The sequence below is a fragment of the Symphodus melops genome, assembly GCF_947650265.1.
Source record: "Symphodus melops genome assembly, chromosome: 21".
Classification (NCBI taxonomy): Eukaryota; Metazoa; Chordata; class Actinopteri; order Labriformes; family Labridae; genus Symphodus; species Symphodus melops.
The window spans coordinates 14447157-15446214 of record NC_136711.1 but is presented as its reverse complement, the minus strand read 5'-3'; the positions used below and the strand labels follow the sequence as shown (position 1 = coordinate 15446214).

Genomic DNA, 999058 nt, shown 5'->3' with positions numbered 1-999058 from the left:
GTAAAAAGAACTGACCAATAAGGATAAAAATTCCCTTAAAGAAAGAAATGTGGGATCTTGCCAGGAACCCTTATTTATAGCTATAGAGAGACAGATATAACTACAATCCTGTGCACTCCAGATGCGATTCCCCCCCCCCCCCCCCCCCCAAAAAAAAAAAAAAAAAAAAAAAATCCATTCATTCCCTGATACAGGGATGGGGAGTGCAGCAGTGGAGAAACAAGTGATAAGCACCAATGCGGGAGAACAAAAAGCCACTTGATTCTGACGGTAGAAAGACGGAAGGAGGAGGAGAGGAGACGTGGGAGCAGAAGGGATGATTGAACATCCCACGCTGTGAGGATGAGGAGTCTCACCCTCCTGCCATGTGGAGATAGAGCAGACCTGTCTGCTCGGTGCAGACGCAGACTATAAAATCCTGATGTGCGTCTTTTCAAAGAGATATGAGGACTTCGTGTTCTGGCTCTTGACACGTGCCCTAGACTGTCTGCACGAGACATCAGGTTTTATGGTCAAAAACCCCAGTTGCCATGGCGAAACCGCAGCCTCACAGTTCATCTGTCAAAAATTAAAACCTCTTTAAGCTCTCTAAACTTGCATGCTATATTACCAGCTTCACAAAAAAGAAAGACAAGAACATTTTCAAGATTCAGAGAAGCATGAATTTTTTTCTCTCATATATATTTAAGATATGCTATTTGTTGATTTATTCAAATCTGTACATGTGATGTAGCCTACCATAATAACTTCCATTTCATAGCCATACCTAAAATAAATTATTTTGTTGTACATTCATGTCTTATTGTTTATTGCATTCATATCGTGAGAATCTGCTGTTAACAATCCTGACACTCTGCAGTTCAATTTCTTTGCTCTGCCACTTAGCATCAGGCTGCTTTCCAAGAGAAACTGGAATGGGAAGCACAGTAATTATGTCACCAAAAACCCAACCTGACACATTTTTCACAATCCTCTTTTGCAGGATCACAGCCCCTGCTGAGCACTTCATAAACCGCACTTTGTTGATTAAGATTGTGTAACCATGCCTGAATTCTATAGGAATATGAGTCATTCAGTGGGCCATTGGGCACCATACTGAGTCTCATTGTCCTCTATCCTAAGATGCCTTGTTACACAAATTAGTCTGAGGCCTCTTAAAGAACTTGCTGCCCTCTTGGAAAAAGGAAGTGCAACATCCAGGCTTCACAAGCTGCTCACAAAAGCTCTGTGAGAAGAGGAACGCCACTAACAGGTCCTGACAGAGGCACAAAGACATACTAGGGTGTCAGAAACCGTGGGCTTAAACACCACAAGGGATAAGAAGGTTATGACATGTTTGGTGGCACTACATTTCAGCATCAGACAGATGTGTTAGATCTGCAGGCCAACGAGGTAACGCAAAGGTCAGCTCTGCTCGCACAGATAGCTGGTAGTGTATTAGTAAAAAGGTAAATGGAGTTTACACCGCACCTAACCATTCACAAACTGATGACACAGGTTGCACTTGCTACAGTATGACAAGTGTCCATCAGTATTAACTAATACACATTCACACACTGCAGACAAAGCAGTTGGAGCAACTTGGGGTAAAGCGTATTGCCCGAGGACACATCAGACATGTGGCTGCAGGAGCTGGAGATCGAACCCCGAGAGACAACCAACTCTACCACTGACCCTCAGCAGCCCCTAACTACAGTCATCCAACAAATCTGCAGTTTTCTACAATCCTTCTTTGATCTATCCTGATACACAATAGATTTTCTGGAACCTCCGTATAACTTTTGACGTGTTTGTCAGTGGGAGAGTCAAGAGACGGCAAATCAACCTGAAAGCAAGTAAAAATGACTTTGCTTTAAAGTTTACGATCTCCTCTGTTTAAAGCCTTTGAAAATGGAGATTCTCCACAGCTGACATTTTATGCTGTGATCTGGGTCGCACTCCTAATAAAGGCTACTATATTTGCGAATAGTTCCCTATGTGTGTGTGTACAACTATGTGTACTGTGTGTGCATGTGTGTGTGATTCTGCAGTGTAAGCACATGCTGTCCTCCATCTGCTGTTTGATAGAGACTGTTTCCTTTCCTGTACAGCCAGCCAACCAGCCAGTCTTCCTGTAGCGCTCTGCTCCACAAAGGAAATGGGAGCCACACACTCCTGACACACAGACACACACACACACACACACACACACACAAAACCTGGATAAGATTAGTCCACATGCAGACACATGTGGGCAGACAAAGACTTTTACGCACATTTTAAACACAAACACGGCTTCCTCTCATTTCTCTTTCCTTCTGTCTTACAATTGTGACTTTGTGTCTCTCTCCTCCGTCCACTGTTTGCTCCCTTTGTCCTTGTTTAACACCTCCACTAGTCAGCTGTGTGGGGACTAAAATATTTGAATTGCACAACAATAAAGTGAATTGTTGGAGCGAGGGAAAGTCACAGGCCAAAGGTTTTCGGAGTTATGAAATCTCTAAGCGTTCCATCAAATCAGTGAAATTCCAACAAGCCTCTAGGCATGGGATAAGCAGGAAAATAATTTATATTTGACAGCAGTGCCAACTTCATTTATGAGTGTAGTATAAAGTAAATAACACATCTGTCTAAAGTTGATAAGTTATAATAAATATATATAAAAGCCTTCTTTCTGGTCAAGAAAATCTAACAAGAATATCAAATAGGCACAAACGTCAATGCAATATGATGTGTTTCACAGACACAACTAGATTTACTTCACACTATGTTCATTCAAACGACGCTCTTATAAATCCCAAACATAACAGATGATTTTCTGAGTAAGCTTATGCTGTCACTGCTAAGTTAATGCTGTTTTCATTCCTGTACTCTGTACCCTGCTGCCCTCTGCTCTCACCAATGCCTAACACCTCTGTCCTGCTTCCTGCTTCTTGGTTCTTTTTTTTTAACAATAATCTATGAATGAGGAAGTGCTGCAGAAGTAAGCCAGAAACCTGTCACAACAGTTTCTCTCTAATTATAAAGGACATAAACATCTGTGTGCAATTCGAAGAACGATTCCTTTACACTTCATTATAAAAGCTGCTCTCAGCAGAAGTTACCTTGATGAGTGTAGATTCAATGTATGCTGATTCTGGGATCCATAATAGCAGGTCACATGGTGCTGATAGACTCCAGTTGTCACATTTTTGCGAGAAGTCGGACAGAAGTTGGAGACGCAATCCCTAAATCCAGGCGGCAAAGTCAAAGCGGTCTCAGTGCTTCACGTCCAGGGTCTCAGCAAGCCTGAATCATTGCAGAGCAGTCACCACCTTTATTTAAAAAAAGAGAGCAAGAAGGACACATTTAGAGCTCGCTGGAGGATAGGGAAGGTGTGATGCAGTTCCTGTTTTAAGCAGAAATGCTGTGTGGCAAGAAAAAGAGCGAGCAGTTAAGAATAGAGGGCAGCTTCCCCAAAGGAGGAGGCTGTGAAGTAATTAGCTGACCCTAGAGCATAGTGACACAGCATGTATACTCCTCTATAGGTCCCTCTTCATGCTTTATGATAACATTTGGCTATGAAGGAAATCCAGACTAAGTGTGAACATTGTCCTGATCGGCATTAGAGCAAAAAGTCTCAAAAAATGTTTTATGGTGGAGAAGAGGCCTTTAAAGTCTTTAAATTCCCAGCTCATGCTTCACAGCGCAGCCAAAAAATGACTGAACAACAAAGTGCATGAATGTGATGTTCATGTGCAAAAATTGCTGTGTCAAATAAATTTCCAATTTTATAGTTACAATACATAGAGGAATGCTTTTGACATCTGTTTAGCCAACACATAGACACATCTGCTGAGTGAATTATAAAAAGTTTAGACTGTACTGTAGCTGTGATAAATTCAGTACAAATATGAGCGCATACCCTTTCTTTATTGCTTCATACAGAGCCTCCTTTTATATCAAATGTGTATCTTATATGCAGCATGGTGTATACCTTTGTATTTTGATATTAATCAGATTTTTTTTGTTGACTTCAAATGGACAATGCACACACATTACAGTGTACCTGCACTGTGCTGTATCTCTACAAATGTGCAAAAAAAACCATTTATTCTACTCGTTTCTAACATTTAAATTATTGATTCCAAAACCAGCAGAAAAATCTTACTGCACACTACTTTTAACATTTAAATTCAAAACACATTTTAGTTTCATTTCTCTCTGGTTTCTTGATCTGATGGTAGAAATGTGTATTTCAGCTCAGATTTAGAGCTGAGTTTCCTCCCTGCCAATGTCTATTTATTTTGATCCCTAAAAGTGTCCTTGGACTTTTTTTTCTCTCTCTTGCCATTTCAGTCTATTTAAATGAGAAATGGTGCTTCATACTTTGCAAAAGCTGGAGTAGAGATTGCAGCTTGGTGCCATCCAATAAATAATACCTATTACCCAGTGGAGGTCTGAAAGGAGGGTAGAGTGAGTGGGGAAAAAAGGACAAGGAGGACAATTTATCTACCTGAGAACGCTGAGTAGCCAAAGAGTCTGGAGGCTTTTTTTAATTTTTTTTTTATTTTTTTAACTGTGTGTGTTTGGAAACCTTGTCAGTGCAGATTTACTTTCAACTGGAAGACTTTGGGTAAAGACTAAATCCTCTGATTTCATTTCATTTGAAAACATGAAACCTTTGCCAAAGCTCAAAAATCACACAATCTCACAAGTCTTCTTTTTTTCTGCTCTTGTACTTCTTGGAGATACAAGGTTTTCACCTGGCTTGCTGAAGGAAGCATGGCGAGCGGTTGCTATGGTGACACTTTCGTCTAACCATGCAGGAGGGACATGTGGAAGAGGGGGGGGATTCTCTCTTTTTTTTCTAACGATAAATGAATGGACCCATCTCCTTGTATCCTTCCCCGTTCTCCCATCTGGAGCTCAATGAAGACAGGCAGGCAACATTTGCTCCCTGACATCCCGGAAAATGAGGTGTCATGCTTGAGGATTTCCATGACAGCCGACTAGCTGCATGAGCTGGAGAGTCCACACTCAGGAGGAAGGACAGATGGGAAGAGACTTCGAAATAAAAAGAATAATACGTGTAATCCTGTGCAATGAAGTTTCAAATTTACACCTACCTTCCTTTGAAAGCCCTGCCAGGGACTATTTGCAATCATATATCATCTCAAAGCTCATAAATAAATAATATGAGGTCTGACAGTGTGGAATCAGATCAAGCAAACTGCTGAATAATAGAAGAACCTGCCTGTAATGCAATCGGCCGCAGAGCATCATGCTCGAAAAATGTCATGCAGCAACATATGAAAGCTGCTGAATGCAAGATTCAATTCATACGTGTTAAGTCCAGTTACATTTTCTTCTGTGTGTGGAAGAAGAAGCTGCAGTCAGGCTAGAAAGGGTCGCTTTCTATGCCCTCGTCACACACATGCAATGGTAGCTTCAGTTCCTCAAATGTCCACTAAAGGCTGGATCCAAAAGTGAGTCAATTCTCATTAGGCTCTATAATAAAATGCAAGCTTTTACTGCAGAATTGAACATGTTTAAAATCTGGTGCAATGTTTTACACCGAAATATCAAATGTTCCTGTTCATGGATGCTGTACATGGTGCTTTACAAATGACTCATCTGTTGAACTTTCATTGAGCCTTACACTTTTAGAAACAAGTTGATACACACTTAAACTCTCCGCCGTGTTTGAGAATAAATAAAGTTCTTTCTAATCTCTGTTATTTCATTTTAACTACTCCATGGTGTCATTCACCAGAGATTCAGGTGAGCAACCACAAGCTCTTTTATTGTCTGTAGTCTCACCAATAAACAACTCCAGTCAGCAGCCCCGATGTATACAATTTCACTTGGGGGGAAACATAAGGGTAAACCATCTCATTTGCCAGCGAAGGAATTACCCACAGGTGAAGACTTTATAAATATCATAGCTTGGCATTTCAAATTCCAGGCTACTCCAACATCACGCCTCCTGGTTAAAAATACAAACACGGCATCGGCCACAGTCAAAGGCACTTGACAAACAAACGGGTTAGCTCAGTGGCTACATCCAGATTTTTAGTAGAGAATAAGGTTGGGTCTTTTTTTCTTCTGCCAACTCCCTGATCAGGCTGTGCCCTAATAAAGAATTGACATATTTAAAGGAAATCCATCTCAAAATATTTCGGATCCTTTGTTTCCTTATTAAAAGCTTAATTCATAATCTTTAAACACTTCAAAAACACGTGATTGTGTTCCTACAGAGCCGATTTATACGGAAGCAGAGGACTGTCACCAGCAGTGTTTGAGAACAAAGCAGCCGTTGGTGTCTGTCCACAGCTATCAGTGTTATCGTTTTCGAACAGTCACACACAGATTACCACAGTGCATGTAATAAACCGTCCAGATCTCACTTGAAAGTCATCAAACACAACAGGATGGTCATTGGCCAAGGAAAATAGGACGAATAAGACGAAGTAAAAAAGAGAAATACGACATAAAAACGTACGCTCTACAGTTTATGGTGTTTTTAATATTGTGTGTGTGTTTTCAGATTTTACAGCATGTGGACTTCTACAGGTGTTAGTTTTACACCTGCAGACTCAAATATACCAAAGTCTCTCATAAAGATGTTACTTTCTTTGACAAGACCGTACGCTCAGCTGAAAATCATGTCGCCAAGGTGACAAATGCCATCTCAGAGACAGGGGGACACCTCATACGTCCATGTACATACACACACACACACACACACACACAGACATAAACACTTGGCTCTTTGACTTCCCAGCCTTGCCGGGGTTGTGGTCAATCAGATTAAAGCATCATAGCGAGATCTCTCAATGCACCAACACAAATCCATTTATAGAGATAAGCTTCGGGGGCAAGCGCTGTCTCTCTCACACACACACACACACACACACACGCACACACTCACACGCTCACACATGCGCATACACACACATATCCAGATAGGAGGATGACACTTAAACCACTGAGGGGACATCTGAGTTGCTATCGGGTCCCGGCATCAGTCCAAAAACAGTCTATGTTCACAGAAGTCCTCTGTGATCTGCATCTGAGTGACACAAAAACACGATGCCTCCACAACCAGTCAGGACCTCGCCAGCGGGTCAGAAGAGAACTCTTCGAAGGTCACAGAATGATTTACATGACAGGATTATATGTTCATTTAAATAAAAGTTTGAAGGAATTAAATATAAAGAGAACATCCATATGTATAGAGGAGCTCAATTTTGGAGCTGAATTGCCTTGTTTTGTTTTTTTTTGTTGTACAGTAAAAACGCCGGGTGAAACGTCAGAAAATGAAAGCAACCCCCATTCACCGTGTCATCAAAATGTGTCTTCTGTTTGATCTCTGTGTCACAATGGGTAACACTGTGAAATGAGATAGATCTAGAGAAAAATTAGAGCGTTATTTCTTTTCTCTTTTTTTTTCAATTTCTCAAAAATGAAAATAATGAAATGTAGAGTAATAAGAGGTGTTACATATCTATGAAAAAGCTTTAATTACAATAATACAAAAGCAGCAGCCATGTAGCACTTGTATCACACAGTCATTGTTAGAAAGATGTAAAAGTTGATGAAAACTGCAGCAGCAGAAATTATAAAAGGCAGCGCCGCAGGAGAGAAGAAAAGGAGATGCACACATGGACTCTGCCTTTATGATCAGGTGTGAATAGAGCCATGTCCCTGATGAGCTTAATGTACCAGAGCGAGATGACAGGCGACAACAAGCGGTGTGATTTTGTTAGCCATGACTGTCTCGCCTGTCCGCCTTTCTCAAACTCACCGGTTTATCTTGGCATTCAGGTCTGCGGAGAACTGCTGAGTGGCCGTTAGCCAAAGCAAGCAGGATGTGAGTGTGATAATATCATATAGCAGCTCCTCTAAACTTGGCAATCTTGGTTATAATCAAATATCTGGAAATTTCCTAAAGGGCTCCAGACAGGATCGTTTACCCCAGACAGTGTATGTGATAGAGTACATTAATAGCCTTATTCATTTAGTGGCTAGCGAAATGAGAAGTCACATTTCTTTCTCACCTGTGGCTATCTCGGATCAATAACCAACAGAGTGATGGACTGAGCTCGTGTAATGTAGGAAATGACTAAAGTCCATCAAGAATATGAGTGAGAAAACGCTGCAAAGGACAGGTGCAATTACCCAGAGGTGGTTTAGAGTAAAGCCTTTTATAAGTATTTGAAGGCTTAATTTTCATCAGTAGAGCTTGTAAAATAGAGGAATGAGTCCTGACCAACATTCAACCCTCTTTTCCCCTTTTTTGGTAAGCCTTTTAGCCAGTTTACAACTTTCTTCTGGACTCAAAAAATGAAAAAAATTAAATAGAAAAAAATTCAATGGATCAATAACTTGAATCATCGGTTGATAGGACCCCATGATAGCTTGCATGCTGCCTCAGTTGTCTTTGTTAGCCAGGACATCAACAGAGAATATAGCAGGCCTGTTTATTAGAGCTTAACCTGCATTTTGAACGTTTGATCCCTCACTTTTTTATTTTTTGCCAGAGCCGAATAATCTGCAAATGCCTCCTCTTCTCGAGAAGGATAAACCACTTAATAAAGCAATTTTGAGTGAAAAATCAGCGTTTCTACTATGATGCTCCTCCAAGGAGTGTGGAATCAGGCTAAGCTCTAATGCTAACTTTAGCTCACCAGCTTGCAGTGTTGCGACTAGCGCGCCACTAAGTAACGCTGTAACGCCACTCCTATTTGCGAACTTAACAGTGACAAATGAGTTACTTTCCAGATACCATAACGCTGTTTGTTTACTGACAAGTTAAATGACAAGAATATATCAGTGGGTCGTAGTCTGCGTACAGGAAGGAAAACTTCTCTCACAAGAACGAAGAAACGAGCTAAACAACAACATGCTTCTAGAGAGCCTGCTGCTGCAGACACCGGAGACTTAGGTGCAGTTTCCACTGACCATGCTCCACCGTCTGTAACCCGGACTATAGACTGATAGACAGCGATGTACTTCATACCAACTGTTGAGTTACTCAACCTGTTGTTTACTGTTTGGTAAACAACAGGTGTGCCAGAAAGTTTCACATTATGTAGCAAAACATAAAAAATGAGGACTAGTTCAACTTCTGTTTAACAAGCAATTTGATTCGACTGGTAATGTTAAAAGTCATAATTATTTTTTGCTAAACTAAGAGGTATTCAAAGATTATTCTTGCTCATAATTGTGAGCATGTAAGCATGCTAACGTTTCTTTCTTATAGAATTTAATGATTATTGCAAGTCCAGCTAGCTGTGTTATTCTGGTTCAGCTATAATGTTAAGGTTTGTTGCCTTGTTTGTTAAATGTCTCTTGAATGTAGGAGAAATATAGCTGCTTACACCAAATAATGTGCCTCCATTAGTGTGCATGTCCATCACTCCCTAAATATATTCTCCCACGCTCTGCTTTCTGATTTTGCATTAATTTAGGCAACATGGTACAACAACAGTAAAAGAGAGGACCAGTCTGGATCGCCTTTCAATTCTGTTCAGTCCCCAGACCCAGACATGACTTAAAGCCGGCCAGAGGCTTTAATAAAATCCTCACTTCATTATAACTCCAGCATGTAAAAACAGACATTATTCAGCCTTTCATCCCACAATCCGATACACTCCCCCACCCCCAGTGATGGTGTCTCTCTTCCCTTCCTCCTCTCACATCCTTTCCCAAAGCTTACTCTCCAAGGAGCCGCTCAGACAGAACAGGGTTAGGATTAAACAAGTCCCCAGCTGAAGATTCTCTGCAACACTGAAACTCCATGAACTTCAACATGGTTAATATTCATGACGGAGGAATGGTGGTATTCCAGGACAAAAGACGGGAGAAAAACAGACACATCTGCCAGCATAGGCAGTTAGAAAAATACTCTTAGACACAATAGACTGGCATTAATGGCAGAATAAGATACATGTACACCCACACAAAAGGGAGAAATGTGCCCTGTGGATTTCTCAAGCTATCTGTGTGTATATCTGGCTGCAGCCCAAGGCTACATGTCTTGTCTGTCTGCACAACGTTGTCTGGGAACAGAGAGGTTTCACATGTCGGCGAGAGAGAGCCACAAACGCCTCCACTTCTTTCACAAGGAAACGCTGAAAAAAAGGAAACGGAGTGAGAAAATCAAAACAGAAAAGTAGCTGTGAGGTAACATGGGACACCACTCAGGAATAGGTTTATTTACTCGACTCAGATTATTGCGACAGAATGGACAGGCTGTCTATTAAATGACTGATACATAAATCAACAAAGACACAGGCGGTGTATTAAGCAAATACGATCATCCCTCCCTGTCACTTGACTGTAAAATCAAAAACTTTGCCTTATTTCCAAAGAAATTATTTCACGTCTCTGTGTTTGTATGACTCTGACTCAGAGGCCTTGCTGTCCACTAGCAGGAAGAGAAACAATTAGATCATATCCTGTGTGTGAGCTGTGTTTTACAGCCAAACATTGGGGGGTTATAAAATTAGCTGGACTGTGAGAACTGAAAATTAAAAGGAAGAAGAGATAGGCAGCTTCAGAACGTGTCCATAACTTTAAAAGGAAAATAGGAATGGGAAAAAAGGTGACAGCTATAGGGAACAGCTCCAAGTGCACCAACAACCTGTCTTGTATGACAATCCTAGCTACACCAACACAGATGTCATCGTTAGCTGAACGCTGGCACAGTCTGGTGCCATATTAAGCCAGATTAGAGAAGGAAATGGCACACATAAACTACATATTTATGAGCTATGACCTAGAACATTTACCGTGGGTGCGTCTCATACTCATGTGCCGAGCATTAGTTTTCTAAAAATGACTCATTCTGGAATAAATACTGGAGAAACAAAAGGGTGGCAGCTGCTTACAACAAGTGGCTCACTGGCCAAAATAAAAATGACTGTAGAAGTCACATGAGAGCAAAGTGCCAGAAGGGCAAAATATAAAGTATATTTACTTCAGTCTATGTAATGACCCTGCCTTCATTTGGGACAGCTGTCAATACAAGATGTGCCTTCAGTTTGGGTTTTTGCAAAGAACCCTTTGCAAAAAGATCAAAAGGGCTCTATCGTGAATTTACTTTACATTTCATAACAAATCACTCATTTGGTCATTTGGTCAAGAAAGCCTATCAATGCCAACTTGCTGCATTGTGGGTGAGATCATCACAAAGGTGTGCTCTGCTGGCCTGGGGAGCCATGGAAACATGTAAGTCTTTTATTTAGCACATTTTTTGTTTCCCCCATGTCATAAAATATCGCACGAGAGATTGAAAATCACTTGTTTTCAACACTAGCGCTATTCAGACTGCCCGGTCAAGGTGCCATATTAACGCCTCTGTGGCCTCTCGCCGTCACTGTGAATATCACCGGTAGTGTTCAATGGGTTTTTCAGAAGATTTGACAGTTGGGTGGTAACATGTTTATGAGGACTGTCACTATATGAACATCCCCTAAACTCTAAAACCTGGGTCATGCTGGTATAACATGCTGATGACACAATTGTCAATAAACAGTAATCTCCTTCTCCAGGATGCTGAATCATAAGTAAAACGCATTCCTGCAAGATGAAGTAAATGCTCATAGGAAGAATGCCTTTAGGCTTAAATCAACAGGATATGGATGATTTACAGAGAAACCTCCACTGCACTGCGAGACAACGCTGGAAATAAGCTCCTCAAACCTCCTGCATCTTTGTCTTCAAAGGCATCACTTCAGCAGATCTGCAGGCCGGGCTGTGCATGCGAGTAAATACTGTAATCTAGCCATCAAGCAGAGGGAGGGAAACTTGCAACCCCCACCCTACACCCTCCTCCTTCCAGGAAGTAGTCCTGTGTGAATACTCAGCTGTATTATCATCTAGCGCGCAACGTGAAACATACTGAAGGCTGCAGCCTGGAGGGCAAAAGGATCAGATTTGCAGATGCAATGACCACAAGTTCGATGTCTCTAAAAAGGGAAGTCACGATGGAATTACATCTCTTACCTATCATGATCAAACTCAAGAGTCAAGCACTCTTCTTTCCAGCTTTTCTATACTTTTTGTCTGTTCAAACAAAACCAGGACACTTCCTGACACAGACATTATCAAGAGGAGAATTGTCTGATCTTTTTGTTACGAGTTGCAACAATCCGGAGGGAAAATGATGATTTGAGTAGCCCGTGGTGTAATAATTCGTCTTTAACAGATAACGAACAGATAAGAAATTGCCTATTCAGCGAATCATCTACAGGAGCTGCTCCCTTCAGCTTACAGACTGATTGATGGCCAGTCACACTGGAGCTGCGACATCATTGATTTTCTTTATATACAACCCCGAGACTGCTGATTCAAGATAATGTTACATTTTTGAAAGGCTTTGCGGCGATGTTCTGGTGATAAATTCAGCCAGTGAAATGATAGATAAACTGAGGCGACATTGACAAGTGCGATTTATTCTCGGGGAATTGATTTATCTGTCTCGATGATGTGCAGTATTTATAGTTTATCATTAAATGTGGTTTTTGAATCGTACCAGACGTTTGAGATGAAAAGATCACTGAAAGCACTTAAAGATCAAACCACCTTTTTCTTTTTTCTTTTTCCATTTGAGAGAGTTAATGTTGTCCTCTATTCTCCTTTAATAAACAAAGCCAGAACTGACACACATGTGCATAATGAACAACAGAGTCATTTCACAGCATTTTGAAGTCTGCAACATCAGAGTTCGTCATCTGTGCTCTTCTAACCCTAATCAGACTAGACCTGCAGCTTTAGAAGTATTCTGTAACTCTTTATCTTTTCACTTACCACACAACTGTTCAAAATGTCCACTGGGCACACTCTAAGACAGCTAAAGGCCCTTCTGGTTTCTCTCTGTATAGCCTTATATTCACACGAAGCAACAACTTTTCACACTGGAACACCAGCTTTTTTTGTTTTTTACAAAGCCTGAGTTCCTTCGGAAGCTTGGGCCAATCACAGTCAAGAACAGTAAGGTTCTATATAATTGAAACACATTAACAAATATGGGATTTTAAGTAAGGGGCCTTAGTGGGATTGTCTCACTTTTTGAACCATTTGCAGAACTGCCAACCCAAACTTGTTCAGAGGTTACCGTCCGGTAACCCAATTCAGGGACGGCATCCTTTGGATTGTGCACTTGAGGACCGAATCCAGCAGACAAATGTGTCGTTCTTTCCTTTTCAAATGAGCTGGTTGACTCTCAAGCAGCCACGTCTCAAAAGTTATTGGTTTCCATTCAATAAAGTAACTACCAATACAATCTCACAAAAAAAAAAAAAAAAAACGAAACAAAAGAGGCCTTAAAAACTGAGAATGATCTTAAAATAACAGGTTAAGATATGTGATGTCAGTTAGGCTAGCTTGTTCCGGTTCCGAGGTCGAGCTGTTGGGGGAACGGCTGGTGACACAAATGTGGATCACTCAGTATATGAAACCCTCTCCAGATCTTCCTAAAATGTCTACGCCGGCTATAAAAGCTGAGTCCTTTTGTAGGCTGGGTCCTTCAAAGGATGCTACCCCCGAATTGAAACACAGCTGACTTAGTACAACTAGAATCAATCTTCCCCATCAGTAAATAATGAAAGGTTGGAGTTTTGTCAGAGTCGTGCTACCTGTCGAAGGGATTACTGGTAGGAATCATGAGAGAAAGGGGGTAAACAAAAGGCCCATGTGCACGGTTCTGAGGAAAAGAGATGGGGGGGGGGGGTATTGATGACTGTGCCAAGCTAGCAGCTGTGTGATGGATTTCACACACATGTATTAGTCTACCTCTGCTTCCCTTTGTGTCAAACAGAAAAAAAGACACCCTTCTGAGTGAACCATTTTGTCATTCGTGTCTGCTGCATGTCGTGGTTGGGCGAACAAACACACCCCCATGGCCCCTCTCCATTCTACCAGCATGCTCGACACTCGTGCAATTATTCCGTGGGTCTTGGGCATGAATACTTTCAGAAATAGAAGGAAAACAAAGGCACAAAAGTAATTTTCATGTGCCATCGGACACGCTGGTTGCACTCAAAGGGAATCCACGTTTGTATCTGACGAATCAGGCAACATGACAGCCCTGCTTTGTCAGTGCTGCTATCAGACAACCGCAGCATCTTGGCATACACAGCACACAAAATCTGAACAGGATATTGCTTCCCTTGTGACATAAGCCGAAAGCAACCCCCCCCCCCCCCTTCTTTTTTTTTTTTTGGAATCAGTGACATTACACAAGCAAATAACAGCAGAGATGCCATGTCAGCCTCTCCAGAGGGTCAGAAATGTGTGGATTAGACTGTCATTAATACTGAATCGGGATTATAGCAATCCTGAGGCCGCTCTATGGCTACAGATTACTTCTATCCCAGTCGCTGCAATGAAAGACAATGGCTCTTTTTGTTCCCCCCAGAACTGACAGTACCGCACAGTAACAAAGGAGGGCTCTTTTCTAACAGGGTCAGGAGTGATTAGACAAGCAGAAAGCCTCACAATCCAAAGAGGGGCCCCAAGATCCCCCAGAATCCCGCACAATAAGACGTATTAGTCAGATTAAGACCTCAACGACTCCAATTAGCCTGTACATTTAGCTAAATATTGTGAAACCATTTAAAATGACTTTTTCCATCTTAAACAGGCTTTATATTAACAGGATACATAAGGGTGAGTTTACATTTACTGCGTAAACCCAACTGTACGGATGTTTTACATGATAACATGAAAGCCTACATATATTGGTCTCTATTAGCACTGCTGTGTTTAACTGATGAAAGATTCATCAGCTACAGAAATGAAACCTGAAAAGATTTTTAATCACAGGCCCTTAAAATCAAACTGAAGATTAGTCTTGTTTTGGTTTATCAATTGACTAAATATAAAATATATGGTATGATTGTCTTGTGCTTTGTAGCTACATTTAGAAGAAAAAAACTGTCCGAACAGCAGGAAAAGGGGATATTTCTGGCATCATTTTTCAATGTTTGAGTGTTTAGAGTGTTAGAATTAGTTAGAGTGAGCATGAGTTAATTCACATACATGTTTAATTGTTGTGTTTAAATGATAAAAATGAGAGAAACTGAAAAGAAATAAAGTAGAGAATCTGATAACTGGTGTGTTGAAGGAGAAGAGGGAAAGAATCTCATAGAGAGAGAGAGAGAGAGAAAGAGAGGGGAGTTGAAAAGAAACAAAGATCAGCCAGCCAGCGTGACCTGTCCTTGCCCCTCAAAAACAAATGACATCAGAATAGCTGCCAATCAGCTGACGTGACTCTGAGGGAGGCTGTTGGAATTCACTCCAGCTTTTCTCTGACACGCTGCCATAACCCCATCAAAGGAGGAAAACTTCTCAATGCAGCCACACAGTGGATTAGCAAAATCCCACATAAATGTATTAATACATGGCATACATTTGTCATTGTGACAATGGTGATGAGTGATGAAGATCTGAGCACATAAACAAGCACAACCTGGTATTTGTTTAATAAATAATCTGTCCTCAACAAAGTCATTCTCAGCCAATTACGTCAGCAAGTCAAACTCTTGTCTCTTGTCACATGATTTCAATGTATTGAACATCTGTCTAATGCATCTAAGCAAAAGCTAAAAGCACTAAAATAGCATTTTCTAAGCAAAATAATGGACTAATTTTATTAGAAATAAGCTTAAAATAAAAGGTTACCTGTACAAAACCATTCTTAACAGAGGATTGTTTTATTTCCCCATCTTCAACCACAAAGGATGGCCACCTTTTGCTAAGAACATCTATCTTTTTAGCCTCACTGTTTTGGTTGTTTGATGTACACGATGAAGCCAACAGATTTAACATAATCAAAAACAGTAAAACATGTAATAGTTAAAAGGAAGTAGTTGTTTCAAACAACAAACACACAGTAAGGAACTTTAGATTTTAGTTGATTTTGGCTCCCCCTGTGGACAAAGTGCCTCATCTCATCTACTGTCCTCCTGCTTTCTTTTATTAGTAAAATGTATCACCCTTTACCATTTAAGATTATTAAAAATGCATGCATAGATAACATTCAAACAACGCATTTGCTAGCGTTAGCTGGAATACATAGCTACAACGAAAGTCTTTTAGCATACACAGTACTATCTTACCTTGCCTTGAATGAACTGTTGCCAAATAAGTGCTGTATGTCTCAATGCTTACTAATCCTCACTAAGCTACCATTAGCTTACTTTAGTGGACAGCTTTGCATGACAAAATCAGCAAAAATTTCATTTTAATTTTTGCAATGACATTGTAGGAAAAGTGCTTCAAGGAGAATGAAAAGCTATGAAGAATGCTCATTTTGCAATTGAATCTAAAAAATGTTCAGACTTGAAATATTTCTAGTTGGCCTATATATTCATATTCTCACATTCCAAAAGGTTTTTTGTGAACATGGTAAGATGGTTGTTAAAACTCAATACGGTCAACACTGTGCGGTGTGTATAATACCCTGAGAACAAATGACTCAATTTCCAATCTGCTGGGCCTCCATAGGTCCTAAGCATTGAGCGGCTCCTGCTAATCAACATGACTACTGTTCCAGAAAAAAGTCTTGAATGCTTTGCTTAACAGGCTATTGTATCTATACACACACATTTAAACGAAATCAACTTAGACAAAGAGATATTGTACAAATGAATGCACTTTGATACTAAACAGCCTTTTGCAAGTGGGAAAAATGTTTTGATTTATAAATGAAATAAAATTCATAATGATTAACTAATGATAAAAAAAAGTATTTTCAGTCAATTACTCCAGCTTTCATTTACCCCTCTGCTGATCATCTCGAAGGTAAACTCCTCTCCTCGTACTACTCTGAATATCCCTCCCAAATAAATACATCCAAACAAATTGGACATAACCCCAAAACCCATGCTGGCCCACCCATGTCATCTGCCAGCAACTGAGAACTTTGAGAGAGGAGATCCCTGCCTCCATCAGCCCAGCAGGAGCTAAAGAAACCTAATTGAACACACGCAATGCAAATAAAAAATTCCTCTTCATCATTGGGGGGAGGGGGAGTTGGTTCTCTTTTGGCACAAGAAACCAAAGCTGCCTTTGTTTCATCTTCCTCAGTTGTGGTTGTAGTTTGAAGTGTAACATTCACCCAGCCCCCTTATTTTCTCTCCTTCCATATTCCACCCAACCCCCCCTCTTTTACATTTTTCTGACGATAACCCATTACAGGCACAGGAATGTAGAGTGAAACACATGGCCTGGAGCATGTAGGTTTTAGATCAAGCTCCACATTGATATGATAGTAACAACAGGGGTGGGGAGGCTATAAAAACAGAACCCTCTGCTTCACCTTCCTATATTCTTTTTTTATGGAGCTGATGGAAAACGACAGCCACCATGGCGGCTAACGCCAAGCTACCGCCGGCAGACTAATGAAAACAATCATGCAGAGCTGCAGGAGCTTGGGCTGTTTTTAGGACTAAAGTGCACATAGCTGAAGGACCTTCTGTTGGAACACATGAGAAAACAGCAAGTAGCTCAAGCTGAACGGGATGAAAATGGACTCCAACTAGTCGACACTAATGAGTTTTTGCCTTGATTCTGAAGGCATCTCTCCGGCTAACTGAGCGGCTAACTAGTCCCCTGCTGCAGCCAAGCTGTTGGATGTCATAGATGGCAGTGGAGAGCCTTTTATTTACTTCCTGTTGCAGTTATTTCTAACTATAAGTCTCTATTTTCTGTTTTTCCCCATGTAGTTCCTTTAAAAAAAAAAAAAGTAAAAACTCAGTTCAGTCCAGCAGATGGCTGTCTCTAAATAAGTTCAGTTCTGCTCAGGGTTTCTGCTTATTAAAGGGAGGTTTCCATTGCCAATGATACACAGTTCATGCTGATTAGTAAAGCCAAGTGGGGAATGTGATGCATCACCGATGGCTCAACTCTGGGTTCACAAAGCATATTTGTTTTTAAATGATGCCTATAGAACAAAAGAGACTCAACATTCATGCCCCACATCCAACAATACATGACAAGAAACACCACATAAATACAAAAGAAGTCCATATTTGGAGACATATCCCATGCAGCTGTAGCCTCTTCTGTGTGGCGCCTCATCTTACAGTAGTTCATCCCAGCTGGTCATAAAAGAGTGCAAATGAGGGAGTGTCTCTGTGTGTTCAGAGAGCGAGGCGTTTTCCCTCTCCAGGGAAAACAGATCTGATGATCAGATCCTTTCCGGTCTCCCTTTTGCAGGCCCTCACTTCAGAAAACAGAGGGGGCATTTTTCAGCCTCAAAAGTCAGCCATGTGTCACACTTGGCTGCCCACAAGTTTAGATAAAAGATTCACATATGTTAAGGCCAGAGAGATTACACTTGTAAAAAAGGTAAACAAGGAAATATGGGACTAGTTACAGGCGAGTTCCATTATGTGCAACCTCCAACAAACAACTCGTTTTTTCTTTGCATCACATGCATCAGTCATAATGATGTATAGCTTATTGCATACTGTATGTGTTGAACTTTACAATACATCACGTTAAATACAAAATGGCCAATAAATCTCAAATGGAAGAGATTTTCAAAAATGATGTACGAACATTCAATAAAAAAAAAATGCTTTGAATCCTTTACTGTGAAACCATTAACTGCTGAATTGTGGACTACTTCAGTTCATCAAATGTGAAAATGCCTAAATAAGCCCATTCTAATTCCAGGTTGTAACATGGTAAAATGTGGAAATGCATAAAGGGGGTGAAAAATACAGAACAGCTAATGGTTCTGTTGCACATCTTGTACATCTCTAAATAAAATGATGCACAAATAAGGCCATCCAGTTTGGTTTTATTCTAAAGAGCCAGTGTAATTTCTAACAGGATAACAAATTAGTCATTGTGCACAAGCAGGAGAGGAGCCCCACGGGGCGACACAGACTCTCAGCATTAAAAATACATAACCGGTAATGTATATTTGTTCTTCTGTTTAAGCTCCAGATGCAGAGAGAGTGGAAGCAGAGGGATTTGAAACACATGTGGTTCACCAGCAGTCAAGAAGACGTCAGTGAGAAGAGCCGCCTACAGAATTGGTTCTGCCTACAAAGAAATGCTATGTGAGACGCATCATTATTGAGGTTTCTGTAACTCATCTGCGTCTCATGTCTTGGTTTTTCAACAAATAGCGGAGACAATAATAATCAGTATCTTCTCATGAATGCTGGGCCTTTTGGCAAACACACTACTGTCTCTCTGTTTGAGTAGGATGTGTGGGCTGATACAATAGGAACCAGGCTGTCAGCACATGTTGCTCAATTATCATCACCATATGTAGCTAGCACTACAGTATGTCTCCAAGACTTGTGCTGTATTAATTAAAGAGGATAACAGCTTTAGAGTAAATCATGTCCACTTCATTCATGTCAAGGACTGAAGATATAGAGCTGGATTTAACCGTTTAAGGATGTTAAACTTATTTAAGTCATTTTGTTTGTTTTAAATCCATTTGTCGTATCAAGTCAAGAAGTGCAACCTGCATGCAGGGCGTTGTTACTTTCCCACTTTGATAAAAATGAGAAATAGCTCCTCGTGTTTGAATCTGTGCTGGCATCAAAGCAGACTGTAATTATGAAAAACAAATATGCCATCAATTTAAGTGAATGAAAAGGAATCTGGCATTGTTTCTGGCTGAGCAGTGAAAAAGGCTTTGGCAGTGTTTGGAAGTGTGTTATCCTCAACAGTTTGCTTTCCCAGTGGGACAACATATTGTTCGACCAAATGTTGCATGGATTATCGGCACAAGGCAGTTTCGCTTTGTTCAGAAGTTTTGCTCCAAAGTGATGACAAAGAAAGCATGAATATGGACCTGTACCCAGTGCAATCCAACTGTGTTTTCAGCCTTAGCATTGGATAGCATTAATAAGTTAGATATCCAGAGATGAAGGTTAGTATGGCAAAGTCACCGTGTGTGGTTGCATGTATTATCTTACATCGATGATTCAATCTAAACCTCCCTGCAGTCAAGAACGACCACGTCTATTGACATTGTACTCATATATCACGATGACTCTGTGCTGTATTTTATGAAAATATCATAAGGACATGTCTGTTGGTGCAGAAACTGCATAATATGACTAAAAAGACTTTTCAGTAATGAAATATGAGATTTTATATTAGTGCGCTGACGTCTCTGATCAAGTGTTATGAAAATGGAGTGCCCCATTAATCAAACAGTGTCATAACAGCAGGCTTAAAAATCCCCACCCTACAACATGAATTACTAAATAAACACTGGCAGCCTATTAGAAAATCCCTCATGGGTAAACACATGATATTTGTGAATTCAGAGTACAACTCTACATACCAAAACACATTTAACTGTGAAAAAACGTATCTGCCTCTCATGTTAGATAAGTGATGCTGATTTTACCTTGTGCTTTTATCTAATAAATCAGAAACAATATGAAAACAATTTTCCTTATTTCATTCACTATTGACGTGACTGTTTGTGTTGATCGGTATTTACCTTTAACTCTGTGTTGGCAAGGTTTGAATCTTTATGTTTTTTATGGCGCTCAAACGATCCAAATAGGAGCCAAAGAGTGTGCACTCTTGCTAGCTGCTCTGTAGAACTTAATGAACGTTATATAAAGACCTAACTGCAATGCAACCCTCCTTCGAGTTTTAGCCTGTAGTCTGTTGAAGAAAAAAATCCCAAGTGGCCCAATAAAATGTTCCCTATAGACCCCAATTATACAAGAGATGTCTTTGAAAATGCTTCCAGACACCTCAAACTGCAAACCAGGTAAATTCTTACTCTTTCATTATGGATTTTGGACCCATGGAGGTTTTGTTTTTAAAATTGTCCTTAGCTGATGAAGCGGTTTAAAAAGTAATTTAGGCTTGGGGGGGGGGTGGGGGGTCAGGAGATACTGTGCATAATCAGAGCGCTGAATATCCCTTTTCCAGAAACCTTTCCAGTTTGATTTCATTTTCTATACACAGATATTTGCATAATTTCTCATGTCTTGGCCTAGAGATTTGTTTCACTTGGCTTTTTCTGAATTACTAAATGGCTACATCAGAAGCACATAATGTTGTCTATTTCTATTAAAGGCTTTCTCATGGTCAGAATGTAGCCAATCTATTGGTTGTTTCCTATTGGCATCCTGTCAAAACTTAGTTGGCTAACTTCTGTGTGTAAAAACTGAAAAGCTTGCAACACTTATGCATGTTGTGATCTTTCTGATAACCCTTCTATCTCTGAGTCAGGTTGTCTTTACTTTTAATCTTAACCACATCCTGTGTGTTGACAGAAAACCTGTACATCTAAGCATGATCAATGCCCCTCTCCTCATCGAGCTCCCCACATGCTGCATGCTCCAGACTACCTTTAACCTTGATCTTTAATATCATGCAGGTCAGCTGTGGTTATAATTTAATACATCATCACTATATGTTCTTTGCCAGAGCCTTACATGCACATCAGCATGCAGGGCATCATGTCTGCTAACCTCTGACCGTGAACTCAATGCTGCAGCTAACTGCGCTCTTTTAGACACATTCATCAAAGTCACACAAGGTCCTGAACACTACAAAGCTTCACATAAAGTCTCCTTACTCTCTGTAGTGAGTGTACGAATAAGTGCTGCTCTGCTTAACTGGTTGTTCTGTTTTTCGTTTGATAAAACGATCACATAAAATAAGCAGTACTTCTGAATGATGCCTTGTGTAAAAATGTTTATTGGAGTCACTGCAGTGCCTTCAAACTGAATCGTATTACAGTAAGCACAGTGAAAATATTGAAGCGCTGACATGATGATCACACACAACTCCCTGTGTGGCAGCAGCCTTGGAAGAATGAATAGGAAATGTGCTGCTTTAGTCAGCATCCATTATTTATAAAGCACTGTACTCCTACATGTCAACAACCTTTGTAGTGACACAGCCAAGCCATTATTTCCTCTTTTTCTCTTTCACTTGCTCTCTCAACATGTCACATCCAGACTCTCATCTCATATACAATATGGTCCCCTGTATCTGAGGCTGTCAACTTACAATATCCAACAAAACACGTTATTATGAAACTGTATTTGAAGCATGACTGTTACAGTAAAAAGATATGATCCAACACAAACGTTCAAGGGACCACAGCAGTTTTGGCAGCTGATCATAGTGACATATTAGGTGCTATCTAAAAGTTATTGTGTGTGCGGATACATGGCACAAAAATAAAACTGACACATGCAAAGGCTGAAAACATAAGTCACAGGACTGACTGAGACCTTGATGCTTCTCCCAACCGGCCTTCAGAGTTTATGGGGCTGAAGAAATGAGAGGAGATAATCACTATATGCCCATCACATATGAGACACAGCCTTATGCCTGCTGCTCAGGAATCAATTAAAAAACACTTAAAGTTTTTGTACCCAACAAGACAGAAAAAAGTTTTTAAGGCAAAATTAACGAGGGTTACAATGTACTTTGTATCAAACAAACAAGGCAATGGCTGGCTTTAATTGACCATTTTCAGACTTAACTTTTCACTTTTGTTTTAAAATGTTCTCGTTAGCAAAGCAATGTAGGAGTAACAGCATGGCAAAATGTACACTTTTAAATTGAGTCTCTTAGGCACCCTTTAGTTTTCATTGGCCACAAAGTGTTTTACTGTTAGCTCAAAAGCTAATGCTAAAAATGTTGTAGTGTTGTTATAAGGCGCTAGGCTTTATTCACAATATTTTTGGTAGGAGTCCAATTATTTGCTGTGATATTCTGTTAAAAACATACTAATCTGAACAAACACAAACTTTTGATCAGAAGCTCATAATACATTTCTACTTTTTTAAATATTTTATTAAAACTGTCAGTCACATGATCTGGTCCACTAATAAAGTCCGCTGGAAATGTTTTAGCACTTCTTTGTCAGTTCATGTTTTTCAGTCAAATGCCAATAGCTTTTATTATGCTGTGGTTTTTATAGACGAAGCAATTCGGAAGCTACAGCATGTCATGTTCCCTTTTAATACAAAGCCTCAAAATTGCTCCTCAGTAACTATCTTTCACATGGTTTTTTCTATCCCAAGTGGTCTCTTTAACTGCAAATTAATTAGAACCGCAGCATTTAAAACATTTGAAAAACAACCGAAAAAAGCAGGGTGGAATTAAAAAACATTTTCTTTGATGCAAGCTAGCTGCCGCTAGCTAGTTTGTGAACCCAATGCTTGTCTTTATGACACATGAGTATTCAATATTTTACTTTTTTTTTGTTGGAGCAGAACAGAGTTATAAATTGAATCAGTTAATACAGCAAATAAAGCAGTTATACACTTTAAAATTCTTCATTGGTCCTTAGCCAGGCTTCAGGTAATATAGGCCTACTTTTAGCATGTTGCTAACATTAGCTCACTCAAAGACATCAATTATAGAACTGGTTTAATGAAACAAAGTTTAAAACACCTGAGTAAATAAACACTATAAATTATTAAGCTGGAAATGTTGTAGTGTCCTACTGACAGCTGGCACATATGAAAATCTTTGTTAAACGTACAACTTACATGTGCACATGAGACTTAAGAACTTATGTAAAAAAGAATGAAAAATAAAAAGGCTAGTAGCAGCTTCATGTATAGCAGCAACATCTCATTAAGCTGACAAGGATCGGTCTGTTATTCCATGAACACATGTTAAGTAGCAAGCCTATGTTTCAAACTATTTACATCATCTTTCATCTCCAAAGACATTTGACATTATCATAAACATCAAGCTTTAGGAATTTGTGGGGGTGACGTCTCATGTAAGATGACTGTGTAACAGATTCACAAAAAGATCACACAAACAGCCCAAAGGAAATCCACAAAGGCATCTCTCTGTTTTTCCTCTTGGCTGTCAGAGTGTTACTAACAAGCCTGTGGATCTCCTTTTGCTTTCCACAGAAACCTAATATTTACTTTTGCTAGTCATTCATTCAGATAAAATGAGGTGGATTGAAACATGTTTAGTGCAAGAGCAGGAGATGTTTGCTTTCACTTCAGTTAGAACCAGGCCACATAGCCCAGGGAGTTAATCTCTTCTGGGCTGCACCCTTCTTCCCCTGAGCAGGTCAACCAATTCAGTTGCCATTTATTGCCCTAAAAGTTTTCCAAAAGTCATATGAGTTCTTACTTAAAATCACATCTGTCACAATGTGCCCTTTTAAGCAGATAATGTTAAGTATGGCAGTTTGTGAGCCAGTCTGTTGCCTTTCTTTCACTCTCGCCGCAGTACAAGCTTAAGGGCAGACAAAAACACAGAGATCATAGAGGTTTTAAACAATGTGATTCTCTTTGGAGAACCATAAAACAAATGCAAGGTCACCGCTCAATCTCTTGTAATGTGTCTTTTAAGAGCTTTGTGGTTCACTTTGTAATGTGCTCATGTAGCGACTGACAGAAATACAAAAAAAAAAAAAAGTGTTGCCTGAATGGGGGAATACACCCATATGACTACATGACCACGATTTTTGGAGTGACATCATGCAGTCCATGCACCAGAGAATCTGATGCAAACCAGAAAGGTTCAGCTTTGTGGTTCCCAACCTGGGTTTGGGATCATCCAAGTCTAAGGCGTCACAAGATGGTAATTTGGACAACAAAATATTTATGTTGCATGAAACTATATTAGCTTCTGGCATAGTGTTTGATACAGTAGACATCACAATATTTAAAAAGTGCAATTCGAGAAAAATGCTGACATATGAACCTGACTACCATGCAAATGCATGTTGGGAAAATACATAAACCCCTTTTTGAAGTTGAAAAATGGACTGATTGCGGATAATTCAGCTGGAGTTTTTCTGAATGTCCAGAACACCAATTTTGCAGGAACTTTACTACAAATAAATGTTGGTTTCTAAAACAAATGAATGAAACAATAATGGACTTTTATAGGACAATTCTAGAGCTGACCAATTCTGCTGAGCCTCTATGCTCATGACATGTCTGCGGACAGTGCTGAAGGTATCGTAAACAATAGCTTTGATGGCTTTCTCTTGGGGAAAAAACAAAATTATTAAACTGTTACCTAATCCCCTCCATGGAGTACTTTCTCCATTTTATTTTCTGTAATTTACCTATAAATATGATCAGCCAAATGTATTGGCGAGGCTCTACTGCACCTTCAATAATTAAAAACTGAGGGGGGCCTCTGCCTGAAACGTATTACTTGGTTTTTAGCATCAGTCCGAACTAGCACTTCTCACAGTTAAGCTAGAGTTATCAATTGTTGCCTTTTTGACCCCGGATGACTCCTTAGTCAAAGCAACACACATAAGAACAGAGAGGTGCTGTCTAAGCTGAGTTTCTAACCGGTTGCAGCACTATTTAGGAATGACAGATTGATTCATTTTATCTCCTTGTTTTCTCTCTCTAGTGTCTCTTGTGCTCAAGCTCACTTTTTTATCTCAGAGGAGCAACTTCCAATGCTTCTTTGAACAGATGGTGGGTGAGCACTGACGCATCTAAAAAGGGAGAACCTTGATCTCGATCCAGCTGTTTCAATACTGCAGTGGCCCAGCTAAGTCTTAAACCCAGCTGATAGTAAACAAAGACAAATGTTGGACAGCTGGAGTAAGTACATTTATCTGTCACAGGCCACCGTGATGCCTTAGTTGCCTCTCCAGCACAAATCTGTGGATGTAACATGGATGGGATGGCGAGAGTGTGTCTGTTTATGTGTGAATGCATGAAGGGGAGGGTTGCAGGTAGACTGTAGACTGTCCCCGCAGCGGCCAAGTGTTTATCAAGGCCTCTTCTGATGGAGACGCACCCCTCTCTGTGTCACTGAGATCCACCCTCAATGTGAGACTACAGGGCTTTTCAGATCCAATCAAAGTCCTCCAAGCAGAAAGCCAAACACTGCTAACATGCTCTGTTTCTGCTTTTCTTAGTTTTTCTTTCATTGTGGTTCTTCTGAACCTGCTTTCGATCTTAGTTCACACTTTGTTTCTGTTTTAAAACAATGTCACAGGTATTGAAGTTTGAACATTTCACCAAACGACCCCTCTTATTACTAAAGTCATTACTTTGTTTTTTTATTCGATTTCTTAGCTAGATGAGGGTTAAATTCTCATCTCCTCACTCTGCATGGCTAATAATGTGCTTTATCATTACTAAATCATTTACGCATGATGCCAAAATCTAAAGGCAGGCTGCAGGGTTTGAATTCTGTAGCCCTAGCTGCAAGCACAAACAAGCCTACGGTTGCAACATGCTGCAGCTTACTGCGCCTTCGCAAGCTTCCACTAAGGCAAGCAGAACAATAACAAAAATGAAGATCTTGTCATGACAATTCCTGTGCCTAAGTCAAGAGCTGTTCTTTCAAAAGCGGGCAGTTTCTGCCATCATATATCAGAAAAGTCCTGGGTCAGAACAGACTCATCCTTAACTGTCTTGAGTCACTTCCAATTGTTCCTTCTCTGACTATTCTAGGAAAGAAGCGTACCTTCAAGCAGGGTGTTGTAGAGCGCAGCGCAGCATGGTGTCCCGAAGTAAACACTTCGAGAATTTCCAAGATTAAGAGAGATGGCAGAATGAAAGACAGTGGGCGAGCTTCAGGGATCAACTCCAGGTGGGCGTTTTTTGAGGTTTAAACCCAGCAAGCTGTAAGAAACTTCAGGTATGCACAACGCCTCCCTCTCTACCTCACTGTGCACTTCTTTTATCACCACAATCTGTTTGTTTCACCCTGCGCACCCACGCTCAAATAACATGCATCTCACAAGCTTTCCAATACGCCATTTTACATTTCTGACTGTAGCGGGAAAAAAACATGGGAAACACCATCTTGGTATAGGGAGGTTTGAAATATCTACACCAATTATAAGCCAGTTGAGTATTTGACTGTTTGATTAAAAGACACAAGTACAAACAACCTCTTATTTCTTTGATAAATTAGTTTCCCTCATAGAAATATATCATTGCTTGAACACACAACTGTTATTCTCCTCATTTATATCCAGGCAGAGATTAAATTCTTAAATACACAAACTCTAATGTGATGAAAGTCAAATCAATCTGCCTCCAGCACTCAGCAGTCAAATGTTATTTATTCCTGAATCCGAACACATTCTCATTTGTCTCTGCGAGCGAAGACTATTTGTTTGTTTCACTGCGTTCTCATTAGCTTCTGCCACAGCTATTCCCATTCTTCCCATGGTCCAAACTGTATAGCTGGAGTGGAGTTCACACTGAAATATTACAGATAGGCTCGTACTGAGGCGAAAGAGAAAGTAAAGACAAAATGAAGGTGAAGGATAGTACATCATGAGGGTGCTACATGAACACAAATCTAAAAGCTGACAATAATCAGGCCACTGTTTCTTCAAAGTAGGTATTTGGTTTGGGGGGTCTCAAAGGTAAGCCATGACATGAAATAAAGCACCAGAGTCAGCTAAGCGACACTACAATAAAACATTTGCCTTTATATAAATGAAACCTGTAATTTGCATTAATTACAATATAGAACAGAACAGTGCACTGACAAACAGAAAACATAGTGGAGTAGCACTGGTGGAAAATTTTCCGAAATATTTCCTGCTGGTTTCTCATATCAACTCACTCAGACGCTATGCGGAAAAAAATCGGACGATGCTGGCAGGAAAAACTTCAAATAAAATAACAAAGGCAGCTCACCCTGAAAACTTCACTTAGTTTCAGGAGATTTGTGCAAATGTGAAAGCACTTTAACAGAAAGATTGGCGGAGAATTTTCTGTATTTAAGGTGTGTGTTTTAGAATGAACTCTCGTGCTAAATTAAAGCTGAGTGGAACTGATGCAATCCACACAGAAATGATCTCCTTCTGCACAAACTCAAAATTTCTCTATGAGGGGCGCCGGTCAGGATCAAATGGTAGAGCAAGAGACCCACATACATATACAGAGACTATAGTCCTCAACGCAATGGTCACACGTTCAACTTACATCTCTCTCTTCTTTGTCCAGTATTCCTTTTCTTGTCAGCTGTCCTGTCCAATAAAGGCTCATTGCCAAAAAAACAACAGCAACCCAAAACATCTTTATATTGGCTCAGTTGGGCAGACTTCGGTCCATGTGACAAAATTGTAAATGATTTTTTTCTATGACAATGCCACAATTTCATTTTTCATAGTGGGGCTTAAATTGAAGTTTCATTATTAAGGGCTGTCAAAGAGAGTTGTCTTGTTAGTGGTCAGTGCAGCACAGTCTCCATGGTGTCTTGGTTCATTAAACATCTGTTGATCTCTTCTTCCCTCTCTCCAACACCCTGCCATAGACAATCTGCTGCACGGCTGCTGATCTGTTGCTGGTTCTGACCCCTGGCCTCCCAGGGACCAGACCTCTCCTTTGGGAATGAATATTGTGTCCAATAATGATGACATTACAACCCCGAATTAAGTCAACTGTATACCGTCATCATTTAAGCGCGCAATAGAATATAAAGAGACGGAATCTTAAGAAAACTGTGAAAAAGGGAATAGTCCTCTTACAAGCCTGTTTTCTCCCAAACGTTAAACTGGCTCAACTGCAGCCAACAGAGTCGAGCAATCTGCAAAGTGATGTTCAATGTATTAAATCCAAACGACAAAACGACACAGATAAAGGAGGGAAAATAAAAACCAAAAGGGAGATAAGGACAGAAACTCCAAGCGCTTGTTCCATTAACCCATATGAATGTGTAGCTGCAGGTTGTCAAACGGAGAGCTTTCAGATTATTATAAACACACGGTTAAAAATAAACATTAAGCTTGGATTTGACATGTCCAAACTGAACGTGCACCTGATATGCTCGGTTCAGCCCTCACCCCCCTAAACAAATCAAAAATCTGCCGTACGTTGCTGTGCGTAACGGACAGGTAACGCTGTTGTATGTGACTAAAAAAAATGACAGAACATTTGACGTTTTCAACGCGCCACAACATGAGTCAGGACGCAAAAGACAAGACGATGGGATAAAAGCAATCATATGACTCACCTGGAGGTCTTCGACATTAAGTCCAGAGCGCAGATTGTGTTGGAAAAGGCGAGGCGACGCTTCAGTGTTGCCGCCTGTCACACGGGAAGGAGGAGTTTGTGTTTACTCCAACATAACAGAGCTGGCTGTCAGCGAGCGCACGGATCAGGAGCCTGTTGGGCGAAGAGAGAGAGAGCCACGCCGTGGCCACAAAGTGTGTTACAAGACACGCGCTGAACCTCACAGAGCCTCACGGGAACACAATGAAGGTAGAGGATGGGCGTTTACAACGTTTAAAAACAAAAAAAAAGTGCAAAAAAGTGCAAGGCGATGGAAAGATTTTTAGCAAAATGGTTCCCTTTTGATTTCACATTTTTCTTACTTTTTTCAAAACTTGTGATCGAAGAAGCACTGAAACTTTTGTGTGGACCTTTTTGTAATTTGTTATATTATATCATAGTACATCATGTTTTTTTTCCCTCAAAAAAATCTCTTTTTAATTTCATATTTATGAATGTATGTATGTATGAATGTATCTTTGTTGATATAATATTTGTTATATCCGCAACACTCCATGCTATTTTCATTTTATTGTTTTTTAGTGACGTTTTTCTGTGAGAAAAAGATTTTTGTTATTTCAGGATAACAACACTGGCTATGACAAGTTAATTTCTCGAAATGGAAATGGGATTCCATTGTCATGGAAAATTATCATTTTTATCCTGAGATAATGATGTAAATTGGAAGACAACCAAAATGTACCCGAAAAAACAGAGTTAAACAAAATAGATTGATGCATGTCTACATGGGGCTACAATACTTTTTAACTCTTTAAATTCTTTTTACTTTAAAAAAAAAAGATTTTTAATCAATAGTTTATTAAGTCCTATGCAGTAATGTATGAGAGATACAAATATGAGCCTGCTGTTGAGGTGATAACGTTTTACTTGAGTAATTACACTGATAGATAAGAGGATTGTTTGAAACATTTCCAAAAAGCAGAAACAGATTTTATGGAACATTTCAATTACCAGAAACCAGGAAGTCTTGAAGCGTGAAGCAATAAAGAAAAAATAATGCACTCTTCCTGTCTGGTCTTAAAGCAGCCTCATTTTGTGCCAAGTTCCTGTGTCATGTTATCACTCTGTAGTAATGTCACAAACACAAAGAGGCAATCATTTGGGTAAAAATGCAGCTTTTAGTTCAGACTCTGAACCAAACATGTTGCCATTTTTTCCGTGAAAAGTCTTACAATGACGCTAGTGCTTTATTGATGGTGCATGACCGCACCTCACTCTTCCAGTAACTTTTATAGAAACACTGGTAAATAATTAATCAGATTTTATGACCATACAGTGTCAAAATCAAGGACCTTGAATTCAAGCATGTAAACGTAATTACTCAAAAGTTGCTTGGTGTTGAGACATTGGAAACAAGAGTTTGAATCACACAAGAAACCCCCACTCTTTAAGCTGCTTGTTCTGCTGAACTCAGTGAATATTCTTGCCAGGGAATATTTAACGACTCCAACTGTACACACAAAAACATGTATGATTATTTTCTGCCGTCTGATGTGAGATATGTCATTATCTTATTGATTGTGCTGGGGACACATGTGTCCCTGCCATGGCAACTAGCCCCGTCTTTTCCTTCCAAACCAAAGGTCACAGCCATAATACTGAGATTTACGACCAGCAGTCCACATTGCACTCCGCCCTGGCAGGTAACTCAGACACGACTCTTTAGAGGATCAGAAAGTCTGAACCTGCTTCGTATGAGAAGAGACACTGGGAATTAGATCGAACGAGCACAACTGGAATACTGTGATAATGCCTTCCCTAACGAAGATGATTCATTTCATGTTCAGCGCATTGGTCACCGCCATAGCAATTGGGATCCTGGGGTACGCCATGTCAGCACAGTGGTCTACAACAACCGTGGATTGTTCAAGATTTGGAAGTGGCCTCTTTAATGGAAGTGGTGTGCTCAAAATGGGTATTTTTAGTGGAAAGGTTGAAAGAACATCCTGCCCCTTGTTTGGAGGAAATGAAGACTTTGATGGTAATTTTTTGAAGCCTCTTTTACCAATATTAAAATAATGTTTCTTGCTTTAATAGCTATATATTCCAGCTGGGCTTAGATTTTTGTCTCCAGGTGACAGATGTAAAATATTTTATTTAAATTGCTCAGCAGTAAATTGGACTTAGACTGTACCTGCTAATGTCATTCTGGATAACCCAAAGAAAACGCATTTATTTGTTTTTTTACAGGCACTAATTCTTATGGCGAAGTAGAAAAAGTTCTTTCCCAATTTCTCTCATAAATGGGACATTTTCTAACCTCAACCTTCTTTTACTTTGTGCACGTATGTGTGTGTGTGTGTGTGCGGTATGCGTCTGTGCGCGCAGTGTTTCCTAAGTTGGTGAAAACAGGAGGTGCCCCTGTAATCCTGCATGGTTTGGCGCTGGGCCTGTTGGCCCTGTGTCTTCTGTCTTCGGCCTGCAGCGTCCTCATCTCCCTCTACAACAGTGTCAGTAACCCTTATGAGACCTACATGGGGCCTGTAGGAATGTATGCCTGCAGCTCTCTCAGCTGTAAGTCATATTAATGTATATTGTAAAGTTATTCTTTACTATACATGTACTATATTGTATTCTCGTATTTAACAATTAGTGTATCTTTAGTTTATAATTACTTGTCTGCCTTATTAGTCATATTAGTCATCATATTAACAAGTTGGACACTTCCTTCTGAAGTAACATTCAGAGTGGGAAGCTCAAACACTGTTAGCTAATGAGCTTAAAGTTATTCTCAATGTTCCTCCTAAATTCAGATCGTTTCCTTTAGTCTTCAGTCAATTAGGAAGTTTTGAAATTCTAATTGTTTGTGAGGTTCTTAATGTTTGTGCCACAGCAGTAAAACATACACATGATTCCCATGCATGCCTCCAAATATGTTCACATACAAAATCAACAAAAACAAAAAGATTATCTTTCAATCTTTATTGAACTAATTTTAATTTCTTCTTCTTTTTTCCGTTAAATGGCACTTGTCAACTTTTTATACGATGATTAAAACTGTAACAAAAAGTGACTAAAAAAATGTTGGAAGATTAAGTAACTGGGAGTGATAGGCTTTGAATTATCAGCACATTTTTGGACTGCATGATGAAGAAAGTTAAGCATTTGACAGAAATTAATTGTGTCCCATTCTGCAGTTTTTTAGCACACTAATTCCACTCTTTCTCCTGCAGCATGTGTCGCTGTACTCGTCCTCATCCTATATGTGGTAAACCTCTTGGCAACTTCCATGGTAGAGGAAGTAGTGCAGTCCTTTGCTGAAAGTATTCCAGCAGAGATGAGGAACAAGAAAGCAGAGATGCAGATAGGATTCTACCTGCTCATCCCTTACATCGTGCTCTCCCTCGTCGCCATTGTTTTGATCTACATGTACGACCATGCAGCGTACACACACAGGAGGGAGCAGCAGAGGCCTACAGAGGATGCACCGAAGGAAATTATGATGTATTAGTGGGCTGCATAGAAGTCAGATGCCAGTGACATTGAAAAATCCCTCATAGACACTTTCTGGAGTATTTTACTGTTATAGAAAATTACTGATGGAAATCAGATCTGTGTACAGCTTTTACAATGAACAATGAGAACAGAGACATGTTTGACAAACATTATTTTTTCTGAATCAACATGAAGTTATCACTTGGTAAATTATCTTCTGGAAAAAAGTTAATATAAATCAGTGTAAATCTTGTCCATATTGAGCTGACAACCTTTTTATTTATTATGTGCATCGCTGATAAAATGGCTACTTGTTTGAAAAGATCTTTTTCCCCCCTCATAATAAGTCAAATATGTCTTTTACTCCTTTGAATGTATGTTTTTAATCTCTGACTATACTTTAGCCTAATGTAAATAAACATAAACGATGTTGGATTTAAGAAAGAAAAATCACAACTTACTTTTTTTCTGTATTTTTGTGGTTTTTGAGATTCAGATTTACTAAGCAACGCTGCAAAGGCAAAGAAACCAACACAGATTTACATACGATAAAAAACTCTGAAAGTTGAATTTAAACAAAAGCAGGTGAAGTAAAGTAGGAAAAAGCTCACAAGGATTAATTGATCTGTGCTGCCCTCTATATCTGAGAGGACTTACTGCAAATACACGTCAAATTCATGGAAGAACCCAACTTTATAAGAAAAGGGTTCGTGAAATTATTCACAAGTTTGTTTGTCTATAATCGACAAACCTGAAAACTCCAGACTACAAACTCCTGATCATTTACACACTGCTAAAAGTCAAACATTGAACAAACAGTAAAACTTACCATGAGACTGGTACGACAATGATAAAACCTTTTAGTAAGTTTCATTCTCACTTATGTTAGTCACTATCAAAAAGTTCCTTCCTAAATTGTAAAAAAAATAATTTAACATTTTCAATCATATTACTTAAGCGGTCCATTCAAACTTAAATGTCAAATCGAAACTCTCGGATCAAATGACTCATACCATCATACACAGCTCCTGGGGACATTAAGGAAATAGTTAACTGCCACAACCACTAGGGGGTCTCTGACTCACACACAGATGAGTTGACGTACTTTCATCAGTTCATGGCTTATGGTCGGGATAATGCTTAGGTTGGGGCTCTCAAAACTCCAATGATGCATAGCATCTTAGTAGTATCCACTTCCATGTGGGATCAACATGGAGCGCTGATGAGTGATAAACATTTATAACAGGTTTGTTTAATCCAGTTTAAAGGATCAAACAAACAATGCTGCCATATAGTGGTTGAAACAAAGCTTGCTGATTCTGTAAAGGCTCAGAGAGACCTTCTTGAGAGTCAACAACTATTGTCTCCTGGATCTTCAGACGTTCTCACAGCTGTGACTCAGATGACTGTGTTGACATGAGAGCAGGGGCAAAGTGTCCTGTTACCGTTTCCCGTGTCCCATCACTCAGAGCCCAAAGTCTGTTTGGACATGCCCTTTGCAGCACCTCTCAGCCCTGCAACGCCTTCTACCTGCCTTCAAAAGAACCACTCTACCTTCAAGTCTCGCACTTCAAGGGACCTGTGGAAGGATGTAGCAATCTGCTTTGGTGTCGTCAGTGAGAATATGTATTAAATTTCCAAGAATTCAACATTTCTGAACAGGAATACAAGGTATTGAAGGCTGGTCAGAAATGCTGTTAGCAGCCATCAACATTCAGTTTTTTACATTTATTTTCTTCGCTGTCGCTGAACTACATCTACTTAAAACTTTTATCATACAGAACGATGCGGTCTGATGTAGCCACGCAGCACAGTGTGAAGCCGGGGCAGGTTGTTCTCTCAAGAGGAGGCCATGTTAAAGCCTGTTGCAGCACAAAATCCCCCGCTGTGAAATTGACAAGCTCTTTACAGCCATTAGAGACCCCTTTAATCTTTATTTAACCCCTTCAAATTCAACATGAGCCAATCCTTAATTAGACTGCAGCTGCTAACTAAACTCAAACGCATTCAAGAGAAAACGCAAGCATCACAATTTAATTTCTGAGATAAAAGCTAATAATCTGGTTAAAGGTATTTTTAATTAATTTGGAGTTTTTTTAATTACGTTAAACAGAAATATCGAGGCAGCTTAATGTCTGCAGTACTAGAGTCAGACACATTTCCTTAAGGAGACAATAGCATGTCATGTTGCATCGTGTCTTAATGTATTGTTTCCTGTCATATAGTTTTGTGCCGTATCTTATCATATAGTATTGTAACAGCTACCAGAGAAGATACTTGAAATGTATCTATCACGATCTCCTCCTGCCTGCACTGAGCTGTGGAAAAAGCGGAACAGCCATCAAGAGGCCCCCTCTCGCCGTTTACAGTGCAAACATTGAATAAAATTAGAGATGGCCAGTAATCTCTTCCTCTCTTCTATATTCTGTCTTGTGGCCTCGGCACATTGGATAAACCCGGGATTATGCAGATGCCCTGAGCCCTGACCACTCACTCTGTGTGATAGGATTAAAGCAGAAACTTTTGTACCTGTGAAACCTTATCCTCCAAAGTGCCGCATTACAGAGGCCTGTGAAACAGACACCTCCAGCTGCAGGGCAGAGGAGGGGGCACATTCAGCCCTGTAGAGTCCATATCAGTGGGGCATGGCGAGCCGGGGGAAGGGGTCTGGTTTTTACCACCTTTCGGACTTAATTTCTTGATGATAACTTCAAGCATTTAGTATGCATAAAGGGAAACAAGTTTTTAAACCATTTTGACACTTTTCAATGAGTATCTCTTATAAACGTCATAGTCTAAAAATATACACATAGAGAGGTCATAAAAGGGAGGTACCAAGACAATAGAAACCTTGGCTAAGTTCCTCTGAGAAAATGCCTAAGTATCTCAATCTGAAAAATGCGATCATGGCCTGAAGCCTTTTTATTTGATGTCCTTATCACTGCGGAGTGACCTCCCGGTTCTGTTGCAGTAAGTAAGGTGTGTGTGTGTGTGTGTCTCAGGGTGTGTGTCCTTGTTATATTTTCCTATGAGGTAATGAACAGATACAGTATGACACCATTTCTGTCCCTGCCCTGACAACACAACAAAACCACAGGAGGAATAAAGTACATTACACTTCATTCTTATTTACTTCTATAATGTCCATTTTCTTCTTTTGTTAATGCCTTACATTGTTTATCTCGGGACTGTTAATTTTCTACCTCTGCTTATGGTTAATAATCATGACTTTATGAGTGAAATTGTTGATTGAAAAGGCACCCCTTTATTTGCTAGCTTTTTTACTTTTATAATGTAAATGATATATATGTATATATCTTCATTCAATTCCAAATGGATTTACTTTCACCAGATAAAGGGAGGATTCACAGGGAACAGATAATGGCAAATAACACATAGTGATGAGCTGAACTCTCATGCTCATCCTGACTGTGTGATATTGGAAGGTAGTACGATTCCCTAGTTATCTCCATCATCAATCTTAATTTGTCAGTGAAGGCGGAGGTGAAGGTGGAGGGAGGAGGCGGAGGAGGAGGGCTAAAAGGTAATTGCACCCCTGCTGCTCCATTATGGTGTCATTCCACTCTTATCACGAGATAAGATCTTTACCTGAAGCTAATTCTCCACTTTACCTCACTGGGAGAAAAAGACAGAAAAATTGAATCTCACGACCAGCCAGAGACAAACGTAACTAAATTAAAATGTGCAGCATCTTTACAACCAAACCTGTGAATAAAATAATCGAGAATCTACATCTCATGCTGGATGACAATTTACAGCCAGAGTGATGGATGGAGGGAGGACAAACACTTTCTCTGCCCCATGCTGTTTGACATCATTGTTGATTAATGTGCTCCTGATTGGCAGTTGTGATAGATGTCAGTGGGTGCAAGGCGTCGCGACACAGTTAACCTGCTGACATGGCACACAGTGCAGCTAAATTGGCGCCATTTGACCCGGAGACAGAAACAAACAGTTGACAGAATCTAAAAGACTTTACTTATTCTTATTTCCAACCACAATTAGAGTGAAAAGATTCCGTTTTCCAGACATTCTGTGGATTTCATGTTATCTTAAGATAATTGACAAAACAATCAGATCTCGACCTTACTGTTGATTATATTATTTGTAAAGACCCAACATTAATCCTCCACTAAGCAACATTTAACAAAGTCCCAGAGACAAGGAGAAACTTCCTTTGAACAGGCAGAAACCTGGAGCAGAACCAGACTCAGCATGAACAGCCACCTGCTGAAACTGTGTTGGGCTTGGAGAATGGGATGGAGAGAGATGAAAACAATAAGATTTAAAGGTACAAACAAGGCAACTATTACAACAAGAATGACTACAACAGATGTATAGATACAATGCCAATTATATGTTAATATATGAACCAGAAATCCCCCCTCTGGGATTAATAAAGTCTATAAAATTTCTAATGTTGCAGTCTCTTGTATGCAAACGAATGCATTATCTTATTACTTGCTTAAGTTCTGTCCAAGAATGGTCCTGACTCTCTGTTGTTACAAGTTATCTGCTTCTAAGGTGTGTTACATCCCCTTTGCAGCAGGGGGCAGCATTTCATTACCAAATCAACTTGTTGAATTTATTGTAACCCAATGAAACATGAGCTTTTACTAACATTTCTATTTCACATAAAACTTGTATTATTAGTTATACAAAAGCTAAAATTCCCAGTTTATGCTAAACCTGCTTTCTTTAACATGATAAATGAAACATTTACATCTCCCAGCCATTTACAGGCACAGGCGGTCACTGAATACACACACATCTGTAAATCACATACACTCAAGCAGTTTTCACATATGCACACATTTCAGGCAGGCTGGCCCCTGAAATCTTTGCAATTGTTCACGTGTATTTCTCACAGTGGGAAACTACAGACAAAAAAGAGCGACACGGAGAAGGGAGACGAAGCAAGAGAGTAAGACAAGAGGATGATTTCTAATAGCTTTTTATAAATTCAGTGTGTCGTTTGACATATTCTGACAATATGCAGTAACACAACCATTAAGCTGTGTTGTTGTGTACTGGTGAAAAGATGCACCGGTTACATGATATACAGTCTAAAGTCGTGGGCTGTTTGTCGGGTAGAAACGTCATAACCTCCTTTCCCTTCCTTGTTTTCCAGAATATTTCCTTCATGCAGAGCATGTACTTGGATGCTGGCAGTTGTTCACACATGTAGTTTTCAGAAGTTTTGTACATGTGTAAAAGCACCATCAGTCACAGACTGCAAGATGTTCTACAATCCATATGGACATTAAATGACATAACAGCAGTCATTGCCACTCATCTTTGCACTTCATTTGTAAAAGTAAAAAAAAAGGAACTTTGATATAGAAGTAATAAACAGTAAAAGAATGCCTTATGATGTTATTGGTACATTATTCCTGTGCATTACATCTCAATATCTCTCAGAGCAGCATGTCATCAGTTCCTGTCAGGGCTCTCAGAGCGTCTGACAGCACTGAGTGTCTTTTACAGAAGCCAGATGGGGAGAGGTGCAAGCATAAAGTGCATCAAGTGCCCCCACCCCATTGAGCTTTATGAACGGATTAAAGGATTTGCAAAGCTCTGTCATAAGGCCGTCAATCATTGTCACACTCGCCTGAAATTTACGCCCGCAGACCGCAGAAAAAACCTCAGGGGGGCTGCTGTCGTGAAGAGAATAACTTCATCTGTCAGGACATCCATCTCCACATCAACACCTGGAGAAAAAGGAAATAAAAATAAGAACATAGATCCAAACCTTGACACTAGACACTGCAGTTTACTACAGTTTACCTTCAGGAATGTTGTTGTAAGCCAAAACCTCTACAACTCTACTACATCAAGTTTTCCAGCCTCTAATGCAGAGTCTTAAAAGCTGTCATCACCTGCCTGTCGTTCTGATAAAACAGAGGGTCTTTGAATAGAGCAGAATTTGATATCAGCTTCCTAAATCCTGCAGATACGACACAATGCAGCCTCTCTACAGGAGGCAATGTTCAGTGTCATTCACAACACACACGGAGACACGCTGTCTGACTGCTAGAGGCCTGTTTGCATGTGTATGAAACAATATGTCAGCCTAAATAACCAGCTGACCCCTCACTCAGCACAAATCTGGCCTCCTTCCAACAAAGGATATATGTAGTTTATTGCAACCTGGGTGCAGGTTTGTGGTTTTCACCTTCATTTCATCCATTTAGGAAACCATAGTACCCCTACACTGTTATTAGTAAGGTTAGGGAACCAGGTGTCCAAATCAGCAAGTGACAGCTCTGGCATCCAACAAAACATTTTATGTTGCCTTAAAGCTAAAAGTGATTGGACCTTGTTAAACATAATAATGAATAATAAATAAGAGCATAAACATTGCAGAGAGATCTAATAAAATCAAAATAAAACAAAGCTGGTTATCTGACTTATAAGTTGTACTTATACTTGTAAGTAGATTTAAAAAGATCTCTGAAACAATAATGAAAAAACACATTGTTTTCAAAATTGTAACTCCTGAATGCATTTTTTAAAAGTCTAGTTTATTTTACTTTAAATGTCCTACAGCTCTTAAAAACAGACCTGGATTGAGTCTGTATTCCGACACTAATAATATAATTGAAATCGTTGTATTAAAAATGCAGTTAAAGTCTGGCTCGAATACATTCACAGAAGACGTAAAAAGATTCTCACTTGTGTTGCTGTAATAAGAAGAAAAAAAAGTATTAAAGTGGAAAAGGCTGAGATAACACTTGCACACCTTTCTTCACCCTCTGTGTCAACTCATCGCCTCCCAGTTGGTGTCAACAAGGAGAGGAAGAGGAGAGCGAGAGGAAGAGGAACGAGAGTCTGGCAGGAGATGGATGGGGGTTGGGCGGGTGAAGGGATCACCTTGCCAAATCCTCTGAGAAGGCCTCCGCTCAGTGCACTTAGCGTAGCGGCGGCCGGAGCCAACACGTAGCAGGGTGTAGGTCTCCCTGAGGCGACACTCAGGCCCCGGCCTCCCTGCCATTGTCATCTGTCCGTCTCTCAGCCTCTCCATCCAGCAATGTGCCCGGAGGAAACTCACTTCCTCCCTTCACATTCTTCCCCCTCCATTACCCCCGGGAGGAGAGAGGGAAGCCAGAAGAGACTCCCAGGAAGGGTCAGAGAGGTATCAGTGTCGGAGCCTAAATGTTGGGCCACTGATCATCATAAAAAGCATTAAAGGATAAATGGCTTCAAATATTATATCTGACTTATTTGGAAGATTAGATCCGACAGATGACAAGAATTACTATCTGCCTAACAACTAACCAGAGCAGCTTCTATTTAAATCGTAGATTCGTTAAAAATGTAATTTAAATTCCCCAAAAACACCAAAAGAAAGAAGCGGTATTTTTTGCATTAAATGTGAATTTACATGATGTTTGATAGAGGATGGGTATGGTTCAAGCCGGTGGATCTTCAGCAGTGATAAGTGACATGATGCTCACACACCTCACTGAGTGGAATGACAAATATGTCATCGTTTTGAGACAGGGTCTAGCCGGGCCGTTTCAATGAGTGCACCCATGTCAGGGTGATGTATGGATGCAGTAACACAACCTCAAAACAGGCATGAGGGGCGAACGCTACGCTGCGCTGCCAACAAGCCTCTCAGATCCTGAGCAGAAGAATAGGGGCCACATGTAAACATTTGAGCCCTGTCAATCATATCCTGTCTGGTGATTTATAACCAAACCGGACACTTTGACATCAGTCATGCACGATGATCTCAATCAAAACTACTTTCAAAGTCAACAATATTTAAATTCTAGATTCAATTCTTCCACAGATGAAGAAGATAAACATCAGATAGTTCAAACCAAAGGTCAGACTCTTTGCTTTTAACACTATGGATTACACCTTCAGAGGTTTGTCGGACAAAACCCTGCCCTTTGGCTGGTTATACATTTTGTGAAGCTCACAGAAAGCCTGTCCTGAGTCTCTTAATGGAAATGGCTTGGGAACTCATTTGTGAGGAAGAACAAGAAAAAAAAAACACTAAGACTTAGAGGAATGTCTTCCCCTGGGGATCTCTAAGTGATGTCCTTCTCCCCTCAGTCATTCAGAAGGCTGAAACTGGAGAACATGACTGACACCGAGTTTTCTCACTCTGGATCTTTAAAGTGATGTATTCAATAAATCTGATAGTGTGTTTAAATGGTTTAAAAGTTACTTGGTTACATTTAGCTATGCAACCTTCAATATTTTTCGTTTTCTTGGTCTGGGTTTTGACATGTCAGGTTTAGCCGTTTGTATGTGCAAGCATTTAATTTATTATGTTTCTTAAATATTCCAACAAATTTTTTCACAAATGTAATGTTCGCAATGTCTAATATGCAAGTATGGAGCCAGCATCTGAGAACTCCTTAATTACTGATAGTCATTAATACCACCTCTGGGTTACATTTAAATTAATTTTCTAATTGGAGAAACATTATTCAACCATTTATTCCAATATGTGAGAGTCCCCCACAGTGCTCTTACTGGTCAGCTGTCATTAGAAAGGTGCACTTTAAAAAAATATTGGATGTTCACAGCAAGTGAAATTTTAAATGAGATGGAAAAACAGCAATTATTCCAAATCAGGTATTCTGCTCTACTCAACAATACGAGAAAGAAAACACTGACTGTCCCTGAATAAGCTTAAAAAATTAATTAAGGCACTAAAAGTATTCCATATAAATATTATGTAGAAGGCAGCTGAAGGCAGCCCTAAAGTCAATAAAGTATGTTGTATTGTATTGTGTTGTATCACATCCTTTCGCATCATATTGCATCTTGTCTATTTGTGTCTTAACGTACATTAACATAACATATCGCTTGATTTCAGTACAAAATATTCAATAAATAACCAAAAAATATTTCATTGTATGGCCTTCTATTGCTTTGAATCATATCGCATCGAAACGTATCACAACATTTTGTAACACATCGTATCGTACGGTATCATTCCACATCCCACATTTTTATCAAATTATTGTTTTTAGTTTGAAGGATTTGTGCTGAAGTTGTCTATGGCACATCTTACCCAGCAGATGCCCTCGTTCCTTCTCCTGCCTGCAGTTGGAAACCAAAAACCTCTTTCACCATACCTCAGCCGTATCGGGGCAGAGGATCCAAGCACACAATAAAATCGGAGATGTATGGGAACCATCGAGGTAGAAATGTCTTGCTGTGATTTATCCCAGCATGCTTTTCCCACTTTACACCCAGACATGTGGAGATTTAAATGTGAGATACAGGTGAGGGGATTTCAAATGACCCTGACAGACTGGATATGAAATATGGGAACATAAATGTACATTCTGTCAAATGGGTAAAATATCATATGGGTAACACACACTCTTACATACAGTGGACCCATGCTGGCTCCTGGAACAGTGCCCAAATCCAGACTCTGGACCACTTGGTCACTGTGTTCTGGCAATGTCGCTAATTTTACCCCGTAAATACAGTTGTGCATCATTGCATGGATAACTGAGGAGTAAACTCTTCAGTAGGAGATCCCAAACATTATTCCTTATACACCATAGATTCTTTCTAATCCTTTAAGTGTGACACAAACACTCGATGAAGGAATGCTTCTTGGCTGTGCTTAAGCACGACCTGCTGAGAGGAGAGTTCTACTTGTTATAAGATGTCAAAATAATCAGCTCAAAGTGTTCAGGAGCTGGCGTGGCCTCAAACGACAAATGACAAAGCCAGAGTCTACAACCAGGACACAAACAACACCCAGTCTGTAAGAGCAGTGCACCAACAGTGATAAATGAGTCATAGCTTTTAAGTGTAGAAAAGCTTACCCTCTAAATGTGCAATTCAAATAAAACTTTATCTTTTGAATGAATGATACATTAACATCAATTCTCTACTATAATCATACCTCTGTTGCTGTCATATGAAGCCAGCATTGTCATTGATCGTAAAAAAAAAACAACTCACAGATAATCTTTGTCTCTTAATAAAAGGTAGAAGAAATGTAATTCTCTTAAATATTTTTTACCCTCCTAAAAAATCTGAAAGTTTTTTTGTCAGTGGCAGGACATCACTTGTATTTTGCAGCAGTATTTTTCTATTTATTGCAGCACAGCAGAGCACATGTGGATATCCAGCGGTGTTGACTGTAAATACAAGTCCAATCTGACCTGCAGGTGCTCTCATCTCCGAGAAAAAAAAAAAAAAAAAAAAACTACAGAGGAGGTGTGAGAAAAGAACAGTTTGTGGGAAATGTCCATGTTTTTCCTAAAGATGTGTATTTCCGTTGATTTGTGTTGATCAGTGAAGCTTGTGATGACTTTTCAGTATGTGTTTAAAACATCTTTTCTTTTTTTTATCTGAATTAGCTTTTTAGTTTTTAATTATTTATTTATTTATTTTTACAAATTTTTTGGACTAATTCTGTCATTTGTTTATTTATTTATTTTTTTACAGTAGCTTTTAAACCTTTCTTTACCCTTCAGAATGACTCTCGTCAATCTGGCTTTGTTAGAAAATCTTGAGTTTTATGACATAGACTTTTGCAGAGTATTCTAATAAAAGAAGCATTGTCTGTAAGTTGACTCATTCTTCTCTCCCTTACAGTCACGCTGACGGCTTCCCTGACTCTGGCATTAGTTTGGCTTTTGATCAGAAACAACTCAGTATGAACCCATTTCTCTTTCAGGTTTGTTCCTGTCCTGCTGATATTTGATTGATTCATTACGACTGTGAATCAGATGTTCAAAGCTCAATACTAACGCCAGGGATTCACACAAGGAGCTTTCAAACTCCTGCACTTAAAACCATATTTGAGCTTTGCATCCATTACAGGGATAAAGAGCAGGACTCATGTGAGGTTGAAGTTGAATGCTCTCTTGTCTATGGGGCCTGTGAGAGCACTTTAGCAGGTGGCTCTTTTTTATTAAAACCTAAACGCCTGATGATTATGCTCTTCATTAAAAGGCTGCCTTTAATATGGGCTTGAGATGATTGCCCCCGTGGTGGTTAAACATAGTTGTTGGATGAGGCCTGTGCCTTGGTGTAATGAGAAAAGTCAAAGAGTCGGGACTATTAGGCTGTCAGTTCTCGTACCATTACACACCATTAAAAACAGAACAACTCTGTGATTCATCCTCATTATATTTATTGGATAGATGATGGATCTAATTGCATTGTGTCATCGGTTTACAGGAAATCTTCTGTGTTGAAACACTGGAGCTGGAGCTGCTACATGAGGAAATTCTAAGTAACTTTTATATACTGTATATACAAAAAACGTTTTTTTGCAATATTTTTGCTGTCCGATATGTGAAAGCATTACACGGTGTTGATGCAATCGGCAGTATTTTGAGCATTCATTCATTCAAAAGAAAGAGTGCTAAACTGTAAACTTAGTTTGTGACCCATACACGCTCCCAGTGTTGACATGTACGCAGAGAGCCATGTGCCTGGCTTATTTAACAGAATGGAAATCAACTGCTTGTCACTCCCCCTTCATCGAACTGTCTCTGCAGTGCTACAAGTCCAAATTCGACTCTGCTTGGCTGAAAATCTACCTGCCGAGCTTCTTAGCCCACGTTAAAGATGGGACAAAAGCCAACAGGATCCGACCCAACATGCCCAGACAGCAGAGGAGCCCTGTGACAGACCCAAACAAAGCATATTCTGTATGCTCATTTGTGAAGGTCATTAATGTCTAATGGTATTCAAATGGCTCTAAAGGAGGTGTCTGAGCAGCCCACCAGTATGCAGATCGGGGTCAGGGGGGCCCGCCCTCCAGGACTTGTCCCTAGGCGGCTCTCCCCTCCTGGTTTGAAACCCCTGTGGGCCTTCGGACATGTCGCAGCCCATCGTCCTGCAGACAGACAGGTACCTGACTGGGGTCGTCCCTGGCAGACTAGCTTGATGGCTACTGTTTGCCCCCCTCCCCCCCATTGTGATTTAACTGCTGGTCACAAGCCCAATTAGCATAATGATAAAAGATAGTGACACCTCCCTTTGAATTCTATCAGGTAGCCTGAAAGCTGAATGTAATAAAGGGATAATTACACAATTTATAAAGGGAGGGGCACTGACAGCTGCACAAAGCTATCTGGTAAAGGCCTGACCCACCTAATTAAAATGGTGTCCCATCAATCTTGGTGTCCCTGTCAGAGAGTTGGTCCCCAGTAGTTTAAAGTCAATAAAAAAGTGTGTTTTTTAATTTTGGCTCCAGAGAGATTAAAACTGAAATTTTAGGTCCAAGAAATATCAAAGTTTTTAAAAAAAAAAATAGAGCAGGGACTTAAAAGTAGAGAGGCAATTTTTCAACAATAAAAGCACAGAAAGTTTTGGATTATTTCTGAACAATACTGTCAAGAATGAGAAAGCTCTCTCTTTAGTACCATACATACTAGAGACCAAAGTTAACTGAAATGGTATAAATGGACTATGACTGAGTTTCAACTATTTGAGAGAAATATCAGCTTTAAACGAGTCCTCTAGCGGTCTAAAATGTGTGTCTTAAAAAAACCAAAGGATAACAAAAAATTAAGAACATCTCACAATGAAACATCAAATGTAATTTGTGAAAAAATCATCAAAAGGCCCCCCTTTGTTATGTAGACATCATGACCTGTGGTTGACCCATTTAAAGAGTGAGAAATGGATTTAGGAGCTTTACTGGTATCGTCAGCGTATATGGTAATTAGGAGATTAGCATTATTTAAGGGGAAAAAAAGAAAATTACACAGATGCTCTCTAAAAGTTTGTGCAAGGGGTTTGAGTGACAGGTTAAAACTAGAAAAGGGAGGGGCAATATAAATATTAATCAAAAGTACAACACTTTGAATCTGACTCACCCTGTAAAACTTTAGATTCAATTAAAGGGATAATTCAGATTTTTTTTTAAACTGGGTTTTATAAGACACTTGTCAAAAGTAGGTGTATTACCCTCAATAGGTAACTCACCCCAGACATTCAGAAACCAGCTGCCTGCACAGTAAGTATGCTAAACATCCCTTCAGAAAACCAACTTGGTGCGGAAGTAATGCCAAAAGAAGATGTTTTGCTAACGACAAAGTAAAGCACAAAACACATTTAAATACAATGAACACTTACACTTAGCAAAATCATGTCTGCAGCCTAGCTTGTGTGCACTCTGGCTGTTTTCTACATGACGGGGACGAGCCGACCTTAAGAAGGTATATACCCACTGTTGACAAGTTCCTCATTCAACCTCATCTTCGAAAAAATCCTAACTATCCAGTTTAAAATGATTTGCAGTGGGCTAAAGAAACATACACTGTCCTCCCTCTTTTAAGTATCTGTCCTTTCTGTACGTCAGACCAGTGACAGGAGAGTGACCCAGTGTGCACACAGTTATCAGCACAGCATCTCTATGTCTCATGCTAAACACAGTGCTTTCCTTCCGCTGTTTTAATAATGCCTTTGTGTTCTTCAGATTATCTGAGGCCTGTAAAAGCTCTTTTTTCCCCCCTCCTGGTGAATAAAAAAGGACTCTTTGTCAAGTGGGGGCATGTCAACACACTTGTGTGGATGATGTCGGCCTCTCAGCTGTGCTGTCAGCGGCATCAGAGTGGGGTTAGAAAACATGTATGGCCGCACGTGTGCGTGTGCATCCTGGATTATGTCAGAGTTCTGGAATGCTGTCACATAACAAGCGGGGAACCGACTCCATTAAATGAGTTAGAGGGACATAGCGCTTGCTTGTTTTTATCACAGAAAACGCCTCGACTACAAATGGCAGACTGAAAGCGTTAACAGAGTAGCTTTAGCACCTTGGAAGCCTGTTTCCCCAGACAGGGTGCACGTCTTGTGTTTATAGTTGACACACAAGCTGTTTGGGGTTGATAGACTCCAATACCAGAGTCAACACATAGCACTCGCTGTGCACTGATGTTTGTTTGAACACTCAGGAAAATTGGCATCTCCTTTCAGTTTCCTCGATGGCTGCTGCACAGAAGAGGCCCATTTCCCCGGGCTGGTATCCCTACAGTATTTTGTCCCTGTTACACAAATGAGTCCATCATGTATTAACTCCTCACTCATCTACACTTTTTATTGACACATACAGTGACTATTTATCAGGAATTAAGTTTTTTTTTTATCGTTTACAATTTTTACTGACTACTCAGTTTATACTCTTGATCTCTTTTTATTCTTGCTTTATCTGGACCCAGTCCCCTTGAAAGAAACTGAACTTCTTTCATGTTCTAAGAAGCTCTGGACTAAGGACAATATCGCCTCGAATCTATAAATCCGACTCACTTTTAAGGCATTAATAAAATCAGAACAATGTCTTCTCTATATTTTCTCTGAAACTTAAAGTCGTTTTTAATTTAGATGATAAGAGAAGGAAAGAGGTGAGTGATAATAATATTAGCCGATGATTGTGGTATAATTACATGCTTAAGGGGGTGATCAGACTATCATGGTATTACATCTTCTTGATTAAAGCAGTTTAAAAGCGCTGCTTTTCACTCCCTCCTCTTTAAGATGATAGCAGGCTGCCCTCAGAAGTGAGCCAAGCCTTGAAGTGCATGCTGGGATTAGTGGCTGACACAAAAGGAGCATTTGGAGGGGGCATGTCTGTCCCCTTTTGAAAGACTATCATTTAGAGCCTTCAGCCACAGATCATCTGCGGCTTACATGGGAAAACGTGGGTAAATGTTGATCAGGCCCATTATTTGACTCTCTGTGAGGGGTGCGTTTGATGGTTTAGACCAGAGAAGGCTCCAGAGGTCTCTGAGACGCAGTCTGTACCCCCTCTCTTGTCTCTCTATTGGTATGCATCCCTCATAATGGGGGCAGGAGGCAGGGGGTCTCATTAAGGGCCAGGGAGTGTTTTGTTTTGGGGGGGGGGGGGGGGAGTCAATGAATTCCTCAGGGCAGATGCACCAGTATCACACAGGATAAAAAATGCATTATGTGAGCCACTAATACAAATGAAAAAAAAAGAGTTAAATCCTGGTTTTGGTTAAGCTCCATGTTTGTGTCTGAATAATGTCTAATGATGTTTTCACACATGCACAAAACTCATAAAAATCATTTTTTGGGGGGAGCTTCATCTGTGAATTCATGGTTGAATTTTTTACTAAGACTTGTTCCTGTCCGGCCCCTGGTTAAATTTCTCAATGAAGATGTGGAGAGTAGATGTGTGAATTCAGCAGGAAGTGGACAGATGTTTAAATCAACCACGGGTGATCTCTGCTTGTCAGTTTGTTCTTTTTGACCTGCTTGTTGATACTCGAAATGTCTAATTTTACTCAAAGCATTTTATAGAAGATTCAAGTGTCATTAGAGAGTCTGATTTTGGAGTTTTGGAGCTAATGGGTGTCATTCTTATGTCACGTCTTGTCTCCTGTCCTGAGACAACTTCATATCGTGAGAGACGTGTGCAAAGAACTAAGGACGATTTCAGAGGCATGCTGTCCTGAAATAGAAATTTTCAGGACAGTTGACAACTTTTAGGTGATCCAGGTGTGCTGCGTCTTTCCACAACACAGATTTTATCTGATGTAACATCCGCACTGAGAGATACCTTCCTTTAGAACTGCTGGCAATGAATGACAAGTGGTGCAGAGGTGCTATTTTAAGGATCCCCTGAGTCCCCACACTTCCGTCTTTCCTCAAAATGTCCAGGCTGCAGTGGGTAAAACCGATTCCCTCCGGGTATCTACTTCCTCTGTCATCTGTCACCACTTCCTGTCTGTGAGGAGCAGGTAATGACAGCACGCAGGTGTTGCTCACCGGGTGGTATCACTACAAGCATCAGCTGCACAAAACATACCATTTTCGTCCAGACCAAGTTAATATACAGTTAGATTTTAGGTGGGGGTTTTTTAGAGCATGTCTCGTACTTATTCACACGGCAGCAATCGCCATGGGGAGCTTTAGTGGGTGCCGACAGGTCAAACGCACCATTATCTTAAAGTGGTCCCTGAAGCGAGCTAAAGTGATTACATATTGGCCGTTACTCAGATATTTGTTCTGCTGCGCTGCACTTAGAAATTGATGTTCCATGAACCCTGGATATTGTTCGCATAGGGTCATGGTTTGGAATTTCAGGAAGGTGATGAACGGCTGCAGATTTACTGAGAGGCATATGAGGAAAGGCTCTCACTGTACTGAGATGATCAGGGAATAAAGACGTCGATAACTAATCCACTGTGATGACGAATTCAGAATAAGTATTTTCCATGCATGTTTGATTTTTTCCCCATCCCAGATTTTTTGACAGTTTCATGTGAGTCAAAATGACTTGTCAGAAACCTCAGTGTGGATGATGTGAACTTTCCTCTCTGGCTTCTCAGCGGTGTGTAAAAACCACTGCCATGCTTTGTTATGACAAAGGTCACGGATAACGGATGATCTGCCTACGGTGCCCTAATGTGAGAACAAAGACTTTGTCAAAATATATTCCAGCGACAGAGCGGGTGGGGGGGATAAGTTACATTGTTTTGGGGATAGGTTTTCCAGACTGAGCGATGTGAAGACAGGCTCTGGCTGTGGATTTACTGGGGCTCGTTCTAGTCCGTTAATCCTTGTATCTCTTTGAGTCTTTCAGCAGGTTCCTCCTCACGGGCTCTGAAGTGGCTGCCCTTCCTGTGCTCGCCAATAATTCTACATCCTGTTACTCAATCCAGGCTATTTGCCCTGCAAGAAGGGAGCAAGATTGACCTAAAAATATCTCATGAAGGAGTAAGCTTACTGTGTATGAAGCTTCCGTCTTTGAAAAAAATCTTAAATCACCAAAATCTACTTTTGAATTTTTGGCAGGAATTCAGAAGTTATTTCAATTGAAAAGGTTGGTGGGTTCCTGTACAAGCATATTTTTTTGTATTTTATATGAAATTGAAAACTTCTGTTTAACTCCATAAATGAATTGATCTGAAAAGATAAACACAATTCATTTAAAAAACAAAACAAAAACAAATCATTATTTTGGAGATTTAAGCCATGCAGAGTAGGGCTATCCTGCAAATATGTCAATCTCTTTGGAATTAAGGACAGTGAGACTAAATAATAGGAACAACAATATGTGTGAAGTATGTCAACCCCTGTACCAAGAGGTGTCTGCACATTTTTCACATGCTCTCTCACCAAGTGAGCGGTTTGTGCAGAGCTGGCTCCTGTTCTGTATAAAATAATCCATATGTCTGCTTGTCCGGAGCGGGGATCCCATGCCGTTTCTGGGCCATACGTCAGGCTTTTTATGGGCTTCAGATGAGGAATGATGAAACCAAATCAGGTCATGCCAATTGATAGACATTCTCCTCAGCTATCACATGCACACACAATCCTTTTAAAGTGCAGTGAAAAGACACTCCCCTCCCTCCTACAGCCGTATAGTAGCCCCCAAGAAGCTGTCATCATATTGTTCTCTTAAATATTTAACTTCCTCAAGAGATTGAGCTGTAATATAAGAAATTATCCCTGTAATGCCTGCTGACTGCTATAAACAGATGTGAAATTTCAGGGTAGCTCCAGACTGTAATCACCCACCCTTTAGACAAGATATCATATTCTTTAACTGGGGTCAAACGTCTTGGTCTTTTTTTTCAAAATACAGCTCAGATTTGTCGCAAGGTGGTGTTATATAGTCTGTGGATAATTATTAGGCCAAGGACAAGTCTTTTTGTTGGAATCCTCTTGGCTTTACAAAGCAACAAACCGCCTTACAAAGCCCAAGTTTCTCCACATCATGATAAAGACTGCAAGAATAAAGGAAAAGAGGAAGCAAATGCCTATTTCAAAGCCAGTTGTGAAGTTAAAAGGTTGAAGTAAAAAGTCGTCTTCTGGTTGCGTTTTTATCAGTTGAGCAGATCTCGCTCAACAGCTAATGGGAGTTAAGTTTCTCACTTCTCACTGCTGAGTGCAACTTTAGTGATTCATCACTCCAGCTCATGTCACTCACTTCCTAACGTGGTCAGGCCTGCAGGTCCAGAGCTGCAGACGATCATCTGCATGTGATCCATGATGAAAAATCTCACATTGAAATCCTAATTTTAAAATGTCTCAAAAGAAGCAATAGTCGGTGTTGTGGATTTGTGTGTTTTCTTTTAGTCACAGTTAGTGTCATTGCAGATGGAGAAGAGGATGCACTTTTCGAGAAATACTCTTCCCTGCTATCAATAACTGGCATCAGATGTCTCCCTGGTATATCTAGTCCCGAAAAGAGAAAGGGGATTAAAACAATCCACTTCTTCTCCTGCAATAACCTCGCTTGGGAGGGATGACCCTTTGAGGCTGAAACCCATCATTATGGGTTTAGCCCACCAGGCATGTGTGTGTTGGCCTACAAGGTGGCCACCATCAGGTGTCTCTGCTGGGCCCGGGCCCTTCAGCCCTGGAGCCAGTGGGGCCCTGGAGCAGGTAGAGCAGAGACACGGTGGCCTGACTGATATTCATGTGAGCCGGGGTAAGTGTAGCCTTCAGGCAGTGCAGGGCGCTGGAGCGTTACATTTCAGAGAACTAAGGGGCACGATCGAACCTGGAGAATTATGTTGATATGCTCTGCCACAATGTCATTGGGCAGCAAACTTGTTAACTGTAGAAAAGAAAACAGTCTGTTACAACAAAAGTATTTACAACTTATAATACAGTTACGAGTTTATAAATTAGACACACACGAAATAAGCAAGTCCTTTGTTCAATATAGCCTTACTGATATGTGCATGTAATTAAAGAGTGCAAATTTGATCTAACTCCGTTTCTATAGAAGCTGCTGTACTTAATGAGCTTCATTTGACTGCATCACAATAATGTAAAAGCATGGTCATTATACAGGCCTCCATCCAAAAGTTGAAAAGCACACATGCTTAGTGAGAAAGCATTGCTTGTTTAAATACATTTAAAATAATGATACAAATCGGATTTCTTGTGCAGTCCAAATGAGAAGCACAACAATAATTATATCCAGCAGAATGGCACAATAAAATAAGATAATAGTTATGGATGAGAAGTATACAAGCATCCCTGTTGTTGCAAATAATGATTTAGAAAATGAATCCATAAAGCAAAATGTTTAAAAAAACAAAACAACAACAACAGGAAAATCTAATTTACAAGAGTGAGATTTGCAAATGTCAAATAGTTTAGACTAAATGGAGGGAAGAAATGACAGTATTACAAGGAACTAAAAGGCCTATTAATTTGAAGGGCTTTACACTCCATTCACTGGACGTGATTAGGATTGCTACAGAAAACTTGTTGCTGTGAGAACAGGCTCCTGTATGACAAAAATCCTCTTTGTCTGCTCCACAGATAATAGAGCAAAATGTGGCCTGAGGGAGATAATTTGTTCCCAGATCTTCAGATGGCAATATTTTCATTTGAGCCCAGGAGGGGCTCTCTTCAACTGCCAGCCTCCATTGTGTTCCAACATGGGGCACGAAAGTCTTGTCAATTAATATCTCTTTTATTCCAGACCACGGAGCGCCTGAGTGATTTCAATTATACACCAATTAAGAGGTGTTTCCTTTTATTTACAGGCTTTGATTCCGTGCAGATTCATATTGTCTGAATGTAAGACAGAAGCCGGGTGTTAAATCACTCGAACATTTCCTCTGCTTCATGTTTTCTCCTCGATTGCAGCTTTCTGTGTGTGTCCCCCGGGTCACAAGCACAACAAAAGGACATTACATTCTGTCCCAATACAGAAAAAAAACAAATCCCATTACTGGGATTCACACACGGAACAGGCTGTGTTTTGCGTGACAGGACTTTGTGAATAGATGGAGACAGGTGGAATATGATTCAGCCAACAGGTTAACATCAAACACTCACAGTCTGAGTCAGGTCCAGCCCAGACAAAAAGCTGAACTTGTGAACCTGGTGGAAGTAAGTTAAAGGTCTGATTGCTTGTTGAAATGGGCCGATTGGAAGTGACAAGCGGAAAATGTCTCTGTCTCGCACACTTTACTGCTTACAGCCACTTGACTTCAGATTTCCTGACAGGCCTAAAAAACATTTGCACTGGTTTATCAAACACTCTTTGTGGGGCTACAAAAAACTTTTTGAGAACTTAATTCAGATATTTTAAAGCCTTTTTTTTGTGTCAGTGAGTCTGTGAGGAGCAAAAAGCAGCAGGAGCTGAAAAACATTTGAAACTCTTGATTCATTCAGCTATAAAACAAATGTATACATAAAAAAGGACAAAACAATAGCTGTATGGACTGCTATCAAATAAAGTCCCAATACAGTAATTAGAGGAATAAGAAAGTTGTTATCATTGGGAAAATTGAGAAAAGATGTAAAATAACTTAAAAACTTCGACCCAAATATGAGATCAATGTATTGTGTTTAAATATAATGATAAACCAGGCATCAGATTTTAAAACACAGGGTTTAAACAGCCACGGTCAGTTCTCAGATGTTTTCTTTCTCAAGAATATTATACTGTTGTGATTAGGAAAATGAGTCATAAGATGCAATAATGGACTTAAAATAGATGACTTTTATTCAAACATCAACATGAGTTTAAATAAAACAAAAAGACACAATTCAGTCTAAAATACATGGCACGTTTCCTCTTATGAAAATAATTTCTGTACAAAGACACAAAGCAGCTACAATAAGTATGACAACACATATTAGGAAAGTACACAATCATATTTCTTTTTTTTACATGTGAACATTTTTGTTGCCAGTTGGTGGACAACCCTATGAAAATATGGCACTTTGGGAGCATGACAGTATCTTTTCATGCACCACATAAGAATATGTTTCCCAGTTAGGAAGCTCAGCTGCAGTGCTAGATTTAAATCAAGGCCTACTAAACCAGACTATGCAGGAAAGCAGTTCACACCTCAGTTCCTTCCCGGTTGTATATGAGGTTATTCACACTGAAATGGTTGGACAAACTCTGTACTGATGTGTAATAGTTCATTCTGTTGTTTTCAGAGTTCAGAGGGGAGATTAATGAGGGCGAGTACGAGCCCAGTCCGGACATGCCCCCCTCTCTGCTGTGGCTCAGCCCGCCGTGATGCCCGGAGCCGTACTCCCTCTCCCCTCCCCGGGACACCTCGCCGCCGCTGCCCGCCAACAGCGCGTTCACGCTGGACACGAAGCTGCCGAAACACGGGCTGTGCTCCGCGGAGGGAGACGGCGACGACTTGGGCTCCGTGGAGGCCGGGGAGCCGTGCAGGCTGGGCGGGGAGGAGCTGATGAGGCTGGCGGTGTCGGAGAGCTTGTTTTGCGGGCTGTCTTCTGACTTCACCGGGAGAGAGGTGCTTTCAGGGCCGGTAATGTCTGATCTCCTCTTCCTCTTCCGCCTGAAGTTCCCGTTGTCGAACATTTTCTCACAGTTTGGGTCCAGCGTCCAGTAGTTTCCTTTACCTGAAAGACAAGAGAAAGGGTTAAATGTCAATGTTTCAAATTCACAGCTGCACATTATATTTTTATATTTTTAATCACATCACAACTGACAGGTGTACCTAGAGTATTTAAATTAATAGTGTGAGCTTATCTTTAAGCAACTTTTTATAAATGAAACATGTCATCATTGATTATTTTTTGCGTAAAGTTCACACTTACCAGGATCATCCTCGTCCCGTGCTACTTTTTTAAAACAGTCGTTCAGAGACAGGTTGTGCCGGATTGAATTCTGCCATCCAGCTTTGCTCTTCTTGTAGAAAGGGAAGTTTTCAGCCACATATTGATAAATCTGGCTGAGAGTCAACTTTTTGTCCTGCGCGTTCTGAATGGCCATGGCTATCAGCGCAGAGTATGAATAAGGTGGTCTGACCATCTTAAAGAGTTCCTGCTGGCTGGATATGGACAGCCAGCCCAAGTCTGCTCCACCAAACCCGGTTGGAGGAGGCGGTAAGAACTGCCTCTGGTTTGACCCGTATCCGGACTGGATGTAGGAGGTGCCGTTGTTCCCGGGGAGGTACGGAGAGGAGTTGATGCTGGGTCCATTCAGCCACAGGTACGGGTTCGCGGACGGAGAGGTGTACTCTCCGAGGCCGTAGCTGGAGGGATGTGCTGGCGGCCTCTGAGGGTGGTGGTGAAGGTTCTGTTGGTATACACCGTAGTTGTCGCAGTACACGGCCATGTCCAGGATCTCCTGTGCGCTATGGTGCTGAATGGGGCTGGTCTGCTGGTTTGATGGTTGGTGTCCAAAAGAGTTCATAATCCACCCGAGACAAATTCCCAAAACCTGATTTCAGAGTGAGTCTCTTCCTTAGGACTGAACTCATCCTTAGAGGGAGGAGTATTTATGCCCAACGCACGCAGACGCTACAGGTAGCCCATTGAAGAAGTTTGGGGATAGTCCCACCCCTCTTTCTGTCCCACTACAGACCCACAGCTCCCTATCAAAAGGCATCGATACTGCCTTCAACTGCGTGGATGAGTCCCGTGTTATTTCAAGGTAAATTATCATTAAAGCATGGTAGTGACTTATTACTATTGCCCATTACGCACAAGCCTACGTGTTGGCGATGGCATCATAACCTGACACTTTATGATTCAGTTACTATGATGATATATTGAAGGTCAGCTGACAAAAGAATATTACATTTTTTTTATTGCAGCCTGATATCTTTTTTCAGGATATAAAAATTAAAACTACAATTCTGACAAACTACACACTTTGAGAGAATTTGGCTCAAATATCAGTATGTATAATGGGTAAAATTAGGCAAGTTTTATCAGCACGTAGGGAACTATAAATACTTGTTTTAAGAGCTTGGCAAACAATCCCCTTGTTTTCGCGCACTGGTTGTGAACATGTCAGAACTTGTTAAACTTTCTTCATCATAGTGTCAAACCCAAACATCGAGGGCCCGCGTGTTTGGAACAAGTCGCATTCACTTTGGAGAAATTCGTTTGCAATACACATTAGACGAGTGTCCTAAGTTTAGTGTCAACAAGTGACTCGTGGTAAAAATATCACCAGCAGGCTCACCTTTTTTTGTGATAATAAATCTCTTTTATAATTTCGTCATCGATATTTTATCATTTTAAACTTTAAATAAAACTCCTCACTAAACCGTTTAGTAAGTGAATACATTATTTACCCTTTTGAAATAATTAAAATGGCAAATAAAACCTTTTTTAAATTTTTTTTTTTAACATTTGTAAACGTAGAATAAGACTTAACTAAACATTAAAAAACGCTTCTTTGATTTGTCATTATATATTATTATAGATTATAGATTATAGATTATATAGAATTATCAGCAACCATGTGCATCTATTGTCTTGTCCTAAATATCTATTAGTAGTCCTATGCAGTAAGCTCATAGCTAATTACAAAAACCTGCTCAGACTTTTTCTCTTTTTTTGTCAGCTTTTCTGGAGCCGACCTCTGACAGGCATTTGGTCCGAGTTTCGATGGAGGGAAGAGGCCTCACCAGCCGAGCACAGCGATACTTGAGAGTTGCTCTGTTGGGTTTGTGTAAGTGTCCCTATAAGTTATAAGTAAACAGAATATTTAGAACATGTTTAACTTCTTGCATCTTCCTGCTGATTGTGTCTCTATACGCTCGTTCTGTGGCGTCAAAAAAACATCTGGAAGATAAACAGAATTTGGGCTTTGATTTTGACGCATCACTTCGCGTCTGTTGTCAGTGCAGTGAGTCATGGTCTGTACAGGTAGCTGCTGGACTCCTACTCTAATCGGCACAACATTCCTCCTCTCCATGACCTTGATGTAATTGTTTGGCTCGGAGGTGTTGTCCCGACCACAGGCTGTACAGTGGTGCACTCCGCAGGGGGGGAGTGGCATTTAACCCCCCCCGATGAAAACAACACAACCTGTTAGGTGTTTAACAGCCAGTACAGCTAATTACTGATGACTGCTGAGTGGACTTCAGAATTTTAAAGAAAGACCCAGGAAAGACTGCATGATCCTGCTCAGACTGACACTAAAATAGCTAACATCTTCATGAGTGTTTTGTATTGCAGGGCTATCAGGATCCCTTTATTACTTTAAAAACTAATTATGTAATGTGTATTTGTAAGAAAACTACTATTTAAAAACCCCATTGAGACATTTAATTGGCTGTAGTTATTAGTTCTTTGTGAATTCAAATGTGAAAACACCAGAAATGAAGATTTTTGTTTCAAAGCCTTAGATTGGTATTTTGTTGTTTTTCACCGCTCAAATTAAGTCGCTGTCAAATGTGACAAACTGAAGTCCTCTGTGTCACTGAAGAGTATTAATTCAAACACGTGTGTGTGTGTGTGTGTGTGTGTGTGTGTGTGTGTGTGTGTGTGTGTGTGTGTGTGTGAGTGAGAGAGAGAGAGAGAGGAATAGGTGTGTGTGTGGGGGGGTCTATTGTTATCCTGCCATGTCTGTCTTCATCCCCTGTTTCCTCGAGCTTTTTTAAGGTCATGGGAGCTTTTCTTTGGGCGATTGAATCAATAACGTTGGGGTCAGAGAGGAACCACCGCAGGCCCCTTCAGGCTGAGAGTGGAGGAGAAGCACTGCTGCAGGTGAGAAGGGACACCATGTATCTCTGCATTTAAGCATGCATCAGCACTTCTTAAACCTTTTTTCTTTAAGATAATAACTGGCTGCATTCACCCAATCCCCATGGAGGTGAAATACACCTGTCCCAGTCTCGGCTTAAACCATAACTTGCATTTTTATTGCTTTGAGACTATTTGACGCAACTACAGACAATATACTGATAAAAGGCCAAAAACATTAATTCTGAATGCAATAAAAACAAACAAACAGATTATCCATTTAAATAAACAAGTGGCATTTTCTGCTCGAAGTCTCCCTCTAGTGGAGGAGCAAAGTACAACAGGCACCACAGGATGCACATAAAGGATGCACATGAGAGCAGAGTTGTGCAAATAAAAAAAAAAAGCAGCCCTTTGCAGAAAACGAGCTCCTCTGCAGCTCCCTGAGTTTGCAGGAGAGGAACGGAGATTAAAGACACTTGAAGAGTCGTGATGCCAAACTTGGCAGGCAAAGTGACTGTGTGGCCTCGGAGGATCCTTCAGTTCTAAACTCACTTGTCGTTATTCTTCTGGATGCCAAAGACAAATCCATCGCAAGACACATTAATAATAGGATATCTAGCTGAGCTCTGCACTTTCTTCAAACCCCATTTTTTAAGAGTTTAAAGGGGTGAGTAATGGGTACTTTTAAGAACAATGTACTTACCTTTCTTTTTAAAGTTCCACATTTGTCTATTTGTCAACAGCATATAGGAATGTGAAGATAATCTTGAATGTTTGGGTGGAAATCACAACCTCTCTCTGTCTTTAAAATGTGTGAACTTAAGAAAAATATCATTCGCATTTTCTGAATCTGATGGTTTGACAATCTGGTGCCTCATAATAAACGTTAAAAATCATATTTACAAAGAAGTATTTTAAGTCTATGGTTAATGTATTGATTCCATATTGTTTATGTCATTTTTTTAATAATGTAATATTAAGTCAGCATTCTTTGATTTGGTGTATGTATTGTGCCAACCATGTGTTTCATGTAAAAAAGAAGTCTTAACGAAGATTAACTTAACAAAATGAAAAGCATTTAAAACAAAATTGATTGTTAATACACGCCAAGGTCTATAGACAGAATCAATCCATTTCTATTTTAATTAAAACTAAAGTTGTCACATGGGACAGAACTAAAGAGCAGGGGGAAACTTTCATCTTTTTTATATTCTTCTACAAAGAGTCAACTTGAATCCACAACTTTGCAAGTACAGTACTTAGATACAAAATAAATCAGCAGAACCAAACTGATTGGTTGACAGCCATCTGCCATGAGCACATAGGCTCTGAATGAAGAACTCAATCTGAAAGGCAAGCATACAGTACTTTTGGAAAAGTGAAAGATAGTTGTAATTTAAATGAAGCTACATCTTTGACTCTGATTTGAATGTAGGCGTAGAGAGTTTTTGTGAGACGTGTAAGCAAACTGACATCTGCACAGTGCAATCTATACATCCGAGTGACGTTTATTCAAGCATAGAGGACTTTTTAGTTTGCTTCAAAGACATGTGGGTAAACAGCCGAGTCCCAGATACCAACTTTTGTTCACACATGAATATCTCCAAGTTGTCGTCTACCTGCAGGGCCAGAGGAGGAGAATATTTTTTATTACTAATTAGATGTTCCTCTCTGTGGAGTCCCCTCGGACCAATTATTGTTCATCCAAGATAGTCTGTGTCCACGAGCTCGGGAGGCAGCAGCCCTGCAGAAAGCACGCAGACTGAGGGAGAAATACATCCAAGGTGTCCTCTTGCATCACTGCTTCTAGTGGCATTAGCTTAATTCTCTCCTCCGCTGGGGAACTTTTACACCTCTGCTCCTAAAAACCTCCTCAGGGAGATCGGATGTGCCTGGTCTGGTAGAGCCAAAATCACATCCTGCTTCAATTCCCCGCTCTAGATATTAAAACTGTGCTCATACTTTGACGAAGCATGGATATTAACTTGACTTTAAAATATAAACAAACAAGCTTAAGGTTTAGTCCACTGTCGTAGTTACTTATCTGGACAGTATTGATGAGGCAGGCAGAGGCAGGGTGCACTTCTATTAACATTTCTTTCCAGAAGAGGGCAGCATTGTTCAACACATGACACCTACAGCGTCGCTGAATAAACCTCAGTAACCACAAAACCAAATGACAGCACATCCAAGTCTTCTTAATATTTCTACAACGAACTGACTGACTAAATAAGGATAGTCTTCAAAAACCTTTACCATAACGTAAGCTTAAGGGTTATTAATCATATTCCATTATAAATGAATAAATTCTGCTCTGAAAAGGTCAACAAGATGAGGATGTATTTAAATGTCACATGTCAGCATGGGTGTGTATGATAATTAATCATCTTTTGCCATTTAACAGTCAAAACTATAATAAAATAGTCTTTCTCTAAAAACATAAACTAATTCATTAATCATTTTACATGAGATGAGGCGGGAGGTGATGCGGGGGAGCGTCACATCCAGCGCATGGACCATTAGCACTGACGCCTCCCCAGGGGTGTGTCCTCTCCCCACTGCTCTTCTCCCTCTACACAGACGACTACTCCTCAGGGGACCCTTCTGTGGAACCACTGACAAATTCAGACTTGTCATCGTCATAGGTCTCATCCGGGAGGGTAACGAGTCTGCTAACACACGGGAGTTGGAACAGCTGGACTTCTGCGGTCAGAACCATCTGGAGCTGAACTCGCTCAAGATTTGGAGATGAAAGTGGACTTCAGAAGAAGCCCCCCCCCCCCCCCCCCCGCTACACTCCCCCTCCCCTCACCATACTCAGCAGCACAGTGTTAACTGTTGACACTTTCAGGACCTCCCTCATACACACTATCAGGAAAAAGGGCACAGCAGAGGATGTAGTTCCTGCATTAGCTCAGGAAGTTCAACCTGCCTAAGGAGCTGCTGATCATGTTCTACACTGCCATTGTTCAGTCTGTTCGCTGCACGAGTGCACGTCCATTACTGTTTAGTTTGGCTCTGCAACCAAACGGGACGGAAACAGACTGCAACGGATTATCAGATCTGCAGAGAAAATCCTCAGTGCCAACCTGCCCTCCAGTATTTACCGGTGTATCAGTCAATAAACAGGCAGGTGACGTCACTGCAGACCCCCCCCCCCCCCCCACACCCCCCCCACACCCTGGGGTCACGAAGTGTTCAAACTCCTCACCTCCGGTAGGTGTCCACTTCACCGTAAACAGAAACAACCAGACAAGAGAACAGTTAGTTCCTCCAGGCTGTCACTCTGTCACTGTGTAATAACCCTGTAACTAAACACCAACTATGAATGTAAATAAGACCATTTATCCACCTTTTATGGTCACCCACTTAATCTGGTGAATATTGTTATCCTCCTCATCTTTTTCCACACTACTTGTATACTTGCTTGACGGAATTATTTAAAAATTATTTCATTTTTGACTTTGGTAGACTGTTCTATGTTCAAAAGTATAATTCCTTGTATGTGTGAGCATACCTGGCCAATGAAGCTGATCAATGAAGAAGCACAAAAGTCAAGACACGAGATTAAGAAGACCACATTCCTATGTTAAAATAAGCAGGCTCAAATTAATATTATGCTATTGGGACAACATGCCGATGGCTCTTCTCAGTTACTGCCACGTGAAGCTGAAAGTATGCGGGAACTCTGCTTCCTCATCACACCAATCCTCCACCCCCGATCTCGAGGTAACGTTTCCTAGCAACATGTCTCCCCAAATGCCTGGGAAAACCCTGTGCTTCATAATAGCCCCAGCTAATACAGATCACCAGCATTTGACTGCATCAAACCAGGACAATAAGCCTGTGTGCAGCATGAACATTTTGCATTTAGTGCTGAATGCAGCACAAAATAACACGCCTGGTAACAGGCTCTGATGTAAAACGGCAACAGATCTGCAGTGCTTTAAAGTCTAGTGTCGACTAGTCTGTGTGCCTGAAAGAGCTCTATTGACAGCAGCTCCTGATAACAGAGTGATTGAGTGTGTGTGTGTGAGGAGAGTAAAGTTGGAGGCAGAAAAGCAGCATTAAAGTGTTCAAAGACTCGGCTCATAGCTTACAGTGCAGATGAATACTTCAAGGTGCTTGTGACAGATTGTAAACATGCTCAAACTACAGTTTGCCATAAGCAAAAATCTCACTTTAAACAAGATAAAGACATTTAAAACTTTACCAAAAGCAACTCAAAATCAACTTGTGACAATAATTGCTAAAGCTCTCCTATAACAAGGCTTCAACTTATAATTACTTTCACCAGAAAGCTGTGAAATGTCCAAGAGCCCAAGGTGATGTCATAAAATGCAAAGGCTGGATCACAAACTGGCAGAGCAGAAAACTTGGTAGAAGTCTTGTGAAATATCAACCAAATCCAAACAATGCTTGGAAAACAACAGCGTCATTATATGGAGAGCGACCCAACCCTCAGGCCATCGAGCCCCACAAATTCATATTTCCATTATTCATTTGTGCTTAATCTTCATAACAAAGTCATTTATAGTATAGCAAAATGGTTTAAATAATTCACATCTTAGTTCTGAAATTCCAACTTGCCTGACTGGTAAATCTGCAAATGTGCCCCTTTGAGAATTAATGGAATTTTTGCTTGAAAACTGAGTAAACTAAGTAACTTTCCGAAAGAAAAGGTAGAGTTTTTGTTCCATAGATGAACTAACAAGTTGATTTATTGCTGAAGCTCTAATTTACCCTATAATAAACATCCAATTTCAGCTGAGTCATCATTTCCCTTTTTCTGTCTTGCTATAAATGAGGTTGACAACTGGGATCATGCTTTAGAGTTAAGTGATTCATATGTTCTAAAACAGAATTAATCAATAATACTTTTATTAATCTGTTCAGTTGACAGTCTTAAGTTAATATAAGAGATGCAGACGTGCACAGATTGAAATAGCACACTCCATGCTCTGTCCCTACAAGATGTTTTTTCCGTCATGAACACAATTCATTCAGTCAATTTACTGAAGCACTCAGTGACAACTCTGCCCAGAGAGAAAGAGGCATCATGGTTCCTGCATGACACTATAAGTGACAGATACACTGTCATGCTGACAAGGATTGACTGGCAGGAAGGCTGCATGTTTGTTTACGAGACCCTTCAACAGTCAGACGGCTATTCAAAACCAAGCATATATTTTTTTGTTGACCATTGTATTTTAAATGATCAATAACATTGTTTACTCAGTATAGGCAACTAGAACATGTCTCTTATGCATCAAACTGTAGCTGTTTTCATTTCACCAGATTTGAGCCATCGTCATGACTAAAATGGTCCTCCATTTTGGCCCAGATTTAAAAAAACATTTAAAAGGGAATGAGGGTCGGGGGTGTAGCCTACTGCTTAGTGCGCATTACAAATCACAGAAGTAAAATACTTGACATGGTAAAATAAAAACAGGTAATAAAGTAGCTCAAAACTAGCACAGAACTATCATTACACCTATGGTAGCATGCTCACGCGTCAAGCTATTGATGAGAGCAACTCATCCGGGCACTTTACCAATTTAAAGGCTTGAAATAAGAAAACCTTAATGGCAAACACGCTCAATGTTAAACACACATGACATTTAAATTATAATGTTAGCCCGATTAATTTGAGCATGTCAGCAAGATAGCATTTACTGTACTTGGCTGTAAACTTGGAACAGTTTAAATAGTGTTTGATACTCAAACGTAGGCCTTCAAACATTAACTTAAAAAACAATATATCATTTATTGAAATAGTTGTAATTCAAGCAACAATAGAAAAAAAAAGAGTGAATATTAAAGCAACCCACTCATGGATGATTTTTAGGACAGGACTGCCACATTACCATATGAAACAGATAACCATGTCCATTAGACCTACTTGTACTAAGTCTCCATTTTGGAAAAAAAAGAATTTGCTACAGCTACCCCGCTGACACTTGTGATTGGATTTATGCACACTGTTGATTTATGGAAAATATTCCCTTGCTGTTATAATGCGCAGGAGACATTTAAAAGAGAAGCATGCACATTTGCAGCCTCCTGGCAAATGAAAGTGTGTCAAGAGAGATGGAAAATGTACACATTATTCCAGGCCAAAATGACAAATGAGACAGGGATGGTGTGTTGTAAATACATTTCCTCTCGGCGAGACGGAGCTAGCTCATAGCTACACAAACCCCCCCCCCCCCCCCCAAAGCCTTTGGAAATCCTCTCAATTAAGCGATTTATTTCCCAACGCTTGGAGGAGAGAGAGGGTGAAGCATCATCCCTGAGCACAAATCACTGAGAGCCTATTGAAAAAGCTGCCACTTAAACTATGTAATATTACCACTGCTGAAATGCTTCACCCTCTATCCCCTTTCAACTGCAAGGTTAGACAGGAGTGTGCATAGGGTATTTTTGATAAGTGAATTATGTAATTGATAAAACTTAAGATTCCCATCGCACATTTGGAGAAGAATACACTTATTGTGATTTAATAAGCAGGGTCCAATGAGGAATTACAAAAGTATTAGAACCCCAGTTGGACTTCCTCAAATTTAATTGTTTGACAACTTAAAAATTACAGAAACTTTTTATTGCCAGAGTGGCATTACAAATTCTTAAATGGATCCAAAGTACAAATATAAGGAGCAGTTTATTGTTTTTGCTTTATTATTATTGTCAAATATTAAACACGTCTGTCTTTTTGCAGCTTCCAGCAGATGCAGTTTGGTCAGTTGGAATTTGACCACTTTCACAATTTGTTGTACTTTGAATTTATATCACTTGGTCTTTTTCTCCAGCTGTAATTTAACCGCTTTCCCTGCAACATTCCCACCTTCCGGAAAAGAGCCATATTCGAAACTGGAGTGAATTTTTGGGGTCATTATCTTTCTAGGCATTAAATCTTCCATATTGCACTACACTTGCTGGTTGCATCAGGATTCCTCACATGATTTTTGTGTTTTTTTTTAGCTGCTTTTATCTTTCCCTCTGCTTTTAAACCCCCTCAGGTTTGCATTAAAAAAATAAAAAAAAAACATCCCAAAGCTTGTTGTTTTTGCCAACAGGCATCACAGTGTGATGTCATGTTTTCAACAGTTCTCTTTACCATTGTCAAGGCGTTCTCAGTAGATCACAGTGTCCCCAACATCAGTCGTAAAAACCCTCCAGTGTCCACAGGTCTGTTCCAGGCAGATTTACACCTGTGCTTTTTCATGGTTGACCTTGTTGTATTTGGTTGTGGTTCAGAAACCTTGTCCCTGATCTGTTTGTTGCTTTGTATTCACAACGGGGCTTCAGCCAGGACATTGACTCAGCAGTTGTTGAACTTTCCAGATATAATATAATCTTTGGTTAAAACAAGGTTTCGGATGCTTGCATTAAAGGACATTTTCATGGAAAAAGTCTGACATCTTACTCTAGGGAAAGCACAGTTTTCAGACTAAATGAGAAAAATGTTATGGTTGGATCAGCAGCATGTAGTTGGAAATACAGAAAGAGTAAAAATTATAAAATTGAGCCTTTCAAGGTACCATTAGTCGAAGAAAGAATATATGTCAATTTATATTTATTGCTGTCAATGCCTCAGAAGGCTTTATCTATCATTTACCGTCACAGGCTCGTCTTTTATTGCTTTTACTCGTGTACAGTGTTCTGTTTGTGGTGTGTGTTGTTTTTACATCAACAATAAAGATATTGTTTCCTTTTTTTGTGCCTCTCTACCAAATTATCCAACATTTTATAAAATGTGCAGATATCCTGAAGTGTTGTTCAGTTACTAAAGAGCAGCATCCGACTTCTTACCTCTTCTACTGAAGAAGTTCGAGTCGCTAAAGATGTCATTTTATAAAAGACTATTTCCAAAGGGGAACATAATTGTAAAACGTTTGATAGTCTCTGCTTTATTAGTGTTGTAGTCAAGACCACACCAAGACAAGACCAACACAAGACCGAGACAGGGCGAGAACGAAACAAGACAAGACCAAGACCAAGACCAAAGACATCGATGTGAAAGCATCATCATGTGTGCAGCTTGCGTCACTCTCTTGGACTGTGACACCAGGAAGGTAACCAGGTCATAAAAAATGTTCATTTAGAAAGAGTTGTTTTCCTTCTAAACACTGTGATGAAGGGGGGAAAAAGCCCATCAGCTGTAGACTTGACTGGTCTTGACAGACTCTGTTCAGTCTGAGACCAAGTAAACATTCTTTAGGGCTAAGACCGAGACCTTCGAAAAGTGTTCTTGATATAGTCTTGAGACCAAGATATATCAGATGAATGATATGATGATCTGTATTAAGGAGTGGCTGATAGGTTGCCAGTCATTATTGTTCCCTAGTTTTGTGTCACTTTAAAGATGGCTTTAATCATTCAAACTGCAGCAGTGAGATCTTCAAGTTACAGTGTAACGTGTGGAACGCCCATTAAGCACTGAGCAAAGGCTGCAATGAAAACCATCATGTTTCTGTTATTGTAACCAGAGTGGTACCGTACTGTAGCAAAGGTAATGGTCCTTAGAGAGCGTCGAGTGCTGAAGCCTTGGGAAAAACTAGAAGAAAGCACGAGAGACGAGAGAAAGCATAAGAGAAAATAACATTGGTATGATTCTAAAAGTTGCATTTTTATTGAATATTACTTACTTCATTTCTTTGTGTATGGAGAGCAATTCATCATCTTGGACAGAAAGTTCACGGTCAAATGAAGGTTCTCTAGAGCACATAGTGCACCTTGTATTCAGCCGTGGGAACATGCACTCTATAGTGATGAGTACTCAGCGGGATGAAATGGATTTTTCAGTTTGTGTATGCATACATATGAGGAGAGAAGGAGCTCCGGCTCTCATACAAGATGTGTTAAAGGAAATGGAAAAGTCAGCAGATTCACATCAGCTTTAACCATATATACGGAACATTTTTCAAAAGCTTAAATAATTTTCAAACAAATCCAAGACCACAAAAATGGTTGGACCCCTGAAAGATCAAGTCATCTGACGAGTCCCAAATCTGATTGATTCATTCTCTAATTATCCCAATGTCATTTTTTTAAACCTTTTGTGGCACCTACGTATTTGTATGTACTGTTAGGCAGGGTGTCACTCCAAAATGGGAATTTTGACTTGATGTTTAATTTTCTTCAAATGAGACACTATGGGCGGCCCTGTACTCAAGTGATATTATTGACTTGGTATTTAAAGAAACAATTTGAAAACAGCATTTAATCGAGCACTCTACCCAGATAAATGAGACACTGTTGTCAAATAAATTCCGCTCAGAAAAACCTACAAACTGCTTGTATGGTGTAACTCGAGGTCTCTGGTGACAGCTTCTCCCAAATAAATCACATAGGGAAAAGAAGTCATTCACTGTTTCTAATTGGGACCAGAAAGCTTTATATAAACCCCACACTTTCTTGTCTTGTGATGTTAAAAAAATCTCCTTCAAAAAAACAGACGCTAAAGTTTTAGAGCTTCTCCTCAGGCAGACACCCACTCACAAAGTGTCAGCAGAAAAGGGGAGCAGAAGAATATGAGCCACCTGGGGCAAAGACTTGGAAAAAAAAGGTCCTATGAGCTGGTATGGGGCCTGTAAACACATTTAAAAAATGCGCAAAAGGGGGGTGTGAAAATTTGAAGGTTCAGGTTTGCAGAACCAAAAATAACAGACGGAAACAAGTGAATAAAAATCTTCAGTTAGTTTTCCTAAAGCTCTAGTGAGGAGTATTTAGCTGCTTATGAAACAAACAGAAATTGGTATCATTGCTTTTTATGGCCCTTGAACGCAAACAAGATAACTAGGGGGGAGATTGATTGATTGATTGAGTTATTTTAATACCCGTCACCCCTAAGTGTCAGATTGAAACCAAACTGCAGAAACACTCTCCACTCTAAATAATTATTGTGAGCTACATATAAACATAAAGAGCAGACGAAAAATGTTAGATGACACAATTCATGCACGTACAGGACCAAAATCAACAACAGATAGATTATCCTGCTTTGGCCATAGGGGGGCGCCCAAAACCAACACAACCAGACAGTTTCTCACAGAAGCTTTCATATGGGAGAAAAACAACTAATAACGCTCACATGGGAGTTAAAAATGTGTTATGAAAACCAGAATTCAGAAGATGCTGTGAAAGATATTTTCTAAGACATTTTGCCTTGATGAGATAGGACAGCTAAAGAGAGACAGGAAATGTTGTGAGTAGAGAGTGGGGGAGAACATACAGCAAAGGTCCATGGTCTTTCAGCGCTCCAGAAAAGAAATAATAAAGCTTTATGAGTGTTCTCAGGATGTATTGTAAGTGGTTGGTTCATACAAAGTGTTAGTGAAGGTCGTGCTTATAATATGTTGGAGTGTATATACGTAGGTGGATGTCTATGGCTTACTGTGGGAGGATAGAAGTGGGTGGTGGTGGGGACTTTAAAACAGATTTTAATCAACCAAAAGGAGACCCTGCATTGTTTTCCTTGTGTTGTATTTTATCACCTTTGCGTCCTGATACTGACCCGTGTGTGTGAAACCGAAACCAATTCAAACGTGAAGTTTACATCCAAAAAAAACCTGCGCATGAATATTCCACAAACTTTATATTAACGGAGTCATTCCACCGACACACAACGTAATGCACACACATATTACTAAACTAATTAAAGTGTAGTTCAAGTGAAAGCTGCTGCACAACAGATAATTAAACTCACTTAATGGTTCAAACTTTAATCATTAATTTGGAGTCAAAATGAAGTAAAGCAATTATGCATAAACAAATTCCAGTTAAACTTGTTTAGCTTGTGTGTCCCTGAAAACCGATCTGTAACTTTCAAACAACAAGTATTAAATAATGATTTCATAAATCATCGAATAACTCGTTTGATGGGTTGCTATGCAGCAGCAGTTTGAAGAAACAAAACTATACGCAGGAGCTTCAATAAAAGCTGATTTCAAGACGAAGAAGGACAAAGCTGGAGTCGTGGTTTGTTGGCTCATCTGTGCTGCAGAGACGTTCTTTAAATGTGGGCCGCATTCCAGACTTACACTTTCAGCTTTGAAAAAGAGAAATGGGGGCTTGGTGAGCGGGCGCATTATGTAAATGTGATTACATTAGCCTGCGTGGAAGTCATCGTATGGCGCAGCAGGCTGGTTTTGATGGCTGTCACTCGTGCGGGCAGACAGCGGCGTTACCGAGTGAGGGAACGTGTGGAGATCGTTTCTGTTGGGTTTCCTTCGCTTCTATTTCCGGCATCTCTTGCGGTAGAGCAAAATAATGAGGCAGACAACTTATCCGTAAAAATACATACATTTGAAAGTTTATTCAGAAGTCATGTCAGTAGTGAATTGGGAAAAGTCAATATAATGGGAAAGCCAAGGTTACTGCAAATCTAGGACAAGATCTGAACGATGATGGGAGTTAGTTGTTTGTGCACTCCAAAAATTTAACCAATAAAAACCATGATCCAAATCTGTAAAGTCCCTGTCAATTCGGAACCTACAAGCCCTTTTTTGTTTCATATAAATGCCACTTAATCTAAAGATACGTTAATACAAAAAAAATAAATCAAATCACTTACAAAAAAACCTGAAATAAAATAAAATCCTATATACAAACCTTTGTACATAGTGGGAACATGAATAAAATTGGAATAATTCTTGAATGAGCTCTCATATACTTGAGATTGGGTGAGTTTTGGGAAGCAGGTGGTCCAAGCTAATCTGTGTGAATGTCCTGATAAAGTCCTGAAGTGGTATCTGAGACAGCATCAATAAATTCAGTGACTACTCCTGTGTGCAACATGCTCCCTGCAGCTGACTGCATCATCGTCAAACTGAAGGCAACATGAGGAAAAAAAAACAAAACAACAACAATCTGATGATGATCAGAAGGAGCGGGCTGCAGTGAGGTATTCATCTTGTCAAGCTGAAACAGGGAGCGAGGAATGTGTGGGTAAAAAACAGGGGGGTTTTTTTGTGTTTGTTTTTTTTAAAGTAGGGGAAGCGTATACAGTTGTTTCATTTTGTCGTGTTGTCAGTGTGTTGTTTGGTCCTACTGTCAGCGTCTTTTGTTCACTGTACAATTCCTGAATCGATGGAGGCCTGTTTCCTGGTGGTCTTCGGAGGAGGAGGCGGGGGGGTCTTGCTGGGCAGAGGAGGAGGAAGATGCTGCAAATAGAAAACAAAGTTAGCTTGAAATTGCCATTTTCTCACGTCGGGGCTATTATCTGCTGTCAGTCGAGAATTGACTGACAGATCTGTAAATGCAGCCAAGGCCAGTTTACCCAACACACACACATCTGATTAATTGGTGACTTACCGTTAAAAAAAGGCTTATTTACCTCCCAGATATTCCACCTCTATTGCATGTTAGCTACATTTTTAAACACTGGATTATGCGACTTAGTACGCAATCAACCTATACTCAAGTCTCCCCCCCCCCCTCCATCTTCAAGGACGACAAATGAATAGTGCCTGTCACTCAGTCTGAAACCATCTGCTCGCACTACACTTCTGTCAGGCTGCTGCCACTCTGTGAGCAGAGGCAACGTTTTACTACCAGTCCACGGCGCTGTGACAGCCGATAAATAAGATTAGTTAACTTTGTGGTGTGACGAGAGGATGGCGAGAGAAGACGTCGGCGAGCGCGGAGAGACGAGCCGCTGATGAACAGCAGGAGGGCTCCTGATGGATGTTAGAGGCAAAGTAATCATCCGATCAATCACGTCTGGGCGGCGGGCCGGCTTGGGGGAAAAAAGTATAAATAACAACAGGGTGGACAGGCGGGTGGAGGCTAACTGACTGACGCTCACACTGTTCTGTGGCACACATTAGCAAAATGAGGATCGCATGAGGAACACAGGCAAAGTGTGAAGAATGAATCTGAACACACGGGGAACATATGAGCGCACAAGTTCAGGAAGTTCATGGGTGAAGGATAGAGGAGGAGGCTAACCCTAATGTCAAGTGCGTGCAGCCTCCTCTCCCTTCATTAAAAGTGCTGGGGATCATTACACGGCTTCACTCAGGCCTAATTAAAACTCCTACCCTCGGATGTGGCGGAGGCGGTGGAGGTGTCGTGGGACTCGTCAAGTCCTGATTATCGAGCAGGTTGCCGTAATCAGCCGAGCATCCTTTCATCGGCAGCGGAGGAGGGATTTCACCTTTGTCAGAGAGGCCCATCCCGTTTAGCTCCAGACCTGGGAGAGAGGGCAGCGCCATCATCATCATCATCATCATCATCATCATCTTACATGGGCAGTTCAGGATGGACTCCAAATGGATTATTTGACGACTTTAATGTCATCTAGACTAATTCTGTGTAACACGACGATGACACTTTACTGACAGTACACTTCATATAGACATTACGGTCATCTGTGTGATGGCTTTCTTAGGTAAAATGAGTTAGAAAATTGATTGTTTTTTTGTTTCTAATGTTAGTTTATGAAGCATTACGTCGTCTCCAGAGCTTCCTTTGACAGGAGCAGTACTGGATCACATGGCTGGAAACCGTACATTTGATGACTTGAATTGATTTAAGGTGATGGCAGATGATTAGATGAATTTATCATTGTGGCTCTTTAGTTGCCACAGATGTGAGAGAAACTCGACAGTAAACAGGGGTTTCTTTCTTTAGGTTTGACACACTTGCAGAAAACTCCTGAAAGATCTCCTGATATCTTCAGGAGGAGCTGAATGTGTGAAGACTGACCGCTACAATCTCTGAGCACGTAATTAAACTGCTGCATCACTTTTCCTTGTTCTCCAGCATGTTGTTGACGTTGGACGACACGTAGCATTGACATAGAGGCAAACATTCTTATCACAGCACCCGACTGTGTTGCTGCGTCTGCATCGTCTTTTTCCCCCCCTTTTTTCGCATTTATAAGTATGCTAAAACATTTAACTGATGCTTTGTAATACCAATATGGGCTTAAGGTTAGGTGTAAAACCATTTTAAAATTAAGGCACAAAATGTGACATATTTAATTTTTCGTTTAGTATCCTTCGTTTTCGATCGATGCGATCACATTAACGTCAAAACACAACGGCCTCAGTCAAATTGATTTTCGAGCGAGTCCCCAGACTCGATAGAAGTGAAATTCTGGATCGATGAAGTGCTTCTTATGAGTGCAGATAATTACAGGAGAATCCTGTGACTGAAGGATGCGCGGCATGCTTTCCTGGAATAACTCGCATCTCCGCACCTTATGAGGCAAAACGTTTGATTTCAAACCTTTTGAGGGAGAAAGCAGAAGGTATGAACGCACGCCGAGCACATAACGTGTGATTCTTTATCAGAAGCCAGCTAAATGACACAGAGCTCAATTTCAAGGTAGACACACGGAACTAAGAGTTTTGCTCGTTTCATTTAAAGAATTAGAGCTAAGATGCTACACAGGTCAGACGACGATACAACGGCAGACTTTCTGGACGACGAGCAGGATTTGTCTTACTGGAAACAGTGTGCAGGCTGAAGGAGAGTTTGCTCCTGGGGGTGATGGGCGGGGGACCTGGTGAGGAGGAGGAGTTTGAGGAAGACAAGGGGGGTCCGGGGGACACAGAGAGGCGGCGGTCTACGCCGATCTGGTTGAGAACTTGACTCCGTGGTCTCTGAGGCCGCAGTGGGCTGATCTGCATGATGAGAAAGGAAAAAGGCAACGAAGGACCGAGTCATTACTGAGGCTCAAAATAAAAACAATTACAATGATACAAGCAAAAACAGAACTGAAAACACATTGGTTTCATATGTCCTTTGGGTCTTGTATGTGTGTGTGTGTGTGTGTGTGTGTGTGATTAAAGTTGGTTGTTTGTATTCCTGACGGAGAGACTATTTGGATGAATGTGATCCTTGGGTTGCACTTTTTTTTATTTGGGGTAACAAATCACCGTTTGCATGCAAGACTCTTCTTCCAGCTTTATTATGGCTGAAATTTAAACATAAAAATGTCCTCTGGGTCCCTCCACACTGTAGGCTACATTAACAAACAGCCTTGTAATGGACCAGCTTCAAACAGTCAGCCAGGGGGAGGCAGTGAAAATAACAGGACACGTCAGTCAGGGATGGGGTTGTTTTTTTTTTTGGAACACTAAAACATAAAATTTCATTTTGTATCGTGGCTGAAAAAAGCTCATTTATTGATTTGTGTGATCCTCCAGCTTCTAAGGAACTATCAGAGACCCCTGGGTGCTCTACCCTTGACCCCTGAGGCAGCAAGCTTCGATCAAGAGCCAGACGGCTCCACTGCTCCCAGGGGCCTCTTTGGGATCCCATTCCTGCTCTTATCTTAATGAGGCTAGTGAGGGAGGGAGCGAGAGAGAGAGGGAGAGGGAGAGAGAAAAAAAAAGATCAGGAAGAGAAAAGTGTGCAGAGAGCATTCCCCTTTATATGACAGTAAATAATCTGTATGATATCCCCTTTCACATGGCTCATCTACTAAAACAGCGGTTGAGATTCTAAAGCCTACTGTGCTAACTTTGTGAAATGTGTTGTTCATAAAGTTAGATCTGAGTTGGCGATGAAAGCTTATAGGTTTTTCTTGACCTTTTGCTTTGGAACCACCTGATTTTAAACTGCAAAACCTGGTTTTCCCCTGAACGTTGTTTTTAAATCTCTCGTGAAGAGTCTTGAATCCAAACTTTCTGCGTGCGACAGTTTGAGCTGATTATGTTTGTGTTTTCTGTATGAGTTCGAGTGTTTTTTTTCTTACTGAAACCGTGTGTTGCTGCTGTTCTAACCCAGGTCTCCCTTGAGAAAGAAACCTCTGATCTCAATGGAACTAATCTGGATAAATTAAGGTTAAAAACTAATAATACAAAAAGACTCTACTTAAATCCCTCTATGCCTACTTGGAGACCAACAGAAACGCTCAATATCTCAAAACATGACTCTGCAGTGACAAAGAAAGGCGTCGTCATGGCTGCAATCTGATCTACAGATTGACTACAGGAACATCTGCCGCAGGTCTTTGAAACATTGATGGGAGTTTGAATCAATGGGAACTTGAAGAGGTTACAGGATGGATTTCTCCCTCACAGCCTCGTCGGGACAGAGTGACAATCTGCTATACATTCTGAATGTCTGCCTATTCTGTCTGTTCTGTGCAATTTTAGCACAAGCCTTTTGATATTTTTTGCAAGACCTGTTTTTTATGTCTTTAAATAAAACACTTCAATGTTTATAAAAGAGACAGAAAAAAAAAGCTTTTGGAAAAATGGAGGCAACTTTCAGAACGATCAAACTGCCGTTATTTACAGTCACCTGCAGGATTCTTTTAGAGTTATCATGAATATCTTTATATTTTGTTTCGATTTTTTTGGTGGTTCGTAAATAAATAGAAATGATAGATGCCCAGAATTCTGCTGTCTGAACTCAACTCATGTGCACCATAAACATGTGGAGACGCAGATTTTACAAGGTAGTTAGTAGAGGGGAATAGAAGAGCAACAGGGAAAGGTTTGAGTGCAGTTTTCAAAAAGGATGTACAGAGTATATGAGTGGTTTCAGTACCGTCTCTGACAGTATGACAGCTTCAGCAGGCTGCAGAGGGATATCTGTCATCTTCATCTCTTTGTCGAAGATCTCCTGGTGCTTGCTGTTCCTCTTCTCCTTCTTCTTCTCCTTGCCCCCCCTGTCGGGCTCGTCCCGGTCCAGCTTGTCCTGAGACTTGGTGTGCAGCTTCTTTGGCAGGAGAGGCTCCAGGGCAAAGCTGAGAGAGAGAGAGAGAGAGGAGAGAGAGAGAGGAGAGAGAGAGAGAGAGAGAGAGAGAGAGAGAGAGAGAGAGAGAGAGAGAGAGAGAGAGAGAGAGAGAGAGAGAGAGAGAGAGAGAGAGAAGAGAGAGAGAGAGAGAGAGAGAGAGAGAGAGAGAATAGGATAATGGACCAATCAAAGAGCGTTCATTTTCTGACTTGGCTTGTGCATCTGAGCTATCCTTATCAATCTTTCACTGGAACTGGAAGCAAGCCTGATTTCTGTGTGGATGTTTGAAATTTGAATACAGCCTTCAATAAGCCTTGAAGTTGATATAATGCACTGATTCATGCCTGAAAAGATGCTGAGGTGCTACTCCATCAAAGGGAAACAGCCCGAACAAAGTTGAAAAGAGTGTTTTCTTTTCTGGTTTATGACAGGAACACAGTAAACAGCATCGATGATTTGTTCATGGCTTTAAAAGAAAATTCCATGTCAAATCTGAATCCTGAGACTGCTGTGGTGGAATAATGGCAGGATTTATCTCACAAGCACACGCGCACCACACACACACACACACACACACACACACACACACACACACACACACACACACACACACACACACACACACACACACACACACACACACACACACACACACACACACACACACACACACACACACACACACACACACACACACACACACACACACACACACACACACACACACACACACACACACACACACACACACACACACAGAGAGAAATCTTAAGCTGCTCTAAAGAGGAAAAGCCAAAGCAGAGTAGGATGTATGGTGCTCTACGCCCTGACAAACAGTAAACCAAGTGTTACCCATCCGATCCGGGCCTGGAGGGGGAGTTGTCAGACGAGACGGAGTTGACTGAAGCCACAGAGAGCGGCCTCTGGGAGGAGGGCATTGTGAAGGAGCGCACCATGGAGTGAGGACGGGGCCCCCGCCGTTCATCTGCTGTCGGCTGACACCGCAGAGGGGGGAAAAAAAAAAAAAAAAAACGTTTTTTTTTTATTTTGTTAAAAGACACAGAATGCTTGACACTTGTAGATTCATGTCATATGAGAACACATCGGACTTTAATATCTCCTGCAGATGATACTCACTCTAAGAGTCTGAGAGGCTGTTGTACAGCATGTCAGCATGACAAATGGCTCTAAAATGTGACTATGCTGATGCTGAGAGGGAATGGTATCACAGTCACCATCCTTGGCAAGTATGCTAGGTTGCTATCCTGCGCTAATTGGCATCAAACTCAAAGCAAAACGGAGACTCCTGGGAATCGTTTGCAGAAGCTAAATGTACCATTAGTTGTGGATACATTTAGAAAATGTCTGTATGATGGTGACTATAGAGGAAGGGTAAAGGCATCAACAAAGTTATGGTAGCTCTTCTTTTTAAGTTTTTTGTCAGATTTCAAAATGTGATATGCACAACCACATTTTTCACGTCTCTACTGTTGTGTAGCTATGAATCAGCGAAAAAGAATGAATGTGAAGCGAAGCAAGGTCTTTCTTTAAATTACAGGTAAAGGTAGGAAGAAAATAAAACGCTGTTTTTATCCCTGAGGGTCGAGAAACTTGAACGCTCTTCTGCTTTGGTTTCAGCAGCTTCCTTCTGAAACAGTAGCTTCATCAGTTTGTCCATATATACTTTCCAGGATCATTTGTACACGTGTTCAAAACGAATTTCAAATAAGGAGGATGTTTTCTTATGTAAAAATTAAAGTTCACCTTTTTTTTCAAATAAATATCTCTTTAAGGTTTTCAGAAATGAGTACGACTTTATGTCACCTGTCAGCTTTCAGCGAAGACATGAGCTCATGTAAAAACACTTTTTTCTGCTGAGCTGTCGAGTATTTAGCTGTTTGCAGGAAACAGGAGTTTCAGGATGGGATTCCAACAGGTTTTTAATCACTGTTAGGGATGATGGAGGTAAAGTTCCTCTTCTTTACCCTTATCTTTCTATTTTGTAAATGACTTCAGACTGGTTTTCATGGGGGGAATATAGGGTTAGGGTTAGGGTTATGGGTTTGGCTGTTTTTAATTCTGAGTTTTTCCGATGGTCTTCAACGCACCATTCCTGAGGTGCGCACAGGGCGCTGCTTTGCTGCCTTTAATGACGTATTAAGACTCAGATGAGGCGACAGCTGGGTGGACACCAACTTGGAAGCTTCTGGGCTTGACCCAAAGACATGAAGACATTTAAAAACCACCCATGTATCTTCTTTTGAAAACCTAGTACTCGCCTCAAAGCCTGGGCTTGTCCACTCATCACAATGCTGTCCGGTGCCATCATGGCCGCCCAGCGTGAAAGTGAGCTGACCCAGCCTTATGGTTTCCCTTTCATGAGAACAGCTCCTCTCTGTCACATTTCAGGTGAGGGCGAGCCTTTTGTTTTATTTACATGTGTAGCCGGTACTCGCTCGTGCAGTAATTTGCTCCAAATGCAGCAACATAACTGGACACAAAGTTAAAAGAACATTGATGGTAATTTTAAATGTCTTTATTTCTGTAAAAAGAGCTTGTTGGAATATAAAAATCTGCTGACAGGATCAGTAATAATGAAGCGGTCTACATCAAAATAATTATTTCTGGTGAAGAAAAGGGGCCGTCACACATCTAATAGGGTACCCTTATTATCACATCCAAGAAAGCAATGGCTATTCTCTCCTTTGGAAGGTCACCAACCTCTCTCTTCAAACTGAGGGAGGCCTCCTTCACCTGAGGCAACATGGAGGGAAAAAGCTCAGCCAGGCAACAATCAACTCTTAACAGCAGGAGAGAGATGGGAGGAAGTCCCCGGCAGCGTTCCGGCTATACAGTTTATATGAGCTGACTTCAGCGGAAAGCGAAGGTGCACCTGACATGAAAAATATAAGTGCAGACTTACTGTAAGGGACCTGGAAGCTCAAAGAAGGGATATCATCATGAGAAAAATATCTTTTTTTTTTAAAAATCATTTTTATCTTGCCATCAGCACAAAGAAATACCATCAAAGTTCCCAAGTTTTTTCTCATTTGATGTTTTTAAACTTTAAAAAATAAAATAAAAAAAATGTTGCATATAAAAAGGAGATCCAAAAATGCTGTACTCCTACTAACCGTCACCACTGTATGGTCTTCTTGATTTTTTTCTTTGTGTTAAAACTAAAGGTCATACTGTTCATGTTAAGAAAACATGTTCTCAACATGTTTTTACATAACAAGTGAGTATAAAACGGGATGATTACAGATGACAGAAACAGGATTCCTAATGAAGGTTCCTTTAGCTTAAACACAGACAAGACAGAACTTTTTCATTCCATGTTTTTCATTAGAGAAAGAAATACTGCACAATGAACTCTGTACACTGAACTTCCACGGCTCCTAAGTTCTTTCTATATGACAAAGACTTCGTTTGGGAACTGGAGCTGTGTTGGTTCAAGTCCCTGTCTGGATCAAGTCTGAAAATTGGGCCTATTTAGGTCTGCAGTGTGTCTCACAACAATGACAGGGTGAAAGTTCCCTCTGGATTAACAACATATATAAAACAGTTATGGGGAGAAAGTAGGGCTAAGTAACAGATGTGTATCTGTAAATTTAATGCTGGTAGCAGTGCACCTTCATTAACTGCAGATTTAGTTTCCTGTTGAATGGAAGAAGCCACCTGTTTGACAGTCTGATTCGTCTTTGTCTGGCAGTCTTACTGCGTACGACAAGTCACGAAATTTCACGCAGCACCTCGCTTGTCGCCGAGCCTCCCCGCTGCTTGTTGGCGTGAACCATGGTGCAAAATAGCCTTTACTGGCAATCACAGATTTGGCGGATTTGCTTGCATCCCAACTTTTGTCCCACCCATTTTATTACATCTCATGCCTGCGCCGACTCATCAAGCATCCCATAATCCTTTGCCCTACTGGCGTGTTGTGTCCAATACAAAGTGAAAACACCGTCTCTGAGAACAATCAGAGACGTGCAGTTTGTAAGACTTAAAACAGTTGATCCCAAATAAAAAGTTGTTACCGTCGAGTCCTTGAGCAAAAAAAAGGGACTGGACGACCTGAATCACAAATGATGCATTCCTTATTGGCATTTCACATTTACCTTCCTGGAAATCTCAGGCCAATCACACCACAAACAAAAAGGTTGGAGGTTCCATTAGTGCTGGTTTACTACATCCACACTTCAGCTGGACGCACTTTCCATGTAACAGAAAGGTCACAAACAGACAAAGGCTCTTACCAGGGTCTTTACTCCGTACTGTTTCTCCACTTTCTCCCTCAGCTGCTTGAAGCAGGCCTCTAAGCGGTCGTGGAAAGGCCTCAGCGCCTCCGTCACCTTCTCTCCGTGGATGCGAACACCTTCGGCGAGGTGTGGGATCTGGCGAGGAGGAGAGAAACAGAGGTTTAAGAAACCAACCTTCATCCAACGTATCCTGGAGAGATAGGACTCTAAATGTAGTTTCTGCAGATAGCAGAGGAATATGCTTTTTTTTTTTTTTCCTCTTCATCCAATTTTGCACACTTTTGACCTCTGGGCTATGCGTACTGAGCACGAGCAGTGAATGCACATCAGCCCGAGTGCACAGAGAGGACATCTCACCGCAACAATATGCAGGTGGAAAAAGACAACATTAGAGCAGGCTGTTGCCATGGCATCACTCCCTCCAACCTCCCACCACCAAAAGAAAAGAAAAAAAAACACAACACAGGTAAATTTAACAACACAAAAAGATAACCTGGAGAGACTATGTGCAAAGGCATGTACTGCATGACATGGGGGTTTTTTTCTCCTCTTAACTTCCAACACAAATAAAGACGCAGTGCACCCTTTTTTCTGCTGCTTCTCACACTGAAGGAAGCAGAATCTAAACAGAGGCAGCTCAGGTAGACAACGAGAGGGAGAGGGGGAGACGGAGAGACTGAAACTGCAGAAAACCAGTAATTAGGAAACCCCAGAGCCACAGTCAGTGTCAGCAAGCTCTGCTGACTAAACCTGGCAAGAAGAGGAAGAAACATCCCTCAGGGAGCCTGCAAATGAGGGTTCTTTTTCCTCTCTTCTTCCACTTTTCTGGTTGAAATCACGGGTTAAGTTTTTCTTTTTTTTCTTTTTTTCACAACCAGGTGTACTAATGCATTTTGTCATTTTGGGGCTGTGGTAAAGCAGAGTACAACGCAACAAATTACCAGAAACCAGTCAGCAGTGTTTTAAAAAAGCAAACCCTACCCTCCCATGGCAACAGTAAAAATATCCCCAGACTTTCTCGCTTCCATAAGTGAGAAATATTGTTGAAGTTAAAAGGGAAGCAGCTTATGCTTTTATGCTTATGAATAAGTAAACACGTACAAACAACAAACCACATTAGAGCGGATGTAATTTAGACTTTTATATTAAATTGGTCCCAGTCAGAGTGGTGCATTTGCACATTTAAAAAACAAGGAGAGCCTGAGCCGCAGAGTGCATCTAGTACATCTGGTTTTAGGCACAGTAGCTTTTACAGCTAACAAATTTGCCTCAGCCCTGAGCAAATGGAAGAAAAAGGGAGCTGCTCAGAGTACAGAGAATTGTGTGAAGTATCTCGCATAGGTAGAACAGAGAGGAGAGGGATCTCTCTCTCTGTATATGTGCTAACCTCTTCATCCCCTGAGACTGCTCGCTCTTTCTTCCTTTCCTCTGAGGGCAAACTGGCCCCTCGCAGCGGGTTACAGTCGGAGCTGACTTCACTCAGCTGGCACATAACTTCAATTCGGCTCCATGATGCAACCTTTGGCAAGGATCTCAAACGGGGCATGTTTTATTTACGCGCATTCCACGCATGCGGTGGTCTTATTAACAAGGAGCTGCAGGAGCACAAGTCGATGAGTTTACTGACTGAAAAATCAGCCACGCTCAGCGTTTCAGCTATGAGTAACACACTGCACTAATATACTAAAACACACCTTATAACAGGTGAAGCACAAAGTGAGCACATCACCTGAAAAAAATAAAAATGAAAGCGCTGAGTATGTATTATGGTGTCTAAAATCCAATATTTTTCACGTTCAGTCACTGCTTTCTGCTCCACACATCCAAAGATCTGACAGAGAAAGATGAATGAGAGAAGGCTACAGACACCCTGCGAGGATTTCCCCTGATATTGATCACCTGCATCATCACCACCGGGACCAGAAGAGAGGAGAGCGGTAGTGTAGTAGAGAAAAAGGTGGAGAGAGAAGAAAAAAAAAAAAAGAGGAAGGAGTTAGGAGAAAGAGGAAGTGAGTGGGAGTGTGGGGAGTGAGAGGGACCAAGTGTTGTGAGTCAAAAGGAAAAAAAACAAAACAAAACAATGGGAGACGAAAAACAACGAGAGTGAAAGCTGAGGCAAGATTCACGTCTCCCAGGATACCCACATCTTTTTATAGACCTGAGGATGATTGAGAGCGACTGAGTGGCGGCATGGCAACAGAATTCTGTTTGGTGGCTGCACAGAGATAAGCTCAATAGAAAACACTTGCGCTCAAGGTTTCCAACACACACACTTTCAGTCGCCTAATTAAATGAACCGACTTTGAAGTTGGTGCAAATTCCTTTTTCGCAGTGTAACAGAGATGGCAGGATTCTGATCGATGACATGAGTAGAGAGATTACATAACGTGACAAAGAGGTAGATATCAGTTTATTACACAATGGATACCCGGAGCTGCAAGCCTTGAATTCAAACACAGAATGTGTTCGTTAGAACAGGGCTTCTCAAACTGTTTTTGCCTCGTCTAACCCCTTTCAGGATCTTTTCAGCCAAGCAGCCACGAGAACATTTCTCCGTAAATCATTTGGGAACAGAACATGAATAAATGGATTCATGAGATTTACATGGAACTGTTGGCCAATGTCAACCCACAAAAGACACACTGTGCTTCAGGAGGATCAGAAGAAGACCAGGTTAATCCCGTAACAATGAATTCATCCAGATACTGACGTTGTTTCTGTGACTCCTTATGACGATTTCGCCGTCTTCCACCTCATTTTCCCCCCGATTCGTTACCTCGTTTCAACCACGTGTCCATTTTTTTTACGAGGCAGCATTTCCAGCACGGCTGCTGCTGCCGATGAGCCTACGGTGCCCGCTGCCGTAACAGATGAGTGAAGTCACTCAGGCTTCTTTAATTAATATTTACGGTCTATGTATCTCTCCAATTAAGGCACAACAACACCGCAACATCAATCTGAAGAAAAAAAAAAGGAAGCAAACCAGAGGTAATTTTAAAGAAAGCAAATAAATGAGGTTTCATTGAGACAGTATGGACACGACTTTAAAAAAGTCAGAATTTTTAAATCAAAGTACTTCCAGCATGCATCAACGCAGGATTGTGGTTTCCTCATGATAGAAACACATGCAGTGATGACAGCATTTTGCCGTTTAAAATCAGCCGTCTCTCTCTGAGCCCAGCCTGTCAGTCAGTCTATTTTCTCTCTCATGCTCAGTGTGAAAAAAAGGTCTCAGCCACACCCTGGAGTGCTGAGACGAGTAAACAGCCTTTGAGGAGACTGGTATTAAGGCTGGGATGACTTATTAAGACCTTTCGTTAAGGTCAGATAGGTCGCAGAGAAGTACACAACAGACTGTACCATGTAAGAAAATGTGCGTGACCATGAGCACAAAACGAAAAGAGACGCGTCGAAGAAAACATCAAAGGGAAGTGAAAGAATCTGTTAATATGCTTTTATGTATGTCAGAGGTCTGGATTAAATCTGGGATTCACTCAGATACCTTAGAAAACCCTTTGTGGATCATACTGCAGTGAGAAGATTAAGCTACTAATTCAGGCATCTGTCTCCATAGCTGGAAAATCATAGAAAACTCAGAGTTGGAGTTTGCCAACCTTTAAAGAAAACTTAATTTCCAGTTGCTCATTACCTCTCTAATTACTGGACGAGAGGGACAATGGACGTCTCAGAATAACATCTCAAACCACTTACTTACTGTTCACTGAAGCAGGCTCGCCCTCATTTAGTCGGATTCAAGACGAGAGATAAACAAGCAGGGAGGCGGCTGATAGGATTTTCAAATCAACAACTCCTACAAGGTTGTTTCTTTAAAAGTTGTTCCCCCGTGTGAATGTTTGGCAAACACATTTCGACTTTCTCTGTGCCGTGCTGCTTTCTTTTTTTTTTGTAGATCACACCAAACGTCTTTCTGTTCTCATAGCCGTTTTCACACACGCACTCGTGAAGAATTTTTTCAGGACAGCTCGCCCCTGATATCATCCTGAGATGCTTATTCACAGATGGTCATCTCAGTGTAATTTTCCCCTGTCGAATGGGTGGGATGTAAAACATGTTGCTGCAGAAAAAAAAGTGAAGGAGTGAGAGAGTCCTACAGCTGCTATATCAATGCTAAGTGCAACTGGATGTATTCCCAGTGTAAACGAAAGATATAAAAATACTGGCAACTGCAGAAGAGTATGAAGCGGTTACCTTACGGACATAAACATGTAACCAGTCAGATGTTTCAGTATAAAAGCGTCCTCATTCTGACCTCTTGTTGAAATTTCAAAGAGTGCTGGAGAGCAAAAATACGGCAAAAGTTGGCGCTGAAAAATTAGGTCACTTCGGTTCACATGATATGCAGCTCAGCCCAAAATATCCTGGAAATGTTAAAGACTTCTGTGCATGTGTGGGAACGTTTGTCGTCATCTGTTCAAAGGTCCCCTCTGTGAACACGTCTGCTTCCTGTACGACATGTCACGTCTGAGGAAAACACCAAACAGCTTCATCTGAGACTCTGGGTGTGTCTGGGAGTTACGCGGCGTCATCGGTTCAAGGCCATTTTGAAGCTGGCAGAGCTGACAGAGACAGGAAGACTTTGCTCGTCTTCATCAGAACTCCTCCCTCTTGACTGTGGATGGACATTTAAGTCCAGCCCAAACCTCCAACTGATGCTGGAAAGGATCTGTCTCTTTCCTTTCTGAGCCTCACGACACAAATCTTTGAAACAACGTGAGTCGTTAACACATTTTCATTTGACACCTTTCCTTTAAAATAGATTTAAACATAACTGAAAGGTGGAATCTCGTTACATATTCTGATTTCATCAGATAGAAGGTATGTGTGATATTCGCTTCTTTCCAGGAGTAATGATGCCACGACGTGTTTATTTTTAGGTTTTCGCTCTGCTTCTTTGACACCTACTTCAGTGAGAAGTATCCTAACGTTTCCACCATGTTCACATATATCCAACATATAAACAAAGAAAAGTAAAGACGCAAACTTTCTTTTAATTACAAAGAACAGAGTTGTTTCTACAGTAGAAAAAATAAAAAACTATATAAGAGATCAAGCTAAAAAATAAAGAGGCCAATGAGACCGACACATCCCTGTGTGAGTCATCATTCTTATCAAGACGAAAGGTTTCTCAAACAACAGAGTCTAACTTTCCAGAATCGGAGGAGTTCTTTCCGGAGCGAGCACAAAGTTGACCTATTTTACAGGAATGGAGAGAGGAGAAACTACAGCACATTCAGTCGGCTTCCCTTTTCTGAGCGACGCGCAATAGGAAGCCGAGAACAGAAGGTTGTTGTATCTGCGCTCAATTTCCTGGGTAAACCATGAGGTTGGCTTCTTGGTATTAAAGTGACCCGTGGTTCAAAGCTATAGAGTTAGGAGAGAGTGATAAAAGACACAAAAGGAAGCAGAAAAACCACAGTGCAGCTTTCTAAAAAAAAAAAAAAAACCCTGAGGGAGGACGTTTCTGTGAGAGAGCCAGGGGTCTATTAATCAAAGATGAGGGGGGAAAAAAAAGGAGCTGAAGATCTGTTATGTTTCATAACGAGCTATTAAACACAACATGGTTTAATGTATTCTAACAATGTGTGTGTGCTTTTCGTTGTTTTTCTTTGGCTTTTTTTTTTCCGCCTGCTGTGTGTGCACTTCTCTCAGGCTCACGGAGGGTGCAGAGCGCCAGTGCTGATCTCTCGCTGTCTCGCCCCGCTGCCGAGCATCCGCCCGAACTTCAGAATGTTTGCTTCAGCACTCTCCCTCGCTATTATCTCCACTGAACTCTTGACGGCACTTTTTCCTTCCCGCTCTCCTCAGTTACTGTCATTGGACACTCTTTTGCAGTGTACTCACGAGTTCTTCACTCCACATTATATTTTCAGCAGTAACCTTGGAGAGTGTTGTTATATTGCAGAAGCAGCAGCAGCATATAGGACATAAAGGACTCTCCGACGTTCTTGCTGTCTGAAAGGCCTTTTAATAAGTGCTGCAATGTCTTTATTTGAAATGGGAAAATCAACATTAAAGAGAGCTAAATGATGATTTCATCGATGGTGTCGAGGCCTTCATTATCACACTCTACAAAATAAGAAGCATTTCACTTCCATGACACAAAACACCAGTGAAGAGAGGGGCCCACTAAATAACTGGGGTGAAGTCTGAGCTCTCGCTGCACAACAGTTTACGGGGGCCTTGTTGTAGAGTACGAAGTATCAGAATAACACGTAGTAAAGTAGGCATCATTTTTTACTTTTTGTGTTGTTCTGCAATGCGCTTTGCAACCAATCAGAATCGGCCATCAACACACACCATGGTTTAAAGAACAATTTGAAGGTCAGAAAGGTTAAGTGAATGGGGCCCAACAAATTCAACGAAATTAGGCGAGATGAAGGGAGCTGGCAAAGCCAAGTGTTATCAAGTCACATTTTCCTAATCATGTTCTACATTTAGGATGGCTTCCTCTGCTCTTGACCTGTGCTAAGGAGGACGAATGTGTCAACAAGTAAAGCAGGTCGTGTCTTTTTTTATAACCATGAAGACAGAGGTTTAAAATCTACAGCGTGGTGGTTTTTCATGATCAGATGCAGTCTGAGGATTCTCCTGAAAAAACTTCAGTCTTACCTGCCAGGCGATGAGGTCCTTCAGTTTCTCGATCTTCTCAAAGTCCTCTGGGTGTTCTTGTGTGTATTTATCGGTGAAGAAAGCCTGCAGGGGACGGAGGGGAGATACTGAGGTGAGAACGTTGGTAAGACCGGGATGAAAAGAGGCGGGTAAATTCAGGTCAAAAACAACCGGAAGAATCTGAAATGTGGAGACGTTTGTGATAAAAGAAGAAGAAGAAGAAACACACCGAGAAGATGGAATGGGGGGAGGGGGGGTGTGGAGGGGGGGGGGGGGGATGAGAAAAGTTCAGTCAAGGCATCCGTCTCTCCTTCACCACCTCAGTATTTCACGGAGATGAAGAAGTGACCTCAGGGCGAAGCATTCACGTCAAACCTCCTCTGCCTCATACTGCATCGTTTTATAAGACTAATATAACCCTATTTCACTCGGTGATATACGCTTGGATACCAAGACATATCCAGGTTATGACTTCTTTTTCATTCAATCAAAAAAAGAAGAAGGAAAAAAAAAAAGAAAAAAGAAAAAAAGAACTTGACTTTCAATATATTTCCCCACTGAGTTACGATGAAGAGTGTAAAGCTGAGAGCACCGGAAATGTGCTTAAAGCAGAGACGTCACTTTAAGTGAGTCTTGAAAAGGAAGTGATCACTAAAAATGTTACATTAGATTAAATATAATTCATTGTCTGTACCAGTAATTCTCCTTTTTTCTCTTTTTTAAAAAGTTTATCTTTGGACTACTTGTGCCTTTATGTGGGGGAGAGAGAGAGAGAGAGAGAGAGAGAGAGAGTCTTTCTCTGACTCGGTTGGTTTTGAATATTTGTCTACACATCACGAACAGGGCAAAATGTTTTGTCACTTTATGAGATTTATTATCTGCAAGTTAAACAAATTGATTGTTTCGTGGCTCAGAAATATGTGATGCTTGATTTAGATGGGAAATGTGCTCATTCACTTCCATTTGCATTTCACTTTTGAAAGCAGAGGCTGCTACACACACAAACAGGATCCAATGAACATGCACTGATGGAGAGACATCAGAGCGAGGGGGCAGCCCATGGCGAGCGCTGCTGAGCTGGTGGGGTGTCGGGAAAAATGAAAGGAAGTGAATTTGCCAACTACCAGACCACTTTCCAGACTTTGGGCCCGCGCTGGGAACGTAAATAGTAATCCTCTGGTTCCCAACCCAAGTCCCCACAGACTGAGCTACTGCGCCTTTACAGCACGCATCGAGACGAGAACACATGAAGAACATGCCGCCTACCTTCTCATAGTTGGTAAAACCTCCCATGACAGCTGGGTCCACGATCCCATTCAGCAGCATGGAGAGGGGGTTGATGGGAAGGTTGGAATCGTTCAGATGCCTCTGCACTATGCTGCTGATCTTCTCATTGGTCAGCTGCATCGTTTCCATGGCGTTCTCCAGCGGACTGATCTCCTCCTGTGCAGGACGGTAAGTGAAGGTGTCATCACGTATCCTCAGCAGGTGTTCAACTGTTTGAGTTCATGTGCACATACATCACTGCTACACGTGTGTTCACCCACTAGGTGTTACCTTATTAGGAGATGGACTAAGGTACCTTTAACTACACACATAAATCAGTCAGGATATTAAAGCAATGCATCATTTTCTACTGAAGCCATTCATAAAACTACAACTGTCAAATAATGATGGATAGGGTGTCGGTGTAGGGGAACTTCAATTCCCATGTCAACAATATATGATTGGCAATCCTGAGAAAAGATGAATAAAATACTCGGCAAGCTGTCATTAATTCTAACTGGAACTCGACGTGTGGGAAATCTCATTACTTCGAGTGAAATAACACCACCTCCCGTCTTCCGGCGTGTTCGGAAGAATTTAGAGGAAACAACAAGTGGATTGTTGAGTAAATGTCAGCCTTTAGCCAAAAAAAAAAATAAAAATAAAGATGTAGAGCCAGGGAGACAAATCTCCAATCTGTGGCGGAGTGTCAGGCCAGCTTGATAAAAAGCACTGTCAGATGCACGGATTTAGCTCGCTGAATCTCAGCCCAGTCCTTAAGCCTTAAATGGAGAGTGTGACCTCGGGGAACCAGGGCCTCTCTTTGGCTCATCTGGAAGCCAAGCTGCTCCTGACAGTATGTTCCAACCCATCCCTGAAGGTAGAGGCCTCAGCTTTGAATTAGAGCGACAAAGTAGGAATGCTCTTTACAAGACGGACTCACAGAGTTTAAGGAGGGTTAAGTCTTTGAAATCAGGGGCACAGGTAGTCTAGTGGTTGGTGCGTGCACACTATGTGCAAAGGCTGCGTACTCTATACCAACTTGCCCTGTGTGGCCTGTTTCAGTTTCTCCCTCCCTCTATTTGTCGGCTATGTTGACTTGCTTAAAAAAAAAAAACACACACCACAGGTTTAAATATTTCAGCCGTGTTTCAATTTTTCACAGAAGCAGGTGAGCTGTGTGCTGAGGAGGAGGAGGAGGAGGAGGAGGCTGGGAAGAATTGTGCTCTACTAGTGTTGCTTGAAAAGATGGTGTGGGAGACGGAGTGATAACGTAGCCTGCAGATGTGCTCACACTTATTTGAATCACAACCCCCCTTCCCACAGAAAAACATCTCCGCCCGAAATGGGGACAACAGACGGGCGTTTGAATTAGTCAAAACAACCGAGCTACAAGAATTCATATTTCATGGGCTTTCAGTTGAACGGAGGAGAAATGTTTCCATTCCGAGTGCTACAGCACACGCTAAAGTAGCATATTGCAGTCGCACCGCACACACACTTGTCAACAAGTTTCCAATACAGCAATCCAGGTCATTTGATTAGAGGGAAATCAACAGCGAGCGAGTCCTGAGCTCTCTTCTCGCTGTGTTTGTGCTGTGTAGCTATTTTCAGTGGAAACAGGCTTTAAGGAGTGTTCACTGGATCAATGTGGGCCCTCTGGCAGAGAGAGAGAGAGAGAGAGAGAGAGAGAGAGAAAAAGAGAGAGAGAGAGAGAGAGAGAAAAAGAGAGAGAGAGAGAGAGAGAGAGAGAGAGAGAGAGAGAGAGAGGAGAGAGAGAGAGAGGGAGAGAGAGAGAGAGAGAGAGAGAGAGAGAGAGAGAGAGAGAGAGAGAGAGAGAGAGAGAGAGAGAGAGAGTGTACGTGCTTGGTGGTGAGTCTGGGGAGTGGCACGCCTGCATCCACGCGCCTGTCTATACAGCTTAAGTGGACAAATCATATCGATTACCTCCAAGCAAGGCTGCAGATCCTTATCTGATTAGGAGGCCTGCTTTGCTCACACACACACACACACACACACACACACACACACACACACACACACACACACACACACACACACACACACACACACACACACACACACACACACACACACACACACACACACACACACACACACACACACACACACACACACACACACACACACACACACACACACACACACACACACACACACACACACACACACACAAAGCAGGCTTTCATACTCACTGTGGAGACAGACTGGACTTCGAACCAGCGCAGGATGCCGGGAAGTTTGTATGCCGTGGCGTAGGTGGTCCTTTCAATCCACATGTTCTGTTGACAGAGTCACAAAGAAGCAAAATAAACGGGCAGAAATCACCTGAAAAGATTCTTTGATAGAGAAATCAAGGATGCTGCTGTTTTTGTGCCAAACAAGCTTTCGGTATGCTTGCTGGAATCAGAGTGAGATGATGTAACGGCTCTTAAATGAAAGCTCATTGAAAAGTGGGGGATGTCTACCTGCCTGTGTTGAAATTGGATTGTAAGAGCCTGCTAAATTAAAGCAATAATCAGATACTATCCTCTAGCATGCGATGTGGGGAGATGGATTGATGTGGTGAAAAGAAATAACCACAGAGAACATTTATTTCTGGCTGGTGGTCTCTTTGCTCTCGGGGGTCATTTAGAGGCAACAATATAACGTTCAGTCTGTTGTCTAATCATCATGAAGTCCGCTTTAGCGCTTACTTGGTGATAGAAAAATGAGACAGATGTGCACATATTTAATTGGTTTGATGGATACAATATGACAAGCAATATCCCTTCTATGTCAAGTCCGGAAACAGTCCCATCAGTTTGTCAACATGATGAAGTAAGTCCAAAATGAGTTAAATACATCATCCCGCTCTGCTGATTGAGGGAGCAGGAAACAAGGGAAGTCGAGGGAAGGAGCAGATTAGTTTGAATTTGTGGCCCTTGTCTCTGTCAACAGAGGATATTAATTGCACAAAACATAATTTGTTAGATGTACTTTTAATCAGGGCTTGACAGGAGTAGTTCTATTAGGCAAACAGGATAACTGACAATAATCATGTTTAGTTTCTCCTCCTCTTCTGTCGTTTAAACACACTTAATTCAATCCTCTGATTGGATTTTCTCCGGTGTGTCAAAATCTTCAGCTTTTAGAAAACACAGCTCTGTTTTGATATTGATTTAGTCTCCATGGAAAAGTCTAAAAAGAAACTAATTGTGCATGTGTCTTACTCGAAATAGAAACCCCACTTTATTTTTGCAAACCAGCAGAACAATCTGTTTCCTGCTTATTGGCATCAGAAAATACAAACTATTTCTCCAGTCCTCACATCGTTATTCCGCCTGCTGTTATGTTCTGATTTTGTAGATTATTTTGCAAGTGTAGACGAACAAGTGGCCTTGTTAGTGGAGCTGAGACACTTGTTCTTAGTCAAATCCTTTATACAAATGTGTGTGTGTGAGCAGGAGACAAACAGGAACTCCTTGTAATGTCAAACATGTTTACCCCATTGGAGGTGTGATTAATTAGTGAACACATGGGATAAAGATTAACAGTGACATCAATTCTGCACCTTTTTTGTCATCTTTGTCAAACAGATAAAGGTTGCTGGTTCAAGCCTAGTGCCGATTTCTTAAAGTTGCTGTTGTGCTACGCAAACACATCCATATAAAATGCTCTATCTTTGACCTGTAGAAGCTTAATTGTTATAAGTATTACAAAGTAGAGGAGACCCAAACTCTAAAGTCTGAGGAAAAAGAATGTTGCGAACCAAAATACTAACTTAACCAATGAGTGACATCACAGTGGCTAGATCAGTTTCCTGTGAATAGTCTGTATTGAATACCAAAAGCCTTCAGGTTGTTTTGAGAAATTCAAAATGGCTAAATCAATGGTTCATTTTTCAGGACGGTTATATTTCGCTGATGTCAATAGCTGAAAGATGAAACCTTAATTGACAAGCAAAGGCAACAGGGAAAGAAAAAAACTAAACAAAAAACAATTACCGAGAACTCGTTGTCAGGATCCTTCTCTCCCTTCCTCACCGCTCTGGAATAGTGGAATTTATGGACTTCATTTACCGTGTAGAAGCTGAGGAGGGGAAAAAAAAAAATCAGCACTGGAGTAAATTAAAACTGTTATGGGCTATCCACGGCTTGATTCAAAGGTTGATTGCTTTGCTTCAGGTCAAACACAGGACAGAGCTCCTCCAGACGGGCTCTGCCAGGAGCTGTGGCATTTAGCATGTTGCTTTTGACTAGCTGTCACATGTGAAGCCTCATCTACATGGTAATTAAATTCATGTTTGGGTCAGACACGTCACTGGCGACCCCTGAAGTTAGTGACATATCAGACATGCAGAGAAGCTGCAACATGCCTGACAGTGGCACACGACTGGCAGGAATGAACTTTGGCAAATCAGGTTAATAGACTTTTCACACTAAGAAGATGAAGTGGCTTCAGGAAACGATGTCTGGGCATATATTTGGTCTCTGAAATAGATGCATTACTTCCTCTTTTCCATCCTTCATTTTTCTCTCTGGTAGACAGAAATCTGTTCACACTCTCCTGGGGAGATGAATACAGATCTATTTTCCGCATACAGCATATTGGATTTTTCCTTTTCTAAAAGAATGCCATATGGTTCACAGAGTCGGGTTCGCTTTTATTAGCAAACAATAATGAATAAAATGTGAAAGGGATTCAGAGTTGCTCTAAAAACCACTGCCCTTTTGTGTTTAAAGGAACAGTGGTAAGTGTGGCCAGATGGTGTGCTGCGTTTTTTTTTTTAACTCTTAATGCTGTGTAATAAACAGTGTACAAAAGGTTTTTCTATGGTGGCCCTGAAGTGACAATGAGATGATGATTTCACAAAACACATAAAAACACCTCTCAAAAACACATTTCACAACATGCTGCTACATTTCACAAAACCCAATAAGATGTTTTCACATCTATCTATCTATCTATCTATCTATCTATCTATCTATCTATCTATCTATCTATCTATCTATCTATCTATCCATCCATCCATCCATCCATCCATCCATCCATCCATCCATCCATCCATCCATCCATCCATCCATCCATCCATCCATCCATCCATCCATCCATCCATCCATCCATCCATCCATCCATCCATCCATCCATCCATCCATCCATCCATCCATCCATCCATCCATCCATCCATCCATCCATCCATCCATCCATCCATCCATCCATCCATCCATCCATCCATCCATCCATCCATCCATCCATCCATCCATCCATCCATCCATCCATCCATCCATCCATCCATCCATCCATCCATCCATCCATCCATCCATCCATCCATCCATCCATCCATCCATCCATCCATCTTCAAACACACAATATTCACAAAAGTTGAAGAAGATTTCACAAATCTACATATTTCATAACATCTAACAAGATAAAAGGAAACATGGTGTTTTGTTTTTTACATTTTGGTATTTTTTAAGAAGTATGTTTACCATATTTGAACCTTCATGGCCACCCAAATTTTACGAAGAAGTCATAAGTGAGAAACAGTTCTGAAGGTATTTCAAGGCATTTATATTTAACAAATAATCCCTTTTCATTAAAAAAAATATGACCCATTTTTACATGGACAAAAACCTGGACTCAGCCCCTGAGCTTCTGCTCTAATAAACAGGTAAATAAATCAGCTGCCCTCCCTAATTAAGTCTTTTGCATGTCATTAGCCGGCGGCCTGGAGATGACGCGGTGGCATGGTGTGGACAAAGCAAGGTCAGAAGCACGGTTGTGTGCTTTGCCTGCAACTTGTGACCCCTTGGCTCAAACAGCTCAGCCTCATTGCTATGCACAGTTGATCTTTAAAATCAAATGAGGCAACAAATAAGAGAAAGAGAGATGGAGAGAACCAGGAAAAGCATGGTGAGAGCTGGAGGAAGAGTGCTGGCAGAGAAAGAGAGGAGAGACAGTTGGTGTGGAACAATCCTCTATAGCTCTCTTAACACGGCTCTCCAATCTAGGCTATTAACAGAGTAACACATTCCAATCAGACACACTGAACAAACAAGCCGGCAGGCTGCTGCAGGGAGGATGTGACCACCGGTGCAGACTTGTGATAAGATCACAGCGCAGGTATATTTGCCTAAAGGTTTTCCAGGTAAAAGTCTTCTTTTAATTACATCCACTGATGCGCTGTGTGGTATATCAAAGTGAATTTGCACAGCTGAGTGATGCAGCAGGGCGGGTGACGGCTGGGGTACAGATTAGGCAAACAAGTGGGAGTGTAGGGGCCTGCACTGTTTGCAGTGGGCCCCGGTGTGGGACACGAAGGCATTAATGATGTCAGAGGAACATTGTTGTACTTGGCACAGAGGCTAATAGCAGATGGCTGGCGTAAGTTAATAACCACGGGTACTACAAGAAGGTCAACTGCTGTTTGTTCTATATAGATGCACATTTACATCAAGATTTAATCACTTCCTCTGCAGCGGTCCACAGTAAAAAAAAACTAAAGTTCTTCTGCATGTCATCCCAGCCTCTCTAAATGTTTTTTTGAGTGACTGGGGAGAGTGAATTTGGCTTCCTGTATTGAAATGTACGCTTTGTGACTCTGAAAAACAAACTGTAATTGTAAAGAAATGAGAATGGGAGTGTGGGATACACTTCTTACTTCACTATTTGTTCTGAGACGGGCTTGTTCTGGAACTTGGCAGGCAGGTCGAGGATGGGTCTGACTGTAAAACACTGGATGTCTTCAGCAGAAACATCAAGGAAATTAATCACATTTGTTTAACTCAAACTAAACTTTCAATAACTTAAAAACATATTGTCCAACTGCAAAACAGTAGCAGGCAGTTAACATCACAAACTAAGAATTGTATTTGATGCTTTTATTTCTATGTATACACTTACTTCTACATGGACTGACTGAACCAAGAAAAAAATGCGTAATAATTCAAATTACAGATTAATATTGAAGTTTTTATCTTTTTGCTCAACCATTAATTTGAAAAGATGTAATTGCCCTCGTGATTTGAACAATCAAAACTAAAAGCAATCCAAAACTTTGCACACAGTTAAAACATTAACGATTCATTTCATGCAGAGGATACATTGTCCAGAGGAACACTTTGTGTCCTCGCTCGGCGGTGTGGTTGTCTTCATCTTCTCTGCGTTGGGGAACTGAGTGAGAAGTCGTGCTTCTAAATCCTCTCTGCGCTCGTACTCTTTTCCTCGATAGATGAACATTTTGTTCTGCAGGAAAATGAGAACAACAGTGAGTCCATGGACGTGTACATGAAGGCAGAGACTAAACCTACCATCAGGTGGTATGTGCAAACATCATGTGGACATAAGGTAGACTGTCCATTTTTTATCAATATGGCGGTATTGACAGTGTCATTTCATAGACCATTTCACAGGAAGAGAACCTGGGGCAAAAATCTAATCAATAATGGCTATAGGGACAGACATGGGACAGTGACAAAATTGTAAGATAAAAAGAAAGTGACATGGAGAAAAGTGGCTTTGATTTGTAAATCGACTTGGCCTCAGTGCTATGACTGGGTTACAATACATTATCATAATCTCCATTTTAAATACTTGGAAATGAGGGTGACTGAAAGTGCTTGGCACTGATGCAACCATTAGTCCATCCCTACTGAGTTCAAAGTGTGCTCATTTTAGGGGGAGGACTTCTGTTTGCGCTCACTGACAGACTGTTAAGGGCTACTATCATTTTGCCCGTGGCTCTTCCCACACGGCTAAAACAACAATCTGCTGTTAAACAGTCTCTAAAGCAGTGTGATGGTTCAGGCTTTGTGAAATCAGTGTTTTTCAGTTACCTGAGGATAAGCCCCCTTCATATTTTTCTTTACAGTTTGATCTCATCTTGAAACCTACTAGTTTGTGATCAACTATATGTACACCTTCTTCACACGACCGTCATTTCTCTCTGACGTAACGCTCAAGGTAGGAAGACTACATGCTGTCATTTAACTTTTTTCATAAATGAGCAAGGTAATAGAGAGGGGAAATGAAGAGAGATATTAAAGAAATAACTAGCTTAAACTGCTTTAGCTCAGAATTTAATAATTAATATAATGCTAGTAATCTATGCCTTTCCTATTATATTGTATTCTACTGAGGATTCACACGATCTTTCCTTAAAAACAGCAAGGCTATATTATCTAGTTAGTGGCTAAACACTATGGATAGCTATTATCTAACTTTAGCTAACAGGTTTTCAAATATGTTGTTTACACTTAAAATGGGCATATGTCTTCTAAATATTCACATGTTCCATGTCATCTAAGTTTGTCATCTATAGAGAAGCAAAAGAATAATGATTATTCAGGGCTAGGGTTAGACAACAGTAAGCCAATAAGCTCAACTACTTTCTAGCTTACAATGACTTAGCAAGAAATTTACTAGCTGGGATGTTATATCTTTCATATCTTTCATAAACACCAGAGAAAGACCACCACTTAGTAAACATTTTCAGAAAGAACCTACAAACTATGAAGAAATTAGGATTTTGATGAGACCCCTCTTTGTTTCAAAGGCCAACACTGCACAATATAAAACCCACAGCAATTCCTTTGCTTCTGCACATCTCAATTCCCAAATTAATTAAAGGAATCCCAGCCATGAAATATGCCTGAGAGCCATTTTCAAATTTGCATCGACAGATAGGTTTACAAAAGCGCATTGATTTCCAGAGGTGTCCCTTTCTACTGCAGGAGAATCAGGCTGACAATAAAAAAACATTTTTTCTGCTATTAAGAAAGAGGGATATTTGCATTATACATTTTCCAAAATCATTCACCACCAAAAAGCAGAGGTCTAATCTTCACTGCGTATTTTATTCTCATCCCAGACACCCATTATCGTTTTCAGAATTCTGGTCATGTATACAGCAATCAAAATGTTAGGGCTGTCTTTGTCATTACTTTCAAACCTACACAGGCTAGTTCTGGCAGAGAAAATCACTGTCATTGAGAAAGTAATTTATGCTAAAATGGGCTTTTTTGTCTTGGCTGCTGGGTAAAAAAAAAGGCCAATTTGATACAGCTGAGGGACCTAAGAGCAACAGCTTACACAAATGCAAAGTTATAAAGTTCAAATAAAACACATACAGTACGGTCAGGATTTAGCTCCTCGGACAAACAAGGAGGAAAACTGAAAGATGTGTAGACTATCCCTTGCGGAAAAGAGAAAACACAAAGTATGAAACACTGTAAATTAACAAATACTTCCATTCAATAACACAGCAGTGTCAGACAGGGTTTAACAGATAAAGAGGGTGCTAAAATGATAATCTCGTTTACATCTAAAATCAAAATAGGTTGGAAGAAGTGCAAAAAGAGTGCTGCTTAAAATGTATGAGCCAGGAATGTTTCTTCATCTCCCTGAGTGTGCTCAGGAGTCCGTCTGAGGAACATGCTGACTGATAGAACATGACAGCTCATGTCGGAGCATCTCGAGATGTGGTGTGTTAGGATACATATTTCAAACCAACTTTCACACAAATCTCAGTCGCTCTTTAAGCTGAGCGCTCACAAGAAACTCAATGCAGGGATTAAGTAAAGTTTATGAATGATAGAGAGAGAAAGGAAAGGAGGAGAAATACGCCGAATGGATGTAAAGTGAGTAAAACAATTGAGACAGAAACCTCTCTTTGAAATCTGGAAGAATACTTTTAATGTGTCAAAACGCTGAAAGAAATATAACAACTGCTTGACGAGGTTTTAGAGCTTTCCAAGCTGTAAATGATGACTGAATGTTAATATTCTGTGCCCATCTTTACATCTGTTTGTTTGTTTGGTAACCAAAGAATGTGACAGTACCAATTAGAACACAGGACTACATGACAAAAAAGAACTACTTTCTAATGTGTCTGAATATCTGAAATCAAACAACATGATTTTAGAACCTTTTATAATTAGCTAGTGTCGCCTGTGTCTAAGCACATTAAAAACTAATAAATCATAAGAAGCTGAATAAAGCACTCAAGCATAAAATCAATTCTTTAGGGGGTGGGTACAAAACGCCTTTATCAGAGTATTGATTTTCTCACATAATTGACCTTCCCTTGAGTATACTACAAGCTGCAACATAAACAGTAATGCTGAGTGGGACACAAAAACCCTCCAAAACTGTATTCATCATAATGGCACGCACAAACCATTGTGCCAAAGAAATATTTGTCTTTGGCTGTGTAAAAAAAAAAAAAAGAAGGATCTTTCATAAAAATTGTGGTATACATCAATATGGACATAACATTTAGAAGCCCTGAGCAATTTAAAAGTGATCATATAAGAAATCTGTCTGACTTTATTTTATCTTTCCTTCAATATAAAAGTCTTTCCATAAATGACAAGTATTTATAATAAAACATGGATGTAGTCTTAGTGACGTCAGCCATTGGTTCCCATAAAGGCGTTATGAAGCCTGATGATGGTGGTCCCTATATTGGAAATTCTGACTCCATCATACAGTTTTTTTGAATAAAGAAATGAGCCAGAGACCCAAACTGGTGTTTGGACCAGGCTTTGGACATGTGTATTTCTGTCAAAAAACAAACACTTTAACATGAGACTATAACTGGGATTTCTTGGCCTTTGCAGTCAGCCTCAAGTGGACACTCGAGGAGATCAGTCTTTTGCACAAAATGAAGCATCGGCTTCATTTTTCAAAACCAGTTACCACTTGACAAATAAGTGGAGAAAAACAGTCACAAAAATATATAATGGTACAGCAGAGGCTATAACTCCCAGTGTCCAACTAGCTTAAGGATTGTTCTGATTCAAAACAGAAAATAAAACTGTTCAGTTCAGAATCCTAATGGAAAGGGCAACCTGCTGAACCCCCACCCATGATATTTCAGGTAAGGTCACAACTTCATAAAAAAGAAAAAGAACAAAAAGTGAAAAAAAAAAGAGAGACTTTCAATCGTCCTCAAAGGCCGTTTAAAAAGCTAGATGGATTAGGCCAGTGCAGCCTGCTCTGTCTGTAATGGAGTTTCTGCCCCGACAGATGAAAGAGGTTAGGCTGGGCCCATGGAGATCGGAGAGAAGCAATTCATAATCGAATAAAAAGGGTATGAATCAGGGATCACTGTTCTTGGAGGTGTACTCGTTCACATCATCTTATTCCTTTGAGACTTTTCGGGGGTTTGGTGTGTTGCTTCTGAGATATAAAAAAAATAAATAAAAAAAATAAGAATGCTTGAATCCTTTTTAGACCAGAAAACAACACCTTGAGCAGTTGACAGATTACAACTTTAAAGGCAGCTGCAAAAGGGACATATATTAAAAGCAAATAAAATGGATTCATCAGCACTGCTATTTCCCTTTGATACATCAGATTTGGATAAAGAGCTCTGGCCTCATATAAATGCTACACAGCACTTCCTCAGTTTAATATTCTTTTGCAATAAACGCTGATAATGTGGAGAGAACAGGGCACCCTTCACAGAGTGAGAGCAAAAGAAGCCCCTCTGACGGAATAGGGCCATGAGGAGATATCAAACGGCTGTTAAACACATATTCAATGTGTGATAAGCTGTGATCAGATTGGCACTAGACCAGCCAGGACATTTAGAGGGGAAATACAGATCAGTTCAGGTTCAGGCCGCCAAGTGGACTTTGTATGGGAGGTCCTGAGTAGATTCAGTTGCATCAAGGGTCCATTTTTTAAATCCATAAATGGCCAATTTATTGTGATCATTTCAGGAATTAGGGGAACTCTTTAACTGTGCAGCACTATAATTACATAATTGCAATAATACAAAGAGTTCAAGATTAGACCCGAGTGTATGTGTCAATGTGTCGGTGTTTCATCAACAATTCAGCCACGTTACGCTGTTAACAATGGGACCATGTCACTCCTGCCACTTTGCATCTAGTGCATGTTTTCTTTTTTTAAAATGCCGGCTAAAGTCTAACTAATATGGGGTATGGATACCAATACTGATTAAAGATATCAATACGACAGATATGGAGGCTGATAAGAGAGTTTTTCTTCGTGGATTAAGCACCAATTTGCCCATTAAAAGATAATCAAAAGACTTCTTTTCTAAAACAAGTCTGCTGGCGAAGAATACTAAAAGTTATTACACAATGGAGTCACTCATGTATGATCTCAGGCTTCTCGTTTTACAGCGTTTGATTGCATTTGATTTCGTATCCCATATTGTTGGCTTATTTGCTGTTGAATAAAGGTCAATCTCGGGAAGGGCATTGTAAATCCGCCTCGGCTGTAAGTATTATAGAGAGTGACATTGAGGTACTTGCTTTTATACTTGCCTTTATACAAATAGACATTTCAAAAGGGTGCAGACCATGATCACAGTAAGGAGTGTCCGACTCAAGTTTCGATGGTTCGGATTTAAAAGGAGTTTTCGCAGCGTGAGCAACCGTTTGTTTGAGACAATATCAACTTTAATGATTTCTATTGAACTTAATTGGATTTTTAAGAATTGACCAGTGGATACAATAAAGTAAGACAATATCTTCCAACTTCTTTTTTGGGCCTTTTTGACTGTATGAGACAGGACAGCTTAAGGGAGACAGGAAAGAGTAGAGAGAGGGGGATTCCATGCAGCAAAGGGCCGAGGTCAGATTCAAACCCACAGCTGCCGTGATGAGGAGTGCAGCCTCCATACATGGGGGGGGGAGCAACACAAACGCTAGGCTTCCAGCATCCCAGGATGTAAGATTATATGAGCTAATATTTTATCAACATAAAGGAGGAAGGCGGAGGCTAGGACAGTAAGACAGAGATCATTAATTATCCACAGCTCTTAATACTGAAGGGCATCTGTCCAGCACATTGTTCTGAATCTACTGTATTGCCCACACACTGCTGCAGAGTTACACATTTCGCTTGGAGTGAGTGAGTGGAGGCCAGACCAGGTGGGATGTTGAACAAGCGAGTCCCACCAAAACAAGCAAAACCCGTGGGAGCGAGACGTGTGAAACACAAACGTATTGAGCGGCTTGAGGATGAAGAGAGCATTAGTACAACTATTGATCATCTGCTTCTGACAAGTCGCTCACCCACTCGGTTCTGAGAGATTACGGGGGATGCATGATGAGGACGCGAGTACTCACCCGTAGGAAGGAGGGGAAGCCCAGGCCGTAATAGCCCACAGCAAAGTAGTCTAGTTGGGGCCGGATGACCTTCACTATGTTCTCATAGAACTGGGCCTGCTTCCTCTGTAGGGAGATACACGAGGTCAGTGTCATGGGAAAAATGAACACTTTGTTGTTGCCAAGTTTTTTTGTGTGTTAGTTGTTAGTTCAATAACTGCAATTTAGACTGCGCTTCGTTTACTTCAACTCTTGTACGACACAAAGTACAAACAATACCAACACTTACCACACTCAAGTGCGCCCCCTATTTCCCACTACCAGTATATAACATAGACTTAACATTAATTTTACAAATCTGTGTTTGCTTAATTGCAATATATGTTGTGTCATATTTCAATGCTACCTTTCTAGGCCCAAAAACTCTTAACAAGGGGATTTGAAACTCAAATGAAGGAGGAATGACTTATCAATTAACCAATCAAAAATGTAATGCCCATTTACTGTGATAATCAGAAAAGGCCTGTTTTCGTTATTGGTGGACTGTTTTAAATTAGAGGGCTGTGAGTGCAGCTGACACAGTGGGTTGTTTTATACTCTGGATGCTGAGACTGGACTGCACTGGCTTTGGAATTGAACCTTTTTTTTTGATTGTTTCAATGTTTATTAGAACATATGATGGTTCCAAGTTTATGAATGATAATAAGTTGCTTATGTTGTCAAATCTATGAACAACAATTCTTTGGATATTGGACTGTTTTCTTGAACAAAATGGGCTTCAGAAAATTGTGATGACCATTTATCCCAACTTTCTTCCATTTTATGGAATTACCAAATCACTGATCAGATCAGAAACAACCCTATTAGTTAAAAAGACAATCATCTGATGTTGCCCTTATCGCAAGTGGGCTTTCCTCGTCCATTTAAAAAGACAGGAAAGCCCAAACGAAACACATCATAGTCTTCTGTTGTCTTTCTTTAAAGCTCAAGTCATCCTAATATATGGCTTCGAGGTGGTAATAGTCCATTTTCTCAAAGGACTTTGTTTGCTCACATTTAAATTAAAGAATAAAATAATCTCACTTACCAAGGATGCGCTAAGCTGCTCAAAGTCAAACATCTCATTTTCATACTGCTCGGCCAGCTCTTTTCCCAAAATGATGGCCTCCTCCCACATCTATCGGGCACATAAACACAGACGCTTAGTAAATGAACTCATTATCAGGATCAGGCTTCGATTGTTTTTCAGCCAGCTGAATGGAACAAATTATCTCCCCCAGACAACAGTCACAGCAATCAATGTCAGCGCTTTTGAAAATAAGGAAGGGAAATATTCTTATTATTATAGCAACACTCTTTTGTACTTTCTTTGAGCTACACAATAAAATCCTTCCCTGTTGGGAGAACGAACATCTAATATAGAGATGCAGGTTCCCTGGAGACTCATCCACGAGTGGAGTGGTGTCACAGTTAGACGGGAGCCACTCAAATGTGTTGAAAGGCTCCTAAGTGGCTTGTTCACAGACTGGATTGGGCTGAACCAATCTGGGCCAGACTGGAGGTGGACCGAGTCCAGATGTCTACTCGGATCAGACAGAGCGATGGTGGCAACACCATCTGGAGGACTCTAAGAAACTATCCTCTGGTGATGCGCGGTCCCACCCGCCCCTCAGTAGTGCTTCTGTTCCCTCACAGCTATTGTCACACTTCTTGATCCCTCTAGTACGTTTGGGGGCTCGTCTTTTCAATTTGTCGTCGCCTTGGCCCTTTCCTTCTGAGTGTCATTGGCTGGAGAGGAAAGAGTGGTGACTGCAAACCCACACCGATGACATATGAGAAAGCTCCGGATTTAATCTCTCAGACACTCTGGCTGCAGATCTGCAGAACTGGTTGAAAAAATAACACTTTTCTTTTCTGGAATAAAAAGAGAAATTGTAGAAGGATACCACTGTAACACGGTCTGTCATTAACTGGAACATTTTTTTTTTTTTCATTTTTTTTTACACGTCTCAAACGAGATGGAATTCAAAAATGTGGCTAAAGTGCTTTGAGGGAAATGGAGAAAGACAGAACAGTGGGAGAGAAACGCAGGGGAAAAAAACGAAAGGTTTAGGAAAGGTAAAGGACAACACAAAAGATCTGCAGTAACGCTTGTGTGGTCTGATATGTTCCTCCGTCCGTCGGAGAATCTGCTCAGAGAAGAGGATTATTTAGAATCCCCGTTCTGCAGAAAAGGAAAATGAAAGTGGTGGCTCTACTGCAACACCTGCCTTCCAATGCCAGAAAAGGTGTTTAACGGAGACAAATAAAAATAGCATCTGCAGAGTCCAGGATTTATCACGATTATGGGCTCTCCTTTGTGTGTATGCAGGCGCCCAGATGCGCACGTTTCTTACCTTGCCCTTGTCGAAGTAATTGATAATCTGCTGATAGAGCTGGTCCTTTAGCTGTCCTTGAGTGGTGGCCTGGTAGCTTTCTCGCTGGTTCAGATGGGCCGCACACTGCTCGTCCGACCACTGCAGAGGACGAGTCAGCGTTGGGGGTCAATGAGGTGCGATAGAGCACAGAGCAAAGAGGGGTAAAAAAAGTGACAAGAAAAAAATCTCTGAGTTATAGCCGATGCAAATGGGTGAGATTGATGTGTAATTGTTTTTAAAGACCGTCTCTATTCTGGCAGGGCAGCAATAAAATATGCATCGATACAGAGTCAGTGTGACACAACATGAAGCTTAGGTTCAGGCTGGATACAACTGTTATAATGTTATGTTAATCATCTTAACTTATCAGGCCGGATCTGGACCTGGACCTGGGTCAACTCTCTGAGGACTGGATCACCGCGCCCCCTTTCTGCTGTATTTTTGCATATTCCTTCCTACAGATAAGCCCCTTAAAGCTCCAACTTAAGCGTAGTCTTTGCCATAGACATTTAAAGAATAGAGGCTGCACTGTGTGAATCACCTAGTGGTATGGAAATGATCAAACTTTACACTGATGTTCATGGTCACTTTCATAGCTCAAAGAGAGACATGAATATTTATTTTTAGTCTTTTAGCAGCGAAAATCTCTTCACAGGAGCTTTAGGCTGCTTTTTCAACATGTGAGGCGAGGTAAGGATAATGCTCGTCCTTCATATTTTCTGTCATTTTTTAAGAGAAATGTTCACATAAGATATCCGATTACAGTCGAGGCAAGCAGTTAGGTAATCATATTCATTACAAAATCGACGTTTCTACTTGTATGCGATGCCAGACAGGTAAGAATGATGCACTCTAACAAACATCAAGACAGCAGAGGTTTCCTTTTTGTGCCGACCCGTTACTCCATCATACCATTCTTCACCCTGCATGGGGAATAATGAGCTTTCTGACAGGCTACGTTGGCTTGGCTAGCAGGGACCCGGACAATTTGATTGGCCTCTGTGGAGAGGAAGTATAATCCTCTGTGCCAGGCCAGGACTGATTCATTACTGCTGGGTTTTAATTTGGATTTCTGTAGTGCTGTGAGCAAACTGAAGAGTAAAGATATCTGGGACAATCTGACCAGGTCGGATTTGAAGGCCACATTCGAATAGCAAAAAAAAAAAAAAGCATGGAATGTGAATACTCTGTGCTGGAGATGGGTGACAATGTAATTGCTCAGCACATTGTTGCTGTGGCATGAAGCGGGGTGCTGGCAGGCTCTGGTTCAGGATATTGATTTCTTTACAGCTGGACTGCAGCATTAACATGCTAAGAAGGAGCTGCGTCTATATTCATGGATGGCTGGTGAGGCGGCATCGACGGAACTAAAGTGCTGATACATCTCCGACAACACACGACGTGCTGTAAATTCATCAGGCAGTATTACACCGCTGCTGACACTCTACTGTAGGAGTAATTATCGCTGCAGGAGCCAGTTTTGCTCTGTAACTGCTGTTGGATGCGGAATTATGCGTCCATCATTTCTTCTTTGCTCGGGCTTATTTTCATGATCCTCTGTGTGGGTACAAAAGGAGGAGAGTGAAATCACAGATTACATAGGAGAGATTATTGGAGAAGAAAAAGACTTCTCCAGACTGCGGTGGAACAAAATGAACCAATTTCCATGATACAGTCCCTCTCTGATACTCGGCTATGATCAGGAATGCCGCAGCTGCCGGGAGATGAGCTGTATTAAAAAAATAATAACAAAAACAAGTCTTGCAAATGCTGCTGTGACTGTTCAGCAGGGAAAATGTGATTTAGTCACAGCCTGCTCTCCCCCTGTTGGGACCCGTACAAAGGAGGAAACAGCTAGATATTCATGCAAATGTAGATGAGGTTTTGGATGCAACTATTTTGGATAAAAGGTAAATAGGGGCGACTCCGAATTCAGGTTGTATCAAAGCCAATGTGGGAATGGAAACAGCAGCTCTTTGCGTGGATGTGAACATTAACACTTTCCAGGCCTACAGCAGGAGAAGAGCTACTCATTTACTTTACCTCTACTTCATTGTAACTGTTTTTAATTTTCTCAGCGGTTGTCTGCTGTGCGTGTGTGTGCATATGTGTGTGTGTGTGTGCATCAAACAAAAGCTAGAGAACCAAAGCCCTAATACATGTATGTAATGCAATAAAAAGCAGGGGATTCTTCCTTTCCAACTTACAAAGACTACAGAAAACAAACACCATTACCTCGTGGAAGTCCCTGGTGTTATTTTTTCCTTTATTTTAAACTACATTACATCTCAGCTTTTTTTTTTTTTTTGTCCAGGAAAAATCAGATACTAGCTCTCATTTTCCTCGACTATGCAAGCTGAACACTGCTCAGCAAGTCTGCCCTCTTAGCAGACCCTTTCATGCCATGGTGGAATTACAGAGAGGCCACCATATCCCTCTAAACATATTCGAATTCACAGATGGTACATGTTTAATACCTGAGGTCCAATGCCATCTGCCTTGACGACGGCTTAAGTGTGTATTTGGGTTTGTTTGAAGTACTTTAGAGAGCGTTCTTGTTCAATTATTTGCTGCTGGCGTTGTGTCTGTTTACCTTGAGCAGCTTGGCGTGAAGCAGCAGAGTGTATGCGGCCTCAGTGTAGTTGTCGCACTCTTTGTGGAGGTCACACAGCTTGTACAGGTACCTGGCAGGAAGTAGCAGTGATTTATGGGTTATGTCAGGGCAGGCCTTGCACACTCTAACGATGAAAAGAGAGTTAACGTCCCCAGGCTGATGCATCTTGACAGCCTCTATCTTATTTTTTTTTTTTTGCTCAAATGAAGTTTGACAGACAGATTGTGCAACTGGAAATATATTTGAACAAAATCTAATAATTTCTTCGAGGTCTCTAGGGACATAGAGTTTGGTAAAAAAAAAAAAAAAAAAAAAGATGTACAAAATAAGATCTTTAGAAAGTCAAAATATAGCTCAAGGGAGTGTGAAAACACCAAGTCGCATTGAAATGTCCCTTAGTGATATGAGTAAACCTCCCCAAAAAGACAGGATATGATTTAATCTTACCTGATGTACATCTCCTCTCTGTCTATCTCTTTGTAGAAGTTCTAAAGAAAGAAAAGAGACAGTAATAAGAACATTGTCCTTGTACCATTGTAAAAGCACAAGAATATCATGCTATTACTCAGTAAAAATGTGATTTTTTATTCCTTGTTAAATCACTAGTTTTTTTAACTATTTTGATTTAATTGCCTTATCCTTGTTTACAGCGTACGTCTCTTCCTTCTATGTGTACACAGGGGCGCTTCCAGGGTCTGTTGGGGCCCCAAGCAGTTGGCTGCCTTGCATGTTGACAAGCAAGCGGCTCTATGTGTACACCTTTGATTGTATAAAAAGATGGACGTCATAATGGGACCCAAAAGTGACGCAAAACATTCGGAGCTCCACCAACAGACTAGCTCAACGGGGTCATAAGTCCCGCCTCCTCCCTGTTTACAGACAGTACATGGGTCATACTATAAAACCAAAGGAAATGTCAAATACATTTTCCTCAAATGTGGTTTCATCACATTTAGTTATTAGCATGCAGACGTCCAAGTGCTTATTTCCTTTTAGACTTTTAGTTTAAAATGTTTATTTGATGCTTTAAGAAAGGGCGATAACGCCAGGAGTGAAAGCTCGGTTCACAAATGCTGAAGCTGTCAACGCCTATCGCAGAGGGTATTTTTGACTTCATGTTTGTACAATTAAAGAAGCTGGAGACGCATCATCCATATTTATATCCAGTCAGAGGTGGACACGTTTTCTGATTTAATATGTACACAAAAAGTAGTTCTGAACAGAGATCGAAATAATATAAAGTTGGCAGTGTCAATTTTCTAAAATAGGAAAAAAAGAAACAAAGTACTCTGGTGCAGATAGAGGACGGAAAGGAACAAGAAAGGAGCAGTTGGCTGACACTAGAGGTGCGTAGACAGATTGCTCTCTTGGTCGAAACTGATAAGTTACATTCTACAAAACCTGGTAGAGCTCGGACAAAAACATGACAAATGCAGAAAGGAGGCCACAGGCCCGCAGTTCAATGCCAGCAGTTATGTAAGACTAAAACTGACATTTCTGTGCTCCCAGATGAAATGTCACATCACCGAGGAGAGGCGTTTCAGGTGAGGCTCTTAGATCATATCTAAATGCACAGTGACACGTGGAGGTGGATGTTTTTGTTTCTTTCTCTGAGGGTTGCCAGCCTAACTCAGCAACCCAAAAAAAAAAAGAAGGAGTCTTACGAGCACGTTGACAGTGCAGCTCATGCGGTTTTCCTTGTTCTCGTCGTGCATGATGGTCCTGTAGTCCAGCAGCCTCTCCAGCAGACGAACCACCAGAGTGACAAAGTTCTCACCCGTCTTTGCCAAGTACTTGTGCTTCCTGCAGTGCTCCAGAAGACTGGTGTGTATTTGAAGCACATGAAGTTGTGGATTTGGATTAGGAGAAGTGAAATGTTAAGTTTGCATAAGAGGTTCTTTTTCAGTTTAAAATGTCAATCTTTCACTTCTTACTCTTTCACATTGAAGCAGAGTTAGCATCCGACTGCGCCGAAATCAAATATCACAGCGGCAAGCTGTGATCATCAGCACTCTGTGATTATTTTGAAGAGCGCTATGTGGCAATTAGCATTATCTAACTTGCGCTGGGGCTTAAATCCTGCCCATTAATCAACACTTACATTTTCTGAAAGAGAACTTTGTACTGCTCGTCTCCGCGGCCCCCCTCCACCTCGTGATCCAGCTTGGTGATGATCTCGTTCTCAAACTGCAATTAGAAGGAGCAGGCGTAAATAATCAGCGCAGCTAATTTTTCAATTCATTAACACCATCTCTGTGTCTCTCCCTCTCTTTCTCGGCGTGCACCAAGGCTCCGGCTGAGCGGATCTGTACGTTGACATGTCTCCTCTCTCTCTCTCAAAAGCTCAGCTGGTGTTTTCTGTTTATTATTAAAGATTTTCTCTATCTAGATAAATTTGGTTTGGACAAGAAAGCTGCAGCATGAGACACATCCTCTTTACTTTTGCTCTCTTGTAGCCGGAGCATCTGACAGTGATGCATTGAGCTTATTTCTCTCATTTTTGTTTGTAGCTGCTGTACAAAAAAATAAAAATAAAAAATAAAAAATTGTGCTGAAACAAACCAATTCTCACTGACTTCTTACATTTTCTCTTACACTGGCCAGCTACAGAAATAGAAGAGGAGAGTGGGGCTAAGTGAGGAAAGATACGAAGGCTTCTCTCTGTTAAACCACGGATTTAAAAGACAGGCAGACACCCAGTGAAAGAATTTTAAAGGCTTACGGCTTTAAAAGGCTCTGGTCAAAGTGAAACTGATCACATTTCAGAACAAGAAAGAGCCATTCATCTTCAATAAACTAGAAGTTAAGTAGCCCTCCGAGAGGGGGGATTTTTAGTTAAACTACAACTGTCTTCACAGGACTACAAGGGCAAACAGAGACATTTTGAAGCCCTTGTGCAGCATCCAAACATCGCAAAGCTGAAATCCGCTTGTAACATCTTAAGGCAGAGAAGCCGCAGCCAAATGGATTTCCTAACGCTCGCACTTTAAAGGGCCGACACATTACATTCAACTTACCGCGGCTGTTTATGATCGCAGCGCAGTAAAAAAAAGATTTGAAGTGAGCTTTAGGCTGGTGAACTTTTTGCCACTGTCTGTCCCTCGTACTGTTTTACCCCCTTCGTTTGATTTCCACGCCAGCACCAAAAAACTCTGTGACGTGTCACTTTTTAATGTGGTGTTACACAGCAGACACACACACACACACACACACACACACACACACACACCCGCTGGAAGCTACACGTGAAGTGGAACTCGCACTGCATCATGTCGAAGAAAATGGGGATGGTGGCTTTTCGCAGCTCGATCTCAGGGACGAGCGTCATCTCCAGGATCGGACCAACCATCTCCGGGATGAATTTAATCTTGTGAGGCCCTTTAAAACAGAAAAAGATGATATGAAGATGAAAAATAAACAGCATTAGATACAACTTCTTTCTTTACCTCCATTTGGATAAACCATTTTTAACCAATCACACAAATACTAAAATAAAGTGGCCCCCTTATGAGCACATTCACAGCTCCCCCTCATGGATGAGTGTGTTCATATTTCTCTTACACAAATGTTGTAGGACTCCAATTAGATCTTTATCTCCAGACTGGTCTCTTTTCTTTCTTTAGCTTTTAAAGACGTTGGTCTTAGTGTCATGAGAGGCGTGGGTGAAGCTCAAATTCTGGATGGATTTATTTCTTTTCTTTTTGTGGGGCTCATTTATTCTTTTCCTTCTCTGATCACCTGCTGATGTAACACCACGATCTCTCTGTGTTGGATCAGTACAGTTCATCTTTCTATCCAGGTATTACAAGAAGCCCTTCAAGCCTCCTCTTTTACGAGCTTTCTGTGACAATCATGGGTAGAATAACCTCAAACCACCACCTTGAATATAAAAAACAAAAACCAAAAAAAAACTAGCACATGGCTCATTAAAGACCCAGTGATTGAGTCAATGTAATCTGATGGAAAGCTCTAATTAACAGATCAGATGGTTCGGGCACAGGTGCCAAAATCTGAGACTCCAATCGCCTGCATAACAATCTGATCCCAGGGAGACGTGACCGCTGATTCTCTCTCTTCACACAACAAAAAGCTAATTAACACACGATTGTCTATATTTAGCTGCTGTTGTTTTGCTGGGTTGACTTGCAGCGAGTTAGAGGGTATTTAGTAGACGGATAATAGTCAAGATAAATTGGGGGAACAACACACTACCAATGCCAATCGCTGGTAGGCTCTCGGCTGCAGGGTTAAAATGAGAGATTTTGATTTCATTCAACAAATATAAAGATGGTTAATGAAGCATACTGACAAGAGGAGCTGGTTTAATTACCTAGATTGTACCACATATCCCTGATTTCAAAGCCAATTTGTCTTCTCATGTCCTGGTACCTGAAACACAAACAGGATTAAACGTCATCGACATGTAGGATGAAAAATACCCAGAACTTCAGAAAGATTCACGCGTTTAGGAATTCAGTGAAATGCGACACAGGTGACAGCTTGATGAGCATTTCATCGAGAATGCAAAGAAATGTTTGGTTTATATGGATAGCTGAGCGATGAAATGCTGTGATTCCCTTCATGAAGTGAGCGTCTGCATCACGTGTAATGCCAGCCATGAAGGGAAGAGAAAGAAAGTCCCATTTCTACCGAGGCTCTCGTTGCCTTCAGTAGCCCAGGAACAGTGAATGGAAGGTCCTAATTGGTCGAATGAAGTGTCAACTGAAAGGTCGGAGTACATGAATCAGCACAGAGAATGGTAGAAGTTAAAAATAGGGAACGGCGGCAGATATTTTGAAGCGACCTCGATCTTTATGGACGTAATGTGTTTGGATGGAATGTTTTTGCTGGATTAGGATTGTAGAGATCCTTGGAAGAGTACAACAGACCTTGGGAGAGGAGGAGGGAGTCCTATCTCTACAGTGAAGGCACAAAAACAAGTTTTTATTGACATTTAAAAGCTGATGATTTTGTCGTGACAGAGCAACATTTTTTGGTTAACTGTGCCCACCTCTGAGGATGAGCTTGCACACCACTCTGCCAATGGGAAGTCATTTCTCATATTCTTTCACAATTATGAATGATCTCCACAAGTGCGAGTTTGCAAGAGTCAGCTGGCTGTCAGCTCTGCTCTGTGTTTGTATTAGAAGCCACAGTGGGCAGAGATCAGACAACATGAAGCATTGTTGGCCGTTTGATCAGACAGTTTTTGTGTGCACTAGTTCTTTGAGGTTGTCCTCGGGTGTCAGGGGGGGGGCCTCATGTAAAACAAAGATTTGCAGAAGAAGCTGAAAGGATCACTCTTGACTCTTGACTTTTTTTTCCTGGCATTTTTTTTTTGTTTTGTTCATGAAAGAAGGCGTATAAGCTGATCAGTCCTGCCACGACTGGGTCATGAACCAATCTTCGCAGCAGCTTGGAGCCTGTCCCTCCGCCTGCCCACAGAACCAGGTCACGGAGAGGACAAAGAGTGCGAAGTGGAAAGCTCAGGGAGGGACAGACAGTCAAGTGAATGATGGAGTGACAAAGAGAAGTGTGGGCATGGAGGCAGAAAGCGAGATGGGCCCCGTGAAACCGATCACATGAGACAGAAGTAATAGATTTAAGTCTTTGAAAGCGATTCAACATTTGATAAGAAACGAGAGGAAGTTCAAGCTTGAAATTGTTTTAAGAATCAAGAATTTAAAGGACAGAATAAAGACAGCAATCCTCAGAGAGACACTTCTGACCGTCTTTGCTCATTTTCTATTGGTCTGCTGGAGCACGCTTTAGCTGCACCATTGCGTACGGAGACGCGGTCGGATGCGTTTTCACTGCTGGATCAACACGGGGAAAAACTGCACCGAACGGCTCGTACCTCGGCTCCCTTTTTCCTCTCAATGTGATTCTCGAGTATTTAAATAGATGAAATATAGGCAGCACCAAAAGAAGTGTGATCGCGCCCTTAGAAGAAGCACCTTCGTCACACCTTTCTCACACAACGTTGGCATGACACGGTTGAGGAAATTAAAAGCGAGACTTTGGGATGTAATGTTGCCAACCATTCAGATCCTATTTCAGCCATTGTGACATTTCAGAGCACAGTGGAGCCTCGGCCTGACTGGAGCCTCATTGGCTGTTTTGCCAATATTGTCTGAAGACACAATCGTTTATTTGGTCACAGGGGAGATCAGCATTAAAAGAATCCTTAACAAAGACGCTGTGTCACCTCTTTACAGCCTGGACCGGTCAAAACAATTATCCAGATTTAGCTGTCAAAGCCTGGGGAACGATGTTCAGGCGGAAAATTGGCAAGATTCTAAAATGGAAATCGACGTCTGCCTCTTTAAATAACTGTAAAGCTGCATGGGAAAAAAAGATATTTATTTGCACATGTTCCCAGCATTGCAGGCTGGCTGTTGCATGCATATGGCCGGTTCACTGACATAGGTTTGTTACGTGTTTGCGCATGCAGCAACTGTTCAGGAGGCTGACAAAGATGCAGGGTGGTGTTCTGTCACATTCCTGCAGTCAGTCAAACAGGCAGCTATGACTGTCGGCTGTCAGGACCTACACCGCGTACCTGTCAGCTGCAGGGCTGAGAAGATCCTGGAGAGGTTAACGTCTCCACAGAGGAATCAGAGGAGCGTGACTCGGCGGCTCTCGGGGAGCTCGTGCCGTGTAATGCAACTGGGTCAGGGAGACTAGGATCGAGACGTGGGGGAGAAAGGAGGAAAGGGTTGTGGAGGTGCGGGGTGGTGACACAAAGAAAATAGAGAGAGGGAGGCAGGAAGATAAAAAAGAAAAAAGAAAAAGAAAGAAACTAGTGATTGACGAGCCGCAGTCTGTAAGATCACATGGGAAGAGATCAAAGCCTGAAGCAAAAGGAAGTGGGAGATATTCACAAAGTCTGACACTATGAAAATCCCCTGTCCATGTCAATCATGTGCACATATCAGGACAATGACATGCAGCATGCTGTTATTGAGCTCTCTTAATGTGTTCACGTGTCTGTATCTATCAGGTTATTATACAGAGAGACTTTAGGTCAAGAGTACGGGGACGATACGTGTCTCAAACGGATTCTTTAAAATCTAAATCAATGTTGTTTCTCCCGGGCTTGAAACACGGCAGCACACATTTAAATTCATCCTCTTATAGAGGCTTTTAAAAAAAACATGTCAGCAAAAACAAGTCAGGCAGTTTGTTGAGGTGTTAAGAGTTGTGATATTGATGCCAAGGCTCGGAGAGCTTCCAACACAGTGAGCACGCTAGCCAGTGCATTACAGCAAACACCATCATTTATTTGCCCATTAAAATAGCAACTTTTTTTTTTTTCTCATCAAAACAGACGCAAACAAATCTGTCATTTATAACAGGCTGCTACTAGAAACTGTTTCATAACGGCAAACAAACTCGAGTTATGGTTTGGTTTCCATGTTTTCGTACTCTTATTGAGTGGACAGGACGGAGCAGGCAGTTGGGAACAGGGATGAGAGAGTTTGGAACGAGCTGTTTAATGGTGGAGGAGAGGAGTCAAACCTGCTTTGAGAGCGTAAGCCTGTGAAGGTAGGAAACTATCTTTTAATATTATTCTTTTTTTTTATATTTGCTGCCACAACCGAACCAGTTTAGTCATTTTCAGCTACAGTAAAACTGGTTTTAGGGAAGTTTTCCTTTCACACACAAGAACAATGAAAGGCCAGCAGCGTTGAGGAAAATGGCAGAAATCAGACAAAATTTCCACAATCATTGATTTCCCATGAATGATTTTAAGGCCAACTCGGGAAAGTTAAACCAATGGAAATGTAAAACACACTGGAAAGGCTAGCTCGTGAAAAAAAAAAAAAGTTTCTTGAGAGGCTTCAGTGAACATAGCAAGTTAGGAGAGAAGCTGAGCTGCTGCTAGTTTAAGCTCATGTTGTTTTTTCTTATGGTTCCATCAGTGCACTGAGCCAGGCCACACAACACCAATTGAAATCTTCTAACATAAAAACACGGTTTGAAGTATAAAGCTGTTAAAATAAATAATACCTACAGGCGTACTCTGTACAGGCCGATACAAGTTTGGATATCTGAATCTGTGTCTGTAAGAGAACATCTCTCGTAAGTGTAAGAAAGAAATGAAAATGACACAGACAGCAGAACTTCAAGAAAAAAAAAAAAGAAAAGAAAAATCAGCACATGAAGACAGGTGTGACTCAGGAGGGAAAACTTGTGCCGTGCTCTAAAGAGCCGTGCTCCACACTTCTCTGATTTCACCCCCTCTGTTCTCTGCTCCCGAGCACAGCGCAATAATTGGGATTGCAGGCAACGCTGACAGTTCATGCGCCAGCACACAGGGAAACGGTATGCACAGAGCGAGAGGTAAAAAGAGACAAGGTGAGAGGTAGGTGGTAGGATAGAGACAGACACAGAGACAGAGAGTGGGCGGGTGAAAGAGAAACCTGACAAAGCCCTGAATAACATGCCTGTCGCTTGCTGTGGAAGCTACCTGGGCGCGCATATGGAAATGTCAAATAAGCAGAGTGGGAAATAGCGTGACAAGGATCAGACCTGTTTCTGTGTTTTCTCCACGAATGGCAGGTGTTGTGTATGTGAATCAAAAAGCTGTTTTTTTCTCTGGGAAGGTTGACAAGCAGAGACGGGCAGAGTTGGTCGGCTGACGGCCGTCTGTTCACCGTGCGCGTCTGTTCGTGTGGGAGCTGATCACGGCTGATGATAAAATACTGACCAAAGAGGAGTCTGACTGCGGAGCCCGGCGCGGTGTGACGTCGACATTCGTGGGAAAAATAAGTTGTTCCCGGTGCTACATGTGTGCTACATGTGCCTGTCTGTTTACATGCGGAGTGTTAATAATTTGTTGATTCGACTGTGGAGGCATCTAAATGTGTGGAGACGTCCAAGACGAACGAGATTGAAATGCATCGTGTCGTCCTGCGTCGCCTTTATGAGAAATAAAGCTCCTTAAAAATCAAGATGAGAGCATTTACATATTGGTCAGAATTATGAGAGAATTAAAAAAAAAATAATAATAATAATCTGATGAATTGCTTTTAGCAGATACAGACACATGGAAGAGGAAGGAAAGAAGCAGCTCTTTAAAGCACAAGCTAAAAGGTGGGGAAGATTTTAGCAGATTTGCAGAAGAAGTAACTTCACTTTGGGATTCCTCTATCTAAAAAACTCTGCCATATGAAAGTGTCTGCATTTATCTGTTGAGGGAATTCAACAAAATACGGATGGATTACAGGGAACGAAAAAAATAAGAAAAAGAATTAAGATCAAGGTGGGATTCCCACCTCTGTTTTACACCCAGGATCTCAGTAAAATGTGATCCCTACACAAGCGTGGGCTCCCAGTGCAGCCTGTACTCCATTCATATGGGGCTTGGGTATCCCTTTGAGTCTCTGTATGATGAATAATATGAAGTCTAATCGGGCCACAGAAGGGAGCTGGGAGTGTTCTGTGTGCAACAAGGTCATAACTCAACATCGGGGGAAAAAAAAAAAAAAAAAAAAAAAAAAGAGGTTGTTACTCACTTGTGGAAGATCTTGGCTCGCTTGTCGCTTGAGAAGTTCTCCAGCTGCAAAGACTCCTGGGTGAGGAAGGCTACGGCCAGGTGGAAGTAGTTGTTCCACAGCTGACGCACAAAAAAGGATAGATGAGTCACACGTACAGCACTGGGCTGCAGTCTAAAACAAGGACAACTGAGCATTTGAAGAGCGTTGTGTTCTCTAAAAACAATCACTCCATAAAAGGCTGTTCACGTCCGGAAAATAAAATATTCTGAAAGGCACATCAAACTGGCGGCCAGTACACGGTAAATGATGTTCTATCTCCACCATTTTTCCGTGTCTGCTGCCTTGGGTGATATTTCTGTTTCTATTCAAAAAGTCCAACAATGCTGCACATTAAAATAATGCCACATTGTGAAGCAGGAGGGAAGGGATGCCTTTTTCAAAACATGTCATTCACATCTTCCCTAAAACTGCAGTGAGAACACTTTAGAACACAATTCAATGGTGCTTTGACTAAAAGAACATTGTCTCTGGGAGGGTGGGAGGGCTGCTATCGCGAGGCTGGGTATAAAAACGAATAAGCTTTTAAAAGTGAAGCACTTACCTGCAGCTCAAAGTTTGTTTGATCCAGAAACTTCTTGTTCAACACGGCGGCATACTGATTAATGGCCCGCAGGAACACTCTGAAACAATAAGATGAGACGTCGTCTTACTGATCAAATACATTTCATTGTTTTATCCACATTATAATAAAGGTTTTGAATTCTAATGTGTGCCTTTCGCTCTCCTCTCACAGAACGTTCTCACATCGCTGTTAAAACGTTGGTGGAAGGTACTCGTGTTACAAACGAAAATCACAAACACTTCGGACAAATCAGGCCAGATCTTACAGATTCTGCATTTTTACTAAGAATCTATAAACAGGCAAAAGGTCAAGAATGCAAAATGTAGTTTTCAATATTAAAAGTCAAGCACATTGGGCACGCATCCATATTTTAAAAGATGAATTTACTTCCTGCACTGGCCATGAAAGTTGGCTCTAGATTTATTCAGAATTTTAAAAATGCCCAAATATAAACTCAAAATTTTTACTTTTAATCTTTAGCCAGACAACCATAGCCATCAGAGGGTTTTTAAAAAAAAAAAAACTTCTGCAGAGTTGAAAGTTGCCTTCTGAAGAGGAGAAGCCCCGGTTGAATGTCTCTGACAGACAGACGCACAGAAGAGCTGCAAGCTGCCGAAATCTAGCAAGAAAAACAGTGATGAGAAGACCTTAATGAGATGGGTTAATCCGCTCTGATGTTGCAAAATTAAATGTTAATAACTTAAGTGGCATGAAGCTTTAAAAGGGGAATTATGATTGCTACTTACAGAGTCAGAGGCCCATCCGCTATTTAACTTCCCTCTCTGCTTGAACCAGCCATACAACAATATGAGAATTCATCTCAGAGAATTACCCACAGAGGATAAAAGAAAGACCTTATCAGAAGTGCAGGCGGAAAACGATCTAGCACCGCACCCTGGCTTACTTTATTTAAAGACAACCTCAGGTTCTTGTGGTTTATAAATCCGACTCCCCGCTTTAGTTGGTGTGAGTATTTTTAAACTGCCACTCACTAAACAGAGTGCAACAAATGAAGGCTCAAGGCAGCATGTAAAGACACATCAGACTGTGCAGTAGGAAAATAGCAAGGTGAAACAAGGGCGATTGTTATACCACCTAAACGGGATGTATCAGGGTTTCATGACCGGCCAATAAAGCAGCATTAAGATGTAGCACTTGTGTAATCGGCACTGGCAGGTGAGCAGACATCTGCTGCACAGAGGGATCCAATGGAGCCTTCTGCTCTTTGTCATGGCATGAGCTAGACTCTGACTGAAACTGGGCGTTATAAGGGAAAATTGTTTTACATTTTAGTTGGCAATAGCTGTAGAATGTATAAAACATGGATTTAGTTTCAGTGATGTCACTCGTTTGTTTCAGAGGAGGCGTTAAGAAGCCCAATGAGCGATCAGGGTCACCATTTTGGAAATGATATCTGCTTCTAACTTTCCATGAGTCTCGAAACAGGTGAAGAGGTAGAGCGGAGACAAGCCTCCAACCTCCTGACAAACAGCTAAAATGCTCTACGCCTACCTGTCAGCCGACTCAAGGCAAACTCTGAAACAATGAGTTATTTAAAAAAAAAATCCACCCACTGTAAACTTAAAAGACAAAAAGAAGGCTTTAATAGTTATTTCTGCTGGGGGAAAAAAGTGCATTTGAACTTCATGCCAAATGGAGGGTATTCATTGACTTCGGGAGCTGGCCTCAAGTGGACACTGTAGAAAACTGAAACTTTTTGCACTTCCGCATTGGCTTCATCAACACTCGAGGTTGCTCCTTGGACAAAATCTGCTTTTCAGCCAAAAGTATATCAGATCATTTTCGTACTTTGTTCTCATTTTAAAGTGTTCCTGAAAGCCAAGTGTGTCAGAAACTTTATTTTAAACACATGGACTGTTGTAGAACTGTAAAATTGACCACCGAGTGTTTTAAATATCTATTGCAGGTATTGCAATACATCCAGGCAACATAGTTATTGCACTTCTGCAAGTCTGAGAACTGCTAGTAGTAAAAAAAAAAAAAAAAAAAAAAAAAAACCCCACCAAAAAACCAAATGGATATTTAAGGGTAAGTCCCTCAAGTCCCTCCTCTATTGAATAGTACTACCATTTGAGCAGGGACCTGTGAGAGGGTTTAAACCTTATTCGCTGGAATAGAAACCTGATGACTACCTCTCAAGGTCTCTCATATCTGGAAGGCGTTTCTGTATTTAGTTTAAGGGTCAGTGTTTATGTAATTTCATAGCACCGGGGTTTCCCTCAATTCTCTGTCTCACTGACCTTGAGACAGAAAAAAACTCACTGTTGAGATGGCAACACAGTGGGATGTTGAGTATTTTAAAGTCATACAATATTCATGTTCCACTATTAACCATATTGCTGATGTGTGGTACAAAGTAAGTGTCATCTTTTAAAATTAGTTGGAAAGGAGAACTAATATTGAACACCTTTTGATAAGTCATTAGAATCTCACTTCTCTGACTCTGAGGCCTCAGAGAGGTATCCCCCCCCCCCACACACACACAGAAAACTTTTTACCACCATCCTGTCAGCCCCAGTAAAGCCGCTCTCCCTTTAAACATCACACTCAATTTTCTGCAGCTGTGAACATGTCAATATGGTTGAAAGGCTTTTATGCTGAATAAATGCCAAAATGTGTTTTCTGAGAATTATTACTGCTAAACATGGGGTGCTCATTATTTTAGAGGTTTTATTATTAAAGATAGAAGTAGAAATGGTTTGTACTTAGGAATATGAAAAGAGAACATGACGGTGAGTTGGTTAATTGTTGTTTTCCGTGGTTTTTGTTTAGACATAATTCTATTCAGCGTTAGTGGTAGAAATGTGTTTTCTCATGGCTGCAGTTTTTGAAGATGACTTTTGTTTTACGAAATGAACCTGCACGAAAAGTACAAGTTAATTGTCAGTGATGGATAGATGACAGGAAAATAAGTGAAAAGAACAAAAAGAAAATATGTTTTATTTTTATAGTGAAGAACACACTTCAAAATGAAAACAAAAATTGATTGGAGTCTTCCTGCAAGGAAAGGGACAACTTTAAAGGTCATAGATCCTCTTTTTCAAAAGGTTCAACTTGTCTTTGAAGTTTATTGCCAAAAATCTAATATCCTGAATTTTATCATGCATACATTATAACCTCTATTTTGCACTTTCCCATTGGCTTCATTTTTCAACAAAGGAGATTGCCGCTTGACCACGCCCTATTGTTAACTGTTGAGAAGCACAGTCACGAGCCGTGGGAGTGTCACCCACTTGGGGGAGGGGCTATAGCCCTTTGTGACGTCACAAAGGGAAACTCTCAAAAAGGCCTGTTTGAGAACATCTTTTCTGAAGCGTGAAGCTGGCCAAATACGGAGAGGATGGACTTTTCTCATACTTGTGGGGATTAAAGGGACACGATGAAGTGTATTTTGCATATTTGACCTTAAATGTGAGACAGAAAGTCAATATTGAACGTCGGATACAAAGGAAGGCATTGTTATTAAAGTTGAAACATTTGGTCAAGGATAAAGGTTCCTGACCTGGAAAAAGGATGACTTCAGAAGAAGCTTTGTCCCCATAGCTATCGAAGCGTCTAACAGACTTTCACATTGACTATCATATAGGATGTTATGATTACTGTTATGTGCCTCTCCTTGCATTATGTGTTTGCACTTGATGTCTATATCCATGTACCAGCAAGACAAATTTTCCCTTGAGGGACAATAAAGTGTTGTTTTGTATTGTACTGTACTGTGTGTGGACTTACCATAAAATACCGGTATCAAAATAATCAATTTGCTGATTGTCTCTTTTATTCTGTCAGGATCAATTTCAGTTTGTTTCTTAACCAGCTAATAACTCCTCACAGGAACTTTAAATGGCTTCATACATTGATAAAGGCTTGTTTATAGGTGGAGAGCCGGATGAGTGGTACTAAACCGATTTCCTATCTCACATGGGTGTAAGTTTCATCCCCAACATTGCGACACTATGAGAAAAAGAGTGGGATCAATACAGCTTTCAGCTAAATATCAGCTCAGCTACAACCACCCATTTCCGCCTGATCTGTCCTCACATTGGCGACACTCCTTCACGCTTCCACTACAATTGGTTGATCATGCGCGTTGATGAAATCTCCTCCGGCGCCTGCATGACTGATCCGCAGTATTTGTGCGGTAAGGTGATACCTATAAACATGCTTTACGAGGGACTCTTCGTCATGTTACAGCTTATGCGATAATGTTAGCTCTATTAACCAAAAGCCTGTTTGAAGGCAGCATTCTGCTTCGGTTCAGACATATAATGGGCTTTAAAGAACAGACAGTAGAGTTCCTCGGTGAGAACATCCTGACATTAATTAAAGTGAAAAACTTAATGAGGCTGATGATAACAGACTATACTTTCCCTCATAACGGCCTCTGACTAAGACACTCCAAAAAAGCTGTTTCAGGCAAGATTAAAGGCATTTACAGATTACTTCTTACATTTTGGAATACATATTTCTATAAAGGGCTTAAAAGTATGAATGTTTAAAACGGCAGTCCTTAAATGAACGTGATATAGTAACAATAGCTCCACTTTGGGTGCATTTGAGCTAATTCAAGAGGAAGACTACATAAAAAAGACTTGATAACCGTTCAGCATAATTAATAGTCGGATTGATTTCAAACACTTTCTTTGCACAAACAGCAATATGAGAGTGAATGAAGACTGTCTGTACAGTGAACATTAGCAGAGTGTTATACAGGCTGTGGTGCCGCTGCTCTAAGCTTGCATTATTAACAAAGACAAATGCCAAGGGGAGGGTGCTTGGCTGCCTTGCAACATCTGTGATGGCTGGTCATTACGCTGCAGAGGGAAAATAAGACACGGCCATGCACAGAGAGAGAGAGAGAGAGAGAGAGAGCGAGAGAGAGAGCGAGAGAGAGAGAGAGAGAGAGAGAGAGAGAGAGAGAGAGAGATAGAAACCAGTTCTTTGTAACATTTCAACGACAAGCAAAATGTTAATGACTGGGGGAAATTTAAGCTGCTGCTAGAAATGTAATCAAAAGCTCAGACAACGGATTGAGTGTTTGCTTTAGGCCTTCAGCTAAGACATCAAGGATTTCTGGGGACACCCTAGAAATGTGTAAATCCTAAAAACAGGCTGCCCTCTGCATGATCTCTGTTTCGTTTTTTTTTCCTTCTTCTGTAATTTCAGCAGGGAAATCAAGGTAGCTCTGATCATCTCCGAATAGCACAGGCTTCCTTATTTTGTTGCTGAGGGAGACAAAAAATGACTTGAGTATGCTTTAACTGGTTAATAAGGCAGTGAAAGAGCAGCACAGCACCTCCTACACATTAAACTCACTCGAACATGGTGTACATATGGCATCATTATGATAAATATGCCTCATCAAATTGTCAGTGTCAGAAAAATCACCCCATTACTGCTGATTGATGGATGTGCTGTGCATTTACTTTTCTGCTCCCACAACAAGGAATTACTTTCTACATCCTGGCTGGTTTTTTTGTTTATACTTTTCAAACCAGTTAACTTCCTGCAGCCGTCGGAGACAGATTGGAGCTCAGTCAGTTGATCTTCACAATAAACACCTAACATGTATGCTAATGAAAAGTTATCTGCACATCATACTTGCTAATTTAGTTCAGAGAGCATCCCAGATAATGATCAGGATATATTTGCATATGACTGCTGAGTAGCTGGCGTAGTGAATCTGCCTGCACTCACAGATAAGGCAAGGTCAGGAACCTTCACTATCAGCCCAATGTATTCAATTATATCACCTTTATTTCAGACAGCTTATCTAATAGTAGATCACTTTACCAGTCAACATATTTTCAATTCAATTCTCGAGGGTGTGAGGACAATTTTTCTGCAATGCATCTTAATGCTAATGCTTTTCATTTAAACTCAGCTGTGAGAGAAATACTGAACAGAAAACTGTAGGGTCCTCCTAAAAAAGTGTTGTCGTCCAAACAAAGAGGAGCTTATATCTAAATGTTTACAATATTCTCAATAAAAGTCTAAAGCTATACTCATAGCAATAGTAAGATAATTAACATGTAGCATAACATATGTTTATTTATGTACCAAAAATGATGTTATGAGTATATTTCAGGTTAACAGCTTCACACTTTTAGTGCCTTAGGGGGCCAATATCGATTAACATATCAAAATGACAGCCATGTTTCTCTGACATCTCTGAGGTGTCACACAATTGTATGAGTTTTAAACTGCAGTACAAAATGTTTACCACAAAAGCTGGTTTTGACCTGTCTGCCGTTGAATTTAGTTTAAAAAAAACAAAAAACTGCAGTCCTCTTCGATAGGCAGCCCCAGGCAGTGTGATGCTAGTGTCAAAGCTAAAATGCGCTAGATCCCTCAAGTCTACGAAAAAAAAAGGGATCTGAGGCGTTAGCAGCTTTCTTAACCGGGTCAAAAGTTAGTGAAGAGGTGTGTGGGTTACTAATGAGGCAACACTGGCTGATTTAGACAGAAGTAGGAAAACACTCACTTTCTGCTAAGGAGTCGGAGTGTCAATGAAGTTCACATTTAGCAATAGATGAGAGGTATTGAGGCATATTTAAGTTTTTGACTCACAAAGCAATTAAAGGAATCTTCAACTTTAACATTTTGAAATGTTTCTCAATGTCTTAAATATAAATGAGATCCTTGTAGACAACTAGAGAGCGGCGGATATAAGCAGATGGACTTTTGGCACACAAGAGAAATGATTCATGTTCCTAAGAATCTTTTGATGGAGATATTATACTACTGAGAAACTATTAACATTAGTTCATATCCTTGACTGCAGTTAATGTCAGCTCATTAGAGATGATTACCCAGGGCTTCCACATGGTAGCAATTTGACATTCATGGGTTTTGATTTTGTTTTGTTTTGCCAATGCTGAAAATAACTTAAATTCCTCCACAAGTTTAAAAGTAAATGATTCTACTGACAGAGTAGGCATGCTGGAGTCAAAAACAAAACTGTCCATTCAGCACACCTCCACCCCTCCCTCACTGAGGGAGTCCTTTTCTACAACTGATCTTCGTTTAGATACGCATTCCAAAGTTGGTTCGGTTTATATTTGAGCTATTTTATACAAAACAAAGTCTTAATGTTGGTTTTGGAAAGTCTGTTGGTTTTCCTTGTATTGTTCTCTCCCATCATGCCTGCACTAACATTGTCCCTGAACCATCACTCTTCATGAACCTGGTTGCAGGGAAGATGGGCAGCGTCCCCAAACGGGAAAAAGCGTAGATATATGGATTCTAAATTAATGAGCAAGATATCCCACATTTTACCCGTAAGTATTAATTTCCCATTTTATGCTCCTTTATAATCCTACGTTTACTCAGCCTCAGTCACTTGACAGCTATAGCCATAGACTGTAAAGCTACTGGTTTATTTGCACAGTGAGTTATTGAAATTATATAATAGATAAAAAATTGCGATGGAACATTGAAGTCACTCCTGCACTTACTTCAAATTAGCTCAGCCATGACAAATAGCCTAAAAATAAGTTAATTTAAGTTCAATCCTGAGGTAACTATTCATTCCTCCTCCAACAGCTCCAGTTTATCAAGTCCAGCTGACATCTAGTTTTCTGCCCAGTAAGCCACCCTGCTGCCTCTTGATAATGACTTTGATAAAACCATGTTGAGGGAAATCAAATTGGATGTTATCACACTTCAGGGGGCAATATTTAAAGGCCAACTGACGGGGAACAATCTCAACTACTAAAGAACACGGCACTCCGGGGACAAAACAATGTTAACATGCCTGTGCGAGGGCTTATTGTAGTGACAGACATCAACACGCAAACACACAAAGTAGTGCAGCCTGAGAAGGTGGTGTGTTTGGTATTTACATCAGAGCTTTTTGCATACGCCACAAGCTTAAAGCTAATCTCCTATCTGCATACATACACAGACCTGTTGGCACCTTTACATCGGGCAGCACCTGCTGATGCAGTGTGCACAACTGTGCGATGCTTCACAGCCGTCGCAGGGTCCTTCGTTAAGATATGTCTTAATCTCATTATTGCAGGATTATAAATAATGGTTCCAACAAACCAAACCCCAGAGAGAGAGAGAGAGAGAGAGAGAGAGAGAGAGAGTGAGAGAGAGCAGACAACTGTCACTAAATTAACAAAGCAGCACAGAAGGAAAAGTCATTGAAAGGTCAGGCTTTTATTCTCAGCTCACTACACAGAAAAGCTGAGGCTTGAAAAGCTTTGAATTCAGTGCTCTTTTTGTCAAACATCACTGCACTATCAAGTTTTTAAGATGTATCGATATATTTTCAATCAAGGCCTAGGGTAAAACAATATTGTTAATATAGATATAGTTTATTTTGCATTAAAATGACGTTACACACGTCTTCTGTAGAGCTGCCAGTTAGCCTATTTCACATAACTGTCTTCCTCTTCACCCTGTTCCTTCTCTGAGGCGAAGTCAAAGAAAAAGAATGGATAACAAAACACTGTTTATTTTGTCATGCAGAAAATTAATTAATTTCACAAACAGTCAGTTGAACTTGTTGAACAAGTGGATATATATTGAGTATCGGCATTTAGCGGAAAAATATCGAGAGATGTGTTTTGTTCCATATCGTCCAGTTATAAACCGAACTCATTTAAAATACTTTTAAATTCAAAAATTCAAACTCATAGTGCTATTCAGGGACATAACAAAAATGTATTTCTTCTATAACGTTTTTCAAAAATGATAAGTGTAATAAACATTGACAAAGTTACCATATTTGGTTCAAATGCCACAATAGCAGGATCAGTGACGTAGGGTGATCTCTTCTGATTGGCTGAGTGAGGATCACATGCTTCTCGACCTTACTGAGGTGCAGAAGGTTGGCCATATGTAAGGTTAGTGGAAATGACTAAAAACAGTCACTTGCCCTATAAAGGGTTAAGCAATTTGTTTGAAAATAACCACAAATGGAGTCACTTAAACGGCAGGTCCTTAAGGAGACTACATCAAATCAAACAGCCATGAACCCAAAGGCGCTGTGTGTTTTATCTTGGTGGGAGGTGGATTGTACCGGACCAAACGGGATCACAACATCGTTGGTAGTCTTTCTACTCTATGTAAGTCCTACTTCCTTCCCTCTTTGTCTTCAGACCTGCCCTGAAGGTCTTGGATTAGTCGTGGAGAAAACTCCAAACGGCAGCCATCCAGTATGTGAAAGCCTCTCCTAATGAGCCTGTGAGGGACCGGTGGCAGACTGTAGGTGATCCAGTTAAAGAGCTGCCTCTTTAGCCCATCTGGGCTTTCATCTTTTCATTTCCACACTGGGCTCTCCGAGAACTCCCTGTTTATCTCAATCTGCTCTTCGTTCACATTATTAACAGCTCCTACGACTGTTCCGGATATTATTTTCGTACGTTAGCTTGTTTTGAGTCTGATGTATTTTGTTTTTAACATTAAAGACAAAGACATTGTTATGTGTTGTCTTATCTTAAGGCAGGGATGGGCAGCTTACTTTTTAATCACTGCCAAAGGGTCACATTTTTGTAAATGCTCCTAATTAGACAGATATAATTAATTATAGTTAAAAAAAATTAACCCTTATATCAACATATATTAAACGCATACAGTATTTCTATTTCTTAACTGAAATACAAAAAGCTATGCTGACTTTAAAGGTACAGTCAGTACATTGATCATTGTAGTGTAGTGTTGTGAAGCTCACTTTGCAGAACGCAGTGTGTATGTTAACACATGCACCTGCCTGATACACAGTAAGCAGGTCATCTCAGCGTCCCTGGGCCAACCTCAGCTTCCCCCCTCGTTTCAGAATGAGCTTCATCCGCTTGGCTTTCGCCTCACTCAGATGATATTGTCTCTTTTTTGCCGCTGCTTTAAAGTCTGTTGTATTCACTGCCAGTTTTTAACCTCATTTAACCTGTGAAATGTGTTTGCAATAATCAAACACTTCTAAATTCTCAGCAATTCAGTGAAGATGTAGAAGAAAGTCAAGTAGAAGGGAAAAAAAGTGTAGCCTTTTGGATGAAAAATTAAAGCCAAAATAATTTCCTTCAATATTTTTTTTCATTCTCAGACTACAAACAACAACCCTTCCTTCTGTGATACATTTGTATACTGAAACTTTGACTTCACACTGCTTATCGCAGTCAAATTTAATGTTCCTCCTTTCAGTGTTGTGCTCTTGTGACTGACCCTTCTTCCTTTCGTGGTTCAATAGCTCTTACGCTGAGAGACAAAGAGCTCGAACAATTTGTTAAACATCCCTAATTACAGCAAACACCAGAACTTCGACTAAATGGGCTAATTAAGTCATTTGGTTGCTGCAACATCCAAAGATGTTTGAATGCCTCACCTCACAATTAAATGAAAAAAAAAAAAAAAAGAATAGCCAAGAAATGTTGATTGTACCGATGATGATGTCTGCACTAAGTATGTAGTGACTCAGCACATCAGAGATGATGCAGCTTGGTGGACTAAAGCGTTAGTACATGGGGCGTGACCTAACCTTCAGGCCTTCAGCACCCTGACAGATACTTCTCAATCCTGTTAGTCTTACCTTCTAGTAAAACTACAGAAACTGGATTTGGTTAGGTTTTTGAACACGTCTAATTTAACTGAACATGTGGGTCCATCCCTGCTGCCAATTAGCTGTCACTATGAACCCATGGCACGGTTGGCTTGGGAGAAATGGCAGACAGTTGCTAACCATCTTGATGCCGTTGTCCAACCGGGCAATTAAAGCCCATAAACCCGTTTACAACCTGGAAGAAATAAGTGGCAACGGGTGGAGAAGAAGGGAGTGGGAGGAAACGACTGCTGCTTCAGCTGATGCCCATCTCATTAGTGTTGCTACCGTAATGTGTGGACATGAAAGGAACCGTCTGCTGCTGCTGTGGGAGGCCATCGGTGAGCTGACTGTGGCATGTGTGGACTGCAGAGAGACAAGGCACTGTGAGGAGGGACTGAGGGATTTTGTAAGTGTGATAATAAGGCACTTAACGTGTGACAAAAAAATCTGTCATCCGAGTGATGACGTTGCATTTCTTCAATCGTTGCAATAGTTGACGTTCTGATCGAAGAAATATAAAGCCACTGTTCCTACAGTTGCTCTGGGCACAACACAGAGCGTGACGCACAGTCACAGCTTGTATGCTCTTTGACTGTTAATGCCAAACATTTATAGCCCTCTAATGGGATAGATGAAAGTGTCAGGGGTTCTCACTTTTAGGAGCAGGGCAACAACTGATCATACGCACTCTAACGGATGGGGAGAAATGGTAGAGTTGCGATCATTTATTGCAAATCCGCCGCCTGCAGTATTCAGACAGGCTCAGGTACAAAGACTGTGAGATGACAAAGACTTTGACTGGCTTGTTTTTCATCGAGTTACACAATGATTTAAGAGGCTGAAAGCGCTGCCTTGAATGCAGAATGAATCTTACGGCTGTCACAAACAAGTGCAAGAGACAAAAGGTTCGATTGTGGAAGATTCTGCTGCAACAAGAGAAATGACACAATGGCCTGGTCTGCAAGTCAAAATAAAACATTACACACGACAAAGCACGAGCCGAGGAGGAACTGCTGGGAGTTCAGTGACGCTCAACACACCCCTGACGCCAGCTAATACAGAATCACAGTGGGTATGTCATTCACAGGGCTTGTTAGTCCAGTGCAAGCATGTTGTGTGTGTGTGTGTGTGTGTGTGTGTGTGTGTGTGTGTGTGTGTGTGTGTGTGTGTGTTTATGTTTAGTAGGAGTGTCAGAACTGCATGGTTTCATTCTCCAAAACTGCAACCCAACAGATGTGATGAGCACACCTGCAGGGCAAATGTGAGCATCATCACCGAGAAACGCTGAATTCTTCAGCGTTGTGACCCAGGTGGCTGACGATGTTTTTAGGGAGGTTGTTGCGAATTCCAAGTGGAGCCTGGCTTGTAGCAATCAAATGGGCTGATCAAAGTAATATAGCCAAAAAATTCAGTAGCAATGCAATCTCCAGTGAAATATCCGGGCAGGAGATGATGTTGGAATAGTTCCTGAAAGAGTGGGCGGACTGTTAAACTGTTCACATTCAACTAAGACCTGCCGTTATAAGCTCTGCACCTGCTGTAAATGGCCACTTTAAAGCTTGGTTCAGATAGATAGAGCTCCAGGTACTCGCTTGTAATGTGAAGAGTCTTGTTATTCCAATTTTGGGTGTTTTTTTTTTTTTCCTTCTGTTTTATGTTCTATTTCACACTACAGTCTCTTTTCAAGTATGTGAAGAATTACTGTTGGCTAAAAAAACTCTCCCATCAACATAAAACCTAATTAATTTGTCTTAACTGATGCCAGTGTAGATTTCCTTTCATTTTAAAAGGACATGACAGACTCTCTTACATTGACATACACCAAGGATAGAAGGAAAGTTATTGCTTAGCTTTGCACCAGTGTTATGAACACAACCGATTTAGTTTTCATAAAAATGTGAATATCCGTAACGGCAGCCTCATCAAGGCACCAACTAACTTACACTTTTTTTTTTTTTTTTTTTTACAATTATGTTTTTATCACAGTGACCATGTCCGTTCAGCCACAGTTCAAAATACATCTAGCACTTTCAATAATGCATGGATGCTGTTGGGGAAAAGGGGCATTTTGTTTTTTTAGTAGCTAGAAATTGGACTTTAGATTTTCTTCTGACAGCTGTTGCAGTTCCATTGCATAATTAAGCAGAACAGCCCGTTCTGGTACATGTCATGTCTGAAAAGAAACCAATCGAAGTCGAACTAATTCAAAATAAAAAGCTTTTAAATACTTTAAAATCATCTGACAAGTGCAAAAAAACAAATGCTCACCACTATATCCATCAACTGAAAAATATTTTGCTTCTCTTTTTCATATTCGTTCGCAAAAATGGAATCAGGCAGAGTTCACATTAATAAAACAGAAGAGCGCGGCAGCACAACAAGCAACAAAGTAAAGAGAAGTAGAGACTAAGTTTGGAGATTAGCAGGCGGCGTACAGCCGAGCATCTATAATTCATGTGATTGTTTGCGGCTGCGCTGACTGCTCATCTGATTGCTCCACTGCTGAGGCCTTGTGCCGATATTTGCATGGAGAGAAAAACATTAGGCAACACCCTCACCCACTTCTGACTGCTGTTTCTTAGCAACGACAGTGTTGGGGGTGTAAAGAAGAAGGCTTAATGTGTGTGTTTAAGCACGTGTTGTACTTACTTATTTTGCATCATGTTCATTATGACCCAGTCGGAGGGGTAGACGTTTTTCCCAATAAGATCTTTGAACATGATAAATGTTTCCATTAGGAAATCCTGGAAAACAGAGAAATATTGAAACATGAAAACTTGTATTTTTCTAACATCTAAGATCAGAGCAGAGCAGCTTGAACTGTGGGAGAACTTCTAAAAGTCAAGGCAACTCATATTTCTCTTTCCATTAAATCACAGTGTTTTTAATGCTGATTTGTTGATGAGATTTATATATGGCCCTCTGACAGGAGAACTATTTGTGTGACGTTTGGGGTTTGGGTTGTCTGGGTACCAGAATTTAAAACCCAATAGCGATATAGATAAATATTTAACAATTTTAAATGTGTTTTTAACAAAAGTAGACATCCTTGCCACCAAATGTGGTTTAACATCTCACTTAATAACCTACAAGTCCGAAAAAAAGAAAAAAGAATTGTATTTCATGAGCGAAGGTAATTACTTCATCACTTCTCTCTGCGTCTTTGGTTGTGTAGAAACATTTAGTTGGTTATTGCTGCAGAGACATTCCAGCATACAACCCTTAACTTTAAAGTCAGGAATGAGAACATATTTATTTCTGGCTTTCACCCCTGGATGAATTCCTGTGTTTTGTAGTGGTGTGCATAAGAAGAAAAAATAAAGTCCTTTGGGCTACAGCCAGTTCCGAAATGTGGATATGGCTCATGCCAGCTTTGGGAACAATAAATCTGTGGAAAGCTCCGCTTTCATCACTGTGATTGTTTGTCCTGCTATGGGATCTAGACAGGCGGCCACAAACAAGCCCAGTAGACGACCATAGAGGTCCGAAATTCATATTGATTTCTTACCTGGAACATAATTAATGTCTCAATAAAAAGAAAGCAGGAATAAAGCAATATCGCTTAGCATCATATACAAGCTCAATCAAACAACAAAATGTACAAATAGGTAGTAATCCTTTCAAATCTGACAGGGCTTTCTTTCATTTAATACTGATTTAAAACCTTGATGTGCTGCAAGTGAAATCACAATCTCTGTCTATTGAAGATTATACAGCTTTACCTGGACTCTAAATCAGAGTCCTGCACATCATAAGTAGCTACAGAGCCGTTTGCCGGGGTAAAAGCAAACAGTGGGATTTTCTCTCAAGTCAGATGGAGTAACATAATGCTAATCTGGCAGGAGGCACTAAGGAAATACAGCTTTAAGGGGGGAATTATTCACAGCTAAAATCCATAACATCAATGAGATTTATCCCTCTACCACAACTTGTTGGCTGCAGCGAGAGATCTACCTCCCTTAGGAGTTACTATCATAAAGAGCACAGTGTACAAAAACAGCTGAAAACTCTATTTCATACTTGGTTGTGGAGCTTAAACATTTTCTGAAGAGCTCTAATCTAACTTTAGATTTCTCTTTAGAAAAAGGAAAGTGCCAAATAAAGCTGAACAACGGGCCTGCACTGGAAGTTGTTACGTGACAAAGTAGCTTGGGAGTATCTCATCCAGTAGACACAGACATGCTGATAAGGTGTACTCACCACAACATCACTCCTTATCTTGCCAAAGGTGCTGATCAGATGAGCATAATGATAGTCGTCCATCTGCCTCAGTGTGGCAGTCATGCTGGCCACGAAGCTCCCCTGGAGAAGAGAAATAAGTGGATTCAATACACAATCAGGTTCAAATTGAAGGATGAGGATAGAATGACTCTGTGCCTGAGATTTTGATGGATACTGACGAGCTGAGTTGATTGAATCTGAGTGCTGAAGCAGGCCCGGCCTCCCAGGTTTGAAAAGTCGGCTGCCCTCTCTCAGTGGCTGATCTCATTAACCTACTGCCCTGCTCTCCCCAGTTCTTTGTCTCCACTGATTATAATGCCTGTGAGGTCCCTAAAGTGCTGTCTATACTTTGTAGACTGCTATCCTGGCTCTGGTTAGCAGGCTGTACATGTGCTGAGGAGAGCAGATAAGGGAGAGAAAATGTGTGGTGGGCTGTGGGGAGAGGGATTTGCGCTGCCTGTTAAGTGTCGTGCCAGAGATGAGTGTGGACAAAGGCTGAGATAAAGTGGAGAAAAGAGCATGGAAAGGAACTTGAAATGCAGCGACATATTGTGTGGAGGGATCTTTTTATAGACCTGTGCGACTAGATTGAATTCTACTGCTGAAGGCTGAAAGTTTAGGGGAAAAGTCTGATTGGAAAAATTTGACATTTTTTAGATAACAGTTTTAATTCTTTACCAAGATATGATATAAAGCAGTTGAAAGTGGAGATGCTGTTTCACTGATACCACAACTTAAATGTTAGCCAAAACCAAGGAGCTAGCCATATGATACCAGTGTATTAAAAAAAATACAAACTCTACATGTATCTTTCTTTATGAGTGATAGGATTGCAGTAATTGTTAATGTGGCCTGACTCAGTAGGCTGAACGATTCTTTACCTAAAAGTTAGCGAACACCTACCAAACATGTTAACATGAGCAAACTTGTTAAACTCATGGCTGCTTGTGCCGTACGCCAAAAACTTTTCTCATTTTTAACCCTAAACTGCTTTATTTTCTGTGTTTATCAGTTATCTTAACTCTTAATAAAAAAATACAGTTTTGAATATGTAATTGAAAAAATGACTGTTTGCTAACATTATGCTAGCTTTGATGTTTTTACCATCTGCTATCAATCCACTGTTTTTCTTTTCCACTTTAAAAAAGTAGTTGCTAAATGGAAACCGTACTATCAACGTTATGACCTCTTGGAGAGGAAGAAATAATTATTTTTTGCGTTTAATTATTGTGTCTCATTGGTGAATTGGTGAAACACCAAAAAGAAAGACAGGAAGTTGTAGGTATGCATCAGGCTCATAAAGAACAAAAAAGTAATAATTTGCATAATATACCATGGAAGAATATGTGCACGCCCACAGTTAGAATTCTAATACTCCAAGACAGTTTTACCTCAACCAGCTCATCAAAGATAATACACAAAAGATAAGAGAAAGTCATTAAAACTGCTTTGTCACAGAATGCATGAGAGCGCATTCAGATTAATAAGTATTAGGTCTGATAAGAATTTAGATGCACAGGCATTCAAGCTGACTGCCTGTCTCCAATTCAGCAACGACTGAAGGCATGCTTTATATTTGAGAGTGAGGCTGACCTTTTCCACGACACACATCTGTAACAAGAGATCACAAAATAAATAAAACGGAAATGAGAAACTGATAATTTGCCTCTTTAAAGACATATTTAACAGACTCTTTATTTAATTTCAACCGACAACCAACAGCATCCGGGATTGTATCTGTGGTACAATAATCCTGAGCAGTTTTCCCAGAGTGAGTATTATTCCTTAACACAGCTTAGGTTGGGACTTTCATCTGGACAGGGACTACCTCTGTGGAGTGGGGATGCTATTAGTGCAGCCCTCATGCGTTTGATACAACTCAGCTGCCTCATGGTAGTAAATCCTCACACGGCTTTCTGTTTCACTGGAGAACGTCTCCTTGAGCTGTAATTAGCCTGACCCACCAAAGCACAGCCAAGCTGAAACCATGCTGAACACTCGCACATGTCACTCTCACCTTACCTGAACCTTTTCTATTGCTTTTTTTCCAGATGTTTTTTGCTGCAATTTTTTTTTCTGTTTGTCCAGGCATACATTATATAGACCTATTTAAAATACCATGTTACTCATGATAATAAATAAGTGTAGCATTGATTCCAACAAAGTCAACAACTGAAGTATCACGCAAAAAAGCACCAAACAATCTCTAATTCAAGAATCTTTTATTGATGCTTCTCTACCTTTTTTTTCCCCTATGGTGCTGATAACAGCTTCACTTCCCTCTCACGAATGCCTCACAGCAACCAGTGTGACTCATGTTAAATGAATATGGAAATGTTTTCGAAAGCACAGAGGGCAAGACTCTTTCATCTTTGAGGGCATGTAAGCCTCAGACAGCCTGAGATTTTAAGCATTACAGACAGCAGACAAACTAATACAGAGCCTTATTAGAAAGAAAGACGAGTCAAGTGCGTATTTAGAGCATTAACAGATGGTATCTTACTCCCTTAACTAGAGAACAAAGGTTGGAGATACTTAACACAAGACTGTGGTTAAAAGACGGTTCGCGGCAGAGGAATTTTCGTTCCCTGGTAGAAGTGGGATTATTCGAGGACTTGTTTTCTGGGGGGGGGGGGGGGGGGGGGGGTGTTGAACCCATCTTTCTTCATTGAATTTTTTTCCCCCCACATCCTCGAGTGCAATTGGCATAAGGGGCGGCGCTATTCCCCTCCCATCGGGCAGTCGCTTTTATTAATAAAGAGGAGAAGGATCTTCAAAGCAGCCAGCAGTCTTAAGAAGTCATTTGCACTTTCCTCACCACACAGACCAGAGAGACGAGATCCTCAATTCTTTCGTTCATTCTTTTCTTTCTATGTCTTCAGCTTTTGAATGAATCCTCAAGATGAAGAGCATTCAGAGCAAACTTTACATGCTGTAAGCCTTAGTGCGGGACTTGCCATGAGGCTCCAGCGCCTCTTACAGTAGAATAAGCCCCTTAAGCTTCCTCCCAATGTTCAATCATGGCTGCCAACAGCACAGGCATGCATATGCCAATGTTACTATTGGTTTTTTGCTGTAATGTGTTGCTCATGAATGAACAGTAAGCCTCTGAACAAATGTAATTGTAGCCAGAGGCAGTAGGATGAGCAGGCAAATCCTGATGGCAAATTAAATAGAGGTAAAGGGATCTATCTTCCTCGTTCCCGGCTTGGTTTGGTTTGAGAGTTGAAGCCACAGACAGAAACGGGAACAGGCGTCTTTCACTGTGCAGCAATTAAAGGCTAAATGTGGAACAGGAACACATGCTGCACCAGCTGTTGAGGAGGAATGTGAGAAATAGAGACGCGATGCGCAATGGGGAATGGGAGAGTTCAGGTGTCCTTCCAGCATAGAGCTGATGGGTGCGAAGTCACAACTTGTTTTGGCCTTCACTTGTCATGAAGCCGACTCCACAGGTCCATCGCAGTGAGTCCTGAACCAGAAGAACTCAAAGGTCAGTCGGTCCCAATCACGGTTCATCTCCTTTTTTATAACACTGAGATAAACCAGACACTCTTACTGTAACATCACGTTTACTTATTTAAGATTTATTTATTTTTTTCCAGGAAAGGGAATGGCTGGAAGGTTAGAAAGAAAGACAGAAACAAGAAGGCTTCAACCTGATAATGAAAAGAGTCCTATCAAATTTAATTCAGGTGTTAGAGAGAGAGAGAGGTACTTTGAGTGGTTGCTGAGAGTGGAGATGATGAAGCGTGCAAGAGACAGGACTAAGATGCTCAAGCGGCTTCCCAAACTCTGTCCTTTCGTGGCTGCCAATTGAGCTGTAACATATTTCAAGGGTTTATCTTGAGGAATATATCCAAAAACAAACAACAATAAACTAAAACTTTACTACTGATATCTATCCCAGTGTCCAGACGCTGTAGATTTTAAGAAAACACAACCTCCTTATCCATCTTACACTCGAAGGCAAGAGAGGCAGAATCTTGGCGGAAATGAAAAAGTGGTGATTAGAGGGCAGGACCAGATCCATCATACGCCTCTCTCTGATAATTCATCTTACTTTAGCGCTTGACAGCAGGGAAGCTGAAATTGATGTTTGCTCTCATAGTGAAGGGTCTCCTTATAAACACAGCATTGTTTTGAGGCTTTAATTAAGCCGGCGGGGAGACGGCATGGCAGTCTCTGGAGGGATGTCGACCGAGCCTTTTACTGTCTCAGGAGGAAGAGAAAACTGAAGAGGAGACAGATGAAGAGAGACGGGGGTTGAAAGATGGGGAGTAATGACCAACAGGGACAAAAGGACTCCCGTCGTTTCTCTCGATTAGCTTCAACTCTGATCAAACATACATATGCTGGTCAAATTTACATATGCAAAAAAAAAAAGAAAACCTCCCATGGTCGATGAGATAAAGGAAAAGACACCTATGCAAAAACATGAGATCCACACTGTCAAAAAAACCAAAAAACCTCCTGATAAAAAAAGAAGCAACGTGAAGGATGAATGGTTTACCAGGAAGAAGCAAACAGCAGCATACAATTAGATCTTAATTTGTATTCTCCTCACTTCAACTTGTCGCTCAGAGAAACAGAGAGCGAGAGAAAGAGATAGAAAGAGTTTGCAGCATTGTAAGAGAAAGAAATTCAAGAAATACCACTCAGGTGATTTGTACAAGGAGATTTCAAACAGTAGCTGTCAAGCAAACACCGCCAACATGTCCAATGATTAATCTTTCCCACAGTTTTTTTGTTTGTTCTGAAGTAAACCTGAACCTGATTTAACATAAAGTCTTAGAAATGAGATTTTTAGGTGGCTTCATTTGTTTAAAGGCGGGGGTGGTCGTTTTCTCCAGATACACTTTTTTAAGATCTTGGTTGAAATTGTTTTGACATTTCTGGTCCTGTCAGAAATGAATTATTCATGTGCTCTATAAAAAAATAATAATAATAAAAAAAAGGAGCGAAGAAAATCCGTAATTTGAAGTGGTTGCAAGCCTGTAAAAACTTCGACCTATGTCTACACTCGGTTCCATTTTTAATGAACCAATCACGTCTCCCTGCTTGTTCTTTACCTCATGCATGCACGAGCCCCACGCTCAAAGTATGAGCTGAGGTTCGCTTCTGGAACTACGGCACTTGTGCATGTAAGTGAGGGGCGTGGCTTTTGGGGGAGAACAGAGGGGAGGGCCGGTGGGTGCAGACAAACCACTGAAATGCTACATTGTTTGGGAAAATGACCAACCCTGTGTTTAACAACATGATACAACATAACATATTTTGGTTTTTTTTGTACTTTTAGCAATTACAGATATTTCTCACGATGTCGTGCTATAGAGATTCTTGTCGTCGGGCAAAATTTGCCTCGCTTTATGACCAGTGGAATTGTTCAGTTCATTTTAAGATTTATGAGAGAGGCTCATTTATAGAGGCAAGTTGAATTGGGCAATCTAACAGACAGTTTTAAATCAATTAAATCATTTGAAATCAGAAATTCTTCGTTGAATTTGAGTGGGTCATAAAAAGGAAAATGAACTGCAAGGGAGTTGTTAGAGAGGAGTGATAGACTTTAGGGGGAGAGAAGACCCTTTTATGTTATCACCTTGTTATTGTTTCTTCCCGTTTTAACAACCCATTGGTGAACAACATTCATAATTATACTCAATTTAAGAACAGAATTTTCTAAACAACACATTACAAGGGGGGATTGTCAAGATGGTATTTTACTGTTACCTGATTAAAAAAAAGGATTTCACGCAAAAATTATATAACTGATGGAAAGAAAAACTGTCCTTTATTTGACCTCCAAAAAAAGTGAATTCAATGTCAATGGTGAGTTCACTGCTAGTGACGAATATTTTACAGGCACGATACAAGTGGGAATAAGTAGAGTTCATGTCACTCAAGCATCACATTTGCTGAATCACTAAACACATTAAGATTTCACTTAATCCTTGTGATGTATTATATATGATTGATCCAACTGATCATACTGGGGCGGGGGGGGCTTTTGTTCACACATTTGGTCCGAACACACCCTTTCTTTTCTTGCCACACCACTATTACTTACAGCGACACAGGGGAAGAACAAAGTCACCGGAACAGCAAATGGCACTTGGGCACATTTCACACAGGCCTGTCAGAGGGAGGCAGAGCTGACACATGTGAGGTACTTGGCGGCCACTGCAGCGACTCAACAGCGAGCCCACTTGGCTCCGACATCAAGCCAACAAGGTGGCAGGCAAGCGGGTCAGCCAACGGAAACGAGGGGAGGACTTGTTCACAGCCAGCTGAAACCATTTACACTTCATTTTCTGTCTTCAGCAGCATCGGGCGTAATGCATTGTGACATCCAAATAAACACTTCAGAATACATAAGGATAAATAATAACCATGGAGAACTTGGGCAGCCGGCCATGAAAGTGACCTGTTATGCCATTCACTCAGACAGCATCCAACTTAGACAAGCTTCAGGAAGCACTTTCACACTCTAACACATCAAAGCATTATACTTCCCTGAACAGGCACCTTAATTTACACAGGAAAGCCCATTGAGCCAAGGACATTTTCTTCTTCTTCAAAGAAGAGTCTGGCTCTCCAATGCCAAGCATACATCATTCACAGGAAAGGGAAAGTGAAAGGGGTTTTTTGGCAATTGCCCGGTGAGTGTGGCAGATTGTGTGGATGGACTGAAGCATGACAGGGATTTTATTGTAGGTCAGTGTTGCATTGTGATGTCTTGGAACCTGTAACATGCTGACAGGATAACAAAGACTAGTTGTCATAAAAGGTCAAAACAAGCTTAAATTAAAAAAAAAAACGTCTTTGGGAATTTTCGGAATAAATTTGGGTTAAAGTCATCCCCTTTAATCGCTTTGTTTCAATCGCCTCGTCCTTCCGATGCTTTTTTTGGAACAGACTCTGCAGCTCGGGCTTTGTACACGTTTGATGAAAAGACCAAAAGACTGCAGCAGATGGGGACAGACTGTCGCTGACGTATCTGCTAGGCACAATCTCAGCTTCTCACTCTGAGACTCACTGGGGCAACGCTGCTGCACGGCAGACACATCATATCTGGCTGTCAGATGAAACAGACACACAGGGACACGCAAACAGAGTAACACACACACACGCGCAGAAAACTTCTCTTTCTCTTATACGATTGCCACAAGATCTGAGCTATAATGAATTGACAGCTCCTTTCCCCCCCCGTCTAGTAATATGTCTCCATATACCACACTCTAGGTTCTCTGTGTGGATGAATGCACTCTCATCCCAGAGGATTGACTGGAGACTGCGAGGGTACTAAAATGATAAGTTCATGTTTTTCTAGCCTGTATCAGAACTCATTGGGTTTGTTTTCAGGAAAACAGATTCATAACACATTTAGTATACGGAGTATACGACGCCAAGAGGATGGAAGGAAACGGCGTAATCAAGACCAATAGCAAAAGATCTATCATCCAATCACATGACAAGAGTTTGGTATGGAAAAGTCTGTTGGATCAGCCAATGGATATCTAGGGGAGGTCAGGCAGGCCAGACGCCCAGGGACCTTCACGACAATTAACAGCATAGGCAAAGTTCATCGTGCAGTACCAATCACTGGGTACTGGGAATCTTATGGGCCAAGAATCTGTTTTTTCATGCAATGTTTCATTTAACTTTTATACTGTTTAACATCCTAATATATGTATGTGACATATAGTAAGCCAAATGATACATTTGGTCCCATGTTGCTTGATGCTCTATATTTTTTTGTGCTACTCTGTATTATTCGTTTCATTTGCTTGATAATGACAGTAGGGACACTTTTGTGGTATTGAACGGGGGGGGGGGGGTTGTTACTGTACATCGCCAACAGGCTCGGGATGTGGGTCTATGCCGAACATGCAGGGGACAAGGACATCAAATACACGTCCCCTGAGGGCCTGGCTTTGAGGTAATGAAATCGATATCAGAGGAGAGTCACTTCAGTGACTTCTCCACCGCTAACGGTTTATCCATCTGAGAAACGCTTTGCTTACACAAGCAGATCACTGAGCAGATCCAATAAAAGAAAAATGGTCGTGTTTTCTAAACCCCCCCCCCCCCACATACAGCAGACATCGCCTCCCAGAGGAGTTTCATCCATTAAACAAATGCCATTAACCCTGGGTTCAAATCTCAAACACTTGCCAAGCACGCAGATGCTCCAAGTTCAAATCTTTACAAACATTATTCAGCTTGGTTTTAGTGTCAAAAGTGCAGCTTGTTGTTGCCCTCATAGCGCTTCAACAAGGCTGTGAAGCAAATATGTTACTCCCAAACTAGAAGCAAAATCATGTTGTGAGCGTGAGTGCAGTGTTCGGCACCTTCAAGTCAGGAAGCAGCAATTTTTATGTCCCGTTGTAGGAGTGAGATGAGGCGGCCGGGAGGGCAAAGAATAAGAAAACATTCCTATTAATAACGTGTCGTAAAGTGGTTTGAAAGAGAGTGATAAAACAAGGAAGGAGGTCCAAGAGATCGAAGGTTTAAGAGAGACTCCATTATGATGCAGTCACGTCTCCTTTCTTCCACAGCTGGTTCAGCTGCTGCCCAACTTCCTGTGATAGATTTGTGTGCTTGACATTCACTGAGCTGTCGAGTATTATTTGTTTTGTTCCAAACAGGAGAATGGACAAAAAAAGACAACTAATTCATTTTGCTGTATAGAGAAATAAAACAATCATTGAAATGCTCAATCATTTGTTAGCTTCTTTTATGCTACAATTTTAGTCTGAACCAAACAATGATGGAGCTTGAGCGATCATTTAACGAGGTTAACTTAGGGTAGGGTTAGGACCATTTAAAGATCATCATTCACTTATCTATTGATTATGTAGAACATCATATTGGGAAACAAGACAATACATAATTGGTTTAGAATACATTTCCCGGGCATTGTTGAAGCTACGTCCGATTTCCAATAGACTAGGTAAAATATATCTGAACCGTTAAATCAATCAACCGTCCATTTTATCTGATGTACATGTTGTGTTTGGTATTTTTGATTTTATCGTGACGAGACTCTTCAAATGAGGCTTCTTATCTTCATTTTTTAACCCCAGAAAGTCTAAAGACGTTTTATTTCTTAACTTTTTTTTTTCCTCAGTTCCTCCTTTACATCATGGCCAGGTGGCTGGAAACACTCAAAAACACAACAATTATTACACAGACCTTCTGGCAACTTCAGTGTTGCTTACTTTTTGTGGGTGGGTGTTTGGGTGGGGGTGGGGGTTGGTCTCCGAGCTGATGTTGAAACATTTGTAAAAGGTTTTACATTCATCCATGAATTCATGATGTACGTGATCCATCTCTGCCACTCCTGCGATCTTCTCACCATCTGTGTAAGTGATCTGATTTCCAGCCTAAACGTCAGCTAACTCCCCTCAGGACTGAGCTATAGTGAGGGAGTCCGTCTTCATATTAGAACTAAAAGAGTTATATAAGAAACACACACATAACCTAGCAGCTGCTGCTGTCTGGAGAGCTGCAGCTAATTACCATGGTACCTGAGGCTGAAAGCAGGACTTGGGGTTTCCCTCTGAGAGAGGGAAGCAGCCAGTAACAGCTCCGATTCGACATGATCACGGCAATAAAGCAAGAGCCCAACCTTCACTTACTTGTGTTCGCTGGACAAATCTAATAAGCAAGGACGCAAATTGAAGTAAAAAACTCCTCTGTATTTTCTACTAAGCAGCCAAAGACAGATGGACACATGGACACAAGGAGGAGATTAGACAATCAAGCAGATGGAGTCTTCTTCCCACACAAAGAATAAAGTTGTGATACCAGTGAATGGACTCGGAATAAAACGTCACTCAAAAGCTCGTTTTAATGTTTACACTCCTCGAAATGTGTTGGAGGCTGATGCAGAAATGTTCTCGACTTGTCGTTCACATTTGCATGTCTCAGAAGGGCGGGACACAACGAAAAATCCATCAATCCATCCATCCATCCATCCATCAATCCGTCCATCCATACGTGCAAACAGAGATGGTTCCAAACGTTACTCACAGGATTTTAACGTCATCAGCACCTCCCACTTGCTCACGGTGAATTTTCCTGAATATTTCCAGCTAACCAGAACCGCGTGTAAACAAAGGGCGCTGGTAGGTAAAAAAAAGTCAGGGTACCCCCCCAGGGTCACACATTTGGCCATTTGCACATGCAGCTCACCCTGAGATCTGTGTGTGTGTGTGTGTGAAAGCTTTAAAGCTTCAAGAACTGAGCGGTGTCGAATCGTTCTCAGGACAAATTCTCGCCCCTCAGGGTTGGACACCTGTGATGAAAAACGGAGCCTGAATAAATCCATTAAAAGTTGGAAACCAATACATTTGCTTCTGACATAGAAAATAAAACATTCTTATATAAGTTCGCTGACAAAACTGCTGTAAGTGATGACGAGATAAAGAGATGATACATGGACCTGCCAGATGTAGCCAAAAAAAAAAACGGAGCAGTACTTTCTCCTCTGCAACCTTCCCTCCTCCCTCTCCCTCTCTCTCTCTCTCTCTCCGATGCTCCCTCCCCCTTTTCACTTAATCTCTCTCTCTCTTACTCTCTCTCTCTTCACACACACTCGGTCGCACACACGCAGAACAGCGGAGAAAGCCAGAGAGGAGCACTGTGGTGGCGGCGTGATGGGGATATTCTGCCTGCGTGGGCTCTGTCGCTGAGGCGCCCGGAGTTCAGCCGTCGTATGTGTGTGCGTGTGTGTGTGTGTGTGTGAGAGAGAGTGTGAGTGTGTGTGTGTGTGTGTGTGTGTGTGTGTGAGTGTGAGTGAGTGAGAGAGAGCCCCTGTCTGAGTCGTGCAGAAAAAAGGAAAGGAAAGGGGAACCAAGGAAAAAGAGAGAGTGGGGGGGAGTGTTGTCTGACTGGGGCAGAGAGGGACCTCACGCCTCGGGATGAGCGGACACTGATGTGCAACAACTCCTCCAACTACTACCACCGCTGCTGCTCCGTCGCCTCGCCGCTGGTCCTCTTTAACTTCTGCCATGGCATAACCTCCTCTTCCAGCCTCGAATCCACCAGGGAAACAGGCATGCATGGGCAGAAAAAGGGATCTAGGCTATCGCATCCTACACGTCGGTAATTCACAGTCTGAGGTGAGTCACAGTTTCTTTCCTCTGTTTCACCTCGCAGTCTGCAGCTGCACACAGGAAAGTCACTTCAATAACCTCTGGAGGAGGGAAATCTAAAGGGGATCTGCTGATCGCTCTGCGAGGCTGAGCCCGGGATAAGACATATGGGAATGTGCTCCATGGAGATTTTCCCTTTTAGTCGGGTGAACAGATATCAAATGACAGGAGTTAAAGCTGTGATGGATCTTCGGCTTAGTTGTTTCTGCTGGGGTGAACTGGTAGAAGGGCATTTCAGGCAATTGTTGAGGGATGCGCTGGAGTTCAAGAAAAAAATTCAGGCAGTTCAGACAACTTTAAACATCTCAGGTATCAAATTCTCACATCTAGCATCTAGTTTTGGTTTCCTGCCTTCTGGAAGGATTTTTGATGCAGACTTCACCTGACTTGCATCGCTAAAAAAACACACACACAAAAAAACAGTGCCTCTGTCAAGAGCTTGCATGATGCTGCATTTCCTCTCAGTTTGAGGGGCTGAGTGAGCATTACATAAAAGCCACTGATGTCTAATCCAGCAGACAAATTGCAGAATTGTTGCATGTAAGAAGGCAAGAGTGTTTGGAAGTCTTGCAGCGCAGAGGAATAGGCAATGAGAGCTTGGTGTCTGCATCTGATCAAGGACCTTAACTAAGCCCTAATCTTGATTAATAGACCAGCCGAAGTCACAATCTCCTCACAGATTATTGAAGCATGTGGTGCGTACTTGAAGCCCAGAGTGTGTGTTTGTGTCTGTGTGTGTGTGTGTGTGTGTGTGTGTGTGTGTGTGGGGTGGGGAGAAGGAGCGTCAGTTGCCTGCTATCCCCTTCTCATCTCCTCTGTCCTTCAGCCGGACAAAACCGCGTGTCACTCCCACACATGCCGACAAACCTCCTGCCCATCGCTCTCTGTGCTTCTCCACCTCGACCCTATCGCACATCAACACTCCGATACCATCTCGCCTCTGCTCCATTTCACTTTCTGCACACGCCGAGAGCAGGGCTGAGGGAAAAAGATGCAGATAAAGAAGGAGAAAGAGATGTAAAGAGGAAGGGGGAAAGAGATTGTGAGAAAGAATAGATAGGGTGCTGCAGGAGGGAGTGACATGAGAAGTAAATACCTTCAGTCACAGATTCATGATTCACGCCATGGAAATAATTTTTTTCCCCACACGACAAGGTGAGGATGGAAATAGACATGTTCCCCTTTTTGCGTCACCACCTGTTATCCTTTAACCTTCCCCTGTGAGCACTGCACGTCCGTCCAGGAGTGATGGACTTGAAGGCCCACTGCTTCAAAGATAATCTTTATTTTTTATTTTTTTTAGGAATCAGAGATATCTGTGTGGAGTAAGGAGTAAGACGAGTGTTCGTCTACGCAAGCACACACAAGAAAGGTGCAGACATGCATGGAGACAAATCAGCCGAACAAAGCTTTTTCGAATGAACTGAAATGAATGAAAAACGAATTGTTTGAACCTAAATAAGTTGTGCCCGGTCTGCCTCAACATTTAAAGTTGATGCGTTATAAAAATATGTAAAGCCAAATATGCATTTGTTCAAAAAAAATCTTTCCTAGTCGGACTAATTTGTCATATTTATTTTACTTAGCTTCTATTTGTAAGTTCCTTCATGTCTAAGCAGGAATCAAACTAGGGACTATTTGAGTGTGAGGCCACAGCAGTAATGATGACTAGCACAAAATACTGAGATATCACGATGTTAACATTGAAGGTCACATATCATCAAACTACTCCAAAACTAATATCTGTCCCTAGTCTATCTACAAACCCCCCAGTTATGAGAAAAAAATGCTCTGTCGTTTGCCTGCTCCACTTTTTAGAAAATGGCATCGTCTCAGGGCAAAATGAGGGCTGGATTCACGACCATTTAACACTACTACCATGTTTCTAATGATACACAGCTTCATGTAAATGGGTGAAGTATCCCTTTAACAAGATTCTCCCTTTGTGACATCACATAGGGCAGTAACCCCTCCCCCATGTGGGTGACACTCCCACAGCAGGTGTTTGTTCTGCCTTCTCTGGGTAAACAAAAGGCCATGGTGCAAGAAAACCTGAGCCACCCAAACCCTTCCAAAAAGGGGCGTGGTCAGACACAGCTCCATTTACATTTAAAGCGACAGACACAGAAACAGCCTGTTCTGAGCAGGGCTGAAATAAAGGGGTTAAAAGGCATGACCAAATACAGGATCAGAGTTCTAGCAAAATACTTCAGACGTGTTGGGGAGCTTGGAGACTTATTTAAACTGTTTGAAAAGTGCACTAATTGTGACCTTTAACTTCTTGTTAAACAGACAACTCATTTGGAGTTACAGTGTTTGAAGGGTTTGAAAAGAAGGTGTTTTGGGTTTCCAGGCAGTATAGTAGTGGGATTTTGCCTCTGCTGGTCCTGCATGGGGGGGGGGGGGGGGGGGGGGGTGTACTAATTCAACCAGAAAACAAATTCCCACAAAACAATGTCTTGCTTTTGGAGCGAGCCAGATGTTACTTTTTATGTGCTAATAGGATTATTCGTTAAGAGTCACATTGTTTCCCTGGGAGCCTTTAGACAACGCCACTCAAGGTACACGTGTGCTTTGTACATCTGTTACACAGAGAAGAAGCTGCTGTGTACCTAAACCCACCTGGGTGTTGTCATCCGCGTACACTGGTGTGTGCGTATGTGTGTGTTTGAGTGTATAGTGTGTTTCTCCGTGCTTTGCAGTAAGGGCCCAGTCAGCTGGGGCTCCTGCAGACCCAGAGGCAGAACAACTGAGGAGTTTTATGTTTTAAAAGGGAATAACAAAAATCTACAGATATTTTGAGTCTCTTTTTTTCATTAGGTTTAAAGCTTCAAGACACAACCCATGCATCAAAAATATATCAGATTGTTTTCTTATTTGATAAAAATATCCAACAATATTTCCCCAAGCCCAAGGCGAGGCTTTCAAACTTCTTTCTGTCTTCCGAACAACAGTCCCAACTGGACAGAAAGCCAATTTCCATTCATATCAACAAGAGGAAAAAATTACACATTCTTTACATTTGAGAAGCTTAAGTCGGGAATTCTTTTGAACTTCTGCTTGATTACTGTCACACGACTTATTGATTTCAGCAAAACACTGTCAAAGACAATTTCTTTGGGACGACTCATCATCCCAACGCTGATTACTTGTGGCCCTAAGCTCTTGTGGTGGGAGGCTTAGATGACACAGATAACTATCATATGTGATGATATATAAATATAAAGCTTTATAGATAAACTTAGCGTATTTCTTCTGAAGTTATAATAAATATTTTGATATTTGATAAATATTTAACTTTGCTTGTTAAATCCTGAAGACATCCATTGTGTAACATGTTGCCTCCATCGGATGTAATGCAATTGTCCGAGAGCATGAGCACAATGGAGACACATTAAATTCTAATGACTTTTTCTTTTGGGGAGGAGAGCTGAGGAAACAGCTGTGTATTAGCATTATATGATTCCTTGTGAGTGCGTGGAAATCAACTTCACTGAAATGTAGTTTTTTCCTTTAAGAGACGGTTATACTGGCACGTTTGATTTCATGTATAACTTATATTATTTCAACCTTAACTTACCCATGATCCAGAATCATTCACACAAAGGAAGATCTTAACAGATCATTGAAAATGTCAGCTTTGTTCAATGTAAAGTCGCTGCATACAGCCTCTTTCTCTACAATACCTGTGTGGTTTTCTGGGGATTCACCTGAGCAGACAAAATAATGTGTCTCATCGACACGACTGGATAGCTTTCATTGTTTCCTTTCCCTCAATTTGTCCATGGATCCCTCTCCATGGCTTCACCTTCCCCTCTCCAACGCGATCTCTGTCTCTTTCACTCACGTTCAATTCTTCTCCATCCAAGCACAGCGAAAACTCGACATCCTTTTTCTCCCTGCACCTGTTTATTCTAGTCTTTCTCCATTTTCTATTCCATCATCGTGTGTGGCTGTCTGTGTCTATTTTTCCTTCGCTAGGGATGACTGGAAGGAACCTGAGAGCAGCAGGGGAGTTCTCTAGTTACCCATCAGCTTTGAAACCTCAGTGTGTCGAGGAGGAAAAGAAAGTGTGTGTGTGTGTGTGTGTGTGGGGGGGGGGGGGGGGGGGGGGGAAGATACCAAGAGAGAAAGCAACAAAGGCAAAGAGAGACTGAGAGAGGAAGAGAACACAAAAAGGGGACAAACAAAAAGAAGAGGCATATTATGTTCTGTAGAACGAGGAGGAGAAGAGGAGAGGAGCGAGCGATCCAATGCATTCTGATTAGAGCAGGCAGCCTCTGCAGCAAACACCCTTTCCTCAGGACTGATCTCCATCCAGCTTGTACGTTAACTGACAGGCTTCACGTGAACTCACTGGAGTAACCAGGAAAGCCACCTGGGTTAAGGCATGGAAAACAAGGCCAACTAACCACAGGGAGTGAGGAAATAAAGAAAACATAAACATGATTCAGCGGGGACAAAGTGAGTGAAAAATAATAAGGCTGCAATGTCCGTAGGCTGCGGTCCAAGGATGAAAACAGCATCAGACTGACAAAGAGTGTACTGAAATGTTCCATGATCTTCTAGCAGAATACACAATTAGGTTGGTAAGAAATCACAAAGAATGCATACAGCATACACTTGAAAGGCTCGAGAGGCCCAATGAGAGGCTGTTGGCCTGTGTAATGTCTCGTACTAGAACTGCAGTGTCTCTCACAGCTGTTCCTTCTCACACAGACACTGGAAAGAATACAAATGCTAATGTTCAATATTAAATGTGAAAACAGCGTCCATATGGTGGAAACTTAACAGAGAGATATTCTGAGTGCTCTGGATTTACAGATAATCTGTCCCAGTGTCAGACCTCTGACCTCGAGAGAAACATGTCAATATAAGGATTCAAACCAACGTCAGTAAATATGTGTACTTGAATGTCTTAGTATTGGTTTTTGGCGCAACTGTTGCTCATCATTTCTGCTAAATCATTCGGATTCATCTATTAGGTTAAACAAGCAACGTATCAACCCATCAATCAATAAAGAAATCTTTATTTGTATAGCGGCAATTCATAACCAATGATAGGTCAAGAGACTTTACAAAACCAGCAGGTCTAAACCATACGTTATTTACAGACATCCAACATTAATCCACCATGAGCACACAGACCAATTTAGGAAGGTGACAGTGGCAAAGAAAAACGTCATTTTCAAACGAAGAAACAATGAGCAGAACTGGACTCACGTTGAGCAGCCAACATTTTAATCCATTTAAACCCTAACCCACCTATTCTTGTGTCACAAGACGTTGTGGTATGGTTTCATTCATAACCCTTATTTCATGTATGTTCTAACGAGAGCCCGACTGATTGATTGTCTATCTGGACAAACAGACCTCACACCCAAGTGGCGTCTTCACGTACATTGACAGAAGAGGGCATCCCAAACTCCATAGATTCTATAACCTCTCAGCATGGTCCAATAGGTTGGACATTTTATAATAATGCTATATACAATTAAAGAGCATTATTTGGCACCATTCTACAGTTACATCTCCCCAAAATCAACGGATAGATTTGTTTTCATTTCAGCCAAAATCACTCTAAATTGGCCCTCCATATTGATGATCAATGAATCTCCTCTCAATTGTCTCGATCTCTGTCGGTATTAGTATTCCAAAAGAATGGTACTGGTATCGGCGCTTCAATAAAATACATAAGCTTCTACTTTTAACTCGGGTTAAAACTGGACGAAGTAAATTATCACTTCTCCTTTGTTTTTAATAATGACATTTCATACAGCACTTTGAAATATTGCTGGTGTTAGTCATTAAAGTAACCCCGCACGATGATTGTGGGGAAATCTGTTAAATGGTGCTTTGCAACTGCACACTGGTCCGTGATGACTGAGCAATAATTACTCGAAAGACAATCCCTTCAAATCCCGCCATTTCCAGTGGCATTCCATCTTCCAGCATTAAGCTACCATTAACTGACAAAGGATTTGCTGCGTTTGGAGTCAGCCTAATGCACTCCACTGCTGTTATCCCTCAACGCTGACCTGTACAGTCAATCACTCGGCTATATATACCCTCACATCACGCCCTGGGAGCATGGGTGCAACCAAGTCTGCTTACATGCTGCAGCCCTGAGACAGACAGAAAATAGAAATCGAACAATAAACCTGCACTGTCAAATAACCTCGCCAACACAATCGACAGAAAACTACGAGCCTGTTGTCTTTTTTTTTTTTTCTTGTTTTTTTCCCCCAGCACAATCACTGCTCTTAAGAGACAGATCAAAGGACTTTTCAAACACTACTAAGCCCCATGTAATTATGAGAGGAGGCTGACAGGAGAGAGAAGAGGAAAACAAAACAGCAGCAGATAAAGCTGGATTACAGAAGACTTTGGAAGTACCATGACTGGGAAGGACGCTTCCACACTCATTTGTTCAAGCAGAGATGTTGAGCTGTTATTCTATAGAACTGCATAGACAGAATGTTTGCGTTGATCACGAAGCACAAAGGCAGACGTCAAGATTAGTTTCACTGAATTTTTTTGCAGGGAAATGTTGAGCATTTGTTCAGACATTTCCCAATGGAAGAACTTCAAAAGATCAGAGAGCATATGTCATGATGACAAATAAATAGACAAATATTGCATCTTTTTTCGGTGACAAGAAGTTAACCGTTGGAATCTTCAGACAAGATCAAAAGGAGGCACTTCTTTGGTCAGCTACATGACTTCAGGAGGGGCTGGGAGCTGAGCTGAAGCTATTTGATTTGTTTGTGACTCTTTAGTTTAAATGCCTCATCGCTCAGAGGTTAAGACCTCTCAGTGAAAAACAGACCTGGTTCTTGAAAGTTGTATAGACATTATATGCAGCACTTTCTTCTTAGACGTTGTGGGCTGTGAGCCAAGCTGCACTTAACCTTAGCTTTCTTTTAAACGTGTTGAAAACCGCCTCTGTTGTTGACATGAAACTCTAAAAAAAAACACGAGCTTCAAATGTTTACCATCCTGCCAACAACTTGTGCTTACTTTCTAAAAAATGTTTTATCTTACTGGTAAAACCACGAGGCTGACTTGAGTTTGTTGTGGCACCTTACCTGGAAAGTATTTGTATTTGTGTTTAAATACAAATTCGAACTCGACTAAAAAACAGTCTTGGTCTAGTATTGTCTAAATGACATGCATTATGAGATAGCTATCGCATTCTAAAACATGAGCATTAATATGTTAATATAATTGCATCTACTCGGCAGGGGACCATACTGCAGGAAAGGGGAGCTGACCATTAATGTTGAGTGAGTTCTAGTTCATTCCAAAGGTGCCTGCTGGTGTTGCACTCAGGGCTGTGTGCATGCTGGCGAGCATGTTGCAACCAAGCCTACTACATGCTACAGAACCTGAGGCAGAGAGGAAAGAAGAATCGAACACTGAACCTAAAAAAAAAAAACAAGTGAAAAGACTTTCTAGATGTAGCACTGCGATAGGAACGAGATTCTACAAGCGACTCTCACGAAGGCAGAAGCAAAAAAAAAAAAAAGCCAACTAAAGGTTAAAGCAGTTAACTAGCTATAATAGATGACTAACATAATTAACTGCTCAATATCGGAGAAGCTGAAACAAACATTTTCAATACTTGAACAATTAAGGATGTTTATGCAGCAGTTGCTAATTGACATGTACAGCACACTCCCAGTGTTTAATCAATTCACTGGTTTTGTGATGCATGCTATAATCAATTCACTGGTTTTGTGATGCGTGCTGTATTAATGAATTTTCCCTTCGGTGGAGCAGAAGTGATAAAGCAAAATTAGTCAGGCTCAAAATGTAGGGTAAACATTGCCCAGGTTGACTCAGGACCACTCGAACTTCCACCTCTGAACTTTTTACCTGAAGCAACCAAAGTTCAATTAAGCAACCGCCACTCACAGAACTGCTGACTCATGTGCCGTTCAGAAATATATGCATGTAATAGGGACTGGTGTCTAGATTCAAGGTGTGTGCCATTATATGAGCATTTTGTTCCATTAAGGGGTAACAAATTGCATTTTTGCAGGAATCTGGGTTGTCCTTGAGTGCTGGAAAGCTTCGTCGAAAGGCTAAATTAGCCGAGGAACTGCGCCCAAGAAGCAGCTGCGATAGACTCTCATTATGGTCAGAATGTGCTTGTGTCCCCTGAAAAACAAAAAAAACAAATAATGAGCCACAGTGTCAGAGTTTTTCGCCATTTTGGCTGTGCTGCGAGAACAAGGTCAGATGCGAACATGTCTCATGCTTTTCTGCCATGTGCACACAATCCAGTCATGTCGGTTTTTGATCTGTCCTATTGGGTAGAAAATAGTGGGTCAGTTCACTTCACTCACTGGCTCTTCTTTCCTTTCTTTTTTTTAAAGGCCACAGCCACCCTAAAAAAAAAAAAAAAAAAAAGAAGAAGAAGAAGAGGGGGGCAGTTGTTACAGCCTAGTGTGATGAGTCATGCGGTTTATGCAAGAGGCTAAAGGGGTGGTGTTCCAGCCGGAGGTGTGATTCGAGTGCTGCCACAGTCAACCCGGCCTGAACCCAATGGCGAACAAATGAGATATGTGGAGCCAGGGACACATGATTGAGCCTGCAGTGCTGCTGTGTCAAGAGGGATCTAATTGAAATAAGGATATGATACAAAACCATGGGGCTGTTTGTATTGTGAAGCCAAACACAGTTGTTGTCTGTGCTGACAAAGAAGATTCATGTCGACCAATGTAATGCTTTGCAACACAGTGGCCTCTAGAGTTGCTATCAGATCAAACTTTGCACAAATTAAATGTAACTTTGAATTTGCACCTTAACTTCGAACAAAGAAAAAAAGTGACCTTATTTGGAGAAGGAAAGTAGGGTAACAGAGACTTGTTCAAAATGTCAGCCTTTAAACAAACATGCAGAGGACTGTGACAGAGACGGACTGGGAGAGCACAGAGAGGCTGGTGAATAGATAATAGTCTGGGAATAAAAGGGCACATGGTCAAACATTCAGAGGAAGGAAGAAAAAAATAAATCAGACTGTCTTCAGCTGAAATGCTTCAAAATGCAGCTCAGCTTGGGTTCTTAATGGAAGGTAAAAGGATTTGATAATGCTATATGCAATATGTCCCTTTACACTGTACACATTTGTCTGCTTTAACAGCTCAATAAACCTAATGGCACCAGTGTCAGGAGTCATTCAACTTTTTTTTACTGTATGCATTATTACATAATAGTTAGGATTCTTGACGTAACACTTTTTGAAGATTTATTTTTGGGCTTTTATTGGAGGGATATGAAAGTGGATAGAGTTGGAAATCAGGGAGCGAGATAAGGAGGAATGACATGCGGGAAAGGAACCACAGGTTGAATTCAAACTTGGGCCGCCCCGCTTGGAGGAGCGCCCTGGTGTTCACGATCTTTTGTTTAAACCCTGCTAGTGTCTGTGCGTGCATAAAAGTACAGTCAGCTTTGAATTATTTTTTCACCAAATCAGATTGATTTCATGAGAAAGTGTGCACTTTTTGCAGTTTGCAGCGTCCCGTCAAATGTTTTGTGAGCCAAGCGGTTCAAAACATCTGTATAATTGTATCTGGATTAGTGCTGGGCATTTGGGAAAAAGAGGTCATAACCTAGTCAAGGTGAAATTGATATTTATTACAAGTTATAGTTAAATACTGCTGCCTGTTGGATTAGCATCATTATAGGTCAAGATTTATTAGTTAAACTTTAGAAAAATAGTTTTTTTCAGTCATTTTTTCAGAAAGATAATTAAAACCAGTTAAACAACACATTTTTACATAATAAATCCTTGTAGGGAAGTCTGGGGTGGGGGGCTCTTAGCTGAGCTAACAAGACAAATAGATAATTGATGTCTCAAGTTTTTGTGAAGGGCTTGTATTTGGTCGATTACTGCTTTTCATTTCACTATTTCCATGGTGCCTTCCATTCCACTCTTACTTTGTCTCTAAAAGAAGGTTCCCACTTTCTTCACTGGGAGTTCAAAACAAGCTTGGCAGTAGAAAGTTGGCATGTACTGCTGTGTGTAGGCACACAAACAAAGGTTGACTGACAGGAAGCTGTAGAAATCTGTTGCATTGCACTGCGCTAAAAAGTAATTTGGCGACACAAGAAATTACCTGTATGTATTGGTAATCAAACAAACATCTGCCTGAACTGTAGAAAACTGCCTGTCAATGTGTGCATGCTGTGCTGCCATTAGAAACTAGTTTTCAGTGACACTACTGAGCACGGTTTGGACACTTTCAGGCGATGACTGTCAATCTGTTGCACTGCATGGTCCATCTGTTTGTAATGGGTTGTTTTAGTCCCAAACAGGAATGCTGTTTTTGAAAAAAAAACTTCCATGCAGTGTTGGTATTAACATGACTATAGACAGTTCCCAGTGTCAATATAATGTTGACAGGCAAGTAAATATAAAAAGCAATGATGTCTTGGTCTGTGTAATATGATCAGAAAATCGAATACAGAAGAATGTCCTTGTGTTGTTTATGTGTAACTGGCAGCATGGCAGTTTTCATACATGTATTCATGCATCTAAAGATTCTACGTCACCCTCAGGAGGCCGATCATGAGAACATGTTTTCCCAGAAAGACTGATGAATGATTATACCAAGATGTAAAATTGGCCAGTGATCTAATGTGTCATGTGCTTGGGGCTACGAATGTCAGTAGATTAGACTATAGTGTTGTATCTTATTTGATATGGACACAGTGTGGCCTCTCTCTCCAACAACAAAGCCTTTCATTTCATAAAACAGAGCCAAGGTGATCATATGAAAAGACAGAGGGTAACAATGGCCGCGCTCTAGCTCCAAGGTAAGCAAAGAAAGGGTGTTAAAAGGAAATCATTCCCCGTGGGCAGATACCAATCGAGGAAGATAATAGCGAAGGAAAATTGATCCTTCTGATATAACATCTTCATGAGCTCAAGGTGCGATCGGTTATTGTGAGACGTTTCTGATGTCCTGTTTGTATCTGTTGAGTCTTGCCAGGGGCTGCAGATCAGAGGACTTTATTACTAAGCAAGATTATCAGCCTTATTATTCTAGGTTTCAGATAGTCTGACGGTGGTTCACTTTTTTATCAGGGTAGATCACCATGGTAACTTAGGTTTAGGGCTAACCAATCAGGTGTATTGATAATGGAGCTCTATAAATTGATTGTGGGAGGGGAGGAGTCAAAGAGACTGAAACACCTTCCGCTATGATTTTTCATATGAAATATACGATCATGAAAGATATTATTAAAGCTTTACAGTGATCATCTCGTGACAGAGACTAAACACACACTGAAGCCTTTGACTTCAAGTTCTTCCTGCATTTGTTGCTGCCACTGTGCTGACTGAAGTCTGGATTATGTGCTTAATGTCATACTTTTATAGGAATTATTTTTTCTAATTTTCTCTCAATTTCCTAAGAGTTTTAAACATACGACACTGTACTGATGGCCGTTTTGTTCATGATAAGGGGACAGGTTATAAAAAGCTAACACCACCTCTTAATGTGATAGGACTCCTACTCTGGATTGATTTGTCAAGATGATGACCAGCTTCAAGTGACCGATACGGTAGATCTCCTTTTTTAGGGTTCGTGAAGCTCGATAACGGAGTATGTTATTATAGGTCCAGGATCAAAACTGCACTGGGATAATAATTACATTAAAGTTGAATAAGTTAAACATTCAGAACAAATGATATCCTCCCTCAGAGCATCAGAGGCAAAGTGCAGAGTTGTGATGCAGTATCACACCTTTAGAAGGTTGGAAAATCTATTCAGACTATCTCTGCTCATCAGTGTCTGTTAGAAAATGGAAAATAAACAGGCCTTACTCTCACAACCAAGGAGAATGCAAATGTGCTCCCAAATAGGTCCAATTTCCCATTCTGACTTCATTATAAACAGTTACAGAGAAGGTCAGAGAGTGGAGAGGTCTTCTGAACTTAATGAATCATTGAAATAAACTGCAGTCCACAGAAACGGTCAATAGGATGGCCAACAGTATCGCCACTGTGTTTACCATTAAAGTGTCTGATAGGGACTGTGAAGCTTCCATACAAATGGAGACGCAAAAAAAACTCATCATGAGTTCATGGAAATTTGAAAGAGGGGGAGGAAATGGAGGAGGAGTAGCTGGGAGTGTTAGATGCCCTAACCGGAGACGATGAATGAATTAAAATTGTGCTGGAATTGGAGTTATTGGTTTCAAAGGGAAGAGGATTAAATGCATCATGGAAATCTGCGCGGATTATATTCAGGGCATGCTAAAAACCCTTCCCGATTTGAGTAAATAAACACAACTGATTGGCAAGCAGAGAGAAAAGGACTGAGTGGAAGCGGTGTCGAAATGGAACTGAAAGGTTTTCTAATGTACATGCGTGAGGAAACTTTGGACTCAAATGGCATCAACAAATCTTTCATGTCAAATATGGAAACTATGCTCAATGTCAAACTCAACCATTCCAATTATCGTGCAGTAACTTTAAATATGTGAATAAGATGCTGCTTTAAATGCCATACTTGCTATGCTCCTTGTCATGCATAATGAAAGAGTCTGATTAAGGCATTTTTTTAATTACAGTATATTCATTAAATCACTGCTCAGGTTCCTTAGAGAACTTTCGGTCTGTCAAATGGGATGTCATTGTGAGGTATAGCGTTTTTGTCGATTACAGGCGGTTAACGTTGTTTCGTTTTCTTCCCATACCTCACAGGAAACATGGTGAGCAAGGAGGGTGGCAAATGCATGCTCACCAACTCAGAGTCTGACTCGGAAGCAGCGCCCCTACCGTCCACCTCGCTTGCACTGGAGGTGAAGTGTTCCCTGGAAGCCAGTCGACAGGTGCGGAAGAGAAACAAGGCCCTGCAAGTCCGTTTCAAGGATATCTGTGAGGCGCAGAACGAGCAGAGGGAGGCGGAGTTGCAAGCGGCGGGGAGAGGTGGCAAGCCACTCTCGTACAAAGTGGCATACCGAAAGTACATGACCGTCCCCGCCCGCAGATCCATCCCGAATGTTACCCGGAGCACCGGCGTACAGACGTCGCCTGACTTGAAAAAACGCTATCAGACCTTTCCGTTCGAGCGCAAGAAAGGCCACACCTTCAAACACGTGGCGGCCGTGGAAACTTATAAAGGTCAGAATAACGGTTTTGTCATGGAGGTGAAGCAGTCCAAGGCTGCAGAGCAGGGTTTAGATGAGGAGGAGGAGGGAGCCTGTGGGGGGAGTGGAGTCCGGAGGACCAGGGCTCTGCTCCATACTAATGAGTGCATTGCCACAGTGGAGCAGCACACTGCACCTGATGGCCTGTGCTCTGACGCTCTGCTGCTCGCTTGCTCTGCAGACACAGACTGCCTTGCAGACACGCAGAGAGGAAGAGGAGCCCAGGCGGAGTACCAGCTCTGCAGCGTCCCACCTAAAGCCAGGACAGGATTACAACACACGGAGGCCGACACCGACCGTTTGAACAGGAGGCAGCTGCTAAATCTGGAGGAGGGCTCGTCCCGAACCCTGCCGGACAGGGCCTCCAAGGTTACAGGCCCCATTGCCTGGAACTCGCTCACCCAGGTGGAGTGTCTGGACAGCCCGTCTGTGCGGAGCAAGCGGAAGAAAGCGCTGCAGCTCAACGGGCTGCAGAGTGAAACGCTGCCGCGCTCCAGCAGAGGTTGTACGACACAGGCACAGTGCCACACGGGACAGTTATCTGCCCGACCTCTGCGGGTCATTGGCGAGCCTCTGTCGCCCTGTAGTGGTGTCGGAGCTGCTGGGGCAACGCCTGACCAAACACAGGAGGTCTGTAAGCAAATAGTGCCTATGAATAAGGACGGGGATGTTAAAGCACAGCTCCAGGCAATGGAGAATCTCATCAGCTCGAGCCAGGAAACCATCAAGGTGCTGTTGGGGGTCATCCAGGAACTGGAGAAGGGCGAGGCCCACAGAGAAGGGTAAGTCGCCTCTCTTTTAGCCTGGGATCTATACTAGAGTACAGATGTGACTTCATCTCTTTGAATGCACTCCCGACACATTAAATACCCGCCAATATGGAATACCAATCCACACAAATGCTTTCTTTTCCGAAATCTGAAAAAGTGATCTGACATCACTACATTTCTTCCCGACATCTAGGACCGACAACTGAGATGTTTGCACAACCTGATGAACTAGGAATTTACAAGGACATTGACAGATTGATTCCTGTAACCTGAATTGTATTTGTGACCGTCTACTTTGCTCTGATGTCAGGCATACAGTACGCTGTGAACAAGAGAAATGTCATGTACCTAAAGATCAAATCTGAGTAAAGGAAATGACAGAAACAGAACACATTCATGGTTCAGCACGAACGAGGAAAGTGCTCTCTTGATCCGTCACATCATTTGTACATCTTAAAGACAAGCTTGTATGTGTGACACCAGTTCAGCACGGCCCTGATTGAACCACCCAGAGTGTATAAAAAGAGATCACAGTGGCATGTAGCAGGGATAATACCAGCTACCTGATGTTCCCTGCAGTGCTATTACAGCACAATGTCCTTTTGTAATGATTTCCCTCAAGAAATGACAAAGCTGCTGCAGAACTTATTTACAGACAAATGGTCTCGCTCAATTTAGCCCAAGAGGTTCGATGATCCGGCATATGAAAGACTGCCACGATGAGCGTGGCCTTTAAACCACATTCAACCCAAGGCTGGAACTGATTCCGTCCCTTTGCTTGAGTATAGTACTGCAGTCTTTTCCATCCAGTGGTGTCCTATGGATTGATTTCCCTAATTTTTAATGGTCAAAGTGCCGAAGCTTCGGAAAAAAAAAAAAATCGATACATCAGTCATTTCCTTGACAAAAAGATGCTGCAGGGGAGAGAAAGAAAGCACTCTCTAGGTTGCAAAAAAAAAATCATTCTGCAATCTAGACAGTATGCTTGAATTCTTTAGTAATAAAAACATTTATATGCCTGTATACATCGATATAAAACAAGTTTCTGTTTTTGGAGTTATAAGTCATGGGATCTGATTGTTGCATTTCCTGACGTACTCACTCAATCATCACTCAGTGGTTTGTTTGAATGAGTATCAGAGGCAAATTAAATCACCTGTATTATGTTAATCCGATAAATCCAAGGACTTAAAACACAGGAACAATCTCCAAAGTGCGCAAGAGCAACTCTTGATATCAACTTGACAGGTGACAGGATTAAAGTCCACTTCAGCAGAAGGAACAGATCTTACAACAGTTTGAGTTTAAGATCCAAAAAAAAAAAAGCAGTTATCTTCCTTAATCATGCAAAAGGCAGCCATAATCTCCTTATCACCTAACTCGTGAGTGTGTGCTGTGATTTGAAAAGTGAGCGGACATGTGGCGCAGCATCGGGAACCAACTTCACCGTGTCAACAAACACATCTGGCTTATCCGATGCGTCTAAACTGGCAGGTGGGAGAGGAAATAAGAGCGAAGAGGAGAGACTCAATTTGTGACTAGAAATTAGTGACTGCTGTTTAACGCTGCCATCTGGTTTAATACAGAAATAAACAATCACATTGTGTTGCCTTGTGTTAATTACAAATGCCTACATTGACTTAAAGTCAGTGAGCAGAATAAGCCTCTTGTAATCCATTTGAGCCAGACTCTATTTTACGAGCAGTCTTTTCCCTCCTGTATACTTTTTCCATTTTCAAAGTTGAGCCAAGCAAAAATTTCTAATGCTGCTTTAGTCACACTACATTAGCCTTGTACTCCCCTTACATAAATGTCACTGACACGACAAATAGGAGCACCCACAGGCTATAGGTGAACCATGAGTCCAATTACATTTGATGTATAACTGTTTATGGTATACAACGTTCATTTTTCATCGGACGAAACACAACGCTGTGTGCATTCATCACAAACCATGCGGTGACATGACATGCTGCTCAGGCGCAAATTGAAAATTCAATGGCGAATGTGCTGGGACTAATAAAAAGCATAGCCCATCTCCACATACCAAACACATGAGAAACAATAAATATGTTGGAAAAGCTTTGGTGCTCTTGATATAAAAAAAAAAAAAGAAGTGGAAAGTTCCACTGATGTCTTCTGAGGCTCACTGAAAAACCACAATTCAAATCAGCCAAGGTCTAAAAGTTATTTCAGATAGAAAATGTACATAGTAATGAAGCTTAAAATGTTTTATTCCTCCACCTGATCCCCTGATCTGTGTGACCTCAGGAGGATGACAGGAAGAGTGTGGGATGGGAAAAGACTGAAAAAGACTGTGTGGAAAAGTTCCTCACAGCGAAAGGAACAGAATATGCTCAACTTTTAGTGGAGTTTATGACATCCTCGGTGAGTCTTGGAAACACTGAATCTTCAGTCTGAGTTTTTCATAGTTAGAAAAAGAAAAAAAAAGCAGCATATAGAAGCTGTTGCAAATTCAGAACCAACCCTGACACCATGGAATCAATCAACATTTTGGAAAGAAAGAACCAATTATGTTACAGTAATTTTACGAACTTATTTAGAATGTATTCATAGCTGACTTCTCTATCGTTGCCTCATTTATTGGACATCTAATCTTCTTCTGTAATGTTGATTCAACAAGGACGTTTTATTGATTTATTTTATCATATTATGGTCCATTTCACCAAAAAAAAAAAAAAAAAAAAAAGGGAAAAGTACGGGACTACCAGTTCCCTAAACACTTTTGAGAGAGCTTCATATTTCGCTACTCAGAATGAGACTATTAAAAGGAAAACAGCTTTACAGCAAGCAAGTGAAAGACAGCGAGAGTGACAATGAAGGGCTCTGCTTTAGTTACTGAATTAAAAGCTTCAAGCTTGATCAAGTAGATCTTAAAAAACTGCTGACTTTAAAGTAAATTGCCATTCCTGGCATCCAGTGCATTCAAGCAAGCACACATTCATATCCCATATAAAATGCAACCCGGCTGAGGCATAGAACACAAAGTTAGACATATAATGCAGTTTTGGACATCAAAAAACTCTCCAAATAAATCCTGCTGCATCATCAGCGAATATTGGCAGCCCTGACACGATTAATTACCCTCATTGGGACTTGTTGCTAGTGTGTCAAGTAGCACTGGCTATGTGTGAATTTCTTTTCTTGGACTTCCTGCCACTCCTGTGAACTTCAGGAAAGATCACCTAGTTGCTAACAGAGAGTAGGGAGTATAAATATACCGTTAATGACTCCTTTGACTTTGATCTCTCCGAGGAGCCTGTAGATGGATGAGTGCTCTCTTATTTTCTCTTATCAACCCAAGTTGAAGAAGAGCCACGAGAGGAGAGAGATTGACTGCTTATTGATCGGACCACGAGTGTGGAAAGTTATGGCGGCCTTGAACTCCCCCGCTCCGCAGCACCATTACCCCCCCCCCCCCCCCGTCAACGGAGAGCTCCGTAATTAAAACTAATCCGAGCAGCGATCTTCACTTCTTCTTCCTCAGAGATGCTCTTTCAGGAGCTCCTTATTACCTCATTCTGTGAAAGCCTTAAATAACTATGTTCATATCAACACCTCACCAACATTCAGACCACATAGCATGGTGAGGAGTAGATAAGAAGTGGACATGTATGACACTGGTTTAGTTTTTATTGCTACCGTTGCACCATGACGAGTCCCAAAGAGAGTTTGGAGAAATATGTCGTATCTTTGAAGTCAGGACTTTTTTTTTTTTTTTTTTTTAAAGAAATCAGAGTAACAACAGTTTCACTACTCTTACAAAAAGCACTCTCTCTTTTATTCTTTTAGTTGCAAATTGCTTCTTCAATATCCCTCCATACATTGTAGGTAAATGGAAGTTCTCAAAAGATGGAAACACACTTTTGATTTCATCTCCCTGGATAAACAGTGCCCACATTACTTTGGGTTTTCTAAAGATTTAGGTTTGAAAATCTGCATTGGACAGGAAAAAGTATGTGAATGCCACAAGATTTTTTTTCAGGTACTACGTTTGACTGATTTGATTTAACCGCTCAAATGAGAAGGGGAGGACAAAAAAAAAAAACGGTGAATAAGTGCTACAAAGAGTGTGACATTTGTACTAGACTTGAACGACTGCTATCGCTTCAGCAATGCTGTTTAAAACCATTAAAGCCAACCAGAAGAGAATTCCCACGAGTCCACTTCAATGGTGAAGTGAGTCCACAGTGTTCATTAAAATATGTCATAAATTACATGGAGACAGTCACTGTCAATCAATATTCAAATCATCACATGCTCGTCCAATAAGAAAGCCATTGAGCCTTTGAAGCATGTAACCAGATGGTCCCATCCAGGGCCATCGCCTGTTCTTAAGCTGCCCTCTGGGAATAAATGATCTATAATGCCGATATTAAATCTCAGAGTCAAAGAACGATTTAAAGACGTGCAGGATACATTATAATCATATGGTTGATGGGTTAGAATTTGGTGAATCATAATTGCAATAAAACAAATATTGTGAAAGGAAAGCATCGCAGTCCTAAATAAAACTGTCCAATTTTATCTCTTTCGAAAAAATATGATTTATTTTTCAAATGATTCTCAGCCTTTTTTTTAGGTAATAATGCTTCATAAAAAACCCTGCCTCTTGCTTTACCACTGGATAGATAAATCAATTTTCTCTAGTGAGTAAAACGGCTTATTTGGATATTTGAAAGAATAATGATTAAGGATTATACATCGCGTTCTAAGAAATAGTTTTAGGCAATTTTCTCCTTAACATTTTTTATCACATTGTTGGGTGATGAAACCATCCTGCCACAAGTCCTTGTTAAAGAGAAACCCACCTCTCAATGCATCCCTGACACTCATTCTCAGAGCTATTTTGCTCGCATGTGACCTCTAATCAGTCAACCACGCTAATGGCCTGACACCGTGCTCTCTCTGCCCCGGCTGCTGGACACAGGCCACTCAGGAGGGCGGCGTGACTCCTCATCACCCTCATTTACTCATACCCTGCTAACGAGGGACGAAAAAGCAAGATGAGGAAAGAGGGGGTGCGAGGCGAGCGGCTTAACGAGTCCTGTAATTACTCATTCACAACTCTTATCTTCCCCACAGACTCTCCTATCGAACCGGACAGGACACGGCCAACTGCGACACGTGCCGGAACAGCGCATGCATTATTTACAGGTCAGTGGCCATTCCTCTTCAAAGACACGCTAATGTAAATGTGCCTCGTCCTTTTTTTTCCCTTGAGGGGAAGTCGGCAGGTTGAGGGGAAAAAAAAAAGGACTGCAGAGAGGCAGCGGGATGCAAGACTAATGTGGATGCTGTTAATGAGGACAAGGGGACACCTTCTTCTTTTCTTTGAATGGACACGTTTACGCCCTTCATTCTCTAAAAGGTTGTGGAGTAGATGTAGCATTAGCTTTTTAGACAAAAAGGCTCATCTTGAAGAGGGGAGAGTGCAATAGGATGAGCGAGCGAGGTGGCACTAAAAGTGACATTAGTTCACACTTTGAGATATCATCATTGTGTGCTGTTACCAAGCCGACGTTACGATACTTCTGCTGGAAATGTGTCCAAAGTCGTCAGAAAGCTTTCTTTGTGTGAATTCAAACACTTTAAAGTCCATGTCTGTTATCTTTATATTAAATGATCCTAGGACCGTTAGTTAATGAGAACTTCAACTAAACTCAATCTAACAAATAAGTGACAAGAGTGTGATTTTAGTTACTCAGTGTGGTGGTTTTGCTCTAAACTGAATTCCCTGTATTCGACTGGTGGTCCTCTTGGACCCTCAATCTTGTTGATGTGTATCGGTCACTTTTTTAAAAATTTGTTTATTTTTTATTTTTTTTAAACCAAACAAAATCAGCTAATAATGAACTATAATAACAACAGTACCGGTACTTTGTGGATGTGGGTGTTAGGTGTTGGCCAATAACAAAAAGAATTGACAAATTCACATTTTGACCTGACGAGGGGTGAAGAAACGTATATCACGTATGTTATTTGGATGCTTCCTCTGGAGACCATGAATGTCCAAGAACTGTCATCGAACTATTTAATTGGGTTGCCCTTTATTTCAGGCTGCGAACCTACTGGACAGATCCATCCATTGAGTGAGGTCAGCATATCATCGCAGTCAAAGGCCCTGACACTTCAAAAACCCTGATGGTCATGAAACCTCTCTCGGGCTTAACTCTTGTGATACATAATGACAGACAGTCTGCAAGTTTTGCGGTTTTTGTCTGATTGGGAAAAAGTTTGATTCAAAGAGTTAAAAAAAGGGGGGGGGGGCTGACAGATGAGTGAGACAGGAGATTTACAGGATGGGAGGGCAGGTGGCGATCAATGAAACCTGTTTTTTAGTTGACGCTGCTGTTCTTCTCAGTCAGACGTTTCACCCCTTAAGAAACATTTAAATCATTTCCCATCCACTGCTCACTGATAAGCCAGAGGCCAGACCTTCAATGAGCTCTTGAATAAGGACAGAGGAAAAGGGAAGGCTCTGATGGCATGTTTAAATGGAAGTCGCCTGCATTGTATTGCAAGAATTTGCTGCTTTACACCTCTTTTAATGACAGCAGGACAGGACAGGACACGGGAAGAGAAGGACGTGGAATGAGGAGGCAGTGGGTTGGAGGACGGATTACTGCTGAATTTGGAGCTTACCGGGAATTATGAATTCATATGCAGCATGTTAAATGTTAACCCTGTGTAATTAAGAAAATAGGGATGGAAGGTCCTGTTCACCTGGGCTGCCTGTCCTCTCTACTTTGCCACATAGACTTTAAGAGCGGCTGTTCTTGCCCTGCTGTGCCAGCCTCCGGATTTGCCAAGCATCCCTCCAAGTCTGTGAGAACAAGCGGAGTGTGATGACACGTCTAAATTAAAAAAAAAAAAACTAAAAAAAAAACAGCATTTCCAAAATAAGGTCTTTCTTGTCGAGATATTCTTGGCGGCTCAGTCTTCCTATAATAACTGTTGTGTTGGGTAAGGTGTTTCATTTAGATATCTCTGAGACTTGAATTCTTAACAAGGGTTTTAAATTATGCAAAATGCATGCTGCACTAAAAGCTATGATTAAGTTTGCTAATTTGGATTTATGCCAATTATAATCGTGTCAGCGAGTTCTCAGACATCTCCCTCTAATCTCGAACCGCCTACCAGTGAGAGAGAAGCCGTCTGAAAATAATGCAAAGTGACGCCGACAAAGTCAGGTTCAATTTGTCCCTCGACTTGGTCGCGACTGATCATGTGCGCTCACTTTGACAACCCCCCTTAAAAAAACGGGCCGCTATGTTATCATCACATCTCCGCATTTCGGCTCCCCAGATCTGCCGCAGTCAATCGTGGCGCTTCATCTGCGGAGGAAGAGCAAGAAAACAGGAGCTCAGAAGCAGACGTCTCGTCTTTGACAAACCTTAGCGGCTCCTGGCAGGGTTACAACTTTCTGAAAGGGCAGGAACTTTGAAAAGGGAGTCGTTTGAAAATCTGTTAAATTGATCTGAGATTCCCCTTTAAAAGAGCCTCCGCTAAAGAGGCACGGCGAATTGTGTCGATTTGACACAGAATCAAATATAGCAGTTATGTTCAGAGAGACGGCAGGATTAAATGGCAATCTAATTAGTTAGATCTCCATGAAAGCAACCTCTCTGGAGGTGGAGGAACACAGGAAAGGAGGCAGAGAGAACCCGCGGTGAACATTTGAAATACCGCTGGGAATCTATTTGAATGTTTTTGGGTCGAGTCTGCTTGAGTCTCCGTGCCAGGGACAAAATCCTAACTCCTCGTTTATGATGAAGGTGCTCCCATGACCGAAGTGGACACGCGGGTCCATAAATCATTTTAACGCCCGCCCCGGTCAGGAGCCAGCCATGCACTCTTCAGAATAATCAATTTGTCCGAGAGTATATGGCACCATCTCAGAGCCCATCCTGAGCATAACAACAGAAGCACATCAATAGGGCGCTGTAGTCAAGGGGCATGGACTTCAAACAGAATACACAAGCTGCTGTGGTCTTGTCCTTGTCTGGATCCACTTTCCTCACTTTATGAAACATCTTGAACTCCCTCTGGCTCTCCTATTATCCCCCCCCGACGTAAAACTCCACGTCTCTCTTTCTAGCCGCCTTAGCATCTTATCTCCTAGTTACCATGAACAGTTTGCGTTCAGGTGAAATGATGCATCGGGATGTTTGATACGACACGCATGACATTGACACAACAAAGCAAAAATCTCCGTCCAACCAGGTGATCTGACACCTCTAACCGAGTGAGTTTATGGCAGAATTAAAGTCTTAAGAGAGTTAGCATGAGAGACAAACACGGAGAGAAGCCGAGGAGGAAAGGGAAAAAAAAAAAGAAAAAAGAAAAAAAAAGGAGACAGACAGGATAGTGCAGGAAAGCCGGAGGGATTTGAAATGAATTCCGCTTATTTTGAGCCCACAGCCGTTAAAGTCGTGGCGCGCCTTCCTGCAGAAAAGCCTGTAATCTCATTTTCCTCACATTGCATTGATATGGGCTAATTTGCTGATCAAACAGGGAGATGGGTTTAAATGACTGTGATTACAGAAGTTGATTGGCCCCCACCACAGGGTCCCATTATTCACCGTAGACTGCAGTCATTTCAAGCCATTGGAAGTCTGTCGTCGTTTGCCATTCTTGGGATTAATTATCAAACTGGGGACAGCGGCTGGTCATTTGACTGTATTACCATCAAATATCTTTAAATTACACCGTGGACTGAAAACAGGTAATAAATACAGGAAACAAAGAGGACGAAAGAAATGGCTGTTTAAAAGGGGGCAAATAATCTCCAATCTGGCGTACAACACCATGAAAATCAATTTAGCATGGCTGAAGACTGAAGAGCTGATTACATTATAACATATGGAAATTACTGCCCCACAGCACGACTCTGCTTTCGGAAGATATCTCTCTTTTTGTGTGCAAGCATAATGATCTTTTCCAACATGGTGGCACGCCGGTTACCATAGCTACAGGACGGATCTCAGCGAGGACAGACAGTTTGAGGGGGGACAGCGAGGACAGTCGAGAAGAGCACATTTAACACTCAGGAGGGAAAGATAAGAGAACGAAAAAAGGAAGGCGGGGGGAGAATGTGAAAGAGGGGGAGATAAAGACTCGCAGATGTTTAAATTAGGAGGAAAGAAGAAGGTGAGAGGTGTTGGGTTGATTTGAGGCGGTTATAATTGGGCCCGTTTTTTCGTTTTTGTACAGTTTTCAAAGGCGCAGGATTGGACAGGGAAGAAACGGGAGCGGGTTAGAGGAGCAAAGAAACGAGGGAGGGACGAGTCGGGGAGAGAGGTTAACGACAGACAAGGTCCAATGTGTCGTCTTCAATTTATTCTGATCCAACACAGTCCGGGGAGTGGCAGGAAGGGGACAGGGGAGCACGCCAGCAGCGCTTCACTTTTCACTTCCAGCAGAAAATCAAATTTTAGAGGGACACTGCCGAGCCTGTGACAGTTTCACGAGGAGGAGCTGATAACTGGGTCTGACAGAGATTAACACAATCTTTCATTAAAAGGCCTTTTGAGTATGTTTAAAGATTAGATTATTATCTTTTCACTTTTTTCTTTTCTTTTTCAGTAGCCTTCAAGTTTTATTGCTGCCGACCAATCCACCTCTACTTTTTATGATTCTCTTGGCAGATCGTTGGGCTATATGTGTTGCTCATCAGTCTATTTATGTGTTAGCACACTTATGGCTGATCTCCACATTCACTCTGTGCCCCGCCGTGGTCCGTCAGCGCCAACGCTTTGCTCCGTCACAACAAGACACGCACCCTGCCTCACTGGGTTTCAGGAGCCTGAGCGTAGCATTAAGAATGAAAAATGTACACAAATCACAGGAGAGCTACAAGATCACACAGGAATGAAGAATAAAACAGGCAAACAACATGTTGTTTGGCCTTTCTGAAGTGGCTTTTATCTTAGTTTGGTGCCTGTATTGATGTTCAGTTGATAAAGTGATGAAAAATGACGACTGTGAGTCTGTACTTTGTGATTTATTTTGAAATTGACCAGACGTTCTGAGTGTTTTCCTCGTCTGACTTCCTGTCCTGAAACTTTGGATAACACTAACCACAGACATACTGTATGCTGTCATGTAGACTCTCTGTATACTAAATTGTTTACTAAAAGTTCTAAATTGCAGAGTTGATAAGCTAGTAAGGAGAAGGGAGTGTTTGAACAATAACTATTGATCTAAATGTTTCTAGACTGGTTCGAGATCTTCGACCAGTCCGGTTACTTTTGGATCACGCTTTCACCATGACCTGGATGACTCAGAACCTACATGAACAATAACTATAAAGTGAGCAGTTAGTGAGAATTCAGGTAAAGTACAACTTTAGTGTAATATAAACAGAGGTTAGAAAGCTCTGAGTCCACGCAGGGCAATAACAAGTAGCCATTAAACACAAGGCAACAACAAACTCAGCACTTTTTGAAGCTTTCCTCGAGGAGTTATGAAAACCCCATCACCATAAAAGTGCGACTGTGTGTTAGTGTGTAAGAAACAAGTCTCACAGAAAAGGGCACAAAACAAATCCCCAAAGATGCCACCAAAACACACTTAAGAGACCTGTCAGAGTGCCTTTACTCCTTATTAATTGGAATTCCTTGAAGAGATGAAAAGGGGAACAACAAAAGAGTCGCTGCCCTGTTTCATGAGTGACATCAACCACACTCGTAACACTCAGACAACATGTGCAATAGGGCGGCATCGAGAATTTGTGTTTAAAGGAAAGGCGGAAATTATAAGTGTAAAGGGATTTATGGAAAATCTTAAGAGCGATAACGTGAATCTTAGAACATAAATATATGGCAAAACATGATTTAATTATTCGTCCAAACAAGATGTTTTTTCAAACATGAGAGATGATGCATTTGTAAATCTTCCAAAAACAAATGACAGACGAGATTTTAGTTTTTAAAGAAAAGAAACCGAGTCTCTTCGTTCATGTCACCTGTTGCTGGAAACATGACGGCTGAGAGTGAGACAACACACGAAGAACAGGTTGAGACTGAGTGAAGAGAGCTGAAGTAGTCTCTGTAAAATGATGTATTGGCTTGAAGCTGCGTGTGTTTTATTGGTGTTCAAGGCTGACGCTTCCTTTAGGACACAGCTCAGGATGGGTCTCGTCGTACGAGCAAGAAAGAGTTATATAGAGTGAAACTACTCAAAGCCACATGTAAAAAAAAGATGATTAAATGAGTAAAGAAACCTTTGAAAAGCTTCAGATCTTTGGTCATGTTTTTGCCCAAAGTTGCCACAAGTGGAGGAAAGAGAGATGTGTAAACTGCACGCATATGTTGGTAACGTCACAGTCAAGGAAACAAGAAGCAGCAAGCTGCCTGCATTTTCTGATTAAAGGAAAAAGGAAGAAAATAATCCCATTATTGCGTGCCTGGGACGTGAATTTGTGTTGCCATGGTATTGATCATGTTTGATTTGTACTCGATTTGATTTGTCGATTTTAATATCTCTGGTATCGGGACAACCCTCGGCAAAAGGTCCAAGCTGTGCAAAACAGGTTGGAAGAGAATGCAACTTGCACCTCTGACACAGAAATGCAGCTTTTTCCACAAGCAGACAAACGTCGCACTCCAACAGACTTCACACAAAGTGAAGTGGATTTATAGTCAGATAATTACCAGTTTGTGATTTATTGCTAAAAGCTGCAGTATCCGTGACCCCGTGTAAAAGCCTGAGTCAAACAAATGCAAAGTGCTGAGTGTCTGGTTCAGCACCCAACATTCAGTTGAGTCACTGTAAGACACCCACATTTACATCTGTTCTCTTCCAATCAACGCCAGCTCCAATGTATGTTATAAAAAAAAAAAAAAAAACGTCTCAGTCTACTGTAAGATGGTTAGATCTTTGTGTAAATGGTCTGAAAATGTGAATTGAGATCCAGTGCTTGTATTGATGGAGCTTTAATTTACTGTATTGAATGCTTTTAATACCGATAGCTCTTTTAAAATCTTCTAAAAAGATCTTTTAAGTATTGCAACAGGCAATCATCAAAGACGCCTTGTATTTCAATCAAAGCAGGCAGCTTACTCCCTCACTCACCTTGATACTCAGACAGCAAAAAAAAATGGTCGAGTCTAGCCGGACAAACTGCTCTATTCACGAACTGGATCAGGATCCATTATGTAAGACTATCCTTCAGAGCTCCCACAAGCCGCACTGGTGGCTGGACGAAGCTTTAGCAGATTAAAGTCCCTGCACACTTAACACGGCTGAGACTAATCTGAGTTTCACTAAGCAGAATCTCACAGTCAGATGTGCACGAGCGTGGGTTTACAATGATGGCTGGTGCACATACATGTCTTTGTACCATGGGGCAAATGTGGAGTACAACAAGAAGAGAAAAAAAACAACAACTATGTTTTAGTGGTGTGTGTACGAGTTCCCCTAAATTAAATCGTCTGCATCTCTATAACCTTTTTGCTTATGTTGAATAATCAGGCAGGCATCAAAGCAACATGATGTGCTCTACAATCTGAAAAGGCTCACATCAATACCCAGGCTCTGATCTCAGTTTTAGCAAAGCAAATGATCTTTGGTTCAACACCCCCGCCAATGACCCAGCATCCTGCTCGCTGGGAGAAATACTAATGGGTTTCCTTCTCGCTTTATGAATCACGATAAGAATGAACTTCTTTAAAAAAAAAAAGCAGAGGCGATAGCATCAAAAGTGGGCAGTCAGATGAAAGCAGTCCAAATAGGGCTGTTTTACAGGGGGGTAAGGATGAAATGTAGGTCGCCTTAGCAGACTGCAGTAGATGCCTGTGCACGGGTTAGGTAAGAACAGGCCGAAACGAAAGGTTCTAAATTTGGTAAGAGGGGATGTTTGGTAGTCAAAACATGTCAAGATTTAAAGAGGCAGGAAGGGGAAAGAAACCTAAGTGGTAATATTGCAGAGGAGGGAAACGTTTACAGTCGACAGGGAATCAAAGAAAAAGTGAAACTTCCAAAAAGGACAGCCTCATTTAACATTTTACCAAGGGTAGAACAAAGAAGGATTTAACGTCGAGATTAACTGCATTACTCAAGTGTTGAATTAATTGTATCTAATTATATTTAAGAGGGGGGTTAGGGTAAAAGCAGTAGTGCAGTGCAGCCTGGAGAAGTGAGCATAATCTTATTTTATGCCCTAAATGTTGTGGCGTTCGAAGCATGCTGTCCAGTGAAGGATAAATGTGCTGTTTTATAAACCGTGACATGTAAGGCTACTCTTGCATTTAAGGTTAGCCTAAAAATGGGCCTTTGGTGTGCAGCTTTTTTTTTTTTTTTTTTTTGTTTTCAACCAATTTTGTTAGAGAACAGACTGGATCATCAATACCTCCCTGCTTCCAACTCTGGTACTTAAAGAGTTTCTGCACTGACTTCAGGAAGTAAAGGCAGGGTTGGTAATTTTCAAAAACTGGCATGATTTTGAAAGTATCATCCTCTCCATCTTGACCCACCCCTTTCATGCGTGACGTAGAGAGGCTTGATTGGTTTATAAAACGTGTAACAAGTTCCGACATTGGTGGAAGTATTTAGGTGTTTATAGCTGCTTCAGAAGAAGGATTTTTTAGTTCTTTTTTCAGAGTACATGATTTATTATTACTGTCAGAACCTAAAGACAATTTCAACCAAAATCTTTAAAAGTGTATCTGGAGAAAATTACCTACCCATGCCTTTAAAGATCTACTCTAGCCTTTACTCTAGCCACAGAAGAGGTGGGGATTTGGTCTGTTTGGTGAGTTACTAAGCAACATGTTAGAGTTAGAGATTCTGAATATTTGCCTGACATTTGTAAGATGGCAGCAAATTAGAGACAGAGGAGAGTGTGAGGTTTCAACATCCTAGGAAATAAAATTGCACAATACCGAACGAACAGAGGTGATTTCGGAGGTAGGTATACAAAATGGAGACTGAGAAATAGTTGGTATAAACCATATACATTATTGGGGTTAGGGTTCCTACCTCACCTACTGTATTGTTCTGCGAGTATAAAGATAACACAGTTGTCATGTTAAATTACTGACCTTCTCATCCATTTTAGTCTATTTTGCTATTTTGTTCTCCCTCAGAGTGGGAAAGCTTCTTAGTATATTTACAGCAGCAAGCAAAAACATGGGGACAGGGAGGCTTTCTCTTAAAATGCAATGAAGTCAATGATAACCCTGCTGCAGTAAGCTTCTGTTGAGGTGATTTTGTTTCTGATTTTTTTTTTTCTGCTGCAGTGTGGAGCTGGACTTCAAGCTGCAGGAGGACAAGCTGCAGCCGCTGATGAAGAGACTTTGCCCTACAGATGACACCCACTTCCCCCACTTGACTTACCCACAGGAGGCCTTCACCTCCACCCCAAAACGCAAGTCCAAAGCGGACTCCAAGAAGCACGCCCGCTGGAAACTTTGGTTCTTGTGAAAACACAGGAAGGACTTTTTTCACCTGCCACCAACGCACAGGATTTAAACAACGTCCATGCTTGTTTGGTTTTCTCATCTCGTCTTCTCTTCTCTCACATCAGCTACTTGGCTCTGTCTTTAATTAATGGAAAGTACTACTACTGGATCCCATTTTCCAGAAGACAGGATGTGTTATGGGACACAAGTGGATTCCATGGAAAATTTTGAAATCTCACCCTTACCAAATAACGGATTCAGAGTTATTTTGAACTAATTCCTTCAAACAGGGTGTGAAATTACACCAGGGAAACATATTTGGAGATCAGCAAGGTGAGGAGATGAATTTGATTTCCCTCTGTCTATTTGCATATATTTTTCTAGCCGACGTCTTCGGGGATTTATTCTATGATAATGGTTCAGTGATCGTCACGTTTCTATTCACACCAGTTGGGACTTCTCAGCTGCCTCCAGGAGAGGCTGACACGTCGACCACCGCGCTCTGAGGTCTACAGCATATCACTGTACTGCAAAGCACAATTAACACTGTTCAGGACACATTTTCTCCAGAATATTTCAAAAGAACTATTTTGAGGATTAACTCACAATGTCTAGATTACTTATTAACCATGACAGATTCAAGACTTTCACATAACATCAGAAAGAAAAAACCCAAAAGGACAAAGAAGTCAGACATGTTTATTGGAATTCTATGATCAACTTTCTATCCATCGCAAAAATGTCTCCTTGAATCAACTGACTTTGAAGTAAAGAATGAATAAATAACACTTATTTTCCTAATGATATTTGCAAACTTAGACATCAATGTACTTTTTTCTAAATATATATCTATTTCGCTCACTGTAGGGTTTAAGGGGATATATTTATTTGAGCTGCTGTGAAGGGGTCTGTGCATTTTTAACTAGAGAGCAAAAGACAAGAAGAAATTAATACTCTAGATATCTCTCCATACGTCAAAGAAGTTATGCTAACCTCACGATGCATTAGCTCATTAAACCTTCAAGAAAAGAAAAAAATAATACAAAATGCATCAGTATGAAATTAGAGTTGTCCTGTTCAAGGCAGAAAACACTCTTATTCTTTAAAAGGGAACATTTCTTTTGAAGTGGGGTTGTATGAGGTAGCTAACAATAGTGAGCCTACTGCTAATGTTTAGCACAGCTTCTACATTTGCAAAAAGGCTGCTCGAGGAATGACAATACAGCTAAGCAATGCACTGATGGACATGCGTATGTAAAAAAAAAAATTACTTTTAGGAAGAACGGTTCCACCAAAACAAACACCTTATCACTTCATGTGCACGAGGCAAGCTCAACTTTAACTGATGTTCAATTTCAATAGATTTCAGAAACGTTGCATCCAGTGTTTTAAGAACGTATTTAGTGGACTTTGGATAGGTTTCACTGTGTCCTCAGTAAGAACGTGCTCAAGCAGCTGGGTCTGTACACACCAACAATCAAGGTAATACACTGAGGCAACTTCATGTTAGAAGAAGATTAGCAAAATAAGCTAGCTAAACATTAGCTGCACAGCGCTACTGCTCCAAATCATCACGAAGATAGCCTTTGATAAATAAATGGAGTTAATCAAAATAATGTGATAAGTAGTAATGTGATTGGTCTCTCATCACTTCCATCCTTAGTTTACCGCCTTATATGTAGTGTGTCTTCTTTAAGCGCTAATTAGAAAAGCTAATCAGATTCAGTGTGAAGCACGTGTAGGAATACGGGACTGTGGAAGGTTAAAAGAAACAACAGGGCTGTTTAAGGCTCAGGAGAAGCGCGAAAAATATTTAAAAACGTAACACCATTCAAAGTGAGATTCATATTTCTTTAGGTGGAACCATTTTTAAGTTGCTAAAATATGTTTCCTACAACTGTGTATGCAATGTACATCGCTTAGCTTCCCTTCCTTTAGAAAATGTTTCCACTAATGGGCCATACTGACTGGCATTAGCTGTGGATAATACACAGTGCATTGACAAGTAGTACCTCATACAACCCCCCCTTTTTTTTTTCTTTTTTCTTTAAGTAGGCTAACTGTCTCTTCAAGTCAGCACACTAAGCATATTACGTAATGTTGGTATTTAGCACATGTGAGGGGTTACAGCCGATAGTTGTGATTGTATTGCCGCAGTGTCCTGCATCAGCTCCTCAAACTAAGCCAGAAAGAGTGAATGTGCCACTTCTGATCACAACCAGGGCTTCTACAGTGCAGGGTGGCGGCAGCTTAGCCCTGCATGCTTTTTACTCACCCCTGCTTTTGCAGGATATTTTCTAGCTTTTAAAGACACAATTTTTAAATAGGAAAACAATTGAGCTTACCCATTCCCCCACCTTTTGTTTTTAATCACCAGCTCCTGCTCATCGCTTCCACATCTATTCAACTGTATAGTAAAAACTTATCTAGTCTCTCCATACAGGAAAGTAAGATTATGTACAGCCTAATACTATTTGCTTTTACGATATATAAATACATGTTATATAGCAAAAAATAGGGCTAATACAATTTTAATGAGCAGGAAGGTAGCCAGTATCTACAGTAAAAGAAAACACCATTACGCTGAAGAGCATAACAGTAAAGTCACTCTCAAAGCCAAAAAAACTGCCCGAAAGACAGGAAATTCACCAGAGTGGTTTTAAGGGCATAAAAAGAAACACTACTGTCCGAATCAACCTCTTGCAGATGACTTAATATCACTGGTTTGATCTTCACAGGCTCCAACATGTTGCTTTCTGTTGGCTTTATGTGATTCACTCCATCACTCCTATACATGCAGAGTTGGTTTTCTTTCAGTCGTTACACTGTAGCACCAAGACAGAACTAGATGTTTTATCTGTACCTTAAAGAAGTGCAATTGATTTATTATGTGCAATACTGTGTATTTTATACTGTTTTTACAAAAAAAAACGAGAAAAGAAAACATTATAAAGATATTTAATATGCAAAATATGAAAAAAATAAAAACAGACATCCACAGAACTCTCAAAAGCCAAAGAAGACTGAGTATCATTTGTGTAGTGTACAGCAGCATCCCGAAAAGTAGGATTCATAGGTCAGTTAAAAAAAACAACCTACAAGCTTCTTTTTTTTTTTTTTTACTTACCTTTAATGGTGTGAGTGTTAGCAGCAGACCTGTGAGGTCTGAATGAGCCAGTGTCACGGTCAACGCTTTGAGCAACTCAATGAAATTGAATTTACGTCAGCTGCACTAAGACGTCAGCAGAAACCCTGACACAAACATTTCAAACAAAAAGGCACACTCTGTATTCATTAACACTAGCGAGTGTTACCGCTATGGAAGAAAACGTGTTTTTTTTTCTGAAAAAAACATGTAATTCAGGAATAAACTTAAAGCACCTGAGAAGAATTTTAAAGTGATTATAAAACAAACTAAAATGAAAACTCATGCCTCTATAGAAGCTACAAAAACAAAGGAGAACATCAGCTTGTCAGCAATGCTGACTATTTCTATTTTTAGTTCCTTTAACCTCTGCCACAGGGTAGGTGTCAAATGAAGTGATTAAATGCGCTGGACAAACTTTTTTGAGGTTTTCCACAGCAACGATTCTAAATGAACAATTTCTTTGATTGCAGGAAGATGTTTCAAAACAAAAAGCACTACTGAATAAATGTAGTGCTCTATAAGTGTGTTCTGTTTTGTCTACAGGGGGTACCAAAGCTGCCACAGACCGAAAATTCCTCACCGCATATTTCCCTTTAATTTGAAAAAAGAAAATCTGTATGCAAAACAATCAACTCTATAATCTTGAGATGAAAACCAACTAATTAAGTCCTGCATGTCTTTGATGTAGCAGTGTGGAACGACACAGGGGCAGAATCCACCAGGGGGGGGATGAGCAGCTAAGGGCTTTCTGCTTCAGGAAGTCAACCTGCCTGAGAACCTGCTTCTGATCCACAGCTTACACTCAGAGACCATTTTGTGCCCCAGTCATCCTTACTTTAATTCTGTCTTTTGACATCGGAGCACGTTTTTGCTTCGAGCCTGTACGTGCACCTGGCGGATGTTAGTCCAGACGACCATGAGGTAAAGCGAGGACAAAGCTCTGAGTGAAAGCCCCCAAAAGCTGCTGAGTCACTGTTATCCTGATAGAGGAAGCTACAGGAGCTTTTTTTTTGCTCGAGGGCAACACTGCCCCCCCTCCCCCCCAAGTTATCCAACATGTGACCTCCACAGGGCTTCCCTCAGGGGGGGGGATGTTTATAGCGCATTACTAATGGCCCAAACTAAGTACAGCATCAAAAAAGAATAGTGTCAAGCCCTTTCGCCGCAGGCTTTGTGGTTTAAAGATGATAGACATCGCAATGTGGGTCCTCGCGGTTTTCACACAGCGAGCACCGTGCCTGACATGAGCTGTTGCAGGGTCAATAAACCCAAGAGGACACTCAGAGTCAGAGTATCGGCACAGGAGAGGCGCAGAGAAGTGCAGGGAGTGAGTGATAAGTGCATGTTGGAAGCATTATGATGCAGTGCCATATCTCACTATGCTTCTTTTCTGTAAGAGCTCTGCAGCAGTCTGGCCGGCAGTAGAGAGAGAGAGAGAGAGAGAGAGAGAGAGAGAGGGGATACAGAAAGGGAGAAGAAAAGAGATGCTGAGAGAAATATTATGACAGACACAGATCTAAAGATGGAGAGATAAAGAGAGTTATACAGGCAGACACAGACAGAGGAGATGTGAACAAGCATCATTGGGATGTCTTTGTTGCAATCAGTGAATGCTACGCAGCGGAGAAAAAAACAAACACTTCAGCCCCTTTTGGCTGGTCAGCATCATGCTGTCAATCAATAACATCAAGTGTCGTCCGTCTTCCCCCCCCCACCCCTACTCCGCAGCTTCACACTTCAGTCCGTCTGTGACCTGCAGGAAGATCATTGAGGAAAGAATGCAGGCAACTTGGATTCAACGATGTCCTCAAAAGCAGAGTTTTCAAAGTTCAATACAGATTTGGAAAACCCCAAAGGAAAAGATGAAGTCTTTTTTATTTTCACTTAGTTGTTAGTACAGGTATTTGCTGACAGTGCAAAAAAAGAAGAAAAAAAAAAGCTAAGTTCAATATGACAAATCACCAAGGTTTGCTTCATTGGAGACTGTACATGAAGTGGAAAGGAGCTCTGACCTTAAACCTGCATTCTTTCTTATGGCCAATGAGAAGTGGTTGCATAGACAAATTGTTTCCGTCTTTATCTGTCTATTCATGTAAACAGACAGTACTTATCATTCAGTGCTTATCTTGTATCTTCGTTGACAGAAAATAAATTCAAGGGCGTAAAGGTAGAACTCTGTAATTCTAAGGGACAGCCAAAATGTCTCAGCTACCATCCTGATGTGAATGTATTCACGAGGACTCGTCTCAACCTGTTTAGAGGGTGGACAGGAATGTTAAAGCCTGCCACCGTGTCCTGCGATGCAAATGTGTGGAGACTGCCGAGTCTATGTCGCTAACAGGCGTAGCACTCCGGTGACAACACACAACAAAACATGACACCCCGCACGCCGCCACTGTGGTCACTCTCATCAGCATTCTGCGTCCAGCATTGCCGAGAGAGAGAGAGAGAGAGAGAGAGAGAGAGAGAGAGAGAGAGAGAGAGAGAGAGAGAGAGAGAGAGAGAGAGAGAGAGAGAGAGAGAGAGAGAGAGAGAGAGAGAGAGAGAGAGAGAGAGAGAGAGAGAGAGAGAGAGAGAGAGAGAGGAAAAAGGGAGAGAAAAGAGAGCAGGGAGACACAGTAGAACATTAATGCATAAATCTAAATGTAAGAGGCTGCCGCTCAAGAGCAAGGTCGCTGGTTGGCTGCTGCGTCGAGTGAGCAGCGGTGCGCAATCTGCCTGCAGAGTAGGTGCACAAGAGACCCCTGATTAGAAAGCTACGACACTTCCTGCAGCAAAAAAAATGGTTAGAGGCTTTTGAGTAAAAGAGCAAAGACGCTTCAGAAGGATAATGCTTTGATGTGACCTCCAACCTCCTCTGGGAAAAATGACACCCTGTGTGCTGATGCTAATTATGATGCGGCGACTTCAAGTCCAATGGCTTGCTTCCTATAGGAGACTGCAGCTGACAAAAGGCAGAGGTCAGTTGGGACAATGAAAGCGGGGCGTTTGAAGTAAGGTAAAGGACGACTGCAGTGCATGTATACAAAGTAGATGGTTTCAATAAAGAGGTCACGGGTAGAGCAGTTTTATTAAACAGAAAGGATGCTGGTATTCTTTTCCACCAATCAGCAGTCGCCGCTGGAAGTACATGACACAATTCCACTTCCACCACAGGGTGTAAATGCTGGAATGGATGCACTTAGAATAATATGGCAGAGAGAGCCCGTGCATGTGTCTCCATGACTGGATGAAGTGGTAGGTGAAGTAAATACAGCCGACTAGTATGTCGACCCAATACCTACCTCAATTACCTTCAGTATCACTGATGCCTTATGGGAAAAAAAACAAAACACAAAAAGTCCTGATGCAGATTGCCTGGCAGTTAGTCGTCGTCGCTCTCCATGTACGGCTGTACGGAGGCGACAGTCCTCAAAGACGCAGGCCCAGGTTTGAGTCCAGCCTGTGGCTACTTTCCCTCACTTTCCTACCCTATCTTATCAAATCAAGGACACAAAGAAAAAACACATCATGAAACTATTTTTTTGCCTACTTTTTTTCTCACTCCTTCATGTAAGTCTGCATTAAAGTCACCTAATAACAATGCTCCACATGCCCATTCATGTTACACAAGGCCCGCACAGGCAGTCCAAGTGAGCGGACAGAACCGCCATGGCAGAAAACAAATCGACGCACGCGGCAAAGAACCGACGAAAAAAACGATTTTCACCGTCTTTAATTTCTACTGTAAAATTGACTTTACTCTTTCGATCATGATATTCCAACAAACGCGGCCCCACGCGATTCCAATCCATCACATTAATGGCATAATAAATGAAACGATGGAAGTGTTGGAGAGCCTCAAAGTGGGAGTCCTAAACCCCTCCAGGCAGCCGGCATAGGAAGGAGAGCCCTCTGCTAAACTCACAGCTGTATTAGCCCCACATTATGCAGGATGATACACAGTAGTGGTACTTTGTTGCATCGTAGACCTCCTCATAGCACTTTTAGCCGAGTGCAGCGTAGAAATAGCTTTAAACAGACAGGAATATAGAAACACCTGGGCAAGCTCACACATGTAAAATCACTTTAGTGCAGCTTTGAAAAGAGAAGAAGTACGTGAGTCGAGGACACAGGGGACAAAGGACGAGTGCTATAACACTATGACATAACACACACGCTCACAAACACACACGATGATTAGTGTGCGATAACTCGGGGTACTGTTGGCTAAATTAAATCACTCTCTGCTGCTGTGGCTCAGTGACAGCTAATAAAAGCAGATAAGATTCTATTTAAACAGGTGATGCTGCTGCTTCCTGCTGCTCCCCAGATGGAGAGGCTGCTGCATGTGTGCACACGGGAGGGATGGGAGGCCAAACCACTACAGTATCAATATGATCAGTCAATATCATGTGACTCAGTGTTGTGCTACTTGAAGTTATAATAAAATGTCTCCTTCATCACTTGGCTCTATTTAAATGGGCTGTAAAAGTATCTTTAAGTGCCCTCAGTGGATTCCCCGTCATAAAACATTGCGTAAAAAAAAATCGACATAAGTGATTACCCAAGTCTTATTTCCAAAGTCACATCACAAGCTGACGCAGCGCTAATGAATAAAGGCATCAACAGGAGGCGATAGAACAAGTGAAGGAACAAAGAAGTTGGCATTCATGGCACTCTTTTGAGTCATGAAAACGGGTGACGGCTTTGTCACGCAGGCAGGAGACACATTTACGACATGAGGAGAGGAGCTTTTATTTGTCCCCTAGCCGTGGCTAAGAGAGCGATGCTAACAGAAGGTGGAGTATACTGATTAGAATTCAGCGAGGTGTGCGTCAGAAAAGTTTTTTTTTTTTAATAAATGAGGGATCAGACACACAAACGGGCAAACACCAAAACAAAACGCACACACACTTTGGCACACAAACAGCTGGCTGGGGACTGATATGAGCAGATCAAAGGAACTCTCAGATAGCGCTCTCTGCCAAGGTAGACTTTACCTTTAATGATAGCTTCGGAGCAGAATTGGGATTTTGCAGGGGGGCCTTTGGGAGTTAAACTGGTTGCGGAACCAGCCTTCAAATTGGAGTGTGTGTGTGTGTGTGTGTGTGTGTGTGTGTGTGTGTGTGTGTGTGTGTGTGTGTGTGTGTGTGTGTTGTTAGGAAAACAAGAAATGGATAAAAAAATAAAATAAATAAAATAAAAAAAATGGAGAGTTGGTGTAGACGTAATAGAGATGAAACAAACTTACGATGTGAGGGGAATCTCGGCCCATGGAGATGACCGTCCTGTTCACTGTCCTCAGCAGCTTCTCCATGATGATCTGAATGTGCCACTGGGTGGGACCCTGCACAAAACACATATGTTAAGAAACAAACAAAAATAAATGACACATTATCAAGAGGGTTTTTTTTGGTAGTAGTCGCTCTGTTCATTGGATGTAAAGTAGAAGTGGGAATCACAGAGAAACTCACAATATGACACGAGTACAATGTATATGACAAACTGCTTGTAACCTGATCTGGATTATATTCCTGAATGTCACCGAGCATTTCATGTAGCTAATGCTATTGCTAACAGGGGGAGGTAGGACAAGCCGCGTTTACCCAGACTTTGATTTTTTTACCAATAGATGTGCCTAAACATGCACAAGACACCTGGCAAATGGACCGAAGAGCTTAAAAAAAAACAGAAAAAGCAGAATATGGGACCTTTGATCAATCTTTTTAACAAAAAACAATAATTGGCACACTAAATAATGTGCACACATGAAAAAAAAAACCTACGACTACTTATCCATTGATTGGACAAAAACAATGTCGGAAAATGTTGAAACTGTTAGGATACTGTAAAGGCTTTTGGAGGGGTAAACACACCGTTTGAACTTGGACCTGCTTATTAACGAGTTGCAGCGAGCTCTTGGCTGATTTCACTCTCTCTTCCAAGCAGGCCTCTGTGACTAAACTTTCAATAATTCACACAGTTCTTTCTGCAGTTGAAGAACTTGTGCACGCCAGTCTGCGCACACGCACGCACACACACACGCCGACACAATCACAGAGGAGCGCTGAGGGAAAGTAAATTATCTAAAGAGGGAGTTCCAGTTACTGCCTTTCCAACGCAGCGAGTGTGACACACATTTCAGTGAGAACCCACAGGAGTCCCAGAGTTCTTTGGGAGGAACATCCTGGCCTCTTTAAACTTCCAACAACAAAAACACAGAGCATAATGAGCACGCCTGGATTATTCGTTTTTATTTAACGTTGAATCTAGCATCTCTGTCCTTTCCATCAATGCGTGTTTTTACGCGTCTGCAAAAGCAGCGGTGCAGGAGGGGTGCATCAAAAGGGAGAGAAACACAGGGAGAGCAGGCAGTGATTTGAGAGACAGAAAGAGAGAGAGGAGGAGTGTGGAGGAGAGAGGATAATCCCCTCGCAGAGTAAGGAGTGAGGAGTGGGAGGCCTGGCCATGGAGATCAATGTGGAGGGTTTGAGAGGGCCTGAGGGAGGACATCAGGAGTCTGGCCATGGAAGAGGATGAAACACTTGTAAAGCAGTGGTGTGTGTGTGTGTGTGTGTGTGTGTTATCATGTGTGCCTGTGAGGCTAAGACTTAAGCTTGAGTGCGAGGGATATGTAAGAAAACGTAAAGTTACTCAGCAAATAGTTTACGGAAACTGAGATGAAGTGTGCTGACATTTAAGGAAGAGGCGTGTGAGTTTTTTTTTTATTTCATTTTTCATCCTGCACTCTTAAGATTGAGATTTTTTGGTTTGTTTGGAGACATTTTGAGGGGTTTTCCTGTCTGTATTTAGAGGTCGGAGCGGTGGATGGAGTCAAAAACAGGGTAGAAAGAACGGGAGATGACACGCAGGAAATGACCAAAGGTGGGTGCCGCACAAATGACTGCTGCTAAACCGACACAGAGTGACTGTTAAGTCGTCTGAGAGTCAAACGAGAGTTAATTCACTGATTGTTGAACACTGAAAGTAGACGACAGAATTCAGAATTAAGGATTGAAGTCATTTAAGCATAAACAATCATCTAAAAACGGATGCTTTCAGCCACAGCTTGTCAGATAATCTGCTGCCTTTGACTCCTATACTCTTGAAGATTGAATGTTTAGGAGGATTTTTGACCGCTCTGAAGAAAATCCCTTCCTGAAGAGTCTAATGGGAAAATTTATGAACTGAATTTATTGCATTAAGGGCAAAAAAAAAATATGGCTCAAAAATCAATAACGTGTATTTATGATCAACTTCACAGCGTTGCAGACCTCATTGTTAGTAAATACTTTGGATGGAAACACAGAAGGGCTAACAAGCAGAGCTCATCTCCCTTTTCTTGCAACATATTCATAGTGTTAAAAATGGCCTCCAGCCATTCAGAGCAATGAATTACTTAGAGCAGCCGACTCTACAGGTGAGTAAATTAACACTGCTGTTAAATGTGTTCCTTCCAGGGCATATGCGGGGCAATAAACTAAATCCAGAACAGCACACTGATTAGCAGCCACTCAGTCAAATAACCACGACTGTACTTCAAATGGCTTAATCCCCTTGTTACGCTTCTGTTTGTCCCAGAGGTGAATAAAAGTAGACTCCTGCGCTCCTCACCACGTCCTTCCTGTAGAGCACCTCCAGGATGTCGCTTAGCAGCTTGCAGCAGGCCTTCGGCTCTTCCCTCTTCTCCATGTGGAACTTCAGCTGCTCCGTCATCAGCGGCAGGAGGATCTCGCGACAGTCTGCAGGGGGGAGAGAGAGAGAAAAAAAACCTGTCAAACACACACGCTCACAAGACAGCTCAGGACGCTGAGGAGACGAGGGAGTGCAGCTCGATGAAGACGCAAACAGCAGAGCTGTCTCCAGAGATAGGAGACATGAAGTTCAAGATTTTGTGAAAAATAATATGTTCGGAAAAGTGAAGAAGAATCACAGCACTAATAAGCCAGGAAGGATACCGCTCCTCAATTCCACCAGATGTGTGTTCGGTCCGTCTCCACTCAGCCCGGGTTACGTTTCTTTATGTTATTCAACGCTTGTTCCACTGCTTCTCAGCTCGCTCCCAGCTCCACCAGGCCAGAGCTCTCTGCAACAGATACGAATGGCTTCTATTTTGCCGGATGCCGGAGCAGTGCGCATCAATTTACCACAGAACAGATCGAGCGAGACAGGAAGTCAGACACCGGAACAACATGAAAACATGTTTGTTTGTTCATTTATTTTGCACACATTCCCCCCCCAAAAAAAAAAGAAAAAGAAAATGGTGCTAGGAGGGAACGAAGCCCGACGGACTTATACAAGAGTTCCACCCCCCAAACATCAGGTTTGATTTCAGTTGGGTTCGGGTACGATGACCTGACGGTTTCACACTCCGGGCATCAGATTATGTCGCGCTGTCTTGCGGGATTCTATATTTGCTTCATGAACGCCTTGGCCTCAGGATTCTAGCTGTAAACGTGTAAACTTGCGTGCGACGGACGAGGGATCACGGAGCCGAAACCCGAGCAGGAGCTGTATATCTGGAGAGAGATCTGGGTGATGGAGGCCATGAAATGTCCATCTTTTGAAATCCAGTCTAAGGTGCATTCGTGTGTGTAGGTGGGTCACATGTTTCTACATACGACTGGTTTCTATATAAAGGAATCAAAGAAAACCTTTATTAGAACAAAACAGTACTTAAAGCCCCCATGCAGTGCACTTAGTGTCTGTGACGAACAAAAAGGCAGACTATTGATGTCAAAGTCATTTGAAAAGAAAAAGAGAACGGCAGAGCTGAAGCGCACTGAGTTAAAGGATCTTAAAAGATCATGAATACAGAGGCGGTCCACTGGGATGCGGTGCCCTTCATATAACAATCCCTATAATGACAAGATGTAACCCGACTCTAAATTACAACCCAGAGATGGATTTCCACTAACAATCAATACAGTCTCTCTAATTTACAGATACCGATCACCGGCTTTTAGGCCAAAACAGGCACAAAGTCGAATGTCATCAAAGAACACACATACAGAAAGAGTTGTCAATAACAAAAACATTCAAGAGGAGGTGATACAACATCTTTCATCATCAGCAAGTGAACTTTCATGACCTTTTTATAAACAATACCCTAAGGTACAATCCAGTCTAAAAGGGTGCTGCATATCAGACCCAGAGGTTTTAACTCGCCTTTCAATGGGGGGGGGGGGGGGAGAGAGAGAGAGAGAGAGAGAGAGAGAGAGAGAGAGAGGAGAAAAAAATACAAAAAGTAAGACAATGAAAGAAAGAAAAGAATCTACTACTGCCTGTCTGATGAACCGACCGAATGATAATATCGGCTGATATTAGCATATCCAGTGACCATCGCTATCAGATAATTGTCGCAGATAAACACAGACATGACTCGACTTTTCCCCCCGTCAAATATCATTTCATTCGAGTATCGTTGAATTACACTCCAGTCTCTATCTGGCTGTCACCAGCAGAATGAGTAAACTGATGACAACAAGCGGTGACGCACGTGCGGAACATGCGCAGCTACTCTCCAGTTGTCTTCATTGTTTTCTACATCTTTTCCAAACGTGTTCAATGAGAGCATCTGAGCGATCAACACAACAAATGTGTCTATCTGTATCTATCTGTCCAGATCGAACACGGATCGTCCAGAAATATCGGCCAATTTATCCCCAATATCAATATTGGTATCTGCACCAAAACTCCCATATCAGTCAGGCTTTCGCTCAGTTTAATACTAGAATCCATCAGAAGCCATTAGGCAGCATCATTTAAACACGGAGAACGTGCCACTGAATGCTCGTGAATGCATCACATAGTCGATAGAAATGTAACAAATAAAGACTTGTGGAGGATTGGAGGATTTCATATTTAATAACTCACACATTGCTTGAAGAGAATCATTGTGAAATTGATGAACTAATCAATGTGGGAAATCCCTGGTTGCTCCTGGACTCCTTTTCAAGTGCTTTTTAATCAGTCTAATGCAAAAATAATTACAGGAAAAGCTCTGCCTTGAAAAGAATTGAAATAATTAGGGATTTCAGGTTATCAATTTACAAGATTCTGTATGATGACTGTAAAGAAATCTGCTAAGAATGTTGAGTACATATATATACAAACATATCTATACATATATAACTTAATTTTTTTAATTTTCCTGGGGGGGGGTTGATTTCATTTCTTCTTTTAGAAAGAGGCGGTTTTCTTTTTTTCCCACAGTAATGACTTGAAATAGCCAATCAGTGGTGGTCTTGATTTAAAATCCGGATCCAAAAAGTGGTGGGGTGACAAAGTACTACAACACTTTCACTTAGCATAGAGAGGTTTTAATCACTTTAATTAGCTTCATTTTACGTAAAAAGTGACGCAACACCAAAAGGTTCATTTGAGAGAAAAATAGATGAGGCTTCTCCTTTCGAGGTTCATTAAAGTTCCCCTTCAGTTTTTTGAAGAAATTCATGTTACATGTTGAAGTAAAGGGACGGCAAAAGATTAAGTGAGCTGACGCCCAAATCAAAAGCGGGTTTTCCATGTTTGTCCTGTATAATCTGTGTTGTTTAAGAAAGCTGGCCTGAGTTTGAAGCTACCAAACAGAGCAGGAGGTTTTAAAAAACCAAGAATCCATGGATCCTGATTACACTCTGCAAGCAACGGGGAAGTCTAAACATCGAGTGCTGGATAAGAGGAGTCTTATTGGCGATCTCACAACCTTCAATTTTAGTCTCGAAATTTCAATTTGGAGCCACCCACAGCTCCGCATCAAACATCTAAGGGACGTCCAAGAGTCGAAGATGTGTTTAAGTTTAAGTGCCTCTGAGTGGACAGGCTGCTGTACAGTACAGTGAGTGTATTCACTTGAAGCTTTCGCCGGCAAATTCCTGAAAATAAATGTGTTGGATGTGAAGAATCCGCCTTGCCAAATGTACGCCAGCTTGACACAAAGTGACAACCATGTCTGCACGGAAATACATTTGGTGCTGTGGAATAGAGCACCGAGGTATCTGCCTGAACAGCTTGAAGCTAAAAAGGTGCGTGTGTGTGTGTGTGTTTGCTGTGTGCGCTTGTCTTGTATCCTCCCAGGGTTTGAACACAAAAGCAGATCTTCTATCTGAGGGCGTCTCAGATTGTGTGGAGTGTTTAATACCTCGCTTTCAAAGAGGGACCATCCTGTTTTCTCTTTGCAGCTCCTCCAAATTCCAAACACAGACAGTGACACACCACCCACGCACACGTACATACACACAAACAAACACAGACACACACACATTAATGCCCATAGACATGCGAGTGCACATATGCACGCACAGTCCCTTTAGAAACAGGATGGGAGCGAGTGAAGCAGACTGGAACTATCAAGCCAGGCCATGAGCGCTCTCCTCAAACTTTCAGTGCAAACAGATTTTAGACGCTACACTGATTTCCCCCTTTTAACACAGACCAGGAGAGCAGCTGACTTCTTTGTTCTTTCCCGATGAGCCCATTTGCAAGTGATTTATGTGCCCGTCCCGCACTCTCCTTCGACATCATCACCAGCCAAGGTGACGCGACGCCGTGCCTCCGAAACGGAAAACGAAACAACAAACCCCCCCCCAACCCCACACACACTCTTTTTTCCCTGAGTTCATTAAGTCTTTCCTCCGTGGCGGGCGATTTGCATACGCATACCAATCACTTTTTAACACACAGCAATTCCACCTCAAAGGTAAAAGAAGAGAAGAGTGTCATCTTGCTGTTTAAAGCTGAACAGAGAGCGAGGACCACCGGGGACAAGGAAGTCGAATGTAAGACATGTTTATACACAGAAACGTTAATATGTTAATCACTGTGCAGCCTTCGGGTAAGAAAACAGCTCAATCATCCAACATGTTCAATGCATAATGATGAGCATGTTCCGGCCCCATGTTGGCAGGAAGATGCATCTGCATTTTTTTTTTGGGGGGGGGGGGGGGGGGGTGCATTCCATTTCCTTTTCAGGGAGCACCTTCAAAGCCTCTGCTTGTTGAGTTGTAAAACTTGAACAGACCAGATTGTGGAGCCATATATAAAAACAAGCAGCGGGTTAGTCCACATCTACAACCTTGTAACAAGTGTCCCTGCTGATCAGAAGCTCATTCACAAACATCAGGGAGGCTTGCCTGCCCATAATTACACGAAAAGATCAATAGTAATGAGCGGAGGAACACGGACTGAGCGCTGCCCTTCCTTCACTGCTTACTTTGTGAACTGGCCACAACACCAGACAAACGCTTTTGTTATGCTGAAGCAGGAAAGATCTGCTGGATGACGGAGACAAATTTGAGTTCAATAGCTGTGTTATTCAACAGGGGACCCAAAAAAAAAAAAAAAAACCCGTCCCATTTAACCCTGCGCAAGCTTCCTATCATCGTTCTGTATATTCAAGCTGAGCTGAACATCTGCTGATGCGTGAGGCAGAGCGCGAGCACGCGAGCGGATAATCGTTGTCCACTTCCTTTCCGTTAGTTAGCTGCTCTAAGGCATGTGTTGTGCCTGCCAGCCACATTAAATCACTGTTGCTTGTTTAATTGGGTTAGGAAGTTTGCATGTAATTTACCAGCACAACACTTTGTGTGTGTGTGTGTTTGTCTCTCTAAATCAGGACTTTACCTAACACGGCCTAAGAGAATGGCTGACTTGGCTTGATTGAGGGCGAGCGCGGTTGCAGATGAAGGATCACATTAACCATCTCTACATCCCAAATACAGAGCAGATACCTGCTGCTGTTAGAAAAAACTAGAAGAGGGAGAACTTGACCAGCACGCCTCAAGGAAAAAGACGAAATGTCCGGAGACGTCCTGACGGGGGGTTTGATGGGGATCGTGATATTCTGATACAAACAAGTCGATGTGATTTTAGCAGCGGGGATTCTTCACTCGCTAAGCTAACAGGAGGGCTTTCCACAATGCCTCACTGATGACCTTTCCTGCAGGGCTCACGAGGAGGCTGCGGAGAGGAGGCAGGTGGTGGGTATGATTGCCTACATTACTGCACCGTGAGCAAAGGTGCATGCACCAAAGAACAGTGAGTGCATTGTGTGTGTGTGTGTGTGTGCGTGTGTGTGTGTGTGTGTGTTTGCGCTCTCACCGTGATGAGTAAAGAGATCGCTGTGGACGATGTCAATCAGACAGTCGAGCTTCTGTTTCACCAGGCGACCCAGAGGAACCTTGAGGATGAACTCGGTGAACAGCTTGCTACGGAGACAGAGGGAGGACAATGACAGGCGGAAAAAGGTCAAAGCAATCAAGTCTCTCAGGCTGCTTGACTGAGTCCCATCATGAACAATCACCAAAAAAACACAATTAAGGTCCCGAACACCCGCCCAGTCGGATAAGGTTGGAGAATAAACCACGGGAGACCGTGTGTCACCCTTCAAGATGATCTGACCTCAGGTGACCTTCGACCACGCTTGCTACCCGAGATATAGATAGTCGCTACGTCTGTTTCTAATAGAGGATCCGATCGATGCGATGTTTGATTTGTAGTCATAATGATACGCTTCAAATAAAAATCAGACATTTTCAACCGTCAAATCTTGAAAATAGGTTTCCTGAATAATTTCAGGGATCGTACAATACCCCACGATAAAGCACATTCCTCCTGTATCATTCAATTATTTTACTCAGCTTAAAAAAGTTGCGAAACAAAAAGTCAAGATGAGTTACTCAAAATGTCTCTATGCGCCTGTATTCAATCTATTATCTACATTATCTACCAACAAGTGGTTTAAAGTCTTGAAAGTAAGGCATAAGACGTTGTCATCATTTATAAACAGTATTTTTTATATCTCTTATATTTTATATATCTATATCTATTTTCAGAGTTGAACCTCCTTGCTGTGAGGAACATGGAGCGAGGGCGCTCCTAACCCAGAGCATTTCCTGCCGAGCTCAGTGAGTCAACAAAGTGCGGACACCTTGTTGGGTGCGTGCGCGAGGTCGCGACGTTCCCTTCTAATGGCTTCGGAGACCTAAAATGTTGCTTCTCTGTGTAACAAAGCTGCTGTCCTGAACGCTAGTTTTCCAAAACAGCCTCCGTTCTCACTGAACGCCATTCAAGAAAATGTTGGCGTTTTTCGAATCCATGACTCATTTTCTTTACAGGCGCCCAACATCTGTCCCAGCGAGATCAACCCATGAGCATTCAACAGTTCAGTGCAGGAGAGATAAATCCCCATTCATGTGCGCACTGACAGTTTCCTCCTCGGTGAGGAGGCTGGAGGCTCGTTATGCTGGCAAGCTGAGGCTCGAGGAGGAGAGGGAGAAAAAAAGGTTTCTGGCAGGGGATGACGCACCGCAGTCCCTCAGGCTTCAGTTTAGTCGCCTTCAGCTCAGTCGCTCGGCCAGGTTTGTGCTAACAGCAGGAACAGCTGATGTCACCTGCGCTCAAGCGGGGGGGGAAAGAGCCAGGCCTGCGATTAACAGCTAAGTGAACGGTTCATAAAAAGAGGTCTTTGGGCAATCTGAGCAAAACAGTCAGTGTCGTTTTTTGACCCAACAAGCGTTTAAGGAATGACAGATTTCTTTTCAGATGATTCGACAAGTTGGCCTTTCTTGGTTCTACCACTTTAGACAAACTCGAATTTTACTCAAGCATCCCCCATGACTTTCAACGCAGAAAATTTGACCATTTGGAATAAGTAGTTTTGAATTTATGGCTAAACATTAAACCTGTCCCAATGTGTCCTTCCAAGTGATAGCACTGTCTGTGTGCACTTTATATTTTAAGGAGAATCCTGACTTAATTCCTGACTCTTTTTTTGACTACACTCACCCGACTTAGGTGATGATATGTTGGGTGGAAATGCAAATGAAATATTTGTTTATTCATTTGCAGATGAAAAGAGCACCTCAGTGAATATATCAGAAGAGCCTCATCCACATATTTGTCTATGAAATGTTCCATGAATGAGGCCATCCTGTTTCTGTTTGTTTGCTGTGTCCTTTCGGGATGAAAGATTAAAGACGTCAAGTGGGACGAAAAAATCAAGAGCAGACCCACAAGGCGTGCGTCACAAAGAAAATGTCCTTCCGATTTGATAAAATGGCTCCAAAAATAAGTGGAACTTGCAAAGAGGTTGTGGGTTGAAAAAAAAAATCCTTCATCAACCTTCTTTGTTCTACCTTTTGTGTTAACATTATTCTTTCGTCCCACTAAACAAAAGAATGTGCTGTTTCAGAGGTCTTATTTCTCAAAGCGTTCAGCTGTAGCAGGTTCGACTTTCACGGTTGGCGACATTAACTGAAATGGACACTTGAGTGGAGCAGTCAGTGGGTTTCCAAGGCAACCTGAGCATGTTTAACCAGCGCAGAACGACAACTGAATGCTGAGTTGCTGAATAAAAACAGACAGAGGTAGCGAATAAACAGAAATGATTGTCCTTTTTTTTTTTTTTGGTCTTCATATGCAGAACGGCATCCGACTAACTTTTTAGGAAACATCTTGAACAGGACATTTTGAAGTCTAGCAGATGCTTTGAAGACCTGATTTTGATCTTTGTTCTTCTGTTCTGCAGCAAAAAGACTTTTAAGGCCAATTCAAGTATCTGCATTAATGAGCTGTCACGTTGCTCTTGTACAGCTCTTTGTTAGTCTGAGATACTCAGAAATGTGTCAAGTATGTTCGAGTATCAGGCATTTTGTTTCTCTGAAATCTCGTACTTTTCCCTCTATAGTGGTGTATAAATCCATTACAGACAACAAAGTGGTGGAATGAATTGCAATTGACAACATGAAATTACCTTAATTCTTTTGGATCAAAGACCAGCTTGACATCGTTGACGATGGTTGGAATGTACTTCAGTGCGGCGCCCTGAAAAGACAATCAGATCAATCTCAGCTGCCGGTTCAGAAGTCAAACCAGTGATTAATAAATCTAAAAGTCACTTCTTCATCCATTATGCAGAACAGAGGTTTTGTGTCGCTGCATTATGTGACGAGAGCTCTGTATCTGTTTCTCTTCATATATTTCAAGAAGTGAACCTGAGGGCACGGAGTGAGCTTTTTGAACTTGTAATAAATAACCCGGGACCAAAGGGGAATCTCTCTGTAATGATCCTTGGATAGAAACAGCCAGACGAGGTCTACGCTCACCCATGGATATGATAATAAAGTCATCAAGTGCATGCACCCAGCGGCTGATGGCAGAGCCATCCATTAATAACGGGAATGATTAACCACACTGACACTTCCCTCTCTCACAGACTGCTGCTAAACGCCAGCCAAGGTGGGTTGTTGTGTTTAAACAGCATCTGCGCAAATTAGCAGCAGTGGCAGTCTGTCATACACAGGTTGCTTTGCCATACACATGCATACATGCTGGAAGTCAAATGCTAAAATCCCCTGTTTGTTACTTTGAGAGATTGTTATCTGAAAATACCAAAATAAAATGGTAATCAGGATGTTTTAAATACTGTTGTGACTTTTTATCAGAGTTTAATCTTTAAAAATGTCTGCTCTCAAGAGAATATTTATGCAGGGGAACTGAAGCAAACCTATATTTTGGAGTATAGATTTAGTCATGACCTCTGAATAAGATTCCTGCTTTAATCTACTCAAACCTCAATATATTTCCAGTGCCGCAGTATGCATAACTAGACTTTTCTGCTTCTTGCCGCAAACACAAAAGCTGCTGTTTGACCTTGATTAAGTTAAACACACCCGGCAGATTTTTTATTATTTTTTTTAAATCAAAACCAAACCTCTTAACCAAGATATTTGAATTGAATGTCCTTTTTTCACTTTTGTCTTTAGATCAAAACTTCTAACGCTGATTTTAAGCTCGGATGCCGATGCTGTTTTTAATTCGAAATCATCTGCAAAAGCTTGTTTGTGTTCGTGTAAAGCACTAAATTCCTGAAATGTTATTGAATTCCTCTGAGTGAGCTGCACGGTTGAACTCAAAGAGCTTTCTTTTTCTGTTTTGTATTTTTTTTTTTTTTACTTTTCCCGCTCAAGCCCCCAAATCAAATTTCAGCCTGAAGTCAAAGTTACGCAGGAGTGCATGCGTGAAAACCGTCTGTACCAAAGCTCTCTCCTACACGTGTGTCCAGATTGTGTCAGAGTAAAGACTTGAGGTATGATGGGACCTCTCATTAGCCTCCACCTGTCACAGTGCTTCCTCCGAGGGCGGACTCGGGAAGAAACCTGTATTTCTCGCTTTCCTGCCCGTTCCTCAAGATCAGTTTTTAATTTACTGACAGTAAAGCTAATATCTCACCCAATTACACAGCAACTGACTCCTAATTGACTCCTGAGCCTCTCCTATGGTTGAGCGTGCACATGCATCTACAGTAGGTCTGCCAGGGAGCATGTACACTGTGATTATGTTATCTCTGAAAGCAAAGGTGGGTGCACATGAGCGTGCGTGTGTGTGTGTGTGTGTGTGTGTGTGTGTGTGTGTGTGTGTGCACGTGTGGCTTTGGGAGAACCTGAAAGAAATAATAACACGTACGTTGGTGTGTTGGATTGAAAGTTCGGGGGTCAAGGACAACGCCACAAAAACACAACGGAGAGAAAGGCCGGAGGAGGAAGACATAAATACCTTAAGGAGCAGCTAAAGAGCAGAAGGGCCAGAGGAGCCGCAGGCCACAGGACAGTCAAGGTCAGAGAGGAGAGAGAAGAAGACGTGCGAGAAGAACAGACGGACAAGACAAACCAACAGAGAACAAACAGACACAAATGTGGAGATAAAAGAAAAGACTTGAGATGTTCGGGCTGCACAAAAATGTTTTTAACATGACACCTCTTTTTGAATGTCGAACAATACAGCCCAGCCTTCTACTGCGAGAATAATGAATGCAGTGTCTGACCTTGAGAAGTACATAAAGCAAATCTGTTGTGCCTGAGAATCCCTGGTGACAAAGATCTCCTGCTGAATACTGGATGTTGTCTTTATTGGTGCACAAAGCACAATTACAACCTAAACTATAAGGTACAAGGTCTCGTGTTGTTGTCGGACACGTTTTCTTCTTGTTTTGCTTGTCCGAAAAAAACAAGGTACACTTTCTTAAAGAATCACTTTAGGATGCCGTCTAAAACGGTCGAGGTTGTGCAAGAACATTGCAGAGAGGTTAAGTAGTTTAGCCTAGCTTAGCTTAAAGATTGGAAACAGCTACCTTTGCCCTACCGTGGCTTCGCAGAGTAATACGATAACTAACAACTGTTTTGTTTCATCTGGACTGTGCTGGACTGCCTGGGTGCAGAAAGTCCAGCAAAAATCCCCCAAAAGACCAAGACTGATTAGTTTTTTACACTTGTGCAGTTCATATATCTTGAGAAGATTTGTAAGGAAGAGAGTTTCAATAGGACTAGAATTAATAGGGTTGTTTTTGTCCTTATGCTAAGCTAGGCTAACATTCAGCTCCCTCTACACTCCTTTTTAGCAGATAGAATATTAGTGACATGAAAGCATGAAGTAGCTGCCTAAAAGGCAAAAATGTGTTTACATTTAGCTTTCAAAACGTTGCCAACGTATTTGTGCGATGTAGAGTTCCTGCATTGTTCGCTAACTTAAAACAGAAAAATACCTAATACAGTTCAAGAGGACTCCTGTTTGTGTTGCCGTAGTTACAAAATAGATATTAATATCACTGACTTGCATCATGTCCAAGTATAAAATCCTGCTCTTGTGACAGTCATACTGTGCTTTGTTTTGTAGGAACAGCTACGTATCACTGCGTGCAGCTTTGCTGGCCAGAAGGATTACAGTCCCTGCGTCCACCTGGCGTTTTATCTGGGCAGAAAAGCGCTGGCTGTGCGCTCAAGAGAGCTTGGAAGTGATAATCAAAGCACAGCACGTGCGTCTTATCTCTACTGTAACAGTCTGCTGACAACGACCACTGTTGCTTTTTACTGTATGTTTCATATTCCATTGTTTTTTTCACTGTGAGCATCAAAGGGAGGATGCTCGCCCACGCAAAATGTCTGCGTGATGGACACAGAGCAAGGAGCTGGCCGATTAACGAGGGCACGTTATTTGCTGGTTGAAAAGAGCGCCAGTGACGTCTAAAGCGGCCTTCTGAAAAATGCAAGATTTTGAACTCGAGGCAGCTGAACAACAAAAAAAAAAAAAAGCGGAGCACTCTGAAAGACACTCTCTCCTCATTGGAAATAATTGGAAGAAAAAAAAGAAGCTGGCACTCAGAAAGAAATGTTTTGTGGACACGGGCCCTACGATAGCCAGCACTTAACGCGAGGGGTCAGGTAACTTTTCACAGGTCACAATCTTCTCAATTATATCTCTGCAGGTTAACTTCTTAAAAATGCTTAAAAGTTTTTCATTTCAGATTCCCCCCCAAAAAGAACTTATTGGATTTCATGTGCAGCCCTAACAAGGTCATGTGAAGATCAGAGAAGAGCAAAGATCAGGAAAAATCTGCAGAAGGACACGGGACAAAGATTTAGAAAACAAATGCTGCAGGAAGTAGAGAGGAACACGTGTATTTATCTGCACTAAAACGCTGTTTAAGATTTGCTCCAAAAAGGAAACGTGCATCCCCAATATAAGAGCATGTCATCCAATAAAAAAAACATAAACAGCAGATGTGTTTACTCTTCACACAGCAGCACTGACTTACTACTTCAGCTACAGCTCATATCTCTTGGCAACTGAGGTTGAACATTAGCAGGCAGCAGCTCCAGCGTGTTTTTAAACCTACCTTCACCATGCCAGTGTTCTCGGAGTTGCTGTTCATCATATCATTAAAGGATGTGAAAAGGTTCCTCAAGGACTCCATGAAGTCGGCCTCTCCTTTGTTCTCGTAGAGCCTGCGGTGAGATGGAGAAGTCATCATCATAAGGCGGCTGTTTTTGTTTCATTCCTACCGCAGCGGAAAAGGACGAGAGCTTTCCCTTTCTAAATGATTAAAAGCGGCCGTCAGTATGAAACCGCGTGCGTGTCTTTTATCAGTCCAAATATTACCGGATCAGAACCTCAAACATCACTCTAGTTGCCAGCAGGATTAGCATTTTAAACAACGGGACAAAGAACCTGCCTGCTGTCATGCCGGAAACAAAAATCTGTGAAACTAAAAATCCATGCGAATGAGTCTCCTGGAAAACTACACGAGGAAGGAAACAAAAAGGCCTCACTAACTTTACTTTGTAATCTGGCTTGGTCCTAGCTTGACTAACGTCTCTTCAGCTAGTCGGGTTATGTCGAGCAAAAAGCAGCCCCAGCGACTGTAAAATACTAAAAGCCAATTATTGCACAACAATCGCATGAAAACTCTTCCCGGGATTTTCAAAGTGCACGAGAACACAAAGCAGGGCTTCCTCCATAATCTCTCCCCCAAAATATGCAAATGCTTTTTATCCCACTTGCAAAGCCCATGAATCTACAAACTGGGTATAAACTGTAAATGAGCCATGTCGTGCTCATTGTGAAGCAATTAAGTGCGTCAACATCTCAGATTTACAGAAATAGGAATCGGGATTTCAATTCCAAATGTTTGAGAAACGCACAGTTAAGCAAAGGGAGGCCTGTCTAAGAGGGGTTAAGGTGTTTTAGATTGCTCCCAATGCATCAGATTTCACCGTCTTTCTTCCGGAGAGGCGGGTTTCCTGGGCGCCACAATCTTCCACGGGGCTGCGGGTATTACACGATCTGGGATAGTCACTCTCGGGGGCTTACAGGAATCGCGGGATTAGAGGCATCCATCTCAGGGCTCCCGCGACAACAATTACTTAAAGCCTCTTCTCACCTGCAGCAGCAACGAGGAGCAGAGTGAGCTCAGGACGGCCACAAGCAGCTTCAAAAACACCAGGGGAGGGGGGGGGGGGGGGGTGCTGCTGCGTGATTAGAGTGCCTCTGCCATTTCACTGAAATGTTCCGCTGGCCCGGGGATGAAAAGCTGAACACGCGCCGGTGTAGCCTTGGCACCTTTTCTTTTAAAGCTGCCTGAACGGCTTCCACTCACAAAAACTTAGAATTCAATCTTGGAGTTTAAGTCAGCAACAACAACACCAACAACACCAACAACAACGAATAAGAACTCATGGTAAATGCTTCAAAAACCGCTAACTAACTAAAACACAGACGGCAGATCCATTTTAAGGTGAATGTTGTTTTCATAATTAACCTTACTCTCCAAAAAAACCCCAAAAGAATAAAATGAATGGTTTTCTTTAGAATAACTAACTGCAGATAGTATAATAGGGGCTCTACTTATTTGTCCCAAAAATGCCATATCGGTCCAGTCCTGAGTTATTTTGTGGCATTAACTAAGTGAGCCAGTAGCTCGACAAACGCTGTGAACATGCACAGCTCTACAATGCGAGTGTGACCGTGCTCTTATAGAAGAGGTAGAGGACAGAGCGTCCTCCAGACACGAGATAGAAAAACCAATCAAACTCTGCACACTCAATTAGAACAAGGATCATACATCAGCCCCTCTGTCGCCCACAGCTTCATTCTGTGGATCTACAACATTAACATTTCAACATTTAACATCCTCGCAGACTACTCGAAATACTTCCACGGATGAGACTGTACCTCAAAAAAAGAAATACCCATGGAGACCACGGTGTATGCCTACATGTTTTACGTGCAGTATGTGTTGATTCGATCTCAGCATCGTTACTCTCTTTTAGACGCTGATGGTGGTTGGGTAATTAAAACACGCAGACCGACTGTATCAGCTCCAGTAGTAATAACCGTGCACAAGCTCAACGTTCTGTTTGGCATTAAACACAAAGATTGAATACTTTTCTATGCTGTTGATTGTGTAGATTATAAACAGTATATAGCAGAACATGCTAGCATGTTCCTCTGGTTGGATTTTCAGTAGCTCAACCCAACAACAATATAAGCACCTTCAATTAATGAACTAGGCAGATCCGCCCACTTCCTCCAAAACAAAAGCACAGCATAGGTCTATCAGCGCTTCATAAAAAAAGGGGACGTGCCTGGCAACACCCGGGACTAACCAATCACAGCGACGTCGCATCGACAGTCACTTAGCTGAGGAGTTCTGAGCTATTAGCTATCAGCCTGTTGAGCCGGAAAAATGAAGGCGGCCAATTGCCAAGATAAAGAACATTTCTTTCCCACTGAAAGTTGGACCTTACAGGACTTACCTGCAGACGGAAGAGGTGAACCACAGAACTTAAAAAAACAGCGACGTCACACAACGGATGAAGAAGGCTAACGCGTTAATGATGGCGTCATTTACCAGGGAACACCCACAGGTTCAAGTTTACAAGTCGCTTTTGAACAGTCTACGTCCACTTTCTTTGTCTACAGTCTCAGTCGTGTGGTCACATGTAGTGGTATGTCAGACAACTCTTCAGCACACCCAGGATGTAACGTTAATATTGAGAGGTACAGTAGTTAGAGCGTACTGGTTAAAGAGGACTCTGGAGCGGACAATAAACTTGAAGATGTACTCCAGCGCCTTCATGGCCTTCAGCAGCTGCTCCGTCAGCTTCTCAGCATTGTCCACGTAGTTCTTCAGCACGGTGGTGAGCTTCCTGCAAATACAATCACACAAAGACCATGGTTTCAATAAAGAGCGTTATTTGGTTGGGAAATGTCTTTGGTGTTTTCTCACGGAGGGTAACTAACTCACGTGTACGCCAGTGTGGCGCTGAAATGCTTCCGTATGTAGGTTTCCAGAACGGGGTTAAAGTGCTGGAACTTCCTGTCTGCGATGAGTCCAATTATGAAGACCTGTCAGAGGACAAAGACATATTCATTAAAATGTAAACCGCGTGGCTCAATGTGGGGCGCAGGACAAAAAAAAAAAAAAAAAACTGCCTGTCTAACTCAATATGGCGAAATAGATTGGGAAATTAACCAAGATTGCATTTGAGCACAAAGCCATTTTCTCTCAATTCTTTAGCCCGCAGATAATCTAGGACAGCTGACAACACAATTTCTACCTCCTTTGCAGAGGGAGAAAACAGAGCTCTGGAGATGAATCTTATGTTGTTAGGCAACGGCTTGCAAGACACAATTTGGGCTGAATACTCTGTCAACTTGTTTGCAATAAATACGTGAATGGTGGAGTAAAAAAAAATAATAATAATCAAAGCAAGATCTTTTCTTTTTTTTTCTTTTTGTCTATTTCTACTGCAAGAACAGGAACTTCTAATATCTGACTGACAACTTGAAACTTGTGAAAAGGCTTTCCTAGTGTTACAAATACATGCAGATTAATGCAGCGTTTGTCTGACATAAGACGCAGTGTGTAAACCTCCACGCAAAGATGATTAGCCCAGTGCTTGTTTACAAAACAGCGGGGAAGAGTTTGCCAAGTAAACACAACAGTATTTAGACAGCGTCACAGTCGGTCTTCTTTGCACGGTAACACAGCTTGGAGGAAACAACAAATGGGAAAAGGAACTGAGCTTTTAATATTCAAATACAAACTGCTGAACTAAATAGTAGCAGATATGAAATCACAGTTGTTTTGAAACCAAAGACATATTATTTATATACTTTAATTTTTATGTGAAGATCCATAAAGGTGTGTTTAAGGAAGTGCAGAATTGAGTTCAACACTTTGCACTTATCTGCATGTGCGGAGGCTTCTTATCTGTTGACCATGTAGGATTTTGCAAAGATCGTCTAAAAACTAAAAGTACTAATTAAAATCTGCAGTAATTTTACTTTAATGGCATTAGAATCTTCAGTGTTGACATGAGACTTTACAGGGGGGAAAACCAGCGGACAATCTCTCTCTCTAACAGCAATCATACATGGTTATATGTATCTGTATGGTTACTTCTTCCTTTTTTAAATGGTCAGCATGTATAGCTGGTGGCCTGCCTCGGTTTCGTCTATGTGTGAGAAACACATTGTTGATGGTGTAAAACTCGTACTCGAGAGAACGGGGTTGTCAAGCCTTGAGCTGTGAGCGTATACCTGGGGAAAGCGTTTGAGAACATTACATAAATAAATAAACATTTGCATCCGAGTCGTGACACTTCTCTCTCTCTCTCTCTCCTCGTGTGTACGCCGCACTTCCCAACATCCTCCTCTTCTTTTCTTACCAAGGCGTCAAACACCAGCGTATCAAAGGTGTCACTGTCAGAGTTCTCCATCATGATGTTGAAGAGAGCATCCAGAGTGTCTTGGAGGAACTAGAATGACAGAAGCACAAGCGTGTAACGGCGACTATATGACATAGCGATCGCAAAAAAAAAAAAAAAAACAACAACATGGATTTAGAACCCGTTGATCTTTCTGCATGATTCTGCAAAACTGCTTTGATAATGTAGCGACTTGAAACAGAACTGGGGCACATGAGGAAGTGATTCATCATGCCAAGAGTAACCAATCCCAACAAAAGAAAAAGAAAAAAATGAGATGAATGAGGAAATAAATACATGTGCTAACATTCAAACCAAGAAAGACTCTTAGTACGATGTTATACTGTAACAGTATTTAGTTAACACATTCATCCCGATAAAGCAGATCAGACTGCTGATTGATATTCATAGTTTTTCACCATTGATCAGGACTTTAAACTCTTCACCACTGTCCCTGATATCATGACGGCAAACATGTTGAGTCTGAACCCACAATACCTGTGCGATGCAGTTCCATGACAAGTGAACTGCTGCTCTGACAGTTCTGCCCATTACAAAGCCTTTAGTGCTGTTAACAGGACCAATATAGTCGTGTGAAGACAGCAATAATTTCCCTGTCAGCAGTACATCAAGAAAAACTCTTAACTATACACAAGCTCCCTCTCCGGGGAAACATGCTCCATTTACCCGGACTGATTTCTGACGCAAAGAGATGAGAGAAAAAAAAGAAAAGAGGGGGGGAAAAAACGACAGATGTAAAAGTGACGGAAACAGAGATATCGCTTCGTAGCCTGTGCTTGGTCTGTCATCTCAGGATGGATGAGATTCATCATGTAGAGACGGGGAAAAACAAACGGATCAAGATACGGGGGTTTAAAGCACAATTCAATCTGAGACAGGGTGGAAAAGACGTGGGAGGAGAAGTCTCTTCTCTCAGGAAAAAAAAAAAAAAAAAAAAAAAGGAGCCTTTTTATTTTGTCCCAAACACCTCTAAAGCACAGATTCCACACTCCTCATTGATTGATTGTCTTTTAAATGCATAGAGGTAGATGTTGTCAAATTAAACAGTGACAGCCTGGGAGCGCTTTTAAAGCTAATGTTGTGTATATAATAACACCCCACCCCCCTGATCCCCCTGTGGTTTAATGAAGCAGCCAAGCTGTGTGTTACAGATCTATCAAGAATGATCAAACCTGTCAGGGTGGAGGACTTCTTCAGATCCATTACAATCTGCCTGATCCCCCCCCCAATCACAACATTCTAAACTTTCTCTGGAGTGATTTATTTATCTGCCCCATGCTGGGACCTTAAAGGGCCGGTGTAATGCTTCTGACAGCAGGTCATCTCCTCCCATGTCTGAATGCAGTGTGTGCTGCTTCTTGTTGGATACTCTCTCTCTCTCTGTTGTAAGAGACAGCCTGTAAAACACTTTAACTATGCTTTAGGTTTCCCTCAATTTTGCTGCCCTTAGATCAAGTATCTTTTTTCTGATCTTGTCCTGTGTTACTGTAAGTTGTTTTCTGGAGAGAACAAAAAAAATAGCTTGATAAGATTTCCTAACAGTGAAGCGTATGACTAACTCTGACTATGCTTCAAACAATTCCTTCTGTTTTTGCAGTGCAACTCCACATACCCTGTGGTAGCAGTTAAAAGCATGGGCTGCTTATAACCTAGCTGTTAGCTTAGCTTTTAGCTCATGCCTCATATATGGAGGCTATCATCTTCCATGCAGGTGGACCAGGTTCAGTCCGACCTGCATCCTTTCCCTCTCTCTCCTGATTTTCGAAAATGTCCACCGAAAACAGTGTCTAAAGTCCTGTATAAAAACCACGGTCAGTTACATAACAAGGTAAGAAAATGCTTACAGTAGCTTTATCATACAGGAGCTATAACCATGGTTTTATTTTATGAGTGTGTTGTTGAATAGGATTGCTTTTTTCTTCTAGCCTTCAATGCACCAAAACATTGTGTCTCAGCATCAATAACTCTCTGACCTTGACAACTTCGCCGCCTTCCACCTTCATCAGCTGACGGAGGTTCTGCTGCAGCAGGCTGGTGTTGGAGCGCCACTTCAGCAGACCGAGGAGATCAACTGAAAAAAAAAAAAAAAAAGGAATGGAAACATCGCCACAAAGTACAGATGGAAGTAAAGCATGCAAATGGCAGACAATTTAAATAACAGAGAGGCAGTGAGAAATGTTTGAATAAAATAATTGATCGCGTCAGACTTTTCTTTTTTGAAGGACACCCACACACACCTCAGTTTGTATACATTAATAATACAGCATTAGTCACTCTATTAGATGTCTTACTTTAATCATGAAACCTGAATCCAGGCTCAGGGTGATGAATCAGTGTATAATTAATCACACTCATGGGAGCACTAGCTTATTACATCAAATGTGGGAGCTTAACCCCCCCATGTCTATTTATAAGGTATTATATACATGCTTAAGTAGACCTCTGCACATAAGTCAGACTTTTATTAAGGACAAAATACATTTGTTTGTTTTTGAAGGATGTGAGCTGGACAGACTTCAGTCTGTATCTGAGGCAAAGCTCAACAACTGTTAACATCAGGATTAGTTTACTCCTGAAGATTTGTCAAGTCTTATTAAAATAACTCAGAGGTTACATCAGCGTGTTCTTGTGTTGAGCTTAGAAATAACAAAACTCTGTGTCTGCTGCATCAACTTGAACATTACTTTTCTTTCTCTCAGTATGACATCAGTGCAATACAAAACTTTGTTTTAGTCAAAGGCTGCAAGTCATGATTTATTACATAATACTGGTTACTTTTTGGATGGATCAATGTCACATATGTTGGGTGCTGTTAAGAGACCACACTTTATGGATCACGTGGGACAGTGAGGCAAACAGGAGGGCTGGTCTGGCATCAGTTACAAAATGACTGTGTGCTCATCAATAATTAGCACCTGCTCCAGATTTTATGTTATTTACATGGCAGTCATTTTCTTCTTCACATCTGTTAACAGTGAGAAGCTCAAACAGCGTAATAGTGTCTTAGAGCTGTGTTCTGGGTTGTTCCAGGGACTACGAAAAAGGTTCCTGGGACTACAAAAAGGTTCCTGGGACAACAAAAAAGGTTCCTGGTACTAACAGAAGGTTCCTCGTACTAAAAAACGATTCCTGGTACGAACTGAAGGTTCCTGGGACAAAAAAAAAAAAAAGGTTCCTGGGACAGGGAAAATCCAGTTCAGATTTCTATCAATACATCCATCCATCCATCCATCAAAATATTTTGGTTTCATTTGGAAATAAGAGATTTGGATACATTTCTCATGGTTTGTTAACAGTATAAAAGCATTGGAAATACCCTGCCAAAAAGACCAACAACCTGGATCAGGGTCAAATTCACGAACATATTTTAGTACAGCAAAAAAAGGCATTTGAGATTTCCGGACTAATTGTGTTTTCAAGGTGAAATGGCCACAGTGTAATGATTAATAGATATCTGTGCAGGCACATTTGAAAGCTAAGAAACTGAAATATGGAAAGAATGGTAATATGAATGAAGCTTACATTTATTTGATGTCATAGCACCTCTAATTGCAAATAACTCTACTTAACAATTTAACATTTGTAAACATTACAAAAAAAAAAGAAGCATTTTGTGTCTGCATAGTAACAACCTTGTATTTGCTCAAGTGTTTTAAAAATGTAGGCCCTTTAACACAGTGATGTAACAGCAGCATCACATTTTTCATTAAATATTTTTATCCTTCTCGCCAAGGTTGGAACAGGATGCTGCTCATACATCTTTCACTCGGCCGGCTCCTCTCCCTGGCTCGGCTGTCATTAGATCTTTGCTTCTCCTGCAGCCTCCGTTTAGAGAAGCACATAGCAAATACCCAGGGACGAGCCAGCAGCCACTTCACAGCGGTTCCTTGCACAGGGAGACTGCATGCATAAATCCAGCTTAATTAAAGCGAGTGTTTCATCTCAGATGTGGGGATCAAGGATATGTGTGAAGCAAGCAATCTGTTGCAAGGTGCGTTCAAGTGAGGCTTTTTTTTCTCCACCTTCGCTTACGAGAGATGGTTTGTGGGCAACCAATGTGGCTGCAATGAATATGAATTGACGGAGGACCAAGAAAACTGTTCAAAAGGGGCTGCTAGCTGAGCTGCCGCTGCTTTCTGATCAGATGTCGTTCATGATAGAGTGCAACCCCATGTCATGCGTCAATAATATCAATCCTCTAACATCAAGAGTCGAGGTATACATTTAAAAGTAAACTTAAAAAAGGTTATATAGATAGAGGATTACTCTGCATTCATTGAATAAAGGTATTCAAATCTGTATTGGCAAAAACAAAGTAAATTGAAATTGAGGAGCAAGAAACCTTCAAATTCAACGAAGGACTGTTAAAATTACAATCTTCTGAGGTTTATTATTTGGCTTTTTGGCTTTGATTAACAGTGCAAGAAATATTCAGTCCATTAATCATTGATCTGTCTGACTTTCTGAACATGAAAAACAAGGTTCACTAAAATTAAGATATCTTAATATCTTTTTTTTTAATTGAAGCGAGCACATAGATATTTGCTCTTGAGTAATGGTTTATACACCGTTTGCCTTCAAAATTACAATTGAAAGGCCAAGGGGAGTCGTGGAATCTAGACTAGCATATTAAGAAAATAGAAAAGAAGTGTTCAACGTTGGGCAAGAAATTGACCATGGAGTGGAGTGAGTGAGTGAGTGAGCTGTTTGGGTCAGAGCTTGAAAGAACTCTTAGGTTTTAATAAAAACAGAGAGGCTCGGCTCCGGCACAGTCAGAGATGGATCCACTCTGAGTTGCTTTATTAAAAGAACTCAAACCTTTTCCTGGAGCTGTGGCGTGGGATGATATATCCCAGAGGACACACATACACCCCCCCCCCCCCCACACACACACACACACACACACACACACACCTTCCTCTCTGTTTAATCAAACTCAAGGTGCAGTGACAAGGCAAGTCTGGATCCCTGAGCACCTATTGGTGCCTTGCAAATTACCACCACAAAGTGCCAGGTAAAAATCAGCAGAGGAGCGGCTCTGTAGGACTGACTCGTGGCTGAAGACACAGTCTCTTCCACGTAGAGGAAAAAGGGAAAGCAATGAGGAAAAATAGAGAGAACGGCTGGGATTGATTTTTTCCTCGTAGGTGAGATGCTGTTCAGGTGCAGCTGGTTCTGCTTGTGACACTGAGGTTCCCCTTCTCCTGACATGGGAGCCACAGTGACCTCATTGTGATGCTTTGTAAACATTAGTGTTCAGGATAAAGAGATCAAACTTCTCTAGGAGAGGAGAGTGGAAGGGTCTTCTACTTCTACTGCAAAAAAAAAATCCCCACCGGGTCATGTGAGGCTTCTGCATTAGTACGACGGCAGGTAGAGAAAAGATTTCTTCTGAAGATCCACACAGACAGACAGCTTTTGATCTTCTGAAAAGTTTCTGTCAGGTGAAATCCTGTTTTTCAAAATGTCAGCAAATTAAGATCCCAACCATGCTGCACCTTTTTTTAAATAGCACCGAGACGTACTGAGACGGTTCACAACTGCAATCGTATGGCAAGTTTTGAAACTCCTCCATTCCTGTCTGCGAGTTAAAAAGAAAAACATGAATTCAACTTACCTGAGGTGGAAAATGTCAACCCCATGGGCTGTTTTTTTTTTTTAACTTCCCTTATCTATATAAAGTTTCAATGGAGTAAAGTTACTGTTTTAATTCAGTAGACAAAAAGGTGTTTATATTTTCAGTATTACTGGTTTTGGAGAAATTCAAGTTTCTACAGGATTATATTCATATTAGTGAATGATTAAAGGTAGGACCAGATTCGTTTCATTCACAGAAAGGATTTTTATAGTGAGCGCTCTGAAGTGCTGGACCACACATCATCCATTTGCATCAACACTAACAGGACATCCAAAGCATTTCCTTTCCCTCTGCCCTTGCATGGCTAATTCATTTCTTTGTGTGTGTGTGTGTGTGTGTGTGTGTGTGTGTGTGTGTGTGTGTGTGTGTGTGTGTGTGTGTGTGTGTGTGTGATCGTGAATAAAAACATAAGGACATGATGCACTCTTTATTCATGCGAGGTGCTGCTTTGGGCCAGTGAAACAGTTAATTTCAATTCCTGTCAGAGCAAGCCTGCAGTCAATGTGTCGCTTCTTCATTCTCACGCTGCTTTCAAAAAAAAAAAAAACACGGAGAGAAATGAGGAAGCTTTCATTCTGGCTCTTATTAAAAATAGTGACTCAGTCGTGCATACAAACAAACAAAAAAAAATAGCACAACACATCAAGCGCCAGGGCAAGTGAAGCAGACGTTAAAGACGGTTCTCTTTTAGAGTGACTGTGAAATCAGAGCCAGGAGCGTTTGACCGAAAACGTGCAGCTGGCACGCTTTTCACACAACAGCTATGTTACAGACCGAGTGGATACATCACCGTGACCGAGAGGGTTTGTAATGATGTCTGTTGAGGAAAAACCAAAAGGTCTACTCCTAAAACTTTGAGCCAAAAGGGCACCAAGGGATCTGGATTTATTTAGCTCACGGGCAGCGTGTTAAATTACAGCAGACTGACGGCTTTCAAAGAGCAGAGCCGACGTACTCTTTGCAAAGACGGACAGAATCTACTCACTGACGATTACTGGCAGGGCTGGAGAGGAAATGCTCAAAGGTCACAAAGATAAAAGGATGAAGGAAAAATGGTAAAGCTGGGAACAAATGACAAATGTGTAGATGTGTGTAAGGACCAGGAGGATGGAGTCAAACATCCCCAAAATCCTGCTTTAAGTGATCAACAGTTAACATCCACAGACAGTCTGTCTTTCAATAAGAGGCAAAAAAAAAAAAAAAAGAGGCTGTTTCAAAAACCCATGGGCTACTACTACTGCTACTCTATCTCCTGTGAGGTCAATTATAGTGCCCCCTGTTGGCAAAGTGCTACATCTAATCTCATAGCTGATCTTGTGCTGTATGTGTGCAAGTATAGTTTGATGATTCAAAAATATCCCTAAGAGCAAACATGGCGGGGATAAGTCCTAGGAGGCAGGAGAAATGAGGAAGTCCTCTCTACTGCATGTGTGTGAACTGTTGGTAATAAGAGCGTCCTTTTTCCTGTGTAGGTTTGAAAAGATTTTTCCACGCAACCCCTTAAAAAAAAAAAAAAAAAAGCCCGATCCCCGTTTTTAAGAAAGGGGCAATGAGAGAAGCAAAAAGAGGTCACTATGGGAGAACGTGAAGGGACGAAAAGCCTCAGTTACCGTTCTGTGTGAGCTTGGTGGAGCACACCAGGGTGGCGATCTGGAAGGAGTCTTTGCTGATGGTGCAGTTGCCCAGGTTCTGCGTGCTTTTCCCAGTGGCCGAGTAGCCCTTCTCCTCCAGCTCCAGCTTGGTGGCAGGAAGGTTCAGGTACAGAGACGAGTCCTCCAGCTTCTTCACTTCTGCCTGTTTTTTTTGTTTTGTTTTGCAGGATAAAACAGAAGGTTTTTACAATTTAGAGCCGTTCAGGGAGCTCAAGACCTTCAGCAGAATAATTGAAATCCATATCTGCAGTTTATGTTTTGATTAAGTGTTTCCATCTATAGGTGATTTTTTTTTTCTTCCTTTCTTTGTATAACGTGTAAAATCACTGAAGCACTTTTTGCAATTATGTTTTTCTGCCAGTTGTTTGCTGCGAGAGCTTTCACTTTGCCAAACTTGACTGACAAGGATAATGCAAAAAAAAGAAAAAAAAAGAAAAAGAAGTGAAAGAAAAACTGTAACTGGAGGAAATTTTCCCACATTAACTTTTTAATTAACATAAATGAGAACCGTCACACAAAGGTATCATTATACGGAGGGTTTTAATTGGAAAGTAATTTCATTTCACTGAGGGGGTTGATGCTTGCCAACTACACAATTGCCTATAGAAGGCAGTGAAGCTGTAATTATGGCAGCTACTAATAAGACAGGCTAATTTTTCACCTCGTCTCCTGTGTGCCCATGCAAATAAGAGCGTGGGCGCGCCAGCAGCAACAAACAAACCGGCTGTGGCTTTGGACCGCGTGCGGGGATATTTCACGTTTACCTTGTACACGATGAGATCATGCTCGCCATCTCGAAGGGTCGTCCCGTCGTATCGCATCAGCTTCACGAAGGAGAGGGCGAATATCTTCTCTGATTTGTCTTTGGCTGTGAGGGGAAGACAAGAAGAACCGTGTTAGGATTTGATCACGTGTGACACTCCCTGGGTTTAGAACAAGCGCACGTTTGGACTTTTTATTACACCAAGCATTGTGTGCGTCTGTAGGACACTCACAGGCGACAGGGTGGCTGTTCTGATGCACTAAACCCTGCTGCACGGCAGACTTTACCAACCAAGTCATTTGCAAACTTGCAGACAAATAAAAAAGAAAATCCCAGAAGTAAATCTCAGCACTGCAGGCCCTGAGTCAGCTTCTGAGTTTGCACAAGAAAACTAGCGTTCCCCTGTGATGGCTGTATAAATGCTGTGACTGTATTTGTGTCTGCTTTGTTTACTTTCCTCCCTTAAATGAGGCCCACACACACACGAACCCCGGTGTGAGAGACATTTACACGGCTGTGAATTAATTGGTGCCAGGAAAAGAGCAAGTCGAAGGGAAATGGAGAGGTATCATTAATTACGGGATGAGATATCCAGCACCTGAAAGTGGATTAAATCACGCATTAGCACGTGGGCCGGCTGTGGCTCAGTGGGCCGGCTGTGGCTCGAGTCGGTCGAGTCAGTCGTCTCTCAAATGGAGGGTCTGGGGTTCAATTCCCCAGCTCCTTCAGCCACATGTATGACGTGTCATTGCGCAGGACCCTCAACCTCAAGTTTGCTCCCGCTGCCTTGTTGGTAACGTGCGAATGTGTTCGAATGGGATTAGTAAACACTAATGGATACTTTATTTAGCCACCTTTACCATCAGTGTGTGAACGGGTCTGTGTGACCTTCAGTGCGCTATCCAAGCTCAACTCCTATTTTAAGAGATATATCCTATAATCTCACTTTTTAATGAGCGTATCATTAATATTCAAACAACCAGGTCTGTATCAGGATATCATGTGCCTCGACTCTATGTCCACTTGTTCAGAAGCAAACAAGGAAATGTACTGGACTGTCAAATCCAATCATGAAGTTGAGTTTTTCTAAAGAAATAAAGGATTACAAAATCAGATAAAAACCCACATTTGTGTGTGGCTCTAGTTTCTGAGCGGGGTTTAGAAAAAGGTGATTTTCCCCCCTTCAGAAAAATGTTCCTCATCCAAGCAGATGGCTTCGGGTTAAAATAGAACACAGGGACAGAATGTAATGAATCATAGAAATTGGCCAAACAATCCTTTTTTTTTTTAATACCGAAACAAAATAACAAAATAAAAAATAAACTATCAATCAATCTAAACAAAACAGTCGTTAGGATCTTCCACTGTGTGTGCATTCTGGGCCAGCCTTCGGACAACCCATGTAGTGTGAAGTCACATGTAGAGCTGTAATGGGAAGTCTGGATCAGTCTTATCCAGATAAAACCAACTGGTCCTGTGTGAATAACCACTTGTATTTGCTCTCAATGTTGCATCTGATAATGGCTTACAACCATTTGTGATTGCATTGGGGGGTGGGGGTGGGTGGGGGGCTGCTGAGGGGCAGTGCTGAATAAACAAGCAGGAGAGTTATGACTTCGTCCTGTAACCGGGCCTTCTGATAGGGCCACATATCATCACAGCGGATCAAAAAGCTCAAATTTACGTGCGGGGAGTGGTGATTCATGGAGGTATCTCGCGCATTCTATCTGCATAAATCCCCTCATTGGTTTGCTGCCTGCAGCCTCGCCGGTGAATAATTGCTGGGCCGGCTTCAGAAGAACCAGTGGAGGGAAAAACACTGTTTGCATGCCACCCAGATGAGAAGAAACGTATTAATGGCTTCCCAGGGAGAGCTGAGAACTCTGAAATGTGATGGTGGAAAAAAAAAAAAAAAGGTCACTTTCAGGACAGAGCTACTTTCAAATCAAAGTCAAGTTCGTTCTGGAGAGTCTGCAGACGTCCATCTCAAGGTGGTGCCTTCACTTCAGATTTATATTAAGTGCGCTGTGCCACATTTTTAACACCCGCCCCTGTAGCCCCCTGAACAGGTAGTGGCGTGACGACAGATGAAACGGAAGAGAAAAAGGTGCGTGTGATCTCTTACAGCCACAGCAGCATCTGTGCTCGCAGCCATCAGTCTGATGAGGCCCGACAATGTAGGAGTGGGTAGTCGGATCCAGTGTGTTAGAGCCTGCCTGATTCTGAACCAGAGGGCTGAGACACTGCGCACAAGAGCTGTAGTCGAGAGCAGCTCTGTCACTCTGCGTTTCTACTAAAAGTTCAGCACTAGCTAGAAGCAGCGGAGGAAGCACGAAGGGCGCGGGCAGATGACGCAGAGGCAGACGAGTGAGAGGACTTCTTTTGACAAACTGTCTCTGCTCCTCTTCAAAAAAAAAAAAAGAAAAAAAAAACACTTCCACAGGCTTGTAAACTACTTCCCCCTCATTGCCGGTGGAGTCGAGATGTTACATTCTGCACTACTGTGACGTGTAAGCTTTGATTTACCTTCATTCATGTCAGTGTAGGCGATGACAGAATCATTTCTGTACATGGAAACATCCTAGTTAGAAGATACCCTGCATTAAAAGGCTCCTCTCTGAGATGAAATGTGCAGTTTGACACAAATTGAATCAGTGTGCAACTTTTATTTCACGTTACTGTAAACGGAGGCAAAAAGTGTCACTTGAGTTTGCAGGCAGCCTCCAATCAATGCGGCGTCATGTACGCCACTGAGATGAATTATTTTGTGCAAATAAACAGAGTGGTTGATGTAAAATTATCAAGACAGTTGAAGGTAAAAAAAAAAAAAAAAAAAGTGGAGCCTGAATCACGAAAGAGTTGCATGGCTTCGACCAATGAGACAAAAAGTCACAGCTGGATTCTCAAAGCAATCCCAAATGGGTCCAAAACTGCGCTGCAACAAAGTACCACCTCTTTGCACATTTTGACATGAGATATTTTGCAGTGATTCGGGATGAACTTGGGGCCCGTATTTACGCAAACTAACCTTGTGCACAAGCAGCCGTAACAGCCCGAGCAGTCAGAGCCAATATATCAAAGTCTACTGAGAGTTGGTGAAAACTGCGCCGCAGGATTTCTGAGGGGACGCCGCCTGCGCAACAATTCTACCTCTGTATGACATAATTGGACCCATCATGAACACTGTACATAGGACTTTACATTACTATTATGATAAGAAATGGTTAAAATATCAGTTTAAGGCTGCCTAACCCTGACGCACACACACACACACACTTATCATCGTCCAAAGATTATAAATGACCAGATGCGTCTATGATGGAATACTTGTGTAAAGACACTCACTCGTAGAGAAATTTGCACATGTCATGTGCAAATCCCCACAATAAAAGCCGTTTTTTTTTTTTTTATACGCATCTCTTTTGTCGTTTTTCAGCTGAATTTGAAGGTTTTGCAGCATCAGCGTGGCCCTGCAGCCCAACAGTCACTTAAGGTGAGCCAGTTACTGAAGAAAGCGTTAAAGCCCAATAACAGCATGCCGCGGAGTTTCAAAGGCTTGTCTCGTCACAGCATTAGCTGCAGGAGCAAGGTGCCGAACATGACAAGCGAACTCTCCAAGTGGATTATAAGCCGGTGATGAGCTCAGAGACCTGGCTATTTCCTCCGAACCACCTGCATGCAAGCGAGAGGCAAACAGAGCTGAAGGATTTGGAGGTGGATGATGACAGCAGCTGCGGATTGCTCTACCGGAGAGGGGCGGGGGGGGGTATACTTTTCCATGCTGACATCTACCCAATTCACCCTCCGTGCCGTATGAATAGATTGCTTAATAAACATACACCTGTCGTGGCTTCTAACGCCTCTCTAAAAATCCCTTTTCCCTGTTCTACTCCTGCTGCTGGAGGGACGGTCTTGGCCATGTGGCGGACAGATGGGACGGCAGGGCTGCCAATTTCCAGGCTACCCCTGGCCCTCCACACCCCCAAAATTAAAAAAAAAGAAAAAAGAAAAAAAAAGAAGGATGTTTAAAAAAAAAAACCAGAGGGACGGTGCAACTTCACATTCAGCTACACACTCGTCAGGATGAGCAAACGAGTCCCATCAGGCGTTTCTCACATCCCAGCTGTAGACTCCGACAAGCCACTCCATGATGCTGCTTTGTGCAGGGGGCAGACTAATGCTTCTGATTAATGTGATAAAGGCTCAGCTTCAAAGTATTTATCACCGTGCAACACATCTGCTTGAATTGGATAGGTCCCATTTTTTAGGGCGCTGGATGGATTTGCCGTTTCTTTTATTCTCTCTCTCTCTCTCTCTCTCTCTCTCTCTCGTTTGTACTCACAGTCCTGTGATGAGCGGTGACGAAAGGTGAATCGCAGGTGACTCCGGTTTACATCTTCGATGGGAATAGCAACCTGAGAACACAGACAGAGGTCATCTAAGACACACAAATCGACATTCATGAACACACTCTCCTCATGGGAGATTTAAGACGCACACTGCTGAGTGTCGTAAAATAGTGCTAAACCTCACGAGGTCAATCATAGGATAGCCGACTGCCACTAAGAGGAGCTGTTGGTTAAATTCATTTTGTTGAGGTATAGGTTTTCCTTTTTGCTGCTATGTACTTGAACGTTACTTGATAAATAGACTTGATTGCAGCACGGTGCTGTTTTGATGAACCAATCGGGAACCTCCTCGTCTCACCGCTCGTTCTCGACCCCATGCACGCACAGGCCCACACTCAAAGCACGAGCTGAGGTCCGCTTCTGGGCCAATGGCGCTTGTGCATGTCATTGAGGGGCGTGGCTTTTACGGGAGAGCAGAGGGGAGGGGGGGGCGGGTACAGACGTAGCACTGAGGGAACGCTCCTTTCAAAATCGTGTTAGTTTTTTTCTTCCTTCTATTACCAATGGGTCAATAAATAACTACCTTCACGTTTCTTCTGCCCACCCATTGTACACTGAAACTTCAGTCTACTTTTGTCTTCATAGCTCTCTGTTGTGGCTTCAAAGCTTCATGTCTGAATATTAACTGACACCACAGTCTTTATTCTACAAATTACAAGTGATGGAAACCTGTGTTGTGTTGAATAATGGATTTGACAATCCTATCAAAGGGTGGTATCACACTCAAGCTTGGGAGTTATAATTGAAATTTGAATAAAAAGATGAAGCAGTGAGCAGGTTAATAAGAAGAGAGAGACTCACCTTTATTGTTTCAAACCAGCGTGGCTGCTTTACTTGGTAGTAGATGACAGACTTGTACTCGTTGATGCCGTCATCCCCCGCTCCAGGGAAGATCACATTCTAGAAGAAGAGGAAGAAGTTTATCTGGTTTAATAACTTGGCTTCAGTCACAGGGGCAAAATCCGGACGGTTGAGTTTTTATCAGTGTGTCCAAACATTAGCACACTCGCAACATGTGGAAAAATGACTCGGGCATATTTTCAGGAAATCTAGTCCCCCTTCGCGCACAAAGCCTAAATCTATCAGAAAGGCCTTTCAAAGCTGTGGCCCCCCCTTTGTATGGGAGAACCTGCCTTTTTGCTGCCAATCTCTCGACAGCATTGTGGAAAGACGAAAGAAATGAGAAAATTAATTATTTAAGATGGAGGAGAAGGAGCTCCCATGCAGTGAAAGTGGAGGGACGCCAGGTGCAGAGAGGCAGAGCAGCTGCTGCCGATGGATGCGAGCAAGAAAATCGGTCTTTCCTCGTAGGCTCGCTCAGGGTGCGAATGTAAAAAGTCTACGTTCCACCTGCGGGATTTGGCACCCTGGATGGAGTGACAGCGGATGGCCGCCCCCCCCCCCCCCCCCCCCCCCCCACTAAACCCAGCTGACTCCTTGGCCTGATAGTGCTCTTCTGCTTAAATGCTCCAACACTAATGGCTTCTGACAACCAGCAATTATGCGAAATAACAGGCCCCATATTCCCTCGTCATGCTTTGCAGATCTTGGGGGGGGGGGGGGGGGCAGGTGTTAGCACTAGAAACTTTGCCCCCTTTCTTTTTAAGTGGCCAGGATTCATAGCGGCTCCAAAGTCTGGAGAGAGGAAGATTGGGGAGGGAAGCGGACCTCTCTAGCCGCAGGTGAAATGGGTTTATGAGGGTGCGCTAATACGCCGAGGTGATAAGAAGTCACCATCCAGCTTCTGGCTGCACAACATCACAAATCCTCTTTGAGGCTGAAAGAGAAAGTAGAGAGCAGTGGATGAAAAGGGAGGATAAGACGGCTGAGACAGAGACAATAATCGCCTGTAAAAGTAAAAAAGTGCAAAGTAAACCTATTACCAAACTTGCCTCGAAGCGAGTTTTCACATTCCTCTATTTCAAAATGTCTTCAAGTATAGCGGCTTTTATTCCATTACATAATTGGCTTAAGAGGAGAAAGCATTTTTTTTACTTTGGAGGCTGTAGCTTCTATGATCCCAATCGAGGGTTAGAGTGCATTAAAGAGAACGTTTCTGCTGGTTGTAACCTTACTGAAACGGGCCGCAGACATCAAACTAGCAGACAGGAAATGACAGTGTTTTTCATCTTCGAAAAAAATCCAGGAAGGAAGAGAGAGAATTTAACCAATTAGTGTTGGCCCCAAGAGACCCGAACAGATTAATCCGAGCCTTCGCTGCGCTAAATGTGAAAGACAAGATGATGGAGGGCGCTCCAAAGACGGCTTGGCAACACGCTCGTCTATGTGATCAATGTTCCTGATCACTGTAAACAACACTGATTTGAATCAGACAGCAGGCTCTGACAATCTTACGCGCATCAGTTAAATGTTATCTGACACTGGCTGAGTAGAACTAGGGCTGTGAACCGGCCCGAACTGAAATGTGTTCAACCCCCCGACAATCTGAAGATGGAACCACTAAATCACACGAAACGATTGTCGGCCAAAAAACAACAACACAATATCAGGGATGAAGGGAAAAAAATCGATAAACTGACCCCAAGTGTCCGCCTCGTTTTATAGAATTAATCGTTGCAAGGAGAAATTTAAGTATTAGAAACTGCAAAAAAAAAAAAAAAAAAGAGGATTTTTGAGTGACTGAGATGATGCAGATGTTTTTTGTCTTTTTTTTTTTTTCCAGGAATGTTCAGACTTTCCCATTGTAGCATAAACATCTTTGGAGTGAAAACAAAAGGCTAAATTGGACTGAATAATCTCTGTGTTGCACATTTCATCTAATTGACTGTGTATAAACATGGACGCGTCGCCTCCCTCTGCTGTATAAAAATGAAGCCAAGACACCCCATGCGACGGGAGGGGATAGTTTGAGCCGGTGACATCACATGGAGCCAGAGTCTGCGCTGTGGGGATTGGTAGTTGGGGTCACAATATTGACATCCCGCCCATTTCTGTCAACACGCTTAACTTGCCGATGTCCTCGGGGTGATGCATCCCAACAGCAGAACACATTCTTGTGTCCATCTGAAGCCCACAGGAGCCTGACACGCACAGTTATGGAAAGTTAACTGACTTATGTCGGGGTTCTTGTCGTTTCGCTGTTTCTCCTCTCATCTTCAAATCTGGTGGATTTTGCGCCGCAGTGAACGACATTCAACAACAAAGATGGAAATCATGCCGTTAAGACTCCTTTTAATGGCATTTATAACCCTTTTGTGTTTTATTTTTTGGTCTCTTTTCTTTCTTCCTCATACTCACTCATCTTTTCTGTTGTTGGATAAAAAACATATTCACATCTGTGCAGAACAGGTACTTACCTTAAAAGTATAACTTCTATATATGTTATGTATTTATTCTTGTCACTACATGTAATGCTGTTGCTTGTTTTGCTTTTTTTCTCAAGACTCAAATAAAAAGTTTTAAAAAATAAAAAAGTAAAGGCATCTAGAAACGTTAAAAGACTAAATTTCTCGGAAAAATAAACGCTAACATTCAAGTTACGTTCCCAAATAACTAGTTACACTGTACGAACTCTGTAAGTAACTTTTTGATTGACTGTAACTTATTTTCAGTAACGTGTCTAACACCGGTCTCGGACTTTACACCCTGACTTGTACATATCTGATGGAAGAGGCCACAGAAGGGAAAAGCTGCTTTTAGATCTCATTACCCTCAACCTTCAAACTACGCCGCCTGTTTTCTGTCCCCATACTTTGGTCTGTAACAGACATGATAAAGGTTGATACCGGCAGCAGTGAAGCACATTTTAAGCTAGTTAATCACCCGCAAAGCACCAACACCGCATTCTGTCACTTTTGACAGGCGGCAGAGGTGTCCAGTCCGGCCTGTGTATCACACTGCTTTATGAGAGTCCTGGTCAGTTAGGCAGCGTGCTGAGGTGTGTGAGATTAAAGAAAGCGCCGGTAAATCACAGAGTGTCTGAGAGAGGGGGGGATGGAGGGGGCGCGAGCGGCTAACAGCACTTTTGTCCTGAACGCCGAGAACGAGCTGGAAAAACTAGTAAAGATGGGAGTTGAAATTCCTCAGGCGTACCTCCAGCTTCTTGCCGTCCTCGTCGTAAACAGACATGGTCACCTCCACGTTTTTGTGCGCCGTCTTGCTCCCCTTGTCAAAATCGCCCTGAACCAGAGTCACGTAGATGTCATTCCTCACATCTCCTTTAGGAAGCAGGAAAAAAAAAACAAGGTCATAAACAAGGAAATCTTTCCTCTTTTTCATTCATTTTTTTAGAATTGAATGTTAATACATAACTCAATACATCTTAGATCCTATAAGTAGAAAGTGCAAATTATATATTTAACGGCTGATTTTAGTCCATTAAAAACCTAAAGTGTGAGTAAAACTATAACGAATGATGTGTTCTTTAAAAAAGTTAATCTCTTTGTGGATATGTCTCGTGCATACAGACTTTGAAAACACTCATCCAACCTGGCATGATGATCTCAGGGAAGCCCATCTTGCGAGCCACAGCCGTCGATCGGTCCACCAGGTGAGGGAAGTCCTTTCTTATTTGATGGATGTCTCCAGGGAGCAGCTTCAGAGTCACCCACAGGCCTGGTGATGATCATAAAAAAAACATTAAATAAATGGAAAAACAAGGGAAGGAACACGATAGTGTCAGGAGACGACAGCGTGAGAGAAAAGTGCCCTGGGAAAACAGTGAAAAAAGAAACCGCTTCAAGTTGTTTTCTGCTCTCAGTGACATCAAGTAGCTGTAGGGGAAACCACTGAGCAGAACATACTGCATGTGTGCACAGTTATAGAGACACCTTGGATAACAAAAAACGACATAATCTCCAATATGCTGACATGAAAACCTCGAAATTCATGAAGATGGTGAATGTACCATCTAATCTTTGACAGTTACACCTGAATATGTGCACATTGAATTTCCTTTTGCGAAGGACTACTCTTCCCTTGAACTGTCTCAAGGTAACATATTGCTGCAGTAACTGCACAAAACCCTCAGTCGATGTAAAACTGCGACTTCTGAGAAGTAATAATAGAAAGAGAAACTTCAACCTCAGCACCCTAGATGGGAAAATCGTGCCGAAAATAAATACTATTAAGTCTGCTTCCCACTGCAGAATGAATTATAATATCCCCAACGCTCCTTCTTCAGGCACTTTGTTTCTTCCAATATGGGTATAAGTGACATTTATGGTGAAATATTTAAATTGTGCACTTCTTTCTAGACTTAAATAATTGGTCTTTGGAAACCTGAGGCTGGGAAGCTTTAGAGGAACCTCTGTGGCTCAGCATTATTGTGAATAAAGGTCTGAAGGGTTTTTCATGGGTCATATGTCCCGACGATTTAGGACTTGTTCGCTTTCGAGAGAAGCTGGTGCAAAGTGTGCCAGCTCCATCTCTGTAACCACACTCCTTTTAATAATCTCGATAGGAGGAGGGGAGACTTTTTTTTGAACAAGGCTTGAAAAGGCCTTAAAACAAGGCGTCCAATTAAAGATGTCGTCTTGCAGTGCGGCGAGTGGTGCTTCCTGTACACTTTCCCGGCCACTTGTTGTTACCAATGACACATCTCTCCGAAGCCGTTTGATACGTGACCGAAACAGCTGCTCCGCTGCTCCTCCCTGCGTGAGCCGGAGCAGACCTGACATTTATCCGAGTACATCTTCATCAAGCGTGACAGTACGGCCGAGGCTGTCATGTTGTTCCCCATCCCCTCCCCTGCACCCGGGTCCCTCAAAGACCGCTTAATGTTGGGCTTCTAACTGCAGATCGCTAATCACAGATAAGGTGCAAGTCTTTGCAGGAGGCTCACCAGCCTTAATTAACAGCTGGATTACTTGGATCCTGTCGTCATGGTGATGAGGGCAACTATTTATAGCAGGAGCAGCGATTTATAGTGGGAGCATTCGACTTAAAGAATGATGTTCTAATTAGCGAGACCAACTGTTCCAACGTCCTGCTCGTGTGTTCGAGGTAAAGGTAGTTTGTAGGAAGGGAGGAAAAAATGTGGCATCAAGGGAAAATGACAGCAGTTCGAGAAAATGCAGCTGAGGTTAAACTGTCGCCGGCGTAAAGGTGACCTTTATGACGCACATTTACTTTGAGGTGTGATTAAATGATGTCTCTTTATATAAGATACTGTAGGTCTTTATATATCCTCCATAACACCCTTTCTGGGTGTGATTTGATGCATTGTACCAGAGTTAGCCTAGAGCTAGTTTACATCGGTTGTATAACTATGGAGTCTGTATAATTGTGACATCACAATTATACAGACAGATACAGGGGGGGGGGGGGGGTCAGTATTGTGCCGTGTTCCCTCCTCCTGGTTTCTGTGTGATTTTTGTCACTGTACCTTGGCCCTTGTGATTGACCTCTTTGGCGGTGATAACTTTGTTGATGACAGTCTGGAGGAAGTCGTTCTCCCCCGCCACCCTGGGTGAAAAACGGGAGATGTTCAGCTGCTTGTGTCGAATGGCATCATCCAACGCTAGCCTGCAGTATGCACACAACAGTACGAACACAACAGAGAAGAAGAGATGGCAGAGACAGAGGAGGAGGAGGACGAGCGGTGGTGTTGTGAGGAGGGGAGTGGGGTGAGACAGAGAGAGAGAGAGAGAGAGAGAGAGAGAGAGAGAGAGACACACCAGAAAGTGATGCGAATATTTTGACAGACACAAAGCCGCTTGTTAGCAGTTAACAGTGAGGCAGGATGGGTAATGAAGGAAACACACAGAGAAATCATTTTTAGGAAATTATGCCCAGTCAGCATTTACAGCTCATCTGTAGCATTTGGGAAGATTGACCTGCCCACAGTCAGTCTGGAAATGTTGTCAAAAATGGAAACCTAATACAAAAGGCTTAACCAAAAACACCCAATGTGGTTTAGTGAGAAAGCAATCCACAATAGATTACATTGAAATCATAATGAAGTGTAGTGTGAGTAAACTCTTCAAAAGTAATGTAAAAGTAATGTAAGTAATGCAAAAATTAAACAAAACGTTTGTTATGGTTGATTTTGGTGCCCCCTGTGGACGGAGCAGTATTGCACATGCGTTCGTGCTACACTTAACCCGCCACCTTCCCCTCTGAAACGCTTTCAGGCGTTGAAAATAAAAACGAAGAAAGAGTACACCGAGTTTTTGAAGGCCTATTATTGGACACAAAATGACATTTATGAGTATTTATTTCAGTCTGTTTAACAGTCAGCTAAAGAACCCCACACAGCTGTATGTAGCTAAGGCTCACAGTTTCTGCGGGGTTTACTACATGGGATCGCAAGAAGCTCCTCCTACAGCCATGATGAACCGAAAAGTAGTTGTTGTATTTTCAGAACTGAATTGGTACCAATTAAACTGAGGGTAGCTGATATCTTCCTTTGTTTATTTACTTAAAATAGTTCCTATTGGAGGCACTGGCGAGCCTACTGGTTCATGTGCAGAGGTTGTTGCCCTCACTCTCTTTTCCCCACGTTTTTGACTCTATCCACTGTCCTACCTGAACAAAGGCATAAAGGTTAATCTTTTTCACGGCGATAGATTCAGACTTTAGAGACGTTTATATTGAAAAAAAAGTCACATAACATTCCTCAATAACGAGGAAATTAAAAATGGTATGGTGCAGCTCTAGCAAACAGCTCCAGGTTGATTAGGAAGAGCGGCGGCGGGTGTCGTACAGAGCGAAAGAAAGTAGCAGATGTGATCTGAGAAAGCTGTGAGAGAGACGCGGCATCTCATAAGACGTCTCTGACCAACCAGAAGACATAGAGCATGGAGGAGAAGACAGCAGTGATGTAAGCTTTTAAAGTGACATTGTAGGTCATTCTTTGCAGTCACTCAAACTCCAACTCATCCGACTTTTCAAAAAGAACCAATCCAAAGACAGAAGTATACAAAAAATTAACAATAGAGGTTCATCACAGGACAAAACATTGTAGGACAACAGGAGCAGGGCCTTAAATGGCATTGAGGACATAACTGAATGTGATTGGATCTGATTTAATTAAAACAGTTGGACACTGTTTGACTACATCATCCATGGCAAGCTGCCATGTATGATGTCAACTTAGAATCATGAAGTGTCTTCACTTCAAACTGCTTCAGGAGGATTTCAGTCTTTCTAGTCCATTATGAAAGCCATTTCCATTCGTCTTTGGATGCCAAAAGTCTAGCCGAATTATATCACAATTAAACACAACCTTTCCTACACAACTCCTTTGCTTCCTGTCTCTGCTGGCCTTGAAATCACATTAACTAATGGCTTATGGGACCACTGTATTTCAAAACTTCATCAGTTAAAAATTCCACAGCAAGTATTCCCCCCCTTGGACATAAATAACCCTGCTTGGAGATCTTATTCTTCTCTTCACACTGGAAGACACTAATTTTTCCTGATTTACGCCCACAGATAAAAGCTCTAAGTGAGGTGATCTAGCAGCTAAACTGCCTGAATCTGAAGCTTTTTCCAATTATGCAGGAAATCACGTTAAGGGAAAGGTTACCCTGGCTCTGTACGTAGTGCTACGAGAATGGCAGCATTTAATGAGATTGCCTTAATTGAGTCAGCAGGGAATAAGGCGAGCGCTTCACTCTTTAAACCTCTGCTAATCAGGTGTCAAGGATCAAGACTTGAAAAAAAAAAAAAAAAAAAAAAAACCCTACAAAGTCTTTAACATACTGTACATACTCAGTGTGATGGAAATATACATAAGAGGTAGCCGCTATGCAATATCATCCCAAGCCGAAAGGAACTCCATGCTCCTGTTTGTGTAAGTGTGATTTACTGTGTGCGCGGCCCAACAATCCACTTACGGCTGAAATGGGATAAAGTGCTGTTTGTCCTCGTCGTCCATTTTGCCCGTTATGATGTCAGTGACATCCATTACTGTGGGAAAACAAAGACAGAGGGTTAAAACATGCTCAAGGCCTGCGGAGTACACCATCGCAAAGAGAAACAAATAGCTGCTTTTTAAGGTGACATCTGGGAGGGACAGCAGCAGATGTTGGCTCTCTTTCAATCAGCACTTATTAAGGCGGGCTGAACGTCTTTTTGCTGGAAATGTTGTTTTGGTTTTTTTCCAGGAGTCTGTGACATCACTGGTGGGTGTGGCTGACTGCACAGGAATAAGCGCACTTCTGATCACACGAAACCAAATCTATTAAAATTTTAAAAAACTCTGCTTTTCAGTCTGCTCTTTAGTAACACTAATTCTGTTCTGCAGTGCTTCTGCTTCTCAAATCTTATCAGATTTGAGATGCAACCAGAACAGGATATGATGTCACAAATCTGAGTTAGCGAGCTACTTTATAAAAATGGACTACATAGCTGTTGTACCCTGTTTCCACCACTGCGATTCTTGCGCTGATTAAGGAGTCTAATCTGGAACCAGGTCTTTGTGTTTCGACCGCCGGCTGAGGGCGGGGTTATCAAGACCACAAAAATAAACCACGTAAAATTGTGTTGTGACTAACATGTTTTATCAAATGTTCAAATGTTTATATTTCACATGTAAGTCAATTTGACTAGATGAATCTTAACCCAAAATAGGAGCAAAAAAGTGTGTCATGAACATTATTTAATAGCCAACATTTTAGAGGTCAATGGTGTAAAACCCCTTTATTTGTGACTCATATGGAGAACTTCAGAAAAAAAATTAAATAAAATCAGGCTCTCCATGTGTGGCACCGCGGTGATGAGGAGGTCTTAAGACAAGCCCTCATAAATCAGGCCGTCGTTTACCATCTCCTCAAGTGGCAGGCGGAAAAGAAGACTGAAGGAGGGGTATCATTTTCTCTCTTGGAGAACCGAGGGCAGAACACCAATCTAATTAGTTTACCGTACGCCTGGCAGCTCGCCAACATGAGATAAATCAAGCTGTAATTTCTCTTTCTACGCCAAGTTGGATATCTCCGAATCGGAGCCAAATCTATGAACTCATCTGGGCAAGGACTTACTTTGAATGGTAAAGCAAAGAAAGGGTTTTTAGGGATACTCGTGCTGATTTAGGGCCTTGAAGTTCTGATAATAAGTGTTACATATTTAGATCATGCAGCCTCTCTTCACATTAGAATGAAAGAAAACACATTAGACTTGGTATTCCCTATAAGAGCTAATGACTGGTAGTCCAAAGACTGCCGAACCATCTTAGAGTTTGTGCCAAGTGTTGTTGGCTCTGTTAAACTGATTGATGTCCACTCATTTATATCATATAATCATTGAAACTCGTCAATGTGACTTGAGCAATCCGGGGATACAGAAATGTACAGTTTGGCTTTAAAACAATTTATTTTTATGGCAGGTGGTCATCCATGTGTCTATATGAAAAATAACTGGGCCTGTAATAGAACCCTGTGGGACACCACAATTCATTACTGTTTTAGTTTGTAGAGAAGTAACAGAGGGGAGCACAGAATTCAAATGTATGAGTGAAATTGTTTTAACAAGTATATTACAGCTCATGATTTGCCCGTTTTTTTTTTTTGGTTTTTTTTTTGGGGGGGGGGGTTATCTATGAGTCTGTTTAATCTGCTGTACCTGCAACTCCGAAGGGTCTTCTCAGTCCTGAAGTCAGCTTCTTGGTGTTGTTGTCTCTAAGCTCCATGCGTCCAACTCTTACAATCTGACACACAAAGCTGATCTTCTCCCTCTTAAGATCCTCACTACCCAAATCCTGATGAGAAAGTAACAGCAAAATTAAATATGATGTAAATTTGAGCTAAAAAATAATAATAATATTACAACAACATTGCACAATTTTGGGTAAATATCCCCGGGAAAATGCATATTGATTTAAAGCCTTATCCAATAACAGACTTGCTAGACTGCACACCAACAACTGATCAATTAAAAGGACTTTCTTGAGTAAAGATGGGTTTGTGCTAAGGGCAAACTTCACCACAAATTGCTTCTGCAACAATTGTGATTGTGTCTACAAATTCATTTCCCGTGGACAATACCATCCAGAACCAGCAAAGTGCTCCCAGTGGGTGCACACTGACCCTTCTGCCCTTGGGCTTCCATTAGATAGAGGTGACTGCCTTGGTAAATACGTACAGCGAGCCGGGCTCTTTCTGAGAGAGCTCAACAAATACAGGCTCTGCAAACAGGGTCCCACATGCCTCATAACATGGCTGAATAAACAGTCGACGAGCACAGGCCAGCAAACGCACACAGACACACACACACCCACACGCGTGCGCGCACACACACATACACGGAGTCGCACATTCAGGCAAGCAAACTCACCGTGAAGACTGCTCGGAGGTTATGAAGCTGGTCTATGTCCTTCACCAGACCGGAACTTGACCATTTCACCAGATAGTTTTCACTGTGAACGATTGGTTGGCAGAAAAAGCACAACATGGGTTATGACCTGTCTGAGTACTTCCTTAGATTACCATTATATAATGTGATAATTCGCTGTCAAAATACTTACACAATAGCAGTTTTATTAAGTGTGAGTACTAACCTGGTACATACAGTAATAGGGTTGTGAAGAAAGCAGTACTTTAGTTCTGATACCATACTAGAAATCTCATCACTCATAAAGCAGAGAAAGTGTGTGGTTGCATCAGCACAGACCCGACCCTCCGTCTGTGTTTACAGATTTTATTCAGACGTAGCTGTTCATATATTCCTGCCTTTCAATCATTGTGCAGCGGTGGGGAGCTCACAGCCAACGCTACTCAGGTCAGAGCTAAATGAAACACGGCAACCAGGTGACGTTCATTTCTCTCTCTCTCTCTCTCTCTCTCTCTCTCTCTCTCTCTCTCTCTCTCTCAACTCGGCGTCGACAACTTTGTCGTAACTTTGTGAGAAACGCCCGGAGGGACTTCAGTAAGCGTGCCGAGCTGCAAATGAGAGCAGTCTGATTTTAGCGTGCGCCGTGCGAGAGCCGCAGGTGTGTGAAGGAGGACTGAGCACAGAGACAATGAAAAGGAGGGAAGAGTGACGGCGTGTAAATTGAGCACATCACTGTAGGATTTTGTGGAGGTGCAGGACGCGTTTATAAGTTGCTTGGCGTGTGCTGCTCTCTCTCTTTGGGTTTGGTGTTATGACATCCTTAACACATAAAGGGGTTGGTTACAATCCGAGACGTGTGGAAAACATGCTAGCAACAGCGTTGTTAAAAATACTGACATCTCCACCGTGCTAGCTCCAGTCAAATAAATCTAACGTAGTTTAGACTGCTGCAAAAAGCAACAGGGTGGACGTGAATCGTTCAATTATTTGCAAACAAGAGACAAGATTGAAACAGAAAGAGAAAAAAAAAAAGGTAAATTAGAATCCATGGGTTCTACCTGACAAACTTGGATTCGACTGGGTCGTAGAGAGACATGAGCACCTCCGCGTCCTCGCCGATCTTACACACAACATTCTTCAGAGTCACAAAGAGGGCAAACGCTGGTGTGGAGGCGAACTTTGCCTGCCTGGTCAGATCAATATTCTGCTTCTGAGACTGCGGGAGAGAAACAAAGATATTGAATTCAACATTGGGCATTCTTCCACAGCGCTTCAGTCACATTCAGCTCGACCTTGGGCCGGCCTGGTTTGAGCAACGAGCCCAGGAGAGAAACAACATCAGCGCATGAAGAAAGAAAAGCTGTGCGTAGGTGTGGCTAGCAACCGCGCTTCGGATTATTGACTATCAGCCATCGCCTCTGTGTCTTTCTGGATATCAAACGAGTTAAGAAGTGGGATTTAACAACCTCTATAAAGCTATCGATATCCATTTTAATGTATTCCATGCTGGAATAAAAAAGCCTTTTCCAGTCACTTGATCTCAAGAAGTGCATCTGCAGTAAAAGAGCGGACTTGATTGCATGTCACCCTGGATGCCCTTCAAAAACATGCCGGTGCCAAATCATAAATATTTATCATATTGACCTGGACACTTTCTTATTGCCCATGCATATGCAATAAAGACCTCTGGATGAAAAGGTCACCCAAGATGAGACCACATAACTGCAGGGCACTTAGCGTCTGGCACTCCCTACACGCTGCCAGCTGACATTCAGGTGAGGTATGCTACTGAGAAATAGACAGGGACTCGGGCTGAGTTCCAGACTTTTCTGAAGCAGCAGTCAAAGCTTGTTTGTGTAGCAGGAGAGGCTGTGCTTTTATTCTGGAAATAAAAACACTCCATTCTAAAGAGGAAGAAAAAAAACCATCCGTTTCTGTGGGGGGTTTTTTGGTGCTAATCCGACAATGAAATTTTCTTTATCCATCTGGTTGATATTGTTATACTTTGGAGACTTATTAGCTTAAAAGGAACCATTTAAAAAAAAAAAAAAAAGTTTGCTTTTTTTTTTTTTTTAAATCAAAATAGCCCAAGAGGCTCTTCAAAGTTTGTGTTACTATGCAAATTACTTGAGGAAGCTGCTTCTTCATTAGTTCTAAAAGGCATTAAGGTATTTCAAGACAGAGTTAGGAGCTTATTCCTACAAAATACAAAATACAATAAAGACTTCTCCAAAAGGTGGTGACTGTGTCTGCACCGACCCTCTCCTTTGTTTTCTCATGTTTAGGTTTGACATGTCTGTGTGGGGAGTGCATGTGTTTCTCCCAGCCAATGACGGCGCGCGGTTGAGTTTGGGTGGAGGATTGAATTCAGCGATTGGACGACGGGCTGAGTGATGGCGCACGGGTACGTTCCGTCTTTTCAGGGCCTTCTCATTATATAAACCTCCGGGAGCTTCATCCTGGTACGAGCTGCAACTTCACCTTACACCTGAGCGTGATTTTTAATGATGATTTCAAAACGGGAGGATGAGTTTGAAACGTCGATGAAAGATCAATCAACCAGTGCACGCGCATGACTTGCCGCTCGGCGCTGCCAATTGTAATGTCTGACGTAATGACTGCTTGTTATCGTCTCGTTTGCTGTGAGTGTGAAAAAACCTTCCTTCTTTTGTCGTCTTTGTATCTCAACGAGCATATTCCTGGTAAAACAAATACAGAAAAAATAAAAGAGTACAAACAAATCAATCCTGTATTTAAAATATTTAAGACGGGAGCAAAGTAGGACACCAACCAATCTGCAATGACACCCCAGGAAAAGCACGGTTTAAAATATTGATATTTTTGTGCAGCAGATTGGAGCCAAAGCAACTGTAGAGGGAAGCAGTTTCTAATGAAGACAGATGAGGGGTCATTTAACACAATTCTCTCGTCTGGAGAGCAGTAATCATTTCTCTCATGCAAATGTTGCAACAGGAACTATTTGACTCGGGCTGAGATTTAATAAGTTGGAAAGTATGACAGCGTTCAGCTCCTATCATCCGCGTTCCTTCACTTCAGTTTTATTGCAGGTGTGTAAAATACGAGGTACCACGATATCGTCTGTGTGTGTTGTTGTTGTTTTGTTTTTTTAACCTTCTCCTCTTGAATCCGATCCTCGATTTGTTTGGAGGCAGCTTCGTGTGCTCTGAACAGGCTGACAGTGCTGGTGATCTCTGGGTCCAGTATGTTTCCATCTTCGTCTCTGACCACCAGATCCAGATCTAGGTACCTTTAACCAAAACGGGTGAGAGTTAACGGGAAAAAGCAGCGTCAAGATGCAAAACACACACAAAAAATTGCACAAATGATGCAAGATAGATTTGTTCACATAAACTAAATAAGGATGAAAAAAAAAATTGGATTGAATTCCTCCCCTCAGTCTAAAGCGTTTCCTTCTCTAACATTTCCCAAAAGCTTACAATTTTTTTTTCATCAAAGCTCTTGTGCCGCTCTTTCTTCTACGGAGGGAGTGTGTGCAGATCCCAGCGTGCTGCCAACATGCAGTCAGTGTATTTCATCACCTCATCACTCCCTGCGTCTGCAGAGGCAAAGAGCCATTTTTCTACCCGGCCAGAGGTTTAAAGTTTCATCACAGGAACGGAACGGAGCATCGCAATTTTTTTTTTCTTCTTTTCTTTTGTCACCGATGTTCACCGCAGACAAAACACGAGCTGTCATTTTCATGATGGAATACAGTACAGCTTCCTGGAGTTTAATCCCTCCAGTTCAGCGTCCAGCTAAAGTGATGAGCTGTCTCTCTCTATTGACCGACACTGGTTGACCTATTCCAACAAGAGTCGTTTTACCGGATAGATACGAGGATGAAATTATTTAAGCTGTGGAGGAAAGAAAAAAAAAAAAAAGGGAAGGACACAGATAAGAGCCTCTTTAGAGTTGATCCTCACTTGTTGCCGTAGTCTATCTTGGAGGTGACTCTCTGTTTGAGCTCGGCCAGCTCGTCCTGCGGGAGGGTGCCAGACAGGATTTGCGAACGCCACTCAATCAGGTCGTAGATCATGTCGCGGACACAGTTGAACATCTCACGTTTGTCTCCCTGTCGGTGGGAAACAGACAGATTTTTTTTCGCTCTCTGACATTGACGCATCACCTTATCTGCTCAAAAAGCGTACATGGCATGAATGTTCAGGATATGTATTTGTGTCTGTGTGTAAAGGATTTCGTACCACATATAAGTCCCTCCATATTGTGGCCCACTCCCGCAGCGTGGTCGTGACCTCCTGAACCAGAGGCAGCTCCGTGGGAATAACCGTCTCCTTTTGTCTGCAAAGAAAATGAAAAGTGTTTCATGGACCTTTCTGACATTGACTCTCCGCACTGACAACACTGTCAGAATCCAACACTGCATGTTGCTTGTTAATAATTAACGTAACTATCTATTTACTTGTTTGATCACATCATTAACTTGTGATTTATTTATCTTTCATTTTTTTTATTTTTTTTAACCATTTCAGGACTTTGAAGTTTTAGGATTTATCCCTTTTTATGTGTGCATGTGTCTTGCAGCTGGAATCAAAGAAGACAGATAGAAACACAACAGCGGCACAAGTTGTGCAAAAGCAAACACACTTGTCAAATCATATCAAGGCCGTCGGTATGTGTGAGGCTGCGAGTTCTTCAATTCAGTTCTTTTTTTTTTTGAAGCCAGGAAATAAATAAAAACTCCTCAGTAGGTCAGAAAATCTTCTGGGAGGACAAACTTTAAAACTATTTGTTTTTCTATTTGATGTGTGAGTCTGTCTCAAATGGATTTTACCCCATCCTGATAACCATGTACTTTCTAATACATATTTATAATTCATGTTGTTAGTGAACCGACTGATACGTGATTTTTGGGGGCCGATACCGACATCGATATTGGGGAAAAACATATTTTTTTGACAATGATATATCTGCCGATTTCTTTACGAGATATCGAGATTTATCTAGATAAAAACAGTTCATGCGTTGATCCCTCAAATGCAGTTACTTAACACTTGAGGAAGAGATTTTTAACGTAGACAAGATGGTCACTCGAGTGGAGAGTAACTGTGCACATACGTACATCACTGCTTGACACTCCGGAGAGTAATAATGCGAATTATAAAACACACAGCGCCCTCTGCTGGTGAAAGAGAACTGCTAGTGTAAATCAATAAAACTCAAATGAAATGATGTTTTATGTTTTGAATAAATCCAGTTATATCGGCGCATATCTGAGATCAAATTGGCCGATAATCAATTGATATGTTTGATGGATAATATCGGCTGGTTGATTTATCGGTCGGGCTCTCAAGAGGTTTACAAGAAATGGGAGAAAGGGTTTTCTAGGCTAATACGTCACAGGGATGTTGGATTTTGACTTTCCTTGAAAACAAGTCAGTCTTAATTTATTCACTATATCCATTACATCACAATCAGCTAATCAGTTCATTTTTATTTAATTCCTTGAGTCAGCATTGAGTCTCTGTGTAGTCTCTATGTAAGTAACCAAAAGAACAGCCACATATGAAACTGCGTTAGCTGACCTACGATACACGTTCAAAAATGTGGTACTATGAAAACCATCAATTCAAAAGCTGAAGTGAAGACGCACTGACCCATTTCCCTCGACCGTGGCCTCTTTCAGGTGTATGTAGCAAGCAGGAAATATGCCCTGGAAGAGGAAGAGAGCACAACCTCAGGATTGAAATGAAACATTTATGAACATGCACAACTACTGCACATGTCTGAGAACAGAAAAGGAATGCCTCGTATTGGAGTGTGTAAAAAGCTGTTTATTGGTTACTCACCTTTTTAGATTTCCTTCTTAGCCTATGGCCTCTGTACCAATCTGATGGAGAACATGAGGATATCAAATTATGATTCTTTCATTTGTGCAAGAAGAATAAAACCTGCACTGAAGTTCACTTTTATTGATCTATTCACAATAAAGCGACATTAAAGCTGTGAAAACATCCCTTTCTGACGAGGGCGTTTACAGCATCATAGAGGTTCACTTTTATGAATGTACGCTAACTGAGCATGTGCACAAACATTTGACGAAACAAAGCCAGGTGTGGTGATGACAGGAAGATCATGTCCGACTTTGGTGCGTCAGCTTCGATCACGCGCGTCATCCATACGCCCTGTTCTCACCTTCATACGTCTCAAGTATGTGCACCGTGTCTCCAATCTGCAGCGACAGCTCATCCTCTCCCCGGGCATCGTAGTTATAGATTGCTGCAGAAGGAGGAGAGAGAACAATATGAGGAGGAGGGAGATATTACAGGATGGGGGAGAAGCTAGAGAGAGAAAAAAAAAGGCAATAAAGTGTTTGGCTCCCTCGTGGCGCTAATTGTGTGGCACTGGCGATGTGTAGAAGAGGCATCACACATCCACAGGATGTCCACCCACACAGTCTGACTGTGTGACGGCCGGGCCTGGCACTGTCAAGGCTGTAATATCAAAATATTTCTGCCAGCCACGAGGAAGAAACCAAGGAACGCCAAAACGGCAATAACGCCCGAGGGAAACATCTCTTCAAAATTATAGGAAGAAAAAAAAAAAAAGAGATAAAAAACAAAACAAAATACAGCAGGCAGGGATGCACCGATGCAGCGCTTCAACTCGGCGGCGTCGATATGTTCCCTGATGACTGACATCGGCGAATAAGTTGGCATGAAGCGGTGTCATTAGCCGACGTTTATGTGTTGTGCTAAATCTATTTAATTGTCACAGCAAGTGCTGACTCAGAGAAGAGGTTTTTAGATCTGGCAGGTCACCTGTTGAATGAACTCGGACTTCTTTCCGCTGTCAAACACTAGGGGGAAAATGTTGCATTGTGGGAGAATCGATCGGACTTGAAGTGGCACACGACTCGACGACAAGTCACGACACGAGGTTCACTTTAGGAATCGTTTCAGCCATTCTGCAATAAGACAGGATTTTTTGAAAAGGCTCAGGAGGTCTTTTTTATTTTGGTGTTCCGTTTTTCCTCCCATCACACATCACTCCTTTCACTTCCTTTAATATGCCGCTGTCTTCATCTTTGGGCACTTACCTTTAGGTCCTAGTTCCACTCATTATGGAGTCAGGAAATCTGTTCCGAGCATTTTTTTTATTAGAATACCAACATGGCACGGGCCAGTTTGTTCATTTTTTCACAACATTAAGGACGACAAAATATTCTTGCCTTAATTTTTTTTTTTTTTTTTTTTTTTTTTTTAATATAACATTAACAAATGTAAAAGGTTACATAAATTAATAGTATAAATATCTGGGGATGGAGCTGCAACAGCCTAGAAGGTACGACGCACACCCAATGTACAGTGGCTAGAGTCCTCGTCGCAACAGTTGTGGGTTCAAATCCGACCTCTACTCTTTGCATAATGTCACCCCCCTTAGAGAGCTTGCATCTCTTTGCAAAAGTAGAAACTCGAATCAGAAGCCAGTGTCACGCCTTTACTGCTTTTCTGATACTCTGCAGATCTACACGTGTAACGGAGGCTGTTCTCTCCGGTGTAACGCCTCATCCGGCGTGTTGTCGAAGCTTCATCAACATCTCAAGGTCATATTAGAGCAACGATGAAATCCTGACTGATGACACGTGTTCTCTCGTTCAGAGGGAGGGGAACAATATGAAGCGGTTAAACCAGCCATGACCGACACCTGTCTGAGAAAAGAAAAAGAAAAAAAAACACTACAAGCCCCCTGTGTGTACACACACACACACACACACACACACACACACACACACACACACACACACACACACACACACACACACACACACACACACACACACACACACACACACACACACACACACACACACACACACACACACACACACACACACACACACACACACACACACACACACACACACACACACACACACACACACACACACACACACACACGACAGCATGACCGGTGGCTGTGTTAAGAGGACACCTGCAGGCAGAAATGACACCCGCACTGTGTGTGTCCTGCTGTGGGAATGCGTGCAGGGCAGCTCCAACAAGAGGTTTCCACTGGTGAATGATGGCTTAATTAAAAAAGACCCTCGCCGCGGGCCATGCGGCCTTCACAGCGCTCTGCCGGCACATGAATGTGAATCCTGCCTTTTTCTCCCACAATCAGCTGCCATCAGAGAGGCCGGTTATGTTTGACAGTTTCTTTTATTCCGTTACAGTTTAGCTTCAAAGTTGTTACGGTGGACCACTTATCAGGGACAAAGTACTCTGAGGTCACTTTTGATACTAGATGGAAAACAGTTTTATAAGAGATGATTCTGTTGTGTAAAATATGAAAGTAAAGCCTGCCGTACACTGGGCGATTATACACGATGTGTAAGTCAGTTCTTTACGATTTAATCCTTTCTGACGCACATCACGATTTATGTGCTCACCCTCTACCACCTGAGTTTACACTGTGCGAGTTGAATCAGGATGGGGTATTAACAACTGTTAATTAAGTTTACCTTTGAACACTTCCAGCTCTGGGTGTATTTCACGAGCAGCTGAATCATAACATACAAGACACATCATGCTGGTATGTCTGCTGTTGCCATGGTGCTCTCTGCCAGCCCTGGACACGGAGAACCGGCTCGTGGCTCCGCCCCCTCACTGTAGGACTGTATGCAGGTGTCAAGCAAAAATCATGCAGGCTGAAATGAGAGGTCAGTGTTGGATGCACGTCTGTATCGGCGTACGCACGTTTTCGGAACACGTTCTGCAGAAAACTACAGGAACCCGAGTTTGTCCAGCCCAGGGAAGAATCTGTACTCTTCTCCGCTGAGCACTGTCTGCTGCACGTGGAGCCGAGAATCTCAGCACTCGGATTGTTTAAAGGTCCTGTGTGGAGTTTTTTAACCAGTCGTAAAAAACAATGAAATTAATACTGATGCTTTTTTTATGATGTACAAAAGCAAAAAAAAAAAAGACCATCAGGGACAAGACTGATTGTTTATATGATGATGTAAGTTACACCTGAAACTGCTGCCACAGGGTAGGCGTCAAGACGAAAAGTTAAATGGCAACGCCGCAGACTTTTCTGCGGCGTTGCAGAAAGTTCAACAAAGAAGTCATTTAAGTGACATCACAGCCAAATCAGCTGCTCTGATATCAGAATTACAGTTAGCAGTACAGCGTGTGTCAGAGCAGCAAAAAATCTTGTATTACACTGTATAATGTAGTGCGACATTAAGAAAGAAAGAGCCCACAGCTGCATGAGCGTCCATCGCATGCAAGTATAGAGGTCTGTACTGTGGCAAGAGGAAATGTATGTAAAAATAATGACATGTGCAAAACCCAAAGAGGAAGAGGTAGTGGGTTAAGGAGGAGACCCTTGCAGAGTTTCTAATACTAGAAACTTCCATGGACAGCTAAGCAATGACCATGCAGTTATCCAATCCCTCTCACACTCTTAAGAGTCTGTATCCGATGTTCAGTATGAAAAGCGCGCAAGTCAGCCAACAACCAATTCAGTTTTTAATGGATTAAAAAGAAAAGCCATGTTTAGCCTGTTTGGTTCAGCCTTTTGTTGTTTTGTTATCCAAGTGTACGTGCGTATCCACGTGCCTGCACTTTTCAATTACCAGAACAATCCAATGAGCCCGGCGAATCTACCAGAACACATGTGGTTGACAATGGAACAAAGAAGGAAATGAATTTGGTGGTAGCACATTGGCTCACAAAAGGTTCCCTACAGGAGGAGAGAAGGCAACAAAACAATCAAAGGGAGGTGGGATCAATCCGTGTGCGACCATCACCGAGCAGCCTGCACTCGATTAAAGCGTCGTTAAGAGCAGCCAGAAAAGTCCGCAAAGCCGTCGACTGCTGCATCCGTGTTTGTTTGTTTGGAACTGGGTCACAGGTCCGGCTGACTCAGCGTGTTATCCAAACGGAAGGTGCTGAGAGGGATCAGCCCGAACAAACAGCTCTGATTAGAGACACAAAGCATCATATTTCATGGTTGGGAAAAAAAATGAAGGCTGCCCGTGTGATCCCTGCCAATGGAACGAGGTCTCATTTCAAACTAACGGGCGCTCAGGGAGAGAGAGCAGAGGAAGATTCTCACCGGGGGGGGGGGGGGGGGGGGGATCTCTAAATGAACTCTAACGACACCCTGGGAAGATGCTGAGTAAATGACAGCCATCAAACACAATCCTGACAATGATGGTGCAATTTTACACGAGAACCATTGCGACTCTGGTCACGTGGGGGTTTGGATGACAGCCCTGATTACTCATAAACTTGTATTTGCATAGCCATGAACGAACTGATGTCGATTTGGGAGCAAAAGCAGGGGGAGAAAAACCCATCAGAGCAAGAAGACGAAGAGGAAGTGAAGCACATTCCCACCAGAGGACGGCCTGCAAATGATTTTCTCCAAACGTGCTGAACAGAAGCATCATTTGCCAGAGGCTCATTACCATACATAACCTCTTGCATAAGGCTGTGCAAACTCGCAACGTTATCATGAGAGGAAACGAGTGCGGCATCAGATTACCGAGCCGTCCACTTAGCCTGCACACATCTACGCCCTCGCCACAATTATAAACAGCCTCAAATAAACACGGGCCTGATTGTAATTCCACACTTTAGGCTCGCTAATAACCTGCGCTAATCCACACCGAGTCTAACATATCATTACACTGACAGGAGAACACAGTATGATGGTGTAGGAGGAGGGCATGGGGAATGAGAGCAGCACAGAAAATGATAGTTGGTTAAAAAAAACAAAAAGTCTCTGTGGGCTCAGGAGCAGGAAAGGAAATCCCAGACGAGAGGATTCTCCAGGAGTGAAAGGCAGAGGGGGAGCGTTGGGGCGACTCTCCGTCTGGTTGGGCTGGGCTTCTGAGGAGCCGGAGAGGCAGAAAATCTTGCAAAGTCTTGCAGCCGTTTGAACACATCGAGGAGCCTCTGTCCTGCTACGAAGGAGTGCAAAGCCCCGTTTCCACCGAGCGGTTCGGTTCGGTTCAGTACAGTTTGGTACGGTTCGGTTCGGTTAAGCCTGATATCATTTATGTTTTCTCAGCCACCCGTTCCCTATTTGAAATGTGGCGTATAAGCCGGATGCCGATAGCAGCTAAGTAATAGCATCACATGATAGTAGCTAAACGCTAACAACTAATTAATAACACAAACAAAAATGGAAGAAATCCGGTAATTCATCTACTCTGTCACTGACATATGACTCTTTATTACAAATACTCAGTCATTCTTTGTTTCAGAGAAGGCGGAGATTTGTTTGCCGAAGTGACGATTCTTTCGGCCAATCAGCGGACTGCAGTGTTTAGCTCCACCTTTTCGGGTCGGCTCGTCTATGGAAACACCCCAATATGCGCGCTGTGCCGAGACGAACCGATCCGAACTGTTCGGTGGAAACAGGACTTAAGAATTGCAGGATTCCCAGCTCATCGTATCCAGCACCGGGAGTCATTGTGGAAGCAAGATTATTAACCAAAACTTCAGTTAAAGCCGCATCATTAAGTGGGCTCTAAAATGAAAAATCTGTAATCTGAAAATCACCAGAATGATTCTTAGATGACGACAGACTGAACTTCTCAGCAACCTGAAGCTTACCTATTTGGTGCATTTTCCAATTATTGTTAGCTATAAAACATTTTTAAGCATGCACTGGCAGAGCAACAGCATGAATTAATATACTATAATTTCGGTTTCCATTCAGAATGGGTTTTCTGACCTCTAGTAGGCGCAGGAATGGATTCTGGATTCTGGCTGATTGCAGGAGAGCAATTAAAGTCCAAAAATAGATATGCAAATAAGTGCAGCTAAATATCCATCCATCACATCTCAGCTCAAACTCCATTGTGATGCTAAGTTGCAGGTCTAACTGTTAAAACGATTAAGGCATTGAAAAGAAAGTTGTTTATGGCTAACAACTGGTGACAATGGAAGTGCTGGAAAGCTGGCTTAGCTCCCAATGGATATCTGACCATTGTGTGCGACAGAGCTGGATGGACACTTAATAAATAAATGGAAGCTGAATTTTATTGGTTCATTTGAAAAGATAAGACATGTTTCGGTTGAAAATGAGAAGAGTATATATATATATATATATATATATATATATATATATATATACACACATACACACACACACACACACACACACACAACATCTCAACCTCCCATCACTGTACTGCCAAGAGTTAACGTGTCATTGGAGACTTTAAAAGTTCATGGTAATATGTTGGGCCTGTGTGTGAATCAATCCAAGCTAACCTTGGCTCCACAGCTCAGAATCAATGCGCCGCTAATTTGATTTCATTAATCGCTTGCGATTGCTAAGCAATAACAAAAAATCTTTAGTTGCAGCTACTCTGAGTTTCTTCATTTCACGCCACGTGTAATAATGAACACACGTGATTATCATAGGGAGGCTGCAACATTATAAACTAGTGGATGACATTGCTTTCTGCAGTGGTAACATTTGACACTGTTTGGGTCACTTGGAGAGATTAGAAGTGAGTAAATGTATATCAAAGATACCCAACCATGGAAGTATTGTGGGTCGCAGCTCCCGAGTTGACTTCTCAAAGGAGCGTTTAAGGCGACACTTTGGAAATGGATGTCGCTGCTTTTATCGTTAGCCATGTGGAAAACAGTTGCACTGTACTTTTCGACGCTCTGGACTGCGTGGCTATTCACGGAAACAAAACTGAATCAGTGCTTCGGTCCCTAAAAAAGTCAATGTCATACACCGAAATGAAATGATCATTAGGTTTGCACTTTAATTTATCTTATATAACAGCGTCATTACTTGTTAATTGATTTGTTTTTCCCTTGTAATGCCAGGTGGCTGAGTACAAAGGCAGTGTGGAATCACGAGAGAGAGAGAGAGAGAGAGAGAGAGAGAGAGAGAGAGGACGAAGTGTTGTCAGTGGGAGAATACAGTAACACTAAGCAGAGAAAATGGATTAAATACAGGGCTTAACTCGTGTGAGGAGGAGTTCAATAAGCACATAGCTCAGAGTCAGAACGCCCTTTACCAGGCTGCAGGACTGAATAGAGGATGATTATTACACTTCAGTTGTACTATGGGTCTCTGAGGAAAGACCAAGGAGTCAGCAAAGAGACACGTTTTAGTCTCTAAAAGGATATATCCGACTGTAATTGACTCATCCCTACAGCCAGGCGAGATCTGCATGTTAAAATGAACCTCTTATTATTCAAGAGCGCGAGACGACATAACTACGAGAGAAGCACGAGATTCAACAGAGAGCTCATTAGATACGAAGCATAAGCCTTCCTGACAGCAGTACACAATGGTATTATCAAGACTAGACAGATTTTTTTTTTTTTTTTTAAAAAGGGGGACATTTGTTTTTATTTCTGAATCAGAATCATTTTTATTGCCAAGTACATTTACACACCAGGAATTGGCCTTGGTGTGTTGGTGTAAAACTGGTGCTTTCATAGCATAGAAACACATTCTCCAACTGATGTCCAGGCGGTGCATTAGAGGACCTGCCTGGACTATAAAACAAACATCCCCATGTCTGACATCGACCTGTTGTAGCCATTTGTACAGGACAAACGGGAGCTCAGTGAGGTGCTGTTGCAGGTGTTACCCGTGTTTTCCTGATGAGGCCTGCTGGTGTTTGGGACTGAGCTTGCTGCAGAGAGCTCTGCTGCTGCGCTGACAGGTATTCTGTAGGGATGTGCCAAGTGTGGTAAGTATAAAAGAAAGAACATGGAACCGGGGAGTGAGCAGAAGGACTCGGGGAGTGAGCAGAAGGACTCGGGGAGTGAGCAGAAGGACTCGGGGAGTAAGCAGAAGGACCTGGTCTTGCTGCCATCTCCCCCTTCCGCACTCTCTATAGACTCATTCAAACTTTTCCAGCGGACTTTCACTGTGAACGATGCCCACTAAGGGAAGCTGTGTTACTGAAATCTCAGAAACGTTGAATTACTTTTCCCAATAATTAAAATATTTAAAAATATGCATTATTTATATACATATTAATTAAATTTATCGTTGCTTTTCAGCCTTTGTCTTTCTAGATAGGTTAATGCCCCCTTTACACCTCAGGGATATTTACTTAATTTTATTTGGAATTTAATTTGTATCAGCCACTCTTTAATGCAGCGTAACATTCATTGGGGTACGTTTATGGAGACTATAAACTGTAATTAACTTACACACTAAGTTTTCATGGACAGTTAAGTCAAGCTCTAGCTCAACAACAAAATAGTGCAAAGTATGCGACTATTTTGTCAGCATTAATTGCAACAGGAGCTGCAACTTTTTTTGTTATGGAATTCCCTGCTTATCAATTTAAATGGGCAGTCTACGATTAAATGAAGGCATTAATGCCAAGTCAACTGTTTGTTTTCTTTTTATCTTTAAAGGTTTATTTTGGGGGCGTTTTTGAGTTGCCTGCTTGGAGGACTATAACCTCCATAGAGCGCATGCACTAACCACAGGCTACTGGGACCAAACTTCTGGTTTTGTCCTGAAGTATCCGTTTAAGGATTTGGATTCCTTTTGGAATTCTCCATTGACTCAAAGAGTTAATTCTTTTGCTTTTTGATGCCAGCGTGTTCTGACAAAGGCCTTTCTGTATCTTTAATGCTTCTGATTCGCTGTCCCAAACTTGATTACAGTCCTGCATTTCTAACTAGAATTATGTGATGTAACTCCCGCAGTAAACACTCAGGTGATCCTGCAGCATAATAGCTGTAATGACAAAAAGTTGAATTAAATAAAGCAAAAGCCTAACAGTAATGACATCCCTTATGTATACTCTCGGGCTATGATAATTCAAAATAATTGAAAAACACTGTAAAGAATATGATGGTTAAATGGATTATGAGAATAATTAAAGGACTGGGAATTTACATGAATTCCAGCCCCACTTAATTATTTTCTGCTCTTCAGAAATGAAATTAATTTGAAATTCTGTCAAAGAAGTTAAAGCCTCTGCGTCTATCATTCAAATACACAGTGTTGTCGTCCATTGGGGTTTGGTTGAGACATTACAACACATTGACAATGAGTTCAAAAGGGGAGGGGGGTAAGGGAAGAGAGATGATCAAATATAGAGCATGATCGCAACACTCAAACAAACAAAAAAAGAGCTTTGATGCCAACATACAAGGCAGGAGAAACATGATAATTAATTTCAAGACCCTCCCTAATAGGGTTTAATAAGAGGTTTAGGCGTTCAGATGGAAGCCTGATGGTTCTAATTTAGAGGCAGACACAGACGTGGAACCTGGGAGTGTGAAAAAAAACCCCCAACAAAATCAGCCCTTTCCCTCTTAAACCAATTATACACAACAGCCTTTTAGCTTTATCTGTGGTTTGAAAGTGTAGATAATGCTATTGTAATTAACCTGAAATTAATTTGACAGAGAGGAAAGCCCCAGGTCTTGCTCGCTGTCTTTCTCCCTCCTTCTCTCTTCTATAGGAGCAGATTCCTTTCTCCTCCTCCTAACTGGAAACCAGCAGGAAATGCCACTTGAGATATTACTGTCTCACAATAGCTGTGGTCTTTTCCTGTTCTCCAGAAGGAACTACAAATGCTTTTTATGTCGACAGGAAGATTAACAATGCCTCATTTATCAAAAAATAAAATAATAAAACACATGAGGAAGTGAGTAGGTTTGAAAGTACAAAGACAGAAATAAAGTGGAGAAAACTACACCTTGCCAGAGTCACATGCCAACAGCAGTAATACCTTTTGGCACAACTTCCCGCCATGCGCTGAGCTGCAACGCAGGCCTCAGGGTGCAATCTAACGCAGGCTAATAACTCAGCTTTCATTGCCTCTGCAGGGCCCTTTAATTGAAAATCATCTTCTAGATACAGCAGGGAGCAACGGAGCAGAGCCTGGCTCATTACAAAACACTGCGTGAAAGCTTTTCACACCGAGTTTCTCACACAGTGGTCTCAGGTGTTTGTTCGTGTACCAGTACCTGCACTGGCTCTCTATGACTCAAGGATTCATTACGCAAATCATCTACGATAATTACAAATGATAACTTTGATACAAGCTATATTTCACATTGAAAGAGATTGCACGGGTTTAAAGACCCTGGGATATCAGAGATTGTTCTCCCCACTGAAAGATGAGAATTTAAATCTTCACAATTATTCAGTTTTATATCTGCACTTTTGTTGTTTTTGTTTTATTTTATCTTCAGCGTCATGTACACAGGGTAAAGCTAAAGCAGATGCATAGCAACTTCAAACAAATCTCTGAACTAAGCAGTTACAGCTTAAAAAGAAGCTTTCAGAATCAGAAATACTTTATCAATCCCAGAGGATAACGTGGTTGTTACAGTTGTATTAAAACCCAATATTGCAGTAGAAATACAATGGGTTATATACAATGGATCCGCAGGTGGAGTCAGAGCTAGCTTGTTTGAGGCGGCTTAGCTAGCTTGTTTTTAGGGAGAAAATGTGTCTTCTTAACCTCTCAAAAAAAAAAAACACACCAGGTTAATAAAGCTGATAGAACTCTTGAGTAAAGCAGTTGTGAATAAAAAATAAGTTCCTCAGAAATTGAGTTATGCAAGAGGGACTGAAAGTGGAGTTGCTACTAGCTTGTTTGACAGTGCTCAGCTAGCTTGTTTATAGGCTAGGATAATGTGCTGTGTAGCAAATGTATACAAAAAGGTCTCCATCTGTTTAAAAATAATGGGCAAACTAACTAGTAAAAAAAAAAAGACAGAAATAAACAATCAATGTTTTATTTTCTACAATGTTCTTTGTTGGAAGGGTCTGCGAGTGCAAGTTCAGGACACAAACTTAAAAAACATTAAAAAAATAGGCTGCTGATGGAAATGTTTCAATAGAACTAATGTAGTGGATAAACAGACTTCAGACTTGTAGAAGTAAACAGGAGTCTTGTATGAGGCTAAAGTTTAAAAAAAAAGCCAATTACCGTAAATTCCGTACTATTGAGCGCACCTGGATATAAGCCGCACCGGCTAAAAATAAGTAAATAAATGTATTTGTACATATATAAGCCGCACTTGATTATAAGCCGCAGGTGTCCACGCTATAACAAGAGCTATTTACACAGACGTAGGCTACCGGTAACATCCGCAAATACTGTAGCGTCCGTACGGACGTTAAAGGACGACGAGAGCGTTCAAATAATAACTTTTAATAACCCGATCACTGTCGGCCGTGACCACGCCGTTTACAGCGGAGAACAAAACCATAACTTGCTGTAACAATCCAACTCTCTCCCCCAGCGTTCTCTCATACAGCCACTCAACACGTTCGCGCTGGTGCATTCACTGACTCTCCACATAATCGGAATTATGAACACATGATCAACTACTGACTTTACGACATGAACCGTTACAATACGAAGCCTAGCCGACGGTGTCTGTAACACGGCTGATGAAAAAGATGACCGTAATATATTTCACAAGAAAAAGTCCATCCATTCACTGCCTCAGAATGACTTCATTACTCACTTCCTCAGTCTCTGTTGTCGCTGTCAGTGTCATCTTAACGTGCAGCAGCTCTGTTAGCTTCTTTGACAGCCAGGTGGATCGCCTTTAACTTGAAAGCTGCATCATATGTATTTCTCCGTGTGTTTTCCATCATGAGGGTGCGTGCATGAAGCGCAAAATGACTGATATTAAGATCCGACGTGACGAAGTCAAATGTTTTTGCGGCACAAGCTCATAAAAAATCCATGCATTAGCCGCACCGGAGTAGAAGCCGCAGTGCTCGAAGTGTGAGAAAAAAGTAGCGGCTTATAGTCCGGAATTTACGGTAGTTACATTGTGCTTCACAAATGCAAAAGGTAAAAACAGGGAAACATACACAAAGAAAAAAATCTGACTGACTGAATGTGACTGACAAAATTATTAGGTGGGTAAAACCCAAACCAGAGATATTGAATCTTTTTGTAAAACCACAAACAGATCACAGTGTTGTTGTTTTTGTATTCCATGTATACACCAGTACACAGCATGAAGAAGTAATTTGGCAGAATCCACACAGATTAGCCTTTTGCACAGCAAGAAGTAGCTAATTATTTCCTGCCCTCTGTTCCATCTCTTGTGATATGAATGCTAATGAGTGCATAATTACCTTCAAATATTTGAAGAAACTCTGCAATTGACTCAGCAAGTTTACTTTGAAGCCTCTTCGGTGGCACTTTGCTCAGATGTGACTGCACTCACAAGAATGTGATACACTACTTGACCTCCGCCAGGTGGCAACTGCTGCATGTAGAGTTACAAAGCAGACACACAGATATTTGCCATGAAATGACTTTGCCTTGTTCTTCATGTTGTTGTAGTCATATTTGTTACACTGGAGCAGACTCAACAATTGATAAAATAGCAGCATGGGGGAAAAAAAAGAACAACGTAGAAATGTCCAACGAAGCAGACAAAGGTCGGGACGATCAGTAGGGATGTTAGGAAAGGTTGTCTGCAGTCCCTCACACTTATCCCTCCCTGCATCAAACTGTCAAGAGTGTCTGACAGCCAGACAGGCACCGTTACATTTCAATGAACATCCAAAAGACAATACCAGTGAGCAAACTACGAAAACTTTAAATCTAGCTGAAGAAATACTTTTCAGTATCAGGCAGGTAGACCCGCTCAGATTATGCACACCTCTCAAATGTTCCATGTTAAATTGCCGGAATATATTAAGGCAATTAACTTCCTGTAAAAGCCACTGAACCTCGATGTCACCCAAAGCAACTTGTTTAGCCACCCAGAAAAAATAAAAATCCAATAAATAATTTGTCCTTCATCTCGCGCTGATGAAATTACCTTCAACCCTGCTCTCACTGCGATTGCCAAGACGAACAATTTGAAAAAAGCATGTAGGCACAGTGAGTGGGTACATGACTAAAACCGAATTTAAACCCTGGGATAAACAAAGTATTTCTGATTCTGATTACACAGTAAGCTAAGTGTGAACTTGACTTGAAGTAAATAACAACTGAATGATAAATACATGCTGATCTGATGGCTTCTAATAACTGTAAATTGCCACCGACTCCATCCCAAATTAAATAAAGCAGTCTCAACAGCTCAGATGAATTGGTTTTATGGTATACAGCCAAACAAGCGTCAAATAGGACAGACACATCTGCAGTGGTATTAATGATTTCTTGTCAAATGTTACTTAACTGCTTTTCTTTTCTTGGATCTCTGGGGTAGCACAGGCTAGATGTGAGCATCCTCTTTAGTCTGCAGCAAATGCATGCAGCCATGGATGTATTTATAGGACAGGTTTCTCATGTGGTTTGCATTGCAGAGTCACATTAATTTGTTTAGTTTCAGTACTATATGCATCATGTGGCTGCTCATAGTTGACGCTTGTGGTTTCATGTGTTGAGCCTCGGATGTCATATGGGGAGATAGTTGTAACTTCTGCAAGTGTATAGCATATACACAATCAGAATCAGAATACATTCTGGATGCATCAAAATGAAGCATTTCTGAGAATGTCCTCTCAGTGTGGCTTTTATACTGCTTTTTCCACAATGATGGATTTCACTGTCTGGACCCAAGTCACTGCTCATTGTTTTCTTTGTGGTACATGATATTAAATACAGCACCTTCAGGCTATGGTTCAACAAAACAAGACATTTAAAGAGGTCACCGAGTGCTTTAGGTGAATACAACAGCCATGTTTCAGTATTTTCTGACATTAAATGAGCAAAATGATTGAGAACCAAATGGCAAACAGACACTGGGAGAAAAGAATCCTTACAAATGTGCACCAATGTTGTTGGAATTAATATGATGAATACAATGGGTTTTTTATTTTTAATAAAAGTTGACGTTTTTTGAAGTAAATTTGACATTAGGCCTACTTTTGTCTTTATCCGTCCAGGCCAATACCCATAATATATCGTAAAACTTTTATCGACCAACACCAATCGCGTCCCGATTGAACCATGCACCTCCCCTAGGTCAGGTGAAAATCTATTGAGCGTCACGAGAATCTCTGTCCTCTTCTGTCCAAACAAAAAAGGAGGCCGAGGTGTCAGATTAAAATAGTGACACAACTTCATCTAAATCCCTAAAGGTTGATCAGAGTAGAGCTGCCACTCACTGACAACTCAAACTGCCTCCAGATCCCACCGACATCTGAGCTGCAGGGCTCTGACTTTATCTAGTATTTAGCCATAAATACACATACACACCCACACACACACACACACACACAAACACACACACACACACTAACACCAACACACAAAAGGCCATTTCATCAAATGCCAGCCCATACTGAAAGGCTGTCTCTTGCTGCGTGTGGCAATCCCCTCGCCTGTCTGCAACCACAATCAATGACTGACAACTCCATTACGAGTCCCCAACACAACCCACGGGACATTTTAAAGGTGAGGAACGCGACATTAAAATGGACTGCACCTGATACTCATGTTGACATTTTTATAAGCTGAATAACCTTCGGAATTGTTGAGCCGTATAATTCCTGCTGTGCATGAACATCATTGGGAGAATGAAAACAGATGCGGTACGATGACGGGAAGGGAGCTTTAAGAGAAAAAAAATAACCCAACACAGAATATGTTTAAGTCTATGGATGGTTAAGGACGACGCCGCTCCGCTTTAAAGAGATGCCAAATGCTCGTAGTGATACTGAAGAAATGAAGAAGTGAGTTTTTCCCAGGGAGCCTGTCCTTTTAACCCCGTGTTTGACCTACAGAAACAGACAGGTCATCCAGTGTAAGCTCACCCACCGGCAGCCTGGCACGGCCTCGGCTCAGCTGCAAGCTCATCACTCTGTTGGAATAAAGCCTCCGCCTGAGCGGTCGGCTTTAGACGTTGCTGAGAATACTCAACACAGACTGAGTTTACAACCCTATACTCACTGCCAAATCACTCCTCTTGTTTTATTCCAAGACATTAAACTTGGTTTCCACAAAGTAATTGAACTGTTGCTTCAGCCCTAAGCTTGTGTCTCAAATGAAGACTAATGCTGATCTCAAGAGGGAAACGCGTCCTGGTGTATCTGAACCATACAGGAACTCTTTCAATGAATCACTGGGTGCAAAAGCATCCTTATTGTGGGCCATGCTATCATATCCTTGGGTATCCTATTGTATTGTAAGTTTCCCTGCAACACCGGCCCCTCGTTAAAAAAGGCTCTCAATGTACAGACAAACATTCAACCAGGCAAGTTTACAAAAAAAAAGGTGCATCAGATTCAGTAAGACGTTACAGTGCTGATCTATCGCTTACACTACCACTTAAAGGTGGGATACCTACCCCCCCTTAACACTTCGCGGGCAACATATTACATCAGCCAAAGGAGGTCGTGACAGACGCATAATGGGGTGGAGAAGACTGTGTGTGTGTGTGTGTGTGTGTGTGTGTGTGCGCATGCCTCAGTTTGTGTATGTGAAGCTTCTGAGAGACTCTTCACGAGTCGTGCTCTCTACATTTATGCAACTCAGTAATGCAAGGTGAATTCACACACTGGGACATGTTGTAACAGCTGCTATGTGTTAAGTACAAAGGGGTCATGATGGCAGAACTTCTTTACGGCATTGTTGTGGAACTGTAATCTTTAATTGAACCCATCTTCATCACAAGCCCACTATCAGCCTGCCTCATATGATATGACAGCTCTAAGGTCCTCTTTTATTGATTTCATGCAGCTGAATCTAAATTATGTAACAGGACGAGTCTCCATCAGTGACCTTTGTTTGACATTGACGTGTTACACACATTTAGCCATCTGTCAAGCTAGCAGAAGCATCACAGCAGGACTCCAATCAGACAATGCACAAGCTGCTTGGCATGGTCACAAATCAATACAGAGGGGTCCAGAGACCGCCCAGCTGAGCAGCAAGGCAACACATCAGTCAGTCACGACACAAAGCATCATGGTGCATGATCAAACAGAAAGTGTGTGTTTAGTGTCACTTTGTCTTTACTGTTACTGTTTAGTGTAACCCTTACAGAGGTCAACTTGGGCTTGTGTCATCTTTAACTACAAAGAGGCTTTGTAGAGTCAAATGATGTCTCTGACTGAATAAGTCAACAAAAAGAAAAAGAATAACAATGCACAGTCAGCTAATTTTAGAGGTGGTAAATATGAACCTCCGGTAATGGTATGTCAAGGTATTAAAGCATGGGTTTAGCATAACACATAATCACTAGTCTTTCTTTGTACCTTCATACGGTCTTGCCATTATTGTGGCAGAAACACAGTATGACGTTATTTGTAAAAATATATGAAAACAATTAAAAACTAATTTTAAAAAATCTTCCGTTGTTGAAGCGATAGCGTTCACAGTTCACTACCTGGTTGCTAACCTCGCTTTTGCCTTAGCTAACTATCCTGTTGTCATATATTAATTTTCTATTTTTCTTAGCGAAGACATCGAAAACCAGAAGACTAAATGTCATTGGAGAGGGGTAAAAAAACTGGATATTTTCGTATGTTGCTGATTGAGAATAAAACATCGTTTGGAAACTTGAGCATTCAAGCTTTTTTTTTCTTCTTAAAAACAACTTATCAAACAATTGACCCAATATGAAGTGAAGACAAAAATCCCATGTTCCGTATAAGACAAGGTTAAGTGGCCCACAGTGGGCCATTATGTGTTCCCCATTAACCTGTGGCAGCACAGTGCCACTTAAAAAAAAAAAAAAAAGATAAAGCATTGTTGCAGCATTGTCTTAAAGGTGAGCCAAGAAGGAGTAGCATGGAGCCACTTAGCTGAACTGAACTGATTAAAATAGGCCAGCTGTCATTTGTCTCAGCCACTGGGAGCTGTACTATTAGAACCGCCTCAGCAAGCAGCACGGCCAACAGTGAATATATAATTCCCTTTCAAAATTAATAATAGCAAAGTCGGACTGACCTCTAAAGAGAGAGAAAAAAACCGAGGATTATGGCCAAAGTTTTGGACTGAGACTCAGAGACGGTGTCTAATGAATGCAGAGACATTTCAGAATGATAGATCAATGTATCTCACACACCAAACATGACCAAAAGGAGAAATGAGGGATTTTTAACTCTGTACCTCAGCTACATATTAGACACACACACACACACACACACACACACACACACACACACACACACACACACACACACACACACACACACACACACACACACACACACACACACACACACACACACACACACACACACACACACACACACACACACACACACACACACACACACACACACACACACACACACACACACACACACACACACACACACACACACACACACACGATAGAAGTATCGTATATCTTCTTTTTTAAATATCTGCAGGTTTTACAACTTTCTTTACAGAACATGTATTATGCTGAAAACTGTACTTGAAAAAAATATGGGGCAGCAGAAGTAGCCTAGTGGTTAGTATGCGCCCCTTGTACCGAGTCTATAGTCCTCCAAGTGGACGGGGCAGGTTCGAATCCAACCTGTAGCTCCTTTGTCATGTCATTCCCCACTCAGTCTCTCCCCAGTTTTTGACTGTCCTGTCCACTATTAACTGACTCTGTCCACTGTCCTGTCAGCCATCAAAATCCCCAAAACACACATTTAAAACTATGCAAAGAGGCACTGGTTTAGATCAGTTAATAAAGCGTTCCTGTGTTCAACGTCTCTGATCAGCTAACTGTCCATAAAAAAAGCAAAATGGCCCCATACATGTGAATTTCACCCTTCTAAAACTGGCATTGGTGTCAGCCTCAGGATTCCAATATTGGGTGATGATCCATTTATGAACGGTAAAGATTTTGTTTTCTCTCACCCCCCCCCCCCCCCAATTCAGTGCTCTTTCACCAGTAATTCACAGTTGAAGAACGACAACAAAAGCCGATTGAAAAGTGAGCATTGTGTAGCTTGAAAGGCAAAGTTGGCTGGTTACCCTTTATAATTATTTTTTTTTTTTTTTTTTTTTAAACTGGTAGTACTCATCAGCAAAAAAATCCCTTTGTCAGTTACTACAGTTTCAAGGTTTATTTAAATCCCCAAACGGGTCTGTGCTAAAGCAACACAAATTGTTTTTAAGCTCTGCATCGCAGCTCAAACGCATGCAGCAGAGTCATGTTAAATAAGGGAGAAAACTCAAGCAGAATGAAGGTCCCAGGTCGAGGAAGTATTCAGGATTCTGCACAACCAACAAAATTATTCCAAAGCTGTGAAGCGCAAGCTCATAAAATTGGAAAATAAAAGTGTAGGTTTAGCATTCAGGCAGCAGGTAATCACCCAAGAGGTGCAGACTTTTCTCACTGTCATAACATGCATTCCTGTTACTATACACATAAACACACACATATTGGTCACTCGACCAGAGGAAGGATGTGTGACACAAAAACATATCACACTGCAGCTGTGTGCGCCACATGCTTTATTTTGATCCCTTCCCTCTGCTGCAAACACGCGCGCCTTTCTGCTTGTGATGCTTTTTATTTATGAGCAAAAAGGGTGCAGGGCTGAGTGTAAACAGCACCTGTATGGTGCACAGACCAAACAAAGATGAAACTGTTTGCTACTCTCCTGACAAACAAAACAAACAGTGATAAAAAAATCTTCTGTCTTCTGCTTGTCTCCGCAGCGTCTCCTTCCAATTCATCAGCTGCTTTTATTTGCCTTTCCGGTAGGAGCACTCTCCCCGATTTTGTCAGCTCAGCGCTTCTTTCTTGGACGAAGTTGAAGAGAGAGCAAAGAGGAATCAGATGCCTGTGTATATAGCAAAACTCCACTGTGTAGTTAATATTGTCCGATGCTTTGTTATATCAGAATTAATGGTTGTGATATCTGGCCGGGAGTGCAGCGTTGACAAGAGCCACACTCCCCCACACTTTTGATATTTATTGTGCCTTCAACCGATGTGAAACAAGGTATTTGCTGAATACGAGCTACTCCAAGCATATAAAACCAAGAAGGAAACAGATAAAATGAGCACACTCAAGTATTTTACACCAAATAGCTTCAGCTAAGGCAATAAGAGGAGGGTAAAATACGAGACAGGGAGGTTAAAACACATGGTTAGAATTTATGTAGTAACCGACACTGCTTTTGTAATTGCCACCATATTTGTTAGCTTGCTGCACTTGTGGGTGGGAGAAGGTTTCAGCTGGGTGCCAGGGCGGAGGCTTTCACGAAATGATCATGACCTCAGTCTTAAGACGAATCATCTGGATCTCAGCTTCCTGCTCCCAATGTGTCACTCACCGCTAACCTGTTTCAAATGTTACCCGTCTGGGGTTGTCAGTCCTGTTAGCCTGCAGTCTGTGACACGCAAGTTTAAAAATATGAATCATAGCCACGCCAGAGACAACATTTAGAGCTCAGTGTGCAGATTCTGTGTCCAAGTGTCATGTTAGATAAGTTGCCAGTCTGCGATCTGTCCTACAGGAAGTAGCATTTCCTGACTACCTTAACCCCCGACTGGCGAAAAAATAGGGATCGCCCAAATGTACTTCCAGCATTGATAACATTGTGTTTGCTGTTCTTGCATTATTAGATAAAATGAAGTTGGATTACAAAGGGTAAAGTATAAAGTCATGAAAAACATCCCATTCTCAAAAGGTTATTTGTGAGCCGACATGTAGATCCAGACTACTAAACAGTCCAGCTGCATCGTGTTCCCTGGTTTGCCTTTCGAGAAACCTCTGAAGTGTCAAACTTTACTTTGGCTACTTCACAAATTCTCTTCACGTATACTCTATACTTTTTTTTGACATCACACATTTTCATTTTGGACTCGCTATCCAACAGCGTTTATCAAGATGTACAGGTTGTCATTCCTCATTCCACCAGGTCGGTGCAAAAATCTATCATGACATCTTGGATAAAACCTTAAAAAAAAAAAAAAAGTATGACAAGATGTACATTTCACACAGGTAGAAGACTTTAAAACAGCAACCACTGCATAATTAAGCCTTTAGAAACTACAAAATAAAAATCTTATAACATCTTATAATAAAATGAAAGATGACAACTCATCTGAGGATTAATTAAAGAACTCCTCTGATGTGGAACGTATATGAGTAACTCGCAATAATCAGAATAATATGTACTTTATTAATGCTGCAAGGGGAAATGTGGTTTACAACGCCGGAATACACACACGCATAAACAGGATCCTATGGACATGCATTAACAGAGTAATGTTGAGCTGCCCGCAGCATTTTCGGTTTCTGTGTCTTGCTCAAGGGCACCTCGGCAGTGCTCAGGAATTGGACTGGCACCTCTCCAGCAACCAGGGCAATTTCCAGACTTGGTATGTGCCTGGGTAACGCTGCCTCACTTCAAAACCTCGCTTCAGCAGTGATCAGAAATCGTTCACAGTATGTGCTAACAAACCTCCTGTGTTATCACAGCTACTTTCTATGAAGGGCACAGTAGCATGTATTATTAACACTGCTGTGGAAAGACCAGAACACACGGTTTTGTCTTCACTCCATACTCTAATAAAGCCACGGGTTCATTATGAGCGTGCTGAACACTATGACGAAAGTTTGGCTGAAATTAAAATAGGCCCACGGTGAGTGCTGCCAGTATGACAGATCTCAGAGAGGGCTCATTAGCACATTTTGGTCATACATTGAGTATTAAAAGTGCAATAGCTGTGCAGCAGCCTACCACCACTCTGCAGCAGCCATGTGGCAGCTGACTCTCTGTCTGCTAATGACTCACCCACTCTGAATCCAGGGAGCCCCGTGGGAATGGTGTCAGAGATTTTTGTAGAACGTCAAGATCTAAGGGGTATTCAAGAGTGGACTGATGCAATCGTTAGCATGAGCAAAGTAGCCGACCAACCCTGCTCGAGCATCAACGTGGTAACAGATCCACATAGACCGGCCTCTGCTCTGAAAACAACAGAGCTCATTTTGAAACTGCAGTGCGAGACGCCAGTCAGAGTTTTGGTAATATCCGGATGAACTCTTCCATCGCTCAGCATCAGCATCCCTCAGTCCAACCAAGGGACGCACAGCTAAAAGGGACTCATGTTGTGGGTTACATAATGCACATACAAAAGTATAATTCACAGTCACAACTCTAATGCTGTGACTGTTTTTATGAAACGGTAAAAAAAGGACTGTTTCCACCAAGCGGTCCGGTATGGATCAGTACAGTTTGGTATGTTTTGGTTCAGTAAAGCCTGATCCCGTTTGCCTTTCCACAGCCCACACTGCAGTATTTGGCTGTCGGTGTGTAAGCCGGATGCTGTTAGCCGCGTCAGCTGCGTAATAGCTTGACATCATAGCAGCCGACACAGTGTACCCTGCTAATAACTTCAACAAAGGAGAAAAAGGTGACACAGTAAACAAAGAACAACGATGGAAGACATCCAGCAAATCAAGCTTTCATTAAGAGAAGAGGAAGAAAAACAATCAACTGGATATTCAAACATGGCGGGGGTTGCGTTTGCCACTGTCGAACAGGAAGTGACGATCCTTTCAACCCAATCAACGGACTGCAGTGTTTCGCTCCAACTTTTATGGTGAATACTCTGCACCCCAACAGATGGGAATCAAAAAGTAAGTTCAGTCCAGGTCGGTCATTTCGGGATCTTTCCTGGTTTTAGTTTATGGAAACGCCACAAACGGCACGCTGTACCGAGACGAACCCAAGTGAACTGCTTGGTGGAAACACGGCTTGATAACTGATCTTTTTTAGGGTAGTGTATACAATCTGATATGGTTAAAGAAAGCAAGTGTTCTACTTGTTGTTACCAGACAACAGATTTTCGGCAGTCTCAGAAGTAACTCTGATATTCTACTGGTATGATATCTAATGAACACATTTTAACTTCTATGTAATCAAAACTGTTACCTGTAAGAAATTAAAAAAAAACATTTAGTTTAATAGATCTTTTTGTTTGTACTTTCTGAATTGAGTATTTATGTAAAAACTGTACTTGATCAAATGTTAAATCACTGTAGCCAAGAGACAAGCTGCTGATAAATGAGATGACGTGAAGATAACATGCCCATAAAATAAACTATTGGTATCAGTACAGTGCCACAGAGGGCATATTGTGGTTTAGTAGCACTTTTCAAATTAAACTCTTGCCAATATTAAATAACGTGTGCTTTTTTTTATGATTGTAATTATAGTGTGGTTAAATAATCCCCCGAAAGTGAGAGTGGAAGCTAACCGGGACAGTGTTCTCAGGCCAGGCTCTAAAAGCATTTGAGGAATGACAATACCCAAACAAAAAAACAGGCTATCTGTGAGCTGGAGACCTGGCGCCAAACGCAAACAAACAACACGACACAAACTTTAAAAGTTGTGGCGTAGCTTCTGAACTAGTGAGTTACTTTGAAGTTTGAGGCCACACAACACAGGAAACAGCGCTACAACTAGGCGCGCCTCGAACAATTCCCAATCCACACACACTCACACACACACTCACAATCCTCTTCCTCACAATAGACACACATTCCTTGTTTTGCGTTTCATGCAAACTAGAAGGCAAATTCTCAGCACAGTTTAAAGGCAAATTCGACCCACACATTTGTGTCCACATTGCGCATGAACAACAACGAAGCCGGTGGCTTTCTAATCAAAAAATCCCCTTTTTCCAAAACTTGAGCAAATCTGAAAGCACAGAGAGCTAAGGCTGAGCTAACGATGGAGCATGCAACTTTTGTTACGTACCAACACCATACTTTTCCTTTTTTGTGGGCACCCAGCGAGACATTATCCGTGTCGAGACTTCCCCGAGTCGTCGTTTATCCGCTTAGAAAAAGGTCCAGATTTGACCTGTTGGTTTTATTGTGGACTCTTTTTTTTTCTCAGTTTTCTCTGAGCTTTGGGGCACTACTCCGAGCAGCCATTTTCCACCAGTGACAGGACGGTCCGCAAGGGGGAGGAAGGGAACACAACTTTTTCTCTGCCTGTAGGCGTTCATACAGGCAGACGTCCTGCTAAACTCCCACTGTTATTTCATACTGAGACGGCGGGGCTTATATATGGTTACTTTATTTTGCATTAATCTTCAGTTGAAATGTGGTTTTGAAGATCAAATAACCCGATAATGTTTTATTAAAGATGATGTAGTGCTGCAATACTTCAGTGTGTTTATGCTTTTATTCTTGTGTGCTGTCTTGTAAATGTTTGTTTGTATGCTATAAACAGAAATGCACAACACAGGTGATGATCTCAGTATGCTCGGGTATGTAAGATGTTTTTAAAGCTATGTTGAAACTTTTTGGCTTTGCTCTTTTTTTAGGTACATTTAGGTGCATTTCCATTTTGCACTTAGTATATATATAGTATGTATATAGGCCTAAACAAAGATCATCCAAAAGAGAAACTGCATGTTCCACAAAATGTATAGAAAGTATGAAGACAGAAAGTGTTTGAAAGTAAAATGCTAAATATTTTGCCAACAGCCTAACATACACAGGGATATGGAAGAGACAGAATAGAATATAGTTGGAATATGATCAATTGTATGAATAGAAAAAAAAAAGTTTTTAATAATGTTTTAATTGAAGTCAGGAATTTTATTTAGGCTACATTAAATTATGAGGAAATTCTTTTGGTGTGAAAAAAACAGTACTATAAGATCATATATTTGGAAAATGTGTAGTATTTCTAAACAAGCATGATAGAGCTATATGAAATTTGAACAATGTGCCTTTCTATTTGTGTATGCTTTATGTTGAAGCTACTGAAGTCCATGCCGGCCTGTTATTCTGAGCAGTGATGTGGGGAAATAATAAAAGCTGTTCCTCAGAGCCACAGGGTCTCAAGGAAAAAGTTGACTCTCACTCAAATATATTTATCTGATTTGGAAAATAATTGTGTCCAGCAAGTTTCTCCTATCTTTTAAATCTTTTAAACTGATGACCTAATGGCCTGATTTGGCCTAACTTCCTCCACTTGTTTTGTAAGAGTCTTACCAGTGGAGGGCACTGTTACTTTTATACTTATTCCCATTAAAAAAAAACACCAGTATATTGTTTGAATCTCTTTTTGTAAAGCTGTCTTTGCTCAATATAATTTTTAATTTATGTTATCTCCCAGGCAGAACAGACAAAAGGCAACAATTTGCTCAACAGCTTGATGAGCTTCTTCTCAGCTTGATGAGGTGTCTTAAAGCAGGTCACAACAACTGATATTTAAAATATCTGTTTAATCCCTGCCTTTAAAGAAATGTGTAATATATTTCACAGAGTGGGGCGGAAGTAAGCTATCTGGGGACTTTTAATCCACTGAGAAACACAAAAATTGATTAAGCATCAAAGCAACTACCAATTCTGGTATGAAAGAAGCTGTCTCTTAGATCGCTGTTTAACTTTACTTTAAAATCTGATGCACAATCTGTCTTCCAGCCAGAGGCTATTTTCTTCTGTCTTGTAAATTCCCTTCACTCATGCTCTCTGGGACATCATGTGGGCTCACAGTTAGTTATCCAAGAGGACACTGGCCCATTTTTTTAGGAAGGCCTTGCAAAAGTCACATGGCTTTGTCCGAGTCTTGAGGGTAGCAATTCCACATCATCAGCCACCAACCACGAGATCACAGCATAAAACACTGGAGGAATTTAACAAAGATGATTTCTGGAGCAGTAAGTGACTCATGGAAAAACATGGATAAACAGTTTGTTAGTGATGTTTGATCAATCTTTGGAATGGTTGAATGTCAGGACGTTTGATTTGCTCTTTAAAACTCTGCATGGCACATCTGATTCGCCTTAAACCACAATTAGATGCTATGATTATTAAAACGCTGAATGTTAATGTGTTCTTTGTCTAAATGGAAATCTTGTTATGCCAACCATTGCATCTACAAGTGTTTTTTTTTCTTCTCATCAACCCTCCCACCCCGCTGTCTCCTTCCATCTCCCTCTCTGTATTGGATGTTGAGGCTTGTGCTGAGTAACTCTTTTGTTCACCAAAGCATCTCTCACATTGCTACATGCCTGACTGGAGACAGTACCCACTAGCGCCTAGTTTATATCAAGACAGAGAGTTTTTACTCTAAAGAGAGGAGGGTGTGAATTGGAAGAAATTGAAAAAGGATGGGTTTGTTTTCAACAACTGGTAAGTTAAAGTGTCTGCAGCACTTTAAGTGCTTAAATGAAAGCAGGAAGTTTTGCGTTGTTTTATGAGCTAGAACAATCTGCATTTATCTGTCATCTCTAACTGTATTCTATTGCTTTCTTGTAACAGGTCCATAGCAAATATGACCTCCAGCATTCTTGTAGCTACTTATTCCTTGGAGTGCATTTCTAGCATGCCTTATAGTAAGAAGTCCATATGAGCCAGGGGATTTTCATTGATACCACCAGTGTAAAGAGCTTTTATCGTGGGCTGAAACTTGAGAACTATGACTGGTTACCCGAGCTCCAGAGAGATGACTTTCCGCAGGCCAGCTGCCCACCTACGAAGAGCTCCGAGTTGGAGGAAATCTGGAGATGAGTCCTCCTGGGAGAGCTTCATAACGGAGGGAGAGGTTTTGCCCCGGTATTCTCAATTCCCTCGTGCAGCTAGGCCCCAGAGTGCCATTGAAGGTGCTAACCTGGAAGGATGGCTGGAGCACCTCCAGAGGATGCAGAGCGACCTTCTGAGAGCCCCAGTTCATGATCAAGTGCCTGTCTTCAACGATCGGACGACTTCCATGCCTGCACTCAACAAAGAGACGCCAGCACGTGCCTGGATTCCTTCTTTCAGCAGGGGTTCATCTTCATGTGGTACCCCCAGTCTGTGTGAGAGTTCACTTGGAAGCCAGGAGTCCCTCCAAACTGGATTTTACCCACATCCGGAGCGCAGAGGAAGCTGGGAAAGAGCTCATATCATGCAGGCCCCAAAGAAGGAACAGGCACAACTCAGTTCTATTGTTCCAGTTAAAATTGGTTGGCTGCCAATCCAAAGAAAAGTGATAATAGCTGATAATCGCAACCAAAAACTTTTATCGGACCCCTCTGTTGGCAAGGTAAATACACAAAACACAATGAACTTTCATCAGGAAATCAAAATGTTTGAACAGATAATTCTGGTAAGCTACACAAGTGGTTTGTATTTTTGAGTAACCATATAAAATACTTCAAGATTTAAAATACAGAAAAAGTTTTGTCCTTTACGTTTAAGCTCTCTCTCTTGAGAAAGAATAGTCTTTGTGCAGTATTTGTTCTTTATGGTATCAATCTGATAACAAAATGTGCTTTTGCAAAGAAGCTGGATTCCTTTACCCTGGAATTAGCAATGGTATCCTTTCAGGCTGTGTGACTGCAAATCTTACGTGCTAGACAGTATAGCTCTGCAAGTCCAAAGGCAAAGTTCTGTGTTATGGAAGTGAAGGTGCACCGTGGCAGGCAGGGCAGACTACAACACACAAAGTGCCACAGTGAGACAGTTGTAGTCTAGTCTCAGTTACCCAGGAAGAAGGCAGAGTTCTGGCATCCTTTGAAAACATCTTATTCTGCAGGAGCTCTTTGCATTCGCCGAAGGTTTATGCTAATTTAAATTCTGTGGTGGCAGAAACTGAGTGTTGTGCCCTGAGAGGATGCAATACACTGAATAGACAGAGTATAACCCATTGAACTGATAAAAATAGATAAGTTGCTTTGCTGTATTAGAATTTTGACAGAAAAGATACATATACCATATCTCCAGGGACTTTCAACTTGAACATTTTGTGCAGTCATTGTAAACATTTAGGGACTTTCCCAATAGTTACTAAATCAACAGTTGATCTAATGTTTTGAGACCTTGATCAGAGAGATATTGTGTGGTAAATAGTTCAAGAAAGTGAGGATTTACATTGTTTTTTTTCTCTCTGCAGAATTGGATAAGACATCCACTCTTTTGCCTTGTAGCACAAAGAAGAAAATGTTTCTCATTTGACAGTCAGCCTACAGTTATCATTGCAACATGTTTTTAATGATTGCACACTAAAGCAATGACAGTCCATTTTTCTAAACTTACTAGCTGCTTTTGATAGCTTTAGCTTATTTACTGTACAAACAGAAAAGTAATATCAATCCTATCTTCTTTCTCTCCGCATAAACTGAACATGTTGAGTAGTAAGGCCTGAAAGCGTTTAGGTTTTGTTACTTTTTGGGAGCTCAGTATTTAAAAATGACAATGACAATGTTACCTTTATATGTAGGCTAACTTACAAACATGGTAGTAATAAAATACTCATCAAACTCTCAGTAAAAAACATTACACAATAAAATTAATCACACAAGATATTACATATTGATTTGAAAGCCTTAATTGTTTGATATATTTTGTTAACTTTGGACAGACACAGGCTAGGCTTTAAGCATTGTAATGAAGCTAAGCGAAATGACTCGCATTTCGCTTCAATTTGACCTTGCAAACATAATGATCTTATTTTATTTTTTAACTGAACCAGGTTAACCTGTTTGACCAATTTTCAGCCTTATGGAAGGCCAAGCCAACCAACTGCTTGTAGATTTGTTTCATAAATTTACATTACCAATTTACATTTAATCCGTAATTTGTATCTGAATATCAGGCCTTCGGCTTACTGTAGCCTATATGTTTTCAGCCAATTGAGAAGCTAAGCTAACCTACTTTTAGTATTAGCTTTATAGTTTGGCTACTATACAAACAATAAATATATATTTATTTCAAGGAGAAACACAAATCTGTGTCTGCCCCAACTTTAAAAATGTGCTGCCTTTTTTTTACAGGTAAAATTGAAACAACCCATCACTCCAACATTTCAGAAGAATCAGGCAGCAGCCATCCAAGCTTCAGGTATGACGGAAAGTCATTTGTTTCATTAGTTGATACACACTTGTGTAACATCTGTGTTTTTATATCACTTAAGTTATATAACCCTAATGATTAAAAAAAAAAAAAAAAAAGAGCACAACTATGCAAGAGCTACATCTGCCTCAAAGTAATACTTAAAATCACATTTTGTAAAATGATAGAACCATCATACACCCGCCATGAATCTTGTAGTTAGGCTATATGTTTCAGTATAATGTTTAGTACGTGATTGGGGAGAACAAAGACAGTCACAGGGTAACTGCAGTTATCTGGGTTTGGTAGAGGGATATCAAAAGCTTATTTCTGTTCAGTCATACCTTTTACCTATCTCTAATCAGCTCCTTGCAGCTGTATTGCCCTTCTCCTCTTTAACACATATATTATACAGACTGAATGATGAATTTAAACAAACCCCTTAAAAGGCAAAGTCAATTTGTGTTAAACTGTTTTTTTATATGGAACATTGTATTCAGGATGGATTTCAGCTAAAGGTAACGGTATTACTAGACGTGAAAGTATAACAAACAAGAAATTTTGGAGGCAGAAAGATAAGGAGAGATGTAGACTGATGTGAGAAGGAGTCCTGTTTATCTTTGAACATGTCAGCTCGACACTCTCTGGGTTTGATCTTTCAACCTCGTCCTTGTTTACACATAGATTATCCTGGCAGGGCTTGGGCAGCCTGTGGAAATCAAAGTAATCTATCCATGGCAGCGACTGGAACTTTGATAGAAAGAACAGATATAAGAAATGTAAACCTAAGAATTAACATTTGTTTTTTATTTTTATAGGGCCTGAAGCACTGACAGTGCGAAGGATCCCATTGTTTTCCCTAAGGAGGGTTTTTATTCTTCTGCAACTTTGCCGCCGAAAACTCACCAAAATTTTCAAGGGGAAATTTTCTGGTGGAAAAAGTTAGCAAATTGGCTCTTGGGCGCCCTCCTTAGACAACACGCAATATTTTTTTTTACTAGACAAACAACAACGAAGAAAACACAAATTTTTGCAAACATAAACACATTGTTAGTTGATAAAAATAAATACACAGGCGTGTTGAAAGTAAAGGTATCATTTATAGATTGCAACTTGTTGTTATCATCCCAATATGGTCTTCAATGTTGGCAAGAGTTTCCTTTTTTTCAACCATGGCTAGCAATATTTTGTTTGCATGATCCATTCTATTCAACCGTTGTGTTGAACTATGTGTCTATGTTTTTGCACTTAGTGTTTGCCTTCTGATGTTTTTCTTAAATATCATCAACCTGCCAGGGACTGCGGATGAAAATTAGCCTGCATGGCTAAATCTAGCACATTTACATGTGTGACTTTATTGCTCTAGTTAAATTAATGTGCGTTGTCCCTTTTAAATAAAGAAATCACAAATCACAATCGCAAGATTAATGAAGAAAGAACAAATTGTAGATTTCTGTTTGACAGAAAATATTACCAGATGTGCTCTACGAATAATAACAAACTACTTTCTAGCCAGTTAAATAGGCCATAAATATTTAGATTCCTATTCACTTTGCAGTGAATAATGATAATATTCAGGTGCACAAACACAAATTTTACATGGTTAAAATGTGCAAGATGAATTCAAGTAAGCGGCCAAAAAGAAAAACAAATATGCTTGTTGAAATCATCCAAGTGCATCTTGTTTTGATGCTATAGTTGCTGTTTCTCAGTACTTTCAAGTCCACAATCCCCCATCTGGAACCAAATGACATTATCAGAAATTTCAACTGCAGTTTTGCTAAAAAGAATTGACTTGGTTACACTCCAGCTAGCAAATTATTCCACCTTCTTTTCATTCTTCTCTCTCTCTCTCTCTCTCTCTCTCTCTCTCTCTCTCTCTCTCTCTCTTTCTGGTTGTTGCAGCCTTGCAAAAGTAGTTTTAATCAGACTTGAGGTCTCGGTGCAGACACTCAGTGCCCTCTCCCTCTATTAAAGTCACTTGTAATAAACTTAAAATGGCCTTATGTTAATGAGTAAATGATAATAAATTGGTTCTTCTGCTCCAAGGGTCCATGTTTAGGCAGGCTGACCAATTTCCACCCTGTTTGAGCTCACTGTTGAAATAAAACTCATGAGGAAGAGGAATAAATTGGAAGGGTGGGGACATCAGGGGGTGTTTGCCATATGGTCTTGCTTCTTTATTTTCCTCTGGGATATTATGGCCTGCTGTTGATACAGAACAAAGTGGTCATTTGAGCTCTGCTAGTGGAGGTAATGAGAGAAGCTCTTATTGAGAGGGGTGGCTTAAGTGGGTATGGAGCCTTTTACAGACAGAAACGAGATATATGGAGATGACAGGAGTTTGAACAGTATGTCAAAAAGACTCCTGTTTATCAGCTGTTACCACATTTGCAAAATGGAGCAATTTCCACCTTGTTTCATGGATTCAGCCTTGAAATGAAAGAACAAGTCTGTGTGTGTGGGAGTGGGGGTCCACATGACATTTGAGGGTTATCCCAAAGTGAAAGCCAGTCGCCATGGTAACGGCAGCAGGTGGAAAAGCCACCAGGCAGGAAAGCCGTCTGGGTGGCAGTACAGAGTATCAGACAGGGCTGAGAGGCAGACCAAGTCAAGTTGCTGCCTCTCCTGAGGCAGCGGAGAAGTGGCTCCAGGGGTGGTGCGACACTCACTTTACTGTGTCAACGTCAATTATTGACACTGTCAACATTGCTGTACAGTCACAGGAATGCATGACTTGCTTCTGTGTCTGTGTGTGTGTGTGTGTGTGTGTGTGTGTGTGTGTGTGTGTGTGTGTGTGTGTGTGTGTGTGTGTGTGTGTGTGTGTGTGTGTGTGTGTGAGAGAGAATGAAAGAGAAAGGGGAGGGGGTATGTCTTGTCTGTCGTCTGACACTGGATCATTTGTTTTGCCTCAACACATAGATGGCGAGGTGGAGAGAAGTCACGGCAGTCCCGGTGCTTGGGGTGTGAATACGTGGCAGACACCTGATCAAGGCTCTGGCTTAATTAAACAGGTAACTGAAAGCACCTTTAGTATGATGTTTTTGGATCGATATCATATTTTATTTAGGTTTGTATGTGTTGATGGGTGCAAATACATTTGCTTAAATAGTGAGGTAAAATGAAGTCTTCTGATCCTATTATTATGTATTTGGATGCTTTGGCCTGTGTTTCCATTTCCTAACCGAGATAGATTCATGTTTGCAGTGTTGGCTTAGCAGTACACTCACAGTTTGCAAACAAAGGGTTGTCATTTATCAATACTGCATTTAGAAAGCAGCAAATTCACTGCTTACAAGAAACATTTTAAATGTTTATACATTTTATCGAAGAATGTTGTTGGTTTTCTAAATGTTAATTTAATTGCATTTTGCTTTGGAATCCAACAGGCTACATCCACTTATTATTCACAGTCTACCAATCATCTAAAGGTATGCGGGAATCATAAATGCCACACATTAACGATGAAGCAGTCCAAGGGATCAAGGATTAAAAGATATCAGATTGAGAAGTTTTTGTTTCGAAAGAAAAGTAAGAGATGTTCTGTTCAAACTTTCAAGAGTAGCTCAACAAATCAGCGATGGAAGATAACAGGTCAAAGCCTCTTTAAGCCGTACCTCATCAGAATGCAGAAACAGTTCCTGAAATAATAAAGGAGTTTACTTATGATCTACACAAAGACAGCTGACTGATGTCAGACTTTTTGCTTGGCGGAACACTATCATCATAGATGTCAAGGTCTGCGTGCTCTCGTCTGCTGCAGAATTTACCCAAGGCAATGCAGAATTCGACATTTTGTACAAAAGACAAACTGTTTCCTCGTTGCTGTATTCAAGATTAAACAGGTTTAACAGGACTTCATTTCCTCCCTCAACCATACTGTCATAACCTTTACGTTTAATGTTTTGTATAGTGGAATTTTGAGTTTGTCTGGTCAGACCTTGTTGAAATGTCTAAAAAAATCAAGTAACAAATAGCTTAATCTTATTCATGTTTATAATTCACCCACATACAGTATATGTCATATACACAATAAGAAGATCAGGAAGGTTTTTTCACTTCATAAACCTACTGGTAAAAAGTACACATGAACATTACTCCATGCTCCATAAACACCATCAGTATCCCTCTAACTCGAGGATCGAAGTCTTTGCTGTTTTTGCCTTTCGGTTTCTATCGAGGATAGAGTCTCATTGTGATTCTGTGAGGGATAAGTCATGCTGTATGCTGGCTTTGCCTGCTGCTCCTCTTATTGCTACTGGGACATTTGCTGTGTCAAGCATGGGAAGAGTCATCTGACTAAATAGAACAAACACTAAAGCCCTGAAGCAAGACAAGACAGCTGACCTGCTGTTGAAATGAACTATTAGAGAGATGTCAGTCTGTCAATGTTGTATTGAATCGTGTTCGTGCTCATTTTTTGCTGCTTGGAAACAGGGGCTTATATACGAAAGATTAATGAATGGCATTGTGCTGATTTATGATAAAACATTCACCAAGTGACATTAGAATCAACAGGAGGGCGGGGGGCGGTGATGTCACATGTAATTAAGGATATTTATCATATAGATTCTCTTTCATCTAGGTGCCAGAGAAGCAAAGCTTTCATGCAAACGAAGGCAACAGACCTGTGGGTTGGCCAGCTCTGAGGAGAGGCTGGAATACCAACAGGGTTTCAGCTTTCCCTGGGGGAAGTCAGTCCACAGAGACCAGCTCGAACCCCAGTGGGAGGTCTCCTCTGATTAAAACAAACAGCACAGAGCGCTTCAAGCAAACTCCTCTGTATCAAACAACTGCTGCTGATCTCTGCAAACCACCAACTCTGCTGCAAGCGACAAACAGTACAGAACCATACAGGTCATGTTCTCCTTTGCATAGGCCAAGTAGTGTTCAGCCTTTTAAGGCAACCGCACCTCCTTGTAGAACAAACAATGGCTCCAGTGTGACTACAATCGTCCCTCAGAGCAAAGCTAGCTTCTCTTCCATCACCATCTCCTCAAGGAAGGTGTGCAGATCAGCCAGTTTGCCAGGGTCGGATACCCGGGAAAATTCCCCAAAATCTCATGATTCCCCTTCCCTATCGGACAAATCCATGGACCCAAACTCCAAGCAGGTCACCGTGCAGAGGAAGGCCACAATAGTCAAAGTGACAGAGCAAAGGATGGTTTCTGGCCCCGTTCCTAGTGCAAAAAATGAAAAGACATCACCCGTTAGCCAGGCTTTGGACGCAGTGGTCCAAAGACGAAAGGCTACAATCATTAAAGTGACAGAGCATAGGGAGAGCTATACTCGAGGCAAAGTAGGGGCAAGAAACCCTGAGCTTAGACACAGCTACACAGAAGGACTGTACAAGGAAAACAGCACGTGGAGTCAGGGAAACCATTCAAAGCACTATGTCACACCTTCGTATCCCAATCTTGACTCAACAAAGACGCTAAACTCTCCTGTAGTACAAAACACATCCGCTTCAGAACCAGAGAAAAATGGTGGAAGTCTGCACAGATCAACTCTGAGTCTATTTGTTAGCAACCCCCCTGCTATAGCAGCCCCTGCTGCCTCAGAGGTCTCTCTGAGGGCTGTTGGACGGATATCGGACAGACCACAAAGACCACAGAGCTGCTACGGCAATGTGTTTGGACATTCTACAACGAGCAAGGATGATGTGACACAACCAGTTGCCAGGAAATGGAGCTTTGGGCTTCCACAGGAGACCAAAATCAGCCCTGCAAACTCGGACAGCCCACGGACGGCAGTGAAAGAAACAGGTCAGCTGGAGGCAAAAACCTTTCAGCCAAATGGAAACGAGATAGACGATAGATTGCCGCCAGAGAATGCAGGGAGGAGAGCGTCCCCCTGTCTAACTCTCATCAAGGCCCCCGGTAAGGCTTCTCTTTTCCCTCTCTGGTAGTTTTCCTGTCAGCACACAGGCTCCCTTTGTCTCTGATCTCCATTTTCAAAGGATGGCAATGTCTAAATATACCCTTCCCTTGTGCCGTTTGTGTGTTTTTACTTGAAGTTATAACACACACTATGGTTCTGGAACTCTCCAGTTTGATATGTCTTTCATCTTTGATGTCTTATTGATAGACCTAATTGGATTGCATTGTCCTTCCTCTATCTACCGCCTTGAGTCTGTTTGACACTCACTCTTAATATCTGCAACAGTGTCAAATAGCATCACCTACCCGCAGAGGCCCCCATTGGCACATACAGACAGTTTCTCATTTTCACCTTCTTTCATTCTCCCACGCACCTCTTTGCATGAATAATCTATTCTAGTCCCACATTATACTGACAGCACATGAGAGGAATAGAAAATCACAAGCTGCTAAACATGGTGAAAATACAGGAAAAGTGCGCTAGAATCAATGTAGGTGTCACAATCCTACGAGGACGCTATGAGATTTGGGTGTGATACTGAAAGGAATTATGTTGTGAGGATAAAAATCTGTTCCCCCAGTTAAAATTGAAAAATTGAATCCCTCAACGTTATCTGTTTTTTTGTAAGATAGGACTTAGGTTTTGAGTGGTATGGTTTCTTAGGCATGTGTTGAGGGTATCTTGGTTCATGTGAAACACAATTGTTTGATTTTCCTCTATGAATGAGATTTCATATCCGTCTGATAAACAGAGTTAGAGCCAGAAGATGGTTAGTTTAGCTTAGCTTAGCATTAAGACTTGAATTGGGGAAACAGTTAGCCTGGCCTAATCAATCTTCCAAAATTCATACATTAATATTTTGTTGGATCAAGTGCTGAACTAGTTCTTGGCTGAGAGCAATGACGTCATGTTGCCTCCACTGACCATTTAATATTCTCTCAATGAAGATGAGTCATTTAATTCTGCGTCATTTGGGATGATTTGTTTTTCTTTGCCCTTGGGAAAAGACAGGCTTCCCCTGCTTCTAGTCAGATTTCTAGTCTAAGTCAACGGTATCCTGGTGGTGGTTTCATAACTACCGTAAATTCCGGACTATAAGCCGCTACTTTTTTCTCACACTTCGAGCACTGCGGCTTCTACTCCGGTGCGGCTAATGCATGGATTTTTCTTGGGGGACAATGAGCTTCTGCCGCAAAAACATTTGACTTCGTCACGTCGGATCTTAATATCAGTCATTTTGCGCTTCATGCACGCACCCTCATCATGGAAAACACACAGAGAAATACATATGATGCAGCTTTCAAGTTAAAGGCGATCGACCTGGCTGTCAAAGAAGCTAACAGAGCTGCTGCACGTTAAGATGACACTGACAGCGACAACAGAGACTGAGGAAGTGAGTAATGAAGTCATTCTGAGGCAGTGAATGGATGGACTTTTTCTTGTGAAATATATTACGGTCATCTTTTTCATCAGCCGTGTTACAGACACCGTCGGCTAGGCTTCGTATTGTAACGGTTCATGTTGTAAAGTCAGTAGTTGATAATGTGTTCATAATTCCGATTATGTGGAGAGTCAGTGAATGCACCAGCGAGAACGTGTTGAGTGGCTGTATGAGAGAACGCTGGGGGAGAGAGTTGGATTGTTACGGCAAGTTATGTGTTGCTCTCTGCTGTAAACGGCGTGGTCACGGCCGACAGTGATCGGGTTATTAAGTTATTATTTGTTATTATTCGTCGTCCTTTAACGTCCGTACGGACGCTACAGTATTTGCGGATGTTACCGGTAGCCTACGTCTGTGTAAATAGCTCTTGTTATAGCGTGGACACCTGCGGCTTATAATCAAGTGCGGCTTATATATATACAAATACATTTATTTACTTATTTTTAGCCGGTGCGGCTTATATCCAGGTGCGCTCAATAGTACGGAATTTACGGTAAGTCATTTTCCAGGTCTTCATTATTTAAGTGCACATTAATGCCCTTTAGTCCACAACATGTCCACAACTCATTTCTGCCAGCATGGCATCCAAAACGGAGCAATACTGGTGTCCCATTTTGTGATATGACATTGTGTTATGGTGTTGGAAAAGCACAACATGTAACCAAACAGCAGGAGCTTCACTTACAAACACACTCATGCCCACACAAGTTCTGCCCTGCTGACTTTTCACATTGCCAACATCTCCCCCCCGTTATGCCTCTGTTAATACTTTCGATGCTGGGTCAGGATGACACAAGCATGTGTTTTACATTGGAGATGAGGAGTAGAGAGACCTACATATCCTGCCTTGAAGTATAAGGGGCGTGAGAGTGAGGACTGAGGTTTTTTTTAATTTTTTTTATTGGATAGCACAGCTGACGAGAGACATGTTGGGATGAGGAAGTTGGGGTTGATGAGTTGGGGTTGATGGGCACCAATTCATACTCAAGGCTGCACACTGAGAACGACAGCATCTTACATGGGGCATGCAACATAGAAACTAGGCTATCCAACACTCCAAGACTCAAATGTCTTTTAATGCTTTTGCTAAAGAATCAACAAAATAAGGTTAAGGGACACATGACCCCAGCTTACTGTTGCTTTTCTAATTGGGACCCAAATGTTTTTGCTTTAGGTCTGGACTCAAGTCGTAATCAATTCAGTCCTTACATTTTTGACCCAAGTCTGACTCAATTTTCTCCAATATTCTCAACACTGCGTGATTATTTAAAATGGCTGAAACAGTTTGCTTAAGCTTTTTTCGAGGCATGCTGAGGATTCAAGTACATAAGTGATATGTGAAAGGATTTGTTTCTGTATTCATAATGACATTTCTCAGTGTGAAATTAATTGTGCTTCCTTAATCTAATTTATTAACAGTGTACTCAGTTTATTAGAAGGGCCTTAGGCAGCATTACTTGACTTCAATGTTTTGTACAGTGATCCTCAGAGACTGTGTTCAAATCTGCCTGTGCTGTGCAGCAGTCTAATAGTGGCTCAATATCAGCCAGTGTCACTATTTTAGTATCTCCTCAGCAACATCAAAGTCCTCTTGCTTTTCAGATCCCGACTCAAATCAGTCTCCAGAGGAAGTGCTTGCCCTCAATGCAGCTGCCATCATCGCAAATATCAAACTCCAAAGACAACTCAGTAGCAAGAAAACACCACATGGAAAAACCGAGAAAGACTCCACGGCATCACCTCAGGGAAATATGGGTATTATTATCTCTTTCTTTCCCTCTTATGTAGTCATCATTTATCGTGGTATGAAATATTGATCTGTTACAATTAGCTAAAAATATTGCTAGCTCCGCACTTTGCTTCTATGTATCCTTGAGTGAATCGATAAGGATATAGGAAAACTCTTTGGCTGCTTATTAGACTCACACAAATAAGTATTATGTCACACAGGAGCAGGCCCAGAGGTTTAAGATGGTGTAACTGAAATGTAGACACTTTGCTTTTCTCTACCTGTTTAGGGACAGATAAGGAGACGTGTATGGAGCCCTGTCCAGATCAAAACCCAGTCCAGCACCACAACCAGACTCGTGACGCGAGGGTTCCACCGAGTCTGGAACCTAAAATGTCACCTGAAACTATTTCTCTACAGGTAAGCTCAGAAGTATATTTTAGCTTATAAACTAATTAGATAACACATTGTCCGAGAATGTAATTCTTCATCGACAACGGTTAGGCAAATAGACACCATTATTAGGATGGCAACTAGTTTCATTAATTGATGATATTTCTCTCTTTTATGATATCATTTCATTTTGGAGAATAAGGAGATTATACTCAAATGTATACTCAAGAAAAGCTGGAAAAATGAACATCAGACCTTTTATGAGGATCTTTTATTTTGCCTTGTTGACCTACTGTTGCCCATGATCTATTTGATGATTTTGTCCTGTACATGTTCAAGTAGTATTTTTTTATCCTGCTATCTTTGTACAGTCAAACAAATGTTCTGCTGTGGAAAAAGTTTTAAAAAGGCCGCATCCGACACCTTTAGTTTAAAGCATTAAAAAGCACATGAAGAGACATCAGCATTCATTTTAGTGTGTTTCATTACAAGTTCGACAGTTTTCACAGAAGTATTAAGCTATTTTCTGTTTAACCCATATGTACTGAATTATCTGAGCCTTCAGGTTTTATCTTAACCTCCCTTGGGTATTTTATACAACCTCAGATTAGTGCCTTCTGAAATACTCTACAGTGTCAGCGAAAGGGCACGACAAAATTATTGCACGAACTTTTAAGTTTACCATGGGATGCCCCAGGGTTATATTCCAGGGCCACTTGGGTTTGAAAAGTTGAAAAGAGAAATCTGTTTCTGGTATTTGGCAGGAAGCACTGCAGAGGTCCAGACCGGACTTCATCAGTCGTTCTCAGGGCAGAATGCGAGAACTGGAGCGGAGATCACAGGAGAGAAGGGAGCTGGCACATTCAAGAGGCCTACAGTCTGATGCTGCTCCCAGGCAGAGGAGAGCCCCCAGTGCCCGGTCCACCTCTATGAAGGGTATGGTGCCAACAGCTATCCTCACCTCTCTCATCTACTGTAATGCCTATTGTCCTGTTGCAGCTGCAGTGGCCGTTTGCCACATGAGCAGTCACACACACACATACAGACACAGAACAAAGAGCAAGGGGAGCCATTTCAGCAAATATGTGTTGTTTTTATCAAGGCTCATGCATTATATAACATTTTCACAGTCATATTTTGAAAGGTGGTCCAACAATACAATAACACAGCCTCATATCATTTTAAGAAGAGTGAGTTTACATCGTGAAACTGGCCACATTTATCTGACACAGCAATAAATATGTGCTTTTGTTGCTTTAAGAAAAAATTATGAGTATTTAGGTGTAAACTAAAATGTTGTCATTATAGTTTAAAATATGGACAGACCATGTTTTTTATTTTACTGAGGTGGAATCTTAATAAAGTCGACATGAACACCAGAGAGAAGGCTACTCCAAAACATTGATAAGAATTTATACTTAGGCTATATCAATCACTCTAAATAGAAAAACAGGTTAAAAATAAACATTAAATACCTTTTGAAAACAGAGAGACCATATCATTTGTTATCAAAGGCAGTAAGTTCAATTGTTTTGAAAACAGTAGTAAATTCTATAGAGGTTATAACATCTATGACCTATAAAAAGACTAAAAAGTGGATGTATTTTATATTGGATGTAACACAGAGACTGGCATCTAAAACACATTTAAAGACATTTTCAGTCTGATACATCATCTATCTAAACTATATTATGTGGTTAGAGAGAACACTCGGGCACTGAGACAAGCTGTGACTAAATACAATAACAAAGTTTGATTGGGAACAAATAGCTTTACTCGATAGATGTTATTGAAGTGTTCTTCTAAGGTTTCTGAATGATGGCAAGCTCAAGCTTTGGATTGCAGCAGAAGAAATATTTATCTGACCTTCAAATGTCATTAAGTTCTCTATGCAGTGTTCAGTCTGATGAGATTTCCATTCAGACACCGTGGCTTCACTGTAAATGATAAAGAACATCAAGAGATGCGAGAGAGGTTTTGTAGCTCTCTCTGCCCTCTACTGGTCGATACAGTTACATACACGTGGAGCAACCGAAGCTTGAAAAGTCAGATTTAAACCTGTTAAATCACATTTTTCAGTGTTAATCAGTGTTAAAAAAAATATGATGAACTTGTATTAGTGTTTATTAAAAGTCAAGGTTCTTCCATCATAGGTATGACTGGTGAAATTATAAGAGAAGTGTAATAATGTCCTTTTTAGAGACACTGTTTAAGGAGACTGCAGAAGTTTTTGTAACATTGAAACCTTTTAGGCTCTTCAAATACCAGGAAAAAAACTTCCGTGATCTACTGCTGTACAGCCTGAAACTCAAACAGCATTGCCTATCTGTGTGTTTCTATGTGTGTGTGTGTGTGTGTGTGTTTATTCGAATGTGTGCGTACATGCTCTTGTTTCCAGATAACCTTTTCAAAGCCAGAGACAGAGCCATTACCGGGAAAGAGATGCAGCCCAGATCTAAGCAGTGAGTTCCATCTCAATCTCCATCTTGGCACTCTGTCAGAGGCTTCTCCTTTGTAGACGGATTCATCCTTATCGCTTTCACTAAGTGAAGGCAGAGCTGGTATCAGTGTGACATCTCCATCCAAAACAAGCTGCTCTTTTTTGTGTGACAGGCCTTTCACTCCAGTTATGTTTTTTTACCTTTCTGTTTTTACTTTGCTTTCTGACAAATCCACTTACTGATAGAAGAAAATATTAGACCAGGGTGTTTGTGGCCTCAATCATAGAGTATAGTACTTGTTTGGTTGTTTTTAGAGTTAGGACAGTGGATTGAGTCAGAAATAAGGTAGAGAGAGTGAGGAAAAACATACAAGAAAGGAACCACAGTTTGGATTCAAACCTGGGCAGTCCACTCTCGAGGACTTAAGCCGCTGTACATGAGCTGCACACGCTAACCGCTAGTCCACTGGCGCCGCAGAGTATAGTCCTCCTACATAAAATTCAGTCAGTGTACTCTGAACTGTTGTTGACTCTGTTTTGATTTCTTTTTAATGTCAATAGATGCATACGTGTTGGTCAGTTGTTTCAATATCTGCCCTTTATTCTTAATTTTCCGTATCAGCGTCTTGAACAGCACCCATAAAAGACACTAAATGATGATTCTGTTACAGAACAACTGCAGAGGTCAAGAGGAAAAAGGAGGAAGAGAAGAAAAAGGAGGCATTTCTAAGCAACAAACAGCGGGCTGAACTTTTCAAAAAGGTAATATCTTTATGTTTCTGTCCAAACTAAGATATGCTGTACTCACGACTTTTATTCAAAGATTTTACTTTTTCTGAAGTCAAAGTTTCCAATGCTTTCAATTATATCAGGAAAAATCTTAGGGAATTATGAATAGAACAAAAAAAAAAGAGCTGAAATGAAATCCCTATGGAATTACAGCAGATAACCCGAAACAGCTTGCCCCCAGAGTTAACAAGTATTTAACAAGCCTGAGACACTGAACAGAACATTAATTGTGTATATGACCCACACGCAATTGAGCAAGTAATAACACACACCTTTCTCTTACAAGCTCAATTAAACCTCGCAAAGGTTGAGACATTTTGCAGTAACGGCTAACACTAAATGGCTGTAGAAATAACGCCGCTGTTTGTGCCTTCAGAGCAGTGCAGCTGTTGAAGCTAAATGAAAAAGGAGCTGGATGAATGCAAAGCCTATTTCTGGATTTTGTTGGGCTGACAGGTTGTTGGCCTTGGGAAATACAATAAATTACTGACGACAAAGGCCGACATAATTCTCTGTTTAACTATTATTAATGAGAGTATGTATGCTCTGGTTGGACTATTTAGTGGTCTCATTTTACTGTATTGAGTATCTGGCCTTTTTTTTTCTCAACGTTATGTTCAGTATTGTGATTGAAACTGCATTACTTTCCATACAGCACATTAAATACAACTTCTCTTTTATTATTCATTGTCAAATCAGCGAACATCTACATTAGTGTTAAAAAGATTAGGTGTTGCTGTCATATTATCTGTTGTTCTCCAGTGTTGATCGACCAGCCTGTGTTTTCAAGTTAGCTCTCATTACGATCTATTTTAAGGGCTTTTAATGCCTTTATTTAGAGATACAACGGTGGGTAAAGTCAAAAACCCGGGGCAAGAGAGAGAGAGAGGGGGGGGGGGACATGAGGAAAGGAGCCACAGGTTGGAAAGTCGACCAAAGTCATGAAAACGTATTAATTTGTAATTTGTAGCATTGCAGTAACATTTTATCATGTCCTTTGACTAAGAGCTTCTATACTGATTGAGTGTTGCCCTGGAAAAAAACACACACTGATAAAATGGATTAAATTTATTTCCTAAACGAGTCCCATATAAGTGAGTATTTAAAGAATTGTGGGATCTTCTGCAGCTTGTATATTGGTTTTAGAATTTTGGATATTTTGAAATCAGGCATCTACAGGCTTGCTTCAACAGTATTTCGTTGTACTTGTACAGTGACAATAAAGATATCTTATCTCTCCTATTTGCTTTTAGAGCAGTGTATGTATCCAACCAGCAGAGGTCGCTGTTACCAAACTTTTATTATTTTTTTGCACTTCTCTCCCCAGTTGAATTAGAGCATGCAGTTTTGGTGGAAAAAAAGACACTTCAGATGCATTTCCAGCATGTCCATGTTGGTTCTTTTAATTATTGTTTCATTGCAGAGTCAACAATTAACGCCTGTTACAAAACTGGGTTTAATTTGCTGGAGGAATTTCAGTAGCTCTTTCTGCAGCGCACATTCTCTCTCTCATTATGGAGAGAAACTGTGAACGGTGTCATTGTTGCTGTGTGTATGAGGCCTGTGTTCCTCTTGAAACAAAGGCCCTTCAGTGGCAGAGACGGCTACAGTGCAGTGCCACCATTCAGCCGAGCTGCAGACAGTGTGGGGGTGCCCGCACACAGCTGCTCGACCCACACTGCTGCTGCGGCAGATAACACAGGGAAGAGGGAGGACGATGCCAGAGATCAAGCATGTCCTGAAAGGGGAGCTGGACGGTGTTGAAGGTTACCATCATGTATTCTGCACAAGATGGTTCAATTCCAACCTGAGAATTTTTAAATATTTTTGCAAGCTACACCCATTATTAAAAAAAAAAAAAACAATAGTTGCAACCAAGCAATCTGATTGGACAAGAAGCATTCCATAAGTGCCGAAATATAGAGTACCACAGCACCGGGACTTTTCACTGCGTATGTAACTCCACCTTGTCTGAAGAGATTATTGTACAACAGCTTGTACTGTAATCAGACAAAAGACTGTACGATACAGAGAACAGGAAACAGTATCATCTTGTACAGTCCAATAAAATCTACAGTACAACAGTGAGGAAGATTCTGCCACTTTGCTAAATGTTCCCAAGTGCTCTGCACATTGCAGATTAATGTTGTTCTCTGTAAAAGATAATGTAATGAAGGTTACAGTGTAGATCTGCTTTTTTTGTTAAGTGTCTCAAGATAACATTTGTTAGTATTTGCTCCACACAAATAGAAGCTAATGAATTAACTAATTGGCTGTCAACACTAATATCTAGGACCATAGAGTCACCAAGGCAACCGAAGCAACGGCAACCAGAACTGAGACATTAGATACATTTACAAAATACAAAGTAGCTTGTATGACGGTAGATATAAGAAATGTATTAAGATTTTTTTGATGTGTTGCTTGGCAACAGTCCAGTTACTGCCAGTTCCATTTTGGCCTTTGTTACGTTGATGAGGCAGAGTGTGTTTAATTAAACAGAAAACAGAAACCTGATTAAAGCAATGTCGTTCTGTAGGTTGTGCTAAGCTACTTAATGTCAGCACTGCTGTCTATGGATAATTGGCCCAGGGCTACAGGCCAAGCTCCTATAAGATAATAACAGCCGTGATTATCGTCAACACCAATGCACATAATCCAGTGTTTCAGTTCTGTCATAACTGTCTTTATCATCTTTTTATTTTCTCTCATTGCAGAAACTGTTGAATCGAATTCTTCAGAGGGACAACAGCTGAGTGACAACAGTCGCAGTTTCTGAAGGGAAAAGTGAACATTGACCTTTGACATTGCTGAAAGTGACCTGCAATATCTGTGACTTTTTCTTCAGCCATGTTCCTTCCTCCCATTCACAAGCATTATATTCAAGTTACAAAGATTGACGTGTTTTTCTGACCGACAAATCCAGGGCACTCAAAATTTTATTCGACAATAACTTAGCGCTGTTTTGAAGGTCTTCTCAAAACCTTCTAATACCTTTCTGCCCATCTCGATAAAAAAAGAATTATTCTGATTTCAGTGAAACAGTCCTTGAAGATTCTCAAATCAGAAGGTTTTGTTGAATGACCCTCTGGGTTTCTGAGAAATTCATCTTTGGGGAAAAACAGACTCTCTGGGACTCAGCTGTCCTGCCTGCCCTTTTGGTTTGCAATTACAAAGATGGTCAAATACAATGTACTGAGTTAAATCATGTCTTAATGTTCTGCCTTTGTGTAATCTCATGTCAGTTCGAGCGCACTGTCCGAACCCTTTTTTGAGATACATTATCTAAAACCGGTAACGTATGCTGTTTATCTGCGTTATCTGGTTTTCACTTGATTGCAAATTGCCTTTTCTTTCCAGAATACATAACGAGATGCAGAGTAACCCCTCGCTGCACGATACTGCACTGATGTCCTCATGCAGCCACTTTCACATGATCTCATGTGATGTGAAGCAGTGATATAAGACAGAATCATTCATTATGCCTCACAGGGTCTCATCCAGGACAGTCTACCACAGTATACCACTGTCCTCATTATACAAGCACAGGGCAGGAGGAAAATCTGAAGTGAGCTCTGCCATCATACTCCATACAAGATGGAGGAATGTGAACCCTCCTTCACTGGAAATGCCCCATTAATGGAAAGTGCTGATTTGAAAGGAGCTTTTGTCTCTGTCTTTGTCTATGATGGACCAGAGCCTGTCATGGCAGATTTAGATGTGTGCCATTTGATCCTGTCCTCAGAGTTAAGCTTTAAAATAAGATGGAACTTGGCGTAAATCAAAAGTGAGATGTGTGAATATTTATTTGTGGAACAATAGACAACAGAGCAGTCATTGTTGACAGTATTCTTCACTGTTTTTTTTTTTTTTTTTTACTCATTAGCCTTTCATTTGGAGTTATTTCATAGCCCAGCTGTTCCATCATCCATCTAAATTTGCACTGATTCTGACACTCATTGGCTGACAGATGATTCCTAACGACTATTGTTTAGATTGTATTTCAGATTTGTATTTGTGTGTGTGTTTTGGATGGTAAGAGAGTGTTTATAATATAATTGATGGTTCAAACAACTTTCTTTCTTTCTTGAATTAGTCATTTTGAACTATAATGTAAAACCACTCATTACTGAGGGTGGTTCTTTAACTATGTTGTGTGGATGAGAAAGGATTGCTGTCCTTTATTTTCTCATCTTAGCTTAGCAATGTAACATAAAAAAACAGAGAATTTAGCTCTGTAAGCCTTTTATATTCAAGTTGTGTTCAAAAAATAAATTAAATTCCCCCCATATGTGAAATGTGTCTTTAATCTCTGGAGCAGTTTTGTTTATTTAAACCTGCGTTGATATAATAACAGTGGTTAGATAGAAAAGCTAGGACTTTTTTCTAAGCACTATATCTGCCCTTGCACATAAACCAAAAGGCAGATTTCCCTCCCTGCTTCTCTTTGCATCTTATCGGCTTCCTCCAAGCATCTCGCTGGTTCTAAAAAAAAAAAAAAAAAAGCGCAAAAGATCAGCTCTTTCAAACGTCCTATAACTGAGTCCCAGCAACATCGGCATGGCAGAGAAATACTCCTTTTGTTGACAGTCATATTTGATCCAGGGAGAAGAATTTTTAGAAATTGAGTTTTCTGTGCATTGGACTTTAAACACATCACTTTGATTTGATCACACATCCAGTGACTGCTGTCACTGTAATATAGTTGTTTAAGTAAAATAAATGTTGTCCATTTGTTGGAGCTCTTTACATGAAAAACAGACTCCTTTGGATTTACCATTTAGTATTTATTTCACACAATGCTGCTTTCACTTTCTAACAGTACAACATGATATCTGTGAGTCACTGCTGAAGGCTGTAATATTCAAATTTACACCCAGTGTGGGCTGCTACAGAAAAGTGTGTGCCCTAAGCCCTTTAGATAAAGACCAATGAAGGACAGCAAGGATGGGCCCGGAAGTTAACTGATTTGTTTTCAAAATAAAACACTTAGTTAAATTTCTTTTATGTTCTGTTCAAATCAGGTGAGATTTTAAATAGCGTGCAAATATCTGTTATCTGACTTATAGACAGTTCTCCCTGAAATGTTTAGAATTACTGAATGTGCAATGTCTGGTTGTTTGCTCTCACTGACACGTCGGTCTTAAACAAATAAAAATAGGTCAAATGACCATTTTGCAACTGTGTGAAACAAATACAGCTGCAAATTCTCACATTTGAGAAGTGAGACCAAGCAAATTTGGATTTTCTTTTCAATGATCCAAAGGGAATCAGCACCTGCAACTCATACTTATAGCTTGGTATCTCTGGAAACAATGTTAAGCCAAGATTTTACGAGTCAAACTATTATTTCTGAAATTTCAGAAAAGTTTTACCACTTCATCCATCGTTATTTTATTTTTTGTGTGTTTGTGTGATGTGTTTAAAGCTCCCTTGAGGTACTTCAATGACCTCTTTGCTGATCTCCTCCTGCACACGAGTAAGTGTTCAAAACAAACAAAACAAGAACTTTACTAATGTCGAATGTCTCATGTGCAACTCACAATCTTTGACATAGAAATCTGAGTTTCACACATAGCAGGCGGCAGGAATGACAAGATATAGTTAATGTATATATAATTATTTGGTTGTTTCTGGTCTAATTTGCACGTGTCATAAAGAGGCTTCTGGAATTCTCCACTATTTCAAGTTAAGTTATTTGATCTAAAATATGGTTTGAAAACATCCTCTATTATTTTTTTTTTTAATTAATAGTAGGCTTATGCATATTCCCATTTTTGTTCCCAGTATTTCAAAAGTGCATGTCATAGTTTTACAGGACTTTGTTCTGAAGGAACAAAACGGAACTTGTTCTTGGCTTGTTTGCGGTAGTTCTTTGATGTACTAGTTCTTCGAGCGCGAGAGGCGGCTCTAGGACCTGGCGGAGCGCTTCTTTGAAGCACATGGTCCCCACTCATAAGACAACACTTCTCTCCTCAGTAATTGCTGTGGAATTGATGTCATTCCAGTGGGCGACTGAGACAGCGGCGGGTTCTGAATTTCGTCATGTTTTCACTCGCTCGCGCTCTACTTCTGAACACTTTTTTTTGGTGCGCGAGGCAGATTCTGACTCGGACACCTCTGAATGGGGAAAGTGCAAGGAGCTGAATCAGCTGTCGTTGGGATTTCCTAAAAGCACCCCTCATTGACTTGATCATATTTCAGGAAGTGGTTTTATTCGTGTGTGTCTCTCTGTGTGTGTGTGTGTTTGTGTGTATGTGTGTGTATGTGTGTGTGTGTGGATCTTACACATCAGCTGCTGGAGGACTGTGGTTGTATGATGGTTGTGCAGCAGTGAAACAGTTGGTCAGTCCCGTCCACGCTTCAGCCGGGCATCATGAATCTCGGGTGCTGGAGTCTGAAGTTTATTTTGACAGCACTTCAGGCTTTATCTGTCACTGTGTCGGTGTTTGACAGCGCGCTCTCCCAATCTACGGAAGGTAAGATGTATCAAATTTAAAAAAAAGAAAAGAAAAAAGGTCCATGCGCAAAAGATGGAAATTCAGACAGTTGGAAACATAAAGAAAAAGCTTTACCTTTACCTTTACCCTGAAGCATTAATTGTATATTCCCTGCAACATGTATTGTCTGTCCCCTTTTTAGTCTTGTTCTTCTTAAATGATGTCTCTCCTTCAGCCTTTTGGGTTGTATGTTATATGAAAGCATTTGCTGGGACCAGACTTCTGTTTTATGTTAAATGAAATCCTCTTGTTTGTACACCATCCTCACAGATCTGTAACACATGTTTGGACAGAATGAATCATCTCCAGTCTACACGAGCTTATCCTGACACATGTATATGTGCAGCTCTCTCCAACATATGTCTCTCTTCAAAAAAACGCAGAAGTGAAGATTTCAATCTGGCAGCCTGTTTTTACCTCAGAGGAGAGGAGATGCTTTTTTTTATTTTTTATAATTGATGATGCTGAAACTCTTCTTAGTAATCAGTGGTAGCACTTGAGGCATTTTTTTGCAGGCGCTTCACGCAAACTTCACTTTGTCAAGACACTTTAGGCATACTTTAGGGTTTGAATTATGGATGAACTCCATGGTTATTTTAGTGGCAAACAAAATAAAAGTCATGTTGTAAAGAGTACGGTTGATTTTTTTGGGGGGGAAAACAGAAATTATGACGTCCAGGCAACGTGTGCAAAAAAAGCTGCTCTGGGAAGATGTTCAAAAGTGAAGTAAGAGGGTGTTTGTCTCTCTAACTATGACCCTTGGGGCTATAGCTCATGACTTCTCAGTCACCAGTGTTAAATGCCTTAGGTGAGGGCTCTGTGTGCAACCGCAGAGCCTGAGTGTAGGCGCTTACAGATATGCATCCAAACACTCTGCCAGTCACAGCCTCCCCCTGAAAAAAATCCTCGGAATTAATTACCAGCAAAGGCAAATGTCCAGAAGTGAAATCCAAGTATCAAGAAGTTGTGCTTTAATTCATCCACACTTCAGATTTATTAGATGTTGGCCTTGATCTGTTGGTTCCCATGGGTTCAGACTCATTTAAAACCTCCTTCTCCAGCTCATGTCTGTTTGTTTGGGTGTGTCTGCATCATCCCTGTATCATTTCACTTCCACTTATTGGTGGTATTTTTTAAACCGTAGGTGTAAAGACTAATCAATTGGTTTGACCTACAGTGTAATGGTTGACTGAATTGGCAGTCATAAAAAGAAAATGTAGACACTGGGGATAACAGCCAATATTTAAGCTTCCTATTTACAGAGCAAAAAAAGGATATTGGATAAAGATGGGGCGATATATTCTCGTCCTGGCTCGTATGATATAATGATCTCAATTGCCAAATATTGATATTCCAATTTTAAAGGGACAGATTTCGGTGGCAGTTAGACTTGATGCGTCACCACTTAATGACTCGTCACAGTGGCGCTTAGGAATGATGGTAACATGAACAGAAGTTTAGTGCTCGAAGAAGAAGTTGGGAATAAAAGAAGAAGAAAACAGTGTGATGACGTCGGCTAGCGCTGGTAAAAAGAAGCTAAGGGGTGAAGCGTGATAAGAGGTTAAAATGTCACCGGATGGCAGTGAATAGTGCGTTTATCCTGCGCTTCTCATTTTTAGGCGCATTTTTGCCTTCTGTCGCTCATAAGTTATCTTACACTATATTAATTACCGGAGAATCGCGGAGAATTTAGTGGGGGGAAAAAAGCAGTCCGATAAGGGCTTAAGATTTTATTTCTTCTAACGTGTCACATCAGGGTTGCCCTCAATGTGGACTGTTTTTGGTGGAAGGCTACCAAATCTTGCTAAAAAAAATAATTAGTCAGCGCAACTTTAAGTACAGGAAACGTACGCGAGAAGCTTTCGATCTTGTCCTCATCAAACACTTTCAAGAGAGTAATCAGATTGTTTAAAAAAAAAGTTAGCCAAAACTTTTGGTTAGCATGAACCATTTAGGTCTTTTAAGTGTGAAAATGCCAAATGTTTTTAATCCAGCCTCTAAAATGTGAGGATTTAATGTTTTGACAAAATGTATTTTGAGCTTTCAGTATTTCGAGGGAAGATTTCGGATCGTTGTACACTTTAAGGACTTAAAGATTGTTCGATCAATGAAACGATTAGTCGCAGCTTACATCATGCTGAAGCACGACTGGGGCTCATTAGCGCTCCCTTTTTACGAGGCTCTATACTTTGCCTGCAGACTGCCCTTTTTGTCTTTGCTGCCAGGAATTCAAGTCTGCTCAGAAAAGATGGAGCAGCTCAGCTCCGTGCAGCGTCATGTTGGCATACATATTTCATGACACCCCTGCTCGAGCTTCCCTGTCGTGTTTCACTTCTCGCTGTCTGTCTCGTGCATGTTGTTGTCTCAGCCGGCGATCATTTGTGAAGGATTTCCTCCGATGGTTGACACACTTAGTGTCAGCCAGTATTTACAAGCCAGCTGTACTGTTTCAGCCAACATGACTCTCTTTGCTTCAAGCAGTGCGTGCAGCTTGCGTGCTGCACACTCAGACAAATGAAAACTGAGCTGTGAATATATTTTTGGACCGTAGTAAAAGATTCCTTTAGCGAACAGTGTCCTCCCCATGAGAGACATTATCCCTGTGATGTGACCCATCTCAAGTCAGGCGCGTTTAGTATCTTCTGACTTTGAATGGAATAAGATCTTCCAGACGAGTGTTTGGGGATAGTTAGGACCCAGGAGGCTGGTATGAAGAGTTGGCAGAAGTGGGGTTTTGCACTAAGACAGATTGATCAACCAGTTGCTGTTCCGCAGTGGGGATATTTATATAGGAAGAGGAAAATATCTGGACTGTGCTCATGTGGCCTGAACCCTACATGTGTTGTATTAATTTCTGTGTTGGACTCGTATGACCCCCCCACCCCCCAATAACATTTCAACACACCATGTTGAAACCTGATGCTGGCTCTGGACTTTCTCATTGGACTTTCACACCCAGACAGGTCAGAGTTGAGCTCAGCACAGCTCTCCCTGAGCGTCTTCTCTCTCGTCTGGTCAGAGGGCTCAGCCGGCTCAGATATCTCCTATCTGGGTTAGTTCAAGATCCACCTCATCAGTGTTTTACTAAAAAAAATAAATAAAAAAAAATCACCATTTGTTTTTGTGTTCAACTTTTTTCAGAGCCTTTAGGTTTAGCTTAACAAAATTCAGTTTCACAGGAACTTAAAATCGGTCGAAAATCAGCAATCAGCACCTCTGAGTACATGATGAGTCATTAGACATTGGAAACGTTAAGACTGGAAGAAATGTCGTTTTTTTTAATGTAAAAATACTTGGATAATGCTTTTTTTTTATTTTTTAATGTATTTGCCAGATAAAAATTAGAGGACCAATATGTAACTGACACCTAGTGATTAAAATGGGTACTGCAGTCAAAATTCATTGAGCGAGAGCTGTCTGCCTCCTCCCTAGAGAGTAGTAAAGTGCATGCAGGTTGTCCCAGACACTGAAGCTTCACTTCAGCTCTGCAATGGTCTTAAAACATTTCAGCATTCTAACTTCTCTCCATCTTTCAAAAGGATCTCCAATTGTATCCCAAGTTTTGTCACCTTTCTGGAACTTCTTTTAAAAATGTGGATGGGTGTAATCTCTGAACCACTTCCATCGCTGCAACAGCTGTAGGTTTGCCGTTTAAAAACCAAAGGACGAGGAAAAACGGCTGCGTAGAAGTGGCTTAAACTAATTTACTTCTCTGGTCAAAAGAAAAACAAACTGCTATCCACTGAAATGGAATCTTAGAAGTGAACTTAAATAGTGGTTCTCACATGGTACATTTTTTCAAAGGTTGTTTGCGAATTAAAAATCAAACCGACTGTTCCCTTATTTTTATCCTGAAGAGTGAGGCGTAGGAATCAAGACTCAGCCAGACTCCACTGAGATTTGAAACACACCTTAGCAACCAGATCATCTGTCTTCCAGTCTGACTTCCAGCAACGGCCCATTTACCTGCCTATTCTGCAACGCGAACAGACAAGCAGTGATGTGATTCCTAATAGGCAGACATGTTCTCAGGAACAGGACAGGTCACCTCCCACCTGGGTGAGTTTCGAACAAATTGGACCAAATGAAGTTCTGCTGCTGCCAGTTTCTTTGTCTGCCTCTCTCTCCAGTTTTCTGTTCCACAGGCCGACCTGTGATGTATTTTTAAGTCTAGCAGAGCGAGCAGCACATCAAATAAGAACAAAGTTTTACAGGAGAACTTAGGTCAGTCCACATTGTTAAAAGTTTGGATCGGGGGCCACGGTTGTGAGGGTTTCACACCTCTAGAAACTGCAGTTTTTGATTTGTATCACTTCACGCTGAAGCTTACGTCTTCATAGTCAGATTTGTATTTATTCATTTTAGGCCTCCCAGGAGAAAATGGGATTTTTCCTGCGGTGAGGGTGCAGCATAGTGACATAAAAGTTGGCACAGTAATATATCAGTAAAGATTCAATAATACCTAGATAGAGAAGAAGCAGGAATTGGAGTTAAAGAGCGTTTAGATTGCAGATGGTAGCGACTCTTGAAATATATCTGTAATGGTGATCATAGCTGAGGTGAGTGACGCGGAAGATACCAAGGTACTTGTTGCCTGAGTAGAAGTTCTTTCACCAACAATTTTCAATTCCCAGGAATTATAAATGTATGAAGCTTGAATCATCAAAGCAAAGGAACAAAAATCTATTTTTCATTCCAGGATCTGTATGTTGGCAAAGCGAGACAATCTAATGGTTTGCAGGGTTTTTTAAATTTTTTTACAAATGTAATCCCATTTGATTTAAGTTACAGAACCATTTAAATATTGGAGGTGTAGCAGAGTTGCTCCCCCGAGGCTTTCTGCACCAGTTCTCGGACAGCATTAACCTCCTGCTGAGCCAGGGGGGGGGAATTTAGCCTGCAGGACCATCTATTTCCCATAGAGTAATTATGTGCTGACATCAGGCTCGTGTGACAGTAAATGAGTCCGGTATACAAGGTGGGGGAAGAGAAACACACTGAGAGAGAGAGAGAACAAACAAAAGGGCTATTTACCAGTAGAGGAGGCTCAGTGTTAAATAGCCTGATTATGACCCTGAGTTTCACCTGAAAAACCATTAACAATTCTTATTGCAGTACATTTTAACACACTGGTACCTTATTAGATTTGATTTAAGGAAACCCTCCTTCCAGCATGTGGAGATTCTTCTTACGTGATGTCACCTAAAGGTTTCTTAGTTTCTTAGTTCATAGTGGGTGTTGACATTATGTCCCCCAAATGAATCAGATGTTTGCTGTGGATTTAAGCCAAGATTACCAGCTACTTTTCACCTTTGCTCTGTAATCCCTATGAACCCTAAACTGTGGCTCAGGGAGTTAAGTTATATAGTACAAGGTCAATCAATCAGTCCGGTACCCTTTGTAATACTATGTACAGAGGCCCCGAGCATTAATCCGCAATGAGCATAAGCACTTTGGAACTGTTAAAAGGAAAGACATCCTTTCAACTCGCAGAAACCCTGAAGAGCACTGTCATCATTGGTGCGAAAGCAATCTGCTGCAACAGGCTGGGATGAAAAAGTGTGATACTGTAGATATAGACACAAAAAGGATATTTGATACCTGCTCCCCAAATATTAGAAATTGCCATTTTCTCTTATTTGATTTTTTTTTTGGATGGGACTGCAAGGAAATTTCATTTATCATATCTGTGAACTTGTAATGTAAGTCTGTTTCCATATATCGATGTTAATAGTGATGAATGCTAAACACAAGTTATCGGAGCCCAAGGTCAATGGTCAATATATAGTGAATAAAGGTGTTGTAAAATCCCTCGTCCCAAATCTTTCAGTTATTAAAAAAAGAAGCAAATGCTAACCAAATATGAGCACCATTTTTCTTTCCCTTCATAAATGATGCAATTGAATAATCATTTATTCACCATGAATAGTTTGTAGTTTCCTGACTTATTGTTTCTGCAAGAATACATTTAAGTAGTCTCCCTTGAAAAAGAGGTTCTTAATCTTAATGGGACCAACCCGGTTAAATGAAAAATCAAAGAAGTGGAATAGGTTCGGTGTTTATCTAATTTAACAACAAAGATGGTTTGGTGTCTTGGAATTCAAGATGGTCATCTTTCCCTTTCCTTGGTCATTTTATGGAAAAGGCGATTCCTTGATTACTCGTACAGAGAACTTATTGAGCTGTCAATAATGCTTAGTGACTGGCTGGGAGAAGATAATGAATGAGAGAAAAGGGGATACTCAAAGACAGCAGAGTTCATTGCCTTTTTTTTTTTTTTAATCTCTCCAAGGTCATTTAATAAAAGAGTGTCTGCTTGATGGCTTGTCCTCCCAATGTATCATTCATCAAGCTATCCCCAATCACCATTCAGTTTGAATTAGCATAATTTAGCCGCCCTGATTGGGGATAAATTGATTCCGTGATATGCCTGTCAATCACCAGTTATTAAACGAACAATAGCCACAAACTGGGACTGAAGTTTCCACCTCATGGGGTGATGTCAGAAACAAATCTTGGCTCAGAAACGATGCTGGAATGTTTCCACAATCAAGCCAGTGCTCTGATTAAAGACATCCACCAACTCTGGATAAAAACAGTCATGGATACATGCTCTTGATTCAGCGCTCACTTTATTAGATTTGCTATATTGACAACACGCCTTCATATGGAACCAGGAAAGAGATGTATATTTCTTTTTCTTAAACCTTATTTGTTGAGTCATGGTTCTGCTCCAAACAGACCAATTTAAAGTCAAAACTCCCCGCCCTAATTAAACCCACATGCTCTCATTTCCATCCCGTTTCCGTCTCGAGGTTTGAGTAACTAAACATTGTCCATTCAAGTCAAACAATGCTGGAATCATCTCAAGTGTTTCCTTCACTTTGTTTTTGTGCCATTTTGGGGATTTTGCATGTCAAAGAATCTAATTCGAGCCGCTTAAGATGTTTCTCATTTTCAATCGGCCATATTTTTTTAATTGGGGAGAAGTGACAAGAGTGTGTCTTTGTGTGCTTCAGGCAAGGGTGACTGTGATGAAGAGTGCCCTTCATTGATGTGAGCATGCATGTGTCGGTTGTATCCCATTTTAGAGGGCCTGCCCACATGTCGGGGGGGGGGGGGGGGGGGGTTGCTCATTGAATGTGTAGATGAAAAGAACAGCACGCTATTTGTGTTGGAAAAGCAAAGATTGTTATGAATACATTATTTCATGGTCGCCTGTCGAGGAGGGAGTTGCAAGAAAGCAGGCTCTGGGGTTTAATAAAGCTGAACAGTTGTTGGGTTGTTTTTGGTGAGCACAGTGTGTGTGTGTGTGGGGGGGTGTGTAGAAGGGCTGGAGGTGTGGAAGGGCAGTAAGAGGACATGTTGGGATGTGCGGAGGTCATGTTCTGTCTGACTGAGCGAAGAGGTTGGGAATCAGAGAGGCTAATTTAAATGAAATGATTCTTTATGAAATGCCTGAAATGACTGATTTTGCTTGCGCATAAAGATGACTTGACATTTTTGGGTAGGAACCTGTATGAATTATAGTGACTGAAGTTTAGTAGCATCATACATTACACCAAGGTTGTTAAAAGTCCTGAATACGCAGACCAAACATACCCCCCAAAGGCAACTCCTAAGTCTATGAATATCTACAGCAAGTCCTTTCAAAAGATGATCGAAAGCAAGCAAATCACTGTATTTAGACAAATATGTTGTTTCTTTTAATGTTGCTTTAATTAAACATGGGAGAATGAATACGTGTGTATAGCTGACCTCACATCAACTTGATTCAGGTAAGATGCTTTTACCTGCAAGATTTTATGTCTGAAACGCCTAATCCGGGATAAGTTTGATTACCACAATGTGTAAAACAAGCACACAAAGGATGCACATAATAGAACTTGTTGTTCTTTTTTTAACAACACCACTAGGGAGAGCACATGTTATTACCTAAATCAGGAATTGGTCTGTATCACATTTCTCCCACACACAAGCAAACACACACATTCACACAATCCTCCAACCGAGCACTGATTTTATTGAGGCCGTATAAATGGCACAAACTCTCCTTGTGTACACCCGAGCATACAGGGAGCCGATCCCGGCCAGAACTCTGCTTTATTAAGACCTCTGTTTACACTCTCCTTTATTGAACGTATAAATAAGGCTCCGACTCCTGGTGCCACTTTTTACCGCTCCCTTAATGCTTCTGGTGGCTCTTATAACACTCGGGCTAACAAAAGCTTACACACTCTGCGCACAGGAGCCACGCCACGCTCCGACCTCACCAAAATGTCTCTCCCAAGCACATGGGGGGAAAATAAGGAGACTGCAGACTGTTTCCACTAATATATTGCCATTTATATGCGGGAATTAAAGCTCATTGCACACCACATAAAAAATTGGTTATTCATTTGTTGACTTTGAAGTCGAGGGGAAAAAAAAAAGAACTGTATAGTTGCCAACTATGTCTTTAGAGTTGATGTGAATGGCAGTTCCATCTGTGTGCTAGCCTCATACATGCACTGTTGGCTAACCATAATTTGGAATTTGACCTTTTCTCGCTCAGAATTTCCCTTTTTTCCCGCCCTCCTCATGTTGTTTTGGTATCCATCCGCACTTTTCATAGAGGTCATCATCCTGCCTTACTCAGCATGCCCACCTCTCCTCCCCAGACGGTGTGGTTTTTGAGGGCTAATGAGGGTGAGATGCCTCTCCCTGCTGTTGTGTGCGTGAGCCTGTCCCGTCCTTGCTGGAGCCTGCTTCTCATCATCAGGGGGGGGTGGTTTTGTTGGATGAGGACTGCTGAGCTGGTCACCTCTGGTGCTCCACTATCAGCTGGAGCGGCTCTATGATGGACTCCAGAGGAGGTGGTTTTCCTCAGAGGAGAACAAGAACAAAAGCTTAGCTGGGGAGGACTCGGCCTGGTGTGGGTTATTAATGCCGGATAAAAAGCAGACTCAGCCATTTAGCTGGGTGAGTCATGCGTAGAGAGAAAGAAGAGCCCTGAATGTGCTGGTAATAATCTGTGACGAGTGCGTCCCCTCGAAAGTGCTTTGAGTTTATATTTGTTTAAAATTGGATTCAGAATTAAAAAGTAACAAATTTTCATGTTCAAAACAAACCATAAATTATTCTCAAGACCACACGCACAATCCCTCACAAGTCCACTGACATCATCTTTGAGCTAAATCTGCTTCCCCGCTGTTTGGAAACGCTCGGTGGAGCATCAGTGGAAGAAAAACAAAAACAGGCAAACATTTGATTTGGGATGTTTGCACTAACTAATAGTTCCAGCAACCCCTGCTGCTTCAGTGAAAGACCCCGGCTCTGATAAAGCACTCCCCGCTGGGGAGCGCTGATTACTGCAGGGATCACTGGTATCAAAGTCCTCTGGTGGCTCACAATTGCACTTTGACATTTTATGATCACATGATGTAATAGTAAGAGTGATTGCAGTCTGACGACACACAACGCTACATCTCCATTCTGGTTGACAGGTTGCCGTAGTAATTACATATCAAAAATGGCAATGGTTTAAAGTCAGCTTTAATCCAAATGGGACCTGTATTCACAATAAATGATGCTGTATGTAGAAAAAGGTCGGATTTAGAATTTGAGATGATAAACTCATTAGGACAATGTTTGCTTTGGGTTGTTAATAAACTTGAGAAGAAGGCTGGTTAGATTTTGTGATGTGGTCTCGCACAATCAGAATTCTTTTTGTAACCAGTGGAGTCTCCCCATCGCTGGCCATTAGAAAGTATCGCAAGACCTGGAGTATTGGTATCCCTGTGGAACCTGAAGCTAGGTCCACATCTTATTTACAGTCCCTGTCAGAGCAGAGTGAGAGGACATAAAAAGCATGCTTGGAAAAAGGACCCAATGCTACGTGTAATTCCTGCCCTCTATCCTGAACACTATTTCGTGTCAGGAGTTTCCACAGCAGCAGAAAAATCAGTTTATCTTCGCTTGAAACTCTCCGTTCCTGAAGAACCTACCAGATTTATGCAGCTGGAGTGGCAGGGGGGTGTTTGCGTTTTCACCGCAGGCTAACGGCTCTCATCCCTTGATGTGTGAGGGTGCTGATTAGTGCTGTTGTATTCACGTATTAATGGCAGAGTAGACGGTCTCCATAGTGTATATAAAGAGGCATGAGCATATGTTCAGGAAAAGCATGGATGTGTTCGAGATGGCATTTTGTCAGCTTAGATAATTGTTAGTAATGAAAAACAAAAGCATTTAGAAAGCATTAATTGTATGCTGAGACACAGAGAGCCGTTAAAAACAAATGCTGTGATTTTGTTTAAGTGGCGCTTTGTATTAAAAGGCAGCTGCACTGTCGGGCCTCTATCCTGATGCTGTTTATGAACCCCAGGCTCAGACCTTTAATAGCACGGAGGAATTCATTACCGGTGTTGTTTGTATAATATCTATTAGGAAATATTCCGATTGTTTGTCTCCACAGAGATGGACAAGGTCTGCTTTAACAGATGCTACGAGAATTTGGAATGAGTGAGGAAAGCTTTGAAGTCGTCTGTGTATTCTCATATGGTGTTTATTTTTTCCTTCGCAGGGAATCTTGTGGGTACGACTGTTCAACACAGACCAACAGCAAAGCAGAAACACTATGGGACCACAGTACCGCTGCAGTTTGTTGGACAAAACTGGAAACCAATCAGCCAGCTCAAACCCCAGGTGAATAATAGTAGTTGATGAAATGATTCATTTGTCTCTGCGGGGAGAGTAGGGACAACATGCTTTAAAGAGCCAACGGTCAGAGTCCAACCTGGTTCCAAACGACCTCTAATAAAGGTTCCATATTATTATATGCTCTTTAGTGTGTTTTCCAGGTGTCTTGTGCATGTTGAGGCACATCTATGTGCACAAATTCAAAGTCTGTGGAAACGCGGCTTCTCCTACGTCCTCCTGTTAGCAGCAGCTGCATGAATCGCTCAGTCCCTAGTACCCCTCGTTGAGAAATAGCAGTGTCGTGTCACTGAGCCAAGCTCATTGGCTCGTTGTAGAAAGCCCAAGCTCGAGCTTTTTGCTCCCGAGTAGCTGAATTTTTAATGTAGTAAAAAAGGGGCATGACATCTGTGCTGAGTGACTGACCAATTACAACAGAGGGGAACGGCCGAACAGTCAGATCAGACCTTGCCCATGTGGAGAAACTGATCGTGGGCACTTCACAGCGCTGCAAACACAGGCAGATTACAGAGGCTGCATCAAGTGGCAGTAGATGAAAACAGACACTGAGTGTTTGTGAACGTATTTTAACATAAATTAGATATACTATGAACCCCAATGTACACACCGACCATAAGGGCATAATATGGGAACTTTAAATTCTTTCAACATTGGTACTGTTTGATTATTTTTTTCTTTATTCCACACTGATCCAGATCTTGACATTTCAAAGCATAGTGTCATGAAATTCCTGTTTACCTTTGGTCCAGTGCCATCTGGTTGACAATTATTTGTATCAAATGTTCTGCTGCATCACACAAATATCCCCAACATAACAGTACAAATAAAAATTCCATATGCACGCAACACACCACATATTAACAGGTCAGGTGAATGCTCTACTCCTCAGAGAGTGAAAGTGTTGCCAAAGTCACTTCTTCACACAGGTCCACAAGTCAATAACACTGTATTTCACAATCAAGCGAGCAGGTTGACAAGTTAAATTTAATGACCACCTGACACGTAGTTTGGCATCACCTGCAGGAAAAATTGAGCATTTTCAGAACTACTAATCTGAATGCTCAAAGTTGGGGTAAAGATACAAACGTGTATTGGGGAAACATTGGCAGAGGTATAAAATGCTAAATTGTTTGCATGGTGTAAAAGCGCTTTGAGTTGTCAGGAAAATAGATAAGCGCATTTCAAGTCCAAAGCCATTTGTCATTAACCATGCTGAATGACTGCATCCAGACGACTCAGCATTGATATATTTCCCTGGGAATTCTCTCTCACACTGTTTCTGAACTGCTCTCATTCAGTCAAATGAGGAATCTGTTTTTTGTCATGCAGGGAAAAGTTTTTCAGATGTGGCTTTTAAATGGAAAGATGGAAAGTTGAAGCTCCTGGTATAAGTCGTCTATAGGAGTTTCCTCTCATCTTTGCCTAATCAATGATTTTTGACACAAGCTATGTAGTTACCTCAAGCCTTGAGAGGTAGTTGCTGTATTTCTCGTATTTAGTATAGCCTTTAAATTATCACCACATATGGAGGTACCTGCATGCTTATGCTCGTACATGAAATGTACGAGCATAAGCGCCGCTGAAGTGTGCCAAAGCCAAGTGTACTGTGTGGAGCACTGTGTGGAGCACGGTATGGAGCGGTCATACAAGAAAAAACAAACCAGACATTAGGGTTGAAGTACTACAAACAACAAAGTCAAGTCAATACAAATCTCTGCAACAAAGGCAGAGATTGCTGCTACAGCTGAAGAATCTGCAGGAAAACACGACACAGCCCACTTGAACATTAATTAAATATTTGAAATCTGGCATCCTTGGCTCTGTTTGGTTTTGTTAAACAGTCTGGGATAATAACACCAAACACATGGCTGCCAACAGACTTAAAAACACAGCTTGTGTCCCCAGGTGGTGTTATTGAGTCAATTCATTTGTGAATTAATTTGTTAAGGCCTAACAAATCAGAGAAGGTGCCACAAGGTTTGTTTGGGACATTATTACCTGAGAAAACAAAACAAATCCTTCGAGTTAAAAATACTCATAATGTGGGTGAAACAAGGGCTTATTTAAATTTATTACTCTGAAAGTTACAAGCAAAAACATGCAGTGTATTATCTTTATTTACCATTAGGTTATAAATGGTTGTCATTAAAATTATGTGGAGTGAAGGAGGTCATAGCATGCATAAAACACAAAAGAAAAAGAGGAATTATAGTCCCTTATGGCTTGTGCAATGATACTGCCTAAAACCTGAAGTGTTCTACTTCCATGTCCTCGTATGAGTCGCTACACATTCTTCTCCACAGGGGGTGATGGATGACTTAACCCGGAGTGGCGCTCTTTTCTATAGTTGACCCACATTGAACTGCATGTGTTCAAAATGTGTTTGTGTGTGTGGTTGCTCAGTGATATGGAGAATGTGAGATTTTGTTTTTGTTGTTTGGAGTGGGAGCGCTGCACAAAAGAGGAGGTTTATGTGCTGACATGTGGATGAATGTGTGTGTGAGCAGCTGCGTTTGTTGCACGGCACGACTGGCAGAAAAGATGTACGACTCATCTCACTTCGTCTGACTGTAAGAGAGAAACACGGACACTCAGTTTTAAATCAAGGGGTGCAAAAACTGGAGGCTTTCTACAGGATTAATGTCAAATGGAATAGAAACATAAAGATAATCCTCTCCTCTCTTGTTCTAAGATTCAAAGACGCCTCATAAGGATTTCTTACTGCTTCATCTATTGAAAACAGTCATCTTGCATGTTTTCACACAGTGTGGGTGGTGCAGTCACACTTTCATCAGGGCTGAAATGTGTTTTTGTTTTATGGCCACACATCGCCCTCTTTTTCGTTATTATGTTTAATTGCAATTATGCAGAAGAGCCCCCCTCCCCCCGCAAAATAGTCATGGAATATTACCTATAATCAGTTGTGAGTATCCTGAGTTGTCTCTTTTTTTGTTATTGTACACAGAGCAATGAAGGTGCAACAGCACTGCAGGCTTGAAGAACAAAAACACATTTTAGAATGTTCGCCTTTAGCTGAGCTATCAACAAAGTTATCTTCTCTTTTAAACAAGCTTACCTATTCTTGAGAGAAAGCAGAAATTTCACTTTAAAATTCTGCCTTGCTATTTTTAATTTCTTAATCTGACGCAAGACATCAGGAGGGCCTGCTAGCAAAGCTGCTGCTAGCTTGTTTGACAGTGCTTAGCTTGTTTTGGGGGGTAAGAAATCCTTTCGTGTTTACAGTTTTTACCATGAGCAAATTATCCACAGAGATCTCACAAAAAGTAAAACCTTACTTAAAAATAGAAATTCATTCAGCTAAGGTAGTTTTAAGATAAACATCTCTCTGTTTGCAGTGGAGCTAGCTTAGCTACACAATTTTGCTTGCAAGCTAGCTGACTAGCTTATTAAAAGCCTGCCTCAAGTTAAATTATTTAGGAATACAAAAATGGCAACACTAAGAAAGCAACAGACAGGAGATTTTTTTAATGTAGGGTTGAAAATCTGTTTGTGTTTTTAAAAAATGAACATATGTTGGTGTGCATATTAAAGTCAAACTGGCCGAACTTTGAGAGTATCTTAATGCTGTTACATATTTGCAACTTAAACTGGATAGAGCAAATCACAAAATAGAAGGTGGGACACAACATTGTGGTTAATTTGATAATTTTGTTTTTTGTTGGGAAAATAAGTAAAAGCCCCTTGGAGGCGAATGAGTCATTGGAAACATTTTACAGGAAGAGCAAATCAGATAGGACTAATGCTTCATTGAAGTCCATTTGGAAGCTAATGGCAGATAAATTAACTTTAAACACAAGAACACGGGATTAAAAGTGTGAACATGTATTTTTCATTTCTAGGGGACTTTAACTGAGAATTTTTTTTTGCACAAAATCCAAATCTGATTTGACTGAAGTCTGAGCCAGGTGAAGTCTTACAAATGATCTAATGCCTAAAACAACAACAAAACATAGCAATCTTTTCTCAATCAAAATGCTCTCGTCCTAGAACCAGAGGGAATATTTCTCATCCTCTCTCCTGTCTGTTGTCTTCTCAGAGTCACCCTGCATCATTGAAGCTCCTGATTGAAGCGGAAGGTGAACAGCTGCTCTTGGCTCTGGAGAAAAACGAGTAAGTGCTCTTACAATTCATACTTGGCCTTAGCCCGGAACTGAGTGCTTTCTAGATTACAAATGGGCGACATATGCACTGCCCAGGGGCTACATCTGGGGCTGTAGCCAAGTAGTGTGTCACATTTTAAAAACTTGGGAAGGCAAAAGAATAAGTGTTTCACTTTATTTCAATGCAGGCATGGTTTTGCTATTTGCACTCTGGTGGTCTTGTGTGCAGAATCAAAGACTTGAAAGACAGTCAGTCTTGCAAACATCAGACAGACGCTGATTGAAACCAACATCTTCCTCCTTCTTCTCCTTCTATCTTTTCATTTGATCTATCGGCAAAACACAGGGGAAAAGGGGCTTTGTTTGAACATAGTACCCACTCCTCGCTGTGTATATTAACACACTGTCAACACAGTGTCAGCCTGGAAACTGACAATGAGGAGGAACATCATTTGATACAGATAACGCTACAGTTTGACGGAGACGAAGCTCTGGATCTGTTGGTCAGAATTATTTGTCATCTTTGCATTTTTACACACGCGCTGACTGAATCAGCGACCGATTCAAGTGTGTTTCTGAGAAGAATGGGACTTGATTGATGGCGCAATATGCTTTCCATCCAGCTCTGCTGCCACACATGAGCACCCAGGAACAAGCAGAGCCGTCTGTGAGATAGATAGAAAAGGGGAAAGAGAGGAAGCAAACAGAGAGTCAAAGAGAGCGAGGATGGGTTTTTTTTTAATGTCAGACTCGACCATGAATCTCACTTGTTTCCCAGACGTAATATATGTAAATTCCACCTGCAGACTGTGGGACAAAGCTTTCAACACCAGCAACCACAATTTTACGGCTTACCTACTTTGAAAATATTTTGATGGGAAATCACACTCGCTCTTTCTGTCGAATAACATTCCAGCTCTGCACAGGTGCGGATTTTGCAAAGCTGACTTGCAGATTGTCACATTTTTCAACAGGCCCATTTATAGTAAGGAATTACACTCTTTTACAGTAAAAACATTTCATTTTGAAACGGGGAACTTAACTTTCCCCCTGTGATTGGTTTGAATGGAAACACAACCTGCATTCCCATACATCGCCGACATGATCCTAATCCAGCGTGGCTGTCATCGTCGTCCCATAGAAGTCAACTTAAAGTCCACAAACAGAGACGAGTTTAATGAGCTCCAGCATGATGGAAAGACTTTAACTAAACAAACCTCTGTGCTTTTCCAAACACCAACCTATCCGAATTACTCCCAACACTTCCAGCAAGTCTAAAGTAACTGGCAAGGGTTGAATTTTCCTCATCTGGAGACTCTCACACATTTTTGGGACAGATCAAAACTCCACTTCAAAAATCTCCAAATAGAAGCTTCTTTATGTCATGCACGTCTGACAAGAAGACGTGGATATGTTTAAGAGGATGTGTGACTTGTTGAGTGAGTTGCTCTGCGGATTAGAACTGAACCTGCTGTGCTGACATTAAGTGAGGGTCCTTGTCTGAAGTTTCTGGCAGACTGGCTGATGAAATCCAGTTGTTCAAACACAGCCTGCATCAGTACGAGAGGAATGGATGTTCTCCAGAATGAAGTGATTTGAAAGCCTGAGAATCATTTTTTATTTCCTCAGGTTTTTCTGAATAAATATCGCTGGCAAACAATGATGTGATCTGCACAGCTGAATACAGTTAGTTTTATTGTATTGAGGAGTGTACATTTCCCAACCACTGCTGTGTTCTTACGTAGTGTTTGACTGGGAGAGCCTGGGTACATGAACAAGTGATCACAAACTTCTTGAAACACAGTTTATATGATGCTCACTAGCAACAGTGGGCTTCTAGCATACAGCGTTAGCAGAAAATGCTACATTTCACTTTACAAAACAAGACCTGTGCTCGCTGTAATTGCACCTTTGTTTCCATCTCAAGGTAAGACTCAGAACCATTTGTACACTTCCAAATGAAAAGGACAGCATGGGTATCTGTGCTCTGGCTGTTTGTCCTGCTCTGAAAGAGAAAAAAATCTATTTTCCATTTCCTTTAGTTGTTTTTACAAACTGTTTTGCACAAAGGAAGCCATTTGTGTATTTCCTCCCTTTGGCTCTGTTGGAGAAAAGAAACCCTGACGTTTGTGAGCATCTACACCGTTGGGAACAGCCGTTGAACTTTGACTATTGGGTATGGAACCACTTCTTGCCAAGCTGTTTGAATCATCGCTTTGTGGCTCTGTGAATGTGTGGCCTCTAGGCGCAGCAAGATGAGTCCCTAGCTTAGCAGGCTGCATGCTCTCAGGCCCCGTTCTTATCTTTCTAATGGACTGCAGGATCACTAAAAGGAGGCCTGGGGCTTGTCAACTGGGTGGAGGATGTTCTCGATTGTCTGCATTGGAGTTCCACCCTGCTCATCATGTTGTTTGGCCCTAAACATAAGGGGGCCTTGAGGGTTGGCTATCAATCTTATAGAGACTTTTCATCTCTGTGCTCTGAGACCAACAGACACAAAGAAGCAAATTTAATCTCGCCTTTTCCCTGGACACAAAGCAGGCAGAGGCTTCCTGAGTCAAAGGCTTGGCTGCAAACTTTTTCTATCTCGCTGGTGTTTGGAAGAACAATAAAACTTAAGCCTGGACAGGATCCAGACACTGTTTGTCCCAGTTTGTGTATTGGGTTTTAGGGATGTTATTTGACTCCATATCTCAGACTGGGCTGCTGCTGCTCGCCTGTGATCTGTTGCTTCACGCAATGAAGACATCCTCGTGTCGAGCTGAAAAAACGAACAGGAAACAGGCTCTCCTGGGGATCTTTACAAACCGAAGGAAATAGACATCGAACAAATAACCAACCCTTTCTGGAAAAAAATACGTCTCTCTGACCTCCTTTGCAGAATTCTTGTCCTCGAATGCGGAGCCACCCACAGATTGTTTAAGGAAGGTCAAACCTAGGGATAGTCATGTATCCAATCATACCTCTTGTTGTAAAGACAGGAGTGAGAAAGAAGTGTATCAAATCCTCCTCCAAGTCATTAAACCATTCCTAAAACAAGATTAAAAGTAATTGTCTTTCGCTCTTTCATAGAATACGAAGTTGAATGTGATGGTTCTATTTTGAAATTTGATTGGTTTACATTTCGAAGTATGGCTTTTAAAGATTTAACCCAATTTGTGTATTTATTGAGATGAGGATTTCTGTAAAACAAATTGAGTGCCAAATCTGACAGAGAAATTGTATTCTACTGGAACACACCTTTTCAAAAGTGATGTAACGGTGTGCTCAAAGCCAGGGTCGGGCCAGCTGACAGGTCGAGTTGGTCGTCTCTCAACCGGAAAGTTTGAGTCAAAGTGTCAGAGGGCAAGGCACTGCAAGACCTTACTCATTTTAATTGAAAACAAATGATTATCATTAATCCTACAGCAAAACTTTTATTTCTTTTGATGCGCGCTGGAACCCAAAATCCCCAAATTGTAGAGTTGGAGTAAGAACAAGAGAAAAAGGCTCAGCATGAGGGATAAAACGTTTTTAAAGATTTAAGGAAGACAAAGATGCAGATAAAACTCGAGATCTGAAATCTCCATTCATTAAAGCTGAAGTTGCTCCTGTTATTACAGATGGGATCTAATTAACGCCTTACTCCTGATTATCTTATCAGATGCCAAGTGTACACATCTGGATCCACTGTCAGAGACTTATCAGACCGTCATCAAATCTTTCAGCCAAGAATTTCAAAGGAATAAAGAGAGAAACTGGTTTAATGAATGTTTTGCAGGTTTGAACATTAAAGTTACGGGATAGCTAAAGCAGCCCATTGAAGTAAACAATGACCAGTAGGAACTGAGATCTGTTTATGAACACATATTGGACTTATTTACCTTTCTTGTACGAATGCTCATTAATTTTCACTTTCCTGGAGGCAAACATGAACTTCCTTTATCGGCAGAATTCACACACACCAGCTTCTGAAATTCCTGCTCAACCACAAACCTTTATTTCAAAAGGAGGATGCGCTGAGGTTAACTTTGTCTTTGTACCTTTCTCGTCAACCTTGCGGCTGCAGGACCACGATATACTGTGATTCATTAGTTTCAAAGACAAGCCATGGAAAGGGGCGCGTCTCAGTCCTGCGCCAGCACCTTTTAACTACTTCCTTCAAAAGGGAGTTTTTTCTCTTTTTTGGAAGGAGCTGTCCTCTTTTGAATTACCTTCTGAGAAGCTCCAATTATTTTCGAGCTCAGAGCAGTAATTAATAATGTGGATTTGCTACTCCATGTTCTTTATTAATTAGGAAGTGCCCAGCAACACTTTTTTTTGTTTTTTTTGTGGATGAGAGGAGTAGGACATGCATGCAAGGTGTTCTTTAAAGTTTTGTTTTGAATGCATTTTCACAGCTTTAAAAGCCTTCAATCCCAACACAAGCTCTACACGAACTTCAAAAACCCCCAAAACAACCCAACCTGTCCTGATTGAACTCTTTCTCTGTAACTTTCCTGTCCCCTCATTTGGTCATCATGCTTAAACTGTGGCGATACCATTTTATCAGCACTTTGAGAATATTTATGTTACAGCAATTTTTGATGTAAGACACTTTTCCAAGGATTCTCATTTTGCATAAAAAAACATTGAAGTTCTTGACATGTCCCACCTCAATGCTACACTTTTTTTAACTGAGTGTTATATTGTCCTTGAGAAATGTTTTAAGCCATTCAAAATACTCTGCATTGAATGAATATTTCTGTCCGATGTAGTTATATCACAAAAGTATGAATGACTTGTAAGATTTGAGAAAATTGGGCGCCAGCTTCGACTGCTAGCCTCGGCCTTATAAACACGTCTACCTGGCTCTCTCCTCTACATCTAGTCTCCCTTCAGCTGTCTTATCAATTAAGGCGAACAGGCCAAAAAATAATCCAAAACTTTTGAAACGTGGGAAGTTTCCATATTTGACTACAAGTAGCCAAATTAGTTTCAATGTTGCAAAATCCCATCATACAAACTCCATCATATCTTTAAGACAGATTTAAAGCATGTGCAGAGTAAAAGGCAGCAGATAAATGTTAAAAACAAAGCCAGCATCAAATGATGAATGTACAAACTCTGCACATACATCTTCCTGCACAGTGAAGGTCAAACATTTAAATCCTGATAAGCAAAACACTTTTCAGAGGGAAGGATGGTTTGTTTAAGTAGGAAACCAAAGAAAATGAAGATTGACTAATAGCTTGTTAAAAAGACCTTCTGTGCAGTGATAGGGGTCTTCCCCTCTCCGCTCTGAGCCTTTTTCCAGACGGACCACTGGGGTCTCAGGACTCCAGCTGCTAGATCTATTCCTCGGCCGCCCTCCCTTCACCACAGAGCACGCAGCCAACTAAAACCTTCTGTCAGCAGCGTTTTTCCTCCGGAGGACGAGTCATCACTCAAAACATACCTTCAACCAAAGAGCTCAAAGATGAGGATGCATTTTTCAGAGATTGTTACAGGCGGAATTGAGCAGTTTTATGTTAATCCATTTCAAATTAAAAAAACTTTCTGAGGAATCAGAAACCACACAGCCCTTACCTTGTTACTTTCATTATTAAAGTAAGGAGCTTTGCAAAATGTGGTGTTAAAGTATGAATTCAAAGAGTGAACAATAACCCTTACCCATCACCAGTACAGTAAATGTCAGTAAACTGGTAGAAAAATTCACCTATGCTTCTTTTTTTGGACAAGATTGCATTACAGGTTATGAAATGGGGGATTATGAAAGTAGGGTAAGCCATGTGTTTCATTTTCAGACCTTCATTTCTTTTTATTACATTGAACATATTGTAAAGCTTTATTCATGGATCCACCATTGTGTGACTATTTTAACATATTCCAGACGGCTTACACAGAGAAAGCTACATACGGCATTTCTTCTATTTCTAACACGCCATCCCTCTCTTCAGTTCTGTTAAAAAAAAAAGATGAGATGAGAACAGATAGAATTTTGTTAATTGCAAAGGGAAAGTCTTGTGCCAGCTTGCTCCACCATTACAGTACAGAAAGAGTAAGACAAAAGAGCATCAAATCTAAGAGAAATACAAGACGTACAAGACATAAGAAGGTGAAATGTTTTAAGGGTTAAATAGAAAGAAAATGTGTCTAAAACAGGAAAAATAGAGTTTTAATAAGTCAAGTGACTTAGTAAGTATTATTGAAATGCGATTATTACCTTTATTTAAGAGGACGGTTGAGTCAGAAATCAGAGAGAGAGAGAGAGAGAGAGAGTGGGGAATGACATGCAGGAAAAGTGTCAAAGGCCGGATTTTGAAACCAGGCCGCCCACTTGAAGGACTACGGCTTTAAAGAGCACTTATTGCTACGTTACTGGTACCCTAGCATGAGGTGTGATCCATGCAAATGGACTGATAAATGGACTTGAGCTTGTACAGCACTTTTCCGGTCTTCGGACGACTCAAAACACTTTTACACCATGTGTCACCCCTACCCATTCACAACCATTCACTCACTGATGGCAGGTTGCTATCTACCCTCAAAGTAATTCATCCCATTCACACTCACATTGATACGCTGAGAAACTCGGGGTCACTGCTAAGTCCTTTGCCCAAGGACACATCGGACATGTTGCTGTGGCTGTTGCAGTTGAGAGACGACGACTCAACCAACTGAGCCACAGCCGCCCCTGTCAGCTCTGTCATTGATTCAGCTCCATTGTTTGAAACTTTGCCGAATGCCGAATGAGCATATTAAAAATAAACAATGACATTCTGTCTTGAGTCTCTGTTCCAAAGTCAGCTCAAAACTATTTGAAGATAAACAGCAATTACCATCTATCAAATGTTGTTGTTGTTGTTGTTGCTAAGCTTAATTATGACACGGCTGCATTTTCCAGATCGATTGTAATATGCTACAACACATAGACTCATTAAAAGCGCCTGGTTTTATCTTAACTGCTCGTTTCATTGAAGTGCAGTTATGTCCGTTTGTCTTATTAATTGTAAAAGTGCCACTTCACAAACAGATCAGCACAAATCACATTTCACTGTGCGTCCTCCTTCTTCCTGCTTGTTTTAAGCATGATGGGGTTTTTTTTTTGTAATTATTAAGACAAATCGACGCACCGTTACACAATCCCTGTTCTTTGGATTATTTACTTATTATATGCACACACAGTCACCACACTTGGGGACTTAAAAAACCTGTTACATTGCTGCTGCCTTTTGTCTTCCTGAAAGGCTTGCAATAATGTCATAGTTGTGTTTTATATATAGACGTGGGGGAAATAAGCAAGCACAATGATCGAGCTCCCTCCAGGGGCTCGTGTTCAGTCGAAACTCTTCTATTAAAGAAGAGCGTAAACAAACACCCTGTCTTATATATTTGACTGCTATGCCTTTAAGGAATATACACAATTGGTTTACAGCCAGTAAGCACGAGCAGAAGTGCAGAAAGAGTCATTTGAATATGAATTGCATGTGAAAAGATGACTTCATGAGAGGTTCTTGGGGATTTTGGACCACCAAATGTAGTTTTAGCATCACTAATCCAATGCCCTATTGCCTTCATCTTCCTTTTGTTTGCTCTTTTCATCAGATTGTCTGCCTTTCTGTCTCTCTGGCTCACAATCTCTCCCTTTCACCTATTTAAGCAAACTTTCTCCATCATTTTTTATTTTTTTTTTGGTCTGTTGAAATCTCATTTTCTCAAGGCTGGGGGTGCCAAAGGGAATAAACAAAAGCAGCCAAAAGTTTCTGACCTCTTTTGCTGCTGACTAGAGATAATCAGTCCAGGCTCAAACTTCTGGCTTCCATCCTCGCTCTGACAGACGGACAAATTTGCCTGAGTTACAGTGTGTGTCTGTGTCAGCCGGGAGGGAACGCTCGCTCTACTTGTCCTCCATCCTGTTCTCCTCGTTCTCACACTCCACTGACCTTCCCGTGACCAGCCCTCCCTGCGTGTGGGGTCAACGACTGAGCGTAGATGCTGCACGCGGTCATCAGTCAGACGGTCAGATTTGGACTCAAGGAAGCCCCCGTCTCTTTCAGCTGATGTAGGAGTTCTCTCTCCCCCCCCCCCCCCCCCCTCCCCCTCCTTCTCCTGTTGCTCGACATGCAGAGCAGTGTCCTTGTGAAAAATGAATGCTGGATTGAACGCAAAAACAGCATCCGCTCCCGTTGACTAGCACAGCAAAAAAAAAAAAAGTTCAGTTCCCTCTGTTGCCCTAAAAGGTTGCATCTCTGCTGCTGAACATCCTTCCGCTACCTCTTATTTTCCTGCTTTTTTTTTTTTACTCATTTGAAAAAAATCCAGTCTCGACATGACTAAATGGGAAACCTGTGTAGGAGTTCAAATACCTCTTTCATCACTAAATTTAGCTTGCTGATAAAAGGAAATGGTGCAGAGAAAGTCAGGGACCAAGGGCACAGATCCCCCCCCCCCACCTCCCCCCGTCTCCATGTCATGCAGAAAAAGCAGATGCTTTTGGATCCCCGTCCCACTCGTCATTAAAGTAACACATCCGAGGCCCCACGGTGCTGAGAGACGGACACACGGGGAGTGAGACAGAGGAAGAGGAAGGACGTGTGAGGACTGGATTTGAGGGTTTGGTCTTTGTCAGATGAAGTGTGAAGGCCTCCTCTTCTGTCTACCTGCCTTCACGCTTCTCCCTCCCTCCCTTGTTTTCTCAGCAGCTTCTAATAACTCGGCGTCGGGGGGGTAAGGGATGCAGCAGGGTCTCCTTTTCCTAGCCTCTCTATACCCCGTCCTCGCTCAGTCAGCCTCACCTAATCCCTCCAGCTAAGGGGACAGGACTGAGCTGCCAACAACAATAGGAGCTGCCGGGGTTTGATAAAGAGGCTGTGGTCTGCTTCAGGGTGCAGGGACCCCTGAGACCGTGACACACTTGCCTTGAAATCATAAACAGGGTTTCCCAAGAGGTCAGGGGCTGGTTGTAAAATTCAGAGGGTTCAGCTGGAGGTCTTATTTGTTGGCCCACGAGCTGACAGAAAAACGTATGGGCACTTCAGAAAACAAACAAAAAGCCATTAATTTAGCCAGCAGAAGTAGATCCAGTTGTCTGGTGGGAATCTGAGAGTTAGATCTCTGCAGATTTGGGGATTTAACGTTAAGGTTAAGCAAGTACAAGCAGCAGTTCCAACTTTGAGGACACATTAGTTTTTCTCTCTTGATGTTAAATATCAAGAAGTATATCACGCATCTATTAAGCAAAGGTTAGAAGTCTGGTCTTCATCATGAGCTCTCCAGGAAATCACTGCACCCAGCCAAGAAAAAGTCCCCGCACACAACACATATTAAATCCAAAGTTTACCTCTTTAAAATTGGACTTGTCCTCGGCACATGCTTTCACGCTTCAAGGCATTTTACAATCTCAATCCAGCATAAATTTTAAAGGAGCATGCGACTTTTTCATTAATTAGCAAAAAAAAAAAGGAGATTTGTTGCAAATTCCGGCAGTTTGAATGTTTAATGTTAAAGATATGAAAATCTGCTCGTGCAGGAGCCGCGGAGCTCTGACACACTGGACTGTGGGGGTCAAACATGCCAGTATGGAGTGCAGAGTGTGAGTGCAAATCTGCTTTGCTCCAGTTCGGCATTTCACATAAATACATGAAAGTTTAATTTATCCTTTCATTTGACCTCTTTTAAAACTTCCCAAATATACATATTACCCAGTGTTGAACTATTCCTTTAACATTATGCTCTCTCAAGTGTCTCATGGTGTTATAATGGAGTGGCTCTTTAAAAGAAATCAGCCAATAAATTAACAAGTCACTAAATGATTCAGTAGATTTTCCCAGCAGAGTGGACAGAAGAAAGCTTTCAAACAACACTCAGACGTTCATGCTTAGATATAAAATTCACGAAATATAAGACAACTGCTGGTTTGAATTCACGGTTAAGTGAAAAAAATGTTTGTTGTTGGATGAAATGCACTTTTGCCCTGAGATTTCTCTGAGCTGCGGCCTTGGTCTCGTATTTCAATATAATTTCACAAAATGTGTTTTGGTTTTGAACACAACTTAACAACACACACACACACACACACACACATCTTTTGTGTATGCCGATGTCCCTTGGACGTTGTCAAAAATGAACAAGCCCCAGCTGTGTGCTCCATCTGCACTGCTTTGCCGTGATGTGATGTTTACAAACATTGTCTCGGAGAGAGCCAATAATGTTCCTCGTCCTGTGTGCATCAGCTGAACAAGAGCAGCAATTTCCCTCCGACGCATCACTGGACCGCGCGTGATTGACGGGCCAGTATAGTGCATTCAAATCAGCCGTCAACTTGTGTTACCTTTTTGTCTTCAGAAAACAGATTTGATAAAAGAAAAAAAAAAGAAAGAAAAAACAGACCACACCTGGAGCAAACGCCACGAGGACTCTGAGCACGTTGCACTAGTTCTTTATTTTCCCTTAAATAATTAAGTTCTCTGTTGTTCTCCCTCCTCTCAGACTCTTGCAGCATCTCCTTCAGTCAGTCAGCACCTTTAAGCACACACAGTCAGGATGCACATTCTAGGAAACCCATCACATCAAAGACAGACTTTTGCTAGAAGGAGAGAGGACATCTCTCTTGCTCGACACAATCACAGGGGTGAGAGACATGAAGGGAGGGAGAGTGAATTTGTATTCCGTCCTTAATTGTTTGATTTCCCTCGAGGGCTTCCAAGATGAGGGGAGAAGGGCAGGGAGTAAAAAAAAAAAAAAAAAAAAGAAGCGAGGAGAGCGTTCAAGTACAGACAGATTTAATTAATTGAAATGCTGCTTTTTTTTGTTTTTTTTTTGTTATGCATTTACCTTGTGAAAAGACTGATAGGCTTGATTGTTTGAAGTTCCCAAGTTGCTCATTAGTTCAACATGAGGTTGCAATGAATATAGATGCACGGGCCTTGGGCCAGTTCTTTGGAAACCATTTGAATTAATGCGGAAGCTCAAAGCTGTTGTAATAGCGTGACCCGGCCTGAAAATGACTTTGCATTCACCCCCCTCCTCTGCGCCACCTTCCAATGCTCGGCCTTCAACCACAGAATGATACAAAAGAATAACAAACTATGCACACAGAAAATGACGCAAGAGAAACAGGCACAATGATGCAATTAATTTTTATTTCAGCCCTATTCTTCTCGCTTGAAATGTACCCACAGATAGGAATCAAAGTGACATCTTTTGCATTGCTATCTGCAACATATAAATATTTGCTGATTTTGCTGCAGGCTAAACACTAGAACATCAATATGAGGATTTCTGTATCCCATTAAAACAATGAAGGTTTCTGGGTGTGGAAATAAAAATAAACTGTTTTCAAAAAGAAAAAAAACCCCTCTGCATTACTTTCAAACCTAGCTGAGCTCCCTCTTGAGTAGCAGAGTAATTCCCTGTAATTTCGGCTCATTTTGGCCCTTTGAGAATTGATTGAAGTGTTTGCAAAATACAAGACAACTATTCAGTTCCATAATGCATTCCTGATTTGTAAAACAGGATGCACTGACGTTTTACATAAGCAGTTTAGGAAATCACCCAAGGAGTGTTGCGGTTTGCTGAAAGTGGTGAAAGAACAAAACATGTGTTGCATGATCTATAAGCCATGAGCCCTGCTGTGTGCATTTGCATGTGTGTGTGTGTGGAGCACAGACACAACCCACATTGTGACAACCACACATGCAGTGATACCTGCATGTGAACAAGTGCACAGACACGCGTTCCCACACAGATGTGCATAAATCACATCAAGCTCACCAGCACATTGGAAAGATTCCTTAAAGCAAGCCGGGACGTACTTTTCTCCTCCATCTTCCTCCACGTACGGAGGAAGGTGAAGAAGTAAAGCAAAGGCTTGCTTTTAGCCATGGAGAAACTAAGGCCCCCGAGGGCAGATTGCAGTAGAAAGCGGGATGAAGGATCTCCCCTCCAGTGATCCACAACAACAAAGGCGATTTGAGAGACTGCTGCTTTGGCACACAGGATAATTAGTTTCAGATAACAATGTCACTGGCCCATGCCACGATGGAAGAGAGAAAGAAAATCCATCTGGAAAGGACTGCTAAGAATGGTCTGTTTTTATTTGTTTTCCTGCTGTTTGAATTTAGTTACCACTTGTGAAAAGGCGAGACAAAAAAAAATAAGGGAGGCTTTGTCTTCACACGATCTGAGTACAGCTTTGAGAGTTCACACTGGGACTGAATCATAGTGGGGGGAAAAAAAATTACATTGCACTATTTTCTCTTTCTTTAGCAGTCTCACACAACACTGTGTGTGCTTCCACTAAAGTTAACCAATCAGCAGCACATTTGCTACGCTAACTGTCTGTACTGTATATGTGCTCTTGGACGTGGTGCTTTCAAGAGTGGGAATACAATCACTTTCCTGTCTGTGATTGAGCGTCTGCCTCATGCGGCTGCGTCTGTGACAGCAGCAGCGTTTAGCATGTCATGGAAAGAAAAAGAAGACTGGACATTTTGGTTTGTATCAAACAACACAAAAGTGGCAGCGTGACTTCCTTCAAGCCACTTGACTGACACCCCATGTGCTGTGTTATGACTTGAGTATGTGCACATTGCGTTTGCTACGTCGTGACTTATGTATTCGCACATAGCACGCTTTGCGACTTACATTGTGAGCACATCACAATTACATTAGCAAAACAATATATCGTTCAGCCCAAGGTCACGCTGTTTTCGATTAGCCACATGTGAACACGATTTCCGAGTTCTCGAGGAATGGGAAGTCATGAACGAAACAAAGGTTTTAAGAAGAAGTTAAATAGGCTCTTTGTGCTGTTGTATCCCTTGAGGGATTGAATGGAAATTTGGGGTAAGACAGCATTTGGCTCGTGCGTGTATACCTTTGGGTGACAAACAGTGAGGGAGCAAGTAAAACATGTGAGGGCCAGATGTGCCTTGATGTTCCATGCTGACAAGTGACAGCAGGCAAAGAAACGACACATGACTCCAAGTAACACGTCTCCTGTGGTTGTAGTGTTCACAGACACGACTTTGTGACTACAGCCAGCCCAGAGATAAGTAAAAACAAAAGAAAAACACAACAGCAGGACTTTGTATTATTTTACCAACATTTCACTGAGTGGAATGTTTGGACTGTGAAGCAGCACGAGACAATGTGCTGTGCTGTAATATGATGAGGCAACAGCATGTGTGCTTAATGTGACACAGGAAGCAACTGTGTCGAGGGACAGCTGAAAGAAAACAAGACCTCATACCTTAACAAAATGCTCATCCTGCATGCAGTGACCCATTTGACAAAATGCAGAAAACGGCACTGGAGGATTTCTTGCTCTCTCCAGACCATTTTTGAAATCTCTGAGGTTGAGGCACCTTAAATGCCTCGGTTTAGATTGCAGACAATGGTTATCATCCACATCTGCTTTGAAAAAATAACCAGCTGTGTTCAGAATGACCGATGCTGTTGTTTGGTGAAGACAGACTTGATATATGTTCTCACATGTGGATTCTTGGAGAATCTGCAGTTCCTCTCTGGGATCTTTCTCTTTTTCTCAAGCCTAGTGTATACTTCTGCGTCCCGTCGATGCTGTGTCCTCGGCATAGACCCGACGCCGTCGTTGAGCATTCTGCGTTAAGGGAACGCTAACTCTGCAATTCACCTCCAAGAAGCTAGGGGGCAGTGGCGACAAAGAAGATGTTTGAGGAGGAGGTCTGTCCGAACACTAAACCAATCGAGGCTGAAAACGGCTGCCTCATTAGCTCACTGAGGAACCTGGATGAAAAAATGTCGTTTCGCTACTTGCGAATGTCAATGTGCCAATATTTAGGGTCTGTGTAAGGGTCCACGTCAACCGCGTAGCTCCGTGGTTGACGCGACGCATAAGTATAAATTAGGCTTATACGCCTTTACTTGATTTACATACTTAACTCTCTTTGATTCACACTCGATGTAAACAATTGTCTTACAAACAAGGTATCTTTGTATATCTCAACTTGGTAAACTTTGAGAAGATGTTTTGCTGAAGACCTTTAAGGATACTCAGAGTGTTACCTTCAGGGGCCTTTTCCCAATGGCTACATGTCTGAGAGGCCATGGACTCCTAACAGGCATGCTCCTCAACAATTACTCCCCAGCTCATCTCAATAACCACTCAATGCAAACAAGCACCATAGTTCTACTTGTAGAGATGGTTAGTTTCTGACTGTAGTTTGTTCAACAAGCACATCTTGTGTTAGTGGACCAACTCCTGTAAAAAGAGTTTGAGAAACTTTTTTTTATTTTGATTGAAACTGCCATACTGGTGTCTCTCATCATCATCTGCATCATAGTCTCCACACTTCATCAAAGAGTACTGTTGCCTTTATGTCCTAATTCCAAAGAAGTCATCCATTGCTGAGGTGGTATTCATCATCCCCCTCACTGTAATTGGGATCTTGTGGAGTCATCCATCACGCAGATGTTGCAGAGTGATGACACTTTATTGATTTCATGGGGCATGCCTGGGCTTAACCACATCAATCCTGAGGTGACAGTCGCTGCAATTCTTGTGTGCAACAGCGACTAATGGATATTTTGTTTGACCATCTCATTGGCTTATCAAACACCTCGGGGTGCCACGCAGGTGTAAAGAATCGTAATGAGGCAGTTATAAGTTCAAATCAGGACTCAACCTGCTTTCTCTTGAAATGAATGCAGGACACTTTTATTTTTTGCACTTCCAACAGAATTCTTGACAGAAGCAAAAATTCATTTGGTGTTTTTTCCTTGTCATGTTGGACCGAGTGCTGGCCTTTGTGCCAGCAGAGCCACTGAGCTGAATGTTAACTCACTTCTGAACATGGCAGCTTATATAAATAACGTCAAAACCATCTGCCCCTGACTTTTTATGGCCCCCCCCCCCTCCCTCTTCCTTGAGCAGAAATCATTGGCTAGCATGCTCTAATGGCTCTGTTCAAGACATGCTTCATGAAGACTGGGAGTTGCATTGAGCTCGGGGTAAGCGGGGGAATTCTACTTCTTTGCTCTACTTGGCACTTGCCTGAAACAGTGCCTGATGTCAGACAGATCACAGCCAGGAAGACTGGCCCTTTTCCCGACGCTTCTGGAAAAAAAAAAGTTACTTACACTGAGACAAGTTCTTTTGGCTGGGGGGGGGGGGGGTTGCGCCATTGTAGATTTTTCATGCACATGATCCCACTTTTTCCGAACCAAGCTGGGTTCTTGCCACTTGCCACATGAAAGAGAGGGGACGTTATTACTACCACATTGCCTCATGAAGTCTCTCTTTTGCGATGTAATTTACTAATTGGAGCTCCTAGATTAGGTTTTTATAACAAACATGTCGCTTTGATGATGATTTCATCTGCTCTTAATGTTTTTATTTACATCTGTTCTAAATAACTTTCTGTTACAGAGAAGGGCTCGCGAGTGCAAGAAAGCTACTAGCTCTGCAGAGGCCTTCTGCCTGAGCTTCTCATTTATCATGGTTAACAGTAGGATTTGTCCAGAACTCCTTGATTAGGTTGTCTGAGTGTAATGAGACATATCGGAGCCTGTGACTGGGAAATTACTCCGCGCGGATCTTACATGTATTCCAACAACAATAATGGAGGCTGTAGTGTCAAAGTACTGATCGTAGCAATTCAATTAAGGATACTCAAGTTATATTCTCCCAAAAAAAAAAAAAAAAAGGAAGTAGATGTTCTTGTCAGAGAACGTGGCTGTCAGAGAATGTGTAAGTGCTAACCTTTTCTTTTGCACAATTACACCCACAGCCTGGTTGGATATCTGATAGATATGGATATCTGCACGGCTTGAAGTTGGAACCTCATTTGACCCCCCCCCCCCAAAAAAAGGTTTATTATTATTTTCTGCTAAATGTACAGCAGCAGAAACATAAGGCCAGTAACAAAGGCAAACCTAAAGCCATGTAGCTAAAGTTTTGATGGGAACACTTTCTTGGCCTGCAGTCAGATGTTTTGTCTTTTCAACCAAATTTGAATGGAAGTATCCCAGACGGTCTCTGCCATACTTATGATGTGCTTCTTTTGCAGCCTGTGCGTGAGTTTTGCTTGGCTCTCGCCTTGTCTCCCATTCAAATGCTTTGTTATTGCCATGATCATATCACAAGTAATCAAAGCATGTACAATATTGTGTCATAATCAATAATAAAAAAAAAACAATGCTGCATTAGCATATAAAAGCTGAAAAAGACATTCTTCAACATGATTGCCAGGTGCAATGTTAAACAGTCAGAAACTCTCTTTCGAGGTCATACACTGACAGATAAGACCTCCCTTTTCCTGTTGATTGATTAGGCACTACCTCCAATTCATCAGGCCCGTTTCAATTAATTTGTCTCAAACCCAACAACATTTACTTTACATGCAAAGAGCAGAGCGATCACTACAACGAGGCGCAATGACTACATGCCAAATAATGCCGGAACATGTCGATACTTTACCAAACAGATTAAGTCTCTGACATGTGTGATTGTATTCCCCGATTAAAGGATCTGCCTGAAGGGTTCAGCTACGACATTTATTTCTTTATATGCATTTATTCTATTCAGATGAGGTATTGTGTAAGTAATTTCCCTGTACAAAGACAGACAGAAGAGGGTGACAATCATGAAAAGAGATTCAACAGAAGAAGAAGAAAAAAAAAAAAGATCATTTCAGGCAGAAGAACAGAATTGGCATTTCGTTGCTGGCATTCAGGATTAGCTTGAAGTGACTTCATTGTCTTTCTGTCTGCGTTGTCAAATCTACTGACAGGAAAATCTGACTCTTTTTTTCCTTTTTCAGGCTAGAGACAGCATGACAAGATGTAAAATTGAAGACTGTAATTATGGTTCTTGTACCTGTCTAACAGATGCTGAGATGTTAACAAATATCATTGTCTCTGAGTTTTAGGACGAGCAGTCCCAGAAATCTCAGCGAGAGTTACTTTCTGTTGTGACCCACTTGCAGTTATGTGTTTATTAAGTGGATGTTCAAGTGTCAGCCTGCCTACACTCTGGACAGGTGTAGCATTAACAGCCGTAACGCTGTATCTTCTTGTTGACTGCTGGTGCCTCTCATATATACCAATTCCCTGTCTGCCAGACTGAGTCTTCTGGTGGCCCTTTTTAGGGGGGGTAATGCATTTTAAATGGGGGCAAGACCCTCTCTTGCCTTCCTTGCCCAATGCCTCATTAACTCCCTGCTTATTGATAAACAGTGGCTGCTGCCATGCAAAGCAGAGGCTCTTGGAATTTAACACATGGTGAGGTTGGCTGGTGGTCCATTGCTATGCTTCGATGGAGTAAAACCATAAATCTTGTTGGCTGGTTAGTGTGGACTAAGGTTTGTTTCGGTGTTTCAACACTTTCCTGAGTAAGCTTGTACTTCTGGAACTTAATTTCTCTGCTTGTTTTAATGTGTGTTGGAAAGATTGCACCCTTTCAAGGTATTTTATCACATTCTAGCCCCTTAAAGGCTGGGATTTTTAAACAATAAGCATGTGCCCATTTATACATTAGAATGGGGTTGACACATACATGGCTACCACTGGCTATTAGCGCTTATTGAAAATCTGTAAAGATCTGTCAGTGGTGTATCTGTATTGCAAGCAATGCAAAAATGCCATGAATGAGTATATTTGATATTGTCAAGTGGCAACCTGAGGTGATGAAAATGAAGCCAATGCGAATTGCAAAGAAGCTCCTGGAGTGTTCGTTTTATTCTGCCTCAAAAGGCTGAGGAATCCCCAATAAGTCGGAATGGTAAAGTGTCCACTTTTCCATTTTTCTTAAAATCTGTATGGCGAGGGATTTATTTATTTCACATCTGTTTTGATGATATTCAGCCGAAGATTTTTGCATGTATTTGCATATAAGAGATTAGGTGGAGTCACAGTTGGGCTCGTTGCAGTTGCTTGGTAGCCTAAGGCCAACCTCAGCTCCACTTCCTGACTCCTGAGTGGTTCTACAATGATTGGAAGTTATGTGGAGATGGCATGTCCAAAAATAGGAACCTCCATTGTTGGGCTCGATAACACCCTCTTCAGATAATGATGGTCAACGTCCCTGAGGCTACTCCCATATTTTATACAGTCTGTGATTCTCATGCAATGCACAGAATTGAGACTCTTAATTCATACAAAATGTTAACTTGGGTAAAAGATTCACTCAGGATAAAGTTCATCTGGTTACATACAAGAAGACTTACTTTTCCAACCAATGGGCTCGTCCTCTGGTGGGTTGAAGAAATAATGAAGCTTTAAGCCATTTCCATATTAGCTTCACATTAGAAACATAAGGCTACATCCACCTCTAATATCTCAGCAATGAAGTGCGAATAAAGTTTTCAAGTAAGGAAATAGGTGAAAGCCAATAGCTATTTTAAATGCAGGTTTGGTATTGCTGACTGCCTACATTGGCTCATAACTTTTTTATACCCTACAATTTGATCATATACTCAACAGTCATTGGGTTTAATCCAGCAACAACTGTATGTTCTCTCTCAGAGGGCTTGAACAAGATTCTTACACCAACCCCCCTCCCATTGTCATTCATTGGTAGTTAGAAATGAAATGTAACATATGGATGACACATGGGTGTCTACAGCATCTTTTTATACCCACACTATCCTGAGGTGTTTCAGACAAGCAGACACACTCACCCACCACACTGGGTTGTGTGTAGTGGGCAGATGTTAAGGTTGTGTGTCCGACTGAGAGCGCAGAACTTATTAAGACTGAAGAAACGCATCATTTTATGTGGCGCTCTCTCTCCTCTCTGGCCTCGCTTTGATCCAATGATTATTACCAGCTCTTTGGCTCAGCAGAGGAGTGGAGGGCGGGGAAGCATTGTGTCTCATGCTGACAGCTCCCAAACAAAATAACCTACCTCCCCTGGTTGTTACATCTGACACTCCCAGCTGGGTTGTCAGCGGTGAGGTCAGTAAGAGAATCCAGCTGCCTGCTGAGGTTTGTTCCTCTGCTGTGGATTCGCACCAGCCAACCATCTGCTGGTGTACGCTGCAGTACTGTACACCAGCATTCCCTGTTTGTACAGTACACTTAAATCCACAGACACGTGGATTTTTGCTTGCACAAATAATGAACACAAATAAACATGCTGGAAAAATCAGCCCTGTAGGGGTCCATGTGGCCTTTTTGGATCTTGGCTCATTTGTTGATGTCTGTGCTGTTGATCCTCTTACCTCCTGCTGAGTGTACTTTACTTCCCCAGAGAATGGAAAGCAGTATTCAGTAATCTCCGTAGGTGACAAGAAGGACAGCCATGATTGATTTGGTGTGACTGTGACGGTGAAAAGGTCTTTATAGTCACAGCATTGAACTGTTCAGTGGTTTTATTGAGCCCTCAAACAATCATAGGAAACCGAGATTTCCACCAGGGCACCAGGCATTTAAGATTGTTTTGGAAAACTACAATAGGTGTAGAGATGATCACTGGGGGCTTTAATGGCTTTGCATCTGTTGCTTGAGTCTGGAAACCAAAAAGGAAATCTAGAAATCCTAACCCTTAGTGGTTCTAAGTAACCTTCAACACGTAAGGCTTTCAACAACTTTCAAAAGCTAATATTCAAGATGAAAGGTAACATAGTGAAAATACTTCTTTACCATACATAATTATAGTGTTCATGTATACTTCACTTGAATAATAACCTTTCTTGCACCTTTTTATTCAAACCCCTTTTTTTTTTACTTGTCCTGACAAAATAATTGGCCCTTTCAAAAAAGAGCCAATTACTATAGTTTTATCAAGATAAATTTGAACTGAAATGGTTGGTACAGTAGCACATATACACCATGACAATGTCACAGAGTATCAGTTGGTTGAATCAGGCAAACAGGTACAGTGCTGTGTCGCTACTTTGTTAGCTAACCAGATATTTAAACTGGTACAGTAAAATACGACCAAATACAGGAGGTTTATGGTGATGAGGAAGAAGACGATTTTCAGGGAGACTGCGGAAAAAGCATTTCCTTTGAGGACCAAATACAGGAAGAGCTTGAAGCTTCCCTCCTGAATAACATTAGAATACCACAAAGGCCAACATATTTGTACATCTCCGTGATATGTAAGCAGTCCATTCAGCTGAGGAAGGCTGACATGGTTTGAGGCTGAATAGACTCAAAGTAAGTGGGACATTGTGTTGTGGGTTTCTTTTCAAAATACCAAGAGGTTTTTAAATATTTTTTTCTTGTTTGGTATCTTTCATTATGCAGAGGGGTATGTAACAAAGCACATAACTGTTTATTGTAACGTTGAGATTTTTCAGATACAATATTGTCTGTCAACTTTCAATGTCCAAACCCCTACTTAAAAAAAAAGCTAAAAAAAAACGTGTATTGCCCATTCTATAAAAAAAAAAAAACCTGCTTTGTTACTGCAGCTTCAAAGCATTTGGTGGGAAACAAGAACCTTCTCGGTTTAATGGATGGGACAGTAGTGCTTAGAGAAGAAAAGTCTTAGTGCATCGTTTATTGAAAATGAAACACAACAGGCATTTTTGAAACAGTCTTATTTATTTATTTTTCTCATAACAAAACACACTTTTGAGGAAACTCGACCTAGAGATGAGTCCACAGTTATGTTAGCGGTTGTCCATTTCACATAGGGGGAACTAGCTACAGTACACAGATGGATGTCAACAACCCAACATGGCAGATGCTGTTTAGGCAGCAAGACATATCCCTATCCACCTTATTTGCCCGTTGGAGCAAAGAAAAATTATATTGATTTCAAATGTTTTTGAATTTCATTCAGAGTTTGAATGGTTCAGGTTCAGTAGTATCCAGAAATAACATAAGAGCACAGAAAAGCAAAGAGAAATCTCTTTCAATAGGCTTTGAACGATGAGTACATTTCAGAGCGCTAACGTTTTCACATTTAGTTCAGCATTGAATTTTTATCAACACATCTATATCAGTCTTTTCTAAATACTTGAAAGTGTGTTACTTGGTTTCCCTGAGTTTCAAATATTTTCTATTACATCCCATTCATTAAACACAAGTCAGATCACTTCTACTTGAGGTGAAGAATGTGACTTCTGCAACCTCTGCTCATATGATAAATGATCACCGATACTTAATGTGGTTAAGTTGTCGGGAAGCCCATGAAATAAACAAAGCATTTTGAACACAGTATGGCTGTTGTAACACAATGATAGAAAAACACTCTTCCATTGCATGATGAATAGCATGTTAAAGCTCATTGTTGCCATTTCGCCTTTCAACATTTCCCCCTTGCAATATTAGATTGTGCTGTCACAAGGATATGCACAAAGGTCAATATCTTTATAAACAAAAGACATACTTTTACACACCAAGGAGTTATCCCTCCCTCACTTTGTGTTGACTTGAACACCAGGGAGCAGTTGGCCTCTGAATATGTGCTGCTCTCTGTTTGCCTGCAGCAGATACTTGCAGTGTTGATTTATTGTTCTTTCTGGACATAAAATGTTCATGGACTACTTGGTAACCTCTGAGAGTGTCTCTGCTGTAAATAAATGTTTCTCCACTCTTTATCTGTCAGCATAATGCCTTCAGTTCCATTGTTTCCGTATCATACGTCTATCATGCATTACTTGTAACATGTAAGCCAATTACCGCCAGAATGTTTCACACATAATACGTTATTGATTGATAATGATTTATTTTTCATGCCGCATGTATGTGGTGTATAACAATTTATAATGGATAACCTCACAGCAGCATTTCTCTATTCTCTCTCTACTCCATGTTTGCTCTTCAAAAGCAGGATTGATTTTTCATTTATTCAATCTAATAGGAATCATAACATACATTGGAATGTCAAGATTGAGCGCATTAGATTGACTGACTACTTCTGTGTTTCTTTTTCAGGGGCCTGTTTGCAAGCAACTATACAGAAACCCATTACCTGGAAGATGGCATCGCAGTCACTGGCTCTCACAATTTCACGGTATGTTGTAAAAAAAAAAACCTTCTTTTTCTTCTTAGACATTTTCTTTTGCTGTTCATGAATTGTTGCCTGGTTGGGTCCGGGTTTGTTGTGCTCCTATGTCACTCAATTAGAAAGCGAAGGGGAAAAAAAAGGATGTTGCATTTGGAAATCTTTGAAGCGTCTGAAAATGGTCAGTCTTGCGCATAAGGAAGCCTTTGTAGGTAAGCGGGAGCATTTTTCTTCTCTTCCGGATGATTCATATTTGATAAACTAAAAAGCTGACAGAGGTTAGAGAACTGACACATTTTACAGAACAGCTCAAGTCTTTTATAATGGATAACTTAAAACCTTCTTAAAAACAGTTTTTGCTGCGCAGGTCTGAAAGAAAATATCGAGCTAGTGAACATCAAAGTGCACTTCAGAAGTCACTCTGACAGTGAAATATTCAGCACCTATCCTTGCATTTATGAGTGTAATTCTGCTGTTCTAAAATGTTAAATCACAACAGCACAGCTGGTTTTAAAAATAATGATTTTTGCAAATATAAACTATAATTTTCTGTGTAATTTAATAATTGCATAGCTGATACCTTTTGAATTGCTCCAGTAATAACTATTGATGTTTTGCTGTGGTTTCTTTTGATTTTTTTTTCTGTGTCTTGATATTTCTAATCTTTTTAAGCCTAGGGGTTTTTTTTTGTTTTTTTTGTTTTTTTCTTTTCCCAAGTGAAACATGTCCTGCTTTCAAATACCATGGTTCTTGTAAAACAGCTTCCATGGTTCCATAAATAGCCCCCTATTGAAGGGTTTTCTTTTAAGGATTGGAAGCATGCAATACTGTTTGGAAGCTGCACCCCTATGCACAGCAATGAAAGAGTTTAGTACTGCTGGAGTGGAAAAGCTTCTAGAACTTAATACTTCTACCTTCTTGCTTGATTTCAGAGATTTGATCATTTTCAGTTTGGAAAGCAAACGTCTTGACATCTTATTTTTGTTTAGATACCCATCAAGCCCAACAATAGACGGCATGTGAGGGCCGTGTATAAAATGCTTGGCCTAAATATGATGAAACCCTCAAAAGAGGGGATTAATATCATTAATTACAGCCAACCCTACACAGTAAAATTAACAATATTTTCCACAGGAGAATGCTGGGAGAGCAGAGCTGGATAATCACAGTCTGGGCTTGGTCATCTCATCAGAATTTCTGCCATTCCAAAGCGTAAAAGACAAAGAAGTAGTTGTAGTGAATGAGCTCAGGGTGGACTCTGAAACTTTGAGAAGCTAGATTGCTCAAATTGATGGCGAGAAGATGAGTGTAGAGAATACTAGTTTCTGGTCAAAGTCTGCTGGTAAGACGCCGCTTCGTGTCTGAGAATAAGAGGTTGACATCTTTCAACCTCTCATTCCTCTGTCACAACCACGACCAGCTCCTCATAGGAGGGTATTTTTCTGGAAACGACCAGATCTTTCAAGAACGATTCAAATTAAATTTATTTGTCTTGCTGGCAGGGTGGAGACTGATACATGGATCCAGGAAAGGGATATAGTGTTGAAGTCAAGGTACTGCTGGGAGTGACTTCAGTGTGAGTCAGCCCTCCCTTGGTTGCCTCTGTCTGTTTTTGCGTACCCCTCCTTTCACATTAACTTCCACATCAAGACAATAAATTAATGCCATGTGCTGCATGGAAACCATCTCCTGGGAATATGAATCATCAGCATGGATATTAAAGAGTTAACGTGGAATAATAATAAGTGCAGACATATGATAAACAATGTAATATTCACACCCAGGGTGGGCTCCCACAATAATCTGGGTATTAGTTATTAATCTTCCTCATTCGAGAAATGTAGGCGTAAGCACTTTACTTTCTCATTTCTCTCTGCAGAAACAAAAAGTCTATTCATATCTCGCATATCGATGCATCACAGTCATGATCTCATCAAAGAAACATGAGGTGGTAGCATTAACTCAGTGCACTAAATCCAGCCCTGCTCCTCCCCATAACACTCCAATTTCATATTTCATGTAACGGGCTGTCCTTTCTTTGCCCCTTTTTGCCTCGCCATAATGGATGGGTTTCTCTCAGTACACATCTACGTAGCGATATGGGGAGTGTTCATAGAAACCGAGGCTTTCCGGGCTTTGGATCGACTTTTTGGACTTGCTCTGAATAAGAGATTGTGCTTTCAACGGGTTATGGTAGCCAAATATATATTTCAACTCTGTCCTCAAGAACTTATTTTCATCATGCTGCATGACTCCTCAGACATATACTGTTCATGTTGGAAGAAGATGGTTGCGGCTTGGTTTATGTTCTCGGGAAGAATAAGAAGGATGTCTGGCCAACTTACTTCAAAATTATGTATCTATTGAAATACTTTTCAAACATATGGCTGCCATATTGGACATGGTTGGAATAAGGGGAATATTCTTCTTTCTATGCTTTCGAAGCGAACAAAAAAAAATTAAACTTTCAGATATTAAATTGGCTAAATGAAAGTGCTATACGTATCTCCAAAAACATTTATACTTTGGCTTTTTGAATATTAACTTATGGTCTTGAACTTTTCAAAGAGCATTTTGCTTTTCCTTCTCTTTTCAGGGTAGCAACTCAACCTGTCAGCACTACATCGACTTATTACCAACTATAAAGTCATATCTATAAGCAAAGGTTGAAAAAACCAATGTTCACATTTGATTCGGAGTGTCTCTGGCAGGTTCGAGAACTAAGAAATCTACAGTTGGATTAAGTATTCTAATTGAAAAAGTACTGAGATCCAAAGCAAGGATTTCCTTTTAACACCAGGAACCCATTAAGAAACTAAACATGTACATTCAGCAGGTTCAGCACCCTCAAGAAGGCCAGACATTGATGTTAACTGCCTTTATTCTATATTTAGAGGTAGCCAGTGAGGGTTGGACAACTCACATTTTCTTGTTTTTCAGAAGAATGAAACACTGAGGGCTGCTGGTCAGACCTCACCTGAGTGAGTCGAGCTCTCGCAGAGGGGCTGTTTTCACTCTAAACCAGACACTTCCTCCCCACCCTCTTGCTGCCAGGCCTGGTTCAATAAACATGGGCTTAATTCATTCTTTTTACTCCCTGCTGCAGCTTGACAGGCAGTCCATGACAGTTGGTACCTGGAAACCCAACATCAAGCAAAGGAAATGGAAAAATTCCCCTCATACTTCAGCCGTCATTAGGTCGTGGTGATGGGTTTGATCTGCTCCTGCTAACCCTAAAAGACTATCTCCCCAGAGTTCATTTGGTCATTCGTCACAGTTATCATGTGGGACTGCTGTCGTTGAACTGTGCTTAAAACTTTTCGACATGTTTTATTTAATTCTGGTTCCATTCTTTCTGCTTTCAATTTTAAATGCCACAGTGTTTTTTTTTTTCTTCTTCTTTGTTCTCCCACAGGCAAACTGTTACTACCACGGCGAGGTGGTGGGTCATGTCAACTCCGACGTCAGCCTCAGTACTTGTTCTGGCGTTAAGTAAGTGTGTCAGTCACTCTTTGTTCAAATGTTGACCATATCACTGGGCTTATCATATTTATCTTATTACAGTTGTGCCAAAAAATCAATGAATGCAACAAATACCAGAGAGGTTGTTCGTCTTTAGTTTTTAGTGAAGTTCAAGCCAAGATGGAAGTCATTCAAGTTCGTCCCCTTATTATCTTTACCCCTTGAGAGTCTCTTTGGGTGAAATCCAATCTCAGCTGCCCATGGGTGAGAGACCCTTTACACCCTTGACAGATTGTCAGTCAATCACAAGACTGGAGCAAATTGGAGTTGCCAATTACCCAAACCTTTGAACTGTTGAAGACAGAACCAAAAAAACAGAGGAAACGCATGCAGTCCCAGTGAAAACACGCAAACTATCCACCAAAACGGCATATACCCGCAAATTCAGCTTATTTTATTGCTGCCTTGAGATAAGCCTTGTTCTCTAGACGAGTCTAAAGACCACCTCAGGTCTCAGACAAACATGACAAAAGATTTGACATTGTCCTTTATATTACTGTTTTTGATGCAGTAGTTCTGTTCTGTTTCAAATGCAATAAAAAGCTGGCTTGTGGTGGACAATGACATGACAGAGCAAGTTGATGTAAAGTTACATTACATCAACTTCAGTTAATTTCAGCTTGAAAATAAACCCTACAAGCTGTGCAATTTCTTTATAATTGGGTTAAAGAGCAAAGGATGTGACTACAAAGATTTTCAGCGTTCTACTAAAATATCAAGTCACTGCTTAATATTTACTCCAGTATTTATATTTGTCCAGCAAGACATTTTTCATTGTCAACTTGTAAGCCTATAGACATTGTATTAGCCATTATCTACAGCAAAGAAAGAGGTGGATTAAGAGCAATCTTAATTTTCTTTGGGTGTTCTCATGGAAAGATTGATGAATTAGTTTGGATACTATTTTTTTTTTGTCTCCAGTTGTCTTATCCTGTTCATGACACAGTCTCCTCAAAGCCCTGATCATGTCTCCGTCTGATCACAGTCTTTATCATGACTCGTTCTTGGTTACGTATCCATGACAACAATACGTGAGCCTTTGCTAACGATCACAAAGGTTTAAACAACGCCTTAGCTTTGTCAAAATTATTTGGGAGACTGATTGTAAAAGTCATGGTTACAAGCAAGATTGTAACGTTAAAGGATTGAATATTATTGTTTAACTCTAGTGGTCTCCAAAACTACCAAAAGTGATTCCAGGGTGTAATAAACAGGACTTATTCTTATAATAAAACGTATTGTTAGTTCAGACAAAGTCATAAGGTTCAGTTCTACAATTGTGAGGAATGGCATGTCCACAGAAAAACTGAACAAAACGCTGAAACATAACTGAATGCAGGAAACACGCTGTACCCGTGTTGAAAAGCAGTAAACTTGACGTAGTGTAAGGAACTCCTAAGTGAGGGATTTCAGTGTTGGAAAGCATTATGTTTGCAGATGTCAGACACGAATAATGATTTCACTAATATCACTGGAAACCATCAGGAATGTTTTCACAAACCAGCCAAACATCTACACCCTCTGCGTCGTGATTTTCGTCTGATAATGCAGCCCTCACTGCCTGACCTTGGTCTTCATTTTAATGTATTTGTTCCAGTTTTCCTGCAACCTGTCTGCACAGTGACAGATTCACACAGCTATTTTGACAGAGAGCCACATTCTGCACCGCTCAGTGAAACAAATTGATCTTGGTTTGGGTTGGCAAAGTCCAAGATTTTTGAGGGCTTTATGAGTTCATGGGATGTTGAATATTGTGCAAGGGTTTATGAGAATCTCTCAGTTTATCCAAATTCGCTGCGTGAGGATGTCACGTTAAATTACAGATGACCCTGTAAAAACATGAAGAAATGGGGATAAAAAAGGAAACAAAACCCACATCTATGCAAACACTGAGAGATACTCTTACTCTTTAATAGGACGTTCTGCAGCTCCATCATCAAGTGTTAATAAACGGTTCAGCTACTTTCATTTCAAATGCATGATATTGACAGTTGAACACACTTATTACCGATGATGCATAACCTTTTTTTTTGGTTATATTGGCACGTCTCACATAAGTCAGGACCACTTGTATCTCAGTTTTTTTTTTAATATTCTTTTAGTGTATTTCCAATGTGTGTGAATTTCCCCAAAAATATATAGAAACCAACTTTTGACAAAATCTTTTTCTCCCTGCAGGGGTTTCATATCCCTCGAAGGCAAATCCTATGTACTGGAACCATCTGCTGACCACTTTGATGGGACTCACTGGATCTACACAGCTGAACACCTCAATCTCACTCCTGGCACCTGTGGCCATGATTTCAACATATCCTCTCCTGTTGGAAATGCAGACGGCACTCCTTTCACAGCTTTCAGGACGAGGGTAAACTGTCTCCATTTTTATCTCTGGCTTAATTGAGATGTCTGATGCTGCGATGATGTCAATATTTGCACCCTCTTTGTTTTTTTTTTAATCTTGATTCATAACTCAATGCTGCGTCTCAGAAAAAAAATGTCTTCAAGCAGTCAAGGGAGAAAAGGCATTTGGGATCTAAATATTTGTAGTAAAAACTGACAGAGAAGAGAGGAAAAGATGAGGCTGTTAAGAAATACCTCAAATTAAACTTAAATGACATTCTTTCCTTTGAATGACGAATGACAATCCATTTCTGAAAACCATCTCGGAGAGAATTTCTTCTTTCAGGGTGATAAATACAGCCGGCATGGACTTACCTTTTGAACACGATACAATGACCATTTTAAAGGCATGATATAGTGAGTCTGTTTGTGTGTGTCCTCCCTGTGATACAATATATAGCAGCCCTTTCATGGGTGAATATAATGGATGGTTAGATAATTTGTTGTTGTTTTTTTTCTATGGATGGTATTTCATTATATGATGAAATGATGTGTACCTCCTCCAGGTTGTATTTATAATAGAGCCGGTTGAATTAGTAGTATTAGTTCAACCTTGAGGGCTCTTTGAGGTTCATGTTTTTTCTTGGTTGAATAAGGATGTTTAACATGCCTCTTTTTGTGGCTCAACCTTGGACTGGTGAAGAGTCTTTTTTTTTTCAATACTTTTTATTTGAACTCTAAAAGCACCTTTCATAAATGTCCTTTATTTTTTAACTAATTTGGCCATTTGCTTTTTTTACAGTACCACAATGTGCTTTAAACAAGAATATGAGGCAACATCATCCCGCTGAACAAGCACATATTTAATTTGAACTGTACATTATATACCATACAGGATGACTTATTTTAACCCCCTTGAAATAGATCACTGAGATTGTAGGTATTGCTGAATGGTTCTTGTATTTGCTTTGATTTAGGGTGTACATCTATGATCTGCAGTTTGTGGAAAGCAGGGGTTGCTTAAGACCTATAGATACTGGCTTTAGCAGCGACATTTGCTCTGAAACCATGATCTGACTGCAGACCCATTCCTTAAGTAGAACATGACCACTTTTAAGCTGTATCTATTAAAACAACCCTAGTTTGACATCCTGAGGGGTAAATCACGTCAGCACTGCAGGGACGCTGAGGTGCGCTGCCGCTGCTTCGCCCACCCTCAGAGAGAATGAGGCTTTAAAGATGATGAGGCCTGATAGGAGAACACACACTCTAGTGATCTCTATCTGACTGGTAAGGGACAACAGGAGTAGACGAACTCGGTTGATTTATCAGAAAGAATACAGAGAGAGAGAGAGAGAGAGAGAGAGAGATAGGTGGGGTACAAGATGAAACAGATGTTCAAGGACCCAAAGGGGTGAAAGCACACGTTTAATAAATCTAAGGGACTTACCATTTTCTTCAAATGTGTTTTCATTTTTGCAATTGTTTAATCATTTCATTAAGGGAATATTGGGATGCAGAGTGTTTTCAGGGAGGAAGGCCAAACATATGGCTGTCCTGGCTAAAACCTACAGTCCTTGAGCATTGTTAATTTGTATTTATTATTTCTTTTATTTTTATGCATCATGAAGTAATGTGGGGGGGGGGGTTTTCTGATGTTTCACTTTGTTGTTGGATTCCTGTTGATGATTATAATGCTGGCCTCCATGCAAGTGCTTTCTTAAGTTTTAGGAAGGCTGCAAAGATTCAGCAACAGTGAAGAAATCCTGGCATCTGCACAAGGCAAAAGTTCTCACATGGAAAAAACAGAGGGAGAATAAATTAAGAAAATAAGCTAATTTAGTGGAAATATAGTTTATTTTTAATTGAAAATACGTTTTTCGTGTTTTAATATATTTTATCTGATCACAATGTCCCCTTTTGTTTATGTGAAAAATGATGTCCCCGCCCCTCCTAACACAGCAAGACATGTCAGACATAGAAGGAAAAACATCTGAACTAAGTGAAGACAGATGTGGTGTATAAGGGAGGTGGTCAAACATGCGAATCCCACAGGTGATAAGAAGAAATGGAAACAGATATTTTAAAAAAAAATCATGTGTTACTTTTAGAGTGAGAGTTTTTTCTTTCTACAGTGTGAGCCAAGAGAAGGTACAACAGAAACTGTGAGAATTTAAAGTCCACTTTCCAGCAGCACACGTCAGCACTACAGGGATGCTGAGGTGTGCTGCCGCTGCTTCGATAAGCCGCGATGTGCCCTGCTTCAGGGTCTAAAGATAAAGAGGCGTGTTGGCAGAGAGCCACTAGATGATGATGAGAGTCATGTGTAGCGGAGAAGAGGAGAGAGATACGATAGCAGGCTGACGGGAGCTAAAAAATCATCAACATGAGTTCTTGAAAAACATCTATTGTCACAAGAATGGTGGGTGTGAAACCTGCACATCATGCGATTGTAATTTTGAGATCATCTTGTTTAATACGGTTGAAACTGGATATAAGGGCAGAACATAACATGCATACGAATGTGAATTATATCTGGCTGATCGTATGTTGAAACAGCTTTCTGGATGGTGAAAAGACAATCGAATCGCAAAGCTCCTTTATTAACTTTTCATCTTGATCCACACCTGAGCCAGTTTCATTCGTTGAATGAAGACTGGCTTGAAAGCTCTACGCCTCTTAAAATCCCCTCTGCATTTAAATGGTATGAGGACCCGGCGGCAGGGCTGTGTAAAAGAGGAATTTAAGGGCAAATAGATTCAAGATCTTAAATCTTCACTGTTATAAAAATGTATTCTCAGAGCATTTCTTTAAACATGGCGTCCGAATTTGGACACAGACACTAATATTTTACCTTTCCTATGAAAAGTTTGAGTATAAAACACAATTTGTCACAGAAATGTTCTCGGGATTATTAATTTTATTCCTGAGTCTCTCGAACATAGCGTCACTGTATGTGTATCTGTGTTTCCCTGAGACTTGGTTATCACCATAGGGGGGCATTTAGAGCTCACTTGCCCATCCTGGCTTATCTATGGAGAAGGCCGATAAGAGCAGAGGGGATCCAAGCTGCCTGGCTAGTGAGGATAAAGAGGCTCAGGCTGAAAGCCGGCCATAGTGTGGAGGCAGAACACTTAGCCAGCAGGATAGTATAGGATGTGAGTGGGTGTGAGTGGAAAGACAGAGATTATTTGAGTGTGTGCAGTTTGTATGTGAGCAGGTGAGGCAGACCATAGCTCCTTGTGCATGAAAGTAAGTGCTCCCCCCACAACCACACACACAGCACAAGAGCAGCATCTGCTTCATGGATAAGGGCCTGCTATTGAAAATAAATACTATTTAGACGTTCTTTATATCATATCTGACCCACATGGGCCCCGCATGGGTATGTTGACAGGGTCCCCAGCAAACATGTACAGTTGGGGCCCATATGGGCCTCACTTGGGCTGGTTGGGTTTTGGGTGGGCATGGGCTTAGAGTGGGCTTAGAGTGGGCCCCACATGGGCAGTAGGTGGGCAGTAGACCCTGTCAACACATTCATGCTGGGTCCATGTGGGTCAAATATGGGCTGGTGATTGAGCTCCATCTGGGCGGCCCAGCTGGGTCCCGGTTAATTTTGTCCGGGGGTTCCATAGTGGCCCCATGTGGGCAAGCCCAGGTGGGCTCAAGGTGGGCATTACATAGGCCTTAGCTTAGACAAACATTGGCAACTCAGGTTTCTCCCATCTAGGATCCAAACAAGCTGGGCCCCATGTGGGCCCACACCCATATCTGACCCACATGGGCCCCGCATGGGTGTGTTGACAGGGTCCTTACTGTACATTTCAAGTGTGTAGCTATTGGCTTTTATTTGTGATCACTAAAAGAAACATTGCGGAAGAGTGCTGGTGCAGTCGTTTTAAAGTTTTCATATGATATTGAACCTTTCGGAGTCCTTAACTTTTCAAAGAAAGGCATTATGGGTAAGTGTTTTATACTTTGTGCTGCCTACAGTGCATGGAGCATTGTCCAAAAACGCTGATTTATGAGTTAATAAGCTGGTTCCTGTAGAGTGCAGTTATCAGAGGTCTGTGTGACCTTAGCAGCTCTTAGTGGGAAGGACTGTGAAGTGTGGCTGATTGCTTTGTGCTGATTCTCGCTTCTGCAGCCGTTTGTGTAGAGTGTACAGTAGTTCAGGTGAAAAGCCTTATTGAGTGGAGACCTGCTAAATTTAGGCTGCCCTTTCCGGAAAGTTGCAGTTAAGTGTCTCCTCATAATGTCCTTTTTTTCTTCTCTCTGCTCCTCTTTATCTTTTTATTCCTTTCTCCCGCTCCCATTGCCTCCCCTTATTGTCACACTCCCGCATATCTTTTTCTCCTTTCCAATCACCTTCTCCCCTGTTCACTCCTTTTAACTCATCATGTGCAGCACAAACGCCATGTCCAGACTACGACCAAGTACGTGGAGCTGATCATCGTGGCTGACAACAGAGAGGTAAGCAGAGGTCACGCTGTCTCGACCTCTTTTGAATCCGGCAGTAAAAAGGCTCAGGGGTCACATGTCCTTTAGCTTCTTCATCCCCCCCTTGAGACAGAGATAAGATGGCTCTAGCACTGCCTCGTTTTCTCCTCTGACATGTGTACTTACTCATCTGTTCAGCTCCAGCTACAACTCGCTGAATACATCATTTGACCACTTGACTCACAAATGAGATGCTTTCTCTTTTTTTTGCTTTGAATTATCTCAAGTCTTCAGATCTTAAAGAAGGCAAAGAGAAGAGTGTCTGATGCTAAAATCAAACATATAGGTCAATGTCATATGAATAAATCCTAGATATACAGTAAAAGGTGGCTGAGGTTATCTCTTTAGCCTAAGCTTCATGGAGTGCTTTGATGATAGCAACCGCAGCAGAGCTCCACAGGAATTAACATGACAGCTCCAGGACACCCCTGCCTAGACATTTGTAGCGCTAATACAGTGTTATCAAGTCCCAAATAATGTCTTTGATGATAATAAACATCCAAGAAGGATGGATCACCTCTATTTCTCCTTGCTTTATTCTCTCCGCTGCTGTTGTTCAGTATCAGAAGCAAGGCAAGGACATGGAGAAGGTCAAACAGCGGCTGGCTGAGATCGCCAATTACGTGGACAAGGTAACAATCAAATCAACAGAGACGATGTGGTATAGGAATGTGATTTATTAGAGGTCACATCAAGCGTGGTGAGACTTAACCGCCCTGTGAGCAGAGGCTGACTGGATTATGAATGGAAGATCAATTCCATAACTGGGCAGAGAAATCTTCGGGATAGACCAGTAATAAAATGTGCCATGGATGGTCTAATAAAACAAAAACGATTTATTCACATGAAAAGTCGTGTGTGGATTCATGTTGTGAGATTTCTTCAGGAAATATATTATAAAGAACTTGTGTATTTAAAGGTATTATACAATGAAAAGAAATCATAAGGCCGTAACCTAAAACAACATCTGTGTCCCTCTCCCCTAAACCTTTCAGTTCTACAGGGCTCTGAATATCCGCGTGGCACTGGTGGGCCTAGAGGTGTGGAGTGATGTGGACAAGTGTCCTGTAACCCAGGACCCTTTCACCACCTTGCATGAGTTTCTCGACTGGAGGAAAGTAAAGCTGCTGCCTCAGAAGCCGCATGATAACGCCCAGCTAATCAGGTAGATATGCTATTGTAGTGTACACATGTAATAGCGCTTCAAAAGACATCACAGTATTTGAACAGTTTGAAATGAGCACAAAAAAGACTTGGAAGATTTCCTGTTCTTTTGAGCTGACATTGAAAGGTACCCTGCAGTGAGGATTCATAACCAAAATGGTGCTACTTGAGCAAAACACATTAAATTACCTCTTTAATGAAACATTTGCAAGAGCTTTTTTAATCAGTCTAAAGCACGAGCATGTTGTTATAGCTTAATGAAATACTAACAATTAGCTGACAAATGCTTACAAAATACATGTGGAAAAAAAGGTATTTCATTACTTTACTTACCAATACCCAAATGCTAACAAAATGACTCAAGCTAAAAGAGGACAGTAGTGCTAACAAAGCAAACATCTCTTGAATGCTAACAAATTACTCATAAATGTGTCTTAGGTTGTGACTTTACTAACAAAGTGTTTTATTTGGATTGAAATGAAGAAGTGTCAAGCTTTTTATTCTAAGAAAGCTGTTCTTTTGTTCCCCTAAAATGCTAATACTGCTAGCTAAAAACAAATGACTAGTGCCAACAAAATATAGACATCACTTAAATGCTAACAAAGTAGTAATTAGTTTTTCTCACTGCATGTATGGAAAAAGAGAAATGTCTTAACTTTTCAGTAAGAACAAAGAGACGAATTATGAAAAATGTTGTGTTGTTACAGATATTAGTAGCAGAGTGGCTAACATACAAGATGGGTGTTTTTTTTTTGTTTTTTTGTTTGTTTTTCTTTAATAAAGTTTCAAATTCGATGATGGTATAGCAATTATTTGTAGCCGTAATTAAGTCTAGGATTTTACAAGGGATGGCAGTGCTGGTCTGTTGGTCATCTCTCTCTTTTTGTCAGTCAGTTAATCTTCGCTAACTAAGATATGCTGGCTGTTAACTTTTAGGCATCCATTTAAAATTTAACAAAAGGAGGTTTTACAATGTAGTTAGTTAATAAATGTATCCAGTCCATGTAAGAGAGTTGTAAGTAACATTAACTTGGAAATGTTAACTGTACAGCTGCATCACAAATGTGCATAACAGCCGTCTGCAGTCAATATTGGTCAGAAACTTTCCTTGGTTTCTTTACTTTAACAGTTATTATTACTTAGTATTTTATGGTGCTATTATGATGACCTCTCCCTCCTCTCCCCATCAGTGGGGTCTATTTTCAGGGCACCACTATTGGTATGGCACCTATCATGAGTATGTGCACAGCCGAGCAGTCAGGAGGAATTGTGATGGTAAGTAAACTTTATAAAATAAGTTTTTTTCTACCCTTAAGCAATAGAGCAAAAAATGAACAATAGGTGTGCCTTTGGAATCCAGAAAGGACACCAGACTTATTCTATCATTTTCTTCTTCCTGCCCCCAACTCTTTGCTTTGGTCCCCATCCCCCTCCTGTCTGACATAATACTCTCATATTTCTCCCCTGGGTCTTTCCTGTAAGGGTTGAGCTAAGGATTCCAGAGCTGATATTAACTTCCAAGTCACACACATCATTGAGTCTTTTTCCAGGAAAGCCTAGGGCATGCATAGTACCTTTCCTTTAGTGCAGGTATATCATAATGTTTGTTAAATACAAGCGTGGAAACATTTACTTCTTAATGAGGTGCAACAGACGAGTGAATCTAAGGTTTAACCACATATATCACAGCACAGCCTGAACCAATGTGTTTGTCGTAAATGATTACCCATTACAGAACCGAAAAGATATGTTGAATTAGCATATTCTTCTTATTATTATGTACTTTGTGTCTCTGAGTAGTTGTTTGTCTCGTGGCCAGGCTGGCTGGAGAGGTTTACAGCTCGTCCCCAGATGGTTCTTCACTCTTGTCCAACCAGATGGTAATGTGGGGTCTCTGTCATTATGATAGAACTCTACATAGACACATACATCAGGTCAGAGACATAAAAGATTAGTCTCAAACTGCAGACTCTTCTGCAGGGCAAATCATGACCCTGTTGTCTCAGTTGTCTGTCTTCATTTACAGAGTACCTTTTGAACTCATTAGACAACTTCCCCTATGGGTCTCATTGTTATTTTTCTAGCCAGTTAAAACCTAAGCATCCATTCTCAAACCATCTGGGAACTCCATTTACCAGCCCCGAATGCTACATTAATTTTATTGGTGTGGTGGAACAGAACACAGACAGTGGCATGAATCGCCCTCTGGAGCGTTTTTAGACTCATCAGTTGGAGAAGGTGCGTGAGTGTTTACTGGAAACAGAATCAGAATCAGAGGGTGTATTTCAGCATGAATCTAACGTTTCACAGTTCGATAGCGGCGTGTGTGGACAGCTGATGATGACCATCGCTTTCAGAAATCCTCCTGCAGAGCAGTTCATCTGTGTGAGATGGACTTGCATAGCGCTCCTGAATAATGCACAGTGACGGAAGACTCTCGAGGCAAGACGCTCTGACGCACAGCTGTGAATCGGTGAAGAGATGATAGATGCTGCTTTTGAAGATACATTATTTATTTGGCCTCTTCATGTGTTCGTGTTTTACACTATTTGCAGGCAATCAAAGCACCTTAGCTCAACAGCAGCATTTACTCTGTGTCAATGTATTTTCTTTTTCACAGTGCATCCTCTGTGATGTTTGAATTTCCATCACAACTAACAACAGGCTGTGTGTTTCTCAAGCTGCTCTTCGAGAGTTTTGCTTGTCTTTTATCCTTTTTACTAGTTTTGCTTACTGTACGTTCATGTCTTACTTTGTGCGGATGAAGCAGCACATCTGGCTCTGTTAAAATTTGCATTGCAAGCTGGAGGTGTCAGCCTGGAGAATGTTTTATTTCTTACTTTAGTGCCACAACTCAAAAAGATGAAAAGCTCCAATAAGATCCAAGAGCATTGTTTTTTTAATCTTGGTCTTAGCCATTAAGCCCAGCTCAGTTTTGAGTAATGTTTCTCTAGTGGGTCCTGTGGGGAGCAACATTTTGGCTTGCATTAAGTTTATTGTCATTTGTTATTTCACTTGGAGAAAGTAATCGGAAGAGTCTGTTTTTAATTATCTTTTGTTTGCAGAACTATAAACTGAGTAGATTTTTACATGGGATTTTTCTCGTAGCGTCATGTCTAGCCTAGAAATAAACACGCGTAATCAGACTCATAGAGGAAAGAGATTTTTGATCAAAGTAGTAATGAACTAGTAATGAAATAACAATTCACTTTCTGTATGATTGATCTTTTTTTTTTTCTAGGATCATTCAGACAACCCCTTGGGTGCTGCAGTCACTCTGGCCCACGAGCTCGGACACAACTTCGGAATGAACCATGACACGCCAGAGAGGGGATGTGGCTGCCGGGTTACAGTGGATCGTGGAGGCTGCATTATGACTCCCTCCACGGGGTGAGTCACAGTTTCTATCTTGACGATTAAAAGTCAATAGATCTTTAAACTGGCTCACTCTTCACTGCAATAGGAAGGATTTGGGGAGTTTTACAGCTATTTTCCCTTTTTCCCCCTGAAGACGTATGCTTTCACGCACTGCTTCACTGCACTCCTGGGTCACTTTTGTTTCAGCTTCATAAAAAACCGTTTGAAATGCATCATCTTAATGTCAAATTGTCAGTAATTACAAGAATTTATAAACCTATTAAAAACAGCCAGAACATCCCAGATAGTGATCATAAGCAAACATTCATACACATGCTCTCTATTTGTAATTAGTTTTCTGACAAGCGGTGAGAAAATAAAGCTGTTGAAATGGTGAGCTGTTGGGTTAAAGGCAGATTCAACAGCTGTACTAATGCTTTGGGGGAGCATGACTCATCCTGAATGGGAAACAGTGGTGGTGCATGCCCAAAACATTACCATTCTATTTTTTTTCCCTGAGACAATCTATGATAGACTTTGCTGAAATCATCTAGTGCACTGATGATACACGAAAGGTAAGTTGCCAGAGCTTGTGAGTGAGCTACAGTAATGTATTGTGCAAATGACAAATAAGTCGACCTCCATGTGTTTACTGAAAAAGATATCAACAGATGTATGGTTTGTATGGATTGTAATTTCCAATGTCTTGTAGTAGACCGAGCAGAGGGAAGAAATCTTCTGGGTGGAATCACTCAAACCAGTTCAAACCCAAGGTTTAGTGGTCTGTGAAAGCCTCAGATTAGTGTTTATGCTGGAAACATCCCTTTGTATTTGGTTTGGACCAGGCCCATGAAAAACTGGGTAACACTATTCTTGATTGTAGACGCATAAAACAGCACAGACGAAGGTTTATAAATAACGGTGGCTGAGGATAACCCTGGACAAGGGCTGTGTCCGAAAAATTGGCAACAAGATAAACACATAAAAAGGGTAGGAGAGTAAAGCTTTCGTCTTTTAGCTTCCCTGTCCGTTCATGTCGCTCTCCTTTTGTTCTTATTCACAGCCAGTTAGTGATTCTATTCTTTGACACAATATGCAACTTTAATGTTGGAAAATCTCTCTCCGCTGGTTGAATAAATAGTTAAATACCTTTAAAAAACGTTCTACTATACACTGAGTATCTATGGAAAACTCATCCCCTCTTTGTTAAAGATCGAAGTCTGAAGCAGTACAAAGCTGTGTCGCAGCGTGGCAGTGAAGTTTAAAGGAAGCAGTGAGAAATAAAACAAAGGCATGAATGTTGAGCTTTTTTTGGGACAGGGTTTTTTTTTTTCCATTCCAGCTGTCAAAAGAAAGCCGTTGGAATCAAAACTATCTTTTCTCCACCTTCTTGAATGCCACAGGTTGCTTTTCTGCTATTTAGTCCAGGATTAAGGAAGCAATTCATTTGAATAATGACGTTAAGGAACCCTGTATTCCCTCATTCTGCTCCCTTGGTTAATTCCAGGTCAGCACCAAACACTATGCCTGAGGCGGTACGACATCTCCCATGGGTCCAGCTCAAACCCCACGCAGTTCCACGCTTTCAAATGCCATGTGGCCACGCAAATGAGCTCTGTTGCAATCACCTGAATGCTGTTCATCACCCAGCAGCTACAGCTATTTGTTTACAGCGTTCACTGCCATGTTTTTCTAGGCAACCCACCAGCTCTTTTCAAAGCACAACGAGATTATACAGAATGCCTCTTCACAAGGCCGGGGACTTGGATGAGTACAAAAGCCCTTATGATTACCAGTGACTGCATTCAGTAATTGAAAGTAGCTGCTAAACTCGCCTGCACTTAGTCAACGAGGAGTCCCTCGTGTTACTTCTTCTTTTGTTTTTGTTGGTCGTTCATATCGCTTAAAAAGAGCACAGAAAAACATTCAGTGTCACTTGTTCAGACATAGACCCATCAACCTCTCTTGGCTTTACTCTGGCTCCATGAATTGAGCAGAAAAGATAATAAGATCCAGTTCATTATTATTGTACTGGATTTCAGAGGGTTATGGGGTGCTGTCCCACTGCCAGCTGCACATCTGCACCGAGCAATTTTTGTTTCCTGTTAACATTGGTCACGGCCAATTGTCGCATCCCCCCCTCTCCATCCATCTCTCCATCCCTCCATTAGCTTTTAATGAGAACAGGCTGGTGTCTCTCATCCTTTGCGATATTCAAGTCTTAAAACACTCGCTGAGGAACACACACACAGAAGAACTGAGCTGCTGCTTGGAACTCAAATATCAGGAGGACGCAAAGTTGCACCAAAAAAAAAAAAAGTGATCTGCCTCCCAGGGAGCAAAACAGGAACTCCACAAGGTTCTGTACTTGGTCCTCTTCTCCTCAGTTTTAATGTGCCCTTTCTTAGTTTGTTGGTCTTCTTTAGGATGTGTTAACTATTGTTCTTTCACCAGGTCTACTTGCTTTGTCCTTCAAACGGCAAATGTGACTGTTTATCCCCAGTGCTAGAAGACAACATTGGGGCCTGTTTTGTGGCATTCAGGGGGGGAAGCGACAAAAACATAGAGCTGAGATATAGTAACATGTCAAAAGAGAGTCAGACCAGCACTTGTAAACATGTTAATTAAAAAAGACTTCTCAGATGTATAGAGCAGAGATCTAATTTCAAACAGCTGTGCAAAAGAATTGTAATGATTTCAAGGATTGTTCTAGATGGTCTCAAGTTGTATGAAGGTGATACCGTTGTCATGTGGTCTAGATAAATCCTCGGTCAGCACAAAATTGATTGTCGATTTTTACCCATCGTGGTGAGGGTATTTACTTTGTGAAGTTATGTAAATCAGAAAGTTTTAAATCTTACAAACAAATATGGATCTGTTGTGAATTCCATGATAGTAATATGTAAATCTCACTTTTATGTTAGCCTTCAAAGTCAGTCACATGAGCTGAGATGGACAGGAAGACTCCAGGGTGCATTATTAAGACATGGTTTAGTCACTCATTGGTAAGGCCCCAAGTAAAATGATGAGTGCAGTGCATGATCACCTTCAGACAGAGATTTGATAGAGTCCCCATGTCATAAAATAATCAGGAATCACAGAAAGTGAGTCATAGTCAAAGGCATGCGATGGAAATGTGACCGGTGCCTCACTGAAGAACAGGAACTCTGTAGCATGCCTTTTTTAATTGGGTCCATAGGGAAATCAAAGTGAAAAGACTCTTCAGTATCTACAACTTAGGCCAGACTGACTGGCACCAAAGGCCACAGCAGATCATATCACCTAATGTCATCGCCCGGAGCCCGAGCTGTACACGAACAAAGGAAGCCGTAAAATGAATATTAAATGTCGACTGAAGCTCGATGGTTTTGAATTACTTAGGCAAGTATGAAATATTTGTCAAAGCGAAGGCTGTCACAGTCAGGTCTGAATCAGCTTTTGTTCACTTTTTTTGCCAGCTGACGAAGGTCTTTAAGAATGTTTGCAAACTAATACAGCCGACTGAGGATAGGGCCACTGCCACTGTTTGCGCATGTATTGTTTTTTCTCTAAAATGGTTCCAGGGATTGGGTGAAATGTTTTTGGCTGAAGCTTCACTAATCTGTGTCATAGCTAGATCTGTGTTTTATGGCTGAACGGTTGATCGGTGCTGTTTTGTGTGATCTCAATCACAAGGACAAAGCGGCAAAGGAGGAGAGAGCCCTGCTCAGCTAAATTTGGGTAAATTCGGGCTAACTTGATTTTTATGTGATACTTCGCCTTAAGAGCATTGTTATCGCTGGTGGTAATGGCTTTTGATTCATGGATTATATAAACATGACCTTCACAGGTCGGGCTGGTAACATTTAAACAAGAAATGTGTGAAGTGCCTGCAGTGCTTTAGCTAGATAGAATTGTGTCGCATTCTTTTAATCTACAATAATCTTTTGCGTTAATCCCTAAAGATTTTTTGGGAAAATGCTTGCCACAAAAACGTGTGTCATCAAGTTGTTAATTGTTTTTTAAATACCCCAAATTGCTGCAGAGAAAACCTTTTTTTTTTTTTTTTTTTTTTTTTTTCCATGAATTCTTTGTGATTCTTAAAATCTTCAAATCTGATCGCCAAGTTTGCTGAGAAAAAGCGCTGGTAAAGTCAAAGTAGAAACTGTGAAAGGACAAACGTGAAATCACATTTTCCATTCAGTCAGTGTTAAAGTCTTTATTTAACACTTCTTCTGTACCTCGCCTCATAAAATGTGGGTCACAGTTTACCTCTCCCCGTGTCGAGCAGCAGGGCTGTAAGACGTTGAACAGCCACGAGCTCTGCGGTACACTCACGGTGCAGGGCAGATCATAGCGACCTGTAATAGATATGGGAGTGATTCCTTATCACCAGACCTCCCACAGATCCATTAAAGCCTCGTTTTGCCATGGCTGCAATTTAGTACCACTGATTGCTTTGTACACTCTATCTATCAAGCATCAGCTGAAGCACCTCTGAAGCTGAAGAGCCAGCTGTCTAACCCTGACTGCGGGGGGAAAGATTGAGGCAAAAGAAAAAACGCAGAACTGATCGAGAACTGGAGCACAACCAGGCAGACAACAATGCAAAAAAAAAAAAAAAAACAGTTTAAAGGCCTGGGAGAGATGAACCCGGCTCATTCTTTGTAAACACAGAACCAGATGAGGAGAAGGTCACAGTCATTCTGGGTCTCTTCTTTTGAGGTGGTGGCCTAGACTCCCATGGGGAGAGCGGTTGTCTAATGTATCTGGAGTTCGCCATGAGCCCCAGATGTGCCCACTGTGACTGGAGCTGGCTGTTTAGTCGCCTCAGGGAGTGCAGCTGCTAAATGCCATCCACTGTAACTCATGGATGCCTCTGCCTTTTAACAGCCATTATTCCTCCTCCCAACCTCAGACCGTTGCAGGGTAGACCAATTATTTCTGTATTGCCTCTCATAAAGAACAGCTGGATCCCGAGCCACACATGTTTCCTGAAGTTCTCCCCCCCACCCTGAAAAAGCAGGGATGTGAGTGTTTGTCATGGATTGCATTGGCTGGTAACTGAAGATCAGGGCTGAGTTCATGGAAATTGAATAAATGCAGCAACTTGAGCAAGCAATTTTGGCTCTAGCTTTGGGGGCAAAGAGGAAATCAACAACAGCCGTTGCTAAGGAAGTGGTCCGCCTGTTGAACAGCAGCCTTGACGGCTGTTCATCATAGCAAGATGTCTCGAGGTGCTGAAAGAGGGGGAGGGGGGAACTGGGTGCAATAATGGCTGTTATTACAGCTTGTCCTTATTGCTATTTCCTTTTGCCATTTCATGTCATTACAAATCCACTCTGATCTTTTGCTTTAATCCAGAGTGGCTAGAGATCTGCTCTGCGGTACCCCACTTTCACCTAAATCGACCTTACAAAGTATTGATGTAAGAGAGCAGTGGGGTGCTTGTTTCAGGGGAGGGGGTCAGCAGCAGGAGCTGATGTAAGCCTCCTCCGCACAGGATGGGAAATCAGAGGCAAGCCGTGAATGAGGTCATGTCAAAACATTCACAGAGTGCCATGACATGTTTAGAGCCGTTATAGATGTGGAACCCAATCAGAGGGAAACACAGTTTGAATGGCTTGTTGACAGTGAGTTTTATTGAAATGCATCCAAACTCTGCAGAGAAAGATTTTTTTTTTTTTTTTTTTATAGCTTCTGTACCAATTCAGCCAATGGATCTTAGTTCAAGACTGCCCGAAAAAAAACAAATCAACTCTGCCATTTCATTTCATCTCATTTATCAGCCATAGAAACACCTCAATGAGCTGCGTCCTTTGCAGCCTTACCCGGCTGCAAAGGACGCTTATACATCACTCAATGAGTCCACATTTGCTTTCGGCTGTGTATGAATTCCCTACGAACTTTCCCTCGACCCATGCTTATTGACGGAGCTGAAAGTATAACCAACTGTGCTGCGACCTCGACATGTTTACTGCCCATTCTGAACTCTCATCTTCCAGACCACAATCACAACGCAAGATAAGCAGCCAATTCCCCTCGCTGTCGTTCAAGAAAATACATCATTAAGTGAATATACATATATATGGCATGTGTTTGGTTTACTTTGCAGGATGTTTGCCTGTCTGGAATGACTGCTCTGAATAGCAAATGACTCACAAAGTGTCACTTTTATATCTATATGGAGAATTACAGTTAATGCCTAACAAAGGATTATGAGCAAACTGTGTCCGCATCTCTCCTCAGGCCAGCTGTTGGGTGGGTTGTGCTTGTTGAAAGATACATTTGAGGATCCAAGCTGACCTCATGTTGTCTCATACCTGGACTCATCTGTGTGGACAAAGAGCGAGCCCGTGTTGAAGTGGGAATATTACGTACAGTCTCAGCCGCCCTGGCCTTGTTAGGCTGAATTTAATGGTGTGGGTGGAGGTATTAAAAAATCTCATATGGTGCTTTATTATCAAGAGCCACGTTGAGAGCGCGAGATAATATCTGCACATATTCATGCACACTTCACACAGACACACACACACACACACACACACACACACACACACACACACACGCACTGTCACATCGAAGGCACTATATTATCACAGAAAAGCTCAATAAAGCCACATGAGGCCTGTAACAAAGCTCTTGGCAGACAGAGCCCTGAGCGGTATGTTTTCCCCACAGAGCAGACCACCCCCTCTGTCCGCTCCAAAAACAATATTAAAAACACACCATCCCTTTTCGTTCCTCTCAAATTTATGGGTGTGGAAATTCTTGCGAAGGAAGCACTTTTTGGTTTTGAGTTTTTATGAACTTTTGTCTCACAAAAAAAAAAAGAAAACGTCTTATCAGATCTTTCTCTCTCTGGGGAGGAGAGACGTTAGTGCTGTTTGCATGCTGATGGAGCTCTCGAGAGTTTTCTTGGCTCTGCTGGTAAATTGATTTGGTGATTAGCAGAAATTAGCACTAATTAAATCAGACCAGAGAGGACCCCCCCCTGCAGGAGAAGGGGGGGGGGGGGGTTCTGTTGTCCTCTTTCTCTTTCTGTCACTCAAATATGTCGTCTCCCTCACAGGTATCCTTTCCCCACGGTGTTCAGCAGCTGCAGCAAGAAGGACCTGACGGCCAGTTTTGAAAAAGGCGTCGGGATGTGTCTGTTCAACATGCCCGAGGTCAAGGTGCTCTACGGCGGGCAGAAATGTGGCAACGGCTACGTGGAGGAGGGAGAGGAGTGCGACTGTGGGGAACTCGAGGTGAGGGCGCTACAAATCATGTTCCAACAAAAAAAAAAAAAAAAAAAGTTTTTAGTCTCACAAATTCTTGTTTTATGCCCCTTCTGCCAAAGAAAATAAATCTCTTCCACTTTTCACTCCCATGAATCATTGTTAATTATGTTTCCCATTTTTGAGAAATGAAATAAGCAGAAGCGCTAGTTTGGGGAAGGGGGATTCTGTAGCGTCCCTGACAGAAGCATGGCACGAAGCAAACACAAACAGTTCTACTCGCTTTCGAAGCCAGCGACGCAGAGCTCTCGTAATGCAAACACTGTCTCTAGAAAATGAGCTTGGAGATATGTGTGTCGGTGTGTGTGTGTGTGGATTTATTCTTTCTATGCTCTGAGGAGGTGTTTGGGAGGAGATTTGATACAATTCTCTGAGAGGAAGTGTCACTGACAGTTTCCCCCTCTGTCATCTGGTGAATTATTGAGAAGATTCTGCCTTGGCGCTCACATGTGAAGATGGCACACTGCGCGAACTGCTGCGACAGAAGGAAGATAAAACAGTCTGTCGTGATGCAACTGACAATCAGGCCGACGGTTACATGAAATATAAAGGAGACTGCTCTTATGAATTGGAAGAATATTTCAAAGTGTGTAATCAATTACGTTTAGAGCATGCCTTGTTTTGCTTCGTGATTAGTTTACACCTTAATGCTCAACAAGTGTCCGGGCTCCACGCAGGGTCAGGCTGAAAGTGGCCTTGTTCTTAGAAACAAAGAACCAGCATAAGCTCCGCAGGTCCAAGCCAGCGGCCGTAATAAAGCCGCGCGACCTCGTGCCAACCCAGGCCAGATCAGAGTGCTCAGACGGCACCTCTCGTCCGCCATTAAAAAGCCTCATTAAAAAGCCTGGGTCCCATTCCTCACAATCACAGGCTGCTTCTTTTCAGCGTGTCTCCTCCGACCATCTCCTCTGACCCAGGGGACTATGGGAAAAGCCCTTGATGGTTTTCAGGACGAGAGAAGGTCTGGAAGGCCCATCATATCATCTGTATCCCCCTGCCAGCTTCCATCCATCTACTTCTTCGAAGCTCTCGCTCGCATTTGGCCGTACAGTCTATTCAGAGCGCGGCTTAATGACACGAGAGGGGGAGAGAGAGAGCTGACCCTCAGGGGTCCGGTTGGTCATAACTCTGTGTGAGATCATATATGCACGAGCACACCTTCTCTTGTTCCTGCTGGGTCTTGATTGAGTCTCCATGAGAAGGCAGCAGCGCGTCGATCGGTGCGGTACATGTTTCGGGATGAAGGTGAAGATGACGCAGACAGGCCAACATGATACGATTGGAAATGTAACAAAGGGTGGTAAGTCAGGGACCGTGTGTCTCTATTTGTCACTGCCAAAATGGCAAATATGTTTCAGTATAATTGTTTGGGATGATTAAATCTTTTACAGAAACCACGTCAACCCCCTCGAACCTTTGATTATTAAAGAGTGTGTTCCCGCTCAGCTGTAAAGGAGTGTTTTTCCAGGCCTGTCTAGTTGGACGTTCAGTCTGTTAAAATGTTGTTCTGTGCACTCACACACACACACACATGCGCACACACACTCACACAGGATTTCTGTGCTAATATTTCACAGTTAGCCACACCCAACAGTAATGCCACAGTGTCCTCCGCAAACTCACTGCAGCAAGGTGAGGTGTTCATCCACTAGTGGGCGCCAAAGACACGGTTGTTCATTTACTTTCTGATCATTTTCCAAGGTTAACGTCGGAGGTAACTTTGGGCTGTCTGTTGACAGGACATCCTCCTACTAAAATCTTCTCAAATTGCTTTTTCAAACACATCAGGAGATTTACCCTGTCAGACAGAATGAGAAGTGGGAGGAGGGCGACACATCACATAAAAAGGACGCTGTGGAAGTCACTGTCACTGTTATGTTGATATCACACCAAAGATGGCAAACAGGGCAACAGAGTCAGACACTTTCGATGACAGTGTTTGCCTTTATATTATTGCGATGTATAATTGCACCTATTCACTGTATAATCTGAAGAGCTGGGGGGGAAAAAAAGAGTGTAACGCAGCAGACGATCAAAACCTGTCGCGCAATCGTTGCAGGATTAACATCATCTCCCCAGCGCACTCCCTCACAGGGAATATTCCTCAATGTTGCTTCATTCACCCATCGACTCACCTCAACTTCACGCAGAAAATGTCACAGCGGAGTCGACTGGATAGGAGTCTGGATGCCGCGAGGTGTAAATTCCGCTCTGAAAATGTGAGAACATGTCCTAGAGTTTTATTCATGTGGGAAGCTATCCGAGATACCTTTTACGGTCCTGTTAAAGACTTCAATTTCACACCATGCGCTAAATAGAAACAGCCTTTTACTTCATTCCTGGTGTTTGATTGTTTACAACTAGTCTTTTTTTTTTTTATAAACTTCTAATAATCTCAGACAGACTTTGAGTTCAAATATACCGTGTTCAGTCTTTATTCTGTCACTTGCGAGTTTGTTCATTGTTCATGCTTGTTGAAATGATTGTATTCTTGAAATGTATTCATCTTCTGCACTTTTTTTTTCTATATTATTCTCTATGAAGTCCATTTCACAGTTCCAGGATCCTCTCTGTACTTGTTAAAACCTTTCAAATGGAAACTTTGTTGTTTTCAGGCGGGAAGAAAAAAAAAAAGGTGTGCTGGTTCCTTTTCTCTGTCAGGTTTCTTTAGCTGCTACACACACAGCCCTGCTAAGGCCTGCACCCTTTCTGATAGCTAAGCCTGAGCTTTTGCTCTGAGGTGAAACATGATCTCTTTGTGCTGAGTTAATGCTCTTTTACCTTTGTCCTCCCCCCTCACTTACAATCCATTTCTCTCTTCTTCTTCTTTTTTTCCCTTTCCTTTTCTCTACATCCAAAGGAATGTATGAACCCCTGCTGCAATGCTACCACCTGCACTCTGAAGGGAGACGCTGTTTGTGCACACGGACAATGCTGCCAGGACTGTCAGGTAGAACATGTCATACTGTGATGAGCTAGCTCTACCACATTTATTCAAATCATTTCCCTGGTTGTCGCGAATCTTAAGCCAAAGGTTTGTTTATCTAAAGCTGCATTTCCAGCAAAAGTACCTGGGACTTTGAGTCCTCAGGGCTTCTTTTTAAGATGTCTGTGTGAGGTTCTAAATGGGATGCTTGATGTAAAGGCAAGTGGACTTGCTTAAAGATCTTGAAGGCCTTTCACTTCTCCTCTTAAAGGCTTCTTCAGTTCCAAAGTAACTGGTGGACGAAGCGTGAAATGTAAGCCTCTGTTGATCTTTTGCATGCTTATGATCCTGCACTGAAGAAGCCTTTTGGAGAAAAGGTGAAACATCTTTAAAAAAATCTTCAATAGAGAATGGGGGATTCTGTGAATAAATGTCGGCTAGTTCCCAATGATGATCAAATAGTAGTTTCTCTGGACACCTGAATCCCTAATGGAAGCGAAGCTGTTAGATCTCATGCTGTCTACTTTTCAATGCAGCTGAAGCCGGCGGGAACTCCTTGCCGTGAATCCAGTAACTCCTGCGATCTTCCTGAGTTCTGCACGGGTACCAGCTCTAACTGCCCCTCCAACGTCTACCTACACGACGGCCACGCCTGCCACAGTGTGGATGGCTACTGTTACAACGGCATCTGCCAAACCCACGAGCAGCAGTGTATAACTCTGTGGGGCCAAGGTGTGTGCAGTAGAAACCCCGCCTGACTGGCTCACACGCTCGATATTGCTCACTAGCTTCTATTTGATTCATTGCATTTATGTTTATTATATATTTATGTAGGGGCAAAGCCAGCTCCGGGCATCTGCTTTGAAAGAGTCAACTCAGCAGGAGACCCCTATGGCAACTGTGGCAAGGACTCCAAAGGCTCCTTTGCCAAATGTGAAGCTCGGTAAGACTTGATATTCGCATGGAAACAAATGAACGATTCTCGATTTAAAAAGAATTGACGGCTTAAACAAAAGAAGTTTTCATTTGTAGCAGCTCTAAATAAAGGGTACAGAGTCAGTTTGTAAAATGCAGAAAGTTCCACAATGTCTCAGGTGATTGTGTGAGAGCAGCACAAACAAGCTGCCTGTTCTGCTTCAGCCATAATTGGACAGCAAGAGTGAGAGGAAAATAATTGCATATTTACACATTTGGGGAAAACAGTGGCATTTTATTCAATTATCACATTGTTTTTCTCTCTGTGGCTGCTTCTTCTTTGCAGAGATGCTAAATGTGGCAAAATCCAGTGTCAAGGAGGAGCTAACCGCCCAGTAATTGGTACCAACGCTGTTTCCATAGAAACAAACATCCCGCTGCAGGAAGGCGGGAGGATTCTGTGCAGAGGAACACACGTCTACCTGGGGGATGACATGCCCGACCCCGGTCTGGTGCTGACGGGGACCAAGTGTGGAGACGGAATGGTGAGCTTGTTGTGGTGCATGTTTATATGCAACACAACTCGATTAAACAGGCAAGCTAGTCATAAGCAGTGGTTGAAGGTACTGTGTATGAACACAATACCATCCATAATTCAAGGTTTTTTTACCCTGCTCAACTAAAAATATCAGGCTAATGTGTCAGTGCTAAGATGTGTTTTGCATTGGACTTTCCACTGTTTTCAATTCCGAATATTGTCTTTATTATTCTTTTCACTCCAGCCCAATGCAAAGCATGATAAAGATTCCATCTAGCCTTAAATCCAGGTCAAATCTGAAATCGGGCAAAGAGAGAGATAGGGTTGGGGATGACATACAGGAAAGGATCAACGAGTCAGATTGGAACCCAGGGGCCCACCTTCAAGGACCATCAGATTTGATAGTTTGTGCAAATGTGGTGCACAAATGGTCAACTAGGCCCCAGGCACCACTGGAGAAGAATATGTTTGAATAAATTTTCGTTTTTTCGACCATTCGTTACTTTAGACTAAATACTAATAAAAATGTAGGCTTTTTCTCATTTGGACTGAGACAACAAATTCTATACGTATTTTCTGCTACTTAAAAAATGTGTAATGCTTTTTTCACATATGCACAAATATGCACATATGCCCCTGAAGTCTTCCTGAGTGGCTTGCACCTCACAGTAGGAGACCATCCCTAGTGCTATGTGTTGTTCCATGAGTAATGCTAGAAAAGAACTTATTGGCAAACACGAACATAATGAAACAGTTTAATTACACGAATGGAGATCATACTGGTTCCAAGCCAGTTTCAGGATCTAAAAGTCATCAACCACTCCCACTGGCTCCTGGTGATTTTTTCCTGATTATTTCCTGCTGTGGTGTCACATCGGCTCACTTTTCTTCATGTGAATATACTCCACTGCCTTGGCAGGAAAAATTGCGGGTAAAGATTCAATGGAAAATATTAACTGTTTGCGTTCCTTCATGCAGCTCACCCTGAAACTTTCAGGAAGTTTTCAGGAGGGGCGTCACCTGATGTGAAACCACCACACAGCACTCACCAGCCTATATCTACTGTACATTAGAAGAGTTATTTGTCGTTCAAAGCATTTCCCCTTCCAACAGTCACATCTGGAACATTCCTCCTTCTTGTCTTTTTCGATTCCTTTTTCCCTTAAAATAAATAACTTATTGAGCTCAAGTATAAACTAACAACCACAACAAGGTTTTGTTCACTATCTTTATGATTTGACTATATGAGCCTATCTATGGCTGAACCTTTAAATGTATCTGCATAGATTGCTGACTGCAGATTGTTATTATTACAGCCACAAAAGAGCGTTTTCACGACTTGTTTTGAGACAAACTTTAAAACCTTTCGAGGCAATGAAATCCCCAAAACCCCAAATACATGGTCGCTGAGACTGCATGCAAACGCCACATGAATATACATTTCCTAATTGGACATCAGAATGGAAAAAGTGAGGAGTCGGACAGGCCATGACTAAGACGTTCTTCAGGGTGTGTCCTCCAGTCACTTAAGCCTCCCACACTTAATTGACCTAACATTATTCAGCCTATTTGGCATCTTTCAGAGGTCATCAATTCATTCATTGGTCACTCCGATGATACAGTTAATCCATTTAGTCTAATTTACTTCTCTGTGAGTCTCCACCCTGAAGGAGGATCCAGCATCAGCCTTCATCCGTCAAAGACCCTGGCATCAGTGTGTGTGTGTGTGTGTGTGTGTGTGTGTGTGTGTGTGTGTGTGTGTGTGTGTGTCCAGTGCTGCCAAGTTCATCCCCACTGTCAGTCTGGTTGCCTCAGGGTGTGGAGCCTCCAAGTCGCCCACAGTCTAGCCTGCATTTTTATAACTTTTAAAAAGCAGTTCTAATAAGTGTTAACACTTTATTTATTTTTTTATTTTTTTAAAGCGGTGCGGTGAATCTGTAACAAATGAAAAGAAACAGAGCGCTGACTCCTTCACTCTTTAAACATGAAAGGATTGAAATATTACTGAAATGGGTTTCGAGCTCACACTGTGATGTCTTTGTCTGCCTCAGATGTGTCTGAACCGACAGTGCCAGAACGTCAGTGTTTTCGGCGTGCACGATTGCTCAGCCAAGTGCAGCGGTCGGGGGGTGAGTACAGCACACCTTATCCTACCTGTGTTTACCTGAACTGATTGCTATTTATCCCTCCCAGTCCCCAGCAAACATTAGCTGTTAACTCAATATCACACAGAAGCTCCTTTTGCCTGTAATTTGCTCAAAAAATTCCCAGTATACGTCGGTTAGGGAGCCATTACACTGCCTCACAATCAATCATTGTGGCTGCTGAAAGGTTCAATCAATTAGACATAATGGCTTCATTCATGCTCAGCTTTGAGTGCCATTCATCATACTCCCAGGCAGTCGTCCTTGTCCCCAAAAACGACGGTGAAATGTGAAGGCCAGGCTTTCTTTGGCCAAATGGTGGCACTCAGTTTGACTTTGAGAGAGAGGAGCATGGTTATTGGATTTTCTTTTAAATACCACCAGACAAAAAGGTCTATGGGTGGGCCTGTTTCAGATGACATATGTGGCTTTGTGGTGTTGCGCTTAAATCCACTGGTAGGTCTCAAAAGGGTTTAACAGTGACAGCTAAATCAAAGCTCGAGGAAACTGATTTTATTGTCTCTTAAAATGGAACATCACCACTTTTATATATGGCCACATTTGCTTTTCTCGGCCCAATTAAGACATATCTATAAAGCTGTAGGGACACTTTTACTCCCAGAAATAAAAAAATATATAAAAAGATGTTTCTGCTGGAGGAGACAGGAAAAGCCTGCATGCAAGGATTAGATCAAGATGTTGCCTTGGAAAATGGCCCTCACCTGCTCCACATTACCCTGCTGGGAAATCCTTGTAGAATTTACAACTCCTGTTGTCTCTGCAGGACAGGAAGGCAAGGAAAGAGAGATAAAAATATGGAATAAGGCACAGACAAAAAAAAAGTAGTTTTTATACAAGATGCCTTTTAATGTTGGGGCCTTGCACGGCTCGCTTGTGGTAGAATCTAAAAAACTCAGCAGCACAATGGCCTGGAGTTCATAAAACAAGCACAATACATCTATAGAGATTCATCTTTTAATCATCTATTTGTCTCTTATAGCTATTGCAAGCCACAATTTTAAACACTGATTAAAATTGATCTTCTAAAACATCAGGATTAGCAGCTTTTTTTTTTCTTCAAATACAGTAGATTAATTATTGTATTTACAGAAAAATAATGAGTAGATTAATCCATTTTGAGAATGATCATTAGCCGAGACCCGGGTGTTATTATAGTCTGCATCTAATTTCATAGCCATAACTCATCTGTCATTATTAGTAAATGCACTGTAGCCTGATGAGAGCAGAACCTGCACATTAACAGTGTACTGTTAGGCACAGGCTCAAATGTAGCATGAAACAGAAAAGCTGTTGCTCACACGTTGAGGCTCATCTAACAGGTAATTGCTCCTTTAATGTCCTGTAGGTGTGCAACAACAACAAGAACTGTCACTGTGAGGCTCACTGGGCGCCGCCTTTCTGTGACAAGGCGGGTTTTGGAGGAAGCGTGGACAGCGGACCCATTAGATTAGCAGGTAGGTCAACCAAAGCGCTAATCTTATTGGAGCTCTTTAACATGGCTGTGTTGAATCCTCGCATCCGATTGGTCAATCCAGGCATTATAAGGCGCACAGTTTCTCTGTGGCCCAGTTTTTTTCACCAAGATAGACTGTCGCTCGTTGATAACAGACCGCGGACGGCTAAATCTACTCGGATCAAGCGAATCTCATGTCGATCCATTTACTGTGGGGAAGAAAGAGAACGGGGGGGGGGGGGGGGCAGAGAACTGCTGCAACTGAGAAATGAAATCAATAGACGACAGCACATAAAGTAAACACAAAGCAGAGCACGATATGGAATATGACATCGATCAAGTGCAGCTGTGATTCTTACAGCCGAGTTCACCTTGTCCAACGCCGTTAGTGGAAATGTTGTATTGAATGTGAGTTCAGCTCAGAAGGCTGATTTAAAGTTTGCCAGTGCAATGGAAGCAGTATCAATGTCAATTCTTTCGGCTGTAGAAATAATATCCATTTTTGGGGATTTTATTTTATTTTTATTACCCCGTGTATTTTTATAAAAACATATAGATGTTATTTATACATGACACAGTAATAGAAACCAATCCTTGTGTTTTCCCGAGCAGACAGTAGGAATCTGACCGTGGGCATCCTGGTGGCTCTCCTCACTGTCCTGGGAGCCGCTCTGATCATCTGCATCAAGAGGAAAACTCTCCTCAGCCTCCTCTTCGCCAGCAAAAAGAACCATCTTGAGAAGCTCAGGTACTTTATTTTAGAACGCCGCCATTAAATCATTCATAAACATCACCGAATATGTTTAATTCATTCTTTCTTCTCCAGATCAGTGAGCGGCGCAATCAGCGGACCATCCCCTCCTAACCAGCCTGCGTCGACGAGCACGTCTCCGTCCCGGCCCGCTCCGCCCGTCCCCCACGGCGCCACCATCTTCAAGGTCACTACAACGCGCGTCTTAGTCGCCGAGCACGCCCACGAACACACAGATTAAACACGTTCAGGACGGTATCTGACTTTTAACAACCGCAGGATCACCGGCGCTCCTTAATGCTCTTCACATATCATCCTCAGCAGGATTGACGGGTTGTTTTCACACAAATGGCAGCTCATTCAAATCCAATTAAATCCTCCCTTCTGTTTGTGCACATGTGGGGGAGGTTGTGATAATGGAGTCTGCACGTTCCTGACACATGAATACATTTCTTGTCCTTAACAGCTGCCTGTTGAGACAGAAACTGATCATCTGCACATGAAGAACGCTGACTGGCTGCTCACTTCAGATGTAGAGTCATCCCGTCGCTGATAGTTACAAGACAGAGCATGTGTTTTTTTTTTCTTGTAATTCCGACATGCCCGTGTCTCTTAACTACTTTATTACTGCCTTGACATGCTTTGTAATGGGAAGAGGCCTGTGATCGATCTGTGCAGCTGTGTCAGGATTGACATTTTTCACTTCATGGTGGCACACAGCGGGCGAAGGGGGGGGGAGCTGTCGCGCATTAGCACGAGTTTGGTGTTTTCGGTTAGTCGCATGTGGTTTTCATTTGGGCTCGACGGTAAGAAGAGAAAGGATGTAAGGCCGTTTGATGTCAGCACAGTGTAGGTGAGGTCATTTTCCAGGCGGAGCGAGCTGCGTTAAACAGCCGTGGTCATGCGTGTGTGTGTGCGTGTGTGTGTGTGTGTGTGTGTGTGTGTGTGTGTGTGTGTGTGTGTGTGTGCACATCTGGCTGCGTCTTCATGCTTGACAGTCATATTTTGGCTCTATTCTCCGTCTGACCTGTCTCAACAGGAGTGGTGTGTGAGCACTTTAGCTGTGTCTACCTGTGTGTGAGCACTTTAGCTGTGTCTACCTTTGATTGAAACCTCTTAAAAAGTTACCTGAAGAGGCGTTGGGGGGGGGGGGGGGGGGGGTAAATTGAGCTCGCCAAATAAAGGGAACGTTTGATTTATACATCTTTGGCAATGTCAGGAAGACGTGCGCGGGAAGAGGAGAAGGTTTAACGTGACTGTCTCTGATAGGAAGCAGACGCTGTTCTCTTCTGACGAACCCTTCTGTCTTTCATCTTTTCCTGCAGCCTCCTCACCGGGGGCCCGAGGCGCTGCGCCCACCAGCCCCCTGCCCCTCCCACCACAGCCTGCACAGACTGCCCCTGTGCCCTCCAGTTCACCTCAGCCACCCCGTCCCTCTGTCGCTCACCTTGTCCCTCTCCCCCGGCCCCGCGCTGCCGAGGCCTCCTGTGCCTCCGCCTCACATCCACGTCGCACCCCGCGGGGCGCCGTTTCGAAACCCATCGCGCCACAACTCCTGCAGGATGGTCATGGTGAGTGAGTTCTCCGTTTCCACTGTCAGACATTTTTCTTTTTTGTTTGATGATGTTAACTTGCTGCTATTCCTCCGCCAGGTCCGGGTGAGACGGTTTTGTTCGCTGCACCTTCAAACGGGTGTTTTCATGCGTCTTCTATACTGCATGCTCACAGTTATTCACAGTCCCATAAAATAACGAGGTTAACCCAGGAGCTAGCCTCACCCAAGCGAAACTTCAATTCGACGTTACAAAACCGCCACATAAATATTGAAACTGGAGCCAGACTTTGAGTGGAGGGGCGGGGAAGGAGGAGATGAAACAGCAAGTGGAGTGAGCGAGTGTGTCTAAATATCACATGGTGGCAAATTTTCTGCCACTGGTGTTCGGCCAAGTTCAGCTCCTCCCGTTGCAGGCTGTCAAAGCGTAGGGGGAAGAGAATGGCAGAGGTTCCTGCTGTTAAATCCCTCCAACTCAGTGATTCTCAAAGACTCTTATTTGCCTTTAATCCGGTTTGACTTGTACTCTGTAGGCGAGTCGAGCAGAGAGAGGGAGAGGGAGAGGGAGGATATAATCGACAGAGAGAAAAGACAATACAGAGACAGAGGGGGGGATGTTGAATTAGGGAATTGATGAATAAATGAAAATCCATACGAGAGCCTGAAATATCCTTCAGCAAAACTGATAGCCATAATCAGCTAATTACACTAACATGTCAGCTTCAACGTTTTCCTTTTTCTTTTCTTTTTTTTACTGCAGGAAACAACGCTTGGGTTGATGTAGCGCCTCTGCGTTGTCAAATCAGTGCACAGTCACTACTGCTAAATCCACCTCGAAGATGTTCAATTTGATTTCAACTCATAATGAATGATAGTTGAGTCAAATCAGTGGAATCGCTCCCTCTCTAAAGGCAGTATAAAATAGCTGGAGCTCAAATAATAGGATTTCTAAAGCTGTCATGTCACCGTACATTTAAGGTCTGGTCAGACAAACGAGATAACTCCTGATGATAGATAATCGTTGATTAATGTATTTGTTTAAGAGATTTGTATTGATTAACTGACAAAGAAACGGAGATATGAATCTCCCCTGAGGAATAATACTCAGTTGTCGCCCTGAAAAGAAGAGACACCGAGAAAAGCACAGCACTGTTTCTGGGCAAATAAACATCATGAGAGAAAGCTTCAGTATTCAGTAAGAGCACGAACACAGTAAACCATTCCATGCCTGAAGCTTGAGGGACAGCGCACACTGTTCACTGTTTGCCTTTTGGATTACATACTTGAGGGGGCGCCAGACAGCCGAGCGGTTCTATTACATGCCGCCTGTATACAAGGCTATAGTCCTGAAATAGGCGGTCCTTCAACTCTGACCTTTGACACTTCCAACATGTCATCCCCCTCTCTCTCCTCCCAACATTTCCTGTCTCTCTTCAACCGTCTGATCCAATAATTGCAAAATTGCCCCCCCCCCCCCCCCCCCCAAAAAAAAGACAGAACAAGTCCTTAGTTCCAAGAACTCTACCGTTTTACTAACAGGTGAAGTTTTGCAGCTCATAGCAAACGTTGACTTGAGGAAGTCGCTTTCCCCCTCAGATGTTCCTACTTAATGTCAAAGTGTGAATCTGAAAGTGAAGCCTGTTGGCAGCAGACTCCACCTTCAGTGATTTAAGCAGCTGTTTGACAGCTTTAAGACGTGAACAAAACCTTTTTTTTTTTTAACCTCCCCACACTGAAATCTCCTGGCTGGGGCCTGAGAGTAACGTCTGAGGGGAGAGCTTCCCCTGAGGGAGCATTCAAGATTTTTTAGACAGGCTTAAGGTCGTGAGACGTGATTTAAAGTATTCTTATTTGAAGCTTTAGTGACATTTTGTGTCATTTCATTTTACAACCTGTTGAAATCTTTCTGAAATTTTTGGATGGAGCTCAAGTTGGCTCAGCACAGGACAGCGATGGCTGTCACTGTGATGAATTAGTAACTGTACCGTTGGAGTACAGAAACTTGCAAAGGGGAGAGACTTGTACTACATTGTCATCTTTACTTAGTGTGTGCAACTTTAATGACAACATTCACTTCTTTTTTTTTTTTAAGTATTCATGTTTTCAATCTGCAGACCTGATTCAGCGGGCGATTTTAAGGTTTGCTTGTTTGGCTGCTTCCTCTCTGATGTTTTGGGATCCCTCTCGAGAGGAGAGCAGGAAGTGAATTGAGTCCAGATCGAGGACTGTATCACGACTCATTTCGAGAAGATTAAAACCACATGACATGTTCCTTCACTTGCAAGCAGCATGGGCAGGGCTGCCCATAAAGAGCTGTTATTATTTGGACGAGAGTGCCATCTGGTGGAGATACCAAGTATATATATGTATATATCTTTTTAACCCAGGAGTTGGAGAAGCCCAGCCCTCCTCAGAAACCACTTCCAGCTGATCCAAGGAGCTCTCGCCTGATTCGAAGTCCCTCTGTAGTCCAAGGGCCAGCAGCTGTTTGTTGCCCTGCAGCAGTATCTGTTGTACCCAGACCCGTGCGTCCTCTCCCACGCCCAAACAGGTGAGTCCCTCCCATTTATTAGAAAAAAATAACAGGCTTGTTCCAGCCACTATTCATTTTTTTAAATATCTTTTCTCCTTCCTTTAGACCCAGTCCCAAGCAGCCTCCAACACTACCAAAGCCTTGCATAATTGCCAATATCAAATACAGCAGCTGAGACTTTGGACCAAGGGGACATTGTTGTGATAAGACACTCAAAAAAACAAAAACAAAAAAAAAGGAAAAGAAAAGAAATTTGCACTATGAAAGCTCTTAAAACCTTAAAAAGATGTCGGCTTCTCTGAGGATCAGTAGACCTGCCGTGTCCCTTTTGGTGCTCTGTCTCTAAATGGTGCTACGAGTCTGAGCTCAGGTACATGTAAAGTATTTATATTCTGTATTTATTGCCACGCAGTGCACTGTGCCAGACACTTTTACTACACGGAAGCAACATAGATTTGAAATGTGTGCATTTTTTTTAATCAATAGATGTTCATCAAGCAGGTAATAGGAGGTTTTAATAAAACAAAAACAAAAAAAGCAAATCTGTGAAATTGTGACTGCAAGAATGTTTTTGTGAAATGTCTTTTAATGAAGGGAACACTTTACATCTTTATTTACGGTTTTGTTCTGATAACTTGATGAGGAGAAAAAAAAGAGACGTGTGCAATGACTTCACTTGAGAACGCTTGATTGTGAAGATGATACATTTTGTTCCTGAAAGTTAATGCTGTGGAGCATCTTTGAGCCAGTCTGACGAGGCTTGAAACAACCACAGAAGAAGAATAAAAAAGTGGTTTTGCTGCATCTGTTCTGCCAAGTTTTCTACTAATATGGAGACAAGGCGGCCCAAGTTGTGTATTAATTGCTCTGCACATATAAGGAAACAATGAAATATCACCGAATTCTGCTTGATTTAATAAGCCGCGAGAAGCTCACTTTGAGGATGTGCGGACCAGAGTTTGAGCTGAACGTGGATCTAAAATCAGGCAAGTTAAGGAAACGTTAGTTGCGCAGAGAGTGTTTTTGGAATCTTGCTCTGCTTTGACCGAAAAAGTGACAAAGGTCAAATGTGTTTTGGACTATTTCCCTGTGTGCCTGTCTACGCTAAGGACTTTGTGTGATCAAATCATGGAATCAATGAGGACTTTCTCAAGGCATCGTGGAGGGACTCTAGAGAGCTCTAAATGGGTGATGTAGTGTGTTAGAATCTGTGATGGGAAAAAAGGACATATGCACTTACCTTGCAGTTATTCATTTTCTAGTATTCTACCTTTTTTATTTAGCTATTGTTTATTTTTACTCATGTAACATGCCAGATTCAAACTCCTGCTTATATCTGTTTTCTGGTAACTAAAGGTCACATATAAATATTTTCAACAACTTTTAATAGGTTTGAAAAGCCCCCAAAATATGTCTTTGAAGTTTCTTGCTCAAAATCCACTCTGATCCTGTATTTAATCACGTCTATAAACTGCTCTATTTCAGCCCTGTTTAGAACAAGCTGTTTCTGTGTCTGTAGCTTTAAATGAAAGTGAGCTGTGTACAACCACAGCCCTCTCTGAAGGGCCTAGGGTGGCTTGGGCTTTCTTGCACCGTGCCCAATTGTTGTCAGTCAGAAGGCAAATTCAGAGGGCAGAACAATCCCCTAGCTGTGGGATTGCCACCTACCTGGGGGAGGGGTTACTGCCCTTTGTGATGTCACAAAGGAAAAGTCTCGAAACGGCCAGTTTGAGTACACCTTTTCTGAAAAGTGAAGCAGGCAAAAGATAAGGAGGATGGACTTTTTTTTATAATTGGCGGGTTTGTAGACACAGGATACATGATGGTGAAGTGTATTTTGCATAAGATGTGACCTTAACAATAACAAAACAGTGTTTTGTTCATCATAATAAATGCAGATTTATTGCTTAACTGGATTGCCATGCAGCATATATACATTCACTGTTCATCTGAGCAACATTTCCTTTATAGCCAAGCTCTTGTTAACAAAGAAAAAAACATGTTGGCTGATATCTGACTTTTGTGACTTTTGATACTGTTCTCTTTTTAATACTACACTGTGTACATGCCTTGCTTTGTTTATACGCTTTTTCAATGCTCTATGTTTCCATGTACAAACACGCAGTCACCTGACTGCACCTTTTATCCATTTCAGTTCTTGTATTTTGTGTTACAGGTGAACACATGTCTATGAAAAATGTTTTTTTATATGATTGTTTGATACATCATATGTAATGAAAAAACTTAAACTTAATATGTCAAGTGTCTAGTCTGAGTATTTTCAACACTCGAACAGTATCAGTAAAACTGTTTTTTTAACACAGATGGTTTGTGTTGTAAATGATGTTTGTGCCGATCTTTTACTTTTTTTCCTTTTATTTATTTATGCAAAAACATCAAATATAGAAAACAATTACACTGTTTTATAGCAGATCTATATTGCATGCACTCAAACTGCACGTTTCTTAAGTAGTCCTAGTTTGATGCATATGCAGAAAGACTTCCAACTATTGCCCATTTAAAAACTTCAATAGTTTAATATTTACACACAGTAAAGAGTCTGTGGCTTTTCTTTTATACTTGAGCCAAAGTGCTCAGGTGACTGAAAACTCAAATGCTGTTTCACATGCTACAGTAGACTTTAAATTCTGGAAGGTTTGAGGTTTTATAGCTTTATTACCTGAAGCTGCTTACCTTATTTCACGGATCCTGAGCGTTACAGCAATTTCTTCCTTATGTGAGAAAAAAACATCTGAATATATGTAAAAGTCTTGTACACTTGCAAGTTATCCATAGCTGCAAAACCTGTCATGTATAGAAAACTGCAGGCACGTTGTCCCACACCTGCAGTCATTCAGACAACCATAAATAACTCTCAAGGATCAACAGAGGGAGCTTCAAATGGGACATTAATAGGTACAGTATAAATATAACTTCACATTTTATTTTATTTTATTCTGTACCTAAAGTAAGCCTGATAATTAATACCATATATATTTTTCAACAGGGAAGGGGCTAATCGTTGTCCCTCCCTCTCGCCGCCACTGGAAAGAATGATTTTTGATAGCGGTATATTCGTAGGCTTTATGATTTCTCTCTGCAGAGACACCACATCATGATGAAAAGAAAGCATCACATCACAAACACACAGTGATTGTTTACTCCTCCATGTTTGCCCGTCATGATAATTGAGAAGTTCAGCGTAAAAAAAAAAAAAGTTTGGCACAGGCTGAAACACGAGGGCGCACTGAGGAGGCGTTTTACGGCTGCGTGGACAGAAGCGCTTCGTCCACCGTCAGTCCCACTCCGTGTCTCTGCAGGCAAGTCAACTACAATCTGAGTTCTACATACAGGTGATTTAGGTAAAAGACATTTTCTCCAATTGAATGCAGCGGCTATACGGACATATATTGCTCTTCGCCTGTGGGCTACAGATGACCTTTTTAGAGTTGAATAATTCGAGCTTCTGTTGGTGGTGAAACGTTTTTGACACCTGAAAGGCTAAATTGAGTTGTCCAAATACACGGTGTTTCAACACGAGATTATTACAGGCTGGTGAATATAGCTCGGAGTTGAATTTAAAAGGTAGTAGTAAATCACGCTGAGGAGGAATTGCGCGCAGGTGCGCACTGCCAGCCCCGAAACAGAACCGCTTCAGACTTTGAACAAGTTTTACTTTGATGAGGAAAGGAAACGAGTCGAGCAATTATTTGTGTTCTAGTAGAAGGAAACCTTTGAGTGACTGACTGCTAAGAGGATCGTTTGCTTTTGATCAAAACCAAAAAAAAAATGGATCCGTAGCTGCTGTGGGGAACGAACCGTTTTGCGCCCTTGTCTGGATGAACATATGACCAGATTCTGTTAAGCCATGTCGGATGAAATCAATTCCGCTGAGCCTGACATTTGTCCAAAAAGTGAGGAATGTCCTGCGGACGGTTTATTTGGCTTCGGGGATGAGCTGGAGATCAATCTGTTCGACGGATTGCCCTTTTCCTCCCGTTACTACAAATTACTGAAAAAGAGGAAGACTTTGCCCGTGTGGAAGGTCAGGTACGAATTTGAGGATGCTCTGGTGAAAAACCAGCTGGTTGTTCTGTCTGGGACGGCGAAGACTGGGCGGAGTACACAGGTAAGATTTGAATGAATAACTTTTATGTTTTATTGGGAGGAGGGCCGGAGGAAAACGTGTCAGAATATGAAACTTAAGAAAAGTTCAATTCAAACTTTGATTTATTTTTCTTTGGAGTGCTTCAAACCTCACTCATGTAAGCTGGTTCCAAGTCGACTTTGTGAGCTTAAAAAGATGTAGAATAATATGTCTCCCTTTAGGTTTCCAACTTCTCTATTCAGACATATTTTCACTTACTTTAGACCCAAATACCAAACTATAACTCAATTTGCATGACTTGCATTCCGTTTTCTACCACATGCTCATTCTAGCAGACAAAGTCATCAGCCCTGATTTAATTCTAATGTGAAGTTGACCCTTTAAAATGTGTTTGTTTTTTCCTGCCAGGGATTACAGAGGTGATATTAGCACTGCACCTTTCTTTCTGATTCTTTGGCAGTATTTCTTTAAACTCTGTTTTGTCACAGAGGTAGTGCTATTATGTGAGCTCGTGTGACCACGCTGCCCAGCTCAGCAGATGCTGTTGTCACTGTCAGTCTGCCCAAGCTCTTGACAAGCCGGCTTCACAAAGGCTCTAGCAGGGGTTTTAGGGGACCTCCTGCTGTTAAGCCCCTGTCCACTGAAGCCTCTCCATGCTGCCAAAGCATTTTTTTGCATTATGAGAGTAATAAAATCTCCAGTCCGTGTTTGTTTTGTGATGTACTTAAAAACGGAAGCAGTTGTTACTATCATGAAAGTTTAAAAGTAGTTTGAAAATATTTAGTTTGACAAAGAACAAAACCGCAAACCTCCGATGAAATAATGACTCTTCTCTTTTCAGATCCCTCAGTGGTGTGCAGAGATTTGTCTGTCTGCTCAGTACCAGAGCGGCAGAGTTGTATGCACGCAAACCAGCAGACAGCAGGCTGTGGATCTGGCTTTATGTGTGGCGGATGAAATGGACGTCAACATAGGCCATGAAGTGGGTTACACCATCCCTCACGAGACCTGCTGCTCCGCCGACACGATTCTGAGGTCTGTCAACGTCCGAGTCTGTCCTCTTCACAGCTGTCAGCAGCTCACTGAATGTTGATTTAATGTCATCTGTAAGGCGTCTTCTCCACTCTTAATCCCCCTTTACCGTGCCAGAAACTGTCATAAATGGCAGACAAGTGTATACAGAGAACCAATATTAGCTGAAGGTACCTGATTTTAAGCCATCAAGTATCAACAAAGAAAACTCATCCTGTGTCATTTAGCAGCCAATATATTGATTCAAGCTTTCCAGATATGACGTGCTGCTTTTCTCCAGTTTACATATATGCCGGGTTTTGAATTTTGATTTAAGTTTCTCAAAAAGGTAATCTGAGTCTTCGAGAGTGCACTTGAGACTGGCTGCAAAAACCAAGGAATCCCCATTCAGTCCCATAGTTGAGTGCCCAGGTTTTGATTACAGTCCAATGCTAAGAGTTGTGCACACATTTGCATACTTAGAGGTGACTGACAGGTGTGTGCTTTGTAGCTGTTTGCCATGAGGCTAAAGGCTTGCCTCCACATATATGTAAATGAATCAAAAGTCAGGTAGATACAGAACTTCCAGTATGGCCGCGATTATCACAGAGATTTATTATGCCTTTTTAGACTGTGACCATGTTTTAAACAGTCCATGCTTTTTATCCTGCAGGTACTGCACTGACGATATGCTTCTCAGAGAGATGATGTCAGATCCTTTTCTGGAGCACTACGGAGTGATCATCATTGACCAGGCCCATGAGAGAACTGTAAGCACAGACATACTGCTGGGTCTCCTCAAGGACATCCTTCAGCAGAGGCCTGAGCTCAGAGTGGTGCTCCTTGCCATCCCACCAATGACTGACAAGCTCCTTAGCCGCTACGGCAGCATCCCACTCATCAGTGTACAGGCCTCGACACCTGCTGGCGTGGTCCACAGCAACAGTGGCAATAAAGACTACTTCTTTTCGGCGCTGAGACTAGTGCTCGAAATACACAGAACCAAGGAGGAAGGAGATGTTATCGTGTTTTTAGCCTCGAATGAGGTGAGAGATTGTTACCTTTATTTAATTTTTTTTTTTCTTTGGACCTAAACTGAGATTGATTTTAAAACCTGTAATCTCTTCTTCAGGAAGTTCAATCCGCCTACACCATCCTCCAGCGAGAGTGCACCAGACTTGGAGCAGATCTGGGCCAGATGGTCCCTGTGGTCCTGTGTCCTGTCCAGGGACAAATACTGCCTGTGCCGTCCGAGCAACAGGGCTCCACAAGGTGCAGGAGGGTTTTCCTCTCTACCCAACAGGGGGAGGATATGTGGTGGCCTACAGAGTCCATCAACTTTGTCATCAGCACAGGAGTCCAGAAGAAGCTGGTGAAGCTTTATATGATGTTTTAAATTTTCCAGAAATAAGTAATATGATGATTTGTATTGAACTGTTTGTTGGCTTTGAAGGTGTACCATCCAAGAATAAGAGCCAACTCAGAGGTATTAAGGCCCATCAGTCAATGTCAGGCAGATGTACGTAAGCAGCTCTCTGGACCAACAGGTAGGAATGACAATACTGGAACCTGTTTCGAATTTTAAGGGGCTGCTTAATGAAAACATCCTGGGAACTTGACTACAATAATGTGGGAGGAGAACTATCAGGATGAATCCGATTAATGTAATTTCAGTGCGCTAACTCTTCTCTTTCATGAATGAATGTATTTTCCAGGTAAATGCTTCTGCCTGTATCCAGAAGACAGCAAGCTTTCTGCAGAGAATTCTCCACAGATCCTTGAGTCCAACATCACACCAACTGTCCTTTTCCTAAAACGGATGGAGATAGCCGGCCTTGGGCAGTGCGACTTCATCGACAGACCCGGTAAAACCGCAAGGGAAGACTGCCTAAGTTTGCCATTGAAACGTTACTGGTTCCCACAGATGACATCTTGTTCCCACCCTAAAATGCAGCCAGAGAGGTGTATAAAGGAGGGGTGTGTGTTTGGCTAGAGGAAGTCTAGTCCAGAGGAAGTTCAGAGTTGGTTCTGTGTAGCTGTTTGGGCCCAGTCAGCCATGAATAAGCTGAGCTGACAGGACCCTGCTACTAGCTATTGTCTGTGCTCTGAACCACCCTAACAAGAACAGAAGAGGCTACAAGAGGCCAGCTCATTAGTGATTATACAACATGTCTCATTTGGGGAGCACCCGACCAGTACAATAAAGGAGACACATAGGCCAAAGGTACTGTACTTGCTCAATATTCAAATAGAAATTGTCACGGAAGTTAGTCACCCAAATGTTTTCTGCCCTTTTTATTTCATCTCCTCTACCAAAGAGCCATTTTTGAGATATCACCACTGCTGCTTCCAAGTTTGAATTACAAGTACAAGGATTTTCTTATATACTTTGAAGAGACATTTTCACTTAGGCACAATCCTGCTGTGTTCTCAAATCCATTCACTCAGACTGTTTTACTGATAAATTACTAAGGGGACTAACCAGAGAAAGTGAAAGCATTTTAGTATTATTCTCTGGGCAAGAAACAATTGTATAATACTTGGAGCAGTAACAATGGGTGATCCTAGCAACTCATTTTCCTGTCAATTTAACTGCAACAGCCCTTTTAACCAGCATTGTGGACCTATATTAACAGTTAGGTTAGCCAACTAGTAACTCTGGTGTCTACTAGTATAGATTATAATATTGTTTTATAAACTGTCCTTTACATCGCTGACAAAGAACAAATAAATCTAATGCTGATATTGTAGTGTTTTGGATTCTTTTTTTTATTGAACCATGCTGTTTAATCCCACGTTTCAGATCCTGAGGGTCTCATGCAGGCATTAGAAGAGCTGGACTACCTCGCAGCTTTAGATGACGATGGCAACCTATCTGAAATTGGCGTGATCATGTCTGAAATCCCTCTGGACCCCCAGATGGCCAAAGCTCTGCTAGCATCCTGCGAGTACGACTGCGTGAGCGAGATGTTGACAATAGCAGCTATGCTGTCAGGTATGAAGGGGCCATGTGGACGACTTTAGCTAATAATCCGAGCAAGACTTCTTAAAAGTACTTTTAAGGAAGTGAAGAACCTCTGATTGTTAGATTGATTCAGCAGATGTTTGTTTGTTTTTTTAAAGATACACAAAGCTGCATATTCTCTAAACCCACTGAGTTGTTTGTCTTGTGAAAAGTTGACCTTGTTGCTATTGTTGTTGTTGTTTGTTTTAGCACCGAGCTGCTTCCTGGAGCCGCCTGCTGGCATGAACCATGAGGCAGTCCAGTGCCACAGAAAGTTCCAGCACCCAGAGGGGGATCATTTCACTCTCGTAAATATCTACAACGCCTTCAAGCAGTGCCAGAGAGAACAATGTAAGAATCGATCTGCAGTCAGGAAATGAACAAAAGCGTACTGAAGTAACATACTGTAGTTTTAAGTTATGTAGAAAACTTTTCATTTCCCACCCAGCACCAACCTGAACCCTGTAAAGTTCTTTGGTGTATGTTTAAAATGAATTGCCGGATCTATTATTTAACATGGCAGGGTTTTTCAGGTGTTCGTCAATATGCTTCAATTTACCCTGATTCATTCAGCATTCTGTTCTTTACTGTTGCAAAACAAATGTTATCTTCATCATCGCTAACATGCACAAAAACATGGAGATTTTCCACGTTTTCCTGCCAGTATTAAATCTTCCAGATGAAGACGGGGTGAGCCGATGTGTAAACACAGCAGGGATTTTTGGGGAAAGTTCACCTGCGAGTGAGTGTGAGAGGGCTAGTGACGTTTATAACCTGCGACCAGCGCACAACTGATAAGGTCTTTGTGCAACGAATCTGCTTGGTTTCAAATCTCACCTGAGTTTTTAGAGAAACAATACTTTACTGTATGAGATGCTTTTTTTTTTTTAAATCTCCAGACCTCGATGCCAAAAAGTGGTGCCAGAACTACTTCCTGGATCATTCTGCCCTGAACACAGCCGAGGCCATCAGATCTGAGCTGACTGACACTCTGAACAGGATCGAGCTGCCCATCTCCGAGCCCTCCTTTGGCACCAAAACAAACACTCACAACATCAAGAGAGCTCTGCTGGCTGGCTTCTTCATGCAGGTACATCGAAGGAACAGTCGCTTTAAATAAACATGCCTCCAGCAATTCAGTCGTATTTAAGCTCAGACTGTTTCCCCCTATTCTTAGATTGCTCGAGACGTGGATGGATCGGGAAACTACTTCATTTTGACACACAAGCACATGGCCCAGGTGCACCCTCTCTCCAGCTACGGGGCTCAACCACACAAGCTGGGCATGCCAGAGTGGGTTGTTTTCCACGAGTACACCCTGTCAGAGAACAACTGCATGAGAACAGTCTCTGAAATCTCCCCTCAAGTGTAAGTCAGTCCCATTTTTCAGCTCATTGCCAGATGTGACTGAGATTACAATTTAGTTGTCATTGATAATCCCCACATACATTAAACATATTTTAATAGATTGTCATTAACCTGAGCCATTGAATCACATTTTAAAATATAAACTCGATGTGGTATCCTAATCTGTATTAATGGCCTTCTTTCTTTGCTCTCACTTCTGTTTCAGGTTCCTTCAAATTGCACCCGTCTACTTCTTCTACAATCTGCCCCCTAGTGAAAGCAAAGACATACTGCAGGACATGTTGGACCCCGATGGAGCCAGTAAACCCAACGATGAGACGCAAAAAGACGACACAGTGGCCAATGGGAGCTGTGCAGTGGTGACGCCAACTTACGACAGATGTGCGATTCAGTGATCTCAAATTTATGAATGTGAACATCTGGGCTGGAATTGTATCTCCTAACGCTTCTAAATGTTTAAAAGACAAACCCAGTATGTGAAATGAATACATGACATGACTTAAAATGTTGTATGCTGGTCACATGTACAGGAATAAAGACAGTTGACAAGATATTGGATGTTGCAAATTGTATATCAATGATTTTGAGTCGTGCTCCAGTACAGCATGTCCATCCTCCTTGGTTTTGTTTGTTCCTCACCTTTTTTCCCTGTTCTTCAGCAGTCTGTGTGTGAGGCTCCTGACAGAAGCCTCGAGACTTTCAGACTTTAACATTCAGCAGAGGGGCTGCTGTCTGTTGCTCTACTTTAAAAGAAACATCCTTACACCTCCTGTTGGCATCACCGGAGGTATAAAGATTAAAAGGGACTCTTTTCATTTATGTAGGAACTGCATGGAAAGTACCCTTCTGCTGACCTGTCACAAAAAATTCCAGATGTGTTGGAAACATACATTTCTGTTTGTGACATGCAAGGTTTAAAGAAAAAAATGATAGCAAAGGAATGTATGTATGACATTTATTAATCAGAGGCAAGAGATGTACAGAAATCCTCAACAGTCTGCTCCATGTTTTGCTCTTAACTACACGAATGACTGCTTTCTGCTCCGTTTTATGGACAAACAAAATTGGCTTCCTACAAAGCGATGTCAGAGAGAACTTGGATCTGCTTCTTTACAAATGTGGCATTTGTAAGTGGACTCTGAGATGTTGACCAATACAAAAGGTGCGTCATGTTTAAAGGTTCTATCTTATAATCTTGTTAAAAAGAATCTTGTAGAAAAAACACAAGCTCGCGCTGCATTTCTATTTCTATTCACATGATCTTAAATCGCTGTATCTGTGATATGTCCATGTTGAAGCACACGTTTGTAAAAGCCGTATCACAATACTGACAACGACTTTCCCAAGAGCATATAAACCGTTAAAATATATTGAACCATTTCCAAGAGCCTGAAGAATACTCATGGTGTACTTTCGGTTTATTGTGAGGTTCACACAGTTAGGTATTCTTTCAGTTTGTCCATAATGGCGGGCATTCTGTCTGCTGGTATCAGCATCACAGTTCTGAAAGGTTTCATGGGTACGTCATCGAACGACCACCTGCCGCTTAAACAGGAGTCTGCTTCATCCTGGACCGAGTAGTGGAACTTCATGATGGCTTGCTGTAGAGAGAACACAGACGGTACTTTAACGTGCAGAAATACTTGGAAATGAAGCTGCTGCCTCCTTTCTGTATTCTTTAAAAGGGAAAGGAATTCATAAAAGCTGCCTTGAGGCAATCTTTCTATTTAGCTCAGTTCTTTAAATAAAAGGCGATACTTCCAAAGTACAGTTTGGGATTCTCACTGTGTATCGTAATAAACATCAAGTTAGGATTTTAATGCCTTTACCTCGTAAAAGAATTCCTCCTCTGCGTTGACAAACATGTATTCATCTTTGGGAACTCCTCCTCTGGCTGGAATAGTCTTGCTCGTCTCTTTGCAGGTTTTGCTGATCATCAGACAGTAGTGACATTTCCCGCTGGGCTTGTTTGTCCTCTGAGCTTCAGTTATTTCCTCCCTAAAAGGAAAGGAGAACATTCAGATTCTGAATACAACATTTGAAAAGGACAGTTCTGTTTTGGCCATTAACAAGGACGCTATAAATAATTCTGAACGGTTCATTCCTGTGAAATACAACAGATAACCTCTTCGGTGCAGATACGCTCTTATGTGGAGCAACACATGACGACATTGAAAGAGCCTGACAAAGACCCTTAAGAGTTAATTATACCTCTAAAGAAAATACTGAAGAGGACACTGAGGACCAGAGTAGAACTTACTGGAGCTGTTTGTGCATTGGGAGGGCGATCTGAGGGGGCACGTTGATGAAGCGTTCACTCAGCAGTAGACCAACAGGCTTGCTGGTGTCACTGAGGATCTCCTCCAGCTGTTCTGTCATGCTGTGGGTGGAGTTCTTCTCACACTGCTCCACGATCAGCTCCTTCACCTCTTCCACACATTGCACCCCCTGACAATTTAAACACACATAAATTATATAAATATATATATATAAATTATACTCATACTCAGCCCCAAAACTTATTACAGATGCTCAATAACAAACATCAGAGTCCGTAGAAATTCATCAAAGGCATTCAGAATACAAAAACAACATTAAAGATATTTAATACTTTGTTCAATATATCATATTTAACATAGCATATTGAGAAAAGTGTGTGTTTAATAGTTGGTGTTGACAGATGGTACCTTTCTCTCTGTTAGGTTGAGCATGGTGATGAAGCCAAACACTTCATCCGGGTCGTCGTCATCGCTGTCCTCCGGCACCTCAGCTTGCTAGAACAAAAAAAAACAAGCAACAAGTGGAATCATGATGGAGCTGAAACTCAAACACAAAATCGGAGAGGAGATTAAACTACTCCAGGTAACCCACCTTGATGACGCTTCCGACATGATTCTGTTGAATGATTATGTCTGTCATCTCGGACGTGTTCACATGGGCTTTTAGAAAGACCTGGGGAAAAAAACAAAAACAACCAAGTGTGACATTAGTGAGAGTGACGATCATATGTTAACGTGATAGAATAGTAGTAAAACATAGAAACATTCCCAAACCTGCTGTAAGAGCTTCTTGATACCATTGTGGTCATTGCTTAGAATGGTGTGGGCTTCAAAATCCACAATGACCTCCTGAATAGGAAACAACAATAAAGCAAAGAGCAGTCAGCTGTGTCAACTATTTCATTTCAAGTTGTGTCGTTTATTTAGTCTAATACATATTAGTCTTTAGTTACTTGTTGATATGTGTAGTTAACTGTTATTATTTAATGTTTACATTTGTACAGAGAGAGCACAGTCCACAGAAGTTACATTCCTTGTGTGTTAAACATACCTGGCCAATAAAGCTGATTCTGATGTATTTGTTTCATGTTAAGTCAGTTAACAGTTCAATAATAGCTTCCTGTTGCCATTAGCCTACAGCTGAGTTAGCTAGCTGAATAGCAAGGCCATGCATCCCAAATTCTCATTCATGAATGCTGCGTGTTTTACCTCGTTGATCTCCTCATCTGAAGCCTCGCTGTCCTCCTCTCCGGAATCATCGTCATCCTCACGGTTCTCGTCGGAGCTGTTGTCGCTATCCGCTGGGTTTTCACCCAAACCTATCGCTCTCTTCTTAGCAGACGAAGCCATGCTTGCAAACATACAACACGTGTTCTCGCTGAGTGGGCGGGGCAACGCAAAGAAGCAGCTAGGTAGAAAACTGAAACTCTGAAGCTGCCATTTTGGCTCCAATGTACACTACTACCTCGCCATATGCGGAGCCACAATGTAAGCTCTATGCGACATTCAGGTGTTGCTCGGGTAGTTGGGAAGTCGTTCTTTCGACTTCAGTTTGTGAACGTAATTTCGGTTCGGACACACAGACAACACACACAGTATTGATGCTACGAAGAAGCGCAGTGAAATGTGACTGTGAAAAGCTAAGTTTGACCAAAAAAGTTTATACAATACGTTAATTAATAAAAAGGTTAATGCATACACACATTTTGCCCTCATGAAAGAAGACTCTGACTTGAATTTGGCAAATCGGGAACCTAGTTCTTCTAGTTATTCTTTCGACTTGAGCAGGTGTTTATGTGCATTTTACAACTCTGAGATTCGTTTTACCGATTTGTCCGACACCACCTGAATGCACCATGAGTCGCTCGTCGGTAGAATGGAATAAACCATGTTAGAAAGAGGGAGGTCTCATCATTAAAAAAACGTGGAAAAACTACAATTCTACCTGTAGAAATTTGTTTTATTCAATGTCTTAATTATTAAGTGTCGTATTTTTAACCATTTCAAATCTTTAATGGTTTAATGAAAATATTCGATCATGGGTCAGATATTTTCCCCATTGTCTACCCTTTTTTACAACGTCTGTAATCGTCATGCACAAAGCGGAAGAGACAACCCAAGGTACTTAAATTTGTGCAGTATTTTGTTTTCTTTAAGTATCATATGTTCATGTTATTGTGCCATATACGTGGCATGGATACATTACTTCATATATCATCAATATATTCATATATAATGGCAACATGGCTGGGTTAAATTAAAGCGATTGTTATTGTAGCTGTGAGTGTCTCTTGATAAGGTAAACAATAACATGACAGTGCACTAGGTTATAACCACGCATGATCTCGACACATTGGAAAAGAAAAAGGGGGCAATCATTGCTTCTGCTCGTCTTGCCCAAACGTGACTGGACCGTTTTGTTATCAGCAGGTCGCATGTAACAGTTTTAGGGTGTAGTTTGGCTTGCTTTGCCTTCACACCCCTTTGTGTCATCAGTGTCTCTGCTGTTATTGAACTCTTGATAGTGGCTGGATTTTTTTTTTTTAAAAGCAACATTCATATTTCATCCCTGATCTGTTGTGTTGTACTCTACCCTTAATCTAGTGTTTCCAAGTCTTGGCCAGGATGCAGGTACTGCTTCTCAAAGAGCCAAGAGAAGGGGAGTCAGGGCCGGATCCTTACATTAAGGTAGATACAGTACATAACATACACTTGTTTTCAACTGTACTGTGTTAATGTCTATGCACTGAGCAATTGTTATTCATTTTAAAGCATTTTATTACTTTGATTGCACAGGAGCTGGCATCGCACGGACACAAAGCGACCCTTATTCCAGTGCTGTCTTTTAAGTTTGTCTCATTAAACACCTTGTCAGATAAGGTAAATAACTGAACTGTCTCAGTCCTTCAACTAGATGTTGTGTCTTTTGATTTATCTTCACGTTAGTTTGCTTTATGTGGTGTGTGGTATCTCTTTAGGATTTGCTCTTGTTTTCAGCTTTTCCAGCCAGAAAAGCATGGCGGTCTTATATTCACCAGTCCAAGAGCAGTGGAAGCTGTGAAGATGTGCTTAGAAGCAGAAAAAAGAAGGGAAGGTAAGAGTGTGCTAATGAAGCGCTTTAAATGAATTATTGTAACCTTTTCTGTAGTCATTTAATGGCATGAATCCTTTGCCAGAGGATTTCCTCTTGTACACATCTGTATTATTTCTGTGTGCTATATTGCTCCACTTTACCTCACATTTGTCTTTTTTGATATCTCACCTTTTCCTGATTATTTAGAATGGAACAGCTCTGTGAAAGACAAGTGGAATATGAAGTCAGTCTACGTGGTTGGGAAAGCAACTGCTGCATTAGGTAAGTTTGTGAAAGAAAAAAAACAACACATTTTTCTTTGTGTTGTGTTGTTTTTTTTTTATGACACACCCTTGCTGTGCTAAAGTTAATTGCAGTAAAGTGTGGCAGGCAACAGGTGCTGACAGTTGTGTGTGAGGTGCTGCTACTATACAACGTCTTTTAGAAGTGGGTTGTACACATATGACAGCTTGGTGTGAGACACAGCTTGGTGTGAGACACAGCAAATATTTGCTTTTTAGAAAACAAGCAGGTGCAGCACCTGTCTGACGTGTGCTTGAACTTCTTCCTTTAGTTACAGCAGATCCCTTTATTGTTACTTTCCTAAGAGTTGTGTAATTAGTAATTAAAAAACCTGCAATAAAGTTAAAGGTAGATGGATGTGTAGTTGTTTTGGAGATATTTTTTCCTTATATTAATAATCCCTTTCCTTTTTGTGTTTTCTCTCAAACAGTACAAAATCTGGGCCTGACCCCTGTGGGCGAGGACACAGGGACAGCAGATGTCCTATCACGTGTCATCATCGACCGTACGATTTGATAATATACTTCCACATTTCTCACAGCTAATCGTCACTGAAGATTTTTGATGGTTCCGATAATTAATTTGACCTTACATTTCAATTCTCGTCATAGGGGAGGACACAAATATTCCCCCTCTTTTTTTCCCCTGTGGCTCAATCAAAAGAGAAGTGTTGCCTACGGCTTTAAGGGAAAGTGGTAAGCATGTTTCCCTTTGTGCCTCAGAGTTTAAGCTCAAGGTGATAGAAGTCCCACGGGGGTTACACTAATTATAAAATAATGATTGTGCTACCTTTATCACTGCGGGGATCTTTTTCTTTTGTTTCCAGGAGTGCCTCTGGAGACGCTGACTGTCTATCAAACTGCTGAACATCCAGATCTTGAGAAAAATCTGAAGAACTATTTTGCCGAGCAGGTAAACTCCACTCCCACCGTATTTTAGAAAGCGCTATGTGAAATGTATAGATGATTCATTTTGTCTGTGTATTGTTTTTGTAGGGCACTCCTGCTAGCATCAGTTTCTTCAGTCCTTCAGGGGTGAAGTTTTGCCTGGAAGTGGTGCGGAGGCTGTCAGGTGAACAGCTCACTCAGATAAAGGTACTGCTGACTCATCGTCACGCTGAATATACACTTCTTTAAACAACTCCAGTGCCTCTAACCCTCCCTGTTACATGTTTTGTTTTCCAGTTTGGAGCCATAGGACCGACTACAAGAGACACAATGACAGCAGAAGGCCTGTGTGTCAGCTGTACTGCTGAAAAACCGACACCAGAATACTTGGCTACAGCCATAGCTAAAGCTCTACAAGAACCAAATGCAGGCTCTTAAATCTTTATTCTGTATTATGTAAAGTTTTATTTTAAGGATTATCTTGCCAGTTTTGCATGTAAAAAAAGCTGTTTTGCACTTAAAATGTGGCTTTCTATGGAAGAAGAATTTATATATGTGATTTAATATCATGCTGTTTATGTTAAAGGCAGAGTTGGTATTTTTCGAAAACTAGCATGATTTGGAAAGGAGCGTTCCCTCAGTGCTCCGTCTGCAACCGGCCCCTCCCCTCTGTGCTTCCTCAAAAGCCACTCCCCTCACTTACATGCACGATCGCTATTGGTCCAGAAGCGGATTTCAGCTTATGCTTTGAGTGTGGGCTCATGCATGAATGAGATAGAGAACGAGCGGGGAGACAGGGAGGAATGATTGGTTCATAAAAATGGAACCGTGTGCAAACATCGGTCAAAGTTTTTATGTGGTTACAACTCCTACAGGTGACGGATTTTCTTAGTTCCTTTTTCAGAGCACATGAATTATTAATTTCTGTCAGGAGCTAAAGACAGTAAAATCAAAAAATGGGTCTGGAGAAAATGACCAACCCTGCCCTTTAAACCTGCCTAAGGAAGTTGAATGTTGTGTGTTTGTTTTTGAGAATAAACTTTAGCCAATGGGATGATGTGGAAGGTTTGGTTTGTGGTCGTTTATTGCACATCACCTCTGTGTGCTTGTGTGCGTGTGTGTGGGTGTCCTTTTCAAAGCAGGTGTTCACACTCTTCACTGTTATTGTCTACATGAAAGCATAGGTACTACCCTCCTTCCACAAGTCTACAACAGTCCATTTAAAACCAATGATGCATGTCTCACACATCCATGTAATTCAGTCAAGGTGAGCAGTGAGAGACAGCAAAGAGTTTACTTGTTAAACAAAGCTGGAGAAAGTGGTACACCTAACACCTTTAAGGTGGGTGTGGAGAAGCTCAGCGGCTGCCTTTAAAGCTGCACCGTGGCGTCTTCCTCGCCATCATCACTTGTAATCACAGGAGTGGACCGACGCCACGATGCTGACTTTTATCCAGCTGATAGTTTTGCTCTTTTGGACGAGCATTAGCTCAGCTGATGCAGAGAAACTTTTCCATAAAAGGGATCACTCTGATGTGCAGAACCTTAACTCTCATCAAGCTGAGGTTATAACGGACAAGTACTCAGCAGAGGTAAAAACGGTGGTGTAATTTATCCGCCATGTAACATTAAATGAGTGACCTTTGGAGGCTTAAATGTAACATTTTCTTCTTTTTATAGCTATTTCTCTCTAGATACGGATTCATTAAACCGGTAAACTGGGAGGAGGTCCAATTTGAGGACCATGACACCTCTTTCACTGACGACTTCCTGGAGGAATTTCCAGAAAAGATCCAAGAAGGAACCTCAGTGCATCGATCAAGGGACTCTCCTCATGTTGATGATCAAGATAACGGCAACAGTTTCATCGAGAGCCGGGCGTTTACTTCAGCTATTGAGGAGTTTCAGAGGGTGTCGGGTCTGCAGGTCACAGGCATGTTTGACGAGGCCACAAAGGAGGCGATGAACAAACCGAGGTGCGGAGTCCCTGACAAGGAGATCGAGCTGAACGCGCATGAAGCACTTGAGGACACTAGTATTTCAGATATTGAAAACAGTGTCAGTGAGGCTGACAGTAATAACACAGCAAGTAATATAACCAGTGACACTCTTTTTGGCACCAACTCCTTTGTTGATGACTTCTTCAATTTTAACGACACAGAAAGTGTTCTCCCAAGCAACTTCAATGACACCAGCAGTAATTACACAGATGACTCTGACTTAATTGATCACATTTCAAATGAAACCTCTCCAAATGATATCAGCATGGGCAGTCAAACTAAAAACATCAGCCTGAACTCTCTCCAGAGCAAAGCAGTGCAACGCAGAAAACGTCACCTTGCAGCTCTTGTATCCAAAAACAGACAAAAGAGAGATTTGAGTGAAACAGGTTACATGGCCTTTTCTAAGAAGGTTCTGAAGTGGAGGCTGATTGGAGAGGGCTACAGTAGTCAGCTGTCCATTGAAGACCAGAGGTACATCTTCAGACTGGCCTTCAGGATGTGGAGCGAGGTGTCTCCGCTGGACTTTTTAGAGGATATACGCTCCCCGCTAGAGGAGGTGGACATCAGGCTGGGCTTTGGAACAGGTATCACAAACTCATTGTTTTATATTTAAAGTAAAAAAAAATCTTGGAGCAGAGTTTTCAGGTTTCTGTACTTGTGTATTATTTTACTTTTATTTCTTTAACTATCCCTACTTACTACAAGTAGGGAAGTAGGGACCCTACTTCAGCAAATCAATGCATCTAAATTCAAACTTTGTCCATTCTAAATTCCACGCAGGAAGACACCTGGGGTGCAATCAAAGGTTTGACGGCACCGGTCACGAATTTGCCCACGCATGGTTTCTGGGTGACATTCACTTTGATGATGATGAACATTTCACTGGTCCCGATGTTGGCAGTGGCATCAGCCTTCTCAAAGTAAGAATAATACAGCACAAATATAGGACTAATTATAATTCTAAGGGAAATAAAAAACAGAACTTCGCTAAAGCTCATTCATTCTGATGTTTTTATGTGTTTTATATTAGGTGGCAGTTCATGAGATCGGCCATGTTTTGGGTCTCCCCCACATCTACAGACCTGGCTCTATAATGCAGCCCAGTTATCTGCCGCAGGAGTCCGGCTTTGAGATGAACTGGATGGACAGGAAGACCATACAGCACCTCTATGGTAACAGCACCATCTAGTGGACCCAGATTAACGGTAATACACACACTGGAATGAATAGTAAACATTTATGTAATAAGCTTTTTTGATTGCCTCTAGGGGGCTGTAAAGGTCGGTTCAACACAGTGTTCGACTGGATCAGGAAGGAGAAGACGCCCTATGGGGACGTGGTCATCCGCTTTAACACCTATTTCATGAGGGACAGCTGGTACTGGCTGTATGAGAACAGGAATAACAGAACCCGGTTTGGAGATCCAGTCGCACTGCAGATTGGTTGGCGTGGAATTCCCATGGATGGAGTGGATGCATGTGTGCATGTGTGGTCCAGAAAAAGAGATGCTGTTTACTTCTTTAAAGGTAACTGAAGAGCTAGTCTTCATGCTATGTAGATATAGTCCACCTCTTTTTTTTATAAACAGGCCCTAATGGTATATGTGTCTATTGTTGTTTTGTGTACAGGTACTCAGTATTGGAGATACGACAATGAAAATGACCAGGCGTTCAAACAAGACCCTGAAGGTCACCGCTATCCCAGGTTAATCTCTGAGGGTTTCCCTGGGGTGCTGAGTCCCATTGACACTGCCTTTTATGACAGAAGGGACTCCCGCATCTACTTCTTTAAAAACACACTTGTAAGAATAGCATCGTTGTATTTCTTTTTTCTAACATGTTGGAAAGCTAGGGCAAATAAAACCCAACAGTTAATAAGATTTGAAACAATAATAGACTTGGGGATTATATAAGAAAAAAGATGAAGAGGTGACAAATGAAGGGATTAAATCAAGTCGAAGTAGGCAGCTGAAACTGAGCCATGGCCCCTACAGGCACCACAAATGGGGATTTGGTATTGGGGTCCTGGGCTAAAAGTACATTTCTTCTTGTGTGATTTGTAACCAAGTTGGCCTCATATACAAAAAGGTACATCTTGGAGAAAAGAAAGCATATGTTGATGCGCTTGTTTCTCAGCTTTAAACCCCAAGCAAACAAACCTCCTTTACTTCGTCTGTGATTTGTTTGCATGTCGTTATGAAATTGATTTCTACAAAAGAGTCAAAACAATTATCTGTTCAAACAGGTGTACGCATTCGACGTGGAAGCCAACAGCTTGGCAAGAGGCTTCCCCAGAAACATCAGAGATGTTTTCCCTGCAGTGGAGAGCGGAGACCATCCAGATGGCAACATTGACGCTGCCTACTTCTCTTACACCCACAATGCCATCTTTCTACTCAAGGGCACGCGTTTCTGGCAGGTGGTGGGAAGCCGAAATCGCTGGCGCCGGCCCTTTCTGCCACGGAATGGCCTGCTGCCACACAGGGAGGTGGATCAGCACTGGTTCGACATCTGCAACGTTCATCCCACGGCACTCAAACTAACACGCTGAGGGTGCTGAAGCAGAGACTCTTTAAACACTACTCATTTGTACAAGTATGATCTACGTGCTCACCTGTTGTCATACATGTGCAGACATAAGTTATCTACTTTTTTGTATTTTTAAGGTATCATTTATTATCCTGAAGACTAAAACAGCTGAATTTTACTGTTGGCTTTTATTGAAATAAGGAGTTCTATTTATACATATGCTGTCTGTCTCATACTTTGAGGTGCCAAAAGCATATTGGCAAGAAAGAACTCCTGAAAGACCTTTTATGATTACAATGTATAAAGCATTAGAGAGATTACATTTATTTATAGTGTTTGTAAATTCTGTATACCAACACCTCACTTGACTTGTTAATGTTTGCAAGAGGATTCTGTAAAAATGGCATGACACAGAAAAATGGGATTCTTCTGAGAAAAAGGGTAAAATAAAGGCTCACAATGGAATTACTGTGTAATGGCATATTTAACCTTAACTGCTTTTATGTTAAGTTTCCATTTTCCAATTAAATGTTTGGCTTGACTATGCCTGTGCTGAAAAAAATCGATATGGCAATATATCTTCGTGTGCTCTTTGACAATATGCGTATCGATGCAGATGCTGTGAATGTCTATTAGAGAGACTCGTGTCCCTTTATGCAGTTCCCATTAAAGACCATAGGGGGCAGTAGACGCAAAACTACACGATGCACGGTATGTTCTATTTCGTATAGGCTTCGCCCTCTAAGGCTATCGCTATTGGGTTTATCCCTCGCGCGCATGCGCAGCACTGAAGAGTTGTAGTCCACGCCCACCCACGATGTGGGCCCCTCCCACGGTCAACCTGCCGGTATATAATCGGAAGGGACCATGTGTTCTGTTCCCTCTTTTCTTCAGCGAGTAAGTATGCAACAAGCACCTGTAAGAGAAACATAAATTAACCATGTCTACCTCTTCCATCCGTGTGTGTCCAGAGTGTCAGACCGGGTACATCATGCCGGCTGATTCCCACCGTCTCTGTGAGGCCTGCCTTGGGCCGGAGCATGCCAGCCTGGCTTTAACTTCACGGGCAATGGGTAGTAGCTGCCTACGCCTTCCCCGTGATGACCTGCAGCGGAGAGCGGAAGCCCTCGCTGTAGCTGCAGAGCCGGTGTGGCAGGTGGGGGAATGCACAATGGAACGGGAGATAGACATGTTGGACCATGGAGAGGAGTCTGCGGATTCACCGTGCTCCATCCGTGGGTCAGTGTCAGGGTTCCCATCCCTCCCCTCTCCCTGTCGGGAGGGCTGGAGGATGCACCTGACACCGTCGCCGAGTCAGATTGCCCAGGCTTCCCTGGGAATCGGGCTGCGAGCGGCTCCCGGCCCCCGCCGTCGGTGGGGACCGGGAGCCGCTCGGATAGTTCAGAGAGCCGAGTCAGATTGCCCCGGCTCCCCTGGGAATCAGGCTGCGGGCGGCTCTCGGCCCCCGCCGGTGGTGGGGGCTGGGAGCCGCTCTCGGCCCCCGCCGGTGGTGGGGGGTCTGCTTCAGGAGCTGCCGGGTATCATTAGAACGGCTGCAGCTCGACGGGGCCTCACTGTGCCGGTGGCACGTGAGGTGGAGCCGATCGATGAGATGGCGGGGGATTTTCCGCTTCTCCGGCCGGTCCGGCGAGACCCGGTGTGGCCGCGGTTCCCGGCTTTGATCCCCTATCAGGAGGGGGCAGCGGCGGATCCGAGGCTCTTGAGGGCTCCGGTCTCCACCTACACTTCCATCACAAAAGTGGGGGGGGTGGCGGACCGTGGGTTCCCTCCGGTGCCGCCTTTGGAGGCTAACCTGACGGCCGTTTCGGGGTCCGGGCCGGGGGTTCGGGACGGCGTCCTGTCCCTCCTTCGAGCCGGGATCTGTTAACGGCACGCCTGACGGACAGGTCGCACCAGTGTGCCTACCAGGCCTCTGCTGCGGCTAATAAAATTGTCCCTGTTGGCTCATTCCATGTCGAGACTGGCGGTCCAGTCCCACAATGAGCGTACAGCCAGCTCGTTTTTTTGTGCTAAGGAAACCCAGCGGGGCTGTATGAGCCAACTGCGACGTCGGCCGCGAGACACCTGCTATCTCCTCAGTCCTCTTTTCCCCGGAGTGTTCCTCACTCAGTGAGTTCTCCGGCGGACAGGTGGGGGGGGGGGCATCATGAGCCCACGAGCGCTGGCTCGGCACGTCGTGTGGACTTTTCTCTCCCGTCTCCATCCTGTGTGTGAGCCTCTGCGGGCTGCACGGGAGCTCGCTCCTCATGCAGTGGTCGGGGCGCTGACGTGGCTGATGGACAGGGGGCGGAGCCTCCTCCACATGTACGCCCGCTCTCGGAGCATTACTCCGTGTGGCGGCACGTATGTTCCCTGGACAGCTGGCTGGACAGATTGCTTCAACGGGGTTACACCCTGCAGTTGCGTCTCCCCCTCCACGATTCAATGCGGTAGTGGAGACGATCATGCCATCCGGGGAGGGACGCCTGGCTCTTCGGTCAGAGCTGCAGGAGCTCTTGACGAAGGGTGCCATCTCCAGAGGGGAGCGAGAGGAGGAGAGCCGGGGTTATTACCCCGCTACTTCTCTCGTGCGGAAGAAGACAGGCGGGATAAGGCCCATCCTCGACCTGTCTTTTTCTAATAAATCAATTGTGGTCAGACCATTTTCATATGTTGACAATCAACATATGGAGTGTGTTCACCAGGACGACTGGTTCACGTCCATCGACCTAAAGGACGCCTACTTCCATGTCCCTATCCTCCCGAAACACAGGCAGCTCCTGCGCTTCGCGTCCGGTTATTTCCTGGCCCCACGCACTTTCTCCAAGTGCATAGAAGCAGCTCTGGCTCCGCTTCACCGGGCAGGGATGAGAGTGTTATCTTGTCTGTACGACCTGTTGTTACAGGCTCGCTCCAGAGAAGAAGTAGCTCTCCAGACGAGGGCGCTCGTGTCGTGCCGACATGTCAGCGCGGCTCTCCCAGCAGAGGATGGAGGCGCTGAGAGGATTATTAAGTCGAGTGAAGCCATGCAGCACGGTGACAGCTCTCACTGTCATGCGGCTGCTGGGCATGATGGCGGCGGCCCATGTCGTTATTCCTCTGGGCCTGCCCCACATGAGACGTCTGCAGCGGTGTTTCTTTGTTAACGCATCGATCCCCGGCTGCAGCGGAAAAACGTCTGCTCCGCGTTCCTTTATCCGCTGGATTGGATTGGCCCACTGGGGGAGTCCCTGCGTGACGTCAGCGGGGATTCCCTTGGGAAGGGCTACGACATAGAAATAGACCTAAAGGACGCATACTTCCATGTCTTCATCCTCCCGAAACACAGGCAGTACCTGTGCTTTGCGTTCGAGGGGACATCGTACCAATACAACCGTCTGCCGTTCGGTTATTCCCTGGCTCCGCGCACTTTCTCCAAGTGCGTAGAAGCAGCTCTGGCTCCGCTTCACCGGGCAGGGATGAGAGTGTTATTTTATCTGGACGACCTGTTGTTACTGGCTCGCTCCAGAGAGGAAGCAGCCCTCCAGATGAGGGCGCTCGTGTCTCATCTATCGAGCTTAGGGTTCATAGTGAACTGGGCGAAAAGCTCCCCCATCCCATCCCGGTCCATAATGTACCTGGGGGTGATGTTGGACTCGGCCGACATGTCAGCGCGGCTCCCTCGGCAGAGGGTTGGAGGCGCTGAGAGGACTATTAAGCCGAGTGAAGCCACACAGCACGGTGACAGATCTAAAAGAACACTGTCATGCGGCTGCTGGGCATGATAGCGGCGGCCCATGTCGTTATTCCTCTGGGCCTGCCCCACATGAGACGTCTGCAGCGGTGTTTCTTTGTTAACGCATAGATCCCCGGCTGCAGCGGAGACGTCTGCTCCGCGTTCCTTTATCCATTGTATTGGACTTGGCCCTGGGAAGGGCTACGTCACGCATCACAAAAGAAAAGAAAAATACAGAGAAAAAGTTTTTTCACAGACGCATCCCTCTGCTAAAAAAATCATCATGTGCTGATCAACACAGACAACAGGGCGTCAGCCCAGCTTCTCGGCATAGCCAGAAAGCTGCTGGTCTGGGCGAGCACACGGTTACTTTCTCTCCGTGCTCTGTATGTCCCCGGCGAACTAAACCGGGGAGCGGACATCATGTCAAGGAAGGGTCCTCGTCCGGGATCTTGGACCCTTCATGCAGACCTGGTTTCCCAGTTATGGGAAAGGTTCGGCAGAGCAGAGGTGGACATGTTCGCAGCACGCGAAAATGCACAGTGCCCCCTTTGGTTCTCCCTGAGCGCAAAGGACGACCCTCCTCTCGGGGTGGACGCCTTTTCGCACCGGCTATGGCCGAGGACGTTCATTTATGCATTTCCCCCTGTCCCGTTGATTTCGAGCTTCCTGGACAGAGTGAGGAAGGAGAAGCTGTGCGCCATCCTGATCGCCCCGCTGCGCGAGCATGCGATGTGGTTCCCGTGTTACGTCAGATGACGTCAGGCGAGCCCTGGGAAATCCCTTGGAGGGGGGATGCCCTCTCGCAGGCAGGGGGCGTGCTCACGAGCCACCCGATCATCGGCCAGCGTCTCTGGGCTTGGCCGCTGAACGGACACATCTGGTAAGTATGGGGCTGGCTCAGGATGTGGTGCGCACTATTCAAGGCGCTCGGGCTGCCTCCACAACGGCATCTTACGCCGCAAAGTGGGCTGCGTTTCAACGCTGGTGCGGAGAGAGAGAACTCTCCGCTACTGCGTGTCCTCTGCCTCAAGTGCTTTCTTTCCTCCAGTTCTTAGTGGACCGAAATCTGGCATTAGCACTATCAAAACATACACGGCTGCAGTTTCATCATGCCACGAAGGTTTTGGTGACCGTTCGGTGTTGGCCATCCGCTGGTGAAGCGGTGTTTAAAAGGGGTACAGAGGCTTCGGCCGGTGGTGCGCAGCCTGGCCCCGCAATGGGATTTGGCACTGGTGCTGCGCGCACTGATTGTGGCGCCGGTTGAGCCTTTGGATCAGATTCCCCTACGTTTTCTGTCGGCTAAAACGGTTTTGCTCTTAGCTCTGACGTCAGCAAAACGTGTCAGTGAGCTGTCAGCTCTCTCTGTGGCTCCGTCCTACCTCAGGATCCAGGAGGACGGTAGTTCGGCTGTATTACGGCCAAACCCGGCGTTCATGCCAAAAGTCATCACTAGCGAGTTCAAGTCGCGAGTGATCACGCTGGAGGGGTTTTTTTCCTCCTCCCCACACATCTGGGGAGCAGGTGACCTCTCACCTACTGTGCCCAGTGCGCGCTCTGGCATGCTATGTTGCGCGCACAGCTGCCATACGCTGTTCCAGCAGCTGTTTGTACACTACAGGGCACATTCTGTGGGACAGCCCCTGTCAACACAGCGGCTGTCACACTGGCTGTGTGACGCCATCACACAGGCTTATATCGCCTCAGGAGCTGAGCCTCCGGTGGGCATTGAGGCGCACTCCACCAGGGGAGTTGCTTCCTCGGCTGCCCTGCACGGGGGCGTGACGGTGGACGACATCTGCACGGCAGCTTCGTGGTCCTCTCCGTGCTCCTTTGTGCGTTTTTATCTACGGGATGCTTCCCGTTTTCTCAATGTCTCACTCAGTGCTCAGCACTCTGTCTGCGTAAGAGTGGGATGTTCCATTTTTTCCCCTGATGCTGTCAGGCGGAAAATGGTTGTTCGGGGTGTTGTTGTGCTTGTGGTACCTTCCGGACCCAGTGTGGCATTGACTACATCCTGCTTCGCCTCTAACCCAATAGCGATAGCCTTAGAGGGCGAAGCCTATACGAAATAGAACGTTAGTTACGTACTGTAACTCCAGATTCTATGAGTATAGGCGCAGCCCTCTAAGCGGTGGGCCCCACTGACTCCGTAACGGCTGAAGAAAAGCCCTTTATTGGGGAACAAAACACATGGTCCCTTCCGATTATATACCGGCAGGTTGACCGTGGGAGGGGCCCACATCGTGGGTGGGCGTGGACTACAACTCTTCAGTGCTGCGCATGCGCGCGAGGGATAAACCCAATAGCGATAGCCTTAGAGGGCTGCGCCTATACTCATAGAATCTGGAGTTACAGTACGTAACTAACGTTCCAAATCAAAACAAACAAGCATGGAAAGAGAAAGCAAAGATTAAGGAAACATTTTGTATTTTTTTACAAACAACAGGCAGTCTGGAGTTGGACATGAGTCATCCAAGATTCACATAAACGACGTAAAACGCAGCAGCAACACAATCACTGTCCATGAACATATGACATGAAGTGAGCAGCAACAGCTACACACAGTTAGTGTGTGCAGTCTGTGTCAGCACAGAATAATGCTTTCATGGTCACTCAACATGTAAAAGAGCTCAGAAGATAACAAAAACACATGTATGCTGTGTTCTGTAAAGATTTATGCACGTATGGCGTGTTTGATAAGGAAGGTTTCTGCAAATTCAAGTGGACTCATGGTCACGTGAAACCAACATATAATACATCATACAAAAAAGAGAGAGACAACAGGGAGGAATATTTTAATTAAAATGAAATAATATTGCATTTGGATGGATTAATAGCTCTGGCCTCTGTATCGTATTGTGAGGTTGTGGGAGGCGTAGTGCAGACTGTACAAAATATCCAGACATTAGCTGTGGTTCAGTTCCATGTTCAATATGAAAGAACAGAAATAGGTGTCAGGTTTTTAAATACTGCAGGTTGTGGATTGTTTCTCTTTTATAGACAATTTCATAGAAACCCGTGTATCTTATAATCATGTTAATAAAAGTGTCTAAATGAATATGCAATATAAAGACGACAAAGCTTGACATTAATGGAGACGTCTCTTAAATGCAAGAAAGAATGAAAACATACTTTAATTAACGAACCATTATGTTTTTTTAATGATTAATTAACATTAACTTAAAGAGTTGTTTAACTAAAGATTTATTTTTGGGTTTTTTTGCCTTATTTGATTGGAAAGTTGATTGAGTAGAAAATTGGGAGTGGATGAAGGAACGCCTTGAAGGAAAGGAGCCGCAGGTATTTTGGCTTCACTTTTGTACAACAGGAGGAGGTTGAGACATGTTGTCCATGGTGTGTATTAGAATTGTCCATTGGTGTATATAAATGTTAATCCCAATTCTTCTTGTTGATTTTAAAGCAAATGTGGATTGATTGTTTACCTAACAACCACTTCCCTCTTAACCTCCGGCAGAAACGTAGAAGAGTTGCGTATGGAAAGCAATAGAAAACCTGGAATAAATTAGTTCCAGCCCTGATCCCCTCGTTGCAGTGCAATAAACTTTTAGCCGATTTTTAAGAAAACAATCTGGGCTTCATCCCAGAGGTGTTTGAACAAATCTATTCTTCTGTTAAACCCTTCTCTTTGTGAGAGGCCTTGTAAAAGATGTAAGTGAAAAAAGAGCCTTTTGAAATTTAGATTGAAGCAAAATGATTGAAAGAGGCCTCACCTTATTACTTAACGCTGTTCCATTTCATAGTAATCATGTGAGCATAGTGCAAAGAAACAGACACATTGATTCTGTAATCGATATATTACTTGAACACTCTTATTCATTCGGCTCATCTTCAGAAGATTAAGCTCCTGGTGGGCTGCAGATAACTAGCGTGGTGCTCCAGGCGCTCTGTAGGCTATATTAATAAATTGAAGAAGAAATCAATTACAAGCAAAGGAACAAAATGTCACGGCAGGAGCGGCTATAGAGACAGATGTCATGAGATGGTGGGTTTGCTGAATGAGTTCCTGTTACTGGAAAGAAGGTTAAGTTAATTACTTTTATAGAAAGGGCCATTTCCTATAAAGCCAGTGATTTTAACTCGTTAACAGCTATCTTTTTCAATTTTCGAAGCATGACGTGTTGGGGTGCATCTTGGACTTGGTACTGTAGCTTTCCTATTTCCTCTCAGCAGAGGGTCAGGGTTAGACAACAAGCTTGGCTATCTCAAGATAAAAAAAAATTGAGATCTTGAGCAGACAACTGGATACTGCTCCTTCTCACAGAAAATCAGAATAAAATGAATATCCATAATATACAACCTTAAATATTAGCTAATTAATGTTGTATATTCCAAAAGAACACATTTGTTTTAGTCTAAAATGTTTTTGTTTGTTTCTGCAGAGCCTTGCTGTGTACAGACATCTCAGCAGGCATAATTGATGGACTAATAATAAATCGTTTACATAAGATGATGCACTTTAGTCGAAGCTTGTGATCTGCTTATTTATCCCATTGTGAAGCCTGAAACATCCCCTGCCCCCTGGAGTTCCGCTCATACAGAGAAATCTAAAATACAAACTGTTGTTCACACATGCAAGTCCCCGGCTGCAGCATTGCACAGCTCATTGATCTAACAGTGAACAGTGATCTATTGAAGCTCCCTCCTCTCTGCACCGTGGGCCTCTTTGGATGCGACTAGGATAAATGAGATCAGTCATGCTGATGGAAGAAACAGCCCCAGAGAGATACACAAACCTGTGTCGTGGCGCAGGAATCCACATGGGAGGCACTTCAGAAACAGGAAAATGGGATTTAGACTCCTGCAGCACATTTTTATAGCAACAAAAAAAAAAAAAAATCTCCCAAACTCTGCCAAGACGTGAGAAAAACTTGCACCGCTGTTGCCTCATTTCTTGTCTTGCAGCAGTGTGGGAAAACACAGCAATGAATCAGTCCTTTAGTGTCATTTCCACTGAGTGTCATACAGTGGTGTGTCTTTTCCGCGCGCCATGGGATTAGCTCGATAAACTGCTGCATTTGTAGATACAGTAATGTTGCGTTTAAATGCGTCTTCTGCAGGATTCCGCTTTTCATGGCGCCCCTTATTGTCATGTCACTGATCTCTTAGGCTGAACAAAAACAAGTACAAGGATAAATCACGTTCAATATGCGTACAGAAAGAGAACATTTAGCCAGTAAACACCTCCAGGGTTTATGTTGGAATAGAAAATGAGATTTCTCTCTAGGAGTCACACCTTTAAAGAGGGATGTGAAATAGTTTTTTTTATTTTTTATAACTAATTGTGTGTTTCAGTTGAGTAATTGTACTTATTTCATTTCTCTTGTCACAACATTCACACAAGGCTGTGAAAATCACTTCAACGGCTGTTTATCAGTGAGCATGCAGAGATCTCATGAGGGATCTGTTCCACTTCCTGACGCTGGAACCTTACTACTTACTCACTCCTCACTCAAACCAACAGCTGAGTATCAAATCATTTCATTTCCAAATGTTTTTGTCTGATTTCTTTTCATTAAAGGGCGGTTGACAGAGATTTATTCTATGAATGTCGACATGACTTTCCTTTTTTAACCCCCTCTCCTTCATGATTGAATAAAAAAGGCACATCTCACACAAAAGGTTACAAGAGAGTCGACAAAAAGCAACCGACACAACTGTGTGAACAGTATGATCAACTGACATTCAAACAATAATAAGAAAATAAGAAGTCAAAACTCTCAGTCCCCAAGAAAAGCTTGATTCCAAAAAATACCAGATCCTACGTTTCCCATAATGCAACATTAAATCCTCTCTTTATTAGGTCTTTTCTGCTTCATTAAGATCACTCAAACTCCGTCACTGTTCGTTTAAATACTTGGATGTATTTTCTAGGAGACAAATCTGTCTCAACAACAAATTTAAATTCCTAGTAATGAATAAAGAAACCTTGAATATAATGCTATCAATATAATGTAGGTTATTATGTCTTTTTTTTACCAACAGAATAAAATCCTGTGGTTTTCACACACTGGTGAGTACACTCCATGTTGAGAATTTATCTGTGTAATTTATTTTGCTTTACAGAAACTATCTTTAGATTCTGCAACTCATTGGAACAAATAGGACACTAAAATATTGGAACATATTAGAAATATCAAAGTGCAAAAGAGAGAAAGAAGAGAAATCATGTGGTCTTTAACATCTCATGCTTCCACATGAATCCTCCCATGTACATACATGACTATTTTCATCACACTAAACTTCAACAAACCATGCATTAGAGTCTACAGGTACCCACTGTGTAGTCTGATTCTATAAAAGAAAGCCAATGACTCGAATAATATCTTAACACTTCAAGTGGTTCAAACTCATCTTTTAAGCCACAGAAAAAGGGGCCAGTAGAGGGCGACCTCCACACACACAAGTTGGTTGAAAAGAAAAGCCCTGAGCACTTCCCTCTTATAGTCATTGATCGTGTGTTCTGGTTAATTTCTATTCATTTTTAAGGTATGGATTTTTTTTTTACATTTGTAAGCATCTTTTTGCATTTTTATAAACTCCCCCCAGATTTTTTTGATTAAGTACACTGTCTGCAATGGAAACAAAACCTGTGTTCTTTTTAAGACATCTGAGATTCAGAGCTGCTGCTCATTATTGTGAGTTTTTTCTGGCCATCTTGGTTTTGTTGGTAAACGTATTTGCTGTTTGTGTGTCTGTGTTGCATCTCTGTGTGTCAGGTGTATTTTAAGAGTAGAGCGAGAAATTGTTGAATTCTTTGCACACCCTGAATGTGTCCCCCCTGTTGTCAGAGGCTCACTGTGGAAAAGCTGACACTTGTTTTGTGTGTGTTTTTGCTTTAAATGACAGGTTATGGAAATGCCTTTACCTGGGTGTACAAACTCTAGATGCTCCGTGTGAGAAGGGAATTTGCTGCCAAAGAATTCAGTGCCACCCCGGGGTAGAGTGCGGATCAGCATTTATTCTGCAGTAATAAGTGCGGAATTCAGACTCTCATGGAAAGCGGATTTGGAGTTGAAAGTTGTTGTGCGCATTAACTGTGAGTGGCATCGTTAACAAGGCTCCGGCTTGTTTACAGTGGTTCAAAAAAAATCAAGCAGTCTCTCACCTCGCCAAGCAAGAGACACTTTTGAAACACACTCACGCTCGAATGCATGCGCTCTCTCAAAGGAACCACACACACACACACACACACACACACACACACACACACACACACATACACACACATGCAGATGTTCCCCCACATGTGTCCCTCTCCCTCCCTCTTTTCTTCTCTCCTTGCCCTCACATAAAGAAGTTGGGATTAAAAGAGAAAAACATTGACTGATGCCTTCACGACTGCCTCTCAATTTCACATTCAAATCAATATTTCAAAAGCTCTTATCATCAAATACTTTCCAGGCGAAGTGCTCCTCACTAAGGATCTTTAATGTCGAGGAGAGGTAAATAGGATTTGGAATTCACAAACCTCGGCTTTCATGCTCTCATTATACCGTGAAGAAAAAGAAACTCTGTTTTTGTGATGGAAAAGTGTGTAAGTCTGCGGTAAAAACAGTATTTTAGACACAGGACAAGTATATTTATGACATTTTTTCCCCTCTGCTTGCTTACACTTGTAAGCAGGAGTCTGTATGCCAAATGGAAATAGTACAGTAATTACATGTCTTCTCTTGAGAATAGTCCATGTATCACACAGGCTAATTTGAATGAAGAATCTAAATCATGCAAGTGTAATTAAGTGTTGTGTAGCTTCATGCATAATGTAGCCTTTAGGTCTAAGAACTAAATACCTGGTAAACAAGTAGGGGGGGGGGGGGGGGGGGGGGGGGGGGGGGGGGGGTGGGGGGGGGGTGGAAGAGGATTTGTTTGTCATACCACAAGAAATGTGACTCATCCAAGCAGTCGCCCCTTAATTTGCACCCATGTGCGGTTCGAGGAATTTCTCCCTGCAGCCTAGTCACAAGCTGAACCTTGACCTTTGCCTATTGGAGGACTTTCAAAGACAAAACAAGGGGCTTTCTGCTGATGTCAGTGTGAGTGGCAGCTGCAGGTCAAGGGGAGGGGGGGGGGGGACGAGGCTGTCCCACGCATGACCACACAGAAGTGACCGCCCCAGACCCCGGCATCTTCAAAAAAAAAAAAGTGTGAGTGAAAGGGAACATACGTGCCACTTTCAAGTTTTATACCTGCTTTGTTTATTTGACTTGAAAAGGTCAGAGCACCAAAAAACAAAAAAACCTGCTCTCAATCAACTCTTGGTGCTTTCATCCATGCAGACAGTTTTAGTGACTCTTTCCATGTTGGAAAGTTTTACCACTAAAAACAGTTTTTCCCACCCTTTTGATGGATCAATGTTATTTATCAAAAATAAACGGGTAATGTCTTTGTCAGTTTTTCGATTGGTGTGTTGGTTGTTGTTGATGCAGGCTGAAAAAAAGAGCTCATAGTCCCTTTATTTAGCATAAGAGAAGTCACAGTGTATAGCTGTCACTTTAACCCTTTAGATTAATTTGTACACAGGCAGCAGCAGTAGAGCCCTTCATTTACTTTCAAGTGTCTATTTTTTTCAGGGATGACAAGAAGTCTCAACTTTAGACTTATAGCACAAAATATGTGTTAAAATAAATTGCCCCTCTACTCTCCTCCAGCACACAGATACCCGCCTGCTTAAGAGACTACGAGTATCAGAACGAAGACCAAGTGGCCGAGCAACAGGGCTTTGCCTTCCCTCCTCCTCCATCGCTTTCCTGTGACTGTCTCCAGATCCCTCCCTGATTTCTCCTCACCTCAGCACCCCCATGCCCCCCTCCCCTCTCCTCCTCCCTCCCTTTTCTACCAGAGGAACAGATGGGGTTTAACTCGAGGGGGGGGACGATGGTTGGATGTGAACAGTGCCTTACTTAACTGGGGGGGGGTGTCATACTTTATGTTACATGCCAGCGTGTGTGTGTGTTGGTGTGTGAATGTCTGTGTGTGTGTGTGTGTGTGTGTGTCCAGGTTTCACTTTCATCCAAATGTTGGCAAAACCACATCTTTACCCCATGCTTTTTCAATATTTCATATGTTATGTGTATTACCCAAACCACCATGCGACCGTGTAGTGCTAATTACAAAATGTATAATTGTATAAAAGTGCTTTTTAACATTCCTCTCAAGTGCGCGCAAAAAAATGTTGCTGCATTAATTACGCCTCCTAATCAAAACGTGTCACTTTTGCAGTGCTGCTACATTTATTTAGTTTGCAGATGTAAGGTTCACTGCAATGCTGTTTAATGTGTTTAAACACACAGGAGGGTGTGGGCCCAACAACGACACCCTTAAAAATGACATATTTTCATGGTTATAGTTATAACTCGACACAATCTCCACATTAGTTAAATAGATAGAATACATTAATAAATACAGCAAGAGGAAATAGCAATATAATTAAATCAGATTTAAGTATGTATGTTTCTGAAAAGTTGAAATCATACCTCATAAATATTGATGTCCAAAACTCCTAAATAATGCATTCCAATCATGTGGAACAGGCTGGTATGTTGTCCTCACTTGGTCTTGTGAGGCCTTCAGCTCTTCACATGCTTTTCACCCTTAATAAGGCCCCCCAGCCCACACAGAGAACAGGCTGCACTCACTACCGGACACAGTGAATGACAGCAACTCTCACCCCCAGATTCTATTATTGGGGAGCTTTGCAAAACTCTTGACGTGTTTGCAAAATAAAATCTGCAAGGAAATACAATGCCACTCTCTTGGCATGCTGCAAAAACTGTATTGTTTTTTCTTCTTCTTTAAAACACACGTTAAAGTATCCTGTTTTCATGAAAGATGCAACACAACGTGAGGAGTAGTTGTTTTGCAGCTCCAGATGAGACCTGTGTGAAAATAGACCTCAGAGTTGTTCTTCTCCAAACAGCTGCCAATTTTCATGAGTGTCAGCTGAAGATTGTTTTTCAAATGTCAGTGTCAGTGAGATTAGATTACATTACAACCCCTTGCTGGGGCCTGTAACATTTTTTTTTTTTGTAAATGCACCCGACAGTGCATCAGTAAAATACATTTTGCATGCTTTTCACTTTGAAGGATATGGCATGTTTTGTAACCTATGCTGCAGGAAGGGCTGCATGTCAACCATGAGAGAATTATGTCTTCAGAGGGGAAGCTCTCTCCTGCTTCGTGTTCATCCATTACATTTTGGATCACTCAATAGGCAGGAATCTTGCTGCGAGCTGGAGTTTGTGCTTTGGCTCCCTCCCATGTAGGTCACACCTTATTATGACAAATTTAAAAAGTTCTCACCATGACTCTCTGTTTGGAAAATGAGAAGGAGGGTCCCCTGTGTGCCTGTGTGTCACGGATTTAAACAGCACCGTTTCACCTCCTTTTTTTTTTTTCTGGAGCGTTTTGTTTGATCTAAATGAGAATTGGGAGAAAGTGGAACAGCTCGTGAAGGAGCAGTGAGAAATTGAGACTGACGTTGCCACCTCCTAGCCCTGAAATTGTGCAGAGTAGTTGTGCCAGTCTCTTTGTTTGGAGATTAATGTTGCGTCAGTCACATTCTTTGTATGAGGGACACCAGCCAAACTGCATGGTGAAATAGCGACTCTAAAAAACACCCATTCTCATGCAGAGGAAAATAGGAAAGCAGCATTTTGGAAAGAATCATAAATGTATCTGACATGCATGGGCTCCTGCTGTTATGAGCTATTGATATTCTGCCAGTCAAAGCTTGCCATTTGTGGCATCACCAGCCTCTCTGTTTTAACTTTGTATGTAGGTGGAACATTACTGGGTTGTGTTGAGCGGCTGCACAGCTCCGAATTAGGAGGCCCCCTCTTACTCTAGTTTTTTTTTTTTTCCTTTTCTGCAGGCTTTGCTCAGGGGCATGACACATTTCTGAGGGGCTTTGGATCCCCTCGCCTGATAATTCCTTCAATTATTCAATGGTTGGCTGGCAGATGAAGTGAGGCCATGAATAAAGCAAATCTGTGGGCCTATGAGCTCTGACAATGCAAACACACAATTAGCACTTATTTCCTCTGCTCGTCCTTGAAGGTACACCACAGAGTCTTAAAATTGAGGCAGTGCAAAAGGTGGTGAAAATGAACACATCCTCGATACCAATACTAACTTCCAAGCGATTTGGTAAAAGTAGAAGTTCTGATTCAGCTTGCAGTAGAAAAATGAAAGCCCGACATGAGTCAAAGAGGAGAATGAATCCCCCTCAGCGACATTGTCATTGGCTGTTTCCGTGTGAAACGATACATTGTGTTTGAAAAATGTAAAACTTCAATCACATTTGCTCAAATTTAAATAAATATATGGAAAATAATTCACTTGAACTTGGCTAACATGTTCAGTCGGTTGGGGACTGTCTTCCTGCTCTCAACATCTTCGACCATGTTGGCTGCTAACTTGCACCTATGTGGCCGTAAATTCTCACATCCTATCGGTCACCACATCCGCTTCAGTATGTGATGCCTATTCCTTATTTTTGATGCGTAGTTTACATCGTTTTCACTATATTTGGTTGATTATGTAAGCAGATCTATACACCACAAATTGTCTTTTCTATGTCTTAAATCATCCGTTTGAGTTGAAATCAGTGTTTTTGTTGGGAAGATGGCACACAGGGATGTAAAATTAAAATACTAAACAGTCCTCCTCAAGTGTCAGTTGGAAAATGTAATGCACAAAGTGCTCATCTTTTTGTTAAAATTTAGAGGTTATTGGTAGAAGTCTATGCCAGTCAAAGTACCTAGGCATAGGAAGATTTGTGCTCATTGTTGTTTCATACCCTCGTTTTCATGCGTTTGCCTTCAGAGCTCTCCAACTAAATACCTGCATATTCAAAACCAAGTTGGGCGGGGGTCAGTGCCACACACTGAATCTCAGCCAAACTCTCGTAGGAGTGAGCTCACTGTGAGGTCAGCGTTGGTGATCTTTTTTTGTCAATCTCTACAAAGGTCTTTGTGAAACCAGAGTTGTTTTGCAGAGCTTGCTCATCATGACATTGTAGATATAATGATAAGCCAAAGGAAAATGGTGGAAAATAAACTCATACTCATGTTTCAACAGAAACAACTAGAGTTGACTAAAGTAAACACATGGATATATTTACCTGGAAAAAAACAGACTCTTTCCCAGTACTGTAAAAAAAAAAAGTAAATAAACTCAACAACAAAACTTAAAAAGTATTTTAAAGTGAATTGAACATGCTCTACACATGCCAGTGCAAAATATATTAGGATTATAGTTAGATCTATGAAGTGTAACTTGGCTGTCATAAAAAAATCTTCCCTCATTCATGCTACAGGTTTTCCTCTGTGAGCAAGCAGGGGCTCCACTTGTGCCCACACATGGTTTACTCCTCAGCTTAACGTAACTTTAAATTACTCCTTACAGAAGTCATGTTTTAATATGGAGAGAATAGAGTAAAAATGTTTGGGTAATAATTCCTTAACAACGATTTATTTACGTGTACAGCATACTTTAAACATAAGAGTCAAATGTTACATGTATATTTCTGATTGGTGGAGCATGCTGTTACCATGGCAATTTTTTCTGTCCCTCAGTGCTGAATGTGAGCGGACAGTTTCGCTAGCACGCTAGCTTGTTAGTTAGCTAGCACAAAATGTAGCCCACTTATAACCTATTTTAACACAACACAAACTACAAGATATCACAACACTTGTATTATTAATATAAACAGTATGTCAATGTCAAGATATGCTATTCTTCGCAATGGGTTGTGGGATAGGTAGTTCCTTGACTGGAAAAAAAAATATGTACAAACTCTTGTAGGCTACCTTTGGCTTTTTTTTTTTATCAGTTTTTTAATGCAGCTTTTATACCAAATCAAATGTATTAATGTTATGAGTATTGGGGTAGCTGTTTGTCTTGGGTCAAGGCTTCAATCTCTTAAAGCTTTCACAATTTCTTGTGAAATGTCAATGGAGGATTTGGATGTGGAAATTTAGCAATTTTTAATTTAGCATCAGATTATAAATATTTCTCCAGCAGTCAGTCTGTCATCGTCTTACTCAGTGCAGTCAAGTGTAGGACAAAAGCAAAAAGAAGGGAGGTGCTGCTCTCCACCCTAATGAAGTTGTAGGTCTTGCTCCTCGCTGCGCTCTGTTGGAGAAACAAAGCTAATCATAGTGAGAGCGGCCCCAGACTGTTACAACAGAGGGACCAGGTGCTTGTTCCTTTTTTTTTTTTTCCCCTCTCTCTTCTTCCTTTTTTTTTTCTTTTTTTTTCTCCATAGAGCACCTGCCTTTAACCATCTGCACCTGCTGTCTGTAAGAAGACAAGGGTGCGGCTCTTGCAGCACTCCCTGCTTGTACAGTGTGATGGGAAGCCTCTGTTGATTGCAATGATACCTCAAAGACACACAGTGCACACACTCATCTCTTATCTCCTCTGTAAATCCTCAGAGAGACAGAAAAAGTCTGACTCAACACTGACCCTTTTTGTAGCCCTGACAGGAACCAGAACAGAGGTGTATTCTGTCTTACGTACCTTGTAAGATAAAACCTACACTGCACACACAAATCACTCCAGCTTTAGGCTATATCATGGTTGCATTATTTTTAGGAAACCCTGGCCCTCCTTTGCTCTGTGACTTCTGCATTGTTGCATGATTTTAATCTCCACAGCAACACAATCCTGACTTGGTTCACAGGAAGGTCAAGGACAAGCTAAACGTCCTCTCCTCTTCCTGCAACAAAGCTTGTGAGTAAGGGAGGAATATTCTTGTAACCCTTAGCTGCTACACTTTCTGCTCAGAAGAGGTTAGTCTGATATTTAACTTTGTCTGGGAGAGTTACCAGCACTAATGTATCATGGTTTTGATGCCTTGAATCAAACATGGGGATTTTTAGTGAGTAAGGTTTCACAAACAAGGAATATGTCTGGGTTCTGTTTTAAGCAACAATAAACAAAGATATAGAATCATAAATAAAGCAAGAAAGAAAAAAAAGAGATCCAAAACAATTTGACATTACCTTCAAAATGTAAATTATTTTCCTGTGGATAAACTTAAACATGTCTGACATGAATAGAGTATCTTCTTTTGAAGATTGGACACAATTGAAGATGAAGCTCTGTGCGACCCTGCTCTCACTCCTGTGCCGTTGCTTTGATATGCAAGGGGGAAAAAAGCTGTGCACCTGTAGGGGAGCATAAGAGAGTGGTGGTGGTGGTGGTGGTAGTAGTAGAGAGGGGACAGTGCATTATTGAAAAGGGGGGGGGGGGGGGGGGGGTTGATGGTGTGGTGGTGGTGGTGGAGGAGGAAGGTGGGAGGTGGGGAGCGCTCGCCAACTTCCTTGAGTGTCTGTCCACCTTACCCTGCTGCTTCTGCTGCCGCTGCCAGCGTTGCCATGCCAAACTCTGCTCCTCCAGATAAACAAATGCTGGACAAATTTCTCTTTGTTAAACCTGTGTCGACGGCTGCATAATAATGTTGGCTGGTGCTGCCAGTGTGTGTGTCCAGCCAGTAATGATCCTCCTGTCTGAGAGGACAATGAGGAAAGAATGTATTCATGGAAACAGACCCCTGTGCTGCTCCGTACATTCTTCCTCCCTGGACTGTCTTGGATTTAGCATTAATGCGCCTTTGTAAACACAGTGGTCCAGTCACTCAGCATGATTATCCTCGACTATATTCATGGCAGATCTTGGACACAGCCCAGGGCTTCAGTCTTACATTTCTTATTGTTTTGGCCTTGACTTACCACTCAGCTGAGTCTGATATTACAACATGGAGCTTTTCAGCTTGTTTGCTTGTGCTTAAAGACTTGTGGTTAAGGCAACTGAATACATAAATTTGCAACAGTCTTATAAATTTAAATTCGAGGGTCTTATGCATAAAATGGAAAGCTCTGAAAGTATCATCCATATGATCAAAAACATTGTAGTTCAAGTTGCAGTAAGGTTTTATGATGTTTGGTATGAACTGGGAGAGGTTTAGCTCATATACTTATTGAAAACATAATAACAGTTAAACATGAGGTAATAAGATACATCCAGTTAGCATTAGCATTCTCTGGAAAAGCCGCAACGGGATCTAGTTTTGGTCTGTTTGTACAGTAGTTTGTTTTAGCGGCCGCTTCAAAGTTTGGAATATGAAATGGGCATCTAAGGTTTAGTTGTGTATGCTGTCTTTGACTCTCATACAGACTACTGAAGCGTTTTGCTTCTAAACTAAATGCTGTAGACCGAGATGTTGCATAGGTTTTGATCCATGACCATAGAAGATCTGCTCTGCACATATTGTTTTTGGTGTCAACAACATTAGCTGTTTTTTTTATTTTTTATTAAGTTTTCCCCAATTTATGGAAGTTTATTTTCAATCGTTTTTGTGGATCCTGAATGAACCTCTTAATGCTATGCCATTTGTGTATTTTGACATTTCTAAATGTCCAGAGGTTTAATATTACATTGTTGTATACAACAACATGTGGCAAATTACCAATCCGGCCATGTTTGGATCAGCTCTCGTACTTGGGAACCGTCTTATAAACAATATTATACAGCATTAAGCTATGCTTCTTTAACTTCCTCATCTTAGTAAAAAATACATCTCTGCTATTCTCCAAGGACTCTACCTAATTATGCATGGAAAATGTCTGAGGGCTGTAGGGGGAGGAGGTGAGAAAGGCTGGCTATGTGAAGGACTTTGTGTGGCTTGAGTGCACGGCTGAAGGCAGCTGAAATCTACTTTGATAGCTGACAGCTGGATCTCCTCGGTCTAGATTAAAAATTACTCCCAGAATGTAAAGCGTCATTACGGTTGAAAAATTGGCCCGATCACAAGGTTGCTGTGATAATGAGGAACGGACGACAAGGTAAAGCTTTGCAGTGGGACGTGGATTTACATGTGCTGCATATTTACCTTTCAGGCCTGAAATAAAAAGGGGGGCCTCATCGCAATATCTGGGGTGGGGGGGCGACCCCTTTCAAAGGTCATGTCCAATTAAACAAACAGGATGAATATAGGATTCTCTTTATTGTGTAAAATGCGAGAGGCATACCCCGAGCCCGGTGTAGAAATGCAAAAACTGTCCAAGAGGATCTAGTCATTTGAAATTCTTGTTTTTTCTCCGCTCACGTTTTTAATATCCTCTTTGTCAAATATGCATGTAATGGGACTGTGGAGAGAGCTAACACTCAGCGCCTGTAAGAAATACATGTCTTGAGGTGTTGCATTGCAGCCATGCATTTGATTAATGTTCAACCCCATATTAGTAGAGAGAGAGAGGAATGTAATGGTGTATTATAGATTCATAGTGCTTTCTTCAAAAACTGCATGTCCAATCATCTCAGCTTCTACATTAAATCAAAGCTTTACAAATAGATTGTGTTTAAAGTATGTATTTAACACTGAGTCAAATGACTATGTTGAATATAAAAAAAGAGCTAGCACACATAGGGAAGTATCAGGCAGTTATCACCAGGCAGAGGGGTTCCTTGTTCTACGCCACTTAATCTACTGGTTTTTTTATTCAGCTTCCTTTTTTAAACAGCCAACGCCGACAACTGCTTTCATTAAGATAGGATCTAAAAAAGTAGTCAAAAACTAGAGTGTGAATTAAGTAATACGTGAAGCATGAGTCTAAGATTGACATTTTTCAGTGGGTGGAGACCAAAAGCAGAGCGAAAAGGAAGGTAAATACTTTCCATTCTTGGACAGTCAGAAAGATGACTCCAAGTGTTTCTTTACAAGGCTGCAATTTTAATGTAAAAGACAAATCAGAATCTACCAGTAAGGGTTTGAATTGTAAATAGGGATTGGGCACATTACTGGGGCCAAATATTGATATTATACAGGATTTTGAAAGCCAGGTATAAAAAAACCCATGGCTCATAACAACCCCCTTTCAGAAATGAGTATCACTAGAAAATTTACTATTAGATTGATATTCATGCATGAACTCACTTTCAGAATTGAAATGCACTTGTAAGTCACACTTTCTACAACATGGGGTTTGTATGGTTAATATGTAAAATGCATGCTATTGAATCATTAAGAGGGAAAATATATATATTTGGTACTTAAATGAGACATGTTGAATCTAGCTGACTGTGCCTCTGTTTATCAGGTTTTATAACGGTCGTATACAGCCGACCTGCTACTGCTGCGCCCTCAAATGACAGGCGCTCTGATTTAGTTTTTTATTGCTGAATCTTACTCCGGTAATGAAGTTGGGACTGTTATGTTTCTCTCATTACCTTTTCATTAAAGATATGCCTAGAAAATGGGGTTGCCATGGCTACCGATGGCTCCATGAAGTCTGCGAGCAGTATGCGGAGCTGCATTGTTTACTCTTTTGCCAAGAGTGTTGTCTTCAATAGGAACCCAAGACCACCCCCCCCCCCCCACCCCCCTTCCTCCTTTTCTTTTCCTACGCCTTCATCTATTTTTTCTACCTTTCTTTTATGGATCAAACAATGACCTGCAAATAGAGGATTCTTCACTGGTCCTATTTGTTAGTGCTGAGAGGCTTCATTAGCTTGCTCGTTGCTTCCCAAAAATGATAGCTGATGCTAGGTGTTGGGAGGGGGGGGGGGGGGAGAAAAGGTGATTTCCAGCCTGTGAGTGGTAATTTACACTGAAGAGATTAAAGAAAATGGTATGGAGCCATTTTGTCTAAATGACAGTTGGGCTTAATTTTCTGCAGAAGCAATGGCGGTTTGCTTGAGCATTACCTGAGGAAGGCTTGTGAGGCTGAATTTGAGAGTAAAGTCAAAGTGTCGAACATTTTAGACGGATTCAAATGCATCTTTCTTATCAAAAATAAAGCTGTGGTATCAGACTCGGCGGTGGTAAATAAAAGAGGCTTAAGAAGAAGTCGCAACCTTTCCTCCTCATTCATCAGTGGTGTTTTCCGAACCATTAGCCCTGTCATTGCTTCCTGTACTTTTCATGTCTGCTGCTGGCTGGGCTTCACCCTCAGTACTGTGATTAGTTCGAGCAGGATGCTGCTCATCGATTTTGCTCTGTTGGGTGTAAGTTAACCCTCTGCCAGCTTTTAATTGCTTCTCTTGACTGTTAAAGCAACGTTCTGCTCCTGTGGAAGGAAAAAAAAAGAGCTTTGGATTGAATTTGTTGGAAAATATGCAGGATGCTGCCTTTCAGCATACCTCAAATGCTTCAAATTCTATCAAGAAACCAACTTGTTTTGCTTGTATCCAAGAATGAGGTGTTTAATTGAATGTGTTACCTGCTGGCAGCAATTACCGTCACGCCGAGAGGAATAGATGGAGACAGAAAACAGATGAAAGAGGAGAAATGTTTAGTCTCTCTCTACTTGTCTTTCGGGCTTCTTGTGTTACCTCAGAGAAACACTGCTGCGGTGTGATTGACAGAGACATGATAGCTGCGGTAAACAAAAGGTGCTGCATGTACTCTCGGAGATGAACACTGAATGGGTTTTTACGAAAACAATAAATCATAACTCGCAGGAAAGACGCCCTGGACCTCATTTGAATTGCATTGCCGTTAGATCTCTCGTGATGCAACGTTTCTTTTCCTGTCAAGGAAAAAAAAAAAAACCCGATTGAGATATGAATTATAAGGCTGCTGGAATAATCTGCAAAGCAAGTAAGTGCTGGAAGCTTTTCATCCTAAGTGCTTTATTGTTTCTAATGAGCTCTGGGTTCATATTTGTTCTGGGATTTTTAATTATATATCAGCATTACATCATCAAAGTTATTATCTCAGCTGCTCAAAGTTCCTTTTTAAAGTTGAGGTAGCTCCATGTCGATGCGAAGATGAACGCTTTCATTGTGGAAACACGACACAACAGCAAGACGTTTGTAAGATTCATGAACATTGGTAAAACGTGGATCTGGATATTTACTAAAGATGCACGTAAAAAAGTTGTCTTCAGTGCACCACTTAGAAAATTCAAATCGATTTATGGAGGAAACAATCATTTCAAATGATTCTAATTTGATGCTACTCCTATATAGCATCAAATTCATGCTGCAGAGTTCACCAGTGGATGAAATTAAGCATTTCATGGCACTAACAATTGTATGAAATCAGTCAGTATTTGCCTGGAAAACACCTTCTCTCCAAAGGTTTGTAAATGGCACTCGTACCTTTTATCAACATGTTGACAGCAGCCAAACAATAAGGCTACGAGGCCCTTTCATAAATGCAGCCAAGCAAAAATTTCAATACTTCTCTAAACGGCCCGTTTGGTTTTCTTCCCCTTGTCATTATTCGAACGCTTTTTGAAGATCTTTAATTTGCATCCCAATGCCTTGCCCTCGTTCAATTTCATTTACAATGCAGATAAAGACTCGATAAGCGTGACCCAGGGTCTTATTCTACCCCCAAGAAAGTGAAGGGAGAGAAAAAAAGAAAAGGCAACATCATTTGACTTTTTCTGTCCCTCGTGTGAATACAGTTGATGAAACATTCATGGCTAAACAAAAAGCCGTTCAGCATCAGCATGTGTATTATTAAAGAATACATGTGTCGGCATAAACTAATCATAAACGCTGCTCAAAGATGAGGAAATTTCAAATGCGTCATGCTAATCTGCCCCTTGTTTCATGATTTGTTTATCTGCTTTTTTATTTTTTCTTCTCGCTTTGTGTCGACATGTTTGCTGAGCAGTAATTTATGTACTCACAGTCAACACTAGAACATGAAGACAAACAAAACATTTAGGGAGAGCTGCTCTCGAAGCTGGCACAAAAATGACAATGGTGTCACAGGGAACAGATTGGATTTGGGCTTGGGACACTCAGGGCCCTTTTTTTTCCTTTTTTTTTTCCAGGGAAGGCCACAAAAGTAGGTTGAAATGCTGGGGGTGGTGGTTTGTACCAGTCCCCCCCCCAGGGCGAAGACAAAAAATATGGGGCACTCTCCTTCTCCTTCTTCTCAGTTCATCACTCTCTCCCCTCATTATGACTTCAATTATCAAGTCAGGAGAGAAACTCATTATTTTTGGAAGTCAATGCCCATGCTAGTGTTCTTTTTTGACACAACACAAGAGGGAGGGCCACACAAAGTCCATTTGCGGAGATTCGAATCTCTTAATAGCATTAGCCAATTGTGAGAATAATCATGTTCAAATTACACACAGAGGAAAATGTGATTTCTCTATTTTCACTTTTCTGCTCCCGGAAATAACTCCACAAAATGATCCTGTGCTGTATGTGTTCTTAGAAAGAGGGAGCGAGAGTAATTACTTGTGGTTTATTCCACCATTTGATGCAGTGTCGTTAATTGACAGCGAGGCGTTTCACCCAAACGATGACCAGGCTGAGCAGCACGTGACTCACCGCGGGGACCGTATCTGATTTCATTATTAGCCCCAGTTTGACTGGCTTAGCCCACATATGTAGCATGAACACCTTTACCCTTGGGTGGGCTTGAGTTAATTACTTCAGGCCATAATGCCTGAGATACCACCTAATAAGCACGGAGTGTAACAAATTACGATGCTCAGATTAGCTGCTGCTTACTCCCTAAATGAATGACTGAATCATTTAAAACAACATCAAATATGGCGCCCCTACTGGTCAAGGAGCTTTTTATAATGCTCCCAAGATGTCAGTCCTTGCGTTCTTCATTGATGGGAAAGCACCATGGCAACAGCTGGTGGCATTTCTGTGTGATGTCACTTCCCCCTCCTATCACAAAAGATGTGAACATGAGAATCGTTGGCAGGAAAGAGACCTCAAGCTGATGGAATATTTGTTGTAATTTATTGCTAGTTAGCTTGTGTTTAACGCTGAGCTGTGTGTGGGCATTGCCGGTGTTTCTATTTGAGCTGTGCACATGCGACAACTGCAATACACCTAGAGATCTGAATTCATTTTCCTTCTGTGGAAGTTCACTTTGTTGGCAATTTTCAGTGCTTCGACCTGATATAGCTCGTATAGTGTGAGCGCTCCAGTCGTGCCCAACAATCGGACAGTACGATGTGAGCACTGAAGTGGTGAGCTTTCGTCGTGCTTTGTAAATGATTAAGTCGTTCAGTGTCAGCTGACATTCTGACACAACTTCTATACAATTGCACAGTATAAACCCAACTGAAGAGGACATAGTTCACCACCTTTTGGTTTTTGAAATGGATATACAATCTTTGAGTTTGGCATTTGATTTTGGTCATCGCCATCTTGGTAGTCGCCATTTTGTCTTTCCAGGTCAGAAGTAGCCATATTTGGATGACTGACCATTACTGGTTGACCAGTAGTCATATAGTGACAATTCAGTGTCAATAACAAGTAGACACTAGAGCATCCTGTGCTTTTCATCAATTTTACAAAAATGACATCATATATAACAAATGAACATTATGGTGTGTTGAAACTACTGGTTTAAGACATGTAGCCATTTGCTAGCTGGAGGTCCTTGGAGTCGAGGGGGAGGAAATAAAGACTAAAAAAGAAGTGCTAAATGGGACACAAAATCACAGTACTGTTCTCTCCTATTCTTTATGTAACACGCATACAAGGGAACGTAGTTCATTGGCAACAGTGAACTGGCATAAATTATTATGTTGTGCTCTCAAAGTGTGTTTTTAAGTGCTTTAGTTAGTGCCCTCTATCACTTAACAGGGTAAAGTCCACATTTCTTGCTGTCTACATATGCAAAATTACACAGTTTACTGACCTGAAGGAGGGGAGGGCCATTTCACAGTGATTAGGTGTTTCTCCATTGGAGGGTTTGTGACTACACGTGTAGGTTGGCGGTTAGGGGGGAAAACTTGAGACAATGCTCCACTTCATGAGCACACAGTGTACAGCAGCCCTCCCACACTGCCTTTGTTAAGCCCCCTTCGATCTTGAGCTGGCACTTCAGCCTTCCTGAGCTCATTGACTCCCACTGGATGCTCACCACTGTGTTTCCTGGGTTTGAAATATATGGGGGCCTCTTTAACACTGTAACACCCGTATCCTTTCCTTTCACACATATACCCCCCTCTCTGCAAACTGCCGCCAATACAATTTAATCCCATTTGGTAGGCAACTTAAATTCATCCAATTTCACAGATTAGGAGTTGTGGTCTCTCTGCAAAATTTAGCCATACTTCTTGTGTTTCTTACGCTTCCATCTTTTTTATAAACCAACACACAAGGGAAGCGCACAAGATGGAAAACGTGTAATGAATTTAATACATAATTCATGTGTTTATTTTTTATCTAACCTTCTGCCCCTCGAATCCGCACACTAATTTTCAGAAAGCCTTTTTTCATTTCAATATATTTCCGTTTAGCTTATTTAGTTCCTCGCCACAGTTTCTATAACAACCATACATCACAATGAAGCTGGAGATTCCACATAATTAAACTGCACGTATGACCATACAGTGTTAATGAAATGCAGGCTTTATATGTGCCATTTGCTTTTAATTACATCGTTAAAACTTTTCTTTTAAAGGTTTAGAGCTTTAATGACACATTAATGAGTATGCAAAAGAGACTGACAAGATTAACCATCCCATTGTTAGGACCAACACAATTGTTTATTGGATTATTATCATGATGGTAATTCCCTTTTCAGGGAACTATTTTAAGTATTATTGTGAGAAAAAGTTTCATAGTTTCAACTTCTTTGCTGAAAACTATTTATTCCTGAAGACAAAAGTGGGTAGTACTAAATACGAGGGTGATTTAAAGGTTTGTTTGCTCTGTGTAAAATGAAAAAATCGGTCATCCTTTCCAAAAGCACTACACAAATAGATGCACATGGGGAGGAGGATGAAAGAAATAATAATACAAAAATACAAAAAGTCCAACCTCTGACAGCAGGAATCAGTCTGTCTCATGAAAACGAACAGCGATGGTTTTAATTTACTGACTGCATTAGTCGGCTCCTCTCCAGCCAAGCTTGCTGTTGTCTCTTTGGCAGCGGCAAAAGTTATTAATGGTGCAATAACAGGAGGCAAGCCTGGGCGCAGAATATTCTATTCTCTCTCAGATTGTGTAATGATTTCCACAAAAAGAGGGGGGGGCTATTTTTCATTGTGTTGTTTTTTTTTTATGGAAAGAAGGGAGAATGAGGTGGTAAAAAAACATGCACCTTGGGTTAATTGACTTATATCCTTCCCAAACTGAAATTCTGAGAGTAAAAAGCTTTACTTAAGGAGAGCGTATGATAATAATGTGTCACATTAAGTACGAGCTACTGCAAGTGAGATGCTGCATAAAGCAGGGGATATTAAAAAATGTATGATTAATGTTAAAGAAACCTTGAAACGAGTCAAAACTGAAGCTTTCTCACTGTATAATTTCACGTTTTCGTACATGATAGCTGGTTCAAAAAGTATTTTCAAGCTAGTCTCCATCCAGTTTTGAAATACTTTTAATGAAGTTTTTGACATCAGTGGGTAACGTCACTGAGCCTATGTCCATGATTTTTTCACTTTATGTCTACATTTCTGTGGTCTTAAAAAAGAGGGTCAGGGAAATAGCATTTTTTTGCAGATGGCCATGAGAAGTTCAGCAGGAGATTCTGGGCCTGACCTTGGAAACCTTTTTTCTGGTTCTTTCAGATTTTTAAGGTCAGATGTTCAGGCTACACTTTTAATCTCCACTACAGGCCAACCGCTTTAAAATCCATTGATTATCTAAGAAGGTCAAGCTGCAGAGCAAGGAGCAAGAGAGTCGATTACAGTATCAAACTACCTACGATACTGCCATTTCCCTTTTTTCTTTCTTTTCTGTTAAAAATTAACCTCTCCTTTAGAGTAAAATAAGCTTCAAAAGGAGTCATCACAAACTGCAACCACTGTTGTACTGATATATCGATTATTAAACATTCAAACCCACCTTAAGTCATTCCCCCCCTACACACACACACACACAGGCTCTCATATTGATCCATACATGAGCCTGCAGAGTTATCACAAAACAAATAGCATGGACTTCAATTTGACAATCCCTTTATGAGGCGCACTTCATTGATTTCTAGATGGTGGCTCTGTTTGCCTCCTTTACAGAGGAGAGGGGAGGTTACTCAGAACAGCTCATTCTAATGACTTCATTGCCTTTGTGTACTCTTGTGTCAGAGCGAAAAGGTTTCTTGTTTTTTTTTTCAAGAATGTACAGTAAGTTTGTTCTTTCAAGTTCCTGGTCCATGCCTATAAGGTCTGTTTGGGAATAGCACAGAGTTGCGACTTTTCCAAAGGATACGGTGCGTCAGCGAAATCTGTCCTGCAGTGTGAGGCTTGACACTGCAGTGACAGCACAGCAATATTTCCCCTCTTATTTCAGAACAAATTACCAGCTGCGTGACATCAGAGGGCTCATTGTGCACACGTACATATAACACCACTCGCCCCCCCCCCCCCCCCCCCCCCCTAGTCTGATCTCCGGGGGGAAACAGTCTCATTACTGATGTCATGTATACATTTTTTATTATTTTTCATGAGTGATTTGAATAGGACAAAAAAAGAATTTAGAGAGATTATTTTGATATAGTTATATGAACCATGATTGTCTTGATTTATTTCCTTTTTTTAACCGCCATCCTATAAACGCCTCTATCAAAGCACTTACATGCCTTATCACCGTGCACTCTCATTGTTTACTTTTATCTGATTTGAAATACACGTTAGTTTTATAAATAAGACAGCAGTCTCTGTAGGTTTTTCCCCTTCAGGAACAATGCTTATCCCAAAGCACTTTCCATTACTGCCTTGACAGGTAGCTATAAGCTGCAGATCCAAACATTTAAAAAAAAAAAAAAAAGGCGAACAGAAGACAGAGTGCAGAGTCTAATCTTGTGTGACATTGTGTGTCTGCGAGGCCACCAGACGCAATTCACCTGCAAGGTTAAGAGTTTACCCAGAGCTCCAAGGTACACTACACATGCTTTTCTTGTTTACTCTCCTACATGCATTGTATCCCCCCCAACCCCCCCCACCCCCCCCACCCCCGCAAAACCACTTTTCAGCCTCTGCAGAAAGGTGGCAATCCTCTCTGAACCTTTTCCAGGAGTCTTTTTAAATGCTCTTTTAAAAGGAAGAAGATGAGAAAAGTAAACATAAATGAGGTCTGGTTTTGCAGCGCTTTCATGCATCGCCCACCCCAAAAAAAAAAAAAAGGGTGTAATTCTTCAGGAGGGGTAACAAACATGACCAGCGTAACTGATTTAAATCCAAAGGGAGAGAGATTTTTTTTTATGAGGTGAAATAATTCAGATTGCATCGCCTGTCTTGGGCACAAAAGCATGCAAATAAAATGTCAGTTTGATGTCATAATGTGACGTGAAAAATAAGGATATGGCATGAGCCAAAATATGAAAAAAAAAATTCTATCACTTTTCTGACATGAACTGCAGTTTTAGTTGCAAGAATTCATTATGGAAGATCAACTGTTTTGCATATTTCCAGCTTGCTTTAATATGTTGTGCCACCCAGTCACTCTGGCTTACTTGTTTTTTTAAGTCCTGCAGATTTTGATGTGGTCTGTAATCTTGTCCACTCTATTAGGATATGCAGATTGAAGCATAGCCTAAATTAAACCAGAAGCTCTCATCCAACATCTTCTCTCTTTTTTTTTGAATATTTTGCAGCTCCTAATTGGATGAATGGATGTATTTTGTTACTGGAACAACCATGGGGAGGCTTCTGTTTAATCTCGGCGGGCCCCTCATCCTACTTCCCCACCCACTCACCAGATTGATTGTATCTAATACCAGACAATGGCATCAATGAATTCAAGTAGTTTTTCCACCCTCTCTCAGGGAGACAAGAAAGAGAATCATTTGCATGCAGGTGACGTTCGAGCACCGCAAGGTGAGATGAATCAAAATGCAAGTCAACAGTTTTCGCATTGCTTTGACCTAATTATGCACCCTTTTTTCTGCAGATTTTTTTTATCCAGTCACATCCCAGTCAAACATATTCAGGATTGATTGTGAAGAAAAACTCTGCTGATTTGCTGCTTCTCTCTAGTTTTGCTGACTTAAATTGAATTAAATTAGATATTTTATGAGTTATTCAAAAGGTCTGCAAGAGAAACTGCTTAACCATAAGCGAAGCAGACCTTTTCTTTTATTGATCGACACGACTTCCTCTTCAGGATGCTCTTAAGGTTGGACATATCATCTTACATCCTCATCCTGACCACGGTCTGTAACCACAACATACAAGCAGGAGGCAACACAAGACCAGACGAGCATAAAAGAGGGTAAGATTCATGATGGTGGATTATTGATCCGTGACAAAGTTTAAATCATGTTTATGGGAAATTCTCGACTACAACGATTAACTGTGCTTGCATAGTTTGAAAGTGTTTTTTTTGTGTACAGTATGTAGTCAAATAGTCAACAGCACTTTTTTCTCTCTTTAATTGCATTTTTGGAAATACGGAATACAAAAGCAGACCATGCATTTTATTTACTCAGTTTTCCCATGATAACAAGTCGTTTCTGGTTGTTTTTCTCCGGATCTTGACTTATTTTTCTCGTTATCTCGGAATAACAAAGCTGTCAACTTCTCTTGATAACAGAGTCACTGAGAAAGACCAGACCACAACATTTCACGCCCTCATTGGCCACACAAATGGCAAGTTAAGGCTTTTTGTTTGGCGATACACTAAAATTAAGTTAAGATGTCAAGAAAAAAAACAGAAATGACTCGTCGTTAAAGAGTTACAACTCTGGAGTGTCTGGATGAACAATGAATGAAAGTGACAAAAAATATGTCCCTGTAGGTCACTTTTAAAACATTTTTAGTTTTGTTTTTAGTTTTGTTGCACATTGATGAAAAAAAACAAGTCAGACAGAGAAAAAAATGATTAAAAATAAATCATGTATACGGATGAGATAGAAAGCCACTGTGGGCTTGTCTCAGAACCTTACCTAGAGAGATAAACAAAGACTACCACAATACAAACTAAAATATCAACTAATAATAGATTTTACCCAATTAAAATAATGTTTAAAAAGGGGAAAATAGAGCGAAACAGCACATATATACTGTATTTATATCACACTCTTACATCAAAGTATTGTAAGTCTCATTTTGTGTCTTAACAGAGAGAGAGTGTCCGTGAGGGAGTCATTCTCACACTCCACAACTGGACACCAAAGTATCTTCTTCAGGGATCAGCTCCAGCCAACCACGACCTTGGAAAAGCGGAATGGATGGATGGGGAAAGTGCTAACCCATATCACCTTATAATTAGTAAGACATAGACGTATAACGCTAACTACAAACTACTACTGCTGATTTTAACCATGCTTGTCTTTTCCTCGTTTTTTGTGACTTCTTGTGACTTAGGTTGGTTTTATTATATTTCTTGATCATGTATTAATTATTTCATCTAATTAAAAAAAAAAGGTTGGTAAATTGCCTTTGAGACATAAAGAGAAAATGTAGCAAAATGTGACTGTGAGGTTTTTCAATTAAAAACCTAAGATATTAGATGCAAAAGTTTCATCATCGTCCTTTTTGAAAAAAATTGAAAATTTTTACCATCCGACAGGCTTTTAACTTCAATTTTTTTGTCGATGTACTGTCACATTACATTGAGGAGTGGGAGCCAAGAAATAAAAAGAACATGTTCCAGTCATCATTATCACCCATCTCCACTGTCTGACATTAAAACTAAAAGAGAATGACCTCATCATACGTTGAACTAAATCATCATAAATGACATGATATTAACTCTGCCAGACAGTTTTTTTGTTTGGTTTTTTTTTTTCAAACTTGGGCCTTTCTCCATTTTGCTGGAGTTTGTGCTTCTGTGCCCTTGTTATCTGGCCCTCCAGACTCTCTCCTCACTGTGAGGCAGAGGAGCAGAAAGATGGCAGTAATTCATTTTGTGCCACGCCACAGGCAAAGGCTCTTTCTTCCCTTCTGCCCATTACCTTCAGACCAGACTCCCCGTCTCAGCAGGACTCACTCCCTTTCTCTCTGGCCAAGACCCACTGTACTCCCGGGCGGGGGGGCTGAGGTTAGTGGACGAGCCACTTCAGATTCAGTCTGTGCCACCTGCAATCATCCAAGGTACTCCAGTTCACCTCCAGGAAATCTGCAAAAAGAAGGCAGCATCAAAGTCAGTAAAGCAGACTGCTGGTCCCTTTCTATTTAACCAAACGGCAAACTATTCTGAAAAATATCCATCCATCCATAATATCTTTTGATTGTGGGAAGTCAGATAACACGGAGGGAACCCACGCATGTATGGGGGAGAACATGTAAACTGGGGATTCAAACTATAGGGACACTCTTGCTTTAAGGCAACAGCGCTAACCACTGCACCACTGTACAGCCTTCAGAAAACATGACCATGAGAACTCCAACATCTTCATTGAAACTTTTCTAAAATAAACGTTTGAATTAAAGTTGTTTTACTATCAGGTTTGTTTGCTTAAACAAAATGGAAAAAAAGAGCCCTGTAATTTATGGCTGTTAATTTTGAAGAAAAAAATGACCTCTGACAATTAAACTTGACTAAAAATGATGAACATGAGACTTGGTTTTTGTGGGAGCATGTTGCTGCCAACACAGTTATAAAAAGGGAGGAAAAAAGTATGCAAGTTTCTTTCCACAGGCAGATGCATCCAACCCAACCTCAAGCCCCCCTCCTCCATGTAGTTGCAGAACAAAATGTAACTTAGATTTTACTTAATGATGTAGCTGATTGGTTATTTGAAAAAAAGAAGCTTTCTACTCTACTTTTGCTTATTGTTTCTTCCAAAAAGGCAATGTTTTGTGTTTCTCCAAGGTGACATACTCTGCCTTGAAAGGTATACATTTCAATTACAGCAGACTGTTTTTTTAAATGAGAAGCTGCACATCACTGCTCGGATGTTGATGAGTTTAGAGTGGCAGGATGGAAAAGCGCTTTTTCCTCCCCCTTTGCAATATTGCCACAAGACCTAATTTGTTCCCCCAGCAAACATTTGAGTTTGTTTTTATCTTCATTTTGACATGTTGTTGTTCATGAGGAGAGCCAAAGAAATATCCCATTAACGGGCTCTCTCCTATCTGCCTACATAAATCACTGACATGGAAATGAAACTGTTCTGACAAACACGGAGATGGAAAGGAGAATACAAATGCACAAACATTACACACACATTCATCCCTTATACCCTGCCTTTTTTCCCATTTCACATTAAGGCACTCCAGCGATTGGAACAAACTCTGAATAGACAATTAGAAAAGCAACAAAAGACTGCAGTGATTTAAAAGGGAAGTAATCTATCTGAAAGGACACATGTACATAATTATATAGTTGCATTCTTTTCAGGAAGCCAGATTAAGCTAATCAATATGGACCAAGATGTCAATTCTTTGTTAAGTGTGACAAAACCATGGATTTCTGATTACTGTGACAACAAATACATTGGTCTTTCATTGTGTACGTTTATGTAACACAGGTGAAATTGCCGAGCCAGTTTATTTCTGATGTTTGATCAATGTTGCACATCAGTGTCATCTACTCACTGATTGGATTAACCTGAAAACACCTAAGGCCACTTTTATACAAAAACAATCAATTGAAACAGAATCCTTTATCGTATGCATTTTCAAAAAAGTTCCCCCATTCAAAACCACAATATGTTGAGAAGAACTCCTGTGCACACAATCGCAAATAAAACACTGTTGTGTACATGCCGGGGAAGTAGTTAGCGGTGTATGTTTGTTATGAAACATCACACAAGTAGGTACATACCCTTCCTTCTACAGAGCGTTAAAGTGTAAACGTACACAAAAACGCTAATGCATGACCGTTTGTGTGGACAGACTATGATTGGAGTTGGGGGGTGCAACTTGAAAATGACCTTAACGACAAAACGAATAAACTTCAAGAACGGTCACTCGGAATCATGTCAGTCGCCATTGTTGTAGTCCATCTCGTCACACATGACTATAGGCTGAAAGGGTAATGTATGTGCAAAAATCCTACTTTTGCATGGCTACTGACTTTACCCTTGATGCTCTTAAGAAATGTTTTGTAAGACGCTGCATTTTGCCAGTTTAAATGAAGATGCAGACGGTGCTGTTTTTAAAAGTTCGCTCTCTGGAATCCTTTTTTAAAACCTAAAAACTGATGTTGTGTAAACAAACAGCCTAACAGCGACATAAGGTTTGTTATTTTCAGCTGAAATTGTATAAACAGGACCTCAGCGGCACTGTTGGACAAGCGGTTTGGTTGCCCCCCATGAACAGAGGCTGCTGTCCTCCAGACAGTTGGAAGAGAGTAAGTCTGACCTGTGGCTCCTTTTCTGAAGGTTTTGGGCCTTTTTTGTGTGTGAGCTTGTGTTTTGTTTGTCTCTGACTCAAAGTTTGGCAGAACTTAAGAGTCCAAGACAAATTTCACCAAGGGGACAAACAAGTCTATTCAATAAAGCAAAGGTTTATCTCCAGATTCCTGCTGTAGGTATGCCCTTTATTTTTTGTTATACCCTCATATATTCAGCCAGTGGTTCAATACATAGAACAAAAATCAATGGGGACAGTGGATCCCCTTGTCTGGTACCTTTTGAGATCTTACACAAAACAGACGTTACTCCATTACCTCTCACTCTGGCGTTAGGCTGCTTGTACATAGCTTTCAACCAGCTCATCAAAGTGGTGTGAAGGCCAAATTACTTGGAAGTGTCAAACAGATAGGGCCATAGAACCTTAGGAAAGGCCTTTTCTGCATCAGGTGTTATGAATACCACAGGTAGATTTTGTTTCTGGGCTGTCTCTAAGATATATTACATGTTAAACATTTACGCTAAACAACAGAATACTGTTAGCACTCACCCGCAAGCAGGAAATCCCTGAATTTTTGCCTCTCTGTTGGAGATAAACCTCACAGATAAACCCGATACTTCAACACAACAGTGTGCAGCAAAAATCAGTCTTTTAAATCATATGACTCCCTGAGGAGTGTTAAACATTTACTCATTTAAATCTATAAAATCCTCTCAGCTGTCAACACTTTATTTCTCTGCTTTGCTCAGTTTTTTATATACTATATACACATACTTTTTTGACCAACATATAAATGTGCTCTAGCTAAGGGGAACACTTTAGGAAATTGTAGCTGCAAAAAAACAATCCACTGATTGCACATAGAGTATAGACCCCATGAAGAGCTAAAATACCTTAAGAGACATGCAACAACACTTAAAGAAAGAAAAATCCCAGTATTTACCTTATCTTTGTTGCTTTTGGTGATGTCCCTGTACTTAGAACACCACTCCACAAATTGCGGGTGCATTTGAAGTGTGTGCTGGATGTGGAGAAAGCTTGTTGAAGTGGATGAACCGTAATTATTATAGCATCAGTCATTGGCTAGAACACAATTGTGTTTGATCTCTCTTAAAGGTTAAGATGTAATTTATGTTTTATTCATTTTTTGACTTTTACAAAAAACTGAAATTCTTTTTGAAAATGCTCTGACAGAAAGAAAAATAATATGTCTCTTTTCTTCTGTGAATAAGTGAAAGTATAAAAGGTGACCACCAACTAGAAGAAAAAGTACAACAAATCATCTGGTAAGTACCGTTCCTGCAAAGACGGAAAGCAGAGCTATACACAACACGGCTTTCAGCAGCAAACACAGAGGATTAAGTAAGTTTCCCTTTGAGAAATTAACTACTACATAGAGTGGAGATAAAAGAAGAGACAGAATAACTAGGCCTGTTTGCCTATTCAAAGGGTTTAGCAATGTATTAAAAATCATACCGTTAAGCTAGCTGACAGATGCTAATGAAGTGATGTTTACATTTTTGATTCGCTGCCTAAACAAAGATAAGACATGCTCTCGGAAAACAGCAAGCCCTGCAATCCAAACACATCCATTGAGCCTGTCACCAAAGACATGACAGCTTTCTTCCATACTAACAACAATGAGCGACTCATTTCCATATTAATGAGAGAAAAGAAAAGCAAGGGGATAGGAGGGAGGGAGTCGAGCAAGGAGGGGGTGATGTTTCTTCTTGTTGTCTTGGCACCTATTGACAAAGTCTTCAAAAAGGTTGTTAATGACCAGTCTGAAACACAGGGAGCAGCCTGTGGAGTAATCATATCAACATGTTGCGTATGCATATCGTGTTGCTTACTGTTGCTGTGCTTCCTATGCGGTTGCTCTTGCGTAAATGTTTGGCATCGTTGCCGCACATAAAAAAGATATGCAAGGCCATGTGTGTGTGCATGTTCACTCACCGATGCATGAATGCCATATACACACAGCACTTAATATCATGTACAATAAGAGACATCCTCATCCCACAGGAAGCAAGCTTCAGCACACCCAAAGGGTGAATATAAAATTAGCGCCTCAAAAGCACTCTGGGACGAATCTAAGGGTTTACAGAACATCTGTTGGATCCCACAGTATTTACTCTAGAAAACAAAATAGCTCTTAACTGTCCCTGGAAGCTCACCGTCTTTAAGGGCATGAAAATATTTTAAAACTAATTAATACTTGAACTTAAGTCAGATTTAAAGAGTTATGTAAATATTTATCAAATCAATAATATCACTAAATTCATTCATCTTTCTTCAAGACTGTGAACATTAATAAGGAAGTTTGAATGCTGAGATAATCACGTGGATGTCGTCAATGGCATACCTCGACTTAGCATGAACGTCAAAAAACTGTTACAGTTTCGGATTTTTTTCTAAAACTTGCGAATGGTAGTTAATTACACAACCTTAGCTACAAAGCATCAATTGTTATCATTCATTTTAAATCCAATATTAACTCTTTTTTGATTGCTCAGCTATGTCCATAAGCTAGGAGTTAACTGTTACAAGCTAGCTAGCAGTCTGCCGCTTGCATACAGTTGATAGAATGGTCCAAAGCAGTTAATTAGCGAAATGAAAAAAACTCTTTTACATTTGTGAAGGAATAGAAGTTGTACTTAAAAAAAAAAAAATCGAGATAGAAGAGTTAATAGAGTCGGAAATCAGAGAGAGATGGGGTGGGGAATGACGTGGGAAAAGATCCATTTGTTGGGTTTGAACCCGGGTGTTATGCTTTGAGGTCAATAGCCTCCATATATAGGGCACGCACACGAACAAGTACAACACTGACACCCCAGAAGTTGTGCTGTTATTCTGCTGTGTACGACATTAGTTGTCGCAATTAGTCTACGTTTTTTCACTTTTGTAATTCATATATCCTGATGGATATAAACCCTCCATTGCATAAAAAATTGTCAATTTTGACTTGAGTGCCGATTTAAACTCAATGTCAGGCGAACATTTAATGAAAAATTAAATTCACTGGAGCTTTTAGCAACATAAATGTCTATGCTTTCATTCTCCAATATGATTTTGCAGAACCAGAACTGTTAGGTCCCAACACTGGTGTATCCGTAACATTTGAATAATTCCTCCCACATCCTGTGTAGGTTTGTGTTTTCCTGAAGCATTTATACTAACACTTGACTCTGAGAGGCATCTCCTCGACATAATCTTCCAGTTCATAGTGCATGTCATTAGCCTCCTAAATTACAAACATCATTAGGAGAATTGATTCAACTTAGCCTCCTGGGGGGCTTCAGTCTGCTGTTCCGACATGGTGGGAGCTCATTTTGAGTGTGGTGTCAATCCTATTTCACAAGTTCAAGCGGACCCATTGGGGGTCTGAGCTATTCGCCCCCTCTTTATCCCTGCATGGTGAGGCCCCAACACCTCATTAGCAAAAAAAAAAGATTGACTCTGTCTGTGTGTGTGTGTGTGTGGTGTGTGTGTGTGTGTGTGTGTGTGTGTGTGTGTGTGTGTGTGTGTGTGTGTGTGTGTGTGTGTGTGTGTGTGTGTGTGTGTGTGTGTGTGTGTGTGGAACCTTCATGCATGTTGGGCATGTTTCAGCTGCTGAATGGGGGCGATAGAGTCATGGTGGCACACTGACCTCTGCAACAACCTCGAATGCTGCAACAGTATTAGGGGCACCACTTTGGCTTGATTTGAAACCACTAAAGAAGACTACTACAAGGAGCCTGGTTTTTTAAAGTTAAAAAATTAAAACACTCTCAGTTATATTCCCAGGTCCCATTAAAAGTAAGGTGCAAACTCATTTTGGCTCCGGAGGAATCCTTCAACCATATAACTCTATCTAACCAATACCATGGGTTTTTGCAGTCGTAAAATTAGAGAAAAAATTAAAGAAATACAACATTTATGCCTATATCAGACGTTTTGTAACATTTCATTATTTACCTGGTTGTAGTCAAATGGGTCTAACATTTAATTTTCTACATAAAACTATTGAGGTATTACAAAATTGTAATGATTTACTGTATGTCTGTGTTCTGCTATTTTTTAATGTTTTTTATTGTCACACAGTGACCTGGGGCACTAGTGGCCTTCCGTTTAGGTCATGCACCATGGACAGAGTCCTCCAAGCGGCTGGCCCCAGTTCCAGTCTGATCCGTGCCTCCTTTCGCGTATGTCACATGTCCTCTCAAATATGCAGTAGGCATTAAACCCCAAAAATATATCTCAAAATAAATAACAACAACAACAATACATCTACTAAATCGAGTTGTGATATAATTCCAAAAGAAAAAGTGAAGTAAGCTTTATTAGCAGGCATATTAAGAAGTCCCTGGGTGAATGTGAAGGGAAATCCATTTGATTAGAGTATGCAGTGTGGGAGAAGAGAGCCAAGGGAGTAACAAAAGGGGAATTGATAAATAGAAAATTGAATGGGCTACACACACAGCATAAGTAAACCATCAAAATGTGTTTGTAAAAATTGTAATGCAACATGGTCCTTGCTCTCTGCAACAGCCACTAATTCCAGCCGATGTAAGAAATATGGAAGGGGGTTGTGTGCCTTCAATAATTCATCTGGAGATTGATAGATGTGTGTCTCCAGAGGCCGCAGTGTGGATAGTGTGATGCTCCACTCTTTGCAGAGATGCCCCCTGTACACTGCTTGTGAATTTGAGAGTATTGAGATCAGGGTCAGAGTTCAAGATGAGAAGGTATACAGCGTTATTTTGAACCTTATACCTCCTCTCCTAATAGGATGGAACACCTCGATATTAAAGAGTGTTTTTCTTAGGCAGAAACGAAGAAAAACTTCAGCTATGTAGGTAAAATTGTTTGCTTACAAACGATAATGAAATGATAAAATGTGATTTAATGAAACAGAGAATATTCTCAGAGAGCAAATGAGCAGTGGGATTGTAAGAGATATCTTATTTTTTCTTCACACAGATTGCATTAGCTGCTGTTGTGTTTCAAAACATGTTTGCTGCTTTTGCAAAGTATGAAAAAGGGGGGCTTTTAAATATTGTCACCCTTGCGTAATAGGTTTTTTTTTTATGATCAGTTTTTTTTTTATGTCAACATAGATTGTTTTTTCGGTTGGTGGAGGGGTTGTCTTTTGCAAATATGTCCATCAATAAAATCACGGTGAGATTCAAGAATGTAATTTCACCATGTCTATTTTCTGCATTATTATCCCACTGAGAGGTTTTCTCTTTGTGCTAAACGCCGCACACCCCCACATGTGAGCGGCGTTCTGATGTTAGGTGGACAAACGTTGACTGACGGATCAATACAACAGCATATGGAGGCCAGTCAGAACACACAGATGAAAAGTGGAAAATGGGATACAGATAATTGAACTTACTGAAAACCCTGACTGACACTCAACATAATCTACTGCCAATTTATCTGACCTCATGGAGTGACCACGCAAAGTGCAGAAATTAGACTGAACATTACATGTAGAAAGACAATGGAAGCAAGGCCACTCTTCTGAATGTAAAAACCCTACATAGATTGATTTAATGAAGAAAATCAATGCCTTTTCTTTGCACAAGTTCTAAGTAAGGACAGCAAAAATCTATTTTATGATATCATCCGTGACCCTTTGCATTCAAAAAATCTGCTCCTTAAGTGCTGTCAAGTCATGCATTGGGTAAATCCTGCACGGGAAAACCATGTTGAACATTCAGGCTACATTTCAGAATGATATTGTCTGACCTTACAGAGGCAGCGCTACTACCTCCAGAATCCTCCCAGTCCAGATATCAAAAGGAACTCCAAACAAAATCAATACCAGGTAGTAATGATTCGTAAAATGTATGTTCTGTCTCCCTGTACACGAAATTTTTCAAAAACAGTACATCTCTACTTACAAATACAAGCCCTACACCAAAGTTGTTCTCATTGTGATGATGTGATGAAAAACATATTCATTAATTATACTTGCAATACGAAAGATGTCAGACAAAAACCCCAGACTTGTTCATGCGCTTAGAAACCTGATGAATTTGTAAGAGGCATACTGTTATTTATAGATTAACACCTTGACTACTATTGACTACACAGCTCCATGAATATGAAGCTCCTTCTGCTGACTGAAGCTCAGCCTCCTCCGCGTTGTCTGAAGGAAAATAGTTCAAACTATAAAATTAAAATACATGTGATTTTTTTTTTTTTCCCAAACATGGTTTCTGTTATCATAATAAGTTATTGTCCTGCTGATGTGTGTTCAGGTGTTCTTTTTTTTTAAAAGTTTAGTTTTAATGTAATTTTTTATGCTAAAAAAGAGCTGCTGTGAGTACTTAATTGACAGCACTGTTAGCGAATTCTAGCAGGGGTCCTCAACACAATCGCAGAGGACAAACTAACTAACTTTAGAGTTATTGATCTTTACATAATTGTGTCTGCTTCAAACCTACTTACAGTTTTGTTCTGCTGTGGACTGAACCAAGCTAATGGAGCGCTGACGTTTTATTGGTGAGTTAAATGTAAGTTTTGGGTAGCAGAAAGGGCGGGACTTGAAGCCATCCCTTCTGTGCTGGGCTGTATTTCTGCTTTTTTTTTAAAAAATTAAAAAATTGTATACATTAGATGGTTTGTCCAAATTCTGTACATGCACACAGAAGCATATGTCATCACAATCTGGCCATACAGTTTTGGAGGAGATTTCTGTTTCCACCTTCTTACAAAAAATAAATAATTTATTGTGTTTGTGTTGCTTGAACCTTCTTTAGTTGATATTTGTTGATGATGACTGTTAAAACTATTTTGTCAAAGAACTCTAAGTGATACTAGTGGTGCATATGTTGTGATTAGAGGAAGACTAGCTGTGTTTCTGGTTCACACTCTTTAACTCCCAGAGATCCAATAGTGTCGATAGCAGTCTGTTGTCAGACACATCATCCAAGTTTTCTTTGTTCAGCCAGAGTAACCCTGTTTAATTCAGTGATGTAAAAGTGGATGTGGAATGGGAGATAAGACCAGAATTAAACTTTTTACACCACTTCACACGATTCATACGTTTGATTAGTGATATCTCTGTATATATGTAATTCTCCCTTTGACCTGTTGTTAGTTGCCTACCAGATATAATGTCTACAACTATGAAGTAATACTACTTAAAGTTTTCATTGTGCTGGTCCAAAAATAGTTTTTGTAAAGATTGCCATTAAAGCTTTGGCACATGAAACCCCAATTATTTAGGATTTAGGAGGAGTTGGGTAAGTGAGACTGTGTTGCTCTTTTACAGGATAACTATGTTTTGTTTTTACGGACCCTCACAATAATCTTTCATAGGTCAGAATTTGAAAACGTAAAAAAAAAAAAGTAGGTCAATCCTTGGGATAAAACAAGATCTCCCATTGACTCCATCGTCGTTTTTTTTTTTTTGGCTAACCATGTGAGCAGAAGGTGTGTGTGTGCGCGCGTGCGCGTGTGTGCGCGCGTGTGTGTATGAGAAAAGGAGGAGGAGGAGGAGGGGGCTACTTTTTCTTCTACTTGGTTTATGTCATTGGTTTAAACGACCCAAGACCCCGCCTTGGTAGAACAGGAGAGTTAGACAGTGTGACTCGAGCCAAAGAGAAAGGGAGCGAGAGAGAGGGAGAGAAAATAAAGCAGTGAAACAGTTAGACAGACACCTACTCGGCGTTCACGCTCGACCGTATTTTGATAAACAAGGACGGGTAGCCTTACAACACACTGACAGTCCCCTCGTTTTTCAACGTTACTCGGTCGTTTCTTGTCTGTGTTTTTTAAAAGGAGCGCAAGGAGGATTAAAATAAGGTGGAATCTGAATTACTCCAAAAATCTTCACATGAAACATTTCTCCCCGGAGCGTATGATGCTGCCGACGCCGCTGCCGACGACGTGTGCCTAAAAAAGAAAAAGTCGGCTTCTCAACTTGAAATTTCCACAATATTCCTCCAGGTAAGACTGCATTTACTCGACGTTCAATTCAATGTTTTGTTCGGAAATGAGAGTTTGCGATATGTGTTGCTGGGGCTGCCCGACCGGAGGGGGAGGTGGGGGGGGGGGGGTTCAGGTCCGCATACACAGCTCTGACCATGTGTGTCCACCTTTTACTGCGCCATGAAGATGGGAGACTGGCCGGGGTGGGTTGTAGAGACATATTTCTGACCCAAAAAACAAGGTGTAACTGTCAAGGGTGGACACAAATATCACGCGTTTTACCTCTATATCCATAAACTATCTCTCACCTTTGCGTTTATTGCAAGGGTATTCAGCAGAGACTCGAAGACTATCTTGTTTTTTTTACACACAACGAGAGCCGGCACGGAGTGTTTCTCTGTTAAAAGAAAATAGGAAGTGTGTCTAATGGTTGTGGAGTTGTGTGTGTGTGTATGTGTTGCGCTTTCTAGTGAGGTTATTTGCTCATAAATCCTCTTAATACCCCACACTTGACTCGACTCAATGAGTTGTTTTTTTGTGTGTGCACAAAATAGTGCAAGACGTCATTGTGTGTAATCTTCTGATCCAGACTGATTGCTGCTGCTTAGCTCGTGCATCATATTTGATTATTTGTTTTTAAAAACACAAGTCTTGGACTATGAAGCCCATCTGCTACCAGAAAGCTGCATCACAACATCACTGACCTTTTGGCCTTTATTGGTTTCCTTTGGCTGTGCTTTTTAAGGAAACGGATGAAAAGTTTTGTTTTGTCATCAGAAATAATAAAAGCGTTGGATCAAACGCTTTGAGGACATGTTCTCCCCCCCCCCCCTCCCATGAAGAGATGCAGATCTGTTGCATGTGGAGATAGAAACTTGTCAGCAAAGAGGGGAAGGAAAAAGGTTTTGCATTCCTCCCCCCCCACCACCACCAAACATAACCAAGCCAAACCTCCTGTTTAAGGAGACACCCCAGGGTGGGACTTTGAAAACCACTGGAGGAGAATAATGTATTAATATCTGTGATTCCCCCTCTTAGACGCTTTGACACATCTCCCTCAGGAAAATTAATTTACCTAATAGCAACCAAACTAATGTTTTCACTCAAGATTCTGCTCGTGTAAAGTCAAACATTTGTTAGGGATGTGTTTCTTTAGCTTACAGCCACTGTTGAGCGCCAGCAGTATATAAATGAGCTGCTAATTGCCTCGTGCTAACTTGTTAATTACACACACAGTTATTCTTACACATTATTGGGCTAATTAATTCACTGATCACTCTGAAAGATGACAACAGGACAAGTGTTGGATTAATGAAGAACTAAGATTCTGTTAATTCCTCATCACTCATTGTTACAAAGAGTGTCATTCATTCTATTTCTTGAGGATTTTTATCCTCCTTGTCCAGCGCCGACTTTTTTTTTTTTTAAACGAGTGAGAACTTGGACTTTTCTGTTAGTTAAGCGCACTGGAGCGACTGTTACAACAGGAGAATTAGTTTTTGTGTTCTCCAATGCTGAACTGAGGATGACCTTGTTAAAGCAGCTCTTTGTCTGTCTTATTGGTGCCCATGTGCACGCATTGGACGAGAAAGGGGCGTGTGTGTGTGTGTGTGTGTGTGTGCCTGCAGGAATATAAGGCCACTACAGATGTGCGCAGCCTGGACATCTGCTCCGTTGTGGGCCATTGTCAAGGAAGCCGTTAAGATGGTGGGCAGCTTGGCACGACAGAGCTGCCTTGTTTGGGGGGGGGGGGGGGGGGCTCAATTAAAACTGCTCCAGTCACAAGTGGTCACAACACCGAGCGCTGTTGCTTCTCTTAACATGGAAGGTCGATCGATCAACCCAGTCCACTGTAGATGCCATAAAGAAGTTGATAGCACTGTATTTTCTGGCGCCTTTTTTCCCCCCACATTGTGAGACAGTGTTATCGTTCAGAGCAGAGATTGTCGTATTTCCACAGAGGAAATTGAAGAGACTCAGTTAGTTCTCTGCGTGAAGAGCCTGCCCTCTGCCATCCTCTCCCGCGTTGCCGAGCAGCACCCTATCACTCAAGGCAATTGAACGTCTCTGAGGGGACCTCTGTTAGCCCCGTGCAATATTTATTACCATCCATCATCCAGAGACTCTTGGCTGTACGGGTGAATAACAGTGGCTGCTAAGTTCTGTGTTAAAAAGTTCCCCTCGCCGGCGAACCATTAGGAGGGATTTATGGGAGAAGCTTCCCCCTGGAAGTGCTGTGGAAGCGAGACGGAGCATGTTTCAGAGTCGCTGCTGCATACCCGCTGGGCTGTGGGAGCCAAAAAATGTCACAGATGAAATTCTGACTGGGAAAAAAAGAGCTGCCTCGGAGTTCTCCTTTTCAAGTTCAAGTTTCTTTTTTTTCTTTTTTTTTTTTAAAATAGGTTTTAGTGCTCAAATTAGTCGACTGGCAGAAAATGAATCTACAATTTGAGAGCTGATTAATGTACTGAGTTAAATGCCAACCGTTTGCTCTTTCCAACTTCTCAAGAGGAGAGGAAGAGCTGCTTTTCATTTCTTCAAACATTTTTTTTTTTGTTTTTGTTTTGGTCAAAGAAGCTATCTGAAAATGCACTTTTTTAAAGTTTTTCACTCCCCCCCTCTCCTCCCCCCCAAGTTCCAAAAGCAAATCGTTTATCAGTTGAAGTAAAAGGAAGCTATCATTCATTCGAACCTGAAACCTGTTCCATTCAAATGGGCAGAAAAATGCACCAAGTTGCAGTCGCGTGACTTCCAACTTTTACACGTCATACATCACGCCGGATACATCTGAATCAATCCAATAGAAACAGCATCTTAAAGGCAACACATAAAGCATGCTTTTTTTTTTTTTCGTCCTCTTGCAGCAGAGCTCGTAACAATAATGATGTAATAAGCAGCACTCATGCTCTTTAATAAGGTTCAGTTAATGTTTGCATGCTGTGCTGCAGATCTTCTCGACTCTGCTCCCCGTCCTTTGAATGAGAGTGAGCGCCTGTTTTGGGAAAAATTAGTCGAACCAATTGTTTTTCACCGTCTCTATACAGTGTTTGATCCTGTGGAGATGCGATAGATTCTTTCCACTCTGCTGAGATTGTTTGTTTGTGGCGGTTAAGAAAAGAAAAGAAAAAAAAAACCCAATTGAGGGATGAATCTACAAGCAAGAGAAGCCATGAGAAGTAGTCAGAGCTGTATGTGAAAACTACTGCGCTTCCTTTTAGGTCAGTTTGAATATGTGTGTTTAATTGGTCTCTGAAGACTGAAGAGTTTTTTTTTTTTCTTCCTCAAAAGTGTCTGCATGATGTGACTGTGTTGAGCTTGCGGAAGCCCCACCAGAAGCGGCGGTGTTCGTTAGAAGCGCCCGGCGAAACCTGCTCATTATCTCCAACCAAAGGCGAGATTGATTTAGCTTGCGAGAGGGCGTCGTGATAAACGTATCGGTCCGATCAAGGTAACTCCTCTCGGTCTTGGTCAAGTGTAAAACAAGAGTATCCGTCGCTGCTGCGCCAGAACTCAGCCGGAGCCGTTCTCTCCGAAACTTCCTCTACTAACCCTTCACAATATGTTGAAAAGATATCAGAGAGCAACATTGTGTTCGTCATTGCCGTTTCTCAGCCTTCCTCTCCTGAGGCTTTCTGCGTCCTTGTTTTGAAGCACCTTGAAGAGCCTGTGTGGATCAGATTTTTTTTCCCCCTCTCCTGTCATCACTTTCTCTACTTCCGCTATAATTTCATCCACGGCGGCAGTGCTTGTGTGTTTTTTTTTTTTTTTTTTTGCTGGAGTTACACAGGGGTGAAGGGATAATTGGAGCCGTGAATGTCTTTTGCCTGGTATCAGGAGGACAAAGTGGAACCCCGCGTCTGCGCTTTTTCTCTGCTCCCGTACAAAAAAGGAACAAGATGCAGCGATAGGCCTGGCGTGAGAGAGCTACAGTGTTCTCCAACACAAACGGAGGAAGTTTTTTTTCTTCTCAAATCTCACTTGGGTTTAGCGGTGGCTCGCCGACAGGAACGTTTCAGCAGGTTTTTTATCGGGGTCGGATGTAAAAAAGCCACTCTGTGACTTTTATCCTGCGCCGCTCTGCATTCAGGGGAGCGAGAGGCGTCCGTTTAGTAAAGTGGAAGCACGTCGCCTCTTCGCCACGTAAAAGGTCAAGTAACTCTTGTGCTTTTCTTCCTGTCGGCAACGTCCTCCTGTTAGCATTAAGGTAGCCTACAACGCGTGCGAGGCGAACAGAGAGCAGCGCAGCAATTAGACTTATTAATTATTTTCTTACAACTTAATACTCTTTCATTTAATGCATATTAATTGGTGCGCTCCCCGACTCACCACTCGCATAATCCACCAAGGATTTCTCAAAGGCAAGCACAAAAGGTTTTTTATTATCTTAAGGAGGAAGTGGTCTTCTGGGACGTGGAGTGCCCCCCCCCCCCCCCCATTGTGTATTACATTATGAAACAGACGTAAGTGAAATGAAATTACAACGTATCATCGGCGCGGTGAAGGATCCTGTTGAATAATTACCTCGGCAGGGCTATTGTTGTAATGTCAGCGCGGCTTCTTTTGGATATGATGAAGGTGGAGAATGGTGGGGGGGGAATGAAGAGAGTATAAAAATCCGCCTCAAGGTTAAACAGTGTGAAGGCCAAATGTTTGGGGAGGCTGGATTAATTTCATGTGCTGTAATGTGATTTGCAATATCTCCCCCTCTCCTGCCCTTGGTTTTGCTTTGGAGATGTGTTCGCCTGATGAGAGCATAGAACAGAGGGGTTGGGGTTGGGGGGGGGGGTTGGAAGTGAAGGGGAGGGGGTGGTTACCGTAACTACCCCTTGCATTTATAACTGTTTACAGGCGGCCTAAGTGGAATTATGGGAGGTGATGCATGCTCACAAATTCCCCATCATTCCCGGCAGCCCGTCTCATCACTGAATACAAATTCGGAGGATCTCCTTCTGCTGAACAGTTTGAGAAAATTAGCTTTTTCTCGCACAGCCGCTTACATAAATACATAGGAGGTGCAAACGCAGGATGTGTGTGTGTGTGTGTGTGTGGGGTGGGGGGGATGGGGGGGGGGGGGGGGGGGGTGTGCAGCGTTAATTGCAGGGCAGGCGATGAAGGAGGGAGAAGGACCACCATGACAACAGCGGCAGGATCTCTCGCTGCTCTGACGGCCTTTTTTTTCTCCTTCCCCCTTCTCCTCGACACTTTATCACACGGCTGCTGCAGCTTACACACACGTATCTGCATATCAGAACGGTTCACGAATCTGCCGGCTTGTCTCGTTTTTTTTTTTTTTTTTTTTTCTTGCAAATTCTATGTGATACAGATGTCTTCATAGATATGCGTACGTTTCACACAGCAGCATTAACGTGGAGACATTTGGTGGAGCAGACGGAAGCCACGGTATGTGTGCAATATGAGGAAGTGATAAAATCAGTGATATAGGTCGGTATAGGTACTGAGTGAGTGGGCTGTATGTTTTTCTTAAAGGGGGGGGGGGGGGGGGGGCATCACTGGTAGCGCTCGCTCCCCGCTGTGCATGCTGTCTTTCTATCACTCTCAGTGAAAACTCACAGCTGACACGCAACAACAGGACTGAAATAGAAAAGTGTGTCTACTAGTGCAGATCAGATCCGGGCCTTTAGATTACGACTTCACAGTGAAATCAACAAACAGGACAAGATTATACTAAACAGAAAGTTGGATTTAAAAAAAAAAAAAGCAAACAGCTGTAAGAGTATTTTAAGCTTTTATTAAATACAGGAAAAAAAAGGGACGATTTCCGTGGATTGGTGATATTTGAGAAAAGAATCCTTCGACTGTCACGTGACATTATGACACCCTGATATTGAAACAGATGAGTCACGCTGCTGACACGAAGTCGAAGCGTGCCGCAACACATCCTCTCGGTCTGACCTGCCGCGTGCGTGGCTCCAAAAAAACCGATCACAGACCAGTTTCATTCCTCAGAATGAGAAAGAAATGTCTTCTCTCTCAGGCAGGCAGTGTTGTTCTCAGAGATCAATACTCAGTGGTAAAGAAGCTGCACGCGCGTCGATGCTAATGCACATTAAGACAATGATTTCTCTCTTGGCTCTCATCAGCTATTGGTTGAAAATATGACCGAAGATCTGTAGTGTCTTTAAAGTTTTGGGACTTTTGGATTCTCTGGATCATTTAGAACACGTTGAGCTTTTGAACGATTCAACCTTTTGACAGCCTTACCGTGTATTTCTTCCTTTTACCCCCTTTGTACCAACTTGCTGCTGTTGTCTCGGTTCCTTTCTGTTGATTCGTGTGACACCTAGTGTTTTTACCAAACAATGAAGGAGGGCACTGTTTGAGTTCATGCCATCTCCAACCGCCTCCTTCCAAATCCCTTCTGCCGCTGTGCAGGAAATGGACTTCCAATAACCAGCAACACGACCGCGGTGGTTTTTGCTTCCTTTTTAAACCGTTCGTCCCACCAAATAACTCTTGAGTTATTTTCTACTCTCGGAAAAACCGACCAGCTTCACTTTCAAGCTCAGCCACACAGTGTTGTAATCTTAGACCCCATCAGTAGGCCTTGTACTTGTTGACAGCAGTGAGGATGACCTGGCACGAAGACGAAGATCTGAAATCACCTCGCGTTAACAATGAACAATAGGCCCATGTATCAGGAAAACCAGGAAGTAACCTGTATATTTAATGTTATCAAATACTGTTAAAGCTCTCTGAGAGTTTCCTTGAACAAACGAAGACGAAGACGAAGATCTGAAATCACCTCGCGTTAACAATGAACAATAGGCCCATGTATCAGGAAAACCAGGAAGTAACCTGTATATTTAATGTTATCAAATACTGTTAAAGCTCTCTGAGAGTTTCCTTGAACAAACATGGAACGGTTTACCTCAACTGTTTAAAGTCCCTGTGGGTCGTATTATCACTGTGAGGAAAAAAACTTAGCACCCCGATCTGGGTTTATCTTCTTCTTCTTCTTCCTCTTCCTCTTCCTCTTCCTCCCCCCTCGGGTTCGGCCAGATTGGTTTTGAGCTCTTAAATAATGTTTGAGTCTCTGTAATCATCAGGGGTTTCGAGCTGAGCAGACCAAACGCAACGTCTTGTTTTGGAGGTGTGCCTGAAGCCCACGCAGTGAATTGTCTGTTGTTTTTTTAACGCAGGGTCGTTGGAGGACTCAAAGATCACGGCCGTCCACTGTGGTTTTCTGATTTCTTCATCTTCTCTGAATCTCAACTTTTTAAAGTTCTGTAAAAGATGAAATCCCTGGAGTCTGTTATTACAGACGCTATACCGGGATACTGGCGAAATCAGGATATGATGTTTACATGCACAAAACCCCGATAAAAACCGGGATACTCAAGTCCATGTAAACGCACTCACTGTGTCATGACAAAAAAAACTTAAACGTTGCCGCCCAAAGATGTAGACTATTAGTTTGTTTCTTGCGGTGTACCATTCTGTAAAGTTCAGAAGAATGTTGATGTGGAAGTTTGGCGAGACGTCAGCCAAAAACCGCGTCCCTGGCTACTTTTGTGTCTCCAACCTTTTACTCCTTTTTTTGTTGAAAGCAGGCTCACTTAGCAAAAACCTTGCAGCCTAAATTGCGATTTAAAAAAAAAAAAATGTTTTACCTGCCAAGACTTTCAGACGTTAGAGTAATTTTGCAGCTGTCAAATCCTTCCAGGGTTGTACTGTTCTGCCTCAAAGGTGTGAAAACACTCCGCGTGGGGTCTGCACTTTAAAGGTTGTCCAGCTGGACTTGGGAGTTTTTATTTTATTTTTTTATTTCCTTCTACGTGCTCCTTACACCGACGCAGCCCTGTAGCGTTATTGTCTGCCTTAAAGTGCAGACGAGCCCGGAGATCAGAAAAAAGAAAAGAAAAAAAGGACAAGGTCTGCTCTCTAATACTTTTTAATCTCTCTTGCTCTTTCTAGTCCTCTTGCGTCCGTCTCACTTCTGCCCCCTCTCAAACCCTGGTGAAGGTCTTACTGCTTATGTAACGTCTGTAAACATTTGTGCAGCATTAGGGGGAAGTCAGGCATGCCAAAACTGTGCAAAACGTCCCTCTGTGCACCCCATCGAGGTGGGACAGATGGCAACCCTCGTTCCCCGTCTTGTAAACTGCCTGTGACAGGAGCTATGGCACACAAACACACACACACACACACACACACACACACACACACACACACACACACACACACACACACACGGCTGAACTAGGGCAAAGCTAACTAAGGCTTTGCAGACAGTGGTGGACACAGTTGAATGTGCAGTGATCAGTAGGATGCTTCAAATCGAAGCCATAAAACGCCCAGTTCGGTCGTGTTTGTCCCCCCCCCTATAATTACAGCACGTTGTTCAGTTGCAGATTGACGGGCGTTTTAACCGTCATGTTTTCGGTTTCAGGTTGTTGCTCACCAACAACAACAGAAAAAAAAACAGCCAATCAGGTTCCGGCGTGAAAGAGGAAGGTGACCCGGAGGTTGTGTTCTAATTCAGGCGTTAATCACGGCCTCAGCTGAGCGTCGGAGCACTTTCACTTTGTTCCCCTCTTTAACAACTCTCCGGGCAGAGAGTCCATTACCGAGTAAACAGACAAGCGAAAGGAGAAGAAATGAATGAAGATGCCCCGCTGCAGACCCCCCCCCCCCCCCCCCCCAGAGGTGAGATCAAATGGCAAACCAGCGCGATGATGAGGGATGCTTATGGCTGGCACTCTATTAAGAAGAGGCTCTTCCCTGCTGGCTCGTAATGAACATCCACCTCGCGAAATTGTTGCTCCTTCCACAGAATTACCGGTCATTTCCATCAAAATGTGCCCTAATTGCTCTCAGCGGCGACTTCGAGGGAAAGAGGGTCCGCTGATGGGGAGAATGAGTTTTAGGGGAACTTGGCAAGGTGACTGGCTTATGTGCAACATTAGGCGTGTTGATTTCGGTAAATCTCCGGCGCCATATTCCCCCCCCAACACACACACACACACACTTCCTTTTGTATGTTAATGAAAGCCGGTTATGTCCTTCGAGGATGATATTTCAGGCCTGAACTCTTCTCCCCCTTTTTTTTTTTCTGTGTGCACACGGTAACGCCTCCTCCAGATGTCCCCCACTGCGGGAGGCTGCGAGGCACATGCAAAAAGCTTACCATCATCCATAAACACACACACACACAACCACACACACACATAAACACAAACAGATCATCTCTCGCGGGGTGGGCACTTGAGCTGACCTCTTACCAAATAAGCCAAGAGCAACGATGGCAGAAGTAAAGACTGCTTGTGCTTCCTTTCTCAGAAGAAAAGGGTTAAATGTTTCTGACAAAAAAAGGGCAGCGCGTGTGTTTGGAGAAAAGAGGGGAACATTTTTCAGAAAAGGGAATCTTTTTTTTCTTTTCCCCGAAAAAAGCACAGACAATGTACCATCTGCACACGGCGGGGTGTGTGAGCGACACCGGACTACTGCTGTGAGGAACTATTGCATTGTTATTAAATGGCTGTTGCCTCACTGGCAGCCATATTAAAGCCTCAGATCCTGTGCCTGATGCAAGGAAATGAGAAGGAGGAGGAGGAGAGAAAAGGAAAAATAAACTTTAAAAAAAAAAAAGAGCCTCGAACCATCCTGGACATGGGGACACGATGTGCAGCTGCAATGGCATACACTTAAAAAAAACAACAAAAAACAAAAAAACCCAAATGGCACAGCAAACTTCTTCGAAAAGAAGAAGCCAGAAGAGAAGAAGCTTTTTTTTTCTCTCTCTCTCTTTTCTCCTCTAACCTCTCTGCCTCCCTCTCCCCGCCCACCACCCTCTATTGGCTCAGCATCTTATACAAGGTGCAGCGAGAGGACAGCTTTTTTTTTTTTTTTTTTTCAGGAGCTGTGTCTTAAGAAATGCAAATTTAGCAGCTCAATCCATACCAGGTCTTGTTGTGAGGGTCAGATAGATTTTTTTTTTTTTCCCTCTGTATGCACACCACATTCACTGGAGACACTCAGTCAGTATCCCTCCAGCAGTTCATCTGCAAAATTAAATTAATTTAGCCCCTTGCTGCTCTTGTTTCTCTTGCACATTGCCGAGGCGTCTGGATCCACTCCTGCTGCAGCCGCGTGTTGACTTATTGACGCTCGCTGCCCTTTGTGCACACTGAACTGGTGGCAGGAGAGTGCATGAAATGCCACTGAGGAGGAAGAGTTGATTAGCTCCTCTTGCTCTCTCCCTCATCTCATTCCTTCACACTCAGGGCACTCAAAGTGACTCTTGAGATTGCGCTCTCTTGCTAACAGTTTCTTGTTAACTTTCTTTGTGCCAGAGGTTATTAAAATTATGTAGAATTTAAATGCATAGCCGCCAAATTGTTGCGTCTGATTTATGCCAAGTTCTCAGAGCAGCTTGTGTCTCTATTGAAGGAAGAAATATGCATGAGATTTTTTTTCCCTCTCCTATGAATGTTTTTGACCCTTTTTATAAACCAAATTTCAATGTCCAGCATTTGCATTCGGTCAAGCTCAGTGTAGTCATGTCTTGTGCTTTTATTTACTCTACAAGGCTCCTATCCCACATGCCCCCCCCCCTCTCCTGATTTAAGACTATATCCACTGTATCTCTCCAATAAAGCCACACAATCCTGATGCATCTTTCGTTTCGGTTCCTTTTTGTTTCACCACTGCTTGTATTCAAAGTCGAAGCCGTCTGATGTTCACACACGGGATGTGCACACGAAGCAGTGAATCACACCTTCCTAAAGTGTTCCTCTCGATGCAGCAGCACGTGTTCACTCTCGCACAGAGAAATCTGTTGCATTTTAAGGGCATTAAAAAACAAATGTTTTGCCCCCTCAAGCAAAAGAGGACGCTTCACTTTTGAGATCCTTGCACCTTCGCAACCGGAAGCATTCCATAGGAATACTTCCACCTGTGTGGTTTCAGACCAGGAAGTGAAATCCTGCACGTCTTCTCCGTCTCTGTTGATTGTCATGATTTCATCAGTTGTTGAGTCGGTGTGTAGGAGTCAATAGAAAAGTGTTGGGATGGATTTTTCTTCAACGTTGACGTATGATACGAGCCGGGCTCAGGGGAAGCGAGCGCTAATGATGAGTGGAAAAAAGTCATCTTTATTTCTAACTGCTTCAACATTAACTTAAAGGAAGGCCGGTCCTGGCTGCAGCCAGAGCGAGAGAGGGGAGGAGCTTGACGTGGGAGTTGTTGTCGTCAGCTCCCAGGTGCATCAGATCAGTTGTTGTCGAGTGCACGGCGGTCGAGTCGTGCCCGGAAAGGAAAGAAAAACAAGGTCAAACAAGCGCAGAACAGTTTGTACACTTCGGAGCGGGAATCCTCTGAGACCAAGCTCTGATTTTAAGAGGCAAAGTGTCGGGACGGCGATGCAGATTGTTCAGGCTGAATTAGACCAAGGATTATTTCGTCCAGTGTTCGAACGCAAAATCCTCTCCACGTGTCCTGAGAAAGTGTAACCTGCTACACGGAGGGGAAAAAAAACAACAGGGCAGCAAAATGAACACATGATTGAATATTGAGCAACATTTTGAGATCTGGAGTCGAGTGGCTGTCGGGTTCGGGGACAAATGATCCCCTGACACAATGTTTGAATTGCTGGAATTGTCGGAGGCCGTCATCCTTTCTTGACAGAACCTGGCATTTTTTTAAAGGTCCGCCGTGGAGGATTTGTTTGTGACAGCTTGGAATTACAGCGGCACAGAGGGATCCAGAGACGGGGATGGCGAGGGATTGAGGAAGAGAATGGCTCCTGCTTATTTAAATGTCACTCGTACGAGGTGAATACGTAAGCTCTCCTTTTTTTTTTTTTTTTTTTTTTTTTTTTTTTTAACAAGGCATTTCTCACAATGGAAAAAACATTTCGCTGCCATGTTTCATTCTTCGTGCGTCTCTCTCTCCGTCTTCCTGTTTGGCTCAGGCTGCGTTATTGGCAGTGGGCTTTAAGCCTTGTGAAGCTTTGCCAACATCTCGACAGTAACCACAAACCATTTAGTTGTTTGTTTTGTGTAGGTAGAGACTGAAGGAGCAATCACTCAAGCCCTATTTGGATTTGAGGTTTATGCTTGACTCTCTCTCTCTCTCTCTCTCTCTTTAAATATATATATATAGATGCAGTGGCAGCATAAAATACATATTAATTTTCTCCCACTTTCCGTCCAAGTGCAGGAACAAGGCAGAGGTAAGAAAGAAATCTGGGGGAGGAGAGCAGACAGGGAAAATAACTGATAAGTGTGCTGCACTTATTGCTGCATATGTTGAGTGATTTCTCTTATGTAACAACAGCTCCTTTCAACAAAAGCTGTTATTTCTTGCGAGCGCTGGATGTACTTATAAGTGCGCAAAGGGGGCCTGTCGCTGACCTTTTTTTTTTTTTTTTTTTAGTACGAGGTGCCCCTGTTGATAATTGTCAGACGTCGCTTAAAGTAAAGGCCTGCAGCCAGACTCTCACACGGAGAGCGTCCAATAATAATAATGATAAGAAGAAGAAGAAGAAGGAGGAGGAGGTGAAGGGCCTTGTATCTCTTTTTCCTTGACAAATAGTTGATGACAGCGCCGGATTAGGTCCTCACAAGTCATGCCAGCAGCTGGAATCAGATGACAAGTATACCTCCGCGTCTACGTGTCTTAATCCGTTCCTTCCAGCCGCAGATCAGGAACTGGAATATTCACCCCCCCACCGACGCTGCCTTCCCTGCAAACGTCAATAAATTATGTGACTGAAGTGACGCCTGAGCTTTGACAACTCGCTTCCTTAAAGGCATTTGCCCTTTTGCCTACTTCTTCATTTTGGCCCCCACAGCCATGACACATTTTTATTGAAGAGCTGTCTGCAAAGACCGGAGGCTGTACATCGCCGAAGCCGCTTCTCAAAAACCTCACCGTGCAGTCGTTCGCACAGTGCCAAAAAGAGACTTTGCAAACTGTGCTTCTGCAAACACAGCATCTATTTAAACAGAGGCATTTCCCCATAATTAAACTAATGCATAGGAGAGTATGCCGGGGTGGCTTCCCTGATTAATGGAGCAATTACATAATCCATTACACTGAATTATGAATGTGCTAATGATGAGCTCATGTTGGATAATGATTCCTGGAGTTTGCGCGTGTAAAATATGAGAAGAAATGCAGAGAGGGGCTGTCTTGTGTTTGCAGATGTTCCTCTAATCACCGACGAGGAGGCGAGGCCGAAAGGGCCGCGGAGAAACGTGCGACTTCCCGCGGAGAGCCCGCACTTCCGTCATCGCGGGGTCATCGCTTCCTGTTGTTAAAAAGAACGCCACCCACTGTGCACCCCCCCCCCCCCCCCCCCCCCCCCCCCAAAAAAAAAAGACTGGATGTTGTAGATTAAAAGAATCTCCTGCTGTCAAATATTTAAAGCTGTACAAATCTGAAATCCATTTGTTGTGTAATTTGTCGATGGGAATAAATAAATGACTCGGTTTATAAGAAGGCAAAAAGACCTCGTGTCGCTCACCAGTTGGCAACTGAGCTCTGATTTTTCTTGGCCGAATTGCACCGGCTGTGAGGCGATCAGTCCTTGTTTATTTATTTGTCTATTGTCTGAGATATTTCTGGACTTGTTGCGCAGCAGACATTCAGATGTAGCTCATCGCTTCTGAACAGACTTTGCATATCAGTCGTTCTTGTGCCACTTCCTGACTCTCAGGTTTGTTCAGATAATCATTTTGTAATAAGATGATTGATCCTTGTATTGATCTTTATTTTATTTATTTTCAGTGTACTGATATGATGCGTTTATGATCCATTTCTAGTCCTGACAGCTGACGTGAACGTCTTCATGCCTCTCGTTTTGTGTTCCCTAATGAGAAGATTGAAAGGTTACAGTTTGGGTTGGTTTGCTTTTTATGCTTTTATTTTAGTGACAGGGCAGTCAATGATCAGATATCAGAGAATGTGTGGGGGGGGATGACATGTGGGAGGAGTCACAGGTCAGATTCGTACCCGGGCTCCAGGACTAAAGCCTCTGCATGTGAGGCAGTGTTTACTGACCACTAGGCTACCTTTCATTTTGTTTATTTAAGCTGGGCACTACCATGCAGTCTGAAGTGAACTGTGGCCACAAGAAGAAATGAAACCTGATGACTGTTGACTCTAAAACGTAGTGTTAAAGTTAAGCAAACGTATTTCATTTCATCATTTGTTATATGTTGTTATATATTGTTCTGGTTGAGCAGTACAATCTCAAGGCTTCTTTCCTTTTCACCCAGGCCGTTACAAAGAACAACACGGTGCAGGAAGGAGACAGCAGTTTGCAGAAGGAAAGTGACAGATGAAAGCTTCACTTTATCCGAGTATTTTCATTGGAGGATTAGCTGGAGGAACATTTTTAAACTGAATGTTATGAAACAGATTGGTGTCATGCAAAAAAACCCCAAAACAAACAAGGTTTCTCACCTCTGTAGACATGTAGTAAAATATATTATATTCAGCTGGAAACCATGTCAGTGTATGTCCTCCAATAATCATGTGTGTGTATGGAAATGATGCAGCTTGACAGATGTGAACACGGTCATCTTGTCCCTGTTGTGGTTTCCTTGCGTTTTAACCTTTCCGCCATTGACATCATGTTCAATAATGTTGTAGGTTTAAAGCGGGAGCAGTAGTGTCAGCTTCTATCCTCCTCTCTTGTGAAGCTGCACACTTTATATACTGTCCTGTTCATTCTTTATGGAGTCGCACAGAAGGTAGGAGCTGAGGTGAGACTTTATGGCCGCCAACCTTCAGGTTTGTTTGTAGCCTCAAAGCGGTTGATGTTGTTCGGTAAAGACCGCCTGCTGTGACTGTACATGTATGTCTCGTATGTTTTTTGCCAACGTGTTAAGCGACCGCACTGAAGAACGGGAGTTAATTGCAATAACATATTTTAATTGCTTTGTGTTTACAAAATTCCGGCCCTAATTAAAAAAAACAAGAACAAACGATGGTCATCAGAAGATTGTTTTCATCATACACAGATACAGGATGGTATGTATATGGATTACTGAAAAGCTTTTTTTACTTGATGCGACACCATGTGCAAAAAAAAAAATCCATAATAAGCCATGGACCTCTTTCCCTGCGATGATTGACGTCTATTATTTTTTAGCCCACAGTGTCTGTTTTTAAGCTCGCTGCTGATGCGTCTCCATTAGATCTGGTTCATTTGAATTTCAGCGTCTGGGTCCATTTTCTTAGGTAAACAAACCAGCCAGACTCCCGGCATCCAGCTGAGAACATTTATCTGCTTATCTCTTACAGGAAAAAAAACAAAAAAACCCTCTTTATTCCATAGTATGAACTCTCTCCAGTGTAAGTGACTGCAGTGTTTGTGTGTGTGCTTTCAGAGTGTGTTCTGTGTGCTACCTGGTGAAAGGAGCTTTTAAAGCTTGTAAATGGATTTGTCAGTACATTTACAGGGGAATGACTGCCGCAAGTAAAAGCCAAAAGTATATTTAGTTTTTTTTAATGAAGCTGTTAAAAGTTTGTTACTTTGTGGAAAAGTGTGCCTTCCCTCCAGGAGCCTGGAAGCACTGTTTGTTCTGGTGGTCGGAATTGCACTGAGGGGCAACATGTTTGGTAGTGAACAGTTACTCATAGGAGTCCATCCATCCAAACATATGTTGACGATTTTGTCATTATCCCTTTTGTGTGTTTTTGTATGCAGTCCTGGGGGGCACTTTTTTTTTCCGGTAGTCTTACCAGTGAGCATACCTCACCTAACCCTCAACTCTGAATGAACGTCATCCCATAAAGAGATGGAGGCTCCAGCCCAAACAAGGTAGATTGCGTGATGCTATAGCAGAGAGTGTAATGTCAGTCAAAGCAAAATTCCATCCATCCATTTTCTTCCACTTATCCGAGGTTGCAGTGGCAGCGAGCGTAACAAGTCAACCCAGACTTCCTTCTCCCGAGGAACGTCTTCCAAGTCCTTCTGGGGGATTCCGAGATGTTCCCAAGCCATGTCGGCGTAATCCCTCGAGTGAACTCTGGGTCTGCCCCGGGATTTCCTCCCTGTTGAACGTGCCTGGAAACCCCCACAGGGAGGCAGGAACCATCTCAACTGGCTCCTTTTCCATTCAAGAGTAACGGAGCTCCAACATATCTCTAAGGCGGAGCAAAATACCAGCAATCAATGCTTTCCCTCAATAATATAGATATATTTTTTAAGTCACACTGGTATTGGAGGGTTTACCTCATGACTTTTAACCACAATAAATTCTGACTGCATTAATCCTGCACCACATTGGCGCTAAAGAAAAGCGGTTGATTTCCCCTCTTCTTGCGCTCCCTTGAGTCGTTCATTTAGTGTTTCTGTAAACTTTTAAGAAACCCATCTGTAATGGAGACTTGCTTTTAAAAGCCCCAAAGCTACAACTTGAAGCCAGCGTCTTTGTCTCAAAGAGTTCTATGCGTAGTGAAGGTTTCTCCCTGCCGGCCCGGCTGCCAACAGCACGCCATGCTTTGGTCTTTATCGTGGGCCTCTGGGCCCTGGGCCACCCGCTCTGCTCTGCCCTGTTCTGCTCGACTGGCTGCGTTGGCCCTGTTGTGAAATGTGATCAGTCAGCTCCATTAGGGCCTGGATGGACCAATCTCTGGCTGCACCACCCAGGAGTGAACGTCCAGGGATTGGTCGAAGCGAGGAGCGTTTTATGGCTCGTCGTATGATCGCTGGGAATGCGGCCACGCTGCCTTGTTGTTGTGGTATCACAGTGTTGTTTATCAGGTTCCTGCTCAGGCTTACATTGTACACTGAACAAACATGACATGTTAGATGACAGTGGATTATGTAATTGCCGGTGCAAAAAAACTACAATACCATGGCACATTGTTTTTCACTTTAAAACAAATCAGTTTCATGGTTTTGTACTTAGTATTAGACTCTTTCCTGTCTCTCATTAGCTTCTTATTTTCCTCATTGGAAGCGTTCTAACACTCTGGTCTGTGTTTACAAATGACCCTCCTGACCTATCAGATTATGAGGATTTAAATCTGAAGAATATGTTTCACACTGGACTGGAGAAAGATCAATCCTGTTCCGAAGTGGTTTGAGAATTATCGAGGGAGAATATCTTTTTTTCCATCTTTAGACTGGGCCGCTCTAACTGGCCCAGTCTAAAGACTGGGCTCTCTGACCAGCTCTGATGTATTTTTTATTTTTTTTCAGTAAAATATAATATATATATTTTTTCCAGTAAAATATCACTTAAAGCTGTTATGTGACACCTCTTTGCATCCATTTCTTTCCTGAGAGGATGGAGTTCCAGTAAAGGAGGGGGATACGACGAAAAACTTTCACACGATAAATCGATGATGAGCCCGATAAATGTCAAATCATTGTTTCTTTCAAATTGAAATGATGATTTTTTTTGCTCCTTAAAATGAATCCGGTGCTTAATAGTGGTTGGATTATTCTTTATTGTCAGAACATAACAAAGCCTACTGGAACATTTCACAATCATATGCACAGTGCACGTTGCTCGGAAGCGATAATTAGTTATCGTTTTACCGCCCGGGCCTACTTAGAGTTCAATTTACCAAAAAAACAATCTGAGAGCTCATGTTGTTTAAACAAGTCTGTTATCTGAATTTATTATTTTTTTTATTATTACTTTTTTTTTGCAGTTGTTTCATTTACAAACTTGACTTTCTCATGTAGTGAGGTTTGAGTGTGGACATACATTTCAGAATCTAATGCTTGGAGAGATTTATCTGGCAGGCTGTTATGGTTTCTATCTATGTACCACAGGGAAACCAATTTTTCTTTTTTAGCAGGTCCACATGCGAGTCTCACTTCATGAAAAATGGATAAATGTCAGCTCAGTAGCTCCCTGCTACGATAAAGGACGCAAACAAAACAAAAAAAAAAAAGCTGCAGTTAGGCACTCCCGGACCAAATCGGCGTTTTGTTTATCAGAGAGAGAAAGAGACCAGACGACAGGACAAAAAAGATAGCAGCCGTCGGTTCAACACGGTGGAGAAGCACAGATATCACTGTCAACGCTGGTCCACACACTCTCCTTTCAACACACTCCTCCCGTGGACATGTGGAGGGCTAACAGCAAGTTTTCTAACCTGCCTGCTTTGCATGAAATCAGCCTTTGCTGCCTGTCGCTGTGTTGCTCCATAATTAACCTGCACAGGCCCAAAACGGTCGGCCATTAGAAGGCTTCATTAACCTGTGCCTGAGAGGCGATCCCTGCACTGAACGACCACAATACCTCACCGGTTTCTATGCTCTCTGCAGCTAGCATCAGACTGAAAACACAATTTTTTATGCTCTAAATACAGGAGGATAACAACCAGGGTTATACCTTTCCAGTTAGCCTCAGATAGCGCTTTGATTTGTCCTTTTTTTAAGTACAAAATTACTGATTTGGTCAATTTGATTTCTCCTTACCGACTTTAGTTTGTCACCTGAAGATGGGGGATTATTTTTCCTGTCGTTTGGACAATTAATAGACGTGACTTCACCCTTAATGTGCATGTTCAGTCCGCTAAAACATCATCACCTTGATACCAAACGTTTTCTTTTCTGGTTCCTCGATGTCGTACCGATGTTCCGCCTAATCTGCAGCGCGGGGGTCGTAGCCGCAGACCGGCTGTACTCGTGTGGCCAACACACTGGCCTAATCTGTGTTCAAAAGATGCCCGAACACGGCGCAGCAGCTGCTACACGCGTGAATCCATCGCACCACATCGAACTCGATGGCGTTGCAAGAGTCGGGCTATGTTAGTGAAGTGCTTGATTTACTCGCGTCGCCCCTCTCGGTGCCGTCGCGCCCATCTCCTCTCTCTCACTCCCCTGATATAAAGTCGTCTTCTACTTGTTTAGTCAGCTTGATGTCTGAGCTGTATTTTTCACAGCATCAGCATGGAGCGTGAGCACCCACGGGACTCAGGCTCTGTTGGTTTTGTGTGAGTGTGCCTGTGTGGGTGAGAATGAGAGAGACTGAAAGGCCAGTCCCCAGTCAGTTGGAGTAGCCTGTATGTGTGTCATCTCCTGAGTGCAACACCAGCTTGGCCCACTTCTGCCTGACCGACTAGACTCTACGGCTCATCTGTGCTCTTCCCTCTTGTCTCTTTGTGCTTAATTTGCTCTCTCTCCCTCTCTCTCTCCGTCTTCCCTGTGTGGGGTCCAGCTCTCATTGCCTCCACTCGACAGTCCGAACAGAAAAACCAAAGCTCGGAAAGATGTAAGAACATCCCAGGTGAATCGGGCAGAAAGCGTTGGCTCACACCCAGTGCCAACGACGAATCAGACGGGACCACCCAGCGCACAGTCACACAGCTCATATCCACAGCAGCGCATGCACACATCTAGGTCAGGGAGTGTTGAGGGAAAGATGAGGGAAACCTTTAACCTACATCCTGGCAGCTCTGTTTCCACATGCTGCAGGGGCTCTGCAGAGACTTGTGGTGGACAATATGCTCTCCCCTCTCATACACAACTTCAACTCAGTCACACATGATGCATAGAGCCTGACATGTAGGGATGGTTGTCAAACCTTTCAGCCTTTATCTCTCACTTCACTCTCGCTGACTGCTGAGGATGGAGATTACAGTGGAGCTTTGGAGATGCCGTCAAATTTGAGGTTTACAAGCTCAAATAGTCCGCTTCTGATCTGCAACTTAAAGGGGACATATTACGAAAAATCTACTTTTACAAGGTTTTTGAACATTTATTTGAGAAACCTGAGTGTCTATTGACCCACAAGATTTGAAATAAATCCATCCGGTGCTTTGGTTGTGGTCTGCTTAAGTCTTACCACACAGAGAAAAATGCTCTGTTTCCATTTTTCTCAGTTTGTGACATCACAAGTTGGATTCTGGTAGGAAAATCCCCTCTCCTCTCCTGGTATCTCCTCCCATGGAATCCACCCCGAGCCTCGAGCAAAACTTTTGCACAGGTCAGCCATTTTTATTCTCTACAGAGGAGTGAAAACTCAGGGGCGTGTCATCACATTTAAAGAGACACGCACACCAAAACGGAGCGTTCTGAGAGAGCTGGTTTCTACAAGGTCGCAAACCTCCTCTAGTGCTTGATTCATGTTATGTTTTAACCAAAGCACAGCACAGATGTTTCATTGAGACCATATGGGACTGTTTGAAAAAGTGAAAAAATGGTATAATATGTCCCCTTTAAAGCTACTGTGAGGAATTTATTAGTGTTTATAAGTGTTGTTTGTGGCACCTCTTCTGGGCGAGGGTATGTGTTTTTTCTCTTTATTGATTATTCAGTGCGTATGTAACTATTCTCCGCTCACCATAATGATAGGTCATGGTGCAAGAAAGAACGCGCCAACCAAACCCTTCCAGCTCACTCACCTTTTAAAGCTACAGACAGAAACAGCCTGAACTGAGGGTTTGCTTTTTTGTTTGTTTTAATCGAGGAACTTCACAGACACGTTTTTTACAGTGAAAGGTGTGCTCATCCGTTCAAATGTAGAGAGAGCTCGGTTAAAGTGATCCCTCGACAGTCATTTGTCGTGCAGCACAGCTGTCAGAGAATCTGATCCCTGAATAATGCATCTACCGGGCGCTGACACTTTGTTGGTTTTTCAAGACATGTCGAAAACTCTCACTGCCTCGATTTTTGTGAAAGATTGCTCATTAGACCTTTTAACCACCTTCATCGACCTTTCCTGAAATGTTGAGACAAGACTAATGCTCCTCGGAAGTTAAGTTGCTTAAAATCTGTCCTGGACTGAAGAGTGAGTGGCAAATATTGTGGGGGGGGGGAAAAAAAACTTGATGCCTGGAGATGTGTTTAGCAGGCGGCTCACACTCGGCTCACACACATCACTGGCTAACTAGGAGACGGTGTCAGGATGATGGAGACTTTGGACAGATCAGCCTTCCTGTGTGTGTGTGTGTGTGTGTGTGTGTGTGTGTGTGTGTGTGTGTGTGTGTGTGTGTGTGTGTGTGTGTGTGTGTGTGTGTGTGTGTGTGTGTGTGTGTGTGTGTGTGTGTGTGTGTGTGTGTGTGTGTGTGTGTGTGTGTGTGTGTGTGTGTGTGTGTGTGTGTGTGTGTGTGTGTGTGTGTGTGTGTGTGTGTGTGTGTGTGTGTGTGTGTTAACATGCTTTCGCTCCATCCAGGTCCTTCCCTGCACCCATGGCCACTAATGTCACTCCAGGCTGCCGCGGGCTCATTATGCCATTAGCTGCCTCAGGCCTCAGTCCATTTGCTGGGCAGGGAGTGTGACGGAGTCCTTTCACAGGGTCAACACTCCTGGAGGCCGGTCAGCTGAGAGCTGTTTGTGTGTCTCTGTGTGTGTGTCGGGAAAAGAGAGCAAGACAGAGTGTTCGCCTCACACGCCTACGCATAAGAATGCATTTGACGCTAATCATGATCTGGCACAGGATGTGAGCTGTGTTATGTTGTAAGTAATCGCTCCATACAGTATGTGTGACTTGCATGGCAGCACATTGTCAGTAGTAATGTATCTCGCAGACAATGTGCAGATCAAGAAGACGGATGCATTGTTTATTTGCTGCTGAGCAACACCAGCAGTAAATAAACCTTTTTTTTTTTTTTTTAAACAGCGCTCAAAAAAAACCTTAAATTGAGTTGAATGAGTTATCCGTCTGTCAAGACGCACACAGCATCGAAGAGAGGAGTCTACGTGCACGAGGGGTTAATCCATCATATGTACACGAGCTGAACCGTATTACCCGGGCTTCTCCTGCCCATCCATCGCCTCAACACGACAACTAGCTTATTTTCTTTGCATATTTAAAAAAAAAAGGAAATATTGGAAAGACAGAAAAAGGAGGGCTGGGTTCTTCTTCTTCTTCCTTTTTTTTCTCCTTCTTCTCCAAATAAATGATTAACTAAATACACCCCCCATTCCTGTCCATTTTTTTTTTTTTGAAAGAAGGGGGCAGCTTTGATCTCTGTGAACCCTTTGAAATGATCTGAGGAATAAGAGAGAGAGAGAGAGAGAGGGTGTGAGGGAGGGGCAGCAAGGTGGGGGGGAAGTGAGAGAGACAGAGACAAGAAGAGCCACACCTCCCTGCGTGTGAAGGGGAGACATCACAGGTAGAGAGGAGACAGAGGGGGGGGGGACTTTTCCAGGCTTAAGCTTTCACATGGCAGCGAAAGTCTCGTGAGTTGTCGTGCAGCCGCCGTCGGGTGATGAAGGCCTCGGTGTGGATATGCCCAGGGAAAGATTAGCTTCCCTTTTTTTTTTTTTAACCCCTCGAAATCAATGGGGTGGCAGATGTTTATTCCCTCTCTCAAACAGCAAATAGGGCGACCAATTCTTGACACCGCTTCATGTAAATCCCATACTTTACTGGCTCTGCCACGCTTGGTGGCGTCTGTAAAGAGCGTGTTCTCGGCTGAGGGGAGAGGAGACACTCTGGGTTACTCCTCTGCATTTTAAGTGTTTCTCCTCCCTGCAGACATTCACCTTTTTTTTTTTTTTTCCGCTCACAGCTGTTGCTAAATGACCAGTTGTATTACATGTTCCCGTTGCATTTGGTTGGCACTTGCTTGTTTTGCCAGTTTAAAATCTCGGTTTGATTTACTTCACACTCAGGAGTGGATGTGTGTGTGTGTTTGTTTGTGTGTGTGTGTGTGTGTGTTCTGAGACGTGACTCAACCTCACACAACTTCCTCACCGTCTCAGAAGATGTACCATCTCCAGACTGCACATTGAATTCCCCAACGGCAAGGGCACCGCTGTAGAGCAACAGAACAAATTCAGGCCCCTCGCTGCCTTTCATTGTGTTTACACAGAACACAAGACGAATCTGCCAATCTATACGGAGCTCTAAATCTGGATGGGTTATGCTGTGATGGTGAGAAACAACCTTTTTTTTTACAGCTTTAAAACCAACAGAGAGTCCCCGCTGCTGCCGGTGCAGACAGTTATGAGGGTGCGGGGAATGATGTGCAGCAAAGAGGCCGAGGTAGGATTCGAACCCACGGCCACCGGGATGAGTACCATTTCTACCTTCCAGTTGAACTTGGAAGTGGGAAATTCCAAGTTCCCCCGTCAGAAGTGTGGACTGGAACGCCCCCTGAAATCGTTTTTACTAGTCGGAAAGTCAGAGAAAATTTGAATCCAACATGGCGGCTGCGTGCATCAACCATACGCTAAAGCTAACTATAGTTTTTATTAGCATCTTGCTTCTCTATCGTGACAGTTCTATCTGTGGACATGTTGACATTTTATTTTTGAGCACAAACTATCACGGAGTGTGTTGTTACCAGCTAACAAAACAAAGGTGCACCGTGTTGCTTTTCCGACTTGCAACTGGAACTCGAGTGTGACGCCATTCCCAGCTCCCAGGTGAATGGAACACAATGTATATAGCCTCCATACATGGGGCGACTGACATAACCGCTAGGCTATCTGACGGAAATACCTTTTCAGGTTCATTTATGAATCATCAACATCTGACGATGAGTGAAGCCCTCCATTGAAGTTCATCAAATGAAGCGTGTTGCTTTTGTTAAATGGCAGAATATGCGCGTTTCGATTTCAGTCAGCTAAAAACATTTGTGTCTCCAAAGACTATTTTTGCAGTGGTGATTGTTAATTCCCCTCTTAATTCCAAACCCTCCTGTTTAAAACCGGCGAGACAGTTTGTGAATGAAGTGGTGGAACTTGCTGTGATAATATTGGGTTTTTAGAATATCAGATTTATTTAATTACAGCTGTGCAGAGCCAGAATCCACATCCAGCACACCAACACTGGTGTTTAAAAACAGAAAAGTTCCCCACTTTTAAGTAATGATTGACATCTCACTTAATCCTCCTGCTCATTAGATTCACAAAGAGGTGCTTTGAATCCACAATCCTGCATGTCCTTGTTGGGTTACTTTTTTTTTTTTTTTGTCAGCGGGAAAACTTGGGTGCTTTTCCAAAGTCACCTGATACTTCTCATTTCTCAGCTCGTCGGTTATTCTGTTGGAGCATCGGCTCAGCGTTCCCGCTTTCCCATGAGGCCTCTGGATCCTCACTTTCATTAAAGTTGTTTGCGGAGTCTCTCAGCTCCGTCGCCTCATAAAACAAACTGCTATGATGAAAATAACTTAAAAACCACACCAACCCCGACGCTACTCCCTTGTTCTATTAGCACACACTGGGAACACAGGCGCGCACATTCACAACAAAACGCTGTTTGTTGAGGTCCTAATGAGTCCCAGTAGCTGCGGCTTGATTTTTTTTTTTCCCCTTCCTAATTTGACATGCTTCACTTGGGCTGGGTCTCACTCGCTCCGCAGACCTCAAATCCTCCACGCAGAGGCCTAATGAATCTTCTCCATGTACACAAACAAAGGACAAACAAAACAAACGGGAAACAGTCGCTTTCTTGAGCGTCTAATTGTCCCAAACACGTCAATCAATCACTGCAGCTCGCTTGAATCCTTCCCTCACGCCAACAAAGGACTTATTAGTCGCCCTCGAGAGCAAATCAATCCTCAGATTCCCAGGTATTACTTAAATATAAGCGTTTGTCTGGAGTTTACTTTCCTTTCTGCTTCAACTGCCGTTAGACTTCCTGCTTAGGAAGGTGACATGAAGAACAATGAGTTCGGGCCATGCGGGTCTCCCAGGGCTCTCCATGTTGGGTTTCAGCCGTAATTGAATTGGGGGGCTTTTTTTCTGCCCGCAGAAGACGCTGTGAGTGAATTGTCTCGGATGGTTTATAGGGTAATAAAGTCCCTCCGCACCAACACCTGCCAGCTGCGCTCAGCTTTGACCAAAACAGTCCATTTAATACCTCCTGCTGTGCACCTGCAGCCCACCCATAACGGCCAGCTCGTGTCTGTTTCTCTCTCTCTCTCTCTCTCTCCAGTCTGCTGGATGCTTCAGCAAGAGTTCTGATCGCGCTAATCCGAACGTCGACTCAATTAGCCCTGCTTTGTCCACGCTGTTTGCAGGTTAGGGTGCCACGTCTCAATAAACCGCCGCCTTTTTCCCGCTCCTCTGATCTCCTCATCTGCTCGCATCGGACACTTATGAGCGCTGGAGGGAAAAAAAAAAAAAAAAAAAAAGTTCTCCCTCTTCTCTTCACAGCCGCTCCAAACAACTTCTCTGTCTCTGTTGAAATAAAGGAGCGGCTGAGTGGGTGACGAGTAGGTGGAAGAATGGAAGTATGGGCGATCTAATCTGAGAACGGTATTAGTCAGAAGAAAAAAAAAGACTCCTTTATACATTACAGTGTGTGTTTGCTGAGGTTAAGAGTCAGATTTGAGATTGGGTCTGTCTGTGATGTGCAAACCCGCTGAATAACGGTAATTACATCTCAGACAGAACTCTACACTTTTAAAATGCTATTATGGTCCAAGCGAGCATCTTTGTCTGTGCTTTTGCGACCAGCTTTCCTGTTTTTTTTTTCCCTGTTTTTTTATTATTATGGAATCGTGCATTAACTGGAGTCAGCGGTTTTTCTGCGCTGCAATTTCATTACATTTACAAGGAAGGGATGGAGAGCAACAAAAAAATTAATTGGAGGCATGTGACAGTTAGGACAGGAGCTTGGGCAAGGGCGGAATAAATCAGAGGTCAGTTTGACACTTTTATGGCACCGGGGAGAGAGAGAAGTGGTTAAGTTTAATGGGAGGAGATAGAAATGTTGAGTTACTTTATCCCCCCCCCCTCCCCCCCCCTCCCCCCCCCCCCACACACTCATCTCAACCCCTTCCCCCTCATCAGCTGAGCCCCTCACCCCTGCACTATTTAGACTCAGCGTGATATATAGAGTTAATTCAGACCCTCTCCACACAATAATTCATGCATTTCATGCATTTAATGCCTCGCCGACACAGCGCCGGGTAGACACACACACACACACACACACACACACACACACACACACACACACACACCTACCTCTGTGCTGACTGTCAACTCCTCTACACAGCATCCCCTCCCCTCTTTCTCCTCCTTCTCTTCGCCCTCCTCCACCTTCTTGTATTTTTTTTTTCTATTACTGTGCAATTTAATTTGGCTAAAAGAGGGTCCACTCCTGCCGCATCAAGTTTCCCAAACGTGTTCATCTTGGTTACAAAGATACACACACACACACACACACTCTTAAACTGGACTCTCACCTCCTCTGGCCTCCTGGTCACATCCTGCACTCACCCCCTTCTCCAAGTTCACAAAGGTCATCCCCACAAGGAGAGAATCCCCCCCCCCCCCCCCAACCTCCCCCGCTGACTTGAGCCTTGTGCTTTTATAATTGGAGGGGAAACGCTGGCCAGTAAAGCAACCAGTGAAGTGGCTTGTGCGGGGTAATGGGGCCCTGCTCGCCATGCACTTGATTTAATCCGGGCAGACCTCTGTGTGTGGTTAGTTGGGGGTGTGTGTGTGTGTGTGTGTTCTGGGGGGACTGTTGTATGCCTGTGGGAGCAGATGGAAAGAGGTCAAACAAGACATTATGAGTTCTGTTTTACCACCGTTTACACAAAGTGGCTGAAACGAGGTGCTGCGATGATGACGTTTTTTAAAAATTCGTAAAATCTGCGAGCCATTTTTGAAGGTTCAAAATGCAGAATTTTTGAAGTTGATGACTTCTTGCACGTGACGTCTTGTACAAGCAAGAATTCAAAGTCTAAGAAAATGTATTGAAGCTCGACTGATACGTCTTGTCAGCCTGAGATTATCACTCTCTTACAATCCACACGGCTGTTTAAAATATTTGTAGATAATTGGTGAACCAGAAAGCGATGTTGAGAGCCGTTCCTACAGTTACACTCACTTCCACTTATTTATTTTTAAAAAGACTCTCAGCCTTCTGTGCAGCACACTGTAGCAGTACAGAAGAGTGAGGCACACTGGAAGAACGTCCTTAGATTCAGGAAACAGCCGTCTGAGAACCTTTCCGTCGGATTTGTTGACGCATCATTAGCGTAACGTATAACTCTGTTTGCGTCCACGCTACGAGGCAACAATAGTTCAAACGTGACGTCTGGATGTACGTTGACAACAAAAAGACGACAATCAACTGCGGGGAAAGACGTGGCGTTAACCATGTCATCGGGGTAATAGTTGATGCTGAACGTCGACAAATAGAAAGCAGCTGAGATATCATTCCGCCAGCGCGGTTAGCCCACGTTGTTGTGATGATACCAGAGTTGCGAAGATTAGCCGGCTGGTGATACAAAAACGGGGACTGGAGATATGTTCTCATTAAGAGAAGGCTTTTGAGCTGATGGCGTTTGTGAGGTTCCAAACCACCGTGATGGGAAAAAAACGGCTACGAGAGAGGAAGTATGACGGGAGAGCAGCGGAATCCATCAGGGCTGATCTGAACGTTCGTTGGCAAAGACCACGAATGTTTAGTAAGTTGTAGAATAGGTCATCTGGGACGTCGGAGTCCAACGTAGTCTTTAAGGCAAAAAACAAAAAAAATGTGCGTTTTCAATTACTTATTTTTAAGGAAATAAATGACCCATTCTTCCCGGCCCAAATATCCCGTATTGTTTAAGTTTCTTAAACGATACGGGATACAATACATACAATACAATACGATACTTTTTCTAATATAAAATAAAATCAAACGAAAGCCGCGAACCATTAATGTAAAGAAGCTGAAACAGATCGACTCTTTCTTTACCCGTTAACCGTGTAATTAATCACAATGGAAATAATGATGAGCCTATTCAAAAGAAAACAAAGTGTAGTTCCAGACATTTGGCTCCAGCAATTCAATCAAGTCATCTGGAATTACAAGTGCAGCTCAAGCAGAAAGGCCTAATTAACCTCAATCTGATACAATAACCCTCTTTCTCCCCTACATTTGTGACTCTCTGTTCAAACACACGGCAAACGGCTCACTTTCCTTTTTTTTCAGCGAGCAGTTTTTCCGACACCTTGTGCTCGGAGCAGCCAGCCAAAGACAAACGGTGAAACGCATTTTCCCATCCGGGGGCCTCGAACACAACGAGGAAAAAAAGTCGAAGGCGAACTCCTGCATGGAAACTATCTCCTGCCCAAGTAAGCAGAGAGAGAGAGAGAGAGAACGCTCCGGTCTGTTCGTGGTCTGGTTGAGTTGAGCCAAGCACATTGTTTTTATTTATTTGATTTAAGTTGGCGAGTTAGAGGTGAGTTTTTTTTTTCCTTTTAAATCTCTGTAGCAGTGGTGGGGGGGGGGGGGGGGGGGAAGGGGAAGAGAAAGGAGGTCACATTTGTTGGCAGTGCTGTGGTAGTGCGCTGATACGAGTGTGACGGCTTTGTGTCAGGGAGACATTTTGTGGCAGGCAGGAGAGGAAAACGTAACGCTGTGACGAGGGCTTTTCTCCTCTCTTTTAAAAGGCGTGGCGACCCTCGTGACCCGCCCGGGTTGAAATGGAGGACACTGCTGATTCACATGCCCTGGGGGGGGGGGGGAGTTTCTGACTGTTAACATTTCAATGAACAGAAAACAACAAAAAAACAAAAGACAGTATTTGATTTTATAAACCGAGGGGGGGGGAGGGTTTGTTTGGCGTTTCTGTCAGGATTGTCCATCACTGCTTCTCAGACAACACGACCTAAACCCTGAGGCGGTCAGCGAGCCTTCAGTGTGGATACAATCCCATGATTCATCCTTTTTCATGGCATTTCCTCCCCCGTTGTGTAGGGGCCATGTACTGTCAGAGCCGTGGAGGAGATCTTTTTCTGCTGTTCCACACACACACACACACACACACACACACACCCGTCTTTGTGTCGCTCATTCACACATGACCATGGACTTTAATGCATTTAAACGGCCTATCTCATACAGCCCTGGTATTATCCAACATGTTCAGCAGTCGGAAGATAAAGCTGATGACATTATATTCATTTTAATGTTTTTTTATGAGCCTCCTTTGATGTGCAGATTGTTGATAAAATTGTGCTTTGATTGCTCTTTGAGAGAAGACTCTGAACTGGAACAGGCGTCAGCTTGTCGAGCACAGATTGCAGAGTTTGTGTTCAGTTAGTTAGTGCACTCTTTAACGATAAGTGGATGAACTGATTAATAACCAAATCATTATTTGTCACTTATCAGAGCAGTTAGGCAACCCCCCCACCCCCCACCCCGGCAATGCTTTCTCACTTGTGCAGTTCACGTGTTGGAGGGAGCGCCCGGGTATAATAATAATGGTGTTTCTTTCACACCTTTTTTGTAAAAGCGTAAGCACTCGCTAACGGCTACGCTCGGAGTTCTGGCTTTTAGGTTGAATTTCTCCTGTGATAAAGGGTGGACTTCTTTTTTCACTCTGGATCCTTCTCCTAAGCATTTGGTCAGGAACTGGATCAGCCTATTTCACAGAGTAAAAAAAAAAAGGACTTTGAGGAATTTATTTTCGATTCAGAGACACCTCCTAGCAGGACTAGAAGTTGTGTAAAACATGACAGGCAGACTAATACTGTGAATAATAAGCACTCTTTACTTGTCTAGGTATTGCAGTATTGAATCCCACATATTACTCATGTTGTGCAGGCCTATCACTTGGAACTAGTCATCTCCATAATTACTTTAGATCTGGAAAAAAACTGTGATTGGCTTTTAGACTTTTTACTCAGGCAGTAATTAATCAGTTAAGAAAAGAATAGAAGTAGCAGCCAAAAGGCCGTTTGAAAAACACACGGCTGACATGAAGGAAAACCGAAATAAATAAAGCATTCAAACAAACTAGTACACAAAGCTTGTAGTCCTCTTACTCACGCTCTCTGTGACGTGTTTAAAAGTGCTGAGTACGTCAACCACAGATCTGAACCTCAGAGAGAAAACACGCCTCCTTCTTCATGTGGTCACAACACACATGACACATGAATCCAAGGCAAAAGGGACGTTGAAATCTTTTCAGAGACAAATGATGGTGCAAAAACCTCCGATATGTCGGACTGCAGTTAAAACATTACAGAGCCTGAGTAGAGCTGTATGTGGAGCTGAACGTTGTAAAAAGTGATTAAAGTTTCACGTAGATGCCCCTGTTCCCCCCTCCTCATTGTTTAGTCCTAAAATTGCAGCACCAGCAGAAAACACAGCCACCGTGCAGAGATTGCATTTGTTTGAGTAAATTAACCCGACTGCATGCTTGATGATCTGTTAGAGAGGAGAGAAAAAAAACCTCACAGGGAAGGTAAAAAAAAGAAAAAAAAAAGAGTGTAGTTGTTAAATACACATTAACAGACTTCGCGCAGCATTGTGGAGATGCAGCTCCATCTTTGCGAATAGATTCTACATCCCAGCTCTAATCAATTCAGGTGGGGCAGCATTATCAGTGGAGCTGCCACTGGAACCGCGCTGCACAATAACTCAAGGAGGGCATCTGAGAAGTGTGTGAGTTTGATCCTGTGCCAGGGTGATGAATAGCTGTTTTTTCTCTTTTGTTGCCCATCAGCACTTTTATTCTGCAGTTAATCCAGCAGGCTCGCACTGTAATTTTTCACCTTGCTGCATGAGTGTGTGTGTGTGTGTGTGTGTGTGTGTGTGTGTGTGTGTGTATCTTGCTGTCAGTGGTAGGACTCTCTCTTTCATGGGAACACAAACACCTGCATTGGAGGTTGATTTTAAAGGTGCGTGTGTGTGTGTGAGTGAACTGATAGGATTGACAGCTTGTGAAAAGTTAGTGAGGAGTGGGAGCCTTATATAACATCAGCAGGAGCCTGTCAGGTGGGAGTGGGGGGGGCGGGGGGCTTGTTAGTGGGGTGTGTCAGGTGTTAAAGGGATCGTCATGTTGTTGCAGATAGTGCAGTTCAGCTGCACCGATGGAGGTGATACTTTCCGCTCAGACCTCCTCCTCTGGATGAAACCATGTCCACACTGAGCCGGTTAAATATGAAAACTCATCTCTTTCTCTTCCTTTTCCATCTGCCGAGACTAAATGACTGTGTCCACATGGAGAAAATAATCTTTTTGCAAATGCTCTGCAGAGAGGATAAAATGAACAGCTTTACTTTTTTTTTTTTTTTTTTAGTGAAGACTGAAAATTTGAACGTCCAAAAAAAAAAAAAAAAATCTGTTTGAAGCTTCAAATCCTTCAACATCCCTAAGACGTGTAAAAGCTGGGCAAGTAGATAAATCAAGATAAAGGATGTACATATTTGAATTGTGTCGTAATCAATCAAGTGTTGCTGAATAAACCCAAAAACTTCAATGTCATTTCATTTAAAACAATCTAGATTTTTTTTGAATAAACGTGTGAAGTGTGCATTGTTTGAGTATCTTTTGAGTGACCTTTTTATGAGCAGAGTGGAACCTTGTTTTGATGGTTCCATCAACAATAGAACCCTTAATCCTGAACGATTCATTGGTCAACTGAGATTATTTGCCGATTTTAGCATAACCATTGACTACCAGTATCAGCTCATTTTTCATCACAGATATATGCACCATCGTTACTAACTGTATTCACCATTCAAATAGAATTTCATTTGAGTGTCGTTGAATTACACAAGCAGTTGTTGTTCTTGCTTTCAACAGCAGAGGGCGCTAAATGGATTATAACTCCAGAGTGTCAAGTGGTTAAGTAAACATCTTGTCTACGCTCTACTGTCAATAACTGCATTTGAAGGATCAACGCAATTAACGTGCATATCTTAATCTCCGTCTCTAATCTGATTAAACACGGATCAAAGTAAGATATCGGCCGATATATCGGTGTCAGATCCCCCCACACAAAAAAACAAAAAAAATGGTGTTAGCCCCAAAAATCGCATATTGGTCGGGCCCTAATAGAAAGCAGTCAGTTTGTTTTTTTGTCCCTTCAATCTGAACAATTAACTAAACAGAAGTATATAGGAAAAAGACTGTCTTCATCTGCTTTAGATCAAAATGTAAGCTAGCGTAAGGAGCCAGGGAGATTGGTTTACGGAGTCAGACGATAAGCGGAGCTGACCAAACGTTGGCTGTGCTGGCAGAATCACACACAGAGTTATCTCACATTCTGAAGGACCTTTTTTTTTCACATCAGTTTGTTTAATGTAGACCCAATCTCAGTATCCACATGTTGTCCTTGTGGTAGATCTCTCACAGCAGACGGGTTAAATCTTGACGACAGAGTAACAGTTAACGAGGCGTAAGAGCAATGACCTTATATTCTTTACTCGGCCTCCAACGGCCACAGAACGTCCACTCCTCGCTGCTCCTCGTGTTTCTCAGACCCGCTCCGATTAGGGACTTGGGGGTCCTGGTGGTCATATTTTAAAGCATGCTTGAGCACTTTGAGCCTCCTCTTCATCCTCTCGCTTGCCACATCTCTTCGCGGTGGAAGGGCTAGCATTCCTCCAGAGAGCTGTTCTACATACGGCGGACAAGGAGCACAGCTTCACGCGAAAGCCTGCTGAGACTCCACACCATTTATCTCTCAGCTGCAAGGTTGGGCTTGGACTAATTGACTGAGCCATGTGTGTGTAATAGATGTGTGTGTATATGTGCGCAGCAGTCCCTCGAAGCCTGGCGCATTAGTAGAGCCTGAGATGATAGGATGTGGTAAAGAGAGAGGGAGGCCAGCCTTGTGTTGTGAGCCCATCAGAGGAGGCTCGTATAAAAAGCTCTCCTGTAAAAGTCAGTTATTACTCCGACTCTCCAAAATGCATCCGCTTAAACTTTGCTCAGGGAGCAGACGGACCACACAGCAGAAGCTGCTTTAAAGAAATATCCTGGTCTATGAGAAGGTGGGTCTTTTTTGCTTAGATTTGCCTGCAAGTAAAAACACAGATAACGCCGTACTCATCAAAGTAGAGACTTTTTTTAAAGAGCGTGTCGACGTCACTAAACCAAAGTCGGTTGGTGCAAGAAAAGCGTGTAGCTAGGTGCTCTATAGAGCTAGTTAGTCTATGAAACGGTTTTCGGGTAAAAAAAGACTCAAACTATTCAACCAAGTCATGAGTTGAAAAGTCTATCTAGAATCTGCTGCTCTTCTGTTGACTGTGTTAAAACTGTCAGTATTCCTGGCTGAGTCTTAAGGTGGCCTTGTTGGTCACATATGGTTGTTTGTTGTGGATACAGGCCGCTCCTGTTTCTAGGTTTGGACGAGCACGGGTTCAAGTACAGAGCTTTTGAAAAGGGTTTGTTGGGCTTGAGTGAATAGAACACTTTCTTTTACTGGTTAGTCAGATAGAAAAAAAACAAAACGTGACAAAATATTTGCCATTTTGCCGACTTTCTAAACTGGGGTGGCCCAACCTGGGGCTCTGACTAATTCAGGGGGGACGGGATCGCAAATATATTCTTTAGTAATTCAAAAACAAAGACGTATGTGCAAAGTAACCATTTAAGTACTTATGAAAATTGTTCTCTGACTTTAAAAATAAGTTGTAAGGCAAGCTACGCAATTGGCACGAGTTTGAGCAAAGTATGTATTTACAACTGAAAGTGCTACCATTAGCCTGTCGAACACAGCCAGAGGAGGATCTCTACTTATGTCCCGCCTCTGGTAAGGCACATAGCCAATCATTAGACTTGGATTGTAGGGGTGGCACCTAGGGTGGCCAATGGGAGCTCAAGGGGCCCATGCCACCCCTGTCCACCACTCCGGACACACTCCTGTAGTTAATGCCAAGTAAATCTGTTTAATAAAAAATGTATTGAGCTGCGAATCAGCAGCGTGACAAAGTGGTACTAAGTGGAAATAAATCATTGCCTTATGGCTGTTGAGAATCTTTGGGCAAGGCAGCACTCGCCATCAGACGGGCTCTTGAACCGACACACTTTATTTCCTTAGGACTAAAAGTGAGCGCGGATCAGAGGTGAACCACGGTAATGATCCTCTAAAATGTGATTGATAGTTTCAAAATCATTTTCTTTATTCTTCAACATTACCCAGGCCAATGTGTGCGTTGATTTTAATCGTAATTATCTGACGGTTTATGTTTCTGCCATGTCTTTCTTCTTCTCAGTGACGTTCTTATGTTCCCAGTAATTATCGTGGTTAGTGCAGTGTTGTGACCAAAAGGATTGATGGCCAAAACCTGGTAAAATGAGACAAACTGGAATAATTATGTTTAAGTGTTAGTGGCTGTACGAGTTCCTCTCCTCGTGTAGTTCAGCCCAGACCTTGTGCTCTCTCTCTCTCTCTCTCTCTCGCTCTCTCTCTGTTCCTCTCACCAGTCTGCTCTGGACTTTATCAACACATTGTTTAACTTGGCCCCCTCCCAATGTAAGCCCGAGTACAGCACGGAGTTGGCCGTCTCAGTGTCCATAGGGAGAGGGCTGAGCTGTGTGTGTGTGTGTGTGTGTGTGTGTGTGTGTGTGTGTTTGTGGGCATCTCGTTCTCCTGGACCAGGAAGCTTTGAATCATGCTGGCTCTTCCTGGAAGGACCCAGAGGGAGCCGGGGCCGAGCAGGCTGGACCCATGCAGGCTGTCTGAACCTGAGCCTGGCCTTCTGCTGACACCGAGCTCGAGCTTTACGTCACCATTTTTAGGAGAAGAGGCCACGCCCTCCCTGTGCTCACCAGGTTGGCGCGCTGCGAGCGTTTTTCCTGCACTTGGAGGAAGCTTTCAGCTTTGGCTCACAGCGATGACCTCAGCCTCTGGAACTTTTGAAAAACAAGAATTTATTGATTTGAATTTAAATAGCACAAGGTGGGCTACAGTTGCTTAGATTTTAAGCGTTGTTTGTTTGTATATTCCGAGATGAACATTTTCAATACCGATGCAACAAGTTCAACAATTCTGCAGTTTGAAAGCACTCACTTTTCTCTCGCCGAGCTAAATATATTTGTGTCAAGCTGTCACCTTCCTACGCTGTCACAGGCTTTCGTTCAGTTCATGGAAATCACACTCTCCCCTGCCTGCGGGGCTGACGATCTGGCCATGTAAGCTGATATTAATAGTAGAGCCGGGCTGGTGCTGCAGGGTGTCCACACCTTCCTGTTTTCTCTGTCTTTGCTCATGGCCCCGTGCTGACAGATTTACCTCTGGAGGAACTCCGGCATCTGAAAGGGAAAAACGGCTTCTATTGTTCGAATGGGGCTGGAGTGGAAAGAAAACACAGGCTCTTTAAGGAAAATAACAAGCGGCTAATAATGGGTCGTAATTTCAATCTCATAAACAACCTTGAGACTTATGTGTGTTTTATTTTTTTTGCAGGATGGATGTATTTCTTTTCAAGTCAAATTTGACTCTTCGGGGGAACGTGTTGCCTTAGGTCGGAGAGTTTAAGCACTCTCTGACTTGACTTGCAAAGCTGCAGAGTTTGATAGCAATCAGCTGTTAGAGAGATAGATCATTCTGTGCCTTCCCCCTCCTCCTGCACACTTTCAGATAACTTTAACAGTTGTCTCCCCCTCACTTTTTTTTTTTCTCCCTAGTCTAACTCCGCAGGGAAATTAAGTCAGCAGGAGAAGTAACCGCTCAAGTTATCCAAACGCCATCTTAAAGCGCGTGTTTTCCGAGTCTTGGCGAGGATTAGCGCAGAACTCACATTGAGACGTTCCATCAAGATTCAAAGAGGTTGTAGCGTCAGCTGCGAAAGATAAACACACACTTCAGGCTCCATGTAAATCTCTCCTGGATGAGATATGATTTTGGCGTCTTACTAAAAATAACCCGTTAGATAATCGTAATCTTTGTCCAGCAGTCCATCCAACACAGATAAGAAACATCCTCTCGCTGAACCGTGCTTGAAGTTCAAAACTAAACTCAGCACAATGAGTCAAAGCACAGTTTGTACAAAAAACATCCAGCTCGCTCCAAATACTTTTGGATTTTATTCCATCTGAACAAAATGAAAAAAAAAAAAATCTGTGGTTCACTGTAGCACTGATTTTTATCTTTTCACCAAAAAAAAAAAAGATCAGGATAAAGATACATTTGATTAAAGGCGGATTTCAAAGGTCACCTCACAAAGCAGACATAAAACAAGTTACAATATCGATATCATCAACCTTAAAAGGACACATTGACAGAGTGTGTCAAATCACATGGGGTTAGATTGGCTTCAAAGGATTGTTCGACAGTATTAGCATCTTTTTCTTTTTTTGGTTACGCAATTAAAATAAAAATCTAAATCAAAAGACCTTCTCCATCTTACCCGAGCTCGTACTCCTGTTTGTAGCTGTAACTGTGAGTCATATTATTTTGGTGTTGTGTTAAGAGCCACAGCAGCTGTTGTTTTTCATCTTAATTACGAAACAAATGTTGAAGTCAGCTCAGACACACAAAGTGCTGCGATGGATTCATTCCTGCGCCAATCATGTACAGTTTGAAACATGTTTTTATTTTATTACGGATGCTTAATTATAAAAAAAAAGAATAAAAAACAAGAATTTAGCACCATCAATGGTGTGTCTTTAACGTTTAACTGAGAGTGACGCCGTGTTCCCACGGAGTCGCCAGACAGGAAGTCTTTTCGGTGAATAAGAGTCATTTCATAATTATGTCACTCAAGTGGAGACGATATATTGCCATCAAATAAAAGCCCAAAGGCCGTCCAAAAAACCCCAAAAAAGAACGAAAAGAGAAACACCTGTCGTCTCATCCCCATCTTGGATTTGAAGTTTCTCATACATTTGAAAAAAAAAAGTCTGGAAAAAAAAAATGTATTAATTGAAACAGAGAAATTCTCCTGAAAAATCTCTCATGTTTCCTTACACAGAACCTAAAACTAGCTCTCAAATGATTTGAGATCAAAGAGAATAACATGAAGTAGCTAAAAATGGTTCTATCTCCATTTGACCTGAATGTTTAAGCTTTACTCAGCCGTTGGTGGCTGTGAGCTGACCTCTTAACGGGTACGATTCAGAAACGGTTAAAAGCTTTGACCTACAGATTGCTCTTTAGCTGCAGATACCTTAACTTACTCCTGCTTTGTGTCGATTAAAAAAAAAAAAGCCCTAAATATCTCTTATCTGCACCAGTCGCCTTCATAGAAAAACTCTGGTATATATCTCTGTGCATCGGTGTGTTCCCATCTTTGGGATAACAGAACAGCCAGGTGAGAAATCTAACCTTGTGATGTGGATTGAGAACATGCAGGGTATAGATTTTCCCGGCTTTATCCTTCACTTTAATGTAGCGTCGAGGAAATCGAGGCCTACATTAAGCTATTCCCCGCAGTATTGTGAGTTAACTTGACACCTTTTGGAAAGCTACCGCACGTTAAATATCTTTTCTAAATGTCAGAACCTGCGCTGCGAAGCCTCCGAGGAAGAGTCTCCCCTTCAGCAGTGAGCTGGAGGCTTCACTCGCACTGCCTCGCATCCTTAGAAAGCCGAGTCTTAGTGGAGCAGACCCGAAGGCTTAATGTCAGCAAATTAATTATGGATTCACCCAATTAGTTCACAAACTACACTGTGTTCGAGGGAAAGTGATCATTCCCCCAAATGACTTGTCTCTTCAGTCTTTTTTTTTTCTTCTCTTCTCCCCAGCGTGCATTGTGCCTCTCTCAGAACTGTGTGCGAGTGTGTTGTTTCTCGCACGTGTGAAGCGACACGCAGCAGGCAGGTAGCCTGACCTTTTTAATTATTCAGTCTCTCTAACTCATCCTCCGACGCCCTCACTCTGTCTCCTGTCTTTTTTTTCTTCTTTTTTTTTATTAACAATCTCCCTCACCCTGTCCGAACATATTTCAATCCGTGTAAAACACAAGGAGGCTGTACGTAAAGCTCTTTCCAAATCACACGGAGCTGTGTCGACACGTGAAGGGAAACTGTGTTGACTTTTTTTTTCCCCTCTCTGTCTTTGTGAGATTGCCTCATATCTGTCGGCCTTCCTCCTGAAAGTATCTAATAAAGTAAGTAATCACTGCTTTCTAATGAGAAGCTGTCAGGGCTGATGCTGAAATCTGTTTACCAAAGCAAATTATTTTCTTATTTCGACAAAGTCAATTAATCACAACGGAGACAATTCTGTTAAGTCTTCTCCTCCCAATAGGAAGATGGATTGCAACAAGGCTGGTGTCATCATTACATTTCATCCAATTACAAGATGATGCTGTTGCAAATTAATTTAATTAGACTTTTTTTGGGGGGGGGGGGGTTTGCACATTCTCCTGTGGTGAGAGACACAATGTTGGGTGTTTTCCTCATTGATTTTTCTCCCGTTCAGCTTTTCGAATGAATCGCTGCAGAATGAATAGAATTTCAAAATAAAACAAAAACAATTCCACTATGAGAGCAAAAAGTGGAACTGATTGTCCGGAGCTCCGGAGCTTTTTTTTTTTTCTCCGGAGCTCCGGAGCTTTTTTTTTTTTTTAATATACCCTTCTGTTCAGGTGCTAAGCGTACTGAGCCGGCCCGAACCTAAAGGGTGGAGGTCGACGCACATCAGCCCGTTGATTGGTCCGTAGAAAAGTCGTTTTCTCAGCTTCTTCTCGTGACGAACAACAACACGCCAAGCAGGGAGAACACAAAATACTGGACGGCCATCTTTGCCCTTTGTTTCCCGTTTAGGTTAAACTGTTTTCACACAGCGAAACAAATGTTTGAATTCTTGGGAGATACTCTCTTACTTACATTAGACAGGGTACTAAAGCCAGCAGATAGCTAGCTTAGTTTAGGATAAAGTATAGAAAACAGCTTAGCAAGGCTCAGTCTTAAGAACAGTGTGGGGAAGCGTCTTTTCTTCATTTTACTCCTGAACACTTTCTTTTTTTTTCTCCAACCTTATTTTGAAAGCAAGTTTTTGTTTGGTACGATAGTTACGTGTCCGACATTGTTCTCTGGGTTGTTGTCTAACTTGACGCGAGGTTAAGCTCACTGTCGAATGGCTCCAGATTGGCAGTATATCTTCTGAAAGTGCTGTTGATGAAAATGTTCCACTGCTCCTTATAATGGAACAATAAGCGACTCGATTTGGTTCATTTTCAGTCTCCGTGCTCTTCATTTCTGCCCTTAAAGAAAACCATTACTGTACTCTGTGTGTGTCTTTATTCATTGTGCCCCCCCCCCCTCCTCTGCAGACAGTCCTCTGTGTGTGTGGCTGACATTGAGCAGAGCTTGTGGACGCTGATTGTGCTCACAGCTCAGCCGTCCTTGGGAGACCGGCCCTCTCAGATATGGATTCCTACGTTTAATGTCTTGGCCTCTCTCACACAAATGTTTCTCTTTCAATGAGCTGTGGCCCTGCAGGCAGGGAGTTTTATCGATCATCTGACTTTTAATGCCTCTTAAATATTAAGATTCATGTATATGACCTTTGTGTTTGGATTGTGAGTGCAAAGTCCCTTCCTAAATACTCTTTTTCACGCCCTGCTGGCTGCACTGCCGGCTTTGTAACACTTTTTCTTTCAAACTTTGGAAGAGTGGGTTCCACTTTAATCTTCTTTTCTTTAGAAATAAAAGCATTGGGGTCATGGAGGGAAGTTTTAAACTCACTTTTCGGACCGCTGTCTCCTCGTATCTTGCTGAGAAAATGAGTGCAGGAGATAAGAAGTGGGAGATGAATTGAGGAAGGTTTGCCCTCTGTGTGGGTCTTGTTATCCTCTCCAAGCGCTCGTTTCACCCCTTACTTTCCTCCCTCTCTGTCACTCTCACTCTTTAAGTCGCGCAGTAACACACACACACACACACACACACACACACACACACACACACACACACACACACACACACACACACACACACACACACACACACACACACACACACACACACACACATAAGCGGACGGCTCTGGAAGAGCGCCCGGTGATTGATGACTGTGTGTGAGAGACCTCAGAGGCAGCAGCACTGCAGAAAGATGGACAGATGAAAAGGGAGGAGGAGGTTCCAGGGAGAAGAAGTGAAATGAATCAAATAACAGGGTGAGGCCGTCCAGCAGCCTGTTAACAGACCGGAGTCGGAGTTCTGCTTTGTTGGAAAGAAAACCCGGGGATGTGTCCCGCTCAGTGTAGTTACCTCATGTCGAAAAACTGGCCCAAACACAGCAGAAAAACAGACCTCTGCAAACTCTGTTCAAGGTAAACACGTGAAATCGACTTTTTAAGGCTTTTTAAAAACCTTTTACCAAAACCATCCCAGTCCTGGAAAACAGTTGAAAAATGTCAAACTGTTTCTTTGACCATCACTGAAATCCTCACTGTGTCATTAAGGACTCAGTTTGTCTTTTTTTAATCTGACGCAGAGACGGGTCTATTGCACCGATGTCGCCGTCGAGAGGAAGAGGACAGAGAGCCTTTGGAGACAATTTGAAGTGTCAGCTGCCTCAGATCCCTCCCTGGAGATTTACATTTTTGCCAAAGTTACTGACACGTCTGGGGAAACAGGATATTGGTGGAGACATGACCCTATAAAGCAAACTACGGCCTGCGGGCCACACCCGGCCTGTTGTGTGTCCCCGTCCGTCCCGCTCGAGGCTAATCATAAATAAAAAGAAATACATGTCTAAGCTGTGCGTGCAATACAAGGCTGATGCTTTTATTTTGTAAGGGTTCTACAGTCTTATTACTTCCCTATGGACGTGGTGGTGCCTTTATTGTCGAGATAGAACAGTGGACAGAGTGGTAAATCGGGGAAAGAGAGTGGTGCGGGAAAGGAGGCGTGGGTCGGATTTGAACCTGAGCCGCCCGTTTGGATGGCTGCAGCCTCCGTACCTGTGACGTGTCTTCCTCTCTCTTTTTAACCAAGAGTCAAGTGTTTAAATCTGAGCTGAAAGAAGTTTTTTTTTTGTTTGCTCTGTATGTGTCCGTTTGGTGTGTTTAGTGTGTTTGGTCCCCAGATGTGTGCGATTGTGACAAATCACACCGAAGACTAGTAAGCGTCTCATCCTAATCGACCTCTGTGATGCCTCAGAAGATAAACGACGGGGGATTGTCCTCTCTTACATCGTCCCCCCCCCCCTTTACTCCAAAGAAGACCTCCAGTCCTCTGAGTTCACTCTGATGCTTTCTGGTGACAGAAAAAGAGACGTTTTCATGCCCTCAGCACTTTTTTTTCCCCTGAGAGGAGAAGGGCGCCTCCGGCTCGGATCCTGGACTCGTGCGATCGTTGCACTGGAGTTTTCAATGGAACATCGAATTCCTTTTGTGTTTCAATAATTCAACAAGAACAAGATGTTGCAGTGACAGAATGCACTGTTTGTTTTCTCACAGAGATGCGTGCAGTGATACTGTCTTCATGTCTGTTAAGTCAAACTTAAACTTCTGTCACCTCTTCAATCCCAAATAGAGAGAATCTGGTCAAAATGATTTATTAAGGATTTTTTCTCTCTCTTTGAATGTGACATTTGTTTTATTTGTAAAATCATTGGGTTGTATTGCCACTATAATGTAAAGAGGTGTAAGTGAGATCCCCTCTGAGTAGATTTTAACTACCCTCTATTGGCCTGAATGTGTCATTACACAACAGACTGTCAACCCTCAGGTGCACGCACATCCACGCGCCGTCATCGCTGCGTCCTTTTTGACGACTCCCTCCGCACATCCATCCGCCTCTTCTGCGTCTACTCAGATCAGCTTGTGTCATGTGAATGAGTGTTTCTTTGCTCGCTTTTCTTCAAATGGCTTTCAGGGTGAAAAAAGGAGAAGGCAAAAAACAAAAAAAGAGAGAGAGAGAGAGAGATTGCCTTTTGTCTAAGATCAGATACCTCCAATGTCAAGGCGATCAATAAGGAGTGTGAAGAGTGACAAGTTTGATTGAGCTTCAGATCAGGTTTTTTTTTTTTTTATTTATTTTTTTACAGTCAGTGAAAGAAAACACACTTCAAATAGGAGAAAAGTGGAGCTTTTAGATGTGGAGGCTTTGTCACTTTTTAGAGCAAATGGGGCACTTTGTCACTACTGGTATTTGTGTGTGTGTGTGTGTGTGTGTGTGTGTGTGTGTGTGTGTGTGTGTGTGTGTGTGTGTGTGTGTGTGTGTGTGTGTGTGTGTGTGTGTGTGTGTGTGTGTGTGTGTGTGTGTGTGTGTGTGTGTGTGTGTGTGTGTGTGTGTGTGTGTGTGTGTGTGTGTGTGTGTGTGTGTGTGTGTGAGGGTGTGTGTGATTCACTGATTCTCTGTGTATCTATCGCCTGCAGCTTCCTGGGCTCTTTGTGAGCAAGAGGCTGAGTGACTTTGTAGTCAAGGATTCTTTAATGCCTTACCGTGTCACACTGGTTCTTGTGTGCTTGTACATCAATTATGTGTGCACAGTACGTGTGTGTGTGTGTGTGTGTGTGTTGTGCTGTGCCTAACAAAGTATCTCTTGTTTTTATGACAATCTTGCAGGTGTATATGCCGAGGCGGTATGCCCAGGGGAGTAGTGCTTACAGTGCACTAGGAGTCTGAACCTTGTCAGTGTTTGTGGCTGAGCAGAGGTATCCTGCCTTGCCGTGCCGTGCCGTCCCGTGCCGTGCTGTGTTTGACGCCATGTCCCTGACTGACAAACACAAAGTGAAGAGGCAGCGGCTGGACCGGATCTGCGAAGGTAAAGCTAAGTGTATGTGCCTATCCTGAACTTTTGCATCACTCTTTCTGTCCCACTTTACTCCGCAGACTCTGCATCTTCGATGTACAATCACAGATACACAGATCAAATACTATCTCCTCAGATAGTTATTTGAAACAGATGTCATTGAAGTGTTGATTTGCATACTGAAAGCTACATTTTCGAGAAAATCTTCACCATCAGTTTCTGTTGCTTCAAATACCCTCAATGTCTGCTTTTAATTTTCTAAAATCAAATTCAGTTGGAGTGAAAAGAGAACCGAAACATACACGATGTAATGAGGAGTGAGCTGAATGTTCTAGGCTACCGTTTGAGTGATGAAGGATCATTTTTACACCTACATGACACACAGCTTTTATTGCAGCAGCCTTTTAGTTGCCTCGTCTTTGTGTGTGTGAATTTCTTCAAGCTGTGTTGAAAAATGGAAATTTAAATGTCGATTTAAAGTTCAGAATAACGCTTGTAGGTAACCTAACTGATGAAAAATACCAAGTTTCGCCCATGTTAGCCCTTAACTAACACCACAAATTGCACTACAGTGCCTGAAAAAAAAAAATCTGTATATTGCGTTGTTTTACTAAATTGTTCCTCAGTATATTGTCTTCATTCTCCCACACACACATAATAGAGCTGTACATCGCCCAGCCAACCATCCCTACTGTTTTATTAGCACAACCCGAAGCCCTTATCGGTGATCAATACGCATCGATTGCTATAATTTTCTCCTGGCACACAGCACATGTCAAATACTACAGTAACCAGTGTATAAATGTTGACCTCAGCAGCAAACAGTCCTCTGGCGGATGTAAATGAGATTATGCCTTCACTCTGGCCTGTGTATCAGCTGTGTTTGTTTGTGTAGGAGTGTCTGCTGTGTGACTTATGGTTATGCCGAATCACAAAAACATCTGAGTTAGATTACCGCAGGGGATTGAATGGTTTCCTTCTTGTCACAGCTGTTTGGAAGCAGCCAATTTTACACCATGAACTGCAGTGATTATTAGGCTTTTTGGTGGTGAATAAGAGAGCGGTGGCGTTGCATTGAAGGGCCTGTAGACAGAATAGGAGCCCCCTGCCGCGCGCAGAGCTCCACAGTCGACACAGGCAACAAGGAATATGAGCCACTGTGTGGGTGTATGAAATGCATCTGAAGCCGTGCGTCTTTAAAAACCCACTTGTTTGACTTTGCCCACTGTGTGTGTGTGTGTGTGTGTGTGTGTGTGTGTGTTTATGTTTGCGTGTGTCTGTCAGACAGTGTCCTGAGGTAAAATCATCTCTTCTCTGCTGCCTGGGTCCCCGAGAGGCTTGTTAAGCTGCTAGGCCCTCCTGGAGCCAGCTCGGGGAAGATGCAGACATGACTGCAGTGCTGGAAAATGAAGCTAGACGCACCATTACCCCCAGTGCCAGCGTATTTGTTTTTGCAGCGTGATGTAAGCGCCACAACAACGTGCACATGAAATACAGGACATATGCTGCACATCCTGTAGCTAGGACATAGTTAAGTCTAAGAAAAACATATCTAGTTTCTGATTTATGTCTCTGCTGTATGAATGAGATTTGTTTACACATTTGATTTGAGTCAGGAAAATGTGGAGAATGCATTAGGAGAATAGATAACATAATGAAGGCAACAGTTTTGAAAACGTCAAAAAACATAAAACAACTATCTACATAGGACATTTTTGACTCACAAACAAAAAAGTCAAAACACTTTTAGTGGGCAAATATCCTCCCGGCACGCTGTTTTTATGTGGTTTAATTTTCAGTATTTCGTCTTGTTTTATTGTCAGACATGATTGTAAAGATGCTTCTCTGCAAAGCCGAGCATTCAAGGATTTATATAGTCTCTTATCCAGTCTAGCATATTCAATCCATACATGTATTATTATGTTTGATAATTGTAGATTGAACTTTCCTCCTCGCCTAATTTGATCCCTGAACGTCTCAGAAATGCAGAACGACTAATAATGATGTGGCACATACATGTTGGCAAAATCATGCTAAACATCATATATATGACTGTTAGGAGTTACCTAAAAAAAAAGAACTTAAGGAGTAAATGTAAGTGCAGATTATTCCCTGTTCTTCCCAGAATCAGATCCCACCACTGTCATTTCTTGGTAAATATGCAGCTCTCTCGTAGGCAGCTGGTTAGCTTCCTTTAGCTTAGCACGGAGACTTGGAGGCGACGAGCTTGGCTTTGTCCAGAGATCAGTCTGCCACCATCTCCAAAGCTCATGGCCATGTTTTGGCTATAGGACCAGTTGCCAGGCAACCAACAGAGACTTCAGGAAGTCACTGGTCCAAGCCAAGACACAATTAATAACGTCACACTTAAAAGGCTGAGTTGTCATATATTACATTTTCGGTATGGAATAGTGTAATCTTGTAAACGCAAATATTACACTGAACACAGAAATGAACAATGAAAATGTACTGTTTACATCAATGAGGCAGGATTACACCACAGCAATACAAGTTCACTGAAAGTCCATAACCAAGTCAATTAGATGATAACAATAAGTCGAGGTCGTATTTCATATCACAGGTGGGTCGTTCATTGGTGGAAATCCTTCCTGATTAGGGCTACGATTCACATCCAGCTGTTGCGTTTGTGTGACTCAGACAGCTGAGGTAGTTAGTCTCTCCTGAGGGAACAACACTTTGTCTGCACTGCTGGCCGTGCGCTCAAAGCCCACAGGAGCCGCACACAGAGATGGTAACAGGTGTTGCTGTGATGCATGCAGCGCTCGCCTCGTGGTGAGCCTACCTGCAAACGTTCCTTCTCAAACACACACACACACACACACGCACACATTCTCCAGATGGCCATCATACAGGATCAGTGAATCAGTCCTCTGGCGGCCATTGTGAGGGCGTAAAGAAAAAAAAAAAAAACAGCTTGTGATTTGTGATTTGTTCACGAGCCAACGACCAGGCAAAGTTGTCCCACTGATTGCATGTAGCGTCGTGATAAGGCTGCCATGGCGATTGTCTCGGAGCGAGGAGAAAACACACATGAACAAACGCAGGTAAAATCCTCGCAGGGCTTATTTGGCTGCTGTCAGGAGCATCTCATCTTAATCCAGGTTCACACTTCAACCGGGGCCCGCTGTTGGCAAACGGATACAGAGCAGATGAAGCCATGATTCGTGCTGTCTCTCTTCAATCACTTTCAACTGGAAAAATCTGGAGCGTCGGCTTTAGAAAAAAAAAAAGAAAAAGAAAGAAAGAAAGAAAGAAAAACGTCTGCTGGTACAACACTCTCTGCTCTGTCCAACAGAACCCTCGCCTTTGTTTCGATTGTTTCCCTGACACACACACACAAACACACACACACAAAAAAAAACTCTTTTCCTCAAAGACAGCGTCTAACGCCACGCTAGGTGTAAATATTTGTCTATCTTACATTGCCCGAATAGCTCATTCTGGCTGCTTAACCGTGGGCCTTTATAACTGTGGGATCAGAAATGCAGTATCTAAGGAAACCTGGTGGGTTTGATGACAAGGCTGATTAAGCCATTTAAGTCCTTGATATGTGTTTAGCATAATCTGGCCTGTCTGCAAATAAGGTGGCGGGGAGCTGGTTGCGACTGTTTCTATCAAAAGCCGCTAGTTAGCTCAATCAAAGCAGCTGCTGGGAAGCATCCGATTTAATTCACCGTTATGAAGAATAGAGGGGAGCGTTCTCTCTGCTCTCTCACTCTGCTCTTGTAGTGTGTGTGTGTCTCTCTCTCTCTCTCAGGGGTGAAGAGATTCCTTTCTGTCATCTGCAAAGATGATGAGTGATCCTCTATTTCAGCCTCAGGTCCTTTCATGTTCTAAGCTTAATTTGAGCTCAACCAGTGTTAATCATTCTGCAGCGACCGGGCCGAGTTGCTCAGAGGCAGGACTCCCCCCCTCCCCCCTCACCCCCCTCCCCCCTCCCCCACCCTTGTTGCTAAGATTGTTGTGTTTTTTTTCTCGCAGACTGCATACTGTTTCCCCTCTGGGTTTGATTTGAGCCATGCTAATCTCGTCGGATAATATTTTAATCAACATCTGCATTTATTAAAGTAGTGTTACATGAACGCACATTATAACTGCATAATTAGGAATCTCATTTATCTGTAACAGTCGCTAAGCCAACACAGAAGTCGCTCAGTAGCCAATTGTTCATTTTAATGATTATAATTGCTAATAATAGATGTGCTTTTTTTATTTATGTCGCGTACACTTTAAACTGGCGCTAAAGCATTGTGGGATAAACGACATAATCTCATTTTGATTGTCTGTGAATCTGAACATGCTGCTGCAGAGAATAAATAGGAATGAAAGAACACAGATGGGAAGAACTTAAGGAATAACATGATGTCTGGGGAAAGTAGTCAGGTGACTCAGATTTTTTTTGAAATAGCGCCGTCTCATTTCTACATTGTTGTACATGTTCTCGACTTTGAGTTCTGTAGCAGTAAAGGGACGACAGATGGAAATGAGCTAAGTTAGCGTCACTGATGTGAAGCATCTTCTCTCTTTAGAGACAAATGTTGTTTTGGTGCATTGTCCCTGATTCAAATAAACCTAATAAAAAACAAATGTACTCATGTTAAAATAAGGCAATGCATCAAATTTCACCTTTTTTTTTTTGAACGGACTGCATTCCAATATTGCCACAAGGATAAGTGACACCAAATGTTTTAATCTGAGATAACTTTATTCACGACTTAAAAGATGCTCATGATACCAACAGTAAGTGGTTCTCAACTCAAACTGTTTCTGTCATGCCCCGCCTCCTTGAAGGAGTACAGCCACAATTTCAAGTTCTAAAGGAAGGAAGTATGCCGCAGCCCAAATGGTTTATTTGAACATAAATCCCGCCCTCTGACGAGACAAATTAGCCAGTCAAAGTTAAGGGTTTTGGCTTGGCATTCGGGGTAGCCAGTCAGCTTTCAACAAGGACCCAGGTCATTCATTCTGCCCGGACCACCCAGCCCGACTCCTTTTATGATGTATATGAAACGCAATAGGACATACTGACATTTATGAACCTTGCATGAAGAACTCTGGAGATGGACGTAAATGCCATGTATTATTTTCACTATGTCATACAATTACCCTCCTCTACATCTCTGCTTCTAACCGCTTCTCTGTAAAACATATTGTAAAACTGTCCTATCATTTAACTACACTTCATATCGTTTTCATATCAGTGACGTGAAAGCAAATTACATTTTCAGTTCTTTCCTTCCTACTCTGCCTCTCTCTCTCTCTCTCTCTCTCTCTCTCTCTCTCTCTCTGTCCTTCCCTCCTTCTTCTCTCACTCAGCTGCACACTCCTCGTCTCTCCAAAAAGCACGCGGGCTGTCGTCTCTCCCTTCTGTCTGCCCCATCTGTGATGCAGTATGGGCCGCTGGCTTGATAATGATAGGCAGGCAGAGCGTGGGGCTGCACACAAGGCAAACGGGGGAACAAATCAACCTGCTAAAATGGAAGACTAAAACCCCCTCATCAGTCGCTTCACAGAGTCTACCAGAGGTCTCCGCTTGCTGGTTATAAGGTTTGCTGTTGCGGCTCGCGCTCTGCCCCCACGTTTCCTCCCACCCGTGCGAACGTGCGACATGCTGTATCATAACGTGCAGAGATGCGAGGTGGTTAAGAGGCGGAGGACAGCATCTTGATAACACAACAGATGTGAACCCTTTCCCAAAGCCATCGGCCCAGAATTGGTACCATGTGTTTTTCCTTTCCTCAGCCCCCTCCTCCTCCTTGTACTTGTGCTCGAGCGAGGAAAGGCCCAGAGGCTCGTTAAAACTTTAATATACTGTACAATCACAGTAATTGAGTAGAATTTTCAAGTTCTTCCAGTCATGCTTTTAATTTATGAAGTCCCTATGAAAGTTTAATGGATCAGCAGTTGTAGCGTTGCAGCTATCTAAATCATTCTGCAGCTATCTCTGCCTGCACAGCCTGCCAAGTCCCGCCGTTAGCGTCCTGTGCCCTAGAAAGATGGCCAGATTGCTCCAAAGGCATGACTGTTGCTGGACGTCTGTTGAACACATTGTACCTAGAGGTCTTTTACAGAGCCGTGTGATTGGCTGGGAGCTAGCAAAGCGAGTCTTTGGCATAAATTCTGATGCAGTTGACCAAATATCCGCTGTGTAAGTTTGGGGTTTCTTTTCTTTGTGTTGTATTATTCATGCTACCAAGTACTGGGTCCCTGTTGCTTGATGAGTGTAATATAGCATGCTCACTTAATTATAGAGCAGCTCTCCTGGGAGGCATATCAGAGAATGTAGACAGGATGAATATGGTACCCCAGCTTCTCCTGTTTATGAATAGTGGGAAATGCAGCAATTTGCATTGCTAGAGATATGATATGCCAGATCCCTGTTTCAGTTTTAGCTCCACAAGCCCGGGCCGTACTTGAGATGTTTATTATTGTTATTAATATTTTGTCAGGAAGCGGGAATCTGAGTGACACGTGGGCCTGGAAGGGGCTTATTAAAAGAAGTTATTGTCGACGATCGCCGCAGAGAGATACAACACAGTGATTAATGGTGTGTTTTACAGCTGACAGAAAAGCGCAGGGAGACTCAGACCTGGGAGGACAGCGCTGAGAAATCACTGCAAGGAAATTGCTAGGTATGCTTTAGCTCCTAATGAAAAAAACCATCCCTCAGATGTGCATCATCCTGGACTGCCAGGGGCCATAGAGAAAATGAAACTGTTCTGATTTATTTTAGTTTTGACCTACTTAATGTTCTCAAATGAGTGTGTTCCATTATGAAACAATCTGATTTCTGTTTTTTGATATTATATCATAATTGCATCACTTAAGCTCCGAAATGAAAACAAGCTTGTTATTGCATTTCCCTCTGTGACTTGACAGGTTGTGGCGACATCATAAAGAGACACACTTCTGCAGCGGTCTTTTGTTACTCCTAAACAGTAATCAATTTAGACCATCTCAGTCACGCTGTCTGTCTCTGTGTCTCAGCTTCAAGAGCACACGAATAATATCCCTGCCGACTTGCTGCATAAACTCTTCATTTAAACCCCTGTTTCCTAACTCAAACAGAAATAACTCACAGAGAACAAACAGGCCTGTAGCCATCTAGCTGTCACAGTCCGGTGCAGTCCAATCATACCCCCTTCCTCTCCTGTCTTGTCCTATCCAACATTGTCTGTCTCAGAGGTGAAGTCAAAGCAGGCAGCCCACGCGTTATCAGCTTTTTTCCCATCGCACACTTATCAAAGCTGCCTTTTCTTCTCCTCCCGTCGCTGCTTTTTTTTGTTGACATTGCTCTTGTCACGGCAAGTAAACACCAACAGTTATCTCTGAGATGCCAACATCTCAGATAAGCCACATCTGGCCTATTGTACATCTGGTGTGTGAGTGAAGAAAAGTAGAAGCTTTGCGAAGGGAAATAAGACTCAACTTGTTCATGCGAGGTCATTTAATGAATTGAAATTTCCTGAGGCAAGCAACACATGGACTGTTTATATCGGTGTATTATATGACTGTTTGAAAGTAGTACTTTTTTTTCCTAATTCATATCATGAACAATAAAAACACAAGATCATGACTGTAATTTTATAGAAAATATAGCCATTTGTTTAGGTGTTTTCTCATATGGTAGTTTCTGGAATATCTTTGTTTCTTAAGTTGGCATAACAAAAATATATTTTGGAATCATCTTGTGCTTGGGAAAAATTGTTATAGCCATGTATTTACTGTTTTCCAAATAGTCCTAACATCATATAAAGGTTTTAAAAAAAACTACAGCACTGGCATTTGTTTCATGATTTCTTTCAAAGGCAATACACAGTCCATATTTACTTCTCTAAGGGTTCTTAGAGTGTGTGTTCTTGTATTTGTACCTTTACATATGTGAATCTGTTGTTGCCCAGTAGAGGAGGCTGTGAGTTCTCCATGATACAAATAGAGCATCTCCTGGCCTCCTTCTGGTAGCCACCAGATTAAATCTGACTCTTATTAGTACTTGTGTGAGCAGCCTTTGCAACTGCCCCCTTTCCCCTCTTGTCTCACGGGACTCACTCGACAAGCATAATGGCCCCCACCTTAACCCAATCCCCCCAGGAGGATCCATTCTTGCTCAGAGGAATGCTGTCTGCAGGCATTTGTAGGGTTAGTAGTAAGCACTGGGAATTGTAAACACTGTAGCTTTAAAGTCTGTGAACGCATCCACTGGCCTCCGCAGTGTGCACTCTCTGGTTCAAGTGATGTCACAGGGGGCAGTGGATTTAAAGAGGTTTTAGTTTGACGCTAATCCCCCCGTGGCAAACGGAGAGGACCGTCCCTGCCAATGGCGTGCATCAATCCCATTGGATTACTCCGTCCCGTCCCCTCCTCCATTCTGTTGGTATTGTCCGGCCTGTGTTTTTACCCCAATTTCTCAACCCGAGCGCTTTGGAATGTAGGCATGATGGCCAGCACAAGCATGATCCCTGCTGTAGAAAGGAGTAGAGCCTCGCCCTAAAGGTGTGTTTTTTTTCTCTATCTGAATTTGTGGTGGTGTGCTTTTTTTGTGTGTTTGTCATGATGTGTTTCTCTCATCATGGATTTCTAATGTTTCCAGGGCTGAATTATTTAGATAGGCCACCAGCAGGGAGCTACATGATAGCACAGACTTGAGAGGGAGGGAGGGAGGGAGGGGGGTGAGGGACTACAGCTGCAGATCAGGTAGAAGGGTACCTCATGCCTCACCTTTTCTCCACTCCTCCCATTTGTTCAGAGGTGAGTGTAACAGGAGAGTTGATACACAATACCATACCCAGCTCTATTTTCCGCCTTCATAGCTGGCTGCTTTATTGTCTTCACTGATGCCTAACTCAAGTGAGCAGTCGCATTTTGGAGGCTCTCTGGGCCAGCATGGTCCTGAATGGACAGAAGGCCTGAACAACAGGGCTCCAGGCCGCTGTCACTACTGTGGCATCATTGCAGGGTGTAGGAATTCTGTGCCAGGAGGAGACTGCGGAGAGTGGTATCAGCATCACCTTAATTTTGGTGGGAAACAGGAGCCAGGATCCCTGTACAGCCAGATCCAGCAGGACCGGCATGTGCCGAATCTACTGACGAAAAACTCTGCTCCTGACCTGAGCAGCAGCCTCTACCTCAGGCAACTGATGGCAGGAAGGGCCTCTGCACAGCCTCAGGATTACTACCTGCTAGACGCTATCTTATCGGGCCTGCCACCTGAAGATTCTGGGTTTTATAGGGATAATCAACACCTGCTCAGCAGATCAGCCTCGCATTATGGGCCAAGCGCTGGGGGGATGAGGCCTACCTGGGATCAAGGACAAGCGAGAGCCACACCTTCCATGCTGGCTTCTGCTTCTACACCTACCCCCGCACCTCCTCCCCCTCCACCTCCACCTCCTCCTCCCCCGCCTCCTCCTCCCCCTCCCGTTCATGAGCTGAGCCGTTTGTACAGGGAAACTCTGGCAACTAAGATGATCCCAGACGTCCAGCGTATTGGTGGCAGATCTCCGTCTCCTGCAGTCTACGGGGTTCAACCCCCTTTGCCTATTTACACTGCTGAGCCCTCGTCTCTCCAGGCTTATAACAATATCAACAGCTCGTCTCTGGACAGCCGCAAGCCAGCTGCCACCAGTTCAGTGGTGGATCCAGCTTCTCAGGTAATGGACGGATTTCCCTCTCGAGCTTATGGAGCAATAGCCTCCCAGAGGCTACCTTACGACCCAAACTATGACCCCAGCTCAGCCATGATTGCTGCCACAGCTGGAATGCCCACCAGTATGCATCCTCATCATCCCAGTGCTGCAGATCCAAAAAGGATGGTGGACCCTGCTTTCTTGGCTTCCCTGCGAGCTGAAGGTATGGCTGAAAGTACTATCACTCTCTTGCTACAACATGGCTTCGATTCAATGTCAACCCTTGGAATGATGGAGGACCATGATGTCCGCTCTGTAGCCCCTAACCTGGCCCAGGCCCGTATTCTTTCTCGTGTTGTGCTTGGTTGCAAGACAGGTATGCCAGCCACACGTGCCCGATCCAACAGCTTTAGCCACCGCAATGACCTCTATATGCAGCCCCAGAGTTTGACAATGGATCCTGGGCTGATGCAGCAACCTCCCACCACCATCCAGACCGTGTCCCCAAGGATGGGAGAGTTTCTTGGCAGAAGACCAAGCAGTGCACCCTCTCAACACCTTTTGGAGACCACCACTTACCCAGGAGCACGGCCAATGGGAACAGGAGCTTTCCCAGTCAGTCCTGGAGGATATAGCAGTGCTATGACTCAGGGAAGACCCATCTCCTTTTACAATGCCCACTCTGGTCTGGCTATGTCTGCTCTTGGACAACAACCTCCGCCAGCTCCAGGAACCCCTGGAGCTGCACCCAAAACCTTCTCTGGCTCCTATTCACCCATGGAGCTGATGAAGAGGGCACCCAACCTTGCTCCAGCATCACCAGTAGCAGCATCAAGCCCCCTTCACAGCCCCCAACTTCTCCGTAAGGGGATCAGTGCTGCCCCTGAGAGTAACATCGTTCCTGCAACTTCAGCCTCGACTCTCCAAGTGCAAAATCTTAACAACAACAAGATGGTGGGACGTCGCACTGGTCCACCTGTCATAGTCTCAACCATGACCACCACACCTGACACAAGTAATGTCAAACCTTAATTTCTTCAAAACCTCTTTCCTGTTCTCCCTGTGGCTGACTTGTTTTTTTCAAGGCCATTAGTATAATTTTCCCTGATTTGGATTGGTTTAAGATAGATGAATATTAAGATTTAATTCTGTATATGAAATGTATGTATATTAAAAGAGTTTTGCCATTCTACAAAATGCCTTCTGACAGCCCTTTTGAATGCAGGAAAAGCATGTAAGATGCATCTGACAAGTTAAGCAGCTTAGCTCTGAGGGGTTTTCTTTCTTTTAATTATGCAACTGTTTATACATGAATTTCAACATAGTTGTGTCATTTGCCAGAGGGGATCCTGTCTCATCACTGAGATGAAACATTTTGAAATATTTCTTTCTGAAAGGAAAACTAGTAGTTATTGAGGTCAACCTCTTTCTTTTACTGGAGAGCAACAGTGTGCCTTTGTATTTGTTCTTCAGCTTTACTTCGCTTTCTAAGATTTTTTTTGTGCGTCTTTCATGGGAATTTCACAGTGCATTCGATTTTCTTTTTTTTTTTTTTTCTTGCCCAGACCGTGCTTAAACATACTGGGGAGTAACTAAGTATTATTTCACTATACTTCTAAAGCTTTTGTTTTTTACAAGAAAAAGTTTGCAAGTCTCAAAATATAATAAATGTCCAGCTCGTCTTTAGTAACTACAAGTTATAGACTTGATTCAGTGGCTGTCATTCTATTTTACACTCTCTCTTAATCAGGGGCTTAACTGTGTCAAATCCAATTACACTAATTGGATGTTTGTTGGTGTAGACAATAATAGATAGCTGCTTTTTATAGACACCCTGTTGTCACTATGAAGTTTAGGTTGCTTATTGCTTCAATGTTGTTTATTTATTTGGTTTTATTGTCGTTCACTCTTGTGAAACCAGAAAGTTATATGATATCTTTCCCTTGCCACTTCTTAAAAAAGAAAACCTAGAGAGTACCTTTTAAAAAGAAAAGAAAAAAAAGTGAAATTATTGATTGAAACTTTTGTTACCATTCACCTTGAAGAAATGAAGATTTACAAATTGATTCTGTGCGCAATTATGCAAGATGTTTCTTCAGTTTTGTTGGTTTGCTTATGACAGAATGTCAACATTTTAACCAGGTTTAACCCTAACTTGTTTTTTATTATGAGGCTAATGTAAATTGTGTGGTAGATTATGTTTTTGTTCAGTGTGCCTTGTGATGTAACTCTTAAGCAAGACATCCTCTGTTTATTTAAATACACGAATGCCTTGGTTCTACCCGTAATAAGTTGATATATTTTGCTGTTGATGAGAGCTGATGAGCTTAGGAGAAGAATTAAATCTTTTAAACTTGCTCTAAGCTGTATAGCCCTGTCTTGTCTGCCTCTCTAATGGGTCCGTGGGCTGCTGCACTTGTTATAAAGTAATGACTGTTGCGAAGTGGCTTGCCTCTATGTGTTGTCAAGGAAATTTGAAGCAAGGTGCAGGATCCAGGGGAGGGGAAGGAGCATGTGGGAAGGGGGGGGGGGGGGGTGTACACTTTTAGCACAACAAACTCATTTGCATGTAGCTGACATTTGTTGCTTCAGTAACTTCATCTGATAATGGCCCTCGGAAAGCATACTTCTTAATTGTGTGTTGCTAGGCAACCTAGGTTTCGTTGGTAATCAGAGAAAGATAATCTACACATTTGAGGAAAGGGAAAGAAGGAAGCATGCAGTGTTGCACATTTATTTTGTGCACTTGTTACCCCCTTTTTTTGCGCAGCCATTTTCAGTTTTGAGCTGAAGGAAATTGAGTGAAAAAAAATAAGATGTTGTGGAGCACTTAATGAAAACATTACTCTGAGTCTCTTTCGCTCTCTCTTCCTCTCGCTCTCTCTAAACATCTCGAGAGATTGCTTGTTATTCATGTGCAAAGGCTCGAGTACATCAGTGAAGAGCTGCTCCTATTACATGCTTGCTTTTTTATGTTCAAACATGTGTGTTGATGAAACGTTGACATATCATTCCTTGTGCACCTACTGAATAAATCGGTTGTTCTTCCAACATAAAAGCGAGCCTTCTCTTATTATCTTAATCAAAGTGCACATTTCCACACAGCCTCTGACTGACGCATTTCCATGTAGTTAAAATCGTATTTATTCTCCAAGTAAATTTTTTAAGAGGAATGATGTGAGCAGCGGTGAATCAGTGACTCCTTGAATATTTATTTTGAAGGTGCATGTGGGAGGGCCCTGTACGCGGAGTACTCTCTGCTGGGCGCCGTCTTGGTTGGCTAAAGCCGTAAGTAGTGTTAATAATGGCATTAAATGGTCGAGTCGAGCTTAGTTGCAACAGTCGTCTTCCACTCAAAGTAGGGAGAGCGCCGTGCAGCACTCGCATTGGCCATGGAGTTGTCCGTCAGTGGCATCACACAGAGCAGCACAGGTCGGTAAACCTAGCTTCAGTGTCACGTGAGGCCGAATAGCCAACCCCACTAGCTAGAGGTGTGATTGGTTAGATTCCCTGCTTGTGTGCGTGCAGATTTGATTGACCAAGGTGGACGCTTGCATGTTGTCCACAAAGCATGTGGCTTCCTTGTGGAGATAATCCAGGGAACATCTTCAGCTGTGCTTTTCTCGGCTGCAGAATTAGGAGATGAAGTGTTGGGGGCAGGGCTTACAGGAAAGAAGGAGAGTGTCAAGAACTTGGCAACAGCTCCCCTGTAGCCATATTGAAAATGTCAGTTGAGTTGTTCACCTGTATAAGTCTGCTTTCCCTGATTGTATCCACTCATTCCTGGCAGACCCTTTACCCCCCTCTTTCTGACAGGAAGCCATCAGTGTTGCGGCTGACAGTTATGTAACCTTCAAGTGCATTGCTCCCACGGGGGCCTGAATGGGATTTTAATTTCCCTGCCTGTATTTGGAAGGACATCCACGAGGAAGCATGCCCAATGTGCTCTCAGCTGTCCTTGGCTAAACAGCTTTGTTCAGGTGTCTGACATTGATTTCAGGGTGCACGTCTGCTTGTCTTCACAAGCTTTCTTTAAGAAAACATTCCCTTTGTGTTAGTGAGACCTTAAACTTTCACCTCAGGACACTGTGTTTATTTGTCTCTATATCTATCAGTGGTTATTTTTGTCATTGCAACCACTATGATTTTTTTAAAATTGCATAATCCTCATTTGCATCAAATGAAGAGCTTGAAACTTTTTGTGTCTTGTGATATTTGGACATGGGTTTTTGTACAACACACAATGCACAATACTGCTGCACCCCCCACCACTCTGTCACAGATGTCCCTCTCTCAGCAGCAGGAAGTGTTTGTCTTCATCACAGGCTGGCTGGATGTGACAGCAGGACATGAGGACGTGACCTGAAGTTTCCTCTATCTGTCTCTTTCTTCCTTTGACTAGCACTATTTACAGTGCAGATATAGTGCAGACAGAAAGTATGAGAGTGATAAGACAAAGTTACTAAGCTTACAGACAACTCAACTTCAATTTATTTATTTTTTTTAATATGGGGAAAGAGTCCAGATCCCGACTTAAATCAGTACAAAGGCAAACTGTACATGAGCTTGATTTGCTGAACACCAAAGTGAAGGCAACACATAAACCCTAATTATCGAAAGTTCAATGTATCTGCAGTTAAAGACTGTCAGCGGGTCATAGAATTCAGAAATCAGTCCTTGCTTATTTCACTAATAATTATGATGACTTTCAACGTGTGCTAAAACAGCAATCTTTAAGATCTTTGGGCTTTTTTCTTTGGCGGCCCCTCTGGAGGTAAGCTGTAACTGCAGCCTGTAAACAGGTTAATCACTCAGCTTTTGTGACTGTTTGTCTTTTTCCTTACTTTGAATTTTGACCAGCATCGATTCTTTGGGTGTAATTGCTTGTAAAGTGATCTTGGGCTCGGTTGTTCAGCTTGGTTTGATTGCAACCAAGCAGACAGCAGATGATGGACACCACTTGTGACTACTTTAAAAAAAACAAAAAAAAACTACTTTAAAGAAAAGAAGGAAAAGCAACATTTCTTACTGGGTTAATCTTATGTGAATATAAACTCTATGACATAAAGATTTTGAAAGTTTAACTGTATGTCATGATCGTATTTCGATCATAACTCCAATGTGCTGGAGTAGAGATGGAACATAACGAAAAAGCCTTCCTGCCGTAGTACTTCCAGACTGCGCTGCGTATCGATCCGGTCCTTTGTTGTTGTTATTGATGCAGTAATGAGTTAAAGGCTCTAATAGTGGAGAGGCTAATGGCTTAAATGTTACCTGTCTAGGAATAGGCTGAGAATTAGAGGAGTGGAATCCTACTAGCCATCTGTGTGTTTGTGTGCCTTTAAGAGTGCCCGCATGGATCTGTGGTGTGTGTGTGTGTGTGTGTGTGTGTGTGTGTGTGTGTGTGTGTGTGTGTGTGTGTGTGTGTGTGTGTGTGTGTGTGTGTGTGTGTGTGTGTGTGTGTGTGTGTGTGTGTGTGTGTGTGTGTGTGTGTGTGTGTGTGTGTGTGTGTGTGTGTGTGTGTGTGTGTGTGTGTGTGTGTGTGTGTGTGTGTGTTACTATTCTGGCATCACGTGTCAGTGGGAGTGTGTCATCCTGTATAATCCCTCTGAAATGAATGAGTGGAGACAGTCAGAGGTTGTTTTTTTTTTTTTTTTTTTTTTTTTCCATCACATGACATCAGTCAGAGGTTGTTACGGGGAAACTCGCTGATTTAGTCTCGTCAAACTTTTTTCTTGTTCAACAGCGAACATCACCTATAAATGATGTGATGCTCTTTATACCTGGCATGTGATGTTGAAGTGACGACTTTAAGCTTTAAAGCTTTAACTTGATTGTTTCCCACCAACAGATGGACATCGTAGGAATTACTCATGAAAGCTCAGCTGAAAAATACAGAAATGAATACTGATGACTTTTCATGGCTGATGGAAGCAAATCAGAACGTGTGAGAGAAGATTGATCATTTATACCGTATATTGGAATTGCCTGACAGCCCGGGCGTCAGTAAGTTTTTATTCATTTATTTAAGTTTATTTTTGGGCTTTTATTGTGCCTTTATTTGAGCGATAGAACAGTGGATAGAGTCGTGAATTAGGGAGAGCGAAAGTGGGGGGAAACACATGAGGAACAGGAGCCTCAGGTCAGATTTGAACCCGGGCCGCCCTCTTGGAGGACTACAGCCTCCCTACATGAGGCGCCCCTTACCAGCGCCCTCAGAAAACAGAATTTAACACACAAAATCAAAGTTCAGTCAATTTAAAAGTCATTTAAAAAAATGACTTGATGGGGGTCGCCGGTGGCGCAGTGGCAGTGCGTGCGATCCCATGTATTGAGGCTATAGTCCTTGCACGGGTGGCCCGGGTTCGCCTCCGGCCCGTGGCGTCTTTCCCGCATGTCTGTCCCCACTCTCTCTCCCTGATTTCCTACCCTATCCACTGTCCTCCTCTATAATAAAGGCTTGAAAAATGCCCAAAATAAACCTTAAAAAAAAAAATGACTTGATGTCCTCGACCCACACGTTTAAAGAAAATACTTGCTTATTGGCTTGTCTTAGCTTCAGTCAGGTGGAATATGATCACAGGAATATCTTGAATTGTCAGCTTCTTAACCTTAGATGTGTTGGTTTGCCATGTCTTGTTTTTTGGGAGTTGCTCTGGATGATTGCCTTACAATCAACATCACTCAACCCGTCACATTTGGAGTTGAGACGAGCAAGTTAACCTCATGTTTACTGCTTGATTTCAAACCTGATGTTCTGGATTGCAAATTCAAAGCATTGGAAAAACATGTCTCACTCTGTACTGTATAAACCTGCAATCACGATGCCGTTCATGCTTATCTGTGCGCAGCCCTTCTGTCATGTGTCTGGTAAATGTTACATGAACTATCTGCTGCTCCATCTCCACTCATCCTCTGTGTTGTTGGTGTCTCGGGGGAAATATGGCCAGAAAAATCAATGTGTCCAGTGCAGTTGTTGTTTTTATTGTAAGGGAGAGAGGGAAAAAAAACAAGTAAAAGAAAAAAGTGTTTCGGAGCCCCCCCCCCCCCCCCCCCCAATCCCTCTCTCCTTTCTCATGGTTGATCTTTCCAAACCATTGGTTGTGTTCGCAGAGGGATTAATGGTTCTGCAAAGCCAGCCAACCCATGGAGGGAACAGAGCCTTCGAGCGAATGAGGAACAGCTGGTCTCCTCCTGCTTGTGACAGCTTGAGTGTTTCAGTGTGTGTGTGTGTGTGTGTGTGTCTCTGTGTGTGTATGTGTGCGTGCACACTGTAGAAGCAGCTGACCTCTGTACCGGGTCAGAAGTGTCATCCTTGGTCCGAAAATGGGCCACAAGTCTTAATCTTTTTCTTGTGTTACTGCTGTGCTTATAGTTGAGTGAAACATTTTTGTAGCTTTCAACAGCCAAACTCGCTTTGTATCAGATAACTGTATATACATATATTCAATATTCATATATTGTTTTTAACCCTTTTTTTATTATCTGTTTAATTTATATGAATTCCTTAAAAGCATTGTTGTTGCTCTTCAAATACTCAAAGTTTTGTCAAAGAAAAATTGGACTAAACATTTGATTGGGCTTTGTTAAGAGGCAAAAATAGGGAGGGGATTTGCAGCAGATATTGATTGTGACCCTTCAGACTTTAAGATTGAGAGGCCCTAATTTTTCAGTTTCACGCTGTATTTGGTTATTCCCATGGGAACTCGTAATTCATGAAATTCCCCATAAAGGTGCACTGTGTAGACTCGGATGTTAAATTGGAAAGTTGGAGAAGTGAAACAATTCTGTGCTGTATTTTCACCAACTTTATCCAAAGGAAACGACGGGTCCCTCCTTGGAACACTGTTTGGAGCCAAAACGCCTCCATGAGAGTTACGCTTTCACTGTTGAGGGAACGCCACCATAACTTCTGAAAGAGCGTTTTTCTCTTCAAACCGTATTCCAGGCTCGAGCAAATCAGATGTCACCAAAACTGATTTAATTTGGATTTTAAAGAGGCATTTAACATTTGTGTAGAATTACATGAGTTGAAGTTTTTGGTGTTTTTTCATCGTTCACTTCAGGGAGCATTAGTTTAACTTAAGATCTGCTGAGTCGTGTTTTGCTAATGTCATTTTTGTACCCGGCAAAGCGTGAATAGCTAATGTGAGTGTATGTGTGTGTGTGTGTGTGTATCTATGTGCCCGAGACCCTGAGTGTGTGTGAGTACCATCCTCACCTCATTGGTTAAAAGAAACTTCCGACTGTTTCTGGGCATGGCGTTGTCACGTTTATCCTACTGGTCTTCCTATCTTGGTCTGTTTTGTTTACAGGACAGCAGTGATAGCGCTCACAGCTCGCTTGCGGTAAGAATGGCAGCGCTTTGATATAATCTCCCCCAATTATCCGTCGACAGTTCTGCTGCGTATTATTCTGCTCTCCATGGCAGCTGGGGAGGAGATTGGTTTTGTGAACGTCTAACAGCAACAGCTGCATCCACTAAAACAGACAACTACCTCTGCACACCTCCCTGGTCCTTCTTTTTGTTGTGCCTCCCTTCCTCCCCACTCTCTCTCTTTCTCTCTCTCTCTCTTTTTCTTTCTCTCCCTCCCCCTCTCACTCTCACTCTCTCTCTCTTACTCTTTCTTTTTCTCTCTCTCTCTCTTTTTCTTTCTCTCCCTCCCCCCTCTCGCTCTCTCTCTTTCTTTTTCTCTCTCTCTCTCTCTCTCTTTCTTTCCCTCCCCCCTCTCGCTCTCTCTCTCTATCTCTCTCTTTCTTTTTCTCTCTCTCTCTCTTTCTTTCTCTCTCTTTCTCTCTCTCTCTCTTTCTTTCTCTCGCTCTCTCTCTCTCTCTATCTCTCTCTTTCTTTTTCTCTCTCTCTCTCTCTCTCTTTCTGTCTCTCCCTCCCCCCTCTCGCTCTCTCTCTCTCTCTTTTTCTCTCTCTCTCTCTCTCTTTCTCTCTCTCTCTCTCGCTCTTTCTTTCTCTCTCTCTCTTTTTCTCTCTTTCTCTCTCTCTCAGTGGTGGGCAGGTCACCCTGAATTATTCATCAGTGTGAAATGAAAAAGCTCATGGATATTGAATATCCCCTCTGAAGTGGTGGCCAACCTTGTGTGTGTTTTTTTTTTCTCCTTCTTTTTTTTCCCAGTGCAGTTGAAAAGAGTAAAGAGCGGCGGAGCTCATTGCCAGGGTATTTCAAAGGTTAACCGATTGCTTTACCTCGCTCACATATTTACTTTCTCCATGGTCTGTAGCCAAGGAGGAGGTGTTTGGATGGGGGGGTAGAAGATTGAAGATGAAAAGAATAGAAATGAAAAGGTAGAACTGCAACCTGTGTTCCTGTGGACATTTTTTTTTTCTCTCTCTCTCTCCCGTAGACGCCATCCCTCGTCGCATGTTGCGACGCCTGCTCCTTCCTGGAACGAGTTGTTTGTGGCCGTCCCGATCGACCGGTTGTCATTCGTTTTCCCTTGCGGCCCGCTGTGTTCCTCCATTGTCCTCACGCCTCGTCTTTTGTCCTGCGGTTTGATCTGCGGCCCGCGCTGCAAATCAATGCCACTGGGTGCCATTCACTCGGCTCAGCAGCCAGAAAACACAGCGGGCACTCTCAGAACGTCTCCCATGTGAGAACATATAAAACCAGCAAAGAGGATAAGCAGACAAATCCTTCAAGCTTCAGAGCTGTGTTGTTTCATTATGTCTTTAGGACATTTTAGTCACATTTAGCGTCTTTATTTGTCTATCAAGCGAACTGACAAAGTTCCCCTGAAGGACAAAGACTTAAAAGAGCCTCAGTCATGCCAGAGAACAAAGGCTAAAATATTGAATAAATAGAATACTTAAAAACTACTCGAGGGGCAATTCTTTCTCCTGTTTCATATGTTGTACATACATAATAGGACATGGTGTGTTTTATTCCTTCAATAATATCCAAGAGAAGAGCGCTGCACTAACCCCCAGTCGCCCTCAATGCCCATTATGTTCCCACTACCCTCCCTGTACCCTGTCAGTGTTTACAGTCCATTTTCTCCCCCCATTCCCAGTTTCTACTGCAGCCGAGACAATTACTCAGGAATCCTTTTAGGAGTGTTTCCAATCCATGCAAAGAGCAAATGTGGCTGCAGGAAGCAGCGACAGGGTTTCACTTGCTAACCTTTTACTGAAACGTTCTTAACATAGTCGTAATGACTGACAAATGGAAAGGGGGGGGGGGGGGGTTTCTGTTTTCCTCAAATAAAAAAAGTCAACATATTTATCTTCCAGGAAACAGTTTAAAGGGGCTGAACTGGGGGAGGGGTTCCACTCATTTGAGAACATTATGCTACTTTCTGGTAATTACACTTCAGTAAGATTACAAAGGTGTAGATTTAGCGATGCTCAGGTACCGTTGTATCCTTTTCAGTTGATTCTGATGCCTATAGACTCAGGTGAGACAGAGTACCTCTCCTGTGGCAGTTAAAAGAAGAGATTCTGGCTTATTTGCTGTGATCGGATTGGTGCATTCGTTGGCGTGCTCACAAAAACTGACTGAGTGTTTGTACGATGGATAACACGACTATTGTTAACCACCATCATACTGGCACAGTACTGGTACTGATATTAGTATCAGTCCTTGGTACTTAAATAAAATTGGCACTCATACAGATTGTGGTTTGGAATATATAAACTTGCACTCGATGCATCTCTGTCCTCGTCAAATGGTTTTAGGGGTCGCAGGTGTCGTATTTTGCGAACAGCGACTGCAGGGTTATGGTGAGCGGCTGGGGGGGGGGGTCGGCTCGGCTCTCCTACAGGAAGGGTGAAATATCATCTGCAAATGTGGAGGGTGGTGGATAAGTAAGGGGTGAGGAGTTTGTTTCCGTGTGTGGGGGGGGGGGTTATGATGATGAAGATGGTTGTAACTCTTGAGCAAAGTGAGCTTTAAAAGGCTGTAAGCGGACACCTCATTGTAATCAATGGCTGACTCCTCGCTGACAAGACCTCGTGACCCTGCTGTATTTATTGTAATGGAGCACAGCTGGGCGACGGCTTCTATGGGTTAATAGCCATGTGACAGCTTTCCGAGTGTGTGTGTGTTGGGGGGGGGGGGGGGGGGGGGGGGGGGGGGGGGGGGGGGGGTGTAAATGTGTGTGCATGCATTTTATTTACCCGCGCACTCTGCTGAGTGGTACGCAGGGGCCACACTCGGGTGGGTGGGGACTCTCTGCTGTTCCCTCCGCTCTCTCTGCCAGGCCAGATGGCTCCTGTCACCGAGGGAGGAGGTGGAGCGATAGAAGGGAAAAAGAGGGGAAGAAGGGAGATCTGAGTCGGCCCCTTAACAGCGCCAGAGTGGCCTGTCCCCAGAGTCCCCCACATCTGGAGACCACCTGCAGCTGGCTCAGGCCACTTCCTCAGTCCTCATCCCCCCTCCACTCCTTGCACACGCTCTGGTTTCTTTCTTTTCTTTTTTTTTTCTCCATGAGGGGGAGGTGGCGTCGGTGTGTTTTGGTCAGCCTGTAATTTGTGCCCATAGTCCAGCAACTTGAAGGAGGGAGGGAGTGAAGAAAGGATGGAGCAGTGATGGTGTCATGAAATCATAGCAAAACATCATTCTATTTTATGACTGCACCAGCTTCCAAGAGCTGCCGCTTTTTTTTATTATTATTTTTTTTAGTTACAGTTGTTGTATTTCTTCTTGAATTCCTCATCGAGTAAAAAGAGCAGAGTGAGAACGTTACATTTAGCTTCTCCCTTCACTGTCGCTGCAACTGGTCCAGAGGCCACAGGGGGGCCGTTCCTGCCTAGAAGAATACAGTAAAGCCCGCTCACCCTCCACGGCTCCCCCTATATGAAATACTCTGATTTGCATCCCCATTCTCTCGTGTATCCCTCCTCTTTCGCTCTCTTCATCTTTCTCTTTCGTTATCTCTCCGTTCCTCATCCCGTCATCTTTTCAGCCGCGGTCCTTGGGATTCTGCAGGGACTGGAACGTGGGAGGGTAACAGAGGAGGGGAGGTAGAGAAAACAAAAGCAGAGAGCCAGTGTTGACTCAGGGTTGTTATTCGGACCACTGCTGGGGGGGGGTGAGGGGGGCTCGTGTGTGCATGTGTGTGTTTCTACATACAAGCCTAGGGGGGTTGCGGTATTTACCCCTGGCTGCTGCTGCCATGGCAGGTGCCTCTCAGTGGATAAACCTGGGCCCTCCTAAATAAATATTCACAATGGGGAAATCGGACGTGCGTCACCAAATACTACACTACTACTGCTCTCATTTCCTATTTTCTCCAACCCTTCTCACATTACGGGTATCCACCAACTAAATATCAGCCACCTTACATTGAAGTCAATGAGCCTCAAGAACAAAAAAATCTCAGGGATTTCTTTTATTAAGACAAAGTGTAATCTCTGTTCTCAGCATTGATTTATTCTCACAGCAGTCACTCGCCTGTTATTTCATGTTGGAGGCAGTCGATGCTTTTTTTTGTCTTTCGGGATTTTAGGCTTTTAAACTAACTTGTTCAGCGAAGAAATGTGACCTTTGGCTGAGATGATTTAGCCATTATTCATCAACGCGCACAACGAGATGTACCAACGAGAAGCCTTTCCCAGCAAACAACTTTGTGTGATTTCGATGTATGAGTTCATTTCCATTTACTCAGATTTAAGATGACTTTTTTTTGGTTCAACTGCAGAAGCCTTTATTTCTCCCTGCTCTTTAGTTAAAAAAAAAAAAAAAAAAGTTAGTGAGTTAACAACCGCAACAAGAGGGAGAGCAGAAAAGAGAAGGTCATAACTGACAAACTATTAAGAAGGCATCATGCTTCCTTACAAGTCTTACTTTGACTCTTAAGTTTCTGTCTTGTCGCTACAAATTTCACTGAACCCAGTTTGCAGAGCATATCTGGCTACTTTAGCTGTTTAGATAAATTAAACTTTGTAGGGTAAAATCCATATTTGTACCAAAGAACAAACAGCTTACAAATGGGAATTGTTTAGCGCAACAGAACTCTAAATGGCTTTGAGTACTGTATAGTTATGCTAAGTGCGACTGTGCTTAAATAAATGGAGTTGTTTATATCATGCTACCAGTGTGAAAATATGCAGTGAAAGTGTTTAATAATCTTTTCTGATTGCCAGTATTCGTCTTTTAAACACTTTCATGAAGTCTGATTAGACACCACATCGATACAAAGACAAAAAACGGTCATCGTTGTAACGTATCAGACTGTTGTTCCGTCGTAGTCATAACACTGCAGCCCTTTTCACACAGCTGTTTCAAGCCACAATATTTTCCCCTCTCTGATGTTTCGCCTTAAATGTGAATGTCGCAGGAAGGACACGGTAGGACCAAGTGACCCCCCCCCCCCCCTTGTCTTCAGAGGTAGTAATAGAGGCGTCAGGCAAGTCTGACCGTGTGTCATGTGGAGTTCCCACTGTGCCGTGTTTCCCCAAAACACTGTGAATTCACAGACTGGGACGCCGATAGTGCGTTGTTGCATGATGACTTCTGCGGCGTCCACAACAACTCAGCCTCAAGTGTGAACAGGGCCTCTTTGTGTCTACTCGCCTTAGTTAAATTATAGTCCTGTTTCAGCTTAAATATTTAAAGAGGACATATTATATCCCTTATACACCTTTTCAAACAGTCCCATGTGCTCTAAATGAAACATCTGTGCTGTGCTTTGGTTAAAATATAACGTGAGTCAAGCACTAGAGGAGGTTTGTGACCCCGTCTAAACCAGCTCTCTCTGGACGCTCCGTTTTGGTGTGTGTGTCTCTTTAAATGCAATGAGACCGAGTTTTCCCAGAAGACATCACTCCTCTGTAGAGAATAAAAATGGCTGACATTTACAAAAGTTTTGCTGGAGGTGGAGTCCATGGGTGGAAATACCAGGAGAGGGGAGGGGATTTTCTTACCAGAATCCAACTTGTGATGTCACAAACTGAGAACATTTCAAACGGAGCAGTTTTCTCTGTGTGGTAAGACTTAAGCTGACCGCAAACAAAGGACTGGATGGATTTATTTCAAGTTTTGGTTGATAGATACTCAGGTTACCCACATATATGTTCAAAAACACTTTAAAAGTGGATTTTTCACAATATATCCCCTTTAACTGTATGTGGAAATTGAAATAGTTTGAAATGGATCTCATGACTGAAAAGAAGTTGAATTGATGGAGAACAGGGACTATTTCTTGGATAGGAATGAGTTCAAATGGAAAGTCTTAAAGTGAGAATGAGAATATGAAAATGTATATTGGATGCGTATTGTAGTGCATAAGACAGTTCATAAATACAGAGTTCAAACTTCAAGATGTTGAAATGATCCCTAACACACTGCAAAAAAGAAATCCAGAATGGAAAAAATTCTTAAGCAATAAAAATAGAAGCTAGTAGGGTTATTCTCCAGGGTCCATTTGCTCCTGAGCTGAACCTCCCCTGCTGGCTCGAGCTGAGCATCTGAAACGGACCCCTGAACCTCTGGTCGTAATGTGGTCAGCTGAAGCCTCGTCTCCTAACGGCAGGTTTGGCTCACTCCACCATTCGCTTTCTTCAAATCCATTTAAGTGCTTTAGGGAGATTTAACAAGCCTCTACATCCAGCGTCCTCTCAGCAGCAGAGTTCCAGCACTTACAGGAAAAGGGCGCTTACTGTATAATTAGGCCGGTTAAAGAAGAGGGCTACCTCTCAACGCTAAATCCACAAGGGCTGTAAGGAGGTTCAGGGGCCATTTGTCGGGTCTTCCAGAGCATGACCGCCTGCCCTTGATGTCTCACTGTGCAAAAGGTCAGAGCTGTAAAAAAAGCAGTCGGAGAGAGGATGTGAAACATTCTTTGGATTTAAAATAAGAAAAAGAAAAACGCATCAAAGGAAGAAAAAAAATGAACTGTGGGTTTATTGCCTGTAAACATGGAGCTGAAATGGTGTCAAGGATCATCATGCTTCAATTTTAGCTTTACTTCTATAAAAGAACACACCGTAGCAGGATGGTTTGATATTTCATCAACCTGTCCTTGTGGGTGTCAAAGCACAAAAAGATTTTTTTCTTCAAATAAATAGTCAAGAACAAATAGATACAACAATGATCTTTAAATATTTCATGCATCAGTTTTCGCAGTCATAAATGTGTGTGTTCGTGCTCTGAGGTGTTGTCGGCTTTGCCGAGGGGAGAACAGATGTAGCCTTCAGTGCTGGTTTACACCCGAGTCTGGCTGCTGTACATCTGAAAAAGGAAGTGTGTGTTTGTGTGTGTTGGGTGGTGGTGGTGGTGGTGGTGGTGGTGGGGGACCTGCTGTGCCAATCTGTTCTCATTAGTGTTTACTCGCCCCCTCCAAACATGTAACGACACGCACGTCAACTGCTGGAGTCAGAGGAGTATTAGCTGTTTGTTCACACCAGGCCTGCGGCTGCACGAACAAACCCCATCCTCGCTGTGTGCATACCTTTTCCAAAGAGACCTGCGATCCTCTGGACTCATTAGCCAATGATTGTCAGCCGTGATGCCTGCAGGAGAGATCACCAGCAGCTCTTGAGGGAGCAAGACCCAACTTACTGTACGAGCACAAGTATCGACATCAATTCAACCACTGCTGAAGATTTATGTGAAAAAAAACTCTTTACTCATTTTAAACAACAAAACAAAAACAAAAACAAAATATAAAAGTGAATTATTAACAGAGGGCTTTAAACACATGGTCCAGGACTCTGAAGTGGGTCAAACACCAAACAAAGCAGAGTCATGTAAAGAATGCTTCAGGTGCTGCAGCTGCTGTGTTTTGTCTCAGGCAGTATTTCCTTTTACTCAAAGCTGTCTTATTATAGCACATAAAAAAAGTCCTCTGGCTTCTTTTAAAAGTTTAAGCAACCAACATGAAGAGAGCGCACTGGAGGTTTGATCAGTTTGATCCATCATTTTATGAACTGTTAAAACTGTTTCCAGGTCATTTTATCGCCAACTCTTACAGACGTTAACGTCTGACCTTCAATTTCAAACTCATTTCCTTGACACCATCGAGAAAAACTACTCCGCTTGAATGTGTCAATTCAGGCAGCATCAGTGCTCATAATGTGTTTTGTTAGATAGATAGATAGATAGATAGATAGATAGATAGATAGATAGATAGATAGATAGATAGATAGATAGATACTTTATTGATCCTGAGGGAAATTGTTAACCGTTTCTTTGAGGTTTTCTTTTATTTTGTCTCAAAATTCTAAAAAAAAAAACAACAACCTTGAATCTGTCGATGAACTGAACGTGCTTCACACAGCGTACTCTTTACTCACATTAAATGAACAAATTGAAAATGCAGCCACGCCCCTATCAGCCTGCAGTGTGAGCCAACCCCAATTGAACTCTAAACTTAAAAAAAAAAAAAAAGAAATTCTCCTCTTCTCTCTCTTGTTTAGTTTAGATTTATTGCACGATAAAACAAAGCTGGTTATAAAACTCAGTCTTTTAAGCTTCGTTTAAAAAGGGGAAAAAAAGGTAGGGACTGACTGACTTTTTGGGTCTGATACTGATTATCAATAATAGGGAGAGAAACAAATCTGATACTGAAATATTGGCCGGTATATTATTATTAATTTTTTTTTTCTTCAATCTATAAAAGATAGTAAACGGGAAAGTGCTGTACATGCATCCCCGCTTGGAGAGTCATAATCCTTGTATGTTGTAATCCACAAAGCATTCTCCGATGAGCAGAGCTGGAAAGAGAGCTGCTAGTGTAATACAATGATACTCAAATGAAGTGCTGTTTGACTGGTATTATCGGCTGGTTGATTAATCGCTTGTGCCCCTCAGAGAATATACACGAGTGGTAGAATATATGGTAGAATATCTCTCAGGTTGCAGCTCAATACTTTATGACCTTTTTTGGACCCTGAGAGGTTGGCAGTCACCAATGGCCATTTAAAAAAAAAAAACAATTCTGTTGTTCTTTGGTATCTCCTCCTTGATTCTTTATCTTCTTGTTAAAATATCCACCTCCTTACAGACGGCCGTGTTTGATGCAAAGCTGTGATCTGCCACGTTCCATATTAACATATTGCTGTCAATCAGCTGCCCTCCCTCCTCCTGCACGTCCTCTTATGTTATTGAAGAGAGAAAGATCAGAGGGGCAGGCGTGTCCCCGCACTCCATCGACAGTGTGAGTGTGTGTGTGTGTAAGTGTGTGTGTGTCTGGCCGGTTGGCAGGAAGCGGGGGCTGCTGCCGCCTTTGATGGCCACACTCCCTCAGATGTGTCATCGGTGCAGACGGCGGCTCAGCCGACATGCCGCGTCTCCTCTCGTACGGGCTGAGAAACAAACAGTGCTGATAGTCACCTAAACACACACACACACCCTTAAAGTGGATGCACACAACTCTCCTGCAGAAAAGCAGGAAATTGGCCTCACACTGGACTGTTCCACTTCTTCACTTCACTGTCAGTGATAATCAGATGTGGCGTGTGACCATGCCGACTCTTTGTCTATTGGTCGCACCTGTCATGCAGCCGGTTAGGTGTGTGTGTGTGTGTGTGTGTGTGTGCATCGCCATGGTCTGGCCGTGCTGCAGAATTGCAGCGAGGCTCCGGTTACATTGTTATTCTAAACAGTGGTGTATTCCGCCGCCCGTCCTCGGGAGTTGTTCAGCAGAGCGATCTGTCAGTTTTGCTGCCGTCCTTCCTCTCACTCCTCCCCACTCCTCTTCTCCCCTCCAGGGACCAAACTGTGAACTTAACACACTCGGCTCTGATGACTTCCCTGATGGTGCGAAAAGAAGAAAAAAAACAAAACAGCCAACTCTACAGCTGTAATGTTATTGCTGGTGCGGCATGAATGTTGCATTGTTCTTCTGGTTGGGTGTGTGTGTGTGTGTGTGTGTGTGTGTGTGTGTGTGTGTAGCACTCACAGCGAAGGAGGGGAGAGTGAGTGTGTGTATTTCACTATTCCAATCTCTTCCTGGTAACCCGCAAAATGCCAGGGTGGGGTGAGTTTTTTTTGTTTGTTTTTTTTTCTCGTGTGTGTGTGTGTGTGTGTGTGGGGGGGGGGGGGGGGGGTTTGGGGGGTGGGGATGGAGATGAAAGTTGGAAAAAGAGGAGGAAACCAAAAAATCATGAGGGTGAGGGAAGTGAAGCTGCAATGAAGCGAAAGCAAAAGAGAGTGTGTGTGTGTGTGTGTGTGTGTGTGTGTGTGTGTGTGTGTGTTTGTAAGAGAGAATGGGGGAGAAAAAAAAGGGGGCAGGCTTTCCTAAAACAAAGTGGAGTCCACATCAGAAATAAAACATAAAAAAGGGGAGACGGAGGAGGAGGAGGAGGAGGAGGAGGAGGGGGAAGGAAAAAAGGGAGGAGGGATTGTGCTCCAGTGTGTTATGTGTGTGAGGATCCTATAAAGTGATCGCAGCCGGGGAGTAAATTGTGCGAGCTCAGAGAGCTCCGCGCTGCATGTTGGAGCTGGCACTTTTGATTTAGACAGGATTTTTTTTTCCTGCTGCGGGATCCTTTTTCTTTTTTTTTTCCTGCCCCTCCTGGTTTATTAACAGCAAAGACAAAGGCAGGAGAAAGAGCAAACGAGAGAGAGAGAGAGGGACGTGTGAGTAGATGTTGCGCAGCTGACAGCAGAGGAAGCAGCAAGAGAGAGTTTTCAGCCATCGCAGCCTTTTTTTTTTTTTTTTTTTTCCTTGGGGATTTCTAAAAAAGAAGGACAAAAGCGTCTCCCTCTCTCTCCCCCCCCTCCCTTCGTCTTCTTCAACCTCGCTGCCATCCGATCACCAGCCTGCACGCTGCTTCGTGTGCGTGCGTACGTACGTGCGTGTGTGTGTGTGCGCACAGGAGGACGCCAGGAGTGTATGGTGCTTTTCTCGCAGCGCTCAAAGGCATGGACTGAACATGATGCAGCCGGGAGCTTAGTGAGAGCTCGCTTCGCAGAAAAAAACAAAAAAAACAAAACCCCATCACCATCAGGGCCTGTCCAAGAGGAGCAACTCCGGGGGAGGGGGGGGAGGGGGGTCGAAGGAAGAAGTGAAGGAGGAGAAGAAAAGAGAAAAGGGGGGGGTCCCCTCCTTGGATTATTGTGGAGGGTTTTGCACTTTTTTTTTTTTTTTTCTCCAAATTTCTCCCCCCCTCGACTTGCCTCAATCATCTTCTGGGTTTTTTTTTTTGTTTTTTTTTTTGCTGCGATGTGTAGATTTTAAGCTGAAGAATGTGGAGGCAACATTTTCCAGGCAAGCAGCATGTTTCCTGTTTTCTTTTCTGGATGTCTAATAAAGTCTGGCATGTGGGAGGGTGGGTGGGAGGGTGGGTGTGTGGGTGGGTGGGAGGTAGGTGGATGGGAATATTTGGAGGGGGAGGCTCGTGTGTGTGTGTGTGTGTGTGTGTGTGTGTGTGTGTGTGTGTGTGTTGTGTGGTCGCTAAGGTTGGGGTGAGTGGTCCAATGGTGTTGTCATTTTAGTGGTCTGTCTGCCTGTCCTGCACTGCTGCTGCTGCTGCTGCTGCACTTGGCTCCGTGCTTTTGTACTTCCTCTGCGTATTTTGGGATCTGAGCGCACTCCGCTGCCTGGGGGGGGGGGACGCTGGAGAATAAAAGAGCGGGAAAAAGAGAGAGAGAGAGAGAGAGAGAGAGGAAGGGCTAGGAGGTCAATGCCATGGATGCTGTTGACACTCGCTTTTGTCCGGTGGTGGAGTGCGAGCTAGGCCCGCCCATAAACACACACGCACACACACACACACGCACGCACACGCACACACACACACACACACACACACACACACGCACACACAGGGCACTATTTAAAAACAGGCGTTCGCTCATTTTCTTGGCAATGGGCGGCTTGGTGTGGCGGGCAGCCGGGTGGTGACAGGGGTGGGGCACTGGCAGTTCAGGACAAGTGGCCTTTGTGTGCTACTTTTTTGGGGGAAGTGAAGGGAGGGAAGGGCTGCCAACAAAGGCTTCTTACACCCCCACCCACCCACCCCCCTCACCCGCTTCACCTCCTCTCTTCTGCCACTACAACTCATGCAGTGACCTCGTGCTGTCACTGACAGATGAAGGTTCTGTGTGTGTTTATGACAGGTCTGTTGTGTGTGTGTGTGTGTGTGTGTGTGTGTGTGTGTGTGTGTGTGTGCGTGTAGTAAAGTAGTAAAGGAGTATTTCAGCCCCAGTAAACTAGAAGTACGACTCTGGCAGAGCGCCACATGAAGAGGGAGGAAACTCCAGCAAGGAAAACAAAGTGTTGTTTGACCCAACGGCACATCTGTGCATTATGCCAAGTCCTCTCTGTTACTCCACAGTCAGAGCTGCTGGCACCCCGCCATACTGTGTGTGTGTGGGTTTCTATTCATCCGATGCCCGATCCATGCCTGTGAGTTCCTGTTGTGAACACGCAGATCTGTCTTTGCAAACTTTTTTTTTTTTTTTTTTTTGCCTCTATGAGAACCCCTTTTCCGCACGCCTTACTTACGAACTTTTCTTAAAAGAAGGCGTCAAAGTCGCCGTCGTTGAGCACGAAGCACGGTTGAGAATCATCTCTTCAGAACAGCTCGTTGATGAAGTTCGTGCGGTTTCACTTCACGTCTTTCAGCTCCTCGCTCCAAAAACTGTAACTTCTAACTAATCTGACGGGATGCCATCAGCGCCATCGTCTCTTGTTAAAACTTAACATCCATGCTCAGCTGCCAGAAACGCGCAGTCCACTCACTAATCTGAATGGTTGTCTGGTGTTTGATCTCGTCCAACAAATAATATCTGGCGAAGCACAGATGCCAACTCGTGGGGAGCACATTAGCAATGCAGAAGCCAAGTTTGAGTTTGGGCTTTGGGCGATTTATTTGGAGAATTATCATTAATTAACTACAGCTGAGATGAGCGACTGCCAGAGCGGTTTCAAACAGCAGAAATCATCTTTTGGTTGCAATGTTTATTGAGACGACAGCAACCTAGATTATTTCTACATCCCACTTCTCTAATGAACAGAAAACAGATTAGTTTCCATCATGATGATGTTCTGGATTCAGATTTAAAGTGAAACTATTCAAATTTCAAAGGTGCACAGGACACATATCCAAATATAACACACACACACACACACACACACACACACACACACACACACACACACACAGAGCCTCCCCCTGTTTGACTGGCTGCATTAACCAGAAGATGTGGGTCATGTTTCAGTGCTGCTCACAGTGGCACACTAAATGGCTGTAACTGTCGGCGGTCAGCAGCAGCAGCAGCAGCAGCCTTGTTGTCAAGAAGGAGCCACCTGCAAACAGCAGCTTGGGCGTTGCTAGGTTACCAGTGGCAGGAGATGATGATAGTTGCGTGTATCTGGTCTCCCATTACCACTGAAAGTGACTTCTCTGGCCATTTTCTTTTCGGCTTTTTCTTCACTTAGTATTTTCTTTTTTCCTGACCACAACACGACTGCGCTTCCCCTTTTGCTTTTTTTTTTTTTCTTCATGGAGGCAACATAACACCAGCAGCAGTGGCCAGTGGTAGGAAGGGAAAAAAACTCCCTGCTCTCTCTTTTTCTTCCCCACATAATGGAAACTCTGGCCTCATCCTCTCAGTGCGCCGCTCTGTTGCGTCCTTGCTGCCAAACTCTGACTAAGTGTTGCTGGCTCAGGAATCCCAGCATCCAGCCCGGGCCCAGTCCTGCTTCCACAAGTATTTGTCTACAGGAATGATTGGAGTCAAAATACTGATGACGGAGAGAAACTGAAAAACACAAAAACAGAAAATCAGGCGGAAATGGGACTTTAAAGATGCCACTTATCTAAATCAAGTAAGACCTAGATTTTCAAAAATAAATTTCAGTCTGACCCAGTTCTTATTTTGAGCAACCGTTGTGCGTTCTAATTGTGAAAACGTCTCCTTTAGATGGTTATCTGCGCTCACTGGCTGTTTTTTTTTTTTTCAGAGCTCTGAAAAGATTTAAGTAACGTCTTATCGAGCCCCAAATTGAGAGTAATGTTCAAAATAGGATTTCAAGAACCTATTTTCATCCTCCTGAAATGCACGCGATTCATCTCTCTGTGCTTTTGCAAGAAAACAAGAATTCCTTTTTAAAGCTTCATCTTGTCTTTTTCTTTTTTATTTAAAGGCGATCAGGAAGGTGTGACTCAAGGTCATGCATAATGTATGTTCATGTAAAGAGCTGTCGTGGAAGCAGAAGTGTTTTTCACTGCAGGAACATGTCTTGTATTTGGATCTAAGTGTCGTGCTGATAGCGTTATTCAATGAATCCATGTGTTAATAAGAATGTTTTATGTCAGGCAGCAGGATGCTGCAGTTCTGTGACCTCGCAGCAAAAAACATTTGGTTCCTTTTTCCTCGTTCTGATCGTCCGCTCAGCCCGGGTGAGGTTTGCATGTTCTCCCCTCCGTGCATGAGTGTGTTCCCTCCAGGTTCCCCGACTTCCTCCCAGAGCTCATGAGGTTCATTGGTGACCTCGACTTGCTTAATGAGTGTGAATGGTTTTACATGGACTCCCCCTCCCCCCCACACAGCTTGACATTTTCATGAGGGACGGTAGAGGGGATGTTTAAGAAGGCGGGACATGACAGAAAAAGGAAGTCGTCCCCGCATAAACAAACTGCAGGAAGCGTCTTCATGATGTGCATGAAGATCCCGGTTGCAGGATTTAAACGCCATCACACCACCACTTGCTCGCAGGGAATATTCCCTGCTGCATGCACACACCCGCTCACCTGACTTCTTGCGGGTGATTTAATTGGGGACTGGCAGGAACAAGTCAAGATAAAGGGTGAACATTTGTTTTATCGCAGATGAAGCATGTTAGAACAATTTCAGAGATTTAAAGAAGTGGACAGTCGGGTGGCTGATGTCAGCCATGTGATTGGCCGGCGACCCGGTCCTGTCCAGGGTGATCTCTGACCCCCGTCCAGTGGCAGCAGGGTTTGGTTCCAGCCTCACAAGCCGGAACAGCATAATTCGTAGAGGGGAGCGAGGTTGTATCTGCTCTCGGGTTGTTGACATCACACTTGTACGCAGTGATAACACTAAAACAGGAGGTCTGTAGAACGATGTCAAATAACAGTCACACCTGTAATGGAGGGTTTCTAATGAAAACATTGTGATTCATGTTCATTTTTTAACGTTGATGTATCATCTTTCTTTTCAACCTGGGTCCTTCGGGGGCTCGGGTTTTCTCAGATACAAGTCGGGAGGCTCAGGGGAAGAAGGTTGGGACTTGGGAAACACTGGGATAGATGGATGGATTAATATATCTGTCTGATCCCAGCACCAGTGGATGTTTCTTTTCTATATTTGAAAGGCACTGCCATGAATGAATACGCAGAAAAAATGTAGAGACATCACTAATGAAGGAATTATTAGCAGCCGTCCAGACCTGATGGGGTATATCATTACCGTGTGTGTGTGTGTGTGTGTGTGTGTGTGTGTGTGTGTGTGTGTGTGTGTGTGTGTGTGTGTGTGTGTGTGTGTGTGTGTGTGTGTGTGTGTGTGTGTGTGTGTGTGTGTGTGTGTGTGTGTGTGTGTGTGTGTGTGTGTGTGTGTGTGTGTGTGTGTGTGTGTGTGTGTGTGTGTGTGTGTGTGTGTTACATGCATGTTTTCCCTTGGCAGGTAAAGCCATGACAGCAGCTGCCTCCCCCTATGAAAACCTCCCAAATCATTTCTCTCACACACACACACGCACACACACACACACACACACACGCACACACGGGCAGCCTGGCAACAGTTTAGCAACAAGCAGAGGAAGCGAGAGCACAGAGGAAAGGAAATGAGGGGGATTAATTAATAGAGGAGTAAAATTAAGAGCACTCTGCCTCCTGCTGTTCTAACATACCCCCTATACCCCCCCCCCCCTCCCCCATGCTGCCCCCTCCAGCTCTCAACGTGCACATTTGTGGACATTCGACGCACTGTAGTGCACGTCATCCTCTCTCGTCTCCGAGAATCTCGAGGCGTCTTTGTAGTCCGACAGCCAGCGGCCGGCTGCCGAACAGGCGGCGGAGCGTCAGCCCGCAGGGAACATGGCAGACCTTTTGAACGGCCTGTTTTAGGGTCTTGAGTGCTACTTCTGAACACGCTGTGACAGAGCCGTTCGCGTCGGAGAGCTGCGAGTGTTGTTTGTCGCAGTGGAGGTGTTTCGAAGCCATTCAATACAAAAAGTGTTTTGAGATATTTATTGGTGTCATTCCGGGGCTCTGTGGAGAGAATTCTGAGGCTGGAGCCACGCCGAATTTTTAAACTCCAGTCGAGATGAAAGATACATTTGAAGGTGAATAAAAAAAAAAAAGGCTACTAATTGCTTCATGGCAACACTATTTTTATAAGAACCTTGGTTTTGAGTTTGAATTCTCCGATACGCTGTTTGACCTACTTTACCAACGGTTTTGCAGAGAGAAAGGAAGGTGTTGTGATTTATCAGTTTTGGGTGTGGTTGTATTTTGCAGCTGACAAACCCAGTGGTCTCGCTTTACGCTGGTTTGATGTACATGCTGTCAGTTTAGCGCAGGGGGAGTGTTGCCTGTCACCTCACTGCTTTTCCCCCTGCCCGCATAAATCATCTCCTCTCCATCAAAATCAGAATCAATCTGTCACGCTGGAGGAGGACACACACTCTCTCACACACACATACACACATACACACCCGGCTCCTGGATAGATGGAGCAAAACAGTGTGGGAAGGAAAAGGAATGAGGGGAAGAAGGGATTGGCAGTTGAGGTGAGAGGACGGCAGAGGAAGGAGGGGCAGTGATTTCTTTAAGACAGCTGAGGAATGGTGGAGATGGTGTGTGTGTGTGGGGGGGGGGGGACGAGAGATAAAGGACGGAGAGGAGCGGATGCATGGCGGGGCAAACAGAGATACAGCGAGAGAAGCTGTCAAAAGATGCTATCATGCTGACAGGGATCTGCGAGAATACCACGCTGTAGACAATTCGTTGAAATGCTGCAGCATAAGAGTCGGTGAGAAGCGAGATTGAAAGAGTGAGACACTGAAAGGTCAGAGAGAGAATCCCCCCCCCCCCCCGCTGGACGATTCATAGAGTTTGGCACGTCTCACTTCTGCCCGAGGGCTCGATGCTGCCTGGAAGCTGTGGCTCTCCCACTGCCGCCTCTTCTCACCTGATGACCCACTGCTGTCTGTAAGCTGTGTAAGCCACTAACGAGCAGCTTAAAGGAGGCAGGGAGAAGGTTACAGGTGTTGTCGGGTCTTTTCTTGGGAGTCGAGTCTTAATCAACATCACGGATAAAGCCGTAGAATGAAATTGACAGTTTGATATTGAAGAGGCATCTTTAGCTGAAGTGCACAAATGAATCTCTGAAGCAGCCCCCATGCCTGAGCTGTTTAGCCTTTTTATGTAATGTTTTGGCTTCACTGCATTTAAACTTGAGTAGGGAGGAATTTGTCTGTCAGATAACATTAAAATCAGGCCGAGAGCGAAGTTAGCGCGATAGAACAATCGCAGTCATTGTTGTGACGAGGTGCGTTATCATTCCAGACGGGGGTTACAAAGCAGTTTTACCTGAACACAGAAATGGTCTTAATTTTCTCGATCAACCGACTGACGGACCCGCTGCTCGTACGTGATGCTTGTTTACATCTGTGTAAATGAGGCGCAAGAGCAGGGGTCGATAACAGGAAGTGGGCCCAACGTACCCAGGGTCCCTCAGGTTATCTGTCTTCACGAACTGAGATGCGGAAAAAAAATAAAAAATGTGTTTAACGCTCACACAAAGCTGGTTTTCAACCCAGGAAGTTGACTTGAACAACTCTTGCTCATAATTGTGTCCGTTAGCTTGATTGGATTGTGTCCTGCCCCCTTGTGGCCAACAATAACTACGCTCAACTTTAAACACAAGTTACTTCTATAAATAGGCCGTAATCAGTTTAAAGTTAAATAGAACAGAGGGGAAGAGATTACCAGAAGGCGGGAAACGTGATTCCATTTATTATCAGAACTGTTTTTTGGGGGGGTTTTTTATCAATTCATCAGTTTATCGTTCCAGGCTCTTAACGTACAAGCTGCCTCTCTCACAAACCTTGCCAGTTTCCTGTAATGGACCCGGTCTTTACCACCCAGCTGCCTCCATTAATATTCAACATGCTGTCAGTCGCAGATGTGGCACAGACAGCCGAGTCGCCACGCCTCACCTTTCTCCGCCGTCATGTCACCCATCCCGAACCGGGAGTGTGATAAGTAGGCATGAAGCAGTGATGGCGGGTGGTGTTGTTTGTTGGCAGCTTGTGGGTACAGAGAAAGAGGGGGGGGGGGGAGTGTCTTTCTGTCTGTCAGGAAAGAAAACAACGTCCTCCACCCCTTCCACCGAGATTCGACGCCTTCGACCTTAACGCTCTGCGCCAAATAAGAGGTGCACTTAAACTGGCAGCATTTAAAGTGATCACCATGACAATAGGAGGGTGGCACAAGGAGATGACAGCTCCGCTCCCCTCCTCCACCACTTGCCCCGAAAAGATGCACTTCTGGACTGACGGCTCACTGTCATTGATGTGCTCTCTCTCGCCTCTTTCTCTGATATGCCTCCCGGGAGCTCTTCAAGCGAACAGGCAGTGTTTAGTGTTTTGTTTTTTTATGCATGCTCATTTTCTCCTTTTTCCTCTCTCTTCCTCCCACCTGTTTGTTTTTTTTTCCTTTCCCTGCATACGACAGTCTGTTTGTAAAGCGGCCACACACACACAACTTTCCTTAATCTTAAATCTCTTAATCTCACCTTTATCTGCCCTAATCAGCCTCCTCTGCTGCTCTAATCCCACAGAGCGTGTCCCTAATGGGCCTCTCCTCTCGTTTCCTCTCCCTCCACCCTGCTCCTTATCTCGACCCAGGAGGCTGACGTCATCCTAATCTTCAGGATCAGTTAAAAGTGTGCACACCTTCCCTAAGAGAGTGATGTAATACAAACGCACAGAAACATGTTAGACATTCCTGCTGGTTTGAGATTCGTCTTGGAGTGACTTTTACCCTGTTTAGTCAGCTTGAACAGATCCATATCTAGAGACCCAGAGAGAGGGCCGCGACCTGTGCAGCGCCGAGGCTCCGCTTCTCAGGAGGAAACAGTTTTTTTGTTGTTGTTTTTTTTTCTCCTTCTGAGTCGCACGCCGCTTCAGCTCCGAAGCAGCATGAATATTGATGCTCCGTACTTGTTAACATTGTATGAAGCAGCACTTGTAATTGTCTGTCTTCTCAGCGCGACACATCTCCTTCAGCGGGGTTGTGTGAGAAGGTCGGCCCACTGGGGAGCTCGCTTGCCTCCTCTTCACTCTCGAGTGAGGAAGAAAGTGGCGAGAGGGAACGAGAACGAGCGCGGCGTTGGGGAGGGGGGGAATAAAACAGAATTGCGACACGCGCTTTGTTAAGTGCGCTCAAGTGTTGATGTGAGTTGGCTGTTTTTCATAAGGCTTGTAGCGTTTTCTCTAGCGCCCTCCATTTCAATGAAACATGGCTCTTTTGAGGCAGGGCAGGATTACTAAAGGTGCAGCTCGCAGGTTGTTTTTTTTTTTTTTTCACCTGCAGGTTTGCCAATGTACGATCCTCTACCTTGAACTGAGAAATGAGAACAGCCACAGTGTGTGTGCAGTAGCTGTTGTATACACACCGGGGAATACACTTCTCTTTTGTATGATACTGTGCTCGTGTGTGCACCTGCATATCTGCATGTTATATAGTCCTATTTGTACGGGAGGTTTTCTGCATGTGATGTTGGTGTTAGGGAGCCCGGAGACCAACAGGATTCCTGTAAGTGAGGCTGTGCTCTAATCCACTCTTAAGTAGGCGCATTGATTTATTGAGCCGTGCTTGGTCGTTGAGAGAAGCCTTTCCCCCCACAATATCCTAATCACTACATCTGCATACACAAGGTGGAAGCAGGTTTTCATCCTGTTTTTTGTTTTTAAGAAAAAAGACAATTGACTTCAGCTTCCAGAGAACGTCAGTCACTGAGGTTTTGTGAAATAGTTTGCAAAATACTATTTATTTTCTGTTTAAACTTTTTGCACATTTAGTATAATGCTCTCACAAACTGGGATGTACTTGCTTAAAAATTTTCCATACATTTAGGTCAATTCAAAAAGCAGTTTCAAATGTGTCACATCCCGTTGACACACTGTATTCAGTCTTTGCTTCTTTTACTGTAATAAATAAAGACTACATGTTACACTTTTGCCACAAGACGTTTGCTTTCTAACCAAATGTAGCCGTTTTTGAATTTTTGTAACCCTGTAAGTCAAGGTTGAAATCAGTAAAAATCTTCAAAAGTAAAATTAATTAATAAATTAATTAGTTTGCGTTATTTCACCTTGACCGTTGTCTTGCTTAATGCACCAAAAAAAAGGTCTCAAAGGAAGAACTGTCCAAATCTCAGGAAATAAATCTATTCACCCGTTTACATTTCACCATGGGAAAGTTACACTGGATTGTTTGACTTCTACCTTAACTAATCTTTCCTTCTCCTCCATCTGTCTCCAGGTATTCGGCCCCAAATCATGAATGGGCCAATGCATCCCCGCCCCCTGGTGGCGCTGCTGGATGGGCGCGACTGCACTGTGGAGATGCCCATCCTCAAAGACTTGGCGACTGTCGCCTTCTGTGATGCTCAGTCCACACAGGAAATACACGAGAAGGTAGGAGACGCACAAGTTCCCAAACACCACTTATTGCTTTTCCAAGTGCTCCAAGCAGAAAGTTTATGGAGCGATGTCACTCACTCATGTCTGCTCCGCTCTTTTTTCTATCACAGCGCTGAAATGTGCAGTGCATTATACTGGCTCCATATACACATGCCAGTTAAAATATAGTGGCTTCATTATGATTTTAATGTCACTTTGTGTTACAGACTGCAATGCCGACATCATCGTGTCATTGTTCTAATAGAGAGTCTTGTATGGCGGGGATGCAGTGTAATTACATTGGCTTGTAGAGGCTCTTTTATTGCTTTTTATGCAGCGCCGAGGCTGCAAAACAATATACAACCACAGAGATGTGTATCACCAAAGTGCTATCTCTCCATCTGCAGACGGAGCGAGAGCTGCTACATCTTTCCTCTCGCTGTTTTTATGAAAATGGGACATATTAAAAACGCAATATTTGCATAGAGATCAATTCAATCAAAGACCTTGGGCGGTGAGGAGAAGGGGGAAGCGGGGAGCTTTTTGTTTGTTTTAACACTGCCTTATCAGGAGAAACATGATTGTAATGTTCACCTTGCCAGCATATTCAGCAGTTCGCAGTAATAACTTGCAGCCTAGATACCCAGAGGGGCGGTGTAGATTGAAAATGTCCAATCTCTTCTTACTGCTGCATGGATGCGGAGATGCAGCGCTGATAATTTAGGGAGCTTCGGTATGATGTTCTCAGGCCAGACACCAGCTGCCACACTCTCCTCCATCTACAGCAAATACAGAAACTCATGGGAAAGGCCTGTCAAAGGGGAGAAGATGAAAGTGGCCTGAGGTTATGTCAGGTCTTCTACCCAGTAATCCCTTATTTCCCGGGTGACAGGGACATGATGAAACACGCAGGCGAATACCGATCGCGATCAAGTTACAATAGCACTTCTCTAAGAGTAAATCCTGCAAGCAGCACCTGTGCTCCAACATCACCATCCAAGGTCGACGATCTCTGATCTTTCTCACAGGGTTCGTGTCTCGTAGTCACATGTGGCGAGCTGGGCAATAGCCCAAATGGCAAAGAGTCAACATTGGCCGACCACATTGCACGCTGCCTGAGGATTGGGCTTTTCAGATTAGGGATGAAATTGATCTAAATGTCCTTGAATAGCCTTTTTTTTTTTTTCTACCCGAACATTAATTGAAAAAATAACGTAATAGCAACAGATCCTTATAGCCATTACAAAAGGAAGGCTTTCTTGTCTCTGACTTGACTTCACTACCACCGTTATCCTCTTGACTATACTAGAACTGTTCTCTGCCGACTAGCCTCAGAGAGCACGAAAACTCGATGTGTCGTTTAGCGAATAAACACCGCAACTTTTTGTACCTCTGACGCCTGAAGATGAGAAGCTCAAACCCTGTTTTAACAGTTTCTCATTCCTCCTCTGATTAGAAGATAAAAAGGCATGTTGGGCTAAATTTCCAGATGAACATATGTTGTTACGTAAGCAACTATTACACAGCAGTTAATGTTAGCAATTAAACACCGCTGCACTTAGCAAAGTGTTTGATAATGATATAAGACGTGTAAAGAAAGAGGTTCATTTCTAGCTTACGCTAAATGGTTGCGTACAATATGTTTGAACGCTAATGCTAGCTCGTGTGACGTAGTTGTTAAAGAAAAAGAGTCTTGTTACGCTACAATAGATACGCCTTCTCAACCAAAGCTTGAAAGTTACGCCCTTTTGCTACAGTGATGTAACTGTGTGTTTCATGTCTGTTACCAGCATATTGTAGTGCGCGACTTTAAATTATTTTGTGTCCATGAGATTCAACGTTTTCAGTTGATTAGTGAAGCGAAGTTGTTGAGGAGGGCTGCTTTTTCCTGCTTTCTCCGGTCCTTGCGAGGCTAGCTGCTAATCTAATGTAGCTAATTCTTGGCAATAAAGTTAGTCAACGCACATTTAAACTAGTCCTACTTCACAAGAGGCTTTGTTTTCATTATCCAAGCTTATTTATCTATTTCCCCCTTCAAACGACTTCTCTACTTGACTGCAGATTTGATGTAATCAAAAATATATTGCGTCTCTCTCAATATACTCCATACACTCTGTGTTGAATGTTTTTTTCCCATTTGCTCCAAATGCTTAAAAGCTCAATTTCAAACATCTTCCCTTCCAGGTGGAGAAAGTCTGCTTTCAGCATTACAACCACCTCTCACCTCCTGTACATTCACACCCACTCGGGCAAACATTAGGTCAGAGTTTCCATTCAGATAATTCATTGCTCATACGAAAGACTGCCTCAAAAACAACAGAGCAAATAACAGGTCATGTGTGGAGCGTTTTAACCTTGAACGAGTATCTTGAAGGCCCGTGAACGGTGCTGCTCTAATAAAAACTGTATGGAAATTCAGAGCTAATCTGCTAATCAAAGGGAAGCTAATGCAGTTTGGCTAGAGGTGAATGCAGAGCTGTTATTTAGCGATGCTGACAAGAGGCTGCGGCTGATACTAAGGGGGGATAATGTAGCTCCACATCAGACTGAATCACAGGCCAGGTCACCTTGTACATGTCAAGTAGCATGAGAAGCAGCGTTTCACACTGATGCCCTCCTGAGGTGACTAAACTCAGGCCTTTTTTTTCTTCACTCTTAAGGGGGGGGAGGGGTGTGTGTGTGTATGAAGTGATTTTCTACTCCATCTAAAAGATCTGTTTTTGGAGCATCAGATGTTAGGAACAGAAACAGCCTGTTCTGAGCAGGGCTAAAATAAAGGGCTTTATAGGCACGATCAAATACAGGATCAGAGTGGTTTTCACAGACTTGTTTTTGGAAGCGCTGAGACTTTTTTTTAACTGGTTGAAAAGGACGATAATATGTATCTGTTAAGCACAACTTTTTTTTTTCTCAGTACATCAACTGGTAGACCGAATATATCTCAGGCTTATGGAAGGATTAACGTACCCCATGTGTTTGGGCAGTGGCTGCATGGTATGTCAAGGTCTTGCCTGTCACATTGACCAGCCTATTATTTTGTTTTTTAGATCTCCAGGAAGTCATTCTTTCACCTCCACAAACAATCGTTGTCATCCTGACACAACCCTGGGAACATAAGGCGGAGATCTTGAGAAAACAAAACGACAAAATTACGAGAAAAGGGAAGCACATAAAAAGTTTGAATGAGCCCGATGAGGGCTTCCGTACAATTCCATTTTGGACTGAAATGTCTTTGTTGTATGTCCGATATATCTCATTCTGACTTTTAGATCCTCTCACTAATATTAATAAATGTTAACACTAAAGAAAATAAAGGAAAATGGGAAAAGACCTCATGAGGAAAGATACTGAGGTAACTGTATTAGAATAGCAATGCAGATAACAAGCTAGAAAATACTTTTTTTTTTTCCTTTGATTTTGGTGTTTTGCTGTGTTTCAATTGGTTTAATGTCCCCTAAGAAGCATTTTTCGGAGTTTAAAGGATCCCTTCTGTGCTTTATTTCCTTGACCCGCCACTGACTATCATATCTTGATCTTGATCTGATGGTCGGCTGCTACGCTGACCTCTCTGTCCGCTCATTTGCTCAGATCCTTTGTCCATAAAACACCCTCGGGCTCTTGAGTGCGATTGTGATGACCATGCAGAAGTGCGGCTCCTCCGAGATAATGTAACGACTTGTTCTGCTTCTGCGAAGGTCTGAAGGGAAAAATAAAAACACATTGTAAATGCTGCTGTTTGTGACCATGTGATGGGTGGACTTCCCCTGACTGTGAAATCTTAAACGTTTTCCCAAGTGTCAGAGGTTGAAGCGGAAATAATCATTATGGCTCCTCTTGAAGGAATGTGATCTTATGATTGTCACGAGGTTTTTCGATGAACACAAAAGGACTAATGGACATTTTGCGTGGGCTGCAAAAAGACCATAACGACAAAACAAAAAGACCGATTATTGACTTAAAAAATAAATAAAGATGACCAGAGAAGGGAGACATGGAAAACTCCTCTGTTCAGTTTACAAACAGGGTTTATTTCAAATCCTTTATTTCATATAGATTGTTAAGAAAGTCACGTGTTTCTAGTCTTCAAATCACAAATCCTACAATCAATATCAATGGGTTACGAATCAATAGGTTTTAGTTTGATTCAGTCCAGAAGGATCTGATTGATGAGAGGCCTTTGGATAAACTCTTTAAGATATTTATATCGGAAACATCCAACTGCATGTTTGTCCTGCAGCTGCTGTAGTGATTGACATTTCCTCAAGACGATTTGGATCTATTTATTCGATTTGTTATCGATGCTGCTTGAAATGTCGATGATTTGATCGATATCTGCACATCTGAATGTTGATGAATATATTCCACCCTTGTGACATTTTCAATCATCTGCAGGTGCTCAATGAAGCAGTGGGAGCCATGATGTACCACACCATCACCCTGACCAGAGAGGACCTGGAGAAGTTCAAAGCTCTACGCATCATCATCCGCATCGGCAGCGGATACGACAACATCGACATCAAGGCTGCAGGAGAGCTGGGTAAGAATCTCAACAGCTTCCTGCTGAAGTGTTATCAGAGTCCACATAGCCCAAACATTGTGCTTACGACGAACTTTCCTCTTTATGTCAGTCTTGGAGATTTCTGAGTAAGTTATCACAGAAACATAATCTTTTAAAAAAAAAACATTTATTGACTGCATTTGTTGGCTTACAACAATGTTTCACTGGGTACATTCTGAGCTTAGCATTTTTAGCATTTTTGGATTCTTTGCCTGTTTTGTACCACATTACAATGTAGGGTTAGTGTCAAAGCCTAAAGCTTGTTTTAGCACTTCTTGAAAATGTTACGTATCAGTTCATGCGGCTTCATCAACAGGTGTACTAAGCACTCTGAGCATGGGCTAACAGTGCTCGACAAAGGATCATAGGAAAAATATTACAGAGATGTTTGAAAGGCTGAAGGAGAGCTGAGACTCAGAACTCTCTATGTAACATATGTAACACAGCATATCAACCTAAAATAAGCAAAGACTAATATGTACAAGACTAAATGAGACAGTGGTGAGTAATGCAAACATGCAGAGATAAAAACATTTACATGAGGTAGAGTTGAACAGTGTTTACATTAGAGGTGAGCCTGGATTGATATCAGAGGATGATGATAATAATACAGTACTACATGATAACAAACATTCATCCTCATCACCAACGTAACAACTAAAGTGTAATAGAGTGGTGGAAAAGATCTTTGAAGGATAAAACACATTTCTCGTTTCTTGTGTGCGTCTGTCAAACATCACTAATGATTGTTTTTCATGCCGGAGCATCAAGTACACCTTCGCTGCTTTGAAGGTTAGCTTCTGAATCTTTCATAGAAGAAGCGTGTAAATCATGGGGCTGCTGATTAGCGTGTTTGTTTATTTGAATATAAATGACACCAGCGATCAGACGAGGATGAATTTTGATGGACATGATTCCTCACGCCGCCGCACGAGTCTGCGAGTGTGACGCGTCACGATTTGGAGTGATTGGCCAAGCAAGAAGCTGTTCTTAAAGGTCGAAAAAACATCACACACTGCTGATAGCGATTTTGCCTTAAGGGGGATTGCTTCATTGTGTTCTGTTTTCTTTTTAACTGTATGGATTTTCAGACCGGTATCAAAGGCTGAATTAAAGAGTCAGATGAATAGCCGACATCCCACTGAGAGCCCGAATGTTCAAAGAGACAGGAAGAGAACGACGCACACAGAGAGAGAGAGAGAGGAGAGTTCAGACTTCCTTCTGAACCTCCACACTGGCTCCTATCAGCAGGCTGGTGGCTCAAACAGCCCTTACAGTTGACAAAGCTGCCATTTCCCTGCCAATACGAGATACTGTGTCTAACTGCCACCCACTCACCGAAGGCGCTCTGCCTCGCAGCGCAGGAGTCAAAAGCTATCGTGCCTGGAGAAGGCGGGCGCTGATATGACGGCTGTTCTCGGGGAGAAGAAAAGGGGCCATTGATTGAGCAGGATCTGGCTATTTTTTGCTGTCCACAGACGGCTGTGCTGTTTCTTTGAGATACAGAGTGGGATGAGGACATTAGAGGAGAGCGAGGGCAGGCAGGAGTGCTTAAGTGTTAATAATGGAAATGTTTGTGGCGTTGGAGGACAGGTGAGGTAAAAGCATAGGGTGAGGAGGATGAATTTCTCGTCGCCTTAAACTGAAGGAGATGTTGACGGTGTCTTTCTGTTGCTTATAAGACGAGCGTGAATGTTGTGAAAGAACCTGTCCGGCTTTATTCAGTGTGTCTTATCTCCACTTTAAGTAGGGGCACATTATGTCACCATTGTGTCATTTTATCCTTAAACAATAATTTGCTTGAATAATTGATTCGAGGGAAACTGTGATTAGAAGTAATGAAAATCAGTTAATTAGGTTGTAAAGGTGTTATCTCCTCGGGCTTGGTTCCAGTGGAATACACTTTATTACTTTATGCATCAATTAGTCAAACCTGAGTGATATATCCTATTGTTCAGTATGAGGCTTGGTGTTGACCTAAAATCTGTGTGACTGTTCAACAATACAAAAACAGAATATATAGCACAGGAAATAGTCTGATTCCAAGTTTAATGTGTTTGAGGTAGTAGGCCTTCGAGCGTCTGTGCAATCCAGCCAAAACATTCACAACAACCTCCATATTGGAATTGAATTGAATGATGCCCTCGTGAATATGGATTATCACAAGGAGGGCCCGACAGATGTGGGATTTTTGGGGCCGATGACGATATCGACGTTGGGGAGAGAAAAAATCAGGTACCGACAAATCGGCCGGAAACTTTCTCGGTTCTACGTTCGATCTTTAGAGATAGACGAGGACGTGAACGTTTATTGTGTTCAATGAAGTTATCAAACACTTGTGGAAAAGATAACAAGAGAAGATCGTCACTCATGTGGAAAGTGACACTCTGAAGAGATATGATGCTTGCTGAAATTCATATAGTGCCCTCTGCTGGTGACAGCCAGAAAGAGAACTGTTCGTGTAATTCAATGAAACTCGAAATTAAATGTAACATTAGAGTGGTGATAAAATGTATTAATATTGTCACATATCTGCTATAAAATTAGCCAATACTGATAGTCGCTATATGCTAATATCCCGGACTCTAGTTACTGTATCAGTCTCAAAACGTTCCTTTTGATGATTCATTTGAGTGGCTAATCCTGGAAAAAAATACCAAGTTTACACAGCTTTTTAATGTTTTACTCTCTTAATCTGCTCCGACTGAACAGTCAGGATGATAAAGGCACATTTATTCTCCAAAAATAACGTAACAAGAATTTCATGCCCTATTCTTGGCCTCGAGCTGGATTCATTTTCAACATCTCCTCCTTGTTCATCTTTCTTCAGGCATCGCGGTGTGTAACATTCCCTCGGCAGCTGTGGAGGAGACGGCCGACTCCACCCTTTGCCACATCCTCAACCTTTACCGGCGAAACACTTGGCTGTACCAGGCTCTCCGGGAGGGTACGCGGGTCCAGAGTGTGGAGCAGATCCGTGAGGTGGCATCTGGTGCTGCTCGCATCCGGGGCGAAACCCTGGGCCTCATTGGCTTTGGTTAGTATAATGTCTTCTATTACGTATTCCTTCATATTTATGGTTGTTTTTACTTTTCCTCCTATTGTTGTTCCCCCCTCTCTTTCCTCACCCTCCAGTCGCTTTTTTTTTTTTTATGTCCTCCAACCGCCTTCTGTTTTCCTTCCCTGATAAGGTTATTTTTCTCCCTCTGCCCATTCCGAAGATTATCTCAAGGTTGTCTGTTTCACCTCCCTCCGGGCTCACTTCCTTTCCTCTGCTGCACTTTCTTTTCCTCTCTGGCGCTCTAATACTCACTGTTATATCTCCATTATTCCCTTTCTGCTTCAGACTCTCCTTCTCTGTCACTTTAGTCCCGTAACACTGCGCCCTGCCTTCATCACACAGCTCATGGTGGACTGGATCCTGCCTGTGTGTGTGTGTGTGTGTGTGTGTGTGTGTGTGTGTGTGTGTGTGTGTGTGTGTGTGTGTGTGTGTGTGTGTGTGTGTGTGTGTGTGTGTGTGTGTGTGTGTGTGTGTGTGTGTGTGTGTGTGTGTGTGTGTGTGTGTGTGTGTGTGTGTGTGTGTGTGTGTGTGTGTGTGTGTGTGTGTGTGTGTGTGTGTGTGTGTGTGTGATCCCCTCCCTGCACCTGCTTTAACAATGACCGTATGTGTCTGTGTGTCATCCTGCTCTGTCTCAACATCAGTGGGCTCTGACAGAAGCTCTGTCTTCTCACAAGCCTTTCCAGAGTGCCACCTTATCTCTGTGTCCACATACACTCCCCCCCCCCCCCCCCCCCCACACACACACACACACACACACACACACATTAACACCTCCCAGGTCGCAGACAGCCTCCTACACTTTGTGTCTAAACAGCAGGTCCTGGCAGCCCTGTCGCTCTCTCTTCTTCCTCACCCAATCCTCCCAGTCCTTCTGGCTCAGGCCATCTCCAAAACAATGTCCTTTGTCAGTGGGAGGTTGGAGAAAGTGAAGGTCTCCTGGTGTTTGTTTGCCACATGTACAGCCAGCTGAAAATCTCTGAAGGCAGCAAACACAGACTGAAGAAAATCACTGCCTGGTGGTTAACTGTAAACCAGGAAGTCTTTAGGTACCCAACACGGCAACCTTTTTGGACTTTATTAAATCCATTTGAAGCTACTTAGGAACGTATTTATTTGTCAAAGTCCTGATTTGGCTAACAATCTCTGGATGTGTTGTTAAGGGTCAGTGGATACATCCTGTGCTCAACTATTCCTTTGCAAACTTTTGGTTTGGATTCTTTGTCGCATATTGAAATACAGATATCCTAAAAGACTTCATTGAAGTCATTACTACAGAAAAACAAAACTACACTAATCAGTTGAATCTGTACATAGTTTCATGAACAGATGCTGCAAAAGCTCTTAGAATCAGCTCGCGTCTCTCGACAAACAGCAATTATGGAAGAAAAACAGGAAGAGAGCCAACGACCAAACATAAGAAAACAAACAAAGAAAAAAAGGCACATAACCTTTTGTCAATCCTTCTGTAAACACTGCAATCCTGCAAACACCTGAGGAAGTCACATGAGCGCTGAAAGTGAGACTCATCCCACCTGACACTTCATCAGTGGGTGTTTGCATCGTTCACAGGACGGTCATGACTTCAAATGATCCGCTCACGAAGTTGTTCTACACATGTGCACAGTTTTAAAGACATGCAGCCGAGATTATTGATGCACAGCACGAGCGATAAGTCGAAGGTCTGGGCGCAGGTGGCCTTGCGGTAAAGTCGCACGCCCCTCATGTTCTGAGGTTAGGTGTCCGGCCTTGGCCCCCCGTTCTCCTCCAGCAACATTTCATTTCATTCTTTCTTCAACGGTCCTATCTGATAAAAACTGGCAGGCCCAAAAAATAAATAAATAAATCACTTCCAAAAAAATCAAAGCTGTAAGCAAAAGTTTTGTCTTGGCTCTACCTCTAAGCCGTGCACGGTGCATAGTAGGAATCAAATAATCTGCTGCACAAAATCTTCACCTTCACATACGTTCCAGTCAGTTATACACATGAGCATCACCTGAGCTATTTTACTAAATCTTTTATCGTTGACCTTGAACGGCCGCCATCACTGATACTGAGATGGGTGATTTGTTAAATCTGTAGCTTTGTGGCCTCACGTTTTAGTGTCACCCTCATCCTCTTGACTGTGGATAAAATGAGCGGCACAAAGCTCAAGTCTGCCACCGAAAGACACGAGCGGGGTGACAGGGATCATCCGGAGTATATTTGCTCTCTTTTAGAGGCATTGATCGGTGTGGTAAAGAAGGGGGAGGGAGGCTTGCAAGTACTTGATTCTAGGTTATCCACATTCAAAGTCTTAGCGGTTCTGTCTCTCACTATCGAAAGCCGCCTGAGCGCAGTTCAATCTTTTCACATCACATCACACATCACATCTGCTCGACTTTGTTGCGAATCAATCCAAATCAAAGGTACGTTTCCCTCCAAACCCACAATTTGGCACCAATTTTCCAAAAATCACAAGTGGAGAAAATCATCGGGGAAGAAGCAGAGATGCCGCTTTTCGACTTCCTCCGAACAGCCTCACTCTATCAAATTGTACCGCCAGTCCACCTCTGTCTTCTTTAGACCGACTGAAAAAGAATCCCTTCCCCCTGCTGTGCTGTCTGCTTGGCTCTTTCGATCTCTTCTTAAGTTCTCACGCTTCTGTTCCAAACCTTGTCAAAATGCATTCTGTGAAAATCTAGTGGATGAAGTAGCGAAAGCAGAGACCCACAGGTCTCGATGAGGGGAGGGTGGAAAAAAAGGTGCCTCTCAGATCTCTCAAATGTAGAAGCAACCTTCAGGAAACGATGTGAGTGATGGCAAAGCGTTCCGTAATTTTTAACAAGGCTGTCGAGTCTTTATGCCGCTGTCACTCATTGTCTGAGGAGAGAGGAAGAATAAGTCTCCTCGACGGTGCAGCTCGACGAGCGAGACGTAATGCTCCATCACAAAGAGAAGATCTCGAGAGTGTAAAGGACCTTATCGATCCTTTTTCCACGAGCGACAACATCCAACTCTCCATCACTCTGTCTCTCTCAGTGCTGCTGCTGAACACAGACTCTCAGCCCACACAACAAATGGCAGTGAGAGACAGAGGGAGAGGCTGATATACTACACTGTTTTTTTTATTTCTATCATCTTTTTTTTTTTTTTTTTTTAATTCACCGTCTCTCAGGCTGGACGACAGAGCAGCAGCGTCCCATTGTCCGCCTCCTGCTAAACCATGACTTATCCCTCATGATTCATCCTCTCTCATTTGAATCTCTAAAATCGACCACCGATGACGTTGTGCTATGATGCAATTCTTCTTTTCCGTTGGCGACGGCTCAATCATGGGGAGTTGCAGAGAAAGGCTGCTTTCTGTTAGGATTTAAATCTTTAGTGGTTACTTTCTTATAACACACTCTCAGTTAGATAATCAACAGACATTTGCATGTTCCTTAAATAATCACGCTTTCAATTTTATGATTATGGCGCATCCAACAGGAATCATGTTCAGTTTTGTAGTGCTCAATCTGATCTTTTTTCAGGCTCGACACTTAAAAAAAAACACATCTCATTTTTCTCAGTCATTTTCCATTTAATCCCCGCTGATACGTTCAGAACATCTACACGTGTGTTGCCTCAGGAATCCTTAACATATCAGGAGCTTCCTGCGACATTCATCGTATATTTGATTTCAGGTGTTCACTTTACTCGACAGGGGAATGTGCGTGTTATAAAGATTCTGCAGAATTTGCCGCGTTCAAGGCTATTTTGTCGCTGTTGCTATTTCTTCACTGAACGCTCCTTTACGACGCTTGAACAAGCGTCTGTAATTGAATGAACATCCACCAGTCACATCCATCATGTTCTATCCAAAGAAACGTTTCCTGGACTTATTTTTCCATTTTAGAATAAACTCATTTGGTGACATTAGTTGCTGATAGGAAGATGCAAAGCGTTGGAAAGGAACAACAACAAAAAATCCTCAAATAGCAGTTTGATTGAAAATGCCTGTCCTCCCCTGTGTGCGACTGTGTACTTAGATTTGATTAGATATACTTGATTGTCCCGAGGGGAAATTTGCTTTAAGCAAGAGCCGCAAAACAAACATACGCTCAGCTCTTTTTCATGTGACATGAAAAGAAAAACCACATACACGTGCGGCAACCACAAATAGAAATCAAGTCGAGCAGATGAAGACGGGGTAATCCATAAGATTCTAAAATGTGCACAATTTAAAAGCAAAGATTTAACCTGTGTGTGTCCTGTCTGTGTGTGTGCAGGTCGTGCGGGCCAGGCGGTGGCGGTGCGGGCCAAAGTTTTTGGCTTCAACATCATCTTCTACGACCCGTACCTGCAGGACGGGCTGGAGCGCTCGCTGGGCGTGCAGCGCGTCTACACGCTGCAGGACCTGCTCTACCAGAGCGACTGTGTGTCCTTGCACTGCAACCTGAATGAACACAACCACCACCTCATCAACGACTTCACCATCAAACAGGTGCATTAGAAGAACTTACACACACACACACACACACACACACACACAAACACACACTTATAGCAGATGTGAGACCTGACCTGGGCTTTTAATGCAGCGCTATCTAGCAGCTAGACAAGCAGAGCCGCTGGTGTATTATTACTGTGTCAGCCTGGAGGCCGTCCTAAAGAGCATTATAGTCTGTAGGAAGACAGAGCGAGAGAGAGAGAGAGAGTCAAAAAAGAGAGAGAGGCCTTCCTGCCTGCACATTCCCTGCTCTTTATCTTAAGCTCCACCAAAGCTGGACACAAATTCATTCCTTTGCTCTGTCAAATGCAATTAGCGCCAGCCCACGGCTACAGCAAATATATCGACTAGGCTGCACAGCAGGGGGGCCGAGAGCACTGCGAGGGGAAAGTGCTGCTCTCTGAGTCAATAACTGCACTCCGAGGGGCTGCCTGGGGAGACACCTGCAGGAGATAAAGAGGAACTACAACCACCCCAAAGATGCATTTCCTCTTTCATCCAAATTCGGCATTCTGCCTCAAAATGTTTTCCATCTTTTTCTTGTTCTTCACTTCGCGTGCGAGGAGACAAACCGAGGAGTGTGTAGCGTAATAGCTTAACCTAGTTAACTCTGTGTCTTCTCAACAGCTTAGGATTCTCCGCTGCCTCTTTAAGTGCTGCAGTGGAAGCACACTTCCCTCTCTCTCCTCACCAAAAAATCTTGGCAGTCGCACTCCTCTTCCAAAGTGGAAAACGTTTGTGAATATTTGTGTGTTTCTGCGTGTGTCAAAACCACCAATGCCTAATAAAAGACTGCCTGCCTGCCAGCGTAACGGCTTTTCATGCCCCTGGATTTCAGCTTTTGTCAAGATTAAGGGATTACTTTCTTCTGAGCATATTCATATGATTTTTTTTTTTTCCACTTCTTCCTTCCTCTTAGACTTTTTTTGTTGTTGCCATTTTCTTTTCCCCGCACAATCAGCGAGAGGCTTTTGTGGAACTGCCTCATCTGTCAGCTCATCCTTCATATAATCTATCAGTTTTTTAGGATGAAGATTGTCTCTCTATGTCACATCTCACCGGATTTCTTTCTCTTTTTTTTTTCGTGAGGTGTCAGGGATAACAAAAGGTGTCCCTGAATTTCATTCTCCTCCTTTTCTATCCCCTCTCATATCTTCCAGCATCTTAAATGCGAAAAATCAAATCCAGATTGATGGAACCACCTCAGATCAAACAGATAAATTTTTCTGCTGGGATAATTTCCCTCTAAATAAACCTTTATATTTCTGTTTACTTGGCTTGATTTGTTTGCGTTTGTGTGTCTCGTGCACCACAGATGCGTCAGGGTGCATTCCTGGTGAACACCGCACGGGGAGGCCTGGTGGACGAGAAGGCCCTGGCCCAGGCCTTAAAGGAGGGAAGAATACGTGGAGCCGCGCTGGATGTACACGAGACAGAGCCTTTCACGTAAGAACTCTGGCGTTGAAATGAAAAAAATCCACTCTCGAAAAATGATCCATAAACGCCTCACTTATGGAGACAGATAGAGACGGGGAAATAGATAGGTGTGAAGGGAAAGAAAGACAGCGAGACATTTCACAGCGAGACGCTTTAAACAGCTGAAAGGAAAGGAAGAGGAGAGGAGAAAGGAGAGGCAGAAACAATGGCAGGAGTGACACGTTAAAGACGGCTCATACTCCTCTAAAAGCCTCCTTCAGGGCCCTGCAGGTAATGGAATCTAGGAGACAGAGAGCTCGCTTTATTCCCTTCAGACGATATGATATGCAGTAAAAGCTGCAGGCGGATGTTTGAGAGAGAAGAGTCTCTCTTCCTCATCAGGGGGCGACGCCTGCTGGACTCAGCCGGCGTCTCAACAAAACCGTTTTTGATTTGTTTCAAGTTCCACTAAAAGTGCGACGAAGCGTCACTTTGTCCCACATATTTACATTTTCTTTCCATGAAAACCAAACACCAAGTGAGAGAGCATGAACCTCCTCTGTGTCTGTCTGTCAAATGTCAAACTGTTTCACAGCTTCACACTTTGTGTGGTTCAGCGTGTGTTTCACATCAGGCACAACAGTCACATTTTTGACAATTACAAACGCCATATACTTTGAATTTTTATGTTTTCTAAGAAGTAAAAAAAAAAAAAAAACAGGCTGGCAAAGAAATGGAAAGTGTAAGATAGCACGAGTTGTTCTAAACTAGCGAGGCTGTCCTGATCGGGGTCATCATAAAGGTCGCGAGTGGAGTCAGCATTTCACTGGATGCTGGATTTAAAAGGCTCAGGGTCTTGAACATACTTTTTTCATGTGTACCAACCAGGTAATGACAATCCTTTAAAAAAGCATTTTGAATATCTACAAATGACTTTTAATAATTCATCACTGAGCCAGCTTCAGGCTTCCAGTTGATTAAAACAACAAGACGTGAGAATCTAAAAAACAATTGAAAGGCGGCACAGCAATCTCCTGTTTGCGTCCGAGCTGTAGAAATGATTTAACATCCTTCCATCCAGTAACTTTTATTTTAGTTTTGTTCAAGTATTAAAGTCAACTGTAAACATGAATCATTCATCACAGGCACGATGTGTCCGATCACTTCACTGCACCTTCGCTGAGGTCTAGTTTTCATTTCCAGCACCGCTCTCACCAGAAGGCCAATAACTCGACACGCCTCCCAGTTCTCCTCCCTCCTGAGCGCAGTGCTCCCTGTCTCCGGGGTGTAACTGCTGTTGATGTGTTGTTCACGCATCACGCAGCAGTCGGGGAGTTTGGAGGCTGCTCAGCTGAATGGCTACTCGAGGAACTGAAACTCAGCCTAACGGAGCCAAAGCTCACGCTCGACTGGCCCAGTGTGTCAACAGGGGACTGTTTCATAACTGTGGGCCTTCATCCCACGCGACGCGACACTGATTCACGCACACGCACACAAAACCAGGCGAGGTGTAACACAGATGGAGGAGAATGAGGAGAGGGAGTCAGAGCTGATTTGATCTTTCTTTGCCGCATGAGAGAAAGAAGAAAGAGAGAGAAAGTTTAGAGGAGGAGAAGGAGGATGAGGTTTTTTTTTTTTCTTTTTAAATCATATTTTCTGTGTGCAAATAAAAGGAGAGTGTGAGGAATGACAATCCAGCCCTCAGCCGCTCTGACAACAACTACAGCCTGCATACAAGGATGCTCAAAATAACAGCTAGGCTATCTGCTATCTCGTGTTACTTTTCCCTAAATGATTTATTCCTCCTCAGCCTGAACCTTTAAATGTGCAAATATACTTCACTAGAAATATGTACACTGCTGGACACAAAATGTCCAATTCTGGCTCATTCAAGTGTCAAGCTTTAGTGACCATCCAATGAGAAAAAAAAGGAGGGGGCTTAAAATACCTTTTTGTTATCTTTAGAACATTTTTTAATTTCTAATTGTATTCCTTGTAATTCCCAGAAGGAAGGAGAACATAGCTTTGGCTTCCTTTGCCTCACAGTTTTGTTTTGTTTTACTTTATACTTACTTCCTGTTTGTGTTGCAGATTTGCCCAGGGCCCTCTCAAAGACGCTCCCAACCTGATCTGCACACCGCACACAGCCTGGTACAGCGAGCAGGCCTCTCTGGAGATGAGGGAGGCAGCTGCCACCGAGATCCGAAGAGCCATCACAGGTACACGGCCACAGACGTGATCCGTTTCTGTTTACTCGTTTGTTTACCTCTGAAGAGAAGAAAAAACAAAAAAAACGACTCACCTAATGAGTCGTTTATGTGACCTGGTTCACATCTTCCTTTCCCAGATGTCACATTTCCACTTGACTCAGCTCTGGGCAGCCTTTATTAAAGTCAATCATTAGTAACCCAACAGTGGAGGGTTTACATCAGCCTCACAGAAACATCCGGATTGTTTAATGATCTTAACTTCTGTTTTTGTATCCAAGCCTGATACGTGTGTGAGGCTGGTCTGATAACACTTTGTCTGCTCAGTCGTCCTCTATAACAAGTTGTAACCTTTTTACAGTCTGTGATTCATCAAGTGTGTGTGTGTGTGTGTGTGTGTGTGTGTGTGTTCATACGACAGGCCGTATCCCAGACAGCCTAAGAAACTGCGTCAACAAGGAGTTCTTTGTCACTACATCACCATGGGCAGTTATGGACCAGCCAGGCGTTCACCCTGAGCTCAACGGTGCCGCCTACAGGTAGACACTAAACATGCAGACGGCTGTCACACGTCCATCTTCAGAAAAGTGTTTTTTGTTTTTCCTTGTTATTATTGCTCCTTTAAAGAGGACATGCTGCGTTTATTAGTTCATTTTAACAGCCTGACTGTCTCTGCCCATTTTTCACTTATTACAAATATGGAGGCAAAAAAAAAGAAAAAGTATTATTTGTGGAGGACGTTTTTTATTTTTCATGAAGACATGAGCCTGCAGAGCTCCTTGGAAGCTGCTTTATTAAACAAAGACGACTTAATGGACCATTATTTTACTTCATGAATCCATTCTTACGTAAAACCACACAGCACTGCTGGGTAGAGATTTTCTGAAAGCTCATCAGCCTCAGAAAGGATTTAAAATGATGAACAGCGTATCAGCAGCTGCAGGAATCACACACTGTTTCAGTATCATCTTATGCCCCCGCTCCTTTAAACAAACAACAGTGTGCTTCATTGCAAATGCAAGCAGCTTTTTTTCCTGTGATATTGGCCCTTATTCTTCGATGGTCTGAAATGAGCTTTATCTGTCAGGCTCCTATGTTCAGTATTTAGATTTGTTAAATGGCTATATACTGTATTACTACATCATTCCAGTGTCTCCATGACTCAATGATTTCCCCCCTCTGCTTTAGTTCTGAGATAGACACAGGCCGCCCTTCCCCTCACTAACTGCCCTGTGTAGTCCTAGAACTCTTAACTGTGTGCCCATCATGTCCTCCTGTGGGCTCCTCCTGATCTCAGCATGTCCGCCCTCATCTGCTTTCTTTCACGCAGCCAAGCTCTTCCGCCCGTAGCAACCGGTGTCCCCCAAGACAAAATTAATGCCTAGATCAGGAGCAGGTAAATATAAAGACGACCATCCGGGCCAACAGGTTCTGGATCCAAGACCTTACTCACCTGTCCCCACTAAATCCCCCCCCCCCCCCCCCTCCTCCTCCTCCCCCTCCCCACCTGTTTGTGGGGTTTTGAGTGTCCCAGGAAGCATGATGACACAAAGCCATTCAGACGAGGTTTCACTGATGGAGTCATGCTTTGTGGTTTCTTCTTCTCTTGGGTGTTTTTGGCTCCTTTTCCCTCCCTCACTGGTTTAGCGGTGTAACTGTAGAGAGCCTCATGGGCTCATACTGAGAACCTTTTATTTACTACTCTAGCATTCCCTCACCTAACTCGCGTATTTTCTTGCATTGCTTTGTTTCTTTTTGCATCACCTCTGATCCATCCAGCTGAAGTGATCTCCGTCTCGTCTTCACTCCTAATGATTTAATAAGTGCTACGAAATGTTAATAATGCACCAAAAAAAAGATTGTTACAGAAATCGAAACATAATGCAAGAAAATGCAACAATTAACTGAGAACTAATTTCAGAAAATGTCCAGTATGATCCTTTCCTTTGCTTCCTTAGTCTTTCCTCACAGTTTTCTTGTGACATTTCAATAAAATAGGGAGATGGCTCTTTTCCACTCAGAAGTACCAGAACAACAAACTCTTGTGTTCTTGCTTAATTCTACAGAAATATTTTTGAGATAAAACAATTTTTGTAAGGCTCATTTAGATTATTAATATCAGTTCTCAACATTTGATTGTTTTAGCTTCTTAAATGTGAAATTCTCCTTTGCTGTGGTTCAGTGGTTGTCGGCTATGCCTTTAACCAGAAGGTCAGAGGTTTGATTCCCATCTCCTACTAGGACAAAGTCAAAGTGTCTTTGATGAAGACCCTGAACCCCGAATAGCTCCCACTGCTACATTAGCTGTATCGGCTAATATGTGGGATGAGTTAATACTGACGTTCACCTCACGTAGCAGCGAGCTAGCTAACAAGCTCAAGTCCATTTAGCTTTCATCTTGATGGACTCGTCCACAGTGTGGATCATCTTTGATTGGTGAACTGTTTCACTTTAGAACTTGAGCTTGGTACAACGCCTCTATCAAAATAAGTCCTTAAAGCATTAGAAAGTGTGAACTTAAGAGCAGGAACTTGTATCAGGATTCAGTTGAGCAAAAAAGTTCCTGTAGTGGAAAAGAGCCAGTAACCTCACTTAAAGAGTTTAGGAACCTTTTAGTTCATTACACTCACTCTGAAACTCTTAACTCCACATTTGTCACAGATACCCGCCAGGCGTAGTAGGAGTGGCTCCGGGCGGCATCCCAGGGGCATTAGAGGGCATGGTGCCAGGTGGGGTGCCCATTGCCCACACCCTGCCTTCTGGTACACACCCCTCCCAGGCCCCATCGCCCAACCAGCCCTCCAAACACGGCGAGACCAGAGAGCACCTCACCGAGCAATAGCAGCAGAAGGGATCGAACCGAGTCATCTCATCCGACCTGTTGACACTCACAACCAACCAATCACAACGCAACCGACCAACTGGGACCAAGAGACAGTGAAACTACACAACGAGCCAGTCGGCAACGAGGAACAAAAGAAGTGTTCCGGGGAATTTGTACTTTTAACGTTTTAGTTTTTACTCTCTCTGTCTCTTTGGGTTCAGTACCGACTTTACTCTTTGATGATGTTCTTTTTGTTTTTGTTTTTCTTCTTCGGGACATGCCTATGATTGTGGACACAGAGTCCAGTGTTTTTAGCCCTCTGCGATGAATCGATGAGACTCTGTCCAGAACCCCACCTACACCTCAGAGCTCATGGGAAACGTAGGCCCACATCTCAACACAACAATGGGCGAACAAGAGAGAAAAAACTTTGGCATCATGTGCTACTGGACCTTATACCCTCCCCCCTCCCTCTCCTTATAACTCCATCCTGATCCTCCTCCTACTCTCCTCCAGCCCTCCTTATGTAACTAATGTGTGTTGTTTAGGCCCCTCTTTATGCCTCAGAAGAGAATTATTCTTATTTTCTTTTTCAATCTTCAGTGTGAATGACTTAAAATGGATTATGAATTACATATATTTATCATTCGTCAAACAAGAGGAAAAGATTGCTCATCAGTTTTAGTAATGGAGAGTGGGTTTTAACCCTTTCCTGGCAGGAGACAAATGATGTGTCATGGTTGCAGTTACAGGACTTCGCCACACGAGGGCGCATCTACACAGTGTGAGGGATCTCACCCGCACCTGTAAGAACACAAAGTGCTCCGGTTTATTCAAAGCCGTCAGCAAGAAACACTACACAGACATCCTCTTTATACATTTGTAAGTAGCTGGATCTTGGGGGAGTTGTATGAATTTAGAGGGAGCTTCTGGCAAAGTATTTAACTATGTGTTTGAGTTAGTAAGAGTTGGTGATTCCTCAGTGTGACTGTGAGCAGTGAAACAAGAATAACACAACAAAAAAAAAAGAAGTTTGGGTTAAGGAATCGGATTCTACTGGCCTTCTGATCACAGCTGACGATCATATCACAGATCACAGACCCTCCTTTCTTTGAGCACATTTCACACTGAAGACAGGAAAGGGTTAAAGCAAACATCTTTTCTTAATGACTCAGGAAAAAAAACACTTTTTTGCAGATATTGTTTATTCCCAGAATTTTGTCTTTGAGGAAAAAAAAGATGAGACTAATGTGGTTAGTCGGTATATTTCCTCTCCTCCCTCATCCTCTCCATTGTGGTATTTTTATATACAAGGCGCATCCCACGTTTTTTGGTGTTAAAGAGTTTTGAAGAGTCCTGTTAGATTTGTAATGCCTAGTTCAATGTTCCTATAACCATAGTCCTTTGTGATCCGCCCCCTCTCTCTCTCTCTCTCTCTCTTCTCTCCTTCTTCTATTTTTCTTTGTTCTATTGAAGGCCAGGTTTTTTTGGGGGGCATCCTGTACTCTGTAAGAGCAATAGCAGAAACTCCTACTTAGTGTCCCGACGTTAGCGAAGAGGCAGCCAGCAGTATGTTTTTGTTTTTAGTGTGAGTATTTGTATTTGTTTCTTGTACAAGGTGAACATTTAGCATTCAGTGCAGTTCAAATAAAAGATACGATTCTGAGAAAATGCCTTCTGTATCAACACTTTTTTTTTTTTCCTAAAGGTTTTCAACGATTACAAGGTTTTTCTTTTCATTCATCTATCAGATTACACAATCTGAGGTATCCCTACTATAGTCCTAAAAACAAAACAAAATGCAGCACGTCATCGTACTTTGTAAAAATGATCCATATTTAAGTTAAGTATAAATTCACAACCAACAAGTTTGCTCCCTGGGTAAAATAATATTTTACTGTTATTAAACTGTGATAGTTTGTCAATGGAAAACCCTGCAGCTTGCTTTACTTTCAATTTTGTTTTATCTAAGAACATTAGGATAATAAGGGGACTGTATGTATGAAAGTCAAATGTTTTTGCATCTCTGCTTTTTATTACATAACCCGTTTCTACCCTGATGATTCTACTCAACTTTACATCGAAGGTAAGAAGGGAGCGAAGATGACTTAAGTCAAGAAGCTTTGAGGAGAGTGATGCTGCAACGAACCTTTGTTGACGTTTCCTAACTTTCATTCTTTGTATAAAGAGCTCTACTTCTCGGGGCTGTCGAAATTCTGCTCCATTCTGCTCTGGTCAAAGGTCGAATAAGAGTAAAAAGAGATAATACTTTGGGGTATGTTGTCTTGTTTTTGGTGGGCATGTCAAAGGTTTGGCCCAATCAGACGATGGCAACGTGTTTATAATTCCTGCTGTATTTAAACAGGCAGGGCGCCTGCAAAACAAAAATACACAAGAGGAGGTTCAGCTGACAAACACGAGTTAAATCAATGTTTTGCTATGATTTGTCAAGGCTGAACACATCCCGGGGCTTCTACTGCGTTAGCAATGTTGACCTTGTCCTTGTGTACAACAGTCAACCAAGTACATCTCCCATCTCATGTTTGGAAAAATGCTAACTAATTCATCTGAAGTCATCAAGAGTCTCATTTTTACACTGGGAAAGAAAAAAGAAAAAAAAGAATTGAAATAGGCAACAAAGAAGATGCAAGTGAGACAATTTTAATAGGAATGCACTCTTTTGAAAGAGGCAGAGTGTTCGTTTCTTTGTTCTCCCCACCGGCATCACCACCAGCCGCTCTATCATGACCATGAGCCGTTCAAGCACAAATATAAATGTCAGTAAAACTTACGCGTCCTCCCTCCCCCCCCTTCCCTCTCAATAATCTGTGCAAAATAAAACACTTCAAGATCGAAAGGGATCCAAAAGAACACAGATAAAACAGGGCAGGACGAAAAGGTATCAGCTCCCCTAAACAATAAATAAATCCAAACATCAGATGGGGAAGAGGGGAGGAGAGGGAGGGGTCACATCTGGAGGGGTGTGGGGGTGGGGGGTGTTCTTTAAACCTGACACACAAGGGTTAGCATCATCTCACTTTTAAGCTAAATTTCTATCAGGCAACTCTGTAAATGAAATTTCCCATCTGGAGCAGCTTCAGGGTTTACTCGTGTGTGTATACGTTTCTATCATTCCTGACGTGATGACTTTGATAACAAACGAGGAAACGTCTGGGGACAAGAGCTCAAACTAAGCAGACTTGAAGTGCTTTCATAGGAGCAGAAATCAGGATTCTGGATGTTGGTGCTGGTTTTGTTTTTTTTTTCCTCTATCACAGAGCTCACAGGACACATGCATTATTACAATTTAAAAGATTTACATTTTGGAGGAGAAAAAAAACAAAAAAAAAAACATGTAGATGATAGGGCTCTCTCCCAGAGCCTGCAGTGTCCAGTCTCAGATATCAGAGCTCTCTTCTTCTCGTCTCACTCGTCTTCGTCGTCTTCCTCCTCGCCGTCGGACAGAGAGGCACAGGGGCGGATCTGCCGGTATCTGTCCAACCACTTCTCCACCATCTGGGTGACCAGGGGGTGGTTACGGCGGCGGGAGCTTTTCTGCATGGCTGCCAGCATGCCTCCTTCTGTCACGCAGCAGTCCAGCCATTCCCTCAGCAGCTTTTCCTGCTGCTCCTCGTTCCCCATCTGGGTGACACATAAAAATAACATGCAGTTTGTTATTACGCATCATAATGGGATGGATTCACTATGTGAAATTACTGGCGAGTAGAGTCGGCAGGACCGTGAACGATAAATAAAGATCAACAACGAGACATGTAGGAGTTTTGCACAGTTCCAGCAAAACATTTTTGGTCGAGTGAAAACACTGAATCATGGGTAAAAAAAAAAAAAGAAACATCCATCTCAAGAATAAATGTTTATGAGCTTTTAGATGCAGTCTTTTAGTTTTGGTCTTTGAGTGAATTGACACAACGCAGGACTGTTTTTTTTTTGTTCTGCTTTCCTTGTTCGAATTATCCTGTATAAATGTATTATTATTATTAACATGCTGGAAGAAAAAAACTGGAGTGTCATCCCTCTCCATATAAAAATCAAGCTGTGCTACAGAAATCTTGGTTGATAAAACATTTTCAAAATCGAGCTGTACTTTTCCCGTCAGGTTATGTGACAGGTCGCCAGCTAGCAGATCTCTCAGAACATCCCAGACAAACTAAACAAGAGTGTTGACTGATCCGTGATCTTGGAGACATTAAAGCAACAGGTTTGTGAGGAACTATATTTTTTAGAGGCAGAAATGATCAGTCAGTGAAGAAGATCTCTGCTGAAGCTTTTTTCATTTTGTAGACCTGATGAAGATTTCATAAAAAAATAAATAAAAAAAAACGTACATTTAAAACTATTTCGCCCTCGTGTTCGGACTAACTCTACTACAGGGTAAAACAGGAGATTCATATTGTACTATAGTTTGAGATGTACGAGTTCAGTGTCTTTCTAAATGTAAAGGACGACATGAACGTCCTTCACAGGATGTGGAAACCACAGGGTTAAAAATGAAAGAAAGTGGGATGAGTGTTGGACTCATTCTCTCATTTTTTACAATGTTTTATGAGTCCTTTAATTAAACTGAACGTTTCCTCCCCTGATGATTTCACATCTGCTAAAACAAACAAAACTGCAGATTACATGAATTCATTGTGACTTAAGGGACACTCGATAAAGCGTTTATTCAGATAAATATTTACTGTAGAAGTTCCTACCTCCTGTGCAGACAGGAAATGGATGTGCAGCAGCTTCCTCTCGCTGTCAACCAGCGGCAAGAAAGTGACTGTGACATCATCGTCAGTATTGAGGTTGGCGCCAGCACCACGATTGTCGTAGCCGTCGTTCTCCATGGCCACCAGGGCCGAGAAGTGGCCCCGCGTGTAACCCAGGGCGATGGGGCTCTTCCAGCAGAAACTCTGCTCCCATAGCAGAGGCAGGTACACACCTGAACACACAAAAACACACACACACACACACACAAATCAAGTGAGACGAGCTGGAAGTGGCTGTACACCACCACACTCAATCAGAGCCGGCAGCCGGACGCTCACGTTACAAAGTGTGTCATCAACGCTGAAGTATTTCAGACACTCAGCTCTACACCTACGCCAGTTATTCATGATTAACGTGCCAAACTGCACACTGATGGTAATTGGAATGTGCTGACTCATCAAAGTTTAATCATCTTACTAAACAAATCTACAGGCCGAACAGCAGATTGACTGAAGCAAAGAGATTCAGTGTAATTAAGCTGCTGGCCTAGTTTAAAGAGTAAATCCAGCTTTTTAGAGGCTGCGAGTAAGACTCCGGGACGTCACTACGTGGGCCGTTCAGAAACAGCCACAGCGTCCAGGAGGAGGCCGTTCAGAATGACACAAAGTAAAAACATGCAGATGAGACGTTTATCCACTTCAAGATGAGTCTTCAGTCTCATCAGTGGAGCCGACAGAACTGACATTCGATCCCATCGAAGTTTGTACGACAGAGAATAAAACCAGAGCTCTCAGCTTGGCTCCACTTCCTGTCGTCAGTAAATACCGACAGCTCTCTCACACGAGTCACAAGAAACATCAGCCGAGTGTATCCAAAGCCCGCCTCACCTTGAAAACGCGTGTATCCTAACGTTTCCCCACGGAAACTTTTGTAGTATTTCACTCCGTAGACTATGATGGGTCTCCGAAGAATGTGTGCGAGAACAAAGATGTGCGTCTGCTCCAGGCTCGCCCCGGGCTGATGGAGGACAAAGAGAGAGAGAGAGAAAAACGACACTTTATACACAACAGGAGTAGTTACTCATATCCACTTCCCCACGGACGTTAGAGTCTGTGTTTAAAAAAAAAATCTAAAAATAGTGAGCGTGGCTGAGAAGTGCTGTGATCGTGTTGCAAAAGACGCTTTGAGAATGACTGTATGATACTTTCCCTCCTCCAGTTCAAAGTGCTTGACTCTCTTATAAACAAAGATGTCTCTATTACAGCCAAAAGCCTGAGACGAGCTTATCACATGCTAGCGGTGGTGGCGTTTGTTTGGACTGCCCGTGGAGCGCCTCTCGGAGCTAAACGCCTGTAATCCTGAGGTCACATGTCGGGGGAAGGAGTGCGGCTTCAGCATCTGTGCCAGCCGAGCAGACGAGCTGTCCGTCAATCCACGACTCCGTGTGAGGGGAGCGACAATAATTGCTGATGTCATCGCCGTCATTCCACAGTCTGTGCGTCTCCTGCTCGGCTTATTGCAACTGGATCCACAGGAGGTTAATAAACAACTTCCAAAGAGCACAGCTGATACATACATAGAGACAATTTTGCATTTATGAGAGAGTGAGAGTGTGAGCGTGTGTGTGTGAGTGCGTGTGTGTGTGTGAGAGTGTGTGTGCGTGTTGACAGCAGCATATCTCTGCTGTTGGCATCTGTCCGTCTGTGTGGAAGGGTTCGCTGACCTTGACTACAGCGTTATGTTTACATGACTCTCACCCACGCCGTCCATTTCATTACAGCTTGAAGAATGACACCCTGAGGTGAGGCTCTCTGCAGGTTTCAGTGAGAGGTCGCGACAGAGATGTAGATCAATATCCAGAGTGAAACCTGAAACCTGGCGACAGCTGCTGTGAGCTTACAGCAGGTTAGACCCTGAGAGGGGTTATGAACCCGTGCGTCATGTTCTCCTGCTCAACCAGGACACGAGTAAAGGAGTGCATGTACAGTATGTACCTAAGAATGCTAGTCTATGTGTTATTCATGCTCCTTCAATCTTTGGCTTACAGGTGTACAAAAAAAATAATAATAATGTTTTCACACATGCATAAAACTGCTGAAAACTTGCAGAATTTTGCCACCCTCCGGAATTTTCCGTTTGTTTAATCAGAGTCGCTCAAGTAAGATTACAAACGTTCACAGTGAGCAAGCGGGAAGGGGTTGCTGGTGTTTATATCCCACTAACATCACGACCATAGACTGTACACACGCGTCCATGGAGATCTCCGTGCACGTAATCAAACGGCTTCAATCTAATTCCCCAGGACGTTCTTCTTCGCTCTTTTGTGGATATTTGGAATGTGTCCAATCACATCGCATTGGAATGAAAAGGAAACATTGAAGCGTCGCGACTCTGTCGCTTCTACGTCATTCTTTTTACAGCACATTTTGCGGCCTGAGACCCGACCCTCCATGTTCCACAGGGATGGTCTTCCTCTGTGTGAACGATCAATCTACTTCTAGAAATAATCAGGAACTGCGTAGGAGATAACAGCTGAAAATGTGTTGAAAAAAAATCATCAACACATGTTTGTCATAAGAATTCACATGTGTTTTATGAAAATTAAAAAAAATTCTTCTTAATGAGAAAAATAATGCACAAGGTGCCTTAAACAGGGGAGTTCTTGTCTCCTCTTTTTATTAAATATAAAGGAACACAAAGTAACTACTTTCTGTGTTCTTAACCCAAACCCCCCCCCCCAAAAAAAAGATAGAGGACTAAACAGAAAACAAATTCACACTATAAATAATAAGCATGCAATTTTTATCACAAGATAAATCTCCTCCCATGTTTGGGGCCGTTTGTTTCTCCTCTGGAAAAATCCATTTATGCATTTAGTTCTTGTAAGTATGTTTCCTGTTCCTCCCAACGTCTCGCACCTCGTCGTGCATTTACCAGAAGTTCAAACCCTCCCTGAAAAACACTGACCACAATATACTGGGCTGTCGTTTCTTTTCTTCTTTTTTTTCTGCCTTTGGATCGACTGGAACAGGAGGAAGGAAGTGAGTAAGCCATAAGGCGCGTTCATAATTACCTGACTGGCTAAAGACAGGATGAAGGCCCAGTCCTCCTGCCACTGCTCCTCTCTGAGGGAGAAATGTAAACCGAAGCTCTGCGAGTACCACGACTCCCACTCCTTCCAGCGCGTGTAAAACCTACAAACAAAGTCACATCATTTAGACTATTTTTAAAGACTATTTAAAATCCATTTTGTACGACTGTCACACTGTTTATTTAAAGTCCATCACAACCCTCACTTTGTCCAGCAGTGAACTTTAAAAACACTGTCATCAGCTGACTCGCTTTCATCATCCACGTACCGAGAGCAATACAAGTACAGGAGAACATCAGCGTAGTGTTATAACCAAGTAATCTGAGCGCTTGTATTTGATTAAGCAAAGGAAGCATGTAAACGTTGTGATGTCATACTTCTACACTTTGACTGAGTCAAATCATGAAAGCCTACAAACAGCAAACAGAAAGACAGACAGAGAAAGCATCCAAAGTGTGTCTCTGCGGACTCTCTCAGATCTTAGACAGTTACACATTTCATCTTTAGTGATAACAAATACCTGAATGGAACCTTCTCTCAATAAAAATAAAGCTGTCACACACGGTCGGCATGTGAAAGACACGGGCACAAACAAAGAGTTTCTCATTTGAACGAATGTGTCCGGGGATCACGCTGGTGGTCTCACCAATGGGAGCAGTCGTGCAGGCTGTCGTGGAGGGTCTTGCGGAGCACCGAGTCCTTGTCGTAGATGCCCCAGGTGGCCTGGAGGACCGAGTCCAGCAGACAGTCTCCTGCTGTGCGGTTCCATAAGGCGTACAGACGACTGTCCAGACGTGTGCCCAGCTCCAGAGACCAGTTGATGACGGGAGACTCCTCCTCTAACTCTTTACAAAGACAGAGGGACAGAGTGTGGGGTGAAGACATCTCCACGCTGAAGGACTTATCAGCTGCTCAATATTATTAGCTGCCTGCTTTTATCTAACTAGAACTTGGATGGCAACAGAGAAGCCATACAAACACAGAAAAAAGGCCTAACCTCCAGAGTAGAGTATGGATTAATGTTTTCAGACATGAATATGTAATATCTAGTCCCCCCCCCCATAACATCTGTAATCGGACTCATTGACTTTACGTCGATTCATCTTTTGTACCTTTCTGTACGTCTCGATCCAACACCTCGTCAAACAGCTTCTCTTGGACAGCAGGGGGCAAATCCTCGATATCTGAAAAAGACGCAGGGAAAAGATACGAGGTTTTGACTCTCGAGCGCTGAGGGGCCACAGCGACGCAACAGTCACGACCCACAGAGGGGGGACGTTTCTTTGCAGTTCCATTCAGCGGCTGACATTTTGTCAATGGCACACTGTAAACACAAGCTCTGTGCAGCATGATGCGCTTCTGTGTGTATTGAACTGTGCATACACAAAACCAGAACACTGGTGGCTATTCTCTGGCTCAATAGTGAATGGCAGGCTCTTTGTTTGATAGAGAGAGAGAGAGAGGGAGAAACAGAGGGGGAGTGTCCTGAAGCTGGCCTTGGGCCAAATTCAGTCTGCAACGAAATAGACGACATAACGCTGTGAAAGGGAAAAAAAAAAAAAAAAATCCATCAGTGAAGTCTGCATAATTTTTCATCCCGGTGGCAGTGCCAGCTCTAAATCTGAGCACAGCTGGTGGTTGTGAAGAGAAAAGAGAATGTCATCTGAAGACATGATGCCACAGGGACGAGACACTGAGTCGTTATGCGTCTGAACAATGAAGCAGAACGATGCTCGCAGTCATTCCTCCGATTCTCAAGTGAGGGAGAGAGAAGTCAAACATCAACCCTTACCGATTCAAGATCACACATCGAGATCTTTTTTTAAACTATTTACGCTAAATTGTGAAAGAAGATATTTGAGTTTTCTTGCCACCCCTCGCAGTGTAAATTCTGCGGTATTCGTCGTCAATCTTAACAACAGGCCCTGAAAAACAGGCAGTGATTTTTATTGGAGGTTATACTGCACATGTTCAGTGACCACAAAGACTCAGCATTGGTGTCGTCATCCTGAGGCCGTCGGTACCTGCGGGCAGCGTAAAGGTGACCAGGTCGGTGAGGAAATAACAGGCGAAGTCTCCTTTGCGTTGATGAAGCGAGGCGGCGATCTCCCTGCGGATCTGCTCCGTGAGCTCCAGACAAACCAGGGACGGGATGCACTTAGCTGCCTGCTGGTTCACCTGACAAAAAAAAAACAACAAAAAAAAAAACAACCTAAAACACCTAAAAATAGTGCAGGGGAAGTTTTTACAAACGTGGTTAGGAGAAATGTTTGGACTCAAACAGTTGTTACTTTTCAGGAGGAGTGTAACCTCATTAATATGATTTGCATGCCTTATATAGTTGTAACTTCCTCCCTTTTAAAAAGCACGCAGACATTCTACATAACACGGATGGGAGGCCGTCGTTCTCTTCAGACCTCGGCTCAGCCCTCTCTGCCTCTCTTAATCGTCGCTCGCCCTCTCTGCAACCCACATCAGCTCTGTGGCATCACGTCCATTAGAAACCAGTGAGAGGACTGCAGCCAGACTAATCCTCCACCTAATCCTCAAAGTGCACTTCTGCTGTAATTACAGGCATCGCGGGCATCTGCTATGCATCCTCGGCAGCGATTACGGACTGATGTGGGTGACAAGGTGAGGATAGAAAACTCTACACACAACACTTTTTTGTGTATAAATTATTATTTTGGAAGACTGTGTGTGTCGCATGTTTTTTTATTGAATGATCTCCAAACGAGATCTGTACAGATTCCTGGTGAAATATCCTCATAGAGAGGGTTTAATGCATAAGCAGTCAGCGGGACTTTAATACAGTGGATGTGAAGCATGTGTACCTCTGTGAGCAGGATGGCGAGCATGTCCTGCCTCTGGAAGCGGATGGCCAGGTGAACCAGGGTGAAGCCCACGTCAAAGGCAGAGGAGCGGCTGAGGAGCTGCACCTCCTCGGCAGTCAGCTGCCGGGCGATGTCTCCACCGGACGACTTGTAGGCTTCCACCGCCGCCAGATCGCCATCCACAACTCCTACAGCAGAAGGGACGGAAGGGAAGGAAGGAAGGAAGGAAGGTCAGAAATTAGGAAACAAATGCTGGAACTGAAATGTTAAAAAAAAAAAATGGTTCAACATTGCCTAAATATTTTTCCCAGGAATTCTTGAACAAAGGCTTTTGATGTTGGATGAATTCACACACATTGTTTAAAAGGAAGAGTGCTGCTTCAAACAGATCACACGAGCCAGCTGAAAAGTTAGGACACTAACCCGGACGGATGTACACTAGAGGCTAGAAAAAAAGTGCACATCTAAAACACGTCAAAGAATGGAGCGACGTATCAGGATGCAACGGTTAGGATTCAATTTCCAAAATAAAATCATGATATACAGCAAAACTGCAGAAAGGAACTTTCTCCTTTTCACTTTGACAATGCAACAATATTGATACTTTCTTCATGTCCTGTCCACATGAAAGCTTAAATCTGTTTGTACATGGAATCAAATTTTGCTGCCTGTTGGGTTGGTGGATTTGTTGGTGCACACGCCCCCGGGCGACCCCCGGTTCGAGTCCCACCTGCAGCTCCTACATGTCATTCTCAACTCTCTCTCCCCTGGTTTTTGACTCAACCCACTATCCATACACAACAACAAAAGGCCCCAAAATAACCTACAAAGTCATCAGGGTTCAGACTAACGCAGGTTTATTAGCCTGCAGGGCTCCTTTATTCTGATGCAATATTAAAGTCACAGTCGTAGGTAATAAAGTGGTTACCAAGTGTTTGTGACTCTGCCTTTTCAAAGGCTGCCGTTTCCTGTTCCAACACATCTGGAAGAGCATAAATGAATGTGGAGAGACAGGAGGCTCCTTTGACAACAGGCTGATTCTTCATAAATGGATTAGACTGGTTTCTTGGAGCAGCTCCACAATCATGCCCTTGCATGTAAAACAAGATGTTAACAGACAGCTTGCCATGTCCAATAAAAGAACAGCAGCAATATCCATCAAAACGGAGCTCACACATCACACTGTCCAATTAATATTGAAAAAAAAAAACCCTGCAAGGAATTAACAGAACAAATCCAAAGAATTTAAATATGCAGGCAAGTGAACAGAGCGCTCAACGCTCGCTCGCTCTTGACGTCAATCCACAATACGGTTGACCTCTAGACGTAGCCAACAGCTAACCAGGAGTGAGAACAGTTGTCAGCCTGTCAGGCAACAACACAAGCGAACAGGCAGAGCGAACAGGCAGAGCAGTGTAGCTTTTTAATGCCCAGCTATCAGAGCTGTGTCACACAGAGGACAGTCTGTGCAGATTCAGCGTCCTCCCCCTCCTCTTTGGATGTCACACACACCCAACATCTGTTCTGACTGAAATGAGCAGCAGCTAAGGTAGCACGCCGAACATGAAAGTACTGGTTCTTTTTTTTTTTTTTTTTTTTTAAACTGGCCAACTGATACGAGGATGTTCTCTCTAGCCAGGAAAAAAAAGAAAAGACTACCTGGAGAGAACCTGGACTGGAACGTGCCAAGAACACCCAGTCTCATTTTACAACATGCTGGCTGATATTTTGCAAACACAGATCCAGAAATAGCAGCTGAATCATTTTGGCTGCAATCGCTGCTACTACCATGCAGGACACTTCCCATCAGCTGTATGAGAGAAAAAAAAACAAAAAACAGACAGTGGCTCAGATTAGGTCAAAGACATCACGATGCAAACAAGAGCTACACCTACAGTACGTCTCGATAACACGTTTCATCTGTAAAAGTGTCAACATTAGAACCCTGGAGAAAAAAAAAAGAAAAAAAAGATGTTTTTATTAATACTCTAAATGTGGAACAGAGAGATTCTTTGTGTTCTTCCGTAACTGTTGGAGAGGTGAGCATTCACATTGGTTCTTTTTGTCGACCTAGCAGCGGTTTGTTTACTGTTACTTCAACAGTCAGTGTTCTCTCTAAAATAACACAGCAGTGTTTACTGGTAGAAACAGTTTTATCATTGATACATTAACACAAAGACCACAGTTAAAGAGTCACAACCTTTTTTTTTTTTTTAGTCTTCATTTGTTCCACTTTACTTCATGTTGCTTTAAAAAAAGAGTTAACAAGACTGCTATAATAACTTATCTCTCTCGTCTTCACCTAAAGGGCTACACACACACACACACACACGCACGAGGAGCCCGGGATTTCAGCACATATTTTGTAGTTAGAGGAAAAACTGCGTCTTTCATTGAGCCACATCGGTCCCTTTACAGTTTCACTCAGTACGAGGGCTGTCCATGTCCAGTACCAGAATTTGAAACCTTGGGATGACAATTGTTTAAAAAAAATAAAAACAAAATCACATGATAATGATCAATACGATGGGAACAGGAAAATAAGTCCTTGGCATCCCACTTTGGGGGATTTCTTGTTTTTAAATCAGAAAAACATGCACGCTGCTCCATCACAACACATTTACACACCGCTCTCTCTGACTTGCTGCATCTGGATAGAAAACAACTGAAGATCTTCACTGTTTGGTTCTTTGAAGTGCTGACAGCCTTGCGGTTATGTCACACGCCCCATATACAGAGGCCATGGTCCTGGACGCGGCGGGTTCAAACCCTACCTCGACCCTCTACTGAATGTCATCCCCAACATCTCCCACCTCTCTGCAGCTGGCCTATCCAATAAAAAGGCACCAAAACATATACATAGACATTTTTCTACTGGTTTCCTGTTGAAAAGCAGCCTCATGTTCCCAGTCGTACCTGAGCAGCCGTCTTTGAGCTTTGCTTTATGAACATTGTATTATTAAGTTCAGTACATAGCGTGTGTAAGTGAGAAGTAAAAATATCAGGGTAGATTTTGTTTCATTCCCTCTCCTGTAGTGTGTAACCATGGAAACAGGAACACAATGAGGTGGTGATGTTGTTTGTCAGCACAACCTCTCCCCTCTGATATTACTCATTTAGAAAGATTGTGTAGTCATCAGTCGCTGCCTTTGCTCTGAGCCGGTTAGATACAAATTCAGCTGATCAACAACATTTTCAGAGCCTGAAGGCAAAAATCACACAGCTCCTCCGTGAAGGGTTTTTTTTCTTCTTCTTGTAATCACTCTCATCAGATTAAGTGTACAAAAGAACAGCATGAGCAACATCAAACTGGAGAATAAAATGTTCATACGGGGGAAAAAAACAAAAACACGATCCGCCTTTGAGAGCCTCGTCGGTTTTACGTCTTTTGGGGGAAACAAAAGAACAATATTACACAAACAGAGCGCCCGTTTCCTTTTGTGAGAAAGTAGACTCCAACAGGGATCCAATTCGAGCGCGGGAAAAATATTAGACGGCGAAATGTAGTAAAAGTGAGATGAAGTTGCGAGACCTGAGGAAGGTCACCTGGACACAAAGCCGGGATTTAAACAACAATGTAAAAAAAACAGGCCCAACTGTGTTTAAGATTGAATAAAAAGGTTGTGAAAGTTAGGAATCAGGTCGATAAAGGTCCATTTGTGCCAGAAGAGTACTGTTTTTTACTCTACAACAACAACAACAACAACAACAAGCTGCAGAGGAGAGTCAGTGCAAAGGTCAGGAGGACACTGGCCATGTGCTGCCTTCATGCTCTTTTTATTCTTTTTATGGTTGATGGGTGTTCATGTCTTGTCAAAGGCTATTTTTCACCTCCTAAGGGGGGCCCCTGCTCAGGACATAAGCACCACTGTTGTTTACGGGGCTCTGTTGACAGCGAGCCAGGAGAGCCTCTGGTCCACGGACTCCACTCTCGCTGCACTGGCCAGACGGCCCATTCATCTGCACCGGCTGGGAAGCACTCGCACCCTCTCACTTTCTCAAAGACGCTCTCAGTGGCACCAGCGAGGGCAGCGAGGGGCTCGGCGGACGACTTGGATCAAATTCCTGCGAGCTGCATTGTGGCACATTTTAATTCTGACGTCGCCGCTCAGCCTCACTTACACTCGGGTTGGTAATAACTATCAGCTCGCAGCAGCTGAAAGCTCCACCTTAAGAAATTAAACCCTTCCCACAGAGCGTGCCAGGTTCTTGTTTAGCTAAATTCCTGATGTACTATAATATTTGTAGTCAAAACAATGAAAGATTTTGTTCATTCATTAAAAAAAAAAAACCTCAGGGATAATACTATGCAAACCTTGGCGTTCCCGGGGTGAGGATAATCTGCGCTGAAATTAAACGCACTCAACGTGAAGTGAAGAGGACAAAAACATTCAAATGGCCGGCCTCTGACTCGAGCACCTCGCTGTGTCGACTCGTCACCGAGCGTCGCACCACTGGAGGAAACAAAAAGCTGCTGTGACAATGAAAAGTGTTGCTACAAGGAGGGGGGGGGAAAGTGGGACGAGAGCGTGGTGCAAGACAGACTGTTCTGGGAAGTCAAAGAGGGAAATGAGGTCAAAAGTATTCTCTCACATTATCAGAGCCTGATACAGTCTGTGTTATCGTTATTATGGAATGCACAGGGCACACTACAAGCAGGGATGCAGAATCTATTACTTTTATACTCTGTCAATCCAAAAAGAAATCTAGCAATACAAGGACACAGCAGGGGCACAGGATGATGCCTTACAAAAACTGAAAAGGTGCAAATCCTCGCACTAAACGAGCCGGGTAGGATGTTTAGTTTCTTACAAACTGTTTACATTTATTTAATTCTCCTGTGGGGTTTGGGTTCACACTTAATCTTTTCAGGAATTATGAGAAATAATGTCTTAAAACTCACCGGCACACGCATTAAGGAACAGCCAGTCTGTTTTCCTCATCCGGTTTCTAATCTGCTTTAGCTTCTTGAAGTCAACCTCCTGCTCCTCTTTACTGCTCATGGCTCCAGCTGCGAGCTCTATCCTCTGAAAGTCCATTTTCACATTCTCTTCCCTCTTGGGCGTAGGAGGGGACCTTCTCTGGCCCTGGCCTCCACTGCAGCTGCCCCTCCATCGAGCCCGGTCCTGCTCGTTGATTATCGGTGTCGGGTCCGCAGAGTCAGCCAACTCTATTGCTTCCTGGTTGTTGGGCTTGGGGTGGTCACAGACTACACACTTTGTGGTTTTAGGCCAGTTCTGGTAAGTGCAAGCTGTGCATGTCCAGTGCTGGTGATGAGTAATAAGTCTGTTTCTGTCATTGTATTCCTCACAGGTATCCACTGGGGAGTGGGGCGCAGGACGGCAGCCTGCATTAGATCCTGAAGTCTGGGGAGATTCTGTTGGACTGCTGGTCCTTTGGCGCTGACACAGGCACTGTGTGCAGCGGATGGCCCGGGGCCAGTTCAGATAGGTGCACATGTGACAGGACCACTTATTGGCGATCTCAGCCATGCTGGCCGGCCTGACTCTGGGCCTAGCGCTGGAGTCGGGGCAGATAAGAAGGCTGCTGCCACTCTCAGTTCTGGGGAGGTCCCACTCAAGGCTGGCATTCAATGTGGGGGTGTTTTTGTAAGGTTCCTCTGTGATGATGGGACCCCTGGACCTCTGAGCACGACACAAAGTGCACTTAATTGCAGAGGGCCAGTTTTCATAAGTGCAGTAGTCACAGACCCACTTTACCTTCTGTTCTGTCATCGTGGATCACTTTAGATGGTCAACCTGAAATGAGAACTTTAATTAGGATTTTTTTTAAGTTTTCAAATAACCTTATGTAGATTTTGTATCTTCAAGGGGTTTGTGTTTGAAGTCAAAATGAAGAGATATGAAGTTCCTCTTAGCAGGTATTAAACTAACTAACATCTGGTAGGACAGCTTCAGATTTAAGTGTAACAGGACCAAAATATCCTGCCAGCTGTAATTGCCAGTTTCAGTATGTAGCATAGTTAACAACCTGGATTTTATTAATTTTTATTGCATTACCATGTAATATTGTCAGCTAGCTCGAAGCTAAACACCTAGCATTAACAGATACCGTAAGTTTGGAGTCGTTAACGAACATTCGATATGAACTAAATTGATAAAGAGCATTATTATCCAGAATATTTGAGGAGAAAAAATATGTCAACTCTTACCGTATCCTGCTACGCTGGTTTCTCAAGTGCTGCTGAAAACCACAACAAACCCTTCGTGTCCTCCTCCTCCTCCTCCTCCTCCTCCTCCTGCTCTGCCAAACCTTTCCCAATCCGAGATATTTTGACCCCCTTTTGTCCCTCACATCTTTACCTCAGAATACACATTCAACGTCTCCCGAATAATACCCACACCTTAACGAAAATGGTGTACTCCTTGAATCATGGTAGAAATCCGCGACACTCCATGGTTTACATTGCCTCCGTGTTGTTTAATGGCGGCGACACTGAGACAAATGAGCAGCAGGGCCAAAATAAACGCTTGGGTGCCTACGTCACCAATCATCTGGCTCAGCGCTCAATGCCATTGGACAAAAAGGGAAGTACTGTGTTGCATTCAATAAAACTCGGAAATATTATTATAACCTATTTAAAAGGTATTCGATGTTCAATTGTAACATTTATTTTGAATTCCAAAGAGCAGAAATAGTAGTTACTTCACGACTCGTGAAGTCCTCTTTTTGGCCGGTTATAGTTATAGTATATTTAATGGCTCCATTTTTTTTTGTAATATCATGTAAAAAAAAAAGTTGAAATTTTCTAGGTTATTGAAAACCTGAACGCCTCATGACGCCTGTTGGTGGTTGTAAATGTGTCGTTAATGTTTATGTTGTCTAATTTATAACGGTGAAGGATAATGTCAGAGTTGTAGGTGGCATATTTTCGTAGAAATAATCACCACTTTTCCTTAATCAATCTTTATTCATCCTTATGCCTTTAAATTATTAAATCAAAAGTAATTTCCTTTCTTCTTTATGTAAGTGAACACATTTAAACAGGCGTATACGTAGTTTAGAAAAAAGTATATGCATGCTGTTCTAATGATATGATGAAATATTTGTCAGTGATTAGAACTTGACCCTTAGATCTATAATTGAACTAATGGTTCATCAAACATAATAATAACATATGTAAAAATATATATATATATAGTAAAAAATATTACTATTGACTGTAAATATTACTGAGCAGCTATTGAGAAGACATCCACAAATAAATTGTGTAAAATTAAAATCCTTACAAAAGATAGTTTTCGGTTGGACACGCCCCCTGTCCAAACGTCACATCCAAACATGGCAGCTTACTTGAGCCGGTTACACCACATTTCGCTCCACGTTTCAAACGTTGAAAAGATAGCAAATGACCTTGTCTCTAAATTCAAATTTAATTTGTTTGCAACCAGACTAACCGACAGGTCCAGGCAGCTTGCTTTCAGAAAAGGAGCAGCGGTTTTCGTTGTTAATGAGAGACCAAATGTGAGGTTGAATGAAGAACTCGGGGGCATCAATAACGGAGATTCAGCTGGCCCAAATCGGGAAAAAGCTGGGAAATATAACCAGGATGCCTCCACGAAATGTCTTTACGACGTGAGCCCACATTACTCAGTGGATACTGTAAGTAACGTGTGTTTTGAGGTGGAGGATGTGGAAAGGTCATTCAAAACTCTTCGCCACATGGGCTGCAATTTCCTGGTTCCTCCCACAACAGTGCAGGACGAAAGTGGTCATGTCACCTACTCAGTGGTTAAATCTATTGTGGGAAATGTATGCCACACACTTATTGACAGGACAAATTATGCTGGGAGCTTCCTGCCTGGGTTTCATGTCATTGAAAAGGACTGCAGCCAGGATGAAAAGGATGTATCTTGCCCAATCACACATTTTGATCACATAACTTATGCCTGCCCGAGGAAAACAACCCACCAGGTCATGAGATGGTATGAGAAGCTCTTCGGGTTTCAGAGGTTTTTCATCGATAGGTGAGAAAGTATAGACATTTTTAAAGATTTGCAGTTGTGTTTTCAATTTTCCAAAGCTTACGTCAGAAACTATCTTTATGTTTTTTATTTCCTTCTGAGTAGTAATGAAGATGTGGATGAAGGTTTTGTGGTAAATCAGGAGGGTATCGGTCTACGTCTCACTGCGATGGAGTACTGGAAATGCAGCAAAGCAGGCATCGCTCTCCCTTCTGTAAACAAAAATGAACCTGACTGCAAGTTTGTCATTGCAGAATCTCTGCCTGAACAAGGTAATATTGGCTGTTACAACTCTTTAATCTCTGTAAATAATGTTGAGGATATAACAGGTGGTGCATCACTGAGTGTTTGCACTCTTTTTTTTTTCAGGCAGGAATCAGGTTGACACCTTCTTGGAGAAGCACAGAGCTCCGGGAATCCAGCACATTGGGCTTTACACAAACAACATTGTTTCTACGGCACATGTGATGGCTGAAGCTGGGGTCCAGTTTTTCTCCCCTCCTCTCACCTACTACACTGAGGTTTGACTGATTCTTATGAAAGTGTTGCAACGCTGACTCAATGATTGCAACACATTGCAACAGGCATTTACCGAGATCTAACACAAGTTCACCGTAAGCAAGCTTAAGGCGACATCTGGCAACAGTGACAAGATTAAAAATAAAAACCCTACGCACAAACGTTTCAAAAGACAGGTGCGTAGGAGAGCAATGTGTCCATCAAAAACTTAAAGGTGAACTTCACACACACTAACCTGCAAACAAACAGTGACAAGAAAAATGTCCTTCTAAGATGGCTGTTGAACAGCCATCTGCCACGACGAGATGAGTGTGAGGGCTAGAAAGGGAGGGAGATTGATAGAGACAAGCAAACACATTATCTGCGCAACAACAGCAGATAATGCAGCCCTTTAGCAAAAACCTGTCAACTTATATTGTGTTTCTAATATATATAGTATAGTAATGGTTATAATATAAGTATAACTGGGATGATAGTCCATGGTACTGCCGTATTCAACACGTCTAGTATTAGACTTAACGACTAACAATGATGCCAACTATAAGAATGATAATTACAGCGTTTTAAGCCCATTGCATCCCATACTCTGACTGTTCGGTGATTCACAAAAAAACAGGAACTGAACTGAAGGCACTACCTCCCATTACTACTTTCAGATACTTAAAGTGCCACAAGTGTCCCAAGTCCTGTATTCATTTTTTTTTTTCATTCATGCTTTCAAGGTTCAAGGTTCAAGGTTCTTTGTCAATTCCAAAATATGTCAGACATACAGTGAAATCGAAATTACGTTTCCCCCTCCCCACGGTGCAATGTCGATAAAAAAGGTACGGTAAATAAAATAAAACAAGGTAAAAAAGATAAATAATGTTTACATTAATAAACCTAAATGTGCAAAAAGTACAAAGTTAAATAAAATGGAGTATAAAACAAGATTATAAGAAAAGTGAAACTTGTGCATGCGTGCAATGTGCAATAAGTGACCAGGGTTCTGTTTCAATGTTCATAATTAACTAATGCAGAAAAGATGATATCATATTTTCAAATGAGTTATCCTCACCTGCAAATGTTAACTTTTTTACTGATCCTGTGTATTGTGACAGGTGGGAAAACAGCAAGAGATAGAGGAGGCAGGACATGAACCCCAGATGCTGGCACAGCATGGCATTCTCCTGGACACAGACCTGCACCAGGATCCCTCGTCACAATCAACACCCAGTGAAAATAAAAGGTGAGCTGTAATTACAGCTAGCCTCTTTCCGAACAGTGTATTTTTCTCAAAAAGGGTTTCTATGTCTGCCCATTCTACACAGACTTATTTTCTACACGGACTATCTTTAAACAGTTTTGTCCATACTACTGCTCTGGATGGTTTATTTCTATAGTAAATGCAATAACAACTTTTTTATGTAAGTGTTGTTGAGTGTTAAAGTCCCCATTTCCTGACGTGGTGGTTACTGTCTGTTTCCAGGCACCTTCTCCAGGTGTTCACCAAACCAATCTTTGCAGAGGACACCTTCTTCCTAGAGTTGATAGAGCGAAGAGGAGCGACAGGTTTTGGCGAGGGAAACATCAGGGCGCTGTGGAGATCGGTGCAGGCGCACATGGAGAACCAAAGGGTGGACTCTCAAGGAGCATAATCCCCCCCCCCCCCCCCCTCCCCCCAAATATGTAAACTGCATACCATTAGTCACTCTTACTACTTTTAACTGGGGCTATTTCATGTTATTTGTATATAACAACGTGAGAGCACTTATAAGAGAAAAATATGTAAAGTGTTAAAATGATGTAACTTATGTACAAGAATAGTTTACCACAAGTGCTTTGAATGTCATTGCTGGATTTAGTAAATCATATCATGTTAATATCATGTTGCACTACTAACTAAGCACAAATCACTAACTGTAATAATAATACAAATGTCAAACATTCAACTGCACTGAGAAAAAAAATAGTTGGGGAAAAAAACAGGCAACATACTGTACTTGAAATGTTGAAATGTCTTTTAGAGTTAGGGTAAAGCAACTGACTGACCGCTGAGCAACTGTTCCTTAATAAATCTGCTCTTCACAGTTGACACCAATTACTGTCAAATGTGCTCTGTGTTTCTTCAAACGTGGGTGGGCTTCATCTCAGAATGAGCTCTATAAAATCTCATCGTTCACCTGAGCTTAACATCGGCAAAAATAACTGACCTAAGATGAAAGTAAAGACATATAAAAATGGAAGGCACCTCCAACTCACTGATGCCCATTTTATTCAATTCACACTCGTTCTTTTTTACCTCATCCTTTATTGCTTCTGCAGATTCATGTGAAAGCCTTCTATACATGTATCTAATGAGACTTCTTCTGAAATAAATTGTGATGAGATGCCAAGAAAGTCAATAACGTTGGGTTACAGCATTAAACACTGTTGTTACACATCTCTGCATCGCTAATGAAAAAACATTACTATGTAACAATATACCACTGAGAGGTGGCTGTTTACACTCAATATGTAATGGACGTTATGTAAGAAAGATTCTAAATGCAGGACTTGTACTGGAACTTTGAACATCATTGTAAAGCATTAGAATACTAAATACTGCTTTTATCCTATACTGAGCTCTGACTTGACCTTCAACGACCTTTAAAGGCTGCCTAGACTGAAGATGATTATGTAAGTAATGATATACATTCAAAATAATGACCTGAATGGGACCTTTTAAATGAGTTGTTCTACTTTAAAAGATAAGGGCGTTCTACTCGTGCTGACCTCTTCTTTAGTTTTGAATGCAGGACATTTAATCCATAAGGGCGATTGTCTACTCCTTTTAAATTCCTTAAAAAGTGTTTCTTAGCCCTTCATATTACATTTGTAAGAAGTTGACTTACATGTAGATATGTAGTTTTACTTATCTTACACGTATTCAAATGAGGAAAAAAGAAATGTGTTGTGCTCTATGCCCATGAGCCGTTACTGGAAGAACAGCTGCATGTCTTTCAGATGCTGCAGAGGATTTAGCGATGTGCATGCTCTGGCAAACACTGCTGTTGAGCCTCTTAGAAGGAATCTTCAAAAACCCACAGGGATGTGCCAGTTCAATTAACTTGGCTATAAACATTATAGGCGAGGATTAGTGAGATAGTTGAGAAGCAATGAAACTTAGATGAAGTTCCATGTAAACCAGATGCTCATATTTTTTATATATATTCATAGTGTAGTTACAGTACTTCCTTTGTAAACACCAGAGAATCATTTAAACTAAAACAAAATCATGAAGGCTAACATGTACTTCTGAATTTTGACAAATGGTGTCAGTGTTTTTCTTTTCTTCAAGTGTCACCATCTTGGCCTAACTCAACTTGAAGAGATGAATGCAGATTTAGGATATACAAGGCTTATGAATCCCACAAAAACAAATACTACTACTACTACAACTACAACTACTGCTGCTGCCATTCATTAGAAAAAACTTAAAACTCAATTTGAAAACTCTTGTCAGGTACAGTTTCAGCAGAGTTAAATGTTAACTGTATTTAGTTCAAAAGTAAAACTAATGAATCCTAAGTCATAAAATGTTGAATTGTGTGAGGTTCATTAAAGTTGAAAAGAGATGACTCCTGTAACAGGAGCCTGTAACAGCCATCTGTCTGTGGCCAGTGTAAACCACAGATGGCATACAGCATTCTGCATGGGGTCTCAGTACTGGGAGTTGGAAGCTCACTTCCTCTTTACTGTTAACCATATGTTTGCTATACAGGGACATGAACAAACTTAAAATGAAATGACTAAACACCCAGAAATCACAGCTTTTTAGTTTGTCAAACTTACAAAAGCTGGTATGTTTCAGTTTACTATTGCTCCACTATGATTGGTGGATACTGCCCCCTATGGTTTTGACAGTCACAGCACATGCCACAAAACTGCCGGAAAAAGTCCTACTTTTCAACAGTGGGCTGTTTTGTTGAAGATCTGTGCCTCCCAGGGTTGCAAAACATGCAAAGTTGCCTCTATCATACTCTGTATTTGTTTGCCAAATCTCTCGCCCTTCAGACTGCTACTGGGGTTTATGTAAAACAGAAAAAAAGTGTCGCCCCCACACTATAGCCCACACATTGGAGGAGACAAATCCACGGTGCCCTTCAACACAAAAGGCAGACAGTCTTAAACCGAGGAGGACAGTCTGGGGGAGATTAGTGGCACACAACAGATGTTACTCCTTGATTAACAATAGTGTCTGCCAGGGGTGAGACTCAGCTCCCCACCCGTTTGAGGCCCTGTGTGTTCACTTCAGCTCCTCATAAAATACATGAACTAAAAAATCCTGCTTATGAAGTAATTTGATAGGAATGACAAAATATGTTTAAACTTTTTTTTCTCCCGTCCAGCTTTTGTGAATGTTTCAAAAACAAGTTCACCTACTGTTGTGTGAAGTTTTTGCCATGATTAAATTAGATGTTTAGCTGTTAGGAAATGTTTAAGGCTTTGACTCTATCTGTGTTAAAAAATACAATGGGTAGCAAGTTGCTACACATAATAATAACAACAGAAGCCTCTCTTTAATTCTAACTTTTTTCTTCGCTGCTTGTTCTTTTGGGCTTCTGGGTTTAATAAATTAGAATGAATCAGAAAAATACACTCAAAGCTCTGCTTGTTGGACAGATTCAAGGTAATCCAGATGTTAAAGTATAGTAATAATTTACAGAGGAACATGTGAGCACTTGTTGCTAAATGTGTATAATAACATATATATAGTCAACAAACCCAGAACCCTTTAAATGAAAACATATTGCATCTGATTCACATCATGATAGCGCCATATTTTACATCTTGGAAACAAGGACATCTGTTCATAATATAGTTTTTCCCCCAAAGATCCTTATTGTACTGGAAGTGAAATTCAGTGAGGGGGAACAATCAGTATAAATATATCATAGATCCTCTCTGTCTTCCTGAATCTTGCTCTGAAGGCCACACAGATGGCAAGTTATCACGTTACACCACTGTATATTGTGAAAATACCTTGTCTCTATATGCACAGCTCAAAACTTTGATTACTTTTCATTACAGCAGGGTGGATCCGACCACTAGTTACACGAATGGGGGGGTGGACGTTTATACAAAAGTTCGTCATTTGTCGATAGTAAATAAATGAATTCACACAAGTTATCTTTTTGCTGCGACACAAATATTAAATAAGAGACATAACATTAAAGGTTAACCTTAAACTAGAAGCTAAAGAGGTGTACGTAACTTAGCGTATACCCCTCTCCCGTTGTCAAAAAGTGGCATCGTCCATGTATGTTGTCACAGGCTCATTAGCGTGCAATCTTGGACAGTAGAGCACTGGGGTAAATGTTGTAGTTTGCAGGAGCTGCTCGGAGCAGGACGTGAAGTGACCTGCTCGCTTGACTTCCTGCCTTGTCTGCTAAAAAGGAAAAAGAAGTCAACATGATCCAGCGAAACTAACTAGCAACCCGGTGGTGGTGGTGTTGTTGTTGGATTTCCGAGGCGCTCACCGCAATGCTTGTGAGTTGTAGTCTAATAATAAGTTTTTGTTGCAAGCTCACTTCAGATGTATAAACTGGTTTTTACGAAGTGGGAAGTGTGCTTCTCCCGTGTCTTTTTGGAAGTATGTGACTTGATTTTTCAGTGACTTTTTAATGTCAAACAGCTCCAATTAGTTAGCTTGTAGCAACTTTTCCCCTCATGGTTACAGCCTTGGCTTTGTCCCTCCTGTCTCGTCTGGTGGTATTACTTTCATAAAAAAAGCTGCTTAATTCCTCTTGTATTACTTAGTTTATGCTATTCAAATGGCAGACAAAGACACAATTATGATGAAATAAGGGGAGGTTGACGGAGAGAAATGTCAATTATTTGATGTGAAACCAAAACTTGTTAGAACATGTCATCTTAAAAATATATCACTTGGAGTTGCACTTTTTTTTTTTTTGAATGTCCGAATCATCCAAAGATCGTCTATAAAAGCCCCAAAAAGTAAGCTTGACCTGTTTGTCTAAACTCGAGACAGATTAGTTGGCAAAGCAAAAAATACCTTCCTGGGATCAAAAGCATTTTATGTGAATTGGCTTTGAAGCACAAACACTCTGATCTCAAAGTGGGATTTTTTTTTTCACCCATGCATGGCAGGAGAGGTCAGTGCTGTTTGTACTGAGTTTAGACTGTTTTAATTGATAACGAGGGCATGCATTTTATACCTGAAACCACATTGTTTGGTGGGCTGGCCGTGTCATTGCATCCTCTCTGTATTGAATGTTACAGTTTGTGTCGTTGCTGAGGAATGTCGTCTTTATCTTCATCTTGCTAAACTTCCCCTCAGGTATAAAGAGGAGGCTGGCTGACACACAATCCAGCAGATGCTGCACGTTTGTGCTCTGTGGGATCATAAACACAAACAGCTTGTTAAACCTGAACTGGTCAGTGTGTCCCCCTTACCATGAGTCTGTGCTGCTTAAAATCCACTAGTGGCTTAAACATGCATAAATTACGAGTTTACAAGGGGACTTTGATTGTGAAAGTATAATTCAACTGATGTGCATAGTATATTTTTATTCTTCACATCAGCTCCTTGTGGCCCTTCTTGCTGAGTTCAAAAATCCTGTTTGCTCTGAAGCCTGCGTGTAACATTCTGTGAGCTCCTGTCACACCACTTTCTTTGCCAAACTCATTTCCCTTTCATGAGGGATTTTGGAAAAAAGGAGGTTTAAGGGACTGTTTGTGCTGGTTACTTGGGTAAGCTCAGTTTTCAGAGCTGCCCCCCCCCCCTCTGAAACTGAGAGCCATCCACCTGGAGGGTTGGCAAACTCATCCAAAAAAAAAAAAAAGCTTTAGCTGAAGTACTAAAGAGGCTTCCTATCAGAGTTGGATGATTTACATGTTAGAATATTTTTAAAACTACAAGGCTTTCTGTGTTCCTGTGCATTGTAAAGTCAGTGTTATGACTTCGACTATACTCTTATCTGAGGACAAAAAAAAGTAGTTCCCTGCCTTTAACAAGTCTTTTCATGAGTGCGTATATGGTCAGTGTTGGGGGATGGATGAATTCCTGCATATGAAACTCAAGAAGCCTCTTTCCCCTCCATTTGTAATTTGGCTTTACATTTTACAAGGTTGTGTCTACTTAATGTGACTTTTTTTCTTCTTCTTCTTCTTCTTCTTCTTCTTCTTCTCCCAATCACATCAGGCGACGCTGTTTTGCTGCAAGATCGAGATATGTTTCTTTGTAATTCAAAGAGTTTAAGATTTTAGCATTCAAGTGGACTGCGTTTCTCCCCACTCGGACAGGTGTGTTTAAAAGCCTCGATTACAGCGCTCGACAAAAGCTCTTGTTCCGGACTAAATGTATACAGTGCGAGGGATTCTGTATGAGATAATTAAACAGCAGGCCTGCTTGAAAACGTAGGCCTCCTTGGCTGCCATGCATAGCCATGCTGAGCCTTTGTGTTTATGGTAAGTGGGCAGCTGCATGCTTGTGAGACCTTGGCTGTACCCCAGGCCCTCTACTGAGCCTGATAACCAACTATTGAAGCTAAGCAGCCATGCTTATTTCTGACAATTCACGAGCTGCTTTAAATGTAGAGTGTGCCTCCTGTTTGACATCGCTCTAATTTCTGTGAACATGCAGACAGCTGTGGGCTAGCCGGCGGCATACAAAGAGTTTTCCTACATTTTTCTTTTGAGTCAGGCAGCCGTGGCGAAACGTGGTGGCACCTGCCCTGTGTGGCAATTAATTAATAACCCCCCCCCCCCCCAAAAAAAAAGAAAGGAAAAAGTGAAAGTTTGTGGTGTTAAAAACGTCGGGTATTCACTGTGAAAATGATGCACCGAGCTGCAGCCAAATCAGAACTGGTTTGCTAATCTTTCCTTTAATCAACAGGCCTTCATGAGCCGTGTCTGTCTGCTATTTATGACATGCTCTGTCAACACACACCCACCTTCATTACATGACGACCTGCAGAGTCAAAGTATGGATCCTGTGCAAACTACGACACCCAAAGATTTATGCTAATAGATCATGGAGGGGGAACAAGTTTTTTCAGACGGCTAAACTTTTTTTTTAATTTATTTTTTTCTAATAATTTTACCCAGCATTCCTTCTACTAGTGGTACAGTAAAGAAGAATTGCACAAATCCCTGAAGTTGGGTCATCGAAGACTCTCAGGTGCTCAGCAGATGCTCGGATTACAAAGACGGTCACAATCCTAAGATTGTTTCAGAGAGGGGAAACGGATCTGACTGCCATTCAAACGTCAAAGAAGGATGCCTGAAAATGTAAATCATGAACCTCAAAGCTTATTACGTGTGGTTTTGTCCTGCGTTCGACTACTAGCTTCCATGCAAACCTTTTTAAATAGGCTTGTGTGATGATAACCTTTTAAAGTGCACACATTAAATCTATAGTTGCATCGCTCAGCAGCTGATACAAGTTTGAAGAATGATATCAAACAGTGTTGTTTTTCCACCAGCTGTCCAAGGCCTCCAAAATGGATTAGTATTAGCTCTAATTGTCAGTCAGACACAAAGCTGCCAAATCCTTATGTAATGTTGGCCTAACCAGTGGGATTACAGTCTGAGCAATGTATGGAAAAGATGCTCTAATTGGGAAACACAGCTTTAATGGGTGACCACATTTTAGACGCCTTTTTTTTTTTTTTTTAATAGCTTAGCTGACAGTTTATATTCTTTCTGGAGACTTCTTCGCAATCCTCTATAAATGAACTCCTGTGTCGAAACAGAGCAAGTTCTGCACATGCCTCTGAACTGTCTCTGTAAAAGCAAGACCTCCGCTTTGCTCTTGACCCAATCTACGTTGTGGTTTCCCTCCCTCATCCTATCGTGCGCTCTTTTTTTTTTAAGGCCGTGCGATAGCTCGCTATTTCCGACAGCCCGATGCAGCGACGCTTGAAAGCCTCTCGTGCGACCACAAAGGATGTGTGCGGCGTCCCATCAGCCCGTCCAAAAGACAGACGCAGGCCGCTGTCACTGCAGACTTTCTGACATAAAAAGCCATGTCTGAGGGGAAACGCCGTGCGACGTTCCTTCCCCTTCTCGGAGATTAGACTTCTCAGTTGTCACGGTGGCTGCTGCCCCAGTCCAGATAAAGAGCTATCGGGCTGCAGAAGCATAGAGGCTCCCACTGATTCCAGATAACAGAGGCATCATTATGGAGTTGATTTGGGGTTTTGACGCGAGGAGGGAGGGGGGGGGGTTTCTCTCCTTTTTCGGTGACATTCAAGATGGACTGTTTTGGCAAATGAAAGCGTCATCTGCATCTTTGAACACAGCGTTCACTTTAGAGGCGGGTGCACCATTACGCCTTTTTTTTTTTTTTTTTTTTATTTATTTATTTTTTTAAAGTCGAGCTTTAATGTGCTTTACAGCTTTGTCCAGACAAGAAGAAAAAAAAAGCAGGCTTTCCTTCTTGACGTGTTTTCTATTCACAAACTGTCAAGCATGCTTTTCAAAGGCTGTGGAGCTAAGCCTGTCTTTTCTAATTGTACGTTCAACTTATGTCATGGAGCTGAGGAATGTTTATAATTATGTCATAAACCTCGCCCATTTAAAGCACTCGTAACTGATTTACGGGATACAGAACCTTAACATGAGAAAGATGATCAAATGTGTTGGTCTCTCGATGTTGTTTACAGTCCAGAGTTTTAAGGCTGCAGTTTTCCATCCTTCTCAGGAAATAATATCCCACACTCTCCTTTTCGTTTAGCTTTGTTGACTTTAAGGATTTGATCGGTTTTTTTTTTCTTTTTTTCTCATCTGCATCCATCACTGAGACATTAAAGGGGGCACAAACAACTGCTTCCTCTACCCTAGAAAGTTCCCTCGATACCTCTGCTGTGAAACACAGATTGGTGTGGTTAAACAGTCCTTTTTTCTTTTTTTTTCATTTGCGGCCAAAGAAGTCCCTCAAAACCTCTTTTATCAAACGCCGCCGTCCACCCCCCCTCTTGTGTTTAAGTTGTTTTCCTGACGTGATAAGTGTTAGTAATGGAAATCATATGCTCCTCAATGCAAACACCTCCTCCTCCTCCTTGTGTGTATTAGCTCCCTCAGGGTCTTGTGATGCTGCTGTCCCTCTGTAATCACACACACACACACACACACACACGCACGCACGCACGCACACACACTCCACCCAACCCAACCGCCCTCAACCTCTGATGTCGTCTCTTTTGTTTCCCACGGTGTCTCATCTTCTGCACAGGGCCCTCTTTTGTCCCACGTACACTGTATCTTTTTGTGGCCCCCCCCCCCCCCCCCTTTTTTTTTTTTTTGGGTGCTGACCGTTGTTCTGTCATCCAAACAGATGGACCCCCCCCCCCACCTCCACTGACCTCGCCGGCGTCCTCTCACCATCTTGCGTCACACGCACTGTGTTTTATAATTCCCCTACCTGGTTAGTGAGAACTCTCTGTAACGTTCACCACCGAGATTTACATCTGTGGCCAATCAGCTGTTTGACTGTAACTGTGCCGCAGCACTAATGCAAGGAGGGTTGTTTTGATAACCGCAAGGTCAGCTATTCTTGGCCAAACCCCCGAGTATTCAATTACACAACTTTTGACTTTGACTCTATTCCCTTTTCTCCGTGCGCTCCAAGTGTGGAACGCTGTGAAGGGAACTTGCTCACTTGGATGACTGATAATCCTCCACATGGATAGGCTTGAACAAAACAAGGCGGCGTAGGGTTCATGTTTTGCTGATAAGGCCTCGCGGAAGTGAACTTTTACAGGAGGAGTAGGTGCAACCGAGGCGGCGGCGGCTCAAAATGAGCATTAAAGGAGTCTGTCAAAACCACCAAACCCCATCCTCCTCCTCTTTCTGAGTGTTCTGTTTAATCGTCCACGTTTGAGCAGGTTTGCAGAAGTGCCAGAGGGTCTTCAGATTCCAAACACTTTGTGCACCAAACATTGTCGACATGTGCTTTTAAGGTTTAACAGTGAAATCTACCAAAGGTGCGACTTTTCACTCCCCGACACACTTCCTTCAAGAAACCTTTAAAAACTCCCCTCTTCAACATCACAGCTGAGTCCCACCCCCCCCCCCCCCTTACATTGATAGTTTAGCGAGTGAGTATTTAGAAAAGCGGCTGTGGCTCAGTGGGTAGAGTCATCGTCTCTCAACCGAAAGGTTGAGGGTTCGATCCCCAGCTCCCTGCGAGCAACATGTCCGATGTGTCCTTGGGCAAGACACTTGACACTGAATTGCCCCCCCTGCTCTGTCGGGGTGTATGCAGTTGAACGCTTGGTGCGCTAATTGCCCCAGGGGGATAAATGGAACCAAAAAAAAAGCGCTGAATAAAACTAATGTAGTATTGTTATTGTTATCGTATCCTCACAGCTTTAGGTGGACAGGTCCCTCTTAGGTTTGTAACTAACTCCATCATGGAGTGCACTAGCTCTTTACAGTTTGGTTAAAATGGCGTGAAATGACTCAAACCACCAAGATTGTCCAGAACATTTCTAAAAACACAAAGCAGCTCGGTCTCCTTCTCATGGCTTCAAAACTCCGATCAGATGAAGCCGTGAGACGTATATGGAGCGAACGTTTGATCCTAAAAGCTCCTGCATGTGAAAGTAGTGCTTTTTGTGTTTGGGAGAAGAATCCTTTTGTAAGTGCTGTGAATCCAGCCTTCGCCCTCCATGAACCTAACGGAGAGCTTTTTTTTGTGTCTTCATCAACAGCGTCTTTCAGGGTCTAAACCCGGGAGGATCTTTTTCTCCCCCAATCCAGCTGGGTTGCGCTCCGCTTATATGGTTCGCAGAATGTCAGAAATGTACTGCATTCTAATCCCGTGCTCATCTCTGTGTGTCCACTCAGGATCGGGCTGAAGAGTGAAGAACATTCCTGCGGGAGTCTGGGCCTGCCGTCATAAGCTCGACGAAGAAAACCGACCCACTCCAACTGCGCCTGCCAAGATGGCCGCCAGCTTTTCCTGCCCTCACTGGAACCACTTGGGACAAGGATGTGTGTTGAAATGGTGATCATATTCAAGAAAACACTGGAAAAGAAGGGCGTCGACGATGTAACCTCGAAAAATACAGATTTGGGTCAGGTGAGAGGATTCTTTTTTTTTTTTTTTTTTTTTTTTTCCCCTCCTGCTTGTGTAAGCATTTTTGTGCGTTTAGTATTTTTACATGCAGCCTTGCCAATAGGCGTTAATCGTGTTGCCCTCAATCCAGAAACTTGTGCCAGTTCTCTTTTTATACTCCCCTGTTTTCATTCATCTTTTAATAGGAGCTCAAACTTTAACTCCCCCCCCCCCCCCCCCCCCCGAGTCAGATTTGTAGGAAATTCACACGTTTCCCCCGAGGAAGTGATGTCAACTGAAATATTTGGACGTTAAACATAAGTAAAAAGGGATGTTTATTCTACAGCTACCAATACTTGCATCATAATAGCTGCCGACTGTTATCAGCAGGGCGTTCGTCGTCTGTTTTTATTCTTTCAGTCCCCCATGTTCCATTTATTTGACTCTAAATGACAACAGGGTGTTTGACTCATTTTCTAATCGGCACACATGCAGTAGACGGCTTCTCTCTGCCAGCACAGAGGGAGGAAAGCCCCCTTCCTAATGTGCGCTGTGTTTGTCTTTTTGGAATAGTCATCATTTATGTAAGGCCGAGTGTCAGTCAGAGGCAATTATGGTGGAATTCTCTGTTGATGTGTCACACGAAGCGCCCTATCAGCCAAACATTACGTTAAAAGCATTCACCTCTTGGACTATTTATTCAAGGGCAGACTTTGACTTTCTAAGGGAAGGTTTTTATCCTTGTGAAATTGTTATTGTCAGAACCTACTTTTATGTGTTATGGCGTTTTTTTCTGGGAACTGGCAGCTGACCTGATCGCTTTCATTTCTGCAGTTCCAGTTCCAGGCACAGACCATGACCCAGGGGACTGCACTTTTCTCTTGTGGACTCATGGGTAAGAGTGTGCAATCTCTCATTTCACTATAAGAATAGTAGAAAAAAGTAGCAACTGTGCAGTAAAACTTGTGGGGAATCAAGTTAAACACTGCAAGATATAGAACTGTTCTTTTACAAGTTGATGCATATTTCTTGGATTTGGGCGGTGTACAATGGGCTAACACAGACGTGTTGCACAAACTATGACCTCTTTATACGTCGCCTCAATGGGCTGTATGTTTGTCCGATAACAGCTGATGAGTTCCTAGATTAAATGTATATCTACCTTTTGCTGTCTATAATACAGTAAAGAAACATATGAGGGATCAATGTCACATCTTACACTTTATTTTATTTTTTTCTCGACCATTGGCGTCGACGTTAAGTTCCATAATCATAGTAAGGTTGTACATACAAAGGTCTGCTGCAGCTTTGCCACGTGGTTTTTGGGGGGCGACAGCAGTTGTTCGCCGCTGCCTGTCTTTTTGTAACATTTCTGAGAAATTACAGGCAGCAAGCCAGCCGCTGCTGCATCTGGTCTGCAGTCACGCAGCATTATGTGGAACACGTCCGACAGGTGTGTCCGCCAAGATGAATGTGCGTTAATGACTGCGTTGTCTACGCGGCTTATCATTGGCTGGCGTCTCATCGCTCTCTCCCATGTGTGCAAAGTTTGCAGGCACGTTGTCCTTAAGTTGAAATTTGGATCGGACTGTGAAGGGACATAACCTTAGTTTACCCAGCAGGATGAGTAAGTGCCTTTCCAGTCTTTGCTTTGTCAGATTAAATGGCAGCCTGTCCTCGAGTCACTTGGCAGAACACATCAGTCGCAGTAGGTGTTGTTAACACTGCCCTTTGTTCCTCACCCTACCCGTGTACTGTAGATGGTATTTTGGGGATTTTATCTCCAGCGGAGAAGAATAGACTTTTTGCATACCAGGGGTGGGCAGTGGCTTCGATGTTTGGTATCTGACTCAGAGTTGACTGACCAGTTCAGTTGGCTGACCCATTCAGTGATTTGAAGGGAGTTTCTGTTGTGGTAATAACAGGTGCTTTTCCTGGCTCTGTAATGGAGTTTATCAGTGATGGCAAATAATGGATCCAGGCTCAACAACAACAACAACAACACGGTTAGCTTCAGCCTGCTGTTTATGATGGGTCATTGACATGCTATCAAGATCAACTTCAGCAGACATGAGGTTTGATATCGAGCCAGTTAGACATTGAGCTCTGTTTCCTTTCCCAATAAGCTGTGCTTACAGACTGTGACACTAAAGCAGCGCCTGGGGGACTGGGTTTATTTTTAGTGTCAATTACGCAAAGCAGTGAGTAGTGTCAATACAAAGTACACATGCTGGCATCAACGCACTGACCCACACTGGAGCATTGTCAGGGTTGTTATGTTTGTTGAGGTTGAACTAAACCTCTCATTACTATAGAACCTTTTTCTCTATACATTTGGGACGATTGCTTCTCAGAATTGTTCTTCAAAAAAAAAAAAAAAGTTTTAAATACCAACAATGGCGCATGTATAAACCTTACATCCTGGACGTTTATAAAAAAACAAATCCAACGACGCCCCTCAAGCTGTCATTATGAGGTCTCTACTGATGGAAACAAATGAAGGGAGGTTCTCTAAAGTGATGTCTCAGCAGGATTTACAGTCTCATGCTGGAGGTCTCGTTTTGATACGTGCAACATTCACCCATTCGGCATGCACGGTGGTTTGTCTTGGTGCTGAAACTTCACTTGAAACAGGAAGTGCAGATCAAAAAGCAGCACACCAATTAGGATTGAGTTTGCACATACAGATACAATGCTCATATTTTCCACAGCTACAAGTTATTAATATATTGAATAACTTAGCTTTTAAGATGTTGTAATACATAAAACAACAACCAATCAAATTGATCATTTAAGCTTATTTCAGACCTCAGGAGTCTTGGTGTGCAATCATTTCTTTGAATAGTTGTGTTGATTATTTTATTTTTTTTATGTCGGGTGGATCTTGTCTTTTTGTTCAAAGGCTTTTTGTTCAGATGTATGTGGTCGTTTCCTTGCAGAGACGAGCCGCTGGCACGAGGTGGGTCACAGCTGCTCCATACAGCAGAGGCCAGTTGGGACCAGCCTGGAGAGCCTGTGGGACGTCCTGCCGGAGGTGCACAAGTCTTCCGCCCACTGGGATTGGGATGTCGGCTCCACCTCGAGCACAATCACCAGCTTGTTGCAGGATCTAAACCTGACCGAGGCGGCTTCCTCGCACTCTACTGCCCCCCCCAGCAAGCGGCAGTGCAGGTCCCTGTCTTGCTCGGACGAGCTGGGCGGCTGCCGCTCCACCTGGCGGCCTCAAGGCTCTCGCGTGTGGACGACGGTGGAGAAGAGGAGGTGCCACAGCGGAGGCAGCGTCCAGCGCGGCGGCGCCGGCGCCAACTCTACTCTGGGCTTCCCGGCTATGCAGCGCAGCTCCAGCTTCAGCCTCCCGACCCGCTCCAACACCCTCGAGTTGCCCTCCTTTGCACAGCGTCCCCCTTGCTCCTCCGCCTTCTCCAGCCTGACGCCCTTCTCCTCGGAGACCCCAGAGCAGCCCCTCTACCTCTCTCACGAACAGATCTGCCTCCCCGAGCATCGCGGCCCGTCGCCAAGCAGCTCCCCGGACTCCACTCCAGAGCTGGAGCGCCGCGGCGGGCAGGGGGGGCTCGCTAGAAGTCGCTCGCAGCCTTGTGTCCTCAACGACAAGAAGATCGGCGTGAAGCGCAGACGACCTGCTGACACACAGAGGCCTTCTTTGGACCTGGCAAAGATGACACAGGTTAGTATTTCATTGATCAAATAGCACATTTAATTAGGATAACATAGTCCGATAAAACGCTCCAATCTCTGCCATTTATACAACACGTCATATAAATGGTGTACAGAAATCATTTAATTCTGCACTTGGACATGGCATTAAGATCAATCAGAAGCTATTGTAGGGTTTTTATTTATAACCTGGACCTCTTATGAGTCTGGAGCATGAGACCAGAGCCCTCAGGAAAGAGTCTGGAAACCTCCGCTCAGCTCCACCAGGCTCGTGAACATTAGCTGGTTATATTCTGCTGCTGTGGCAATTTGTTCCTTCCCATGTTGGATAAACAAACCCTTCCAAAAGAAGGTCACGCCATTGTGTCTGTTCTCCCTCAGCACACCTCAAAGTGTTTTCCCGCAGACACTGTCGTTAAACGGCGGCCGCCCATGCGTCCGACCATCCATGCGGGCCCGTTCAGGGTGAAAGTCCTTTAAAGTGGGCGCGTGTTGTTTTGGCACCTGAAATAAAGAAAACGAAGCAAAAAAATTTAGTTTTTTTTTTTTTAATGTGGAAAGTTTTGATTCATTTTAACAGTCAGTCATCAGATCGAAATAAGCTTGATTTTATTATAGAACTGATCTTATGAGAGTCGGTGCCCTGTGCTGATTATTGTCTCTAAGTCAACCATGTGAACAGTAATCTGACATCCTGGTAGGTGTTTTTTTTTCTTCTTTTTTTTTTTTCCTTTCAATCTTGTCAAACAACAAATCTGACAGGCGTAGTAACATTTCACACAAACATGGACTGGAGCTCTGCCCCCCTCGGAGGAAGTCACACAGAGTTCAGTTGTGTCTTAACAAACGGTGCCGCTGTGTCACGACAAGCAGACGCCACACACTCTCCAAACAGGAACAAGGTCAGCGTGAAGAAGAGCGCCTCAGGCGAGGCCTCTGACAATATTTTTACAGAAGAGCTGCTGATTGTTAGCTCTGGTTGTGTGTCATGCGGTCTGTGTATTGTGTTCTCTGTTCTTCTGTTTGGCTAACTCTAGCTTCAAAAAGGTTGAGAGTTGTGTTGGGTTCAGGGTTGCGTTGATGTCTAAAAACATTAACTTACATCTTTGGGAACTTGTGGAATATTCTGGGTTTTTTCCCCCTGATTTATAAAAAAAAAAAACTAATTTACTGACTCGTCCTTGAGTTGCTGTGAGTCATGAGGAAATCACAGTGACAAAGGTGTTCTCCTGCTGCTAGACTAAAAAAAAAAAACGTGCTGCTCATCATCCTCCACGGCTTTACTTTGCATCGAATGTTTCAGCCCATCAGTATTCAAAGTCACCTTTCTGTTCAAAGATCGCTCACAGTGCTTAGTGTGTCTCCAAAGTGTCCTCAAACACTCACTCGTAGCGGTGTAGTTTACTCGGGAAGAAACGCGGCCCACTACGGCTCCATGACTGTCAGGAAGTGGAGCAGCTGTGGCAGAGGTTATGGATCGTCGCACCGGGGAGATGCGTGTTGGTTAAAGAGATATTGATTTCTGTAAATTCAGCTCAGTGGGTGGATTGCTGCCACAACTGGGCCTCATGAGCTATCGATCAGCTTTTATTGACGGAGAGAGTCAAGGTCAGTGTGGATGAGGAGACTTTCTGCTCTCTTCTCAATTTTGTTCTGCGGGGACGATGGAGGCGGACGTCCGTGGACACGAGCAGCACTTAGTCATCATGACTCTTATTGTAATGTTGTTTGAAGGTTTTCTCTGTCTGGAGCTCTTCCCCTGCGTGAGCTATATTTGGTGTAGTTTAAAAAGGAAATATTATCCCCCTTTTTCACCTTTTCAAACAGTCCCCTGTGCTCTGAATGAAACATCTGTGCTGTGCTTGGTTCAAAATATAACATGGATCAAGCACTAGAGGTTTGTGACCCCGTAGAAACCAGCTCTCTCAGGACGCTCTGTTTTGGTGTGTGTCTCTTTAAATACTCTGAGACCCCCCCTGAGTTTTCCCAGTAGACATCACTCCTCTGTAGAGACATTAAAAATGGCTGCCAGTTTTGCTCTAGGCTGGAGGTGAAGTCCATGGGTGGAGATACCAGGAGAGGGGAGGGGACTTGTGATGTCACAAACTTAGGAAATTTGAAAAGGAGCATTTTCCTCTGTGTGGACTTAAACTGACCACAAACAAAGGACTGGATGGATTTATTTCAAATTTTGTCGGTTGATGGAAACTCAGGTTAGCCTAATATGTTCACTTTAAAGTCGGTGGAACCTTTTTTTTAAATGTATATAATACAGTCCAGTCTTATCAGTTTGCTCTCATAGTCTGGGCCAGAAGCTTGATGGTTGAGACTCAAGTGCTAATGCAGGAGACAGCAATGTGACACCGGCCCAGTGCTGACAAATGTACCCGCGTCCACCAGAGCCAAGAAAAACAGCAGGGCCTCATTTGATCTACTGCCGCTGCTCCGAGCAGAGACCTTTCTCACCGACGTCAGGTCACAGACCCGGATCATAACTTCAACATAACGTGACATTTCATCTCTGTCTTTAATCCGAGCTCTGACCACTTTGTTGGTCCACTAATGAAACATTGACCCGCAAAAAATGGAGACCACATGAACAAATTTAGCATTTTTAGTAATGGATGGAAACTCCTGTTTGTCCTCAACAAATATAAGTAGAGTTGATGATTGACCCTGATTACTTTAACGATAAAAAAATCAAAATAAGGAAGTTGTCTAATTCTTTTTGTGTATGACGGGAGAATCAAAGACATTCTCACCAGTCTCGTCTGTTCAGTGTTTTTTAGTGCAGTTCACATGCTTTAATATGTATTTCTTATGACCGGTTTACATTATGCAAACATCTTTTAATGTGACTCTCTGATGTGATGTTTTTTCAGGTAGACTTTAGACACTTTGCACTGTTAAAACCTGAAGTGGACATTTGTCTTCATTTTCTTAATTGGACCACTTACTTGATCAGAATGAATCAACGTCGCTTCATCTTTAACCTTTATCGATTTTAGTCACGGCTGTGAGCTGCGTCTCGAACAAGCCCGCTCCGCCCGGTTAGGTGTTACGTAAGCACACAAGTGACGGGAGCTTTCACAGAGGCCTTATTCTCCTGCGTCTCTCTGCAACGGTGAGGCAGGAGGCAGCTGTCCTGCCTCCTCCACATTAGCTGGATAAGCCTGTCATAAAGACCCCCCCCCCAAAACTCCAGTGCACACAGCTGTCACAGGACTCGCCTGCAGCAGTGCTGGCACATGTGGGTATGCCTGAGGAACTTTTCCCAGATGTATGTGTTCATTGTGCGGTGCCAGTGAGAGGCCAGCAGAGTCAAAAGGCTTACGTGAGTGATGTCTGCCTGCGGGTTATTTGGCCACTCTCTGCCTGGGATCAGACCGCTTAGTCTCACTCGTCCAACTACCAGTTGCTGCAGTATGTGAGACGAGCTAAATTTATACTACAAAAATGTATTCTTTTTTTTTTTAGATTCTTTATTTTGCCCGGTGTCCAGCTCTGACCTCACTGACACATGGTTTGAGTACAGTAGAAGGGTTGTTTTTTTTATAAAGGCTGAATGCCTCTAGTTTTTCGTGCCCTAGTTAGGACATAGGTCACAGTCCAAAATACAGGAAATGTGTTTTGATTGTTGTTACCAAATATGCCATCACCATGGAGACGAGCTTCGGTCTCCTATACCACCAATGATTAAAAAAAAAAAAAAGTTTAATGTTTGTTTGTTTTTTTTTTCTTGAGAAATATGCTGCTGAAAAAAAATCATGTTCCCTATTCTTTCTATTTCCTTTTACAGAAACTTCAGAATTTCCACAGTCTCAGCTGCCCTGGAATCACAGGAGAGGACGTCTGCGAGTCCAACCAGATCGCATCTACTCTCAGGAGCCTCACCGACTACTCAAACGAATTGGATGTTCAAACTCAGACCAAAGAGGGCCAGATCAGCGGAGACGCGACGACAGACCCCACCATAGAGGAGGCGGGCTGGAGCTCCACAGACTACGGCGACCTCACGCCCGGGACGACCAACGGGAAGGATAGTGAGCCTCTGTGGGCGGGGCTTTGTAGCATGAGGAAGGATGTGTACCAGCTGGGAGGCGAGCTGGACATTGAGCAAATTGAGAGGAACTGAGCTGGACCGTCTTCCTCTTGAGTTAATGTAGCGGACTTAAAGTTGATCACCACGTGAACAGTACTGATAGTCTTAAGGACAAAGCAAGTGGAAAGCTAATGCCATAAGCAATCCAGCACTTGTTTTTTTTTTTTTTCTCTCTCAAGGACGGACTGGGCCGAGTCTTGGATGTCATAAAGTCCATTCTGGGGAACTTTGTGTAGTTAGGAACTCCTTCCCAGCTCTGTGGGAATCTGAACTATGTCTCAGGAGATCAAGAAAAGTAAGAAGGATGGATTCAGACAAAGATGACATCACTGATATATATAAATATATATATATTAAAAAAAATACGTTTTTTAAATTTGGCTCAGACACTGGGGTCTTTAACATTTCTGTGTAACCCTGATGACCTTCATTGTGCTACATTTGAAGAGAATTCACAGCAGGTTTGTTTAAGTTCTCTGCACTAAAACACGACTCGTCACTCTGACCTCCTTCAGTCAGACGTTGGTACATGATGGACAGAAATGGAGACTCCTTCCTTTAGCAAAGCCCTCTTACACTCTTAACTGAGCAACAAGCTGCACGCACACACAGCCTGTAAAGTGTATCGAGTTATCATTTCATACATTAACATCAGGCTTCTCTCAGAGATCTATGCTCCTGTTTTGTTCGAGAGAAGCTCTGTGATGCTAACAGCGTTAATATTCTTTTCTTTTTACTATTTGTAACTACAAAGTTATGTAAAACATGAGCATATTTCTATATGAATAAAACACAGTTTTCAATGTGTCATTTGAAATCACGTCATTTCAGCGTCTTTCCTTGAAGATAAATCTGTGATTCTTACCACTCACCCCCTCCCCTCTATGCTCCCTTAAAAGCCACGCCCCTCAATTACATGCTCTAGCGCCATTGGTCCAGCCGTGGATTTCAGCTCATGCTTTGACGTATACATGCACGGGGTAGAAAGGCTTGATTGGTTCATACAACTTTTACAGAATGCCGACATTGGTCGAAGTTTTTACGCGTTTACAACTGCTACAGATGATGATTTTTTATTTTTTTAAATTTTTTTCAGAGTGCGTGAGTTATTAATTACTGTCAGGACCTAAAGACAATTTCAACCAAAATCTTAAAAAGTGTATCTGGAGAAAATTACCAACCGTGCCTTTAAGCTTGGGAAAGATTATGCTAAAATACATTTCCCCGAACTATATTTAAGTTCCCTGTTAAGGGGCCAACCTTCAATTTAGTAAATTCCTTGTTTATTCCCATAATTTCCCATTAATTCCCTTTACATTCCATGGAAAGTTTCCAACTTGGAAATTTCCAGAATTTAGCCACACTCGTTGGTAATAACTTGCAGGAAAGGAGACGAAGGTCAGATTTGAACCTGGGCCGCCCGGCTGTAGGACTACAGCCTCTGTACATGAACGTGTGCGCCTCCAGTGCCCTCAATGTCTGTAATATTTATGTTAACATCAAATATAATGCAAGTACTCCGCAGTGATGAAATCTGCTCACATTTGAATACACGACCTTACTGTGCAACTTTTATTGGGGTGAATTAACTGAATGAAATAAATTACTGCTATTAGTAGAGCCCATGTATTAACAGGTCATTGTTTGAGACATCTTTAATGCAACAATACAGACTGACCCAATTAAGAAGCAGGAAGACAATCACAGGCGTAGTCGTGGCTGTCCTGATGAGCCTGTGTTTGTGTGCTGAAGCGGGGACAGGGAGTGAGGAGGACACCGGGCAGGGGTGGGAAGTCCGGTCCCTGCTTCTTTTCTTTTTTTTTTTTTGTTTCTTTATTGAAGGACGGGTGGAGTGGTTGGAGCAGAGCGGTGCTTCACCCCATAGACCTTCCTCCCTCCCTCCCACCCTGCACTGAGAAACAAAAGGGGCTTTTTCTCTGAGGAGCACAGTGACGTGGGAGGCGGCTGTGAATGTGGGCCATGTGTCAGGGCTTCTGCTGCTCTGTTTGTCTGCTCCCCCTCCCCAACTCTGGTGCCTGTGCAAAAACCTTCAGAACTATTCTGTCATTCACTTGTTGATTCACTGATTCTGCATGATGGCAAAAAAAAGAAAAGGCCGGCCTGTTTGTTCAAACGGCGAACAGTGCAGGTCATTCTTGGAAAGGGTTTGGGTGCCACTTTGGGAAGAGGAGTCAAAGTGAAAATTTTAAAGATCATTTGAATTATCTTTTCTTTTTTTTTCGTTACTTTTTGTCGCAAAAACAATAAAAGTTCTGGACTATGTGACAAATATGACAAGTGCTAAACATTCCCTGATAAAGTCCTGAAATAATTAACACACCAACAGGACAATACAGATATCAACAGTACAAAAATCCACTCAGAAACAAACACGAGTAGCACTAAAAATCTCCCAATTGTGGGCCCAATAAATGAACTAAAAAGAGATAACACTAACAGGGATGGTTGGGATTTTTATTGAGTCCTTGTTGGTGTCATTATTAGAGAAATGTTCCAGTACTTGCATGTACTAAGTCATCTGATGTCTGTGCTTTGTCAAAAAGACATCAATAACCTGCAGTGTAAAATATGTGTCGTGTTAAACTTGCATATCAGAGAAGTAAATTCGGTGCGTAACCACATGTTCTGAAAACACGAAGGGGTAACCGGCGGAGGCAGACAGCAGGCAGTTTCACATCATTTGCAAGCACAGCGTGCTAATACTAAAAATGAAATGGTGATGATGAGCGGTGATGACATTTGACGAGCCGGAGCACAAGCCACCATCGCGCCGAACAACCATCCCTACATGCTGAAGAAAAGGTCACGAAAGATAAACCCCATGCAAACAAGAAACGCACTGAAAATGAAATCAAATGAACAACGACATTACTTCTAGAAAATATTGTTTGGGGTGTTTGTATTTGTTCGTTTATATGAACATGCATTTGAAAAATAATGGGTGTAAATCCTAAAATATGAAGTAAGACAGGATTAAGGAATGGTAATAACTAACCAGTGATTCTGGGAGGTAATGGAGGATTCAAGAATGACAGAAGGGAGAGAGGAAGAAAAGGAAATATAGTAAGAAGTTGGGGGGGGGGGGGGGGTGATGATAAAAGAATGTGTCAGGGATTGAAGCAGTCTGTGTCCTCAGAAGGGCTGATACGTGGCTGTTGGCGAGATTGAGCCTTTTGACCATAAATCAAACACAGCTATACTATCTCACAAATATAATCAACAGTATAACTGTGGGATTAAGCGCCGCTCACAAAGCCATTCAATTTTCATGTAAATGTTCTGAGTTTTATTGTGTTGCATGCAAATCTTTGTGCCTGCATTGTAAAGTCATATTTACTCCATCACAGATCTCCCTGTGGCTACATTCAGACTGATTCTTTAGCTCTTTTCGGTTAATGAGTCGAAGAGGAACTGTGTCAAGTCAACAGAGCCCTTGTAAACGTGCTGTGTGGCAGACTGACACACGGAGGGCCCCACGCCTTTAATCAGCCGAGTGACAGAAGTGAAAGGAGGCTGTGTTCTCCCAGCAGATACGAGTACGACAGGAGGGGCGTGCCGTGCCAAAGTTCTGCACCACACTCGTCCACAACCCCCACCAGCGCTCATACAACAGGGTGGTGGTCGCTCTTCAACTGATGTTAGAGGTTATGAACAGTCTGATAGGCTCTAATGATGAGTCGTGTCACAGCGCTGAAAAGAATCAGATGTTTCCTCAGAGATCATTTTGGGCTTTTCAGCTTCTATCACTGCCTTTTAAACAAAAAGTTCAACTGATAATTCTCAAACTACAGTTCCTTTTATTCATCGTCCATTGCTTCCAAATCATTCCCAGTTTGGTTTTAAGGCAAGGTTGGCCAACTACCACTAAACACAAGAAGAACTTCACATTTAAAGTGACAGGACGTGAATGTGTTCGAGGATAAAGTTAGCCAAACTCAGCCTCTTATTGTGTTGCTAAGGTTTAGCTCAAACGTCAACAGCAACTTAAAAAAAGAACGTGGTTTGGAAAGGATTGGTGCCACAACAGTCAGTCCCCTTTAAAGAGCAATAATCCCCATTATTTAAAAAACACTGTTTTCAGGATTAGACCGTTATATTGTCATTTAATAGGAAATCTCTTGAAGTTTTTTTTTCAGTTTTTTCCTCCTTACAAAAACAGAATTTCTTTTTTCAACTTTTCTAATAAACAAAAGCGACCATGAAACTCTGCTTAAACAAGTTCTTGGGTTCGGTGCCTGCCTCCCCCTGCTTGGCAGCTCAAATGTGGTTGGGGTGAAAAACAAGTCAGCAGTCGTAGCTTGCCACAAAACATTTCCAGTTTTGCGAGTGTTGTCTAAAGGTCTACTATTAGAAAAAAAGAAAACAAAGAGAAACTAAATGCTGGGTTATTTTTTTCTTTGCAGTAGCCCTTAATCTGTGCACTTTGGGATTTGATGTAAATTGACATCTTGAATCCCACCTTCACACTTCAATGAGATCGTGCAGGACTTAAACACAAATAGTAACTCGAGGTACGACTGGCTTTTTAACCAGTGTTCTGTATTAGCGAGAACAGTCTGAGACGTGTGAAGGACCTACATGCCTTTTCAAGTCGAATAGTTTGAACCAAGAAATGTCCCTTCAGCGACAGATTTATGGGATATACAGTGTGAACGCTTTGGCTTTTACAGAAGGTAACTGGAAACCTTCAGAGGAGAGTGCCCCTACACAGACAGAGAGCTTTTAAATTGAGGTCAGCTGTAAGCCTTCAGAACCTTTAGCAGAGCAGGACAGTTAGTTTACCCTGCACGCTGACATACGAGCACCCTTTCTCCTGGATTATACACACGCACACGCTCATGGACTGACATCATGGGGTCATGCTTTGTGTCTGGGGAGCGAGACCCTCTGAGGCTTTAGTGGGCAGTTGAGCAGGAGGTCGTGTCCCCTGAGGGGGGGCTGTGACGGCTGTGACCATGTCAGCCGAGTACAGACTGCTCTGTGTGTGAGCCGAGACGCTTCTCAGAGCGCTTGTGAAGACTCTTGAGGGGAGGAGTGGGGTGGAGTTGAGGTCAGAAGTTCTGGGGGATGGGGGGGGTGACATGGGGAAGGGGGGGTTAAAGGGTGGAAATGCAAGGCTCTGCTCCAAACCAAACGACTTCTGAAGTTTCACAGCCCTCCCACGCCACCGAGCGCCGTTGGCACTGCTGCCCACAAGGGAAGGAGAGTGATGAAATGTGGGGAAACCGTGTGGCTTGGTGGGTAAGAAAAGAGGGCCTCCACATGGACCGGGTAGGGAGGGGACAAATAACCGACTGCTGTCAAAACAAGTGCATGTTTCCACAGATAACACAGCGTTTCGGGCTGTGCGGCGTTGTCTGATCAGCTGACTCGCTGCTTCCTGTCAAACAGGAAGAGTAAAATGAGCAAAGATGAAACTTCTAGGTAGCACACAGCTGGCAGTCGTTAAGGTGGGTAAATTCAGGTGCGATATGAAAGCAGCAGTACCTAAGAGGAACACTTAACCAAACACATGACATACATATGCACCAATGTTGGCTCTGAAGCACAGTGCAGCAGTGTGTGTGCAGAAAGTAGAACGATATCCAGAGGCCTGGATTCTAAAAATAGATGACTTTATTTTCATTTCATAACCATTCCAACAGTTTCTACAGCTTCACTCAATCACTTCTGTGGCACACACACACACACACACACACACACACACACACACACACACACACACACACACAGAGCAAAACATTTCACAAATAATCTGTACAAATTAAGCCAATAGGAGAATGTCTGCTTTAGAGGCTGAAGAGTTGTGTGCAGCATGTGTTCGTCTCCTTACGCATGACACATTCAACGGAGCCTGTGCATCCCCGCGGTGTCAACATAAGACGAAAATAAGATCAGCCTAATAAGCTGAGGTTGCTTCAGGAGAGACAGTCTCTCAGTCGGAATCATGTTGCAGTTCGACAGCAGAAGCTGATGTTGCAAATAGACAGTTACAATGACACCAATCAAGTAGTTCAAAGTAAGGACATTTGAAAGATACATATGTTACATATATATTCTGTAAATAATGTTTTAGTCTAAGATAACACACATGCCCCATGTAGAAAGGCTTTAATCCCCGAAGTGGGAAGTCCGGGTTCAAATCCGACCTCTAGCTTCTTTCCTGCATGATATTCCCCTAATTTCTGTCCTCAGTGTATGTCCTCTGTCCTCTCTCTACAATTAAGACATAAAAAGGCCCAGAAAAAAAGAAGAAAGAAGTCAGATAGATAGCATAAATGCCAAGCACTAGACTAAACTGAAACAGGGATTTTTTTAAATTTTATTTTATTTTATTTTTACAATTCCTCCTCTGAGGAGCACAAATATACCTTAAGGCAAGTAAGTATTCAACCAAGAAAATCCTGTGGTGCCTTCACCCAAGTTTGTGCTTTTGTCGTACAGCAGAAGAACTTTACTTTTACAAACTGTAAATATGTTTCCCATTTTTATTTTGGTACTAAAAGGAGACATATTGTGAACAATTTACTTTTACATTGTTTCAGAACATTTATTTAGGTAACCTGAATTTCTATCGACCCACAAAATTTGAAATAGATCCATCCAGTCCTTTGCTTGTGGTCTGCATAAGTTTTACCACACAGAGTAAATTGCTCAGTTACAAAATTTCTCTCTTGACATCACAAGTTGGATTCTGGTAAGAAAATCCCCTCCCCTCCCCTCCCCTGATATCTCCAACCATGTACTTCACCTCCAGCCTTGAGCAAAACGTTTATGCAGGTCTGCCATTTTTATTCTCGCTACAGAAGAGCGATGTCGACCAGAATAAGTCAGGAGGGGGGCTTATTGTATTTAAAGAGACACGCACACCAAAACAGAGCGTCCTGAGAGAGCTGGTTTCTACAGGGTCACAAACCTCCTCTAGTGCTTGATTCATGTTATATTTTGACCAAAGCACAGATGTTTCATTGAGACCACAGGAGACTGTTTTAAAAGGGCTTTAATGTGTCCTCTTTCAGCAGTCCTTTCATGATTTTAACTTTGTAACATGACAAAAATGTATATATTTATAATGATGAAAAAGGTTTCTTTAAAAGAGTAATGGCGTTTACAGACTGCCAGTTTAAGGCTGGATATTAACGCCCCCGTTACACCTCGACTGCAATGTGTAATGCAAGATGGCAGAATGGAGGGGTCAAGCTGTTCCACCCCTGATCTGCCATATGATGCAGTAACAAAGACGTAAGAAGGTTCCAATGTGTGTGTGTGTGTGTGTGTGTGTGTGTGTGTGTGTGTGTGTGTGTGTGTGTGTGTGTGTGTGTGTGTGTGTGTGTGTGTGTGTGTGTATGGAGGCTCCCAATGTGTTTTTACACGTGCAGCTCACGCTTCAGCAACACCGACACACAATGTGAAGTCACACACAGGGACACCAGTGTTACACTATTGCAGAGTCAGTGTGTAAGTGGAGGAACTGAAACATGACAAAGACCCTTAACATTTTTGACAAGCCTTTGCAGTTGCTTCTAGTTTCAAAATAAAGTAACTTCCCTTCGCAAGATGTCAGTGTTTTATTAATTGAATATTTCAACGTCTCTCTCTTTTTATTTTAATCTTGATCATGCTCGACTAGAAAAATGAAACGGCGAAAGCTAAGCGCCTTATCTCTTCAGACATACTGTAAATGTGTCAACTTTAGCGCAAGTCAATCAATAATGGGACTTTTAAAAAAAAAACAAAGGTGCTATAACCACCAACTTGAAAACAACCACATTAACAGCTTCAGTCAAGCCAAGGATTTGAGAGTATATTAAGTCTGTCAATACTGTCCCGTGTCAGTGAGGTCATACATGCCCAGACATGTCTCTCCTGAAATGAGGTCAGCTCTATTATTTGAAAGGTAATCTTGCTTAACAGTCTGCGGTCACAGAGAAGGAATCAATGTGCTGTTCGCAGGGAGGGATATCTCTGTTTATGGATCATCACGGCACGTAGAGGTTAAACTGCTGCTAATTTGTAACTTGTGTGAAACGGGTGGATGACCTCAGTGCAATCCTAAAGGTGTGGCTATGAGTGTGCTGCGAGTTGTGTGTGTGTGTCTCTTTGTTTAACACCTAGTGAGGATGAACCTGGAGGAGTCACCGAAAACTGAGGCCTACAGCCCTCAGAGTTATTGCACGAAAATAACTTGGTTAAAGCCAAGTGAATTCATACGAGAGTAGTTAGAATCATGTTTAATAGCTGCACACGAGGCCAACAGGCAGTATAATGGACAAAACAGCAAGTAAAACAATGTGTAAGCTGTTGGACAAAATGGAAAACCAGCTGCTAGCACTTTGCCATGTACATTAATATGTATTTCCCAATCAGAAAGAGGAGTGGCACAAGCAGCTCCAGCACAGTTTCATAACACTTCTCAGCTTTTCATTACCTTTAATTGCCCAATAACATTCAAGCTTGTGTCAGCTAATGGTGAAGTGAACCAGAAAGACCTCAATGAATCACTTGGCAATGGGCTTTTGTTCTTGATGAATCTGTTCAGTGCACTGAAACCTCGGGGGCAGCAATGGGGAATCGTTTGTTTTGCGCCCCACTTCCAGAGACCTTAACGATCCAGCTGGCAAACTAAAGCCCGATAACCAATTTTTTTTTTACCCTTCTCCTCGTCTTATTTAACTTCACTGTGGAAACTCGAATGAACGCATGTCTAATGGGTGGCAATTAACTACGCAAGAATGACAACGCAATCCCCAGAAGAGCCGGCTTACAGTGAAGTAAATAAAGATAAGCAGTTGTGGATTTGTGATTATTCACTGTGATGATGGAGCGCATGATTCAGTTTTGTTTACAGAGAGGGGAACATGAGCTCGAGCACAAGCGTAATTTATCACACTCAGCTGGGTTCTGCATTTATCATCCCTCAGACCAGCTCACTTCCCATTTCCCAGCCATTTTTGTTTTTTTTAACAAATCCGCTCAGATATAAATTCCAGTTTCAACCAGATACAAGGCATTATTTTCCCCAGGGCTTCATGACCTTGACCTTTTTTTCATAAGAAACGGCGGCTTCTGTGACAGCGGGTCAGACAAATTGGCAAATAAAGAGAGACGAATGTTTTTAAAAGTTTTCAAAACTTGAAAAATAGCTTTATTCAGATACTTCTGTCATTAACGACTACTCCCCCACTCCAGGACTTTATTAAGATTGTTCATGTGTTTAGTTAAGGGAAGGAGTGGCAACAACATTACAGTCATATATACACTACTTACAATCATAAAAATTTGTTCAAAGTACTAAGTTCTTAAAATCTATTTAGTACCAAAGTACCAAGTTCTAATTTACCCCAGTCTCATGGCTGATTTTTGTCTGGTTTGGGAGCTAAATGTTGTTATAAATATACACAGCTGTGTCATGTTGCAGGTAGAACACACAAAAATTATTTTACTGCTCACTAACTTATTTATTAACATATTAGATGAACCATTGACTAATTTCAGCTAACATTAGCTTCAAACAACTTCCTGCTAACTGTTTGGTAGTGTTTCATACGAGGAGAGAACAGACAAAAAAATGTCTGAAAGGTTCACACATATTTTATATTTCGGACACAATTACTGAAGCCTGGAGGTTAAAAACACTGGACCACTCCTATTTTAATGTGTGAGACAGTCAAAAGAACATCGAGGTAAGAAATTGTTAATGCTAATGTTTTGTTTTTTTTTTACTACATGCATATTTTGCACCATCAATAATCTTTTTATTTTTTCTGGATGCTAAAAACTGCGACATATTTGCCACAGTCCCAGCCATAATACAACCTGGAGCCTGAGACTGAGCAGGTTTTCATCACAGTCAAATGTTTTTTGACGTCACTGTCAGTGTCACTGATATGAAAAATATGTGGTCAAGGACGGAGCCAGAATTTGGACTCTCCCCCCCCCGAGCATGACATCAGGGGAAAATGACACGACCATGGGGATATGACGAAATGTACATTTCTAGTTTTACAACAAACTGTCTTCATGTAAACTATCTCAACAAAAGTTCTTTTATTGCGTAACATTATCAGGTTGTTTGAACACACAGAACTACTTTCCCTTCAAACTGTCAGTCAACAGTAGGTTACAGGCACATTCATGTCAGCCTGACGCTATCTTATCTATGTCAATCATGCACTGAAAATAAGCTTCTGCTGCTCTAAAGTGTTTGAGATTATTTCACGTACACCTGGGTGATAGTTTTGCAAATGTCCTTGTTTTGCAGTTAGGAGCGGCGGATAGACGGGGGTTTCCAATATTTGGCAGTATAATGAGATGTGGCAGTTGCAGCACAAACATGTACAGTTTAAAGAGAGTATTTTCAGTTCACACTGCTTTCGGCACCCTTCCCACTGGACATAACTCTTAACAGCTATATTAAATATGTGTCATGCAACTTCCTGTATCCTTCATTTCACACCAAGCACTTTTCAATGCTCGTCCTCAGTTCCGTTGATTCAAGATCACGTCCACAGCCTGGGCCAGGTTGTCCACAGTGCCGTCTGCCTTCACTGTTGCATGCTGCTCGTCACTGGGCCTTGGGGAGGAGAAGCAAAAGCTGTAAGGATACTCTGCACAGGAACCAGCAACTGCCACAAGGGTCTGTAAACAAGTATTCCTAACAGTTTGATGTTATCGGGCACTCCAACAATCAGGAAAGGCGAAGCCTCAACAAAACCAAGCATACACACTCCAGCGGCTGTCCCATGGGAGCTCGAGGGGAATGTTTGGGTAATAAATAGCCTCTGTGTCAAACACTGTACCAGCCTTTTCTGATATCACTAAAAAAGACCAACTGGGGTCTGAAGAGCTGCTAATTCCAAAACGCCCAGTAGAAAGACATTTAAAGAGCAGCTGAGCCTGCTATTTCGGAACTGAATAGGAAGTGAGTCGTGATGGGAAAATTAACAACAAAAACACACAATGAAATATTGCAACATCTATTACATGGTTCACCACGTTTATCACGAGTGTTAGCCAGCACACACACACTCTTTTGTTGAAAGTGTCACTTAATGTTATGACATTTTGGCTATTTATCCTGTTGTGTCTATTGTCTTGTGCTTAAGCATGTATCAAGGTTTTGGATAAAAAATACATGAGGTGGACTGATGGGCTTCTATATGTGAACATATCCAACTACCTGTGGGGAAATTGAGACAGATAAAAAGGACACGCAACCACTGTCATCATAATTTTGTCTAAATCTGTTTTCCTTAATAGTGGAAAATGTGTAGAAGGGGTGGTTCAGCCCATATCCATCTCCCCCTTGGTTGCTGCCTGTGTTTGGCTCAGGTCCCAGTGAAGGATGCAGATATGTCTGTTTAATCAGCTGGCAGGGGAAATGTGATCCATTTGGCGTGGCACCAGACCCCGGCCGGCAAAGCACGACCCTTTTCCTCCTCAGCACATCAAAAGAGTCTGAAGCTTACTTCATTCAGCTGCAGTAACTCCCCTGGACTCCTGCTCATTTATGAAGGGGTAGCTATAGATCGTACCCCCCCCCCCCCTTCCCTTCCCTTCGTGGGCTGCCTTGACCAGGCTCTGTGTGCTGCCTCTGCCCTCTGTCACGGGGTTGGAGCTCCAGATGGGAAGGCTTTGTCTGGCCCCAAGTGTGTGGCACACATCACCATTAATCCTGCCCTCTGAGAGCCCGCCGAGGACCGTGGCAAATATTTGTGAACCGCCCAAGTGTAGCGTCAGAAAGAAGAGGCCTATGGTGGGGCTGCTGAGGAGAGGTGTTGAATACTAAGGCTGCGGTGAATACGGAGCAGCAGTGCCATGTGTTTACTGATGTCTGTCAGCCACCAGCGCTTGGGTTATGTGAGCTGCTGCTTCGTTAATGGTCCGGGTGTTATGTCTCCTGTGCTGGATTACTCCCACACCCTTCTCTGCTCTGGGACTGATTGAGTTCACACACGCACATACAGGCGCAAACACACCAGTAAGTTAGTCACATGGGTCTAATGTTTCATGCGGAGAAGCCAAAGCATCGACTCCACCATCTCTCGACCTCATGCTACTTTACATCTCCCGTGGCCTCTGCCTTTCAGATATGCACGCATGCAAGTGTGTGTTCACTTTGCAGCTTTCCTCGCATCGCCATGAATAATGAAGGAGTAACCAGGTCAATGTGACCATGCAAAATTCAGCACAACGCAGCTTGTGTTACCGGTGAGGTAATGTGCCATGTCTTTGAGGCCTATGCAATATCAATACACGTGAAGAGGTAGGTTAAGTCACCGAGTCTGAGGGTCGCTGTGCTGCACTCACATAGACATGAGGTGGATGATGGGAAGCAGCCAAGAGTTTAGTTCAACATCGCAGCCACATTGTTTTAAAAAAAAACTTAAAACAGAGAGTCAGTTGATGATCACAAAGTTTGAGGGTAATAAAGGCAAAGAACCAGAGAAGCAGAGTTGTGTGTGAGAAGTGGTGAAACGGTTCATTCATGGGTTTGCTTTATGACACCAATAAATCAACGATTAGTTCACTGGATTAATCCTTGAAGTGAATAAACAGCCAAAGTGTTAAACATCTGCCGCAGTTAGCTTCTTAAATGGGGGGGGGGATTTGCAGCGTTTTCACCTTTAAAAACAATAAGAAACAAAAAATGGTTTTAGACTGCTGGTCGGACATCTCTTGGGAACGATAAGTCAAGTCATCATCCAGGTTTGATGCAGGTAAAAATGTACCATCAAAAAACAGGTTTCAGATTTGTAAAGTTTGAGTTAGTTATTAAAGTGCATTCATCAACTACAGTAGATGATAGTCAACACAGAGCCTGTTATAAGAAGCAAGTCTGAGTGCTGAAAAGTTGAGCTACTGCAACCAGACTTATTTCAAAGTCCCACCTAAGAATAGAAATCAGTTATTCATACCGTTTATTTTGGACATTCTCACGGCTTGACCTTGCTATCAGTCACACCTTTCCTTTGGTACTTTGTTTTCGCGACACGTCCTTCATCTTTATCAACATGAACGGTTGTCTAGAACCCGAACAGGTAGAAACAGCTGTCTGAGGCCGTCATCTCACAACAACAGTAAATGTTGAAATCTCCATGGTGGCCAGGAAACGGCTCGTTTCACAACCCCAGAACACGAGCGTGCACCATGTGCAAACAAAGTTTTACAAAAAGTGACATTAGATTACAAGCTAAATTGGCAACAGCACTTTCTGTCACACGCAGCTGATCTAGTACAGCGTGTGGCATACGCAGGAATACAGACATCGTAGTGAAGGTTGGACTTTTCAAAAAAATAGACTTATATATGGTTCCGCATTAGCACCCCATCCACAGCTTCATTTTTATGTTTATATATATGTTTTTGTTGATCAGGACAGTGCACATTAATCAACACATTAGCAATTAGCATCCACGTAAATACGCCAGAATTATTAAATAAAGCTGAATTTCATTGTCGTCCTGAGGCAGGTAATCGTTTAGCTTCAATGTCAAAACACCATCCAGTTTTTTCAGTGACAGTAATTAATCCATCGTATATGCTGTATATACACACCATGTAGGAAGAGAAGTAATCCAACTTCACATTAACTAAACTCAAATGAACAATGTAGAGACGAGATAAGATTATGTGATACAACATCAGCCACTCACAATAAGAGACGCACAAACAAGTGCAACCTTCAAAAACACACCACAAATAAAAGAAACATAAAAGAACACCAAGTCTGTGACCACTTTTAACCTTTACCTTCAATTACTGTCTTTTGTCACTTTGAAGGCTTTGTATTTGGTAATGTGTCTTTCTCTGCCCAGGGACAACAGATGGAAACTATTACAGCTGTTTATCAATATGCACTGTCACAAACAAACAAAAAACAAAACAACTTAATCCACCAATGGGTGAGCACTTGGCGACAGAGTGACGATAAACGCCCATTAATCAGGCACAAACCTGAAGCAGAACTAGACTCATGAGTGGACAGCCTTCTGCCACCATCACAGCTGCACTGACTGGAGGCATTAAAAACACTGTTGATACTTACTGTTACAGTCCCTCTTTTAAATATGGCGTCTATACTCTTACAGTCAGAGCGATCTTAAACTGGGTGAACAGTCCTCGACTGTCAAAGTAAAACCAAAACATCAATCACATCAGGGAACAAATAAGTGAAATCACTCCTCTGGGTGCTTTACAAACAGGTACACATTATGCACATATAATCCGCTACACAGGCCGGGACATGACAGTGGATTACACAGTAATGCATACTAGAAATGAGAATACACATATCATGTGCTGCTCAGACAACATATTATCAAAGAGGCTCAGTGTCATATGGATTCAAATATAACATGACGCTGGTCTCTATAAAAGCTGTGGATATATTTTTATGAGGACGAGCCGAGCCTCCATCAAATGAAAGACGATCCGGATGACTTATACAGAGATTGAACTTGTGTGTAAAAGCCAGAGAGGGATGAGATTAGACACAGAAATAAAAGAAAGGGTAGCTGACCGTGGGGTAAATGTCACGACAACCTTCCCCTCAGTTAATGCTTAACAAGCCAGCACATACACAGAGACACACGCGTGCACACAAGGAAGCAAAACTGTCACATACACCAGATTTCGATTTACACTTCTCTCTTAACCTTCCCACCTGTGCTGAGCGTGCGTTTCGCCCTGGCAACGTGCTGATAAAGCCAATAATACAGATGTGAGGGTTGAGATGAGAAGTTCCATTTAAGCAAACAAGAAGTGACATTCAGAGCAATGTTTTAGTCTAAAAAAAAGACAACAACTTTATATTTCGGGGAAACTTGACTTGAAAACAAACTATAATTTACACTTTATTAATCCCACGAGGGGAAATTCAGTTTACACTCTGTCTAACACACACATAGGCCGAGATACACACTCATGCACAAACAGGGTTCTAGTGACACGCATTAATGGAGAGGTCTCAGAGTGAGGGGGCTGCCCACAGCGAGCGCTCCAGAGCAGTTTTGGGGTTCGGTGCCTTGCTCAGGGGCACCTCGGCAGTGCTCAGGAAATGGACTGGCACCTCTCCAGTTACCAGACCAGTTTCCGGACTTGGTCCGTGCCGGGACTTGAACTGGCAACCCTCCGGTTCCCAACCCAAGTCCCTACAGACTGAGCTACTGCCGCCCCACTAGCTTGGAATCGTAAAGGTGCTTCCTAGAATTTGCATAGCTTATATAGTGATGACAACAGTCACAATGCTGTGAGATTTTAGAGTAATAAAACGACATGTAGTTGAACCTGCCACTTGACAGCAATGATTCAACAAAAACATTTTTTTTGTTTTTAGGGATCATGGAAGTAGAAGTAGTGACTGCTTCAAGATCAACTATGGCTCTCAGTTGACGAAAATTAGCATTTCATAGCAACAACATATTTAAAAGTTAGACGTGACAAAAAGCAGACTTCAAAAGAGGCCAAATAGTCTCCAAATGTAATCCAAACAGAGACAGAAACACAGATGAACTAACCCATCCATTCAGTTCGGATTCATTCATGAAACATTTCAAAATGTAAAGTTGAAAAACCATCAATCATCAACTTGGAAAAAAAATATAAAATAAAAATAAATAATGAAAAAAACCAGAACTTGCAATTCCTAAACTGGATTCTGCATGAAGCTTTGGTTTGCTTATTTATGTTTTACTGCTTTCTACTTTATTTTGTTTGTTTGTTCTTTCATGAACCTCAAAAAGATAATTTACTCTCACAGGACCTCTTGTTCAAGTTAAGGCGAAATAAAATACAAAGATTAAACCAGTAAAGGAAGCCAAAGCTAACAAACAGGGTTGTGATAATATTCTGACTAGTTTATGCTGTCTCCGGATTTTAGCTTTTGATGATGTTATGTCCCGTGTGAAGTCTTCTGCCCTATATAAAACTAAATAACAAACCCCCTGACTATTTTGTAAAGGATGCGGTCACCTCAACTTCGCAGTGAGAAATAACATTTATGAGACCTACGACACTTGTGAAAGGAAAATTCCACGATTGAAAAAGGGACGGAAAAACACTCAGACCAGCTCATTGTGTTAAAGTGCATTTCTCATACCAGACACGTGAAGGCACCTTTAGCCAAAACATGTCCTTTTCTCACTATAAAGCAGACTTTATATCCATAACCCGAAGGAGAACATGATAACTGCAGCCTTTATGTGCAGCCAAGCCTTGTGGGTGACATAAGATACTAACCCAAGACAAAGCTTTTTCTCTCGCCCTGTGGGTGGGAGGGATTGTAGCTGCATGTGTTTCTGCAGCTCTGTGACGTTGCTTGAGTCTCGGTCCTTGGGGGTGAGAATGTGATCGCTGTTTGACTCTGTTATAAATAAAAAGGTCATGGGAGAGACTGATGGTGTTTTAAGATGCTTTAAAAGTGGTGGAGAAAAACAAGATGAGAAGTTTCTTGTCTCCTCTTTCCTCTTCTATCTGATATTTACAGAACCACAAGAAGATACAGATTGCTGCCGTGACATGAAACAGCAGCAACCTCTTTTGAAAAACACCATGCTACGTGTATGTTATGGAAACAGACATGACAGATCTTGAGCACATCCTCTGCTCAGTTTGTGGCAGTGCAGCAGCCGTTCTCACTTCACTGTTACAAAGGCTGCATAATGTTGAGTCATGATCTGCAAACAGCTGCGGTATGGTTTCACACTTTACACAGATTAACGGTTCTTTCCAAGCAAGACGGACATAAAGGGGATTCCCTGGTCGCAGCATGAAGAGGCACTTGATTTTTTTTTCATCCTGAAGCTCTTTGAAAACCTGCTTTGTGTTTTGTGTTTTGTGTGTGTGTGTGTGTGTGTGTGTGTGTGTGTGTGAGAGAGAGAGAGAAAGAGAGAGAGAGAGAGGGAGAGAGAGAAAGAGAATCCTTGAGTGTGAAAAGCACTGGAAAGTTTCTGTCTTTCTCAACCACAAACATATTTGATGCTAAAAGAACTGCATGTTAACCATAAACTTTCTGTCTTTGAGACACTAAACAGACTATGACTATGTTTTTGTAAATGTTCACTGTGTACCTTGACATTGTGTCACTGATGTGTTATAAATGTGTTTGAGACCACTGACTTCTATTCATTCATTTATCTGCCACGTTTGTCTACAACCTCACCAAATAAACTCAAGTGCTCATACATTTACAATAAATGTAAAACGTAATATAACGCATTACTTCTGAAATGATTTGATACATACAATGATACATTTTCCATATTGTCCTGTTTTTCAATTAAACTGTACAATAACAACTTGTATTCATTACTTTTTGTTAGCTATTGAAACAGTTTAGCTAAAACTATTTCTAATGTTTGTCATTTCTTAACTTTTTCAAATTTTTATAATTGGCGTGGACAAAGGGGAAAATTGTAACCAATATCCGTTACTTTAAGCAACATCTCAGTTTCATATAGCAGTCTTAGCTAACTATTAGCTTTTTGCCTCAAATTTTTGCCTCAAAATGCTAATGATTTCAGCTGTTTTAATACTTTAAGCTAACAATTCTTACAGTTCAAACATCCCTTTTCAGCTAACTTTTAACCGTTCATAAGTCTTATTTATCTGAAAATGTAGCTATGTCCACTACGTGTAGGCTACAGTATATTAACCAAACTTATCCGATGTCCTTGTTGCGAGCATTCCAAATGTTGTTCAGTATTATAAGCTAAGTGTTTAAACTGCTCAATGCTTTGAAAAAGTGTCAATTGTTTTTTCATAATGTTTAGCTAACTAGCGTCAAAACCATTAGTTGCACGAAGGGCAGAAGATCGTTGTGTTGAACACAACTCATCTTGGTGTGATCAGGTCTTTTTCTTTTATAACGCCCAACACTGATGTGTGTCACAAGGGTGTTGAAAGAGCTTGTGGTAACAAATAGCTGGAAAGCTTTACGTAACGATTAAAAATGTAAAAAACAAATCTTGGCTCTTGAAGTTAGAAAGAAGTGAGCTTCCATGACAGTTGTAGTCAGTTGTGGCTTCAGGCCTTGTAACCTATCAACAGCTAGGTTGCACTTTGGGTAATGTAGGAGGCGTATTTGGATAAGCAAAAAGAATGATCAGAATAAAGTGTATTAGGTGTGTCTATTACACTGGGTTACATGTTTTAACTGGCCTTCGTACAGTCTGACAATGCTGCTTTGGGTGCAATGTTTAATTGTGAAACTACTTTTCAATGAATGTCGAAGGATCTGCAAGCTAATGAACACAGTATCAATGTTGATACAGTATTTCCCTGTTATAAAGTCAAAACAGAGCTTTGAAAGGTTTCACCTGATAAGAAGCATAGTTTCCCAGCTGCTTTTGTTTTTTTCATGCTCAATATGCAGAGCTTCATGTGACCCAGATCTAACTACATCTTTTCATCAGTGTGTTATTATTAAGAGTGCTGACTCTCAAAATGTGCTGAGTCTTTGTTGTGTGCATGTGCGACTGCTTCTCACTTTGTAGGAGTGTTTTGTAACCGTGTGGGACTGCTGAGTCATTTGCTTCTGGTGCAGAAAATGCACATGTGCAACCATGCAAACACATATACACAAACTATTGGGAGGAGAAATGGCTCCAGAAGAAATCCAGGCAAGGTCCCAAGCCCCCCCCCCCCCCCCCCCCCCCCAACCCCCAGCCAACCTCCCTGTCTTCTGGTAATTGCAAGGGGGATTGGATCCCCATTGAAGCAACTACAGGCCTGTGTTCATGTATTTAAGAGGCAGTGCTATGTTTCAGCTGGCCATCTGTGGGCTTTAGCCCTCCGATTCTCTCCCACTCTCACTCCTTTTCTTTCTCTCTGCCTCTCTCTCTCTCTCTCTCTCTCTCTCTCTCTCTCTCAGGGTAGGAAAAGTTACGTTGAGGGGCTCAGTGGCAAAAGCCCAGCCGGCTCTTTTGTTTCGCCGTGGGAGTCTGGTCTCACTTTGAAAAAAAAAGCAGGTTAATTATTAATATCTCATTGACTTACAAGGCTCGGCAGGCTTCAGAGGAGCCTGCGGGGCAAAGGAAGCTGTCACTCAGGGTGGTGAGGGATAGAAGGCCGGGCTCAGGCTTCCAGTGGAGCGTCATCAAGCTCTTTAATCTCTTTGTGCAGCTACTGGCACATCCACATAGAACCTGTTTGGAATCAGTGGTACTCTGTTTGGTTCGGATCTCAAGTCCAGCTGATCCGGTTGCAAAAATGTAGAACACAGTTTGAATATGAAGAAGCTGCTTTATACTTCCTCCTTTCTCCTCAAAACGTAGCTTTGATTGGACTCCTCTTACTTACATCAACAAAACGATTAATAATGGCGACCTTGTGGATAATGGGAGTTGCCGTTTTGATTTGATGTGTCAAAAAATGGTTGTGCAATTTTAAGGCTGATTATATACAGTAAGTTTTTAGGGTATACTAAGCATATAGAGAGACAGTGGAGATGAGGAATCTGAGGGGTTTAGCAAGTCTTTGTAGATTTCTTTGGCTTTTTTAAATGTTTGCATTGACTTCCTGTTAGATGCACTGCAGCAGTTGTAAAGTCAAGTTGATCACAGCTGTCATTCTCTGCGAGCGAGCAAGAATGAAGTAAGTGAATGTAAACCAGTCAACCCTTGTGGAATATTCTGCTAAAAGCGTAGAAATGTGAAACAATATTAAGCTGAAGACGGACATAGAAGACAAAAAGCAGAGTTGGGTCTCAAGCCAACCACACAGGGCTGGCTGGATGGATGAGGGAAGCAGAAAGCTGAATTGATTGTGTTTACATTCCCCACGAAGCTGCCGATGCCAATCTATGGGAATGGGCTGAAAACGTAACTTCCACTAACTTCATTAGCAGCAACATATGGAATAGTGGTGAATGCTGACATTAAGCACAAGTCTGATGTTTATGGTTAAGAGAATTTAAGAAAAAAAAAACAATGTTTCTTTAGTTTTAACATGTGGATTCAGGTGGATAAGGGGGGAGAATGCTGAAAGGAAAGGGATCCAAGAGACCAAACCCGGCCCTCGTGTGTTATCTGTTAAAATGAAGGGAAATCCAACAGTGGAAATATATTTTCTGATGAAACCTTGAAGATATTCTGCCAAATGTCCTGCTGGCTGACTGACTGAGGAGGGGCGGTGGCCTGGCCAGTGACACGTGGACAGGACTGGAATGAAGCACTGAATCATGGAAAAGGACACCGCTCGGGACTAAATGCTACTATGACAACATCAAATGTATCTGTTTATAATATATGATCATGAATATTCCAGTCAGTCTCTGTTTATTATGGCAAGATGAAAAAAAAACCAAGAAGTAATATAGCAAAATGAAAACAAAATAAAACAAAGCCAATAAGATCGCTCTTGAGGAGACCTTACAGCCATGATTAATATCAGCCTCTATCAGGCTAGCAGAGTGAAGGTGGATAGGTATGGACTATGATTATGGGAAATGGTGTCCTGCCTTGCTTTAGAGAAATGAACATAAGTGGCCCATGGTAATCTTTTCTCCAATAGTGATGAGGCTGAAACTGCATATAGAAATTACGATGAAAAATCTTTCCCTGCTGTCTAAACAGCCAAATGTATCGTTCATTGTGAATCTTTGCTGACTTGTCTTGTCTGACACTGTGGCAGCTTCAGCCATCACAAAAAAACTGTATAGAGGGAATTCAACTGTACCCTGATGAATTGTTTGCTTTTGTAGGTCATATATTCATTTTGGTATGTTTCATATCCAGCTAAAAAAAAAACTCACAGAACTTAAATAAAGACATGTTTATACATTATTCATTTTTCTTTCTTTTTACCCATCATAGCACGTATCAATTGTTGTCCTTTTGTTAACATAGAAAACAAACGATGTAAAATAAAAAAAGAAAGAAAACCCATATGGTCAAAATGCTTTCAGATTTCCGATCCTCTGATGACCCCAGGAGGACCTGGACTTAAAAGAGTCCCCCCCCCCCCGCAGAGTCTGTTCCAGTTCAAAGGCCATGTTGTGCACATAGCTCGACTCAACTCACTGGATTTCAGAAAAGTCTTCATGTGATGTTGCAGAGACGAGCAGACCTCAATGACGCATATAGAAAATGTTGTAGCTGCCGAGGTTGACGAGCTTTAAATCTGACAGCCCACAGCCTCAGCAGAGGAGACGGAAATAACAGAACTTCACTACCTCCTCCCACAGCACAAAGCTAGTGTGCTAACTGAGGTTAACAGGACAGGGCGTGGGACGGCTGCTCTTATACTAGACACTATAAAATGCCTGAGTGCATAGCTGAAGTAAAAGATTTTTTTTTTTTATTAAAGGTCAAGGCAGGACCTGCTCTGACTTGACTACATAGTGAAATCAGTTCTACAAAAGTGTGCTCCATAAAGAGAATCAAAGGCATGAAAAGAGGTTTCACAAGTTTGTCAGTGATGCATGCAAACAAGGCTTTGAAATGTTGGTCATATAAGTTTCCGACAACACTCCCAGTCTGACGGGCACACACCTGAAACCTCGTGCATTATCTCAGCCGCTGAGGCTATAGGACACCAGAGGAGCACTGAAAGATAAGCTAGGCTGAAATACAGTATGTGCCCGAGAGCCATCCCAGGGGCAGTTTATAAAGGCTAAACCCACAGCCATGCACCGTGGCCCTGTCAAGGTTCAGTGTCACGGATCTGCAGAGGACAAAGCCCATCCATAAACCCAACACTGCCAAGCTGCAGAAATGAACATAATTGAGTGAAATGTTTCACCCCTCGTCCATGAAGCCTTTCCCGTAAACAGCCATTCAACTGTGTATTTATACAGGGTGGAGAATTGTTAACTCTCTTCTGCTTGAGTGTCTGAGTACACAATCCACTCAAAACAGATGTACATGTTGCAAATGGTGTGATGAGAAAATGAAAACTACAGCATGCACAGAAAGTTTATTAAAAGATACAAACACACTTTAAAACTAGAGCGACCGCATTTTCAAACCAACCAACCAAACTAATCGGGGCCAATCTAGACAGTGGTGATGGATTTCTTATCTGAACAAAACTTTATACACCCCAGGCAATTGAATTGGATGGTGCAGTTCATGATTACAGGAGCAGCAGTTACAGTGTTAGCCATGAATATTTGCATTCAACCATCTGTTGAAAACGGTGCGTTCTAACTGACGTTATTCAGTGCGCAATGCTGCATGTGTGCACGCTGTACGTCTGTGTGTTTTTGGATAGGTGTAACAGCTAAGTTGATAAGGTGTAGTCTTTAGGGCTTGTTACGCAGCCGTCATAAAACGAAACAAACACTGTAAACGTAAAAAGTGGTAACGGCAGTATGATGACAGGGTAAAACAACAGGGTAGCACTTTCCAGAAGAACAGGAACTATTGGAGTGGGGCTTGTCGAGCTGAACATTCCTTTTTGGTTTAATGTGCTTCAACACATCAATGGATTTACAAAAGCAAGCAAGCGTACGACAGTTTGCCAAGGAGAAAGTCCAGGCCATGTGGAACATTTATGCTGTGTACAAAATCCAAGGAGATTCAGAAACATTGACCCCCCCCCCAAGTTTTGAGTCTTTGTTTCTATAGCTCCATCGCTGTGTTCCAGGTTGCAAGTCAAATAAATGCAGGAAATTTGACAAACTGTTTAAAAATCTATTGAAAAGAGCGAGTTATAAAAATCTAGGAGAGTTCATTTTCCAAGGTTCAATTACATATGTGATCATCCCTCAGCAAACAGATCAGTCAACAGCTAAAATAGGCTGTATATGCAGCAACCTCCTTGCCTGCTGACATTACTGTTTGAGAGTGTAATTCATGCCTTACACAAATCAAACATGAGGTTTAGGCAAGGTTGGTTGAATGTCAACATTAGATGTTGTTTGTCGCCAATAGTTGACATACAGTACATCAGATTAAGTCAGCATCCTATGTGCAGTATCCAATGCTTTCACACATGCACAAAACTCCTGAAAACTTTCGGGAGGAGCTCGAATGTGAACGAAAACAAACACTTCTTTTTTTTTACTCTGAGAATAATTACCTGTACTTTTTCCTGCCAGCCATCTAGTAAGTTTTCTTTGTGAAGGCAGAGTCAGCGGATGTGAATGCATTAGGTCATTTTCAGGAAAAAACACTGCGAGCAGGTGGAAGTGGGTGATGACGTTTCTGTCCTGTGACCAGTGGATGACCATAAACTGTATGCACTGTCGGTCTCTTGTGTGTAATGAAGCTTGAGTAGAAAAAGGAACATAGAAACAGAACACAAAAACACTTAAGGAGAAATACTGTAAATGGTTTCCAAATGGCCTCAAACCCTGCCAATGTCCACTTCCTGTTACATCCTTTAGCAATGGCCGCAGACATAAAGGGCACGAGTCAGGGTGGTTTTGGCATCTTGTTCAGAGTTCCAGGGACGAGGTCTCTCTAGGGATGTTTAATCTGGTTTGGCTTGCTTGCAAAGCAGTTTCCCAACACTCACATTAGCAGTCAAGCGTTGACCACAGGGAGAGGTTGTACAATGTAAACTATTTTGTAGATGGTTGCTACTGAGTGAAAATGTTTGCTGTGTACTCTGACAGATTCAGATGGGAATACAGTAAGGGCTTCCTCTAACTAACCCACTGGCAGTTATTCAAAAATACCTATCAATACTGTTCTCACATCGAACACATCACTACATTGTATCGTCTTCTGGTGAATTATGAATGCCAATAATGAGAGTGTCTGTATAAATCAAAAGCCTGGGATCCACCGTCTTTGGTTATTGTAGAGACTCAAAGACAGACTGCATGCCTGGAGCAAAAGATTCAGGAACTAAATGTGCCAGCAAGCAGTAGAAATTAAACTTGTGTACAAGTAGCGCATGAAGGAACAGCATGATGTCTCTCCCCAGTTCTGCTGCTAATGTAGTTCCTTGGAGATAAGAAAAACAGAAACAAGAACACAGGACCGTTCGAGGCCACAGACTATTTCATAACCACAACATACATAGACAGAGCCATGGGAAAGCATACCCATATCTGCCTACTCTGCCAGAGTCGGACCAGTTTGACCATTAAAACGGATAAGTTCTGTTTTGTGCCGGGCCTTATTCTATACTTTCCTTCACAAAGGTAGTGCCTAGCGACTGCAACAACGGGACAAAAAAGCAGCCCAAAATAAAAGGGCCACATTTTCACTTGATGAGATCAAACCAGAACTAAAGGGAATACATATTTTGGTCATTTTAAGCCCAGTGGCTCGAACATGAGCCACACTGAATGCAAAGTACCTTCCATTATATTCCAAGTCTGTTCTGTAATCAGACGTATTCTGGTTTTGTTTGTATATTGAGTAGGATCATCAACTGGTGTTTCAGCTAGCATTATACACCAGGAAAACATCCATGCACGGAGTAAAAGAGCGAAGACTGTTCCACTGTTATGCAATCCGAGAATCGGAATTTCTGCATGAATGTGCAGCTAATAATACCTTCTTGGAAATTGTTTCTCAACCTCATCCATTTTGGCTTTTTAAGTTGCTTGTCGAACTGTAAACAAAAGCCATACTCTGAAAAGGAAGTCTTCACTGAAAGTCCTTGACAGCGAACCAATTGTTACACCAGACCATACAGTAGCTCTGTGGTGCTTTATACAAGCTTCAAACTCTGAGTTTTGAAAAAAGGAAACTGTTTACTGACTGGTAGTATGTCGCCATCATGTTCTCTGATTGTTCTACTGCCCCTAGTGGCAACAAACACATAAACAATGTGATTACAATATACCCTGTTACAGATGTTATTTTACTAACAGCTTTTTGTTATTTAAGAAATCTGTTACAAACTCTATAACCTTTTTTATCACATTCAGGATAAAGACAACTGCGTATTTCCAAAATTATTTAAAAAAAAAAATCTAAGCATTTGGTGATGATTTTGATTTGCAACAGCTTCAGGTCCCCGGGACATAACTCAGGACTACAGTGCTAACATTTCTTTGTCGCTTTGATCTTTAAGGTTTATTTCAACATGAACAGCTACACGGTTGAGCAGTGTTAAAACAAGAGGGCAGTGTTTGAAAATCGTTCCCATGCAGTGGATCAGCAGTCAGATCTCCATACTTACAGTCTAATTTTAACCCCCTTCCCCCTTCTATTAAACCTGTTCTACATTAAAGAGCAGAGAGTTCTCTGGCTCCCCCCGAGGGGAGTGTGCTTACTTACACTCATTATTTAAGAACAAGGACAAAAAAATGACTGTTAGCAGAGCACTACTCCATTACACTTACTCCTATACAGTATAGCGCTTTAACTCCCAACAGCTGTTTATAGTAGGAACGGAAACTGAGATTGGTGCCAGCTATTGAATTGAATCCGTTACTGCACATTACCAATCATTTTGGTCTCATGAATTCTTTAATTTAAAATGAGCTATTATAAATGCTCAGGCTTTTCAGACACAAGTAAGACATATAAGATACTGTATGGTCTCTTTCTCTCTGGAGAAACCTACAGACGGATATCCAATAAAGAGGATGGACAAAATATCAATACGGCGATGTGTCATCGTTCTGAATCTTGTGAGGTAATTATTCATCACTGCTGCCAAACTGCAATGTTTCAATGTCAGATGATGAGGATCAAGTGCGACAAGAGTTACAATTGACATTAAATAATGACATTAATCCTGCACTTTGTGGGAATTTGTTACTACGGTATTCAGTTATTCAGATAATTTGATTGAACATTTTAGGATTGTCTTGCAAAAAATGATTCATTGTAGAATCAGTGTGAGGTTATCTTAAAGATAGATCAATTCAATTAAGATTCATCCCAAATCATCTGGTTTAATAAAGGGTTAGCTATGAAAACTGTAATAGTATTTTAGGTGTTAAGGATTCTTTAAGTCCTTTCGGTATCACAAAAATCCAAATCTTTTTCAAATAAGCTGATATGATTAGATTTGTCCGTGATTTGTTTCTTTTCCCCTTCCTGTCTCGTCACCAGGCCTGGGGTATTTGAAGCAGTGTTTTCCACAAGCCGGAGGCCTGCTCAGCATCTGGTTGACTTGGAAACAGCTGTGTTTTCACAGATCTGACTGAGGGTTTATACTGTAGCTGCTCCCAGCAAGCTAGGGTTCACGGGGACTGTTTGGCTGAGAAATGTTCAATCTCACGTCTGCCTCCAGAAACACTGTTACTGTCACAGTTTCTCTTCCTGTTCTCAGGGAATGACTACGCTATAAAATGTCTAATAAGGGAACGATCTGGGATGTTGTAAGCTGACGTTAAATGAGAAAATTACAGCCAAGGAGACCCATAAACTCCCATTTGTTGCCTGAATTAAAGTCCCTATTAGGAAATGTTTTACAGGGGCAAAAATCCAAATGTCTTCATTACCTCCCAAACACAAATAAGACGACTGTTTCTCAAAGCAGGAAATGCAGCGAGGAAACCAAAATATGACAAAAAGCCAATGCTAAGCTGTCAATAATACCTTGAATATCTTGTTCTTAAAGCAGCGTTAGCAGCAACTCCTCCAGGAAGGCTTTCCACAAGATATCAGAGAGTGCCTCTGCTAGTTTTTCGTCTTTCCTACCAGCAGAGCATTATTGAGGGCAGATACTGATGTACTCTGAAATCTTTGTTCTAAATCCACCGTAAGGTCTTCAGTGGGGTTAGGGTCAACACTAAGCTCAGTGCAAAAGTTGCAGAGGACATTGGCTTAATCGTTTGGTCAGAACTCACATCCAGAACATGTTCACTAATTCTATTTAAAACAGTCTCGACACACTGTCACTGAAAGATGGACTTGGTAAATGGACTTGAGCTTGGTTAGCGCTTTTTCTTCGGACAACTCAAAGCTCTTTACACCGCAGGCCACAACAATGCGTTTACACCCGTTCACACTCTTTACATGAAGCTAAAGAGTCCATCTGTATTAACTAATCCCATTCATATGCTGCCAAAATTAACTTGGGGTTAAGGGTTTGTGCGAGGACACATCAGACATGTGGCTGCAGGAGCTGAAACAAACAGAAATAATTCAAAACTTTGGATGCGTTCTCCGAAATAGCACTTTGGGGTTGATAATCATGTCAGGGTTTTTTTTTCTTTCTTCTGTTATGAAGAAATGATGTAACAAATGATGCAATTACTTGTGGTTCTACGTCACAATAATCTACGTTTTTTTCACTGATCAGATCACCTGTCCAAGACAATTTCAGCTGAAATAATGCATGAAGCAGACCATTTATTTCAAGCTGTTGCTCTCCCAAACGTCAAAACCCTGGTATAATATTAGGTGACATTAGAGTGTCAGAACACGGAGTTGGACTGAGCTGCTGCCGGGAGAGAAAATGAAGTCAAATACACCAGAAGGATTCTGCTGAGAATCTCTCAAACTGAAAAATGTCATACTGTCTGCTTCTGAACTCGCATACCTGTACATAATGTACATGTTACACACACATGCACATACATGCCAGCAACATAAACAAACGCTCGCGCACACACACACACACACACACACACACACAATCGGAAGGGGAAACACACGCCCACTTGTTTCTGTGGCACAGACAGGAATAACCGAGCTCTGACGGAGGACAGGGTTTGCACTGGGTGACTGTGCTCTTAGTGCAGGATTAGAGTTGATTGATGCTCAAGCAGATTACTCAGTGTGGTCACGTGACCCGCGACCTGCAGGGCAGTCCCTGGCATCAGAGGAGGTCCTCCAGCATGGTGCTCTTTATGCTAATCTGGTCTTAAGACACATTGTATAATATTAAAGAAGAGGAGGTTCATGTATTCCACAGCAGAGGTGACAAGTAACAAAGTATATTTTTATTTTTTTTTGTACTGTGATGGATTGTGATTTTCCGTTCTTATGTAAAACTTTTAGTGGCCTTTTAGTCCCTTTTGTGCAAAATGAACAGAGCAGTAACACATCATCTAAGAGCTAAAGTTACTGACCATGATGCTTTTTTTTTTTTTTTTTTCAAGAAAATCTGATCATTTGATGCTCCAATACGTCTCTGAAGTCAATTGTGTGCGTGGCATAGAGAGGTGAAATGTTACACCACCAGAACACACTTCTGACTAAGGCCTTCTTACATGGGGCTACGCGCACTAACCACTTGTCTACCAGCGCCCCAGTATTTTGTTTTTTTACTCAAATATTTAAACATATAAAAGGTGATATGAAGGTGTAATAAAGTGTTTTTATTGTGCTCTTTTATTGATTTTACTCTAGTAAAGACTCCAAAGACTTATTCTCCACTGATTTATGGCTGTAATTCCATGTTTGAAATAGAAAAGCAAAAACTGAAAGTGAAAAACGATGACTGTTCAGGATTCCCCCAATGATTTAAAAAAATATCTCTTACAGTAAGTACACACATAAAACCTTGAGCTGAGATCATCTGACACACGCAATAAAAGACTGTAACTGACTAACATGTTATTCATTGGGTTGGTTTCTGTAGTTCCACAACAGAGTTTCCTCTTTCTCTCACTCAGTGTGCTTTTTTCTTAAAGCCATATGAACCCCATATATCCTCTAAAATAATCAGCCACATGTTTCTGTAATTACACTGTATGAAAGGGCGCCTCAGTAATCGCCACACTTTGGCTCCATAAATCCAAGGTGACTATGACCTTGAGGTTTAAAAAGCATTCAACATGTGGAGGGTATTAAGTTATTTTCAGAGGACTTCCAATCAAATAAACAAATCTGGAAGCACTGAAGAACGGGGTGGGCCGGTTTAAAGGAAGCGCTGGTGTTATGAAGCAAACTTTGATAAGTAATCCTGGTGTGAGGGCGCCCTCTTCTGGCTAAAACAGGGAATACATATTTATATTCTGATTTTAAAATACTGTCAAACTGTACAGAATTTGATGGGACATGGATGTTGTTGAAGTACTTACTAATCTTATTCATTTATAGTTTTAAAACAGCTTAACCTAAGAAATAAATGTAGTGTATTAATATTCAAACCCACACCATCAGACACTGGTCAAGGATCCGTGAGCACTGAAGACACGGTCAAAGAAAAGCTCCACCTGTTGCCAATGAGGACTTGTGCTCGAGGGTGCCACTGACCCAATGATTGATGCTTTCAGGATGTCACTGACCTGTACTTTCCAGTCCTGACTTGTACACCTTTCATGCCACAGTTTTGGGCACCGCCTACATCGCTCACCAGGTCATCGCCGATCATCAAAACCTGCAAACAAGGAGGAGGAAGAAAGGACAAAACTTTGTTACAATTGTTCTTCTCTTCTAAAATGTATGCAGATGGTGACAAAATGCAATCACAACAAAATTCCCTGATACTTAATAACATCCACTTTGAAATAAGTATAGAAGTTCTTTGATTTTATTTTATTTTTTCAAATTTAGATATACTTTTTTTTTTACTAAAAAGGATAACGTGTTTGAACCCTTTGTTCTCTGAATGAAACACAAAATCAGCCTGTGACAATCAAACTCATTCTTTGCACACTTGTTGAACCAGTTCAGTCACAGGAGATCAACCTTTTTCTTTCAGAAATCAAATGAGGAAGCATGCGAGCACTCAGTGTTCTTCAAATAGATTTCCATAATGTCAGTGAGTCTCTTTTATTTGATTACTCATTCTTTTTTTTTCGAGGATAATGCAATAAGGATGTTTCAAAAGAAAAAAAAATGTAATTGGTTTCATTTATGTTGCAAATGAGGAATTCATTCAATGTGGAATGTATTCAAAATGGACTTTTCCATTTGTGTGATGCATGCTTTTGCACTAACATGACAATCTGAAGGTGTTTTGTATTGCTTCACCAACTTTAAAGTAGATGATTGCCAAAGGTACAACAAACACGCCTTCAGATGAGACGGACCATTTACTGGCAAGTTCGCTCTAGACCACACACGTTTTCTAAACAAAGGAACGCTTCAGAACAGAGTGCCAGCGTAGCATATCTTAGTAAGTGTACCTATTGGTTAGTTGAACAGCATCTCCTCGATGTGAATTATTTACAGTTAAAAGGTTTCCTTTGTTTTTAGTTCACTTTTTTATTACTTTTATTTTACTATGGTTGTGGTAAATGTGAAGTAGGATTTATGGAGTTTGAGGTCAAACCACTTCTTTTTGGGTTTTTTTGGCAAATAATCAGAATACAAGTTAAGGGTCTACGTAGGGTAAATCTGAGAAGAGCACAGTCACATCTCTGAGACGACCGACCAGTTAAAAAGGCTGTTTAAACACATGGCTGGTCAATATATAGCCTGTGTGTGTGTGTGTGTGTGTGTTCACTGTAACTAGCGTGCACTAGGTCCCGTCAAAATAGCCTGCACAAGGGCCTGTCGTGGCGACACCACTGAACACAGCAATGATACTAAGAATCAACATTTAGGAACTAAATTAACTATGCTTTATCATTATCCAGAACATTCTAATTTGACTAGAAGCGTCAGTGTTTCCCCTCCTGTTCTTCCTGCCTCTGTCTGTGGTATTATCAGCACTTGGCGGATCCAATTTATTCTGCCCAACCTCCTTCTCATGTTTCCTTTTAAACCTTCCTTTCCACTGACGTGGTGTTTGTTCTCGAAGGTTATTTTTCTTAGGTTTGCACCACTTTCTTTCGTGTGAAAAGACATGAAATGTGAAATAAATGGTCAGAGCAAACAAGCTAGTGACAGGGGATGATAAAGACAGAAAACTGCATTATTGTAAAGAAGCAATAATTTGATCTTTTAATGGAGGTTCAGCAGTTTCTTTTGCGTCACAGGAGCAGGACTTTTAAAAAAAGAGGATGTTTTCTCAGAAATGTGATAAAGGAAAGAAAGAGAGGATGCTGGTCTATGGGAATGGGGCAGTTTCGTTTTGATTATTTAAAGAGTGACTCAACAAACAAGGGATTTCTGCTTTGAACCACTATCCCTGCATTCGAGCTTGGGTGAGAAACAGACCGCGTTGTGTGTGAAGGCCAGCAGATGTGTCCGCAGTATGTACAGATTCATGTCTCCTGGAAAGGAAATTCAAAAGAAAAAAAAACGTGTCCTTAAACACGGATGAACCCAGGTTTCTCAAGGTGACAGGATTCAGGTCTAAAAATAGAAAAGCCAAGAGACACTGTGGGGATCGTGCACCATCTTTCCTCTCAGGATACACTGATCAGCTGATACCAGGGAGAGAAGTTCAAACACGTGTTCGGACGCCTGATGAGAAGGGGGAAAAAAAAGCAGCAAGAGGGTGCGTCTATGTCCTGCTCTGTGATTGGTTTCTGCTTACAGACTCTATCAAGTGTCAGTCTCCTGTGCTGGCAGGTGGTGCCTAAATCTATCAGAAAACCATAAAAGGTGTGCAAAGCTGCTTTTGATCGTAAAGCCAGAAGTAGATAAAAAGAGAACCATTTTCAGCCATTTCACAAGCAAACTTACAAACAAATAACTGCAAAAAGACATTGTTGTCTTTTCTTCGCCAAAAAGCGGTAAATCCGTTTAGGGGACTTGGGGGCGGATAGTCAGTTGAAATACAGGAGTGATCTGGTGATGTTAATTTGAACTTTTAAAAAAGTTTGATAAGCTTTTTAAAATTCTACAGATGAAATGATTCTCTGTTTAAGCCTACAATTCATCTGCACATATAACAACGTAAATAATAATATTTTTTCAGACTCTTCTTAATTGTTATCTCTCAAAGAAAGAAGTGTGTGTGGTGTGTTGACAACAAGCTAATCTGAGTTTGTGCTGGAATTAAACGGCAGAGAAAGTAACTCGTCCTTGTCTTCGTGTTTGAGGACAGCTTGTAAATATGTCACTTGACAAACCCTTTTGAAAGTGACACGTGATTTAGTAATTCTCTCTCTGCAGCCAATCAATTCGTTTCGACCATTTTTTTCAACAGTTTGTGTTGTCTGCTTGCACAACAGCAGCTTATTGTTTTGATTTCTCGGAAATGCATGACTGCACATGCTGACTGGTAAAAGTTGGTCATTTGAAACTGGAATACTTCTGAAATAGGACTCAGTCCTGGAGTCATGCATTATCTTCTGCTTTCTATTTTACTTTGGCTGTATGATAGAGTGTTGATTCTGTTTATTGTTGCGCTAGCTTAGTTCTGTTTTATGTGTATCTATTGTTGGATTTTAAGTTTTTGAAAGGCCTACGGATGGGCATTGCAAATGAGCTTCGGCTATAAAGGCTGTACTGTGTGGCAACGGTTTAGTTACTCCATTTTCATCACTATACAAATAAAAGATTAAAAAAAAAACATTTGGAAGGGATTGACCAATGCTACACATAATATGGTGCCACAAGATAAAGGGCATACTCTCTGAACTTCCTCAACATCAATAACTCCAAGAATGGAAGAATTTGCGAGGACAAAGTTAGGATTAATGAATAGAAATGTGGCCTTTTTTAAGTCTGTATTATGACACAACAAGCATGTCTTTCCTGTGCATGGTACATTGTGCTAAATCTACGTTTATCGTGCTTGGTTGTTGTGGCATACCTCATGTGGTTGTAGTCCCATGTTATTGAGAACACTCTGGAAGAACATCGGGGAAGGTTTTCCAATCACTTCAGCCTTTAAATCACAGGCATACTGAAGGAGCAACAATCATTTGTTAACATGTAGCAAGCTGCTGTTGTTGATTCTTTAAAAATGTCAAAACAAAATGATGCATCTACTGTACCTCCAGAGCCTTCATGTAAACGCCAACATCGAGTTTCAAACCATCTGTCTCTTTGTAGTACCTCCTATGGAGAGGAGAAATAATTATTTTTATATTTCACACACTGCTCATTACATGGAATGAGATGAGCAGTACTCTACGTTATGAAATGTTCATATTTCTAATTTTTATATTCATATTTACCTATTATTTATATTTCTAATTTAGACGTCTCTCTTTAATGCTATTAAAAAGGCAATTGGACGCCCACATTTCCTCTGGGGGATCAATAAAATGTTTTTATTATGATATATTGTCTTACCCTTGACCCAAAGAGAACAGCACTGGCTTCTCCAGGCCTAACAGGACCCTGAAGGCCTCGTTCAGGTTCTCATACGAAAACTTGTCAGCAGCATCTCCAATCACCACGCAGTTTGGGTTGGTTTTGTCAACTGTGTCAAACTCGGGGAGAAGTCCTGCAAAGAGAGAAACAAAATCTTAATACTATCCAGCATTGGGTTTTTGATATAAAGGACAAGTGTGGATCCAATTTGAATTTTCCATGTTGTCAACATATCCCAGAGGAAAACTAAACAGAACATGTGGTTTGTATAAAAGTCACAGTTTAAAGCATTACCATCATACACCAGCAGGTGGGGCCGTAAACCTCTTTCCTTCAGGACAGCGACGGCTGCAGGTGCAGGAGAGAAGACCTCAGACACAGAGATGTCAAAGCCCAGTCTTCCCAGTTTGGCCACAAACTCCTCTCTGTTGGATTGCGTCTCATTGGTGCAGAAGCGCAGCTGCAGCTCAGATGTTTTAAGCCTTTGCAAGTGATCAAGAGAGGTCAGTCCTTACAATGACATGTAGAAAGCTGTGTGCCCTCACAATGTTCTGACCCAAATGAGAGTCTTACAAGAGCTACTTTTACCCATAACTTACCCATACAGTGTGTTATGCACTTTTCTTTATTAAGTTTGACAGTCAGGCATTATGCGAACATGCATACCGTTCAATATCAAAACGACTCGATAGTTATTCACTCACTTTTTCACAGCTTCAACCGAACCTGGAATGGCAACCCCGTCTCCCTCCCCACTGTCGTATAAAACGCCACACATGTCCAAAATGACACCTTTCAAACTCTTTGCACAGCCTTGCCAGTTCTGGTCAGCCATAACGAAATCTAGAGGTTAAAGCGCATGCGCGTAATGTGCTGTATCCTGCTTTGCTCTCGAGCGGTAACATTATGTTACAGTAAGCCTAAATGCCTTAAAAGTTCGTCCTTCTTTTGTTTTTATTTACGTCAGACACTCTGGTTATTAAATCATTAAAAATGAACGAATTAGTTTATATCTCCTTATATTCCTATCCTTCAATTCGTTATTAATGATCATTTTGATGGTTTATGTTGGTTTTTAAGGCGACTTTGCAATTCTCGGAAAATGTTGCAACATCCATGAAGGCGTGTTCTATGACGTAAGCACGTTGACGTAGCTCGTCTGCACGTGCGCCAGACCTTGATAAATATAAGCCGCACCGGGTACCTTATGGTTTTACCTCTGACGGACGGGACAAGCATCACTCGCATCTCGAGAGAGTTTTAACGTTGTTTAACCACTGACAGGTAATTGTTTGACTTTTTTTTTTTTTTTGTATCTCTCCTCGAAGGCTTGCTTAGCAGTATCTAGTCGAGGCTTAAAAAAAAGACTGAAGACTTACTGTGCTAATCTCTGGAAGCTAACTGCAGGAAGTGAAGCTGTTATCTTTTTTTGGTTAGCATCTACCCAAGAAACGTTTGACTGCAAGATAAAATGTGTTTAGTAATATGTAGACTTGTCAGCAAAAAGTGTCCTCACTCATACCATTTTATTTCAGAGCTCTTAATCAGAACAAGCTTTACATCACTACAGTGTGAGGTACAAAATCACATTTTGTAAGGTCTGATCCATGAATTGCAGCGTGGCTACTTTGAGGTTGTCATCGTGCTCTGGGTCTTTATTTAGCTGCTGGCTGTAATGTTAAGGGTGTGTTATGGAGGCAGCTCCCCTCTGCGACCTATCATCTCACAAGAGGAGGTTTCAATGGTGTCACGAAAAAGTGCCACGGGGTCTGTTGTCCTTTGGCCGTCTGTTTGCTGTGTGTGTTTATTCACTGTTCAAGGTTATTGATTATACTGAGCAAAGTGCTGTATAGCTGAGGTTTCCTCCCCACGAAACCTCCAGTTTCAACACAGCTGGAGGTTTCTTATCAATTTGCAGCAGATGTCATGTTCTCTCTTAAACAAACTGAATGCCTCACGTAAAATGAATTCTCCTTTTATCCGTAATCACAGGAGGCTTGGCTGAAGAGTTACACTTTGACGACTAGTCATCTAACCCAGAATCTTAACACACAAGTACAAGATTGCATGAGTCATTTCAAAGCCACTCATTACCAGAAATGAACGATGGGAGTGATGCATTTCAAAACCATTTGGTTCATATAAACATTTATTGCAACTCCACTGTGCTCACAACTAAATAGAAAAGCCTGGAGTGTCACAGCTGAGTTGCCACGCTGCAGTGCAGATTAGCTTTTGTATACGCACTTCCAGCGAAGCGCCTTTTCCTCTATTGTGTTGCTTGTGAAAGAGAAGCGTTGTTCAGCAGACCTACAAAGCCTGTGTGCTACATGGAATCTCATTACTCCTGACTTTTTTTTCGGCGCATTTCTTTATTTTACATTGTGGTCAGAAAATCTGCTGTCACTTTGGAATAGGTTTCACACACTATAAATAATTACAAAGACTCCTGTATTTGTTGAAGAGTTGTAGTTTGGCAACAATTTGAAGGCCACCTCTTGTTTTGTGTTTCACCACATAGACACAGCATCGTAGCACAATGTCGGGAATGATCATCAAGCTGAGCCGCAGCGTTAGCCGTGCTGCCCCTGTTCTAAGTCGCAGCGTCCACTCTGGTAGACGCTCAGCCTCTACTGCTGCATCCAAACTGAAAGTGGAAAGTCCGCTGAGCTCAGAGGAAATCATCGCCCGCGAAGAGAAACATGGAGCACATAACTACCACCCACTTCCTGTGGCATTAGAGAGAGGGGAGGGTGAGTATATTTCCGTAAAATATATTACAGGTCACTAATGAGTCATTGTCGAGAAATATTAAGAACTTTGTTTTCTTCTTCACTATTCAGGCATCCATTTGTGGGACGTTGAGGGAAACCGGTACTACGACTTTCTTAGTGCATACAGTGCCGTAAATCAGGGCCACTGTCACCCAAAAATCATTGCTGCACTTACGGCCCAGTCCTCCAAACTTACCCTGACTTCGAGAGCATTTCACAATGATGTGCTGGGAGCGTATGCAGAGTACATCACCAGCTTGTTTGGCTACGACAAAGTCTTACCCATGAACACAGGTAGTGCAAGAACACACCAAATGTGACATGTTCTGTGGTTAGCGCAAGTATGTAATTAACTTTTTTTTCTTCTGTTGGTTCATGTTAGGCGTCGAAGGTGGAGAGACTGCTTGCAAGCTTGCTCGCAAATGGGCGTATAATGTGAAGGGCGTTCCCAAGAACAAAGCCAAAATCCTCTTTGCAGGTACAAGAATGTAACTTTGTGAAGTGTTGCATCACAGCGTTGCATTGGTTGATTTTTTTTGTAGCTTTCTTTTTATCTCTTGAGAAAAAGGAATTTTGAGGAGCTCTCTGTCTGACATGTTCTTCTGGAATACTTAAATAACTTACGTTACCCATAGCCTAACACTCACATCTGTGATAGAAGTATTCGACCAAAACTAAAAACAACAACAATTCTAACAAAATACACTCAGTTTATCAAATGTAGCTCTGTCATTAACATGTGCACTGTTTATCTTGTGAACATGTGACACCTGAGGTAACTTAACTCGATGTAATACAAACATGAGAATGACAGATATCTCTTTTGATCTTCTTGTTCAGATGGAAACTTCTGGGGCCGCACAATGGCAGCCATCTCCAGCTCCAATGATCCCAGCAGTTATGAAGGCTTCGGCCCCTTCATGCCGGGCTTTGAGAATATCCCGTACGATGACACCGCCGCACTGGAGGTAACACTTTGGACTACCCTTGAATATCCTTGAATATGTTCCATGCTTACTTTCATTGGTCTGCACGCTGGAATGGCATTTTGGAGCTTCACACCGCCACACGTAGCTCGTCTTTTTTTAGAACAGTTTCTTAAACCCTTGTACTATCCAGCTGTGCCAAAACGATTGGGCAGCCAGGGACACTGCAGACAATACTTCTATATAATAACACACCTACAGTGCATACACAGGTTTTGATCTTATAGCAAGATACGTGCTTCACTTTTAAAACTGTAGTATCATCTTGTAACAGGCAGCAAAAGTTTCATCATACTTTTGCTCAGAGTTAATTTGCAGGTTGACCGATCCAACAAACGGGACCTTTAAGCCTTCTGCTAAATTGCAGAGTACTTTTTGCAGTGTTTTTTTTTTCCCCCTTCAAGATTTGGAATACAAAAAAAGTGACCCGTTTGCTTAAACTGCTTCTTCAATATTTATTTTATTGAGGGCAAATATGTTCACTTCACCCAGCTGTCTTATTTAGAGTTCCTTATTTGACATCATTTTCACATTTGTTGTACATCAAAGACCCCTCGAGGTTTGCTGACGTGACCCCCTCATTATCTACCTGATTGAAAAGCTTGTCAATGCAACAGCTGACTCTGTAAATGTGTGAGCTATTGTTTGGCTGAAGTAGTAGGTATTTATCGCCAGGGTTATCTCAAGTAGGCTGATCAAACTGACTGGTCTCCCCCCTCCCCTCTCTTTTCCAGAAAGCTCTTCAAGATCCGAATGTTGCAGCTTTCATGGTGGAGCCCATCCAGGGCGAGGCTGGAGTGGTTGTGCCTGAGCACGGCTACCTGACCAAAGTCAGAGAACTTTGCACCAAATACAACGTGAGTCTAAAGCCATGAGAGAAAAAGCAAACTTAAAAAAAAAAATAAACAGGCCACGCCCGTCCATTAGCATACCACATTTATTGTCTATCTTAAAATAAATTAAGCGTTTCCCATGATGCATTTCCCCGAGGGCTTTGTTTGGCCTGAGGAGTAAATATAACATTTGTCAGCATTGCTTAACATTAAACGCAAACAGAGCAGCGTTTGACTGCAAATCAACCTGTGGGGAAAACTGCAGTCTTGGCAGATACCCATTTAATTGACAATTATCTGGCGCAAAGAGTAGATCATTTAGTTTAAGATGAGCTGTGATTAAACAAGGAGAGAAAATACAGTGAAGATCAATAATGTCAAATTGTGCTGGTATGTCGTCCATTCTCTGAATAATTACATTAAGGAGACGGGGAAAGATTCCATCATTGGAAAGAGAAGATGACAAAGCAGCAAATCTCGTTATTGACTGTTGACTGTTGGTATTTGACATCGTCAGTCTTTACTTCCCCTTGCTCATTTCTCTGAGAGTTAGGTCCTAGTTATGACATACTAACCACAATTACCCATGAACTCTTTCCTCATCATGAGGGCAAAAACTTTGACGCACTTTTTAAAAGGCATCATTGCACAATCCTTGTCTGCATGGGTTTTTTTTAATTTATTTATTTTTTTTATTATACATTTCTGAATCTGAAAGTAACAAAAATATGAGAGCGATGTTGATAACTGACGAGGCCCTGAGATTGCTACTTAAATAAACAATGTTTCTTGTCCAGGTGCTGTGGATCGCTGATGAGGTGCAGACAGGCCTGGCGAGGACCGGCCGGCGGCTGGCTGTAGACCACGAAGAAGTCCGTCCAGATATCGTGATCCTGGGCAAAGCTCTTTCTGGAGGAACTTACCCTGTAAGCATGTTTGTTGTTGTTCAGTCCCACTTTCTAGATTAGTTTGTGATGAATCCTTGTGTTTGTGAGACTTTAACCTTTGCTTTAATTGATCCGCATGTCTCAGGTATCTGCCGTGTTGTGCGACGATGAGATCATGCTGACCATCAAGCCTGGGGAGCACGGGTCCACGTATGGAGGAAATCCTGTGGCCTGTCAGGTTGCCATGGCTGCGTTAGAAGTCAGTATTAATTTTTCTCTTTGTCTTTTACTCCAATTGCTTTTTTTTTTTTTTTTTTAATCCCATTTTTTGTGAATAAAATAGAAAATATTCATTAAGAAAGAATTCAAAGCATGCAACCGTTACCTTCGATTCAACGCTAGAATTAAAAAAAAGGAGCCTGTGCTGTTGGTCTGTTTTTAGGTGCTGGAGGAGGAGAAGCTGGCAGAGAACGCTCAAAGGATGGGATCGATTCTGCGTACAGAGCTCAGGAAACTCCCGAAAGACATTGTGTCTACAGTCAGAGGGAAAGGTCTGCTGAATGCAATCGTTATCAAGGAGACCAAAGGTACAGTACTCAACGGTTTTTGATCACTGATCAGCTGTGATAAATAATCAAAACAAAATTTCTTTGAATGCATTCTTCAGGGTACAAATACTTCCAAATCCAGTGATTGAACACATCATTTTAAGCCTTCCTCATGTTTACACCCTGCTGTCGCTTTATACAATATATGGATGTATGTATGATGTAAATTGAAATATTCCCCTCCCCCCACCAGACTATGATGCCTGGAAGGTGTGCTTACGCCTTCGCGACAACGGACTTCTTGCCAAGCCCACCCACGGTGACATCATCCGCTTTGCCCCTCCCCTTATCATCAAGGAAGATGAGCTGCACGAATGTGTGGACATTATCCAGAAAACCATCCTGTCCTTGTAAACCACCACGGCGCCACCATCCCATTCTCCAACAACGCACGGACACCTTGCTAAGTTATCATCTAAATTAGACAAATCTACCAACAAACACACTCACTATTCCTGTTACAATGTATTTGTTTTTTCAAAAAAGAGGGGTTTTTGAAGGTTCTTATTGTGGAGATGCTGTATACAGACTGTATAGTGTGCATCTGTGAGGGTGCACTGGATCTATTTTACAGGAAAAATTGTTGTAAAATAAAAGCTGCATCAACAAAACTGCTAAAATGTTGGGTGACATGTTAATCTAAAACAGGTAAAATCACACTTTTGCTGTTGAATGTTGATGTAAATAATTAATTTATTGTCTTCGAAAGGATTTCTTGAATTTGAAAATGTTTGGTTGTTCTTACCATCAACATGTGGTATCAATAGTAACACAGACTTGATGTAAACACTACTGTCAGAGTACTAATGTTTGAGGGTAAAAAAAGAACTGAGTCATGTTACACTTGAGGTCAACTTGAGGTATGTTTAATCTCGAGGAAGGTTTGTACCAAATCTTTAAAAAAAAGCAGAAAGCTTTGAGATGTATTCCAGGTCTTGAATGATTTTTTCAAAGACTAAAGGTTCTGAAAGTGCTTAAATTAAAAAAAAAAATTGTGTTTTTATTTGAACTTTACATGTGTTATATGTTATTGTGAAATGAATTTTTGCAAACATAGGACTTGAATTCTGAAATTGATCCGTTATTTTCTTTTAATGCTTTTATTTAATTTTATTGAATTCGCTGTATTTTATTTCTACAAGAAACTTGCTTTAAGGGAACTAATAGGAGTTTAGAGGACCATGGCTTTGAAAGGCTGGTCTGTTTTAAAGTATATATTGTTTCAGTGAACTTTCTGATGACTGTTTTATTTGTTAGAGAGGCAGATGTCTTTTTAAAGACTGTATCACCTTCATGTTGTTGCATAATTCTTTATTCCTCTAATAAATTATTGCAGCGTATCTCTCGTCTTGTCTCATTTGATACTAAAAAGGATAGCAGGCAACGTGTTCACAGAGTTTTTGCATGAGACTATGAAGAGCTAAACCAGTGTGGCTGTGTGTCACAGCTCGGGCAAAGCACCTGACACAATATTCAATAAACTCATGTATCTGCATACTGTACAAATTCAACTATAACACTTCAAAAAGATACTCGTCTGTCTGCTCTTTTGCAATGATTACAGATGTAACACTAGATGGTGCTGTTCCCCAATTTATGAGCACCCAACAAGATAGTTTATAAGCAAGGCTCAAACTAAGAGGAAGAAATGCAGGGATAATATCCTAAAGCTTCATTGCAGTATATTCCATTTACTTGAAAAACATAGGCACACTCTATGCCACATCCTGATGATCAATCTTGAAGTCTGTCTCACACTCCTTCAGAGAATCAATCGATCTGACACCTGTCAACCATTCCCAACATGCTGCTCACAAACTCACACTGAAACAGCTGAGGGCCATTTACCCCTGCAGGTTGCACATGTTCTGCTGCAAAGAATGTACTGATTTATAGCCATAGTTCAACTATTTACATCGGCAACTGTTGTAAAGCTAATAATGCAAGTCTAATCCAAGTTTAGAAGAAAATAAGACACTTCATTAGGCCTGCGAGGATCTGTTATTGAGACATGGACACACATGCACAATCAGGATCTTATGGACATGCAGACGTCAGAGTGAGGGGGCTGCTCACTATGAGGGCTCCTGAACTCCAGCTCCCAGACCAATTTCCAGACTTGAACCGTCGACCCCCTTTAAGGAACTTTCTTTTTATGTTGATTTTGGAGCGCCTTGATTTTTTACAAATGCATAACTCATCTGGAATCTTTGAAGTTGGAAATGTAAATACCAGTAAAAGCTATTTTGGCAGTGTGTGGTTAATCACTTCCTCTGAAATCTACCTCACTGCAGCCATAAAAACTAACTTCAAAGAAACCATCATATCAATCAATCAATCAATCAATCAATCTTGTCACTGATAGGACATTTAAACTTGGAGAAAACTGCAGAAAAAACTCAGGATATTCCCAGCCCAATTTTTCACTGGCACATCACAGTTTCTCCTGACCTCTACCTCTATACGTATTTTTTTCAGCAGCAAGGCCAGTCGTAGTGAGCTGATGTGAAATCACAATAGGATATTCTCCAGAGAATTTACATTTAGCCAGTAGGAAGTGGAGATGACGTTTATATAGGCTACATACTATTATTACAAACATAGTATGTCTATGAGGAAAACGGTCATGCCCATATAAGGCTTGATGATAATTTGATTGACAGCTCTGCGCGCTGCAGCTCTCTGTAGCACGCTAGCTTGATCTGTCGGCTTTTTTCGTCTTTAGCGTTTGTTAGGCAAATATCTGACAACAAATATGGCTTGCTGTGCGGTTATTTGCATTAACAGACTATCCAAGAATGTGATTCTTCAGTATTTTTCGGTAAGTGGTGTAGTATTGTGTTATATTTTGTTACTTTGGTAATATACATTGACTGTAAATGTGTGTGCTATATGCTAATGGTAACTAGCCAGGACTAATACAATTAAACGGGGGTTAAACCAATTTCGAAATGTTAAAGTAGAAATTTGAGTTTTTGAGATGATGAAAAGAAAGGATATATTATGTGTGGTTAACTAAATGCAACAGGATGGTTAAACAAGGACTGTAAATATGTTCACAGAGAGTTGGGACCTGTTAATTATTTATAAAGGTTAAGTAGTATATATTTCAAGTTAAGATAAAGTACTAGACCAAAAAAAGTTTAAGACAACCACATGTCCTCAGGTTTTTTTTGTTTTGTTCATTTGTTTCTTTTGCATCAGACAGCCAGTATTTCAATCTCAATCAGATGTACAAGAAAACATTGCCTGCTGTTTGGGATCAATAACATCTTCTCTAGTTAGTTTAATGCTTTGCTCTTTTAATGGTGTACAGCATGCTCCTGTTTCAAGGCTTTCTACTGAATGCTTTTTGGGGGGCATTTTTGTTTATCAAGGGAAGGATCAGACTCTTTTGCGTGGAGCTTTCGAACACATTCGATGGCCTTCCTCAGCGGATAAAGTTTGGCTTGATTATCAGGTCCCTATCCCTGTTAACTCCATCCCATACTTTATGAAACTCCTCAAAAAAAAACTTACTTAACTAACTGCTCTGGATTTTAAAATTGAAATATTAAAATTAAATCTTCTGTTCCCTGTTACAGTCTTGGGCGACCTCCAGGCCTCTGCCTAATGATACGATTTTTGTTTTATCAGTCGAGCCTGTCTTCTAGTCTGCGGAGTTAAGACTGCACACAGTGTGGGCAGGTTATTATTTCTTATTTAGGCGGGCAGAGAGATGAGCAAGGCCCAGAGTTTGCTTGTGAAATATGAGTGGAATTCACCCTGGCAGCAGAAATGAGGGTTTTTATATCACCGGGTGACACTGAGCAATGTGCTGTGTGTGTCCTGTTGCATGCTTTGATCCCACACTCTACATCCTTCTCAGCCACCATAGGAAGGCAGACCGTATTCCACAAATGAGCTCCAGTTTTGGCAGGGCAGTGACAGGCCACAAGCTCCAAGATCCAGTCTCTGGTGGGGGCTTTGACAGCTGAAGCCAAAACCTGAAGACGCTCAGGTAAAGCTGTTAGATTTTTTTTTTCTTTCTTTCTGCACAGTCCGAAAAAAGAGCCGTGTTCATTCAAGGATGTGGTGCGAATTGTGGCTTCAAATGGCTCCAACTAATGTGTGTGTTCATCGTAATTCCTCTAACCGAGAAGGTCAAGAGCTGCCCTCGTTCAACTCATTCAACCTTTTGATTCTTTGTCTCCTCCCTTTTCTCTGTCTCTCGGACTTACTTTTGCTATCTCTCACTGTGTTCCCTGTGCTTCCGCTGCCACTTTGTCTCCGTCTCAGCCAGCCCCATTTGTATTCATTCCTTACATAATGGAGAAATCTGATTGTGGTACTTAGCAAGGACGTAACTAAAGTACTGCGCCTGAAATTTAATTCAGGTAAAGTTGCCGTTAAGAAGAGGATAAATTATAATGCGCTGTATCCATTAAATGTGTGGAGAAGAAGGTGCCACTTTGAGAATTATCACGGATGCAGTGCTGGACGAGGATAAGCTTTTCTTTTCTTTTTTTTCTCGTTCCACCTCAGATAAATCAGAGAAAAACCTGCTGGTGCTGATATTAATGGGCCTCCTGCATTAAGTTTATGACATCTGAGTGCACTGATAAAATACATGTGCATCTTAAAGGGCACATGGCACATAATCCTTAAAGAGTAATGTGCGGGAGCTGTTTTTCCTTTTCCTCCAGCGGCTCCTTTTGTTCACACCAGAGGGGCGATATTTATTGATCAGGAGCCACAGCAAGGTCCTCAGAAGGACGCATCCCTGGCTGCAGATCTGAGTAATACTCTGCAAGTGTGACAATCGTTTTAGTCGTCTCAACTGAATTATCTCTTTGTTGTAAACATGCCTGCAGTCCTTAAGACTATTCATAAAAAACACATTTTTAAAAGATGCAGATGATCAAGTTCTGTTTTTTTTTTTTTGCATGCAAACATCAAATCACAGGTATTAAATGCAGTAAATGGCTACAAGACCAACACATCAGTTATGCGTAGGACCCGAGTAGCGCCATGAAGAATATGATGGAAGCCAGCTCCTTTTTTGTCTTATTTGTTAATAAATACAAGACAGAAAATAGAGGGATAATTTTGTATAAATATGATATAAAAATGTAATTCGCTGGTATTTAGCAGTAACATTTAGAAGAAATCCTGCGTATGTTGCACCAGTTACTAAAATACGTCATTAAGGTCTGCACTCACTATGATTGGCCAGTGAAAGGTGTCTGATCAAACCTTCACAACAGGGCCCGAAGTCTCCAACTAAACGCTTCTCCTCTGTCGCCCCCTGCTGGTGAAACAAACTACAAAACTAGGTTCTGTCACATCTCATTCAGCGGTGAGTAAACACTAAACTGTATCATGATATTTTTTTTAATACCGACTTATTTTACTACTCACAACGGCCAACGATAAACTCTTGATACAAGTTTGTGATTGGTTCATCAAATCGTGGCACACATTGGTCAAAGTTTTTATGAATTTACATAGTTATAGGTGACCGATTTTTCTCCTTCCTTTTTCAGAGCACGTTAGTTAATAATTTCTGATAGGACCTAACGACAATTTCAACCAAAATCTTAAAAAGTGTATCTGGAGAAAATGACCAACCCTGAAAGTGTTTCTGCTTTTAACATTTGAACAAGTGAAACGACATCAGGAAGTTAAAACTGTTGTGAGGAACTTTCAGCTTATGTTAATTTTGGCGCCCCTTGTGGAGAAAGTGGTACATTTTATCTCTCTGCTGATCCTGTATTTGCAAAAATACCTCATCCTGCTTCCACTTCACTACCTTAGTAAAACCTTAGCCAGGTAATGTTAATGCATGCTCTTTTGTTCTCGCTTTAATAATGTAGCTCATAAATATATTCTGTTTATAGAAACAGTAAAAAAAGAAATCCTCCTAGAACATTTTAATAATATAGGATTTAAGTGTGTGAGGATGTCCTTCCCCTTTAAATCCTAATGAGCATTTCATTCACAGAGAGGCTTTTATGAAACAGAGCATCCTCCCGCCCTGGTGATCATGCAGGAAACTGCATGAATCTCACTGAAGAGTATCTGATGCATTACATTTTCTGTGTGCATCTCTGACCCCTGTGGTCCTGAATGCGAAATGCCTGGCAGTGAATCTTCTATATGCAGGGGCTGAATGACTCGGCTACCTGTTGTTCACATCTCTGGGCATCCTCTCTTCACTTCACATCAGAAAATAAACTCAATTATAATTTCATTTAATTTCATTACCCACAGCCGGGAACATTGCGGTCTGGGTTTTGGATTGGAAATACATAATGAGAGTAAAAATGGACGAGCTTTGCTTGCCTGTAATGAATGAAGGAAGATTCACGGCAGAGGTGAAAACCCTGGGCGGTGAGTGTGTGTTCAGCGAGTGAGTAATTCATCTGCTTTTCACATCCAGGTTTGTCAACAACTCAAAAATGCTGCACGAAAATAAAAGTAAGAACATATCCAACAGAGATACTCGGGATCAGTTCATGCCAACAGCTCAAAACTACCTGTGCTACACTAAGTGATCGAAGACTTGGATGCAGAAGCCAGAGTAACTTTTAAATGATAGATTAAAGCAGACTCTTTTAGTCATGCTAGCAGCATCACTCAGGTTGGCTGGGAAGGTTGGCTGTTTCACCAGTTTGGTTCAGAATTATAATTTTTTAACATCTGGACTGAATTTTGAATTTCTTGTGGAAAAAAAAATTCATGTTCTCTCAAAGATGAAACCTCATCATTGAGTCCCTGACTTTGCAGCGAGCATCTCCAGGAATTCAAAGTTATATTAAAGTTTGTAAATGTCTAGTGAATGAAATAGCACAATATTTAGTAGCTGTGACCACTGTGTGATACTGGTGCAGTGATAAATGCAACTTTAGCTGGTAAGGCTGCTAAACTAAGATGTTGGACATATGAAACAAAATGTCAGCATATTTTAGTTAGCATTTACCTTTCAGGACTATTAAATGTAAATGTAGCTTCTTAGCAAACATAACGTTGCTATGTTTGTTTCTTCCTATTCTATATTGTATCAATCTTGTATTGAGCAATTTTGTGTACACAAATACTGTAAACCCTGCCTCCTCTGCTTTTTAGAAAATGTGTGTTCAAACAGGGCGTTTGTAGATTTTCGCTTTGTGACATCACAAAGGGCAGTAACCCCTCCCCCAGGTGGGTGACACTCCCACAGCTAGGTGTTTGCTTCTGTCCTCTGAGTGTACCTTCCCACTGAAAACAATTAGGCATGCTACAAGAAAGCCCAAGCCACTCAAGCTGTTCCAGGGAGGGGCGTGGTCAGAGACAGCTCATTTATATTTAAAGCTAAAGACGCAAAAACAGCCTGTTCTGAAGAGGGGTGAACTAGAGGGGTTTATAGATGTAATAACATCCAGGAGTGGATTTTTGGCAAGAAACTTCACAGACATAGTTTAGGGACCTCTGAGACATTTGGAAACTGGTTGAAAATAATATGTCCTTTAAAACCAAGTTTTGGGTCTTGCAAACCTTACAGGGCACCCACGACACTATTTCAATCATGAAACAGTGATGTTCTCACAATACTGTTCCTTCTGCGATTGTGTACATCCATTAAATGGAGGATCATTCCCCTTGCACCGCTGCCAGGATTAAAGCCTACAAAAGTACAGGTAGCTTCATGTATTTTCAATTTGGCTGGATCAGTAATGCGACTGTTTGGGAAGTGAAGGGCAAGAAATACATCAATAAAGCACAAGTGAGGGCTAATTAGCTGAAATCGGTACGTTAACGTAACCTTAGGATAGTCTCAGGGCCACTGTGAGATGTCACTTTCAGTCAGTGTTCTGGGGCGGTAATGTTAATAAAAAGGCAGAATTATTTTTAACACAATATTTTATGCCAGGATTAGGAGAAGTCATTCTTTTGTTCCTTAAAGGGACAGCAGAGTGTCTAATAGTATTAATGCACATCTGCTCTCTTTTTTGTCACAACACTGGCTTGTATTTTGGTTGAAAAAACTGGTTAAAACGTGTCTGAGCAACTCAGACCAATGACTTTTAAGTAGCATGCAGCAGAAGAAAATAATTCTTGCCCGCCAGGTGGACAGTTCAAAAAGTGTGTGAAATCATGTGAAAGCTTTTATACCCAGTATAACCTTTGAAGGATTTATCTTCTCCCAAGTATCCCTAACATGAACAAAAACTAAAAAGTCCTAATCTTTGTTTTTATCTCAGTTATTGCAACTAATCTGTACGTGTAAGTCGACTAGAAAGAAGACGCTCAGATTTCAGCAAGTGCTTTTGCTCTTCTGGTAGGATGTACAATGTCGTGGCTGCATGTGGCAGCCACGACATTGAGACCGCAGCAAAACGAGGACAAAACCACCACTTATGACCATATATTACGCCTCTGGGCATTTGGAGGGTCCTTGAAGCCGCAGACAGCACCAGCAACAGCGGGTTTGCCTTTTTGCAGCCTTCTTGTCCCTTCGGGGTCAACCAAAGTGGCCGTCCACTGACTCGGTCGAGTGTGTGCACAAACTGATGCTTAGGCAGGGCTTGGCTTTACACTACAGAATGACCACAACAGCTGCAAACACAGCCTCAGTGTTTACAGAGTTCATGGCTGAGGGGTGGAGAGAGGAGGCAGCGGCAGGAAGGAGGAGGAGGACAGGAGGGGGAAGATATGTGGATTTTAGCTTCCTCTGCCGGAGGGAGAAAAAATGACCCAGAGAAATGGGACCATAATGGTGCCCACAGGAATTTTAGTGTCAAGCCTTTTAAAAAAAATGAGTGGTCATTCTGTGTGGCCAACCAATGGATTCAGAGACGGCTTTACACAGCAAAGACAAAAATATATACAATATTGAGGGAATGAGGACGTGGGCAGATAAATTGTACGTACACTGGTTGATTTTTCAGCCTTGGCAATAGACATTCTGGTTGTTGTTGTTGTTGTTGTTACACAGGATTTTTATATCAATCATAGGTGAAAAGAAAAAATCATGGCACAGAAAGTTATAATACCAATTACAATAGAAAAACAATTAAAAGTATACACGGCTATTTGAAGTCAATTTCTTATATTTTTTTTCCATCAAGCAGAAATGTTGTAACTTATCAGAAACTTCCGATATGAAGTTATAAAATAAAAAACAGAAACGCAAATCTATTTTTCCTTAAAAAGTTGCTGTTATAATTTATTTGTCAATGTTTTTATAGATTGAATCCATGATGGCGAATCAAACAGAACACATGTTTGTGTATAAGGAAGCAGAGTCAGTGGGAGACATCCGAGTAAGACTTGCAACCTAAAGTATCACACAGAGTCTCGCAGGGACAAGGAAACTACAGGCCTGGTCTGGGCAACCTGCCACAGAAGCTCTCAGTGTCATAAACGATAAATCATGACACTAAGCATCACTGTAGCACCCTCCGTCTCATGCAGCAGTACTGCTGCTCTGTGAACAGCCCAGCTCGGAAAACATGAAATGTGACTTTTTAACTTCAACAGCTTCTGTCAACGTCTCTCGGGATTGAAGCCGTTAAAGGTACATTAGAGCGGTGAAATAATGCACAGCACCTATGAGTTTAATGCAAGTATGATGCAACACTGTGTTAAAAGGGATACCCTTGACTCAAGGGTGAGAGGACGTTCCTCTCCTTATCAGGCTGAGGTGAAATAAATCAGCAATGTTGTTCCTGCTCAATGTTCCAGCTAATTAATTACTAATGAGGGACGTCAAATTTCATTTTTTGAAACCATGTCATCTACTGCAAGTGCCTTAGAATTAATGGCCGTGGGTTTTAGTCCTATAATTTGTGTCAACTGAGACCTCTTAGTCAACCTTTTCCACAACCCAAAGTTTCTCCCATGAGTTTCAGAAATCAATAAAAAGATAATTTTCCTCTATCCTTATTCTTCCTGTATTGATATTGATCATTATTCAATTGCAATAGAGAACATAGATGTATTATCTTCAACATTTTACACAGCTTAACTTGTATTATTGAAGTATTTTCTGTAACTGTTGTGCAGCATGCCTCAGATAAGGATTCATAAACTCAACTTGCAGTCACGGACATCAAATACAGTACACACATTCTTACATTGTCATTGTTACAGCAGAAATAAATGTGTTTGCAGCCTGGTTCAAAAACAAATTATTTTTTCGATTCACACTGCCTGTGGTTGATTGATTTATAACTCATTTATTTTAGTTTTTATGAAAGATTACGTTTATTAATAATATGGAGCCTGGCTGAGAAAGTATATCCAATATGGCACCGCTATTAATGGGTTTCTCAAATGCTTTAGAAACCAACGGTTGATGTCACTAACTTGACGTCCATGCCTTATACAGTCTATGAGAAGAGACCAGTGGATATCTGGGAGGTTATTCATTGTGGATCAGATCATTACATTGCCTTGTGCAAACTCCAATGCTTGATCCTTCATTTTAGGTTTAATCTCGGACATTTTTAGTATTTCTAAATGTAGAAGAAGAACTATAATGGAAACATCATTACCATGTAAACATAGCTCTACCACAAACACTGCCCAACTATAAATTCTAAGCTCTGTTCAGAGTGCTTTGAGGTTATTTATGGCAAGTGGTATAACTTGGATTTTATTTTATTACATTTTTTTTTGTGGCTATTTTCTTTTGAGAAACGCAACATACAGGAAACATCTTTTAACCAACTTCCCTGTGACTCACATAAAACAACAATAACAAATCAAAGCTTTCAGAAGGGGAGCACTCCCCATTTATAATGATTAGGCTAGACTAAACACCTCGCTGTATCACACAATTTATCAGCAGCACAAATTACAGCCTGTGAAAAGCGCCATTTGGAGCACATCTCTAAAGCAATTTCTATGAAAATTGAAGAGTGTAACCTCTGTGAAGGTAGGATTTATTAGACCCCATTAGTCTTGGCTAGGTGTTTTGATAGACTTCTAAATGAATAGGCCTAGATGGCATATTGTAACATTTATATTGTTCTTTTATGCACTGCAGATTGAGTTGTATATTTGTAATAGAATTCCTTTCTTTCAGAATTGGACAATTTTGTTTATTCAATCATTCCTCACTTCAATATAACACTGTTTATTATATCATATAAACATTTTATGAGCCGTGGTTTTTTCAATATTGGTTCCTGCCGAGTCTATTTGTCAGAGTTTCCAGCCGTGTAGGAGATAAACTGGGACCATAGCAGTGACATCCTGCAGCAGACAGAAGCATAACCAGAGAGTGATGCTTTAATTAAAAGCTATATGCCATTTTGTCAAGCGCTATCCCTTCTGACTCATGGTAGGTAGGAGGGAACACAAACACACAAACACACACACACACACACACACACACACACATTGAAAAATGATTACAGGAGCGGTTGACATGAAAATGACGAGTAAGTCTCCTCCTCGGTTTGTCACGACATGACAAAGTGTTGCCACTTCTAATACATGTGAGTGAACGTGTGGGACTCCGGTAATTGTTAGACTGGAGCACATCGACATCATTTCTGTCTTCCCTTTTCACTCAAATCAAATCCCTCAAAGGCAGACACCATTGAATACTCGCACACTCGAACACCATCGACTCGCTAATGTCTGTCGTTACAGGTTTCTCCAACTTTCGTGACATTCTGCTGAGCTCTGATCCTTCACTGTCCTTCACAGTCCTGCTGATTCTGCACATTCAGACCCCACAGTACGTTAGCAGCACGTTGGCCTTTCACTGGGAAAATGTAAAGCAGCCTCTCTCATCTCGTACTGCTCCACATCGCGGCTCTGTGCCCAGAGGCGATCAGCACACCATCTCTGACAGCCCCACACTAGACCCGTTGATGCTACGGGACGACAACACAATATCCGCCTGTCTTTGCAGCAGCCTAGGGACGGATTACCTACTGTGAAGTATGTTGACTTTTCTAAGGTTCATTAAAAAAAATTCTCCTGTTTTTATGAGGAACTAGAAGGGCATTGGGAGAGCAGAGACCTCCACCATGACCAATAGTCCAGTCTTATATGCGATCAAGTTACGAGAATATTCTAGCTTGTTTGTGAATCGTCTCTGCTTCAAATTCAATTCATTTGTGAGTTTATTTCTTAATTTTGATGAGTTCTTCCTCGGCCAACCTCAACTCTCATGACAATTCAGTTAGTAGTTTATCCATTATCCTGCAGGCAGAGTAAACAAACAGCACCAAAGATATACCTGAAGTTTCAAATTAAAAATGTATCCATTGTGCTAATTTGTCCAAGATAAAAATAAGGTAAAAGATAAAATAGTCACATTCACAAAAGTGTATTATTTCAAAAGAGTAGTCAAAAGAGAATATTTAAAAATGAAGCAAAAAATAGAACAAATGGCCGTTCATAAAATCATGAATAATCATTTAGATTGGTCACTGAATTGTGACTAACCAAAAGTTTTGCTATCCATTATTTAATTAGCATCAAGCATAAACATTAGCTGAGATTAGCTCCCTATTCTTCTCATATTGGATCTAAACATTAACCACCAGTGTTCTAACCGGCTCCACTGAGCTGGTTAGAACACATCTAGCTTAAAATCACTGACCTTTCAGCTAACCACACTTTAATGGCGTGATTAGGTCTACGTCGCTCTACTTTCAAAGTGCACATCCATCTTCCTTAAAAGTGTTGACAGTGCAATAGCAGAGCCTTTCATCCGCTTCCTCACAATATGTGTCTGCTTACCAACGAAGCACCAAACAAGCACACCCTTGACATTTTCGTGCATCACCTCCATAAATCTATAAATCCTGGATATTTATAGTGTGGCTGTCTGATGCTCATAATGAGTGCAGTGGAAGGATTTTCCCGACTAAAGATAAGCATACTGTAGGTTCTAGTTAATCATGGAAACACAGATTGCTTCTTCTCATGTGCATTAGCCTTATGGCTCCATAAGCTAACTTAATAGTATATGGTCATATGTGTACCTGTGACTGAACAACTGATCCATGCATTCATTGTAATTCCCTCTATGCTTGATTTCCCCCCAAAAATCAATAAAGAAACTCCAACTCATCAGAAACGCATAGGCAGAGTGCTAACTGGGACAAAAAGAATAGAAGACATAACACCAGTCCTAAAAAAAACCTTCATTGGCTTTCGGTTCACTACAGAATTAAATTGAAAATATTACTTCTGGTTCACAAAGCATTACATGGAATGGCACCTCAATATCTTCCTGACGACATAAAGTCACTGACTACAGTCCAATAAGACCCCTCAAATCAGCTGCTCTGCTGAATATACCTAAAGTCCAGACCAAATCTGGTGAAGGTACATTTAGTCACCAGTGAGGCAGTTTTATGGAATAATCTACCTGCTGATCTGAGGTCTGTAGAAAAGCGGTCTTTAAGACATTGCCGAGTTTATCTTCGTCTTTGTCAAATCTAAATATGAAAGTCTAAGTTCAGGGGCAGACCAACTTTTTTGTTAAGAGGAAAAAGTGTGAGGACTTGCATAGCGTTAAGTGCCGCTCAAGACTGAGTGTGTTGTGAATTTCAGAGGTGGCTCAAAGTCAAGGGAGAGACGCAAGTAGTCGCAAATACACACTCTACGACGTGGCCTGAATGGAAGAGAAAACACTACCAAGCTGAAAATGTTTCAATTTCTGTAAAAAAAATAAATTAAAAAAATCCTTGCTTTCCTGAAGCTGTTTGACGAAAGATAAGAGACGAGCGGTAAAGAGACACAGACGGCTCTGCAGGGAAATAATAAAAAGAACTGGTTCTTAGTAACATCTGACATCAATCGGGTGTTGGATTTTTTTCAGACTTGCACATATAGATTGACTCTACACACGCTAGCTGCAGCTCATATCTGCACAGTAAATTCATTGGCTTTCTGGTCTGGAAATCGAGGGGTATATTCTCCCCCCCCCCCCCCCAATAAAAATGCACTTCACGCTAAAAGTGATCTTTGGTCTAGTTTGAGATGTTGACAGGGTAACAAGCAATCAGACACCTGAGGAACAGAATCCTACACTTTCACAGATTGGCTGGACCCTCCTTTTCTCTGTGTGGGTCACCTCTATGACACAGTTCAGCGGTTTATATCAGTGGACAGGAGGGGTCTGTAATGTTTCATAATCAAGCTTATCTAGCCAGGCGTGGAGAGCAGCTGGACTGAGCTGATATTAGTATGCCCCTGGTGTAGCTCGGTGACAGAAGCCGGAGCCCTCTCTCTTTCTACCTCTCATTTCGTTGTGTCAGACGGAGAATTTTATGTGACAGAGGGTGGAATGAAATGCGCCTGTGCTCCCCAGCCAACTCGGATTGGCTTCGTAGCTTTTACTGTTTCTGGGATAACTGATGGTCAAAAGCGCAAGTCAGGATAAACAGGGGAACACTCGCCTGGAAAAGCTTGTTTGCAGATGCAAATGTAATCTGATTTGTGGGGAGCAAAACAGGAAATATGGCCACAGGTTGGCTGTAAAAGATAGACAGAGATGTCAAATAAAAATGAGTGGTCTGGATTTTATATTCAGTCCCCGACAGTGAGCGGGGAAAAGGCAGGTGGGCTGCTGGTGTGGAGCCTCGCTGTAATCTGACAAGCTGTGATAAAATCGGGTTTGGCATTTGGATGGCTGTACCTGGAACAGCTTCCTCTCCGCTTCACTGTGACAGATGCTGCAATTAGTGATAGTGACGACTGCCAACTGCTGACACGGCTTTGTATCACCCACCCATCACTCTGTACCTTGTTTGGGAGGGGATCATTAGTTTATCTCAATACAGGCTTCCAACAGGAAACAGCCAATCACAGGAACAACAACGGCTTGGAACTGTTCCATTTTTTTTGAAAACCAAAACTTTGATCCAAAACGGTACTTTTCTAAATGCTGAATTTTGTTAGAGATTTTCATCTTCAGTGTCATCCTCTGAATCTTCTACTACAGACCATAACTTTCATTGCAACAGTTTTTTTTTTTTTTTTTTTTTTTTTATTGAAGCTGTTCTGTTGACAAAGAAAAAGCAAACAAAAACATTTACACGCCTCTCCAAGCCTGAAACCAGTCATTTTCAGGGACAGTCAGTGTTTGAGGAGCACAGAAAGTGAAACCAAAGGAAGACCAATGACCACAACGCCTTTCACAAAAATCTTGTTGTTGTTGTTCTAAACGGGTCGTGGTTGAATTTCCATCAAAATCTTCTGCAAGAAAATATCCAGTGAAAGATGAAACCTGAGTGGCAGTGCACTTTCTGTTTCAATGTTTGGAAAGGCATAAAAGAGTAGTCTAAAATATTTACCATATAACACAATATTTTCTATTATATTGTTTTAAATGCTTATTTAGTTATGTATTTTTTTAAGTTGTCAGCAAGAGCTCTGCTGTTTTATCCTTTTCCTTTAGTCCTGAGTTAATTGTTTTTCACCAAAACACCCAGTCAAATTCCTTGTGTGTGTAAATATACAAAACCAATCTGATTCTGAAGCAAATCAGAAATCAGTGTTTCATCAATTCTACCCTGACACAATACTACCGATCATATGGGGACCGATTTCCTCAAAATCCTTTTATTTTATTAGTTGCTTAAAGTATCAGACCATAAACTTTCCTTTTAACTAATAAAATAAAAGGGGTAAAATATTCATTTTACTTAAAATGGGAATTTCTGTAATTACAATTATACTGCAGTTTTACAAATGACACCCAGAAATCCTCACCAAGTATTTACACCTTCCATTTCACATAATATAACCCAAAAAAAATCATGCTATATGTAGAGAAACCTCAAGAATGTTGATTTCGAAAAAAACACATTGTCTCACAAAGCTCACCTTCTATTTGGGGGGCTTTCAGTGGAAATCCTCCCCCCCCCCCCCCCCCCCCCCCCGCCTTTCTTGTCTATCCATTAATAGTGAATTCATTCGTTGCCAAGACTGGGCTGCAACCCCAGATAGATAACAGGTTCTGTTATCCACCTTGACATTCCCCGAGCAAAAGGTAATCTCTAGAATTTAGGGGCATTTCTTCAGACTCACAGACCCTCCACCCATGCTGTTTTTCTCCTCCTTTGTATCGATTGATTAGAGAGACGAGTGGTAAAGGCAGAGGAAGAGGGCCGAAACACACCGTCATAAAAGGTTGGCTCTCTGAAATTCATTTGCAGTGTGTTAGGCAGGGATTTCTGCTGACAGAACATTAAAGGACTACATTTATCATGCCTCCCACCCGAATGCTACATGATATATTATTGGTGTTGTGTTACTGAGAAACTCTTATGATTTGACTTGATGTTTTTACTAATGTGACTTGATGTCAACCTCTCAAAATGTGTCAGCTTTACTTGGCTGTCTGAATATTTGACCTTGACTTGAATCTGGTACTTGACCTCAATATTAACTTGAGTAATATGAGACATAATGCTCAAACAAACAAACAAAAAACTAGCTGTGATCAACCTGTGACCTCAATAAATGGTCTTCCGTGACTTGGGACTTGACTTTAACTTGTGTGAAACAACTTTTAGATTTGACATTTTAGTCTCCAATCACTTAGACCACACTTGGGTTTGTTTCAAATGACTTGATACAAAACATGCTGTGATGGACTTGTGACTTGGCCAACCATAACAACTAAATATCAGGTCTTGAACAGTACTTGGACCTATACAGTTGGTCTCCTTTATAATTGGCTGATTCCGGCTCAAGTCACTAGCCATATTCAGAAAGCCATTTGAAGGCGTGATATATACATCCCTGTGATGTTTTGCCTCAATACAGTATGAATGGCGTGGAGCCTTAATGGGGGCCAAAGTGATCTGCAATGACTTTGAAAAGGGCGACTTATTGCATGTCCAAGTCAACCCTAAAGTTTTTGAGAACAAGTCCAAGTATAGATTTGAAGTCTTTAAGGACAGCTGCAATTCAAAAGTCCAGTCTCTCTTGATTTTATAAATAATAATAAAATATTGTGCAAATAGAATATAAACCTAATATAATCCAAACCTGTAACTCCACAATGATTTCAGACCCTCTCTAATGACATGTGACCTTACTTGGATTTTCCTCAAAGATCTTAGAAAGTGTCCAAAAGATTTTGTTGGCTCACACTTAATTGCTACATTTTTGTTGTTGTTGTTGTTGTTGTTTTTTTGTTGTCTACGATACACACAATAAAAGGATGAAGAAATCTGTCTTTGTTAATAATGCTATTGATATAAGTCGCAGGAAGTGGAAAAAGCACCTCTTCTTTTCATCCCCAATAACACAGGAATAGAAAAAAATACAGTTCCACGATACAAAGAACTCGTCAAAGCCCTTGGAGGGAAAGAAGAAAAGGAAGCTGTCAAGTCTGTGTGCAGCATCAATCCTTGGTAACGGGGTTGGAGCACGGAGGACTCTTACCCTTTGTTAGGCTGTAAAAGATGGACAATGCCGGTTCTGTCTGATACGAGCAGGATCCATGCCACTGCTGGTCCTGAACGGCTGCCAGTGTTTGTCCCAATTATGCCTTTCTTTTGTTATAGTCGTTCCTTTTACATAATCTTCCCATGTGTCCCTCATTCCCTTCAAGTTCTCACTTTTTTTTTTTTTTTTTTACCTCCTTTCCACAAAGATGACATTTCTTAGGGCCTTATCGCATCACAGTGTCTCGCCTCATTTGTCTCAAGTGTCCTGCAGAAATCCAAGTGGGGACATGTGCAAACATTCAAACACCTGCCAGTTATTGTTGGTAATATTGCTTTTATGAGAGAGGGAGACGCTGTGCTTTAATTTGAGTAACTTCACATTTAATTGGGACGTATTTCAAACAATCTAGGGCTTGCATTTGACTTATTTTTTAATAATAACAGTCTCACTTTCATTGAGAGACTGGACTTGCTTTAAAAAAAACCAGATACTTATGAATGATGTCTTTTTTCTAGCCATGGCCATTTCTCCACACATTTGACTCGAATGAAATGGACCCGTTTGTTCCAAAGGACTTAGGACCTGCCTTAGATTTGTCTCAAATAGCTTTTCTTAATATTTGCTGTAATATACTTTTCCCTTGAGAATTATTTCTTATTACTTGAACAACTTGAAATGTCTATTGGACCTGCTAGTCACTGAGAAAATTAATGCACTTACTTTCAATGACTGGACTTTCACTTCAGCTTGTCTCTAAGAACTTTATACGTCAGGATAAGGATAAATGTTATTACATTTATAATAGATTTTACAGCCGCTCAAAAACAGGAAATACAAACAGTGTCAATAGCAAAAAAGTTTGAACCCCCCAGCTACGATCATGTATACATTAATTACATAAAGGCAAAAAAAATACAATATAATGAAATAATAGCAGGCATAAACACAATGTACACTTTGACTTGTGGAATTAAAGAACTTGGACTTCATTCAAGTCGAACTGGAACTTTTAAAAAGCAGCCCTGTGCCACAGTACTCGGTGCTTGTTAGTCGTCAGCCTGTTGATTTGTTTACTTCACTTCACACACAGCTGCAGTTCTCTGCTAACTAAAGAACAAAAAGAAATAACATGGAACAGTGTACAGTACAAGAAAGGCAGGGGCACTTGGGCTTGTAGATGCACTTGATGTGCTAATGAAAAAGGGAAACATAAAAAATACTTCATAAATGTAGAAGCAGCCAACAGCGCAATATGGCAGCCATTAAAGCAGAGAGGGTTTTTTTTATTTCTTATTTTTATTATTGAACAAAGCCAGAACGGCTGCTGAGGAGAGCGTGCAGTGGCATCGTTTTACCTCGAGAAACTTTACAGGAACAGCCCCTGAGTGTCACATTGGACACGCTATAAAACGTGAGGAATTCTCACAAAGAGGTACCGTGGGAGAAAAGACGAGAACGGATTTGAGAAATACAAGCGTGTGCAAGACTGCGTGTGAGTAAGAATATAAAGAAGGCAAATGGATCAATGAGTTTTATATCACTCACTTGCAATCCAAAAAAAAAAAAAAAAGCCATATTTAATTGAGTTAGTGGAATGAAATGGAATAGCACATTGATTTTATATTATTGTATTCAGGCTGAGTGGCTCCAATAAAAACAATGCTGGAGTAAAACAGACAAAACTGGCAGAACCCTGAAAGACAGAGCAGATTTAAAATGGGAATGAACTTTGTGACTGCTTTGTCATTGCTAAGCACCATTTGAATAAAACCGCAGGTTAATAGATTCTTTGTTTTGATGAGTAAGAATGAGCGAGAGAGAGAGAGAGGTTTATTGTGTGTGAAATGCAGCTCAAATTCTGAACCTCTTAGCGTTCAATTCAAGCCACTTATGACTGATACAGTTGTCTCACACAAGACAGTTGCATAAAGGGAGTTTGTGCAACTTTTTTTATTCTCTCTGCCGCGCTGAAGGAATCCGTGTTGCCTTCCAGACTTCTCGGGAAAAAAACATGAATATTGCATTTAGTTTAAGCCTGAACACTGACATTATTTATAAGGGCAATCATTGTCAGGGTTGAAGTGAGCCTCGTCTGCAGCTGACCTCTAACAGTCTTCTTTGTGTTCAAACCGAAGCTGGTTGTGTTAATAAAGCACAGACTCATTCAACACATTCGCGTATATTTTCAACATTTTCTACAAGTGGCAGTTTGTGTAATTTCACCTCACGGTGTTTAATGATCCGCAAGTTGTACATTTTCCCATCGTTCCCGGCTGTGTCTCGGTTCTACACACAGCAGTTTGATGAAGATCTCTCCCCTTCCTTCCCAGGCAGACTGTCTCTGTGTGTCTTCATTGTGTGTCTGATGAGCCTGTCAAAAGACAGTGTCTGGCCAAGTGATGAAACCAGACAAGGGCGATGACTCGCCCCAGTCGAGCTCACCTGCAGCCTTTGCCAAAGTCAAGGAGAGAGTGTGTGTGAGGCGTGTGTGTGTGTGTGTGAGAGAGAGAAAAACGGTGCAGGGACTGACTTTGATCTGAATCCTAAAAAGCAACGTGGAGAACAGTACAGTTACTAGACTTCAGTCCAAGCAGATACATCAACTGATACAATAATTTTAAAAGCACTTTCCTTTCATCAGAGGTTTATTGTTCGGGATGTGGTTAATTGGTCTTCTCTCCTTGTTCAGTTCAGCAGTATTTTGAAGTAGAAATTGTTTAATTTAGTTGTATGTTTAGTACGTCTGGTTCAACTGACACAGAAGCACCACCTTGACTGGAACAATTCATAACCAGCACAGACACGTGGACGTTACCCTGCAAGAAGGACCGAAGGCCGGCAGTGCGAGCACGACTGGACTAACGCTGACTCCGTTTAGGAGCAAAGCGATTTGACACCTTTTACCTTCAGACAGTGACGATCCTGCACATGATCCCGCTCTGTCAAGATAATCACGACGATGACTGCACTCTTACCTTTACACTTCTCAACTCGTCGGATTTTAAATTTGCATTTATTTGCAACAAATCCTTAAACCTGAGCTTGAATAACATCAAGACGAACTTTTCGTAATGGATCACTGCATCGGCTGGTATACTCCCCTGCATCAATCCCATATTTTAAAGTGGTAAAGAAGTAACTCCTTGGAAAAAAAGTTTCATTCTCTGCCTAGAAGTTTCTTATCTGTTGTTTTATTTATTGTCTCATATTCTAGAGAATGGAGCCAAAACAAACGAAAATGTGTGTTGCTGTCCAAATTCTGAGGAACTACACAGTGCGTCTTAAGTAGGTCAGGAGAAGTGAAAAGTGTGGCTTGGAAAGAATGTTTGGAGTTAAATTGATGAACTGAGGAGAGTTGAGCTCAGTGTGAGTCATCATGGGTGGTGAGGTGCTACGCAAACAGCCTTCCTGTGTCAATAATAAAGGAGGGACTCGGACGAGGGGAGTACATCAGGAGGCCGACGGTGAATTAGCAAGTCACAGATGCTCACAAATGAAACGGAAATTTTAAATACGCTTCCACCTTAAGAGAGGCAGGAGAGACACAGAGCAGAAAAGACGAATCCCAGTTAATTTCCACAACTTTAAAGCACCGAAAGCATCCGACTCAGAGCTCCTTATTGACTTTAGGTTGTCAAGGTGCAACGCTAGCTTCCTCTGTAAACAGCCCACCAGGGTTGAACGCCTTTCCTAATGAGCATCTGCACCACTGTCAGCACCACAGTATATGTTTGATAGCAAACATTGTAATGCATTATTCTGTTCAAGTGAGAAACAACAAACACTGCGGAAGAAAAAATAAGAAAAAAAAACCCAACCCAGGACACGCAATCAGGCCCTGCAAATCCAGGCCATGAATAAAACATGAGCAGAACAGGAGGATTTCAGTATTGTGAAGTCTCTCCGTGGACTCTGAGTGTACTAAATAAACTCTAGCAAGCACTGGGCGATAATGCACAGTGGAACACTTTATGAGCGGTTCATATTCATTCTGCAGGTATTCATGCAGACTCACGGCTGCAGCTACACAGGAGTTTGGAGACTTGACTCTAAATATGGAATATGCAGAGATTTTGCGACTGTCGCAGCTCAGCCTCCAGTGGAGGTTATTTAAATATTCTAAAAAGGGCCTGAAAACCTATTTTCTCAGTCAGCTCCTAACTAAGAATAATGGGATCCTGCAGGAAACTAAATTTAAACTGCTAATAAATAATACCTGTATGTGTCAGATGTAACACAGACATTTTTTGGCCGAAATTTAAATCTGATCTTTTTTTCTATGAAAGCCCCAAGTTAGCATTTCAGTAATGATGCTCAATGTATGCTTTATGTCAGTTTGCTGTTGTAGCCAAGAGGCCTGTACGCCTGTAGATGTGCATCGACCACATGGTTAAACATAATAACCCTCGCTCGTCACTTTGAATGATAATATGTTTTTATCGATGCCGATCAGATGCCGGTTTAATTGTTACGCTCAAACTATACCACAGCCTTCCACTAGATGGGGCTGTAGCCACACACTCGCTGTCGTTCTGGTTAATTTGCCTGCTCTCCCCGCTCTACCACCCTGATGTAAATCGCACAGTGAAGGGATAGCATTTCATTGTTCTCCTATGAAATGCTATGCGTGGTTTTGATTTGTTTTGATCTGGCAAATCAAGGTAGAAATGTATTGAGGTCCGGAAAAAAAAAGAAAAATGGAGATAACTAAAGTGTGTCAGGTTGACCTGGTAAATTGTCTACATGTTGAACGGAGAATGTGGACGTTATCATGCCAGGACGACCAGCAGAACCCTCAGCAAAACATGTGACATTGCTAACCAGCAGACATTTAAAAAAGAAATACAAAAAAAATTGTGCTGGATTTTCTCTGGGATTTTGTTTTTCTTGGCCTGTCAGTTGAACTGAATTTCATTTTCAATTTAACCATCTAAATAAACTGTCTGCTAGAAACATCCCTAAATGATTCATCATGTCCTGGTTGAAAGGTCAGTGTGCCCTCGATCGCCAGTTTTACTGAAGATTTTAACTGTCATTCACAAACTGAACAGTGTGCTGTAATGAAGAAGAAGACTAAAACAAGTGATTGAGAACCTTAAAATAATAAAGGAGAGGTTTAGTAACGTACAGTAATACCTGAGGAATAGGGTCCTTTCCACACAATTTGGAAAAGGTAAGGAGAAATAAAGTTTAAAGGCATTTCCACCAATAGAAAAAAGCCACTGTCACAAACGTCCTTCCTGTCAGAGTTATCCCACTCCCTCATTTTTTTCCATCTCATTGTGCATCATGACCACATGTAGCCCAGACTAAATGGAATTGGAGCATAGATGCTGATCCAAAACAAGCAAAGCTTGATGTTACTGTGCAACCAGATGTGTGATTTAATGTCCACATGCACATTGAACATCATCAGAAGGTAGGAGGCACGATGACATGATAAAATATGACTGTGTAACTGTATAGCCCGTGGTGCTCTCCAGACCGTCGAGCTCTGCGAAAGGTGCTGGGACTCCATCTGAAATGTTTCCCTTCCAGCGTCTCTGAAATTCTGTGAGAAGTTTGCTTTTCCACTCAGCCTCGCCTGCACCTCGGTGACAGGCCTACCCAGAGTTTACATCCATGAGGGGGCCCACGGTTTTCATATTACAACATCAGACATTCCTGCGGCCTTGTTGCACAGTGCTCTGCCTGTTCAGACTGCTGCCAACCCCGTAGTAACAGACGGGCCTATATTTAGACGTGTTTACGGTCTGTTGGAAAACGCTTAAAATAGTTTGGAGGGGAGACACATCTATAATGCGGCCCCACAGGGGTCCATCAGGCCTGGGAATATGAAAACTGTATAAACACGGCTCTGTTTGTGCTAGGACTCAGTCTTGGCACTTGAACATGGATATGATTGTTTACCTGTCTGTGAAGAAATCCAAAAAGTTTCTAAAACCTCATTGAATCTTTTACTCCCAAAAGCTTGTCTGATTTGGTTTTTTTCCCTCCCTGCTCTGCTTAAAGATACTGGAGCTTTTTAGCCCACGGCTACGGGCTCAACTCCAGCCGAAACACGGTGCACTTTTAATGCGGTCTTTTTATCTAACAGGTTCAGCTCTCCTTGTCCTTGTCCAGAGGGAGTCCTGTAGCTTACAGCAAAAACGAGCAAAAAAGGAAACTCAATATACCGACGGGAAACAATGACTGACAGTCCTGAACGTAAAAGGTTTAACCTCTGGTCAGCTTCAGAGACACAAGAAGAAGAACATCAAAACTCCAGAGTCTGCAGCCTGTACACACACACGGAGAAAAAGACTCGAGTTAAATCAACCTTTCTACATTTTAGATGTAGAAAGGTTCTGAGGGACTCTGAGTAAATAGTAAAAGAAGCCCATTTTTATATCATGTAAAGGGCTGCTGCTTCAACAATATACCTTACTTTTGAATTTTGAACTCTGGCGTGTATGATTGCTTTCAGAAGAAGCTCTTGTGAGCTTTTAAACCTCTGCAGTTGGCAGACAACATGCCATTGTCTCCAGCACTATCCGTGACCCTGAGTGTGTATGTGTTGAAAGTGTGTTATGAAGAGATCTTTCTGATAAGGGATTACGTGAAATGCTGCGTAAACACAAATCTTTTCAAAATATGTTGGAACTTGCTGGCTGAAACCACACATCAGTCTGCGAGTTGTTGTTTGAGCGTGCAAGGAATCATAAATATGTGGAATGCTGAGATAAAAGATAATGATGATAACCTGTAGATACCCAGCAAACACGTACAGTTTGGGCCCACATGGGCCTCACTTGGGCTGGTTGGGCATTGGGTGGGCATGGGCTTAGAGTGGGCTTCGTTGTTGGGCCCCACATGGGGGCTTGTGGAGACCATTCACCAGCCCATATCTGACCCACATGGGCCCCACGGGTGTCTTGACAGGGTATGAGCCAAAAGCAGAAATTGCCACTGTTGCAAACATAGCAGCTCCAAACACTACGTTTATACTGAATTCTATAGCGTCTGTTTGGGTAGTGCCATTCTTTTGTTGTGAGTTCTGACCAAGTAATCTGATTGGACAAGAGGCAGTCTATGAATGCTAATGTATAGCAGAACAACCCTGGAAGTATCATGTGTTATCAATCCAGTCAATGAGAGGACAGACATGACAACCTTGAGTGTGCTATCGCTTCAACAATATAACAAGCAACATGTCGAATTAAAAAGTGATTAGATGTAACAGATGAGTGTCTTTTGTTTATTGAATCATTCATGTGGCTCCAACAAAAAAAATAAAAATGGTGGAGCCAAGTGGAAATTCGCAGGACTCAATTATTTTCCTTCAGTTTGTGTTCATATACACATTTCAGCCAAGAAAACAAACATACGTTTCCAACTTCAAGCAGTGAAATTAGTGTCTGTTGACAGCTGCGTCGACGACCTGTGTTAGCTTGATCAATGTTGACATGCAGTCTGCTGCTGTTATTCACTGTATTCAGAACATCCGATATGAAAGGATACAAAGTGGAAAGTCCCACTCCTTCATTCCGGCACTTAATGAATGTTTTCATGTTTTCCAATCGGATTAGTTGCTCAGAACTTGGTCTGCAAACGTGATGGGCGATAACATGATTTTATATTATACGATATTATACGATATTCAGTAAACAAAGAACATAATCTTATGATTGTTATTCTTACTAATATATACTGCCAACTTTTGTATAAAATCAATATGACACTCATGGACTTGCTGTTGTACTCAATAATAGCAAAGCTTTGATTATCTTCCACATTCAGCCTTTAACCAAATCAAAGCTGTGCTGATATTCCGTACAGCAACACGACATGTTTCCCAGTCAGATTTTCAACAAGCAGGCTGAAGATTTAGATAAATCCAAACAAGCGCTTGCAATTCTTCTTGTAATCCACCCAGCCCACCGGTCCACATCTAAACAGACACTCCCAGTCTAAACAAGTCCTACACCAAGAAACTGCTGCAGAACACCTGCTTATACACTCCACCATAAACTATAAACAGCTGAGAATCCATTACTAGTCTAGTGGACATTCAGCATAAAAATTGTTTTCCATCTGCAGGAGGCATAAGGAGGTGGAAATCAGGCGGTTGCAGAAATTGGGAGCAGAAAGGTGGAATAGATTTTTGGTGGTCCAGGCTGAGTGACCCCTGTGTGTGATGGTGTGAAGGGACTTTTCAGACAGAGCCCTAATATGTAGCCAGCTGGAACAGGTTCCCACAGCGTTCTTGGCTTGTTCACTGTGCTGCTGACAGTGGAGCCGGTGCCCTGATTGCCTCCCTCCCCTCTCTCTCTCTCTCTATCCTCATTCCTCACCGGACCTGATGGCTGCACCCGTGAAGCCCCAAGATGCTGATTATGCTGAGCAACGCGTGCTGGGAGAGCACCAATTACCCTGATGTGCCTTTTCATGTTTGCACACTGTTGAGCAGCACACAGGTTGGAGTCCCAGGTGGACACGGCAGCACACGTGTCTGCAGAGGCAGCAGCAGTGACAGCAGAGGTGACTTTCTGTGAAGGATGACAGGGAGAGATGGAGGGCACGGTGCTCACTGTCACAGGAAACATCATGAATATGAATATAGGTAGAAATATAACCCCATGAGCTGCGACCTGTCCTCCACTGAGTTTGAATAATAATAAAGGAAACAACTTGTATTTTCCAGATTCTGCAAAACATTTCAAGGCTGACTGTTTTCATTATCAGTTAATCTCTCGATACATTTTTGATTACCAATTTGACAGTTCAGTTTACAGAATCAGAAAAATGTCAATGTCAAATTTCCCACGTCCTATGTGACATTTACATTTGCCTTTAGGCAACCAATATTCTAAAACTAATTTATAATGGTAAAAAGCAGTAAAATATAAAATATAAAAAACTGAATGCAAAGAAAATGGTCTTCCTGATCTAGCAAAAATCTTGAAATTAAAATTCCTAATATTTTTCACAATTACAACGTCCCCCTTTTTGTTTGATTATACGTTACTGAACCAAATTTTACCTTTACGAGGCCAGTACTTTTTCCCTTGTAAACCAAAGTCACATTTGTTGTTTGAGTGGACACATTGGCTAATAAAATTGATTTTGATCAAACAACCACCTTATAGGGCCAGTAATAAGTGAAGCATATGAAGATTTTAATTTATTCACATACAATATTTTGAGGGCATTGCTCAGACCTGCTTGAAGACCTGCGCTCTTTAAAAAAAAAATACAAAACAGCTCTAAATAATGAGCATTGTTCTTAGAATTTAATAAAGACTTAACACAATCCCGGATCTTTTAGAGGGACTTGTCACTGCGTGATCAGGGACCGTGAAATAGGCCACTACAGACACTCATTTCTTATAATAATTGCATTTTAGACAATGATTATTTGGGGACATGGCTGATGGTGATCATACAGTGTTTATTTCACTTCCCCCCCCAAACTTAAGGACATAGAAAAACCCATTAAGGAGGCCAAATGTCATACTGTAGTTGTTGCTGTTTTACATTTTATTTAAAAAAAAATATATGTATATATATATATATATATATATATATATACACACACACACACACACACATATACACACATACATCTGTTTAAATATATTCTGATTCCTCAGGTTATACTGAAAAAAAAATAGGTACAGTATATAGAAATTGGTTGTGCATTACTCTCTTAAGATTATTTCTGCCTTTTTACAGAATGAGACCAGATGCCAATAAAATACGGAAAATGCCTGAGACATCAGTGGGTTCATATTATAATTTTATAAACCCCTTAACTTCAATTTCTAGCTAAGCATTTAAATGATGTGAATGACGAACAAAAAGATGACCTCATGTCAACTCCATACCCGCACCCTGACCTCGGAGCTCCCCTGTGCTGTTATTAGCCCCACTGGCTACTAGCTCAGCTGATGCAGCGTCTCACATTCTTCTGAGCAGAAAGAGGAAACATGCAAAAAGGAGGCAAACTGCATCATTGAAATTCAGAAGTGGTAAGCTGTAATTTTGTGCAGCTGTATGCTAAGCTGGAGGATAATTGTACTCAATTTTGTGCATTAAATTGTTTAGTATCCATTTCAGAAATTAAACAGCAATGCTTTAATGCAACTTTATGTAATGACTACATAATAGAACAAGTTGCTATTGATGTATACATTAGGTAGAACGGAGAAGACCTTGTCACACATTTATCCCTGTTAAAGTCCTTTAAAACCATAAGCTTAGGCTGACTCACAGTATGTGTTTGTGCTGCTAATCTCATTCCTATTTGTTAAAATAAACAGAGTATATTGTGTATGCACATTGCACACTGTTTGTCTGAAAAGATTTTCTTTATCTGCAATGTCATGATAGAGATAGAGATTTTTATTTTTCTAGTCACGATTTCATTCTCACAGTTCAGGTATTCAGTATGTCCGGAGTTCTGTTTTTTTCTTCTTCTTCTTTTTTAAACTTTTGGTTATTAAGTCTTTGATATTTTTTAAAACAGTCTTGAAGCAAAGCAATTTAATTTTTTCTTAAGATGTTAGCAGACTTAAAGCTCAATGGTGCTTCCCAGCGGTAGTCATCCCATAATTCCTCCATCTAACCCCCTGGGCTGAAAAACAATCATGTGCAAGCTGGAGTTCTCTGAAAGGGTCTTTTTCCAATAATAGAACCTGATGGCCATGTTGGAGGGCTTGTTAAGGAGCACTTCTTGTCATCACAAGTCAAGGGAATGCTGAAATGGTCTGACAGAGTCTAACACCTTAATATAACAATGGAGTTTTATAAAGATTAGTCTGTATACTGTGTTTTGCATATGATGACGTGGATAGTGAAGAAAATGTACTGGATAAACTATGAATACTTTAAAGATGTCCATTAAACATCCTTCAAGGTAAAGGAAAATCATTGAATAATTCCCATTTTCTTCCTTGCTCTAAGAGGTGTTTCACAAAATTTCACCTCACTTCATTTTGTGATAAAGCTGTAGACGAACACCCACTACCAGCGTTTCCTTAGAGCTTACTAAAAAGACACTTATTTCCCGTAGGAGTTGGTGGAGACCAAAACAGAGCCAAAAGGAAGAAGATTTACAATCAATAACAATCCCCTGTATATTAGCTTCATATCTGCAGTTGTGCAAATTGTTGCAAAAATAGCCATATCAGAAGGCGATACACATGGACTGTATGAAACATTAACGTAAAGTCACCCATTGGTTTCTAGAGAGGCATTATGAAGCCAAGGACCCTTTCACTGGCTAAGTTATTTTACACTTCTGCATCGATTTAATTTTTGAACGCCACAGTTTGCTGCTTGGTTATATTATGTAAACTTTGTGTTTGGAGCCTGCTCCATCGCCAACAAAAAAAGAATACTTCTTAAATACAAAATATAACTTGCTTAAATCACTTTTGTACTCTCAATTTTACAAGATTATTGATTATGTGTAAATGTTGTCAACAGCTTGTTATTCATTGTGAGTTTTTAATCAGCTAAAATAATGCGAGTGTGAGTGAAATGCAACGAGGGTGCATGCTTGACATGAACTGTGGACAACAACACAGTTATGAACATATATATTCCAGCTCTTTTATGTTCTATTCTTTTAGCCTTCTGCTGGAGTGGAGGGCTGTAACTGTAACTGGCCATGAAAGCTTTGTCTACAGAGAAAAACAAAGGCAGGTACAAAACCACAAATGCTAGAGGTCTATATTGTCTCTTTTCTAATGTACTAACTCTCCCAACTCAGCAAAGCAATAAAATGTTTCACTTCTTCTTTTTAAAATTTCAACTCAGGTTCTTTTATGGCTCACAATAAAAAATGTGATTTGAAAGAGGTGAATGGAAATATTCAGTCTTCTCCACCAGTTCTTTGGAACAGAAACGCAAGCAGGTTTGCTCTTTGTATCTTCTGAATACATGAACTGGTTTTTTTTAGTTTTGTTTTTATTTTAGCATGAATACAGTAAGGAGTGCGGTGATGCATTCCTCACAAGGTTACCATTTGAGTTTCAATGCTGAACATAATCAAAGCGCTGGAACTCGTGTTAGCACTGAGAGGCATCTTTAGGTCCTAATTAAAGGTGAGCAGCAACGTCTTAACATTTTTTAAATAAGGTCTCTGGCTATTGACTGAGCCTCACCACTGATCAAGGAAAAGGAAGTTAATGCCGGCTGCTTCATTAATCAAAGAAATAGGTTTGATTACATTTTTCAGGTTAGGAGTGTAAGGCTGATCGATGGGAGCTCTTTGGGGGTCATAGACCAGCAATCCCAAGTGTGATGTGGAGCTATAAATGGAAAACACAAGGGATTATCCTCAATTAAGGATGCATGCTTATGAATATTCATGAGTGGAGGATGTGTGCGTAGCAGAATCGGGCTCTTTATCAGCTCTATGCAAATACATACAGTACCTGGGGGTTTTAGAGAACAGTAAGCCTCTTTTAATTTTAATTTTGATCCTCTTTGGTATTTCTTGTCATTTTATCTTTACTAAACCTTTACACTGGAGGAGATTACTTTGACCAATTAATCAAACTTAAGTGTTGAGAGAGTCTTAAACAGTTAAAAAACTTTGTAAAACAATTTACATGGATTAAAAGGACAGTTATGTGGACTGTAGTTTCTGACTCAGGACAGCCTTTCAGGGAACTCTTAAAAGACGTGAGGTGTTTGTGTGCTCACGAGCCCGTCCTTCTCTTGTCCTACAGTCCGAATTATGCTGCAATGCTGTTTACAGTAATGTTTGCCTAAAAAGTTAATAATAACCAAGGACCTAGCAGAAAAATTTCTCAGAAAAATGATACTAGAAACCTTTCTGGCTCAATCAAGGATTCATCAAAAAGTCAAAAAGAGTGAAACCATTGTATACAATACATCAGCACACGATTCATTTCAGGGACACACCATTGAATGTAGTTTGGTAATCTTTGCTCACTTGCTAAAGAGGACACATTGTTAGCTAGCCAACGAATTATATACTATCTCTTGTAGATGTCAGTTAAGCCATCCAGACCCCCCAGTAGCCTCTTTTGATATTTACAAATTAAGCAACTTTATCTTCTTATGTCATTAGGACATAAAATATAAATTCACACAGTCAGCATTAACACTAGCAAAATCATTTTTGGTTGCCTGCCTTGGTTTGCTAGCTCGCTTGCAAATAACTGCAATAGATTTAATGATTTAGGGTGACATGATACACACATTTCAGTATTTTACGAGCATATATCAAACAATATGGATACCAACTTTGATGCAACAGGCAGCAACAAACAAACGTTATAGCATCAAATACAGGATAAATGATCATTATCAAAAGCTCTTGCGTCTTAATTTCATAAAATACATTGGCAATGTGCCGGTACAGAAACTGTGCCAATATAGTTGTTTAATTTAGACAGTATTCTCTCTCTTTCTCTTGTGGAAGCTTTAAGTTTAAAACATGACAGAAGATTTTAAAGCTTTGGTACTTTATGATTCTATTGATCATTCAAATAACTGGGATTTTGTAATTTCATAATATTTTGTATCAGAAAGTTGAGCCATGGTGCCACTTTTGTCAGCAAAGTGGATTTTAGTCAACACTAAACAATGAAGCTAATGGTACAAACCGTTATAACCATATAATGGTTGGTCATGTACATTGTGGCATGTCACTGTTTTGGGCGAGGCCCAGGACATTTGCTTCCTCATGAGTGCAGTGATAACAACAGGATGCTAACGACTTAATGGCCGCAGGTGTTATCCAGGAAAAAAAAAAATCAATTTAAGAAATGTGGCCTTCAAGTGCTTGAATGTTTCAGGTTGTATTGAACAGTTCCTGTGTGTGTGACAGCTGGCCTCTACAATTTTTCACTCGGCACATGATGAAAAATTGTCCACATTTCAAACACTCCGCAGATGTTTTCCATCAGAAGCTGAGGAATATGTTTGCTAAATTCGTAAACAAGACATTCAGTCAGACCTCCTCAAACTGCTGCCTTTGTCCCTACAAACTTGTAGCTGAATGTAAAACAACGCTGACCTTTTCTTAAATAAATTAGCAGGAAACTCTGCGTAGATGCTTCGAGACATTCTGTACCAACTGCTCGAAAACTTGGCGACCTGAGAGGGCATCAGGGCTGACCAGACTGAATTTTCCAGTGAAACGTGGCCTTCATACTTTCCACATTAAAAAAAACATGAGCACAGAAGAGTTCAAATCCACATCTCCTTATAGCTGAAATCAAACTGACAGGCAGGAGAGTCCTTATACGGTCTGCATACTGTTTCCATTAACACGCCAAAATGGGCCACTGCAGCACTGTTGAAAACGGCGATCAATCCCACACTGAGGTGCTCCATCAAATGAAAGACAGCTGGGATTTAACCATCATACAGCGTGTAATTACATATAGATGCTTCACCAACAGTTTAAATTTAGGAACATGACAGATATTTCTATTACAAAAACTGTTCCACATACAATCTGTAGGTCTTGTAAAATTATCAATTTTGTTCTGCTAAAGGAAAAACTCAGTCCCGAAGCAGACCTGCTGTGCTGTGTCATTTGAAAGAGGCTTTCCTATCATTGGACTTTAACTTTATGATATCTATTTATAGATTTAATTCAAGTGTGTAACTGGAAGAATCAGCACCTTCTTTGGAGTTTATTTTTCAATTTTTTCCTAAAAAAAAAAAAAAAAAAGGACTATAAGCTGCATATTTGGTCTCAGAAATATCACGGTTTTTAATGAACGATGGACAAAACTTAAAGTCTGGCTTGCAGACTTAAGGCAGTGAAGAGGATCATAGACGAACGCTGAAAACCTCCCCATGATATCTCAAGTACTCAGATGCTTTGGAGCTTTTTGGACATTCCTTACTCGGAACTATTTCTGCAAGAATCCGTGATGCAAAACAAAACACAATGTCAAGATGGACAAATCTATCTAACCTATACTTGGATCGTCTATCCAAATAAGATTACTCCGTCTGAGAAGGCTTTAAACGGATAGAATGTAAAATACGCCGTCGGTTGGCTCTTAAGCAAAACAATAATAAAAGATGACGTTGAGGCTGGCGGGGAATCATGGGAGTGATTCTCTCTGCTACTCCCCAGTCCCTCCCACTCCTATGAAAACGAACTCTGTGTTTAACGTAGTCAATATGAATGGGTGAAACTGAATTGAGAAAGAAAATGTGTTTACCGACGATGTATAATTTACGTTGCGTTTGTATCACAGCAGCACATACAGCAACATTACGGCAGCTTTCAGTAGCTGCTGCTAGCTTATGTCTTTAACGCAACAGCCGGCGTTTCCTGGCAACGGCAAACATTTTGTCTGTCATGGCGGCTCATCATGGTGGCTCCCAATAAGACAGATCATTACAACTATGAAATTAAAGATTCCTCTTGCTTTGATAACTTTTGGAAATATTTGACATAATGCAAGCACTCAACAATAAAATATATATAATTATTTTTTTTGTAATGTAAATATGAGAAACCAATATCTACATTACCGTTTAATGCCCTGTTGTTTGGTAGTAAGTGGTGGTGATGGGGGGGGGGGGGGGGGTAAATGTTCTAAATTGCTTTAAAAGCATGATTATCAGCCTGTTGTTTTGCGCATATTGTTTTGATTTTGACAAAAAAAATAAGTGGGAGAAAAACTGTATTACTCAACTGGTTGGCTCCCCTTTCTAAGTGTTTGTCTGTTATAATTAAATAGGAATGTGCTTTTCAGTATAATGCATTAGCAGTCGCTAGTTTTATTCCCAGATACAAAATGATATTTCTTCTATTATTCTACTTCTGTTATACAAACGTAGCATGAAATAGCTTGTGTCTGAATAAAATGTGATCGTCTCAGCTGAGCTTCTGACGCTGCAGTTTTGGTTGTAGGTAGTTGAAAGCGTACTTGTAAACAAAAATGCATAAATCCCCGGCTGGAGCTAAAGGTGTCAGGATAAAAACCTCTGACATCAACTACTAAGCTTACCGCTAAAATGCCATCTGCACTCATGTTTAGTGATAAACAGCAGAAAGGAACGAGGGTTACAGCGCACAGTCGGGAGCGCTAACAGATGTGGTTTCAGTTAAGAGCTCAATTCATCAGATTTAATTTCAAGTTTTATCTGCAGGAGAGTAATGATCCTTCTGAAAACCACCAAAGTGCTGACAAACAGCTTTACTGGGTAAGTGTATGTAAACTGAGTCACTGTGGCATGGAAAATGTGAAGCAGTTGCGGGGAGTTCGAGGCTGCTTTGCCTATGTTGTGGGATCTCATTGAGCCGAGCCCACTTTGAACTTCCTGCCCTAGTTTCTCACAGTCAGACACAGCAGGCATCATCCCACTGTTTCCCCATGAAAGCAACTTGGACCAGCCATTATCCACCAATAAAGCCTTTGGCTACTCTGTACGGTGGCCAGAGCCCCGGGGGATGAGATAAGACGTGAGGGTGGATTTGGCTCTCAAAGCTGTAAATCTTTTTTACATGCCCTCCTCCCGGCTCATGTTGGAGACTGTTGCTGTCTGGGCTAATTGGTTGAAAGGACTCTCGGCTCAAAGCTATGAAAAAGAAAAAATGAGCAGAGGATTGTGATTGGCTTTGCCTTCACAGAGAGAAGGCTGTGAAGAGACAAAAGGATGACACAAAGGCTCAGAAATTAAAGAGAAAGAATAAAGACAAAGGCGTAACAGTTTATCATGACACAAGTATGTGTTGAAAATCTTCCTGCAAAAGAAAATGGCTCTTTTCTTTTTAAATACGCTAATTCAATTCCCTTCTGAGTGTTCAGCCTATTAAAGTCCCATGTCTCTGGAAATATGAAGCTAGAAGTAGAAGCAAATCCAATACCTCAGCAAAGCATACAGGCTGGACGCAGGAGGTGAAAACTGACAAGACAGACAAAATAAAGATCAGGCACATAAATCTACAACTTAACACACAAAAAAAAGAGGTGGACGATAATGTGTTTGTCAACTCTCCAGGTTTACCGTGGCTCATTACTGTATTCCTACACTCTGATAGAGACTGGATTGCTGTTTCTTCAGGCTTCAAGTGTGTCTGCTCAGACAGGCTTATCTCCTGCCTTGCTAGACCTGTCTTATAATTAATGTACCAACGTCATTGGCATTTATCATACTCTCAGCAAGCAACGAATAAGAAGCTTTCCTAAACTGTCTAAACATTTTGTTGATTAAATATGATCACTTGTCCTGCCTTAAAGATCTGGGAGATATGAAACTGAAATATAAGAGTGGGCGCCCAGTGGACTAGCTGTTAGTGTGCTAGGCTGCAGTCCTAAAAGTGGACGACCTGTTTCTCCTTTCCCGCCTGTTGTTCCCCAGTCTCTCTGTGTCCCTGATTTCCGACAATAAGGGAACAGAGAAACCCACAAATGTATTTTTTGTTAAAGACTTTTTTATGAAGGCATAGATTACTGTGTTCCATTTTATTTGTTTATTTTATCGTATTTTATATTTGGTAAAGGTCAAATGCAAGAGTTCTTTTTATTTTGATATCAGACTTTTTTATTCACCTTGTGTCATAAAGTATCTGGATAGCATCAAATAATGACCTGTAATGTGACTTATACCCAAAGCTGAATACCTGTAATTGAAGATAGATTAATAATGGGGGGATTTGTAATGAGGGCAGGAAGTGAGCCAGAGACCGTGTTTTGGAAACAGCAGCTTGGAGGGTCAGAATGACCTTGGACTTGTGCCTGCGTCTGTTTCAGTCAGCAGACTGAGCCCTGCTGCTGTGAGGGATGCTGCTACAACACCTGAGTGAGTGTGAAACAGCACGCCATTACAACAACGCTCAGAAGGGGAAAAAAAAAACTAGGTCTGCGTGTGTGTTTTTGAGGAGTCGTTGGGTGTTTTAAAGTGGCAGAGGTTTGAAGGTTGCAGCCATAGCTAAATACTTCACTCTTTACCACAGTGTGTAATTGCTTCTACTGAGAATCATCCTGATCTGTCTTTGTTGTTGTATTCGTGCTCTTTTGTTTGTTTTGAGCTTTATCTCAACATCATGGTAAATGAGGGAAACCTCAATTATTTTCGAGGCTTAAATAAAGGTTTGAAACGAAATCAAATCAAATCTGATCAAGACAAGTTGTTCATGATGAGAGGCATGATTATCCTCCTGTTGCTTTTTTAAATGTAACTTGTTCTAGTTATCACCTAGAGGAGTTACATCTGGCAAAGATCAATCGTATCTTGACAACTGTTTCGCTATGATTGTACAGCGAGTCCATTAAAAAATGTAAAAAAACAACAAAACTGGTGTGGGCCGGATTACTCTGATCTTGAAAGTCGCATTATTATTATTATTCCTGCTCAAGATGCACCCCGAATGAGTAGCAGGCATGTGCACAGGGCTCTATTGATCCTTTGCCTTGAGACAACATTTGTTTTACCTTGTCTTAGCTGGTTGCTGGAGATGTTTTTCATCAATGAGTCTGGTTCTGCTCGAAGGGTTCTGTTGGCAAAGTTTGTCTCGCAGTTGCCAAATGCGTGCTCATTGGTTAGATTGTTTCTTGGTAGCTGTAATGGATAGCATGGAGTGTATTAGAACAGTTTTAAAACAGAAATATTAGAGTGTCCTTAAGCATAGCTGGTCACCTGGTTTCACCAAAAAAAAAGCCAATATGAAGACATAATCATGGTGTAGGAGTCATTATGAGGAGTTACACCAGGAGTCACCTTTCGGTTCAGGATGCTAGGAACCTTCTCTGAGGTCTCATGTGTTGCTAGACCGAAGAGCACAAGCTTTTTTTGACAGTCACGGCACACAGGGTGACATGTATTTGTTCATCTTTGCATTGAAATTGATGGACAGTGTTGGAATCTTACATGTGAAAATATTGAAAACCGTGATTGGATGGGAAATAAATCTCCCATATAAGAAAGAAGTTGTTGGACTGTCTTATTTCACAAGACGCTGAAGAGCTAAGCCCAAGGCAAGCGCATCAGTTAATAAACTAGCCCATCTTTGACGCCCCTCAGTGATGGGCGACTTTATGGCTTTTCAATTAACCGCAAAAATGTCAAAGATGATTCACTGAAATAATCATTAGTTGCAGCTCCAAACTTCTTCTTAGTTCCCAGTTGTCTGATGCCTCACCAATATTTTCCATTTTACCACTATGATCGGTCACGTTGGGTACTCTGTGTGTACTTTCCATTTCCTTTCCTTCATTTTTCTGAACCCCTTGCCTGATGTGTCCTGTTCCTCCTGCTCGATTTATCCTCCCAGCCGTGGATGAATGGGCCCCAGTGTTAATGGAGGATGTGAAGTCACCCCCTTGGCAAAGAAACACAGGTTGGCACCTGGACAGAGCAGCTGTCTCGCTGCCTGTGACTGACAGATTGCAGCTTGGGAACCTGGACATGCAGCCGCACAGCCATAGAGACAGCAACCTGGGTACCCGCCATTCAATTAATCTCCAGCAGCATCAGACTCACAGACATTTTGAGTCAGCCTCGGTATACATTTACTCACCTGTTCCTGCTGTTGACCATTTAGACAATCTCCCCCTTATCCCTCCTATTTCTATAACCGAGACATATTGGTGCAGATCCAAAGGTTTGAAAATGCAGCTAGATTTCTGAACTGAACAGGACACTTTATGTCTCTTTAATTCATGCCCTTCAACAGAGCATCTGACAGGGCTCATGACTAACGTCCAGCAAGATGTAATTTGATACACTAATCTGTTGCCCAGAAGTCGATTCTGGCCAAAGAATGAATATGGATGGGCATATTTTCTTGAATCATTAACCTCAGTGTCTTTAATTCAATGTGTTGTCTACTTATGATCTAATGTTACAGTAAATGGCTCCATGAATACATTAGTGTCTGTCAAACAAGTCACATCTCATCTGTCTTGGAACTTTTGGAATCCGATGTTCTGTTTCCAGATGAAATGTATTTCAGCTAAAAATAGTCCCACTTAAGATAACTTTCATAATATATTACTTTAGTTTTGGGTCAAGGAGAAGAGCTTGCTCATCGTAGGTTATTGAAGGGTCTCTGTGATTGATATAACAAAGAGAGCAGACTATGCTTGAAATGTGGGGATGTAAGTTCGTAAGTTGAGACAGAAAACTAGTGACATTCTGAACCGACTAGTCAAAGTTAGTTAGTCAAACATTGTGTGTAAAACTTTTATTTGTGGGTATATTTAAAGATGTTTTTAGTTTTATATATTTTTTCACTGACTGTGTGGTGAATTAGTGTAATGCCAGCATCATGCTTCCAAAAAATCTGGACAAGGTTATGTTTTATGTTGTTTTTTTTTTTTTTTTGTCGCGTCACCTTTTCTTTTAACAACACTAAAGCCTTTTTTCAGACTACCGTTAATACATCTGTGTTGGAGTCTGCAAATGAGTCATTTTGGTGTCCCAGTCTGTGAGTTCACATTGCGTTTTTGCCATTGCGGACATGAACACACAATCAGACATGACCACAAACACACACACAGCACTGTGTGTGCAAAAACGCTGAAACTTCACTACTGAATCCATGAACCTGTGAATGCAAAACTCAGTCTCTCTTCGATGCTCTTTTTTTATTAACCAAATCATGTCACTAAATGTTGCCAGTTAAACATATTATGTATGAGCATTTCAGAAATTACCAGTAAATTACCAGTTTTTGGTTTTTTTTGTAATTTTCTTTTTTGCATTTTGTTGGCTTCAAATTGGACAGATAGATAGATAGATAGATAGATAGATAGATACTTTATTGATCCCGAGGGAAATTCAAGGCATTCAGTAGCAGTATACAGACAGGCAGGACACAAGACATTAGTTACAATACACACCCGCTGTCCCCCCTCCCCTCTGTCAGTCCATCTCCAAAGCCTTTTTACACTAAGTTTCAACTTTTGAAGGAAATGGGCTTGTACATTTCAGGTCTGAAAAATGATCAGATATTTTTACTTATTTTGAAACAGTTATTTTGTCCCTTTCCGGTAAACGGCGTCATGAAGAACCCAAGCTTTTCTAATGATATGTGCTGCTGTCCACAATAGCCTCATACCTGCTCTCACTTTACTCATCCTCTGATAAAATAGCTGGCTATGCCTCAGACGTACAAACAGTCCTCAGAGAGGGAAGTCATCTCCATGCTCAATTTGCATATTATATTTGTCTTGTGAAATTCATGGGCTTTATGACCTTGTGCTCTCTGAGAATCTCCTGTGATCACAGAGCTAAAAACTCCAATCACGCAGGCGAAGAGGTTTAATGAAAGGGTTGGTGTTATCCACTCTACTGCAGTATCTCTGCGTGCTTCGGTTCGAAGAGACATCCCACAGCATGTTAACCCGCCAGAAACATGTTAATTTATCCATGGTTCAATGTGCAAGCAAGCAGTCATCATGCTGATTTAAATTACACAATGCAGAGTGAAAATCTTTTCATTAAACCAATTATCTATGTTTGATCTGTGACCGGAAAGCTGAAGGTCTTGTGCCTGTGAAATCAGCTTTAATCACACTTATTTGCATGGAAATGGATATTGATTGGAGGAAATAGCCTCACAGCTATGCCACTGAAATGATTTCTCTTTTACCCCCTCATCTTGTTCACTCAAGGAAGAGACGATCACAAGATGAAAACCTTTATTTTACGTTGGACTAAGCATCCTCTGAGCTTGAATTCCACTACAAGGATCGGGCTATGCAAAGGTGAGGATATCAAAACCGGATACGCTATCAAGCTGTTTCTTATGAAGCAGAGGGTATGTGGTCCCCTGTGGTGCACACCAGGCAACACGGAGCAGATTGGAAAAATAACACGCATCCACACAGCAGAACTCAGCAGAACTTCAAACACCTCAACATGATCTCCCCCACTTCAAACAGAAATGTTACTACAAAACACTCCTCTGTAAAGAAAAAAGAAAAACTCTCAAATAATCAAAAGTACACTCTTCAATTATAATCTTGCTTAATGATATAAATATACGCTCAATGAATCACTACTGCACTCCCCCTGAAAATATTCTCGTAAAATGAAACTGAATCTCTTCCATAAATGCTAAAAAAACAAAAAAAAATCAATTGATCAAAGTCTACCAGGGCGCTTTAAGGTTGAGTCGCACCCTGCATTTGGGGGCCATAGTCCTTCAGGCGGGTGGCATTCATTCTCAACTCTTTGATTTCCTATTCTATCCACTTTCCTACCAAAAACAATTCAAAAAGACCAAAAATGAATCTTAAAAAATGTCCTCTTTCATATATGCACTCAAGAATAAAGACACACGTCTCTATAAAGAATCCAAAATGTACTCTCCTTCAGAATGAATACTGAGTTAATCAAACATATCGTCGTTAAAAAATAGAGTTCAACATCCAAAATATAGTCGCCTATACAAATCTTTCCAAAACTCAAAGCAATATTCTGATTAGCCCAAAAAATGATTGGCTTTGAAGCTTTGGTTGGTGGGATTGGAAGGGCCGGTTGAGGTTTCAGATTCTGTATTGTTCACAATATAAAAGACTGCCTGTTGTATTGTCTACATTCTGCTGATGTTTAAAGCGTCTGTGGTGGCTGAAACTGAACATGTTGTCTTTCACACAACTGTAAAAATAAACTCTGCATCTGGCTGAAAATAATCCACATTTGACTGACAGGTTTCCATTACTGTGTCATAATTACTTCATCACAACCCTCAGAGAGACTAGTGTATTTACATCATCGTGCCATTTAAAAAAATCTCATTAAATCTCAGCTTAATGCAAATGGGAGTAAACGATGTGTAGTTCTGTTTACCTCCAGCCATCCCTTCATGTTCATGTTCATGTCTTTCTATTTGAATTCCTTTGTCGACTCATTAAAATCTTCAATCCCAAACCTGTGAGATTTGTTTCCTGGCCTTTGGCATGTTTAACATTTCCCTCAGGAAGACACAGAGTAGGAAGAACGGTGTCCAGAGATATAGTGTTTGCTGCCCATTATGCAGTCTTTTTCATCAATTTCATAATTTTTAGGACCCGAAGCAATGACAGTCGGAAGACCCTATTGTTTCCGCGACTTTGCCGCCATTTCCGAGCGTCTGAACGTGAATGAAGACTCACCAAAAATTTCAAGGTCATCAAGTCTGGTAAAAAAAATTGGTAAGGCCTGCTGTTTGGCCACGTCTCGCGGTTGGAGCTACAGTTTTGACAGTACCAGATGGGTGAATTCAAAGAGACATACAGGGAGAGAGAATGATACCGCAGTGTGTCGTGCACAGTTTAGAACATGGGGGTGAGAATATTCAAGTCTAGAGGCGGCTTCATCTACTCTGAAGCTGTAAAACTGAACTTTACCCTGACCAAAAAGAAGTACCAAAAAAAAAGTCCATGCTTTCAAGATGATCTATACCCTCTAGTTACATCTTTGTGGAGGAAGAGTCGAACTGTAACTGGATAGAATTTCTGAACACACCTCAAAGCTGTACAGGGAATACTGCAGAGAGAGAGAGAGAGAGAGAGAGGCCAAAAAATGCACTGATACAGAAAAAAGAAAAACCTTATAAAGATATTGACTTTCCTCCACAGTGATATTAGTCTAATCCTAACATTGCATCCCAATCACAGACTTTAGTTACCTTACTGTATATGAAACTGATGAATACTTGCTGAATAAACTAATTAGCGTTGCTTTGTAATTTTTTGCCAAAACTCCCTCTCTAAAAACCTTTGCACTGACTGTACTTTGGACTTTTTCTCAGATGGGCTTTTTTCCAGTGATTCAAGCAAACATGCAACAACACCCTTTAGAGGTTCCTCTTCAAGGTTCAAATGCAGACAATCAGACTGTCTATTCAGCCTGCTTCTTTCAGTCAGGGTGTACACACACCTGAATGACAGGCCTTCACTTCACAGAGCAAGGACTTGCACTCAGGGTGTTGACGTTTGTCACTGATGGCCTTGTGTGCTATGGTAGGTCACATGGAGGCATCGAGTCTGTTTCATGACAACAGAAAAAACTCTTCCCAGGAGGTAAAAAAAAAAGAGTCAAAATTAGCAACAGAAAAATCACATCACATTAAAAAAAAAGAATATAAATCACAGCTTAATGATTCACAAAGAAGTGCCTGATTATTTCATTATCTTTGTTTTTGCTGTATATGTTTTTGTTTTTAAACCCAAGAGAGAGAGAGAGAGAGAGAGAACGTTTATTTTTCTGTAAAGGTGTACATGTGTTTAATTAAGAGACAATATTTGGTATCCCTGTCTGGCTTCACTGATGTATGGCTTTCTTCCTACAGTAGCATTACATGACTCAGCTCTATTGGCTCTCTGCATGGACAGGACTACTTCATAAACAAAAGATGAAAAAATTAAAACAAGAAACAACCTCAAACACAGCAGGAAACTCATAAATCAAACTTGTATTTTTCACCGAAACACTTCTGTTTCCCCCAGCGTGTTTCGCTATAGTAAGTCTATTGAGTAATAGAAATATTCAATTTTTTTCCACGTATTCCCTGATGCAAAAAGCACAGAGGTATGACACAGACGATGGAGTGTGGCAGCTCCGATCGAAACACTGTTTGCAGAAGTGCTGATGCAGCACTGTTCTCTAAGGAGTCAGGTACCGGTGTCTCCCTCTGATTGTCCAGTCACAAATCTTGAAGAGATCACAGCAGATTACCACGTGCTATAATGTTTCCCCTTTTGATCTGAGCTGAAGAAACAGCAGATTCAGTCAGAGGAACTCCTGCAGCTGGAGAACAGAAAAAAAAAAGTGCCTTGCTGGAGGTACATTTAGCCCCCACTGTGTCGAGCCATAGGGGGATTCTGAATTATTCATTTACATGATGTTAGTCCATATCAAATGAGACTTGAAAAAGTGATGAGTTTATTTAAGATCTTTGTAATTCCATGTTTCATCTGCTGGAGCTGAGAACGGAGTGTCCTTTCAGAGAAAACTGGGTCTTGGGGATTTTGTGTGAAGTGAACACGCTGTATGTTTAACAGCAGCTATTGCTGAACATATTTGAGGACAGTACAGGGGGTATAAAAGGAGTCTATTCTGATGGCTCAACCAACAAATGAACAGTGTAGCCGTTTAGCATGGCTCTCAGAGAACTTAGCCCAACTCACACGAGACTGTTAAGGTAAAAGGTAAAAGTCTTTGACATTGAATTGGAGATCTTGTCTTCTTCCTTTAGTACTCCCTGTGACTGCATTAGCTACAAGGCAACTGTCTGCCTCAAGCAGACTACAGGCACAAACTTTTTCCCACTACATTTCAAAGATGTCTTCAGACCCAGTAATCTAAAGTGACATCCCCAGAGGCAAATCATTCATTTGTGAGGTACCCTTTGAGTTTGTCATTTTTTATCAAATGTTATTGCAGTTAACTTGTTCCGTTTAGTTCCTCATGTCATTTGTGTTTTTACAACCAATCAAGACAACACTCTCCCCCCAACTACAAGCTTTTGCTAAATGATGATTACCAAACATAACTCTCACTAGAGGCTTTAAAAAAAACCAAAAGCTTGAAAACAAAAATATATATGCTGGTTGTCCCTCCTCTTGAAATGTCCCTGGATGTTTAACAAACTGCATGTCCAATTATTTACAGTGTTTGTCCCAATAAAAGTCATCATCCCTGTTCAACCCATCCATTGGCGCATGCTTGTTTATTAAAGATGTGAAAGGACGTTTTTCCATCTCTGAAACTGAACACTTGTACAGTAGTGTTGGGAATCACAGGGTATTCACAATACAGTGAAATACAATACTTGGCCTACAATATCAATACTACGAAACAGTGATTCTATGATAGTTCATATCCTAAAGGACAATATTAATACATCATAATATCTAATTAACAAACAAAGCAAAATGCCCCTTACAAGTAACAGAGCTTCCTCTTACCATTTTCTCACCCCTGTCCAACAATGTCCCACTGTCTCCTTCTGCTTTGGCAAATTGACTTCCTTTTAAGTAACCCTTATCCATGTCAGAAGTGCCGCCCTGAGGAGTCATGAAATGGTGATACAGCGGGTGAAATTGGCAGGCAAATCTGTTTAGAGTGCAGTTTTATTTTAATATGGCGATGACAATCTTTGGTGATTCAATTAATTGTTATCACAAGTAAGGACGGATATGTATAGGCCGGTCAGACAGTTTGTCCGGACACTTTTGTACAAATATCATTTAGGGTCAGATTGTAATCACCATTCAGCCTTGACAAACTGATGCTGACACACACAGGATTGAATGAGAGATGAGTCATAACACAGGCTGGTAGAAGCACATGGAAGCAGCTGTCTGACCTCCTGGAGGTTCAAACCAGACATAGCAACAAACCTTTGCACAGAGGACAAAACAAAGACTTTTTATCCTCTTTTCATGACCAATTGGAAACACACTGCACTTAAAGGCAGCAGTGATTCATTAAAACATGAGGTCAGATTCAGTCTTTCCTACGAAATCCTCTGTAAGATTTTATCAGACATCTTTTCCGCTCACTCTCACCAACAGGCCCTTTTCGAGCTGATATTTCCAATCTCATATGACCGCCCTGCTGCGCTCTTTCACAAGCTTTTAAACTCTTCCCATTTTGAACAATGTGAAAAGCCATGTAAGTTGTAGTTTGCAGTTTATAAAAACATCTGCCTTAACAGAGGAGCTGCGGGGGGTCTTACTCAACTCAGACGCTGCTGAGTTCCTCACACTTGATTTAAATTGCGGTGGATGTTATTTTCCCTTCTCAACTTTGGAAAGGGAATCAGCCTGCCACTCTAAGAGCAGCCTTGACTCAACTACAAGATAAAAGCTTTTCAATTCTATTTTTTTTGCAGCACTAGATTGTAGGCTGTATGAAGCATGAGAAAACCAAATTTCATAGATATTCTTTCAGTTCTCAGATTAAATTTAGGTGTGTGTGGGGGGGGGGGGGGGGGGGTGAATTGGCTAACCACCAATGCATTACTGTGATGTGAGTAATTTGATAGTGACAGTAGTGAGTATAAAAGAGTTCATATGAACAAACCATTAGCAACTTGATGGGCACATTGCAGCTTAAAGGGATACTTCACCCATTTGCATGAAGCTGTGTATCATTAGAAACATGGTAGTAGTGTTGAATGGTTATGAATCCAGCCCTCATTTTGCCCTGAGATGAGAAACATATGTTTTTCTTTGCCTAGAAGTTTTCTTCATGTGATGCAATATGACGCTTTTTGCATCACATGAAGAAAACTTTCAAGCAAAGAAAAACACATTTTTATCATCTCAGGGTAAAATGAGGGCTGGATTCACGACCATTCAACACTACTACCATGTTTCTAATGATACACAGCTTCATGTAAATGGGTGAAGTATCCCTTTAAGCACCATAAGAAATCAAAGTCGACAAACCCAAACATTTGTAGAATGTAGCAGAAATAACAATTTCGATTTTGGGGTTTCACTAAAGGAATTACAAAATGCTTAGTTATCCAAATCTTATAAAGTGGTTGGTCGGGGTGTGAAGATAAACTCAGTTCTAGAGACGAAACAACACATGCTATCCGGTTGAACTGTTAATCATCTTGCAATGAATGTCACTCATGTTCTACTTTCTAATTTCTGACTGCGTATGAATTATCATCAACAAGACAAGAACTGTTAAAGCTTTTGCCTCAAATTCGACTTGACCGTCATGACGGCGGCCGCTCTGCGTCTTGAACTGATATCGCGAGACAGTTTTCATTCTTAACGAGGAAATATCATCACATTTAAATACCGTGGCATGAAATCTCATTCCACCCCGAGCAGTAAGAATACACGTGAAAGTACTGGCAAAAAAATGCCAGACAAAACGGAACATGTCCTGTTAAAGCTGATATCCTCAGGTTCTGCTCGAAAGGTCTTCTGAGTCATCCCTGTAGAATTGGCCCAAAGGTAATTTAATAGAAGAGACAGGTCACAGGAACAAGCAGACCAACACACAAACGTGATGAGGCATACAAAAAAAAAAAAGTGTTTATGCAATTTTCGAAAGTTGAAATGCACACAGAGAGAAAGCAAACAAGCCCATTGACTTTTTTCCACGTCTTGTTTCCTTTCTGGTTATTTCCTCCGGGCTTTAGCGGAGACAGAGGCTGAGACGGGGCTGTTGCTGAGAGGCTTGTCTGACTTTGAGTGCAGTCGTGGGGGCAAGCTGCCGGCAGCGTGACTCATATGTGCTCTGGATGACTTAGTGTGGAGACAACCAACCATTACGCAGTCTTATCATGACCACCACCATCATCAACATCCTCATTGTTTCCATCGGGAGCTATGGGGATAAAAGTTGCCTCCGCTGTCTGTTAGATCGGGGATCAACATAGAGTGCGATACGGCGAATAAACACAAGAATTCATACTGCGATAAGATGAAGTTCTTGGAGATCTATAACCTCCCCAGGCTTAGTTTCTTATTGCAATAAAGGATCCGATCTGTGCAGGCAATAAAATGTGTTGGAGGCTTTTGTACAAGCATGTGGTAAACAGCAAGTAAATGCTGAATGGCAGCCATTACAGTGTTTCTGATGGCGATGATGATTGACTTAAACACGGGTGACAGACCCCTGGAACCGTCATTGAAACGCGATATGAGACCAAATATCTCCCAGCTGTGTCTCATGCCAGCTGTTTTTTTAAAAGTATTATGCTGGTACTGGATTGGTACTTTGTATTTGCTGATACCCAAATTTAGAACATCGCTGTATATATGTCTGTACAAGATCCACACACTCAATCATGCAAGGTAATAAAGGGTTTCCAGCTGCATGTGGTCATCTTTTGATTTGTGTTTCTGCTGAATTGTCCAGCAATGAATCACCACCTACATCCCTGGTCTGAATGTCTCCCAGTACGACGTCATCGTGCAAGAGAGAGAGTTTGCAGTAGGTGTCTATGTCTCCAGATGAATGCACGCATTCCTTCATGATTATGAAATGATTGGGCGTTTTTAGTTTTATTGAGACTGCAGCACATTTGTAAGATCGATTGTAATTCTGTAAGATGTCTTTGTGTGGGAGGAAAACATTGTGTTTCAGTTTTCGAAAAAACCTGTGATATTGTGATCCAGCAGTTACACCGCGGAAGGAAAACCTAACAGATATATTGACGTACTGTATGTGGCCTCCTGTAAATCCGCCTCTGCCTTAATGGTCTGAATAACCAGCCAGAGAGCAGCAGCTGTCTTGTCGGTTTGTGTCCCTTCCCCCAACTGTGACCCCCCCCCCCCCCCGCTCTCTGAGGAAAGACTTCTACAATAATACAATGATGGTCCAACAGAGACTCTGGCGGTATTACGTTTATAGTGTTTCACATTAATTGAGCTCTAGCAGGGGTCTACAGTGGGTTTAGAGGAGAGGTTGAAAATGATATCAGTGTCTGGCCGGATTTAGAAACGCGTCAGTTCACCCAAATTTAAAAGGCCGTTTGACCTCATACTAATTAACACATAAAGAAAGGCTATGTAAGATTTAAGGTTTGCTATTTCTATTCCTACTAACACAAAAAAAGAAGTATAGACCTTGCATTTAAAATGAAAGGTTACATTTTTGTGGCTGGTTTTTCATTGATTTTTATCCTTAGTGTGAATCAATATTCTTGATCAGGCCGGAGGAAATTGGAGTGTATTGAGTGAGAGATTAAGACACCACACATTTTGGTCTTTTCATTGGATTTTTTGACACCAATTAAATCATGGTGGTACATAAAAAAAACATTTTCCTTATAGAGAAAAAAGGTAAAAGTCTCTGAGGTAGTCCCTCTCGAGTCCCAGGTAACATGTTTGCTATAAATAATCTACGATGAACACTTGGATAACAACTGGATAACTGATTTATTTATGTATATTTCATGTCACTCCTGTAGCTCTGTGGAATGTCTATTTTGGGATTTCATGGCAATGATATATATCGCCCTGCTGTATGCTAATATTTTTTTTTAAATAATTTTATAATCAGCATTCTGTTTTGTTTTGTTTCATACTGCACCTGTGAGTTTTGCACAAAATCCACCTAGCCTTGCAAAATTCACAACATGTTACCATTGTCAAGTCTCACCTAGTTCTTGTTATGTAAAAGAATACGTTTTTGTGTTACAAAAACAGGAGCTTTTTATGCCTTTAGTTAGAGATAAGACAGTGTATAAGGTAGGGAATGACATGGAAATAAGCCCAAGTCACATTCAAACCTGGGCGTCTGTTTTGAGGAGCCTCTGTATGGGACATTTTTTAAAATTCTGAGATTTAACCAGCCTTGTTGACTAAAATCCTGCTGCTTACATTTAATTGGGGTGTGGGATGTCTTTAAGCCGTGACACATAAACCTTTAAATCTGTGTTATTCCATTTAGACAGTGATAAATATGTTTTTGTTTTTTTTTAGTTTTTTTAAATAGTGTCCGAAATGACTCATTCTATGTGCCTTTAAAAAAAAAAAAGATTGTCACATTCAATTCTGGTATATGCAGTCCCCCTGTTTTTATGGAGCTATAGTCTTCTGTTCTCATTAAGGAACCCCTGTTCCCTCCCTCCTTTTTGCTCCCCTTCACCCCTCACCCCATTAGAGAGAGAGAGAGAGAGAGAGAGAGAGAGAGAGAGAGAGAGAGTCTGACTCCCATCGTTCATATCGGCAGCTGTAGGGAGAGGGAGGCAGAAGAGAAAGGGAGCTGTCACAGCGAACAGAGTCTACTACAACTTGTGCACATGTAACCACCAGCGGAGGAATAAAAAAAAAACAATTATTACACGGATTTTAATGTGCCATCAACCGCGTGACCGGTGGCCGGGATGGAAACGCGCGAGCAGGCTGTGAGGAGTTGTTTGATCCGGGTGGTCGCGTGAGACCGGCGTGCTCCGTCAAAAAACTCATGGTAGGGTTTTTTTTTTTTTTTTTAATTTCACTTACAATCATTTCATCACTGTCTTTATACATTTTGATATCTGATATTTACATGTCTAACTGTGTCGTTGGAGTTGTGCCCTGGGTTTGCAGGCTGTCTTTAGAAATGGAAAAGTTTGTTTGTGGCTGATTTGCCCGTGCACGCGCGCGCTGTATAAAAGAGGAGACATCGCCGATATAACGGGCTCCTTTCAGCGGAGAGGCGCCCGCTGCCCGTCCAGAATGAATAGGTCACTATGTGTTCTAATTCAACTCAAGAGTTCACTCCGCTTTTCGTCGGTTTAAAGCGCCAGGAAGAGCTCCTTCTTGTAGAATAAACAGCATCTAGACGCGCGTGCCGCGGAGGAATATCAATATCATATTCAACCATCAGTTGACGCCGCCCGTTTAATACGAGATCACATATTTGAGGGGAAAATAAGGATATTCTGTCACATTTTCTTCACGATTGCAGGGGATGTTTGGTTCCATTCATGAGACGCGTTGTAAGCAGTAGCTTCGACCGTGAGAGCCAAAACAAAAGGATTTCCTGCTGACCAATGAGAGCAAGGGAAGCCTTAGGAGGGACGGAGTGGTCCTCTTGTCTCTTTGTCCTCCTACCTGAGACACCAAACAGACCACACACAGCCAGGAGAAACACATGGGAATGACTGGGATTACTTAATAGACTGTCTGCCATGCGTAAAAGTAACCTGATCAGATTTGCCTGGTTACACACGCAGACACACCTTAGAGGTTCAGTTCAATTCATTGGGGGTTATGGAAGCTTATGTTGAGTATATGATGAGCCATCGAAACACCTGCTAATAAAGCTTCAAAAGGTTCACACTACAGCAGCATTAAATGACTCCTGAACTTATAACACTCACAATTCCCAACACTTAACTGCATTTAAATTTATCTAAAGACACAAATACACAAGCCATAAAGCCGATGGATTTATGCAAATGCTGATATTTTTGGGGTAATGGTTAAGACATGCCTTCAGGTTACATCTCATCACTTTAACTCCCCCCCCTCCCCTCTTCCCTCATTACTTTCAAGTTGAATAAGTTAATGTGCAGAGGAACATGAGGGCTTTTAATTACTGTACTTGAGCATTCAATTAAGCACATGGTTGCAGCTTGCCAGCTCATTAGCCCAAAGGGGGTTCAGACAGAAAGCGAGCTAATCTTTGGAGAGCAGAAGAGTTGGAGAACTTAATCGATTAGTCAAATGACGGAAAAATGGCAATCTATGTGCTTTGGCACATAATCAGGCAAAAATGCCAAATATTCTCCGGATTTTCAAATGTGAGGATTTGCTGCTTTTTTCTCATTTGTTCAGAAGTTGAAACTGCATGGCCAGAATTCACTTTTACAAGTTTAGTTTTTCAGGATCTCAGACTTATATTTTTTTGTAACTTTTTTTTGATAAAGTCAAGACAGATTTCTGAAAACTATTTAAAAAAACAAACAAAAATATTTGTCCAGTTCATTTGATCCCTTCAGTGATAAAAGGAACTGTTATGACTGTTGACAGGGTTTTTAGACTGTAATTGAAGTACAGCCTTTGTTAAGATTTGTCATTGACTTAATGCCATCTGTACATATTGGGAAGGCATTCCTTCGGACAAACAAAACACATTTTTTTGGTTTCTTATGTGAGAAAAGGTTGATCATCTCACTATCACATCATCTCAGTACAGCAAGATATTTTTCCTGAAATTACAACGTAATGCACACATCAGGTCCCAACTTAAAGAACAGTTATTATTTCGAGCTCAGCTCTTCTTAACTTCTGTAATGTAGCCTGCTGAACCTAACCTTTGTGGTTTGGGACAAACTCGACAAGAATAAAAAAAAAAATCAAGGTGCCATAAGCTGTGGAAATGTGTGATGCAAATGTTACTTTGTTATGACATTAAATGTGTATGCCAGGGTTATCATACTCGAGTTTTGAACTTTTTTTGTAATACTAGTAGCATGTGAATAATGGTTATACCTCGTTTAATACCCCGGCCACAAAAAAAGGAAATCCAAGGCTTTCATTTTCCCTCCTTCTAAATGACAAAAAATGTAAAACAGCCCCGTTTACTGTCTTGATTGCTGAATTACACTGACTCCATGTTGGCTCTCTGAATGTTTCAAAGAGACATCAATGAACTTTTGCATCTTTATGATACACTAAACAGACTTGCGAAACTTAAACTCTCTCTTTGTCTCGCCGCAGCTTTGAGTTAGAGATCTGACTAAATATATGTTGTTTTTATTCAAGCTTCAATGCTTTGATACTATTGGTTATAAAGATAACAATAAGGGTGTGTAATGTTTCAAAAATATGACAATCTTAATAATCAATAAAGTAATCAAGGCAAATGTTTTACTTGCAGGAATTAAAAAAAAAAACCTTGAAGGAGGCTTTTCATAATATTGCATTTAATCTTCACGTAGCATGGGTAGAAATATACACTTGGGGTGCGTCTGTTTTGTCAGAATGGGTAAGCGTGTTCTTACAAGTTGACACAGAGTGTGCGTGGGAGGCGGAGACGTAGGCGTCACAAATGTGGCGGGATTCTCTTCCTCGCTGCAACATTTCATTGCACAGCGAGTGGGACGGATGATTAGGATGATTTAAACGCCGCAACAGGGAGTCGTGTGCGTGGCCTCCAGCAGCCGCTCCGCTCCGTTTGAGCTCGTTTCATCTCTCCGAGCGTCGACTTCTGACTGGAGCTTTTTTTGACGAACGACGCCGTCCGAGAGGAGACGTGCTGTAATACTTCTGGCTGATCGTTCTCGATTAAGACGCTTCACTAACCTGTGTTTTTGCGGAGGGGTTGATGAGGCGTTCGTTTAAAAAAAACCAAAAAAACCCAACTTCAAGTAAATAAACTATTCATCACTCGCTGTCTGATCTTGATGTGAAGCAGCGTTTGTGAAATGTGTGCAGAAAGAGAACGAGACAGCACAATGCATGAACTTGAATTTCCAGCAGTTATGAAAGAGAGGGAGGTTTCAGACGGACTCACGGCCTACATGTAAATGTGATCACAGAAAAAAAAAGTGCTGCTTTTTAGAGTGAGTTTCCCATCATGAGAAATTCCAATGATTGCGATTCTTCCAGTAATAGAGCAGCAGCAGCAGACTCTCAGTTATTGCACTACAGACAACAAGGGAAAGCCTTTGTTATTGAAATCTTCGTCAAAGATTTCTCGAGGGAGGGAAACTCAATTGCAACGGCTCAGAGAGTCCCGGAGAATTGAATTTCAATGGACTTTTTAGGGCCACTTCATCATGAGAACGGAGGGGCGAATTTGGCAGCGAAACATGCGCAGAAGCGTTGCCCTTTTTCAGACTGGTGGGTCATTAGACATTGAAGGTGACAAAAAAAAAAAACACCCAGATCCTCAGGCTTGAGCATGTGCAGAAGCAAAGACTGGATTTGTCTCAAGATGAAACAAGCGCATCTTCAAAACAGATTTTGTTCCCCCATGTTGTCATTGAATAATTGGCAAAACATGAATCCTGTGCAGCCGAGCTGGCTTTATTAGTCAGGACAACTGGGTATGAATGAAGACTGTCATGTGATTTGTTCTGCTGTCCTGTATTTGTATCTGTTTATCCAAACAATTTAATTGTCAATAAGAGAATGCTTTCTTTATTAGTTTCCATAAACCTGAAGGAAATGTTCCGATTTGCTCCGTTCTGATTCATTAAAATGAACTAGAAATGAGAATGAACAAAAACACTGCGTTGCCTGACTTGGCAGCCAAATTTGGGGTTTTTTTGTTTTGTTTTTTTTGCTCCACTTTTTCTTTTGTGAATCACTGGCGTTGTTGTCTGGAACATTTTGCACCAGATGGGGGTAACTGACCTCAGATGGTCTCATCCCAAAAACCCTCTCTGCTCTTTTTTTTTTTACCAGTGACTCGCACATTCTTGCATTGCTCTGATAACTCTGACACCTTTCTCCCTCCCTTCTTTCATCGGGTTACATCTCCCCCTTTTTTTTTCTCTTTTCAGTCAGAGAGCCTGAAGTCGTACTCTGTGTTTCTCAAATGAAGCGTTTGACCTCTCTTTCAGGGGTCTTTTATTTCGGTCGCTGCTGCAGGAAGCTAAGTGTCAAGTGTGCATCATGGGCCGCTGTGTGCAGCTCCACTGGGCTCCTCTGGGGCACAGGGCACACACTCTGTACATGCAGAGCCTCAAACCATACGTATTCAAGCACTCAGGCAGGGTCAGATGTCTTTCGAATATGTTGTACTCTCACAAGCTAAACTGTGTAAGTGCACACTGTCAGAATTTGCTTTTGTTATACGTTTGTTATCTTGACAGCCATGTTTAGGTTTCATACATGTAACATAGGCAGCCTGAGTAAAACAAGGAAATCTAGGGTGTGGGATAACATTGTCTAATGTTTCCATTATATGATACTAACATGACTTGTGATAATCAATAGAAATTATAGCTTAATAACTCAACTTATGTACAGTATGACTCACAGATCGTTTGTCTTGTTTAGTTGTCTTTCCTGATCTTTGACCCACTGAAACACAAACAGAAAAATGATTATCGTCTGTTTAACTGACGAGCCCCACCATTACTTCTCTGTGGCTTTTACATTGTAGACAAGGCGCAACAGAGGCCAAACAGTCTTGCCGTGTAAAATATAGTGATATCAATCACTTTATTTCTATAGCAGCTTTAAAAACTGAGGATTTCAAAGAGCTTTGATATACAAGCAAAATCATCCATGAGGAGAACGCGTATGAACCCCAAACACAAAAGAAGCCAAAAAAACTAAAAAACCCAAGACAACATTAGAACTCGGCGGCAAAGCAAGCAAACAACATTAACAGAATGACACATCAAGAGAACTCTTGCAAAGCCAGACCAAGATCATTAATCCAAACACCCTAGAACCCAGGCAGCATCAGAACCCAGCTACATGAATGGAGACCAAGACAAGGAACAAGTCCCTCCATCACTATGGAGGTAAAACAAACGATGGCTGTCAATTGACTCTGTGTTGCATGACGATCAAGGACATGACAAGAAAGCCTCAAAACACCAAACGAAAGAACCCAGAATTAAGATTTCATGAACGTCTGAAACCCTCGACCTTTAGGAAGACAAAGAAGGAAACAGACGGTAAGAAATGAAGCATCAGCAGGAAGAATTGGAGAGCGCTGATGATTGCTGACAGTCGATTGTTTAGTCAGACTGTAGAGGAGGAGACACAAAGGTCTGGTCCTTTTCAGGGTTGATGAAGAATGCAAATGATTCAGACTTACTGTTGTGAACCTAAAGTTTGCACTAAGCCTCTTTCTGATTGGCATAAATACAATAAATCGTTTAATTGCTGTTTCAGGAGATTGTATTCCAAGATGCATCTTTTTTGCTAATGTTCATATCACAATGACTGTGAGGTTTTTTTTTTTTAAAAGACTGTAGCCTTCTAACATCCAGTCTTATAATCACTTTAAGGTGTTTAGACATTCTTTGTCTTGCTTTAAGGAATTGGCACCCGTTAAAAACTGACCAAGTGAGCCATTACTTAGATAATATTGGTCAGTGCTGCAACAATAAGTCTAATAAACAACAGAGAATGAATTAATTCTGTTTTTGATGACGGTTTAAGCTTAGAGGTAGAGTCATTTATCATCAAAAATACCACACACATTCGTTCCCATTTCTCCAACGTGTTGATTTGCTTTGTTTAATATTGTACGACGTTTTTATCCCCACAAAAAAAATGAACTTTGAAGAAGTTAGCTTGGCTTCATTTTTTTGGTACGTGTCATTGGAGAGACAGGACGCTAAATCCGAAGTGAAACGAAATGTGACAGACTAATAAATCGAACACAAACAGTTGTTTGCCACCCTTATTAATAGATGGTTATTATTAACCTGAACCCTCAACAATGCTGAAAGTAATGCAGCTGACAGATAAATCCACCTCATCAGTATTCAGAAGGAGTTTTTGCATCAACATAAACAAACCCGACTGTCAGACTGTCTTCTTCTGTGTGTCTATTTAAAAGTGAAGTCCTGGGCTATTCAGCAGCCTATCACAACATGTCAACCCTTATAGATGCCATCTGTAGCGCCACTCCTGTCACAAGTCACCTCTTTGTTTTGTGAACGTTTCATAGACAGGCGGCTCTTTTCGTGAGCTTGTGCTTTTGTGACAGCGGGCTCCGGTTTTTCGACTGAATGATCTGAACTAAAGAGACGGTATCCGGTTGCTCTCAGTTCAGGAGTTTTGAGGGATAATGGTGCATGCAAGAAGCCCAGTGATGGATGGATCCCCCAATGAAGTTACGTTATGTATTCCTGATGAGAGCAGTGGATTTATGTGGCTGTGGAGGAGCGAGCACTCTAGAAGATGCTCTCTGTCTGAAGCAGTGGTCCGAGGCTGTTTGTCACTGTGAGTGATGGGCCTCCAGTGATGAAGCTAACATCCTGACACACATTAATCTGCTTTATCTCTGGAGTCCGTTGCATGGAAGTTATTTTTCTCGATGTTATTGGCTCAAGTAAACAAGGGGAAGTGTGGGAACATTATTCTCTTCGTGGTTTGGGGAGGATTCTGTCATAGTCTTGGAGGTCTAAACTTTTAACTGCTCGATCACAGACGTGTATGAGTTCCTTCCAAGAATGTCTTAATAAAAGCTGCATCTAAATAAAAAAACGAAGAGAATACTTCCTAGTCCAGATGCAAGCGTGCAACTTTTTACATTTCAAACTCATAAGATAAAGCAGCTTGGTAAGTACAGTAACCCGAACTGACCACAACCACCTATAGCAACAGTTACCATGGATGGATGGATAGACTTTATTGATGCCAAGCTGGGAAATTGTGGCGTCACAGCATCAGGACATCAAACACACGATGTTACTAACAAAACAATATAACATAGAATACTAATTAGAAGTGCTAAAAAATTAAATAAAAACTAAGAATAAGAAAAACACCCCAGGAGTTGATTGGCTGATGCAGGACTGATACAGCTGATGCAGGGCTTCAAAATAGAGCAGGGGAATTAACCATCCATCGTAAATCCTTGTGTGAAGTCGAGCTGAGCCGATTTGAGAACTTGAGGACAGCCAACAGCGTACACTGTAAAGCGTGCGATCTCTACGCACATGTGAAACCTTTCCGCTATATTTTGTCTGCCAGTGTTCTTCCGTTCTTTCGTTCAACTGGAATTGAATGAATTGTCATCATAGCGTTGGGACTCTTGCCTCCTGAGAAAGTGTCTCGCTTCAATAGGCCGGCGTTATACTGTAACAACAACGCAAGAAGATTTCAGGGGCAGTCTGCCTGAAATTTCAAGGCTCTGCTTAATCTGCTTCCCTCATACTCATACGTAACTGTATTCAACTGTGAAAAGTCCTGGAAGCCAACGTCTTCGCTCTGCAGCCCAGTCACAAAACTTAACGTTATCTCTTGTCAATGTCTGCAAACAGGAAAAAGGCTTTGAAGTACGCTGCTCCTGCTGCCTGGAGTTCACTGCAGGATGATCTGTGTCTGCAGGAAGCTGGTCTCTTTAAATCTCTTTAAAAACCGATTGAATGTGTTTGGGGGGGAAAGACGCTTTAGGCTGTAGGTGCTTTGACTATTGACTTGTCTGCTCTGTGACTCGGGACGTGTTGACCTGTGTGTCATTGCTCTGTGTTGTTTGTCTGTCACTTGTTTGTTGGGCTACTGCCCCCTCTTGGCCGGAACACTCTTATAAATGACATTATTAATCTTAATGAGGTTCAAATAAAATGTAAAAAATGGGTCAATAGGCTTTTAAAAACACTTACCTTCATCTTACCTGGAAAAAATAGCTTCAGCAACACCTGCTTACGGACAGGAAACGCTCAAACCTGAAAACTGTGACCTTCCTCATGTCTTTGACTTGTTTTCATTTCTGTAAGAGACTGTTTTATTAACATTGAACTGTGTGTAGGCTGGAAATCATGCTGGGACTCTGAGGTGCTGAGTAAGAAGGTAAATCTGGCTCAGAGTTCCTGTTCGCCGTTGCCAGGTTGGGGGTCATTGCTTGTATTAATGATGCATGGGAAACTTAACTGGCTTTCTTTCCCTCACCATCTGCACACAGTTTGGTTGTATAGATGGAGTCTGTCCACTGAGGACAGGCCCCCTTTGCAGTCAGTGCTTTGATTAATGGGGCTGTGTGGTGTGAGGACAGTATAACTTGTGCAGACAAAATGTGTGTTTACAATGATGTAAATATTCCTGTTTATCAAACACCACGTCTAACCTCTTAATTATAGAGTTACAGTAAGAATGCTGAAATGAATATTCTTTTTTGTTGAAACAGCCGACACGTTTCTAGAAGAGCACTAATGGAGAGCTATGAGGCAAGGTGCTGAAGTGAGGACTCAAAGTGAATTACTGGAACTGAAGTTCAAAAATAAGGAACATTGCAAATGTTAATAAAGTTGATCAAAATGATTTTTTTAAGGAGCACTGCACAGATATTGTTTCCTTTTATAGAGTCAGAAGAAAGCCTCACACACTACTCGTGATCTGTCCTGTCTGTCCAAGTTTCATTGGACAACAACCCTGTTCTTTCAGCCTTCAACAAGTTGTTGTTGGCAGACCGGAAGAGACCTTTTTTTAAAAACATAAAAAAAAAACTAAAAAAAAACATAGTTTTATGTTTAGCCAACCATGTTGATACTAAAAATGATCATTCAGCAAAACGCTCAGAGAAAAAATCAAAAGAAACCCATTCATCTACAGAGAGGATTTCTGTTATTGATTTTAGTCAACTTTCTTTTTTGACATCAACATCCAACTGGTTCAATTTACAGAGTATAAAAAATGAGGAACAAAAACATAAATTATGAAATGAACATTCTGTTTAATACGCCCGACTTAAGAAAAAAAAAATCTATATTTAAGCAGCCACTGAGCCATGGACGCATTCTTGTCTTTCCATGAAATCCCTCAGGTTAGCAGAAAGACCCAGTGTGTGTGTGTGTGTGTGTGTGTGTGTTTAAGATACAGACAGTATCTGTCTTACAGATGTCACTCTAATGGGCCTGCGGGGAAACTCAGCCAATGTAGACAATCGAGCAGAGATGTGTTCGTTTTCAAATTACCTCCGGCTGCTCTCTAAACACGCTCCTGTGAAACCTTTCAATGTTTTAACCATTTCTCACTGCACCGTGGTTTATCTTTTCCTACTGCTGTTTTACTCCATCTTCTTAGAAATGGAACCAACCAACATGTTTTAGACAGTGATTGTAAGTCCAAGCATTAGCGGGGTCCCCCAGGGCTCATTTAACCAAAGAGAGAGGCAACGTCTTAACTCGCTCAGACTGGTCAACAAAACACTTACCGCCTCGCAGCACGTCTGCCCGGAGTTCAAAGATCAACATTGAGTTCCGTTTACCAGACTGGCTTGAAATGTCCAGCAGGAGTGTCAGACACACCTGCAGGGTGGTTTACGTTTTCAGACTTTGTTTTGCAGAGCGGAGGAGAAACTATGGAGCGAGATTGTTTTCCAAAAGTGTTGAGTCTATAGTTTAGAAAATGTTTTAAACAAAAAAACAAAATCACGACAAAATTCTGCGAACAAAATGATTGAATACATTGAAATCGGTTTGAAATAAAAGTACTCCTGTGGCTCCTCCTACTTTGTTTGATCCTTTCGTACGTGTTCATTAACGGGAATCAGACACAAGCTGCTTCCGCGTAAAGTGTAAAATAGTACAATTAGAACCTGGAAGTTAAACATAACTACAAACGTGGAAATGCAGTAAGTCTCCCTTTAATGCAGTCCTTCTCCCATTATTGATATTATGAGCTCAATAGCAAACAATTAAGCCTGTAATTAATTCTGTTAATGTTTAATAGATTTGTCGACACAACTTTAAACACATTTTGTTTTCTTAATGCCGATTTACGAACTCAAAGTTTTTGTTCGACATTTGGAGTTTTTTTCTATTTGACACATCTTTTTGTCCCAATCTGCCACCATAGAAAACACACTCCCACCTGGCCCAAGTCCCATGGTATTTTTATCAAGTGTTATTCTCACTGCTGCACCTATCAGTCTGTGGGATTATCCCTGCCAAGTTAATTTGGAGCGGGAGTTTTTTTTATATATATATATCTGTGCAGGCAGCCGCTTCCAGAGTGAACCTTTGGCGAAGGAGAGGAAATTTCACACTTTGCAAGATGGATGTGCTGTTGTAGTCAGAAAACCTCCTGCCCCCCGTTTACCCTCCCCTCCACCCGCCATTTATCAGAACGTGGCCAAGCAGGCAGGTAGAGTTGTGATTAAACTGTTTTCTTTCTTTCTTTGGGGGAGAGTGGGGATACAATCTACTTCCAGAGCATACTGAGCAGGACAGATTGTGATTTATGCTAAACCTCACGTTCAAGTTGGAGTGCGAGAAAAGCTGCAACCTATTAAAGACGAAGACACCACGCAATTAATCCTCCATCTTAAAAAGGACCTATTTATGCTCCCCTTTAATTTGTCAAATTAACCTGCCTGCCTGTTTGCTAAGCCTGGAGAATTTGTCCGAGCCTTCATTACAGTGGAGTCACATGCATAATGTAGCAGAAGGATGGATAAAGAACAGCATCTTACCAGAAAAAAAAACCCCCAGTCAGAGTTAATATCATGCATCCTCTGGGATGGCCTCCAGTTGCCTCCCTTAAACTGTTCACAGCCGCTTCAGCATTAGCCTACGTTTTTGTTAATTCACACGTTTTTCTTGGCAGTCATAGGCTAACACTCACTCCGCGCTCACATATATCCCTCTCTGGCAGGAGGCTCGGCGCAGCTTCGAGATGAAACTCTGACTGTGAACTAGGTGTGAAATGTTACAGCGCAGGACCGCTATGTACGTAGGAAAGCTAGAGAAGCACAGGAAGCTGCTCTGAAACCATCACAGCCTGTGGAGTTTCTCCTCCTCAACGTCACAGAGGGAAGGACTTGAACTGGTCCGTCTTCTTTTCAGTTCACTGACGGGAGACTGGCTGCCAGTTGGAGTTGAGCAGTAAAGCTGAATTTTTTCGAGTAACATTTGAGAAGATGTAGTTGATTTTTTTTTTTCCCAGGTAGATGCTCAAGTTGTCCTTCCTGCTGCACAGAAGTCAACAAAGACAGCTTGTCAGGAAGGAAAGTTTCTCTCGAGCCTCATTTGATTAACAAACAAGCTCCTCTCACTCTCCCAACTCGACCGTCCAATCATCAGATATTTCAGCTCATGGGTGTCCAGGGTGCAATCGTCATTACCATCATCTTCGGTCTGCTTGGAAACTACCAGAGCTTTTAAAATATATGCGTCTACTGAGATCAATAAATCACAAGAAACACATAACATCCCGGGTGCCTCTTTCATTCTGCCATGATGAATGTGAGACTCATAACACCTCTGCTCATTACAAATTAATCACACAACCATGGTGTCTGCGTTAAGTGTGATGTGTAGGAGTGACGTAATTCAGAGATATCATATAGGCACACCAGCGACCGCTAACAAGCTGTTAAGATTTAAAACAACTTATGATTTCATTCAATTTCCCCAAGCTGGAGCCACTTAATAACGAGGCTTTTGTTTTCCTTCAGACGCATTTAAATTCTTTATCTTCACATGTCCCAGATTATTGACGAAAGCCCAGACTGAACTGATATTCCATTTTTATCACGATTCTGTTCCATACTTACGAACACAGTCTCTTACAGGTCATTAAAAAAAACAAGACATCATGAAGAACTTTTCAACATGGAAAAATGGATTATTACACACAGAGTATCAGATTAAGATTATACGTTCACTGTTTATAGTCTCCATAAAGCATGTAATTCAGGCCGGATTAGTAAACTCCTTAAAGATAAGCAATACCATGGTCGCTCTGTGAACTGTTGGTGGTGGGGAGAGGAGGGCAATGAAGGAAAGTTAACAACAAAACCCTTCAATGTTAAGAAAACAATACAGATCTATGTGGCTCAATCGTTTACTTATAGAAGAAGTGAGTTTGTGTCAGCACATGCAGCAGAAATAAATTGCCGGTCAAAATTGAGGCGTGAGGATCACCCATATTTGTAAAGTTGCAAAATACGTGCCAATTCCTGGAGGGACTGCAGGGACTGTAAGAGTGTTGAATGCAGGCTACAGACACACTAGTGTTTTCTGCAATGATCAGAACTTGTACTTGTGCTAGTGGACTAGAACCTGTCCCAGGTGAATCTTGGACATGAAAAACACAGACATGCATATACAGTATGAAATGTTAAAAGTTGCAAGTAGACATTTCTGACAAGTGTTGAAAGCCCAAATGTTCCAAACTCCACAGATAAATTGACTTTAAATAGATTAAAGATTTCTCACCAGAAATCTTTCATCCTGTTGCTCTGCAAATGATTCGCAGCGGGTCCATCTCAGATCTTTCCATTCATGTTTGTTGCACGTTTTTTGGCCTCTCAGACTATTATGTTCTCTCACGCTGCCTTCTGTTGGGAACACACATCCTGAGCACTTACATCTGTCATGTTTTGAATCTCTTGGCTGTACAGGCTCTAAAATATCCCATTGAAATGTTTACAGTACCGAAATACATACTTTATTTATATGTCGCACAGATGTGCTGTAAAGGAACATTTTAGTAGTGGTTTACCAACTTCTAGTGCGGTTTGATTCCACAGCACAGAAGTGTTTACAGATGTGTCCCACATACTGTACGTTCAGGTTGTCAAAGGGCAAAAAGATGGATGGGGAAAATAAGCTAAAAAACAAACTGACATTGTTTTTGATTTAAATTTAGTCTTAGAAGTCCCACCCACTACATTTTCCTCTTCTTTGTAAACAAGTTTTAGTGTTTTCCTCCAAATTCAGAGCTTTTTTTAAATTTTTATTGCACTTTGGGTTCAGCGGCATTCCACTAGAAAAGAAACATTCCCGTTGGATTAATTACTAAATGCTGCGACCGACAGTCTGTCTGTGCTTTATGAAAAAAAAAAAAAAGGCAGATTAACTGTAGATTGACCTTTGGTCTAGTTGTAGAGTGGCTGCCTGTCAGGTCTAATAAAGAGATTTCCTGTAAGGTGAGGAGGAGTGCGTTGTTGGATGAATAATTTGAAAGAAGAGGTTAACAGTTAAATGTTCTTTGACTGTTGTCTGCAGTACAACTGTGTCTCTCTTATTCTCCTCTGTAAAAAGGTAATCCCAGGATTGATGATTTCCAGTTAGACCTTCTGTGGGAAGCCTTGTTTTTATCCACCCCCTCGGACACAGTTACTTATGGCGCTCAATACAAACGTTACCGGCTGCAGTTGCCACCCACGTTATTGGCAATTTAAAACACGAGAGATGGATCTTTAGGGAATGAGAGGCCGATTGGCACATAATTCAAGAATCCTAAAAAAAACCCATCCAGTCCTCCTACGCAGCACAGAGCATCCATGAATCAAAGAGATATTTTACCAGTTCTCATTCAGTTTTCTTCTTTTTTTTTCTCTCCCCACAACTAACTCAAACTTATTCCCCCTTGTCAGTACGCAACTGGAAGTCTTCTACACATGTGCTACAACCCTTACCGTTTACGGACAGGTTGCAGATAAATGCACCAATTTGTTCCCCTTGACATCTTCCTGAAAGCCCCCGAGGGAAAAGGCGGTATGATTTCATGGCAAGCCAATGAGTGAAGTCAGCAGGTTGATTAAAAAAAGCCACCTGACACTAATTATGAAGCAGAAAGGAGAAAGCTCATGAAAGAAACAGGAAGTTTTACAAAACAAAAATCTCCAACAGAAGGGGAACAAATATGGGGAAATGTACAAAAGTAAGCCTCCAGAATCATTTGAATGAATCTGGGTTAATGTATAGTAAAGTTATATAATAGGTAACAGACAACAGGAAGCAGAATATCCTGGTAAATTATGCATTAGAGGCTGCATATGAACTAAGCACTGATTTCCACCTGAAGCTCCTCTCATTTACACAAGCTAACACAAGCTAATCTCGCTCCTAAAATTAAATTATCATTTATTGGTAATGTGATGTGCAGCATGTTTCCCACTGCTAAAATTAGCTTTAACCTTTTCTCAAATGTCTCGGCTTTTTTATTTTTCAGCCTCATAATATGTTCCGAGCGCCCAACGCTCTTCACCACGTATCCATTGCACGCCCATCAATAATTTAAATGGCCGCCATTGTTGTGCAGCTCGTTTTAATCACACCATCATAAGCACTTATTCACCTCAGAAGGCGCTCTGGCTGTGGGAGGTTGCCGGTGAAATTAAAATAATGAATAAAAGATAAGTTGAGACCAAAAGTGCTGAACTGGGACTGAGCAGCAGTTATGAATCCAGGGCATAAGTCACGTCTTTTTTTTTTTTTTTTACCACCCTTCGCAGCAGTGAAAGTGTCTAAAAGACTGTGCGGATAATTTGACCCGGCGGCTCCTTGGTCGGGTCACGGTCAGGTCCTCTGGTCTCCTGGGGGGTTCTGCTGCCTGACTTCCTGGAAGATTAGATTCTGATCTCTGGTCAGCAGTGTGTGTGATCTGCGGGAATGTGACGGATGACTTCTCCCCGGGTAATACAACGAATGAATCCGCTCTGAACGCTGATCTTTCTTGCTTGTGTTGTATGCTCGTGATTTACATGATGAGATCGTGCTGCAGCCCCTTGGGGGCGCTGAAGGGGGAAGTGACATATTTGACAGGTCTTAGGGTCCCATCTCCCTCTATTACCAGCGGTGTTTTGCGGTACATTGTAAGGATGTAGTTCAATGCGATCCAATTTACAGATGTGTTTTTTTGCACTCCTGAGCCATAGTGAGGATTAATTTCACGCCTCAGTAGCTTGTTTTGGTTCTCACTTCGTTTAAATCCACAAATGCGGATTTTTCCAATCGATTGCATTTGTTTAAAAAGATCCTCCATAGTTAAGTCTGTCATTTTCATTTTTATTATTATTAGGAGCAATAGTGTTGTAATCAAAACAGGATTTTGGACATTTTCTTTAGATTTCTTCTTCTTCAAATTGGTGTGATCAAAATGTTCCTGCAACAGGAAACAAAACCTTTAGAATTGTAGTAGATATTAAAGGCAGGGGAGGTCATTTCCTCCCGATGCACTTTTTACGTTTTTGGTTGACATTTAATGTCACTTTATGTCTTGACAGTAATTAAGATCTTATGTGCTCTGAAAAAGGAACGAAGAAAATCCATCACCTGTTGCAGCTGTAAGGCTGTAAAACGTTCGACCGATGTCGGATGACTTTTTTTTTAGCGATTTAAATGATCACTAATACGTACTTGATGTTGAATGACATCGTAACAATGCTAATACGGATTTTGTGTCATGGTTGTTTAGTTTTGTAATCTTGTTGTCCAGCCCTTTCTCGACCAATCAAAAAGCTTTATCAGTATCACATATCAGCTGTTCTTCCCTCTCTGTGGCCTCATGCTGAACTTTAATTATTGAGAGTGTTCTAGTGGAGGAACTTTTTTTTTCTCTCTCTCTCTCTGCTGCCGACACATCTTTTATCCTTCAGAAGACTTCTGCTGACCTGACTGTGCTTCCCGTGTTTTCGGTGGACTTTACCCAAAATCCACTTCCTGTCTTTCAGAAATATGAGGAGGTCACCGTAGGAAGGATGAGCAGATGGGAGGACGTCCACTGAATGTGCTCTTCATGCCCCTCGGCTAGTCTCTTACCGTCAGCTCTTTAGCTGCTTGTGTAGAAAAAGACATAATGGGAAACTGCTCGAGTCTGCAGGCGGTACAGGAATTCTGCTTACAGTCTGAACTCATTCTCTGTTTACTCTTCAGTTCTTTGCTTATTTGCTTAGGGAGGATCTGTAAGTGTGTCTTCAGGGGAAATGGCTTGAGAAATGCTCAGTGAAAGGGCTTGTTACTGACAGGCAAACTTTCTGTAGTAAGACAGTGGATGGTTGAGGTCTTTCTGTGAGAGGAGGTCGAGTGCACTCCTGGGCAGCTGCACACGAGGATATGGTGGACAGAACGTGCCGTTCTCTTCTCAAGGTCTCCTGAGTGTCTTCTTTGCCGAGTCCACTCTGTCATTCTGTGCTCATGTTTTATTTCCCTCCACAGTCTGAACGCAGCAAAAAAAAAAAAAAAAACGTACTATCTTACTCTTTTCTTTTTCTCTGTCAATGCAAGGAAAAGAAAACAGATCTAGGAGTGTATTTATGCCGTGCACGTCTCACCTGTGTTTGTCTGTATTTTCTTCTGCTACTCTCACAGAGAGATAACAACTTTGAATCAGGGACAATCACTTGTTTACATCTCTTGTTCGTCATTCAGAAGTACATAACTTACTCTGAACCTTATACTTTATTAAGCATTCGTTTTACACGATGTGCCTAACAAATGCTGTGCTACTAGGAATATGTTTTCTGTTTTTGTGACATCTTGACTTTCTCCTCCATCGTCCTCGGCTCAGATTCCACTTATGATCAAAAGCTAGGTATCTATGAGTACATGAAGGTAGATTTGATAATTTTTCATTGGCTGTTTTATGGATCGATCCTAATTGAACAAATGGACTCACTGTGTGGAAACACACAGAATAGCACTCCTATCCCAGACTCGAACACGAGCTCTCATCTGCCTGTTGGCAGATATGTGAAGGTGAAGCTGGCATGCTATGTAAACAGCACTGATAATAAAGGATGAGTTAGTAAGCTTCTTCTTCTTCTTCTGACACTTTGAAGGACAAAAGAAAACAGAAGGAAGAAAGAAGAAAAAAAAACCTTAGTGTTTTCATGGCCTCTGTATTTGAACTTACCAAAACCATCCTTTTGTATTATTATGGCAAATAGAATTAAAAAAAACTATCTCCTTAGTCTTCTGCTACAGCACATTTCGATAGTGCAGAACTGCTTTTTCATGTGAGAACGAGTTGATCTGTTTTGAAAATGGACTGGTGTATGTTTTGTATATTGGAGTTGAAGTTCTTCCCCAAACTGATCCTTCTATCAAGACTAAAGAATTAACAGATATCTTGCACCCCTCAGATCTTCTATAGTCACCTACAAGGATTTCGCCCCCAAAATTGTTTTATTCTGGATGTCGTCCAGTTTATTCATCTTAACCGTATAAAGAAAATATAACACAGACTGCCGACGTTAAGCTCAATCGTTGCTGCTCTACAACTAAACTTGCTCCTGGCAGCCATGACATTCATATTGCTGTGCACAAAATAAGTGTATGTTATTATCTAGTAAGGATATAGGATATTACTTTATTGATCATCAATGGGGAAATTCAGGGGATTCAATGGGGAAATTAGTAATGCATTTTAGGAAGTAGTGGAGGTATTTCTGATTCTTGTCGGGTTCCCATCAGCAGGCAGGGCTTCTTATTTACTCTATTGGAATTATGGGAGAGTTTAGGAAGAAGGACTGTGGGCTATCAGCAGCACAGACTGCTCCTCCTGCCTGGTGCAATGATCATTTATGGCTGTGAGTCTTGGAATTGAGTGATTAAAGGACTGTGGTGTGTATTGATCTTTTAAGTATAATCAATGTAAAAAAACTTCTTTCCTGAAAGCCATAATTTTGGTGTGTTACTTGGGGCTGCTTTTGTACACAATCAATGCAGCGTAATGCAAATTAGAACATTCACTATCGGAGAGAAGCACATCTTTAATGTCAACCACTTTGACTGCCACTTATGAGAGGACAGATGAAGACAACTTGTCAATAAGCACAGTAGTTTTTCCTAAAATATAATCAATCGTCATATTGTGATCGTGACAAGCACAAAGAACGGGATTATTGAGCTAAAAATAAAAGACAGGAAAAAAAAAGAACAGCAGTTAGCCGCCAGTTTTTTTTTTTTTTTTCCAGAGCCGAGGCAGACGGCTCCGAGGGGGAATTTAGACAGCAGACTTTCAACCAATGTCCCTGATTGTCTTTCTCACTGATGTGTAAGTAAAAGATGGATCAGGAAGTATGGAGAGGTCTCCCTCTGATGAGTTATGAAGGCCGCAGCATTTTCATTCCCCCCTCACAAGGAGGGGGCCATCAGCACAGCATGCAGGCCATTCCCACTGATGTGAGCATCTTTGAAGTTAATTACAATCACTCTGAATTGGAGTTATCCAAAGGGTTCATGTGTTTGATCTTTTCAGGCAGGTGACACTTGACATTTGTTTGACCTCCAAGCCAATTATAATTCTTTTTTGGTTGTAGTTTTTAATTCATACCCATTATGTTATTGAATGCAAGTGCGTGGCAATTTAATATTAACGCATCAACCTTTTAAGAAGATCAAAATAACGAAAGCTTTGGGTTTCAAAGTTGTGACAACAATCTCTTCAGCATCATTCTGCTCTCCTGTGTTCGCTGTTAAATCCTGATGACTGAAAAAGTATAAGTTGGTCCAGCAGTGTCGCCGTTTTTTCACTTGGAAATTAGTGGAACGTTGACAATCACAGTACATCGGAAAAATGCCTAAAAATTGCCTGTTGATTTTTTTTGTTACATTTTTTCAGTATTCCAGATATTGAAATCACAAAGAGCTAAATAAATGATTTGCATATGGTTTTTAAGTACAACAAAAGCATTTAATGAAATCGACTGGATGTGTTCAAATTGTCAAAAATATTGAGATAATTACAACAAAGCTTGAACATTTCATTTGCCAGACAAACAGTGAGTAAAGCCAGTTTTGCCCATTTTTAACTTTTTGATTTCTTAGTGATAGTTCAATAAGCAAATTTAAAACCGATCTTGGGAAAGAAAAAAACGAATATTTTCGATGTATGTAAGATTATGCAAAAATTCAGCGCTTTAGTCAATTTGTCGTTAAAAGATCCAAACCTATCATAAAGCGAGACAGACAACATCATGCTCTAATAACAGAAATGAATGAAACTTCCCACAGTGAGAAAAATGTTCAAAAGGCCTTCTGTTAATTTCTCTCTTGTATAAGTGTAAGCACTTTGAGAATGTAAAGCGCTATACAAATAAAATCTTGTCATTTTTATTATTATTTTTAGCTCAAAAAGGGAGGCGATGCACGCTCTTGTCCTTTTTGTCCACTGCCCCCCCCCCCCCCCCCCCAGCCATATTTCTTCTGCAGTTTAGCTATTTCATCATGTTTGATAGACAAGGGCAACGGATTTGCTTCGTGAATGGAGCGGATCTGTCAAACTGCCAGTCGCCCACTGCTACAGTTAGCCGACTGATTGATTTAGATGTGGGTTCCCTTGAGAGTGACATTGTCTTGTCAATTACAAAGTGCCTTTTTCCTCTCTCTTACTCCCCCCCCCCCCACCTTCTCCTTCTCTCCCATCTTAAACCTCAATGAACTTTCTACACTTCCATCTGCTCCAAATAGCCTTCCTAACCTCCGTTGACTTGGCAAGGATATAGTCACAGGCGCTAATGGCACCAGTACAATCCTAAACGTTTTATCCCTACCTGGTGTGTTGACTGCACAGAAAAGTGCCTCTTCTGTTAAAAGCAAACCTTTTACTCTTTAGTGTGCGCTCATGAGTTTGTAAAATGTGCTTAAATGAGACCCTGCATACATTAGGACTCATTAAATAACAGGAAGTACATGAACACTACTTCTATCTAGCTCTGATGCCATTGTTCAGGTATGATTAAAATATTGTCCTACTCTGTGCTGCTGTAGTTATTTTTTTATGGCCAAAGTAAAAATAAAAACCTTGGTATCCAAAGGTGGCTGAAGTACTTAAAATCTTTAATTGGGCCTTTTTGTGGAAGGAAGGAAGAGATGGTACATTTAGTCGTGTGAAAATCTTGGGGATAAAAATTTTCTGAACAGAACACTCACCTGAAGTTGTTCTGCTTACACTTAAAAAAAAAAAAAAAAACTAAGTAAGACCTTACTTTCAACCTTTGTTCATACCGAGGTTTCAGCTTCTTGCGAGAAGGAACACTTATTCTCAAGCACAAACACTCTCTCTTTCTCAAATGCAAGTTGCCATGAGACATCTTCTTCAGGCCTGGGAATCGTTCTTCTCACGAAGGTGATCGTTATTCCTCCATCTGGCTCGGAGAGCTTCTGTTGCTGTGGCAGGATTCTGAGGGCACAGCTGGGGGTAGATGACATTGCTTGAGCGGGGAAGGCGGGCCCTCTCCGCGCGCCCTCTTATCAGCCCCGCTGCAAGCTCCACAGATACAGAGATGTGCAGAGGGTGTGGGCGATGAGCGGCGGTTGTAGCAGCGCCGGTAGCGTCGGTGGTGGTTTGAGGGCAGACAATTTCGGCAGACGCGAGGAGGAGCGATGACTCACTTCTTATCGTGTGATGTGTGCGAGCAGAGGCAGGTTGCAGGTGTAGCATAAGTCAAACTCGCTGGGGGTATTCTTCCATTTTCAGGTGTGAAGGTGTGAAGCATCACCGGAGGCTCTGAACAATACTTCCTTACATCCAACTCATCCTTCAGAAACTGTCCTCCACCCTCGGCTCTGCTGGCTCCCTATCATTATGCCATATTGTTTTTCTGCCATCACGTTGGCTCAGCTCCAGACACAGTGACAGCCTGAAGGATAAAACTCGGCGTTCCTGCTGCAGTAGCATTATCATTAAAAGATCCAACATTCTTTCACCCTTTAGAAATTAGCTCTCCTTTTATCTGTGTGCAGCTGTTGTGACTTCATAGCGAGGAATACCATTTTCTGATTACATAATCCCTTCTGGGGTCCAGACCGGATATCTCTTATATTTCATGTCTAACCCCAGGAGAGTCTGACATGCTGCCCTTTGGTTTCTGTACTGAATGCATCCCTCGTTTCTTATCGCTCCCTCCACATTGTGACTGTGATACACTGGGAGGATGTACTGGGCAGCTTAGGAGCGTGTTCCTGAGCTGTCTGGATAAAACAGGAAGTGTAAGAAGAAGTCGGTTTGACCTTGCGTGAGGAAATTATTGCTCAATAATCGCAGCAATAGTCACATTCAAATTCATTCTGTCATTCATTATCATTTACAGGACTGTACGTAACCTTTGAGTGGCATTTCAGGAAATCAATATTTAAGCAAACAACTGTCTTTCAACTTGTATCTCTACTGCCAATATGTCTTTCTTGTGTTCAGGCTTAATGTTTGTTGGACCACTTACTTGGTCGACCTGGTATCCAAAGAATTAGTTACAACAATGCAAGTTTGGAACACAGAGTCTTGACGACACGACACCCCCAATCTTTGTCATTGTGCTACATCAGTGAAACATCCCTTCCTCATCATTGGTCGAGGGTTATTTTGTATCTTTCTGCAAAGTTGCAAAATCAGCCCACTCAAGACTGTGAGTCATTATTGCTAGCTGGTCATTTCTTAACTTTTTTTCCTTTTCTTTTTTTTTTCTCTGTTTCCTCTTATCAGGCTGTCAGCAGATGAGGTGGCCCATTCACATCTCATCATGGCTCTCCACCCTTTGCCATTCCCCCAGCACAAAACCTCCTGCCTGGCTGGTCCTTGCTCCATAACCCTTCCCTGTGTCTAAGCCTTGACACCTGGGTCTCGCAGGCTGCTGACACCATGACACAGATGGACTACAAATACAGCCTGCTGGGCTCTTCCGTGGATGAGTACCGTAAGAGGCCGCTGATCCTGCAGGTGGACGACACGCCTATGAACCTGTTTGCGGTCCTGGAGGTCAAACGGGAGCTGCCGAGACGTTGGAATACCTTGGGTTGCTTTCGTAAAATCCGGCTCTTCAGCTTCCTGTTTGGCCTGGCTGTAATGTTCCTCATCATGGCTTCGTACATCCTGACAGGAGACAAGAAGGGTCTCCTCCTCACGCCTTCCCCTTACCACTTCAGCAGCCTGGTGAGCCCAGGACCTTTTGCCTTTAATCTCTCTTCAGTCAAGGACTACGCACATATCAAACTGGTGGTCAAGTCAATCACGTCCAAGGTGGAGTTTCGTAGCAGGCGTCAGCTCCCAGAGCTCAAGGCCCTGGTGAACAGTGAGCAACATGTGAGTATAACTAAAAAGTCTCTTGTCTTTTTTTCTCCCTTACGTGTTCAAAGCTATCTTGAGGACACATATTTTATCACACAGTTCGTTTTGTTATCAGGTTGAGTAATGTCATTCATTTAACAGTGTTTTGTAGTTGCAATGTTATCTATTTAATTTGATTAAACTACAAACATGGTCGAGAATGATATAGATCCATCTTTTAATTGCCATTCACAGATGTAGGTCTTGGAGCGTAATTAAATGCAAAGTGAAAAGGTGATTGGAATCAGTATTCGTGCCTACATGCCGTCCATAGAGGGTTCAATACAGCAGTGCTGTTGTAATTCCCCGCTCGCTGCAGTTTCTAATTTAATTTATAAAGAGTTAAAACAGCTCTGCAAACCTAGTACAACACCTCATGCCACTCCAGATAATTGCATATGTCTCTACCAATTTTTTCCTTCAGAAGAGATATAAAGCTCAAAGTCATCCCAGTATTCAAACACATTGGCCCCAGTAGCTTTCTTGTCCGTCTCACCTCAAAGCCGGCTTCAATTAATTGTTCATTCTATTGATAATGGCTTGTGCCAGAGCTATTTGCGACATAACTAATTTCTTATTGAACCAGCTAATGAATAGAAGAGTGTGGCCGCAGGACAATCAATACCACATCTGTGGACGGATCCGTCATTAATTGTCCTCAAAGTAGCCGTCTCTCCCAGGCCGCCAGGCAGGGAGGCAGGCAGGGAGGCAGGGAGGCAGGCAGGCAGGCAGGCAGGCAGGCAAGCAGGCAGGCATAGTAACACGGGCCTGTGTTGTGTTAGATCAGCAGAAATAAAACTTTGAAACGTGAGAAGAGACAGAAAAGAATTGGAAATGTCTCGCCTACCTCCTACATCGAAAGGAAGAGACTAGTTTCCTCTCCTGGGGGAAGTCTGGGCAGCTTTATGTTAACCACTGTCAGAAAGTAAAAGAACAGATGTTTTTATTTGGTTGTGTTCCACTTTAGTCCAGAACATTGGATATGAAATAAATGAAACTTCAAGGTTTCAGTGTTGAGGGTGTAAGGAACAGACCTGTCCATCCACTACAGACGTATTTGTTTGAATGTCACATTTTTGTGAACACAATATCTGAGCGACGACTTAAGGATAAACTGATTGGAGGCGGGGTCACATGACTGCTTAAAAAAAAGATTTGCACAGAACTAAAAAAAAAAGTAAAAAGTCAGGATGGTGGTAGCACACACCAGGCAGAGCCATTTAATAAAGTATGACTTGACTTAGTTTGTGTAAAATATCCTTCTCTAATCACTTCTCTAAAAAGTCTCTTAAAACTGGAAGTCTGTGTACAAAAACGCCTCTGAAGTTCAGAGCTAGCAGAAAGAATGAAATGTCAAAGTGTCTAAATGCTGTGTGGCTGCACCGTGGATGTGTGCTCACTGGTGTCACTGTGTCTCTGAATTTAAAGACAATCTATTGTGAGTCTGGCCCTCCAGAGTCTCCTCCTGCACAAAACTTGTCGTCAACTGTTCATCTCAAACCCACACAGGCTGCGGTTTCCTCCACCTGCCAAAACAGTGACTTGTACAAAAAAAAAGAAGGACTTTAAATTGTTTAAACAAACCGCTTCCTTTATAGGATCTGAGAAATGACTGGAATGTGTTTATCTTCCATCCTTCAGCCTAAGCGATCATCATTTCAGGGGTTTACAGAAGGCTTTGTCTAAAATGTTTTTACACTTTTCAAGTTTAATGATGCACCCTGCTTTCTTTCCCTTCACAGATGTTTTCCGTTATCCCCAGCAAATTCCTTCCTGGCATCAAGAACCCATGCTGGTATGAGGAATACACTGGGAATATCACCTCGGACCCTTACAGGACAAACTTGTACGCACGCTACTCGCGACGCTTCCGGACTGTGTTTCAGCAATTGAGGAACACTTTCCGGGAACACTTGTACCACCACAATGGGAAACTCTACCGAATGCGGTGCCTTCCTTATTTCTATATCATTGGCCAACCAAAGTGTGGCACCACGGACCTGTACGACAGACTGAGGCTTCACCCTGACGTCAAGTTCACCACTTTCAAAGAGCCACATTGGTGGACGCGCAAGAGGTTCGGTGAGTAGAGGAAACTCTGGTGCGGTAGAGGCCTCCAGGCTGGAACACAATAATGAGAGCCCAAGAGCATTGGAAGTGAGAGTGTGACTAGTATATCATTTTGTCAAGGCTATACCTCAGGGAGCTTGAGGAAAGCACTCAACGACTGACGCTTGAAGGGGGTCTCGGCTCAAAGTCAGGCTTGTCTGATTCATGAGCACAATTTAATTATCTCCTGCATTCTTAATGCCGTAGGGATTTGCGAATTGAGAGAAGTACATACCATAATTTCTATTGATTGCTGTTGTAAAATAGGAAGAAAGTCCTTTTGATAATTACACCGTGTGAATCTCAACTTTTTCCAACATCAAATATGCCTGAAAATAACAATCATACTTTCTCCTGGAAAAAAAAACAAAAAAACTTTCTGGGTGTTCTTTGGGCCCTGAATGCCACATGAATTACGTATCTCTGATGCATGCAGTTCAATCTCCCTAGCAATTAACGAAGAAATGAATATGCAAGACCTATTGTGTGCCGTGCATAATAAACGTTAACGTGTTATTTTCTACCTGAGACCTGTTAGCCTAAAAATACAACTCAAGAGGAATGCTTACGCTCCTTAAAACCTCTTGAATTCAGCTCTTTAAACCCCAGGTCTTCGATTTCCCCTCTTTTGTGTGCTCTTAAAGTCATCATCTTATCGCAAATTTCCAATAGATGTCATATTGATTGTGGTGATTATTCTCATTAACATGTCAGCTATGCTTATATAAAAACCTCAATTTTACTCAATGCCTTCTTGATGCCTCTGCGGTGAAAAAATCCCCCCAACAACTTGCAAAGTAGGCCTACGCGTGAAAATCCCAGCGTCTAAAGCCTCCGTACTCTCTTTAAACCCACGCGTGTGGGTGCACTTGTTTAGAAGATGCTGCCCTCGACCCTCGCAACACACTTTTTGCCCACTTTAAACTTTTCTCCCCTCAGCTTCTCGCTCTGCGTTTTACGTCGCTATCTTTTTACCAAATGTACATTTTATGCCTCCATTTAGAAGAGTAAGAGAGCTATCACAGATTCATTTCATTAGGAAGCAAATCATTTCGATTTATAAAGGAGCTGGGGCACATTTTAAGTGAGTCTTTGAGGCATATTTCAGGATGTTATTTTTTTCGCTACTTAAAGGGAATATTTGCCAATTTATGCTGGTGGAGACTTGTGTGTTTTCACTGGCTGTTTTCAGTATGGATTTTTAGTGTAAACACACAAGCTAATGCTATAATCCTTGCTTACACTGTTAGTTGTCTTAGGTTTGAACAGGTGGTGATGTGTCACTCCCCAAAACAAAGAGATAAAGCCTCAAACTGTGCGACGAGAGTTAAGAGCCGCCTCGAAGCAGACATCTGGTGGTATGGCGGCTCTGTTATCTCGACGTGTTGATGCCATTGTGTGTTTTTCCTTTGCCATGTGCATCTGTGATGTTCGAACCACAACACCCGCCACCACAGAGGGGATTAAAACTCGGTGCATGATCTTGGAGTAAAACCGAAATCTTCTGTATTAGACAAAATCAACCCTTATTCAAAGTGCAGATGCTTCCCCACACGTTTTCTTTAAAGTAAAAAAAATAAGCAGATAATTATAGCAGGCTAGCAGGAAGTTTTAAAGGAGCTAAGAATCTAAAATTATCTTCTGCTTTTACTCCCAAAAGAGAAGGAAGTCATCGCTCTCAATACCTACATGCCTTTTGTTTTCTTCTATAACTGGAACTGCCATTAAGACTCATGAATTATGGAGAATCTTCAGCAGCTCAAGAGGGAGTGTGTGCGTGTGTGTGTGTGTGTGTGTGTGTGTGTGTGTGTGTGTGAACAATGTGTGTCTGCCTTTGTGCATTGTGAAAGGAAAAAAAAAATGTGTAGAGCAGCAGTTAAACTGTAGGGCGCAGATTTGTTCAAAGTCAGCTGTGATTACGAAATTGAAAGCAGATTAGATAATGACTTTATACGTACAAGCAGTGTGTAGATAATCTCATAAGAATTCTGCTTTATGAACAGCAGCTGCACTATCTCATCAGCACAGCATGATGACTCGATCTCTTAATGGTGATATGGCACTGTGCATGAGCGGGATTCTTCTGCTTTACAATGACAGATACATGCTGCTTTGCCTGCAGCCATATCCGTCTAAAAAGCACTTCATTATTTCAAACACTGATGGGTTTCGGTGTGATATATACAACATTGGACACGTTTTTTTCCAAAGAATTTCTTCCAAAATTTAACCAAATAAATCAAAGGCAGCTTAGCTGTGGCAGCCAAACAAATCCTTTTGAAGTTCATCCACTCGCTGACTTGGCCCCTAATCCATCTGAGACTCAAAAAACCTAACTGGTGGATTGATAAATCAGCATGCACCTCATGAAGCTGCAGGATGTGAATGAGATGTTTACCTTATGTTTTTTTTTTTTTTGCAGGCCGTAATGTTGCGTAGCAGCTAAATGCCGCTGTATCCCAAGGACGTAGTCCTTCTCTCTCTCTCTGAAAGTCCGTTCTCTTTCCATCCTTTCATCTTTCCTTTCTCCATCTTCCTAGTCCCTACGGTGTTTTGCTTGCAGCTATGCGCTTGTAATCAGCACTTTTCTCTTAAGACATCCTCTGAGAACACTCTGAATTCAAATGCTCTTGTTTTGTATTTATTTATTTCATTCCCCCCTCAAGGCTCCACTCATGCGATGCAGTGAAAAGGTGATTTGATGCGATCCGCGCCACATAACTTTCTAAGAGAGGCAGTTTGAATGTTAATTAGATTTTTTTCTGCCCTATTCAGCACCCATCAAGAAAGTATTTGGAAATCGGGTGATGCTTTATTCATATCAAAAAGCAAAGGGATGGGGGGGGGACAAGAAAAGAGAAAAAAAGACCCTCGAGCGACACATCAGCCCCATCACACCACAAGTACAACAACTCTGGATAAATAATGATGCAGGTGCATGTTTGGAAGGTTTACAGGATTTTTCTAATCATGTTTCCCTGCTAACTAGAGGAAGGTGTTTTACTCAGACACCATCAAACTATCACTGAGAGAAACAGACGCCTGACCAACCTCATTATACGCATACTGCCTGTATGGATCCTCCTAAGTCCTACACTCAATCTCCACGATTGCAGAGTAAATTGTAATTATGCCGCCAACCGCAGCAGCTCAAATGGAAAACACATTTGCTTGTCCTGCATTTAAACGCATTTACTTCACTTTGGCTCTTAATTGGAAACACAGGAAACAGAGATGGGCCAGTATTCCCTGCTGGATTCGGGTTGGATTTTATTTGGTCAGCCCACAATCAGGACAACACAGAAGACCTCATGATCTCCTTCAGTGTGACCTCAGAAACACATGGAGGGGAAACCGCAGGAATTAAAACCTACTCGGTTGATACACACCCAACTACAGCGCCAGCTACAGTTTCCCACCCTAACCCAGTCTAATCTTTATATTTGTATCCCAAAAGGGAATCATGTTAATCTGCTTCTACTCTCAAAAAGTTCCCCAAACTCATCTCTGATTAACTGGAGAATATGAACAATCCCTGAAAAGGTAACATGCAGGATTAATGTGTTTATTTATTCTCTGCATTTTCAGAGCAGTTTCACTTCTTTTCATCTGTTAACATCTGTCTGACATTCAAACTATCATCCTCTTTTATCCTGCTGTCATTTTCTGATTTGGCCAACCAACTTATGCCCCATCCCAATACGACTTTGGCTCTTCAAGCTGTGTTGTTGTTTCATCACCACACACATCAATAAGTGAGCAGCTAGTAGAAACTAAAGTCTCATACTTTAATGCGTTTTGGACATTTACTAAGTTGCTGTGTTTGAAACCTTTCAAAGTCAATAAAGTCAAGTCAAGTCAAGTCAAGTCATACCTTGACAACTAAACTAGACATTTAGTAAAGATGCAACTGTTAACGTACCTTGTCTTCTTCCTCCACCAGGAATCATCCGTCTGAGCGAGGGCTTTCACGATCGATACCCAGTTGAGGACTACCTGGACTTGTTTGATCAGGCTGCTTATCAAATCCAGGGCAACCTTACAGCAAACACCAGTGGAAGCCCCAGCCAGCCTAACATCATCATAGGTGAGATACATTTGAATAAATGTTGTTGTTGTTGATGTTCAGCTAATATCTTTTTTCATTTAGTAAAAACCTTATTTCATTAATTCACTTGCTCCCTTTTAGTAGCATCAAATGTTTGCACTTTTTCCATATATTATCATCACTGGTTAATTCAGATGATGCTTTTAAAGCCCTAAATAACTAATACAAGTAAGCAAAGATAATGAGCGCAGGACTTAAAAAAGACTATTTCTTTATTCTCTTTAGAAGATTTGGGGATTTTAAATAACTAAATATAAAAACTTGAAAAGACTTGGCATCAGCATAAATCCAATCTTAAAGGACTTTAAAATCAGAATTAAAACTGTAAAAACTTGATTTGGACACTCTAACTTTAACTACTGTGGGATTTTGAAAAGAGACAGGCGGAGCTTCACCAGATCAATGTTTTTCTTCATCCTCCATTCCTCCATCCTAACCATGGGGCTACTTTCGGTTCTACTTTAGAAATGAACTCTTGCTGCAAAATAAACTGATACCAAGGAACTCAAATTTCAAACGTAGGATTTCTCAATAAATTTCATCAAACCCTTGATTGGCACACCATGGAAGGAAGTTACTCATCATCGAGTCTTTTCCAGTAAACAGCCACTGATCTTTTGAAGATGGTTTTACAAAGCTAACGCTAAGAAGACATGGTTAAAAAAATGACATCCATCTTTATTTCTCCAGGCAGTTTTATTAGCACCCAACATTTCCTGTTTTACTTAGGGTTAATCAGTGGCACACCATGTAAATCCAACCCCATCCCTACCCACTGCTGCATCATATTGGTAACTCAGGTCATGTATTAGCAAAGTGACCAGTGTGTGAACCATATACTGACAGTCCTTTGTGCCCTCTTCAAGTTGTAGCCCATAGTGTTTAGCTGTCACCTGACACTTGCCTGGAACTTCACTTGCAATCAGGTCTTCTAAATTACAAAGCTGCTATCAGAGCAGTGGGTACTGTAAAAGGAGGCTGAAGCGTGGAGCTGACGGTGACTCAGCCTTTAAGAGAGGCTCCGACAGCCGAATAACAAGGGACTTCCATCTGCTTTACTGAAGAGCAGCAGAAAAAAAAAAAACATTAATGGTTTTCTATTTCTCCACCCAATTCCTCTTTCTACCTCTTTTATGTATATCCCAACATATATCTTCCAAAGTTGCCATGGTGAAGCATTGTTCGGTATGAAAAGGACATGGGTTTTTTGAAAAAGCAGTGGGGAAATGAGACAGTCATAGTTTTCATGTGTCACGCACTCATGGAACCACCCACCTGGAGGAAAAGAGAGGCTTCCTATTGATGCATGCTACAGAGAAGTTCAGTTACCACCTACATGTTTTAACCACTTTCTTTTTTAATATTTTAAATGAAAGAAAGATGCTCTTCAGCTGGACACACTAACAGATGATTAAGTCTGGATTGTGCTTTTGGAGTGTCTGTTTTTTGTTTTTGTTTTTTTAACCCAGAGAGGAGGAGTTTGTGGATTTATGCTATTAGATGCTCCGCTGTCCTTCAAGGGAAATAAAAAAGAACAGACTTCTCCTAATCCTGCGCTAAAATATTGTGTTCACTTACTTCAATATTACTGCCTTTTAACTAACATTACTGCCCCAGGACACTGACTGAACGAGAGAGCAGATGGTAATCCTTAGATTGTGTTAACTAGCTAAGATCAGCTAGTTAGCACTCACCTGCACTTTTATGATTCAGAATTTCTTGCCCTTCACTTTCCATTATTGACCCAAGTCACATTGAAAATAGATAAAGCTGTCCATACTTCATACTATGTAAACGTGTCCTTTTGAATAGATGTCCTTGCTGCGGCTCTTCACAGTGTTGCATGGCAGCTGCCACTTTACGAAGCTTCGGCCCAACTGACTGACAGCTATGAACTGGATATGAGTTTTTTGTGAGTGGGCATGATGAAATAAGTTAGCTGCAAGTCCTACAAAATGTCAGCCAAAGAAGCATGTTCAAAAGCCTCTCACTTTAAATCTTTCAATTCCAGCAGAAGGTCTGCCATATTTAATTTAAAATAGACGTGCGAGAGAATTCCATTTTCAGGTGTCATACGTCCATCTGTTGTTTCCTGTTGTTATTTAAACCAAATCTGAAAAAGAACTCCTCAGCTGCAAGAAAAAACTGATTTTCTACAAAAGCCTTTTCACGCTGGTTTTGAGTTGTTGCATTGAGTGCAGCTTAGCATGCTGCCCTGTTTTGTTTCCCTCTTTAAATAAATAATCCCTGTAAGAGCTTGGAGGGGGGGTGTGTGTCAAAACTTCACTCTGTATTCCCACCATGCCCTGAGAGAGCGCAGCAAGGTGCAGGCCTGTGGCCAGAATCTCGGCTTCTGACTCTCTTCAACCACGAGCCAACACCAGAGGCACGCCGGTCTGGCTCTGCCGTTTGTTTGCCCTATTACAGCCTCTCCGTGTGGAGCTAAATAAGCTCTTTTAATGGACATTGAGACCTTTAAATAGACATGATCACAGTGTGTGTTTATCATTTTAGGCGTAGCGGCATTAGCAGCGATCCTGTTTCACTCTCTCTGTTGTCAGCACAGAAAATAGGCCCAGGCTATCTTCCGTTTCTCCGAGGAGGGGAGTCAGATAAGGCCTGTGTTGTGTTCTCTCTACAAACGCACCGCAGCTTCTCGTCACAGATAAGAGGATAATGAAGGCACAGACAGACTAATGAATCCTGGATATCATTTCTCAGCCCAGCATGATAAAGTGTCTGCTCTCAAATTGTTTGAGAAATGACGCTATCTCACTGCTTATGAGAACCACAACTGTTTGGTTTATGTACAGAGAGTTATTCTATAATTTAACTTGCAAATGGAAAAGTAATTACTCTGGCTTGTTTTTGTGTGTTCACTCATTTTAGCGTCTCTCATTTTATGAACTTGTTGACTATGTAAGGAACATGCTGTGTGAGTTAATTCATGCTATGATTGAGAGGAAATTTTATGAAGCAGCAAAAACTAAATTATTTACATTCTGTGTTGTTGTTTTGTTTTTTTTCTGAAATCACTGACCAATTAAGTTGTTTGTTAAAATATGACAGAGAAATTTAGATTCATAAGTAAGAAAAAAAAAGGTGGATTTTCAATCTTAAAATAACACTTGCAGCGCAAAAACCCAACACAATGAAAGTCTTAGAATTCATCCAACATACAAACAAAAACTCAGACGTAAACACCTCATTATTGAGAAGCTTTAATTAACAGATACCTTTGTTCCTAAAAATCCATAAACATCTGCTCAATGACTGCATAATACAACGGTTTGTGTGCATGTTTTCTTTTTGTTTTTTTTCTAACTACTGTGGGCTGTGTGTTTTGCAGGAGAAGCCAGTGCTTCCACCATGTGGGATAATAACGCCTGGGTGTATTTCTACGACAACACTACAGATGGCGAGCCTCCCTTCCTTATCCAGGACTTTGTCCACGCCCTGCAGCCTGATGCCCGTTTCATTGTCATGCTCAGGGACCCCGTGGAGAGGTGGGAGTCATCTTTCTTCCACAGTATTAGTCAGTATTGGTATTATTATTATTACATGTAAATGCCAGTGACAACACAGTTAGAGTCGAAGTCTGACGTGTGATTTTGTCAGTTCTAACTGCAATCTCTGCATTACGCTGATGTGTTGGCATGCGAGTGTGCCAGAAAAAGTTCTGCCTAAACTGCCAGAGAGAAAGAAAAGTGAGAGGAGGAGAAGAAGTAGTAAGTTTTCCCTGGATTAAAATATTTGACCTGAATCTCACAATTCAGGTTGAAGCCGTGAGGGGATTGTTACGAGACAGCTGTAATCGTTTGTCTCTGCTAACAGAGTATCAGGTCTGCAGTTCAGTTAATCTCCTCACTGATAGATCTGGAACTTAAACAGGGCAACATACAGAGTTCAGGATCAAATCTTCACCTCCTGGTTTGGTTACAGCCAAGATAGAAGACGTTATTAGTCACTGAGGTGTTGAGAGAGACAAGAACTAAGCTCAACAGTTCATGTAAACACTTTGTATGACCTTTGCAGGCCTTGGGATGGATTTAAAAAAAGACATAAGCTACCAAGGGGAATTTATTTTAAACAACTTAGATTCAACTGTGTAATTAAATACATTCACTTTACTGTTTAATATATTTAACTATAAAGTAACTCATTCAAAAAGGCTTTAGTGTGAAACTGGTTCTTCTTCCAGTAGGATCCCTTTGCTTTGCATGTGCACATGCAGGTGTGCACGTGGTCAGGAAAACACCACCTCCGCCTCACTGCTTTGTGCCTCCATCAAAGCTGTTCACACTGCAGACACAGACAGATACTTTGACTGTTTACTGGAAACAAAAGACCTGTTGTCACAGAAGATGTGTCGCCTTTTACTAGCTGTCACATAACTATCCAAATCACATCTTTATCAGAGGCATTAAGACCTTGCAGCTGAATGCCGAGTGGCACATTCTTTAAAATGGGAATGCAACTACAGTTGATGTTTTTCCTGTCTGAACACACTTTCTGTAATTGCTTTTATCCATTTATTCATTTATCCATTTATTTATTGAATTAAGTCAATCAATAAAGTATCTATCTATCTATCTATCTATCTATCTATCTCTCTATCTATCTCTATCTCTATCTCTCTATCTCTATCTCTATCTCTATCTCTATCTCTATCTCTATCTCTATCTCTATCTCTATCTCTATCTCTATCTCTCTCTCTCTCTCTCTCTATCTCTATCTCTCTCTCTCTCTCTCTCTCTCTCTCTCTCTCTCTATCTTTCTTAGTGATATTGATACATGAATTTCCACATTCCTAGGAAACTGTTCTTCCTTGTAGCACATTTACAGCACAGGAGCAATTCAAAGAACTTTAGAGGGTCAAAGAAAAGCAGTGAAATAACATTTAACAAACAATGAGTATTTTAAAGCCAGTCATAATCTGGATTTAATTCCCCTTTTGAGAACGTTTTTCATTCACTAGTACAGAAAGTCATCCCATTGTACTGTTCACAGCTTCTCTTTCACCAAGTGTCTTTGAAATCTAATTCTCTATCCATATTGTAGCAGGAGCTATTCAGTCATCCATCCAAGGTCGATAAGTTCTCTGTTATTACTTTTGTTTCCAATCCCCACTGATCCGTTCAGCCTTATCCACACTTCCTGTTCCCAGACTCGTTGATTTCATTGTGCATTTTTTAAGAGCACGCTTGCCTTGCTTCTGTATTTCACTGTTTCCCCACAAAGCTGATGAGAATCACTCTTTGTTTTACCCTCCTCTCAAAGAAGTGATTGGAAATCTAAGATCACACGTTTCGACATTCCTATTTTTGCTTTTCAAATCAACTTCAACTTTATTTGTCCACCGAAGGGCGATCGTTTTTTTTGCAGCAAGGCCGAACAAGACAGGAAAAAAACACAAAAGTAGAAGCCAACACAGCCAAATGCAAGAAGCACTAATTATAGCAGCCTTCGAAAAACCTTCCTTGACTGAGGCTCTCAGCAGCTTTGATTAAGATAAAGTGCTGAGTCAACATGAAATACATCACTGGGACTAAAATTCAAAAGTGTACATTCCAACACAGTCAAATACATATCGAAACAAAACACTTTTTCATGAATTAGCCACTTAAGCTAACATATCTGCCCCTCTGGTTCTTTTGCGTTTCTTAGCGACTGTTATTATAATTAGCAAATTTCCTTGCTCTTGCGAACAACATAAAAAAAAAGTTCTGATTCCCTTCACATTGTCTCCGTATAGACTCATCTATTTCCCTTCAGTTTGGAGTGATTTATGCACGTTGGCTATTTCTTTCTTTCCTCTCTTTGTGATTTAATGCCAACTGAGAACAGAGATGTCTCACAACTTGTACCTTCATTTTGTACCAGAAGCATTTTCTGACATCTCAGTCACACTCTGTTTGGTGCAAAAGTGTTCCTGTGGAAAGCACAACTTTTAGATACAAGACAAAATGTGGAAGAAAATAGGATTAAAAATTAATAAAATTAGATGTGATAAGATTCAGAGTTTGTGAAAAACACTGAAAAAGTATGCCGTTGTCTTTTTTCTTTTTAAAAAAAACTAACATTTAATTTCATTGTGCTAATTGTATACTCTTTGTTTTCTTGCAGGCTATACTCTGACTACCTTTACTTCGGTATTGCCAATAAGTCTGCTGAAGATTTCCATGAGAAGGTGGCGGAGTCGCTGCAGTTATTCCAGGGGTGCCTTACCGAGTACACAATGCGCTCCTGTGTGTACAACACTACTGTCAACAATGCAATGCCAGTGAGTGAACCTTCCCTCCTGCTTTTGTCTCGAAACCCTGCACTTTAGCCACCAGCTTATTTACTGGTGGGGGGAAAGAAATGAAAAAGGAATAAAGAAGACAGACTGAGTGAAATCCACACTTCATTAACGCACCCTCAAGCTTTCATGACAGACTTTATGAAAGGAGATTGGCAGCAATGCTGAACCGGCGAGCTGGGCAGCGCCTCGGTCCTCTCTTTGTATTAAGAAGAAAAAAAACAAGTTTAGCAGTGGTTAGAACTTCTTTTATACTCACAAAGCAGACCGAGTCTTAGTGCCAGCAGTTGCAGGGCCCCAGTGCTGGGCCCCTGGCCAGCTTTCCCACAGTGCCCTGAGCTAGACAGACTAAGAGGGGGAGGAGGAGATCCCCATCCTCTTTTGGCTACCCCTCATATTCAAAGGTTCTCAATTCTGACTGCTACTGACGAGCTTAACAGCCCGCTCCGGGAGCATGCTCAGTCACTGCCACTGGCCTAATTGTCCATCCACTAATATGTCCTCAGAGTTATTAGACCATGTTAAAGCATTACAGCTGTCCTACGGCGTCTCTCATGCCTGTGCCTTCGTGATAAAAGTATCAGAGCTTAGGTTAGAGTCTGGGGAGAAAACACCAATAAACACCAGCAAGAGAACACGATTGGCCTTCACTGTTGAATCAAATTGATTTAATGAAGGAGGAGTTGCTGGCCTGAAGTGCAATCACCTTTCAGTTTTGCTGAAATGGCAAAAAGGACACAAAGCTATTTCATCTCTGGATAACAAAGTGTGTTTTTTTACGACTATTGTTCTGCAATTAACTGTCATACAGCAATTAAAAAATCAAATCTGAAAATAAATAAGGTTACCTGCAGCATGCTGTGCTGAAATCTCACATATCCTACTTTCTGGTAAAATATATTTGTAATTGCTCAGTCTATAAAATATCACAAAGGTGAGGCTGTCCAATATGGGAAGATCCCTGATGTACAGTTACATAATTAGATATTTAATATTATTAATTAAGGAAAGCCACACCAATGAAATACGCACGAGTCATAGTCCCACTATTACTGCACACAAAAATATAAGAAAGGGTTTAATCGACTGATTTTTTTATTTTAATTTTTTTCATGTCAAAATCTTAAATCAGCCTACATCACATTAAACTGTCAGGTGCAAATGTGTCCTTTTTCAGGGACACATCTGCTGATAGTAAACGTTTTCCAGACAGCTACTCTATGTTTTTTTAAGTTCCAACACAGCTAATGTTACTTGATTATTATCCCAGATTAAGAATCTTGGTTAGCAAGAGTGCTAAAATTACATTGAAATTTGTTGCAGGATTGCAGCACCAAATACTTACGACCCAGATATCTTCTCTGCCTTTGGGTCTTAGTAACAGAATCATTTAGTGTCTGATGCATGGTAATGATTTTAAGAAACCTCTGCCTTTGTCAAATCCTTCAACTCCAACCTCAGGATCCAAATAGAATGTGTTCAAACGTTATGTGTCATGTTCTTGTTTTATTGAAAAAATGACAGCCAGACTTTTACTGTTTAACCTGTTCTGTATTACTTTGCCCCTCCGTTGAGGAGGACAGTACTAAAACTTCCTAATCTTACGTTGAGTCTTCTGTGTTGTGTCCCCAGGTCAGATTGCAGGTTGGCCTATACATTGTGTACCTAATAGACTGGCTGACCGCTTTCAGCAGGGAACAGATTCTGGTCCTTCGGTTGGAAGACCACGCCTCCAACAGGAAATACACAATGCACAGAGTCTTTGATTTTCTCAACCTAGGTAAGTACGAAACAACACAGCGTAATGTATGACCTTGTATGTAATTATTCCTGCTGGGGACAATTGAGGAAATGTTTTATAAAATGCATGTAACTGTCTGTGATTTTAGCTGCATGATTTCAGCAACTATACAGCACAGTTGGAGATTGAAGTAAACTCCAGTCAGGGCGGCGCTGAAAACAATTTCAATCAAAGAAGCTGGTTGAGCTGAGTTGATAGAACATGCTTCCCATGTAGAGCCTACAGTACTCGTCATCATAATTTATCACAGGTTTGACTCCTGGTCCCAATGCTATTTGGGGCACGTCATCCCCCACTCTCTCTTCCCATAATTCCTCTCTCTCTCTCTCTCTCTCTCTCTCTCGCTCTCGCTCTCTCTCGCTCGCTCTAGCTGCCCTAACTAATAAAAACCCCAAAACGTAATCTTCAAAACAAATATATACATGCACATTGGATATAAAGATAAATGATGTTCTTCCTTTGTAATAAGAGATAATGTTATGACCAAATGGTTTCACACAATGATTCAGCCACAATGAGACTTTCACTAATTCTATTGAACAAGAATCAGGAATCATATTAAAAAGCAGACTTGTTTAATTAATGAACAAAAAACGTGATTGGTTTCCAGCTTTTCTGTTTCTCCACTTTAAACCTTGTGATGAAACCATTGCCTTTTTCATACATACATTGTAATGTTGAAGCAATGCTTCTAACCCCTGTGACAGTGGAAAACGTTCACTCACTGCAGTCAGACATGAGTGTACTCAATATAATGACGTTTATTTTTGCAGTTGTCTCTAACATGCACAAAGACCAGTCCACATTTTGTGAGAAACCTTGTTGAATTTGAAGTGCTGACGTCAATAACCCGCTACCTTAGAAAAGTCTCCCAGATACAGCTTTCCTTCACCTTTCATACTAACTTCACTGCAGATGTTTTCAGACTGCAAGCCAACTTGTTTTTTATGCTTAATTGTCTGTTTACTTTTCCAATAAGTCAATAAATAATTTGGTCCATAAATCATACAAAATGAGAGCAAAAACTCGCAATTTACAAGTAGAGTGCAAAGGGACGTTTGCATAGATTTTTTGAGCCATCCAAATCTGAATGAAACTTTGAAACCTTAAACTTTTTCACCATCGTAGACACAATCAAAAGTAGCAGATCCTTACATTTTAAAGCTGTAACTGATTTTTTTTTTTACTAAATCTTTACTCATACTGTTAAACTACTAGTACTAGAAGTATTATGAGGTCAATATTGGGCTTAGAGTTATTGATATCTGAAAGTAGTCTGCAAGTTCTGTTTTTTTCTGAAAAGCATATTGCACAAAAGAAATGCTCATGTGATCTAGAAATGCCCTCTTACATCTTCCTCTCAGCTTCACCCCACAGTCTTGTTTCCCCAGAGTTCAGACTTGGCTCTTCAGAGAGCTGCCAACAAGGTGTGATTGTTAACCAAAACGTCACATCTCCTGCTCATAGCACTGCTGATACACAGCGACAGTTCAGGGTCATTGACTCTACTCAGTTTCATTTATTCAGTCTTGCTGAAGTGGCCCACAAAGCAAGGATTTAAAAAAAAAACAGTGGTTGTGTTGTTTTGCAGGGCCGCTGACAAAAGAAATAGAGTCAGAGATCACAAGAAGTCCAGCATCAAACACCAGGAGGCCAGCAGACAAGAATCTGGGACCCATGCTGCCAATCACTAAAGAGATCCTGCAGGACTTCTACACGCCGTTCAATGAGAAATTGGCCAAAGTGCTACACAATGACTCTTTCCTCTGGGACACTCAACTCTGAAAAACCCTCCTAAGTTCAGTAGAAAGAAACCACTGATGTGTCGGTCAGCCCCTTCCTTTGAGTTTCATCTCGCTCAAGTGCCCATGAAAATCAACATTTTTTATTTAAATTATTTTTTAAGTTATAAAAGCAGAGATGAATCAAAGACGGAAAATAGCACAAGAGAGTGTGGATTTGTGATCTGTGGGTGCGTGTGTGTGTTTGAGTGAAAGAGAGAATGCATTGTTGGAACATCTTGATTGTTCTTTTTCCTTTGTGAACAGATGTAAAAAAAAAATAAATAGTGAATTTAAAGATATTCAAACTGAGTCCTATTCTGTCTTTTATATTTGTTGTGATTAATTAACAGATAGGCAGCCTCACAGACCTGAAAAGATTAGACATGCTGTAGTCCACACTGTAGTTTGTTATTCTTTCTGTCCAACACAGCTGGAATATCTCCAAGCAGATTTAAGACTTATTGACTATTATTGAGCATAATTCAAACTCCTTTCAGAAGAAAATCTGTTAGAGCACAAGTTTAGTTATCCAACACTGGCCTCTACTGGAAAGCATGTGTAATTGCAACTATCCAATTGCTTAAAGTGAACATGCATAGGCAAAGACTTGAGGCCTCTAATGGAATAAGTGCCTGTATTTAAAACATTGAGCTTTATTTGGGGAATTAAACAAGCTTGAAAAGACTTCAATAGGAAATGTTTTGATTTTTGTTTCTGATTGTAGTTGGTTGATTCAGTAAGCTCAAAGGGCAGCTATGTACTTTATCTGATCAATCTCTTGAAATGATTTCCTTTCATTTTCTAAAAAAGAATGCCATAAACACTTAAAAGCTGAATGTGTGACAATTTACACAACAATACAGCATAAATCCAGTATATCTTATGAAAAGAACTGTCTGAACCATGACTGTCTACAATGTGTGTGACACAGACTTCCTCTATGATGGTGTCTGAGCCAATCTACATCTTTTCATGGACAAGCTAGCTGGCTGGCTCATCCCCTTGCATATAATTTTTTTTTTAAGTGAGGGACCATAGAAAAGAAGAAGAACATAATGTACTCACTGCTTAATTAAATATCACATAAGCATTCAACGTGAAGCTACGAGCAAACTAAAGATAAGATACTTTACTAATCACCCAATGGGAAAATGTTGTGACAACAGCTCAAACATTAGTATAATTAGCACAAAAAAAACCAAAAAAAACCAGCATATTTACATCCATTAAATTAAGCAAGAAAAATAGAATAAAGGGTGCTCTATATTTGTGTACTACTAGCATGCTCACAAATCCGTTTTATACGGGTGCTCAAGGGCAACATCTACTGGATCAAAAAGTTGCACATTTTTCCTTTAAGAAGTAGATTAGTGGGGGCACAGATGGTCTAGGTGTTAGTTTACTCCCCATGCACGCTGTGTACCATGTATGTTATTTCCTGTTTCTCCCAACTTTCTACTGTATCCACTGCCTAATCAAATAAAGGCTAAAAGGCCAAAAATACACTAAAATATTTGTTATTTGATTCAATGAATAATTATGTGCATTAATGAAGTAATCAGATTATTTGACAACCTCACCCAGAGACAATCTTAATTTCATGTGATTGAAAACAACTGCAAGCACTGTTCAACTAATGAAATCTAAAAAGGGGAATATGATATGACAAACTGTTTCAGCCAACACCAGGGGGCAGACAAACCCTAACTTTTTTTAAACTTGCAACTCTGATTTATGGCATTTAAAAAGAAGGGAACAGGTTAAAAAAAAACAAAAAAAAAACAACCAAGGGTGCTTCAAACACACACACACACACACAAAAATCTAAAAATAAGAAAAGGAGGGAAAACAAATCTACTTGTCAGTCACACCCCTCTAGTTTATAACAACAAAACATCTCTTAAACTTGTGTTAGCCGCAGACCTTATTTCCCCCCTCTAACCATAAACATATTCAAATCCACCATTGACTTTTAGAGTTTAGACCCCATGGTGCTAAAATGCTAACTAACTTTGTGTTTTAGGACTCATTCCTGTGGCACTCTCTAGAGTGGTACTCGATTTTAAGCACTGTCACTTGCAAATTGGTGTGAGTTAATGAAGGATCATGGGCGGTAGAAACCAAAGTTTATTTAATAGGTGGCCCAACCATGAGAGCATTTAATTGGGATTTGTGGGGCATCGCGAGAACCAGCGACTTTTAATAATTTAGCGGGGGTTAGATTCCTAGCATGGTAGAGAGCCATGTAAGCCTAACTCAATTTGACATTAGAAATGAGATCATGTGACATTTAGCATGCCGAACACTTTCAAACTTATTTTAAGCTATGGGCTATTTAATATTGATTTAGGCTAGATTATTATTCGTACCACAAAATGTCAGTCTTTAGCCTAATCAGACGTGCCAAATTAGAGCCACTGTCTTCAACGAGAGTTCATTTTTATACAATATTTTATTGTGTCAGCTTGAAACCATACAACCATGTTGTGTAGTCAAACAGGAAAATGCATGGCGAATCAAATCCCCCAAAAAATGAACCAATAAATAACACGTCTCGATTGAACTTCATTTTATTGACCACTAGATGTCCTACTCGAGCACTATGTCGTTTGAAGCCTCGAGTAATGAACCATTTGTTGAATCAAGTGTCGAAGCTTCAACAAAGCCTCCATCAGCCGTCACTACTCCTAAAGCCTTCTCTTGGCTTGGAAATGAACATACTTTCAGGGAAGTATTACCTGTTCTACAAAATACACATACTATCAGCAATAAGACGAAAAGCATTTCAAAATACATTTCCGTTAAGTGAAGACTTAAACAGACTTTTAAAAAACATTTTTAATTTCAACAACCTAAACACCCCTCCACTTCTACCAAACTTGGTTCAGCTCTGTTTGATTGTTCCTGGTTGAGAGGAGTGCAGACCATGCGGTGGAGCTACAGGTGACTAACAAGCTGTATTTGATATGTCACGGTGAATGAAATGTTTTAACGTACGTGTGTTTTCTTTTCATTGAAAATACATCAAGACAAACTGACCCGAATACCACCAGAAAATCGTTGTTGTAATTAAGAGGAAACCTGAAATCACACAGATGTATTGAACAAAATGAGCTCTCAGAAAGTTCTTCTGTGACTGTAAAATCTCAAATTGCCAGCAGTTTTCACTGCTCCCTTCTCGCTGATAATCAAGACAACCTGACTGAGATAAAAGTGGCTGCAAATCATTTGCATATTTTGTTTGGAGTTGGATGGTCCATCTGGCTGGCCGCTTCAACAAGAGCCTCCAACCAACTTCAATTTCCTTGGAATTTACAAATATTATCAGAACGTCTTTCATCCTGGTCTGTGCTGTATCAGGATGTAGAGACAGTCAGAAAAAGCACGAGAAAAAACCCCCCAACTACTGCCTCGGAGAAAACTCGAGACACATTTTGATCACACATTTAACCTGCATGATCCTGTCCTGCAAATGACTTTGCTTTGCATCTGTACTGCAGTTTGGCTTGTGTATCCCAAAATAGGTTGTCATATGAAAATAATTTCTTAGAGAATTTTAAGCAGTCTGTTAAACAAAATAAACACCACTTTAACCCTCTCATGTAGAACTGACTTTGATTTAAAATTTTTTTTAGTATTTGGCATCCAGGCTTTGGCAAAGTAATTTAGCACAAGGTTTAAGCTCATCATAATAAGACGGGGAGTAATGAAGTTTATGAAATGCTTTTTGAGCAGCAAGAAATACTTCATACACCAGTGGGTGCACTGTAATGTGTAACATGTTTAAAAAGTGTCAGGAAGGTTTGTGTGACAAAGGGCAATTACACCTCAGACAGCAGTATAAAAGAATATCTCTAGTATATTAAGTTAGCTCTTGTATCAGCAACACTTTCCCTTAACAAACACCTCCAAGATAGATTAATCTTCTAAACCAAGTTATTCAACCTACATGCAAAAACATGTGACAGAAGATAATTAACTTGCAAATGTATTAAAATCTGATTACCATTAACACAAGAAAAACAGCTTCAGGCTTGAATTGAGAACTGTTGAGTGAGGGGTGCAGAGTTAAAACCAGAAGCTCAGCGGATTAAATTATGAAGTGAGTGAATCATCACTTGAAACATTTATGATTTTTCCAAAAAAGTGTCAATGCTTGGCTGAAAATGAAGTTTATTGATCAACGTATAAAAAGATAGATAGATAGATTAGCCGGTAGGTGGATTTTAAGTTGAAACTTTTCTTGTTAACTTTCCTGTAATGCTTCTATGTTCATGCAAAGCTTAAAACAGCGTGAGGGCTGGCTTCACTATTGTTTCTGAAGTGGAAAGAGGCGCAGTCAGAAAACTTAGGTCTGTTTGGTTCCTAAATGGTGACCCAGGGACCAACACATGGATAGGTGTACAAAGTCATTGATAACTCAAATTTGCTAAACATAGTGTTGACTGTTGCTGCTAAAGAGGAAGTTCAAAATGTTTTCCTCCAACGAGTTGGTTACCTCTTTATGAATTGTAGGCTACTTATCTATAAATAAACCTTCCTAACTTTAAAGAAGACTTTTCAGTGTTTATTGGGATTGAGCATTTTAGGCTAAATTTATTAGATTCAAAACAGGATGTTAGCCCCAGCTTTAAAAACATTGTGTCCTGGTTGGTTTCTACTCTGTCAGGGGGGTTGAAACAAGGATTACTTATCTCTCTCTCTGCACAGTCTTTCAACTTTTCTCCTTCCTGTGTTCGTAACCCTTATTTCATGATGCTTTTAAACTAGCTGGCTGAAAATAAGAAAAAATCCTCTATTCAAACACAGCTCTGTGTCTCCCTGTTTGCAATGATTAATGGGGTGTTTTTTGAGATAACAAGAAAGAAAGGAGAAAAAAAAATTGGATAAACAACTTATGCAACAAACATTTGCAATCCATCATGCTGATTGAGTACTCTGATAGTCTGCCAGTTATATTTGAAGAGGCTGTGTGAGGCTCAGTTATGCCCACTGATGATGAGAGCCAGGAATTCAAGACACACGCAGACCTTCAAGATAACTGTAGTGTCGAATGAGTTGGTGAAAATAAGAAATATAGTGATTACTCTTCTTTCTATAACTGACTGAGAAGTTTCAAGTTGTGTTCAGCTGTCTTTCCTGACATTTGTTGGATATTAAGGGTTCAGCACAAACATCTGTTTGTGGTATACAATGCTATGCAGTTTTTTTTTATGTCTTTTGGACACATTGCAGAAATAAAAATGGTCTCTGACATGGAGTGATTACTTATTGCCCTGCATATTTTTTAGCACAGTGTGCCAAGTTAAACTACGTTTAGCTCATAGCTTAGAGTTTTATTCATGTTTTCAGGTTTTGGGCAAACTTGTTCTCGAATGTCATACCTTCAAATTGAAGGGAAGCCACATTTTTTGAAATGACTCAAAAGTTCAAGAACTCCTTTTTATGGATGTTTGGACTGAAATGATGTGCTCGAATGGTTTCAATTAAAGTGAACGAGTCTCCAAATGGTTCAATTTATCAATTCCGTTATTGTTATCGGACCAATACCCTTAGAAGTGCAGGATGTGCCAAGCCAGATGTTTCTTCTTTGTTTTTTCCCATCCTCCCAGTTATCCGGCTTGTGCCCTTGCTGTCATGTCATTGCTCAACAGATCTGAGGCTGTTGCTCTGAATTAGCTTTTACCTCAGAGTGCAGCCAAGCATTTTTCCACAGGGACAGTTCTGAATTCTAATGTGGTTGCATGTGTGCATGGACGGGCCGTCGTCTCCCAGCAGCTAAACTGCCAGATGTCCTTCAGGGTGTCTGTCCTATTCATATCACAGCTGTATTGTAATCTGATGATGTATGGAAGAAATCTTTAGTGACTACAGAATAGATCATTTTTTATTTTGTCATTAGTGTATCATCAGTTTATCCTCCCTATTGATTTTGCTTCCCTGAAACAATACAGAACAAGTGTTTGTACAGAAATAAAAGCAACATATAATACATTTCATTATGCTCATATCGAAAGTCAAGCTTCCATTATTAGATCCTCTTACACTTCAAATTAAAATCTGTCATTTTTATTGGATAGAAACATCTGGTTTGTTTTGCTCACATCCAGCTGGAACCTGTCCCATCAGTGCTAAATGTGGACAAAGAATTAGAGGCGCAGGTGTTCAGGAAGGGAGCACTTTCAGGGAGGAAGCTGAGGGCGGCTGTGCTGGGATCCAGGCCACCAGGCGGGTAGTAAAACGAAGATTTTTTTCAGAAAAATGTGTTGTCTCGGTGTATGATAAATAGATCAAGAGCTTTTTCATCATGGAAGGTCGAACAGTAAATAATCCTAAATTGCGTAAATAAGACAGGCGCAATAGTTTCTGCAGATTCATACATTACTGTGAGAAGTGGACGGAGCCAATGCAGAAAGTAGAAAAGCATCAAAGTAGGTTGTAGCCAGTATAAAAGACAGATGTTCAAAGTACTTTTTGTCCCTAATGGTCTGGATCAACAACTCCCAGTGTACTTTGATGAATGATTATTCATACAGCAGTGAAAACATCTGCCGAGTTCTGCAGTACTTGTTTAGAGTTTTATTTTTTGCAAGAAGAAACTGTCAGTGATAATACTTAAACATTAGTGAAGCAACAATACAGTCAGCCCACGGTTCAATACATACCTCGGTTTTTGGGTCACGGTCCGGTTCTGACAGCCCAGGCTGTGAAATTGTTTCCGGTGTTAAGTGCTTAAAGCTAATCTTACAGAACAGCGAGGAGAAAGAAGAGCTATTTTTTAAAAACTATTTATTTTACTTTGAAGCAAAAATTAATTCATACACATTCCTGTATAGAATGGTATAAAAAAACAAAACTTTATAAAATAAAATAACACTTCCAAAGGACAAGTGCTTAACCCTGGCCCCACCTGCCGGTAACCCATATGAAGAACAAAAGTGATGACGTAGTTTTGTAGGCTAACCCGGAAGTAGCATTGCCATGGGTTCCTAGGAGAATTCTCCTATGGGAGTTTAGCTGTTATATATACATATATATATATATATATATATATATATAGAGAGAGAGAGAGAGAGAGAGTAAAAGTAAAGTGTTATTGTGTTGATCTTAAGATATCTCTGAAGCAAATTCCAGATGTTTGGTGCATATTTACTATTAAAAGCAGAGCGTCCTAACTCTGTGTGTGGAGTCTTGGAACATGCAGGATGAGCCATAACTGAGAGCGTGTATTTCGGTTAGTGCTATTACAACAAAGTTTCACAGTTGTGAGATATGGAGGGAGTTTATTTAAAAGAGCTTTATAGATGAATAAATACATGCTGGTCTTTTCTAATTTTAAGTGCAGACAGGCCAGGTTTTCTTTTATATAAAAAAACAATGATCGTCCCAAATGTGTCACCTGAGATGAACCTGAGTGCAGAGTGATACACTGCATATAAAGGCTTTAAAGTGGTGCTGGCTGCACGACCATAAATTACATCACCATAATCAAGAACTGAAAGGAAAACTGCCTCAATTATTCTTTTCCGAGTAAAAGAAGGGAAGCTAGATTTATTTCTAAAAAGAAATCCCAGTTGCTGTCTTAGTTTAGGTAAACGATTTTCAGTGTGCATTTTAAAGGAAAGTTTTTCATTTATCCAGATACCAAGATATTTATAATATTGCACTCTCTCAACGACTGTATCATTAAAGGATTGAATTTGAACACTGCTGCGTAGTCTCATTTAGCCACTTGTTAGCCCTTTTAAGTATGCGTAAAAACTTTAAAATTCACAAGTGGGGGGTCTTAGCTAGCATAGTTTATCTCGTCTAACAAAACGTCAACATCTCTTAAGCTTGTGTTAACCACAGACCTTATTTCCAGCCTCTAACCACAAACCCATTCAAAATCCCCATTGACTTTTAGAGTTTAGAACCCATGGTGCTAAAATGCTAACTCACTTCCGGGTTTTAAGACTCATTCCTGTGCCTGTATATTAGGTCACTTAGCGTTGTTTACTCATCACTGACTCACAGGAAGAGCCAATTTAGAGACAAATACAATGGGCAGAAAATAGTTAAACGCCAAATCGTAAAAATCACAATTACAGTATTCAACAGTTGAATACTTTATTGAGAATTGTTGCATGCCTATTAAATATGACCTTTTAAAAGATGTATTTTGGGGCCTATTTGTGCCTTTAATGACGTGACAGGACAGTGGAGTCTAAAATAAGGGCGAGAGAGAGTGGAGAATTTCATGTGGGAAAGGACCCATGGGTCAAATTTGTACCCGGGCCAAACTCTTTGAGGACTGCAGCCTCTGTATATGGTGCGTCCAATTTAACCACCAGTGCCCCATCGTCCCCATGTCTGTGCTGACTTGCGCATTGCTCAGGTCAAAAGAATTTAGGGCATTTTACTTGCACTCCAACGAGATGCCATCAGTCCCCTTTGCTGGTGTATATCCACACTGTAAGGTAGGTAGATCAGGCCCATAAACCCTATTTTTCATAATCTTACCTCCCTCTAGTTAAGTCATCAATACCGTATTTTGAGTTTAAGGCATAGAAGAAAGCTTAACAGCTGGCTCCTTACTGACAAAGCAAATCACTATTGATGAAGACTTCCAGGAAGTATACAAGGCAAACATGAGCTGACACAGCCCTCAAGACTCAAAGCAAACTGCTCTGCATGTGTGTCTGCTGAGCAAATTGACCATCACCGCATATTTTAGTTTCCATGGACACAGGAAATACTGTTAAGATGTAACTCCAGCATTTCACCTTGTCGTTTTATTATCACATAAATACTTACAGCTACAATTAAACACAGCTTGGAGGAGTATCCAACCAGAACTAAGCAGAAAAAGATTTGTTTTTCTAGTGTGTGTAAAAACTTACATTGAAGTTAATGCGAGGTGACGGGCCATTCAAGCCTCCAAACCAAACTCGAGGAAGAAAAGTACAACTGGCTCTAATTCCTTATTCCTCTTGTCTATTAGATTTACGGCACCAACATTAAATTCAAACATTGACAGCACCAATGTCATCCTTGTAGGAAATTCCAGTGTGGACCTGTCTTTCACTTTAAGGTGAGACAAGATTTAGTTTGCAAATTTAGCGTCCCCGCCTGCCTGAATATCAATAAGGCCAGGAGTTCATCCATTATAAATGGTGTATGCTTTAGAATGGAAGACCCAAGGTTGCAACTTGATAAGTTTCGGATAAATTAAAGTGTCACATTACTTTTAAAGGACATAAATAAGTAAATGAATAAATATGGGATTGATCCTGCCAACCTGTGTCTTTTTGTCCTCAATGAACTCTTAACATCAGAATTCATTAGAAATGTTGGCTACTAGCCACTTTGATACACCCAAGGTTTTATTTTATGGGTGAACACAAAATGGGTTTGTGTGCACATATTTTAGTCGGTGTGCTTTCATAATTTGAGAGCACTAATCATCTTCCCTGCACAATCAAAAAGATTTTTTTTTTTTTTTGGAAAAAATAAAATGATAATCCAATAATTAAGAAATGTTTCAAAATCAAAGTTGAAGTATTGTGATTCGATTTTGGATACCTCGCTCTGTTGATAACATTATTTTTTCCAGGGAAAGCTTAAACTTGCCATGTCCTGCTGTATAGTGCTAATACAATGCCTTTACAGTATTCACACCCTCAGTTTCTGTTACCAGTCCCCCTTTTCATCAATTACAAGGTGCCAGAGCAGCAGCAGGGAGGTATTTTTCAGTGAGCCTCTAACCTGTCACTCAAGGCACTGACGTCCAATTAATGAGAATTCAGCCAGGGACACCCCCACCCCCTTTAAGAGATTATAGAGGGAGGCAGAAGCCATCACTCTCCCCCACCTTGGGTTCTCCTCACTGAGGAAGACAGCTTTAGTCACAACATCCCTGCCTTAAGCTGCTCGGCTACACAGTGTAATAAGTGACAGTTTGATAAGCCAGTTTCAGACTGTGGCAGGTGTTTTAATGCAGACATTCTGACTCAGGGAGCAAATTTAGGAAATCATGTCATGCCTTAATTAATTTCGACTGTCTTTGGAACTTCCTAACAACAACATACACAGTTGAATATTAGCAGAATAAAGGAAGCTAAATAGTGTACGATCTAAGGTAGGTTGCTTTGTTCAGAATCAGGATCAACTCAATTGGCCGGGTTTGATTAAACAGGAATTTGACTTTGTTGCTTTCAGCTTTGTCACCAACCAAAGGTCTCTGAATGCAACTACACTATCCTAAAATACACGTGTATTTAGCCAGCTGTATTGGACTTCCTGCTCGGTTTTTCTTGTCCGGCTTTTAGCATGAGCACTGTACAAGAGAACCAGTGGCTCATTGCCATGAAAATGATATAGACACCATTCTTTCTTTTGAAATGTTTTCGACTATTTGATCTGATTTGAAACTACTGTTTCAAGATGGAAAAGTATTCTTGTTTTAATAGACTAGACAAACTAGTCTGTGTTAAACAAAAGTGCAGTGGGTTCATTTACATGATGAATATAGTTGAAAAATGTCAGTGCTGTTTTGGGTATAATTTATGAGTATTTGTAGACTCTTGCATAATCCTAAAGTGTGTGCTTTAATATCTCTAGCTCAATATTTTTAAGGTGGTTTTATATTGTGGTTGATGTTAATTCCACCTCTTTCATTGGAAGTGAGCTCTGGAGTTGAGCATAAAAGCCAAAAGTCAGTAGACGTCACTCTCACTTTACTGTCTTCCTTGTTACAAAAGGAGGAGCACTAGTTCTTTGGTCTGTTATCACATTTTATTCTGGGCTGTTTCTTATCCTCTTTCTGTGTATCAGGACAATGACAAAGATGTCCCCTTATAATCAACAGGTTATAAATTCTGACAGTAATGATAAAACACTCAAATGGCTTGTTGAAACCAAAAAAAGCTCTTAATTGGACAAGTGTTTAAAATCCTCTCTAAGATGCTCTGGTTACAGTTCATATTGTATGTAGCAGAGCTTGCCTGTTTTTGCAGCATTATAAATCTTGGGCAGAGTAAAGAAATAATAGCAGTTTGAACAGGAATGGTTAAAGATTGGATAGCTTTTGATTTTAGAGTAGTCTGAGACACCCGACACATCGTGAGTAATGGTTGTTTGAAGGTGCTCAGGAGAAGAGAAGATTTTGTGTCTAAAAGCCTTTGAGGTAAAACGCTAAAGCTCTCTTGGCCGCCTTCTGTGTCTCATCCCTCCTTTCGTTTCCTCCCTCCTTCTTCCTTTCAGACAGTTTAACATGGGTGTAGTCTGGATAAAGAGTGGGCGAACAGAGAATGACTGCCTAGCTGGCAAAAGACTGTGCCAGCCAGCCGTGCATAGACTCTTCCTGCCTCCAACTGTCCGCCTACTTCAGATCATGTTCTTCTGTGATTAGCCTGCAGCCTCGGCCACCATTCAGGAGCTCTCTCACTCTCAGGTGTGCTTTCCATATATTTTAGTCTCTATGCCTTTTCACATGAGTTAAGTGTAATGAACCAGTGCTTTTAAATTGGGCAGTGTCCAGGCGGGGCATCGGGCTTGTTAAGGGATTATTATCTTTGCCTTAGTTTGCCTCAGGTCGATGAAATGTCAGAAGGTGTTCTTATTAGTTGTGCGAATACTCCATGAAATCCTCACTTCTTCTTATTATGACTAAATCTTTTAAGCCCAAGGCGAGACATTTCTCTGCATAGCAATAACTCCAAATGCTTCTTAAATGCCAGAGATAACACATTGTAATGAAACCTTTTATCTTTTTGTTTTAAATAATCTTTGTAGCTGACAAAATATGGTTTTAATCATGAGTGTGTCAGTTTGACGGCTGCCTTTTGGATTCAATATTTTCTTCTTATGAAAGTGAGGCTCCATCAGCTGATGTGGCTGTAATTATGTGCATGTGAGAGAAAGAGAGAGAGAGAGTGAGAAAATAAAAGAGACTTATGAGAAACTGAGCGCTGATGTGATGAACTGTGACACACAGTGGAACAAGCGTGGACCTTCCTGGGAGTTTGTTCAATTAAATGAATGCTTAAATTACTGCAGAGTCCAAACACGTCTTGCCAAAAAAAAGAAGAAGAATGAAGAAGAGCCTCAGTTAATAGGGAAGCTTAGAGTAGTCTAGTTATCTGACTAGTTCTCTTGTATTCATACAATATAAGTGCACCTTTACCAACAGCTCCACACCAAGTTTATTTGTGTTATTATTATTTTATTAGGTTAATAGCTTTTTAAAGCTACTCTGAGGTGTTTTTCACTGGTGATGTAATAGCCTGAAATGAATACTTATGTCTGTTTACGACCTATGAACTCAAAGGTCAGACAGCAACAAGATTGATCATTTCCTTAAAATGACTTTTGATGCCTGAAACAGCTGTTGAGGGGTAGGTGTCAGAAGCAGTAACTACATACTGCTAAAACAGCTTTTATTTACATTTTCCATGGCAGAAGTGATCAATGAGTGATATATTTCACAGTAAAAAAAAAACAAAGCAGGATTAGGGTGTCGATGCCAAGTGGGGAGTTTGGCACACTATGTACTGTCTCTGCAGTCCTCAAAGTGGATGGCCTGTGTTGGAATCCGACCTGTGGCTTCTTTTCCGCATGTCAGTCCCCACTCCCCAATTTTGCAACTCTATTCACTTTCCTGTCTCTCCATTAGGCATAAAGCCCCCCAAAAAAATCTTAAAATAAGAAAACACAGCAGGAAGATATTTTTGTTTAAAAAAAAAAATTTAAAAATTAAACTTACAGTAGTACAGGACAACGCCAACAAATAGATCATATGTACCACTTTGTCCACAGGGGTGGACAAAATCGACATAAACAGAAAGTTCCTTAGAGGAGCTTTAAGTCAAAGAATTGTTTCTCCAACATGCAAATTAAACTTTGGTCAAAACTGCGACTGCTCCAGACAAAGTGGGAGGAGGTGGAGCTGAAAGCATCCTGCATGTGTCAATGTATTCTTTCCCAGTGAGGTTTATATTCCCATTCAATTCTACCAACACCAATAAACTGACTCTGATTTGTGTCAGCCGCCTGGACTGGTTTAAATCACTTTTTTTTTTTTTTTGTAACCTGCCAGCATCTAAATGAGAAAACTGTGCCGTCTGTCTCCCTGCCTCTTCCCTCTCCTCTCCCTCATCTCCTTCTCTCTGTGTTTCTCCCTCCCTCACTGCATTTTTCCCAGGCTGAGGCGTCCATGGACCCTCTGGCTCAGCTGCTTTCGTCAGGAACTTGGAGCACTCTAAGAACTTTTTGAACTCTCCATGTTGGAGTGAGAAAGCAGCAGAAGACGGGGAGCAGTTGATGGGACGCAGCCCGGCAGCAGCAGCAGCAGCAGCAGGCTCCTCTGGAGACGCCATCGGGACTGTAAGCTGGAGATAATCCCCCCCCCCTCGGGGTCATGACAAGCCAGCTCCTCAGACTACTAACCCCCCTGGCTCTGCTAGGACTTCTCTTGGGGCTTGCAGACCTCAGCCACGACTCTGCCATAGAGGATGAGGATTATTATATGCAGGAGATGCTGACAAGAGATCAGTACAACCGGGTGCAAATTCTGGAGAAGCCTGTGGCCTCTATTCCTGACAGGCATGAACACCCAAGCCAAAACCCTGGAAAGAAAGTGCCCAAGGGAAAGGCAGAGAGTAGCAGGCAGCTGGATAAGGATGCAAAATCAGGTAACTGCAATGACATCAATAGGAGTTATTGTTCCTTTTCTTTCAGTGTCCGTAGAAGCTCTCTTTTGCAAATAGTTGTACAATTGTTTGAAAGACTTCTAAACAGCGTTTCACAAAAGCATCGTTTTGATTGATTGTATTTTATTTATGTGCCGTGCACACAAAGTGCCCAACCCTCATGGCTTCATTAGAACGTCAGAAGTTCAACATTCTATATCATTACTAAGTTGCGTGCTCCTTTTAACAGCTCAGTCCTAAATAGTACATTCTGTTTTTGTCCCAGGCTTTGCAGATCAAATCTCAAGTTTTTCATAATCATCTAACCGGAAGAAATCAACGTTAATGGAAGGCATTTTTCTAAAAAGTACATCTCATACGTGTTGTCATAGATGGGACAGTTTAGAAGTCATTGGTCTGACAGCTGAGGTTTGTGTGGCTGTAATATAAGCCAAGTCAACTTGTGAAGTGACCGTGTGAGTCTCTTTTGGCACTCGATGAAAGTGTATGGCTTAATCATTTCAGCCTTGATGTTTTTTTGATAAGTATACACATGGCAGAATTGTAATTACAAAAACAATATGGTTGGCTTTGAAGTAAAAGGGTTTAATTAAGATTTTCTGAAGAAGAAGAAGAAGAAGAAAAAACACCTAGTTCTGTGACTTTTTTCTATCAGCTGCTGTCTTTCAAGTGAAAGAATGACCAAAGTATGAAGTAGGGGGCTTGTTCTAAAAGGGTTTCTGTTTTGTAGTTTTTTTGAAATGTTCACAACCTTCGTACTTTGGCTGTTTGACGAGTACAAACAGATGATTTGAGGCTTCCAGGTGCAGCTTAAAAAAAGAAGGAAGAAAAAGAAATCGACAAAAAAAGAAGAAATAACAGCAACAAAAAATCCTTCGCAGTTCGCCGTCCTCCTCAATACACATTTATTCAGAGCCATGTTGTAGTGTGTTTTCTGCACAACAGCAGGATTAACAGCCTGACACAACAGAGGTCAGGGCTGCATTACATGCAAGAGCCCGAACACGTGAAATCCACGTTTCACCAATGTACAGCTCAGAGCTCTCCATGTGGAGACTTTGCACATGCAGTAGCAGGTTTGTAGGTATGTTTGCCACCCCGCCAGGTGATTGGAAGACAGTGACGGGCGTGAGGGATTTGGTTGGTTGGTGGCAGATAATTCAGAGCAGCTGTGTCGACAGTGACCTCATGTTTTAGGCATCTGGATACACGTGTCTCTGCAGGGATACCTGCTGTAGGTGGGAAGAAAAGAGGGAAATAATAACAATGTGGCATATTAAAGACACTGCTACTCTTTGATGTTTTTTTTTTCTTCTTCTCTCTGTTACGGTGCATCAGACACAACTTAAATAATGGTTCTTTAACAGGCCATTCCAACCGCATAGACTTCTGAGTAAGACTGTGCATGCTTACTGTGAAGCAGAGCTTAAGTGTTATTTGGTAAGACATTATCAAACTTGGCATAGCTGTGAATTTTTTGTTTATCTTGAATCTGAAGTTGAAAGAAAAGATCGGCTTTTCTCAACCGATAGATTAGCATTTAGATTTTTTAGTTTTGGCTTCATTTAACCAAAATTAGGGGGAGGCATAGATCTCAGAGGGGGGCTCATTTTAGAGGCTTTGTCTGCTCTGAGGTAATTCAATTTAGATTTGCAGATATTAACTCAAATCATAATAAGAGGCTTATACTTTATGGACTTTACTTTTTTTTGGGGGGGGGGGGCAAACAAACTAAGACATTTGTATAAGTACATGTTAAAAACAATTTTCTTCAACCTAACATTCTCAGACTTTACCAACATCTGCACGATCTTATGTTACTGTATGTCTCTTAGTGTCCATTTGCTGATTCATTTACTGTGTGGAGCATTGTTGAGGGGTTTAACCTGCCCCCCCCCCCCCCATGAGGCAAGGATAAAGACTGTCAGATGTAAGAAGAATCGTTATCACATGGAGCCTTTCCTCGCCTGACACTCTGTCAAATAAAAATCACACACACTCCCCTTCCATCTTCAGTTGCTGCAGTGTGACCCTCTGACCCCGTCATGCCTTTTGTGCAGAGTATTTCTGAACCTTGAGGCTGCCATCTTATGAGTGGTTTCACTGTATTGTAGAAAGGAGGTGCAAATTGAACGTCTGGGTCTGCGAGAGTTGTTGTAATTTGAATACAAGGATCACAAGAGTAAAACAAAAAAAGTCAGAAGTATGTGTGCAGAGATTGTCTCTTGGTTCATTCCCCAGTCCTGAATCTATCCACATGTGCAGAACTGAATCCAGACAAAGCTTCTTCTTTTTATGTCTGTCAACTATATTGATTTTAACTCCATATGTTGACAACAAGGAATCAGCAGTTTTAAATGTGATTTGACCTGCCAAAGCCCCTTTTAAAAGTCAATAAACTTAAAGATTTATATCTGTTTCGTAATCATAACAGGGTTTTTTTTGTCCTCAGTGAAAACCGCCAACAAAAAGACCGAGAAGACCAAGAAGAGCACCCTGAAAACCTCCAACAGCATCCAAGAAGCAGAAGGACAATTCAACCCGATAAAAGAGGGTGAGTGAACAGCCAGTGTCACTCTCACTTGTTACGGGAAATTCATGATCTCATTCAAATTCATCCTTCCTTCAGTGTGCAGGGATCATTTCTCTTCTTTCCCGGGAGGGGGACAAAGGGAATAAACTCTCTCAAAGATGACATATATTTTGGAAAGCAGAAGAGTTTTGAGGCAGTGTATTTGTCCTGAGAGAAAAGGTCTGGCAAAAACAAACATGTTCTCAGAAGTGGAGTCAAGCCACATGGGCAGGAATGTCATCTTTACCCACAAAGCATTTTATTTTGTTTCCATGGATCACAGAATATCTGCTAAACTAGAGCTAGGATGCCCCTGTAGCCTTACTGTCATGTTGATGACAGATTAATCTCGCTCGACTGAGAGCATGATTCAGTGAAAAACACTTGTTATTTGACCTCAGATTTGCACAGCTCTGCAACGCTGATCCAGCCTTTATTTGATGTATTGACGCAGTGTAAGACATTTCTAGCATAACAAGACGCCGTATTGAATAACCCCAGGAGGTTACGAGTGTTTTCCAGCGGTGGATTTATGTGTTTATGTTAAAGCTGTTGTAAGGAACCTACTGAGACAGAGAGAAGAGGTTGTCATTTGTAATTTGGCACCTGGGAATAGAAGCAGAAAGTTGGACAACCTCACTTGTTGGAAAATGGGAACTTCATTCAGACACGGCTGGCATAGAGAAGCCCACAGAGTAAAAATCTGGAAGGCTGAAAGCTCCCAAAAATCATGTTTTCATGGCTGTAACTGTGACTCAAAACCAGTCTGTTTTCAAATTCTGTTTAAGCGTCGCCTGGTAGCTGCTGATTTAACATGCGGTCAGACTTCACAGACTTACACAGTCTCAAAGTCGAGCACTTTTTACACACCAAAAAGGATGTCAATAAGCTTATCTAGGTTTAGATAAACTTCAGAGCATGCCACATCCACAAACGCCAAACTGCAGGGAATACATCTAACTGGACCTTAATGGCTTTTTTAAGTTTGATCCAGCAGATGTTTCAACGGTTCATTCATTATTCCCATCAGACGCAACAGAAATGTGTTGAAACAAGATGTTTTGGTTCAGATTATCAGCCCATGCTCACAGTCAAGCTGCTGAGGCCGAGAGGCTTTTCTTAATCTTTAAAGACTGATTAAAAAAAAAACAAAAGATGGCAAAAAGTTAAAGGTAAAAGTTAAGATATTTTCTTCTTTCAGTGATATATGTTTTTACAAATATGTAGATTTAAAGGTAGATGTGGCATTACACACATACAACAGAAATCAAGTATATCCTCTGTATCCTCTAACCCTACCCCTGAGTCATTTTACACTTATTTTGCGATTGTCTTACAACAATTTCTAACTGTTTTCAAAGTTATGTTTAATTTGTACGACCAGCTGAGTGATGATGAGTTTAATTTCTAATAAAAAGAAAGCTCATCATCCTTAGGGGCTTAACCATGTTTCACCACTGAGTTTGTCATTCCACATTTACTTAGTCTGGTATGACAAGCCTTTTGTAGAGGGGATTGTTGGATAAAGTAAAAAAGAAAAACTCTGGATAGATAGATCTCTCGTTGCTCTTATACTTTTTTCCAATGATTTTACAGATATTGGATATAAAAGAGACCATTAGAGAAACACACCATACCTTACCACAAGACACGTTGGCCATACGCTGCTTGTGGTCTCACACGCTTACTATTAACGGAAAAAAGTTCAAAGATGGATGCAGATTCTTTCAAGATGGACTAACACCAACAATAACAGTAATCAATATGTGACTATAGGACACAATTGCCAGCAGAGAGTTGCTGTTTATCAAAAGTACCTTGATCGTGCTTTAATTTTTCAGATGTAGGACAGTGTGTTAAATAACTCACTGTGCTCACAAAAGGGACTATACCTGAATGAATGAATATAGAATGCTGATGATGTGTGTGTTGCATAATTTGATCCCAGCAGTAAATTTGGGCCTCAGCAGTATTGTTGGTTGCACAGATAACAGTTTGTGAGTCCTTGACTGTCTTTTTGCTCATTTCTTTTCGACATCAGCGCTGAAGCCAAATGCTGCGTCTCTGTGTCCCTTTGCAATGACTAGCATGCAGATGCAGATAATGATTCGGGGCTTTTCACCACAGCAGGCCAGCTTTGTTTTTTGTCCTGCTAACCTTGATCCTGGGGGCTGCTTGAAGGGCCGGGTCGTCCCTAACGCTTTGTTATCGCTCCGTGCAGAAAGCCTGAAGACTAACGGTGCGTGTTTGATTCCAAGAAGTTTCATCGGCATTTCAACTCGTGTTCTACTTCTGTATAGAGTTGCTGTGCATGCTTCTCTCACTGGTCATACCTGTGGCTTTGCTGCTGGCTCATTAGATTACATTTTATGCTTCAGTTTTACAGCAAGATTTAATTTGGTCTCAAACTATTTTTTTCCTTACGCACCCAAAAAACGATCTCATGCATGTGGATTTTGGATGCAGATCATCTTAGTGTCTGGATTTTCTGAAAATCCTGGAGCATGTGATTGACGTTCTGCAGCGTCCCGTAGATTTAAGGCAGCTGGAACAGTTATTCAATGTGAAGCCAGCTTCCTTTATGGGTCAAATATAAACTCAACTGCAGAACTTCATGTCCAACTTCACGATTATGTCCTAAAAAAACAAATTTCATTGTGCTTGTTTCTTTTCTGGGTATTTAGCTGTGAGGGTAGTTGGCTATATGACGGGTACATGTGCAGCATATGCTGCAGATGAGGCCCAGTCTGAAATTCTTGCTATCAATTTCCATCACTGTGATCAAGGTAATCTGCAGATAGCTAAAACTGACCCAAAGAGCTGTAAGGCAGCAGAGAATACACATATCGTCTGCCCAGCCAATCACACACAAAGCCCAGTGCGGTGAAAACATTCTCATTTTCTGCAATCACTTAAAGATGGGCTTTTGTTCAAATAGTCTGAACTCCCTGCAGCTTCAAATAAAGAACATTTAAAGTTATGTGCAGCTTTCTCTTTGTAAGACTGTTTTTCCAGAGTTAAGGCAGAGCGCCCCGAGCACGGCTGCCAGACACTTTCTATGGCCTCAGTGGGTGTACTTGAATAACTGGCAAGCTCAAGGAGTTAATTACAAGACGATTAGTCATATTGAGTGCTGTTAATTGCCGTCATCAGCACAGCAGAAGAGCTATAAAGGCACTTATGCACATAGATAACTCGTCCTCTGGTTTGGGCTGTGGGAGGAACCTGCATGGTATAAATCTCAAGTTAATTCATACTGAGGATCATGAAATATCATTTAGAAATTCTGTTTGAAAAGGTTTAATGGAATATTGATTAAAAAAATAAATTAACCTTCATCTGGAAAGTAACTTAACGGTAGTTTTGTACCGTTAAGTCTGTACATGTATTTATTTATGTTTTATACAATAGGAACACATGAAGCAGGTTGTGTTTTGAGTGTATTAGTATTAGTAGTTCAGGGTTCACTTAGTACTGCAAGATGAAAACAGCACATATTAAAGTTTTTTCGTACAGAGTTGATTCAGAGAGTTGTAGGACTCGACTCCAATCACACAAAAAAAGCATTTATACACACACACACACACACACACACACACACACACACACACACACACACACACACACACACACACACACTCTCTCTCTCTCATTTCTGCATGACTTAACTGTAACACACACCCACAGCAAGAGATCGAGTTAACACACAGCTCCCCCCATTAACACATACAGCACTGTGCATCTGTGCAGTGTCTCCACTAATTTCACATGTCACAGATCACCAGTCACTTTACTCATCCTTAAGTACATCCTTATGTATCTAACCGGTCTGAGAAGAGAATCACGTGGTTCACCGTGAGGTCATAGTGATGTCACTCACCACAGTTAATTCTCTTGGGTTTGAAGACTTCAAGAACAGAACGCAAGTTTCACAAACAAATCACATGCTGTCTTTACCAGTCAGCGTGGATGAAAAACAAAAACGTCATTAGATTGCATGAAGGAAGACTAGAACCCAATATTTGGAAACTTTACCTGCACAGAATAAAAGTCAGGACCTCTACAGTCTCTCCAATCTTCAATATGAAACCAAAACAAACCGTGTTTTTTTTAGTCTGACGCCGTTTGGACTCGTAATGTAATATACAAACAAATGTAGTCTTTATTATTGGTTAACAGTTCAAGAGTCTTTTCTATTATTTCAATAAAATTGTGCACTAATGCATTGATATCTCTGAATGTGTTTGACAGCATTTTGAAATGTCCCCTTTTCTCCCGTTGATAATATTGTTAAAGTCATTTCAATAATTTAATCACACATTCAGGTCGAAGCTATATGGCTGTCGCTCATAATGTGAAGTCATTAATCACCTATGAAGTTTGACGCATTATGAAACTCATAACAATTTATTCATCACTGCCACTATTGCATGCTGTTGTGTTCGATTTGAGTTTATATAAGTTCCTTATGAAGTCGGGTTTTTCCAGGACAGGACAAAATGAGTTGTTCATGCACATTTTCATTCATTTGTGTGCTTTCATGATCGGAGTGTAATGTGGTTACAGCAGGTGAAGAAATCAGCTGTGAAAAAGACGCCCTCAAACAAACAGAAATTCCTTAATTGTTGTTTTGTTTTGGAGCAAACTGGTCATATTTTCTTGCTCGCATTACAGCAACATTCTACTTTCTACTACATTTCACAATATTTTGATTTCATTAGGTCTTCTCTTAGATCCCCCACGAGAAATGCAGATGCTGCCTGGACTGTTTCACACGTTTGAGCTCACCGAGCAAAATCTGAACTGCTCATTACTTTTGAGTCCAGTTATTAGCAAATGCATGCTGCCTGACCTGGGAGCCGTACACTGTGCATTAAGCAGTACAACACATGATTCATATCATCACCATCACATGCTAATTCATCATTCTCGTTACCTAGAATGCCCTCCCATGGGACTGGAGACTTTGAAGATTGATGATTTCCAGCTTCATGCTTCAACCACGAAACGCTACGGCCTCGGTGCACACAGAGGTCGTCTTAACATTCAGGTATGTACAGTGAGGTGGTGGCGTAGCTTGGGAACGCTTACCAGTAATGTTTGGGCTTGTATTATATCATAAAGGCAATCGGACCTTCTTTCGAAGCATTGGAGTCGTGTGTTTCCAAAAAGGAGCAATGCAAGAGAAGATTGGTGGGAACATAGTTTTCTTTTTGTTTTCAGGATCAGTGTAAGGTTACATGATGTTAAATATTGTTTAACACTAAAAATTGCAACTTGGTTCCAACTCATAGCATGTTTCAATAACAGGGGGCGCATCACTAAACCTAATAATAAAGATTGGCGTCTGGGAGAAGAGCTATTTCCTGTTAGTGCAAGCTGCTCTTTGAGGTTATTAGCCTGCATACGGTCTGCAGCTTCATCCTCATCTTTTGAAGGTTGAACTGCTCTGACTCCAACTGCACAATTAATGAAAAACACACACACACACGCTCTTAATTCTCTCAAGGCGGCGAGGCATTATGTTACAGGAAACAAGCGAAACAAAGGATTTGTTGTTTGGTTTTGTATGTGAGTGTCTGTCAGGGATCATAGAGGGGAAAAAAAAAAAGATTATGTCCCAATCTGGAGAACAATTATCTGTATATCAGTAGAGACACATAAAAAACAGATGTTGCCTGTTGTATCAGGCGTGTTGCCCAGTCAGCTTGGTTAATTTCCACTTTTGTAGCTGCGACAGTTTGTTTAGATTCCAGACACCAACTGTTCTGTGATAATTTTCTCTTTCTTTTGATCACAAGGGCTGAAATAAAACAGGGATTACTGAAGGTCACATCCCCTCATTCTAAAAATACAACAGAATGTAAAAAATTATAAATCATATCCCTGTCCTGCAGCAAAACGCATATATTCAATTATGAGTCTTGTGTGCCAGTTTTCTTTCATTCACTAAGCATTTCATTAAAAGGTACTTCATCTACACCTGGAGCCTGATTGGCACCGAAAAGTAATCTCTTGTTCTGTTGCCAAACCCTCATATAGTCCTCATATTTCATAGAATCTGAAAACATGTTTTAAAGATCAGTCAATCAGACACAGAGCAGAGCCTCCTTGGCTGAAGTTATTGTTGTACTACATCTCACAAATCATTCAGCAGTTAACATTACATGTTTTTGTTTTGCATTTATAGCTCAAGGAGTACATCGTTAGTGGAGAGTTCTTATGGTTGGAAACACTGACTGTGTCATTTACATGGATTCATACTGTCGGTTCATGACCCTCTGGCTTCTAAAGGCATTATGGAAAGCCCATTGATGGCAGCTACCGTTTTACAAATGCTATTTTAGCCTAACGTCTAACTTTCAATCAACCCAGTAAGATTGAAAGAGACGGAGCTGGAGAAAGCCATAGGCCTCCAGTCAGACAGCTACAATGAACCTGCCTAAATATTAATTCATTATACACCTACATTTGTTAATTTATGCAGATCTCTTTGCTGAAACATCATCAACACAATCTTGTAAAAAAATCCCCTATGCAGTTTTTTTTTTTTTTTTTTTTTTTTTACAAAGAAATAAACTATTGTAAGCTATATGGAAGATAATGGTTCCCCAAGCTCTAAACATGTTTGTGTTCTGCTGTAAAAATGGACATTTTAATTTGGAACCTGATGGGCATTTATGCTTTTTGGAGTCAGTTGAGAAACTGTGCCATGTTTCACTTGAGCATTTGTTTAAATTTTTAACCCTGGAGGTTGCCACTTCATTGGAACATGTAAATATAAATATCAGTGGAACTACAATTTTTTCGGACCTCAGACATAACAAAACATGTCAGAACAAAGAAAACATAACAAGCATGTTTTGACACAGTATTTTATTAGCGACCCACTGAAAATGGCTTCGCGACCCAATGTTGGGTCCCAACTCACAAGATGAAAAACACTGGTCTAAAGCATAGTTGATTGATTTACATTCACTTCATGCCTCTCTAAAAGCTCAATTTTCACCAAACCACTAAAGAAATCACACAGTGTGCTTTAAGAAAAAACAATGGTTCTGAATTTAAAACTAAAATAGTACATAATCAGTCCTACATTATTGTGTACCTCCAATGGATGAACAGAAACTCTACAATGAATTCACCCTAAATCCAATCCTTATTTACATAATGTGCCTTTAACATATCTTTGAAGTGAGATTATGTTAATAAGGTTTTAGATCTCTAGATAATGAGCTGGTCAATGTCAAGCACAAGTGTTGTCCTTCAAGTAGGTTCTAAAGATACACATTAAGGCAGAGTGAATTTGTAATCAGTATGTACAGTGCAGCGTGTCATCATAATGTAATGTTTACGTTTGGATGAAAAATATGTACAGTGTGTGTCCTCTCAGCATATAGGATTGTTCACACGGATTAGCTTCAAGCTAACAGAGCCAGCAGCCACAGGTTTAAGGCAGAGTGTAGCATTAATGTACTATAATTATACATTTTCATATAAGCAAACGCTGATGTGCATTTTTGAAGACTGCATACTTAGATTTTCAGAGGATAAAATGGAAACATCTCAGCCTCTCCTTCTCCTCTGGCAACACCTAACCATATGTAAGCTTTAACAAAAAGCACCCTGAGCACAGATCCTGATGTCTACTGAAACATCAGGTGTGAAATGCAGCTTCATACGACTGTTTTGTGGCCTGCAGGCTGGCCTTTATGAAGACGACCTCTACGACGGGGCCTGGTGCGCTGGGAGAGATGACCCACTGCAGTGGTTTGAGGTGGATGCCAGGAGGCTGACAAAGTTCACAGGGGTCGTCACTCAAGGCAGGAGTTCCCTCTGGTCGTGAGTATGAACCCTGCACACATGCACGGAGTAAATGCAGATGGGTGAGGATGAGGATCCTTTTTTTAGTTCTAGAAAACTTGAAAAGAATTGATTTTGTGCCCATTTTCTAATTTGTTATCATTTTTGGTGATACTTCGTGACTATTTGAAGTTTGGTTTCTAACCTTAAGCAGACAGAAACCTCTCACACCTTTAAGTTCATACAGAGCAATGATGTAAATTAATATCTATTAACAAATTTACTTTTGGGAAGAAGATTGTCAAGGCATTATTTTATTTACAACAAAGAAATAAAATGAAGAAAAGGTGTAAAAAAGATTAAAAAATGACACTCTGTGTTCTTTCCAACACACACATTTTAATTTCCTGGAAAAATTGAAGTCAAGAATGTTATTTTGTTTTAACAAATTCCTTTTTTTTTTTTGTAATAAAGCCATGTTGCTCTGTAACTATGTTAAAAACCAAACCAAAAGTTATTCAGTTATGGCACAAGCAAGCACTTATGATAGTTCCAGAAATATTAATCACTGGATTTTTCTTAAAACCCAACTGGAAAATGTGACTTCCCTAATATAAACAAAACTAGTTTTTCAATTTCATCCACAAAGACCTTGAACAGACGTGAACCCTGTTTTTCAAAATGTCCATTGGCTACCTGTCCCTGACTGTTCCTGTTCCTCACACACAGCCCTCAACCACTGGGCCCCCTCCTACTTGAATGCACTCCTCCACTGTAACACTCTTTCTCGTAACCGCCATTCCTCCGACACCGACCTCTTGTCTCCACCTCACAGAACCAAGCACTGAACCTGTGGGTACTGAATCTTCTCCATAGCTGCCCCTCCTTCTGGAACTTACTCCCCCAAGATTAAGTCTGCACAGATCCACTCAATTAAAATCCCTATTTAAAACTTTAAAACAAGCTTTTAATGTGTGATTGTGCAGTGTGTTCTTCTGTGTTGCTTTTATGTTGTTTTATTTGTCTTTCAGTGTCTTTAAGTAACAGAAAAAGCATTTCATAGATAAACCAAATGTATGTAATCAATATTAGATGATGGGAAAATGAGTGGTTGCTATAAAAGGTATATTAAAGTTATAAACTTGGATAAAAGGTAGTACTTATGGTCCTGTGATCAAAAGATAAAACCTGTGTTCACATGTTTTACTCAGCATCTACGTAGTCTGAATGTACTTTAGAATCGTATTTGGCCTTTGCAACTCTTAATTGGAAAGGGTGGTACAGACGTGTGGAAGCTGCTTCGTGCTGTACAAAGAGAGCATCGGGGAATTTCTTTACCAGGCTGTGTTTGTAATTTTTTATTTTTTTCTTCACGGTCGGCACGATCTGAGGGTGCAGAAAACACCGATGCCTGAAACAGACTTTCTCCACAATTAGTTCTGCAGGGCATGTAACTGTCTTTGGTGCCAGCTCAGGGGGTTCTGTCTGTAACAGAGCTTTAATTAACAGAACTGGGAATTCTTAACAGGCTGGATCAGCTCAGCACTGATCTCTTCATCCAGAGGCCAGGGAGTCTCTGCCAACCTACATATACTGCACACAGTGAGGGCTCCATCTGAAACAATGGCCCATTATCTTCGAAGGCAGACCTTTTATTTTCAGCTATTCACCTCTTCGTTAAGTTAAAGATGGGAACAGGGTGTTTTAAATGTTAAGCCCATAAACTTTAACTTTTATTTACTTCACATTTGTTTTTTATTTTTATTTTTACAGAACCATAATGTAATTTTCAAAGGTTGGATTAAATTTTGTCTGTTTTTTTTCTCCTTTATCTGTTTACATTTCACTTATTCTTTACTGAAAATTTCTTAATTTACAGTTGAAACTTAGTTTTGGAAACTCTTACAGTGAACACAAAGTCTGCAATATTTTTCAGAACACCATTGAATAGACTTATGGGAGGTACTGTGGTGAAGTTGTTACCACAGTAACCTCAAAGCATGAAAGATCTGGTTATAGTTGGTGTTATACTTAAGCAATCCAATGTCAGCTGGGATTCGCTTAAACCCCCACGAACTGGTTCAGTAGAAAGATGGAAATTTAATTAGCTCCAAAGCTCTTATGTCATGAGACTTTGGTTTATTCAGTTCACTAACTGTCAGACCTTATATTTACTTTATATGACATAATTTAAAGTAAATTGCGAATAAGAAAAATGTTATCTAATTCAAGCTTCAGGGGTGCGAAAGGTTTTATTTTTAAAGGTGGAAAGGCTGGTTGCTTTTCTTAATGTCTATTATTTCTGCTCAGCTAAATACATGTTGATCCATACACATACATATGAAAGTGGGCTCAATCTACACATCTCTCTAACTCTCTGTGAAAGAGCTGCCAAAGTAACTTTTTGGTCAAATCCAAAAACATTTATTAATAAAAGGCTGAAGTTTATGATAAATTATCTGACCTCCATTTTTCTATTTTGAAACCGACTTTCACCCTGTGAGAATTAACTAGTCTAGATGTGCGCTGGGTGACTCTCTCACAGTCCCCTCAGAGCCACATTTGCATATATCCAGCCTGAGAGGAAATTTATTTTTCTCCCTCTCATGACCTGATTTTCCCCACGTTTACAGGAGTGATTGGGTGACCTCGTACAAGGTGATGGTGAGCAATGACAGCCACACCTGGATTACACTGAAGAACGGCTCAGAAGACTTGGTGAGTAACTACGGTGACATTTAAAGTGATTTGTTTATCTACAAAGAGAGTACTAATGTGAACACTTAAGAGCCTTTTGAGTTCTCGAACTATCATCTGTTTTTTTATGTAAACACACTTAGGCAGAGGCTTTTAGGAGGCTTCACTGGTATCTGAAGGTAAAAAGAATTCCTGCTTGAGAGCAATTACAGAGAGCGATTTAAAGCTCATCTTATTTCCAAGCTTAATGAGCTGAAAGGCAAGAGTAAACAGTGATGATCCTCAAGCAGATGGGAAACTCGTCGCAGTTCATTGTCAAAGCTGCATCTCTTTTTATCTTCTGGCTCTTGATTTAGTTGAATAGACAGAAACCTAATACAGGAATGCCTTGACAATAAGCTAAAGCTGCATCAATGAATTCAGCTTTGAGGATATGAACGATCATAAGGGTCCTCTCATAAGTGATGTAGCAGATTAGATTAAATAGATATTTGTTGGATATTCATATCCCCATAGCCTCCTAATAAATATTTGCGTAACCGTACTCCTCCTCGGCTTGTGATGTCATCGATGCGGGAGCTCATGCCCCTTCAGTAATTTAGTCTCTGCTACAAGCTTCCCACTCACCCACTCGCCCACCTTTCATGCCAAATGCCAAACTGTGCTGTTTGTCTTTTAAAATGCCAAGAGGTGCAGAGAGGGACCATAACCGTGGGCGTTAGAATTTACAATAACTTCCCAGAGGTAGAAAGGTTTAGTGACATTCTGCAGGGGCACGTCCTCAAACAATGTTTGATAAAGCTTTTTTTAAAAACTGTTATTCTAATTTAAAACATGCTTTAACATTTGTGTGTTCTTTCCTGAAAGCATGATTTTAATTTTGGTTTACATTTAAGTTCAATGGATGACAATTACAATTCTTGTCAAAGACTTTTTATAGGAAATGGAAACCCTCTGGAAGAGGTGTTATGTGTTAGGAATAAAGTCAATGCACTGGTGCTCTAAACCTGCCTCTTTCCCAACGGCCTGCAGGGGGCGACTGCACAAGTTTGGATTGATGCACTTTGGTGCCAGTTGAAGGTCTCTGAGTGCAACTGCACTGTCGTAAAACACACAGTGCCGCTACGCCTCCCCCTCGACAACGTGCTTTTGTTGACAAGCAAAATGAAAGCCTGTTCAAGATGTATTCAAGTCCTGCTTGTTGCACGGTCACTGTTTGTTTTTTCTCTTCTTAGCTTTATCCGTTATCGCCTTAGCGTCAGCATTTTTTTTAAATATTAATCAGTGAAGGAGTTATACATTGTTGCTTTATGGCTACAATCAGTTTTAAGTCTTTGCTACAAAATAAAAGGTTCAATTTTTTCACCATCTGGTGTGGTGTGGTGTCTTTGTCTCAGTAGATCTTCATTGGGAACAGAGAAAAGGAGATCCCAGTCCGGAACATCTTCCCGGTGCCCATGGTTGCCCGATACATTCGAGTCAACCCTAACTCCTGGTTCGCCATCGGCAACATCTGTATGAGAGTGGAGATCCTTGGCTGTCCTATGCCAGGTGACGGGTTTGTATGAACAGTGCAGACACATACATAATTCAACAGAGGAGTGAAAATGTCAGATCAGTATAAAAGCCTTGTTCAGACAGATATTGACCTTGTGTTGACCCAGAAAATGTAAAAAAAAAAAATAATAACAAGGATGTTGAAAAATATGAAACCCTGCAAAAGCCTTTTCCCCATTGCAATGCAGAAAAGTTGTGGCTCAGGTCAATGAAATAATGAAATATACGAACATTAACACACCTTTTACCTTTTATAATTGAAGCATACTTGTGATTCACAAAAAATGAATTTAAATATTTTCAAATATAGCCCTTATTTAAACTACAAATTATGGGGTTCGTGCTCTCAAGTGAATTAAAATAAACCCACTATCTTGGTTTTGGATGAAATTATTCTCTTTGGGACTCTGATGGCCTCGCGGTTAGGTCATACCCCATATACAGAGGCTATACTAGGCAGGTGGCCCGGGCTCAAGTCCTCCCTGTAAGATCTTTCCCACATTTCATTTCCCAATTTCTCTCCCAATTTCCTACAGTGGTGCTATGAGAAACAATCAACCAAGGTTAAAATAATTCTAAAATAAGTCAAATCGACTCCAAACGGTGTCCCCCTTTGCTCTTAGCGGGCCCAAGATCCATTTGGACAATTTCGCTTTCTCCTAGTATCCCAGTAAAATTCAGAAACAGTACATTTAAGTCATTTAAGTAGAGACAATACTTTTTCATCATGTATCTTCAAACTGATTGGTAGTGCTTTTATCAGTGATAAGCCTTCAGAGTAACAGATCTGTGACTTCAACTGGATTCAGTGTCTCGCAAATACTTAAGGCCGATCACCCCCAAGGTGGAGCCTCAGTGTAGCATTGTTTTCTTGCTTTTGTCTCAACACACATTGTGTTTCAACTAGTTTTAAACAGGCTTCCTTTCGCCTTCCTTTAATCTCTTAATATTAACAGTATTTTTTGGACCCTCTTAGATCCAAATAATTACTACCACCGGCGTAATGAAGTCATAACCACAGACAAGCTGGACTTCCGACACCACAGCTACAAGGAAATGAGGCAGGTGAGTCACAGCTGACAGAAAACAGCAGGTATCATCCCACGTACTGAAACCTCTGCTCTTGCTTGTTATTCAGCTAAGACACCAGAGCAAGGAGCAATAAAGCATGTCTTTTAACTGTGAGCCAACAGCAGACGAGTTGTGTCCTCTGCAAGAACAAAGTGTGCAACAGAAACAAATGAAGCAAGCGATGCCAGCCACATAAAAATGCATTAAGCATCTCCTGGGTTGTGTCATTACTTATTCATATAGTTGTCACGAGCAGTAGCCTGTTTGTACAAGCAGGAGGACAGCTGTATTTGTCACTGCTAACACTGTGACTGAAAGCGTAGCGTTGTGCATGGTAATAGTCGCAGCAGCAGCTCCCCTGTTCCAAACAGTTGCCTACAGGTGTCTCAAACTGCTGTTATGACCCCCAATGCCAATAAATGTTCCTAACGTATGGCTCATTGTTAAAAAAAAATACAAAAAAGAAGCTTTTTCTCTTGTGAAACAGCCTGAAAAGCCGTCTCAATAGACCTTCACAAAGAAAGGAAGGACTATTTTTAAAAGCTCTTGCATGCCTGACATTTCTTTCTACAAGCAGGTACATGGTGTGCCCCCCCCCCCCCCCCCCCCCCAAAAAAAAAATCCACAACAGTTTAAACAAGACAGTGCCAGAACATTATATTTAAAATAGCCCATTCAAGCTTCTCAAATACAGTACATGCCCCATGAGAGGAGTGAGGAATACATTTCTTATGTCGCTTCTCCTTTCCTGAGATCACAACTGATCATAACACCGTCACTCTGGAAATACGGATATTTTCAGACATTATAAAGGAGGTGCAAAGAGAGAACATTTTCCACATTTTTCAAACGGGTTACATACATATTACCTTCTGCACATCCTGAGTCAGTACGCCTTCAGCGCTTTAAAGGATTATGTTAGCCAAAGTACAAAGTTAGCTGTGTTCAAGCAGACCCTAACTCGCTCTCATGATGTTTAATGAGTTTCCTGTAAGATGAACTCAAGAAGTTAAACACTCCTAAGTGATAATATTGTGTGTAAAAAAATGAACTTTAAGAACAAATGTGCGCCATTGATCCTTGTAAATATAAAGTATATCAATAAAATGAATTAGGAGCAGGAACTCTTCTGTTGACTTGTAATTATTATTTTTATAAACAAACCAGATGTTAGTTTGATGATGAACAGTGGTGTTTGACATCAATTCATTCAATAATGATACTTGGGGGTCTGCTGTGGTTTAGTTGGTTGAGGGTTAGGGTTCCCGAGTTCCTGCAGCTACATGTCCGACGTGTCCTTTGGCAAGATATTTTACCACAAGTTGCTCCCGTTTCTTTGTCGGTGGTGTGTGAATTCGTTACTTTTGGTTATCACGTTACATACAGAAGCAGCCATCAGTGTGTGAATGGGTAGGTGTGACCTGTGGTGTAAAAGCACTTTGAGTTGTCAGAAGGCTGGAAAAAGTGCCATACACGCTCAAGTCCATTTGTCTCCTGTCAGTTTCTGACAAACTCAGTCATCAAGAGTTTGATGACTTTAAACCCGAGAAATCACAAATTAATTATCGGTAAACATGATAGTGTGTTCTTTGCTTTAATCTAGTTAAGTGTATGTGCCATGGTTACTGAAAGGGTGAAGTGTGCTAAGCTCATCACCTTTTCAATGTTTACATGATGGTTCTTCTTTTTTTTTTTTTTTGGCCATTGAATCGTTCATTTTCTGTGCTTACCTTCCACAGCTTATGAAGGTGGTTAATGAAATGTGTCCCAACATCACCCGCATCTATAACATAGGAAAGAGCCACGGTGGCCTCAAGCTGTACGCTATAGAGATATCCGACAACCCGGGAGAGCATGAAGTTGGTGAGTGTATTTAACAGGAGGTGATTGATCAACCTAATGTTCAGAAATATCGTCAGAGATGTTTTTTATAAATGTCCCCCCCACCCAAACCCTCCCCTGTGGTGCTGGAGTGCATATTTAATCTCCCTCTATCTTCTACCCTGCTCATCCCTCTCTGTGAACCTGCTGGCCAGGTGAACCAGAGTTTCGTTACACAGCGGGTTCCCATGGTAACGAGGTGCTGGGGCGAGAGCTTCTCCTCCTGCTGATGCAGTTCATGTGCCTGGAGTATTTGTCCGGCAACCAGCGGATTCGTCACCTGGTGGAGGAAACCAGGATCCATCTTTTGCCATCTGTCAACCCCGATGGGTACGAGAAAGCCTTTGAAGCGGTAGGTCTGCATTAGTGACCTCATATTGCGCTGGCCTATGTTGGAAAAGGCACAAATACCTGCCTGGCAGGGCTTCTGCTCATATATCATCCATATGGTGTAGGTGTATGTTGCAAAATTGGTTTATATGTCCTATACAAGTAAACAGAAGTAGACGTGGACAGCCTGTTCTTCCATAAAACATCACTGACACATGTGATCTGTGCTGGGGATATAATTAGCTGCAGGCCTGCAAGATTAAAGGCACAATATGAATGGGACACAAATAGAGAAAGACATGTAAGGTTAAAGGCAACATGACATCATGTCCTTTGGTGCCCTGATGTGTGAGTGCACTTTACATGCTGTAACGTTTTGTTTCCCAACAGCTATTAGTGCCCCTAATAACTAACGCCCACGTGAGCTTGTCTGAAATTTGCATGAACACACACACAGCCAAAAAAAAAAAAAAAGAAAGAAAGAAAGATGAACCTTTTCAACCCAGCGAGGCCAATCACAGGACTGAGAAATCCCCTATTTCTGCCTAAAGCTGTTACCAGCTTATTAACTGGTAATGAAACAGACTGAAATGAATACTGATGCATTAATATGACCTACAAAGACAAGTGAGACCATCAGCATGAAGATTTAATATTTCTACACAGTTACGTACCTGTCACCTCTGCCTTGATTAATTAACATCATGTTGCTGAATACAGCTTCTTTTTTTTCCCCCATGCCCAAGATTTATTGTGACTTGCACATTGAACATTTAAAACAAAAAATGATGAGATATATCTGTCAGAAAACACTAATTACATATGTCCAGGACAGGATCAGCAAAGAGTTAAATTATCACGCTTTGTTACAGGAGGCGCCAAAATCCAGAATTACTTGAACTTGTAAAACATTTGTGTGTTTTTGTCTCTATTGCTGACCTTCTTCTGCTTGTGCGTCTTCCGTGTGTTTCTTGATTCCTGATTGCAGTGGCCTCTGATGTTATCAGACAATTCAATGGCCAATCTTCAGAATAATAGCTCATATCTCTACTCCTGATGAACGTTGATGACAGACAGTGTTGTTATGGATTCCCTTCACTTGTCATAGACCGAGAATGCTACTAATGACAACTACACACATTCAATCAAGCCAGTTGATCCAAACTGAATGGCTGAGCCTTGAATCATTGAACTATTGTTAACGATAATAAAAATCGTTACCTCCACATTGTGCTCTTTTTTTTTTGTCCTTGTACACAGGGTTCAGAGCTCAGTGGCTGGTCTCTGGGTCGATGGAGCAACGATGGCATAGACATTCACCATAACTTCCCTGACCTGAACTCAATACTGTGGGAGGCCGAGGCCAAGAAGTGGATCCCCCGTAAAATGATGAACCACCATGTGGCCGTCCCGGGATGGTACCAGTCCAAAAACGCATCAGTGGGTTTGATTTAGTCGTATTAAATGTCATTTAAAGTCCACATTCAAGCATTCCTACGGGAAAATTACTTCGATATCCAAAAGCTTGCGGTATTTTCCCTTTTGTATCTGTAAGCTGCAAATTCGGGTTTTGAGCACGTTGTTTTACCTGACTTTAAAGTCCCGATGGATGCGAATTTACGATACAAATTTCCAGGATAAAATGCTAAAAGACATTTCCTGCAACTGTGTTTGCCGTTCAGCTCTCATCAGTTAAAACTTTTAAATCCATGTTCTTGTTCTGCAGCTTTTTAAACCTAACAAACAATCTCACAGTGAAGATCCCCCCCTCTTTTTTTAAAAAAGGGTAATAAAGACACATTGGCATATCAGCGCTGTCTATTTTGGGAGAAGCGTAAACACGCACATTTGCTATTTGGGACGGATCTGTCGTGAGCAAAAATACACCCGGACATCTATTTAAAGCTCATCCTCACGAGTGGTTTGACGTTAGCGAGCGCAACGAGTGAGTCACACAGATCCTCCAGAATAGCTGCTGCAGCTGCAGAGCCGGGATCCCCATCTGTGCTCTGCAGGCTGTGAAAAGCGTACTCGCATGCCTCGCCGAATGGTCCAATCAGAGCAGAGAGAGACATGAGGGCTGCTTGAATTATCCGAGTCCAAACAACAGAGCCAGTTTATCCACATCATGATATTCACCAGGCAAACACTCCTGAAGAAATTGTGTCCCCTCACATGAACAAAAATATTCATGAAATTAGTTCACAGTGCAGGAATGTGTTCGCAGCTCTTTGTCACCCTCTCTTGAGAGCACGTCGCAGTGAAATTATTTTCAGCATGAGGGAGTTAATTTAGCAATCACAGCGCTGAGATGATTGCACAAATCACATTATGCTCGCCTCTCCTGTGTCCTCACTGCAGGTTGCCGTGGAGACGCGCGCTCTGATTGCCTGGATGGAGAAGATGCCCTTTGTGCTGGGTGGTAACCTCCAGGGCGGGGAGTTGGTGGTGACCTTCCCGTATGACAAAACCCGCTCTCATGGGGTCACCCGGGAGCCCACCCCTACCCCAGACGACCACGTCTTCCGCTGGCTGGCCTTCTCCTACGCCTCCACCCACCGCCTGATGACTGATGCTAACAGAAGGGTCTGCCACACTGAAGATTTTGCCAAAGAGGACGGCACCATCAACGGGGCGTCCTGGCACACAGCGGCAGGCAGTTAGTGTCCCAAAAGCTTCCTGTGTGTTTTCTCACTGATCCTAACACTGTGTTCTGCAGGATTTCCCTGCTCCACTCTGAGCCTTTGAGCTGTCGCTTTATTTAACATACACATGAGCATATCTGCATATTCAGACCCAGAATCCTTTTGGCTGTTTCAAAGCCTCTAAGATTAAGCTCCAAGCATCATGTAAAAATTCAAAGAAAGCCAGAGAGTCAGAATCTCCAAAAACTCCCGCTGACAAAAAAACCCCATAAATTCTGACCTTACCTAAAGACTGCCTACATTTGACTTTCTCTTTCTTTGCAGGTTTGAATGATTTCAGCTATTTGCACACCAACTGCTTTGAGCTGTCGATGTATGTGGGCTGTGACAAATTCCCTCACGAGAGCGAGCTGCCAGAGGAGTGGGAGAACAATCGCGAGTCTCTGCTTGTCTTCATGGAGCAGGTACTGTACAGAGGAGAGGAGGCCCTCGCAGCTCGCACAAACACACAACCTGAACACATGCTTGTTATCATTTCCCTGTTGTTTTAGGAACATGGCAGTGCATATTGGAGTATTAGTTTTTGCACCGTTGTATTTATTTAAAGTGCTTCAGCAGCACCCTGCGAGCAGATGGGAAAAGTGTTAACCTAAAGAAAGCAATGATGCATTCAGGGGCTCTTGTTTATTTGTAAACTCAAACATTTGTCTTCACGTTGCGGACGTGTTGTGAATATTTGAAATACAGTTTGGCAAGCCGATGCATCAGTTGTGATGCTTTTCTCCAGCACATGGTGAACACCATGAGATTACGCTGAGATTACCAGGAAGTCCCTGTTTTAAACCTCTATAATGAATCATTTTGCATGTGCAATAAGTAGAGATGATGCAAGTTGTTAAAGTATTATTAAATCATGAGTCGATGTCGTTAGCTTGAGTCTTTAAATAATTTACTGACGAGTGCACAAGGATATTACAGGTTGCAGAGATCCTGTCCTCCAGATTCCTGCAGAATAAGTCTGTATTCTGTCTTTGTACTTTGAGAAAACCTTTTGAAATATGACAAGCTTGTCATCTGCCTATGTTATATTCTCTCTATTGACGGTCTTCAGAGGATCCGCCCCCATGTTGGGACACAGCTTTTGTTAAAATATTGACAACGGGTGAGGAGGAGAGAGATAAAAAAAACAACCAAAAAAACAGCCTTAACTGTGCTGTTGAACCGACGCTTATGCATTAAACATCATATCATCACTTGTGTTAAATTCATAATCAGAGGTTTTTTGGGGGCAGAATTCACTCATGGTTAAATAAGTTGTGCTTTTTTATGTGCAGGTGCATCGCGGGATCAAAGGTGTGGTGAGGGACCTGCAAGGGCGCCCAATAGCGAATGCCACCATCACTGTGGAGGGAATCAGCCATGATGTTAGCACAGGTAGCTTTTGACTTGATTCCTATGCATTATTTGTCTGCACCGTCACGATCTGTCAAGGTTTTAGTTTCATGTGGACATTTTTCTTTCATCTCTGAAATGTCCTGATTAATCTTATAAAACGGAGCGTTGCAGGTTAGTTGTGTGCACCACTGACTCGACTGACTCTATAATTCACATTAATCCTCAGAAGTGACTCACTCTTACACTGTTTCAGGAATTCCAGAGTGAGATGGAATAAGTAGGCCTAAACAAAAGCAGCTGGTGAGTTTTAGCCGCGCTGCAGGTCGGAGTCTGACTCAGATCACAGACAGTGTCTGCTCTGAATTTGCCTGCCGATCATGCGTCCTCGAGGTAATCTTTGCAGATGCCTGAAAAATGCAACCTTCAGAACCAAAGCACTTCTGTTCTCAGAGCGTGAAATCGAATGTCCAAAGAGGACATTAGCAGTTGTTATTCCTGGAACTAAGTAGAAGTCCCTGCTTTGTCTGGGATACCTTACTGTTCTCAGGAGCAGTCTGCAGAGGTTTAAGGGTTTTTATTCTTTTTTATGTTTAAAATTTCAGCTGTTTTTGGGCTGCTGAAACCTTCACAGACAGTTTTTGTTCTCTGGTCTTGGAAACGAGGACAACAGGCTGGATGCATTGTTACTAGAAAGGTGTTTGCCAGACAGAGCCTTCATCAGCTCATCAGCTGCATACTGAACGACTTTAGGAAATAATTAGAATCCCTTCTGCTTTTGATTGCGTGTAACAGAGGAACAGACGTCCTGGGCCAGATTTAATTTGGATAAGAAAAAAAATCCACTTTTTCTCTATTCAGGATCAGATGAATCAGCTCACTTTTATCCTAGTTTTTGTCAAATTTACTTGGATTGGATCAAACTTTTCCAGATACAGATTTTCTAATCTTATCAAATCCAGACTAGCAGTGCGGTGACGGGTCAGCATGCAACATACTTTATCCACAGGAGGCGACAAAATCTAAACAAAAATAAAGATCTTGTAAGAATTGTAATGTTTCATATAGATGCTGGTTTGTAAGACATGTGTGGAAATAAAAACCTTAATTATTATTATTATATTTTTAACAACCTTTATGTCTTCTACTTTCCACACGGTAAAGATACAACAATTCATGAGCAAAATATGGGTGGAAGAAGTCCAAAGTATAACTGTATAACAAAGTTTTATTGTTTCATCTACTTTAAACTTCGATTACATTTTAGTTCCATATTATGGGCAGAATCCTCACTCCTGCTGGGATCAGGATAATCTGGATGCTTTCAAACGTTCCTAATCATACTCAAAAGATGGAAGTTTTATCTGGATAAATATCGAGATGGGATGACCTCATTGTATTCATTCATTTGAACTACCAGTTTTCAAGATTTGGTCTAATAAGATAGCTTCTTACTTCTAATCAAGTTGAGCCTGCTGTAACTGTTAGGAACAACAAGAGACAAACCATCATATTTCTGTAGCCTCAGTGGTCGTTCACACTTGTCAGGCAAGTTTAGTAAGTTTGCCGTTCAAATGACCAGAAGTTATCCACTCTGTTGGTAAAGCGAGTGAGTCAAAGGCTGAACACGCTGCACAAGTGTTCTCAGGTCTCTTACAGGCAGAAAATCCGACATGACAAAGCAGAGCTATTTTTAAGAGTCTAAGCAAGAACAGTGAACACCTCTCTCCCAAAAAGTAGAACAACAAGAACATCTCAACTTTAATTTTAGGTTTCAGATAAAAAAACGTATGTGGCATCTACTGCTTGGTAAGCTGTTTAAAAGATCTTTCTAGGACAACATTTGCATAGTGCTGCTGCTGCGAAAAATAAGGAGTGACTTTTAAGCTTGTTTTGATTTACCTTCTAACTTCTATCACTATAGCCTTGGTGCAAATACGTATAATAAGTCAGGCTAAATGGGGCTGAACAAATCACAAATGTCTATCTTTTTTTACCAACAGCTTTTGGTCTAGGACAGATACTTAAAAAGTTACAGTAATAAGCTAGCTCCTCTCAACTTATGTCTAAAGTATCTTCCAACTGGACTTAAATGTTTTGTAAATCTCATAAAGCAGGGGTTTATATTTGGCATTCAACATCTCACTCAAGAGTGAAAATGAACCACAAACCGCAGTGCAAAAAATGGGTGATTGTGTGTTGTTTTCGAAGCTGCTGATGGTGATTACTGGCGCCTCCTGAACCCCGGGGAGTACCGAGTCACAGCCAGAGCTGAGGGCTACAGCATCACCACCAAGAAATGCGAAGTTGGCTACGAGATGGGCGCCACCAGGTGCGACTTCTTCATTGGCCGCACCAACCTGTCCCGAATCAGAGAAATAATGGAGAAGTTCAACAAGCAGCCAATCAAGATGCCAATCAGGCGACTCCAAGCCCGCAGGTCCAGAGAGAGAAGGCTGGGAACATCATGACTGTACGACGGGGAGAGAGGAAATGTTAAAAACTAACATCTGCTCGGATCAGGCCGGGGTGAAGTCCAAGATTGGGTTTGGAGCTCCGTCAGGTTCCCCTGAGAGAAGATTTAAAAGAGGATTATTTAAACAGGATGCTTTATTTGTTATGCGTGTGTGGTTTGGTTTTTTTTTCTTGTTCCCAGATATAAGCTCTCTTTTATCTGATGTCATCTCTTTTTTATAAAGACTGTTAAAGATTTGAAATTTTCAGAGGCCTACTTTAAGAATGAACCCTTTTTAATTATTACAAATAATAAGACTTCCATCGTCAAACATATCTGCAGAGATTGGAAAAAAATAATAAAATTACAAAAAGAATGACTTTACAAAAAATAGAAAATAAAATAAATAATGAAAGACGAGGAATCTGTTTTTAGTGTAACTCTAGCCACTGTGAGGAAAGGCCGTGACTGTCACTAATGTACATACTTATTAACTTATGTAACAGCGTTATGTAAACCATTACAAAAGCTTAATTTCCTGCACTTGTACATTGTTCAATCCTTTTTAAAAACTTGGACTCAGTGACCGTTTGTGTGTCACTGATGGTGTTTTTTGTTTTTTTACAGTTTGCTTTTGAAAAGTTATTAAATAAAGACTGTTTGCACACATTGTAATTGTCTAATGGCTCATGTGGAAGGAAAGCACTTTGGAAATCCATCAATCACACTACATTCGAAGAACAGCTCACATTGGGTTAACACAGTTCAGAACCGTTTATTTTTATGGATATGCTTTGTGAGTATCTCAAAAGATCACAACTGTGACTCATTCAATAGTTGTTTTATTTCTAATAATTTCCATGAAGCTTACCAGAGACTTTCTTTGGTCTAATACCGATTACACAGGGCAGCTTGTGGCAGAACATCAAAGAATTCAAAATCTATCCATGTTGGAAATGAAATGTTTGGCTGATTGCAAACATTCAGTTGACAGTACTAGAAGAATTTCATATAAGTCAAAATGTAATATATTTATATTCAGTAATGGCAAACTAATAAAGAACCAAAAACTCCACATGAACGCAACTACATAATGAAGCAAGGTTACAAATGAATAAATAAAGTTGGATTTGGATTAACAAGTGATTTACATGGATATTGTTTGTTCTTTGTTTGATGAGGATTAAAACTAAATTTGTTTCATTCACTCCTGCTTGATTGAACAGTCTTAATGGAAAACAAACTTCACTTCATTCTCATGACTTAGTTTTTAATCACAGTGTTTAATAAGAAGCATCATCTCATTTGATTCCTGCGGTACTGGGATGGTATCGTGGGAGTGTCGAGGAGGAAAGGCTCTAATTATCGGAGCTCTGCTGGGGCTTTTACAGATCACTGGCTTCCTCTGACAACAACGCCAGCCTTCTTTCTTTCCAGCCAACATGCAATTAGAGGAAGACCTCAACCTCTTATCTCCTCCTCCAAAAGTTACAGGGAAGCTCGCACATATTCATCATCTCAGTGCAACGAACAGTAAAAGACACTTCAGAGCTTGTTAATATTACCACGCTTTGTGTACCACAGTCACCAACTTTTTATGTGAAGCAGAGGAAATGAATTTGCAAGTCATTCAGACGGTGTTACATATTAAAGGGGTTTCCAATTAAATATCTCTCTGACTTAAATTCATGGAAATACAACTGAATTATCTCAGTGTTGAATCTGTTAGTATGGTCTGTTTCCATTTCATCCGTAATGTACTGGATGACTTGTTTTTGAGCAGCATAATAAAACAACACAATATGCAATGTTTCAAGCTGTGAACAAAGCGAAGCCTGCTTGGAGACTTGCTGGATAATATTTGGTTACAACATGTGGCTGTTTTTTGATCAGTGAAAAAGGAGGTAGCTATACACCCATCACATAGGTGCAGGAATGTGCAAAAACAGTAGACTGAGAAGGTGATCTTGCTCAATTGCTACAAAAAGTTTTAATTCATCACAAATTTTCAACCAGAGGTTTTTTTCAAGTGATAATTTTACGTTTAGTTTTCATATCAGTGAAACTAAGATGAATGATATTATCTGTAAGTTTATAAAAAAGTGAAGATACAGTGGCTTAACGTAAATGACCAACTGTCATGATCATCATAGCTGTAAAGGTTTTAACACAGCTTAATTTTGTTATTGTGCATCTAAATGTGCCTTTTAAAATTCAAATAGTTTGTTGAAATCTGTAGAATTCACTGTGGTTGAATAAGTAAACACTAAATATTTTCAGATTAATAACATGAATTCCATTTATTTATTTACATCCTTAAATGGCACACTGAGGGATAACCCTCATTTTATATCATGCATAGGCACAGACAATGTTAGAGCAGTTTCAATTAAAACAGGAAAATTAAGAGGCAGGAATTAAAGAATTAGCAATACATGTGTTTATTAATATTATTACACTGTATAATTGGGTTATTCTTAGATTGAATTCCAACACTTTAACAGCTGACATGCCTTTCCTAAACAACTACCTCAACCTCTGGAGTATTCTCCTAAATTTATAAAGTTTCAAGGACTGAAGGTGGTTTTGCAAAAGTTTAAGTTGTCTACAGTTGTCTTAACTGTAGATTTAGAGTGGAATCATGAATACAATTGGCAAAATAATAAAGGGCAGTTTTATCAGCATAAAGATAGAGGATATAATTGTATAATGAGGTGGGAATTTCATTTATATAAACAGTGAATAACACAGGTCCAAGAACAGAACCTTGGGAAACTCCCTTTAAAATGTCAAGTTAATCAATGGTATAAAAGAAGACTAAATGAACATAACATTATCTTTAAAATACAATAAGGGTCATTATATTATTGACTGTCAGTAACACACTTTCATATCTTATTCATGTCTTAAATAGCTTGTAACTGTTGGACCCAATACCTAGAGACTGTGCCCTTTGACTATGGTTTGAGAAAGCAAATACATCAGTGCTTTCAAAAGCCAGGCCAACCATTTTTAGAAAGTTGTACAGCAAACATGTCTCTTTCAGAACTTGTGCAGGCTAGCGGTTATCAAGAGAAGAGATAAGGTTAGCAAATCATTTTTAAGAATTTGATCTGAGAGGTTTGCTTAATGCCTCAATCACTAAGTGACTTTGATTTATATACAGTCTGAACTTTCAATCACTTAACTTGCATTTTAGTGTAACTCACTTTTCCATTGTAGCTGTAGTGAAAAATGTACTTTAAAAAGGCTAGTTTCACAATGTAATACTGTAGTTACTATGTTTGTTATGTATACAATCTTGTGTAACATTCATCTAAACTTCTCCTTTAAGGCCCACAGACTATCCCTGTGAGGGAAAGTGGGTGGGGGAGAGGGTTGCACAGTGTGCAAGGTGTGCAGTGTAGTCGCTGAGGTCTGCTACTGTGATACGGTGCAGATGTGTAAGAAGACACAGGCCCACACTAACCCTGCCAGCAGTTGAAAGGTCAGAGCTTCTTCAGAAGTCTGTCCAGCCTTTGAAGTGTTGGAGTACCGGCCTGGAAATCACAGGAGAAAGTCGCCATGCATGCAGCGTCGGTAAACCAGCTCTTAACCTCTCCTCCCTTCTTTTGAACTCCCTGCAAGCTCAATGGACGTAAAAAATGATAAACAAGATTAGGAAAACAAAGGGTGGTGGTTTAAGGTTCACTATTTTGTGGATGAAGTAAAGTTTAGAAACTTGTTCTCGAAACAAAATCTACCTCCTTAAGAAAGACAAACATATTTTAGGACAGGGATTTATTTGGTTGGTTGACTGAACAACCAGTGAAACAGAAAGTTAGGTTGAGACAGCATTTTCCTATATGGTGACCACCCTCAATCAGATTTAAAAGTCACCTCAGTGGCTGACATCACTGAGGCTTTGCCCATGTTTATGTACAGTCTATGGTGTAAACAAAGTCCACACAATGTTCACGTCAGCTATAAACAAGACAAGTTGATTACATCGTTAACAGGCCACATATTTCTCCAAATACAGACTCATTAAAATTACTTCTGGAGCAAATGCTAAATATCTTAAGTCCAATATTTTCTCGTGATGTGAATCTGAGCTTTTTAATTCAACAAAAACAGTGCATAAACAAAATCATTGTTTCTGCCTGTTTCAAGCTACAATATGTCAGACCACACACAAAAACATCCAAATACAAATCACGAGACATAAATGTGTGAGTAGTGTGTTTACAGTTTGAGTGAGTACAACTTTGGTGTAGCGTATGAAGAAACAAGAAAGTCCAAAGATAAATGCACAGCCAGGCAATACTTTAAACGTGTAGCAGCCCCAGCACAGGTGTTACAGGTTTAGGTAACAAGCAAAGCCACTGCACTAAACTGCAAAAGAGAAGTAAAGCACGAAGGAGAGACACAGCTGCTCCACACTGGAGACCTGTTTGAGCAACATGTAATAGGGCTGCTATGTACATGGAGGGTTTGAGAATAACATTTAGTAGGAGAAAAATGTTGTAATTACAACTTATGGTTACTGTTGATAATTAAAATCCACCAAACCCTTTATGTTCACCTTTCAACTGCTAACCTACATAAATGTAAAACATTTTCCTGCACAGGATACTTGAATCTGACAAAAATTTCGTGTTGAATATTTTTTCTCCTCTGGAAATAATCCATACAGAAAATGTGATCTGCATTGTAAGGAGCCTAATTAGGCAGATAAGTGCAAACACCTGTGGGATGTACCTGGGAGTGCAGAGCCTCCAGAATTAGTTGGAGGGCTGAAAAAAATTTGGAAGAAACTGGCATAGATAACAATTTGCAACTTTAAAAAGATATTATGGTTCTACACCTCACTGTCAAACAGCCTATTGTAGGGAAGTTTTGGAAACTTAATGTTTAATATTTAAAAGGCATGCTTACCAACATTGATGAGCCAAAATCTTGGTTTTACCATGTTACGGTACCATGTTACCATTGAGAATATATATAGATATATACACACATTTTTATTTCTATTTTTTTTGCATTGCTGGTGACAGGACAATCATTTTACAATCACACTTCTCAAAAGAGGTAAACCTAGAAACTACTGGAGTATTAAATTCCATTCAAGCAATGCCAAGTGCCTTAAATGTTTTGGGCTCTGCATTCAGACTTTCTGAGCTTTGAAGTATACGTTGATCAGTCCCAAGTCAAAGGGTTATGAACAGAGAAAACAACAAACATTTCTATTTTTATACAGAGCGAGGTATGTACCCATCACTTGACAGCGAGATTTGAGGCTGGCCATGATTACGGTTTGTGTTACGGTCAGTGCTGCCCACCTGAAGATAATCACTGGCTCATGGGGTGTGAATCAGTGTAGAGAATCTCAGTCATTTTACAGACGAGGCCATCTCAGTCAGCGGCTGATGTTGTTTCATTACCACCTGCTCGGTGGTGTGAACAGAAAAATTGCTTCCCCCTGGCTCAGACAGATTGTTGGTGGAAACAGTCCAAATTGCTGCAGCTACTAAAACTGACAGTCATGTTGCTCTTGTTAAAAGCTCCATTTTATTCTTTCCTTCCTTCCACTGATTTGTCCCTTAAATCCAATGAAAAAAGCCATATTTTTCAGTCGGACCTCTCCCTCCAGACCCCTGTTATTTTTCCCACATTCAATCTGAGTGAGTTGATGCTCCAACTCACTCCTGCCCCTCCTGTCACGGACAGTATACAGCTGTGAGGTGCAGTAACAGCGAGACCAGAAGAATTTCATAAGCAGTCTTTCTGAAATTATCTAGATATTTTCAGAAAGAACGTGTAAGTTGTAGGTTGCTATAGGAGGTGGTTAACAACTATAACGTGCTGTTGTTCGGCAGAATTAATTAAGGTGTTTTTCTGTATGGAGTTCACTCATCTCCTCTCCACCACCCTGGAGTAGAATTGCAACACTAATTTAATTTAATAATGAAGAAGCTAGATTTGTCTTCTTACTTTTCATCTTTCTTTCTTTTTTTTTAAATCAAGAAGAGACCACTTCATAGTAGTTTACAGCATATTTTATTCATCATGGTCAAAATCTAAAACAGTCTTGGTTCTTATTTCACCAGAATTTCTATTACAATCACTATTAAACCAAATAGTCTCATCTTTCATGTTCATATGGAAACAGTAGTCATCTTTATCATCAATAAAACTCGCCACCACATTAACACCATAATAAACTGGTTTTATCTTTGCCGTCTTTAGCAGCAGCTTCAAGCTAACGGTTTTATAAATTAGGAGGTGCATAACAGAACACTTCAGGCAGTCAAGTCAGTGGCCAGAACAAAATGAGGTATATTACACTTAAGTCATTGTCACCCATAAACAACAGTTAAAACTTAGTTTGCATTTGAAGCGGCACATTCAGCAACACCCAAATATAAACAGTAACTTCATAAATAACATTTATCAAAAAAAACACAAAAATACTTTTCAGTAGTCATTTATCTAACTGTCAACACATATTCTTGAACGTTTAGCTTGTTTTTCACCAAATAAAGTCTTCATTTATGAGAAAAATAACTGATCAACATCTGTGTAAAATATCAGCTAAAAGTGACCATGGAATTTACCGTATTCACAAGGGTCCATTTTCCTCTGACATCGTTTCACCTCTTCTCAAATATTCAGCTACTGAAAACATCATTAACTGTGCAAATCTTCACTTTAAACTATGTTTTTGATAACCCATTTGGTAGTGTGAGACAATATAAATATTAACATCTTACAATGCATAATATTAGCTAGAAAGCAGCTAAAATGCTAATACTAATGTTTGGTAGTCTTATATAATTACAATTACACAATAAAATTACATCATAAATACCAAGCTTATGTATGTTATCCAGAAATATACTGCCTAGCTAATGTTGTTACCGCTTAGCACGGCTTAAATGCTAATGCTAGCTGTTGCCACACGTAAGCTAATGTAATTTCACTGTTCATTGTTTTCTCATCTTTACAAAGCAGTCAAATGATCCCAATTGACAAACGTCAGATTATCACAATTTGCTTGATACCCAAAGTGAATGACCTGCAACCTTCATTGCAATAAGGTATTATTATAAGAGCATTTAAAACTTTCCAACTTGAGCTTGACATCAGAGGACAATGGTGTGACTAAAGCAAATACCAGAATCAGGGTCGAGAAATAAAGAGCCAGTTTTTCATGACTGTATTAATGAATAGAAGTGAATAAGGCAATGGTCGATTCACTATTGAATTCAAGATATCTATATGCCATACATGGTAAATAAACCTCAACTACTGTAAAATTAAGGCATTGGTTACCTTGGAGTGTCATACAGTACTATAAAATGCATCAAATGTTCAAGACAACCATTTCTTGACTCTAAAATAATCCAATCTTATAGTCAAGGACACAAAAAAAACCCCAAATCAATAAATACTTTTTTTATGTATCGTCTGATGTTTTCAGCTACATTTGGCTCACTGGGCATCATTGATCATTTTGGCACCACAGTAAAACACTATGGGTTATTTGTATGCACAGTCTGAATAGTGTATCGAAATCCAGCAAAAATACAAATTTAAAAGAGTAACCTGTAAATCAGTGGTCCATAAACTATTCTGAACTTGTATTTTCATTCTACAGTATGACAACTCTATAACAAGTGGAGCCCAGTCTAAAGCCCTCTGATACAGAGCTGCCTGTCTTCTGATGCAGAAAATGGATATAATAAGTACATGTATGGGTATAAAACACTTTGCCAGTCAAGAGGGCTCTTGGGCTAAGAGTTCAATAAATGTCTGGGAACAACAGCAAAACACAAGAACTGGGACATAATAAATATACAGAACATGTGTCTATTCAATATGAGGGTAAGAGGTTGTATTGCCGTCTTTTCAAAGCCATCCGTCTTATTCAAAAACACACATTGGTTGCAAAGGATCTTTCTTTGAATCACTATAAATGTTAACTTGATTTCTGTACATATAGTTAACTGTGAAAAATACTTTTTACTGTACAAATTTTACCTGGAAGCAAAGAAATGCTTAAAACAACTCAATAAGTCAATAAGTTTGAAGCATGTCTGTCTGTCCTAGTTCAATGAACATCAGCCTGGTTGAACTGTAACCAATCTATGCCATGGTTTCCACTCTGAAATTGCTTAAAACAAATCTAAAATGAAAGTAAAATTGGCAAAACCCTTTTTAATTCTCCATAATTTGCTGTTGGTAGTACAAGCTGTTCAAGTTAATGCTTTCAGGGTACTTAACAGGGCTAAAGTCAGATAATGCATCAGTCTATTGAAAGAAACTACCGTAGTTGTTTTACATTCACAAAAGAAATATCTAATGTTTAGAGCTTTAAAGTTTTCCAATCTTCTCAGTAGTCTATTATGATCAAAACAAAGATATTTTGCAATGTAATGGCAATTTATGCACACACCAAAAAAAGCGAAAATAGTCATCACATGATTATATATCGAAATTAAAGGGTTTTTTTGCTCACCAAAATTATTTTTTAATTAGTCAAAATCCAGTTGGATTTGGTTACTTGGTTTATCACTGGAGAAACAAAAAAATGTAGAAAACCCAACACACTTACATACAGTAGATATACTCAGTCAAGTTGCTGGCTGGCTATTACCGTTTGCTGCATAAGGTCATAAAATGACAACCACTGATAACCTTAAGATAAATAAACTGTGCAGCTGTCGTTTTATAATACTTTTCTTAATAAAGTGTCACTGAAATAATTTTAATAGGATATTTAATTTAATGTAAACTCAAGGGCAACACTGAAACTATAATGTATCAAATCAGCAGAGACGGTTCATACTATGTACTCCTTGCACTTGTAACTTATATATCACAAATCAGACACACCATAGAAATCTAATTAAGCTCGTAAGACGACTCATAGTCCAAACTCATAGCCATACTATCCTGTTTTAGAGGCTCAAATTAGAGCATCTGACAAATGTTAAAATAGTGTGAGCATGTTCAAACAATTGCAGCACAGACAGAAACATTTTAGGTGGTGCATTTAAGTTTCTTTGAAAAGGGAACTAATGCAAGACGAGATTATTTCTGCTACCAGAGCGGATTTGTTCTTACACTAGTTTGTATCCTTGTATGGGTTCTCATCATTGCTGTTCAATATCACATGATGACATCAGTTTTCATGTGATCACTCGACCAAGTAAAGAAAAACAAAGACATCTCATGTACCATGTTCCAATCCTGTCCATCTCATTCAAATGTGTGTGAAAGCATAAAGCATACTCTACTGACTCCTCTCTGCGGGTACAGAGGGGAAAGTACAGTCAATCATGCTCCACTTGAATAAACAACCTGAGGGGCACACAGTCAGTCATGACAGCAAAGGCAGCCCGTTTGAAGGCCAATTTTACCCAATAATCCTCGACCTTGCTGGGTCACAAAACAGTCCTTTAAAATTGGAGCTGAAAGCGCAAATAATGGCGATGTGTTTTCGCACCAAAAACAACAATAAAAAGTCTCCTTATCTTTTCTTTTGGCATAGGCATTTACACTCCATAAAATCTACTACAACTCAAAGTATGTTTGATTTGAAGAATGTTTCACCCCATTACGTTTGTTTTTTTTTTTTAAATCAAGTTTTGGTTAGGCTACTTTTCAGTGCTACATAATGTACCAACTTACACAGACTAAACACACATACATCCATTTCCTTATCCTTTTTAAAGATAATGTAAATGAATACTACAGTAATGTCAGAACAAACAGTTATTCTGCAAGAGAAATTTATCTAAAATTAAAGTGAAAGCTACAGTAGTTCAAATGATGATTCTTGGAACGGGCTGTTCTCCTTGGTTGAGCACATGTGTCTCTCCAGGTGGAAGTGAAACCTGCCGTTGCTTATTGTCCTCACAATAGGTTCACTGTACTGATCCGCTGTGCTGGGTGCTCAGTATGCAAGCACAGTGGTACTGCGCATGTTTTGCCCTTGTCTGTAGTGACTTTTGGTTTTTGGGCATGTCAGACAAAATACAAGCAGACGTGGAGCAACCAATATTTGCTCTCTTCTTCATGTACGATAAATCAGCTTCATATTTCACTGACTGTTCCCAGGTCAACCCTTAGACTGTATCTCACCATCCCCTGCTTCCTGTCAGTTTGCTGTGGGTATGCTGTTGCCTTGATTCTCTTGTCTGCGCCCCGATGCGTTCAAGGAGCTTCGCTTCAGCAGCCTGTTGATGATGTCAGTGCATGTCTTCTTATACTGGTGTCGGAGCAGAGAGTACACAAAGGGGTCACAGGCTGCTTTGCTGTAAGTTAAGCACTTGGAGACAATTCCCCAGTGGGGGTTGATAGGCACCGCTGGAAATAACTCCACGATCCTGCAGGCAAGCATAAAGAGAGATGGGAGGGAGAGAGAAAGTGGCAGAGAGGCGTGTCAGTATGCTGGAAAAGACATGCTTGCCGTAAGCTTATTATCTCAAGATAGCTGTACAGTTTGCAAGACATTGTGTCAGAAGAGCAGTGGCTTCTTCTTCCTCTTCCAAAGTTTGTCAAGTGATGATATTCATTTCAGAGTGAAGTTGCCTTAGAAGTACTTAATCCGTGTGAAGTTATTTTTTAGGTAAAAACATACAAGATGAAGTGCTTGTTTAGCTCAGTTAGTAGGGCAGGTGTCCAACAAACAGACTGTGGTGGGAAGTAATGATGTTGTGGTACAGGCAAAAAAACACCTTGTTGTATTTTGTATGATCGAACTGACTGTCAGACCATTAATCTCTGGGGCTGAATAGTCCCCAGTTTCCAGCCCGGGACTGTCTCCCCGCTGTCAGCCTTAACAGTTGTCTTACTAAGTGAAGTAGATTTAATAGAAATCCACTTAGCCGGGGATGTCCCCAGGAATTCTGGTCCCAATGACAAGATATTTACTGGATGTGAGCCCCACAGCCCTGACCTCGCACAATCACAATAACCACTCCTCCATTTCCCTATGATCCATTCATTTTCCTTTATACTTTATAGGGTTATAATCTTGTGTTAGATATGTGTAATATGTATGTCAGCGACATAATTCACGTTATTTTTTACAAAAACATTTCAGGCGTTAATGTATAGAAAAGGCCAAGAGAAGTATATTCTTTATCAGTTGCAAAAAAACGCCAAAAGAAGCAGACCGACGCTAATTCAACGTGTTCTCCCTCTCACTTGTCCGCTCACACATGTTGAATTGGCATTGGTCGCTCGGCGTCTGCGCTGTAATAAGAAAAATCTCCAATTGGCGGTTTGTAGGTTTCATAAGGCGACATGAGGCGACGCCACAATCAGCGTTTGTCGCCACTAGTTCTTTGCCGTCTGCTTGGTGTATCAGGGCCTTTAATCCATAGCTGTGAAGCTGCAGTCCTTACTTCTTACACTAATGGCCAGCCATCTTCTTATTATGGTTTATTTACTTTCCTGTACATAATGGCCAAAGTTCAAGCGACACATAGTGATGGAAATTGGACCCTAAACCTTCTTACAGTGAGGCAGCAGTCTTAACCCCTGAAACCTTGCCTGCCTTGCACTTCTCACCTGTTTTGGGTCTTAGACTTTCCCTTACATTTTAGCATTTCAAAAGTATGACAAAGACGCATGTTAATTTCTGCTCTTAACACAAGGCTGGTCACAGCACAGAAATACAAAAGATACAACTTTTATAAAATGGATTCATCCATCTTATTCTAGTATCAGTAGATCTGTGCTCTTTTTACAAAATAGCTCTAAATAATGTGTAGATTGTGCTTGGAATTGATTCAATACTTAAACGTACTCCCTAACATTCCAGAGGGATATATAACACTCCCTGGATGGAGTGTGAAATGGGTCACTACAGACACTAATTTTCTTGCAGCAATAGCTTAACTAAAATTTTCGGAAAAAAAAGCGTCTGGGGATTCTCTCAAATAAACGGCGAAGGTTTTTGATCCATGATCATACAGTGTCTCTTAAGGGAATCTTTATGGACAAAGGTTAATTCTTCAGGCAGCGAATTGAAAACTTACTTTTCTCAAAATAGTGTACATTTGATTTAAAGGGGGAACCAATCAGCTTTACATTCCAATTTAAGTAGCTGATCATAAAGAACATCAAATTGGGGTTATAACACTAATTTCTTTTACGTATAGAAATATTTTAAGATATGTCATAAAATTAATAAAAAAATGGCTGATCTGCTTTCCTGCACTGCGTATGATTACTCTGTCCACAGTCAAGCTCTGTCAGCACATTAACACTGGCCTTACATGGGCCAGAAGCCATCAGTGGCATTTGGCCACACATTGCACCTCACCACAGTGTACAGGAGGTTAGATCAGAAACACCACACAGCAAAGCAGGGCTTTCACGACACACATGATGACCTCGACAACAAATGAGCTTCAGTGAGGCCGTGCAGGAGCTTTTAGCTTAATGTATTCACACTGTTATTAGTAAACTGCCATTTTCAGGATGGGAGAATGTACAGTGCCATTATGGACGTTCATCACGGGCCGTTTACTGATAACCCAACAAATTATTAGTGCTTGTCGTCCAAATGGATGAACTAAATGGACAAAGCCTTCAGTGCGTCATTCACAACAGCCTTATGTCAAAAAAAGGAGTTTCAAGCGTTTGTAGTTTAGTGAACTATACTCGGCCGTCTATCAATGTGTCTGAGGTTTCTGCCTGTTGAAAGTTAGTTTTGTTGCGCCACTATTGCCAAACGCTGGAACATTGGTGAGCAAATGTAAATGTATGATCCCTCTAAATACAAAAACAAAGTAGGCTCCAGACACTCTGTTTATGTAAAGGGTCCTGAGATACACTTTGTTATAATTAAGGACTACAGGAATAAAATATATTGATTCATTTATTTTTTTAGGAAGATATTGAGGAGGGAATGTCACAGACTCTTTGGATCATTTCATAACCTTCCAGATATTTTCTTTATCTAATCTTCATCATTAAGACATCATGATGAAAGGTGAGATTAAATTACTCAACAAGGATTTCCCTGACCTATTAAACTCAATTGGTAGTAATTATGTCTACTAATTCAATTACTTTTATCAGTTTATTTATCAGTAGTCTTAATTTAAACAGCCTCCTTACTGGTTTCAAGTCTGTAACTTATTAACCAATGGAAAAAGACTTTATTTATTGAGAGAGCTATTTGGTGGATATTATAATCCCTCTTTGCTGATTGCAGCTACAAAACAATGAAAAACAAATTGAAGATTTTTGGTAGAACTGATCAAGAAAGTTCTTAGCAATGAGTATTTGTAAAGATATTTTCTGTTATGTTTAGTATTGCTTGTCGAGACCATGAACTGTGTTAAATGGATGTAGTCTCAGTAACGTCCCCCACAAGTTTCTGTAACAGATTTTTCAAGCCCATCGATAGCAGACACCATATTGTGTCCTGACACAAAGCTAGAACTTGCTGTCTGTCAGTCAGCTTGGCCACGCCCCTTATTATAAATAACTCTTCTATAAATAACTCGCCTCCCAGGGCTTTTTCAGCCAGCTCCAAGTGGACACTCGAGGAACTACAGTTTTTTGCACTTTTGTCTTGGCTTCATTTATCAACAACGGAGGTTACCGCTTGGAAGAGAACTTCCAAAGTTGTAGTTTGTTGTTATTTCTTGTATGTTCAGGATTAGAGATATGCTTATACTGAACTTATACGGATTTCTGGGAATTATAGCTCAGCCAAATACAATGGTGGTGAATGGAGTATCTTTGAAGTTATGGCCAAGTTTGAAAAATGAAAAAAAAAAATTTAAGCAACCTACTTTAAACTCTTAACTGTTTTTATTTGGTTTACAAAATCTATATATATGTCATCTTTAAAATAATGTGTATATACATAAGGAAGCCTCTCTTGTCCACTCACACACAGCTTGTGTGTCATGACACCCTCTCTTTTCTCAGTGATTAATGCAAGCACATTCTACCTGACAAACTGATGCACCCAGCGAACTTGAGAAGAAAACTGCTGGTGCTGCAGCAACAACAGCAGAGGCATATTACTTATCACAAGGTCAGCCAATCTCATCTTCCAACCCTGGCTGGTGTGGAGAGGAAGTAGAGGGGCGGTGGTAGAGAGGAGTTTGACAGCAGAGAAGGGGTGTTTTCGGGGGATAACAGAAAAACAAAAGGACTGCGCGTACGCCGCACTGTACCTTCCCTGCATGTATGTTAATTCCCAACACTCACCTTGTGATCACATAGGGAGCAAAGCAGAGCATGAAGGTGCCGATGAAGGTGCTGATCTTCTTCGTGGCTCTCTGTCGTCGCCTCTTCTGCTCCTCCAGGCAACGCTGGCGAACACTGCAAACCAAGACAGTTCAAGAGGATTACTAACACACACACACACACACACACACACACACACACACACACCAAAGAAAGATAACAAAGAGTTTCTAGACTCTTAAAAAAGGCAGCAAAGTGTGACTCTACCAGTCTTTACATTTTTTGTTGTCGTAAAGGTGCTAAATACAGCTGTGGTGTCATAATAACTTTATCTCTAAGCCTTTGCAAAATGAGGCACCTTACTGCAAGCCTGACTAATTTAACTTGTGACTTTGTATGTTGCTGAAGCACGATAGCTGTGATGTCATGATGATACAGTCCCTCAAGTAATATTTGATGAAGTCATGAGTGTGTGTGTAAAGACTGACAGGAGTTATAAAGCCAGTGTGTAACTATGATGTAATACAATAACACATGTACTTGTTTTGCACATAATGAGAACACCCACCTGAAGGTTACAGATGGGGATCACAAGTGAAAGTAAGGCACAGTTTTAAACGAAATGTCACACACATACACACATACACTGAACAGAAGTGTAAGCTTAAGTAGCCCATGAGAATTGAGGCAGAGAGTAGCAATGACATTTCAGCGAAATCTGGATGACATTTCGAATTGAATCACATTTTGCATCCTCTCTGAATACTGAGGATAAAAGGAAATGCCAGCGCAACAATTGTAAAGCAACTGTCCATTTCATGCAGACAAGAAATAGGCTTTAATAAATGTATGAAAAGAAATTATGGCAACAAATGCAGTTTTTTATAAGAGGGTTCAGAGGGTACACTTTGTTCTCTTCTTTCTTCTATTTGCTTGAAAATCCAAATTGGACTCTAAACTTCATAACAATATAGTATAATACTGCTGCAGAAGAAAGCTATTAAAAACAGGAATAATGAGTTAAGGGGTCTTACCTGGGGTGTATATCCACCAGCAGCACCAAAGTTTGCATCGTGATAACGTCTATCCTCTTACAGTGAAACCTCGCCACTTTCAGCACTTTGAGGTAAGTGAAACACAGCACAATAAAAGACAGGAGGAAGGTGAAGGAGTGGAAAAACACGGTGAAGATAACAAACTGGGTCCGGCTGTTCGCTCTGGGGTTGGCCAGGGTGCAGGACGCGTAAAGCCGGTGGTATCCCACCCAGGAGAGGCACGCGGCCACCGTGGAGAAGGACACCGAGTGCACCCACGTGTATCCAAGCACAAACGCTGCGTCTTTGTGGCGCATTTTGGAGTGATACCTCAGGGGGAAGACCACCGCGATCCACCTGTCGATGCTCAGAGCTGCCATGCTGAGCATAGAGTTTGTGGACAGGAAGGTCTCCAGGAAGCCCACGACCTGGCAGAAGCCGTCTCCTCCAGGCTGAGCCTGACTGACAAGTCCCACCAAAGTGAGCGGCATGTTGGACACGGTGAGCAACAAGTTACAGAAGGTGAGGTTTAGGTTGAACAGACCTGGGACCTGCTTACGGATCTCCGGGTTGTACAAAAAGCAGATCAGCACCAGGACATTGGACAGCAACGACACTATAATGATGACAACCACCAACACAGAGAGGATTACCTCCGCAGTGTCCATCCTGTGCGCCCCGAAACTCACTTTCACCCACTTTTTCTGTGCATATCCAGTGTTGTTGTACCGCTGCAGGGTGGCATCAATCACCCAAAACCGTGTCCAAGCATCCCCAGATCTCTCCACCGGTGGACTCCCGCTCTTTCTCTCCACTACATCCTCACTTTACACAATCCAGGAAGGGTAATCAGAATGATTCCAGCATGATGAGAAGTGTTCTAGGGATCCTTTGAAGCGATTTCCCCTTTTTCTAAAAGCTAACAGGCTCACGTGCCAGAGCTGCTCTACTCTGGCTCTGCGTCTTGCAGAGGGGTTTTGTCGACCTGTGATGCGCTCTCGAGGCACACACAGCACAGTGTGTGGGCTAACTGATCTCTGACTCGTCTCCTATAAAAAATACTAAAAGAGCACAAAGAGTGAAGTGAGGATTTCAACAAGAAAAAGAAAAGATAATTCAGAGTTCAGAGTTGCCTTTCTCTCTCATAAATCCAACTTGTGCAGGATGGTGTGATACTCAGATCCAACAAATTTGAGTTTTAATTCTAAAATAGTGAACTGCTTAATAAACAAGGCATCATTTATCAAGCTTTACAATTTGTTTTTAAGATAGTGCCACAAGACAACGTGTTCATCTGCACAAATTAGCATACATAAAATCTATTAAGATATTCATTATGGAAAAATAAAAAATCGCCAGAAAACAGCTGGATGCCAAATTGATTATAAAGTAGTTTTTTTCCCCCCATTCTGGCTTCTTTTATTAATATTATTATATATTTTTTTACCAAGCTTTCATGTTGAAATCAAATTGACTGGCCAAAGAAAACAACATTAATGCTGTTTTTTTATAGTATTCCAGCAGCAGTATGCATTCCTGAAGTTTACTCTTAATAAATGAAGTGTGCTTCATCAGATTGATAAGGAACAACATCCTCTGTTTCCTCAGGATGTCGGATGACGCCCCCACACTCTGATGCCCCTCTGGACTTGAGTGTGGAGATTTTCACTCTCTCTCTCTCTCGCTCTCTCTCGCTCTCTCTCTCTCTCTCTCTCTCTCTCTCTCTCTCTCTGTAACATGGGAGTTATCAGAGTGTGCTGAGGCACGTGAGCCACTGAAGGCGCTGGAGCAGGGTGAGGTGGTGGTGGTGGTGGTGGTGGTGGTTGCCATGAGGGGAAGGGGATGGAAAGCGAGAGTGAGAGTGTGTGGGTGGAAAGAGTTATTGTTACTGCAATACACATGCACGGTGGAGATGTGATACTAAGGCCACCGTGTTCTCTTCATTTCCTCTGAGGTGGCACAGATGAGCATGGAACAGGAGGGGAAAAGGGAGATTTGCATTGGAAGTAAGGCTCATTAAAATGCCATCTTGTGATGTACTATGAACTGTTGGGCTGATGTTTGCTCTTGATGCAAAGAGAAGGGCAAAAGGACATGAAAAAAAAACTTCAGCTGCAGGGTGTTATTAAGCAGAAATGCAGCTCCATCTTGTCCCCTGCAAAGCGTTAGCTATGATGGATCATTCCCTGCATTACACTTTCACATGTGATCAGCCCCCAGAGAAAGGAACACTCAAGCGTGTGTCATGCGACTTCTTGTGTAGCTCTCTCCTGTCATTTCAGAGGCTTTATCAGCGCTGAGCAACCGGTTGATCTCAGGCACAAGAGCAGCCTTTTTTTTGTAAGCCATGCTTTAATTATTCTTTTCATAATTAAATACCAGCTCCTCAGACAATAAGGTCTGTGAAAAAAAAAAGTCATTATGAAGCTTAGTGGAAGTTCAATCAGGAGGACTTGATGCTCACTCATTATTTATATTCTCTGTCCGGCTTCCACTCATCAGCTAATGGTTGTCGCCTCAGTATTTCAGTTAAACTAGTCATATTTTTCCCACAACCTCCTTGAGCGAATAACCTCCCTGCTGTCATGAATTATGAAGCTATACCTCATTTTTGCTGTCATCAGTTGTCATTTCAGTCAAATTGATGCAACGCTTCTCCTCAACTTGTGCAAGTTCAAATTCTGCACCACATCAAATCTGTCCTGCTCTACCACATTCACAAAGCTGTCCAGTGGCAACACAAACCTCTATAAGAAAGGTTTTCTCTATTTAAAAAAAAAACCTAACCTAACCCTAACCCTAATCAGCCCTGTTTTAACACATTTTGGAGTCCTGATGACTAATGGATAATGGGACTAATGGAGTTTTGGAATTGGTCAGGTTTTATGTTTTTGGGAAACAACAAATGAAACATGACAGGATAATAAAGGGAGATGAAGAACAATGACCATCATTGAAATGCAGAAGACAACAACACAAGTGACAAGGAAACAAAAAAAGAAAATATTTCATTAAAGCCAGCAGTGGAAAAAAATCATTGCAAAAACCTGCAATCGTTTGGGGCTACTGGACAACTTGAACTGCTTTTCAATCCACAAATAAAAAAATATTTTGCGTTCTGATAAGAATTTAAAAATTAGAAAATGCAAATGTGCTCTGCTTATACATAAATAGTCGTGGGGAACTACTACAAATGAATACCTCTTCATGAATGTCTTTGCTAAACTTTTAATGCACATAAAAAAGTAGTTAAAAATGTCATCCTGCTTTCTTTCAGCAGTAAAAATTGTGACTCACTCTGAATCCTTACAATGGAAAAAGAAGGCTCTGTATAACAATCCAGCCAAGAACATCTTCTCGAGGATTTAGGTTCAGTTTGCTCTGTCCTTGTCTGACACAGCCCTAAGCTGCCATGGAAACCAGTATTGGTGAAATCCACCTCCAGTCTTGAAACGAAAAGGCTTCACCAATGGTAATTGACAAGCTTAAATAAATCTTTCTCTTGTGATTTTACTTTTTTTAATGGGTTAATTCCTTGTTCCCTAAGAATTCATTAAAATATTTTATAAAAATATGTTCAACTGCAATCTGAGCCTTTAAGAAGCATTAACCAGCGTTTTCGTGGTTTTACTTTGAATGTATGCATCCTTTAGCAATCCTTTAGTGAAGTTTTCCAAAAGGATTATCATGCAGCTGCAGACTGAAGCAATTTAATTAACAAATATGTAACCTTTTCTTTTGAACTTTTTCAATTTCTTACCTGAAGATTTTGGACTAGCAGCCCAAAAGTCTTCCATCTCATTTTTTTGCATCATGTCACTAAATTTGTTTGCCTCTTTTCAATTAAATTCCTCCTGATTTGACTTTAAAAGCCTTTGAGTGGATTAGGGGATATGGATTGAAATGAATATGTATGGGCGACAGCATTGTAATTATGATGGATTTTGTTTTTCCAGACAGCAAGTATCTTTAATAACAGGCAGATTTTGGCTTCTGATGCATCAGTCAGTACAAAGCCACACAATTATCCCCATTAGGCACCATACTACATCAGACAGGGGTGCATGAAAACAGCTTTTGATAAATATGGATGCTGTAACTCTCTTCTTTCATTCTAGCTGAAAAAAAGGTTTTTCTTGAAGAGAGCATTATGTTAATGCAGATTCATTTAAATGAGATTTGATCTGAGGCGGACACACAGGCTTTGACGCCTCGTGGCCGTAAGTAATATCATCTTGAATTATAACAGCAAAGAAGCTACTTTGTCTGATGTCGGAAGAGTGTCTCCAAAATATTTAACTTGATGTGGAGTCACAACAAACACCCAAAAGATGTAGCACTCACATTCTTAATGAAGAAGACATTAATGGAGTCAAAACAGATAAAAGCCTTTATTCCTTTCCATTTGTATCATCCTTTGCATAACATGAAGAGCTGCAAAAGGGATTTTAAGCTTTCAGACTGCAGGCTACGGGTCAACACATCAGTAGAGTGTCTCAAAATGTAAGAGGTCTTCAATGGGTTGATGTTTCAACCAACTGTCCCTAAAAACCAGAAACATTAAATAATGTAAGACATAAACAAAAATTAAAATACATAATACATTTTGCTTCTCTTCTACTTCTAATACTTTATTTAAAATATCCAAGAAGCAAACATTTTGTACATTTTGCTTGACAAAGGATGATAGGTCATGAATAATATTGATGACAATCCATTGGTCGACCACATGTTTAAGCTCTAGACTTTTCCTCCAATTTAGTCGTCAAATAAAGTTAAATCTGGTACAGGCGTGCAAAATATGAAAACAAGTAGTTTTGATCTCACAAAGATTTAAATATATTATGCTCTGTTAGGAAATACATGAGCTATCCAATTGTCAAATGTATTTTTTTGTCTTACGGAACGTCAATATAAAAACTTCTCGTCTGTATTTTGGAGCATTTAATACTTTTAATGCATCTCTAGTCTGAGATCCACACTTTGAGGATGATACTTCTTGTCAGAGGGTTTAACAAGTGCAGGACTGAACTCTGAGAGATGGTAGAGAGCCTGCAGCACGCCAACCCTTTTTTTTTGCTTTGAAAGTGTGGATTTAAATTTGCTGCCAGGCCCGAATCCACACTTCACTTCCCTTTGATTGGCAGGCTGGTTCAAATCTTAAACCTAGATGAATGTCATAGCTCCTTTATTTTTCCTGACTCATCTCTTAAATATAGATGTGCCAGATCTTCTAGCTCATAGAATGGACTTGTAGTGTGTTGTGTTTTTGGCTACTTGTGAGACAAAAAAAAAGATTGAGATTTCCGACCAATTACAAACCAAACAGCAGATGGTTTTGCACATCCACCCTTGAAGGTGTCAATCTCGGTCACATATCAACTGAAGAATGAGGCAGTCCGTGTTTCATCTATTTTTTTTTACAGATGGGTTCACTGGGTCGTTATCAGCCGCTCTGTGAAGTCTACGCTACATTGAGCTCTTAAAAACAAACAATCTGCAATGTATCGATCTCATTAGCAATTATCCAGCAAAGTACAAAGTGTCAGACAGGCTGCAAGGTTTAATCACATTCAGAAAAGCATACAACTAAGTAGTATGTTGTGTAATGTCTTTATATGTATTGAAATACAGGTTGTTTTTCTGCATTTTGTGAGGTCGTCCTCTTATAACAAACTAAATCCCTTTATCCGTTAGTCCAGGTGGATGTTTGTGCCAGATTTTAAGAAATTCCCTCAAGTCGTCCTGAGATGTACTGTAGCATCATCAGCACAACAGCACTTTAAATGTAACACACCACAGTGCACCAACAGCATCCTTGAGCCTCGGCATCTTTCAGGAGCCACTAACTGGAAACAGCTGAAGCCTTTTGAGACTTGACTTGTCTTTTTATTGCTCCAATCCAGCACAGCTATGAAGTTTAGCTTCAGCGACTTGCCATTTGACCCATGAGAAAGCAGTAACAGAGACAGAGAGAGTAGGATAATTGTGAGTGAGCTACTTTTCAAAAAAATCCAGCTCTATCTTCAGCTCTGTCAAAAGCATTTGTGTCATAATTGGAGAAGTGCCAACTGCTAATTCAGACCACAGGAAAATGTTACTGGTATTTACTTTGAAATTTTTAAATTTATCTAAATGTCTCCTGCATTTGTGGAAGAAGTTAGAACTTGTAGCTTCTTACCAAAGATGAAATTGTAATAAAGAAGTTGTAAAAACAGCTAGCACAGCTATCTAACTTTTATACCAATACCTCTTAAACTGACAAATCAAAGCGGTGTGTCTTGGTGGTTAATCCAACGCCTACCAATACATTTAAATACATTTTCTGCTTTAAGGGTGAGCTATAAAGCCTTCTTTACAAAGTCAGTGTTTCCAACAAGGTCATCAAACTGTTCACCATGAAACAGGCTAGCTAAAGGGGCTAAAGCCAACACAGATTGACATTGTCCGATTTACATTTCCTTTTTTTGTCTGGCTCATACAATCAATAAAGTCTTGATTGGTAAATCATGTGCAGCCAGAAAGGTGTACATTTAAACTATAGTTAGGCATTAGCCTCTGATCCTTATCTTATAGGCTAAACTAAGCTACGCTAATTAATCCCGCTAAACTCTAGCCCTGTACTCAATAAAGAGCGGTTTATCTTGACAATAAACTCTCTAGAAATCAGTTTACTATAAATTCTGAAACTGTTTAAGGCTTCCATTACTCTATCTGTGTTGGGTATAGCTATCAAGCTAAGCCGTAGCTACAGTGCTAACAAAGTGCAGTTTTAGCTTTCTTTAGGAAGAAATACTTTTTCACTGAGGTAAATGTTGTTTTTTTGATTCCCTGTTAGGCTACCTTTGGGAATCACTGCAACAGTGAGAAAGCATTTTTGTATTGTTTTGAGAATACAGCAATCAACAGAATCACTGTAGGCTGACACTATGACTGAGAAGATACAGTATTTTAACATAAAGCGAAGTTCACTGAGGATCCAATAAAGGACAGTGTTGCCTCCTGGAGTAGGCTACACAAGAAAAAAAAGTAAGGCTGAAATTGAAAAGTCCCATCTGCTTTTCAGATGCCCTGCCCTCACCTGCATGTTGACTTCTTCATTTAAACAACATCTACCATACATCCCAGTGTTTCACATGTTGCCCATCTCCCACTTCTTTGTGTTGAAAAGTCACTTTTCTTGTTCACTGATCTAATTCACTGCGAGGATTAATTTGCTCCTCTAATTTGATTTCACAGTAATTTAATAAATCCCCCAAAATATCATCATTATTCAATTCACCTTTGAAAGAAACCTTAATTAGAAACGCTACTGCGTAATTATTCTTTTATTTTCCGGCTTAATGTGGCCAGCATGAAGAGAATGAAACAAGGGGATGACAGCAGATTTGAGCTTCAGAAAATTAATGTAATATCAGCCTGATTGCATGTATATGAAAGGGTTTTTTTCCTGTTTGCAGGGAGCTGGCCTTTCTAGTAAGCAGGAGACTGCAATTAACCTCTGATGTCCCCTCTGCAGCATGCAGGCTTTACACACTAATGTGAGCATTAATGCATCGTTATGGCTCCGCAGATGGAAAATGATCAGATCCCTGAAGGATAAGCTTTATGACGACTCATAAAGAATGTGTTTTACCGTAAAATCCAAGAAGGCCAACATCCCTCCCTATGTTTTTGTGGTAACATTTTTACCACAAAAATAACTTAAAGCGACTTAGTTTATAAATCATATAACAGATACCTGCTTTAAAACTTGGCAACTTACCAATAAAAAGCTGTCTCTTTTTTGTTCAGGTAATCGGCTTACATAAGAGGTGGTCTTGAAGGTCCATCATCCAAAAACACAAGGTTTGTCAGTATTGTACACCACACACTGCTGCCATCTAATGACACCCAGCAGTATTGCACACACAAAGCCAAACATACTCCACAAGCAGCAATGATCTATGACTGAAGCAAAATGCATTCAGTGGTTCCTCCTTGTGGCAAAGCAAGGTCAGTGCTGTTCTTATCTAAGCTATTTACAGCTCACACCTTGTGGAGGGGTGTTTGTAAATTGCTTGGCCTGCTTGTCACAGATTTGAGAATTATATGATGCACTTGAAAATAAGTCAGAGGTGACCTATAGTTTGGGCTTTCAGCCGAGCTGAAGTTATTTTTTATTCAACAAAACAAAATAAGCCACTCTTATTATTAATTCTTGTCTGAACACTTGCAGAATAAAAACAGTTTTCTGTTCCCACATGCAGGGAAATGAGGCGAACCTCCCCGCAGAGCAACACAGGTCCGACCACAGGGCTCAGGACAAAACTCCATTTAACCTCTGCAGTGGTTTGGGAGTGTACATCCTGCTTCACAATGAAGCCACTCCACTCCTTGTTGAGATTAATAGCAGGCACACATGGGGGCCATTAATGTTGAAACACCGCTGCCCCACCTCTTCCCCAGTGCTACCCTGGGAGCCGCAACCTCCATAATGGCACCACTCTCTGAATTAATGGCGCAAACTGGCTGTATGAATAAAAAAAAAAAAAACGGGATTTTAATTATAGGGCCTTAGTGATACCAGAGAGAAAATTGAAAGACAGACGCAATGAAACCTTTTATGGATTTATAGAGGCAGCACAGCTGAGCTAATTCTAAGACTACGCTTTAACAATTCTGGATTTACATCTCAAATACCTGTTAAGAAGTTCAAACGTTGCCCACAATGACATTTTGCCTCTCCACAATGACGATTCCGAATATTCAGAACATCATTCTTCCTCACTTGCCATTCATGTGTATTTGGCTCTCAGTTTCAGGGGTCCATTGTGGGAATCTTGGCAAAAATAATGAGCAACAATGAGACCTACAATAATGAAACCTACAACAAAGGAATACATATATCAGAAAAATGTAATTCACTTATTACAAGTCATGTAATAATGGCCAATTTGGAATTCATTATACTCTTATATTCAACTTTTCTGGAAGTACAAAATGGATATCACCTGATAAAGGACAATTCTTAAACAATTGTCTTCAATATTTTTCTTCATTTACAAAATTAAAGATGTGTTTTATTTTAATAAATTCAACAATATATCCTTGACTAATAAAGTGATTTGAGACAAATTCAGATGTCTATAACCAAGTGGATGTATGTCATCCTTTTCAGCTCAGTTCTTAACATTACTGTAAAGATTAAAAAAAAGATATGTTGAACAGTACATGACGCTACATGTTTTTATCCTCTTAAGCAGCAAGTACAAACAGATTATTTGCGAAGTTGTTGGTAATGGTAAAGTTCTTTTTTTCTTTGTGTTTTTCTTGTGCTATTTTTGGTTTACTTTTGTTTTTTGCAAACTCTCACGGCCTTCCAGTCGTGTGTAAGCTGATGCTGCGGTAGGCTCACGACATCCATCTGTCAGATCTGTAACAGTATCCAAGCGGAGATGGAAAAAAAGAGTCAGCACCTACAGTAAAAGTCTATAATCAACTGTCAGCAGCCAGCAGGAGAAACTCCTGAACAATACCCAAACCGAAAGAGTATGTTTGAAAGTGCAACAATATATATATATATATATATATATATATATATATATATATATATATGTATATGTATACACATGATTACAGTTTGTTGTAATCATCAATGATTTTCAAGCAGTAGGCCCTACTCACAGACAATATGTATAAGTGTAGGTGTGTCAATGTAAAAAAGATACGAATAACAAAAATGTGTGAAATCTTAATCAAGGAAAGGATAACCTTTGGGTGAAGCTTTGGAAAACCGAATTTGAGAAGTGGGAAACAAGTGCACTCATTTAGATCTGTGTTATGCAAGTCATATGAACATGTGTGTACATATGTATCGTTTTTTTTCTATTAATAGAAAAAAACCCAACTATATTCTTTATTGTTTGTGTTTTTAAACTCTTAAAAAAACACTCCTCTGCAGGTGCACGACTCAGGAGGGTACCATTCTCATGATGACTGTTTATAAAACGATAGGATAGGATAGGATAGGATACTACACGGTTCTTAATTATATATTTATTTAATTTTAGACACTGCACATTGATTATTATACAAGTAAATGCCAACATAAGATCAAAATCTAAATTGAATTGGAATCTAGGTAATTAAAACAAATTTAAAATTACAGGAAACACCACAGGACAGCTCACAGAGAAGCGAACAAACTATTTTAAACATAAAATACAATTTTCACAAGGAGATAGAGAAGACTAACTTGTTCTGTTGATTCAAGAAAGCCGAGGATGACCATGTCATGCTGTACGATAAACTTTATTGTCCACTTTATCATATAAACATTTACTACTCTATGAGATTCTGAACAAAGTTCGAAAAAACAGATGCTACCAGGTAAACAAACATTGTTCATCCTTTAAAAGAATTTGAGTAAACATTTTTCCACGTCAGATGCTTATACATAAATGTAACCCGTTCTTCTGTGTAAAAAGGTCAGTTAGTGCCCATTCAGTCCTGCAGAGGGCAGAGGAGACAGTCTGTCTATTGACCATTCCTCTTACCTGAAACCCAAGACGCACCTCTTAAAGAGAGTCACTTGCAATCAGAAAGCCTCCATTTAATTACAACACAGGAAATTACCGAGTGAATGGGTCAGGCGCTGATAAGAGGCTGAGCCCCGAGGATGACAGCTTCTGAAACCCGAGCAGACCCCATCTCAAAGCCGACTTATCACAAAGGCCAAGTCTGGAAGCCTGACAATCTGATTGTACTGTCATCCAGATTCATAATTAATATATTTATCAAATTAATCGCTGAAAAGAGCCCCGGCCTCCAGAACAGTAGGCAGATTCATTTGCCTCTGGCTCGGCTTACCGCTAATAACAGTGTTGTCAGTGAAATGTGCCCCGCAGTGGGCCAATGCCCCTGACCTCATGACAGACAAATTGCTCATCTGTGTAGAGATGATATGGGGAATTTAGAGAGTGAAAGAAAGAAAAAAATGTCATTGTTTGGTGACAACCACAATTGCACCCTTGTTTTCAGATTGTGAGTAGCAAGTTGAAGGAACATGAAAGGGCCATTTTCTGTTTGGGAAGAGCTGAAAATACCTGTTGTTAAACCTCTGATTTGACAAATAACTTATCTCTGTGGCTGCCACATGTTGTTCAGGAAAAGAGGAATATTGATACTATCCCATCAGCTAAATGAAGATGGAACTTTTTAGCTATAATAGTTCCCAAAAGCTGTTGGCTAAATCACATTTACTCACACCAAGTAAACTACTAGGTAACCATTAAGTAACCATTACATAACCACTAAGTAAACAATAAATAACCATTAAGTAACCACTGAGTGACCACTGAGTAACCAGTAGGTGACCACTAACCATGAGGTAAGCACTAAGTAATCACTAAGTAACCAATTAAGTTACCATTAAGTGATCACTCAATAATAATCTCAACCAAGTGCAATAATCGCAATAATAATCATTGCCTTTTTTTGTATATTTTTTTCTGCTTCTTCCATGCATATTTTTTGTATATTTTTTCCAACGGAAGACTGTTCTATTGTTTATGCTATATTATTCTTTATATTGTTACTTTTTGTTACCTGCTACATTTTTATTTTTATTTTTATTGTATATGCTGCTGGAACCTAAATTTCAGTCTAAGTCTAAGTCTAAGTAACCATTAGGTGACCACTAAGGATGCTTTCACACCTAAGCCGTTTCGTCAGCATTTCTGTATCTATGTCAAAATTACATTTCAACATGTTAAAATGTAATTTCCACTCATGAAAACTAAATTGCTACTTGTCAGCCAGACTTTTTTAAATGTTAAATAAAATGTTTCCATAATGGGACACATAATTCAACGGGCTTTGGTGCAGTCTGAACTCAAACCAAACCAAAAGAAAAAATGCAACAATGTTGCAATGTTACCCCTGAATCGAACCAAGTCCACCAAACGTATGTGAATGTGAACTAAGTAACAACTAAGTAACCAATAATGAACCATTAGCACTACTAACAATTAGGTAACCACTAAGTAACCATTATTTGACCACTCAGCAACAACTAAGTAACCACGAGGTAAATGAATAACAGGGATCCAACATTATCCATTGTGATTGTCCTTGACTCTGCAACAATGACAAGGACAAACTACCTTTTAACAAATAGAAACCTCGAACTGGACCAGAGTCACTGGTGGAAAGCTATCTGTCAAGTCTGGGTGGCTCAAGAAAGTGGTATTGAGTGAGAGACAAAGATAGAAAGATGGATAGAGACAATCAAACAGAGAGATTGACAGTGGTACAAACAGCTAGAAGAATACAACAGATATAAATGAGTATTAGGTAGTAACGCTTCTCTTGTTTACGCTGTAATAATGTTGTTTTAACATGTTATCCTCCTCAGTACTTATACAGTTGGTGTTTATGTTGTCCGTCAGCAGCTAAGTTTATTTTGTCTTTCACAATAAGAGAGTGTCTCAATCGTTTAAATCAGCTCTGCAGGCTGAATAGAGCCACTCTTCAGTGCCAGCAGCTGCACCAGGGCAGGTAGCACAGGCTTTTCAGAGAGGCAAGCCTGCATCAATCAACTTAGTTAGAGGGCTCTCTTTGTAATTGCCAACTATTAGACTATGTGGCTTGAGGGGTTCAACACTATTTTCAAACACGGTGAAATGGCATCAGGGCCTCCTCTCAAATCCAGTGATAATTGAACAATTAAACTTTAGCATACAAATTACCTCTTCATATGGCAGAACTAATTACTGAGACAGGCCAGGCACAAAGAAGGCTGGCTTCGGGGTCAATACCAAAACTGTTTTCCGCACTTTTGGGTTCCATTTTTGAGCCAAGCTTAACTATGTTTATTAAATCAGTAGAATTGTTCGTAATTAGCAACATTAACAGTGATGCAATTAAGCAAGAAACACCTCCAAAAGGGTCCCCCCCTAATTATACAGTCTTGTTTTTAAACCTCTTTTTAGCACATGTGCTTTTTCAGGTAAAAAAGTCCTATAATTACACAGGTGATTCAGACCCAGGGATATTTTCAGACCTTTAACTCCAGCTCGTCCATCTGCAAACCCTCTCAAACATCTTGATCAGACAGGATTTAGATCACCCGCTTAGATTGGGGCAGTTAAGCTCATCATTGTAAAATGCTAATTTTCTCTGAAACGAATGGACAAGAATTCGCAGCGAGCATATGGAGAATCTCTCGTATTAATTATTAAAAGGAAATGAGCAAAAATTAGTGAGCAAAGCGTCAGCGATGTCATGGAGCCATTACTTCTGCAAATGAGATATTTAAAAGGAAAGATTGAAAGTGGAAATATTGTCACGATGAAAATTGTGAGTATATTGCAGCCTTAAAAAACACAAAATGGTATCAGGGTACAGAGCGAAAAACATGCACACAATGTTTGACTCCATAAACTCAGTCAGAGATGAGACAGATTACACATCTGATATTAACTACAACCCAAAAAGGGCAAACCAGGAGCATGAAGCACATTTAATATATAAACTGGGTCCTCATAAATACAAACCATTTGCAAGTTCCAATACAAGATGATTATATGTGTTGATACGTGCAGGCAAGAGATGAAACTGATTGGAAATGTATGATGAGGTGCTGATTGTAGACAATATTAAACTGCACAAAGCAGCTTTTGTTCCTGAATTCTTGCAGCAGTTCAGATAGTATTGCTTCTGCTTTAATTTAATATCTATTTATTTTACTTCTTTGTGTGGGTTTTATTGAGGTTGCGCCTGCTTTATCGCCCCGATCTCACCCAGAAGTGAAGGTCAGGAGAGGCTGTTTATTGGCTTCCATTGAGCCCGTATGAGCTGATTTGGCTATCCGCTCCTCATATTAAGTTCTTTCACAGTATTTTGTGCTATCCGGATATTGTTTATCACCACATTGAGATATTCACTGTGTATTTACTGCTGAATTAAATATTCTTCTTCACTTTTGTAATATCCTCTCTGTGTAGGCTCATGCAGGATGTGAAAGTCCTGTTGGATGCAGCTGCAAGTTCTCAGTTGAATATCTACAAGTTCAGTGGGAAAAAAAACACACAATATGTATTTTATCAGTGTCCTCGAATATGATATGAAATGTAAAATAATATTATTTTTAGCAAACTTTAGGATGACTTTTATTCTTAATCCTATCCTATCCAGAAATGATGTACCATGTATTTATTTTTGTATTTTACATACAATTATACCTTATTGTTAAAAAGTGCCCTTTTATTACTCAAAAAATTCTTTAAAAATGATACTGAGAATTATCAACACTATCATTTACTTTTCAGGTACACAGCGATGTTTTATGTAGTGGACACATTGTGGAAAAAAAGGTCATATACTGTATATAGCATTAAGTGTCATTTTAAAAGATTGGATGAAATATAATCCAAGATTATTTGTGAGAATTTAGAAAAATTGCTCCGTTGAGGAACAAACAACTTTGATTGGTAAATATCTGGATTTAGTCACAATTAGCATTTGGTTTTAATGCACTGAACACTACAAAGGTCATTTTTCTTGTTTACTTACTCACTTTTTTAATTTAAAGTCTTCTTTTGAATGGAAGCTTTAGCACTTTATCACAGGTGTTATGATACTAGCTGTCAAACATTTGTTAATCTTATTTAGGCCCGAGTTGATGCATTTCACATTACCCTCAAATGAGAAGTGAATTAATCTTTTAATCAATTTTTTATACTGGCTGAACGAGTGATGATTTGACTGTTTTCATTGAAATGAGGACGAACAACTGGGTGACCATGGACAGCAGCACTTATGTGTTCTGGTGATACAAATATATTGTAGTCCTTTAAGGATATTGATTTATTTTTGCTGCCCTCTTCAAGACATGTTGCAACTCATTTACTTTTAGAGGTTGGTATTCACTGTGTATTTATTACATTTGAATACTGAAGGAAATCTTTCGTTTAGCGGGATCAGCTGATTCAAACAGACAATAACTAAATCTGTTGACACAAGTTGACTTTTGTCCACGGGGACAATGGGAACAGTCACAAAGCAGTCCATTTAATCAGCCTTGGTGATTTTTAGCTTTTAGTCATATCACAAGATATTTATCAGTTAATGTAGCTTTCTTTCTTTGAGGTTATTATACAATTCAGACGATTGTGCAAACTCCATGTACTAATGAACATCATGTGTTCTGACTAAAAGATCCAGATTAGCAGTTTAGTGAATATTTTCATATCTGGAGAAAGAAATATTCCTCACACAGAAAGCATAAAGTCTTCAACACGTTGATTACTTTTGATATTTAGCTACTCTGTAGTGAGGATAGGCTCCTTTGACATTTTTGTAAACAACATTTTAAACATTAATTAATAAGTATTTTTTCCACAGAGATATAACGCGTTTCTTTCAGCAACAACTTTCAGACAGGTTTGAGTCCAAGGCGTCACGTCAACAAACATCACATGGAAATCGCACAAATACTTTCCTAAATGCGTCACGTAAACATTGCAGGAAAAGACTGAGTGACGTGTCGTGACGTCATGTCTCTCTGGACGAAATATGATGCCGCACGTGGTCTGTTGTTTACTTCTTCCAGGAACAGTGGAAGCGCTGCTGAAGAGGAGGAGGAGGTGGAGAAGGGGGAGGGGGCACGCCGAAAGTTGTGAAACAGCGTTCCTGGATAGAGTTACATTACTCAGCATTTGAAAAGAAACATTAAACAGTACATGTCGAAGTGAATCCCCTCTTTTTTAACTCTTGAAAAGGCTCTTCAAACAGCGCCAGACTTCCACGGTATGTGTTGTTTTGGTTTCAGAGCTTGTTGGAGTGTTTTCTTGGCTCTTTGTTCTCTCTGCAGGGTCCCCAAGTTCAGGTTGAAGCTTTCTAGTGTTGTCAACAAAGCAAGCCATGGGGGAGATGGTCAGCATGCTTTGTGTGTGTTTTATTTTACTTAGTGTATGCAACATTAAAAAAAAACAACCTGTATTAAGTTATAATTGTATCCTAATAAGTTGGGTTTTCCTGGCAATATTTTGACAGTTCTTTAGTTTGTTCAGTAACTCGACAGATGTCCTTCCCCATCACATTGTGTTTTTGTTGTCCCTTAATCAAACGTTTTATGTGTTGTTCCCTTTTCAGTTCAACACTAGAATGCCTCAGTTTGGAAACCTGTTAACCCAGTTACATCTCAGCCCCGAACCTTCAGAAAGTGCTCATGGCTCAAGCCCACATCAAACACCAACACTACCTGACTTTGTAAAACATGTCAGGTACGAACTGTGTTGACTTCAAAAATAATTCAACATTTCTTATCGTGAATGCACATTTAACCCTTGTTTCCAGAGAGAATGTATTTGTCTTTCACATCACTTACACCATCATGCAAGCATCAAAAAAACAGATGGAGGTGCACATAATGGAGAATTAACATTTAAATAGTGATTTTATTGAGAGATTGTTAAGATTAAAATATAGCTAAAGGGGAGTGTAAACTTCTTTAATAGAAAGAAACACAACTCCAAAGGAATCTTTTTTTTTGATCATTCATCAATGTTTTACCGCCCAAATGTAACATATCTCTTATTTCACTGTACTGACACTGCAGGAAACTCACCGGGCTGAGCAAGGAAGATGTTTACTGCAACTTGCGGTTCCCAGACCAGTTAAAAAACACCAAAGATGACATCAATATTGTTATTCTCACAGGTTAGTATCGAGCATAATACACCTGTGCAATGAACTGATATAATAATGCTATTGTCTTCAATATTATCACTGAGATGACCTTTCAATGTATCGTTTTCAGACATCGGACTATTTTAATGTGACTTTTGCACAGCAGTCTTACTATGAAGAGCATTAGTGTATCTGTCTAACTGGCTCTCTTTTTTAAGAGTTTGACAGATCATCGACATATTTAACTTAAAGATCTGAGGCAGCTGAAAATATCAGTATTTCTGAGCCCTCAGCTTACTCTCATTCAGTCTTTTTCTTTTGTTTGCAGTTCATCGTTGCTTTTTCGTTTGATTTAACAATTTACACGTGCAGTGATTTTTTAAAATGTTTTTTTGCACAGGCCAGGGAATCTTCTGCATAGATGTCAAACCCTGGAGAGGCACAGTGTCCACTCAGAACCAAAACTGGCAAGTAAAAGTAAAAGAAGAGGACCAAAACTTTACCAATACCTGCATTGAGCAGATTGAAGATCCCCTCAAAGCCATCACGGTAATAAAACAACAAAAAAACATTTAACTGACATGTTGAAACACCAACTTGAAAACCTAAAATGTCAAACTGTCTGCTGCACTTGTGTCCAAGGTTTAATCAATCGTCCAGCATGTTGTTATCACCCAAACTCCAGCTGGGTTAAGAGATTCTGAGTCACCAGAACAATTTATATGGAAATTTCAAACAATGCAGCAGGCTTCCTAAACTTCACAAGTGCCCGCTCTTCATTTGAAAGGGCGTAATTATTTTCCTGGGGTTGTGTGTGTGTGTGTGTGTGTGTGTGTGTGTGTGTGTGTGTGTGTGTGCAAGCAGGTGCCTAAACACAGCTGTTACCTTATGTGCCTGTCTCTGTTTGGAGTCAGCCATTTCCATCTCTATACATAGGCAGAGTCTAATGGCAAACATACTGAAGTATTTAAATGAGTTGAATTGGACATATTAACTTCATTAATCTACAAACAGAAGAAACAGACGGAGCTGATTTAAATTAAAAATTGAATAAAAATCTGGTTCTTTTTAGAAACTAAAGGACATTTGACGTCTTCGAGCTCAATATGGAACAAACCTTTAAAATACTGGGGACACCTGGTTGATTTTGTTTTCAGCGGAGTTGAACTCTCTCTATTATTAAATGTTGTGGAAAAACAAGCAGCTGTACAAGATCCTCACCTGAAACTTAAATCTGTCTATCATTATTGACTCACTCAGCGACTTATCAAAGAGCTTTCAACGAGATTTCAAAGCAGCTCATCAATATATAACCATCTGATTGGCTGCATTTGATTCTCAATGGAACAGACATATTTTCATGAACCCTTTCCCTTACATTTTTAATCAAAGTATCCCCGGCTTCTTCTCTCCTAGACAAAGACAGCTAACCTCTGTGGCCATTTGAAGAGGAGTGGAGTGTCCGTGCGCCAGAGTCTCTTCTTCCCCAGAGTCATCTTCCTCTCTCCAGACTGCGAGCTGGATGAAGAGCTGACGAAGAGGAGGGAGCTGGTCTCGCACAGCCAGATAGACAACTTTCTCCGATCTTTCAGGGAGGGTTACGTGGCCTGGATGTCAGACGCACTGACTCCCTCCTGGCTCTCTGGTGAGCATGTCCTTAAAAAGGTTTACATACTGGTAATACCTTTTGAATTCATTTAAGATTCTATGGCCCTGAATCTCCTTTGATTCTCCATTATGTGTTTGATTCAGACTGTTTCCAAATAATTTTTGGCCTCTAAAAAAGGAATTCAGTGGCCAAAAGGTTATCTGATAAGTTATAAGCCTTGTCATTTTGCAGAGTTTTCGGGATTTTTTTCCTCTTTTTTTTTTTTAAATGAAAAGGCTTTGAGAACCTGTCCAATTAAAAAGGATTCTGACCAGAATGCAACAAGTTTTCTTTTTTTTATTGTTTTGGTCTGTGTTTTCCTTGTTCTGCAGGTCATCTGTCGTACAGGCAGATGGAGGCAGTGCGAGATGTCCTGAGGGGGGTGGGAACGTGGGACCTGGTGCGGCTGCACTGTGGCGAGCAGCTGAAAGGAGACTACCAGGGCTGCCAGTACATCGCTCTGGACCGACAGGGGACAGACATGCTGGAGTTTTCCAGAGTCAAGACCCTGTCCGCTGATTCGCTGTGGGCCCTGCTGGGACACGCTCCTCAGGTCAGTCCACTGTACACGTCTAATAAGCCCCAAAGGACGACAAGTAGGATTTACTGTAGAAAAGAGCATTGAATAAAACAGACGACCACTAGGTGGCAGTAGAACTATGTGAAGGCCTCACAGTTTTCTGTCATGCCTCTCTGGAAAAACAAAGGTTTTATTCAGGCTGAAGGGCATGAAAGGCATTTTTCAGTTAAAATATTTACATCCATCTTTGATTAGATAATGTCATGATAGTACTGAAAACACATCTTCTAGAATAATTAATATTTACATGTTGTCACAGCACCGTAGAGAGAAGCCATTTTTATTCATCGGAGTCAAACTAAAAGTAGTTTTTTGTAACAGATTTCACTTTTAAATCCTTTTTTATTTCTACATATTCTCATGTCACAATCCAGAGGAAACAAATAAATACTGTACCATTACTTCAGGGTCTTCTCTTAATTAATTTCTCTGCACACTTAGTGAATTACTCTGCAGTGTTTTTAGGTTGGTCATGTTGCCTTTAATGAAATCAAGGCTAACTGCTACTTACTTACTTGATATCTATCTATCTATCTATCTATCTATCTATCTATCTATCTATCTATCTATCTATCTATCTATCTATCTATCTATCTATCTATCTAGCTCGCTCAGATTTGTTGATGTTTTTGATACTGACATGAACGGTGGTGAATGAAACTGGTAAATTAGTATAAGGTTCCTTTGAGATAGCATGAAGAAATACTAACCTCCACTGCAGTAGCTTAATCTGAGTGATATTTATTTATGGAACACTACTTTTGTTGACATTTATAACCCAAAGTCTTAATGAACATGAAAACATGTTTATGTGTTTGGTGGTGCTCCAGCCAAGCTTGTTAAATGTACTTTTTAGTGTCTGTAAATGACGGACAGACAAAGGTCACAGCTCTAAAGGTCCAGTGAGTTCGGCCCCCTGCTCAGCGTCCATGACCGATTTCACACCCACCCTCAGCACCCAAACACTTTTCTGGGGGCTTTTCCTTCCAGACTCCACTCAGGCTTTAGTTCGCCCGCCCCCACCCCATCCTCCCCAAAACTTCCAGACTGTATTAACCCCCCCCCCCTCCAGCTGCTGTGCATTTGATACATGACCCGACAATCGTTAGGCAGACTCCAGCGACCCTTTTCTAGCCTGAGGGAACACACACACACACACACACACTGACAAGCAAATATATTATTTTCAAAGACATATTTGTAAATGGCGGCAGTGTGAGGTGAACCTGCTCCTCTTAATATACAAAGAAACTAGAGATGTAATATCTCAATATGAAAGGGTCTGTGTGACCTCTCTTCGTATGTTCACAAGCTGTATTTGTGCCATGAGACAGCGACAGTTAACAATCGGCAAAGATTATTTTGGACAGTTAATGTCAGTATAGGTGCAAGAAATGTTATCTTTGGGACTCCAGCCTCTCCGTCTTCAAAAAAAAGAAGATATTTGCTTGTGTGCAGCAGCTGTGAGGAGAGGCTCGGGGGATTTGCAGAGAAACCTGAGAGCTCCCCGAGGCATATTTTCAGAGCCCCGAAATACTGCATGCTTTTGATTTGTTACTTGTAAACACACAGGGCGAAAGATCTGCGATACGACCCGACCGCTCACTCAGGCATCTGTTTGGGTGTAAAGAGGTGGCACCAGATGCATCCAGGAAGCCACCGCGGAGGCACTAGGTGTGTTTTCTGCCAGCTCAGTCGATTACCCTGCAGAGAATGGGATGTCTGCGTGCGCCCAAAGTGGAGAATGATTGAGTAGAGTGGCTGTAATTTATTAATTATGGTCTATATTCTTAGACCACGGTTCTGGCTTCATTCAATTTGTATGGATTGAGGGGGTAATTATATGTGTGTGTGTGTGTGTGTGTGTGTGTGTGTTAGCGAGAGAGATCTGTTCGTGCCATAATATCAAGTGCAGGTTGCTTGTGTTGTTCATCTTCTTGTCGTGCCTTGTTCTAAAATGCGACTGTTTCAGAAGGTCTTTGTGCCTGTTTCAATCAGGAGGTTTATGCAGGAGGAGCAGAAATGGAGCCGCTGTGTTTCAGCATATAGAGTGTCTGCTAATTGCATGGCTGAGAAACAACAATGGAGTTCCCTCGACTGTAACTTGACTACACAGCCCTGTCAGCTGATTAAAAGAAGCAAAGAGAGAGAGAAAAAAAAAAAAAAAACCCTGCAAACTCGCCGGCAACATCTCCGCAAACAAATATTCGGACCGTAGATACGTCTCGTGTCTCTGACTGGCTACAGATTCCACGCAGATTCGGCTTCTTAATTTAACTCCATGCTGACATTCCTCTCTGTTGGCCATCTCCCAGGCTGCACGTGTCACAGGCCCTTAATGGACAAGGCTGGTGCAGCCTGTGTGCTTTGCTCAGAAAAGGCAGAGAGGGGAGACATCAACCGCTTTGTGGTGGTAATGAAAGGAGGCACACAAAAGGGCAGGAGCGGAGCCATTTACAAAGCCTGCTAATTCTGCTGCCTAAATAGATAATAGGGGCAGCCACTGTGGCTTTTTGGCCTCTTTTTATGTTGAGAAGAAAGAATGAAGCAATTGAAAGAAAATACATGCAGGACGCATCACTTTTACTTCTAAATTATTTATAATAATGACTCGAAACATGAGCGAATCTTCAAGTTAAAGTTAATGTCATTTTTATTTATTTTATTTATCCAGGAAAAGTCCCATTGAGGTAAAAAAAAAAAAAAAAAACTTTTTTTCAGAGGAGTCCTGCAGTCCTGTCTTTATGACCATGGAAGACTCACTTTAAGGTCTCAAATAATGAAACTTATCAAACTTTTTTTTTGTGCTGCAGATTTTTCTGTCAAGCTCAACCGGACTAAACTTTTATGGACGGATGATTTCTGTTCTGCAGATGAGTTATGAAGAAAAGTTTTCTGAGGAATCTCCCAGAAAGAAAGTTTTATTAGTTACACAGCATTTTCTTTTTTTTTTGTTTTTAACCAAACAGAAAATTGTGTGTGTGTGTGTGTGTGTGTGTGTGGGGGGGGGGTGGTTGGAATTACCAGGATGTTCAGATTTCTGTAATTGCAGCTTCGCTCTTGAAAAAGGAAACTGGAATTGGAAATAATTTGTTCCCAAGTGTGTGTAGGAAGCTACAGAGGAAAGCTAACCATGCAATTACAGACGAGAAGAGTGCTGCAGAATCACAAGTGTCGGTAATGAACTAGTGAAGACACCAGCACTTACACAGTGTAAGGCAATGATAAAAGCTGCCTTGTAATAGCATGTGATTAAACTTGGTAAAAATCTATTTTTTTTCACTCGAGCACTAAGCCGCTGTGAAGAGTCCCGTGGAGAGATTCTGCATCCCTCAATGTGAAGATGACTCAATGTGTTTCCTCCAAATTCATCACCCAGCATGCAATAGCAGTCACCGCTGAGGGCTCTCCACATCCTCTTTTGTTAATTTAGTTAAACATCAACCCGTAGAGTTCATGTTTTACACATTCCTACTTAACACAGGTGGAGATTGAGGTTCAGTACATTTGAATACATGTTTAAAAGAAGGCTCCAAGCCATTAATATTCAGTACAAAATAATTTCTTTGAATGTGAAATGAGCCATCAAACACCCTGCGTAGGTTCTACCCACGGTGATTATATATGTTGTCTTGTACACTGCATACATTATAGAAGAAGAACCAGCACATATGGAATCAGCCAATAATCTTATTGTTGCAATAAAGATTGTACAATTGTATGGAAAGAAAATCCAGTCAAATGTTCAAATTTCCAATCGATTTAAATCTGCTTTGTTCAATTTTGATCCCTTACGTTACTCTTTCAATTTAGTGTCTTATTCTGTCAGTTTCATGTCCACTTTCAACTGTCCTGTCTCGTTCACTTCACTCCTGCATATTTCACTTGTATACAAAGCTTACTTTATTATTATTTATTTATTTTGTCCTACCTCCGGCTATTTATCTCGAGTCGCTGCAACAATCAAATGTCCCCTCTGAAGATCAATGAAGTAGCATCTCATCATGTCTTTATTTAGTTTAGTTAGTTTTAGTTGTATAAACGTCGACATGATTTAAACGGTATAAATTGAATCAGTCGTTTTGATGTCAAATGTGAGGATTCTGTGTTTTTTCTTTTCTTTTTCTTAACGATATTATTAGACTCCGTTTTTAGCTGTAGCCTTTTGATGACATCACTTTTGGCTCTGTGAAACTTTTTTTGGGGGGGGGATTTGCTGACACTTTATAGTCCGAGCTATTACAGGTAATTAGGAAAAGAGTGAGCAGATTAATCCGCGATGAAATGAATCGTCCGTTGCGGCCATAATGATTTGATCATATTGAAGCAATACGGCTCCACTAAAAACCCAGTTACTGACGATTTCCAGTCATTGCCCAGCCTTTAACAATGGTATATTTTAGTCCACGATAAGATCAAATATGCTTCAATTCAGTATAAATGATTCTCTGACATCGCCCAGACTGGCATCAAATGCTGGATTTAGCACCAGAAGGAAACTTTTCTTTGGTGACAAGCCAAGATCTTAATTTTGTCTCAGGGAAGCTCGGCTATTTGTTTTTTTTTTGGGATACAGGATATTACAGTGATCCCCACAGTGCAGGCAGAGAGATATGATCAATAGGGATTCATGAATAATGAAGAGGCCGAGTGGAACAGAGACACTTAATTACAGTTTCAAAAGCTATTCTCGTTAATTGAGGAGAATAAAGGTGGTGAAGTGGACTCAGCGGCAACATTAGGATTTTTTTTTTTTTTTTATATCCGACTCTTCTTTTTTAAATCTTACAGCGGAGACTGCTAAAAACACCAGCATGTAACTGGGTAATGTTCACTGGTTTCTCCCTGACTCGTTCTGTGTTTTGACAGTTATCGTAGTTTATATTGCGCGCTCTGTCCATTTCCTGTGACAACCTGTGAGCAGACTATCGTTCTTTTAATGTGAAGGCTAATATGCCGCATGTCCAGACAGTGCGTGTGCAGCAGATACAGTTTATAATTGACAGCCCTGCCATCTGTTAACGTTAGGTGGAATTATGGATAAACTAGTTAACAGACACTTTGGCCCGTTGTCTGTTGTTTTGATAATCACCCTTAATAACGGACGGCATCAATATGGTCTTTAAACCTGATTTGGGAGTTAATGGAGTCAGATGGGGGCAGTCAGTGTATGCTCTGGGGGGTAATGCTGTTAGAGATGTTTGTAAAGAGCAAATTAAATCAGTCATAGATTGTGCCCTCTCAAATCAGCCAGACGACCAGACCCATTGAGGAAAAAAAAGGAGGAGGGATTCATATTTTAAACCTCGTGCAGAAAATGAAAATAAAGTCCACACAGGATGAATGGATGTGAAATGGTTATTGCAGAGTCTAATGGCTTCCTGTTATTTGAGGCAGGTCGGTAGTAGAAGCAGAGATGTAGATGTTCGGAATTTTACCAGTCATCTTTGAGGTTTCATATCTTTAGACAAACGTGGTTATTGACATTGGAGGTAACGTCACCGAACCAGAACCAGAGTTAAGGCATGTTAATGGACGGACGACAGAACACCAGAGTATTTGATGCAGGAAGTATAACGGCGTCAGTCTGTAGGCGAGCATATTTGTGAGTTGTTTCAGTTCTTAAGTCATCTGAAAATTACTTTTAACAGATCAATCAAAAAATAATCCTAATAAAGATATCCTTGCCTTGACTGCATTCTTTATAAACAATGCCCATGTAGTACATCAGTTGGCTTAAAAATTAATTTAACGTTGTGATCAAGAATTTCATAATCCTTTTTACAGTGTAATTTAATACAAAAGGGTTTTATTTTTTGGTAATATTTCTTATTTTGTTTTGAAAAATGAACTTTCATTTGTGTTGTAGATGTACAGTAAAATGTACAATAAACAAATCAAATGGTTCTTAAATCTTTCAAATGTTTTTAATTGCATAGCCAATTTAAAAAATAGGACATAATTTGTGTAGCACCCAGAATGAGCAGGGTGCCGTTTAATTTATTTGGAGTGAGTTAAACCACACTGCGTTTATCTGATTGTCTCATTGAACCCGGACGCAGCGAGGGCGAACCTCTTTTCCCTTTGATTGAATCACATTTGGCTTGTTTACAAAGATGTTTGGTGCGTCAACGGTGTGTTACTCTGTATTTCTCCCCGTGTGAGCGTCTACTGAGACGCGGCGTGAAACAAAGAGTCGGCCGTCTGAAGCCGGTGTGGCGTTACGCTCACTCAGAGTTCACCTGAAACACTGCACCCATGGCTCCAGGTAACAGCCCCCCTTCTGACTGATACCCCACTGGGATTCTTTGACTTTATCAGGGGGGAAGAATCTGAACTTTGTGAATATACACAGGTGGTGACACGTCCCAACCCAGTTATACAGATCCTCACGTCAGTCACGTTTGTCAGACATGTTTGACTTTGAACTACAATTATTCACATTAATACAAAGACAATAGAATGAGTTTAAAGGTAAGCATGTTTGTGAGTAATTTAGAAATGTCTGAACAGAGCCATTAAATTCCCTACAGGTAGAAAGGAAGGAAACAAGTGAGATGGATATCAGGTATGGGTAAGGAATGAGTCTTTTTTTAAGAATGAGTCGGTGTCTTGACTTTAAGAGGTTAAAAGGTCAACAGTGAACCAGAGGCAGAATTTATGACTATTAGCAGACGGTAAATAAGAGGCAGCAGAGTTTGTCTCGTTGAAACGTGAGCAGTGATGTCATTCACACGACTCCCCTGACACAGAAAGCGAGAGGCAGATCAGTGGTAGACACGGTTAGGTGAGCTCTCAGCCCTTTGTGTGACACCCAACCTCAGCCCCAAGGGTCCTGTCCTCGCCATTCAGTGTTACACACACTCTCACACATGAAGGCCCGTCCGAGTTTAGATTGAGTCAAGATTGTCTTGAACTCGTGAACATTTCATAGTCCAGAAATGAGAGGTGATTTTAGTAACTTTTCATGTTTTGTTTTATCTTAGAGGTAAAAGTGTAGGATGCAGATCCCTCTATTAATAATTTTTTTTTTTATATCAGTAGCTCTTGTACACTTTGTTCCTCTTCTGTAATTTAGATACAGTAGACAATTGCCTCAAGTGGTTAACAAGCAGTGACAGATCCTGTATCTGACAACACCTGGCAGGCGGTCTGTCTAGACCACACAGATCTCCATCTTTGAGTTAATGCCAGGAACAGCCACATAAATCCTATAACTGTAATGTAAAACTAAACCTGTGTCTGTAGCAGCCAGTGAAACTCGTTTTAGTCCTTTTGGTGTACAGTGTGCTGATTTTGTCTTTCGTACGATGGTGGCTGCTTTGTTCTTACCTTCACTGAGAACAATGTTTTCTGAACTGTTCATTTGCAGCAGATATAATAAAAGTTTTAGTTCCATCTTTTAGACTTTCACATAGAAGCAAATGTAGTTTTGAAGCGTATTTCATGCTGCAGGGTAAATCTGCTAGTGTATTTAATGTCCATTCAGTCTCTACAATACCCTGCCTTAAGACCTGATTTTTTTTTTAAAGCATTTAAGATTTTTTTTTTTTGTATTTAATTTTTTAATCGCTGGTTCTTTAGAACTGTAGACGACAGTGGGCAGTACTAAAAGTTATTGCACTTGACTTTTCCTCTTTGTGCAAAACGTAACCCTTACATGACCGCCGACATGTTGCACTGACAGCAGAATGAGATTAGTCACGTAGCCATGCTAGCTCAAGGTCACGCCAGTTTTGTGCCAATTGGATGATGATACAGAAATAGTATCAATTGAAGTGTTACTTTTTGGATGCTTTTCAACATACAAGTTTATGCTGTGTTCTAAAGCAATCTGTGCCTCTCTTCTTCGATGAAATACGTATTTACGTTTACCTCTTTGTGATCAAAAATACTAGATAGAAATTACAAGGTAGATTCACTTTTGTATTTGGGTCTCTGCGGCGCTCCAAAGATGGAAGTACTCATCTCTAGTCCCATGAAATGAGTTGATTGTTGATTACGCACTATTATATTTGTCTCTGATTTGTTAAAATAATCCCCTCTGATGTCTTTGTGTTGTCTTTTTTGCATCTCTCTGCCACCAGCTGTCAAAAAGCTATTTTTTCATGCATCCCAAATTAATAGACACTCACTCTGAAGTGTCTGATGCTATTGTAATACAAGCCTTGTGGCATTCGGCCAAGGCTGCAATATAAGACACAATTGTTGCTGGGGTTTTTTTCTCCCTGTTTAATGCACAGTAATAAGTAAGTAAATGGTGGAAAGATGTGTGTCTGAAATCGCACAGGCCTTTGTTGCAGATAATTAGGTTAGCAGCGAGAGCGTGCAGGTGCTGAGGGTGTGCTGTGCGCTCGTGTTGTGTTATCGACTTGCTCATATTCGCAGGCTGTCAGGGGTGTCGCACTTCCCATCAGCCCCAAAGCTCACCAACCTCTTCACTATTAAAATGATCACTTTCAATAGCAGACAAAGGAAAGAGGGAACATATCTAGTGCAGGGTATTTTCCCCACCTCTAATGCTTATCTGCCTTTTGATGTCGGCGTAATAAAAGGCCTATTGGGCTTCCACAATGACCTGCAAAATGGACAAGAGCCGATATACTGGGCTCTGACTGTCGCTACCATTAACTAAAAGGCCCAGACATTATGGAGAGCCAGGGATGAAAGAACACGGGAAAAAAAATAATAATTGAAAAATTGCCTAATGCTAAAGTGAAAGAAAATGGGACTGTGAAAAGGCACTGTAATATTCTGTTATCCCCTGTAAATGCAGCCCAACAAGAGATGCAGCCCGGCATTCTTTTTGAAATGGATGTGGTTCAATTACCTGCATGTCTAAATCTAGTTAAGGCTCCCATTGTCGGGCTCAAACATAACAGGCCGTTTTGATGCAGTGTTAAAGCGTATTATGCCCTACAACCTACATAAAATCAAGAGAGCTATGACTCCATTCAAGATGTGGAGAGGAATTAAAACAGCTCACATTGAAAAACAAGGTTAATTTAATATTTATTCGGATTCAGACTGCCGTTTGGATCACAGGCGAACAAAGAGTTGCACAATGTCTGCGTGGTCAAAGAAAATCGTCCGGTTTTTGAAGGCTATTTCTGTTGATGTGGATGAAGCAAAATGACATGAACGACCAGAAAGAACTGATTAAATGATCAGTTTATGGAAAATTAATCAGCTGTTTTTGTTTTTCATTGAAGTCATTTTTCTTGCTAAATTCCATGTGAACAGCTCTGGTGTGTTGGACAACACGATCAGTTAAGGGCTTTTGCTATTAAACGAATTCATGTCTACTCATCTTTAGCTGCTGCATCTAACACTAACATCTGGTTAAAAGGTGAATGTTTTAGAGGTTTGGGTTACATGTCGCTATTCTTTCTGCTCAATTTTAACAACTGCATTTCTTTGTGAAGGCAAACAAAATGGCATTGTATATAATCTTTAAATTATTTCTTTCTGGCTCCCTGTTTAACTGAAATATTTATTTTCACTATAGGATCTTAACAAAGTATAATAGTCTCTCTTTGGAAACAATAAAATGAAGACTAATCCTTCAGATTACAGGCCCACAGACTAACCTGTGGCGTTCACGTGTACAGTAGGTGTCAGAGGTCTGAATCAAAGACCCAACAAAAGTACTAAATATTCAAAAGCAGCGCATCAATTTGAAGCCACTCTGACTTGTTAGCTTCATAATGTGTACCTTCTGTTTCCTTCTCTTCGTCCCTCTCTACAGGTTACAGTTAAAATGTACAAGCGAGGCTCTCAGGGCTGGCTCGGTAAATCCCTCAACGCCACTACAACCATCCCGTCCCACACCACTGTGATCTTCAGGGTCTGTGGGGAGGAAACAGACGCCAAAATCCCAGCAAGCACTATTCACAGCATCACGCTGAGCATTTGACCGTTTGTAATAGCGAAAACAGAGATGAATGCCATCGCAACACGTGTGACAGTTTCATGATGCTTTTGGAAACCAGGTGTTTTAAAAATGAAACAAAACCCATTATTTTTAATGATTTATTGTATCAACAGGTAGTGAAGCTTTAAGAAAAAACTACAGACCTTCAGTGACATTTTATTTTTTAACTTAAAGCTACCATGAGTGATGGAGAGCAGTAATCATCCATTTACATTCACAGCTTTACAATTACAAATGTTTGTTGTTGTTATGCCATCTCATTAAGTGGAAAAAGTTACGTTTATGTCTCAAAGACAGAGCGGAGGAATTGCACATATCCAAAGTTGGCAACGTATTTATGCAATTTAGATAGTGTGGATGAGTTTGGCTGCAATTTGTTGGTAATTGAAAACAAGAAATGACCCAATATTGGGGGACTAGAATTTCAAATGTTGTTGCCATGGTGTTAATATAATTGTAATTTTACTAGAATTAATCCAAGTTTAAAATGTTATGACAATTCTAATGCAGACACAGGCAAAACAAAACCAAGTTCCTTTTTCAATTAATTGTATTTTTTTTAATGTACTAACAATTTCAAAGAATATAGAATATAGAATATGTTAGATAACAATCTAACATATTCTAAATCCCCTGATTCTGTGATCCTCAGTGGCAATATTATGTTAATGATGATGCTCCCACACAATTAGCCTGATTAACTTTCTCTTGTTTTGAATGTCTAGGGCCGGCCCACACTTTACACCAGCCATTAATAAATCATTACGTAAGCTGATTGTGCCATATCAGTTCAGGCTTCAAGTGTTTAATGTGGTAATTGTGGCGGTTACAAACTGGCGTCCTCTCGCACACCAAGTTAGTGCGTGTGTGTGTGTGTGTGTGTGTGTGTGTGTGTGTGTGTACGGGTTAAACGGGCAGTGATTTACAGTCTGTTTGGATGGTGTAACTGTAAGGTGCTTTATTAATATGCTCCACTGCACAGAGGAGACGATAACATATTCAAGAGTGCAGGGGCGCAGCCAGCAGCACCCATTCATAACTGAGTCACTTTCCATCCGTTACCAGGCTCACACTGCTGCGCTAACAGCTAGCAATTGTGTTTGCTGTGCCTGGTAGTGAGCGAAATGAAGTTATTTCCATTAAGATATCAGTGCCTTTAGCTAATGCAATAGAAGGAGCTCTCTGTGTGTCGATGGTATCTTTTCACATGGCATCCCTCTACCTGAAACATCATTACACTGTACTCTAAGTCCTCACTTTTTCAAACGTCTGTTTTTACTGTAACACCCGAGGGGGGGGGGGGGTTCTTCAAACAGGGCTGTGTTGGTTGCGATCGTTGGTGAACATTTTTTAGACTCTGGTTGTTTTTGGTTTACGGTCAACGTTGCTCGTTTTGACAAATGTGTCGTCTTTGCATATTTAAAATAAATCCCAAAGGGTCATCACTCGTCAGGAACTACTTTCTCCACAACACTTGACAAAAGATATGATGATGTCAGACAATCTGGCATTAGAAGTTTATACTTTTGATGGCTGCACAAAGGTTATACTGTAGTTTTATGAAGTGTACATGAGTATTTTGTGTTTCTATGTTTGTGTTCTTCAACTTCAAGCACTTTCAACATCAAGCCATCTTAAACAGCATCATGTTAACCAAAAACTTCAGATTTCAACATGGTTATTTATTCATTGGTGTGTTTTTAGTTAATGTTTTTTATGTTTACATGCATTTGTACCAGTTAGTCTCAAAATAAAAATATTTGATTATGTAAAGCTTCTCTTTGTAGTTGATATATTTTGGGGACAAGGTGCCCCCCCCCTTTTTTCCCCCTCCATATCTTCATAATGCAAATACTCAAAGTTATTAGTCTCTACTCTCCTCAAAGCTTCATTTAGGAGATGGAGGGCATCCATCGACAGCTCTCTCTGCCCTTTTGAAAGCATGTAGCACATCTCCAGCAAGGTAAAAGACTGGATATTAGGAATGGATGAGTGGCCACGGGGACAATGTGAGCTCTGTTGGGCAGCGTGGAGGCGAGAGGGAGGGGAAGCAGAGCGGAAACGCACATTGAGATCAGACCAGAACATCGTGTGACAAGGTAACAAGGTAAACTGATACCGGCTGCAATTCCTCTGGAAAGTGAATCAATGAAGGCTCTGTGAAAATGGAAATCCTCCCGGATATCGGATCAATGTGGATCTATAGCACAATAGAATCAGCTGTGAATGTAAAATGTACAAACAAACAAACACATCATGGAAGAGATACATCTGGAGGTGAGATGATTAGACAAATAGAAAAACTCGCAGAGCCCAAATGTCCAGGAAGTGCAACCTAAAGTGTTGACCTTGCAGTGAGCCTGGACAAGTAGAACACAAGAATCAGCCATAGACATCAAGTGGGAAATCCTGCACAACAACAGCACTGTTTTCATTGTGGGCCACTACTCGAAGTTATTTTCCCTCGACAAATGTTAGAAACACTGACTCTCAACAAGGCGAGAGGAGATACTGAGTTCAACAGCCAGAGCGTAGTGATAAACAAACACAACGATAAGCTCGACATGATAAAGTGAACCTCCATCTTCTGTTATTTTGCCCCTTCAGCTTGACTAGCTCAAAGGCTCTGCTCACACTGAGGTCAACACGCTCCTAACTGGGATACTTTCTGAGATGCTAGCCTGTTTCATTCCTGAGGGCCCTAGAGATGAGATTGCGTTGCTCTGAGAGTCTAACCCAATGTGAAAAACTGGGATTACTCGAAGTGGTAAAACAGTTGAGGAGGACTCTGGTCGTCCCTACATAAACACGACCATAACAACCTGAAGCTGTCTATGCATTAATAAGGAGTTTAAGATCTTGACAAAACTTAGCAACTTAGCATATCTTACATAGCACAGCAGCTATACAGGCTGCAAATATCGTAGTCAGGTCATATTTATTCTAAATAGAGCTTCTTCTTTTTTTTTTACCTATTAGCTAAATATTGAAAAAGTGTTCTTTTCTCTCAATGAATTTTGGTTATAGCCAAACAGAGTGCTGATGATTGGCTTTTTCAGATATGCAGCTTTAACCTTTGCATTTGCACGGCCTTTGAAGCATTTACCAAAAACTGTACAATACCTTAAAATTACTCTCTCATTGATTGTGCTAAATGCTAATATAAACGTGAACATGCTCACAGTCTCAATGCTAACATTCTAATGCTTTGTAATACTGTTGGATTTGTTATTGATGACTCGAACTCAAACACTATGGACTCAAGACTTGACTTGGACTCGAGGTTTAGAGACTCGACTTCCAACTCTGGAATGCAGTTAGATTTCACGACTCATCCTGAATCCTCAGCCCTTGAATGTAGCTGGACGTAGCATGAGAATACAACGCTCAAGAGGTTAGCTTACATAAGCAGCACACCATGGATGTCTGTAACAAATTTAAAGCCAATTCACCCGATAGTTCAGAGACATTTAAAGCCTCAGTGGGGACCCTTCAACATTACCATCCATACCGCCTTGTGTAACACTCAACAGCTTCGATTCACGAGACAATGTCACAAGTTACTCCGGATAATCCTGCTGTCAACAGTTTGCAATCGAACTACCTTAAACTTCATTTTCTCAATAAGACCTGTCTACCGTGTCCATCACATTGTAACATATGGTTCCCAAAGAGATGGTCAAGACCTTTCTTCTCAAAATGATGTTTGTATTTCAGACTTCGTTCTTATGACTTTTTCCTACGTGTACTTCCATTACTCGTATGAATGTGCAACCTGAGACAATGGAAAAGGGTTGACAAGTAGATACAGCTTTATATAAAGTGGTCACATTCAGAGGTACTTCCATTGAGTATAGAAAGTGCTGTGAACATGCATGTACTTCACCTACATAAATACCGGATCCATAAAAAAAAATAATAACAGCAACTCAACACCTGAAAAAGAAAAAAGGCAGATGTTCCCCCTGTGACCCCACCTGGCATCAGTATTCATGTAAAGCTGATGTATCAGGAGGTTAAGGGTGCTTATGAGAAAGAAAATGCACCGATGCACAATAGTGAAATATCTTTTAATGCATTTTTCAACAGGACAAGGTGTAATTGTGGTGAAAACATAACTACAAGCTACATTTCACAGGCTTTTAAACAACTACTACAATGTGATGATGAAAGGAGGCAGCCTGTCCCTCTAATGCCCACCGACCTCTGTTCTGTGGCCGCTACTTTACTGAACATCATCAAAGCTTTCAGTGTGAAAGCAGACGGATTCAGAAGAGATTAAATGTTTTTCCACCTCTTGCAGATGTTCGAAATTAAGTAGGGTCCTCAAAAAAAATAATCATCAAGACTCTATTAAAAGTGTAGTTATTCATACACTTCACTTGCAGACAAAAAAAGAGGGTTTCATTGTGAGTTCACAAAAAAAAATTAAATAAATGGGCACACGAGTAACAACAGACGTCAGGCTGCAGAAATTAGCCGGTTTTGGAACAACTCTGAAAAGCTGCACACTTGTAAAAAGCCACAGCACAACAAAAGACATACAGAAGTGAATGAAATGAAGCTTCCTTGCCAATTACTGTTGCGAGCGTGGCCGTGTTGGGGCTTTTTATGCTTCACACAAGCAGTCTTTTCTCCCCTTGTCCCCGGCTATTGAGAGGGATACATTAGCCAGGCGGGATGGGAGGGAGGGTTGGAGTGGAGAGGAGCAGAGCAGAGCGTTGGCAGTTACACAGCTCACTTCACGCCTGGTGTTACACACCTCTCTTCTGACTTCACTCACAGTGCTCGCACAGAATGTGATTTTTACAATGTCATTTTCTACATCCTTTTGGAAGACTGACAAAAATCCAGACATGCAAAACATCTGCTCACATTTCTCTTGTGTGAATGAATATAGTCGCAACATATTCATTGTGCTGAGGTAAAATGTCTTTTGTTGTGGGTTTTTTTTGGGGTCTGGAGGGAAACATGGAGAACAGACATGCTAGCAGATTTTCTTTGCTTTTATCGTAGGCTCAAGAGTTAATTTTTTGCTTCTGGTGAAATACTTTCTTGTATCTAGGTTATAAAATAATGAATCTGTTCTAACAAGAAAAAAACGTGTTTCATCTTATTATCTATGATATCAACCAGACATAAGGAGTGTCATGCCATCTTGTAAAGATCCTCATCATCTGCACAGAAATTGATTTTAGCTGAATATATGGATCACTCTGATGCAGAACCTCAATAAAGAGTTAAATGTGTTCTTTCCGAAAGCAAACCCTTTTTATGTGGCGATGATAACACACAACGTACTGAAAATGTGGGTATGTTTTTATTTTTCAGGTGACACAAAATTTTCTTGACCTCTGACCTGAACACGACATAGCTGTTATGAAACTCCCGAACGGAAATCTCAAATTAAATCATTTTAATAAGGTTTCCATAAGATTGCAGAAAGAAACTGATCATTATTGCAGGATGACAAAATGTTATTAAACCACTCAGAGAAAAAATGTTTTTTCCAGATATCAAAAATAATCACTTCTTGATTCAAGGAATAATTGCATCAACAAATAATTGTAATAAGGCTAACCTTTAAGTTAGTATTGTCAGATGGGACCCACTCCCAAAGGTGCCTGTCTCCCCCCCCCCCTCAAAAAAAAAAGAAAAATATTTCTTCCCTTCCCAAAACATCGACTCCTCCACACAGCTTGGAGCTTGGTAAAAACAACGCAAGGAATAAGGAAGAGCTGGACATAAAGAGAATGTCATTTCCACTTCATTACAGCGACTAAATGTCAACTCGAATTCTCAAAAGGAAACTTGATCATTTTAATACTGTTAAATCTCAATCAGTTAAATATCTACATACAGTATGCCTGCTGAACACTATGTTCTGTTTTATTGGATTTGTACCTGAACATGCCGCTGGACCCCCTCAATGAAAGCTCAGCTCTTTATTTTCATGACAATCCCAGTATGTTGTGCAGGGTCACGGCTCCGTGTGGGTAAATGTGCTGCCTGTGACAACTATCAGTAAGGTTAATGCTGCGAATAACAACATCCATCATGCGCTTTCATTAGCACCGTCCTCTGACCTGTTCCACATAATGTTGTCAAAAGTGTCAGGCGGCAGATTATCGGGAGGTATGATGATCAATAGAGGAATAAGAGAGCTGCTGGCGCGGCTGCAGAGTAAACCTCCATCAAGCATTCTGCCGCCTGTCACAAATCTAAAAACAAATGGAGTAGCCCAAGGGCAAAGCCATCAATAATAATATAATGTGTGGACGATGATGGGTTATAGCCAGACTTCTCGATGCACTGCCTTCCCCATGCAAACAAACACTGTGACTGCATTGACTCTGCATTCACATTAGTTTGCCTAATCTGCATTTGAGTCGATGGGACAACACAGTTTCACTTCAGTGAATTCAGAAAAGTTAGTCATGTCCAATAATCAAAGAGCTGTTTATGAACGCTCCTCTTTCTACGTGCCATTGATTTGCCTCTGTAATGCACTGACGTGACTGATCACTCAGACAGAACGCACTTAGGAAATGACAAATGCGTTTTACATTCAATAACATAGATTTTCCCTGTTTAACAGTCACGCAAAACATTATATTTCCGCTTCCAAAATAAGTACAGACATTAGCGAACAGTAACACTGAATGTTCGCTAATAGTTTTCTCATTGAACCTGAATTCTGGGACGTAAGCGAGGCAATATTTTACTTGAAATGATGTCACTTGCAACATCATGTTAACTTTATGTCCAAATCATGACTAAAATCTGCATCTTTAATGACAGACAAACTAGCTCTTTATATGCTTAAATCTGTTTAAAAGGCAAACACTCAACATATAGATCTTATATGACAAGTGTGTTTTTAAATGGAGTGATGCAACTTTCATTCAACATTAATTTCATTCAGTGTTTCTTGGACACTTGCATGTGTTGTTGTCATTTTACACCAGTAACATGAAGGATGCATTCACCTTACAGCCTACATATTTGCTTTAGTTTGCAGACAATACAGCAGTCAGCCTACATAAGCGTCCATTGATTCCCACATAAACTATGTCATATTACACAACATGAAGAAAGCTAATAGCGGAAAAACTGCTCAGAGCTGCTTCATCTTAGTGGTTGTGTCACTTAAGACCCATGAGATCTCCATTAGCTGCCACAATAGTTTTATTACATACCTTCCTGTGTGCTGAGAGCTGCTACAAGATCTGTGTCTTGACCTAAATGTCACAGGGGCGAAAATAACAACAGGACAGGGACCACATTTTTTGTCCCTCTATAGAAATACGAGAAACAACAGCGGGGAAATGACCCATATTGATTTATGATATAGAAATGAAGTAGTCAAGCTAATTATCATTAGCAGGACTCTTTATGAAGGAGGAAAGTTAGCAAATGCTTTGTATCTGAACTGAAAGAGAATTTTAAGCATTTTGATCGCGTAGCTACTTTTCACATTCAAATTGATAACAATCCTTTATACTCTACATTTACACTTTATACTTTGGGGTTCATGCATACATTTAGGAATAATCAACTTATTCTAATTTTTCAATCGTGTTCGCCTTCCCAACAACACAGATCAGACAATACACCACATAGCAAAGGTGGTTTGTTGGCGTGTCTGTCGACGTATACTGCCCACGACGAACATAAAATACGGAAACTAAATAGCAGACAAGAGGTGAAAATGGAGGTTGTCAAATTGTTCCCTACTTTGAGCATTTTTAGTACCACGTTTTAAAAAGACAATCTATTTTACTTTCATGATCATGACATAGTGCAGGAGTTTGCCTGCACTGTTGAGTTGTTAAAAATCAAGATGTTAGTCATTAATGGATACTTTAAACGTCTGAGCTTACACTTCGTCTCTTTTCATTGAGAAAAAATTGAATTAGTACGTTCGTTTCTCAAGTTGTTTAAATGCTGAAGTAATTCCACTTGAGTTTAACACCTGTGTACTTCTGCCACCTCTGACCATAAAAAGTATCAGCACAAAGTTGATCCTCCTCCTATTTTTTCTAAAGTGACACCATGCTTAATTGTCTGATAATAGTTGGCTTAACATGGTATTCTTCAGGGGATTTTTGCCAGTAACATCTAATAAAGTGAGCTGAAATTGATACAAGAAGTCAGTTAAATGTCGCCTGCAGTCACTTGGAGGCTCACAGGGAACTTGAGCCTCAAAGATGTGGTGCATTAGTTCTGCTAAGCTAGCCATGAATGCTAATTGCAGGAAGGACAAACTGTAACCCTTGCCCTGTGGCCATGAACCCATTAAACCAGCACAGAGAAGCTCATAGACATGAAGAGAGTACAAAGAGGCTTCCCTGAAAAGCCCTGCAATCTGATGTCAGTTTAAACAGGGATAACAAGTTACTGTTTTCCAAAAGCACCCCCCCCCCCACCACCCATACCCACAACCCCCTTGGGATCTGCTCTCGCCGTTTTTTTCCGACATTAGATGGAAAACTGCCTGTCACTCCAAAGCTGACCGCAAATCATCGATACAATGCGACAGGTTCTGTTTTCAAGTGGGATATGTTGTGTGATCCGCATCTCACAGAGTCTGACATTTGGCTTTCTATAGGAAAAGGATCAGTTCTGTTTAAGTGCTTGTGGTTTCACCCCTGGAGGACATTAACCAACCGATCATGGCACAATGTGACACCCAATACATGGGAAAGGTGTCCCAACCATCAAGCTTTGTTTCTGTTTTGTAGTCAACATCTTAAAATACAAAAAACCTGAATAAAATCAATCAATAAATGAAGGGAATTCTTCATTATAAAAGGTTGGGATTTTTTCCTTTTCCAGCGAGGTGAGCGATAGTCATAAACAAAACTTGACTTTTGTGTTTTTTTACCTTCAGAGTTTGCAGCTCTGGTGCCCCCTGGCCATACATTTCCAAACATGACCCTGATGCACCGACTGCCCCCGTTTTCTTACACACACACATTCATCAATCTGACAGGTGGCATGAAAGCTGATTTAAATGCAGCCTTCTCTTTATTTCAACATCAGTTTCAATAATTTATCTTTTGATGTGTTAACATGGATGTCTTATTACCAGGACCAAGTTCAACACACAGAAACAGTAAAGGTCAGCCAGCAGCATTCTGGGGCTGCTACGCTAAATGCTACCTTCCTAACGTCCTTAAAGATAAAGTCCAAATGAAAATATCATAGAGTAATACAAAAGTAATGCAGCTCTATCATCACTTACAGGCCTCCATATCTGGAGGACAGACATCCTGTCCTCGGGTTGGGACCTGGTGTATTTACCCCCGCCAATGACAGAACGCAGGTGAGTTCAGGAGTGGAAACAGTGCAGCGATTTGATGCAACTCAAACTGGTGAATATTGCGGTCATGGACGAAGCGGCAAAGAAGAGAAAAATGATGAGAGGAGGATAAAGCTTCTTCCAAAATGAGGGTGAACCTTCTTTTGGCTTTCACCCGCGGATGGGGAGTTGGCCTGCTTCGAGGAACTTGCCGACCATTGGTGGTTAGCTTGTGCTAGCTCGCTACATGATTAGCTTTTCCGTTACAACGTATGTTATATCAGCTAGCGCTCAGTGTTAGATACAAGGAGTAAAGCAGAGGATGTGAGCTCTTTGATGGCAATGAAGCCAGGAGGATGAGCCCAACTTGAATATTGCATTCACAAGCTGCAACAACAGAAAACATGCCAAATAAATATCATGGTTTGATAAAGAAAGTAGAGAGATTGTTGAACAGATTAAATATATATTTAAAGACACGTAGAATTATATAATCAGCTATAATTGTCATTAAAGGCAAAAAGGTTAATAAAACTTCATCGATATTTTCTGGTTCTCCATGATGCGAAACTGTGATCTAAATTCTGTACATGTGACGAGCATACAATCTTTATTTAGCATTCTCTAAACAACAGTGATGAATTTATTGTGGTTCGATAGCATTTCATGCCTGATTCTTCCCTACATTAGCACATGATTAATCTGCAGCGCAAAGCCTTTAAGCCAAAATGCAACCAGGAGCCCAAAACCGGTGACCCTCCTGTCATGCCCTGAGATGTTTGATTAACTGTAGCTCGGCTCCCAGGTGAGCGTCCCCGTCACCACAGTCCGCTCCATGCTGCCTGCCCGTACAGAGATGGATTGCTGTGAGTGTGAAAGCTAGCAGTGGGTTACATGGCCTTGAGCTTTAGCGTCTAATTAGGTTCTAATGTAACTACAATGCTCTGGAGGAGATGTTGTCTTGCCCACCAAAGCTCTTTAAAAGCCTCCCCGGGGGCAAGGAGCAGCCCTGAGAGGTGCTGTAGCAGGCTGCAGCCACGTCCGAGTACAAGGATCAGGTTTCAACCCCAGCTGGGATGTACACGGGACAGGACTCCAGATCTGAACAGGACTAGACCAGGATCTTCATTTTTGGCCCAGTCGGACTGATATCTAGATACTTCAGTAGTCGTCATAAGGTGAACCAACCTTGATTCAAGTAGAACAGGATCATGTTTTGTTCAATATTTTTACACTTACGTCAGATATGAAACATTCTTTCCAATCTAAATTTACCAATTTAAGATAGTACATATCATTAGGCAGAATTTCAGTGATCGCACTAATAGCTGAGCAACTTCAGTTTAGAAAACTTTATTAGTATTGAGAACTTTGGGTTGCCAGGTTTAGAAGCTGAAAGTGGTTTCCTTTCTGTCCTTGGTCAAGAATCATCCTCCAATCAAGTATTTTGACCACGATCCGCTGGAAAAGTGACGGAGAGCAACAGGACCTAAACGCTTTCTTTTACTTTGAAAACAAGAGCCACGTTTATGCTAACTGGTCAGAGGGATAATCTTTGAACGTCATTAATTTTTGCGGTTTCTTGACGTGACAGATTGAGATCCATTTACACTTTTTTTTTTTTTTTTAACTGTGTTCAACACTTCGATCTTTACATCACCAGACAGCCTCATGAACTTCAAAATAAGACAACCTGTTTAATTAGCTTATAAACTGTAAGTAAGAAAAAAACATTGTGACAAAGACAGCCACAAATATTTCAGTTATGAGAATGTAGAGCGCACATATCTAAAACTTAATGAAACTGTCCTTTCTTCACGTGTAAATACATAGACTATTATTCATTACAAAATGAAGTTGTAGGCTTCATTAAAGATACATTGGCGTCATCATTATTACATATGATAAATGTAGTGCTGAAGGAATAATGTGTCTTCACCTCAGAATGGGTTGATGAAACAGAAGACAAACCACAACAGAGAATATTATCAATATTTCCCTGATGCATCATGTGATTTCCCCATTTCTGCTCGCCTCATGGTGGACGGTATCATCAGCTTCATTTATTAGAAACAGCTCCTGAGAGATAAGGTGTCTGCTTGAAGGTCATCTGTGCCCTCTCGAGTGAACATAAGAGCCTTTTTGTGGTTGGGTTAAATGCAGATGACAGGCTGTTGGAGCACAATCACCCATTTTAATTGTCATGTAACGGTTTCATGCAGAGCCAAAGTGTCTGCAGCACTTGAGCGGCTTGAAACCAGAGCCTGGCTACACGACCACAGATGTGGTTAACTGGACTGAAGGAAACCCGGGGAGTGCTGTGAAGACGTGGGGATAGACTTTGCAGAAAGATGCTGACGGATAATGCAAAAGATTTATCCATTTAATCTTTAAAATACGAGAGTGGATAAATACTTAAAAGGTTTTACATATGTATGTTTGCAAACCTTGCGGCTGTCGAACGTAACAAAAAGGCAGCTAAATTGCTTTTCCTTTAAAACAGCTGTCCAATACAGACAAAAATAAAAACCCTTAATAGTTCAAATGTACACTCAAAGAACTCAATTTAACAATTTAGAGGAAGCCAAAGATGACAGGAAACAAGGTAATGCACTGTAGCCCCAACAACAAACCCCGGGCATTCTCCGTCTGCTGCACAGGCCGCAATTATGTGCCAAAATGAATGCAATTTCATACTAAGCTGCAGTCATAATCCAACGTCAAAGAAGGACTCATCATCGACAATAATGGGAATTAGTTACATCATTTAACTGATTGGAACTAATCATTTCCAGGATACTACAGAGGCAGATAGAGCCATTAGAAAAAATGGGAGCTCTTAAATAGAATAATTGACATCTATATCTTCTCTGCTGCTTGGCTGAAGGGCTTCAGAAATTGCATTAGTTGGAATTGAAAATATGAACTGAGGGCAAAAAAGACACCACTTAGACCTCTGCAGGGCACTGCTCCCTGTTCACTGCTGCCATTCATAGAAAGCTGTGCACTGAATTTACAAAAAGGTCTGTGTTATATCCCAAACTGTCAGCAGTGTCACAACTCGCACATTTTTTTTTTTTTTTTTTTTTAAATCGTCCAGATAAATTTCAGCGATGAAGTATTAGTCAACTCAAGCTTCTCTGCGACAGTTTCATCTTGTATTTTGGGAAAATGAGTAAAATGTTTCCTTTCTGTGAGCACACTGGTTCATTGATGGAGTAGGTCAGCACTGTGATCTGCAGTACTTTTCCCCCAATATTTGTTAGTTATTCCCCCCCCCTTCTTTCGTCCGAATACACCAAGACAAATTCCTCGTATATTAAATGTACTTGGCAATAAACCTGATTCTGATTCAACTCATAAAAAAATAAGTGATTTTTTCCCCCCCCACTGATGAGCCTTACATGTGAATGCAATCCAATTCATCTTGTGTCGTCGTTTTCTCCGTTCTTCCATTTTACTTTTTTTTTTTAATACCAGCGTTAAAGCTTAAAGCTCTGCCTCTTTAACTCAAAGACCTGTGATGTCTATCAGCACAGGTCAGAGTCCGAGGGCAAGTGGAGCCCAGGGCAAAATGAGTGGATCATCGCTTTTCCCTCAACACATCATCAAGAGAGCGGCCCCTTCTGCTCCGACACATTCCTGACATTTCTCAGGCACTCTTCCCCGGTAAGGTGCATGCAACTTTCATTTAAATAGGAACTGACCTTGTGCAGTGGGTAATAATTAGATTTTTTAAATCACAGTTTCATTGCATCTAAAAAAGAAATCATTCATATCAAAACTCACCCAATCAGTCTTTCTGCAGGGTTTGTCAATGGAATTCCAAGAGTGAGTCAATCAAGTTTTCATAAAGATAGTTTAATAATAACTCCAAAAGGTGTATAAAAGCAGATTTAGTCAAGAAGTTGGTTTGAGAACATTTAAAAAGAAAGTATTTCACAAGAGGCAGAAAAGAGAAACGCTTTCACAAACATGACTTACAAAAAGGACACATGTTTGAATAGAAAGAGAAACCGTGTGGTAATGATGCACTGGATGCCAGCAGGTAACCAAAACGTGTTAAGATTTCATAAGCATTGGGAACCAATCCGAACTGGCCTTAGGTTGACCTGCAAACCAAAGACAGAAAAGAGCCAATCAACAGAGGAGAAATCAGTGACACGCGTGTGATGCCCCTTACATTGAAAACTGTTGAACGTTTTCTTGGATTGAAGAAATTGATTTGGAACATGCATAAAGCTGGGAGGCGGGCGAACTCTTCAAACTCTCCTCGCAAACATTTTAGACACAAGTCAAGATGTTCTTTTCAGTTTTTAATGGAAGATGGGGAGAGGTCTTGTGACAGAAGTGTGAAAGTTGACGGAGGCGTTTTCTCTCTTCAGATTTTCCTAAAAGTCTTTCAGACGTAAAGTCAACAGTCGAGTCATGTGTTTGGATGGTAATGTTTATGTTACAGTGTGTACAGCAGTTTCATCTGGTTAAACGTCAACTTATCCAACTGTTCATGTCGAACACAGAACCAACTGGGGCACAAATATTTCCACTGATATTTCTTTACTAACAATCTTTTATCCCAACTCGTCAAATGTGACACTCTGTTGCATTGTTTGGACAAATATTATAGTTAGAGGGTTACAAGTTAAACGCTCAGATGTCACATTGTCCTCTACATGTGATGGACATTTTTACACAACATTTAGGTATCTACAGACTGAACCATTAACAGGTACGGAAGGACGATTACCCAGAGACCAGCACTATAATTTATCCTTTTAAAAAGCTGTGTTGTTTGAAATTAGACCGAAATGATAAATACCCAGGGGTGTAGAGATTCAGTTGTTTGACACGTACAGAGCGCAGAAAAATACAAGCAAAGTGAAATTTAAACATTGTCTTTTATCAAACACTGTGTTTACCCCCCTAATATAAACAACAATTCAAAGAAATATAGTAGTAGCCAGTATAAAAACTCAAATAACCTAAAATGTTGATTTTCCAGGAAGCCTTTTATAAAATCTTGCCAGGGACAACAGAAGAAAATTTTCCTTTTGGCTTCCTTTGGTATATTTAGAGATTTTTATTTTTTTTTTTTAAATATGCATTGTCCCTTTAAACAAAAAAAACAACAACAAAAAACCCCAACAAAAACAAAAAAGACCCACTAAAAGAAGGTTGTGTTTACAACAGGATGGACTACCGTATTGCATTACAGTGACCGCAGGTTTTCCATTTGTCTGGTCACTGAGTGTATATTTACCACAGCAAATATGGTGGGAGGATTTTCAATTTTTTATCCGTCTATCTTTCAACTGTCGGATATTGAAAAGTGGACAGACAGAGATAGAGATCAGCATATGCTGCGGGTGGACGTGCTCCTTGTTAAAGCAGCTGCTCACAGATTCAGAGGAGACCAAACTGTCATTAAACTGAGGACAAGAGGTGAGGGAGACTCACTTGGGCTTGGTCTCTGCGTCTGTGACTTGGCGGATGAAGATGGCGTCCTCCGGGTGGTTGATGTCGCCCTTCTCGTGCATGTAGGAGGCGGCGATCGCGAGCATGGTGCCGTCGTTGTTGAAGGCCAGCGAGGCGATGCTGGTCGGGTACCTGTGGAACTGACACAGGCGCTTTTTGTTGAACGGGTCCCAGATGTTCACGAAGCCGTCTGAGCCACCTGGTAGAAGGAGAAGCTGAAGGTCAACCTCAGAAGATTTACAGTGTTCAGATATGAATCTATAATAAGTGTGTTCCCTTTAACCTCGACAACTCGATGCTTCAGGTCAAAGGAATTAGTTTGAGCTTTTTAAAAAGTAGATCACTCTTAATTGTGTGATATAAAAACGTTAATCAAGTGCTAAGTAGACCGGCGTACCTGTGGCAAAGGTGTTATGGACACTGTGAAATGAGATGGCATTGACAGGGTAAACATGCTCAATTCCTTCCTCCTTCAGCCTGTGACACTTGAAGGCATACTTCTTCTTCTGAACCTCCTGGCTCGGGTCCAGGTACTCCACAGCAACACGTCCCTCGATTGAACTCAAGACGTAGCCCTGCAGCCAAGGCAGAAAATATGAAGTTACCAGCAGCTACTTCACATTATCCGTAACATGACGCCGTTTCAGGAGTCAGTTCTCGTGTCAGGTTTGAACCGCTGTCTCCGTCACTGGAGGAAGTGCAGACGCACTTGTGATTCCCTTCTGATCAAGAGCGTACCTGTTTGTTGGGGAACGCTCTGATGCAGCGAGTCTGATACTTGAGACTGGACTCTCGTCTCTGCTGAACGTAGCCCATGTTTCTCAGATCCCAGACCAGGACGCGTCTTCCTGCTGTGCCAACAATCAATCGATCTCCAGCCACGGATAACGTATACACCTTTCACAAAAAAACCCGACAAATATAAGACACCAGGGAGTCAACATTTATGATGCCAAAGTCTCAGTTTAGATAAAAACATGCGAGAGTGATCAAGACACAATGAAGTAACACTGACTCCACTGCTGTATAGAACTATCACATGGCTGAAAATCTCATTCATATCCACACTAAATCCAATTTGTTGGATACCTTTTGAAAAACAGTTCTCTATAATTTCTCTTTGAGCACCAGAACATTAAGGATGACATATCAAAACCAGGAGTAGAACCCCACGCAGAGAAACCACTAGGCACGAGTCAATTACATAATTGAACTTAAACAGAACTACTGCTATGCTTCTGTCGATCAACATACTGAATCTCTTTTGCTCTACCTTTTCAGGCTGAGTGAAGGTGCCAGCATTGCAGGGTGTCCTTGGGTCCCACAGCCGAACTGATCTGTCCCAGCTGCCAGTTACCATGACGTTAACCTCTGGACAGTATTCCACACAGCGTATGGGGGCGTCATGTGTCCCCACTATTGTGTCTGTTTAAGAATATTAGAATTAAACATGTGCAGCAAAGACAAGTTTGAAGAACCTGCAGAAAGATTTTGGTTCTACTGCATAAAACTGTTCATCCACAGTTGACATTTTTCATTACGCACCTTGGTCTGTGTTCAGATCATGAGTTTTTAATTGAGCATCTAAACCTCCACTCCAAGAATGTGTTGGGTCCTGAAGCAAAAGGGGAATGTTGTAAAATTAAGCCGAAACTTAGTGCTGCTAAGGCTAGAAGGAACACTGAGCAAATATGAACAAAAGAAATAATACTGTGGGACCTACATAAAAAGCACAATCAAGAACTGGAGCCGTGTGCTGGTACTTCATCCGCATGGTGTTGCTTCCAACATCAAACAGACGGACCGTGCAGTCCCAGGAGGAAACCAGCAGGAACTGCGTCGTGCTGGGGCTGAACTTGACAGCTGAGATGCTGTCCTCTGGACCTTGGTTAAGTTTGTACTCGTTTGAGCCCGTCATCTGTAAAAGAAGAGCGATCATGGGACTTATGTAAGAACTTTGGTAATGACTGTGGTAAACAACTAATAGATATGTTGAATATGAGATGACAATCAATACATATGGAAGGATATATCAACTTGATATCCTAATATCTTGTTCGAATATTGAGATTTTTTTTCTCTCACTAAAATGAAACGAGAGCTTTGATAAATCGAAGGTTTAATCAACACCTCTCTGACTATAACAGATCATTTCATTAATTAATGTTTGTGGTCAAAATGTGCCTTGCTTTCTGATGAAGCACAGCAAAGCCAACTCCTTTCATTTCTTCAGTTTAAGGCTTGGATATAAAAGTTGTATTTTCCATGCACAGATGCATTTACTCATTTCTGTCTCCAAATATAAAAGTGTTAACTCTAAATATTTCCAGTTTGTTGTTAGTGTAGCGGAGTGGTAATGGTAAAGTGATTACACAAATATGAGTGATTGCTTGTAAACACGCGTGTGGGGAAAACCCGTCTTTCTATATTGAACGTTTTATTAAAAAGTATGATTTGCTAGTTTTTTGAATTACTTGGCTTTTAATGGCTTGGCTTCCAGCAAATACACGGAGCCGACCTCAACGGAACACCGTGATGCTAATGCTAGCTCGCAACCATTACTGTAATGCTAACCGTAAGCGACGTTTATTTTTACTTACCGTTTGAGTTTTAAGTCGTTCAGGTGCGACGAATTCTTTTCTTTAACAGCAGTTGTATTATTTTTTTTTGCTTCGGATCACAGATGATATATTTAGTGTATAACATGAAATATACGAGACAGCAATGTGGCTACGTGAGGCTAAGTCCATTGAAAGCGCGTCCCCTATCCAAGCAGACGCTGATTGGTCGAGACGAATGTTTGAGTTCCCGCCTGGAAAGTGATTGGTTACTATAACCTATTTCCGTTGTCTCAACACAGATCACGTGACACTGGAAAACTCGCTCTCGCTTCCTCTCTCACTTACGCGCATAAATATTCTCAGTTTCCGAAAACAATGGATAATCTATCTGTAAATTAACATCCAAATAATGCAGCACGTATTATGAAACGCTCAAATGCATCTCAGTAAAAGTTATTAAAAACAAATCCACGATTGAAGAGTTCTCTTTAGACCCATTTCCTTTTTTTCCCCAAAAAAATTCCTGAATATACTTAAATGGCAGTTCATGACTTGCCAATTAGTCAAAGGGGTATTCTATTCAATATAAAGGAAAATAACACCGCCTGCTTAACAAAATCGACATTTAAAAGCCAACAACGATTAACACACACTGAGCTAACCTTTAATTTTAATTTAACAATGAACACTTGTATTATGTGAGAGCTTGTTATCTCTCCATCAGGTATATATTGGATAACAAAAATAATATAGCCAAATAACATAAAAAATCAATGTGTCATCGTCTTTGGGTCTATAAGCGTCAACGTAATTATTTTGTCTTACATGTTTTCCAAATTTGTGCATCGTTCATAATTTCACTGGTTAAAATAATAAACGATTTTAAAATAACTATTAGACACTTTTTTGGGGATAGGGTCCTTGATTTCCACAGTCCCTCACTGTCCCTTAAATAGTGATTTGATCCTATTTTTAAAAAAATATGTAATATAAAAAATAAAAAAATCGCTCCATTATCACAAATAATCCAGAGGACATCATCTCTGCTGTCACAGAGAGAGATAATCGACACCTTTTCCATGTGTATCACAATTATATTAAAGAAAGATGTATTCCTTTTTGGAAATCTTTACGAAGTGTGAGACCATATAATATACAGATTTTTTTAATAACAATATCAGAGAGAAAAAAACAGACACAAACATAGGCTTTTCTTTTGGCTCTTTCATGGCTTTGAATGTAACGACAAAACGTGGTGTCATAAAAATTGTCTATCACCTGCATCTTCTTGGGTATTTTCTTAAGGATCACATGATTGTCCTCACTATAACAAAGGGAAAGGTTGTTTTTTATTGACAACTGAAACTATATGTGACACAGGCTGGTTGTCTTAAGTAAGCCAAATGTATTGCACACTTTGGTAAGATATCAAAATATTGAATTTAATATTTTTTCGTTACAAACACTGACACAAATCTCATTGAAATACATATACACAATTAACCCTGTTTAAGACAAGTCATTTCTTTCAAAACTGAAACACTCAAATATATTTCACAACTTTCGATGTTATCACGATTTCACCAATAAAAATAATATAATTTAAAATGTCCCTCCTATAACAATCCTTTTTGGTCTTTCTCAAAGACGCCTTCGCAGGATAACGGTTGTTTACATGTAATAGCCTAATAATAATTATATTAATAATAGTAATAATAATAATAAGTAGCATTGGGTCCTGAAATATACAAAATTTACGAAATTGTATTATTTTTTCAATGTTCGCTCATTTAAAAACATGTACACAGTGCGTAATGACGCAGTCAGCGTTAAACAGGCCTCAGCAGAGGCACCGGATGGGAATAGTACATGTGGTGGGGAAAAGCCAGAAGAGACTGGCTGCTCGGTGAGTTAGAAGTGGGGCCCCCGGTCGCCTCGGAGGCTCCGTTCTCGTGGTAAAGTATTGGAACCCGCACAATCCTCTGCGCCGCCGCATGGCTCAAGTTAGCTGCCTCCAACTCCGCGGCCAGCTGCCTTTTCCACTTATTCCTCCGGTTCTGAAACCAGATTTTCACCTGTGTCTCTGTCAGGTGCAACGACGCAGCCAGGCCGGCCCGCTCCGAGCTGCTCAGGTAGCGCTTTATGTCGAAGGTGGACTCGAGCTGGAACACCTGGCTCCTCGAGAAAACCGTGCGAGTCTTCTTCTTCCGGCAAGGTTTCCTCTCCGAGTCAAGCTCGTCCGTTTTCCTCCTCCAGTCGTCCTCCTGGTCTGTTTCTTTCTTTGGCTCTTCTGAGTCACTTTCATCCAGAGTGATATCTTCATCGGCGCTTTCTTCTTTGGCATCATGGTCACTTTTTTGGAGATCAGGGGAGCGTCTGTCCGGGGCCGGTGACGTTTCCCTCTGGTTGGCCTTTTCAGAGCCTACAAAGGAAAAGGAGCATGTTCAAAATATAGTCTCTTAAGATATATATATATATATATATATATATATATATATATATATATATATATATATATATATATATATATATAAAACACAGTTTATTATTCACATTCCTTTTCTTTATAAACAATATGACTGAAACTGATTCTAAGTTAATTTTTACGTCAGACAATAACATCACATTGACTTTATTCACAGAATTATACAGAAATACACTTTTTTTTTTACCTGTCGTCCTGAGATGAGCCCCGAGCGTGTACGGGTACCACCAGGTGGACGCTCTCTCCAAATACTGCGCTGATAGTCCGATTCTCTGTGCAGGCAACTCAAACCGAGGGAAAGATAATTCCCCGAGCCGAGAAAAAAAGCTGCCTTCAAAAAGCCCCTTGGACGAGCTGAGAAGCGTTTTCGGCTTTGTGGGTTTGTCTTCAATGTTCAGAAGGTTCTTGATGGAAAAGGGGGAGTCTTTGGCTTGTTGGCGAGTCTCTTGCGCATCAGAGTCTGCCATCACCGTTTACTGTCCGATGTGGATCACCATCAAAACTTATCACAGGAAGGAAAACCTCTAAAAAAAGACTAAATTGTAGTCTAGGTTAAAGTCATAAAAAAGAAAGAGAGAGAGAAAGAGAGAGAGAGAGAGAGAGAGAGAGAGAGAGAGAGAGAGAGAGAGAGAAAATAAGAAAATCACCGATCTGAGTCCAGCTCCCGGTGGTGTTCAGACTGAGAGCGCAGGGATCACAGCGTCAAACTTGCGTTGGATTGTAGTGATGAAATAAAAAATGCCACCCGAGTTTAAACGCGCTCTGTCTCTGCTATTGGGCAGCTACAATAGCAAATGGGCTTTGAGATGAAAACCGCGAGGGGCTGTGACGAGAATAGGAAAAAAAAAAAAAAGGCCGCGCGAGCGTTTTGCCTCCGTGCTCAACAGTACGCACCCACTTATTATCCAATTAGATAAAAGAGGAAGGTGTCCGGGGTTTTTGGGAGGCGTACACGAGTCGCAATCACCTGTCAGTAAATTGAATAAATGGTTCTGGGATTGTAAAATCTCAACTAAGAGCCTTAATCAGTTTGGCCCAAAGAACACACAATGGGCAATTACGCACATTTTACGCACCAATCTAAAAAAATGTAAGTTCATATACACTAAACATAAGATAAAAAATATAGATGATGCTGTAATTCTTTTGCTCTGATTATACTGATAAATACACATTTCTGACCAAGTTGTTTTTAGGCTTATTTACAGGCAGACATTAAGCTGAATGCTTACCATAATGATAAAGAATTTTCAAATCATCTTTGTAAAGTCTGCAAACAGTCAGGGGAAGCAGTAAGTGATCAAATCAGAAGACAACAGAAGTCTTGTTTCCATTATATTATATTTTTGTGTGTGCTTGGCCGCTCTGAACTGTATTTCATGTGTAATGAGACATTGACGTGTTCAAGACTGATCAGATAAGATTAGAATATGCAGACAATTAAGACATAAAATAAAAAGAAAGGGAGATAGAGGCTAAACTGTCAAACTGATTTTCTCTCAAGACTGCACGCATGAATTTAATTCAACCAGGACAATCCGGGCTATTGTAAATCAAATAATTGATCTCTGGTATGTTCTTTCCTGTAAGACACAATCCATTTGTCATTAAATCATTCCTAAAAGCAGACAAACAAACAAACAATGCATGCGTGTCACTCTGCTCCAGTAATCAAAGAGACATTTTTGCACATTGCTTATGGGAAGAATTGCACAAATATTTTACAAAACTACAAGACTCAGCTTGTAAACCCAACCTGAAGCAGCTGCAGCACTAATCAAATCTAATGAATTTGCTCAACCTGCAAACATGTGGTGTGTCCTTTCAGCTCATGGAGCGCTCTCCAGCTCTAAAGGACAACACTGTGTTTTGTGAAAAGCTACTTGAATCGGTGCATAATTAGAGGTCTCATAGCTGTGTTAAAGATGGGGGCGAAGAAGGAGGCCAGTTGAGCTGCTGTTTGCCAACGCTGAGTGAAAAGCTCATAGCTGTGTTTTCAGCAGATTAGGTTCATTAAGCAGGGGTGCTCACAACAGACGGAACAAGTCCGAGTGGATCATGGGTGGAAGAGAAGGACTCTCAATCGTTGACGCAGAAGCAGGCTTCTGTTTTCCGATTTTTTTATTTAGTGTTTGAACTGATTTTTTAGAACGCGCAGGCAAACAGAGCTGATCACAAGTGATATTTTAGTCTTTGGCTGTCTAAGCTTCATGTTATCATCTGTCAATGTTGTCTAAAAAGCACATTATCATGTAAGATGGCAGCGATTTGAGAATAATTCCACCTTAAAACGATTCTACCAGTGTCAGAACTTCAATTATAAAGTGAATACTAAAGATGTAATCGTTCTTAATATTTTTTCTATAACAGCTCATCAAATGAGCACTGAAATAAATTCACACAGTAATGTTTGGGACATTTAAAAAAAAAAAAAAAAAGACTGAATTTATATTTCTTTCAGAACATAAGGAAATTAAAACATTTTCATGACAGGTAAAAAACGTCTTTTTGTTCACTCATGTTTTAAAAGTTAATAAAAATATGTTAAAATACTGATAGTCAAAGGTTATGATGACCATTCTTCATGCTAGAGTTACCCTCTACAATGAAAGACATGGGAATACGAGTAGACTTTTTTTATTAGTAACATTTGAGGGGGAAAAAAGGAATTTGTCCTGTTTTGTTTTGTTTGCTTTCTGCTTTGTCAACAAAAAGTATCTTCAGTTTTTTGTCGGATTTTCTTTATTATTACATTTCTTGTTTTTTTTTTGTCTCTCCTATGAGGCAGTTTGTTTGATTGATGTTTTTAAGGGGCACCAAAGAGATGGACGCCCTTTTTTTCTCTGTACAAGTATTTAATTTACACAATTGACAATGATTTGTTGAACATACTGTAGAAGAGTAGAAACATAGTAGTTTTCGTTTTACCTCATGACAATCTGAGCATGTCTTTAAGTCACTGCAAACCTCCTTGATAGCAGCACTCCTTCTGACTCTTTCAACCCTGTAAACAAACAGGCACCTCGGAGGGAACATTCATTTTCACGATGATGATGACCTTCATCATGGCGAAATGAATTCGCTACAATGGGACACTGCTCGCCTATTGCTAAAAACAAAGGACCACATAACATTTCCACAGCACGTCATCCAAAGTAATTCAATCAATCTCAACAGAAAAAAAAAAAATCATCAGTGAGTCAATTATCCACAGCAGCCTATTTTCATGTGAAGCACCGGCATAATTAAACTGACATCAGATATCATTAGAGGTGACAGGCTGCTAAAAGACGAGATAATAAAGTGCGCTCTGAGAAAGCTCTTCCTCTGGGGAATGCTGCCACCCAGTGGCGGAAGTTTGTATTTATCAGCAAACAGGTTATTTCTTTAAATAACACAAACAATTTCACTGTTGCGTTATTCACTTTTATTGATACAAGTCATCAACAGATCTGTCTTTAAAGATAACTTCTCATCCTCAGTCTCTCTCCCCCCCCCCCCCCACACACAAAAAATAAAAAGAACTGTAGTCTTTTATGAGTACATAAATCAGTGAAATAATGCAATCTACCTATTCCAGAGTATTCTGTCTAAAACAAAGACATTAAGTTACTGATTTCTGAGCATAAAATACCTACTGAAGGCACTGATCAGATGTTCATTGCAATTTATAATTCATCAAATCTTCACCTATATTGGTAAATGATAGCTTTTTCTTTATCTTATAGAAAGGTGTGATTGAAAGAAAAATGACATTTCATAAAACTATCATTTAACCGGATAAGCTTTAATCCCAAATTTTGTGAAATGGAACCATAAAATCAGTAACGGCAAGACAGGTTAGAGATATCGAGGACAAACTGCAACACAACTCTAAAAAAAAAGAAAAAAAAAAAAGAAAGCTGATCTACAGTCAGAGCATCTACAAAAGTCTCATGAAGAAAAACAATGTGGAGTGTAACACAGCAGAGAGCCAACACTGGTTTCAGTAGTCGTACTCTTTGTCAATGAACTTTGCCATAGTGGACAGTTGGACATTTGTGGTGCCCTCATAAATGGTACCTGGAAAAAATGGGCACAAAACAAAGCATTAGTGTAAATTCCTGCAGTACAAAACAAGGTCAGTTTAGTTAAACTCCTGCTGAAGAGATCATCAATGTGCAGCTTTCCCTCTCAGGAGACAGAAGAGCTTTGTTATGCGGCTCAGCCTGCCAAAGCCTCAGCAGGAGCCGTAATAGTTTTGATGACAGGAAAAGTGACATTTTGCCCTGGCAGCTTCCTTGGCTGTGTGTTGGTCTAATGACACTCCGAGGGGTCGGACTGGGGGAATTCCTGCAGAGTCCGATTACAGCCACTCCTCTGCCCACCCACCACTCTTCGTCCAATCACAAACAACCTCACCTGACCTTCCTGCAGCCCACATGAGCTGTGTCCTTTCCCCATTTATAGCTTCAGCACTACCAACTGAACCAGCTGTAATCCATGCAATAAATACAGTGTGCAAACACAAGTCAGTGTGTGTGCAGTCACGCTCACCGATTTTACAGTCTCTGTAGTATTTTTCTATGGGGTAGTCTTTGGTGAAGCCTACCCCTCCCATCCATTCGATGCATTTAGATGTGGTTAAAGTTGCAACCTGAGGGAATAATAACATATCATCATATTCATCATCATCTATTTATTTAAATCTTTGGAAAACACATTGAGGGAGAACCCTCATTTGCAATGTGGCCGAGGTACAAGACACAGATAAAACAAGAGAACAGCAAGAAATGAAACAGGAAGTGCAGCCAGTTAAAAAAAGGGGAAAAAAAATCACAATATAAAAATAGAGTAAATGTAACAATTTAAAATGTTCAAATCAATCAAATTAGAACTGAAAACTTGAAATTGTCCAAATGTTACTAATGTGTTGATCGTAAAATGTCTCTCCGCAAATGCCAGGTGTTATTTTGACTGTAGTGCTGAAAATGATATACCAGATTAGAAGAAGCTTACAGAGAAAGTATTTAGATTAAAACTGTAAGTGACTATAATTGTGAAGACAAGTTCCCCTAAAGGCAAACAAAGAAAATGGATCTGACTCAATGAACACATATCAGATAACTGTTTCAGATCTAATAGTCGTTCAAACCCGATACCTCTGAGGTGAAGTATTTGGCCATGCAGGCCTCCTTAATAAAAGGCCGGCCGGCTTCCTTCAGTCGAGCAGCGTTGTACGTCAGCAGCCGGGCGGCTTCAAGCTGTGTTGCTACGTGGGCAATTTGGTGCTGCATGCCCTGCGATGCAAAGAGTAGCACGAAGACATTTTTGCACAACTTCTCATCTCACAAACACATTATCTGACAGTTAAAGAAACACATTTGGGGCTTTTTACCTGGAAGTCGAAGATCCGTTTTCCAAACTGCACCCTCTGTCTGGTGTAAGGAACAGTGTGGTCGAAGCAGCCCTGCGCCAGCCCAATCATCTGAAACACACCCAGAGAAAGTCAGCACAAACTATTTCCTTTTTCTTGTGCTGTTGCACACAGCACATTTAGCTTCTTTCAAATCATCTTTGTTATGTTTTTACCTGAGCGGCAATTCCAATCCTGCCCTCATTCAGCATCCCAATAGCATACTTGTACCCATGACCGACCTGTCCCAAAATGTTCTTCTCGGGTACCTTCAATGCACGTCAGAGTGTTAGTCAAAGTCAAAGTTTGTTACACGGAGATATGGCAGGGGTACAAAGTGACTGCGAGACGGCACCTTGACATTATCGAAGTTGAGCGGGCAGGTGGAGGACGCTCTCAGGCCGAGTTTGTTCTCTTTCTTGCCAATCTCGAGACCCTCCGTGTCCCGGTCCACGATGAAGCAGGTGATGCCTCTGTATCCCTAGGAGTCAAATACAAGGGCGACAACATTTGCGGAAGTGAAATCAGCGACGTGTCAAGTGATTTTAAGATGTTGTCATCCTGCGTTTTTACATTCAAATCTTCACAGAGAAGTGATGGCGCCGACAATATACGACAAGAATAGAAATTTGAGCTTACGGCAGATGGATCCACGTTGGCCATCACGAGGAAAACTCCCGCATGCTCTGCGTTGCTGATCCACATCTTGGATCCATTGATGATGTAGTAGTCTTTATGTTTATCGGCACGCGTCTTTAGAGCAAAGGCATCGCTCCCCGACTCTGCTTCTGAGAGGCAGAAGCTTCCAACCTGAGAAAAACACAGCCAGACAGGAGATAGCTTTAATTACCAGGTCATCTAACAAAATTGGCGTGTCTTCATTCATCAGTGTGAAACCACTATCACTTAATCTGTGCTGCACAACCAAAGCAGTGGTTTGTAGGGTGAGACAGCATGTCTTACTACTCACCATATCGGTCGATAGACGGCTGAGGTACTGCTCTTTCTGAGCCGGTGTTCCCAGGTTGGCAAACAGCGTGTTGATCAGTGTGTTCTGGATGTCACAGAGCACAGCCACAGACGCGTCCACCTTGGCAAGCTCCTCAATGACCAGGATGGAGGAGAAGAACGAGGAGCCAGTGCCGTTGTACTCTGGGTCAATCTCAATACCCATGAGCTGTGCAAGAAGAAAAAACACTGAGTTAGACATGTATCTGAAGATGTTATGATTAACACATGAATGAGCTACACACCCCTTGTTCAAAGAGAGAGTTGATAACTTCTTGGTGCATGGCAGAATCTTCATCCATCTTTGACACAAAGGGAGCGATGCGTTCTTGTGCGTATTTCTTCACTGTCAAAGGACACGACACATTAGTTAGTGTTGAGAGGAAGATCTGTGTCCAGTACACAGGATTCACAGCTCACCTGCTTCCCTCATCATGCTCTCCTCTTCTGAAAACGTCTGAAGGGGAGGAAAGGAAACAGGCTGGTCTGAAGCCACATCTGGAGCAGGTCTGCTGGACAAGCTCCTCCATCCAGCCTGGCGTGGACCCCAAGGTCTACAAATCTGCCGACAAGACTGAAAGCAAGAGAGAGAACAATTAAAGTCTCTTTTTTGCACAGGGGTAACACATGTTGGTGTATTACTCTCGGATATGTGATCAAACAAGTCCATGTATTGCTCTAAGCTAACTTTAGCCATCTGTTAGCTACGAACGTCACCTCAAAAGGACCCAGCTATGTTAAGTAATTCAAGGATAAAAGATCGATACAGTAGGAAACCAGAACAGAAAGCTTTTTGTATGTTAACAATCAAAGTATAACAATGACATCCTTCACCTTTGAGAAAATCCTGACCAGCGGAGCAGCCATGATCTGTTATACAATGTTTACATGTGATGCTGCCTTCATGGACGCAGTTAGCACAGTCGGACAGCTGGGTTTTATGACTGTGGACGAGCCTAACAACATAAAGAAAACAAAAAAAACAAAGTTCAATAAATACAAAAATAAATTAAAGCAGTGATAATGCTTTTAATCAGTATTTTTGGATAAAAGGAACGGATAGTGCTCTGTGTATGGAAGAAACACTCGTGACTAGTTGGTGTTTCATATTTACATTCTTTCACTTTAGCTCCTGAAGGCAACAGTTGCGTTTGACGGCGCACGGATGTATTAGGTCAACGGAAGTGTTCACTTAATACAATTTTAGCCGAATAACTTATTCTCAGGACCCAATTTTTACACGTTTCTCTGCTTATCGACGATATAAATTACATGCTGAAAGGTGATGTATTTATAGGGTGTTGGCTGGCGTTAGTGTTTTTAATAATAGAAAGCTTGTGTTAGGGTTGGCTAGCGTTAGCTTGGCAACAATATTGTTTTGTTTAAAGTGGCCATGTGTAGAAAAACAGGAATACATTTCATATTCTTTATTAACATGCTCCTTCACCCTTCAGCTCTCACACAGAAGAATATGGAAGAGATAAAGACCGAGCCTGTGGATTTTGTGAGGGAATTTCAAGAATACCTGACACAGCAAACCCAGCATGTCAACATGATTTCAGGCTCTGTGTGCGGAGAGAGGGAGGCAGGAGAGCCGCCCTATCAAGCAGGTCTGGAGGGGAGTTAAACATTGTTAAACCAGCACACCAGCTGATAAATTAGGGGTCAGATCATCGAGTGAATGTGTGTGTTTTTGGTCTTAGTTGCCCCCCGGAGCGAGCAGGACGATGTCGACTCTGCGCCTGTGGAGGTGAACCTGTCTGTAGAGGATGGAGCAGATGTGCAGATGGACGGCCTGGAGAGGACCAGCGATGGGAAATACAAGTGCAGCTACTGTAACTATGCCAACAAGGGCATGGCTCGGTTAATAGAGCACATCCGCATCCACACGGGTCAGTGTGTCCCTCTGCATTCCTTCAGACATTACAGCTTCTTATAGTTTCCTTAGTTTATTATGTGCTTATAATTCAGATTTAAAGAGGATATATTAATCGCCTTTTCACCTTTTCTAACAGTCCCTTAAATGAAACGTCTGTACTGTGCTTTGGTCCAAATATAATGAATCAAGCAGCAGAACACAGAGTTGAGTTAACACTTCATCCACAGGGGGGCGCCAAAACACACACAAACTAAAGTTCCTCACAGGATTTACAAGCCAAGACATGCTGATTTTTTTTTTGGTTCTTAAAGTGAGGTACACAAAGAAGTTAAAGTCTATAGACCAAATAAAAATGCAGTTCAATTTCCCTCTGCACAATATTTATATTATAAGTTACAGACTGTTTGAAAAGATTTTAAGTCAAGACTGAACAGGGAACATCATTTATCACTTTCAGCATACATGTTTGGTCATTGCAGGTATTATGTCAAAATTAAGGACACAACAATATATATAAAAATATTCAGTGGCCCATGTAATGTCAGAATTATCAAAAGTAAAAATTAAAAATGGAATTGCATTTTTGCCCTCTTTTTCTCACGCAGGAGAAAAGCCTCACCGCTGCCAGCTCTGCCCGTTTGCTTCAGCGTACGAGCGACACCTTGAAGCCCACATGCGCTCTCACACGGGAGAGAAACCGTACAAGTGTGACCTCTGTGCCTTCCGCTGTAGCGACCGCAGCAACCTGTCGCACCACCGCCGCCGTCGCCACAAACTCCTCCCCAACAGAGTCGTGCGCCCTTCTTTCGCCAACAAACGAATGTTGAGCTCCCTGCAAAAAAGGAACGGCTCACTGGGCTTCAGCAGGCGGCTGCTCATCAACCACAACCCTCCCTCTTTGATGATGCCGAGGTCGGATTATCTCAGGGATTTTTCTCACAAGATCCACCATTTGAACGGTACTGAGTATAAGAACCATAACGAGAACGACGGTCTCATCCGAAGTTCTAACGGTTTGACTTTTAGTAACCCGCTGGACCAGTTGTCTACACTTGCAGGCCAGCTGGCAGACCTTCACCCTGAATCTCAAACTCCTGCGTCCCCAGACAGAGAGTCCTTAATAGAAGAGAAGCCCATCCTCATACATCAGATCTCTGATGAGCATGTTGCGATGTGTTCCAACGGAGTCCAGACTTCACCTCCTAATAAAGAATCTCCCACCTCGGGTCACGGGAGCTTCAGTCCCGTTCCCGGCCTGGGTTTTGAAAGCAGCGTGAACGCTCTGACTGCGAGTGCAAGCAGCAGCGTGCCGGGCACACCAGCCTTCCCTGCACAGACCACGGCGGAACGACAGCTGCCTGAGAAATGCCAGCACTGTGATATTCACTTTCTGGATAACATACTCTACACCATTCACATGGGCTGCCACGGCTATGAACATCCATTTCAGTGCAACATCTGTGGCCACATGTGCACTGACAGATACGACTTTGCTTGTCATTTCGCCCGTGGACAACACAAAAAGTGATTCCTTGCAGCACAGATGCACCTGGTGTCTTACATACTCTTGACTGGTGCTTGTACAGCATTGTGATGATTTAGATTTTTCTTTTCAGTTTTTTTGTAGTTTCTTATTTTGTCTGATACTCATTAACTGCAATATATTGTTGCCTCACAACCACCTCTAAGGCTTCCAACCTTTGTGCTTTTCATATTAGTTTGGATTGATGCCTGATTGGCACATAGACCACGCTGCTTTAGATCAGTCAGAAACATTCAGATTGAAGCCAACAAAGTGTTGTTCTGACTTGTCCTGCATTCAGTATTAGTGAAGGCAGTTAACCTACTTTGATAATGTTGGTGCAGAATATGATATCATTTTAAAATGCACATATTTATGATGTGATGAGTTATTTTTTTGGCTGGGATTAAGTTGTTTAGTTTTTTTTCTCTCGGTATCAACAGGTCAACTATAGTAAACTGGGCTCCTACAGTGAGTTGTTATTAGTAAGCGGTTCAGTGTGATGTTCAAAGGCTGACCGCAGTGTCACAAACAACATGGTGTCTGTGTCATGAAGCCTAATAATGATTCTTCTCTTGATATTTATTTATACTTTAGGTATTAGGAATTAGGTTACTTACTTGTTCGTCAACACATGAGTAAAATATTTTTCTTAATGTCAAGATACTCTTTATGAATTTATGCTTTGAACATAAACTTCTGCAAACAAGAATAGGTTGATTTTGATTTAATAAAGAAAAATATCTCACACTCACTCTCAACCCCCTGATGTGATTAAAATCGTACTTTGCGTTAACTCGTAGTCCAGTCATTTTCTTTCCGTTACAATTTGTGACAGGATTTCCTTTCTCTCGTGGTCAAACACGTCCACCGCCCTTTTCACCACACGGTCCACGTCCATGTCCTCCTCCTTTATGAACGTCGCCTCCTGAAGCATCTGTCGGCGCAGGTCGAGAAGAAACGCGGCTTTGGATTCATTTAGCTGAGCGGCCAAACTCTTCATGTGCTCTGGAGGAACTTGATTTCCTAAAGTTAAGTTTTAGAGAATTATGGATCAACGATAGACAGCAAATTATTTTTTTTTTAATTGTTCAGTAATCTAGCTGACCTCTGGCAGTCTTCATGGCGTCAGAGATGAGGCGGCGACAGGCCTGGTCAGCTTGGTGAACCACACTGGTGGCACATCTTAGGCGGTCTGCCTCCTGCAACAGTAACAGACCACATGTCAATTAAATACAGGCTTTTACATTTTTAAAAAGGTTTGATGGGAGCTACTTCACATTCACACACCGTGTTTTCAGTGTTGTCCTCGGCAGGGCTCAGTGGGTTGCTCATTGCAGAAGAGATCAGCTCCATCACCCTCTGTCTGGGGGAGCGAGGCACACAGGAAGAGAAACCAATGAATCCCTTAAGTCGTATCAAGCTTAAAAAAAAACCAAACACGCTTTTTATAACTGCTGATTCTTACACGTCGCTGTCAGGCAGGTTGTCTGTGGTGTTGAGTGAAATGCTGTTTTTCTCCCATGAGTTCTTCTGCAGATTCGGGGGCTCCAAACGCTTCACCATCTCCACGATCACCTCAGTGGGAACGGGATTAGACCTGCTCTGGTTCCTGCTGATGCACGACTCCAAATCGCACTGCAGATACACCTGACAGAATCCGAGCGAGCCTGAAAAGACCACGGACAGATTAACAGAATCTAAAGAATCAGTCAAACATCATAGTAAATGTAAAGTTGCATCTAAACTTGTAAAAGTTTGTGGTGCATTCAGTTGCCTGCAGGACGCTACAGATTTTCCAGATTAAGTTTTTTTAAACTATAAAGTATTTATTTTAAGAGAATCTGAAGTTTAAGATAAAACATGTCTACAAAGCACATTTAAGTTTTGCTTACGCTGTCTTGCAAGTTGGTATACTTCATATCTCATGCTTGGATAGTAGAAGTTGTCGTCCAGCAGAAAGAGAAGTGGCGCCTGGTCCACAACATGAGGCTGCTGTACAGTCTTAATGCACTGTTCCCACGCAGCTCTGTTGATCTGGCTGCTGCCTGGAAGTGTTGCCAACATTTCATGTTGGTCCAAGAACTGCTCGATGCATCGCAATACTGCCCGTCTGTGGGACTTCCACTCAGTGTGCTAGAAATGGACAAATGAAATTCTCAGATCGTACGAAATCCCGGGCCCAGCACGCTTACAGACAAGGAGGATGCAAACAGAAACCCCAAAAGATCATTGGCTTACAGTGCATCGTCTTTTAGTGAATTAACATGTTATGGATGCTTTGTTTTGGTGTGATCAATACTTCAAACTGTCAGGGACATTTTGTTGACATAGAAAATAAAAGCATGGAAACTAGACATTGTTTTAAAATATATTTAAATGTATTCACATATATAAATGAATAGGTGCAGACAGTGTAATGTAGGCTATCAACTCCTATTTATATCTTAACATAATGTTTGGACAAATCTTGAATGCCATATTGATGATAGCCAGAGACACAATAAAAATGATTGTAACCCCCACTATAATTTAGATTAAGCTGGCAGTTTGCAGTTTTAGATTACAGTTAGCCTTGTTGATCAAAAACTGAACCTGCATCGAAAATCAGACAATTTCACACTTGTTCACCATATCTTGTAGTTTGACACCGTCCTCCTCCACTCTGTTTTGAAAGGCACGCTCGGGGATCAAGTCATCATACGGCACCACACAAGCTCTCCATCCGTGCTGCGCTGCGGTGCTGGGGAGCCTGCGGGCCAGCGTGGACTTCCCCGCAGCAGGCAGCCCGCAGAGGACACACAGGCAGACCGGAGCCTCGTCTGCTGCCATGCGCCGACCAAGTGCCGCTTTAAAACACGGCTTCTTACATGGTGCAGGGTGGAGGCACACTGCTGGTTGTTGTTGACAGCTTACTTCCGCATCGTTCTGCGTCAGAAGCAAAACAATAAGGAAACATGCATTTTCCGGTGAACTTTCAAAATAAAAGCCTCTAAAAAGTAGGGACAGTGAAATAGCAAGAGGAGTCATAGACCTTGTGGGCACAAAATAGATAAAAGTACACGTATGTTTTATAATGAGATGTTGCTAATGTATTATTAAAGTGAGTTATTATATAATTATATAATCTAAGATTAATTATTGAAACATTATTGATAATAAAAAAGTGAAAAAAATAGAAAAATGGCATGAATGTCATATTATCAGGTGTCCAACAGCTTTGACTGATTTAATGACACTAAGACACACGACATACATGGTATTGAAAAAAGTATAAATAATTAATTACCACTATAAAGAAAAACAGAAAGGAGTCTCATTTCTTGAAGTGTGTATTTTCTGTGATTATTTTGAAGACACTCACATTACACAAAAGGTATTGGAAAAATGTTTGAAAAATATGAAATATTAAAAATGAAAAAAGCACGTCATATGTTGTTTTTCCAGTATATAACTTCTATTTCTGTTTCTCTCTGAATTTACAGGCGTAACACTTTGTCTCCCTTCCTGTCATTTTAATCTCTACTTTTATTTTCTCACATCATTCTGACAGACTGCAAAATAACTCAACTCCTCAGTGTGAGTCCCATTACCAGCTTTACGACCCTCTGCCTCCTTCTTTGTGTTGCGTTAATTAATATGAACTCAAATTATTTCTGCATAATGTCGTGCTGACCTTAAGCTTTATAATGAAAATGTGATACCCATAAATCACACCTTCTGCTTGAATGAACAGCCTTGTGAGAAGTGCGCAGATCATACTGTTGATAACTTTGATGCCAGAGCACAAAAAGACAAGATGACAGCGACAGACAGGTATCATCTGAATACATATTTATTAGATAAATATTAGGTTGTCACATCATCTAACTACATACAGTTCTGCAAGACTAAAAATCACAATTAGTTCCTTTATTTTCTGACCAGTTTAGAATATGAAATGATTGTACATACAATGTACACAATAGAGACAATGGCCACATTGCATGAATCACCTTAGATCGTTTCCTTTTTCCAACTGTTCATGATATCAAAAATTGTACAAACTATGGATTTGGTTACAATCTTCTGGACCCGCCCCTCTCCTGCCTCTTTAACCCTTCCCACGGTTTGCTTTGTAACCTTAGTCTTTTTTTGTCCTCTTTTTTAATTTTTTTTTTTAGCTTTAGCACCTCAGAGTATGCAGGTGACAGACTAGAACACTTAAGCTAAATATTACATGTAAAAACATAGCTGTCCCAGTTCCCCTAACAAAATAGGTAAAAGTATATTACAGAGGAGGGGGGTGGGGTGGGGGGACAAAACGTGGAGAGATACCCACAGACACAAACTAACAAGTTTCAGTTTCCATATTCAGCCACTTCCAGTAGAGGGGTTGCAAGCTTTTTTTTATTATTCTAAAGAAACAATGCACATTCCCAGGGAATACATTTCTGTTCACACGTCTCTATTTTCATTTACATATATATATACAGGCATCCATGGGACGTTTGATCTAGCCTCGACCCTGAACGCGGCCTTGCTCTCTGTGTCTTTTAAAATTTTATTTTCTCAATACATCCTTCCCCACAGAAATGGCCCTTTACTGTGATTGTGCATCTACAGATTTGGGGTGCGGTTTTAGACATTAAAAATATGTTATGGAGATGACTGACAAAAAAAAAGGAAACGTGGCAGTGTGTTGTTCGAAGAGGGATTATTTGAATGGATGTCTCTTTGTGACATAAATATGAAACAACATGTCAGTGAGCTGAACTGGAACAAATCATATTTTCTTTATGTATGTTTAAAACAATCTTTTTCAAAAGAAAACTATGGTGGTTAAATTAGCACAATGCTACATACAGTCGAAAGAAATTGGATTTCTAGCCTTACAGATTAATAAGAAAAACCAGTACAAAATAATTTACCAAAAAAGAAAAGGGGATAAAAACACATATGGTCTCGTGCTTTTAACATTTTCTATAACAAAAATATAAACAATATCATGGATTTCTTTAAAATATGGTTGTGATATATCTTTAAAATACCACTGTGTATTGACATTTAGCAACAATTATGATATCCACAGAGCTCAATAATTACGCTGATACCACATCTTATTTTGAAAAACCATCACTGATAAAATGTTTACATAAGAAGCCAACATGGATCCTTTTTCAGTCAGATACGTTTGAGCGTGAAAGAAAGTATTGCTTAAAAACTGAAAACAAGATGCGACATGATCCCCTTGAGCTGATCCAGATAGTGGGTTGGGGGTTGGGAATATAAAATTGCAACACCTGTCTGAAAACGACAGGTGGGAGACGGAGTGCACTGGAAGGAAAGTGACGAGAAAGCACTACGACCTGCAGGAAATAGCTTATGAGACATTTGGGCTGGTTTCCCAGCTGGTTACAAACAAAGTCAGTGGTTAGATGGTAGTTTGTTTTTGTTTTTTTGGGGAGCGTAACATGGCGGGTTAAGTCAGACGACTAATGATCAAAGGACAAACATTATCAAGATGATACAAAAATATTCACAATGATATTTACAGTACAATAGGCATTTCATAAAAAATAATACATTTGCATACTGAAAAGCACTCTTCTCAAAAAGTGAAATCGAAAACAAACGTGGCAAAAGTCTGCACCAATACTGCTCTAAAAACCACTTCTCTTTGAACAGCAGTGATGGATAAACTGTATTTGTCCTCCCCCTATATCTTTAAAATCCATATTACCAAACACACGCGCACACACACACACACACACACACACACACACACACACAGACACACACACACACACACACACTCACTCTCACACTTACACTCACTTTCACGCCAAGCAAAGACAAACATTTCCACACTCCTCCTTATTACTTTGGTGATGTTGAGCAGTTTCCCAAAAGAATTACGGATAGTTGAATTATGAAGCAACAACACAAACAAAACATAGTTGAAAAAATACATGAGAAATGTATCGCTGATATCAGCATTATCCCTTCAATGTTAGTGTTAAATAAATCGGACAAAAATCAAAAACAAAAATGCACAAACAAAAAAAGCAATGGAAACAGCAACTGATAAAAACTACTTTTTTAACCACTTGCAACAGCACTAGACAAGGGCTTGGCACACATGCACTTTGTAGACTAGGTAAAACAGCACATCATTTAACAGGGAGAGAGATGCAACGTTGCAGAAACGCAGACGACATTGGAAGGAGTCGTAGCAGGAAGCAGTAAATGTAGCAGGGTTGTAATAGGAACTCCAGTCTTTCATTCTGTACCTCTCATTTTCTTTATAATCACTCCTCTGTGCCCGAGGATGGTAACTATACAATGTGTGGAAGTGCAGGTATGCAATAAAAACTTTTTTTTTTTTTTTTTTTTTTTAATAGGGCCAAAATCTTCCCTGTTGTGTTTGACAGCCTTTAGGGAAATCGCTTTTTGTCAAAAATATGTTTGTATGAAATTGTGGAAAAAGTGGAAGCCAATCTTTCCCAAAATTTGTTTTTTTTAAATGCCAAAATTTCTGTTAAAAACATTTCATCAAGGACAGATATATATACTTTTTAAATTCATTTTTTTCTTCACAAAACAGTTTTCTGGTGTGTGTGGTGTTTTTTTGCATTGCCAAAATCTCTTGTGCTTTTAAATGATGTGTGGTGGACATACGACAAATAACCAGAGCAGGGAATGAAGCTGAGACACCAGTGAGTAGTGGCTTCTCAGTTCGGAATAACAACATGGACAGAATGCACACTGGCCAGACAGCGCAGTTTTTTTTCTGATTTTCTTGTACAGTGAATTCCTTTTTATTTTCAAAAGGAAACAAAAAATGAATTAAAATGCTACATGTAATTTATGCGCACAAACACCTGTGTGTAAAAAATCATAAACATATAAATTGAGTATAGCTGCACAGAGCACAAGTATCGCCACGAAGGATCCCGTCGTGTCTTTGAGTTTTAACCTCTTTCAGTCAATCTGCGCTGGCCGATGAAAACTGTACACGAGGAAGAAGAGAAAGGGAGTGCATCTTTGTGTTTGTCAAGTACTGAAACTGCAGGCAGTCAGAGAAGTTCATGTGTCTGAATTGCCTCAGTTATTTTCGAAAAGTGATAAAAGGTCGTCGTTGCTATTGCTGGGGAGGTCCGGTGGGTCTAGGTACGACAACAACTCGTCTGGGTTCGCAAGCTCTGGAAGAAGCTGTGAAAAAAAAAAAAAAGAAGAGCAAAATTGAATAAAGCAATCATGTCAGCTCAGATGATCCTACCTAGCTTTAAAAGCTACATCTGTGCACCAGGACTCACGTCTAGAGATGGCTCCGGCATGTCCGACCCCGCTTGGCTGTCCAAACTGCTTGAAGGGTTGAAGGCCAGGTCACTGTGGGGATGGTTGTTCGGACCAGGGTGCTGTTGTTGTTGCTGCTGCTGCTGCTGCTGTTGTTGTTGATGTTGCTGCTGCTGCTGTTGCTGAGGAGGTGGAGCTTGTCGCTGCGGCTGAGGAGGCCCGCTGTGGTGTAGCTGCTGCCCTGATTGGCTCCCAGGGTGTGGAGATGCGTGTAAGCTCTGCTGCAATGAACCGTGTGATTGGTCGTTGCCGGCAGAGTGAGGTATCTGTGAGGAGAGGGGGGGACATCAAGACACATTTTAAATAATGTTATATTGATGGAATGATTGTAAGATTAAGAGAATTAAAAGTCACTGTACTCATATCATTAGCCTATCATAACTTTTCGTTATTTTAAGGGGATACTTCAACATTTTTATTTCATATTTAAGCATCATTTTAATGATACTATTTCATTTTCTGACTCATTTATTTGGGGGGCTTCTGTTATCTTTTATACATAGGACAGCTGAAGAGAGACATGAAACGCTGGGAGGAGAGAGTGGGGGGTGACATGCAGCACTTGGCCGAGGTTGGACTTGAACTCACAACCGCTGCAATGAGGGCTTTAGCCTTTGTACACAAGGAGCATGAAGTTACCGCAAGGCTACCTGAGATGAAATATAATTTTGATAAGAATAATATGAGAAGATTGATACTTCTGTAAAAATTAAGTTGGAGCCTTTAGCTGGTTAGCTTAGCATGACTAGATAGCTTGACTAAGCACAAGACTGCAAGGCAACTAGCAAAGTCAGCAACGGTGCCTCGAACATCTCCATTTTAGTGTTTTTTTGTATTTTATTTTTAGATTGAACACAGATAACACATTCTTGCTTGACATCTTTGTTATGCTAGCCAACTGCTAGCTTCAGCAACATACAGTATTTCTTAAAAGACATAACTGTGGTATTAGTCTGTCATCATCTAAGTCCTAGAAAGTAGGAATTTTTCACACACACGTAAATAGACATGGCTTAAATTCAGAATGGTACAGTTAACTCACTGAGTCAGGCATATTGTGGGAGAGGGGTTTATCTTGGGTCATCAGGCTGTTGGGCATGTCAGGTGGGTGCGACAGCTGGGGACCGTGCATAAAATCATTCATCGATGTACCACCAGGTGTCCCATGAGGGAAATCGAAGTTCCCATGCCCCTGGTAACTGTTGCCTAGCACACAAAATATAAACAAAAAAACATATCAGCACATTTACTACAGTTATTTTCCGCTGATGTTGTAGTTTGATGAAAAAACATGAAAAGATGTTTTAATCTTTATTAAAGCATGGTGTATTTTTTATCCTACCTTGGCTGCCATATTCGTTGTTGTTGCCCCCTTGCTGAGATTGTAGTAACGGGTACGGCGAGGGTCCGGGGCCAAGCTGAGCTATCATCTCCATCACATTGGGCATGATCATTTGGCTGGGACTCATCGTTTTAAATCTCTTGGCGAGCGGTCCATCTGGATCCTCCTTTATATGGATTTCAGATTTGATAGCCACTGGTCGCCAACTACACGTTGGGTCTATGGTTACCTCCTCAAACTCCGAACTGGTGGAATGCAGAGGAAATTTCTCAGTATGACACGAGGACATAAAGCGAAATACCCATGAGGAGCAGGTCTGTTTCTTACTTACTTTTGAATTGCATTTAAGATTCCCCACATGTACTGGTCCACTTCCAGCCCCTCTAACAACGCTGTTTTACTGCGGAGGGGAGAGAGAAAGGTTTAGCATGCTTCTTGCATAGATTACTGTCATATCTATTGATGTGGGGAAAATTGTTTTGAAGTTGGATGAACTTACTTGCATACAGGACATCGCCATGTTCCCCGCTCACAGTTCAATTGTAAATATGATTCCAAATCAAAACACTGCGAGAGTAAAAAGAAAAAAAAAATCACATTTAGTGACGAGTACATGACATAATTCTTCTTTTGGGGGCTGTCAGTGAATGTCTTGTTGTGCTAACCTGAACGTGTTTGCAGTCATGACCTCTTGCTGGAAGCTGTATTCGCCGGAAGGTGATTGGACATTTGAGGGAAACTTTTATGGCCGTCTGCTCCACGCCGTCCTCTCCGCTGAGCGTCGTATTCCCCGATGATGCAGCTACACTGCTGAAGTTCCTCTTAACTTTAAGTCAGAAGGAGAAACATTAAGTGTGTAAGCAAGGACGCTGACAATGATGAGGACAATAGGGTGCTAAATTAGGCTTTTCCTGTACCTTTGGTTATGCAGTGCTCTGCAGGTAGAAGACGCTTTTTCAGTAAGCCCTGTAGCACTGATCGGACTGAAGGCCTGTGGACCAGCTGCAGCACAAACAAGTGGGACTGTAGGAGGAGAACATCTTTGTTATTAAACCTGATAGAGCCATTCATTTATTTTGGTCAGATCGTAGGAATTAAATACTAAAGGGAAAAAAAAGAAAGAAGAAATTTATACGGCTGTGTTTGGATTTATATAAACCTCTTTTTAGTAGTTCTCTCGGGAGTCTTGTACTCACACAGCAACAGGCAGTGACCGTGATCTGGATCGTGTTCCTCCCTGGCTGGCAGACATGTTTCAAGTGCAGGGGTTTATGGGAGGTCTTATTGTCGCCCCGCTCGATGGTGAGCGGTGTGGCGTTAACGCTAACTTGTACCGACGCAGGCCAGTTGGTGTTCATCTGTCGGTCTTCATGGTGGTAGCACTTGAACTGCAGCTCCAGGTCTGATCTGCTTGGACAATATAAAAAATATATATTTAAAAAATATTTTCAGTTTAAAAATCTTAATAAACCTTACAGGATTTCTCTGTGAAGCATAATATTACAAATGATATGTTTCAGATAAAAATGATGGCTAGAGTGACCTTCTCAAAGTGTGCTGGGAGAAGTAATTATTGATTTTTTTTCCTCCAGCAGCAGACAGTATGTCTACTCAACTTTTTCAATCTGCATGCCAAAGGTTTTGAGGAAAAGGAGAAAGCCCAGGGGTGCCCTACTCACTGATTCTTTTGTGAAGCTTAATTTTCCTTTTGAATCAGAATTTAAAAAAATCAGAGAGGCCAGAAGGAAAAACTAATGAAACAGAAAAAGAATAGAAAAGCTGGATCTAACACCTGTACATAAACCCCAACCAATATCCATAACCCTAACCCAAGTCCTAAGCACCCAGCTGTAATGATGATACTGTATGAAATGCCTTTTCCACAGACCAAAAAGTTCAAGATTACAATTGTCAAAAGGAACAAACGAAAAGAAAAAATCATCATTAAGATCCCACTTGAGAAAAAAAAAAAAAAAAAAAAAAAAGAGTACAAACATGATTGAATTACCTCCACATGAGGGTCTGGTGCACGGAGGGCCGTAAGTGGAACACGTGGTTGCTGACGGCCAGGTTATGCTCTAGCCTGAAGGGCTCTAGCACAACACCGTCCCGCACTGGGAACGTCAAACGCAGCTCTTCGTTGTGGTTAGCTATACGGATCAAGAAGAACCAAATCAGGCTCTTGTGATTTTTTAAAAATGAACAAATTCTCTGTGAAGAGTTCTTCCAGTTACTGACCTGGAGGAGGAGGGAGAGCGGTGATATTTGGTTTGATGTCAGGGGGGAAGGGGGGCTTCACGTCCTGGTTTGGCGACAGGTATGGGGGGATGTTACTTCCAGGGGTCATCGGAGGGGTCGGGTTGCCTGGCACTGGAGAGTGAGGGTAGTTTCCCATAGGTCTGGGTGGCTAAATTAAAACAATCAATAATTGAAACAAACGTTTACAGGACTGTAAACCGCACAACAAAGATTATAATCATGAGATAGAATTAAACTAAAACAAAAGAGGGACTTACCCCATTCATGTTCCCCTGGCTGTACTGATATCCACTTCCAGAGAAGTTATTTGTTTGACCATTGAAGGGGGGCTCTTGCTGTAATTTCAGAACACACATTAAAAATCGATTCAACCGACACCTTACGGTCGATATACTTCGACTAAATAGAAGTAATACTGCACCTTATAGAACTGTCCCATGGCACCGCTGGGTGGTGGGTATTGGCCCGGCAGCTGCTGTCCAGGCATCCTCTGGCCGGGGTAATTGGGGGATGGCAGCGGCCTTGAGGCGTTGGGGGTTGGGTACTGCCCCTGCTGGTTAGGGAATTGGTTGTTTGGTCCATACTGCTGCCCGCCATAGTTTGGCTGAGCAAGCAGAGATGAATTAGATTCAACATATACAGTAGGCTTACAGTTGAAAGTTAAGGTGTTGAATTCACATCTACTGTACTTACCTCCCCTGGGTATGGTCTTTTCATGCCCTGCATACCCATGCCTTGAGGCCGGGGTCCTGCATAGCCTTGCTGGGGCATTCTTTGGCCATGGGCTCCGAAGGGTCCCATACCTTGGCCCCTGGGCTGGTTCATTCCCATTGGAGGCCCGCTTATGTTTGATGCATTCATGCCTGCACCCATGTTCCCAGGGAGGGATGGAGGTCCACGGGGTCCAGGCTGGTTCATGAACTGGCTGTTGTACGCTTGGTTTGGTCCCATCTGAAAAGAGGAACTCATCTGGAAGAAGAAGAAGAAAAAATGTAAGCTTTAGGGAATAGTCTATCAGAAATCTTGAAAAACATACAAAGGAAAACATTTTCTTATCTGTAAAAGATATTCCCCTTCTTTACAGCTTTTGTTAGAACTAAATGTGGTATTTAACCATTAATTTTCCCAAATTATTCACACTTCACATTGATTAAGCCTTGTTAAAGAAAGGCCCTTCTGAGCTTAATATTCTGCAGAATACTGACTTTAACCTGCTGAGCAATTTGCAGTAAACGACAACTACTTAATATAAGGACACGTTCTATAACAAACAGATACTGTCACATGTTCCTGTTGTCGTACCGGTCCGTATTGGTTCATGTCCTTGTTTTGGGTTTCCTGCAGGGCGGCTACGGTGGCTGTAGCAGTGGCGGTTGCTGTGGCCGCAGCAGCAGCAACTGCGGCGGCGGCAGCAGCAGCAGCAGGCTGGCTGAAGTCCGAAGGTGGACGCGAGTGTGGGGGGAGGCCCATTCCTCCAGGGCCCGTGTTGGGTCCTCCGGGGTAACTGCCACAAAGCGTTGCGATTATTTCAACTGATTTGTCAGAGTTAATTCTTTGGGTACATTTGAATTGTTACCGTTCCACTTACTTCCCACCAAAGCCTCCCCCTCCGGGGTAGTTGGGTCGTCCGTACATGCCCTGCTGCATGTAGCCCTGGTTTCCGTTGCCTTTGTTTGGAAACTGCTGCTGAGGTCCGGTGAACTGAGGGGAGTTCATCCCGGGATTGTTGCCCGACATACCCGAGCCCATTGGGTTGCCCCCGGGATTCATTGGATTGTTGTTGTTGGCCATGTGGTTCGCCAACACCTGTTGGACCACGACACACAGATCGAGAAAAAATCAGAAAATGTTTGATGACATAAATCCATTACAACCTAAGTCTAACACCCGACCTAAAAAAAGATAACATGTACCAACACGTCAGAACTTCTATCAAGTATGAAGATCTCACCTGGCTCTGTGACGTGTTGGTGACCCCCCAGACAGTCGTCACCACGGACAGAGAACCTGGAGGCTGATTGGTGTTCTGTTGCCAGGGAACAGAGTCGTAAGGAAAAGATCCATCTCTGCAGGGGTCAAACAAAACACAACATGTTAGCAAAACACAATATATATTAACGAGATGATAAATATCCATAACTGTGATAATCCTCATAACTACATGTATGTTCTCTTCACATGCATAACCCCAAAACTTCATTACTTTATTAATTATTTTTACTTAACTTGCTTTTGTTGGAAGTCCAAATAAATCTCTGCTGCCCGGCTCTTCCTACATTACTATAAATTACTTTCACTGATAATGCCAGCATTTCTGTCCAGTGTCTACCTTTTTTCCTTCATTCACTTTTTTTTGGTCATTTTCTGTCACCAAATAAGAATAAAGTGCCATTTGTCACTGCACAAATATTTGCATGCATAATTGTAGATATTCACTGAATCATAAGTAAAAAGAAATGTTTGATTGTTTCATTGTTATGATTACTGTGTGGTAATATGAGCTTGTGAGGTACTGTTCTGTCCCAGGCTAGTCTGGCAGTTTTTCCAGGGCTTTCCCCTGAGCCTGTGGACCTGTTCCCCCACATACGGCGGTAAGAATACTGACCCGTGTGAGAGGCCGGGCTTCATGGAGCTCATTGGGGGCTGCATGGGCACTTTTCCTGGAGGCTCGTTCTGCCTGTTCTTCTGGTGACGGAGGAGGAGTAGACGTCCCAGCTCCTCACACCACGAGGACAGAAGAGCTGGAGAGTAAAGCAGAAGAAGAGTGCGTCAGTGCTGTGGCGCTGCTGTGAGAAATGACTGCAGAGGTTAACAGCTCTGTACTGCAGGTGCTGCAGAAACCTACGAAAGCTAATCATGAGAGAAGAGGAGGGCGGATGGAACAACAACTCAGGAATGGAGGCTTGTGAGCAAATTTGGACATTAAAATTGCACATGAATGAGAAAGTGCTAAATTATCTTTTGACAACTTCAAATGCCTTGACCTCATGTTAAAGATTTTACAGTTTTTACAGTTGTGCCAACTAAATAGTGGATTTCACTCATATGTACTGACAGGCTCTTGTTTGGTTGAGTCTGATAAATTAAAGATTAAAGTTTTTTGTTTTTTTTCTGGGTGTTATATTTTTTTCATGTATAAAAGTAATTTACCCCCAATATACTGTATATTTAAAATTATTTAATGAACCAAAAATATTGATCCAGCAAACAATCTCTAACAGATGTTTTTTTTTTCTTCTAATGTTTAAAGCACATTTAGAATATGTTGTATTATTAGTTCATTTACACGTCCAGTTTTGCAGTGATGAGCAGCTCTCTGAACATTTCAACAGGGACAAAGTTCACAGCTCACACAAATAAAATATAAGCCTCACACATAGACTTCCGCGGTTTCTATGGACTTATATCGTTCACTCAAATAACAAACAAAAGGCACCATTGCGCTGTATGATCAGCATCCACCCAGCATGTCACTGCAGCTCGTGGCCACTAGGGTTCACCCTGGGCCTGCGGATCAAGCCGCAGCCCCTTCCTTTATCTCCACTCGCCAACCTACCTTTCGGTTAGGTAGCTACCACAGAGAGCGTCTGATCGAATCATATGCTTTTCATCTGCAGTGCATGTTTTTGTACTGTGCCAACTACAAAAGATTCACTTTTTCTTTTTTAACCTCACTCCTTCTCCTCTCTCTCTCTCTCTCTCTCTCTCTCTCTCTGTGTCTGTAGCGTCAGACGAGAAAGGGAATATGGATTCAATCAAGGAGCAGGGCAGCCACCTCCTCTAATGATTCACAGCACTTCTAGGGCTGAGTGACTGAGGAGCGAGAAGGGATAAGTGTGTGTGTGTGTGTGTGTGTGTGTGTGTGTGAGAGAAACAGAGTGCTTGGTGACTTCAGCTGTGGTTTTGCGCAAAAAGCCACGTCAATATGACAGCAGTCAGTGCAGGCAGATCCACCCTGCTGCCACATGCAAAGACGGGCCGAGAGAGAGCGAGAAAGAGTGTGAAATAGAGAGAGGGGGAGATAAAAAATAAAAAAAAAGGCTAAGTGAGTCAGTAAGAGAGGAGACATCAGGCTAATGGGGCTGATGGGAGGGAGGAACAAACAAAAGCTTCTGACTCCCATCACTAACATGGCAACCCAGAGATTTGACCACACATGGCTGCCTGCAAACAGACATGCAAGTGAGGAAGGATGCCGCTTTAGCTCACATTTGCACAACAACACAGGGGTAAAATAAATGGGACACAAGATGAAAAAGGATTTTAGTGTCGACACACAAACGCACACCTTCCTCCACTCAGAGCATCACATCCCCAAACGGCACCTCCTTTCCTCTCCTCTCCTCTCCTTTCATTTGAACACTGAGCACACCAGCCTCGCTCTCTGTGTAAAGATGAGGGCTAGAATACAAAAGACGTGTACAGATGGTGCCAGCAGTCTCCCTCCTGCCTCACCCTCCCTCCCTCCCTCCCGCTCCTTTAAAAGCAGCACGGGGCTCAGGCGCAGAGGCAGCTGGGTTTTTTTTTTTTCTTCCCTCCTTCCAACCCCGCTCATGCTCCCTCTCTTTTTCTCTCCCCCCCCTCCTCTCCTCCTGTTCTTGGCAAGACAGGTGCCAGGAGACAGGCTGTGCCGCTCCTCAAGAGCATTGATCTGACTTTGCTGTGCTTCGGTTGACGGATAAGGCCTCTCAGGTGCTCCCCCCCCCCACCCTCTTAAAACATCAGACCAGCAGGTAGATGCACAGATTTGTAGTTTGGTTTTAATCAAATACGACCTGCTTTAAGTGTGGCTAATAGGTTTACGAGTTTCAGATCCATGTTAGAACCTCCTGCAGTGTTTTTAGCAGCACCCCCACCCTCTTCCACTTAGACCCCCTTCTGATGGAGTGAGTTTTCAATTCAAGGGGCCTGGCAAGCAGCCAGCATGTTACAGCTCAATTAGGTCCCATTATTCTCCTCCAACAAGGGGTAACTTGCACTTCTAGTATGTTGATAAACATGTCCCCGCAATTTATGCCCCAACAGTGTCACGGTGACTGTCTGGCAGTAAAGGGAATATATCCTGGTTTCACACAGGAGGACGACATCGACAGCCGCAGGACAAAAAAAAACAAAAAAACACAACAGCGATGAAGCCAAGCAGAGAAATGACAATACAACATGAGGCAAGAGAGCAAAAAAAAGAAAAAAAAAGAAAAGAATAGAGGGGAGGACCTGTGCTGCCACTTAGAGAGGAGTTATCCAACCCCACCATTAGATAAAGAGCTTATCACTGCACAAAATTACCACCTCCGCGGAGCACCGTCCCGTTTAAGGAGAGACAAACAGTCATTGACTCAGAGGACGAACTTCAGGTTTGAAATGACAGGATGAAGAACAGCCATTATGTCACTCCCCTCCTTTAAGTCTCTACTGCGCAGTTGTTCCAATACTGATGCTGATCAAAATACCAATACTGGAATTAGTACTGGTATTGGTATTGATACAGATACTTGTATTGTTTGCCACTTAATGTGTGTATAGTTTATTCAATACTAACTAGTGAATAGTTGTACATGTACCGTTAATGGTTTCAGTACTGATAAAAATATTGGTATCAGTAATGAAATACTGCTATCTAACAGTCTAATACTTCCTACAATGCAATCTCAGGTATCAGCCATAGCTTTCACTCAATACAATAACTTATTATGTCTCCCCGCATCAGTTTCAGGAAGGATAAATTGCTATGGTGAAATCCCTCGTCTCTTCCTCCTTCTCCATCCCAGCATCTCTCAGGACATTGTGGATAATGAATACAAAAAGGATTACTGTTTTTCCTCTCCTCTCCTCCCACAGACGGCCCTTCAATAGACTCATCTGTTTCCCTCCCTGAGAAGAGCCAAAAACCAAAAAACCGGTGACAACTGTCTTTGCTGTAGCTTTTCAAAATCACAACAACTGTTCTGGAGTGAATCAATCTGCCGTTTGGTGCTACAGATCGTCTTTTTGCTCTGTTTACATTTTGTCTCCCTGGCGGCTAGGGGTCTCTGTCTTCCATAAGGAGGGGAGCCGATCCTGTTTGCCTTGTAGAGAGTCCCAGGGGCACCGGCTGAGTCTGAGCCGTATTGATATTCTGGTGCTCAGCTGTGCAGCCTGATGGTCAGCCATGGCGAAGGGCGGTAAACGCATCTGCTGGGACGAGATGGGTGGTTCAGTAGTCGAGCCCGCAGCTTCCAGCTCCACTCTCTGTCATAAAGCCCGAGGGAGGCATGACAAATGACGGGCACCACATCCCTGACAGTTGTTCAATGCTCTTTCCAATGGTAATGCTTCCCCCACCCCACCTTTCACCGCACATACAGACAGGAGGCAGAGAGATAAACTGTGCTGATTAAATGCCTTCGTTCTGTCCCTTTTTGCCAAAACAAAAACAAACAGCCTCTTGATTAAAGAGTGAGCTAACACAACAGCAAAAATAACTTTCTTTCTCACTTGCAGAAGCGAATTTGGTTTCTGTCCCTGCTGCCTCAAAGACTATGATTGTCCTGTTTCATTCGCCCAATGGAGGTAGGAATTTTAAAAAAAAGTCAATACAACAGGAAGCAAATTGAAAACAAGGAACAGCACAAGTTAGAAAAGCCATTATCACAACAAACCTTTAGATAAAAATATCCCAAGCCAGACTTTCTTAATTTCACTGATTTGACAAAGTAAGAATATATATATATATATATATATATATATATATACACACACTGTATATATACACACTGTATATAGATCCACCGACTTTAGACTTATTATACTACGTCTGTCTACAGGGTGGTGTATATTGGCACCATTTTCATGTGTCACGACGTAGGCTTGATAATGTAAAAGAGTGTGATACATTTGTAAGATTAGAGTAAATGATGTATTGCTTCCTTCTGGCTGTTTTATATGTCTGTTCTCTTTTTCACTTGTAATATGTTCCAACTTCTCCACTCTTAGTTTCTGTCGTTACACGGCGTGGAAGCTTCCAATAACAAACAAGCAATTTGAAACACTGTCATCTAGTGGTCAGAGGTATAAACACAACAAAACTATGAATTGCTGTAATTAATCTCTGCATGACAACCATAGATTAAAACCTGATACATATTATTATTATTTTTTCTTTCGGAATGAAAATACAATTGCAAAATATAATTTTGTCACAACCCTATTGTATACTGCTGAGCTATAAACAACGATGTGCCCAAAAAACTGCGATTCCTCAGTTGTCCACTTGGGGCAGGCTGTAAAAGCACAGGAAGCCCCTTTATAACCAATGAGAAAATGTCCATTATCATGGGAGAAATAAACACCTTTACAGCCTGGTACTAACACATTTGGTCTTAATAGCTCATTTTATTTATTGGTCCAACCTGTACTGTGGCTGACTGTTTTAAAAAAAATCATCTGTTTTAAATATATTAAGGCACAATTAAGGGCATGGCGGATCTGACAGGTGTGTGTGTTGTAGCTCTTTGCCAGGATGCCGACGAGCCTCAGCTGAGTAACCAAAAAGGTAGTGAGAGACAGCATTTCCTTTATGTCGATTGCCATTAATTGGCTTCAAAACTCATAAACCAATGGGTGACATCACTTAAACTACATCCATGTTTTATACAGTCTTTAGTTTAAACCTATGAATAATCAATTAACTAAGGAATAGCTCCTATAAAACTGCTGGAAGAAGGTGACATAGATTATTCTAAGGAAGGGGTGAAGTGCTGTTCAAAACTCTTCTGAACCCTGTTGTAATGTTGAAGGTGGAAATAGAAATGCTTGGGCGAGCTGTCCCTTTAAAACAAACAAACAATAAATGCACCCTGTGTAGTATAGTGACAAGGTAGGGCTGTAAAAACAACCTGTAGGACAAGATTACCCTAAAAAACACGACATGAACGGCTCTGATTTAAAGGTCACTCCTGCACTTGCTGCCTGCTCCAAAACACTTCCCTCCGTTCATCTTTTTATCCCTTGCCTCCCTCTGGCTTTCCCTCCGTTTACTGGCAAGAGGAGTGTAGAGGAGGCAGTATAGGTAAGATGCCAAGAGCTCTTATGATCCTCGTCCCTTCCTCCCCTCCCTCTCCGCTCGGTATCTAATAGACACCTGCTCCCTTGTCAACCCTGGTCTCCCCCACCTGGCGTCAGCCCACATGGCTCGGCCACTACAATGCCCCAACAAACACACAACAACACATCCAGTCACCACATTATCAGCGGTCATCCACAGTTATACCCACATTTTCTGCAAAACAAGAAGTCCAATTTCTTGCACTAAACCTGTCGAAAAAGATTCACAAGCCCCCAGACGGCTTGTTTGAAGACTTTTAGCCAGAAGGGCTGAAAGGAGAACAAAGACCATGAGCAAACTAACAAGAACAGCTTTAGTGGGGCTGCGCTCTTCAGTTTCTGAGGGGGGCTCTATTCACATTCTACCCTCCCTCTACCCGCTTTGGCCAGAAAGGTTTGAATGGACACAAGCCTCCTGCAGGCCAAAGTCAATTAAAATAAGAGAGAGTCTTGGGAGCTGTAGTATCCCTGGTAACTGAAAGCACCTAAAAGGCCATGCAAAACAGCCATGCTCAGTTGTAGCCAAAGAATCCCTCGTGTAGGCTTCTTAGAGCAGTACACATCCGATCTTTCCCTTATTACATATTGATAATTGTATGAAAAACTTGTTTACAGGACATTGCTCAGCGGAAATATCCCGCGAAAAATACAGATTAGGTCATAAATCATCTCCCTCTCTGCCTCGCCTGGCAGCAATCAAACTGCTCTTTGTCTGTTCACAGATGCCTCAAATTGTCCATGAATGCCAATTTGATAATGAAATTGAAGTGACTCGTCAATCATTCAGTCTTTTAAACGAGCGGGGATAACAGGTTCTCAACCTGTCGAGACATGACAGACAACAAACGTGCAACTAGTTTATCCATGGAAGGATAATTAACACATGGCTCACATCTTAGCTCTCTGGTCGCCCTCTTATTTCTTCCAACACTTCTGCACAAGAGCTGACGTGCTAACAGGCTGTTGTAAAACTAAGTCTGTAAACCGACTTCATTAGCTCGAGACTTTAAAGTTGCGTGAGTCATTTGGCGACATATATCAGGGTGAGTGATGTTTTCAGAAAGCTGATGAAGTGGGAAGGACGTGTGAAGTGGGAACACGTGAATGTCATGGCTGCCATGTGGCGTCAAAATGTGACATATTTCCCCTGAGGTTCCTTATACATACGCAGCTTAGAAGCTATTTCATTAAGAGAAAACAAGTTGAAAAAAAAAGACTTCAGTGAGAGTGAGTGTTAAGCAGAGGAGAAGGGAAAAAAAAGTTGCATTATGAGGATTAAAAGCGCAAACAGTTATAAAACAGCTCGACTATCTAGGCCAGACAGCAGCGTCCTGTCTGCACCTCATCTTTGTCTGCTGCTTTTTTCTCTTCTCTCTTACATTATTTCCTCTCTCTGGAAAGTCGGGAACGTTGGAGTCTTGTCAATGAGTACTTAGGCCCGTTGCCTCATGGGGAGCCAGACTTGCTGGCTAGGTTTTATGGCCCATTTCAGAGCTGCTCCAGCTTAAATACAGCCTCCTGCTGGCCACATGGCCGCAATGTCGTGCCATGTCCATCCGGCAAAGAGGAGAAGAGGGGGGGGGCGAGGGGGGGGCACTTGGCTTTGTGCCGAAAAGGTTTTACTGAGGCCACAAGCATATGTGGCCATGTGGAGGCAAGCGGCGCGAGGAGAAAAAGAAAAAGGCTGTGGATTTGGTGTTTCTGGGTTGTTGTTCTGACATCCTGCACTCTTTGTTGCTAAATCAAAAACCACTAAAGACAGCACGAGTGACAGATTGAAAAGCTGTCCCTTATTCCTCTTAAATTCCCACGTCTTCTGTCGTAATAACTTCAGGATTAAAATATTCCGCTATAACCTCTTTGCGGTGCAAGTTTCTTTCTATAAACACAGAAAATTGCAGGATTTCGGAACAACAATAAACCTGTCAACGAAGACATTCATCCGCAAATAAAACCAGTGTTAGCAGATTCCAGATGAAGATTACGACGTATATCTTGAACTAAAAAACACTGGGCACTAACTAAATACCCCACAAGAACCAGGTACAATACATGCCACAACCACACAATGATTTATGCAGATTTCATCACTACGACTGACATTTCTTGGTCATGATAATACAGGCTACAAACCTTGTGCCAGTAAGCAGGCCAGTGCTTAAAAAGATTATCTGTCCTGGCACATGCAACAAATCTCTTCATTAAAATCAGGGCACGTCATTCAGGGTCTCTGTAAAGCACGAGGGTAAAAATCTATAGAATCTCTACCCCCTGGTGTGAATTAATTCCTTATGCATTAAAGCCAAACATCCCCCTTAACCAACATTTAAATCGTCAATCTGTCACTGTACGACGCTCCCGGCCACATTAAGCAGATTTGAGTAAAACTCCTCCCAAACCTAAATCTTTATTTGTTCACTCTAGAGCCAAAATCTGGTAACAGTATGTCAAAATGTGAGGTCAGGTTTGGGTGCCACTGTAGCCACATATTCATCATGTGCTATGACATTACGAAGAGTTTTCCCACTAATTTACAAAGCTAAAACAGCACAGCATGCGTTTGAAAATGTGTGATCCGTTGTTTAAAGCATACATGATCTACATTTAGGGAGCAAGACACTATGGGACTAATTGAAGACAAATTTAACTGTAAAACACCTAACACTGATTGTTTAACCTGAGAACCCTAAGGCTTCTGAATCTCTGCACTCTACACAGTGAGTCCGGCTGCTCCAGCACACAGATTGTTTTTTTTACACTGGACTCCTGCAACCAGATAATCAGCGGAGCAGACCTGCAACGAAGCAGCTTACAGGAGCCAGACAGTTTCCCTATGCAACAGGCTGCTATTAACCATGGCCCAGCCTTAAGCCCTCGTCTACAATGATACTAATTAACCACGGAGCAGATGTGCCTAGACTCGTGCCCACCTCAGGGTGCTGGGCATTGGCTGGTGGTGTCATGGCGACATACGCTGGTGGCTTATTCACCTGTGACCTTCTCACAGTGGGCCGGGGATCAGAGCCTCTCTTTAGAGATACAGTATAGGCATAGACTCTGGAGGGGCCGGGGTCAGGTCACGGCACCCCTCAGTGCTCATTAGAGAGATCCATATGTGCAACAGGGCAGGGTTTCATTAAAGGCTGCCTCATGACAAACAGACAGGACAGAGAGGGAAACAATAGAACTACAAACCAGATCTTTTCAAACAAGATGACCGGACAGTTTATATGACCCAGTTGCAAACAATAGTAATTTAATCATGCGTTTATATGTTTATTTTTTTCATGGTACAATTCAATTCAAAAAAACTTTTTTTTATCCCGGGGGGCAAAATGAATGTTTGTGTTCACTGTGAATTCACAATGAATTTTTCAGTGTTGGTTTTTCTAATCCTATTTTATGTATTCCTATAATATAAATTATAACGTGTTATTTGTCATGGGAAAAACAACTGAACAGAACATTGATTTTTTTTAAAACTCTGTTTCCCATTTCTCAGTTAACAAATAATAAAATGTTGAGCAATAGCACATTTCATATCCCCAACTTCTGTTATTTTGTCATTGTTTATGACAGTCTTTGTCACATGTTTATTTTAGTAGTCTCTTGAGTGCTGGTTGTTCCAGTTATCTTACATTCAATGATAAAAGTTATACCAGATTATTCTGACCTCCCAACCTCCTTTTTCTCTCAAAAAGAGAATATAGTTTGAGGGACTGATATAAAACGAAGCATAAACATATTTTTTTTTAATAGCTTCAATGAATGACGAGGTTGAACTATGGTGCAGGCAAAATGATAAAAACGATGTGTGACATGCTTCATACGGTAAAACTCCAACAGACAACACAAACAGCGGCAGCCACACAGCGTCCTCTAAATGACCAACCAAAAAGCAGATCTGATGTCATTCCATGTTCAGTATGGGTACACAGTCCGATGTGAGGACTTAATGTACAGTAAGCGCTGAGATGAGGATGATTGAAGTGATTCAGCCAATGAGAGTATGAGTCTCCTGAGCAGCACTTAAAACACACAGTAAAGTACCTGAGTCAGACTGACACCTCCTGCAGCAGCTGGTTTCTGTAGGGTTCAAATTTTACATTTTACTGGACTTTACACACATTTCTAAAGATTTTCAGGAAATGACAGATATGTGTTGGAAAGTTTCTCCCTGATCAAGTATGAGTAGATGGATGAGAAATCAGGTAATAACTCACAAACTGTCTAAAAACCTACTCAAAAGGGCAGAGAAAAGGTTGAATACAACTCTACCATAGATAAGTAAAATTGAGGATATAATAGAACTGCATGTTAAATACGTTAAATAACGGTGTCATGGTACAAAATGATGATCACAAACAGTTCAAGTGGTTAAAAGACGGTTGATTTATAGTAAGGAAATCAATTGCAGGTATTTCTGGCTGCCACATGGCACAATATCCTCTACACAGTAACACTTTATAGACTTCACAGAGGTGTTATAAGTACTCAGTTATGTTCTTGTTCTCCATTTTAAAGGTTTAAACTCTGTTAAAACGGGGTCAGCCTGTTAAAACCACCAACGTAGAATTTGAAGCCAACCGAAACACTTGAAACGCCAAACTCGCACCACTTAAAAAACATTGGTCTGTCAATAGTGGATGAACTATTATTTTTTTTAAATATAACTGCCTTAAAAACATCAAGCTGCTTTCTTTCTTTTGACATATTTACTGGCAAGGTATCCTCTTTATTTTCAATCTTGTCGAAAATATGACCCGATACAGAAGTGTAACCCTTCCACAACATGACAGTCCTTTGACAAATGCATCCAAAACTTGATCGGTTTGATCGACCTTATCACTGCAGTATATCTGCTTATTAAAGAAGCAGTACGGCCTTCCTTACTATGCGTCTTCACTCATTGTGTAGCCCTTCATCTTCAAACTTTTTGGATGTTCCATTATAGACAATGATGGGCAAGTAGGTTTCACCAAAGTTGATTACTTAAGAATTATCTTTTTTATTTCATGTTATTATGTCATAGATGTTTTAAATCATTGGAAGAATAAATCCTATGTCCTATAATACATTTACAAAACTTTCATTACTGTCGATGCCTCAGTTTTCCAGTTTCTCTCTCTTCACTGGTTACAGCGGCAGACCTCCCTTGTGTATCACTTCTTCCCAACTTTGTTCATAACACATTTAAAGGATCCTTTACAGGAAGTGACTCCCTCTTACAGTAGATCAAGTTATTGCTTTCCACAGCTCGGCACTCTAATGCTCAAAAACAAAATGACCACACCTGGCATTTCAGTGCAATTTTAAGACTCTGATGATCCAAATGTTGATCATCAAAGATGACATTAAACTTTCACTAAGGACATTCCACAATTTGTCCCCCAAAACTGAAACACATCTGCATATTATATTGGTTCTCCTTTTATAAGTCGAAAACATACATGGCCCTTTTAAACTATAATGGCCTCCCCTTAATTTATAAAAAAAAAATCAGTCATTACTAGCTCGAAGGAGTATTTGTCATGTTTTGAAATCCACAATATCATAAGATTGCAAGACCATATAAATAACAGATTAGTATCATAGAAACCATCTTTATTCGTGACTTCATAAAAAAAAACACACACACATTCCCTCCCATTTAAAAGTAGTTTACACTGGGTTTCTACACTTACTCACATATCTATTCACAGTCCCCAACACTGATTCACTCGCATGATAATGGACCTCAGCTTGAACAGAACTTTAATGAGAGTGTTTGTTGTGTCTGTATTTGAAGATAAAATAAAAGGCACAATTTCAACTGCCCACATCAAAGACACAATTTGATATCTAAACCTTTGTAGGATTTGATATCAAAGGTTATTACACTCCTGCTCTGTGTTTGATTGGATGATTAACAAAAGTTGCTGACAATCAGTTTACAACAATTACTTCGACTTGATGTTTGTATAAAATATCCACATTAAAGCAGTTTGAACATTTTACGAATAAACAAAACTTAACAACTGCTGACTGATGTCTTACATTGCTGATATTTTCTTTTTAGGGACATTACGAAAAAATGCATGGCAATTTCACAACTCTGTGTGAAAAACAAAACAAAACAAAACAAAAAAATCTTCAGTACAAAGAACAGGGGACTGGTTGAAGCAGACAAACAACAGTAATGAATAGTTGGAAGTGTGTTTTTAGTACAGCACCGTACAGTAAGCCAGACATCGCTTCACAAACAGCTCCTGTTGCAAAACCTCTCTTGTCTTAGCATGTTGGGAGCTGTTCCACAGACACATTTTAGGAGAATCTGAATAATTGCCCAGACCAGGACTTCACTGCAGAGCTTAACAAAGCCCCTCTTAGAGAAGAGAATGAATAAAGAAAGCAACATGCCAGAATAATCCTCACATGAGGTCAATGTGAGAGAACACCAGCAGACTTTCTCTTTCAAAGTAAAAGACGTTAATTAAAGGAACACTCCACCGAAAATTTATCTTGTGCTTGGAAGGTGGCTTTGAGAAGTTTGCTGCATGCTCCGTATAGACTTGATGTGTGAGTTTAATCGTGACTTACAGTTCCAACAGCAAAAAAGATATAATGAATGAAGCTAATCAAAAGCAGGAAAATCCAAACTTCTGTAGTTGTTCGACAGCAGCTCTCAAACTTTGTTCACGACTTTACCCCTGATGTGGATGTGTGCTTCCGCCGTCCAACTTATGGCTCATTTCTAACTGCTTAAAAACCTCAAAAACTGTTAAGAAGAACTAGAATTAAAGCCCATTCTACCTGTTAAGGACCCGTGTATGCTAGTTCTATGCAGGACGTGTTCAGAGGAGTTGCCTCATGTGAAGTACATGTGAGGTTTCTAGTTAGACTGTACAAGGGTTTGCATGCAATTTTGTACTTACAATTATGGCTTTGCACATACATCTTTAATTTTAAGTCGGTAAAGAATCAAGCTAAAAAGATCTAAATGTTGCCAAATTGTGTTAATAACGTTAGTGGGGATAGGAAGGGTATCTGTGTGGCTACCCCAACAAAAGATCAGTATCCCTGGTAGACCACTCCAGCGAAAAAAAAATGAAACTGGCTTGCCATAAAAAGGTGATGAACAAAATATTAAAGTTGGATGTTATTGAGATTGTGAGAGTTGACAGTTTACAGCTGTTAAAACTGTTATGAAATTTGGGATCTAAAATAACACAAAAACTTTATCAGAATAATATGTGTATTTTCTTAATTTACCTGTAGTTTAATTAGTTAGTAAGGAATGAGCATGAATACATATTTTTCAAATTATCTCAGGAACTGTTGAACTGTAAATATCCTTAAGGTTGTGGCGCAATTTGAGAAAAACTGGTGCTAACAGTGGACGCTTCATTCATCTAAATTGATACTTTAGACAAAAGGTTGAACAGAAAGAGATACTTTTTAAAGAGTTTTTCCTAGAAGTCAAACTTCAGAGGTGACAACTTCATAAGCATCACAATGCCAATACTTGTCTTCATTCTGAACCTGTTGCTGCAACTCAAATATCTGAATCCGGACACACTGAATAAATTATCTTTAAATTACTGAATGGGGAGAAGGATCTGTACAAGTCGCTGCAGTGAGCTCGGCTGGTTGTTCCGTGTGGCAACCAGGGGAGTGGGTGTGATAAACTGCCAAGAGTCTCGCGGAAAACGCCGCCTCAAGTAGGTCAACCCGACTCAGAGAGATAATCAAGGCCATTTTGACCCCTTCTGTGTGAGCTGTAAGTGGGTCAAATGCGGCAGTCAGCTGTTGCAACTCTATCACGCGGGGTGCTGCGAGGCACTTGTCATACTGTCAAACCCCATTCCGTTAGTATAAGACGTGGCAGGGTGCCCGTCTGCACCCACCAATGCAGGAAATAACCCTCTTTGTGCCCCCCTTCGGGTGAAGTAACATAAAGTTCCTCACAGCAGCAGCAACAGCTCCACCTTCACTCTTGTCACTTAATACACCCCCATGCAAACACGTCCCTCTTTAACTGCTGTCTCCTCCTTTTGACAGCAAAGGCTCCTTCTTTAGAGACTCCTTCTCCCCCCCCCCCCCCCCCCCCCCCACGTCTAAAATGCCACCCGCATTTCAACCACACTAACTCCAGCAATACCCCTGCTTATTTCTCACTCTTCAGTGCACAGACAAAAAGGGGGACTCATGTCTCGAGAAACACTTCTGAGCACAAATGTGCAACAGCAGAACAAAGGCGATACAGGGCAGCCTTAATCTCTGCACTACTGAAGCCAGCAGCTATTTTAAAGCTCTTTCTCCGTCTCTTTCTTTCTCTATCCCTCCCACCTTCCTCTGTAACATTCTTCCTCTCTCCCTTACTCCCTTCCTCCTCTCCCTCTTCTCTTCTCTTCCCCTTTGGTGTCTGAGGGCAGCAGCTCCGCTCTGTTTTCCTCTCCTTTCTCCCTGCATGTCCAGTGACTGACTGCACAATACACATCAATTATTCATGGCTGCTCTCTCTGTTTCGCAGGCAAAAACCAATCACAGATGGAGTCATTGCTAATGGGCTCCTGCTGTACTTTGCCACCGGCTTCTTTGCACTCAAGCAACAAATACCCTAGAGACAATAAGAGGGGAAAAAGGAGGGGTAAATAAAAAAAAAAAAAAAGAGGGGGGAAACTTCATACAGAAAGACGAAGAGGAGAAGAGGAGGACACAGTGGTTAGAGCAGAAGAAAGGTACGCATCAGCGGGAATAATACTGCAAAATTTGAAGCCGGCTTCTGCAGCTTAAAGGGTTAAAGACAGAGAGGGAGAGGAGGGAAGAGAGGTGGGATACAGGGGAAGGGGAGGGAGATGGGGGACAGGCAGAGAGAGAGAGAGAGAGAGAGAGAGAGAGAGAGAGAGAGAGGGAGAGAGAGAGAGAGGGAGAGAAATGCTTATCTCCTCACCTCGGATGTATGCAGCAGTTATTGATGTATCTTCTTTTTCTGTCTAGTGATCCATTGCTTGCTCTCCCAATACACACATCACACAGAAGCAGCCACAGCCACTTCGCCAGAAGGGAGACAGGGAGGGGAGGAGGGAGGAGGGAGGAGGGAGGGGAGGAGAGGAGAAGAGGGGGAAAAAAAAGCAGGCAGCTCACATTTCAAACCTGCAAAAGGGGGGCGGGGCCTAATGTGCTAGACGGCCTGTATCTTGGCCCAGGTCCAGAGCAACGAGTTAAAAAAAAAAAAAAAAAATCAATTGATTTAAAGGAACATTTGTTACGAGGGAGATGATCTGCAACTTGTGCTGAAAAAGTGGGCGATAGAGATGGGTCAGGTGGGTGCATTAAGCAGTGATTCTAGTCTCCAAATCTTGTCTTTGCATACAGTCGACTTAATCCATCAAACTAGTCATTGTAATTAAGGGAATGGAGGAGGAGGAGAAAGAGGAGGAGGCTGGGTATTGTGGCTTCCTAATGTGCAGAGGGTTGGGATACCAGAGGGAGGGGCAAATTAGAGCACATTTGTCTGTCAGCACACATGAGCCCGGGTAAGCTTTTAGATAAATAATTACACCTTTATAAAACATGCAAACTGTGGCCACCTGAGGTAGAGAATCTAATGTCATCTGCAAACCAAAATACTCACACTGCTGTGGCTAGGCTATTTTTGGTGTCAGATGAATGCATCGGATGTTTCGCTAAAACAAAACAAACAATTTAATTTATTCGCAAAAAGGAATGGACTCCTACTACTTTATTACAAATGATGGCTTTGCACCTGAGGTTTAATCAAAAATATATAAAGATCCTTTAGATGTTTTGACTGAAATCAATAAGCAATGGTTTCCAGTAACTTTAAGAAACTTGGAAAAGTTGTAGCGAATTGCTTTTGAAAATCTGAATTTGCCATTATTAAAGTTCTACCTACATAGGAGTTTTGATAACAGCAGGTCCACGTAGAAAAATAGAATATTTAACCACTTCATTTTAAAAAGGATAAAAAGATTATAGTCATTTTTATTATTGAGAAAGAAAATGCCATGTCACGTCATGAACTGATACGCAAACACTTCATTATTTCATTAGGAGTAACAAGACTATAAGGAGTGGCTGAAGATGCAACCGCCTACTGCCACACACACAGTAATTGCAAAAGGGACACAGAGGAGAGGAAGGATATACGACCTCTTATCACAGGTCTTTCCTGTCTGTGTTTGCTCTCCTGCTATTTACTATCAGCTAAGTGCACGGCAGGTGACTTACAGCCCTGCACCCCCACTGCAAGTTGACACATCAATCATGACTGGGTGGAAGACTTGACTTACAGTTATGACACAACAGTGGACACGGTGTTGATGTACAGCTTATATAACACACATAAGTCTTTCACTTTGAAAACCTTGACACGCGTACTCATGTCGTGTAGATGTGCACACTTTTTCCACACATTCAATCTGAGAAACATTTTAAGGTTCTCGGTGTTCTAAGAACAAGTCTTCACGTTGATAAGGGGTGTCAGGAAAAAAAAATCCAGCTAAAGACCGTGTGAAAACGGAAAAGGAAAAGCCAAACTATATGATAAAGATCACAGGTTGGAGATGAACAGACAGGAAGCCCTGGAAAAGAGAAATTACTGCCCTGCAGGCCCGTGTGTGTGTGTTTGTGTTTATCAGACATCTGTACTAGGTGTCAGGTAGAGACCTTTCCACAGCTCAGCGACAACATGTCTGATCAACTCAGTTTAAGATCCACTTAACTTGAAGACCCGATTTCAACCTGTATATGATCTTCCCTTCAGACTAAAGTTATGAAGAGATCTACTGTGAGGAACTGATGAGTTCAAACACTTACTTTAAAAGCTCTATTACACACTAGAGTAACCTCCATCTTAACCTTCACAGTCAGTTGTATTCTTTCATATCATTGAAAATTCCCTGCAGTTTACAGAGGACTTAAATCATTCAATTAAAAAAACAAAAACAAAGCCTCAATCAACAGCCTTTGATACGAACTTCCCCAACTGGATTGCTGGTTTTGTTAAATAGAATAAACAGTCCTTTGTCTGAATAAAGTATTACTCTCTTCAAACCCCTATTTCATTTGAGTTTTCCTTTTCCTTAAAACTTATTTCAATTGAATAACTTTCAATATTTGTAGTCTGTCCCAAATCCAACGACTAACTTTTTAACTTTTACTGAAATAGATAAGTTGACGCAGTTCGTCACACACTAATCTTAAGCAGCTAGCAAACTTCTTTGCTAGCTGCAGCTAGCAAGGCTTCTGCTTCCTCATCTAAACACAAAAACCAAGAAACCAAGGTGAGGTCCCATCGTAGAAAGTCCCACAGTCTGACGGACCAAACAAGACCAAACAGGATAAAAACTGTTGCTTCGAAGTTTTAATCCACCAACACTTCTGATGTCTACTAATAAAACTTGCAAACAGCCCTGCATGTTTAAAACAAGTGTGGAGACAAACTGAGTGAGAGTTGAAGCCCAACTAATTATCTGCTGAATGGCTGGTTTACCAGGCGATTGTTACACGAGAGAATGAAAGGCTCGAGGGGCTGAAAAACTTTGCCTCCCCCCCTCCTCTCTTATAAGTTGGTGCCTCCTTTCACTGGTTCGAGCTGAGGAATTCCAAGAGGTTGCTGAGGCAAGAACCATTGGGAATGTTGCCGCTCTGACCCTCTAGGAGGAATAAAATTGTGAGTAAGCGTTTTGGCAAACCAGGCCGATCCACTGAAATCCTACATGAGGGGGTGTGATGCTGATGACACCGGGCTTACAGGGTTCGTAATGTACCCTGTGATTAGAGAGGGGAGGCCCTGATGAGTTTATCCACTCACTCTACCCGCTTTGATGTCGCCGCGGCTTTACGTGTGTGGTTGGCCCTGCGGTAAGACAGCCAGAGTAATCACAGATTAATAGAGCAGGGTAATCTCATTCACAAAGAGGTCACTACTAACAGACAGAACACCCCTCCCCCTCAGCTACATCCGAGCATTGTGAGCAGCTTGCAAAAAAAGGCAAAAGGACTACAAGTAGCCAAACTCCCCCTACATTTATTGAAGAGATCATCATTCATTTCAGGTCTGCTGAATTCAGGAGAAATTTAAACTGCATCCAACACAAACACATTTGTGTTGGAACTCATAAACCTCTTAACGTTGCAGAAATTCAGATACATATGTTACTGATAAAATCAATAGGAGGTGATAATGGAGTTTTCTTGCAGTGAAAACTTACATATTGCTGCTGTCATTAAGATCAAGGTCTGTTACTTTTAGTTTTGCCCTTACAAGCAGTAAAATTAAGGAACTAACACCTTCGACTGTTGGAGGCAATTCATGATGAATCAATTCATCAAAGCTACGACCTGTTTCGGACCAAAGTTGACTGTGGACATTGATTTTCCTGCTGCTGAAGTCAGCTGCCCTCAGCACAATATCCCTCTCCATTTTCTCCCATGTTCGCGATCAAAGTTTAGATGACATAAGAGAAATGTAATATAGCTTCATGGCACTGTGAGTCAGAGCCAAGACAAGTGAGGCCTGGTTAAAACGGGACACCTAATCTGATTTACTTATTAGTGCTCACCCACTGACCTAATGTCCTCAATGGCAAACAGCTCTGATCCTAACCAGCAGAGCTTTTATTTGTCTGTCAATCCAAACTCTGAACATGAATTTTTATGTATTTTACACAACACAATATGTGACTTTCTAATAAGAGAAAAACAGCTTGGCACTTCCTGGAAAACTTTGTCATTCAAAGCTGAATTCAATTCATTTCAATTAAAAAAAAAAAAAAAAAAAAAGGATTTGTCCCCAGTGGGGCAATTCATGGTTCCATGAGAGGTTACATATTCCTGAAGACATACTGCTGCACACTCACAACAGCTCACCCCCAACTTCATGTGTAAAATGACAGCAGGAATACTCTAAGTAAAGTCAGAGTGAAAAATGTGTCTGTTTGCGGTCACACATGTAGCTTCCCCTCAACATTTCAGGACGCATTGAGGATTTGTATGCATATTTGAAAGTACTGTAACAAAATGTTGGCAAAGATTGGGGGCTAAACCAAAATTGTAACAGTCTTGGGGCATCTCCAGTAGTATATATATATACTGGTAATTAAAATGTCTTTAATTGGTTAGATTGAATAGACCAACACAGAATAGTCACCCATTTTATAAAGGGGGAGGAGGGATATTACAGAGGGTCAGGGTCAAAAGTAGAATAACAAAAAGGTTGTAACCATAATGTGTATACACAAATGGACAGCGAGCCTCAGCACCCTCCTGTTGAACAAGATGAAGCCAGAATATTGCCATGCTGGCACTGACATATTGTGAATTTGCAACCGGAGTGTGCCGAGTAGGGATTATCTCAAACAGCTGTAGTACTGACGTGATGTGTTAGCTAGCAAAAACAAACAGTGTTAACTGAGCTGTTAATAATGGCATTTTATATTGTTTTAAAGCATCAATTCAATAATCAACAAGACACTTGTGATGACTAACAAAAAACATGTTAACTATCATGACAAAACAAGATTTGAGGAAAATGAACTGACTTTATCTTTTTTATGTGCAAAGTCTTACCCATGCCATATTTGTTAATAAAGAGGATATTGTCAGCAGGGGCAGCTCTGCGTCTTCAGGCTTCACTGCCAGGCGGCTGTTTCTCCGTCCATCATAATATACAATCTATGGTTGTAACACTCCACTTAATTAATACAGAACTCATCTTGTTTAATCTACTCCGTCACAAAAGCCAATCTAGTGTCGAAGATTTTTACTCCTCAAAGATTTATTTGCCTTTGTTTTTGGATGACTGACCCTCTTGCAGCAATTCCAGCCCCGTTATGAGACATATTCTCCCCTTTCCCCTGATCTCGGCAACCCTGCTGGAAATCAGGGGACAGGGCTTTTCCCATGAGGCCCTGTGGGAGTATCCTTTAAAAGCCACAGAGGGCTTTCTCTCTCATGCTCCTCGACTGGGGCCTCAACTCGAAAAGATGAAAGCTTCCTCTTTGTTTTCCACAGACTCTCTCACTTTATTTGGGTATATCAGCTCAATATATTCATACATGTACAGGTAGATAATTGTCCATGAAATGCACTTTGGGATGCTGCCTGGAATTGAGTACATGTTTCCAAAAGACTTCTGTTGCAGGAAATTATTCCGACAGAGAATCAATTGGCAATCTTACCTAAGCCTGTAAAGCAGGACCTGAGATTTGATTTAGCATTAAGTAGAATTAGAACGTTTGGTGGAGGGAGTTAATTGCAGGCGCAGAATGATTTCTCCTACCATGGCTGACACAAGAGTGACACTGCATGATTTGAAGCCTCACATTACCCAAGATATAAAACCACAGATACCATAAATCAAAAAGAGGCAAACACGAGTGAAAACTCAAACAATATGTGGCTCTGGCTTAATGTCCAAGTCAACGTAAGCACACAGAAGCAATTGCACAACCCTGCTGTAACTGAAAACAGGTGCTACCCACAAATCAAAAAACTGTAAAGGAGGACGAAATATTCCTGTTATCTGCCGAGCTTCTGACAGCCTATACGTCTTCATTCCCCTCCAGCTTCAGCATGCTTTTTCGTCAGCTTGATAACAACATTTAGCAGTATACATATGTCCCAATAATCCATCACTGCACCGCAAAACACTCTTTCCGTGTAAGGCATGAACTCGTCTCTGATACTGTGTTGTTTTGTGTACAAGTGTGATGAATGGATTATGCCGCTGTACCCACTTAGTCTAGAAGATTTCATAGAAGAAAGACCATCCATTCAGTCATGGGTGTGACATTAACGTGGAAGTTTATGTTTATAATTGAGTGTTATATTTGAAAGAAAGGTTATTTTCTTGAACTAGTCAAAGGGAAGTAACTCTCAACCATGCAGAGAACCGTAAAATAATGTAGTATAATTAGTCTCTTCTTATCTCTGCAATAATAAAAAGACCAATTTAAAAGTAATCCAACAAAATACGTTTTATAGGGTCTTTAAAGTGCGGTTTCAAACATGACGGGATGTATCATGAAATACTGCCAAAAGTGCACACAGACACTTTGAGCCCTGGACAGGCCGGCATGGCCAGATGGTCTGAGACGCTGGTTGAGAAAATTTGAGTCTTACCTGCTGATTTTGGAGTGAACTTGTCCCTGTTGGCAGCGCACACAGCCAGGAGCCGGTAGCCCAGGTCCAAGTCATAGCCCTGCTGTGCTGCTACACGGCTGACCACCTGAACAATGACAGCGAGAGGCAATCCGTCAGGACAATGATAGATTGTATTATGGTCTGAGGTTTTTCCCTCATTGGGAAATAACTAAAGGACAAAGTTTATTTGTGAGGATAACCATTCTAGGCAGTAACCAGATAGTCACTGTCTAGTTATTTCTAGTAGAAATGTCTGAAATTACATGAATATTATTACTTGGCCGTGTCAGATACTGAAAAAATGGACAAAGTGTCGATGAATACTTTCTTTTAACAGCTCATTTTATTATGAACGTTTTACTTTTTGGAAGGTTTATCAGTTCAAGTTTCAATGTTTTTTGCTCATTCTATTCAATTTTGTCCAATCTTAAGTACCAAAATGAAGGTCACAAAAAAGCCATTCCCATTATTGGTTCCTAAACAGATAGAAGTAAAAAGAACTAAATAAAAAAAATAAGTGCATTCTAAATACATCTTTATTCATTTCTGTCTGTTTTATAAACAGTTAAATACTCCTCACAGGTACTTTAAGGGATCATGCTTGTAGTTAAACTATTCAGAAAGACTTTACATAAGGGAACTTCAGCAGCATCAAAGCCCCACTTTAACTTACAGCATAAAGTCACTGCAAGTTTACCAGTTCCATATGAGTCAGTGGACAGCAACACAATTTAAAAATGTGGCCTCCAGTGCAGCAGAACCTACTGAGAGGACACATTAAGAGAAACATCCACATGCCACAGGAGGGGATGTAAATCAGCCTGATGTGTGACATGTTGCTTTGATTTAGATTCACCATTATCAGCTCAAAGAGACCCGCTCAGGCCATTAAGAGCTTCAGGACATACTGAAGCCTGTGAGGACCAACGCGCCTCACTAGAAACAGATTCTTCTCCATGCCTTGGTTTTTCAGAGCTGTGGTCCTGCTGTCAGACTCAGAAGTTCAAGACAAGCCCGAGGGTAGTACAGCTGAACGCGGCTTCCTGCACCATGTCATTATCTCCTGTAAGTATAGTCCTGACCTGACACCATAACAGAGTATGTATATATCTGGTCTTTATTTATAGGAATCCCCATTAAGAAAAAGATATATGTGCATATGCTGTCTAATTAGAATCTAAACTTGTGAGGGATATTTTGCTAAATGGTAATTCTAGTGTTAGCAGTTACAACTAGTAGTTCTAATTTCAGGGCTTAAATTGTATACAGTGCATGGGGTTGTGGTGACGAATTGCTATACACACTGTAGGCAAGGCTCAATGAAACTAACACAATAATAAATTATTCCGCTTTTTTTTCCTTTAAAAAGAGGTGAAATATTTAGTTTTTTGCACCTCATAGGAAGGGATGTCAGCCTCAATAAGATTCACATTTTGCACATTTTTCTTCGCCTGCATATTTTTTAAGATTGGGCTTCTTTTGGGCATTTCCAAATCTAATTCTCTTTTATGAATGTTTGGACATTTGTCTGACAATCATGGAATCCACTTCAGGTTTCATGAACTAACAGATTTTACAAGATCTTGGGGAAAACTGAAAACAGTAGCCCTGAGAATCATTTGTAAGGGTTTAAGACAAAACTGTTGTTTACAGTTTCATATATTTTATTGCAAACAATCAAACATTATCATGAAAAGAAAAAAAAGAATCAATTTGTTCTGTGTTAAGGCTTAAACCTGCTACTTTGGTGAGTATGAACATTAAAATGTTTGAAACTTCTGCATCAAATTAATAAAGTCAAAATAGCCTAATTCTAAATACCCCTGCTCTTTGAAATGTTTTTTTGGGTTTTTTTCATTTGTGCTCATCGCTTAAAGATTATCCTCTGAAATCCTGGTTGTAAAATATTTATCTGTTCGCAGAAGAAGTTTCCTGTACTGTAACCTGACATTACGAAATGTCAACATGCACACAGCAGAGTGAAGTGTTTACCATTACAGTCTGAGACCGGGTAATTTCACAATCACATCAGACTCTCTGCGCTCCCTCCCCGTGTGGCTCATGCTGAAAGTCTGTACAACCCATAAACTAAAAGGAAAAGCCTTGAGATTTTCTCGGCAGGAAACAAATTGAATTGATGAAATGGAGGAAAAAGCACCTGCTGCTGCACATTAAAGCGGTTACACAAACAATCACTTGAATGGAAGACTGTGTCACAGTGGTTTCACTGTGGTGCTCAAGTACAAATCTCTATGGTTCTTTTGCGTTTTGTAGCTAAGTTCGCTTGACAAGGTTACAAATTGCAGCAGTAGAAGCTATATGGATCTCTTATCTACTGCTGCAGGCAGCATGGAAATGTGCATGTTAATGCACATTGTGGCCCTGGGCGATAGGTGAGTGACACATCTGAAGACTATTCATTGTTATACTTTACTGTTCTGTGCCTTTGCCAACAAATTGTAATCCCCTCATTCAGAAATTGTCCTGTTGACATTTAACATTCAGAGGAGGTGTTAATCAAAAAGCTACTAAAAAAATCTATAACATACTCTTGCACTTTCTGATTGGAAAAGCTATTCGAAACAGTATTCGGTTAATGGAACAACACTTCACTGTTAGTAAGCTTCTTAAAGACAAACACAAGCTTGAGGAGACCATTTGTAACAACAACAGTTGAAGTTATTTTGTTGAGCTTACTAGCTAACGCTGGTTTGGGCTAAAAACAAACAAAAAGCTTTGTATTCAAGTTTGTCGTCAGCTAATGACACAAAAGTCTGCTGTTAGCACAGTTTAAAACGTTGTTATTCTGACTTTAAAAAAAAAAGCTAACATGGTTTTTACAAAGAAAAAAACAAGGCGACCCCACTAGCAACATGCACTATGTTAGCCATGTGTTTTGGTATGGTGTGCTTTATAAAAATACAATGTCATTTTTCTGAATGTTCATAACATTAAAGACACAATTGTTCCAAATATTTATGAAAATAAAGCTTTTAATGATCACTTCAACAGTTCAAGGCTGTCTTTTTCTTTCACAGTGTACATTAGTTTATCTTCTTCTGGCGAAGAATGGTAAGAAGCTCCGTTTTAAGACATTTAGCCTTTAAACTTTAGCTGTTATAAAAGTTTAGCTTCCTAACTTTTCATTTGTCACTTAAATAAGCTAACATAGTTCTTTAAAGATGGGCAGCTAACAGTGCAAGCAAAACAATCTGTGTTCTGTGTGTTCTTTCACAAATGTTATTGATAAGCAATAAACAGGCTATGTTTTTTGTGTAATAAAAAACTATTGCACTTTATATTGAATGTTTTGAGAAATGCTTATACTTTTTCTTTCATCATTAGGTTGCACTATCATCATACCTGTATTTAGTGGGCTAACGTTTTAGCAATTATAGTGCAACATTAACTCCATTTGTGGTTTTTCCCTTTAATTTAGAGTAATGATAGATCACAAATCGTCACGGTAAAAGGATATGACCTTCTCTTTGTGGATTTGTCTCACATTGCCAACTCAAAGTACGCTGATCTTTTTGAAAATGATAGTCATGGTTTAAGTCACTCTGGTCAAACTCAATCTTTGTTTATAGTTTCCGAACTGCCAAGTCCTTTTTTTTTAAATGCCACGGGATACTAATTATTCAATTACTGTAAAGCCCCCAGGCCTTTCAGGAAGGGAATACAGGGCTCTGTGTGTTGTGTATTTCTCTGTAAGCACTGATTGCTTTGTGGTTTGAGGACGTTATTGCACTCCTTTTCATGTTCCAGTGTGCCGATTTCATGAGCCGCAGCGCAATCTGTAACGGAAGTCTCTGAAAGGTGACTAAATCTCTGTAGTTTCTAAGGAGTGAAATTCGTTTTATTTTCCAGTGGCCTCAATGAAGATCAGATAGCTAAACACCAGTTCCCCCCATATTCCAGAGGGGGTTATGAAAAAGTCAATTCAACAGTTGTTTAAGCAGCCCTTTCATTGTCCTTGAACCTTCTAGAGTGAGACTGCAGAGGACCATTGGCAACTTACCGTTAGACATCCCATCAGGCTTTGCTCGAAGGGGCGCTGGAAGGCTCGGGGGTCGCCACACCAGTCCAGCAATTCAGTCGCTGCCGTTTGGAAATTTGCTGGATTTTGTAAGTGCTGAGGGGAGAAATGGAAAGAGAAAAGAGTTATTTCTATGTTAGCCATGTATCATTTCAATTGATAAAATCTGATGTTATTGTAAGATTAGATGGGAATGTGCTGGCTAAATGGGTTATTTCTAATCTCAGCAAAATGCATGCTTAGAGGCCCGATGAAACAAGACATGCCCAACAACCCAAAAGATTCAATAATGTAAAGGTTGCCTGCTATTACTAAAGATAAATAAAATGAAAATAAATGATGTGCGAGATTGCCAACTGTGTATCCATCTATTACCTTTATAAAAAAAGTATTCACACATTCTTGTTAAAGTCAGGTATGAACAAATAGGAATTTAATCTAAATATTAAAAAGATGTACCTAAAAAAACTTTAGGTGGAGGATGTGGCTGATTACCTGCTTAGGGCGCTGCCCCTTATAACCCAGATAAGAGACAGACAATGGACTGACGAATCATGAGAGAATACATTAATTGTATACAATGTATTCATTGAAAATATTTATATTTTACGTTTTATTTATATCCAGACAAATAACATGATTAATAATGTAAGCACTGAGTAGTTTAGAAGAAAAAAAAATATTCTCATGACCACTCTAAAATATCTGTATGATGCATATTGTCTATATGATGCATCGTGTTGTAGACTTTAGTAATAATGCGCAGGGTAGGAGGGGTGTGTCCCCATTAAGCTTCCTCTTCTCTCTCTCCTCAGGTTTCTGAAGCAGCTCCTTGACACCGAGCGCAATAAATCTCCCTGTATGGCTGCATGAGTAGCCGAGGAAGGCTGTATTCCAGCATCCGGCCCTGAGCAGTGCTGTGACTTTATCTGACAACAGGCTCCTTGACCTACAGGCACCCCCTTTATGGCATTCATTCCCCAACTGAGCTCCAGCAGCCCCGCTCACAAGCCCTGTTGTCTGTCACGCTGTAGAGCAGCGAAGGAAACTGAAAACTAGACCACTCTGGGTCGGCATACTCGACTCACTGGAGGTAATTTCTTCTGCAGTAGAGACAACACATCAGCTTAGCAGTAATCTATTGCCTTTGAGTAGATAATACAAAAGCTTTTGCAGTGTACAAACTAGGAACAAATGGACCCTGCATCAAAGGCATCAAAGGTAAACAGAGAGGTTTGTCAGCTTTAAGTGAACGGCTGCTTTCTTCACACGTCTGTGTGCTTGGATTTCAAAGTCTGAGAGAAAAGAAGAGGAGGAAGAAGAGACAGCTCTGTCTCGCGGTGCTTGTTTGTTGTTTGCTCTTTAGGGGGCAGCAGAGGTCAGGATTTGATAAGGCAGCTTTCATATCAATTTACAAAGCCAGTGTTTGACAGAGGCTGGATAAAACCAGTCGTGTTTATTTTATGTTCTGTCCAAAGCTGTTCCTATACATGTCTTTGTTAGGATATGTGTGCTTTAAGAGCGTCTTTATTTCTAGCGGCGGATAAAATACTCCTGGAGAAGAACACAAATCCACAGATGCTAAATTTAGATGAGTCTGGAAGCTAGACAACACACGCAATCAGCGCACAAGGATGTGAAGAGGGGAGGAAAAAGGTGTGTGTATGTGTGTGTGTGGGGGGAGGGAGGGGGGGGGGGGGGTATGTTGAGGAGGAGGAGGAGGAGGAGAAAAAAAGAAAACACAGCACCAACACTTGGGCTTGAAGTGATTACTGTTCTCTGCACTCGGAACAATTGGTCCCACCAGTGTGGCTGTCACATGGAGAGCTTGGCACTGCCTCGCCACAGATGTTCCCCCTTCTCCGGCCAAAACCCACCAATCAAACCTAAACTAGTGGCCAAGAGACCCCCACCCTCTGTCCTAGTCCCCCCCGGGTGAGACAGTCCTCCAACATTTATGCTCCAGTCAAAGGCCGGTTCAGTCTGAGAGGAAAAAAGATGGACAGAAGTGTCCTGAGAATACAGCTTTCTTCAGATACAATCAAGCTCTGTAGTCACGTCTGGAAACGACTTCATCTGCACATCTGCAGCAAAACTGACTGTGACAGCACACACGGTCTGGCCAAGACATCCTTTTCTATTCCAAATCACAGCTTTTTGGTTGTGCTCCTGTTGTTGCTTTCCATGCAGAGACACTGCGGAGCTCTAAAAACATATTAATGCAGACAACTAACCCTGGAAAGAACACACAAAAAAAAACCAACAACTGCATTGCTGTTCATTGCAACAGCAGTACAGGGACTGTTGTTTTCCACTTTATCTTGAAATATTGACGCTTACTGTGTGAGGAAGTGCTCCTGCAGCGAGAGGAGAGTTCATGGTTTCCTCCGAACCTCTGTACATATCACCGAGTGGAGAGTCTGACAGCTAACTGGCTTCCCCACAGCGAGAAGAAAACTACTCTCTCTCTCTCTCTCTCTCTCTCTCTCTCTCTGAAATAGATACCCGGCGTATCGCGGAGCCCATCTTCCCCCCAAAGTGCTCACATCGGTGCAATTCCAGGGCGAGAGAAGAAAAACAAACCGCCACCGAGAAAGTGTGTGTTTGGATTGAAATCAGATAACTGCTTTTTGTGCTTTTTTTTCCCGTTTTGAAGCATCCTCACCTGTTTGGAGGTTAAACAAGGGAACACATTTATTTCACTGTTAAAGATACAATCCCTCAAGGTGTTTTGCACCACCTGCAAACATTCCACTGACTACCTGTGTGAGTGAATTTTCCAAGTAGGAATAAAACATGATGATGGATGATTCCGCAGTTCAGAAATTAAGCTGCTGTTTAAAATTCAAATCATTGCAATTTCTCCACAAGTCGGTGATTTCAAAATCACCTCCTTGATGATTCGTGATTTTACTTTCTAGTCGCGATTCAATCACGCTGACAGATTCCAATTTCCTCTACTTTATCTTCGCGCTCTGCAGTAATTTATCATTTGAGCAACAAAATCAATTTGTTCCCCTGTCCGCTGCTCTGGCTGGGAGTATTCAGAGAGACATGTCACATCTCCCAGAAAACAACAAACACAATGGAGGAGGCTTCATTTATATTCCTGCTCCACGTCCGGGCGATGCCAAAATCTCAGCCTGTGCACACTTTCAATTAAAGCAAACAGCTGGATTGGTTTACAATATTTCCTTAATTATTTTAATGGCTTGGATATTGGACAATGGGGAGCAGGGGGAGAAGATAGTGAGTTAATTGTTCTGATCTCCCCTGATGATCATCTTTGTGTGCGGGGAGGAGAATAGACAGCCCGCTGAATGGGCTCACTGCTAGTCTAATTGGCAGGACATAAATGGTATTTATTATGCGAGGCCTTCCAAACCCTGATTGTCTGCGGCACAAAGCTGCCTCTATTAGCAGGGTGCTGGCTCTTACTGGTTGGTTTGAAATGACCCGGTGCTTAACCATTTATTAGATGGACTGTGGGCCTCCTTGTATGCCATGGATCTCTCTAATTGGCATGTTTACCCATGTGCTGCTTCCAGCCGGACGCTAACATTGGGACGTGTTTGTTTAAAATTTTGCCTCGCGGGGTTAAAACATTTAACCCGAGACATTTGAATAGTTTACACTTTGTTCTAGACAGATTCAACGCCCCCCTTTTTTTTCTTGATCTGAGAACTTCCTTTACAGAATAATTCATCAGCTATTAGAGAGTCAGAACATTACTGGAATCCCATTTCACCTCCCATACAAGCAACGGAGGAGAAGATATTGAATATTTTATGTCCTGCTGTGTCAACAGCAACCAGACTGAAACAGAGAGTGTTTACGTCTCTCTTCCTTATTACTTAAGGACATCAAAGGCTGTCTGGTCTCTGTTTGCTCCCTAAACACTCGCCCTGTCTTGCTTTCTGCCTCACCTTGTCTCTCTCTCTCTCTCACACTAATATCTGGGAACTCCCTGCCGAGGGTAAAAAAAACAAAACAATTTGCCACGTCCACACTTGTGTTTAAGTGCAAACCCCATACGTTGTCCCAAAGGCCCTCAGAAGCAGTCTTCTTCGGGTTCTGGACCTCAAAAAACAAAACGGGTTGTCAGTTAAGAAAAGAGATCAAAGGCAGAGCGCCCTGTAGCCCGGGGTAACGCAAGTATGTCTGTTTAACTCTGCCAGAGATTCGTCCCGCAGTTAACGCTGCTCAGAGCAGAACAAAAGGACTCGCTGGGAGTCAGCAGTGGTGGAGGGAGAAAGAAGGGTGATGATGGGGGAGGGAGGTGGGGGCCTCCGCTCTTTGACCCCAGTCAGTAACCTGAGTCACACCACAGTCATGATAAAAGACCCCACAGATTAGTCACTTAATGGGGCCAAACAGGGGAACTGGCACATAGTGGCCACAACGTTTCCGACAAATGTACATACGTATATATATATATATATATATATATATATATATATATATATATATATATATATACAGCTGTTTATACCAGTTGAATTGGAAAAAAAGACAATCCATACTAGCTTGATGATAATGTTGTTTAGGTGAAATATTTGGAAAATCCCCGACATACACAGTTGAACATTTTTTCTCAACCAACTAAATATCATTTAATGAAATGTCAAACGACTGAGTGCTTCATCACCGAATTATCTGCGGATCTGCGAGGGCAACAACATTTGGCTGACATTTCTGCTCGAGAAATCACTCATAGATGAGAAGTGATTTTTTAAATCGACTATGAAACATACTTTAGAGGAAGTACTCAGTGAAGTAAGTACAAGCAGTAAACTGGAGTCTGATTCATTATCTGCAGTTTAATCACAGCCAAGTGCCATGGCTTAATAAGACGCAGTGCTGTATAAATTGCATTTTAACATATGAAAAAAGGATGGTGCAAAAATGAAGGGCTATCAATATGTATCACACTTAATTTCTTATGTTTTGTCCGCCTGCAAGCAGGATTTTGTGATTGTTCCAGGGGAGCTGAGTCTGACTCTTACACAATACAAACTAGGAGGTTAACTACACCAATTTGTCACGTTATCGCTGTTTATTCACCTCGTATATTTAGTTTCCACCCTTGAACTTTCCTGAGAGCTGGGAAATTCCCCAAAGTAGACAAAAAAGGTTGGATTTTCAGGTTTTCAGTTTCATCTCTGCTACCATTATTTCTTTTTTAAACTCATATTAATTCGGTAACGTTGTCCCAGTCTGTGAGTTCATACAGTAAATATGTAATGAAACAATGTGAGCTACACACACACACACACACACACACACACACACACACACACACACACACACACACACACACACACACCAACATGTAAAAAGGTTTTAAACATATTCACAAGACAGCCATAAAACTTCACTAAAGCCCAGCTGTGTCGTCACGTGTTACACTGCAGTTAGCATCAATTCACCTTATGTGACTCTCATCAGTGTACCATCAAGCAAATCAGACACACTTCGCCGGCACTCACCTGTTTGATACACAGCAGACGGTCATTTGTCTGCTGTATGTGTCTGTCCATCGACGGAATCGAGTTCATGTTGATTGTCCCTCTTCGGCCTCTACCTGCCAGCCATTAAACTGCAGCTCTCTGCAAAAGAAACACAGACATGTGTTACCGCTCAGCTCTTCTCAGGGAAGCTGCCAATCCCATCACCACCAGGATATTGCAGTTTAGTGTGTGTGTGTGTGTATATATATATGTGTGTTTGTGTGTGTTAGCGTGTGTATGTGTGTGGCTGTGAGCTGAACAGGAGGGGGTGGGAGGAGGGGGGGGGGGGGGGGGGGAGATATTGATTTGGCAGGTGACAAGCACCTCAGAGAGCTCAGAGGATGACATCGCTCTCTGCCGCTGTGACACCCTCAACAAGCCCTGGCAGTTGCCCTGAATGCACACTGGATGACTTAAGAGAGGATGTCTGACCGTGTTTGAAGCACCTCGGGGTGAAAATGAACACACACTACACATTATGTAGAGCCTGCCAGTGGGTCAGGAAAACTGCATGACGCTCCTCCATCCTGGCCTGTGAGAACATTTACTTGGCATGTGGCTCTTTGTTTACATTACTTAGCCATTATGTAATCTTTGGTTAACAATTATGTGTACCCTGGGCCCAGGCATGCTCTACATTTTTTTCTCTTTCCCCTCCTCCTTCTCCTCTTTGCTACATAAGAGTTCCTCTAACAAAACCCCTTACAGCGCACTATTGATTCTGGAGCAGGCGCTTATGGAAAACCTCTCTCTCTCTCTCTCTCTCTTTTTTTTCCAGGGGAATCATTTTTCACGTTAGGCAAACAATAGAGCGCTGATCTGACACGCTACATAACATTATCACAAGTTAAAAAGTATTACAAGCTACATTAAAGGTTATCAATTCCGCCCGTGGGGGTTTGATTTAATGTTGCGTTCAACGTCAAATAGATGTCACACACGGGTTGTCAGCCCTAACTCAAAGTGACCTGCAGCTGCAAGTGGAAGGGTGGGTTGAGTTATTAAGCACATATGAGTGCTGAGGAGAGTGTGACCCCCCCACCCCCCCTCATTTTAAAAAAAAAACATATTCTCACACCTTAATGTCCTCTTTATCTCACCCTGTCGCTATCTGTCCTCTTCGCTTCTGTAGGCACATGGTCTCTCATTCAAACACTCGCCCTTCTTCTCCATCACTGAGACCCCCCCATCCCCGTCCCCCCCCCCCAAAAAAAACAAAAAACCCTCCATCTTTCTCCATTACCATCACACACAGAGAAATTTCTCTACACAAAGTAGCGGTGAGATGACAAAAGAGAGAAAAGAGAGAGAGGAGGCAGTATGCTGCACCACACTGATAATGCTCACTTAGGGGTCTCTAGCTGGATTTAACGGCAGGGCCAGTAATCTACTCCACTAGACAGCTAAAGAGCTTTTATGCTACCTAACAGAGCTGCTCATGCCTGTACTTGAGAGGAGAGAAGGGCACACGAGTGCATTCCTCTCCATAAAGAAAAAAGAGACATCGAAGGAGCTTTTTCACACTGCCTTTTTTTTTTTTTTTGCAGATAGAAAGTATGAATTTGTCAATATCTTTGAAGATGCATAAAGACGGATTTCCTGGGCTCTCTAGTTAAACACCTTGGTGACTTGAATGGCAGACATTTTTTTCCCATCTTCCATTCGGTTCCTTTTTGAATAATTATTCTGCATTTTATCACTTATATCAAGTTATTTTCATCTGTGTGCTGTGGGTTTTTGGTTTTTAATGTAACAGCTGCTCCGACCAATTTTCCCCACGTGTGATTAATATATTTATTGCTTGATTAAATAATTGATTGAATGAAAAGCGAGAAAAGATATGTTGATCAACTGAGCCATGCATTTGAAAAATCAAAAAAAAAAAAAAAAAAAAAATCAAAAAATCAAAAGGGAAACAAACTTGAAAACAATTAAACCAAATTAAAGAGTCAACTTATGGAAAATGTTGTTTTTCATTCTGGATATCAGCCTGACCAATCACATACATTTATATGCACTGACTCTCTTTACATCCCCCCTTGGTGTTGCTGCTATAACCCTCTCATCGTTCCCCTCTCTGTGCCAGCTGATACTGAGCCCCTGCCTGTGAATGCATCGTGTCCCTCAGCCACCAGCAGGTGTCTCCCTGGCCCTTCAAAGGCCTGGCTAGTGGCACAAAGAAGGCGGAGCGGTGTTGCTTTAAGCCCTTACAAGCTCTACAAATCCTCAGCTGCTGCTTCCTAACAGGGCCCACTCAGCCCGCCACTGCCTGCCTGACCTTGTGGTTATTGATGAGCAAGTCGACCTGCTCTCGCTCCCCCGCCCCCCCTTCCATTCACTCTCTCTCACCCTCTCCCTTTTTACTCTAAGAGTGAGTTAAAATGAAGCTGCCATTCACCATCCTTGCTTTTTTCTTCTTCAAACACACCTCGTAATGGAACTTGTGACCTACACGTACATGAAAAACTTTGTCGGTCATTTACATTCATTTGCCTCCCAAGATATGACAGGATAGAGCTGGGGAGTAATTTAATTTCCAGATATTCACTTGTTCTAATTAAACACTCGTCCTTTGTTATATCTTTAATGACTAACAAGAGCCAAATTAAAGATTAAACCGGTGATGCTGGGAAGATATGACAACAGATGCAATTATGAGCCCTTCCCCGCTATTTACATGCTTCTCTTCTATCTCGCAGATGTTATCGTTGATTATTTTCCCTGCGCCTTTACCTAATGTGAACTTATTCGCCTTGTTTCAGCTAGTTACCCGCGGAAATCTGAAAGGGGAAAAAAAACAAACTGTGTTGATACATGTGTTCCAGCTTAATTTACTAAATTACCAGGCAGCCATTACACAACAAGTTGAGCACTGTGGATTCCTTCATAACAAAAGACACATAAGAGGTGGGGAGGAGAGGAGGAATGGGACTTGCTTCATTTTCCTATTCAAGGGGGAGCAAAAATATATGTATTGAGTGGGAGCTGCAATAAAACGAAACGGGTGAAGAGATGCAGGCCGGGAACAAATATGAAAGGCAGTGGAGGATGGCGGCAAGGTGATGGAGCACCACCGGAGGATTGGATGAAATTATCTCTTTATAATCAGGGGGCTTCTGCATGGCTGCCTCCTCCATTGCCCACTGACAGATGAGGCCTACCACTTCAAATGGGCTTTTCACAGCCCTATCAGCCCACCTCAAGGGGTAAAACAATGTTTTTCTTCCCCTCTGTACCACCACTTTTAAAGCATTCTTTCTGCACGACACCCCGCCGGGAACAGGATTGCCTCCCATCGGGCTGGGTCCATGTTTGTCTCATTACGTGATCATGTTACATAAGTGTACCTTGAAAAGAGCTGCGGATTTAATTCGATGACAAATATGTGTCACTGGAAGATGCTTAACAACGCTGAATGGAGATGCTAAAGCAGAACATTATGTCAGTAAGTACGAGGAGATTGCTTTTTGAACTGTCACGATCGCACAGTTTGGAATCTAAACATCATTTCAGACGGCCCAAAAAACCCGACCCTGCATCTTCAAAGAGAGTTTTCTAGCTTGTTAATGTAACAGAGACAGCTCCGCAGGATGAAAACAGTCTGAGGGAAAGAGGAGTAGACAATGATTAGCTTTATCCCACCATCACAGCAGAACAAATGGATCACGAACCCTCGCAGCTTTACACAGTCCCTCAGCTGAGCCGTCAAGGCACAGGGAAGTGGTAAACAGATTTAATTTATTCATATAAATGGCTTGTGAACCAAAACAGTCAGGCTACTCTGGGGCCAGGCACAGTGCTGCTAAAAACATTTTTACAGCTTATTAAAACACGGATTTGTATTTGTAGCTTTGGCCACTAGTTATAAAATCATAGTGCTCACATAAGCAAATTATAGATTTATAAATTTTCAAGAGCAATTATTTCTTTCTGAATACTGATTCGGGCATCATGTTAATGAACATTTAAGGGTTTTAACACAGATCCTTCATGCATGTGGAATGAATACTTTATTTTTTGTACAGTTTGACTCTGAACAATGAAAAATCTTGACTGCAAACTGCTAACATCAACTACAGCTCTGCTAAAGTTATGTTGCCCATCAAATAGTGTCAAAAGACCCCTAATTCTTAACATTGTCAACTTGTGAACTTGCCACCCAGATTAGCTTCCAAGCTAGTTGTAATGTTATCTAAACGTTTTCTTCAACAGAGAGCTTTGAAAATATGTTGTCGTTTTTATCTGCACATAAAACGGTCTGTGGAGAGAGAGTCTATTACAATATGCTTACACATTTTTTCTTTTAAAGAGAATGGGGCTTTGAAAGAATCAGACGTACGCTTTAAGACAGGTGCAGCTTTTGAAAGAAAGTGGGACTTGGTCCGAGCATCACACACAAGTTTGGGTGCCAAACGACAGCAAACAGCACTGGCTAGCATCCTGACCACACACATGCAAAAAAGACACACACAGATCTTCTCACCTTCGCTTGAGTGCTGGACCGGCATCATGATACCATAACAACACCTTCAGTCACTCCTAATGTGCTTTACAACAACACTACAGGCAGGGTGTTACACCTCTGCAGAGCTGTGTGAAACACCCCCCCAACAGAAACACACACACACACACACACGCACAAATGGAAACACACACTCCTCACTAATCGAAAGCTCAAAGTACTGCTGACACTATTAAAACAGAACGAGTTGGCCTGAGCGGAGGGATCAGCATCACTCTGGCACCTGGTGGGGACACATTGTGATGCGCCGCTCAAGGTGATGGCGTCCCAGCGTGTAGTCTATTGTAGGTGAATTAGGCAATAAAGGACTAATCTGCGCCATCATTGACTAGAGCACGGTTTGCAGCACTTGCTTAAGGGCGATAAAAAATGAGGGAGGAGGAGAAGGAGGAAGCATCTCTTCACCCTCCTGATTTTAATGAGCTCTGATTCCGAGATACGTCTTGTTTTCTTCCGAGTATCGGCCGAGGCCAGCGTGAAAGCTCCCCTTTAATTATCTCAACATTGAAGAGATGCTGTTTCCTCGCACCACTGACGGGGGTTGGTGGGGGTGTAGTTTGGAGAGGGCAGCTCTAGGACTCCAGGTGTCTGCCTGGTTCTCTGCCTGGTAAGTGGCCAGGCAGGCAGCAAGGACAAAGCTGTGTTTGTTCGAAAAAAGCAAGAGAGGATGGAAATGTGTACGAATCAGTGCCGCTTCCATTGTTGCCTTTACTGAATGTGCCATAATCCTCGGCAGGCTCCATCCAGAGCTGGCACGGAGGATAATATGAGCTGCCTACTGCCTGTCCCACCTCCCCCACCTCCCCCTACCTCCATCACCCACCAAGTCCCCCCGCAACCCCCACCTCCACCACCATTTCTCTGCTGCTGCACACACATATGGACACACAGCCACTCGAGTGAACACACACACTCTCACATTTCCCCACATGGCTCCTTAACAGGCTTGGGAATGGATTTCTTTTATTTAATGTGGTTTGGTCTGCAGCTCCAGCGGCAACCAGGAGCGAGGGTGGGCTTGCAGTTGTGCCACTCACTCATACACACACACACACACACACACACACACACATATACACACATGCACTCAATCCAAGGAGCCCTGCTGTGTTGGTCGCTGTTCACTGATCTCTCCCTCTTCTGCTGTCTTTCTCTATCTTCCATTCTCCCTCTTACTACCTCCTCCCTCCCTCACTCTCTCTTTCTCTCTCACACAGACCTCCCCCCCCCGCCCTCTCACTTTTTTCTCCCCCCCCTTCATGACAGCTCACATAAGCAAGCCTCCTGGATTCCTGCGGGAGCCCCACGTTCAGCACACAGAGATTGTTCAGCCATCAGGCACATCTGCAGCGTGATTAGAAAAGCAAAGGGAGCATGGTGGTGGGGGGTGGGGGGGTGGTGGTGGTGGTGGTGGGGGGGGGGGGGGAGGGTGTAGGAGTGTAAGTTGAAGCCCCTACCACTGCTGCTGCTCCAAAAAGCCCTCCCCTCCCTTTTACTCTCAGCAGCAGAAGCGGAAGAAAACAGAGGGCCGGGGATCATAGAGGGGCCTAAGCAATATCTCCTCTCTAACCAAGTGTAACGTTTCACCAAGTCTCAGAGGCCTGAGATAAAAAAAAGAAAAAAAGGACAAAAGCAGATGGGGGCCGGTCTCTCTTCACCACACAAGCCCCTGTACCGATCCAACCTCAAAGTCGCTTGTCTGCCAAGCTAAGACAGGGGAGATGGTAGCAGAGCCATAACGCGGTGGATTGTCCTTCTCCTGTTTGCCCTCCAAACAGCTACTCTTTCAATTTCCTTCCATCGTTGACTATTAGCAGAGGACAGGGGAGAACGGGGGGTCAGTTCCCTTGGGGTACAAGAGGCCGCACAGATGAGCCACACGTCTGTGTGTCTTCTTGAAATGCAAAGCTAGCAGCGATACACAGCTAGCCTCATGCTATCTGCCTGTGGGGCTTTATCTGCCTCACCAAGCTTGTCTCTACACTCACACTGGAGCTAGATGGGGAAACAAACTTCAGAAGTTTGATTTACAAGGTGGCCATTTTTCTCGGCCAAAAATCTCTGCATGGGAAGCTCAAAAATGCTGGTGTAGCATTTTACTACTGTTTTCCAAGATTGTAATTCTTCTATGATAAGGGGACTTGGACTTTCTCATTTCAGCCTCTAGTTAAATGAACTACTGAAAAAGACAAAGAATCATGAAATACTAAGGGGAATATAGCCATATTTTACAGTAAAACAACTAAAAATAATTAGCTAATTTTAGACAAGAACTTATGCTTGTATTAAAGCACGTAATGTTCACTAATAGTACCATAACTAAATAGTAACTAGTAGTTCGTTCTTTGCTAACATTGACAGCTATCATTTGTTCAAAGCTACCATTAGACAACAGCTAAAGCTAGCATTCAAGCACTAATGTTAGTTAGCTAATATTACCTTGTGCAAGGAGTGTGATTTCCTTTTTACTTTCAATAGAAAACAGTTAAAGCTAACATTCAAGCACTTCCTGGATTACATTCAATAAGCTGACATTATAATATTTAAAAGTTATTTGCTCTAAGATAACATTAACATTGAGTGAATAAACCCTCCTCTGTTAAACTATAAACACGTTAGCTAACTGTTATATCTTGTGAGAGGATGAATGCTAATATGACCAGTTTACACTCATTATTTCCACTCTTCCTTGTCTTTTCAAGTATTGATGATTCTAAAATCAGAGAGTTGATGACAGTTGTCAGAAATATACACTTGGATATATATACTTGGAAAAAGAGCAGTGCAACGGGTTACAGTATTTAGGCTTCTCATAATGTCAGAGGGAAATGTTTGCTGCACTACAAACTGCCTTTTCATTGAGAGCACAGAGGAAAAGTCAAAAAGGCACATTTTTCTATTTAGGTGAATGAAATTGTTGCCTTGACACTACCTTAAAACGCGCATTTCCCCTATCCCCCCTCCATCCATTCTTTCTCCCCCTGCCAGTCGCCCGGTTTATTATGCATTCAGCTCATGTGTCCCTCCTACGAGTGGCTGTTCATTTTCCACATACCACGCTTAATCCGGCCAGCTAAAACTTTGAAATAGCAGGAGCTGCAGCAGACGCAGACGCTACCCGGGAGGAGCCATTATGAGGTCTAGGAGAGACAGAGAGGGGGAGAGAGAGAGAGACTGATAGTGGTGGTGGGAGGAGTGACAGGCGAGATATAAGATACATGGGAAGGAATTCAAAGAAGGCTGAAAGCCGAACACTAGGGTGTGCATGTTAGTGTGTTCACTGCCTGAAAGTATGGAAGGTGTGCAGCTGCCGGCCAGTGCCGATAAGTTAGGGAAGGTTGTGTGTGTTTGACGTGTGTGTGTGTGTGTGTGTGTGTGTGTTTGATGGGGTTACAGGCGTGGGCAGGGGGATGGAAGACCTCCTCGTCTCCATTGTGCAGGTGACCTTTAGCCTTTAGTGACTTTGAGTGAAGGGGAGGAGAGAGAGAGGCAGAGAGTGAGAGGGGGAGATTTTAAATAGTGCATGAGCTCAACCTGCCCAGACCCTGATGGACAGCAGCAACATGAGCTCTTTCTGTTTCACCCAAGAAGCCTGTGAAGACAGACCATCACACATCCAGACCTCAGGAGGTCCTTTCTTACATCTATATTTTGAAATTTCATGGGCAGGGTTGTTCCTTGCTCAAACGTATGACATCTGTCATTTAATATTTACCTGCAATTTTAGTAATATTGTCTTAAGGTCAAACAATATGTAAAACATATTTAAGTGAGATAATGTTTGAGGGTTTAGTGAAAGCAATATTAAGTATTTTTTAAATTATTTTCATGTTCTATACTTTTGGGTCCAAACCCCTTAAAAAAACAGACAAACAAAAAAACAACCTCATTTATACTCCACAGACCTGCATTACTGGACTTTTTAACTGGCTAATAAAGATATAGTTTTTTTTTTTAAATCAGCCAATTGTTTGATAACCTCGCCGAGCGGACTGATCCTGAGTTAACAGCCTGCTCGTATCTGCAACCATCGCTCCCTCTGGGGAGAAGCCTCTCATTCCACAAATGTGCTCAATTAAAAAGAGTAGAGTGCTTAGAGAGGGGCAGCGAGGGGGCCATTCCCTGCGCTTGTTTGATCTGGATTCTCTAATTGGTCAATGACAACACATTACCAGACAGGCAGACGCTTGATCCACAGAGAGGAGACCGGGCTCTTTTCCCTCCAATAATCCCCCTGTCATATAACACCCCCCCAATATCCGTGACCATGCTGTCTGTGTCTTGAGTGTGTCTACATGCAAGGGAGGAGTGGGGGTCTGCATGGCAGGAGAGGGGTCTGATTTAGAGGTTAGGTAACACCGGCTGCAGTAAATCTGTGTCAAAAAATCCCCCTCATGGAGCCGCACACACAAGCATGTGATGAATCCCATGAAACAGGCAGACACCCCCCCACCCCCTGCTTGACCTGTGCTTGCATTGCCCTAATTTGCCAGAGATTTGTTTTGATTGCCTTTTTGTAAATTAATCTGGAAGCTTATTGTCTCTTGTGAAGAATGCCAATATGTCTACAGTGATTTTTCAATGGAGCAGAGCCCTCAATCAAACAGAAAAGACATATTTTTAGCACACTTTTATCCCTCCTAGTGAGTTTTTTTATTCAATGCACATAATTCGTATTGCCAAAGAGCATGCAAGAAGTCGCAGTGATGCAGCTCACATGTTTGTAGAACAGTATGTCTCATTTTATATAATCTCACAGCTCGCTAAAAATAGCATCAAATGAATATTGAATGCTAGGACAGAGGAGGCGTTATGCAATTCAAGACTTATGCTGTCAAATGAAGCCAACAGACCCTTGCCTTTGTACGCACACACAAACATGTACAGAAAAACAGGCTGAAGAAAAAATTACTTCCACTGATGCTTAAGAAAGCAAGGAGTTGTTTATTTATAACTTTGTGTGGCATCCAAGGTATTTTTTTTTTAACAACAAGACAACACATCACCAAAAGGGCAAATCACTGGTAAAGTACAGGGATTCTTGGCCATTAGAATATGCCTGTAAATAATACATTTCTAAAGAAGGTTTCCAGTTTTTAATTCTTTTATAGGGCTGATGATTAATTCTAAATTGGCTGTTACTGATTATTAAAAGTAGGAAAGTAGTTTAAGTAACCTAAGAACATCCTGAAGGTTAAAGGACCTGTTTTAAAACAGGACGTTTTGGATCAAAAACACAAATTGGAGAAGTCAAAAAAGGTAAACGTGTGCTCCAAAGACGACCCGTTACTGATAACCATTGATAGCTTCTGATACCGATACTGGTTTAAACCTCTAACACTGATACCATTATAGGTCATAGCTCAGGCAATATTAGTATACTAATATTGGTATAGGCCTCTGATTCTGATGAGATACAGACCAGTATCAGCAAGTTAACAAACAACAAACTAGTTTGAAATAAATTATAAATAAATCACTGGCCATTTAGTTTATGTCTGTAAATACTTAGGATAAACCTCTAATACCAAGGGAACACTATTGCTACTAGAATACTAGAGGGAAACTAAGTATTGGCTATGCAGTGTAATTATTTAAATTAGTATGGTATCAGCACATCTGTATTATTTTTGCTTAACCTTAAAACTAGTCATTTGTTTCTGGTCAAAGAAATATACTTCTTTGTCATTACAGCACTAGTTCACCTTATTGTAGATGCATTGAGTAATACTTCTATCTTGTATGCTTCATGGGTGTTTTAGCTGAAGCCCATCTTCTCACTGTCGGCAAACAACAGAGCTCCACATCATCCATCAGGGAAGTTGAGGTAGCTTGACAGCAACATAAACAATGCTGCCTGCAGTAGCTTTTTCTAGAAGTGTACAGGACACACACACTTCTGCACTCACAAACACACGCAGAAGACAAACACAGACAGACAGACAGACAGACAGACAGACAGACAGACAGACAGGGGGGGAGGGAGGGGATGGTGTGAGAGGCAGAGACGCACCAAGGGAGAGAAACAGGGATGCACTGGATCAGAGGAGGAGGAGGAGGAGGAGGAGGAGGAGGAGGAGGAAACAACTGCTGCAAGAAGCGGTAAAAGCTGTGAAATTCTGTATCCTCCTGTATTCAGCTGCTATGAAAACTGCTGAACCATCAGCAATTACCAGCTGGCTGGATCATGAATCTCCCCTCTGCAGTGGTCTGCTCGATCTCTGCTGCAGAGGTGCGCTGCCCTGTAGTCACCTGAACTAACAAACACACGCACTCAAATCAAAAGAAAACAATGTGAAGTTGCCGCGTGATTGCCAACTTTTTATCAAGCCTCTGTGCAAATCAATCGGACACTTTGCATCTCCGTTTCCATGACTGAAAGATTAAACTGACAGCAGAGGGCTGATATGCAAATGTTTTGTTTTTACAGACGAGCAGGTGAGCGCGATCCATGCGCAGCAGACCTAACAGGCTGACACGCTGATGCAGGACAAAGACGAGGGCAGCACATAAGTCAGGACACGAGCAGAAAGTGCTGAACGTATAATTAGCTAATCCGGCAGAAAGCACAGCTAGGCAGTCACTTAATTAAAATGATTAATTAAGGGCAATGAAAAAACTTCTTCTTTCAAAACTGCTGTCTATAATTACAAGTGACTCCCTCTTCTCTGTGGCAGAGGGCTTCAATATGTGTGCGTGCAAGTGCGTTTGCATGTCAATGTGTTTTGTGTGTGTGCGCAGGTGATTGGTGTATCCAGACAAGAGAGCGAGAAGGGTGTGTGTGTGTGCGTGTGTGTGCGTGTGTGTGTGTGTGTGTGTGTGTGTGTGTGTGTGTGTGTGTGTGTGTGTGTGTGTGTGTGTGTGTGTGTGTGTGTGTGTGTGCCTGTGTGAGAAGTCAGTTTCTGCTGCTCATTCAGCGTTAGCATCCTCAGCTAATGAGATTAGTCAATAATGGATTGAAAGCCAGTTGCCTCCCCTTCCTGACACAATGGCCGGAGAGGCTGCCCTGTCAGCGACACATCCTCCACCGGTCGATACGCACACCCACACAAAAACACAACTTAGAAACACATCCAAACAACAGGGGCCACCTTCTTAACATACAAATTGTGTTATAATATCGAGCGGTGGCTGTTTGAGACAGCTCTTCGTGCCTTCAAGGGCCGCAGACAATTTCTCTGGGATTTAAATTCAGATTGGAAATATATCGAGTTTTGATCTAAGGAAAAATGGATACTAGAAGACGTCATGTTGGGCCCCTTGAAATCCTTAGATCTCTTTCATCGCATGAACGTCGAGAAAAAGAGTCCCGCTCGATCCACCACTGCAGAGCGTTTTAGCCCAGGAAGGACAAACAAGCATTGAGAGTCGAGAACTCTTCTCTTCTCAGATAAACAGAGACATGAAACAGGCTTTAAGGCCGACTACAGCACAAATAGACTCCTTTTGTAATGCGGGAACAACCTGCTAGTGTGGGTAAAATAAACCTTGCACAAACAAGACACAGCAAGCTGCCGCCAGCGTGTAGAACCTTGATGCATTTATAATAGCAAGGCTTACACAAAAAACAGCTTGAAAGTGCCAACAAGCGCACACAAGAAAATCAATTTGTTGCTTGTATCCATGTTTGCAACAAGAAATCTAATGTTGTGTCTATTCACTTGTGTGCTCTGAGTTACACCAAGCAGTCTTTGAGTATCGGCACCGTATTTCAAAGTGTAGATAAATTAGACGGTTTAATACCTCCCATGTGATTTTACCATTTGATTTGCCCATGAAAACAATAATTCAGATCACAGTATGAGAACGAGTTGACTAAATCACTTATTATTTCTTACCCTCCATTCACACGTTCAGCTTCACAAGCAGCAGAAAAGTAGTTTTGTTTTAATTAATCTTAATCGTCCTCACTTTCATCCATCAAGACGGGTTGCTTTCTGATTGGTCGAGTTTTTTTGACATGACCAGTAAAATTCAAAAGGAAGTGGATTTGGCCTCACTCAAGTGACACACGTGCCTAAAACCTTTAGTCATCCAAATATCCTTCAGCTGGGAACACACTGGTAGCAAAGAGTCAAAAAGAAAAAAAAGTCCCATCTTTTGACTGAACCTTTTAGCAGGTGAAGCAGGAGTAAAAGGGCATAGACAGCTAATAACTGACAATCCACTTCCTACACACACATGCACACAGAGGATCCTACGGGTATGAACAAGTGAGGGGCTGCCCATTGAAGAGCGGTTGGGGGTTCAGTGCCTTGCTCAAGGGCACCTCTGCAGTACTCAGGAAGTGAATGGGCACCTCTCCAGGTATGAGACCTTTTCCAGATATGGTTGGCAGCTGGACTTCAACCGCCAACCTTCCGGGCGGTTCCTTACCCAAGGTCCTACATACTGAGATACGGTCGCCCCCAGGCTGTGAATTACAGAACATGTTCCAGCCGTTATCTGTTGTTAGTCTAATATACTAAAAGCTACAATCAGACAACTCAATTCTAGAATATAACTAATTTACAACAAAGCTTTATATTCTTTGATGGACAACATAAATTATGGGAAGCATGATTATCAACTTATATGGGACAGTGTTTATCCTTAAGATAGACCGCATTCTGTCTGTACAGGTACAAAAGATCCTTTCTCCCACTAACATTCACATTGGCCTGTGTGGAGAGGAGCTGTATTGGTGTTCCTATCAAGCAGTCCCCCCCTGCCCCCCCCTGACCGGGGTCAGCCCCCTGCTACCATAAGGTCAACCCACTGGTAATTTGTTTTACCGCCGCCCCATCAGCGACCAAACACAGGGCGTCGTATCAGGTAAACCAATTATTATCTGACATGAATCGTGGAGCACAAAGGTCCCACACGACCACTTCCTCTATTATTAGTAATGTGTCTCCTTTTTGTCAGTGAAAAAAAGGCAACCCTGTCCCTTATTTTCCAGCCTGCTTATCAGCTGCCAAGTGACTCATTTACCTGCGATGGGGCAATTTAGTGCGGGATTTAAAGGTAATTTAACCTACATTCAGACAAGAAAATGAATTAAGCGCCGCTGATTCCTCCTCTCACACATTTCGCCTCCCTCTTCCTGTCTCTGAAGCATAAACAGCAGTCAAAACGGAGAGCTTTCTCCTGCTTAGTATTCAGCTGTAATTCTCCTGGGTGGACACCATGCTGTGTAGACAATCTGCATTTTGATTGGTGTGCACTGGAAGCTTCCGCACGGATCTATAAAAAGCAGATGCACTGGAAAACAACAAAGAGTGGCCGTTCAGATTTCCATTTCTGAGAATATGAAGTCGACTTGTATGTAGAATAGAGAACACCTCTGTAAGATTTATCCTGTTTTCTTAATAGAGCCAGTCTTGACATGAAGATATGATGTGAAAGTGATCATTTGTTGCCCTGCGACTGTGTTGGCCAACATGAAAATGCCAGCGATACATAACCCTCTTAGAGAGCCATTTGTACAATCTCACCATTAGGAGCCACTTTGTTCCTGTAGCCCCTCTGGCCTCAAACCAGGCTTCAGCCCTCCGATGGCTGTAACCATGGCAACTGCCTTCATTCAACACTTGCAAATAATGAAGACAATGTGTTTTCCATTTATATGAGCCCCCTTTTTTTTAGCACAAGAAGATATGGAGAGTCCATCCTGAGTGTTTTCATTAAGGGGGGCTTAATAACATGATGCCTTTTTCTGGATGCACTGATCGAGCTGCTTCACAGGCTAAATTGGTCTGGTGGGACACGAGTCAATACCAGTGCTCAAGATACAAAATTATGTTCAACAACTAAACTTGGTAGAGTTGTTTTTTCTTTCACGTCTCGGTGGACTAGAGTGTTGTACGGAGAAACATTAAAAAAAAAAAAAAAAAAACTTGGAGAAGTGCCTCAGGTGGCCAATTAAGTATCTTGATCACACAACGCAAAAGGAAAAAACACGAGGAAGGCAGGCAATGAGAAGAGCAAATCTAGACTTTTGAAGGCATCTCAGCTTATTGATTTTAGGTGACTTATAGCAGTTTGACTTTGATGGTGTAAGCATTAAACAACAGAATTCATGACGGAGAATTTGGGAATTGAGTGCATGTTTTGAAAGAACCCCCCCGATTACTTAAGCATGTGAAAACAGTCTTGTAGAGGATAGAATGGAAAGAATTAGAGGAGCAGGAGTCTCCTTTCCACTGTTTATAGGGAACACTCCCGGTAAGCATAGCCAGCTATTCCGGGGCCAAAATTAATTTGAGAGTTTTACAAATCACTCGACGAGAAACATGGCGGTGTTCGCCACATCCACTCCTTCTCTGTCGCAGCCCTGTAAACATTCCTTTGATTTGCCGAGTTGTTCACTCACAAGGAAAACACACGACACACGGGGCAGATAGTTACTCTAATTCCTTGATGACAAGAGTTTATCTTGCAGACAGGCGTGCATTTCAGAGTGCAGCTTGTTGCCTTGTGTTGTGTCTGTGTTAACACAAAACCCTGTAAAGACTATCGACTGGAGGAAATGCCTTCAATAGAACTCATGTGATTTCTATTCTTGCTGTAGCTGAGCTCTGTGCACCTTCAAACCTGACAACAGAGCAGCACAGCAACCTTTATGAAAGATATATATAAAAATAAAAAAAACACACCACAATCCCACTTAAGAACTGGTTTGGTGCTGCAACAAACAATGTGGTGAGCTCTGATGCTTGTGTGTGTGTGTGTGTGTGTGTGTGTGTGTGTGTGTGTGTGTGTGTGTGTTTTGGGGGTAGAGGGGTGGAGGCAATGTGATTGATATACAAGAGATAAAACCCAGTTTGAATCCTGAATCCGACTCCAATCACACTCTCTCTTTGACGCATTCACCACACGCTATCTCTGCCACACACGTCTCAGCGCTGCTGATAAGCACAGCTGAACCAGTCATATCTACCATCCTGGAAGAGCATTCCTTGAATAAACTACGTGAAAAATAAAAAATAAAAATAAAAAGAGAGAGGTTGCTGAGGTGCTTTTAGGATTCCAGGAGTGACACAAGTGGACTGACAGCTTGACAGGATTGATAAAAAAAATCCACAACTTTAAGATATTTTCAACCCATCAAAGTCCTCTTCAGCTTCTTCAATTGTTGAACAATTTCCAATACAATTAAATCAGATAACATTTCAGTTTTTCTCTGCTTTACGAATGTAAATAGAAGATCTTTGAAGAGTAAGGTTCTTACAGTATTGAAATTGTATTAGCTCAATATTAATCGATTAATCCAAATACGATCAGTACTACTGGCAAAGTCAGGAAAATTGTATCAGTGAAGTTGCGAGACGATTTTCTCTGAAACAATGAGTTACAAAGTCAAAACGTATATAAAAAAATGTATACAATTGTAAATAGAAGACCTTTAGACACAAGAACAATTGAAAGATAATTTTCAAAGTTCCTGGAGCTTAGGAACAGATTTTTTTATTTCCTCATAACACATTTTTCTTTTTAAGAATCGATAAGATCCATCACCACAAATTCGTAGAGTAGTAGTGTGAGATTGGTGAATTGATCAGTAGCTCCTGGCTCCAAAGGGCCATTCTTTTCTAGCCAGTATCATTTTAAATAGAAGATCTTTGGGGGGGATAAAAGAGTCATTTGAAGAGATCATCCCAGGCTCGCTCTTGAAACTTAAATCCATTTTTCACAATTTAAAAAAAACAAAAAAAACAAAAAACATTCATAGACAGAATATGAAGCAGAGTGGAATTTTCTGGCACAACTTTACCGACCATCAAGGTGCTTGGAGAGTGAAAGACTTTAGGGAGTCAAAAAGCTCCAGCAACACTTGTCGTATTGACCGACTTTACTAAAAAAAGACAGAATACGAGTCAACAAATTCCAAAAGATTGGCACGGGATTCAGAGCAAATGTGAAATACAGTGAAATATAGTCCAGAAAAATTACATTGGTAGTGTCATAAAATGATTTGTCAAATTTACTGATTAGTGCCTGAGACAGAAGTGATCAAAGATAGCATCTTAAAAGGACAGCCAATGCTGGTTTATCTGTTTTTTAAAACTGCATGTGCGATCTTTGGACCAAAACATTTCATCCGAAGATGTTACATCTAGGGTTATGTACCATCTCTTAACATTTAATAAGTTGTAGGGACCAACACATTGTTTATTAATTGATCAGTTCCTAATAGGAAAAGTATCAATAATGGATTCATAGATGCTTTTTTTTCTACTTCTTTAAAGTTAATTGGAAGTTCTTTGGTCAAAGAGAAGAATTTGAAGAAGTCAATACTATGCTATAGAAACATGTAGCCACTCTTCAATGACTATTAACATTTATAAGCTTCATATAAATCAGTCTCTTCAAACTGATTGATAAGTTTTAATAAGTGTTCCTTCACTCTTTTGTCTACATGTAGAGAAACCTCTTTCAGCATGTGGCTGCATGCTAACGCCCGGTTTTTGAAGCAGCCTTACTGTACAGGTTTTATTGGAAAGCTTATATGAATGGTGTACTTCAGCTCAACACGTAGCATATCTTTTTTAATGAGTTAAGCCCTTTTTGATCGAGGGAGATTGCTGGCATGAATGATGATGCATTTCAGCTCAACAGGGTATTTGAGGAGTCTATTTGAGTGTGCTCTTTCATCTTTTAAAGTGATCACAAATAATGATATTAAAAAGGCTTTTAGCCATTTGCTGTCTCAAGGTAATGGAGGGAATGTAAGCAGTCCTCATGAGAAATGCACGCTTAATCACAGTCTGTATTTTTAACTCCCTGAAGGGATGTAAGTCAGACATTTATCAATTTGTTGTGATGCTCTGACTGCATCTTTACTTGCTTACATTCAACACGGAGTCTTGTGTAATGCCTCTTATTGGCTCACTGCGACACAGAACAACAAACACTTTACCGCACTAAAAGCACAAACACTCTTAATGCACTTCAGTGTGACATGAGAGGGCACTCCGTCGTTAAAGGTTAAGGCCAAAACATAACAAAAATGAAGACTGCAGGAGAATTTTGATGATCATTGGACCTACCTCTGCACACAAACACGCTCACTCAGACACACACACACACACGCCTATTCCCAGACCTCCGCCAGAGAGGGATGGAGGCTGCGGCGAGCCTTTAAAGGACCACCAGGTGTGACCTATTCATTATTTACCAACAGAGGCAGGCGAGCAGCGTCTGCGTGCTGTGCACAGGCCTTCCTTTGTAGGAGAGACATGTTGGGATCAGATGAGAGAGGGCACCTTTGTGGAGAGACATCTTTGTTCACACCCTGCCTGTCTGTCGCCTCTTTGCTGCTCCACACTGGGATAAACACACAGAATGCATCCATGTTTTTACAGTATTTAAAAGATGATAGTCCATCGCCAAAGCAGGATACAACGATAAAAAAAAAAAAGTCAACTGGGATAAGACCACACAATGTTTCCATGTCAGAATGACTGTATCCGTTTGTGGCTTCTCACAGACATGTCACACTACACTGGATCAAAGACAACATGAAAAAAGAAAAACGTCTGTACTTGTGTAGTTGTCAACATGAGTACAAACAGCAAAGAAACATGGCAGCCTGATGTGTACGTTTGCTTGTCTCACATAAAAACTCAGTGTAGGGAAAACAAAAAAACAGGCCTTACATCCTGAATGTTATTTCTCATTCTGGCTCAGATCATTCAGGTTGTTATTGTTTGTTTTGACCCCACTTGACTGCAGTTTTCAGAGAGTGAAGAGAGGGAACCAAAACATGAACGCAGCGGGGTCTCAAAACCAAAAACAATGAGCTGAAAGACGCTAATGTTGTCGTGGTACGGTTGTGCAATATCTGTTGCCAATTATCAGTAGCCCTCCTTCGAGCGCCACTGCAGTGCCGTAACTAAGTGTGTTTATTGTATGTATTCACACTGACCACCAGAGTTGCGTAATATTGGTGTCCCATTGCGTAATTACATTGCGGAAGCACTAGAGGCACTACATCGAAAAGAACAGCACAAGCTTGACATACAAACACTTTAAATACTTCTGATGCTGGCTGAGTGTGGGAAATAACTTTGCACTGCTGTTGTGCCTCTGTGATTGTGCTTGTTGAAGAACGGGCCGTTACTGTATTACCCTGTCTGTCAATGTAAAAGGGGAAAGTGTTTTTAGTAGTAGCGGCAATTCTCATAGCATTCGTTTTAGTAAAGGATCTTAAAGGATAAAAGAAAAAAAGAGCTTGCGGTTTCTCGGCATATGAAATGACTGCACATGCAAATATCCTCATACGCTGTTAGCATGATCTACTTAGTGTGCCTCTCTGACTTTCTACTGCAAGTACAGAAATTGGTGCAGCTCACGCCAACAGGGGAGGAGTAGGTTCAGCTACATTGAGCTTGACCCGCCCCCCCGCCGCCGCCGCCGCCGCCGCCTGAGAGATAGAGAGAATTCCAACAGAATGAGGATATGTAATGTTGATAGATGGAAAATCAGCATGATGTCAATAAGAATAGTATCAGGGACCACTTAGTTGAACTCTGCAGCACAATGCAAAAGATAAAAGCCCTTAAGTGGAGCTATTTTAATGGCCGAGGCCACCTTCCTATGAATGATCTATTTTATCGGGTGTACTCCTATTCTCTTGCATTTTCTTTTATCTCCCATATAACCACAACACTAGTGGAGATAAATTATCCTTGCATGGACAACTTGGCACAGGTTCACACACACTGAGGGTCATTAAGGCAGCTGACAAAAGCTTTTTTTTCTTCTCTTTAATGAATATGTGTATGAGAGCTCAGCCTCTTCACTGTGTGTATATTTTGTGCGTGTGAGGGAGCGCGGTTTCATTTCTTCTTGTTACACCCTAATGACTTTATTGTTTCATTCTTATCCAGCCTCCAGAAGGTATTACCATATAAACACCTGTGTTATCAAAGCACCGCAAACAATTTCCTGGATAATTTAACAAAGATGCGAGCGTTGATTCCGTATGAGCTGCTGTGACTCATGAATGTGTGTGTGTGTGTGTAGATTCTGAGGTATCTATTTTCTTCTGTGTGTCTCTGCTTGTGTGCGCATATTTTGAGATGTCTATTTTCTGTGTGGGTGTTAAGAGTCCGGGAGCACTTTTTTTTTTTTTTTGATATCCATTTCAAGGATAGATTTAGAGTTTTAACCTAGCGTAACCTGTCTAAAGCTAGCCACTTTGCAGCTCTGATTATAAAAGAGAGTATGTCTGAGTTACCTTCAATGGAGGCTGTTTGGGTGAATAGAGGACAGAGCGAATGTACTGCACTACCATCATGCTTCATGCAATCTGTATCAAACCCCGGGTGAGGCAAACAAAAAGGGAACACTTGCATAACGAAGGAGCCTGATGTTACCCTGCAGAATTGGACCTCTCTACTCTTTTCCCTCTCCTCTCTCTCTTTGACTCTCTCTCTCTCTCTCTCTCTCTTTGACTGTCTCTCTCTTTGACTCTCTCTCTCTCTCTCTCTCTCTCTCTCTCTCTCTCTCTCTTTGACTCTCTCTCTGTCTGTTTCCCTCCCTCTTAGTCACAGGGACTGAATTGTTCTGCCGAGGCTTGGCAGAGGCCACGGATGGGAAAAGTGCAGGGGAGGCAGCAAACACTTCCTGCCTCCCTGAATCAGAGAGTTAACCTTCGGCGAGGGCACAATGGCTTCTCGTTAGCGAAACCACCCCACATGCAGGCAGCTTGTCACCAGCCGTGTTCCTGTCCAATGACCCCTTTTTGTGCTACTCTGTCCTCCCTTGGACTTCATGTCCACATTAACAGAATTCTTTTCAAAAGAAGCTTTAATCCGTATTTCAGTATCATTCACCGAGCAACTAAGAATATTAAATTGTACATATGAGATCTGGTATAATGAGAAGTGGTTCGTAAGTTCCATTTTCATTTGTAAAATAAAGTATGTTTCCAATTTGCATTAGTAATAAATGTGTTTCAAATGTGCAGATAGTTCCAAAAATATTTCTTTTCTGATGTCTACAAGCAGTGGCGTTTCTAGACTGTTTCATTCTTTTTTATAAGCAACAATTCCTTTTAGATTTTCAGGATTTTGGACAAAAAAGGAAACACACCAGAACAAAAACCCTGTACAACTGTTGCTGCTTATTTCTGACATTTTAAAAATCAAGTAATTCATCCAATAATTGATGGTCTGTATTTTAAAAAAGAATAGTCACTGATTACCTTTAATACGTGATGCAATAAAAAACAGCTAGTCACGATAGTGAGTCAGAGTCACACAAGGACATTTACAACTTTACAGTGCATCCCCACTCCAACAACAAGTATTGTGGTAACATTCAACTACATAAAATTGGTTCAACCAGGCCAGTGCATTGACATGGCCATGTCATGTCAGTGACTTTGTTGGAGATTAGAGTGAACTACATAGGAGCTAAAAAAGACCTAACTAAGACAACAAAGCTTTATGAATGCGTCACTGAAGTCAAGGGAAAAGATGCAATACAGTGGAAGTGGATGGTTTCTGCATGTTTTTTCCTCTCATTTTCATCGACATAAAAACAAGCATGAACAGGGCTAGCCTAGGAGAAAATAAAGCATTGATTTTGCTGACTGCCCTCTCTGCTGCAGAGCACCGCGATCAATAGGCTCAAGTAATACTCTGCACAAGTTTAATGCTTGAGCTGTACTGAGGCAGACAAGTGCTTTGTCTGGAAATTATTCCAGGGTTTCTGTTGCAGCGGCAAAAACATTTGAAAGCAAGACAAAAGCAACTCAATATGCTCAAAGAATCAGAGCCACAGTTGAGGATGGACGAAGCATTCGGGTTGCTGGATGAATCAGAACAAGATGATCAAGGCGATCTCAATGTTTGTCTAAATCAGTGCAGGTAGTTACACGTGTTAGCCTCTTTGTAGATTCATCGGTGAGGAAAAGCAAGAGAGACAGGAGGGGGGGGGGGGAAGGGTCATATTGATGACCAGCAGCTGACCAGAGGAACGACCTCCAGCTTAGGTCGTTCCTGTGACACAAAGGCACTACCAAGGCCAAAGAAACAAACACCACAACCATCCTCCACAAACCAAACTAAGTGAAGATAATGATCATAAGTACTCAATAAAACCTCTACACGCTGGAGCCTGTGCAGGTGATCTGGTGTTTTTCTGAAACTGTGAAAGCCTGACAGAAGAAATCCACGAATCGGGGATAATGAGCCTTCGACTTGAAACGAGGGGGAATCTCAGGATCAGAAAAGAGAGAAAAAAAATGTCTCTCTCCCAAACAAAACTTTCATTTCCTGTCTGCTCACTTTCCTTTCAAGGTACCTCCAGAATGAACGAGAAAGACTCCAGCATCACCTGTAAAACATTAAAATCCATTGACCCAGAGATCGAACACTCATTAAGCGTTTTAAAGTGGAGAATTCTCTGAGATCCCCCTCTCTCTCAGATGTTTCCCTTCGTGTCGACCAAATGGCATATCAAGTTCAGGAAATTAGCCAGTTCCTGTTGGGGAAGAGAAAGAGAGAGCTGAGAGAGGCCAGCGTCCATGCTGCATGGATTGTTACTACACGGCTTCTCAGGACTCGGTTATATCCTGAAACAAAATCCCACCTACGCTTGCGTGTTTGCACGAGAGACGGCATCATTACAGCACAAGAAAAAATTGACATTTTGCTATTTGAACTTCTTGCTCAAAAACATTAATTGGTTTAACACAGAACTTTAATCCAGAACGTTAAAACTGAGACAGAACTTTGGCTAGACAGCACAACCTCTTCAAAAAAACGTACAGATTCCACCAGGTTACATCTGTTCAAATAATATGGCCATTAGGTCATTTAATATCCTCTGGATAAATTGCTGCAGACCCACGAGACACGAATAATGTCCACACATCAGGAACCATCAAAGCTCTGTCCTAGTCATGATGAAGACTCTGCCAGGCTTTAAGCAAGCAACATTTCTCCAGGGAAATAGAGAAAGACCAAATAATCAAAGACTCTCTGCCACTTCCTGCCCTTTATCAATATCAAGGATCTCAACAAGTCAGGCTCTAAACTGTGGAGAGGTTAAGACTGCTTTTCTCACCTTAGCAAAGCAAACACAAGTGAGATTACACTGCGGATGACCCAAAGGGTGTTCACATGAGTGACAGCACCACCAATTGTCTAAGCCAAAAGACTGGGGTTTGGCATGTCGCACAACTGTGACCCCTGTGGCGGTCGGAAATCGAGACACGAAACACACAGTGTGGTTGTAGGTTGAAACCCTAACCCTGCTGTTTCCACTGGACTCTAAAAACAGACAACTGGTCCTGAAGCATGTGCTGCTAAAAGTGTTGACATGCATTAATAATCTAAAAAGCTACATTGACACAAAAAGCAAGTTAGTGTAAAAACAATTTTGGTTGTTCACTGAATTTTCCGTGGAAAATCTTCTCAAAGTTGGAAGTCAGGGGGATGTGGGGAGAAAATGAGAAATGAGCCGACTGGGCTCCAGAGCAGTTTGAATCTGCACAGTGTCAACTCAAAGGTCTATTGACCGGCAGGCATCGAGGAAGACCCTTGCCTGCTGCAACTGAAATTAAGTTAGGAGTACTCATTCGTCTGTTTTGCAGCGAGAGTAAGGGAGGGGGAGGTTAAAAAAAAAAAAAAAAAGCTGCAGCTAAAGAGACCAGATTGAGCAGGAAGGCTGTAAAGGGGAAGGAGTTCATGCAGACCAACATCTGTGATATTTCTTCACTTCATACTCATTCCCCCCATCCCCCTGCTTTGGGTGTGCCAAATGCTAAGGTGGGGCCTACAAAAACAGAAAAAGAGTGAGGGTCATTTTTGGCCAACACAAGTGTTGTGCAGGCAGCTCCCACCAATTGCTGTGTGTGTCCCCCTCAAATAGAGATTTAGATATCTTAACTTTCCTTGGAGTATCAAAAATGTTTGAAAAACACACTGAAACCAGAAATGTAAGGTTTGTTTGTCAAACACAGAAGTGAAGGGGTGCAAATAATGATTCACAATGCTTCCTTATTAACCTTTATTTAAGAACGCTAGGCTGTTCTTGATGTCTTCAAAAAATGGCTAATAAGAGGAGCAAAATGGCTAACTAGCATAGCATGCCAGTAGCAGGTAAGATCCTTACGGCAGTTTATTTTCCCCAGCCTCCTCCCAGGTATGAAGCACAACCGCAAGCTGCCTCAGCTTGCTTCAACGGATACTTACACTTTGTTGGGCTTCCCCCACTTCACCTCAGATTCAAACACAAACACAAAGCATCCCTGTGCCTTTATCGAATCACTTGCTAATGGGTGTTTTCATACAGTGGGGGTAACACGAGGTGGAGGCTTTGCTAATAGGTAGCTAGCAGGGTGCCGGCACTTTCCATTAAGGTGCACTCAAGAATTGTTTGACCTTTTAGTTGCCAAAGAGTAAACTGAACTAATTTGTGAAAGTGAAACAGCTGTAGACCTCAGGGCATATATTTTAGATTAAGTCCTGTAAACTACTTAAAACCTTTCTAAGTGTTACGTGTGAGCTAAATGTGTGAACGCTGACAGCTTAATTCTAGAAGATTTCTAGGAGCAGTCCGCTTGCAGTTTTCTTGCGTGCATTTCTGAGAATGGTCTAATGTTTGTTTTACTGGATGTCACCCCCCCACCCCTCCCCCCTCACCCAACCCCATGAGCAGACTGCTCTTGCTGAAACACTCTGCTGCCATTGCTTGCCACCTTGTTCTCGTGTCTGGAAACATTGTTTGTCTGCTGGCTCAGATGGTGCCTCCTGTCTCCAAGAGGAGACCACCCCTCGTTATATTCACCCCCTCAACACTTGTGTCCCCCACCCCAATACCCCCTCCCCTCCCTCTCTCTCTCTCTCACCAATAGTTTGGCCCTCCCTTCAGAGGGGGTTGAATTTAATAAAGGCTCCCTCAGCCACATGCTAAAAAAGGTATGCAAATGTGCAGGTCCTTCTGTTTTCTAATGCCACCCCCCTCCTCCTCTCGAACCAAACTGACTGCTCCTCTCCCCGAGCCAAATGCACACCAAGGGAGGGGTGGAAAAAGAGATTTTGGGTGTTTGTTTTTTTTCACAGGAATGGATTATTTTGTTAGCACCGCTCTTGGGTATTTGATCTGAAAAGCTATTACGACGATTGGGATTAGAATTAATTACATTATGAGCTACAGGAAGTGTGAAAGAGGTGCTTGATGTCGGGAGAGGAAACAGACACGTAAACACCTCCCATAATTCTGAGAGAGAGTGACATCAAGTAATTGCCACAAAATTGCTAACCTCAGGGCCCCGGCTAATAAATATAATCATAAAATTAAACACCCTTACTTAAACGTGCAGTAAAAACACAAAACAATATTGACTTCTCCGGCCGTCTGCCCCTCCTCCTCCTGCTCCTCCTCCCAGATATCAGTGATCCCTATCTAATACAAAGGGCCCAGCCTTTGCATGGCTACTATGATGACCCGTGTTCATGAGGAGGTGAGAGCTGATCATTTTGTTCCGATGTAGTGAGCCGTGACAGGCAGCAGTGCGGGAAGGAGGACGAGAGGGAGGTGGGAGGAATGGGGTTGGGGGGGGGGGGGGTGTGTAGGCCACAGAGGGACCTACCAGAAGCAGCCCCAGCCAGACTGAGGGGGGGGGACCAGCCTTTCCTGCTACTTCCTTCCCCGTGCTCTTGGCCAGCTGAGCAATCAGGTCACCTCTCTTTCCCGTGTCGCTTCTGGTCAATTGTTCTACCTCCTCTCTCACCCTCTGTCCTCTCTCACTCTCCCTCTCTCTCTCTTTTCTCTTCTCTTTCTGTCCCTCGTCTTCTCCCCTCTGAGCCACAGCCTGCAGCTGTTGCAGGCTGATGTCATTTTTTGATAGGATTTTTGTCTGCGCCCGCTTGTCGGTTTCTGCCTCTCTGCCTAAGACAAACGCAAACATGGCGAGCGCTCATCAACAACAACAAAAAAACCGGGCGCACGCTGACAGATTTTCATGTGGGACACACTCAGAGTGGGGTTGTGCTGGGGGGGGAAGAGCTGCTGCTCTCATGCGAACCTGAGATGATATGCAAACTGGGATTTGTTCTTTTGAGCTCCTCCTGGTGTCATTATGAAAAGACAGGGCTTTCACTATGCAAAAATACAATAACAAAACACGCGCACACACACACCAGGGAATGCTGCCACTTGAACCCTCTAGACCCCATAATGTCCCAGAGTGCTTCTGTATTTCACTACAGCGCCCAGGATAACTCCTCCCAATAAGTTGTCTATATTCACTTTATCCAGGCGCCATAAAGTTGCTCTCAAATAATATCCTGAAATTAGCAATGGTGGAGACAGCATGCAGCTATTTTTTTTTTCCAAATAAATTTAGTTCTTTTTTTCAAAAGATACTACTCCTGAAAATGTAGCTGCATGTGTGAAAGCAAACAGCAGGAAAAAAAAAACGTTTTTTTGTGCCTTTTTGCTTTTATTAGATAGGACGGCTGAAAGGAGAGAGCAAATGTTGGGTGGGGAGATTGGGGGATGACATGCAGCATAGTGCCAAGGTCAGGTCGGATTCAAACCCACAGACGATATGACGAGCGCCACAACCTCCATAAATGGCCCCACGCTGAATTTGTCACCCCAACTTTACTCAGACTTTGCCCCCCTCCAGCACTAAAATAAATTTCCGGTGAAGTCTGGTTGAACCTTTGTGTGAATCCAGCAGGAAATATTCACCGCAAGCAAGCGGGCAGGTGTCATACCATATCACACAACTAGTGAACTACCGGTGACATGGTGAGTTTCTTGTGCACGCACTGAAGCTGCTTCAAACTCTTTTCAACACCCCTGTATGCTCTTTACATCATTGATTAAACACGTTTACACAGTCACACACGGCATTGATATGAACGCAACAAAAATCTGCATCACTGCATCAGGTTTTATCGCTACATCCGCCATTCCACAGGGTCCAATTACCCTTATCATGTCCTGTCTCTTGAGATACCCCCCCCCCCCAACCCTGCTGAGAGGGACATATGTGAGCAGACTCTGGAAGATTTCAGGGGCAGCTTGTCCTGAAATCTTCATGAGTGCATATGTGAAAACGTCACTATGAAGTGTAGACATTTTTTTTTCTTTTTTTAAGATTTATTTGATAGTTTCAAGCACTGTGTCAAAAAGTTCTAAGTGACACTTCTGTAGTATCACATTAAGTAGTGCTTTTCTGACGACAATAACATAACCCTTATGTTTTCGGATTCTATTACTCCATAGGGGTCTACAGGGTTAAAAATAAGAGATCCCCATTCATGCAAGCACGCTTCGAATGTTTACTTACGACCCACACAAGCCAGGAAGAAGGAAAGGAACAGGAAGTACACAAACATGCCCTTTTGACCTCTTACAAGCACCAGTCTGGGAGTACAGCTCGTTCTGTAAGCTAAATATCAGTGTGTACTGTAAGCAGAGATGAATTTATATCAAGTTACATCTAACTAAACAATATCAAAGCTTCATCTTGAGGCTGTCTGCAGGAGAATCCACTCCTTATCCAGCGCTTTGCTTGCAGCTATGAAGACAGACAGAGAGAAGGAGAGTTGTGATGATGCTAGCTGACAGTTAATTCCCAGCTTTGAGCACAAGATTTACTCCAACATGGTCTTGAAGAAAACTCCCTTTTCTCCCCCCCCCCACCAGTGTTCCAGGAGAGTTTGCTGGAGACTGTGTGTCACAGATTAGATCACGTCTTGGCTTGTTCAAAGGCCTCGAATATTTACATTATTGGCTCAAATGGCATCCGAATGAGCAAACCAAACCCCTATCAAGGACAGAACAGGGCATGTCTGCAGATTTGGCACATTCTAGTCCGTCTTAGTGGGGAGATGAACATGATAGTCAGAGTGTTTTTTCGCAGCTGTAATGTATCCTTAAATGAGCAATCTAACAAGATTGAACAGATCCAAGCAACAACAATCTTGTGAAACTGAGAAAAGAGGTAAATAAAGTCTGTAAGTATGTTTAGAAGGAGACAACTGTTGTCCTGACCTTGAAACAACTGCTACTTGAAAATGAAAAAGCTGTTTTGGTGTGAGAGACACCGATTATAGCCCATTTCTAGGCCAGCACATAATCAGTGTCCAAGTTCCAAATCAATGACCTACTTCTATGCACACACACATATAGTCACATACGCTTCGAGGCACACTCTCTTAAACTGCTTAATGTGGAGGAATACGGGAATCCAGCGGAGCAGACACTTTGTTTTGATCTGAAAATGTATCCCAGCGTAGATATTTAGAGACACAAATGAGGGCAGAGTGATTTCATAACAGCAGGCAGAGCGGCGCAGAGATGCTTCTTGTGTTATTTTGACACTGGCTGGCAGCGCGGGGGGCACCGAGGTCATGAGCGTCAGTGCTTTAGTAGCACGAGTAGATGAGATCTGACCTGGATAAAGTGGAGAAACAGTCAGCGCTGACTTCTGCAGCCTCGCCAGCGCTGCGAGGAAATGTGAGCGGCAGCAGCGTGGTTGGTGAGGTCAGGACGGCACTGAGCGCAGTTCTTAACACAGGGTGGGCTATTTACAGAAACAAACCCCCTCCCACCACTATCCCACTTCTACCCCCCTCCAACCCCCTCGAGCAACCACCACATAGCTCCATGGAGCATGAAGCCATGCTGGCAGATGGAGAGAAAGGCCATGTCATAGCCTTGTCCATCCACTTCACCAGGAAATAGTCAGAACCCGAAAACAATCTGATTTAATTCTTTAAATGAGATGGTATTTAACCCTCAGGAGCACACTTTTAAGATATGTTAGCTATGTACACACACACACACACACACACACACACACACACACACACGCACACTTCTGTCATGTTTGACTGACCCAGACAGACTGCAGGCTGATGACAGAGACAGGCAGACAGACAGACATAAGTTGAGAAATTGAGGAAACTGGAGAAAATGCACAAAAGTATCCTCATATCAGCCTTACTTATCTCAATAATTTAGTATTTATTCTTATTTAAATGAAGTGTGCAAAAAAAAAAACCCATGGCTTTACATACATTAAAAGACTTGTCCTAGTTTCTCTCTCAAAACATTTTATTCAAAAGTTCAGCTGAAGCCACTGTAATTCAAGGCTCTCCTTTCTTTTTTTAAGCAGTATTTTTAGTTCAATATTTCCCCAGACAGAGTTTCCTGGCTGAGCTGCTGCAGAGGGACATTAAAACAAAGAGAGAAAACTCTGCTTTAAAGACAGACTTTGGAAGAAATCCACTTGATATGTCTGACTAAAACCACTAAAGCATCTAATGAGCTAACTCCAGCTACTCCTCTGACGTGTTACTGTATCACTCATGATTCACAATTTCAGATCAAAAGCAAGAGACTAAGTCAAAGAAGAAAAACAGGAGATAGAATATTGTTGTTTCAATGCATCCTTCTTTCAACAAAACCCCACATTCAACAGAAACAGTGACAGTTTAGCTGGTTGTGCTAGCAGCAGCGATTCAAGCCATGAGCTGTTAACCTTAAACTGAGAGGAGGCGTCGGCTGAAAATGCAGAATAATGTCAGTTTATTTGAAGTTTTTACCATTTCAAATTGTTTTAATTTTGAAAATTGTACTTGTCCGGGCGATGGTGGCCAAGTGGCTAGCTTACACGCCAAAAGTACTGAGGCTGTGGTCTTGAAAGTGGGCAGCCCAAGTTTGATACTTTCCTGCTTGTCATTCATTCTCACCCAACACTGTCCTGTCTCTATAATAAAGGCATAAAGCCCAATAATTAAAAATGTTCACTTTAAGTGCTAACTTATTCTTGACATGCAGACTCTTCTTTGTCCACATTTAAATTTCTGTCTTGGACACTTCTGCTTGTAAGAACCTGATTGTGAAACGATTTATTGGAACTACTTTTCGGTGGCGGAAGAGTCCAAATGTTTGACAGTGATGTATTGCAGCGCATCCGTTAGAATACATTGTCTTAAGTTTTTTCTTTATTGTTATTGTTACATGTAAATGTAAATGCATTGTCAGTTTGAGTTAGAGACACAGATCAGAATATTCTGAGCAAGAAGTCTCCAAGTGTCTGAATCGCATTTTGAGGGAAGCGTGTCTTCTTGGGCAAACCAGCCACTACTATGGCTGTGATTTGGTTCTCTCCGAAAGGTTTGATTGACATGAAATGAGTTTTGGAGCTGAATAACATCCAGGTAATTGCAGGTATGTGTTGTGTTTCTTGGCCCCTTCGGGGTGTGACATATTTTGACGCAATCCTTCATCTCTGTGTGTACTGCGTTTGAGCCTGCCGTTTCTCTGGGGAGCATTGACTCAGCATAATGACTCTTGTTTGGTGGTGGTGGGGGGGGGGGAGAGGACTTTCTACAATGGACAGTCTTGTCTTGTGCCATACTTGTTATCAAATTCAGACAAGACGTGCAGGAACTGAATATAAACATGCCATCAAGATGAATAAGCTTTCTTTTTTCCCGCCCTCTATTACAAGGTACACCAGGTTTTGTCACAGAATAACCACAACAACAACATTACACTGGAGTGATATGTAAACAAATCCATTTTTTATGTTCACACATGATTTCACAAAAGTATTCCTGCAGCTCCGAGAAACAGGCGTGAAATTATTTGGCTGAGTGTGGCCGCCGCACAGAGTCAGCTGAAGTGCTGTGATAGAAAAGTACGTTGTGGTTTTTGTTATCAATGTAAAGGCAGACTTTACAACCCAGCCTGACTTTATCACGCAGGACTAAATAAATGACTTCCTTTCTCTGTGTTGCAGGTCTCCTGCAAGGTTAAACGGGTATATCCTGCTGACCCTGTTCCCCAGTTCAACCATAAACACGACTTGCTTTGGTGCAGCGAGCTGAGTGAAAGGAGGAAAGCAGCGGAGAAGAAGAAACTGAGGTCTCCCATTACAGATTTTTCTTTTCGGAATTTAAGAAAAATTAGGAAATTAACTAATGAAAAGCTAGAATTACTAAAAAAAAAAAATTGGAAAAGCAAACTGGCACAAAAGCAGAGAAAAGAACTCATCAGGAAACAAGAAAACAGCGTTAACAGCCACTGTCATGGCCGGTGCATTTTCGCCTGACAAAGACCTCAAAGCTGCGTCTCTGGTGAAAAAGCAGAACAAATGGGGATTACAATATTTGAGGAAGCAGAGCCTTTCAGTTGACCTACATCTCCCACAGAGACTCCAAATTATAATCCCAGCATACATGCTCAGCTATTGAATTTTTCAGATCTGGTATCAACACCATGAAATTGTGTTAGATGGCAACTAAACAGGCCAAAACTGGAGATTATCGGGGAGATAGTGACAACTCTTAACGCACGTGGAGGCTGAAATATGAGCTCATAAGGATTGTTAGTTTATTCTTCTATAACCCGAGAGCTATAAATCTTCACATTTTCTGCTTAAAGTTTGAATTCAAACTCCGTCTGTTGACACAAAACTAACACTTCAAAACTATGTGCTCAAGACACATTAGATTATTCTTTAGCGTTTAGCAGCAGCCTCCAAGGTTTTGATTAAAGTATTCATTGAACCCTGCACTTTAACACTCCAAATCAATTAGATAAAACCAGCGCGCACACACACACACACACACACACACACACACACACAAACACTCAGAGTAGTTAAATCAAATAATGATTTAATGCATGGCTATCCGAGGAGTCCGAGTCATACTCGCATAAAAACAGCATGCATTAATGGCTTTAGAGCGGCTGCTGTAATTGCTATAAATATGCTTTTTAGTGAGCTAAACACAGAAGAAGGGGATTTTTTTTTTTTTTTAAAAAAAGGATTGGTGTGGTTAAAGCTTTCTCTGCTGGATGTACAGTTTAAAACATAAATCTGGTGTTAGTCTATTTCCTGTTAATCTATGATTCTGATGAGTATGGTAAGATTAGGAAAAAAGGAGAAGTGCAAAAATAAGTTATACGCTTCCTTCTGGGTTTTTTTTCCACAGACAAATAAGTCAGGTTGACCCTAAGTTAGATGCAGGTTCAAAAAGTCATTCTAGATACAATTGCAACATATTGAGAATGGGACTCAGCTTTAAAAAAATAAAGCTATGAAGTTTAACTGAATGTTTTATAGATATTAAGGCCATTTTTTATTTGACCCCAGCATTGTTTTATCGCATGCTCCTGAAACTAACTTATTTGATATCATTTTTATCTTTTTTATTATTCTTTAACCAGGTAAGCCTAACTCAGAAAAAGATTTCATGCCAATTAAGAGTTACAAAGACCACAACAAGATGAAATACCCTGCCTTACTTTTCCACCCCTATTTATCTCCATTTTGAGTCATTCTTTTTTTAATTTACCTGGTTATACACTTGCCTTACAAACATGGACTCAGCAGTAAACCAGTGAGCTATTACTCCTGATTCATTACAATTGCTTGTGTGAATGTGAGAGAAAGAAATAAAGGGAAGAAGAAGAGAGCATCTTTGTGTTGTTTATAAAGCCTCAGGAAATACCAAGACAGACACGCTGACTCTCCAGCACTTCAGGCCCATGTGACTAGAAACACACAGGCCAGATTGTTTGCATGTTTGCTCGGGGGTCTTGATAAGAAAGACTTTGCTTTGAGAGAAATATCACAGCAGACTTTGGGAGTAGAGGTCCGGTTTAGCAGTTTTAAGTCTTCTTAATAAGGATGTCGTTTTCAGCTATCAGCCATCCTGCTCATTTCCATGATGACTCTTGCATTTATGTCCCTAACCCTGTGGCCATCCAGTGCAACTGGCCTCCTGCTTTCATCATATTAGCATAATGCAGATGCAGCCAGAGTCAGTAACCTTGCTGTTGCTGAGCACTATTTACAGCAAATTCACTGAGAAGCTGGGCGAGCTGCAGTGCCAGACAGTTTTTCTTCACCAACCTACTTTCCTGCAGCATTCCTATCAATGTATCCATTGTTAAAACAAGTGTGTATTTTAATTCTGAAGAGTTATTGGTAACATTTAGACCTCAGATTTTAATTAAGTATGACACAAATGCAGATGTGACTTGGGTGCAGATTTGTCATTATGAAATTACAAAATTAGCATGAAAAAAGTTCACATTTTTAATACTGTCTCAAGTTTCCAAAGTGTTTTAAGGGAGCAAAATCCAAGATATCTACTGAATTACATAAGAACCGCAACAGCTTTGGGTTACAGTATGGTTATCATACAGGACTCCAACAGAAACGGTTCATCTCTTTAAAAGGTGGACAGTGTCTGCTCTGAAGACAAAACAGAAGCTTTTTCTATTTCAAGAGCTGTCATCCATGATCAAGAGGACACGGAGGCGAGAAAAGACTCCAAATCATTTCCACTTTTCCCTAACTAAAAGAAATCTCACATCGCCACCCTGCCTCTAAAAGGTCAGTGGAAACTCGCCTCCAGATCATTATAAAACACAACCTTTTCCTCAGGCTGTGGAAGCTAAACACTGTGGCAGGGAGGTAAATATTGTGAGCAAATGCTCTAATCTTGTGAGATCCTCGTACAATAAATATTTAAGCAAGTCTAATTAATATAGTTCAAGCATGTGGACCCGGGTAAAGTTTGCACATAACGTGAAGCAAGGCATTAACATATTTATAGATGATGATTTTAAATGTTCCATCCTCATCTCTCTGTTGCCTTTGTTTTTGTACCTGGCAGCAGAGAGCTGTCCGGCTGGACTTTGGTGCATTTCCTGCTTTGATATCCCAACATCCCCATTAATCCCTCACAAAGACGCCATTATAGATGTCATTAAACGGCAACGTGGTGTCCGGCAAACTGTGCGAGCAGGAAGCCTGAATTATTAATTCCTGGTGACCATGCTGCAGGGACTCTTGTGATCACAGCTCAACCCTGGTAACATGCTCTGTTGTGATTGGCTAAAGCAAGGTCAGTGTCTTAAGAGACCTCGCTCTAATATCCAACAGCAATTAACGGCTGCTGAGCGGCTGTTGCACATTTTATTATGTGATAGGGGAGCGAGAGTGACCGCAGGTAGAGATTTAATGCTGGCTGTCTGAATGCTCTCGACAAGCAAAAAAAAAAAAAAGAATTAATTCAAGAGCACAAAGGGAACCAGTGGCTCTGTAGTGATCGGACAGCTTAATGGAAATCTGTTCAAAAGGAAGCAGGGGAGCACAAACAGCCCTTTTCTATTAACAACCTTATTTTTCATACATATTAAAATTAAAATTATGCTGCTTCCAAACAGATACAGGGTCACAAAAATGAACCCTCCATATTCACTCAAAAGACTTCTGTGTTAGACTTCCCAAACAAACAAACAAACAAACAAACAAAGCAGGATTGGTTGGCAAAAAAAAAAAAAAAAAGGGGAAAATCTGGATTTACTTTCCTGCAAAGAAAAATCATCTGGTGACACAGCAGTAGTCAATCAAATACACACCCTTTTAAATCCTCGGCAGACGACGTGCTAGCAACAACTAATTAATTCAACAGTTCACTACAAGACCGAAGATGACCTGTGAGAGAGCCTTCAAACCCTGCCTGAATTTTGCTTTACTCCCAGGATTGTTCTGAACATGAGCCCAAGCAAGTGCCTTTTTTTTTCTCTCTCCATGATCTCGCAGCTTGGAGCCTCCAGTGTTCCTTCCAGTTGGAAATTCTGTTACTCCCATACAATTTGAGTCTCGTCACTTTGTGGTGGGCTGAGATTTATCACCGTTTTTTTTTCTTTTAAAGAATGAGTCATTGGCAAACACTTCCAATGCATGCTGTGATGGTACGTCATTGTTGTGACAGTGGTTTTCCTATCTGTTGCTTTTAAGAATATTTTTCACTTATTTAAAATGTAAAAATAATTCAAGCCAATGTATTTATGATTTGATGCATTAAAATATTGAAATGAAGAAATATTGCTGCTTTCTTAAGAAAACACTACATACTGTTAAGGAATCAGATAGGCTTTAATATGTGTGAATATATTCATTAAAGCTGAACTGGTATGATATTGTTTAATGTAATTCTTGCCTTAAACTGGTGGCAGTGTTTTTTTTGGGGAGCCGGAGGTGGATCATTAACATATCCTAGAGTTTTAAAGGGGGAGTTATGTGAAGTGGTGCAAGGTGAAAAGACGCCATTTTTCTGGAAGTTCAATACTCTCAACGAGTGGCGAGCGAGGGGCGAAGTAAAACTGAGCTCTGTATTGAAATCGAAAAAAAAAAAAAGGGGAAAACTCCGGTCATAATAAAAGATCTCCATCTTCATCAAAACTGGGAGCAAACAAAGGAGGCAAACAGAAAGGTCCAGCAAAATGGCTGATAGATGGACACTGAACAAGCTCGGCGTCAACTCCCCCATGAGTCAGTCCATTGTGAGGCACACAACACATGAGTCGAGTTCCCAGTGAATCAGAGAAGTCAGCTGCCATCCACCACCTCAAGGCAGAGGGCCAGTCTAGCACAGGACCGCGGACATGTGACCAGCTGTCTCACACAACCACCGCAGTGTACCGCGTCCTGCTGGGTAAGGCTGAGAACAGAGACATTGACAGCTCACTTTCCGACGTGGGAAAGTCTAGTTTGAACAAGGTGTCTTTTTCCAGTACCGACATATAACATACTGTTATTTTGCAACAGAAGTAGCAGTTGTTTGTACATCTATACATTCCTGTGAACTGTGATTTACGGTTTGCTGTCGAGAGGGTGCAGTGACAGAAATACTGCAGCCGGAGTTTGTCTGAGGCCTTGCAGAAGTCACCAAAATATCCCTCCACTTGACCCCCCCCCCCTTTCCCCTGACAGCGATACATGGCACTACACGTGCAGCTGTCCAAATATTACCCCTCTCGTCTTCTTCATCTTGCCATTCCCCTGCTCCTCTCTCTCGCCTTTTCTGTCCCTGCGCGAGCTTGCAGCCACTAAGCAGGATGAGTTTAGGAGGGACACATGTCCACATTTGGTGCTCCGTTGTCATGAGTAACTCCCCTTCTGCAGTCAAACTTTGAGCTATAACCGGCCGCACACCTGTGTTACCAATACACCATATTAACGTGGCGGAGATTTTGCTGTGATGTCCCATTTGGAGTGGAATGCTAAAATGCTGTTATGTCCTAACAACGGGTTCCTGGTTGTTCATTCAATAAACTTTAAAAAAAAAACCTGCAAAATCAGAATCATTTCACCTGTCCTGAAAATGTTACCAATGATTTCATGATATTTCCAATGATTACACCCCCCCTCCCCCAAAAGAAGCTGGATCCATTCATTAAAAGATTAGTAGCTTGTAGCTAATCACAATGACATTATTCCAAATGAGTAACATTGTCTTCAAGTCACTGCAGTTGGCAGTACTGCAAGTACAAGTCATCACTTAAGCCCGGTATGCAATTAGGGTTTACATGTAATTCATATAAGAAGCCAGACTAAAGCTAATCTCATAAAAGGACAAACAGGACCATTAAAAGTCCTCTGCTCTTTACTTCATTACTGGCTCAGCTTACTCTCCTTATGCAAAGAGTCCCCAGGTGCATGAATGTTTCATGGCCACCCTGCTGCCTGCTTCCCTCTGCTCAGATTCAGCCTTCCTCGCTCCTCCCAGAGGAAGCTCCAACTCCGCTGTCAATTGCACTCACTTACACTGAGCTATCGTCATCATCAGCCATTAGTTTGGGGGGGGGGGGGGGGGGAGGCGGCACATAAGACAGCTGTTTTGCCTTGATGACTCAATCATCCCCTTCAGTGGGATTAGCATCAGTATCATCATCCTCATCATCGCCTTTGATCCCAAAAATTACTAAACAAGTCTGAAATTGATGCCTATCAGCCTGTCTGCTGCAAATTCCTGGGCTTTCAAGAAGATCCGACTACATTGTGTAACGCTCAATCACGCTGCAGAGCATGAAGAGATAAATTGGAACCATCCAACATATTTCGCATTAAAAGCTTTTGATATGACACAGAGGCAAATTCAGAACCGAGGCTATAGTCCTCGTCACACCGCTTGTGAGTTCCTGACAATCACCCACTCTCTCTCTCACCGCAATATCTGTCCCTTTCTAATGCTGTCCTAGCTAATAAATAGAAAGAAAGAGGCCAGAGAATAATGATATTCGGAGACGGTCAGATCGTTTATTCAGGCTACTCATCATGAGACAAGGTGTCAGTGAAAGGTATGTCCAAGGGAAACCAGTTTTGATTTAGCTTTGAAAAAGTAAGTGGGCTTTTATTTGTCTTAAGTCGAGCCAAGCTAACAGCCAATAGAAAGACACACGAGATGTAAAGAGGCCTTATTTATCAGGGTCACAGAACAGAGGGGGAAGTTCATCTCAGAGCCAAGTGTTGCTTAATGGCTTCCTCCTGCTGTAAGTCAAGTTAGAGCATCTAAGCGCTGTTGAGAAAATCGGTCCTGAATGCACACTTTGTACCGCTGTAGTCACCCTGTCAATCAAACATGTTTGCCTATGTGCCACAGACTATCGGCAGCCTCTGTACATTTGTTGCTACACTGGTTCAGGGTGCGTGAACATGCCCGAGCATCTACATTTGTATGTGTCTATGGGAAAGTAGGGTTGACGCCACGTCTATTTTTAGTCACAGTACACTGAGTACTGCCTCTGTTCCTAGGACAAGCAGGCAGGTCATCAGCAGCAGCGGAGTACCAGGAAAGCTCCAGCCCTGTTCCCTGACCCCAGTCCTCTGACTCCTACATCAGTGGGAGAGACTTACAAGATTCCTGGTCAGTCGGGGGAGGCTATCTGCGAGAAAAAAAAATAGGCACTTTCTTGATGGATGCCATGTTCATCCACCTCTTTCTCTCTCCAGTGACTAATGGGCTCATAATTCAGCTGTCACACTGGCACGTTATCTCGCATTTTCTCACGGGAAGGATACCACCCTGGAACATCTGTGCCATAGGCTAAATAGAGACAAAGATGTGCCTCCCAAAGTTGCTTTATTTCAACTAAAGGTACTGTGATAACAAGATTAGGAATAGACATTAAACCCACGGTAAGTATTGAGCCAAACCCAGACTGATAAGATAACAGATGGATCTCAAAAACAGTGCAAAAACACAACTTAGCTTAAGTGGGATCTTGTCATGCCCTATTACTCACCCAGGAGTGTACAAGAAAAAAAAAAAAGTCTACCCTTATCTGGTACTAGTCATTGAACCTTTGAGTTAGCTGTCTGCAACATCTGCAATGTTATCACAAAAGCTTCAAGGGCAACATCCCGAGATAGTCATTGTTTAAACACCATCAACATAAATCGTTAGATAGATTCGACAAGGTTATATTATGGAAATTAATTTTTTTCATTAACGTTGAAGCCAAATTTTGGGATTCTTTGTCCAAATGTTACTTTTTAAAACATCTTGGTAGCCCTGCCCCTGACTCATATCAATATCAAGAAGACCACCCATCTTCTTTTTTCTTTCCGGCTTTTTTTGTTTCATTTTCAACAAACTTCAATTAATTTGTTTCAAACCCTGAAGTGACAGATTGGCCTTCTACATTTTTGCTTTAATCTTTAAAGCATATTAATACTGTTTCTATGCAAAGCTCATCAATTTTGCTTCTATCGACAGTCCAACAGACAAAGATCTCCTCGATGTGTCAGAACCTTCATCAGACAAAGCTTCCACCTTTATCCAGCAACTTTTTCCAACCAGTGTAACGTTTGAATTTCCATTTCATTCTGTGTTTCATTTTGTTTCAGGACACACCAATTTGTCTGTGTACTACAACAGCCCTATTACTGTTTTTAGTTTAACAGCTTGTCATTCAGACCTCTGAGTGTTGGGGTTGAATGTTAAACTCTCACTGCTCTGTCATGTGCTTGTTTCATAAAGTACTTCCACTTGACTCAACACCGGTCAGTGGAACAAGGGAGTTATGATTAGGCCTGGGTGTGAAGCATAATGCTAAGCATTAATTTGGCCGAGGTCTAGTGAATCAAAATGCCTGCCTGTTATTATATTCAACAGAAATCGCTTCAGAACCAGAGTTCACTCCAACAAGGGATGATAATCCTTCTAATAGGCTTAAATGAATTGAAAGTTGGAGTTAAGTGGCAGGCTTGGCTCTCTTTGTTTGCATGTGCAGAAGGAAGTTGGACATGTGTGCAGAGTCAGGGGCTCTGAGGCCAGGCCCTCTATCCTTCCTGTTCAGTTACCAGAGGCCTTACACTTATCAGTTCCAGATCTCACAAGAACAGAGAGAAACAGAGACCACTGACAGGAAGTAGACTTTTTTTCCGGCCTTTTTTTTTTTTTTTTCCCCTCTCGCAAGGTTAACAGAATGTTTGAAACCCTCACATTTCACAGAGGAAAGCAATTACTCAGAGCTCAGCAACAGAGACAAATGCCAACCTGGCTACTCTCAAACATCAACCACCTGAAATTAAACTTTGTTAATCAATGGCTTTCATCAACTAATCAATGATACACTACCCAACAATTTATAGTTAGATTAATTTGTCCAAAAACAAAAAAGGCCAGACTTTCAGTAACATATTGCATGGCGCAGCAGAGACAAAGAGCAACCCTTCTGGGATCAACCAACTGAAATGAAACAGGCTACAAAGCTGTTTGACTGGCCAACATGTATTCAATATTTTAAGCTCAAAAATAAATGTCAGCTTCTCAAATATAAACATCTTCTACTAGTGCAACAGAGACAAACATCAACCGTGGAACTTTCAGACATGAACCGACTGAAATCACACTTTTGTTATGAGCTGATTTTATCACAATGTAACAGACTTCTCCAACAGTTACACCTGACCCACTACAAACCAAACAAACCACTTCTGCCAAGTTTGTTATTAAGAACAATGCTAAGCTATCATTTGCCTAAGATTTTACATCTTAGTTACTTTAGTCTTACATAATTTAAAAGTACATAGCTAGATTCAGGGGGAAGCAAAGTTGTCACTTTGTCTCTATAAACCTTTAATAGTTTTTTGTCTTTCTTAAGTTTTATAGGTTAAACAAGGTTACAAAAAAACACAGCACTTACGCAGTAGAGAAAAGAATGTTTTAGTTAAAGCTGCTTTACTGACAGAGATTTTATTTGCTTCAACATCTTGTGGATCACATCTTCATATGTGAGATTTTCACCATTTGGGGGACTGCAGCCTCTCCATCAAACCCAGCCTTAAAAAAAAAAGACAACCTTGCATCAATAGTCAGAGTGAAAAATAAGTGTCACTGGGAGAGGGAGAGTTGACTGAACTGAAGCACTCATGTCATGCCCCTGTTCGTGTCATATCCCCCTTCGTTCCACTTGCTCTCACTGCCTACCTCGCCTGACATTTCCACAATAATCACTTTGGTTTATCCCACTCAGCTATGTGGCGGGCAGATGTTTGTCAGGGCACCGTATTTCTCAGCATTCACACTGCTCTAATCAAGATTAACCACTCTTATCTATTCAGTGTGTGGATGTATGCTGGATGCCCCAATTCCTAATCCATGAAGCCGAAGCTGTATTGTATAATACAGTGGACGAACCAATTACATTCCCTTTCCACGACATAATTCCCTCTTTTAGTGGAACATACACTGGACCAAATATTGCATAAGGATAAACTCGTGGCCTGCTGTTATAGACCTTCCCTGCACACATTTGTCCAATTTCACATGGACTTGAATTCAGCAAAACAGATCACACATCACAGCACTTTGTTAACTCAGAACCCCCCCAAGCAGCTACCAATGAAATCAACATGCTGTGCAAGGGGAGCTGACTCTGGCCACACACAAACTGCTGCCATTGAGTGTTTACCAAAGACACTTGAGCAAAGAGGAGGATGGAGCATGTCCAAGCTAACAAAGTTGTAGTCTTTAAATCATTGTAGGGGAGGCAGATATCTGTTTCCATTTACAAGCTTTGTTTAATTTCTGTTGCAACGAAACATCTTTTCCATGAATAGACTTTTTCAAACAAAGCAAAATCACAGAGCGTAATATATCTTAGGGGTAAAAACAAAACGATGCCTTATTACTTGCTACATTATCTATTTAGGCAAAGTAATGAGTCCTGATCTAAATTTTTGGTATTTACCCACCTTTCCCATAAAAACGGTGAGATAGAGAGGGGACCACAGACAGGGCTAGTTGGCTAGTGCTACACTCTTTCTTATTATGTTGGCGAGTTAAGGGCACTAACTCCAATAACTCTTTGAACTTTGAAAATTCCACTGTGCTGGATACAACAGAAGAGCCTTTGGTTTCATCTTTTAAATTGAAAGCTTAAGAACTAGTTGTGCTAGTTATGTAACCACAACTATTTATTCACCCCTGTCTCGTAGCCATCTGTATACTGATATTCTTTTGCGGTGTTGGTTATAAACAACCACTGTAGAGTAATTTGATGGTGGAGGATATATTTTTTTATAAACTCACCTGTGTTGACTTCAACTCTTGATTTTTCACCACCAAGAACCCCCCCACCCATTCACACACCGGGAGGGGAAACACACAGCGCCTCTTTTCTTCTTGCCCTAAGAAAAATCAGAGGAGAAAAAAAATAAATAAATAAAAATCAATCAGCGCTGCATTATCAACAAATCTCTAAACCCTGACGTATATTGCATTTGCATTTGTTTTTTCTGAAAATCAAGCAATGATTTCCCTCCTCACAGATTCCTATAGGCTCTGAGTGGCTTCCATCTTAATGTGATGTACTTCGCTTCTCTGCATGGATAAGCTCCTTCACGCTCCCGTGCCCATGGAGGACGAATCAAAACAGCAACTGATACTTCACATGATCAGTATGGTATCATAAACATCCGCCGCACAGTAAGTTCAGTGACAGGGCGCTTTCACAATCCACCCCAGATTGACATAAGCCTATTAAGTGAGACTTTTACTAATATAGCTTTGCACTTAGCCTATGCTTCCAGGCCTTATTGTAAAGACCTGGTGACACTCAGATCTTGAAAATTGCCATTTTGGTTATTGTGAATTATAGTATTAAAGGTATTTGATCAATGTAAAAAAAAAAAAAAAAAAGAGAGAAAACGCATTTAAACTCTGCCTTTCCTCCATTGTTGTTGTTATATCTTTACCACAATTCAAAACACTTGTTTGTAGGTGCTGATAGCTCAGTTTTAATTTTAACATTCGTAAGTCTTTTTCTGAGCCAGCCCATACAACAACCATATCGGTCATACGATATCCATACAGGCTTAGCAGTATACCTTAGATTTGTTAACAATGATAAAAAAAATATATTTCTGAGTATTAGTGTCACAGCTGTAAAATATGTTTGGAGGAGTGGCTAATGTGTCTGTTGTATAACTTTGTGACTGAAGCTAAAATATAAAGGAATTGTCAAATGTATATGTTGGGATCATGAGGTCAAGAGATGACAGTTAAGTCCTCACTCTGAACAAAGGTTTGAAGCAGTGCCTAAACATAACCAAAATTAATGTGTGGCTCTCTGTAGCTGGAAGAGAACAACATTTAACAATTGGTTGCTTTCCATGTTCAAGCTCTGCCCTTTATTCAAACAGAATGACACTTTATGTAGCTGAACAAACAATTCTTTATCCTTCAGTGTTAAACCATAATACTGTATTTCAAGGAGCTGACTGAAATGGTGGCTGAAAAGAAATGATACAAATGCCTTGAAGGTGTTTCTGTAGAGTAAGTGAATTTATGGAGTGGAGAAGAATGTGGCATGCCATTTTTTTTTTTCACCTTTACACACTCTTTGTTAAATTCTTGCGCTATTTCTTTTTTTTATAGTATCATTTACTGCTAGGTTAAAAACAGAATACTGGCCATTTCTGTCCCCCAGTAGATCGCCAATGGCTTCTCCTGAGCTCATGCTTTTGTTGACAGGAGCATGGTTGATGCTCCAAATACAAAAACAGTTGAACCAAAAGGTGTATTTTCACATTCAGCAGGAGAAGCTGGCCTCTTGTGCCTTACACTGTTTTTAATCAGTGCAAGATTTTTCAGGTAGTATTTCTCCCCAATTGTAAGTGTCACTCTGTGTAAACAGAATTTGGAGGACCGCTGTGGGCTCAGTAGGGGCGGAGGGGAGAAGAAGGGGCGAGGAAGAAGAAGGAGAGGAGGAAGAGGAGGTGGGGGTTGGTGCTGGGTGCCTCCTTTTTAAAGCCAGATTCTCCCCTGATACCTCTGTGCTATTCATCAACAGCCTTTCCAGAGCTGTGAAAAATCAATGTGCTCTGCACTGCAAACAGTTCATAATGACGGGGGATGGAGGGAGAAAAAAAAAGCTCAACTGCAACAGAATTGATTTGTTTAAGTACAATAACACAGCTCTGCAGCGCAGCGAGGAGGAGGCTCGGAGCCCAGACAAAGACTGACTGGCAGCATAAAACCACAAGCAGTAATTGATAAACTGCTGGCAAAGTGAAAATATGAAATACAGAAGCCTGTTATCTAATTAAAGGAAAATTTACTCTCCATTTTTGAAAATGACCACCTGACAGAAGAAATAACACTTTTGAGGCTCAAGTGGCTACTAATGTTATGATATGATAGGATACCATACCATACAATACGATGCACTTTATTGTTTACTCCCTTGGGGAATTTTTTTTTTGAATTCATTTAATTATTTATCATTAAGGAGTTCTATAGATATAAATTAGTGAGTAATTTTTTAATAAACGATCTTCAGATTCCTTTTTTTGTCTGAACAATTACTCAATAAAGTTATTTCATTTAGAAAGAAGTCAAACAAGAGAAGCAGTTCTCAGAGGAGTTAGTTCAAAAGTCCAAACAGTGTTTGGTTTTTTTTCACGTACAAGTGTCACAAACTAAAGTGACTGATTCATTAACACACAACAATTCAAATGTACTGTGTATGTACTTGTTAATGAATAAGACTAGCAGCCAGGTCTAATACAGAAAACATAATTTCCCACCAAGACACACTTCTCCATTTTTCGTGCATAACAAAATTGCACACAAAGAAATACAACACATGCACGCACACACGCACACACACACTAACAAACGTATCATCATTAGTTGCTCTTTTATTTAGAAAAACTGGAGCCACTGCAAAGGACATGCAGATTATTTCTTCTCAAAAAACAACCAAAAGCAACACAAAGTGAGATAAAGACCTCCTGAATCTAGGGAGGCAGAAGCTGGGGCTAAAATGTGACAAGCCAGGCCAGCACAATAAAACATTTCTCCCAGCTTAAGCCAGTCAGCTAGGTGCATTTATCATTGTTATTATTCCTTCACAGAGGCCCTCCCAGGTTTAATTGGGTCCTCATGGAGTCAAAATCCCTGCTGTCGCTGCAGCCACCGGAGCTGGACAGACTCAGGGTTTGGACTGGCTGTATGAAGAACAGACATTTAGTGTGAAGTTGCCATGAGACCCGCTGGTGAGTCAGACAGGGTCTTCGCTTGGACAATGAGAGAGGGACACCTGGAGAGAAACTCTCACCTGGCCCTGCACTCAAGGCTGTAGGGAAAAGCTCATGAGAGCCACAGGCTGTCTGTCCACACAGTCAGCTCTCTGTTGCCATTAGTCCCAGTGGGGAAAATTAGCATTTTAACTGGTAAACACAGTGGATTTTGAATGCACAAGGACATGAAGCATGTGGGAAAATAATTAATTAGGTTTTTAAGAGGGTTTTTGGCCTCAATAAAAAGGGAAATAATGAGCTATAGAAAAGTTGACTGAATAAAATGAAATCAGGGTGGTAAGGGGTATACTTTAAATGGCAACATTAGCTAACCATTTGTTTTTGAAAGTAGATGGGTATGTAATATAGTTTTTAAAAAAGTACTGGAACAGTTTTGATTATTATTTTCTCAGTAAATATTATATAGAACTTCTGACCTCCTGTTCACCTCCGAAACACCTCTTTGTATGACTGGCACCAAAACTCATGATGCCAGCTTGAGGCAGCTTCCCGTGGCTGATGCATTCAAGACATCAAGCAAGACATGCCTCTTAACTTTTAAAGAAAATGCTTAAGGGGGAATACTAGAATGGTAAATGAAGGAATGAAGGTCAGATTGTAATGATTTTCAGCAGGAGAAAAAGGTTATTGGAATGTGGGGAGACACGCTCACCTCACCATTATTGTGTGTACATTTGCACTGATGATGTGGTTATAGTCTAATTAAGTGGGTTATTTAACAGGAATTAAGTTATTGTGAATAAATCATCAACATTCCAAATGACATGTTTTGTATAGACCTTGGAGCTTTAAATCATTATTTAATCATCATAATCATGATCCCATTGGTAAACTGCACTGTTTCAATTTAAAAAATTAAGAAGTCAAATCATAAGAAATCAACTAAAACATATTTTCCAACTTTTTTTAAACAATCAATAACCCTTTAAGGAAGGCCCTCTTGGCTCTGGCCATTTTGTTGAGTATTTCATTCAAAATTAATTAAATATATAGACTCACTGATTAACCCTTTGACCTTTCACGGTCAGTTTTTTTATTTTTCCGATTCTGTTTCATGAGTTTAAAATAAAAACTATGACAGTCAGCGGCTTCAATTGGTTTCCAGCTGAAAGCTATGACTTCAATCTTTTGTTACATAATAATGTGTTACATTCATTATAGATGTCGCTACAATCTGTTCAGTGTGGTATGAAACATTTCAAAACACAATATGAAGCATTACGAGATTACAATTTTGATATTCAAATCAATAGGTTTAGTAATATGTGTATCATTTTTATACAACTAATAATTGATAACATGATACAGTGTACATTCTGTTATCATTTGTTTCTTGTCGTTATTGGATGTTGTGTGATTTTAATTTATGTTAAAGCCTTGTAGTGGAGCATTAACCTAATCGTGTAAAACTACAGCGATGGTGTTATAAAGCCTGTATTAACAGTACATACTGTACTCACTGACTCTGAAATCCAGGTTAATAGAGCAGGGATTGAACATTTCCCCAACACGCATGCCGCTGCTCTCTGTGGAACATCCATATGGAGGGATACACTACACAGGGAGGGTTGTTGTTGGGCAAAAGCCATCAACAGTAAGGGTATCACTGCAGTAAATGAGAGCAGTAGTGATGATTACAGGTTTAGAGATAATGGTGTTTTAGCGTGATACATTTAGAGAGCACGAGACACCGGCTTAGTTAGCTCCCCACTCCTCACTCTCTACTGATTAACACAATCACTGGCGCCTAGTTAACCACCGCTGCTGTAATTATGTGCAACCTCACACACACACAAATCCTTAACAACACACACAGGAACACACTGCAGTTGAACATTTTTTGTGCCACTAGATCAGCATCACAGAAACTCCCAATTACGTGTTTCATCGATGCAAATGCAAGTAATTTACTTCCTGCTGTGCATAACTTCCCAATGTGTTTGCACTCTCGCATCAGTTGTTTGTGTTGTGGATTACCTTAACAAGTTAAACCCATAATAGCATCACTTTCAACTCTGGCTGACTTTAAAGGATGCTTTAATGGTTAAGCAAATTTTGGTGTACAGTACATCATGCTGTTTTAGAAATCGTGTATTGAAGGTACCAAAATGACTGCTATTGATTGGGAATAATGAGTCATCAAAAGATTTAACAGGTGATGGCTTAGCAAGCTAATGTTTCACAAGAAATTCTCAACTTGTAAAAAAAAAAAAAAAGACTGCTTTCTAATGGTTGATAACAATGGCAAAAGACAAACTGCTAGAGCAGAATGATATATAATGCCCAATACTTCAAATAGTAGCTTTTATGTAAGACCAACAAGTTATTCTGCTAGTAGTATGTATGGTAAGAAAGGACAGTCTACTAATTCTTTAAATTCAAGTCTGCCAGAAAGTAACAGACTGTTAAATGAGCGGAGAGGTTTGGTAAGCTAACCGGCAAGCTAAAAGCTAGAATGATAGCCAGGCATCTTCTTTCTTTTTTTGTAGGCACAGTTGGGATAGGTTTTCCATTTAAAATTGTATAATTTAACACAGAACTGAAGTTAAATAAGCTCCGTGTTGCTAACAGTTTGTCAAGCCAGCTAAGGAAGGCTCGAACAAAACAGGTCATGAAACATTAAGGGGCAGGGGAAGCTATCTTTGCGAGCTAGCTAGCTAACTCTTACTATTAGCCTACTGATATGGCGTGATGGCTCAAACCATTAAAATAAGAACCCCAATTGTGAAATGACACCCACTTAATCAAACATGAATTTCACTTAAGGTACAGTACACGTCTTTTAATTAAATGTGATGACGTCTTTGTGAGTCTTACAGGAAGTGATGGCTTTAACACTATACCTCCTCCTCCTCTCTCTCTCAACAGTAGCCTATCTTGTTTCAAAGGAAGAGCTGCCCAAATGGGCTCCTGTATTTTTCTTCCTTTGTTTCAAGTCTTTCTCTATCAGAGCGAGAACGTGGTCGCAACTCCCACGAGGGAGACAGATAGAGGTGTAGGCTGCTGGCAGAGCGCTAAAGCAAAGAAATGCTGCACCGTCTGGTCACAGACATAAAAATGATGCCCCCCACCTCCCCTACTCTGTACTGCTTCATCTGCAAAGGAAACGGTGTGCCCTGCAGCCATAAATTCCTGTTCGGTCACCTCGCTGTTCTCCCTGTATCACTGGCTGGAGAGCAGAGGTTTCCTCGAGGTAAAAGACTTTGTATAATATAAGATATAATATAATGGGGACAAGCAACACAGAGAAAAAGAGCGGCGATCGTCTTGAGCCAATTGCAAGAGGAGAGGTGGGTGTAATGAGGCCTGATCTGTCACAAGAAAGAACCAAGGACTTGTATTTGCATTTTCAGCCCTTTTCCTCATCTCCCTCCCTTATCTTTTCTTTCTCCTTCTCATAATAAGGAAAAAAGAAAAGCAATGAGGGGGAGAAAGGTGGGGAGCTGACATATCCACAGAGGAATCTAGGGAGGGGAAAAGAGAGCACATTACTATTGGGAGGGGGGGATAATGATTAAAGGCTGAGATGAACACAATCTGCTGGTTCAAGAGGAAAAGCGGAGGAATTTCCAGAGCCAATAAGCAACGAGACCTGCCTCTCCCTCGCTATTCAACCGTGACCATACCGGCAGAAGCACATTTTCTACATCCGCTCTTTTACACCCACCTTTGGCACGAACGTTTTAAGCATATCATTAGTTAACATAGGATGTACATTTTTAAAACTCCTTTTCCTAGGCAACACTACAAATTCACATGTGGCATTCCTCAGGATTTTGACTCGTACAGCTAACGAAGAGTATTACGGTGAGTCAGTTGCACAGGGCTCTCGAGGCGAAGAGGGAGAGGAGAAAGCGAAAGAAAAACAGCAACATCAATAATGAAGCGAAGGAGACGGGGGGAGAAAACAAAGCCGTTCATAACAAATGAGAAAACAGGCAGAGCGTCTCATTGCGAGAGCGCTAACGACAATCAATTAGCAATTGCTCATGATCTTGGGTGCGTCGGAGTATAAGGTGTCTTAATGAGTCCCATTTCCATTAGCTGCTCCACTCGAGAGGGGTAAGGGGGAAGCTTCTCCTACTAGCTCCTCCATCTCGGTGCCTAATGACTGCAAGAGTGGATTACTCCATCAATTCCACGCTTCTCTTTGTTTATCCCCTGCGTAAATAATGGTCAACCATTACAATGCATTAAGCGGGCCACTCTACGCAGAGCATTTTGAGAGGGAAAAAGAGGAGCACAAGTGCTCCGACAGCATCCTCCAGTGATCTCTGTTAAATCGGCTAATACCAGCAATGTAGTGGCCGGGAGGAGGGGGAATAGTGAAGCACCAAGCCTCTGATGCTCTACAATTTTGTGTGAGGTTTGGTTGGAGTGTAAACGTGAGGCATAAAGGTTAAAACAAGCCGTTACTTATGAATCCTTTCCGAGTTTGACAATGATGCAATAAGAGGTCAGTATAACAAAAAACGGAAAGTCTTTCTCCACCACCAGAAACAAGGAAGCTTTGATTATAGAATTAGGGCTGCCCCTCAATAAGGATTTTCCTAGTTCACTAGTAGATGCTCGTAAACTCCACTAGTCCACACGTCTTCAGACATTAATGTTTTATTATGCAACTAAATGTTTCTATCTATCTATTTTCAAAATGATTCTGGATTCATGGATCCAAGGATTCAAAGTCTATTTTTGTATTAGTACATACAGGATCCCTTCCTGTCATCTGTGAGACTGGCTGAATTTCTTGCTGGCATTCAACTGAGTTCAAAAGATAGCCTTAGCAGGAAGTGACCAATTAACCTTTGGACTGATTTTCCAAAATCTTGATTTTTACATAAATAGATTTTTTCCCCACCCCTACACATTACTGTTAATATGTTTGTATTTTCATAATTTTGACATGCCAAGGGATTTTTTTTATTGATCTCTATTGTACTGAGGTGAGCTGTGATGGCATATAGAAACCAAACATGGTTAAAAAAGCAGAAACAGTACATGTCCCTTGTGATTTGTGTGTATTTTGCCTTTAACAAAGACCATGTTACAACACTTCTTTGTGTACACGATATGATAGAATTAAAAACACCTTCATTGTAGCAATGCTTTCATCCTGTATTGTACCAATCAATATTTCACCCAAGGCTTCATCACTCCTTTTCTATTTTCCTCTCTCTCTCTTTCTCTGGCACTGTCTGGTTTCCATCTTGTGTCACAGCATTGGACAGGATAAAAATTAAACGCATCAGCAGAAAAACACACAAGTGGAAATGATCTCGTCGCTCCAGCCGATCGGGTCATGAATTCAGCCAACTGTGCTTATCACAGGCTGACGCTATTAGTCTTAATAGTCGTGGCATCAACCCGCCTTGAGAGGAGATGGACTCTGCTACCCGGGCTCACCACAGACAGGTGATTCTCATCTTCGGTCCCTTCGTATGTCAAAGCCAAGGCAACGCTGGCTGAGAAATGTCTGGCAGCTTATTGAAGCAAAACATCCAGACCCTGCAGGCCGTTACAGACACCAGACCCATATGTTTTAACACACTCTGCATTGATAAAGGAACCATTCGGAATTCAATCAAATGTTGATAATATTCAAGCTGTTCCTTTGCAGATATGTTGATTTTTCCAGATGTTAATACCCAATTAAGATCATAAGCTTAATTACATCCCTATTAAATTCTCATATGCCACATACAACAATGCTAGCATAAATGAGTAATAATTCAGTACACTGATTTTACAGTCACAATTACCCAACAAAAACTCAACACATAACAGTTGATATACTGTAACAAAAACACACCTAATTATTGTCTGGCTTGCAATTATTATTATTTTTTTTATCTATGGGTGTCATTGTTGAATTTTTTTCTTTTTTTTCCTGAGGATTTTTATGTCCATCTACTCAACAATTAACTTAAACTTCTGGAGTTAGTAGCATCATGCACAGTTCTGCAGGATTAAGTGCAAACCAAAATCATTTATTTTGAGAAGTGAGAGCACTTCAAGACTACAGTGAAAAGTGGGTATTGCCAGCGCCCAGAAGTGTATGTGTCATAAAGTGAATGTCTTAGTGAGAAAAACGATTTTCTCCCCTCTGAAGTAAAGGTTACTTGATGTAGCCTGTCGCGGAGTCGTGCAGCGTTGCATTGAATGAGACACACTGCCTGGCCGGGGTGAAGAGATGGAGTGGCAAAGTGAAAGCGTTATTCTAGCTCCAAGTGTAAACCACATGAAAGAAGAACATACAATGAACTCTCATAAGAGACGTCAGCCTGCATCAACACCGCAGTACAACAACAAAAAAACACTGAACGCTGCAAGAACCTCACTGACCCCTAACATGAAGCCAGACAAACATTGTTTGGAAAACAAATGTCAGGATGTCTTTTCAGCCAGAATGCATTCCCATGAGCCAGAAACACTGTCCTCCTCGACAAACAAGGGAGGAAGAAATGAGTTCCCGTGTCCACAGACGGCGCTTTTTGTGCAGGCAGCACCGACAACCTCAGTTTCAAAGCGCTTCTTACCAGTGCTCTTAGTTAGGAACGTTTACTTCTGCTTCTTTCTGCAATGTCCATTAGGTATGTTTTTAGTTCATATTTACCTAAATCCAAGGAAATATCACCAAGAAAACACGAAAACAATGTAAAAGGAGTCATGTCTGAGCATCGGCATCAGCTCGAGGACTCTGTAAATATGAATCAGACTAGCATCTCCCCCGCCATTGCTGGTGACGGAGCTTCTTGATCATATTGGACTTAAGACAAGCATGCACTCGTAATGTAGACGCAAATCGATTCCAGCACAAAGCGCCAGACAGAGAAGAAGAGACCCCGAGCAGGCGAGCACACCCACTTAAATTGCTGTTATTTGCTGAAACTTGTAGAGGAGAATAAAAGTTTACTTGGTTGCTGTGCCACAATTTATATTCACTGGTACCCCTCTCTGGTATGGGGAGGAAGCGATGCCCTTTGGTCAGTGAGCGTGAGACCGCTGGCTCCGCCCTGAGCATCAAAGTAAAACATGCAGAAGATTGGGGGACTAAGTTTGAGCCAATGACTGTCTCAAACCACTATTACGCGCTGCTGTGGCCGGGAGATTGTGCAATTGGTGTGGCCTCAATTTTGTTGCCACTACAACCAAACGTGTGTAAAAAACCCATGTCATAGCAGAATGTAATACAGGTGCCAGTGTTGATACTTGCTTACCGCCCATCACTACCCCTACGCTATTAGCCATATTCACACAACATGCTTTTTTATCACGTCATGCTTCAGGTTTGGAAGCTGTTGTTCTGCTGTGCTACAACTTCGTCGGACACATTTAGGGTATCTGGTAGACAAGCATCAATTCAAATTAAAAGGCCACTGAACACTGATATGTAGAGTGTGTAACAAAATGCAAAAGCAAAAGGTGTGAATTCCCTGCCAGTGTAATGTTAGCTAGGAGGTGGTTAGGTGTCAAGATTAGCTGGTGTGTCTGAATGACGCAATGAGGTTATCTAATGCTTTTTGCACTTTGAAATATGTGGATATGTAGGTTTCACTTTGAGCTGCAAAATCAGGAAGCAGTGAAATGCTAATAACTGTCAGATAGTCTTTCTTTGTATGACTTATAACCCGAGGTACAAAGTACAAAAACTATAACAGCATTTTAGCTTTTATTAAGCATTACATTGTAGGAAAACAGACAGTGAGAATATGGTCCATGGCACTTCAAGGCCAAATAAGCTGAACAAACTGAATATAGCAAACTTAAAGGTTTCAGCACAGTTTGGCCTTTAAGACCACAAAGAGACAGCAGTGGTAGCAGAACCAGCAGCGATCTCTTTTCTCAGCTAAGAGATGACACCGTATTTTACAAATATGACAAAGTGCACAGATATTGGACAGAACAGGCTGTAGCTGCAGATATGCGTGTAGAACAATGGGAGTCAGTGCTGATTTGTGTCCTGAACAATGGCAGGATGACATGGAGCCTGACAGACACACAGAGCAGCAGGATCTACTCTGCAGTTAGGAGGGAAAGCAGCTTCACAGAGAAACAGCACTGCCAAAAATGTCTCCTCATCTTCCTTTTTCCTCTTCCAATGACTTTTATGTGTTTTGGCACCTATGGCATGCATAACTCAAAGTGAACACTCTAACTACCAGAACGGCCATGAGCCCAACCTTGCAGAGTGAAATGAGCCAGCTACTGCTGAACAACTGGGCATGGGCTAATTAAATCAGAAATGGTAAGTGTTGACAAGTTTACATCTAAATCTATTGCAAACGTTGACTGGCTTTCCAGAAAACTGGCATAAGAAATGTGAAATAAAAACAAGGCATTCCCATGCACTACTGATGTGCAAATATTCAAAGTTGAGCACAATGAAATAAATAGCACACATGCAGGTGAAATGTTTTGCTTGAGTTCAACTTAAAATTGGCCAGAATTTCCCACAGAGGCATTTTAAACATAAATGAAGAATGTAAGTCAAAACGGGGATGGAATTACACCAAATGGCATATCATGTAGTTTCTGCATCCCAAACTCGCATACCTGGCAGGGATTTTCTTACTTTTGGCAAATTCGAAATTTAAAAATCAAAAGGGGGCGAGGTGGGGAAGACAAAACATGTGAAAAGGAGGGTCTTTGGGGACTCAATTTTGACACTTTGACTGCTAGTATGACATCTATTGCAGAAATTGCACCATACTTGAAACACACTTTTTGCTGTAGTTTAGTGGAGAAAAATATAAATCCATTAAAAACCATTTAAAGACAATGAAACAGAGTTCAAGTACTTAAAGACAACTTCAGAGATGTAAAATAAAAGATTGTGAAAATAGTCAAATAGAAATAGTGCTGCAAAAGAATAAAAGAAGAATAAGGTGGTTGCGCAAAATCCACAAGGTGATGAAATCTCTTGTCTCTCGTACGCCATTGAGGCGCTCAAAGTGTCCTCTATTATTAATGTCCTCGGAGCAGGACTTGAAGCAGCTTCTCTTATCAATCATTCATCCGTTTTCCTATGAACACACTCAGATCCTCCAGTGTCATATCAGACTTAAAGTGGCAAAAGAGCCCACGACCCTCAGTCTTTTTTCTTAATTTAACAAAGCTCATGTGAGCCTGCAACACCTGCTCTCAAAATGACCAACAATGCCGCAGTAATGTGGGGATCCTGAGTAACGCGTAACCTGTCAGTCATTGAAAGGTAACAGTCAGGGCTCATAAATAACAAATAGGATGCCAGAACCTTTTTGTGCTTGCTCCTGTGCATGTCCTTGTGCTTTAAAACACCTCGACAGTTAAAACTTGAGATGGAGCATGTCTGTATAAATAATTTTGAATGCTTATTTAAGAAATTTAATTAAAAAAAAAACCTTCCTTCTTCCTTCCATCTGATCTTGTTTCACTTGACTACAACAAGCGCCTGCAAACATAATCAAACTCTGTGGTCAGTCTGTCTGTGGAGAGGAAAAGAAAGCACATCATGTAATTCTTTTGGTGCCAATCTCCAATTACCTCCTGAGTGTGAGTGTTCACGATGCTGAAACTTTCCCATTTTACTCAGGCCAGAGCCGTCCAACAGCACAGCAGACCGTGTCATCTGTGCACTGCAGGGGGATCGGTCCAGGCTGCAGAGAATTCCTGGTTTTGTCTGGGGAAAGATTCATGTCTATACAAACTGCAGGTGCAGCAAGGGTTGTTTTTTTTTTAACCCACTACAGTGAAAAGGGGGCTGGGCAACACTCCGCTCCCCCTCGGCTATGTTTGTCACAATTACTCGGTAGGTCAACTTTCCCCCAGTCTCATTAAGAGGTAAAACACTGAGGCGAGAAAAAAAACATCTTTTTCTGACCCCCGCAGGAAATGTTTCAGCCTGCTACTGCCAAACCAATGATACAATCATTCTTCAGCCCTCACAATGGATTTGGGAAACAAGAATGAGGGATTATTTGATGCTACTTCCATTCAAGAAGCCAATTCAAGCCAACCAATCAATACCAATCAACAGGGAGATGACAGGAGATGAAATTCCCTCTGCTGCTGCCAAACGCTCATGTATCAGGACACTGTGCTCAGGCTGTCTCCGCTTCTTCTAAAACAAATCCAGAGAAATACCACCTACATTTAGTCAAGAGGGCATGTGTGCTAGAGAAAAATGTTTATATTAATACATGACTACACTTGCAAAGAGAAAAAGATGAACTCTTTTCAGTGGTTTGTATTTCACATATTAGTCAAATGGTCGTTTTTGAAGTAAACTATCCCGTCATGTAAGTCGATTATATTAGCTCCAGCTCAACCGTTGGATGCTAGCTTGATGCAGAGAAGGCAACTTTTCATTTTAATTATGGAGGATAAATAATTTACTCTCTTTAAATAGACCAGAAATCTTACCAAAACTGGCCAGACTTGAGGAATGTTTTACAGTTAACTCCCCCCCTTTTTAGCTAGCTGTTTGTTGCATCTCAATAAAAACAAACCTTTAAGTGCCTGTGTGAACATCCAACTGACAGAATGTATTTATTGAAAAATTATTTTCGATGTCAAATTGTTGTGTTGATGTTCTATTGGAGAACCAGGAACCTCTGACCACAATAAAAGTAGTCTGAGTACATTCAGCTAACTTGGGAACTGATGATGCACTGCATAAGCAACTAGCTTTATCAGTCTAGCTATGATTTTTGTAGACATATATTTCCATCAGAAGTTAGTTCAGACTGAAACACATTTGAAGGAATAATATGAGACTAGAGTACATATCAAGAGCTAAACTTCAAATAAATGCTCATTTTTAGGCTAATTTAAATAAACACCTTCTGTCTGTAGAAAAAAAATAAACTGCAATACTGTTAGCGAACATGGACACCCAAACCACTTGTCAATGTCAGTGTTGTATTGTAGTGTTATAAATCGAGACATCCAATTCATAAAAAAAAAAAATATATATATATATATATATATATAATAAAATATAATAAAAGGACAGACAAAAAGAGAACAAAACTGTGACTTTCCAGATCTTGTGATATTTGGAGGAATCATGACAGTTTTGCAATAATATCTGTTTTGAAAGCATGATTTGAAAGGCTTGGGAAGAAGTAGGCCTATATCTAACCCTGCAGTACTCTACTTTTCACATAAACAACAAACCTCAATTATTCTTCCATCGCTGCCCAAATCTCAGTCTAACATCGTGCAAATTATTAATCCACTACTTTCACCATGTTGACAGTGTCTCACTCTGACAGAGTACAGCCTCCAGAGGGTGTCTTTTGTCCAAGGCAACCAACAACAGAGAGCATGAGCTTCTCATGTTAACACAGGAAACATAGATTTAATGAGACAACCGCCGCAATCTCCGCTGCCACGCTAAGTGAGTCTGACCCCACACCGCAGCTAGCTGTATTGCCAAAGAACAGTCACGGCCGTCTAGACGAGGCAGAGCTGCAAACCTGGGGCCTCCCGAAAGCTCTTGTAATGCACCAGGAATTTGGTGCGGTTTCCTCAGCGCAGAGAGGGAGACGCATGAGTGAGAACAGAAAGGGAGAGAGATCCCTGAAGAGGTCAGAGCGTGTCCCTGGAGGTGTCAGGGGGAGTAAATGGGCATGACTGCAGAACATAGGGTTATACTCGCTCCCCTCCCCTCGTCTTTTTTCTTCCTCCTCTTCTTTGCAGGGTGCCTTCACTGTCTCGTCCCTGAACGCCTCAGAGCGAGGAAGCAGCACAGCGTTCCTTGCACGCCACACAAATTGGGAGAGGAAGTGATTGTCAGCTTGGGGCAAAATCACCCGCAGATTAAAAAACAAACGTTAAAGTGACGTGAGAGAGGGGATAAAGACGCTCTGATGTCAAAGGATAAAGCTCGTTTGAGACTCGAGAGACTGCCACTGGTTCTCTGCACGGCTGGCTGAAGGCTGACACCAGTATCACGCCTCATGAATATTCAGCATCCTAGTAAATAAGGCAGATAGCACTTGACATGTTTAACATCCACTTTTGGCACCTTTGCTCTACAAAGCCAACAAGGTGAAGCAACAGAACAAATATGTTGGTTGCCAGTGGGCGGCAACAATCCCCGCTGATGAATTGCATCCTTTTGAACAAAGAGAATGAGTTTCAGTGGGCTGGAAACATCAAAATAAACCGGACTCGGAGAAAACAATCAGATTTTCTTTGTGTTATTTGAGTGTCTAAACAGCTCTTTGTAAGAGACTGGAATTAAAGTGACAATATGAAGTGTTATGCCATGCAATAAGCTGACATTTACATTCTTAGAAAAACATGTTTCCCTCAACTATAATCCCTGCTGGTATCAAAATGTTTGCTCTCTAAATATTTACCAACCCTGAGTCAAAACTAAAGCCGTACACAGGCACCTTGAGACTTCTTTTTTTCCCTCAGTGTTGTGTCCCAGAGGAATTGCAGTGAAAGCACTACAGACTATCTTGCAAGTGAGTAAACTCTGAGCACACAACGCATTCCTCCTACACCTCAAACAGCTCAGAGAAAGAAAAAAAAAAATCTACCAACGACAAACAGCGCTGCTTAAAATCAGAAATGGTGACAATTCGTTTGGTTTTCAGTGTGTAGTTTCTTCCAATGAAGCCGACAGTGGAGAGTGTAATACATGGTAATGGTTGTCACTTTGATTAACTTGTACACTGGACCCGCCAGTTAAAGTCATCTAACATCTGCTCAGTCACAGAAACAGGCGATGACAGCAATACAGCCTGTTAGCTTCCACTCAAAGCTCGCCCTTGAAGTTTGAGTGCCAGATTCAATGTCTATAGGTTGATTCTGCATTGCAACTAGATCCCTAACAGAAGATGCTGTTGAACATTTGTTAGTTCCCCTTTCAAATGCTCAACGTCAGACGTCCCTGATGTACATGAAGAGGACAAAAAAAAAAAAATTGCATCAGGTAAGAATTAACACACCAGCCTCATTTTCACTGAACTGTTGCATGTACCATGTCTACTTCAGATTTGGAAGATTTCTAATTTCCCCATTATTTGAGAAAAAGTCTTCAAAACTTAAAAAAGCGTATCCAATTCCCCCCTTGGTATCTAATTTCCCCTAGGGATCAATAAAACTATCCATCCATGTCATAACCTTTCCGTGATACAGTTAATAGCTTCCTCAATAAAAGTGTCATTTACACAGGTATTGTCTTACTGGAATGAAATGGAAAATAACAACAGGAAGTTAAGCTTTTCATAAATAAATGATGATAATTGAGGAATCGTTTGGAACCATTACCAACAAAATTGGTTTCAAGCTGTTGTCCCATCAAATTTGACAACTTCTTTTTTTTCTCCAGTTTAAAATAATCCCAAATTGAATTTCACCTTAAACTTTGGAAACGCCGAACGGTGAATCAGTTCATCTTGAAGATGCCTAACGATCACAGCCATGAGTATGTGATCTGAAAGAACGAAAGACTTACAGTGTTGCTTTCACAGACACTCGCACATGATCACAAACAGAAACACACCCATGTCGACCTATGTATTCAAAATGCACAAAGGGCTCAGTGCTCGGAGTGTGACCCAGCTGTGTCTCTCTGCAGCCTCAGCGAATGAACTGAGAGGTTGTGTACCATTGAGAACCGAACAGCAACACACACACACATGCACTCTAACCTCCTCTTACCCCCCTCCCGCACTCACTCAACCACTGCTTAGTGCACCCTGCCTCCTGATAAGCTGGTTCACCAGGCTTGCCAGCGCCTGCTGATGCCTCCGTTTGCACAAGCGCTCCATTGTTGCTGCGCAGGCTGGACAACTGCACTTTGGACCTTTCTGTGCAGGAAAGCCTTGGAGTTTGTTTCCCTTTAGGGCATCCACTGTGGGTTTTATCTGCAAGCTGCCAACCACACACACTTTAACCACTGCATTAAGGGTACCTAAGGAGGATAGAAAACATAAACAGTAGCCGCTGCGTATCCTGCTAAGTACTGTACACTCCACACCGCTGATTTCTTTGGGGCTTTAAAAAAGAAATGAAAAAAAAAAAAAAAGCCTATGAAGGATCTCTGCTGCCGGAACCTGATCTAATACCTGGCTGACCTTTTCCCACAAAGCAATATTAAGCGTAATAGTTGGGCAGAGTTAAGTGATTGCAATTTACGAGTCTATTTAAGCACATCCAATATTGGAAGACAAACGATTACCCTCCGGGTGAAAGAGAAGCTTACATACAGGAAAAATTGCACCACTGTGCACAAATACAGAGCTATATCAAACTTAACAAGCGTCTCAGTGTCTGTCTGCTGCAAGTCTGGCTCGGCGGATGGCTGAAGAGAATTTTAAAAATGCATGACAAGACTAAAAGAAAAAGAAAGGAGGAGGCGGAGCCGAGGTTTCACATTAAATACACGTAGATGTAGTCCTTTTTCTAAGGAAGTTAAGAACTCCATTTAGCTGATATTGATGTGCATTGAATAGATGTTGCTGGTTAAATGTTTTAAGTGAATCAAATCCATTTTCCTGAGCGCATTAAGGAAGTGTCAGAATGAAGCATTCTCTATTTAGCCCGTTAAGGTCCAAGATTTCTTCCTCCTGCTGTACAACAAGCTGCTTAGCCTGCAAAAAAAAAAACAGGCCCTGACACATAGGAAGCACGTTCCGGGCTTTAAATTAACCCGCTGACACAATCCACATATTTGATTCAGTGCGCCGCCAGGAAAAAGAAAAGACAAACATGACTTTCAGGCATTCAGCTCCGACTATAAAGAAACAAAGTAAGCTACTTTGCACACTCCTCACTGCTCTCTTTTCAGCCACATCCTCTCGGATTTTATGACTCTGGTTAAAATGCAACCATTAAATATTCATGTGCGAGGGCTTTCACCCGTGAAGCAAGTCCTCCCCACTTTTCCCCCACCCTTCTTCTTTTCTTTTTTTTTTCCTCTCTCTCTCCGAGCTTTGGAGAAAGTGAGAAAGCTTTTTTGATTTTCACTGACAGGAGCTAAATATTAAAAGACGCTTTGGAGAGTTCAGCAAAGTAGAGACGGCGCTCTCTTCAGCCACGCAATCTTGGCTTTTTTTCCCACCCTCATTGTTCTGCAATATTCAGACTCCTGTAGCGTGAATTAACATGACAATTCAAAGTACGTATTAATAAAAGACAAAAAGTCACGAGCGGAACAATCATGATAGGAAAATTGATGGTTGACAAACACTCCAAAAAAGAAACGCTGGGTTTCTTTTTCACCCGTCAGAAAACATCACACCACACGCATCATAAACTACATATTCCTCATTAATTTTTCACTTGTTGTCTCTGCTGTTTATTATGCAAAACATTTCCTATCAGCAGCAAAAGTAATGGCACAAATAATTCATACTTTGCCTCTTGTAACTCCGAGCATGCTAAAAACCAAAGCAAGTTGGAGCGTCTCGTGAAGATTAAGGCTTAAGCGTTGTCTTCAGGTGACCGAAATAAGGTCTGAATTGTGATTTAACTGCAGAGAACATTAGGGAAATGTTCCTGCATTTATTTGGGTACATGTGATTCGCATACAAATCAAAAGGGATGCAACATTCAGGGCTTCTCCAAACAGGCGATTCGGTAGACAAATGAAGCTTGCACTCGACACATGCCAGGCTGAGAGGCTTTTTCTGTTCAAGGTGATGGAACACACGTGTGACAGGTTGCCACTGTAAGTCGGTTTAAGTGCCAAAATGTGGTGAACAGAAAAAAAGGAGACCCAAACAATAGCATTACTGTGTGAAAGTACTTTCATTCTGCGCTAATCCTTTGAGTGATTTGGGAGTAGCAACTTGTGTTGCTCAGTCAGGAATGAGAGCAGAGGCTGGTCCAATGGGAAGAGGTGCCAAAATCATATCTCGTATAACTGTTATCATTAAGGTATTATACAGATGTAATATTCTGGAGAATAGCTTTGTTTATAATGACATATGTACATCTTCCATGCATAATTCTTTAACACGCTTGTGATGAGTTTTGAGCTGCATATGAAGCCAATTGATATTGATACCTTATTATAAGCTACAAAAGCAAATGAGACCAATAGCATTCAAATTAGACTATTTCTGTAGGTATTGTTTTGCATGTTAGTGCTGCCAGGGGGTCGGTGTCAGACGAGGAGGTTCCACAGCATTAAAGACCCAAAAGACGATGCATCTCCACGGACAACGCCTAAAGTAACAACAAAAGAATTGAGATGGTATCCACTGTTGTTTCGGCGGGTACTAGCTGCACTAGTCTGTGTGTGGAATGAAAGAGCGAAGTAACGTGATTCAACACAATGCTTTCAGTCATTCGCTGGCATCTATCCGCGACTTTGGTTTGAACGTCTTTCCACAAACAAGCATAGCTTACAATGCCCTCTATTGCCGCGAGACAGCCAACACTGACGCAGTGAGAAGGAGGTCTACTCCAGAAGCACCAAAAAGTTGACAAGTCGCTACCGTGGCTTTATTGTTGTCTGACATTAGCCGATGGGTTGTTACAACACAGTCCAAACAGTTGGTCTGATCTTCAGTCCAACTCTGACTGGGCAAATAACCAGCATAGTTAATAATGTTTTTGGTGGTGCTTGAGATAGGCAGTCAAGTTTTAGTGGGGCCCATGCCTGCCCATGCCTGCCCATGCCCCCCCCCCCCCCGCTCACACCCCTGAATAAGGGACTGAAATAATCATGTGCATATTTATCAATTGTAGCATTGCACAGCAGTTCAGTGTTATAATTGCGCAATAAGAGTAAAACTTACCATCGCCATCTTTGATCTCAGACAAAAAGGAGGGGAGAAAAAGGACAGCTTGAGAGGCTTTCAGAGGCATTCTTGTCCTCTTGGATGACTGCCTGCTCTTTTGAAAGGGGAGTTCGCTTCAAAGCAACCCGGCGGTGACATTACCCATTCTCCTCCCAATTAAAATTTATTGAACCCATCCAGGAAACACTGCGCGGCTAATATCATCACAACTAGCCTGTCAAAAACAAACAAATACAGCGATCACACGGACACAAAACAGAACGCGTCCGAGGCCTTTTGAGTTCATAACCAGCATTTAATCCGCAGTAATGATTTACAATATGACAAGTCAGGCAAAATTTACTGTGACAGATTGAATGGGACCCAACATAAATATAATTACGGCCTCACATGATCTCCTCCACTTCCCTCCTACCAAAAAAGGAGTTGTCTGCAGCGGCCTCACACAGAGGAGGCAGAAAAAAAACAGCCTCAAGTGATTTGCTTGATTCTTTTCAATTTGCTCCTCCAGATCAGCTGATGCCAAACACATTAAAACAACAACAACCACAAAGCAACACAGCAGCACCGATCATAGAATTATCATTTAACAGCAGGTCCTATATAGCAGGCTCTGAATGAGGGTAGTCCTCGTGGAGGAGGTAAGTGTGGTGTGCCGTTTGACCTCCGACATGAAAGATCAAGGCAAACCACAGAGAACAGTGTGTGGTGAAAGGGCTTTAGAAAGGATGAATGCTTCTAAATAGAGCTGAAATCACCATCATCGTCCTCACTGTTTGGAGTGCTTGACTGTTTTGATAAGTTTCAAGAAAAAGTGCCAAGAAGTCACTGATCCTTATTCTCAAAATGTGCTGGTTTCCCTGAAAATCAAATCAGAGTTTAGTTTCTGTCAAACTGAAGGCATTTGAAGTTCTGTTGAACTGTACCAGATATATGGACTCTATAAGGACAATTTCAAAAGGTAAAAATAATAATTCCTTGATTACTCAACAACCCAAAGGCCTAATTAATAATTTGTATTTAATGAGCAAAAGGAATCGATGAAATTAGTAAATATTACAAGAAAAAGTTCAATTGTACAAGTCTCGGTGCAAAAATGAAGGTATTTGAGAAAGTTCTGGAACAGAGTGTTGACTCTGTCAAAGAAGTCATAAACTAATTCTCAGCCAATAACCCACTGCCCCAACACCCCCAGCCAACACAGATTAGGTTTCACATTCCTACTTTGCAAATAAAACACACACACACACACACACACACACACACACACACACACACACACACACACACACACACACACACACACACACACACACACACACACACACACACACACACACACACACACACACACACACACACACACACACACACACACACACACACACACACACACACACTTTGCTGACCTTGGATCGTTTCATCTCTTTGACGGTGTTTACACCATACGTCAAGAACAAGGAGATCTACAGTCTTGTCTCTCCAAAATGTGGAGGAACACCCCCCCCCCCCCCTTTATCTACCCCTCCCCCCCTCCACTCCATCACCCTTTCTTGCTAATGTAACACACATTAGTGAAACCAGCCGCACACTGTGCACGCCCATAGTGACACGCAGGATGCTTGGCCCTCGGGTGAGCCATCTCTCTCTCTCTCTCCGTCTTCTCCCCCCTCCCCTCCCCTCCCCTCCCACCCCCCTCCTCATGCCAAGCACATCCCGGGCGTCTGTGACTCAAACATGCCCTCCTTTTAGAGCAGATGGTCAAAAATAGCGGCCGCCGTTCACATTTTTGTAAGCCGTGGGACCCGTCGGGCCACGCAGCGTTTGCCAAGAAGGAGCAGGGGTGCGATACGAGTGTGTAAAAATAATCTGGTCAGTTACAGCCTCTCTCAGTTTGATACTGACAAAGTGAGAACACCCTGTTGTTTGGAAAGAGCTTATGTAATGGAGACCTAAAAATAGGAGCGTGAAGTGTGTCTGCATGTGTCCCTCTGTGTGTTAACATCCACAAAAAAACACTCATTAATTAGCATTCATCACGGGCAGGAGTTGTTATACGTTTGGTTACTATTAGTGTGCCACAATTACTTCTTCTTTGTTTATTTTCACGCTGCAGCTGAGGACAGGGCCGGACAAGGGAACATGAGGAAACAGACAGGATGTGTTTACAGAAGAGTTATTTAAAGTCGCTTCTGGTCACCCGCATTCTGTGAGGATACACAAACTTCCAGGTCACCCGGAGACTTGTTTACGTGTATATCTAGTTGTTCACCTTTGAACCCTGAGCACTAAGGTCACTTTAACGTCCACAGATAGTTAACACGAATGACACCTGCACACAAATGGACGGATGGAGGAGAGGGTGTAGGAAGGAGAGTTTGACATACTGGTTGGCCGATATTAAAAAGCTGATACAGGCCTATCAGAGACATATACAGTATGTATTGGTGTTGTCTATGTATTAGTGCCAATATGGATTTTTCACAATTTGTCATGCCAGCTCAATAAAATGAACTACATCACAACTATATAGTTTGATATCATGCGTTGAAAGATATAACGTGATTTTTAATTTTTTTTGCCACTGAGCCACAAAGAAAAGTTAGATTTTTGATTTATTCAGTTGTAAAAACTCAAGTCCAGGAACTTTCATTCTCAATCAAGAATTTAACCACGTAAAAATGGGTGAAAAACTTTGAGAGCTGTTTTCTTACATTTTCTTGTCAGATTTACTGTCCTTTGTCCAGGATGTAGAACAATAATATTGGTGTCATCGTAAAAAAATTACAGAAGCAGTTGGATTTTTTATTTTTTTTACCCAAAATGCAACACTCGGATGCTAAGGGTTAATGAAGTCCACCCTCGAGTGCAGAGACTTCTGTCATGCTCTTCTTTCAGTACCCACAGCTGTCACGTCGGTGTATCAGCTCCGGTCCGTGATGCATGCTTTGCACCTGGGTAACCGCCCGCACACAGACACAGAGACATGGTGTTAGACCGAGGCCGCAGTGTAAGCTGACACATGGCAGGGGGGGGGGGGGGGGGGGGGGGGTTTACTCCTGTCTCAGATTCATCATGGAGTAGACAGTTTGGTTTTGAGGTTTTTTTTCTCTTTTTTTTTCTCAAATCAAGAGAAGGGTCACGTGACAATTTTGTTGATAATTGACAAAATATGCCGCCATGCTTTGTTAAGTATCATTGGCTATTGTGCGAAAAAGCAAATAAATAGTGGTTTTGACATCTTACGCCAGACCAGAGAACACCTTTGTTTCTCCTTGTTCACCTGAAGAAGACCTCGAGATGAAAGGTTTTGATTCGTGGCAGTGAGCATGTCTTCTTCGTCCTGATGCTGTTTTACGCGCTGCTCCGCTGTGTATAACCAGCCCCTTTTCTTTCTACGGCACAAAACAAACCAAATTTCATCGACGAAAATCAGAAAGCAGGGAGAATTAAAACAGAATCGGAAGTTGAGTTGTCTTCTGACAAGCCAATCAAACAACACAGATTCATGACTTTTTTTTGGTTATCAAATCAAAACTTGAAACATGCCGGCCACAAGTTTTCCAAGTGCTTTAAAAACACAAATCAAAGCTTACGACGGATAAAAGCAACAAATCCTTCTCCACTCTGGGTCAGCTGCAGGATTTGTCTCGGTGATTATGCAAAAAAGGGAGACAGGTGAGATGCAAAAAAACAATATTTGAATAGGAGCCTCTTGAGCGTCGACATATGGCAGCAGACGACGGAGAAACTGTGCAGCATGTCGGGGACTTTGTCCACGCGCGTTTCACGTCTTGATCGGGTACTTCAAAGTATCTGACATCAGTTTGTTTTGTTTTTTTAGGAGGGGTATGGAGATTTTTTTTGTTTTTTTTGGCAAGCGACCGAGTATAGCAAGAGGGAGGGAGGGGAGGCATTCAGTGTGTATGAGTAAATCCCAGTTAATTTTCCCTGTCAGAGAACAATGAGATCTGGACACCCGCGGGTTCCGTTAGAACGTAATTCCAGCACTTGCTCGGAATCACCTTCATTACTCATCACACGCATGGAGGATCACCCTCTCTCTAAAAGTAAGAGAAAACCTCATATAGATACTCGGATTCTCCAACAGAAGAAGAGTTTTCCCTCTCTCGTTTTTTTTTTTTTTGATAGTGAGATTACACATCCCGAGACTTTTTTTTCTTGCTATTTTCTCAGCCACAGTGTCTTTCCTCCTCTGTGAGATATGGCAGCTCTTCGATGTTTCCTGTGGCTGGACTTTGCTTAAACGTATCGATCCGGAGCCTTTTTTCATTCACACTTAAAGCTGCGGCGCCGCCGCCCTGTGACATCATCCCCCGTGTGTCTTTCACTGGGTGTCACATTCAGCACGGGAGCTACAGGAGACTCCTGAAGGTGCGGCTTCCTCCACCTTTCACTCGCCTGTATAACTTTCAAACCCTGCAGCCATGCCGACAAACACGTTGACTACATTTTTTTTTTTTAATTTTAAAGATATTTAAATGAAATGTTATGTCATGCAGATATTCCAGAAGCACACATTTCACACAAATTACACAACAGTTTAAGACTGGAAACTAATCATGGTTTACACGATGAATTGGTAATCAATTAGTCTCTAAAATTGTGAAAGACCGTCAAAGTGTGTCATAGAGGGTGCTGAGGGTTCAACCCCTACAGGCATGTTCTGAGATACACACTCCACCGATATGAGTGTCTGTTAACTCCAGGTCCTCGGATCCTCCACCTCAGACAGAGCAGCTTCTCGACGCTGCTCCAGGTTTTATTTGATTATTCTTTCCTTTTGAGAAGAGCTTGCGGGAGAGAGTTCATATACGGGCGAGCGAGAGTGAGTGAGTGAGGAAGCGTTCAATTGAGCGCCGAGGTGGAGGAGAAACAAAAACATTCATGGATGATCTGTTCTAAAGGAACACAGGCGTGAACATCGCTGCAGTCTGCAGTCTCTGCTTACAGCCATGGTTTCAGTAACTCTGGCATTTTGGGCACAAATACACGCATCCTGCAAGTGTGGAGAGGATGGAACTTGGAGAAGAGATGCAAACATTTCGTGCACTGAGGTCCCTTAACCTGCTGATTTGACACGTGGCTCTGGTATTCATGAGATAAAGCGCAGTTTCCACCAAGCAGTCCGGTTGAATTCGGTTGCGTAAGATGTTCAGTTTTTAGACGCACTGTAGCTCATCTGTAAATCCATGGCTGTTTTGTTTGTTTGTTTGTTTGTTTGTTTGTTTGTTTGTCGTGTCGCGTAGCACACCTTCCTGGGAATCATTGATCAATCTTTGTTTACTGCGTCGCGTTCGTCTTCTTCGCTGAATTTATTGGCCGTCTGCACCGTGTCGCGCCGCTGTGATTTAGCGATGCGGAAAGTTGCGGTTGGTTGCGGAAACTGAAGATCAGGATTTACTGTACCACACTGTTCTCAACCAAGTCTGACTGTCTGCTCGAGACAGCCTTATGTTTCCCCTTAAACATGGGGAACAACAACAGGCACGTTTTCAAATGTTTTATAGACTCAAAAGTCATCTGAAGTCGCAGCTCTTTATCCTGCACATAAGTGATTTGATAAATAAAGGATATATTTTCCTGGTTAAGCCCAAACTACAGTATTTAGTGGAATTAATTACGAGCTGTGTCTCTGTTCCGGCTAACTTCCCCTCCAGCACGGCTGCAGCTGTAAGAGCAGGCCGGTCTATTGTTCAGACTAACAAGGGCCGCAGAGGTCACTCACATTTTCACAAGAGCTTTCGCCAGAGGGGCTGAGGGGAAGAGGCAGCCGGCACACTCGCAGCAGTGTGTTCGGTGCGGATCGACACTAAAGCTGTTTCTATAAAGTCACATCGTTCCCGGGCCTATTATAGAGGGGGGATAGATTAGATTAAGTGAGATTATGCAGAGAGGGGCTCCCTAAAAAGAGCAAAAATAACACACTCAGGATTTAGCAGGCGAGTCAACAGTGGGATTAAGCAGAAAGCACGCGTTCAAATCCAATGCTAATATGCACAACGGTCAGCCTTTCAACTTTTAAGTGCTCTCATATGTTCGTGCACATTTCCCAAGCAGCCGCACTAACACAAATCAGATTTTTTTTTTTTTGTTGGCATATTTATGTCATAAATCCACAATTTAACAAATTTAAAAACCCAATATAAGGGTTATTTTTCAAGCTGTCAGTCCGTCTCTCCTCCCTCTCGTTGCATGCGTACACTTTGTACAATAACAACTCCTATCACCATTGCAACCCGAAATATGCACAAAGTGGTTGCACACTCTAACATGATTAAATGATGTGTGGTCTGGCGTCAGTCCCAGCACCTCTCCCATCCTGCGCTGCGCTCTCTCTCTCTATCTCCCCGCCGCACAAACACACGCTCGCACACAGATTCCCTTTCCCTGAGCCGTGTTTTCAAAATAGACGCTTCATATTAACAGTCAACAGTCAAGCTGACAGGTACAGTCTGACCATTCCCGCTCCCGTCGGCTGATATCGGCGCGGTACAGGTTACCGCCGAGGTGGAGCGTCACTAATCATCACACACACACATGAGGAATGCGGGGGGAGGATAAAGCAGACGGATGTAGAAATGCTTATTTTTGTTGTCCAAAGTATTCAGAGTCACTTACTGGGATAAAAGTGACCGATCAAACAGCGAAAGGATTCAGCGCGTGCATGTGCCTCATTTAAAGAGGCCAGAAGTTCAACAGAGTCGTTACAAAGTTTAAAGCGCTCAAGAGCAACGTTTTCTTTTTTGTGGCCGAGCGTTGACGAAGGTAAATCCAACCGGTTGGCGAAAAGACATCAGGAGGTCAAAAATTCTTCAGGGAATTGAGGAGAGTCCATCATCAAACATCTTTGGTTGTTTCACAAAGGATCAAAATGCCATCACGTCTGTATAGAAATGTAGAAACTCTGACACGGTTTCGGATATAGGAAGTCATCTGGTTTGGGTCTGTAATCCACTGGTTGTATGCAGTAACATAGTCCATGTGGGGAGCACGAGAGAGGGAGCGCATCAGCTGCTGTGCGAGCCTGAATGTTACCCGTTAGCATCTGACAAAAACACACGGCTTGAAATACATCTCTACAAACGATCGTCCGAAGGCGAGTGGAACTCCAACTTTGTTATCGCTTTTTTTGAGTTGTCAGTCGGACTCCCAAACAAGGGCGACAAAAAAAACCCACCAGAGGGAACAGGTCGGGTGTCCTTCATACGTAAACACTGAAAACTTCGCCATCACCCAAAAGTTAGATTGTCTACAGAGGTTAGCAGATGAGCTCAACACATCTTCTTTTTACTACCCAGGACTATCAAGACTCGACAGCTTTTTTCTGGAATTACTACAGTCAGCAGAATAACTCTTCCAGATGTTCTTATCGCTAACAAGTCGCACATAAAACAGAATTACTCAACATGAAGCGCTATTTGACACCAAATTCAAGCTCATGACTGAGCTACTCCCGCTGCCCACTGACACACTTTGTGCTGGGGGGGGGGGGGGGGGGGGGGGGGGTAGCCGCACCAGCAGAGATTGGGATTCATCCAGGGAGTTTATTCTCTCCAGCAAAGACAACACAAAAAGGGACCTTGAGCAAAAAAAGAGAAGAAAACTACACAAACCTCCCACAGGCTCTGACCGAGGAGGAAGAGCAGTCGCTCGCTCGCCTCTTTCCCTGGTAGAGATCTTGAGAGGGCTCTGTGGAGTCCCCAGTCAAATCAATAACGTTATGGTATTATACACCATCTAAAACAGCCGTGTTTACCTGCTGCTTCGGTACATATTTTTAAGAAAAAGAAGCTCGGGCTCCACACTACAGGGAGTGGAACCAAATGTCACAAAGGAGGACTCGGAGTTGGGTTTATTAAAGGTGTATTTCCACTGAAAAGGAGCGGGAAGGAAAAGAAAACATTGGAGAGGCTGGTGGAGAAACACCAGCTCTCTGGGCAGTTCTGCTGCTGCTACTGCTGCTGCTGGAGGTAAGTAATGAGGCCTCTTGTGTGTCCTCTCTGATCTGAGAGTTGAATTATTTCCCATGTGGCACGGCCATTTCCAGCTTCCGTCTTTTGCTCTCACCTCCTCGGGTTAGAGCGAGAGAAAAAAAAAAAAAAAAAAAAAAAAACTCCCACCCTGCTCTGAAAAACGTGATGGCATTGTCGATCCAAGCTGCCACAACTGAAGACCTCTGATTGGCTTGAGAAAGAGAGAGAGAGAGAGAGAGGAAAAAAGACTTTTGAAATAAAAGTGCGAGTTTCTTTTGCCTGTATATCCTGTTGCTTCTGATTGGTCAGTAGGAAACTGAGAGTTAATAAATGGTCGACTCCGGCGCCCAGACACACGTGCTGGGCTGCAGATCTCCGTTTCAATGTGTCTTTTGTTTGACGGCTGGTGTTTCAACATCCTCAACTTGAATAGAAGAAGGTCAGCCTGGTGGGGTCTGCTCCATGGTTATTCAGGAGCCCTAAAACTGGGGGGCCCGAAAGAGGAGGGGAGACAAGAAGGGGATGAAGAAAAAAAAAAAAAAAAAACCTCCATCTCTGTCTGACGCCAGACACTGGAAGTTTGAGTTATAAGTCGAAAAAGATGCATTAAGATTTGCATCAGGACTCTACAATTACATTATTGGACAAGACAGTTTGCAAGACTGCACAAGTTTTACCCAACCCTAAGTAACCACTTCTAAAATACTTATTCAGATGCTTGAGCAACTTTAAAAAAAAAAAAAAAAAAAAAAAAAAAACAGGCAACGGAGTCAGGAATCAACTTTTCAGCAACATAACAAAAACAGGAAAAACTCTCCTGGGCATCTGAACAGAAAAAAGACAAGAAACATCTGCATGCTTGCTTGATGATGCTCATACACTGCTGGGATTTTATCAACACTTTTTCACTGACAACAGCTACAAAGAAGATCCCTATTTCCTTTTCCCCCCCCTGTATCAGGCATTTTGCTTCCTGAGCAGGTACACAATCAATCTCCAACTGGTTCCATACTGAGACAGACAGCAGGAATTTTTTGGGAGTCAACTTGTTAAGAAACATGCAGCTATGAGATACAGCGATGACGTGATAAATCCAGCCTTGTGTGTGTGTGTGTGTGTGTGTGACAGGAATACATTGATATTTAATAGTAGCCGTGCACACGTGCTGCTCTTAGCAAAGTTCAGAAATAAACATTTAACGAGACATTAAGTGGATAATCCGCGCGGTTGCAGTCACCATATGCAGCTCCGCGCACCAACACGCACCCACATTGGACAAGGCATGTGCTTGAGCTCACCAAGGGGGTCAAATAAAAAAGCAGAACTGATCTTAAATTACTACACATGGACAGGCAGAGGAATCACGTCGCTCGGCATGATTCATTCTGCAAGCAAACTGCAAAACATGCCGCTGCTACAATTTCAGCCTGCAAACGTTGTGCAGATCAACGCGGCATCTGTTACTAACCCAAATGCACAACCTGCTTTAACAGCCCCGCCGGTTCAAACCCGACGGCGCACGAGCGGCGTGCAAGTCAATACAAAAAAAAAAAAACACGCTGCGGTGGATTATTACAGCGTCCGACGTGCTCCTGGGTGCCAGTTCAAGTGGCCACTCTATTGTTGGAAAACAATCTGGAAAACAAAAAAATCCTCAACGAGACATCAAGCCACATAGAGAGCAGCAGCTCCACGGCAAAAACACATCGGGGATAATACGCCAACTTTGCGGGTTACTCACCGGGTTATCACGCGCAGAAAGTCCTCGGTTTAATTCTCTCTCTTCGCTCTTGTTTTTAAATATCGTCCCCCCTCTTGTCCACTGAGAACGGGCTCAACGTCAGCGGGTGAGTAACTGAATAGACTCGGAGAGAGCGCAGTAAGTTGAAGTGTCAAATTACATTGGCTATTCTATTACCAGAGGGACCCATGCTCGGTGGCTGCTGACAAAATGTGTCGCGGATTTGGTTTTTTACGCGGAGAAGCCATCAGGAAGAGGAAGGAAGGAAGGGAGGGAAGGAGGGAGTGGAGAAGGACTTGGATAAAGCTGCCAGCTGGTTATAGGAATCTGCTGGAGCGACCCGGACCGGCTCCAATCCGGGTCAGGTACCATCCGGGTGCTTGTGAATAAGAAGTGCTCACGTTCTTGACAATTAGCCCGGCATATTAAAATTCAAATGAGCCTTGCTGGGTATTTATTTCGCATCTCGGTATTTATGAGATGAATTAGGAAAATATATTTGAGTTATTTATAACATCCTATCCTTATTGCACTTATTTTAACAAAAGGCCAAATAATAGTAAGAGGAAGAATAAGACAAAAAATCATATTTTAAACAAAAAAAATACCAATTTTAAAATCTAAGAATATCTTTAAGTTGTAATATTTTTTTGAATTAGTAATAAGAAGACGATGGAAAAATGACTATATTTATAATATTAATTATGATAGATAAATAATCATCTTTAAAGATCACTCAAATACAATAAATACTGATTTAAATAGCTCCAGTCTTTAAGGTTCAAACGTGGACATTAAACGTATGACTTATCTTTGAACGCACGCGCACGCCCCTGTAACCAAGATACTGCCGCCCACACGCGCACGCGCTGTGTCATCCCGCGCTCCTCCTTGAAGCCGACGCCACCCTCCGTGTTTTGCAGGTCGCCGCTCTCTGATGGAAAGCTCTGAATAACAAAGACATGTTTGAGAGCAGCAGCGGCAGCAGCAGCAGCAGCAGCAGTCTGGGCTGAGCGCTGACGTCAAGGAGCCATGACTGTGCCAAACAAGCAGCATCCAGACTTCACACACAAACATAAACGCATATTAACACGTTGACCTGCTGGCCTGTTTGGAAGCGCCCCATGTTAAAAGTTAAAATCACTACAACGTGTGATTGACTCTTCAGAGTTCCTTTCTGACTGGGATCAAAGAGTTTCCTTTCTCCATCAGAAGAGTCATTCAGTCAATCATCTTTTATTTATAGCGCCAAATCACAACAAAAGTTATCCAATGAAACCTAAAATAGACACTGAATCTCAAATATCTAGCACATAATGGGGACATATACTAGCAATGTCATGAAATAATTGTAGAAATATCTCATATGTTAGCAATACGAACTATAATGGGAACAAAAACTGTAAACTATCAATAGTCTCTCTGTTTGGACTCCCCTCTTTTAGACCTGTGCATCTACCTCAGCTGTCTAACTCATGGGGTGGGAGGTTGGGCTGGAACAATAGGCGCCATTTGTCCTGCTAAAAGGTGACAGGAAGCATTGATTTCAGCCTGTTCCAGCCTTGTAAGCCATCCCTGAATTGGCTTGGAAATTTTTTTAGGTAATTGTGGTTCTCAGGGGTTGTATCAGGATGCAGGAGAAAACTTTTTTTTCCAGGATACTAAAGCCACATCAATTTTATTGAGCTATAAATGTTCAGTAGTCGCAAGGTGCTGCAGAAACAATTTAAAGTTGTACAAAGAAGTTTTGCGGTTGCACAAAGAAGGAGTTGGACAAACTTAAGGTACATCGAATTAATCTTTGAAATGTGTTCGAAGTACTTTAAATTGTAAGCTAAGAGCCTGATTTCCTTCAAATTGCAACACCTTTGCAAACAAGTTCTACCAGGGTTGTGTTCAGAATTATATTTTATTTAATTATATCGATTTTTATTTTTATTTATTTTAATTGTTTGTTCGTTTGTTTGTTTTTTGGGAGGGGGGGGCAAACTGAGGCTCCGGCTTATGCAGGAGGGGGTCATGAAGTGGTGTATACACATACACGTCTGAGAAGTATTTTAAGTTTGTTCTACAACAGAGGATTACTCTATTAACCAGTCGGCCAAAGTTCAATGGTAAAAAAAGGATATACACTGAAGTTTTAAAATCATGTCAAATCAAGCATCTGTCTTTGCTTCTATAGAATGCACTGATCAGTGCTGAGTTTCTCACTCTGTTATCAAAAATCAGCTACGACTGACAGTTGAGGGTTTATCTGTCTGCTTTATTGGATCCTGCATGTTGAGCAATCAAAGCCAGAAATCAGATTCAGAACTTCGGACACTGAGCTCTGGGACAGCTGTGGTTCAGTGGTAGAGACGGTCGTCTCTTAACAAGAAGGTCAGGGCCTTGATCCCCAGTTCTGGAAGTCACATGCTGAAGTGTCCTTGGGCTAAACTTTGAGTTGTCAGAAGACTAGAAAGGGCACTCTTCAAGCTCAAGTCCGTATACCATTGACGTCCTCTCATCCACTTAACCTCCTTCCTCATCCCTCCATTTTATCTGTCTAATTCCAGGCACAGTTTGGGCAGAACTTCGCTTGAGACGGAACCCCCACACTGAGTCTCCCGACGATATCCTCTTCCATCATAATCAATATCTTTGCATATATTCATCTGTCTCATCATTCCATTCGTATGATCTATCATTAAATATCTAAAACGGTCGTGGAATGGTCCGTGCTAGTGAATAGGATTTCATTAATGCATGAAACCTACACCTACCTACATAGCTAAATAAAGAAAGGGACCAAAATGTGTTCTATTGTATGTGTTGTGTATATTTTGAGATGGATTGAACAGTCAAACCTGTGATCACACTGTGGTGACACCTTCTCTGCCAAGATGATGTGACGTCCGAGAAGAGATAGACACACATGTGGCAATTTTTTTTCAGATCACAACTGGGTCAGTGACACGTGGAAACGATTGTTAAAAGCACATTTGGTAATTTTCTCCACGTACACTTTTTAATTATTTGGTTGAAATAATCTTTAGGTCCTGACAGAAATTAATGACTTGTGTGTTCCGAAAACGGAACAAAGAAAATCCGTCATCTGTAGCAGTTGTAAGCCTGTAAAAACGTCAACCAATGTCTGCCACGAGGTGCCACTTTGATTACCGTAACCAATCTTGAACCTCCCTGTCTACCTGCTCGTTCTTTACCCCATGCATGCACGAGCCCACACGCCCCAATGGTGTTTGCGCATGTAAGTGGGGGGCATGGCTTTTGAGGGAGCACAGAGTGGAGGGTGCAGATGGAGCACTAAGGGAATGCCACTTTCAAAATCATGCTGGTTTTGGAAAAATGTCCAACCCTGCCTTTAGTGACGACAAACAAAACCAGAACACAACAAACAAAACCAGAACACTCTCCTATAGGCCACCCTAGTAATGCTAATGTCAGATGTAAACATCTTAACAACATAATAAGAATTACAGAAACAAATATTACAACATGATGTGAATAGCTTTAACATATAGTACATTACCAGATATTTGTCATGTCTATAGATGGACTCTGTGGGGAAACATCCGTTTTCACCATGACTAGTTTTCATGTTATGTTAAATAGTGTGATGACAAACTCAGGAGCAGTGAGTCAAGTGATCGTAGAAAACAATGAAAGTGCCTGTTTGTGTTATCTAAATCTGACTCAACTTTCTAAATAGACCTCTGTTGTCGTTCTCCACTTGTACTTTTCTTCAGTTGATATTATAATGATCACATAAGAGACGAACATAACACATTCAGCACCCACACATCCTTCTAGCTCCCCGCATTAAAAAAAAAAACTTAACACAATGTGATCATTGAGAGTGCAGGCCGGGCTGGCAGATGTCTGTGTTTTCATTTACAGTTCCCACCTGGTTTATGAATGAACAACCGCCAGGCTCCAGAGACCAGCCCACATCCTCCACAGTCAACCTCCCGACCAACCCCTGGCTGCGCTCCAGTCCAAATGTGTTCACGGTGCACACTTTGCTGCTTGCTTTATGTCGCAAATATGTGTCGGACTTGTACATTCCTGAGGGTCTACTTTCTGCAACGTTGAATAGCTGCACTTGCGTTTTTTGGCTTAACTTTATTTCGCTGAAACATAAAAATGCGAGTTAAGTTATGGCCCCAGCTGACGTGAATTGTGGTTTCATTTTAGCATCCCCCAGGTTCATGTGTGTCCTCTCTCTCTAACCGCTTTTATGAGGGGTGGATTGTGTTTGGGGATTGTGTTTAACCTGTTCAACAAACAAGCGAAGAAGAGCAGGACAGGCACTCTGTTTGACAAAAAGCCATGAGGGAAATGAGATAAACCACATTGATTCTCATTACAGCAGCAGAAAGAGAGCAGACATACCTAGACAGGTTGTTCTGCAACCTCCTGATGATTTCCTCCCCTCGTTTTTTTTCTCCCCCTTTTACCTTCAGATATTTATTTTTTTTGAGAAGCACCGGCAGATATGTGGCTTCCGACACCCCATGCTGCTGCTGCTCACCTATTTTTTTGCTTTCTTTTTTTGGTGGGAGGGGGTGTGTGTGGGGAGGGGGGGGGGGGGGGGGTAGAGCCAATCAATGTGTGCTCACAAAAGGGGGAAGAGCGTTCAGAAAGCCAACTGTTCCCTCAGGCCACAGGGCTCTGAAGAAGAGGGAGAGACAGAGGGAGACAGTGCAGAGAGAGAGAGAGAGAGAGGGAGAAAGAGGCGAGGGGGTTGACAACATGTTTCCTTTGCTGCTGTACACAGAGAAGAATAACATGATCAGTGCAGCTCTGACATAAAAAAGAAATACAGTCTTGTTCACTGAAATGCACAAACACAATAATGCTTGTTTAAAGAATGACATAGAGGGGCTGCCAATTATTATCCTGTACATGAATATAGATAAATGTATTAATTGTTTGACGAAGGGATTAGAAATGACTCATTCAATAGAATTTTATAAAATGCTCAACATGACTAACAGCAATTTAAAAAACCCAAGGTTTACATTGTGAAATTGGCCACTCCACACCCACATAGTTAATTAGCAAAAAAAAAAAAAAAAAAGAAACATAGAATTAGCAGAAACATCTTAACTCTCAAAAGATTACTTTTATGAAAAATGGCTGAGCTTTTTTTTTTTGGCCACTTTATGGGTTCAGTACCTAGATTCACTTAAAGCTCATGTAAGAACTTTATTCTGGTAATGAAACAATGTTTAAGTGATAATGACTTCTCTGAATGACCCTCTAAAGTCCCCAGACCAATTCTTTGATGTTGCCTTTTTTAGGCTTCAAAACACCCCTTCAGTAACACATGGGTGACATCACTAAGACAACGTCCATGTTTTATACAGCCTATGTTGTAAACATAAGCTTCAGAATGTTCTCAACCCCATCATGCAAGAGCTGCTCAATGTCCTCATTAAAGATCCAAAACATGTACATTTTGGGCAACACGTGAGATCACGTGAGGTTTGGGAAAAATGACGATCTTGGTTGAAAATAAAACAAACTCTTTTTTTGTTCATTGGCCAATGGGTGAAATAGTGAATCACCATTTTTCTATTCATTTGGATGAAACATTTGTTTTCTTGTCAATAATGATCACAAAGACATTTGTTGTAGATTCATAGGTTAATGGTTATCAAGTGTGTTCATGGCATTCTGCTGCACTGTTTAACCCATACAATGTGTGTGTTTTCATGCGCTGGAAATTATGCATAATTTACGTCAAACAATCCCTGCATGACAGATTGAGCTCACAGTGGGTGTTCCACTTAATAAAATCACTTGTGCGCAACAACTCCCACCTTGAAATCCCTCTGTTCTCTCTCGCAGGGGGAAAAAAAAAAAAAAAGGAAGAAAAAGGTTCAGGTATAATGTGGAGCTGCGATCACTTTTTTTTTTGTTTTCGTTTTTTGTATTAGCTGACAGGAGGTTAACTAGCTATTTGCCAGCTCCATTATTCTTCTGTAACTCCAGGGCAGAGTGAGAAGTCAATTATAGTCAAAGCATACTGTGTTTTGAATCTCCTCTGCTGAATCATTTTCTGCTAAATGCAGGCATTTAATTATTACCAAGACATTATAAGGTTTAATGAGATACCACAGTAAATTGCATTGCTCTAATGGAAAAAAAAGCTGCTCCTTAACAATATCAGAGCTAGTCCATATAGCGCTGTGACATTTAAATAAGATGCTCTTCTTATGTAGATGAAGGTTGTACGCACCTCAGCTGGGAAATGTCACATTATTTTATAAGGTCATGTTGGATCTCTAAAGTTTTTTTTATTTTTGTATTGGAGCTTAGCAGAGTGATTTCAGGTACCAACACATATAAATGATCCATAATGAGGTATTTGTAAGGTGCAGTTTCAAAGCTCAAGCTACAGACTTCATGGGACTATTTTTTTTTTAGTTTTCAGCCTAATTTCTCCCAGAGTTCTGACATACTTTTCACAGATTAACCCACATCAAACTCCATCCCCCCACCCCCCGAGTACACATGAACTTGAACTTGTGAACTCACTGCACGTCTTTCTTGTCAGCAACAGACTGTTACAAATATCACAGAAAATGCAGCATGTCCCTTTGCTTTATTTCAACATTTTGCACAGCGATATCTATCATGACTATCTTTTGTGTTATTGTTCGGAGCAAAATTGGTGACTGCACATAGAAGCACTTCCTCTCTTTCAATGGAACGGACACTAAAAGCTGCTGCTTTCCTCTGATGTTTTGTCGCATTTTCTACTGTAGCCGTCTGTTTGTTCTGTTATGAAGACACATGTGATGGCAACCAACAAATTGGGGTCAGAGATGCAATAGAGGAGTGCCGGTAAAAGGAACTGAATTCAACAAAAATGAATGTTCTCGCCAAGTTTGGGTACTAAAAGCAGCGGCGCACCTTTATGGCTCCTTTCTGTTTTGTTTGAACACAAATTACTTCATGTTGCGTTTCTGGCTGACTATTTACTAGGGGTTTGATAGACGTTTAGACTCTAACCTGTCAATGGATATTTGTCCTGGATATGTAAGCTTGGCACATGGGCTGAAAAGTTTGGGCAAAGCAAATAAATCATTTATCCCAGTAGAATTGTTTTTGTCTGCTTAGCTTCCTGCTAATGTTAGCCTCTATTCTGTTCATGAGGTCAGGACAATTGAAGTTTTTCTGACGTAAGCCAATGGGTCTATAGGCTGCCTCGTATGTTAGATGTTAAACAAGCAAGCTTTTGTGTCATAGACTGTAAATCCAAATGAACACGCCAAAACATCTTAAGGAAGCCATAGAAGGCTTGAATGATGTCCAAAATACTTAACAAGATCATGATTGAAAGAAGCAAACACGAGCTTTCTTCTTAATGAACTATCCAAGTATGAGTCTTTGCCATATTAAAGGAGTTTGTTGATGTGAAAGGTGCAACAACTTGTGAAACCTCGTACACGCACAAGCACACAAACACGCGCACACACAGGCAAACACACACTTGTTCAGACATCCTCATGACACCATCTACTTCTCCTGCTTTACAGCTTCCCTCATCCGCCAGTCTGTTTGGCAGGGGTTGCTGGGCAACAGGCTGCATAAACACAGCACCTGACATGTCGAAGGAGAGAGCAACCAGGCGCTCAGACACTTGTCTGCATAGCTCTGTCAATTCCACTCACAAACATGCACTTATCATGCAGAAAATAGAAGCACACTCCCACATGTGTTCATGCAATAGCTGAATAGCTCTTAGAAATACAAGCATATTTCTAAGCTGCTATACTAAATTGTAAGCTTTGGAAAATTCCCCTTATAAATAGGCATTCAAATCAGGATAGAGTAGACAAAAGAGCAGTGTCTCACAGTGAATAAATGTTTGAATACAGGGAGATTATCAAAAGAGCATCAGAGTAATCACAGTTTGATAAGATTTGCGAGGCAAGTCAAAAATAAACAGAGGAAATATTTCCACTGCTCTAAAAGAACATTTGATATGACGACAGATCACAATCACTGTTAAGTATGTGTTCAATACAATATGTGGCTTTAGTACAACAGTGAGTACTACAGTAAGTGCATGGAGAGGTTCACCGCTGTTTTTCCTTCTCTCTTTTTTTTTTTTATCAGGCCAAATGCTTTTAACATCAAGGTCAAGGGCAGTTGTATTTTCACGTAAACAGTACAGGATGGAGCAGCAAAACAGAGTTGTGGACTGGTTGTCGAGGAAAAGGCAAAATGAGAGGCAGGGCAAGAGCCGCACACTGCAGATACACGAGGGAGATATGCACGTTTTATAATCAAGAAAAATCTAGCTTAAATGATGAATTAAAAAAAAAAGGCAACATATTTTAGGTGTACGTGTTACATTTTGTAGCAATGAAGCTGTGTGGAGAAAGTCAAGAAACAAGCAACCACCTCGGCGTTGTTGCGTTTTGCAATATTGTAAATACTGTGTCATTGTGAGTGAACATGAGCAGAAAGCAATAACAGAGCTCGGTGTTTGTTCATCATTTCAAACGGTCAACATGGGAAATAAACATTCACATAGTTCAGTATTTATAATGCAGAATGTAGAGTCTATGTTTGAGATATCAGTTGTTATTTGTGTTGTTGTGAAAGAGTTCAGGTGGAGTTTAAGCGTCTCACAGCCTGAGGGAAGTAACTCGAACAAGCACTTTTTTTTTTGTGTCACCTCACAGATGGCAGCAGGGCGTCCTTAATCTTTGACTTGCTGATGCACTGCAGTTAATGTTGTGTTCCAGTTACCTCGGAACTGGGAGATCGGAGCCGGGAATGATGTCACACCCGAGTTGAGCGCGTTCAAATTGCAAGTCGGAAAAAGCAACATGAACACCTCCTGGAGTATCTTTGTTTTGCTCGCTAATACCAGACGATAACGACACACTACATGCACCAAAACAAATTGACAACACGCTCATTCACATATTGCTTTGTCATACAACATCGCAGACAATAAGTGACACATTTTTATTGGTACAAACTTTGCAGTGGAGTCCACATCAGCTCTTGATTTTCCTTCAACGCCACAGATTTTAAGCTCCTGATTCGTTCCACCTCAGCGTCACTAACATTGCTGTGATATATATCGTCCCTGTTTCCTGGAGTCATCTTCTTCTTTTTTTTTTTCTCACTGCAATGATTTCTGTGTCAATGTCGGCAATTCAAGGAGAGCCTTTTCTATTGATCTGCTTCCTACAAAGGACAGAGGGGAGAAACAAGATGGATTTCATATATCTATTATCTGATGTGACTCCTCCTCTTTAACAGGATATAGATTTTCTGCCACTGATTCAAGGAGTTAGGTAGCATTGAGGATCCCCTGCCTCTAAAGGTTGCACCCAGTGGATTTTCTCTGCTCGCTAGGATCACAGACTAAAAGGTTGCACTGCACTGTACAAACTTTATGCTGACATTTAGCTTGGTGGTATCCAAGATACCCAGTTTTTAACACCACTCATTGTGCTAATGACTTCTCAATTTTTAGTTCAGTGAAAATAAACATCATCAAAAGATTTGGCAGGATTTGTCTGTCATTTTTTGGATTTCAGTCTTTCTTTCAAGCGTATATTACCAGATCACGACAAAACGCTTATAGCTGGTTTTGAAGCAGTTCTAAAAATCGCTTCAGATTCTTAGCATAGGTGTTAAATATTTCTAAAGAGCTATTCTAATGCCAGACCAGCAGCCAGATCCGTTTGGGCCACGTTGCACAGATGCTAATCGCTCTCGCTCTCTCTCTCTCTCTCTCTCTCTCTCTCTCTCTCTCTCTCTCTCTCTCTCTCTCTCTCTCTCTCTCTCTCTCTCTCTCTCTCTCTCTCTCTCTCTCTCTCTCTCGTGATTCTGTGAACCCGCTCGCCGGCTAGTTCATGGTTACGTTTCAGAAACGAGCACATGTATTCCCCTTTTAAAAGGCAGAAACCTCAAGCTGTACCACCATCACTGATGAATTGCCATCTGCCTCGACCGTCGAGAAGTCGAGAAACTCCAGAAGGAGGGATAGAAGGATAGATAGCCTTATAACACTTGATTCCTTTCCTAAGATATATTCTGCAGCCTGAATGTGGACAGCATGCAGTGTTAGCACTATTAGCCCGTCCACAAATCATCTCTTTAGTCCTTCCATCAGACTCCCTACATTTGGCCGGCGCTGATAAGGCCTCGCCAGAATGGCCGGGGGGTGGGGGGTGGGGGGTCGGGGGGGTGCTGGGGGTCACACTTTCAGCACTGAAGTCAACGGCGGAGATAGACCACTGCGTCCATCAAAGTGTAACTTCAGGCTGTCTCTCTGCAGTGTTGTCATTTTCCCGGGCACTGGGATGCTTTGAATTAATCTGAAAAACATGGAGGGAGAGATAGCTCTGGCTGTTGTGAGCCACTGAAGCTCCTCTTGGCCTCTATTCCTAACACATTGTCAAAACATTCACCGGGGTTAAATGGATTTATAGAATCTCACATCTCAATAGAGTGACAGGTTTGGTTATTGTGTTTTGACAGAAATTACCTACGGATGACCTCTTGATTTAATGTCATGAATATCGAGATGTTAAATGAGAGTAAATGTATGTATGGGTTTCAAGGCATTTCTTTTCCACAGCATATTCTTTCTCTACACACATGTAGAATATTTCCAGCCGTGTGTCATATAGTGACTCTTATAGAAAGGGATGTGTCTGTTGATAAATATAATTAACTACATAATCACATTAAGCTCAGTTTAAACAGTTATTGCTGTGATTAACCTTACCTGGGATAAGTAAGATGTTATAAGGCATGTTTATTTTAAGCACTTAATCATTACCTTTAATAAGGGATTATTTCAGATTTGTATCAATTCCACCTCGAGGACCCATCCCTTAACCCAATGATTTCATTACGATTGTATTATGTACTGTATACAAACTAAGTTATTGGTGATATAAACACACTTGCAGAGGACACATGGTTTTAATATTTCAGCGTCTGGCACGAGAGTGTTGCAGGGATTTTGCAGAATTTGCACCAGTCAAAAAGGATAAATGTGTTTGTTTTGTGTTGGTGTTATAAATGAGTCGATCTCCTGTGTGTATTGATTTGTAAATAAATTCTTGACAATTCTTTCCGTGACATAAATCCCATTTAGACCAATAATCTGCTTGCACAGTCTTTTGTTTCTCTGTGACTAAACAACAGGAGCTGGAACGCTGAATTAGCCCGCGTGTGTGGTTTGTGTGTGAATGTGAACAATGAACAAAACGCAGCTATTACTGACATGTGAAGAAGTTGAAAAGGAGCTGAATAGAGCTTTTGTCATTGACAGTATAAGTCACTGAGAGATGGAGAAACAATTCTCTCAGCACTGTGGTTTATTAATGTCGCCCAGAAACATTTAATCTGACATTACTTAGCTGCTCAAAAGCCTTTTTCTGTCTGCTGTGAGATGTTTTAGGGTGATTTTTTTTCTAATTCAATGTATTAATTACCTATCATCATATGTGGTCAATGTGGGAAGTATGTTTATGTAGCTATATTTACCTATGCTTCCTATTTTTTGCGTACCTAATATTACTTTTCAGTCGTAGTACTATCTGAGTACTATCTCAACTATAAGATTGAGTAAACATACTATCCTGTTTTTAGTCAGAAATGTTGCTGTGGACTGATTTTTTTAATCACAGTTTTCGCTGGTTTTCACACGTTGAAAAAGAGTCCAATAATATCCATCCATCCAATCCATCCAATAATATCGGCCGATATTAGCACATCAAGTGACTATTGGTGGAGACCAATTTTATTGTAGATTTTCGTCGTATCTCAAAATGTATCTATCTCTGAAGCTCAAACGTTGATCTAAGAAAGTTAACGGCTGATATATCGCTATCAGTTTTTTTTCTCACCCCAATATCGATATTGTTGTCCGAAAAGAAAATGTCATATCTACCAGGCACTACTTTAAAAAGTTTTCATTCTTAGTTTTGTGTGTGAGTAAAAAAAGTAATAAAGAAAAAACAACAAAAAAACATGCATATAAATTGTATATTCCCTCAAGTTGTACAAAAGCCCTGAATGGACTGTTTTCCTGTGATAATGAGCTTTCTCGAGATCATGGACATATTTATTTTATATCCACTGAATTGCAATAACACACAACAGACAAAGAAATAGGCTTAACTTACTGTACCTCATTAGTGTGGGCAACGACAGCGGGGCATGTCATGGTCTGGCCTAATCACAGTGATCGTCAGAAAGTTATCCCATTATCACCAGAGAACAAGCTTTGCTATGAGAGGTAAAAAGAGAAAAGAGACCTTGAGAAAACAACCTTGAATTACCCGTTATCTTCAGAATGTCATTTAGGGCTATTCATACGTTATAACTTGGACCGTGAATTACATTTTGTTTGTTTCACATGCTATTACAGTGCATTTGTTCTTATTTATCGCTGTTTCTTTTGTTCTTTGGTACATAACTAAAACATTTAATATTCTCTGCTTTTGGATAATTGTATTCCTACAATGTGTCTTGGTGGATGTGGATTTTAAGAACTATAAACTCGAAAAAACAACACGCACAAACATCAACAAAGGATAATCAAAGGGACATTAGCAGACACATTATGATGAAGTGTCTCAATAACAAGAGTGAACAGCAGAGAGTCAGTCAGGCTTGAGGTCCAGCAGGACACCACACAAGGACATCCTGAGGGCACTGCGACAACTTAGTCAGATATACACACATTTTCACACACACCCACACACTCAGAGAATGATGCTCGGCACCTTAAGGACCTTGGAGAAGCTAAACCATCCTCATTTGAGCATTATGTGGGTGCCAACTGTCAGAGGTGCCTCTTGTTGTTTCATAATGATGATCAAGCTCTTCAGTGTCCCCGACTCTCTTGTTTTTCCCCGGCCTATGCTACCCTGTTTGCCCGATGATAAAAGGCCCTTTATGATCCTACTCTCCTCTCCCTATATGTATCATTTGACATATGTTGTCCCCTATATTTCCCTGACCCCTCCTTGAACCCAACACATCCATTTAATGCGGCGGATAAATGGCGGCGAGTGCGTCTCTGCTCTGGGACCTCATAGCACTCGGCTCGAGTGCTGAAAGAACACTTATCCCCACTCACCCACATCAAATTCATTTTCTGGCATTGACACAGAGCAGCGCCGTGGTCAGATCGTTCGGAGTCAAGGTAAACTGCCAATAATACACGCCATGAAACAAGATGAAACATGAAATATGTTGGCAACACAATGAGCAGTGTGTTTCCCCTTCGCAATCTTCCCCCTTAACTTCCTCTCATTTTCTCTCACTTGAGCTTTAGTGGCGCCATAACCCCCCGAAAGGCAATTACCATGACAACAGCAGCTAGGATTTTCTCCACAGTAATTAGAGTAGTTAAAAAAAGGAGGGAAGAATTCCTTCTTTTTTTTTTTTTTTTTTTCTTGATATGACAAGCATCAAAGTGTAAGGTGCAGCCCTGGGGAGGAACCTGTGGGTGGAAACGAGGAGGAGAAAAATATCTCAAGCAGACGCCTATAGCTGCATCAGGTCAGTGTATTAAGATCTCAATTAATCACTGTGATACAGTGGAAGCAATGAATGGAGCAGACTGTCTCAGTGGAAGTGATGTCATGCTCATGCTTGTGGTAAAAAATGATGGTGGCGAATAGACTGCTCTGAGCAAAAAAAAATACATCACCTGATGAAGAGACTCTTTCTTTGGAGTATGTAAACACTTGCTATGGCCCCCAGTTTCTCTAAAAGGGAAAGAAAGATGGATGCCATTTGTTTTCTTTTTTCTTTTACCCTGCTTGAAAATCCTTCTCAATCTCATTGCCCTGGATTGTAGCGTGTTTGGAGGTGTGTGCGGGCTCACCTCCAGCCTTGCTCCGTCGCAGTAATAGATGTGTTTGTTGCTAAGTGGCGGTTGTAATGGGATGCTTGTTTGCCTTGCTTGCTGCACTTTCATCCTTCACTGTAGTGCTAATGCCAGGCTTCAATTTGTCCCACGGCTGCAGAACAAAGAAGCAGGGAAGACGCATGGCATTATAAACTAAGTGCATACGCATTTGGATGTATGTTGGACACGTGAGCGATTGTAGTCATTGGCCACCACTGGAGGCAGGTTAAAATAGCAGTGTCCCACTCTTGTAACTCTCTTTAGTCTATAAAAAAGTTGCAGATTGATTAGATTAAGGAGTTTCCTTCCATGAACTGCCGCCCAGTAACAAACTGTAGTGCTCCATAAAACAGAAGTGTGTATTGTTTCTTGTAGTTTTTCTTGTTGCCATCTGCCTGCCTTCCTGTTTCACTGTCTGTTCATCTTGATCCATCTTTCTCTCTTTAAGTCTCTCCGTTTATCCTTCTTAATGCCCATGAAGGAAGATGTGTGTCCACCAGAGTGTCTGGTCCTGCTAAAGGTTCCTGCCATTTGCTAATATTACTCATATTTCAATAATCAATAACGGGGTCGATACTACGTCTCCTTTATTATTATTTTTTTTGCTGATTGTACATCTCCTGTCTGTCTTTGTGTCTGTCTATAGCCAGCTCTCTTCTTCTGTCTGTTCCTATTCCTTGGTCCAATTTTGGAGGAAGGCTGTTTCCCAACAAGTCTGGTTCTCCTTGAGGTTTCTGCCTGTGAAAGGAAAGTTTTCCCATGACACTGTTACCTATTGCTTGCTCATGGTGGATTAATTTTGGATCTATCTTAATATTATCAGGAGAACTTGAAAACTTTTTGATGATTTTTGGATTGATTTGGTGCTATAAAGATTACAAACTCACGGACTGCTTGATTAGTTGATTAAAAGCTCGAAAAGAGTATAGAAGCAAGGGTGGAGGGAACCTTGAAGGCAGCATCAGATCTTTTACTATACATTCAGGCAGTCAGTGGCCTCAATGAATCAACCAATCATGGCTAATCTCCATGTCCCGCCTCCAAAGAAAGATTCCCAAATTCTTTCTCACAAACACTCCACACACTAATCCCATCTCAGAGGCCCCTTCGTGTCACCTACAGTTATTGGTGTCATGAATGCATCATTTATACGTCTGAGTATCTCGGCCCTTTACACACGATGACCCACCGGTCAGCCTGTGGTGTCATGAAATATTCAGCGTCTGGCACAACCGAAGCGGACCTCTGTAATTTTTTGCTGTGATGAAATGGAATCCTCTTTGTTTACAGCGTCATTGAAGGCTTTTTCTAGTTGGTATTGTTAGATGCTGCTGTCATTCTGGAGCAGTCACTACAGCAGTGTGTGTGCGTGTGTGTGTGTGTGTGTGTGTTTGTTTGTGTGCCTCGAAGTGACATAGAATTTAATTAGACATAATCATCAGATGCATTCTTGACAGTCACCGCTGCAAACGGGATATTTGGATTTGTTTATAGAAATCCCGAACCTTTCAGAATGTCTACACTTGTATGTTCAAGATTGAGCTGTTTGTCTCTCAACATAACTCACCTAACAATTTATTTAGTGGAATATATGCTATGTCAAAAAATAATTAACCATTCAAATGTTTCTTATATTTACCTATTAAATGTAAATAACCATGCAATGGTTTTAACCTCTGCTTCAGTATATCCATTTTCTACCTCTTTATTCTACATGACTTGTGGTGTAGTCAGTGAATAGTCTTAAGTGGATTTCATGCTGTGTTTTGATAACTGGGCAGTGCGAGACCCACACTGGACCCTGGGGAGGCTCTGATTCCATATAATAATGGGAACCAGCTGTCAGAAACAGAATCCATGCTTTGTCAACAAATTTATTTTCACCTCTGTTCAATAGTAACAGACAGCAGCAATGAGCAGTAAATGTACAATTTGTCTAATGGTAAATACATTGGGTAATTGGCTTGAAGAGTTTGTATTTAAGTATGGGTCAACCGGGGTTTAAAAAAAAAAAAAGATCACAGTGTGGGGAAAAACCTCAACAAACTCAAAATGGTGTTGCTCTTTGTCATCAACTGATAAGGTCTACCTTATCTGTCTATAGTCTGCCTTATATGAGGGGATAAATTCGCCTGAGAACCAGAATGATTTGCTAGCTCACATTAATCTTGCTCTGGCAGACTTGTCCAGTCCCTCAACCAATCACTGAGATTTTTATCTCAGCAGCTTCCGGTTGGGTCAATTATGCCTGATTTTGGCTAAGAGGCAGAAGCAGGTTCAATAGTACAAATATTAAATGTTGACTCCAAATCCATGTCATGTCATTTCAAACATGTTGATGGTATGTTAAATGAAAGATGAAATGAATTGGATGTACAAACTGCCTAACAATCTTTGAAAGTATTTCTTGTGTTTTGTAGATTTAAAGGCTAAATTTGAAACTTTTTACACAAAAACTTCGATTAATTATTTTAGTACGTCTTCTTGTACAAAACGGTGATTTTAATTAGATTTTGTCTCTACCATCTGCTAGGAAAAGTATCAAAATCTCAACTCTATGTGTCACTACTTTCAACAGCTAGCTGCCCACCATGTCTGTTTGCCATTTAACATTTGTTGGGCTGCAATACATTTATTTATCAGAACTTTTTTAGGTGAAGCAGTTGCTAACCTTTTTGAATTTGAGATATTTTTAAGCTAAAGGGGGCTAAAAGGGTCGCCAGATCTTAAAAAAAATTGAATATTATTTGTTGTCAGGGTTTCACGCAGTTGCTTGATGGATTATTCATAAAAGAAAAGAAAGATTTCTGAAGATTGAAATGCAAACACCAGGAAGAGGTTTAATCTTGGATGCATCCTTTATATTTATTTGCAGGGATCTGCATGGCAGTGAATCCTCTGAGCAGGCCTCTCTGCCTGTTTTCTCCACAGGGCATTCACATAAGAAAACTCAATATCTGAGGTTCACTTGGAGCCAAATGCAAATGGTGACTTATCTCCAAATTCTGCTGGGGCCACATCAGACGAGGCGAGGTTATAGCCTGCTGTCGTAATTAATTTTGGCAGTGGTGGGTTGCATGCTCACAAAGGTCTGGATGTGCCACCCCTCAAGGCTCATGTGTTTTCAGATACTCGGAGACTGCGCCACTGTCTGCAGCCCAGGGCTACAGAGGCAACACGACGCTGCAGCTGACCATCAGAGGCAGCAAGACCGCAGACAGGCTCATTCAGCAGCTTCCGAATGAGAGCTCTCTCAATTGAAGAGAAGAAGAGGAACGCTTTAGCTTGGGTGACCCTTGTGAAAGTAAAAAATATTGAGGTACGGCTTGACTCGGTGGTTTTCATGATAATATTAAAACGAATTTCTGAAGAGCTGGAGTTCATTTTCTCTCTAAAGTTGTGAATTTATCAGCAGGAAGTAAGAAGCATGGGGATGAACTCCTGGATGTGCGCTCAAGGGCACAAGCCAGGATCCGGCAAGAGGAAAAGTGTAATCTGCCAGCACTGACACTGAGCACTGACCCACGACCAAGGGCTGATGGGATACAATTTCAATCGACAGGCTCAGCCATTGCTAGGTACGGACCTGAAGCGGTTTAGGTCATATTTCTCTGGCCTTCATTAATTGGTATTTTGACTACAGTCCTCTCTCTTGTGGTCGACCACCAGTCCACCCACATGAAGTCCTTGAAGTGTGACATTGCAATTACACTCGCTGTGACACATGGGAGAAAATCCCAGTGTGCTAATAGAGATCTGGCTGGCCTCTTCTTCCTTCTGCACAGAAAGGAAAAATGAATTTTCAATAACATGGCCATTTAAAGCTCCTAGCACATGGCTGAGCAAAGCCAAGAGAGCAAGGAGAACTACTTTTCACTATTGATAGGTGAATAAATGCTAATGGTTTGGGGATCAATACAGCATTACAGTAGGCTTGGGTAAATAGAATTATGATCTGGATGCACTATATAAATGATCACATGATTGATGTTTTAAGCAGGACATTATGTTTGACTGTATATTCACCACAAGGAAAATGTCAGTGAAATGGAAAGGTTAAACTCAGACTGGGTCAATAACCTTGGTGTAACATGATATTTTCTCTATAATGCGGATGAGTCGGTTTAAACCAATAACATTATTCATTTATTGGTGGTGTCTTATCTGCATTGGGTGGAATCCTCTGTGAGTGTCTGTAATGAATACATAGTTCTTCTGTGATCAGCATAAAGAATGCAGACCAGCTTAATGCAAATAGTGCTGCATTATTCAAACATGATGCCTACGAGACTAAAGGACTACAACATGTATGAAGGAAATACACTGCAAGCATCTTCAGTGAGTCATTTATTGGTTTGAACTGACTTCCTGTACATAATGACAATAATTGTATATGATTGTTCTACATTGCTATAGGAGTTTCTGGAAGAGTTATTGTTACAATATAAGTGTAATGTCTCATTGTAATGCCAATTTATTTCCTTACAGTATAAGTCTGGATTTAGCATGAGTATTCAGAGTTGGGTGTTAAAAAAGACAGATGTGAAGGGAAATAGGTGGAAGGATTGATCATTGCTGTAAATGCTAGGCCAAATCAACCCCCTACATTTAATTTGTTTCTTTCTTTTTAGGATCTCCAGCTTCAATCTCCTGATGACATTACACAAGTCATGGAGGTGGCAAGAAGTCATTGTTTGGGATGAAGCGTAAAGAATGCCTAATCCAACACAAAGACTATCTTAACAAATAATATCTGCCATCAAGCCAGTGAAATAGTAGATGTCATGTAAAGTTGTCTGTATTTTTTGGTTCTTTTTATTCAACCCTTGATCCAAAGACAGCTGAACTTGTTGAAAATGAAGACGTTTCACCTCTCCTCAGAAAGGCAAGCCTTTGAATTTTACATGACCTGGATGACTGAGAGCCTACAGACATCGTCTTTTATATTATTTATTTGCTTGACACAACAAGGTAGGGATTGCCAACCTTAAGCAGGATTTTCACATTTGGCAGAAAATCTTAAAAGTAATAGTAAACCTGTTCTATCATGTGTTAAGCACACAAGGATACGATGGGTCTTCAAAAAAGCTTATTGGGTTTTTTTTGTATCTAAGGAATTCAATTTTATGAATCTCTATTTAATTTGATTTGCCTTAAATGTCCACAAGCCGATATTAAACAGATAGAAAGACGATGTAAGTGTATGTGTGTGTCTGTGTGGGAAGTCCTTTAAAAATTCTGGCTCGGAGGCACAACTTGATTTGCATGACTAATAATATTTAATGACTGTAAAAATTATTCTTGTGCAAATTCAGAATAATTAATTATTTCTAATTAGGGGGGCTACAGCAGTTCATATACATCTATGAATTCTATAATACAGCATCTGTATCCTCTAAAGACTAGATTACTTTTTAATTTCATTTTACTATATCTCCAACAGTAAAAAATGGTGCAAATTGTGATACCCAGTGAGATAGCCAGTCTGCACTCTGACATGTTATATCTACAGCTGTGTAATTTAAAGGTCTGCAAATGCTAAAGGCTTTTTTTTTCATAAAAGAGAACACATTATAGTCCTTTTCCACTAAACAGTTCTCTTTGGTCTCAATGAAACATCTGTGCTTTGGTCAAAATATAACATGAATTAAGCGCCAGAGGAGGTTTGTGACCCTGTAGAAACCAGCTCTCTCAGAACGCCCCGTTTTGTTGTGTGTGTCTCTTTAAATGTGATGCGAGACCACCCTGAGTTTTACCGGTAGATATCACTCCTCTGCAAGAATAAAATTTGCTGACCTGCTCAAAAGTTTTGCTCTAGGCTGGGGTTGGAGTCCATTGGTGGAGATATCAGTGGAGGGGAGGGTATTTATTTGCCAAAAACCCACTGTGACATCACAAGGAGAGCAAATTATCAAACTGAGCTTTTTAATCTGTGTTGTAAGACGTATGTAGACCACAAACAAAGCACTGGATTAACTGCCTTCAGTGTACATGGCTCCTTTTTCTTCTTTACAATTTGCCTCTTATTCACAAATGAATGACTGAGAGCTGGTTGAAACATTTGGAGCATTTAAGGGTTCTGTGTCTTAATTCAATGTAAACATGCAGACAAGAAGCATTAATACACATATACCTGCTATGTCAAAGCACATGATTTAGAAGTTCCTGATGATTTTAGCCGTTACAGCCTTTAGCCAAAGCATGAATATGATTTTTTTTTAGACAGTTAATGACACTGTATCACCATATCAGCATTCCTCTGCATACATTAACACTCTTAATTATGGTGTAACTTGCATTTGTATCCATCATTCCTGATCAAAGATTGAATGAATGAATGAATGATTGACAGCCTATATTGCCCATTGTGGAATTTGTGACAAAATGTGTCAACAACCATACAGAACAGTACATAAATACAGAAAACAATATATATTCAAAATACATAATTGAAGCATTTAAGATTCAATCTCTGTCTCTACTTATATCTGATTTGATCCACGTAAGAAAGTTGCTTTATTCTAAACAAAAGATATTCATTTGTGTGGACTCCTATAGCAGGGTTTAGTTTTCTATTCAGTTATCATTACTAAAACAATAAAGAAGAGGTCCTATAGGATCCCCATGTGTCACACACTCAAAAACTCTGAACACACTCTCATTCCAAAAGATTTTCCTTCCCTTTCTCCTTCAAGGAGTCATTCCCTTCTGCATCTTGTAAGCTTTTTTTTTTTTTTTTTGGAAGGGTATAAGGGGGACCCCATTTCCCTCCACCTCCTTATCCCAATCCAAGCTTGTTTCCATGAGAAACCGGCAGGAATGTGTTTCATTAACATTCTTTGTGGAATGCATATGCACTTCTTGTTCATCAAATCTAAAGCAGCTCACCGCCTCCCCTAATCGAAAGCAGCCCATGACGCCTTTTAAGTGGGGCTCAAGTGTCTTCTAAGCGGCAGCATGTCCATATGAATGCCACAAATGACCACATGTTGGAGGGTGTTGATCCACAACCAGTCCCCGTGTGATCCTCCATGTTAAAAGGCAAGGACACAAATCATTTTGGCAAGATTATGAGTCATAAATAACATGTTCGTGTGCCACTATATCAGCTCTTAGTAGTGATTGTTTATAACTAAAAGTCAAACTTCGGCTTGGGGAGTTGGAGGGTGGGGGTTGTCATATCGCTTTTCCTCTTCAATATTTTAACCCTGCTCATTGTCGGAGCAAAGCCAGGGGACCCTTTCCCCAGTTCAAAACAGCAAAGGAGCCCAGAGGTCATGAGGACATTTACACTGAATTGCCCTGTGGGGCAGACACAACCACACAGGCACACAAACTCACACATCGATACATAGAGCAAAGAAAGGGTCTTATACAGCTGTCTGTCAACTAAGGGCTTCACATGTTTTCAGTAGTGATGTGCAGCTCAACCATCACAGTTACCTGACAGGAGAAAAATGAAGCCATTATAGTAGGAGATTTTTACCCCCAAATCCAAGTGGCTCATGGGAAATCTCTGCAGAGTGATGAATATAGTGATGTCTTGTTACTATATGTTGTTTTTTATCTGTGATGTGACGTCCCTTTTAATATTTTTGTTGACTTACTTTAAAAGATCCATTAAAGTTATAACAGCTTAGTTGAAAATTGTTTAACTGAAAATGACATTTATATTTGTGTGACAAATATGATATTTTAACAAGCATCTTGGTGTTAAAACAAGATGGTGTATGAAACCAAATAATGTAGTGCCTACTACATACCCAAACAGTATACCCTGCAGACTGACCTTACTTTTAATAAGCTGTGATCAACATAGTAAACTAAGGCTCAAGAGACAAATTACTGGTCTGAGCTACACTGGACAAGCTAGCACCTAGGCTAGCGTGACTGTTAGCTCAACAACAATATAGATGTGTTCATTACTAATACACTTATGTAGTAATATTAACATCATTTTTCAACATACGATACCCATTTCTGAACAGTTACTTTTGTTTGTATGTCGCTATAGTTGGCTAGCTTGTAAACTCTGCTAATACATAGTCTGAAATCTGCTATGCATGTGTTATAAGAGCTAGCCTCACTAGGCCTTTAGTCATTTACTGTTGTAACACGGGAAGTGACAATTCTTTCAACCAATCAACGGACTGCAGTATTTAGCTCCACCTTTTCAGGTTGGCTCGATGTTCTTAGCACCCCAATGGAAGGCTCCCAAAAAGTGGGACAGAAGGTTATGGATCGGATATTTGGGAATCTCTCCCGGGATTAGTGTATGGAAATGCCGCAAAATGCGTACCGAGACGAACCGAGCCGAACCGCTCGGTGGAAACGGGGCTCTAGATAACCGTTTGCTTTAGCTTGGCGAGGTAGGCTTAAATCTCCTTGTCTTACGTTTGGCAATAAAGTGAATCAACACATTTTTCTAAAAAGTTTAAAGACACCTTAATCAACCTCCCAGACACACAGAGCCCACAATAGGTAGGAGAAGAATCTGTCTTTGGTAAATCAGTTGAAGTGAAGATTTAAGCATATGCATCATCCACATCACATCCTTTCCTTCTATGTGACGAGGTTTATGACTCAAACATATACGCATTAGTGTTCGAGGAGATGCTCTGACTCAACCAGACACTGACGCGGTGACTAGGAGGCACTTAGCTGCAGGAAACACAAAGCAGATCAAAACAGGACCTGGTTGATCTGTGTGGTCTCTTTGTGGAGCTGGCGGATGTCGAGAGGCAACAGGGAGCACGGGTGGGGGGAGGCCGGCATGTTTCACCTCCTCGAAAATCAGACAGAAAGTCATTGATTTTCCCATGACATACCCAACCCCCTAAAACACACCCCTCAGAGTCAGACGGCTGGCGTGCTGAACATGCACCAAACACGCTCCTGCCTCCCCCCCTCCACCACCACTTCGACCCTGTGACCACCCCCCTCTCCTCCTATCTCTCTCTCTCTCTTCCTCGCTCCCCCTGTCTCATTTATGCCTTTGCGAAGCAGCTGCTGCCCAGAGAACGAAGGGAGCAGCATTCACATCTGAGCACATTAGTCACCAGATGTCACCTTTTGCTGCCAGCCCATCGAACATCCAGGCAGACAATGCCCCATGCATTCTGAACATCTGACTTACGACGTCTCCTACAAAAAGGGGCTGGGTGGCGCTGTGGACCCTGACAGCCATGGTTTTGTAGAGCTCAAAGCCATGTCGACAGTGACACCTACAGCCTGTCCACACTCACTAGATGTGAAAAGCTATTCGTGTGGCATTTATATAAAAAAGCCACCTTGAGATACTAGTATATATATATTTTGCCACACTACGGATGACGCATATCTTCATGAAAAACATTTTCTGAACATATGCTAAGAATTTTTATTATTTACCTGTTTTTCAGTATCCTAAATGTGTTGAAATCCCTCAGAGATCTAAGTCACGTCGCATGCTGCTTTCTTTCTGACATCTCTGATGTTGCCGTAGACACCTGCAACAGATCTGCTGCTGTCACCTTCAGGGTATCAAATCTGTGCTCAGACTGAGACAGCAGCTCAACACACGAAGAAGGCCAAGAAGAAGGTCTCTCTCAGAGAAGTAAACAGTGGTAGGAGCACACAGAGAAGCAAAAAATGCCCAGAGGCATAATATGTATGAATTGCAGAATTCCATTAACTGGCACATGTACCTTTTTAAGCCTCAGGTTGGTGTGAAAGTCTTCTATTGCAATACATACATCCTTTCAATGTGATTCCACACTACTAAAAAAATTCATGGCATTCCAAGGACCAATGTCAAATGAAGTGATGATCTTTCCCCCTTGTTTGTATTCAATATATGGTTAAAAAAAAAAGAAAAAGAAAGAAAAGAAAGAAAGAAAGAAAGAAAAATCTGAAGTTTCAAACAATTTGGGACTCTTTGAAGATAAAACTAGTGGTATAAATTTGGCAGTAACATTTGATAAAAACAGAAAACATTTGAAACATAAACAGATGTTTCAGAGCTAGGCTTCATGGATTCTTTCTTGTCATAACAACATGTCTACATTGTCCACAAAGCAACTTGACAACTGACAGCTCTGCTATTGACTTGGTTGTATCATGCTAATTGCAGCTAATGTAGCCAAGTGCTTGCCTCAAGCTAAATTAGGCATCAAGGTAGAGAGGTCTGTCATGATTTCTTTTTCCATAGTTCCAAACCTAATGTTGTCTTAAACTACTACTATGACTTGAAGTGGAAATTTATGTAACACAGTTCCCCTTGTAGTGTCGCTTAATACAACTTGCCCTACCTTATAATGCACCACCCTACCAAATTTAGTATCCATATCAAATTTGATATGTTCACTTACGTAACCATGTACACATTAAAATGTCTAGATTTTTTTCTCTATCCCAAACTATTAGTTAAACAAATGTATTTCAGTAATTATCTCAGATGTGATTGCATTGGATGTACTACAACCTTTGAAAGTAACACATGGTTTATGCAGGAGATTGTGTCTGGGGGTTGCTGTTATTGCGTTTAATTTACACAACCAGCCTCTCAGGTATACTTTTTTTCAGTTTTTTCTTTTTCAAGACATTCTGGTGAAGTTATTGTGTTATTGTATTATTCTATATTCAACTTCTCAGATCATCTGCCTGCCTATTTCTTACCCGATTTAAGAGTGCAACTGTGTTGCCACTTTATTTTTTAGCTTAAGTGCTTTGCTGATAAAAAAAACAAAAAAAGGTGACCAGTCTTATTAATCCTTTGTTTTAACGTTCTCAGGCCAGAAGAAATGGAATTATTAAAACGGTTGACACTTGACACATACTGTACAATTGAATTGTTTTTGTTGAAAGCCAAACTGGTTGAAAACCAGCAACTCAAAACATGTTACCATTCAGCAAAGTATATAAATATGAACATATTTAGGGACTTTTTTGTGAACTGGTGCATAAAAAAGTATGCTTTATTGGCCCCTGGTCAGACAAAATAACTATTTAAGTGCTCTTTTACTTCCATTGTTTTCCTTGTTACGCCTTATCAGCACTGTGACGCTTCCTCCTCCATCTTTACAACCTCTCTCTCTGCCTCCTTCTATCCATATATTAAGCAATGGGTGGCACTTTCCCCTCACAGCGCTATCTGCTATGTCGAGTCACCTCCAGACATATTAGCATATTTATCATCGGCTTCACAGACTTCAAAGTCAGTGCTTGCTTTCTCTGAGAGATGAGGAAGCGCCACCAGGAAGCCGGCGCATATTGCAAAGCACTAGGTGTTCCCCGGGGATCAAATATCCATTTAGGTAAAGAGGGGGGGAGGCTATAAGCAGAATTCAATTCATTTATTTGCAGTGGTGATGATGTCTTTAGTAGTGACTTTTAAATATTTGCTCAGTGCTAACCGCAGCCTTCACTCCAGTTTTGTGATGTTAACATGCAGCTATTGCTGGAGGGAGGACTGAGGATTTCTGTGGAGTTTTATTGAGGAGAAGGATTATTTCCATGACACACAACATACTGTAACAAATAGTAATAAAGCAAACAGAATTAAAGCCCATTTGCATGAAATATATCATAATGCAAGTGAACACTCCAAGTGTGTTTCTTTGCTTCTATTTTCGATAAATCCTCTAATTTGTTTGTCAGTGTTGCCAGGAAACTGGAAAAAAAGTTCACTAAATCTTTTGTAAACCACATTAGTCTTACCTGCTTTTTGTCCGCCCACGAAAACAGCTCGGGTCAGGCTGCATTTTTCCTCACTCAGTGCACACTTGATGGACAGCTTGTCCCAGTGTGTGGCCAGTAAAACAACCACTCAGGCTAAAGAGAGGTCAGTGAGCATTTTCCACCCTATCACTGTACAGCTTTACTGTACACCACAAGCTTCAAGTAAAGAGACTAATATAAGCATTAACAAGGTTAAGCGATATAGCCAGGACACAAAACAGGGTTATCAGGGGTCGATAATTTACCAATAGTTAAAATCTGGTTATGAAACAATTTAATTGAAAAACAGATGCTTATGTGAATTTGTTCATCTTTGCTTCAAAACTGACCATCACATGAAAAAATATATATAAAAAAGTAAGATATATATAATATATATAAAAACATCTTTTTTTAAATAATTGCATTCACTGGGTTCGACTGGAATGAAGAAGTTTGAGGCCTACAGACCTTAGATGATCCTTTTTCCAAAATACATAATGACAAGAATTCTATAGCCAGTCAAAACAGAGCAGGAGATTTTTCTTCAACTGCAATCAAAGAAGGCAAAGATTTTAGAGGAAAACATTCAGCGTATTACAGTCATGAATCATACATAGCTGCAAAAACATACATCACCTCAATGCTATGCACCCTGAAAATAGCTGTGTTGAATGATTTTCTCTTTCTGTATTTTCAGTTCAATAATATGTAAGCCTTTTGTCATATTAATGTAAAAAGCATGGTGTTCAATCATAATAGAAGATACATTGTTAAATGTCCTCATAGCCAAACAATATAGCTATAAAAGGTTGATACCCTACTAAGTACCAGCAAAGGCTTACCAGACAATCAAATGCTTTAATAATACAATGGAGCAAAACATTTAGTTTTGAAAAATGTAATAGTTTGAGTTCAAATTTGTTTGGTGAAGATGTATTGATGAAGCTTCAAAGTTACCCAAATCCCTGTTTTTCTGGCTGAAAATCCTTACTTTGATCTATCTATCTATCTATCTATCTATCTATCTATCTATCTATCTATCTAACAGGGCTGTTTCTATAGTACCTCCACTTAAGTCAGCTGACTTTATTTGCACACACCATGACTAACCTTTGATTGTTGCTGGAATCTGGTTATTATCACTAAATCTGAACGTCTCAAACATATTATAAAGAGGAGCAAAAGGTAAGAGGCAGCGTTTTGGGATGCTGATCATGAGAGCAAATATAGACGTTGCATGCTCTTTAAAAAAACTATTCTGATCTTGTGCTTTTAGCAACAGAGCTACAACCATGCTTACTAAAAGGTTTAAAAAAGCTAGCTCATGAAATATTGTATAGAAAATGAAAGAGAAAAACAAGAAGCTCTAACAACATTTTTTCAGACAACTAGATAATTCAAATGTGTTAGTCCACAGCTGGTGAGCATGTTAGCCATTTATTTATGCTAGTAAGATAAGTTGACAAGCTAGCTCTGGTTGTAGCATCCACGCTAACAAGCCTCAAGCGCAACACTTAATTTCCCAGCACAAAATATTGCTTGGATACTTTTCAGAAGTGTTAAGCGTTAACTGTAATGCCAAACCGATGGGTAATAATGATGTAGCCACCACTTACTGGATGCTATTTCTTTAATTTTATGATGTGGCACTTGGCTTCCACACATTTCATTGTTTTATCTCTGTTGTGCACTGATGCTTCCTGTGATTCTCCACTGTGTAAAATATCGCCTCATTTATTTTTCCACACCCTCTCTCTCTCTCTTGATCTTTAAACATACGTACACTGTTAATAATGTGGTTTGAATCATTAATACGCTACATTTTAGGTACCTGTTATAATTGGAAAATTAGTTACAGCATGGTGTCTAACTGCTTCCTCCAACACTAATGTCGTCCCTCTCTCTGTATCATCTAAACTCTATGCTAATGAAGCCTGGGCCCACAACATGCAGGAGGTTGAATATCAATTTAATCAGTCCCTCCCTGCAGGGGCTTTCAGAGAGAAATGACAGCCAAAGTGCATTAGTAATTCTACCGCTGTCACTTCTCATAGCTGCTTACCTTGCAAACAAACTGCTCTAATGGCACCTGCCTGCTGGGCAATTTAGGCACTGAAGAGGCAGCAGAACATGAAATGGATTGGAGACCACTGACCTAAATAGGAAGGGCCGACTCTAAACAAGGAGTGGCTGTCTTATCGTCAGAGTGGAAAACATGTGTGCTGTGTGGTCGGACAATTAAAATACTTGTTCCTCCACCTCCAAGACAGAATTTTTATGAAAGAAATGTGAGAAAGGAAACTGTTGCATCCAATTAAAACCCGTCTTCAAGAAAATAAATTATCAAGATGTTTTTTTTGTATGAAATTAATGGTTTCCTATCTGTAAATCTTCCAAGTTTTTGATTTTTATCTACAAACAAGTACAAATATTTCAATACACAAATGAATAGATAAAAGGAGGAGTTCATTACTTCCACTCATACAATTGAATTGCTTTGACATAATCCCTTCTTATTCCTCAAGGGGATGGGGGAGGGAGAGAGAATGATGGGATTGGTTGTAGTACGTGTGTGCATATATAAGTGCTTGCCTGTGAGTGTGAGTGTGTGAGTGTGTGTGTTGGGGGTGGTATAGCTCATTTCAGTGTCAGCCTCTGTTCATCAGCGAGGGAGAAAATATGTCGTTTCTCACTGCACCCGGTGTAGCAGCTCATGTTTTTATTCCTTCTCTGTCATTATAACACCCTGATGCTTGTGAGTGTCAGCTTCAAGACCTGATTTAAACAGGATGACTGGTGAACTAGCGCCACCTGTTGTTGATAATCATACACTAACTGGCTGACTGACCTGCTTCAAGTGATACACATTGTACTGTTTGATTCAGTAATGAATCATTCATACTGGGTCTTTTTTTGGTCATACTCTCTCTCTCCTGGACTGCAGTGGAAGCAGACTACTTGCTCAATATGCTGCAGCCAGATGCCTCTTAGCAGCCTCGCCCCTTCACATCAATATGTCAGGTCAATAGTGTTGGGTGGTATTGAATGTGTCAGAGACAAGAACTTCACTCAGGGGAGGTGGATTGGTTGTGGCGGGGAGGACAACACCCTTTCTTCAGTCAAGTAGATCCATTCCAATAAAAAACAAACAAACACAAAAAAATCAAGTTTAGAGCAGTCTGGTTAGGAGACAGGAAGATGATGAGTCAAGTGGTAGCATAAAATCTATCGTGTTGTCGAGAAAAGTATGCTGTGTAAAAATGTTTTCTTGTAGGCCTGCTCACAAAAGCAAAGACTCGGTAACTTGGCTTAAAATAGTTGAATAGCATCTGTGAATTTGGAGTTCTATTGTGCATATACAATATGAGTGACAACCTTCACAACTTGAGAAAACCAGTTCCAAATCAGCTCATGCTGTTTAGACCATTTCTCAGGACTTAAGGTGAGGATAAAGAATATACCTTAAAAGATTACTTTAACTGGTCGCTGATCTGAGTTACATACCTTTTTAGAGATATAATAGTGAGCATGAATCCATACTTTGCTTGACATATGAAAGTTAACTTTCTTTGAAGCTTTGCTAGCCAAATCATAGTTAGCTCTGTTACATGATTTGCTAACCATATCGAAGTAAGCAAAGAGTCTGTATGCCTTCCTTGCCATATTGCAGTCAGCATAGCTTAGCTGTATGTTTTGCTACCCATATCATAGTTAGCAGTTAGCAGCAAGCAAACAAATACAAATTCAATTGAGATGCCCCTATTTGTTCTTCAATTTAATAACTCCACGAATAAAAAAGGTTCAGGTTTAATATTATTAATAGGCCTAGCTAAAATTATTGCTGAACAAAAAAAAAAAATCCAGTCTGTTTCTGAAATGCACTTTACGGACATTTACAGTAGGCTACCATTGACCATCAACATTTGAAATCAGTGTCAGGAAAGACAGAAAATGGAATGTAAATCTAATACAGTCTAGGCTATTTCCCATTTATAACATTTTAATAGAAAATAACCTGTAAAATATACTAACAGTTAAAAGGCTAATATGATTTTGAATCTTCATAGAGCTTCAAGCCTTAAAAATAAGTCAAATGCGAAAAAAAAAGAAGTTAAAAAGCCTGATTCTCTATTTGGACATTATACATATTATAACTCAAAACTCTGTATAGCTGCAGACAGACCTTATACCTTGTAGTAGGCCTTTGCTCATTCATTCTCTTGGACGTGATGTTATGTGTTGTTCTCTAGTCTTTAACATGGCAGAGACACGGCCAGGGGATCTCTCAGCGGCATTACGTCGACCTATAATGAGGAGCAGTCTGGCGTGATTCGTATTGTCTTGGGCAACATATTGAACCATGATTGGACGACACAGAGCAAGACTAAACATTTCCCATCCAGTCATGGCGACTGCTCATTTAAGCATGTCAGATACTGAATACATACTGAGCACCATGGCTGGTCTCCCTTTAGTATACATGAATATTTAAAGTCCTGCAAGTATGAGCCAACCTGATGGTCTGTTAAAGTGAGGCCGGATGCTTTTCAGTGGACTCCCTCTTGCCTTTAACTACTACAAAGCCCCTGCGAGAGTCCCCTTGAAAACAATTGATTCATAGTCATCTATCTCATAGCCGAGGGCTGGGTAATCACAGCTGGAGAATCGAATCAACCACACTCCTGTTCCACCAGGGAAAGGGGTCTGTAATGAGAAAAAACCCTCCTCGCTGCTTAATTGTCTTTTTGTCCAATGGCAAACGGTTTCCAGAGTGGGTTTGTTGTTCTTTCACAGGTGGAATTAAGGAAATTCAGGATAACATTTTTTATAGCTTGATGTACAGCCCTTGTGTAAAAGATGGTATTACATTTACTTTAACACATCTGTGTTCTTTGAGTTGGTTTTCGTGAAATGAAGTGATGAAGTCACTGGATTTCATTTAAGGCTTACACCTTCCCTGAGGGCTAAAGACTTAGGGTTTCAACAGGTAAATTTTAATGTAGCCATTATGAGGTTATTTGTGTTTATTAAACCAGGATATACTTACTGTTAGTTATTATTATGCTGCTGAACAGGCTGTGATACTTACCTGATGCCAAAAGGTAACAATGCTCTAAAGTGTATTATGGTTTATTGTCAATTTAACTGATACTGGGTACATAAGTTGCAAAATAAATATCATGTGTTGATAATAGTGGTGATTAAGACATGCTCACTCAAAAAAGAACGAGTCATTTTCTCATCTGGTTCCATGCAATTTTCTTTTTAGAACCAGATAATTGTCCCCCTGCTGGCCATTAGGATTAAGGCAGGTTATAGCTCCTCTGAGAATGTTTCACCTTCATTACCAGAAAGCAAAGTCCTTTTATTCTGTGGTGTTGTTCCTGAAGGTATGACAAGCTTCATCTATTTTTTTTTCTTACTAGCTGCATGTTCTAAACATCTGTTTGCTTCACTTCCTCTGTGTCATTCAGGCGGAAGGTTCCAAGAAAAAAAAAAAAGGGAAGAGAAATCTAGTGAATGATATTGTTGCTAGCTGTTGTAAGAAAACAAGCTTTGATATTTTGGAGCCGTGCTTGTCTGTACTGTTTTTGCACAATCCCACGCAGAGTCAGACACACTAAAAAGGCTGGAGATTTGTAACAACTATGGTAACAACATGAAGACCACCTCCTAACTATGTTATAGCCTTCTCCAAATCATCTACACATTTACAATATGTTCCATTGCATTTGGTGTCTTAACATTCTTATAATTTACGTTTATAGTGTTACAATATATATGGTTGTTAAGATATTTAACTCGGCATCTTCTGCCACCAATTTCCATACAGTACATTGCAACTGATAGATTTGTGAGTTGAAAAAAAATCACAGCATGTGTCCTTTAGTGTATTTCTATTTTTAAAAAATCCCTCAAACTATTAGGTATATAATCCTCTTTTAATGACAGCTCTTTAAGTACATCAAGTACTTGGAACAAATCCTATTTTTATGATTTAGGTGAAATTCACCCTCCATAAGGAAAATGAAGCAAGTTGATGTATGCATTATTACACACAAGCACACTTTACCACAACCTGATCTCTCAGATTGTGCAGTATGCAAATGTTGTGCCATCAACTCGACCTAGCGAAGAATGACAGGAACATTCGATGCAGCACTGCTTTTTAGTGGAGTCCCTGCAGGAAGCTATTTTCACAGGATGTTATGCATGCATTTTTCAGACAGATTGCTGCAGGAGACAGGAGCTCTGGAGGGGAGAGAACACGACTGGAATGAAACACCAGACAAAGTCTAGCGAATGATGCCATCCTCGATGCAGGCTGCACGCAAGCCATCTTCATTTCTTTTTTTTTTTTTCCTGGACCAAAAAAAAAAACATGTTCAGTAAATCTTTGAAATCTTTACATAAAGCAACCGCAGGATCAACGACACAGTAAACTGAAACATTTAATTCTCATCAGCCTGACTCATGCGAGTCAACTCTACTTGTTTACACAAATGAACAAGCAATGCTGCTTCAGTCATTGCATATATTACTAAACCAATTATACAATAAGCTGTGAATCACTATGCAGCTTTGACTCCCTAATCTGCTGCTGTAGTTTATTTGCATAATATAAACTTGAAACTAACACAGTGAGTGAGTGTAATTCTGCCCTGCATGATATCACAGGGAGAAAAACCTTTTAAAATCTTAAGTTATATTCAAAGTGCATCATTTTACCTCTTCAGAAGGAGAAGTGGCTTCACGCTGTGGGATCACACATTAGAGCCTGAAGTGAAATAGAAATATTAAAATAGTACATCAACAAAGCGCACACACTTTAATTATACTGTGCAGTGTTCTCTTCATTAGCTCCTTGTCTCGTTATTAAATCTATTCATTTGAGTTTTAACAGCCGTTTCTGACGTGATTATTAACAGGAGGTTTGGGGCTCTCAGGAGACCAGCCATAATGAAAAAATAAACAATGTGAAAATTGCGTACGAAGCAACAGTATGACCCATATAATGTTTAATGTTACCTTCAAATCAATGTTTAGTGTAGTGCCACATATTACGGTATCAGCAAAAGAGTGAACATTCTGGCAAACAGGAAACACAATGAGGCAGTTTCAGTCAGTGAGGTCACTCACTATACAGTTTATGGCCGCACCTTGGTCACAAGATGTTGACATCATCCCCCACTCCTTTATGTTCGTGCAGAAATGTCCTGAATATTTCCTGCTGCAATCTCATGTCAGCTCTGCTCGGCCTCATGGGGAAAATTTATGAAGGGTATGATAGAAAAAAAATGTTGGGTTCACATTCGCGCGCTCAGCCCCCTAAAAAAATCCAGAAAGTTTTCCGGAGTTTTGTTCCAGTGTGAATGAAGCTAAAGTAACTTACATCAGAATACAAAGTGGTCACCTATCTCTGATTCTCAGAGTTATACAGATTATCAAATCTGAACATGTTTCCAAAAACCACATCATAGAACAAGAAAGCATTCTATAACCATGACTCTGTCACGTCACACAAACCACATCAATTGAAAACACTCGTGTTACATCCCTTTTACATTATGCTGCCGATTATCTGTGGTAGATTAAAGAAGCACAGTCAGTGAGTGCACCAAGAAATGTGTTTCCTTGGCTTTCCGCAGTCTTCCCCTCAGGAGACTTATTCCAAACCCTGCCATCTGCTGGCTCCATCCAGGTGAACAAAAACTCGTACTGGCAGATGACCCAAAGCACCTTGTGTACCCAGTGCGAGGAAAATATGTCAGAAATCCTCATCCCCGCTGCTTTTTTTTTTCTGAAGGAGTTTGATTTCAAGCAAGATGACACTTGTATGAGCAATAAAAAATGTTCTGAAGTTATCTTGGCAAAAATAAAGGTACGTTTATGAAGGATGGAGAGAAGGAGGGAGTGCGTGGGGAGGGTCGTTGGAGGGGGTTTTCAATGCTTCTGAGAGGTGCCTCATTTCCCAGCACCATCTGTTCCTGGTTCTGCAAGCTGGAAGCCTTGTTCGTGTCAAACACCTCCCACACGCTTTGCGCAGGCACACACAAACAGCAAGGACTCCATCACCTGTTTCAAACAACTGTACAATGTTACTCGATGCGTCCGTTCATGACTAATCACGCTGTTTGATGATGTTGTTAACCCGCTGCTTCCGAGGTTTCTTCCCTCTGGCTCACTAGAGAGAAAAACAAAGTTCCAATCCAACCTGCCCTCAGCTGCCACTAATCTGCACTCCAGAGGAGGATGACAATGAAAAGGTTGACAGAGGAGGACCAGACCGGACCTGGAGCACAGAAAGATAGAAGGAAAACAGAGGCGCGCGAACAAGGCCATGCTCCTCCATTTCAATCAGCTGCCGCCCTCTCACATGGCAGCAGAGCATCCGGAGGGGACGTGCCGTCATGAATCCTAATTGCTCCCTTTTCACCACATTGCAGGGTGTTTCTATGCAAATCTGTCCAGAGAGGTATCTACTTTATGCAAAGGCCCGACTGTATGAAGTGAAATTTGAGCAGGAATCTCGCTCAGACAAAAGCCTTGGTGGGGAGAAGCTGGTATTATAATTCATTTGGATAAATTATTCATTTTGCACATGGCTCTCCTGAGTGCAGGACAGAGCACATTTTCACACACGTTGCTAATGTTTTGACATGTATGTATTCCACTACATCGACGGGGCTCTGGCCTCAAGTTAAGATATATGGCTTTAATAAGAGTGACGAAGATGCAGAATAATGAGATGTCTGGGAGGAGAGCGCTCACTGAGGTGCCCACTAAGGACACAGACAGACACGAGCACATTATTCTTCAGCATGGGGACTTGCAGAAAAGTCTGGCACATTTTGAAACCTCTGTGAACACCCAGTGATGCCACTGTAAAAATCCTCGGTTTTTTTCTCTCTCTTGTCAACATGTGTGGCCATAAGGACGTGTGCACAAACATTTGATGTGTAATATTCATTACTGTGTTTACTTCCATCTTATTCTTGGTTGCTTCAGTACCCCAACATGTACATACTCAGGGATCAATAAAATTGAGTGCAGGATTAATATTGAAGAATAATAATAATAGTCATATCACCAACACACGTCAGCGTAACCTGTTCGTTCTTGGTTAACACTTAGCTCTTTAGCCGCTCTGCTGCCTCTATGTCGCCTGTGCTCTCTCCTTTAAGCAGAGGCGCTGCCTGTCAACAGGCAAGGCAGGCAACTGCTTGGGGGCCCCCAACCAGTAGGGGGCCCCCAAGGGCTTACAAAACCACAGGAGCGGCTCCTAAGGGGGGCCCCGTTTAAGAGCGTTCACTCTTGTAGCCTCGCAAAGCGGCGCACGCATCACTGCGGTGGAAACCAAAATCAAGTCAATGAAAGTCAACTAAGGAAAATGGGGAATTATCAATCTGTAGAAGAAAAAACTAAACTGGAAAAAAAGGTGCATCAGGACAATGGCAGACCTGATGGTGATAAATGTGGGTTGAGGTCCCTCAATTATTATTATTAATTATTTATTTTTTGCCTGGCACCACTACAGACTCTAGAGTCTCCACTGCCTTTAAAATCAACACCTCCGTACCCTAGATGTAGCGCTCTTTCTACTATTATAGATTTCTGTCCAAATACTGTCTGGATTAAAGAAGAATCAACAATCTATGCCTTTTTCTTATCGTCTACTTGCATCCATTAAAATAACTCAATGAATAACAAGAAGAACACTGCTGCCGTGCTGCTGATTGATAACCAACCGGAACTCATTATATTTCAGTGCCGTGTGAAAGCCACAGTACACAAAGTAAATTGCGCTGATCAATACGAGTTGTGAGTAGAATACAATAAAGCTCATCTCCATCCCCGCCGTCAGGGGCGACACATACACACAAATGCTCTCTGACACGAGGCTCTGATTACAAACATGTCTGTCACAAATGACCATAATCTATACTGTGCTCCCAATGGCTCTCCTGGGAAGATCCCCCCTCATTTCATTTTTCATCTCTCCCTCTTTCACTTTATTTTCCAGTAATTCAAACCCACTAAATCCAAATATGGGGAGACACGGAGCCCTGCTGTTTTGACAAGTTAAATGACTGCAGGCGATGATGTGCTTCCCAGCCGGTCTGTAAGCAGCACACGTCGCTGGGCACCGCCTTTGCTGTGTGTTTAACGAAAAAAAAAAAACACAAAAAAACAAACATGCATGTGTGTGAGCTCCCAATTCCTGCAGCCACCAGACCCATCTGCATCATCATCTTTTTTTTTTCTTCTTTTTTTTGAGGCGGAATTGAAATGGATTGTGTCGCTCAATATTTTATTGACATCAACTTCACAGAATGTTGCTACAGTGACACCAGGGATAATTATTTCACCACAGATTTCTTCCTCTCCGCATTTTCTCTCCGCTCTCTTCCTGCCTTCCTCACATCCCTTCCATTCCTGTAGAGAATTAGTTCTGCATAAATTACCCAGTGGAATATTGAATCAGTCTCCAGCCACCAAAGGCGAGTCTGTACGGCTGATTACTGAGCGGTGTGCACAACATGCGTGCAGACAAATACACACAGAGAAAAAAAAAAAGGGGGGGGGGGAGCTCTGAGCAAGGAGCTGACACCATTGCAGGAAACATGGAAAGAGGAGGGAGGAAGAAGAAGTGGGGGGAGGGGGAGATCAGCCAGTCTGGATATGAGGAGTGAAAGCTGTATCGGCCACCCGAGCTACGCACTATCTTCTCATTACTTAGTCATTAGCAGGGGCATGGTTTTAAAGGAGGGAGGGATCAATTAATTGTCATGGGTCAATGTTTGCAGCCCCATTATGAACCTTGGGTGGCTCTGTAAATTAAGCACAGTAATTACTCATGTTAATTACACAAAGATGGTGCTCGCATTGATCTACAAATACGTTTTGCATAATGTAAATGTTATGATGAGTAAACAGTGGGCTGAAACTGAAACAGTAAAGAGCAATCATCAGACAGGGGAGGATTAGAGATCAAGTAGCAGGTGCCAAGGGGCGGTGAAAATGTGCATTTATCCCGCAGTGTAGTGCTGCAACCGTTAAAATTAACCAGTAAGTAATGATGTTATTTTGGTTGTAATTACAAGAGAAAATGATGAGGCTCTGTCTTGCTCTATGTGTAAAACATTTTTCTCTCATAACTCCCATGCTGTAGTTTTAGCTCTCTGTGTTTCAACTTATCTCTTTTCCCCCTTCCGAAAATTAGGCTGACTTAGGGCTTATTTTCTTTGACCTGGCAACACTGGTTAAAACCTTTTTAAGATTTGTTTTATTTTAACGTTTTTACAGCTACATACAGTATGTATATGGACTTTTAAAAGGCTTTAATATGAACAGCAGTCCAGGATTTAGATGACTTCTAGTTTCAGACTGGCTGATTATGAAAGCGGCAGTTCAAACCAATCAGAAAATCTCAGGACTCCAGTACACAAAAACTCTAAACTACTCCTGGAGCAGGTATCTATACTCAACAAAAATATAAACGCAACACTTTTGTTTTTGCTCCCATTTGTCATGAGATGGACTCAAAGATCTAAAATTCATTCCAGATACACAATATTACCATTTCTCTCAAACATTGTTCATAAATCTGTCTAAATGTGTGATAGTGAGCACTTTTGCTTTGCTGAGACAATCCATCCCACCTCACAGGTGTGCCACATCAAGATGCTCATCAGACACCATGATTAGTGCACAGGTGTACCTTATACTGCCCACAATAAAAGGCCACTCTGAAATGTGCAGTTTTGTCTCACAGCAAAATGCCACAGATGGCGCAAGCATTGAGGGAGCGTGCAATTGGCATGCTGACAGCAGGAATGTCAACCAGATCTGTTGCTCGGGCATTGAATGTTCATTTCTCCACCATAAGCCGTCTCCAAAGGCGTTTCAGAGAATATGGCAGTACATCCAACCGGCCTCACAACCGCAGACCACGTGTAACCACACCAGCCCAGGACCTCCACATCCAGCAGGTTCACCTCCAAGATCGTCTGAGACCAGCTACTCAGACAGCTGCTGAAACAATTGGTTTGCATAACCAAAGAATTTCTGCACAAACTGTCAGAAACCGTCTCAGGGAAGCTCAACTGCATGCTCGTCGTCCTCATCGGGGTCTTAACCTGACTCCAGATCGTCGCCGTAACAGACTTGAGTGGGCAAATGCTCACATTCGATGGCGTCTGGCACGTTGGAGAGGTGTTCTCTTCACGGATGAATCTCGGTTTACATTGTTCAGGGCAGATGGCAGACAGCGTGTGTGGCGTCGTGTGGGTGAGCGCTTTGCTGATGTCAATGTTGTGGATCGAGTGGCCCATGGTGGTGGTGGGGTTATGGTATGGGCAGGCATCTGTTATGGACGAAGAACACAGGTGCATTTTATTGATGGCATTTTGAATGCACAGAGATACCGTGATGAGATCCTGAGGCCCATTGTTGTGCCATACATCCATGAACATCACCTCATGTTTCAGCAAGATAATGCACGGCCCCATGTTGCAAGGATCTGTACACAATTCTTGGAAGCTGAAAATGTCCCAGTTCTTGCATGGCCAGCATACTCACCGGACATGTCACCCATTGAGCATGTTTGGGATGTGCTTGACCGGCGTATACGACAGCGCGTACCAGTTCCCACTAATATCCAGCAACTTCGCACAGCCATTGAAGAGGAGTGGACCAACATTCCACAGGCCACAATTGACAATCTGATAAACTCTATGCGAAGAAGATGTGTTGCACTGCATGAGGCAAATGGTGGTCACACCAGATACTGACTGGTTCTGAGTCCCCAGACCCTCAATAAAGCAAAAACTGCACATTTCAGGGTGGCCTTTTATTGTGGACAGTCTAAGGTACACCTATGCACTAATCATGGTGTCTGATGAGCATCTTGATGTGGCACACCTGTGAGGTGGGATGGATTGTCCCAGCAAAGCAAAAGTGCTCACTATCACACATTTAGACAGATTTATGAACAATGTTTGAGAGAAATGGTAATATTGTGTATCTGGAATGAATTTTAGATCTTTGAGTCCATCTCATGACAAATGGGAGCAAAAACAAAAGTGTTGCGTTTATATTTTTGTTGAGTGTATATAGGTGAAACATATAATTTAGACTTATCTCTAAACTCACTGAGCAACTCTCAAAACCCAGAGTCCCATGGACAGTTCCTTAGGACCTCGCTATGAACATTGTTCAATCATTTGTGGTTTAATAAAGTGAAATGATTTGGAAATTAATAGAAAAATAATCACCTGGACATTTCTGTGACTAGTGATTACTGTTATTGATTAAGTTCAAGATTTGGTAGAAATTAGCTCAGAACCATTATCTACTCATCACACACCCTCCGGGCATCAATACAAACAAGTGAGCAAAGGCGGAATTGTAATTCATCCAGAGCAGTTCTCTTAATCGAAATCTAATAGCCTACAGTATTAAGCAGGACCAGGGACTAAATCCCAGGATCCCCGGTCCTGTGAGAGACCCAGTTTTCCTCAGTCTGAGCAGTCTGGGATATTCAATTCCTCCACGGGGAGTACAACGTGTGTGTGTGTGTGTGTGTGTGTGTGTGTGTGTTGTGTGTGCTTGTAAAATTGGACGATTAGCCTACTGTATATGATATCTACACAAAAAATCTCAAGAGACACTTTAAGGGAGGATCACTGAACTGCCTCTTATGATGAAAACATGCTAACAGCAGTCCCTCAAGTGTTTTTGAGCATTTATATTTACAAGTATTTACACAGGAAAACTCTAACTTTAATGTTCCTAGTAAAGACTGAGGGATGCAAAACTCTCAGATGCATTTTGAGAAAACCCCCACACCATGTTGAAAACAATATCTGAGGATTAATTACAGTTCTGTCTGGTTTTTTAAGTGGCAGCATTATTAGGGAATGGGAAATCAGATTCAGCCGGGCAATTTGCCCTGTCGGTGGTCATAAGTTGACGGAACAATTCATCAGCACAAGTGCCTTGTGGAAGGAAATGCTCATCAGGAAGTCATCAGTCGCCATCAGCGCTTCCACATCAAACAGCACAGGTACAACAGTTTAGTTCAGTCTCTTCACAACCTCTCTTCATCGATTTCCAGCTGTTAGGAATGCATTTGGTGCCATCTAGTGGCAAGAAGCCATACTGTAACAAATTTGCAGTTTTTGATGCTTAGGTCAACAGAGATGTCTTTTACCACTTCACCAGTGGATTATGTTTTTGTTTATAGAAGGTTACATTACAGTCTGGTAACACACAAGTCACTGTGGCTTTATTTGAGAACAAATGAAGAGTGCATGCGAAGGGAGCATAGACCTGCTTTTTTGTGTGTGTAATTTTTCTTGCGATAAAACAATAAATCATGATTATTTTATTGATTGTTGACTCATGTCAAACATATGTATAAATGTTCCTCCTCAGTTTTAGTCCTGGTTAAGTCCGTACAACACAGTCAGGGAGAGGAATGCTGAACATCATTTTTTTTTTTTTTTTGGATATGCTGCTGGGATTAAGAGAAAATCAACAAATGACAAGTCTTTTCGAAATAATGGGACTTCCCTCCTAAAAGTTTAACACTTAAAACTACATTTGATTAATTAGTTGCCAAGAATAACTTTTAGGACTGATACAATTCTCATGTCTTTGCTCAATGTACAGAGCTAGAGCTGGAATATCTGGCAAAGATAGGCCCATATATATAACCTAGATGATAGATAGATACTTTATTGATCCCGAGGGAAATTCAAGTTTGAGCCACATTCAGCCCTGTAACAACTATACACATTTAAAAACAACAACATTGAAGTGTTGTGCACACTGCACAGTGCACACACAAAACACACACACAATGCGTGATACAATAGGGAGCTGTCTGTGTCCAGCCAATTAAATGTGTATAGCAATTTGCCGGGTAACCTCAAATGACAAGAATCACAAAAACTCACAGTGCCCTGTGTTGTTCTATATAATCAATAGTTTATGTTTTGATTATGTTCAGTTTAAAGAATCTAGATTTATGTGTGCTTTTACAAGTAAGTTGTGATCCCCTTTTCGAAATGCAAAGTGTTTTGTCTTGTACAAACAGTGCACCAGTTCAGCATGTAGGCTATTGGTGCAAAGCCTGCATGAGGGCTCAAGGGAGCAAGGTGTCAAGTGAGATTAAAGTGTTACTTTCAAAGACTCAACCGATTGTATCCAACAAAGCTTAAACTTTAGCTTTAACTCGAATTACACAATTTGCAGTAAAGTTCAACTAATATTGCAATTTGCTGATTGCATGTTGAATAATCTTGTTAAATTTACAGGACCTTTTGGATGTATTTTACATTTTAACCGCGAGGTGTCAGCACTCGTTCGTGATTATTGTGCGCGTGCTCCCATGACTACTCTTTGTTGCAGTTGTTGGGCACATTGCTCGTGCGGCTTTCAAATACTTCTTGTTAAATTTAGTTTCCCACAAACTCTGTAATAATTAAGGATTTTTGATTGAGCAGTTGAAATGTATTTTAAATGTAAACATCACAAATGACACAAACAAGAAATGCAGGTACTTCAGTATAAATAAATTAATAAATACAACTTCCACTCTTTTGTATTAAGTTAATTACTCGTAGTTTAAACATTTTAATTGCTATACATATAAACTCACAATTTGACGGTAAACCACAATGTTTTCATTCATCCATGATTTCAGGCTTCACGAAAATCCCAATCCTGTCGGTTCGGGATTATTTGAAAGTGTGGGTCCACCAGCTGCCGCATATTCAGTAGAAGAAAAAGAAGTCGATGGCATGAATGATGATTGACCATGAACGCAGCACCTGCTAGCGTCTCCACAACATGTGAAAGTAGACTGACAGCGTGCTGGTTATGGGACAAGTCTACTATGCTGGAATGAGGACAGAATAACATTTAAACTAGTCTTCTGGTTACTTGTTTTCAGGAGACGTTGACAAAATGGTGAAGGAGCAGTTTAGAGAGACAGATGTGGCCAAAAAGATGTGAGTTAAACAAAGTGAAGAACATTACAAGCTAGTTAGCTCGCCGGTTAGCTTACGCAGTGGAAGTTAGTTTACATCATGACTTATACTGACAGCGTTTTTAATTATTATGTGAATATTTAACAGCATCACTGTTGCCTTTCAAACGTTAAAATGTTTTTATTTTTCACTAAGAATCTAGGTTTTCGTCTGGAGAGGTCTCCCTTTAGCTAATATCAATGTAGCATGAGAAAAACATTAAAAGAGTAATTTAAGAAAACAATTATGTTATTCAGAAACATTAAAAATATGGTGAAAATGTATTATATTAAAAATTATTTCCGGTCTTGTAATGTGCTGCTGAGATGATAAAGCAGCTGATAGGATCATGTTGTTATCATGGCGAGCCTTTAAAGGGGATATGTGAAAAATCCTCTTCTACAATGTTTTTGAACAGTTGGGTAGCCTGAGTGTCTATGGACCCACGAAATTTGAAGTAAATCCATCCAGTGCTTTGTTTATGGTCCGCATAATTCTTACACATAGAGAAAAATGCTCAATTTAAAAAAATTATGTGACATCACAAGTTGGTTTCTGATTTAAAAAAAATAAAATCCCCTCCCCTGGTTTCTCCTCCCATGTACTTCACCTCCAGACCAAAGCAAAACTTTTACACAGGTCGGCCACTTTTATTGTCTCTACAGAGGAGTGATGTCTACAGGGAAATCTCAGGGGGTCTCATTGTATTTAAAGAGACACACACCAAAACGGAGCGTTCTGAGAGAGCTGGTTCCTTAAGTGTCACAAACCTCTGGAGCTTCATTCATGTTTTATTTGGACCACAGCACACGTTTGATTTAGAGCACAGGGGGACTGTTTGAAAAAAAGTCTGCCCACTTTAACCTGGTTGTTCTTTTTCCTGTTTTGTTTGTTTCTAGAAGCCACATCTGCTTCGGCATGAAATCTGCCGAGCAGATGCGACAGCAGGCACATATCCAGGTGGTCAGCAAGAATCTCTACAGCCAAGATACCAAACACACTCCACTGTCTTATGGAGTGCTGGACCACCGTATGGTATGACAGAGACTAGCACGTTTGATTCTCTTAGTATGACTTCAGTCATTACCTGTTTTTGTTGCGACATGACAGGTACATTTCAATGTGATTGCTGCTATCTTGATAACAAGAATAGTTAGTCTTAGTTAGTTGCTATTATTGTGTCCCTTAGAAGAAATTTGCTTTTGACACACGAGAATTTCACATATAGCACAACACAAAAAACATAGCACAACGCAGACGTCTTATTCATGTAACATAAACTTCCTAACTGCTCAGAACACACACGTCACTTCATTTGCATTTTTTGCACAGCTTCATTCTATTTTTCGGTTCCAGCTGACTACTCCTCACAGGAGCTTTAAATCCAACTGATCCAACAAACGTAACAGTATATTTCTTTAACTATGGTGGAGAAAATAACTCTTAAATCCTGCCTGACTTCATGTGCTCTTAAAGTCATGCCTTTTATTTTTTTTCTGTACTGAGAGTCCCCATAACGCCAGGAGTTTTATGCCGTGCGTTTGAGAGGGAGAAAATGACATCCAAAGTAGAGCCAATCGCGTGAACGTGTCATCAGTTTCACGCAGGACATCATCTCATGAAACAGTCGGGCTTAGTCTTCTGTTCTTATCCATCCTGCAGGGCACCAGTGAGAAGGACAGACCGTGTTTAACATGCGGGAAGAATCTGGCGGATTGTTTGGGCCACTACGGCTACTTGGACCTGGAGCTGCCTTGTTTTCACGTCGGATATTTCAAAGCCATCATAGGAATCTTGCAGGTGAGTTTGGGGACTAATACATGAATTAACACTAGGAAATGAAATTCCAAAACCTTCAGATGTTCAAAGTGAAGATTAGCAAGATGCAAAAAAAGGGGGAAGATGTGTCATTTTTTTGAACGTGTATTTGTAGACTTACAAAGTGGAAGAAAATATGTGAGCAAGAAGTGATCAAAACATTTTTCCATGTGTGAGCAGAAATATCATTTTTCCTTCAGGTGTCACTAGAGTATCAACAGTGGACAAGGTGAAAAAAGCAACTTTAGAGAAATGGGTCCATATGTTTATGAATCAGCAATAATGTCATCGAACCAAAGCGTTAACTCTGGTTTAACAACACTTCTAAGAGTTGTAAATTCCTAAAGTTATTGTAGCTTGTCGGGCTGGGAATCGTTGGGTGTCTCACGATTCGATTTCGAATGTTAAGGTAACGATTCGATTCAGAATCGATTTTCTATTCAAAACAATTCTGGATTCATGTATCCATGGATTCAAAGTCTAGTATTAATCTGGAATTTGCAGACTTCCTGTACATTTTACAGTATGGTTATAATGTAACTTATATGCATAAGGATTCATTTACATGGCTGATGTTGGGGGGCGCTGTGGAGCCATTATTTAATTGATTTTTTTTAATGTACATGCACCGAAGCACTTCCGTACGTAAATTTCTCCCAAGGCTGAATTTTGGGGAGATAATGTTGAGTTTTCATGCACGTTCAAGCTGTCACAAATGTGCCTGAAGAGACGAAAATACGTAAAAGAATAATTTGTTAGTATTCCAATAGAATCCTACGCACTTCAGAGCTTCAGGGCCTAACTGGTACAGAAGTCATCTGTGAGACTGGCTGAATGAAGCGTTTCTTGTTGCGCTATTTGGCATTCCACTGATTTAAAGAGCAGGGAGCGACTCATTAGCCCCCTACACAAAATATTCTGAATTTTAAAATATGAAAAATAGAATTGATTTTTGTGAAATTTTTAAATCTTCTCGGAGAAGAATCTCGATTTTTACATGAATCAATTATATTAATTTTTTAATTTGCATTGAATTGCGATGGGTTTATATTTTCATACTTTGTAATGTTTCATCCCTCCGCCTCTCCAGATGATTTGCAGGACATGCTCGAGCATCATGCTGTCGAAGGAGGACAAGCAGCAGTTCATGGATCATTTGAAACGGCCCACCCTGACCTACCTCCAGAAGCGCGGCTTGAAGAAGAAGATCTCCGATAAATGCCGCAAAAGAACAATCTGTCTGAATTGTTCTGCCTTCAACGGTGAATGGAGACATTGTCATTTGTGATATTTTCTTTTGGACTACGTTTTTCTTCTTCTTTTTTTTTTTTTTTGGTGCCAGCGTCCACGATGTGATATTTGGAAAAAGCTGACACGTCTGTGTGTGTGTGTGTGTGTGTGTGTGTGTCGCCCTTCAGGTCCAGTAAAAAAGTGCGGCCTGCTTAAGATCATCCATGAGAAGTATAAGACAACCAAGAAGGTGGTGGATCCTTTTGTGTCCGAGTTCATGCAGTCCTTTGATACGGCCATCGAACACAACAAAGTGATGGAGCCCCTGCTGAGCAGAGCGCAGGTGACCTTTGTACCCCTTCTTTACATACATGGGGTCTGACAGCTCAAGTGATTTTGAATCAATTTCCCCCCCGACTAACACTGTGTGCAATTCAGCGGGGGGAAAAAAAGCAACACAACCTCCCCCCCAAACAGACTACCGTTTTGCATGTTGTAACCACACAATTTCTCACTTCACACGAGGAGAGCAGGCCGTAGAAAGGGCAGCTTCACAGCCCAGCAGCTGGACCAGTAACTCCTCGCTGTGCAAGAGGGAACAGCCCGAGCGCTACGAAACGACCTCCAGCAGGTTACTGCTGCATGATTCTGACCAAACTGTTCGAACCAGAGTCCCTGCGAGTGGCTCTAAGGCCTCACAGTACATCCTCTTATGGAACCAGCGCTCACAGCCCAGCACTGTACACCAGATGAGAATTTCACTGAGCACATGTGACCGAGCCCTGATGGGTGTTCCAGCGGGTTTAGAGAGGATCGTCTGGGACACAATCCTCCAGCTCTGGTTACATACACACCACTGAGTCATATTATGGAGTTGCCATAATAAAATCCATGCACATTTTATCAGCCTGTGATTTCCATTTTTGAACGGTGATATTTTAAAACAGCCCTCAAGGGTTTTCATGATTTTGGTTTCCAGCGAAATCGTTTTATTCTCAACAAATGATTCTGTATACATCAGTAGAGATGTTCGACTTGAATAATTCATCAGGATCTGACGTGCACTTTAAGTGTTTGGGGTTTTTATATTGTTCTGAACTAAAGGGCTTTGTTTAAAATGATGGTTCTTTTTCAGGATCAAAGATAACATTTATTGTCACTTCCTTATCTTCAGCACACATGGGAGGGAAAACTCATTCTCCTCAGATCAGGCACTCTGTAAAACAGAGACATGTTTACAGCCATATTATTTGTAGGTCTAACTAGTAAATGAAGTGAAATCCAGATTTATCTTGAAGTACAAGGCTTGCACAACCCTGCTTTCCGCCCTCATTCTGTCTGTGTTTCAACTGTTCCTGTAGGAGAACCTGAACCCCTTGGTGGTCCTGAACATGTTCAAAAGGATTCCCCAGGAGGACGTCCCCCTGCTGCTCATGAACCCCGAGGCGGGGAAACCTGCAGACCTCATCCTCACCCGCCTCCTGGTGCCTCCCCTCTGCATACGGCCCTCTGTGGTCAGCGACCTGAAGTCGGGCACCAACGAGGACGACCTCACCATGAAGCTCACCGAGATCATCTTCCTCAATGATGTCATCAAAAAGGTTCGACGCCGCCATTGACCCTGCGCGTCCCAATGCAGAGCTAGCATCCTTCAAAGGACCCAGAGCTAGCAGCGTCTTGCTACCTAACCTATCTTTTTTTGAAGTTTTGAGGCCGTTTATAAATATTTGTCCCGTCGTTTCTGTCCTCGGATGAAACCGACGATTTACTTTCAGATGTGCTATCAACCTCTTCTTTGAAACACAATGAAGTTAGTAATATATGAAAAGAGTAGGACGCATTCTTGGCTGCATGGAAGGAGCCTTCAAACTGGGACATTCATTCATTCATTCATTCCTTCATTCATTCATGTGCTGCTGTGATGTCAGCCTTTAAATTCACCCGTCAGACGATTCAGTCTCTGAACTGACACAGCTGTTGCACATTTTTAATCCATTCTTTAGCTGAGGGTTTCTGCATGCGTCTATAAATCTTGGGGCATTCATTTGATGACAGATGAGAACTCAAATATTGATCTCATTTATTAATAATGAACGTTGATTCAATCCACAGCGAAAGGAAGAGATCTGTTACTGAGATTGCTCTTCCCTCCAGGGAGACGACATTCTGATTTTCTAAGCATAGTTTTATTTATTTTTTAAGAAAACAAAGACATCTCCCTCATTGTCCTTTGAAATAGGAAATATCTTCTCTACATCTTTGTGTCCAAGGATGTAACAGAGTGTCATCTCCACGTGACGCACGTCCACACAGGCAGCAGATCAGCTGTGCTCAGCTCTGAAGTGCTCATAAAAGCCGGCTGCCAATCAGGCGCGTTTTCGACCGTTTCGGGCCTTTTTTGAAGACGCTTCATCGGCCCCACGTTAATAAAAACTCTTCTTCCCTTCAGCACCGTATGACGGGAGCCAAGACTCAGATGATCATGGAGGACTGGGACTTCCTGCAGCTGCAGTGCGCGCTCTACATCAACAGCGAGCTTTCTGGCATCCCTCTCAACATGGCGCCAAAGAAATGGACGAGAGGCTTTGTACAGAGACTCAAGGGAAAGCAAGGTAAAGTGTGTGTTAAACATGAAATCTCATTCTTGTTATAAATGTCATGTAGACGTGTGCATAAATCACTGCACATGCTATCCTCCTAGCTTCGAAATGGACGTTGTTTGCCTGCTTATTTAATGTAGTAAATGGATGAGTCAGGCAAAGTATAAGTCATGAAAAGAAAAGCAATTTCATCTTTTCTCAAGCTACTTTACCCCATTTATACCCCATTCACAACTGTCTGCTCGTGTTTGTTGCCACGTTTAATAGATTATCCTCCCCAAAGACACATTTTTGTCATTAGGTGCCTGGCAGGTATTAATGGTGTGTTCTGCTTATTCGACTCCGTGGAGAACACTTTTTTTTTTTTCTTCTTCTTCTTTTTTTAACTGTGAAAACTTCAGGTCGATTCAGAGGAAACCTCTCAGGGAAGCGTGTGGACTTCTCTGGAAGAACCGTCATTTCTCCAGACCCCAACCTTCGAATCGACGAGGTGGCCGTCCCAGTGCACGTGGCCAAAATTCTGACGTACCCAGAAAAGGTTAAAAAAAAAAAAAAAAAAAGTCTGCTGCACGGTCACAACAAGCTGAACACTGAACAACCACTTCCATGTCAGAAGTTAATAACGCCCTCTGGTGTCATGTTATAGGTGAACAAAGCCAATCTGGAGCTAATGAGGAAACTCGTGCGGAACGGCCCAGAGGTTCATCCCGGAGCGAACTTCATCCAAAACCGTCACACGCAGATGAAAAGGTGAAGCTTCTCGTTCAGGTTTAAAAAAAAAAAAAAAAGAAAAGAAAGAAAAACACGCTTTGATGCCACTCACCGCTTCCAATTTAAAAATCCCCTCGTCCCCGACCATCAGGTTTTTAAAGTACGGAAACCGCGAGAAGATGGCTCAGGAGCTGAGGTTCGGCGACGTGGTGGAAAGGCACCTGATAGACGGAGACATCGTCCTCTTCAATCGACAGCCGTCGCTTCACAAACTCAGCATCATGGCTCACATCGTAAGCTTTGACCTCTTAGTATTTCTCAGCTTCTCCCAAAAGCTTTTTTTTTTTTTTTTTCCTTCTATCTTTAGACAATGAGCTTGGATCTAGAAGTTTCTTAAACTATAATTTGTCTGATTGAAAACCTCTTGTCAGCTCAAGGAGCAAAAGTTTCATCTCTTTGTCTTTGAACAGGAGAGGGTTTACTCGTGTGAATAATAAAGTTTTGTTGATAGTGAACAGATTAAAACAAAGCTAACGTAGAACTAGAATGTTCTTTTATTCTCCCTGTTCCTTTAATGACCCACTGAACACACGTCTGTATCTGCTGTCACATGTTCCGTCCAAGTAAAGTGACTCAGAGAGTTCGTTCCGTCTCTCCGCTCTTCTGCTCCTCTGACCTCCCAGGCCAAAGTCAAACCTCACCGGACGTTCCGGTTCAACGAGTGCGTGTGCACGCCGTACAACGCCGATTTCGACGGCGACGAAATGAACCTTCATCTACCTCAAACTGAAGAAGCCAAAGCGGAGGCTCTCGTCCTTATGGGGGTCTGTATCATCACAACACGCGTGATCAGAAGGACATTCGCCCACGCCGTCAGTGTTTCTGTTCCGCGCTGGTGAAAAGTGGTCTCAAAGTGCGTAATGGTTTTGGAGGAAATTGTCTGCGCTCAAACACAAATTGTTATCTTTTCTTCTAGACAAAAGCTAATCTTGTTACTCCAAGAAACGGCGAGCCTCTGATCGCTGCTATTCAGGACTTCCTGACAGGTCGGTGCTTTGACGTTTGGCTGCCAATCACATAGTGACGTTTTTGTCTGTACAATCTAAAGGCTCATAGGACTTTGATTTAACAGGAATGGGATTTTTTTTTCTCATCCTTTTTCAAAGGTGTTATTGTGTTTTCTTGTGTATGAAGGAAAGCAATTTCTCATTGGACATTGAGACTATAGAAGGTTCTTAAAGTACTTTGAAGAAACAAAACATGTGATGTCATTTTTTATTTATTTATTTTTTTAAATGCAGTGATCATTTTATAAAACTAAAACATGTATTTTACAATCTCCAAGCGGCCTACCTGTTGACCCTGAAGGACACCTTCTTTGAAAGATCCAAAGCCTGTCAGATTGTGGCGTCCATTCTGGTCGACAAAGATGAAAAAGTCCGAATCTCTCTGCCCCGCCCGGCTGTCATGAAGGTATTGCACTTTTCCGAGTTGAATACGCAAATCAGGATTTATAACCTGCCACTCATTGATTGATTGATTTTTTTGATGGTGTGTTCGTCAGCCAATGGCTCTGTGGACGGGCAAACAGATCTTCAGCCTCATCCTCAGGCCGAGTAAAGACAGCCCAGTCAAAGCGAACCTGCGGACCAAAGGCAAACAGTACTGCGGCAAGGGAGAGGATCTCTGTCACAACGACTCCTGTGAGTTTGTAAAGGATTCGTGCCATTAAGAAAAGTTCTTTTAACCTTGAAATGTCTCAAAACTTAAACGATTTATAAACTCAGTAGTTTTACAGAGCCTCAGATGACTTTCAACACTTGTAATCATGTTCTGTCAGGAAAAAGGTAACTGGTGCCTCATTCAATTCTAAAAACAATATTTGTTTTTTGTATCAAGGTTTTGTTTTGTTTTTTTTCACTCCCACTTTGAAAGTTGTTATCCAGTCAGCCGAGGTTTGAATCGATTTGAGGAATGGAACAGTTCAAAGGTCCAGCTTTCTTTGTCACACATCTCTAAGGAGAATAAGTGCAAATGTTGAATCATTTTTATTTCCTAAAACACACACACACACACACATAGAGACACACACACACACACACACACACACACACATAGAGACATAAACACACACATAGAGACACACACACACACACATAGACACACAAACACACACACAGAGTGTGAATCCACAAAAAGTTTAAACCGAACGAATGTGAGAAAAGTGAATTCGACAGCCGATGTTTTGCTCTTCTTCTTCCTCCATCCCCCGTCCTTTTCCCTCCCACCATCACTTCTTTGTACTCCAGAAACATTGTATCCCTTCTTTTCTTTTTTTTGCGTTTATTTTGTCTTTTTAAGAATTTGTTTTTTTGTTGCGCTTCATTCATCTTTTGGAGTGCCTGTGTGGGTGTGTGTGTTTGGGCATCTCTGCCAACTTTTGCTTTCAAATGCACCTGCAGTGACTGAGAAGCTGTGAGTTCCGGTAATTGATAGTCACTGTCATTATTTATCCCTGTGAATCACAAATGTTTGTAACAGAATGGAAGGGGGTGAAAAGTACTTTACTAATGATTTCTCCTTCTCATTGAATCAAATGCATTTAACTTAAACGCTCCATAGCCTGTTCAGTCATTCCAATGAATCCATCTCCTGCATCTGCGCGGTATGGCGTTCTCTATCGTGTTAAAGAGCCGCGACGTACCTGTGCGAGTTTGTGAGATGAGTATAATTTCTACCTCCTCAGATCAACTTACAAACACGAGTGCTCAGAGACGAGCTTGTCAACTGTTCGTTTTACGTTTTCATCAAATACATCATATATATCTAATGAATATATCCTAAAGAAGAAGCTGTTCGACCTCATCTTAACGTCTTGACGGAGATGATTTGCGAGCATGTCTTACAGTTCGCTCTAAACGTCTTCAAAGCGAGACTGTGCGCGCTGAGAATCGCCCAAAAGGTCTTTCTCGATTACTGACGTGGATCGGTGCCTCCAGTCCGATTTATAATATCCATAATTAAATCAACATCAGTCTCGATTTCCGATTATTAGATCAGCCCAGGTCCCAGCTTTGATGGTCAATGAGTCGTTTGACTTATTGATGACTGGTTAAAATTTCAAACATTTGTCAAGAATGTGACGATTTGCTGCTTCCTGGGTCATTTCAGTCTTTTGGTTTTTGTGTGATGGTCGGACAAAAGAAGCTGTATAACCGAGATGGATGTTACTTTGAAGACAGAGCTGATAATAGACCAGTGAAAATATTCTTTAGATTGAGAATTGTGACTTTTTGCAAATCTGGGCGAACTTCAAATGACTTGGGTGTAGAGTTTGCAATGTTCCTCTCACTTACAAAAAGTTGACCTTATTTACATTTGAAATGTTTCTGTATATTTCTTTATTTTTTTTAAAAATGTCCATCAAAGTTGAACATCCTGAAAGGCGCCCTTCATGCTGTGCTTTTTTTTTATTTTATTTTTTTAAAAACCCATGTGACGTTTTTTAAATTCTTGTCCCGTTCCCAGTCGTGGTGATTCACAACAGCGAGCTCATGTGTGGCAGCATGGACAAGGGCACCTTGGGGTCTGGCTCCAAGAACAACATCTTCTACATCCTGCTGAGGGACTGGGGACAGCTGGAGGCTGCTAATGCCATGTCCCGACTGGCGAGACTCGCTCCGGTCTACCTGTGTGGGTGATCTCCAGGGTTTTAGCAACACATATTTTATCGTGCATTGCAAAATGAAATGTCAGTCGATGATAAATCAGCAGCTTTTTTTTTTGTTCTGGTATAGTGCACAAAAGGTCAATTAAAGTCGGTACATGTAAGTCAATCAATGAAAATACATTTATGGTATATTACTTCTTGTTCTCAACATTCAGCCAATCGGGGCTTTTCCATCGGAATTGGTGATGTCACGCCTGGCCAGGGTCTTCTCAAGGCTAAACACGACCTGCTGGATGATGGTTACACGAAGTGTGACGAGTACATCGAAGCCTTAAAGACAGGCAAGCTTCAGCAGCAGCCTGGCTGCACGGCGGAGGAGACTCTGGAGGTAGGCATGACAACATTCATTCTCACTAGGGTTCATTTACGAACGTCTACTCGTTCCTCATTTTTCACTCCTCATTTTCCAGCCACTCATTTTACTCCCCCGACACTTTGAGACTGACCCTCCAGCAGTGATTTAGCAGAAGCGTGACAGATTTGAACTTTAACCAAGGCCTAGAGCTAGTATGTGAAGTCCAGGTGCAGTCGGAGAAACTGTAAATTCCTTCGAAATCGACGTTTTCCTTTTTTTTTTTTCTCTCTCTTTTTTTTTTACAAAGAAGCCGAGCATGCTCGTTACCGGCCCATCAGGCTGGTATTTGAAATCTCACCAAGACAGAACATCCACTAGAGAATAAATAGTCCTGTTTTTTTTTTTTTTTTTAAATCTTTAAGCGCTGTCACACTCGCAGAAAACTCCTCAACAAGTCCAGCTATGTCCAGGAGGAGCTCGATGTGTGAACGTAAACGGTAGTATTTTTTTTTTTCTGCAGCAAGTCCCAGTGGGCTGATGTGAAAACGCAGCAAGACAAAACTGTCAGAAAGAATTTAAACCTGAATGACATTTAACCTTTTACAGGCTTTGAAGATGGAAAAGGAAGCGTTACATTCACATTCACCGCCCTCACATGCAGTCTAACCGGAGCGACCTCCTGTAGCCCCTTTCCTTCTTTTTCTGCTAAAGTGTTGTCACTAAGCTGAGCCGTCCCAGAGACACACACACACACACACACACACACACACACACACACACACACACACACACACACACAATCTCATTAGACGGCACAGAGGGAACAAGATCTCTTTGTTCCCTTATTACACCTCATCGACATTCACACTTAACGTCACAGGCGTAAATATTGTGACCTGAAAGGACTTGTCTAAATATCCGAACATCGGGCCTGTGTGCGGGAGAGAGTGCGTCCTTCTTGGCAGAGGCAGACGGTCACGAGGGAGGGGAGATGGAGGGCGGACTGCCTTGATAATGGTGTGCATACAGTCGTGTTGACGTGACCTCTGGGATGGAAAAATATTCAGAAAAGTTTCAAACTAATTAAGTCTCAGCACGTTTTCAACAAGTCTGCAAAACCGTCGAGGACATTTGAGGAAGTTTCTCACTGGGGCTTTATTCATCAGAATTCATGCATTTTTATAACCTGTAAGAAAAAAAAAAGAAGAAAAAGTGAATGTTTTAATTGAGTCTTATATATCTTCACTGTCTTTCGTTTGGTCGTCATATTCAGGAAAGCAGTGGTTTGAAAGAGCTTCTTTTTTTTTTCAGACACTCCACTGATGCTTCAATAACACAAAGAGAAACACTCAATGCAAACAAAGAGATTCACTCAGAACATTACACTAACAAGGTTATCCACAACATTCATCCATCGGTCCCTGGTTGATATTTGATGTACAGAAAGGTTTTTTTTTTTCTTTCCCGCGCTGTATGAACACGTTTGTTCCGTTTAATGTGGGAGTCCGACTCCTCATTATACACGTCGCACTTAGCGTTGAATTCAAGCGCTCTGCCCTTTCAGCTTTACACGCCGTAGAAGAAAGAATGTACGTGTTTTTGAAGATGTCGGCTTTCTACTACAGCTTTTATACCTGAGACACTTTTGATATTTCCAGGAGGAGCTGTATGTGTGGAGAGACACCTTTTTTTTAATTTATTTTTTTACCCCGACTTCACAGAGTCTTATCCATCCAGACCCCTGAAAGTCCAAATGAGCTGATTTGAGAACGTAGCAGGAGATAATCAGGAGGCTTCACCTCAAACCAGAGGGTGGGGTCCTGTGGGTGGTGCAGGAACAAAGACTGTCGGCATGCGGCCTGTACAATCGCCGTGCACAAACTTAATCTGCTGCGTTATATTTTCTGTTTGCCTGGCTCCTCTTCTCTGCTCATGTGTTGATATTGTGCATTCTTGTGTTTGCATCGTGGACACTTCTTCCATTTCTGCTTTTATTTGATGTCTCAGAAGCCCCCCCCCCCCCCCCCCCCCCCCCCCCCCATTTGTTATTGGATGGTCACATCTAAACAACCAGGTCCGGAGAATCTCAGCAGCAGTCCCCTCTGAAATTCTCTTGGATTGTTTTTTCAGGAGTGCATAATATGTAAAGTTTGTGTGGATCTGAACATCTGTTTGTTCTAACAAGTGGTTTAATGCTTTCTGTCAAAGGTCAGACACCGAGCTTGTTTGTGTTATGTTGTATGTGTGTGTGTTTGTCCACAGGCGCTCATCCTGAGAGAGCTGTCTGTCATCAGAGACAGAGCTGGCAGTGCCTGCCTACGAGAACTGGACAAGAGCAACAGCCCTCTGATCATGGCTCTGTGCGGCTCCAAAGGTAAGCTCACTCCAAAAAAAGAAATGTTTCTATTGTTAGGAATTGTTCCTTTCAAAACATTTAAAAAAAGTAATAATTGGCCGCACAGTGAGAGGTCATTGATCGATCACTGAGGACATACTGCCTGAAGAAAAGCAAGAAGTTGGTCGGAAATGAATTTTAATCAGGTTTAATCAGGTTATGAACCTTTACGCAAGTATCTTTACCCAGCCAGTTCCTGATCTGCAGAATATGAAATCCACTTTTTAGCTGTTACATAAGTGAGTGCAAGATAAATAGACACCGAGCGGCGAAATAAATGTGCCAAATGTGGGCAGATGAAGCATTTTGTAAGTGAAGAGTAGACCAGTCCCCTGACTGAGGTTTTACATAATCGAACACAAACCATCAGATTTGGAAAATGATTATTTCAAGACAGGACATGATCTGTCGCTGTTCTCACTCATTAAAGTGACCTTACAACTATTATGTCCAGTACAGGAGGCACACACATCAGTACACTCATCAGTCAGTGTACTGACTGATGAGTCACCACCACCACCACCACCACCATGGTCTAAACATAGTCATTGATAGTACATTGACTTTTAACTCGTGCCCTTTGATTCCCGAGACAAACACATTAAAAAAGTGTCTATTAAATTGAATGAAAGTTTGCTGCACCATCCACTTCCTCCAAGAGCATGTGGAATAGAAACTTTGCTCACTTTAAAATGTAACTATAGCTTTAAAAAAAACAACAACAACAAACTGATTTTTAAACACTGTTTTTTTAAAGGATGCAAATTGAAAACAGAATAAAAACCAGGACTTACATGCTCTAATACAAGTAGAGAAAGATGTTTTGAAGAGAGAAATGTCAGTTGTCAGGTCACACAAATCTTCTTCACTCAAGGACGAGGGACAATAAGAGAAACATGACATAAAACGTGAATCCACCAGAATGAAAAGAGAGCTCAACAAGTGTTCTCGACATCATCTTAGAATATGCAAATTTAAACAAATAAGTGCAAATGTTTTTTTTTCCTTTCATCCATAACTCAAATGTCCTTGAAGCCTGATGGCTCAGATACAAAACCACACATTTGCACAGTCTATGCTTTCTTTCCCCTTATTTTGCTATCATACTTTAAGGCAGGGTTGCTCATTTTTGAAAAAAACTTGCATGATTTTGAAAGTAGCATTCCCCCCGTGCTCCACCTGCACCTGGCCCCTCCCCTATTTGCTCCCTCAAAAGCCCCCTCACTTACATGCACAAGCGCCATTGGTCCGGCAGCGGATTTTAGCTCATGCTTTAAGTGTGGGCTCGTGCTTCGTGGGATAGAGAACAAGCAGGGAGGTTTGTGATTGGTTCATCAAATTGGCACCTCGCGGCAGACATTGGTCGAAGTTTTTACAGGCTTACAACTGCCACAGGTGACTGATTTTCTTTGTTCTGCGTTTATTCATTCCTGTCACGACCTCAACACAATTTCAACTAAAATCTTTAAAAGTGTATGTGGAGAAAATGGCCAACCCTGCCTTTAACATGCAGCCCAAAGTGCTCCATAGAAGAGTGAAGCTGAGAAATAAGAAGAAAAAAAAAAGAAGAATCACAAAAATCAATATTTTTCAACGAGATGCTTGAAGGAACATGAAATGACAAGTTCTGTGATGAATAGAGAAGCAAGGTTGAATAAAATAAAAGGGTTATATGATGTACACTGTCGTAAGCAGCGAGGCTGATCTGATTCATTTCTTTGTTTTTAGTTTGAATGCAGAGTTCTGAACAACTTGTACTTTTCTCAGAGAGGAGACTTTGTTTATTGATCGTCATGTTCAGATTAAAAAAAAAAAGTAATCTGAACAGGAAACGTGCATTATCACGTTGTTTACTTCGAGGGACTTAGCCCTTCAGTTAGACCTGAGGAAAGGCGAAGGGTACTTTTTTCCACCCCTGCATCCAATCTATGCCTCCGTTCAGTAGGTCACAGCATGGGAGTTGTGTTAGAGCCTCAAAGGAAGAATGACCCTAAGATTGAAAAGAATATCCACACAATTACCAAGATGATTGTATTCACAAGAACAGAGCCATCCTCAGACGAATGGTGACGCCTTCACTCAACACTGATGAAGTCTCTTCACTCGACACCTCAGATTGCTTTTTTTTTTTTTTGTTCCCCTCTGCTGTCGTTGTGGGACCTTTGTTTGAGCACAGTCTAACCTTTTTCTCACCCTGTCTGTATTCATGTAGGGTCCTTCATTAATATCTCTCAGATGATCGCCTGCGTGGGCCAGCAGGCCATAAGTGGCTCTCGAGTGCCTGACGGTTTTGAGAACCGCTCCCTGCCTCACTTTGAAAAACACTCAAAAGTAAGAATCCAACAACTAGATTTTCATTAAGGGTGCCTCACCTTGTTTTCTAATTATTCAAATTTGGAAAAAAATAGCACAAAAGCCAATACCTTCTATTTCTGATGAGCTCATTGCATATTTTCAGTCATGATCGAGCATTAAGGTCTTACTCTGACTCACCAGCTCTGAAGTGTATTGACATTTATTTTCTTTAGTTCCTCATCATGTTAATCCAGCCACTGATTAGCTAAACCAAAAGGTCAATTCAATCAATTCTCTTTCAGTGTCCATTTTCTTTAAAAATAAGAATTATGTTGTGAGTAGTAATGATAATCTTTGAATAGTGAAAGGAACTGTCAGGATAAAAAGATTTGGATTCAACTGTAACATCTACAAGTCGGCTTCACGCGTTTCCGGAATGTTTAGAAACCTGACGCGTTCTGACTCCACTTCCACAGCTGCCTGCTGCTAAAGGCTTTGTCGCCGACAGCTTTTATGACGGCCTGACGCCCACAGAGTTCTTCTTCCACACCATGGCTGGTCGAGAGGGTCTGGTAGACACGGCTGTGAAAACTGCCGAGACTGGATACATGCAGGTAACGCCCGAGGATATTTCCCCCTCTGTTCACCACAGCCTGTTGTCCAAGAGACAAAAATAACTCAGATGTCCTCCTGCAGTCTTCTCTCAAAGGTCTTTGATGTTGTTCCTGTTGCACGTGGACATGTGCAAAAGGAACACACTGAAAGTGGAACATAGAATGGCCTTAAAAGCACCAAAAAAAGGCCACTTTCAGTTATCAAAAAAAAAGTACAGTATAATAAAGATGAGATGGGTCACTCAACTGGAAAGTAACTGCGCATGTACGCACATCACCACTTGACACTCATTGTTGTAATCCATATAGTACCGTTTGTAGGTGAAAGAGAACAGCTAGTGTAACACAACAAACCCCAAATGAAAGAATATTTGACCGGTCAATAAATCAATAATCAATAAATCGCCGCACAAATGCAATAAAATAGACAATTCCGCTAGTCACTGACTAAGCGAATATCAACCAGTGTTGCCGGCGGGCCAATCAATCTGTCGGATCTACAACCTAAGAAGACGGTACAGAGGTGGGAAATACGTCCCTATGGTAACGCCTCGGCCACATCCTGATTAATGGCGTTAAATTGGCTGCTTGAAACGCCTGAACGATCCCACAGAGAATTTAATTTGTTAACAGTCAACACTCATTATTTCTGACATATAAGGAGAGGTTAAACCAAGGAGTCGCCACCATGACATACTGTATCATATCAACAAAAAACAAGGCCGACCGTTTTGGCTTGATTGGGACGCGTACCAAAGATAAAATACAAAGGCCTGAATTGTCTCCTCTTACATCTCTGATTATCCATTTGTCCAGTAAATGTGACCTCAGCTCAGTTTGCTTTCATAATGTGCCTCCTGTATGCATCATCACACTTCATTTTCTTTGTTTAGAGGCGTCTGGTGAAGTCCCTGGAGGATTTGTGCTCACAGTACGACCTGACGGTACGCAGCTCCACCGGCGACATCATTCAGTTTATTTACGGCGGAGATGGTCTGGACCCCGCTGCCATGGAGGGAAAGGATGAGCCTCTGGAGTTTAAGCGAGTCCTGGACAACATCCGGGTGAGTAACATCAGGGACGCGGACTTGCTTGGCTCTGGAAATTATTTAAATGTCGTCTTCTAATTTTTGTCCCGACAAGCCTTCCTGCAAACACACCTGACACTTACACGCGCACAAACACAGATTATCATCGATAACTTTTTTTTTTCAACCTCTCTCTCTCTCTCTCTCTCTCTCTCTTTTTTTTTTTCATCGTCCTTCCACTGTTGTTTTGTTTGCTCCCTTGGCTCCAGATTATGAGCACTGCACTCTACTTATTGACGCGAACATGTTTTTTTTTTTTTTTTTTTGGACTGCTCCCAATCAATGACACAACAAACCAAAATCAAACTTTTCTTGTCAGAGGTTCTTGAATCTATTTTATTTAAGCGGTATATGAGAGAGGGCTCAGTGAAAAAGACTTGGCCTGGATAAAAAGCTAAAAAAAATCGATATGGCGTCTGCGTGAGGCTGGAATCATAAGGTCCATATATATATATATGAATCATATATATATGTATATATTCCCTAAGCACCATTAAGAAACCAGCTCACACTATTATAGTTTTTATGCTGTTTTTTGGGGAGCTGGAGGATTAGTGGTTTGTGCGCGTGTCCCGAGGTATGAAGTGGACGGCCCGGGTTTGAATCCGGCGTCTTTCCTTCATGTCGATCCCCACTCTCTCTCTCCCTGATTTTTGCCTCTGTCAACTTTCCTGTCCCTCCAAAAAAGCCCCAAAATAAATCTTAAAAAAATAAAATAATAAAGAACAGCTCTGTGTTTTTGATATAGTCACATTAGACTTTATTCTATCACTTGTATCGGTGTGTTGACCCTCTGCCCCCCACCACTCCGATCTCCTCACACGTAATTAAACGCCTGTATTGTGCTTTTGTTTTGTTCTGTCAGTATTTTTATTTGTTTTATATTTTTACACTGCATCTTTATCGGAAAGATTGGACTCGTTGCTCTCGCTCTCAGCTTTAATTCAGCTCATAATAATCAACATGTCAACAGTTTACGTTTACTGAGTGTGGCCTCATTTGTATGAGTGGATGACTCAGTGATGCTTTAGATGCAGTGCATAAAACCCTGATAAAGCAGAGAATTCATTAAAAGCCTGAGAGGCAGCTGGTGTGAAAAGCCATGGGAGCCGTAGAGCTGAAATTACTTTTAAATCATCACCTATTAATAGACAAATCTTACAGCTTCGAAACGCCAGTAACAGGCAGTTTAAATTGGTGTTTATTGCAGAACTATGGCGTCATTTTCCACAATGTTTACATTAGATTAAGTAGTGAGTCATGTTCAGAAAGAAACAAAATAAAACATGCAATTTATTTGATGCTGTCGTGTATATTTGTAGCAGACGTAACAACGCTACAACTAACTAGCTGAGAGTTGTAGTGTTTTGAATCAAGACATCTGCCTGAGTTATTTTTGTAAAGTAAACACTATTCCACATCCTCTCCGTAAGAATTCCAATCAGGAATAAATTGATGTAGGTCCCCTCGGGGGTTTCCTTGTTCTTATAGCACAATAAATGTTCTGCTATCAGCTTTAAATGCCAACTCGGATGAGTGACACACGCCCCCTGTGTGAAAGCAATAACACAAAGAGGCGACTGAGTCCAGAGAGAGCGAGCTCCGCTGGAAAAGGAACCCGCTGCTCTGTGATTAGTTTTTTTTGTTTTTTGTTTGTTTGTTTCTTGCCAAGGAATGCGGCGCGCATTTTACATATATCATAAATATAAACATGTATTAATTCAACATTTTGCTGCAACACTCTCTGATTACTACACGAACATGCGTCCATACGGTGTTTCAGAGGGAGTCGCTTACATTTTTTCCCCCCCCGCCATGCTGCCTGCTGTAATGAAGGGTGAAAGTCTTGAGGGAATATACAACACAACATGTTGTGTTGACATGTTTGTTCTGCCCTCGTCAATATGTCACTTTCTCTTTGTGCTCAGCTTGAAAGTACTTTTAGATGCTGTTAGCCGTCTTAGCTGCTAACCCTTATAGTAGATAATGGCTGTAATAGGAACCCTTTCACTGCAGTTGAGTGCTCCTGCAGGATTGGCTCCTAATTATCTCCTTTTGATCGTCTCCTTTTTTTCCTCTATCAGGCTGTCTACTCGTGCCCCAAAGAGCCTGCACTCAGTCAGAACGAGCTCGTTCTCACCGCGGACGCTATCATGAAGAGAGCAGACTTCATGTGCTGCAGAGACAGCTTCCTGGAGGTAAACTCATCCAAGTACCTTTGCTCTTAAGGGTTGTCTTTTGATTCATTTTGATTAGTTTCACGGTCATTCATTTTGCAAAAGCTTTCTGCACAATGGAAATAATTTTTTAAAAAGGCAGCAGGATGAATATGTCGCGGGTGGGTCATGATAATCGATGGGAAGTTTAAGAAAAGAAACCAACTCAAGGTTGAACATACTGTGTTTGTCTTTGTTTTCTGCTACATATTGTGCTGGAAATTTCTGTTGTTAATGCAGGAGAAAAGAAAGGCTCAATCAATGTCTTTATGTGGTTTGATTCTTCTTGCAGCTAAAAAGCAACAAAGCTTCAGAGTTTCAAGGCAATATGTATCACCATCCCAATATGCGTGGGTTTGTATACACATGCCTCATAGAAAAACTTCAATGCCTGTTTAAGGGTCGTGAATAACGACCCTTAAACAGGCGTATCATCGTACATTTCAACACGTTGCACGACAGTGATGTCAACGAAACTTCATGTCTGGGTATCTTTGACCGTTCGCTATTTGTAACAAAACGAGACTATTACTTTTCAGTTGTCGTTGCATTCCTCGCGTGAGCGAAACATGACGTCGACAGTAAAGAGAGTTTTTCCCGTCACGACGTGTCGAGAGAAACGCGGCGATCGTCACGATCTTCCTTCAAAACAAACCAGTGTGGCTGAGAGATGTTGTGGTCGCGTCAGCAGGTCGTTCAGCGCAGCAGACGAAAAACAGGGGACGACTGGTACATCAGTAATTACAACCACAAATATATATCAAAGTCGCAAACATTGAAGATGTCAAACACATTACTGTGATTCTATAACATGTGCATATTTGATCTGATGATAATACGTTATCGAGAGAAAACTCTGCAAAAACACACATCTCTAACCAGCTTTCACTCGCGTTCGCAGGAGGGAGTTTCTGCATCGTTGTGTTAGCGGGATAATAGCACGCTTTGATTAGCCCTTAGCTTCACAAAGCATTCAGATGGACTCAGACAGACTGTGATCGATCGCTTCATCCAAACATGCCAGAAAGGAGCCACAGGCCGGATTGGTCCCCCGCCTTTTGTTAAGGACAACCATTGTTCCAACTCTTTGAATAAAATGTCTTTTTTTTTTTTTTGCCTTATTTTCCATCTATATGTAGCATTAATATCAATAAAAATAAGTTTCCCTGCGTTATACATTTCATCCTGTATCAGTCCACTGAAGATCTTTTAAATCAGTGCTGTGCTTTTGTGACTATCAGTTATCAGATTTTTCTATCTTTATATTTTGTATATATTTTTTTAAATCTTTTTACAGTTAGTTTACAGAGAGAAACGTTTTTTTTTTTTTTTTTTTTCAGTTCTTCTGTATGTCCAGCACATGTTGAAGAGTTGATGATGAAAATTACTTTGAAGAGTCTGAAAAGTTAATGAGATTCCTCAAGCCATATTTGGGCTCCCTGAAGTTAAGACACATAGAAAAGGCTTTTTTTTTTTTTTTTTTTTTTTGGTCAACGTACAAGTCTGATGTACTTCTTGATATTTCGGCAGTAATATGTGAACCTCTTCCTCCCCTTTTCGTGAAGGAGTTAACTGAGACAGGCTCAGAGAAGTACCTGGAGGTACAGTGACAAAGCATGCTGGAGTGTGTTTCATAATCTGAACTGAGAATGGTGTGATAGAAAAAAAGTTGGGACCGATAAATAAATAAAACCTTAACACCATGGCTGTGCTTAGCCAATAAAACATTCACCATTTGTCAACGTGCCAAGATTGACGTTTTCATATGCGACTGCTCTCTTTAAACTGCTGTTGTTTGTCTTAAAACAGAATGCTTGATGTGATTCACTTGAATCCTTTTAACTCTTTTTATGGTCATGCATAATAGCTGCTCGATTTTGTGTCATGCGTCCAACTGCAGGCCCGTTTGGTGACACTTCCTCGTTCGCTTTTGAAAGTTATAAATGGAACCTCTGAAACGTCCTCTTTTCTACCCATGACTCTAGGAGATAAAGAAATTCATCAAGAGCATCTCAGAAAGGATAAAGAAGACCAGAGACAAGTATGGCATCAACGACAATGGCACAAGCGAGGTAGACGCCGCCCACGGTAACATTATGTGCGGAGCAGAGAAAGCTTTATTTGAAGCTCAATTTTTTTTTTTTTTTTTTTTGCAGCCAAAAGTTCTCTATCAGCTGGACCGCATCACCCCCACCCAGCTGGAGAAGTTCCTTGAAACCTGCAGAGACAAGTACATGAGGTACAAAACCTCTGGTTTTATTCTAAGGGCGAAAAGAAATGATGTTGTTATCCACTGCCAGTGGGCTGGTTCACAATAAAAGACAGATTGTTATCTGTCTGCATCCTCCAGTTAGTTGCTGAGTTGAGTTGCTGGGCTGGTTCTTTGTTTGCAAAGGATTGAACATTGCGTACATGCACAGCAGAGAGGCTGAATGAAGCCGGCTTTAAGATGAATTCACACAGAATCTAGGATCAAAACATGGTGAAATCATATTTTTATTCCTTATATTCATCGCATTCTTTATTCTGTTCATAGCTTCCATCGCGGCGGAGTTTCATTTTTCTCCACACTTGGAGCAGAGCACAGAAAAACCCTCCTCATTATCGCCTTAGAGATACAGACACAGCTGTTCCCCCAAAACAAACGGAGGAGGTGATCATCTCCTCGTTGTTTCGAGTTCTTCCTCCATTTCAGCGAAAACACTTTAAAAGTGTCGAGACGTCATCTGTTTCTGCTCAAATGAAACGCATGTGCTCATGCAAAGGAGTTGTGTGTTTTATTGCCGATAAAAAAAAAAAATGACAATAGTCTCTTGTGCCACTGGTAGCTCATAAAGGGCCTGTGGTAATGCAAAGGATGGAAATTCTTGGGCAATGATCAAATGAGATGCTGATATTGCCTACAAGTGAAAGAAACTACAGAGGGAACTGTAGTAGATCAAAGGAGAGGCTGCTAGGACATTTTCTTTGAGAGAAAAAAAAAACTTGTATGGAAATGAGCAAATTTGGAATATCAAAGATTTAGTCACATCGTGATGACTTGATAAATATTGCCAAATAGAAGTCATTAAATAATAAAAATAGCCAGAATAGGCCAAATACTTACAATAGAGTGCATGATGACTTTCCTCTTTCCTCTCAAACAGAATTGTTTAAATAATAAAATAGACATTCAGAACAACGTGCTTTGCTGCCTTGTTCGGCTTCTTCATGGTCTTCAGCGTTACGCTTCTCTTAAATCCACATTCTCAGCAAGGAAACGACACAATCTCTGACCGGTTTTTACAGCAGTATAAAGTAGGTTTGCTCAGTGTGGCTGCATGCATCCTGGTTCTCCCGGCTGTTTGGATCATGTTCATTGAGCTGAACACTCTGTCGTGCTCAAAGTTTTTATTCATGAAATTCTTTCATGAGAAGTAACCGGCTCTTAATCATGCCAAGGTCGCGTCGCAAGTTGAGCTGATATATGCTGAATCTGTGTTATGCCCGTTTGAATTCTAAATGTTTTTTAAAAGTGTCTGTTTACAGTCGAGGACTAGGAAATGCATTCAGTCGAAGCAGAAGCAGGGATTAAAGTTTTTCTTCTCCCGGCAACTCCCACCCTGGAGTTCATGAAAGAAAGAAATAGAGAAAAATCTGCTCTAAGTTGTTATTCGACATCGGAGGGCAAATGTCACAAAAAAAGTGTGGCGAAAGAGTATTCATCATAATTACCAGAAAATTGCAGTTCCGTTTGTTTTTCATCCGAAAAGGGGTTTTAAAGTCTGTTCAAATGTCGCAATCAATCTAAAAGTAGCAGAGAAACTTCACTCTGAACCACAAATGTCAGCCTCATAGCTTCTGTCTTTTTTTTTTTTAGAAACGAGGGAAAGTGTAAAAGACTCCCCTTTCCAACTTTCCAGATTGGTGGCGCCTTGAAATCTTATCGGCCACACAAGGGGCAACCCCCAAATCGTAAACTAGGATTGGTTATTTGTTATGCCAGGGACTCAAAACATTTTTCAGGCTGTGTTGCAGGCAGCTCATAGTGTTCAGATATTTTTTTTGCAAAGTTTTAAATAATTAGTTATATACGCTCAAAAGTTGATGTAATGAGTGCAGACAGAAGGGGACGAATAAATGCTCTTTACTTATGTGTTAACACAAATTTCCGGCCACCCGAGGGTCCCAGGTGGGTCCCCCCCCAGTCCAAAAAGTCTGGACATGCCCCTGCTAATAAACCTGTTTTTGCACTAGGACTGGTATTTGTCTTATTTAGTTTATTTTAAATGTGAGACAAATGGCAACCCATACCATCACTCCTGACAGATTGTCACTGCAGCTAAAGAAGATTTCTGGAACTGTGAGAATTTAAAAATATATATAGTATTTTTTTTATTAAAAAAAAAAAAAAGTTAATTACACTGATAAATTGTGTAAAATCATTCCCTCTGTACTTTGTTCTCTAACTATGCTTTGGTTCCATGGAAGCTGAAAGTCGTGTGTTTATCATGTAGAGCTCAGATGGAGCCCGGCTCAGCGGTGGGTGCTCTTTGTGCCCAGAGCATCGGAGAGCCCGGCACTCAGATGACTCTGAAAACCTTCCACTTCGCCGGCGTAGCCTCCATGAATATCACTCTGGGGGTCCCTCGCATCAAAGAGATCATCAATGCCTCAAAGAACATCAGGTGGGATTATGTAGGCCCTCTGCTCCCTCTGTTTCATTGTGTTCCCTCGGTCCTTACAGCTGAGGAAGGGAAGAAAAAGAAGCTGTTTTATGTATTCAAAAACAGCTTCTGGCTGTTTTTTTTTTGTCATTGCATGGACATTAGCTACCACATATTCCTGCAATTTTATTTCGAGGGAATGTAGCTCTTTCAAGGGCCTAAACCTGTTTTCAGTGAAGCATCAATTGAATCCCAAATGTGTTTTAAGAGGAATGAGCTTATCAGAATTTGATCATATTTATTTGGATTCATCTGTTTAACTGCTCTCCTCCCTTCTCAGCACACCCATAATCACGGCTCATTTGGACGTGGAGGACGACGCTGACTTTGGGAGGCTGGTGAAGGGAAGGATTGAGAAAACTCTGCTGGGAGAGGTAATTTCCAACCTGCTGCATCGTAAAGAACTCTTTTTATACGCTGATGCATTCAAGTGGCTATCTACAAGGATGATGCAGGGAGCTTCACAATGGGAATGTGCGAGAAGTTGAAGTAATGAGCTCTTATTGAAGCTGACATGTTTTCTTTTCCTTGACAGATTTCTGAGTACATCGAAGAGGTCTTTCTACCTGACGACTGTTTCATCCTGGTGAAATTGTCGTTGGAGAGAATCCGGCTGCTGCGACTAGAGGTATCACCGCTCTCTCTCTCGCTCTCTCTCTAAATTTTTTTTTTTAAGTTACATTGTGTGAAAGACTCACGCCCTCATTCTTCAAAACCATCACATATTCAAGCTCTAATTTGCTACAAGTTAGGTTGAACTTTTATGCTTTTCTGAGACCTGTCAACTTTGAAAAGATAATTTACCTCACTAATTGATGACTCATGGGAACCTGGAGACATAGCGTCGATTTTCCTTTCAACTTCCATCTATGAAACGGACGCGTTTAATTTTTAATGAGCATTTTAACTGTGAATGCTGTTTCATCAGTTTTCATTCTGCACTCCCCGCCAGTGTCCTGCATCATCACATCTCAGTGGATTTCCGCTTTCATTACGCTGCTTGCTGTGCATCATCTCTTAAATTATCATGTTGTTTATGTTATAATAAACTTTAAAGACATTTTTCAAACCAGAAAAACTCTATTAAAGCAAAAACAAAGAAGAAAAAAAAAACCCTATGATGTTATTTGGTCAGCTCAGTGAGAGTCCAGTACAGGAGTACCCAAACCTTTTAGCTCACATCTCCAATAGCAAAGGTGGCAGAGACCGAGAGCCTCACCCACACAATCACCACGTGCAGACTAGACTACTGCACTGTTATCTACGGCTCATCATCCAAAACACTCCAGAAACTACTACATGTCCAGATTTCTGCTGCTCGTCTTCTCTCACACTCCGACACTTGTGACCACCTCCACCCCGCCTCCTTTAATAACCTCCACTGGCTCCCACTACCATGACATGTGTTGTATCTGCTTTTACAATAGTGGCCAAAATATAAGATTTTAAATTCCAAAAATGTATTAGTTTTTTTTAAGGAATGCTTCTCATGACTCCCCATTTTGTTGGCCTATAACAACGTGCTCACTATAACTATACTTAAGTGCGCTTCAACGGCAACTTGCTTTGAAGAAATGTCACAGAATATTGTTGTGTTTTTTTTTTAAGTGATTTTATTGACGACGTGTTTAGGTACACAAACAGTCTTTAGTGCTCTGTAGTTACAGCTGTGTCTTTGGTAACAGCTACTTCTGTAGCTTTGTTCAATGAGCTGGGCTAGATGTGCTTGCTCACATTTAACTGAAGTGAGACGAGGTAAACGCGTCCTCCTCAATAACCGCAGAACTTGAAGAACTTTTTCTACTTCGTCCCTGTCACACTTAATTACTCTTTTTTCCCCTCCATTCCCCCGCTATTTAAAAACATCACCATAACCCAAACCACTTTCTGTTGACTTTGATCTTTGTGTCATCTTCAATTATGTTTTTCTCACTGCTTGCGTACAGCTTCAGAGTTTTTTTTATCCTCTGTTCTCTTCTCTCTTTTCTTTTTGTTCACTCAGTTAACACACTGTGAATACAACCTCTCACTGCAGAGTAGTTTGTCCTCCTGTGCCAGTGATTATAGCCTCATCCTTAAAAGCCACCTACTTTATAAATAGAGAAATTTAGATATTGTTCTGTTATTGAAAAACATTCAAACTGTAAACAACGTTATTTTCCCCCTTTTGGGTAAAAGCCACATAAACAGCATGTATCCGATCAATGTCGAGTCTCGATTCATTTTCAGCAGGAGGCGAAGACACAAACACGACAGAGAGGACGACGTGGGAGATGAGTTCAAGCAGACGCTGTATTGATTGAGTGTTGTTTACATGCTGAGAATAACAATGATGTCTTTTGTCTTTTGTTTGATTTTTTTCTTAATCCGCCCTCCAGGTCAACGCAGAAACGGTGCGTTACTCCATCTGCATGTCCAAACTCCGAGTGAAACCCGGAGACATCGCGGTGCACGGCGAGGCGGTGGTGTGCGTGTCCCCGAGAGAGAACAGCAAAAGCTCCATGTACTACGTGCTGCAGTCCCTGAAAGAGGACCTTCCTAAGGTGGGATTTGTGAACACGCTTGAGCATTTGTTTTATTCGGGCTCCGTTCAACATTTTTATTATACTGACTGAAGTGAGCAATAGAAAACGATCTAAAACAACCACTTAAATTCCTCCGTCTCAGAATGTCTCTATTCTTTTTCCACCTTTTGCCACTTTTTAGCAGCACTTTGAGGATATCCGAGGGAATCAAGTGTTTCACAAGTGCTGCTACACAGCCCCTTCAAAGTCTATCGCGATGATTTCATACCAGAAAGTATGTGAGACTAAGAAAAAGGGCCTCATTCTATATCAAATGTAAAGTCCGACCTTAATTTAAAGGCATTCTCAAACATTCATGACAAAAAATCAAAACAATTCACTGAAAATAATTCCAGCATCTTCCCATGATGATAATACATTTGAGTTAAGGATGCCTCTCAGGACACTTGGGCAACAATGAATACAATACTGCTTCAGAAGCAGGAAAGAGTGTCAGATTATTTGTTGCCATGGTTACAAATCAAAGGGGCTCCATTTGAGACCAGATTTAAAACGAGGGAAGGTTTTGACAGTCCACCTTCCACATCACACATCAGTACATGACTCGCGAATAGTGAATAGTCAATGAAGAATTCTTGTATTTTTTCTTATCACGTTTTGTTTCGGATTTCTTGAAAAGGTGGTGGTTCAAGGTATACCCGAGGTCTCCCGAGCCGTCATTCACATCGACGAGCAGAGCGGCAAGAACAAGTACAAACTCCTGGTGGAGGGCGACAACATGAGAGGCGTCATGGCAACGCACGGAGTTAATGGAAGCAGGACCACTTCCAACAACACATACGAGGTACCGGTGGAGGGACGCTTGAAGAAGGTCGAGCCGTAGATTAATGTAGAGCCCTACAAATGTCCTTGTTTCTGATTGATCTTCTTACCTTCCTGCCACATGGCGTCTGAAGCAGATGGTGTGGATTGTTATGAAAGGCTGAACCGCATAATGAAATGTGGGCTGACGGCATTTCATTAAAAATCAGTTTCTGATTAAACCTGGTTTCGTATCTACCAAAGGAACACGTTCAAACATATGTTCAACACGCCATTTCTACAAGTGAAATGTGCTTTTTATTAAATCGTCCCTTTATGTTGCTTAACCAGTCTTCTATAGATTAAAAAATAAATAAATAAATGTTGTGATATCAGACCGTAGAATTGATATGCGTAGTCCCACAGTGACACTGTGCCAGGGCTTGACTCGCTCACATCACATGAACAGACGTTTGTCGAAGTGAACAGATATCTCAAGATATCTTTGAGCACATCATGTCTCGCTTTACAAAGCTGGGCTAAAACGGCCGGTTAAAACGTACCTGAACATCTCAGCCCAGAAATGTTCTTTAATGTCACACCGGCACACGGTCCTCTTTCTGATTTTCAGGTGGAAGTGAACTCTTTAAAAACCATCCCCACCTGAGGTGTGATTAGGCTGATTAGGTCGATGTTGTGCTTTGCCTGTCAGCACATGTGAGTCCGATCAGACTTACAACTGTTTGTTAGCACCATACTCACATTGTTTTCCTCCTCACTACATCTTTAATCAAATCACCTTTTTTTTGTCATTTACTCAGCAGCAGCTTCATCGGGCTTCTGACTGTGTGACTTTTTGTACGCTCATTGACAGCTTTCTTTTGTTACCCGGTCTCGTAAAAAAAAGGAAGGTTTCACAGCAGGTTCAAAGTACTCACTTTGAGTTTCCTTGTCTGCTTTATTGAAAACAGTGCTCTCCTCTGGAACTGAAAGCCTTCAGTTCCAGCTCTGCTGGGAAAAAGAAATTTAAAAATTTTACAAAACTGTGAAAAAAAATTTTTTTCTGCTGCCTTGAGTCTTTTCTATTGTATCTGTGCAGTGAGGGAAATCACAACAGAAGAAATGTGGCAGCTCCACTTTTTGAATTCATCTTTTTAGTTCAGTATGAAAAGCAAAAAGGTATTCAGAAACTTAACAGAATGACTTCCAAAGATTATTTACTGCAGACTTAAAATCCTGATTTATTTATTTTTTTACAAGGTTGAAAAGACTTTGGGTATTGAAGCTGCGAGATCCACCATCATCAACGAGATCCAGTACACCATGGTGAACCACGGGATGAGCATCGACCGGCGTCACGTCATGCTGCTGGCCGATCTCATGTCCTACAAGGTATGATTTTAGCTCAAGATGGACGCCGCTTCTCCGCCTCTTCCTGTTGTGGGAATGTGAAGCCAAAATAACCCCGACGTCTTGTGCCTCTGCTTGTGACATCATTTGGAGCTAGAGTCTGCGTCCTGCCTCTTGTTAGCCCTCCTGTAACGTCATTGTTAGCCACCTGTTCCTCCGCTTGCCCAGTAAGCAGCGCAACGTGAGCCTCATTAGTCAACAGAGCTGCCAATCATGGAGTTACAGCTTATTTTTAGAGCATCAAATAGCTACATAGAACTACATAAAGGAAAAAAAATCCATAGAGCTGCACAATAAGTTCTTACTATAAAGACAGAAACCATGTTTTAGAAAAATGTATTGATTTAATCAGTACGTTGACTCTTGTCCCATCTGTTAACATGGAGGAGGCGGGCCTTATAGCCATACTCCACATTGTCAGTAGGAGAAGCTGTCATGTTTTTGATACTGACTTTGAATATGACCATATCAATCTTATGACCGTATCTTCATGGATAGTTCACTTTCATTTCAGGGCGAGATTCTTGGGATCACCAGGTTTGGTTTGGCCAAAATGAAGGAGAGCGTCCTCATGCTGGCCTCCTTTGAGAAAACGGCCGATCATCTCTTTGACGCCGCCTACTTTGGTCAAAAAGACTCAGTCTGCGGTAAACTGCTGCTCCAACTTTGTAAACAAATACACTTTTCTGTTTGGTTTGATTTAGTCCTAACACTTCCTGTGTTCCTGTCTCAGGTGTGTCCGAGTGCATCATTATGGGGATTCCAATGAACATTGGAACAGGACTCTTTAAACTCCTACACAAGGCGGACAAGGATCCCTCTCCAATCAAAAGACCTCTCCTCTTTGACAGCCCGGACTTTCATGTTCCTCTGATTAGGTAGCAGGTTAAGGTTATCTTCAGAAAATACAGAAGTGCCTGCAGAAGTGTCAATAATAATTTTCCTCTTTGGGATTCTTACGTCTAAAGGTTAGCCGTTTACTTTTCTGCCGTGACGTTGTCGCTTAATGCAGATGCTGCATTTTTCATTTCAAGAAGAAAGCGTATGAGCGTGGAGGAGATACTCATCATTTTCAGTTAGAACTTGTTTAAACTTTAAAGACAAAACTTCAGTACTTGAAATCAATTTTTTTAAACATTTGTCTTTTAAACATTCTGGCTTATGTTTGTATAATAGTGTGTTTTCTCTGTTACTGTCATTTTTATCAATAATGGCGACTAACACTGGTTGTTGTTGTTGTTGTTTTGTTTTGCAGTGTTTTGTGCGTGCAGACGTAAGATTACATCTTAATCATGAAGTCGACCTCTTCTTGTTCGTTTGTACAGCAGCTTAAATCAGCAAAGTTCACTTTTCACTCACACTGCAAACATGACATCAGGAAGGGTTACGATTGTCTTTTGAGAAATGTGTTCCTCAGACGTCTGTTGAGGGTTGAAAATCATCCAAACTTCCTGGAAGCAGTTCATATGATAATATAATATTGTATATAATGTAATAAAAAGAAATGAACTACAATATCTTATAGCTTTCTTTTCTTTTATACATACAAGGATTTGAAATAATAGATTGAAACCTGGTGGCCAAATTGATTTTCAACACCACACCTCATTATTTATGGAAGCAGTGTTGGTATAACCAGCAACATACCATCAACACGCAGCACTTTGACGTCTTGACACGCCATTGGCTGAAAGGTTCGGAGGGTTACACTGTTTGCCAGTTGATCACACAATCCATAGTCTTTAAGAACATCAGTGATTCCCTCAGATTGTTTTCTAGTCCCTCCCAGAGTGGATATAAGTGCTTTTTCCACACTGGAGTGATTTTTCCTCAGCGTTTTAGCAAGGTGAACATCCATGCCTTCATAACGGCTTTAGTCATTCATTACAGTTTTTAACCCAGAAGGATTAATATATTCGTACACTTTCAGAATGGGCTCTGCTGGCTTTTAATTATACCAGAGCTTCTTCATCATCAGCTCCCCCCCGTGTACGTGACTTGCATGGGTATATTGTCCATGTGCAGTAGAAGCACATACCTTTTGTCCACACAGCATGCATACAAATGATGTGACTCATTCCGTGCTCGTGTGCAGCCAAAAACATTTAATTTAATTAAAATATTCAGATAGAATCATGTTCTTTTTTCAAAGGTAGTTCTACAAAAGCCATACATTTACATTAAGAAAGGTAATGAGGGCTGGGGGAGAGTTAGGGTGAACCCTGGGTGGGCGATGCTTTATTAACTACCTGTCTCCATTCCTATCATTAAAATTTAAAAAAAAAAAAACCCTCATGAGTTTGTGCCCAGGAAAACAAGATACTTCATCCGTGGTGCTTCATCCTGGACTGTAAGGAAATATTGACTGTTGACTCTAAATTCCCCAGCTCCCAATAAATTACCGGTAATTATTTTTTTGCACGGTGTGATTTTCTTCTGCTATCCTACTTTGCTGCTGTAACACTGTAAATTTCTCCGCTCGTGAGATGAATAACGGATTATCTTATCTTACGGTTTGAGATTCTGTGGGTTGTGATAAGATCCATAGAGTGCCCCACAGTACACCTTCAGGGGTCTTGTGGAGTCCTCTTGTCAGTTCAGGGCTGTTTTTTTCTCTGACTTGGTGAGAGGGAAACCTTCACAGTATCATTCAATTGGTCGTAATGTAGTGGCCAAATGATGTAAATATATAATTCAACGTTCCACTTTCATCTCCAAGAAATGGCCAATCGTATAAGAGGTGACTTTACATCAAGTGATCTAGATTTGTTTTAAAAGGGAAATGATGCAAAAAAAAAAAAAGCACTGTCAAATTCATGTCAGCGTGATTTTAAGGTTTCTTTCCGAACAAAATGCACAGAACTGTGTATCAAAGCTAAGCTGTCACTACCGAACATGATTATGAAACATATACCGTAACAAACTTTACAACAAAGTGACACGAGATCTCACCAAAATGACACGAGACGGTACCATCAAACAAATAAAACATGGGCCTATTTTTCCTCCCACGTGTCCAGTCAGTGGTCCTCATTTTGCTTTTCTTGTGTCGCATGATATGGCCATGATTTTCCTCTGTAATCACTTCAAAAAGTTGATTGTCATGATTAAGCGACTTAATAAAACAGTTTCATTCGCAATTGTGTTAAATATCTTTGAAACATCATAATAGCACAAGTATATAATTTTTACATGTCTTTACATCGGGGACGACATTCTTTGAAAGGCATCCATTTTGGTAAACATTAAGGCGTGCGATCATTTGTGTCGCCCTTTACAGTAAAAAAAAGAAAAGTCTAAACTTTATGACATGATAACACATTCAAAATATTTCTTTTGCAACTGAGGTAACCTGAATGTTGCTGAGGTTCTTTGTTGAGTAGCTCACTTAGCTAATCCATAGTAAGCAGTGTAGTAAAAGCAGATCTGCCAACCTTTTCTATTAAATGTTGACTTGTCCGTGGGCTTTTTTTTTTTTTTAAATAAATGCTTCAGTTCTGAAACATTACTGAGGGTTTTTGTACATCTGGGATGATGTTAAAACACTTTTTTTTGATGCATTACTAAACATACTCGCTGTAGGAGTTAAAAATTCTGCCGCTTCTCTGACCAGAATGGGAAAAACACTAACAACTGGCACTGTAGATGTGCAATTATTTGTATTTTTCAGTCTTAAAGCCCATCTGTTAGACTTGATTTTGCATCTGATACATATGCAGGTGGTGGATTCAGTTCAACACTGGAACTCATAGTCTGTGTTTGCTCATTTCACTTGAGAAGAGCAGTTTGCGGGCAGCTCTGTCTGGATGGTGGAGGTTTTCTCTCCTATTAATTCAAGAGTGCTCTCTCTTTGCGCGGAACTCGAATGGCCTTTATCTGCCGAGTTCTGCTTCGAGCTGTTGCCTTCGTCTGATTCGAGGAAGGCTTCTCTGCCTTGGGGTTTAATGAACTGCACGCTTAATTTGGGCCCAACCGCAGGATGGCCTAGATGGTTGGGTTTCCTGATGCAGTGTGAGAGGGAGGAGACGCAGCTCTTCTTAAAGTTCTCGTTCATGAAGACGTACACGATGGGGTTGTTGAAGCTGTTGGAGAAGCCGATGGCCTGAAAGATGGCGACGATCATGTTGAGCGTCACCCCGTCGTATTTGTTCTCCAGGTCGTCTGGACAGGGAAACACAAAGATGAAAACTTAAGCTTTAAGAATACACAAAGACACAAATGAAAGTCTCATCTGAGGCTGTGAAAAAACGATTCCTAACAATGTCACGGATATTCACTTCAGAAATGCCCTTTTTCAATGTTGATTGATACCAAAAACATCAATTAGATTATGATTGCCCAAATATAAAATATAGAACAAACAGCCATAACATGACCTCTGACAGGTGAAATGTATAACATTGATTATATCATTACATTGAGTGCTGTAAGTGACTGACGCCACACAGAAAAATATGTTGATTTATTAGATACAAAAGGCTTCAAATGGTCAGTCAGTAAAGCACATGTACTTGACTAAGTCTGTATAGTCCTCGTCTCATCGGCCTCAGGTTTCCACCTACTGCTCTTTGGTGCATCTCTACCTCACTCTCACCTCCTAATATCCTCTTTATAGATAAATACAAGTTTCTGAAATCTCCTGTATTAATATGTTGTCGAAAATGTCAACGAATTAAACTGCATCAAAATGTTATATCACGAAATATTCTGCCAATGAAAAGACTGAACATGTCACTGTATCATAATAAATCTTATTGACTCTTTTAGGCTCCAGTGATACTCACAGTACTCAAACAACATGTGGACTGTGTGGAAAGGAGCCCAGCAAATAGTGAACAGCAGGACGATGGTGACCATCATTTTCACAGCTCTTTTCTTTTTCCTGTTGATGGTGAAGAAGGTTAAGAAGGTTACAATGTTAATAATGGAACTCTTTCAACTGTGTGCGAGCTCCAGCAGTGAGTCCATTTGAAAAATGTCAGAACCCTGGGAATCACGCACTTAATTGGACAGCATCAATAGAACTCTGTGCTTATTATAAAAATGTTAATGTCAGAGAACTGTGATCTCAGTTATAATTTCAGTAATTTCACAGCACATCATCACCACTCGTTCCCTGGCCATTAAACCCATTAAATGCCAAAAACTTTAATCTTTTAATTAAGGATTTGGGAGTCCACTTTTTTCTATTCATGATAAGAAAATCCAGCATTTAAAAACATTTAAAAACGACCAAATCTGGAACTTGGGCCAAAATGAACACATTGCAATATATCCTGACAGTTGTTTTGTAACATCTATTTTATTAACAGCAGTTTAATTGGAATCATTTATGAGTTCAAAGTCCTATTTTACCCCCCCCACCCCCCGCCAAACTAATTTCTTTCTTTTTTTTGTATACATTCAATCACAAAATACCCTAAATTGTATAAAATGTTTCAACATCTTGTAACAATTATTATTTTTTTGCCTACTTAAAAGTTTTATTACAGTTTACATCTGAATCAGAATAATCTCAATCATCCCGACCCTCCTCAAAGAAGTAAACAAGCAAGGTTTGAAACAGATAAGAATACAGATAAGGACACAGATTGGATTGTCTGCTTTACTTTGTTTTAATGATTTTTAAATAACTTGACCCTAAATTCTTGGCTATTCGTTACAAAAACAGGTAATGGTCAACAAACTTGCTTGTGTCGCACTTTTCTAGTCTTGTGACTGCTTTAAGCGATTGAACCCCCAACCTCCCAGTTGAGAGATTAATTATCCTGCATGTTCCTTTTTTAATAGGTGTTTAACATTACAGGTGTAGAAAAACGATTCATGGTGTAGATAAAATAAATCTTACGGGGTTTTTTTGCGTCATACCTGACTGAAAGCTCAAGCGACCTCCTGTTAACACCCTTCTAACTTTCACCTATCCATCACCTCTGAGAACCACCTATATAGAGACTTTGACGATCTCCGTTCTCTTGGGTTGAGTTTATGATTGTCCAGATAGGCTTACAGGGGAGTTAGCTTAAAGCCCTCGCTGCTTATATAGACTTGTGTCTTGTGTGTCTATAATAAAAGATGCTAACGGGAAAGAGAGTAAACCTTAGCACCAGGCGAGGATATTTTAAAAGGCTATTCTCACTGGAATAAGAAAGGGCACTTTGTGTTTGCCCTTTAGTTACAGACAGCAACATGTCAATACTTGACATATCCTTTCCAGAATTATTATTATTTTTCTAACTAAAGACATTCAACATTCTGTTGTGAAGTTGGGTGAAGTTAGTTTTTTCCTATCTAGAAACACACATTATTTGGCATCTTAAAGAACTTTCACTTCTTTAACATGTACAGGAAGACACAGCCTTGTATTTTTTTACATCTCCTCCTTGACTCTCCTAACAATACGTCTTATCCCTTCAATACCACATTAACATGGTAGATGGGTCCCATTTACTGTTCTCACAGTGTTTACAGACAGTATATTATTTCTCAGCAAATCTTTAATGTTATATTTTGTTGTGATGTCAGATTGTTCATTTTTATTTTCTCAGATGTTGTCCTTGTGTTTGTTGTTTTCTGTTTGCTCCTGCTACAAAACAAATTTTCCCTCATTGGACAATGAAGAATAGACATCTCTCATCCTGTAAGCTCATCTCAAGTTATGATAGACTGGATTTGAAAATTGAATAGAGTAACAAAACTATCTCAGAAAATTGATATATTTTTTTTAATTCAATAATTTCAATGGATAGAAAATGTAATATTTATTTAAAAAAATATCAAATCAAAAGAGCTTGTTTGATTATTTGTCTTTGTTACAGCACGGCCTTTACTGATAGAAATAAAAAAAGAATTGGCAGCATTGTACGTAACATCAAGTTAAGATCCAATACTGAAATTAAGCTACCGTAAATTCCGTACTATTGAGCGCACCTGGATATAAGCCGCACCGGCTAAAAATAAGTAAATAAATGTATTTGTATATATATAAGCCGCACTTGATTATAAACCGCAGGTGTCCACGCTATAACAAGAGCTATTTACACGGACGTAGGCTACCGGTAACATCCGCAAATACTGTAGCGTCCGTACTGACGTTAAAGGACGACGAGAGCGTTCAAATAATAACTTTTAATAACCCGATCACTGTCGGCCGTGACCACGCCGTTTACAGCAGAGAGCAAAACCATAACTTGCCGTAACAATCCAACTCTCTCCCCCAGCGTTCTCTCATACAGCCACTCAACACGTTCTCGCTGGTGCATTCACTGACTCTCCACATAATCGGAATTATGAACACATTATCAACTACTGACTTTACAACATGAACCGTTACAATACGAAGCCTAGCCGACGGTGTCTGTAACACGGCTGATGAAAAAGATGACCGTAATATATTTCACAAGAAAAAGTCCATCCATTCACTGCCTCAGAATGACTTCATTACTCACTTCCTCAGTCTCTGTTGTCGCTGTCAGTGTCATCTTAACGTGCAGCAGCTCTGTTAGCTTCTTTGACAGCCAGGTCGATCGCCTTTAACTTGAAAGCTACATCATATGTATTTCTCCGTGTGTTTTCCATGATGAGGGTGCGAGCATGAAGCGCAAAATGACTGATATTAAGATCCGACGTGACGAAGTCAAATGTTTTTGCGGCAGAAGCTCATTGTCCCCCATAAAAAATCCATAAATAAGCCGCACCGGAGTAGAAGCCGCAGTGCTCGAAGTGTGAGAAAAAAGTAGCGGCTTATAGTCCGGAATTTACGGTAAATCAACGGCATGTATGGTTCTCCCTTTAAATAAGTTGCAGTTAGACTTAATTTGATCATCAGTTTCTCGTTGCAAAATTTAAAGGTGTTTATATTCTTGTTCGGAGTTCAGATGTGAGGACACTGAACACTCATTTAGCAATGAGATGGTGTAATGTCCTGGGATTTTTGTTTCCTTTTTCTGGCTGCAGTTTTCTATATTCCTATCTTAGGACATTGTTATTCTAATCAGGGATCCTGAAATGCTGGAGGGTCCCCTAACATGGAGGAAAGGCAGGGAAAATGGATAAAGAAGTAAAAATGAACTGGGGCACTTGTGCACGTGTCCCATGTATGGAGGCTTTAATCCGCACGTCAATCCTCCCCCCCCTCTCTCTCTCTCTCTCTCTCTCTCTCTCTCTCTCTCTCTCTCTCTCTCTCTCTCTCTCTCTCTCTCTCTCTCTCCCTGATTTTCATCTCTATCCAATGTCCTTTCTCTCCAATACCGGCACAAAAGCCCAAAACTGAAAATTATACGCAATCACCATTGGCTAAAGGATTGCATTATGGCCTGCCAGTCAGCCGCTTTTAAATCCACAAAACCTCTAGTTTTGAAAAATGCTATTAGCAAATACTACCAGGACTAAAAAGGGCACCAGAACACTTCTGCCCGCAAATGTCTTACCTCTTGCTTCAAGATTCTGTTTCAATAATTCATGTTTTGACATCATTTTGACACGTTTTTAATAATGTACCTTGAGATCTTTCTGATCTCCCTGTGGTTCATTGTGTCCAGGACTGATGAGTCGCCCACCCTTTTGCGGATCCATAACTCTATGCCGATGCGTGTGTAGAGGAACAGCATGGCGGCCAAAGGGAGAAGGAACAGAGCCACCATGATGAAGGTAGTGTACACCTGCCTGTGAGTCACAGAGCTCCAACTCTCCTGACAGCAAACATGGTAGTGATCGTACAAGAAGTCGTACTTCACCTTTAAGAGAGGAGGGAGAGAGGCTCTAAATGCTTTAATGCCAATGAAGACAGAGAAAGGAGCTCTTGCATTTACTACAGCATATACTGTAACAGCAGTGTATTGTTAGTGTGCGCCTCAAAACAAGGTTATGTATAACTAGAAAGAAAATTACAATTTGCAATTACATTACATATCTCTTATTCCCTGATTAGCTTTTCAATTCTCTGCCAAAAAGAAACATACTTCAATATTTCTATTTTGGAAACCTGGCTCTCTGTTTCACAAAAATCAAAACATTCACTCAAGGAAATTAATTCTGTCCATGTTTAATATGTTCTGGAAGCTTCTGTGACGGGTACGTAGTTTTTCATTCAGAGCCGAAGGATGCTCTTGAAAGTCTTTTGTTCTGAATAGTTTTTCACCTCCACCACTTACCTGGAGCTGTTGTACAAAGAGCATGGGTGAGCCCACCACCACTGAGGCGATCCACACCAGCCCTGCATGACACACATAAAAACATATACCCACTCATCAGATAAAAGCTGTATGATAAAACATAAAGAAAAGAAACAAGATACGCGTTGCAGAGGAAATGAAAAAGGGCAAAATAAGAGTGCTACTCATATAGAAGATGCTTTCCCCAGCTCTCCAACTATCTCCCTCTTCACTTAATTACAAGATGAATGTCCAATTGAATACACCAGGATAGAAGTCAGGCTGCTTCCATTTACAGCCATCAAAGCCTTTCCAAGCCCTTTTCCATCTCATTGTGCACAATTCAGTAACATTCTGTCTCAGTATTAAAAAGACATTTGGTCTTCAACCAAAATGACAAATGGGTTACAAAACGTCATTGATGATTTGAAATAAATGAATAAATTAAATAATTAATTTTTTTTAAGTAACAAATCTAGAATAATGAATTACTGTAGTCATTTTATAGTCTCATATACAGCAACATTTTCAATACTTGCTTGATCAATAATCCAACATTTATTCACTTTTTATCAGATTTTAATATCACTTGATTTTGATTGATTATTATTCACCCCTAAAGCATGCACGTCAATTTAGGTGAAAATCGAACAACTTAACTTTTATGTACTCATTATCAGTATTTTTGGTTCCCCCTGGTGGGTCAGGATCAACCTGAACATCTGTACTAAGATGTATAATGATTGGATAACAGATCGGTTATTAGCTGTTTCTCTGATAAGCTCTGCCCCCCATCAGACTATATCGGTCAATATCTTGGAAACACAAAAAGATATCAACAACCTTTATAAAATATTGAAGAAGCTTTAAGAAACTTTGTCGTCTTGCTGGAGGGGAGGGTCTCAAAGATGATGTGTCCAGGCCAGCATGAGAGGGGTCTGTACTTTGGGGATTAAATAAATTATAGATTGATGATTGCATCGTATCATGCTATCATCCCTTGTTACAAAAAGGACAATCATCACTCTGTCATTTACCACACAGAAAAGTGTGCATTTGCTTTCAAACTCTGCTGCTGAACAACACTGTTCAAAGAATTTACGCTGGAATCTATCTCCCCCCCAAAAGGGCTACTTGAATTGGTTTATTTCATTGAGTGTAGTCAAAGAAACTTCTAAAGCAAACCTGCATGGCTTTCAAACAAAAATGATTGAGTACCTCTGTTTGCTCATATGTAAGCATTTATCATTTTATTTAACCTTTAATTAACCAGGAAGGGAAACTCATGGAGATTAAAAATCTCTTTTTTAAGAGTGTCCTGGACAAAACGAGCAGCCAAACATAGAAATACAAAAAATACAAAAAATACATCACAAATAAATCCTTAAAAAAAGCATAATTGTATATTGTATAAACAGTATACAGGAAACCCAATCATGCAATTGAACTATCTCAAAGTTATTATAGCAGAGGTTTAATACAATGCTGATTTTCTTTATTATCAAATTATTTTATATATATATATATATATATATATATATATATATATATATATATATATATATATATATATATATATATATATATATATATGACATGATGTATATAACGCTTAAATTAATCAAAGACTACACACCCCAAAACACATCCTTACCTAAAAGGTTAGGAAGCTGCTCTTATTAAATTAATTTTAAATGTGCCCTCCTTGATCACTGTCGGTCATTTGAGTTTTTTCTTCTGCATTCATCTTGACTGTGATAACTAGATTCTTAATAATTTATAATTTCAAATCGTCTACACTTTGATTTGAAAACCAGTTGCCTCGTCCCTGACTAAATTTGGCCAATTGATTTCCATTGAAGGCCTCTTTCTTTTTTTTAAATCTCCCCTGAAATGAAGGGTGAAGGTGATTCTCAGTTCTATTTCATGTCGTTTGAGTGGTTCATGCTCAGGTGTTTGTGCGCAAGCATGCATGCACAGGCCAGGGACTCAAGGAGAACTATTCCAAAGGCATATTTTCATTGCTGTGATTGAGCAACAGCAGCTCAGTCTGTAGGGACTTGGGATAGGATCCTGAGGGTTTTTTTCCTGGCTCGTCCACACTGGGGGAATCAGGGAGCTTGTGATTCCCAAGGCATTTTTTTATTTTCTCTGATTGATTGGCAGCTCAGTGTCCATGGACATGGGTTGGGAATCAGATCATCTAATACTGAAATCCAAGTATAGATCGAAGAATAAAAAATGGTCTAGGTACTGGGCTTGACAATGCTCGAGAGTTGCCAGGTTACTTCCCAAATACTGCCAAGATGCCCTTGAGCAAAGCACTGAACCACCCAACAACTCAGAAGTGCCCCCTCACACTGACATCCTTCCACTGATACATTCCACATTGCATCAATGTGATGCAATAACTATTGATGCTTTTGCGTAGCTTGTGTGTGTGGGTAGCATGTCTCTCAATAACACAGAGTGCTCTTTATAAATGAAGTATATGTTTAAAAATGTTTTTATAAAAAGTTCATGTGACTTTTAATTGAGTGGATCAGGGAGAAGTTTAACCGCCTCCATATAAATTTAAACGCCAACATGAACTCATGCCCCCTCGCACAACATCTGCATAATTAGTGTTCCCATGACAATTTTCAGCGCAGCAAATTGCAAATCACAAAAATCTAAATAGCATTGCCTAGAGCAGGAGTTTGTGTATGCAGGTGCAGTGTATTCCAGGGGGAGTAAAACAACTTTACCAGGGGGAAGGTGGCTTGATACTTAAGCCATAGGAGAGAATTAAGGACCTTTTTTCATTTTTGATGGTAGTGCACAAAAAAACCCCCCCATAATCCATCAGCATCAGTGTTGTGTGCTATGATTGGCCCATGTCAGACTTGGTTAATAATCGTAGAATAATCATATTGCCTTATGTGAACCATATTTGTTTGTTTTTTACAAATGCAGTTAAGTGGTATATAATTCAGATTAAATGTTATGGGTTCATATCTGATTGATTGACGATTTAAAGTATCGATATCTAACATTGCACCAAAAATACCCATAATGCATCGAAGTCATTATTGTCCCAGGTCAAACTACAATGATAGAAGTTGAATGTTCTAATTAACTGTTAGTATGAAAAATAATTTTAAAAAATGTATCACTAAAACAAATTAGTGGCATAGAAGAGAAACTGGCATGAAAAGGGTTAATTCTTTATTTAATGAGAACTAAAATCAACAAAATAAACATTTTGATAAAAACAAAAAAAGTGAAAAAATAACCTGGAGGCATGGATAAAAAAAAACAAGAGACACATTTAGTCCTACCTAGTGTCTTGTACGCTCTTTTTGATGAATACTGCCTTCTCATTTTCAGTGGGAACACAATGCCTTGGTATCTTTCAATGGCGATGCATGTCATGGTGAGGATGCCCGTCACTATGGCTGTGGTCTGCACAAAGGGAACTGTCTTGCAAACAAGGACTCCTGCAGGAAACACAAAGGGAAAACAAACAAATAAGGTACAGGGGGGAGGCAGAGCAATACACATTACTGCTCAAGTCTGCACCTCTTTACTGAAGTTTCATTAGAGACAACCATTTGTGTTTGCACATGAATATAGTGGTCAATGATTCACAGTTCATGAAGCTTGGAGAACTAGGTCAGACATACACAAAGAGCTTCACCCTGCTAATTATGAGCCTAATTCAATAGAAGCGCATGTTTCAAGCTAGCCTATTATTGCCATGATACTCGTAATAGTCAGCTGTTTAGTAATTAAATCTCACTGAAGGGTCCTTCTTGGTTTCAGCTGTTATGTCATGTAAATATAATGAAATCCATGAAGGAGCTCAAGCAATTACTTTTTCTGTGTCTCCACACCTTGAGGAAAGACCTCAATGTTATGTATTAGGAATGAGCTGACACATCTGGCCAGGTATGTGTACCTGAATGTTGTAAGGTTTGCCTTAACACCTACGCGTTGTCTTTACAAAATGTGACTAAGGCTTCCATGACGAGATTCAAGGCTGATCTGATTATATACACATAATGATGCATTTACACCTTTCATGCACACCTTTTTCCTTTAGAAGACATCATGCTGAGCTCCAGATCTCACTTTAAAAGAAGCTGTAAATTGGACATTTGTTCTTTTGTATTTTAAATTACCCATTGAGCACTATTATAATATTGAAATGTGACTGACAACAGGTTGTCTGAACATCTAAAACCACATCTAAAGCCATTTTCAAATTTCCAAAGCCTAAAATAGGCTCAAAATCACTATTTCAGAAACACATTTTTTTTTTCATAACAATTTTTCATTTAATATTGAAAGGATGCTGGAGAGGATGATTGCAGCAGCAAATTTGTCCAAAACAATTTTCCCTTGGTTTTTTTCTTTTTTTGGAGTAGAAACATAAATTCAACTCTCATATGATGCACTAATTAACATTCTGCAAATACATGAAGAGTGCTCATGGGCAGGTGTTTCAAAGGCTGTGCAGCTCTGATATAAACAGATTGACCCATAGGTGCAGACTCAGTTACTCCTGTGTTTCCTTTTCTTTTTCTATTGGTGATGTTGATGCACTGAATGATCACTCATTTGAAATCTGAGATGCATTTTGAAAATCGCTATACATAATACATATGTGACCACATTTTTTAGTCAACATCATCAAAAAGTCAGTGAAAAACATAAGCTATTTGACCAGTTTTGACACATCTTTTCAGCGGTGTGCATTGAAGTCTTTTTTTTTTTCAACTGTGAAATGCTCCCTGGAAAGTATAAAGCAACTTTTTGCTACCATTGCACTCGTGTTCATTCAGATTTCACCCAAACTTCCGCAAAGTTTGACATGATGAAACAAACTCAGTGATGTCCTCTCAAACTTTGGTTTATAGAAGGCATGGAAGGTCAGCACAATCAGCTGGCTGAGGGTTGCTCATTATTTCTGAAATATCTGTGATTCAGGGCTTGTTTCATCATTTTTGATCAAAATAATGCACTTACAAAAGTAATGTTGTGTATGGGAGAATAAAACGGTAAGCTTTTCAACCACGGTGAACAATGAAAGAGAGACAGATTTTAACAGTCATATTTCTAGTGGTATAGTATCAATGCCCCTTTTCAGTATCAAGAACATACTGTCCATACCCTCTGTCTCATTTCAAGAAACCTAACAAATACATTTTGCTTGCTGCATTGGCAGATATGTTTTACTTAAGGGAATTTTGGGCCTTATTTTGTGCTTCTAATATCTTGCACTAAAGCCTTTTTAATGAGATATGGAATAAAAAAAGAAATTACTTTACTGGCTAAGATTTGAGAAAAACAAAACTGAATGAAAAAAGTGTAGTAAACTTGCCTGTAAAATCTAAGACAAAAAGAAGCCTTCTTTTTTTAGATCACCTTTCTTGTCACTCTAAGCCTTTTACTCTACGTGCCACATTAGCCTTTCACACACCAGTCATTCACAGATGGGCTGCAGTGCGAGGTGCTAACCTGCCCATCTAATCGCTCATGGTCACACAGATGGCTCTGTCGTCCTGAGCCATTTCAAGTTCAATTTCTTGAAAAAAGACACGTTTACCTGCAGGAGTCAGATATCGACCTGCGCTCATCCAATCACTGCATTCTGCTCTACAGTCGGCCTTTCTCTCTGAGCCATATTTGACATGTCATTCAAAATGTTTATGGTCATCAAATAAAATGAAGCTTCATTTATTTATGATTATAAATTAAAAGTCATACTTCGTGTTGCTCCTGAATAAAACGTTTACTTACTACTTTCGATTATTTAAGAATTAAGGACAGCATAGGTACATTTTGCTGGTCATACCAAACTTTTACACGTTGCTTTTTTTTTTTTTTTTAATAAATCATAAATTATTTATACATTTTAGCATTCCGTTGCATGCAAGCAACAATTTGCACCCATAATAAAATGTTCATGTCAATGAAATGCTTCACATAGGATTCCACAGATCATTTAAAGTCAGATTTATAAGTGCACATATCACTATTACGTAGTCTCTGGCCAACTCCACGTAACATCTTTACTTTCACATAATACATTTAGTAATTCTACTTTTTGCATTATCATCTGTAAGACTGTATACGTGTTGAGGCTTCACACTTACCCCCGAACCATTGGGACGAGATGTTCTGCAGCAGAGTGAAAGGAATGCAGAAGAAAGTGATGAGCAAGTCGCTGACAGCCAGAGAGCAGATGAAAATATCAGTCGCCGTCTGCGTCGCGCGCTTCTTCAGAACTATATAGATGACCAAACTATTCCCAGCCAGAGCCAGGACGAAGATCACCATGTACATGATCACAAAGGTGGTCTTGGCGCTGTACGGTAACTCGGGGATGTACACGAGCGGCTTGATTTTGTAGGTGTTGATGAACTCCTGGCGGCTCAGGTTGTAGTACTGGAGCATCTCCTGCAGCGCTTCAGGGGTGATCTTTGTGGACCCCTGCTCTGCGTCGGTGGAAGCTGCTGCCATCTTCATGTACGAGTCTCCAAAATTGAAAACCGACTTGCACAAGAAGAAAAAGAGAAGTGAAAGATAAGAGCTGAAACCTTTTCTTAAACCCAACAAGAGCGTCTGTATGTTCCTCCTTCACCCAGAAGAACATGCTGCCGTGTCTGCTGCTGCAGGTGTTTATCAGGGTCCATGTATCTCTCTCTCTCTCTCTCTCTCTCTCTCTCTCTCTCTCTCTCCCTCCCTCCCCCCCTCTCTCTCTCTCTCTCAATTCAATTCAATTGAGTTCAATTAAGGGGGCTTTATTGACATGAAGTAACTGTTACAATGTTGCCAAAGCAGAAATATTCATTATATATCCTAAATATGAGATTACAATTGATTACTTAGTGTACTCTATACAGACCAGGATGACAGACTAATGCTAGCTCTGCTGAAGAAGTTGAAGGATGTATAGCCTGATGTCGCAAATTGTTGATCAAATGTGCACAATAATCAAACTTTGCACAAAAAGTAAGGAATTTTTGAATGGTAGATTATTTCTTTGCTGTAACAATGCTTCTCGGCAATACATCTTGTAAGCCTGTTTATCATTCTCCACCTTTTAATGGTGTCACATTTTGAGCAGCAGAGCTGAGTAAGGTTGCGAGCATGAACAACTTGTCAAATCTTCTCTGCCAATGCCAAACAGCTCATTCTGCTGTTGACTCTTGTTTGGTGTCATTTAGTGGACTGGATGATTGAGGTCTGAAGTAACAAGAGATAATGGCAATTCATGAATTGTTGCAGAATCTCATCTCAATATCTTTCTGCATTGAGATGTTGTTTTTCCAGTGAAGGAGATGCTGCTCAACACCATTAAACTGCCTCCAGCAAAAGCTCTTACTCTATCGGTGCAGCAATCACAATTGTGTCCTCTCCACACTTTGACCTCGATCCAACTGCCTGTTGCCGACACCATGCAGTGAAAACGGGCCTGACGGTGAAGGGCAGATAGCAAAGGCGTCCTGAGAGCCCTATGAGACCGGAGATCGACTGCATGCAGAAAAGATTTGGCAAGTTTTTTTTTATGGGCGCAACACAGACTCAGCTCTGCTGCTATTCCCACATTTGTAAAGCACAATGCATCTTCCTTACACATGTGGCACCTTTTAAAAGCGGAATTTCTAGGCTTTTCAATGGTATACGTTTTATTGCCAAGAAGCATTGTTACAAGAAAGAAATAATCTGCCAAACACAAATTTCCTTACTTTTTTTTCTCATATAACTTTTTTTTAAAATTTGTAAAAAAAAAGAGTCACATAAGATAAAAGGCCTGTAAAGGAGCATTAATTAGTGTGCTGCAAAAAGGTTGAACTGATGAAATGGCTTTGAAGCTGTTAAGAGGGTGCTATATCTATGTGATTTCAAAGGATCATATGACCTTTTATACAATCTACTCAAAGTTCATGCGGAAGTTGTGCATATAGGCTTTTATGCAACTGCAATTAAAGAACACAATGTGCAATTAAGGCTTTCACCATAAAATCTACTTGAAAACCTGAACTTTCATGCTCTTGCCTTTAATGTTCTGATTGCACTGAAGTGGTGGAAATCTTGATAAGTAACAACATGTCCCGATAAACGTTTATGCAATACTGACGTCATTGACATATCGTATTCAAAAAGAAGACTCAACGCTGCCTTCTCACAGACAAAGGGATGTCGAGCTGTTATAAGACATCTATATATCGTGTGGTGTGACACGATGACAGAGGAAATGGATTGCACTCAACTCTGAGAAATATTTGTGTTAGTGTGACATGCTGGATATCTTTTAAAGTATTGTTACTTTCAGTTGTACACTATGCCTCTAATTGGCTGGTTTATGAGCTCCCCTTAGTCTGAGAGCCGCAGTGCATTTAAGGGCAGTTTAGTATGACCAGTGTGCTTCTGTTTCAATACTGACATTTGTTTTGTAATCTTGTACACATTCCGGCTTTTCTAGCATAAACAAAATTGAATACTATGATTTTAGGACATAATATGACCAGTTCATTTTCACAACTTTGCAGGCTCTCAAATCAACCATTGGAAGTTAGAATGAGCATCAGCTTTATTGGCCAGGTATGTTTAACACACAGTGATCCAAGCTGAGAGTTAAGTTCAGTTATTTTTCAGAGTTTTCTAATTAAAAAAAGAGTATACCAGTAGTTTTGAAATGTTTTAATTAATTCTCAAGTGGATTGTTTTAATTATTGCTTTATGAAGAAAATGGTATTCTGCTGAATGTTTAAAAGCTAAGGTTGACCCTTATGCCAGAAATAATTTAGAGTTAAATGAGTGTGTTTGTGTGTCATGAGTACTTTTCATAATGTTTGAGCTGCTGATTAAATGCCTAATGATCTCCTGATGTTTTTTTCAAGTTGATGGGAGTTTATATAAATTCTGTTTTTATTGTTGGATAAAGTTATTGATGTTGTCTTATCTTATTTATCGTAAAGCTTATCAGAGAATGGATCTGCATTCCAGACACATTATCAATGTATCATTCCCAAGAGCATCATTTCCACCAGCAATTTGAGTATGTCTGGCTTTTTTTCTCCACTTGAATCTTGTATAAGATTGAACCATTCTTACTTAACCAGCCACTGCTACATCGATAAGAAAAAATATATATTACTGTTCATAAGAAATTACATAAAGAAGCAGTGAGGAATTTCTAACAGAGGTTTTGGCTCTAAGACTTATCTTTCCTAATTTCCCAAAACCAGCAAGCTGCCACAGTGTCTCAGTCTTCTATTTTTCATTTTTAGTTATACTTGACCATACTTCAAGTGGGATGATATGTACTGTTGAAGCTCTATCCTGGTTGATGGGTCATTGAAGTCGTGACTTGTCAATCACAACCTAAAAGCAAACTGTATTTTTCATTTTAGTCATTTCTAAATGAAGATGGACAAGTTAGGCGGTATTTATAGAGAAAATACAGCAACGGAGAAGTAGGCTAATTTCCTCATCCATTTTCATAAAATATCACTTTTTTGTCTTCTATAAGGCATGTCTCCCACTTCTGGCCATAAGGAATACCTCAGGTCTTACACACTTCCACAATTGGTGTCACTTTTAAAGCCGAGAAGCTACGTCCTAGAATTATTTAGACAGAGCGTAGCTGGGAGTTATACAAGTTCATCTTTACATAAGAAAATCAATAAGTGTTAACAAGACTTTGAAGCACCTTATAGTGCATAAGTTTGAATTTTTCCACAACAACCTTATTTAAATTTGAAAAATGTAGTATTAGATAATAATATCCTAACTGTGAATTTTTTTTATTTCTTGACATAAATCACGTGTTAACATTTCAAATGAAGTTTTACTCTAAACTGAAATGTATCTGGCAAATAAGATTGCTTCTATATGCTTGACAGCAGGAACCTCTGAGAAGTAATCAGAGCTCATTTACATGAACATCTGCACCCTTATGTAACAGTGTCACATGCTGCAGCAAACTAGTAAAATAACACATACAGTGTTTGGCTGGGTGTAATGTGGCTCACAAGTTAATGTTGATTGTCTTCCTGTTTTGTTTTTTTAATCATTACCATGTAGAACCTTTAATAAGACTGATCTCTTTAATGTAACACGTCAAAAAGACAAAACCTTATTACCGCTGTCATTATAAGAATCAGGTGTGAATGAGCCGTGTGCATGACAATCACTGTGCACAGATGCTATTCTTTCATGTTTACTTCATGTTTCTTAGCAACAATGAGCAACACAGGGCACAATAACACAGAGGCTGAGGGCTGGAGATTGTTTCTAAGGTAAGGGAGTTTATTTTTGTCCTAATCTCAAGATTTCTTCTTTGCAAAACACAAAACTTACAATTCTTTGTTGAATTTAAAATGAAAACTTCTTTATTGGAAGCAAATGAAGTTCTCTAGGTCCTTTTTTAGCTTTTTGACTTCTTCAAGAATGTTCCACCACAACTTTGCAATGACATTAGCCTGTAGAATCAAAGTTTCTGAAGTTTCCTTCACATGTCCTCATAAAGAGACTTTTATGTAAGAGGTCTGCCTTTATTCCTTCAAATGTAGAGACGGCACTCAGCTGGGATTAGACGACATGTCTGCAACACCGAGCCTAGACTCCCAGGGCTCAGCAGGAGAGAGGAACCATGGTCAAACTAATCAGGTCCCATTCCAAGCTGAGTTTACCAAGAGACTGACAACAAGCAGTCCACGCTTTGGGGCCTTGAGTCATCACTCCTTCTTCTCCCGACACAACCCTCATCCAAACAGGGTGAGACATCTTCAAGGTGAGCAGCAGCCAACTGAGTGACACATCATTTTCTATCCTTTATGAAATTGAATTTCCTTTTTTCTTTCTTTCTTTTTTTTATTCACAGCAAGATGTTTTGACACAATCAGAAGTTGTTGTTTTTTGTGATCAATTGTTTATTTTTTACCTTACAAAAGTTGTTTTTTTTTGTCAATTACATAAACTGTGAATGTGTTTATGCATTCAGACATCAGTAGGTTTTTTCAGCCTTCAATGCTTTTGTCCCTGAGGAAATAAAGTCAGCATTTCATTTAAGTTCTAATCTAGGTCCAATTTCAAACACTTACGTTTTGCAATGTTTTTTATTTGACTTGTTTTCAACTTTAATCACTTAAAGACAGAGATTTCCTCCGAGAACAGTTTGTGTGTAGCGTTATGAACATGTACCAAAGAGACTGTATTTCTCCAACAGTCTCTATAGAATCGACCACTGATTCAAGGACTGTAAATACACAAGGGGTTTTTTTAATTTATTTTAGGTGGCAAATAAACAACTTCCTACTTCTTTGTATATGAGTTGCAAATACTTGTGAGCACATGTTGGAATAATATATAAAATAATAGATGAAAAGTGAGGTACTACTTTATTTCTACCTTCTCCTTTTTGGAAACATTTTATTTTATTATTATTATTTTATTTTTTACATTTTTGGTCCAAAATAATGGCTTCCATTCTTTTTGCATTCCATGAATGTCACAGAGGGTTATCCAGCATTTTAAAGATAATTTTACTAATACACGCTCCTTTTTTAAAGGTAATTGTAACTCAGAGGCGGTCTTAAACATCTGTTCTCAGATGTAAATCTTGCCTTGGGAGTTGCATACAAATGATACGTTTTGTAATCTGCACTGCACTTATAACACAATGTTTTATATTCCACTATTTATGATAAGCTGAAAGGTGTGAGACTTGCTCATCCAAAGAAGATTAAAGCTCATCAGCTGAAGGATTTTAAACTTTTCACTGCTAATGGGAATCGATCGATGGGTCAACCTTGGTAATTCAATATCCGTATCTTGAATTCATGTTTGTGTATGAGTCACATGTAGTAGAGGTGAAGCTCTCATTCTCTCTCTAGCCAGCAGAATTTTATACATTTTTTAGCCTGTTCTCTTACTTCATGTTTTTGTCGTCTTTCTTACATCAATTTTAAAACTCGAACATCCTTTTTTATTTCAATGTTAACATGTTTTTTTTTTTAAGTATAAAAATTCAATCTCAGAAACAGGGACGGCATTTTTATTTACCATCTCAGAAACAGAAACATTGAGAGAAAATAATATGATCACAAACACAAGAGATTTCCAGATATGTGTTCAACGGGAGGAGGCTGAGGCATGTTGTACTTTTGAAAATTCTGTGAAAATTTAAGGAACGCATGTGTAGAAAAGGCTTCATGATTTGTTTTAACTGACCGTTGCCAATTTCTAATCTTAGTTTGCTCTGTTGTTTCTCCTGTGAAGCACTTTTGTCTGCTAAGAGACTATGTTCTAACAGCTGAAGTTATTTCTGAAGGATGTTAAAAGTCAGCTTCCCGAGGCAACACTCAGTAACACTATGGCCTGTTCAAACACCCACCTAATTTGACTGGTGTACTTTATCCGGAGGATAGGTTCATTTAAAGTGCTACTTTGCTTGATAAGAAAGTCCTTGATAAGATCCTTAGCTGAAGAGGCAACCCTCTCTGAGTTGATTCTGAGAGGTTAAACAGCATATTTCTGAAGCTGGGGTACCTGGAACAACACTGGAGTTAATAAAAGAGATGTCTATATATTTGAAGAGTAGGTTTCTTTCAGTTTTATTTTGAGTTTCAGCAGGACTTTTTCTTTGTTTCCCGAGGACATTTTCTTTTATTGCCACACACTTCTAAAGTCACCCAGGCCGACCTTGTATGTGTGTGTCTGTGCGGGTGCTGAATTGCTCATATAAGGTCTTTTCTTTCCTTCTTTCTTCTCCAGGACTCAATGGTCGGCCCGTTTGCATGGTGCGAGATGATTGGTACGTCACCTCATCACTATTTCCCCATCCACTTCTCAAGAGTCACATCCTCAGGAAAACAACCGATCCATCTGTTGCTCTCCCGCTCACGAAGGGCCTGCACGGAGTCAGAGTTAACAAAGACAAATCAGGCATGTTAATACCTGCAGCCAAACTCTTTCCTTAATCTCTTCTCTGAAGCTCCGCCTTTAGAGAACTCGTTTTTGTCTTCAGAATAATTGGAAACCTTTTCTTTTGTTTTTCACAGCGCTGTTTTCAGAAGCCTGGAGAGATGAACTTAAAGAACTCGCCACAAAAGTCACTTTGTCCTCTCAAGCACCGAAGGACAAAAAAGAGGTAAATGTATTCCAGTGAAAGCGTCAATCCAAAATGGTTCTTTAATGGTACTGACTTCACCCTTATCACAAACGTTATTGCAATATCACACAATTTCCATCTTTTTGAACGATGAACACCTTGTAATATGAGCTTGGTTGGTTAAATCAATGAAAGCCCTGACAGTGACTGAGGGGATATTGTTAGACATGGTGTGTAGACTATACTAAACATGGCCGAAACAAGAATACACAATAGCATTTGAGATATGCACTTGCATGCAGGCAAATGACGAGTAATTTGCAGATCAAGACGAAAACAGTTGAGTCCCAGAGGTACATATTCATAGCAACCAAGGTTGAAAGGACATTGTCAGGGCCATGGTCAATGTGCCTGCAGGGAAAAACCCTGGAAAAAACAGATCCCTGAAGTATTTTAGCTGATGCATAGAATCCCACTATTTAACCTACCCACTTTCACCCTGAGGCAGAGTTTACATGCAGTAGCACATATACTTAAAAATAGACAACAGTTTAGACATATGTGTGATATAAACAGTTACGTAAAGCTTGTCACATGGTTTATTTTTTCATCCATCTCAGCATTAGCTTTTGCACCTATCCCAATGGACATCCGATGAGAGGCAGCCTAACACCTGAACGACACACCTGTCAGTCACAGACCTGACACATTGAGATAACTTTGATCTAAAGAGCATTATTATTCTCATATATACAGCCTAGCTAGCATCTCTTTGGCCTGTGGGAGGAAGAGAAAAAGCCATAAAGGGGAGAAGAAGAAAAGCACAAACAGATTGGTGATAGTCCAGCCTGCCACGATAGTCCAACCTTCTCACACTGAAGCAGTTTTGCTGCGAAAAATAAAACTCGTATCATAATAGTGATCAATGAAGACAAACACAATCACGTATATTTTTGCTTGGGCATATCAGCATTGAATTGTGTTTAAGAGTTCTCACGATTGTTCTTCCTTGATTTTGTTCGTCGCTAAGAACGCAACCCCGATGAGAAAGATTTGTTGAATATCAGCGTCAATTTAAAAAACTGTGTGAGGGGGTTTTAAGAACAAATTTCCTTCAAAGAGAAGTTGACAAAAAAAAGAACCAAAGAGGCTTTCCTTTTGAAATCCATTATTTATTGGCCTTTGGACAGCTTAAGAGAGCTATGAAATGTGGGAGATGACATGCATAAAATAGCTTCAGGACCAGGGGTTAATCCTCCAAGTGTGACGAGGACTGTATCCTCTCTACAAGGGATGCCTGCTTTATGTGCCATCTGAGCTTAACCCCCCACTTCTCAAGTTCCTTACTTAATAACTAAATGAAAAATAAGGTTTACTTTTGCAAAGTACATAGAATTTGTCAATGTTTTTCAGGGCCAACCGGAAGAAGAATTGGTCCGCCGAAAGACCCAATATTCAGCTGAAACTGGGAGAATCATCCCACCATCCTCCAAGTCTTACCAACGCAGATCTTGTTTCCAGCGCCCTTTTAATCCTCAGCCCCTGCACGACCAAGAGCTCATGGTGAAACACCCCTTCCCTTTTTCTCTACCTCCACTAGAGTTGAATCATTGTGGTGGAAACTTCGGGGAATCTTTCTATTCCAGAGGAGAGAGTGGAGCTGTCCATTTGAAGTGAACAAGATTACACAGCTGTTGTCAAAGATTACACAGCAGTTGTTGCCTGTGTCTCGGTTTTGCGAGCTCAGAGTGTGATAGCCTTTCTGCTGTCTTGCCAGGTGTTGGAGCTGCTTTGTCAGATCCTGCAGACGGATTCTCTGTCCACAGTCCAGCGTTGGCTTCTGCTCGCAGGCCAAAGAGGTAAAAGGGTTTGGGTTTACAATGACTTAATGAAGTGATGTCTTGAAGGTTTTTCGTAAAACCTTAAAGATGAGTTAAAGAGGTTTTTTCTACAACTAAAAAAACAGCAACAGACCATGATGAGCCTTTCTTAAAAAAAGGGCCTTTTTCTCTGTGATCGTTTGTAATGTCAGTGACAGCTTGTTGCTTTCCAATTACAATGAAACAGTTTTCAGCAAACAACAAAAGAGCTTGGTGTACAGCACGTTCTCGTCTGAAAGCTTCACTGGGAGTTTCAACAGTTGGATGAAGAAGAAGGAGACATGTTTTTGTGCTAATGGAAGAGTATAAATAGCAGCAGCTGACCAAACGATGTACAATGCACTATTTTTTTTTCTTTCACAAAGGTTATGCTCCACTTCTTTGAAAAAAATAACCCTGTTCCATAACACAAAGAAAACTATCAACACTTCCCTCAACCGAAATCATTTATTTATTTGTTTAAACATTAATGAATGATTTTTATTTCTAATTAGACGTTTTTGCTCTTTACCCTCCTTCCCTTGCACATGTATGCACAATGTTTTATCTTTAACCCATGCAGACCTGTATGGCATCATTGTACATTGTCTGTCATGTCTTCCTCTCACTGTCTTTTTGTCCCTTTTCTCTCGTCATGCAGAGACAGATTACTTCACAAGGTCATACAGAAAAGGAACAGCGAAGAGATCAATTGCTTTGTCCACAGATAATGGTCTGATCGATCATGTACTTAAGAGTAGGCCTACATCTGTGCACATTTAATAGAATAGAAATTGCTTTTTCATTGCATCACTCAGCCCTCCTAATTGCTTTGGTCAGCTTGATCTAATTAAAGGGTTCATTGAGTTTTGTCCTGCTCCCAATTCAGTAAGAGGTTTGAATCTGTAATTGAATGCAAACACTGGGAGAGTGCGACCTGCTCTGGTGGCATTCTGACAAGAAAAAAAGGAAATGCTAAAAACTTCTCTACCTGGTGTGTGATGTGGTTTATCCTCAGAAAAAGACCTGGTGATGGGAATGATCAAACAGGCTCTGGATGGGGTGGAACTCTCAGGCCAGCAGCAGCAGCAGCAGCAGGAATTTCCTTACTGTGAATCTCTGCTGGCATACGAGCCATCAATCAAGCAGTCGTGGAGAAAACCAGAGAGAAAAAGGTCATGATGGTTGCTTTAATCTTAATATTGTTGCTCTTTCTAAAACATTTGCATGTTGAGTTTTAAAACCTTTTTTTATCTTCCTCTATAGCTCATACAAAGTAAACCCACCTTTCAGCAAAGACAAACCAGGTAACTCAACTGTGTCCTTCTCTTCTTTGTAATTCTTCCTACCTGCCCTCTCTTTTTTAATGTAACTTTTTCAAGAGTGCTTTAGTTTTTTGTTGTTGTTGTTTTTTTGTTAGTTTTTTGTGTGTGCTTCAAGGTTGAAAACCCCAAAATAACCAGAATGCACTTCTCTAACTTTCTGCCGAGGCCTCTCCATGTTTGCTTCTTTTAGACTGTTGCATTTTTTTTTCTCTTGAGCTCACTGGCCATTTATATAATGACTTAAGAAGAGAACATATGCAATTAGATTTTTTTTACACAATGCACATGTTTCTCTTTCTATTGTCTTCTTTTTATAAACTAATGGACCTGTAATGTTAAGTATCACCTGTTAATATGGTGCATATTTCTTGTGCTCTCTTGCAGAGAGGATTGGGGATGCAGAGGTCCTTGAAGTCCACGCTGAAACTCACAATCACCCTCAAGATGAGCCTCATGAGCACACGGAGAGTGCGTAGAGTGAATTTCATCATGGAGATGTTCCTGCTGGCTCCTATTTTTATCCTCTCTAGGACATAAGATACCTAAGGGTTTATTTTTTTTGTATTCCACAATGTAGATGTTTATTAGGAACCTGCAGGCCACAGGGGCACTTCAGTAATACAATATACAAGAGGTCTGCTAGTGTTACAAAAACCAAGAGTGTAACCTGTTGTTTGCAACTTCATGCCAATGAAAAAGAAAAATGTAACTCGATCCATCCGTAATGTCCGCAAAACATAGTTTAGGTTTTCAAGTTCTCTAATTATGTATTAATTCAATTTGTAATCATGCTAAATGCTGTGAGCACGCCACAGCTCTTAAGTAGTCGATGCCCGACATTTTGCTCCGCCCTCTAATATTTATAGGAACATTCATGGTTGCCAGATGATAATGGGGATTTTTGATAAGCACTACCACAAGTTTAACATTGGTGGGTTTAACTCCTATGTTGTGAATTATTTAAAAAAATTTTTTTTGCCTTCTCCTGTTCAGTGGTTTATGTCCAATTACATGAAAAACACATGGCAACCATGGGGTTAGGGTTATACTGAACATATACACATTTAAAAGTACATATTATTATTAAAAAAAAAATAGTAGCTGATTTTGAATTTTATCTCTTTTTGGAAATGTTGTCATAATGAAATGCTTACATGGTGATGACTTGCTGAAAATCAGTGTGCTAGCATGGTCATGTTAGCAATACACAGTGTTGGTAGGTTTTTGGATTTCTTTTAGTAAGAGCATGCTCTTACCAGTCAGTGAAAATAAAACAATTTAATCAGAAAAATCAAGAGAATTTTTTCTACCCATAAAAAGACACACAGTCCTTAAGTTTAACTTAAACCTGTATTACTGAAATAAAGCTCAAGTTCTTCTGTATTTGTTAACCAATGTACATCCAGCAGTCTTGTTTTGACTGGTATTGTGGCCTCAGTGATATATTCTTACAATGGTTGTCATCTATTTCTGAGAGAAGACAAGCAAGGCTTGAGATGACTTTTCACTGTATGGCATCTTTGTTACTCTGATTGTTTGTACATTTATATATTGTCTGTCATGGCTTCCTCTCACTTTCTGTTTGTTTTCTATTGTCATGCTAATTTCCTCAAGAAAAGACATTTTTCTAAAGAGTGAAAGAACAGTGAAACAAAAAGCAATATTTTTCATGATCATCCGGAACCTGATCAGCTTCTCCTGTTAAAACAAACAACAACCTGAGGATGCTACTTATTCCCAAGAAGCTTTCCCCTTTATCCCCCCTTAGAGGCGGCCTTTTTCCCAACTAACAAGTTGCAAAATGGCTCACCCCATCTATGTGAGCCTGAGAAAATGGATTTCCTTATGATGTACAATTTTCTGCAATAACAACATCATTATATCATTGATCAAAGGGTAAACATGTCTAGTATATGCCTGGTAGATGACACAAAAACACCTTTAAAATTGTCTGTTTAATGAAGGTTTCAAGCCATCATTGGGAAGCTTCCCAGTAGGTCACAGAAATATTTATGCTTATTGGATTTTGTGAAACAGCAGAACATTTGTCACCAACAAATCATCTGCTGTAAATTAGCATTCTTGCATTTGACCTTTAATGTAATTCCATTAGCTTTTGATCAGAACATACCTTTAGAAGATGCCAACTGTAACGAGCAACCATTAAAAACACACACCCCAGCAGAAGGCATCATCTTAAACAAGGCATAATGGGCCATTTCTTTAATATGCTACGGTTAGCACTTTTTCTTTGATAATAAACCACATCCACATTCACACACATTTGTAATGACAATCCAATTAAATATTATAAGTAACTCCAACATTAAAGTTAAACCTTGTGTGGCACGAATAGACTCGTGGTTATGTCACACCCCGACCCCATGTGCGGAGGCTATAATAGTTCTCATCTCAGCAGCTGTGGGTTTGAACCCTTCGCTGTCTAACCCTGTCTCGTTTCAGCATCAAAAGTAATGAGCTTGATGCTATAAACGAAGCTCGATTCATTTATACATTTTGTGCCTTGAGGTGGAATTTGTATTGACTTTCTCCCTGTATCTCTGTAACACCACGAGGAAAGGAAATGACCTCATTAGCATCCTAAATCATTGCACACAAACACTTGATACACTGCTCTAATGTAGCTTGCTGAAGCTGATCTGAGGTGACACTTTTTACTACATGCCCTTTGTAGTAATTGGCAGGAACCTTAGATGCACCGTGGTGTAGTGAGAGGTTCAAGGTCCCAAGAGACCAGAGGGAATTTGAAGACTGCTTAGTTTTTTTTTGCTTTGAGCTCCGAAATAAAGTAAAAGATAAGATTTATAAGCACAACTGTCAGACTGATAGACCTGCAAACCGTGTAAAGATGTGTTTTGATCGTATAATTAAACCCTATATAGATATCCTCCTAGATATAGATTATATAGATTATATACTTTTTTACATTGCCAATAATAATTATGGCTCTTGTTAAGTAAAACTAAGTGTACATAGTGGGGTTGCTGAACATCAAATTGGCCATAGGGGTTGTCGACTTACTTTATTATAGTAGTATAACCTGTGCCTGCCTGGGATTAAAAGCACAGTCAGAAAAAGGTGGTCAGGGGAGGGGTTGTGGTTCAAGGAGATTGGTTCTTATGTTTGTTCTTCTAGAGGTCTTGCCTTATGTGAATTGTATTCCCCTGATTCATTACCATGATCCTTTATCAAACCTCACCATGCATGAAACGCCAGCAGCATCCAAGCAAAGTGACTTTGATGATTCAAACTGGAATACACGAAGATTGTTACTGATGTTTTTTTATTGTTTATTCATTAACTAATCTGTTAATGTCATTTAGAAAATAGTAGATGGAGATGTTTGGGAAAAGGATGGAGCTGAACGCTGGATGGCTAAGGAGGTATTTATTAGAATGGATAATCATTTATCCACATGAGACACAGGAGCATCCAGCTTTGACAGGAAGCTGATCCTCTGCTGTGAAGTTCTGATGGAAACTCCTTTTAGTCTGTAAGAGGATATAAATGGATAAGTCAGCGTATAACCGAAAAGTACATAAAGAACAGCTTGTTTACATCTCAGTGAACATTACAGTTTTTTTGTTCCCCTCTGAGTTACTATATACTGACACTGTCATGCAGCATATACTACAACTCAATGTGTTGAGCAACTAGATAAATACCTGTCCTGACTCTGACCTGCTGGATTGAAAGAGGGAAAGATCCACGATGAATGTGGGAGGAAGACAGGTTCGGAATAGGTTGAGCGAAAAAATCAGAGTTCAGAAGATGAATAGAAATGACCTAATTAACAAAAAAAACGAAAAAAAGTAAAAAAAATAATAATATTTTGAAGTAAAGATACAAATATTTGTCATCCTAATCATTATTGCCACCATCATAATAACTACCATTAGAAACAATTAAAATGATATTATTATATCTTTAAAAACTTTAAGACATCCTGTATTTTACCATTAAAACTCTCCTGCCAACAGTAAACAACCGAAGCCGGTCTAAGAGACTACCACCTTAAACTACACACAGGATCACACAGCAGCAGATCGTCACATATGTACTGACGTGACTTGACTTCAATCATATACAAGTTGTATGGCATACCCTTTACGTTTGTGAAATATATTTCGCAGCAAGTGTGTGTGTGTATGTGTGTGTGTGTGTGTGTATGTGTGTGTGTGCTTACACGTGCTTGCATGGGGAGGGTGAGTGTTTTGTCAGAAATATTTGGTAATGAGCCCAATGCTGGACTCTCCTCTTTCCTGCTGCCTTGTCGGATGGACTGCTGATAGAGCACCCAGCTGCCTCTTATCTCTCAGAACCAACAGGTGTCCTTGTGAGAAGGATTCATGACGTGAATGCTGAACTTCAACTGCTGACCAGGTGAGATGACCTCAAAGTCCCTGTCAACACACCCATGCGGGGCCCATGTGGGTCAGATATGGGCTGGTGAATTGGCCCCATCTGGGCGGCCCAGCTGGGTCCTGGTTAATTTTGTCTGTGGGTTCCATGGCGGCCCCATGTGGGCAAGCGCAGATGGGCTCAAGGTGGGCATTACATAGGCCCTAGCTTAGACCCACATGGGCAACCCAGGTTTCTCCCATCTGGGGCTCAAACTAGCTGGGCCCCATGTGGGCTTATTATGGGTCCCTGATGGTACCCTTAAGGGTAGTGTCCATTATTATGATGGGCAAACAAAGGCTCTTTTTACACAGTCATGCAATACAGTTATTGTGTTAAATGCTATAATAACAATAATAATAATAATAATAATAATAATAATAATAATAATAATAATAATAATAATAATAACAAAGAGACCAGTATTACGATTAATTACTTGTTTATTTTTTATTTAACAACAAACAAAGATGAGACCTTGAATTAGACATTTTAGACCTGAAGGTCCTTGTTGAGGTGTTGCCTGTGTTACGATTCAATGAATGTTTGGACCAAGACGCATGACTCAGAGACAGCTTAATCAGTTTTAACAATAATTTTAATAAAAATGATGAAGTGACACAGGCAACACCTCAACAAGGAGTTTGAGGTGGAAAATGACTAATTCAAAGTCTCATCTTTGATTGTCATTAGTGATTAATTGTAATACTGGTCTCTTTGTTATTATTATTATAGTTTGAGCCCCAGATGGTAGAAACATGGGTTGTGGGTCTAAGCTAGGGCTTATGTAATGCCCACCTTGAACCACATGGGGCCATCATGGAACCCCCGGACAAAATTAACCATTCACCAGCCCATATCTGACCCACATTGGCCCCACATGGATGTGTTGACAGGTTCTACTGCCCATGTGGGGCCCAACAAAGAAGCCCACTCTAAGCCCATGCCCACCCAAAGCCCAACCAGCCCAAGTGAGGCCTATATGGGCCCCAACTGTACGTGTTTGCTGGGGTGAGGTCATGCCACCAGGAGGAAGTGCAGCATGGACATGTGTGGATTTTAGTTCTTTTCTCTCTAAAACTGCTATGATGGTCAGCATTAATGTCTTAATTATGCCATGAGTTTGACAGAAAGTGGAGACTGAGACTGATGCTTTATTTAGACTGTAGTTTAATAGGATTTAGGTTAACATCAGATATTTAAGACAGACTTTCAGAATTGTTTTATGCACTTGATAGAATCTTTAGGCCAAGTTGTTACTGTAACACTTGACAATGTTCACGTGAGCGCACTCACCCTTTCTACTTCGACTTCTTAGATTGGTGAGAGAATCAATTCACTGCAATCAGGTGTGTGTGTGTGTGTGTGTGTGTGTGTGTTTGTGTGACTGATTGGCTTGTGTGTGTGTTTGTGTGACTGATTGGCTTGTGTGTGTGTTTGTGTGACTGATTGGCTTTGATTAATCAATATGTGGGGAGAATACACGGAGCCTCCAGTGCTCTGTACTGACTTATTATCTCACCTGCTGAGATAGTGAGAGGCTCTTTCTTCCTGTGATATATTTCTACCTCAATTAGATCATCACTAGGGTTTTTGCTGTAAATGATACCATCCTATATTTGACACCATAATGTGTTGACAAAGTCATGTGACTGACCTGAAGAGGCTAGCCCCACAGCATATAAGCATCTGGGGCAGACCTTTCTTTTGTTTCAGCTTTCTCGTCTCATCTGAGAGCATTTGGGTGAGTAGTTAAGACTGTTCTTTCCCCCTTGTAGGTTCGCATACAAGAGTGGCGATATAAGTTTAAATAAATTCATTGAAAGTAAATATATATATATATATATATATTTGCTGATAGCTTTATCAACTGTGTCCATTTGTGCATTGTCCATTCTATACTGAAGGCATGGTCGTTGTTCTGTAATTCTGTAACATTTCACAGACTTAAAAGAAAATCTAGGAGATGTTTCCACTGTCCATTGAGGGGATGCATGGAAGTGATTCAGTCAGTCTGGGGCACTGATAGCTTAGCTGTTAGGTGGCACCCCATGTACACTAAGGAGGCTATGGTTCTCCAAGCAGGTGGCCCAGATTGAAGTTTGACCTGTGTCCTCTCTCACATGTCATTCCCAACTCACACTCATGATTTTCTACTCTGTCCACTGTCTTGTCGAAATAATGAGAGTGGGGCAAAAAGCATTCGAAGATAAAAAAAAAAGACGTCTGTCTGACCCTCATCTGTGACTTTTGGGTCAAGTCTCAAGTTCCAGGACTTGCAGTCCAAGTAAGGTCAACTATCTGTTACAGCAGGGGGCTCCAGAGGCTTAGCAGCAGCAACAGTAGCCTACATATCAGCCTAACTTACAGTCTCTCTAACTACAGGCGAATAGCTGGAGCTGAGGCAGGTTTTAATCCTCCTTACAAACTGTTACACCGGGCCCGTCAATCATTTTTTCACCATCATTTTTAACAGGTCTGTAGTAAATATTTTAAGACAAACATTTTCAACAGGTCCACGGTCAACATTTTGTCATGAACATTTTCCACAGGTCTGTGGTCAACATGTGTACATGACAATTTCAAAAAGTCAGCGTTCAACATTTTGGAATGTTGGAACTCACGCCACACTCAGACCGAGTGTACACCTCACCTTTGGGATCCCTGGATTCATCACCCCCTCTCCCTCACTGTCACTTGCTTGTTTCATTAAATTGACACTTGCTTGAACCTGGTTTGCGAGTTGTGCTTTTGGGTCCGATCCAGTACGAGATCGTAACAAATTGGCTGCTCTTAGGGCATTGTTGCAGCATCCCTACTCATAATAGTGCTCTCAGGGCACCTTATAGCATCGACATCAAACATTGGTTGCTCTTGGGGCATTTTCGCTGCACACAATCCTACCGTCTTAGGGCACTTTATCTTCCAGTAAAGATGAATCGACTGCTCTTAGGGCATTCATGCAGCGCACAATCTTACTGCTCTCAGGGAACCTTATAGTATCTACTGTACATGCACGATGAATTGATTGCTCTTGGGGCATTTTTACGTCCTCCCTACTTATGCACATTCTAATGCAGCTCTTAGAGCACCTTATTGTATCGACATGTCACATTGATTGGCTGCTCTTAGGGCCTTTTTTATACTGTATAAATATTTATTTATTTCCTAAGACATAAAAAAGTACATATAACTTAACATGCGGCTCATGTAATACAAACAGGCAAAGGGCACATGAACTGCATAAAAAAGAACATGAAATTCTATTTTCCACAGCCTTAAAAAGATTTTTTTTTTAATTTTTAAAAAAGGTTCTGCACAGCAAACAGCTTTTAGGACATAATTCCCAGCTCTACAACATAAACCCTCTTGTGAGAATCTTGGAAATGTCAAGACCAACAAAGGGTTCTTAAAGGAAGAATGTGTGATATTTCACAATATATAAAACAGAAATCAAGGCTTTTATTTAATTGTTACTCTGCTTTATTATAGATAGACATCAGCACAAGACTCACCTTTGAATTATTTTCAAACCAAACCTGGGCACTGCAAAGGTGGCAAAGACTATTTAAATTAAATTATAAACCACTATTTGATTGAGCATGCTAACCTGCCCCACAGATGATGCTCATTCTAGGAGTATTCTCTTTTTGGGGGGGGCAGATGTTGAAATTGAATT

At 41.4% G+C, this 999058-nt stretch overlaps 30 protein-coding genes and 1 long non-coding RNA gene across 54 annotated transcripts in view; 18 read left to right on the top strand and 13 right to left on the bottom strand.

The window, feature by feature from the left end:
- ptprea (protein tyrosine phosphatase receptor type Ea) overlaps window positions 1-29049 on the bottom strand; it is a 50184-nt gene extending 21135 nt beyond the window's left edge. For both annotated transcript variants that reach the window (XM_079372155.1, XM_079372156.1), the window contains exons 1-2: window positions 28912-29049; window positions 3084-3293 (exon numbers count right to left, since the gene is read on the bottom strand). The gene's annotated coding sequence lies outside the window, so the exon portion shown is untranslated. The remainder of the gene's footprint in view (window positions 1-3083; window positions 3294-28911) is intronic.
- A 1569-nt stretch (window positions 29050-30618) lies between these two features.
- clrn3 (clarin 3) lies at window positions 30619-32855 on the top strand. The gene is made up of 3 exons (XM_079333723.1): window positions 30619-30951; window positions 31299-31484; window positions 32144-32855. The coding sequence occupies exons 1-3, from the start codon at window positions 30720-30722 to the stop codon at window positions 32419-32421; spliced, it is 696 nt and encodes a 231-aa protein (XP_079189849.1). The 5' UTR covers window positions 30619-30719; the 3' UTR covers window positions 32422-32855.
- A 20359-nt stretch (window positions 32856-53214) lies between these two features.
- Window positions 53215-54547, bottom strand: foxi1 (forkhead box i1; the record flags this gene model as incomplete). Its single annotated transcript, XM_079334166.1, has 2 exons — window positions 53949-54547; window positions 53215-53750 (listed from the first exon to the last, which is right to left on the bottom strand). Exons 1-2 carry the CDS (start codon window positions 54544-54546, stop codon window positions 53215-53217), a joined length of 1134 nt encoding a protein of 377 aa, XP_079190292.1. The 5' UTR covers window position 54547.
- Window positions 54548-68126: 13579 nt separating this feature from the next.
- dock1 (dedicator of cytokinesis 1) lies at window positions 68127-248030 on the bottom strand. 2 transcript variants are annotated; one of them, XM_079334262.1, is made up of 52 exons: window positions 247778-248030; window positions 225296-225379; window positions 224950-224990; window positions 224758-224813; window positions 223345-223441; window positions 223066-223214; window positions 222254-222389; window positions 220180-220337; window positions 219125-219206; window positions 218414-218549; window positions 216691-216763; window positions 214236-214375; window positions 212339-212464; window positions 211943-212067; window positions 208691-208789; window positions 207823-207895; window positions 203482-203585; window positions 202676-202859; window positions 197401-197498; window positions 195368-195457; window positions 193942-194042; window positions 193715-193843; window positions 191032-191140; window positions 187114-187184; window positions 184461-184567; window positions 178977-179104; window positions 176614-176709; window positions 128693-128794; window positions 127142-127236; window positions 113908-113986; window positions 113325-113425; window positions 108134-108192; window positions 107033-107181; window positions 105905-105990; window positions 105468-105624; window positions 104251-104291; window positions 103783-103873; window positions 101169-101288; window positions 99860-99949; window positions 98794-98898; window positions 92791-92932; window positions 92349-92430; window positions 89692-89776; window positions 87901-87987; window positions 85685-85861; window positions 84419-84502; window positions 77786-77923; window positions 74385-74527; window positions 73344-73542; window positions 71290-71467; window positions 69878-70029; window positions 68127-68998 (listed from the first exon to the last, which is right to left on the bottom strand). In XM_079334262.1, exons 1-52 carry the CDS (start codon window positions 247818-247820, stop codon window positions 68903-68905), a joined length of 5673 nt encoding a protein of 1890 aa, XP_079190388.1. In that variant the 5' UTR covers window positions 247821-248030; the 3' UTR covers window positions 68127-68902. The 2 variants fall into 2 exon arrangements, with proteins under 2 accessions (XP_079190388.1, XP_079190389.1); XM_079334263.1 differs by having other exon boundaries at window positions 214236-214315.
- Window positions 139293-179021, top strand: insyn2a (inhibitory synaptic factor 2A). 2 transcript variants are annotated; one of them, XR_013778025.1, is made up of 5 exons: window positions 139293-139839; window positions 152591-153818; window positions 158913-158984; window positions 168071-168565; window positions 178944-179021. XR_013778025.1 is itself a non-coding variant. In XM_079334332.1 (4 exons), exons 2-4 carry the CDS (start codon window positions 152596-152598, stop codon window positions 168252-168254), a joined length of 1479 nt encoding a protein of 492 aa, XP_079190458.1. In that variant the 5' UTR covers window positions 139293-139839; window positions 152591-152595; the 3' UTR covers window positions 168255-169857. The 2 variants fall into 2 exon arrangements, 1 of the variants encoding a protein (XP_079190458.1); XM_079334332.1 differs by lacking the exon at window positions 178944-179021 and having other exon boundaries at window positions 168071-169857.
- Window positions 248031-250031: 2001 nt separating the features above from the next.
- Window positions 250032-269802, top strand: cUnh10orf90 (chromosome Un C10orf90 homolog). The gene is made up of 11 exons (XM_079333803.1): window positions 250032-250170; window positions 250300-251062; window positions 252792-252858; window positions 255772-255863; window positions 257435-258728; window positions 261773-261925; window positions 262189-262319; window positions 263057-263228; window positions 264691-264754; window positions 265404-265494; window positions 268239-269802. The coding sequence occupies exons 2-11, from the start codon at window positions 250457-250459 to the stop codon at window positions 268275-268277; spliced, it is 2709 nt and encodes a 902-aa protein (XP_079189929.1). The 5' UTR covers window positions 250032-250170; window positions 250300-250456; the 3' UTR covers window positions 268278-269802.
- A 1598-nt stretch (window positions 269803-271400) lies between these two features.
- adam12a (ADAM metallopeptidase domain 12a) lies at window positions 271401-345967 on the top strand. The gene is made up of 23 exons (XM_079334187.1): window positions 271401-272000; window positions 282583-282704; window positions 286774-286847; window positions 308669-308747; window positions 312154-312230; window positions 314439-314625; window positions 319008-319073; window positions 319661-319732; window positions 320096-320265; window positions 321455-321539; window positions 323506-323654; window positions 330673-330850; window positions 333741-333830; window positions 334343-334538; window positions 334641-334749; window positions 335068-335266; window positions 337311-337388; window positions 338770-338878; window positions 339490-339625; window positions 339704-339815; window positions 340954-341199; window positions 343568-343731; window positions 343819-345967. The coding sequence occupies exons 1-23, from the start codon at window positions 271898-271900 to the stop codon at window positions 343886-343888; spliced, it is 2871 nt and encodes a 956-aa protein (XP_079190313.1). The 5' UTR covers window positions 271401-271897; the 3' UTR covers window positions 343889-345967.
- A 773-nt stretch (window positions 345968-346740) lies between these two features.
- On the top strand, window positions 346741-353757 carry dhx32a (DEAH (Asp-Glu-Ala-His) box polypeptide 32a). Its single transcript, XM_079334310.1, has 11 exons — window positions 346741-347842; window positions 348663-348856; window positions 349506-349878; window positions 349965-350204; window positions 350286-350379; window positions 350548-350697; window positions 351636-351827; window positions 352047-352187; window positions 352736-352926; window positions 353014-353204; window positions 353410-353757. The coding sequence occupies exons 1-11, from the start codon at window positions 347582-347584 to the stop codon at window positions 353597-353599; spliced, it is 2217 nt and encodes a 738-aa protein (XP_079190436.1). The 5' UTR covers window positions 346741-347581; the 3' UTR covers window positions 353600-353757.
- Window positions 353758-354143: 386 nt separating this feature from the next.
- bccip (BRCA2 and CDKN1A interacting protein) lies at window positions 354144-356963 on the bottom strand. Its single transcript, XM_079334336.1, has 7 exons — window positions 356693-356963; window positions 356258-356332; window positions 356076-356156; window positions 355892-355978; window positions 355465-355652; window positions 355034-355202; window positions 354144-354805 (listed from the first exon to the last, which is right to left on the bottom strand). The coding sequence occupies exons 1-7, from the start codon at window positions 356843-356845 to the stop codon at window positions 354635-354637; spliced, it is 924 nt and encodes a 307-aa protein (XP_079190462.1). The 5' UTR covers window positions 356846-356963; the 3' UTR covers window positions 354144-354634.
- A 488-nt stretch (window positions 356964-357451) lies between these two features.
- uros (uroporphyrinogen III synthase) lies at window positions 357452-360810 on the top strand. 2 transcript variants are annotated; one of them, XM_079334342.1, is made up of 10 exons: window positions 357452-357604; window positions 358088-358171; window positions 358280-358363; window positions 358481-358577; window positions 358764-358838; window positions 359290-359364; window positions 359471-359554; window positions 359686-359771; window positions 359855-359953; window positions 360044-360810. In XM_079334342.1, the coding sequence occupies exons 2-10, from the start codon at window positions 358109-358111 to the stop codon at window positions 360182-360184; spliced, it is 804 nt and encodes a 267-aa protein (XP_079190468.1). In that variant the 5' UTR covers window positions 357452-357604; window positions 358088-358108; the 3' UTR covers window positions 360185-360810. The 2 variants fall into 2 exon arrangements, with proteins under 2 accessions (XP_079190468.1, XP_079190469.1); XM_079334343.1 differs by lacking the exon at window positions 357452-357604 and adding an exon at window positions 357631-357782.
- Window positions 360811-361185: 375 nt separating this feature from the next.
- On the top strand, window positions 361186-364723 carry mmp21 (matrix metallopeptidase 21; the record flags this gene model as incomplete). Its single annotated transcript, XM_079334165.1, has 7 exons — window positions 361186-361338; window positions 361427-362333; window positions 362530-362669; window positions 362780-362921; window positions 363018-363275; window positions 363378-363550; window positions 363994-364723. 7 exons carry the CDS (start codon window positions 361186-361188, stop codon window positions 364297-364299), a joined length of 2079 nt encoding a protein of 692 aa, XP_079190291.1. The 3' UTR covers window positions 364300-364723.
- Window positions 364724-370368: 5645 nt separating this feature from the next.
- On the top strand, window positions 370369-395414 carry LOC306817462. The gene is made up of 4 exons (XR_013778027.1): window positions 370369-370487; window positions 393560-393782; window positions 394069-394176; window positions 395027-395414. It is a non-coding gene; the product is annotated as an uncharacterized lncRNA (long non-coding RNA).
- Window positions 395415-405701: 10287 nt separating this feature from the next.
- LOC306817436 (C-terminal-binding protein 2) lies at window positions 405702-506818 on the top strand. Of its 10 annotated transcripts, none has more exons than XM_079334303.1 (10): window positions 405702-406148; window positions 448223-448421; window positions 486471-486625; window positions 491003-491147; window positions 493999-494205; window positions 498477-498691; window positions 500013-500143; window positions 502205-502332; window positions 502742-502859; window positions 504982-506818. In XM_079334303.1, exons 2-10 carry the CDS (start codon window positions 448364-448366, stop codon window positions 505160-505162), a joined length of 1338 nt encoding a protein of 445 aa, XP_079190429.1. In that variant the 5' UTR covers window positions 405702-406148; window positions 448223-448363; the 3' UTR covers window positions 505163-506818. The 10 variants fall into 10 exon arrangements, with proteins under 10 accessions (XP_079190429.1, XP_079190423.1, XP_079190427.1 ...); XM_079334297.1 differs by having other exon boundaries at window positions 448223-448433; XM_079334301.1 differs by lacking the exon at window positions 405702-406148 and adding an exon at window positions 417798-417922 and having other exon boundaries at window positions 448223-448433.
- A 971-nt stretch (window positions 506819-507789) lies between these two features.
- zranb1a (zinc finger, RAN-binding domain containing 1a) lies at window positions 507790-569698 on the bottom strand. Its single transcript, XM_079334312.1, has 11 exons — window positions 569688-569698; window positions 521955-522029; window positions 520686-521541; window positions 515783-515970; window positions 514973-515126; window positions 514061-514132; window positions 513595-513793; window positions 512931-513051; window positions 510745-510874; window positions 509860-510089; window positions 507790-508786 (listed from the first exon to the last, which is right to left on the bottom strand). The coding sequence occupies exons 3-11, from the start codon at window positions 521515-521517 to the stop codon at window positions 508571-508573; spliced, it is 2142 nt and encodes a 713-aa protein (XP_079190438.1). The 5' UTR covers window positions 521518-521541; window positions 521955-522029; window positions 569688-569698; the 3' UTR covers window positions 507790-508570.
- Window positions 523047-526355, top strand: hpdl (4-hydroxyphenylpyruvate dioxygenase-like). Its single transcript, XM_079334334.1, has 5 exons — window positions 523047-523770; window positions 523873-524039; window positions 524137-524288; window positions 525387-525514; window positions 525755-526355. Exons 1-5 carry the CDS (start codon window positions 523085-523087, stop codon window positions 525921-525923), a joined length of 1302 nt encoding a protein of 433 aa, XP_079190460.1. The 5' UTR covers window positions 523047-523084; the 3' UTR covers window positions 525924-526355.
- fam53b (family with sequence similarity 53 member B) lies at window positions 529576-544926 on the top strand. The gene is made up of 5 exons (XM_079334335.1): window positions 529576-529797; window positions 536122-536356; window positions 537167-537227; window positions 539272-540017; window positions 543807-544926. Exons 2-5 carry the CDS (start codon window positions 536267-536269, stop codon window positions 544140-544142), a joined length of 1233 nt encoding a protein of 410 aa, XP_079190461.1. The 5' UTR covers window positions 529576-529797; window positions 536122-536266; the 3' UTR covers window positions 544143-544926.
- lhpp (phospholysine phosphohistidine inorganic pyrophosphate phosphatase) lies at window positions 553837-578172 on the bottom strand. The gene is made up of 7 exons (XM_079334341.1): window positions 577798-578172; window positions 577388-577575; window positions 577073-577226; window positions 576772-576835; window positions 576588-576680; window positions 573223-573314; window positions 553837-554703 (listed from the first exon to the last, which is right to left on the bottom strand). The coding sequence occupies exons 1-7, from the start codon at window positions 577926-577928 to the stop codon at window positions 554610-554612; spliced, it is 816 nt and encodes a 271-aa protein (XP_079190467.1). The 5' UTR covers window positions 577929-578172; the 3' UTR covers window positions 553837-554609.
- Window positions 578173-578266: 94 nt separating this feature from the next.
- On the top strand, window positions 578267-584521 carry oat (ornithine aminotransferase). Its single transcript, XM_079334333.1, has 10 exons — window positions 578267-578377; window positions 579615-579846; window positions 579937-580161; window positions 580250-580345; window positions 580708-580835; window positions 581588-581710; window positions 582484-582612; window positions 582719-582832; window positions 583016-583160; window positions 583375-584521. Exons 2-10 carry the CDS (start codon window positions 579633-579635, stop codon window positions 583533-583535), a joined length of 1335 nt encoding a protein of 444 aa, XP_079190459.1. The 5' UTR covers window positions 578267-578377; window positions 579615-579632; the 3' UTR covers window positions 583536-584521.
- A 1327-nt stretch (window positions 584522-585848) lies between these two features.
- Window positions 585849-669830, top strand: chst15 (carbohydrate sulfotransferase 15). 2 transcript variants are annotated; one of them, XM_079334326.1, is made up of 9 exons: window positions 585849-586002; window positions 587050-587181; window positions 652808-653404; window positions 655171-655510; window positions 659481-659624; window positions 662995-663151; window positions 665772-665928; window positions 667579-667726; window positions 669339-669830. In XM_079334326.1, the coding sequence occupies exons 3-9, from the start codon at window positions 652964-652966 to the stop codon at window positions 669530-669532; spliced, it is 1581 nt and encodes a 526-aa protein (XP_079190452.1). In that variant the 5' UTR covers window positions 585849-586002; window positions 587050-587181; window positions 652808-652963; the 3' UTR covers window positions 669533-669830. The 2 variants fall into 2 exon arrangements, with proteins under 2 accessions (XP_079190452.1, XP_079190453.1); XM_079334327.1 differs by lacking the exons at window positions 585849-586002; window positions 587050-587181 and adding an exon at window positions 631174-631439.
- Window positions 669831-672405: 2575 nt separating this feature from the next.
- On the top strand, window positions 672406-708295 carry cpxm2 (carboxypeptidase X (M14 family), member 2). 3 transcript variants are annotated; one of them, XM_079372795.1, is made up of 16 exons: window positions 672419-672474; window positions 680776-680965; window positions 682715-683204; window positions 685675-685776; window positions 690735-690844; window positions 693497-693636; window positions 696231-696315; window positions 697695-697845; window positions 698828-698916; window positions 700662-700785; window positions 700959-701155; window positions 702394-702573; window positions 703495-703792; window positions 704103-704242; window positions 705113-705212; window positions 707382-708295. In XM_079372795.1, the coding sequence occupies exons 3-16, from the start codon at window positions 682931-682933 to the stop codon at window positions 707639-707641; spliced, it is 2250 nt and encodes a 749-aa protein (XP_079228921.1). In that variant the 5' UTR covers window positions 672419-672474; window positions 680776-680965; window positions 682715-682930; the 3' UTR covers window positions 707642-708295. The 3 variants fall into 3 exon arrangements, with proteins under 3 accessions (XP_079228920.1, XP_079228921.1, XP_079228922.1); XM_079372794.1 differs by lacking the exon at window positions 680776-680965 and having other exon boundaries at window positions 672406-672474; XM_079372796.1 differs by lacking the exons at window positions 672419-672474; window positions 680776-680965 and having other exon boundaries at window positions 682572-683204.
- A 5361-nt stretch (window positions 708296-713656) lies between these two features.
- LOC306842095 (G-protein coupled receptor 26-like) lies at window positions 713657-723838 on the bottom strand. The gene is made up of 3 exons (XM_079372152.1): window positions 722865-723838; window positions 721852-721965; window positions 713657-717998 (listed from the first exon to the last, which is right to left on the bottom strand). Exons 1-3 carry the CDS (start codon window positions 723530-723532, stop codon window positions 717770-717772), a joined length of 1011 nt encoding a protein of 336 aa, XP_079228278.1. The 5' UTR covers window positions 723533-723838; the 3' UTR covers window positions 713657-717769.
- A 14686-nt stretch (window positions 723839-738524) lies between these two features.
- LOC306817117 (uncharacterized protein) lies at window positions 738525-753473 on the top strand. The gene is made up of 7 exons (XM_079333731.1): window positions 738525-738656; window positions 739002-739132; window positions 739468-739568; window positions 739939-740087; window positions 740955-741183; window positions 741519-741739; window positions 751515-753473. Exons 2-7 carry the CDS (start codon window positions 739014-739016, stop codon window positions 751680-751682), a joined length of 987 nt encoding a protein of 328 aa, XP_079189857.1. The 5' UTR covers window positions 738525-738656; window positions 739002-739013; the 3' UTR covers window positions 751683-753473.
- Window positions 753474-764846: 11373 nt separating this feature from the next.
- Window positions 764847-769294, bottom strand: bub3 (BUB3 mitotic checkpoint protein; the record flags this gene model as incomplete). Of its 2 annotated transcripts, XM_079334546.1 has the most annotated exons (8): window positions 769080-769294; window positions 768203-768397; window positions 768025-768094; window positions 767753-767904; window positions 767218-767376; window positions 766877-767054; window positions 766462-766678; window positions 764847-765116 (listed from the first exon to the last, which is right to left on the bottom strand). In XM_079334546.1, the coding sequence occupies exons 2-8, from the start codon at window positions 768395-768397 to the stop codon at window positions 765107-765109; spliced, it is 981 nt and encodes a 326-aa protein (XP_079190672.1). In that variant the 5' UTR covers window positions 769080-769294. The 2 variants fall into 2 exon arrangements, with proteins under 2 accessions (XP_079190672.1, XP_079190673.1); XM_079334547.1 differs by lacking the exon at window positions 764847-765116 and having other exon boundaries at window positions 766458-766678.
- Window positions 769295-770225: 931 nt separating this feature from the next.
- Window positions 770226-772343, bottom strand: hmx3b (H6 family homeobox 3b). Its single transcript, XM_079333730.1, has 2 exons — window positions 771713-772343; window positions 770226-771462 (listed from the first exon to the last, which is right to left on the bottom strand). Exons 1-2 carry the CDS (start codon window positions 771990-771992, stop codon window positions 770870-770872), a joined length of 873 nt encoding a protein of 290 aa, XP_079189856.1. The 5' UTR covers window positions 771993-772343; the 3' UTR covers window positions 770226-770869.
- A 2594-nt stretch (window positions 772344-774937) lies between these two features.
- On the bottom strand, window positions 774938-778865 carry acadsb (acyl-CoA dehydrogenase short/branched chain). The gene is made up of 11 exons (XM_079333959.1): window positions 778763-778865; window positions 778349-778502; window positions 778174-778274; window positions 777891-778097; window positions 777560-777730; window positions 777276-777401; window positions 777097-777189; window positions 776903-776992; window positions 776667-776804; window positions 776062-776161; window positions 774938-775587 (listed from the first exon to the last, which is right to left on the bottom strand). Exons 1-11 carry the CDS (start codon window positions 778793-778795, stop codon window positions 775511-775513), a joined length of 1290 nt encoding a protein of 429 aa, XP_079190085.1. The 5' UTR covers window positions 778796-778865; the 3' UTR covers window positions 774938-775510.
- Window positions 778804-782041, top strand: LOC306817235 (zinc finger protein Pegasus-like). Of its 2 annotated transcripts, XM_079333960.1 has the most exons (4): window positions 779048-779210; window positions 779383-779538; window positions 779632-779820; window positions 780413-782041. In XM_079333960.1, the coding sequence occupies exons 1-4, from the start codon at window positions 779201-779203 to the stop codon at window positions 781333-781335; spliced, it is 1278 nt and encodes a 425-aa protein (XP_079190086.1). In that variant the 5' UTR covers window positions 779048-779200; the 3' UTR covers window positions 781336-782041. The 2 variants fall into 2 exon arrangements, with proteins under 2 accessions (XP_079190087.1, XP_079190086.1); XM_079333961.1 differs by lacking the exons at window positions 779048-779210; window positions 779383-779538 and adding an exon at window positions 778804-778874 and having other exon boundaries at window positions 779679-779820.
- pstk (phosphoseryl-tRNA kinase) lies at window positions 782042-784254 on the bottom strand. The gene is made up of 6 exons (XM_079333962.1): window positions 783961-784254; window positions 783225-783465; window positions 782798-782999; window positions 782620-782695; window positions 782438-782531; window positions 782042-782355 (listed from the first exon to the last, which is right to left on the bottom strand). Exons 1-6 carry the CDS (start codon window positions 784159-784161, stop codon window positions 782138-782140), a joined length of 1032 nt encoding a protein of 343 aa, XP_079190088.1. The 5' UTR covers window positions 784162-784254; the 3' UTR covers window positions 782042-782137.
- An 894-nt stretch (window positions 784255-785148) lies between these two features.
- On the bottom strand, window positions 785149-895759 carry LOC306817232 (zinc finger MIZ domain-containing protein 1-like). 5 transcript variants are annotated; one of them, XM_079333951.1, is made up of 24 exons: window positions 895437-895759; window positions 865937-866034; window positions 825029-825148; window positions 819522-819635; window positions 815480-815585; window positions 804401-804436; window positions 794874-795009; window positions 794220-794334; window positions 793857-794074; window positions 793571-793772; window positions 792962-793237; window positions 792690-792872; window positions 792526-792603; window positions 792248-792416; window positions 792018-792159; window positions 791206-791419; window positions 790927-791032; window positions 790675-790835; window positions 790509-790576; window positions 790341-790409; window positions 790010-790254; window positions 789710-789873; window positions 788628-788933; window positions 785149-788523 (listed from the first exon to the last, which is right to left on the bottom strand). In XM_079333951.1, exons 3-24 carry the CDS (start codon window positions 825095-825097, stop codon window positions 788416-788418), a joined length of 3285 nt encoding a protein of 1094 aa, XP_079190077.1. In that variant the 5' UTR covers window positions 825098-825148; window positions 865937-866034; window positions 895437-895759; the 3' UTR covers window positions 785149-788415. The 5 variants fall into 5 exon arrangements, with proteins under 5 accessions (XP_079190077.1, XP_079190078.1, XP_079190079.1 ...); XM_079333952.1 differs by having other exon boundaries at window positions 791206-791416; window positions 895437-895756; XM_079333953.1 differs by lacking the exon at window positions 804401-804436 and having other exon boundaries at window positions 895437-895756.
- A 41014-nt stretch (window positions 895760-936773) lies between these two features.
- On the top strand, window positions 936774-967034 carry polr3a (polymerase (RNA) III (DNA directed) polypeptide A). The gene is made up of 31 exons (XM_079333949.1): window positions 936774-937067; window positions 937985-938120; window positions 938748-938885; window positions 939994-940165; window positions 940322-940476; window positions 941495-941734; window positions 942583-942745; window positions 943135-943271; window positions 943380-943483; window positions 943596-943737; window positions 944128-944268; window positions 944421-944490; window positions 944790-944917; window positions 945009-945147; window positions 946973-947137; window positions 947330-947502; window positions 949732-949843; window positions 952077-952195; window positions 952636-952773; window positions 953667-953837; window positions 955946-956059; window positions 958063-958149; window positions 958234-958316; window positions 960574-960744; window positions 961064-961157; window positions 961319-961411; window positions 963162-963326; window positions 963988-964152; window positions 965370-965501; window positions 966034-966166; window positions 966253-967034. Exons 1-31 carry the CDS (start codon window positions 937024-937026, stop codon window positions 966399-966401), a joined length of 4173 nt encoding a protein of 1390 aa, XP_079190075.1. The 5' UTR covers window positions 936774-937023; the 3' UTR covers window positions 966402-967034.
- Window positions 967035-969115: 2081 nt separating this feature from the next.
- qrfprb (pyroglutamylated RFamide peptide receptor b) lies at window positions 969116-981285 on the bottom strand. The gene is made up of 6 exons (XM_079334228.1): window positions 980809-981285; window positions 977989-978147; window positions 974669-974730; window positions 974016-974251; window positions 970304-970401; window positions 969116-969680 (listed from the first exon to the last, which is right to left on the bottom strand). The coding sequence occupies exons 1-6, from the start codon at window positions 981179-981181 to the stop codon at window positions 969283-969285; spliced, it is 1326 nt and encodes a 441-aa protein (XP_079190354.1). The 5' UTR covers window positions 981182-981285; the 3' UTR covers window positions 969116-969282.
- Window positions 981286-982866: 1581 nt separating this feature from the next.
- tbata (thymus, brain and testes associated) lies at window positions 982867-991913 on the top strand. 2 transcript variants are annotated; one of them, XM_079334164.1, is made up of 11 exons: window positions 982867-982945; window positions 983209-983260; window positions 984900-984960; window positions 985234-985454; window positions 987437-987607; window positions 987724-987812; window positions 989187-989336; window positions 989551-989632; window positions 990651-990807; window positions 990899-990939; window positions 991342-991913. In XM_079334164.1, the coding sequence occupies exons 3-11, from the start codon at window positions 984905-984907 to the stop codon at window positions 991431-991433; spliced, it is 1059 nt and encodes a 352-aa protein (XP_079190290.1). In that variant the 5' UTR covers window positions 982867-982945; window positions 983209-983260; window positions 984900-984904; the 3' UTR covers window positions 991434-991913. The 2 variants fall into 2 exon arrangements, with proteins under 2 accessions (XP_079190290.1, XP_079190289.1); XM_079334163.1 differs by lacking the exons at window positions 982867-982945; window positions 983209-983260 and having other exon boundaries at window positions 984627-984960.
- The last annotated feature ends 7145 nt before the right edge of the window (window positions 991914-999058 follow it).

Coding starts and splice junctions, on each gene's coding strand:
- cpxm2 (XM_079372794.1), top strand. CDS start 682,931: ATGACAAGCCAGCTCCTCAGACTACTAACCCCCCTGGCTCTGCTAGGA. Junction 698,917..700,661: donor GCTACAAGGAAATGAGGCAG/GTGAGTCACAGC, acceptor TACCTTCCACAG/CTTATGAAGGTGGTTAATGA. Junction 704,243..705,112: donor TGCTTGTCTTCATGGAGCAG/GTACTGTACAGA, acceptor TTTTATGTGCAG/GTGCATCGCGGGATCAAAGG.
- insyn2a (XM_079334332.1), top strand. CDS start 152,596: ATGGTGAGCAAGGAGGGTGGCAAATGCATGCTCACCAACTCAGAGTCT. Junction 153,819..158,912: donor GGCGAGGCCCACAGAGAAGG/GTAAGTCGCCTC, acceptor TCTTCCCCACAG/ACTCTCCTATCGAACCGGAC. Junction 158,985..168,070: donor AGCGCATGCATTATTTACAG/GTCAGTGGCCAT, acceptor TTTCTGCTGCAG/TGTGGAGCTGGACTTCAAGC.
- lhpp (XM_079334341.1), bottom strand. CDS start 577,928: ATGGCTGACCAGAACTGGCAAGGCTGTGCAAAGAGTTTGAAAGGTGTC. Junction 577,227..577,387: donor CCACCTGCTGGTGTATGATG/GTAATGCTTTAA, acceptor CTCTCTTTGCAG/GACTTCTCCCCGAGTTTGAC. Junction 576,681..576,771: donor TTTACATGAAGGCTCTGGAG/GTACAGTAGATG, acceptor TTGCTCCTTCAG/TATGCCTGTGATTTAAAGGC.
- dhx32a (XM_079334310.1), top strand. CDS start 347,582: ATGTCGGATGAAATCAATTCCGCTGAGCCTGACATTTGTCCAAAAAGT. Junction 347,843..348,662: donor AGACTGGGCGGAGTACACAG/GTAAGATTTGAA, acceptor TTCTCTTTTCAG/ATCCCTCAGTGGTGTGCAGA. Junction 352,927..353,013: donor TGGCTGGCTTCTTCATGCAG/GTACATCGAAGG, acceptor CCCTATTCTTAG/ATTGCTCGAGACGTGGATGG.
- LOC306842095 (XM_079372152.1), bottom strand. CDS start 723,532: ATGGACACTGCGGAGGTAATCCTCTCTGTGTTGGTGGTTGTCATCATT. Junction 721,966..722,864: donor CTGGTGGATATACACCCCAG/GTAAGACCCCTT, acceptor CTTGGTTTGCAG/TGTTCGCCAGCGTTGCCTGG. Junction 717,999..721,851: donor GCTCCCTATGTGATCACAAG/GTGAGTGTTGGG, acceptor GCTTGCCTGCAG/GATCGTGGAGTTATTTCCAG.
- chst15 (XM_079334326.1), top strand. CDS start 652,964: ATGACACAGATGGACTACAAATACAGCCTGCTGGGCTCTTCCGTGGAT. Junction 659,625..662,994: donor CCAGCCTAACATCATCATAG/GTGAGATACATT, acceptor TGTGTTTTGCAG/GAGAAGCCAGTGCTTCCACC. Junction 667,727..669,338: donor CTTTGATTTTCTCAACCTAG/GTAAGTACGAAA, acceptor GTTGTTTTGCAG/GGCCGCTGACAAAAGAAATA.
- polr3a (XM_079333949.1), top strand. CDS start 937,024: ATGGTGAAGGAGCAGTTTAGAGAGACAGATGTGGCCAAAAAGAT. Junction 958,150..958,233: donor ACGACAATGGCACAAGCGAG/GTAGACGCCGCC, acceptor TTTTTTTTGCAG/CCAAAAGTTCTCTATCAGCT. Junction 966,167..966,252: donor TCAAAAAGACTCAGTCTGCG/GTAAACTGCTGC, acceptor TTCCTGTCTCAG/GTGTGTCCGAGTGCATCATT.
- clrn3 (XM_079333723.1), top strand. CDS start 30,720: ATGCCTTCCCTAACGAAGATGATTCATTTCATGTTCAGCGCATTGGTC. Junction 30,952..31,298: donor AGGAAATGAAGACTTTGATG/GTAATTTTTTGA, acceptor CTGTGCGCGCAG/TGTTTCCTAAGTTGGTGAAA. Junction 31,485..32,143: donor TGCCTGCAGCTCTCTCAGCT/GTAAGTCATATT, acceptor TTTCTCCTGCAG/CATGTGTCGCTGTACTCGTC.
- fam53b (XM_079334335.1), top strand. CDS start 536,267: ATGTGTGTTGAAATGGTGATCATATTCAAGAAAACACTGGAAAAGAAG. Junction 536,357..537,166: donor AAAATACAGATTTGGGTCAG/GTGAGAGGATTC, acceptor TCATTTCTGCAG/TTCCAGTTCCAGGCACAGAC. Junction 540,018..543,806: donor ACCTGGCAAAGATGACACAG/GTTAGTATTTCA, acceptor TTCCTTTTACAG/AAACTTCAGAATTTCCACAG.
- acadsb (XM_079333959.1), bottom strand. CDS start 778,795: ATGGCTGCTCCGCTGGTCAGGATTTTCTCAAAG. Junction 776,993..777,096: donor GGATTGGAATTGCCGCTCAG/GTAAAAACATAA, acceptor GGTGTGTTTCAG/ATGATTGGGCTGGCGCAGGG. Junction 776,162..776,666: donor CCAAATACTTCACCTCAGAG/GTATCGGGTTTG, acceptor TTATTCCCTCAG/GTTGCAACTTTAACCACATC.
- qrfprb (XM_079334228.1), bottom strand. CDS start 981,181: ATGAAGATGGCAGCAGCTTCCACCGACGCAGAGCAGGGGTCCACAAAG. Junction 974,252..974,668: donor TCTTTGTACAACAGCTCCAG/GTAAGTGGTGGA, acceptor CCTCTCTTAAAG/GTGAAGTACGACTTCTTGTA. Junction 969,681..970,303: donor CCACATGTTGTTTGAGTACT/GTGAGTATCACT, acceptor TTCCCTGTCCAG/ACGACCTGGAGAACAAATAC.
- bccip (XM_079334336.1), bottom strand. CDS start 356,845: ATGTTTGCAAGCATGGCTTCGTCTGCTAAGAAGAGAGCGATAGGTTTG. Junction 355,653..355,891: donor TCAACCTAACAGAGAGAAAG/GTACCATCTGTC, acceptor TTAAATTGTCAG/GGGGTGCAATGTGTGGAAGA. Junction 354,806..355,033: donor AGGAGGAATTCTTTTACGAG/GTAAAGGCATTA, acceptor TTCTCTCTACAG/CAAGCCATCATGAAGTTCCA.
- oat (XM_079334333.1), top strand. CDS start 579,633: ATGTCGGGAATGATCATCAAGCTGAGCCGCAGCGTTAGCCGTGCTGCC. Junction 580,162..580,249: donor AGTCTTACCCATGAACACAG/GTAGTGCAAGAA, acceptor GGTTCATGTTAG/GCGTCGAAGGTGGAGAGACT. Junction 580,346..580,707: donor AGCCAAAATCCTCTTTGCAG/GTACAAGAATGT, acceptor CTTCTTGTTCAG/ATGGAAACTTCTGGGGCCGC.
- hmx3b (XM_079333730.1), bottom strand. CDS start 771,992: ATGGCAGACTCTGATGCGCAAGAGACTCGCCAACAAGCCAAAGACTCC. Junction 771,463..771,712: donor GGCTCATCTCAGGACGACAG/GTAAAAAAAAAA, acceptor TTTCCTTTGTAG/GCTCTGAAAAGGCCAACCAG.
- LOC306817232 (XM_079333951.1), bottom strand. CDS start 825,097: ATGAACTCGATTCCGTCGATGGACAGACACATACAGCAGACAAATGAC. Junction 792,604..792,689: donor CCATGGGACAGTTCTATAAG/GTGCAGTATTAC, acceptor CTGAAATTACAG/CAAGAGCCCCCCTTCAATGG. Junction 788,524..788,627: donor TGCCGGAGCCATCTCTAGAC/GTGAGTCCTGGT, acceptor TTTTTTTCACAG/CTTCTTCCAGAGCTTGCGAA.
- LOC306817235 (XM_079333960.1), top strand. Junction 779,539..779,631: donor AGAGCCGCCCTATCAAGCAG/GTCTGGAGGGGA, acceptor TTTTGGTCTTAG/TTGCCCCCCGGAGCGAGCAG. Junction 779,821..780,412: donor GCACATCCGCATCCACACGG/GTCAGTGTGTCC, acceptor TTTCTCACGCAG/GAGAAAAGCCTCACCGCTGC.
- adam12a (XM_079334187.1), top strand. CDS start 271,898: ATGAATCTCGGGTGCTGGAGTCTGAAGTTTATTTTGACAGCACTTCAG. Junction 308,748..312,153: donor CTGGCTCTCACAATTTCACG/GTATGTTGTAAA, acceptor GTTCTCCCACAG/GCAAACTGTTACTACCACGG. Junction 335,267..337,310: donor CCAAGTGTGGAGACGGAATG/GTGAGCTTGTTG, acceptor TGTCTGCCTCAG/ATGTGTCTGAACCGACAGTG.
- zranb1a (XM_079334312.1), bottom strand. CDS start 521,517: ATGACAGAACAGAAGGTAAAGTGGGTCTGTGACTACTGCACTTATGAA. Junction 515,127..515,782: donor TCGCCATCCTGCTCACAGAG/GTACACATGCTT, acceptor TTTTTTTGTCAG/GTGAACCAGCAGGCAGCTAA. Junction 510,875..512,930: donor TCCTGTCTTTAGCCAGTCAG/GTAATTATGAAC, acceptor GTCCTCCATCAG/CCCGGGGCGAGCCTGGAGCA.
- cUnh10orf90 (XM_079333803.1), top strand. CDS start 250,457: ATGACTGGTTACCCGAGCTCCAGAGAGATGACTTTCCGCAGGCCAGCT. Junction 252,859..255,771: donor AGCAGCCATCCAAGCTTCAG/GTATGACGGAAA, acceptor CTCAACACATAG/ATGGCGAGGTGGAGAGAAGT. Junction 264,755..265,403: donor ATGCAGCCCAGATCTAAGCA/GTGAGTTCCATC, acceptor ATTCTGTTACAG/AACAACTGCAGAGGTCAAGA.
- hpdl (XM_079334334.1), top strand. CDS start 523,085: ATGGCAGCTTACTTGAGCCGGTTACACCACATTTCGCTCCACGTTTCA. Junction 523,771..523,872: donor CAGAGGTTTTTCATCGATAG/GTGAGAAAGTAT, acceptor CCTTCTGAGTAG/TAATGAAGATGTGGATGAAG. Junction 524,289..525,386: donor CTCTCACCTACTACACTGAG/GTTTGACTGATT, acceptor GTATTGTGACAG/GTGGGAAAACAGCAAGAGAT.
- tbata (XM_079334163.1), top strand. CDS start 984,845: ATGACAATCACTGTGCACAGATGCTATTCTTTCATGTTTACTTCATGT. Junction 989,337..989,550: donor TGCACGACCAAGAGCTCATG/GTGAAACACCCC, acceptor CTGTCTTGCCAG/GTGTTGGAGCTGCTTTGTCA. Junction 990,940..991,341: donor TTTCAGCAAAGACAAACCAG/GTAACTCAACTG, acceptor GCTCTCTTGCAG/AGAGGATTGGGGATGCAGAG.
- LOC306817436 (XM_079334294.1), top strand. CDS start 457,265: ATGCCTAACTCAAGTGAGCAGTCGCATTTTGGAGGCTCTCTGGGCCAG. Junction 491,148..493,998: donor CAAGGCTGCAGGAGAGCTGG/GTAAGAATCTCA, acceptor ATCTTTCTTCAG/GCATCGCGGTGTGTAACATT. Junction 502,860..504,981: donor CTCAACGGTGCCGCCTACAG/GTAGACACTAAA, acceptor CATTTGTCACAG/ATACCCGCCAGGCGTAGTAG.
- LOC306817117 (XM_079333731.1), top strand. CDS start 739,014: ATGCCTCAGTTTGGAAACCTGTTAACCCAGTTACATCTCAGCCCCGAA. Junction 739,133..739,467: donor GACTTTGTAAAACATGTCAG/GTACGAACTGTG, acceptor CTGACACTGCAG/GAAACTCACCGGGCTGAGCA. Junction 741,184..741,518: donor GACTCCCTCCTGGCTCTCTG/GTGAGCATGTCC, acceptor CTTGTTCTGCAG/GTCATCTGTCGTACAGGCAG.
- dock1 (XM_079334262.1), bottom strand. CDS start 247,820: ATGTCTCGCTGGGTGCCCACAAAAAAGGAAAAGTATGGTGTTG. Junction 223,215..223,344: donor TATGGAGGGACTTATATGTG/GTACGAAATCCT, acceptor TCCCACCGACAG/GGAGACAAACGTGAGATGTT. Junction 184,568..187,113: donor TTTGATCCAAAAGAATTAAG/GTAATTTCATGT, acceptor CTGTCTCCGTAG/CAAGCTGTTCACCGAGTTCA.
- pstk (XM_079333962.1), bottom strand. CDS start 784,161: ATGGCAGCAGACGAGGCTCCGGTCTGCCTGTGTGTCCTCTGCGGGCTG. Junction 783,466..783,960: donor GTGTCAAACTACAAGATATG/GTGAACAAGTGT, acceptor GTCCATTTCTAG/CACACTGAGTGGAAGTCCCA. Junction 782,532..782,619: donor AGGACAACACTGAAAACACG/GTGTGTGAATGT, acceptor TTACTGTTGCAG/GAGGCAGACCGCCTAAGATG.
- uros (XM_079334342.1), top strand. CDS start 358,109: ATGCAGGTACTGCTTCTCAAAGAGCCAAGAGAAGGGGAGTCAGGGCCG. Junction 358,172..358,279: donor GGCCGGATCCTTACATTAAG/GTAGATACAGTA, acceptor TTGATTGCACAG/GAGCTGGCATCGCACGGACA. Junction 358,839..359,289: donor GAAAGCAACTGCTGCATTAG/GTAAGTTTGTGA, acceptor TCTCTCAAACAG/TACAAAATCTGGGCCTGACC.